The following is a 1,107,658-nucleotide window of genomic DNA, read 5'->3' on the forward strand; positions in this document are numbered from 1 at the left end:
GAATATAGTCTTTACCTATTTCTGCAAAACAGGCAAATGTCGAAATACCAAAAAAAGACCCAAATATTGCACTATTTTTGAAAATAGGCTGAATAAAATGTTATAGGTCTATACGATTTGCTACATGCAGTGGTCATAGAGGCGGTCCTTTGCTCGAGACCTCCCTATTAGTCATGGCAGAGGGTGGTCCCTTTTTGTGTTGTACTTGACATGACCAGGTATTACATGATCACACATTCACTTGAATAGGATTTTGAACCACAGGATTTCCTCATCCTCTGGAGTTTCAGGTTCAGGACAAGTTTCCCATAAATCAGCTGATCCTCAATGCTTGTAGATGTAAAATAGAGGGTCTGAGTCTACTATTTTCACTGGAAAAAAGGAAGCATTGTTCATTCTTACATTATGTCAGAAAAGTCTTGTGTGTATTATTGATATTGCGTTCAGGGCCGGTGCAAGGATTTTTGCCGCCCTAGGCAAGATAAAAATTGATGCCCTCCCCCCCTTTATCACATGATCTGCCCATATCATGTCATCACATATGTTCCACCCCTTTCTCAGCATTCAAATTAAAAGAACTGCTATGTTTCCCTTAGGGTTAATCAAGCTTCTTGTAGCTGTCTCCCTGACAGCCGCTAGAGGTGCTTCCGCGATTCTCACTGTGAAGATTACAGTGGGAAGACGCGGAACATAGTTTTGAATGCCTGTGCATTTGCAGCTGAGAGGAGGATCGGGGAGAAGAGTTCCCAGTGCCGGCGCTGGAGAAAGGTAAGTGGCTGAAGGGGTTTTAACCCCTTCAGCCCAGTGGGAGGGGGACACGAGGGTGCCCCACTCCTAACAACTATATAGTGCCAGGAAAATGAGTTTGTTTTCCTGGCACTATAGTGCTCCTTTACCACCAGTACTGCACAGTGTCTGTTCCCTGTAGGAACAGGCTATAGACACCAGTACCACTACATTAAACTGTAGTGGTTCTGGGACTATAGTGTCCTTTTAGGCTCCATTTACACATCCGCAATTCCATTCCGCATTTTGCAGAACGGAATTACAGACCCATCCATTTCTATGGGGCCGCACGATGTGCGGCCCCGATCCGGAATTGCGGACCCACGCATCCGGGTCCGCAATTCCGATCCTGAAAAAAATAGAACATGTCCTATTCTTGTCCGCAATAGCGGACAAGAATAGGCATATTTTCCTAGTGCCGGCAATGTGCGGTCCGCAAAATGCGAAACGCACATTGCCGCTGTCTGTTTTTTGCGGATCCGCGGATCCGTGGATCCGCAAAACACACACTGAGGTGTGAATGGACCCTTAATGTGAGGTAAATTAGTTTCCAATGTAGTATTAATAACTAAACAATTAAATAATAAACATATTGCATTGTCTAATTACCACCAGGACAATAAGATGATCTGGTCTCTGGCTGCAGTCTGGCTCTTGGTCTGGCTCTGGGGACTCCCTTTCATTCTCTTCTCCCCCCTCCTCCCTTGTCACTCTCTCCCCCCCTCCCTTGTCGCTCTCTTCCCCCCCTCCCTTGTCGCTCTCTTCCCCCCCTCCCTTGTCGCTCTCTTCTCCCCCTCCCTCCCATGTCGCTCTCTTCTCCCCCTCCCTCCCTTGTCACTCTCTTCTCCCCCTTGTCACTCTCTTCTCCCTCCTCCCTCCCTTGTCACTCTCTTCTCCCCCCTCCCTCCCTCCCTTGTCACTCTCTTCTCCCCCCTCCCTTGTCACTCTCTTCTCCCCCCTCCCTTGTCACTCTCTTCTCCCTCCCTCCCTTGTCACTCTCTCCCTCTCCCTTGTCACTCTCTTCTCCCCCCTCCCTTGTCACTCTCTTCTCCCCCTCCCTTGTCACTCTCTTCTCCCCCCTCCCTTGTCACTCTTTTCTCCCCCCTCCCTTGTCACTCTCTCCCCCCTCCCTTGTCACTCTCTTCTCCCCCCTCCCTTGTCACTCTCTTCTCCCCCCTCCCTTGTTACTCTCTTCTCCCCCCCTCCCTTGTCACTCTCTTCTCCCCCCTCCCTTGTCACTCTCTTCTCCCCCCTCCCTTGTCACTCTCTTCTCCCCCCCTCCCTTGTCACTCTCTTCTCCCCCCTCCCTCCCTTGTCACTCTCTTCTCCCCCCTCCCTTGTCACTCTCTTCTCCCCCTCCCTTGTCACTCTCTTCTCCCCCCTCCCTTGTCACTCTCTCCCCCCTCCCTTGTCACTCTCTTCTCCCCCCTCCCTTGTCACTCTCTTCTCCCCCCTCCCTTGTCACTCTCTTCTCCCCCCTCCCTTGTCACTCTCTTCTCCCCCCTCCCTTGTCACTCTCTTCTCCCCCCTCCCTTGTCACTCTCTTCTTCCCCCTCTCCCTCGTCACTCTAATTACCCCCCTCCCTTGTCACTCTCATTCCCCCCTTTGTCACTCTCCCTCCCTTGTCACTCTCTTCTCCCCCCTCCCTTGTCACTCTCTTCTTCCCCCCCTCCCTCGTCACTCTCATTCCCCCCTCCCTTGTCACTCTCATTCCCCCCTCGCTTGTCACTCTCATTCCCCCCTCCCTTGTCACTCTCATTCCCCCCTCCCTTGTCACCCTCATTTCCCCCCTCCCTTGTCACTCTCACCCCCCCTTGTCACTCTCTTCTCCCCCCTCCCTTGTCACTCTCTTCTCCCCCCTCCCTCCCTTGTCACTCTCTTCTCCCCCCTCCCTTGTCACTCTCATTTCCCCCCTCCCTTGTGACTCTCATTCCCCCCCTCCCTTGTCACTCTCATTCCCCCCCTCCCTTGTCACTCTCATTCCCCCCCTCCCTTGTCACTCTCATTCCCCCCCCCTTGTCACTCTCATTCCCCCCTCCCTTGTCACTCTTATTTCCTCCCCCTCCCTTGTCACTCTCATTCTTCCCCCCACTCCCTTGTCACTCTCATCGTTCCCCCCCCACTCCCTTGTCACTCATCATCATCCCCCCCCACCTCTAATGTAGCGTGGCCGAGCTCTGTTCGGTCTGTGGTACAGGATCACTTGTTTCCTGTACCCGGCCGGACTGAAAGGAAGTGCACACTAAGTGAGCACTTCCTGTCAGTCCGGCCGGCTACAGGAAACAAAAGCTCCTGTACCGCGAACCGAGCTCGGCCATGCTACATTAGAGGTGCTTCCCTCCTGTCAGTCCCTCTCTTCAGGCTGCGCCCGGGCGGGCAGTGCGGCAGCCGCCCAGTGCGGGGGAAGGGCCCGGCCGCCCTTTAACCAACGCTTTTTTTTTAAACCGAATGGGGCCGGCGCCCCCTGCTAAATTGCGCCCTAGGCGGCTGCCTAGGTCGCCTTACAGGTGGCGCCGGCCCTGATTGCGTTGTGCATACAGTACATTGGCTGATTGTTGGTCCCATCACTGCATGGGTTGCAAAACGTAGTGTGGTCTTGCATTTTACCAAACCAACACATGGGGGCACTAAAGGCACATTAGCAGTGGAGAAAAATCCAATGGAGAAAAATACAGGCTTAAAAGATCTCTGAGCCAAAGGAAGATGATAGCAGCGAAGGTTTACATTCAGTGCAGATGGAGGTTATTTAAACAATTGCGCAGGGCATATGACATGTAGCATTGTTGCTGTAAATGGCGGTGTCCTTAGTCACTAGGAATGTGCCTTCATTTTTTTTGTATTCATCTTACCATAAAGCCTTAGAATATGCTTCAACAATTTATCTTGTGTGTCATGTACTTCAGCATTTGACATTTAAGACTCTGTTCACATCTGCGTTGGAGGATCCATTGCAGATTCAGTCGAAGACATAAGTAAACGGGGTCCGTTGAGTGCCACAGGTGTTTGTCATGCAATGGATCCGGCACAATGTTGTGGCTTCTGCTTTAAATGTAGGTAACAACCTATAACACTATGCATACCCAGATCACCAAAGAAAAAGCGACCATATGGAATATATACTTTATTAGAACAACACAATAAAACACATATTATGGAGTCTTACATCATTGGATGGAGTAAAACAGGTATAAAAGAGGGACACAGGGGGGAGGGGACCAATAAATGTGAATACATGTAGGGGAAGCGGCAAATGTAATTAAATAAATAAATACACAAGTGTGAACGCTACCCCAAGTTAGTAACAGAAAATGTAGGAAATAGATACCACACACAGGCAAAGAGCCTAGTAAAGTACATAGCAATAGTGCCTCAGGTAGACCAGGAACCACATATAGTATCTCATTCAATTGTAAACAAACGTATTAACGGTCACATCACCCATCCAGTGTCCCTCACTTACCCTACCCGTTTCGCCGAATGGCTTCGTCAGGGGAAGTGCTTCCCCTGATGAAGCCATTTGGCGAAACGCGTAGGTTAAATGAGGGACACTGGATGGGTGATGTAGTCACATTGTTGTGACTACTGTGCATGCGTTAATGAGTCCTCTCCATTATGATAGAACAGCACAGCAGTCCTGTGTATTTCACTGCAGCTTTGAACACTGACAGTGGGGGAATGGGGGGGCAGTAGGAAAAAAAAAATGTGATCTGGACTCCTTATCAGCAGTACTACGCATGTATTACCGTAGATATAAGTCCAAAATCGGGGTGACATTCCCTTTAAGTTATGCTCTATCCGCTGGACAGATTGCTGGGAGTCTGACCACTGGAGCCCCCGATGGAGTGGCAGACTGAGCATGCACCCTGACACTTCATTCATTCTCCACTGAATGGCCAAGTACAGTGCTTGACTATTTCCAGTAGTTCCATGGAGAATGAATAGAGTGGCAGGGCACATGCTAGACCGGCTTCTCAATCGCGCGGGAATAAGGCATCCCGATTTTTGGGATTGGTGGGGAGCCCAGTGGTTGGACACTCAGTGAACAGTTAAGGCCCTTTACACTTCTTAATTGAGCAGACGATTGTCTGGAAGGAAGCCTTTCTTCCTGACAATCGCCTGTTCGTCAGTGAAGGAGACTTTCATACTTATAGGCACTCTACATACCGCCAAATATTGTGACTTTTTTAAAGGTATACTTACCCTATAAAATCTGAGGCGCAGAGAGGTACAGTGTGGATCATCCATATAATTCCACGGGTTCGTATTATAGATCCGTGTGCATGAGGCTAATCTCTTACCGATCCTCCAGATATCGCCAGTAGAAGGGTTAGTGTGGAAGATGAAATTGGGAACAAGTGCATCATCTTCTGCCAAATAATAGGGCTGTTTATCGCCAGCTTAATGCTAAACATGCAAATGAACAGTAAATGTACTATCTTGTATTATCCTTTGCAGCTATGTGTAATTACTGATTTCAGATGAGGGTGTCTCACTGATGGCAATCTGTTCGGTAAAAGATTGCCAATTTACATTTCTCCAGGCATCTCAGTTTCTGCTTCTAACCTTACACAAGGCATTTCTCAGTCAAAACAGGGGTCATTGTAAAAGGGATGCTGCCGTCAAAATGCTTAGCACATATTACCACCCTACACATGTATGTATTTATTTGTATTTTTTTACAAAATCAAATGGATGGTTTTCTGGATATCAATTTTTTGAAGCATTCTACTTCATGTGCCAGTTCTTTAACTTCCTCCTTTTGATTGGACGTTTAGTGCAGCAAACAGTCTCACTTGACTTTCTCAGTCCGACCATTCACTCTGACCAGAGAGGGAAGGAGGATAAGATACTCAATTATAGCCTCACCCATTACACTGATAAGTGCAGTGCTCCTCTGTGGACATCTTTATCTAGGTTTATAAAGAGAACAAGAGCTATTGTTATCCCAATTTTACTAATCTACTATTATACTAACAGGTAACATCTTGCAGTAAACTGAAAATGAGTTCCCTATCTATATAGGAATTTTATCTCTGTGCTACAGAAGGATAACATTTTGCATTTAAGTTTCAATAGTATAGTACTGCTAAAATAAAAATAGACCAAAAAAAATAAAAAATCAGTTCTATGAATATAGTGTAAAGAAATACCCCGTTCTGACAGAAGTGCCCCATTAACCTACCGTTATGGAACTGTTTTACAAAATATTAAACTATGTGCAGAATGTTAATTTATGCAAAGCATAAGTCGTAAGTCTATATTAACCCTATGTATAGGAAGAAATATCTTCCCCAGAGCCAAGCGGAATGCATATTACATGGGAGAAAAGAAATTCAACCTCTAACATGGACTTGATTTAATATTCATTGAAATCATTTATAAAGTCTTCTTAAGCATAAAGTGTAAAATTGGGCAGATGAAGGATGTATGTGATGAAGGCAGATTTCCTGCTGTCATGCTTGTTACAAGTTACCGCCGTTCAGTCCCTTCCTTCGTCGAGACAACAGGGCTGTTTTATCTTTGACACAGTAGGCCTTCAAGAATTCATTTGTTTCAATTACTCTTGCTTAACAAGCTAATATGTGCAGAGGTACATAGAGATAAATTAGTGGTGTCAATGGCTGCATCACTTACTGAAGCGATATGGAGGAATGCTTAACATCTAATATATGAATACGTTCCTGTGGAATTAGTCCTGTCAGCATACCGCAACCCCATGTTTTATGTATGGCGCACATAGCATGCAAATGAGTTCAGTATTTAATTACCAAGCTTTACAGGTTGTCACCTGCCTTCAGCAGTAAACGGAAGGTGTGTCTCAGACCTTTCCTTCAAGTGAGGTGGGAAGTTGATGAGATTGACATACTTAGATTCGGATCATATATTAAAGTTGCATGAGCGGCATTCTTCATTGTGTTCTCCGTGCCTTCTGCCTTTATGTTCTGTGCATGCGGCTCCTTGGGGATCAATGATTCCTACTTTCCATCAATTATCGCTCCGTGTTTCCCATTAAAATGCAGCAGATCATCACAGAGCCCAAACTATTCCTCTAGATGTACGAACCTAGTTAAACGAGCCAAGGGACCTCCAAATAGCCTCATCATTAAATGTGAAAACTGCTGTTGTTTACTCACACTAAATGTGTTCCTCTCTTATTTGTTACAAATGTATCACTTGAGGATTATGTGCAAGTGAACTTCACTCAAATTGTATTTGCTACCTTTTTATATGGCTAGATAGGCTTCTATGAGGAATTCTATAGGCTGTTTATTGGGTCAGAAATCAGAATATGACTGTATTAGGGCTCGTTCACATCTGAGTTGGAGACTCTATTTGGGACCTCTGTCTCAGATTCCACCAAAAACAGCACAGAGGAAAGTCCTGCTCGCAGTACCTTTTTATTTCTGAAAAGCAGTGTCCAGTAAGGAAATCGAATGGACCCCATTAGACTCAGTGGGATATTTTTGACTCTGTTCGGGTCAGTAATGTGCCAAATCCAGCTCTTCCATTCCATTCATGTTCTTCTCCAATAACGGAGCAGAACAATAGAAAAATAGCACATTGTTTTTTTTCCCCCCAATGACATTTTCCAAAGCTCTAGATGTTCCTAGATGTTGAATTTTTAAAGGGGCTATCCAAGACTGAACAAACCATGGTCCCCCCCCCCCCTACAATGCCTGGACCAACGATACTTGGTCCCTGATGCCGATTTCCTTCCAGACCCCACCGTGACTGTCTTTTTGCACGGAGGGGAGATGCAAAGACGACTGTGGAGCGATCCGGAAGGAAACCGGCATCGGGGACCCCAGGTAAGTATGCTCAGGAAGGGGGATGTTCAGTCTTGGACAACCCCTTTACGGACACTTTCAAACCATAGACAATAAAGGGAATGTGTCACCGAATTTTTTTTTTTACTAGTTAAAAACAGTTAGTGACACATCCATTTTTTCTCATCTCTTTTTATTTTCTAATTGTAGATTTTTTTGTTCTATTTCCTGAACATGATTATTGGGACTGCCACCTTGCCTGAGCTGTTGTTAGCAGCATTTACAAGTATGCTTTAGAGCTGCCATCATGGTCCATAGACTCAATGGACTGGAGCTGACGCATTGTCTCCCTTGTCAGGAGGGAGTGGATAAGCTGTGATATCACCTATTATGAATGGTGCATCCAGTGTTTATCTATCTATCTATCTATCTATCTATCTATCTATCTACCGTATCTATCTATCTATCTATGATATCTGTCATTGTAATCCTGCTTATGATAAGCAGATAACTGGAATAGCACCTATTATTAAAAGAGTTGTGCAAGTTTGGGGTTGTAAAACCCCCTCTCTTGGCCAGACCCATGACCTGTGATGGGACTTACCTGCTTTCCGATGCTGGCTCCCTGCCCGTTTTCTTCCAGGCCTGGATTGCTCCACTGTGCTCCTTCGTTTTAAACATCCAGTCACTGCCGCGGACAGTGATTAGATACAGCCATGTCAAATCCTCTAGACTTGCACAACCCCTTTAAGCTTAGTAGCCAGTGCGAAAAGTTCTCAGTTTTAAGTTGCCTTTTTTCAGTATAGATAGTGATGTGGAAAATTAAATATAACATCACCAAAATTATGTTTAACATAAAAACTTGATTTAAAAAAATAGGTAATTTCTTGATGCACATTCCCTTTAAAGGGAGTTTGTCACCACATCTGTTCTTTTCAAACAGTTCCCCATGCATTGTAATTCCCATACTCCCAATCCAAACCTACTAGTATGTGTTTTTCTGGATGTGTAAAATACCTACCTATAACTGTTTAAGACGTTCAGCGGTGGGGATAGGCTGCCTTTAATTTTATCACAAACACGGCAAGTGCGCAGTTCATTTAAGAGACATTTGAATTGCAGGAAAATAATCATTTTGATTTTGTTTTCTTAGACTGAAAAAGCCTCAACTGCCCTGGGAAACTCAGAACTCATTATCATTACTTCAATCAATAAATCATAAATTACTTCTGACTACAACAAGTATTACACACAACTTCCTGTTAATAAAAAGAAAACACCCCTTATCTGTATTGTGCTATAAAGCCGCAGGCACCGGGCTGCAGTAAGAATTAGTTCTTCTATTGCCGGTGAGATTGGGAGACTCTGATAAATGTTATATTTCTGAAAAAGTCTAATAAACTAGATTAATTGAAACCTGAAAACTTCCCACATTATTAAAATGAGTAAGGGAACAAAGAAACAATGTGCTGAATGCTGATATAGTTCTGCAGACGCCATCCGCATTGTGTACAGTGCCTCAACTTTCTCTGTTCGACCTGCCAGTCTTTTCACAGAATTGCTATTTACTGTTGCACTGGTCGGGACAGTAAATGATATACTACATTTTGTGGGAGATTTCAAGTTTTGATAGGGTAAATGGCGCCTGAAGGGTTCTCTAATAGTGAGGTTTATAATATTGCCCTAAATATGCCCAGATTTTTTAATATTGCATATAGTTTAGTCAGCACTACTCTCGGCTGTGCCTGTTTCCGCCTCTTCCCTCCTAAGTGCAGTCCTAGTTTATGGAGCATGTGTTATATTTTGTGAAATAGTTCAAACTCTTCTATTGTGTTTATATTACTAGGCCTGCAGCCTATCAGAGGAATGGGTAAGGGAAAAACCTCTCCCCTGCCCCACTGCAGCATCCATCTGTATCGCTGTCCTGAGGACGGCGATACAGATGAAATATAGAGATGAACGCTTCCACAATGGAAGCGCTCATCTCTCCCTGCCCTGCCACGGAACCTCTCACGGGCCCCCCTGCCGCACTGGGCCCCTGTGCAGCCGAACCGGCTGCACAGGCGGTATGTCCGCCCCTAAATGGAATGGTTTAGATCAAAGCATATTCATATGTTAGAATGGCACAAAGTCCAGACCTAAATCTCATTGAGAATCTGTAGCAAGACTTGAAAATTGCTGTTCCATTTTGCAAAGAAGAATGGGCAAATATTTCAGCCTCTAGATGTGCAAAGCTGGTAGAGATATACCCAAAAGACTTGCAGCTGTAATTACAGAGAAAGGTAGTCCTACAAAGTATTGTCTCATGAGGGCTGAATACAAATGCATGCCACAATTTCCAGAATTTTATTAGAATTTTTGAAAACCATGTATCATTTTCTTTTCACTTCACACATACTTGCTACTTTGTTTTGGTCTATCAAATCCCAATGAAATGCATTTAACTTTGTGGGTGTAATGTGAAGAAATGTGGAAAAGTGAACACTATTTCAAGGCACTGCAGTAGACTTTCTGTCTTGTAAGTTCATTAAAGGGATTGTCCTGTTTAGAAGACCAGTTTTCATATTTTCCACTAAGAAATTCTGAGTTGATGGAGGGGATCTTCTGTTCAGGATCCTTACCTCTTGGCCAGAGTGGTTATAAAGAGCCTCTCTTGCTCTGGAGGACCTGGACTGTCCTGATTTGAATGGGCACAGTGTAATGCTTATTTTGCCTGTGGTGCTTCAGGGAAATTAAACACTTGTTGCTGCCAAGTTCTTCTTTAGATTACAGATGACAGCTGGTGTCCCTAAAGGAAGACACTTTATGATGATCTTATTTTCATAGTACATCATAGACAGGGATTCTGCTTGGGAGTGGAGAGTTGCTAACAAGCAGGGCAGGGGTCCGCAACTTCCAGACCTCTAGCTGTTGTGACACTACGATCCAGGCATCTTCCATTCATTTTTACAATAGTTCCAAAAAACTGCTGAGTAAGCGTGTGTCGTACGAGGTGTAGTTTCATGACAGGTGGAGTGGAGTAGCGGATCTTAGTCTAAGGACTAAAGCTGTCCATATATTATATGTAACACTTTCCTGGCCAGTTGTTTTCTGAGCAAAAACAGCTGTTTGCCGGAGGTCTCTGGAACAACCCACTTTATGTCAACTAGTGGTCTACCTTGAGAATAGATGGTGCTGTATACAAAAGGTGATATCTAGCTGAATACTGTTGTCTACCCAGGATTATTTCCTGTCCCTCTATATAATTTTCACATAGATGATTGAGCCAATATGATTGATGGTAATACTAAATCTATTGTATTACTCCTCAGCGAATGTGTTGGGAGTGGTTGATAAGTAGTGAAAAAATTCTCCTTAGGCTAGTTTCACACTAGTGCTTTGAGATCCAGCAGTCTGTTCCAGCAGGGAAGAGCCTGCCAGATCTCTCTGCATTCCGGCATTGCCAGAAGTTACCGCATCGCCGTCCGGCCCCATTCACTATGGGTGAAGCGATTTTCGTCCAGTTGATTCTCAGCATGTATTCCAGGTTGCGGCCAGATCTCCTCTGATCCCCATTATAGCGAAAGATGCCTGACGGGAGTCAGGTAGCGTCCGGCAGTGCCTGATCCAGATATCTCTGGCAGACTGCTCCCTGCTGGAACAGCCTGCCGGAGATGGTAAATGCAAATGTGAAACGGGTGTAACTGCACTCTATTAGGGATTCTTTATTATATAGGTATCAGAAATATTTCCCTTCAAAGCAGGAGTCATCTGATCAGAACTTGCTTGCCTATAAGGGCATTTCATATCCCATGCGTTTGTAAGAGGGATGACTTGAATAACCTCATACCTTCAGATAATGGACTGCTACATATCCGTTTTACAGAGTGGCACTTATATTGGAGTTACAATGAACTGGCTAGGTCCAGGCTAGTGCTGACTAGGGGCAGGGTGTAGTAGTGACAATACGCTGTGCTATCACATTGACAGGAGGGGCAGGGGAGAACCCATAAAAAAAAGAGTTTGTGCACCATTAGTGGAAAGTGTTGGTGTTATGTGGGAGGTGGTGTGCTAAAGGTCTGAGTGTAAGATATACTGGTACATAGTCAGCTGGAGACTGGCAGTGACCAAAAGAGACAAAAAACAGTGTACAGTGCGAAGGATAGAGATCGGCCATCAGATGGAAGTGAGTCTTTAAGAGGGGCGCAGTATGGCTCTATTGCCAAACAAGACCTGAAGTGATGTGGCTTGGTGTTGCAGTCCTGCTTAGAGTGGGCAGTAGGAGAGGTGGCAAAGTGAGAACCTTAGGTAGGGACTTGGTGTGAAAGGGTGAAGAAGACCTGCTATGTGGTTTGATGAACGCCACTAAGTTGAACGGTGAAATTTTGCCATTCTGTATGTCCTGAAACTGGCAGGTTTATTGTACTCATACAGTACTGTTACCAGTATGCTTTGCTTGACATACAGTACAGACCAAAAGTTTGGACACACCTTCTCATTCAAAGAGTTTTCTTTATTTTCATGACTATGAAGGCATCAAAACTATGAATTAACACATGTGGAATTAAATACATAACAAACAAGTGTGAAACAACTGAAAATATGTCATATTCTAGGTTCTTCAAAGTAGCCACCTTTTAATTTGATTACTGCTTTGCACACTCTTGGCATTCTCTTGATGAGCTTCAAGAGGTAGTCCCCTAAAATGGTCTTCCAACAGTCTTGAAGGAGTTCCCAGAGATGCTTAGCACTTGTTGGCCCTTTTGCCTTCACTCTGCGGTCCAGCTCACCCCAAACCATCTCGATTGGGTTCAGGTCCGGTGACTGTGGAGGGCAGGTCATCTGGCGCAGCACCCCATCACTCTCCTTCATGGTCAAATAGCCCTTACTTTCAAAGTTTTCCCAATTTTTCGGCTGACTGACTGACCTTCATTTCTTAAAGTAATGATGGCCACTCGTTTTTCTTTACTTAGCTGCTTTTTTCTTGCCATAATACAAATTCTAACAGTCTATTCAGTAGGACTATCAGCTGTGTATCCACCTGACTTCTCCTCATTGCCACTGATGGTCCCAACGACATTTATAAGGCAAGAAATCACACTTATTAAACCTGACAGGGCATACCTGTGAAGTGAAAACCATTTCAGGGGACTACCTCTTGAAGCTCATCAAGAGAATGCCAAGAGTGTGCAAAGCAGTAATCAAAGCAACAGGTGGCTACTAGAATATGACATATTTTCAGTTGTTTCACACTTGTTTGTTATGTATATAATGCCACATGTGTTAATTCATAGTTTTGATGCCTTCAGTGTGAATCTACAATTTTCATAGTCATGAAAATAAAGAAAACTCTTTGAATGAGAAGGTGTGTCCAAACTTTTGGTCTGTACTGTATGTAATTCCAACTGTGTTTAGTAAAGTTCGACTGATTAATTTTATTTGGTCTGTAAGCTTCTTCTTGCTTAAAGGGGACCCTCACAAGAGAAGATATTCCTTGCATTACATGTTTGCAATGCAGGCGACATCAGCAGGATGCAGGGTGTTTCTTTCATAATGTATTGTGCATCAGCAACCCATGTATGAAGTGGATAGAGAGAATGCAGGCTTCTGTAACAGCTGTCTATATTCTGGTGATATACAGTCCTCCTACAGGTTATTGTCATATTGATTTTCCATGAAAAAGGAGCAATTCTGATTTCTATGGGTTTGCTATTTAAGTGATTTCCTAAACTTTAAAGTTTCTACAAAGTTGCAGCTCCATTTCAGTACCCTGCTCCTGTACTTTATGCAGCTGTTAGGCAGTTTTAGGCTTATTTACAAGGGAATAACACAGCATATTGCAATAGTATAAAGAGTTGTTATATGCCTGTGTTCTGGTTACTGTTGTCTCCAGCAGGCTGGTGTTAGGACCCAGAACAGAGCTAGTAATGTGAGGTTATAAATAGTGTTGTGGAATAGGACAAAGTTTGAGGAGTGAACATGACATCACTAAGGGCTTCTCCCCACCCTGGATTTGGTGGGATGGAGGTGAATACACATTGTCAGGGTCTGGACTCACATTCCTTAGTGGTGACAGGATGAAGAGTACATGTTCTGAGTGTTAAGGGCTGAGTTCTTCTGTATTTACCTGCAATCACTCATGTTGGGATATCTCTGCCCATCAGAGAAGTGAGAAGTGGAGGCTTTTATCGCAGCAAAGTGAGAAATGTACCAGCCTGAGGTCCCTGCATCTCCTAGGGGTCAATGACTCCTTAGTGTAATCACTTTCTGACCAAGGCTAGACCACAGAGCAACTTCACATCTGAGGATATTAGTTCTGAAGACCTGACACCTTAGTTGTCTCAAGGACCCAGTCATGGGGAGCTCGCTGCATTTCTTCTCTTGGATTGCTTTTCTGGTGTTGAGACCATATGGAAATCAGGTAAATATCTGGATCTACAAGCAGGTGTACTGTGACTTGTAGTTCTGTCACAGATGAAGGACTCTGGCAGAATACCTCTAAGCAGTTTGGGACAACTACTTCTCTTATGTTATACTTTTGTCTATACTCTTCTTTCCTTTACTTCTCTGTAAGTTCCAGAAGACAGCTCACACATTAATTTCATCTGTGCCTTATTTTCTTTGAAAATATTTGTCAGACAGTCGCTCAAAATTTTAAAAGGAAGTAAGGAATTTTAATATTTTCTGACTAATCGAGACAAGTGAAGCTTGTACTAAAAGCTCTCTCTATTATGTTGTAGGTGTGCATCAATTTTTTTGTTCTGTGCAAAAAGCAGACAATGGTCATACATATGGACCAATAAAATGGTTATAGTGACTATTTCAAGCGCCATTATTGTTTTGTACATACTAGGAGCTCATATACCTGGCAGGGAGCATGCACCATGGTGCGGAACAGGATTTGCTGTGTTGAAGCTTGTTACCATTTCTAATGATTTTGTGAGAAAAACCTGTGTTTGCCTCCGTATAAAATGGCATACGGAGATACTGCAAATGGCCATAGCACTTTATGGGCACCGTATTATATAAAATGTGCATGAAGCCTAAGGGTGTAATCACTTTCTAATCTTGAAAAACAAGAATTTGTCTCAGTTGTACACTGAATTCCTAAAAATGGCTCAATATTGGAAGTATATGTTGCTCCAGAGACTTCTTATGACAGCTTTCGTAGATTTTGCCAGTTTTCCTCCATACATAGTATTGCGGTTTCTGAGCATATTGCAGTCTGTACAAGTCGAATGTGTAAGGGCTCCTTCATATTTGCTCATGAAAATATGGACCTGCAATATGGACTGGATTTTTTGTCCCATTTTTTTATTCCATATTGTATCTGTTTTTCTTCAGTATTCTGATGTATGTTTTCTATTTTTCATCTATAGTTCATCTGTTTTTTTTTTTTTTAAAAAGGTTAACAATTTTTTTTTCCTGTTTTTGGAATGTTGCTGAAATATGGTTATAAAAAAATTAGGACAAATACACCCATGTGAACTATGCAAATAGGGAATATGTAGGTTTAAATTTAGCCTATTAACTTCTATAGGATAAAAACAGTGCCAATACAAATCTTTTGAAACATTCTGTATATTGAAAGATGCATAAAAAGTGAAAATGTGAATAAAACTATTTACAAGAAACTTGTCACCATGAAATACAGCTTAATCTGTTGGCAGCATGTGATAGAGCAGGAAAAGACAAGCAGATTGATATATAGTTTTGTCGGAAAAGTTCAGTAAAACTTTTATTTTATACATTTAAGACTCTGCTTAAATGAGTTCAGTTGTACACGGGTACACAACTATCTATGTATACACAATTACACAATAGATGCTATCAATCACTGATAACACCTTCCCCTGTGCACAGATATCAATGACTGATGGCTATCTATGTATGTACACTTACACAGAGAATGCTATCAATCACTGATAACACCTCCTCCGTGTAGAGCTATCAGTGACTGACAGCTATCTATGTATACACACTTACACAGAGAATGCTATCAATCACTGATAACACCTTCCCCTGTGTACAGATATCAATGACTGATGGCTATCTATGTATACACACATACACAGAGAATGCTATCAATCACTGATAACACCTCCCCCGTGTACATATACAGTCAGGTCCATAAATATTGGGACATCGACACAATTCTAACATTTTTGGCTCTATACACCACCACAATGGATTTGAAATGAAACGTACAAGATGTGCTTTAACTGCAGACTGCCAGCTTTAATTTGAGGGTATTTACATCCAAATCAGGTGAACGGTGTAGGAATTGCAACAGTTTGCATATGTGCCTCCCACTTGTTAAGGAACCAAAAGTAATGGGACAGAATAATAATCATAAATCAAACTTTCACTTTTTAATACTTGGTTGCAAATCCTTTGCAGTCAATTACAGCGTGAAGTCTGGAACGCATAGACCTCACCAGACGCTGGGTTTCATCCCTGGTGATGCTCTGCCAGGCCTCTACTACAACTGTCTTCAGTTCCTGCTTGTTCTTGGGGCATTTTCCCTTCAGTTTTGTCTTTGGCAAGTAAAATGCATGCTCAATCGGATTCAGGTCAGGTGATTGACTTGGCCATTGCATACCATTCCACTTCTTTCCCTTAAAAAACTCTTTGGTTGCTTTTGCAGTATGCTTTGGGCCATTGTCCATCTGCACTGTGAAGCGCCGTCCAATGAGTTCTGAAGCATTTGGCTGAAAATGAGCAGATAATATTGCCCGAAACACTTCAGAATTCATCCGGCTGCTTTTGTCAGCAGTCACATCATCAATAAATACAAGAGAACCAGTTCCATTGGCAGCCATACATGCCCACACCATGACACTACCACCACCATGCTTCACTGATGAGGTGGTATGCTTAGGATCATGAGCAGTTCCTGTCCTTCTTCATATTCTTCTCTTCCCATCACTGGTACAAGTTGATCTTGGTCTCATCTATCCATAGGATGTTGTTCCAGAACTGTGAAGGCTTTTTTAGATGTCGTTTGGAAAACTGTAATCTGGCCTTCCTGTTTTTGAGGCTCACCAATGGTTTACATCTTGTGGTGAACCCTCTGTATTCACTCTGGTGAAGTCTTCTCTTGATTGTTGACTTTGACACACATACACCTACCTCCTGGAGAGTGTTCTTGATCTGGCCAACTGTTGTGAAGGGTTTTCTTCACCAGGGAAAGAATTCTTCGGTCATCCACCACAGTTGTTTTCCGTGGTCTTCCGGGTCTTTTGGTGTTGCTGAGCTCACCTGTGCGTTCTTTCTTTTTAAGAATGTTCCAAACTGTTGTTTTGGCCACACCTAATGTTTTTGCTATCTCTCTGATGGGTTTGTTTTGTTTTTTCAGCCTAATGATGGCTTGCTTCACTGATAGTGACAGCTCTTTGGATCTCATCTTGAGAGTTGACAGCAACAGATTTTAAATGCAAATAGCACACTTGAAATGAACTCTGGACCTTTTATCTGCTCATTGTAATTGGGATAATGAGGGAATAACACAGACTTGGCCATGGAACAGCTGAGAAGCCAATTGTCCCATTACTTTTGGTCCCTTAACAAGTGGGAGGCACATATGCAAACTGTTGTAATTCCTACACCGTTCACCTGATTTGGATGTAAATACCCTCAAATTAAAGCTGACAGTCTGCAGTTAAAGCACATCTTGTTTGTTTCATTTCAAATTCATTGTGGGGGTGTATAGAGCCAAAAATGTTAGAATTGTGTCGATGTCCCAATATTTATGGACCTGACTGTATCAGTGACTGACTGCTATCTATGTATACACAGTTACACAGAGAATGCTATCAATCACTCATAATAGCTGAATGGGCCATCTTGAGCGCAGAAAAAGCAGAGATATAAATGCATAAATTACACTTCATACTGAATCTTTTGCTCACAAAATGATACATCAATCTGCTCAGCTTCTCCTGCTCTAAACCACGCTGCCTGCTTTACATTGCATTTTGTGATGACAGGTCCCCTTTAAATGCGCACTATTTTTTGTCAATGAAGAATACAGAATTTATAGGGATCTGTGATATGGAAGTGTGAATGACCCCTACCTCTCAGTATTGCAGTTAGTACACAGGGTGCATGTAATGCTAATGTCACCACTTCAAACATGCCTTCATGACAATTTGCTTAACCAATATACCTTGGTACATGAGCTTTTATACTGGTCAGAAACAAAAATCTACAAGTAAATGGCATGTCAGACAAGTACTGTATAATTCCCACTTCATCACAGGACGGTTCAGCATTAGCTTCTAGTCTCTCCTAACTGGGACATTACTGTACCTCTAGCAGGGCAGAAGTCATGTCTGCCTGCAATATGTTGCATCCATTCTCATTGTCAACTGGCCAGCACCAGGGTGAAAGCCGCAGTATATTTGTCTTTTTAAGATCAATGCTTTCCTTAGCTAAGTGATCTGGTGAGAAGATCAGCAATGCAAACATAAAGCCCAAACAACATATTAAGCATTAACTATTTTAATGGGCCATAATTAGTTGTGTGTTAATTGTCAGATGGTAACTCAATGCAGGCAAGGTCATTTACTGTACATCCTACTGCGCATCACGGCTGGGCTAACCCTTTCAATGCCAACAAGACAACGTTAAGCTCTCTTCACGCTGGAAATTTCAAATATTCCTTTTTTTGACTCGTGCGCTTTATCAGTTTAATTCTTACAGAAATGAATATATATGTATAATGGTAAAAGTTATTCGATATTAAGTAGTTAGCCTATACCAGCCTATATCAGTTATAAACCTGTAGTCACAGGACAAGAACATTAATTTTTGGTTCATTTTAACAGCCTTCAGCTGAGATCTTGGGGACTGTAGCCGACTCTATGAACTAACTATGTAGATGGCCACGTCCGTGTGTCAGCTGTATGGAGATACAGTAGATATATTCTCCTTGACAAGGAGTTGACACCTGCATTCTGTGGATAGTTTTGGTGCCCATGGAAGGCCAAAGCCACAGTTGATGAAGAGAAGTACCACGTCACTCTTTATGCTTAAAAGGTTAGCTTTATTCGTGTATATATTCACATTTATTTAATCAGGTCCAGATCAATTAATTATTTATAATGCTAATGCTCATATATCACAGAACGTTTCGGTCAATCTCTGACCTTCTTCAGTTTATTAGAGAAGGAGCATGGACATATGTGCGTCTGGACCATACTTTGAAGCATAAAGAGTGCTGTGGTACTTCTCTTCACACCTTTATCATACTATCACAATCTCAGGGACAGAATGTTAAATATTTCTGGTGTTAGCCACTTCCTAGTCCTAGCTCAGCATGCAGGAAATGGCCAGAGAAGCCTGCTCAGCCAATCATGGTACTGCGGCCAGTGATTGGCTGAGCTGGTATCTCCTGCCGTTTCTTGTGAGTCAAGTTAGGACCAGGAAGTGGAGACCGGCATGGATGTGGTGAACGTCTGAACCGCAATGGGGGATCTATAAGAAAACCCATTCTGTCCCATATATATGAAGATTTAAATCTTTAAGGTTATGTATAAACTATATAAAAATGGAACTAAAGGCATTTCTGTAAAGACTGTGAGCTAATGTATGGGCTGTGTGCACACGGTTTTGCAGTATACATCTGTACCAGGACTCCTCACAATTATATGCACTTTATAATGCTGGTGTCTTTTTAGGTGGCAGAGGGGTCTTTGGGCCCTTTCAGACCCCAGGCCTAGGTGCAACTGCTACCACCACAGTCCCTAGAGCTACATTCCCTTGTACGAGATTGTATTCTTGAGACTGTAGTCTTTTTGCTGCTTTAGGCCTTATGCACACGAACGTTGTTTGTTTCCGAGTCCGTTCTTTTGGCGGATAGGATGCGGACCAATTCAGTATGCCCGTTCCGTATCCCCACAAAAAAAAATAGAACATGTCCTATTCTTGTCTGTTTTCGGCATTGTTACAATGGATCCGCCAAAAAAAAAAACGGATGGCATATGGATGTCATCCGTTTTTTTTTTTGCGGATCTGAAATTTGCGGACTGCAAAACACATACGGTCGTGTGCATGTAGCCTTATCCTGCAGTTAATTGTATTTTATGAAATCTCATTCTCATAGTGGTGCTGAAAACTGTATGGTTTTCAGTGTGTGCTGCTGTATTTTTTTTATTTACTCATGTCCTATTGTTCACTATTCGGTGGTGTCTTTGATGCGGTTTTCGCCACTTGCCACTACATGTGGAATCAGGGTATGGTTTTCTATAGATGCATTTCTAAGAAAAGCAGTCCTAGAACCATGTCATATGTGGATGTAGAATGCTTCCTATCCTGACATACCTTTAATGAATCACCGATAAATATAAAGCCCTGAATTAAATGTCCACTCAGTCATCTCTTAGTGGTATCAGACAACCCATATAGTCAGTCTTTCATCTCTCTAAGGGGTTGTAATCCAACTTACTTATTAGGCTGCTGAATGGCATCCTCTGCTTCATGTCACTGAATAACTGGGCAGGTCTCCTGATCAGGACTCCCAGAAAGTATAATAGTATTTATGTACTGACAGAGTAACGGAGTGTTGTTAGTTACTAAGAACATCTGACTGATCTTTTTATAGGCTTGCAGGAAATCTCTACAAATGAGGAGTTACAGTTTAAAGAGGACCTGTCATCAACTTTACGCTGCTGTCGCTGAGAGTAGCATAAAGTAGCGGCAGGCAGGCTAGAAATATGGAAATCGCCTTTTTAAATTTAACCCATTGACTTCAATGGGCTAAAAACAATGAATATAGATCTCTTGGAAGATGCTGTACATTGAAAAAAATGAATGCACATATAAAGCAGAAACGGGAATAAGACCATTTAAATGTATTAGCATTACATCTTTTCAATGAAAAATTTAATTAAAGGTGTTTTCCAGGACTTCTGCCTAGTTCGTCACTATATGATCTGAGGAGGTCAGATCCCGACACCCTGATGATCAGCTGTTTGAAGAGGCTCCGGCGCAGTGTGCTCTTCCTAGGCCAATGTCATCACATTTATCGGTCACATGGTCTATATGCATCTCAGTTCCATGCCCATTGTGCTATCAGAGCCTGGGCCCACCGGAGGATCTTCTGGTACTTTTGTGGACCAGCCCAACCCTGATACAGTGTACAGTGCTGTGCTTGGTTAGCTGTGAGGAGGCCACAGTTCTTCCTGGACCAGCATGATCTCTTCAACAGCTGATCGGTGAAGGTTCAGAGAGTTGGACCTCCATTGATCTGATAATAATGACCTATCCTGAGGATAGGTCTTTAATATTGTACTCCCAGAAAAACCCTTTAATATGGATCTGTAATACAGAAATTGAATTAGCCCTTAGAGGAAGCCTGTCATCAATTGCATGCAGCCATCACTGAGGGCAGTGTAAAATAGTGACATATCTGCTAATTTCAAAGGTCTGTCATTCATGAACTAATAGTAATTGGTTGATGAGAACTTGCTATATAATCATCACAGCCGATACGCAGTGTAGAGTCACGGTCTGTCTAAGAAGAGTCATGGTTATTAAAGGGAACCTATCATAAACTTTATGCTGCCCATACTAATGGCAGAATAATGTAGAGACAGGTGAGTTGATTTCAGCGGTTACTAGCAGAAGGACCCGGCTTCGCACGGGTATATTTCATCTATTTAATTTAATGTTTCTGTGTGTCGTTAAAAGATATCAAAAGTATCCCCCATAACAGTGACCTCTACAGCACCCGCCCCTATAACAGTGAACTCCACAGTTCCCCACCCCTTAACACTGACCCCCCCCACAGTGCCCCGCCACTTTAAAATGGGACCTCCACAGCAGCCCATCCCCTTAACTTTGACCTTCACAGCAGCCTGCCCCTTTAACAGAGTTTCACAGCACCCTACTCCCTTGACAGTGACCGCCACAGCAGTTTCCCCTTTAATAGGGGCCTCTGCCCCCTTAGCAGTGACCTCCATAGTGTCTGCCCCTTTAACAGTGACCTCTACAGTGCCTGCCCCTTTAACAGTAACCTCCACAGTGTCCGCCTCTTTAACAGTGACCTTCACAGAGCCCACCCCTTTAACAGTGACCTGCCCAGTGCCCTCCTCTTTAACAGTGACCTCCACAGTGCCCTCCTCTTTAACAGTGACCTCCACAGTGCCCCCCCCCCTTAACAGTGGCCTCCACAGCACCCGACCCTTTAACAGTGACCTCTACACAGTGTCTGCCTCTTTAACAGTGACCTGCACAGTGCTCGCCCATTTAATGTTAGGGCTACACGACGACATGTGTTGCGTGACATTTGTCTCAACAATTTCTATAATGATAGGCTATGGTGTCGCACTGCGACATGCTGCGACTGCGACAAGATGGATACATGTAGAAGCGTAGTTGTGCCGTATGTGTCTTGCGACTTATTGTCATCCTGTAGCCTTAGCCTAAAGCTGACCTACAGCAGTGAAGAGAAATGGCTGGGTTGTTATGGAAACCTGGAGTAAAACTGTGTGTATAGCAGTTGGGATTTGAAGAGAAAGACTTGCAGGCTTGTATTGGCTAATGCAGGTCATATTTTGGGAATATCTCAGGAACGGTACGTCCTAGAGAGCTGAGACCTGGTCTAAAACCTTCCTGGAATCATGATGTACCAGTGTGCCAAATTTGGTGAAGATCAGTCCAGTCGTTTAGTCATTCATAAAGAACAGACAGACAGACGTCCAGACAGAAACTCATTTTTATATATATAAGAGAAAAGTAAGTGGTTGCCGAGAACCAACATCACAATCATTCCTGGAAAAGAGTCAGGGCCACCTGAGAAGACTCATGGTTATTCATGAATTCCTGCTCTCCCTGCCCACCCGCTGATGACTGACAGTCTTCTTCATAGTTGTCTCCCTTTCTCTCTAGGAGAGAACTGCCAATTATCTACAGCACCCGCCCCTATAACAGTGAACTCCACAGTTCCCCACCCCTTAACACTGACCCCCCCCACAGTGCCCCGCCACTTTAAAATGGGACCTCCACAGCAGCCCATCCCCTTAACTTTGACCTTCACAGCAGCCTGCCCCTTTAACAGAGTTTCACAGCACCCTACTCCCTTGACAGTGACCGCCACAGCAGTTTCCCCTTTAATAGGGGCCTCTGCCCCCTTAGCAGTGACCTCCATAGTGTCTGCCCCTTTAACAGTGACCTCTACAGTGCCTGCCCCTTTAACAGTAACCTCCACAGTGTCCGCCTCTTTAACAGTGACCTCCACAGAGCCCACCCCTTTAACAGTGACCTGCCCAGTGCCCTCCTCTTTAACAGTGACCTCCACAGTGCCCTCCTCTTTAACAGTGACCTCCACAGTGCCCCCCCCCTTAACAGTGGCCTCCACAGCACCCGACCCTTTAACAGTGACCTCTACACAGTGTCTGCCTCTTTAACAGTGACCTGCACAGTGCTCGCTCATTTAATGTTAGGGCTACACGACGACATGTGTTGCGTGACATTTGTCTCAACAATTTCTATAATGATAGGCTATGGTGTCGCACTGCGACATGCTGCGACTGCGACAAGATGGATACATGTAGAAGCGTAGTTGTGCCGTATGTGTCTTGCGACTTATTGTCATCCTGTAGCCTTAGCCTAAAGCTGACCTACAGCAGTGAAGAGAAATGGCTGGGTTGTTATGGAAACCTGGAGTAAAACTGTGTGTATAGCAGTTGGGATTTGAAGAGAAAGACTTGCAGGCTTGTATTGGCTAATGCAGGTCATATTTTGGGAATATCTCAGGAACGGTACGTCCTAGAGAGCTGAGACCTGGTCTAAAACCTTCCTGGAATCATGATGTACCAGTGTGCCAAATTTGGTGAAGATCAGTCCAGTCGTTTAGTCATTCATAAAGAACAGACAGACAGACGTCCAGACAGAAACTCATTTTTATATATATAAGAGAAAAGTAAGTGGTTGCCGAGAACCAACATCACAATCATTCCTGGAAAAGAGTCAGGGCCACCTGAGAAGACTCATGGTTATTCATGAATTCCTGCTCTCCCTGCCCACCCGCTGATGACTGACAGTCTTCTTCATAGTTGTCTCCCTTTCTCTCTAGGAGAGAACTGCCAATTATCTACAGCACCCGCCCCTATAACAGTGAACTCCACAGTTCCCCACCCCTTAACACTGACCCCCCCCACAGTGCCCCGCCACTTTAAAATGGGACCTCCACAGCAGCCCATCCCCTTAACTTTGACCTTCACAGCAGCCTGCCCCTTTAACAGAGTTTCACAGCACCCTACTCCCTTGACAGTGACCGCCACAGCAGTTTCCCCTTTAATAGGGGCCTCTGCCCCCTTAGCAGTGACCTCCATAGTGTCTGCCCCTTTAACAGTGACCTCTACAGTGCCTGCCCCTTTAACAGTAACCTCCACAGTGTCCGCCTCTTTAACAGTGACCTCCACAGAGCCCACCCCTTTAACAGTGACCTGCCCAGTGCCCTCCTCTTTAACAGTGACCTCCACAGTGCCCTCCTCTTTAACAGTGACCTCCACAGTGCCCCCCCCCTTAACAGTGGCCTCCACAGCACCCGACCCTTTAACAGTGACCTCTACACAGTGTCTGCCTCTTTAACAGTGACCTGCACAGTGCTCGCCCATTTAATGTTAGGGCTACACGACGACATGTGTTGCGTGACATTTGTCTCAACAATTTCTATAATGATAGGCTATGGTGTCGCACTGCGACATGCTGCGACTGCGACAAGATGGATACATGTAGAAGCGTAGTTGTGCCGTATGTGTCTTGCGACTTATTGTCATCCTGTAGCCTTAGCCTAAAGCTGACCTACAGCAGTGAAGAGAAATGGCTGGGTTGTTATGGAAACCTGGAGTAAAACTGTGTGTATAGCAGTTGGGATTTGAAGAGAAAGACTTGCAGGCTTGTATTGGCTAATGCAGGTCATATTTTGGGAATATCTCAGGAACGGTACGTCCTAGAGAGCTGAGACCTGGTCTAAAACCTTCCTGGAATCATGATGTACCAGTGTGCCAAATTTGGTGAAGATCAGTCCAGTCGTTTAGTCATTCATAAAGAACAGACAGACAGACGTCCAGACAGAAACTCATTTTTATATATATAAGAGAAAAGTAAGTGGTTGCCGAGAACCAACATCACAATCATTCCTGGAAAAGAGTCAGGGCCACCTGAGAAGACTCATGGTTATTCATGAATTCCTGCTCTCCCTGCCCACCCGCTGATGACTGACAGTCTTCTTCATAGTTGTCTCCCTTTCTCTCTAGGAGAGAACTGCCAATTATCAGCAGATGGGTGCGGAGATCAGGAGATTATGAATAAACATGACTCTTCTCAGGTAGATTTGACTCTTTTCATGGCATGTGCTGCAATGATTATGATGTTGGTTCTCGGTAACCACTTACTTTTAACTCATGAGTGACACATCGCTGAAATCAGCATTTCTGTCACTAATTTATGCTGCCCTCAGTGAGGTCAGCATAAAGTTGATGACAGGTTCCCTTTAAAGAGGTTCTCCAGGAATTACTTTGCAATAAATATATTCCCAAATATCTTTCATTATGATCCTGAATACAGGTGAATCTCTGTGGGAATGGAGATAATGAGGAGACATGAGAGGAGGGTGGGGATGTGGCTAATGAGCCAGCAGCACTTGTATGCAGTCTCTATTACCAGGATTACACAGTTGGTAATTTAATGATTGCAAGTTATAGTTACCTAGGGTGACTTAAAAAAAGTAAAAAATAAAAAAGTTTTTTTAAAATATAAAAACATAAAATAAAAGTTCAAATCATTCCCCTTTCCCCAAAATAAAAATAAACAATAAAAAAAGCCACATTATAGGTATCCCTGTATATGTCAATTCTGGTAGTATTAAAATAAAACAGGATTTATCCCATACAGAAAAAATATTTATTGTCACCACCTCCCACAAAAAATGTAATAAATTATTATCAATAAGTCACACACACTTCAAAATGGTATCACTGAAAACTAAAAACGAGTTCCTATATAGCTCCATATACATAATTACAAAATAATTATAGGGGTCAGAATATGGCGATGAAAATAAAAAATAATTTTTTTTTAAGGTTGATATTTTTTTTCAGCATTAAAATGCAAACAAAAACTATAAGTGTAGTATCATTGTAATCGTACTTTCCTGGAGAATGACGATAACAGGTCAATTTTACTGTATAGGGAATTCCATTAAAAAAAAAAGCCATAAAACTGTGGCAGAATTGCATTTTTTTTTCCAATTCCACCCCATTTGGAATTTATTTCCAGCTGCCCACTACATCATATGCAGTATTAAATAGTGCCAATAAAACGTACCATTGCAAAAAACAAGCCATGTGAACTGAAAAATAAAAAGTTATGGCTCTGGGAAGTTGGTTAATGAAAGGGTTAAAAATGCGCATTCTATATTTCCATAGATCACGTGGGCATACATGTTCTGTTTTTTTTTACATTTATATTTCAGCAACATTACAAAAACAGCAAAAAAAATTAATGGGTACTGTAATTCTTTAACAAAAAATAGAGAAGGAATATTTGAGAAAAACTTACAGCAAAAATAAAGTCAACAATAATGAATACAATACAGAACCTAAATGGTAGAAATTCTAAAAAGCGGAGCTTTTTATTTTCATACATAGATGTGGATAAAACCCTAAGGCCTCTTGCACACGACTGTGTGTCCCCCGTGGCCGTATTGCAGCTGTGTGCATTCCGCATCACGGATGTGGACCCATTCACTTGAATGGGTCCACAAATCTGGAGATCCGGTGCGGAACGGAACCACAGAACGAAAGCACTACAGAGTGCTTTCGTGGGGTTCCGTTCCGTGCTTTCGTTCCGTAAAAAGATAAAACTGGTCCTATCTTTTTGCAGAACGGATGGATCGTGGACCCCATTCAAGTGATTTGCGGTTCGTAGAACGGCCACGTGGGACACACGTTCGTGTGAAAGAGGCTTAAGGCTATATGCACACGAACGTTGTTTGTTTCCGTGTCTGTTCCGTTTTTTTTGCGGATAGGATGCGGACCCATTCATTTCATTGCTGTCCGCATCAGTATGTCCGTTCCGTTGCCCCGCCAAAAAAATTGTGCATTTCCTATTCTAGTTTGCGGACAAGGATAGGCATTATTACAATGTATCCGCAAAAAAAAAGGATGCCATACGGAAGGCCATACTTTTTTTTGTGAATCCGCAATTTGCAGACCGCAAAACACATACGATCGTGTGCATGTAGCCTAAGGCCTCATGCACATGACCGTTCTGTTTTTTGCGGTCTGCAAACCGCGGATCCGCAAAAAATGGATGCCGCCCGTGTTCCTTCCGCAATTTGCAGAACGGAACGGGCGGCCCATTGTAGAAATGCCTATTCTTGTCCGCAAAACAGACCAGAATAGGACCTGTTATATTTTTTTTTTGCAGGGCTACGGAACGGAGCAACGGATGCGAACAGCACATGGAGTGCTGTCCGCATCTTTTGCGGCCCCATTGAAGTGAATGGGTCCGCATTCGAGCCGCAAAAACTACGGCTCGGATGCGGACCAAAATAACGGTCGTGTGCATGAGCCCTAACACTGAGGTTCTCAGACCAAAGGCCCTATTTCACCAGAAGATAATCATGAAGATCATCGCTAACAAATGTTCATATGAATGCTCGTTAGCGTGGATCTGGCAGTGTAATACTGAACGAACAAACGCTTAAAAAATACTAATTTGGCAAATCATGATCTAGTATGAGGACAAGTAATGGCATTAGCGATTGCTCGTTCCCATACTGAGGAGGAGATCGCTGCACATAATAGCAGCGGTCTCCTCCACTAGCGATCTTCAGATGTAATATAACCGCAAGCTGTGTTTACCTTTAAACTGACACTTGGATTAACTAGTAAATTAGAAATGTAAATGTCTCTGAGCTATGCCTGCTTGGAGTTAAAGGATTTATCCATACGCTTGGTAATAGAGTTGTAATAAAGCCATCCACTTATTAGAAAATACTAATGCACTAATCACCCAGGCATGTTGATACATAAGGGGGTGCATTTATAATCTGTCATTTTGGAGTCATGTTTACATTAGCAAATATAGTGCAAATTTTATCATACATGTGTAATATTCTACAAAAAAAAGATAGATTGATGTACACATTTTTGTCACTTGGAAAGCCTTACCTGATCTTCCAGAATGGTCTTAGGAAAAACTCTCCATGATCTGTCCCTTTGCAAACGTGGAGTTTACTGGAGCCGTTTAGGGCTACATGTTGCTCTATTTGTGAAGTGACTTCTTGTCGCAGAACTGTTGTGGGACAATTTTTATAATGATAGTCAATGCTGTGACTGTGACACAACAGTCGCAAAAAATCCATCCAAGTGTCAAAAACTGTTCTCTTAAAGGGCTATTCCCATCTGAAACAATGGAGGTGTATTGCTAGGATATGCCCCCATTGTCTGATAGGTGATCCCACCTCTGAAAATGAAGCGGGCAAAGTGGTAGCTGGCAGTGCCGGGTCTGGCCACCACCAAGCATTCCTATTGGCCCACCAAAAATAGCGACGTGCTCAGCTGTTTTCGACATCCCATAGAAATGAATGGGAGCGCACCGTGCTTGCGTGACCACCGCTTCCATTCACTTCTATGGGGCCGACGTAAATAGCCGAGCCAGCACTCGGCTATTTTCGGCCGCCCCATAGAAATAAATGGAGGGCAGTCGCGCATGTGCGGTGAACCCTCCTTCACTTTGCCAGCTGCATTTACCAGATATGCCCCCATTGTCTGATAGGTGTGGGTCCCACCCTTGGGACCCGCACCTATCATTCAATGGGGTCATATCTTAGCGATATGCCCCCATTGTCTGAGATGGGAAAACCTCTTTTAAGGTACTTTTTAAATTTCCCAGGCAATTATTGGGATCAAACTGAACATTCCCAATAATTGTCTGATCGTGAACGTTGGTGATAGTAGCATTTACATGCATCAGTCATCCCCTCTGTATGCAATCACTCATCCTCATACAGATTCATTGTTTGCCACTCCATACATCTCCATCCATATCAGTTATCAATCTTTAAAATTGCAGGTCTTGTTCTTGTCTTGATTTTGATCTTTACATGAACCGTGGTCACACAGGCACTAGTTTTCTCTAATAGCATGTCTCATGTCCTTTTTTGAATGCTGTATTTAGAGTTTCTTTGGTGCCACCAGCCTCAAGACAGTTTTCTCAGTATAGTGCACACCACTTGCAATAGTTTTCATGTGCCTTAGGCCTCATGCGGACAAGAATAGGACATGTTATATTTTTTTAGCTGGGCCACGTGCAGCCAGCCAGAACCGCAGGGGCAACACGTGGGCCGATGAGGGGCCAAATAATAACACAGTTCATTGGTTTACTCACGGTTAGCAGAAAGCCTCCCTGGGCCGGCAGCACAGTGTTGAGGAAGACAGCATCAAATCCTCCGGGGCACACTCTGTGGTAGGGAAGCACCAGCCTAGATGGAGGTTGAGGTGCCCTTGATTGCAGTGGTGTTTAGGGTGCTTGTGGCGGCTGGATCCCTTGGTGGTATTTGTCGTGACGCCAGTACCGTTAATGGTGGTACAACCAGTTGTAGTAGTATTAAAGAATGAAGTGGACAGTGGTAGGATACAACTCACAACTTTTACTGAGGTTGGTTCCAATTGCGGCATATACATCCGGACAGAATACAGTCTTTTGCAATTTAGAGGAATTCTGTTGATCCACTGTTCATAGGTTTGGCTGGGTTTAACTTAGCTTGAAGGTCCTTTTTAAACCAGTAGAATTTGGTGAGGTTGCCTGTAATACTTATTTGGTATGCTCAGTCCTATTTTTTCTGTATCTTCCAAGCCCTTAAACAGGTAGCTAATCTGTAGTCTTCAATATATGTTGAGGCTGCCTGTAGCTAGATTGTCCTCCACCATGTGCAAAGGTGCCCAATAAGCCTTAAAGGGGTTATCCCACTTCGCCTTTTCATACTTACCTGCTGCCACCGCGCCGTTCACTTCCTGGATTCTGGCTGGGGGCGGGCTTCATCTTGATTGAAGTCTTCTCCTGGCCGGGCCGCGCGCTGGACTGAAAGCGCACGCTGCCGCGCATGCGCCATGTGACTTATTTCTGGCCAGTATGGTACAGAGCCGGCGTGCGCGTTCGCAGCTCTGTACTATTCTGGCCGGGAAGAAGTCACAGTCGCGCATGCGCGGCAGCGTGCGCGTTCAGGACAGCGAGCAGCCCAGCCGGGAGAAAAGAAGGAGTCTTCTGAGCAAGCGCGACCATCGGGATTCTGGAGAAGAGCGGTGGCCGTAACCAGGGGAGACCGAGTCACAACAATAAGGTAAGTGGGGATGAATTTTCTCCTAAACGGTGGGAATTTGTTAATCAAGTATATTTACAAAAATGATCACTGTCAAATCATTAACTGATTTAACAGTGATCATTATGATGGGATAACCCCTTTAAGTAGTGGCTGTTATCACCGATGTCTCTCTTTAGCTTGGTCTTCTTCCAGGGACAAAAACACTATCCTCTGGTTGTAGGATGTAGGAACTAAGAGGATCACAGAAGGAAAACGCTCTCCTGCGCCTCATACCTTGGCTCTACCTCATATCTGCATCTGACTTCACCCACTAATCTGTGGTGTGTAGCCTCAGCTTAACAACTGGCTCTGCTCCTCTCATCTCTCCTAATCTCCTAATCTATAATCTTTATCTACACTCCCTAGGCCTGACCTAAGTATTTATATAACCTAAGTACTATCCCCATCTAGTGGTGAGATGTATAAATTACACCAGACCAGCCTATGAACAGGGATACAACAGGTGTTGTAATACAAAATGAGAAGAATAGGACCTGTTATATTTTTTTCTTGCAGGGCTACGGAACGGAGCAACGGATGAGGACAGCACACGAGTGCTGTCCGCATCTTTTGCGGCCCCATTGAAGTGAATGGGTCCGCATCCGAGCCGCCAAAACTGCGGCTCGGATGCGGACCAAAACAACGGCCGTGTGCATGAGGCCTTAAGTTATTTTAAGTTATTAATTCATGGATTATTAATTTATAAGGTCTAATGGGCATTTCTGTAATTGTATATATATATATATATATATATATATATATATACAGTATATATATATATATATATATATATATATATATATATACAATTTTGTTAAACATTTTCTGCAGTGTATACTACTTGTTCATCTTTTTATACAGTATAGCATGATGAATAAAGCCCAGCTCCTGGTCAACCCTTAAGATGATATCCAGTCTGAAGTCCAGAATTAATGTTATTCCTTTTCAGTCGTTCATTACAAATGCTATACCTACAGGTGTTGAGGAAGGTCTCTACATTTTTTGTGTTCATTGAACTTTTCAGTCTTTGAAAACCCATTTCCTTCAAACACTTCCCATAGAAATATTCCAGCTGTACAATGCAGTGATTAATTGCACAGAAAGGAGCCAGAGGAAGCTTAAGAAGTGGCTATTGAGCTTTGATATATCACAGTTTCCCTAGAAATTCCTGTTAATATTAACAGAATATTCTCACCAAACGAGTGCTGCAAATCTGTGCATGCCAATCTGCCTATGTGACTGTAGCTATGTGCTGTATATTACAGTGGTTTTAACATATTTGCTTCTAAAGAATAGAGAAATATAGAGGTAGTGGATAAAGGCTTTGTCATTTTCTTTTATTTTGCACCCAATTGGTAGAAGCATTGCTGGGAAAGGATCCATAGAACTATCAATAAACTGTTAAGGGACCCTCTGCTCTTCATATATTTACTTTAATAATGATGTCTTTTCTATTACAGGCTCATGGGAATTACACACGGCCACAGGTTCATCCAGGTAAGCACTATTCTTTTTCTGTTATCACAACTCAAGAAGTGAAGAGTTGGAATTCAAGGTTTATGTGATTAAGCCTAAAGGAGCTCACACATATTGTCCACCAAACAGCAGGACCAGCCTGGGGGAAGAATTAGGCTAGTTGCACATTAGCGCTGGCAATCCGGCACGCTGTTCTCTTTGTGCAGCAGTTTTCTTACGGATGACTGTTGGCATATTTGCTCGGGTGCAGTCGTATCTCGACTGGTCCCCATTAGAGTGATTAGTGCTGGATGGAGCCCTACAAACCTCTGTCAATGCCGTAGTGCTGGAACAGCCTGCCGGATCGCCGGCGCTAGTGTGCCACTAGTCTTAGATTTTAGAATTTTAACACCTGATCCTTTTTTTCCTCATGAGATAAGCTACCATCAGATATGTCTGGCAGTGGCTTTCTTCTCTCTCTGCATTGAAAACACATACATGCTTGGCCAAGTAGATCTGACCACGTATGTGTAATAGGAGAGTCAGAAGAGATAGCTGTCTATCAAACAAGCCTTTGGCCAACAGATATTGAAGATATATGGACACCGTTGTATTCCTATCTAAATGGATTTTGTAGATAGAAGTAGAAAGCGAATGGTAATAAATAAAAATAATCAGTTCTCCAATCCTCTGCTGATCCAGTGCAGAAGCTCCGGTGTTCCCCACAGTTCATGTTTGCAAGCAGCTGGCATGTGACTGCTGCAGCCAATCAGTGGCCTCAGCAATCATATGCTGTAGTACAGCATGTTTCTGCTGAGACCAGTGATTGGATTGTTCATTATGATTGGCCATGAGTGTGTACATGAACAAGCTCATCCAAAAATGTGGCACATGGTCTTTTCAAAAACACTTTATTGTCCTTTCTAATCCCAGGAACAAGTTATTGATGAAGAAAGTAAAACAACTAACCCAGAAGGTGCCACCAGGAATGTGTTTTATGTCCTAATGGCACCTGTTAATTGGCTAAAACAGTTGTAATTTCCCTTTACTACAAACTATAATCTGTTGTTTCTAGCCACCTTGTCCTAGTGCTTATGCAATAGTAGATCTTAAAAAAGAGTTAATTTAGACATTTTAAGCTTATGCTGAATCCTCAACAGTAGAGTTATCTGCAACTATAACATTTTGTCCTGGACGGTATTGCACGTGTAGTGGGCCATAAAATACTGTATGTGCTGATTCCTTCTCTGATGCATGCAAGATTAACTTCTGGTTCCAGACCATACAGAGTCTGTGAACTTGAAAATGTGCTAAATGTGTCACATTTAACTGAAAAGAGAAAAGTGATTAGCAAATTGACTCACTGTCCCTCAAAGTCAAAAACACATTACACTGAATATTGTTTGTTGTCAGTATGAACCTCTCTACTCTATCCCTTCCTCAATAAACCCTAAGGTCCCCAACTTTAAAGGGTTTTTCTAGGAGTACAATATTGATGACCTATCCTAAGGGTAGGCCATCAATATTAGATTGGTGGGGGTCCAACTCTTGGCACCCCTGTTGATCAGCTGCTTTAAGAGGCCACAGCGCTCACTGGAGCTCCTCACAGCATACCAAGCATAGTGCCATACATACTGAAGATAGGTCATCAATACTGTACTTTCAGAAAACCCCTTTAAGTCCCAAAATTATTGTGGTAGATGCCACACTTTAGTAAACATTTCCAAACCTAAACTGGTGCTCACCTACATCCACCTTCTGGCCTTGCATTAGGCCAAGTGCACCTTCCTGCCAAGACTGTCCCCCTCCCGGTCTCCTTTAGACCATAGCCAACTTTCTCAAACTAAAGCGGTCAGACAGTGTGTAAATTCTGCTTCTCTTTCAGACACTGGCTAAGTTCTGGCGGATTATTTCCACACATCCTATTTTCCCACCCCTAAATAACACTTATTTGTGAGACATTGAACTAGCACCATCTTTTCTAACAGACTATTGACCATGAATGCCCCCTACAATTCAGTGCTAGATTTCGTTATCAGAGTTCTGTTAATCATAGATATGAAATTGTCGGGAAGTCTTTAAGGGATTTCTCTGGTCTGGATAGGTCATCAATATCAGATCGGCGGGGCCCGATACCCGCCACCCCGCCAGTCAGCTGTATGAAGGGAAGGTGCGTGCAGTAAGCATGTGCAGTCTCCTGTCTCTCTTCCTGCTTACTGCTATTATGTCTATGGTGAGCAAGAAGAGAGAGCGGAGATGGCATGTGCACACTGTGAGCGCCGTCTCCTCATACAGCTGATCGACAGGGGTGTCGGGTGTCAGACCCCCACCGATCTGATATTGATGATCTATCCCGATGATAGGTCATAAATATTAAAAGCCCGGAAACCCCTTTAAAATCCTATAGAGTATATTGGATGATGTGCTCTGGTTTATGTTCTGGGTGTGTTATGTCTAGTTTGGTGTTCCATGTCTGGTCTGTTTGGTGTTTGTAGTCCGGCATGGTTGCTAGACATTTCCTGTGTCTGTGCCTTCGGTGAGAGGTTTCCTGGGTTCCCGGGGGGGCAGGAGCAGCTCTGCCTGGTGTCGCCATGCATCCTGTCCACATAGGGGTCCAGGGGTAGTTATTGGTGTTGGTGTTCCACCCTGTTGCTGTGGAAGGTAAGTGCTTGTTGTTCCGGTGTGTTGTTGTATCACTGGGTTCTTACCTGCCGATCCAGTTGCTGTTCACTGTCTTCCCTTATCTTTGCTGCTAGGCCTGTGGAGACTCCTGTTCATCCGTGTTGTGGAGGAAGAGGTCGTCTCTAATTCCTGGGATCATCAGGGGGACTCAGGGTCCGAGGTTCCTGTGTATGAGCCCTCCTACTATCTGGGTCCACTCATATGGTTAGGAGTTAGGCCTCTTTCACACGGGCGTTGCTGGTGCATTGTAGGAAAAAGATGCAGGTGCGTTGCGGGAAAATGCGTGACTTTTTACGCGCAAGTGCAAAGCATTTTAATGAGAAAAATCATCATGTTTGGTACCCAGACCTGAACCCGGACTTCTTCACAGAAGTTCGGGTTTGGGATCGGTGTTGTGTAGATTTTTATTATTTTCCCTTATAACATGGTTATAAGGGAAAATAATAGCATTCTTAATACAGAATGCTAAGTAAATTAGAGATGGAGGGATTAAAAAAAAATAATATTAAAATTATACTCACCTCATCCACTTGTTCGCGCAGCCCGGCATGTCTTCTTTCTTCTTCTTTGAGGACCTGGGAGGAAAAAGACCTTTGGTGACGTCACTTCGCTCATCACATGGTCCATCGGGTCCCATCCCGATCGTCACCTAGCAACCATGTGTGAAAATTGCACCGCATCCACACTTGCTTGCAGATGCTTGCGATTTTCACCCAGCCCCATTCACTTCTATGGGGCCTGTGTTGCGTAAAAAACGCATAATATAGAGGATGCTGCGATTTTCACGCAACGCATCACCGCTCATCTGCACAGCCCCATTGAAATTAATGGGTCCGGATTCAGTGCGGGTACAATGCGTTCACCTCGCGCATTGCACCTGCGAGGAAAACACGCCCGTGTAAAGGAGGCCTTAGGCTGGGTTCACACTTGAGCGTTTTACAGCGCGTTCAAACGCGCTGTAAAACGCTCAACACATGAAAACCAATGCTTCCCTATGGCCCTGGTTCTCACTTGAGCGTTTTACAGCGCGTTTGAACGCGCTGAAAAACGCCCTACGCTCAAACAAGTTCTTGAGCTTCTTTGGGGCGTTTTGACGCGCGTTTGTGGCCATAGGACACTGCAGTCAATCACACAAACGCGCGTCAAACGCGCGTTTACTATTGCAAAAAACGCGCGACAAAAATGCGCGTTAAACGCGCATATAAAATACGCTCAGGTCTGAACCCAGCCTCAGGGCTAGGATCAGGGTTGCAATAGGAGGTGTCCTGCTCCCTTATCCCAGTATCAAGGCATAGTTTCAACTCACGCTTCCCATCGGTGTTCCCCCACACCGCACCGTTACAGTAGGTTGCTAGGAAACAGCTTCCTGAAAACTCTCAAAAAAGTAGAAGTAAAATCAATATATATATATATATATATATGTATATTTTTTATAAACTTATGTAAAAATCCAGCAGTATTTTAATGTTATCATAAAGCACAGTTCATGCCTTGTGAGGGGAAGTTATTAACATCTGTGCCTGTTTACTGCCAGTAAATGTTAAAGCAAGAGATATTATATAATACAGTACGGATCCTGCTGCTCTTATAGTGGATGTTATCTAAGGTATCAAATAAGACGTCTGAGATGAGAAATTGCTAAGGAAATAAGAAAAGAATCAGGTTATTCTTGTCTATTGCCAAAATGCTACTTCAGCTGTGCGCGGGGTTGTTGTTATGGCCTGCCGTACGTACGTCAAGGACAAGTACAGTCACAATTACTGAAGAAAGCCATTTCCTTTTTTAAGACAAAATAATACAGTTTTATGTGGCCATTATGTCACGTCTCTAATGGTAAATATAAAAGCCTCTACTTCCAGTGCATCCTTTTAGGATTCTGGCTGTGCAATCCGCTATCACTTATTATAAGATCTGGCATCTGTAAAGGGCCCACTGAGAATCCTGAAACAAGTTATATCCGTCGTACAGGTCTATACAGCAAGTTTTTTAACCTGTTTATTTTGTTTTATGTAGGAAATCTGGACTACACGGAAGTCATCTTTTATGCAAACTTACAATAACTGTCCTGTCACGAGAAAGTGAGGTTTAAAATTAGGATACTTATAAGATGCCTATGAAGGGTTAACCTAGCATCCCTTGTATGCCCATCAAGTCAGTTCTGGGGTACCATTCATTCACTTCATAGTCCTAAAAACTGATGAACGGAGACTGCTGACTGACACGATTCTCTTTTTGACACATTGCTTGTAGCTCTTAAAGGGGTTGTCCAATCTCACGTTTCTACAGCGAGATGGGACACATCTCCAGTGGCTGGGCCTAAGGAAACTGCCTATTGTTGAGTGCAAAATCACTGAAGCCCGCGCACCCCGTCAAGGTCTCTCAATGTGGCACAGGACCTAACGCTAACCTACCTATCCCGTATGGGTAGTTACTGATAGGAGCATAAGGTCCGACACACAGCCAGCAGCTCCCAGTTACCTCCAGCGTGAAACCACACATACAATGGGAGGAGGCTGCGAGTCCCACCTATGACTGGCTCATGTGATGCAGGCTGCCCAGGTGCACCTAAATATTACCCATAGATCAAAATCAAGGCATATTCAAACCTGAGGTTGCCCCACCTCTAGGCATACATATACATACAAAATCACAGAATTCTGTGATTTTGCTAGTGTTGAGTAGACTTCAATCCGGGAAAATTCGATTCACAACCAAGCCGTTTTTCCTCGTCCTTCGTGGTAGTGAATCGATTTTCCGTGAATCGGGGTAAAAAATTTTAAAAATCATATTCACCTCCTCCATTTGATCGCAAAGAGCCGGCCGCCACCATCTTGATTGAAGATCTCGCACAAAATGTTGTGCGCGGTGATGCATGATATCACCATGTCATCATAGGCAGCGTGAGATTTCACGCTAGATCTTCAATCAAGATGTCAGCGTCTGGCTCTTTGCAATCAAACGGAGGATGTAAGTATGATTTTAAAAAAAAATTTACACTGTATTATTACTGTCAGATGCCGCGATCAGCTATGAACGTGGCATCTGAGGGGTACAATGACTGGGGGAGGCACAATGTGCTTTGTGACGAAGTAGTCTATCACAAGCCAAATATTTTTCTAAAATTCGGCAAAGCAGCTGAATTGAATTTTATCTCTAGAACTCCACTGTCCCCATAGCTTCCATTGTGAATGCAAGTAGGGATGAGCAAATCGACTTCGGATGAAACATAAAACTTGGGACCGAACCCGAGTTTGGGAAATGTTTTTTTACAGTACAAATTAATTTATGAAGTTATTACCCGAAGTCTTGTGAGACTTTATGAAGCATTACATTGGCTCATTGGAGCCAATACATTCTAATACTGTATAGTATTGGAATGAGGTTTTATGCGAATCGACTTCGGATATTTCATCCGAAGTCGATTGGCTCATCCCTAAATGGGAGCTACGCAAGCTAGGATTGTTCTGTAACTCCAAAGACATACTGATAGGGAACTTAGATTGTGAGCCCCATTGGGGACAGATGGATGCTAATGTCTGCAAAGGGCTGCGAAATATAGTAGCGCTATATAAGTGCATAAAATAAATACATAAATAACTTGGGAGTTACGGAAGCCGAGTAGCTTGTCCTGTTGTGCTGTTTACATAACTCCCATTCACTGATATGGGAGTTACGGAAACAGCAGAGTGCTGGCCCGCTTGCGCAGTTTCCTTAGTCATTGCTTAGTCCCATTTAGCTGTAGAAATGAAGAACTGTGGGGAAAGAGAACATATCCCGCTAGCAAATGCTATATTTTAACGCTAATGTGAAAATATCCTTGCTTACTTTTCAATAGTCCATTGTAGATACGCCTGTTCATTTATGTTGTTTGCATTTCATATTTAATATGTATTCATGTGAACAGCGCTCCGTTCACTAGCGCTTACAAATACATTTTTATTATAATATTTTTACAAAAATATATTCATGGGATTGATACCCCCTACTCAAATAATTCACAGTAATGGTAGCTTTTATTATTTTCTCTGAAAAAAACAAACCAAAAAAAACATTTTATCTAAATAATTGTAACAAAACAGAACAGACAGCCGTCCAAATGTGCCATTTTCAGTCCCCGCATTTATTTTATTATGAATGATTTGGTGTGCTGAGTGAAAGAGACTATATCCCCAGAAAAAGACTGCATTTAATTACAGGCCTGCTATGCAGAGCTTGCTGTGTTTTATTCATGGCAGCGGTAACATGAAACCTTATGATTAAATGAAATATGATTTCCTCAGAGAAGTGTATCAGCACATTTACAGCAGCTGCTTCTAATGTTAGTAACAAAAAAAATTACTTTTCTCAGGGTGTTTCAGGACAAAATTAGAGAAAACTGGTTCGAGAGAATTGCACTGTGCGTGTCCTAAGGCTGGGTGCACACTATTGGAGACAATGGATCCAAATAGATTGGACAACTTAGGTACAAAAAATGCCGGAGCCGTAAAACCAAACCATTTTTATTTTTTATTTATAACGCCTCAAGCACACTGCTATATTGGAGTTACATAGGTTTTTACCCCCTTTGCTACGGTGGAATACATTTTCTCCATGTACATACAGCAATATTCAAAGTGCTTGTAGGTCCATGATAATGATCCATAGGTACTAGATTTGCCTGTCACACTCGTGTGGGAGGAAAACACCACACCGAGCATAGAAGGGAAAGGGGATACCGGAATAAGGCCTGGAAACTAGGGAAGGAAGATGGACACCTCCTAGAGAAAACTCTAACGCCAGTCCTGAAAGACTACCAGTATAAACAGTCCCCAAAGGTAGGCAAGTTCATACACCGGATACCTAGAATCCTATCTCACCCTATAGGACCCTGGAACTAATGTCAGGACTGAGTCTACCTGTTCCTCCAAAGGGAAGGACGAACAGGAGTCTCCCTCAGGCCTAATGACAAACAACAGAGAAAGGCAACACACTCATATGTATATAAACAAAATAGAAAAGGGAACGGAAACACTTATCTTCAATGAAGCTTTGGTAGCACCAGGAACTCTGCCGAGAACCAAAGACAAGCTAACCACAAGTCCAACAGAAGCTATAAACCGCATAGCATAGTGGGAGCACAACAATAAATAGAGAAGGCTAAAGGGTAACTGTCATATTTTTATTTATTTGCTAGTTTATTAGAGCTAGGCATGTACACCTGAGTTAGTCTGTCAATGATTGTGAAAATATCTGTAATTACCTTATAATAACAGCTTCCATTAATGTCCTCTGTCCCTTTCCACTGCTCCCTTAAAAGACTGTTGCTAGGGCTTGTCTGTCTTCCTTTTAGTATAAACAGAAGACAGAGGGGCGGTCCTCCACACTGCATGGCTGCATTAGGCTTCAGAGTGAGGAGGCGTGTCTCTCAGTAATCCAATCTGATTGGCTGGCATGGAGCTGCTGGCTACATGGGAAGAGAGGGAAAGCAGTTTTGGCCTCAGAGAACTGGCAGAGGAGCCATCTTGAGAAGGTCCTCATATTGTAAATGTTTAAACAGCCATAACTAAGGGAAAACTCAAGGAAAACAATGGTATGTGAAGAAACTAAAGATTGCTTTATACATAATGCTGCAGCAGCAGCAGTAGTAACATATGCTAAAATAGATTTTTTGATGAAAACATGACATTTATCCTTCTTTAAATGACCACAATAGCCACACCTGGGGAAAGAAGGTGTGGCAAGCACCAGAAAAAACACAGATGTCATTTGATCCAAAAGGAAAACATGTCAGATCAAACCACGTGTTGCCAGTCTCACAAATCTCCTGCCACCTGTCACGGGAACGTCCATATGTCTCGTAACGTCCGTGACATTGCCATAGTTCAGGATCAGTGCACAACAGTGCAAAATGCATGAACCTATGGAAAGCTGTTTCAATTTTTAACTGTGAAAAATGTGTATAACCCCATTAAAGGTATTAATGTGCACATATGCAACTAAAATGGAAAAATCGCTGTAGACTACAGCAACATATAGAAAACAGCTCTATGTGTTATTTAGGTAACCCAACAAATTAAAAGTTGCAAAAAATTAAAAAAAATGTATGGTTACTGAAGATAAAAGCACTCGGGTTGTTAGGAGGTTAAATTTGTTGGCTTGGAATTTACATTTATGTCTTTGTAGCTGGCAATCAGAATTTAACATGCATTAGCAATACAGTATGTTATTGAGGGTAATGCCATACCCCATGGGTTGTTATAGCAGGACACATATTTAGCATGAAAAGCACATTGCTCAACATTTTCCATCTTTTACAAAGAGCTACTGTGTGATGATTTTATCTTATCATAGCACATAGATCAATTTCCATTTGTGACCTGGTTACAGATGAAACTTCACGTATACAAATAATACATGTGTGATGTCATAATGAGTGACTGACCTGCTCTTAACCACCGGGAGCACAGTCTCATTAATAGTTACTTGCTGACTGGATCTATACTGCCATTAATGGGGTGGCACATTTTTCCGAACTATATTGCACACAGATAGTATACACATAGTATTGTCATTGTAAAAGGATAGTTAAAGTGATGCTATTATCAAAAAGAAAATCACATATTAACAGCTTATATGTAAAGATGTATTCTATGGAATTTCTTTATTTATATATTTGTTTGCATTTTTATATTTATTTATTATTTATTTATTTTTACAAAAAACGGGTGGATGTTTATGGATATTTGAAGTCATGCCATGTATTCTACTTCCTGTTCTAGCTCTTTAACTTCCTCTTTTGTGTGGACTTTTAGTGCAGCAAACAGTCTCACTTGACTTTCTCAGTCCGACCATTCACTGTGACCAGAGAGGGAAGGAGGATAAGATACTCAATTATAGCCTCACCCATTACACTGATTAGTGCAGTGCTCCTCTGTGGACATCTTTATCTAGGCCTATCAAGAGAACAATAGAGCTCTCATACTGTTAGCCCAATTATCCTAATCTACTATTACACTAATAGATAACATCTTTCCCTCACAGCAGCAGTAAACTGACAATGAGTTAACTATCTATATAGGAGTTTTATCTGTGCTGTCTACTACAGAAGGATACTATTTTGCATTTAGACTATATTGATGTTACCCATTTGCATCCCTCAGTGTACCATAGTACATACTACACAGTACGCTTCAATGAATGTTTATAAATTGGTGATTAATGAGATTAATCCTTTTAGCACTATAGCGCTGTGGCCTCGACCATGTCCCTTTATTTGCACGCACAGTGCACTTGCAGTGGCATCTGCTGATATGACTCTATGTGATACTTTTTCTTAAAGTGATCCATCTGGTGACAGGTTCCCTTTAAAGGGGTTATCCCATGATTAATGTAAAAAATGATAATCCTATATCATATTGTACATGGCAGTCTATTTGTAACAAAGCAATCAGCCTTGTACCTCACATGGATCCAGCGATCTTCCTATTCACAGCTCCAATTGCTTTGTTAGATTTATTTCAGGCTTACAGGTCAGGGGACATGTCCTTTCTGCTGTCACATTTAATTTTCAATGGTATACTACTGCCAAAATAAAAAACGACCAAATATGTAATTAAAAAATACCCCTTTCTGAAGTAAGTGTCCCTTTAACTCATTCAAGTTACAGCAGATGAAACATGTGCAAGGTAGCACGATAATGTGCATAATGCTGTCACAATCAGAATGCCCACAGTGATGTCACATCATGCTGATAATTCACCCAGTGATGTCACAGCACAAAGTGAGAAACATAAAAGATTGACTGCAGAACCAGACCACACGGTCCATCTATCCGTGTATTATTTCCTTTTTATTTGTATCTTGGGATAAAGATATATGTCTATCCCAGGCAGGTTTAAAGGGGTTGTCCATGTTCAGAGTTGAACCCGGACATATCCCCATTTTCACCCAAGCAGCCCCCCTGACTTGAGCATAGGAGCAGTTCATGCTCCGATGCTCTCCTTTGCCCTGCGCTAAATCGCGCAGGGCAAAGGCTTTTTCAGGAGATCTGGTGATGTACCGGGCTCTCCATAGGGCTGTCAGGTGGAGGCTTCCATCCAGCAGTGAGCCTGTTGACGTCACCGGCACTGATGGGCGGGCTTTAGCGCTGCCCTAGCCTGTAAAACGGCAGTGTGTTATTGTAAATAAAAGAGCCCTTGCCCTGCGCGACAGGGAACATTTTTGTAATATACTTTATTTAGGGAAAATGTTTATTTTTAGTAGAAAACTGGGGCTGAAATGTCCCTTAGCAGCACTCTTTCAAATGAGCGTTTCTAAGGGTCATCCGTCTTCTATAGGCATAGGAGAGACTGGCTGTGCGGGAGCTTCTGTCCTTATGTGTTAACATTAAATTTACCTTACCCCTTTTTATTAAATATCATGCACGTGTACACTATCTGTAAGCTCACTGACCAGCGTGGCCAGAGCTGCTTCCCCCCTGCCCTCCGGGCTGACTAATGAAGCAGCCGCCGGGAGCGATGCCTGTGAGTGGTAAGCATACAGGGAGGCAGGGGGAAGCTGCTATACAGTATATAAAGATAGTTATGTACCTATATACTGTATAGTAGCTTCCCCCTGCCTCCCTGTACTGCCTGTAGTAAGCGCTTACCACTCACAGGCATCGCTCCCGGCGGCTGCTTCATTAATCAGCCCGGAGTGCAGAGGGGAAGCAGCTCTGGCCACGCAGAGGGGAAGTTCATATTTTATAAAAAGAGGGGAATGTAAATATACTTTATAAACACACAAGGCTGTGAGGGAGCAGGGCAGGCAGAGGCCCGCAGGCTCCCACACAGCCCATCACTCCTATTCTGATAGAAGACAAATTTGTCTTAGCAAAGCTCATTTGAAAGAGCTCTGCTAGGAGACACTTCAGCCCCAGTTTTCTACCACAAATAAATGTTTTCCCTAAATAAAATATATAAAAAAAATGCTCCCTGTTACTGTCCCTACACATTAGCAAAAAAATAAATAAAAAATGAAACAGCAGTTACACTTTAAAAGGGGGTATACATACAATATAAAACAAAAGAAGCACAAAAACAGGTAACATAAGATGGAGCTGGTAAAGAGGGGTGAGGATACTGCCTTCCAGGGCTTATAAACTACAGGAAACAATTTTTTTTAAATGAAAATAAGAAAATTGAATAATTCAGCACAAAAATAATACATGTATCAGGAATTCCTAACCAGAGATAAAAGCAAGGGCATGAATGGCACTGCAAAAGCCACATAAGCACATGCTGAGTGCCCTGGAACACAGATTATATTAAATAGGAGTAATTGTTATAACAGCCACAACATACAATCCACCACTTCCCGCATGTCTACACATCCATGAAAGTAATACATCCAACAGTTAAATAAATACAGAATACAGTGGGCAAAGCAAGACTAGAGATGGCCTTGCGGTTCGCCCGGTGGTCGTTTTGCAGCGAACTTTGCTTGTTCGCGATTCACCCAACATGTGAAGATATGGCGATGTGCGCGCACGCCATATTCTTTTGCATTATGCCGAACTTTGACACATCCATCAGGTGGGACAGGACAGCCAATTGAGACGTTTCAGCACATGGACACACCCCCAACCCTATAACAAAATCTGATCTGGCAGCCATTTTACATTATGTGTTTTGCCAGTGTAGGGAGAGATTGCACTTTGGAGCAGGGACAGGCTGTTAGGAACTTAGGGACACCAAACACTAGCTAATAGGCCACAAAAGTCCTTTTAAGGACTGGTAACATTGTGCTATCGATAGGTGTGATACGCAGAAGGGTGTGATATACTTATAATATACTTTCTAACATAGACAGTATATTATAGTGCATTTGTATACTTCCAGAAAATACTGATTGAGGCCTGCCATATATCAGCTTCCACAAAATAGCGATTGAGGTTTTCCATATACCTGCCTCCACAAAATTACTGCTTGAGGGTGATATACCAGCTTCAACTGATTGAGGCCTGCCATATATCAGCTTCCATAAAATAATGATAGAGGTTTTTCATATACCTGCGTCCACAAAATTACTTCTTGAGGGTGATATACCAGCTTCAACTAACAACTGATTGAGGCCTGCCATATATCAGCTTCCACAAAATAGTGATAAAGGTTTTCCATATACCTGCGTCCACAAAATTACTGCTTGAGGGTGATATACCAGCTTCAACTAACAACTGATTGAGGCCTGCCATATATCAGCTTCCACAAAATAGTGATAGAGGTTTTCCATATACCTGCATCCACAAAATTACTGCTTGAGGGTGATATACCAACTTCAACTAACAACTGATTGAGGCCTGCCATATATCAGCTTCCACAAAATAGTGATAGAGGTTTTCCATATACTTGCGTCCACAAAATTACTGCTTGAGGGTGATATACCAGCTTCAACTAACAACTGATTGAGGCCTGCCATATATCAGCTTCCACAAAATAATGATAGAGGTTTTCCATATACCTGCCTCCACAAAATTACTGCTTAAGAGTGATATACCAGCCTCAACTAACAACTGATTGAGGCCTGCCATATATCAGCTTCCACAAAATAGTGATAGAGGTTTTCCATATACCTGCATCCACAAAATTACTGCTTGAGGGTGATATACCAGCATTAACTAACAACTGATTGAGGCCTGCCATATCATCTTCCACAAATACTGCTCTTCTCTAGGGACTTTGGCACAGGGTCATTTTGAAAATGACAGGCAGAGGAAGAGTCAGGCCATTCCGCAGGGGTGTTAGGGGTCAGGCAGGTGCACCAGGCCGGAGCCTAAGTGGGAAGTTGGAGAAGGTGCGTGCAATTATGTCAAAGGATGCACCAGAGTTGGTTGAGTGGCTCACCCTTCTCATCCTTTGTATCTGCACCCTACTCACTCTCTGCTGTGTGCACCTCCAAAGACACCACCACCACCACCACATCCCCTCCACTAGAGTCAGAGGAATTATTTTCCCATCCATTCCCAGACCTTACCGATGCGCAGCCATTCTTGGAATCGGATGAGGAAGAAGAGGTAGCAACGACTGCCACCCAGCGGCCTGATGACAGTACCCAGATCAGCTTAAGGAGGGTGGTCCCCGCTGTTGCTGCCTACACCGAGATCTCTAATGTCAGTGGTGATGACATGTCGATGGACGTCACGTAAGTGCCCACAACAGAGGAAGAGGAAGGGAGTTCAGAGGGAGAGATGGAGCAGCAGATAGGAAGGAGAAGAAGCAGGCAGAACTCGCAGTGCACAGGAGGCAAAAAGCAGACTGCAAATGTATCTGGAGCGAGCCATCCACCATGCACGGTCACATCTTGTGCTCCTAGGACGCCGGCACATGGCTCCGTAGTGTGGGCTTTTTTTAACGTGTCATCTGCTGACAATAGTGTTGCCATCTGCAGCCTGTGCTGTCAATGAATAAGTCGCTGTAAGCCCAACAGTCACCTAGGGACTACCGCCTTAAAAAGGCACCTGGCCTCCCATCACCGAGCCCAGTAAGAGCAACGCCGTCAGAACCCGCAAAGCCACACTCCCGTCACTCCACGTCCTGTATCTTCTCCTCTCTCCTCCCATTTGTCCTCCACTCTACCCTCCACCGTGTCGTCGTCGCGTTCATCTGGCAAAAGAAGAAAGTTTGTGGCCATTGGCACACCGCAATGGAAGGTCCCCGGAAGGAAATATTTCTCCCAGAAGGCATCCCTGAACTATATGGCCACGTTCAGTGGCAAGTTAATATATCTCTGGCACACAGCGTCGGTGCCAAGATACATCTGACCACAGACACGTGGTCTAGCAAACACGGGCAGGGAAGGTACATAACTTTTTTACTGCCCACTGGGTGAACCTTCTGACGGCCATCAAGCATGTAACCAGTGGCACTCGTGTGGATTTGGTGTTACCGCCACAGATTGCATGCAGGCCTGCCTCTTCTTCTCCTCCTCCTACTCCATCCTCCGTCTTCTCCTCTGCTGACTACTCCTTTTCCACTGCTACCGCCTCTTCCGCTGCACCCCCCAAGCTCCCCAGAACCTATTCGACGTGCCAGGTGAGACGTTGCCATGCTGTGATGCGGCTGTTGTGTCTGGTAGCCAAGAGCCACACCGGTCCTGCACTGCTTTCAGCTCTGTGGTCACAGGCCGATCAGTGGCTAACCCCGCTCAATTTGACAGTTGGTAAAGTGGTGTGCGACAACGGTGCCAATCTGATGAGCGCGCTGAAACAGGGCAAAATGACACACGTGCCATGCATGGCACACGTCCTGAACTTAGTCGTGCAGAGGATGATGGTGGCTGGGGAGAGGAGGAGGAGCAAGAAGAGCAGTCTTTAAACTTTTCGGGGATCCCTGGTGTTGTCTGTGGCTGGGGGGAGGAGACCGAGCATGACATTCTCCTAGGCGATGAGCAGGAGCCAGGGTGCTCCACGGCTTCCAATTTAGTGCAAATGGGGGCTTTCATGCTCCAGTGTTTGAAGAGGGACCCCCATATAAAAAGCATAAAGGTCAAGGACCTGTACTAGGTGGCAACGTACTTAGACCCCCGGTACAAACACAAAATGGCGGACATGTTACCAGCATCACAGAGGGCTGTCAGAATTCAGCATTTCCAGGCTTTGCTGTGAGATATGCTGCATTCTGCTGTTGTGGGCACTGGCAGAGGAATTTCCACCCACAGCGAAACATGTGCGGGTACCAATCCTACTGCGCCTGCAAAAAGAGGGCGGTTTGAACATGTGTTGGTCACTTCGGATATGAGATCATTCTTGCAGCCAACCCATCGACAGCCGTCCTCCGGATCCAGCCTCAGGGAACACCTAGACCGACAGGTGTCCGACTACATCGGGTTAACGGCCGACACTCTGAGAAGCGAGGAACCCCTGGACTACTGGGTGTGCAGGCTTGACCTGTGGCCAGAGCTGGCACAATTTGCCATGGAACTGTTGACTTGACCCTCGTCGAGTTTCTTGTCCGAAAGGACGTTAGCAGAGCAGTGGGGATCGTGACCGATAACCGCACTCGCTTAGCTCACGGCAGTGTGGATCTCCTCACATTTTTTAAAATTAAGTCAACACCTGTGATGACCACGTGTAATTGAATTTCATCATGCCAGACCACACATATCCGCCACCACCCAGAACAAAGAATGGTCCTTGCCTTATGTATATACAGCGGCATAAAAGGCCTTTTATGTCAGGTAAATGCCTAATTTTGGGGCCTGTACTGGCCAACAGTTACATATTTATCCTGTGAGCGCCTAATGTACCTCCAGCCACAGAATACAAAGTTCTTTGCTGTCAGGTGAATGTCTATTGCTTAATTTTTGGGGCCTGTACTGGCCGTCAGTTACATATTTATTCTGTGACCGCCTAATGTACCTCCAGCCACAGAATCCAAAGTTCTTTGCTATCAGGTGAATGCCTATTGGCTAATTTTTGGGGCCTGTACTGGCCGGCAGTTACATATTTATCCTGTGACCACCTAATGAACCTCCAGCCACAGAATCCAAAGTTCTTTGCTATCAGGTGAATGCCTATTGCCTAATTTTTGGGGCCTGTACTGGCCGACAGTTACATTTTTTATCTCTAGCCACATAATCACACGCCTGTCTCACTCCTCTGCCTTTCTTTATGGTGGCGTATGAACAGCATTCACCATAAGGAACTATTAATGTCACAGGGTCATGTGACTGTGCCTCTGTACTGTGCCCCCCACCCCGAACTGTGCCCCTCACCCCCTACTGTGCCCCCTTATAACTTGCATTGTGCCCTCTTACCACACCCTGTGCAGTGCCCCTAGTCATTCCCTGTACTGTCCTCTTATACCCTTTTATCCGGTCACGGTATGGCGGTGTTATCCTGTCACTGTGCAGAGGTGTTATCCGGTCAATGTATGGCGGTGGTAATCAATAACTGGATGGCCATAACTGTATCCCTTTCCCTGCCTACGCCATCCTTTTTTTTACCTGGCATGAGCGGGAAAAATATGCAGATTGCTGTGCTAAGGACCTTTGCGCCACAATCTGTGTCAGAAATACGCCTAACATAGACGTATTTCTATATAATAAATTATCACCTAATTGTATTATTATTCGGGGTAGGGCTAATTTCTTTATATTATATAGATTCTAGTGTATTTTACTGTGCCCTGTATTTCCCAGTAGAAAATGATCCTTGGGAAACACAGTCCTCATCCCTGACTACCAGGACAAGGTAGCGCTCTGTCAGTACATGGCGGCCTCCCCTCTCCGCCACGCTGCTCCGCTGTGTACTGGTGCTTATTCTGACACTAGGGCTGGGTGCACATCCTATTTTTGCCATCCATTTAATGCATACCAAAAATGTATGCGTTAACAGATGCCTCAGACAGATGCCGTACAGTGGCATCCGTTCACCATACAGTTCCATGGTTTTATGCTAACGTATGCATTTTTTTTATGGACTCTGGATGATACAAAAACGTGGAGTGCTGCACATTTGTGTACATCAAACTGATAGGAAATAAAATTTCTCTAGGCTCCAGCAGGGCACATTTTTGAGAGTTTCCTTTAAGACGCATAAAAATGGCCCCTGATTAAAATACATATTTTTTGTGGGAATTTTTGCCAATGATCCCTCTCTGGTATATCACTGTCCATGTGGTGGGACTATTTGTGTACTTCTAGTAAGTGCTTGCTGGCTGCAAATATGACCTGAAGGTTTTTCAGGTTCGCCTGCCATTAAACTGAATGGGGCCCGCCGCGAATGCGCGGTTCATGAACATTTGATCGTGAACGCGCATTTGCGTTTGCGAATCGACCCGGCCGATGTTCGTCCATCACTACGCAAGACACAATCAGTAATAAATACCTCCCGGAGAAATAATCTTATAGGAGTTCTTCCCCCCTTTCTCTATCTTTGATGCAATTATTATTATAGGTTTTGGCACGTATTGTGTTGATTAGATTGATGATTGATGACTACTGGAGATAAAAAAATGTAGATGTGAATGACACTTTTAAAATGCGCAAGATTTATCACAGTGGCTGATGCTGGATATTAAATCTGGTACAGTATCTGGTCTAACTTTAAGCTTCCAATTTGTTGGCTTAGTGTACACAATAAATTAGCCATTTTTTGGCATAATGATGCATTTTAGACACATCACTTTTCTGCAAATTCACACCTCCACCCCCTACTTTCCAGATGAGATGTAAAAAGTGTGTAATAAATGGTGCAAGGCATGTATGCCAGTTTTTTTTTTTAGAAAATTGTGCCAGAATTCTGGCACATTTTTAAGAGTAAATGTGCCCCATTATATCCTCTGGGGCCGACCTTTGTGTATATATTTCTCCCCTTGTTTCTCAGCTGTGTTGTCCTTTAAATGTTGATTGTATGAACCAGAGTCCTTTTCTTTTAACAATCCCCTACTTCCTTCTTCATGTATTCTTCGATCTATACAACTTTTTTTATTGCACCAATAAACTTGCCATAAAATATAGCAATGTTGTAAATCTTGATTAGAAATCTCCTACTGTTGGATGTTCGGCATTTGTCCCCTACTTTTTGCTAACCTCCAAAATGCACAATAGCAAGATGTAAAGGACAAATGGTCTGACTGCAGAAGGTTACGTTTTTTAGGACAGAAAAGCTATACATTTTTGCACAAGCCCTGATTTGCACAAAGTTAGTAACAAAGTTATTGCCCATTAACCTGCCTACAGTATATCACATCTGTAAAAACCTTGCAGTATTGGACGGGGCCTATGTGACCGCACAGATTTAAGATTACTTAGGTGCAAGTTGCACCTGAAATCAATGTCAGCCCCTAGCTGGCATAGATTTAAGATTCTGGTGCATGGACTTGTCGAGGTGTGCCGAAATTATTAAGAGGGATGCGTCTCTTTATATAATTGGTGTATCTCACACCAAAAGATACCGGTAAGTTTCCCCCATGGTGTATAACAGCATTAACATTTTTGTATGTTTTTGTGTGATATATACAGTATATATATTTGCCATTTGTTCTTAATGAGTTATTTTAGAAAAAAATGGTTGCCATACTATACAAACTCCTTTATGTCAGCTGAACACTTATTTAAATTGTCCATAAATTGTAAAGACATTACACCATGCATAGTTTATACCTTTATTTCTATGAGATGGCTGCAGAGCCTTGTAATTACTAAGAGACCTAGACTGATGGACAATACTGATGGGAATATTTTGAACTTTAAAGAGGACCTGTCACCACTCCTGACATGCCTGTTTTAATAGCTGTACGCATTCTCCATGTAATAACAATCCTGGAACATCTAGTCTTATGTCTGTATGTTGTGCCATTCCTTTATTATTTCTTCTATAAGTTATGAATGAATTACTAGCAGTCTGCAATAAGGGTAGTGAGGGGAGGTAACCAGTTGGGGGGGGGGGGGGGTGTCCCTGCACAGTCACACTCTATCCAATCAGTGCTGCCATGGTCAGACTGTGCAGGTACACACCTCCAACTGGTTATCACCCCTCTGTACCCTTATTGAAGACTGCTACAATTCATTCATAACTTCTAGTTGGAATAATAAAGGAATGGCAAAACATAAAGCCATATGAATAGATGCTCCAGAATTGTTATTACATGGTGAAAGCATGCAGCTATTAAAACAGGCACATCAGGAGTGGTGACAGGTCCTCTTTAAAACAATAAGGACTGGACATATCATCTGTAATATCCCCCCCTTTTTCCATATCTGTTTTACCTCATTTTATCTCACTCAATAGTAATGACATATGTTTCCATGTCTTTAGTGCATAAACTTTAACTTCAACATTAAATTTAATTTGCCAGTTTTTAAGTCCAGCCTTCCAATTTATTCAAATCCCTTTGCAATATAATATAATCCTCTATTGAGTCAATTACAGACAGTTTCATATCATCTGAAAATATGAAAATATGGAAATTTAACAGACAGCTTAATGACATTCCACTGATTCCTTTTCTTGAAGGGAACATTCATTCTTGAATTTAATTTCACAATATTCGAGTCTGCATAAAAAGTTGAGTTTTATATAGTTTAATTGGTTGTATATACGGTAGTTTTCTTCACTTTTCTTGTATGGCCTGTTTACTTTACATAGCACATATGTAAGAATTTTGCTGGCCACCTGCGATCAGGGAGCAATGTTTTGTGGGACTCAGACAATAAAAACAAAAGTCTTCTGTGGAGATAAAATATTGGCAAATATTTACTAATGTGAGTGCACCTAGATGTTGTCGGTAGTTGTGCCAACATTTGGCACGGTTTGGTGAATTCCATCACAGTCTGGTGCATCTAGTTTTTGAAAAATCTAATTCTCTTAGCTCACCAATGTTTAACAGGAAAGGGGGATGGCCTGAGATGCAACATTTTGCACCAAAATTGTGCCACATGTTTTACAGTCCTTATCCCTCTAAGCCAACATGACAAAACTATACGTCATGAACTGGCATGTGCTCAGTCTCCATAATGTACAATTACATCATGGGGAACGTATGGGCAGAGTGGGAATTCAGCATTGACTGACAGCCGGGCTCCCTGCCGTAATGGCTGACATTAAAGGGGTTGTGCCAAGTTTTCAATTTTTCCCCTATCCACATAATAGGAGATAACTAAGTGATTGGTTGAGGTCTGACTGCTGGGACCCAAATATATCCCAATAATGGGGGTCCCATTGCCTGTACTGATGGAGCAGTGAGTACCCATAATTGTTACTCATGGTGAATAACAGCTCAGAAAATAACAGCAGAGTATCTCCCCTTAAAATAAATAGTAAATTCTATATAGTCCCAAAGTTGTACTGTTGAAAACAAGCCCAAATACATCTACATTTAAGGAAAACTAAAAGTAATGGCTTTTGGAATGCAGTAACATAAAAAATAAAAATACATTTTTTTTTGTTTGCAAATAGTAGTAGCACATAAAAACCTAAAAATATTTGGTATTGCCATCATTGTACCAAACCATAGAATAAAACTAAGTAATTAGTGATCAGTGATGGCCAGTTCGCAGTGTTCGCCGAAGAACACATGCGATCTGCCATCTTTATTCCTAAGTCTGGCGATGCAGAGGTAAGTCCTTAGGTAAGGACTTACCTCTGCATCGCCGGACTTGGGAATAAAGATGGCAGATCGCATGTGTTCGTCGGCGAACACTGCGAACTGGCCATCACTGTTAGTGATGCCACACAATGAACATCGTAAATTTAAAATCCTAAAACTATGGAACTTCAATACGTCTTTTTACGGCAGTCTCTAAGGGCCTTAGGCCGAGCTGCTGCCTTTTTATGGAGGCCCAGTTTAAGTGCTGCATCGGTCTGCCATGCAGTGGAAATCAGGGGCTTAGCCCTCTCATCAGAGATGCACTCCTGATCTAATGGCCGGATATGCAGTCGTGCTGATCTGGGCCGTTTAACCCCTAACATGCCTCGAGCAATAGGCATGTAAGTGGTTAAAGGGGGAGAAAACTCCCTCTTTCTCCCATGAGCACCCTACGAATGATATTGAGGGTTGCTGATAATGTGCATACATGCAGGTCAGGGGCTAGTGATGGCCCCAGGCCTGCCTCTGCCCAACAGGCCACAAAAAAGTTAGAAAAATGTATTAAAAAATCCAAGTAAAAAAAACTGCTTTCATACTGTATCACTGATACTCGCCTGTAAAACCTCCCAGTACAGCGCTATACACCGCCCATTTGTGCCAGTAACATCACTGGGCTCTCTGCTAGGCGGAAATCTCTGCTTAGCATATTGATGAAATGTCCAGTACGTCACCGGCTCACAACAAACATACCTTGCCGTGTGCAAAGCAGTGCAAGGCAAGGGGAGCATTGGAGCAAGTAAATGCTCTGATGCTTCACTCGTATATGGTAAAGTAGTAATGGGGAGCTTATATGTAAGTTAAGCCCTGAACCTGGGCAACCCCTTTAATAAAAGTCAATCAATGAGTTATATCTATAGCAAAATTTTGCATTTAAAAAATACAACTTGTCCAACAAAAAACAAGCCTTTATAAAACTACATTGAGAGTATAATAAAAAAAGCCGTGACATCAAAACTGAAATGTTCTAGTATATCATAAAAACTATACATAATTAGACCCATAGAATAAAAGTTTAACATATTAAAGAAGCACTCCCACAAAAATATTTATTCTCTGACCTATTAGAAAGGTAAATTATGTAAACTGCATTAGAGCTAATCTTCTTACCAGTGACTGTATTTGTGAGTTATAACCTCCCTTCTGATTCTCAGCTGTGTCATGTGACCAGCACTCTGATCTCCAACTGACACAGGACAGGAAGTCAGTTACTTCTCTATTCATTCCTATGAGACTGACTCACATAAGATGTCAGAGTGATGGTCACATGACAGAGTGCTTCTTTAATTATACTGCACAGTAAATAGTGATGGAAACACAAAATCAGTGGTGAAAATTCTGTTTTTATTTCCATTCATTCCAATATGTGGATACCAGCCGTGGGTATGCTCCATTGTCAAAATGCCTATTCTTGTCTGCAAAATGGACAATGATCTATAATTTACAGCACAGCTGCTCAGATGCGGCCAGCACACGAATGAAATGAACGGATCATCGTGCAATCCACAATAAAATGTGGATCGGGTGCGGACCAAAAATACGGTCATGTGAACGAGGCCTTAACGGGTTAATTCCCACAGTACACTTGGGTGTATGCCATTTGAACCTGGGGAATTGTCTTCACTTATTTTTGTACTGAGAAGTTGGCATTTGACATTCTTACTAACACAACAATAGGTTAACTTCTCCCCCTCTCGGCCATTCCACCTAGATGATTTCTGAAAGGGCCAAATAGTTTCAATTTTATTTCTTTTTTGAATTTATTTGCTTTAATAAACTTGGATTATATTTACTTTCTTTCATAATAAATCGTTCTATAGTTTTGTGGCAGTACATTTGCATTCCCTTGGTGGAATAAGATTTATCTTTCAACATTATTTCCAGAAATAAAATCAAAACAAAGCTAAAGACGTTCTGGTAACCCTAGAATGTCTTTCTCCATGAGACATGCATTCTCTTTGGAAATAGTTGAGCATTGGGAGCTCCAAATAGGATTAAGGTACTTTCACACTAGCGTTATTCTTTTCCGGCCTAGAGGCTCAATACCGGAAAAGAACTGATCAGTTATACCCCAATGCATTTTGAATGGAGAGCAATCCGTTCAGGATGCATCAGGATGTCTTCAGTTCAGTCTTTTTGTCTTTTCAAGACGGAGATAATATACTGCGGTTTTATCTCCGTCCAAAATTCCGGAACACTTGCCATTTTTTGCCATTGAAATGCATTAATGCCGGATCCAGCATTGCGGTCTGCGCATGCTCAGACCGCAAAGAATTTGAAAATAAAATAAATGCCGGATCCGTTTTTCCAGATGACACAGGATCTGGCATTTCAATGCATTTGTCATACGGATCAGGATCCTGATCCGTCTGACAAATGGCATCAGTTTTCATACGTTTTTACGGATCCAGCAGGCAGTTCCGGCGACGGAACTGCCTGCCGGAATCCTCTGCCGCAAGTGTGAAAGTACCCTTAAGTGACCATATGTTGTGGCTTAGTATAAAAAGTGAGTTTGAGGGCCTTTTGTCAACCTGTACATAGACCTGTCAATTTTAATTGACATCCTCAGTGTATCCTTCATACAGTCAAATAGGTTATTTGTCGTTAGCTGTTAGTAGTTGGCTATATATTTAATCTTAAAGGTAATCTGTCAGCAGTTCTGACCATGCTAAATTGTTGACAGCACTAGATAGGGGCTGAGGAAAGCAGGGCAAACACACCTTTTGTGGAGTCTTTCTCATCAGGAGTAGTGAGAATATGAACTTTAATTTTTCCTGATTCTGCTCCTGTAAGTGCTCTGGGGGTGGAGCTTCACTGTGACTACCCTCCCCTTTCTACACTCAGCTGCTTCTCAACATCTTACCCCTGCTTAAAGTGACTGTTGTAGCATTCAACCAGACCACTAGAGCAGAGGGGAGAGACTATAAAACAGCACAATAAAGAGAGCAGTTCGCAGTGAAGCCCCACCTACAGTACACTAAAGGCTATGTACACCTTTTTTATGATTGCATTTTACTAATTTTGAGCTAAAAATCATTTCTTCAATTGATCTTAAAAATATTAAGTTCTTCTGTCACAAAGGGTCAACTGTTTTTATAGCTGTATGTATTGTACGTGAGATGGGGAAACAGCACTTCTTGTCTGAACACTGTATAGATTAAATTGAAGGAGTTGTCCGGGTTCAGACATACCTCAATTTTCACCCCGGCAGCCCCCCTCACTTGAGCATCGGAGCAGTTCATGCTAAGGGCTCTTTCACACTTGCGTTCTTGTCTTCCGGCATAGAGTTCCGTCGTCGGGGCTCTATGCCGGAAGAATCCTGATCAGGATTATCCTAATGCATTCTGAATGGAGAGAAATCCGTTCAGGATGCATCAGGATGTCTTCAGTTCCGGAACGGAACGTTTTTTGGCCGGAGAAAATACCGCAGCATGCTGCGCTTTTTGCTCCGGCCAAAAATCCGGAACACTTGCCGCAAGGCCGGATCCGGAATTAATGCCCATTGAAAGGCATTGATCCGGATCCGGCCTTAAGCTAAACGTCGTTTCGGCGCATTGCTGGAGCCGACATTTAGCTTTTTCTGAATGGTTACCATGGCTGCCGGGACGCTAAAGTCCTGGCAGCCATGGTAAAGTGTAGTGGGGAGTGGGGGAGCAGTATACTTACCGTCCATGCGGCTCCCCGGGCGCTCCAGAGTGACGTCAGGGCGCCCCACACGCATGGATCATGTGATCGCATTGGACACGTCATCCATGCGCATGGGGCGCTCTGATGTCATTCTGGAGCGCCCCGGGAGCCGCACGGACTGTAAGTATACCGCTCCCCCACTCCCCGCTCCTACTATGGCAACCAGGACTTTAATAGCGTCCTGGGTGCCATAGTAACACTGAACGCATTTGGAAGACGGTTCCGTCTTCAAATGCTTTCAGTACACTTGCGTTTTTCCGGATCCGGAGTGTAATTCCGGCAAGTGGAGTACACGCCGGATCCGGACAACGCAAGTGTGAAAGAGGCCTAAATCGTGCAGGGCAAAGGCATTTTTTGGAGATCCGGTGACGTACCGGGGCTCTCCACGGGGCTGCCAGGAAGCCCGGTAATGTCACCGGCACTGATGGGCGGGATTCAGCGCTGCCCTAGCCAGTAAAACGGCTAGGGCAGCACTAAAGCCCGCCCATCAGAGCCGGTGACGTCACCGAACACACTGCTGGGCAAAAGTTTCCACTCGACAGTGTGTTATGATAAACAAAATAGCCCATGCCCTGTACGATTTAGCACAGGGGAAGAGAGCGCATCGGGGCATGAGATGCTCCAATGCTAGCCTCAGGGGTGCTGCCTGGGTGAAAATAAGGGTATGTCCGGGTTCAGAGCTGAACCCCTTTAAATGATCTGGACTAACATTCTGCTGTTTGGCCACAAGATGCCGCTGTTTCCTAAACACAGCTACAGACTGCATATATTTCCATATTCATGAGAGGTGGGGTTACACAGAGCCTGGAGAGGAAGAGAAAGGGAGCAGCCATCTTAGAGGGAGCTAAGACTGAGGAACTCTGTCAACAGAGGATCCGAAGGCATCCAGGTGTGAGAGCATCCCTCAGTGACCAGAGCGGCAGCTAAGTGAAGCTGAGCATATCCAAGACCCTGATCCTGTCCAGAGGAACGAGGATTGCTTTCAGGAATGCTGATAAGAGCCGAGGAGCAAAGCTACATACACTGCAGGACCGCATGCTTGTTGGAGAAACTTTTGCTCAGTTCAGAGTCACCAGCGGATGCAGAGCTGACCCTGGTCGGTAAGATCATGCACGCAACTCATTACAGTGTTGGCGCCTAGAGACTGAGACCAGGCCTGTAGTTAGATAGGGTCTCTGTTTGTGTCAGGCAGTGCAGTATCTAGGTAAAATTTCTCTCAGGGCGAGTGTCAAAAAAACTCCCCCCCCTCAAAACTGCTCGATTAAATAAGTGTCTCCCCATTGTAAAAAATGTGTAACCACATTGCACGGACGGTCACAGTGACGCACCCAGTGACCCACTGTCCCACAGACTCAGTCTCCATTCACACGTCCGCAAAATGGGTCCGCATCCATTCCGCAATTTTGCGGAACGGGTGCGGACTCATTCATTCTCTATGGGGACGGAATGGATTCAGACAGCACACAGTGTGCTGTCCGCATTTGCGGTGCGCGGCCCCAATCTTTGGGTCCGCAGCTCCGCAAAAAGATAAAGCATGTCCTATTCTTGTCCGCAGCTTGCGGACAAGAATAGGCATTTCAATGGGGGTGCCGGGCTGGTGTGTTGCGGACCCGCAATTTGCAGGTCCGCAACACACCACGGACGTGTGAATGCAGCCTAAGGCTCTCACTCACAGCAGGCTTCTTTCTCAGCACTGCTCCGGGCGGGCGGTAACAGGCAGGCAGTGCGGGCGGTAACAGGCAGGCAGTGCGGGCGGGGGTGCTCACCTCACTCACTGTACGTCACGCGGCGCGTGACGTACAGTGAGTGAGCGCCGCCACCCGCAGAGCCTGCCTGTGGGGGGACATTATTTTTAATAAGGATCACTTTGGACATTATTTAGAATGGAGGCTGCTGTGGGTGTCATTATAACTGTATAATGTCTGATAGGCCTAGTGCTGAGTTATATTACCCTGCCCTGTATAATAATGTACCCTGATACCCCTTAGTTATATTACCCCAGCGGGGTAATATAATTAAGGGGTATCAGGGATGGGTACATTATTATACAGGGCAGGGTAATATAACTCAGCACTAGGCCTATCAGACATTATACAGTTATAATGACACCCACAGCAGCCTCCATTCTAAATAATGTCTATAGTGATCCTTATTAAACTTAATGTCCCCCACAGTGACAGTGGCCCCCATTTTCATGTCTCCCACAGTGGCCCCCGCCCCCATTGTAATTAATGCCCCCACCCCCCACCCCCACAGACCATCCACAGTGTCCCCATTGTAAAAAAATTGCCAGGCTCGCCTCACATCAGCACTGCTCAGGGGCTCAGGGCGGGCGGTAACAGGCAGGCAGTGCGGCGCTCACTCACTCACTGTACGTCACGCGCCTGCGGGAGGGAGCCAGGGCGCACGGCACGACAGTAATAACAGGCAGAGAAACGACAAGAGGGCACCCCCCTAGAAACGGCCCTGGTGTCAGGCCACAAGTGTTGCTGGCTGTTCATTGCAAGGAAGGACTCCATAACTTAAAGTGACATTTCACATTGGAGAGCTGATAAACTTCCCACAAACTCAAGCCAGGCTAAAGTTTTGCTCAGAATGAATACTCAGTCATGTGCTACAAGACCAGTTATGGGAGGGGGAATACTGTAGAGCACTGTAAGATTGTAAGCTGTTGTGCTGCACCGCAGGCTAGCCCGCACCACGCACCACGCACCCATAAGTTATTCTTGTTTTTTACGGTAATAACATGTTAGGCGTGGCAGTTTAGTCATGCCCGCCAGTAGGTAAAATACCACGCTTTCCTCCTGCATCCATCGGAGGGCGGCGCGCTGTGCAGCAAAAGGGTCTCAGCCTTCGGGCTAGGTGAATGTAAATCTATTGGAGGTTTCCAGCATTTGTGGTTGTGTTCATTACCACGTTTAAGTAAAATTCCGTTTTGGCAAAAGCTGGTGGTGGAGTTGTTTTCCTCGTTCATGACTTCGCTGTATCCTGGGGAGCCCATCCCAGTACACGGCTTACAGCTGTGTGAATCCTACTTTCACTTTGTGCCAGTGATCTAATAAACCTTATCTCTACATTACTAAAAGGTCATAAACAATTATTTAAGCCACAACAGTAAGATTATAATTGAGCTATAATGAGTGTTTAGGAGGTCAGAGATCAAAGCTACGGAGCTGTCAGCTGAGCTGCCTGACTAAACAGAGTGAAAACTCAAAACCTACTATTAGAGAATCTCAAGTCTGTACAGAGAAAGGGACTCAAAATGTTTTGTATAGACCAATTGAAAAAATGATTTTAACTCAAATTCAGTACATTGCAATGATAATAAAAAAACTGAGCCCAAAGATGTACATAGCCTTTAACGCCTATTACTATTACGGCGCTGGCCGGGTCTTTAATGATGGCGCCCACTCCTGAGCACTGCGGGCGCCATAGCCACGGGTTGTTGCCTGCTTCTTATAGCAAATGTAACGTCCCGGAGTATGTTACTAAACTCTTTCTCCCTGCTACAACATGTTAGGTGTATGTATATTGTCATCTGGTGTAATCTAACATTGCATTCTTAGTTATATGTATTTTCTAAGCCTGTTTTATATATTATGCTGTAATTTCCAGCAGTATGTAGCAGGATCTTTGGTATATCTGGACTGGAATAGTTCATTCCAGTCTAGCTCCCCCCTCTTTGAGCAGAAGTGGGCTGGCCCATGTCCTGTCTCATGGGGAGGAAGGAAAGTTCTAGTTAGTGTACCAGCCACCCCGGCTAGGGGAAGGCTGTGTTGGTAGGAGCTCCCAGTTACAGGGATCCCAACCCTGGAGACAGCCTCGGCTGAGGCCAAAGATCTCCATTCCCAGACTGAGCCATCAGCCTCAGTGCTGGTAGAAAACAAGCAGCACCTCCAGAACTACAGATCTGCATTCCCTGCGAGCAGAACTGTGAGTAACTTAACCAGAGACCAGGAGAAGCCAAATTCCTCCTCAGCTAGTCAGGCTCATATCAAGCAGAAGACAGACAGAGCAGAAGATAGATACCTGCCAGATTCTCCAGGGATATGATAAGAAGCAGAAGAGATATTGATTGCTGCCACATATTGCCAATACCTGCTGGGACCCAAGGTTAATGCTGTATCTTGTATGGATTAAAGCTGCCATTCAGTAAAGACAAGTTGAACTTAATTACAAGACTGGATCTTATTCCTTATTACCAAAGTTCCTTAATTACTCCTACTAGTAACACTCATTTTATTGCAAGTGAGCCAGGATCCAGGAGTCCAGCCGTACCCAGGTAGGAGACACCGCTGACAATACATAGAGACATTATCCCCACTCTGGCATTCCTCAACTGGTACGTGAGTTATAACATCTTAAAGGGCCCTGCAACAGTACCCTGCGCAAACTGCAATTGGCATCACGAACAAACCATAGACTTTTATACACATATCCTGACCCACTGCATAATTGGCCACCGTACCACGGTCCTGCTCATTGTACAAACACCTGTGGCTCATGTCAGCAACTGGCAGTAATGCCAATCGTGGACATTTAACCCCTCAGATGCCGTGGTCAATCCTGACCACGGCATCTGAGCGCGCTGAAAACCGAAAGCAAGCACTTCTGGTGGTGCTCCGGCTCCCCCGTTTGGCGATTGGAGGAGCCGGAGCTTGTGTGCAGCAGCCCCTGTCTTTGTGAATGACAAGAGTCTGCTGCATAATATTTCCTATGGAACCCTTGCCTGGTATAGGGCTCCATAGGAAACAAGCAATTTTCTCATAGACTCCAATGCTAGTGCATTAGAGTCTATAAGAATAGCAATCTAATAATTGCATGTTATAGTTCCCTATGGGAACTATATAAAAGTGTAAAAGAAAAAGTTTTAAAAAATTAAAAAATTAAAAAAACATAAAAATTCTAATCACCCCCCTTTTCCCAAAATAAAAATAAAAGAACTCAATTTTTAAAAAAAAATACACATCATGGGTGTTGCCGATAGTATAAAAATATATTCACTTTAATGGGTCCGCGATCTGGCCGTTTCACAAATAGATTGGACATGTTCCTAGAGAGTTCCGTTCTGTGCTTCCGTTCCACACCATTCCGCATCTCCGGATTTGAGGACCAATTGAAGTAAATGGGTCTGCATCCGTGATGCGGAATGCCCACGGAATAGCCCCCGTGTATTGGGGATCCGCAAATGCGGTCCGCAATATGGCCACGGAGCGCACACGTTCGTGTGAAAGAGGCCTTAAAAGGGTTGTGCAGCGTCAATATCAGATCAGCAGAGGTTTGACTCCTGACATCCCTGCAGATCAGCTTTATTGACAAGGCCGTTTTGCTCCTACAAGCGTCTTCTTAAATTATTACTTGCATCCCATCTAGATTGTAGCAGCAGGACAGTGTAATTACAGCTGTCAGAGTCAGACCTCCACCAATATGGTATTGATGAACTATCTTGAGGATATGTCATCAATATCATGGCACTGCACAACCCCTTTAAAGAGCAGAACCTAGCAGAATAAAAGTTTATATTCTCACTACTCATAATGATAAAAGCTCCACAATGATAAATGACTAAAGCTTTCTCCAGACCCTGCCTAGCGCTGTCAGCAGTTTAACATGCTCAAAACTGCTCACAGATTCCTTTTACAGAGGACTTGTCACACTCCTGATATGTCTGTTTTAGTAAATGTTTGCAGCATCTTTTCTTAAACAACTGTGCTGTGCCATTTCTCTGCCATTATTCCTGGAAATATATGACTATTATCTGGGTGCTGCCATTCATCTTATCCAAGGGCCATGTCCCTACACAGTATGTTACTTTCAGCACTGATTGGACATTCCATTTGGGGGTGTGACCCTACACAGTCTGACATTGTCCAATCAGTGCTGAAAGTGCCATACTCTGTAGAGTCACACCCCTTTAAAAAGGGGAATGGTAATACCCAGTAGTCAGTTTGTTCAAACATTTCCAGGAATAACAGAAAAGCACTGGGTTATAAGGACTGTTTGCTCATGAAAAATACAAGAATTTACTAAAATAGACATCAACAGAGAGTTGGCAGGTCTCATTTAAGTTTGTTTGGCTAGACTGAAATGACCTATGCAATGAGAGCTTTTAGGGTATGCTTCTCAAACTTAGTTTGCAAATAAATTCATAAAAATAAATCACTGTTTCTTCAAGAACACTTCCATTAAAATGGTTTAATCTGTGTTTTATTGGAATTCTCATATACCGAGTACTGCATTAGTCTGGAGCCAGTGGCGTAGCGTGGGTTGCCAGCACCCGGGGTAAGCCAAGTATTGCACCCCCCCCCCAACCTGTGGCCACGCCCTTTTTTTTTTACAGATAATGTAGTAGATATCACCTGCAGTCCTATGTAACACCACAGATAACACGGTGATAACTCTCTGTGTACAGATAATGTAGTAGATCGGTGTGAGCCCCCAGAATTCAGAACACGCACATTGTGACCTGAAGTCTTGGGCCAGGCTGTGACAGTGTGGGCCAAATTCTATATCCACCCTCCCATCACTACAGAACATACAGGGTAATACAGCGCCCAATAGCTCTTACATCCAGTGATGTCTCCTTTGATGTTAGATGTTCTCTTTTCTCATCTTTTCCTTTCAGACCAGACCACCATTTTTCAGCCATTTCTCGTCTCTGCAGTTTGACAAAAATCATCCTAGCATCCCCAATACTCTGCCTGCCGTGCTCCCCAATATTATACTGCAGAAAACAGATAAACCCCCTGATAATAGAAGTACCATGCAGATAGTGCCCTTTAATATAATTATTGGCACACAGTGCCCTAAAATAACTGCGCCCAGCAAATAGTGCCCCTGATACTAAGTGTTAACATAACGTCCCCCAAAAATAATTGTTGCAAGCTGATACTGTGCCAAGGTGCCCCACAGTAATAGTGCTCCCAAAAGTCCCACCAATAGGAATAATTCCCTTCTAGAGCACACATGGTAGTAATAGTGCTCCTACAGTGCCCCCGACATGTCCCATCTGTGCCCCAAAAGTAATAATGCTCCCATAGTGCCCATACTAGTAATCATGTTCCCCCTCGACCCCCAGTAGTAATAAAGCCCACCATAATGCCCCCAGTAGTAATAATTATCCTTATAATGTACACAAAATACTCCCTTTTAATGCCCCCCAGTTGAGCTAATGTCCCTATAGTGCCCCCATAATGTGCCAGTATAAAATACCCCCATAGTTCTCCTCCCCCTTCCTCCTAGTGCCCCCCATAATGTACCAGTATAAAATGCCCCATATATAGTGCCCAAGTAGATGCCCTCAGTTTCCTGCATAATTTGCAAGTATAAAATACCCCTTCTTAGTGCCCCCGTAGATGACCCCATAGTACTCCTCTCTCCCCTTCCCCATAGTACCCAACATAATATGCCCCTATATAGAGCCCCCCATATAAAATACTCCTTATTTGTGGCCTCAGTAGATGCCCACAAAATTGTGCCAGTAAGAAGTGCCCCCATAGTGCCACCCAATAATGTGCCAGTAAAAAGTGCCCCCAATAATGTTCCAGTAAAAAGTGCCCCGATAGATGCCCCCACAGTGCCCCCCAATAATGTGCCAGTAAGATAAGCGCCCCTAGATGCCCCCTAATCATGTGTAAGTGAGAAGTGCCTAACATAGATGGCCCCCCAATCATGTGCCAGTAACAAATGCCCCCCATAGATGGTCCCCAAATCATGTGCCAGTAACCAGTATTGTACTATATACAAAAATAAACACTTATACTTAACTCCATGGCAGCAATGCGATGCAGGCCTCTTCCGGCCTGTGTTCCGTGCTGTACAGCTCAGGCTGCACGATGACATCATTGCGCCGCCTTCACCGGCCTCTGATAGGCTGCAGGCACTAGGCCTGCAGCCTATCAGAGGAACGGGGAAGGGAGACGCCTCTCCCTCCCCTGCCCCACAGCACATCCATCTGTATGGCCGTCCTGAGGATGGTGATACAGATGACTATGGGGGATGAGCGCTTCCACAATGGAAGCGCTCATCTCCCTGTGACCTGTCGCCACCACCCACTTGTGAGCAGGGCGCGCCGCCTGGGGCGATTGCCTCACTTTGCCTAATTGGCGGTGCAGCCCTACTGGCGCCCCCTAAAATTTTGCGCCTGGGGAAACGGCCGCCCCGGCCCTCCCAACGCTTAGCCACTGTCTGGAGCTACACATAGAGGGAGATTTATTATATTTCGTCACAACTTTTTGTAGCATAAAAAGTAACAAAAAATGCTTTTGTGACTTTTCAAACACCACTTGCGAAATTTTTTGTCACAAGTGATATTTCTGCATCGCTCGCAACACTTTCTAAAAAGGGGGCATAGAAAAGACGGGGAGAGGGTGCTGCCAGTGGGCCTAACACATTTATCTTTACTTGCACCTGTTTCAGGTGCAAATGAAAAAAGAAGTCTAAGGCAGCCGCCGTAGATTTCATTCTAGTGCTAGGCGATGTGCCTATTATATAGTCTGCCCTTCATCATAAGGGCTCATGCACATGTGCAAACAGCGGGTTCATAATATAAAGTCCGCTTGTGCACCGCATCACGGATGCGGACCCATTCACTTGAATTGGTCCGCAATCCGGAAGGTGCAGTGTGGAACGGAAGCACGGAACCCCATGGAACCACTACGGAATGGGGTTTCTCTCCGTGCCTGTTGTATTTTTTTGCGGTGCGGATGGATCACAGACCTATTCAAGCTGAATGGGTCTGCATCCGTTTGCAGAAACCGCATGGATGTTGCCCGTGCATTGGGGACTGCAAACTGCAGCCTTCAATGCAAAGAAACTGCCGGCATTGGAGCATTATGGGAGTTGTAGTTTTCCAACAGCTGGAGAGCCATGGGTTGGTAAACATAGGTATACAGTATTGTAAGAAGCACTGTAGTTAAATAAAACGTGTACTGTGATTGGCTGCTGTGTGCTAAAATTAAAACTGTGCTGTGATTGGTGGCTATGGGCAACAGTTTGTCTTTTAGCCCAAGCATGCAGGGGAGATGAGAGGCAGAGTGAGAAGTAGTGCCTCATCAGTTACAGTAGTGTAACAAACAGGTTGTCTTTTGGACAGCACATACAGGGAGACTACCGCTCTGTCAATTATTTTCTGACAACAAAGAGAGAGGCAGATTGATAAACGCTGTAGTAAAATGAAAGCTGCGCTTTGATTGGTTGCTATGGGCAAAAATGAAAACTGTGCTGTGATTTGTTGCTGTTGCTGTCAACAAACAGTTTGTCTTTTAGACAGCACATGCAGGGAGATGAGAGACAGACTGAACATGTATGTGTATTTAATGGGTGGAGAGGAGAACATCACTGCCAGAGACTTCTGGTGGCATCTTATCTACTGGGAGAGATTATTTTTAAAACTGTGGATGTTTTCTTTACCCTTTAACAACAATGAGTATTTTTAGGTAAGAAATACCATTAGAAAATATTTATATAGATAAATGTACAACTGGGCAGTGCTGGGTATAAATGCTAATGAATAAAAATGCACAACTATAAATCAATCTGCTCAGCTACCTCTGCTCTGTAACACGTTGTCCACAGATAGGATTGCATGCTAAACATGACAGGTTCTCTATAAGAGAATGTATCCACAGAACACAACCTATTGTTTACATCAAGTTTTCATGTTAAACATTTTTTTAAGGAATTTTTGGTGGTTATTTTTAATGTCTCTTGTCACTATATATATATATAAAAAAAAATCTAAAACCTTGCAGTTTTTTTACTGTCCACTAATCCTAATAGGCAGCACTTCTTGGTCTATACAGATCACTTTGCTGCAGTTATCTGCTTATCATTACAGGCAGGATTAGAATTACACAGGATTCACCATTTACAGCAGCTGATTGTCAAAGCTGGTCTACTCCCCCCTGACCTCTGCACAGGTCACAGAGAACGTTTAAAAACTCTCCCATTGAAGTCAATGAGGACCCCTCCTATCTATTGTCTATGGCCCATGGTGGCTGCTGTAAAGCATATTTCTAAATGCTATTAAGAACATCTCAGACAGTATAGTTGCCATCAGAATGATGTTTACGAAACAGAATAAAAAAATCTATAATCAGAAAAAAAAAAGCAGATTAGAATTTGTGTCAGTATCTGGTTTTAACTGGCAGAAAAAATAGAGGTGACACATTCCCTATAAATATTAGTAGTCTGCTAGCCTTTTGGGGATGATTACTGTGTCAGAACCTGGGACAACTAGAGTATCCGACTCTAAGGCCTCTTTCAGACGGGCGTTGCGGGAAAATGTGCGGGTGCGTTGAGGGAACACGCGCGATTTTTCAGCGCGAGTGCAAAACATTGTAATGCGTTTTGCACTCGCGTGAGAAAAATCGTGCATGTTTGGTACCCAAACCCGAACTTCTTCACAGAAGTTCGGGCTTGTTCCCGCAACGCACCCACCATGTTATAAGGGAAAATAATAATGATCGGGTCTCCAACCCGATCGTCTCCTAGCAACCGTGCGTGAAAATCGCACCGCATCTGCACTTGCTTGCGGATGCTTGCGATTTTCACGCAACCCCATTCACTTCTATGGGGCCTGCGTTGCGTGAAAAATGCAGAATATAGAGCATTCTGCAATTTTCACGCAACGCACAAGTCATGCGTGAAAATCACCGCTCATGTGCACAGCCCCATAGAAATGAATGGGTCGGTATTCAGTGCGGGTGCAATGCGTTCAACTCACGCATCGCATCCGCGCGGAATACTCACCCGTGTGAAAGGAGCAAGTTTTCGGCACGGGAGCAATGCGTGACGTGAACGCATAGCACCCGCACTGTTCTATATTCTGCATTTTTCACGCAGCCCTGGACCCACGGAAGTGAATGGGTCTTCAGTGAAAAACGTATTGCATCCGCAAGCAGGTGCGGATGCAATGTGTTTTTCACTGATGGTTGCTAAGAGATGTTTGTAAACCTTTCGTTTATTATCAAAACGCATTGCACGCGTGCGGAAAGAACTGAACAACTGAAGGCAATCGCAGACAAAATTGACTGAACTTGCTTGCAAAATGGTGCGAGTTTCACTGAACGCTCCCTGAACGCATCCAGACCTAATCCATATCGTTCGTGTGAAAGAGGCTTAAATGGATTGTAAGACAAAAATACAGGATAGAAGACTCATAGGGGGCATTTATCAATTGTGATGTTTTTTCTTTTAAGGCCCCTTTCACACCAGTGAGTTTTCCGCACAGTTGCAATGCGTGACGTGAACGCATAGCACCCGCAATGAATCCTGAACTATTCATTTCAATGTGTCTGTGTACATGAGCGTTTTTAATTACGCATCAGTTCTGCGTTGCGTGAAAAACGCAGCATGTTCTATATTCTGCGTTTTTCACGCAACGCTGTCCTCATAAAAGTGAATGGGGCTGTGTGAAAATCGCATTGCATATGCAGGCAAGTGCGGATGCAATGCGTTTTTCACTGATGGTTGCTAAGAGATGTTGTTTGTAAACCCTCAGTTTTTTATCACGTGCATGAAAAACGTATCAAAACGCATTGCACCCGCACGGAAAAAACTGAACAACTGAACGCAATCGCAGACAAAACTGACTGAACTTGCTTGCAAAATGGTGCGAGTTTCACTGAATGCACCCTGAACGCATCCGGAACCAGACTGTCACGCTCGTGTGAAAGAGGCCTAAGTCCGCCTTTGGTTTCTAGTAGTGTTGGTCGAGCACTAGAACACCTCGGGATGCTCGGGTGCTCTACAGAGCACCCGAGTATAATAGAAGTCAATGGGAGAACCAAAGCATTAAACCAGGCACCCCCTGCTCTGAAGAGGGGAGGGTGTCTGGTTCACAGGAAAAGGTCCGAAATTTATGGAAACACCACTGAAATGGTTCGGAAACAGCATGGGGAGGATGTCTGGATGCATCTTGGACTTCCAGGTCGCTGCTGGGAACGATGTTTGTCCGAGTAGTACGCCACTTTTACAGACTGACAATAATACGCACAAAACCGAAGGAAAAAAAAACGATTTTAGAGGAAAAATTGTTAGGAAACATTCTTTCCTGTATATTTACTTGTATATAAAGTGCAAGTGCTGCCAAAAATTACAATGAAGAGGCACTCCGATACAACCTGTATATCACATAAAGGAGGGCCTCATTCACATTGTGGTACAATTGTTCAGGTAGTGGGACTCCGACACTCATAAAGCCTATGCACTAAGTCAGTGGTGGGCAACCTTTTTTTTCAACTGAGCCAAATCTCGCCAAAGCCACGATTGAAATTTATTTTGAGAGCCACATTTTTAAAACCGAAAATACATAGGATGGTACACTGTTTTTAGTTTCAATAAGTTTTTATTGAGAATATTGTGCATGCAAGTATCCACATAGGTCGGGTACTGTGGGACTCTTTGCACCGGCCCTGTCACGTGGACGTGACCAGAGCCTGTGCAAGGATTTTTTGGCAACACAAGCGAAGCTACATCTCGGTGACCCCCCCCCTCCCCCCGCCCGCAGCTCACCTGGTCCTGGTTCTGTCTGCAGCAGCTGGCTTCTCCTCTGTGTGGTCCTGATATCTTCGCTCTGCTTCAATCTGGTTTGAGGACTGTACTTTTCGCCCTATAAGATGCACATAGGTTTTAGAGGAGTATAATAAGAAACAATATTTTCCATTATACCTCAGGTCAGACCCCCAATGTTAATCATACCTCAGATCAGCCCCCCATATCAGCCGTCAGCACCCCATCCATCATGCCCATGTCAGCCGTCAGCCCCCATCCATCATGCCCCCATGTCAGCCGTCATGCCCCTATGTCAGCCGTCAGCCCCCCATGTCAGCACCCCATCCATCATGCCCATGTCAGCCGTCAGCACCCCATCCATCATGCCCATGTCAGCCGTCAGCACCCCATCCATCATGCCCCCATGTCAGCCGTCATGCCCCCATGTCAGCACCCCATCCATCATGCCCATGTCAGCCGTCAGCACCCCATCCATCATGCCCATGTCAGCCGTCAGCACCCCATCCATCATGCCCATGTCAGCCGTCAGCATCCCATCATGCCCATGTCAGCCCCCATCCATCATTACCCCCCATGTCAGCCATCAGCCCCCCATGTCAGCCATCATGCCCCCCATGTCAGCCGTCAGCACCCCATCCATCATGCCCATGTCAGCTGTCAGCCCCCATCCATCATGCCCCCCATGTCAGCCGTCATGCCCCTATGTCAGCCGTCAGCACCCCATGTCAGCCGTCAGCCCCCCATGTTAGCACTCCATCCATCATGTCCATGTCAGCCGTCAGCCCCCATCCATCATGCCCCCCATGTCAGCCGTCATGCCCCTATGTCAGCCGTCAGCACCCCATGTCAGCCGTCAGCCATCAGCCCCTGATGTCAGCACTCCATCCATCATGTCCATGTCAGCCATCAGCCCCCATCCATCATGCCCCCCATGTCAGCCATCATGACCTTATGTCAGCCGTCAGCCCCCCATGTCAGCACCCCATCCATCATGCCCATGTCAGCCGTCAGCACCCCATCTATCATGCCCATGTCAGCCATCAGCACCCCATCATGCCCATGTCAGCCCCCATCCATCATTACCCCCCATGTCAGCCATCATGCCCCCCATGACAGCCGTCAGCCCCCATCCATTATGCTCCTTAATGGGGGACAATGTTGGAGTCTGCACCATCGGGGGGGTGACATGATGAGGGACAATGTTGGAGTCGGTACCTGATATATCACTGGGGTCTGGCTGGAGTGGGGTCGGTCTGGTCCTGGCTCCAATCTCAGCTGGCTCTGCCTTAAGGTCTTCTCCAGAGTCCAGACTAGAGTCCAGCAGGGTCGGCAAAGTTCCAACAAGTCGTGCCTCAGTGTTACTCTGTGACTGTGTTCTTCTGCTGCCAGCCTGGAGGGGCAGCTTTTACAGGCCATAGCAGACAGAGCAGCTCCGCCTGAGCGCCGCACGGCACACATGTAGGCAGGACAGCCGCAGGCTGCCGCCCCCGAGAGGAGGGAGGGGAGCGGGCGCCCGGCACACAGAACAGTGCTCCAGATCGGCGTAGGGTTGTTTTGAAACCAAAATTTTGATTCGCTTTCGTCACCATAAAAAAGTATTGTGATACTCAATACCATGCCAAAAAAAAAAAAAACACCAAAAAAAGCTGCGTGCATTTCACATTTTATGAAACATTCGGCCCATAATAGAACAGTCCTATGCTATTTTTTGGGGTGACAAGGTGACTAAAAAGGCTATGTAATATGTTTATTTATTTATTGTTTATATATTTTATATGTAAAATTGGGAAAGGGGGGGATTTAAACGTAATATTTTAAAGTACTTTCACATTAGCGTTTTTCATTTCCGGCACTGAGTTCCGTCACAGGGGCTCTATACCGGAAAATAACTGATCAGTTTTATCCCCATGCATTCTGAATGGAGAGTAATCCGTTCAGGATGCATCAGGATGTCTTCAGTTCAGTCATTTTGACTGATCAGGCAAAAGATAAAACCGTAGCATGCTACGGTTTTATCTCCGGCGAAAAAAAATGAAGATTTGCCTGAATGCCGGATCCGGCATTTTTCCCCATAGGAATGTATTAGTGCCGGATCCGGCATTCAAAATACTGGAATGCACCCGCACTAAATCCGGACCCATTCACTTCTATGGGGCTGTGCACATGAGCGGTGATTTTCACACATCACTTGTGCGTTGCGTGAAAATCGCAGCATGCTCTGTTGTGCGTTTTTCGCGCAACGCAGGCCCCATAGAAGTTAATGGGGCTGTGTGAAAATCGCAAGCAAGTGCGATTTTCACGCATGGTTCCTAGGATGAAAGTCTATTCACTGTATTATTTTCCCTTATAACATGGTTATAAGGGAAAATAATAGCATTCTGAATACAGAATGCATAGTAGAAGGTCAATATAATAAACATTGGTGGCGCAGTGCGCCCCCCCATCACCCCAATATAATAAACATTGGTGGCGCAGTGCGCCCCCCCTCAATATAATAAACATTGGTGGCGCAGTGCGCCCCCCCTCAATATAATAAACATTGGTGGCGCAGTGCGCCCCCCTCAATATAATAAACATTGGTGGCGCAGTGCGCCCCCCCTCAATATAATAAACATTGGTGGCGCAGTGCGCCCCCTACTCAGTATAATAAACATTGGTGGCGCAGTGGGCAGTGCCAATGAGGGTTAAAAAAATAAAATAAAATTAACTCACCTCCTCCAATTGATCGTCTCCTGTAATTACTTCTTTCTAGTTTCTTCAGGACGCAGGACCTGTGGTGACATCACTGAGCTCATCACATGATCCATCACCATGGTAATGGGCCATGTGATGAGCTCAGTGACGTCACCACAGGTCCTGAAGAAACTAGAAAGAAGTAAGAACAGGAGACCGGCAGCTACCTGATCAACTGGAGGAGGTGAGTTAATTTTCTTTTATTATTTTTAACCCTCATTGGCACTTCCCACTGTGCCACCAACGTTTATTATACTGGGGGGGGGGGGGGGGGGCGCACTGTGCCACCAACGTTTATCATACTGGGGGGGGGGGCGCACTGTGCCACCAACGTTTATTATACTGGGGGGGGGGGGCGCACTGTGCCACCAACGTTTATTATACTGGGGGGGGGCGCACTGTGCCACCAACGTTTATTATACTGGGGGGGGGGGCGCACTGTGCCACCAACGTTTATCATACTGGGGGGGGGCGCACTGTGCCACCAACGTTTATTATACTGGGGGGGGGGGCGCACTGTGCCACCAACGTTTATTATACGGGGGGGGGCGCACTGTGCCACCAACATTTATTATACTGGGGGGGGGGGGCACTGTGCCACCAACGTTTCTTATACAAATACAGGAGGCGGGTGCCGGAATCAAATAGCCGGCACCCGACCTCTGTGACAGGGAGCTGCGATCAGCGGCAGTTAACCCCTCAGTTACCGCACCTGAAGGGTTAACTCAACTGCCGCTGATCGCAGCTCCCTGTCACAGAGGTCGGGTGCCGGCTATTTGATTCCGGCACCCGCCTCCTGTATTTGTATTTCAGGTCAGTTTTCTTCATTGGTGGCGCAGTGGCCACAGCCCCTCCCCTCCTCCTCCTGTCTCTTCTTATTGGCAGCGGCGGGGGCAGCAGCAGCACAGGGGGGAGGGAGAGACTCCTCCTGCGCTGCTGAGAACGATCATCTCCTGTGCCCGCCGCTGTATTGAGCAGAGCTGCGGCGGCGGGTCCAGTCGCAAATGGCATCTGGAGCCCTGCAGAAGAGCCGCATTAAAGTGTGTAAAGAGCCGCATGTGGCTCGCGAGCCGCGGCTTGCCGACCACTGCACTAAGTGAAAGGGCTGCCAAAAACTACAAGGAGCCGACACTACAATATACCCTTTATTACACATAAAGGAGGGCATCCTACATACCCTTGAAAAATTATGATTGATGGCCTGCTGGTGACCCTCAAAAACTATTGGAGCAAGGGCCTGCTGATCTGACCATCTAAAACATTAGGGGCGAGGGCCTGCTGCTGATGTGACCATCTAAAAAATTAGGGGTGAGGGTCTGCTGCTGAGCTGACCCTCAAAAACATTAGGGGCGAGTGCCTGCTGCTGATCTGACCTTCTAAAACATTAGGGGCGAGGGCCTGCTGCTGAGCTGACCCTCTAAAACATTAGGGGCGAGTGCCTGCTGCTGATCTGACCATCTAAAACATTAGGGGCGAGAGCCTGCTGGTGACCCTCAAAAACATTATGGGCGAGGGCCTGCTGGTGACCCTCAAAAACTTATGGGCGAGGGCCTGCTGGTGACTCTCTAAAACATTATGGGAAGGGCCTGCTGGTGACCCTTAAAAACATTATGGCCGAGGGCCTGCTGCTGAGCTGACCCTCTAAAACATTAGGAGCGAGGGAAGCCTAATAAGCATGTTGATATGATGGAGGAGGAGGAGGACGAGAAAAAGGGAAATTGAACCATATACCCTTTTTAGTGATGGAAGGGGTGCATGGGAATAAAGTGTATTCAATACACCATAAAAGCCACATTTAGGGAGCATTTATGTTCAGCTGCTTTCCTCTGGTGGAGTAGAGAAGTCAGGGGCAATCCAGGCCTTGCTCATTTTTATAAGAGTCAACTTGTCAGCATTTTCAGTTGACAGGCGGATGCGCTTATCAGTTATTATGCCCCCGGCAGCACTAAATACCCGCTCTGACAAAACGCTGGCGGAGGGGCAGGCCAGCACCTCCAAGGCGTAGAGCGCCAGTTCGTGCCACGTGTCCAGCTTGGACACCCAATAGTTGTAAGGCACAGAGGGATCACTGAGGATGCTGACACGTCTGCTACGTACTCCTTCACCATCTTCCAAAATTTTTCCCTCCTTGTGACACTAGGCCGCGCATCAAGTTGAGGGTGTTGGCGGGGTGTCATAAAACTGTCCCAGGCCTTGGAGAGTGTTGCCCTGCCTCTGTTGGAACTGCTGTGTGTTCCCCTCCTCGATTGGCCAAGGAACTACATACTCTGCAACCAGCGTTGTCAGCTGGAAATTTTTGGAGCAATTTTTCCACAAGGACCTTTTGGTATTGCACCATTTTGCTCGTCCTCTCCACCACAGGAATGAGAGTTGAGAAGTTCTCTTTGTAGCGGCGGCCGAGAAGGGTGAACAACCAGTAATCGGTGTTGGCCAAAATGCGTACAATGCGAGGGTCACGGGAAAGGCAGCCTAACATAAAGTCAGCCATGTGTGCCAGAGTCCCAACAGACAAGACTTCGCTGTCCTCATCAGGAGGATGACTCTCAATCTCCTCATCTTCTTCCTACTCTTTGGCCCATCCACGCTGAACAGATGGCATAAACCTGCTATGGGTACTACCCTCTGTAGCGGAGGCAACCGACTCCTCCTCCTCCAATTCGGGCTGATAAGACGAACTGAGGGTGGTCTGGCTATTACCCTGTGTACTGTCTTCCTCCATTTCCACCTCTTCCACATGCAAAGCTTCCGTCTTAATTGTGAGCAGCGAGTGTAGACACAGAAGTGGGATGATTACATTGATAATAGCGGTATGGCCGCTCATCATCTGTGTCGATTCCTCAAAGTTGTGTAAAACCTCACAAAGGTCAGACATCAATGCCCACTCATCGCTTGTGAAGAGCGGAAGTTTACTGGAAAGGCCCACATCGCACAACAGTCGGTGAGCTAGCAATTGCAAGCGCTGCTGCAGCGTTGCCAGACCGGCGGAAGCTGTCGATGACTTGTGGAAATGGGCACACACGCAGCGCACCTTCACCAGTAGCTCAGGAAAATTGGGGTAGGTTTTGAGAAAACGCTGAACCACTAGGCTGAACACGTGGGCTAGGCATGGTATGTGTGTGAGCTTGCCGAGCTCCAAAGCCGCCACCAAGTCACGGCCATGCCTGGTTCTAGGTTGAGTGGCGAGAGCCACAGCTCAGTCTGGTCCCTTATTCTTATGTCACTGTCACCAACAGCTAGTAAAAAATTACGCTGAATTAATGTCACTCATATTTAGGATGCGCAAACGTTATGCAGGAGATGTAGCGCTGGTAATGTCGCTGTCACCAGCGGCCAAACAATTGCGCTGAATTTCACAGATATTTAGGCTGCGCAAACGTAAAATAAAAGATGTAGCAGAGGTTGTGTCACTATAAGGCCTCATGCACACAACCGTTGTTGTGTTCACTTCAATGGGGCCGCAAAAGATGCGGACAGCACTCCGTGTGCTGTCCGCATCTGTTGCTCCGTTCCGTGGCCCTGCAAAAAAAAAAATAGCATGTCCTATTCTTGTCCGTTTTGCGGACAAGAATAGTCATTTCTACAATGGGCCCGTTCCGTAAATTGTGGAAGGCACATGGGCGGCTTGCGTTTTTTGCGGATCCGCGGTTTGCGGACCGCAAAAAACTGAATGGTCGCGTGCATGAGGCCTTAGAAGCGGCACTAACAATTGCACGCAATTTAGCGCATGTTGCGCTAATAATATATATTGCAGCCATATTTAACTATAGTCATTAAAAGGACTTTTGGGTCTCTAACAAGTTTTTTCACTAAAATATTACTATCTCACTCCCTACACTATCTGTCCCCTCTTCAGCACAGCTCTCCCTGACTAAGACTGAGCCGAACACGTGTCATCGGGTGCTATATAGCACCCGATGACGCGTTCCAGACAGCCAATCACTGTAATGCCAGTACGGCATTACAAGAAAATTTTGACTAAAACCTTCAGGATCACAGGTGCATATCCATGAAGCAAACATAATTACAAAAAACAAAATGGCTGCACACCATTATATATACAAACAATAGAGCTAAGAAATGGGGGTCATTCTAGAAAAAAGTGGTACAATACCGACTATAAATGAGTATATATGAATAATGGAAGCTCTTAGCGCACATACGTGTCGGGCCCATCTACCAGGCGTCAAGGTGGCTTCCGCAGATGGGTCCCTATCACTAAAGAAACTGCCTCACTTTGGACTTACTTAAGCCTACAATATTCAGGGCAGTGTAGGAACCAGCTACAAACATATTCTGCTCAGAAGTCCCAGGTAGATGGGCGTGGCCAGTCTAAAAGGGGTGCCACCCCCAACATGTTGCAAGAAAATTTAGACTAAAACCTTCAGGATCACAGGTGCATATCCATGAAGCAAGCATAATTGCAAAAAACAAAATGGCTGTACACCGTTATATATACAAACAATAGAGCTAAGAAATGGGGGTCATTCTAGATAAAAGTGGTACAATACCGACTATAAATGAGTATACATGAATAATGGAAGCTCTTAGCGCACATACGTGTTGGGCCCATCTACCAGGCGTCAAGGTGGCTTTAGACTGGACACGCCCATCTACCTGGGACTTCTGAGCAGAATATGTTTGTAGCTGGTTCCTACACTGCCCTGAATATTGTAGGCTTAAGTAAGTCCAAAGTGAGGCAGTTTCTTTAGTGATAGGGACCCATCTGCGGAAGCCACCTTTACGCCTGGTAGATGTCCCGACACGTATGTGCGCTAAGAGCTTCCATTATTCATGTATACTCATTTATAGTGGGTATTGTACCACTTTTATCTAGAATGACCCCCATTTCTTAGCTCTATTGTTTGTATATATAATGGTGTGCAGCCATTTAGTTTTTTGTAGTACGGCATTACAGTGAGTGGCAGGACCTCCGTGCACGTTTATTGGCTGCGTAGCGGGCAACAAACATGTGGGGAGGAGACTCGAGCATTGCGCTGAGCATCGCAAAGCTCGAATAAAATTAGTGTTCATCAGAGCATGCTCACCCAACACTGGTTTCTAGTTCTGTGCCAAATTTCTGAGATGGCGCACAGGTTTTATAATTTCGGCACACGTGTGATGTGGTTTTGTTCTTTTAAGTGATTGTACTCCAGGGGGTTACCTGCTGTACTTTTCGACTGGCTACAACATTTTGTGCGACTTTTACCATATCATAAATGCAACTTACGGCCCCATTCCCGCGTCCGCAGTTCGGAATTGCAGACTTATTCATTTCTATGGGGCTGCACGATGTGCTGCCCAGATATGGAATTGCGGATCCGCACTTCCGGGTCTGCAATTCCGTTCCCGAAAAAAATAGAACATGTCCTATTCTTTCCTGCAATTGTGGACAAGATTAGGCATTTTCTATTATAGTGCCGGCGATGTGCGGTCCGCAAAATGCGGAACGCACATTGCCGATGTCCGTGTTTTGCGGATCCGCGGTTTCGTGGATCCACAAAACACTTACGGACGTGTGAATGGACCCTAAAAGTGATCTATTTTCCAAAAGAGAACAACTTTTCACTCCACCTCTGAAAGTGGCATGGGAAGCCAAAAATTGCAAAATTTTACACAATTTGTCGCGTGTGCCAAAACATGCGACAATGTCATAATACAAAATGAAAGGAGTAACAGCCTTCATAAATGTCCTCGGTGTATTCAAAACATTAATTTGCTTTGCATTATCGTTTTTAATGGCTTTTTTCCTCCACAATGTTATAAAAGGTAGTAATTGTAATGTACAGTCGTGGCCAAAAGTTTTGAGAATGACAAAAATATTGGAAATTGGAAAAGTTGCTGCTTAAGTTTTTATAATAGCAATTTGCATATACTCCAGAATGTTATGAAGAGTGATCAGATGAATTGCATAGTCCTTCTTTGCCATGAAAATTAACTTAATCCCCAAAAAAACTTTCCACTGCATTTCATTGCTGTCATTAAAGGACCTGCTGAGATCATTTCAGTAATCGTCTTGCTAACTCAGGTGAGAATGTTGACGAGCACAAGGCTGGAGATCATTATGTCAGGCTGATTGGGTTAAAATGGCAGACTTGACATGTTAAAAGGAGGGTGATGCTTGAAATCATTGTTCTTCCATTGTTAACCATGGTGACCTGCAAAGAAACGCGTGCAGCCATCATTGCGTTGCATAAAAATGGCTTCACAGGCAAGGATATTTTGGCTACTAAGATTGCACCTCAATCAACAATTTATAGGATCATCAAGAACTTCAAGGAAAGAGGTTAAATTCTTGTTAAGAAGGCTTCAGGGCGTCCAAGAAAGTCCAGCAAGTGCCAGGATCGTCTCCTAAAGAGGATTCAGCTGCGGGATCGGAGTGCCACCAGTGCAGAGCTTGCTCAGGAATGGCAGCAGGCAGGTGTGAGCGCATCTGCACGCACAGTGAGGCGAAGACTTTTGGAAGATGGCCTGGTGTCAAGAAGGCCAGCAAAGAAGCCACTTCTCTCCAAAAAAAACATCAGGGACAGATTGATCTTCTGCAGAAAGTATGGTGAATGGACTGCTGAGGACTGGGGCAAAGTCATATTCTCCGATGAAGCCTCTTTCCGATTGTTTGGGGCATCTGGAAAAAGGCTTGTCCGGAGAAGAAAAGGTGAGCGCTATCATCAGTCCTGTGTCATGCCAACAGTAAAGCATCCTGAGACCATTCATGTGTGGTGTTGCTTCTCATCCAAGGGAGTGGGCTCACTCACAATTTTGCACCAAAAGGATATGCCACTGACTATACTAGCTGGTCATACAAGCAGATATTAAAAGCTGAGACTTTCGCCAATATATTCCTGTCAGGAAAATATTGGAGCCCATCATGCACCACGTCACGGTCACTCAGCATGGCACGGGGTCCTACCACTACGCTAACTGTGGTGTGAACATGGTCTGAAGGTAATGTAATCCAGCTCACAGCCCAGCTTACACACAACCGCCTAGCAGGACAGCCAGTGCAATGTGAACAAAGCAAGACTGTAAGCCACACCCATATCAGACCAGGTGATGGAGGATTCCAGGTGCAAGGGAATGTTCAATTGCCAGATGAAGGCACATTCAATACATATAAAACAAAATCACTGTAGAATTGCAGTGGCCAATATGGGGGAACTGCTCAAACCCCAAACACTGTAGCGTGTTTCTCATTGGGCGAGCAGTCCCACCGCATGTGAACCACAGAAATATCGTGGCAGATATGGGGGAGCTGCTCAAACCCCAAACACTGTAGCGTGTTTCTCATTGGGCGAGCAGTCCCACCGCATGTGAACCACAGAAATATCGTGGCAGATATGGGGGAGCTGCTCAAACCCCAAACACTGTAGCGTGTTTCTCATTGGGGGAGCAGTCCCACCGCATGTGGACCGCAGCAAACGACCATCCCGAGCAAGCCAGCGCGGTCCACATGCACCACAAAAGCATCCTACATAAGCCAGAGCATTGTGCGGATGAAAATACAATTATATAAATCACTGATGGGCTCCGATATTTTCCTGACAGGAATATATTGGCGAAAGTCTCAGCTTTTAATATCTGCTTGTATGACCAGCTAGTATAGTCAGTGGCATATCCTTTTGGTGCATTTTTCTCAGTGATTTATATAATTGTATTTTCATCCGCACAATGCTCTGGCTTGTGTAGGATGCTTTTGTGGTGCATGTGGACCGCGCTGGCGTCCTCCTTTGTATGCATTAATTGCTCGGGATGGTCGTTTGCTGCAGTCCACATGCGGTGGGACTGCTCCCCCAATGAGAAACACGCTACAGTGTTTGGGGTTTGAGCATCTCCCCCATATCTGCCACAATATTTCTGTGGTTCACATGCGGTGGGACTGCTCGCCCAATGAGAAACACGCTACAGTGTTTGGGGTTTGAGCAGTTCCCCCATATTGGCCACTGCAATTCTACAGTGATTTTGTTTCACTCACAATTTTGCCCAAAAACACAGCCATGAATAAAGAATGGTATCAAAACACCCTCCAACAGCAACTTCTTCCAACAATCCAACAACAGTTTGGTGAAGAACAATGCATTTTCCAGCACGATGGAGCACCGTGCCATAAGGCAAAAGTGATAACTAAGTGGCTCGGGGACCAAAACGTTGACATTTTGGGTCCATGGCCTGGAAACTCCCCAGATCTTAATCCCATTGAGAACTTGTGGTCAATCCTCAAGAGGCAGGTGGACAAGCAAGAACCCACTAATTCTGACAAACTCCAAGAAGTGATTATGAAAGAATGGGTTGCTATCAGTCAGGAATTGGCCCAGAAGTTGATTGAGAGCATGCCCAGTCGAATTGCAGAGGTCCTGAAAAAGAAGGGCCAACACTGCAAATACTGACTCTGCATAAATGTCATGTAATTGTCGATAACAGCCTTTGAAACGTATGAAGTGCGTGTAATTATATTTCACTACATCACAGAAACAACTGAAACAAAGATCTAAAAGCAGTTTAGCAGCAAACTTTGTGAAAACTAATATTTGTGTCATTCTCAAAACTTTTGGCCACGACTGTACAGTAATTAGCTAGACAGATTTATTTTACTGTATATTCAGGTTTGTTTTGTGTGTCATATTTAATGGCAAGTATGTATTTACATTCCACAACAGAACCACAATGGACTCCTTCAGACCCATTTATAAGGCACTGTTTGGATCTGCTGTACAACTGAACCAGCACAGTTATGTGGCTAGAAGCCATGGCATACATGACCAGAGGTTGACTCAAAGGGGAAAATTTTAAGTCAGTTTTGCGTTGGAGTACTTTATGCCACATTTATCAAATGTCTAACGTTACTTGATAAATTTGTCTTATCCTTAAACCTAACACTTTTGTCTAGAGATGCTACTTCATTTTTCCTACTCTTACTGTATAGAGATTGTGACTTTTTTGCGACTTTTTAAAATAAAGTCTCAATGATAAATCTGGAGTGAAACTCATGAACATAGCTAACCACACCCACTTTTCCATCCACATTACAAAACTAGAGTGAGTGGTGTAAAATGCAAAAAGTTGCAAAAATTGTGCGCGAGTGTAAAAAATCGTGAAAGCCCTATTTTTTTTACACTAGAATTCTGGAGTGAACGTATGATTAATCAGGGCCAAAATATTTTTGTCTTTATATTCATTTTAACTGCACGAGACCATTTATATGATTCACTTTACTGTTAAAATTTGCTTAAAAGCAGCACATCATTATTTCACACATTTTTAAAATGTAGCTTTCTGCAAGATGAGACTAGAATCAGAAGTTACAGTCAAATTGTCATAGAAAAGTGAAAGTTTCACACTTTGTCATTGCAGTAATGCGATTCTCTCCAGTTCCCAGGTACAATGTCAATCACATGATAATATATTGTAGGAAGGCGCAAGGGTCCGTCATTGATGGAAGGTATGTGTCACCAAGGTTCCTGGCCTCGGTGAGATAAGAACCGGTAATTTTGTGTGTCAGTGGCAGCTAGTGCTCGCTGACACTGTTTTACTTAGTGTGGCTGTGAAGCCAATCCGGGCCGGTTCCTATTGGGAGCAGCCAAAGAGCAGGGTGGGTGGCTGCTCCCCACGTCCAGACCAGGATTTGGGCTGGGGTTTAAAAACCCAGCCAGCAGCTCAGCTGGTGTGGAATGTTTCCTCCATCTGACAGTGGATCTCGGTCAGGCTCTGTTTTGGGACCTAAACATTTGGTACTGTGCTGGAGTGACACTGCTGGGAATCAGGCGCCCTAAAGCCTGCTGTGGACAAATCAGCCTGCCAGGTGACATCTTTGTTCTGTGGACTTTGTGCGGTGTGAATTAACACCAGGACTCTGCAAAGCGTTTGTGTTACTTTTTTCCTTTAGTGTGAATAAACACTGAACTTTTTGCTTTACTACCGTGTTCTTGCCTCTGTACTGCGACCGCTTACCCTGCCTACCAGAGCAAATCCCTACAATATGTACATTGAATAGATTGTTTTCAAAAGTATTCTATTATAATTTAGAAAATTATTGTGTGCCACTCATATGGAGTCACAGTGAAGAGCATATGTAAGTCCTAGTCCTAAATTCCTGAAAATGTTTTATGTGGTTGGTACTCTACCCTGAGCTAGTCATTACATATAAAACAGAAGAGACAATGGCATCAAAATTAAAGGGACACCTCTATAAGAAAGGGTTCGTTTTTAAACTTAACATTCATACAAAACATTTATTTTTTCCCGAATGTGTGGCTGTTTTTGATTTCAACAGTACTATGCTATTGAAAATACAAAATAAGAGATAAAACTCCTGGTATAGGTAGCCCATTGTCAGTTTCTGCTGCTGTGAGGTGAAGATGGTATCTGTTAATATAATAATAGATTAGAAGAATTGGAATAACAGTATGACATCTCTGTTGTTCTATTGATAGACCTAGATAAAGATGTCCACAGAGGAGCACTGCTCTTACTAGTGTAATGTGTGGTGCTCTAATTGAGTCATTTTTCCTCTTCCCTCTCTGATCGCAGTGAATGGTCTGACTGAGGCCTCTTTCACACGACTGTATAGCTTTTTCAGTGTTTTGCAGTCCATTTTTCACGGATCCATTATTCAGTTTTTTATTTCCGTTGTGTTTCCGTTACTGTTCTGTTTTCCCGTACGGCGCATACAGTATACAGTAATTTCATAGAAAAAACTTGGGCTGGGCATAACATTTTCAATAGATGGTTCAGCAAAAACGGAACGGATACGGAAGACATATGGATGCATTTCCGTATGTGTTCCATTTTTTTTGCGGACCCTTTGACTTGAATGGAGCCACGGAACATGATTTGCGGGCAATAATAGGACATGTTCTATCTTTCAACAGAACGGAAATACGGAAATGGAATGCATATGGAGTACATTCAGTTTTTTTTTTTGCGGAACCATTGGAATGAATGGTTCCGTATACGGACCATATATGGAACGCAAAAAACGGCCCGTAAACGAATAAAAAAAAAAACGGTCGTGTGAAAGAGGTCTAAGAAAGTGAAGCAAAGCTGTTTGTTGTGCTGAAAGACCAAACAAAGGGAAAAGTTAAGAGCCAGAACTGGAAGTAGAATACATTGAGTGACTTCAAAACATTATATCCAGAAAACTATCCACATGGTGATGATAAATATTTGATGGTAGTGTCCTTTTAAATCAAACAGGATAAAGGTCATCTAAAGGAAAGTAATTACAAATATGAGAGAGTTCCTAAGAGGCACGAGTACTACTATATCTCATCATGTAATAAAAATTGAAGGAAAATTAAAGTGTAAATGTCATATTTGTTTCTATTTGCTAGTTCATTAGAGCTAGGCATGTACACCTGAGTTAGTCTGTCAATGCCAAAAGATAACAGCTTTTATGAATGTCCCCTGTCCCTTTCCACTGGTCCCTTAAAAGACCCTTGATAGGGTTTGTCTGTCTTCCTTTTAGTGTAAACAGAAGAGTGAGTTGTCTTCCACACTGCATGCCTGTCTGTAGATAGTATCAGGCTTCAGAGTGGGGAGGCGTGTCTCTCAGTAATCCAATCTGATTGGCTGGCAGGAAGCTGCTGGCTAAGGGTCTATTCAGGCATATTGCGGACCGCAAAACACTGATGCCGCACATCGCCGGTACTTAATAGAGGATTCCTTAATGGGACATGCTCTATTTTTTTGCAGAGCTGCGAACTGGAAGTTCAGGGCCGCAGACTGGAAATACAGATGCGGACAGCACACTGTATGCTGTCCGCATCTTTTCAGGCCCCATTGAAAATGAATGGGTCCGCATCGGTTCCGCATAATTGCAGAACGGATCCAGACCCATTCTATGGATGCCTGAATGGACCCTAAGGCAAGTGTGTATGGGAAGTGAGGGAAGGCAGTTTTGGCCTCAAAGAACTGGAAGAGGAGCCATTTTGAGAAGATCCTTTAGATTGTAGGATTCAAAACAGCCGTAACTAAGGGGAAAACTCAAGCAAAACAGTGGTAAGTGAAGAAACTAAAGATTGCTTTATGCATAATGCTGCAGCAGCAGGTAACATATGCTAAAATAGATTTCTTGATGAAAATATGACAGTTACACTCAGTGCTTTAAGTGGGCCAAAAGAGGTGCCGGTACTCTATTAGGCGCCGGTGCTCCCCCCCCCTGCACATCAGACCCCCCCATCACACACATATATATTAGTTCCTCTATGTACCAGTACAGTACCCCCCCCACCACCACCACCACACATTCGTTCCTCTCTGTACCAGTACCCCCCTGCACATCAGACCCCCCCCCCACTCATCACACACACACACATTAATTCCTCTCTGTACTGGTACATAGAGGAACTAATATATATGTGTGTGATGGGGGGTCTGATGTGCAGAGGGGTACTGGTACAGAGAGGCACTAATGTGTGGTGGTGGTGGGGGGGGGGGTACTGGTAAAGAGAGGAACTAATGTGTGTGATGAGGGGGGGGGTCTGATGTGCAGGGGGGTACTGGTACAGAGAGGAACGAATGTGCGGTGGTGGGGGGGGGGGTCCTGGTACATAGAGGAACTAATATATATGTGTGTGATGGGGGGGTCTGATGTGCAGGGGCCCCCTACACATCAGACCCACCCATCAGACACATATATATTAGTTCCTCTATGTACCAGTACCCCCCCCCCCCCCACCACCGCACATTCGTTCCTCTCTGTACCAGTACCCCCCTGCACATCAGACCCCCCCCCCCCCCTCATCACACACATTAATTCCTCTCTGTACCAGTACCCCCCTGCCAGGGGGGGGGGGGTACTGGTACAGAGAGGAACTAATGTGTGTGGGGGGAGGGGGGGTGCCTGTCACTCACCAGTACTCTTCAGAAGTTGGATTCCAAAGCAAAGTCGATGTTCTTTGCTGCACCGTCCGACTCCTGACTCCAAGGAGGACCAGTCACTGGTCGCCGCACTGATCGCTCCTCAGTCACAGGCGCGCGGGAAGGAGTTGACGTCACCTAACGTGAGGTCAACTCCCTGCCTGCGCCAGCCTGAGCCGTACTCTGCAACGACCCGCCCCCCTCCACTAGCTGCCCAGCCAACGACATTAGGGAGGAGATACTGCCAGCTCTCCGCTGCGCTCCGGTACCGGAAACCCACGTACTGGGCGCACGGAGAGGTGCTGGTACTCTCCAGGGCAATTTTTGGAAGTGGCGGTACTGAGTACCGCCGCGTTCCGGCCCACTTCAAGCACTGGTTACACTTAAAAAAAACTGGAATTGCTTTGAATGTACTCTACATACTGAAAGAGATGCCACAGTGGACAAATTAAGGCAGATGAAACAAAGAATCAGGGAAAGAGCGCCTGAAGGAATGGATAGAAATCTGCTACAGGGAAGACATCAATAACCAGGACATTTTAAGATAACAGCTACAACAAAGTATCATGTAGTATAAACAGTAATGTGTATGGTCACCAGGGGTGTAACTAGTAATAGCTGGGCCCCATAGTCAATTTATGGATGGCCTCCTCCACCAGCAACTTCCCCGCAACCCCGTCTCCCACAACTAGTAAAGACTGCCCACGCTCACCATACTATCCCTCACGCACTCAGTAGTTATGCCCACTTAGTGCCCCTACACAGTAGAATGCCTCCTTAGTGCCCCCACACTACACTTATGCCAGTTTAGTGCTCCATTCACAGTAGTTATGCAAGTCACTTATCCTGCTGTTAATTGGTACCATAATCTGTACATTTGATATCTTGTACTGTATATGGCAAACTATTATATGGCGTGATATATAAGTATGCCACACAATCGGAGAGGTGTTCTCTGTTGAACTTTTAATATGAATACAGATATAAAAATCTTATCGGGGAACCAGGAGGCTCCCATACTCAACATTGGTGAGGATCCCAGTTCTGTATATTGTTTAAGGTGGAAATTTTCTCCATTCTCCAAGGGAATTTTGGTTTATTACCATGGTTAAGCAAGTCCTTTGTATTATATATCTACGCTGTATGTGTATTTGAAATTAGGGGAACTGTAAGGCCTCTTTCACACGGGCGTTGCGGGAAAAGGTGCGGGTGCGTTGCGGGAACATGTGCGATTTTTCCGCGTGAGTGCAAAACATTGTAATGCGTTTTGCACTCGCGTGAGAAAAATCGTGCATGTTTGGTACCCAAACCCGAACTTCTTCACAGAAGTTCGGGCTTGGGATCGGTGTTCTATAGATTGTATTATTTTCCGTTATAACATGGTTATAAGGGAAAATAATAGCATTCTTAATACAGAATGCATAGTACAATAGCGCTGGAGGGGTTAAAAATAAATAAATAATTAAACTCACCTTAATCCACTTGCTCGCGCAGCCCGGCATCTCTTCTGTCTTCTTTTTTGCTGTGTGCAGGAAAAGGACCTGTGGTGACATCACTCCGGTCATCACATGATCCATCACATGATCCATCACCATGGTAAAAGATCATGTGACGGACCATGTGATGACTGGAGTGACGTCACCACAGGTCCTTTTCCTGCACACAGCAAAAAAGAAGACAGAAGAGAAGCTGGGCTGTGCGAGCAAGTGGATTAAGGTGAGTTTAATTATTCTTTTTTTTTTTAACCCCTCCAGCCCTATTTTACTATGCATTCTGTATTAAGAATGCTATTATTTTCCCTTATAACCATGTTATAAGGGAAAATAATAATGATCGGGTCCCCATCCTGATCGTCACCTAGCAACCGTGCGTGAAAATCGCACCACATCCGCACTTGCTTGCGATTTTCACGCAACCCCATTAATTTCTATGGGGCCTGCATTAGTTGAAAAACACACAAAGAGGAGCATGCTGCGATTTTCACGCAACGCACAAGTGATGCATGAAAATCACTGTTCGTGTGCACAGCCCCATAGAAATGAATGGGTCAGGATTCAGTGCGGGTGCAATGCGTTCAACTCACGCATCGCATCCGCGCGGAATACTCGCCCATGTGAAAGGGGCCTTAGTGGAATGCCGTCTAAACGTGGTCTATTAAACATATCTGAATGGCTTGAAAGTCATAGAAAGCACTATAGTTGTATCAATATGTCAGGTCCCAGATTTCTATTTCACTTTCTTTTTTCTTTTTAGGCTTTCAGGTCTTGAAATCAGCATCACACTATTGGCCCTTAGAAGTGGTAAATGGAATCCGCGAGTTACCTAGGGTGGACGACATCAGGAGCGGTTCTGGTAATGAAAGCAATAGAAGTACGTGTAGTCACTGAGCAGCAATTTTCCTCTTTTGTGTTGTAGATGTCATATCACATGAAGGAAGATGCAGCATTCTATTTTTTGTGGATTAAGTTATTGGCATTTATATTGCAAAGTACAATAATGATGCTTTTCAATCTCACCATCTTGCAAGGCAGGATTTAGTGACAGAACCAGGTCATGAAAGTCACACTGCAATTGATGCCATTTTTATATTGATTTACAACTCATAAAGCATCTCGACAAATGTAGATTGATTTTATTTTTACAGACGGTCGAATCAAATGCATGTGTTCAGCTAGCCTGGAGATAAAGCTCTAGTAAGACCTTCTTTTCCTGCTACCCATGTGGCAGAAATTTTTATAAATGGAATTGTGGACCAACTGTTTCTTTATGAAAACTATTCTATACCCAGGCTTTCAGAACACCTATATGTGGGATTCATGGTGGCCAAGAATAGTTTTATGTTCTAGGATGTTCAGTCAGTAGCATGAAGAAAAGCGGCTTTCCTGGAAGATAGTTAGACAAATCCTTTTGAAGGAAGCTGGCTTTTCTAACCCTCTGCTATCAGCTGTTATTTGGGGAACCTATATCTGGCAAATAGCATTACAGTGTTCCCTCAACATACAATACTAATTGTTTTTTTTGGGGCAAACACTGTTGAAAACATTGTAACTTGAGACCATAATTCTATGGAAAACTAGTAATTAGTTCCTATGACCCCTAAATGTCATCCTAAAATGAAACATCATCATTGTCTGAGACATTGCATGTTGAGTCTGGTTTCAAGTTATGATGGTCCAGCGAAGACCACTGTATGTTGATAATATTGTATCCTGAGGCCATTGTAGCTTGAGGGACCACTGTACATTTCCTTCAGTGAGGTCACTGTCGAGAAGATGAAAGGCTGTCTAGAGCTGTCTTGATTGATGGGGGTTAGAAAACCTAGAACCCTGATGATCAGCTGAAAAGTGACTGAATTCTTAGTTGGCCTTGCCCCAAAAGGACGACATCTTTAACATAACATTGCTCTGAATTTAACTTTTATGTAAAAAAAAGGGAATAGATTAAACTATTGAAGATGGGTTAAAACTCAGAGCCTGTAGAATATGTAGTTGTATCATTACTTGTTACAATTTACATTTTATGGACCGATATCAGCACTAAGATATTGCACGATTCATTTGGTCCTGTCTCTTATAGTATATATACTTTCTGTAGAATGCAGTGACCTCATAACTTTTTTTTACTGCCTCCTAAACATCTCCTTAACTTGTATAGTTTATAAAGATGAAGATGTTCTTCTGAGATTGCAAGTCTTTTTCCTTCCTTTTATCTCTGAGCCCTGGGGTCATGCATCTCAATAAACCTTTGATCTTGTTTGTTTTTTTGGCTCCTATGGAACCACAAATTTATTCCAACAAAGATATTAGAGGAACTTATTCTAAAGAGCGTTGCCAGTAAAACATGGGATTTAGCACACTTTTTATGAGAGATCCTTGCATAACGAACATTACTTGGGTCATTATAGTGCTGGTGTTTGATTTAACACTGCACAGATGCCCTGACAATATCATGAGAAGAAGAGATCACAGCTGATCTCAAGATGCTCTTCTTATTAGTCAAGCTGTTTTCTCTGTTCTCAGTACAGAATGTCTCTGCTTGACATTTCTTCTAAATTGTTACATAAACGAACACTATTAGCTCAGCTGTTCTTGATAGATATAGAAGGCGTAGATATATAAGGGGAGATTTATCAAACCTTGAGCAAAGGAAAACTGGCTTAGTTGCCCATAACAACCAATCAGATCCCACCTTTGATTTTTCAGAGCTCCTTGGGAAAATGAAATGTGGAATCTGATTGGTTGCTACGGGCAACTAAGCCAGTTTTCCTTTACTCCAGTTTTGATAAATCTCCCTTTAAAGGGAACCTGTCATGTGGATATTTGATTATAATCTAACTAATTATATACAATCATTAACTACTAAAAAGTACCTTAGATGTATTCACTTACTGGTGTGACAGATGGTTACCTCATAATATGCACACAAAGATGCCACATGCTAATGAGCTGATTTGAGTCCAGTGTGATGTCAGTGAGTCCAGCGTTTTTTAATTCAGAGCTATAGCCACTCCCCTGCCCACCTGCTGCTGATTCCTATGGAAACAAACTGTCACTCAGCAGCAGGTGGGCGGGCCCAGCATTTTGCTAAGAGAATCAGTCACTTATTTATGTTGCCCTTAGTTAGGACACCATAAAACTGGTGACAGGTTCCCTTTAATGTCTAGGGAAATGATTTAACATCCAACCCTCTATACAATACAGTAATATAGCACTAGGAGGTGTGTGTGTAAAGGACACCCACAAACATAATTATCAGCCCCTGAGTCGACAAGGCCATGCCTGGCATTGCAGCTCAGTTCTATTCATTTGAAGGTGGCTGAATTGCAATATTCCAATGGATATAACTGAAGCTGAAAAAACCCAAAAGAAATCTTTCTTTCTAATCTCTGACAAGCCTTTTCTAAGGTACAATAAAGAGAAATAAATAAGTCTCCTGGTCCAGTCATCGGTCCAGTCCCCATTTTGCAGATGATGAATGGGGTTGTTTCACTTCAGCAAATGACATGTATCATGCAGACAAAGTTAATACAAGACACCCACTAATGTGTTGTGATTGTCCATATTGCTTTCTGTGCTGACGTGATTCATTTTCAATCACATTATACATTGCTCGTATCCATGGTTACGACCACCCTGCAATCCAGCAACGGTGGCCGTGCTTGTAATTCCTGGACACTAGCAGCGTATAATGTGATGGAAAGATGAATGAGTAATTAGTAAGTGCCTTGTATTCACTTTCTGTACATGATGAATGCCATTTGCTCAAGTGAGACAACACTTTAAAGAATATTTTCCCTAAAAGAAGAAATCCATAAGAACCACCCACAGGGTGCCTTCACATGTAGCAGATTTTATTGCGGACATTTTCTGCATTTATCTAAATCGTGTTGTTTTGGCAGGAAGCACGCGGATTTCCGCAAGCCAAATGATTTTCAGTCGCAGAAAATGTTTGCAACAAAATCTGCCAGGTATGAGGGCACCCATAGTCATGTTGTCTAAAACATCACTGACATTTCCAAGGCTCCTGAATCCCTTAAAGGGAACCTGTCACCGGGATTTTGGGTATAGCGCTGAGGACATGGGCTGCTAGATCGCCGCTAGCACATCCGCAATACCCAGTCCCCATAGCTCTGTGTGCTTTTATTGTGTAAAAAAAACGATTTGATACATATGCAAATTAACCTGAGATGAGTCCTGTATGTGAGATGAGTCAGGGACAGGACTCATCTCAGGTTAATTTACATATGTATCAAATCGTTTTTTTTACACAATAAAAGCACACAGAGCTATGGGGACTGGGTATTGCGGATGTGCTAGCGGCCATTAGCAACCCATGTCCTCAACTCTATACACAAAATCCCGGTGACAGGTTCCCTTTAAGGCAAATTTAAATTGATATGCTGTGATACATTTTGAACAGCCTGACAGATAATGTCAAATCATTGATTTATACAGTGTATACTGGGGATTTCTCAATTTTAGGGGGAAATTTTTATCTACGAACCTTAATTATGTTGCAGTTAAAGAAATGAAGACTTCAGTAAAAACTTGCATAACCTGTGCCTTGACATAACTGATCTAGAAATAAATGACTTATTGGTAATTCATACTGTATTATTACATTCTGTGCTGTTTTCTGCTCATTTCATCTATCATTTTTCTTCATGACATCAGCTTCTGTAAGTCTTCCATTATTATATGTGATCATGTTGCAGTACATGTGTTATCATTGTTATGTTATGTACAACCATTATTCAGCTTTATATCTCTCAACAGATTTTTCCATGTAGGAGGTAAATGCAAGAAAAGTGAATTGGCACACAAGCAGAAATAGTATTCTTACTGAACATAGCCTATAAGCAGTAACACTGTGTGCCCAGTGATATGGGTCAATGTTTTACCCAACAGATAGTTGAGTAGAACAGGCCAAACTCAATTTACTTGAAGAGGTTGTCCTGGATTTCACCACTGATGGCCTTTCTTCAGGATAATCCATAAATATCGAATGCCCGACACCCTGCCAATCATCTGTTTTGGGGTAGCTCTAGCAGTGGTACTCCATACACTCTGTAATGGACTTAGCTGGTTACTGCAGCAATACTCCTTTTCAATAGGAGCAGTACTGCAGTACCCAGCTCCATCCACTACACAGTGGATGGAGCTGTGTAGTTTAAGCGCTGACTTCTGGCACGGGAGCCACCCCAAAACAGCTTGGCGGGGTGCAACCCCCAACCCACCAGGTATTGTATGGAACAGGATATCATGAACACTGAAACTACAATAGCTGCAAAACAATTGACCTTGAATTGCTGTGATAATACTCTACAGAGCCACATTGAGGGCAAGGTGACTATTGTCCAGGAGCCTCCGCCTCCCAACAGCAAAATTTAGGAGTTTAAAAAGATTTACCAACCATTTAAAGTTTTACTGTTTGACACAAATGTGATCATGCAGATTTTACTAATATTAATTCAGTTCAGTTCTCTGTTCAAATAATTGGAAGAAATCCAGCGGTCAAGCAGGTCCCAGATAACTCCACCTCTGCTTAAGGTGCCCTTACAAGTTGGATGAATGTTGGCCAAGCCACAGTTTTTAGTGGGACTGGCTGACCATCTAATGAGAAGGGAGTTGGTGGTGGGCTTTAGGACCTTACATTGTGAATATTGGATCGTTGTCAGATCCTGTTGACATCAGTAGGACCTGCCAGTATTGATCTAGAAAAAATAGGCCACTCACTAGTTAGATATTGCAGTAACAGAAGGAGAGCACAAGTAATAATCTTTACCCAAAGGAAAAGGACAAGAGCACAAAATCAGAAAGCTTTACTCGCTCATTAGACGTATGGGTATATATTAAGGCAACCAAATGTTGTTTGTCCTATAGACATACCCTTAGTAAATTAAAACATTTAATATTGTATAAACGTTGTACAAATCAATCTACTCCAGGAGGTCCTCATGGAGGTAGACAGTATATCTAATTAGAGCGAGCCACTGTGCCTTATCAATATAACAGTACTATCTGGTTCAAGGGAGTCTGTCGCCAGGAACTTCACCATTTAACTAGGCACAATGACTTGTAGGGCTAGCTCAGATGTAGTCATACCTTTCACTTAGAATGTGTTCACATCATGTTTCTGTCCCATGCTTTACATATATATTGTGAAAGGATGCAAAAGTGTGGTGCCCTAAGCTCTTCTATTCTGCCCACCAAAAAAGTTATACATTAAACAAATACGTTATTTTACAATGAAACCCTATGGTGATGGATGCCACTTAGTGAACTGTTTAACGTATACATCATTTTTATACATTAAACTTGGGACAAAAACCTGATGTCCACCTATCCTTAGAGATCTATTGCTTTATTCTGGAGAAAAAATACTTTTAATCCATATACAAATGAGCAGTTAAGTGCCCTGAGGCCGGGTTCACTCAGTGCACCCTTGCTCCTCCTGCTTCCTCTGCCAGCTGTCTCCTTCATGATTGAAAGGATGATGTTCCTGCATAGTCATCCCGCCTGGCCCTGTCAGTAAAGAAGGAGTGGGAGTGGCTGGCAGAAGAAGTTTGAGGAACAAGGGTGCACAGAAGGGCTTAGGCCCATCCTTGGTGCACTTAACTGGTCATTTGCATATGAATAAATAGTACTTTTGTGAAAAGTATCAATACATTCAGCTGGGCTAGACCTACAGTCAGGGTGCCTGATGTATCTGAGAATTTCATGGTGACAGTTTCCCTTTCAGCTTCGCTTGATACAATGTTCCAATTACTAACTGTGTCCAGAAGGATGTTATGCTATAGCAGACCATGTCTGTAGATGCTCTTTGTCTTGTATGGGACAAACAGCAGTAAATCAGGTTAGGGAACAATGCACCTCTCACTACTCTGCAATGTCCTTGCAGTAGACTTAGAATGGTGGTCTGTTGGAGGCTGTTTATGAGGTCTCTCTGTTTGTAGTGTGCTACAACATTGGCTTCTTCTGTTTGTCACTGCTGAATACCATTATAGAAAGCTATCAGAACTGGAAGCTCCTAAGGATAGGTCATCTATAGGTAAATCCTGGCAAAACCCCTTAAGAAATGAAACCATTGACCAGTGTGGTATTTACACATCTCCTTTAGTAACACTTGGGTGTTCAGAAACCTTTAAACATTTCACTATAGACTTGTGGGCACATTGGGATCTCCTGGTTTATTTTTCTGTAGGGAGAACTCCAGTGTGAAACAATAGCTAGAATAAGCATGGGATAAAAATGATAATGATGGCATTTATATAGGTGATATGGCTGGAAACCACCGCAGTAAAATGGGAGCGTGGACCTACACGGGGATCTTTTTCATACTTGTGATGTGTACTATTAGGAAATTCCTTGTATAGAGCCAGATAGAGTTAGTTTCAGTTCAACTAAAAATCTTCCAAGTTTCTCTCTAAATATAGTTTCCCTCTGTAAATATTTCTTCACTTTTTTTTGTGATTTCATTTATTTTTATAGTTCAAACCCCTCCAAACCTTTTAATAAAGCGGGCGATGATAAAGCCGGCAGGCTTGTTGAGAGATACAAAGTGTTTGTCATGTTTATCATGTGTCATTTTGCTTGTGTTTTATCCATTCCAGCAGTCATCATCCACAGCTACATTGTGCTTCCTTACCATAACACCTCCTTAGTCAGTAGCAATGACTCTGCCTACTCTAACCTGTCTGCAACTGTAGGTGAGAATCATATATGTATATATGCTGCATGTGTATCAATGTGTGTGTATATACCTATACTTATATAGATATACTGTATATGTTAATGTGATATTGAAATGTAACCGTTGGTTGTAAATGAGATACATCTCTGCATAGTGTGAATTACAGCATTCTCATCTCTAGTATTTCATCCAGCCAATGTGTTTCACACCAGATCTGAATTTATTACTAAGCTCATGCTTTATTTTCCTTTTAGCAGTTTTAATTGCATAAACTATGTCTGAAATACAAGTTGTTTAATATGACTTAATATAAACAACATCAAAAAATATTTAGAGAAGTTTGTAAAAATAAACCAAAGTTAGCACATGGTGTCTTCACAAAGTAAAGGGGTTGTCTGGTTCAGAAAACAAATGCCCTGCTAAAAGAAATTCAAATGTTTTGGACCATAATATATTACCCAGAATAGAGAATTGCTGCAAAGACAGCATCTTACAGTTTCTCTCTCTGCATCCTAGCACAGTGTTTAACATGTATAGTAATGTGCATGTCCATCTACTGAGGTGGTCGCACATGCTCAGTTCCATCCTGCTACTGCCACCTGCCATATCTACAATTAGAAGCTGTTCTATCAATCATAGCATAACCCTTTAACAGGCGAATGTTCGGTATTCTCAGTGGTATTGTTAATGAGGGAAGGCATTCACTCAGAGGAGTAACAGTGTGAGGTAATTGAGTTAATATTTTCCAATTAGTAGACCAAACTAGTGATATGAAGATGCCACACTTATTTTATTGTAAAAGAGATTGCAAGGCGCTACCATGATTGAACTGTAACCTATTAGTGCCATCCATTATATGTGTATGAGGGATTTGCACGGTGACAATATGGCACAGGCTCAGAAGCTGAGCCCGCTTCATAAGCAACAGATGCCACCTGTGTTATGAGAACTTGTTCTAATCCTCTGTTGAGACCAAAAAAATAAGCAAATATTTTTGCAAAAATTTTCCATTTTTGCAAAGAATTTTCATGGCATTTTCCATTTTTATTTTTACAATAAAAAAAAGCAACCAGATGTCATGTGTTGGGCAATGGTGAAATATAAAAATAGCATTTCTATGTAATGTTTTATCATAATTTCCTAATTTTTTTTTGTCCCTTGTTTTTTTCAAAACATGCTCTGCTGTGTTTTTTTCCAGGTGGTTTCCTATTAAAAAAAAAACACATGAAATTCATGTGAAGCATAAAAAACAAAGTACAAAACACTCCCCTTTCCCATTTAACATTGGACATCAACAGAGAGATGAATCTGGTGAATATCAAACTTTTTGAAGGGAACAAAATATTGTTCCCCTAAACATTCTCCTTCAACCAGACGCTAAGCAGTTGTTTATATAAAGCATTTAGTACCAGTCATTAAAGAGTCAAATTTCTTTATCAGATCCCTGTATAACCTTACATAGTCAGAAAACTGCATTTATGGAGCATCTAATAATTTCAGGACACTGACTGAACAGTTCACCAGCACAGATTCTCCTGATCAAAGGTGATGAAACCCAGGCTGTCATTTCTAAGCCAAAGTGTCATGGAGATAAATAATCTAATGGGTTCATCTCTGTTAGTCTTATCAGCCCTAATATCTATAATATCACTACTGCCAAATGCTGAAAATACATGAGGAAGTTTGCTATGAAGTCGAGTTCTGCAGTGTTTCTAGTTGATAAGTTTACAATGGAACATCAGGGAGCAATCACTAAACATTAGAAAGCGCGATTGCTTCTACATTTTTTGGATTACTGCTCGCATGAATTCTCTGTTAATTTACGTGAGTAAAGGGATTGCCCAAGATAATTAAAAATATCAGACAAGCCCCCCTACTAGCCTAAATGTAAAAAATCATCTTATACATACCTCTCTCTCCAGCACCATTCTCTGCTTCACTGGTTCAGTCCTCCTACTGCTGTTTGCTTACCGGCCGGCCTGTGGTAAGTCACTGCTGCAGCCAAATGCTGTCTTCAGTGGTAGACCGCTGAGGACAGTGATTGGCTAGTGGTCATGTGCTGTATACCGGCATGTCACTGTTGCAGTTTGGAAAGAAGCAGCAATCAGACCGATACCGCAAAGAATGGTGCTGGAAAAAGGGTTAAGTATAAGAAGACATTTTTATTGTAGGCGATTGGTGGGCTTGGCAAAGATTTTTAATTACAGTGAATATAAAAAGTCTACACACCCCTGTTAAAATGTCAGGTTTCTGTGATGTAAAAAAATGAGACAAAGATAAAACATTCCAGAACTTTTTCCACCTTTAATGTGACCTATAAACTGTACAACTCAATTGAAAAACAAACTGAAATCTTTTAGGTAGAGGGAAGAAAAAATATAAAAATAAAATAATATGGTTGCATAAGTGTGCACACCCTTAAACTAATACTTTGCTGAAGAGCACCTTTTGATTTTATTACAGCACTCAGTCTTTTTGGGTATGAGTCTATCAGCATGGCACATTTTGACTTGGCAGCCCTCTTCAGATCAACCCACAGATTTTCAATCGGATTCAGGTCTGGGCTCTGGCTGGGCCATTCCAAAACTTTAATCTTCTTCTGGTGAAGCCATTCCTTTGTTGATTTGGATGTATGCTTTGGGTCGTTGTCATGCTGAAAGATGAAGTTCTTCTTCAGGTTCAGCTTTCTAGCAGAAGCCTGAAGGTTTTGTGCCAATATTGACTGGTATTTGTAACTGTTCATAATTCCCTCTAGCTTAACTAAGGCCCCAGTTCCAGCTGAAGAAAAACCGGTCCAAAGCATGATGCTGCCACCACCATGCTTCACTGTGGGTATGGTGTTCTTTTGGTGATGTGCAGTGTTGTTTTTGCGCCAAACATATCTTTTGGAATTCTGGCCAAAAAGTTCAACCGTGGTTTCATCAGACCATAACTCCTTTTCCCACATGCTTTTGGCAGACTTCAGATGTGTTTTAGCAAAATGTAGCCTGGCTTGGATGTTTTTCTTCGTAAGAAAAGGCTTTCGTCTTGCCACTCTACTCCATAGCCCAGACATATGAAGAATACGGGAGATTGTTGTCACTTGTACCACACAGCCAGTACTTGCCAGATATTCCTACAGCTCCTTTAATGTTGCTGTAGGCCTCTTGGTAGCCTCCCAGACCAGTTTTCTTCTCGTCTTTTCATCAATTTTGGAGGGACGTCCAGTTCTTGGTAATGTCACTGTTGTGCCATATTTTCTCCACTTTAAGATGACTGTCTTCACTGTGTTCCATGGTATATCTAATGCCTTAAAAATTATTTTGTACCCTTCTCCTGACTGATACCTTTTAACAATGAGATCCCTCTGATGCTTTGGAAGCTCTCTGTGGACCATGGCTTTTCCTTCTTCCTCCAGTCAGCCACTCTTAGATGAGCATCAGAGCTTTTTCATTAGACTCAGTGATGTACCGGGTCTATGTTAGGCGGAGGCTGCCGCCTAGCAGGGTTCCTGGTGACGTCACCGGCACTAATGGGCGGGCTTTAGCGCTGCCCTAGATTGAAAATAATCTAGGGCAGTGCTAAATCCCGTCCATTAATGTCGGTCACGTCACTGGGAACACTGCTAGGTGGAAGCTTTCGCCTAGCAATGAAGTTTGTAAACAAAAAAGCCTTTGCCCTGCACAATACAGCGCAGGATAAGGGAGAGCATCGGAGCATGAAATGCTTCCATGCTCATCTCAGAGTGCCTGCCTGGGTGAAGAAGGGGATATGTCTGCTCTGAACCCAGACAAACCCTTTAACACTTTGTAGATTACTGTCCTTTGTAGATGACATCACACACCGTTCATTACATCCTTTGCAGGATATAAGTGAGCTTGATCATTTTTTAAAGATTAACGGGCCCCCCAAAAAATGGATTGCTTACAATTTAATGTCTGTTTAGTTGCTGAACTAGGTGTGGGCATGTAACAAAGCAGATCCAGTGGGCACAGACAGCAGAGCTGAATTTGAAACATGGTGCTGTTTCAGCAGCAACAGACTTAGTGGATGAAGAGCATTACAGTCACCAGCATCCGGATTCCACTTCGCCTGTGGTGCACTTGTCCTAGTTGTTCCACCTTGGTGCCTCATCTGATGTTCAAAGGGGTTGTCCAGGATTTTACTATTGATGGACTATCTCCAAACCCCTGCTGTTCTGCGGTATTCTGAGCATATAATAAGCATATAAATAACAAATATAATCAATGTAGCAAACATTAAACATAGGAAAAATCTAAAAACACAATCCTAGGAATTCCAGAAAATAGGAAGGTGGGAGGGGTACTACCTAAACTTGTTTGATGGAGGAGGTGGTCAAGGAGGAAGTGTGTTTTCCTGAACTTTTTGAATATTATATAATAAAATTGTTTAGTAATGTATACCCTAGGTACCTTTTTTGAGGTTTGAAACTTTGAAGTATTGTCCCACCTGGCAACCCCTTTCCATATGCTGTATTAGGGTGTCGTAAAGAGAGGTTCCCCCCTTGCAACCCTGATATTTGTCTGACATAAGGCAGCCCCTTTAAAATACATCAACATGGGATGTAATTTGTGACAGAAACATTTCTGTCTGAATTTTGCCGTGGATCTGTGCCAAAATCCAGACAACAGATCTTCTGCGAAATCTACATGATTTGCATGCAGATTTGTCACAGATTTTGCTGTGGCTCTTCCTTTGATTTCACCATATGCATTGGCAAAGGTTCAAATCCATGGTGGAAATCAGCAGGATGACTTGACATGCTGTGGATTTAAAATCCCCTCACAAATTGTTTTCTCAGTGTGAGGATGAGATTTCTTGAACTAGGAAATCAAAGAGCGGCGGCGAGGACTGGAGCTCATTGCTGGCAGAGCAGGGATTAAAAGAGGTAAGTATTGTTTCTTTTAATGTTTTCACTAATTTACGGGGCATCTAAATTTTAATTGAACTAAAACAACCCATTTACTAATAGACTTCAGAGTAACATAACCAATCATAAAGTTGTATAACATTTAATTATAAAATTATCAGGGTTTATTTGTGTAAGGCCTCATGCACACGACCGTTGTGTGCACCCGTGGACGTTGTTCCGTTTTCCGTGATTTTCTGGGGACCCATTGATTTTCAATGGGTCCGTTGAAAACTCAGAAAATGCACCGTTTGTCATCCGCCTCCGTGATCCGTGTATCCTGTCCATCAAAAAAATATGACCTGTCCTATTTTTTTGACGGACAACGGTTCACGGACCCATTCAAGTCAATGGGTCCGTGAAAAAACACGGATGCACACAAGATTGGCACCCGTGTCCGTGATCTGTGTCCGTAGGCTACTTTCATACAGACGGATCCGAAGATCCGTCTGCATAAAAGCTTTTTCAGAGCTGAGTTTTCACTTAGTGATGGGGACGCTTCTAGTTAGAATATACTACGAACTGTGTATATGACTGCCCCCTGCTGCCTGGCAGCACCCGATCTCTTAAAGGGGGCTGTGATCAGCACAATTAACCCCTCAGGTGCCGGGGTTAATTGTGAGTATCATAGCCCCCTGTAAGAGATCAGGTGCTGCCAGGCAGAAGGGGGCAGACCCCCTCCCTCCCCAGTTTTAATTTCATTGGTGGCCAGTGCGCCCCCCCCCCCGGCACCCCCTCCCTCTATTGTATTAATATCATTGGTGGCCAGTGCGGCCCCCCCCGGCCCCCCCTCCCTTTATTGTATTATCATTGGTGGCACAGTGTGCGGCCCCCGGCCCCCCTCCCTCTATTGTATTATCATTGGTGGCCAGTGTGCGCCCCCCGGCCCCCCCTCCCTCCCTCTATTGTATTATCATTGGTGGCCAGTGTGCGCCCCCCCTGGCCCCCCCTCTATTGTATTAATATCATTGGTGGCCAGTGTGCGGCCTCCCGTCTCCCCCCCCCGATCATTGGTGGCAGCGGAGAGTTCCAATCGGAGTCCCAGTTTAATCGCTGGGGCTCTGATCGTTAACCATGGCAACCAGGGCACTGGTTACTTTGCAATATTAGAAGCATCATACTTACCTGCTGCGCTGTCTGTGACCGGCCTGGAGCTCCTCCTACTGGTAAGTGACAGATCATTAAGCAATGCGCCGAACAGACCTGTCACTTACCAGTAAGAGGAGCTCCCGGCCGGTCACAGACAGCGCAGCAGGTAAGTATGATGCTTCTAATATTGCTAAGTAACCATGGCAACCATGACTGCAGCAGTGTCCTGGTTGCCATGGTTACCGATCGGAGCCCCAGCGTTTAAACTGGGACTCCGATCGGAACTCTCCGCTGCCACCAATGATCGGGGGGGGGGGGAGAGGGGGGGCCGCACACTGGCCACCAATGATATTAATACAATAGAGGGGGGGCCGGGGGGGCGCACACTGACCACCAATGATAATACAATAGAGGGAGGGAGGGGGGGACGCACACTGGCCACCAATGATAATACAATAGAGGGAGGGAGGGGCGGCCGGGGGGGGGGGGGCCGCACACTGGCCACCAATGATATTCAAACTGGGGAGGGAGGGGGGTCTGCCCCCTGATGCCTGGCAGCCCCTGATCTCTTACAGGGGGCTATGATACGCACAATTAACCCCTTCAGGTGCGGCACCTGAGGGGTTAATTGTGCTGATCACAGCCCCCTGTAAGAGATCGGGTGCTGCCAGGCAGCAGGGGGCAGTCATGTACACAGTTCATAGTATATTCTAACTTGAAGCGTCCCCGTCACCATGGGAACGCCTCTGTGTTAGAATATACTGTCGGATATGAGTTTTCACGATGTAACTCAAATCCGATGGTATATTCTAACATAGAGGCGTTCCCATGGTGATGGGGACGCTTCAAGTTAAAATATACCATCGGATTGGAGAAAACTCAGATCCGATGGTATATTGACTCCTGACTTTACATTTAAAGTCAATGGGGGACGGATCCGTTTGAAATTGCACCATATTGTGTCAACGTCAAACGGATCCGTCCACATTGAATTGCATTGTAAGTCAGGACGGATCCGTTTGGCTCCGTGGATCCTCCAAAAATCAAGGAAGACCCACGGACGAAAAAACGGTCACGGATCATGGACCAACGGAACCCCGTTTTGCGGACCTTGAAAAATATTGTTGTGTGCATGAGGCCTAAGACTGTGAAAAAAGCTTTGAAGAGGTATTCCCATCGGGCACATTGATGGGATATCACTAGAATATGTCATCCATGTGAGATAGGTGCAGGCTTTACCTCTGGGACCCACTCCTATCTCTAGAACAAGGCCCCAAAAATGAAGGGAGGACATGTATGCACAGCCACCACCATGGGAGTTCTGAAAATACAGGAGCGCCGGTTTAGTTTTTTTCCTGGCAGTTTCAAAGCTGTAAATGGAGAGGTGGCCACACTATTAACCGCTTTGGGACTTCTGAAGATACTCAAACCAGATGCGAATACCCCTTTAAAACATTATGGGATCCATTTGTAACCCTGGCGTAGAATGTTGAAAGCAACCACTTTTAGAATTTGTTAAAAACAGAGAAATAGGAAGTGCACAGTGTACTGCTTTGGGGCGTCATTATTTAGACTTTACAAGTTGCACAGTAATTTGCACAATAGTTACATATCAATATTCGTTCAAAAGTGGTAACATGGTAACAAGACAAGCAGAATAGAAACACTGTATAGAAAAACAGGGTCAATCCTGCAAGTAATACAGTGGATATAAAAAGTCTACACACCCCTGTTAAAATGTCAGGTTTCTATGATGTAAAAAAATTAAACAAGATAAATCATGCTTAACCCCAAATAAAGTTCAGCTGCTCTAGTTGGTCTTTCCTGAAATTTTCTTAGCCGCATCCAACAGCAAAAGCCATGGTCCACAGAGAGCTTCCAAAGCATCAGAGGGATCTCATTGTTAAAAGGTATCAGTCAGGAGAAGGGCACAAAAGAATTTCCAAGGCATTAGATATACCATGGAACACAGTGAAGACAGTCATCAAGAGGAGAAAATATGGCACAACAGTGACATTACCAAGAACTGGACGTCCCTCCAAAATTGATGAAAAGACGAGAAGAAAACTGGTCTGGGAGGCTACCAAGAGGCCTACAGCAACATTAACAGAGCTGCAGGAATATCTGGCAAGTACTGGCTGTGTGGTACATGTGACAACGATCTCCTGTATTCTTCATATGTCTGGGCTATGGGGTAGAGTGGCAAGATGAAAGCCTTTTCTTACGAAGAAAAACATCCAAGCCAGGCTACATTTTGCAAAAACACATCTGAAGTCTCCCAAAAGCATGTGGGAAAAGGTGTTATGGTCTGATGAAACCAAGGTTGAACTTTTTGGCCATAATTCAAAAAGATATGTTTGGCCCAAAAACAACACTGCACATCACCAAAAAAACACCATACCCACAGTGAAGCATGGTGGTGGCAGCATCATGCTTTGGGGCTGTTTTTCTTCAGCTGGAACTGGGGCCTTAGTTAAGCTAGAGGGAATTATGAACAGTTCCAAATACCAGTCAATATTGGCACAAAACCTTCAGGCTTCTGCTAGAAAGCTGAACATGAAGAGGAACTTCATCTTTCAGCATGACAACGACCCAAAGCATACATACAAATCAACAAAGGAACGGCTTCACCAGAAGAAGATTAAAGTTTTGGAATGGCCCAGCCAGAGCCCAGACCTGAATCCAATTCAAAATCTGTGGGGTGATCTGAAGAGGGCTGATCACAGGAGATGCCCTCGCAATCTGACAGATTTGGAGTGTTTTTGCAAAGAAGAGTGGGCAAATCTTGCCAAGTCAAAATGTGCCATGCTGATAGACTCACACCCAAAAAGTTGTGAGAGTGCTGTAATAAAATCAAAAGGTGCTTCAACAAAGTATAAGTTTAAGGGTGTGCACACTTATGCAACCATATTATTTTATTTTTATATTTTTTCTTCCCTCTACCTAAAATATTTCAGTTTTTTTTTATTGAGTTGTACAGTTTATAGGTCACATTAAAGGTGGAAAAAGATCTGAAATTATTTATCTTTGTCTCATTTTTTTTACATCACAGAAACCTGACATGTTAACAGGGGTGTGTAGACTTTTTATATCCACTGTATATCCATGACAAGTACTCCTTGTAAACTCACTGTGCTTTAATTGTATAACCTGTAGATACACTGCGTGCAGAATTATTAGGCAAATGAGTATTTTGACCACATCATCCTCTTTATGCATGTTGTCTTACTCCAACCTGTATAGGCTCGAAAGCCTACTACCAATTAAGCATATTAGGTGATGTGCACCTCTGTAATGAGAAGGGGTGTGGTCTAATGACATCAACACCCTATATTAGGTGTGCATAATTATTAGGCAACTTCCTTTCCTTTGGCAAAATGGGTCAAAAGAAGGACTTGACAGGCTCAGAAAAGTCAAAAATAGTGAGATATCTTGCAGAGGGATGCAGCACTCTTAAAATTGCAAAGCTTCTGAAGCGTGATCATCGAACAATCAAGCGTTTCATTCAAAATAGTCAACAGGGTCGCAAGAAGCGTGTGGAAAAACCAAGGCGCAAAATAACTGCCCATGAACTGAGAAAAGTCAAGCGTGCAGCTGCCAAGATGCCACTTGCCACCAGTTTGGCCATATTTCAGAGCTGCAACATCACTGGAGTGCCCAAAAGCACAAGGTGTGCAATACTCAGAGACATGGCCAAGGTAAGAAAGGCTGAAAGACGACCACCACTGAACAAGACACACAAGCTGAAAACGTCAAGACTGGGCCAAGAAATATCTCAAGACTGATTTTTCTAAGGTTTTATGGACTGATGAAATGAGAGTGAGTCTTGATGGGCCAGATGGATGGGCCCGTGGCTGGATTGGTAAAGGGTAGAGAGCTCCAGTCCGACTCAGATGCCAGCAAGGTGGAGGTGGAGTACTGGTTTGGGCTGGTATCATCAAAGATGAGCTTGTGGGGCCTTTTCGGGTTTAGGATGGAGTCAAGCTCAACTCCCAGTCCTACTGCCAGTTTCTGGAAGACACCTTCTTCAAGCAGTGGTACAGGAAGAAGTCTGCATCCTTCAAGAAAAACATGATTTTCATGCAGGACAATGCTCCATCACACGCGTCCAAGTACTCCACAGCGTGGCTGGCAAGAAAGGGTATAAAAGAAGAAAATCTAATGACATGGCCTCCTTGTTCACCTGATCTGAACCCCATTGAGAACCTGTGGTCCATCATCAAATGTGAGATTTACAAGGATGGAAAACAGTACACCTCTCTGAACAGTGTCTGGGAGGCTGTGGTTGCTGCTGCACGCAATGTTGATGGTGAACAGATCAAAACACTGACAGAATCCATGGATGGCAGGCTTTTGAGTGTCCTTGCAAAGAAAGGTGGCTATATTGGTCACTGATTTGTTTTTGTTTTGTTTTTGAATGTCAGAAATGTATATTTGTGAATGTTGAGATGTTATATTGGTTTCACTGGTAAAAATAAATAATTGAAATGGGTATATATTTGTTTTTTGTTAAGTTGCCTAATAATTATGCACAGTAATAGTCACCTGCACACACAGATATCCCCCTAAAATAGCTAAAACTAAAAACAAACTAAAAACTACTTCCAAAAATATTCAGCTTTGATATTAATGAGTTTTTTGGGTTCATTGAGAACATGGTTGTTGTTCAATAATAAAATTAATCCTCAAAAATACAACTTGCCTAATAATTCTGCACTCCCTGTATAGTGCAATCAATCAATTAAATTTCCATTCTCCTGGACGTTCATCAAATAAACTGTAGCTCAGTAAGAGGAAACAGTTGCCAAATTAACCATGATTTGAATCACTGAGGGAACTAGTGAAATAGAACAAATGGAAAGATTAAAATATTGACGCAAAGGACAGCTTACATGTATTCTTTATGGAACTATCAAAACGAAAAACGATGACATTTTTATGGGTTACATGCGCATTCGTAAATAAAACTTCTGCTTGTATTTGACAAAAGGCACAGACATGACTGCCAGACAATTAAAGAGCCAAATACAAATTATTAAATTAAGTCATTCCAAACCATTTTATGTACGCTATAACACAGCGTCTCATTTAAACATGATTGGAAGATGCAAGTCTTAATGTTCAAGAAATTATTTAAATTTCACTGTGGTTTACAATATTTTAATTGTCATTTCAACAAACTTTGCATAAAGGAATAATACAAGGAAAGATTTAAAAAAACAATTTGCAGCATATCTTATTACAGAAAATGCCTCTTTCTCTACTTAGTAGCCACTTCCCCTCTTGCCTCCTGCACCCTGCCACGATTATTCACACTCAATTCACTGGCAAAATCTGTCTTGATAGAGGCAGAGAGGAGACTGATATTTTTTAGCTTCACTGAGAGATCAGGTTATGGCCTACGAAGGGAGAGAGCAGATACATACATACAGACTGCTGATGGCTTTAGTGTTTTAGGCCTCTTTCACACCGCTGTAGTGCTCCCGTGCCGTATTGTGGGCAGCATACGGTGGTTCCGCAATGAACGGGCACCGGCCGTGTGCATTCCGCATCACGGATGCGGACCCATTCACTTGAATGGGTTCGCAAATCCAGAGATGCAGTGTGGAACGGAAGCACGGTTTGGAATCACACGGAAGCACTACGGAGTGCTTCAGTGGGGTTCCGATCCGTGCTTCCGTTCAGCAAAAAAATAGAACTTATTCTATCTTTTTGCGGAACGGATGGATCACGGACCCATTCAAGTTGAATGGGTCTGGATCCGTCCCGGCCGCTGAACGGACGTTGCCCGTGCATTGGGGACCACAAATTGCAGACCCCATTGAACGGAATCAATACGTTCGTGTGAAAGAGGCCTTACCATTTTACCGCAGTGCTGGATTCTCAGCAACACAGATGTTTGCTGCTGTATAATATCCTCCATGCTACTGCTGCTTCATAGGGTGTGCTGCAGAGAGACAGGAGAACAGGAAGCTAGTCTAAACCCGCTAGCTCAGTAAAATTCTCAATTAGGGCTCGAACGTGTGCAACCCATGCCGTTCTGCGGACCGCAAATAGTGGTCTGGCTTCCACCTTAAAAACTGCATCAAAAAATCTAAACGTGACAACCCATCCTTAATTTCATTCAATTTCTTCATTCTACACCGTAGTTTCCTCAGTCATAGAAATGTCTGATGCCGACACTTATTAGAAAAGATTTATAGTTTTGCTCAGAGGGTAGACCAATGTCTTTTGGTTGATAGTATCGAGGGGGTCATGTACTAACGGAAATTCGCCTATTTTTGGCGTATTTGTGGCGCAGATTGCGGCGCAAATCTGCAACTTTTCCCTGCTCACGCTAGGTCTAAAAAAAGGTCAGACCCGTCTCATTTATCATTTTCTATGCCTAAATGGTCTAAATGTAAGCCAGCAAGGAAGCTGACGTAGATTTAGACAGGCGGTAGATGTGCCGAAGGTATGTAGAGGCCGCATGGGGTTATTAAGACCGGCATCTAAAACGCCGGTCTTAATAAATGACCCCCCTAGTGTTTTCAGAGTCTATCTTCCAAATTATATATGAAAGAAAGAAGGAAGAAATATAGTGTATTTGAAATTGTGTAATTTATTGAAAATCTACAGAAGCAGGTTAAGAAATTATTGTAATCAATAATTGAATTGAAAAATGTCAGGAGCGATAAGGTTCAGGGGGAATATCCCTTTCATATGGTGCAACTTATATTCAAATCACCATATTTCATAAGACTGAAAGGATGTTCGGTCTGATTCCACTAATTGATTACACAGATAATTAGCATGAGATTAAGGTTTCCCTTCTAAGCATTTACAGCTACAAACAGCATAATGGGAAACAGATATTATACATGCCAAAGGTGCAGTATTTGCATTTGCACATCCTGAAGGGTGAACAGATGGATTTATTGGCAAACAGATAAAAAAGTTAATAAATATGGATGAATATTAATGCATTGCACATGTGAAGAGCAGCAGATCTTGTTGCTTCCTAGGTCTGCAGCCCTGTATTGTGGCGTAATTTATGTAAAGTGGTAAAACACATCGTTTATTGGTTCATCAAGTGAGAAAAATCTTTAGTATTTTATGTGTTTAAGCCTACATGCACACAAACGTATTTTGTTTCCACTTCCGTTCTTTTTTTTTTTTGCCGATAGGATGTGGACCCATTTGCTATCCGCGTCCGTATGTCCGTTCTGTAGCCCCGCAAAAAAATTTGAGCAAGTCCTATTCTTGTCTGTTTTGCTGACAAGGATAGGCATTATTACAATGGATCCGCAAAAAAAACGGATGACATACGGACGCCATCATTTTTTTTTTTTGCTGATCCGCAATTTGCGGACCGCAAAACACATACGGTCGTGTGCATGTAGCCTAAGAGTGTTTGTGTTGTGTTACTGCACCTGCAGAGCACATTACCGCATGGCACGTTAGCTGACTTTACTGTGTGTTGGGAGGCAGGTTGGCTAAATGTGTCTGCTTTCTCCTCAGATATTGTAGAAGGGACGGTGAATCATGGCATTGTACTTAATGATCAGAAGGGAGTGACCCTGCTATACTTTGGAAGTTCTAAAAACTCTTGTATCAGTGATCCAAGTATATGTGGGCCAGAAGGTTAGTACTTGGGCATTTTTTAACATTTTATTACTGACCATTTAACATCAAGACTAGTGTTGAGCAAACTTGTGTTTTCAAGTTCGGCATCCAAAGTTCGGGTTGGGGTTATCTAAGAATTTCGTTATGGATTCCACTACTTATGGTCCGTGGTAGCGGAATCCATAACGGGATTCTTAGATAACCCGAACCTTGTACGCATTACTACTCAGCGCTATTGAAGTGAATGCAAACAACCTGTGGACAGGTGTGGTACTGTTTTTGGAAAAAAAGCAGCCATATTTTTCTAATACTCGACTAGCCCTTTAACTAGATCTTCTAATGCAAGCTGCACACATTACATTCCTATCTTAAATGAATTGTCCAATCTTATGCAAATAAGTTTCAGTCATTATAACTAGTAATGAGCGAATCGAAGTCCACGATAACTTTGATTTGTCGCAAATCCGAATTTCCTCCTGCTTAAACTGAAATACAGGGTGGGCCATTTATATGGATACACCTTAATAAAATGGGAATGGTTGGTGATATTAACTTCCTGTTTGTGGCACATTAGTATATGTGAGGGGGGAAACTTTTCAAGATGGGTGGTGACCATGGCGGCCATTTTGAAGTCGGCCATTTTAAATCCAACTTTTGTTTTTTCAATAGGAAGAGGGTCATATGACACATCAAACTTATTGGGAATTTCACAAGAAAAACAATGGTCTGCTTGTTTTTAACATAACTTTATTCTTTCATGAGTTATTTACAAGTTTCTGACCACTTATAAAATGTGTTCAATGTGCTGCCCATTGTGTTGGATTGTCAATGCAACCCTCTTCTCCCACTCTTCACACACTGATAGCAACACCGCAGGAGAAATGCTAGCACAGGCTTCCAGTATCCGTAGTTTCAGGTGCTGCACATCTCGTATCTTCACAGCATAGACAATTGCCTTCAGATGACCCCAAAGATAAAAGTCTAAGGGGGTCACTGGATATGCGAAATTGCTACATGATGATGTGTTTCTCTCTTTATGCACTGAAGCTGGCACGTTCCCTGAGTTTTTCCAGCAAGATGGTGCACCACCACATTATGGGTGTCAGGTCCAAGCATTCCTAGATGAACAGTTTCCTGGAAAGTGGATTAGTCTTTGTGGGCCAGTTGAATGTCCCCCAAGGTCTCCCGATCTGACCCCCTTAGACTTTTATCTTTGTGGTCATCTGAAGGCAGCTGAATCCAATTTTTAAATGTCTTGTTCATCACTAATTATAACAAGAAACATTTTAGAACCTTCTTTTTTGTTTTTAAAGAGCATCTGTCACCATGGTCAACCCTCTTAAAGAAAATCTGTCATCAGGAAAGGACCTTGGGGGTCATTTATGAACGCAGATATGTCAGTTTTGTGGTGTAAAAAAGTCGCAAGTCATGGCAACTGTGACATTTGCGTCTTTGATCCGCTCCACTTTTCACAGTGGTCTATGTTTAAGTTAAAAGTGAGAATTGACCTGGACTATGGCTCATTTACTATGTAAAATCGATGAAATGGTGTGCAACTTTTGCAAAAGTCGCAAAAAAGTCATGCCAGGCAACCCTCTGGTGTACCTGTAAGTGAAAGCCACATTGCACTCACTCCAAATACTGTATATTATTGCTGTGTGCCATTTCATAAATTTGGTGCAACCGAATAATGTAAAACCAGACTTAAGAGTGACATGAAAACAATCTTAAGTGATAATTGACCCCCCACTACTGTATACATTTAAATTCCTGCTCATTCTGGGCTTTGAAGTCAAGGAGATGGTCCTATCAGTGACAGCCTTCCCTCTATGACTGTACACACAGAGATAGCTGTCAATCACTAACAGGACCACGTACTTGACTTCAAAGCCTGGAATAAGCTGGAACCTAAATGAATGAAATGCAAATTATACTACAAATATACAACATACAAATAATCGATAAAATCTTGCCCCACGAAACAATATATCAATCTGCTCAGCTCCTCCTTCTCTATTACATGCTGCCTTCAGCTCAGACATCATGTTCAATGTGATAGGTTCCCTTTAATAGTACAGCAGTAGTGCCCCTTATTATTAATAATACTATCCAGAGTTACCACCCCCCCATATATGGTTCTTGACCATAGGTTTGTAAATGGTTTCAAGAATCCAAAACTTTATTGTAGCCCCTTGACCTAGCACAATCTAAAAATGCGGCCCTCAGAACAAAAAAAAAAAAAAAAGTCATGGACCCCTTTGTTAGGTTCTAGCGAATGTGGCACCTGTTTTGGTAGGCCACAGCGGCTCACTCAAATCCAAGTGAACAGGACTGAGCTGAAATATGAGGCACCATAAGTACCCAAAGAGCAGAGCTGTGCCAAATAATAGAGGGAACACTGTCCTTGCTGGAGCATCATAAATCCTTCAATTTGTTTATTGTCAGGGGTGCCAGGTTTCGGAGCGCCACCAATCTGATATTGATTTGTTATCCTAAGACTAGTCCATCAATTTTACAGTTCTCGAAACCCCCTTTAAGTGGTGATCACATACTTTGATACTTTTTTGAGTAGTATAAATTGTGCAACAAACTGATTTTCAACATAAAAATGAACTTGCACCATCGGTCAAATATTTTCTAATATGACTGATCTTTAATAGTTCATTTCTGCTACATCATTTATATGTATGTGTTGTAAACATGCTACCTTTTCTTTCAAAACTAGGTGTCTCGTTTTCATTTTTTTGGAAAATCCAGGACCAACAACCAAAGAAACAGCAGGATACCTATACCCACAATTACCAGCAAATTTCTTCTCCAAATGGGGGCAATAAGGCTCATCAAGCCTTTGGGAAAAAAGTAACTTCTCATGGTTTTGAAATCTATTCAGATGAACATGATGGTTTTGTGGAGGTTTACACTCGTGGTAACTCAAAGGTGTGGAAGGCACGCATTAAAGCCCCAGGTACTAATAACCCTCAGTCTTATACCAGATTATATAATGGTAGCCTGTTAACCAATGACTAAACCTATTTTGCCAATATGAATTTAAATGATCCAGTGATCCTGGCTGAAAAAGTTTGCCCTATTGTTCAATTAACAATAATTAGCATTTTGCTAACCTTATATTTAAACAACAAGCTGTCCCTGGTCAAAATGACCCATATAAATCCAGAAAGCAAATTTCACTATTGTTTCAGCCCAATTTGGAAAGAAATTCTTCCTTAGTCCAAATGAAGGTATTGACCTATTTGTGTTTATGATAAGTATGCAGGCAATGTAATACAAGGTTTATGGGTTATTACCCAGTGCAATATCCAGTTTGTGCAAGGACACACATACCTAAGAAGCAAAGCATATGTCTGCCATGGGACTCCCTGGAGATAGTATGGCCAGTCCTGGTAGGTAGGTTGGTTTGGTTGGTCAGTAGTGAGCAATGTTACATAGATCCCCTGTACAAGTCTGAGGAATAAACCCTAGAATTGTGTAAAGAAGATTGAGGGAAAAAACAAGCACAAACACCTGTCCATGGTGGTTAGGTGTGTGGTGGTGTAGGTTCTGTGGTGGGTCAGTTCTAGAAGCGGAAGCCTTTCCAAACTTTGCTATGGGTCCTTCTCTTCTTTACATATGTCCCAATATATGAGCGCTACGACCATTATGCAATGGGTGATATGCCTTTTTCACATACTATTCAGTCTATTAGACAAACAAGCCTTTGAGCACAGTTTTTCCTTCCAGAATGTGAACCTTATAGTCAGAAAAATACATTATCTTATGAATTGTGAATAGTCATGAATCAGAACAGTTTGCAAGTCTGGAAACAGTACTATATTTTCTATTTTATTTCGCCAAAAGTTTTGACATAAAAAAAAAAAAAAGTAAAAAAGTCAATCCTGAAGTAAAGCTGAAGGACTAATATCGGGCATTGTATATGAGCATTAAATGGGCAAGTTAATGAAATCTACTCTCTGTTTTAATAAAAGGAGATTTGTGTGTAATGAACCAGTATGGGATGCGCAATGCATTTTTATGTGAACCACATTCTGTATGTAGTAATACAGCTGATTTCTATAGTAGTTTCTCCCTAGTTCTGCTCATTTACAGTCAAGGTGAAGTATGCAGTGCTGATGATGGGAAGTTTAAGTTTGGTTTTAGAATATTAATCCATGGACGGTGTGAATAGGGTTGGAATTATACTATATAGCAAAAAGAAGTTGGGCCTTTCACCATCATATCTATATGAGCTTTGTGGCTATCTCCTTCTAAAGCCATGAGTTGTATTTAGAGTTGCCCCCTTTTGCAGCTATAACAGCCTCCACACTTCTAGGAAGGCTTTTCACAAGATTTTGGAGTGTGTCTTTGGGAATGTATGCCCATTAAGTTTTTGTGAGGTCAGGCACTGATGTTGGATGAGAAGATCTGTCTTGCAATCTGTGTTCCAGTTCATCTCTAAGGTGTTAGATTAGATTGAAGTCAGGACACTGGGAAAACCACTTAAGTCCCTTCACACCAAACTTGTCTTTATTTGTGAACCGGGAGACAATCATCCTCAACAGGAGAGAGCCTTCCCAAAACTGCTGCCACAAAGATGGAGGCATACAATTGTATGAAATGTATTTGTATTCTGTAACATTACCCTTTATTGGAAATAAGGGCCCAAGCCCAAATCCTGGAAAACAGTCTCATACTATTATGCTTCCTCCAACAAATTTTAGAGCAGACTGCATTCTTAGCCTAGTCTTCCCTGCTGGATCCCATTATAGTCAATGGGATCTGGCGGTACACAACAGTATCTGGCTAGATTAGATACAGTGAACTCTGGCAGGCTGTTCCTCTACCGGAAAAGCCAGCTGGATAGGTTTACTGGAGGTGTGAAACTAGCCAGATGAAGGTATGTGGCAAACCCAGATTTGCCCCTCAAATCGCCCCAAAGCTCAATGGTGGTGTGGTTACACCACTTCAGATGATAATTGGGATTGGGCCTGGTGATCTTAGGCTTGTGTGCAGCTGATCGACCATGAAATCCCATTTTATAAACCTCCTGATGCACAGTTCTTGTGTTGATCACTTCTAGAGGATCTTTTTTATCTGTCTAATGAGTGATGCAACAAATGATAGTCCTGTTATTGTGTGCCACATCTTTCAGCTCTTGGTGGATACACTCTGTAAAGGTCCCTTTACATGGGGTGATACAGCAGCAGATTGTCAGGAAGGAAGCGTTCCTTCCTGCCAATCTGCTGCTTGTTGGTGGAGGAGATCGCTACCTGTAAATGTAGCGAACTCCTCCACGGTACTGACTAGTTGTTTGCCATCAGCAGATGCTGTTTACACAGCACAAGTTTTATGACTTTTTCTTAATTATGATTTTGTTTTTATTAAAGATTTTGTCTACTTGGTAAAAAAAAACATAAATTCGTCAGAAATCTAGGGAGTCATGTTTTGCGTTCATTGTTGCCTGGGTGTGTTTGACACATCCATACTGGGAAACTGGGTTGGGTCGACGGGGTCCATACTAAGTTTTATTATTGGATCCTATGAGATCTGTGTTCACCCCTGAAGACACCTACTGTATCTTCGGTTTGGCTTATATGAGGTAATTTGCATACGTTACCCATGGAGCCTTGCCTGAAAAATAATTCTCTATACACTGCTGCATCTATGTAATGAGATCTCCCGTTCCCCAATATGGTGACATACAGAAGTTTTTCTGTCAAATCTCTATGGGGTAGTAAAGAAAAAAAAATTGTGGTATGCTCAGTCAGACCTGATATTATGTAGGTATTCTCCTCCGTAGTATGCTGTCACACAGAGACACCATGCAGCAACACGCAGTGGGTATTGCTCTGTAGTGTGGTGAAGTTAATAGTCTGTGCATGAAGCCTTATAAATAAATTATGCAATAGTATTAATTGCAGTCCCATGCAAAACTACAATAACACATTATCATATCTGGTATTGTGGCAGTTGACCTCAGCTCTACTACATTTAATAAACTCTAGCTTATCAGTCTTTCCAATATTTTATGTCTGCCTTGTACCATATGTTCAAATACGTAGTTGTGTGTGTGTGGTGTTGCTATTTAGTTCTCTACCTTACTAAGGTACTTTCCCTTTTTTTCATTTATCCACATAGGCCCTTACTGGACACACGTCCTGTTTACCTGGACTTCCACTGCAGGTCTGAAGGTTTATGTTAATGGCACGTTCAATGCAAGTGATTCCACAGGTCAGGTTTCCCAGAGTTATGGGGATAGTAACGACAGCCTGGTTGTTGGAACCAACAGTGATCTTAACAAACATTATGTGAATGGAGCTTTCGATGAGTTCATCATATGGGAGAGAGCGCTCAATCCACATGAGATCCACCACTATTTTACAGCTGCCACTGGTATGTTATTTTGGTAAGCAACATCAGTGTATGTCGCTTCTTGATTACATGTATATAATACATACATAATATTATTTACGTTAACATAGACCGCAGTTCTGATGGAGCTTATGAGAAATATCGCGGCTACATATAGACTGAAGATTGTTTGTGTGACATTATCTATAATTAATCTGATTGGTATAATATCTTAATTTACAATGTCTGATTACCAGAGACAAAAATTATCTCATTTAGAACAATAAGCAAAATGTATATTAAAGGATTAGTCTTAATGAAAGGATGTTATGGCATAACACTTGGATATGCCATAGCCTTCTGATTGGTGGGGGTCAGACCTCTGAGACCCTGCTGATCCAGAAAACAAAGGTCCCTTTGGTTTTCCTGTGCAGGAAATTGCAACAAAGCCCTATTCATGTAAATGGGTCTGTTGTATTTCCTTGCCCATTGGTTGGCAGGGAGCATCACCGTGAAGAGAAATACTGTGATGAAGCCCCAACTTTCTGGGGGTCCTGGACTAATAGTAATCAATACGTAATGGCTTATTTTAGCAATATGCCATTGCTTAGAAAAGTGAGAAAACCTCTTTAAGGCTACCTGCACATGGGTGTGAGTTTCAAAAAATAAAATCTGCACGATTTTCGTTTCTGCTCTAAATCAGGACCAAAAAACGTATGTGTTACTTGTGGATTTTTGGTGCAGATTTGATGTAGATTTTCCGCAGCTATCACCCTAGTATCGAAAAGGGCCAAATCAACAAATAAAATTACACAGGGCCAGAAACACTGCAGCAGGGTGTTTCTCCTAGCAACCAGGAGAATGGCCGCTGCAGGAAGGATGGGAAAAGGAGTGCAGAAAAGGTTAGACAGATGCTGGTGGTAGGGGACTCTATTATTAGGAGGACAGACAGGGTCATCTGTTGCCGAGATTGTGAATGCCGAACAGTGTGTTGTCTGCCGGGTGCTCCGGTTCGGCAGATTGCGGATCAGATCGACAGATTGCTGGGTGGGGCTGGGGAAGACCTGGCGGTCATGGTACACATTGGTACCAATGACATAGTCAGGGGGAGATGGAAGGTCCTTAAAAATGATTTTGGGGAACTAGGAGAGAAGCTCAAGCCCAGAACCTCCAAGGTAGTGTTTTCAGAAATACTACCAGTCCCACGAGCGTCACCAGAGAGACAACAGGAGCTTAGGGAGTTAAATAAGTGGCTCAGAAGCTGGTGCAGGAAGGAAGGGTTTGGGTTCATGGAGAACTGGGCCGACTTCTCTGTTGGTTACAGGCTCTACAGTAGGGACGGGCTGCACCTTTATGGGGAGGGTGCAACTGCCCTGGGGGAAAAATGGTTAGATGGCTGGAGGAGCTTTTAAACTAGGATCTGGGGGAGGGTGGGGGGGTCATACTAATAAGGGAGTAGATAGTGTAGATAGAAAGTGGGATATAGAAGGGGACAGTGGGGATTTAGAGGGGGCTGGGGTTAGCGAGGAAAGTAGAGAGAAGACTGGGCATAACAATACACTTATGAAAAATAGAATTGCTGGTAACAAGAACCTGTTACATACAAACAACAACTAAGGTAACCCAAAAATCCTGGATATTCACTTTACAGGTAATAGTAATTTAAAATGTATTTTCACAAATGTCAGAAGTCTAGCTAGCAAAATGGGGGAGCTGGAGGCTATGGTACTAGAAGAACACAAAGATATAGTTTGTGTGGCTGAGACATGGTTGGATTCTTCGCATGACTGGGCTGTAAATATTTAGGGTTTTACACAATTTAGAAAAGGCAGGGTCAATAGAAAAGGCGGTGGCGTGTGCCTGTGAGGAGTGATCTGAAGACAAGTGTGAATGAGGCAATTGTGGGTGAGGATGGTGAGGATGTGGAAACCTTATGGGTGGAAGTTCAAAAGGATAAAAACACTGAAAAAAGAATACTTGGTGTAATCTATAGACCCCCTAACATCACAGAAGAGATAGAAACGCAACTGTATAACCAAATAGAGCGGGCTGCACAGGCTGGTACAGTGGTCATAATGGGAGATTTTAACTTCCCAGATTTTGACTGGGGTCATGATTCTGCCTCAACCACAAAGGGGAGAAAATTCCTCAACTTTCTGCAGGACCACTTTATGGGCCAGTTTGTAGAAGCGCCCACTAGAGGCAATGCTCTGTTGGATCTGGTAATTTCTAATGATGCAGAGCTTGTTGGAATTGTTACTGTTTGAGAAACACTAGGTAATAGTGACTACAATATAATTATATTCCCCCTAAACTATATGAAGCAAACTCTGTCAGGCAGAGCAAAGACACTGAATTTCAAAAAGGCAAATTTCCCTGGGTTGAGGGAAGCATTTTAGGGCATAGACTGGGAGCAGCTACTGTCACATAATAATACTGAGGATAAATGGGAGAGCTTCAAATCCACAATGAGTAATTGCACTAAAAAATGTATTCCTTTAGGTAACCAGTATAAACGGTGCAATAGAAATATTTGTAATAGAAATCCGCTCGCATCAGACTGTAAGGAAAAGTAAATCTCTTCACCACTCAGACAAAGGTGTTATCATCCTGAGTTCTGCTAAGCAACTCCCCCTCCTGCCCAGTCTGCTCACCTTTTATTTCTCACTCACAAAAGGTGTAACAATAGAAAAGGGGCCGGCCCGTCACCCGACCACTTACTTCATGTAACAAGGATGCAGGAAGTGATGACATACAAGAAATGATGACATAGGAAGATAAGAAACCACCATCATTTAAAATAACATAGCCAGCTAACAAACACATGTATACAATAAACTCCCATTACCACTGGAGTTAACTTTATCCAGCCTTGATCAATGCTAAATAAAGTTACTATGATCCTCATGCATATTTATTTACAGGACAACGTCATTATTTCCAGCGGCTGATCAGGCGCACTAGAGACAACAAACGCACGTTCCTTTGATATTGTTCTCCTAACAAATGCATCCACGCCAAGCATATAAATCCACGTCTTGCGCGGGGGCCCTAGCTGGCATCCATACATTCGCCAAGAAAACACTGCTCTGCTGAACACATCAGTCTCCCTCGGCCCACAGCCCAGTGCACAGCACATGGACCATTCGCCGACGGAGACCTCTGCGCCTGGCAGCTGTGTCTCCACATACACAGGAAGATATCCACTCCAATGGTTTACCCTGACACTGAGAGACATGATGACAATACACAATATATTAGAAACACATCTTAATAAAATTTCCACAACAACGGCTAAAATTAAACCCCCATGGATTACAGCTACTGTAAAAAGGGCAATAAAAGAAAAAAAAAGGGCATTCAAAAAATACAAAGCTGAGGAGTCAGCTGTAACGTTTGAAGATTACAAAGGGCTTAATACAATCTGTAAAAAGGAGATAAAATTAGCAAAAATACCAAACAAACAGCAGGTAGCAAAAGAGAGCAAAACAAATCCCCAAAAATTCTTTAATTATATAAATGCTAAAAAACCTAGGTCTGAGCAGGTAGGTCCACTAAATAATGGCAAAAGGGGCTTAGTCACTGAAGATAAGGAAAAGGCTGAGTTACTAAATGTTTTTTTTTTAGCTCTGTATATAGAAAAGAAGAGAAAGGAACTGATATCTCTGATGCTTGGGCTGTTAGTACATCCAGTAATATACTCAATTGGCTAACTGTAGATATGGTCCAAGAGAAGTTAAATAGGGTAATGTGAACAAGGCTCCGGGTCCAGATGGATTACACCCAAGAGTGCTTAAAGAGCTCAGTTCAGTCATTGCTGTGCCCCTGTTTATAGTTTTTAAAGATTTAAAGGTACTGGTACAGTGCCAAGTGATTGGCGCAAGGCCAACGTGGTGTGCATATTAAAAAAAGGATCAAGGTCCTTTACAGGTAATTATAGACCAGTTAGTTTAACTTCTGTTGTGGAAAACATATTTGAAGGACTCTTAAGGGACTATATACAGGAGTATGTAACTGTAAATAATATTATAAGTGATAACCAACATGGGTTTACCAAGGACAGAAGTTGTCAGACAAACCTGATTTGTTTTTATGAGGAGGTGAGTAGTAGCCTGGACAGAGGGGCGGCTGTGGATGTAGTGTTTCTCGATTTTGCAAAGGCTTTTGATACTGTCCATCATAGACGTTTAATAGGTAAAGTAAGGTCTATAGGCTTGGAAAGTATAGTTTGTAATTGGATTGAAAACTGGCTGAAGGACCGTGTCCAGAGAGTTGTGGTCAATCATTCCTATTCTGAATGGTCCAGGGTTATAAGTGGTGTACCCGAAGGTTCAGTGCTGGGTCCTTTATTATTTAATTTATTTATTAACCCCTTCAGGACCCTGGGATTTTCTTTTTTTGTGTTTTTGTTTTTCACTCCCCGCCTTCCCATACTCATAACTTTTTTATTTTTCCATTCACATAGCTTTATGAGGGCTTATTTTTTGCGGGACAAGTTGTAATTTCTAATGGCACTATTTACAGTTGCATACCATCTAGTAGGAAGCGGAAAAAAATTTAAAACCTTTGAGGAAAACAAACACCTGATCACTACAATGTATAGGTGCTCTGGTTCTGGACTGATTCACCCAATCAGGAAAGCGGTTTATAGCAATAAAGGTATATAGTGGAAAACCGGCACTCTACATCTATCAATAATACTAAGGAAGCAATATACACAGGTGATAGTAAAAAATATATATTTTGTCATATCCCCACCTTGCACATTTTCTCACTGTGCACCTCCACTGCCGCATATTGCAAATCATCATTTTTATTCTCGAGAACCCCATTTTTCAGAACTTCTACATCTTTAGAACTTCTACCCCTTACTCTCCATTCTTAAACCTATCCTCATAAAAATATATATATATATTTTACTATCACCTGTGTATATTGCTTCCTTAGTATTATTGATAGATGTAGAGTGCCGGTTTTCCACTATATACCTTTATTTTTTTTATATAACCATATTCTGACCCCTATAACTTTTTTGTAGTAGGCTGCGTGAGGGCTCATTTTTTTGCGGGACAATCTGTTATTTTCAGAGATACCAAGTGTGTGATACTTTTTGATCACTTTTTATTAATAAATTATTGGGTAGTTGAAATGACAAAAAATTGCAAATTGGCTGTTTATATACTTTTCCCATTATGCCATTTGCTGTATGACATTAATATTGTTATTTTTTAATTGTATGGGCATTTTCGCACGCGGTGATGCCCATGATGTTTATTTTTTTTATTGGTTAAGTATTTTTATTTTAAGGAAATGGGGGTGATTTGAACTTTTAGTTTTTTTATATTTGTAAAAACTTTTTTAAAACTTTTTTTAAGTCACCTTGGGTGACAAGAACTGGCAATCATTCGATTTCCCATAGTGTTCATTGATAAATAGCCATCATTGAACACTTCATTTGCACTATACCAATACAAGGCTGCCACCTAGTGGCCTGTATTGGTATATTCATCTAATTGACTCTGAAGCCTGCTTGAGGCTTCGGTCAATTAGCGCAATGTAACAGGTTCCCCGATCTCAGTCGGGGAATGCTGTTACTGGATCAAAAGCGCACGACTCCCGGTTCCAGGCTGATCAGATGCCGTGGTCACATTTGATCACTGCATCTGAAGGGTAAGATGTATGTGATCAGCCTTATGGCTGATTACATGCATGTGCCGTGGGTCTCTGCTATTTAAGATGTTTGTGGAGGTCCTTAAGGGGTTAATGATATTGAGGATGAGATTAATAGCACCATTTCTATTTTTGCAGATGACACCAAGCTATGTAGTACTGTACAGTCTATGGAAGATGTCCATATACTACAAGCTGACTTGAACACTCTGAATAATTGGGCATCAACTTGGCAAATTAGGTTCAATGTGGATAAATGTAAAGTTATGCATCTCTGTGCTTCATATGTCCTAGGTGATGTAACACTGTCACTTATAGAGAAAGATTTGGGTGTCCTTGTGGATGGTAGATTAAATTACAGCATACAATGTCAATCAGCTGCTTCTAAGGCCACCAGGATATTGTCATGCATTAAAAGAGGCATGGACTCGCGGGGCAGGGATGTGATATTACCACTTTACAAAGCGTTGGTGCGGCCTCATCTGGAATATGCAGTTCAGTTATGGGCACCAGTCCATGGAAAGGATGCACTGCAGCTGGAAAAAGTACAGAGGAGAGCGACTAAAATGATAAGGGGCATGGATGGTCTTAGTTATGAAGAAAGATTAAAATAATTGAATTTATTTAGTCTTGAGAAGAGACGTCTAAGAGGGGACATGATTAACCTATACAAATATATAAATGGGCCATGCAAAAAATATGGTGAAAAACTGTTCCATGTAAAATGCTCTCAAAAGACAAGGGGGAACTGCCTCCGATTGGAGAGGAAAAAGTTCAGTCTCCGGAAGCGTCAAAGCTTGTTTACTGTAAGAACTGTGAATCTGTGGAATAGACTTCCTCAGGACATGGTCACAGCAGGAACAGTGGACAGTTTTAAAAAGGTTTTAGATGAATTCTTAAAAGTAAACAACATTAATGTTTATGAAAACGTGTAGAAATCGGAGTCTCAATTCCTTCTGGGATTCATGTCCCCACCTATCCCTTGGTTGAACTTGATAAACGTATGTCTTTTTTCAACCGTATTAACTATGCAACTATGTAACCATGAAGCACGAAGAAATTCGGCTTCATGACGAACCAAATTTTTTCTGAAATTCTGATCAAAGTCAATTCTTTGGCTTCGATTCACTCAACACTACTCCTAACAGTGCAGATGGCAGGTGCAGTGTATGTGAATGGAGGAGGATGAGTGATTTTCAGCCGATCCTGAGGGTAGGTCGTCAATATGGGGAAAGCGAAAAACCCCTTTAAAGGGCAGCTTTCTGGAAGATTTCTTACCCTTTCTGTTGATTGCCCATGGGGTGGGTGCTTCCACTCACTGATTACACTCACACATACTATAAACCCCAGTAATAAGTGAATAAATATGTCCAGCAGTGTAGAATAATGGATTCTTTATTATGTTACATTTTGTGTGGATGTGTTTATTGCTGCTGTTTGCTCTACTATACTTTGCGTCTATTTTTGCATAGTTTTTTTTATTTCTGCATATTTTCGGGGGCTCTCTCTGTACACCTGCTTACCTTAGACTCTGTGATTGTCACATTTCTTTGATTATTGCTTACACTTAAGTAACACGTGTACGACGCACACATATTATAATTCTGTGGGTAGACCATGTTTAACTTTGAAAATGTTAGTATGAAAATCAGGGAAAAAACACATTTTACAGTGAAGGTTTTTGATAGGAAACCCATATGATAGTAATAAATTTCCCTTTAAATGGAGCATGGAAGTAGTATGTACACTGCTGCAGATCTGCAGATGTCTCTGTGCAGCTGGATAACTGTTCAGCCAGCGCAGGATTCAGGAATTTCCGCACTGCTCTCCTGTTGGCACTTATTAAACATGCATGAGGACGATTGTTCTTTCTTCTAATATTAACCTATGAAGCACCAGCACAGAACAGCATGGAATATTACACTGCATGGTTATTTTGTTCGTTGTAGAATAGCCTAGTGTAAGCCTGCTTTTCTCTAACTTCATACATGGTCAAGGATGAAAAAGTTTTAAAGTAATAAAGGGTTTGTCCACTTGGTAAGTTCCTTTCTTTTTTTTTTTTTTAAATAGATTAATTCAAAGGTCAGCACTAATCTGTAGGGGGGGATCCAAGTGTTCAGATCAACCACAAGCAAACGGAGCGTAACGTGGTTCTCCTTGATATTGGCTGACCATGTAAAGCTGCTTGGTAATCAGTCAAATTATTAGGAGGAAGCATACATAGGAACTCTTGTTCCAGATATTTCTCTCTTATAATCGAGCAGTCAATCAGCTGATGAACGAGCAAACAAGCTTATTCTGTTGCATATATAAATCATTAAAATACTGTAGCGTCACTAAAATCAAACTGGCATTTTGAGGGGTAAAGTCCTGAGGCCCTTTATTGCTCAGTATTTTGCATCACAGTTTGTAAACCAAACCAGAAGTGGGTCCTAAATGCAGAAATGGCACAAATCTTTTCATTATACTTTCTCTGTAGGATCCACTCCTGGTTTTGGGTGACAAATACTGATGCAAACTGCTGACCAAAGTACTGCTGCGTTAAAGTGGCCTGAAGGAAATTTTAAAGCAACAAATATAATTGAAAGTATCACCATGTGGTAACACATTAAAATGTATAGAAGTGCATGTGAGCAAATCCTGAAAATACATAAAAATTGTATGTGTTTAATTTCCTGTGTTAATGCCTGCCATTGAATGATGCTCATGCATCTGAGCCCTAAAGTGCTAAACCCTTTAACACCTGTTTTTTTCTACTACTTCCCTGAATATGCCTATATTAATTGTTCATTTCTTGCCAGGGGATGAAACCTTTCCTACTGCAACAGTATCTAGTCCTCCAGGCACATCACATCCGACGGTAAGAGCAGTGCATATGTGTAGTAGGCCTCATGCACACAACTGTGTACTTTTTGTAGCCCGCAACTGCGTATCTGCAAAATATGTATGTGGTCTGTGTGCCATCCCCGTTTTTTGGGTGGACCCGCTGAACTCAATGAGTCCATGGTCTACACTGAGAAGACATATACTACCTTTTTTCAGAATAGACATATGGATGAGGAAAGCGCACAGTTGATCCCTGTGCTGTCTGCATCCATATTTCTGTTCCACAAAAAGATAGAACACGTCCTATACTTGGCAGCAAAATATGGACTATGGAACCACTGAATTCAATGGTTCCGCAAAAAATGTGGATGCAACACAGACCAGAAAATGCATATGGCCATGTGCACAAGGCCGTATTCTGTTGGCATGGTTTGGGGATTTCTCATTGTGTTATATACTTGATTGACATCCCTTGCAGGCTCTGTAGTAATCCAACTTGCTTTATACGATTGTCACTAATTGTTTGTGAATTATTTCTGTTGATTATCATTCACACATTGTAATATGCATTTCAAATATTTTTATACATAGTCTTATATTTAATATTACTAGGTGTCCACAAATGCCTACAATCTAATTTTAACAAATCTGACCCAAGACAGAGGGAGATCTTCCCACTCACTGCCTGTGTTAGGCTACTTGGAAGTTGTCTCACAGACCCTGCCCAATAAATCCTTGACCAAGGATACCGCAGGCAACTTGACTCAGGTAACCCACTCTAATCTATAGTGCAGAATACATTCCCCTTTACAGTACCAATTTCCTCAGGACTGTCTGAAGTCTCAGGTAAGCAAGTGACAAGGCATATTACAGTAGGAACTTTTTTTCAGAATAACAGTTTTAAAGGCATTGCCCAGTTACTTAAAATTGATGGCCGATCCTTAGTTTGGGTCATTACTATTAGATCGATGCTGGTCCAACCCTCAGCACCTCTGGTGATATGCTCTATGAAGATTTTTAGTGCGCCTCCGCTTCATTTTTTTCAAGGCACAGCTCTGTACTTTTAGTAGTGTTTGTGCCTGTTGTTACAGCTCAGTTCCATTCATTTAAATAAACCATACAATGTACAGGAATGTAATATATATAGAGAATGGGAAGGGATTTTTAGTCAGAGAAAATAATTCCATTGACTCTAAAAAAAAGCCTTTGAGTTAGGCCTCTTTCACATGGGCGTGTGCGCCCCGTTGCCGTATTGCGGACCGCATTTTCTGATCCGCAATACACGGGTGCCGTTCTGTGGGCATTCCGAATCACGGATGCGGACCCATTCATGTCAATGGGTCCGCAAATCCGGAGATGCGGAATGGTGCGGAACGGAAGCACGGAACGGAACCCTATGGAAGCACTACGGAGTGCTTCCATGGGGTTTCGTCCCGTACTTCCGTTCTGCAAAAAGATAGAACATGTGCTATCTTTTTGCGATCCGCTGCGGCTGCCCCACGGACTGTGCTCGTACACGAACATGGGGCACACACGCCCGTGTGAAAGAGGCCTAAACTGGTAAGAATTCTGCTTGCCATAAAGCATGTCTTGGGTTCAAGACCCAGCAGCGACAATCAGATTTAAAACATTAATACCAGTTAAATATACAGGAGTATCCTCAGGCACCATCAGGATGCTGACTGCCCACCCCCCTTTATGTCAGGCTCTGGGACTCCGTAGAAAAGACCATGGACTCCTTAGAGCACAGCTGATAGCAACCTTGGAAGAGAAGGAATATCTTACAATGTTGGCCCTCAAACCCAGCAGGCCTTATAACAACCATGTGATCTGCGTCAGGTAGATTTCAGGTTGTGCCTGGTATACAATCAGCAAAAAGCAGCACTCGCTGGAGCACCATCACCCCTTCAAACTGCCTGAGTTCCAATAATATGACTAATCCTGATTAGGATAGGGCATTAAATTTAAAGAACTTCCTAGGCCAGTGACTAGAGATGAGCGAATTTCTCAAAAATGTCATTAGGTCGGTTTGCCGAAATTTCCAAAAACATTTGAATTTATTTGTGGCGAATAGCATTAAAAAAACAGCTATTTCCTGGCTGCAGAAAGCCTGTAGAAGCCTGTGGTGTAGAACACTGTGCCTCGCAGAAACAAGCATAGGGAGTCTGCTGTGGTGGTGAAACAATACTGTAAGTCAGTATGACACGCAGATGACAGGCAACTCTCTTAGAATCATTGCACACTTCACTTATTTGAGCAGTTATTGGGCCAAATCTGACCAAATAACTCAAGTGTGAACTCAGCCTTACAGGTCAATGTTAGCACCAGGTATAAAGAACCGAGCAGAGGCCCAAGATCCTACTATAGCGTGAAAGAGTGCACTCCTTTTACACCGTCATCAGCTGATTCCAAATAGATGTCTACAGAATCTGTTCTATTAAACGCTTATACAAGTAGAGCCCCCCTGACAAAGTGGAGAGGGTGTCAGCAGTAAGTTTGTGTAGACGTCTCTGATTATTTTGCCCTTCCTCTGACCTGTCACAACAATAACCCCTAAAAAGCAGATCCTGTCTGTTGAGCATCCGCCTTCACTTGGTCAGCATTTGGTCAATAATCCATCAGTATTGCTAAAGCCAAAAAAAAGAGTGGATCCGAAACAGAGATGACAATTGAATGGAATATTTGCATGTCTTCTGTGTTTTGTACCCACTCCTGCTTTTGGCTACCAAATATATAAGCCAATTCTGATGCAAATTAGGGTCAATGTCATACATGCCTTACAGCTGCTACATAGACAGGATCCGTTATGGGTCTCATTTTTCTTCCTTCTGACAGATCAGAAGAAGGGTCAAACAAATGATGTCGACCAGGCCAAAAAGGCAAAATAGTAGCCCAGTCATGGAGTGTGGAAGTGGCAACAGCATGAGGAGATCACAGAGGTGTGAGATGACAGCAGTATGAGGAGACCACAGAGTGGCCCAGTGACATAATGGTAAAGTGGCAGCGTAAGGAGAACACAGAGTAGTGAGGTGACAGCAGAATGATGAGACCACAGAGTGGTCCAGTGACATAGTGGTGAGGTGGCAGCAGCATAAGGAAACCATAGAGTGGCGCAGTGACTTAGTGGTGAGCTGGAAGCAGCATGAAAAGACCACAGAGTGGTGATGTGGCAGCAGCATAAGCAGACCACAGAGTGGTGATGTGGCAGCAGCATGACAAGACCACAGAGTGGCCCAGTGACAAAGTGGTGAGGTGGCAGCAGCATAAGAAGACCAGAGAGTGGCCCAGTGACATAGTGTTGAGGTGGCAGCAGCATGATGAGACCACAGAGTGGCCCAGTGACAAAGCAGTGAGGTGTCAGCAGCATGAGGAGACCACAGAGTGGTGAGGTGTCAGCAGCATGAGAAGATTACAGAGTGGCCCAGTGACATAGTGGTGAGGAGGCAGAGGCATGATGAGACCACAGAGTGACCCAGTGACACAGTAGTGAGGTGGCAACAGCATGATGAGACCACAGAGTGGTGAGGTGGCAGCAGCATGAGGAGACCACAGAATGGCCCAGTGACAGAGTAGTAAGGTGGTAGCAGCATGAGGAGACCATAGAGTGGGCCAATGGCATAGTAGTGAGGTGGTAGCAGCATGTTGAGACCACAGAGTGGCTCATTGACATAGTGGTGAGGTGGCAGCAGCATAAGGAGACCACAGAGTGGCCCAGTGACATACTAGTGAGGTGGAAACAGCATGATGAGACCACAGAGTGACCCAGTGACATAGTGGCGAGGTGGCAGCAGCATAAGAAGACCACAGAGTGGCCCAGTGACAGAGTGGTGAGGTGGCAGCAGCATGAAGAGACCACAGAGTGGTGAGGTGGCAGCAGCATGAGAAGACCACAGAGTGGCCCAATGACATAGTGGTTAGGTTAAAGCAGCATGAGGAGACCACAGTGACATAGTGAGGTGGCAGCAGCATGAGGAGACCATAGAGTGACATAGTGGTGTGGTGGCAGCAGCATGAGGAGAACAGAGTGGCCCAGTGACATACTAGTGAGGTGGCAACAGCATGATGAGACCACAGAGTGACCCAGTAACATAGTGACGAGGTGGCAGCAGCATAAGAAGACCACAGAGTGGCCCAGTGACAGAGTGGTGAGGTGGCAGCAGCATGAGGAGACCACAGAGTGGTGAGGTGGCAGCAGCATGAGGAGACCACAGAGTGGCCCAATGACATAGTGGTTAGGTTAAAGCAGCATGAGGAGACCACAGAGTGGCCCAGTGACATAGTGAGGTGGCAGCAGCATGAGGAGACCATAGAGTGACATAGTGGTGTGGTGGCAGCAGCATGAGGAGAACAGAGTGGCCCAGTGACATAGTGGTAAGGTGGCAGCAACATGATGAGACCACAGAGTGGCATAGTGACATAATGGTGTGGTTGCAGCAGCATGACGAGACCACAGAGTGGCCCAGAGATATAGTGGTGAGGTGGCAGCACCATGAGGAGACCACAGAATGGCCCAGTGATATACAGATGTAGCAGGCTTAACACACAAACTCTTAACTCAAATTTCTTATCTCATCGCATTATCTTGAAACAAAAGCCATTGAAAAGCAATTGAAGGTGTTTGCTTAACGCATTTAGTTTAGATAACACATCTCATAAAGCATGTGTGTTAACCCTACTACATCTGTAGTGGTGATGTGGCAGCAGCATGAGGAGAGCACAGAGTGGTGAGGTGGAAGCAGCATGAGGATACCACAGAGTGTCCCAGTGACATAGTGGTGAGGTTGCAGCAGCATGAGGAAATCACAGAGTGGTGAGGTGACAACAGCATGAGGAGACCACAGAGTGGCCCAGTGACATAGTGGTGAGGTGTCAGCAGCATGATGAGACCACAGAGTGGTGAGGTGGCAGCAGCATGAGGAGACCACAGAGTGGCCCAGTGACAGAGTGGGGAGGTGGGGGGCAATACCAATACCAGCTGAAGAGGGTGGGTGGCAGAAGGAGCACCTGGCAGCTGGTGTAGCATCAGGTGGGTGGCCGCTTCAGAATAGTAGCTGAAGCAGGTAGCCAGAAGAAACAGGTCTCTTTTGACAAAGTTTAGGTGTGGCACCATGGTTGATCTAGTCGGATGCATCAGGCACTGGTGTTTGAAAATCCTGGCTGATCCATGCCTGATTCATCTTTACAAAGGTCAGTTTATCCATATTTTGGGTGGACAGGCGAGTTCTCCTCGGGGTACCTGTAACTATGGCCCCTGCCGCACTAAACGCTCGCTCTGATGACACACTGCTAGCCTGGCAGGAAAGCTTGTCCTGGGCAAACTCGGCCAGTTACGGCTAGAGATGAGCGAATTTCTCAAAAATTCAATTCGGCCGGTTCACCGAATTTTCAGAAAAGATTTGATTTGATTCGATCCGAATTTATTCACGGCGAATCGCGTTAAAAAACTTCTATTTCCTGGCTGCAGAGAGCCTATATAGTGGTGTAGAACACTGTGCCTTGCAGTAACATACATAGGGAGTCTGCTGTGGTAGTTAAACAATACTGTGAGTCAGTATGACATGCAGATGACAGGCGTCGCTCTTAGAATCACTGCACACTTCACTTATTTACGCAGTTTCGAGGCCAAAACTGACCAAGTAACTCAAGCGTGAACTCAGCCTTACAGGTTGATGTTAGCGCCGGGTATAAAGAACCGTGCAGAGGCCCAAGATCTTACTGTAGCGTGAAAGAGCGCACTCTTTTTACACCGTTGTCAGCTGATTCCACATAGATGTCTACAGAACCTGTTCTATTAAATGCTTATACAAGTAGAGCCCCCCTGACAGAGTGGAGAAGGTGTCAGCAGTAAGTTTGTGTTGACGTCACTGATTATTTTGCCTTTCCTCTAAGCCATCAGAACAATGACCCCGCAAACGGATCCTGTCTATTGAGCATCCACCTTCACTCGGTCAGCATTTGGTCAGTGATCCATCAGTATTGCTGAAGCCAAAAAAAAAAACAGGAGTGGATCCAAAACAGAAATGACACATGAATGGAATATTTGCATGTCTTCTGTGTTTTGGCTACTAAATCATAAGCCAATTCTGATGCGACCATACAGGCCTTACAGCTGCTACACAGACAGGATCCGTTGTGCGTCTCATTTTTCCTTCCTTCTGACAGATAAGAAGAAGGGAATAGTGGCCCATTTTTGGAGTGGGGAGGATGGGAGAAAAGCTTGTGAAGTCCACAGAGTGGCCCAATTACATAGTGGGGAGGTGGCAGCATCAGCAGCATGAGGAGACCACAGAGTGGTCCATTTACATAGTGTTGATTAAGCAGCAGCATAAGGAGGCCACAGACTGGCAAAGTGACATAGTGTGGAGGTGGCAGCAGCACTAGGAGACCCCAGAGTGGCACAGTGACAGAGTGTGGAGGTGGCAACAGCAGCATTTGGAGGCCACAGACTGGCAAGGTGACATAGTGTGGAGGTGGCCGCAGCAGCAGTATGAGGAGGCGACAGAGTGGCCCAGAGACAGAGTTGTGAGTTTGCAGCAGCATGAGGAGAGCACAGAGTGGCAATGTGACATAGTGTCGAGGTGGCAGCAGCATGAGGAGGCCACAGAGTGGCACAATGACAGAGTGTGGAGGTGGCAGCAGCAGCATGAGGAGACCACAGAGGGAACAATGACATAATGTGGAGGTGGCAACAGCAGCATGAAGAAACCAGAGTGGGGAGGTAGGTGGCAAAAACAGTACCCGCTGGCCATGGTGGGTGTAAGAAGGAGCATTTGGCATCAGATGTGTGGCATCAGGCTGATGGCAGCATCAGAATAGTAGCTGAGGGAGGCAGTCTCTTTTGACAAGGTTTGGGAGAGGCAGCATGGATGATCTAATCTGATGCATCAGGCATTGGTGGTTGGAAATCCTGGCTGATCCTCACCTGATTCATCTTGACAAAGGTCAGTCTCTCCACATTTTGGGTGGACAGACGAGTTCTCCTTGGGGTAACTATTGCCCCCGCCGCACTAAACACCCGCTCTGATGACTCACTACTGGCCTGGCAGGAAAGATTTTCCAGGGTAAACTTGGCTAGTCCAGTTTGCCCAGTAGTCCAGCGGATCTTCAATGTGGGGAGCAGGGTGCTATTCCAGTATGCCACCACCTGCTGATTCAGGTTCTGCTCCATATCTAGCTGCTGCTGGTGAGTAGTTTAGTTTATTCACTAGGCGGGTGAAGAAAGCTGCCCATCAGCAACTCAAGTTGCTGCTGATGGAGCTGGTACTGCTCCTACCCCCCCACCCCACCACAGCAGCCATGGCAGTGGAACGCGAGTGCAGAGGGCCCCCCTGGTCCGACCAGAGGATGGATGATGGCGCAGATAGGCAGCGGCCAACTGACTACATAGGATGTCTCTATAGTAGTTCAGTTTGTACTCCCTCTCAGCGGGTGTAAAAAAGGCCCCCATTTTGGACTGGTAGCGAGGATATAATATGGTGGAGAGCCAGTAGTCATTCTTCTGCTAAATGGTAACAACGCAAGAAACTGAACATGCATCAGGCCATTTGCACAAGTGACTCGGAGGAACTCCCTGCCTCCATCTCCACTGCATACTGCCACAGAGTGTCTGGGTCCTCTGCCTCGTCTTCCTCATCGCCCTGTAGCTCCTCTGGCTGCTCCTGCTCCACCACTCCTGTCACCTGTGTAGAAAAACCACCCATTTCGCTACACATTGCTTGTGCTCCAATGTCCTCCTCCTCCTTCAGTTCAGCCCCCACAGGTCTCATGTGCCCGTGAGATCTAGGCGCCAGTCCCCTGACCAGCCAGATTTATCAGCATCTGTTCCAGGACATGAAGCAGTGGAATGACGTTGTTCATCCCGTAGACCTGGCGACTACCAAATAAAGTGGCCTCCTCAAAGGGCATGAGTAAACGGCAGGTGTCATGCATGAGCTGCCACTGGCTGACATCGAAGTTACACAGGGTGGAGGGTGGAAATCCAACGGGTGGAAACGTCATATATCGGCCGCTGCAGCTCAAGGAAGGTGTGCTTCGTGGTGTACGAGTGGCTGAAGTGCATGCAAAGTATCCTGGCCATTTTTAGGATGTCTTGCAGATGGGTGGAAGACTTCAGGAACTGCTTGACAACCAGATTGAACACGGCTGCCATGCAGGGTGCATGGCTCAGCCCTCCTTGACGCAGCACCGACATCATGTTCTTTCTATTGTTGGTCACCATGGTTCGGATTTTGAGTTGTCACATTGAAAGCCAGGATTTCATTTCTTGCTGAAGGACACGGAACAGTTCCTCCCCTGTGTGACTCCGTTTGCCCAGGCAAACGAGGTGCAGAACAGCGTGACACCGCCGTGCCCTCCACATGTGGTATGCAGGAGGGGGACTGTGAATTGTCCCTGCAGTGGAGGCTGAGGACACGGTGGAGGATGAGGAGGCAGAGGCGGACATTGTCGAAGGACCAATGGCGTGAGAACGTGGAGGCGGAAGCGGCGTCACCTAGCCTAGTTGCTGGTGGTGCTGTGCAGGAACCACATTCACCCAGTGGGACATGTTTTGTCCCTGACCGTAGTCACAGCTCCACACGTCGGCGCTGCTGTAGACTTTGGCAGACACCGACAGGCTCAAGGATTGGCCCACCTTCTGTTCTACATACGTGTGCAGGGCTGGAACTGCCTCCTTGGCAAAGAAATGATAGCTTGGGACTCTCCATCTCGGCTTGGCACAAGCTATCAGTTCTCTGAAAGGTGCAGAGTCCACAACTTGGAAAGGGAGGGACTGTAGCATCAGCAACTTGGCCAGGAGCACATTCCGCTTCTGCGCCGTTGGATGATTGCATGTATACTGTTGTCTCTTGGCAATGGCTTCTGTGATCGATTGCTGATGGAATGACTGATGAGGAGTAGGAGGAGCAGGAGCATCAGGACCAGAAGATGATGGGAAGAACAGACAGCTACCTTCAGCTGAGTTGGTGGAGCCTTGACTGCAAGAAATTGGGTGCCTGCAGAGGTTGCTGCGGCAGGCTGGGCCACCACATCGGAGCCTTGGTTTTCCCAGGCCACTTTATAGTGACATAGTGACGCTGCATGTGTTGAGGCAGGGCGGTGGTGCCAACATTGGCACCCTGGCCACGCTTCACTTGCTGGCCATAAATTTGGCCTAATAAAATATTGCCACACCACCAAGTATGGCATTTTTCCCCCATCACTCCACGCTGACTGCCTGCTACCGCTGCCTCGGAGAACCTCTGCACCCTTACTTTCCGGACCGGTAGGCTCCAGCAAAGCGGGTGGGCTACTGCGGGCACGTTTGGCTCCCGACCTCTTACTGCTGCCACCTTGACTCACGGCCACGCTACCACCCTGCTGGCTCAGCCGCTGCCTCACACACAAGCTGCTACCCTCTTCTCCTGATGATGATGATGATGAAGCCTCTTATTCACCCAGCTCCCAAGTGCGATCGGCTACATCATCATCCGCTACTTCGAAGACCAAGTCAACCATTCAAGCACCGCTGAGTTGCTGGTCAAGACACGACCACTAGATGACACAGGGAGCTCAGACCTCTCGCTGCGACTCCTGCTGCAACCCCCCTTCTTCTGCTGCTACTTCTGCCTGTTCCAAAAACATTTTGGCCACTGTCCGTTCCCTTTGAAGGACCTGTCACCTGTCTGTCTTACATACGTATAATAAAAGAATTAAATTAATATAATACCCCCCAAAAAAGGCTGTCGTACAATGTAACTTCACTGCAGAATGGCAATTGAGACGTATTCTTTTTCCTATTAATACACCCCAAAAAAAGAAATATAACAATAACAATTCACCGCAGAATGGCTAATAGGATGTACGTATATTTCCTTTTAATGCACCATGTAAATGGCTGTAGTACAAAGTAACTTCACTGCAGAACAGCAATTAAGAAATATATATTTTCCAATTAATAAACACCCCCACAAAAAAAAACCACATATAACAATCACAATTTAGGGCAGAACGGCTAATATATAGGACGTATGTTTATTTCCTTTCAATACACCCCGTAAATGCCTGTAGTACAATGTTACTTTACTGCCGAATAGAGATGAGCGAATCGAGGTTGACGAAGTGGAATTCGATCAGAATTTCAGGAAAAATTCGATTCACACCGAATCCGACTTTCCTCAAGTTTCGTGGTAACAAATCACATTTTTTCCTAAAATAGCTGCTGCACGTGTTACGACATGGAGCAAGGAACTCTGGGAACGAGGGAACACCCACAATGCCATGCATGCAGCCAATCAGCAGCCAGCCAGCCATGTGAAGTCACAGCCCTATAAATAGCCTCAGACATCTTGGATTCAGCCATTTTCCAGTGTATTTAGTGCAGGGTGAGACGTCAGCAGGCGCTAGGGACACTGGTAGAAAAGACTTATAAACTTTTATTTTGCTGTATAGAAGTTCAGGGAAAGGATAGGGAGAAATCATTCCACGGTATTGAAGCAGAACAGGGTTCAGTAGGGTAGTTTACATCCTGGATAATAGGAACAATCCTATTACACCTTGCTACACTGACTGGGGATCCAAATTGCCATTATGCAGCTCTGTAATTCCAGCAAACCGTTCTTGTTATTGGGGTACAAGTGCTGTTTGTTACAGCCATTTACAGGGTTTATTACAAAGAAATATTAGCCGTTGTGTGGTGAAGTGAGAAAATTACAGCCCTTTTTGGCGTGTATTAGTGGCAAAAAAATATATATTATTTGCCGTTCAGTGGTGCACTTATATGTTCTAAAGCCTTTTGTGGCGTGTATAAATGGAAAACAATAAGGGCCAATTTGCCGTTCAGCGGTGCAGTTATATGTTCAAAAGCCCTTTTTGGCATGTATTAGTGGCAAAAAAATATATATTATTTGACGTTCAGCAATGCAGTTATATGTTCTAAAGCCTTCTTTGGCGTTTATTAGTGGGAAAAAAAGGGCTTATTAGCCGTTGTGTGGTGAAGTGAGAAAATTACTGACTTTTTTTATTTTTTTTTATTTCCTTTTTATTTATTCATTTGATCTAACAGTATGTTAGACAGAGAAGTGTAAGGCCCTGCACAGGTGAGTGGCAGAGGCCTAAATGTTTCTGGCACAGGCACAGGTCTCAGCAGAGTAAGGGGGCGTGGCAGCAAGAGTCACAGCGAGAGGCCTGAACTTCCAGTGTCATCTAGCGGTCGTGTCTTGACCAGCAACCCAGGGGTTCTTGAATGGTTAACTCGGTCATCCACTTCATCCCAAGTGACATCAGACATCCCCAGCTAAGAGTCGGTGTGTTTCTCAGACACAACCCTTAGTTGGCATGGCCCGGGAGCAGACCCTGTGCCCTCACCTATCTTCAACCTGCCTCTGTCCTTTTCTCTTCCCTCATCCAGACAAGTATTATATGCTCAGCTCAACTATACAGCGAGGACGAGCTAATAGAGGGCAGTCAGCAGCTACTGGCCAGCCAAGATGTCTTATTTGCCCTTGTGTGGTGCAGTTATATGTACTAAAGCATTTTTTTGGCTTGTATTAGTGGGGAAAAAAGGACTGATTAGCCATTGTGTGGTGAAGTGAGAAAATTACAGCCCTTTTTGCGTGTATTAGTGGCAAAAAAATATGTATTTGCCGTTCATTGGTGCAGTTTTGTGTTCTAAACCCTTTTTTGCGTGTATTAGTGGCAAAAAAAAAAAATTTTTTGCAGTTCAGCGGTGTAGTTATATGTTCTAAAGCCTTTTGTGGCGTGTATAAGTGGAAAAAATAAGGACCTATTTGCCGTTCAGCAGTGCAGTTATATGTTTTAAAGCCCTTATTTTGCGTGTATTAGTGGCAAAAAAAAATATATTATTTGCAGTTCAGCTGTGCAGTTATATGTTCTAAAGCCTTTTTTAGCGTGTATTAGTAGCAAAAAAAAAAAAATATTATTTGCCGTCAGCAGTGCAGTTATATGTTCTAAAGCCTTTTATGAAGTGTATAAGTGGAAAAAAGTAAGGCCCTATTTGTCGTTCAGCGGTGCAGTTATATGTCCTAATGCCCTTTATAACAAAAATCCAGAATCAGACAGCTCACGACCTCAGTATCGATGTCCGCACGGGAAAGGAGCAAATGTGAAAACCGAATTAAAAACACATGACCTCATAATGCCTATTCAGCCCTTTTGGATATTTCAATTGTGCGATAGAATGATTATGGTTGTGAAAATGAGAAGGAATGGGGAACAGCAAATTTTGTTTCCGTATTGTGGATTTATGTTTAGATATGCGATCTTTCACCATTTGAATTGTCTCTCCCACACGGGCATTTAATAAGATAAATGACATTTTTTGTGTCACAAGTGTAGTAGCCTCTAATCTTATAGGCCTTCCCAGTGCGTGGATGACCAATTGGCGACCAATTCTACCTGAAGCAATGCGGGACAGCGATCGGCGCGAAATTGGCCCTGCCCTATGCAAATATATATATGTCATCATTCGAAAAGCACCATGTTTATACACACGAATATTTCAAGAGTTTTGTCATGGTATGGAAAAGATACATTGACAACCTTTTTTGCGTGTGGGTGGGGCCACTCGAGCCCCTCCTCGTTCTGCTGGAACATCTAAATAATGTCTGGGAAGAATTAAAATTTACTATGACGTATGATTGCCATACCGTTAGCTTTTTGGATGTACAAATATCCAAACAGGCGGATGGGTGTTTGGCCACAGATTTGTTTAGTAAAGAAACAGATAGAAATAGCGTACTGCATTACCAAAGTGCACATCCTCTTCCCCTGAAAAAGGCTATCCCAAGTCCCAATTTTTAAGGGTTAAAAGGATAGTGTCAACTCCTGAAACACAAACCTTGAGAATGGAAGAGATGTCTTCCAGGTTCCGGGACAGAGGCTACCCAGAGGGGGTACTCAGGGAAGCTAGGAGTGCTAGCGAAGGTATAATTATGGCAAGGGATAGGAATGCAGGTGCACGCATACCATTTGTTCATAAATATCATCCATGCAACCATCTTTTTGATAATATTGTGCGCAAACACTGGCACATCCTGGGTAAATCTTATCCCATGGTAGAGGAGTTTAAAAATCCACCTCTCATATGCAATAAACGTAGTCCCAACCTGAGGGATCATCTAGTTCACTCAGATATAGGAACCAGTACGAAAACACAGATTCAGAGAACTTTGGCCAGCCAAAAGGGAGGTACATTTCCTTGTCTCCATTGGCATTCAATGCAGTAATGTACAAAAAGGACAATATTTTTATCATCCATGCACTGGGAAGGCCTATAAGATTAGAGGCTACTACACTTGTGACACAAAAAATGTCATTTATATTATTAAATGCCTGTGTGGGTTGTTGTATGTGGAAGAAACAATTCAAATGGTGAAAGATCGCATATCTAAACATAAATCCACAATACGGAAACAAAATTTGCGGTAACCCATTCCTTCTCATTTTCACAACCATAATCATTCTATCGCACAATTGAAATATCAAGTCATAGAGCAGGTACATCAACCAAGGAGGGGAGGGGAGGTGATTTGAAGAGACTGCTGTTACGCAGGGAGGCCTTTTGGATTCATACGTTGGATACGTTATATCCAAAAGGGCTGAATAGGGATTATGAGGTCATGTGTTTTTAATTCGGTTTTCACATTTGTTATTTTTTCGCAGACTGCAATGCCACGAAGTTAGCTTGGAAGGACACGAATCAGGACGTCAGGTGTTTGTACCATTAGTTAGTGATGTCAGTTCCTGTGTTACTAATTGATTGATGATGTCATGATCATGTGACTACGATCCATGTCTATAAAATGTGAGATAGTGTCAGTTTGCACTGTGCAGTTGAGGAAGGCTGACATGCCGAAACGCGTTCTGTGAACCGTTTAATAAAGCATATCTTGAAGAGCAAGTACGTCTGCTGGGATCATTTCTAATGCCCTTTATGGCATGTATTAGTGGCAAAAAATATATATTATTTGCCGTTCAGCGGTGCAGTTATCTGTTCTAAAGCCTTTTGTGAAGTGTATAAGTGGAAAAAACTAAGGGCCTATTTGCTGTTCAGCAGTGCAATTAAATGTTGTAAAGTCCTTTTTGGCGTGTATAAGTGGAAAAAAATAAGGGCCTATTTGTAGTTCAGCGGTGCAGTTATATGTACTGAAGCCCTTTTTGGAGTGTATAAATGGAAAAAATAAGGGCCTATTTGTCGTTCAGCGGTGCATTTATATGTTCTAAAGCCGTTTTTGGCGTGCATTAGTGGCACACAAAGTATTTGCCGTTGTGTGGTGAATTGAGAAAATTACAGCCCTTTTTGGTGTGTATTAGTGGCAAAAATATATATATTTGCCGTTCAGCATTGCAGTTATTTGTTCTAAAGCACTTTTTTGCGTGTAATAGTGGCAAAAAAAAGGGTTTATTAGCCGTTGTATGGTGAAGTGAGAAAATTACAGACAGAGAAGTGCAAGGTCCTGCACAGGTGAGTGGCAGAGGTCAAAATGTTTCTGGTGCAGGCACAGGTCGCAGCAGAGTAAGGGGGCGTGGCAGCAGGAGTCACAGCAAGAGGCCTTATGTCCCGGTGTCATCCAGCGGTCGTGCCTTGACCAGCAACCCAGCGGTTCTTGAATGGTTGACTTGGTCATCCACTTCATCCCAAGTGACATCAGACACCCCCAGCCAAGGGTCGGTGGGTTCGTCAGACACAACCCTTAGTTGGCATGGCCCGGGAGCAGGCCCTGTGCCCTCACCTGTCCTCAACCTGCCTCTGTCCTTTTCTGCTTTTCTGTTCCCTCAGCCAGACAAGTATTATACTGTATGCTCAGCTCCACTATACAGCGAAGGCAAGCTACTAGAGGACTGTCAGCAGCTAATGGCCAGCCTAATGTGGAGGAGACATCTGCCGCTTCCTCCAGCAGGCGGGCAAGAAATTATGAGGAGAGTGGCGTGGGAGCTGGTGTTGCGAGCGGTCAGGCTCCTGACCCAGAGACCGTTGAGGAGGACATAAGTGACGTGCAGACAGTACTCGATGATGATGATGTAGCTGATCACACTTGGGAGCGGGGTGAATTAGGAGCTTCATCATCATCGGGAGAATAGAGTGGCAGCTTGCTTGTGAAGCAACGGCGGAGCCAGCAAGTCCCTAGTATGGCCAGGAGTCAGCAGGGTGGCAGCAGTGGGAGGTCGGGAGCCAAACATGCCCGGGGTAGACCACCCGCTTCGCAGGAGCCTACCTGCCCGGAAAGTAGTGGTGCAGGGGTTCACGGAAGAAGCAGCAGTAGCAGTCAGTCAGTGCGGAGTGTTAAAGGTAAAATCACCTACTCGACGGTGGGGCAGTTTTTTGCTAAGCCTCCCGGAGGAGGAGGTGAGCATGGCCATGTGTAGAATCTGTGATGTGGGCCATGCCATGGGCAGAAGGTTAGGCGTGGCCAGGGTGCCAATGTTGGCACCACGGCCCTGCGTCAACATACAGTTGCAAGAAAAAGTATGTCAACCCTTTGGAATGATATGGATTTCTGCACAAATTGGTGATAAAATGTGATCTTATCTTCATCTAAGCACAACAATAGACAATCCCAGTCTGCTTAAACTAATAACACACAAAGAATTAAATGTTACCATGTTTTTATTGAACACACCATGTAAACATTCACAGTGCAGGTGGAAAAAATATGTGAACCCTTGGATTTAATAACTGGTTGGACCTCCTTTGGCAGCAATAACTTCAACCAAACGTTTCCTGTAGTTGCAGATCAGACGTGCACAACAGAGTAATTCTTGACCATTCCTCTTTACACAACGGTTTCAGATCAGCAATATTCTTGGGATGTCTGGTGTGAATCGCTTTCTTGAGGTCATGCCACAGCATCTCAATCGGGTTGAGGTCAAGACTCTGACTGACTGTGCCACTCCAGAAGGCGTATTTTCTCCTGTTTAAGCCATTCTGTTGTTGATTTACTTCTATTCTTTAGGTCGTTGTCCAGTTGCAACATCCATCTTCTGTTGAGCTTCAGCTGGTGGACAGATGGCCTTAAGTAAGTTCTCATGCAAAATGTCTTGATAAACTTGGGAATTCATTTTTCCTTTGATGATCGCAATCCGTCCAGGCCCTGACACAGCAAAGCAACCCCAAACCATGATGCCCCCACCACCATACTTCACAGTTGGGATGAGGTTTTAATGTTGGTGTGCTGTGCCTCTTTTTCTCCACACATAGTATTGTGTGTTTCTTCCAAACAATTCCACTTTGGTTTCATCTGTCCACAGAATATTTTGCCAGTACTGCTGTGGAACATCCAGGTGCTCTTGTGCAAACTGTAAACATGCAGCAATGGTTTTTTTTGGACAACAGTGGCTTCCTCTGTGGTATCCTCCCATGAAATCCACTCTTGCTTAGTGTTTTACGTATCGTAGATTCGCTAACAGGGATGTTAGCATATGTCAGAGACTTTTGTAAGTCTTTAGCTGACACTCTAGAATTCTTCTTCACCTCATTGAGCAGTCTGTGCTGTGCTCTTGCAGTCATCTTTACAGGACGGCCAATCCTAGGGAGAGTAGCAGCAGTGCTGAACTTTCTCCATTTATAGACAATTTGTCTTACCGTTTACTGATGAACAGCAAGGATTTTGGAGATACTTTTATAACTCTTTCCAGCTTTATGCAAGTCAACAATTCTTAATCGTAGGTCTTCTGAGAGCTCTTTTGTGCGAGGCATCATTCAAATCAGGCAATGCTTCTTGTGAAAAGCAAACCCAGAACTGGTGTGTGTTTTTTTATAGAGCAGGGCAGCTGTAACCAACACCTCCAATCTCATCTCATTGATTGGACTCCATTTGGCTGACACCTCACTCCAATTAGCTCTTGGAGATGTCATTAGTTTAGGGGTTCACATACTTTTTCCACCTGCACTGTAAATGTTTACATGGTGTGTTCAATAAAAACATGGTAACATTTAATTCTTTGTGTGTTATTAGTTTAAGCAGACTGTGATTGTCTATTGTTGCGACTTAGATGAAGATCAGATCACATTTTATGACCAATAAAATAATTGTGCAGAAATCCATATCATTCCAAAGGGTTCACATACTTTTTCTTGCAACTGTATGCAGCTTTACCATAAAGTGGCCTGGGAGAACCGTGTCTCCAATGTGGTGGTCCAGCATGCCGCAGCAACCGCTGCATCACCCAGTGGCACGCACCCAATTTCAGACAGTCAAGGCTCCACCACCTCAGCCGAAGGGAGCTGTCTGTCCTTCTTATTATCTGCTGGTGCAAATGCTCATGCTCCTTCTCCTCCTACTCCTCATCAGCCATTCCGTCAGCAATCGATCACCGAAGCGATTGCCAAGAGACAACAGTATGCGTGCACTCATCCAACGGCGCAGAAGCCGACTGTGCTACTGGCCAAGTTGCTGGTGATGCAGCCCTCCCTTTCCAAGTGGTGAACTCTGCACCTTTCATAGAACTGATAGCTTGTGCTGAGCCGAGGTGGAGAATCCAAAGCTGTCATTTCTTTGCCAATAATGTATGTAGAACAGAAGGTGGGCCAGTCCTTGAGCCTGTCGGGTCTGCCAAAGTGCACGGCAGCACCGACGTGTGGAGCTGTGACTATGGTCAGGGACAAAACATGTCCTTTACGGCCCACTGGGTGAATGTGGTCCCTGCACAGCCACACCAGCAACTTGGCCAGGTGACGACCCTTCCACCTCCACCTTCTCATGCTGTTGGTCGTGCAACAATGTCCGCCTCTGCCTCCGCATCCTCCACCGTGTCCTCAGCCTCCACTGCAGGGACAATTCACAGTGCCCCTCCAGCATGCCGCATGTGGAGGGCATGGCGGCGTCAAGCTGTTCTGCACCTCGTTTGCCTGGGTGAACGGAGTCACACAGGGGAGGAACTGCTCCGTGTCCTTTAGCAAGAAATCAAATCCTGGCTTTCTCCGCGACAACTCAATATCGGAACCATGGTGACCGATTACGGGAAGAACATGGTGCAGGCGCTGCGTCAAGGAGGGCTGAGCCATGTGCCCTGCATGGCACCCATGTTCAATCTGGTTGTCCAACAGTTCCTGAAGTCTTCCACCCATCTGCAAGACATCCTAAAAATGGCCAGGAAACTTTGCATGCACTTAAGCCACTCATACACCGCAAAGCACACCCTACTTGAGCTGCAGTGGTAGAATGGTATCCCCCAACATAGGCTGATATGTGATGTTTCCACCCATTGGAATTCCACCCTCCATATGTTGGACTGATTATACCAACAGAGAAAGGCCATAAACTATTTCTTGATGATCCAAGCAGACAGGAGTACTCCCCTGTGTAACTTCGATGTCAGCCAGTGGCAGCTCATGCGTGACACCTGCCGTTTGCTCGTGCACTTTAAGGAGGCCACGTTATTTGGTAGTCGCCAGGTCTACGGGATGAACAACGTCATTCCACTGCTTCATGTCCTGGAACAGATGCTGATAAATTTGGCTGGTCAGGGGACTGGTGCCTAGATCTCACGGGCACATGAGACCTGTGGGGGCTGAACTGGAGGAAGAGGGGAAAGAGGACATTGGAGCAAAAGCAATGTGTAGCGAAATGGGTGGTTTTTCTACACAGGTGACAGAAGAGGTGGAGCAGGAGCAGCCAGAGGAGCTGTTGGGTAGTGAAGGACGAACATCGGCCGGGACGGTTCGTGAACGCGATCAAATGTTCGCGAACCACAAGTTCGCGACGGGCCCCATTTACTTTAAAGGCAGGCGAACCTGGAATAACTTTAGGTCATATTTTCAGCCACCAAATACTTACTAGAAGTGCACAAATAGTCCCACAACATTGACAGTGACATACCAGATGTATTATTCGAATTTGCAATCTCCATTCATTATTTTTTTCAATGCTAAAAATCGGCAATGCAATTTTCTCCTATGCGCATGCGCAAAATATGCGCGGCCTACTACAGCAACTGGGTTTCCACCAGACCGAAGTTGGATGCGATCAGAAAAGATGGTTGGCAACAATTTTGCCGACGTTGAGGAAGAATTTCTGATCACTGTAAGTAATTTGACATTAAAGCAGAGTATTTGATTAGAGTTGAGCGAACACCTGGATGTTCGGGTTCGAGAAGTTCGGCCGAACTTCCCGGAAATGTTCGGGTTCGGGATCCGAACCCGACCCGAACTTCGTCCCGAACCCGAACCCCATTGAAGTCAATGGGGACCCGAACTTTTCGGCACTAAAAAGGCTGTAAAACAGCCCAGGAAAGAGCTAGAGGGCTGCAAAAGGCAGCAACATGTAGGTAAATCCCCTGCAAACAAATGTGGATAGGGAAATGAATTAAAATAAAAATAAAAAAAATAAAAATTAACCAATATCAATTGGACAGAGGTCCCATAGCAGAGAATCTGGCTTCACGTCAGCAGAGAATCAGTCTCTTCATGCCATAGCAGAGAATCTGGCTTCATGTCAGCAGAGAATCAGTCTTCATGTCATAGCAGAGAATCAGGCTTCACGTCACCCACCACTGGAACAGGCCACTGTCACACATTTAGGCCCTGGCACCCAGACAGAGGGGAGAGGTCCCGTAACAGAGAATCTGGCTTCATGTCAGCACAGAATCAGTCTTCATCTCATAGCAGAGAATCAGGCTTCACGTCACCCACCACTGGAACAGGCCACTGTCACATATTTAAGCCCCGGCACCCAGACAGAGGAGAGAGGTCCCGTAACAGAGAATCTGGCTTCATGTCAGCACAGAATCAGTCTTCATGTCATAGCAGAGAATCAGGCTTCACGTCACCCACCACTGGAACAGGCCACTGTCACATATTTAGGCCCCGGCACCCAGACAGAGGAGAGAGGTCCCGTAACAGAGAATCTGGCTTCATGTCAGCACAGAATCAGTCTTCATGTCATAGCAGAGAATCAGGCTTCATGTCACCCACCACTGGAACAGGCCACTGTCACATATTTAGGCCCAGGCACCCAGGCAGAGGAGAGAGGTCCCGTAACAGAGAATCTGGCTTCATGTCAGCACAGAATCAGTCTTCATGTCATAGCAGAGAATCAGGCTTCACGTCACCCACCACTGGAACAGGCCACTGTCACACATTTAGGCCCTGGCACCCAGACAGAGGAGAGAGGTCCCATAACAGAGAATTTGGCTTCATGTCAGCACAGAATCAGTCTTCATGTCATAGCAGAGAATCAGGCTTCACGTCACCCACCACTGGAACAGGCCACTGTCACATATTTAGGCCCCGGCACCCAGACAGAGGAGAGAGGTCCCGTAACAGAGAATCAGGCTTCACGTCACCCACCACTGGAACAGGCCACTGTCACATATTTAGGCCCAGGCACCCAGGCAGAGGAGAGAGGTCGCGTAACAGAGAATCTGGCTTCATGTCAGCAGAGAATCAGTCTTCATGTCATAGCATAGAATCACGCTTCACGTCACCCACCACTGGAACAGGCCACTGTCACATATTTAGGCCCCGGCACCCAGACAGAGGATAGAGGTCCCGTAACAGAGAATCTGGCTTCATGTCAGCAGAGAATCAGTCTTCATGTCATAGCAGAGAATCAGGCTTCACGTCACCCACCACTGGAACAGGCCACTGTCACATATTTAGGCCCAGGCACCCAGGCAGAGGAGAGAGGTCCCGTAACAGAGAATCTGGCTTCATGTCAGCACAGAATCAGTCTTCATGTCATAGCAGACAATCAGGCTTCATGTCACCCACCACTGGAACAGGCCACTGTGACATATTTAGGCCCAGGCACCCAGGCAGAGGAGAGAGGTCCCGTAACAGAGAATCTGGCTTCATGTCAGCACAGAATCAGTCTTCATGTCATAGCAGAGAATCAGGCTTCCCGTCACCCACCACTGGAACAGGCCACTGTCACATATTTAGGCCCCGGCACCCAGACAGAGGAGAGAGGTCCCGTAACAGAGAATCAGGCTTCACGTCACCCACCACTGGAACAGGCCACTGTCACATATTTAGGCCCCGGCACCCAGACAGAGGAGAGAGGTCCCGTAACAGAGAATCAGGCTTCACGTCACCCACCACTGGAACAGGCCACTGTCACATATTTAGGCCCAGGCACCCAGGCAGAGGAGAGAGGTCGCGTAACAGAGAATCTGGCTTCATGTCAGCAGAGAATCAGTCTTCATGTCATAGCAGAGAATCACGCTTCACGTCACCCACCACTGGAACAGGCCACTGTCACATATTTAGGCCCCGGCACCCAGACAGAGGATAGAGGTCCCGTAACAGAGAATCTGGCTTCATGTCAGCAGAGAATCAGTCTTCATGTCATAGCAGAGAATCAGGCTTCACGTCACCCACCACTGGAACAGGCCACTGTCACATATTTAGGCCCAGGCACCCAGGCAGAGGAGAGAGGTCCCGTAACAGAGAATCTGGCTTCATGTCAGCACAGAATCAGTCTTCATGTCATAGCAGACAATCAGGCTTCATGTCACCCACCACTGGAACAGGCCACTGTGACATATTTAGGCCCAGGCACCCAGGCAGAGGAGAGAGGTCCCGTAACAGAGAATCTGGCTTCATGTCAGCACAGAATCAGTCTTCATGTCATAGCAGAGAATCAGGCTTCCCGTCACCCACCACTGGAACAGGCCACTGTCACATATTTAGGCCCCGGCACCCAGACAGAGGAGAGAGGTCCCGTAACAGAGAATCTGGCTTCATGTCAGCACAGAATCAGTCTTCATGTCATAGCAGACAATCAGGCTTCATGTCACCCACCACTGGAACAGGCCACTGTCACATATTTAGGCCCAGGCAGAGGAGAGAGGTCGCGTAACAGAGAATCTGGCGTCATGTCAGCACAGAATCAGTCTTCATGTCATAGCAGAGAATCAGGCTTCACGTCACCCACCACTGGAACAGGCCACTGTCACACATTTAGGCCCTGGCACCCAGACAGAGGAGAGAGGTCCCATAACAGAGAATCTGGCTTCATGTCAGCACAGAATCAGTCTTCATGTCATAGCAGAGAATCAGGCTTCACGTCACCCACCACTGGAACAGGCCACTGTCACATATTTAGGCCCAGGCACCCAGGCTGAGGAGAGAGGTCCCGTAACAGAGAATCTGGCTTCATGTCAGCACAGAATCAGCCTTCATGTCATAGCAGAGAATCAGGCTTCACGTCACCCACCACTGGAACAGGCCACTGTCACATATTTAGGCCCCGGCACCCAGACAGAGGAGAGAGGTCCCGTAACAGAGAATCTGGCTTCATGTCAGCACATAATCAGTCTTCATGTCATAGCAGAGAATCAGGCTTCACGTCAACCACCAATGGAACAGGCCACTGTCACATATTTAGGCCCCGGCACCCAGACAGAGGAGAGAGGTCCCGTAACAGAGAATCTGGCTTCATGTCAGCACAGAATCAGTCTTCATGTCATAGCAGAGAATCAGGCTTCACGTCACCCACCACTGGAACAGGCCACTGTCACATATTTAGGCCCAGGCACCCAGACAGAGGAGAGAGGTCCCGTAACAGAGAATCTGGCTTCATGTCAGCACAGAATCAGTCTTTATGTCATAGCAGAGAATCGGGCTTCACGTCACCCACCACTGGAACAGGCCACTGTCACATATTTAGGCCCAGGCACCCAGGCAGAGGAGAGAGGTCGCGTAACAGAGAATCTGGCTTCATGTCAGCACAGAATCAGTCTTCATGTCATAGCAGAGAATCAGGCTTCACGTCACCCACCACTGGAACAGGCCACTGTCACATATTTAGGCCCAGGCACCCAGGCTGAGGAGAGAGGTCCCGTAACAGAGAATCTGGCTTCATGTCAGCACAGAATCAGTCTTCATGTCATAGCAGAGAATCAGGCTTCACGTCACCCACCACTGGAACAGGCCACTGTCACATATTTAGGCCCCGGCACCCAGACAGAGGAGAGAGGTCCCGTAACAGAGAATCTGGCTTCATGTCAGCACAGAATCAGTCTTCATGTCATAGCAGAGAATCAGGCTTCACGTCAACCACCAATGGAACAGGCCACTGTCACATATTTAGGCCCCGGCACCCAGACAGAGGAGAGAGGTCCCGTAACAGAGAATCTGGCTTCATGTCAGCACAGAATCAGTCTTCATGTCATAGCAGAGAATCAGGCTTCACGTCACCCACCACTGGAACAGGCCACTGTCACATATTTAGGCCCTGGCACCCAGACAGAGGAGAGAGGTCCCGTAACAGAGAATCTGGCTTCATGTCAGCACAGAATCAGTCTTTATGTCATAGCAGAGAATCAGGCTTCACGTCACCCACCACTGGAACAGGCCACTGTCGCATATTTAGGCCCAGGCACCCAGGCAGAGGAGAGAGGTCCCGTAACAGAGAATCTAGCTTCATGTCAGCACAGAATCAGTCTTCATGTTATAGCAGAGAATCAGGCTTCACGTCACCCACCACTGGAACAGGCCACTGTCACATATTTAGGCCCCGGCACCCAGACAGAGGAGAGGTTCATTCAACTTTGGGTTGCCCCTCAATATAATGGTAAAATGAAAATAAAAATAGGATTGAATGAGGAAGTGCCCTGGAGTACAATAATATATTGTTAAGGGGAGGTAGTTAATATCTAATCTGCACAAGGGATGGACAGGTCCTGTGGGATCCATGCCTGGTTCATTTTTATGAACGTCAGCTTGTCCACATTGGCTGTAGACAGGCGGCTGCGTTTGTCTGTAATGACGCCCCCTGCCGTGCTGAATACACGTTCAGACAAAACGCTGGCCGCCGGGCAGGCCAGCACCTCCAAGGCATAAAAGGCTAGCTCTGGCCACGTGGACAATTTGGAGACCCAGAAGTTGAATGGGGCCGAACCATCAGTCAGTACGTGGAGGGGTGTGCACAGGTACTGTTCCACCATGTTATTGAAATGTTGCCTCCTGCTAACACGTTCTGTATCAGGTGGCGGTGCTGTTAGCTGTGGCGTGGTGACAAAACTTTTCCACATCTCTGCCATGCTAACCCTGCCCTCAGAGGAGCTGGCCGTGACACAGCTGCGTTGGCGACCTCTTGCTCCTCCTCTGCCTTCGCCTTGGGCTTCCACTGGTTCCCCTGTGACATTTGGGAATGCTCTCAGTAGCGCGTCTACCAACGTGTGCTTGTACTCGCGCATCTTCCTATCACGCTCCAGTGTAGGAAGTAAGGTGGGCACATTGTCTTTGTACCGGGGATCCAGCAGGGTGGCAACCCAGTAGTCCACACACGTTAAAATGTGGGCAACTCTGCTGTCGTTGCGCAGGCACTGCAGCATGTAGTCGCTCATATGTGCCAGGCTGCCCAGAGGTAAGGACAAGCTGTCCTCTGTGGGAGGCGTATCGTCATCGTCCTGTGTTTCCCCCCAGCCACGCACCAGTGATGGGCCCGAGCTGCGTTGGGTGCCAGCCCGCTGTGAACCTGCTTCATCCTCATCCTCCTCCACCTCCACCTCTTCCTCATCCTCGTCCTCCAGTAGTGGGCCCTGTCTGGCCACATTTGTACCTGGCCTCTGCTGTTGCAAAAAACCTCCCTCTGAGTCACTTCGAAGAGACTGGCCTGAAAGTGCTAAAAATGACCCCTCTTCCTCCTCTTCCTCCTGGGCCACCTCCTCTTCCATCATCGCCCTAAGTGTTTTCTCAAGTAGACATAGAAGTGATATTGTAACGCTGATAACGGCGTCATCGCCACTGGCCATGTTGGTGGAGTACTCGAAACAGCGCAACAGGGCACACAGGTCTCGCATGGAGGCCCAGTCATTGGTGGTGAAGTGGTGCTGTTCCGCAGTGCGACTGACCCGTGCGTGCTGCAGCTGAAACTCCACTATGGCCTGCTGCTGCTCGCACAGTCTGTCCAGCATGTGCAAGGTGGAGTTCCACCTGGTGGGCACGTCGCATATGAGGCGGTGAGCGGGAAGGCCGAAGTTACGCTGTAGCGCAGACAGGCGAGCAGCGGCAGGGTGTGAACGCCGGAAGCGCGAACAGACGGCCCGCACTTTATGCAGCAGCTCTGACATGTCGGGGTAGTTGTGAATGAACTTCTGCACCACCAAATTCAGCACATGCGCCAGGCAAGGGATGTGCGTCAAACCGGCTAGTCCCAGAGCTGCAACGAGATTTCGCCCATTATCGCACACCACCAGGCCAGGCTTGAGGCTCACCGGCAGCAACCACTCGTCGGTCTGTTGTTCTATACCCCGCCACAACTCCTGTGCGGTGTGGGGCCTGTCCCCCAAACATATGAGTTTCAGAACGGCCTGCTGACGTTTACCCCGGGCTGTGCTGAAGTTGGTGGTGAAGGTGTGTGGCTGACTGGATGAGCAGGTGGAAGAAGAGGAGGAGGAAGCTGAGTAGGAGGAGGAGGAGACAGGAGGCAAAGAATGTTGCCCTGCGATCCTTGGCGGCGGAAGGACGTGCGCCAAACAGCTCTCCGCCTGGGGCCCAGCCGCCACTAGGGAGATATAGCGTCCCTGGCCGTGCTTACTGGTCCACGTATCTGTGGTTAGGTGGACCTTGCCACAGATGGCGTTGCACAGTGCACACTTGATTTTATCGGATACTTGGTTGTGCATGGAAGGCACGGCTCTCTTGGAGAAGTAGTGCCGGCTGGGAACAACATACTGTGGGACAGCAAGCGACATGAGCTGTTTGGAGCTGTCTGTCTCCACCAGCCTAAATGACAGCATTTCATAGGCCAGTAGTTTAGAAATGCTGGCATTGAGGGCCAGGGATCGAGGGTGGCTAGGTGGGAATTTACGCTTTCTCTCAAATGTTTGTGAGATGGAGAGCTGAACGCTGCCGTGTGACATGGTTGAGATGCTTGGTGACGCAGGTGGTGGTGTTGGTGGTACATCCCATGTTTGCTGGGCTCCAAGTGCCAACGTCCCGCCAGAGGCGGAGGAAGAGGCCGAGGCGGCGGCAGCAGCAGAAGAGGACGAGGCGGCAGCAGCAGAAGAGGTAGCAGGGGGAGCCTGAGTGACTTCCTTGTTTTTAAGGTGTTTACTCCACTGCAGTTCATGCTTTGCATGCAGGTGCCTGGTCATGCAGGTTGTGCTAAGGTTCAGAACGTTAATGCCTCGCTTCAGGCTCTGATGGCACAGCGTGCAAACCACTCGGATCTTGTCGTCAGCACATTGTTTGAAGAAGTGCCATGCCAGGGAACTCCTTGAAGCTGCCTTTGGGGTGCTCGGTCCCAGATATCGGCGGTCAGTAGCAAGCGGAGTCTCTTGGCGGCGGGTGTTCTGATTTTGCCCACTGCTCCCTCTTTGTCTTTTGCTAAGCTGTTGGCTCTGTCTCACCACTGCCTCTTCCTCCGAACTGTGAAAGTCAGTGGCATGACCTTCATTCCATGTGGGGTCTAGGACCTCATCGTCCCCTGCATCGTCTTCCACCCAGTCTTGATCCCTGACCTCCTGTTCAGTCTGCACACTGCAGAAAGACGCAGCAGTTGGCACCTGTGTTTCGTCATCATCAGAGACGTGCTGAGGTGGTATTCCCATGTCCTCATCATCAGGAAACATAAGTGGTTGTGCGTTAGTGCATTCTATCTCTTCCACCCCTGGGGAAGGGCTAGGTGGATGCCCTTGGGAAACCCTGGCAGCAGAGTCTTCAAACAGCATAAGAGACTGCTGCATAACTTGATGCTCAGACAGTTTCCCTGATATGCATGGGGGTGATGTAACAGACTGATGTGCTTGGTTTTCATGCGCCATCTGTGCACTTTCTGCAGAAGACTGGGTGGGAGATAATGTGAACGTGCTGGATGCACTGTCGGCCACCCAATTGACTAATGCCTGTACCTGCTCAGGCCTTACCATCCTTAGAACGGCATTGGGCCCCACCAAATATCCCTGTAAATTCTGGCGGCTACTGGGACCTGAGGTAGTTGGTACACTAGTACGTGTGGCTGTGGCAGAACGGCCACGTCTTCTCCCAGCACCAGAGGGTCCACTAACACCACCACGACCATGTCCACGTCCGCGTCCCTTAGTAGATGTTTTCCTCATTGTTCCCTTTCACCACAATAAGAAAAATATTATTCGGGCCAATGTATTGAATTTAAAATTCAGGCCTTTTTTTACAGACACCTAACACTGTCTGGCTATCTATTTAGGTACCGTATTACACTAATACAAGCACACCAGTAATGACAGATTTAGCTGAATATAAATGTGAGGCCTATTTTTTTAGGCGCTGTGTGACAGGTATACGTTTAATCACAGAATTAGACTTGTATCTGCACTGTAGCGTGTGTGTTAAGTTTTTCAGAATGACCCTATCAGCACCTTGAATCTAATATACCCTTTTAGGGATAGATTTAAAGTAGGCCTGATATGGCAGAAACTACTAATTTTGAGAATGGCAAATTTGGGAATTGTTTTTCAACCCAGAACAAAAACTGTGCTTTTACGGTCACTAAAAATAACTTGACCAGCTAAAACAGTACTGATTTGGAGGAATATAAATGTCAGGCCTATTTTTTAGGCGCTGTGTGACAGGTATACGTTTAATCACAGAATTAGACTTGTATCTGCACTGTAGCGTGTGTGTTAAGTTTTTCAGAATGACCCTATCAGCACCTTGAATCTAATATACCCTTTTAGGGATAGATTTAAAGTAGGCCTGATATAGCAGAAACTACTAATTTTGAGAATGGCAAATTTGGGAATTGTTTTTCAACCCAGAACAAAAACTGTGCTTTTACGGTCACTAAAAATAACTTGACCAGCTAAAACAGTACTGATTTGGAGGAATATAAATGTCAGGCCTATTTTTTAGGCGCTGGGTGACAGGCTCAACTTGCCCCTGATGTAGTATATGGCCAAAAATAACCACACTATTGATGGTTAAATGCAATTGGGTGACACAGGCTCAGCCTGCACCTGATGTAGTATATGGCCAAAAAATAACCACACTATTGATGGTTAAATGCACTTGATGAAAGCTTGACCCTGATGTAGGATATAGCAAAAAATAACCACACTATTGATGGTTAAATGCACTTGGGTGACACAGGCTCAGCCTGCACCTGATGTAGTATATGGCCAAAAAATAACCACACTATTGATGGTTAAATGCACTTGATGAAAGCTTGACCCTGATGTAGGATATAGCAAAAAATAACCACACTATTGATGGTTAAATGCACTTGGTGGTATCTTGTGCTGGCGCACCACAAGCCACAAAATGGCCGCCGATCACCCCAGAAAAAAGTGATATAAAAACGCTCTGGGCAGCCTAAAAAAAGTGAGCAATTGAATATCAGCACTTCAATGATCCACAGCTGGAGATCGATCACTGAATGAAGTCTTTTGGAGGAGTTAATCACTGCCTAATCTCGCCCTAACGTCGCAGCTGCAACCTCTCCCTACGCTTGTATCAGCAGAGTGACGTGCAGCGCTACGTGACCCAAGCTTATATAGAGGCTGGGTCACATGCTGCACTGGCCAATCACAGCCATGCCAATAGTAGGCAAGGCTGTGATGGCCTCTTGGGGCAAGTAGTATGACGCTTGTTGATTGGCTGCTTTGCAGCCTTTCAAAAAGCGTCAAGAAAGCGTCGAACACCGAACCCGAACCCGGACTTTTACGAAAATGTTCGGGTTCGGGTCCGTGTCACGGACACCCCAAAATTCGGTACGAACCCGAACTATACAGTTCGGGTTCGCTCATCCCTATATTTGATTACATTTCACATGCATGTTATAACAATCGCTGTATATGCAGATCGAGTGTTTACAAATAGCGCCATTGCGAAAATCCCTAATGATGCAATTGATTTTTTCGCAGTACACACAACTTCACATTTTGACCATATTTTCACAACTTTGAAGAATTCTGGGGCTGGAGGGACATTAGGCGGTCACAGGATAAAAATGTAACTGTCAGCCAGTACAGGCCCCAAAAATTAGGCATTCAACGGACATAAAAGGCCTTTTATGCCGCTGTATTTACCTAAGACAGGGACCATAATTTGTTCTGGCTGGTGGTGGATATTTGTGGGTTGTCATGAGGAATTTAAATCAAACATGGTCGACTCGTCGCATGTTTTAAATTCCTCCGAGATCCATGCCTCATTCATTTTTAGAAATGTGAGGTAGTCCACACTGTCGTGAGCTAGGCGAGTGTGCTTAACGGATCCCCCCTGCTGCGCTGAACGTCCTTTCGGACAGAACACTGGATGAGGGGCAAGCCAACAGTTCCATGGCAAATTGGGCTAGCTCTGGCCACAGGTCAAGCCTGCACACCCAGTAGTCCAGGGGTTCATTGCTTCTCAGAGCGTCCACATCGGCCGTTAACCCGATGTAGTCGGACACCTGTCGGTCTAGGCGTTCCCTGAGGCTGGATCCGGAGGACGGCTGTTGATGGGTTGGCTGCAAGAATGATCTCATATTCGAAGTGACCAACACATCTTCAAACCGCCCTCTTCTTCCATGCGCTGTTGGATTGGTATCCACAACTGTTTCTCTGTGAGTGGAAATTCCTCTGCCAGCGCCTGCAAAAGCAGAATGCAGCATTTCTCAAAGCAAGGCCTGGAAGTGCTGCATTCTGACAGCCTTCTGTGATGGTGGTAACATTTCCGCCATTTTGTGTTTGTATTGGGGGTCTAAGTACGTTGCCACCCAGTACTAGTCCTTGCGCTTTATGCTTTTTATACGGGGGTCCCTCTTCAAACACTGGAGCATGAAGGCCCCCCATTTGCACTAAACTGGAAGCGGTGGAGTGGCCTGGCTCCTGCTCATCATCCAGGATAATGTCGTCCTCGTTCTCCTCCCCCCATCCACGGACAACACCAGGGATCCCAGAAACGTTAAAAGCATGCTCTTCTTGCTCCTCCTCCGCCCTGACACCATCCTCCTCTGACTCCTCTTCAGACTCCTGTTGTTGACTTGTCTCAGATGGAGTAGCCCCCCCTGGGAATTCATCCAGCATTGCGACTTCCTCATCTTCCTGCTCCTGCTCCTCGACGGCTTGATCAATGACACGACGCAATGCACGCTCTAGAAAGAAGGCGTAAGGTGCAATGTCACTGATGGCGCACTGGCTGCGACTGGCCAGTTTGGTGATCTCATCAAATGGCCACAGAAGTCTGCATGCATTGCGCATTAGCAGCCATTGGTGCGGTGAAAAAAAATTAAGCTCCCAGAGCCTGTCCTGCCGCAGAGTTCGTACAGGTAGTCATTAACTGCACGTTTCTGCTTGAGCAGCCTATCAAGCATATACAAGGTGGAGTTCCATCGCGTCGGGCAGTCAAAAATCAGACGTCTGATGGACAGGTGGTGTCGCCGCTGAATGTCAGCAAGGCGAGCCATGGAGGTTTAAGATCTTCTAAAATGGGCAGAGATTTTCCTGGCCTGCCGCAAGACGTCCTGGACCACTGGGTATTTGGCAACAAATCGCTACACGACTAAGTTCAGGACATGTGCCATGCATGGCACGTGTGTCATTTTGCGCTGTTTCAGCGCGCTCAGCAGATTGACACCGTTGTCGCACACCACTTTACCAACTGTCAAATTGAGCGGGGTTAGCCACTGATCTGCCTGTGACCGCAAAGCTGAAAGGAGTGCAGGACCGGTGTGGCTCTTGGCTTCCAGGCACAACAGACGCAGCACAGCATGGCGAAGTCTCATTTGGCACGTCGAATAGGTTCTGGGGATCTTGGGGGGCGCAGCGGTAGAGACGGTAGCAGCGGAAAACGAGGAGTCAGCCGAGGAGGAGAGGGAGGATGGAGTAGGAGGAGGAGAAGAAGAGGCAGGTCTGCATGCAATCCGTGGCGGTAACACCAAATCTACACGGGTGCCATGGGTTGCATGCTTGACGGCCGTCAGAAGGTTCACCCAGTGGGTAGTAAAAGTTATGTACCTTTTGGCTTCCCAATGTCAGCATTTTAAGGGATGGATTGACCTAATGTTGTTCACTGAATCCGCATTGTGGATAATGTAAAGAAAGAAAAAGTCAACGTATTGTATTATGTTATAATATGTATTTATTGTTTAATAAAAACGATTTGATTAAAAAAAAAAAGTTATGTACCTTCCCTGCCCGTGTTTGCTAGACCACGTGTCTGTGGTCAGATGTATCTTGGCACCGACGCTGTGTGCCAGAGATACATTTACTTGCCGCTGAACGTGGCCATATACAGTCAGGTCCATAAATATTGGGACATCAACACAATTCTAACATTTTTGGCTCTATACACCACCACAATGGATTTGAAATGAAACGAACAAGATGTGCTTTAACTGCAGACTGTCAGCTTTAATTTGAGGGCATTTACATTCAAATCAGGTGAACGGTGCAGGAATAGAACTTGTTAAGGGACCAAAAGTAATGGGACAATTGGCTTCTCAGCTGTTCCATGGCCAGGTGTGTGTTATTCCCTCATTATCCCAATTACAATGAGCAGATAAAAGGTCCAGAGTTCATTTCAAGTGTGCTATTTGCATTTGGAATCTGTTGCTGTCAACTCTTAAGATGAGATCCAAAGAGCTGTCACTATTAGTGAAGCAAGCCATCATTAGGCTGATAAAACAAAACAAAACAAACCCATAATAGAGATAGCAAAAACATTAGGCGTGGCCAATACAACTGTTTGGAACATTCTTAAAAAGAAAGAACACATCGGTGAGCTCAGCAACACCAAAAGACCCGGAAGACCACGGAAAACAACTGTGGTGGATGACAGAAGAATTCTTTCCCTGGTGAAGGAAACACCCTTCACAACAGTTGGCCAGATCAAGAACACTCTCCAGGAGGTAGGTGTATGTGTGTCAAAGTTAACAATCAAGAGAAGACTTCACCAGAGTGAATACAGAGGGTTCAGCACAAGATGTAAACCATTGGTGAGTCTCAAAAACAGGAGGCCAGATTAGATTTGCCAAACGACATCTAAAAAAGCCTTCACAGTTTTGGAACAACATCCTATGGACAGATGAGACCAAGATCAACTTGTACCAGAGTAATGGAAAGAGAAGAGTATGGAGAAAGAAAGGAACTGTTCATGATCCTAAGCATACCACCTCATCAGTGAAGCATGGTGGTGGTAGTGTCATGGCATGAGCATGTATGGCTGCCAATGGAACTGGTTCTCTTGTATTTATTGATGATGTGACTGCTGACAAAAGCAGCAGGATGAATTCTGAAGTGTTTCGGGCAATGTTATCTGCTCATATTCAGCCAAATGCTTCAGAACTCATTGGACAGCGCTTCACAGTGCAGATGGACAATGACCCAAAGCATACTGCAAAAGCAACCAAAGAGTTTTTTAACCACTTAAGGACCACAGGTTTATACCCCCCTAAAGACCAGGCCCTTTTTTACAAATCGGCACTACACTACTTTCACCGTTTATTGCTCGGTCATGCAACTTACCACCCAAATGAATTTTACCTCCTTTTCTTCTCACTAATAGAGCTTTCATTTGGTGGTATTTCATTGCTGCTGACATTTTTACTTTTTTTGTTATTAATCGAAATTTAACGATTTTTTTGCAAAAAAATGACATTTTTCACTTTCAGTTGTAAAATTTTGCAAAAAAAACGAGATCCATATAGAAATTTTGCTCTAAATTTATAGTTCTACATGTCTTTGATAAAAAAAAAATGTTTGGGTAAAAAAAAAATGGTTTGGGTAAAAGTTATAGCGTTTACAAACTATGGTACAAAAATGTGAATTTCCGCTTTTTGAAGCAGCTCTGACTTTCTGAGCACCTGTCATGTTTCCTGAGGTTCTACAATGCCCAGACAGTACAAACACCCCACAAATGACCCCATTTCGGAAAGTACACACCCTAAGGTATTCGCTGATGGGCATAGTGAGTTCATAGAACTTTTTATTTTTTGTCACAAGTTAGCGGAAAATGATGATTTTTTTTTATTTTATTTTGTTTCCTACAAAGTCTCATATTCCACTAACTTGTGACAAAAAATAAAAACTTCTATGAACTCACTATGCCCATCACGAAATACCTTGGGGTCTCTTCTTTCCAAAATGAGGTCACTTGTGGGGTAGTTATACTGCCCTGGCATTCTAGGGGCCCAAATGTGTGGTAAGGAGTTTGAAATCAAATTCTGTAAAAAATGACCAGTGAAATCCGAAAGGTGCTCTTTGGAATGTGGGCCCCTTTGCCCACCTAGGCTGCAAAAAAGTGTCACACATCTGGTATCTACGTACTCAGGAGAAGTTGAGGAATGTGTTTTGGGGTGTCATTTTACATATACCCATGCTGGGTGAGATAAATATCTTGGTCAAATGCCAACTTTGTATAAAAAAATGGGAAAAGTTGTCTTTTGCCAAGATATTTCTCTCACCCAGCATGGGTATATGTAAAATGACACCCCAAAACACATTCCCCACCTTCTCCTGAGTACGGCAATACCAGATGTGTGACACTTTTTTGCAGCCTAGGTGGGCAAAGGGGCCCATATTCCAAAGAGCACCTTTCGGATTTCACAGGTCATTTTTTACAGAATTTGATTTCAAACTCCTTACCACACATTCGGGCCCCTAGAATGCCAGGGCAGTATAACTACCCCACAAGTGACCCCATTTTGGAAAGAAGACACCCCAAGGTATTCCGTGAGGGGCATGGCAAGTTCCTAGAATTTTTTATTTTTTGTCACAAGTTAGTGGAAAATGATGATTTTTTTTTTTTTTTTTTCATACAAAGTCTCATATTCCACTAACTTGTGACAAAAAATAAAAACTTCCATGAACTCACTATGCCCATCAGCGAATACCTTGGGGTCTCTTCTTTCCAAAATGGGGTCACTTGTGGGGTAGTTATACTGCCCTGGCATTCTAGGGGCCCGAATGTGTGGTAAGGAGTTTGAAATCAAATTCTGTAAAAAATGACCTGTGAAATCCGAAAGGTGCTCTTTGGAATATGGGCCCCTTTGCCCACCTAGGCTGCAAAAAAGTGTCACACATCTGGTATCTCTGTATTCAGGAGAAGTTGAGGAATGTGTTTTGGGGTGTCTTTTTACTTATACCCATGCTGGGTGAGATAAATATCTTGGTCAAATGCCAACTTTGTATAAAAAAATGGGAAAAGTTGTCTTTTGCCAAGATATTTCTCTCACCCAGCATGGGTATATGTAAAATGACACCCCAAAACACATTCCCCACCTTCTCCTGAGTACGGGGATACCAGATGTGTGACACTTTTTTGCAGCCTAGGTGGGCAAAGGGGCCCATATTCCAAAGAGCACCTTTCGGATTTCACTGGTCATTTTTTACAGAATTTGATTTCAAACTCCTTACCACACATTTGGGCCCCTAGAATGCCAGGGCAGTATAACTACCCCACAAGTGACCCCATTTTGGAAAGAAGAGACCCCAAGGTATTCGCTGATGGGCATAGTGAGTTCATGGAAGTTTTTATATTTTTGTCACAAGTTAGTGGAATATGAGACTTTGTATGAAAAAAAAAAAAAAAAAAATATGCATTTTCCACTAACTTGTGACAAAAAATAAAAGATTCTAGGAACTTGCCATGCCCCTCACGGAATACCTTGGGGTGTCTTCTTTCCAAAATGGGGTCACTTGTGGGGTAGTTATACTGCCCTGGCATTTTCCAGGGGCCCTAATGTGTGGTAAGTAGGTAAATGACCTGTGAAATCCTAAAGGTGCTCTTTGGAATATGGGCCCCTTTGCCCACCTAGGCTGCAAAAAAGTGTCACACATGTGGTATCGCCGTATTCAGGAGAAGTTGGGGAATGTGTTTTGGGGTGTCATTTTACATATACCCTTGCTGGGTGAGAGAAATATCTTGGCAAAAGACAACTTTTCCCATTTTTTTATACAAAGTTGGCATTTGACCAAGATATTTCTCTCACCCAGCATGGGTATATGTAAAATGACACCCCAAAACACATTCCCCAACTTCTCCTGAGTACGGCGATACCAGATGTGTGACACTTTATTGCAGCCTAGATGCGCAAAGGTGCCCAAATTCCTTTTAGGAGGGCATTTTTAGACATTTGGATACCAGACTTCTTCTCACGCTTTGGGGCCCCTAGAATGCCAGGGCAGTATAAATACCCCACATGTGACCCCATTTTGGAAAGAAGACACCCCAAGGTATTCAATGAGGGGCATGGCGAGTTCATAGAAAATTTTTTTTTTTGGCACAAGTTAGCGGAAATTGATATTTTTAATTTTTTTCTCACAAAGTCTCCCGTTCCGCTAACTTGGGACAAAAATTTCAATCTTTCATGGACTCAATATGCCCCTCACGGAATACCTGGGGGTGTCTTCTTTCCGAAATGGGGTCACATGTGGGGTATTTATACTGCCCTGGCATTCTAGGGGCCCTAAAGCGTGAGAAGAAGTCTGGAATATAAATGTCTAAAAATTTTTACGCATTTGGTTTCCGTGAGGGGTATGGTGAGTTCATGTGAGATTTTATTTTTTGACACAAGTTAGTGGAATATGAGACTTTGTAAGAAAAAAAAATAATAATTCCGCTAACTTGGGCCAAAAAAATGTCTGAATGGAGCCTTACAGGGGGGTGATCAATGACAGGGGGGGTGATCAATGACAGGGGGGGTGATCAATGACAGGGGGGTGATCAGGGAGTCTATATGGGGTGATAACCACAGTCATTGATCACGCCCGTGTAAGGCTTCATTCAGACGTCCGTATGCGTTTTGCGGATCCGATCCATCTATCAGTGCATCCGTAAAAATCATGCGGACATCTGAATGGAGCTTTACAGGGGGGTAATCAATGACAGGGGGGTGATCAGGGAGTCTATATGGGGTGATCACCACAGTCATTGATCATGCCCCTGTAAGGCTTCATTCAGACGTCCGGATGCGTTTTGCGGATCCGATCCATCTATCAGTGGATCCGTAAAAATCAAGCGGACGTCTGAATGGAGCTTTACAGGGGGGTAATCAATGACAGGAGGGTAATCAATGACAGGGGGGTGATCAGGGAGTCTATATGGGGTGATCACCACAGTCATTGATCACGCCCCTGTAAGGCTTCATTCAGACGTCCGGATGCGTTTTGCGGATCCGATCCATCTATCAGTGCATCGGTAAAAATCATGCGGAAATCTGAATGGAGCTTTACAGGGGGGTAATCAATGACAGGGGGGTGATCACCACAGTCATTGATCATGCCCCTGTAAGGCTTCATTCAGACGTCCGTATGCGTTTTGCGGATCCGATCCATCTATCAGTGCATCCGTAAAAATCATGCGGACATCTGAATGGAGCTTTACAGGGGGGTGATCAATGACAGGGGGGTGATCAGGGAGTCTATATGGGGTGATCACCACAGTCATTGATCACGCCCCTGTAAGGCTTCATTCAGACGTCCGGATGCGTTTTGCGGATCCGATCCATCTATCAGTGCATCCGTAAAAATCATGCGGACATCTGAATGGAGCTTTACAGGGGGGTGATCAGGGAGTCTATATGGGGTGATCACCACAGTCATTGATCATGCCCCTGTAAGGCTTCATTCAGACGTCCGGATGCGTTTTGCGGATCCGATCCATCTATCAGTGGATCCGTAAAAATCATGCGGACGTCTGAATGGAGCTTTACAGGGGGGTAATCAATGACAGGGGGGTAATCAATGACAGGGGGGTGATCAGGGAGTCTATATGGGGTGATCACCACAGTCATTGATCACGCCCCTGTAAGGCTTCATTCAGACGTCCGGATGCGTTTTGCGGATCCGATCCATCTATCAGTGGATCCGTAAAAATCATGCGGACGTCTGAATGGAGCTTTACAGGGGGGTGATCAATGACAGGGGGGTGATCAATGACAGGGGGGTGATCAGGGAGTCTATATGGGGTGATCAGGGATGATCAGGGGCTAATAAGGGGTTAATAAGTGACTGGGGGGGGGTGTAGTGTAGTGTAGTGGTGCTTGGTGCTACTTTACTGAGCTACCTGTGTCCTCTGGTGGTCGATCCAAACAAAGGGGACCACCAGAGTACCAGGTAGCAGGTATATTAGACGCTGTTATCAAAACAGCGTCTAATATACCTGTTAGGGGTTAAAAAAAACACATCTCCAGCCTGCCAGCGAACGATCGCCGCTGGCAGGCTGGAGATCAACTCTCTTACCTTCCGTTCCTGTGAGCGCGCGCGCCTGTGTGCGCGCGTTCACAGGAAATCTCGGCTCACGCGAGATGACGCCTATTGGCGTTAGCGTAGCCTGGGGGAGCCGCCGCAATGACGCCTTTCGGCGTTACAGTTGCGGGAAGTGGTTAAGGGAAAGAAGTGGAATGTTATGCAATGGCCAAGTCAATCACCTGACCTGAATCCGATTGAGCATGCATTTCACTTGCTGAAGACAAAACTGAAGGGAAAATGCCCCAAGAACAAGCAGGAACTGAAGACAGTTGCAGTAGAGGCCTGGCAGAGCATCACCAGGGATGAAACCCAGCGTCTGGTGATGTCTAAGCGTTCCAGACTTTAGGCTGTAATTGACTGCAAAGGATTTGCAACCAAGTATTAAAAAGTGAAAGTTTGATTTAGGATTATTATTCTGTCCCATTACTTTTGGTCCCTTAACAGGTGGGAGGCACATATGCAAACTGTTGTAATTCCTACACCGTTCACCTGATTTGGATGTAAATACCTTCAAAATAAAGCTGACAGTCTGCAGGTAAAGCACACCTTCTTTGTTTCATTTCAAATCCATTGTGGTGGTGTATAGAGCCAAACATTTTAGAATTGTGTCGATGTCCCAATATTTATGGACCTGACTGTAGCTCTGGAATGCCCTTCTGGGAGAAATATTTCCTTCCGGGGACCTTCCATTGTGGTGTTCCAATGGCCGCAAATTTTCTAAAGGCCTCCGAGTCCACCAGTTTATATGGCAGTAGTTGGCGGGCTAGTAGTTCTGACAAGCCAGCGGTCAGCTGTTGGGCAAGAGGGTTATCCGGCATCATCATCTTTTTTCGCTCAAACATTTGGGGCAAGGAAGCCTGCCTTTTGCCAGATGAACGCAATGACGGCACGGTGGAAGGTGGAGTGGAGGATAACTGGGAGGAGAGAGGAGATGAAGAAGAGACAGGACGGTGAGCACCGGGAGTGTGGCTTTGTGTGTTCTGATGGTGTTGCTCCCACTGGGCTCGGTGATGGGAGGCCAGGTGCCTTCTTAAGGCGGTCGTCCCTAGGTGAGTGTTGGGCTTACTGCGACTTATGTGTTGACAGCACAGGCTGCAGATGGCAACACTATTGTCAGCAGCGGACACATAAAAAAAAGCCCACACTGGGAGCGCCAGATGTGACCGTGCATGGTGGATGTTTCGTTCCAGATACATTAGCAGTCTGCTTTTTGCCTCCTGTGCACTGTAAGATCTTCCTGCTTCTCCTCCCTATCTGCTGCTCCGTCTCTCCCTCTGAACTCCCCTCTTCTTCCTCTCTTGTGGGCACCCACGTGACGTCCATTGACACGTCATCATCGGATTCGTCACCTTCACCACCACTGACATTAGAGATCTCGGCGTAGACAGCAACAGAGGGGACCACCCTCCTTGGGCTGATCTGGGTACTGTCGTCAGACTGCTGGGTGGTGAGCGTTGATACCTTCTCTTCCTGATCCGATGCCAAGAATGGCTGCGCATCGGTAAGGTCTTGGAATGTATGGGAAAATAATTCCTTTGACTTGAGCGGAGAGGATATGGTGGTGGTGGTGGTGTCTTTGGGGGTGGACACAACAGAGAGTGAAAAGGGTGCAGATAGAGATGATGAGGAGGGTGCAGAAGCGGAAAGCTGAGTGAGCCACTCAACCAAGTCTGGTGTGTCATTTGACGTAATCGCACGCACCTTCTGCAACTTCCCACTTAGGTTCCGGCCTGGTGCACCTGCCCGACCCCTACCACCCCTGCGGAATGGCCTGCCTCTTCCTCTGCCTGTCATTTTCAAAATGACCCTGTGACAAAAGTCCCTATAGAAGAGCAGTATTTGTGGAAGAAGGTATATCACACCCCTGCCTCAATCAGTTTTTTGGGGGGTAAGTGGTATATCACACCAGTAGAAATTATTTCTTTAAATAGTGTTTTTCACTCTGTGTAGATGCGGTGACGCAGAAAAACCGCAGACAATTGCTGCACTACCTAAATGCACTATATAGAACGTATATTATTGATATATAAAATCCCTGCTTCAATCAGTTTTTTTGGGGGCCAACTGGTAAATCACACCAGTAGAAATTATTTCTTCAAATAGTGTTTTTCACTCTGTGTAGATGCAGTAACGCAGCAAAACCGCAGACAAATGCTGCACTACCTAAATGCACTATATAGAACGTATATTATTGGTATACAACACCCCTGCTTCAATCAGTTTTTTTGGGGGGGGCAACTGGTAAATCACACCAGTAGAAATTATTTGTTCCAATAGCATTTGGCACTCTGTGTGGCTGCAGTATCACAGCAGAACCGCACACAACTGCTGCACAATACAATTGCACTATAATATACTTTCTATGTTAGAAAGTATATTATAAGTATATTACACCCCTCAGTATGTCACACCTATCGATAGCACACCTATACCAGTCCTTAAAAGGACTTTTGTGGCCCTATTAGCTAGCAATTTGTGTCCCTAACAGTCTGTCCCTGCTCCACACAGCAACCTCTCCCTATACTGTACCACCTGATGGATGTGTCATGGATCAAAGTTCTTCACAATGTGGCGGGCGCGAATATCGCCATATGTTCGCATGTTCGTCGAATCGGGAACAGTAGAGTTGCCCCGAACAGACCGCGATGAGAAAGACGAGGCAGAGGACCCAGACACACTGTGGCAGTATGCAGTGGAGATGGAGGCAGGGAGTTCCTCCAAATCACTTGCACAAATGGCCCTATGAATGCTCACTTGCTTGCGTAGTGACAGCCGAATTGTCACCATTCAGCAGAGGGATGACTTATGGCTCTCCACCTTGTTAGACCCTCGCTACCGGTCTAAAATGGGGGCCTTTTTTACACCCGCTGAGAGGGAGGACAAACTGAACTACTATAGAGACATCCTATGTAGTCAGTTGGCCGCTACCTATCTGCGCCATTGTCCATCCTCTCGCAGGTGTGACATGGAGGCCCTCTGCACTCACGTTCCTCTGCAATGGCTACTTTGGTAGGGTGGGGGGGTAGGAGCAGTATTAGCTTCATCAGCAGAAACTTGAGTCTAGAATCGCTGATGAGCAGCTTTCTTCACCCGCCTAGTGAAGAAACTACTCACCAGCAGCAGCAGCTAGATATGCAGCAGATCCTGAATCAACAGGTGGTGGCATACTTGGATAGCACCCTGCAACCCCACATTGAAGATCCGCTGGACTACTGGGCAGCCAAAAAGCTTTCCTGCCAGGCCAGTAGTGAGTCATCAGAGCGGGTGCTTAGTGCGGCGGGGGCAATAGTTACCCCAAGGAGAACTTGTCTGTCCACCCAAAATGTGGAGAGACTGACCTTTGTCAAGATGAATCAGGTGTGGATCGGCCAGGATTTCCACCCACCAATGCCTGATGCATCAGACTAGATCATCCATGGTGCCACACCAACACTTTGACAAAAGAGACCGATTTCTTCTGGCTACCTGCCTAAGCTACTATTCTGATGATGCCACCCGCCTGATGCCACACATCTGATGCCATGTGCTCCTTTTTTCACCCACCATCTTCAGTTGGTACTGGTATTGCCACCCACCTCCCCACTCTGTCACTGGGTTACTCTGTGGTCTCCTGATGCTGCTGCCACCTCCACACTATGTCACCTTGCCACTCTGTGGTCTCCTGATGCTGCTGCCACCTCCACACTATGTCACTGTCATGGATGAGATTTGCAGATAGCTGGAACTTATAAATAAACGAGCGACTGGCTTGATCCCAAACTATAGGTGAGCCCTAGAAAACCCTAAGAGCTCTCCCTGACTGCTATGCACATACAAGGGTCTCGATGGTAGACGATTGCATACCCACGTACCTAAGCCTGTGTGACACCTGAAAACCCTATAATAGTGAGGGGACATGACCACCGGCTCCCTTCACTTAATACGGAGGGAGTCAGGGTCACCTAGAATCAAGCCAGCAAGCAAACACAATAAAGTAAAGGACTTATCTGAGCAAACAGCAGACGCAGCCTCCAGCAGTGAACACTTCATCCAGGAAGTAGTATAAACTGCAAAGTGAGGCAGTATGGGAGGGAATATAAAGGAAGACGATTATGTCTAAATAAGTGACAAGGAGATGAGAAAGTGAAACCAAAACAAAGAACATCATACAAGAGGTAGAGAAGAACGTCTGCCAGACCTTCTCACAGAAGTGGCGGTGACAGTCACCTTGCCACTCTGTGGTCTCCTGATGCTGCTGTCACCTCCACACTATGTCACCTTGCCACTCTGTGGCCTCCTCCTGATGCTGCTGCCACCACCTCCACACTCTGTCATTGTGCCACTCTGTTGCCTCCTGATGCTGCTGCCACCTCCACACTATGTCACCTTGCCACTCTGTGGCCTCTTCCTGCCACTGCTGCCGCCACATCCACACTCTGTCATTGATTTACCCTGTGGCCTCCTCCTGATGCTGCTGCTGCCGCAACCTCCACACTCTGCTATTTTGCCACTCTGTGGCCTCCTCCTAATGCTGCTGCCACCTCCTAATTCTGTCATTGGGCCACTCTGTGGTATCCTCACTCTTGCTCCACCTACCCACTATGTCCTAGGGCCACTCTGTGGACTTCTCATGCTGCTGCTGCCACCACCTCCACATTCTGTCATTGTGCCACTCTATGGCCTCCTGATTCTGCTGCCACCTCCACACTATGTCACCTTGCCACTCTGTGGCCTCCTTCTAATGCTGATGATGTGGCTCTACTTGTATAAGCGTTTAATAGAACAGGTTCTGTAGACATCTATATGGATTCAGCTGCCAACGGAGTAAAAGGAGTGCGATTCTTCTTGACGCTAACATTGACCTGTAAGGCTAAGTTTACACTTGAGTTATTTGGTCAGTTTTGGCCTCATAACTGCCCAAATAAGTGAAGTGTGCAGTGATTCTAAGAGCGACGCCTGTCATCTGCGTGTCATACTGACTCACAGTATTGTTTCACTACCACAGCAGACTCTACCACTATAAAGGCTCTCTGCAGACAGGAAATAGACCTAATAGAGTTTTTGAGAAATTCGCTCATCTCTGTCGCTGAATGGCAATTATGACATTTTTTTTTCTTTTTTTCCCTATTAATACACCCCCCAACAAAAAGTAAAACAATGTAAAATAAACGCACGTCTAATAGGATGTATGTATATTTCCTACTAATACACCCCGTAAATGGCTGTATCACAGAACTTGCACCCCAATCACAAGCAAGGTTTGCTAGAATTAATGATGTATCATATAGTGCAAACAACCTAAAAGCAGCAGTAACTGCAATTTGGATCCCCAATTAGTGCAGCATGGTGTAATAGAATCGCTCCTATTACCCAGGCTGTACACTCTCCTATTGCACCCTGTTCTCCTTTTATAGTGTAGATGATGCCTCCCTATCCTTTTCCTACACCTTGACTAATCTTTCCCTTAACTTGTAAATTATTTTTTCCGCACAAAGAAGTCTTTCCTAGCGCCTGCTAACGTCTCTCCTTGCACTAAGCACACTGGAAAATGGCAGAATCCAAAATGGCTGAGGCTATTTATAGGGCTGTGACATCACAGTGGCTGGCTGATTGGCTGCATGCATGGCATTGTGGGTGATCCCTCGTTCCCAGAGTTCTTTGCTCCATGTCCTTATACCGCAGCAGCCATTTTAGGAAAAAATGTGATTTGTTACCACGAAGTATGAGGAAATTCGGCTTCGGTGCGAATCAAATTTTTCCTGAAATTCGGATCAAATTCCACTTCTTCAACTTTGATTCGCTCATCTCTACCAGTGACATCAGTTTTATAAGGAACAACATCACTTTTATTAGGTGTTTTCCCACAGATATATATATATTCTGAAAAAATAATAAAACATTAGCGCGAATTTACTAATCCTATGGATGGTGTAAGCTTAGATAGGCTAGACCTGCACCAGATTCATGACAGGGGCTCAGGCTAGATGATAAATGTAGTGCAGAGATAGACACTTTTCTTTGACTTTATACTAACTATAGATTGGCTTACTTTCAGACAATTTTTCACTCCAGAATTGTGGCATAATTTTGGTGCAAAATGGTGCATCTCTTAGTCTCCGTCCCCATTCACATGAATCTCCTCTCTTTCCGCTAAGCTACGTCCCCTTGATGAGCATGTCGGAAAATACTGTACAAACCATAGATGCACTTTTTAGACAGATTTTTGGAGGAGACACATTAGTAAATCTGGGCCATTGTGTGACTTAAAAACAGCAACCCAATAATCGGACATTTATAAAAAACACATGGGTTACATAGCATTTTTACAAGCCAAATAAAAACCTAACAAGCACCATGAAGCAGAATGTCTTGCAGTTTTTTTTTTAAATTTCCACTATCTATTCTTCCTTGTAAGAAGATGTCCAGTCTAAAATACATCACTTTTGCAAAATTTACTGAGGAATGGTCAGTGTTTGATTTTATTCTGAGGTTTATGTGGTTAAATTTTAGCACTATTTATGAATAGGTAAATCTCAAAAAATTAGAATATCGTGCAAAGTTAATTTATTTCAGTAATGCAACTTAAAAGGTTAAACTAATATATGAGAGACTCATTACATGCAAAGCGAGATATTGCAAGCCTTTATTTGTTAGAATTTGGATGATTATGACTTATAGCTTATGAAACCCCAAAGTCACAATTTTGAGGTCCCCTTTGCTCAGGGGGTATGGATTAATTAGCTGACTAGAGTGTGACACTTTGAGCCTAGAATATTGAACCTTTTCACAAAATTCTAATTTTAAGCTGCATTAATGCAATTCCTTTTAATTAGCATTACTGAAATAAATGGACTTTTGCACGATATTCAAATTTTTGGAGTTTCACCTGTAAGCACTATGTGAAGTCAGTTATTTCAGAGATATTTTAAAGGGTTGTCCAGGAATTAAATATTGATTACTTCTCCTCAGGATAGGTCATCAATATCAAATCGGTAGGGTTCCGAGTACTGGAACTGCCACTGACCAGCTACAGTATTAGAAAGGGCTGCAGCGCTCACTCCTCACAGCTTACCAAGCAGAGTGTTATATGACCAATGACCATGTTGTCACTGGCCTAGGAAGAGGCCACATCACTAGCTGAAACTTTGCAGTCTCTTCAAATAGCTGGTCTGCGTGGGAGCTGGGATTTCAAACCTGCACCTATCTGATATTGATGACCTATCCTGAGGATAGGTCTTCAATATTTTACTCCAGGAAAACCGCTTTAAGCTACACTAATCATCTTCTTGCAAGCAAACAGGTATGTCATTAGTTTAATTTGACTCAAATGCTTAGGCCAAACTTATCTTACCATGAAGACAATCCCTGGGGCTGTCTGCCTTGAAATTGTTTTACATTTCATCGAGTTTTTTCTCCATTCCAGTCCTCTACTGCCCTGCCTCTTTGAATTGTATACTTTTACCTGTGGCTATAGGCTATATATGCATTATATATATTAATGTTAAAGATTTTTGAATATTAAGTACTCATGATGACATGTAATAAATATAATTAACAATCTAATGTGCTGATCCATTGTGGTCCACTACGTAGAAGAAACTACACCCTCAAAAAAGGAGGATCTGAAGTTGATGTCGACAAACTCAGGCTCCCAGTCACCATTTCTTCAACTTTACTTTCTTCAATTTACAATATGGAATAATTCTTCTTTCCATTTCCAATTTCCAGTCAAGAGAATGCAAATTCCTAAGACACTTTGCTTGGTATTAAATAGCTACAGACGCTTTAATGCTACATAAAAATATGAGTTGTACATTTTGCCGTGTTGTGCATTTGCTATTGTACATGATTTATCTATGAGCACAGACGTTTCTGCAGAACTGCACTAAAATGCCACTACCTCTAACGCTGGATTCATTGGCCTATGTTATAGCCTAATTGAAGCACTGTATCATCCCCATGTATATTTCCATTATAATTAATCGGTTAAGTAATATACCTATAAACTAAGCAGGCATAAAACAAGAACTTTAATGCTGAGGATGCATGTATTTCCTGCAAGGCATATGATTTGCTTGAGAATGAGTTTGCTGGGAAGCATTTGTCTTAAATATGAATTGGCTTAAAATCTAAATAATTTCATTGCATCTTGTAGGCCTTCCTCAAAACTGTGGAAGAAGTTCTTTCTTTCCCTACCTGGAGTGATACACCAACAGTAAGTATAACAGTGTTGTATCATTTAGCGCTATAGGTAAGTCACTATGATCACGCCAGCCCACTGCATTCCATTTATCATCCACCATCTGCCAGAAAACTGGTTTAAAAAATATATTTTATGAGCATGTGGCATTTTTCTGCCATTTTAACCATTTGCATAAAAGTGTGGAGGTAGCCATTTATTATTATATAATCATTTATTCCAGTTTTCTGCCATAAATGTTGACTGAAATCTACACCAGCTACAAGTTGGTGAAGGTGCCATTCTAGGTTTTGGGGACTACAATATCCCCTTATGGAGAGTGTCTTTAGGTGCATAGACTGCAGAGAATGGGTGTGCTCAAAGGGGTTGGCCACCTTCTGGTTACTGGTGATCAATGTATTTTATATATTTCATAAGGTATGCCTCTTGTTTGCCCAATTCATTTCTACTTAGAAGGTGCATGGAACAGTATAAATGGACTATGATAAATGCTGCCTTCATGTATTTTAATTTTTTTTTTACTTTTGTAGTTTTAGTGGTGTTATTTGTAAATGTATTTCTAGTGCATTTGTAACAGTAAAAACTCCAGATGCTAGCCAAAGGTCTATGGGAAATATGAAATGCAGGTTGTTTTTTTGTCTTTTCTGTATGCTGTCGCTCTGGAGCTTTTTTCAGATGTTCCCTATAGGGAATAAAACACCGGTAAAAATGTAGTTCATATACAGGGAATACAATGTGAGAAGAAATGTCACAAAAACTGCAATTAGAAACTCAGGAGCCCTAAAAAAAAATACTTTTTTTTCTGCTGGTAAATAAGCACAAGACAAAATTTATGGCTGGTGTTTTTTTCTGGTGTTTTCAGTTTTTTGGTGGTTGGCTTTTTTGCAACTTTTTTTTAGGTTTTTTCTTTTTTTTTTTTTTACTTTAGCTCCATATATTACGGTATGTTGAAATTCTGGAACATATAATAAAACCAGGAATAACAGTTTTTTTTTGTTTTGTAGTGGCATTTCTTTTCTCATTGTGGTGCGATTTTTTTGGGGGAGTTAATTGCAATTCTTTGAATTCACAGCATAATCTGGGGGTGATGCAAAAAAATAAAAAGTTGTGTGACTTAAAAACAACGCCCCTAAAAATGTTTGTAAAAAATGGCAGAATTCTTGGTGTTCTTTTACAAGTTCAAAAAGGCTATGAAAAGACGGTGTGGCAGAGATAAGATGTTTTTTTTTTTTTTACAGTTATATATGAAACATAGAAACATGATGTATTGTTGCTTCTATATTTCAGTAAAGACCATATTTTATTCATAAGAGCAGCTTAACAGGTCTTTTCATCTACTTCAGATTTGCTCTCCCACTCTGTTGAGCCCACCCATAAATATCCTTTGGTAGTGTTATTACAGATGGGTTACCACAGATGGGTTTAACATCTCCTTCTTTAATATTTTGGGTGGGATAGTTAGGTCCAAAGCAACAATGAATCCATTTGTATCTAACAACATTTTAACACTCAATGATCTTGGCAAAAGTCCAGGCCTTAAGATTGTGAGTACAAAAGACTGCAATAGGTTTTTCTTGGCAAGATGTAACAGATTGCAGTAGAAGTTGTAACAGATACGTTCAGAAACATGGTTAATTTCACCTTCACCTATCAGCCAAATACATATGAAAAATATAATATATCCCATATTCATAGTTACGTAAAATAACATAACATCATGCAATTGTATGGCCTGTCTCATTAAAAGCATCGCTGACGGTAATGATAGCATAGGTCAAAGGTCCGAATCTATCAAGATATATGAAACCTGCCTCAGAGCTTCTATCCTATAATAAGAAAACCTAAGGCCCAGGTCACATTTACCCAGAACGGATGATGATAAAATATGCAGTAATGTGGAGTTATGATGTGCTAAAATTGCTGCCAGCTTTGAACTGTCTGAAACATTTAAGGAATTTTGCAGGGGTGTCAGTTTAGGGTTGAATCACCATAGATCTTTCATAATGTTATCAGGCTGGCCGGTGTAGAAATAGTAAGATCTTATTACTGTTTGATTGACATATTCTCCCCTCGAATCTCTGACATTCGGCTTTCACTTTTCCAGAATGGCTTACTTAAACTGAAATTCTGCTTAAAACTAGCATGTAAATGGATTTACGTCTTTAGGAACCAGACCTCTTTGAAAAGGAGGAAAACGAAAGTGTCTGACAATAAAACAATGCAAGAAAACACATACTTAAATGGAATTTTACTGTGTTTTTGCAGGTTTATCCTGCTGTTGGAGGACTCATTGATACCGTTGATAAAGTCATGGGGCATATGGCAATAAACCTCCTGGAAAACCCATCTATGATTGTTACGCTGGAAGGCAGATCTTCCGTAGCAGGTAAATGTCAGTTTCTATGTTACTTGTAGGGCTTATGCAGGTGTTTAAAATCGATTGCCTATCCTTGGGCCAGGCCATAAATATTAGATTGGTGGGGCCAGACTCTTAGAAACCACTCCGTCAGCTGGTTGAAGGGGCTGCTTCATTGCTTAAATTGCTGTGTAGTGCATACCACCATGCTTTTAGCAGCGGCTGTGCTTGGTATTGTAGCATTGGTTGGAGCAAAGTTACAACACCAAGCCCAGCTGCTACTAAAAGCATGGTGGTATGTACTACAGAGCAACGTGAAGAGTGAAGAGGCCACCACACCACAGAATTGGACCACCAACTAGCTAGTGTTGAACGCCTTAACAAAGAATAGACCATCGATATTAAACTCCTAGATAGCCCTTTTAATAATAGTAAAATATTAGTCCCTTAGGATTTACAGTGTACTTTAGGCATATACACCTGGAAATGCTCCCGACATATACACTAAAGTATTCGTAGCCTACAACAGACCAGATGTACTGTACTGTGTTCCGCAATGCCCAAATACTTTCTATTACATATTTTGTCCTCTAGAGCTGCATTCACTATTTTGCAGGCTTCAGAGCTGAAAATTCCCAGCATTTTAATGTGTAGAGTCCATCAATGTGTATGTTCAAAAGCTACTTAAAGTGGCGTATTTCTTAATAGGGTACATTTGCGTGCAACATATTTGTCGCAGAAAGATCTGCACTTGAAGAATCCATGTAAATCTATAGTATTTTTATGGAGTGAGAAGAACTGTATAGTTGCAAAAATATCTGCAGCAAATCTGCCATGTGTGAATGTGCCCTGAAGCTTCGCCACTGCAAAAATATTTGCTTTATAAACAAGACTCGGAGAAGGCTGCTGTGTACACTTGTTTGATCCTGTTTTACCACAAGATTTTCCGTTATGCTCCTTTCACTATAATAAATGTTTCATGTAAGGTTATATATGGAAATATTCCAGTACATGGATATAAACATTTCCTTTGAAGTGTAATATATATCCAAAGTGATGTTTGACGTACAGACAACAGGCATGGATGTCCGTGTCATTTACTGTTCTGCCGATGTGTGGGAAAATACAGAAGCTGGGAGATAAAATGGCTTATGGATAGAAGAATGGATGGAAAGCCGTCTAGGTGCTATTATGGGCTGTCTGAAAGTTACAGTAGTAGCAGAACTATTTGTACTTTCATATACACCAATGGCGAAACATTATTAGCTGTAACTGAACTGCCATCTTAGCGAATAATTAGTGGTATAAGCCGGTGGATCTCTTCATGCACCAGGCACAGGCAAGGAAAATTGCCCAAAAGTAAGAAGAACATTTTCTACCAATGTATTCTGCCTGCAGGACCAGAATGTCTTTGTATGAATGTGCATCACATAAAATGAAGTGAAGTAAGCTTTGTTGGAGGTTCTGCTGTTTCTTGGTTCTAGGTACACGTGTGTGTGATGCGGACAACATTAATTCTTTTATTCTTTCCTGATAGGAACATGCTTTGTAGGTCAGAACACTGCTGTACAATAGAGTTCTTATAAAAGTTTCTTATGCCAGGTTAGAGAGGTGCAATTGTTCTAAATAATAAGGTTAATAGTGTAATGTCAAAAAGTAATCGGAGACATTTTCTCCACATTAAATCATTTTTCCACTTATTAGAGCAGTTTAGATGTGATTGATGGTCAGTGTTTTTTTTTTAATCCTTTTTAGATTATGCCATGGTGAAGGTGCCACAGACGTTAAGCCTATCCCACTACCGCTTTCCATCTGCAGGACAGTCATACATCTCTGTTCCGGGAGAAGCATTTATGAGCAAATGTAAGTTCAGCTTTCCCTGTTAATGTCTGTACTAGTTATAGTAAAGAAAAAGATTGCTAAATAATAAATGGGAATCCGTTTTTCAGGAACTGTGATCTGCTGGTAAGTGGAGCCTTTATGAGTGATTTACTCATCATATTTAGGTTCTATTCCAGTGAACAACTTGATAAGTTTGTGTTACGGTACCTCTTCAATGACAAGCAAACTGTGGAGCCTATATTCGTATCCCATGGGCAGTACCAGGGGCCTTAATTGTAGACATCAATGGATGTTTAAGGAGAATTTCTCATGAATGTATTCAGTGTGGGAAATACTCCCACCTCCCACAGGTGGGGCGACCCGCAACCAGACGGTTGCCATTTAACATGAGCGTATTTAGTGCGGGAAATACGCTCTGTGCGTCAGCAGTATTTTCCAGACTGAGCACTGGTTCTGTGACAAGAACTCACAACATCATCATGGTTTATAATGCTTTTTGTTTGGCATTACTGAATTGTACTCCGTACAGCTGAGGTAGCCCACAGCATTAAAAATTTATTATGACCTTGTGTAACAGGAGCAGTGTTCAGTCTCGGAAACACTGCTGTCACATAGAGCGCATTTCCCGCTCTGAATATGCTCATGGGGTACGGACAAACAGTCTGGTTGCAGGCTGCCCCCACTTGTGGGAGTTGGTGGGCGCATGTGTCGTGTGTGGCCGATGGCACTGTGACCAGACCATTTCTCCATACTCAAAAGCCTGTGTCCATACTAAAGGTATACTATAAATCATCTTAAAGAGAACCTGCCACCACAAAATACAATGCAATCTGCAGGCAGCATGTTTTAGAACAGGACGAGCTGAGCAGAGTGATGTTGTGGGAAAAGATTTAGTAAAACTTCTAATTTATACATTTATGTCTCCGTTTTTTCTGAACTAAGACGGCCCCTGTATACAGCTATCAGTGACTGACAGCTATCTCTGTATGCAATTCCTAAGAAACCCACACCACAAAGGGGTGAGCCTCCATCCTACATATTTCCTACATGTAAAATATAGTAGTTGAATAAAGCACAGTCCTTCCCATTCACTTTTCTGTCGTTTTCTATATAAAACCCTTCAACTACATCCAAAGCTAAATTGAAGATCAAGTAGGGGCTTTGAATAAATCTTTTATATAGTGCTGAGAAATGTAAAGTAGTCTATATGCAGCGGGCACAGCTGAAAGATGAACTTTTAAAACAATCTTTTTCAAGTGTTATAAATGGCTCCTTTTTATACCTTCCATTACTTCTTTAAGTGTGGACTTCATTTTATTGGAAATGAGAACGGAATAGTTCTCTTAGTATATATTCTTTTCATTTTATTTTATTTTTGGTATTCTGTACATTTTCAGTAAAACACAAATTGTCAGTCTAGTAGCTTAAAAAATGGTCCTACTTCATGTTACCATACATAATGTGATGATGTGTTACTTCCCAGCAGTGAAAAGGCAATTTCAATAATTTATATCTTCTTGAGCCTTAGAACTTGATATATCTTTTGCGAGCCTAACCTTTTCTTCATCAGAAGGGCGATGAATTTGTTGAGGGAAAAGTTGACTCTTTTTCCACTTTCCTTTTAAATCACCGTGCCTTGTAGGGCACAGTAGCAGTGATGTATTTTAAATAGGGTGCCATTATGTTTGCATTTTGTGCTATCTGTCCCTGATTTATGATAGTTCTCTCACACTTAATGTGAACCTAAAGCCTGCCATCCCAAAATCACGACAGCTTCTGTGTAGAAGTCAATGAATAGATTAGTTAGTGGTGCAAGGGGACTCATGATGCATGGCTCCTATTCAGTTGTGCTATTAATTTATAGGGATGCATGTGTAGATTTCAATAACAGCATGTTTTGCTAATCAGAAACTTGCACTATACTTTAGCAATCAGTATAATAATATGTGAACCCCCATGACGATAAAACCAGGGGCTGGGTAAAGAACTGCACACAGAGGTGAAACTTGAATCTACAGGGCCCTAATCTATACCATCTATACCAGGGTCCCTATCTATCATGTGCTCTTTATAATACTAGGGTTCACTGAGCCCCCTATGTCATCAGGACACAGGTGCAACTGCCACCTCTGTATCCTACAGCTACGTCACATGGGTTTACAGTATAAAAAGATTAGAAAACACAAAATAATGTATAGGGTTAAAGATGGGTGGCTGGTCTGGCTGACAAATAATAACTTTAACATTTTTTATGTCTATATACACATGGTACAGTTGATATTATTAAGCCAATGCAGTCATGAAACATAGGCGTCAGGAACTTGAGACCTATGGTAGTAAGGTAAATATTATTGGCTGGGTTGAGTACAGAAACACTATTGAGTACAGCATTAGGCATTGAGAATAAGTGTATATTAATTTCCAGATTGATAAGCAATTGGGAAATAAGCCAAAGAATTGATTATAAACGTATCTATATAGCTGCCCACAATTTGCAGAATCTTGTACAAGATTCTTACACAATCAGCCTTGTCAAAATCCTACAGTCCACATAGGGGTTAATCTGCTGCTGATCTGCTATATCATCTGCTGTGAGGTTGTGGGGCTTAGCGAAGAGAATTGTGTTTAATAATCTTTTTGTCCTACTGCAAACCAGACAGAAAGGGGATGGGGGCTGCTGCTCCAGCCAGTTGTCCTGTGGCCAGACACAAAAGGCTGAGGAGTAGAGGGGTGTTAAGAGACGTGGGTGAGCAGCTAAAGGCTCTTTCTAGGGTCTCGAATTCCCCCCCCCCTTCCCCCAAACACCCACACACCAAAGACAAATATTTTCCTTGCTGGGTGGATGTTTCCTCTAATTGTGAACATTCTTTTTCATCAACTTCTCTGTTCGGCTCAGACCAGCATGATGACTTTTATTAGAAATAATAGAGCTAAAACAGATAATGCCCCCCTTTTAATAATAATTATTGCAACCTAGTACACTCAAAAATAATTGTGCCCAGCAAATAGTAGCATCCCCTCAAAATAATTCTTCCAAGCTGACAGTGTCCCTACCAATAATAATGCTCATTAAGTGCCCTTAAAAGTCAATGTCCCCAAAAGTATTAGTGCCCAAGATGTGCTTCCAAAACTTATTATGCAAAGCAGAGTGCCCCCAATGGTAATAATGCCCACCCAGTAAACCAAGCAGAGTGCCCTCAGCAGTTATAGTGCTCCTTTATAGTACCTTCAAAAGTTACTGTGCCAGGGTACCCTCATAGTAATAGTGCTCCCAAAAGTCCCACCAATAGTAAGTAATAGTACAGTAATATATAAAGTAGTACTTCTGCTGAGCCCAGTTTACTAACTGTATATCTGTATACTCAACCCCATTCCCCGCTATGTGCACACGGACTGGCGTTGGAATGCATTGAGAGTAGTCCTGACTGCACACATCATGGATAGGATTCCAGGAGGACTTCTGTCTATGCATTCCATGGCTGGCTACTGGGGCACAGCTGGGAATGGGGAAGAGTATCGGCCAATAATTTACTGATCTGGAATTATTGACAATAGTACTATTCATTTATTACTGTACTTAAAAGCTACCGTTTCCGGAGGTGACAGATTACCTTTAAGGTGCTGTTAATTTTTGGGGAGAGGAGCCTCGAAGATAAATCCTGGGATTGCGTGTTCCAATAGGTAGATAAATTACATCTGCTGGGAAATAGATCATGGCCCATATTTACTGACTTACATCATTTTGCCAGTTGAAATAGTTGGAGTGAGGTGTTAGAATTATTAAAAGACGCATAAGGCATGACCCCTGATAAGTTTGTCACATTTGACCTCTACTTCTAGTCGTACAGCTAAAATCATTCTTGTTGGATACCATGTCCACTTTTCTTCTCACTTTCTACACTGAGACTTTAAAAAAGTTGAATTTTATTGCCACATTGCTGAAAATGGTCCAATGTCTACTGAGAGCTTCTGTTTTGAAAAGCGACCACTCTCAAGCAGTTCTGTACTCTTTGCAGCGATGTGAGCTTGCAGCTATAGTTTGGTGCTTTTCCTTCAGTCAATATCTGAGAATCACTTATCGCTACCCCATGCTGTTCATAAATAATTTCTCATTTTGTGCCTCTACTATAGAGTTCATTCAAAATATCACATTCTTTCAGAAGAAATAATCATCTGTCCCCATTGCCTTTCTGTCTCTGTGGAAAGCAATTTTTCTCATTTTATGAATCCTTCCCATTTGTTGCCCTCTTTTAGATGTAAAGAGAGTGCCTCTTGTCCTGATGTATTTTATTCTTGTGACGCTTGTAACATCCTTCAGTCTGACCGGGCAGTTCTCAATGAGGAATGCTGGTGGAGAAGCTACAGGAGAAAAGCATTACTAAAATGCTAGCATTGCAGGGAGCCTAAATTTCACAATGCAGTGGCATCAATTATGACGAGGATGTGATGTGTTGACAAGAGAATGTTTTTAAATGAGTAGAATATTTCTTTGTTAGGTGAGACTTGTGTGTAATGTGTCTTCTTTTTACCTCTAGGTGAGACTTGTGTGTAATGTGTCTTCTTTTTACCTCTGTTTATTTAAGCTCGAACGACCATTGTTGGATTGCTGTACCACACTATGCATCGCCACTACAGGCAGATTAAACCGAGTGACACCAGGTATGTGTACAATCCTTTATGAGAATGTGGGGAAATCCTACTACAGGTCTTTTTTTTTTATCATATTGCCTCCTATATGTCTTCCACTGAAATAGAAGAAACCAACAGAACACAGAAAAATTGTACCAGTGGCTTCAATTGCAATCCAGTCATCAATCCAATTTCTTTTTGTTTCTTGCCAACAACTTGTAAATGAGGATTAGGTAGTAGATTGCATTAGATGACATCCAGTGTGATCGGTTGATTAAAAAATATAATAAAATGAAAGCAAAAACTTTCACAGCTACATACAAATATAAAGGAGAGTACCTCCTTATTTTTTTAGTATGAGACAACTGGAATTTCTGGAAGAAATTTTGAAAACTTGGATTTACCTAGATGGAAACAGGAGAATTACAGGTTCTTCTCTCCTTCTCCCTTAGGCTACTTTCATACTAGCGTTTTTGCTAGATCCGGCAGGGTTCAGCAGAAATGCTTCAGTTACTGATAATACAACCATCTGCATCCGTAATGAACTGATCCGGTTGAATTATCTTTAACATACCCAAGACGGATTCGTCATGAACTCCATTGTCTTGCTCAGCATCCCAGCATGCTGCGGTTTGCTCTCCGGTATTAGAACGGAAAGGAATGCATTTTGGAGCATTCTGTTCTGTTCAGTTACATTTTGTCCCCATTGACAATGAATGGGAACAAAACGGAAGCGTTTTTTTCCGGTATTGAGACCCTATGACGGATCTCAATACTGGAAAATATTAACCCTAGTGTGAAAGTTGCCTTAAGCAGCTAATTGGTGGGGGGTGCTGGGAGCCCCGCTGATCTGATATTCATAATCTACCCTTGGCATACTTAGGCTAATATATGACCTAATAAATTCCACAACATTGTCATTAAATTAGCTTTCTTTATTTCCTGGGAGAGGGAACAAGAACTCACCTTCTCCATTTTAGAATGGTGCAAGGTATCCACTTTCATAGTATAACCATTTAAAGGGTATCCTATGATTAATGTAAAAAATGAAAATCAGAGATCATCAGGACATTTTCTTTCTAACAAAGCTAGAACCAGCCATGTACATCAGTGTATCCACAGATCTCCCCATTCATTGCTCCAATTGCTCTACTAGATTTATATCAAGCTGGCAGCTCAAGGGGAGTGTCCTTTCTGTTGAATTTCTGGGGCCGTAAGCATGCTCTCCCTATCACAGCTCAGGAGGCAGTTGAAGGATAAAAAACGGAGCATTATGTTATGTGGATTACAGTACTTAATGTGATGAGTATTTCCTCTACAAAGACAAAGTTATATGCTTTAGTACAATCTTACTACACAATGTAAAAGTGGAATGTAAGGACACTCAAGGTACACACACAAGCCATGTGGAAATTACAGCATTTGGTTACACCTATGGAGCTGTACATGCCTACGAAGCTTCACTTTAATGAATGGGGCTGTTTTGGAGATCCATATCTTTCCTATCCCAGAACATGACTGAAATGTGCTGTCCTGAGCTGTCTAGGAGTTCCCCATTGATATCTATCGATTAATTTGCTTATGTACTGAACAAGGCTTACCTCTTTTCAATATTTCTGTATTATACTTCCTCATACTTCAGTGGCTGTTTTGGCTGTGCTGATACAATAATAACTTCCATGTTCTTATTTCAAAATTCCTAATGAATTTTCCAGCTTCTTTAGACTCAAGTACGTCAGAGAGCGGCAGGGGTGGTACTTGTTCCCACTGAATAGATCCAGTGGCATATAGAGTCTTACTTCAGGCAATGCTGTCACATTGAGGAGTGGGGGAAAACTTGTGGGGCAGGCCGACAAGCAACTAGGCCAGAGGCTGGGATAAGGGAAAAGGTAACCTCCTATTGCTTCCCCAAACCTTGCCCTAACTCCTACCCATATGAGCAGACCTGGATGGTAGGATGGCTCATACCCAGGAACCTAGAACCCTGAGTCGCCCTGATAATCCCTCAAAAATAGGGAAAGGGCTAAGACGACCTGTTCTTCCATTACACAAAACACCTACCCATACAAACAACACCACACATAAAGAAGGGTAGAGAAGGGAAGGAGACACATTGCTGAGACCTTGATGTTCCACAAGGTGGCCCTCAAGCACTGGGTAGATGGAATAAACATAGAAACATAGAATGTGTCGGCAGATAAGAACCATTTGGCCCATCTAGTTTGCCCAATATACTGAGTACTATGGATAGCCCCTGGCCCTATCTTATATGAAGGATGGCCTTATGCCTATCCCATGCATGCTTAAACTCCTTCACTGTATTTGCAGCTACCACGTCTGCAGGAAGGCTATTCCATGCATCCACTACTCTCTCAGTAAACTAATACTTCCTGATATTACTTTTAAACCTTTGCCCCTCTAATTTAAAACTATGTCCTCTTGTAGCAGTTTTTCTTCTTTTAAATATTCTCTCCTCTTTTACCTTGTTGATTCCCTTTATGTTTTCTATTGCCTGATCTGAAAGATGACTACAGTATCTAGAACTATATCCCAGAAAGGTAAACATTCCTCACGGGTGGATAGGAGGAATTAGAAATGAATGACTTTCTTAAAATTTGCTCTTGGTGTTTCTGTTCTGTCTAAAGAATCCAAATTTTTGGGAAAATTGTACTTAAAAGGTGTAAATTTGTATAGAGGTAGAACCAATAAGAGACTATTGGTTACTATGCAGGTTTTGAGTGAAAAAAATGAGAATATACATTTTCATTTTTTAACAAGACGTCCATTTTTAAGCTTTTCTTTCTATCCATAATCCTGCATGACAAATGCATTTAAACTGTCATATTTATTTTTGGAACTTTTTTTACTGGCATTTAAAGCTCAAATTATATGCCATTTTATATGATTCCTAGTTTCATGTTCCCAATAAATGCAGAGAAGCTAAACACATTTAAATCCTGTTCTATCGTCTAAAATTATAGTACTGTTGCCTGTATCTGCTTGTCTAAAATATAGCGGGTATCTAATAAAATACTAATGTACGGTAGAAAAACTGATTATTTTTTATGCCTAGAAACTGGTTTATGTTTTAGCACAAAAAGTATCAGTGAGAATACAGCCGATACACAATCCAAAATTATTGGTTATAAAAACAACCACATTAAAAAATTCTAGGACCAAAGTCATATACATAACAACCTGTTAAGAACAAATGAAACAACAAAGTCAAGAACATAAAAATCCAAATTACAGTGAATTGTACAATGTTTAGTTGACAATCCTGCCCATACTCCCCATTATATGGCCTCTTTTGTCAGTAGCAATATGGTTGTTTTCATTAATAACAAATCCATAAGGATCAGGCACTTTGTCAAACTTTTTGTGGAACCTACTGTACAGATTTGATCTGAGCTATCGCCTCATGTCAACTGACAGTCACATATTCCTTCTAACCCTGGTTCCAGTTTTTTTTTAGTAATGCTACTGTTTGACATTCTTGGTGTCAGGAATGCAACTGCCAACTGGTGAGGAAGCACTTGCAGGTGGCTTAAAAGATTTTGTGTACAGTTTTGTCACATTTTGGAGCTAAATGTCCCATGTCAATATTTTAACCTTTTTATCAACGTGTCCATTAAGGGGGAATGGAAATGTGGCCTAAATGGGGACTTTTGAGCCAATATGCAACAAATTTCTGGTGTAAAAATCTGAAAGAAAGTAAAACAACTAAACATTGTCTTAAAGGGGTTGTCTCATCATGAAAAATGGGGGCAGATCGCTAGGATATGCCCCCATTGTCTTATAGGTGTGCGTCCCACCGCTGGGACACGCACCTATATCGAGAACGGAGCCCTGCAAGGAGGTGGCTGGAGGACTCCGGTCCGGCCACCAGCAAGCCGTCTCCCCATAGAAGCGAATAGGAGCGTACCGCGCATGCGTAGCCCCCACTCCCATTCATTTCTATGGGTCCCACGGAAATAGCTGAGCCAGCGCTCGGCTATTTTCGCCAGCCCCATAGAAAATGAATGGAGAGTGGCTGTGCCCATCACTTGCGGTGCTCCGTTCTCGATATAGGTGCGGATCCCAGTGGTGGTACTGGTGCACCTAAATTTAGGAGCATGCACCCTCAACACTGGGGAGTGGTAGAGACTTAGGGGGTTATTTACTAAACTGAAATATACCTAAATTAGGCGTATCTCAGATGCAGATGGTGGCACAATGGTTAGTTGCGCCACTATCTGCAATTTCTCCCCGCTCACGCCAATTCTAAAATTGTGGGCGTGGCGTGGACGGGGGACGGGCTGGCAGGACCGTGTTATTTATCATTTTCTAAGCCTGTATTAGGTGTAGAAAATGATCTAAATGTAAGACAGCTCGGAAGCTGTCTTACATTTAGAACTGGCTATGGATGTGCCGAAGTTATGGAGAGGCAAATTCACTAGCATTTACGCCAGTTTCCTGATGTAAATGACAATCGAAATCTAGGGGCAAGGACTGTGCCAGGTGAAGGTCTTGTCATAATTTGAGTGATCCTCCAGCAGCACAGTGGATATCCAAGACCAGCGTAAATCACTTGTCTTTAATGACCCCCTCTCTGTCTAGATGTCTACCCTGCCAAACTCACATCAAATCCCGGCTTCTGACATTAAATTTAAAAAACGAAATCTGAGATTAAAAAATGGTTTAAAGGCATGGGAAGGTATTAAAATGATATACTTCAAACCCGCTCATCTCCAACGCTGCTCCAATTCTCCCTGCCGCTGCAGCCATAACATCAGATTCTTGGCTGCAACATTGGCGTCCCGCTATGTTTTTCGAATATTACATTTTAAAAAATATAGGCTGAGTTATAAAAATGCAAAGCAGACTGTAGTGTAATTGCACATAATACATGGAATTTTCACCACTTGGCAGGTTAGCAAAATGGAATAGCTAACCACTGTGGATGTGGGCAAACCAGGACTATCTTTTAGTGGGAAAATGTGGCTCGGTAATGTCTTGCACGGATTCCTTTGATTATTTTGCATGTTTGGTTATTTTCATGTATTTTTTCAAATTATTTTTTGCCAGATGATTATTTAATTCCAGATTTATATTCAGCATATAATAACCAGCGGGTTATGTAAAACGTGTCACGACTTTCTCCTTCACTATCTACCACTTCAAATACAAATCCTGGATTTTCTGCTGTGAAAAGAATGTGTGCGGCAGTTTTACTAAGCTCAGTGTGTGTTACCTATGCTGTTACCTCTATGCTGGAAATGTTTTAAGATGGATGTGTTGTTTGGATTTTCTGGAACTTGTGCAAAAGCTTTAATTGGTCCAAATAAAATGTGTCACTACACTGTAAATCTTTAGTGCCATAACAAGTATCACACACTGACATAAGGAAAGTTGTCAATCATTCTCTGTATAGGTGGGGTAGTCGGATCCCTCACTGTCCTCCCCGGAGTCCTGCCAGGATTTACTTTACTTTTTAGAAAACTCTGAAATCCTGTTCCAAATCATATAGTGTATTACAGATCTCAGCTTGTCTTCCTCTATCATATCTTGTCCTATGGCAGCAGAATATCATGAAAAGTGACCATATTTTTGAAGAATTAGAAATTCTGTATTTAGATCTTATTTTCCTGCATATTTGCCACAAATTTGACCCTAAGCATATCAAAGAGTGAAATCCACAGAGGAAATTCTCAGCATAAATTGAAATTCTTTGGATTTAAAGGGCATCTGCCATCACTTACCAATATGTGAAAGAGTTGGCCAGTATTAGAGATGAGCGAATTTCCGGTTATGAAATTTGTTTGTGATTCGTTTACTGAAAAAAGATGAATTGCGTTATGGATTCCGTTACCACGGACCATAACGCAATTTTATGACGAAATGCATAACAGAATACCTTTAGAGGCATTCCGTTATTCATTCGGTCATAATAGAAGTCTATGGGCTGCATAACGGATCCGTCCCGTTTCCTTTATGCAGGAGAGGACTCCCCTGCATAACGGAAATGGGACTGATCCGTTTTGCAGCCTATAGACTTCTATTATGACCGAATGAATAACGGAATGCCTTTAAAGGCATTTTATTATGCTTTTCATCATAGAATTGCGTTATTGTCCGTGGTAATGGAATCCATAACGCAATTCATCTTTTGACAGTAAACGAAGCATGAACGAATTTCCAAAAAAATTAAATTCGCTCATCTCTAGCCAGAATAGATCGGTGCTTGTCTGACAATATCTCTGGTATTTCCATATGTGCCATAAATCTGTAGGAAAATGGCTTTTTATAATATACTAGCAGAAGGACCCATAGGGGACCGTCCCCTTATCTGTGACCTCCACAGTTCCCCGCTTCCCTTAACAGTGACCTCACAGTACCCTGCCCCTTAACAGTGACCTCTGCAGTGCCTGCCCCTTAATAGTGGCCCCTGGCCCCTTAACAGTGACCTCCACAGTGCCCACCCCTTTAGCAGTAACCTCCACAGCGGCCTGCCCCCTTAACAGTAACATCCACAGTGAACGCACCTTTAACAGTAACCTCCACAGTGCCCACCCCTTTAACAGTGACCTCCACAGCAGCTGCCCCTTTTATTGTTGCCCCTGCCCCCTTAACAGTGACCTCCACAGCAGCTTCCCCTTTAATAGTGGCCCCTGCCTCCTTAACAGTGACCAACACAGCGCCCTGCCCCTTTAAGGCTAGGGCTACATGACGACATGTGTCGCGTGACATTTTGTCTTACTGTTTTGTCATGCAACAATTTTTAGAATGATAGGCTATGGTGTCGCACTGCGACATGCGACATGGTGCGACTGCGACACGACATGTAGCAGTGTAGTTGTGCCCTATGACAGACAGACAGAAACAAATTTTTATATATATAAGATAAATGAGTTTCTCTCTGTCTGAACATCTGTCTGTCTGTCTCTTCTTTATGCGAGACCAAATGACTGGACCGATCTTCACCAAATTTGGCACACAGGTACATCAGGTGTCCGGGAAGGTTTTAGACCGGGTCTCAGCATCTAGGATGTACCGTTCCTGAGATATTCCCAAAAAATGACCTGCATTAGCCAATAGAAGCCTGCAAGACTTTCTCTTCATATCCCAACTGCCATACACATGGTCACATGTCCCTTATCATCCAATAGAATCTCTCAGACCCTTAGTCACATACACACAGTTTGACTCCAGGTTTCCATAACAACCCAGCCATTTTTCTTCACTGCTGTAGGTCAGCTTTAGGCTAGGGCTACACGACAACATGTGTCGCGCGACAATAAGTCTCACGACACATAGGGCACAACTACACTGCGACATTGATGTCGCACATCAATTTTTATAATGATAGTCTATGGTGTTGCACTGTGCCAGTCACAGAAAAATCCATCTTGGATGGATTTTTTGCGACTGTCGTGTCGCAGTCGCAGCATGTCGCATGTCGCAATGCGACACTATAGCCTATCATTATAAAAATTGCTGCGAGACATTGGTGCGACAAAATGTCGTCATGTAGTCCTAGCCTTAAAGGGGCAGGGCGCTGCGGAGGTCACTGTTAAGGGAACGGGGTACTGTGACAGTCACTGTTAAAGGGACAGGCGCTGTGTAGATCTCTGTTAAGGGGTCAGGGAACAGTGGAGGTCACAGATAAGGGGATGGTCCCCTATGGAAGTCAGTGTTAAGGGGCAGGGTGCTGTATAGGTCACTGTCAAGGGAGTGGGGTGCTGTGAAACTCACTGTTAAAGGGGCATGCTGCTGTGAAGGTCAAAGATAAGGGGATGACCTGCTGTGGAGATCCCATTTTAAGGAGGCGGGGCACTGTGGGAGGGCAGTATTAATGGGTGGGGGGCTGTGGAGTTAACTGTTAAGGGGGCAGAGTGCTGTAGAGGTCACTGTTATGGGGGATACTGTTGATATCTTTTAACAACACACAGAAACATGAAGTGAAATAGATGAAATATACCTGTGCGAAGCCGGGTCCTTCTGCTAGTTTTTATATATATGTATAAGAGACAAATTATCCCTAGGTGCGACAAGGGCAGAGCTGTTACACTTTTTCTCACCCACAGGCTCCACTTCCTGTCTGCTATGCCATGCTCTCACCACTGTGACAGATAGGCCAGGCAGTGAAAACATACTCACCCCTGGCCCAGAAGTCTTGCAGGAGCGTGTTTAGCACATAGTAAAGGCATGGAGATTGCCCATCTGCCTGGCAGTCTGTATCCCTTTACTGCGCATGTGCCAAACGCACATCTGCTGAAAGACTTCAGGGCCAGGCATGAATGTTTTTTCACTGCCTGGTCTGTCTATCATAGTGGAGCTTGGCAAAGCAGACAAAGTGCAATAGAATACTACTCCTTTACCCAAGTAGAATACTATTGCAGTCTATGGTATTATGACACTCTATCTGAGAAGCTGTGCCTTCTGCATGGCTTTTCAGGCAGTTAGCCATCACAGGTCTGGGACCTTTCCCAAGATCCCAGGCTCCTATGGCAACTGATCTGAATCAAGCAATTTTGACATAGGAGCTCCTAATGGAAGGCAAAGGTAGCTCCCTACTGATTTGCTACTGATCACAGCATTTGAGGGGTTAAAAGACTGGGTCAATCCATATTACAGAGCTGGCATCCACTAGTGATGAGCGGGATATGACATATTCAATGACTAATATTTGTATTTTACGAATATTCGCTATATTGCTACATATTGTTTTAGAATTTGATGAATATTCAAAAAAACTAATTTATAGCAATATAGCAAATATTTGTAAAATACACAGACTGTCATTTAGCTAATATAGTGCTATAATATTTTTTTATAGTCTCATTTTTTTGGTCTCTTCTGAACTTCAGATTTGGAAAAAATTTACACTATAAAAAAAAAAATACTATAGCACTATATTAGCTAAATTGCAGTCTATATGTGTATTTTACGAATATTCGCTATATTGCTATATATTCTTGTCTTAGAATATGATGAATATTCTAAAAATGAAGTTATAGCAATATAGCGAATATAACGAATATTCTAAAAAACAAAGTTATAGCAATATATAGCGAATACATTCGTTATTTAGAATATTCGTCTTTTCTTTTTTTTCAATGTGTACTGTTATTCCACTTTGGCATACTCCTCCCCGACAAGCATCCCCGTCACCATGGGAACGGCTGTGGGTTAGAATATACCATCGGATCTGAGTTTTCACGATCTCAGGGAAAACTCAGATCGGATGGTATTTTCTAGCCCACAGGCGTTCCCATGGTGACGGGGACGCTTGTCGGGGAGGAGTATGTGAACAGCTGTACAGATTGGGAAAAAAAATGTGAATATTCTAAATAACTAATATATTCACTTTATTGCTATATATACTTTTTTTGAATATTCGTCATTTTTTTTCCATATGAAAACATGATTCCTTCCTGCTTAAGTTGCTTGTGGGCCAATGACTCATTGACCCACAAGAAATAAGCAGGGAGGAATCATGTTTTCAGATGTTAGAAAATGACTAATATTCGATATAGTGAATATATAGCACTATATTCGAAATATTCGCGAATTAGCGAAGTTGCGATATTCGCGATTAATATTCGCTATTCGAATATTCGCACTCATCACTAGCATCCACAACTTATGAATGAAAAAATGTACCCCATACTGTGACCCTGAATAAAACTATTCGCTTTCTCTGTGTCCCCTGAATAAAAATATGGCCTATGCTGTGCTAACTGAATTGAAAAAAGGTTTCACGCTGTGTCCCTTGATTTAAAAATGCTCCACACTGTGCCCCTTAAAAATGTGCCCCGTGCTATGTCCCTGATTACAAATATGCCCCACTGAGCTCCTGAATAAAATTATACTTCATGCTGTGCCTCCCTAAATAAAAATGCTCCACACTGTGATCTGTAAAAATATGCCTCACACTGTGTCCCCTAAATAAAATGACACATGCGGTCTCCCCTGAATGTGTCCCCTGAATAAAAAAAATCTCTACACTGTGCCCCAATTATAATATGGCCACACTTTATGCTCCCTGAAGAAACAGTGCCCCATGCTGTGTCCACTGTATAAAAAATGCGCCATGCAGTATCTCCAGAATAAAAAATGCCCCACACTGTGTCCCCCAAAAAGTGCATCATGTGTCCCCCAAAAAGAAGCATGCCTCGTGCTGTGTCCATTTGAATTAAAATGTCCCACAAACAGGCCCTTGCAAGATACCGCTCACGCCGTTTCCAGACGCTTCCTGACACAGGAGACATAGCCTCACTTAGATGGCACCATACAATGGTGCAAGGACTTTCATGCACCCTGTAGTGCCATTCCAACGTATCTTCAATTGTATCCATGTCTTAAGGACATGGATGCAATTGAATCTAGTTGAATGCATAGTCTGCCCAAGATAAGGGGACCCCAATTGGGTCCCAATTGCACCAGTGATAAGGAGGCCCTTAACATAACCAAGAGCTAATCATTCGAACTCCTTTTGCATCAGTAAGATCAGATTTGCCATTACAGTGGATTATGTGTACATACGTCCTAGCTGCACGGTGCATCGACAGTTAGGACCTAAATGTACAGATGGTAGATGAAAAGAGGTTAATAGTGTCTTGCCATATTATTGTTTCACAGTATATTTGCAACATGTTTCTTGAACCATTTGATCCCATTAGCAAAAAGACAGAAAAATCTATTTCTGTGATTTAGATTACTAAGAGTTTAAAGTACAGAAAGCATTACAGCATAGAGCAGAAGAGCCGTAGTAAGAGAACTCATGCATCTCTTTAGCTGTCCCCCACCTGCAGTGTTAAGAGCAATGGTCTCAGCCTGTGCATTTCTTTTTAGTCATGTGTATTATATTTATAGTGTACTACACTTGACATAACCTTATTATTTTCGACCCTGTCATCATTTGTCGGGGGAACTTTTGAACCAGTTGAGGTATTAGACAAATAACTTTGATTTCCTAAGGGTACAGCCACATGGTCAGATTTCCTGATGTAGTTTTGAAGTCAAAACCAGTAGTGAAATAAAATAGGACAAAAGTTGTATCTGTTCTTTATACTTTCTCTCCTTTTGTGATCCACTCTTAAATTTGGCTTCCAATACTACATCAGGAGACACAAAAATATACACTAAAAGAGAACATGGATATGTAAGTTTGCGTATCCTTACAAGAACGTTAATGCTCCACTTGCTGATTTGTAGAAATGATCGACCCCTGAATGCCTCTTGCTAATCACTGGGGATTTTAATTGTGTAATGAATCCAGAAGTGATAGAATATATATGAGGGGAGATATTCCCACTCCAGCCCATGGTTCCCTTTAGGCAAATTTTTGCTGGGAATTAGGATATGTAGATATATGAGGACGGGTTGGAAAGGGAAAAAAGTTTTCTCCTGTATAAGTAAAGCTGGAAACTCAATGTCTAGGATAGACCTGGCCCTGATAAATTTAAATTATGTGAGATATATAAAATGAAGTATGAGACCAGATCGATATCAGATCATGTATCCCTTGTTATTGAACTAACCATGGAAGGTAATAAATACAAAATCAGACCGCCATTCATATTGAATCTCCATTGGATTTCTATAATGGAGAATCATGAATCGCTGAAACAGGAGATGGTATGTTTCTGGGACAATAATTATAACACAGCGAGAGTTCAATTGGTGTGGGATACATTTAAGGCCTTTATAAGAGGAATTTTTGTTAGCAACATTTCAAATTTAAAAAAGACCTATGGTAAGAAGGAAAGGGGACTAAGAGAAGCAGCATCAGTAGCCATGGAAGAGTTTATTGGGAATAAATCAGTAGGGAATAGGGAAAATATGCAAAATTCTAGTAAGGCTTATGCTGACTTCCTTGTGGAAAAGGCTCAACAGAGACTTTTTTTTTAAGTAACAAAAATATTTTTTAGAAGGGGTAGACCAGGGAAACTTTTATCGAGAGTGATTTCTAATCAAGAGAGAAAAAAAAGAGATAGCTAAAAATCCAATCTTCAGAGGGTATTATTATGGAAGAGCTAGACGAAATAAAGGAGACCCTTCTGAAACTGTTTTTGGAATTATATAACTCAAATAAGGATATATTAGATAACGAGATGGATTCATATTTGGACTCTATTTGTCCCCCAGGGCTTACCGCTACTCAGAAGGAGTTTCTTGAATTAGATCTCTCTCTAGAGGAATTAGAGTCTGCATTGAAGTCCTGTGTGGGAAATTTCTCCCCTAGCTTCCATATGAATTCTATCGCAAATACGGGGAGGTTATTCCCCCCCCCCCCGCCTCTTCAGGGTGTTTACAAGATCAATTGAGCAGGGTATACTTCCAGAATCAATGACAGATGCTGTAATAACACTAATACTGAAAAAGGGGAAAGACCCATTAGATATGGGGTCATACAGGCCTATCTCTTTATTAAATACAGATACAGTTGCAAGAAAAAGTATGTGAATCCTTTGGAATTATATGGATTTCTGCACAAATTGGTCATAAAATGTGATCTGATCTTCATCTAAGTCACAACAATAAACAATCACAGTCTGCTTAAAACTAATAACACACAAAGAATTAAATGTTACCATGTTTTTATTGAACACACCATGTAAACATTTACAGTGCAGGTGGAAAAAGTATGTGAACCCATTGACTAATTACATCTCCAAGAGCTAATTGGAGTGAGGTGTCAGCCAACTGGAGTCCAATCAATGAAATGAGATTGGAGGTGTTGGTTACAGCTGCCCTGCCCTATAAAAAACACAAACCAGTTCTGGGTTTGCTTTTCACAAGAAGCATTGCCTGATGTGAATGATGCCTCGCACAAAAGAGCTCTCAGAAGAACTACTATTAAGAATTGTTGACTTGCATAAAGCTGGAAAGGGTTATAAAAGTATCTCAAAAAGCCTTGCTGTTCATCAGTCCATGGTAAGACAAATTGTCTATAAATGGAGAAAGTTCATCACTGCTGCTACTCTCCCTAGGAGTGGCCGTCCTGTAAAGATGACTGCAAGAGCACAGGTCAGACTGCTCAATAAGAAGATTCCTAGAGTGTCAGCTAAAGACTTACAAAAGTCTCTGGCATATGCTAACATCCCTGTTAGCGAATCTACGATACGTAAAACACTAAACAAGAATGGATTTCATGGAAGGATACCACAGAGGAAGCCACTGCTGTCCAAAAAAAAACATTGCTGCACGTTTACAGTTTGCACAAGAGCACCTGGATGTTCCACAGCAGTACTGGCAAAATATTCTGTGGACAGATGAAACCAAAGTTGAGTTGTTTGGAAGAAACACACAACACTATGTGTGGAGAAAAAGAGGCACAGCACACCAACATCAAAACCTCATCCCAACTGTGACGTATGGTGGTGGGGGCATCATGGTTTGGGGCTGCTTTTCTGCATCAGGGCCTGGAAGGATTGCCATCATCGAAGGAAAAATGAATTCCCAAGTTTATCAAGACATTTTGCAGGAGAACTTAAGGCCATCTGTCCACCAGCTGAAGCTCAACATAAGATGGGTGTTGCAACAGGACAACGACCCAAAGCATAGGAGTAAATCAACAACAGAATGACTTAAACAGAAGAAAATACGCCTTCTGGAGTGGCCCAGTCAGAGTCCTGACCTCAACCCGATTGAGATGCTGTGGCATGACCTCAAGAAAGCGATTCACACCAGACATCCCAAGAATATTGCTGAACTGAAACAGTTCTGTAAAGAGGAATAGTCAAGAATTACTCCTGACCGTTGTGTGCATCTGATCTGCAACTACAGGAAACGTTTGGTTGAAGTTCTTGCTGCCAAAGGAGGTTCAACCAGTTATTAAATCCAAGGGTTCACATACTTTTTCCACCTGCACTGTGAATGTTTACATGGTGTGTTCAATAAAAACATGGTAACATTTAATTCTTTGTGTGTTATTAGTTTAAGCAGACTGTGATTGTCTATTGTTGTGACTTAGATGAAGATCAGATCACATTTTATGACCAATTTGTGCAGAAATCCATATAATTCCAAAGGATTCACATACTTTTTCTTGCAACTGTATGAAGCTATTCTCAAAAATCCTGGCTATAAGGTTATGCAAGGTCATTACATCAGTCATACATCCCGATCAAAATGGGTTTATTCTGAATAAGGGCACGCATTACAATTTGTGCTGTCTCTTCTCTAATTCACAGTCCTCCGGGGGAGTCTCACAATACATCCTGTCGCTAGACGCATCTAAAGCGTTCGACAGGGTGGAGTGGGGATTTCTATGGAAAGTTCTGGGAAACATGGGATTTGGCTCTAAATTCATGGATATGATTAGGATCTTCTGTAGATCCCCTACGGCAAGACTGAATATAAATGGGAGTTTGACTGCCCTCTCTCTCCATTATTATTTGATATCTATATCGAGCCCCTTGCCGCAAAAGTTAGGCAGGACCCTAGGATTAAAGGGTTTGGTACATTGGGTGCAGACAATCGTATTTCTCTATAGGCTGATGATGTGTTTTTTTTATTGATCATACTAGTACTGTACTCCCTGAACTTATCCAGATAGTTAATACTTTTGAGTCAGTTTCGGGTTTCGATATTAATTGGTCCAAAACAATGGATATGCCTGTTGACAGACCTGAATATCCTATTCAATGGTCCTTGAGTATGTTGAGGGTCATTGACTAATTTGAATATTTGGGCTTGATGATATCTCCTAAAGTGGAAGAATTTGTACAACTAAATCTGATCCTGCAGATTAATAAATTGAGGTCAAAAGTGACAGTATGGCTTTGACTTCCTTTAGCCAGAGCTGAAATAATATCCCCGGTAAAAATGGTGCTACTACCCCAACTCCTCTATATCCTTAGAAATTCCCCGGTGTGGATTGAGGATACATTTTTGAAGTTAGATGAGAGAGTTATCAATGATCTACTCTGGGGAAGAAAGCAGGTAAGGCTTAAAATGAAATATCTCGGGGCGTGGCCGTGAAGCCGAGGAGTATGGCCGCTTGAATTCAGAGTTCCTGCTCCAGCAAAGCGTTCCTGTCTAGCAGAACCCTATATTCGCTCTCTAACTTTACCTCTCGGTGCCAACTGGTACCGGAACCATCCCTGATGATGACTAGAGGAAAACAAAGCATTAAGAAGCAGGGGAAGCTGGAATTTTTCTTTGGCCATAATCGGGACAAAGATGGCGCCGGCATACGAAACCTGCATGCAGAGTCCTCCTCCAGCCCGACATCTTCAGCAAGTGTCTGCTCTCCTCGAGCCTCAGAAGATGGAAGCTCGCAACAACAGAGCCCTCGAGGTTCCCCGTGACATACCCAGACGGGTGAGAGCATGACTAACACTAAAGGAGACAAGACGGGGCACAATAGTGCATCCCCGGGCAACCCTGCGGCGCTGTGGTCCCCTACTACAAGTCTGGCGAAGCAGAGACCTAGGTTACAAGATCCCGCGGCAGCAGAACATGAAGCCGGTGGAAGCCAAGGCCTAAAAGACACAGACACCTTGATAGAGGTGCTTCACAATTTCCAAACGGACGACAAACCTGTGTCCAGCACTCTACTAAAGGAAATGTTTTTGGCCTTTAATCATTCGGTCACTACTCATATGTCACAGCTAATCGTGCCCATCCAAACATCTGTCACTGACTTGGGAAATAGAGTTCAGTATGTCGAGCAAAAGATGGGTGAATTCGCTGAGTCACATAACAGCCTAATAGACTCACACGATGTCCAATTGGAGGAAATCTCTTACCTCCGAGCAAAAGTGGCAGATATGGAAGACCAATCCCGCAGAAACCATCTGAAACTGCGTGGAGTGCCGGAGACTGTCCAAGCTACGGATCTCCAGATCTACATTAAACGGCTGATCAAACTTCTTCTGCCTAACTGCACTGAGCAGGATCTCATTATAGATCGGGCTCACAGAATCGCTAAACCAAAGCATTTACCTGATGACATACCATGGGATGTTTTAGCCCGTTTGCATTTCTTCCATGCCAAAGAAGAAACCCTGGCGGCGGCAAGGAAAATGGATGCCTTACCGGATCCTTATCAGCAAGTGAAGCTTTTTGCGGACCTATCCATAGCTACCTTACAACTTCGTTGTACGCTAGCTCCTATTACCCTAGCATTGAGGTCACACTCCATCCCATACCGTTGGGGGTACCCTGTAAAATTGCTAGTCCAAAAAAATGGAGCTGTACTGGTTATACACTCGGTAGAAGAGGGTAAAGCTGTACTAGCCACCTGGAATATCACAGCGGCTGAAGTCCCTTCTGCAAAACCACACCAACATCTACCAGAAGATGGAGAGTGTCATCGAGTAGAAAGTCACCGTCAGAAGAAATACCGCTGAGGGGTTCTTTTACATATCCTGCATCCAGCAGGAGCTGGGATTTGTTCTACCTTCTTGGATTCTCCTTGTGGTAGGCATGACTGTTTCCCCCCCCACATAGATCGCAAGGGGTTTTGAGTTTTAACCCTTGTGCTATTTCATTACTGCCCCAATACCTGGGCAGCCAGTTCTGGTTCATAATGTAAATGTTCATATTTATTTATCTGTATTTTTTCTTTAAGTCGTGTCCCTATTTCACCATACGTTCGATTGAACTGCAATGTGTTGATGTGCGGTTCCCTCTACATCATCGGAGCGAGGTCTCATTGGCAACTATACATCCACCAAGATGGTTTTAAAAGTAGGATCCTTAAATGTCAGGGGCTTAAACAGTCCATTCAAGAGACGGATGATGTGGAGGGAAGCTCTTTCGATCAAATGTGATGTTTTTTGTGCACAAGAGACACACATAGTGGAGGCAGACGTAGGGAGGTTAAAACACCCAGCTTTCCCGACCTTGATTCATTCCCACGGTTTAGGCAAAAAGAGGGGAGTGCTTTTAGCGATTCGAAATTCAGTGACACATGCAGAGAAGACTACAGTTGTAGATACAGGGGTATGTTATATTATACACGTATGCTCTATAAATAATGTCATTTACACACTAGTGGGAGTATATGCCCCGAATATCCGGCCTATGCGATTTCTAAACAAGCTCTTTAAAAGAGTACAGTCCCTGAAGGAAGGCAGAGTTATCATCTGTGGGGATTTTAATCTGGTTCCTGACCCATATCAAGACATATCCTCTGTCGCGAGAACTTGTTCTACTTCTCTTGCTCCGTCATTATTAGCTAACCCCCTGTTTGATGTCTGGCGCATTCACCATGCATCCGAAAGGGATTTTTCATACTACTCACCTGCACATAAATCCTACTCCCGCATTGATTTGATCCTTGTAGATAGGATTTCCCTGGCTGCATCTGTACGTTCCTCTATTGGGACAATTATCCCTGATCTACAGGAGATTATCGGAATGGTAGATACAACAAAATCATACGAATACATGATGGCCCATCAAACTTTCCAAGTAAGCCATCATATTTTGTTATGGGGGTTATGGGGAGGTCTGTGTCCAGCGGTTCCGGAGAGGATAGGGGGTGCGGTGAATAACTGCTCAGGGGAAGGGGAAGGGGGGGGGGTGGGGTTAGTTTGGATTATACACGCATAACCTCGATTGTCTCTGTTGACTATATGTATCTTAATGATGAGTAGAAGACACGACCCAGATTTTGGTTTTGTTTTGCTTTGTTTTGCTTTGTTTGTACATTATGATTTTAGTACGATAATTTGTACGGAAATTATGCTTTATTTGTTTAAGCACTTAAAAAAAAAAAAAAAAGAGTTTCATGCTCAACATTATACCTTACTGCCTATAAAATTTATTTTTATGACATGAGCATTTACTCTGTTTACTCTGATAATAAAAATCTATTGAAACTAAACTAAAATGAAATATCTCTATAAGCAGATCAATTAGGGAGGACTAAATCTTCCATTTTTTAAGGGATATTTTATCGCCTCACTGTTCTAGCTTTATAAACATTGTAAAGATAGCCCGCTTTGTAGGAATCTATTGAGTAGATCCACATATTGTAATATGCTTGCATTATTAGATTCGGGGTCATTAGCCAGAACCCAACAGGAATATAGGGAATCTAGGAAGTTATTTAAGAAATCATGGGCCACTATTAGAGCGTGGTTTGGAATAAGGGGATCTCTTCATCTGACACCCCTTTGGCATAATCACTATTTACAGGAGTTAGACGATTTAGCAGAAGAGAATTACTGGCAAAAAAACAATATTCTGTATGTTGCACAAGTGGTGAATAATGGAGATATACTTTCATATTTGGAGTTGACACAAAGAGAACACATAATCAATTTATCATGGTTTAGATATTTATAATTACGTTCAGCACTTACTAGTGTAAAAGGGAAATCACTATTACAGATAGACACCGGTAAACCTTTGAATGATTTGAAGGGAAATATGGGACAGAAGCCCAAAATTTCTCATATTTCTAAATTGGTTTTGGATGCACTATTTAAGGGACTATCCTCCCCGGACAAAAGGTTTGGGAATCTAACTTAATGGCTCAATCACTAGATTGGGGGAACATAATGGCTAACTTAAGGTTAGTGTCACACTTTAATCATGTGGTGGTGCAGTTTAATATTATACAGTACATAGGTGATATGTTACACCAATATGGGTTAATAAATGTGGGTTGAGAAATATGTCTAATTGTCCACGGTGTAATTCACTTAGGGCTGATCTTTTACACATGTTTTGGTTTTGTATGCAACTAACAGAATATTGGGAGAAAAAAGCTGAACTTCTCAAAAACTAAAAATAGGGATCCCACATAAGGTAGAATATTGGATTCTGGGTGACTTTTCTCAGGTTAACTGTCATAAATATAAAAAACATTTTACTGATCAAAATAGCTTTTTTGGCGAGACTTCTAATTACGGTATATGAGTTTGGTTCTCACAAAATACCCCAACTGTTTAGTCAATAAACTTAGTAGATATGAAAACATTCTATACAAACAAAGGAATATGGAGGAGAAATGGAGGAATGTATGGGGACTGTGGAAGTCTTAGGTTTCCCAGCCTCACCCCATCAGTAATCTCACTTTGGTCCTTTAGACCAAGTGGGATAGGAGACGTATCGCAAGGAGAGGGTGGGCAGGGGGGGAAGTATTGGGGGGGTTTGAAGTGGGAAAAATAAGAAAATATATATAATGTATTTGTATGGAAAACAAACTGTGAATTTTTTGTCGATAAAGTATAAAAAATAAACAAATAAAAGAAATGATCGACCCATCCTTCTCTCTTTATCTAGTTAAATGCCAATTGCGTTACAGCCCCTGTTTTGGGAGCTATGAAATTTACTATACAGTATATTGGATAAAACAAAGGCATCTAGTAACAGAAGCATAACTTGACTCATCAGTGCAAAATATAGAACAGGGCCCGAATCCGGAGCCACTCTTAAAACTGGTGTCCTGTTAGATGGCAGAAGGGCCCCCCAGGTGCATATGTTACTTCCTTTAGCTACCTACCTGCATATAAGTGGTGCACTGGAGCTTTAGTATGTTAGAGATGTACATATTTGTGCTTTGTTTGGCTTTTTGTGTGTGATATAATTTACGAAATATGTAGGCGAACAGGCTTTCTTGACATTACAATGGTTCCTCAAATTACAATATTTATTAGTCTGGTCATTGCAAGTTGAAACCATTGTAACTAGAGTCCATAAATCTATGGAAAACAAGTAATTGGCTCCATAGCCCTAAATGTAATCCTAAACAGTTAAGAAAAATATGCAGTTAACTAAAAGAGATAAAGCAAGTACATATTACAAGAATAGATGCTGGAAACTGTAAATCACTTTCTGTGATGAGGACAGGCTTCTTCAGGGTCTTCAGCAGTAAACAGTATACCAGAAAAGTAAAATGGTGCCTTACCTGGTGTCTAAAGGAGCAGCTTATCCTGGCACAGACAAAGGGCAGTACAGGACTTGTAGTACCGCACAAGTAGAGGAACAAGTAGACAACCAATATAGCAACATTGATCGGTTGGATCTGAGTCTGAGACATTGTATGTTGAGTCTAGTTTCAACATATGATGGTCCAAAATATCGTATACTGAGGCCACTGTACTTGAAAAGAAATTTAGGTTTCAGTTATAAATTCAATTTAAAGCTAAGGTAAAAGTTGAATTAAAAGCTCTATACATACTATAGAGAGAGCCATGCAGCTTTTAAGGGACACAGAAGAGGTTTTTCCCATCCTCAAGTGAGTAGAAGAAACTTGCACAGGGTTCTCATTCTATACAGGCTGGGAGAAGCTAGCAAACAAGTAGGGAGGGAACCAGACTATGCACTATGAAGATTGTGAAGGAGATTTTTGGGCACGAGTAATCACTGCGCCATTCTGATCCTGGTTTGTTGTTATGAGCCAGGATGATTAATGGGCCCCATTGTAATTGTTTTGCTCTGCTATATTTCCCCTCATCTATGAAAGCCTGATTTAAAGGGAAGATTTTGGATTGAGTACTCTATTCTTTCACTTAGCCACCCATGTCACTTTCTGTGGGAACACCGTAAAATCCCACCTTCAAACTTTGACCACTGTGTCCATGACATACTCTCAGTATTCTTCCAATATTAGTGACTCTAACCACAAAACAACAAAGTGTAACATGAAAATACATTCTATCAGCAGTTGGAAACGGAACTGCTGTCAATCCCCGGTCTCTACTTCTCTCAGGAATACTGGAATGCATGGCCAGCAATCTTTTTTCTGCATTCTCCAACGTTCTGGATTTCTTCAGATTGTAGTTTCTTGACAGACTCCTATTCATGGGACATGGTTATTGTCCAGGTTATAGTTGTATATGTGTTCCTCTACTGTGACAATGAAGTGGTTAAGCATTTTCTCCTTGTAGATCGCCACACTATACTGTTTTATTAGGTGACGTTTTCCTCTGGATTTCACAAGCACAGCCTTCTGAGAAGTCTCTTGTTAATATAAAATCTAGCTTTCTGCACCGTGTAAAAAAGATCTAATCCATTCATATCATTCTTCAAGGCAAGAACACTAACTTTACAGCATGGGGAATCCATCATCTCTTTTTTAGACACTTCAATTACTTGCTTATCATTATTTCATTTTCTGGGGCCTGTTCAACATTCTTGTTTCCTAGTGGACGTGTGTTTATATGCATGCCTAGTGACAACTATGTACTGTGTATATATATATATATATATATATATATATATACACAGAGCAGTGGCTCTGCTTGCTTGCATTTGGTTCCCTGCTGCTGGTGATATTGCAGATCTGAGAGATCGTGCTCCACTGCCTTTCGTGGGCATATGACAGATCCAGAGACCAAAAATGGAATCATTGTATGATCCGGCTTTGAGCTACGAGAAGCAATTCATCATCCATCTTATCAAAGGAAATGCAGAAATATTCCTTTCCCTGCCATCGAGAATCTATTAGCAACGGCACAACACTGGTTTTAAACGATTATATTTATACTCTGTTACAAGATGGACACTGCTAATATTTCAGAATGGAGGCACCTGCTCCCAGGCAGCTTTCAGAGGCTGGGTTCACATAGGGGCAAGTGTGGAGTGAATCATAAAAACTGAAAAAAGCAGCCAAACTAAATCCATGCATTGATTTATTCTGCAATTGAAATGTTGAGGCTAAACTACATAAATTCTTATATTCTATGGTCAGACTTTTCATCCAGTTACCTACTTTGCCCTGGGCTATTTATTTACCTTGCAAAAATCACTGCAAAAAATGCACCAAAATGATACGCAACTGACAATACTAGCTAATTCCTCAGGCCGATGTTAAAAGCTGAGAACTTTGCCAATATCTTCCAGTCAGGAACATATCGGAGCCCCTCATGCACCACGTCACGGTGTCTCAGCACGCATGGGGTCCTACCACTCAACTGCCCGTGGTGTGTGAACAGGGTCTGAATCAGTGCTAGAAACCAACTCACAGCCAGACTCTCACATGCCTCCATAGTGGTATCCCCAATGCACTGTGAGGTAGGATAAAGCTGTGAGCCGCACCCACAACAGACCATGTGACACAGAAGCCGCACCCACAACAGACCATGTGACACAGAAGCTACCAGGTGCAAAAGAATGTCACCAACAATATAAAGTGGAACATTCCATACACATAAAGACAAAAACTCACTGAAAAATGTGGCCTAAACGGGTGAAAATGCTCCAAACCCAGACACTGTAGCGTGTCTCTAACCGGGGGAGCAATTCCTCCGCATGCGGTCCGCAGACAACGGCAATCCCCAGCAAAAAATACGTACAATGGAGGATGCCGGGGCGGACCGCATGCACCACAAGAACATCTTACACAAAATGATACATTGTGTAGATGAAAAAATATACATACAAAATTCACTGCAAAAAATGCACCAAAATGATACGCAACTAACAATACTAGCTAATTCCCCAGGCCGATATTTATTTACCTTGGTCACTGGATTTAGACTAAATTCACTCCAGGTTTGAGAAATACTGACAGATATCTCTTGATGTGTATACCGAGATGGGCAAAGACATAAGCGGGCAATTGTAAGCCAAAAAAGTGTTCTTTTGGCGTATGTTTGGTGATATATGTTGGGAGCCCACAGTCCTAATTGTATTAAAAACAAGGTTAACTATACTTTTCAGTTAGGCTGTATAAATAAATTGAATATTTTTTTTTGGGCATTTATCTGTCCACACATTGCACAACATGACACTGAACATGGTAAGATGTGAGCTGTATAATGATTCAGTTATGACACACACGTCACTTCTTGTCATGATTACCAGATTTCACTAGGGAGTTTTTACAAGTTTGCAGATATGCTTGATTTTATGGAGTTAAAAAATGATTGCTGTTTGCCTACTCCAAAGCCAGGAGCATAAATGAGATGTTTGGACCACTTCTGTACAACCTGATAGTGTTGCAATGAAAGGGTTTGTCTGGGTTCTAGATATCGATGGAGTCAGACACCCTGCACCCCCTGATCTCAGCAGCTGAAATAACATAGAGGATGGCCCCAGAAGCAGAAAGCTCCATTTAGGCTCTGTTCACTCCATCATAGCTTCAGTGTATAATGTAGTCATGACAGCTACCATATGCTAGATGCGTTTTCAAATGAATATGGAAAAACCTCCTTGGCTTTAATGGTGTTGTGGTATTTTTATGACAAAACTAGCGCCGTATACTGTGCTATTCTTAACATCAAACATACTTGAAACCCTGATGGATAGCCTAAAATGCTAATCCACTACTATCACCCCATGAATGCCCTATAAATAATGCATTGGAGGTCACATCAAAAATATGTATAAATGTATTAAAATGTCCATTTTTGACACCAGATAAATGGAAATTATTTATTACTATATCAGTAACACATAAGCATCAGAGTGTGCATCCCTTGTACATGCAGATATGTTCGGTAGTTTGTGTATGACTCGATTAAGACCCCATGCACATGGCTGTTTCCTGCAGAACTGTAATAGGTCTTCCACAGAAGTCCATGCGTCCATATATTTTCTTAGTGAGGTATTTTGGTCACATTTACATCATGCTTTATTGGACTCCATATGTATTGGGCATTAGTCAGATACATTGCTTCTAGGGGAGAGTGTCACCATACATACAGACACCAATAAATCCAGTAAGGCAGTGCATAAAGGTTGTATGGCTCTATCAACTGATAAGGCTCCACTCAGAAGACTCTCAATGTGCATATTCAGAGACCTTAAATGACAGCTTTTTTTTTTTTCCCCTTTAAGAATCTCAGAAGCAAATCGGTTCAAGGATCATATGATCTCAGCGGCCAGTTACCTCATCTCTTTGAAGGTTGAGCCACCTCCATATCTGTGTCCAAACCTATCTGGGTCACCTCTTATTACAATACAGCTGACACACATCCTGGTAAGTAACGAATCAAACCTTGGGTTAAAATAATGAAAATAGGATGGCTCATATTTGATCAGTATTCATTGCCAGGCTGGGAGTTGTGGCTTCAGGACAGTTGAGGAGGCACACGTTGACAATCGCCGTTGTAACATATAGTATATTATCTTGTATGTATGCAGGGGTTAATCTGCTGGAATGTGTCATTAAGAATTTAATTAGACCTTGGGACTGGCTGTGAAACAACATTTTGTTAATGTTGGGAGAGGTTCAAGCTTGAGATTTCAGTTTCGTACATATCCACTTCTACCCTGGTTATAGAAATTCCAGATTTCTTTGCTGAGGAACTGTTTATGATTTATGATCATTCTCCGCGTAATCCCCGAGCTCTAGAGGAAGCTAGTAATCTCTTCATTCACTCTTCAACAACTAAATTTAGAACTCATTACAAAGAGGAAAAACAGATAAACATGAATATATTTTCCAAATGAAGAGTACTTATCCTTTAAGGTGCTCAAGATGTAAGTCAAGCAGCAAAAGCCGTATTAAGAAGGTGGTAATTGTACGATTGTATTGAACATACATTATTTAGACCAAATAATTTCTTAATTGTTGAAGCGTTTTGAGTTTAGCTCTGACCTAGCCTTGTTAGAGCTGTACATTCTATAAATGCAATGTAGGGTATGGCATGTGATATCATATGACATAGAAGACAGGTAACACCCATTTGCAACTTGAAGAAATACTGTATGGTCTTCAGCACCAGAGTCCGCCTGTACACCATAAGTCTTCCAACAAGATCCAGTACACTGCCAAAGCACCGGACTACATTGTACCTCTGATTTCAGATCTTTATTTCCTTATTTTTGCTACAAAAATTTGTACCAACCAAACTAAAGACACCCATCTGCAGACTGCTGGTTCGAGGTTCTTGACTGTCATTGGTACAAAGCAGGATGCCGCTTAACTGGAGATGTCCTAGTCACAGCTCTGGGGTTTACTGTTGTGCGGGGACTTATTTTCAGGCATATTCCATAGAAAAAAGTATGAAAATTAACTCCTGCTAGCCGAACTTGAGACACCCCTGTGTAGACAGTACAGTTTTGGCGAATGGTGCCAAAATATGTTACAGAAAAAGAAAGGGATTGCATCATTGCTATCTCAAAAAGAGTGTAAGCAATGCAAAAAAAAAAAAAACATCAAAAATGCATAATAACAACTTCATATTGGATGTAATATCTGGAACTATGTACACAATTCATACAGATAACACACTGACAGCCAGTAAGAGCATTCCTCTAATCCAATCAAGATTAATTATCCCATATTTGGAGGCATTTTGTTTTGCCCAATCACACTTGGAAGCCATATGAATATGTCCACAAGCCAGACTGTGCCACTAAAGCTACGGACAGAGTGTTTTATGCACTATATTTGCTAAAGTATATTGTGCATCAATGTTTCCTTAAACCCCACTTCACCTGATGGAGCCCTCAAGAGGGTCATTTAGGCCTCTATATGACCGGTATACATCAACAGAATTTTTTTAACTGTATAGGAAAGTGCACTTTCCTATGCAGAGGTCCACTGCAGCAAAATTGGCTTTCATTATATACCTCCAACGGAATCCAGAAACACGGTGTATACAGATCCTAACTAAGGATGTAGGATGCACCAGATATACTTCTAACTAGAACTAGGTACTCTAAATTCTTAACAACTGCCTTCACCAGGGGGTGGAGTAGGTATTTCATTGCTATGTATATATAAATGTAAGACAGGACTTGTATGGCCGGAATATTGCCTGTTGAATGGTTTTTATACAGTTGAGAAGGACATAAACATTAGAAGCTGCAACTACAAGTAGAGTCCGGGTCTTTGAATTTTGGCTGGACTGGATCCAACTGAAAACTGTACATATACATGGCTGTTCTAAACCATTCTATACAAGTTTTGACTTTATTTTTGTTCAAGGAAATTTACGTGTGTGTGTATAACAAACAATATAGTTCCTCCCCAATAATATTTTCTTAAAGAAGAAGTGGCGATGCGGTCTCATGATACAAATGATACAAGTCACACAATACGTTCTACTCTCTTAGCTACTATTTAGCCCTGCTACACAATGCTGCGTAGTCTTCTGTCCACTCCCGGCCTTGTTTCTATCTCTTCCCGTTTTCTCCATAGGTTGGAAGCCCTTGTGCACTGGGTTCTCTGTTTTTACATGCCAGCCTTCTTCTTTCATAAGCTCATGTTGTCTATTGTAGTTGCTTGTTTCTACTGTGTGTTCTTATGTTATACATTTAAACCCCTCTGTATAACTTATGTACAGAGCCCTGGAAGTTTGTGGAGAAGATTTATCAAGACTGGTCTTTCCTATGCTAGTCTTGATCTTTTGTGCACATATATGCCTAATTTATTAAGAGGCAGATGCTTCTTAGTAAATTAGATGCCTCTCTGGTCCTCCGTACCCCATAGGAGTGGCATGGACTGTAGGTATAACTTAAACCAGGTTCTGGTGTAAGTTATACTGGAGGCTCTGCACCCTCCCACGAAGTCACGTCAGTTTTCTTGTCACCTTAGAAAAGTGTCAGGAAGCAAAAAAAAAAAGTCACAAATTATGGAGGCAAAATTGACTTTTTTGTGTCACAAAAGTACTATTAAAACATTGATATATCTCACCCATGGCTTTATAAAGTAAATCAAAATAATAAGAATTATAACCCTAGACTGCTACTTCTTTCTTGCCTCTGCCCCCTAAACGTTTGTTGCAGTGCCACCCAACACCAAGCAGTAAGCCATTGTACTGGATTCCATTACAGCATGAATATATTTTTTGGTATAATTATTAACACATAACAAGAACTGTAACTAATGAAAAAGGAAGACACACGCAAATACTCGTAGGATAATAAGCCTGGAGATCCACTGTAAGCTTCTGGTTCTAGCACGGGGCTACCCATTTTGATGGCACCCTATTAGGTAAACTAAAAAAATAGTCATTTGAAAGTCATTAAAGGGTGTATTTTTTCTATGGATCTTACTCTTTTCTATGTACACTATTGGGTGCCATGTTGTGTAAAGCTGCCCAGTTACATGAGCTGCTGATTGTTATTGCTGGGTTTCAGTTCTGTGTTGTGTTGGTTAGACAAGACATGAGAGTGCTATATTCATATTTTAAGGTATACTATACTGAAGCTGGCGTATTGTTGTCCATGAAGATGAAATTAGTCCTGTGTTGTTCATGCAGAGGCGCAATAACTGGATTAATGATGCTATACAAGTAGTATAGGCTTGTACCATCACTGTACCATTCACAAAGTGTAGGGCAGTTCTGTATTGCCTAGACACACCTGCCCACACTGTAACACCACCACCACCAAAGGCTGATGCATAGCGCTTTCCTTGATGTCTCCAACATCGTTGGCGGCCATCATTTCTGCTAAGTGTGAATCGACTTTTATCAGTGAACAGCACTGAGGCCCACTGGTTCCTCGTCCCATGCAAGACGAAGACGCCTGTGGTTAGGTACCCTTGCAGGCTTTTTAGTACGCAGACCACACTTATGTAAAGGTTCTGAATGTTCTGACGTGACACTTGGGTGCCTCTCACCTCCCTTAAATGTGTCTGGAGTAGTGTGGTATTCATCATCCAGTTCTGCAGGGCATTGTTCACAATGAAGCGGTAGTCAGTGTGGGCTTTGGCCAAAGAACGTCCACTTCTATTCCTTTCTGTGACTCTTCCAGTCTCTCTGTATGTCTGTTGCAACCTGCTGATGACACTCTGTGACACTCTAAGCTCAGTGGCCACTTGCATCTGAGAACATCCTGCTTGAAGCCTCGCAATGGCGAGGTACTGTTGATCAACTGTTAGGTGTCGTCTTGGTCTCATGATGAGGAGGACTGTTTAAATACCAATTCTAATTAAACCTAGAAATGTATTGGGTGATTCATGGATGAAACACCTGTTGGGAATTTTGCCATTAAGCTCCTTGTTAGAAAACAGCAAGTTGAGAAAAAAGTACTGAAACACTGAACAGGTGGACCCGTGCATTCAAAAGTTTAGAGAAGGTCACATTAAGTTCACCTGTAATGGTTATACTGCCTTTTAGGTTCACCCTGACATTCCACCCACAAGCCAAATATCCCAAACTTTTTGTGAGTAGTTGAATATACAGATTATATTACCTATGTAATAGGTGAGATAAGCTAGTTTGCTACACTGGGCAAAAACCATGGCAAACCTCATGATAAAAATATTGCTCTAAAATGTTTTAGTGTCATAAAGCCAGAACCTAGGTGCTCAACTCTCTCTGCAACTCACCCTCTCCACTTTTATTGACAGGGCCAGGCAGTGAAAACATCATCACACCTTGTCCTGTCAATCAAAGTGCAGAGGGTGAGTTGCAGAGAAAGCTGAACCTCTGGGTGTAACAGCAAAGCCCCCATTGCACCTAGAGGATCATTTGCATGTATTAACATTTTTCTCAGCAATGTAGTCACATATGAACATGGAACCAACACAAATGCCTTCAGCTGCCAAGCACACATACAGCAGGTCATGCAGTTTCATAGGTACAAATCTGTAGATAGATGCCCTTTAAGTAAAGTAAACCTGCCTCTGGGAAAGACAAAATGAATAATATCATTAATGGAGTCTTTATGAAGTCTTTTGAAGGTATTTATGTTAGTTATGGGCTTAGAGAGACATCTAATAAACAAGTCTCAGCAGTGATTTATCACTCTAATTATAATAAGATATACTGTTATTACAATGTTCATTATATGACGGCTCCGTTACCAGCACTGTGATCTGTAAGCAGCACCGCTGTGACACTGTACTAATTTTATGATAGATTTTCTCAGCTTAAAGTAAATGTATGACCTATACTTTTTTTTTTACCAATTAAACCTGGGTAGTGGAACATATATTATTTTCTGATTGTAGATTTAGTTAATTCCATTTTTGGAACAGGATTATGGGGGCAGCCATTTCTCCTGAGCTGCTGTTGACAGCATTTAGAGAAGATTGATAAGATAAGCTGTAAATCCAATGCTATCTATACAGAGGAGTTAGGGTACTTTCACAGTAGCGTTAAAGTTTTACGGTATTGAGTTCCGTCCTAGGGGCTCAATACCGAAAAAAAAAAAAGCTTCAGTTTTGTCCTAGTGCATTCTAAATGCCAAAATTCCGGAACACTTGTCGGAATTGCCGGATCTGGCATTAATTTCCATTGAAATGTATTAATGCCGCATCTGGTACCAAGTGTTCACGAAATTGCTGCATTGACAAATCCGGTTTTCCGGTCTGCGCATGCGCAGACCTTTACATATGTGGAAAAAATAAATACCGGATCCGTTTTTCTGGATGACACCGGAGAGACGGATCCGTATTTCAATGCATTTGTCAGACAGATCGGCATACGGATCCAGAAACAAATGATCTCCATTTGCACATGGATTTCCGGATCTGGCAGGCAGTTCCGGCAACGGAACTGCCTGCCGGAATCCAACAACGCTAGTGTGAAAGTAGCCTTGGCTGTCATTGTAGTTCTGCCTGTGATGATAATGAGATGACTGCTGTTAAAGTGATCTGTAGACAAAAAGACGTGTCAGCCTATCACAAGGCTAAAAACTGGAGGATTGTAGGATTTTATTTTAAACATAGGTAGAAAATTTTAAAGGACATCACCAAAATTAACAAATATGTCTAGCATAAAAAGTTCTATTTCTAGAATGTTATACCATCATAATTTTAGGAAAAGCATAATCGTTCAGATTTACTTATACTGTCTAAGGTTTAGACAGTGCAAACTTAAATGAGACAGTCTAAAAATGTGCCAAATTTATCAAAATGGCTAATGCTCAATGATAAATCTGGCGCATCTTTAGGCTATTAGCTTACTTTATGGCAGTATTTTGACACACATTGTTGCATCTTAAGCTATACCCTTCCCTGCTAAGCCACACCCAATTTTCAGAAATCCAAGCCCCCTTAACAAGAGCAGCCAAAAAAAATAGCTGAAAGCCTGGGTAAGGCTACATGCACGCGAACGTGGTTTGGTTCCGCATCCAAGCCGCATTCACTTCAATGGGGCCGCAAAAGATGCAGACAGCACTATGTGTGCTGTCCACATCCGTTGCTCCATTCCGTAGCCCCGCAAACAAAATAGAACATGTCCTATTCTTGTCCGTTTTGCGTACAAGGATAGGCATTGTTACAATGGATCTGCAAAAAAAACGGATGCCATACGGACGTCATCCATTTTCGCATGAGACTTCAGTGAATTAATTCAGCAATTACTTTGGCTATACAGAGACAGCATTAAAACCGAAGTGTTTGACCGTATCCCTAATCTGAAGCTCAATTCACTCAACACTACCTGTCACCAAAAGAAAATACCATGTAAGCTACAGGGAACATGTTATAGAGCAGGAAAGCTGAGCAGTAAAAATATAGTTTTATGGGAAAAGATTCATTATCACTTGTAATTTATTTATTTAAAGAGGACCTTTCATGGGTCCAAACATTATAAACTATGGGAATCTAACTGCACTTATTTTTTTTTCTGGGTGCCGCTCCGTTCGCCCGCTGTGGCCCCTGTTGTATTCTCCCGCCTGGTATGCTAATTAATAGCATCGGAGCAATGAGGAGGAGACTGAGTCTTTCTCAGTGGGCTTCTCCTTCTCCTTGGCTGTTACGCTCTCCGCTGCGATTGGACAGCGCTACAGCCAGGGAGAAGGAGACGCCCACAGAGAAAGACTCAGTCTCCTCCTCATTGCTCCTATGCTAAAATTAGCATACCAGGCGGGAGAATACAACGGGGGCCACAGCGAGCGAACGGAGCGGCGCCCAGAAAAAATAGTAAGTGCAGTTAGATCCCTGCACTATGCCGCACATATCCTGATGCTTAGTTTATAATGTCTGGATCCATGAAAGGTCCTCTTTAAATCCCTGCTCATTCTGGGCTTTGAAGTCAATGAGGTGGTCCTTTTAGTGATTGACAGCCTTCCCTCTATTACTACGCATAGTGATAGCTGTCAATCACTGATAGGACCGCCTCCTTGACTTCAAAGCCCAGAATGAGCAGGAATTTAAATGTATAAAAAACAAGTTATATTAAATCTTTTCTAAAAAAATATACATCAATCTGCTCAGCTCCTCCTGCTCTATAACATGCTGCCTGCAGCTAAAATACCATATTCAAAATGACAGGTTCCCTTTAAATCTTCAGCAAATCCACAGTAAAATCTGTGACAGATCTCGATGTAGATTCCACTGCATAGCATCAGCAAAATCCACCCTTTGTGGCCATACTCAGGCTCAGTCACACTTCTATACTAAAGAACTGTATTTTTCTATTTCATGTTATATTTCATCAGTTTTATGAAGTGAAAAATTTTGGCAATACATTTAAATGGTTTTATTCACATAAATTTTTTTATACATGCCGGTTTATGTTTAAGAAGATTTATTTTTCAATGCACTGCATGTTCCAGTTTCCATTATTAGCCCTTAGAAATCAATAAGTAGAATAAAAAAATGCATATTTTGTATTTGCATATGTAGATCATATATGCATATATTTTTTTAAGCTTTTTATTTCTGTATTTCAGCAATATTACAAAACAAGCAAAATGCATACTTACCAACATTTGAGTTGCTAAAATCGGGGCATAAAAGCCCTGCCCCGGAAACGCCCAAACCTACCCAGAACGCCCACTTGTGGGTGGGATTTGAGTTAGCTCCGTTAATTTTTGACTCGGAACAGCGTGAATTTGCTGGGAATGTCTCTAAAAATATGATACAATCTTGTCAAATTTGGGACAGTTGGCAGCTATGCAAAATGGTTAATCCTTTAACAAAAGGGAACAGATGAAAGAAAAAAAACATGGTGTAATAACCTTGTCTGTCTTGGCTCCTGCAGTGCGATCCTCAGCCTCGCGTTGCTGAGCTACACCCCCCTGGTGACGTAACCGCTTCCTCAGTACAGAATGCAATGCTGTGTTGCTCCCCTCAGCGGGCGTCACTGGGGAGATTGATAGCTCAGCTGCTCTATGGCTTGCACTTGTGTTGTTGACTAATGGAGCGCAGAGTCAGTAGATCTATCAGATTCTGATCCAAGGACTCGGCACTCTATTTAAATCCCTTAACTGGATGTTACCATTGCAAGTGATAGTCTTTGGCTCACTAGCTAGGTTCCTTTTAACCTGTTCCTGCATTGCTGATTGATTCCTCTTCGTCTTTGGCCCTGGCTTGTCTTCTGACCACTCTCAGCCTCGCGTTTTGGTACTGCATAGCCCATCTGGGTCTGACCCATTTCTAACGACTCTGGTATTGTGTTTATCTGTCTGTGTGCGTTTGTCCGTCTCTGCACTTTAGTAGTGTAGGGACCGTTGACAAGTTACTTCCTAGCCATTTATGGCTTGTACTAGGTAGGGACGTGTAGGTAGGGACAATGGGTGGTTGCAGTTCAGGGCCTCACTATCCTTGCCCGTATCTATAATACTGACGTTACACATAGCAAAACACAGAAAAAAAAATTGATGCAATACAGAATCACTGAACAAATAGTTAAAAAAAATGAGCCTTATTGGAAATCTGTCTTTTATCTGTATTTTTATCCTCAAGCGTGGAGGACCCTGAGATGAGTGTTTCAGCATTACTTCTTCTCAGCTACCATCAGATTTCATTTAATAGAGTAAGAAACACCTTTGAAAGTAGAAATGTTAAGGAATGCACAGATAAATAAAAATCACGTTCCTGCGATTCGGTTATTAAAATGGAATTGGCTCATAAACTTTACTATGCAACAATTTCATGGATGTGTAATAGAGACAGATGCTTTATAAACCGAGGAATTAATGGCATAGAATGGAGTTATAATAAAGTATAGGACAGGAATAACACATACTTGTGACTGGCTGTCAGACATATTTCTAAACCTTGTTGATGTTTCCTAGGATTGGGAACTATATAAATGTTGCCATTTCGAAATGCCAGATGCACAGCGATCCAAATGGAAATGCCAACGTGTGGCCTGAATATAATAATATGATTACAAGCTGGTAAAACAAGACATTAGTCAGTCAAATCATAAGATGCATGCAAAAATGATGTCGGTGTATTAAAGGTGCAGAACTGTTTGCAGCTTAATTTAAAGGGGTTGGCTCGCGGGTGGACTGGCCATAGACCCTACAGGGAAATTTCCCATTGGTTCGATGTCCCCCAGGGCCACCAGAGCCCTCCACACTGCTGCTGGCTAGGTACATAATGATCTGATGCTCTCAGTGTTAATTAACACTGGGATCATCGGGTACCTGGATGTTGGGCCGGGATGAAGCATTTCAGGGCCCTAAGCAGAGCAGGCAAATTCCGCCATCCCGAATCAATTTAAAGTGACATTAGTTTCTAATAAAGAGATTAAAACACATTTTAAAAGGACAAGGGCAAATGCAATGATTTACAGGTGACTTCTCCACAGATTTGAGTTGTTCATTTTCTTTTTCTCCTCCATTTGGTCTAGACCATCATGAGCAAACGTCTTGCAGCCCCTCTGCCACAAAACACCAGTATTACTATATGGCACATGGTAGATGTGGGACTGTTACAGATTTTACAGACCCCAGATCAGCTCCCAAATTTATACAGGCCACTGTCATTCGGCTGGTATCCCAATAATGTGCCGGCTATGCTCACCCATTCCCACAACCATTCCCACTCCAACACTATACTGTCAGAAATAACAGTGCCATACAGTAGCAATGCCCAATAATAATAATAATAATGTCCCTACTGTACCCCCAGTAGTAATATTATAACCATAGTGACTCTAGTATTTATAAAGCCTCTCCTGCAGTGCCTCCTGTAGCTCTAATGCCCCCCTCCATTTATAACTTCCCTGTAGTGCCCTCTGTATTACAATGACCCCTGTAGTGCCAATATATAATGCTCCCCCCCAAAGTTCCAGTATATATACTCTCCCTGTAATGCCAGTATATACAGTTGCAAGAAAAAGTATGTGAATCCTTTGGAATTATATGGATTTCTGCACAAATTGGTCATAAAATGTGATCTGATCTTCATCTAAGTCACAACAATAGACAATCACAGTCTGCTTAAACTAATAACACACAAAGAATTAAATGTTACCATGTTTTATTGAACACACCATGTAAACATTCACAGTGCAGGTGGAAAAAGTATGTGAACCCTTGGATTTAATAACTGGTTGAACCTCTTTTGGCAGCAAGAACTTCAACCAAACGTTTCCTGTAGTTGCAGATCAGACGCGCACAACGGTCAGGAGTAATTCTTGACAGGGGCGTAGCTAAAAGCTCATGGGCCCTGGTGCAAGAGTTCAGCTTGGGCCCCCGTCCCTCAGTGCTTGTTGGCAAGGGGCAGGGGAGCACATATCCTTCCTGCTGCCTGAGGCAAACATTGAAAGGGCACCCCCTCATGCCAAATTCTAAACCGAACCCCTTCCCTCCAGCCAGAGGTGTAAGTTGACCAGTATGCACTTTCTATAATGCCAGTATCTTATGAGGCACAAGGGTCTTTGGGCCCCCTCAGGCTCCTGGGCCCGGTAGCGACTGCTACCTCTGCACCCCCTATAGCTACGCCCCTGATTCTTGACTATTCCTCTTTACAGAACTGTTTCAGTTCAGTTCAGCAATATTCTTGGGATGTCTGGTGTGAATCGCTTTCTTGAGGTCATGCCACAGCATCTCAATCGGGTTGAGGTCAGGACTCAGACTGGGCCACTCCAGAAGGCGTATTTTCTTCTGTTTAAGTCATTCTGTTGTTGATTTACTCCTATGCTTTGGATCGTTGTCCTGTTGCAACACCCATCTTCTGTTGGGCTTCAGCTGGTGGACAGATGGCCTTAAGTTCTCCTGCAAAATGTCTTGATAAACTTGGGAATTCATTTTTCCTTCGATGATGGCAATCCTTCCAGGCCCTGACGCAGAAAAGAAGCCCCAAACCATGATGCCCCCACCACCATACTTCACAGTTGGGATGAGGTATTGATGTTGGTGTGCTGTGCCTCTTCTTCTCCACACATAGTGTTGTGTGTTTCTTCCAAACAACTCAACTTTGGTTTCATCTGTCCACAGAATATTTTGCCAGTACTGCTGTGGAACATCCAGGTGCTCTTGTGCAAACTCTAAACGTGCAGCAATGTTTTTTTTGGACAGCAGTGCCTTCCTCTGTGGTATCCTCCCATGAAATCCATTCTTGTTTAGTGTTTTACGTATCATAGATTCGCTAACAGGGATGTTAGCATATGCCAGAGACTTTTGTAAGTCTTTAGCTGACACTCTAGGAATCTTCTTCACCTTATTGAGCAGTCTGCGCTGTGCTCCTAGGGAGAGTAGCAGCAGTGCTGAACTTTCTCCATTTATAGACAATTTGTCTTACTGTGGACTGATGAACAGCAAGGCTTTTGGAGATACTTTTATAACCCTTTCCAGCTTTATGCAAGTCAACAATTCTTAATCGTAGGTCTTCTGAGAGCTCTTTTGTGCGAGGCATCATTCACATCAGGCAATGCTTCTTGTGATAAGCAAACCCAGAACTGGTTTGTGTTTTTTTTATAGGGCAGGGCAGCTGTAACCAACACCTCCAATCTCATCTCATTGATTGGACTCCAGTTGGCTGACACCTCACTCCAATTAGCTCTTGGAGATGTCATTAGTCAATGGGTTCACATACTTTTTCCACCTGCACTGTGAATGTTTACATGGTGTGTTCAATAAAAACATGGTAACATTTAATTCTTTGTGTGTTATTAGTTTTAAGCAGACTGTGATTGTCTATTGTTGCGACTTAGATGAAGATCAGATCACATTTTATGACCAATTTGTGCAGAAATCCATATAATTCCAAAGGATTCACATACTTTTTCTTGCAACTGTATATAATGCTCCTCCATGCCCCCTGTAGTGCCAGTGTGTATATATATATATATATATATATATATATATATATATTTATATATATAATTCTTTCCCTGAAGTGCCAGTGTATATATATAATGCCCCCTGTAGTGCCAGTGTGTATATATATATATATATAATGCTCGCCCATGCCCCCTGTAGTGCCAGTGTATATATATATATATATATATATATATATAATTCTTTCCCTGTAGTGCCAGTATATATATAATGCCCCCTGTAGTGCCAGTATATAATGCTCCTCCATGCCATCCTGTAGTACAAGTATATAATGCCCCCACTCTAGTGCCAGCAGTTCCCCACATTCACTTGAATGGGGCTGAGCTGCTCCTAGGCCATGGGATTGATGAACGTGTAGCCACTGCCCTAGGAAAAGCAGAGAGAAGGCCGCTGCGCTCACAGGAACCTGCCTTCTCAAACAGCTGATCAACAGGTGTAGGACCTCCACTGATCAGATACTGATGACCTATCCAGAGGATAGATCACCAGTATAAATATCTCTGAAAACCCCTTTAACCTTGTTTTCCGCATAGCTCACAGACTGTAGTACCAGGTCTGTCTCTCTATTTAAACAGTCGGTGGTACAGACAGAGATGCATTAACTATTCCATGCAGGATGTCCAAATAACAGAAGTTGTAAATGTCCTTCTGACGTTTCACCTCTTCATTGTGCCCAATAACCAACTTCTCTGAAAGGCATCAGTGGATTTTATTTTAAACCTTTCCTGGGAGTGATTAGAAAACAGTAAGCGAAATGACTGACAGTGGATTTGTACAGCAAGAGCTATGAAGCGAGGACGGTAATTTCCTCATGGCAGGAATTGTAAATGTTGGCAGGTTATTTAAGAATCTCAGAGTTGACCATTACTTCTGTAAGATGCAGTGGACTGACCGATATAACCTTCAAAGGAAAAATAGATATTTGTAATGATGAATATTTCTCGATATTTACAGAGATATGAATAAAAGCAAGAGGTCTACACAGCTATGGTCCAGCAGGATTGCATGTCTGTATGTGCTGGTGCTTTATATAGAATAAAAATAAAAACATGGCTAATGTCGGAGTAACTCATTGTATCCTGTATATAGCCTGATGCCAAAATGAGCGTTCCTTGCCTGATTCAAATCCATTAAGGCTAGGGCATGAAATTCACAATGTCACAACGGTACATCACACCTAATGATCAATTTGGTGGAGCTGTGACACACGACATAATGCAACTGCTACATGACTGTTAACACAAATCTAAACCTACTGTTCTTTTGATTATTAATGAGTTAAAGGGGTTATCCAATACCTATAATGCCCCCCAAAATGCCCAGGCACCTCATACAGGTTATACTTACCCTGCTCCCTACTATGGCCACTGCTGCATCTCTATGAGCCTCCTTAGAGAGGCTCGTTCCCATCGTGGCCTGCTATTGGCTAACTTCCCCCCTTCCCCTTTGCCAGATGTTTTGATCTGCGCCACAAAGAGATGGAGAGCGCAGGATAGGCGAGGGTGACAGGGAGCGGGGTAAGTATAACCTGCATTAACGTGCCTGCACCAAAAATCTGCATAAAAATTGCACAATTTGGCACATATAGGGTTTCTAGACTTTTCTCCGACATGCATGACAAGGAGGTCGGGTTTCTGCATAGGAAAGGAGCAAGGCCAAACTTCTGGCATAAAAATCTGTTTTAAGGTAAGCCAACCAATAATTGGTATAAAGTCAGAGAAAAGCGTCTGTCCCTGCACCAGATTATCATCCAGACTGAGCCCCGATGATAAATATGGTGCAGGCCTAGACAGTCATTCTAGCTTATACCACCGTTAGGATTAATAAATCTGGGCTAATTTCTGCTTAAAGGTGGGTTCACATCAAAATTTTCCCATCCGTTTAATTTATCAAAAAAACATAAATGTTATACGGATGCCTCAGACTTATTCCATACAGTGGCATCGGTTCACCATAGAGTTCCATTTAAAAAAAAAAAAAAACATTCATTTAAGGGGCATCTGTCAGCAGATTTGTACCTATGAAACTGGCTGACCTGTTACATGTGCCCTTGGCAGCTGAAGACATCTGTGTTGGCCCCATGTTCATAGGTGCCACATTGCTGAGGGAAAAAAAAGTTTTAATATATGCAAATGAGCCTTTAGGAGCAATGGGGGCGTTTCTCTTACTCCTAGAGGCTCTGCTCTTTCTTCAACTGCGGCACCCTCCGCTCTTTGATCGACAGGGCCAGGCAGTGAAAACATCACCACTCCTGTCTGGCCTTGTCAATGAAAGTGGAGAGGACGTGGCAATTACAGAGAGAGCAGAGCCTCTAGATGTAACAGCAATGCCCCCGTTGCTCCTAGAGGCTCATTTGTATACCGTATATTAAAACGTAATTTTTCTCAGTATTATAGACACATATGATCATAGGACCAACACAGATGCCTTCAGCTGAAAAGGGCACATGCAGCAGGTCAGCCAGTTTCATAGGTACAAATCTGCTGACAGATCCCCTTTAAATAACTAGGAGATATGGAAAAATCTCAGTGTGTGGAGAACCTCTTTAACTTTTATATTATTCTTCAGATTTAAAAAATACAGAAATGTAGACAAAAAGGATAATCCCAGAGAATACTTTGCTCCGTCCAGCTGCTGGCTATGTGCAACTGGCTTATTCCTGATCAGAATCATATTTTCCAGATATCATAATATTCTGCTATTTTAAAGGGAACCTGTCACCTCAAAATCGCATATAAAACCACCAGCATTACCTTATAGTAGCCCCCAGTCTGTTATTAATGATGTGTTTGATCCGGTAGTCTGATGCTCCATACATGACAAAAAGATGTTTTAGTAGCCATCAGCGCTATCTCGCCGGTCAGTCTGAAGTCAAGGGGGCAGCGGCCTCCTTGCTTCAAGGCAAGATAAGCACGCCCCCTAACCGTCCCCTCTTCTGTGTGATTGACATCCTGCAGTGCGGACTGGGATCGCGTTAGTCTCGCGCATGCGCGGTGTGCTGATGAAACCCAGCTAACTGCGGGACTAACGCGATCCCAGGCCGCACTGCAGGATGTCAATCACACAGAAGAAGGGGCGGTTAGGGGGTGTGCTTATCTTGCCTTGAAGCAAGGAGGCCGCTGCCCCCTTGACTTCAGAATGACCGGCGAGATAGCGTTGATGGCAATTAAAACATTGTTTTTGCTATGCATGGAGCATCAAATTACCGGATCAAACACATCATTAATAACAGACTGGGGGCTACTATAAGGTAATGCTGGCGGTTTTATATGCGATTTTGAGGTGACAGGTTCCCTTTAACAGATGCAAAGGCAGGGGCACATCAACTACATCAAAACTATGATATTATACATGATTATGAGGGGAAATATTATACCAATGAACATTGTTCAGGTCTCAAAGAAAGGCTGAAGCTGTGTCCTTACTTCCTTTGGCTGATGCTGTGACGGGTAGCCTACTGTATGTACAGCTGTCATTATTGACTAAGGCTTAGAGGGATCAATACAATAATAAGGACACTGCCATCTCCATATGCCTTGTAATCTTACCTAAATTGAGACCTTGTGTTTATTCCTCTACCTGTTTACATAAATGTCTGAGTTAATTTGTGTCTAGTGGCTGTACTGACGGTCGCTGTCTACCTCAGTGGATCTAGATATCAGTTTATAGTCACTAATAGGGAAATGCCCGTACTATAATTAACAATTCAGCTCAGAGCCTTTGATGATTGGCACTAAAGTTTAGGATATTTTAGAAAAGTTATGTGATATAGCTAATACTTAGAGATGAGCGAATTTCTCAAAAATTCGATTCGGGCAGTTCGCCGAATTTTCCGAAAGAATTTGGTTCGATAGGAATTTATTTGTAGCGTATCTATTTCCTGGGTGCAGAGAGCCTATATAGTGGTGTAGAACACTGTGCCTTGTAGTAACATACATAGGGAGTCCGCTGTGGTAGTGAAACAATACTGTGAGTCAGTATAACATGTAGCTGACAGGTGTCTTAGAATCACTGAACACTTCACTTATTTGGGCAGTTACAGGGTAAAAGCTGACCTAATAACTCAAGTGTGAATTAAGCCTTACAGGTTAATGTTAGCGCCAAGAAGCGCACTCCCGTCAGCAGCTGATTCCACATAGATGTCTACTGAACCTGGTCTATTAAACGCTTATACAAGTAGAGCCCCCCTGACAGAGTGGAGAGGGTGTCAGCAGTAAGTTTGTGTTGATGTCACTAATTATTTTGCCCTTCCTCTGATCCGTCAGAACAATAACCCACAAAAAACGGATCCTGTCTGTGGAGCATCCGCCTTCACTCGGTCAGCATTTGGTCAGTAATCCATCAATATTGCTAAAGCCCAAAAAAACAGGAGTGGATCCAAAACAGAGATGACACGTGAATGGAATATTTGCATGTCTTCTGTGTTTTGTACCCACTCTTGCTTTTGGCTACCAAATCATAAGCAAATTTTGATGCAAAATAGGGACCATGTCATTCAGCTGTTACATAGACAGGATCCGTTGTTCGTCTCATTTTTCCTTGACTTGAAGCAAGGTCAAATAAATGTCAATGTCAGCCAGGCCGAAAGGCAAAATAGTGGCCCAGTAATGAAGTGGGGAGGGTGGGAACAGCATGAGAAGTCCACAGAGTGGCCCTATGACATAGTGGTGAGGTGAAAGCAGCATGAGAAGACCACAGAGGGGCCCAATGACAGACTCTGGAGGTGGCAGCAGCATAAGGAGGAGGCCACAGGATGGCACAATGACAGTGAGGAGATGGCAGCAGCATTAGGAGGCCACAGAGTGGCACAAAGACAGTGTGGAGGTGGCAGCAGCATCAGGAGGAGGCCACAGGGTGGCACAATAATAGTGTGGAGGTGGCAGCAGAATCAGGAGACCACAGAGTGGCACAATTACAGAATGTGGAGGTGGAAGCAGCATCATCATCCTTTACACAACGCCGACAGCATGTTCTTCCCGTTGTCAGTCACCATGGTTCTGATTTTGAGTTGTCGCAGAGAAAGCCAGGATTCGATTTCTTGATGAAGGACACGGAGAAGTTCCTCCCCTGTGTGACTCCTTTCGCCCAGGCAAATGAGGTGCAGAACATCGTTACACCGCCATGCCCTGCACATGTGGTATACTGGAGGGGCACTGTGAATTGTCCCTGCAGTGGAGGCTGAGGAGGCAGAGGCAGACATTGTTGCAGGACCAACGGCATGAGAACGTGGAGGCAGAAACGGCGTCACCTGGACAAGTTGCTGGTGTGGCTGTGCAGGAACCACATTCACCCAGTGGGCTGTGAAGGTTATGTATTGTCCCTGACCGTAGTTATAGCGCCACACATTGGTCCTGCCGTGCACTTTGGCAGAACTGGCCCACCCTCTGTTCTACATATGTTTGCAGGGCTGGCAAATAAATGATGGCTTGGGACTCTCCACTTCGGCTCGGCACAAGCCATCAGTTCTCTGAAAGGTGCAGAGTCCACCACTTGGAGGGACTGTATCACCAGCAACTTGGCCAGGAGCACATTCAGCTTCTACGCCCTTGGATGAGTGCACGATTGCTGACGGAATGACTGACGAGGAGTAAGAGGAGGAGCAGAAGCATCAGGACCAGCAGATGATGGGAAGGACAGACAGCTCCCTTCGGCTGAGGTGGTGGAGCTTTGACTTCCTAAAATCGGGTGCGTGCCACTGGGTGATGCAGCGATTGTTGCGGCAGGCTGGACCACAACATCAGAGCCACGGTTCTCCCAGGCACTTTATGGTGACGCTGCATATGTTGACGCAGGGCCGTGGTGCCAACATTGGAACCCTGGCCACGCTTCACCTTCTGCCCACAGATTCTACAAATGCCCATGTTCATCTCCTCCGGCGGCTTAACAAAAAAATGCCACACCGGCAAGTAGGTGATTTTACCCCAACACTCTGCACTGACTGACTGCTACCCCTGCTGCTTCAGTGAACCCCTGCACCACTACTTCCCGGGCAGGTAGGCTGCTGTGAAGCAGGTGGTCTACCCCGGGCACGTTTGGCTCCCGACCTCCCACTGCTGCAACCCTGCTGACTCCTGGCCACGCTGGTGACTTGCTGGCTCCACCGCTGCCTCACGGGCAAGCTGCCACCCTCTTCTCCCGATGATGATGAAGCCCCTATTTCACCCGGCTGCGATCAGCTACATCATCATCATTGAGTACTGTCTGCACATCACTAATGGTCCTCCTCAATAGTCTCTGGGTCAGGAGCCTGACCGCTCGCAACACTAGCTCCAACGTCACTCTCCTCATCACTACTTGCCCGCCTACAGGAGGAACCGGCGGAGGTCCTTCACATCTTGGCTGGCCAGTAGCTGCTGACTGTCCTCTAGTAGCTCGTCCTCTCTGTATAGTGGAGCTGAGCCCACAGCATATAATACTTGTCTGGCTGAGGGAAGAGAAAAGGACACAGGCAGGTTAAGGACAAGTGAGGGTACAGGGCCTGCTCCCGGGCCATGCCAATTAATGGTTGTGTCTGATGATTCCGCCGATGTCTGATGTCACTTGGGAAGAAGTGGATGACCGAGTCAACCATCCAAGAACTGCTGGGTTGCTGGTCAAGACACAACCACTAGATGACTGTCATGCCCCACTCTGACGATGTGCGGAGGTCGGCCAGGATTGCAGCACGAGTTTAGTGTTTGTTTTGGAGTCGTGCTGGATCCGCCCCTCATCAGGTGCACTGGGTGGAGTCATTAGTTTAAATAGCTCCTCTGCCCAGTGCCCTGAGCGGATTATATTCATTATTGTGATCTTGGAAGCTAGGAAGGAAGGTTGGCTGACTGCTCCAGCTCAGGAAGATAAGTGTTGTTTCTAGTTGGTTGTTTTGTGTCATCTTTCCCATCCAGGTTCTGTGCGGGCAGGCTGCTCCTATTTCCCACTTCACCATCTCAGGGAATTCAGGGTTTTGTCAGCCCAGGCACGGGGACATCTCAGATCTACCTTCAAGATCTGTAGATGGGCTGAGCAGTGCAGAGAAAGAGGTCAGGGATTAGCTAGGAGGTGGCCCTTCCCTGTCTCTCGCCCAGAGCCTGGTTGGTTCGTTATCTGTCATACTGAGTGCACGACGACCGCTAGATGACACTGGAAGCTCAGGCCTCTCGCTGCGACTCTTGCTGCCACGCCCCCTTACTCTGCTGCGACCTGTGCCTGTGCCAGAAACATTTAGGCCTCTGCCACTCACCTGTGCAGGGCCTGGCACTTCTCTGTCTGGCATACTGTTAGATCAAATGAATAAATAAAAAGGAAATTAAAACACCCCAAAAAAGTCTGTAATTTTCTCACTTCACCACACAATGGCTACTAAGCCATTTTGTTTTCCACTAATAAATGCCAAAGAAGGCTTTAGAACATATAACTGCACTGCTGAACGTCAAATAATATATATTTTTTCCCCACTAATACATGCCAAAAAGGCTTTAGAACATATAACTGCACCGCTGAATGGCAAATAGGCCCTTATTGTTTTCCATTTATACACGCCACAAAAGGGTTTAGTACATATAACTGCACCACTGAACGGCAAATAATATATATTTTGTTGCCACTAATACACGCCAAAAAGGGCTCTAATTTTCTCACTTCACTACACAACGGCTAATATTTCCTTGTAATAAACCCTGTTAATGGCTGTAACAAACAGCACTTGTACCCCAATAACAAGAACGGTTTGCTGGAATTACAGAGCTGCATAATGGCAATTTGGATCCCCAGTCAGTGTAGCAAGGTGTAATAGGATTGTTCCTATTATCCAGGCTGCAAACTCTCCTACTGAACCCTGTTCTGCTTTAATACTGTTGATTGATTCCTCCCTATCCTTTCCCCAGTGCTTTAAGTGGGCCAAAAGAGGTGCCGGTACTCTATTAGGCGCCGGTGCTCCCCCCCCTGCACATCAGACCCCCCATCACACACATATATATTAGTTCCTCTATGTACCAGTACAGTACCCCCCCCACCACCGCACATTCGTTCCTCTCTGTACCAGTACCCCCCTGCACATCAGACCCCCCCCCCCACTCATCACACACACACACATTAATTCCTCTCTGTACCAGTACCCCCCTGCCAGGGGGGTACTGGTACAGAGAGGAATTAATGTGTGTGTGTGTGTGATGAGGGGGGGGTCTGATGTGCAGGGGGGTACTGGTACAGAGAGGCACTAATGTGTGGTGGTGGTGGTGGGGGGGGGGGGGGTACTGGTAAAGAGAGGAACTAATGTGTGTGATGAGGGGGGGGGGGGGTCTGATGTGCAGGGGGGTACTGGTACAGAGAGGAACGAATGTGCGGTGGTGGGGGGGGGGGTCCTGGTACATAGAGGAACTAATATATATGTGTGTGATGGGGGGGTCTGATGTGCAGGGGCCCCCTACACATCAGACCCACCCATCAGACACATATATATTAGTTCCTCTATGTACCAGTACCCCCCCCCCCCCCCACCGCACATTCGTTCCTCTCTGTACCAGTACCCCCCTGCACATCAGACCCCCCCCCCCCCCTCATCACACACATTAATTCCTCTCTGTACCAGTACCCCCCTGCCAGGGGGGGGGGGGGTACTGGTACAGAGAGGAACTAATGTGTGTGGGGGGAGGGGGGGTGCCTGTCACTCACCAGTACTCTTCAGAAGTTGGATTCCAAAGCAAAGTCGATGTTCTTTGCTGCACCGTCCGACTCCTGACTCCAAGGAGGACCAGTCACTGGTCGCCGCACTGATTGCTCCTCAGTCACAGGCGCGCGGGAAGGAGTTGACGTCACCTAACGTGAGGTCAACTCCCTGCCTGCGCCAGCCTGAGCCGTACTCTGCAACGACCCGCCCCCCTCCACTAGCTGCCCAGCCAACGACATTAGGGAGGAGATACTGCCAGCTCTCCGCTGCGCTCCGGCAGGGCCGGCCTTAGGTGTCCAGGCGCCCTGTGCGAGCTAACCTTGTGGCGCCCCCCCCCCCCCCCAAAAAAAAACAAAAAAACACTGCTTGTTGCTGGCATCATGGCATAGGCTGGCTGACTATCCAACCAAGTAGTTACCAGCCCGCACACCCCAAAGGCCGGTGTAATGTTATACTTCCCTACTTCGTGAGATTTCCCTACCTTCGTCACTTCCGGTCGCACCGGACATGACGTGAGGAGGTGTGCAGCGCCGCGCAGGCGCACAATGACAGGTTAGGAAAGTTTCACAGCAGAGTGCGCATGCGCCAGGAGTCTCGCCGGCGGTTAGGGTAGGGAAAAACTATGGGCCAGTGCGCAGGCGCAGTGATCGGATGGATGTTCTCAGCTGGACACCGGCCGACACTGCGCATGCACCGGGAGCCTCACCAGCGGTTAGGGAAGGGAAAAATTATGTACGGGTCAGTGCTTTTTCCCTACCCTAACCGCTGGTGAGGCTCCCAGCGCATGCGCAGTGTCGGCCGGTGTCCTGCTGAGAACATCCATCCGATCACCGCACCTGTGCACTGGCCCATAATTTTTCCCTACCCTAACCGCCGGCGAGGCTCCCAGCACATGCGCACTCTGCTGTGAAATTTCCCTAACCCGTCATTGTGCGCAGTGCGCCCCCCCAATATAATAAACATTGGTGGCGCAGTGCGCCCCTCCCAACACTCCAGTATAATAAACATTGGTGGCGCAGTGCGCCCCCCCAACACCCCAGTATAATAAACATTGGTGGCGCAGTGCGCCCCCCCAACACCCCAGTATAATAAACATTGGTGGCGCAGTGCGCCCCCCCAACACTCCAGTATAATAAACATTGGTGGCGCAGTGCGCCCCTCCCAACACTCCAGTATAATAAACATTGGTGGCGCAGTGCGCCCCCCCAACACCCCAGTATAATAAACATTGGTGGCGCAGTGCGCCCCCCCCAATATAATAAACATTGGCGCAGTGCGCCCCCCCAATATAATAAACATTGGTGGCGCAGTGCGCCCCCCGAACACCCCAGTATAATAAACATTGGTGGCGCAGTGCGCCCCCCCAACACCCCAGTATAATAAACATTGGTGGCGCAGTGCGCCCCCCCATCACCCCAGTATAATAAACATTGGTGGCGCAGTGCGCCCCCCCCAATATAATAAACATTGGCGCAGTGCGCCCCCCCCAATATAATAAACATTGGTGGCGCAGTGCGCCCCCCGAACACCCCAGTATAATAAACATTGGTGGCGCAGTGCGCCCCCCCATCACCCCAGTATAATAAACATTGGTGGCGCAGTGCGCCCCCCCAACACCCCAGTATAATAAACATTGGTGGCGCAGTGCGCCCCCCCATCACCCCAGTATAATAAACATTGGTGGCGCAGTGCGCCCCCCCTCAATATAATAAACATTGGTGGCGCAGTGGGCCCCCCCTCAATATAATAAACATTGGTGGCGCAGTGCGCCCCCCCTCAATATAATAATCATTGGTGGCGCAGTGGGCCCCCCCTCAATATAATAATCATTGGTGGCGCAGTGGGCAGTGCCAATGAGGGTTAAAAAATAAAAATAATAATTAACTCACCTCCTCCAATTGATCGTCTTCTGTTCTTTCTTCATGACCTGTCAAAGGACCTGTGGTGACATCACTGTTAGCATCACATGATCCATCACCATGGTAATGGGTCATGTGATGAGCTCAGTGACGTCACCACAGGTCTTGAAGAAAACAGGAGAACGGCAGCTACGCGATCATCTGGAGGAGGTGAGTTAAAAAAATTTTATTATTTTTTAACCCTCACTGGCACTTCCCACTGAGCCACCAATGTTTCTTATACTGGGGTGTTTGGGGGGGAAAGCGCACTGCCTACCAACGTTTCTTATACTGGGGTGTTGGGGGGGGGGGGGGGGCGCACTGTGCCACAAACGTTTCTTATACTGAGGGGGGGGTGGGGGCGCACTGCCTACCAACGTTTCTTATACTGGGGTGTTGGGGGGGGGGGGGGGGCGCACTGTGCCACAAACGTTTCTTATACAAAAACAGGAGGCGGGTGCTGGAATCAAATAGCCGGCACCCGACCTCTGTGACAGGGAGCTGCGATCAGCTACAATTAACCCCTCCAGTACCGCACCTGAAGGGTTAACTCAACTGCAGCTGATCGCAGCTCCCTGTCACAGAGGTTGGCTGTCGGCTATTTGATTCCAGCACCCGCCTCCTGTTTTTGTATTCAGGTCAGTTATCTTCATTGGTGGCGCAGTGGCCACAGCCCCTCCCCTCCTCCTCCCGTCTCTCTTCTTATTGGCAGCGGCGGGGGCAGCAGGCAGGTCAGACAGGGGAGGAGGAACGAATCAGGTCAGACAGGGGAGGGCTAGATGGAGGGGGCGCCCCGAGGGAGAACACAAGTTCAGCCTCGCCTGCCGCATATTACATTGCGAGCTGTCGGCCGCCCAGCGCCCCTGTTACTATGGCGCCCTGTGCGGCCGCACAGCCCGCACACCCCAAAGGCCGGCCCTGCGCTCCGGTACCGGAAACCCACGTACTGGGCGCACGGAGAGGTGCTGGTACTCTCCAGGGCAATTTTTGGAAGTGGCGGTACTGAGTACCGCCGCGTTCCGGCCCACTTCAAGCACTGTTCCCTGAACTTCTATACAGCAAAATAAAAGTTTTAAAGTCTTTTCTACCAGTGTCCCTAGCGCCTGCTGACGTCTCACCCTGCACTAAATACACTGGAAAATGGCTGATTCCAAGATGGCTGAGGCTATTTATAGGGCTGTGACATCACATGGCTGGCTGCTGATTGGCTGCAGCAGCTATTTTAGGAAAAAATGCGATTCGTTACTACGAAGCATGAGGAAATTCGGATTTGGTGTATATCGAATTTTTCCTGAAATTCGGATCGAATTCCACTTCGTCAGCTTCGATTCGCTCATCTCTACTAATAGTCTTTCTTTAGTTGGTGGTATGTTCTACCACCTTTTTAAATGGTTGGGGGTCTGACACCTGACACCCCTCTTATCATCTGTTGGCTGCAGCAGCACTGGAAATATTTGGTCAACATATGTGAGCCAAAACCAGGAGTGGATCCAAAACATATAGGAGGTACATCTGCTGCCCAGAAACAATGATTTTGGTATCCACATCAACAATGCTTCCACCTGATGAGTGAGCTCGTTCATCAGGTGGTTGGCAGCACCCTCTCACAGAGCATTTATTGGGAATGAGTGTCTTACTGCTTATCAATAAAGGGACCTTTAGGCCCCTTGCAGATGAGCATGAGCGGATTAGGTCTGGATGCGTTGCGGATGTGTTCAGTGAAAAATGCGCGATTTCGCAAGCAAGTTCATTCAGTTTAGCCCTCTTGCACACAAATGTTTGTTATTTCTGTTTCCGTTCCATTTTTGTGGATACCGTTTGCGGTCCGTATGCGGAACCATTCAATTCAATGGGTCTGCAAAAACAACGGAAGGTACTACGTGTGCATTCCGTTTCCGTATTTCCGTTCAACAATAGAACATGTCCTATTATTGCCTGCAAATCACGTTCCGTGGCTCCATTCAAGTCAATGGTTCCGCAAAATACGTAATGCATCCGTATGTCTTCCGTATCCGTTCCGTTTTTGTGGAACCAGCTATTGAAAATTTTATGCCCAGCCCAATTTTTTATGTACTTACTGTTTAAACATTATTGTATGGTTCTGTTTCAGTTTGCGATCCCCAAAAAACGGATCACAAACGGAAACCAAATGGAAAAACAATACTGAAACAAAAAACAGATCTGTTAAAAACGGACCGCAAAATACTGAAAAAGCCATATGGTCGTGTGCAGAAGGCCTTAGTATGTGATCGCGTTTAGTTGTTTAGTTTTTATCGCGCGGGTGCAATGTGATTTAATGCGTTTTACAAGTGCGTGATAAAAAACTGAAGGTATACAAACAACATCTCTTAGCGACCATCCATGAAAAACGCATCACATCCACACTTGCTTGCGGATACGATTTTTACGCTGCCCCATTCACTTCTATGGGGCTAGCGTTGCGTGAAAATTGCAGAATATAGAACATGCTGCGAAATATAGATCATAGAACAAGTGATGTGTGAAATCCAACGCTCATGTACACAGACCCATTGAAATGAATGGGTCAGGATTCAGTGCGGGTGATATGCGTTCACGTCACGCATTGCACCAGCGTGGAAAACTCGCTCGTGTGAAAGGGGTCTTAGGCAAATTTACTGCAAAGATTTGAGAAGAATCAAACGTGAAGCGACTAGGAACCCATTATACCCCAATGCTGTCATATTCCAGATATGCAACCCCCCTAGAGTTCCAAGAAGTACAAGGTTTTCAGTGCTCAGAGACATGGCCAAGGTAAGGAAGCCTGAAACCACCACTGAAGAAGACAAAAATGTAAACGTCAAGACGGCCAAGAAGGTAGATTTTTCAAAGGTTTTTTGGACTGATGACATGAGAGTGACTCTCGATGGAACAGATGGATGGGTCCCTGGCTGGATCAGTAATGGGCACAGAGCTCCACTTCGACTTACATGCCAGCAGGGTGGAGGTGGGGTACTGCTATGGGCTGGTATTATTAAAGATGACCTTTTTGTTTGAAGATGGACTCAAAATCAACTCCCAAACCTACTGACAGTTTTTAGAAGACACTTTCGTTAAGCAGTGGTACAGGATAAAGTCTGCATCTTTCGTAAAAACCATGATTTTTATGCAGGGCAATGCTTCTCACATGCATCAAAATACTCCACTGCATGGCTAGCCAGTAAAGATGAAAGAATAATGACATGGCTGCTTCCTCACCTGACCTAAACCCTATTGAGAACTTGTGGGCCCTTCTTAAATGGGAGATTTACAGTGAAGGAAGACAGTCCACCTCTCTGAACAGTGTCTGGGAGGCTGTGGTTGCTGGTGCACAAAAAGGTGATCACCAATAGATTAGGAAACTGGCAGACTCCATGGATGGAAGGCCCTCTGACTGTTATTGAAAAGAAGGGCGGCTATATTGGTCCATTTTTTCTTTTGGAAATGTCAGAAATGTTTATTTGCAAATTTTAAGTTGTTTGTTTCTTATTCTCTCTTTAACCCCTTAGTGACCAGCCTGTTTTGGACCTTACTGACCGAGCAATTGTTTCTAAGAGCTATAACTTTTTTTATTTTTCCGTCTATATAGCTGTACTAGCTGAAGGACTCGGCTTCGCTCGGGTACATTTAATCTATTTCATTTAATGTTTGTGTGTGTCGTTAAAAGATATCAACACTATCCACTATAACAGTGACAGCTACAGCACCCCACCCCCAAAACAGAGACCTCCACAGCCCCCACCCCTTAACACTGACCCCCCCACAGTGCCCCATCCCTTAAAATTGGACCTCCATAGCAGCCCACCCCCTTAACTTTGACCTTTACAGCAGCCTTCCCCTTTAACAGTGAGTTTCACAGCACACCACCCCTTGACAGTGACCTCCAGAGGGGTCTACCCCCTTAACAGTGGCCTTTACAGCAATCTGCCCCTTAACACTGACCTCCATAGCGGACCATCCCCTTAACTGAACTCCACAGCAGTCTGCCCATAGGGTGGTCAGAGGTACAGTTTTAGGCTGGACAGTCCGGCTTTCAGACTCCCTGTCCTCCATCTGGCACAGGGCCTGGACGGACACAAGGATGTCCTTTTAAACAGCTCACTCTCAGACAGCAGCGCAGTGCTCTCTGAGTGTGAGCTGCAGAAAGAAAGTCACTGTCCCTCCCACCCCTGCAGCTGACAGAAGTAAATTCTTAACCTCATTTTTGTAATCCCTTTTTAAGCTGAGGAGTCGGAGGGGCGTGGCCTAACCAGATCGTTGCACGGCTTAGCGGGACCTAGAAGTTGATTTTTAACTTCATTTTTTAATCCCTGTCAGCTGAGGAGTGGGAGGGGGCGTGGCCTAACTGGATTGGACAGCTCAGCCTAAGACAGCAGCACTGTGCTGTCTGAATGTGAGCTGCAGGGAGAAAGTCACCCTCCCTCCCACCCCTGCAGCTGACAGAAGATGATTTTTAACTAAGGCTATATGGGAGGGGGCGTGGCCTAACTGAATCGGGGGCGTGGCCTAGTGGGACCTAGAAATTGATTTTTAACTTAAGTTTTTCAATCCCTGTCAGCTAAGGAGTGGGAGGGGGCGTAACCTAGACTGATCAGGGGCGTGCCTTAGCGGGACTTGGGGGGGTTTTAAGTCCATCTTTTGAGGGTGGACACATTGTGGCAGGGGGCGTGTCTGGGCTCCTTCCTGCAAGAGTGACGCCCCTCTGGGCACCTTACTGGCTCATTTGTATATCAAATAAACTGGATTTTTAGAGGATAAAAACATATATTGCTGGAACAAAAGCACATCTTGAAATAAGGTACTAAGTGCTATTAGGCCATGACTTTCTTTCAATAGCGATTATCCTGGTGACAGATTTCCTTTAAAGTTCTCCTACAGCAGTGAATATAAATGGCTGGGTTGTTATGGTAACCTGGAGTAAAACTGTATGTGGAGGCTGGAGGACCTGTGAGCTTCTGTTGGCTGATAAGGGTCATGTGACCAAGCTTCTATTGGCTAATGTATTTTTTGGGAATATCTCAGGAACGGTACATCCCAGAGAGCTGAGACCTGTTCTAAAACCTTCCCGGACACCTGATGTACCTGTGTGCCAAATTTCATGATTGTAAATGCGACAGTGCAGATTCCTTTAGTGGACATACATACATATACACACATACACTCAGCTTTATATATTAGATGGGCCTTGTTCTTTGAGAGATAATTTTTAGTTTTTAATGGTGCTGTTTTGGAGTACACATAACTTACTAATTAACTTTTATTAACCCTTTCTGGGAGAGGGATAGGAAAAAACGTCATTACTGCCACTGAGTTTTTACATTATAATTTTTGTGTCGTTCATTTTCATAAAAAATAACTTGATAACTTTATTCTCTGGGTCAGTACGATTACAGCGATACCAAATGCATATAGTCTTTTTTAATGTTTTAAATGTTTTTTATTTCTACTGAGCTGTGTGAGGGTTTGATTTTTGTAGAATGCCTTGTAGTTTAATTTGGTATCATTTTGGGGTACATAAATTTTGATGGCTTCTTACGTTGTTTTGGTGGCGAATAAACCAAAAGCAAGCAATTTTGGATTTTTTTTACGTTGTTTACCGTACGGAACAATTTACATGATAAAAGTGTAGTGCGGGTCATCACGGTCGTGGTGATACAAAAAATGTGGAGAATTTATTTTTGCAATTTTTTTCCATTGAAAAGAGTTTTTTCAATGGAAAAAAGCATATTTCTTATTGGAATTATTTAATACAATTTTTTTTTTTTACTTTTTTAAAAACCATTTGCTAGTCCCACAATCTATAATAGGCGATTTCTATAGTGCAATGCATTTTAATGTCAGTGTTATACTGACATTGACAAGCAGGCTGTGCCAGAGAGACAGAACATTTAGGAAATGGCGGAGGCAGGTCCGAGGCCTACACTAGGACCTGGCATACCTGCACAGGCATTGGCACCCCACAATCTCATTTGCGGGTTGCTGATGGGATACAGAGAGTCCGCTCCCTCTGTAACCGCTTACATGCAGTGGGCGCCACTATCTGCAGCATGTAAGGGGTTAAACAACCCGGGTAAGCATTCTTGCCGGTCTGGGCTGTTAGAGCAGGAGCTCAGCTCTCATATGAGAGCTAAGCTCCCGTTCTCCACTGAACAGGAGACCCGTACAGCGCTTAGACTGGGCCACTGTTAAATATGGTGGTCCAGCTTAAGGCCCCTTAGTCACTGCTGTAAAAAGGCACATGGGTGGTCACTAAGGGCTTAGCAGATGAAAATAAACAAGTGAGATGGGAAAATGTTCCTTTTTCATTTAGTTTCGTAATAATTCCGCACATTAATAGCTGCCCAATAATTATGCACACATAGATATTCTCCTACAAAAGCCAAAACCTCACCTTTATTTTCTTAAATATTCAGGTTTGAGGCTTATTAACTTTTTGGATTAACCAACAGCACTTTACTTATATTTATACATATATACAGTATATATATATATATATATATATATATATATATATATATATATTCAGTGGATAAAAAAAATCTACACATCCCTGTTAAAGGTTTCTGTGATGTAAAAAAATGAAACAAAGATAAATCATTTTAGAACTTTTTCCACCTTTAATGTGACCTATAAACTGTACCACTCAATTGAAAAACAAACTGAAATCTTTTAGGTGGAGGGAAGAAAAAATATAAAAAATAAAATAATATGGTTGCATAAGTGTGCACACCCTTAGACTAATACTTTGTTAAAGCACCTTTTGATTTTATTACAGCACTCAGCATTTGCCCACTCTTCTTTACAAAAACACTCCAAATCTGTCAGATCTCCTGTGCACAGCCCTCTTTAGATCACCCCAAAGAATTTTCGGATTAAGGTCTGGGCTCTGGCTGGGCCATTTCAAAACTTTAATCTTCTTCTGGTGAAGCCATTCCTTTGTTGATTTGGATATATGCTTTGGGTCGTTGTCATGCTGAAAGATGAAGTTCCTCTTCATGTTCAGCTTTCTAGCAGAAGCCTGAAGGTTTTGTGCCAATATTGACTGGTATTTGGAGCTGTTCATAATTCTCTGTAGCTTAACTAAGGCCCCAGTTCCAGCTGAAGAAAAACAGCCCCAAAGCATGATGCTGCCACCACCATGCTTCACTGTGGGTATGGTGTTCTTTTGGTGATGTGCAGTGTTCTTTTTGGCGCCAAACATATCTTTTGGAATTATGGCCAAAAAGTTCAACCTTGGTTTCATCAGACCATAACACCTTTCCCACATGCTTTTGAGAGACTTCAGATGTGTTTTTGCAAAATGTAGCCTGGCTTGGATGTTTTTCTTTGTAAGAAAAGGCTTTCGTCTTGCCACTCTACCCCATAGCCCAGACATATGAAGAATACGGGAGATTGTTGTCACTTGTACCACACAGCCAGTACTTGCCAGATATTCCTGCAGCACCTTTAATGTTGCTGTAGGCCTCTTGGTAGCCTCCCAGACCAGTTTTCTTATCGTCTTTTCATCAATTTTGGAGGGACGTCCAGTTCTTGGTAATGTCACTGTTCTGCCATAATTTCTTCTCTTGATGACTGTCTTCACTGTGTCCCATGGTATATCTAATGCCTTGCAAATTCTTTTGTACCCTTCTACTGACTGATACCTTTTAACAATGAGATCCCTCTGATGTTTTGGAAACTCTCTGTAGACCATGGCTTTTGCTGTGGGATGCGACTAAGAAAATTTCAGGAAAAAACAACTAGAGCAGTTGAACTTTATTTGGGGTTAATCAGAGGCACTGTAAATGATGGCAGGTGTATGCTGACTCCTATTTAACATGATTTTGAATGTGATTGCTTATTTCTGAACATGGCTGAACATGCACACTTATGCAACCACATTATTTATTTATTTTTTTGTTTTCTTCCCTCCACCTGAAAGATTTCAGTTTGTTTTTCAATTGAGTGGTACAATTTATAGGTCACGTTATAGGTGGAAAAAGTTCTGAAATTACTTATCTTTGTCTCTTTTTTTTTACATCACAGAAACCTGAAATTTTAACAGGGGTGTGTAGACTTTTTATATCCATTGGATGTTTCTTAAATTAAACACAATGTTCTCTTGTAATCATCGGGGAAAGATCGTTTTAGCACATCATCAGCAAATGGTGAGACTGACATAATTTCTGCATGGAATTAGATTAAGGTACAGCAATTCCATCATAAAGGACCTTTTCTCTTTTAGCTGTAACCAAGCGTGAAAATTGCTTATATTCTATGTGCATAAAATACTCCAAATCATTTTATTTTATAAGTAATCATAGGGCTCTCAGACAGTACACGTGTCATGCTGTACTTCTGCCAGGCTGTAAGCTTGAGGGACTCAGGCTTGTAGCTGAAAATGATCTTGAACCTTGCTGGGTTCATGTACCTGACTTCCTATGGCTAGTTGCACATACTAGTCATTGTTTTCCTAGACATGTACTTTGCCACTGACATCCTCACATAGAGGTTGTTGCCAGGGACACAAGGAACTCAAGGATTCATTGTGCATGCAATTACATTTAATTTCTAATCTGAAACCTCAACTGTAGAGGTTATTTTATTCTAAATTCTCAACTTGGAGCTATTTATGTGACACTGACTGGACCTGAAGTAATAGAGAGGATGACAATTGTGCATAGCTTCAGCAGCTAATTACCCATGCCTGTTTTTAGTTAGTAAAATTGAATTCTAATTGACAGGATTAATGATATTACTTACTTTTGTACATGGACACCCATTTTTAATTGTATCCATTTTCATTAGCATTAATGTTATTTAGTTCTAAGAAATCATCTAAGCCTTTCTTAAAATTGTCCACTGTTCGTGCTGTGACCATATCCTGTAGTAGACTATTCCACAGATTTAGGGTGCATTCAGACGACCGCTCCGTGTTTTGAGGTCTGCAAATTGCGCATCTGCAAAACACTGATGCTGCCCGTGTGCGTTCTGAAATTTGTGGAACGGAACGGACAGCCCATTATAGAAATGACTATTCTTGTTCACGATTGTGGAAATAAATAGGACATGATCTATATTTTTGGAGGGGCCGCAGAACGGAACAATGCAATGAATGGGTTAGCACCCATTACGCAAAATTGGAGAACGGATGCAGACCCATTCATACGGTTGTTTGAATTCACCCTTATGGTTGATGCCTCCGCAGAGTGAACTTTTTCTTCTCCAGTCGGAGGCAGTGCCTCCTTGTCATTTGAGGGGATTTCACATAGAACAGCTGTTCACCATATTTTTTGTATGGCCCATTTATAGGTTAATCCTGTCCCCCCCCCTTAGACATCTCTTCTCAAGGCTAAATACATTTACCATATTTTTCGCCCTATAAGACGCACCAGCCTATAAGACGCACCTAGGTTTATGAAGCGGAAGATAAGAAAAAAAATTTTTTTAACCAAAAGGTGTGCTTTTGTTGGGTTTTGAACTAATGGTGGTCTGTGCATGTCACTATTATGGGGGATCTGTGGATGACGCACTGTCATGTTGGGGATCTGTGGATGGCACTGTTATGGGGGATCTGTGGATGGCACTGTTTATAGGGGATCTGTGGATGGCACTGTTATGGGAGGGGCATCTGTGGATGGCATTGTTGTGGGGTGGGGGACCTGTGGATGGCACTGTTATGGGGGGGATCTGTAGATGACACTGCTATATATGTGTTATCTACAGATCCCCCTCATAACAGTGTCCCCCAATACACCGGCCCTCCACTCACCGCAGTATTTCTAGACATTAATCCTTAACCTGTTAATAAGTTTAACTAAAGCTGCGCTCTCCCCTTTTCCCCTGTATCAGTACAGCACTTACTAACAAGCTTCTATAGCAGGCAGAGCGGACGGCAGCAGTAACGTCACTCACTGATGTCGCGCTCCTGCTCCGCCTGCTTCATTCATAAATTGGGAGGAGCAGGCACGCAACGCCAGTGAGTGACGTTACTGCTGCCGTCCGCTCTGCCTGCTATAGAAGCTTGTTAGTAAGTGCTGTACTGATACAGGGGAACAGGGGAGAGCGCAGCTTTAGTTCAACTTATTAACAGGTTAAGGATTAATGTCTAGAAATAATGCGGTGAGCGGCGGGGCCCGGTGTAAGAGTACAGTGACTGCACCAGGCCCCGCCCCTAGTTCCGGACTACAGCCCCTCCTCTCTCCCCGCTCATACATCGCAGGCTGCGATGCTGCAGCATCGCAGACTGCGATGTAAAATGGAAGCATTCGCCCCATAAGACGCAGGGGCATTTCCCCCCCACACACTTTTGGGGGGGGGGAAGTGCGTCTTATGGGGTGAAAAATACGGTAGTTCTTTTAATCATAATTAAGGCCCTCCATGCCCCTTATCAGTTTAGTCGCTCATCTTTGGATTTCTTCCAGCTCTAGGACATCCTTTCTATGGACTGGTGACCACAGCTGGACTGTATATTTCAGATGAGGCCGCGCCAAAGCTTTGTAAAGAATCCATACCTCCTTTAAGAGAAGACAGTATTCTGCTGGCCTTAGAAGCAGCTGATTGACATTGTATGCAGTTGTTTAGTCTACAGAGCAAGTTAAAAGTCTCAGGACATCCTTTTCAGAAACAAAAGGGAAAATTTAATATCTGAATACCTCAGCAGGTAATGCTTGAGGGGTCCTATCTTTTAGGCTACGTCAGAACATGGCAGCCATCTTGAAAGCCACCATATCGGATCAAGTGAAAATTTTTCAAATAGGAAGGGGGTCGTGTAGCATATAAAAGACACAGAAATTGATTGCCGCATTCAGATTTGCAATATCTCTTGTGGTGCAAAAATGATCAACACAGAAACTTGCAACAACAACCAGGAACATCCCTTGTGATGCACAGTTATTTGACGTGTTCAATGTGTTGTCCCTGTTGATGAGAACTTTGAAGTAATGAACTTTATATGTTGACAACTTTTGAACTACAATAGAAATTGCAAATTGACTTCTGAGAAAATTATGGTCCTCTTTGATATGTTACATGACCCCCTTAAATTTTGGAAATTTTTTCCCTTGATCCAATATGATGGATTTCAAGATGGCAGCCATGTTCCGGACATAGCCTAAAAGATAGGCCCCTTCACCCAGTACATGCTGTACATGAGTATTCATATATTTTAATTTCCCTTTCGTTTCTGAAATAAAAGGGTGTCCTTTTGACTTACCCTGCATGATCTATAAGCACACCCAAATCCTTCTCTGAAAAAGACTTTCCCAGTCTTTCCCCCCCTTGGTGTCGCCTGCAAAAATGGAAACAGTGCTAATTATTAAATCCTCTATATCATTAATGAATAAGTTAAATAATAGTGGACCTTGGGATATATCACTTAAAACCAGGAACCATTCAGAATAGGAAATATGGACCACAGCTCTCTGGACATGATCCTTGGACAAATTATGAATCCAATCACAAATTATACTTTCTATGGCTATAGACCTTATTTTATTCAAAAAAAGGAGTTGGCCATCTTTCTTTCTTTCGGCAAACCCCCGCCATCCTGGTCAGATCTGCAAAGGCAAGCATACTTACCTGCTTCCTGCGGCTGAGTCCTGGCTTCTTCGCTCCCTGGCTTTGGCTGCCTTGCTTGGGTCCCCCACTGTCAACTTCCACTTTAACGCTGCAGCAGCCAATAACTGGTGTTAGTTGGCCATGTTAGTTGGCCATTGGTTAAGGCTCTATTCATCTGTGACTTGGCATTGGACCTGAGATTTCTTGTTTATAGCTGATGGTATCACTGTATAACAAAGTCTTCTGCACTTTTAATGTCATTTTATTTTTGTCATCTATGCAAGGAGGAATAGCACCCCATAAATCTGGAATATTCCCACATGCAATAATGTATTGCTACATCAATATGAGTTTAAGCAAGGTTTAAACTGCACCTGTCATCAGACATGAGTGCTATTACTCTACGGATGATGGTGGCTGTGCGCTTTGCACTATCCCTTTTTATTAAATAGTATCCCTGAAAATAAACTTAGTGCAAGTAATCTTGGCACTGGCATCTCTGCAAGGAATAACAGCCCCCCTGCATAAATCTAGAATATTCCTAAATGCAGTAATATATTGTAACATCAATACACATTTAAAGGGGTTCTCCTACAATGTGAGCAGGACTGGTTACCTCCCCTTGCAGAGTTGCCTGGGCGGGGTGAGGGGGGCATAGCCTTACTATACACTATGCTCTGGCGCTTGCATATACTACATATTGGTGAGTTTTCCTGTTAGGCTGCTCAGCCATAATGGCATATCATAGGCAGGATCGCAACATCCATTGTAGACCAGTTTAGTATGTAGTGAGGCCCTGCCCCCTCGCTTCCACAGGGATCTCTGAAAGTGGGGGCAACCAGTCTAGCTCACATTCTAGGATACCTTGCTGGCAGCCATTTTAACTCATTCCCAAAGAACCCCTTTAAATATGTATTGTGCACCATCATCTCCTACTTTGACTACTTTGCAGAAATGGTTTTGTATAGAACTCCAGAAATTGGCAACAAATGAATTAGGAACAGAGAAAGGGAATACAAAAAAATCCTATGACTGCCTGTAAAACTGTACGACAGGGATTAAAAGGGAAGCCTTTCTGAGCAGGACACGTAATAAGTTAAAGCTTTTAAGTGATTTAACACTAATAGCAGCTCTGCAAATGCCAATATTAGCATAAAATTGACTCATTCCTGTTTGAATAGATGAGAATACCAGAGACCTCTAATTTAAATATGTAGTTTAGTTGTTCCACTTTTCTTATTGTGAGTTATTTTTGTGGTTGTATCTAATTATTTTGCCATTGATGAAATCAACAAGAAATCTAATATTGTGCTTGGAAAATAGACCCAAACAGCATTTCAATGTTTTTTGTTTGAGTCTTAAATTGTATTAATTTAATCTTTTGTGCTCCTTTTATTTCATTTAGTATATAAAACATTTCCACTTTCAGATTTTGTGAGGCTGTTTGACTAAATATTTATTGCACTGAGCAAAGGTTTGCCTCGGCTAATTTTTACAGGAGAAAATACTGACTTTTGTATCACCCCACAAGTATTTTTCTCAGATGTTCGTGAAGAAAACAGAATATTTGCACCATTTAACACCAGCTGAAAAGAGCTGGCATGATCTAGCCGATGGAGCGGATTTCCAATAATATTTGTAGCACAGACACTGACTATATTGTTAAAACCAACTGTACTTTCTATGTGGACCTATATTATGTCTCCAGGGTTACAGACTACAAACTCTGTGTACGCTGATCCTGCAGTTGAACTTACTTTCATCTGTCTTCTACTTTTTGCTAACCTACATTATCACCAATGATAATGGAAAATCTTCTTTGTATAGTATACAACTGTTTTTATTGTGTTCTTATGTACCTTCTGCCTTCAACATGAGAATTTTGAAATATCACATCATTTACAGTTTCAACAGGTCATAAACTCCACCCCATTCCAATTTTAAGGTGTAAATTGTTTTAAAGAACGTCTTTCATTTGTTTTCAGATGTTTTCCTGTCAGTTTTGAAATTCAGGTGCTCCATATTCTGGTACATGGAGTTTCTTAAATAAAAGAGACTGATTTAAAATACTTTGGAGGTTTAATTACGCATACTCAACATGGTTTTAGTTCTTTAACAAAGCAATTAGCAAACTCAAGACTTTGATGGTTATGATGAATATCTAGAAGTCACTATAGCTACATATTGCCGCTGCAGACAAAAATAGGGCATACCACCAATATAATTTTCTACTGGCAGCAAAGATTTACTATACATGTACTAGACATTAGGCCCGTTACAATAAAGGGCGCTAGAACAGTAGTGCATAAACATTAGTAGGAACAGTCTATATTAAATGGCAAGGGAACTTGACCACATTGCATGGCTGAGACTGCTGACACTGTGACTGGTGGCTGTGGCTGGTGGCACTGACTGATAGCTGAGACGACTGGCACTGACTGGTGGCTGAGACTGTTGGCAGTGTGACTGGAGGCTGTGGCTGGTGGCACTGACTGATGGCATAGACGGCTGGCACTGACTGCTGGCACTGACTGCTGGCTGAGACTGCTGGCTGTGGCTGAGACTGATGGCACTGACTGGTGGCTGTGGCTCGTGGCCAAGACTGTTGGCTGTGGCTGAGACTGCTGGAACTGACTACTGGCTGTGGCTGAGAGTGTTGCCTGCGGCTGGTGGCTGAGACTGCTGGCACTGAGTGCTGGCTGTGGCTGAGACTGCTGACTGGTGGCTGAGACTGCTGGCACTGACTGGTGGCTGAGACTGCTGGCACTGTGACTAGTGGCTGTGGCTGGTGGCACTGAGTGATGGCTGAGATGGCTGGCACTGACTGCTGGCACTGTGACTGGTGGCTGGGACTGCTGGCCCTGATGGGACTGCTGGCCCTGACTGGTGGCTGAGACTGGTGGCCGAGACTGGTGGCTTGTGGCTGAGACTGCTGGCACTGAGTGCTGGCTCTGGGTGAGACTGCTGAATGTGGCTAGTGGCTGAGACTGCTGACACTGACTGGTGGCTGAGACTGCAGACACTGACTAGTGGCTGAGACTGCTGGCACTGACTGGTGGCTGAGACTGCGGCCACTCTGACTGGTGGCTGTGGCTGGTGGCACTGACTGATGGCTGAGATAGCTGGAACTGACTGCTGGCTGAGACGGCTGGCACTGACTGGTGGTGCTGAGACTGCTGGCAGAGGCTGCTGTCTGTAACTGAGAGTGCTGGGACTGTGTGGCTGTGTGATGCAGGGACAGTAATGGTGGCGGTCCAAAGTGTAGAGCACACCATAACCTGCGAGCGACAGTTGTGGGTGATGCGGGTAGCGTGTGGAGTGCCATGTGATCATTGGTCGGCGCACAGTGTGCACTGGTGTGGGCGGTGCGATTGTGTGTGGGGCGGCAGTGAGTGGGCGTGTTGATTGGTCGGCACGCCGCACATGCCCAGTTCAATTATCAGCACACATGCATGGCCACGCAGCCCTGAGCATGCACACAGGGATTTTATTATTATGGATATATAATTTCCAACAGGTAGATGAAAGAAAACTTACTGTCTTTACAGCTTTGGGATAGGGAGTCATTATTTTTGAGATTGTATTTCAAAATTTTGACTTTTGACACCAAGCAAGATTTAAACGGCAACTGTCATCATGCATGAGTGCTTTGCACTATCCCTTTTTATTAAACTTATTTCAAGTTATCTTGCTTCTGGCTTCTCTACAAGGAGGAACAACCCTCCCCCAAAGGGACAATGGGGGTCATTTACTATACTGAAATACGCCTAAATTACGAGTATTAAACACAGATGGCGTAACGGTTAGTTGTGCCGATATCAGCGACTTCTCCCCACTCACACCAGGTCTAAAATTGTGGGCGTGGCATGGGCGGGGAAGGGGGTGGGCCGGCAGGCCCATCTCATTCATCATTTTCTATGCCTGTTTTAGGAGTAGAAAATTGTCTAAATGTAAGACAGCTCGGAAGCTGTCTTACATGTAGAACTGGATGGCCAAAGTTATGGAGAGGCTGGTCTTAATAAACATGCCCCAATGTCTATTGATGCCTTTTGGGTGTCAGAGTAATACATGGAGGTACCAGATCTCTGCTCTCTGCTACAGCTATGAAGCTCCAGAATGAGGAACGGTCCTCTATTAACTCATAATGCCATAATTATGTATTTTAAAATGCATTATCTAAAACAGGAAGCCTGACAATCATCTTTGTAGACTACAAATCCGGGAGCTGATGTCCGGTCTGACTTGCAGTATGTACTAGTACTAGTGTATGGGAGCAGTTCTGCAGTAAACGGGCACAGCCACTACACAGTGTATGGAGCTGTGCTGTTCCTGGTTCTGTTGCACAACAGCTCTTGCAAACAACTGATCAACGGGGGTGGCTGTGGTGGAGCCCCTGCTGATCCATTATTCAGGACCTATCCTAAGGATAGATCTTCAATAATAATGTCCTGGAAAACCCCTTTAAATGGTCACCAACTTTTCACACAACTGGTTTTAGACAAAATGTGGCCCTGGGAAAAATCTAAAGTGGGGCCCCTAATCTTGTAATAATGTACTAACAACACAGTTACATTCTGTTGATTCTGGTGCTCCCTCACAGATTTACCCCCAATAAAGCTCCTGACACAGTTCTTCAACCTTATGGCCCCAGAATATGCCACATGCCCCCTCCCCTCACAGTAATGAGTTCCCCTCACTGATGGCATCTGAGAGTGTTAAAAACCGGAAGCGTGGGATTGCTCTTCATGCGCGCTTTCCCCAGCGGAGATCTGTATAAATAAGCCACAGCCTGTACTACGCTTCCAGGCTCATTGTTAGTATTTCTCAGTTTAGGCCACTAGATGGCAGCACTGAACTGTGATATAGTGATTTCTATACAGACTAATGGAGCATCAGATGATTGTAAGTTGTGGTCCACTTGGGGGCCTTAACAAAAAGTTAAAAAAAAGTAAAAAAAAAAAAAAGTTTTGAAAATATAAAAAAAAATAATAATAATTTAAATCACCCCCATTCTCCAAAATAAAAAGAAACAAAAGAAATAGCATTATTGTCATCGCCGCATGTGAAAACGCCCATACTAATATCATTTTAATAGTTAGCCCATATGGTGAATGGCGTAACAGAAAAAAAAAAAAAAAGCAGATTCACGTTTTTTTTAATTACTTTATCTCCCAAGAAAATTGAATAAAAAGTGATCAAGTCTTACACACCCCAAAATAGTATTGTCAAAAACGACAAATCGTCCCTCAAAAAATGAGTCCCCATATATCTCCGTAGACATAACTATAAAAAGGTTATGAGGGTCAGAATATTGCGATTAAAAGAAAAAAAAAATTAGGAAGTGAGTCCTATGCATTTAAGTTTTATTTAGACTCTATTTTTAAAATATTTCTGTGGGGATTCGAACTCACAACCATCTACATTAAAGCCACTGGGCTATAGAGCTCAACCACTAACCACTGGGCTATAGAGCTCAATGCCCCTGAAGGAATCCATTTACACATGTGCATATGTCTATAGAGGGGGGTAGAAGTCTGCAGGAGCAGAGTGAGACAGGACTCCAGGAGAGACAACCAAGAGACTGCAACAGTTAAATAGAAAGTTTATATCTTAGCACAAGTGCTTTATTCACAGCCATACAGGTCACTACTTCTCTGTAATGTCCTCCATGATCCCAGAGTTGCTTTTGAGTAAGAGAAGGTTAGGAAGCAGATTATCTTCCACTTTTTATGTGCAGTAGATGGGAGCTAGTCTCTACCCATCAGATCTACGGAAACTGAAAACTAGAGATATAGTATACATAGTATATAGTAAACTGCTAAATATGCTAAATACAAGTCATATAATTACCAAAAATAGTGTTATTCCTCATGCACACACACTGTACTATTCATTAATGCAACATTTGTTGAAAGATTAGATATGCTTTAGGTATTTGGTATTAACAATATGTTGCAAACTCCTATCTCCCTCTTAGTCATGACTGCAAAACTTTACTTTAATTTAGCTGTCTATGTTGGGAACTTGAATCTCTGGATCAAAAAATGTCTACGTTAATCAGCACAGAAAACAAAATAATGTACAAGGGTTGGCATTCAAGGTAACAATGTAAATGAGCTTTCACTGGTTTCTAACTCAGAATGGGAAATCAGATTTCATTATTGTTTTAAGGAATTAAATACTGTAAGTTACAGACATTAGTAGCTCTATCCACATCTGCCACAACAATGACGGCCAAGAGAGACCATTCTTTACGGAATAGGAAGGTGTGTTTTTAGAGCCGTGCTATGAGTCACAGCCGCATGGTCACAACACAGACTTTCTGCACTTCATTAATGACAAACATATGTTTCTGCAGTGTACGGAGGTGCTATAATTTAGATGATATTGGCTGGACCAACTAGCACTTTTCAAATTAACCCCTAGACGACCAGTGCCATACGTTGCTGCGGGAATTGAATTGCCACTAGTGTTGATCGAGCACCCAAGTATAATGGAAGTCAATGGGAGAACCCGAGCATTAAACCAGGCACCGCCTGCTCTGAAGAGGAGAGGATGCCTGGTTCATAGGAAAAGATCATAAATTGATGGATACACCACCAAAATGGTTCGGGAACAGCATGGGAAGGCATCTTGGACTCCCAGGTCGATGCTGGGAACGTTGTTGTCCGAGTAGTACGCCACTTTTACAGACTGACAATAATATGCACCAAACTGAAGATAAAATCAAATGTAGAGGAAAAAATTTTAGGAAACATTCTTTCCTATATATTTACTTGCATATAGAGTGCAAGTGCTTCCAAAAATTACAAGGAAGAGGCACTCCGATACAATCTGTATATCACATAAAGGAGGGCCTCATTCACATTGTGGTACAATTGTTCATGTAGTGGGACTCCAACACTCATAAAGCCTATGCACTAAGTAAAAGGGCTGCCAAAAATTACAAGGAACCGCCACTCCAATGCACCCTTTGTTACACATAAAGGAGGGCATCATACACAACCTTGAAAAATTATGACTGATGGCCTGCTGGTGACCCTCAAAAACATTTGGAGCAAGGGCCTGCTGATCTGACCATCTAAAACATTATGTGCGAGGGCCTGCGGCCGCTTTGGTGACTCTAGATAACCTGGTGCTGATCGCACGTCCCCGTGATGGTGATGATCCATTCGGATGTATGCCCTATCAATTTTTTATGTTATTTTCAGCGCAAACCATGGTGACCATGGGTATTGGTAAATCAGTGTTCGATTCCGGAGAGGGAGCCTGAGAAACGGCTACGTCTACCACATCCAAGCAAGGCAGCATGCGTGCAAATTACCTATTAGGTATAATTAGGTGAGGGCCTGCAGGTGAGCTGACCCTGTAAAAGATTTTAGGTGCGGGCCTGCCGGTGAGCTGACCCTGTAAAAGATTTTAGGTGCGGGCCTGCAGGTGAGCTGACCCTGTAAAATATTTTAGGTGCAGGCCTGCAGGTGAGCTGACCCTGTAAAAGATTTTAGGTACGGGCCTGCAGGTGAGCTGACCCTGTAAAAGATTGTAGGTGAGGGCCTGCTGATGAGCTGACCCTCTAAAAAGGTTGTAGGTTAGAGACTGCATGTAAGCTGACCCTCTAAAACATTATATGCGAGGGCCTACAGATGAGCTGACCCTGTAAAAAATTATATGCGAGGGCCTGCTGGTGAGCTGACCCTGTAAAATATTATATGCGAGGGCCTGCTTGTGAGCTGACCTTGTAAAAGGTTTGAGGTGCGGGCCTGCTGGGGAGCTGACCCTGTAAACTGTCCCAGGCTTTGGAGAGTGTTGCCCTGCCTCTGTTGGAATCGCTGTGTGTTCCCTTTGTCTCCCCTCCTCTGTTGGCCAAGGAACTACGGACTTTGCCGCCAGCCTTGTCAGATGGAAATTTTTGGAGCAATTTTTCAAAAAGGATCTTCTGGTATTGCATAGTTTTGCTCGTCCTCTCCACCAGAGGAATGAGAGAAGAGAAGTTCTCTTTGTAGCGGGGGTCGAGAAGGGTGAACAACCATTAATCCGTGTTGTCTAAAATGTGTATAACGCGAGGGTAGCGAGAAAGGCAGCCTAACATGAAGTCAGCCATGTGTGCCAGAGTACGAGCAGGCAAGACTTCGCTGTCGTCATCAGGATGATCACTCTCAATCTCCTCATCCTCTTCCTACTTTTATGCCCACCCACGCAGAACAGGTGGAACTAAACTTCCATGGGTACTACCCTCTGTAGCGGGGGCAACCGTCTCCTGCTCCTCCTCCTCTTCATCGTCCAATTCAGGCTGAGAAGACGAACTAAGGGTGGTCTGGCTATGACCCTGTTTAATGTCTTCCCCCATTTCCACCTCTTCCACATGCAAAGCGCTGTCCTTAATTGTGAGCAGCAAGCTTTTGAGTAGACACAGAAGTGGGATGGTTACGCTGATAATAGTGTTATCGCCGCTCACCATCTGTGTTGATTCCTTAAAGTTTCTTAAAACCTCACAGAGGTCAGACATCCATGCCCACTCCTCGCTTGTGAATAGCGGAAGCTGACTGGAAAGGTGACGACCAGGTTGCAGGTGGTATTCCACTACTGCCCTCTGCTGCTCACAAAGCCTGGCCAACATGTGGAACGTAGAGTTCCAGCACGTGCTCACTTCACATAACAGCCAGTGAGCTGGCAATTTCAAGTGCTGCTGCAGCGTTGACAGACCGGCTGAAGCTGTCGATGACTTTTGGAAATGTGCATACACGCAGCGCACCTTCACCAGTAGCTCAGGCAAATTGGGGTAGGTTTTGAGAAACTGCTGAACCACTAAGTTTAGGACGTGGGCTAGGTATGGGATGTGTGTGAGCTTGCCGATCTCCAAAGTCGCCACCAAGTTACGGCCATTATCAGACACAACCATGTCTGGTTCTAGGTTGAGTGGCGAGAGCCGCAGCTCAGTCTGGTCTCTTATCCCCTGCCAAATCTCTGGGGGGGGGGGGTGCTGTTTGTCCCCTAAGCATATCAGCTTCAGCGTGGCCTGATGCTGCTTCACCACTGCAGTGCTACACTGCTTCCAGCTACCGACTGATGACTGACTGGTGCTGCACGCGGATAATTCGGAGGTGGAAGTTGAGGAGGAGGCGGAGAAGGAGAAGTTGGGGGGGTGGAGCCACTAACATAGGTGGTGGCGGAAAGCCTGATGGAATTAGCGGGCCGCAATCCTTGGCTTCAGTAGCACCTGTGCCATCCCCGGGTACGACTCGCTCGTACCCGAATGCACTTGTCCATGTGTCCATGGTTAAGTGGACCTTCCCAGTAACTGCGTTGGTCAGGGCACGTGTGATGTTACGGGACACATGTTGGTGTAAGGTGGGCACGGCACACCTTCAAAAATAGTGGCGGCTGGGGACTGCGTAACACGGGACGGCCGCCGACATCAGTCTGCAGAAGGCCTCAGTGTCCACAAGCCTAAATGGCAACATTTCCAGGGCCAGTAATTTGGAAAGCTGTGCATTTAGTGCTATAGCCTGTGGGTGGGTGGCTGGGTATTTGCGCTTGCGTTCAAATGCCTGGGGTAAGGACATTTGGATACTGCGCTGGGACACGGAAGTGGATGTGGTTGCTGATGGTGATTGTGAAGGTCCAGGTGCAGGGCACCCGATTACGCGTTCTAGCCAATCACTGTAATGCCAGCAGCCAACAGGACTACGGCATAACACTGAGGGCAGCACTTACCTGCACAGTTATTGGCTGCGTGCATTATCACTACACGCCAACCATGTCTAATCGCACAGTGACTGGGCTAAGATGGTTCCTCTGCCCGACAGGTAACCATGGTAGTTAAGGGCACAGGGAGGTTGTACATCACCCCTGCAGCCCCTATTGCTGTGATTGCCAATCAATGCAGATCGGCCCATTGCAGCTCCCTCACTCTAAAAACCAATAAAGGGGCCTCCGAGGGGAGTGATTGGTGCTGAAATAGGCAGCACCAATCACCCTCAAGATTGGACAGAGACACCAGTGTTTGGAAAACAAAGATGCCTTCCTAGATCTCTGATTGGGCAACCTCTCAGAAAGGGTGACAGCAGGGCTTTCCTAAATGAGGACATGCTGGTGATTTTGAAGTTTCAGAACAAGAGGGATGTTATTGTACTTACCACCATTAATTTGAATAAAGCCTGTCCTGCCCCTGTACAAGGTACCACTACAACTACCCTAAACTAGACTGAATTCTAGACTACAATAGGCACATGAGAGGGGTTAAACTTTCAGATCAAGTTCTGAAGCCATACAGTGCCATGTGAAGGTTTAGTACAAAAAGCTTGCCATGCTGATGGCACTGTATAAAGCTTACGTGTTAGTTAAATCTGCAGGCCAGGCAGGAAAATCCCTTCAGTTGTAAGAGGTGGTGATAAAACCCTAATTTTTCAGATACCGGAAGGAGAGGACCCTAGTACTTCTGCAAGTTATGGTGCTCAACACATTTTCCTGGTGAAGTCCCCTAAACAGCAAGGAATGAAAGGACCCAAAAAAGATATGTGTGTTCCAAAAAGGGAGTACGAAAGGACACCATATATCACTGTGAAACGTGCCCTGAAAAACCTTGCCTGTGCATGAAGGATTGCTTCAAAGTGTACCACTCATCCATGGATTTCTAATATTATCCTTTATGTACCCTGATAATTTACCACATTATTACACTCAGATAAACTCTGCACAGCTTATATATTCAATTTTCACTGTTCACTACACATTCATTTCTAGAAACACCTGTGGAGTCTGAATGTTCACTACATTCTTTGAAAAATTTATTGAAGGGTGTAGTTTCCAATGTGAAAAATTAGCAGCTAAAGCAGCATTTTATTGTAAAATATGTAATTTTTCATTTTCACAGCCATGTGTTCTAAATTCTATAAAACACCATTTTTTTTTTTGCTAACCACACACCTTGAAAAACTCATTGAGGACTGTGGTTTTCAAAATGATAACCCTTGTGAAAATGAGCATTTTATTTAAAAAAAAAAAAAAATTTCATTTTCAGAGCCAAGTGTTTCTAAATTCTATGAAACACCTAATGGGTCACCATTAAAAAAATTCCTAGAAGGGTGTAGTTTACAAAATGGGTCACTTCTTGAGGGTTTAGACTGTTGGGCCAGGTACCTCATGCAACATATGGCGCCCCTTCCCTTCTGAGTCCTGTGGTGTGCCCACACAGCAGTTTACAATGACATATGGGGTATTTCTGGAAAATGCTAAATAAGGGTAATACATATTGAGGTTTTTTTTGGTCTTAAGTATTTCTGTTTTACAAAATTTAATCTAAAATAAGGTCATTAAATTCTATTATGTAAGCCCCTCAAAGTCCCAAGTTCATAACTGAATTTGGTCCTTAAAAAAGTCAGAACAAATTACTAACCGCAGTCTGCGGTGGTAACCAAAAAGGTACAAAAAGTTGTTCTATATAAACATCAAGTACCAGAGTACCAACAACTAAAAGAACAACTATAAAACTTAGATTTTAATAGATAAATCATTAAAATCTATCTGGACTGCCAGTAAATTAAATCATTGAGGAAATTAATGAAACGCCAAAACATACAAAAATGTGAGATAAAATACCAGTGCATGTAAAAAAAAAAAAGACTGCCGTACCACACTTTGAGATGAAGACTGTAGATAAATACTGTTCATATGTTAAGATAGAAAGGGACTGGTATGCTGTCCCTTGTAATTTCTAATCAAGAGTCCTTAACCTAATCAACTGGTTAGTGAAACCCTGTCCTGACAAGAGCAACCCCAACGGTCATCCCTACAAGACAACTAAAGTCACCGTGGATTCAAACCTATGCAGGTGGTGCCTATCCCACTCGTGTAGTGATCTAGATGACCCTGTGGCTAAATATAAACTCTGCATCCGAACACATTTTGAAAGGACTTTGGCATCCAATCTCATCAGGGGACCAACAAAGAATGCAGTTGCGCTTTGCCGTCTTGACTATCACCAGGCTAAACAATAATGGTGACAGTGGTCAAGCCAACTAGGATAACGTGCATTCCTGATTGTGAGAACCCCTTCCCCGGGCACATGGTTCATACGTAGTTATGAGAGGGAAAAAACTGAACATGCATGTGGCAAGTGGGAAACTCATCACTCCATGTGTCATTTAAATAACAGGATGTCACTGTCAAACTTAAACTCCACCCACCTACGCATATCAGTACACAAGCGTTGACACCTATGTGTCATGAGTGACATATGTTAATTGGGGAAAGCCCACCTACCCCTAGTGCATCAAAGATTTAGAGACACTGTTGGTGGATGGGTGGGGGTAGCCACCCCATACCTGGTGTGTTATGACAGGGGTTAATGTCTGGTGGTGTGAATGGAATGACTCACACCTCCTGAGTCATATATAAGGTTGGTCCATAATAAGGACAGATGTGTTAACCATATATATATATATATATATATATATATATATATAGAAAGAAAAATGGCGGCACTGGCTCCAGAGGGAAATGGCGGGTGCACGTCCCAAAGGGAATGGACTGGTTTCCCTGATGGATAAATTCAGAAAAATGAGCGGCACTCCAAAGGATAAAAGCAGTGAACCCTTTATTCACACCGGTGGTGCAACGTTTCGGCTCTAGTCACGAGCCGAAACGGAAGGCTCGTGACTAGAGCCGAAACGTTGCACCACCGGTATGAATAAAGGGTTCACTGCTTTTATCCTTTGGAGTGCCGCTCATTTTTCTGAATATATATGTATATATATATATATATAGAGAGAGAGAGAGACTCTCTTTGCCACAACATCAGTGTAGTGTATTAAATTTAAAAGGGGATGTTACAGAAGGGCCACAGTTTCTATGGAATAAGGCTGAAATTAATTTTGGGAAAAATGTGTAAGGGGCAACTGTACATACACGTTCACAAAGGATGCCAGTGATCCCTATTGTGACACAGTGAGAGGTTTTGTCTGGGAAAACAGTTTTTTTCCTCCCAGCATGTGCTTCTGGGCTGATTTTACAGCCAGGTATGGTCAAATACCCGAATGGATTTTAAGTGCCGGTCCGGGTTTTGGCAGCACCTGGCTGTCCTTAAATAGGCAGCTGGGCTCAGAAGCCGTGTCTCTGTGTTGGGATCTGGGAGCCTTGAGTCTGGATGAAGGCTTGCTACCTGTTTGGCGTGAAAACAGGTTGGTGCTGCTATGATCAGAATTGCCGCATGGTGTGAATTACCACCAACACCACAAGGTGACTTTTTGTTTGATTATGATTGCTTGTTTTGTCACTTGCCTAAAGTGTGAATAAAACACTAACTGTTTGATACAAAGAACTTGTTGTTGTCTCTATAGTGCGTCTGCTAATCCTGTCTACCAGAGCGAAACCCCACACTATATAAAACAATACAGAGCGGCAATTTGACATTAAAACACATACCTAAAGCATACCAAAGAGAAAGCACATGATGAGGGTTACAGTAAGCAAAGTTGCCGGATATAATTCATCATAAGATCCCTTACATGAAGCATCCAAATTGAAGCTATTCATTTAGGCCTAGTGTGTGGGATGTCTTATGGTGGAAGACCCATCACATCTCCCTTTGCAGTATCTTCTTTGCAAATTCCCCCCACCTGATGGAGGGGAAAAGATGTTCAATTACCATGAATGTAAGGGAGTGAGGATCCCTGTTGTATTGTATATTCACATGTCTGGCCAACGGTGTATCCTTTATTGTTGCGTATATTATTAATGTTCTCACCCACTCCCCTGCAGAACTTACAGGGTCTTTCCTACGTATTCTAGTCCGCAGTGACAGGTGATTCCATAATGGAACTCCTAAATTCAGGTCCCTGCTGTACAAATTCACAGATGACACAGCCACTGCAGCAAAAGCATCCAATCATCTGTCGCTGCAGCCATTGGGTCCACTGGAAGCTGCGTGTAAGTGACCGTGGACCAGCCAGTCCTTCAAACTTTCACCCCTTGGTGGCAATGAGTTTCCAGTAAATTCCGATCTCAATTACTTCTCCCACTCCCCTCCTTACATACACATCTAAGAAAGGTCATGTATTCTTATGTATTTCACATGTGAATCGTGGTGAAGGTTGTTTTCATTCAGGAGGGCCACAAAGTTCTTAAGCAGTTCTTAGGTTCTTAAGCAGTTCTTACAGCAGTCACTGTCCCAAATAATAAAGAAGTCATCCATGTAGGGTGCCAACAGTGTGATGTTATCTGTGCCCTCCAAAAGGAGTTTCTCCAAAAACCACTGATTCCCACCTCCCACCGAATTTCCAAGTCGGTTTCGGAAATTTTCTTGAAAATTTGAAAAATTGCTTAAAAAATTCTAAGCTTCAACGTAAAAAAATAAAATGACATTTAGAAAATGATAAGGTATAATGTATTATGTCTTAAAAACAGAGAAATTTAAAATTTTAACTTTTCATTTTTAATTTTCCAATTTTCCGTAAATTTAGATTGTTTTAATAAACAAATATAAAACATGTCGCCCAAATTTCCAATAGCACAAAGTGCCATATTTAATGGAGAAAACCGTTTCAGAATTGGTTGAATAAGTAAAAGTGTCCCAACGTTGTTAGCACATAAAGTGACACATCAGATTTGCAGAATTTACCATGGTCCAAGGTGAAAACTGCCTGTGTCCTGGAGCAGTTAAAGCTTCTTTTCTGGTTAGCACAGTCTAGACATTCTTTGGATGTGAGTTGTTTCCATCCTTACACCACTAAAGCAAAGAGACATGTCAAATCCATATGAGTGAGAAAGCACACAAGCTGCCTTTATCAATCATCGGAGTCAGGTACCAGGTCTTCACATTGTGCACTGACAACAGAGGCTGGAATCATTCAGGGACAATTCAAACATAGCTGTTTACAGAAGAAGGCGCTTGTAAAAGTCATCAGAGTGTTCTAATGATAAATCATTGTGGGGTCGTCTTAGGATCAGGCTTGTTAAGTACAAAACAAAACTATTGTTTAATTCAGTAAAACCACTGGAAGATTTAACAGTAATAAACTTTATCAGGTGTGTGCAAATGAGGCATTTCGAGCAACTTTAACCCTTTTAAGACCCTGGCATTTTCAGTTTTTGCATTCTCATTCTTACTCCCTGCTGTCCAAGAGTCATATTCATAACCTTATTATTTTGCTGTTCACAAGGGGTGGAATTGGAAAAAAAATTATATTCAGCCATGGTTTTATGGCTTTACTTTTATGCCATTTCCTATGAGGAAAAGCTGACCTGTTCACTGCAGGTCACTACGATAACAGCAATACCAAATTTTTATAGTTTTTTTTTTTTGTTTTGCATAACTATGTTCTGACTCCCACAACTTTTTTGTATGTAGGTCTATGGAGCTGTGCAGAGGCAAATTTTTTTTTTCTGTAGGATGATCTGTAGTGTTCAGTGATATCATTTTGGAGTGTGTATGTCTTTTTGATCACTTTTTATTCAGTTTCAGAGGTGAAAAGATTAAAAAATTGTTAATCGATCATTTATTTTACAATATTCACTGTACAGGATAAATATATTTATATTTTAATAGTTTGGGCATTTTGGGATGCAGCAGTGCATATTATCTTCATTTTTTTTACTATTGTTTATATGTATTATGGGGAAAAGGAAAGATTTGAACTTCACAGTATTACTGAATTGTGCTAGCATGTATAGCAAATGACCTCTGAGGCCACTGATTGCCTACAATGCTAACATTGACATCATTGGAATCACTGCAGGACAAGCAAACAGAGGCATCGGACCAATGGAGCTGAAGCTGCAGGGGATTGAACAGTTGAGAATTGTCTTTTTGTCAACTTTTTTCCATTTTGACATTTTTTAAGGGATCTTCACATGATTAGTGTAAACAATTGAAAATCAGACTTCCTATAGTACATGTAAATCTCTTTCTAACAAAGCTAGATCCAGCCCTGTACCTCACACAGATTTGAGTCGCAACCCTTCCTCTGTTGATTGCTCCCATTGCTCTGTTAGATTTTCTACAGACCTGAAGGTCAGTTCTCTTTTTGCTGCAGCTCTCACTGTTTAACTGTACAGCTCAAGGGGCGTGTCCTATTTGCTGTTGCTCTCTCCCTGTAACTGTCAGCTTAGGGACGTGTCCCGTGCACAGCTCTCTCTGTAACTGTTACAGTAGATCTGGCTATTGACAGGTGAAAGATGGAACTAAGCATGTGTGTCTACTTTTTATTAGGCCTTACTTTGTTTTGCAGCAGACATGATGAGAATGAAATGATAAAAAATATATACGAGTACATGTGTATGTGTATAGAACAGCTCCTTTCAGCCTGTGGATGTGAGTGATGGTTTCACTATGTGAACAGTGCCTTTTACTACTTTCTGCAACCACTTTTTTTTATTCATCTTGTGTAAATATTGTAACCTAACAGGACAATAATTTCTGATGTTGGTCATTTATTTATTGCGATTTATGAAAGCTTTGGTTTTGCTAGATTATCCTATAAAAGTCTGGGGAAAATGTATTTACTTTGTTAGAAAGCAGAAATTTTACCAAAGTTATCTGACACTACTCCAAAGGATAGCATGATCTATAAAGCGATGTAACGTTTACTGCATGGTGCAACAGTTTTACCCAAACATCATGAGAAGCCAGGAAAACTAATTATGCATTACTGAAAAGAGTCAATTACATTGTAACTTGACTGAGGAATTTAGGATGGATAAATAAACTGATTACAGTTTTTAAAGATTTGGGGGGGTACTATCTCTCCTTGGAGAGAGTGCATTAATCGGCGAGAGGAGGCTTATAGGCCATATGAGCTCTTAACAAGCTCTCCTTCTAATGCCACCAGATGTAAGGCAGCTATCCTATAAGTGTGACCCTTTAACTAAGCCTTGAAACATTACTTGGATAATAAATAAGCCAGCAACTCATCTGCAGACAGCTGTTTCAGGGTGATTGCCCCTCATCAGTGCAGAGCAGAGAGTACTGGCTTAACTGGTTGAGAGGCCAAGTCACGATTTGAGGGGTACTATCTCTACTTGGGGAGAGCACCTTGATCGGTGAGAGGAGGCTTATAGGCCTTACATGCTCCCTCCAAATACTGACAGTACAGATTTGACTTGAGGCTACCCTTAGGGGCATTGTCCTGGCAGCCCCTGGTTTTCACCCTTTAACCCTTGTAGGGGGGTCTTGACTTTGCTGCAGTAGAACCACCAGGTCTCTACCTTCTGAAGTAGTTTCTGTTTGGTTGACTGCTCACTCACGTGAATCAAGAGAAATTGGTGCAAAGCACCAAGGAATTAGGCAAAGCTGAAATCAGAGATAGGCCGAGGTCAGGGCAGGCAGAGTAAGTGCAATCTGATAAACAGTCCAAAGTCATGGTGAGCAGCAAAAAGTCAATAAAGAGTTCAGGTAGAGGTTAGATTAGGCAGTAAAGGGTCACATCCAGAAAATAGGCAGAGCTGGTACACAGATAAACAAACAAAATTGAAGCACCTATGCAGGGAACTAGCAAACTGGACAGCCTGTTGCTTAGGCACCCTCCCACAGGGGAAGGTGCCTGAAGAACCTCAAATTTGCCAGCCATTGGCTGATGACAAATAGGGTGTGCATGCTGGACCTTTAGGTGCTGTAGGGAGTTTACACACACACCCTAGAGGCAGAGAAAAAAAGGCCTTGTTGGCAAGCAGACTGCAGTCTATGTGGAAGGACAGAGTAGGCCCAGCAGCCAGACCCACCAGAAAGAAAAGAACAGCAGAAAGCAGGTATGCATTGATGGGTCTCAGGGGACCAGGGAAGGTGAGCAGAGCAGCAGTGGCTGTGGGCTGCTGCTGCATAACTTGTAACTGTTAAGGAACAGTTTTCATTTATATTTTCCTATTCAAGGACACATTCAACCATACTGATGAGCATCTTGTTCTTTTACTTTTGATTTTTTTTCACTTATTGGTATAGTGCCAAGTGATTGGCGCAAGGCAAATGTGGTGCCCATATTTTAAAAAGGATCTAGGTCCTTTACAGGTAATTATAGACCAGTTAGTTTAACTTCTGTTGTGGGAAAAATGTTTGAAGGACTCTTAAAGGGAACCTGTCACCTCAATAACGCATATAAAACCGCCATTACCTTATAGTAGCCACCAGTCTGTTCATAATCATATGTTTGATCCGGTAGTCTGATGCTCATTTGCTTAAAAAAATGATATTTTAAGCGCCATCAACACTATCTTGCCGGTCAGCTTCAAGTCAAGGGGGCAGCGGCTTCCTTGCTTCAAGTCAAGGTAAGCACGCCACCTAACCATCCCCTCTCTTGTTTTATTGACAGCCTGAAGTGCGGCCTGGATCGCAGAAGTCTCACGCATGCTCAGTGTGCCGCTGAAAGCCGGCTAACAGCTGCAGCTGGAGACGGGATTGCGCCTTACCAAGGAGCGCACCGCGCATGCGCGAGACTTCTGGCTGTCAATCAAACAAGAGAGGGGACAGTTAGGGGGCGTTCTTACCTTGACTTGAAGCAAGCAAGAAGCTGCCCCCTTGACTTGAAGCTGCACGGCAAGATAGCACTGATGGCGCTTAAAATATAGATTTTTTAACTATTGAGCATAGGACTACCGGATCAAACATATGATTATGAACAGACTGGGGGCTACTATAAGGTAATGCTGTTGGTTCTATATGCATTTTTGAGGTGACAGGTTCCCTTTAAGGGACTATATACAGGAGTATGTGACTGTAAATAATATCATAAGTGATAACCAGCATGGGTTTACCAAGGACAGAAGTTGTCAGACTAACGTTATGTATGTATATAGCAGAATTGTATGTGTGTAGCAGAGCTTTATGCGTGTATAGTAGAATGTGTGTGTAGCAAAGATGTGTGTGTGTGTAGCAGGGCTGTATGTATATAGCTGAGCTGTATCTGTCTGTAGCAGAGTACCTGTGTATAGCAGTGCTGTGTGTATAGCAGAGCTGCGTGTGTACTAGAACTGTGTGCGCCTATGTGTCGCAGACAAATACTTAAAACTAATGTAGCAGAACAAAAAGTATGGCAGGATGCAACAGAGCAATGACAGGAGACACATTTATCTGGATAGATAGATTTAATGAGGTGACCACATGCACCATTTCAGGTTGTTACAATGGTCAGCAGATGACACACTAAGGGTAACAGGAGCTGACCAAAACTATCCCCTACCACACGTGCTAGCAGGATATTGTTATGTATGGACCCGAGGGGCAGGGATGTGATATTACCACTTTACAAAGCGTTGGTGCAACATTATCAGGAAAATGCATTCAGTTCTGGGCACCAGTCCATAGAAAGGACGCACTGCAGCTGGAAAAAGTACAGAGGAGAGCGACTAAACTGATAAGGGGCATGGAGGGCCTTAGTTATGAGAAAAGATTTAAAGAATGACATTTATTTAATCTTGAGAAGAGACGTGGGAGGGGGCATGGTTAACCTATTCAAATATATATGAATGGGCTATACAAAAAATACAGTGAAAAACTTTTCCATGTCAAATGCCCTCAAAAGACAAGGAGGCACTGCCTCCGACTTGAGAAGAAAAAGTTCAGTCTCTGGAGGAGACAAGGCTTCTTTACTGTAATAAATGTAAATCTGTGGAATAGTCTACCTCAAGACGTGGTCACAGCAGGAACAGTGGACAGTTTTAAAAAGGGTTTAGATGAATTTTTAAAAATAAATGATATTAATGCTTATGAAAATGCGTAAAAGTCTGGGTCTCACTTCCTTTTTCTAAAATTCACATCCTCACCCATCCCTTGGTTGAACTTGATGGACTTATATCTTTTTCCAACTGTATCAACAATGTAACTATGTAAGGAACATGTTTACAGGGAGAATGGCTGTAATGGTGCCCATCATTCGTTTATATTTGAGGCCAACTACTATCCTCTGTGAGCAGCTGGCGTGCTACCGTAGCTTAAAGGGGCTGGTGTTTACATGACCTATTTGCTGTTCTTTTCTGTGGTAGAAAAGCGCCATCTTATAGCTGGGCTGTGTCTATGCCTCAGAGCAAAAATGACCATCTTAGAAAATTCCACCATAAAACCCATAGATGAGTCACCCCCTTGCTTATGATTTGTCTAGTCATTTTTTGTAGAATATTCCTATATATTGCCATCTTAGTAAGTAGAAATTAAAAGATAAGAGCTAAAAACGCTGTACTTTCAAAACTCATGATCACAATGTAGTTTGTTCGTTGCTTGTCTTCTGCTCCTAAAAGTTTTGCACAGAATTAGGCTGTTCCTCCTGACTTTCCAAGTTCTGGCTTTAGCAGTGTAAAGTAGATAATAAAAAAGTCCCTTTGCCTTAACCAAGATTTAGTAGTGTGCATACCCGTGGGTAATGAAATTCAGGTATCTGTGTTGAATGAAATTCTTGGGCAATTAATCTTGTTAATTATGGAGATAAGGATGACAGACTGATTGTATTATGAGTGGTAGATGGCATTTTGTGGTTATTACTACTTGAAAGTTTATGTGTGGGGTCAATATAAAACTAGTGTTTATTAGCCATGATGTGACGGACATTTTCCATGGTATATATGATGTGACCATGATGGAATTGCTCAATAAATCAAAACATTTTATGAGCTTGTGTGAACTAGCATTGCTTTTCTATTGGAAAATGTTTTACAAAGAAGTATATGTATTCTAGTTGGGATTGAAAAAATAAGCGCTGGTGAACAACAGAGCTATGTATAAAAGGAGAACATTTTTCTGAAGCCCATTTTAAAGGATTAGAACATTAGGTTTTTCAAGGTGAAAAAAAGCCATTTACTGAGCCGTTGTTAGTATGCTAATATCCCATATAGAATACTCAGTGTATTAGAACATGTGGGAAATATATTATCCATTTAGATTCCAGCTTAGAGACTGTTTGACTGTTTGAAAAAGAAGTCACCTCATTTGTAGCCATGGACAAACTCCTCCAGCCCTTACTAATGGCTTTATGTGTAAAGATCCTTAAAGACACCCCAATGTGACTGCCGATCAACATTAAACCAAGTTGATTGGAGCTCATTCAGGAAGCCTTTACAGAGGCTGATTAAAACTGTATGCGGGAAGAATGATCGTAACTATGATAGTTTTTCCCCCATACCTTTTTATTATGTTAGCAGCACATCTCCAGTTGACAAGGGAGATGTGCTGGTGACCAGTGAGCATTTCTATGCTATAATAAGATCTGATCAACCGACAAATGAGCATTTGCTTGCTTGTGATTATTTGGACAGTTGATGATCAGCAGAACGAATGCTGATTCTGGATCATCGACCTGTGTGAAATGCAGTAGTTTAAAAAAGGCCTTGTAACTTATTGATCTTTCTTTTAGACACTGGAAAAATGAAACATGAATTCTAATTATTTGCTATGAAGAATAAAACCACTTTGTCTGGCACAGTTATGATTCACTAGACCCCCAACTTAGAATCTCACACTTCAAGGGGGAACAAAATAATGAACAGATGAGTCACACTATTCACTGTGCCATGCCTACCCATGTATCCTCTATGCATCATAAACACTATGTTATATGTCTCTCTGTGGCTGCATAGTTCCTGGACTGTTGGAACGGATAAATAAAAATACAAGTTTTGGACACTTTAAGTGAAAAATGATAATTTTCTAAGAAGTTCTGGCTTGAGAATTGCCCAATGCTTAGCTGTTTTTGTCTGTTGAATGTATTTTAATGACTAAAAGCTGGATGCTGGTGTCAAGATGATAGAAGAAAAGTAATCATATAAAAGACATTGGTTGAATTATATAAGGTTGCTTTTGAAAAATATTACTATGTGGCCATGTAATAAAGTTACTTGCCTTAAAACATTGCTGAAACTTACAAGCATGAAGGTTCTCTTTACACGTTCATCTCTTCCTTGGTGCCTCCTTGTAGTTTTTCATTGTTTTTCTCTACTGAGTGCATATCTTGCAGAGGAAATCTATGGCGTACTATACACGTCAACTTAGCCTTTGCCTCAAGGACAACTTATATATTTTTTCATTACACCTACTATGCCAGTTCAATTTTTGTAGTATTATTATGGATTTCAAGATTTTGAAACCCAAGATGAAGACAGACACTTTTGTCAGGTGTATCGTAGTTCTTTTCCCAGTCACGTGTTAATTTATCATCTTGTAATTGTAATGGTAAATGGTCTCCCTAATGTTAAAAGTTTTAATTCAAAAGAAATGGAAAAAAAACGAATGGATCCGTTTGGCATTTTATTAAACTTATAATTAGCAAACAGTTTTTTGTTAACTTCATGGTTAAAGAGGAGATCCAGTTAATACGGCATGTGACAGAGGTCACCACTCCTCCTGCTGCTCCTTGTTCCACACCACTCACGACCTTCACCACCTCATTCCTCCTGCTGTGGCTGGTGCACACTCCCATTGAGCAAGCATGTTTGAATTTCCTGGCTATTAAAGGAAGTGCATGAGCTAATCTGTCCCCAACCTATAACAATGTTCCCTGGAGTATATATGTTACCTTCCCCTATGGGAAGGTGCCTGAGCAAAAGGTTCCTAGCATATTTAGTTCCTGCAGAGCTCCCATGCCTGACCTCGGTCTGATAATGGTATTGACCCTGTGCCGCATGCCCTGACCTATTGCCTGTTATGCAAGCGGGTGTGGACCCACTGTGCCACTGACTGGCTATACCCTGGAGAGGCGTGACTAAGTAACTATCTGGTCTTTACTAGAGCCTCTGATGGCGAGGATAGGCTTAGGCCATTAGGGTAGTCATCAGGTACCACTCTAGAGCAGTCCCCAGGTCAATGGCAGCTAACCTGGGGGTCAAAGATACCGGTGAAAAGCACAGAGGGGAATTACGTAATCAATAAGTCCAGAGTCAGGGCAGGCAGCGATCAAGCAAAGTCCGTAATCGAAGTCCAAGGTCAGAGGCAGGCGGCAATCAAGCAAACAAACAAATAAACAGTACAGGACTCAACCGGGAAGTAAGCTCTGGCAGATACAACAGTTTTGTCAGCATGGTGCATGGCAGCAGGAGGGAAAGAGGGAGCCTGGCGCCGGTGCCTACGAGTAGCAGCAGCATAGGCATGAACCACTGGACTAACACCTGTTTTACCATATTACATGAACTATACCAGTTCTGACTTTGACCATGCTTCTGCCAGTCCTCTTGGTGCCATGCACTGGTGTCGTGCACTGGTGTCTCTTGATCTGTCTCTTGATCTGGTGTTTGGTGGATCTCCTGCTCCCCGTCCGTCTTAAGCTAAGTCCTACTCCTTCCCTTTTGTTGTGTGTTCTGTCTAAGCCTCAGGAAGACTCTGGTTCCTGCACCTTGCTCTAGGAACCGGTTGTCTTATCTCCAGCTCCCTAGCTGAGGGTTTGTTTCAGTTTCAGCTAGGCTTAGGTTCCAGCGCATGAGGACTTCAACCCTAAGAATATGCTCATGTTGTCAGCAGTCAGGGAAAGGCTCAGGGATTGTCAGGTGGTGACCTTTCCCTGTTCCCTAGCTTTGGGGCCTAGCCTGGTGTTTTGTTGCTTTTGTTGTTTGTTTGTTTGGTTTGCTTCCCTTCCCTCACCTACCGTGACAGTATGGGGTTGGAAGTATGTATAGGTAATAAATGATCGTAGTAATGATCGTTTAATAGAATATCAATTGACTGCAATGTATTCTCTTTAAACAAGCGCTGATCTACTTGTTATATCGTCAATTTGCGCTTGTTATAACCTGGCATCGGGCCGTCTAATGTTACTGTGGTCACTGCCTTTTAAATGATGTTAAAATGTGCAAATTCTTTTGTGTGTAACTTCCTTAGACGGAATTCAGCATAATACACTATCACTTTAAAGGGAAAAACTGTGTTTGCTTTGTAGATTAACTTGAATACATTAGTCCATAATGTATGGGTGCATAACGTGTTATATCATTTCACTTGTGCTTTATATGTACTGCAGAGCAAAACTATCCTTGCTCTTTAATGTAGCCTATAGTTTAGAAATATAGGTAATAATTTGAAGTGGATTCAAAATGACATGCTGCACTGCCAACATCTTATTTCATCTCCCTTAGTGCTAGAACGTCTTGAAGGAATGCATTTTTCTCAGTGTGGGCAAAGAAATTATAACTTTGAAATGTCAATCTTGTTCAGTTCTGAGAGTCTAAGCAAAGACAGCAGAAATAAATAGAGAAGACCTCTACCTAAATTTAGGATTGTGTAAAAATACTTAAAAGGTCTTTGGTTTTGCCAGCTCCTCTGACTTTATGTGCTGAGTTGGCATATTTTATACGTGTAAAATCATGACCTTATCACAATTTAGGATGCAAACTCAATGAGTCACTAAAATAATTGTGTTTAACCCTTAGGCCTCCTGCACACGACCGTATGGCTTTTTCAGTGTTTTGCGGTCCGTTTTTCTCGAATCCGTTGTTCCGTTTTTTGTTTCCGTTGTGTTTCCGTTTCTGTTCCGTTTTTTCGTTCCATTTTTCCGTATGGCATATACAGTATACAGTAATTACATAGATAAAATTGGGCTGGGCATAACATTTTCAATAGATGGTTCCGCAAAAAACGGAACGGAAACGGAAGACATACGGATGCGTTTCCGTATGTGTTCTGGTTTTTTTGCGGATCCATTGACTTGAATGGAGCCACGGAACGTGATTTGCGGGCAATAATAGGACATGTTCTATCTTTAAACGGAACGGAAAAACAGAAATACGGAAATGGAATGCATACGGAGTACATTCAGTTTTTTTTGCGGAACCATTGAAATGAATGGTTCCGTATACAGACCGTATAGACCGTTAGACTTAGATGTAAATGGCAGTTTATTAAGAGGTTGTCCAACTTCATATATGGAGTCATTTATTAAGACCGGCATTTTTAAACCGCTGGTCTTAATACCCCTGCACTGACACTTGATATGCCTAAGTTATGTAGCGGCGCCAGCCTCTACATAACTTAGGTGCATCCACTGCTGGCGCCTAACATCCCTAAATCGACGCCAGCAAACTTGCTCGCATAGATTTATATCATTTTCTATGCCAAAAACTGGTATAGAAAATGATAAATGAGACGGGAGTGCAGGCTCGCCCTCTTCCCCTCTCATGCCAAGTTCCCCTTTTTAGAACTGGCGTACGTGGTGTGGAAGGGGAAGAAGAATCGACTGCAAAATCCCCTTTGCGACCCAATCTGCCACAGATATATACCCATATCACGGTCGGCGTGGCTATCACATACGTGACACAGAGGGAGGGAACGAGGAAGGCCCTGCCCAAGTGAGAGGGAAGATGGTGACCCCTGACTCACCTGGCGGCTGGCACCTGGCTGCCCTGACGTCCCTAGACGGGTTCCTCACCCGTACGCCGATCACGTGCCTAAAGCCCTGGCTTTCCCTGAGCTGAGCCCTAGGTAGTTAACAGGGCGATGGGAACACTAGTCCGCACCACTAACTCTAAGGGAAAACACCAAGGGGAGGACAGACAACACAGACTCAACATATATTCCCAGGTGGGCGACAACAGGAGACAACAATAAGCCAAACAGGGATCCGGAGGGTAGCACACAGGAACAACAACCAGGATTAACCACTCCAGTGGGTCAGTATAGATGTCCAGGCAGGAAGCTCTATAACTGGCAACTAGAGAAGTGTGAGGGGAGAATATAAGGAGGTAGGGAGTGGCAGACAAGAAACAGCTGAGGAGGAGAAGCTACGGATCCCTGAGAGAGACAAAAAGGATAGCAAGGCAAACACAGAAAACAATAACTAAGAAACACCGTGATCTTTAGATATAGAGCGCGCAGCCACCCGCTGCGACTTCCTGACCCCGGGTATAACGGAGTCAGACGTGGCTCTTGATACCCTCGTGACAGTACCCCCCCTTTCACGAGGGGCCTCCGGACACTCAGGACCAGGTCTCTCCGGATGAGAGGCATGGAAAGTCTGAATTAACCTGTTGGCGTTTACCTCTGACGCTGGAACCCACATTCTTTCCTTGGGACCGTAACCCCTCCAATGCACCAGATACTGAAGAGAGCGGCGGACCCGACGAGAATCAACAATTCTGGCTATTTGAAACTCCAGATTACCATCCACAATAACAGGAGGAGGTGGCAGCGGCGATGGTTCTAGAGGTGGAACATACTTCTTGAGTAACGATTTATGGAAGACGTTATGGATCTTAAAAGTCTGAGGTAGCTCCAGGCGAAAAGCCACAGGGTTAATGACGGCTACTATTTTATAGGGACCAATGAACCTAGGACCCAGTTTCCAAGAAGGAACCTTCAACTTAATATTCCTAGTAGACAACCACACATAGTCATTCACTCCTAGGTCCGGACCTGGCGACCGTTTCTTATCGGCTATGCATTTATATTTACCACTCATCTTTTTCAAGTTAACTTGCACCTTCTGCCATACCGATGAAAGAGATGAAGAAAACCTTTCCTCTTCGGGAACCCCAGAAGACCCCCCCTCTTTGAAAGTACAAAATTGGAGATGAAAACCGTATGCACCAAGGAATGGTGACTTGCCAGTGGACTCCTGATAATGATTATTTATGGCAAACTCAGCTAACGGTAAATATGATGACCACAACTCTTGGTTTTGAGACACAAAACACCTTAAATATGTTTTTAGGTTTTGGTTGGTACGCTCAGTCTGTCCATTCGACTGAGGATGGAAAGCTGAGGAAAAGGACAAGTGAACCCCCAAACGGGAACAAAAAGCTTTCCAAAACTTAGAAATAAACTGGGTTCCCCGATCCGAAACCACATCGGAAGGGACCCCGTGAAGCTTCACGATTTCACTGATAAACACCTGAGCGAGAGTTTTAGCATTAGGAAGTGCGGGTAGCGCAATAAAGTGTACCATTTTGCTAAACCTGTCTACTACTACCAAGATAACTGTTTTACCCGCCGACAACGGTAAGTCAGTGATGAAATCTATTGACAGATGTGTCCATGGCCTATTGGGGATGAAAAGTGGCAATAAAGACCCTGCTGGACGTGTATGAGAGACTTTCGCGCGTGCACAAGTAGAACAAGTAGACACAAAATCCATTACATCCTGACGCAACCTTGGCCACCAAAAACGACGAGATAAAAGCTCCAAGGTTGCTTTACTACCCGGGTGTCCAGCAAGTGCCGAATTATGATGTTCTTTTAATAATTCAAGACGCAGGTTTAACGGTACAAACAATTTCTCTGAGGGGCAAGAGGCCGGGGCGTCCCCCTGAGCCTCTAACACCTTTCCCTCTAGAACAGAGTGTACAGCAGAGACAACCACTCCTCTTTGTAAAATAGGTACCGGATCACAAACATTACCCCCTCCAGGGAAACTACGAGATAATGCGTCTGCCTTGGTATTTTTTGCCCCAGGACGATAGGTGATTACAAAGTTAAATCTGGTAAAGAATAGCGACCACCTAGCTTGTCTAGGGGTGAGACGTTTAGCCGATTCTAGGTACAGAAGGTTCTTGTGATCCGTAATCACCGTGACGGGGTGGATTGCTCCCTCTAAGAAGTGACGCCACTCTTCAAGCGCCAGTTTATTCGCCAACAGTTCCCTATTTCCAATATCATAATTCTTCTCCGCAGAAGATAATTTTTTGGAAAAGAAAGCGCAAGGACGCCATTTGCCAGGAGACGGACCCTGAGACAATACAGCTCCCACTCCCACCTCTGACGCATCTACCTCGACAATAAAAGGCTGGGAGACATCAGGTTGAATTAGAACAGGTGCCGAGGTAAACCTCTCCTTTAGAGAGGAAAATGCATCTTTAGCGGCGTCAGACCATTTGGAAAAATCCGTCCCCTTCCTAGTCATGTCGGTAAGGGGTTTAACGATCACTGAATAATTTTTAATGAACTTTCTATAGAAATTAGCGAAACCCAAAAACCGTTGTAGGGCTTTAAGGTTCTCAGGAAGATCCCAATCTAAAATTGCCTGGACCTTCCCAGGATCCATGCGGAAACCTGAAGCAGATAATAGATATCCCAGGAACTGTAATTCCTGAACAGCGAAGACACATTTTTCAATTTTCGCATATAATTTATTCGTCCGTAGGACCTGCAGTACTTGCCTGACATGCACCTCATGTGTTTTCAGATCAGCCGAATAAATTAAGATATCATCTAGGTATATGACTACAAACCTGCCGATGAGATGACTAAAAATATCATTAACGAAATGTTGGAAGACAGCAGGGGCATTGGTCAGACCGAAAGTCATAACTAGATTTTCATAATGCCCCTCAGGGGTGTTAAAAGCTGTCTTCCACTCATCCCCTTCCCTGATACGAATCAGATTGTAGGCCCCCCTAAGATCAAGTTTGGAGAACCACTTAGCACCCGCAATCTGATTAAAAAGGTCAGGAATGAGAGGAAGAGGGTATGGGTCACGGATGGTTATCTGGTTTAACTCACGGAAATCTAAGCAAGGACGCAGGCCCCCATCTTTCTTTTTAACAAAGAAAAACCCTGCAGCCACGGGTGAAGAAGAGGGTCTGATGTGTCCCTTAGCCAGACTCTCGGAGATATAATCTTTCATGGCTTGTCTCTCGGGACCCGAAAGATTATACAACCTGGACTTGGGTAATTTTGCCCCGGGAATCAGGTTAACCGGGCAATCATAAGGACGATGAGGTGGTAGTTTCTGACAACCCTTTTCAGAAAAAACGTCCTCAAAGTCCAAAATAAATGTAGGTAGGGAAGCTATGGAGGCGATTAAGCAATTGTTATTTAAGCAATTCTCTCTGCAATGCTCACTCCACTCCAATATCTCCCTGGCCTGCCAATCCACCACTGGATTGTGCGCTACCAACCAGGGAAGACCCAATACCACCGGAGAGGGAAGGCCCTCCAGAACGTAACATGAAAGACACTCATTATGGTGGTCCCCTACCCGAAGGTGTAAATTACGAACAATGTGGGTGAGGTTTCTCTGAGACAGAGGAGCAGAATCTATAGCGAATACGGGAATAGGTCTCTGCAGCGTACAGAGAGACAAACCCATAGTGCGGGCAAAATGGGCATCAATCAAGTTTACCCCTGCTCCACTGTCTAGAAAAACAGAAATAGACTCCGTCTTAACACCAAAAACAATGACCGCTGGTAACACAAATTGAGATGTTCGTATGGAGGAAACGTATACCCCCCGGCTGACATCCTCCGCACAGCCCGGGGTTAGTAGTTTTCCGACGGTCTTTTGTTTTTGAGAAAGGAGGGACAGACATTAATGAAATGACCCCTCCCCCCACAGAAAAAACAAGCCCCCCCCCTATGGCGAACCTCGGGAGGACGGACCTGACGAGAAGTTCCGCCTAGCTGCATAGGCTCATCTAAGTCAGTACAGGCTGACTGTTGCTTGGGAGAGGTAACCAATTTCCCTGGAATTTTCGATCTCTCCCTAAGACGTCTATCTATTCTGATAGAGAGGGACATAACAGCATCAAGGGAAAGGGGGGTCTCATACAGCGCCAGTGCATCCTTAACCCTTTCAGATAACCCAGAGCAGAACTGACTCCTGAGAGCCGGGTCGTTCCACTGAGTATCCGTAGCCCACCTACGGAACTCTGAGCAATATTCTTCTGCTGACCGATCTCCCTGTAGGAGTCTCCGTAACTTCGACTCAGCCAGGGCGACTCGGTCAGGGTCATCATATATGAGACCCAAAGCCCCAAAAAATCCCTCCACTGACCGAAGAGCCTGAGAACCAGGGGGTAACGAGAACGCCCAGGATTGCGGATCCCCCTGAAGCAGGGAAATGACAATCCCTACCCGCTGTTCTTCATGACCTGAGGAGTAAGGGCGCAACTTAAAATATAATTTGCAGGCCTCACGGAACGTCGCAAATTTGTCCCTTCCCCCAGAAAATCTGTCGGGAAGAGCAACCTTGGGTTCAGTGACAACCTGGTTACCCATAGCAACCGCTGGGGGTGCGGTCTGCTGCATTTGCTGCTGTTGTTGGAGAACAGACGCCTTCAATCCTGCCACCTCCAAAGACAGGCTTTGAAGCTGTTCTGCCAAGGCATCAATAGGATCCATATTGGATTCTAAGAAGAGAAAGAAAAAAAAAACAACAAACAAAAAATTTAAAAATTTTTTTTTTTTTTTTTTTTTTTTTTTTCTCAAAAAGTAAGGGCCAGTTATAATATCACGGTCGGCGTGGCTATCACATACGTGACACAGAGGGAGGGAACGAGGAAGGCCCTGCCCAAGTGAGAGGGAAGATGGTGACCCCTGACTCACCTGGCGGCTGGCACCTGGCTGCCCTGACGTCCCTAGACGGGTTCCTCACCCGTACGCCGATCACGTGCCTAAAGCCCTGGCTTTCCCTGAGCTGAGCCCTAGGTAGTGAACAGGGCGATGGGAACACTAGTCCGCACCACTAACTCTAAGGGAAAACACCAAGGGGAGGACAGACAACACAGACTCAACATATATTCCCAGGTGGGCGACAACAGGAGACAACAATAAGCCAAACAGGGATCCGGAGGGTAGCACACAGGAACAACAACCAGGATTAACCACTCCAGTGGGTCAGTATAGATGTCCAGGCAGGAAGCTCTATAACTGGCAACTAGAGAAGTGTGAGGGGAGAATATAAGGAGGTAGGGAGTGGCAGACAAGAAACAGCTGAGGAGGAGAAGCTACGGATCCCTGAGAGAGACAAAAAGGATAGCAAGGCAAACACAGAAAACAATAACTAAGAAACACCGTGATCTTTAGATATAGAGCGCGCAGCCACCCGCTGCGACTTCCTGACCCCGGGTATAACGGAGTCAGACGTGGCTCTTGATACCCTCGTGAGAACCCAAAAGCGGTGTATATCCAATCATAAATGACCTCCATTGTTCTTTTTTTTTTAAATACCCCACCTCCAGCAGGACCAGTCGAGGTAAATATACTGATCGCTCACTAAGTTCAAGCTCCCTTACGCCTTGTTCTGACTTCCTGGTGACTCCAAGCTGCACGTGACCCAGCAGTGCTGTCCACATGGGGACACGGCAAGGCTGCGGTCAGTCATTGGCTGCAGTGGTAAATGTGACCCGGGCTGGCAGGGGGCAGCACTATGCAGGAAAGATTAGTGAAGGGGTCTTGATACTTAGATAGCACTTCATTCTGGGTTTAGTTGGCCTATCTTAACAATATGCTATCACTTTCTTTAGTGGGAAAGCCCTTTAACCCTTTAATGGATGGTGATGTACATATATGTAGACGTGAACATGTCCTGACATCCTCACAACGTTGTACACCTTTATATTTTAAGAATAAGAATATATAGACATTGCAAGCCAGACACTCCTGAAGACAAGTATTTGCCAAATAATCTCCATTCAAATGCCCTGAAATTAAAGGGGTTTTGTGGGATTTTGATACTGATGACTTATCCTCAGGATAGATCATCAGTATCTGATCAGTGGGGGTCTGACACCCGGGACCCCCGCCGATCAGCTGTTTGGGAAGGCATCAGCGCTCCTGTGAGTGCCGTGGCCTTCTCCATGCTTACCAAGCGCAGCTCCGTACATTGTATAGCCGCTGTACTTGGTATCACACTTCACTCCACAGCCGCTATACTATGTACGGTGCTATGCTTGGTGAGCACGGAGAAGGCCATGGAGCTCACAGGAGTGCCTTCTCAAACAGCTGTTCAGCGGGGGTCCCAGGGGTCAGACCCCACAGATTAGATACTGATGACCTATTCTGAGGATACCTCATTAATTCTGAGATACCTCTTTAATATTACCTCTTTTTTTCTGTGCAGAGATTAAAGTACTAATCAACATTGCTGTAAATGACTAATTACTGTGCAGTTCTGATACCACACATTGATGGATCTCTAATGGCTTTTTACAGCTTTGGAAATTAGGTTATTGCCTTTTAAAAAGCACATGGGATATTAAAATCATCTTTGTAAATGGAGGTGTTATCTAGTTCATCGTCATAAATATATTGCCGGTACTATTTTATGACCTATATGGTTTGCATAAAGAAAGAACAGCTGGGTATGAAGGGCTGCTAAGATCATCTGATCAACTCAAAGAACTCTGCAGGAAGTTGTATTAATAATAATAATCATAATAACCCTGCTTATGGAACTTGCCAGCAACACGTGAGAGGAGAACAGGATCAGTCATACAAACAGACTATATCAAATATAGCAATTAGTTATCAAAAAGTTGTGTGCTAGTTGCGTGGCTGACTGTGGACTCAAAGATGGAGAAGCAAGGGAGAGCTTTTAACGCACATGTACTCTGCGGTTCTCTTAAAGGGGAACCCCTTTTCATATGTGCAGACAAGGGTTAAAAAAAGAATAACCTGGCACTCCGATTCCAGCTCTGAGCTCTCTTGTCCTGTGCTTCTGGTCCCCTCTGGAGTGGAAGTATGACATGCTGTCCACATGCACATCATCGCTGTTGGCCAGTCAATGGCCTCAACAGTGACGTGAGCAGGCATGGCACATCATCCCTGCCACAACTGAAGCCATTGATTAGCTGTCAGTAGTGATGCGCATGTAGATGGCCATCAAAAATCGAGTCCAATGGGGACTGGAAGCAGAGGAGAAGGGAGCTCGGCGCTATAACCACTGATAGGTGAGGTTTTTTTTTTAATACACACCCTGTCTGCAAATATGAAAAAGGGTTCCAGGTCTCGGAAAACCCTATAATTCCCATTGACTGCAATGAAGAAAGCTCTTCTCGTCTGCCATCTGATATCTGCTGCCAAATGGTTCTGCCAACAAATGTGCCTTCGAGAGAGACTATGTTAAAGGGTTGTTTCTTGTACCCTAACTATGAAATAACCAGAAATAGAAGTTAACTTTGAGTTTCTTTGAATTTCGATAAACCACCTCAAGATTCTAGCAGTGAAAGAAATTTTCATTAAAGTTTGACCTATGTCGGAGATATTGGAGAAATCATATCAGTGTAAAATATCTCACCAAAGCTGTAAAGTAAATAATAGAATGTCATAATCGAAATGATATAGATATTGTACGTCATGAATCTAATCCAAACATTCTGTCTATGAAGGGTTAAAAGGGCATCTCAATATCTAGTGCATTTTTTTATAATAGTTTTTTTTCAATTATAACTTTTGACTGACTTATGAATTCAATGGCAGAGCTAAAAAAAAAAAAGCGAAGACTATGAATAATAATTGCTGAAATGATTTTTGGTGCTACTAAACAATATAGAACTATCATGAGAGCGGCTGATTCAGTGCTTGGTAGGCGTTGGAGGCATTGTAATACCAAACTCACGACTGAATGTGCCAAGAAAGCAGCAGGCTATAGCTGAGAAAGTGCAGGGAACCACAACTACATGCTGAAAGCAAGGAAAATGTGAAACTAAATGTCAAATCATTATGTCGATGAAATACTTTGCAGTTGGTCATTCTAGCAATAGATGTCAGGATTGGAACAACTTAAAAAAAATTGTAAGCTTGATTTCAAGGGAGTCTGTCTTCAGATTCACGCTGTGTGAAATACAGGTGACATGAAGCGGTGGCAGACTCGCTCAGTACGAAGAAACGCTGCGCTCTTTGAGAGCATGCATGGTTTTCGAAGAGCCAGGCATGGGGAGAAGCACCCACTGGGTGGCATCCAGCTTCCTCCCACACAGCTCTGCTTGATTGACAGCTCTCTCCCTATAACATTCAGTTTTTATTTCTGGATTACAAATGACCCCTTCCCTGTCTACAAGTATCAGTACTGACAGAGTGACACGCTAAGGCGAGCAGTAGGGCCATCTACAACTCCACACCGCACAGTTTGGTGCAGTTTTCTTTAGCCAATACAAAGAATAGATACAAAAAGAGAGGTGGAAGTGGCCTTTTAATATTAAAATATTGTAATATTCTTAGCTCTGGAAGTACTGGTAAGATAGCATCAATGTTTGCCTTCTGGGCTTCTGCCTGACCAAGAGTGTAGTCGTTCACTGACTGCAAAGTGTGTTGCTAGGAAACAGCCGGAACAGAAAGGGGATCTGTCAGCCAATTTCACAAAATAAACTGAATACATTACTAAAAAGATCTCGTAGACCTCGCAAACTTACTGGCATACCTACATTCAAAAGTAGAGGCGAACTCATATAATGTTCATTATACGGGCACTCTAAAATGAAGTTTCATAACAAGCACTCCTGCCTCATCAGGTCTAAGATCTATTTAATAGTGTATGCCATTTGTATTGTGAAATCTGGGGACAGGTTCTCTTTAGTCTACTTTCACACTGGCGTTTTGGTCTCCGTTTGTGAGATCCGTTCAGGGCTCTCACAAGCGGTCCAAAACGGATCAGTTTTGCCCTAATGCATTCTGAATGGAAAAGGATCTGCTCAGAATGCATCAGTTTGCCTCCGGTCCGTCTCCATTCCACTTTGGAGGCGGAAACCAAAACGCTGCCTGCATCGTTTTGCTGTCCGCTTGACGAAACTGAGCCAAACGGATCCGTCCTGGCACACAATGTAAGTCAATGGGGACGGATCCGTTTTCTCTGACACAATCTGGCACATTAGAAAACGGATCCGTCCCCCATTGACTTTCAATAGAGCTCATGATGGATCCATCTTGGCTATGTTACAGATAATACAAATGGATCCGTACATGACGGATGCATGCGGTTGTATTATTGTAACGGATCTGTTTTTGCAGATGCATGACGGATCCGCCCAAAACGCGAGAGTGAAAGTAGCCTTAGATACAATTTCTGCTACATAGAAAAGACAATGGCCCAGATTTACTAATTTTAGGCTACTTTCACATCCGGTATTGAAATCCGGCAGAGGATCTCAAAACCGGTGGAAAACGCTTCAGATTTGTCCCCATTCATTGTCAACGGGGACAAAACTGACCTGAATGGAACGGAGTACACTAAAATGCATTCCGTTCCATTTCGTTGCGTTCCCATGACTCACACGAGCAGCGTTTTTGAGTGCGTCATGGGATACTGATCAAGACGGATTCATGAAACACAGTTTAAGTCAATGGTGCCGGATCCATTTGGACATGAAATAAAACAATACTGCTCCCAATGAATTTTATTTTATTTTATTATATTTTTCCAAACATTTACAATTTTCCAATAAATAACATTTTTACATCCATATCTAATTATTCATATTCAGTTTTACATATTTATATACAGTACAAACCAAAAGTTTGGACACACCTTCTCATTCAAAGAGTTTTCTTTATTTTCATGACTATGAAAATTGGAGATTCACACTGAAGGCATCAAAACTATGAATTAACACATGTGGAATTATATACATAACAAACAAGTGTGAAACAACTGAAAATGTCATATTCTAGGTTCTTCAAAGTAGCCACCTTTTGCTTTGATTACTGCTTTGCACACTCTTGGCGTTCTCTTGATGAGCTTCAAGAGGTAGTCCCCTGAAATGGTTTTCACTTCACAGGTGTGCCCTGTCAGGTTTAATAAGTGGGATTTCTTGCCTTATAAATGGGGTTGGGACCATCAGTTGCGTTGAGGAGAAGTCAAGTGGATACACAGCTGATAGTCCTACTGAATAGACTGTTAGAATTTGTATTATGGCAAGAAAAAAGCAGCTAAGTAAAGAAAAACGAGTGGCCATCATTGGGAAAACTTTGAAAGTAAGGGCTATTTGACCATGAAGGAGAGTGATGGGGTGCTGCGCCAGATGACCTGCCCTCCACAGTCACTGGACCTGAACCCAATCGAGATGGTTTGGGGTGAGCTGGACCGCAGAGTGAAGGCAAAAGGGCCAACAAGTGCTAAGCATCTCTGGGAACTACTTCAAGACTGTTGGAAGACCATTTCAGGGGACTACCTCTTGAAGCTCATCAAGAGAATGCCAAGAGTGTGCAAAGCAGTAATCAAAGCAAAAGTTGGCTACTTTGAAGAACCTAGAATATGAAATTTTCAGTTGTTTCACACTTGTTTGTTAAGTATATAATTCCACATGTGTTAATTCATAGTTTTGATGCCTTCATAGTCATGAAAATAAAGAAAACTCTTTGAATGAGAAGGTGTGTCCAAACTTTTGGTCTGTACTGTATATATTGCCCCTCCCCCTCCACCTCCACCCCCTCAATCCCCCTACCGCCTCCCCATCCTCCCGATTCCCCCGTACCCACTGCTCGCATTGACTTTAAATGGGTTTAGTGCCGTATCCGTCTTGTTCATTTGGGATATAACACAACCGGATCTGTTCTAAAGGAATGCAGACAGTCATATTATATACCCGATGCCTTTTTGCTGATCCCTTGACGGATCCAGCAAAGAGGCAGATGTGAAAGTAGCTTTATAGATGTAGTAAATTTAGACAGGCTGTCTAGGCCTGCACCATATTTATCACAGTGACCCAGGCTGGCTTTTAACTCTGGTGCAGGCTTGCCCACTTTTGTCTACCCACCTATATACCAACTTTTGGTTGACCTGCTTTGAGATAAAATTTTATTCCACAATTGTAGCACAATTTCCGTGCAAAATGGCACATCTCAGGCCATGCTTCTTTCTCTTAAAGTGTTGCCACCTCCTCATAAGCCCCCTTTCACGCAAGTCAGGAAAAAAAAGTGTAGAAACCCTAACAAATTGTGCAATAATTGCACCAATTTGCACCATTTTTTAGACAGACTCTGGGTGCAGACACATTAGTAAATCTGGGCCAATACTTAAAAAAAATGGAGCATGAATGCTGTCTGTATATTCACTCTCATATGGGGCTGTCCAGTAGACTTTGAATTAAGCATCAATGTGCCAAGTTCAACCAATGCTCCATTCAAATGGGGACATTGGAGCCCTGTTCTTATGAACGGTGGGTGTCGCTGCAGTCAGACCACTAGATCCTTATTGCCTATTCCGTGGTTAGGTAATATGGTTCTGGGACAACTATCTTAAAGGGGTTATCCCATGACTAATGTAAAATATGAAAATCAGACATCATATACCGTAGTACATGACAATCTTATTCTAACAAAGCTGGATCCAGCCCTGTACTTCACATGGATCCAGAGATCTCCCCATTCATTGCTCTGATAGATTTATATGAAGCTGATGGCTCAAGGGGAGTGTCTTTTCTGCTGCAGCTAAGGGGGCGTGTCTTAGCTCTCCCTATCACAGCTCAGAAGGCATTTGAAGGATGAGTAGGCCATGTCAGTGAGTAGGTCAAAAAATAAGAAAAAAACAAACAGCAGGTGGTGCTATACAGATACATTGTATTGAATAACTCTGTGGCTATGCTAAATTTTTAATTACATGCAATTACAAAAGTGTTCAGACCCAGGTGCTGGTTTGAAAACTGTAGAATATGGGACAACTTCTTTAAAGAGCATTTTCTATAATACAGGGTGGCCCATGAAAAAGTAGCCCGCCTCCAGTGATAGCATGGTAAGATGCAGAAAGCTGTCCCTGTCACAGCACGGTTCACTGTGTTGCTTTCCGTGTAGGATGGCTGCATGCACCCTTGCGTACTGGCTGCAGGCTGAATTCCTGTGCAGGCTGGTTGCGAGGTCAGTGAACTCGCCTGTGGATGTTGCTATCCCGTGTCAGTCGGTCTGCGATTTCACGGGTTGGTTGTGCTCTGGCGTACTGTCTGCGGGTGTCTCCATGTATGCTGGTTGCCAAGGGCAATGGCCTGTGCTGCCGTCTGTCTGTTATGGTCGTTTCTGGACTCTGGTTCTGTTGGGGTTAACTCCCCTGTTCTGTGGCTGGGTGGGGCTTCTCAGGTGCCTCATTATGCAGCTTTAAGTTCCTGGGAGCTGTGGGGCTTGGGATCAGTCTGTCCTGTTCCGTTCTAGGTGTAGCTCCTTGCTGCTGACCCAAGTGGTCGTACCATCTGCCCATTTGTATGGTTTTGCCTAGGTTTACATTGTTGCATTCTGCATCTTGTATCTTGTTTATGCCATGTCCTATTCTGTCTGTACCTGCCCTGTATTCTGTTATGTTATGTTCCTGGTCTGTTCTCTGAGCACCTAGCAGTGCGTAACTGCGTCTGAGAGCCTGGCAGTGCTTAACTGCTTCCGATGTATCCTGTCCCATGTCTGTCCTGTAGTGCCTCAGGCTTCTGTCCCTGTTCTGTTCATGTCAGTTTCTGTCCATGTCTGTATCTGCTTGTTTTATGTCCGCCTTCGGAGGAGGGTCCCTGTGTGCAGCTCTGCCTGGGGCAGCTTAGCTTCTATCGCTTGCGGCGCAGGTAACTGCTTCTGCCTTTGCTATGCCTTGCCTGTCTGTGGATCTGTATCTGATTCTGTATCTGTATTGGTATCTCTGTCTGACTCTGCTGGTAACATTGTTGGTACCTTCTGGTCTTCTGGACCAGCTGCCACTGACTCAGTTTAGGCTCTGGAATTGCCCCTGACAACTACCGTCGCTCAAGTCTATCCTCACGACCAGAGGCGCTAGTGAAGACCTGGTGTTGCTTAATTACGCTCCTCCAGAGTATTGCCAGTCAGTGGCACAGTGGGTACACACCCACTGATTTGGTACAGTCCCCTTTCACGTCTTTGCATCTTTGGGCACGTCAGATTATGTTGATACTGCTTGTGATGCTGCAGATAGTGTTTGTGATGTTTTGCTTGAGTTCATCCAGGGGATGTGGATTGCTAGAGGACACTTTCTGTTTTAAATTTCCCCACAGATAATAATTGCATGTGGACAAGTCTGGGGAATGTGGTGGCCATAACCTCTTGCTCATAGTTGGCTCCTCTGTTAACAGTTCATGAACCCGCAGTTGTCGCATATTGCCCCATCTTGTTGGAACAAGCAGGACATTTTTTCTTCTGCAGCATCTCCGATGAAGAGCTGCGAGCAGTATCAGCCAACATAATCCGACATGCTCAGGGGTGCATAGACGTGAGCGGGGACCACTTTCGGCCTCTTTTGTGACTTGTGGGCAATTAAAAAAAAAAATATCCACTTGCTCGTTCATCATGTCATACTATCAATGGAGGCGGGCTACTTTTTCATGGCCCACCCTGTAGAATGTTTTTGAATGAACCTCCTTTAGTAGGTAGAGTGAACTGTTGATAAAAATGCAGATCAAAACTTGTATTATCAGGAACAAATCAAGTAATTCTGATAGTACCGTAGAAAGGACTTGCTATGTAACTAATTCCCTAACTAACTAACTAACATACTAATAGGATCACCAAAGAACCTAGACTTCACTAGTTTATTGAGAACCTGAAGGGCTAAGCAGTATAATAATAGTTCAGTTTTACCACTGAGAAACATGTATGTCCTCTGCCTCCTCCACACAGGAAATGTTTTTTTACAACTAAATTATTAATCAAGAGCTGAAATGAGTCCCTCAACTCAGACCCATCTGTACCAGAACTGTGTCTGTCACTGGGAAGTTCTCTTAAGAGAAGAGCAGGGACAGATTGGTACTGAAGAAAAGCTGCAGTTTCTCCAGCTTATGGCCGAGCAATGTGCAATCTGTTTAGTACATTAAGGCAACTGTTCCCAGGGCACCCTATTCATTTGTTTGTAATAAAGAACACATCTGTAGCATTATACTGGCCTCTGGACAGCATTACTTCATCGGGACTCGAGTGGATGGAAGCCAAATGGGCGCTCTTGTTCTGTGGGATGCTCTGGTCTGAAAGCTGCCCATTCAGAAGAGTGACGACGAGTACTGATCCAAAATTACACTGAGCAGACACAAAGTAGCTGAGGGCAGACCAAAGCACCGGGGTAATATATCAAACCACATTCCTGTAAAAGTTCCTATTAGACTAATACTGAGCGGTAATGCTTATTAGTCATCACCCATATATCTGTGCAGTAACAGAACACCTATTACAATATCAATAAGATAAAAACATGCAAAAGACGTTTTACATTATTATCACAATATGGGTATAATCTATAGAATCTGCATTGCATACAATCCGCTACACCCATAAACATGTTATACCTTATGCTTCTATCAGCCTTGGGTGGACACATTGGGCAGTGGACACTCTTTTGTCAGTGTATTCATACTAGAAGGAATAACAGAATTCAGATTTCCTAGAAAATCGGATAGTTTGATGAGAAATATTGACAAACAGGGAATTTCAAAGTTTTTCTTAAAATAAAATGATTGCAAAATATTGTGAAAACTTCAGTCATTTCATAGGGACTTTTAGTTCTTCAAAACTGATGGTAGATCAGTTGGGGTCAATCTCTGGACACCTTTACTAAATATCTGTTCAAAGATCCTCCAGCACCCTGGAGAACACCGTGTCCCTTTATTTTTTAGAAGGCACTGCTCTGTATTTTTAGTAGCAGCTACGCCTGGTATTACACCTTCATGACATTCACAGCTGCACGACCACTACAAAAAATACGGAGCTCCGCTGTATGGAGCAGTGTGCAAAATGAAGGGGACCTGGTGCTCCAAGGAAAGCCGTGGCCCTTCAAACAGCTGATCAGCGAGGATTGCCAGATATTGGATCCACAGCAATCAATCAATGTTGGCTTATCCTAAGGATAGACCATCAATTTTAAACAACAAGAAAGCTTATGTTTTGGGGCTCATACATTTTTTAATGAATTAAAATCAAGCAAGTTATCGGGTGACCAGAATCGGAAGTTACGGTGTTCTTCCTCTAGAAACATATTATGCTGCATTACAAGTTTCAGTGATAATAAGCAAGAGGCGATTTATAAAAATGCTGATATGATGTTTTCTCACTTGCTTAATTATTCTCCAGAAACTGACCTCTTGGGTTCTCAAAATACAGGTCTCACTTTAAGCTAAACAAATCCCTAAAGGGCTAGTCTGGAGCAAGATGATGCCTTTAATCATAAGAAATAACCAATGGGGTAATAAAACAGCAGATTTCGCATATATAACAAAGGGGCATTTGCCCTAGGATTTCTTTTATTTTGGGATCGCCATCTAAAGCCAACATCTTGGCTGTAGTATTGTTTGAGCCCTACTGTGGGGCACTTTGTTTATGGCATGGCATTATTATGTAGGCCTTCTGTTTGCAGTACTATTATTTGGCACTGAATTGTGGTGTTATTTAGGCAATTATTTGCGAAATATTATGGTGCTTCTATTTTTGTCCATCTAAAATGGAGGTCCCATTGCATATCCTGTACAGGAGCCTCTTTTGACATTGATCTGGCCCCAATCTAAGTACAGCCTTAAAGGGGTTATCCCATGACTTATGTAAAAAATGAAAATCAGACATAGACAGATTGCCATAGTACATGGCAATCTCTTTTTAACAAAGCTAGAACCAGTTCTGTGCCTGACATGGATCCAGATATATCCCCATTCATTGCTAAGCTGGATTTATATCAAGCTGGCAGCTCAAGGGGAGTGTCTTTTCTGCGGCAGCTCAGGGGGCGTGTCCATTCTGCTGCAGCTCTCTCCCTATCACAGCTCAGGAGGATGAAACTGAGCATGTGCGGCCTTCTCAGTGAGCAGGACAAAGAAACAAGAAAAAAAAACAGCAGGTGGCGCTATACGATACATTTTATTGAATAACTCACTGGCTATGATACATTTTTAATGACACGCAATTACAAAAGTATTCAGATCCAGGTGCTGGTTTAAAAACTGTAGAATATTTTTCATGGGACAACCCTTTTAATGTATCTGCGACATGATTATTACAGGGAATATGTCAGTGCTTTAATGATGAGTCGTCTTCCATGGCAGCATTCCTTTACCGATATGTAATTTTACTATGCTGCTTTTGAGCTGAGACCTACCCAGTTAAGAAATGTATTCATTATAGAATTGGTGGGGTCTGACATCTTCCACCACCACCTTTCAGTTGATTGCAGCTGTGCTTCTGGTTCTGTTCTCTGGTTCCGGTGCCAGTGGGTGCTGCCAGTGGGTGCTTCCGGTGCTGATTGTGGGGGCTGCCAGGTGACACCACAGATCTGATACTGACAACCTATCCTAGCCCCTTCAAGAACATTTTTCCTCCTTATGTTCCGAAAGCCATAACTTTTTTATTTTTCCGTTTACATAGCTATATGAGGCCTTATTTTTTATGCGGTACAAGATGCATTTTTTAATGCCACCATTAAATTTACCATGTCTTGTATTAGAACAAAGGAAAAAAAGTATTTGTGTGGCAAAATTGAAAAAACTAAAACATAATTCCACCAAGGTTTTTGGAGTTTTGACATCACAGAGTTCACTATGCACTAAAAATAACCTGATATTCTTATTCTGCATCTGAATACGAATGCGGCGATACCAAACTTGAACTTTTGTTTTGTTTTACTACTTAACAAAAAATTATAACCTTTAGAAAAATATATTCTGACAGCCAGAACTTTTTTATATTGCGGTCTACAGAGCTTTATAAGGGCTTGTTTTTTGCGTAACGAACTGTAGTTTTCATTTATGCCATTTCTGTAGTATATACAACGTTTGGATCACCGTTATTCATGTAAATCGCGTGTTTTTCATTTTTTTTCTTTTACTGTGTTAACCGCACAAGAATTTTTTTAAAATATTTTCATAGTTCAGACATTTTCGGACACGGCGATACCAAATATGTTTATTTTTTTATTGTTTATGTATTTTTTATATGTAAAATTGGGAAACGGGGTGATTCAAACTTTTAATACAGTATATTGGTGTTTTTTTACTTTTTTTTTTTACTTTATTATATATATATTTTTTTTTACAACAATTAGCCCCTATAGGGGCCTTGTACATGGGATCTTTTGATCCCCTCTCCTATTCACCATAATAGAGATCTATAACGGTGAATAGGTTTTTTACACACTCCATTCAGCGCTATGCCTCGTGCATAGCTCAGTATAGAGAAAGCCATGGCAGGCCTGGATCGCTTCAGCAGCTATCTGTCACGGATGGTGTACAGGAAACAAGACAATACCATATAAACAATGTCTCTCTGGATCCACAACTAAGGAACCAAGGGAGACCCCTGCAATAGACCTGCCGCTCTCCCTCACTGCTCAGCCTATGCGAACACCCCAAAGGTGGATGGCCGCATATCCACGTTCCTCGACTATCTATTACCTGAAGACCCTACAATAGTGAAGGGACACAACCACCGGCTCCCTACACAGACACGGAGGGAGTCAGGGTCACCTGGATCCAGAAAAGACAAAATCATAAATACATAAACAGCACTTATCTTGCAGACAACTGACGACTGAGGACTGGGAACTGGGAACTGGGAACAGCATGCACACACACTCCAGGAAGTTGTATCAGCCGCACACTACTGCATTATGGGGAGGAACTTAAAGGGTAGCAATTAGTCCAACTGCATGACAGCTGAGATAGACTAACGAGATGAGAAACTAAACCAAAACAAAGAAATTCAAGGAGGAGGATCTGAGAAGCTCCTGTGAGCGCTTCTCAGCTGTCTGGCTGTGACAGTACCCCTCCCTCTAGGAGTGGACTCCGGACACTCAGAGCCCACCTTCTCAGGATGGGACCTATGGAAAGCCCTGATGAGACGAGAGGCCTTAATGTCCGTCACTGGGACCCACATCCTCTCCTCAGGACCATAACCCTCCCAATGAACGAGGTACTGGAGGGAACCGCGGACAAGACGAGAATCCACAATCCTAGAGACCTGAAATTCAAGATTTCCATCAACCATAATCGGAGCAGGAGACAAAGGCGAGGGTACAATAGGTTGAACATAAGGTTTCAATAAGGACTTATAAAAAACATTATGGATCTTCCAAGTCTGAGGAAGATCAAGACGGTAGGCGACAGGATTGATGACAGACAGGATCTTGTAAGGCCCAATAAACCTAGGACCCAACTTCCAGGAGGGAACCTTCAATTTGATATTCTTGGTAGACAACCACACCAGATCACCAACATTCAGGTCCGGACCAGGCACACGTCTCTTATCCGCCACACGCTTATATCTCTCACTCATAATCTTTAGATTATCCTGAATCTTTTGCCAAATAGATGACAAAGACGAGGAGAATCTGTCCTCATCAGGCAAACCAGAAGAGCCCTCTCCCGAGAAAGTCCCAAACTGCGGATGAAACCCATATGCACCAAAAAATGGTGACTTATCAGAGGACTCCTGACGACGGTTATTTAAAGCAAACTCAGCAAGGGACAAAAAAGAACACCAATCCTCCTGATTCTCCGCCACAAAACAGCGCAGATATGTCTCCAGTTTCTGATTGACGCGCTCTGTCTGGCCATTCGACTGCGGATGGAAAGCAGAAGAGAATGACAACCGAACCCCCAAGCGAGAACAGAAAGCCTTCCAGAATCTGGAAACAAACTGCGTGCCCCTATCAGAGACTATGTCTGAAGGAATCCCATGCAATTTGACAATGTGGTCAATAAATGCCTGCGCCAGCGTCTTAGCATTGGGCAAACCAGGAAAAGGGATAAAATGCACCATTTTGCTAAAACGGTCCACCACCACCAGAATCACAGACTTCCCCGAGGAACGAGGCAAGTCCGTTATGAAGTCCATGGACAGATGTGTCCAAGGACGGGAAGGAATGGGCAAAGGAAGGAGAGGACCTGATGGCCGTGAATGAGGGACCTTGGCACGAGCGCAAGTCTCGCAAGCTGCCACAAAACCCTCAAACGACTTACGAAGCGCAGGCCACCAGAATCTCCGAGCGATGAGATCCAGTGTGGCTCTTGCCCCCGGGTGCCCAGCAAGGACCGTGTCGTGGTGTTCTTTAAAAATCTTGTGTCTCAAAGCGAGAGGCACAAACAACCTCCCAGGAGGACAAAGATCAGGAGCTTCTGACTGGGCTGCCTGCACCTCTGCCTCCAATTCAGGAAAAAGAGCAGAGACCACCACACCTTCAGCCAAAATGGGACCCGGGTCTTCAAAATTCCCACCTCCCGGAAAACAACGTAACAGGGCATCTGCCTTCACATTCTTAACCCCAGGGCGGAACGTGACAACAAAATTAAACCTTGAAAAGAACAAAGACCATCTGGCCTGTCTCGGGTTCAGACGCTTGGCTGACTCCAAGTAGGCCAGATTTTTATGGTCAGTAAACACGGTAATAGGGTGTCTGGCTCCCTTTAACCAATGGCGCCATTCCTCAAAAGCCAACTTGATGGCCAACAATTCCCTATCTCCCACATCATAATTTCTCTCTGCGGAGGAGAGTTTCTTTGAGAAAAAGGCACACGGTTGCCATTTGGCAGGAGAGGAACCCTGAGACAAGACCGCACCCACCCCTACCTCAGAAGCATCAACCTCAAATATGAAGGGTAACGAAATATCAGGTTGTACTAGGATGGGAGCGGAAGCAAAACTCTCCTTGATATTAGAAAAGGCCTTACGTGCCTCTACCGACCAGGAAGAAAAATCTACCCCCTTTCTGGTCATATCAGTGAGTGGTTTAACAACAGAGGAATAATTCAAAATAAATTTCCTGTAATAATTGGCAAAGCCCAAAAAACGCATCAGCGCCTTCTGATTCTCAGGAAGCCCCCACTCAAGCACAGCGCGGACCTTCTCGGGGTCCATGCGAAAACCAGAAGCGGAGACAAGAAACCCCAGAAATTGGATTTCTGGAACCGCAAACACACATTTTTCCAGTTTCGCGTATAATTTATTCTCCCGCAGGATGAGCAAGACCTGACGTAAGTGTTCCTTAGTCTTGAAATCAGGAGAAAAAAATCAAAATATCATCCAAATACACTAATACAAATTTTCCCATTAAATGATAAAAAATGCTGTTGACGAAATGCTGAAAAACGGCTGGGGCATTCATCAAACCAAAAGGCATAACCAAATTCTCAAAATGGCCCTCAGGGGTATTGAAAGCCGTCTTCCATTCGTCTCCTTCTCTGACCCTAACCAGGTTGTATGCCCCTCTTAGGTCTAATTTGGAAAAGACTTTAGCCCCAACAACCTGGTTAAACAGGTCCGGGATCAGAGGAAGCGGATAAGGATCACGAATAGTGATACTGTTCAGCTCCCTGAAATCCAGACAAGGTCTTAAAGAACCATCTTTTTTCTTAACAAAGAAAAAACCAGCGGCAACAGGTGACTTCGAGGGTCGTATGTGTCCTTTTCTCAGACTCTCAGAGATATAAGCCCGCATAGCGACCCTCTCAGGTTGGGAGAGATTGTATAAACGAGATTTAGGCAGCTTGGCGCCTGGGATGAGATTAATAGGGCAATCATACTCCCTGTGCGGAGGTAAACCCTGAACTCCACTCTCAGAGAAGACATCCAAAAATTCAGAGAGGAAAGGTGGTACAGTCTTAGAAACCTCAGAAACAGATGTTATGAGGCAATTCTCTCTGCAAAAGTTACTCCAACCATTTATTTGCCTCGCTTGCCAATCAATGGTGGGGTTATGTTTAGTTAGCCAGGGTAGCCCCAACACTAGAGGAGTAGGCAAACCGCTAAGGACGAAACATGACACATCCTCAACATGAGCATCACTCACAATTAAACGGATATTGTGAACTATGCCCTTTAATGATTTCTGAGAAAGTGGAGCTGAATCAATAGCAAAAACAGGAATATCCTTTCCCAAAGTGCATACCTGGAAACCATGAGTTATTGCAAATTGATTATCAATGAGGTTGACAGCTGCTCCACTATCCACAAAAATCTCACAAAAAATGCTCTTGCTCTCTAGCGCCACCCTAGCAGGCAGGACAAAACGGGAACTACAAGCAAACGGAAAACCTTCAATTTCCGCCTCAACCCTGCCAATAGTAACAGACGGAACATTTTTAAAAGATTTTTTCCTTTTTGTCTCTTTATTACTCCCAGAAAACTGCCTGAATCTCCTAGAGGGACAAACATTTGCCAGATGATTTATACCTCCACAACAAAAACAAACCCTCCCCTGCGGGCTGAATCTTCTATTGTCAGAAACAATCAACCCCAGCTGCATGGACTCCTGCTCAGAAGGGGCTGACAGCGACTGAGACCCCTGTGCACAGAATGAGACCGCTGCACTGTCCCGGGACTGAGTATGACAGGAAGGAGAGATCTCTCCTCTCTCTCTAAGACGCCTGTCAATACGAACAGCCTGAGACATAGCAGAATCCAAGGAGGTAGGTCTTTCATGAAAGGCAAATGCATCTTTCAATCCCTCTGAAAGACCATAGCAAAATTGACTTCGGAGTGCAGCATCATTCCAACCCGTATCTGCTGCCCATCTCCGAAATTCTGAACAGTATATCTCTGCGGATTGTTTACCCTGGCATAACAGACATAGACTAGACTCAGCCAGAGCAATACGATCCGGATCATCATATATCTGACCCAGGGCTAAAAAGAATTCATCCACTGAACGAAGGGGCCGTGCCCCCTCCGGCAGCGAAAAGGCCCAGGACTGAGCGTTACCCCTGAGCAGCGATATAATGATCCCCACCCTCCGTTCTTCATCACCAGAAGAATGGGGAAGAAGGCGAAAATGGAGTTTGCAAGCCTCTCTAAAACGCACAAAATTCTCACTACCCCCGGAGAACGTATCCGGGAGCGAGATCTTAGGCTCAACACAAACTCCATGAACGCAAGCTGAACCGGTCACTTGAAACTGAGAAAAAGTCTTACGGAGATCAGCTACCTCCAAAGAAAGACCCTGAAAGCGTTCAGCCAAAAGTGAAACCGGATCCATGCTTGAGACGGTTTTGGCGGCTGATAATGTCACGGATGGTGTACAGGAAACAAGACAATACCATATAAACAATGTCTCTCTGGATCCACAACTAAGGAACCAAGGGAGACCCCTGCAATAGACCTGCCGCTCTCCCTCACTGCTCAGCCTATGCGAACACCCCAAAGGTGGATGGCCGCATATCCACGTTCCTCGGCTATCTATTACCTGAAGACCCTACAATAGTGAAGGGACACGACCACCGGCTCCCTACACAGACACGGAGGGAGTCAGGGTCACCTGGATCCAGAAAAGACAAAATCATAAATACATAAACAGCACTTATCTTGCAGACAACTGACGACTGAGGACTGGGAACTGGGAACTGGGAACAGCATGCACACACACTCCAGGAAGTTGTATCAGCCGCACACTACTGCATTATGGGGAGGAACTTAAAGGGTAGCAATTAGTCCAACTGCATGACAGCTGAGATAGACTAACAAGATGAGAAACTAAACCAAAACAAAGAAATTCAAGGAGGAGGATCTGAGAAGCTCCTGTGAGCGCTTCTCAGCTGTCTGGCTGTGACACCAGGGGTCGGGTCGAGGGGGAACGCGTGGGAACGGCGTTCCTGCACTTTTTTCATGGCAGGAACGCCGTTCCCTTTCAGGGCAAAAGGACCAGGAGGGGAAGCGGTGAAATCAGATTCACAGGTGGCGGAGCGGAGGCGAGGCCCTGCGTGACTCGCACTGTGCAGGGCAGGCTAAGTGAGGAGGGAAGGGGAGCGGCTTCAGTTGAGGACGGAAGACTCACTGACTGACTCCCCCCCCCCTCCTGGCTGAGAGCTCCCCTCCTCCTATCCTGAGCCTGCGACTGCCTGACTCAGTGGCGTACCTACCATATAGGCAGACCACGCAGCTGCTATGGGGCCCGTGAGGAAGGGGGGGCCCTGCAGTGGAGGAGAGTTCCCGCCCCTGTCTATCTTCCTAACTGTCTCCCGTCTGCTAGCCCCGCCTCCTAGCTCCGCCTCCTGCCTGTTAGCTCCGCCCCCGCCTGATTCCTCTGGATTGCCACAACCAGTAATGAAGTAAGTGACGACTTGTAGGTGAGGACAGTGCAGAGGTGTATGTGTGTGGAGGGGGGCAAGGTCACTCAGCTTTCCCAGGCTATTCCTCTGCACATATGCCATTCAGAACAGGAGGGAAGCTGGGTGTCACTACATTATGTAATGTGACTCAGCTTTCCTGATGTCCTGCATGGCACAAGTGCAGAGGCATGAGAAGATATGAGGGTTGTGTTACTCAGCTTTCTCATGTCTCTTCACATGTGCCATGCAGGAGAGCAGAAAAGGTGGGTGCTATTACATCATGTAATGTCACTCAGATTTCCTGCTATCCTGCAAGGCATAAAAGCTATGGGGCCCAATGATTTCTGTGTACGCCCCTGCCTGACTGTCTGCTGAGGTGAGCGTGGCTGGACCATCCGACCGGACCGGGGTCCTGGTGGTCCGGTCCAGACCAGTCTAAGTGTCTGTGACTGTCCCTGAGTGAGTCCGGGGGCCCTAACCCGCCTGGTGGGAGCGCCGGTGGCCAGCAGCCCCAGACCAGACCAGTCAATACCCCCTCTTTTATCTCAGTCAGTACTCTCATCAGATGTGACTGCAGGCAGCACAGCAGCAGGCCAGAAGAGATCGATCAGCCAGGATTAATGTGCACAGCCTGGGTGGGAGGCCCCCCTTACCCTGGCCTTAGGCAAGTGACAAACTGCCCCCCCCTCCTCAATCTTAGGCAAGTGACAAACTCAGCTCTGCTACATCTACAATGAGCAACTACTGTACAACAAATGTAATGCCAAACTGCAGTTCCTCTATGCGATTGTGATGCCTCAGATAGCTTCCACTGGACCCACAGCCTGTGGGTCCAGTGGAAGCTATCCAAGGCATCACATAGAGGAACTGCAGTTTGGCATTACATTTGTTGTAGTTGCTCATTGTAGATGTAGCAGAGCTGAGTTTGTCACTTGCCTAAGAATGAGGGGGGCAGTTTGTCACTTGCCTAAGCAAGGCCTCCCACTGTGCACATTAATCCTGGCTGATCGATCGCTGCTGCTTTCACATCTGATGAGAGATTTCCTAAGGGGGTATTGACTGGCATTAGGGACGGGCTGGTGGATGAGGGCAACCACCCGGTCCTGCCTATGGATCACCCAGCTATGCCCAGGCCCCATGCCAGGGGGTCCCTGATGTATTAACTGACCAATAACATGGAGATCCCAGTGCCAGCTGCCTTGCTGGTGGACGATTGGCATATACTTATGCTGTGGGCCACAGCAGAAGTATATGCCAATCGTCCACCAGCAAGGCAGCTGGCACTGGGATCTCCATGTTTATTTCATGTTAATTTTGCAGTTGTTGGTGTAAACTGGCACTTTACAATAAATTTTGCACTGAATTTTCAGCGAAATATATATTTTTTTTTTGGGGGGGGGGGGTTGCAGTGGATCTTGGGTAAGTTCCCACACTTTTTTCCCCAGGACTTGACCCCTGTGTGACACTATCATGGCAACCGATCGGAGCCCCGCGATTTCACTGCGGGGACTTCGATCGGAAGGAAGTTAAATGGCAGATTGCCATTTAACTTCCTGAGGGGTTAAATGGCAGATTGCGCGTATGGAGCGGGCTCACTCCAGAGGCCCGCTCCATACATCCCCTGTCACGCAATGACGTACCTGTACGTCATAATGCGTGAAGGGGTTAGATACTGTACAGTCGTGGCCAAAAGTATTGAGAATGACACAAATATTAGTTTTCACAAAGTTTGCTGCTAAACTGCTTTTAGATCTTTGTTTCAGTTGTTTCTGTGATGTAGTGAAATATAATTACACGCACTTCATACGTTTCAAAGGCTTTTATCGACAATTACATGACATTTATTCAAAGAGTCAGTATTTGCAGTGTTGGCCCTTCTTTTTCAGGACCTCTGCAATTCGACTGGGCATGCTCTCAATCAACTTCTGGGCCAATTCCTGACTGATAGCAACCCATTCTTTCATAATCACTTCTTGGAGTTTGTCAGAATTAGTGGGTTTTTGTTTGTCCACCCGCCTCTTGAGGATTGACCACAAGTTCTCAATGGGATTAAGATCTGGGGAGTTTCCAGGCCATGGACCCAAAATGTCAACGTTTTGGTCCCCGAGCCACTTAGTTATCACTTTTGCCTTATGACACGGTGCTCCATCGTGCTGGAAAATGCATTGTTCTTCACCAAACCGTTGTTGGAATTTTGGAAGAAGTTGCTGTTGGAGGGTGTTTTGGTACCATTCTTTATTCATGGCTGTGTTTTTGGGCAAAATTGTGAGTGAGCCCACTCCCTTGGATGAGAAGCAACCCCACACATGAATGGTCTCAGGATGCTTTACTGTTGGCATGACACAGAACTGATGGTAGCGCTCACCTTTTCTTCTCCGGACAAGCCTTTTTCCAGATGCCCCAAACAATCGGAAAGAGGCTTCATTGGAGAATATGACTTTGCCCCAGTCCTCAGCAGTCCATTCACCATACTTTCTGCAGAAGATCAATCTGTCCCTGATGTTTTTTTTGGAGAGAAGTGGCTTCCACCAGGCCATCTTCCAAAAGTCTTCTCACTGTGCGTGCAGATGCGCTCACACCTGCCTGCTGCCATTCCTGAGCAAGCTCTGCACTGGTGGCACTCCGATCCCGCAGCTAAATCCTCTTTAGGAGACGATCCTGGCGCTTGCTGGACTTTCTTGGACGCCCTGAAGCCTTCTTAACAAGAATTGAACCTTTTTCCTTGAAGTTCTTGATGATCCTATAAATTGTTGATTGAGGTGCAATCTTAGTAGCCACAATATCCTTGCCTGTGAAGCCATTTTTATGCAACGCAATGATGGCTGCACGCGTTTCTTTGCAGGTCACCATGGTTAACAATGGAAGAACAATGATTTCAAGCATCACCCTCCTTTTAACATGTCAAGTCTGCCATTTTAACCCAATCAGCCTGACATAATGATCTCCAGCCTTGTGCTCGTCAACATTCTCACCTGAGTTAACAAGACGATTACTGAAATGATCTCAGCAGGTCCTTTAATGACAGCAATGAAATGCAGTGGAAAGTTTTTTTTGGGATTAAGTTAATTTTCATGGCAAAGAAGGACTATGCAATTCATCTGATCACTCTTCATAACATTCTGGAGCATATGCAAATTGCTATTATAAAAACTTAAGCAGCATCTTTTCCAATTTCCAATATTTATGTAATTCTCAAAACTTTTGGCCACGACTGTAGGTCATCTGTAACCTGGAAAACCCCTTTAAGGTTGCTTTTTGGTTCTATCTATCTATCTATCTATCTATCTATCTATCTATCCAATAAGCGTCATCTCTTGAGACAATTGCACTGTAGTAGATATGGTCATCTTGCACCCTCCCTTTTTACGTCATATCTGTTAATAGAAGTGAATGGTTTGTTTGTTTGCTTTTTAGAAGCAGATGCTCACTTTTCACTAGTCAGTTTGCCTTTTTTAAGCACATGAAGGTAACAGCTGCGTCCATGACACTGCCCAGCTTAGCTTTTTTGATTCCCAGTAGGTCTGGGAAAATACATTTGTAATCTTGCCATTTATGAAAAAGCACATCTTACCCCTAGGAAATAATTATTTATAAAATCTTAAGCTTTTAAGATTTGTTATTTTATTTGTAGTGCAGCACACAGCCTGTTCCAACAGCGATCACATATACAGCTCCCCCCCTTTATATGTATAGGGCCGCCTGTACAGTAATATTTAAAGTGCATTGACTACATAAGAATGACCTTGTAAACTGCATTTCATGGATGGTCAAGGCTCCATTTGAGGTGTAATCCTGGCAGTTTCCTTAGTTTAATATCACCCAGTATAATGCAGCGGGAGTACACAATATTAGGCTCATTCAGACGGCCGTATGTTATTTGCGGTCCACAGACATCTGGATCGGTTGTTCAAGTCTTCCGAATGTCCGCAAAAAATCTGAAGTGTATGTTTCTGTACGTCTTCCTTATTTTGCGGATATGCAAAAAAAAACTACAAAAAGAAACGGAATGCATAATTTTAATAAAGATTCAAAGGTGACATAACAAGGTAGTAAAGTTTGCGGACACGGATCTGCATTTTTGCGGAACCATAGACTTGAACAGGGCCACGGATCGCATTTTGCGGACAAGTATAGGTTCTATCTTTTATGCGGACATACAGAATGGACATACGGAAGCGGATAGCACGCGGTGTGCTATCCGTGGATTTTGCGGTCCCATAGAAATAAATGTGTCTGCATATTATCCACAAAAATGCAGAACGGATGTGGAAAGAAAAAATACAGTCCTGTGAATGGGCCCTTATGCCGCATGACCCTTTCATGTACTTTCGTTACAAAAACATTTGAGTCAGTATAACTAAAAAGTCGCTTCTAAAGTTTCATTGTGACCTAACAAACTTATAGAATGGAAATCTAAGATGACAGGATCCTTTCCTGGGGTAGATACAGCGTGTGAATTTCTTGGTTCCAGAAATGCTGTGTTAATACTCTGTAGTATTCCCTTTTCATCTCTGTCCCTGTATGTGATATGTATGGCAGTGATGTGAGTAGATTTAGAATGAAAGATAGAACTAGATTTATCAAAAGTGGAGCTAAGGACTTAGGGGGTAATTTCTTAAGCCCAGCATTTTAGACACCGGTCTCAATAAGGCCCGGCGCTGGTAGTGGATCCACCGAAGTTCCGAAGAGGTGCCGGCCTCGACATAACTTCGGGGGATCCACTGCTGCTTCTAAATCTACATCAGCTTCCTTGCTGGCTTAAATTTAGACCATCTTCCACTAGGGGTGCACCGAAATGAAAATTCTGGTCCGAAACCGAAACCGAAAATTCAGGATGCCCTTGACCGAAAACCGAAACCGAAACCGAAACTGCCTTTTTGCCCAAATACTTTTAAAATACTTTTTTTTTAATGATTTTATTAATAATTCTTTTTCATGAATGAAATTCATCTGTGGGTGGCGCTGTTATGGAGAGGGGGATCTGTGGGTGGCGCTGTTATGGAGAGGGGGATCTGTGGGTGGCGCTGTTATGGAGAGGGGGATCTGTGGGTGGCGCTGTTATGGAGAGGGGGATCTGTGGGTGGCGCTGTTATGGAGAGGGGGATCTGTGGGTGGCGCTGTTATGGAGAGGGGGATCTGTGGGTGGCGCTGTTATGGAGAGGGGGATCTGTGGGTGGCGCTGTTATGGAGAGGGGGATCTGTGGGTGGCGCTGTTATGGAGAGGGGGATCTGTGGGTGGCGCTGTTATGGAGAGGGGGATCTGTGGGTGGAGCTGTTATGGAGAGGGGGATTTGTGGGTGGCGCTGTTATGGAGAGGGGGATCTGTGCACTGTTATGGAAAGGGGATATGTGCACTGTTATGGGCATAACAGTGCACAGATCCCTTTCCCCATAACAGTGCACAGATCCCTTTCCCCATAACAGTGCACAGATCCCCCCTCCCCATAGCAGTGCCATAGACCGATCCCCCTACCCATAACAGCCCCGGCCCTGCTGCTCACAGCATCACTCACTGCATCTTTATTTTACCTTACAATCGTGACGCTCCAGTAACAACTCTGTAGGCAGAGCGGAGGGCGGCGTAACGTCACTTACTCACGTGACGCACCTGCTCCGCCCACTTTATGAATGAAGGAGGCGGAGCAGGCGCGTCACGTGAGTAAGTGACGTTACGCCGGCCTCCGCTCTGCCTGCAGAGTTGTTAGTTACTGGAGCCTCACGATTGTAAGGTAAAATAAAGATGCAGTGACAAAGTAAACCGCCCGCCCGCCCGGCGCCCGCAGATGGTGGGTGACAAATCCCACACCCCATATTTTCGGCCGATATGTAACAATATCGGCCGAAGTGGATTAGGTGCATTTTCGGCCGATATTTTCGGCTGCCGGAATTTCGGTGCACCCCTATCTTCCACGCCTAAAACAGCCATAGAAAATGATGAATGAGACAGGCCTGTCCACTTTTTTAACCCTGAAATGAGTGGGAAAAAATCATAAAGCAATCTGCACCAGAAGTACGTCTGATATAGACATATTTCTGTTAGTATATGACCCCTTAGTTCCTTTGGAAAAAAAAATGGTCAATCTGATTGGTTGCTATGTCCAACTTTTCATAACCCCTACTCTCCCCTACGTACATGTGACATGTCTATGATGTAGTGTAAGGACACCTCTAGGCCAGGTCTCCTGTCCAGTAGACGGACTGTATTTTCATTTGGTCTTTTGTGAAATACTATGTTTACACAAGAAGTTATCTTAATGCAGGACTAATGGCAGCCGTACGCTTGAGTTAACTGAAGAGAACCAGTGTTTGGAGAACAGACGTCTTTCCGAATACCCCCGTACTTTTGTGTGCTCAGCTTAGCTGATCATGGATGTTTTTGTAAATGCAGAAAGACTCTGATCACATCATGTTTGAGCTTCCCATTGGAGAGATATGTCGGGAGGACTTCCTGATTTGTACTTTTGACAGAAGATTGATGTATGAAGCTAAATAGACATACAGCGCCCTACTGTACATTGCTCAGAGTCTCCAAATGATCCCACATACGTAAAAAAAAAAAATTGTGGGATACCTCTGCATAAGATAATGCAGTCTACTATACTATTGTAAATTTCTTAAGATTCGTTCCATGTCCGATTTGCCAAATTTTGTGTGGCAGTTTTATTGATGCTAGTATGGCCTTAACATGGCCACCGGAACTGAGCCCTTATAAAGAGAAAAGTCCCGTCTAAGGCCGGACCAGAACCAAGCAACTATCAATCAACTGTGGAAGGACGAAGGCATCTACCACATCAGAGGTAAGTAGGGGACCAAAAGGCAGTAAGGAACATTTCAGCTATAAATGCTGACAGCTAAAGGACAGAGAGGGAGAGAAGTATATAGGAATTGTGAGAACAAGAGAAGCCATATACTATGACAGAGCTAACAGGATCGATCCAATAGAAATGCATCGCCAAAGATAATGATCATTTCCAGTACGTCAATGTGGATCGAGATACATAATTGGGCTAAATGAGTACTCAGTGCTCCAGGAATGAAAAAAGTCTGTACAATCCATACCTGTACAGCCAGAAATATAAGATTAACTGCCAATATTAATAAATATGAGAAACACAGACTGCATAGAGGGGAAAAACAAGCACAATTGTTGTAAAAGCGCAGTCAAAAGGACAATGTTAGTTTACTTTCACACTGGCGTTTTGGCTTTCCATTTGTGAGATCCGTTCAGGGCTCTCACAAGTGGTCCAAAATGGATCAGTTTTGCCCTAATGCATTCTGAGTGGAAAAGGATCCGCTCAGAATGCATCAGTTTGCATCAGTTCAGTCTCCATTCCGCTTTAGAGACGGACACCAAAACGCTGCCTGCAGCGTTTTGGTGTCCGCCTGATGAAACTGAGCCAAACGGGTCCTGACACACAATGTAAGTCAATGGGGACGGATCCATTTTCACTGACACAAACTGTCACAATAGAAAACGGATACGTCCTCCATTGACTTTCAGTGGTGTTCAAGACGGATCCGTCCTGGCTATGTTAAAGATAATACAAACGGATCCGTTCTGAACGGATGCAGACGTCTGTAATATCTGAACGGATGCGTCCATGACGGATCAGCACAAAACGCGAGTGTGAAAGTAGCCTAACACCGATGCTGCCAGGAGGGGGCAAAAGATTTTTGAAGAAAGTCCAAAGAGGGAGATGACCCTCACAGTTGTACATAGATCTAATATATTAACCTGGCCATTAGAAGCGAACCACAAATCAAGTGCAGCCCCAAGGCCATTAAGGGCATAGATGATCATATCAAAAAGTGTAACCCATTTCGTTATTCAAACTCCCAGGTCTCAAAGCATGTAAGCAAAATATTCATTGCACTTCTTTCTGGAGCATTTTCTTTGCAAATAATTTTTTCCATTTCACTTTCCGTGTGAATAAATTCAGGTCTTAAATCGATGTGTGGGAACAAAAGACAGGCCTTTTCTCAGCATATTCATATCAACGATAAGTTAATGATTTGAAGATCATCAGAGTGTGGTTCCCAAAAAATGGCTCTCCTACCAACCCCTCTGCCGGTCCATGACCCATATGCTGTTGTATACAGAACAAAACTGCATACCAATTTGTACCAGCCCATTGGATACCCAAAAGGACAACTTTTGGCATTTGTTTATTGCCACGTATGTGACAGTAATATAGCTCTGATGTGATGGAAGAATGTAGATGTAAATCCCAAAGAATTAAAGGGCAGCTTGATAACTGGTAAGAGTCGTTTTACTGGCTCCTTTATATAACCTTGTATTCAATTTTTGTAAATACTGTGCTATGTGAAGAACTAAATGGCAGATTCTAGGGGTACATAGTTTTGTGGAGTCTCAAAGTAATATATTCACTGCCTGAAAGGATACTGAAAAGAAAATAATAAATACTTTATTCATAATATGTCTAAAATCCTCAATAGGGCCGAGTGCCCAAGGTATCACAGGCAGGTGCCTCAATGTACTATATACAGCACTATGTACTCAAAAAAGGAGGCAAGATGGTGGTATCTTGGGTGTCCACCTCCCAAAATAAATGAGCTCAGTGAGTGCCAACTCGTCAGTGGTGTGGGGTTGTCTGCATATATCACCCCTTTAATTATCACCACTGGCGGCTGGGAGGCAAGAAAAAATGTCTAAGATGGGGATATCTCTAGAGTCACCAAGCTAAAGTAGCCTCACTTCCCCAAAAAATATAGGTTCATACAGAGGTCAGAAATGTGCTCTAATGATGTCCTGCTTTGTAGCTTGATTGTGCTCTACGCATTTCCCCAGAATGTATCAGGAGCAAGCAGCATAGAGCACCAGAATGTTCAAGATAACAAAAGAGACGTGCACAAAACACCACAACTGATGGTGTGTGGTCATAAAGTAGCCAAGGATAATTTTACCCAATGATACAATGTAACGTGGCCCACTCTGATAATGTGAGGCTACGCGTCTGGCTCTGGTATGGCCGTAACGCACGGACATCCATGTGCTGTTTAAATTAAGGGCACTACGCACCCAGTTTCGGGAAAACCCTATGCACAAGGCACAACACTGGTTGGGGGCAGGGCATAGAATGAAAACCCGTCCCTGCAGCGATCGCGGTGTATGTTAACTGAGCCCCGACTTGGTAAATCATATAGGAGGGAGATGCGCCAGATAATAGGAATTTCATAGGCAAGTATTAGTATGAAAAAGGGCATGGCATAAACATATAGGGTATATTTGGAGCAGGTATGTGTTACCATACATATATGATCATTGATCAGTGGTGTCTAATTGTGAATTACGATAACTGGGGCATATGGGACCATGTGCAGTTAATCAAGGAGGGCCCTAAGACTTATAATCTGTGACCCACACAGAGATGGTTTAGTCCAATGCCCCAGATATTTGACTTGTTGCCATCTCTGGTTATAATGCACCCATGTCTATTGACATGGGTGACAAAACCTTGTTCTTGTTCTTGAAGTGGCTCGATCAACATCTGAATGTTTATTTATGGTGAGGTCGATGACCATTATTAAATCCAGTTCACCATATTTACTGTACAGGGAATTACTACAGAAAATTACTGTAGATGCACGCTAATCAATAAAACAAGCAAATGAGATTTGGTCATTCAGGCCCATTGGATTAACAGTGCGAAGCCTGAATATCCATTCTGCCTCTTTTTTCATAACCAATTTATTGGAGACCATCTGACTTCTTCCACTCCCTGAAATTTCAAAACAGTAGGATTGGCCCTGTAAGCCAACCTAACATGTTTCACAATAGGGATGTCATTATAGTTTCGAATGTCACCCAAATGTTCACCAATCCGCCTTCTAAACTCACAAATAGTTTTCCCCACGTACTGGATGCCACACTCGCACGTGATGAGATACACTATTCCAGATGTTTTGCAATTTATGAATGAACGAATGGTGAAAACCTTCCCCGTCTGGGAACAGGTAAAATGTTTGCCTTGCAGAATGAAATTGAAGGCCATACAATCACCACACCTGTAGGTACCTGTAGCCAGGTTGCCGTAGCAGTGGTTTAAAAAAACGGTGAACTAGACGGTCTTTTAACCCCTTAAGGACACATGACGTACCGGTACGGCATGTTTCCCGAGTCCTTAAGGACACATGACGTACCGGTACGTCATGGCTTTAAATAGCGATGCCGGCGCCGCGGGGGTTAATCGGAACGGGATGCCGGCTGAAATCATTCAGCCGGCATCCTGTAACAATGCAGGGGGGGGTCATTTGACCCCCCCGCATCGACGATCGCAGAAAACCGCAGGTCAATTCAGACCTGCGGTTTTCTGCGTTTCCGGTCCATTCGGGTGTCCTGTGACCCGATGAACCGGAAAAAGACTGCGATCGGTGGCGTAATTATACACCACCTATCGCAGTCCGAGGATTTGGAGAGGCGGTGCTGGCCCTGGTGCTGAACGCCGCTGTCCAGGGTGCTGATTGGTGCAGGGGAGAGAGGCGCGAGATTCAAACTTCCTGCGCTCCTCTCTCCCCTCCTCTTCCTGTCCAGCACCCTGACCGTGCAGCATCGTCCAGCACCAGCTCCTGTGTCCCCCTAATCGCCATCCATCACCCTCCTGCACCCATCGCCACCCAGGTAGGTTAGGGTCAGTGAGGGAGAGGCACCGTTAGGCAGGGAAAGAAGGGAAAAGTTAGAAAAAAAAAAGCACATTTATTCAAAACTTTTTTGTTTCAGCTTTCAGACCCCAGACCCCCCCTGCCACTTGCCCCCCCGCATCCCCCCCACCACCAGCCCCCCCCCCACCACCCGCCCCCCCAACCCCCCCCCCACCACCACTTTTTTTTTTTCTGCGTGCGCTGACTGTCCGGCACTCTTAGCGTCCGGCCACTGTTAGCGCATCGCCCGCCCCACCACCCCACCGACCGCTGATCAGCGTTGAACCGCTGATCAGCAAGTTTGAACTTTTTTTTTTTTTTTTTCCTAACACTTGCCCATTTTTTTTGCCTGGACTTTTTAGTACGTGAACACTCGTGCCCCCCCACACACGCACATAGAATAAAGGTTTACACGCACGCACATACACACGCACACACACACACCCATGGCCCGCCGGATGTTCTCGGTGGAGGAGGCATACGCCCAGATTGCCTCCGACTCCGAGAGCCCCAGTGAGGATGAGGATGACCCCACGTTCCTTTTGTCATCCGCATCCTCCTCATCATCATCGGATGACGATGAGCCACCAAGGCAGCGGAGACGCCGCCAGGCGGAGCCAGGGGCCCCACATGCTAGGGATCCTGTGGCCCACCCTAGTACGAGCCGCCCTGGGGTTCGTACTGGTTTCCCGGCCCACCAAATAAGCCCACCGGAGCCCCCTGCCGATGAACTTAGCTGGTGTCCCCCAGTGGACTTTGAGCCCGAGATTCCGGATTTTGCTGGCAATCCAGGAATCCAGATTCCCACAGTGGGGTTTACTGAAATGGACTTTTTTAGTTTTTTTTTCAGTAACCCACTGGTGAATCTGATGGTGGAGCAGACGAATCTGTACGCCCAACAGTTCGTCGCTCAAAACCCGGGCTCATTTTTGGCTAGACCCGGTGGCTGGACGCCGGTCAGTGCAGCCGAAATGAGGACATTTTGGGGCCTCGTGCTGCATATGGGTCTAGTGCAAAAACCCAGTGTCAGGCAATACTGGAGTGGGGACATACTCTACCAGACCCCACTGTACAGTACGGCCATGACACGCTCCCGGTTTGAGGCCATCCGGAAATGTCTGCATTATTCCGATAATGCAGCATGTCCCCCCCGAAGTGATCCTGCCTATGACCGGCTGTACAAGATACGGCCGGTCATCAATCACTTTGGGGCCAAATTCATGGAGGCCTACGTACCTGGAAGGGAGGTCGCGGTTGATGAGTCTCTCGTTGCGTTCAAGGGGAGACTCAGTTTCCGCCAATACATTCCCACAAAGCGGGCGAGGTATGGCGTGAAGCTATACAAAATTTGTGAGAGTACCTCAGGGTACACTTACAAATTTCGTGTGTACGAGGGGCGAGATTCCCGGATTCAACCACCAGAATGTCCCCCCACTCTGGGTGTTACCGGGAAACTCGTGTGGGACCTTATGTACCCACTGCTGGATAAGGGTTACCACTTGTACGTGGACAACTTTTATACCAGCATTCCCTTGTTCAGGTCCCTTGCCGCCAGATCCACGTTCGCTTGTGGGACCGTGCGGAAAAATCAACGCGGCCTCCCTGCCCACCCCCTCCAGGTACCCATCCCCAGGGGTGAGACTCGTGCCCTTACCAGTGGAAGCCTGTTGCTGGTCAGGTATAAGGACAAGAGGGATGTCCTTATGCTGTCCACAATCCACGGTAACAGCACCACCCCCGTCTCTGTGCGAGGTACCGCGGCAACGGTCCTCAAGCCCGATTGTATCGTCGCCTACAATCGGTATATGGGAGGAGTTGATCTCTCTGATCAAGTCCTCAAGCCATATAATGCCATGCGCAAAACCCGGGCATGGTACAAAAAAGTTGCGGTCTACATGGTACAGGTTGCCATGTACAACTCTTTTGTACTATCCCGAAGCGCTGGCAGCACAGGGACATTCCTCCAGTTCTATGAGGCAGTCCTCAAAGACCTGATCTTTTCGGACCGGGAAAGAGCAGGCCGGAGTACCTCGGGAACTGGAGGCGCCCGGATCGTCCCTGGCCAACACTTTCCAGGTGTGGTCCCCCATACTGGAAAGAAGGGACGAACCCAAAAAAGATGCAGAGTGTGTCACAAGAGGGGGATACGGAAGGACACCACCACTCAGTGTGACACGTGCCCCGATCATCCGGGCCTCTGCATTATCGATTGCTTCAGGGAGTATCACACTTCCATGGAGTACTAAATTTTTACAATCCCCAACAGTCCACTAGAGAACATAAAAAACTATGTCTCTCAGACTTTGGAGACACAGAAACAGTTTTTCTTTCCCCAAAAAATATTAGTTTTAGTGCAGGCATCCTCAAACTGCGGCCCTCCAGATGTTGTAAAACTATAACTCCCAGCATGCCCAGACAACCTACAGCCATCAGCAGGGCATGGTGGGAATTGTAGTTTTACAACATCTGGAGGGCCGCAGTTTTAGGATGCCTGCTTAGTGTCTCCAAAGTCTGAGAGCCATACATATTGGGCATCGTCGCGTGCGTAAAAGTCGTCGCTATAAAAATTACTTTTGACCAAACGCCTCGGATGAACGGTGTTAAAAATATAAAATAAAAACGGTGCCAAAACACCTATTTTTGGGCAAAATTTCAATTTGAATCCATTTTGCCGGTAATAAAGCAAGGGTTAACAGCCAAACAAAACTAAATATTTATTGCCCCGATTCTGTAGTTTGCAGAAACACCCCATATGTGGTCGTAAATGGCTATATAGCCGCACGGCAGGGCATAGAACGAAGGGAACTCCATATGGTTTCTGGAAGGCAGATTTTGATGGACAGTTTTTTTTTTGACACCATGTCCCATTAGAAGCCCCCCCTGATGTAGCCTAGACTAGAAACTCCAAAAAAGTGACCCCATCTAAGAAACTACACCCCTCAAGGTATTCAAAAGTTACTTTACAAACTATGTTAACCCTTTAGGTGTTCCACAAAACTAAATAGCGAATGTAGAAACAATTTTAGAATTTAATTTTTTTGTTACATTGCCTCAAAAAGAGTAATATAGAGCAACCAAAAATCAAATTTACCCCTAAAATAGTCCCAAAACAACAACCACCTTATCCCGTAGTTTCCTAGATGGGGTCACTTTTATGGAGTTTCTACTCTAGGGGTGCATCAGGGGGCTTGAAAGGGTACATGGTGTAAATAAACCAGTCCAGCAAAATCTGCCTTCCAAAAACCATATGGCGTTCCCCTTCTTCTATGTCCTGCCGTTTAGCCAAATAGTAGTTTACGACCACATATGGGGTGTTTCTGCAAACTACAGAATCAGGGCAACCCATTTTGAGTGTTGTTTGGCAGTTAACCCTTGTTTTACTCCTGGAAAAAATTGATTATATTGGAAAATTTTCCAAAAAATAGAAATTTCAAAATTGTTTCTCCATCTGCCATTAACTCTTGTGGAACACCTAAAGGGTTAACAAAGTTTGTAAACCCAGTTTTGAATACCTTGAGGGGTGTACTTTCTTAGATGGAGTCACTTTTTTGAAATTTCTATTCTAGGGGTGCAACAGGGGGCTTCAAATGGGACATGGTATAAACAAAACCAGTCCTGCCAAATCTGCCTTCCAAAACCCATATGGTGTTCCCCTCCTTCTATGTGCTACCGTTCGGCCAAACAGTAGTTTACGACCACATATGGGGTGTTTTTGCAAACTACAGAATCAGGGCAACCCATTTTGAGTGTTGTTTGGCAGTTAACCCTTGTTTTACTCCTGGAAAAAATTGATTATATTGGAAAATTTTCCAAAAAATAGAAATTTCAAAATTGTTTCTCCATCTGCCATTAACTCTTGTGGAACACCTAAAGGGTTAACAAAGTTTGTAAACCCAGTTTTGAATACCTTGAGGGGTGTACTTTCTTAGATGGAGTCACTTTTTTGAAATTTCTATTCTAGGGGTGCAACAGGGGGCTTCAAATGGGACATGGTATAAACAAAACCAGTCCTGCCAAATCTGCCTTCCAAAACCCATATGGTGTTCCCCTCCTTCTATGTGCTACCGTTCGGCCAAACAGTAATTTACGACCACATATGGGGTGTTTTTGCAAACTACAGAATCAGGGCAACCCATTTTGAGTGTTGTTTGGCAGTTAACCCTTGTTTTACTCCTGGAAAAAATTGATTATATTGGAAAATTTTCCAAAAAATAGAAATTTCAAAATTGTTTCTCCATCTGCCATTAACTCTTGTGGAACACCTAAAGGGTTAACAAAGTTTGTAAACCCAGTTTTGAATACCTTGAGGGGTGTACTTTCTTAGATGGAGTCACTTTTTTGAAATTTCTATTCTAGGGGTGCAACAGGGGGCTTCAAATGGGACATGGTATAAACAAAACCAGTCCTGCCAAATCTGCCTTCCAAAACCCATATGGTGTTCCCCTCCTTCTATGTGCTACCGTTCGGCCAAACAGTAGTTTACGACCACATATGGGGTGTTTTTGCAAACTACAGAATCAGGGCAACCCATTTTGAGTGTTGTTTGGCAGTTAACCCTTGTTTTACTCCTAGAAAAAATTGATTATATTGGAAAATTTTCCAAAAAATAGAAATTTCAAAATTGTTTCTCCATCTGCCATTAACTCTTGTGGAACACCTAAAGGGTTAACAAAGTTTGTAAACCCAGTTTTGAATACCTTGAGGGGTGTACTTTCTTAGATGGAGTCACTTTTTTGAAATTTCTATTCTAGGGGTGCAACAGGGGGCTTCAAATGGGACATGGTATAAACAAAACCAGTCCTGCCAAATCTGCCTTCCAAAACCCATATGGTGTTCCCCTCCTTCTATGTGCTACCGTTCGGCCAAACAGTAGTTTACGACCACATATGGGGTGTTTTTGCAAACTACAGAATCAGGGCAACCCATTTTGAGTGTTGTTTGGCAGTTAACCCTTGTTTTACTCCTAGAAAAAATTGATTATATTGGAAAATTTTCCAAAAAAAAGAAATTTCAAAATTGTTTCTCCATCTGCCATTAACTCTTGTGGAAGACCTAAAGGGTTAATAAAGTTTGAAAAAACAGTTTTGAATACCTTGAGGGGTGTAGTTTCTAGAATGGGGTCATTTTTGGGAGGTTTCTATTATCTAAGCCTCACAAAGTGACTTCAAACCTGAACTGGTCCATATAAAGTGGGATTTTGAAGATTTCTGAAAATTTCAAAATTTGCTTCTAAACTTCTAAGCCTTGTAACATCCCCAAAAAATAAAATATCATTCCCAAAATGCTACAAACATGAAGTAGACATATGGGGAATGTAAAGTCATCACAATTTTTGGGGGTATTACTATGTATTACAGAAGTAGAGAAACTGAAAGTTTGAAATTTGCTAATTTTTCAAAATTTTTGGTAAAAATTTTATTTTTTTATGCAAAAAAATTAACTTTTTTGACCCAATTTTAGCAGTGACATGAAGTACAATATGTGACGAAAAAACAATCTCAGAACGGCCTGGGTAAGTCAAAGCGTTTAAAAGTTATGAGCACTTAAAGTGACACTGGTCAGATTTGCAAAAAATGGCCTGGTCCTTAAGGTGAAATAGGGCTGTGTCCTTAAGGGGTTAAAGTAATGGATGGAGTATCTCCAATCACATGTCCGATGTCTGAATCTGCTTTCAGAATACCCCAATATGTTTTCAAAATATCCCGTACTTGTTCATGTGCGCAATCGTATGTTGTACAATGCGTGGAATATTATCAACAGCAGTCCTGCTTTTTGGATTTAAAAAGTTATCTGTATTGCTGCTAATTGACTGTTGATGTGCAGTGTGAAGAATCTTAGACGGGTATCCACTTTTTTTGAATCTTCATTCGAGATCTTTGGCGGCTATGTGGTATCGACCAAGGGTGCTACAATTCCGTCGTAACCTGGGGTATTGGCCCTTTGGTATACCTTTCCATAAGGGATACGGATGCCAACTTTCCCAATGTAATAGTGTGTTTGTCGCCGTGGGTTTTCTAAATATGTTGGTGGTGATATTGCCATTCTGTTCCTTATATATTGTGAGATCAAGAAATGTAATCTGATGTCTCTGGATCTCTGCAGTAAAAAACAATCCAAGTTCATTGATGTTGAGGGCTCGTACAAAGGCATGGAATTGCTGCTCGTCCCCTCTCCAGAGAATAGGATACATACTAACTATTATCTTCCTTCGGTGGCTTTTTAGTCTCAAGGTAAGCAGTGGTGCCGGATGCAAGGAGGCAGTAGATGGAGAGTGTGAAGTATGCTACCGATGGGTGTATTTCATGGTTCTCTTCTATTTGTTTTAGCTCTTAGCAACCATGCTAAGAAGGGCAGCATTTTAAGATTTTTGTGTATGTTCCAGTGCACCCTTGGCACTGAATAAATAATGGTTTCTATTCAATGGCATCTACAAATACAAAAAATCACATCCCTAATTAAAGGGCAATCAGAGACGACATTTTCTCCGACACTGGAATAAATCAGTGACTCCTCATAAAACCTTAGCACACTGGAACGTGGTATTTGAGTGGCACATGCTTCAGATTTGAGCTATATGCTCATTTCAAGTTAAGGCGCTACTTTTGTTTCCTAGGATCTTTGACTTTATGGGAAGCTTGTGAAAATATAAGTATTGGATATAGACTGAACAAACCGCACATGATATTTTATCTACCCACCAGCAGCTCAGATTGTGAAAATGATTCCTTTTCACCTGTTTTATAGTTGCTCATTTCTTTTTAGACTTCAGATGAATGGCTGGAAGAAATACTTATTTATACAGGTCTATTCTACTTTTGCCTTTTTGTTTCTTTGCTTTTAGAGCCATGTAATAAATTTGAATCTTTGACTTGTACAAGTGTAGCAAATGTTGGGAGGCGGTTGACACTTTGACCTTTCAGACAATTCTAATGACTATTCATTTGAAAGACCAAATGTTAGAATAAGGTCAGAAAACATAAAATCAGCATGGTAACTAGCAATGTTAATTGAAAAAATCTCATCTTTCCTAATAACTTATACTTTATAAGCTTTTTAGTGCACTCTCCTGAAACACTACTTTACAACTTTGGAAAAAAAGCTGAATGAATAATGTTTGGCCACTCTCATGATGTCACGTGGTCAGAGCTTATGGAATACTTCTTTATTTTACTTTATATAACAGTTTAGAAAAAGCAAATAAAAGGGAAAATTATATAAAAATATTATTATATAAGGTCCCGCCAAACAATATAACACAAAAATCTAGGGATCAGACAATACCCAGAATTAATGAACATTAAAAAACAAATTCGACCATGGGTGTCCCTGCCAGGACAATAACCAATAACGTATTGCGGCTGAATATGGGGACTACCCAATATACATGTGACTTGGAAGAGCTCACCAAATAAGAAACAAAAAAAATACCCAATTATGAAGAAATACTTTATTGTTACATAATAAATAATTTATATAATACCATTAAAAAGGAGGATAGGGAACAGGAAAGAACACCATCACCATTTGCTTTCTACCTCATGTCATTTACGTATGTGGGCTCACTTTGGAAATCCATTATTATGTAATGTAATTGATGAATTCTCTGACTCTATGCACTTTATTTGGATTTAGTGATTTGCAATGTGCCGGGATGGTGTTCTTTCCTGTTCCCTATCCTCCTTTTAATGGTATTATATTCATTATTTATTATGTAACAATAAAGTATTTCTTCATAATTGGGTATTTATGAGCTTCAGTTTTTTTGTTTTTTTTGTTTTTTTTGTTCCAGAATTAATGAATCAAGAAAGGTGACTTACAATGTGAGAAATTCCCTAGGAATTTATGTGATGAGTTTATGGGGACATTCCTTGTGAATTGCTGGACAGCTTATAAAGGAGTCTGTAATTGTGTCTAGCATACATTTACACCTTTGGAGGTCACAGCAGTAATACTACACCCAAAGCTTCCCAGCATAATTAGTCTTTCCGCTCCAGTACCAGTACACTGGACCTGGTTAGAGAACTCTTAATTTTGTGGACAGGTCCCTCTAGAGGTGGCTGTAGGTAGCCAGCATGTTATGTTTGAAATTTTTGTATATGCAGGGGATATGGATCTGTCTATCAGAAAAATGCAGCTCCAAACACTGTAAAGATATATTAAAGGGGTTGTCTTACTTGCAAGTGGAATTTATCATGTAGAGAAAGTTGATACAAGCCATTTACTAATGTATTGTTGTTATCCATATTGCTTCCTTTACTGACTGGATTCATTTTTCTATCACATTATACACTGATCGTTTCCATAGTTACGACCACCCTGCACTCCAGCATTGTGGTCCTGCTTGCAGACTATAGGAAAAAGCACTGGCCTTTCTGGTGGCCGGGAACGTGGGAGTGCACATAGGCTAGTGCTCTTTCCTACAGTGTGCAAGCACCGTAACCATGGAAACAAGCAGTGTTATAATGTGATGGAAAAATGAATCCAGCCAGCAAAGGAGGCAATATGGACAATCACAATACATTAGTAGTGCCTTGTATAAACTTTCTCTACATGATACAGTAAATGCTACTTGCTGAGGTGAGACAAACTCTTTACGATATTAACCCTTTAAAGCGGCACTGTACTTCTCTACCTTCGTTCTAGAGATGGGTGGGGGTCTCAGTGCTTAGACCCTGACCAATCTAAATTTTCCCTGTCCCTGTGGTATATAAAAAGTTTATATGGTTTTTACTTCCTGCCTTCCCAGGGCCGTAACTTATTTTTCATTTTGCCGTTCACATAGCAGTACGAGGCTGTTTTTGTGGGACAAGTTGTACTTTTTAATGGCACCATGTTATATTGCATAAGATGTAGTGGGAAGCTGTAAAAAATCCAAATGGGGTGGAATTGGAGGAAAATGCAGTTCTGCCACAGTTTTATCCAATCCCCAGTCAAAGACATTTCCTTCAGGGTGTCTGATGTGTAAAACAACAGACACCTGTAACACCCCAGAGTTGTGTTACTACACGCCTCTACCCTGCTACTATCTGTTAAGAGCCTTTACATTTGTCATCTGATATGATTTTGCTCATGTCTTCACAACTGTGCATTTAAAACTTTGTTAAATGTAAATTTCCTTGTAATTTTCCATGTTCACCAGCAGGTGGCAGCAATGGATTGGTAAGGAATTAGTTTCAGTTTAGTATATCTAGGCTGTAATGGATCATTCCAGCTTAGCTCCCCCCTGTGGAGGTGTGGACTATTCCCACATCCTTCAGCATGGGAGGAGAAGGAAGTTAAGTCAGTGTGCCAGCCACTCCTGTTGGGGAAGGCTGTGAGATAGCTTTCAGGAGTCCCCCGGTATAGGGAAGAAAGCCAGGATCTTGTCTCGGCTGATACATTGATCAAATTCCCAGACTGAGCCCTGCAGCCTCAGCTGGATGAAAAGAAAGCAATCTCCAGAGTTCCAGGACGAAAGCATTCCCTGAGAGCCTATCTGAGAGTCAAGTTCAGAGACCTAGGAGAAGCCATATTCCTCCTCAGCTAGTCAGTGCCCACCAAACAGAAGATAAAGAGAAGCGCAGAAGATAAATTCCTGCCACATTTTCAGAGCTACTAAGCAGACGTCTTATCCTGCAAGCTCCAGAATTATAGTGCAGAAGATTTATTCCTGCCAACCATTGCCAAAACCTGCTGGGACCAAGGACCAAAGCTGTATTCTGTTTGGATTCAAGTTACCTTCAGTAAGGAAAAGTTTGAACTTCATCTAAAGGTTTGGTTATAATTTCTGCTGCAAATTCACTCTATTACTCCTACTATTACTACACAAAATTTATTGCAAATGAGCCAGGAGTCCAGCCATACCCAAGTAGGAGACTCCGTTGACACCATTATCACCACCATACAGAGACATTATAGGCCACTACACCACTCTGGCATTCCTAACCTGGGACGTGCGTTATAACACCTTGGGAGGGCCCTGTGATAGTACCCTGCGCACGCTGCAATTGGCGTCACGAACAAACTACAGATTATTAACCACCCATATCCTGACCCACTGCATAAGTGGTGTCAGCGTACCCGTTCCTGGTCACTGCACACCCAGCAGCTACAGAGGCCACTCAGAATCTGAGCAGGTGCCATCTTTAAACCGGGGAGTTATACATGTACAGCAGAGGTCCTTAAAGGTTTAATCAGTGCAAAAATGAACCTAAAAATGACATGATGATAAAAGGTGGAATTTTCAATTAAAATTTGGAAAAAAGGGTCTTTTTTTTCTTTTTACTAAATAACAGCAGCATTTTGGTCTTAAGGAAACAAAATGTTAATGTCAATCATTTAAATGAATGTCTGTCTGTCTAGGACATGTATTGACCCAGATGTTTAGAGCAGTTCCCTGATATAGCTATTGGGGAAATGGGAGAAATTAGGGACCAATCTGTATGACATTGACATGCCAAGGGATGATTTTGTGAGACATGGCACATGCTTCCCTTCATACAGCTGATCAGCAGGGTTGCGGGGTGTGGGACCCCCGCTGATCTGATATTGATGACATACTGAGGATAGGTCATCAATATTAAAAGCCCGGAGAACTCCTTTAATCCTTTTATTTCTTCTAAATAGTGTATATAAGATACCTATAAGGTACGACAGCTACAAAAGGAAGACAGACACCTGAGGGGCACTTAAACCCCCTCTTAGTCTACATGCACACGAACATGGTTTGGTTCCGCATCCGCAAAGAATGCGGGTCAGGTGCGGACCCATTCACTCCGTGTGCTATCCGTATCGGTTGCTCCGTTCCGTGGCCCCACAAAAAAATAGAACATGTCCTATTCTTGTCCATTTTGCGGACAAGGATAGGCATTGTTACAATGGATCCGCAAAAAAAAAGGATGCTATACGGATCTCATCCTTTTTTTTGCGGATCCGCAATTTGTGGACCGCAAAACACAAACGTTTGTGTCGATGTAGGCTTAGTCAATCCTTCATGACCCACTTATTCCTTTTCTCTTGGATTTGTTAGATAGAGCTCGCTATGTGCAGAACAAGAAGGCCTCTGTGACGGCTACGGCTTTCTGTTTCTCCTAAATGTACTGTTATATGAAATGAAATCTTAATGTATAGTAACAGGTGCACTTTATTAGTGGTTAGTGACGGAATCATGCTAGCGGTTTTATGACTGTCGCTATGGATCATATATATTTAATAAGGCAAAAAGCACATTAAATATGGAATGTTATCTACACCCTGATGTTTATCTGGAGAATTCTTCTGCTGTTATGGACATTCTAGTCACTAGAAATTAATTTATTTACTGTACAGCACTTCATACCAGAGATATCAGAAACAACTGCAGTAACATTTCTGCTGGGTGTTGCTAGAGATTTGAGCCTGCAGGCAATTCATGTGAGTTATGACATCATTTATGGTTCATACATATAATATTATATAGTTCTGTGACGTAAAAAATTAGGCAAATGTTCTGAACTGAAAATATAGTGACTTTTGTAAAACAAAAGTCGTAATTCTTGAAAAATTCTACCTTTCACGCATTGTATGTTACCCAATCTATTATCATAAAGATACATTCTATATCGATGTTGTGGAAGGGCCTGAAACAAGCAGTTTATGGGAGGAAAGTCGCCAACATAACAGAGCTAAAGCTGTTTTGTAAAGGGGAAGGGGTTACAATTCCTCCACGCCGATGTGCAGGACTAATGAAAAATTACTGGAAATATTTAGATGCAGATTTTGCTGCACAAGGAGGTCACACCAAATACTGAAAGCAAAGGTTCACATACTTGTGCCACTCATAGACATTTGGTATTGGATTATTTTTCTCAATAAATAAATTACCAAGTCTAACATGTCTGACTCATTTCTTTGATATGGTTATCTTCATCTACTTTGTGAAAATCTGATGTAGTTTTAGGTCAAATTTATGAAGAAATATCTAAAATTTTGAAGGGTTCACAAACTTGAGACTATTTTCTGCATTATGGGACTGCAGGTAAATCTAATAGAATTGGGGAGATTTTTTCAGTTTTATGGTATAAAAGAAGTTGCAAACCCCAGGTTTGTGACTTTTTAAACAGCAGTGTGATTACGTTTAGTTAAAACGGACCTTTTTACACTGCCCTTTCCACTTTATAAAAGTGGGCATAGGGACGGCAGGGTATGAGAGGGGCATTCGGCCCCTGCACATTTATCATCATTTAGGACAGTTTCCTGACGTAACTGATAACTGAAATCTGCATCAGCTATGAGCCTCCCAGACTGCTGGAGGATGCACTTAATTTATGGCGAGACATGCGCCTTGTCATAAATCAAGTGAATCCTTGGTGGTGTAGGAGATATCAAGACCAGCGTAGACAAGACTGTTGTCTTTAACCCTTAGAGGACTGGGCGGTTTTCCATTTTTGTGTTTTTTACTCCTGGCCTTCCTGGAGCCAAAACAATCCCATGGATTGCAAGATGAAAAACAACATGGGTTTACTTCAGGGAGATCATGTCAAACAAATCTTTTAGATTTTTTTGACTGGGTGACTAAAATAATAGACGGTGGAGGTGCAGTAGACATCGCATATCTAGATTTTAGTAAGGCTTTTGACACTGTCCCACATAGAAGACTTATCAATAAACTGCAGTCATTGAGCATGGACTCCCATATTGTTGAGTGGATTAGGCAGTGGCTGAGTGACAGACAACAGAGGGTTGTAGTCAATGGAGAACATTCAAAACAAGGTCATGTTACCAGTGGGGTTCCACAGGGATCTGTACTGGGACCGATTTTGTTTAATATCTTCATAAGTGATATTGCAAAAGGCCTCGATGGTAAGGTTTGTCTTTTTGCTGATGACACAAAGATATGTAACAGGGTTGATGTTCCTGGAGGGAAACGCCAAATGGAAAAGGATTTAGGAAAACTAGAAGAATGGTCAGAACTCTGGCAACTGAAATTTAATGTGGATAAGTGCAAGATAATGCACCTGGGGCGTAAAAACCCAAGGGCAGAATATAGAATATTTGACACAGTCCTGACCTCAGTATCTGAGGAAAGGGATTTAGGAGTAATTATTTCAGAAGACTTAAAGGTGGGAAGACAATGTAATAGAGCAGCACGAAATGCCAGCAGAATGCTTGGATGTATAGGGAGAGGTATAAGCAGTAGAAAGAGTGAAGTGCTTATGCCGCTGTACAGAACACTGGTGAGACCTCACTTGGAGTATTGTGCGCAGTACTGGAGGCCATATCTCCAGAAGGATATAGATACTCTAGAGAGAGTTCAGAGAAGAGCTACTAAACTAGTACATGGATTGCAGGATAAAACTTACCAGGAAAGGTTAAAGGACCTTAATATGTATAGCTTGGAAGAAAGAAGAGACAGAGGGGATATGATAGAAACTTTTAAATACATAAAGGGAATCAACTCGGTAAAGGAGGAGAGCATATTTAAAAGAAGAAAAACTACCACAAGAGGACACAGTTTTAAATTAGAGGGGCAAAGGTTTAAAAGTAATATAAGGAAGTATTACTTTACTGAGAGAGTAGTGGATGCATGGAATAGCCTTCCTGCAGAAGTGGTAGCTGCAAATACAGTGAAGGGGTTTAAGCATGCATGGGATAGGCATAAGGCTATCCTTCATATAAGATAGGGCCAGGGACTATTCATAGGATTCAGATATATTGGGCAGACTAGATGGGCCAAATGGTTCTTATCTGCCGACACATTCTATGTTTCTATGTTTCCCACCCACAAGTGCATATTGCACTTTCAATATTGCATACGATGTAGTGGGAAGATGTAAAAAAAATTCCAAATGGGGTGAAATTGGAAAAATTTGGTAAATTCCAATGTGGTAAAACAGATCTGTTCCCTTCATTCAGTCAGTATGATTACAGTGATACCACATGTATTTGTAGTTTTTCTTGTATTTTAATACTGAAAAAAAAAATTCTATATTTTGATCTCCATACAGTTGTGCTCATAATTTTACATACCGTTGCAGAATTTATGATTTCTTAACCATTGCTCAGAGTATATGAATGATAACACGAAAAAGTTCCTTTCACTCATGGTTTATGGTCGGCTGAAGCCATTTATTGTCAAACAACTGTGTGCAATATTTTTAAATCATAATCACAACACAAACTACCCAAATGACCCTGATCAAAAGTTTACATACCCCAGTTCTTAATACCGTGTATTGCCCCCTTTAACATCAATGACAGCTTGAAGTCTTTTGTGGTAGTTGTGGAGGAGGTTTTTTATCTTCTCACATGGTAAATCTGCCCATTCTTCCTGGCAAAAGGCCTCCAGTTCCCCCAAATTATTGGGCTGTGTTGCATGAACTGCACGTTTGAGGTCTCCCCAGAGTGGCTCAATGATATTGAGGTCTGGAGGCTGAGATGGCCACTCCAGAACCTTCAATTTATTTTGCTGTAGCCAATGACAGGTCGACTTGGCCTTGTGTTTTGGATCATTGTCATATTGGAATGTCCAAGTACGTCCCATGCGCAGCTTCCAGGATGATGAGTGCAAATTTTCCTCCAGTATTTGTTGATAAATTACTGCATTCATATTGCCATCAATTCTGACCAAATTTCCTGTGCCGTTGTAGCTCACACATCCCCAAAACATCAGTGACCCACCACCATGTTTCACAGTAGGAAGGGTGTACCTTTCATCATAGGCCTTGTTGACTCCTCTCCAAATGTAGTGTTTATGGTTGTGTCCAAACAGTTAAATTTTAGACTCATCACTCCAAATGACTTTGTGCCAGAAGGTTTGAGGCTTGTCTCTGTGCAGTTTGGCATATTGTAAGCGGGATACTTTGGCTTTCTTCTGGCAACTCGACCATGCAGCCCATCTTTCTTCAAGTGCCTCCTTATTGTCCATCTTGAAACAGCCACACTACATTCTTTCAGAGACTTCTATATTTCACATGAAGTTATTTGTGGGTTTTTCCTTGCATCCTGAACAATTTTTCTGGCCGTTGTGGCTGAAAGTTTAGTTGGTCTACCTGACCGTGGTTTGGTTTCAACAGAACCCCTACTTTTCCACTTCTTAATTTGAGTTTGAACACTGCTGATTGGCATTCTCAAGTCCTTGGATTTTTTTTATATCCCCTTCCTGTTTTATAGAGTTCAACCACCTTTTCCCGCAGATCCTTTGACAATTCTTTTGCTTTCCCATGACTTAGAATCCTAACAAAATCAGTGCAGCACTGAGTGAAAGATGCAAGGGTCTGTCAGGAGTCAAGAAAGTCATTGACCTTTTATACACACCCACTAATTACAATCAAACAGATCACAGGTGAAGATGGCTACCTTTAATAGCCATTGTAACCCTTTTGTGTCAAGTTGTGTGCATGTTATCAGGCCAAATCACCAGGGTATGTAAACTTTTGATCAGGGTCATTTGGGTAGTTTGTGTTGTGATTATGATTTAAAAAGAGTAAACACAGTAGTTTGACAATAAATGGCTTTAGCCAACCACTAACCATGAGTGAAAAGAAGTGTTGTGTTATCATTTATATTCTCTGAACAATGGTTAAGAAATCATAAATTCTGCAGGGGTATGTAAACTTATGAGCACAACTGTATATTATATTATAATTATATTTTTATCTATGGAGCTATGTGAGGGTTAATTTTTGTGGGTTGATCTGTAATTTTTATTGAGGCCATTTTGAAGTGTGTTTGATATTTTAATCACTTTTTATTTAATTTTCTCGGTGGTGAAGCGATGAAACGATGAAAAAACCCAGCAAATTCGTCCTTTTGATTTTTTACACCATACATGATAAATGCGTTTTTATATTTTAAGCGTTCAGGAGTTTTAGGATGTAGTGATGCCTCTGATTTTTATTTTTATAGTTTATTTTGTTATGGGGAGAGGAGGGTGATTTGAATATATAAAAAAAAAATATTCTATTTAAAAAAACTTTTAAAAATTTTATTACTTTTTAAAGGGGGTTTAAATATCTGATGTTAAGATTGCTTCTGCCCTATATCGGAATGAATTATCATTGCAATGAATCGAGCCCTGTCACCAGCAGGCCTCCATAAGCAGTACAGCTGTAGTAGCATGGGTTAACGTTAATCGCAGACATTTAACCCCATCAGATGCTGTGGTCGAATGTAACCATGGCATCTGGGAAAAAAAAAAAAAAAACTTGCAAGGTGCCTGCAATGGCTTCCCCTACTGGAGATCGGGGGAGCTGGATACTGTGTGCAGCATCTCTGGTCCTCTTGAGTGATCCGAAGCTGCTGCAAATAGGTTCCTATGGAGACACTGCCTGTGGCAAAGCTCCATAGGAACATAGTAAAATTCTTATAGACTCCAATGCTAATCCATTGGAGTCAGTGTAAGAAGCTATCTAATTGTTGCATGTTCAAGTTCCCTATGAAAACTTTTGTAAAAAAAAAAAGGGTTTAAAAATATAAAAAAATATTAAAATATAAAAATTCAAATTACTTCCCCTTCTCCAAAATAAAATAATATAAACAATAAAAAATAAACATCATGGGCATCACTGCGTGCAAAAATATTCATCCTATATGGCAAATTGCAAAATGGGAAAAAGGTCAAAATGGCTAATTTGGCTTTTTTTGGTGCCTTCACCTCCCAAAAAAGTATAAAGTATAAAAAAGTTATACACACCCCAAAATGGTATCAATAAAAAGTACATATTGCCCCACAAAAAAATGATCCATCACAACTCTGTAGACAAAACCACAAAAAAAGTTATAGCAATCAAACTATGCCAATGAAAGGAAAATGTTTTTTCTACGTTTTTTCAGCATTAAACACAAAACACTATACAAATGTGGTATCGCCATAATCGTGCTGACCCAGAGAATGAAGTTAGCAGGTCAGTTTTACTGCATAAGAAACACTGTAAAAACATTCAACCTCATTTGGAATTTTTTATCTAGCTTCCCACAAAATCATATGCAATATTAAATGGTGCCAATAAAAAGTACAACTTGTCCCACAAAAAACAAGCCATAACATGTTCTACGTGACAGAGAAAAATAAAAAAAGTTACGGCTCCGGAAAAGCAGGGAATGAAAAACGAAAAGGCAAAAATGAAAAAATACTCCGGGGGGTGAAAGGGTTAGTGATCATCAAGACTATTATCTTTACAGAGAGTGAGGGCGACTGCGCTGCAATACCAGACACAACCCATAGACAAGAATGGCGCTGTTTCTGGAAAGAAATCTGACTTTATTCTGTTCTCTGTCTCTTTAAGATCATGAATTATATGCACGGTGTACAGTACTTACTACAATTCAGAGAGAAATAAGCAGATTAGTCTAAATCAAAGTAAAATGCTCGAGTCAGTTAAATGTTAATGAGCCTATGCTGTATTTATAGAGCACTGCAAACGTGTCCACGGCAAAGTAGGAGAAAACTGCACTTATCATTATCCGCGGTAAGACATTTAATAAGCAATGTTGCTATAAACATGAACTCCTGACTGCCAGTATATGACGTGACTCATGGGGGATATTAATGAGAATGTGGAACTTTTAGCTGCTCTATATTTAGCAGGGATGTAAAACGTCGTGCAGATATAGAGATTCCTAGCAGCACGATGCATTTATTCATTAATGAAACCTCTCTAAGGTGATAGTGGCTATAGTTTGTTTCTGAAAAGCAGCCTTATATCTCTGAAAATAGACCAGAAAATGTTCAGGGACTGGTATTTTGAGAGCAGTTGAATACTGTAACAATTTCTTTTTAAATATAGATATGCAGATTGAGCAGAGCTGATGTCAGAGGTAGCAGCACTAACTGTGACCAAGGGTGGCCTGGCCATAGACTCTACAGGGGCTTTTCCTGTGGGCCAAAGCCCATAGGGCCATCTGAGCCCTCACCACTACCACTGGCTAGGTAAATACTACGGGGGAAAATATAGAGGGCATTATTAGAGGAAGTCCAGGCAGCCTGCTGAAGGTAGGGCTGGCTTGGTGCCATGGCCCACATCTCACCTTCTAAGCCACATATCCATATTAGAGACAATTGGAAGAGGAGGGCAGAACGTGACCACTATTGATGGCCACCACAGAGGGACACTTTCTGGGAAGGTATTTTGTGCTGCATTGTGGTTTTTTGGTTCTGTTGGATGGTATTCTGTGCTGAACTGTGGTATTGCTGCCCCTGCCAACTTGTATTGGGCCCCATATACTTGTCTTGCCCCACCTTCTGTCAATTTGGAACCACCTACAACATCAGAACCACTTTAAGGTTTTTTCCAGCACCACTTTAAGTTCCCAGTCTGCCTCTGATTGTGATATTGTGATGCATCATTTTTTAGCATTTTTCTCCACAGATATTTCAGTAAAAATGTTGACCCCTGTGATAGTAGATCTATATCGATAACATGCTTCAGTGCTATCCCCTCTTGGCTACCTGCACATGGTGCAGAATATACATGGTTTTTCCATGCAGATTTTCATGTAGAAAATCCTCATCTTAATACAGTACCAGCAAAATGAAAGGTCCTGTGCCAGGTTTTCAAGTTATCCTGACTGACTGATCACGGGGGGTCTGACCGCTGGGACCCCCATGATAACGAGAACAGGCATCACATTCCCCAGATCTGATGGAGTGGCACATCAAGCATATGCCTTGTTGTATAATTAATTTCACTGCCATTTTTTGGATCAGTGGCGGTCCCAGAGGTCGGACCCCCAGCAATCAGTTATTTATCCTCTGTCCTGTGGATAGGGAATAACTTGCAATGTTGGCAAAATCGCTTTATTGAGATCTTACAAATTTCATGTACACCGCATGGAAATTGACCTGTGGTGCTTTTAGAATCCACAGCACGTCTGTTGTTTGTGCAGATCCACGGCTGATGTGTTGTGGTTTTCCCATAGACTTTGACAGGGTTGTTGAAAGACCCAGAAAATCTGCACCAAAAACCGTGATAAATCATTTGGATTTATGACGGGTTTTTAAAGTGGTTTTCATGCTGTTTTAATGTGGATTTTCCATATCGAAATACCATGTGTAGGTATCCACTAAAACAGGCATGCTCAACCTGCGGCCCTCCAGCTGTTGCAAAACTACAACTCCCAGCATGCCCGAACAGCCTACGGCTATCAGCCTACAGCAGGGCATTTTGGGAGCTGTAGTTTTACAACAGCTGGAGGGCCGCAGGTTAAGCATGCCTGCCCTAAAAGATCCACTTCATTTCTGCAGGACAAGGCCATCGCTAATGGATAGACTTAGAGGTAGCAGTGAGTTCAAAGAGCCTAAATAAAGCTGTGTACAGACTGTGCTGTTCTAACACATCGGTGGTCCCAGTGCAAAGGTTCATTGGTGGGCCCCCTCATAAACCATAACGTATCTACACGTAAACATCATCAGGGCATATGCAGATGTAGCGGTCATGGAGCAGTTTATTGTCGTGCTCTCTTTTGCCAAACTGTGGCAGACTGAATACCTCTACTAAATTTAAATGTAATTGAAAATAAATGTTAAAAAAACTATACTCACAGGTCTTAACCAGTAGGCATTTACGGAGTATCCCACATATGCGGTGGTGGTGGGCGGTGTAATGCTGTGATGTTATAGCACCACCTACATTAGGACTCTGATGTCTTGTCCTCTCAGATGGAACAAGCTGTACCATAGGTTTTAACCGTATCTGAATCCTGAGGACACAAAGTCCACAGTGGTCCCACTGCCGTGGCCAGAGGTCCTGTCTGTCTGTTGACTGTTTCCAGTTGCAACCAGTACCATTGTGAAGGAAGCTCTGGAATATAATACAAGCTGTAGTACAGGATCAGTAATGTAGTGTATTTTCAAAGTAACCCAACGTTTATGTAGATTATTAGAATTGAGCTCATGTGTGAACGTGCCCTTTAACGTTGCATTACTTTGCCGTTCTGCTCTCTTAGATTGCCATTCCTGTACTTCAAGACTTCATTGGAACCAGATAAGTGTTTATTTGTCTGTGGAGCTGAATGGCAGTAGAGGCGCATTGCTTCTCTATCAAAGTGACAAATGATGCCTAGCGAAGCATGAGGTACTGGAGTTCATCCAAGAATTCTGCTGGGCTAGTTTCTGACTTTTTTATGATTGTTCATGGAATTTGTGGATTCGCTAAACTTAAGAAGTCATTTCCTTCCAATTGTGATTTGGAGCCGACACTATAAGTGAAACTTTACAGGCCCCCAGTGGTATCACTGCTACACCAGGCGCGTTCAGATTTAATTATTTTCTTTCCAAATGGTGTTTTATTTTAAACGCTTCCTGAAAAAGATTAAACTCTAAAGCAATCTCATTGATTGTCCGTGGAGAAAATAACACTTGGTGTAAAAGTTCTTTTAATGATTCTGTGGTTGAGTTAGAATAGCAATGAGATGACAAGTTGCATTATCCCCCGCATGTAAAGGACTTCAATAGATGTAATCACCTAACCCTATGTAGGGTGTGAGCATTATATGTCCTGCCTCAATGACATATAAAACATGATGATGGAGTATGTAACGTATGACAGTGATTTTCCACTTGCCAGTTTGAAGTTTCTCCTTTTTTTGCCACTACCAAAACTCTGTGTGATAATTGGGTAAGGCAGTAATGCTTTGAAATGAAGCTCGATGCAAATCGTCATTAGTATAATGAGTCTTCTAGGAATTATGATAAATCTCTTTTTTAGTTGCTCTCTCCTGCATTTGGCCCAGAAAGCAGGGAGGTACTGAAATGGAGCAGAGGGTTATCAGTATTACCAGTATTATATGCAGAGCTCCATGAGGAGAATTAGGCATCTCTGGTGCCTCAAGCAAATCTGGGAACTCCTCCTCATCGTACCACTAAGCGCCTCCTCATCGTACCACTAAGCTCCTCCTCATTGTACCACTAAGCTCCTCCTCATCGTACCACTAAGCTCCTCCTCATCGTACCACTAAGCTCCTCCTCATCGCACCACTAAGCTCCTCCTCATCGCACCACTAAGCTCCTCCTCATCGTACCACTAAGCTCCTCCTCATCATACCACTAAGCTCCTCCTCATCGTACCACTAAGCTCCTCCTCATCGTACCACTAAGCTCCTCCTCATCGTACCACTAAGCTCCTCCTCATTACACTGCTAAGGACCATCCCATCTCACCCACAGCTTAGCAGTGCAGCCTGGGTACTACTGCTTCTGCTCTACAGCTAGAAATGGCACTTCTCAAACCTGGGACTCAACGCAGCTGAACCAGCTGCATGGGCAAGCGCTTGTGGTTTGCAGGTAGCTCCCTAATCTATGGTGGCCCCACACATCTGCTTGCTTTGTGTGAAGGTAAGGTCTGGCACTGCAGAGAACACTCAGGAAGTCTGTGAGGTAAAGCTTCAGTTATAGCCGCGGAGCAGGAAAGAATATCTATCTATCTATCTATCTATCTATCTATCTATCTATCATCTATTATAGTATCTATTATCTATCTGTCCATTTATCTATCATCTATTGTCTAATATATCTATCATCCATATCTATCTATCTACGGTATCTATCTAATTAATGTATCTATCTAACAATTATCTATTTTTCATCTATTATCTAATTTATCTATCATCCGTCATATCTATCTATTTATCTATTATAGTATCTATTATCTATCTGTTCATTTATCTATCATCTATTGTCTAATCTATCTATCATCCATATATGTCTGTCTATCTATCTATCTATCTATCTATCTATCTATCTATCTAATATATCTATCTAACAATTATCTATCTTTCATCTATTATCTAATGTATCTATCATCCATCCATCATATCTATCTATCTATCATCTATCTATCTATCTATCTATCTATCTATCTATCTTTCATCCATCCATCCAGACATCCATTATCTCTATAAAAAGAACAGCTGTGAAGCACAATGTAAAGTACCTGCAAAGAATTAGGTTGCTGAAACTTTCTAGAAGACAGATGCAACTCCCAGGAATTGTTTGATGGAAGTTATTCTCCATTGATTTTATGACCATCAAGGTCTCGTTAACAGCATTGTAAATTAGCCAAGGGTAAATGAGATCAGATTAAATCAGGAGGCAACGGGGCCAATTCTATGCTCCCTTAATATCTTCATATTTCATCTGCTACAGGCTATAAATTTTCTGTAGATGATGCTGCAGCGTAGAACGCAATATTTTGGTCTGGTGGTGGAAAAAATAAACCAGGAATAGTAAATTTTGGAGGACATGCAGGGGTATCATAATTCCATAGTCTATAAAGGGAGGGTTATGAAATATGCTTGTATTCTAGGCATATGGCAGCAGAGATAAGACATTCTGTATCTACATACAGTAGGTCATTATGGCAACATGGAAACTCGGTGATAACACTGAAAAAGTGGATGCTAACAAACAAAATGAGAAATGTGAAAGCAGTTGATACAAAATGAAGAAGAGAGATGATATCATGTAATACAGCAATGGAAATAGACAAATTATATCTGAGGACGATAAGCAGCAAGTTACAACTTATTAGAAAACCCATTTTATTTTGATAACTGGTTTACAGATCTTAGAGTGATTGTTTGGTCAGATGATGTGCCACCCACAGTCACCTGCGATTTCACAGAATAACGTCGATTATATGTACTGACAAAAGTACTGCTACCCATTTATATGGAAATTAAGGCATTCTCTACAGTGTTAGAACAGGCTAATCAGAGGCAAGGTTGTACATACAATGGAGGCAGACAATGTTTCTATGGGGCCCTTGGAGCGAGACTGCCCAGACACAGTTTCTTCTGGATGTGGAGAGCAGGGCTCTTCTCAGAGGAACATCATTGTTGGCAAACAAGGGGGTGAGTAATTGGCCCAAGTAACATGGAGATGGTCTAGGACTGGAAATATACACTAGGCCTTCCGGCCTGTCCCCTTCCCCGAACACTTTTTTAGACCTGGCTTGAGCTGGGGAAAAGTTGCAGATTGCAGAGATATCCTCAGGATAGGTCATCAATATAAGATCAGCGGGGTGCCAGGATCAGCTGTATGAAGGGAAGATGTGCGCAGTGTGCAGGTGCCGCCTCCCTTCTCTCTTCCTGCAGCGAGCAGAAAGACAGAAAGGAGACGGCACATGCACACTAATGGATTTTGTATTTTTATTAGACTTTTTCCTACCTAAAGTGCACCGTTCGCTGTGCGTTTATAACTGACATTTCTGTACACTGCTGACTGCTCAGTGGTGTACGAACTATAGACTGTGAAGCTTATGGATGGGGCTGCAGCAGCAGTGAGTACGGGCAGGAGCGCATATTGCTGCTCGTGCCCATGCCCCCCGGAGGTTTACTAACTCCTGGCATAGCACATGGGTACCCTATACCCATGTGCTATGCCAGGATTAGCTGAGTGGAGCTGCACCTGCTTCCGCCTGCTCCGGTAAGCTAAGAGTCCTACATGTTTTCCCTTAGCTGAGTGAAGCAGGCACAGGCAGGAGTCCGCTCCTCTAAACCTGGCATAGCACATTGTTACAGAGTACCCATGTGCTATGCCAGGAGTTAGTAAACCTCCGGGGGACACAGACATGAGCAGCAATATGCGCTCCTGCCCGTACTCACTGCTGCTGCAGCCCCATCCATAAACTTCACAGTCTGTAGTTCGTACACCACTGAGCAGTCAGCAGTGTAAAGAAATGTCAGTTATAAACGCACAGCGAACGGTGCACTTTAGGTAGGAAAAAGTCTAATAAAAATACAAAATCCATTAATAAAGTATGGAGGTGGAATGGATATTCAGAATGAAGACATTACAACCCTATGGTTTAAATATTGATTTTGATTTGAAGCCCTGCCTGGTGGAATAGTGTGGGATCTCTGCTTAGTAGGTGTGAATTGGGTGTAGTCGTTAGTGGTTAGCTATTGGGGGAATGACATCATGTGATTAGGGAAAGAGTCATGAATGAAGTTAAGCAATATAGGAGGGATATTGGATATGACCTGTTCTATGTATGTTTTATGATTATTTTTGGTCCTAAGGAAGAATATGTAACATGTGCTATGATATACAGTACAGACCAAAAGTTTGGACACACCTTCTCATTCAAAGAGTTTTCTTTATTTTCATGACTATGAAAATTGTAGATTCACACTGAAGGCATCAAAACTATGAATTAACACATGTGGAATTATATACATAACAAACAAGTGTGAAACAACTGAAAATATGTCATATTCTAGGTTCTTCAAAGTAGCCACCTTTTGCTTTGATTACTGCTTTGCACACTCTTGGCATTCTCTTGATGAGCTTCAAGAGGTAGTCCCCTGAAATGGTTTTCACTTCACAGGTGTGCCCTGTCAGGTTTAATAAGTGGGATTTCTTTCCTTATAAATGGGGTTGGGACCATCAGTGGCGTTAAGGAGAAGTCAGGTGGATACACAGCTGATAGTCCTACTGAATAGACTGTTAGAATTTGTATTATGGCAAGAAAAAAGCAGCTAAGTAAAGAAAAACGAGTGGCCATCATTACTTTAAGAAATGAAGGTCAGTCAGTCAGCCGAAAAATTGGGAAAACCTTGAAATTAAGAGCTATTTGACCATGAAGGAGAGTGATGGGGTGCTGCGCCAGATGACCTGGCCTCCACAGTCACCGGACCTGAACCCAATCGAGATGGTTTGGGGTGAGCTGGACCGCAGAGTGAAGGCAAAAGGGCCAAGTGCTAAGCATCTCTGGGAACTCCTTCAAGACTGTTGGAAGACCATTTCAGGGGACTACCTCTTGAAGCTCATCAAGAGAATGCCAAGAGTGTGCAAAGCAGTAATCAAAGCAAAAGGTGGTTACTTTGAAGAACCTAGAATATGACATATTTTCAGTTGTTTCACACTTGTTTGTTATGTATATAATTCCATATGTGTTAATTCATAGTTTTGATGCCTTCATAGTCATCAAAATAAAGAAAACTCTTTGAATGAGAAGGTGTGTCCAAACTTTTGGTCTGTACTGTATGTACCAAATGTTTTAAAGAATATAATTTATAGGGTGGGTGTTGCCTGCAAAGGAAGGGGAGGGGATGAAGATTAACCCTATATAATGCAGTGTGCAGAGAAGGGTGGTATGATCGCCCCTGAGGAAGCCTTATCGGCGAAACTTAGGTCGGGCATTGTATTAGATGGACCTGATGGACCTGATTTTATGATTTTATAAGGCGTGTTATTCACAATTTTATTGTGACTATAATAAAAGAGTTCCATTTACTCAACTTTTCGGCCCTTCACTATGTACCCGAAACTTTGATTCCGTAGGAAGGTTGCTCTGAGAAAAGGCTACTATCCGGCAGGACTCGGGTGTGCTGGTTGTGTCAAAGAAGATTGCCGCTTCTCTAGAGCTTGTGAACTGGGACATATACCTGGCAGCGCGACCACCTTTTGTATTAAACTTTTTTTAGGGCATTAGGGACATGTTATTAAAAATTTACTCAAAATGTTTAGTTACTCTTTAATGGTTAGAGAGGTGTTCATGAATTTCTGTGCCCTTTTTTCTCCAAATATACCTTTACTCCTTGTAGCCAAAGAGTTCTGTTTTAACCTCATCAGTCCACAGGACTTGTTTCCAAAATGCACCAGGCTTGTTTAGATGTTTCTTTGCAAACTTCTGATGCTGAATTTTGTGATGAGGATCCAGGAGTCTAGGTATTTATAAAGTTTTGACATTTTCATCACCTGGCCTTTCCTAACAGTGATTGTGAACAAGCCGTAACCCTAACTGGCTATATAAGGTCTTCGTCACAGTTATCTGGGCACTCAAATCTCCTCTCCTTTTTGTCACTCTAAGGCTACATTCACATGACCGTATGTGTTTTGCGGGGCTACGGAACAGACATACGGATGGTTCTGCATCCTATCCGCAAAAAAAGCAACGGACACAGAAACAAAATACTTTCATGTAAATGTAGCTTAAAATTGTACAAAACCAAAATAATACGCTGATATTGCTGACATGTTAAAGTGTGTTTCTTTAACTTTATGCCTTTTGGAGATCCTTTCTTCTTCAACTTGCTGAACTGTTCACAGTAACAGTAATTTGAACCCCAGAAGTCATTGGCCTCTGCTGATTGTCATTTGTTCTGCTTGGATACCAACTATCTTGTGCATTAGTCCAATATTCTGTATATTTTAGAGAAACACAGAAAAATGAGAAATAGCAAATAAAGTCTGCTGTGATAAACCAGGCAGTGAAAGGATTGCGTCTAATCCCCACAGCGTTGTCTGCCTGTTTCAGCTCATGTGCTGGGAAACGTTTGGCTCCTAATCTCCACAGATTGTGTTCTGTACATATGCCAGCGATGAGTTGGCAGGCATGCACTTTGTGTTTGTTCTAATTACGATTGCCATTAATAATAATTCGTTGATCGGATGAGAAGCTATGCAATTAACACTTGGTAAATATATCTGCATAGAAAATGGAATATTACTCATGGTGGGTGTATCTTGTAGTGGGTGCTACAAAATAGTGGGGAGCCCGCTAATTTCTATTTGACATTTTATCATATGTGGATACATTGTCACAGTGTGTAATTATGTCTTTAGTTATTCTTAATTAGTTTTACTAGCATTCTTATTGCCGTCATTAGTTGCGTCAGCTCCAGTAACATGGTTCAATTTGTCACGAGGTTATGGAGTTGTGTAGGTTGTATCTGAGAACTGTTGGAAGTGACTTGCTCAGATCCTTGCCGTGCCACAATGCAATTACAATGCAGTCAATGATGAAGGAAACAATAAATCCAATACAATCCAATATCTATAAATCTGAAGAGATCTAAAAACCATAAAAGCTGGTTTCGGGAACCTTTTAAAAAAAAATTCAGTTTTTTCAGACAGCCCCTTTAAAGTAATAAATTAGAAAGAGGCAAATTATTTAACGTCCATATGGCGTCCTTATTATGTTAGCTGAATCTGTCTTCTCAGGGGCGTAGCTATAGGGAAAGCAGGGGAAGCGGCTGCTTTGGGGCCCTGACCCAGAAGGGGACCATCCAGGAGGAGGAGAACTACAAGGTTTTGTCAGGGCCTCCTCAACAGTATTACACAATGAAATGATATACAGTGACAGTATAGACGGATAACGGATGTAAAAGCTACCGGACCTGGTCTGAGAGGGCGATCTTTACTAGCCACAGGAATGGGGGCGGCATGAAAGGAAGGGGTTGCGAAAAAATTACTGGGGGAAGAAGGCTCCATTCAAAAATTTGCTGTGGGGCCCAGGCATTTCTAGCTACGCCACTGTGTCTTCTTATATATATTATTAAAATCAATGTGTATCCTCTCTAGGCATCCAAACGCCTGAACCGTTGGACCCCAAATTTGGCTCATAGGTGCATCAAGTGTCTGGAAAAGCTTTTATAAAGTCTCAGCTCTCTAGGATGTACTAATCTTGAGATATTCCCCAAAAATGCAAATATGGCATCATCACATTACCTGCATTAGCCAACAGAAGCTTGTAGTTCCTTCACTGGCATTCTGAAATACATACAGTCACATACAATTCGCAAGTCCATCAGTCTTCACTTCACTGACATACACACAGTTTTATACCAGGTTTCCATAACAACAAAGCCATTTTTCTTCACTATTAAGGGGGTGGGGTGCTGTGGAAGTCACAGTAAAGGAGATGAGACGCTGTAAAGGTCACAGTTAAGTGGGTGGCATGCTGTGGAGGTCACTGTTAAGGGGGCAGGGCGCGGTGGAGGTCACTGTTAAGGGGGCAGGGAGCTGTGGAGGTCACTGTTAAGGAGGCAGGGCGCTGTGGAGGTCACTGTTAAGGAGGCAGGGCGCTGTGGAGGTCACTGTTAAGGGGGCAGGGAGCTGTGGAGGTCACTGTTAAGGGGGCGAGTTGCTGTGGAAGTCAAAGTTAAGGAGATGAGACGCTGTAAAGGTCACAGTTAAGTGGGTGGCATGCTGTGGAGGTCACTGTTAAGGGGACAGGGAGCTGTGGAGGTCACTGTTAAGGAGGCAGGGCGCTGTGGAGGTCACTGTTAAGGAGGCAGGGCGCTGTGGAGGTCACTTTTAAGGGGGCAGGGTGCTGTGGAGGTCACTGTTAAGGAGGCAGGGCGCTGTGGAGGTCACTGTTAAGGAGGCAGGGAGCTGTGGAGGTCACTGTTAAGGAGGCAGGGCGCTGTGGAGGTCACTGTTAAGGGGGCAGGGAGCTGTGGAGGTCACTGTTAAGGAGGCAGGGCGCTGTGGAGGTCACTGTTAAGGGGTTCGGTGCAGTGGAAGTCACAGTTAAGGAGATGGGATGCTGTGGAGGTCACTGTTAAGGGGGTGGGGTGCAGTGGTGGTCACTATTATGGGGGACAATTAAAAATAAAATAATAGCAATGCTGCTAGCAATTTCCCCTTAAAAAACAGGGAATGGATTATTCTCCTGGGCACCCTTGGAACAAATCCAATAAACACACAAACAGAACAAAACTTTATACTCGGGCAGCGTCGGGTAATTCTTCTAGTAATGGATATAATTGCAGTAATAGAATTTGTTAATTTGTCTGTATCTATCTATCTATCTATCTATCTATCTATCTACCTACCTATCTATCTACCTACCTACCTATCTATCTATCTATCTATCTATCTATCTATCTATCTATCTATTTCACTATCTATCCAGGGACATAGCTAACGGCTCATGGGCCCTGGTCAAAGAGTTCAGCTTCTGCCCCCCTTTCCTCAGTGCTTTGTGGCAATGGGCAGCACTGAACTGCCTCTCCTGTCTCCCTAACATAGAGTCATTGCATTTTCCATCAGACACCACTAGAAGGAGCTCAGTGCAAAGAGATTATTTACCATTTCCATTACAATTATTGTTAACTGTATAAATTCTCATACACTGAGCTCGCCCTAGTGGTGACTGCAGGCAGCCAGGTTTATAACATACTATGTGAAGGGAATCAGGAAATTTATCAATGTATTTATGCCACTATCTGGTTTAAATACTTTAAGAAATATGGCGTACCCATTATGAAGCACCCATTCCACTTTTTGTGACATAGAAGTTGGCTAAAGTGGGTGAGGTGGAAGGAGACTTTTTATTTTAACTACAATTTTTTCTTGAAAACTTACATTCATCATTGCATTATTGTATTATAAATGTAATCTTAAGGCCTCATGCAAACGTATTTTGTTTCCGTGTCCGTTCCATTTTTTTTGCGGATAGGATGCGGACCCATTCATTTCAATGGGTCCTCAAAAAATGCGGACAGCACACTGTGTGCTATTCGCATCCGTATGTCCGTTCCTTAGACCCGCAAAAAAAATAGAACATGTCCTATTCTTGTCTGTTTTAGGCATTGTTACAATGGATCTGCAAAAAAAATGGATGGCATACAGATGTAATCCACTTTTGTTTTGCGGATCCGCAATTTGAGGACCGCAGAACACATACGGTCGTGTGCACGTAGCCTAACCCAGACATTTAAAAAAGATATTAAATAGATTTAGTTTTGTTAGAATGAAAACACAATGCAGATTTTAGGACCCATTCATGGTTCACATGACATATGAATTCTGGGTTTTCAATTGAAAATTGTGGAAACCATAGAATCAGCCACAAAACTTCTGCCTTCTGAGTGTGTAGGCGATTAATGTTCTATAAATGACTCCACTGTGGTTTTTAAATGTTTGGAAGCTTATTGTTTTCCCTTATGTTTGGTATACTAGAAGCTAAAGTCTTATAAATGATACTGTAGGTCACTGTTGCTGGTACTTATGGCAAATTAAAAATGGAAATAACAGGAGGTTAACACAAGCTCTGCAAGTTACACAGTTACATATGGCATATTTCTGAAAATGTTAATATACTGTTTATTTACTCTACTTTTCAATCCTAAAATATAGAATGTGCCTATTGCTGACTATACTACTGGTAAATACTAAAATACTCTTTGGCCTTCTTACACTTAGTCTTTTAAAAACCACACCTGAAAAGACCTTTCTGACCAGACACTTTTTCATGATTTAGTGCACGTGGTGGTTTAACAGTCCTAACATTTTTATTTGTTGGATTGTCAGATTTTGGCTGGGGTGGGTGTTTTTTTCAATTATTTTTATTTGTATATTTTTTGTAACTTATCTTTTAAATATATTTTGGCATATAATATGTCCCACAGCTGCCTTTATTTAATAATAAGACTGCACTGTGTCATTGTACCATGTTCATTGTTAATGGCTGCCCAACACCTTTAAACAGGGACTGTTGCTGGTGTGGGGTCTGTCTGGTTAGGTGGGGGGACAATATGCATATTATTGCTGTTGTTGCCCGCAATCTCCTGCAGGTTATTTGACAGTAAACACAGAATATTAATCAGCTCTGGCATACCCACTTCTCCAACCCCAGCGCTTTCCTGCCCTAGAGGTGGGAGCCCTTCTTCTGCCATCTGCTTTTTCTCCTTTTCCACATCATCTAATATCGATGAGAATATGTCATCAGGAACATCTGCAACTTATCGAGTCCCAGGTTTATAGGAATGCCAAATGGTGTGGCCTATATGTGTCATGGTGCTTCTACAAGGATGCAGCGGGACCCCAGGTTTAGGCTCTGAAGCAAATAAAGGGGAGATTGTTGAGTTATGGGATAAAGAATAACTTGAGTCTAGACCTTAGTAAACTTTAACAGCAGCTTTACTTGGTTAAACTTGATTCCAGACAATATACAGGCTTTTCTTACATTTCGGCTTTCTCTTGGTTCCAGCAGGCTTTGGCATAAACTGGCAGGCAAACTTGGTAACTGTGCTTTCTCTCTTTCTATGATGGGTTGACAGGCTTGCTTAATAACTCTGCTTTCTTTCTCTGTGCTAAACTCTGCTTGGGTCTGGTTACTGGACCTTTGGTCGGTTCCACTATCCTTGGATTGGGTTGCCTTGGGCTGTTTTGTCCCCCTCCTGACACTCAGTAAAGTAAATTAGCATGGAGTCCAGGTGCTCTACAAACTACTTCCCTTTTGTGGCTCCTGCTCCAGCCAAAAGAACAATTTCCTCTGGCTGCTACTTCTTTCAGGTCTTCTCCAGCTCCAATGTACAGTCTAAATTGGCCTAATCTAGAACTGCCACCCCTCACTTCTGGTCGGAAGCAGGACTGGCCTACTTCTTCCCAAAGGGGGAAGAATGGGATGGTGAGTTCCATTCTAAGTATAGCTCTGCAATATACGCTGCCACCTGCTGGTGAACCAGGCATATTACATACAATAACAGTTACCTAGAAAAATGATGAATGCACAATGTAGGACCTGGAAATAAATACAAATATAATTATATTTATATTAATATAATTATATTAATACATTTCTGTTAACCATTAGAGACAGTAGCAGGGTGAAGAAATGGTAATACCACTCCGGGGTATTACATATCCATATCCTCCTCTCTGCATCTTGATGACTTTTCTAGGAGAATGAGATTTTGAAGGATAATTTGGAAGAAGTAAATCCAGCAAAAGATGAGGATGGTCATCACTAAGACCTGCCCCCCCCAAGAGGTGTAGACTGGATAGTATTTCTTTGCCCGCTGGCAGAGGAATAGTAAAGGCTTCCATCTTACTGGTATTGAATTACGTTTAGGGCTGATGTAGGAATAAATAAATAAAACTGACGCAGAATGTCTCCCTGCAGTCTCCCTGCACTCTCCCTCTCCAATGTTCTTATGTTAATCATTTTCAGCAACACTGTCCCTAGCCCATGAGCGCTTGCCATGCGGACTAGCTGGCTAAATGGCATTATGGGTGATCTCGCATTCCCGGGCTTCTTGCTTTCACTTTGTAACAGGTGCAGCTACCATTTTAGAAAAACAGATTCTTTACCATGAAGCGCGAAGAAATTAAAATTATTTGCAAATTGACGTTTTCCTAAACTTCGTATCAAATTCCTCTTCGAATGCTTTGCTTCACTCAACACTATTTAAAGACCTCTGGGGGACATTAACACTTTTTGTTTGCACTTTTCTACTGTAACTGGGACATACAAAGGAGCCCTGGTTGCATGTGATACCCTGTGGGGGCTTTGTGCAAGACAGAGCTGTTTGGCATTTATTGAGTGCTATGCACTGAGCACAGGAGAAGGCAGAAGTGGTAATGAACTGTGTCTGTCTTCTCAGGGTCCACGGCTGTCACTGACAGCTGGAGACCAGACCTACTGTTGCTAGATTGCAGGAGCAGGAGCTTTAATCTGGCTCTGGATTAAAGCCCAGCACCAAACTCCATACATGTACGGTGCTTGATTGTTAAGGAGCTAATGTAGTAAACTAATTTTTTAAAGAAATTTCTTCTAATTTATCCTTAGTTTTCTAGTCTAGGGTTTGTGAAGGTACACAATGATGGCTAGACGTCTATATCTTGGACACACTGATCTCACATCCGGCATATACCTATATTTGTGGGACAAAAATCATGAATCTAGGAACAGATTGTAAAATGTGGAGTGAAGATTAGTGATTGAAACCTAATGCAACTTTTTCTAAACTCACATTAACCACTAACATGAAAAAAACAAAACTTTTTTTCTAGTTAAAGGTATCTCACCTCTGAGACCCACACCTATCTCTTCAATGGCCAAAAGGGACGGAAAGCACGCTGTCCATGCATAGCATGCTTTCTATTCACTTCTATGGAAGTTATGAAAATAGCCAAGTGAGCACACTCAGCTATTTTCGGGAGTCCCATAGAAATGAATGTGCCACCTCCGCTTCAATTACTTCTATGGGACTGACTGATATAGCTAAGCCAGAGATATTTTTGGCAGGCCTATAGAAATGAATGGGCAGCTGCTCTCCTCTCACTTCATGAGTCCCATTCTGGAGATAGGTGCTGGAACCTATCTGGCATTAATGGTATATCCTAGCTATCTATAGCTATGCAGTGAATCTGGAGCTGTGTATTAGAGGAATTAAAATCCAGCTTCATTAAAGAAATTAATCAGCATATAATTTTGGACCTATCTAGGTTGGGAAAACATGGAAATTATGTCTGAAGGGTGGAAATATACTTTCATCTCTCCTCTCTTGAAGTTGTTTTGCAGACTGTAGATTGTGGATCATCATTTTGTTGTAACATCCAACCTTATTTCAGCTTCAATTTCTTCACTCACTGTGGGATGTTGGCTTTAAGAGTGTGTTGATATTCAGAAGAATCCATTCCTCCCTCTATTTGGACACTATTTCAGATCCACTGGTTGCCACAAAACCGTCAAGGAATTAAATAACTGCTCCGTGCTGGATAGTTGTCGAGATGTTCATATGTTTAAATATCTCACCTTTTTCCTCCAAACTTATTGTAATTGAAGCTAACGAGCTCAATCTTTGCTTCATCAGACCATAACATGTCTGCTTCTAAAATAAATTATTTAATCAATTCATTTTTTTTATTCCAAATGCTTCAGATTACTTATTTTACATAAATGGAATCTCAAATGTTCAAGGGTCAAAAAGTTCTGATTTGAATTTTCCAAAATTAATTTTGGTTCCAATTCAGTCAAGTGGGCCATCAGATTTGATTCAGTATGAATAAATTTGACAGTTAAGTGCCCTTATTGCCCTGTAAAGTCATGTATGACACTCTGGGGTCTCCTAGGACTGTATCCAACCCTTTTCTAACAATTTAACTCCAAGACATTAGTGATGTCAAAGTGACCGTGACATATATGACTATGGGTGAATGAATGGCAGCCAGAGGTAACAAACAGCCTGTATAATAACACATAATAATTTTAAACAAAAAGTCCAAAAAGTATCCCTTTTTTGTGGCAGATGCCTTCTTTTGTGTTTACTGATCTGTGAAATGGTAGCTAACATTTTGAACAATTTTTGTGGGACGAATCACAAAGGTTTCAGCTTTACTGAAATTAGAATCTTTTGGGAAATTAATAATGAATTTAATTAGTATGGAATCAATTTGCTGATCTCTAGTTTCAATATTTCTGTTTACTTAACTTAGGATCAAGGAAGTATTTCCACTGACAGATCTCCATTGGAAGAAATAGAACAAAATTTTGAATAGACAAATGTACCCTATTACTCACCCACTGCAGTTATACTACATACAGTGCTCTGATTTGTTTCCTTATAATATTTTCTCTTGCTCTCCAAACCTTGCGTATGATGTTCTCCATCAATTTTTGTCGTTCCTATCTTCCGTTTCCCTCTATCTTCCATTATGCTTCCTTTCTATTGCATTGTGCCAAGTGTTTAATCTCATGTGATGATAAATAGTTAATAGCAGAAGATTTGCACTTATTACGACTGACATTCTGCTGGGAGGAAAAGCCTTGGAAGCATTCCAGTCATAATGGCAAAAATATGTACGATTCACAAACAACCACAAGCTATTCATGTAGCATGCTCATTGCTTTGATCGATTCTTATATTCAACAGAAGGCATTCAGAGTTCCTGATTCACTCTTAGGAACAATAGTCAAATGACAAGAAAATGTTTTGTGTTAAACTGTGATGAAGAAAATGACACAATATATCTCAATATGAATTGATCACTGAAATGTACTTGGTTTATTCTGCAGTGAGTGATTATCATGCACTTTTTATAAGGTAATTTAGCTACAAAATGCAAACATTTGCTGGGTAGTTAAAGTACAGTATGTCCCATCTGTGAGTAATCCCTATGTTGATGTATTAACTGTGACACGTTAGCACTTTGTTTTGAATTTCTCCCATTTCTTGCATTTCTCTGTATAACATTGTTAAAACAATTTGGAGCCTAAGACTCAATTTTATATTTTCATCTCATTTGTAGCCAATTGAGATGATGTCCTTGGCTCTTCACCGTACCAACAATATCCACAGGGCAAACGTCTTTGTCCTTCTGTGTTTTCCTGTGGTCATCATCATAATTTAAGATTACGGCTTATGTTGCGCCTCACTTGCCCTCAGTAAGTGTGACCTACTGTAACCTTAAAGAGATATTCTATGATTGATTTAAAATAAATGAAAATCGGACATCATACAGTATGTATAGTACATGACAATACTTTTCTAACAAACCTAGAACCAGTCCCGTACCTCAAATGGGGCCTTGTCATAAATTAGGAGTAGCCTAAAGCAGAGCATGGGGATATCATAGATGACGTAAAACATTGGCCTATGATAAATTTCTGCCTATGGGTGTTTAGGCATCCACTTGGGAAATGAGATTCAGTGTGGATGAATGTAAATTCCCAAAAAGGTCACGTAGCCCGTAAATTTATACCAAATTTTTACTTAAAAAAATCACATAAAATCGCAAACAGTTTAAAACCACACAGACAAATAAAAAATACAGAAGGGACGCTTGATGAACAACCTATACAAAGGCACCCCCCATCATAGGTGATCAGTGCACATAAAATAGCACTACTGCATCTCAACCCCTAACAACAATAATGCAGATATCCTAAGTAGAACAGTACTGCTGACAAAGTCATAAAGCCTGAAAAGTAATGAAAGTATCCTGAGCAGAATGATGCAAAAAGTTATATGACCAAGAGTGAAATGATATGAATAAGAAATGGGGTATAAAAGAGCGGTTATCCAAAAGGAGGATGCCAGCCACCAGTGATGTCCCATCTGGGTAGTAATAATCTACAAGAATTATATGTCCTGGGGGGTTACCACTGGGAGAGTCACTTGTAGAGAAGGATTTGGGTGTCCTTGTTGGTAGATTAAATAACAACATTCAATGTTAATCAGCTGCTTCTAAGGCCACCAGGATATTGTCATGCATTAAACCAGGCATGGACTCGCCGGGCAGGGATGTAATACTACCACTTTACAAAGCGTTGGTGCGGCCTCATCTGGAATATGCAGTTCAGTTCTGGTCACTGGTTTACAGAAAAGATGCCCGAGAGCTGGAAAAAGTACAAAGGAGAGTGACTAAACTGATAAGGGGCATGGAGGGTCTAAGTTAAAATTAAAATAATTAAATTTAATCTTGAGAAGAGGCATCTAAGGGGGGGCAGGATTTACCTATACAAATATATATATATATATATATATATATATATATATATATATATGCCGTACATAAAATGATATAAAAATGATAAAATTTGGTGAAAATCTGTTTAATGTAAAATCCACTCAAAATGCAAGAAGGCACTGCCTCCATCTGGAGAAGAAAAAGTTCAGTCTCTGGAGTCGACAAGGCTGCTTTAACATAAGAACTGTAAATCTGTGGAATAGTCTACCTCAGGACGTGGTCACAGCAGAAACAGTGGACTTTTAAAGAAGGCTTATGTGTAGAAGTCTGGTTCTCCCCTTTCCTTAATTCATATCTCCACCAGTCCGTTGGTTAAGTTTAACAGACTGTAGGACGCTGCTAACTATCTTATTTGTGGCATTACATATATGCCCCTTTACTTCAATTGAACTGAGCTGCAATAACAGACACAACCTGTGAACAGGGGTGGTGCTGTTTGTTGAATAAAGTAGCCACGTTTTCTAATTCTGGACAACCCCTTTAAGGTGACATGGGGTCCTCTTAGCTGCTGGGTGTCTGTGCAGCTGCTAAGGTCGTACATATGACATGTGTGTCCCTGACATTCAGTTCCAGCTCATATATATGAATTGAGAAACACAGTGCAGAGTTGCTTGCCGGTACAGTATATTTAGTTGTGCGCTAGAGTAGTTTCCAAAGTCACACCTATAATAAAAATGTTGAACATAGTGGTACAAGCATTTAGGGGGAAATTCATCATTCCCTCTACGTGTCTGACTTTAAAAAGTTGCAAAAACAAGGATTATAAAAGAAGGCGTGGCGAGGGAAGGATGTGGGAGGGGCCATTGTCCCCGGCTCATTCATCAGAATTTACACCGGAAACTGACATAAATAATGACTCGGAGCATGGACTGCAGAAGGAGGCCTGCACCTCGTCACATATTACATATTACATGTCTCCTCCGGCAGTGCCGGAAGACCGATGTGGCAGATACCGGTATTGGTGAATCAGGGGCTCTGTTTTTATTTAGCCTTAGTTTAGTTTTATATCTCAGTATATATAAAATATGTTCTTACCTGGCATGAATAATAGAGCAGATGAAAATGACTGTCTCCATATCAACAGCCTTTATTAGGATGAAAGAATAGATAAACCCGCATTGTGCCAGGCACATTAATAAGGCACAGTGTTGCTGTTGATGAATGGCAGCATTTATCTAAAGTGGGTGTTATAACATAAAATAATAATCTTTCTTGTAATTTGATTCTTTCGCATTAAAATGGCATATTTATCTTCAATTGAGGCTGCTGAAGCCTTGCTAACCTGTAATAAGCGTAAAAAGGACCTGTCACTTCTCCTGATATGTTTTTTTTTTAGCAAGTACTTGTACCACCCTCATAATAACAATTCTGGAGCATCTATTCCTATGACTGTATGATGTGCAATCCCTTTATTATTCCTGCCAGAAGTTATGAATGTGGTATTAGCAGTTTGAGGGTCAGACGGGTGTTGCCTGGGTGTCCCTGTACAGTTTGACATTGTCTAATCATTGCTGCCATTGTCAGACTGTGCAGGGACATCCCCCCAACTGCAGTGGTGTAACTAGTGAACGGGCCCCCTTCACCCCCAGCAACTTCTTCGCTACCCTAACTCCTGTTGCAAGTCAGACAAGGACCAGCAGCCACTCCATCGGTTTCCTACAGTGTCACTGTACATATCATTGTTAAGGCCTCATGCACACGGCTGTGCCCGAATTGTGGTCCGCAAACAGCAATACACGGGCAATGGTTGTTTGCACACCGTATCATGGATGTGGACCCATTTAATTTAATGGGTCCGCAATTTGGAAGAAGCAGTGCAGAGTGGAGGCAAGGAACCCCATGGAAGCACTCACACGGAAGCACTAAGAAGTGCTTCCATGGGGTTTCTCGCCGTGTCTCCCCACCGCAAAAAAAAATAGAACATGTTCTATTTTTTTCGTTGCGGATGGATCACGGACCCATTCAAGTTGAAGGGTTTGGATCCGTCTGCGGCTACCGCACGGATGTTGCCTGTGCATTGGGGACCGCGAATTGGAGTCCCCAATGCACGGAGCAGCCGGCACACATTCATATGCATGAGGCCTAAAACTGTTTAAGGGTCTCTCACAATAAGATCTTTTAGTCTTCCTCAGGGGTGGACTAGGAAGTTAAAGTGGCCCTGAAAAAATGGCTATAAGAAGCCCCGTTTTGTAGTGGTCTCCAAATTGATGGAAGGCAGGGCCAGCAATACTACATTGTGGCAAATGATACCACCCCAACAGAGCCAAATACCACAGTCCATCACAAAATACATCCCCAAAAACTTCCACTGCCGGTCATGAGGAGGGCTAAGGCAGCCCCGTGGGCATCGGCCCACTGGGAAATTTCCCTGTAAGGTCTATGGCCAATCCTTCCTCCTGGGTGGGCTCCTTCTGATTCGGGCCTCAAAGCAGTCACTTCCCATGCTTCCCCCTAAAGCTACGCCCCTGCACAACTGTTAACACCCATCTGGACCTTCATTGCTAATGTCTAGTAATTCATTCATAACCTATAGCTAAAGGAATGGCACAACATAGAGTTATAGGAACAGATGCTCCAGAATTATTACACGGGTGAGGCAAGTAGTTACTAAAACAAGAGAGGAGACAGGTTCTCCTAAGGGTCCATTCACACGTCCGCAAAATGGGTCCGCATCCATTCCGCAATTTTGCGAAACAGGTGCGGATCTATTCATTTTCAATGAGGCCGGTTCCGCACTTCCGTTCCGCAAAAACATAGAACATGTCCTATTCTTGTCCGCAATTGCGGACAAGAAAAGGAATTTTCTATGAGAGTGCCAGCGATGTGCGGTCTGCAAAATGCGGAACGCACATTGCCAGTGTCCATGTTTTGCGGATCTGCAATTTGCGGATCCGCAAAACACATACGGATGTGTGAATGGACCCTTAAAGTGAGCCTCCAGCTAGGGGCTTAAAATTATATGTAAATCAGTGCCTACTAGGGATGTGCTGGTCTCCAGGCTCCATATGTGTAGAACGATTCTTCTGTAGATGTGGAGGATGCCATTAAAGTTTTTATTATATTTTGTAACTGATGTAGAGTGTTAATTGATACCAAAGCAGCTGAAAGAAAGATGTATCCAAAGTAATTAAGTAGACACTCTTTAGACCTTCATAATGATAAAAGAATGATATTACTTTTCATCCCATGATATCAGAGGTTACACACTTTTTCAGTTATGAGGGAGCAGAACGCTATTCAGGCTTTGACTATTAAATAGCTGTTTCTGGTCTGGAAAATCTGAAGGGATATAGCCAAGTCTTAATTGGCATGGCAACAGGTATACATTTCTCAGAGTGTTAGCTCAGAGTCCTCAGGGAGCACAGATCGCCAGGAAGGCTACAGCCAGCATTAGAGCTAGTGGGATGAATGGAAGAGGTTTCTCGTCATTGTGTTTGACAGATCTAGCTGTATACCTAAAGATCTCTGTGTGAGGCAGTTTAATCAGTGTTCACTTATTCTGAGAAGTTCTTTACTCACTTGATACATTTTGATTATGACTACAGATAAGTACAAAGTCAAATATGAAAAATGGTAATGCTATACTTGCTGGAGGACTGATCGTTATGTGTGGTTTGTGTAATGTAATGAAATATTGCCCATTCCATGTGGATCTGTCTCAGAGAATGTTTCATACTGGGAAATTCCTCCAGCCAAAGTTAAAGGGGTTATCCCATGACTAATGTAAAAAAATGAAATTCAGACATTATATAGTACATGACAATCTCTTTCTAACAAAGCTAGAACCAGCCCTGTACCTCACATGGATCCAGAGATATCTCCATTCATTGCTCTGCTAGATTTATATCAAGCTGGTAGGTTAGGGGGAGTGTCTTTTCTGCTGCAGCTCAGGAGGCGTGTCTCAGCTCTCCCTATCACAGCTCAGAATGCAGTTGAAGGATGAAACTGAGCATGTGCGGCCTTCTCAGTAGGTAGGACAAAGAAATTATAAATAAAAAAAACAGCAGGTGGCGCTATACAGATCCAGATCCAGGGTGCTGGTTTGAAAACAGTAGAATATTTTTCGTGGGACAACCCCTTTAAATTGTGTTTTTACGAATTGCTTATTGATGACCTATTCTTAGGATAGGTTATTAATATCACATCGGCCCAGTCCAATTCCCTGCACCCCTGGCGTTCATCTTTGTTTACTAGCTTTGGCACCAGACACCAGAACACACAGCTCCATAAACTATGTAGTGGCCCTGCCTGGCCAAGTGGATGAGAGCAGCTCTGCAATAACCAGGCCCGGCCTCTACACAGTCTATAGTTCCTGTGCCGGATTCTGCCACTGCAACTATTAAACACAGCTGACCGGTGGTTCCAAGCAGTGTCGGACTGGGAAGCTTAGGGCCCACCAGTAAAATTCATTCTGGGGGCCTGTTGTAACGCTACATGCAAATATTATCTGCTTGCACATGATTGATTATTGAGGTCCTGCAGTGGCTTTGAGAAGGCAGATCCATGAAAGAGGATACCGGCTGGCCTGTTTATGGACCTACAAGTCATCTCAGCCACCTTATACATCTATAATAATACACTTGATAGTTTGCTACATAATGCACCCATTTTTTATATGGATGGCTAGGCTGGTTCAGATGCTGTACATTACCTATCTATATGTAGTGTAGTCTTCTTATGTGCCACTTGTGCAGAGAGTGGGGGGGGACTAGGGCTTACCTAGCTCAGGGGCCCATAAGGGGATTCACAGGTCCCCCTGTGGGCAAGTCTGAGCCTGATTCCAAGGGTAGGCGATCAATGAGTAATTCCTAAACGTGCCTAAAACGGGCCAAAAAAAAAACTGCAGAAATGTCCACCCTGGATATATGCCGCAAATCTGTGCCAAACCTGAAACAACAATGAATAAAAAAAAATTATGTATTACATATGTTTTTTGCCATGGAAAAGGATTTCACCCCCTCCTACGTGGTCTGATCCTCTGCATAAATTGGCATTCCACAGATTTTGAACCTGCACAGCATGTCAATCTACGCTGCAGATTTCTTTGTCTATCGTTTGGATGAGATTTTTTTTAAATGTCATCCATATTGCTGCTATTGTACAATGCTACGGATTGAACACAGAAAAATCTGTAACAGTGAATCAGCAGCATTTTAGTCACATAACTAAAAACTTTCATTTATTAACCGAAACAAAGTAATAGCTAGCATGTAAACACTTATAGTTTCAGACCATGATCCTTGCTGATAAAGTTTTCTCTTTCTCTTTATAATGCTTGATTCCTAAAACTGTAATATATTTAATAGATGTCTAGAATGGTATTTCTGGTGATAAGTACTAGGTTGGTAGGACTCCAACTGTTGAGATCCCTAATGATCGATAAAAAAGACTCTTTGCCTTTCTGCCTCAGTTCTTGGATGAGAAACAGCAGCCTCCAAGTTCCAGGATTCTTATTAAGCCACAACAGGTATACAGTTACAAGCAATGTTTTAACCCATAGTTACAGTTGGGTCTTTGTCAAGCTTAAAAGTGAGTTAGATCCAATGTATATTTAAAGGATATGTACACCTTCGGTGGCAATTTTTTTAAATGATTGCCTGCTACTAATTTTTGGCAAATTTTTTTTTTCAATTGGCCTTTATTAAAAATATTGAGCTGTTCTGTCACAAAGGGTTAACTGTTTTTCTAGCTGTGTGACTGGTACTTTCACTTTCACTTTGTGCCGGTCATCTAATAAACCTTATTTCTAAACTATTGAGAGGTCATAAACACTTACAGTCATGTGAAAAAATTAGGACACCCTTTGAAAGCATGTGGTTTTTTGTAACATTTTTAATAAATGGTTATTTCATCTCCGTTTCAACAATACAGAGAGATTAAAGTAATCCAACTAAACAAAGAAAACTGAAGAAAAGTCTTTTCAAGATCTTCTGTAAATGTCATTCTACAAAAATGCCTATTCTAACTGAGGAAAAAGATAGGACACCCTCACATGTATTCCCTCTTAAATTGGCTCAGATCTCACACAGGTATATCACACCAGGTGCACATAATTAGTAGATCGTTACTCTGCATGTTGAATGAGGCTTGCCCTATTTAAACCTCAGACATTTAGTTTGGTGTGCTCCTGACTGTTGAAGTGAGAGTGAGCACCATGGTGAGAGCAAAAGAGCTGTCAGAGGACTTCAGAAAAAAGATTGTAGCAGCCTATGAGTCTGGGAAGGGATTTAAAAAGATCTCAAAAGATTTTGAAATCAGCCATTCCACTGTCCGGAAGATAGTCTACAAGTGGAGGGCTTTCAAAACAACTGCCAACATGCCCAGGACTGGTCGCCCCAGCAAGTTCACCCCAAGAGCAGACCGCAAGATGCTAAAAGAGGTATCCAAAAACCCTAAAGTGTCATCTCGAGAACTACAGCAGGCTCTGGCTACTGTTGATGTAGAAGTACATGCCTCTACAATCAGAAAGAGACTGTACAAGTTTAACTTGCATGGGAGGTGTGCAAGGAGGAAACCTTTGCTTTCCAAGAGAAACATCGAGGCCAGACTGACATTTGCCAGCGATAAAGTTGACAAAGACCAGGACTTCTGGAATAATGTTCTTTGGACAGATGAGTCCAAAATTGAATTATTTGGACACAACAGCAGAGGACATGTTTGGCGTAAACCAAACACAGCATTCCAAGAAAAGAACCTCATACCAACTGTGAAGCATGGAGGTGGAAGTGTCATGGTTTGGGGCTGCTTTGCTGCAGCAGGACCTGGTCAGCTCACCATCATAGAATCCACGATGAATTCTACTGTGTATCAGAAGGTGCTTGAAGAACATGTGAGACCATCAGTTAGAAAATTAAAGCTGAAGCGGAACTGGACCATGCAACATGACAATGACCCAAAACATACTAGTAAATCAACCAAAGATTGGCTGAAAAAGAAGAAATGGAGAGTCCTGGAATGGCCAAGTCAAAGTCCAGATTTGAATCCCATTGAGATGCTGTGGGGTGACTTGAAAAGGGCTGTACGTGCAAGAAACCCCTCAAACATCTCACAGCTGAAAAAGTTCTGCATTGAGGAGTGGGGTAAAATTTCCTCAGACCGATGTCGAAGACTGGTAGATGGCTACAAGAACCGTCTCACTGCAGTTATTTCAGCCAAAGGAGGTAACACTCGCTATTAGGGGCAAGGGTGTCCTATCTTTTTCCTCAGTTAGAATAGGCATTTTTGTAGAATGACATTTACAGAAGATCTTGAAAAGACTTTTCTTCAGTTTTCTTTGTTTAGTCGGATTACTTTAATCTCTCTGTATTGTTGAAACGGAGATGAAATAACCATTTATTAAAAATGTTACAAAAAACCACATGCTTTCAAAGGGTGTCCTAATTTTTTCACATGACTGTATATAAGCCACATTCTTATCAGTAAGACAAAATGAGCTATAATGAGTGTTTAGGAGGTCAGAGAGCAGAGATAAGGAGCCTGTCAGCTCCTGGTTTGATGGAAAAGACAATAAATTCTATCGTTGCTACTAGAGCATATCAGCTCTGTATAGAAAAACGGATGGCATTTTTTTTTTAATAAAGACCAATTTAAAAAATATTTTTTGCTCAAAATGAGCACAATGTAATAATAATGCTCTCTCCCAAAGGTGTACATAGCTTTTAAAGGGGTTGTCCAGGTTCAGAGCTGAACCCGGACATACCCTTATTTTCACTCAGGCAGCCCCCCTGAGGCTAGAATCAGAGCATCTCATGCTCCGATGTGCTCCCTTGTCCTGCGCTAAATCGCATGGGGTCTTTTGTTTATCATAACACACTTCCGGCAGTGTGTTTGGTGACGTCACTGGCTCTGATGGGCGGGCTTTAGCGCTGCCCTAGCCATTTTACTGGCTAGTGCAGTGCTAAATCCAGCTTCATGGAAGCCCCATGGAGAGCCCGGTACGTCACCAGATCTCCAAAAAATGCATAAACTGCTCTGATGCTCAAGTTAGGGGGGCTGCCTGGGTGAAAATGGATGTATGTTTATGAAACTGGACAACCCCTTTAAGTACACCTTGAAAATTTACTTGACAAAAGCCCAAAAAGTGAATGCCCAGCCATATGTAGAACTCAATAAGGACAATTGCACATGAGCATGTTCAGACAAGGAAACATGATCCATGTGAGAGCAGCATTTCCCAGGCTGAACACTGCTCATGTGACACAAACTCATGGCATTATAATGGTTTATAATGCTGTGACTTCTAGTCTGACTGTGGCGGCACTGAACTGTACTGACAGACAGAAACCTACAGCACTATAAATCATTATAATACTATGAGTTTGTGTCTCAGGAGCAATGTTCAGCTTGGATACAATACATTGAATACACTTGTGTGGCACTGCCCTAATAAACATCTATGTGGTAAGCTCATCGGCTCCCTCTAGTGGCAGTCACAGCCTGTTCTTTCTTAAAATCATTTCTATGCAAACGATTTGGAGCTTTCTATCTGAGCGCTAAATATAATCCGAAAAACATGAGCATAAGAAGTAGAGATTCACTTTATGCTAAAGGCCTGCTTAATTTGTGACAGTTTGGCTGTTTGAAATGGGCTCTCTGCCAACCTCAACGAAAAGACTGTAGCTTTTAGGCAGCTTGTCCCTGGTAACCAGACTGTCAGATGTGACAGTTCAAAGCTATAATATTCCTGTGTGGACTGTAGAGTAAGAGAAACGCAACATGACAACATTCAAGACTTCCATTCCCCTCAGGCTCAGAATGAATCAAATTCAAGAAAAACTGAATTTACTGTTCTTGAGAAGATACAGCCTGAGGCATGACTACAAGTGACCTTATCATGGGCCATCTTAGAATCTTCAGAGGAGATACTAAATCTTCAGGATGGCACAAGGGATTGTTAATCATGCAAGATGGATTCTCTGCAAATAACTCCATACTCTCGTAGCTCATAAATAATGGCATGGCACAGCCATAAGGTGATGAGATAATTGGCAATGGGCTACTTTATATCAGGATAAATTAAAAGCAATACATATCAAGTACTACAATCAGCATCATAGCTGGGACCATACAGCTGGACAGTCCACTGACCGAGCAAATCAAAGTCAACACTTTTCTTCTCCGGGGCAAATATTCAGTTTGTTACCCCCGCCATGTATTTATATATCTTGGCCATATACGGTACACCATGGGCTTTCCCGTTGCATATGGTAGCCGCACAGCGCCAATGTCGTGTGACTGCACAGTCCGTACAGAACATTGTCTGTTTTTGAAACTAAATATGCCTCGTTTTTTTTTCTTCTTGTATTTGTGCAGATTTATTTTCCGAGGGATTTGTGGTGTTGTGTAAACTGTCACAGATGCCATCTGGTTTATTCACTTTCCGATGCCAATCTACTCGTTAATAGAATGGCACACGAACAAGACACTTCCAGGGGTTACTGTGAATGATTATTTGTAACAGACAATCAATATTTGTGGGGACATATGTATATTTTTTGGTCTGAAAGATAATGGGGAGATTTATCATTTTTGGTGCAATTAGTATCAGAACTTACTTTAAGAGCTGGAGGTGAAAGTGGTGAAAGTTGAGACCAAACGGATCTTACATATATTTCTATTGTACAGAGCATAATAAATGAGACGCAGTGCAGATTTGCTACATTTTATGGAAATGGAAACATTTTCCAACAATTTTGACATTTTTGCGCCGGTTTGTTGGAGAATAACAAGAATTACTGAATACGGCCAGCTCTGCATGAGCTTTAGATTTTTTAACAAAAAGTCACAATTTTACTTTTCATGAGTTTATACTTGCTTGGATATGCTTACAACATCAACTATATTTGCGTCTGTTCTCTGATAACACATTGATAAATGTGATGGTCCTAACGTCGCTTTATTAACCGCACCCACTTTTCTCTGCTGATTCCTATAATGGAATTCCATAACGCCAATGCGAACCCACCCTAATTAATATCTCAAACCTGTTTGTTTACGTTGTAGGACCTGTGAAGAGGGAATCCTTGTCCAGGTTCCTACTATCCAGTAATGCAATTGTTTACCCTTGGGGGCCTTTTGGGCAGGTCACCAGGGTGACTGCGCCTGCAGAGTGAATCATACTTACCGGATCCCTGCAGCTGGGTTCCAGCTCCTTTGCTCCTCCACCACCGTTGCAGATCTCAGGTCTCCTAGCATCAACATGCAGTTTGACGCAGGTCACATGACTACTGCTGTTAGTGACTGGCTGTGACTTGTCCCTCCATGTCTCATGTGACCCAATGACATGACCCACAAACCAGATGTTGATGTGGGGTGGCCGAAGATCTACGTGAAAGGCCCCCAGGGGTGAACATCCTCTTTAAGGGATTCAGCCAACCTTAGCTGGGCCCCCTTTCTCCAAGGGCACCATTGAAGTTGCATGGTCTATTTCTATAGTACTTAATGGCAGTCTTTTGGAGTAATGTACCGGCATAGGCAATAAAGTTGAACAAACTGTTCATAATAATTGCTTGAGTAGAGATGATAGCTGCATTCACAGGCAGCAATCTCCTGCTCTTTGTGGGAATGAGTGATCACTACTGTGATCATTCTTCCCAATACTCGCTAATTTTTAGCAACAAGGATGTTTTTATGTGTTGCATAAGATATGTTATCAGTGGAAGTTAGTCTTTTGCTCGTTTGTCAGATGTTCAGTGGAATATTTAGACTAGGCAATTATGTTTGTTTGTATGGATGCTCATCTCTGAAAATTGGGCTTATCTGGGGGCGGTCCGCTCCGGGTGCTGGCTCTCAGGGGGGTGCCAGAAGCAATGAGCTCTTCCATCAATACAGATTGAAGCGCTCATTGCTGGAGCACATGGAGCTGGGTCCTGTCATTCACTGCTCAGCTCCCTACGCTCCTCCCCTCCTTTAGGCCCACGGCGCTCTGAATGGTGAAGCAGGAAGACTTCTTCCTGCTCCACCATACAGCCTGCAGGCACAGATCGCACTGCTGGCCTGTGTAGGCGGAGCCTACAGCCCGGAAATCTGCATAAGCTCCACCCACACAGTGCTGCTTAAAAACAGAAGGGGCACAATGGGCATTTCTGCTCTGGAGGGGGCACAATGGGCATTGCAAATGTGAATGGGGCGCAATGGACTTTTCTACTCTAGGGATGGCACAATGGGCATTTCTACTCTGGAGGGGGCACAATGGGCATTGCTAATGTGAAGGGGTCACAATGGGCATTTTGACTCTGGAGGGGGCACAATGGGCATTTCTACTATAGAGGGGGCACAAAATGTGCATTTCTACTCTGGAGTGGGCACAGAAGGCATTTTTAATATGAAGGGGGCACAATGGGCATTTCTACTATGGAGGGGGAACCGTGCACAGAGGGCATTACTACTATGAAGGGGGCACAGAGGGGATTTCTACTATGGAGGGGGAACATAGTAGTACTATTTCTACTATGGAGGGGGAACAGAGGGCATTATTACTGTGAAGGGGGCACAATGGGCATTACTACTATTAAGAGGGGACAATGGGCATTATTACTGTTAAGGGGGCACAATGGGCATTATTACTATTAACTAGGTACAATGGGGATTACTACTATTAAGGGGGCATTATTGCTGTGAAGGAGGCACAATGGGGATTATTACTATGAAGGGGGCACAATGGGGATTATTACATGGAAGAGGGCATTACAACTCTGAAGGGGCACAGATAGGGCATTACTACTGTGAGGGGGGTACAATGAGGACATAACTACAGTGAAGGGGGAACAATGAAAGGATAAGTACTTTAAGGGGGCACAAGGTGGGCATAACCACTGTTAGGGGGCACATATCTGTACAAAACTACTGTGAAGGTTGTGCAATGAGGACAATGCTACTGTGAGGCGGTACGGTTTTTAAAGTATTGGGGGGGGGGGGGGTGCCAGAGAAAGGACCCGTTCCGGATGCCAACCTGGGCATGCCACTGGGCTTATCCTAGGCCTTTAGAGAAGGAGCCCATACTTGTATATCCACAATACATTAAACAACATTGGAGAAGGCAGAGCCCCTGTGTAATTTATGTGTTTTGTAATTTTAACAAATTCTCATCATTTACTGTGAAATATATTCTATGAAAGTGTTTCATTTATTATGCAGAGAAAGTTTCCATGGTAACGACCACCCTGCAGTCCAGCAGCATGGCTGTGCTTGTACACTATAGAAAAAAGCACCAGCCTACGTGAGCTCCCGGCCACCAGAGAGGCTGGCATTCTTTCTTATAGTGTGCAAGCACGACCACCACTGATGGATTACAGGATGGTTGTAACTATGGATATGAGCAGTGTTTAATGTGATAGAAAAATGAAGCCAAGCCAGCAAAGGAGACAATATGGGCAATCACAATGCATTAGTAAGTGGCTTGTAGTAATTTTCTCTACATGATAAATGACACTTGCTGAAATGAGACAGCCCTTTAAGACAGCCCCCGGTCAACTATCAGTGACTGAGCGCTATGTACATATGTATACACACTTAGGCCTCATGCACATGAACGTATTTTCGGTTTGCATTTTTTACGGATCAAATGCGGACATGTTCATTTCTATGGGGCCGCAAAAAAATGTGGACAGCACACTTATGTTATACAGTATGCGTGGTGTCTGCATCTATTTATCATGTAGAGAAAGTTAATACAAGCCACTAACTAATGTATTGTTATTATCCATATTGCTTCCTCTGCTGGCTGGATTAATTTTTCCATACCATTATACCCTGCTCGTTTCCATAGTTACAACCACCCTGCAATCCATGTAAGAAAAAATGCCAGCCTCTCTGGTGGCCGGGACCGTGGGAGCTCACGTAGGCTGGTGCTTTTTTCTATAATGTACCAGCACGGCCATGCTGCTGGACTGCAGGGTGGTCGTTACCATGGAAACTTTCTCTTCATAATAAATGCTATTTGCTGAAGTGGCAAAACCCCTTTAAGTTGCAAGTCTCTGGAACACTTAAGTCTTATTGGCTAATTTTGACATCATTCGTATGGGAAGAACTGGCCAGTCTTTGGGTACATTCTATTCTTGCTTATCTGGTACACATCAGTGCAGCATGTGGGTTTGCCTGGCATATGGTAAGCTCACTACTTTATTAGAACATGCTGGCGGCTGCCAAAAAAACTAACTCTATTGCCAGCATTTAATTGTATCATCATTTTTTGCTTAAGATATTTCTGATACAAAAATGAAACTGTATCGCAATAATTAAGTATGCCCAGTCACTGATCTGTAGACAATTACCTACTGAATTGAATTACGTGATGTGGAACAGACCATGTACAGATGTAGGAGTAGTAAGGTAATCTTTATGATTCTTATTGCATATATCACATCACAGCAATTTACAGAGATTGCCTACATTCATATCAGTGTCTGTAAAAAAAAAAAAAAGACTATTTCACAGAAAGCCAATTAACCTATCAGTATACCTGCTTCCATGTAACGGGGATCAGGAGAACCTGGAAGGATTCCAAGCTTATATGGGAAGAACAGACAAACTTTACAGTATGTACAGGTTGCTCATTAGAGTTGAGCGAACCCGAACTGTAAAGTTCGGGTTCGTACCGAACTTTAGGTTTTTCGGCACCCGAACCCGAACATTTACGTAAAATTTCGGGTTCGGTGTTCGGCGATTTTTATGGCGCTTTTTGAAAGGCTGCAAAGCAGCCAATCAACAAGCATCATACTACTTGCCCCAAAAGGCCATCACAGCCATGCCTACTATTGGCATGGCTGTGATTGGCCAACTGCAGCATGTGACCCAGCCTCTATTTAAGCTGGAGTCACGTAGTGCTGCCCGTCACTCTGCTCAGATTAGTGTAAGGATAGGATGCAGCTGCTGTGAGGGAGAGATCAGGGAGCGATCTTATGAAGAACTGCTTCTTTACTCAGCGATCTACAGCAAATGTGTTTTGTGGGTGCAGTGCACAATTGTTTTTAGCCTGCCCTGAGCCAACTACTACTGAAAACGAACTTTTTTTCCTTCTGTTAGTCAATATCCATACATAATCGGCAGCCATTTTATGCAACGATAGTGCACCAGCACAGGATATCTGCATGTCTGCAAGTCACTGGGGTTGAGACACTGGGGTTAAAAAAACCATTTGTTTCATATACTGCACATCTAGGATTATCGCTGCATAAGTGGCTGTTCAATTTAGGCCAGAAATACGGCTTTCTCATACTGGGGCATACTGGGGTGAAAAAAAAAACATCTGTTTCATATAGTGCACATCTAGGATTATAGGTGCATAAGGGACTGTTCATTTTAGGCCAGAAATACGGCTTTTGCTTGCTGGGGTTAAAAAACCCTCTGATATACTGCACATCTGGGGTTAGAGGTGCATAAATTACTGTGAAATTTAGGCCATAAATACGGCTTTCTCATACTGGGGCGAAAAAACCCCCCATCTGTTTCATATAGTGCACATCTAGGATTATAGGTGCATAATTGAGTGTCACATTTAGGCCATAAATACGGCTTTGGCATACTGGGGCATACTGGGTGAAACAAACCCCTCTGTTTCATATAGTGCACATCTAGGATTATAGGTGCATAAGGGACTGTTCATTTTAGGCCAGAAATATGGCTTTTGCTTACTGGGGTTAACAAAAAACCTCTAACATACTGCACATCTGGGATTAGAGGTGCATAAATTACTGTGAAATTTAGGCCACAAATACGGCTTTTGGTTACTGGGGTTAAAAAAAAAACTCTGATATACTGCACATCTGTGATTATAGGTGCATAAGTTACTGTGAAATCTAGGCCACAAATACTGCTTTTTCATACTGGGGTGAAAAATAAACATCTGTTTCGTATAGTGCACATCTAGGATTATAGGTGCATAAGGGACTGTTCATTGTAGGCCAGAAATACGGCTTTCGCATACCGGGGTGGAAAAAACACTGTGTTTTATATACTGCACATCTGTGATTATAGGTGCATAAGTTACTGTGAAATTTTGGCCACAAATACGGCTTTTGCTTACTGGGGTTAAAAAACCCTCTGATATACTGCACATCTGGGATTAGAGGTGCATAAATTACTGTGAAATTTAGGCCACAAATACGGCTCTTGCTTACTGGGGTTAAAAAAAAACTCTGATATACTGCACATCTGGGATTAGACGTGCATAAGTTACTGTGAAATTTAGGCCACAAATACCGCTGTCATAGAGTTTAAAAAAAAATAAAAATTGTGCAATACCCTACATCAGGGTTTTTATTGGCGGTTAATTATTTTTTACAGACTTAACCACTTTCTACTTTGCTTGGTGAACACTAACTATGAGGCAAACATCTAATAAGGGACGCGGTCAAGGTCGTGGTGGTGGTGTTGGTGGAGCCTCTGGTGCAGGGAGAGGACGTGGCCATTCTGCCACAGCTACACGTCCTACTGAACCTACTAACTCAGGTCCCAGTAGCCGCCAGAATCTACAGTGATATTTGGTCAGGCCTAATGCCGTTCTAAGGATGGTAAGGCCTGAGCAAGTACAGGTGCTAGTCGATTGGGTGGCTGACAGTGGATCCAGCAGGTTCACATTATCTCCCACCCAGTCTTCTGCAGAAAGCGCACAGGTAGCGCCTGAAACCCATGCCGATCAGTCTGTCACATCACCCCCGTGCATATCGGGGAACCTGTCTGAGCCTCAAGTCATGCAGCAGTCTCTTATGCTGTTTGAAGACACTGCTGGCAGGGTTTCCCAATGGCATCCACCTAGCCCTTCCCCAGGGGTGGAAGACATAGAATGCACTGACGCACAACCACTTATGTTTCCTGATGAGGACATGGGAATACCACCTCAGCACGTCTCTGATGATGACGAAACACAGGTGCCAACTGCTGCGTCTTTCTGCAGTGTGCAGACCGAAAAGGAGGTCAGGGAGGAAGACTGGGTGGAAGACGATGCAGGGGACGATGAGGTCCTAGACCCCACATGGAATGAAGGTCGTGCCACTGACTTTCAGAGTTCGGAGGAAGAAGCAGTGGTGAGACCGAGCCAACAGCGTAGCAAAAGAGGGTGCAGGGTGCAAAAGCAGAGCAGCCGTCGCCAAAACAGTTCGCCTGCTACTGGCCACCGTCACCAGGGACCGAGCACACCAAAGGCAGCTTCAAGGAGTTCCCTGGCATGGCACTTCTTCACACAATGTGCTGACGACAAGACCCGAGTGGTTTGCACGCTGTGCCATCAGAGCCTGAAGCGAGGCATTAACATTCTGAACCTTAGCACAACGTGCATGACCAGGCATCTACATGCGAGACACGGGCTGCAGTGGAGTAAGCACCTTCAAAACCAAGAAAGGGCTCAGGCCCTTCCTGCTCCCTCTTCTGCTGCTGCCTCGGCCTCTTCCTCGGCCTCTGGAGGAACGTTGGCACCTGCCGCCCAGCAAACAGAGGATGTGCCACCAACACCACCACCTCCGTCACCAAGCATCTCCACCATGTCACACGGAAGCGTTCAGCTCTCCATCTCACAAACCTTGGAGAGAAAGCGTAAATTCCCACCTAGCCACCCTCGATCCCTGGCCCTGAATGCCAGCATTTCTAAACTACTGGCCTTTGAAATGCTGTTATTCAGGCTGGTGGAGACGGACAGCTTCAAACAGCTCATGTCGCTTGCTGTCCCACAGTACGTCGTTCCCAGCCACCACTACTTCTCCAGGAGAGCCGTGGTCTCCCTGCACAACCAAGTATCGGATAAAATCAAGTGTGCACTGCGCAACGCCATCTGTGGCAAGGTCCACCTAACCACAGATACGTGGACCAGTAAGCACGGCCAGGGACGCTATATCTCCCTAACTGCACACTGGGTAAATGTAATGGCGGCTGGGCCCCAGGCGGAGAGCTGTTTGGCGCACGTCCCTCCGCCAGCAAGGATCGCAGGGCATCATTCTTTGCCTCCTGTTGCCTCCTCTTCCTACTCGGCTTCCTCCTTCTCTTCTACCACCTCCTCATCCGGTCAGCGACAGACCTTCACCACCAACTTCAGCACAGCCAGTAAACGTCAGCAGGCCGTTCTCAAACGAATGTGTTTGGGGGACAGGCCCCACACCGCACAGGAGTTGTTGCGGGGTATAGAACAACAGACCAATGAGTGGTTGCTGCCAGTGAGCCTCAAGCCCGGCCTGGTGGTGTGCGATAATGGACGAAATCTCATTGCAGCTCTGGGACTAGCAGAGTTTGACGCACATCCCTTGCCTGGCGCATGTACTGAATTTGGTGGTGCAGAAATTAATTCACCACTACCCCGACATGTCAGAGCTGCTGTATAAAGTGCGGGCCGTCTGTGCACGCTCCCGGCATTCTCATCCTGCCGTTGCGCGACTGTCTGCTCTACAGCGTAACTTCGGCCTTCCCGCTCACCGCCTCATATGCGACGTGCCCACCAGGTGGAACTCCACCTTGCACATGCTGGAGAGACTGTGCGAGCAGCAGCAGGCCATAGTGGAGTTTCAGCTGCAGCACGCACGGGTGAGTCGCACTGCGGAACAGCACCACTTCACCACCAATGACTGGGCCTCCATGCGAGACCTGTGTGCCCTGTTGTGCTGTTTCAAGTACTCCACCAACATGGCCAGTGGCGATGACGCTGTTATCAGCGTTACAATACCACTTCTATGTCTCCTTGAGAAAACACTTAGGGCGATGATGGAAGAGGATGTGGCCCAGGACGAGGAGGAGGAGGAAGAGGGGTCATCTCTAACACCTCAGGCCAGTCTTTTAGAAGTGGCTCAGAGGGAGGTTTTTTGCAACAGCAGAGGCCAGGTACAGATTTGGCCAGCCAGGGCCCACTACTGGAGGACGAGGTGGATGGGGATGAGGAGGAGGAGGATGAGGATGAAGCATGTTCACAGCGGGGTGGCACCCAACGCAGCTTGGGCCCATCACTGGTGCGTGGCTGGGGGGATATGGAGGACGCAGACGATACGCCTCCCACAGAGGACAGCTTGTCCTTACCTCTGGGCAGCCTGGCACACATGAGCGACTACATGCTGCAGTGCCTGCGCAATGGCAGCAGAGTTGCCCACATTTTAACGTGTGCTGTCTACTGGGTGGCCACCCTGCTGGATCCCTATTACAAAGACAATGTGCCGTCCTTAATTCCCTCACTGGAGCATGATCGGAAGATGCGCGACTACAGGCGCACGCTGGTAGACGCGCTCCTGAGAGCATTCCCGACTGACGCCGGGGGACAAGTGGAAGCACAAGGCGAAGGCAGGGGAGGAGGAAGAGGTCGCCAACGCAGCTGTGTCAGCGCTGGCACCTCAGAAGGCAGGGTTAGCATGGCCGACATGTGGAAAAGCTTTGTCACCTCGCCGCAACAACCGGCCCCAACTGCTAATATGTAGCGTGTTAGCAGGAGGCAGCATTTGAACAACATGGTGGAACAGTTCCTGTGCACATGCCTACACGTACTGACTGATGGTTCTGCCCCATTCAACTTCTGGGTCTCCAAATTGTTCACATGGCCAGAGCTTGGCCAGAGCTTGCCCTGTATGCCTTGGAGGTGCTGGCCTGCCCTGCAGCCAGTGTACTCTCTTAACGTGTATTTAGCACTGCAGGAGGCATCATTACAGACAGACGCAGCCGCCTGTCCACAGCCAACGTGGACAAGCTCACGTTCATTAAAATGAACCAGGCCTGGATCCCACAAAATTTTTCTGTACCTTGTGCAGAATAGACAGTTCTAACAACCTCAACCATCCATCCTTGTACTCAAGTGCACTTATTCCTTTTTTTTTTTTATATGTCCCAATATTTTGGGGGTTATACTAGAATCTATTCCCCAGTTAAAAATGGCCACGGCTTTTGTAGCTGACTCTTTGGCGGAATCAGTCAGGTTTTCTGCCAAGAATGGGGCTATTTCAAACACGGCAAGCAGTGCCTTGTGGCTAAAAAATTGGTCGGGCGACCTGGCTTTCAAAAATAAATTATGTGCCATTCCTTTCTTGGGGCCTACATCTTTGGTCCAGTGCTGGACAATATCCTCGAAAAAGCCTCAGACAAAAAGAAAGGATTTCCAGAAGAAAAAGCTAGAAAGCAGCAGTTTTTTCGTAAAAGATTTCTACAAAAAAAAAACAACGGTTAAGGACAAAGGAAAATTTGGGAGATAGTCCTATCTAAAAGGGGGGAAAGGAAGTTTTTTTTTACTTAACCCCAACTCCCAAAATAAACAATAACGCCAGACCTGTGGGGTGAAGATTATAATTCTTTCTTCCAGCGTGGCGTCAGATAACTCAGAACCCGTGGGTGCTACAGATAATCCAGGAATGCTATAAAATAGAATTTTTGGAAATTCCCCAACAAAAATATCTGATAACTTTGTATGGACACAATGCAGTACAGCAAAACCTTGTAAGGGATATTTCAAAAGTAATACAACTAGGAGCAGTAGTTCAGGTCCCAGAACATCAGGAAGGCGAGGGGTTTTATTCGGACGGTTCATTCAGGACCATAATAAACTTCTCCTGAATAAATCAATAAAACACCAACGCTTCAAGATGGAATCGATCAGATCTACTATACCCCTAATTCCTCCAGGAGCGGTAATGTGCACCCTGGACCTGAAGGATACATATTATCATGTGCCTATCCACCTAGACTACCAAAAATATTTAAGATTTGCAATAAGAGAGAATGGGGGAGTAAGTCATTATCCATTCCAATGCTTTCCGTTTCCCTCCTACAGAGTTTAGGTTGCATCCTGAACCTAGAAAAATCTGACCTAGCTCCAGACACCAGGAAGATCTGTTTAGGAACCGTACTAGATTCCAGGATGCAGAAATCCTTCCTTCCAGAAAACAGACGGATAATCCTATTAGAAAAAGTCGCGGCCTTTCTAAATAAATCTGTATGTACAATAAGGGAAGCGATGAGCATCCTGGGTTTGATGACAGCCTGTATCACGACGGTCCCGTGGAGTCAGTTCCACTCGAGAACGTTACAAAAGATGATTCTCTCGGTCTGGGATAGAAACCAACAATCATTAAATCAAAAAATTCACATAAAAGACAAAGCTTGAGAATCTCTGAAATGGTGGAAAAATATGGAGAATCTCTCAAGAGGGACTCCCTGGAAGCTAAGTCCCTATATCGTGGTAACGACAGATGTCTGTCAGCAGGGATGGGGAGCCAAAATAGGACAACATTACTTCCAAGGGGTTTGGAATAAAGAAACTAAAGAAAAATCCTCGAACTTTCGAGAGCTTCAAGCTGTTTGGGAAACGCTGAGGCAGAGCCAGGATCTTTTATGTGGTCACCACATAACAATTTTATCCGACAACATGACAACGGTCGCTTTCCTCAGGCATTAAGGGGGAATGAGATTCCCTCTTCTCCACACTCTTTCCCACCAGATCTTTTCAATGGGTGGAAAATAGTGTCTTATTAATCTCGGCAGTCCATCTCAAGGGGTCACAAAATCAGTCGGCAGATTTTCTAAACAGACACTACCTGGACCCGAGTGAATGGTCTCTGAACAAATAAGTGTTCAACGAGTTAACAAAGGTATGGGAATATCCCAAAATAGACCTTTTCACTACAAAAGGGAATGCACAGGTAGATTCCTTCTTCTCCCTAAATCCGAGAGATCATCCAGATGGGGTAGATGCCTTATCTCAAAAATGGGATATGAATCTGGCATACGCGTTCCCTCTGTTTCCCCTAATACCGGCAGTCCTCAGGAAAATCAGGACAGAGTCAACAAAAGTAATTTTAGTCGCCCCATTCTGGCCAAAACAATCATGGTTTCCAGTCCTAATCTTCATGGCTACAGAACATCCAATAACTCTCCCTCTAAGACCAGACTTTCTTTCTCAAGGCCCGATCTGGAATCTGGAAATAAACAGACTAATTGACAGCATGGATCCTGAAAAGGACTTGTTAAGATTACAGGGATTATCAGAGAGGATTATATCAACTCTTCAAAAGAGTCATAAACAGGTAACGTCAGCTATCTACAACAAGATATGGAAGAAATTTTACTCCTGGGTGGTATAAAAAAATGGAAATACACTGCTGCCGAAGTTGGCGGAAATATTGGATTTTTTACAGGAAGAGTTTAATAAGGGTCTTAAACCCAGCACCCTGAAGGTCCAGATAGCAGCCTTAAACTGTTTCCTAGATTATTCCATGGCAGAAAATAGATGGGTAAGCAGATTTATAAAAGCAACAACAAGAATTAGACCAACTCTGAAATCAACTGTTTCTCCTTGGGATTTATCGACCGTTCTCAATGGCTTAATTAGAGAACCCTTTGAACCAATACAGAATTGCTCTTTAAAACATATCTCTTTGAAGACTGGTTTTCTAGTGGCAATCATATTGGCCCGGAGGATAGGTGAGATACAAGCCTTAACCACCAGGGAATCTTACCTGCAGATTCTAGATGACAGGGTTATTCTAAAGTTGGATCCTACCTTTATACTGAAAGTTGTCTCTACATTTCATCTAAATGAGGAAATAGTATTACCTTCCTTCTGTGCAGATCCGAAAAATAACATGGAAAAGAGCTTCCACATGCTACATGTCAGGTGGACTCTTCGGGAATATTTGGAGGTTGCTAGGAGATTTAGGAAGTATACAAATCTGTTCATTCAGTTTGCTGGCCGAAATAAAGGCAGGAAAGCTTCAAAAACAACATTGGCCAAATGGGTAAAAAGGGCAATTATAGAATCCTACGATTTGCAGGGACTGGCTTGTCCACAAAATATTAGAGCCCATTCTACTAGAGCGGTGGCGGCATCTTGGGCAGAACATGCGGAAGCTTCAATCGATCAAATTTGCAAAGCAGCATGGTCGAGTTTGCATATATTTTGTAAACACTATAGATTAGACATTGCAGGAAACCATGACCAGAGGTTTAGACGTAAGGAACTCCAGGCCGTGGACCCTCCTTAATGAGTGTACTAATCTGGTATTTCTCCATGTGGTGCTGTCATGGAGGATGTCCTGGAAAATAGGAATTAGATCTACCAGTAATTGTATTTCCAGGAGGCCGACATGACAATTATGCCCCTGTTCATCATTTGTGTGATAATTTAAAAAAAACACTGGTGGATGTGTGTGTGAAGGGGGAGATTTTAATCTCCCTTTGTTTCTGTCCCAATAGTGGGCGGGGAGAGAACCTCCATGTGGTGCTGTCATGTCGGACTCCTGGAAATACAATTACCGGTAGGTCTAATTCCTACTTTTATACATAAATCTCTATGTAAGTGTGTACACAGAGATCACTATCAATCACTAATAATACCTCCCCTGTGAATAACAAAATCAGAAACAGCAGAGATATAAATATATAAATTACAAGTTTTACTGAATCTTTTCCCACAAAACTACAGTATATATGAATCTGCTCAGCTGCTCTATAACATGCTGCCTACAGTTTGCATTGCATTCTGTGGTGACAGGTCCTCTTTAAAACCAGATAGTGATTAGTGTTGATCCAGCACCAAAGTGCTTGGGTGTTCGGGTGCTCAGGTCGAACAACTCGAAATGCACAATGGAAGTCAATGGGAGAACCTGAGCATTAAACCAGGAACCCCCTACTCTGAATAGGGGAGGGTTTCTGGTTCAGAAGAAAAGGTCAGAAATTGATGGAAGCACCACCGAAATGGTTCGGGAACAGCAGGGGGAGAATGTATGGATGCATCTTGGACTCCCAGGTCGCTGCTGGGAACGATGTTGTCCGAGTAGTACACCACTTTTACAGACTGACAATAATACGCACCAAACCGAAGATAAAATCGATTTTAGAAGAAAAATTGTTAGGAAGCATTCTTTCCTGTATATTTACTTGTATATAAAGTGCACGTGCTGCCAAAAATTGTATATCACATAATGGAGGGCCTCATTCACATTGTGGCACAATTGTTCAGGTAGTGGGACTTCTACACTCATAAAGCCTATGCACTAAATGAAAAAGCTTCCAAAAATTACAAGGAATCGTCACTCCAATACACCCTTTATTACACATAAAGGATGGCATCATACACCATTGAAAAATTATGATTGATGGCCTGCTGGTGACCCTCAAAAACTTTAGGAGCAAGGGTCTGCTGGTGACCCTCTAAAACATTACAGGCAAGGGCCTGCTGCTGAGCTGACCATCTAAAACATTAGAGGTGAGAGTCTGCTGCAGAGCTGACTCTCTAAAACATTAGGGGCGAGTGCCTGCTGCTGATTTGAGCATCAAAAAAATTATGGGCGAGGGCCTGCTGCTGAGCTGACCATTAAATAAAATTATGGGCGAGGGCCTTCTGGTGATCTGACCCTGTAAAACATTATGGATGAGGGCCTGCTGGTGAGCTGACCCTCAAAAACATTATATGTGAGGGCCTGAAGGTGAGTTGACCCTCTAAAAGATTGTAGATGAGGGCCTGCTGGTGAGCTGACTCTCTAAAACACGGGTGTCAAACACAAGGCCCGCGGGCCGAATCCGGCCCACCAGACCCCGTCATGTCGCCCGCGCAGCGAGCGAGCTGGCGGCGGCTGGGCACAGGGAGATGAGCGCTTCCATTGTGGAAGCGCTCATCTCCAGTCATCTGTATCGCCGTCCTCAGGACAGCGATACAGATGCCTGCCTGTGCTGCGGTAGGGGAGGGAGAGGCGTGTCCCTTTCCCTTCCTTTGATAGGCTGCCGGCCTAGTGCCTGCAGCCTATCAGAGGCCGGCGCAGGTGGCGCGATGACGTCATCGCGCTGCCTGAGTCATACAGCGTGGGACACAGGCCAGAAGAGGCCTGCATCGCATCACTGACATGGAGGTAAGTATGTGTTTTTTTTTAATTTTTTTATTATGTACAATACTTTTACTGGCGGGGGCTGTTATTACTGGCAAAGGGGGGGCTGTTTGTTATTACTGGCAAAGGGGGGGCTGTTATTACTGGCTGGGGCTGTTATTACTGGCGGGGGCTGTTATTACTGGCAAAGGGGGGGCTGTTATTACTGGCAAAGGGGGGGCTGTTATTACTGGCGGGGGCTGTTATTACTGGCACAGAGGGGCTGTTATTACTGACACAGAGGGGCTCTTATTACTGGGGGCTGTTATTACTGACACAGAGGGGCTCTTATTACTGGGGGCTGTTATTACTGGCACAGAGGGGCTCTTATTACTGGGGGCTGTTATTACTGGCACAGAGGGGCTCTTATTACTGGGGCTGTTATTACTGGCACAGAGGGGCTGTTATTACTGGGGGCTGTTATTACTGACACAGAGGGGCTGTTATTACTGGGGGCTGTTATTACTGGCACAGAGGGGCTCTTATTACTGGGGGCTGTTATTACTGGGGGCTGCTATTACTGGCACAGGGGGGGGGGCTGTTAATACTGGCACATGATTGGGGGCACTATAGGGGCATCTACTGAGGCCACAAAGAAGGGGTATTTTATATGGGCTCTCTGTACAGTACAATTTTATACTGGGACACATGGTGGGTACTATGGGGAAGGGGGGAGAGGAGTACTATGGGGTCATCTACGGTGGACACTAAGAAGGGGTATTTTATACTTGCAAATTATGGGGGACACTGAGGGCATCTACTGGAGCATTTTATACTGGTACATTATGGGGGGCACTAGGAGGAAGGATGGTGTGGAGCACTATGGGGTCATTTACTAGGGGCACTATATAGGGGTATTTTATACTGGCACATTATGGGGGCACTATGAGGACATTAGCTCAAATGGGGGCATTACAAGGGGGTATTTTTTGCACTGTCACATTATAAGGAGAATTATTACTACTGGGGGGGGGGCATTATGGTGGGCTTTATTACTCCCCCATGGTATGACCCCCTAGTAGCAGCACCAGCCTCTCCCTGCTCTGCTATCCCTCTGGACCTTCTCCAAATACTTATTATTAAATCTTTCTCATTAGGATAAAACACCTCATCAGCTCCACCGAGCCCCCGGCCAAAGTGTGGAAGTGGCGTCCGAGATCCCCAAGGGCCAAGCCAAGTAACTGTACGTTTTCCGGCCCTTTGAGGGTGACCAAACTGCTGATGCGGCCCCCGATGAATTTGAGTTTGACACCCCTGCTCTAAAACGTTACATGCGAGGGCCTGCAGGTGAGCTGACCCTCTAAAACATTATATACGAGGGTCTGCAGGTGACCTGACCTTCTAAAAGATTGTAGATGAGGGCCTGCTGGTGAGCTGACCCTCTAAAACATTACAAGCGAGGGCATGCAGGTGAGCTGACCCTCTAAAAGATTGTAAATGAGGGCCTGCTGGTGAGATGGCCCTCTAAAAGATTGTAGGTGAAGGCCTGCTGGTGAGTCTACCCTCTAAGACATTATATGCGAGGGCCTGCAGGTGATCTGACCCACTAGAAGATTGTAGGTGAGGGCCTGCTGGTGAGGTGACCCTCTAAAACATTATATGTGAGGGCCTGCTGGTGAGCTGACCCTCTAAAACATTACATGTGAGGGCTTGCAGGTGAGCTGGCCCTCTAAAAGATTGTAGGTGAGGGCCTGCTGGTAAAATGACCCTCTAAAACATTACATGCGAGGGCCTGCAGGTAAGCTGGCCCTCTAAAAGATTGTAGGTGAGGGCCTGCTGGTGAGCTGACCCTCTAAAACATTATAAGCGAGGGCCTGCAGGTGAGCTGACCCTATACAACATTAAGAGCGAGGGCAGACTAATAAACATGTTGATATGATGGAAGAGTAGGAGGACGAGAAAAGGAAGATTGAACCATATACCCTTTTTTGTGGTGGAAGGGGTGCATGGGAATACAGTGCATTCAGTACATTATAAAAAACACATTTAAAGTGCCTTTATGTTCAGCCGCTTTCCTCTGGTGTGGTAGAGAAGTCAGGGACAATCCAGGCCTTGTTCATTTTTATAGTAAACCTGTCAGCATTTTCCATTGACAGTTATTATGCCCCCAACAGCACTAAATACCCACTTTGACAAAACACTGGTGGCAGGCCAAGCCAGCACCTCCAAGGCGTAGAGCGCCAATTCGTGCCACGTGTCCAGCTTGGACACCCAGTGGTTATAAGGCACAGAGGGATCATTGAGGACGCTGACACGGTCTGCTACATACTCCTTCACCATCTTCCAAAATGTTTCCCTCCTTGTGACACTAGGCCACGCATCAGGGTGAGGGTGCCGGCGGGGTGTCATTAAACTGTCCCAGGCTTTAGAGAGTGTTGCCCTGCCTCTGGTGGAACTGCTGTGTGTTTCCCTCGTCTCCCCTTCTTGGTTGCCCAAGGAACTACGTACTCTACAGCCACCAGCGTTGTCAGCTGGAAATTTTGGGAGCAATTTTTCCACAAGGACCTTCTTGTATTGCACCATTTTGCTCGTCCTCTCCACCACAGGAAAGAGAGATGAGAAGTTCTCTTTGTAGCGGGGGTCGAGAAGGGTGAACAACCAGTAATCGGTGTTGTCCAAAATGCGTAAAAAGCGCGGGTCACGGGAAAGGCAGCCTAACATAAAGTCAATCATGTGTGCCAGAATTCCAACAGTCAAGACTTCGCTGTCGTCATCAGGAGGATGACTCTCAATCTCCTCATCCTCTTCCTCCCCTTCTGCTCATCTACGCTGAACAGATGGAATTAAACTTCCATGGGTACTACCCTCTGTAGCGGAGGCAACCGTCTCCTGCTTCTCCTCCTCCTTATCCTCATCATCATCATTAAATTTGCGAACTGAGGGTGGTCTGGCTATCACCCTGTGTAATGTCTTCCCCCATTTCCACCTCTTCCACATGCAAATCATTGGTCTTAATTGTGAGCAGCAAACGTTTGAGTAGACACAGAAGTGGGATGGTGACGCTGATAATAGCGTTATCGCCGCTCACCATCTGTGTTGATTCTTCAAAGTTTCTTAAAACCTCACAGAGGTCAGACACCCATGCCTACTACTCGCTTGTGAAGAGCAGAAGTTGACTGGAAAGGCGATGACCATGTTGCAACTGGTATTCCACTACTGCCCTCTGCTGCTCACAAAGCCTGGTCAACATGTGGAACGTCGAGTTTCAGCGTGTGCTCACGTCGCACAACAGTCGGTGAGCTGGCAATTGTAAGCTCTACTGCAGCGTCGACAGACCAGCGGAAGCTGTTGATGACTTGCGGAAATGGGCACACATGCGGCTTACCTTTACCAGTAGCTCAGGCAAATTGGGGTAGGTTTTGAGAAACCGCTGAACTACTAAGTTAGGCATGGGATGTGTGTGAGCATGCCGAGCTCCAAGGCCACCACCAAGTTACGGCTATTATCAGACACAACAATGACTGGTTCTAGGTTGAATGGCGAGAGCCACAGCTCAGTCTGGTCACTTATCCCTTGCCACAGCTCTGCGGCGGTGTGCTGTTTGTCACCTAAGCAGATTAGTTTAAGCACGGCCTGTTGCTGCTTCCCCACTGCAGTGCTACACTGCTTCCAGCTACCGACTGATGTCTGACTGGTGCTGCAAGATGATAATTCAGAGGTGGAAGTGGAGGAGGAGGCGGAGGAGGAGAAGGAGTGGTTGCAGCCACTAATGTAGGTGGTGGCGGAAAACCCTGATGGAAGTAGGGCCCGCAATCCTTGGCGTCGGTAGCACCTGTGCTATCCGAGGGTACGACTCGCTCCCGGCCTCCACAATGTTCATCCAGTGTGCTATCAGGGAAATGTTGCATCCCTGGCCAAAAGCACTTGTCCATGTGTCAGTCATTAAGTGGACCTTCCCAATAACTGCGTAGGTCAGGGCAATGGTGATGTTATGGGACACATGCTGGTGCAAGGTTGGGACTGCACACCGTGAAAAATATTGGCAGCTGGGGATAGAGTAATGCGGGATGGCCACCGCCATCAGGCTGCGGAGAGCCTCAGTGTCCACAAGCCTAAATTGCAAAATTTCCAGGGCCAGCAATTTGAAAAGTTGCGCATTTAGTGCTATAACCTGTGGGTGGGTGGCTGGTTATTTGTGCTTGCATTCAATTGACTGGGGTAAGGACATTTGTACACTGCGCTGGGACATGGAAGTGGATGTGGTCGCTGGTGGTGCTTGCGAAGGTCCAGGTGCAGGGCAGGAGGCATCCGGGCCTGCACCTTCAAAAGGGGATTGGCCAGCACATAACACAGGGGCAGAGGAGGCAGTAGTGTGACCCGCAGGCACAGATTGTGGACCCAGGAGTTCGGCCCACCTATTACAGTGCTTTGATGCCATGTGGCGGATCATGCTGGTGGTGGTCAGGTTGCTAGTGTTCACCTCCCTGCTCATTTTTGTATGGCACAGGTTCCAAATTACAATTCTTTTGTCGTCCGCACTTTCCTCAAAAAAGTGCCAGACTGCAGAACACCTACCTCTTGGCAAGGGAGATTTCTGCAAGGGTGTGCTTCGGGGAACAGTTGTGGGCTTGCCTTCTCCCTTTTGCCCCCCCCACTGCCTCTTTCAGCCTGTTGCGGTGCTGCGGATCTCTCCCCCTCTGTACTGCTGTCCTCGCTCGGCTTGCCACCTTCCCTGATTGGGTCAGTGACTTAATCGGCCACCACCTCCTCTTCCACTTCCTCACTCTGCTTATCCTCCTGACTTGTTGACCTAACAACAACCTTAGTTATTGACAACTGTGTCTCATCCTCATCATCAACCTCTTGAGACACTAATTGCCGTTGACTTATTGGCAACTGTGTCTCATCATCATCGTCCACCTCGTGAAACACTAATTGCCGTTTCCCACTGTCATCTTCTTGTGACTGTGGATGCTCAAGAGTTTGGGAATCAGGGCACAAGATCTCATGTCCCTCTTCAAGCGGGCTTGTCAAGAGGCCCAAATGAAGGAATGGCGATGAAAATAGCTCCTTCAAAATATTTTGTGGAAACAGGTATATCAAACCGCTTAATCAGTATTTTGTGGAAGCAGGTAAAGCGCAGCCCTCAATCAGTATTTTGTGGAAGCAGGTATATCAAACCCCTTAATCAGTATTAGTGATGAGCGGCAGGGATCATATTCGAATTTGAGATATTTTGCGAATAATCTGTAGAATATTCATCATATATTCGCGAATTTGTGTATTCATTATATTCTACGTTATTTCTTTTTTACGTGAAAATCGGCAAGGTAAGGATAGCGTAATATTCGCATATTACGTGGGTCAAAAACAAATATGTAGCACTATAAGCAGTACTTTACAGCAGATACGTCAAAGTGAAGTTGAATCAATACCCTAGATTGTCTACAGTCAATGTATGAATATCACATGCATTAGGAGTTCAGTAAACAAAATAGATCAATACCTCAAGGGTATAAGCCATTCCTTAAAGGGGTTGGCCACTTTCTGGTTACTGTTGACCAATGTGTTTGTGAGATGATTATACAGTATTGCACTTACTAATGTATCCTTTGTTGAAATTCTTCAACATTTTATATATTTTATTAGATATGCCTCCTTGTTTACAAAGTCTTTTGTGCTGTCCACAGGGAGGTCCTGTCCATAAGATGGCTGTTGATGGAGGGTCATGTGACCAGGCAAATCACCTCCATATGACACCTCCTTCATTCAGATACACTGCCCCTGCCTTCTTTTCCTATTTCTGTTGGATGTTTAGAGCAGGTGCAGTGTGTCTAAATGGAGGAGGCGTCATATGGCGGTGATTTGCCTGGTCACATTATCCTCCTTCAGCGGCCATTTTATGGACAGGACTTCATGTGGACAGCACAAAAGACATCGTAAAAAAAGGAGGCATATCTTATAAAATATAGGACATGGTGCAGAATTCCAACAAAGGGCATATTAGTAAGTGCCAAATAATCATCTTACAAACACGTTGGGCAACAGTAACCAGTGGCCAACCCCTTTAAACATACCAGAATCTGTTATATATAACAATCTCTTTTTTTTTTGCCTTTGTTATAAAAAACTGAGTTTAGAAACATTTCTCTAACAGGCAATTTAATCTAAACTGGGAAGGGGAAGGAAAGTACCACTACTGTCAGAGTAAAACCAGTACAATCAGGTCTGAGCTTCAAAAACCATAATCCAAGAGCCAAATCAGGCTCAGGAGTCTGGTGTTTCAGAACTGGTGACTAGACTGTTGAACCAGGGTCTCCTTACTTGTCCACGCAACCAAAAGACTTCTGAATGGTTCAAATGTCCATCCACAGGTGTCAGAGTACCCAGGGTGTACCAAGAAAACATTCCCCACACCATTACTCCACCTGCACCTGCGTGAACTGTTCACACCCATCAGGAATGGCTCATTGATTCATGCGGTGCTATATTCTGACCCTGCCATCAGCATAGGATTCTTCTGACCAAGTGATGTTTTTCCGCTGCTCAGTGAATCAATTTTTGTGCTTTTTTGTTCACTGACGTCATGCCTTCCTGTATTCCTTCAACAGCAATGGCACTTGAACTGGTCTGGTCATTGCATCTGAAGAATGCTATTACATCAACAAATCAATTTGTACAAATCAATTCACTCATCCCATTCCCTAGTCTATAATAAAGTGGACATTTAGGGGGTCATTTACTAAATGATATACACCAGTTTTCTGGGGTATATCTGTCACAGATTGTGGCGCAAAAGTTATTTGCACTGTAATATGCACCTTACGCCAAGTCTAAAAAATGGTGTGTGGCATGGGCGGGGAAGAGGACGGGCTGGCAGGCTCATCTCATTTATAATTTTCTACACCTAGTTTAGACTCTGGTCTCCTAGGGGAGATAGCTGAGGGCTTCAGCCGCTCCTCTCTAATGACCGAGCTTAGGAAGGGGCCGCTCTTCCGGTGCTGGGAGGAGACAGAAGGTAGGACCTCACCTAGTTTAGGCGTAGAAAATGGTCAAAATTTAAGCCATCAAGGAAGCAGGCTGACATTTAGACCAGCGGTGGAGGCTCCGAAGTTATGTAGAGGCCAGCGCCTCTGCATAAATTTGGCAGGTCCACTACCAGTGTAGGGGTTATTATGACAGGCATCTAAAATGCTGGTCTTAATAAATGACCCCCTTAATGCATGTGCTAGGTTGTATAATGTGAGCACCAGAATTCTGGAGTGCAGGGCTTGCCAGATTGCCCCCTCCACCTTTTGTGTTTCAGTTTCTCACCATTTTGAAGATATCAGTTGGAAAACTGTGCACAGCTAGTCCTGATCTTAGCTAGAAAATGGATATAATTGAATATAGCCTAGGCAATGATCTGTAAGCTAGTCAACCAGGACTACAGACTGATACACTGTAGCAACATACCAGAGACGTGTGCAGCTGCTGATGTATTTAGATCACAGAGCATTGTCTACACTGGATACAATTGTAATCACTACTCAGCTAAGATCTGGATTAGGTATGTAAGGGCCTGTTCACGCACCATTTTTTGTGGACAGAATTTTGGTGCAGACAATTCATCCCCACGGGAGGCAGTGCTGAAGATTGCGCCTTAAAGCCTCCCATTGAAATAAATGGGAGCACATGGCCACTGGTGAAATTTGGACAGCAAAGTAATATCTTGAAAATGGCGAGGAGCTGAAGCATAAAGTATATTAGAAAGGTGTAAATTGTTTTATTTACATAATGATTAAGCGTTACTAATGTAAATCCAGAACACCGCTTTAAAATATTGCCGTCTACAATCCTATGTGACTGCACATTAGATAAAACATCAGATTATGAGCCGTCAGAGGACACAGGGTGGTTTTACATGGGTCAGCCCTAAATGAGTTCCGACTGACGTTATCCCAAGTCGATTGGTATTTGTATACCAGCTGGTGCAAACTAAACGGGGGACGAGTTCTAGTCAATACAATTGTTCGTCTCCGTTTAGTTTGCATATTGTCGATGGCGCATCCTCTGTTTACATGGGGCGATTCTGAGGTGTTTCTGACCAGTAAGCATTTTCATACCCACATACAAAGTGTGATCCATCCACACATGATCATTCGTTCATATATCAGCTGATCGCTGAGATGTTTAGAGGGTCCGAGAAATGGTGGAACAAATATTCCTACAAATGTTCGTTCCCAACATTCTCTAAATTCAACTCGGCTACATCTGTTTTTAGGTAGGTTTTCAATACTAATATAATACCATTTAGCCCTAAACTCCTTGTTTGCCTGACCTCAGCTTTCTGATAGAGTACATTTGCATGCCGATAATTACTTCACACCAAACTATAATTTCATTGCTGACCTGATTGATACTGTTTAGAGAATGACTCCCTTGAAGCGGCATAGCCCATTAAAGGCATTAATCAAATGATTAACATTTTGTCATCCTGTCATCCATGAAATATTGACCAGATCTGTTTTTGTCTTACGTGTACTTCTCCTCATTTTCTGCTTCTCCTTTGTTATCGCTGCAGAAATGGTAAAAGTTTACGATATAATTCCGCTAGATGGAAATCATTGCTCTATACCATTTGTGCTTGTCTGTGTAATGGTAACCTCCAAAATACGGCTTGACTTGAAAGCTTTCAATCTCCCGTTTATGGAAGGCTTAATGAAATTATACAATAGTAGGAGCGCTGTTTACGAATGCTTATATACGAACATTTAATAAAAGCAATGGCAAAATGCTCCACTTTGGGGTAAAGGGTTTACTTCAGTACTGTACCACAAATAACACAACAAACTTTTATTATGCTAGGTTTTCAGCCTCCAAGGACTAATGTACCATTCGTGCCATTGTTTTCATCGCTAGTGCGAAAAACGTTTAGTGCGTCGCTCCTTGTTTCCCTCTAATAGGTTAAGCCATAACACATAGTAGGAAGCATTTATAAAAGGTCTTACATTAAAGTAGAAATACATAAAAGTGAACAAAAAATAGTTTGTACTCAATTTGTAAAAGCTTAACTGACTTTTTATTATTAAAAGGGGCTCTCTAAAGAAATGTAGAAATGTGGATCCAATAGCACTGTACTTGACATGCCTACACTTTTTATAAAGACTATATTGAAATGTATTCCATAAGATATTACCTTTAGCGTCTGCACTTTAATGTGTTAGGGGAAGGGAGGGGGTGTTAATTCTCATCTCGCTCCAATGGGGATGATCTACAGTACATCAGGGATGGCCAACGTGAGGCTCTCCAGCTGTTACAAAACTACAACTCCCATCATGCCCGGACAGTCTATAGCTATCAGCCTACAGCAGGGCATGGTGGGAGTTGTAGTTTTACAACAGCTGGAGACCCGCAGGTTGGCCATGCCTGATCTACATTAACAGACACAACCATGGTCAAGGGTGAAGCTGCTATAATATTAAGCGGTACCTTTTATATGGCATTCATCTATGGAGAGCATTGTGCACATCTCATCCATAGAATAGTGTTGTAGAGACAACATACTGTATACTACTATTAGAATTGCTTTCATGTTGAGCATGAGCATTACAAATTTGGAATTTACAGTACCGAAGCTGACTTCGGATTGCTGTTTTAAATGGTTTTCAAGTTGCACAAACGAAGTCCGAAGTTCTTCTCGCGAGACTTCGGGCTTAACGAATTTCACCTCCGCGCAGCCCATGCATTTGAATGCCATACGGAGACTCATTACAGAATTTAAACGAAGTTTTGAACCAAGTGACTTCAGATCTATGATCCAAAGCGCACTTTGCTCAGCGCTTATTACAATAATGACCCTGGACAGTGTCTGGTTCTCCTATTTTACTGTCAGAGACCACCAAACAGGTTTGACCATTAAGCCCTTTTTTGGCTGGTGTTTTTCTATCAGTCAAGGAACGTGATGCTTAATTCATATTTTCCATGCCAGAAACAGTTAATCATTGCAAGGAGGGCCATTCAATTTAACAGGCTGTCCATAGATGAACCGGTCTTGATCAGGTAACTTTATAGGACATTTTGTCACATGTACATTTTCTTAACGCATGATGGGGGTTGTGACTGCAAGGGTTTAATCTATATCCACTAATTCAATCTCACACTTAGGCTACATGCTCACGACCATGCTGTTTTTTGCGTTCCGCAAACCGCGGATCCACAAAAAACAGAAGCCACCCATGTGCGTTCCGCAATTTGTGGAACGGAACGGGCGGCCCATTGTAGACATGCCTATTCTTGTCCGCAAAACGGACAAGAATAGGACATCCTATATTTATTTTGCGGGGCCACGGAACAGTGCAACGGATGCGGACAGCACACGGAGTGCTGTCTGCATCTTTTGCGGCCCCATTGGAGTGAATGGGTCCGCATCCGAGCCGCAAAAACGGTGGCTCGGATGCGGACCAAATGAACGGTCGTGTGCATGAGGCTTTACTATCCGATCGGGTACTGTAACAAATTGAGCTTAAGTCACATCCCAACAGAGTCCATACACCCAGGAGCACCAGTGCCACCAACAACTTTTCAGAAGTGGTGTGTCACTTCTTTGTAGTTTATTTTGGATACATTTCATATGGAAGTCAATGGGAAAGAGGTAAAATACACTGAGTAGGAGATGTATTTGTTGTGTATTTGGCGGCTTTTACATCACCACACACAGACAAGCTTTTCTCCAAGGCCAATTTCCATTTTGATCTGCTTCCGATTAATTGTCCATGTGAACATAGCCTCATGTAACAGATTTTTCATGTGAATAAATTTGACTTGGATTTGCAAGAGAATTTACATGAACAGATTTGCAGTTTCATATGCCACGGATTTTACGTGTGCATGGAAATTATAGGCACCATTTGAACAGTGTCGTGGATTTCTCATGGCAGCATATAACAGGGCTGTATTTAGAGTTCATGCTGCCCTAGACACTTCTCTACAGAGAAAAATGCAGTCGCAGTGCCACAAGACGCTATGGCAAATGCTAACCCATTGCTGTTTAATGGCCACAGATTTTTTTCTCAAAACGGATTTAAAGGGGTTGTCCTTAGGATTGGTCATCAATATCAGATTATCAGGGGTCTCACTGCAGGCACCTCTGCCAATCAGTTCACCAAGCACAGCTCTGTCCTTTGGATAGTGGCTATGCTTGGTATTGAAGCTCAGCTTCAGCCACATTCACTTGAATTTGTCTGAGTTGTGCCTATGCCATGTGACCGATGAACATGATGTCATAGGCCTAGGAAGAGGATGTGGCACTCGCAAGAGTCTCTTCAAACATCTGTTTGGCTGGGAATAGGTTATCAATATCAAAACCTGATGAGCTGTATGAGATTACTTTTGTGTGGGATGAGCTACTTTATCATTGGTACTATTTTTGGGAACATACAACTTTATGATCCTCTTTGTTCTGTTTTTTTCTAGCAGATGCGATAAACAGCAAACAATAATTATGGTACTGTGACCTTTTTATGGCATTCACTTCCTGTTTTATAAAATGGCTAATTAATGTTGCGGCGATACCTACCAGCATTTACATCACAGGGCACAGATAGGTAAAGGAGAGAGACGCCTCCTTCTGTCTAAACGTTTAAATGCCATGGTGACTATACATCATGGCACACCTAATGAGTTTAACAGCTGGGATCCATATAGCGCCAAGGCTGTAGATATATGGCAGAAGGTGCTGAGGGGTTACAATTCATCCCATGCCTGAATAGGTGTCCTGTTCGACAGTCATTTGGGTTCTTGGTGGGGTGATGGGATGTTTAATCTGGAGTCTTTCTGGTAGATCTTTATTTGGAGTATGCCTGTAGATAAAAGGGGCCACAATCTTGGGAGGGATGGGGTGGTGTGGCACAAGCAGGGTCATTCACTCCAGGCCCACTCCATTATATATTAGCGTGGTCTTGGAATTATTTAGGACCACAAAACAGCTTTACATTATTGTATGTATTTATTAAACCTAATACAAATGTAATGTAAATCATTTTTGGGGTTCCAGATAATTCTAAGATTAATCTATTGTGGAGGGTGCTTGGAGTGAATGACATTTACCTGTGGGGATGCCTCTCTTTACCTATCCAGGAAAGTAAAGTCACTATAGCCAACATCGTGTTCATAACCCTCCACCTTCGTCTGGAATGTGCCTTACCTAAGTCCTGATGATGTGTTGGCGATGACACCCCCCCACCCCTCCTCCAGCAAGTCACCGCCATAAGCACCTGCTGTCCAATGACTAGTGGCAAATATGGGCCTGGCATATAGTAAAGTTTCTTGTATTACAAATTTTACTTTTTCATCAAAGTTTTAAAAGATCCGTCTACTTACAGCTGAAGAGATATGACCTAGAAAAAGGTGTGAAGTGTAGCTTCGCATGTCATTGGTTTTTCTCTCTATTACACTCAGTAGATTTAATCTCAATGCTTTTATTAAGAAGAATGCCAGATTCTGCCGGCTTGAGAAGTGTCATTTTTTTTTTAACTAAACCTATTAGAGCGAGCAATGCCCATTGCCCAGGAAGCCTCTCCATTTTCAGCCATCATCTCTAGAAGTCAGAGTCAGTCACTATTGTCCCAGAGAACACCTCATAGCTTGCTTTTCCATTAAGAAACACTAGTGTAACTGTACTTTTAAAAAACTTTTTCCATGTCATACTGAACAACATATCAAAGGGTTTGATCAGTTGTGGTCCGACTGCTGAGACTCCCCCTCGCTAAAACGAGGAGATAGAAGCACTCACACAGACCACTCCTCACTACTGACGATGGACTCAACAGAAAGTCTATGAGCCCTTCTGAAGTCCAACTCTAGCAGTGAGGACAGACGCCTCTGTATGAATGCTTCTATCTTCTCATTTTAGCTATCAGCAGGGGTCTCAGCACTCTAATCCCCACCCATCAAAACTTTTGATGTCACTACAACAAATGAAAAGTTTTTTTTTTTTAAAGTACAGTTACAATTTATGAAACATAATCTCAAGTACGCTTAATTTATATAGTAGAAGATTAATTCATAGATCTCAGAAATGAGTGTAGCTTCTTTTTAGGAGTAAAACTGGCCAAATCTCTCAATTCTGTCTTAAAGGTATATCCACATGGGACCTCTGTGGATTTGCCATTTTGGATTTGTGTTCATTAGGTGAGGGGAATCTACACAACCATATGATTAATAATTATCTGTAACTGCTATTACAATACATATGGCTTATACAGTGGGTATTACGTTCAATGTATAAAAATATAGGTGGCTGCATACAGCCAAATATTATTAAAAGGGTTTTCAAAGATCTTTTTACTGATGACCTATCCTGTTGGGCCCCCTACAAATCAGCTGTTTAAGAAGGCACTGGAGATCACATTTGATAGTGGCTTTGCTTGCTATCGCAGCTCAGCCCCATTGAAGTGAATTCACTTCATTGGGGCCGAGCTGTGCCTAGGCTATGTGACCAATGAAGGTGATGTAACTGGCCTAGGGAAAACTGCGAGAAGGCTGCGGCACTACTGCAAGCTCCAGTGCCTTCTCAAATAACTGATCTGTAGGGATCCCGGGTGTTGGACTCGCACTGATCAGATACTGATGACCTATCCAGAGGATAGGTATTTGGTAAAAAGTTATTGGAAAAACCCTTTAACTATAGGTAAGCAGAAGAACAGAGCAATACAATATAGCAATATATTATAACTTTAATCAGCAAATCATTTAGGAGATATTTAGATTAAAGGGGTTGTCCCATGAAAAATATTCTACAGTTTTCAAACCAGACCTGGATCTAAATTCTTTTGTACTTGCATGTAATAAAAATTTAACATAGCCACTGAGTTACTTAATAAAATGTATCTGTATAGCTTCATTTACTGTTTGTTTCTTATGTCTTTGTCCTGCTCACTGAGATGGCCGCACATGCTCAGTGTCATCCTTCATCTGCATTCTGAGCTGTGATAGGGAGAGCTAAGACACGCCCCCTTAGCTGCAGCAGAAAAGACACTTCCCTTGAGCTGCCAGCTTTGTATAAATCTAGCAGAGCAATGAATGGGGAGATCTCTGGGACCATCTGAGGTACAGGGCTGGTTCTTGTTTTGTTAGAAAAAGATTGTCATGCATATGATCTCTATGTTCTAAATAGGGTTGAGCAAACCTGAACTGTAAAGTTCGGGTTCGTACCGAACTTTAGGATTTTTGGAACCCCGGACCCGAACATTTCAATAAAAGTTTGGGTTCGGGTTCTGTGTTCGGCTATTTTATGGCGCTTTTTGAAAGGCTGCAGAGCAGCCAATCATCAAGCGTTTAACTCTGTGCCCTTAGAAGCCATCACAGCCATTACTACTAATGGCATGGCTGTGATTGGCCAGTGCAGCATGTGACCCAGCTTCTATATAAGCTGGAGTCACGTAGCGCTGCACGTCATTCTGCTCTGATTAGTGTAGGGATAGGATGCTGCTGCTGTGAGGGAGAGAATAGGACAGAATCTTTAATCTGAAGTGCTTGTTAACTCAGCGATCTACCTAGATTTTGTTTTGTGGGTGCAGTGCACAATCTTTTTTACCCTGCCCTGAGCCCAGTGACCCAGTGACCCAGAAAAATAACTTTTGTCCGTCTGTTAGGTGGACGGCGGCCATTTTATGCAAGCTTAGTGCACCAGCACAGTATATGTGCATTTGTGAAGTCAGATAGAAGCTTGAACTACTGCAATTAAATTCTGGGTTTTAAAAAATCACCCATTTTTGGCAATACCCTCCATCTGTGGCCTTTGCAGCATTAGTCAGTGTGCAATTTAATCTAGAAATACAGCAATAATTTTCTGGGTTTTAAAAAACACCCTTTTTGGGCAAAATACTCAATTTTACAGCCCTCGCTGCATCTGTTAGTGTGAAATTCAAGCGTTATATACTGCTGTCTTATTCTGTTAGTAAAAAAACACCCATTTTGGGCAAAGTACTTAATATTGCAGCCTTTGCTGCATCTTTGATTGTTAAAAACAAGCTTGAAATACTTCAATAATTTTCTGGGTTTTAAAAACACCCCTTTTTGGCAATACCCTTCACCTGGGGCCTCTGCCGCATTAGTCAGTGTGCAATTTAAGCTAGAAATACAGCTATAATTTCCTGGGTTTTAAAAAACACCCTTTTTGGTGAAAATACTAAATTTTACAGCCCTTGCTGCATCTGTACGTGTGAAATTCAAGCGTTATATACTGCTGTCATATTCTGTTATTAAAAAAACACTCTTTTTGGGCAAAATACTTAATTTACGGCCTTGCCTGCATTTGTCAGTGTGAAATTCAAGCGTTATATACTGCTGTCATATTCTGTTATTAAAAAAAACACCCTTTTTGGGCAAAGTACTTAATATTGCAGCCTTTGCTGCATCTGTGATTGTTAAAAACAAGCTTGAAATACTTCAATAATTTTCTGGGTTTTAAAAAAACACCCATTTTTGGCAATACCCTCCATCTGGGGCCTCTGCCGCATTAGTCAGTGTGCAATTTAAGCTAGAAATACAGCTATAATTTTCTGTTTTAAAAAAAAAAACAACTAAATTTTACAGCCCTTGGTGCATCTGTACATGTGAAATTGAAGCATTTATATACTGCTGTCATATTCTGTTATAAAAAAACACCCTTTTTGGGCAAAAAACTAAAGTTGCGGCATTGTCTGCATCTGTCAGTGTGAGAGACAATCTTGAAATAAAGAAATAATATTCTGGGTTTAAAAAAACACTCATTTTGGGCAAAGTACTTAATATTGCAGCCCTTGCTACATTTGTCATTGTGAGATACACGCGTTAGATACTGGTGTTCTATTCTGTTATTAAAAAAAATAATATTTTGGGCCAAAATCTTAATTTGCAGCCTTTGCTGCATCTGTCAGTGTGAGATACATGCGTTAGATACTGCTGTTCTATTCTGTTATTAAAAAAAAACACCCATTTTGGGCCTAAAACTAAATTTGCGGCCTTGTCTGCATCTGTCAGTGTGAGAAACACCCTTTAGATACTGTTGTTCTATTCTGCTATTAAAAAAACACCTATTTTGGGCACAAATCTTAATTTTGCATCTTTTGCTGCATCTGTCATTGTGAGATACATCCTTTAGATACTGCTGTTCTATTCTGCTATTAAAAAAACACCTATTTAGGGCAAACATCTTAATTTTGCAGCCTTTGCTGCATCTGTCATTGTGAGATACACCCTTCAAATACTGTTGTTCTATTCTGCTATTAAAAAAACACCTATTTAGGCAAAGATCTTAATTTTGCAGCCTTTGCTGAATCTGTCACTGTGAGATACACCCTTTAGATACTGTTGTTCTATTCTGCTATAAAAAAACCCCCACCTATTTAGGGCAAACATCCTAATTTTGCAGCCTTTGCTGCATCTGTCATTGTGAGATACACCCTTTAAATACTGTTGTTTTATTCTGTTATCAAAAAAACACCCATTTTGGACAAGATCCTAAATTTGAGAAATATGAGGAGAGCGTCAAATAAGGGACATGGCCTCGGTCGTGGTGCTGCTGGTGGAGCTCCTGTTGCAGGGAGAGGACGTGGTTGATCTGTGCCAGCTACATGCACAAGTGAAACACCTTCCTCAGGTGTGAGTAGGCGAAAGAACCTGCAGCGGTATTTGGTTGTACAGGCAATAGTAGATTGGGTTGCTGACAGTGCCTCCAGTTCCTTTACATTGTCTCCTACCCGGTCTCCTGCTGAAAGATCAGAGTTGGCACCTGCAGACGATGTCCATCAGTCTTTTACCTCACCCCCTTGCAAATCAGCCAAGCAGTCTGAGCCCCAAGTCATGCAGCAGTCTCTTCTTTTTGATAACTCTGTTAGCAGGGTTTCCCAGGGCTATCCACCTAGCCCTGCCCCAGAAGTGGAAGAGATTGAGTGCACCGATGCCCAACCACTTATGTTTCAAGATGAGTACATGGGAGCACCACCACAGCACGTCTCGGATGATGACGAAACACAGGTGCCAACTGCTGTGGCTTTCGAAAGTGTGCAGACCGACAAGGAGGGCAGGGGTGAAGACTGGGTGGAAGATGATGTGAAGGACGATGAGGTCCTCGACCCCACATGGAATCAAGGTCATATGAGTGACCTGTGTAGTTCGGATAAAGAGGCGGTGGTCACACAGAGCCACCAGCACAGCAGAAGAGGGAGCAGGGTGCAAAAGCGGAGAGGCCATTCCTGGCCCTGAATGCCAGCATTTCAAAATGACTGTCCTTTGAAATGCAGTCATTCCGTCTGCTGGAGACGGAGAGTTATAAAAGCCTTATGGCTGTGGCTGTCCCACAGTACGTCGTGCCCAGCCGCCACTACTTTTCCAGGCGTGCCATCCCTTCCCTGCGCAACCAAGTAGGGGACAAAATCAGGTGTGCACTGCGCAACGCCATCTGTGGCAAGGTCCACCTAACTACGGATACGTGGAATCAGTAAGCACGGTCAGGGATGTTATATCTCCATAACAGCACACTGGGTAAATGCAGTGGTGGCTGGGCCTGAGGCGGATAGCAGTTTGGCGCATGTCCTTTCACCACCGAGGATTGCAGGGCGCTTTAGTTTGCCTCCTGTTGCTTACTCCTCTTACTCCGCTTCCTCATCCTCTACTGACTCCTCATCCAGTCAGCGTAACACCTTCGCAACCAACTTCTGCACAGTAAGGGGTAAACGACAGCAGGCAGTTTTAAAACTTATCTGTTTGGGGGACAAACCCCACACTGCCCAGGAGCTGTGAACGGGCCTTGAACAACAGACCAATGAGTGGTTGGTGCCAGTGAGCCTCAAGCCCGGCCTGGTGCTGTGCGATAATGGGCGAAATCTCGTAGCAGCTCTGGGACTAGCCGGTTTGACGCACAACCCTTGCCTGGCGCATGTGCGTAATTTGGTGGTGCAGAGGTTCCTTAAAAATTACCCCGATATGTCAGAGCTGCTGCAGAAAGTGCGGGCCGTCTGTGCGCGCTTTCGGCGTTCTCACCCTGCTGATCGCCTGTCAGCGCTGCAGCGTAACTTCGGCCTTCCCTCTCACCGCCTCATATGCGACGTGCCCACAAGGTGGAACTCCACCTTGCACATGCTGGCCAGACTGTGCGAGCAGCAGCAGGCAATAGTGGAGTTTCAGCTGCAGCACGCAAGGGTGAGTTGCTCTGCGAAACAGCACCACTTCACCACCAATGACTGGGCCTCCATGCGAGACCTGTGTTCCTTGTTGCGTTGTTTCAAGCACTCCACCAACTTGGCCAGTGCCGATTTTGGGTGTGATATACCCCGGCTGTACCTAGTAGACAGGTAAAAAAAAAACATTAATTTGTCTGTTACATATTCGGGTGAAATTCACCAATTTCTGGGTGTGATATACCCCGGCTGTACCTAGTAGACAGGTAAACAAATTTCATTAATTTGTCTGTTACATTCTCGGGTGAAATTCACCAATATTTGGCTGTGATATACCCCTGCTATACCTAGTAGACAGGTAAAAACATTTACTAATTTGTCTGTTACATTCTTGGGTGACATTTGACCATTTTTGCCGTGATTAAACCCCTGCTCTGCATAGGTGATCACGGGGACGTGCGACATGGTGGGGCAGTATGTGTGCACACGCCTACACGAACTGACTGATGGGTCTGCCCCCTGCAACTTCTGGGTCTCCAAATTGGGCACATGGCCTGAGCTTGCCCTTTACGCCTTGGAGGTGCTGGCCTGCCCTGCAGCCAGTGTATTGACTGAACGTGTGTTTAGCACGACTGCAGGGGGTTATCACAGGTTATATTTCCCAATGTTTTGGGGTGTACCCTAATTTAAAGGGCTTCTGTCACCCCACCAAAGTCATTATTTTTTTTTTGGATAGTTACATTCCTTATAGCGCGATATAGGAGAATATAATCTTATCACTTACTTTCATGCGGCCGTTTCTTTAGAAAATGAAGTTTTATAATATGTAAATCCGGTCTCTACCAGCAAGTAGGGCGTCTACTTGCTGGTAGCCGCAGCAGAAAACCGCCCCCTCGCCGTGTTGATTGACAGGGCCAGCCGTGATCTCCTCCTCCGGCCGGCCCTGTCAGTATTTCAAAAATCGCGCGCCTCTGTTCATTCGGCGCAGGCGCTCTGAGATGAGGAGGCTCGTCTCCTCAGAACTCCCTCAGTGCGCCTGTGCCGATGACGTCTTCTCTTTTGGTGATGTCATCGGCGCAGGCGCACTGAGGGAGTTCTGAGGAGACGAGCCTCCTCATCTCAGAGCGCCTGTGCCGAATGAACAGAGGCGCACGATTTTTTAAATACTGACAGGGCCGGCCGGAGGAGGAGATCACGGCTGGCCCTGTCAATCAACACGGCGAGGGGGCGGTTTTCTGCTGCGGCTACCAGCAAGTAGACGCCCTACTTGCTGGTAGAGACTGGATTTACATATTATAAAACTTCGTTTTCTAAAGAAACGGCCGCATGAAAGTAAGAGATAAGATTATATTCTCCTATATCGCGCTATAAGGAATGTAACTATCCAAAAAAAAAAAAATGACTTTGGTGGGGTGACAGAAGCCCTTTAAAACAATAAAAATTAATTTAAAACCAAAAAGCACTGTAGGCTACCTCCTCCTCCTCCACTGCCGCTTCCACCTACACCGCCACATCCACTGCTTCCTCAACCTCCTACTCCATATGGACCTCGTCCTACTAGATCAAGATTATTATTTTTTATTTTTACGTATTTTTTTATTTAAAGTAATTTCCCTATCCACATTTGTTTGCAGAGCACTTGCCATGCTCTTAACCACATTTTGATGCCATTTGCAGCCCTCTAGCCCTTTCCATTACATTTTTACTGACTTCAATGGGGTTCGGGTTCGGTGTCAAGTTCAGGTCCCGAACTTAAACTTTTTTGTGAAGTTCGGCCGAACCCGTCGAACTCGAACATCCAGGTGTCCGCTCAACTCTAGTTTTAAAGCATTTTTTGGCTTGTATTAATGGGAAAAAAGGGCTTATTAGCCATTGTGTGGTGAAATTACAGCCCTTTTTTGTCGTGTATTAGTGGCAAAAGAAAAAATCTGTTTGCCACTCAGCGGTGCAGCTACAGTATCTGTTGTAAAGCCTTTTGTGGGTCGTATTAGTGGAAAAAGAAAAAATACATTTACGCTCAGCGGTGCAGTTATCTGTTGTAAATAGTGATGGACGAACATCGGCCGGGACGTTTGCGAGTTTGCGATCAAATGTTCGCGAACCCCATTCACTTTAATGGCAGGTGAACCTGAAAAACCTTCAGGCCATATTTGCAGCCATCAAATTGCAGCCACCACTTACTAGAAATGCACAAATAGTCCCACAATATGTACATACCAGAGGGGGATCAATGGCAAAAATTCACACAAAAAATATGTATTTTAATCAAAGGCCATTTTTATGCGTCTTAAAGGGAAACTCTCAAAAATGTGCCCTTCTGGAGCCTAGAAATTTTTTATTTTAGGCCACGGGAGTACAGGCCCCAAAAATTAGGCATTTGTCACAGTCGTTACCTTTGGCTGTGACCTTCCGTCCGTGCTCGTTTGGTGCTCCTCGCTGAAGTTTCGTTCCTGTGTGCTAATTTGTGGTTCTTTATGGGTTAACTCCCCTGTGTGCCTATTAGGAGTTAATCCTCTGTCTGCTCCATGGGTGTGGTCTCTCTGCTGCACCCATGGAACCTGTATATAAGGCTGAGGTTTCCTCAGTTCTGTGTCAGCTCTCCTGGTGTGTGTTGTCTTGTCCTGCTCCTGGTTTGTACTCTCTCTCCCATGCTGCTGACCCATGGGATCTGTGTCTGTCTGCCTGTGCTCTGTGGGTCTCCCTACTTGTTCATTTACGTCCTTTCCCGTCCTCTTTCCTGTCTTTCTGTTATCTGTTCTGCCAGTTATGTTTTAGTTACTTTGTGTGTATTCATATGTCTGTGTTCAGCAAGCCTTTGCAGCAGAGTGGCATGACAAGGCCATGCAGTTTACTACTGGTGGAGCAAGTCCTTCTCTGCTCATTGCCACTCCTGCTCCCTTGCATGAACTCCTGCTTGTGTTATTATTTGCCCTGTTTTGTATTTACCTGTCTGTTATGTTTGCCTATGTGCCGTCGGTACCTTCTGGTACCTGTTGTCCATTCGTCCCTGCTGTCACTGTCTAGTTCACGCTCCAGAGTGGACCCTGGCAACTTCCTGCGGCTAAGTCTAACCCTACCATCTAGGGCTCTAGTGAACACCAGGAGTTGCTTAGTCACGCCCCTCTGGAGTATTACTAGGCAGTGGCGCAGTGGGGTTTTTCTCCCACTGTGCTGACGGTACATAGAGCTAATTTTTTCTCTGTGCTGCCTTTCATGTTTTTGTTTGTGCAATAAACTCTTATGTGTCTGTACCTGATTTCCGTTTATTGCTTGACGACGCGGTGGTCTCTCCTGGGACCTCCAACTCGTGACAGAATTCACCTGACAGAAAAGAACTAGTGATTATGTGTCTGGAGGTACATTAGGCGGTCACCTGATAAAAATGTTATTGTCGGCCACTGGAGTAGAGGCCCCAAAAATTAGGCATTCACCTGACAGAAAAGGCCTTTTATGCCACTGTATATACATAAGAAAGAGACCATTCTTTGTTGTGGGTGGTGGCGGATATGTGTGGGCTGGTGTGAGGAAATTCAATTACACGTGGTCGTCACAGGTGTTTAATTCCTCGGCGATCCATGCCTCATTAATTTAGAAATGTTAGGTACCGTAGTCCAAACTGTTGTGAGCTAGGCGAGTGCGCTAATCGGTCACGATCCCCCCTGCTGCGCTGAACGTCCTTTCGGACAGGACACTCGATGAGGGGCAAGCCAAGAGTTCCATGGCAAATCAATATTTGGTGGAAGCAGGTATGTCACACCCCTCAATCAGTATTTTGTGGCAGCAGGTCTTTCAGAACCCTTGATCAGTATTTTGTGGAAGCAGGTATATCGCACCCCTCAATCTGTATTTTGTGGAAGCCAGTGTATCGTAGGCCTCAATCAATATTTGGTGGAAGTAGGTATATCGCACCCCTCAATCAATATTTTGTGGAAGCAGGTGTATCGCAGGCCTCAATCAATATTTGGTGGAAGCAGGTATATCGCACCCCTCAATCAGTATTTTGTGGCAGCAGGTATTTTAAACCCCATAATCAGTATTTTGTAGAAGCAGGCATATCGCACCCCTCAATCAGTAGTTCGTGGAAACAGGTATATAGAACCCCTCAATCAGTATTTTGTGGAAGTAGGTATATCAAACCCCTTAATAAGTACTTTGTGGAAGCAGGTATATTGCACCCCTCAATCAGTTTTTTGTGGAAGCTGGTGTATCGCAGGCCTCAATCAAAATTTGGTGGAAGCAGGTATATCGCACCACTCAATCAGTATTTTGTGGAAGCAGGTATATTTAACCCCTTAATCAGTATATTGTAGAAGCTGGTATATTGCACCCCTCAATCTGTATTTTGTGAAAGCAGGTATATTTAACCCCTTAATCAGTATATTGTAGAAGCTGGTATATTGCACCCCTCAATCTGTATTTTGTGGAAACAGGTATATATAAGACCTAAATCAATATTTGGTGGAAGCAGGTATATCGCACCCCTCAATCAGTATTTTGTAGAAGCAGGTATATCGCACCCCTCAATCAGTATTTTTTGGAAACAGGTATATAGAACACCTGAATCAATATTTGGTGGAAGCAGGTATATCACACCCCTGAATCAGTATTTTGTGGAAGCAGGTTTATCAAACCCCTTAATCAGTATTTTGTGGAAGCAGGTATATCGCACCCCTCAATCTGTATTTTGTGGAAGCAGGTATATAGAACCCCTTAATCAGTATTTTGTAGAAGCAGGCATATCACACCCCTCAATCAGTATTTTGTGGAAACAGGTATATAGAACCCCTGAATCAATATTTGGTGGAAGCAAGTATATCGCACCACTCAATCAGTATTTTGTGGAAACAGGTATATCGCACCCCTCAATCAGTTTTTTTGGGGGGCAACAGGTATATCACACCCGTTGCAAATAGTTGTTCCAAGAACGCTTGTCCCTCTATATACCTGCGGTATCGCAGCAGAACTGCACACAACTACTGCACAATACAAATGCAGTATAATATACTTTCTATGTTAGAAAGTATATTATAGGTATATCACACCCCTCAATCAGTTTTTTTGGGGGGCAACAGGTATATCTCACCAGTTGCAATTAGTTAGTTATTCCAATAGTGTTTGTCCCTCTATATACAGTCATGGCCTTAAATGCTGGCACCCCTGAAAATTTTCAAGAAAATTAAGTATTTCATGTAAGCAGATAAAAAGGAGAGAAGTTCACTTAGTCTTTGCATTGTGTGTCTGTGTGCACCACACTAAACATGGACAACAGAAAGAGGAGAAGAGAACTGTCTGAGGACTTGAGAACCAAAATTGTGGAAAAATATCAACAATCTCAAGGTTACAAGTCCATCTCCAGAGATCTAGATTTGCCTTTGTCCACAGTGCGCAACATTATCAAGAAGTTTGCAACCCATGGCACTGTAGCTAATCTCCTTGGGCGTGGACAGAAGAGAAAAATTTATGAAAGGTCTCAACGCAGGATAGTCTGGATGGTGAATAAGCAGCCCCAAACAAGTTCCAAAGATATTAAAGCTGTCCTGCAGGCTCAGGGAGTATCAGTGTCAGCGCGAACTATCCGTCGACATTTAAATGAAATGAAACGCTTTGGCAGGAGACCCTGCTGACACAGAGACATAAAAAAGCAAGACTACATTTAGCAAAAATGAACTTGAGTAATCCAAAATCCTTCTGGGAAAATGTCTTGTGGACAGATGAGACCAAGATAGAGTTTTTTGGTAAATCACATCATTCTACTGTTTACTGAAAACGGAATGAGGCCTACAAAGAAAAGAACACAGTACCTTTAGTAAAATACGGTGGAGGTTCATTGATGTTTTGGGGTTGTTTTGCTTCCTCTAGCACTGGGTGCCTTGAATGTGTGCAAGGCATCATGAAATCTGAGGATTACCAATGGATTTTGGATCGCACTGTAGAGCCCAGTGTCAGAAAGCTGGGTTTGCGTCCGAGATCTTGGGTCTTCCAGCAGGACAATGACCCCAAACATACGTCAAAAACACCCAGAAATGGATGGCAACAAAGCGCTGGAGAGTTCTGAAGTGGCCAGCAATGAGTCCAGATCTAAATCCCATTGAACACCTGTGGAGAGATCTTAAAATTGCTGTTGATAAAAGGCGCCCTTTCAATAACAGAGACCTGGAGCAGTTTGCTAAGGAAGAGTGGTCCAAAATTCCGGGTGAGAGTGTCAGAAGCTTATTGATGGTTATAAGAAGTGATTGATTTCAGTTATTTTTTCCAAAGGGTGTGCAACCAAATATTAAGTTAAGGGTGCCAATAATTTTGTCCAGCCCATTTTTGGAGTTTGGTGTGACATTAAGTCCAATTTGTTTTTTTTCCCTCCCTTTTTTGGTTTTGTTCCAATACACACAAAGGGAATTAACATGTGTTACTGCAATACTTTTCTGTGAGAAATACTTCATTTCCTTTAAAAATTTCAGGGGTGCCAACATTTATGGCCATGACTGTAGCTGCGTTTTCGCAGCAGAACCGCACACAACTGCTGCACAATACAAATGCACTATAATATAATTTCTATGTTGGAAAGTATATTATAAGTATATCACACCCCTCAGTATATCACACCTATCAAAAGCACACCTTACCAATCCTTAAAAGGACTTTTGTGGCCCTATTAGCTAGCGTACGGTGTCCCTAACAGTCTGTCCCTGCTCCACAAAGCAACCTCTCCCTACACTGGCAAAACACAGAATGTAAAAAGGCTGCCAGATCGGGTTCTGTTATAAAGTGGGGGTGTCCATGTGCTGAAACGTCTCAATTGGCTGTCCTGTCCTACCTGATGGATGTGTCATGGGTCAAAGTTCGGTGCAATGCAAAAGAATATGGCGCATGCGAACATCTCCATATGTTCGCATGTTCGGTGAATCACGAACGAGCAAAGTTTGCAGTGAAATGACTGCCGGGAGAACTGCAAAGCCATCTCTAGTTGTAAAGCCTTTTGTGGCGTGAATTAGTGGAAAAAGAAAAAATATATTTGTCGCTCAGCGGTGCAGTGATCTCTTGTAAAGCATTTTGTGGCGTGTATTAATGGAAAAAGAAAAAATATATTTGCCGTTCAGCGGTGCAGTTATATGTTGTAAAGCCTTTTGTGGCGTGTATTAGTGGAAAAACAAAAAAATTATTTGCCGCTCAGTGGTGCAGTTATCTGTTGTAAAGCCTTTTGTGGCTTAAATTAGTGGAAAAATTAAAAAATATATTTGCCGCTCAGCAGTGCATTTATCTGTTGCAAAGCCTTTTGTGGCGTGTATAAGTGGAAAAAAATAAGGGCCTATTTGCCGTTCAGCGGTGCAGTTATATATTCTAAAGCCCTTTTGGCATGTATTAGCAGCACAAAAAAGTATTTGCGTTGTGTGGTGAAGTGGGAAAATTACAGCCCTTTTTGGCGTGTATTAGTGGTAAAAAAAAAAAAAGGGCTTATTAGACGTTTATTTATTTATTTGTCTAACAGTATGTCAGACAGAGAAGTGCCAGGCCCTGCACAGGGGAGTGGCAGAGGCCTAAATGTTTCTGGTGCAGGCAGAGGTCACAGCAGAGTAAGGGGGCGTGGCAGTAGGGGTTGCAGCAAGAGACCTGAGCTCCCGTTGTCATCTAGTGGTCGTGTCCTGACCAGCAACCCAGCAGTTATTAAATGGTTGACTCGGTCAAGAGACAACAGTATGTGTGCAATCATCCAACGGCGTAGAAGCTGAACGTGCTCCTGTCCAAGTTGTTGGTGCTGCAGTCCCTCCCTTTCCAAGTGGTGGACTCTACACCTTTCAGATAACTGATGGCTTGAGCCGAGGTGGAGAGACCAAAGCCGTCATTTATTTGCCAAAAAGGCAGTACCAGCCCTGCATACATGTATGTAGAACAGAAAGTAGGCAAGTCCATTGAGCCTGTCGGTGTCTGCGAAAGTGCACGGCAGCACCAACGTGTGGAGCTGTAACTACGGTCAGGGACAATACATGTCCTTTACGGACCACCAGGTTAATGTGGTTCCTGCACAGCCACACAAGAAACTTTGCCAGGTGACGCAGCTTCCGCCTCCATGTTGCCACGTCGTTGGTCCTGTGATAAGGTCCGCCTCTCCCTCCTCATCCTCCACCATGTCCTCAGCTTCCACTGCAGGGACAATTCACAGTGCCCCTCCAGCATACCACATGTGCAGGGCACGGTGGTGTCACACTGTCCTGCACCTCGTTTGCCTGGGCGAACAGAATCACTGCTTCGTATCTTTCAACAAGAAATTGAATCCTGGCTTTCTCTGCGACAAATTAGTATAGGAACCATAGTGATCGACAACAGTAAGAACATGATGTTGGTGCTGCGTCAAGGAGGGCTGAGCCATGCGCCCTGCATGGCAAACGTGTTCAATCTGGTTGTCAAGTGGTTCCTGAAGTCTTCCATCCATCTGCAAGACATCCTAAAAATGGCCAGGAAACATTGCATGCACTTCAGCAACTCGTACACCGTAAAGCATACCCTCCTTGAGCTGCAGCGGCAAAACAAAATCCCCCAACATAGGCTGATATGTGACGTTTCCACCCGTTGGAATTCCACATTCCTTATGTTGGACCAACTATACGAACAGAGAAAGGCCATCACGATTTCTTGATGATCCAAGCGGACAGGAGTACTCCCCTGTGTAACTTCGATGTAGGTCAGTGGCAGCTCATGCGTGACACCTGCCATTTGCTTAGGCCCTTTGAGGAGGCCACGTTATATTTCAGTCACCAGGACTATGGGATGAACAATGTCATTTCACTGCTTCATGTCCTGGAACATATGCTGGTAAATCTGGCTGGTCAGGGGACTGGAGACGTGGCGCCTAGATCTCATGGCCACATGAGCCCTGTGGGGGCTGAACTGGAGGAGGAGGAGTAGGACATTGGAGCACAAGCAATGTGTAGTGAAATTGGTGGTTTTTCTACACAGGTGACAGGAGAGGAGGAGCAGGAGAAGCAGGACCAGCCAGACGACCTACAGGGCAATATGTAGTCAGTTGGCCGCTGCCTATCTGCGCCATCGTCCATCTTCTTGCAGGTCTGACCAGGGGGGCCCTCTGTGCTCACTTTCCACTGCCATGATTGCTGAGGAGGGGTGGGGTGGCAGGAGCAGTACCAGCTTTATCAGCAGCAGCCTGAGTCTAGAGTTGCTGATGAGCAGCTTTTTTCACTAGCCTGCAGCAGCATCTAGACCTGGAGCAGAACCTGAACCAGCAGGTAGTGACATACATGGAGTGCACCCTGCCAACCATCAATGAAGATCTGCTGGACAACTGGGCAGCCTAACTGGATTTGTAACGGCAACTGGCAGAATTTGCTCTGGAAAAGCTGCCCTGCTCAGCCATTAGTGTGGCATCAGAGCGGGGGGTTTAGTGCGGCGGGGGCCATAGTTACCCCACGAAGAACTCTCCTGTCCACCGAAAATGTGGAAAGACTGACCTTTGTCAAGATGAATCAGGAGTGGATCAGCCAGGATTTCCACCCACCAGTGCCTGATGCATCAGACTAGATCATCCATGGTGCCACACCAACACTTTGAGAAAAGAGACCGGTTTCTTCTGGCTACCTGCCTCAGCTACTATTCTGATGATGCCACCCCCCTGATGCCACACATTTGGTGCCAAGTGCTACTTCTTTCACCCATCATCTTTAGCTGGTACTGGTATTGCTGCCCACCTCTACACTATGTCACCTTGTCACTCTGTGGCCTCCTCATGCTGCTGCCACCTCCACACGATGTCACCTTGCCACTCTGTGGACTCCTGATCCTGCTGTCACCACCACACTATGTCACCTTGCCTCTCTGTGGCCTCCTGATGCTGCTGCCACCTCCACACTATGTCACCTTGCCACTCTGTGGCCTCCTGATGCTGCTGTCACCTCCACACTCTGTCACCGGGTCACTCTGTGGTCTGCTCAAGCTGCTGCCACCCCCACACTTTGCCACCTTTCCACTCTTTGGCCACCTGATGCTGCTGCCACCTCCACACTTTGCCACCTTGCCACTCTGTGGCCACCTGCTACTGCCACCTCCAGACTATGTCACCTTGCCACTCTGTGGCCTACTGATGCTGCTGCCACCTCCACATGAAGTAATCTTGCCACTCTGTGGCCTCCTGATGCTGCTGCCACCTCCATACTGTCATTGTGCCACTCTGTGGCCTCCCCCTGATGCTGCCACCTCCACACTGTCATTGGGCCACTCTGTGGTCTCCTCATGCTTCTTCCACCTCACCACTATGTCATAAGGCCACTCCGTGGACTTCTCATTCTGTTCCCACCCTCCCCACTTCATGACTGGGTCACTATTTTGCCTTTTGGCCTGTCTGACATCATCATTTATTTGACCCTTCTTCTGATCTGTCAGAAGGAAGGAAAAATCAGACGCACAACGGATCCTGTCTGTGTAGCAGCTGTGAGGCCTGTTTGGTCCCATCAGAATTGGCTTGTGATTTAGTAGCCAAAAGGAGGAGTGGGTACAAAACACAGAAGACATGCAAATATTCCATACAAGTGTCATCTCTGTTTTATATCCACTTCAGTTTTTTTTTGGCATTAGCAATACTGAAGGATTACTGACCAAATGCTGACCGAGTGAGGGCAGATGCTCAACAGACAGGATCTGTTTTTTGTGGGTTATTGTTCTGACGGATCACAGGAAGGGCAAAATAATTAGTGACGTCGACACAAACTTACTGCTGACACCCTCTCCACTCTGTCGGGGGGCTCTACTTGTGTTTAATAGAACAGGTTCTGTAGGCATCTATGTGGAATCAGCTGACGACGGTGAAAAAGGAGTGCTCTTCGTCTAGGCACTAACATCGACCTTTAAGGCTGAGTTCATACTTGAGTTATTTGGTCAGTTTTAGCCCCGTGACTGCCCAAATAAATGAAGTGTGCAGTGATTCTAAGAGCGACGCCTGTCATCTGCATGTCATGCTGATTCACAGTATAATTTCCCTACCAAAGCAGACTCCCTATGCGTGTTACTGCAAGGCACAGTGTTCTACACCACTATAAAGGCTCTCTGCAGTCAGGAAATAGCAGTTTTTTACCGAAATTTGCCAGGAATAAATTCAGATCAAACTAAATTTTTCCCCAAAAATTTGGCGATCCAGCAAATCAAATTTTAGAAAAATGTGCTCATCTCTACTCTTAACTATACTAGACCTTTAAGGATATTAGATATTAATCCATAACCACCTCTAAAGGACCATGGTAATTAACCCCTTTACCACCCTACACAGCCTATGATAAAGGCATTAAATGTGCAATGTGGTACAAGTAGTAAGTGAATTGGGGATACAGTATACCATCTCTGAAATTCAACATACCCAACTTTTTTGCCCCATACAAATTGAGTGATGTTTTAAATCTATGAATGCACATAAGTGTGCACTGAAAGCTAATAAAAGTATGACAGCACAACATTTCACATGCAAACAATAGAACTGAGAAATGGAGATCATCCTAAATTAAAGTGGTATTATACCTACTATAAATGAAAAAATAGAAGCTCTTTGGGCACATTTTTGATCAAACGTGTGAGAGGCAGTTCTGTTAGTGTTAGGTACCCATCTACTGAAGCCACCTTGATGCCTGGTGGATGGGTCCCACACACGTTTGACACGCGCTAAGAGCTTCTATTTTTTTTTTTTTCATTTATAGTAGGTATATTACCACTTTAATTTAGAATGATCCCCATTTCTCAGTTCTATTGTCTGTATGTGAAATGTTGTGCTGTCATACTTTTATTAGCTTTCTGTATGCTCGCTTTATGGATATGCACCTGTTGACCATGAATGTGCTAGTCTAAATTTTCTTGTTGCATAAATGTGCTCTGACATTTATTATAATGTGTGTGACCAGCTAAATGTCCACCTTTTAACACCATGTTGCCTACAATTCTGTGATGATTTTAATACATCTTTAATACATCTTGAACAACAGAGCTGCATTAACCATCACTCTCCACTATATAGTCTAGTTCTTTGCGCTAGAACTTCTGTACAATTGATAGGCAAGGGGGCTGGGATCCAGACCCCGACTGATATGATTTTGACAACTTCTCCTAAGGATAGACCATCAAGATGAAAATCCCAGAAAACCCCTTTAAATTCAGTATAACAATATGCTGTTAGTCTGTGAGTGGTCTAGTCTAGTGGTGGCTGCAGACAACCAATATGTTATGCCTTACATCTTTGTCTATGCAGGGGATTTTGGAACTCTTTGTTGGAAAAAACAAAGGTCTAACCACTATCAAGATCTAATATGATATTGAAAATCACAATTTCATACCTATTAAGCTTAGTATTTGCAAATTTGAACCTATTCGGAATTATCATTTGTTTTAAAGTAAAGAACAAAAATTAAGACGTGTGTTTGGTGACTCTAAAAGTTCTAGGCCTTTTTGTTTCATTCATTCGTGCTTAAATTTGTCTAGGACTTCAGCATAAGATGTTGTTTAAGCTTGTGTTACTTATATTGTGGCATTACAGAGTTAGTATAATTTATGAAAATAATGTTCATTGTTCTGAAATATTTTCTTACCCTTGGCTTGTTTGGATGACGTACGCAATCCCAAAAGACATTAAAACTTACAGCATGGTAAAATGACAATGGAGTTGTCATAAGATATGTAGTTACAAATGCTGGCAGCTACTTGGAATGTGTCATTTCTCCCTGGGTGGTTTCTGGTCACTTGGAGAGGTTTAAAATCTAATGTAGCAGTATTATTATTAATAAATAATACATAAAAATTACTTATGAAACCTCAGTGGTGAGAACTTTGAACAATCTTAAAGGAAACCTGTTATATTGGAAATACAGTGCAATCTGTAGGCAGTATGTTATAGATAAGGAGATGCTGCGCAGCTTGATATATAATTTTGCGGGAAAATATTTTGTATAACTTGCATTTTATTTATTTAAATCCCTACTCTTTCTATGCTTACAAGTCATAGGAGTCTTAGGAGTCAGCAACTAGATTAATGCCATTGTAACAGAGGTGGCAGGAGGTTGGTGATTCAGTGAGTTAGAGGTTGTCGGGGTGTGGACAAAGGCCGCCCGTTTATACATGTGGGTGGCAGCTGTCTGCTCGCCAAAACTAGGGCAAGCTATGTACAGAGCACATCCTTGTAGTACAACAATTTTGTCTTCTTTTCAGCATCATTATTGGCATGATCAGTATCATCCTTCTACACCAACTTCTCCTCCAGTGGTAGCTCCTCATCCTCTTCCACTTTAATAGGAGAAAAAGCACTCCAAATTTTGTTACATAATTTTTCCCGAGTACGACAGTGTGACGAATACCGTACCTCGACTGACATCGGACGTCAACTACGTAGAGCCAGCGAGATACCGTATGGTCACGGGTTACAAAGGTGTGACGTTACACCCTCCTTGAGGAGCGGGTAAGGTCAGTCTTTGTACAGTTTTTACAGACTCCTCCTGTCCACATGGGCACAGAGAGGCAACAAGCTGAGAGAGCCTTTTCATTGCCCCTGTGAAACAGCGCGTTCTCAGCCTGGGAAGACTGCCACCAGTTTCTTGTTTGATATAAGCCCGGTCCGCTAACAGGATTATATAGGGTAAGAAACCAACCCGCGGTAGCGTATTACTAGGCCAAAACACGGACGTGGGAATTCGTGATCGAAATACAAGACAGCACAAGATTAAATTATATATTTAATCGCCTTAAGGGTTCACTAGAAATAACGCTATACACACAAACAAAATATACAGTGGTCTGAGGTTACAAATACAGGTAGTATGGTACACACAGGATTAAACAAAGAAAAAATTCAGTTTACCAGGTATAGGAGTCCTTTGGGTTGTGATGAGTTCTTAGCTGTGGTCACATGGGAAGCAATGATGTCAGCTGGTTGCAGGTCCCTGTAAACACATGGCACGATGTGACTGACCTCCCTTCAGAGAAAGACACGCCCGCTTGCTGGCACAAGCCTTTTAACCTGTAGCCGACCCCTCCCCTCTTGGCCTCTTGGAGGGGTCCACCCCCTCTCTGCTGGGCTGGCAGCGCATGAGCCACAAAACCGATTAAGGCTCATGGCTCCAGACCAGAATGTTGCAGGGAGGTGGTTCTGGGACCAATGGATCTGCCTGGGTTCCCGGCTACCAGTTGAGTCCAAGCATGGTACCGTTATTTGGTTTCTGTGGGGAGATATGTATATCTCCCTTCCCTGGCATCTCACCACCAAGCTATGACCATGGGCCTGTTCATCGTGGCCACCGGGACACAAATATGCATCTGGTTTATGTCTGTGATGGACGGGCAATTCATAATTCCTTATAAATCGCCGGTTCTGTGATGTCTGATAATGTGCATTGAACTGGAGAATGGCCTAGACCCCCTGCAGGAAAGTTTTTCCTGTTCCATTTGAGGGTTCCTGGCTGGCTGAATGGAGGTGAGAAATGTAAACAAAGGTGGACTGCTATATGCTCTCTGCCATCTGGCTGGCTTTGAAGCAGGGCCCCCCCTGTGGAGCTCACTACCTCTGCTACCTTTCAGCAGATGGTTGGTGTGGGAGCATGGCTGACAGTAAATATTAATCCATATTCCTCACAGACAGTACCTGCTATGTGGTCATAAACTGTTTGGGCACAATGCAGGGGTCAGAACAGAAAGAGCAACATGTGCATTTGAGGCCTAGTTTACTGATTTATACAGCACTGGCCAACAACAGCAGAAGTTCTCAGAGGTTAAATCAAAAAATAAATAAAGTCTGAAGACAGGGATCAGCAATCTCCGGCACTCCAGCTGTTCTGAAACTTCAACTCCCAGTATCAGGGGCATAGCTAGAAGTGACAGGGCCCCACACCACACTTTTTGACTCGATAGTCAGGTTTTAGTGGGTATAGAAATGCATAAAATTTGAATGTAAGCTGCTGTATAAGCCCACAGCAGGGCTCAGAAGAGAAAGGGCGCCATTTGATTTTGTTGCATGGATTTTCCTGGAATTGTTTTTGGGTGCTACATCATATCTGTAGAGCCCTACCCATACAATGGAAACCCCAAATAAATGCCACTAATTGGAAACTACACCACAGGTGTTTTTCAGAAATCAATGAGCAGAGGATGGTGTAAAATTACAATTGCAAATGTTCCACAGTTATGGCATTTCAGTGGCCAGTTTATGCTATTTGAGACACATCATGCCCTTAAAATTGTTATGCCGGTTCTACTTGATACAGAAATGCCCTAAAAGATTTTGGATTTGTTTACAGGTGCCATGTTGCTTTTAAACAGCCTCTAGGGTACCAGTATGGCTTTCTGAGAACCATATGTTTTTTATATTTTTCTCTCAATGGAGCTGTGTAAGAGCTTATTTTTTTGTGTGATGAGTTGCCATTATCATTGTTTCTATTTTGGGGTATATGCGACTTTTTGACTACTTTTTTTAGCATTTTTGGTTTTGTTGTAACAGCATATACAGCGTGGGAAATATGACATGTTAGCCTTATTCTGTGAGTCAGCACGATTATAGAAATACCAATTTTATATGAAAAAATATAAAATTATATATATATAATATTTTAACGTTTTGTTACTTTGATACAAAGCATTTTTTTTAAAATACACATGTATTTGTGTCTCCATTTCCTGAGAGCCATATTTATTTTTATTTTTCTGGTGATGGTTTTGTGTGAGGCCTTGTTTTTTGTGGGATGAGATTTTGGGGTACATAAAGTGTTTTGATCGCTTTATAAGTTTTTCAGTAGGCAGTGCAGCAAAAGATTTATGTTATGGCATAGTTTTTATTATAATTTTTTTTACAGCATTCACCTGATGGGGTAGCTTATGTGACATTATGGATGTGGCAATACCAAATATACCTATTTAAAAAATAAATAAATCTGTTTTGCACAGTAAATACAGTACATTTGTGGGGAAAAAAAATTGCGTCATCATTTTCTGAGAGCCATATTTTTTTATATTTGTCCGGCAATAGTCTTATATGCTTCCTTTTTGCGGGATGAAGTAATATTTTCATTGGGACCATTTTGGGAAACATACGACTTCTTAATTTCATGGTATTATGATTTTTGGGTGACGAGGTGACAGAAAAATGTCTGTTCAGGCATAATTTTTCTTTATATTTTTTTATGGTGTTCACCTGATGGGGTAGATTATGTGATATTTTTATAGAGCAGGTCTTTTCATTTTTTATATCTTTTTCTTTTTTCTGTGTGTGTTTTTTTATAATAGTAAAAGGCTGGACAAGGGAAAAGATTTTTTTTATATCTTACTTTTAATTATTTTCCACTAGGAGACTTCAACTTTTGAGGGTCTGATGACTTGTACAGTTCATTACAATATATGCTGTATTGTAATGTATTGTAACTGTCAGTTTTACACTGACAGTTCACTTATGAAATCCTTTTTGGGGCTAGGCCTCATAGGCTTCTGTAGCTGGCCATAGCAACTACCGGTACCCCGTGATCGCATTGCAGAAGCAGATGCAAGAGGGAGCCTCCCTCTTTAAACTGCTTAGGTGTGGCAGTCAGCATTGACTGCAGTAACCAAGGCATTTTCACCAATGCCTGCAGTTACAGCAGGGGCATAGCTATCAGTAAAAGCCAAGCCCTGATCGAGCAAGCACAGCTCTTGTGTACCACATATACGGCACAGGCAGTTTTGAAGCTAAAAGCTCATGTCTCTTGTCTTGTGTAGTGCATACATGAACAGCTCCAGCTGTCCTGACTGTAAGACACACAGTACACTGACTGCTCCTATGCTGTCCCTGATGATAAAACTTGACTTTCTACTTAGTAGTTCAATCTACCTAACTAAATATATCATCTTAAAGGGGTATTCTCAACACGCTATTTCATACTTACCTGCTCCCGGCGCGCTGTCCACTTCCTGGTTTCGGCACTCGGCAGAGGGCGGGCTCCATCTTGATTGAAGTCTTCTCCCGGTCGGGCCGCACGCTGGACTGAACGCGCACGCCGAGGCCGCACATGCGCCCTGGTGACTTCTTCCTGGCAAGTATACTATACTGGCCAGGAAGAAATCACCATAGCACATGCGCGGCCTCGGCATGCGCTTTCGGGACTGCGCGCGGCCGGCCGGGAGAAGAGAAGAAGTCGCCTGCGCAAGCGCGGCCACCGCGATTCCTGAGAAGAGCGGTGGCCGTAACCTGGGGAGACAGAAGACAACAGTCAGGTAAGTATATGTTTATTTTCTTCTAAGGGGTGGGAATTAGTTAATTAAATATATTTAGAAAAATGATCACTGTTAAATCATTAACAGATTTAACAATGATCATTAAGATGGGAATACCCCTTTAACAATCCATGCACTTTTACTGCTATCTTTACTGCTACTTTAAATGGCTATCTTCTTGTGTGTCCATTGTAGATAGGACAGACACATCATATCATATCAGTGGCTGAGCTCACAATAGTGTCTGCTCTTCAAAGATAGCATAGAGCCAGAGAGATCTGCCAATATCCCCCTTTCCGATTAAGGCCTCCTGCACACGAACGTTGCCGTATTGCGGACCCCATTTGCAGAACCGCAATACACGGGGGCGCCGTTCCCTGGGCATTCCACATCATGGATGCGGACCCATTCACTTTAATGGGTCCGCAAATTCTGAGATGCGGAACGGAAGCACGTAACGGAAACCCACGGAAGCACTATGGAGTGCTTCAGTGGGGTTTCGTCCCGTATGTCCTATCTTTTTGCGGAACGGGCGGATCGCGAACCCATTAAAGTGAATGGGCTCCCGATCCGCTGCGGCTGCCCCATGGTGGATATTCGTGCATTGCAACCCGCAATTTGCGGGCCGCAGCACGGCCACGAGGCGCACACGTTCGCATGCAGGAGGCCTAACTGTCAGGCTGACTGAAAAGCATTGTGGACCAGCTGGGGCCCCACCCCATCTTTATGCTGTCAGCCCTGTTTCCCTAAGTAGTGTACTGAATTTAAAAGTAAAATAGCAGGCACCGTTTTGCACGATAAATCCGAAGCAAATCACCAAAACTATGGATTTGTTTGGAAGAATTTTTGTGAAATTTGTGATGAATCTAGTTGTTTTAGAATTGATTTGCTCATCTCTACTACTGATGTACACAATGCTGTAGTTAATTAGTGTATTCTGACTATTAACAGTGTCCTCTGTAGTCAGGCTCTGTCAGGAGAAGCAATCCTGAGTTCTCCCAGAATGGAGTCTGTTCTCTTTAGTGAATGATCCTGCAGTTCTCCTTCATCCCCTCTCTGATGTTACACAGCATTCAGCAGTAACTGAGAAGAGCCATTTCAGTAGCCGCAAGAAAAAAAGTTGGATGAAGAGATACTATAGCTGAACTATCTTCAGAAGTCCCGTACAGTTTGAATAGAGTGGTAGCGCACTTGCTTGCATGCCGGTCCATTCACACAGGGGACATAGGACTACTTCTTATGATCATTGGGGGTCCCAGATGTCTTAATATCACTGATCACACATGATCATCATTTATCCTTTGGATTGGTAATAAATTGTCGTCCTGGGGCAGGGACAAGGAAGCTGGTCAGAGTTGATTGGAAGATGGCTGGACCTAAATACAGGGTAATCCGGGAGAAAAACCTGGTAGAGGCTGCAAAAGACTTGAGACCTTCCAGGACCGTAGGACAACAACCCTAAACATACAGTCAGCGCTACAATGGAATGGTTTAGATCAAAGCATATTCATGCGTTAGAATGGCCAAGTCAAAGTCCAGACCTTTTTTGAGAATCTGTGACAAGACTTGAAAATTGCTGTTCTCAGATGCTCTCCATCCTGTCTGACTGAGCTTGAACTATTTTGCAAAAATGAATGGACAAACATTTCAGCCTCTAGTTGTGCAATGCTGGAAGAGACGTACTTCAAAAGATTGCAGCTGTAATTGCAGCGAAAGGTGGTCCCACAAAGTATTGACTCAGGTTGGCTGAATACACATGCACTTCAAACTTTCCAGACTTTTATTTATCAAAATTTTTAAAACCTGTATGATTTCCTTTTCACTTAACACATACTTGCTACTTTGTTTTGGTCTATCATATAAAATCCCAATAAAATACATTTAAGTTTGTGGGTGTAACATGAAAAAATTTGGAAAAGTTCAAGGGCTATGAATACTTTTTCAAGGTACTGTACAATTAGAACTGTGCACTATGTTAATGGCAGTACACACACTGTAGGTGGTAATAATAACTGACATTTGATAAATACTTTTTAAATAGTGATAAGGGTTTGAAAGAATTGTGCATATTTGTTTTACAATACCGATATAATAAAATAAAAATCATTTTATGAAAATAAATGATTTTAACTTAAAGGGTTTGACTTTACAATAAAGTGTAGTGATTAAAATGCATTAGTTACAAGAAGAGCAGTGAACCTTTAGCACACATTTGAAAGCTATAGCCATGTCTCAAGATAAAGGCAATAACCCTTTGGTATTGTATTGTTTGGTATTTTCCTAAAATTATACCTCATGGCAGACAGTTAATTTATCCCACAAACACAGCCTAGTGTGACCCCGTGTGAAGTAATGTTCCTCATACTTTTATCAGCTCTTCACATCTTGTCTTAATACAGCAGCTGCCCAAAGCAAAGGACTAAGAGGAAAGGATGCTTGTCTAATATTTTATGAGAGCTTTTTCTGTTTCTTTGTAATTTGTTGACTTTTCACTATCCCTAGGCAAGGGATTTTAGGAAATCAACCTTATCTCAAATTTTGTTACAAGATGTTCTTATATTGCCTCTCTTTTTCCAATGTATTTGTGCTTGACGTTTGTCACATTCCCACATGGCAAAATCTTATTGGGCAATATTTTCTGTTAACTGTTAACATTTATATAACTTTTGCCTGTATCTCTGTAACGGTCACGTCCACACACACACAGGGGGAAGGGTAGTGACCACTGCGCTCCACCCTCACCCCTGGCCCTGCCTACTTGCCTCACGAGTCCTGATGACAGGGGACAACTGGACGGCAGTCCCTAACTTAGGATATGTGCAGGGAAGACAGACAAGACAAAATACGGAACATGAACGGACCGGGTCAGAACCAAGAGAGCTACGCAGTACAACGGATAAAGCAAAGAATAGTCAGGAGAAGCCGGGGTCAAATACCAGGAGAGTAGCGAAGTACAAGAGGAGTCCTAAGAGAGTAGTCAGGTGGGAGCCGAGGTCACAATACCAGGATGTATGCGCAGTACAGGAGGAGCAGGCAGAGGATCGTCAGGAAACAGGATCAGGTAAATATTCAGTAGTCCAACAAATAGCCAGGAACCTAGAAATTAACAGGCAACCTGTAGCCAGCAGGCTGCCTGTATTTATAGTGGGGAGTGAGGGTCATGTGACGTGGCCAGCGTCAAATGACCGACAGACCAACCAGTCGAGCACCGAGTGATCAGCTCGGCGCTCAAGGCAGACTAGGAGCAGGGAGCCACCCAGCTAGTAAAGCCGCCCTGGGAATGAGGTCAAACACAGAACCTCATTCCAAAAGCTAAGCAACAGTTCTGCGGGCAATGGGGGACCGAGTGCACCTTCGGAACCCCGTGACAGTACCCCCCCTTTTACGAGGGGCCACCGGACCCAAGACTTCAGGCGATGGCTTTTCAGGGTGTTCTAAATGAAATTTACGAACCAGTCTAGGAGCATGAACCTCCCTGGCAGGTACCCAAGATCTCTCTTCAGGTCCATACCCCTTCCAGTGAATCAGATACTGCAAGGAGTTACGCACCTTCCTGACATCCACTATTTTAGACACGACATACTCGACAGCATCATTAACAAGAACCGGCGGAGGCGAGGCTTTCGATGGTACTACCGGTTCAAAATATTTTTTAAGTAGAGATTTATGGAACACATTATGAATGTGGAATGACTCGGGCAGCTCCAACCTAAATGATACCGGGTTAATCACCTCTGTGATCTTATATGGTCCAATAAAATGAGGAGCAAATTTTCTAGAAGCTACCTTGAGAGATAGATTCTTGGAGGACAACCATACTTTATCCCCAACCTGAAAGTTCACCCCCCTTGAACGTCTCCTATCGGCCTTGAGTTTTTGAGAACTTTGAGCCTTTTCTAGGTTCGATTGAACCCGGGCCCAAACTGTGCACAGTTCGGAGGAGAGTTTATCAGCTTCAGGGTTAGAGGAGGAGACGGACGACCCAGAATGAAAACGGGGATGAAAACCATGGTTACAAAAGAAAGGGGAGACCCCAGCAGAAGAATTGACACGGTTATTCAGAGCAAATTCAGCCAACGGAAGGAATTTGACCCATAATTGCTGGTCATCAGCAACATACAACCTCAGGAATTGTTCCACAGACTGATTAAGGCGTTCAGTCTGCCCATTACTCTCAGGATGGTAGGCCGAAGAAAAAGACAACAAAATTTTACATCTTTGACAGAAGGCCCTCCGAAACAATATTTTCCGGGATGCCATGTAAACGAACAATCTCTCTCACAAAAATAGACGCCAGGGTTTTAGCATTCGCAAGTTTAGACAGGGGAATGAAATGAACCATCTTGCTAAACCTATCGACCACTACCCAAACCACAGTCTTACCCTCCGCCAGCGGTAGGTCAGTTATAAAGTCCATCGAGATATGGGACCAGGGTCTACTGGGAATGGGTAGGGGTCGTAGGTTACCAGCAGGGCGAGTCCTAGGTGTCTTAGACCTGGCACAAACCTCACAGGCTGACACGTAGGACTTGACATCCCTGGTCAGAGTGGGCCACCAATAAGATCTAAAAACCAGATCCTTAGTGCCCTCAATACCCGGATGTCCACAAAAGGCAGAATCGTGACACTCAGCCAACAGCTGGAGACGAAATTGTACGGGAACAAACAACTTATCTGTTGGGGTGGATGCCAGTGCCAGATGTTGTTCAGCCTTAATGCGAGCCGAGATCTCCTGGGTTAGAGCCGCTAAGAAGATGTTTGCTGGTAGGATGGATTCAGGCGGCGTCTCAGTGGGTTGAAAAGCATGGAAGCTCCGAGATAATGCTTCTGCCTTCACATTTTTACTTCCCGGCCTGAACGTAATGGAAAAATCAAAACGGGTAAAAAACAGAGCCCATCGGGCTTGTCGGGGATTCAACCTCTTAGCGGACTCGAGAAACATTAGGTTTTTATGGTCAGTGACAACAGTTACTCGATGCCTTGCCCCCTCCAAAAAATGTCTCCACTCCTCAAATGCCCATTTAATGGCCAACAGCTCCCTATTCCCTATGTCGTAGTTTCTCTCCGTGGGAGAGAATTTCCTAGAGAAGAAGGCACACGGTCTCAGGTTAGTGAGGCTAGCAGGACCTTGTGAAAGGACTGCTCCTGCGCCGTCCTCGGACGCCTCCACCTCCACAATAAAGGGTCTCTCCTGATCAGGCTGGATCAGAATGGGAGCGCTACTAAATGCCTTTTTTAATGTTTCAAATGAAGAAATGGCCTTGGTAGACCAATTCTCCAAATCCGCCCCTTTCTTAGTAAGGTCGGTCAATGGCTTAGCAATTACAGAAAAATTCATGATAAATTTACGGTAGTAATTTGCGAAACCCAAAAACCGTTGTAAAGCCTTTAAGGATGAAGGCCTTACCCATTCCTTAATTGCTAAAACCTTACCAGGATCCATCTTAAAGGCGTGAGGAGTCAAAACATGCCCTAGAAACAGTATCTCCTGTACACCAAAGACACATTTCTCTTGCTTAGCGGATAGCTGGTTCTCCCTCAACACCTCTAATACTTGTTTGACATGGGACACATGAGATTCGAAATCAGGAGAGAATATCAAAATGTCGTCAAGATAGACAATAATAAATTTACCTAAGAACTCCCTAAGAATATCGTTCATTAAGTTTTGGAACACAGCTGGGGCATTGCTGAGTCCAAAAGGCATCACCTGATATTCAAAGTGTCCTATCGGAGTATTGAACGCTGTCTTTCATTCGTCTCCCTCCTTGATTCGGATTAGATTGTATGCCCCTTTCAGGTCAATCTTGAAAAACCAGGTTGCCCTCAAAACCTGGTTAAATAAATCCGGAATCAATGGGAGAGAGTATCTATTTTGGACAGTGATTTTATTTAATCTCCGGTCATCAATACAAGGCCTAAGACCACCATCCTTTTTTTTAACAAAGAAAAACCCTGCTCCCATAGGAGAGACTGAAGGTCTAATATGCCCTTTAGCAAGGCTCTCCTTAATATAATCTTCCATAGCCTTGCGTTCGGGCCCTGAAAGATTATAAATTCGACCTTTAGGAAATTCGGCACCCTCAATTAGCTCTATGGCGCAATCATAAGGTCTATGGGGGGGTAGAACCTCTGGAGTAAGGGACGAGAACACATCAGAATATTCCTTAATAACAGAGGGTAATGTATTAGACCTTACTGAAACCCCAGCCTGGACCACGGACAAGCATGAGTCACACTTAGGTCCCCATTTCACCAACTCTCCTTTGGACCAATCAATGGTGGGGTTATGTAAACGGAGCCAAGGCAACCCTAGTACCACCTCAACCGGTAGGTTCTCCAGGACTAGAAGAGAACATCTCTCAGAGTGGCACACACCCACGGACAGAGAAATTTCAGAGGTACATGACCTCACCGTACCACCAATCAGGGGAGTAGCATCAATAGCCATGACATGGATAGGTGTAGGTAAAGCAAACATTGGAATACCCAATTTACAAGCAAACTCAAAGTCAATAAAGCTGGCCGCTGAACCGGAGTCAATAAAGGCCTTACCCGGCCACTTATTAACCCCCAGAGAAATTGTTATGGGTACCAAAAGCTTACCTTTAGAAAAATCAGGGTGTACCTGGTCTTTAGGTTGTCTTGCCTTAGAAGACTTGTCAGAGAGGTCCCTCTTAGGACACTTGTTGATCCAATGGCCAGGATCTCCACAGTAGAAGCACTCTCCACGTCTGCGACGAAGATTACCCCGGGTCATGCCAACCTGCATGGGTTCCTCGGTGGAGACCTCAGTGTTGTCCCTGGAAAAGGTCTCTGGATGGACCACCATCTGACAACAGAACTGTCGTTCTTGTCGTCTCTCTCTAACTCGTCTGTCAAGTCGTACAACTAGGGTCATCATCTCGTCTAAGGTCTCAGGAATTTGGTAATTGACCAATAGATCTTTTAAATTATCAGATAGACCAGACCTAAACTGACTCTTCAGGGCTGGTTCATTCCATCCTGAGGGGACACACCACCATCTGAATTGGGTGCAATACTCCTCCGCAGGGAGATGGCCCTGAACCAGTGCCCTAAGAGCTGTCTCGGCTACCAGGGCCCTGTCTGGTTCGTCATAGAGGGTACCCAGGGCCTGAAAAAACCCCTCCACAGAAGTTAGACAACTGGCCCCAGGAGGTAACGAAAATGCCCAGTCCTGGGGATCACCCTGTAGTAGAGAAATGATAATCCCCATGCGTTGGCTCTCGGGACCGGAGGACACGGGGCGTAAAAGGAAGTAGAGTTTGCAATTCTCCTTAAAGGAGAGAAACCTCTTCCGGTCTCCAGAAAAGGGTTCTGGGAGCTTGATCTGGGGTTCAAAATATGGACTGGAGGACAGAGGAGTGGAAGAACCTTGCCCTAATTCACAAGAACAGAGTTTCTCTCCTAGCTCCTGCACCCTCTGTGTCAAGTTAGAGACATGGTCAGTCAGGGTAGTAAGAGGATTCATGATACAGTGGTTATTGGGCCTGCTAATCTGTAACGGTCACGTCCACACACACACAGGGGGAAGGGTAGTGACCACTGCGCTCCACCCTCACCCCTGGCCCTGCCTACTTGCCTCACGAGTCCTGATGACAGGGGACAACTGGACGGCAGTCCCTAACTTAGTATATGTGCAGGGAAGACAGACAAGACAAAATACGGAACATGAACGGACCGGGTCAGAACCAAGAGAGCTACGCAGTACAACGGATAAAGCAAAGAATGGTCAGGAGAAGCCGGGGTCAAATACCAGGAGAGTAGCGAAGTACAAGAGGAGTCCTAAGAGAGTAGTCAGGTGGGAGCCGAGGTCACAATACCAGGATGTATGCGCAGTACAGGAGGAGCAGGCAGAGGATCGTCAGGGAACAGGATCAGGTAAATATTCAGTAGTCCAACAAATAGCCAGGAACCTAGAAATTAACAGGCAACCTGTAGCCAGCAGGCTGCCTGTATTTATAGTGGGGAGTGAGGGTCATGTGACGTGGCCAGCGTCACATGACCGACAGACCAACCAGTCGAGCACCGAGTGATCAGCTCGGCGCTCAAGGCAGACTAGGAGCAGGGAGCCACCCAGCTAGTAAAGCCGCCCTGGGAATGAGGTCAAACACAGAACCTCATTCCAAAAGCTAAGCAACAGTTCTGCGGGCAATGGGGGACCGAGTGCACCTTCGGAACCCCGTGACAATCTCCTGGTAGTGGGGATTGAGGAGGTGGCATATTTAGGCTCAATTATTTTTTTAAATCACATATTTCTATGTATCACTGTTTTGTAGTACGTTAATAATTTGGCATTTTTATAACATTAATTAAAGGTCTTTTCCAGGACTTAGATATTGATGATCTATTCTCAAGATAGGTAATCAGTATCAGATATGATACACCCAGCACCCCCACTAATCAGCTGTTTTGGACAGTTGCTTATTCCAGAAACAAAAGCAGAAGGCTCTGTCCACTGTGTAGTGGCGGTGCTGGAGCAAATTGAGCTGCAGCTCCCCAGTAATTACATAGTGGACAGAGTCTTCTGTTGACTGTATAGTTCCCAATGCTAGTAGCTGCCCAAAACAGATTGATGGGATTGTCAGGTACAGGTCCTTCTTTGATCTGATTCTGAAGACCTATCCTGTGTATAGGTCATCTGTAACTAAGTTATGTAAAAGCTCTTTAACCCCTTAAGGACTCGGCCCTATTTCACCTTAAGGACCAGGCCATTTTTTACAAATCTGACCAGTGTCACTTTAAGTGCTGATAACTTTAAAACGCTTTGACTTATCCAGGCCATTCTGAGATAGTTTTCCGTCACATATTGTACTTTATGACACTGGTAAAATGAAGTAAAAAAAAATGCATTTTTATTTATAAAAAAAATACCAAATTTGGCAATTTTTAAAAAAAAATTGAAAGTTTCCAAGTTTCAATTTCTCTACTTCTATAATACATAGTAATACCTGCAAAAATAGTTATTACTTTACATTCCCCATATGTCTAATTCATGTTTGGATCATTTTGGGAATTATATTTTATTTTTTGGGGATGTTACAAGGCTTAGAAGTTTAGAAGCAAATCTTGAAATTTTTCTAAAATTTTCAAAAACCCAATTTTTAGGGACCAGTTCAGGTCTGAAGTCACTTTGCGAGGCTTACATAATAGAAACCACCCAAAAATGACCCCATTCTATAAACTACACCCCTCAAGATTTTCAAAACTGATTTTACAAACTTTGTTAACCCTTTAGGTGTTCCACAAGAATTAATGGAAAATAGAGATACAATTTAAAAATTTCACTTTTTTGGCCGATTTTCCATTTTAATAATTTTTTTCCAGTTACAAAGCAAGGGTTAACAGCCAAACCAAACTCAATATTTATGGCCCTGATTCTGTAGTTTACAGAAACACCCCATATGTGGTCGTAAACTACTGTACAGGCACACGGCAGGGCGCAGAAGGAAAGGAATGCCATACGGTATTTGGAAGGCAGATTTTGCTGGACTGTTTTTTTTGACACCATGTCCCATTTGAAGCCTCCCTGATGCACCCCTAGAGTAGAAACTCCATAAAAGTGACCCCATCTAAGAAACTACACCCCTCAAGGTATTCAAAACTGATTTTACAAACGTCGTTAACCCTTTAGGTGTTCCACAAGAATTAATGGAATATAGAGATACAATTTCAAAATTTCACTTTTTTGGCAGATTTCCCATTTTAATAATTTTTTTCCAGTTACAAAGCAAGGGTTAACAGCCAAACCAAGCTCAATATTTATGGCTTTGATTCTGTAGTTTACAGAAACACCCCGTATGTGGTCGTAAACCACTGTACGGGCACACGGCAGGGCGCAGAAGGAAAGGAATGCCATACGGTTTTTGGAAGGCAGATTTTGCTGGACTGTTTTTTTTGACACCATGTCCCATTTGAAGCCCCCTGGCGCACCCCTAGAGTAGAAACTCCAAAAAAAGGCCCCATTTTAGAAACTACAAGATAGCGTGGTAGTATTGTTGGTACTAGTTTAGGGTACATATGATTTTTGGTTGCTCTATATTACACTTTTTGTGAGGCAAGATAACAAGAAATAGCTGTTTTGGCACCGTTTTTGGGCGATTACCTTGGGTAGGGTATTATTTTTGCGGGATGAGATGATGGTTTTATTGGCACTATTTTGGTGTGCGTGTGACTTTTTGATCGCTTGCTATTACACTTTTTGTGATGTAAGGTGACAAAAAATGGTTTAGGCTACTTTCACACTAGCGTTCGGGTGTCCGCTTGTGAGCTCCGTTTGAAGGGGATCACAAGCGGCCCCGAACGCATCCGTATTGCCCTAATGCATTCTGAGTGGACGCGGATCCGCTCAGAATGCATCAGTCTGGCAGCGTTCAGCCTCCGCTCCGCTCAGCAAGCGGACACCTGAACGCTGCTTGCAGCGTTCGGGTGTCCGCCTGGCCGTGCGGAGGCAAGCGGATCTGTCCAGACTTACAATGTAAGTCAATGGGGACGGATCCGTTTGAAGATGACACAATATGGCTCAATCTTCAAACGGATCCGTCCCCCATTGACTTTCAATGTAAAGTCTGGACGGATCCGTTCAGGCTACTTTCACACTTAGATTTTTTTTTAAACTATAATGCAGACGGATCCGTTCTGAACGGATCCAAACGTCTGCATTATAGGAGCGGATCCGTCTGTGCAAACATCAGACAGACCCGCTCTGAACGGTAGTGTGAAAGTAGCCTTATTTAGCACAGTTTTTATTTTACATTTTACGGTGTTCATCTGAGGGGTTGGGTCATGTGATATTTTAATAGAGCCGGTCGATACGAACGCGTCTATACCAAATATGTATACTTTTGTTTTATTTATGCAAGTTTTACACAATAACAGCTTTTTTAAAACAAAAAAAATGATGTTTTAGTGTCTCCATATTCTGAGCCATATTTTTTTTAATTTTTTGGGCGATTGTCTCAGGTAGGGGCTCATTTTTTGCAGGATGAGGTGACGGTTAGATTGGTACTATTTTGGTGGGCAAACGCCTTTTTGATCGCTTGCTGTTGTACTTTTTGTGATGTAAGATGGTTTATTTAGCACAGTTTTTATTTTTTATTTTTTACGGTATTCATCTGAGGGGTTAGGTCATGTGATCTGTTTATAGAGCCGGTCGATACGGACGCGGCATTACCTAATATGTATACTTTTTTTTTCCCCCCTATTTTTTAACAATTTATTTTAACTTTATTTTCGGAAAATGAAGTTTTTGTTTATTTTTACTTGAAACTTTTAATTTTTTGGGGGGAAAACTTAATTTTTTAAACTTTTTTTTTCACTTTATTTTTTGTCCCACTTTGGGACTTGAACTTTTGGGGGTCTAATCCTTTACAATGCATTCCAATACTTCTGTATTGGAATGCATTAACTGTATGAGTAATACTGTGTGTATTACTCATACAGCTTCCGGGGCCTGTGAGATCCAGGGGGCTGGATCTCACAGGCTCTTCACCGGAAGGCAGCGCAGATGCCTCAGGAAGGCATCGCGCTGCCTTCCATGCCATCGGGTCCCCCCCCACAGCCCCATGGGGACCCGATGGCACGCCGCCCGCACAATAAAAAGCCGCAAACCGCAGGTCTGAATTAACCTACGGTTTGCGGCGATCGCCGACACGGGGGGGGGGGGAGGGGTCACGCGCTTTTAGCCGTGGTGCCTGCTCAATGATTTGAGCAGGCACCGAGTTCCGATCACCGGGCGGCGGTGATCGGAACTATAGATGACGTACCGGTACGTCATGGGCAGTGGCGTACCTCTAATATAGGCAGACCACGCAGCTGCTACGGGGCCCGTGGGAGGAGGGGGCCCGGAGCAGATGTAAAGCCCCGCCCCCTGATTATACTACAATAACAATAGTAACTGCTTGAGTCCCTATCTGGGGCTCTGGTGGGCCCTGCTCCCCCTGATCCCAGGGCCCCTACCCCCTTACAAACTTTGTGTATGTTTCTGTGGCTGCCGTAGTTACAGACTGTCCCCGCTGTAAACTGAGCTCTCTCTCTTCTGTCAGCTGAGCGCTGAACTGGCCAATCAGCGCAGCCGACAGATACAGAAACCAGAGAGAGTGAGGACTGCTGCTCCCATGTGAGACACCACGCTGGCCCTGCCTGTCTCAGTGAAGGCTGACTGCCGGACAGGACCCGTCCCGCACAGCCAGAGACTGAGTGAGTGACAAGAAGTTCATGACCTGGTTGTTGGAGGGGGGCAGTGATTCTGCCTTCCTAAGCAGCAGAGACCAGAGTTGCTTGTTTTTTTGGGAGGGAAACACTTCTCTATATAAGCATCAGCAGCAGAGTTCATGGCAGGGGTCAACCCGTTGGAACTCTGCTTGCTGCTGTTTATATACAGGACATTGTGCCCTAGACAGAACCCCCCCCCCCCCCCTCCCCATGTACTCTGCCTGGTGCACACTAAGCATCACAAGCAAGCAGAGTTAATGGCAGGGAGGAAGGTCTGCTTGGGTAAAAAAAATAATTGAATAAAAAAAAATGTTCAAGGCATTTCTATACTACCGGTACTTCATTCCTTAAAATATAAGGATTTGTGTGTTGTTTTTAAATATTTATAATTTAAGAATAGGGATGACCGAACTTCTGTTTTCAAGTTTGGTGTACAAGGTTCGGGTTATCTAAGAATTCTGTTATGGATTCCGCTAACACAGACCATTAATTATGGTAGCGGAATCCATGACGGAATTCTTAGATAACCCGAACCTTGTACACCAATCTTGAAGACACAAGTAGTTCACTCATCCCTATTTAGGAATTAATTGTAACCAGTTGGGAATAAAAAAAGAATATGCATATATACACATATACAGTTGCAAGAAAAAGTATGTGAACCCTTTGGAATGATATGGATTTCTGCACAAATTGGTCATAAAATGTGATCTGATCTTCATCTAAGTCAAAAAAATAGACAATCACAGTCTGCTTAAACTAATAACACACAAAGAATTAAATGTTACCATGTTTTTATTGAACGCACCATGTAAACATTCACAGTGCAGGTGGAAAAAGTATGTGAACCCCTAGACTAATGACATCTCCAAGAGCTAATTGGAGTGAGGTGTCAGCCAAATGGAGTCCAATCAATGAGATGAGATTGGAAGTGTTGGTTACAGCTGCCCTGCCCTCAAAAAACACACACCAGTTCTGGGTTTGCTTTTCACAAGAAGCATTGCCTGATGTGAATGATGCCTCGCACAAAAGAGCTCTCAGAAGACCTACGATTAAGAATTGTTGACTTGCATAAAGCTGGAAAGGGTTATAAAAGTATCTCCAAAAGCCTTGCTGTTCATCAGTCCACGGTAAGACAAATTGTCTATAAATGGAGAAAGTTCAGCACTGCTGCTACTCTCCCTAGGAGTGGCCGTCCTGTAAAGATGACTGCAAGAGCACAGCGCAGACTGCTCAATGAGGTGAAGAAGAATCCTAGAGTGTCAGCTAAAGACTTACAAAAGTCTCTGGCATATGCTAACATCCCTGTTAGCGAATCTACGATACGTAAAACACTAAACAAGAATGGATTTCATGGGAGGATACCACAGAGGAAGCCACTGTTGTCCAAAAAAAACATTGCTGCACGTTTACAGTTTGCACAAGAGCACCTGGATGTACTGGCAAAATATTCTGTGGACAGATGAAACCAAAGTTGAGTTGTTTGGAAGAAACACACAACACTATGTGTGGAGAAAAAGAGGTACAGCACACCAACATCAAAACCTCATCCCAACTGTGAAGTATGGTGGTGGGGGCATCATGGTTTGGGGCTGCTTTGCTGCGTCAGGGCCTGGACGGATTGCTATCATCGAAGGAAAAATTAATTCCCAAGTTTATCAAGACATTTTGCAGGAGAACTTAAGGCTATCTGTCCACCAGCTGAAGCTCAACAGAAGATGGGTGTTGCAACAGGACAACGACCCAAAGCATAGAAGTAAATCAACAACAGAATGGCTTAAACAGAAGAAAATACGCCTTCTGGAGTGGCCCAGTCAGAGTCCTGACCTCAACCCGATTGAGATGCTGTGGCATGACCTCAAGAAAGAGATTCACACCAGACATCCCAAGAATATTGCTGAACTGAAACAGTTCTGTAAAGAGGAATGGTCAAGAATTACTCCTGACCGTTGTGCACGTCTGATCTGCAACTACAGGAAACGTTTGGTTGAAGTTATTGCTGAGAAGACAGGTTGGCATCAGCAGGAGCTGCTCAAACCCACATGCAGTTGTGCATATATATAGGGGAGCAAATCCTGCACTTGTGGCCCGTTGCTAATGGCAATCCCCAGCAAAATGCATACAATGGAGGATGCCCGCGGCGAACCACAAGTACCACAATAGACATCCTACACAAGGTAACAAGTGCGGATGTGATAATTAATATAACAATATAACAAAACAATAACAAACATAGGTGCACTCTGCAGTCTCACTAATTCTCAAACTGATTTTAAAATTGAGAGATTAGTCAACATGTCCTACGGTGTAGAACATGTCTTAAGCCCGGACACCACGACAAGGTTTCTCAAGTAGCCCGGGACCCTACACTCTCCTACCTGAGCCATATGGGCAATACCAGGAGCCAGTGGGCAAATTACAGGAGCATAGGGCCGACTCGCAAACAACTCACCAGTTACCTCCAGCATGTGGCCATGCTTGCAATGGGAGGAGGGAGGAGTCTGTGAGTCCCACTCAAGACTTGCTGATATAGCCCAGGCTTCACAGGTGCACCTAAATGTGACCTGTAGATGGAAAACAGGCACATTTAAATAGGAGTTTATACACCTCCAGGAATCTATATATACAAACTAAGAAGACAGGTTGGCATCAGCAGGAGCTGCTCAAACCCACATGCAGTTGTGCATATATATAGGGGAGCAAATCCTGCACTTGTGGCCCGTTGCTAATGGCAATCCCCAGCAAAATGCATACAATGGAGGATGCCCGCGGCGAACCACAAGTACCACAATAGACATCCTACACAAGGTAACAAGTGCGGATGTGATAATTAATATAACAATATAACAAAACAATAACAAACATAGGTGCACTCTGCAGTCTCACTAATTCTCAAACTGATTTTAAAATTGAGAGATTAGTCAACATGTCCTACGGTGTAGAACATGTCTTAAGCCCGGACACCACGACAAGGTTTCTCAAGTAGCGGGCATCCTCCATTGTATGCATTTTGCTGGGGATTGCCATTAGCAACGGGCCACAAGTGCAGGATTTGCTCCCCTATATATATGCACAACTGCATGTGGGTTTGAGCAGCTCCTGCTGATGCCAACCTGTCTTCTTAGTTTGTATATATAGATTCCTGGAGGTGTATAAACTCCTATTTAAATGTGCCTGTTTTCCATCTACAGGTCACATTTAGGTGCACCTGTGAAGCCTGGGCCATATCAGCCAGTCTTGAGTGGGACTCACAGACTCCTCCCTCCTCCCATTGCAAGCATGGCCACATGCTGGAGGTAACTGGTGAGTTGTTTGCGAGTCGGCCCTATGCTCCTGTAATTTGCCCACTGGCTCCTGGTATTGCCCATATGGCTCAGGTAGGAGAGTGTAGGGTCCCGGGCTACTTGAGAAACCTTGTCGTGGTGTCCGGGCTTAAGACATGTTCTACACCGTAGGACATGTTGACTAATCTCTCAATTTTAAAATCAGTTTGAGAATTAGTGAGACTGCAGAGTGCACCTATGTTTGTTATTGTTTTGAAGTTATTGCTGCCAAAGGAGGTTTAACCAGTTATTAAATCCAAGGGTTCACATACTTTTTCCACCTGCACTGTGAATGTTTACATGGTGTGTTCAATAAAAACATGGTAACATTTAATTATTTGTGTGTTATTAGTTTAAGCAGACAGTGATTGTCTATTGTTGTGACTTAGATGAAGATCAGATCACATTTTATGACCAATTTGTGCAGAAATCCATATCATTCCAAAGGGTTCACATACTTTTTCTTGCAACTGTATACACACACACTAGTTGAACCTGAACAATATACACGCACACACTGTCCTCAATATACAGTAATTAAAATATATATATGTATAGCGCCAATACAGAGAGGGGCATTATATGTACTGCACTGGGGGCCATTGTATATATATATATATATATATATATATATATCCTTTAGGGGGCATTATATATATGATACAAGGGGCACTGCAACGGGGTTTTATAAAATACTGGGGCCACTATAACTTATTACCACTAGGGGCTTTAAAGGGGAGCCTTCTTACTGCTGGGGGCACTATAGGGGGGTATTATTATTAAGTACAATTAGAGATGAGTGAATTTCCGCTTATGAAATTCGTTCACACTTTGTTTTGTGGTGAAAGGTGAATTGCATTATGGATTCCATTACCACGGACCATAACACAATTCTATGACGGAATGCATAACGGAATGCCTTTAGAGGTATTCCATTATTCATTCCATCATAATAGAAGTCTATGGGCTGCAAAACGGATCCGTCCCGATTCCGTTATGCAGGAGAGGACTCTACCTCCACACTCTGTCATTGTGCCGCTCTGTGGCCTCCTGATGCTGCTGCCACTTCCACTCATAATGGAAACGGAACGGATCCATTTTGCAGCCCATAGACTTCTATTATGATGGAATGAATAACGGAATGCCTCTAAAGGCATTCTGTTATGCATTCCGTTATGCATTCCATCATAGAATTGTGTTATGGTCCGTGATAACGGAATCCATGACGCAATTCACCTTTCACCACAAAACAACGTGTGAACGAATTTCATAAGCGGAAATTCGCTCATATCTAAGCACAATATAGAGGACATTACAAATAAAGTGGTTGTTTTGTGGGGTACTGTCAGGGCCACTATTAATATTCAGGGCAATCTAAGAGCACTATTATTATGGGGGGGACTATCTTTATGGCAGTGTAATTTGTATAGTATTTGGGGGCACTGGGGAGCACATAGTCCACAATATTGGGGATGGCAGCAGGATGACAATGTTCGGGCACAAGAAGGGGAAGGATGATAAGAAAAGTGAGGAACCTAAGATGTCTGTGTGCTGAACTCTGCAGAGACAGCAAGAACCATTATATATATATTTTACATAAATTGTACTTTATATTTGTGGAGGGAGGGAGGGGCCCAATGCCAAGTTTTGCTATGGGGCCCCATGATTTCAATGTACGCCTCTGGTCATGGGTCCTTAAGGACTCGGGATCCATGCTGTACCGATACGTCATAGGTCCCTATGGGGTTAAATAATAAAGCTAGGTGTCAGTGTGGTTCACTATGACACAGTTTGCCGTGTTGCACACATTAGTGCTCTGGCAAACTGGCTACGGTGGATTTGGTGTAGGCTGGTTACCAGGGCGATGTGTAGTAACTGCAGCCTGTGTGTGTACTGTTCTCTGTTGATGCATGCTCCCCTCCTCTGTTTGGTCCTAATGGGGTTAATGTTCTCTCTGGGTGTGTCTGCTAGGTGGTCAGATGACATTGTTACCCTGCTATAATATCTTGTGAGCTGTGGGTTTGGGGGTCAGTCTGTCTCCAGCTTTTCTGAGTACAGGAGCTATGCACCTGACCTGGGGATATTTCATCTACCCTGTCTGAGTGGTCACCTAGTGAGACATCAAGGTCACTTTGTCTGGTTCTGTGTCTTGTGGAGCAGCTGTCTGTTCGCCCATGAACTAACTACACATGGGGAACAGGCATCTTCTAGTCCGAGTCTACGCCTTCACTGAGAGGGTCCCTGGTTTTCCGGAGGTAGAACATCTAGTCTATGTATGCAGCTCTGCCTGTGATCGCCTTGCATCCGTTCCGCATGGGGTCCAGCCACCTGCTTGTCTGCCTGTGTGGACAGCTCTACCTGTAACCACCATGCATCTGTTTCACATGGGGTCCAGGCATCTGCTTGTCTGGGCAGCTCTGCCTGTGACTGCCATGCATCCATTCTGCATAGGGTCCAGGCATCTGCTTGTGTTCTGATTCCCGTTTGTCTTGTCTAAACAGAGTCCTGAGTTTGGGTTCCTTTTTGTTTGCCTGGGTACCAGTCTGTCCTGTGTATGTCTGGACAACTGGTGCTTGCACCAACGTCTGTCTCTGTAGGTAAGTGGACAAGTGCACAGGGACCATCCTGGAGGTGCGATCTGAGAGCCCTCGGCTAAGTTCATACCCATCATCAGGGCCTCTGTGAAGAATGGGGCTCGCTGAATCTCCGCTCTCTGGGTTTGGCCCCCAAGTCAAACCGGTGCACTTGGTCCAGTGGTATTACCTGCCACTGCTCCCTTACCTGATTTGATCCTTGCCTTGTCTTTTTGCTTGCCCTGTGTTGTTTGAGATATGTTCTGGGGGTTGGTAGAACCCTCGCCAGAACATGTCACTAGGATAATATTTTAAGCAGTCTGATAAGTCTTGTTTTAATAGAAACTATATTATAAAGTAGAAAAGGAAAATTAGATTAATCAGTCATTAACCAATGTAAAACCTAACACAATATATTCATTATGTAATGTGATATATTTAGCAAATATATTTTGATCAAAATCATTTGTGACCATTCACCATTACATGTTGGGTTTTACTTTGTATTTTCAGCCATGGTGATGCATACCTAAGCATTTATTGATTATACAGGATGTGCTGATTAAGGCCTCATGCAGACGAACGTATTTTGTTTCCGTGTCCGTTCCGTTTTTTTTTGCGGATAGGATGCGGACCCATTCATTTCAATAGGTCCGCAAAAAATGCGGACAACACACCGTGTGCTATCTGCATCCGTATGTCCGTTCCGTAGCCCTGCCAAAAAAATAGAACAATGTCCTATTCTTGTCCGTTTACATTGTTACAATGGATCTGCAAAAAAAAAGGATGGCATACGGATGTCATCCTTTTTTTTTTTTTTTTTGTGGATCTGTAATTTGCGGACCGCAAAACACGTACGGTCGTGTGCATGTAGCCTAACTCTGTGTTTTGGTTTTGCAATTAGTTAACCACTGCTTGAATGAAACAGTACCATCATAGCAGTGACAGCCACAGAGCCTGCATAACAGTGACAGCCACATTGATTATATAACAGTGCCTTCATAACAGTAAAAGCCACAATGCCAACGTAACAACAACAATTAGAGTTCCAAAAGTAGTCACAATCTTTGCGCTCCCATTGACAGCTACAATGCTCCCTTAGCAGTGAAAGCCACAGTGCCCTTATTAACAGTAACATTCACAGTGCTTCCGATAATGCTGGGTACAGTGCCCCCAAAGCCAAAGTACTCCCAATAATTGCCAGTGACCATATTTCTAGCCACTCATGTTTCAGGGAAGAAAAAACAGAGCTGCTAAGAGATGGCAGTCCTCACTGCATCAAAAGGAGATGGCTGTTTTCTAATACATCACTCTGTTCCATTAGGTAACATCAAGCATATTTTCCAATGGTTGTAGACTACACAGAATGACCTAAGATGCCTCATGCTCCTAAATGCTCTTCGCTTCTTACTTATACCTTCAAATAGTTACAGAACAAGGTTTATTTTTTTCCCCAGAAAATACCTACCATTTATATAATATCATATGTTTACCATGCTGTATCTGCATATAACCCTATATGATAAATTAGCTACAATATTTTCAGAAAAATTCACACAGTATCGCCATGTGGCTCTTGATAGTGACCCATACTACGGATTACGGTGTTTGATATTTTGTTGAGCCTCATGGTGCTATTCTAGCAACTCTAGAACAGCCATTTTTATGCCCATTATGTATCAGAGGTTAGAAGATCAGAGAGACTGACTGCACGTGAGGTTAACTGACAGTCTCTTAATTCTCAGTGTTGTGGTTTGGTAATGACAACACCCCTTGACAGGTGCAGCCTGTGATCATTACTGCATTCCCTACTTAGTTTGGTCTCACACTTCATACCATGCGGTTGATATTCTCTGCTTGGATTAGGAAGAGTTGGTGTGTGGACCTTACCTGTGTTCCTGCTCATCCATTTTCTATAAGATAAGTTGTACTGATCTTTGTATTTGGTTGTTTCCCTGTGCTTGTTGTTACTAGGCCTCAGGGAGATGCTGCTTCATTCACCTGGGAAGGAACCAGTAGTCTCATTCCCTGCCACTACCTAGGGCATTTCATGGTTTCCTTAGGGTCTAGCTTCCGGCGTATGTATTTTCCCACCTTAACATACTGATAGGAGTCAGGGGCAGGTTTAGGAGCTTTCTAGGAGGTGACATTTTCCCTCTCCCAAGCCTTGACGTCTAGTTCTGTGTCCCTCCCCTCCCCTGTAATTGTGACATTATCAACTGCCATAAACCGCCATTTTGTTCGGATCAGTGCAGCTACGGATCCTATGTCTGCACTTGTCGGACAGCTGCATGGTCTGTCTTTGGAGGTAGCTGACCTCTGCACGACAATCTTGCAGATCCAGAGATCACAGGCGGCTGGTTCCGGTGGTGGGTACCAGGACTGCCCTGAACCTAAGGTTGCCCTCACAGACAGATTTTCCGGGGGTAGCAACAATTTCATTCGGTTCAGGGAGTCATGTAAATTGTACTTTGAGCTGCGTCCGTACTCTTCTGGGGATTAGAGTCAACGTGTGGGTATGATCACATTTCATTGCTTAAAGGTGACGCCCAGTCCTGGGCTTTTTCTCTGCCGACCGGATCACAGTCCCTCCAGTCGGTAGATTAATTTTTTAGATCCTTGGGTCTTATTTATGATGACCCGGATCGGATCTCTCTGGTCGAGACCAAGTTACTTGGTTTACGGCAGGGAGACAGAGACCTATTTCTCTGAATTTAGGAGATGGTCCACGGATACGGAGTGGAATGATCCTGCTTCCGTAGCCAATTCTGACAGAGGCTATCTGAGAGGCTGAAGGACGCGTTGGCCTTTCATGAAAATCCTGAGTCATTGGAAGCAGCTATGTCCCTTGCTGTACTTCTTGATAAATGCCTGAGAGAGAGAGATCTAGGGTTCCTCGCTCTGAGGACGTACTGTCAAATAATGTGGTGGCTTCCTTTGACACTTATGGTGGAGAGACACGTGTGGTTATGCCTTGTGACGAGCCTATGCAGTAAGGAGGAGCTACTCCTAGAACTGCTGGCAAGAGCTTTGGTCATATGAAGGGAGTCTGTTTTTGTTGTAGAAGGAAGGGACATTTTGTGAATATATGTCCGTACGTTCAGTGTCAAGGTGAAAACAAAAAGAAAACTTTAATCCCCAACTTACTATTGGTGGTGTGGGTGGGGAGCCATAAAACGTACTTTTTTCATTTACTGGCAGTACCCCATTTCTCCTGTCGGCCGAGGTGGCGCTAGACTCAAAAACTGTGTGAATTGAGGTATTTATTGACAGTGGGGCAGGGGTTAACCTAGTTGATGGTCAGTTTGCTTGTATGCATGGTTTGACAAAAAATGCATTAGACAAAAATATTTAGTTGTTTGCAATTGATTCCGCTCCACTCTGGGACAGATGTAAGGTAAACTGACTAATATCAGACTACACAGGGTTGTTTGCAGTCTGTAACCATGGAGTCTTGTATAGCAGTTGTGAACACAAAACTGAAGGATAGTTACAAAATTATTTCCAAAGTTGCTTCTTTTTTTTAACTATAAAACACAATGCAACAATAAAAAATTTGCAAAGCAAATACTTGTATTACCTACAGTAAAGCAGGGACACTCTGCAGGTAGCACCTTGCAGTAATAAAAGAGACTAGAAAAGCTACAATTTCTGGGGAAATTGTGTGAACTGTTCTTGCCTCCACCAGTAGTCTACAACTGGAGAGGGCGGAGTAACAGGGTTGAGTAGCTTGAGTAACTGTTTTGTGGTTGGAGTTGCTGGAATAACTGTGGAAAGGTTGGACTGGGCAGAGTAACTTTATGGAGTGTGCAGAGTAACTGTGTGGAGTGTTTGGAGTGAGAAAAGATAGTAAACATTACACTAACCAATTGATTGATCAAATTTAAAAAGTGCACATGGCAAGCTTGATAGAGTGAGAAATTTAGAAATTTATATAGCACATTTAATTGCAATGTTGTTGCCCAAAGTGCTTCACAGTTACATTAAAACATATAATTATAAAAACATTAGCAGCCGATTTGTGTAGGTGGGTTTGAAAATGATGGAGTGGTGGCAATTTAGAAATCATGTCCTGATTTTTCAGCTCCGACTCTAGCTTTTGTCAACTCCCACTCTAGTTTTGATCATTCCGCCATTCATTCCTATGGGACCAATTTCGCCACAAAAACGCCGATATTTTGTGAACCATTCTGCGAAAACGTTCCACAAAGTAATAGCACACCAATAGGGAACAATCCGCACGTTTCGGTATATTACTGTCTATGTAGTGTAAAAACTGTGGGAGGAGTTAGGGTGGTAAATTTGGCTAGAATAATAAGAATATATATGTGAGATAACAGTAAGTGGTCTTCTTGCCATGCAAGAACACTTAATTATTTCTAGGGTTTCTGTCACCAGAAATACCTAAATTAAACTGTCTGACATTAGCAATGTGCTAATGACAGCTGAACCTAACTAGCCTATTCTTAGTTTTCTCCATGCCCCCGTTACTCCGTAAATGTAACTTTTATAATATGCAGATTAGCCTCTAGGAGAAAAGGGGGGGGGGGGGGGGGTTGCTCCTGCTCCTAGAGGCTCCGTTCTCTCACCTCTGTCACCTGCCTCCAAATCTTGATTGACAGGGCCAGGCAGCGTTTGCACCCTACTGTTGGCCCCGAGTGCATGATAAATCTCGCGCCTGCGCTGTGCCGTTCAGTATTCGGTGCAGACACAGACAAGGAAGGACGCTCGCTGGCTTCCGACTTCCTTACTGCGCCTGCGCCGAATACTAAGCGGGGGCATGGATAGAACTAGGAATAGGCTAGTTAGGTTCAGCTGACATTAGCACATCGCTAATGTCAGCCAGTTTAATTTAGGTATTTCTGGTGACAGAAATCCTTTCAGATAAAGAAAATCTTATTACAGCATTCTGTAGCCATATGTCTATATATGAAAAAGCTTGAGGGTTTTCTCAACCTGCTGATCCATAAAACTTTCCTAAAATCCTGTATGTGCAAGCCAATTATGAATGAAGCGTGTTGGATATTTATTTCACATGATAACCATGACCAGTGTATGAGCCCTGAAGTTGTATTCCTTCCTATACACCCAAATAGATTTAATAGACTGAAACCACATTTCTCTACATATGACAGCAAGTGGGGGGTATTATATAAAGTGTGCTGGTGTTGTCATAAAATCAATGACAGGAACATAATCAGAAGTAACTCACAGATGAACTTTCATGCTCAGTTAAACCAGAGAAACATGTTATTTTAAACAAAAGCCAATTTACTCTCCACGGAGAGTCCGCTCGTGGATTCTTTTAATAGAAAACGATTGCAGATCAATGTTTTTAAATGAAAAAGCTCTCCTTTGCTTTATCCATCTGTAGCTTTGACATATTTACCACTGCTACGTTTCCTACAATTCCTCTTTGTATAATGCTGGCAGATTTGTTTGTGGAATAATAAGTGTCTTTTTTATTGTGTTTTAGCAGTCGACCCAGTTGACACTGCAGTGACATCGCAGGCAAACCTTCGTAATTCTACTCTTGCTCCCTTATTTAGTCTAATCATCTCTCTTGGTCATATTCATTATCATTAGACACTACCTACAGCCTTATTTCCATGAACAGGCAATATTTCCATGAACAGGCATTTACCAATAATTTTAATTTTATTATTATTATAATATTTTTTTTACTGCAGACCAATATATTCAGGTATATATAAAAACTAGTGTTAAATTACTTATTGATGGAATTGCATTACATACAGACATAAAACAACATTAACAGGGTTGTCCAGAATTTTAAGAACATGGCTGCTTTATTCCAATGCTTGTGTTTGGTACAACAGCTCAGTTCCATTGTAGTGAATGCGGATGAGCTATACTACCGGAGATATGTACGTAAAGTGGGCACCATCTTGAATAATAAATCAGTGCCAGCCTAGATGCTAAGGGCTCATGCACACCAATGTATTTTCTTTCCGTGTCCCTTCCGTTTTGTTTGCAGACCGTATGCAGAGCCATTCACTTCAATGGGTCTGCAAAAAAAAAGCGGAAGTTATTTTGTGTGCATTCCGTTTCCGTATGTCAGTATTTCCGTTCACAAGAAAATAGAACATGTCCTATTATTGTCCGTATTACGGACAAGGATAGGACTGTTTTATTAAGAGATCATGCACACAAACTTATTTTCTCTCCGCTTCCGTCCCTTTTTTTGGAGGACCGTATGCAGAACCATTCCGTTTCCATATTTCCATTGCGCAAAAAAGTAGTGCATGTCCTATTATTGTCCGCAAATCACGGTCCAAGGCCACATTCAAGTCAATGGGCCCACAAAAAATACGGAACGCACACGGAACACATCCATATGTCATCTGTATTTCATCCGTATTTTGCGGATCTATACTGTAGAAATGCTATGCCAAGCCCATATTGCTCATGTGTTTGGTGATTAATAAGTTACTGTTTCCGTTTCCGATCCGCAAAAAACGGATCTCATACGGAAACCATACGGATTTGTTTTGTGGAATAACAGAACGGAAGAGGACTTAAATCAGAGAAAAAAAAACTCAGATACGGAACAATGGATCCGTGAAAAATGGACCACCTGTTCTGCAAAATACGGAATGCACACGGACGTCATCCGTATTTTTTGTGGATCCGTTTTTTGCGGACCGCAAAATACATACGGTCGTGTGCATGAGCCCTAATGCTGAGTTCACACCAGTTATTTGATTAGTTATGTTGATCAGTTATTTTGAGCCAAAACCAGGTGTGGGTCAAAAACACAGACTATGTACATTATACTTCATTTATGATTAGGCTTCATTACTGGTTTTGGCTCACAATAACTGATGGAAATAACTGACCAAATAACTGGAGTATGAACTTGGCCTAGGACCAATAGTTATGTGCTAAACATATCTTTTTATTAAATCATAATAAAATAGACTTGTTAAAACCACTTAAAAACACACTCATTATCCCAAAAGCCACAGACTGCTATACCCCACATGAATAAAAAAATATGTGCAAGCACCACGAAAAGCCAGTACAATCCCAGAAAATGTGTAACAAATAATAACAAATATTAGACATTGCAAACCTAAAGTTTTATGTGGAGAAAAAAAAGTATACTTATCGCTGCAACACTGGCTTCCTGAGGCTTCAGTGAGCTCTTCAGAAGCAGCCATTCTTTTGCACATGTTTGTAAACGCAGACTGCAGGGCTAGGGGCTGGATTTTATACACCTGTGGCAATGGGACTGAATGAAACACGTGAATTCAATGATTAAAGGGATTCTGATTTGTGACGATATTGATGACCTATACTCAGCTCCCCTACCTATCAGTTGTTTGAAGGAGTCATGCAGGTAAACTGAACAAGTAGTTGTAATTACTGTGTACTGCACCGCTGCTATAAGGCAGATGGTGTGCAACTGATCTCATCGCGCGCACAAGTGCTGCAACCCTGTCAAACTGCTGATCGGTGGAGGTACCAGGAGTCGGATGGATCCCCACCAATCTGATATTCGTCACTAGTGTTAAGTATTCAAACGAAGTTTTGACCGAAGCTACTTTAGATCTATGACCCGAAGATCGGTTCTCTTCTCTTCATCACTAGAGATGACCTTGCGGTTCGCCCGGTGGTCGTTTCACGGCAAACATTGCACGTTCGCAATTCGCCAAACATGCGAACACATGGAGATGTCCTCCAGCGCCATATTCTTTTGCATTGTGCCGAACTTTGACCTCTGACACACACATCAGGTGGGACAGGACAGCCAACTGAGATGTTTCAGCACATGGACACCCCCCCACCCTATAACAGAACCCGATCTGGCAGCCAGTGTATGGAGAGGTTGCTTTGTGGAGCAGGGACAGACTGTTAGGAACACCAAACTCTAGCTAATAGGGCCACAAAAGTCCTTTTAAGGACCGGTATAGTTGTGCTATCAATAGGTGTGATATACTGAGGGGTGTGATATACTTATAATATACTTTCTAACAAGAAAAAATATTATAGTGCATTTGTATTGTGCAGCAGTTGTGTGCGGTTCTGCTGCGATACCGCAGCTATATAGCAGGACAAACGCTATTGGAACAACTATTTGCAATGAGTGTGATAAACTTGTTGCCCCCAAAAAAACTGATTGAGGGGTACAATATACCTGCTTCCACCAAATATTGATTAAGGGGTTCTATATACCTACTTCCACAAAATACTGATTAAGGGGATTAATATACCTGCTTCCACCAAATACTGATTGAGGCCTGCGAGATACTGTATTTTTCGCCCCATAAGATGCACTTTTTTCCCCCCAAAGTGGGGGAAGAAATGCCCCTGCATCTTATGGGGCGAATACTAATGAAGCGCTACCATTATGGAATCGCTTCATTAGTACCGGAGGACCGGGAAGCGGTGAAGGCTCTGTACTCACCGCTTCCTGGTTCTCGCCCCGGCTATCGGCTGTGCAGGGCTGCGCACAGCGTGAGGGCGCTGTGTGACTTCACACTGTGCGCCGCGATACAGAGCCGACAGCAGGATGAAGAGGATCACGATGGTGAGGAGCGGTGGCGTCCAGGAGCAGGAGAGGTAAGTGAGGTTTTTTTTTATTTTATTTGCACTGGGGGATGATGGCTGACATATAGGGGTTGATATATGGGGCTGATGGCTGACATATAGGGGCTGATGGCTGACATATAGGCGCTGATATATGGGGCTGATGGCTGAATATATGGGGCTGATGGCTGAGATATAGGGGCTAAAGGCTGACATATGGGGATGATGGCTGACATATGGGGGCTGCTGGCTGACATATAGGGGCTGCTGGCTGACATATAGGGGCTGCTGGCTGACATATGGGGGCTTTTGGCTGACATATGGGGGCTGATAGCTGACATATGGGGGCAGATAAATAGCTGACATATGGGGGCTGATAGATGGCTAAAAGTTGGGAGGTTGATCTGAGGCATTGGGGGTATGATCTGAGGTCTGATTGACATTGGGGGTCTGATCTGAGGTCTGATTGACATTGGGGGTCTGATTTGGGCTGTAAGCTGACGTCTGATTAACTTTGGGGGTCTGATTGCTGGTCTGACCTGAGGTGTAATGGAAAATATTTTTTTCTTATTGTTCTCCTCTAAAAGCTAGGTGCATCTTCTGGGCCGGTGCATCTTATAGGGCGAAAAATACGTTACCTGCTTCCACCAAATATTGATTAAGGGGTTCTATATACCTGCTTCGACAAAATACTGATTAAGGGGTGCAATATACCTGATTCCACAAAATACTGATTAAGGGGATTGATATACCTGTTTACACCAAATACTGACTGAGGCCTGCGATATACCTGCTTCCACAAATACTGCTCTTCTCTAGGGACTTTGGCACTGGGTCATTTTAAAAACGACAGGCAGAGGAAGAGGCAGGCCATTCCGCAGAGGTGGTAGGGGTCGGGCAGGTGCACCGGGCCAGAGCCTAAGTGGGAAGTTGGAGAAGGTGCATGCGATTACGTCAAAGGACGCATAAGAGTTGGTTGAGTGGCTCACTCAGCCTTCAGCTTCTGCACCCCCCTCATCCTCTGTATCTGCACCCTACTCACTCTCTGCTGTGTGCACCCCCAAAGACACCACCACCACCATTGCCCCTCCACTCGAGTCAAAGAAATTATTTTCCCATCCATTCCCAGACCTTACCAATGCGCAGCAATTTTTGCCATCGGATGAGGAAGAGGAGGTAGCAACGGCCGCCACCCAGCGGTCTGACGACAGTACTCAGATCAGCCCAAGGAGGGTAGTCCCCGCTGTTGCTGCCTACTCCGAGATCTGTACTGTCAGTGGTGGTGAAGGTGACAATGATGACATGTCGATGGACGTCACGTGGGTGCCCACAAGAGAGGAAGAGGAGGGGAGTTCAGAGGGAGAGACAGAGCAGCAGAGAGGGAGGAGAAGGAAGAGGAGCAGGCAGAACTCGCAGTGCACAAGAGGCAAAAACTGGATTGCAAATGTATCTGGAGTAAGCCATCCACCATGCACGGTCACATTTTGCGCTCCCAGGATGCCGGCACATGGCTCCACAGTGTGGGCTTTTTTTAACGTGTCAGCTGCTGACAATAGTGTTGCCATCTGCAGCCTCTGCTGTCGCGGTAATCCCAACACTCACCTAGGGACGACCGCCTTAAAAAGGCACCTGGCCTCCCATCACCGAGCCCAGTGGGAGAAATGCCGTCAGAACCCACAAAGCCACACTCCCGGTGCTCCATGTCCTTCCTCTTCTCCTTCTCCTCTCTTCTCCTAGTTGTCCTCCATTCCACTTTCCACCATGCCGTCATCGCGTTCATCTGGCAGAAGGCAGGCTTCCGTGGCCCAAATGTTCAAGCGTAAAAAGTTGAGGATGCCGGATAACCCTTTTGCACAACGTCTGACTGCTGGCTTGTCGGAACTGCTAGCCCGCCAACTACTGCCATATAAACTGGTAAACTCAGAGGCCTTTAGAAAATTTGTGGCCATTGGCACACCGCAATGGAAGGTCCCCGGAAAGAAATATTTCTCCCAGAAGGGCATCCCAGAGCTATATGGCCACGTTCAGCGGCAGTTGAATATATCTCTGGCACACAGTGTCGGTGCCAAGATACATATGACCACAGACACGTGGTCTAGCAAACACAGGCAGGGAAGGTACATAACTTTTACTGCCCACTGGGTGAACCTTCTGACGGCCATCAAGCATGTAACCCGTGGCACCCGTGTGGATTTGGTGTTACCGCCACGGATTGCATGCAGGCCTGCCTCTTCTTCTCCTCCTCCTCAACTGACTTTTTCACTGCTACCGCCTCTTTCGCTGCTGTCACATCTGTGACAGGTCTCAGAAGGTCTGAAAGATTATCTACGCATTAGTGATCTGACAGCCTCTTTCGGTTTCACTTTGTCTATGTGTTGCTGGTATGTCCACACCTCCTGTTCAGGTGTGGATCATGTGACCTTTACCTCGCCCTTTTTAGTCTGACTTTTCCCATCACTCCTTGCTTGGGATAGCTTCATTTGGTCTTGGAAGAGCTGGAGTGTGGTTCGTGTTGAAGTCCTGTTCATCCATCATCCTCTGAAGTTAAGTGTTCTGCTTGTTGTGTTTTGTATTCCCCCCGCCTGGTTGTTTACTAGGCCTCAGTGAGATGCTAGTTCCTTCACCAGGGAAGGAACGGCTGGTCTCTGCCCTGTCATTATCTTTAGGGCATCTGAGGTTCACCAGGGTTTTCTAGGTTCCTGTGTATGGGTATCTCTACCATCGAGAGGTGCCCATACGGATAGGAGTTTGGGCCAGGAGCAGGGTTTTATAGGTGGTGACCCTTTTCCTTCCCTAGCAGTGAGGCCTAGTGTCTGTCCCCTTCCTTATTGTTGTCTTTTGGTGTTCTCCCCTACTACATCCGTGACAGCTGCACCCCCCAAACTCCCCAGAACCTATTCGATGTGCCAGGTGAGACCTTACCATGCTGTGCTGCGGCTGTTATGCCTGGAAGCCAAGAGCCACACCAGTCCTGCACGGCTTTCAGCTCTATGGTCACAAGCTGGTCAGTGGCTAACCCCGCTCAATTTGACAGTTTGGTAAAGTGGTGTGCGACAATGGTGCCAATCTGCTGAGTGTGATGAAACAGGGCAAAATGACACATGTGCCGTGATGGCACACGTCCTGAACTTAGTTATGCAACGATTCGTTGCCAAATACCCCGGGGTCCAGGACATCTTGCGGCAAGCCAGAAAAATCTCTGGCCATTCTAGAAGACCTTACACGGCCATGGCTCACCTTGCTGACGTTCAGCAGCGACACCACCTGCCCGTCAGACGTCTGATTTGTGACAGCCCGACGTGCTGGAACTCCACCTTGTATATGCTTGATAGGCTGCTCCAGTAGCAATGTGCCGTTCACAACTTCCTGTGCGAACTCTGCAGCAGGATAGGTTCTGAGGAGCTTGGTTTCTTTACACTGTGCCAGTGGCTGCTCATGCGCGACGCATGCAGACTTCTGCGGCCATTTAATGAGATCACCAAACTGGTCAGTCGCAGCCGGAGCACCATCAGTGAAATCGTACCTTACGCCTTCTTTCTGGAGTGTGCATTGCGTCGTGTCATTGATCAAGCCGTCGAGGAGCAGGAGCTGGAAGATGAGGAAGTCGCAATGCTAAATGAATTCCCAGGGGGGCTACTCCATCTGAGACAAGTCAGCAGAAGACTGAAGAAGAGTCAGAGAAGGATGGTGGCTGGGGAGGAGGAGGAGAAGGAGGAGCAAGAAGAGCAGGCTTTGAGGGGGACTTTAAACTTTTCGGTGATCCCTGGTGTTGTCCGTGGCTGGGGGGAGGAGACCGAGGACGACATTCTCCTGGGCAATGAGCAGGAGCCATGGCGCTCCACTGCTTCCAATTTAGTGAAAATTTGGGCCTTCATGCTCCAAGGTTTGAAGAGGGATCCCCGTATAAAAAGCATAAAGGGCAAGGACCAGGACTGTGTGGCAACGTACTTAGACCCCCGGTACAAACACAAAATGGAAAACATGTTACCAGCATCACAGAGGGCTGTCAGAATGCAGCATTTCCAGGCCTTGCTGCGAGAGATGCTGTTGCGGGCTCTGGAGGAGGAATTTCCACCCACAGCGAAAAAGGTGCGGGTACCAATCCTACCGCGTCTGCAAGAAGAGGACGGTTTGAAGATTTGTTAGTCACTTCGGATATGAGATCATTCTTGCAGCCAACTCATCGAGAACCGCCCTCTGCATCCAGCCTCAGGGAACACATAGACTGACGGGTGTCAGACTACATCTGGTTAATGGCTATGTGGACGAGAAGCGAGGAACCCCTGGACTACTGGGTGTGCAGGCTCGACCTGTGGCAAGAGCTGGCACAATTTGCCATGGAACTCTTGGCTTTCCCCTCCTCGAGTGTCCTGTCCGAAAGGACATGAGCGCAGCAGGGGGGATTGTGACCGATAAGCGCACTCGCCTAGCTCACGACAGTGTGGACTACCTCACATTTCTAAAAATGAATGAGGCATGGATCTTGGAGGAATTCAACACCTGTGATGACCACGTGTAATTGAATTTCCTCATGCCAGCCCACACATATCCGCCACCACCCACAACAAAGAATGGTCACTTTCTTATGTATATACAGAGGCATAAAAGGCCTTTTCTGTCAGGTGAATACCTAATTTTTGGGGCCTCTACTCCAGTGGCCTACAATAAATTTTTTATCAGGTGACCGCCTAATGTACCTCCAGACACATAATCACTAGTTCTTTTCTGTCAAGTGAATGCCTAATATTTGGGGCCTGTACTGGCCTACAGTAAAATTTTTAGCCAGTGACCGCCTATTGTACCTCGAGCCACATCATCACAAGTTCTTTAATGTCAGGTGAATGCATAATATTTGTGGCCTCTACTCCAGTGGCCTACAGTAAAATTTTTATCCAGTGACCGCCTAATGTACCGCGAGCCACATAATCACAAGTTCTTTTCTGTCAGATGAATGCCTAATTTTTGGGGCCCGTACTCCCGTGGCCTAAAATAAAAATTTTCTAGGCTCCAGCAGGGCATATTTTTGAGTTTCACTTTAGGACGCATAAAAATGGACCCTGATTAAAATACACATTTTTGGTGGGAATTTTTGCCAATGATCCACTGATAGCCGGACCCCTGCTGTATGCGCCGGCATCGGTGAAAAAACCGATGCTGGCGCATTAACCCTCGCACTGCCGCGGTCAGCGCTGACCGCGGCACGTGCGGATTCCTGCCGGGTCCAGAGTGGCCATCGGGTCCCCGTTCTGCTGTGATGGGGACCCGATGGCAGGGAAGGCTGTCTTCCGTGACAACCTGTGAGATCTAGCCCCCTGGATCTCACAGGCAGGAAGCTGTAAGTGTATTACACTGTGTAATACACTTACAGCCAATGCATTACAATACTTCTGTGGGTATCTGAGTGGGGCAAAAATAAAGTGAAAAAAGGAAAAAAGAAGGTAAAAAAATTAAGTTTTACAATAAAAAAAATTAAGTTTCAAGTAAAAAAAAAAGCATCCTTTTCCAATTATAAAGTAAATATATATATTTTTTAAATAAGGGGGAAAAAAAGTAGACAAATTAAGTATCGCTGCGTCCGTATCGACCCCCTCTATAAAAATGTCATATGACCTAACCCTTCAGGTGAACGCCGTCAAAAAAATAAAAATAAAAACTGTGCTAAAAAACTTTTGTCACCAACACCAAGCAATCAAAAAGGCGTATGCCCCCCAAAATACAGTAGTTCCAATCTAACCATCCCCTCATCCCACCAAAAATGAGCCCCTACAATTACCCAAAAAATAAAAAAAACTATGGCTCTCAGACTAAATTCTTTTATTGTGCTAAATGTAAAAGTTTTAAAAAAGTAGACATATTAGGTATCGCCGCGTCCGTAACAAACTGCTCTAAAAAAAAACCACATGACTTAATTCCTAAGGTGAACACCGTAAAAAAAAAACTGTGTAAAAAAAAAACTTTTTTTTGTCACCTTACATCACAAAAAGTGTAATAGCAAGCGATCAAAAAGGCATATGCACCCCAAAATAGTGCCAATCAAACCATCATTTCATCATGCAAAATAATACCCTGCCTAAGACAATCGCCCAAAAAATAAAAAAACTATTGCTCTCAGATTATTGAGACACTAAAACATGATTTCTTTTTGTTTCAAAAGTGATTATATTGTGTAAAACTTGAATAAATGAAAAAAGTATGCATATTAGGTATTGCCACCTCTGTAACGACTTGCTCTATAAAAATATCACATGGTCTAACCCCTCAGGTGAACACCGTAAAAAAAAGGTGTAAAAAAAATGCAATTTTTTTGTCACCTTACATCACGAAAAGTGTAATACCAAGCGATCAAAAAGTCATATGTACCCTAAAATAGTACTAACAAAGCTGCAACCTTATCCCGTAGTTTCTAAAATGAGGTCATTTTTCATGGAGTTTCTACTCTAGGGGCGCATGAGGGGGTCTTCAAATGTGACATGGCAACTTAAAATTATCTCAGTGAAATCTGCTCTCCAAAAACCATATGACGTTCCTTTCCTTCTGCGCCCTGCCGTGTGCCCGTACAGCAGTTTACGACCACATATGGGTTGTCTCTTTAAACTACAGAATCAGGGTAATAAATATTGAGTTTTGTTTGGCTGTTAACCCTTGCTTTGTTACTGGAAAAAATGGATTAAAATGGAAAATCTGCCAAAAATATGAAATTCTGAAATTTCATCTACATTTTCCTTTAATTCTTGTGGAACACCTAAAGGGTTAACAAAGTTTATAAAATCAGTTTTGAATTCCTTGAGGAGTTTAGTTTCTAAAATGGCGTAATTTTTGGGTACTTTCTATTATGTAAGCCTCACAAAGTGACTTCAGACCTGAACTGGTCCTTAAAAAGTGGGTTTTGGAAATTTTCTGAAACATTTCAAGATTTGCTTCTAAACTTTTAAGCTTTCTTACGTACCCAAAAAATAAAATGGCATTCACAAAATTATCCAAACATAAAGTCAACATATGGGAAATGTAGAATAATAACTATTATATGAGATATCACAATCTTTTTTAAAAGCAGAGAAATTTAAATTTGGAAAGTTGCAAATTTTATTTTTTTTTGGTAAATTTGCTATTTTTTTTTTTTTATAAAAATGAAAAATATTGACTGAAATTTACCACTATCATGAAGTACAATGTGTAACGAGAAAACAATCTCGGAATGGCTTGGATAAGTAAAAGCGTTCCAAGGTTATTACCACATAAAATGACTAATTTCAGATTTGCAAAAATCGACCTGGGATTTAAGGTGAAAAGTGGCCCGGTACTGAAGGGGTTAATCCATTGGGCTGCTGTTTTTAGTGAATGATCTAAAATGTCTATTCTGTCTTTTTTTTTTTTTTTGTTATGTCTGTTTCTGGAAGAACAGTGAACAGAGATCTTTCTGGAAAAGCTGAAGGGCTATCTATAACTTGTTCCCACAAGTGAAATTGGGTAGTTTCTTAAAGGCTTAAAAAAGCATTATAAATTGTACAAAACTTTCCTGTGTGACCCTGGCCTTACAATAGCTCCCATCCAGCATTTCCATACTTCTGAATGGCAATTTCTGTCTAGTTACATGCTCATACATTCCAAGCTCTTGATATCACGATCGTAGGCAGATAAATGCACTTACACGGTGAGCCTTAAGTTGCACCAAACCCTCTGTCCCTGCCTACTTGCAGAGCAAGCCCTAAAAGGCGAAACTTGAATTTCTGATTAAATAAGGGCATTTGCCATTCAGGAAAGGTGAACATCAACCACTGTAGGATCTTTAATTGTGGTAATATTGCTTAGAATCCAGATCCTCCATCCCCCCCCTCCAAAAAATTTTTTAAATTCCTATGAAACAACAGAATAAAATGATTGAGAGAAGTTAACAGAAAAGATCTAGATCAATTTTATGGAACAAGATCTACTAGTCAAATGAACTTTAAAGACCTGTATTCAAAGCAGCTGCTTTTCTATGTGAAATAGTGCATGATGGAAAAAATATATTAAAAAAAATAAAAAATTATTTATATATAATAATAATATCCCTGCTTTTCTAAATGTCTGTTTCCTAAATTTGCTGCTCTTAATTTTGCAGACTCATCGACTCTACATAGAAGCCGCCAACAATAGTAATCTTGTACACTTGTATTGTGCCTTTCTGGACTTCAGGTTAGTGATTATTCAATTATCCTTTACTTGATTTCGGTATTGCTTTTTAAAGGCTATATGCACCTTTGGGAGATTTTGTTGTGCTCATTTTGAGCTAAAAATAATTTTTTCAATTGGTCTTTATAAAAAAAATGTGTACCACTAGTTTTATGCAGCCTTGAGTTTCTCTACCAGCAGAATCTGAAATTTCACAATCTCAGTTCTTATCTTACTGATAAGAATGTGGCTTAAATAAATGTTTATGACCTCTTGGTAATTTAGAGATAAGGGCTATTAGATGACAGCACAAAGTGAAAGTCAAAGTACCAGTCACACAGAAAAACTGGTAACCCTTTATGACAGAATGGCTCAATATTTTCAATAAAGACAAATACAAAAAAAGATTTTTAGTCTAAAATAAATGAAATGCAATCATAAAAATTTGCCCATGAACGTGTACATAGCCTTTAACTTAAAGGCTACTTGTCACACCTCAATAGGACCAGAGCTGCAGTAATCAACTTCATTCACTACAATAAGAAAAGGGGACCAGTGCATAGCAAGAAGAGGTGACGCTTTGCGCGGCCTGCTGGATTTACTATAACTTACTTCAGGAACTGGAGTCAGAATTAGCTGAAGTCTATTCCAGTCCCTAGCTGGCATAGACTTGAGTTTCTGGCTCATGGTCTGCCAGGGATGCAACTAATTTATAAGGAGGCACTCCGGCTCACAGGGAATGCCAGTCTTGATAAATATCCTTCACTGTGTTTGTTACATGGCAAAAATACAATATTAAATTCTAAAGAGGTGAAACTAATCAAAAAATCACATAAAAATGAATCTACATAGGCATATTATAAGGCATTATTCTGTGGAAAATGACTTCATCTCTGCAGGATATCACTTTACTGAGCAGATCACACCTATAAAAACCTTTTTAGATGAAGATGAGAGTTTTCCTTGTCAATATTATCTCTCTAATTGGCCTTAAGCACCAAAAATTAATTGGATGAAACATAATTATATAAAAGAAGCACAAACACATCTAACAACGTGATGCCCTGCTCAATCTTGCTTATTTAGCTTCACTGTGAGAAGCCATTAACAAAGTGCTACCCAAGGTGGTCCATCCCCAGTCAGGCACATAACTATGATGATAAGTTTACAGATAATGAGGAGCATTTTTAAAGGCTATGAACACCTTTGGGGCTATTTTTTATAATTGTATTTTACTCAATTGGTGCTAAACATTTCCTCTACAGCTTTCACCTTCATTGCTTTTTTGCTTAATACTGAATCCGTCAGGGCATAGCTGTGACAGCTCGATGTATAGCCCTTATTGCTGAACTCCTGACAGCTCATAAACACTCATTATAGCCAAATTCTTATCGGTTTGATAGGAATTTAGCTTTTATTTGTGTTTATAACCTGTTAGAAGTTCAGAGATAAGAGCTACAGATCAAGGAAACAGAGGAGCTCTGTGACAGATTCAGTGTAAAGCAGAAAGCAATCGTCTGCAGATGCAATGAAAGTGAAAGCTGTAGAGGAAAAACTGTTGAAATTTCTTTTAATAAAGACCAATTTGAATCAAAAATATTTTTTTTTATCCCTGAATGAGTAAAATACGATTATAAAAATTTCCCCAAAAGGTTTCCAAAGCCTTTAAGAGATTTTGCCAGTGATGACACATGGCCTAGGTGCAGCTCAGCCAGATAGAACTGAATGGGGCTGAGCGAGATGCCAAGCACAACTGCTATTCAATATATATGGTTCTGTGCTTGGTGAGCTGCTAAAGGCAGCGGTGTTCACAGGAGTGCAGATGCCTTCTCAAAACAGCTGATTAGCGGGGGTCCCAGGTTTTGGACCCCCACAAATCAAATTTCGATCAAATACTGATGACCTATCCGTAGGATAGGTCATCAGTAAAAAAAATCTTGGAAAACCCTATTAAGGCCTCATTTTATTTTTGTGTGCATCCATTCCCCTATTTTTGTGGATCGCACGCAGACCCATTAAATTCTATGGGGCTGCAAAAAACACCAACAGCACATGGATGTCATCCATGTGTGGTCCGCATCCATGCAGCCATGACGCATGACAAGAATAGACATTTGGAAATGGGGCCCGCAGAAAGTGCAGGATGCACACTGTCAATATTCGCATTTTGAGGATCGATGGTTTGGAGACCACAAAACAGATACGGAAGTGTGCATGAGGCCTTAAAGGGCTTCTGTCAGCAGAAATAACAGTATTAACCTGCCTGACATTAGTGCTAATGCCAGCTGAACCTAACTAGCCTGGTCTAGTTTTAATACATGCCCCCATTACTGCAGAAAAATAACTATTATTATTTGCTAATTAACCTCTAGGAGCGGTGGGATGGGGGGGGGGCATTGCTCCTGCTCCTAGAGGCTCCTTTCTGCCACCTCTATCCATGCATTCCTAAACTTGATTGACAGGGCCAGGTAACGTTCATGTCCTCCTGCCTGGCCTTGAGTATGGGTGAAATCCCAAGCCTGCGCAGAAGACATTCTCTGCAGCGCGATGCCAGCTGGTGTCTTCTTCTGGGTGTACTGTGACGTATTTGGAAGTCGGCAGCCAGTGAGCAGCCTTCCTTCACTATGCCAGCGATGAATACTAAACAGCACAGCGCAGGCGTGAGATTTCACCCGCACTCAGGGCCAGCCAGGAGGATGTAAACACTGTCTACTCCAGTTTAAGTCTAGGAGGGCATGGAAAGAGGTGGGAGAAGGTATCCTCTAGGAGCAATGCCCCCACCTGCTCCTAGAGACTAATTTGCATATAAAAAGAAGTATAAATTCTGCAGTAACGGGGGCATGTATTAAAACTGGACTAGGCTAGTTAGGTTCAGCTGCTTCTCAGTTTGTTTGCCCATGTACTGTACTTCTGTCTGACTCTGATTCCCCGCTACCCTTCCTGACTTTAACATGTTATCTATACCGAGCCACTGTCGCCTTCCCAGACCTCAGACCTGTTGCACATATACACACAAACTCCTCCAGCCCTGACTTCTCCTGTGCCCTAACTACGAGTACTGCTTAATCCTATGGGTCAGCTGCCAACTACACAGAGACTACTCCAGGAGGTAGTGGCACTGACCTGGTTGTTTTTCCTGCAACAATGTCCAGATCCTTGCATAAAGGGTTAAAGTGCGAATACCGGAGGACAGCCAGGACACTGTCTGTAACAGTAATAGATGGTGTTAAGCTACAATGGCCATGTTTCAAAGTTTCAATAATACTATAATATACTCAGTACCACTAAGGTTCAATAATCACAAGCCATTGGTTGGAAATCACAGGTGTAATGCATTGCCGGGCTGAGAGGTAGTAGTCATTGCTGTGGCTCTCTTTTCCAGCTTTTCGGTGGAGGTCCCAAGGATGAGGGACCCTTCTCTTATTAGCTATTTAAATATAGGTTATATTACCAGAAAATTACAAAATGGTTTATCACACATTTCTAATAATATATGAACTACGGAGGCTGTTGCAGACATTAAAAACCTATGATTTAGTCCTTGCCTAGCTCAGTTTTTTTTATTCTAAAAGAATTGTATTGATTTAGTGTTTTTCATTTGTGTTGACTATTTCTATCCAGACTGCAGAAATGAGTAACGATCCATAATTCTGAGGTCACAAATGTGAAACTTTTATCCCTTGTCTTCAGGTTCATTTTTGAAGACATATATGTAGTAGACTACAGTAAACAATTGTTTATGCTTTTTCTTTGCAGCTCTGGTTTAGGTATCTGGTCCAGTGAAGGATGCATTCGTGTAGAAGGAAACTTAAATTACAGTGTTTGTCGCTGCAATCATCTTACTAACTTTGCCATTCTAATGCAGGTTGTTCCAGTCACGGTAAGAACATGTTTAAGATTATTTCAAAATTGTATACTATTTCTCACAAAAAACCCAATGCATTGTATGCATTGTATGTTAACCATCTCCCGCATATGGACGTAGCAGCCTCAAGTTACCCTCCTTTGAGCGGAGGTAATAGTAGGAAAAGTAATACCATCAAGATAGACATCCATCATTTCATCCGTAATCCTACAATCGGCTCTATAAAGTTCTGAGAAGTAGTCTAAGAAAACTTTCTCTATAGAGTTTTGTCCAGCAACTATCCTCCCATTAGCCTGTCGGATATTGTCTATATTTTTCTTGGGTTCCTGACTCGAGATCACTCTAGATAGAAGTTTCCCCGGTCGCCCCGATTCAGTAAAGTATTTTTGACCCTTAAAGAATAAGATCTGTTGGGCCTTCTCCAGCAAAAAGTTGGAGTATGCTTGTGTGGTCTTCCCTGTTTTCCTCTTTCCTATTTATATAAAAGGATTGTGTAGCTGAGGAAGCTTGTTCTTTTAAGTTTTCCTCCTTTTCCCCGTACTCCTTTCTCAGGTTGGCAATATTACTAACCATTATTCCCCTTATATAGGCCTTGAAAGTGTTCCATACTACTTGGGTTTTTGCTGAAGTATAATTAGCCTCCCAGAATTGGTTAATTTCCTTTTGTATTATTTCATGATTCTTTATTACTGATAACCAATAGGGGTTAAGTCTAAATGGAGACCTCGCTATTTGTTTATCATGGGTCAGGCAGAGTTCGAGGAGTAGAGGCAGATGGTCCGAGAGTGACCTAGTCTCATACTTCATTCGTTTTACATATCGCACATATTTTTTATTAATCAGAGCGTGGTCTATTCTGGACATAGATCTACCTAATTTACTAATGCATGAGAAAACCCTTCTCCCCTGTCCCAGACTTCCCCAAACATCCTTGAACCCGGCCTCCAAGCAAAAGCGTGCCAAGGGGGACCCCTGAACAGAGGCATCTCCCTTGACACCCATAGAGACCCTGTCGACTGCGGGATTGATAACGCAGTTAAAGTCTCCCATAATCAATGTAGGACATTCTGGCCATTTATCCATACATTTTAGCAGAGAATTAAGTACTGAAAAAGAAAATGGAGGTGGAATATAAACAAAGGCCAGAATACACATCTTCCCCGCCAGCTTACAATATAGGAAGACAAATCTCCCCTGGTGGTCAACAGAGGCTGCCCCGCACATAAAATCAATCGCTCTATGAATAAAAACAGTCACTCCCCTAGAATAACTAGAGAAGGTAGAGTGGTACGTGTGCGCAGCCCATCCCCTGGTGACCACCCTGGAGGTCTCCCCAGTAAGATGTGTTTCTATCAAACATACAATAGCTGGGAGGTGTAAACGCATCAGGTCAAAAACCGCTTGTCTCTTTCTTCTATCCCCCAGGCCCCTGACATTCCAGGTAAGAATTCTGAAAAAGGGAAACAAACATCTCTTCCCCACACTAGACACATCACAGCCCTCAACTAACCCCCCAATCCAATTAATCCACCGCATAAAGCAGCAGATCTCTCGCCTATGACCCCCCCCTCCCCCACCCCTCCACTCGACACCTCCCCGCTAATTAAACAGAGAAAGGGAAAAGTATAAAACATCATCTGCCAACTATTATTCCCAACAAAACCTTAAGCAGTTAGATCACATATCATTTCGTTCAAGCCACTCCGCGGATTTATCCGGCGTATCAAAAAATAAAGTTGTATCGTTGAAGATAATCCGGAGTTTGGCTGGGAAGACAAGTGAGTACTTAATATCCCTTTCTCTTAATCTCTTTTTAACAGTAATAAACAAGCGTCTCTTTTTTTGGACATCTTTTGAAAAATCTGGGAAAAAGGCCAGTCTATTTCCATCGTATAAAACAGAGGTACATTCCCTTGCCCGTCTTAGTACTATATTTCTGTCTCTTGAAACCAGCATTTTAGCGAGGAGTGTCCGTGGTTGTCTCCCAGGAATTAATTTACCACCTGGGACCCGATGGGCTCTTTCTACTAGAAACGAGGGCGAGAAATATTCCCTCCCAAAATTTTCAAGAATCATCGTCTGTATGAATTGAGTAGGGTTCTTATCTTCCGCGCCCTCTGGGATCCCCAGGATTCTTACATTGTACCTTCGTGATCTGTCTTCCAGATCCACCACCTTTTTTTAAGGAGCTTAAAATCTGTCTTCAACGTGGACATCTCAGTGTTTATTTCTTTGTATTCATTCTGTATAATAGCCATAGAGCTCTCCACCTTATTAACTCTGTCTCGGATTTTAGACAGATCATCCTTAATCAATCCCACATCGACTTGAATTGCACCAAGCTGAGTTGTAATAGCCTGTATTAGGTCCCCATTCTGTTTTACTGCCAGTAGAATTTCTTTTAATGGCGAGGAGTTGGGGTTGGTCGCATCTTCTCCATCTATTCCCTCCTCCCCTTGGGGATACCCAGGAGCTTTTTGTAATTCAAGTTCCATCACTTCAGAGTTATCATTCTTTTTAGAGCTAATATCCTTTTGCCCAACTCTGGTATTAACCCTTGGGGACCTCAAAAATTGGTCTATTTTTCCTCCTTCAGAGGATTTAATGGCCGGTTTCTGACCTGAAAGGTCCACAGAGCGCCTACTAGCCTTGAGTGCCATTCCATTTTTTTTTCCACTTTATCTTTTCTTTTTTTGGGTATCTTTCCCCTTTCTTTCTCCTTTTTTTTCCCCCCTCCTTCAATCCTTTTTTTTTTTTTCTCTCCCTTCTCTCCTCTATAATATTTTCCTCACCAGCCGCCTCCCTCTCTCTCTCTCTCTCTCTCTCTCCCCACAAGCAGTTCTTTCGCAGGGTATCAATTCCTATGGATACAATATCCCATATATAGTATAGGTTGTAACTGCATAAATGTCCTTTAGTTAGCTGGTTGAAGGGTTAGCTGGTTAGAGGATTAGTTGGTTACTCAGTTAGTTAATGTTAGTGGGAGGAGTAATAAAGGAACAATCTCACTAGTCTTCACTTCACTGTAATGAAGCCCGGCTGGAGAAAACGAGGGGGCACACTCAGGAGTATCGCAAGCTGCTGGAGAGCCGAAGGATCGGACAGAAGACTGGAGAGGAGCAGCCACCCAGGCTCCGATGTCACCATGAAGCACACAGAACGCAGCAACAGGAACCGTCCAGAGGAACCGGAACACCACCCCAAAACACCAGCAAACACCGGCAATCACGCAGGGACTGGCTCAGGAGACGCCGAGCAGCAGGAGACAGAAGGAGGGGGCAGGAGCACCAGCACCTCACGTCCGGGTCCATGGCCCACGGTCCAGGCGAAGAGGCAGAAGCCAGGGGAAGGGACGAGAGACGCCACAATCAGCGGTCAGTGAGGTAGCCGAGCAGGGGGGAGGAGAGGCGAGCGCGACGTCCTTACATCATCACGTCATCCCCGGAACCTTACTTTTATAGAATTTCTACTTTAGGGGTGCATCAGGGGGGCTTCAAATGGGACATGGTGTCAAAAAAACCGTTTTAAAGTTATCAGCACTTAAAGCACTAAGTCCTTAAGGTAAAATAGGGCTGAGTCCTTAAGGGGTTAAAGGGGTTGTGTTACTTCAGCAAGTGGCATTTATCATGTAGAGAAAGTTAATACAATGCACTTACTAATGTATTGTGATTGTCCTCATTGTTTCCTTTGCTGGCTGGATTCATTTTTCCATCACATTATACACTGCTCGTTCCCATGGTTACGACCACTAGTGTTGAGCACGAGTATTCGAAAAGCAAATTTTTATCTCGAATATCGCCACTTCGAGAATTTGCAAATATTTAGAATATAGTGCTGTATATTCGTTATATCAAGTATTCGTAATTTTTTCCATCTGAACACATGATTCCTCCCTGCTTCTTGCTTATAGGCCAATGAGTCATTGGCCCACAAGCAACTTAAGCAGGGAGGAATCATGACTTCAGATGGAAAAAAATGACGAATATTCTAAAAAACTAATATTTAGCACTATATTCTATAGTGCTATATATTTGTTTTTGACCCACGCCTGTATTGATCGCATAATATTCGCATATTACGTAATCATTACCTTGCCGATTTTCGAGTAAAAAAAAAAGAATATAGAATATATAACGAATATTCGAATTCGCAAATATTCGATGAATATTGTACAATATATTTGCGAAATATCACAAATTCGAATATGACCCCTGCCGCTCATCATTTACGACCACCCTGCAATACATCAGCAGTGCCTGATCTTGCACATTATAGGAAAAAGCACCAGCCTACAGGTGAAACTCAAAAAATTAGAATATCGTGCAAAAGTTCATTTATTTCAGTAATGCAAATTAAAAGGAATTGCATTAATGCAGCTTAAAATTAGAATTTTGTGAAAAGGTTCAATATTCTAGGCTCAAAGTGTCACACTCTAGTCAGCTAATTAATCCATACCCCCTGAGCAAAGGGGACCTCAAAATTGTGACTTTGGGGTTTCATAAGCTATAAGCCATAATCATCCAAATGATAACAAATAAAGGCTTGAAATATCTCGCTTTGCATGTAATGAGTCTATCTCATATGTTAGTTTCACCTTTTAGGTTGCATTACTGAAATAAATGAACTTTGCACAATATTCAAATTTTTCAAGTTACACCTGTGTGTGCTCCCACAGTCCTGGCCACCAGAGAGGTTGGCACGTTTCCTATAGTGTGTAAGCACGGCCACTGCTGATGGATTGCAGGGTGGTTGTAACTATGGAAATGAGCAGTGTGTAATCTGATGGGAAAATGAATCCAGCCAGCAAAGGAGGCAATATTGACAATCACAATACATTAGTATTAACTTTCTCTACATGGAAAAATGCCACTTGCTGAAGTCAGACAACCCCTTTAGGGTACTTTCACACTAGCGTTTTTCTTTTCCGGCGCTGAGTTCCGACTTAGGGGCTCAAATCCGGAAAAGAACTGATGAGTTTTATCCTAATGCATTCTGAATGGAGAGTAATCAGAAAACCGTAGCATGCTGTATTTTTACCTCCGGCCAAATATCCTAAACACTTTGACTGAACGCCGGATCCGGCCTTTTTCCCATTGACTTGCATTAACGCCGGATCCGGCTCCGTGTGTTCCGTCAAACCGGGTCCGGCTTTTGCATGTTAAACCCGAAAAATGTGAAAAAAAAGTTAAAGTCCATAAATGGCGGATCCGTTTTTTCCAAAGCATTTTTTCATTGTGATCAAAATCCTGATCAGGATTCAAATGTAATCCGTTTTCACACGTTTTTCCGGATCCGGCGGGCAGTTCCGGTGTCGGAATTCAATGCCGGATTCAAACCGCTATTGTGAAAGTAGCCTTAAGTGTATTATGTGAGTGTTCCAAGGTCAGCATCAATCAGCATTTTATTTAGTTTCATAAATTAAAAAGGGAAATCCCAAGAAATAACTATTAAATGGCAAATGAATTAAAAAAATATTAATAGTGTGGCTTCCTGAAGTTCTTCCTCTTTATCCTGGTAAGTGCACACAACCGTATGTGTTTTGCAGTCCGCAATAGGCGGATCCACAAAAAAAATAAATAAATAATGACATCCGTATGCCATCAGTTTTTTTTTTTGCGGATCCACTGTCACAATGCCTTAGGCCTCCTGCTGCCCGTTGCCGTATTGCGGACCACATTTGCGGTTACGCAATACACGAGCGCCATTCCGTGGGCATTCCGCATCACGGATGCGGACCCATTCACTTGAATCTGTCCGCAAATCCGGAGATGCGGAATGGTGCGGAACAGAAGCAAGGATCGGAACCCTACGGAAGCACTACGGAGTGCTTCCGTGTAGTTTCGTCCTGTACTTCTACGGAATGGATATACTGATGTGGACCCATTGAAATGAATGGGTCCGCATCCTATCTGCAAAAAAAAAACGGAACGGACACGGAAACAAACAACGTTTGTATGCATGTAGCTATAGCCATACAATAAATACTGAGGTTCTCCACTGTCCACTTCCACTAGGTGCATTAATTGCAATCAAACATGTATTGGATGACAAAGACTATTTGTAAATTAAAGGGATAGTCCCTTCTTGGTATTTCATGGCCCAGGGGTGGACATACTGTAGCAGTAAATGAGAGCTACGCAAACAACGTATCACAGTAAGCTATGATGTTTCTGTAACTCCTAAATTATGGATACAGTGTAGCTTGCTGTGCAACTCCGTTTGCATAGCTCCCATTCACTGTTACAAAAACAGTGGAGCACTAATGCTCGCCCATTTCAGTAATAGAGATGTCCCGAACTATTCCAAACTATTCGCCAGCGAATAGTTCCTGGCGAACATCGCTTGTTCGTGTTCGCCGCGGCGGGCGAACATATGCGATGTTCGGTCCGCCCCCTATTCGTCATCATTGTGTAAACTTTGACCCTGTACCTCACAGTCAGCAGACACATTCCAGCCAATCAGCATCATACCCTCCCTCCCAGACCCTCCCACCTCCTGGACAGCATCCATTTTAGATTCATTCGGAAGCTGCAGTGTCACAAATTTGACTAAGTTGTAATCGCAATGCGATTAATACAGGTTATATTAATCGCATCGCGAATTCAACTTAGAGCTGGGTTCCTAATGGTTACAGTGGCGTTGCTATGGCTGGTGTCACCCGATGCGGTAGAAAATGGTGTCACCCCTGCCCCCCCCCCCCCGAAGCCATAATAAAGAGATAAAAAGAGAAAAAAAGAAGTCACTAAGTCAGCTCCAATCAGATATCTGCATAGACCCAGAGTCTTGGTCTATGTGCAGATATCTGATTGGAGCTGACTTCTTATTTTCTCTTTTGCACATAAACGTTTAAACTATATTCCTTAGTAAAAATGACCAGTCCACACCATGTGGGTCTATATTTATGAGGGCCCCCCTGAGCAAAGATTAGTAAATGTGGCCGGGTGGCCCCAGCCCACAGTTCAACCCAACCCCTTATGTCTCCTGGCCTGGGGCCGTCTCTATAATAATCCACAGTAATTTATGAATGGGGTTAGGTTATTAACTTATTATTATTGGGGTATTATTAAAATAATTTGGTCTATAAAGTCAGAGCCGCTCTACCTACCTCCTCCTCCCGGCACCAGAGACTCCTGCAGGGCAGCTGCTGCGGCGCCCCACCACTCACCAGGCTGCAGTGAGTCACACCCCCGTCCCCCTTTACCACGTGACGGCGCGACGTGCTTGCTTGCTTGCGAAGTTTAGAAGTTGAACTTGTGAGTGAGAACTCCTGCGCTGGCGGGCCGCGGGTGACACCCCATCAGACTGGTGTCACCTGCTGCGGCCCGTACCCACCGCACCCCCCTCGCAACGCCACTGGATCTAAGTTGTAATCGCAATGCGATTAATACAGGTTATATTAATCGCATTGCGATTACAACTTAGATCTGAGTTCCTAATGGTTGTATTGCTAGAATTGACAAATATAGCACTATATTCTCAATCTTCGTTATATCCTAGCAATACAACCATTAGGAACTCAGATCTAAGTTGTAATCGCAATGCGATTAATACAGGTTATATTAATCGCATTGCGAATTTAACTTACCACACTCTGTGTCAACTACGTAATTTTCCATGGGAGTTTTGCCATGGATCCCCCTCCGGCATGCCACAGTCCAGGTGTTAGTCCCCTTGAAATAACTTTTCCATCACTATTGTGGCCAGAAAGAGTCCCTGTGGGTTTTAAAATTCGCCTGTCTATTTAAGTCTATGGCGGTTCGCCCGGTTCTCCCGTTCGCAAACACTTGCGGAAATCTGCGTTCGCCAACGGAAAATTTTATGTTCGCGACATCTCTATTCAGTAACTCTGTATCCTCTGGCTGAAATTACTGCATTCATTCCAATTGGGTTAAAGTGGGGTTAAAGAGAATTTGATATTGATAGCCAATTCTCAGGAGAGCTCATCAATATCAGTTCATTAGTGGTCCGACTCTTAGCACCCACATTGATCAGCTATTTCCCTAGGCCAGTGATGTCACCGTACATTAGTCACGTGGCCTAAGCACAGCTCAGTCCCGTTCAAGTGAATGGGGCTGAGCTGCAATACCAAACACAGCTGCTGCCATATGTACGGCTGTGCATGGTATGCTATTAGGAGGACACGGCACTCACCGGCGCTGCAGTGAGCGCAGAGGCCTCTTCAAACAGGTGATCGGTAGGAATGCCAGGAGTCTGACCCCCACTGGTCTGATATTGATGACCTATCCCAAACGTAAAAATTATGAAATCTTTCAAAGTGCTAAGAAAATAACTAGCGCAAGAAAAAGCAAAAATGACACCAGTGCATTTAACAGCCACACTCTATATTGCAGATGTAGCAATCTTTAACTTGACATTTATAAATATAAAATAAATAATAAATAGTGTATTAGCAGTACTTTAACAATCCACACTTATGGGGGCTGTTCCGTCCTACTGTATGTTAAAACTTCGTAGCCGTCCGGGAAGCGTATTATCAATTTGCTCTGGAAGGACCTGTGAGTAGTGATGGACGAACATCGGCTGGGACATTTCACGAACACACGTTCGCGATCAAATGTTCACGAACCGCGTGTTTGCGGCGTGCCCCATTCACTTTAATGGCGGGCGAACCTGAAAAACCTTCAGGTCATATTTGCATCCAACAAATATTTATTAGTAGTGCACAAATTGTCCCACAACATGGACAGTGACATACCAAAGGGGGATCAATGGCAAAAATTCCCACAAAAAATATGTATTTTAATCAGGGTCGATTTTTATGCGTCTTAAAGGGAAATTCTCAAAAATGTGCCCTGCTGGAGCCTAGAAATTTTTTATTTTAGGCCACGGGAGTACGGGCCCCAAAAATTAGGCATTCAACGGACAGAAAAGAACAAGTGATTATGTTACAACTGTAGGTACATTAGACGGTCAGTGCATAATAATTTTACTGCAGGCCAGTGGAGTACGGGCCCTAAAAATTATGCATTCACCTGACAGAAAAGAACAAATGATTATGTGGCTGGAGGTATATTAGGCGGTCAGTGGATAACAATTTTACTGCAGGCCAGTGGAGTAAAGGCCCCAAACATTAGGCATTCACCGATGGAAAAGAACAAGTGATTATGTGGCTGGAGGTATATTAGGCAGTCAGTGGATAACAAATTTACTTTAGGTCAGTGGAGTACAGGCCCCAAAAATGATGCATTCCCCTGACAGAAAAGAACAAGTGATTATGTGGCTGGAGATATATTAGGTGGTCAGTGGATAACAATTTTACTGTTGGCCAGTGGAGTACAGGCCCCAAAAATTATGCATTCACTGGACAGAAAACGAACAAGTGATTATGTGGTTGGAGGTATATTAGGCGGTCAGTGGATAACAATTTTACTGCGGGCCAGTGGAGTACAGGCGCCAAAAATTATGCATTCACCGGATAGAAAAGAACAAGTGATTACGTGGCTGGAGGTATATTAGGCAGTCAGTGGATAACAATTTTACTGTAGGCCAGTGGAGTAGAGGCCCCAAAAATTAGGCATTCGCCTGACAGAAAAGGCCTTTTATGCAGCTGTATATACATAAGCCAAGGACCATTCTTTGTTCTGGGTGGTGGCAGATATGTGTGTGCTGGCATGAGGAAATTAAATTACACATGGTCATCACAGGTGTTATATTCCTCCGAGATCCATGCCTCATTCATTTTTAGAAATGTGAGGTAGTCCACACAGGCTAGGCGAGAGCGCTTATCGGTCACGATCCCCCCTGCTGCGCTGAACATCCTTTCGTACAGGACACTCGACGAGAGGCAAGCCAAGAGTTCCATGGCAAATTGTGCCAGCTCTGGCCAGAAGGTCAAGCCTGCACACCCAGTAGTCCAGGGGTTCTTTCCTTCTCAGAGCGTCCACATCAGCCATTAACCGACTTAGTCAGACACCTGTTGGTCTAGGCGTTCCCTGAGGCTGGATCTGGAGGGCAGCTCTCGATGGGTTGGCTGCAAGAATGTTCTCATATCCGAAGTGACCAACACATCTTCAAACCGACCTCTTCTTGCAGGACCGGTAGGATTGGTACCTGCACCTGTTTCGCTGTGGGTTGAAATTCCTCTGCCAGTACTCGCAACAGAAGAATGCAGCATCTCTCGCAGCAAGGCCTGGAAATGCTGCATTCTGACAGCCCTCTGTAATGCTGGTAACATGTCTGCCATTTTGTGTTTGTACTGGGGGTCTAAGTACGTTGCCACCCAGTACTGGTCCTTGCCCTTTATGCTTTTTATATTGGGGTTCCACTTCAAACACTGGAGCATGAAGGCCCCCATTTGCACTAAATTGGAAGCGATGGAGCGCCGAGGCTCCTGCTCATTGCCCAGAAGAATGCCGTCCTTGGTCTCCTCCCCCTAGCCAAGGACAACACCAGGGATTCCCGAAAAGGAGGAGACAGAGGATGGAGTAGGAGGAGGAGAAGAAGAGGCAGGCCTGCATGCAATTCGTGGCGGTAACACCAAATCCACACGGGTGCCACGGGTTATATGCTTGATGGCCGTCAGAAGGTTCACCCAGTGGGCAGTAAAAGTTATGTACCTTCCCTGCCCGTGTTTGCTAGACCACGTGTCTGTGGTCAGATGCATCTTAGTACCGACACTGTGTGCCAAAGATATATTCAATTGCCGCTGAACGTGGCCATATAGCTCTGGGATGCCCTTCTGAGAGAAATATTTCCATCCGGGAACCTTCCATCGCGGTGTGCCAATGACCACAAATCTTCTATAGGCCTCCGAATCCACCAGTTTATATGGCAGTAGTTGGCGGGCTAGCAGTTCCGACAAGCCAGCGGTCAGCCATTGGGCAAGAGGTTTATCCGGCGTCATCAACTTTTTACACTTGAACATTTGGGCCACGGAAGCCTGCCTTCTGCCAGATGAACGATGTTACGGTTGAAGGTGGAGTGGAGGACAAATGGGAGGAGAGAGGAGAAGGAGAAGAGGCAGGACGCGGAGCACCGGGAGTGTGGCTTTGTGGGTTCTGACGGCGTTGCTCCCACTGGGCTCGGTGATGAAAGGCCAGATGCCTTCTTAAGGCAGTCGTCCCTAGGTGAGTGTTGGGCATACCACGACTTATGCGTTGACGGCACAGGCTGCAGATTGCAACACTATTTTCAGCAGCGGACACGTTAAAAAAAGCGCACACTGCGGAGCCATGTGTCGGCGTCCGGGGAGCACAAGATGTGACAGTGCATAGTGGATGGCTCGCTCCAGTTACATTTGCAGTCTGCTTTTTGCCTCCTGTGCACTGCAAGTTCTGCCTGCTTCTCCTCCTTCTCTTACCTATCTGCTACTCCGTCTCTCCCTCAGAACTCCCCTCCTTTTCCTCTCTTTTGGGCACCCACGTGACATCCATCGACACGTCATCATCGTCACATTCACCGCCTCTGACAGTACAGATCTCGGAGTAGGCAGCAACAGCGAGGACCACCCTCCTTGGGCTGATCGGAGTACTGTCGTCAGACCGCTGGGTGGCAGCCGTTGCTACCTCCTCTTCCTCATCCGATGCCAAGAATGGCTGCACATCGGTAAGGTCTGGGAATGGATGGGAAAATAATTCCACTGACTTGAGTGGAGGGGCTATGGTGGTGGTGTCTTTGGGGGTGCACACAGCAGAGAGTGAGGAGGGTGCAGATACAGAGGATGAGGAGGGTGCAGAAGCGGAAGGCTGAGTGAGCCACTTAACCAACTCTGGTGTGTCCTTGGACGTAATCGCATGCACCTTCTCCAACTTCCCACTTAGGCTCCGGCCTGGTGCACCGGCCCGACCCCTACCATCCCTGCGGAAGTACCTGCCTCTTCCTCTGCCTGTCATTTTAAAAATGACCCTGTGCCAAAGTCCCTAGAGAAGAGCAGTATTTTTTGAAGCAGGTATATGCAAGCCTCAATCAGTATTTGATGGAAGCTAGTATATCGCACCCCTCAATCATAGAACACCTGAATCAATATATGGTGTAAGCAGGTATATCGCACCCCTCAATCAATATTTTGTGGAAGTAGAGATATTAAACCCCTTAATCAGCATTTTGTTGAAACAGTTATATCGCATCCCTCAATCAGTATTTTGTGGAAGCAGGTATATAGAACCCCTTACTCAGTATTTTGTAGAAGCAGGTATATCGCACACCTCAATCAGTATTTTGTGGAAGCCGATGTATCGCAGGCCTCAATCAATATTTGGTGGAAGCAGGTATATTGCACCCCTCAATCAGTATTTTGTGAAAACAGGTATATAGAACACCTGAATCAATATATGGTGGAAGCAGGTATATTGCACCCCTGAATCAGTATTTTGTGGAAGCAGGTATATCGCACCCCTCAATCTGTATATTGTGGAAGTAGGTTTATCAAACCCCTTAATCAGTATTTTGTGGAAGCAGGTATATCGCACCCCTCAATCAGTATTTTGTGGAAACAGGTATATGGAACACCTGAATCCATATATGGTGGAAGCAGGTATATTGCACCTCTGAATCAGTATTTTGTGGAAACCGGTATATAGAACACCTTAATCAGTATTTTGTAGAAGCAGGTATATCGCACCACTCAATCAGTATTTTATGGAAGCCAGTGTATCGCAGGCCTCAATCAATATTTGGTGGAAGCAGGGATATAGAACCCCTAAATCAGTATTTTGTAGAAGCTGGTATATGGCACCCCTCAATCAGTATTTTGTGGAAGCAGGTATATCAAACTCCTTAATCAGTATTTTGTGGAGGCTGGTATATATTTCACCCCTCATCAGTTTTTTGTGGGGCAACAGCTATATCACTCCCATTGCAAATAGTTTTTCCAATAACACTTGTCCCTCTATATACCTGCGGTATCGCAGCAGAACCACACACAACTGCTGCACAATGCAAATGCACAATAATATACTTTCTATGTTAGAAAGTATATTACATTATATCACACCCCTGAATAATTTTTTTGGGGGGAGCAACTGGTATATCACATGCCTCTTTTAATGTACTGTTTGTACTATTGTTGTAGTGAGTTATTTGTAAAGGGCTTCCAGACCTAGTGAGTGATCAATTATTGTGTAGAGCGAGTTTATGTCTAGAGTACCACTCTTCTCTGCAATTTAGTTGTTCCAATGTTATGACTATATCAGTGGTATCCTTGATGTATGACGGTGTGATCCTAACTACAGGTTGCAGTAGTTTGTTGATATATTGAGACAAATTCAAGGAAATGGAATCTATGCCTGATACTATAGGTCTTCCCGGTGGCATATTGAGATCCTTATGTATTTTGGGAATACAGTGAAATACCGGTACTCTTTTTTGCGTATCGGTAAGGTATCTAGCTTCTTGTTCTAAAAGAAAACCAGTATCGGTTCCCTTTTTACAATATTCAACTAGCTTCTTGTAGTATTCCTCAGTCGGAGCCTGTCTAAGTTTCCTATATGTAGTTTCATCATTGAGTTGTCTCCTACACTCCTGTATATAATCTTCTGTATAAGGGATCACTACAGCCGCTCCTTTATCCGCAGGGTGAATTGTAATCTCATTGGTTGATTGTAATGGTTGTATGGCTTCTATCTCTATCTTAGTAAGGTTGTTTTTTGTCCTATGACTCTTTTTCTCCTTAGATCATTTTCTACATTTATTTTGAATGTTGCTATTTCATAACTTATATCCTGCTTTGGATATTTCGTAGATCTCCCGATCACTGAAAGCAACCACCTAAAACGTAACTTTTATTCAAGATTCTTTAACACCAAAACAAGTCCCAAAAGGACTAATATATACGAAATGCAGCTACAGAAGGAGCTATGATAACCTGGACAGTCAGCCAGTGAATAGGGATTTACAATGGGACGACACGTCTATATACCTAATGTCTGTCCCTGTTTAACCATACAGAGATTTACTCAGCCCAGAGATACACCTGGATGGTAGGGGTACTCTGTCCGTGTACCTTGGCTAGCCTGTCCTTACAAGGCCCTAACTTAAATCTAATACACGATACATGATTGAAAATCCCATTAATTTGATACACAATACTTGGTTCACAGTCCCAACGCGTTTCCCCTTATGATGATTAAGGTTCGTCAGGGGACAATTGGTATCAAACACTGATAGTTAAATATCAAATCAAGTATATCAAAATACACAAAGGGAAAAAGGAAAAGAAGAAAAAAGAGAAAATCTGGAGCACCCCAAAACGGCACTGGTCTGTGAGAGAGTATGATAAACTACCGTATTTTCCGGCGTATAAGACGACTTTCTAACACTAGAAATTATTTTCAAAAGTCGGGGGTCGTCCTATAGGCCGGGTATACTCAGATCCGATGGTATATTTTAACCCCCAGGCGTTCCCATGGTGACAGGGACGCTTGCCTGGGGGTTAGAATATACAGGGACCCGCGGCTCAGAGGAGTATACATTTATTAACTGTAATCCGTAACTTTAACTTTAAATCAGCTCTCATCTCTTTACTAGGGTACCTTACTCTCAGCTCCGGTAACAAGCAGTGCGGGCGGCGCTCACTCACTAGGCGGCGCAGGCGTGTGACGTCAGTGAGTGAGCGCCGCCCGCACTGCCTGTTATCGGAGCTGAGAGTAAGGTACCCTAGTAAAGAGATGAGCGCTGATTTAAAGTTAAAGTTACGGATTACAGTTAATAAATGTATACTCCTCTGAGCGGCGGATCTGTGGATGGCACATGGGGAGTGGGAACTGTGGATGGCACATGGGGAGGGGGATCTGTGGATGGCACATGGGGAGGGGGATCTGTGGATGACACATGGGGAGGGGGATCTGTGGATGGCACTGTTATGGGGAGGGGGATCTGTGGATGGCACTGTTATGGGGAGGGGGATCTGTGGATGGCACTGTTAAGGGGGGATCTGTGGATGGCACTGTTATTGGGAGGGGGATCTGTGGATGGCACTGTTATGGGGAGGGGATCTGTGGATGGCACTGTTTAGGGGGGATCTGTGGATGACACTCTCATGGGGTGGATCTGTGAATGACACATTTAGCATAAGATGCTATATAGTGTCATCCACTGATCTCCCTCCCCATAACAGTGCCATCCACAGATCCCCCTCCCCATAACAATGCCATCTACAGATCCCCCTCCTCATAACAGTGCCATCCACAGATCCCTCTCCTCATAACAGTGCCATCCACAGATCCCCCTCCTCATAACAGTGTCATCCACAGATCCCCCTCATAACAGTGCCATCCACAGATCCCAGTCAGTTCCCTGGACTGGAGAAGATCGTCTTGAGGACAGGGAGGGCTGGGCATTCAGGGGTAGTCTTATACGGCGAGTATAGCCTAAACCCTATATTTTTAATGGAAAAGTTGGGGGTCGTCTTATACGCCGAAATATACGGTATGCGATATCTGTCAAAGATACAGATATAAACCATATGCAGGGCTGACCTCTATAGTTAATTCAATAACAGCCACTAGTATAGTACTTATCTGATGAATCCAGTCGACATTGCTCACACACAGACCAATGGTGCACAGTTGGAGGGGCTCCAGGGGGCAAATAGATACAGCTCCAGTTAGTCCATGTAACACACTCACTTTTTTAAATGCCTGTATAGGGGCGGATACAGCATCCATTGGCCAATCCTGATCCGCCCATATTTATCATGTGATTATAAATATGACCTGCTATTGGCTAAATACTACTCCCCATGCCAACATGCCAACAAATAGTATTTGACCTAATGGTGCTTATAATGATAATAAGCTGAAAGTGAATCCACCATACAATCACCCATCATGGAGTCACGTCAGCATGACTCTGTGCTACTGTGTTATTCTTGCAATGGCGGCCTCCTCGATATTGCGATCACATGACTTGTTTACGTGATCCTTAACAAAATGGCCGTGCGTCTCACCGCGGAAGCTAGTAGAACGCACATTCGATGTCCGGGTCACGTGACTAACCCACGTGATGCGCTTCACCGATACGCACAGTGGAATGCAGTGTGTGGTGGCCTTGCTCTTAATCGGTATGTGTAGCCAAACAGATCGTAAGGGAGTACACCCCTCCATTGCTAACATCCCATATTCGTCCCACACTCCCACTCCAGACCCACACAGAGAGGAGGGAGAAGGGGGCGTATAGTGGTGCTTCTGTGTGACCACACATTAAGAGGGCAGCATGGGGGTGTCTTCGAGTAATAAAATTAGTGAGTGTGCCATAAACCAACACCTGTTCTTGCCAATAAAAAGATACATTAGATATATAGATAGACGCTCAGATATAGAGCTGTCTCTTAATGACATGACACTTCTTGTGTCGATAACATTTTCTATCAATTAGAGGAGGTGAAGTGTACTGAGTACAGCAAGGGGCTGACCATATTTAAAGGAGGTGAAACTATAATAGTCACAAATTCAGGGTTAAATAAAACATGAGAACGTAAGTTTCTCATTAATCCCCCTTTGGTGACTGATAAATATGGGCGGATCAGGATTGGCCAATGGAGGCTGTATCTGGCCTAATCCAGGCATTTAAAAAGTAAGTGTGTTACATGGACTAACTGGAGCTGTATCTATTTCCCCCCTGGAGCCCCTCTAACTGTGCACCATCGGTCTGTGTGTGAGCAATGTTAACTGGATTCATCAGATAAGTACTATACTAGTGGCTGTTATTGAATTAACTATAGAGGTCGGCACTGCATATGATTTATATCTGTATCTTTGACAGATATCGCATAGTTTATCATACTCTCTCACAGACCAGTGCCGTTTTGGGGTGCTCCAGTTTTTCTCTTTTTCCTTCTTTTCCTTTTTCCCTTTGTGTATTTTGATATACTTGATTTGATATTTAACTATCAGTGTTTGATACCAATTTTCCCCTGACGAACCTTAATCATCATAAGGGGAAACGCGTTGGGACTGTGAACCAAGTATTGTGTATCAAATTAATGGGATTTTCAATCATGTATCGTGTATTAGATTTAAGTTAGGGCCTTGTAAGGACAGGCTAGCCAAGGTACACGGACAGAGTACCCCTACCATCCAGGTGTATCTCTGGGCTGAGTAAATCTCTGTATGATTAAACAGGGACAGACATTAGGTATATAGACGTGTCGTCCCATTGTAAATCCCTATTCACTGGCTGACTGTCCAGGTTATCATAGCTCCTTCTGTAGCTGCATTTCGTATATATTAGTCCTTTTGGGACTTGTTTTGGTGTTAAAGAATCTTGAATAAAAGTTACGTTTTAGGTGGTTGCTTTCAGTGATAGTTATTTGTTATAGCAACTATTCTTGAGGTATATATTTTTCAGTGAATTTATTTCTTAGATCTCGCCCTTATCCGTATTTTGGTAACTATCAGGATTGGAAAAGGTATTACCTTCCTTAGTCACTGGATTTTTAATATAATATTTTTTTAGGCATATTTTCCTGATAAACTTTGTAAGTGGAACATTTATCTAAGGTAGTAATGGGGGCATACTTAAGGCTTTCTGAATATCCGTGAGTTGTACTTTACTTAAATTAACTATGTTTGACGTGGATTGTGCTGGTGGCTAATATTAAAACAGGTTATGAACTACATTCCCTCTCTAAACATTTTAAGGATTATCATGATTTTGATCCCTCCACTCTTAGACACACGGCTCTTTAGAAAGTTAAGAGACCTTGGAGGGGAGGGAATCACATCTCACATATGTCTAGACTGGAGTCCAAAAGAATATTTCATTTCTAGGGTGGTGGTCTATCTGGGGCGGGACATCGGAGTCAGGCTGTATATCAGCACTCCAATCGCCTCTCCCCGGTAGGTCACCACCCTTATTCACCTGTAAATACCTGTAAACATCTTCTGATACCGTACTTCAGCAACATTTCCAGTCTATGCATCTTACCCTAGGTCATGTTAAACAATATAACATATGACACACCTATATTCATGGGAAAATCATCCATTTGATCTTTTAGGATTGAAAAAGACAGGAGAAACATTGGTATTGGCTCGGCAGTCTATTAAGAGCATATCTATACTTTGGGTTATGTTTTTATCAAAGGATGCATTAAAAACGCACAGAAACCGCATGTGCGGTTTTTATATAATGATGCGCATTATGAGTTCTTTGTGAAACTAGTGCACCTTCTCCAATTACATATATATTTTATATAAAATATTTTATATAATAAAGTATGGGGTCTTTTAAAAATTTCCAGTGGTCATTATGTACTTATTGGGTGTATTTACCTTCATTTATGGACGCTATGTAGCTGCCAGCTTTGGGTCTTTACTACAAGCAAAGTAATTTCCTATTGTATACCAGCCGTTTTGATATAATTGGATCCTTAGCAACATTTATAGTTGTCCTGGAATCCAGTTCCAGGTAGGATTCAAGGTCCACATATTGAATATCTCTCATACGCCCTATAAAAGGAAGCCCTATGGCACTCACTGTTCAATCACTGAGGAAGGGGCAGTTTCAGCCCCGAAACGTGTCTAGTATTGAAAAGTGAGAGATATAATTAAGCCGACGTGGCTCCAACATAAATATACTCTGGGGAAACTCTTGTCATTACCGGCTAACACCAGTGGACATAACCGCTCAATCTTATCGTCCGGATTCTAGGACCCAGACAACTTTTTCCTCCTTTGTCACGTGGGATGCCACGAGGAGGCTTACGGACAACATAGGACGCCTCGTAGGTAGAGATGGCCTTGTGGTTCGCCCGGCAGTCGTTTCACGGGAAACTTTGCTAGTTCGTGATCCGCTGAACATGTGAACATATGGCGATGTTCGCATGTGCCATATTCTTTTACATTGCGCTGAACTTTGACCCATGACACATCCATCAAGTGGGACAGGACAGCCAATTGAGACATTTCAGCACATGGACACACCCGTATTAAAAGGACATATTAAAAACGCATGTAAACCGCACATGCGGTTTTTATATTATGATGCGTTTTTTGTGCCATTATGTTTTTTTTGTGGAACTAGTGCACCTTCTCCAATTACATATATATTTTATATAATACATTTTATATAATAAAGTATGGGGTCTTTTAAAAATTTCTAGTGGTTATTATGTACTTATTGGGTGTAGTTACCTTCATTTATGGACGCTATGTAGCTGCCAGTTTGAGGTCTTTACTAGTGATGATCGACCACCATAGTGCTCGGGGGCTCGGGCTGAACACATCGGTATGCTCGGTATAAAGGAAGTCAATGGGAGAACCCGAGCATTAAACCAGGCACCCCTTGCTCTGAAGAAGAGAGGGTGCTTGGTTCATAGGAAAAGGTCAGAAATTGATGGAAACACCACCGAAATGGTTCGGGAACAGCATGGGGAGGATGTCTGGATACATCTTGGACTCCCAGGTCGCTGCTGGGAACGATGTTGTCCGAGTAATATGCCACTTTTACAGACTGACACTAATACGCACAAAACCAAAGATGAAAGATTTTAGAGGAAAAATTTTTAGGAAACATTCTTTCGTGTATATTTACTTGTATATAAAGTTTTCAAGGAAGAGGCACTCCGATACAACCTGCATATCACATAAAGGAGGGCCTCATTCACATTGTGGAACAATTGTTCATGTAGTGGGACTCACTCATAAAGCCTATGCCCTAAGTGAAAGGGCTGCCAAAAATTACAAGGAACCGGCTCTACAATACACCCTTTGTTACACATAAAGGAAGGCATCATACACAGCCTTGAAAAATTATGATTGATTGCCTACTGGTGACCCTCAAAAACATTTGGAGCAAGGGCCTGCTGATCTGACCATCTAAAACATTATGGGCGAGGGCCTGCTGCCACTTTGGTGACTCTAGATAATCTGGGCCCGATCGCTCATCCCTGTGATGGCGACGATCCATTCGGATGTCCGCCCTATCAACTTTCGATGTTATTTTCAGTGCCAACCATGGTGACCATGGGTAATGGGGAATCAGGGTTTGATTCCGGAGAGGGAGACTGAGAAACAGCTACGGCTACCACTTACAAGCAAGGCAGCATGCGCGCAAATTAAATATTAGGTATATTTAGGTGAGGGCCTGCAGGTGAGCTGACCCACTAAAAGATTGTAGGTGAGGGCCTGCTGGTGAACTGACCCTGTAAAAGATTTTAGGCGAGGGCCTGCTGGTGAGCTGATCCTGTAAAAGATTTTAGGTGCGGGTCTGCTGGTGAGCTGACCCTCTAAAAGATTGTAGGTGATGGCCTGCAGATGAGCTTACCCTCTAAAACATTATATGCAAGGCCCTACAAGTGAGCTGACCCTGTAAAAGATTGTAGGTGAGGGCCTGCAGGTGAGCTGACCCTGTAAAACATTGTAGGTGAAGGCCTGCTGGTGAGCTGACCCTGTAAAACATTATATGCGAGGGCCTGCAGGTGAGCTGACCCTGTAAAACGTTGTAGGTGAAGGCCTGCTGGTGAGCTGACCCTGTAAAACATTATATGCGAGTGCCTGATGGTGAGCTGACCCTGTAAAACATTATATGCGAGGACCTGCTGGTGAGCTGACCCTGTAAAAGATTTTAGGTGGGGGCCTGCTGGTGAGCTGACCCTGTAAAGCATTATATGCGAGGGCCTGCTGGTGAGCTGACCCTGTAATAGATTTTAGGTGCGGGCCTGCTGGTGAGCTGACCCTGTAAAATATTATATGCGAGGGCCTGCTGGTGAGCTGACCCTGTAAAACATTGTAGGTGAGCTGACCCTGTAAAACATTATATGCGAGTGCCTGATGGTGAGCTGACCCTGTAAAACATTATATGCGAGGACCTGCTGGTGAGCTGACCCTGTAAAAGATTTTAGGTGGGGGCCTGCTGGTGAGCTGACCCTGTAAAGCATTATATGCGAGGGCCTGCTGGTGAGCTGACCCTGTAATAGATTTTAGGTGCGGGCCTGCTGGTGAGCTGACCCTGTAAAATATTATATGCGAGGGCCTGCTGGTGAGCTGACCCTGTAAAACATTGTAGTTGAGGGCCTGCAGCTGAGCTGACCCTGTAAAAAATTATATGTGAGGGCCTGCAGGTGAGCTGACCCTGTAAAACATTATATGCGAAGGGCACATATGCAAGGGCATTATATGCGACGAATAAGAATGTTGATATGATGGAAGAGGAGGAGGAGAAAAGGAAGATTCAACCATATACCCTTGTTTGTGGTGAAAGGGGTGCATGGGAATACAGTGTATTTAGTACATTATAAACAACACATTTAAAGTGCCTTTATGTTCATCAGCTTTCCTCTGGTGGAGCTGAGAAGTCATGGTCAATCCAAGCTTTGTTCATTTTTATAAGAGTCAACCTGTCAGCATTTTCAGTTACGCATATCTGTTAAAATGCCACCAGCATCACTAAATACCCGCTCAGACAAAACGCTGGCAGCATGGCAGGCCAGCACCTTCAAGGCGTAGAGCACCAGTACGTGCCACGTGTCCAGCTTGGACACCTAGTAGTTGTAAGTCACTGAGGGATCATTGAGGACGCTGACACGGTCTGCTATGTACTCCTTCACCATCTTGCAACTTTTTGGGATGCGCACACTTTACACTGGAGATGTGGCGCAGCTAATGTCACTGTCAGAAGCAGACACCGTCTATTGAAAAAGTAAACTGGATATCACAGATATTTTTTGTATGCGCACACTTTACACTGGAGATGTAGCGCAGCTAATTTCACTGTCCGCAGCAGACACCGTCTACGGAAAAAGTACACTGGATGTCAGATATTTTTTGGATATGCACACTTTACACTGGAGATGTGGCGCGGATAATTTAACTGTCTGCAGCGGACACCGTCTATGGAAAAAGTACACTGGATGTCAGATATTTTTTGGATATGCACACTTTACACAGGAGATGTGGTACGGATAATTTAACTGTCTGCAGCGGACACCATTTACGGAAAAAGTACACTGGATGTCACTGATATTTTAGGGATGCGCACACTTTACACAGTAGATGTGGCACAGATAATTTAACTGTCCGCAGCGGCCTATTAGACGCTATTTAGCGCAGGATGCGCTAAAAATATATATTGCTGCTGTCACACACAATAGTCCTTAAAAGGACTTTGGGTCTCTGAAATTTTTTTCTAATAAACATCTTTCAATAACACTCCCTACACTGTCTGTCCCTTCCTATGCACAGCTCTCCCTAAGACTGAGCAATTTAGCGCAGATTGCGCTACAAACATATATTGCTGCTGTCACACACAAAAGTCCTTACAAGGACTTTTGGGTCACTGGAAAGTTTTTCAAATAAACATCTTCCAATAACACTCCCTACACTGTCTGTCCCTTTCTATGCTCAGCTCTCCCTGACTAAGACTGAGCTTAACACGCGTCATCTGGTGCTATATAGCACCTGATGATGTGTTCCAGCCAGCCAATCACTGTAATACCAGTAACCAACATGGCTACGGAATTACAGTGAGGGCAGTTCTTACCTGCACGTTTATTGGCTGCGTAGCAGGCAAGAAATATGCGGGGAGGAGACTCGAGCATTGCGCTTGAGCACATGTGGTACTCGACCGAGTGCCGCCATGTGCCGAGCATCGAGATGCTCAAGCCGAAATGGTGTTCAGCCAAGCATGCTCGATCAACACTAGTTTTTACTACAAGCAATGCGATTTCCAATGGTATACCAGCCTTTTTTATATAATTTGATCCTTAGCAACATCTATAGTTGTCCTGGAATCCAGTTCCAGGTAGAATTCAAGGTCTACATATTGAATATTGCTCACTGTTCCAGCAAGCATTTTATCATCTCTTATATGCCCAATAAAAGGAAGCCCTTTGGCACTCACTGTTCAACTACTGAGGAAGGGGTAGTTTCAGTCCCGAAACGGGTCTGGTATTGAACAGTGAGAGATATAATTGAGCCGACATAAATATACTCTGGGGACACTTGCCATTACTGGCTAACACCAGTGGACATAAGCGCTTAATCTTATTGTCCGGATTCTAGAACCCAGACAACTTCTACCTCCTTTGTCACGTGGGACGCCACGAGGAGGCTTGCGGACCACGACGTGGGACGCCTCATAGGTCCTTGCAGTGCAAAGAGATAACACACTTCCCGGACGGCTCCGGTTACAAAGTTTTAACATAGGACGGAACAGGCCCCATAAGTGTGGATTGGTAAAGTACTGCATATAGAGTTACACCTCTTTTCAATATGTATGCATGCCACAAATTGGCCGTACATTTTGGTATTTTTACGGAATAGAGACTGGTACAATTGAGCACTGCCCCTTTGACGGATGAGGTCCGTACATCAGGCACCCATACACCAGAATATCCACTTGATATATCATTGCAACAAGTGACGTTTTTCCTGCTACTTACAGGTGGACATATTTTCTTGAGAACAATACCTCAACAATAGGGTTTCATTTGTTCAATTGGGACAGCGCAGGCCAGTAGTCCCAATATATATTTCGGCACAGAGGCACATTTGGCAGAGATTGTGCTTGCTATCGTCTTTTAATTTTATAATTTTTTTATTTATCTTTTTTATTTTTTTGTGGGTGACGCTAGGATAGTTCGTTCCCATTGCAGCCTGCTATTGGCTGCTCCCCCTGTTGCCGGATGTTTTGATCTGAGCAACGGGGTGATGAAACGGTGGCCGTGCAGGGATCCAGAGCAACACTTGTGCGGTAGAACAGGTAAGTATAACGTATAGGAGGGGCCTGGGCATTGGGGGGTCATTTTAGGGGTTGGATAACCCTTTTAACTTTCAATGACTTTTGTTAAGTGTCAATTTAAAGTTTGCTGTAGCTGTTTATTTAATCATTTAAATGTCTAGTTAAAGATTGCTACATCTGTATCTGTCTGCATAGACAGACATAAAAGACAAAAACTTCCCTTTCATAGAGGAGTTTACGGCTGGTGTACAGTTGTTGGAGACATAACTTATCAGGCTGCCTTTGTACATAATGATTTCCAAGTTGTTCACAGAGCAGAAGTTGTAGTTAAAGGCAATGAAATATAGAGGTCACCCAAGAAGTTGAAAAATGAACATGACTATGTGCTTCACTCTGTTCCAAACAAGAAAGCTTCCCTTCTATCTGTAAAGTTCTCATTAAACATCCCTCTCTGATCCCTTACTTATTGTTAAAAGGGGGTTTCCGGGGATAATACCTATTTCCTATTGTGCTATCATCCCCTAGTCTGCATTGCCTATTGACAGATTCATATTTACTTGATCCCTGCTTCTCTAGTCCTGCATGTTCCTCCATCTTCTGGTCCCTAACTTGTTTTCTTCTGACTGGGGCATGGACATGGTTGCCTGTGTCGCAGCAGCCAATAACTGGCTTCAGCAGTGATGTGTCGCTTGGAGTCTATGATGTAAGTGATACAGGCTAGAGGATGATAGTTAACTATTTCCAGAAAACCCCTTTATGTTTTTTTTTTACCTACACTGTATAGCGGGAACATGGCTAGATCGCCCTTATTAGGATTTATCTAACTCCTTAGCAGGAGCCTTTTCAGTGTAAAAATAAAACAGAAAAGAACAAATTCAAGGTTCATTTAAGTTTCCTTTCCACAATTTGTTTCCCTTTTCTTCTTCTTGTGTTGACATATGATCTTTTGTAAAGTTTTTCTTCCTTTCATTTTCAAGATTTTTCTCATGTACTCTAATGAGAGGTGAGCTTTTCTTTCTGTTTGGGTAAAATTTCAAGTGTCTGGGCCATCACATCCGCCTACTGTCAGTTTTTGGAGGAAGGTCATTGTCTTAAATATATTTTCCTGACCCTACACAAAAAGATTGACAAGTTTTCATGGTGATGCCAGACCCGTTCCTTGGCATTCCTCCAGTATTCCAAAGGTGTGCAGCTGAGATATGTTAAAGGTATAATGTCAGAACGTTCTCTGTGAAATACGGATGTCTTGTCAATGTCATGAAAGAGAAATCCCCCATCATTCAATACTTTCAGGGTTGTTCGGGTCTACAGAACAGCAGGATGTGGCTCAGGTCTTTTGATCATCTTGTATAATGTATGTTGTGCAACCATGATTAGTGTTTTTTTGATAGGCAAGATCTTTTTCCCAGAAAGGTCACAATAATTGGTTCAATAGTCATATGCTGCTGGAGGTCTCATTTGTGTCACCATTCAGCTTCAGGGCATAGGGTTGAACAACAAGAGTAAAAATAGATATTTTAAAATATCACCACACTGTGGGAACTGGCATATAATCATTACATTCTCATAAGCCGACTTCCAATCTAAATATAAGGTAGCTATAAAGACAGATCCTGATGGAAAAAATAAGCTGATGGTAGAGTTTTAAAAACAATAGGGAGCTGGAAAATGTAATTTTCAAGTTGCATGTTTTAGGCTTTCACATTTGCGAAGGCTCTTGATTTATTGGCTAATATCTAGCATCACCGATCTGATGTTATTTGTACAGTATAAGCGCTAAGTGCTCTTATAAAACTCAAAACAATTAAATTGACAAATTCCCCCATATAAACCCAAAACACAGTGCACCATTCCGAGAATCCATTAGTAAAGCTTTCTAATTAGCATTACGAGCTATGATAACTAGTATATTTAATAATCAGAGGGACTCGTGCTATGTGAAGCACAAAACAAATGACACAAATAAAGGTTTAAAATTATCTCCAAATATCCAGACCCAAAATAGCCTTTGTTCCAAAATGATTGGATTCTTTTTATTATCACTCAGCTGTGAATTCCCTGATTTATTTCCTTTCATTAAGCATGTCCCATGCATGTCAAATCATTTGTAGCGCTATGTAACTGGGAACAATAATGTTGTGATGACGTCACTGAGAAATATTTTTGGATGAGACATTTTTGGCTTTTTTTCCCTTTTGATAAGTAAAAAGTTTGAAAAAACAAATGACACACTACTAAAATAATATAAAACGATCTCTTCTGTGGCTTTTCTTTTATTGATGAGATGATGTAGTAGCATTGCTAATTCAAACCAGTCCTTCGTCCATGGCAGATTGTGTAGCGTTGGGAATACAATTCGAGAGACTCTGGCTGCCCTTCCCACGGTTGGCAGACTTTAATCACGGGGATTATGAAGTTATTAGCCTTTGTATTTACCTGCATGGTTAATCATGAGTTATTTGGGGAAGTTTGTTGAGGGCTGTCTACTTTCAGATCTCCATAAAATTCTCATACTCCTGCCAAAGTCAACAGCATTGTCTTGGGTATGAACGGACGGCTCTGCATTGCTAAAAGCAGAAGTCTCCGATTAGTTGATTTGCATTTTCATTAATATGAATAGGATTTGTAACATGCCATGTTTTATAGATATGTATGCAGCTATTCGAGTAAAAAACAGCTACACAAAAAAATGCATTAACTATTTTGTGACCACAGGGTTCAATGCTTAAATGTCCATAGGAGAATCTCATCTTTTCAAATGATATCTTCTATTGGTTGATATTTGTCCTAATTTTATAGTTTCACCAAAATGAATTTTCTCCAAATTGATGGGGCTTTCATACTCTATGGTAGCAAAACAGATCATTATCTTTAACACTGTGTTAAAGGGATAGTCCAGGCATACTCTCCTGCCTGATCTGACATCAGAGACATAACTATACACTGGTTGGGACAGTTAACGAGGCAACAGTCTGATGATTACAGAATATCATGCATGGGTCCTATTCAAATTAATGGGACTTGTCCAATATACTTACCAAGCATCAAATAGTTGCCATGGCAACTGTTACGACCAAACTGCAGTTGCGTGCAGCCTCTATGCCCCTTGTCACATTTTATAGAAGAGAATGTATCTGGAAAACCCTTTTACCCCTTAATGACCTCCAATATGCCTTTTTACGGTGGTCCCTCTGGGGCCTTTTTTTGGCGGCCCAGTGTAAGTGCTGCACGGCTCTCCCATGCAGCAAGAGTGGAGAGTGGGGGCTCAGCTCTCACATGACAGCTTTCAATGGAAAGAATTGCAAAAATAAAATCTCCTCACTGATACCCACTGAAGAAGGAGCGTGTGTTGCTCCAAAACGCGTTTGGGACTTGAACAGCGATTTCCCAAATCAATATCTAAAGAAAAATGGATCACGATCCAGCAGACTAATTATTGATGCCTTAAATGGATATATATTAGCTGTAACACTTTGATTGACACTCTCCATCCAATTTATCCTCAATACTCACTGTCGGATCTCGATATACCATCACTATTTCTATCAACTAATTTGCATCCAAAATGTTGGGTATTGAGCTATAGAATCATCCCTTCCTATATGATTATTTTCATATTTTTAAATATTTATATTTTTATACTTTTTTCTTAATAAATATATTTAAATCTTTTGTCAACACAGTCCAGATACAGTGTGTGCCATCCATATATATTTACATTCTACTGTTTTTCGCACCTGGCAAGGGGTACGCCTAGGATAGAGCACTACAATCCAGAGGGTCTGAACAAGAGAGCCACTAAATATAAATTTTAAAAAAAAGTGTTTTTATTGTGCAAAAGTAGTAATGTAAAAAAAATAATAATACAGTATATGTATTTGGTATTGCCGTAATCAAACTGACCCAGAGAATAGAGTTATTGTGTTTTTTATGCTGAAAAAAGAACGCCACTAAATTTATAATGCAAAAACTCTGTGGCAGTATATCTGTTTTTTTTCCATTATTAATTCTGTAAAAGTTATGTGTGCCCTAAAATGGTGCAATTAAAAACTAAATATTGTCCCACAAAAAGCAAGTTGTCATGCCCTGCTCAGGTTATGTGCGGAGGTCTGCCAGGTTAGCAGCACGTGTGTAGTTTTTTGTTTGTTTTCGGTTTGGAGTTGAGCTGTATCCGCCTCCCTTCAGGTGCACTGGGTGGGGTCGTTTGTATGAGTTTAAATTACGCCCCTTCCCAGTGTCCTGTGCGGGTTATAGCTTCTATCTTGCTCAGTGGAAGGGAGAAAGGAAGGAAAGAAGGATTTGCTGTATCTGCTCTGTGACAAGATAAGTTGGTTTTGTTTTCTTGTGTGTGTTCTGTCTAGGCTGTTAGAGAGACGCCTATCTCCTCCAGGTCTGAGGAAGCAAGCTGTCTCTTTCCCCCTGTCACCATCTTAGGGATTTTAGGGAATCTTCAGCCTTAGGCACGGGGGCACGTTTATTCCCACCTCTAGGGTCTGAACGTGGGTACAGAAGTCTAGGGAGAGCTGGTAGGGATTTGTAAGGAGGTGACCTTTATCCCCAGCTTCTGGCCTAGACACTTGTTTGTGGATTTCTGTTGTATCTTGTATCCTGTCCAGCGTGACACAAGCCCTCATACAGCTACATGAACACAAAAATAAAGAAGTTATAGCTCTTGGAAGGAGATGAAATAATGAAAAAATTGCTTAGTGATTAAGGCACAAAATAGGCTGGTCACTAAGGGGTTTAGGAAAAATCTTCTGAAATAGGAAAAAAGCTGATTTGCAATTCAATGGAATAAGTTGAAAAAATATTTATCTATAAAAAAAATCCCCTTGTATAATGAGACCTAATATGTATAATTTGCTTAACCTATATCGCAGATGCAATAACTATGAACAAAGGACCTTATTTTTATTTTCTGTGCAGATATAGGAGCTGGTTTTGAGTAATGTTTTAAGCACTTTGTGTGAATTAAGCAGATCATTTCCGCACTTCAGTAGGACAGGACTGACACAGTATCAGCCCAATAATTTTTTCACATCAGAACATAATACAAAGAGATCTGCCAGTAAAGTGGTAAAACTTTAGTTAAGCCCTGCCTGGATCGAATCAGTCAACCGATTCTGCCAAATCGAATCCCATTCGAATTTTGAGTGATTTGCTCATCTCTTGTTTTAGTATTAGTGATAGCGTTAAGAGAACCATAAATACGTGTCTTGGCCATGACCCAGACATTCACATAATCTGCTATGTACACGTAGGGATTCTTCTATTTTGGACCTGATATGCCAAGTGGGATATTTGCAGTGCAATGGACATTACAGATGTGCAAATATTTCCCTAGTGAACATCCCAGATCTTCCACTTTGAACAGAATATATATATTTAGAAATCTGAGATATTGCAGAGGTATCAAGGAGACTTCCATTAACTAATTATGTCATCACCCATGAGATTCCCCTTCTGAACAAGAATTTACTTTTCTCCTTCTAAGACATTTGTCTTGTTTGATTGCCTTCTCCCACGTGGCAGTGCACTTGTTGACCAGCAGCTTATTTGGAAGTACATTTCTCAGACATTATCATTTTTAAATGTGCCCTGGATGCAGAGTACAGAAAAACTTGTAAGTATGAGAGAAAATTGGAAAATCATAACACCTCTGATTTTAACTATGGTATAATAGATGGCCTCTCATGCTTTTATGGTTCTTCAGTCATGTTTTATTACAGATTAATAGCTATCCCTGATGATTCCCACTTAGTCATCAGAAATGTCACCTTAAAGTGACACTGATCAGTGTCATACATAGAGAAGTACGGGCCCCATAGCAAGGATCAAACCAGGCCCCCAGTGTCATACATAGAGAAGTACAGGCCCCATAGCAAGGATCAAACCAGGCCCCCCACATGGGACAGAAGTGTTTCTGCCTAAACCCTTTTCAATGATCATTGGCCCGTTTTTTTCCACTGCTTCATTTGCTGAAAGTTGTTCCTTTAGAGGGTAGAGCCCTGACCAAGTTTTCACCTCCAGTAGAAGAGGAGATAATCCCAACTAAGACTGGGACCCCTCTTGTCCTGGGCCCCATAGCAGTTTCATGGTATGCCGCTATGGTAGTTACACCCCTGACACTGACTTTGTTGTTGTACCGAAGTGCTTTGCTGTCTCATTTCAGGTTATAAAGGGACAATCACTTGTCTAATTTTACTTATTTTTGTGAATGTCAACTACCATTCATTTCTGAAAATGTGAAATGTAAATTATGTACTGTAGGTCAGTCCATTCTTTATTTTAGCTTTCTTCTATATCTGTGAAAAACTTGCAATTTGACAATTTACTGTTTACTTGGTCAGATATGAGCCTAGGACCTTAGTGCTGCAAGGCACCAGTGTAACCACTGAGTCGACTAAGCAGAATATTTCTGTGATATGCTGTCTGAAGGAGCAAATCGTGATGTCTTTCTTTCTATTACATGTGAATGAAATTGGAGGCACACAGAGTTATAGACCGACTTTATAGATTTCTATGACTAACATTTTCCATCTCCATACAACTCAAAGATTGTATCACACCTTAAAGGGGTTTTCTGGGATTACTATGGTTTTTAACAGATATGGTCATGTAGTGGCTTACCTCATGTACATCTGCACCATACTTTTTATCTTTCAATTTGAACTCTTCTGACCAGTTTCATCCTATATGTAGCTCTTCCTCTTGCTATATCCAACCAGCTATACAGCAATATTTATTTGCACTGTTTTGGATTGCTTAAGTTAGACTATAACCAGATCCCTAATTTCTCCATTTACTAGGTACAAAAGTTTAATGGGGATTGTCCAGGTTTGGGGTACTTTCATCCTGACCACCCACTGTCTTGCCAGGCCTGTGGAGGAAAACATTCTTATCTGACCAGCTGCAGTGGTGACATGTCCTCAATGCAGCACGTGACCCAGTGGCATGGTGCATAGGAGACACGTCACTGCTACGATCAGTCATAGGCTGCAGTGGCACACGTGAACCCAGGGCTGGTGCAAGGATTTTTGCCACCCTAGGCAAAAGCTAATTTTTCCGCCCCCTTGATTCCGCCCATTGACCACGCCCTTTGATCTGCCCCTTTTTCATGGGGCAGGAATGTGCACCCTCCCCCAGTGTACAGAGACTGAGCTGGCAGTGTAATCCTGGTGAAGCCAGGGAACCCCCTGGTGTACAGTACTTCTACACCTAAAGGTGTAAACCACATTGCATTCACACTAAATATATTACTAAGGTTCACCAGTTCATAGGTTTGGTGCAGGCACACAAAGCAAAGCCAGACTTAAAACTAACACAAAAATGCCCTCAAATGATAAATTACCCCCTTAGCGCTTAGAATTGGCTTATTCAGTCGTAATAGTATATAGCTTACAAATTATAAGTTGAGCTTATGTAGAAAGATTATCTATGGAGTCTAATAAAGTTTTTGTTTTTTTGCCCTTTTACGACAAGTGTTTGAAGTAAGTCATGTGGAGTGCTTATAGAGGAATAGTGCCACCACAGTCAATGATCTGGAATTAAAAATGTCCATGCACAGGCATCTGAGGCAGGGCAATAGAAGTCTTCCTTTTATATATCAGTCCATTAGCATTCTCTGGCTGTAAGGATGAGATATATTTAGAGATTGTATCGTCACATCAGCATTACCTCATCTATTATATAACAATAACCTATGAAAATTATTCTAATTCTAATTTATGGTTGGATACAACCACAGCAATGGGATAGAAATGGCCGTTTTACATCTATTGCTACATCATTGTACGCATTTTAAAAATGGGAGCAGTGGGTGATGTTTGTCCACAAAATAATAAGAATATTGAGATAATAACCATCAGAAAGGTAAACCTTTCGAACAAAGGAAATTCATGGTGGAAAAGCTATTCAGACAGTCTTCATTGCTTTGGAGGGAGTATAATGGAAAGAGCAATTGTCTTTAATCGTCTCTGTTCTAAAAATGTACTGCACTTTCAAAATGGTTCTGCTACATGTGTATTCATTGTTAAATATGTGTTATTAATATGCTAAAAGAAAACTCCAGTCATGCCATAATGTTATATTGATGACTACTCTGCAGGACACCGGCAATGATCGGTCTTGACAATAGTAAAATAGAAATATACAGAAAACTCATTGTTTGTTGGAGTTGGGTCCCTTGATGCGTCATTGCCAGCTGATAGTTTATCGTCTTCCCAACTAGGAGTTGCTTATAATTCTAGCTATATATGAGACGGTCGTACTGCAAATGTTATAAAAAGCGAAATCACCCTTCAAAGGGAATGTGTCATCAAAAACGATCTATTGTTTTCATGTTAAAAATACTTTTAAAGAATTTTTGGTGAGTTTATTTTATTTTCCATATTAGTATCCTTATTAAATTTGCATATAATGCTTCAATTTTCACATTGGCCACTAGGTCTAATAATAAGTGATAATTTCCTCTTCTGTATTGGTAACTTTTTAGTAGTCATTATCATTATCACTACAGTCATAATTACAATGACAAGTAACACCTTTATATAGATATAAAGTGACACCGCGCTTGCCCCAACCTTTCTCAGGACACTCCTACACAGTAGGGGTGTCATGGACTTGTTTGCTAAAACGAAACTACCGCTGTTTACTGCACGAAACTGCCGTTACCTGTCTCCTAGCGCTTGTTCGGTGACTTTCTCTCCTTTGAGGTGTAGTTTCAGGTGGCACTGGATACTTAGTTGGGGTTATTACTAGATGGTCCACGACCCGGCCGGTGGCGTGGTTTCATCTGTATAGATTGTACTTGACGCTCCCAGTGAGCAGATAGTGATGTCACTATACCAGCTACGGATCGTAGCTAGTGCCAAAATTCCTAACAACGCGTTTCGGACAGAGCGCTGTCCTTCATCAGGTAAAGAGGAATATGGTAATGCTCCCAAGCGTTCAGGATTTATACCCTCTAGCAGTCCCACCTTAACTCCTTCTCTCCTGTCTTGGATTCTGGTTTATCTGTAGTGAGTCCTCCTATGTTTCAGTGTAATCATCTCCCGCTGCATTCCTCACTCATTCAAATGCAAACAGTTCTATCTCTGAATTTAACCCTCTAGGTACCAGGGTGTGCGTGTTGAAGATCCATTTGCTTTCCACTCGGGACATACTTTTTATCAAATCTCCCCCTCTTTTTGGTAGTCTTACTACTTCTATTCCGCAGAACGTGTGGCCAGTTTTCTTTCAAATACATCAAAAGAATGGCTAGACTTCATATTTACAAAGCCCTAAATCGAATGGCTTTATAGTTAAATACATGAAACTTATTTACAAGAAAATACTGTTGCCTTTACACTCATAAAAATGGAAGTGATCTATACTGCCAGACTTAAATTCAAGACATGTAAACTCCAACACTAGGAACATCCCAAACCCAATCGGGAACATCTTGCACTAGCTGTATCCCTTTCTGCTCGGGACAGCCTGAATTTGCTGGGAATGTTTCTGAAAATTAGAGACAGTCCTTGCAAATTCAGGACAGTTGGCAACTATGTGGTGCAGGGTGCACTTTCTTGATGAACATGGCACATGCTGCACCATTATTTAGTAAATATGAATGACTTTTTAAAGTGTATGTAACCTTTTAACAAACATATGAGGAATAACTTGTATCTGGAGTTTTTTTTTTTTTACAGTCTTCCTCATGCATGCTGAATGTCTAGTTTGCAGTTCTCCAGATCTGATCGGTGAAGACTAGCTCCCACTTCTATTAGAATATAAATGTATTTATCCTGTACGGTGCATGCCATAATGAGAAAAAAAAAAAAAAATGGCCAATTTACCTATTTTTTATTTTTATTGCCTCATTTCCCAAAAAATTGGAAACAAAAGTTAGATACACTCCAAAATAGTATCAATAAAAACTATAGACAACCCAGCAAAAAATGAGCCTTGCTCCACAGATGTAAATATAAAAATGTTATATGGGTCAGAGTATGGTGATGCAAATAAAACATTAGTTTTTTTAAAGTTATTATATTTTTTAGGTATTAAAATTTAAGACACAAAACAACTGCACAAATGTGGCATCACTGTAATTGTACTGGCCCGGAGAATGATGGTAACTGGTACGTTTTACCACATAGGGAACATCGTAAAAACAAAACCCATAAAGCTATGGCAGAATTGTGTTTTTTTTTCGAATTCTACCCATTTGGAATTTTTGTTTGCCACTACACTGTATGCAATAAAAAGTGCAACTTGTCTTACAAAAAAACAAGCCCTCTTATAGGTATAACAATGGAAAAATAAAAATGTTATAGCTCCGTGAACCTATAAATGGAAAATCTGTGGGTTTTGAAGGGGTTAAAGAAACATTTAACCTACGGTCCATAACCTACAAGCCCACACTGTGTACATGCCTGTATGGTAATTTCTCAGGAGTATATCTGGACTGGAGCTGGAGATGTTGGATGATTATGGGCAGGCCCTACCATTTATTGCCCCACTTATGGTTTATACAATAAATTAGGGAAGCAGTCCACAGCAGGTGGATGGCGACAATGACACAGGCGGTTGATGCGGTTGATTCTTTACTGAATAACAACATACAACTAACAACAAATAATGGGACAGGTGCAACCCCTTCTACACCTGGCGATTTTCTAGGTTTACAGTTTCGTTTTTCATTCCCTTACTTCCCAGAGCCATAACTTTTTTTTTTCCATTCACATAGACGATTGGGGCTTGCTTTTTTCAGGACAAGTTGTACTCTCTGGTGTCACCATCTATTACTTCATACAACATAGTGGGAATCTGGACAAAAAATTCCAAATGGGATGAATTTGGGGAAAAAAACACAATTCCACCACATGTTCCCATCTGTGGAGTTAGGCAGTGGGATGCAGCTCCCTCTTTTGATCGGAGCCCACCACAGTGCAATTGTGGTGGGCTCCAATCGGTTACCATGACAGCCTGGGGAATGCTGAAGGTTCCCAGGCCTGCTATAGTAATCTGCCTGTAAATCGCTCATATAGCTCTGTAGATGGAAATATAAAAAAGTTATGGCTGTCAGAAAATGGCGATGCAAAGAAAAATGTCGATTTTTTCAAAAAAGTAATAAAGCAAAATAAAAACTATGCAAATTTGGTATCACTGTAATCATATTGACCCACAGAATAAGGATATCATGTCATTTTTTTAGCACACTGAACGTCGTAATATGAAAACCCCAAAAACTTTACCACACCAAATTTTTTTTCTCCCATTTTCCAATACAAAAAGGTAAATTAAATGGTATTAAAAAATGCATCTTGTTACGCAAAAACGAAGTGCTCATATAGCTATGTGAAAGGAAAATTTATAAAGTTATTACTATTGGAATGTGGGGAGGAAATGGAAAAACAGAAATAGGCCCAGTACTTCATGTGGTTTTCTCTCAGCTTTACATTGATTCACCATCCTCTACATAGGTCTTCAGTATCTGATGGGTGGGGGTCTGACACCCGTGACCCCCAGCAATCAACTATTTGAGAAGGCAATGGCGCTGGTGACTTCTTTCTTTCCCTAGGCCAACGACATCACGTTCGTTGATCTCATGGCCTAGGTGCATCTCAGCCATGTGACCGAGCTGCAATCCCAAGCACAGCCACTATACAATGGATGGTGCTGTGCTTGGTTTGCTGAAATAAATCCTACTGCGATCTTTGGTGCCTTCTCAAACAACTGATCCGTGGAGTCTAGGGTGTCAGACCCCCTGAGGATAGGTCATCAGTGTAAGATGACAAGAAAATCCCTTTAAGTAGGTAAAGGTTCCTGTTGGCAATAATCACTTAGAAGGATCCATTTTATTCGTTACTGTTTGAATGCATGTGCATAACCTGTGGTGACGATGGTAACATAAGGTTCATTGATGCAGATGAAACTGTGAAATGTCTAAAATGATTAACATATCCTCACTTAGGTAAAATATCCTATAATAAACAATAAATAAAAATGACATGTCTGCGAATTCTTTATCATGAACATCCTTCTAGAGAAGCTCCACAGACTCTTCCAATAAAAGTAATATATACGTCCAGGATCAGCCATGAGCTCACTCCCCAGACAGTGAGAAAAATGTCAGTTTGGTATCTTTTTTCAACCAGCTGTTGATGTATTGTCTAAGCCATGTTCTTTTTGCACAGAAAATGTAGCCAGGGCCATCAAATCTGAGTAAATCTGCATTTGCAGAGCATGTATTGAGAGATGAAGGCAGAAATGCATCTATAAAAATGAAAGATGTTCTTCAGGCTCCAGATATTAAGGACCTATCCTCCAGATCAGTGAGGGATCGACACCCAGCACTCCTACCAATCAGCTGTTTCTGGTTGGCGCAGTGTCAAACACTATACTATGTACAGTCGTGGCCAAAAGTTTTGAGAATTACATAAATATTGGAAATTGGAAAAGTTGCTGCTGAAGTTTTTATAATAGCAATTTGCATATACTCCAGAATGTTATGAAAAGTGATCAGATGAATTGCATAGTCCTTCTTTGCCATGAAAATTAACTTAATCCCAAAAAAACATTTTCACTGCATTTCATTGCTGTCATTAAAGGACCTGCTGAGATCATTTCAGTAATCGTCTTGTTAACTCAGGTGAGAATGTTGACGAGCACATTGACGATCATTATGTCAGGCTGATTGGGTTAAAATGGCAGACTTGACATGTTAAAAAGAGGGTGATGCTTGAAATCATTGTTCTTCCATTGTTAACCATGGTGACCTGCAAAGAAACGCGTGCAGCCATCATTGCGTTGCATAAAAATGGCAAGGATATTGTGGCTACTAAGATTGCACCTCAATCAACAATTTATTGGATCATTAAGAACTTCAAGGTAAGAGGTTCAATTCTTGTTAAGAAGGCTTCAGGGCATCCAAGAAAGTCCAGCAAGCCCCAGGATCGTCTCCTAAAGAGGATTCAGCTGCGGGATCGGAGTGCCACCAGTGCAGAGCTTGCTCAGGAATGGCAGCAGGCAGGTGTGAGCGCATCTGCACGCACAGTGAGGCGAAGACTTTTGGAAGATGGCCGGGTGTCAAGAAGAGCAGCAAAGAAGCCACTTCTCTCCAAAAAAAACATCAGGGACAGATTGATCTTCTGCAGAAAGTATGGTGAATGGACTGCTGAGGACTGGGGCAAAGTCATATTCTCCGATGAAGCCTCTTTCCGATTGTTTGGGGCATCTGGAAAAAGGCTTGTCCGGAGAAGAAAAGGTGAGCGCTACCATCAGTCCTGTGTCATGCCAACAGTAAAGCATCCTGAGACCATTCATGTGTGGGGTTGCTTCTCATCCAAGGGAGTGGGCTCACTCACAATTTTGCCCAAAAACACAGCCATGAATAAAGAATGGTACCAAAACACCCTCCAACAGCAACTTCTTCCAACAATCCAACAACAGTTTGGTGAAGAACAATGCATTTTCCAGCACGATGGAGCACCGTGCCATAAGGCAAAAGTGATAACTAAGTGGCTCGGGGATCAAAGCATTGACATTTTGGGTCCATGGCCTGGAAACTCCCCAGATCTTAATCCCATTGAGAACTTGTGGTCAATCCTCAAGAGGCAGGTGGACAAACAAAAACCCACTAGTTCTGACAAACTCCAAGAAGTGAATATGAGAGAATGGGTTGCTATCAGTCAGGAATTGGCCCAGAAGTTGATTGAGAGCATGCCCAGTCGAATTGCAGAGGTCCTGAAAAAGAAGGGCCAACACTGCAAATACTGACTCTTTGCATAAATGTCATGTAATTGTCGATAAAAGCCTTTGAAACGTATGAAGTGCGTGTAATTATATTTCACTACTTCACAGAAACAACTGAAACAAAGATCTAAAAGCAGTTTAGCAGCAAACTTTGTGAAAACTAATATTTGTGTCATTCTCAAAACTTTTGGCCACGACGGTACAAAGGGAGATGCAAACAGCTCCATATACAGTACTGTGTATTGCTCATGCCCGGGTATTCAAGCTCAGCTCCCATTCCACTGAATAGGAAGTTGGCACCAGAAACTACACAGTGTGTGGATCCTTCTGGTTCCACTCCATACATTGACAGTTTCTGGAGTTTTAGCAGCCTGAAACAGCTAATCGGTGGGGGTCCCAGGTGTCAGACCCCCAATGATCTGATACTGATGACCTATCCTGAGGATAGGTCTTCAATATCTGTAGCCCATAAAACCCATTATTGATTAAATCTCACCACAACAATGACGTGCACAACTACCTCATGTGACCGCTGAGGCCAGGGATTGTCTGCAGTGATCACATGGAGTAGTCAGTGATGGTATTCCTGCAAGGGGACTGAGCAGGTGAGTAAGTTTTTTTTTTATTCCATAAGGCCTCATGCACACGACCGCAAATCGCGGATCCGAAAAACACGGATGGCGTCCGTGCGCATTCTGCAATTTGCGGAACGGCGCGGACAGCCTTCAATATAAATGCCTATTCTTATCCGCAAAGCGCGGACAAGAATAAGACATGTTATATCTTTTTAGCGGGGCCACGGAACAGAGCAACGAGGTGCTGTCCGCATCTTTTGCGGCCCCATTGAAGTGAATGGTCCGCATCCGAGCCACCAAAACGGCGGCTCGGGTGCGGACCAAAACAAAGGCGGTGTGCATGAGGCCTAAAGGTGATCGCGCTGCCAGGTACAAGTGGAGGCTTCTAGGTTAGGTCAGATTATATCAGACTCATCTTATACAACCGAACATCCGAGTTCCAACAGGGATAGTACCACTTGGAACCGAATCCGAGTTCGGGAAATGGTTTGTTACAGTAAAAATTTATTTAGAAAGTTATTACATGAAGTCTCGTGAGACTTCGCAAAGTAATAGCTTCGGCACATCAGAGCCAATACATTCTAATACTGTACAGATCTCCTGCTCCGTACAGTATTGGAACAAAGTTTTATGCGAATGGACTTCGGATGTTTCATCCGAAGTCGATTCGCTCATCCCTACTCCATATTTCCTGAGACTTTGATTTCAACCTTGTGCATGCGGCCTCTACTCATATAACAGTACACACTCTTCTCTGTGCCCGCATCAATACTTTCTACTAAACTATTCAAATATCACTAGTCCACTAGGTTATTGGTTGTTTTTTGTTCTTTTACAATCTTTGGTCTTTGAAGTTCACAGTTCAGAGGATCCTGTTATGTATAATCAATGTTAATTTGTATTCATACAGTGCTAATTTACTGAACTAATAAACCTGTCTTAAATCGGGAGGCAGATGTTAGAAAACAACAAACACTATGTAGAATACATTTATTGCATTTCCAATATTCTTTGCCGAGAAGAGTATCAATTTCATTCATGAAGTGGTCTGTGGAGCATTGTAAACCAATTATAAGCTGTAAATTAAATTGTGAATTGTAAAACTAATGTGCTGTGCAGATCTCACCTGTCCTTTCATGCTCTGGATCATCTCACAAATGAAATCTACATCTACGTTCAATTCGCATAATGTTTTACTGGCCTTCCTTGCCGACTGAATAGGATCTACTGCTTTCATGAACCTAAGCAAATTGAAAAAAAAAAGTTGCTGCTGATAAAAATGTAATGTAGTGTAACAGGCAGGCCAAATAATGAGCAAGGGTCTTAGGCTACGTCTACACGATGACATTTGTCGCGCGACATTTTGTTGCACTAATGTCGCGCGACAATTTTTATAATGGCACTCTAGGGTGTCGCACTGCAACATGCAACATGCTGCAACTGCGAGGCAACAGTCGCAGAAAATTCATTCAAGATCAATTTTTCTGCGATTGTTGCGTCGCAGTCGCAGCATGTTGCATGTTGCAGCGCGACACCATAGACTGCCATTATAAAAATTGTCGTGCGACATTGGTGCAACAAAATGTTGCGCTACAAATGTTGCAGTGTAGTTGTTCCCTATCTGTCGCGCGACTTATTGTCGTCCTGTAGACCTAGCCTTATAGGAAAATCAAAATCCCCCTCCTTAACTGGCCACATCCCCAACCTTCCCTTTTCTACTCAAGATCTCCAGCTCTTAGAATCATCTATACCACCTCGAGATAACATCCCTGCCCTTTCAAAGCATGAAATTCACACTCACACCACTAGTAAATGTGGCACAAACTCATCCAATAAAAAGGTTTTTAATTTTTTTATTTTTATGTATCTGTTCATACTGTCAATTCTAAAATTATACAGAATCTATCTATCTACCTACCTACCTATTATCTATCTATCTATCTATCTATCTATCTATCTATCTACCTACCTACCTATTATCTATCTATCTATCTATCTATCTATCTATCTATCTATCTATCTATCTATCTGTGTTTGTGGCAGATATGCCACTTCATCCATCACACAACTATGAAGCTTATAATTGTATTTTTAATATTTTAATTGTTCCATACCGTAACTAAACTAGCAGAAATTGAAAAAAGAACTCCTAGGAAACGTAATATGATTGTGTGATCACTGAACAAGCACCGCTAACAGTTTATACTGTCAGTCTTAGCTCAATCAAGGCGATGCACCCTTTAGACCCCTTTCACACGAGCGAGTATTCCGCGCGGGTGCATTGCGTGATGCGAACGCATTGCGCCCACACGGAATCCGGACCCATTTATTTCAACATGTGCGTTGGTTTTCACGCATCACTTGTGCGTTGTGTGAAAATCGCAGCATGCTCTATATTCTGCTATTTTCACACAACGCTGGCCCCATAGAAGTAAATGGAGCTGCGTGAAAATCGCATCCACAAGCAAGTGCGGATGTGATGCGTTTTTCACCAATGGTTGCTAAGAGATGTTTGTATACCTTCAGTTTTTATCACGCGCGTGCAAAACGCATTAAATCGCATTGCACCTGCGCAATAAAAACTGAACAACTGAATGCGATCGCAGACAAAGGCCTCATGCACACAACTGTTTTTCGGGTCCGAATCCGTGCTGCAGTTTTTGCTGCTGACCTATTCACTTCAATGGGGCCGCAAAAGATGCGGACAACACTCCGTGTCCTGTCCGCATCCTTTGCTCTGTTCCATGGCCCCGCAAAAAAAATACAGCATGTCCTATTCTTGTCCGTTTTGCGGACAAGAATATGCATTTCTACAATGGGCCGCTCCTTCCGTTCCGCAAATTGCGGAAGGCACATGGGCGGCTTCCGTTTTTTGTGGACTGCAAAAAACGGAACAGCCGTGTGCATGTAGCCAAAACTGAATGACTATGTTTGCGAAATCGCGCATTTTTCTCGTCTCCAAGGGGCCCTATTGTGGGTTTTGCAGCAGGGTATATGAAGCAGGATCAAATTAACATTTGGTGGCATCTTCCCTTGCCATTATTTCTGGTAGGATAACAGTAGTACAGATGCTGGACATGGTCCTGTGGGATGTCATTTCAAACTTTCAACTTAGACTCACAGTTCAGTTAAAGTGGTTGTTGACTATTAGACATAAGAGATTCGTTATCTCATCCAGTCCCAGACATTCTCGATGAGTACGAGATCTGGTAATTGAGCTGGCCTGGGGAGTGGATTGATACCCTCAAGAGCATTTTGTGTAGTGCAGGTAGTATATGGGCAGTCGTTATCTTGTTGGAATACCACGTCTCCTAACTGAATCAAAAAAGGCAGTAGTGCTGGTTCCATGATGTTATTGATCTACCAATGGGTTGTCAATGTTCCCTCCATGAATACCAGAAATGAATGGTCATGGTAGTCAATGGCACCCTACATCATTATACCTGGTGTTGGTTCTGTGTGTCTCCACACTATGAATGATGGCTGTAGGCCATCAATAGCATTAAGGCAGAACCTGTTTTCACCAGTGAACACTATTTTTTGTCATTAATAGCCGCATTAGAGTTCACAGGAAGCATGGAGAGTGCCTACTACCATCATGCATAGTCAATGACTGATTATAATAGGGGCGTTTGGGTCGGCAGCCCTGGGCCCGGCATCGCTGGGGGGCCCAACACCGACCCAAACGCCCACATACTATGGCGGGGCACGGGAACGCATAGTTCCCTGCCCCTCCTCTCACTGCTATAAGCTTCAGGTCTAGTAGGCCTGGTAGGCCTGAAGCCTATGCGGTAGTAAAGTCCCAGCGCTACCATCTATGAGCGAGTGCCAGGATTCTGGGACACAGGTAAGTATTAGCTTTTATTTTATTTTTTTGTGTGCCAACTTTGTGGGACATTACTGGGGGGCACAGGAGGATATTACTGAAGGGACAATGGGGGGCAAATTACTACATGGGGAGCAAACTACTACTGTGAGGGCAGTGTGGGCGAAAATTACTACTGTGGGGGCAGTGTGGGCGAAAATTACTACTGTGGGGGCAGTGTGGGGAAAATTACTACGGTGGGGGCAGTGTGGGGAAATTACCACTGTAGGGGCAGTGTGGGGAAAATTACTACTGTAGGGCAGTGTGGGAGAAAATTACTGCTGTGGGGGCAGTGTGGGGAAAATTACTGTGTGGGGGAAAACTACTATATTGGGGTAATGTGGGGGACGTTGTTATTGAGGAGGAACTATAGGGGCATTTCTATTACATGGACATATTAGGGGACATTATTTTTCAGGGACACTATACAGAAGCACAATATAGGATATTATTATTACTGGGGGTACTGTAGTGGACATTATAATTGCTGTAGACACCATAGGGACATAGCAACTAATCAGATTCCACCTCTCATTTTCCAAGGATCTGTCAAAAATTAAAGGTGGAATCTGATTGGTTGCTATGGGCAACTAAGCCAGTTCTATTTTACACCAGTTTGATAAATGATAGATGCGGAGGAAAGAATTAGTCATGGCGGTCTGGGTCAAATGGAGGAGAAGAGGAAGGAGAAGGTTTACATGACAGGAGATACCACTGGATGTAAGAGGTATGTGGTGCTGTATTCTCCTATATGTTGTGCTGGCTCACTACTGTGAGCTGCGTCTCATCTTCTTCTTTTATTTATAATAATTTTTGTATTTTAAATTTGGCAACTAAAAATTCAGTTCGGCTTCTACATTGTTCAGTTTAGGAGCCAATGGCTCCTGGGTATTTTTGCAGTCCTATGTAACACTACAGATAACATAAGGTAAAAGTGTTCTGTGGGATTTATATTTTGATAGCCTATCCTCAGGATAGGTCATCAATATGAGATTGGTGGGTGTCCGACTCCTGGCACTCCAGCCAATCAGCTGTTTGAGTAGACCGTGATGTTCCAGTGAACGCCGCAGCCTCTTTGCTCCTTACCAAGCACAGCTCTGTCCATTTGATAGCACTGTGCTTGGTATTGCAGCTCAGACCCAATAACTCAGATGGAACTAAGCTGCACCTAGGCCACCTGAACGATGAATGTGATGTCATATGGTCTAGGAAGAGACTGTTGCACTCACGAAGCACTACAGCCTCTTTATATAAAAAAAATTAAATAAAATTGAGGGAGGGGCCCGAGTCGGATAGACAGCCCCAGGCCTATCATGCACTTAATCCGCCCTTGTGCATAGTGCAGAGACACAAAGGACCAACACCTTTCTCATCTGGCATTCCTGGAGGAAACATTGACTAGCCTAGGGCATTGACCAGCCTAGGACATTCTGGAACCAGTTCTACTGCATTTTCTAGCTCAGGTGTTCCAACGAGATAAAGCCCATCCACATGCTCTTCAGGGATCCAGAAGATTCCCAGGCCCGCTCGATCACCAGATCTCTCCCCCACTGGGAATGTTTGGGACTATATGGGGCAATAGATCTCCCGTGCCCAACAACCACTTTGTCCAAACTATGGGTCCAAGTGGGAAGAACTTGAAATGACAAACCACAGGAGGATATCCAGCATCTGTATGACCATTACCGTGCCAGCATGACAGCAGGGGAGATCCCACCAAGTATTAATGCGACTTTGCCTCAAAATATAACCTGCTGCAGAACCCAAAATAATAGGTGCCCCCCTTGGTTGTGTGATCATTGACCAAGCAAGCACCACTAGCAGTTTATACTTTGTCAGTCTCATTTCAATCGCATATTTTTAAGGTGGTCTATTTTCATTTTCCAGTAGTGTATTACATTAGCAGCAGCAATACTTAGAATTGAAACGAATGGGAGCAGCACTGCAGTGACCAGCTTCAGTCACTACACAGCGGAGAGAGCTTTCTAGTTCCAGGACCTGTTTCTAGCACCAAAGCTGCTACAAAACAAATGACATACATATATATATATATATATATATATATATATATATATATATATATATTAAAGCCCGTCTTGCATATTATTTAATAATTTGATGAAATTTGGATTTTAGAAATTTTTATATTCAGATAATTGTTGCGCTATTGTGTAAAAGAAAAACTATCGACATACAGTATATAAATATGCAGGAAAATTGGATCTTTCACGCAATAAACCGTGTCCCTTATGGGAGGTATGCCATTGCACCCACTACAGCTGTTCCTCTGCTTTGTACCCAATCCATCTGTGAGCTAAACATATCAGAAGCGCAAGTCTTAGGCTAGTTTCACACTAGCGGCAAGGAACTCCGGCAGGCTGTTCCGGCGGGTCAATGGGGCCGGAGCGGTAGTCCGGGGGCACGCGTGCACTAGCGGCAGCACGGATCCGACAGGCTGTTTACTCGCCAGAACAGCCTGCCGGAGATCCTTGCCGCTAGTGTGAAAGTAGCCTTACTCTCTGGTCCTGACTGTTTGAAACAATATTTCAGAGTAGATATTATGTATCACCCTGGAGTAGCTCACCATGACTGGATACTATTGTAGCAAACTTTCATCCTTGAGATGTAATTGAATTACTTCTGCATTTGATAATACACTCTTGTGTTAATATCTTGAATATGTTTTGTCAGTTGTTTGTCACAGGCATGCTGGAAATTTGCATTTTATCAATTATAATAAAGCAACAGAGATTGAACAAGCATTAATTTTGCTCAAGATTAGTATCCTGCTTTGAATTAGAAAAAAAGCAAAACAAAATTCCAGTTCTAGCTCGTAGGCAAAAACATAATGAGAAGATAAAATGAAAATGTGTGATAAAAAACAGAACAAAGGCAAAACATGACCTGAGAATGAATACATTGTATTAATTAAACCAATGTTCATACACTGAGGCCATTTTGTAAGTTAATGTTATATTTACAGTTTTAAAGTGAATTTACCAACAGTTTTGACCATGCTAAGCACAAGGTAGGGGCTGGGGAGAGCATTACAAACATACCTTTTGTGAAGCTTTTATTATCAGAAGTAGAGTGAATATAAACTTTTATTCTGCCACATTATATTCCTGCAATTGCCCAAGAGCTATTGTTTCACTGTGAAGCAGAGTTGTTACTAGGATCTCAATAGATCTAGAACCCAAGCCCCAATACATATGTGCCATATTCTTGTAATATCTACCCTGCCCCCCACCCCTCCCCACCCACACTCCCTAGCGCTAAAAACATATTTTACTTGCAGGATGGACTTTACACTCAGTGCTATCATATATACAAGACTATACAACACAACCTACCTGGTACATCCGGTGCCTTAAAGGCGTCGTCTTCTTTGATGATTTCTTTCCTTATCTTCTCCATTCGGCCCATGACAACCTCTGTCAGCCACATCTTGTATCTGCAGAGTTTACCAAACAGACATCTCAGGTTCCCCACTTTTCTATTATCTCCATCCTTCCCTCCCAGCTGCCCCAACAATATTGTCCTGCTGCTACCCCCAATACTGTGCCCGCTGTGCTACACGATGCCCCCAAATACTATACTGCTGAAATTATACTGCCGTACAGATTAGTCCACCTATAGTAATATAAAAGTCCTACCAATAGCAATAATTCTCTCTGAGTGTCCTTGTACCCAATAATAATGGCAATCATAGTGCACCCAGCAGTAATAAGGCTCCCCTTTAGTGCCTCCAGTAGTATTAAGGCACCTTTATAGTGTCCCTGGTAGTTAATAGTTATAGTGTTCCCTATAGGATCCCCAGTAGTTACTGTTTAATTCCCCCCTGTCTAATTCCAGCTGTTGTAAAACTACAATTCCCACCATGCCCTGCTGTAGGCTGATAGCTAGAGATGAGTGAATCGAAGTTGACAAAGTGGAATTTGATCCGAATTTCAGGAAAAATTTGATTTGCACCAAATGAGAATTTTCTCACGCTTTGTGAAATGGCTGCTGCACATGGAGCAAGGAACTCTGGGAACAAGGGATCACCCACAATGCCCTGCATGCAGCCAATCAGCAGCCAGCCAGCCCTGTGATGTCACAGACCTATAAATAGCCTCAGCCATCTTGGATTAAGCCATTTCCAGTGTACTTAGTGCAGGGAGAGACGTCAGCAGGCACTAGGGATAGTGGTAGGAAAGACTTTCAAAATTTTATTTTGCTGTATAGAAGTTCAGGGAAAGGATAGGGAGGGTTCATTCCACAGTATTGAAGCAGTACAGGGTTCAGTAGGGGAGTTTACAGCCTGGGTGATAGGAACAATCCTATTAGGGCTCTTTCACACGAGCGGATGCCGTGCAGGTAATCCGCTGCATGAAAGACAGCCAAGCCCCGCTCCGGACAGCAGAGACACGGAGCATTAACATGACTTGATAATGCTCTGTGCCTCTCTGTGATCTTTTTACTGCAAAATCACAGTGACAACTTTCTCACTGTGATTTTATAGTAAAAAGGTCGCAGAGAGGCACGGAGCATTATCAAGTCATGTTAATGCTCCTTGTCTCTGCTGTCCAGAGTGGGTCTTAGCACTCTTTCACGCAGTGGATTGCCTGCATGGTATCCGCTCGTGTGAAAGAGCCCTTACACCTTGCTGCACTGATTGCGGATCCAAATTGCCATTATACAGCTCTGTAATTCCAGCAAACCGTTCTTGTTATTGGGGTGCAAGTGCTGTTTAATACAACCATTAACAGGGTTTATTGCAAGAAAATATTTCAGTTTTATTTGCCCTTTTGCGGGGTGCAGTTATATGTTCTAAAGCATTTTTTGGCTTGTATTAGTGGGGAAAAAAGGGCTTATTAGCCATTGTGTGGTGAAGTGAAAAAATTACAGCCCTTTTTGGCATGTATTAGTGGCAAAAACAAATATATTTGCCGTTCAGCGGTGCAGTTATATGTTCTAAAGCCTTTTTTGGCGTGTATTAGTGGAAAAAATATATATATTATTTGCCGTTCAGCGATGCAGTTATATGTTCTAAAGCCCTTTTTGCAGTGTATTAGTGGCAAAAATATATATATTATTTGCCGTTCAGCGGTTCAGCTATATGTTCTAAAGCCTTTTGTGGCGTGTATTAGTGGCAAAATGTTTTATATTATTTGCCGTTCAGCGGTGCAGTTATATGTTCTAAAGCCTTTTGTGGAGTGTACAAGTGGAAAAAAGTAAGGGCCTATTTGCCATTCAGTGGTGTAGTTATATGTTCTAAAGCCCTTTTTGGCGTGTATTAGTGGCAAAAAAATATATATTACTTGCCGTTTTGTGGTGCAGTTATATGCTCTAAAGCCTTTTGTGGCTTGTATAAGTGGAAAAAAGTAAGGGCCTATTTGCCGTTTAGCAGTGCAGTTATATGTACTAAAGCCTTTTCTGGCTTGTATAAGTGGAAAAAAGTAAGGGCCTATTTGGTGTTCATCGGTGTAGTTATATGTTCTAAAATCTTATTTGGCTTGTTGTTCTGTGGTGAAGTGAGAAATTTACTGACTTTTTTGGGGTGTTTTAATTTCCTATTTATTTGATATAACAGTATGTCAGACAGAGAAGTGCCAGGCCCTGCACAGGGGACTGGCAGAGGCCTGAATGTTTCTGGTGTTTGGGAGCGTGGCAGCAGTATTCGCAGCGAGAGGCCTGAGCTCCCGTTGTCATCTAGAGGTCGTGTATTGAAGAGCAACCCAGCTGTCCTTTTCTGTTCCTTCAGGCAGACAAATATTATATGCTGTGGGCTCAGCTCCACTATGCAGCGAGGACGAGCTACTAGAGAACAGTCAGCAGCCACTGCCCAGCCAAGATGTGGAGGAGACATCTGCCGCTTTTTCCGGTAGGCAGGCAAGTAGTGATGGGGAGAGAGGCATGGGAGCTGGTGTTGCGAGCGGTCAGGCTCCTGACCCAGAGAGCATTGAGGAGGACATCAGTGACGTGCAGACAGTACTCGATGATAATGATGTAGCTGATCGCACTTGGGAGCCAGGTGAATTAGGGGCTTCATCATAATCGGCAGAAGACGGTGGCAGCTTGCCTGTGAGGCTGAGGCAGAGCCAGCAAGTCTCTAGCGTGGCCAGGAGTCAGCAGAGTGGCTGCAGTGGGAGGTCGGGAGCCAAACATGTCTGAGGTAGACTACCCGCTTCGCAGGGGCCTACCTACCCAGAAAGTAGTGGTGCGCGGGTTCACGGAAGCAGCGGCAGTAGCAGTCAGTCAGTGCGGAGTGTTGGGGGTAACATCACCTACTTGGCAGTGTGGCAGTTTTTTGTTAAGGAGGTGAACATGGCCTTTTTTTGGAATCTGTGGGTAGAAGGTGAAGCGTGGCCAGGGTGCCAATGTTGGCACCACGGCCCTGTGTCAACATATGCAGTGTCATCATAAAGTGGCCTGGGAGAACCGTGGCTGTGATGGTGGTGGTCCAGCCTGCCGCAGCAGCCTCTGCATCACCCAGTGGCACGCACCCGATTTCAGGCAGTCAAGGCTCCACCACCTCAGGCGAAGGGAGCTATCTGTCCTTCCCATCATCTGCTGGTCCTGATGCTACTGTTTCTCTTCCTACTCCTCGTCAGTCATTCCGTCAGCAATAGATCACCAATGCGATGACCAAGAGACAACAATATGCGTGCACTCATCCAACAGCACAGAAGCTACATGTGCTCCTGGGTAGTTTGCTGGTGCTGCAGTCCCTCCCTTTCCAAGTGGTGGACTCTGCACCTTTCAGATAACTGATGGCTTGTGCCGAGCCGAGGTGGAGAGTCCCAAGCCATCATTTCTTTGCCAAAAAGGCAGTACCAGCCCTGCACACGCATGTAGAACAGAAGGTGGGCCAGTCCTTGAGCCTGTTGGTGCCTGCTAAAGTGCACAGCAGCGCCGACGCGTGGAGCTGTAACTACGGTCAGGGACAATACATGTACTTTACGGCCCACTGGTAAAATGTGGTTCCTGCACAGCCACACCAGCAACTTGGCCAGGTCATCCTGCTTCAGCCTCAATGTTCTCACGCCGTTTGTCTAACGAAAATGTCCGCCTCTGCCTTCTCATCCTCCACCGTGTCCTCAGCCTCCACTGCAGTTACAATTCACAGTGCCCGTCCAGCATACCACATGTGCATTGCACGGCGGCATCACGCTGTTATGCACCTCGTTTGCCTGGACGAACGGAGTCACACAGGGGAGGAACTGCTCTGTGTCCTTCATCAAGAAAAATCGAATCGTGGCTTTCTCCGCGACAACTCAAAATCGGAACCATGGTGACCAACAACGGGAAGAACTTGGTGTCGGGGCTGCATCAAGGAGGGCTGAGCCATACGCTTTTAATGTCACATGTGTTCAATCTGGTTGTCAAGAGGTTCCTTGACTGTTCCACCCATCTGCAAGACATCCTAAAAATGGCCAGGAAACTTTGCATGCACTTCAGCCACTCGTACACTGCAAAGCACAACCTTCTTGAGCTGCAGTGGCAGAACAGCACCCCCCAACATAGGCTGATATGCAACGTTTCCACCTGTTGGAATTCCACCCTCCATATGTTGGACCGACTATACGAACAGAAAAAGGCCATAAACAATTTCTTGATGATTCAATCTGACAGGAGTAGTCCCTTGTGTAACTTCGATGTCAGCCAGTGGCAGCTCATGCGTGACACCTGCCGTTTGCTCAGGCCCTTTGAGGAGGCCAAGTTACTTGTCAGTCGCCAGGACTATGGGATGAACAACGTCATTCCACTGCTTCATGTCCTGAAACAGACGCTGGTAAATCTGTCTGGTCAGGGAACTGGAGACGTGACGCCTAGATCTCACAGCCACATGAGCCCTGTGGGGGCTGCACTAGAGGAGGAGGAGGACATTGGAGCACAAGCAATGTGTAGTGAAATGGGTGGTTTATCTACACAGGTGACAGGACAGGAGGAGCAGGAGCAGCCGGAGGAGCTACAGGGCGATGAGGAAGACGAGACAGAGGACTCAGACACACCGTGGCAATATGCAGTGGAGATGGAGGTAGGGAGTCCCTCCGAGTCACTTGCACAAATGGCCTGATGCATACTCACTTGAGTAGTGACAGCCGAATTGTCACCATTCAACAGAGGGATGACTTCTGGCTCTCCACCTTGCTGGATTCTTGCTACCAGTCCAAAATGGTGGCCATTTTACACCCGCTGAGAGGGAGGACAAACTGAACTACTATAGAGACCTAGGCAACGGCCAACTGACTACATATCTCTGCATAGTCCATCCTCTCGCAGGTCTGACCGGGGGGCCCTCTGTGCTCACGTTCCTCTGCCATGGCTGCTGTGGCAGGAAGGGGGGGGGGGTTGAAGCAGTTCCATCTCCATCAGCAGCAACTTGAGTCTAGAGTCGCTGATGAGCAGCTTTCTTCACCTGCCTAGTTAATAAACTACTCTCCAGCAGCAGCAGCAGCTAGACCTGGAGAAGGAACTGAACCAGCAGGCGGTGGCATACTTGGATAGCACCCTACTACCTCACATTGAAGATCTGCTGGACTACTGGGCAGCCAAACTGGATTTGTGGCCGCAACTGGCAGAGTTTGCACTGGAAAATCTGTGCTGCCTGGCCAGTAGTGTGGCATCAGAGCGTGTGTTTAGTGCGGCAGGTGCCATAGTTACTCCAAGAAGAACTCGTCTGTCCACCCAAAATGTGGAGAGACTAGCCTTTATTAAGATGAATCAGGCATGGATCAGCCAAGATTTCCACCCACCAATGCCTGATGCATCAGTCTAGATCATCCATGCTGCCACACCAACACTTTGACAAAAGAGACCGGTTTCCTTTGGCTACCTGCCTCAGCTACTATTCTGATTCTGCCACCCACCTGATGCCACACATCTGATGCCAAGTGCTCTCTCTTTAACCCACCATCTTGAGCTGTCACCAGGTCACTCTGTGGTCTCCTGATGCTGCTGCCACCTCCACACTATGTCACCTTGCCACTCTGTGGCATCCTCCTGATGCTGCTGCCACCACCTCCACACTCTGTCATTGTGCCACTCTGTGTTCTCCTGATACCGCTGCTGCCACCTCCACTCTGTCACCGGGTCACTCTGTGGTCTCCTGATGCTGCTGCCACCTCCACACTATGTTACCTTGCCACTCTGTGGTCTCCTGATGCTGCTGCCACCTCCACATTATGTCACATTGCCACTCTGTGGTATCCACTTGATGCTGCTGCCACCTCCACACTGTCATTGTGCCACCCTGTGGCCTCCTCCTGATGCTACTGCTGCCGCCACCTCCACACTCTGTCATTGTGATACTCTATGGCCTCCTGATGCTGCTTCTGATACCTACACACTGTCATTGTGTCAATCTGTGGCCTCCAACTGATGCTGCTGCTACGGCTACCTCCACACTCTGTCATTGTGCCACTCTGTGGCCTCCTGATGCTGCTGCTGCCACCTCCACACTGTCATTGTGCCACTCTGTGGCCTCCTGATGCTGCTGCCACGTTCACACTGTCATTGGGCCACTCTGTGTCTCCTCATGCTGCTTCCACCTCACCACTATGTCATAGGGCCACTCTGTGGACTTCTCATGCTGTTCCCACCCTCCCCACTTTATGACTGGGCCATTACTTTCCCTTTCGGCCTGGCTGACATTATCATTTATTTGACCCTTCTTCTGATCTGTCAGAAGGAAGGAAAAATGAGACGCACAACGGATCCTATTTATGTAACAGCTGTAATGCCTGCATGACATGGTCCCTATGCATCAGAATTGGCTTATGATTTGGTAGCCAAAAGCAGGAGTGGGTACAAAACACAGAAGACATGGAAATATTCAATTCACGTGTCATCTCTGTTTTGGGTCCACTACAGTTTTTTTTGGCTTTAGCAATACTAACTGACCAAATGCTTACTGAGTGTAGGCGGATGCTCCACAGACAGGATCCGTTTTTGGGGGGTTTTTGTTCCGAAGGATCAGAAGAAGGGCAAAATAATCAGTGACTTCAACACAAACTTACTGCTGACACCCTCTCCACTCTGTCTGGGGGGCTCTACTTGTATAAGCGTTTAATAGAACAGGTTCAGTAGACATCTATGTGGAATCAGCTGCCGACGGTGTAAAAGGAGTGCGCTCTTCTTGATGCTAACATTGACCTGTAAGGCTGAGTTTACACTTGAGTTATTTAGTCAGTTTTGGCCCCGCAACTGCCCAAATAAGTGAAGTGTGCAGTGAATCTAAGGCCCCTTTCACACGAGCGAGTTTTCCACACGGGGGGAATGCGTGACATGAACGCATAGCACCGGCACTGAATCCTGACCCTTTCATTTCAATGGGTCTGTGTACATGAGTGTTGTTTTTCACGCATCACTTCTGCGTTGCGTGAAAATCGCAGCATGTTATATATTCAGCATTTTTCACACAGCCCTGGCCCCATAGAAGTGAATGGGGCTGCGTGAAAAACGCATTGCATCCGCAAGCAAGTGTGGGTGCGATGCGTTTTTCACTGATGGTTGCTAAGAGATGTTGTTTGTAAGGCCTCATGCACACGACCGTTGTTGTGTTCCGTTCTGCAAAATGGGGTTCCGTTGTTCCGTGATCCGTTTCCGTTTTTGTTTCCGTGTGTCTTACTTTATTTTTGGAGGACCACCAAACATAAAGGAAAGTAAAAAAAAAATCTAAGTCAAGTTTGCCGAAACGGACGCGGATGACAATCTTGTGTGCCTCCGCGTTTTTTCACGGTCCCATTGACTTGAATGGGTCCGTGAACCGTTTTCCATGAAGAAAATAGGACAGGTTATATTTTTTTGATGGACTGGAACCACGGATCACGGACGCGGATGACAAATGGTGCATTAGCCGAGTTTTCAACTGACATATTGAAAGTCAATGGGTCCGCAGAAAATCACGAAAAACGGAACAACGGACACGGAATAAAACAACGGTCGTGTGCATGAGGCCTAAGCCTTCAGTTTTTTATCACGCTCGTGAAAAACGCATCAAAACGAAAAAACTGAACAACTGAACGCAATTGCAGACAAAACTGAATGAACTTGCTTGCAAAATAGTGCGAGTTTCCCTGAACGCACCCTGAACGCATCCGGACCTAATCCGTATCGCTCGTGTGATAAGGCGAGAATTCTGTGTGGGTGCAATGTGTGAGGTGAATGTATTGCACCCACACTGAATCCGGACCCATTCACTCCAATGGGGCTGTGCACATGAGCAGTGATTTTCAAGTATCACTTGCGTGAAAATCGCAGCAAGCTTTATATTGTGCGTTTTTCACGCAAATCAGGCCCCATAAAAGTGAAAGGGGCTGCGTCAAAATCACAAGCATCCGCAAGCAAGTGCGGATGCGGTGCGATTTTCACGCATGGTTGCTAGGAGACGATCGGGATGGGGACCCAATCATTATTATTTTCCCTTATAACATGGTTATAAGGGAAAATAATAGCATTCTTAATACAGAATGCTTAGTAAAATGTCCATTGAGGGGTTAAAAATAATAAACTAATTTAACTCACCCCATCCACTTGGTTCTACTTTCTTCAGGACCTGGCTAAAGAACCTTGATGACATTTCCGTTTGTCCGTATTTCCATTCAGCAAACAAAATAGAACATATCCTATTATTATCCGCATTACGGACAAGGATAGTACTGTTCTATTAGGGGCCATCTGTTCCGTTCTGCAAAATATGGAATGCACATGGGCGTCATCCAAATTTTTTGTGGATTCGTTTTTTGCGGACCGCAAAATACATACGGTCGTGTTCATGAGGCTTAAGGCTGGGTTAACACTTCAGTTAGGGTGCATTCACATCATCGTTTAGCTTTCCGTTCTTCTGTTCCGTCAGAAGAACAGAGAGAGAAAAATAGGATCCTGTAAAAAAACTGATCCTGCTGCATCAGTTATTCATCCGTTTGAGCTAATTCCATCTGAGATCCGTTTTTTTAGACGGGGGAAAAACTCCTGCATACATTACTTTTGTTTCCATAAAAAAAAAAAGATCTCTGATGGAAATGGCTCAAACGTATGACAACTGATGCAGCAGGATCCGTTTTTTTATGTTTTTTTTCTTCTCTCTCTTCTTCTGACTGATCAGAAGAACGGAAAGCTAAACGGTGATGTGAATGCACCCTATTATTTCCATCAGTTATCGTAAGTCAAAATTAGAAGTAAAGCCTACTCAAAGATAAGGTATAATGCAAAGATCTGCACCTGTTCTTTGTTTTTGACCGGCACCTGGTTTTGGCTCACAATAATTGATGGAAATCAGTCATCAAATATCCGAAGTGTGAACTGGGCCTAAGTTGAAATCAGTTCAGAAGACCTGAACTTTTGCCCTAGAGCCCATGGAGTCTTTAGCTATGCCTCTGAGCTTTTAATTTTAGTGTGCCTATCCCAACCACAAATATGACCATAAATGCCTTGTATTTTGATTACTTACCTCTAATTGCCTATATCAGTGTATGCTCTTATAGATATACATGCTTGGTAATGAAAATTTAAAGGTTCCTTCCTGATCTTCTAAAATGCCACCTGAGGCAGGTTTTAGTTCTTATGGGAGCACAACACTTAGGCCTAGTTCACACGATCGTTTTTTTTTGCGAGTTTAAGAGACCTTTTTTTGTGTTCCGTATACGGTCCGTATACGGAACCATTCATTTCAATGGTTCCGCATTAAAAACGGAATGTACTCCGTATGCATTCCGTTTCCGTATTTCCGTTTTTCCGTTCCTTTAAAAGATAGAACATGTCCTATTATTGCCTGCAAATCACGTTCCGTGGCTCCATTCAAGTCAATGGGTCCGCAAAAAAAACGGAACACATACGGAAATGCATCCGTATGTCTTCCGTATCCGTTCCGTTTTTGCTGAACCATCTATTGAAAATGTTATGCCCAGCCCAATTTTTTCTATGTAATTACTGTATACTGTACATGGCATACGAAAAAACGGAACGGAAAAAGCGGAAAGGAAACGGAAGTACAACGGAGCTCAAAAATGGAACAACGGATCCATGAAAAACGGACTGCAAAAAACTCTAAAAGCCATACGTTCGTGTGAACTAGGCCTTAGGATAAAAGTCATTTTCTGATATAAATATATGTATTTCTTCTTGTCGGTCGAAAAATGAAATAGGTTTACGACTGATATGACAGGAAACAAAAAAAATCTTATTAGCAGATAATGTATTAAATGATTGAGTGCTTTAATTGCATCGTATAAGTGAGTGACTATATCCAGACACCACTGGGACATTCTGATAAGTTGTAACATAAAACATCTGTGGATGGTGTCCTCCTTATCCACTGCTTCAGAAAATTCAAATTACTTTGATAAGAAAAAAAGTCCTGGAAAAAGTATTTCCAATTACAAAACTGTTGTGCGGTACATGATAAGACTGAAGTTTCCCATCTGGGTTTTCGTACTTACTGTTATTACTTTTGAAATGGCTGTTTTTTTATGTAATATACTTATTGTTTGATATACAACTTCACGGGAAGAAATTCTGCAGAAAAGAATAATAGAAATGTAATAATATTTCAAAAACATTATGGTATATCTAAACATATCCAAAACTATTTATGGAGCTGTTCCACCAAATTCCAGGCAGATGGTTACTATAAGCTTTGGAGTCCTGAGGTTCCAGATTGCATGGAAGTCGGTTACAGATTAAGGCCTCATGCACACGACCGTTGTTGTGTTCCGTGTCCGTTGTTCCGTTTTCCATGATTTTCTGTGGACTTTCAATGGGTCCGTTGAAAACTCGGATAATGCACCGTTTGTCATCCGCGTCCGTGATCCGTGTTTCAGTCCGTCCAAAAAATATGACCTGTCCTATTTTTTTCACGGACAACAGTTCGCGGACCCATTCAAGTCAATGGGTCCGTGAAAAAACACGGAGGCACACAAGTTTGTCATCCGCGTCCGTGCGTCCGCGTCCGTTTTTTTCCTATCATTTGCAAGGCAAACTTGACTTCAGGAATCAAGGAAGACACACGGAAACAAAAACGGATCACGGAACAACGGAACAGCTTTTTGCGGACCGCAAAAAAATACTGTCGTGTGCATGAGGCCTAAGGCCTCTTTCACACTACAGGTTTTTTTTCTGTTTTACGGGCCGTTTTTTGCGTTTCGTATACGGTCCGTATACGGAACCATTCATTTCAATGGTTCAGCAAAAAAAACTGAATGTACTCCGTATGCATTCCGTTTCCGTATTTCCGTTTTTCCGTTCCGTTGAAAGATAGAACATGTCCTATAATTGCCCGCAAATCACGTTCCGTGGCTCCATTCAAGTCAATGCGTCCGCAAAAAAAACGGAATACATACGGAAATGCATCTGCATGTCTTCCGTATCCGTTCCGTTTTTGTAGAACCATCTATTGAAAATGTTATGCCCAGCCCAATATTTTCTATGTAATTACTGTATACTGTATATGGCATACGGAAAAACGGAATGGAAAAACGGAACGGAAACAAAAAAAATTGAACAACGGATCCGTGAAAAACGGACCGCAAAACACTGAAATAGCCATACGGTAGTGTGAAAGAGGACTAACAACTATTCCTAGAAGTGCTATTAACAGGTGCTGCTTGACACAGGGATTCAAATCCGTGGCCCTGTTTTTGATAAATTAATTTTTCATTTCATATACTAATGAGATCTTCATTGCACTGATTAGTGAGCCTAAGGCCTTATGCACACGAACGTATTTTCTTTCCATATCTGTTCCGTTTTTTTTGCGGACCATATACGGAACCATTAAGGGTGAGTTCACACTAGCGTTAGGGATTCCGTTATGGCTTTCGATTATAACATGGCTATAACAGAAAATAACGGAATCCATAAGACGGAAGGACGGATCTGTTCTTCTACCCATAGACTTGTATTATGATAAAATGCGAAAACGGAAGCCTTTAAAAGCTTTCCTTCCTAATAGAAGTCTATGGGAATCAGAACGGATCCGTCTGGGTCCCGTTATGCAAGACAGAAAGCAAAGTCCTGTCGACACATTACTTTGTTTTCCGTCTTGCATAATGGGACCCAGCTTTCCCATAGACTTGTATTAGGACAGAAAGCAAACGGAATGCCTTTTAAAGCTTCTGTTTTGCATTCTGTCTGGGCATTCCGTTATTTTCCGTTATAACCATGTTATAATGGTAAACCATAACGGAATCCCCACCCTAATTTCAATTGGTCCGCCAAAAAAACGGAAGTTTCTCCATGTGCATTCCGTTTCCGTATGTCCGTATTTTCGTTCTGCAAAAAAATAGAACACGTCCTATTATTGTAAGCATTACGGACAAGGATAGTACTGTTCTATTAGGGGCCAGCTGTTCATTTCCGCCAAATACGGAATGCACACGTACGTCATCCGTATTTTTTGCGGATCCATTTTTTGTGGACCGCAAAATACATACGGTCGTGTGCATGAGGCCTAACAGAGATATCACATTCATAGGATCCCTTTTTTTACAGGATCTTTTAAAAAAAAAATTCTGTTCTTCTGATGGATCTGAAGAACAGGAAAATGAAACAGAGATGTGAACTAGGGATGAGCGAACCCGAACTGTATAGTTCGGGTTCGTACCGAATTTTGGGGTGTCCGTGACACGGACCCGAACCCGAACATTTTCGTAAAAGTCCGGGTTCGAGTTCGGTGTTCGGCGCATTCTTGGCGCTTTTTGAAAGGCTGCAAAGCAGCCAATCAACAAGCATCATACTACTTGGCCCAAGAGGCCATCACAGCCATGCCTACTATTGGCATGGCTGTGATTGGCCAGTGCACCATGTGACCCAGCCTCTATTTAAGCTGGAGTCACGTAGCGCCGCACGTCACTCTGCTATGATCAGTATAGGGAGAGGTTGCAGCTGTGATGTTAGGGCGAGATTAGGCAGATTAACTCCTCCAAAAGACTTCATTCTGTGATCGATCTGCAGCTGTGGATCATTGAAGTGCTATTATTGACTTGCTCACTTTTTTGAGGCTGCCCAGAGCGTTTTTAGATCACTTTTTTTCTGGGGTGATCGGCGGCCATTTTGTGACTTGTGGTGCGCCAGCACGAGCTATCACCAAGTGTATTTAACCATCGATAGTGTGGTTATTTTGTGCTATATCCTACATCAGCTGCAGGCTGAGCCTGTGTCACCGAAGTGCATTTAACCATCAACAGTCTGGTTATTTTTTGGCCATATACTACATCAGCTGCAGGCTGAGCCTGTTTCACCCAAGTGCATTTAACCATCAACAGTCTGATTATTTTTTGGCCATATACTACATCAGCTGCAGGCTGAGCCTGTGTCACCGAAGTGCATTTAACCATCAACAGTCTGGTTATTTTTTGGCCATATATTACATCAGGGGCAAGTTGAGCCTGTCACCCAGCGCCTAAAAAATAGACCTGACATTTCTATTCAACCAAATCTGCACAGTTTTAGCTAGTCAAGTTATTTGTAGTGACCGTCAAAGCAGACTTTTTGTTCTGGGTTGAAAAAGCATTCCCAAATTTGCCATTCTGAAAATAACTAGTTTGTGGTATTTCAGGCCTACTTGAAATCTATCCCAAAAAGAAAATCTTACATTGAAGTTATTGATAGTATCATTCAGAAAAACCTAAGACACACGCTAGCGTGCTGATAGAAGTGTCATTCTGTGATTAAACCTATAACTGTCACACAGCGCAAAAAAAAACAGGTCTCACATCTCTATTCAACCAAATCTGCACAGTTTTAGCTGGTCAAGTTATTTGTAGTGACCGTCAAAGCAGACTTTTTGTTCTGGGTTGAAAAAGCATTCCCAAATTTGCCATTCTGAAAATAACTAGTTTGTGGTATTTCAGGCCTACTTGAAATCTATCCCAAAAAGAAAATCTTACATTGAAGTTATTGATAGTATCATTCAGAAAAACCTAAGACACACGCTAGCGTGCTGATAGAAGTGTCATTCTGTGATTAAACCTATAACTGTCACACAGCGCAAAAAAAAACAGGTCTCACATCTCTATATAACCAAATCTGCACAGTTTTAGCTGGTCAAGTTATTTGTAGTGACCGTCAAAGCAGACTTTTTGTTCTGGGTTGAAAAAGCATTCCCAAATTTGCCATTCTGAAAATAACTAGTTTGTGGTATTTCAGGCCTACTTGAAATCTATCCCAAAAAGAAAATCTTACATTGAAGTTATTGATAGTATCATTCAGAAAAACCTAAGACACACGCTAGCGTGCTGATAGAAGTGTCATTCTGTGATTAAACCTATAACTGTCACACAGCGCAAAAAAAAACAGGTCTCACATCTCTATTCAACCAAATCTGCACAGTTTTAGCTGGTCAAGTTATTTGTAGTGACCGTCAAAGCAGACTTTTTGTTCTGGGTTGAAAAAGCATTCCCAAATTTGCCATTCTGAAAATAACTAGTTTGTGGTATTTCAGGCCTACTTGAAATCTATCCCAAAAAGAAAATCTTACATTGAAGTTATTGATAGTATCATTCAGAAAAACCTAAGACACACGCTAGCGTGCTGATAGAAGTGTCATTCTGTGATTAAACCTATAACTGTCACACAGCGCAAAAAAAAACAGGTCTCACATCTCTATATAACCAAATCTGCACAGTTTTAGCTGGTCAAGTTATTTGTAGTGACCGTCAAAGCAGACTTTTTGTTCTGGGTTGAAAAAGCATTCCCAAATTTGCCATTCTGAAAATAACTAGTTTGTGGTATTTCAGGCCTACTTGAAATCTATCCCAAAAAGAAAATCTTACATTGAAGTTATTGATAGTATCATTCAGAAAAACCTAAGACACACGCTAGCGTGCTGATAGAAGTGTCATTCTGTGATTAAACCTATAACTGTCACACAGCGCAAAAAAAAACAGGTCTCACGTCTCTATTCAACCAAATCTGCACAGTTTTAGCTGGTCAAGTTATTTGTAGTGACCGTCAAAGCAGACTTTTTGTTCTGGGTTGAAAAAGCATTCCCAAATTTGCCATTCTGAAAATAACTAGCTTGTGGTATTTCAGGCCTACTTGAAATCTATCCCAAAAAGAAAATCTTACATTGAAGTTATTGATAGTATCATTCAGAAAAACCTAAGACACACGCTAGCGTGCTGATAGAAGTGTCATTCTGTGATTAAACCTATAACTGTCACACAGCGCAAAAAAAAAACAGGTCTCACAGGTCTCACATCTCTATTCAACCAAATCTGCACAGTTTTAGCTGGTCAAGTTATTTGTAGTGACCGTCAAAGCAGACTTTTTGTTCTGGGTTGAAAAAGCATTCCCAAATTTGCCATTCTGAAAATAACTAGTTTGTGGTATTTCAGGCCTACTTGAAATCTATCCCAAAAAGAAAATCTTACATTGAAGTTATTGATAGTATCATTCAGAAAAACCTAAGACACACGCTAGCGTGCTGATAGAAGTGTCATTCTGTGATTAAACCTATAACTGTCACACAGCGCAAAAAAAAACAGGTCTCACGTCTCTATTCAACCAAATCTGCACAGTTTTAGCTGGTCAAGTTATTTGTAGTGACCGTCAAAGCAGACTTTTTGTTCTGGGTTGAAAAAGCATTCCCAAATTTGCCATTCTGAAAATAACTAGTTTGTGGTATTTCAGGCCTACTTGAAATCTATCCCAAAAAGAAAATCTTACATTGAAGTTATTGATAGTATCATTCAGAAAAACCTAAGACACACGCTAGCGTGCTGATAGAAGTGTCATTCTGTGATTAAACCTATAACTGTCACACAGCGCAAAAAAAAAAACAGGTCTCACATCTCTATTCAACCAAATCTGCACAGTTTTAGCTGGTCAAGTTATTTGTAGTGACCGTAAAAGCAGACTTTTTGTTCTGGGTTGAAAAAGCATTCCCAAATTTGCCATTCTCAAAATTGTGGTGAACGGGAACAATGAGGAAAACATCTAATAAGGGACGCGGACGCGGACGTGGACATGGTCGTGGTGGTGTTAGTGGACCCTCTGGTGCTGGGAGAGGACGTGGCCGTTCTGCCACAGCCACACGTCCTAGTGAACCAACTACCTCAGGTCCCAGTAGCCAGCAGAATTTACAGCGATATTTGGTGGGGCCCAATGCCGTTCTAAGGATGGTAAGGCCTGAGCAAGTACAGGCATTAGTCAATTGGGTGGCCGACAGTGGATCCAGCACGTTCACATTATCTCCCACCCAGTCTTCTGCAGAAAGCGCACAGATGGCGCATGAAAACCAAGCCCATCGGTCTGTCACATCACCCCCATGCATATCAGGGAAACTGTCTGAGCCTCAAGTTATGCAGCAGTCTCTTATGCTGTTTAAAGACTCTGCTGCCAGGGTTTCCCAAGGGCATCCACCTAGCCCTTCCCCAGGGGTGGAAGAGATAGAATGCACTAACGCACAACCATTTATTTTTCCTGATGATGAGGACATGGGAATACCACCTCAGCACGTCTCTGATGATGACGAAACACAGGTGCCAACTGCTGCGTCTTTCTGCAGTGTGCAGACTGAACAGGAGGTCAGGGATCAAGACTGGGTGGAAGACGATGCAGGGGACGATGAGGTCCTAGACCCCAATGAAGGTCGTGCCACTGACTTTCACAGTTCGGAGGAAGAGGCAGTGGTGAGACCGAGCCAACAGCGTAGCAAAAGAGGGAGCAGTGGGAAAAATCAGAACACCCGCCGCCAAGAGACTCCGCCTGCTACTGACCGCCGCCATCTGGGACCGAGCACCCCAAAGGCAGCTTCAAGGAGTTCCCTGGCATGGCACTTCTTCAAACAATGTGCTGACGACAAGACCCGAGTGGTTTGCACGCTGTGCCATCAGAGCCTGAAGCGAGGCATTAACGTTCTGAACCTTAGCACAACCTGCATGACCAGGCACCTGCATGCAAAGCATGAACTGCAGTGGAGTAAACACCTTAAAAACAAGGAAGTCACTCAGGCTCCCCCTGCTACATCTTCTGCTGCTGCCGCCTCGGCCTCTTCTGCTGCTGCTGCCACCGCCTCGGCCTCTTCCTCCGCCTCTGGAGGAACGTTGGCACCTGCCGCCCAGCAAACATGGGATGTACCACCAACACCACCACCTGCGTCACCAAGCATCTCAACCATGTCACACGGCAGCGTTCAGCTCTCCATCTCACAAACATTTGAGAGAAAGCGTAAATTCTCACCTAGCCACCCTCGATCCCTGGCCCTGAATGCCAGCATTTCTAAACTACTGGCCTATGAAATGCTGTCATTTAGGCTGGTGGACACACACAGCTTCAAACAGCTCATGTCGCTTGCTGTCCCACAGTATGTTGTTCCCAGCCGCCACTACTTCTCTAAGAGAGCCGTGCCTTCCCTACACAAACAAGTGTCCGATAAAATCAAGTGTGCACTGCGCAACGCCATCTGTGGCAAGGTCCACCTAACCACAGATACGTGGACCAGTAAGCACGGCCAGGGACGCTATATCTCCCTAACTGCACACTGGGTAAATGTAGTGGCGGCTGGGCCCCAGGCGGAGAGCTATTTGGCGCACGTCCTTCCGCCGCCAAGGATCGCAGGGCAACATTCTTTGCCTCCTGTCTCCTTCTCCTCCTACTCAGCTTCCTCCTCCTCTTCTTCCACCTGCTCATCCAGTCAGCCACACACCTTCACCACCAACTTCAGCACAGCACGGGGTAAACGTCAGCAGGCCATTCTGAAACTCATATGTTTGGGGGACAGGCCCCACACCGCACAGGAGTTGTGGCGGGGTATAGAACAACAGACCGACGAGTGGTTGCTGCCGGTGAGCCTCAAGCCCGGCCTGGTGGTGTGCGATAATGGGCGAAATCTCGTTGCAGCTCTGGGACTAGCCGGTTTGACGCACATCCCTTGCCTGGCGCATGTGCTGAATTTGGTGGTGCAGAAGTTCATTCGCAACTACCCCGACATGTCAGAGCTGCTGCATAAAGTGCGGGCCGTCTGTTCGCGCTTTCGGCGTTCACACCCTGCCGCTGCTCGCCTGTCTGCGCTACAGCGTAACTTCGGCCTTCCCGCTCACCGCCTCATATGCGACGTGCCCACCAGGTGGAACTCCACCTTGCATATGCTGGACAGACTGTGCGAGCAGCAGCAGGCCATAGTGGAGTTTCAGCTGCAGCACGCACGGGTCAGTCGCACTGCGGATCAGACCCACTTCACCACCAATGACTGGGCCTCCATGCGAGACCTGTGTGCCCTGTTGCGCTGTTTCGAGTACTCCACCAACATGGCCAGTGGCGATGACGCCGTTATCAGCGTTACAATACCACTTCTATGTCTCCTTGAGAAAACACTTAGGGCGATGATGGAAGAGGAGGTGGCCCAGGAGGAAGAGGAGGAAGAGGGGTCATTTTTAGCACTTTCAGGCCAGTCTCTTCAAAGTGACTCAGAGGGAGGTTTTTTGCAACACCAGAGGCCAGGTACAAATGTGGCCAGACAGGGCCCACTACTGGAGGACGAGGAGGACGAGGATGAGGAGGAGGTGGAGGAGGATGAGGATGAAGCATGTTCACAGCGGGGTGGCACCCAAAGCAGCTCGGGCCCATCACTGGTGCGTGGCTGGGGGGAAACACAGGACGATGACGATACGCCTCCCACAGAGGACAGCTTGTCCTTACCTCTGGGCAGCCTGGCACACATGAGCGACTACATGCTGCAGTGCCTGCGCAACGACAGCAGAGTTGCCCACATTTTAACGTGTGCAGACTACTGGGTTGCCACCCTGCTGGATCCCCAGTACAAAGACAATGTGCCCACCTTACTTCCTACACTGGAGCGTGATAGGAAGATGCGCGAGTACAAGCGCACGTTGGTAGACGCGCTACTGAGAGCATTCCCAAATGTCACAGGGGAACCAGTGGAAGCCCAAGGCGAAGGCAGAGGAGGAGCAAGAGGTCGCCAACGCAGCTGTGTCACGGCCAGCTCCTCTGAGGGCAGGGTTAGCATGGCAGAGATGTGGAAAAGTTTTGTCACCACGCCACAGCTAACTGCACCACCTCCTGATACGGAACGTGTTAGCAGGAGGCAACATTTCATTAACATGGTGGAACAGTACCTGTGCACACCCCTCCACGTACTGACTGATGGTTCGGCCCCATTCAACTTCTGGGTCTCCAAATTGTGCACGTGGCCAGAGCTAGCCTTTTATGCCTTGGAGGTGCTGGCCTGCCCGGCGGCCAGCGTTTTGTCTGAACGTGTATTCAGCACGGCAGGGGGCGTCATTACAGACAAACGCAGCCGCCTGTCTACAGCCAATGTGGACAAGCTGACGTTCATAAAAATGAACCAGGCATGGATCCCACAGGACCTGTCCATCCCTTGTGCAGATTAGATATTAACTACCTCCCCTTAACAATATATTATTCTACTCCAGGGCACTTCCTCATTCAATACTATTTTTAATTTCATTTTACCATTATATTGTGGGGCAACCCAAAGTTGAATGAACCTCTCCTCTGTCTGGGTGCCGGGGCCTAAATGTGTGACAGTGGCCTGTTCCAGTGGTGGGTGACGTGAAGCCTGATTCTCTGCTATGACATTAAGACAGATTCTGTGCTGACATAAGGCCAGATTCTCTGTTACGGGACCTCTCTCCTCTGCCTGGGTGCCTGGGCCTAAATGTGTGACAGTGGCCTGTTCCAGTGGTGGGTGACGTGATGCCTGATTCTCTGCTATGACATGAAGACAGATTCTGTGCTGACATAAGGCCAGATTCTCTGTTACAGGACCTCTCTCCTCTGTCTTGGTGCCGGGGCCTAAATGTGTGACAGTGGCCTGTTCCAGTGGTGGGTGACGTGAAGCTTGATTCTCTGCTATGACATGAAGACAGATTCTGCGCTGACATAAGGCCAGATTCTCTGTTACGGGACCTCTCTCCTCTGTCTGGGTGCCGGGGCCTAAATGTGTGACAGTGGCCTGTTCCAGTGGTGGGTGACGTGAAGCCTGATTCTCTGCTATGACATGAATACAGATTCTGCGCTGACATAAGGCCAGATTCTCTGTTACGGGACCTCTCTCCTCTGCCTGGGTGCCTGGGCCTAAATGTGTGACAGTGGCCTGTTCCAGTTTTGGGTGACGTGAAGCCTGATTCTCTGCTATGACATTAAGACAGATTCTGTGCTGACATAAGGCCAGATTCTCTGTTACGGGACCTCTCTCCTCTGCCTGGGTGCCTGGGCCTAAATGTGTGACAGTGGCCTGTTCCAGTGGTGGGTGACGTGATGCCTGATTCTCTGCTATGACATGAAGACAGATTCTGTGCTGACATAAGGCCAGATTCTCTGTTACAGGACCTCTCTCCTCTGTCTGGGTGCCGGGGCCTAAATGTGTGACAGTGGCCTGTTCCAGTGGTGGGTGACGTGAAGCTTGATTCTCTGCTATGACATGAAGACTGATTCTGCGCTGACATAAGGCCAGATTCTCTGTTACGGGACCTCTCTCCTCTGCCTGGGTGCCTGGGCCTAAATGTGTGACAGTGGCCTGTTCCAGTGGTGGGTGACGTGATGCCTGATTCTCTGCTATGACATGAAGACAGATTCTGCGCTGACATAAGGCCAGATTCTCTGTTACGGGACCTCTCTCCTCTGCCTGGGTGCCTGGGCCTAAATGTGTGACAGTGGCCTGTTCCAGTGGTGGGTGACGTGAAGCCTGATTCTCTGCTATGACATTAAGACAGATTCTGTGCTGACATAAGGCCAGATTCTCTGTTACGGGACCTCTCTCCTCTGCCTGGGTGCCTGGGCCTAAATGTGTGACAGTGGCCTGTTCCAGTGGTGGGTGACGTGATGCCTGATTCTCTGCTATGACATGAAGACAGATTCTGTGCTGACATAAGGCCAGATTCTCTGTTACAGGACCTCTCTCCTCTGTCTGGGTGCCGGGGCCTAAATGTGTGACAGTGGCCTGTTCCAGTGGTGGGTGACGTAAAGCTTGATTCTCTGCTATGACATGAAGACAGATTCTGCGCTGACATAAGGCCAGATTCTCTGTTACGGGACCGCTCTCCTCTGTCTGGGTGCCGGGGCCTAAATGTGTGACAGTGGCCTGTTCCAGTGGTGGGTGACGTGAAGCCTGATTCTCTGCTATGACATGAAGACTGATTCTGCGCTGACATGAAGCCAGATTCTCTGCTATGGCATGAAGAGACTGTTTCTCTGCTGACATGAAGCCAGATTCTTTGCTATGGCATGAAGAGACTGATTCTTTGCTGACGTGAAGCCAGATTCTCTGCTATGGGACCTCTGTCCAATTGATATTGGTTCATTTTTATTTTTTTCATTTTAATTTTAATTCATTTCCCTATCCACATTTGTTTGCAGGGGATTTCCCTACATCTTGCTGCCTTTTGCAGCCCTCTAGCTCTTTCCTGGGCTGTTTTACAGCCTTTTTAGTGCCCAAATGTTCGGGTCCCCATTGACTTCAATGGGGTTCGGGTTCGGGACGGTTCGGATCCCGAACCCGAACATTTCCGGGAAGTTCGGCCGAACTTCTCGAACCCGAACATCCAGGTGTTCGCTCAACTCTAATGTGAACCAGTCAGAACACCTCAGCTCTCTCCCCTTAGCCACTTCCCCCTCTCCTTCAGTGACAGGACCAGACATCCGCACCATCTTCCTGCCTGGCCCTGTAATCCCAGGCATGCTCTGATGATTGACAGCATCTCAACCTGTATAGTAATCATTTCCAAATATAGCTACATTATGCCAAGTATAGAACTAATATATCAACTATAATCCAGACCTGACCCACAGCAGCAGTTACCCTTCCTACAAAGCCACCCCTAGACCCCACACATATGGGAAGAAAGCAAATACACAGATTTAAAGGTCCTGATCTGTATAATATTACATGCTGTGGAACAAACATCACTTATAGGACCTTTAAGCTGGGTTCACACGGGCGTTGCGGGTGCGTTGTGGTAAAACATGGTTATAAGGAAAATAATAGCATTCTTCATACAGAATGCTTAGCAAAATAGTGATGGAGGGGTTAAATTTTACTCACCTTAATCCACTTGTTCGCGCAGCCCGGCTTCTCTTCTTTCTTATTCTTTGAGGAAAAGGACCTGTGGTGACGTCATTGCGCTTATCACATGGTCCATCACATGATCCATCACCATGGTGATGGATCATGTGACGGACCATGCGATGAGAGCAGTGACGGCACCACAGGTCCTTTTACTCCTGGACAGCAAAAAAGAAGACAGAAGAGTAGTCGGGCTGCACGAACAAGTGGATGAGTCGAGTTAAAAAATTTTTTTTTGAACCTCTCCAGCCCTATTTTAGTAAGCATTCTGTAATAAGAATGCTATTATTTTCCCTTATAGCCATGTTATAAGGGAAAATAATAATGATCGGGTCCCCATCCCGATCATCTACTAGCAACCATGCGTGAAAATCGCACCGCATCCACACTTGCTTGCGGATGCTTGCGATTTTCACACAGCCCCATTCACTTTTATGGGGCCTGCGTTGCGTCAAAAACGCACAATAAAGAGCATGCTGCTATTCTCACGCAACACACAAGTGATGCGTGAAAATCACCGCTCATGTGCACAGCCCCATAGAAATGAATGGGTCCGGATTCAGTGCGGGTGCAAAGTGTTCACCTCACGCATTGCATCCGCGCGGAATTCTCGCCCGGATATTGTGCTTCACACCACCACGGATATTGTATGATGTTGTGCGGGCTTCTCAGCTTTCAATAGTCTTATTAAGGACAAATGAAAAATCGCCTAGAGACAATGATAATATTGTAGTTTTATACATTTAGGGGGTCATTTATTATCAGATATACCCGTATATCTGTCGCAGATTTACGTTGCAGTCTGTGACTTTTCCCCGCTCACACCTGGTCTAAAAAAGGGGGCCCGCCATGCCCGTTTCATTTCCCATTTTCTATGCCTGTTTTAGGCATAGAAAATGGTCTAAATTTGAGCCAGCTAGGAAGCTAGTGTAGATTTAGACCAGTGGTGGATACATCAAAGTTAAGCCTCATGCACACGTCCGTGGAACACGGACGTGTGATACCGGCCTGGACTTCTTCTGAGTGCAGGAGCGCACGCTGTCATTGGTTGCTATGACGCCGTGCGCTTCCTGCTGCCGCCGCAGTACAGTAGTACACTGGTATGATCTATACCAGTGTATTGCCGTACTGCGGCGGCAGCAGGAAGCGCACGGCGTCATAGCAACCAATGACGGCGTGCGCTCCTGCACTCAGAAGAAATCCAGGCCGGTATCACACGTCCGTGTTCCACGGACGTGTGCATGAGGCTTTATGTAGAGGCCAGCACCTCTACATAACTTCGACGGAACCACCGCCACCACAAGGGTTATTAAGACCAGCGTCTGAAACCCAGGTCTTAATAAATGACCCCCTTAGATTTTAAAGCAATGCAAACAATCTTGTCCTCTTAGATAATATGCATTGAGTACATGAATGACAGCACATCTCTGGCACTGAAGCCAAGCTTACAGAGAACCTAGAACTAGCTGCTTACATGCTGACCTGTCCTCACCTTCTTTTAGACCCATATCATATATTAGACTTTTCCGCACAGTTTAACAGAGCAGGAAGGTTAGAGACCTGGTACAATGCTTAGTGTTCATTCATTTGCTATGTCAAACGGTGTGGAGGGGGAAGTGACTGTTCCCACAAGTAATGTAATGTATGCCACGGTCCTCTCGGTTGACTCTGACATCTAACTGCATTGCTATGTGAGCTTTTATAGTGATGGGGATAGTAAGTCACTGGATTTTCCTATACATGTCACCCCAGGCAGATTGATGTTTCTGGCAGTATGTTGTATCAACCTTTGTACCACTGTATTTAGGAGAAAAATCTATTCTGTGAAGGAACTTTTAATGAGCATTCCTACTGGTTGGTGGCATCTGACAGAGGCTGTCTGAGAGCTGAAAGCCCTTTTAAATTCTAATAATGTGTGCAAAATCCTTTCAGACTGTGCTATATTCAGGTTTAATGTGTTTTCAGAAATATCATTGTGATCTAGAAGGAGAGAATTGATTGTGTTTGTGTGTGGTCTGCTTGTTAAATACACGTTTATTAACTTCTTTAGAGTTTTGGAGGCAGAAAAAGAAACTTTTCTGTGTGTTGGCATGGACCATAAAATTCCTTTAACCTGGCATCAGTTGGACTCAACAGGTCTGGATGGATCTGGATCAAAAGAATATTTTGACTAGGTTCATCCTTTTATATAAATATAAAAATAAATATAAAGTGTAACTCATAGATTAATGAATGAAGGATATTATTACACTTGGGGTTAAGAGGGTATTACATTTTCAGTCATTTATCAAATATCTATAGGTTATGCCATGAACGTTTGATAGGTGTGGCTGTGTAGAATGATGGCTGTGATTTTTTGAAGCCCTTTTCATTAAAGCCGTTTTCAAAGTTTATATATATATATATATATATATATATATATATATGGTATCTAAACAATAAAATTAATTATATTCACCTGTTCAAGTCCCCTTTGCTCCAGCACTGCTGCTCCAAGACATCCAACTCTCCTCTGCAGCCGTGATGTCTTATTCCTGGCTGAGCAATGATGTCCTGCAAACCACACATGAACCTCTGCATCCAATCACTGGCCTTGGGGATATATGGGCACGTCACCACCGCAGTCATGTAAACAAAGCCAGGTGGGGATGATGGCAGTGATAGCTTCTGCAACAGGCCCAGAAAGGGAGAGGAGTGGAGGACAGGAGTGGTAATAGTATAGATGTTCAATAGATGGTTTACACAGGCATTGATCAGATGTCACGAATAATGGGGAGAGGAGGGACACCAGAAAGACAACAGAAGGGAGAGGACAAAGAACTAGGCCTCAAAGCTAGGGAGAAGGGAAAGGTCACCTCCTAGGAAACCCCTAGATCTGGCCCTGACACCTGTCAGTATGCATAGACCCTGAATGTGGGAAGATACATATGCCGGAACCTAAACCCTAGGAGCCCTGAGATGCCCTAGAGGTAGTGAAAGGGAATGAGACTACTGGTTCCTTCCCAGGTAAACGAACCAGCGTCTCCCTGAGGCATAGTAACAATAAGCACAAGGGAACAACCAAAAGCAAGAGCAGTACAACTTATCTTATAGAAAATGGATGAGCAGGAACACAAGTAAGGTCCACACCCAACTCTTCCAAATCCAAGCAGAGAATATCAACCACATGGTATGAAATGTGAAACCAAACTAAATAGGGAAGCAATAATGACCGCCAGCTGCACCTGACAAGAGGTGTGGTTATTACCAAATAACACTGAGAATCGAGAGACTGTCAGTTAACCTCATGTGCAGTCAGTCTCTCTGATTTTCTAACCTCTGTCACAGAAGGTACCGTGACATCAGATTAAGTGCAGTCTTTACTGTTGGCAGTTTCCCTGTGCGGGAGGCAGTGTGCCCAGTGAGTGTTCCCTCTAATGCTCTTTCTTATACTTTGTGCAATCTTCCCAAATCAACTAAGGTGTGTAACTTGTCTCACAGTACGTTATGTAGGATCCAGTGACCAGTTCCCCCAGTGGTTGGCACATATGCTGTCACTTTGCTGCCTTTAACCCTCAGAACTCAAGTGTTCACTGATTATCTGCAAATGAGTCTCTAGGAGCCATGGGGTTGTTGCCATTACTCCTAGAGGCTCAGCTCTGTCTGTAACTGCTGCAATCCCTGCACTTTGATTGCCAGGGGCAGGCAGGGTAAATAGAATCACATCTGGCCCTGACTTCTCTTAAAGTCATTCAAAGTGGTTGCAGAGAAAGCAGAACCACTAGGTGTAACAGCAAAACCTCCATTGCTCCTAAAGTCTAATGTGAATATATTAAAATGTCATTTTTCTCAGCAATGCAGGCACATATGGCCATGGGACCAACACAGATGCCTTCACCTGCCAAGTTCACATGCAGCAGGTCAGCCGGTTTCATAGGTACGAATCTGCTGACAGATACACTTTAACTACATAACTTTCTAAGGTGTTTACACCTGAAAACATCATTGAGGGCAATAAACATATCCTGATAAATAAGTTATCTTGTACACTACATTACCACCACCCTGGACAACCACAGAGTTGTATAGTATGTACTATACTAATGTGTCCATAGACTTCTGTGGGGTTTTATTGTACTTCCATATACTTCTAGGTTCAAGCAGTCTGACATCTCACCACTGACATCTCATTATATCATGCGTCAAGACAGACCATCAGAATACCTGCCTAGGCAACCAACACAGCACAAGTTTTGAAACTTACTCTGAAGCAGGAGCAAAGATATAGGAGGTGCAGAGGTAGCAGTCACTACGAGGCCAAGGAGTATGATGGGCCCCAAAGACTCTTGCGCCACCTAAGAAGACATCGGTATTATAGAAAGTGCATGCTAGAGGGGCTCTGTTATAGATTTTTCATTGTGGCCCAGAATGTTCAAGTTAGTCCTCTGGCTGGAGGGAAGGGGTTAGGTCAAGAATTTGGCATGGGGGGGGGGGGGGGGGGTGATGCTATTTCAATTTTTGTCTCTAGCAGCAGGAAGCTCTTAGCTAGTACATGCTAATATACCTGGGTCGTATCTATATACTACACCCTCACTATTTTGTGACAGGAGTTCACTAAATATGTCTTGGTCAGGCTGATTGTATCCTAATTACATTTTCTGAATATCCACTGCACCGTGATTTGCTCGTTTACTTAGGAGCAAACATGCAGCCAATATGATATTCAGATGCTGGTAACCATGAATTATTCAGCGCTTTCTACAAGTCTTATGATACAAAGCTTAGCATGTGGGTCCTTCAGCCACAGAAGAACACAAGCAAAGAAAAGATGTAAAGAAATGTAAAACATGCCGAAGACAGATATTTGCATTTAGGAATATATGCATTCTATTTACATGGGCAAATAGGAATTTTCATGAAGGCTTTCTTTTAAAGTTGAAAACTAAATTACTTTTCAGTGTGTCTACTGGAGACCAAATAGCATTTTCTTATTGTTGCCGATGTGAGTTACATTCAAATTAGCTATTCTATTATTGTTCAAGTGATCTTTCCTTTAGAATAGGTGCAATGCTCTGCAGCAGTGATTACCTGTTAAACTTTGTATAGCTGAATCTTATGGTATTCAGGTTTGATGTGACAATTGAAGTATGAAGGAAATCTGCAAGTGAAGTTAGGCAGAAAGCAACCTGAATGTTTTCAGAGTAAAAAAAAAACTTTTAGTTTCTTATAAAAAACAACAACCAAGGAACAGTATAAAGAAATAACTGACACCTCTTCTGTAGCCACCCTTTGTTTGGCTTAAAAAAAAAAAGTCCAAAAACTGCATTTGAGCTATTTTAGGATAGCCTTCCTTTTTCTAACAGAATACCAAAACCTAGAGTTCCATCAAGGAGCAGAGTGGAGCTAGGCACCGAGCATAACTTTGATCAATATTAAAATCAGCTATGTATATTATATTATAGGTGCCGGACACGTTCAGTGCCTGCACAGATACAGAAGATTCTACTGTACGCATCTCCACGTACGCCAACTGTTTAGCACCCATAGAGAAGAGAACGCAGTCAGGAACTGATGAGAAACAGGTCATATGAATAAATAATGTAACCGCCCTGCCGCCTACCTCGCCTCCCCCGCCAACATGCATCCTATGCACACAGAGACCGTGGCTCCTCAGGGTTTTAACAGACCATATGTGGATGCTCTGGGGGTCTTTTATTAAGCTACTAGTGTTAAGTATGATGACATACAGATTTATGTGTCACATAATACAATTTAGAGCATTTTAGGAGATATTGGGGATGATTTATCAAACTGGTGTAAAGTAGAACTGGCTTAGTTGCTCATAGCAACCAATCAGATGCCACCTTTATTTTTCCAAAGGAGCTGTCAAAAATGAAAGGTTGAATCTGATTGGTTGCTATGGGCTCCTTTACACTGGTTTGATAAAGGACCCCCATTATTTATAATATGACCAACTCTTTTAAATAAAGTAAATTCAATAAATAGAATAAAAAAACAATAAAAGTAAAACTAAATTTCTCAACACTTTTATTTAAACATGATATGTAACTTTGTCACGGATCGGCTTTACATCTTTTCCTCTACATAAACTATTTCAAAGCTAGCTTTAGTAATAAGCGCAACTTGAAGCCGTCTGTATGCGGTAAGATGCACTGCGTGATTTCCTACATTACACAAGCATCAAACATTACAAACACAAGGCCTTATCTTGTCCTTGTATCATTTCACTCTTGCATTACAAGACAATTCAGTCCCAGCATTGCTCCCTTAGGAGGCTCATTGTTCAATAACACTGACTGCAGTTCACATCACATTTACATGAATTCACAGCGCAAAGTTTTATGTCATTGCATCGGTATGTTGGCCTGCCAGTCTACAAATTGCTAATGGACAATTGTTTTCTATTAGTAGCATAGTCAATATTGCCTCTTTTCTACTTTGTCATAATGAAAGACAAAATTAATTTTCTCCCTTTTATGTTGATGATTAGCTTAGTCTTGGCTGTTACATTGGAACATAATAGCCTGGCATTGTGTATAACACAGCAATAATTCACACTCTAACCAATAAATAAAAAGAAGGAGTAACTGGATGCATTTAAACTTGTAACCTTCTTTGTGGTGTCGGAGAAAAACACTTTGCTGTAGCCCAAGGTTGAATATCCATTTAATGGGGTGTAGACAAGGTTCTGATCTGCAGCATTTTAACATAATTGGCTTATTTTACTAATGTTTTACTCCATACATAAATCTAGACTCATATCTGTTTCTGAAGAGAAAGTTTAAGCCAGGGTTAGCCAACCTGCGGCTCTCCAGCTGTTGTAAAACTACAATTCCCACCATGCGCTGCTGTAGGCTGATAGCGAGAGATGAGCGAATCGAAGTTGACGATATAGAATTCGATCTGAATTTCAGGAAAAATTCGATTTGCACCGAATCTGAATTTCCTTACGCTTCGTGCTAACGAATCACATTTTTTCCTAAAATGGTTGCTGCACTTGTTAGGACATGGAGAAAGGAACTCTGGCAACGAGGGATCACCCACAATGTCATGCATGCAGCCAATCAGCAGTCAGCCAGCCCCTGTGATGTCACAGCCCTATAAATAGCCTCAGCCATCTTGGATTCAGCCATTTTCCAGTGTATTTAGAGACGTCATTTCTTTGCCAAAAAGGCAGTACCACCCCTGCACACGTATGTAGAACAGAAGGTGGGCCAGTCCTTAAGCCTGTCGATGTCTGCCAAAGTGCACGGCAGCTACGACATGTGGAGCTAATACTACGGTCAGGTACAATAAATGTCCTTTACGGCCCACTGGGTGAATGTGGTTCCTGCACAGCCGCACCAGCAACTTGGCCAGGTCACACCGCTTCTGCCTCCACGTTCTCAATTCGTTGGTCCTGCGACAATGTCCGCCTCTGCCTCCTCATCCTTGAGCGTGTCCTCAGCCACCACTGCAGGGACAATTCACAGTGCCCATCCAGCATACAACATGTGCAGGGCACTGCAGCGTCATGCTGTTCTGCACCTCGTTTGCCTGGGCGAACGGAGTCACACAGAGTAGGAACTGTTCCATATGATTCATCAAGAAATCGAATCCTGGCTTTCTCCGCGACAACACAAAATTGGAAACATGGTGACTGACAACGGGAAGAACATGGTGACCGACAACGGGAAGAACATGGTGTTGGTGCTGCATCAAGAAGGGCTGAGCCATGCGCCCTGCATAGAACACGTGTTCAATCTGGTTGTCAAGCAGTTCCTGCAATACATTCTAAAAATGGCCAGGAAACTTTGCATGCACTTCAGCCACTCGTACACTGCAAAGCACACCCTCCTTGAGCTGCAGCAGCAGAACGGCATTCCCCAACATAGGCTGATATGCGACGTTTCCACCCTCTATATGTTGGACCAACTATATAAACAGAGAAAGGCCATAAACAATTTCTAGATGATCCAAGAGGACAGGAGTACTCCCCTGTGTAACTTCAATGTCAGCCAGTGGCAGCTCATGAGTGATACCTGACGTTTTTTGTCAGTCGCCAGGACTATGGGATGAACAACGTCATTACTAGTGTTGGGCGATGCATTTTTTTTAAGTAAATGGCCATGTAGCTCTATAGTGTGGTGGTTAACATTCTGGGCTGTAATGTAGAAGGTTGTGAGTTCAAATCCCGTCATAGAAACATAGAAACATAGAATGTGTCGGCAGATAAGAACCATTTGGCCCATCTAGTCTGCCCAATATACTGAATACTATGGATAGCCCCCGGCCCTATCTTATATGAAGGATGGCCTTATGCCTATCCCATGCATGCTTAAACCCCTTCACTGTATTTGCAGCTACCACTTCTGCAGGAAGGCTATTCCATGCATCCACTACTCTCTCAGTAAAGTAATACTTCCTTATATTACTTTTAAACCTTTGCCCCTCTAATTTAAAACTGTGTCCTCTTGTGGTAGTTTTTCTTCTTTTAAATATGCTCTCTTCCTTTACCGAGTTGATTCCCTTTATGTATTTAAAAGTTTCTATCATATCCCCTCTGTCTCTTCTTTCTTCCAAGCTATACATATTAAGGTCCTTTAACCTTTCCTGGTAAGTTTTATCCTGCAATTCATGTACTAGTTTAGTAGCTCTTCTCTGAACTCTCTCTAGATTATCTATATCCTTCTGGAGATATGGCCTCCAGTACTGCGCACGATACTCCAAGTGAGGTCTCACCAGTGTTCTGTACAGCGGCATAAGCACTTCACTCTTTCTACTGCTTATACCTCTCCCTATACATCCAAGCATTCTGCTGGCATTTCGTGCGGCTCTATTACATTGTCTTCCCACCTTTAAGTCTTCTGAAATAATTACTCCTAAATCCCTTTCCTCAGATACTGAGGTCAGGACTGTGTCAAATATTCTATATTCTGCCCTTGGGTTTTTACGCCCCAGGTGCATTATCTTGCACTTATCCACATTAAATTTCAGTTGCCAGAGTTCTGACCATTCTTCTAGTTTTCCTAAATCCTTTTCCATTTGGCGTTTCTCTCCAGGAACATCAACCCTGTTACATATCTTTGTGTCATCAGCAAAAAGACAAACCTTACCAGCGAGGCCTTTTGCAATATCACTTATGAAGATATTAAACAAAATCGGTCCCAGTACAGATCCCTGTGGAACCCCACTGGTAACATTACCTTGTTTTGAATGTTCTCCATTGACTACAACCCTCTGTTGTCTGTCACTCAGCCACTGCCTAATCCACTCAACAATATGGGAGTCCATGCTCAATGACTGCAGTTTATTGATAAGTCTTCTATGTGGGACAGTGTCAAAAGCCTTACTAAAATCTAGATATGCGATGTCTACTGCACCTCCACCGTCTATTATTTTATTCACCCAGTCAAAAAAATCTATAAGATTTGTTTGACATGATCTCCCTGAAGTAAACCCATGTTGTTTTTCATCTTGCAATCCATGGGATTTTAGATGTTCCACAATCCTATCCTTTAATAGGGTTTCCATTAATTTGCCTACTATTGATGTCAGACTCACTGGTCTATAGTTGCTCGATTCCTCCCTACTACCTTTCTTGTGAATGGGCACGACATTTGCCAATTTCCAATCTTCCGGGAAGACTCCTGTTACTAATGATTGGTTAAATAAATCTGTTAACGGTTTTGCCAGCCTACCACTAAGCTCTTTTAATAATTTTGGGTGTATCTCATCAGGCCCCTGTGACTTATCTGTCTTCACCTTAGACAGCAAACTTAGAACATCTTCCTCTGTAAAGATACATGCATCAAACGATTTAATAGTCATTCTTTCTAGTGGAGGTCCTTCTCCTTTTTCTTTTGTAAAAACTGAACAGAAGTATTCATTAAGGCAGTCGGCTAGCCCTTTATTCTCTTCTACATACCTTCCGTCCTTTGTTTTTAATTTAGTTATTCCTTGTTTTAATTTCCTTTTTTCATTTATATATCTGAAGAATGTCTTATCCCCTTTTTTCATAGACTGAGCTAGTTTTTCTTCAGAAACCTTTCAGAAATAGAGGCTAAATAAAATTTATATATTTTAGAATTTTTTTAGTAATTGTAAAAAATGTGTAATTACTAATATATATATACAGGGAGTGCAGAATTATTAGGCAAGTTGTATTTTTGAGGATTCATTTTATTATTGAACAACAACCATGTTCTCAATGAACCCAAAAAACTCATTAATATCAAAGCTGAATATTTTTGGAAGTAGTTTTTAGTTTGTTTTTAGTTTTAGCTATTTTAAGGGGATATCTGTGTGTGCAGGTGACTATTACTGTGCATAATTAGTAGGCAACTTAACAAAAAACAAATATATACCCATTTCAATTATTTATTTTTACCAGTGAAACCAATATAACATCTCAACATTCACAAATATACATTTCTGACATTCAAAAACAAAACAAAAACAAATCAGTGACCAATATAGCCACCTTTCTTTGCAAGGACACTCAAAAGCCTGCCATCCATGGATTCTGTCAGTGTTTTGATCTGTTCACCATCAACATTGCGTGCAGCAGCAACCACAGCCTCCCAGACACTGTTCAGAGAGGTGTACTGTTTTCCCTCCTTGTAAATCTCACATTTGATGATGGACCACAGGTTCTCAATGGGGTTCAGATCAGGTGAACAAGGAGGCCATGTCATTAGATTTTCTTCTTTTATACCCATTCTTACCAGCCACGCTGTGGAGTACTTGGACGCGTGTGATGGAGCATTGTCCTGCATGAAAATCATGTTTTTCTTGAAGGATGCAGACTTCTTCCTGTACCACTGCTTGAAGAAGGTGTCTTCCAGAAACTGGCAGTAGGACTGGGAGTTGAGCTTGACTCCCTCCTCAACCCGAAAAGGCCCCACAAGCTCATCTTTGATGATACCAGCCCAAACCAGTACTCCACCTCCACCTTGCTGGCGTCTGAGTCGGACTGGAGCTCTCTGCCCTTTACCAATCCAGCCACGGGCCCATCCATCTGGCCCATCAAGACTCACTCTCATTTCATCAGTCCATAAAACCTTAGAAAAATCAGTCTTGAGATATTTCTTGGCCCAGTCTTGACGTTTCAGCTTGTGTGTCTTGTTCAGTGGTGGTCGTCTTTCAGCCTTTCTTACCTTGGCCATGTCTCTGAGTATTGCACACCTTGTGCTTTTGGGCACTCCAGTGATGTTGCAGCTCTGAAATATGGCCAAACTGGTGGCAAGTGGCATCTTGGCAGCTGAACGCTTGACTTTTCTCAGTTCATGGGCAGTTATTTTGCGCCTTGGTTTTTCCACACGCTTCTTGCGACCCTGTTGACTATTTTGAATGAAACGCTTGATTGTTCGATGATCACGCTTCAGAAGCTTTGCAATTTTAAGAGTGCTGCATCCCTCTGCAAGATATCTCACTATTTTTGACTTTTCTGAGCCTGTCAAGTCCTTCTTTTGACCCATTTTGCCAAAGGAAAGGAAGTTGCCTAATAATTATGCACACCTAATATAGGGTGTTGATGTCATTAGACCACACCCTTTCTCATTACAGAGATGCACATCACCTAATATGCTTAATTGGTAGTAGGCTTTCGAGCCTATACAGCTTGGAGTAAGACAACATGTACATATATACACAGTATATATATAAAATCATACTTCTGATATATATGAATGCATAATATGTTGGAAACTACTACTGATGTTTTAGCCATAATATATTTACATATATTATAATATATTATATATTCTAAATATATAATAATATATGTATATATATTATGGCTAAAAACATTTATATGTTTACATTAAATTTAGCCTCTATTTCTGACTGGATTCAAACTCACAACCTTTTACATTACAGCATAGAATGTTGACCACTACACAATAGAGCTGCATGGCCAGTTACAAAAAAAAATTAAGAAGTAAGAATTCCTATACAGCAGAAGTCTCATATTTTTAATTTTTAATTTAATTTTTTTTTTTTAAATAACTGGCCTTGCTGTTCTATAGTGTAGTGGTTAAGATTCTTGGCTGTAATGTAGAAGGTTGTGAGTTCGAATCTCACCAGAAACTTTTCAAAAATAGAGTTTAAAATAGATTTAAATACACTGCGTGTCCCCAAGCACTGACTACATATATGGACATAGCCATATATGGAGTCAGAGCAGGGACTCCTAAGCCAAACTAGAGTCCCGACACCCTCCCCTCTTCAGAGCACAGGGTTCCTGGTTTAATGCTCGGGTTCTCCCGTTGATTTTCATTGTGCTTGGGTTCTCTGTAGAGCACCCGAGCATCGGGAAGTGTTCTACTTGAGCACAAGAGCACTTTGGTGCTCGATCAACACTAGTCATTAGTGATGAACGAACATCGGCCGGGACGGTGCGCGAACGCGATCAAATGTTTGCAAACCGCAAGTTCGCGGCGGGCCCAATTCACTTTAATGGCAGGCGAACCTGAAAAACCTTCAGCTTATATTTGCAGCCACCAAATACTTACAAGAAGTGCACAAATCGTCCCACAACATGGACATTGACATACCAGAGGGGGATCAATGGCAAACAGTCCCACAAAAAATATGTATTTTAATCAGGGACTATTTTTATGCGTCTTAAATTGAAACTCTCAAAAATGGGCCCTGCTGGAGCCTAGAAATTTTTTATTTTAGGCCACGGGAGTACAGGCACCAAACATTAGGCATTCACCGGACAGAAAACATCAAGTGATTATGTGGCTGGAGGTATATTAGACGGTCATTAGATATCAATTTTACTGCTCCAAAAATTATTCATTCAATGTACAGAAAAGAACAAGCTTTGTCTTCTTCTCATTGTCTGTCGCTAGTAGAAGCCTAAGCATGGCAGGCAGGTTCCTCCAGAAGTATCTTGCTGGATGAGCAACCAATACCGCACTTGCATCAATCTTGACAGGATTCAGCTCCAGGTGTAGAGGAATTGTTTTTTTGGAATGCTTTCTCCATCGCAACACCCTCCATGTCGTTGAATAAACTGAAGACTGCCCGATTCTCTCCTAAGAATTTTTTTTTATGTTATTAATAAATTTATTAAACATTTTAATATGAAATTTATTCCATACATATTATAAAATTCGGTGTCTCCATGATCAATCTTTAGCGTGGGGGTCCCACACAGGTTCTACACACTTCCAAAATAAAGTGCAGCGATTAGATGACGGATGATCGGGACGCTCCATGATCTTCCCAGAAGCCACTTTTGGGAGCCGCGGTTCATTTCTGAGACATCTGTGTGGGAATCCGAAGACCATCTCCATCTCCGTGCACCACAGGATGTCTTCCTTCTCCTGTGTTAGGAAAAATGTAATTTTTATTATAAAATTTATTAAACATTATATTATAAAATGTATTAAATATAATGGATGCCCTCCTTTCCATTCCATGATGACTGGGAACCCCTGACGAAGAGACTGGGCCCTGGTTGGTTTTAATCGTGATTAAATTCGCAACTCTTCCGGGCTCAAAGCAATCTTGAAGCTTTGTCTTCTTCTCATTGTCTGTCGCTAGTAGAGGCCTAAGCATGCCAGGCAGGTTGCCCCAGAAGTATCTTTCTGGATGAGCAGCCAATTCCGTACTTGCATCAATCTTGACAGGATTCAGCTCCAGGTGGAGAGTAATTCTTTTTTTTGAATGCTTTCTCCATCACAACACCACGTTGTTGAATAAACAGAAGGCTGGCCGATTCTCTCCTGTCTTACGCAACATAAAATTTTTATTATTAAATATTTTAACATTGATTTTATTAAACCAAAACTTGATTAAAATTATAAGAAAGTATACTTAAGTTTGCCAAAACTGGCCTAATAACTCAAGTATGAACTCTGCCTTATAGGTCGATGTTAGTGTCAAGAAGAAGCGCACTCCAGCTAAATCCACATTAGATGTATACAGAACCTGTTCTATTACACGCTTATACAAGTAGAGCCCCCGTGACAGAGTGGAGAGGATGTAAGCAGTAAGTTTGTGTTGACGTCACTGATTTATTTGCCCTTCCTCTGATCCATCAGAAGAATAACACACAAAAAACGGATTCTGTCTTTGGAGCATCCGCCTTCACTCGGTCAGCATTTGCTCAGTATTGTTAATGCCAATAAAAACAGGAGTGGATCTAAAACAAAGATGACATGTGAATGGAATATTTGCATGTCCTTTGTGTTTTGTACTCCACTCCTTCTTTTGTCTACCAAATCATAAGCCAGTTCTGATGGGACCATACAGGCCTTACAGCTGCTACACAGACATGATCTGTTGTGCGTCTCATTTTTCCTTCCTTCTGACAGATCAGAAGAAAGGTCAAATAAAGCCAGACCGAAAGCCAAGATAGTGGCCCAGTCATGAAGTGGGGAGGGTGTGAACAGCATGAGAAGTCCACAAAGTGTCCCTATGACAGAGTGGTGAGGTGAAAGCAGCATGAGGAGACCACAGAGTGGCCCAATGACAAAGTCTGGAGGTAGCAGCATCATCAGGAGGCCACAGAGTGGCACAATGACAGTGTGGAGGTGGCAGCAGTATGAGGAGGCTACCTAGTGGCACAATCACAGAGTATGTAGTTGGCAGCAGTATGTGGAGGCCAGCGAGTTGCCAGGTTACATAGTGTGGAAATTCATCTTATAGCAGTGTCCCCTTATGTGCTATATGTGGGCACTTTAAACTCTTGCTAATAATGCGATTCGTTACCACAAAGTGTGAGGAAATTCGCATTAGTTCAGAATCAAATTTTTCCTGAAATTCGGAACGAATTCGACTTCGTCAGCTTCGATTCGCTCATCTCTAATCAATACAGTTGCAATTAGTTGTTCCAATAGCGTTTGTCCCTCTGTAAAGCTCTGGTATCTCACCAGAACCGCACACAAATGCTGCACAATACAAATACACTATATATAAATTATATTATAGGTATATGTAGTAATAGGAAAATGAGCGAGCACTCATACACTTGGCAACCAAATTGACATGTACAGAAAGTATTCATTAAATCCCCATAAAATACATGTAATGGTAGAAAATTCAATGTTGAAATATTCAATAGAATATTCGATACCACTCAATAGTGTCGATAAATTCAAAAATATATTTCACACCAAAAAATTGACCACTGAGGAAGGGAGAGTAAATCTACCCGTAACGCGTATAGTGAAACAAGTGATGTACCTGCATTGAAAAGCCTCCGATAATACTGTATGGCCATACAGAAGAAAATTTCTACAGTAAAGGATTAACTATTCTTATCGTCGAAAGCTGCACCAAAGGAAATTGCGGAACAGAGTGGCAACTCCGCGATCTTTGGAACTCCTGCGAAATTTAAACCAGCTTGCTGTATGGAGCGACTGAATAAACCGGCAAATATTTAAAGCTCCATTGAAGCAATAGGGAGACAACAGACGCTAGACGGTAAGCCAAATATCGATTTAACATTTTCTTCGATTCAAAGCTCATATCGACCTTAAAAGGATATGCTATAAGAGACTTTTCACATTATCAGGATTCCTGTGGACACTTTATGAACATATTGCGCTCCCAGTGAATACACCTACAACATTTTCAGTGACATTCAGTTTCCCAAATTGGGATAGAGCGCTAGAAGATAATACCCCCTCTTTCCCAAATAACAGCATATACTTGAAGTTTTTTGGTGTGATATATATTATTGAATTTATCGACACTATTGAGTGGTATCGAATATTCTATCGAATATTTCAACATTGAATTTTCTACCATTCAATTTATCGAATATTTCTATCGAATATATTTTTATCGAATATAGTATCGATCATATCTACCACAATATATGTGACTGCAATGTTGTATATTATTGCTACATTGTTCTTATACATTTTATTACTTGTATTTTATGGGGATTTAATAAATACTTTCTGCACATGTCAATTTGGTTGCCAAGTGTATGAGTGCTCGCTCATTTTCCTATTACTACATTTGCCTTTTAAGAGAGGGTGGGGTGATTCCTTCTATATGAGCTTGCAGCACCATACTTTAACTACTTGCTAATGAGCCACCACAACCTACCACTATATTATAGGTATATCACACCCCTGCCTCAATTTGTTTTTTTTGGGGGCAACTGGTATATCACACCAGTAGAAATTATTGGTTCCAATAGCGTTTGTCACTCTGTGTGGATGCGGTAACGCAGCAAAACCGCAAACAAATGCTGCACTACCTAAATGCACTATATATAAAGTATATTATCGGTATATAACACCCCTGCTTCAATCAGTTTTTTTGGGGGGGCAACTGGTAAATCACACCAGTACAAATTATTTGTTCCAATAGCGTTTGGCACTCTGTGTAGCTGCAGTATTGCAGCAGAACTGCACACAACTACTGCACAATACAATTGCACTATATTATACTTTCTATGTTAGAAAGTATATTATAAGTATATTACACCCCTCAGTATGTCACACCTATCGATAGCACACCTATACCAGTCCTTTAAAGGACTTTTGCGGCCCTATTAGCTAGCGATTCGTGTCCCTAACAGTCTGTCCCTGCTCCACACAGCAACCTCTCACTACACTGGCAAAAGACTGAATGTAAAATGGCGGCCAGATCAGGTTAATTTAGAAGGTAGGGGGTATGTCCATGTGCTGAAATGTCTCAATTGGCTGTCCTGTACCACCTGATGTCATGGGTCAAAGTTCTTTACAATGTAAAAGAATATGGCGGGCGCAAATATCGCCAAATGTTTGCCCGTTCGGCGAACAGCAAACTAGCAAAGTTCGCCGCGAAACGTCCGCCGGGCGAACAGCAAGGCCATCTCTACTAGTCATTACATTGAATAATGTCCTGGAACAGATGCTGGTGAATATGGCTAGTCAGGGGACTGGAGACGTGGTGCCTAGACCTCACGGCCACATGAGCCCTGCGGGGGCTGAACTGGAGGAGGAAGAGGAGGACATTGGAGCACATGCAATGTGTAGTGAAATGGGTAGTTTTACTACACAGGGAACAGGAGAGGAGGAGCAGGAACAGCCAGAGGAGCTACAGGGCGATGAGAAAGACAAGGCAGAGGACCCAGACACACAGTGGCAGTATGCAGTGGAGATGGAGGCAGGGAGTCCCTCCGAGTCACTTACACAAATGGCCCGATGCATGCTCACTTGCTTGCATAGTGATAGCCGAATTGTCACCATTCGGCAGAGGGATTACTTCTGGCTCTCCACCTTGTTGGACCCTCGCTACCAGTCCAAAATGGGGGCCTTTTTTACACCCGCTGAGAGGGAGGACAAACTGAACTACTATAGAGACATCCTATGTAGTCAGTTGGCCGCTGCCTATCTACGCCATCATCCATCCTCTTGCAGGTCTGATCAGGGGGGGTCCTCTGTGCTCATATTCCTCTGCCATGGCGCTATGGCAGGATAGGGGGTTAGGAGCAGTTCCAGCTCCATCAGCAGCAACTTGAATCTGGAGCCGCTGATGAGCAGCTTTCTTCACCCGCCTAGTGAAAAAACTACTCACCAGCAGCAGCAACTAGACCTGGAGCAGGACCTAAACCAGCAGGTGGTGGCATACTTGGACAGCACCTTGCCACCTCATATTGAAGATCTGCTGGACTGCTGGGCAGCCAAACTGGATTTGTGGCAGCAACTGGCAGAGTTTGCCTGAAAAAGCTGTCCTGCCTGGCCAGTAGTGTGGCATCAGAGCGGGTGTTTAGCTCGGCGGGGGCCATAGTTACCCCAAGAAGAACTCGCCTGTCCACCCAAAATGTGGAGAGACTGACCTTTGTCAAGATAAACCAGGCGTGGATCAGCCAGGATTTCCACCCACAAAGGCCTGATGCATCAGACTAGATCATCCATGGTGCCACACCAACACTTTGACAAAAGAGACCGGATTCTTCTGGCTACCTGCCTCAGCTACTATTCTGATGCTGCCACATGCCTGATGCCACACATCTGATGCCAAGTGCTCCTTCTTTCACCCACCATCTTATGCTGGTACTGGTATTGCCACCTACCTTTGCACTCTGTCAACGGGTCACTCTGTGGTCTCCTGATGCTGCTGCCACCTCACCAATCAGGTCTCCTGATGCTGCTGCGGCAACCTCAACACTGTCATTGTGCCACCCTGTGGCTTTCTCCTGATGCTGCTGCTGCTGCCACCTCCACACTCTGTCATTGTGCTACTCTGTGGCCTCCTGATGCTGCTTCCACCTCCAGCCTCTGTCATTGGGCCACTCTGTGGTCTCCTCATGCTGCTTCCACCTCACCACTATGTCATAGGGCCACTCTGTGGACTCCTCAGGTTGTTCCCACCCTTCCCAATTCATGACTGGGCCGCTATTTTGCCTTTCGGTCTGGCTGACATCATCATTTTTTTCACCCTTCTTTTGATCTCTAAGAAGGAAGGAAAAATGAGACACACAACGGATGCTGTCTGTGTAGCAGCTGAAGGCCTGTATGGTCCCGCCAGAATTGGCTTGTGATTTGGTATCCAAAAGCAGGAGTGGGTACAAAACATAGAAGACATGCAAATATTCCATTCAAGCGCCATCTCTGTTTTGGATCCACTCCTGTTTTTTGGGCATTAGCAATACTGAAGGATTACTGACCAAATGCTGACCGAGTGAAGGCGGATGCTCCACAGACAGGATCTGTTTTTTGTGGGTTATTGTTCTGACGGATCAGAGGAAAGGCAAAATAATCAGTGATGTCAACACAAACTTAGGGCTGACACCCTCTCCAATTTGTGTGGGGGGGCTCTACTTGTATAAGTGTTTAATAGAACAGGTTCTTTAGAAATGTATGTGGAATCAGTGAATTTATGTAAAAGGAGTGTGCTCTTTCACGCTATATTAGGATCTTGGGCCTCTGCACGGTTCTTTATACCGGGCAATAACATTGACCTGTAAGGCTGAGTTCACACTTGAGTTATTTGGTTAGGTTTGGCCCCGTAACTGCACAAATAAGTGAAGTGTGTAGTGATTCTAAGAGCGATACCTGTCATCTACATGTCATACTGACTCACAGTATTGTTTCACTACCACAGCAGACTCCCTATTGTGTTACTGCAAGGCACAGTGTTCTACACCATTATAAAGGCTGTATGCAGCCAGGAAATAGCAGTTTTTAATGCAATTCGCCACAAATAAATTCGGATCGAACTAAAAATTTTGGGAAAATTCGGTGAACTGGCCGAATCGAATTTTTGCGAAATTTTCTCAACTGTAGCTATAATGATATATAGCTACAGATAAAGAAATAGCTAGACAAAAGATACAATGGAAATAGCTAGAATCTGAAAACATCAGTCTTTTATTTCTTTACTTTCAGTACTAAAGGCTTGGCGTGAAGTATTATTTTACAACCGGTAAAGAAAAAGTTAATTCGTCTACTGAATATTTAATAGTGCACTTGAGTAAACTGTTTGTTGGCAATTACTATCTTAGCCAAGTGAAGACTCATTATCTTACATCACCCCGGGGCAATGCAGATTCCAATCTCACTACTTACATCGCCTCTGGTTACAAAAAATGCTGTCCAGGCTGAGATAAGTGGTTTTATATGTGCAAGCGATTTCACCAAAAGCATAACTGCATTGTTATAATTTGTCCTATATATACTGCTATGCAAGGTAAGAAAAACTTTGCGGCTGTGACTCAAATGATGAACTCAATTATAAATTTTCACAGGGTAATAAGAATAGCAGCTGATATAGGACCCCATCGCAAAAGGGGCCCATTTTCCCAGTGCTGAGGTACAGTTAAAGTAGTCACTTAAAGACATTTTCTAACATCAGCAAATGGCATTTATCATGTATTTTTTATGTGTTGTGATTGTCCATATTGCCTCCTTTTCTGGCTTCCTTCATTATTCTATCATGTTATACACTGCTGATATCCAGGGGGTTACAACCACCGCTATAGAGCAGATAGGAGGTGGCCAGGATGGGAGATGCTGCACATGTGTGCCTGTGTGCACTTGTTCTAGTTCCAGTCACCAGAAAGGCCAGCACTTTTTCCTATAGTGTACAAGCACGCCCACTGCTGAAAGGGGTTCATAATTCCTGGAAAAGGCCAGTGTTTAATGCAACTGAAAAATGAATCAAGCCAGCAAAGGAGATAATATGGATAATCACAATACATTAGTTAAGGGCTCTTTACACAGGCCGAGAATCACACAGATTATCTCTAATGAGCATTAATCATAACGCTTGTTAGTAGAAATTAGCTAATTTCGAAAAAATTTGATTCGGCCGGTTCGCTGAATTTTTCGAAGAAAATTTGGGTCAATACGAATTTATTCACTGCGAATCGGGTTAAAAAACTGCTATTTCCTGGCTGCAGAGAGCCTTTATAGTGGTGTAGAACACTGTGCCTTGCAGTAACACGCATAGGGAGTCTGCTATGGTAGTGAAACAATACTGAGAGTCAGTATGACATGCAGATGACAGGCGTCGCTCTTAGAATCGCTGCAAACTTCACTTATTTGGACAGTTAGGCCCCTTTCACACGGTGGAACGCATTGCACCCGCACTGAATCCGGACCCATTCATTTCTATGGGGCTGTGCACATGAGCGGTGATTTTCACGCATCACTTGTGCGTTGCGTGAAAATCGCAGCATGCTCTATTTTGTGTGTTTTTCACGCAACGCAGGCCCCATAGAAGTGAATGGGACTGCGTGAAAATCGCAAGCATCCGCAAGCAAGTGCGGATGCGGTGCGATTTTCACGCACGGTTGCTAGGAGAGGATCGGGATGGAGACCCGATCAATATTATTTTCCCTTATAACATGCTTATAAGGGAAAATAATAGCATTCTTAATACAGAATGCATAGTACAATAGGGCTGGAGGGGTTAAAAAAATGTATAAAAATTTAACTCACCTTAATCCACTTGATCGCGCAGCCCGACTTCTCTTTTGTCTTCTTTCTTCAGGACCTGGGTAAAGGACCTGTGATGACGTCACTGCACTCATCACATGGTCCGTCACATGATCTATCACAATGGTAAAAGATCATGTGATGGACCATGTGATGAACGCAGTGATGTCACCACAGGTCTTTTACCCAGATCCTGAAGAAAGAAGACAGAAGAGAAGCCGGGCTGCACGATCAAGTGGATTAAGGTGAGTTAAATTTTTTTATTTTTTTGTACTATGCATTCTGTATTAAGAATGCTATTATTTTCCCTTATAGCCATGTTATAAGGGAAAATAATACAATCTACCCAGCACCTAACCCAAACCCGAACTTCTGTGAAGAAGTTCGGGTTTGGGGACCAAACATGCCGATTTTTCTCACGCGCGTGCAAAACGCATTACAATGTTTTGCACTCGCGCTGAAAAATCACGCATTTTCTCGCAACGCACCCGCATCTTATCTGGGCAAAAAACATGACGCCCGTGTGAAAGAGGCCTTACAGCGCCAAAACTGACCTAATAACTCAAGTGTGAACTCAGCCTTACAGGTCAATGTTAGCGTCAAGATGAAGCGCACTTCTTTTACACCGTCGGCAGCTGATTCCACGTAGATGTCTACAGAACCTGTACTATTAAACTCTTATACAAGTAGAGCCCCCCAACAGAGTAAAGAGGGTCTCAGCAGTAAGTTTGTGTTGACGTCACAGATTTTTTTGCCCTTCCTCTGATCCGTCAAAACAATAACACCCAAAAAACGGATCCTGTCTGTGGAGCATCTGCCTTCACTCGGTCAGCACTTGGTCAGTAATCCATCAGTATTGGTAAAGCAAAAAAAAAAAACAGGAGTGAATCCAAAACAGAGATGACATTTAAATGAAATATTTGCATGTCTTCTGTGTTTTGTACCCACTCCTGATTTTGGCTATCAAATCATAAGCCAATTCTGATGCAAAATTTGGACCATGACATGAGAAGTCCACAGAGTGGCCCTATGACATAGTGGTGAGGTGGAAACAGCATGAGGAGACCACAGAGTGGCCCAATGACAGAGTCTGGAGGTGGCAGCAGCATCAGGATGACACAGAGTAGCACAATGAGAGAGTGTGGAGGTGGCAGCAGCAGCATCAAGAGAAGGCCACAGGGTGGCACAATGACAGTGTGGAGGTGGCAGCAGAAGCTTGAAGAGACCACAGAGTGGCACAGTGACAGAGTTTGGAGGTGGCAGCAGCAGCATCATCAGGAAGAGGCCACAGGGTTGCACAATGACAGAGTGTGGAGGTGGCAGCAGCATCATCAGGAGGCCACAGAGTGGCACAACGACAGTGTGGAGGTGGCGGCAGAAGCATCAGGAGGAGGCCACAGAGTGGCAGAATAACAGTGTGGAGGTGGCATCAGCAGTATCAGGAGGCCACAGAGTGCGGAGGTGGCAGCAGCAGCATCAGGAGAACAGGGTGGCACAATAACAGTGTGGAGGGGGTGGAAACAGCATCAAGAGGAGGCCACAGGGTGGCACAATGACAGTGTGAAGGTGGCAGAGCAGCATCAGGATGCCATAGAGTGGCAAGGTGACATAGTATTGAGGTATCAGCAGCATCAGGAGACCACAGAGTGGCAAGGTGACATAGTGTGGAGGTGGAAGCAGCATCAGGAGACCACAGAGTGGCAAGGTGACATAGTGTGGAGGTGGCAGCAGCATCAGGAGACAACAGAATGACCCATTGACAGAGTGGGGAGGTGGGTGGCAATACTTGTACCAGCTGAAGATGATGGGTGAAAGAAGGAGCACTTGGCATCAGAAGTGTGGCATCATGCAGGTGGCAGCATCAGAATAGTAGCTGAGGCAGTTAGCCAGAAGAAACCGGTCTCTTTTGTCAGTGTTGGTGTGGCACCATGGATGATCTAGTCTAATGCATCAGGCATTGATGGGTGGAAATCCTGGCTGATCCACATCTGTTTAATCTTCTTCTTGGGGTAACTAGGGCCCCCGCCACACTAAACACCCGCTCTGATGCTACACTACTGGCCGTGCAGGACAGCTTTTCCAGGGCAAACTCTGACAGTTGCAGCCACTAATCCAGTTTGGCTGCCCAGCAGATCTTCAATGTGTGGTGGCAGGGTGCTGTTCAAGTATGCCACCACCTGCTGGTTCAGGTCCTGCTCCAGATCTGGCTGCTGCTGCTGGTGAGTAGTTTCTGCACTAGGCGCGTGAAGAAAGCTGCTCATAAGCGACTCTAGACTCAAGTTGCTGCTGATGTAGCTGGAACTGCTCGTACCCTTTCCCCCTGCCACAGCACCCATGACAGAGGAACGTGAGCGCAGAGGACCTCCCCGGTCAGACCTGCGGGAGGATGGATGATGGCGTAGATACTCAGCGGCCAACTGACTACATAGGATGTCTCTATAGTAGTTCAGTTTGTCCTCCCTCTCAGCGGGTGTAAAAAAGGCCCCCATTTTGGACTGGTAGCAAGGGTCCAACAAGGTGGAAAGCCAGAAGTAATCCCTCTGCTGAATAGTGACAATTCGACTGTCACTACCCAAGCAAGTGAGCATGCATCGGGCCATTTGTGCAAGTGACTCGGAGGGACTTCCTGCCTCCATCTCCACTGCATACTGCCGCGGTGTGCCGGGTCCTCTGCCTCATCTTCTTTATCGCTCTGTAGCTCCTCTGGCTTCTCCTGCTCCTCCTCTCCTGTGTAGGAAAACCACCCATTTCACTACACATTGCTTGTCCTCCTCTTCCTCCTCCTCCTTCTCCAGTTCAGCCCCCCCAGGGCTCATGTGCCTGTGAGATCTAGGCACCATGTCTCCAGTACCCTGACCAGCCAGATTTTACCAGCATCTGTTTCAGGCAGTGGCGTCGCCAGGGGGGGGCCAGAGGGGGCCACGGCCCCCCCTACATCATGCTGTGCCCCCCCATGTGCCCCCCCAACTAAAATGACCCCCCCCCCCCCCAAGTGAGCAGCCGCCGCCGGGCACAGGGAGATGAGCGCTTCCATTGCGCTCATCTCCATTGTAAACTGTCTGTGCCAGCGGAGGTGCAGGGGAGGGAGAGGCGTGTCCCTTCCCTTTCCTCTGATAGGCTGCAGGCAGGCACCGAAGTGGAGGAGAGGCCCCGCCCCCTAATTACTCCTGTTTACCTTTCTAAAGCTAAAGGACCTTTGATGATGTCATCACAGGTCCTGTAAGGGAACTGCACAGTGTAAAGTGTAGTTCCCAGGTTAGAACAGTGCATCTGCCAGGACCTGTGATGACATCATCTTCAACATCACAGGTCCTGCAGAATTTAGCAAAGGAACTGCACCAAAAATGGTGTAGTTCCTAGGTTTGAAAGGTACATCTGCCAGGACCTGTGATGACATCATCACAGGTCCTTCAACCCCTAACAGCAAGTATTAAAAGTTCACAAGCAGCTCTGCATTGATCCATACAGACTGGAATGGAGAGGTAAGAGGAGGTCCTCCACTTTTCATCATTTACCCCCCCTCCATGCCCTGTTTTTACTCATTGCTCACTCATGTATAATACTTCAGACAGTTACCACTACCTCATGTACCTCACAGTGACTATAATGCATAACTGACCACATATTTCTATAAACACTGCATCTACAGTATTATACCTTCTATGTGTCACATCAATACACTGCTCTGTATATATATATATATATATATATATATATATATATACACACACACATACATGCACACACACTGCATAAATTACACAGTATTATACATGCAATATGTACAGATATATAGTATATACCGCAGTGCACTGATATGTGAGGTACAAGGTATAATAGATGCAATGTGTACAGATATCAGTACACTTCTGTATATACTATATATGTGAGGTACGAGGTATAATACATGCAGAGTGTACAGATATATAGTATATACAGCAGTGTACTGATATGTGAGGTATGAGGTATAATAGATGTAGTGTGTACAGATATATAGTATATACAGCAGTGTACTGATATGTGAGGTACGAGGTATAATAGATGCAGTGTGTACTGGTATATAGTATATACAGCAGTGTACTGATATGTGAGGTACGAGGTATAATAGATGCAGTGTGTACAGATATATAGTATATACAGCAGTGTACTGATATATGAGGTATAATAGATGAGGTGTACAGATATATAGTATATGCAGCAGTGTACTGATATGTGAGGTATGAGGTATAATAGATGTAGTGTGTACAGATATATAGTATATACAGCAGTGTACTGATATGTGAGGTACGAGGTATAATAGATGCAGTGTGTACAGATATATAGTATATACAGCAGTGTACTGATATCTGAGGTACGAGGTGTCAATACACTGCTGTATTTACTATATATCTGTACACACTGCATCTATTATACCTCGTACCTCACATATTACACTACTGTATATACTGTATACACTGCATATGTTATACCTCGTACCTCATATATCAGTACACTGCTGTATATACTATATATCTGTACACACTGCATCTATTATACCTCGTACCTCACATATCAGTACACTGCTGTATATACTATATATCTGTACACACTGTATCTATTATACCTCGTACCTCACATATCAGTACACTGCTGTATATACTATATACCTGTACACACTGCATCTATTATACCCTGTACCTCACATATCAGAACACTAGGGAATATACTATATACCTGTACACACTGCATATATTATACCGCGTACCTCACATAACTGTACACTGCTGTATATAATATACATCTGCATCTATTATACCTCGTACCTCACATATTACACTACTGTATATACTGTATACACTGCATATATTATACCCCGTACCTCACATATCAGTACACTGCTGTATATACTATATACCTGTACACACTGCATCTATTATACCTCGTACCTCACATATTACACTACTGTATATACTGTATACACTGCATATATTATACCCCGTACCTCACATATCAGTACACTGCTGTATATACTATATATCTGTATTATATAGTACATAGTGCATCTATTATACCTCATACCTCACATATCAGAACACTAGGGAATATACTATATACCTGTACACACTGCATATATTATACCGCGTACCTCACATAACTGTACACTGCTGTATATAATATACATCTGCATCTATTATACCTCTTTTGTGTGCCAGGGCTGTTTTGTAATCCCAATCCGGCCCTGATGACATAAATTATAAAACGCAGCAGCAAGAATAGTTCATGGAACAAAGGGAGGGGCTATAAAAGGGGAATGGGGGCCCAATTTAGATTCCTGCTATGGGGCCCAGTGATTTTTATGTACGCCCCTGGCTGCTGGCACTAGGCCGGCAGCCTATCAGTGGCCGGCGCAATGACGTCATCGTGCCGCCTGAGCCTTACATTACAGCGTGGGACACAGGAAGAGGCTGCATCGCATCGCTGACACTTAGGTAAGTATAAGTGTTTTTTTTTGTTTTTTTTTTTACAATAGTGTTACTGGCACATTGTGGGGGGGACTTTATACTGGCACATGATGATGGGGGGACTTAATACTGGCACATGATGATGGGGGGGACTTAATACTGGCACATGATGATGGGGGGGGACTTAATACTGGCACATGATGATGGGGGACTAAATACTGGCACATGATGATGGGGGGGACTTAATACTGGCACATGATGATGGGGGGACTTAATACTGGCACATGATGATGGGAGGGACTTAATACTGGCACATGATGATGGGGGGACTTAATACTGGCACATGATGATGGGGGGACTTAATACTGGCACATGATGATGGGGGGGACTTAATACTGGCACATGATGGGGGGACTTAATACTGGCACATGATGGGGGGGACTTAATACTGGCACATGATGGGGGGACTTAATACTGGCACATGATAGGGGACTTAATACTGGCACATGATGATGGGGGGAGACTTAATACTGGCACATGATTATGGAGGACTTAATACTGGCACATGATTATGGGGGGACTTAATACTGGCACATGATGATGGGGGACTTAATACTCGCACATGATGATGGAGGGACTTAATACTGGAACATGGGGGGGCTTAATACTGGCACGTGATGGGGGGCTTATTACTGGCACGTGATGGGGGGCTTATTACTGGCACGTGATGGGGGGCTTATTACTGGCACGTGATGGGGGGCTCATTACTGGCACGTGATGGGGGCTTATTACTGGCACGTGATGGGGGGCTTATTACTGGCACGTGATGGGGGCTCTTGTTACTGGCACGTGATGGGGGCTTATTACTGGCACATTGGGGGGCTCTTGTTACTGGCACGTTATTGAGGGCACTTATTACTGGCACATTATTGGTGGGCACTATAGGGGCATCTACTGAGGCCACAAAGAAGGGGTGTTTTATATGGGGGGCTCTGTACAGTAGCATTTTATACTGGGACACATTATGGTGGGTACTATGGAGAAGGGGAGAGAGGAGTACTATGGAGTCATCTACGGGGGGCACTAAGAAGGGGTATTTTATACTTGCAAATTATGGGGGACACTGAGGGCATCTACTGGGGCACGATATATGGGACATTTTATACTGGTACATTATGGGGGGCACTAGCAGGAAGGGGGGAGAGGAGCACTATGGAGGCATTTACTGGTGCACTATATAGGGGTATTTTATACTGGCACATTATGGCGGAAATTAGCTCAACTGGGGGCATAAGGGGGTATGTTTTGCACATTATAAGGAGAATTATTTCTACTGGGAGGCATTATGGTGGGTTTTATTACTCCCCCATGGTATGACCCCCTAGTATCAGCACCAGCCTCTCCCTGCTCTGCTATCCCTCTGCCCCTTCTCCAAATCCTTATTATGAAATCTTTCTCATTAGGATAAAACACAACATCAGCTCCGCCGAGCCCCCGGCCAAGTGTTGAAGTGGCGTCCGAGATCCCCAAGGGCCGAGCCAAGTAACTGTAAGTGTTCATGTGAAATATGTTTATTTTATATATGTACACTCCTGTGAGAGGCGGGGAGGGGGATCTGTGGATGACACTGTTATAGGGAGGGAGATCTGTGGATGACACTGTTATAGGGAGGGAGATCTGTGGATGACACTGTTATAGGGAGGGGGATCTGTGGATGACACTGTTATGGAGGGGGAAATGGGGATGACACTGTCATGGGGTGGATCTGTGGATGACACATATAGCATAAGATGCTATATACGGTATGTGGCATCCACAGATCCCCCCCATAGCAGTGTCATCCACAGATCCCCCTCTCTATAAAAGTGTCATCCACAGACAGCTGGACTTTTCTTCCCTGTTGCGGTTTTAGGTATTGGGTAAAGTATTGCAGCATTTCTAAGCGTACTTGTGTAAATGTATCGTTGTTATAGCTGCCCCCCCTACTTTTGTCTTGGCCCCCAGTGTGCCCCCCCAAAATTTGAAAGCTAGAGACGCCACTGGTTTCAGGACATGAAGCAATGTAATGATGTTGTTTATCCCATAGTCCTGGTGAGTGACAAATAACATAGCCTCCTCAAAGGGCCTGAGCAAACGTTAGGTGTCACGCAGGAGCTATCACTGGATGACATCAAAGTTACACAGGGGAGTGCTCCTGTCCTCTTGGATCATAAAGAAATCGTTTATGGCCTTTCTCTGTTCATATAGTTGATCCAACATATGGAGGGTGGAATTCCAATGGGTGGAAACGTTGCATGTCAGCCTATGTTGGGGGATGCCGATTTGCTGCTGCAGCTCAAGGAGTGTGTGCTTTGCAATGTATAAGTGGCTGAAGCGCATGCAAAGTTTCCTGGCCATTTTTAGGATGTCTTGCAGATGGATGGAAGACTTCAGGAACTGCTTGACAACCAGATTGAACACATGCACCATGCAGGGCGCATGGCTCAGCCCTCCTTGATGCAGCACCGACACCATGTTATTCCCGTTGTCGATCACCATGTTTCTGATTTTGAGTTGTCGTGGAGAAAGCCAGGATTTGATCTCTTGACATGGAGCAGTTTCTTCCCTGTGTGATTCCGTTCGCCCAGGCAAACGAGGTGCAGAACAGCATGTCTCCGCCGTGTCCTGCACATGTGGTATGCTGGAGGGGCACTGTGAATTGTCCCTGCAGTGGAGGCTGAGGACACGGTGGAGGATGAGGAAGCAGAGGCGGACATTGTCGCAGGACCAACGGCGTGAAAACGTGGAGGCGGAAGAGGCGTGATCTGGCTAAGTTGCTGGTGTGGCTGTGCAGGAACCACATTCACCCAGTGGGCCGTAAAGAACGTGTATTGTCCCTGACTGTACTTACAGTTCCACATGATGTCGCTGCCGTGCACTTTAGCAGACACTGATAGGCTCAAGGACTGGCACACCTTCCGTTTTATATACGTGTGCAGGGCTGGCACTGCCTTTTTGGCAAAGAAATGACGGCTCGGCACAAGCCATCAGTTATCTGAAAGGTGCAGAGTCCACCACTTGGAAAGGGAGGGACTGCAGCACCAGCAACTTACCCAGGAACACATTCAGCTTATGCGCCGTTGGATGAGTGCACGCATACTGTTGTCTCTTGGTAATCGCTTCGGTGATCGATTGCTGACAAAATGACTGATGAGGAGTAGGAGGAGGAGCAGGAGCATCAGGACCAGCAATTAATGGGAAGGACAGACAGCTCCCTTCGGCTGTGGTAGTGGAGCCTTGACTGCCTGAAATCGGGTGCGTGCCACTGGGTGATGCAGCGGATGCTGCGGCAGGCTGGACCACCACCATCGCAGCCACAGTTTCTTCCAGGCCACTTTATGGTGATGCTGCATATGTCGACGCAGCGCCGTGGTGCTAACATTGGCATCGTGGCCAGTCTTCACCTTCTGCCCACAGACTCTACAAATGGCCATGTTTACCTCCTCCGGCGGCTTAACAATAAAACTGTCACACCACCGAGTAGGTGATTTTACACCCCAACACTCTGCACTGACTGACTGCTACCACCGCTGCTTCCATTAACCCCTACACCACTAATTTATGGGCAGGTAGGCTCCTGAAAAGTGGGTGGTCTACCGCGGGCACGTTTTGGTTCCCGTCCTCCTACTGCTGCCACCCTGCTGACTACCAGCCACGTTAGTGACTTACTGGCTCCACCGCTGACTCACGGCAAGTTGCCACACTCTTCTCCCGATGATGATGAAGCCCCTATTTCACCCAGCTCCCAAGTTCTATCAGCTACATCATCATAAACGAGTACTGACTGCACGTCACTGATGTCCTCCTTAGCACCACAGAATGGTAAAAAGGGGGTTAGTCAGCACATCCCAATGTGCAAGTGCGCACTGCCATGGCTAGAAACACAAAGAAACTACTATATTGTGGCAGGGTTATTATGAACCTGTTGGTTGATATTAAGACATGATAACATTCTGTTACAAATAGAGATGAGCGAATCGAATCTGATGAAGTGGAATTAGTTTAGAATGCAAATTTCCTCGCTCTTCGTGGTAACGAATCACATTTTTCCTAAAATAGTGTTGATCACGAATATTCTAATTGCAAATTTTTATCGCGAATATCGTCACTTCGAGAATTCGCAAATATTTAGAATATAGTGATATATATTCGTAATTTTGAATATTCAAGATTTTTTTTAAATCAGTACACATGATCCCTCCCTGCTTCTAGCTTGTGGGCCAATGAGAAGGCTGCAATATCTTTGACTTTAGGAGTAGTGTTGATTGCGAATTTTCGTAATGCAAATTTTTATCGTGAATCTTTCAATTGCCGATTTCCGCAATCAAGAAAAAAATTACTGGAGATAATGAATTCTCGAATTCGCGAATATATGGCGAATATTCGCCTAAATATTCACGAAATATCACAAATTCGAATATTGCTCCTGCCGCTCATCACTAATCAATACTACAAGAAAAATATATACTCATTTCACTTTTGCAGTTAATTATGGTGAAAGCGTATAGGGGCGTATTTCAGTACTACAAGAAAAATATATTCTTAGTGCATTTCTGCAGTTAATTCTGGTGAAAGCGTATAGTGGCCTATTTCAGTCCAACAAGAAAAATATATTCTCAGTTCTCTTTTGCAGTTATTTCTATTCAAAGTTTATAGGGGCGTATAACAGTGAAAAAAGAAAAATATATACACACTGCACTGAAGAAAAAGGTGCAAGATATAACATATAACAAGTAGTCCTTTATTTAGTCCTTTATTTCATGTGGCATAAAAATCCAAACAAATGCAAGGTAAACAGTCTACGCGTTTCGGACCACGTTATGCTGGTCCTTACTTAACCACCTCCGGACCGCCTAACGCAGGATCGCGTTCCGGAGGCGGCAGCCCTGCGTAGAGTCACGCATATACGCGTCATCTCGAGAGACGCGAGATTTCCTGTGAACGCGTGCACACAGGCGCGCACGTTCACAGGATCGGAAGGTAAGCGAGTGGATCTCCAGCCTGCCAGCGGCGATCGTTCGCTGGCAGGCTGGAGATGCGATTTTTTTAACCCCTAACAGGTATATTAGACGCTGTTTTGATAACAGCGTCTAATATACCTGCTACCTGGTCCTCTGGTTGTCCCTTTTGTTTGGATCGACCACCAGAGGACACAGGTAGCTCAGCAATATGTAGCACCAAACACCACTACACTACACCCCCCCTGTCACTTATTAACACCTTATTAACCCCTGATCACCCCTGATCACCCCATATAGACTCCCTGATCACCCCCCTGTCATTGATCACCCCCCTGTCATTGATCACTCCCCTGTAAGGCTCCATTCAGATGTCCGTATGTTTTTTACGGATCCACGGATACATGGATCGGATCCGCAAAACACATACAGACGTCTGAATGGAGCCTTACAGGGGGGTGATCACCCCATATAGACTCCCTGATCACCGCCCTGTCATTGATCACCCCCCTGTCATTGATCACCCCCCTGTAAGGCTCCATTCAGATGTCCGTATGTTTTTTACCGATCCACGGATACATGGAACGGATCCGCAAAACACATACGGACATCTGAATGGAGCCTTATAGGGGGGTGATCAATGACAGGGGGGTGATCACCCCATATAGACTCCCTGATCACCGCCCTGTCATTGATCACCCCCCTGTCATTGATCACCCCCCTGTAAGGCTGCATTCAGATGTCCGTATGTTTTTTACGGATCCACGGATACATGGATCGGATCCGCAAAACACATACAGATGTCTGAATGGAGCCTTACAGGGGGGTGATCACCCCATATAGACTCCCTGATCACCGCCCAGTCATTGATCACCCCCCTGTCATTGATCACCCCCCTGTAAGGCTCCATTCAGATGTCCGTATGTTTTTTACGGATCCACGGATACATGGATCGGATCCGCAAAACACATACGGACATCTGAATGTAGCCTTATAGGGGGGTGATCAATGACAGGGGGGTAATCACCCCATATAGACTCCCTGATCACCCCCCTGTCATTGATCACCCCCCTGTCATTGATCACCCCCCTGTCATTGATCACCCCCTGTAAGGCTGCATTCAGATGTCCGTATGTTTTTTACGGATCCACGGATACATGGATCGGATCCGCAAAACACATACGGACATCTGAATGGAGCCTTATAGGAAGGTGATCAATGACAGGGGGGTGATCACCCCATATAGACTCCCTGATCAACCCCCTGTCATTGATCACCCCCCTGTCATTGATCACCCCCCTGTAAGGCTCCATTCAGACATTTTTTTGGCCCAAGTTAGCGGAAATTTTTTTTTTTTTCTTACAAAGTCTCATATTCCACTAACTTGTGTCAAAAAATAAAATCTCACATGAACTCACCATACCCCTCACGGAATCCAAATGCGTAAAATTTTTTAGACATTTATATTCCAGACTTCTTCTCACGCTTTAGGGCCCCTAGAATGCCAGGGCAGTATAAATACCCCACATGTGACCCCATTTCGGAAAGAAGACACCCCAAGGTATTCCGTGAGGGGCATATTGAGTCCATGAAAGATTGAAATTTTTGTCCCAAGTTAGCGGAAGGGAGACTTTGTGAGAAAAAAAAATAAAAAATCCATTTCCGCTAACTTGTGCCAAAAAAAAAAAAAATTCTATGAACTCGCCATGTCCCTCATTGAATACCTTGGGGTGTCTTCTTTCCAAAATGGGGTCACATGTGGGGTATTTATACTGCCCTGGCATTTTAGGGGCCCGAAAGCGTGAGAAGAAGTCTGGGATCCAAATGTCTAAAAATGCCCTCATAAAAGGAATGTGGGCCCCTTTGCGCATCTAGGCTGCAAAAAATTGTCACACATCTGGTATCGCCGTACTCAGGAGAAGTTGGGCAATGTGTTTTGGGGTGTCATTTTACATATACCCATGCTGGGTGAGATAAATATCTTGGTCAAATGCCAACTTTGTATAAAAAATGGGAAAAGTTGTTGTGCCGAGATATTTCTCTCACCCAGCATGAGTATATGTAAAAAGACACCCCAAAACACATTGCCCAACTTCTCCTGAATACGGCGATACCACATGTGTGACACTTTTTTGCAGCCTAGGTGGGCAAAGGGGCCCACATTCCAAAGAGCACCTTTAGGATTTCACAGGTCATTTACCTACTTACAACACATTAGGGCCCCTAGAATGCCAGGGCAGTATAACTACCCCACAAGTGACCCCATTTTGGAAAGAAGACACCCCAAGGTATTCCGTGAGGGGCATGGCGAGTTCCTAGAATTTTTTATTTTTTGTCACAAGTTAGCGGAAAATGATGATTTATTTATTTATTTTTTCTTACAAAGTCTCATATTCCACTAACTTGTGACAAAAAATAAAAACTTCCATGAACTCACTATGCCCATCACGAAATACCTTGGGGTGTCTTCTTTCCAAAATGGGGTCACTTGTGGGGTAGTTATACTGCCCTGGCATTTTAAGGGCCCGAATGCGTGAGAAGTTGTTTGAAATCAAAATCTGTAAAAAATGGCCGGTGAAATCCGAAAGGTGCTCTTTGGAATGTAGGCCCCTTTGCCCACCTAGGCTGCAAAAAAGTGTCACACATCTGGTATCACCGTACTCAGGAGAAGTTGGGCAATGTGTTTTGGGGTGTCTTTTTACATATACCCATGCTGGGTGAGAGAAATATCTTGGCAAAAGACAACTATTCCCATTTTTTTATACAAAGTTGGCATTTGACCGAGATATTTATCTCACCCAGCATGGGTATATGTAAAATGACACCCCAAAACACATTGCCCAACTTCTCCTGAGTACAGCAATACCAGATGTGTGACACTTTTTTGCAGCCTAGGTGGGCAAAGGGGCCCACATTCCAAAGAGTACCTTTCGGATTTCACCGGCCATTTTTTACAGATTTTGATTTCAAACTACTTCTCACGCATTCGGGCCCCTAAAATGGCAGGGCAGTATAAATACCCCACAAGTGACCCTATTTTAGAAAGAAGACACCCCCCAGGTATTTCGTGATGGGCATAGTGAGTTCATGGAAGTTTTTATTTTTTGTCACAAGTTAGTGGAATATGAGACTTTGTAAGAAAAAATAAAAATAAAAATAAATCATTTTCCGCTAACTTGTGACAAAAAATAAAAAATTCTAGGAACTCGCCATGCCCTCACGGAATACCTTGGGGTGTCTTCTTTCCAAAATGGGGTCACTTGTGGGGTAGTTATACTGCCCTGGCATTCTAGGGGCCCTAATGTGTGGTAAGTAGTTTGAAATCAGAATCTGTAAAAAATGGCCGGTGAAATCCTAAAAGTGCTCTTTGGAATGTGGGCCCCTTTGCCCACCTAGGCTGCAAAAAAGTGTCACACATGTGGTATCGCCGTACTCAGGAGAAGTTGGGAAATGTGTTTTGGGGTGTCATTTTACATATACCCATGCTGGGTGAAATAAATATCTTGGTCAAATGCCAACTTTGCATAAAAAAATGGGAAAAGTTGTCTATTGCCAAGATATTTCTCTCACCCAGCATGGGTATATGTAAAATGACACCCCAAAACACATTGCCCAACTTCTCCTGAGTACAGCAATACCAGATGTGTGACACTTTTTTGCAGCCTAGGTGGGCAAAGGGGCCCACATTCCAAAGAGCACCTTTCGGATTTCACCGGCCATTTTTTACAGATTTTGATTTCAAACTACTTTGCACGCATTTGGGCCCCTAAAATGCCAGGGCAGTATAACTACCCCACAAGTGACCCCATTTTGGAAAGAAGACACCCCAAGGTATTTCGTGATGGGCATAGTGAGTTCATGGAAGTTTTTATTTTTTGTCACAAGTTAGTGGAATATGAGACTTTGTAAGAAAAAAAAAAAAATCATCATTTTCCGCTAACTTGTGACAAAAATAAAAAGTTCTATGAACTCACTATGCCCATCAGCGAATACTTTAGGGTGTCTACTTTCCGAAATGGGGTCATTTGTTGGTTTTTTCTACTGTCTGGCCATTGTAGAACCTCATGAAACATGACAGGTGCTCAGAAAGTCAGAGCTGCTTCAAAATGCGGAAATTCACATTTTTGTACCATAGTTTGTAAACGCTATAACTTTTACCCAAACCATTTTTTTTTACCCAAACATTTTTTTTATCAAGGACATGTAGAACAATAAATTTAGAGAAAAATTTAGATATGGATGTCGTTTTTTTTTGCAAAATTTTACAACTGAAAGTGAAAAATGTCATTTTTTTGCAAAATAAATCGTTAAATTTCGATTAATAACAAAAAAAGTAAAAATGTCAGCAGCAATGAAATACCACCAAATGAAAGCTCTATTAGTGAGAAGAAAAGGAGGTAAAATTCATTTGGGTGGTAAGTTGCATGACCGAGCAATAAACGGTGAAAGTAGTGTAGGTCAGAAGTGTAAAAAGTGGCCTGGTCATTAAGGGTGTTTAAGCTAGGGGGGCTGAAGTGGTTAATGAGTAAGGACCGGCATAACGTGGTCCGAAACGCCTAGACCGTTTACCTTGCATCTGTTTGGATTTTTATACTGCATGAAATAAAGGACTACTTGTTATATGGAGCTGGATCTTCCTGTGTCCAGGCTATACACGTGCTCCTAACAAGTGAAGCAAGTGAGAGCTGCCTTTTTTCTAAGCTTTTGAATACGCACTGCACTGTTGCAGTTATTTCTGGTGAAAGAGTATAGGGGCGTATTTCAGTACCATAACAAAAATATATATGCACTTCACTTCTGCAGTTAATTGTGGTGAAAGCGTTTAGTGGCCTATTTCAGTACAAAAAGAAAAATATATTCATCTCTTTTAGGGGGGTTTTAATTTCCGTTTAATTTGTTTAGTTCAGCTACAAGTATGTCAGGCATAGAAGTGCCAGGCCATATACAGAGGAGTGGCAGAGGCCTAAATGTTTCTGGCGCAGGAACATGTCACAGCAGAGTGAGGGGGCATTGCAGCAGGAGTCACAGCGAGAGGCCTGAACTCCCGGTGTCATCTAGCGGTCATGTCTTGACCAGCAACCCAGCGGTTCTTTATTGGTTAACTCGGTCATCCACGTCATCCCAAGTGACATCAGACACCCCCAGCCAAGAGTCGGTGGGTTTGTCAGACACAACCCTTAGTTGGTAAGGCCCGGGAGCAGGCCCTGTGCCCTCACCTGTCCTTAACCTGCCTTTTCTGTTCCCTCACTGTGACAAGTACTACAGTGCCTTGCAAAAGTATTCACCCCCCTTGACTTTTTCCGTATTTTGGTGCCTCACAACTTGGAATTAACATGGATTGTTTGAGGATTTGCATCATTTAATTTACAGAACATGCTTACAACTTTGAAGATGTTTTTTTTTTTTATTGTGAAGCAAAAAACAAATAGGACGAAATAACAGAAAAGTCAATGTGCATAACTATTCACCCCCCCTAAAGTCAATACTTTGTAGAGCCAACTTTTGCGGCAATCTTAGCTCCAATTCGCTTTGGATAAGTCTCTTTGAGCTTGCCACATCTTACCACTGGGATTTTAGCCCATTCCTCCTTATAAAACTGCTTCAGCTCCTTCAAGTTGGATGGTTTGCGCTTGTGAACAGCAATCTTTAAGTCTGACCACAGATTTTCTATTGGATTGAGATCTGGGCATTGACTAGGCCATTCCAACACATTTACATGTCTCCCCTTAAACCAGTGTGTGTTGCTTTAGCAGTGTGATTGGGGTCATTGTACTGCTGGAAGGTGAACCTCCATCCTAGCCTCAAATCACGCACAGAGTGGTACAGGTTTTCCTCAAGAATATCACTGTATTTAGCACCATCCATCTTTCCCTCAACTCTGACCAGTTACCCAGTCCCAGCTGCTGAAAAAGCATGATGCTGCCACCACCATGTTTCACTGTGGGGATGGTGTTCTTTGGGTGATGTGATGTGTTGGGTTTGCGCCAGACATAGCGTTTTCTTTGATGGCCGAAAAATTCAATTTTAGTCTCATCAGACCAGAGCATTTTCCTTCATACATTTTGGGAGTCTCCCACATGTCTTTTCGCAAACTCACAACGTGCCGTTTTGTTTTTTGCTGAAAGTAATGGCTTTCTTCTGTCCACTCTGCCATAAAGCCCAACTCTATGGAGCATACGGCTTATTGTCGTCCTATGTACAGATACTCCAGTCTCTGCTGTGGAACTCTGCAGCTCCTCCAGGGTTACCTTAGGTCTCTGTGCTGCCTCTCAGATTAATGCCCTCCTTGCCCGATCCGTGAGTTTTGGTGGGCGGCCGTCTCTTGGCAGGTTTGCTGTTGTGCCATGTTCTTTCCATTTGTTTATGATACATTTGATGGTGCTCCTGGGGATCATCAAAGATTCGGATATTTTTTATAGTCTAACCCTGACTTGTATCTTTCAACAACATTGTCCCTTACTTGGAGAGTTCCTTGGTCTTCATGGCAATGTTTGGTTAGTGATTAGGGTTGAGCGAACCCGAACTGTAAAGTTCGGGTTTGTACCGAACTTTAGGATTTTTGGACCCCAGACCCGTACCCGAACATTTCAGCAAAAGTTTGGGTTCGGTGTTCGGCGATTTCTTGGCGCTTTTTGAAAGGCTGTAGAGCAGCTGATCATCAAGCGTTTAACTCTTTGCCCTTAGAAGCCATCACAGCCATGCCTACTAATGGCATGGCTGTGATTGGCCAGTGCAGCATGTGACCCAGCCTCTAAATAAGCTGGAGTCACGTAGCGCTGCACGTCACTCTGCTGTTACTAGTGTAGGGAGAGGATGCAGCTGTGAGGGAGAGAATAGAAAAGAAACTTTAATCAGAACTGCAATTGAACTCAGCGATCTACATAGATTTAGTTATGTGGGTGCAGTGCACAATCTTTTTACCCTGCCCTGAGCCCAGTGACAGAGAAAAATAACTTTTATCCGTCTGTTGGAGGCGGCAATTTTATGCAAGCTCAGTGCACCAGCGCTGCATATGTGCTTTTGTGACATTGAAATCCAAGCTTGAAATACTGCAATAATAATCTGGGTTTAAAAAAACACCAATTTTTGGCAATATCCTACATCTGGTGCCTTTGCAGCATTAGTCAGTGTGCAATTTAAGCTAGAAATACAGCTATAATTTTCTGGGTTTTAACCTGTTACGAACACAAGGCGTACAGGTACGCCCTGATGTCCTGGTACTTAAGGACACAGGGCGTACCTGTGCGCCCTGTGTATTTCCGATTACCACCGCGCGGCAGGCGGTGATCAGAACCCGGTGCCTGCTCAAATCATTGAGCAGGCACCTTGGCTAAATGCGAGCGGGTCTCCTGTGACCCCCCCGTGTCGGCGATCGCCGCAAACCGCAGGTCAATTCAGACCTGCGGTTTGCGGCTTTTCAATGGTGCGGCGGCGTCGGGCGCATGTACCATCGAGTCCCCATGCGGCTGTAGGGAGGACCCGATGGCATGGAAGGCAGCGCGATGCCTTCCTTAGGCATCGCCGCTGCCTTCCTGTGACGTGCCTGTGAGATCCAGCCCCCTGGATCTCACAGGCCGGAAGCTGTATGAGTAATACACACTGTATTACTCATACAGCAATGCATTCCAATACAGAAGTATTGGAATGCATTGTAAAAGGGATTAGACCCCCAAAAGTTGAAGTCCCTAAGTGGGACAAAAAATAAAGTAAAACAAAAAGGGGAAAAAATAAAGTTTTCCCACTAAAAAATTAAGTTTCAAGTAAAAATAAACAAAAATGTCATTTTCCCCAAATAAACTTTAAAAAAATTTGGGAAAAATTTGGAAAAAGAAAAGTAGACATAATAGGTATATCCGCGTCCGTATCGACCGGCTCTATAAACATATCACATAACGTAACCCCTCAGATGAACACCGTAAAAAAAGAAAAAATTAACTGTGCTAAATAAACCATTTTTTTGTCACCTTACATGACAAAAAGTACAACAGTAAGCGATCAAAAAGGCATATGCCCACCAAAATAGTACAAATCTAACCATCACCTCATCCCGCAAAAAATGAGCCCCTACCTAAGACAATCGCCCAAAAAATTAATAGAGACACTAAAACATCATTAAAAAAAAAAAAAAAAAGCTGTTATTGTGTAAAACTTAAGTAAATAAAAAAAAAGTATACATATTAGGTATCTCTGCATCCGTATCGACCGGATCTATTAAAATATAATATGACCTAACCCCTCATGTGAACATGGTAAAAAAATAAAAATAAAAACGGTGTAGAAAAAGCAATTTTTTGTCATCTTACATCACAAAAAGTGTAATAGCAAGCGATCAGAAAGTCATATGCACCCCAAAATAGCGGCAATCAAACCATCATCTCATCCCGCAAAAAACGAGACCCTACCTAAGATAATCTCCCAAAAACTGAAAAAACTATGGCTCTCAGACTATGGAGACACTAAAACATGATTTTTTTGTTTCAAAAATGAAATCATTGTGTAAAACTTACATAAATAAATAAAAAGTATACATATTAGGTATTGCCGCATCTGTATCGACCGGCTCTATAAAAATATTACATGACCTAACCTCTCAGGTGAACACTGTAAAAAAATAAAAATGGTGTAAAAAAAAAGCCATTTTTTGTCACCTTACATCACAAAAAGTGTAATAGCAAGCGATCAAAAAGTCATATGCACCCCAAAATAGTGCCAATCAAACCGTCATCTCATCCCGCCAAAAATTAGACCCTACCTAAGATAATCGCCCTAACACTGAAATAACTATGTCTCTCAGACTATGGTGACACTAAAACATGATTTTTTTTTGTTTCAAAAATGAAATCATTGTGTAAAACTTACATAACTAAAAAAATTGTATACATATCAGGTATCGCCACGTCCGTGACAACCTGCTCTATAAAAATACCACATGATCTAACCTGTCAGATGAATGTTGTAAATAACATAACTTTTATGTAGTTTTCTACTCTAGGGGTGCATCAGGGAGGCTTCAAATGTGACATGGTGTCAAAAAACCAGTCCAGCAAAATCTGCCTTCCAAAAACCGTATGGCATACCTTTCCTTATGCGTCCTGCCGTGTGCCCGTACAGCAGTTTACGACCACATATGGGGTGTTTCTGTAAAATACAGAATCAGGGCCATAAATATTGAGTTTTGTTTGGCTGTTAACCCTTGCTTTGTAACTGGAAAAAAAAATTAAAATAGAAAATCTACCAAAAAAGTGAAATTTTGAAATTGTATCTTTATTTTCCATTAATTCTTGTGGAAGACCTAAAGGGGTTAACGACATTTGTAAAATCTATTTTAAATACTTTGAGGGGTATATTTTCTAGAATGGGGTAATTTTTAGGTGGTTTCTATTATGTAAGCCTCACAAAGTTACTTTAGACCTGAACTGGTCCTTAAAAAGTTGGTTTTTGAAGATTTCTGAGAAATTTCAAGATTTGCTTCTAAACTTCTAAGCCTTGTAACGTCCCCCAAAAATAAAATGTCATTCCCAAAATAATCCTAACATGAAGTAGACATATGGTAAATGTAAAGTAATAACTATTTTTGTAGATATTAATATGTATTATAGAAGTAGGGAAATTGAAACTTGGAAATTTGCAAATTTTTAATTTTTTGGGCAAATTTGGTATTTTTTTATAAATAAAAATGTTTTTTTTTTTACTCAATTTTACCAGTCTCATGAAGTACAATATGTCATGAGAAAACAATCTCAGAATGGCCTGGATAAGTCAAAGCGTTTTAAAGTTATCACCACTTAAAGTGACACTGGTCATATTTGCAAAAAATGGCCTGGTCCTTAAGGTGAAAGAAGGCTGTGTCCTTAAGGAGTTAAAAAACATCCTTTTTGGGATGTTATTGTTAAAACAAGCTTGAAATACTTCAATAATTTTCTGGCTTTGAAAAAACACCCATTTTTGGCCTCTGCCGCATTAGTCAGGGCGCAATTTAAGCTAGAAATACAGCTATAATTTTCTGGGTTTTAAAAAACACTTTTTGGGCAAAATACTCAATTTTACAGCCCTTGTTGCATCTGTCAGTGTGAAATTCAAGCGTTATATACTGCTGTCATATTCTGTTACTCAAAAACACCCATTTTGGGCAAAATACTTAATATTGCAGCCTTTGCTGCATCTGTGATTGCTGCTACTGCTGCTGCCGTATCCACATGATGTCACCTTGCCACTCTGTGGTCTGATGCTGCTGCTGCCATATCCACATTATGTCACCTTGCCACTCTGTGGTATCCTCTGTGGTATCCTCCTGCTGCTAATGCTGCTGCCATCTCCACATTATGTCACCTTGCCACTCTGTGGTCTGATGATGCTGCTGCTGCTCCCATCTCCACACTATGTCACCTCACCCTCTGTGGTATCCTCCTCCTGCTGCTGCCATATCCACATTATGTCAGCTTGCCACTCTGTGGTATCCTCCTGCTGCTACTGCTGCTGCCATCTCCACATTATGTCACCTTGCCACTCTGTGGTCTGATGATGCTGCTGCTGCTCCCATCTCCACACTATGTAACCTTGCCCTCTGTGGTATCCTCCTCCTGCTGCTGCCATATCCACATTATGTCACCTTGCCACTCTGTGGTAGCCTTCTGCTGCTACTGCTGCTGCCATATCCTCATTATGTCACCTTGTCACTCTGTGGTCTGATGATGCTGCCGCTGCCATCTCCACACTATGTCACCTTGCCACTGTGTGGTCTCTTGATGCTCATGCTGCTGCTGCCGTCTCCACACTATGCCACCTTGCCACTCTGTGGTATCCTGCTGCTGCCATCTCCACACTTTGTCATTGGGCCACTTTGTGGTCTCCTCATGAATATGTCATAGGTCCACTTTTTGGACTTCTCATGCTGTTCCCACCCTCCCCTCTTTATGACTGGGCCACTATTTTGCCTTGCAGCCTGGCTGACATCATTTATTAGACCTTTCTTCTGATCTGTCAGAAGGAAGGAAAAATGAGACGCACAACAGATCCTGTCTGTGCAACAGCTATAAGGCCTGTATGGTCACATCAGAATTGGCTCATGATTTGGTAGCCAAAAGTGGGTACAAAACACAGAAGACAGGCAAATATTCCATTCACGTGTCATCTCTGTTTTAGATCCACTCCTGTTTTTTTTGGCATTAGCAACACTGATGGATTATTGAGCAAATGCTGACCAAGTGAAGGCGGATGCTCCACAGACAGGATCTGTTTTTTGTGGGTTATTGTTCTGAAGGATCAAAGGAAAGGCAAATTAATCAGTGACGTCAAAACAAACTTACTGCTGACACCATCTCCACTCTGTCAGGTGGGCTCTACTTGTATAAGTGTTTAATAGAACAGGTTCTGTAGACATCTATGTGGAATCAGCTGATGAGGGTGTAAAAAGAGTGTGCTACTTCTTTACACTAACATCGACCTGCAAGGGTGAGTTGATACTTCAGTTATTTGGTCAGTTTTGGCCCGTGACTGCCCAAATTAGTGAAGTGTGCAGTAATTCTAAGTGCGACGCCTGTCATCTGCCTGTCATATGGACTCACAGTATTATTTCACTACCACAGCAGACTCCCTATGCGTGTTACTGCAAGGCACAGTGTTCTACTCCACTATATAGGCTCTCTGCAGCCAGGAAATAGCAGGTTTTTTTTAACATAATTTGCCGCAATTTTATTCGGATCGAAGTGAATTTTTCCCAAAAAATTAGGCGAACCGGCGAATCCAATTTTTTTTAAATTCGCTCCTCTCTAGTTACAAACTGAGAACTTTAAAATTTCGATTTTTGCAGCACCTACTACATTACTTATGTAAGTGAATACAGGATAGACAGTAAAGACAGGAAGCACAGGCTGCCATCTGACAATTGCTTTCCTCTAATCACGATATCATAATGCACATGCCATGGCAGGAAAATACGTTAAATAAAATCATATGTTGAAAAACGACAGTGTTTTCTTTTATGAGTGCAATGATGCCGGTTGTCTAAAAGACTGCAGAACTGGATGGCACCTTTAGGGCCATTTGATGCGGAGTTCCGCAGTTCTCACCCTTACATTAAAATGGTTGAAATCTGGACAACAAGTCTCACAAACAATTGACATGCTACAGATTACAAAATCCATATGGCAGGTCAATCTCCACATGGACAAAAAAGTAAAGTGTACATAATATTTTTCTAATCTCATACATTTTGCTGGTACTGTATTACACTGTGTTTATTTTGCACGTAATACACAGCGTGCGCAGGTACCCTTTTTCCAGGTACTAATTGTGTCTCCCGATACTAAGAGACTCCCAGGGCTTACAAAACCAAACTATGTAATAACTGGACAGTTGCAAGAGTAAAATTATAGAGCAAGAATCATCACTGGTGGGTAACACAAATGCAAGATAATAGGAATTCACCATAAGGCTACATGCACATGACCGTATGTGATTTGCGGTCCGCAAAAAAGAAAACATCCATATGCCATCCGTTTTTTTTTGGTGGATCCATTGTAACAATGCCTAAAATGGACAAGAATAGGACATGGTTAATTTTTTTTGCTGGCTATGGAATGGACATACTGATGCGGACAGGACACGGTGTGCTGTCCGCATTTTTTGCGGACCAATTCAAATGAATGGGTCTGCATCCTATCCGTGAAAAAAAAACATAACGGACACGGAAACAAACAACGTTTGTGTGCTTGTAGCCTAAATGTCAGGAACCATATGATGATGGTCAAAACAGATGATGATAATGGTCAGATAAAGTAGCATGAACATGAAATGAACATTCAACAACTCACCCTAACTACAGTAACTTTCCCTGAATCTTTCCCTAGACTTATCACTGAACATTTGCCTTAGGCTACATGCACACAACCGTATGTGTTTTACGGTCCACAAATTGCAGATCTGCAAAAAAAAAGGATGACATTCGTATGCCATTCTTTTTTTTTTTTTGTGGATCCATTGTAACAATGCCTAAAACGGAAAAGAATAGGACGTTATATTTTTTTGCGGGGCTACGGAACGGGGCTACGGAACGGACATACGGATGCGGATAGCACACTGTGTGCTGTCCACATTTTTTGCGGACCCATTGAAACGAATGGGTCTGCATCCTATCTTCAAAAAAAAAAAACGGAACGGACACGGAAACAAACAACGTTCGTGTGCATGTAGCCTTAATACCAACACCCTCAATATCTCTACATATCTCCCTTTTGAGACAGCGGCCATTGTTGCCATGTAGCCCTAGCCTATGGCCTAATCCTAGATGGGATATTCTAGTTGTTTTGGATGGAAAATTAGATTGCATGCCTCACTTTCAAGTGAATATTGGGTGGGGTGGGTCACTCCTGTTTATTTGGTGAGGCGGTCAGTATCTTTGCATATTTGTAAGCCAAAACCATGAATGGGTCCAAAATACAGAAAAGGCAAAAATATTTTTTATTTTACCTTTTCTCTGTAGGTTCCAAATACTGACTGTGGGAAACAGGCCTTAGGGTATGTTAATCCACCTACAACATTCAACGCAGCAATGGGTGTTCAATACAAAATTGCATTCGCAGTTAGTGGTTTTTGGTGCACCAAAAAACATGTGCACGGTGCACAAAAAATGCATGGACTTACACGGAACAGTTTCTTTTTTGCTTACCATTAATTTCAATTGGAGATTCAGTGCAAATTCCAACCCAAGATAAGGCATGCTGTTGCTTTTTCCCATGTTTCTTTTTTCCACTTTGAAAAAAGATGTAAGTGCTGCTTCCCATTGAAATTAATTGGAGGCTGTTTTGAGGCACTTTTTTGGAGCTGATTTTGAGGCGGAAATGCTCTAAAATAAGCACCAAAAACTCTGTGTCAACTAGCCATAACGTGCATTCACATCACTGCTTAGCTTTCCATTCTTCTGATCTGTCAGAAGAACAGAAAAAAATTAAAGCGGATCAATGCATCAATTATGACCAGTTTAGGGCAGGTTTTTCACCAATGCTAGGAATTCCGTTATAGTGTTTCGGTATAACGCAATATGACGGAAATTTTAGGACGGAATGCAAAGTGGGACCCTTTTAGGCTACTTTCACACTAGAGTTTTTGCTGGATCCGTCATGGATCAGCAAAATGCTTCCATCACGATAATACAACCGCCTGCATCTGTTATGAACGGATCTGGTTGTATTTTCTTTAAAATAGCCAAGAGTGATCCATCATGAACATCACTGAAAGTCAATGGGGGACGGATCCATTTTCTATTGTGTAAGAAAAACGTATCCGTTGCCATTGACTTACATTGTGAGTCATGACGGATCCGTCTTGCTCCTTCCCCCGCTATTGTGATGGATCTCAATAGCGGAAAGGGAAAGCGCAGATGTGAAAGTAGCCTAAGAGGCATTCCTTCTTGCCTCATCCTTATACATGTCTATCGTTACAATTAACAGTTCAGTTTTGTTCCATTATACATGACAGGAAAAAAAGTAATGTCAATGTTTTTGAAACTGCCGGACTTAAGTACAGTTGTGGCCAAAAGTTTTGAGAATTACATAAATATTGGAAATTGGAAAAGTTGCTGCTTAAGTTTTTATAATAGCAATTTGCATATACTCCAGAATGTTATGAAGAGTGATCAGATGAATTGCATAGTCCTTCTTTGCATGAAAATTAACTTAATCCCCAAAAAACCTTTCCACTGCATTTCATTGCTGTCATTAAAGGACCTGCTGAGATCATTTCAGTAATCGTCTTGTTAACTCAGGTGAGAATGTTGACGAGCACAAGGCTGGAGATCATTATGTCAGGCTGATTGGGTTAAAATGGCAGACTTGACATGTTAAAAGGAGGGTGATGCTTGAAATCGTTGTTCTTCCAATGGTTAACCATGGTGACCTGCAAAGAAACACGTGCAGCCATCATTACGTTGCATAAAAATGGCTTCACAGGCAAGGATATTGTGGCTACTAAGATTGCACCTCAATCAACAATTTATAGGATCATCAAGAACTTCAAGGAAAGAGGTTCAATTCTTGTTAAGAAGGCTTCAGGGCGTCCAAGAAAGTCCAGCAAGCGCCAGAATCGTCTCCTAAAGAGGATTCAGCTGCGGGATCGGAGTGCCACCAGTGCAGAGCTTGCTCAGGAATGGCAGGAGGCAGGTGTGAGCGCATCTGCACGCACAGTGAGGCGAAGACTTTTGGAAGATGGCCTGGTGTCAAGAAGGGCAGCAAAGAAGCCACTTCTCTAAAAAAAAACATCAGGGACAGATTGATCTTCTGCAGAAAGTATGGTAAATGGACTGCTGAGGACATATTCTCGAAGAAAAGGTGAGCGCTACCATCAGTCCTGTGTCATGCCAACAGTAAAGCATCCTGAGACCATTCATGTGTGGGGTTGCTTCTCATCCAAGGGAGTGGGCTCACTCACAATTTTGCCCAAAAACACAGCCATGAATAAAGAATGGTACCAAAACACCCTCCAACAGCAACTTCTTCCAACAATCCAACAATAGTTTGGTGAAGAACAATGCATTTTCCAGCACGATGGAGCACCGTGCCATAAGGCAAAAGTGATAACTAAGTGGCTCGGGGACCAAAACATTGACATTTTGGGTCCATGGCCTGAAACCCCAGATCTTAATCCCATTGAGAACTTGTGGTCAATCCTCAAGAGTCGGGTGGACAAACAAAAACCCACTAATTCTGACAAACTCCAAGAAGTGATTATGAAAGAATGGGTTGCTATCAGTCAGGAATTGGCCCAGAAGTTGATTGAGAGCATGCCCAGTCGAATTGCAGAGGTCCTGAAAAAGAAGGGCCAACACTGCAAATACTGACTCTTTGCATAAATGTCATGTAATTGTCGATAAAAGCCTTTGAAACGTATGAAGTGCGTGTAATTATATTTCACTACATCACAGAAACAGCTGAAACAAAGATCTAAAAGCAGTTTAGCAGCAAACTTTGTGAAAACTAATATTTGTGTCATTCTCAAAACTTTTGGCCACGACTGTAGATTATTTTGGTGGTAATTATCATAATTTTACAGCTCACAGTACATGCTAGTAATGAGGTCATCGGTATATTGAGATATAGACATGTTTCACTTAGAATCTTTATCATTCATTATGTTTTTCTAATTTGTTCTTAAAAAATGTTGGCCGCTCATGATTTTGGTATAAGTTGTCCAGAAAAAAGAAAAAGATCTGGTTGGCAACCCTGTTTATGGAGCGGCTGCAGACCCATCCATGTGGCTGCACCACAAAAGCTAGGTCATGTCCTATACTTTTCCTCAACAGGCGGACCAAGGACCCATTGAAGTTAACAGGTCTGCAATGTCATGCGTTGTGTACACAAACAGTATCCATGTTTTGTGAATCCGCAGTTTGTGGACCGCAAAACACTTATAGTCTTGTGAATGCACCCTTAGGCCTCATGCACACGACCGTTGTGTGCATCGTGTCCGTTCCGCTCATTTTTCACAGTTCAGTTTTAGCGGAGGTCCCATTTATTTTCTATGGAGCTGTTAAAAAAAACTGATAGTCCTCCGTTTTTTCTCCACGTCCGTTGATTCCAGTCCGTCAAAAAATATAACCTGTCCTATTCTTGCTCAGTGAAAATGAGAGACGAACCCATTGAAGTCAATGGGTCCGTAAAAAAAAACGGATGCACAACTGGTACTGTCATCCGTGTCTGCGTCCGTGTCCGTTTTTTTCTACAAGACCTTGGTGCAATAACATTACACTTTTCATTAACCTTCCTTTTTTCCCCCTGTCAGACAAAAAAAAGGAAGACACAAGGAAACACAACTGAACGCAAATTTGGACACGGACCACCTGAAGCCAAATCACTGCACAGTGAAAAAACACTGTCGTGTGCTTGAGGCCTTAGTATGTGCTTTTCATTTACAGTGGTGTTTCATCCTTATGAAAATAGAACAAGGTTTTCATAACACTTGCAATAAGTACTTCAGTTGGATTTTGCATGGGAAAACACTATGGGGATCAAAAAAATAGATTTCCTCTTTATTTCTCTTCCCCTTGAAGGTGACCATGTTGATTACATTTGCATAACTGCTGCATAAAACAGCATATTTATGCAAATGCCTTTACTCTACAGAGATCCCTCTTATTGATGCACAAACTGACAGTTAGAATTGGCTCTGGTCTGTACTGCATGGTGTGAACACAGCTCCTTAATCATGCAACACAAGACAAATTGGCACCAAATACATTCGCTGTACCCGTGTGAGCATGCCAAAGCTTAAGAGAACCGGTCATGATGTTAATGAAACAAGACATAGAAACTCAGTGTTTCAGAATAAAGCAAATAACACCAGGCAGGTTTTAGGAATCCTTTTAGAGCAATGGCATACAGGTACAGAGAATGTCACCACGTACAACATTGGATGAGTAGAAAACATAACAATGTGTTTCATAAATCTCATGATAACATATAAAAATATGTTATAAAATTTCACACTGTGCTGTCCGCATCCTATGTCCGTTCCACTGCACCCGCAAAAAAAAAAATAACATGTCCTATACTTGTTCATTGTATGGAAAAGGATAGGACTGTTCTATTGATGCCAGGGACTTTCCCATTCTGCAAAATTCATAATGCACGGTGCCGGTATCCGTGGTTTGTGGATCCGCAATTTGCGGACAGCAAAAATGGCTGCGGCCGTGTACACGAGCCATTATTCTACAGAACATATGATTTATTATGGGCGATCAGAGTTGTATTATTTATCTTTTATCTACCTGCATTCTGACTATTTAAAGAAGGTCCGTGTCCGGACCGAAACATCACAATTTCTGTGGGACTGCCCTTTGTCAGGGGTTCACTCAGCCAAGTCACTGTGCACGGCTTTTCTGGAAAAGTTTATACAAAAAGAGAAAAAAGGTGTAATCAGTGCAGCGAGCTCCAGTGGGAGCTGTTGTAGAGGATGGGAGTGGTAGTGGCACTGATGTAGTGTTGCAGTGTCACAGTGTCATGCCTCAGGATGTCATTCCATGGGGTCCGTTGCAATAAAAGTTATAAAACTGTAGAAAGAGCCCAGAGTTAAAAATGTAGCAAGGTTTTTATTAAGTACAATGTAGAACTTGAACTACATACAGCAGCAGGTTTTAGTGCAATTCTTCTCTGGCACCAGCTAAGGATATGGAGGCAGGCTGGGTGGCTGCAATTATGCACTTACAGCATACTGGCTTAGTGGTTGTCTGGTAGGTGATGGTGTCTGAGCTGTTTTCCCTCAAGTTGCTGCAGAATCTGTAAATGTATGTTTTAAAAATGTTTTAACATGGATTTGATGATTTGATAATAAATCGGCTTAGCAGGCTTAGTGATACAAATATTTACTTTATTTATTTTTATTATTATTTTATTATTTATTTATTTTAAGTGCGAAGGTAAAACAGACAACTCACATACAGAATAAATAATAAGCAATCATATGGCCTGCCCAATACAATATGGGGGGAACTCCAGTCGCATGTCGTAGCACATGGCCGAAATCCTATGGTGATAAACGAGATAGGGATAATGTTTTAATCACATCCTACTTGGATGATTTTGCTCAATGGAGTGGCAATTAATGTCTCTGTGTGCCAGGTTTATAACTTTCAGTCCCTCAACCACTCAGGAATTTTGCTTTCTCAGCACAATGGGGGTTGGGGGGTTTGTGTATGTTATTTATTCCTAACTAACTACATTACAAGGAATATCATTACACAGAATATAGAGCATAATATAAAAGGAACAGAATTAAAGGGGACAGAACCAATCTGTCACGATCCCTCCAGTGACAGAGGTTAGAAGATCTAAGAGACTGGCTGCACATTAGGTTATCTGATAGCCTATCTGTTTTCACTTGTTGCAGTGTTGTTGTTAGTAATAACCATACCTCTTCTCTCAGGTGTAGCTTCTGGTCATTACTGCTCCTCTATTTAATCTGGACTCACACTTCATACCATGCAGTTGATATTCTCTGCCTGGAGTTGGAATAGCTGGTGTGTGGTGTTCATCTGAGTTCCTGCTCATCCATTTTCTATTGAAGATAAGTGTACTTCTCTTGGTATTTTGTTGCTCCCATTTGCTCATTGTTTACTAGGCCTCAGGGAGACGTGGTTCATTCATCTGGGAAGGAGGCAGTAGTCTCAGACCCTGTCACTAATCCTAGGGATTTTCAGGTTTACTAGGGCCTAGGTTTATGGTGTATGAATATTCCCACCTTCAGAGTCTATTCATACTGACAGGAGTCAGGGCTAGGTTTAGGGTTTCCTTAGGTGGTCACCATTTCCCTTTCCCTAGCCTTGAGGCCTAGTTCCTGGTCATTTTCCTTCTGTTGTCATTCTGGTGTTCCTCCCCTCCTCCTACACTGTGACACAATCAGTACTTAAAAATACCCTAAACACAATGCACATCTCGCTGGTCACTCTGCAGTCTAGAATCTCAAGGCTTTAGTTGAGGATGTAGTCAGCTCTCATTCTAGGAGAGGGATAATATGGATCATTGCCTTTGATACGGTGCATGGGACCTCCCATGTCCCCTCTATTCTTAGTACTCCTCTGGACTGAAAAACTACTCTAGACTTCCCCCTCTTGGCAGGAAGTCAGACCAGTCCACTCTACCAGGAGGGATGGACTAGGGTGCTTAACCTTGTTACAGCCAACCATTGTCAACTAGTACCTCCTCTGCTGGATAAAATGCCATGGTACATGTGAAACCTATAACATTACATAGCATTGCATATAAAACTATTAAAATGCATCAATTAAGGATATCATAGTAGTACCCCGAGGTCTAGGGTATTAGTTCACCACTCCAGGAAATATAACACACGAGACATGCATGCAGGGAAGGAAAATCCTGGGTTAGAAAAGGTTTCAATGTAAACTCCAAAATAAATTCTTCCAGCTTTAGACAAAATGTCCAAACTATTTTTACATCATTAAAAAACATGAGTCCGGTCAAAAGAAGCTGACATGTTTCAAACAGGAAAATATATGTTCTTAGTCGTTTTAAGGTCCACCTTACAAGCTCAAAATATAAGGGCACAACCACACGGCAAGGTCGTGAATCATTTGGGACGCAGCCAGATGTGGTCAAGAACCGGTGCGCTACCTTTTATTTTTATGAAGATCCCATGCGTTCATTAAAAACTCTTTATGAACGTTATATTGACAACATGCTCTTCTTTGGGAGGACACAGTGTCCTCCATATATTAACTTATTGCTTATAAGATCAACAATTCCCAAGTCTATAGTAATAATAATCTTCATTTATATAGCACAAACATTTTCACAAGTGTGTTACAATCTAATTTTTACCTCTGACCTTTCCAGTACAGCAGTACATTTTTGGGATTCGTGCCTTGGGGGAAATATATGTGCAGGGAAAGTCTTTAATTTGCGTCTCATTTTTTACCCCTTAATAAATCAGGTTTTTCTTGTAAGACATATTCTAAGACATATACCGTACTATTCTTTTTCAGTTTGCGCATGAAAAAATTGTGCAAGTGATCAGAAAAAGTTGCATCTCTATCTCTTTCAATGTAATAAAATTGTGCAAGTTCCCCCTCAAAACAGATGGTAAAAATAAGCTTTGTCAGGAGTGGAGTAATAATAAGACTGTTTATGCGATTAATTCAGACGCCAAAAAAATGCACCTACATAAATACGTCGGAAAAAAAGTTGCAAAAGTTTGAAAACTTCTGAATTAGTTATAACACTTTAAAATAGGCACAACATGTGCAAATCCCTCCAAAACAAGCGAAAAATCGGTTGGTAAATAAGACAAAAAAATAAGACAGTCAGAAACAGGCTTTTAATTCATAAAAAAAACAGACAGACACTTTAGTAAATGTGCCCCACTGTTTCTCTATTGAGAAAGCCTGTGGTGGATAATTCCATATTGCATGCACTAGCCCTAGAAGGGGCAGTGATTTGGAATACACCTTAGAGGAGCGTTTTGGATCCTTACTTTACCAGGTTCCCTCTGGGTTTGAACAAAAGATCAGACCTATTATATTTTTAACAGGTTGCTGACCTAGGACGAGAATGCTCATCCTAACTGGCCGGCACTTAACACCTTAGGACGAGCATTCTCATCCTAGGGTTAACCGGCTGCCCCACACGCGCTGCTGCTATCAGCAGCAGGGGCCCGGCTGATACTGACAGCTGGGCCCCTGCTTTATCTGCCAGCATCAGTGAAAACACCAATGCCGGCTTATTAACCCCTGTATGCCGCAGTCACGCTGACCGTGGCATACAGGTGGTTTGCGGCAGCTTGTACATCCCCATCGGGTCCCCATGCTGCGGTGACGGGGACCTGATGGTTGCTATGGCAGCCCTGATGCCTTGCACAGGCATCGGGACTGCCAGCTACGGAAGCCCAAGAGATCTAGCCCAAGGGGCTGTGTCTCCTAGGCAACTGTCATCGTCTTACAGTGTAAGGGACTGACAGTTCAATACAGCACAGATGTATTGTGCTGTATTGAAACAGGAATAAGACCCTGAAATGTTGAAGTTTCATAGTGAAATAAAACTGTTTTTAACAAAAAAACTTTTTGAAAAAAAAGCCCTTTCCCGATAAAAAGAGACATATCAAATTGTAAAAAAAAAAAATACAAATAAAAAACACACATATTAGGTATAGCTGCGTCCGTAACAAGCTGCTCTATAAAAATATCCCATGATCCACCCCGTCCGATCAACACTGTAAAAATACGTGTAAACTGTCCCTTTTTTTTTTTCACTAGTATTGGCTGTTAGGTTTTAGAGATAGTTTTAGGCCCCTTGGTTAGGTAGTTTAGCGTGAGTCTAGCGCCCAGCCACCGCACCGCAGTCACTTATTCGCTGTTTAGCGTATCGCTAATCAGCATTTGTACTTTTATAGTATCTGTAAGTGATCAAAACTGATCACGGTCAGATCTATAATAGTATTAGTGTCACCTTAGCTCGCCCTCCACCCAAAACGCAGTGTTTGCCCGATCAGGCCTGATCGGTCGCCCACACGTGCGTTCACCCACGCCCGCCCCACCGCAGTGACAAAAAATATATATTTTTTTGATCACTGCACATTCATTTTACACGCTCTGCGGCGATAAAAAAAATCAGTTTTGATATTTTTTATCAACCGCAGCGGCCTCCGGTACTTCGCTAGCCTCCCCTTTGTAAGACAGGTTTGCTTTTTTTCTTGGGTAGTCTCAGGGAATACCCCTAAATTTAGTAGTCCAAAATGTCAAACAGGGGGTATTCTTCTGAAGAGGCCTACAGGATTCTGACCCAGTCGGATGAGGAGTGGGAACCCTCATCTGACGAATCTAGCGGGTCAGAATATGAACCTGTAGAAAGCAGTGGCTCTCTGACCCAAAGTTCGGACGAGGAGGTGGAGGTCCCTGGCAGCACCAGGCGTACCCGGCCCCGTGTCGCTAGACCACAGGTTATGCAGGATCCGCTTCAAGAGCAGCAGAGTGGGGCTGTCGCTGCCGGATCACGTGGTGAGGCATACACCAGCAGCGCAGCCCTCCCTGGACCTAGTTCCAGCACTGCCGTACAACATGGTGAAGTAGGGCGAGCACCAGAAGGGCAGTTGAAGCTGATACGGTGGCACGTGCAGCTAGTTACCCCGTCAGCAGCCACTCGCACAGACAGGCCCGTAGAGCCCCTAGAATCCCTGAGGTGCCATGGCAAACCCTGATTGGCAGTCACCAACTTCAGCCGCACCAGTAGTTCCCCCTTTCACCGCCCAGTCTGGAGTTCGGGTTAAGACGGCTCAAATCGGTTCGGCCCTGGGATTTTTTGAGCTGTTCTTGACTGCGAGCTCTTGGACTTAGTCGTGGCAGAGACAAACCGGTATGCCACACAATTTATATCCGCCAACCCGGGAAGCTTTTATGCCCAGCCTTTCCGGTGGAAACCAGTCCAAGTTTCCGAACTTAAAATTTTTTTGGGCCTTCTCCTCAACATGGGCTGACAAAAAAAGCATGAATTGCGTCATATTGGTCCACGAACCGATTCATCACATGCCCATGTTCTCTGCTGCTATGTCCAGGCACGATTTGAGGCCATCCTCCGTTTCCTGCATTTTAGCGACAAACACCACCTCCCGTCCAGAGGCCCACCAGCTTTTGACCGGCTCCACAAAATTCGGCCCCTCATTGACCATTTCAACCAGAAATTTGCAGATTTGTATAACCCCCGATCAAAAACATCTGCGTAGACGAGTCCCTAATACATTTTACGGGCGCCCTTGGCTTCAAACAATACATCCCAAGCAAGCGTGCCCGGTATGGGGTCAAATTGTATAAGCTCTGTGAAAGAGGCCACAGGCTATACCCACAAATTTCGGATCTATGAGGGAAAAGATCAGACCCTGGAGCAGGTCGGTTGCCCTGACGTACCTGGGGAGCAGTGGGGAAGACAGTCTGGGACTTGGTGTCACCTTATTCGGCAAGGGGTACCATCTTTATGTGGACAATTTTTACAAAGTGTGGCCCTCTTTAGGCATTTGTTTCTAGAACGGATTTCGCTGTGGCACCGCGCGAACTAGTCGCGTGGGCTTCCCCAACGGCTTGTAACCACCGTCTTGCAAGGGGGGAGAGGGCTGCCTTGTGTAACGAAGAACTGCTCGTGGTGAATGGAGAGACAAGCGTGACGTTTACATGCTCTCTCTATTCACGCAGACACGACAATCCAAATTGAGCGAGCAACCCGTGTCATTGAAAAGCCCCCTCTCAGTCCACGACTATAATTTGCTCATGGGAGGGGTGGACTTCAATGACCAGATGTTGTCTCCGTATTTAGTTTCCGCAGAACCGACGCTGGTATAAGAAGGTGTCTGTATATTTAATTCAATTGGCGCTGTATAATAGTTTTGTTCTCTACAGTAAGGTGGGAGAACAGGATCCTTCCTCAAATTCCAGGAAGAGATCATCGAGAACCTCCTTATCCAGGAGGTTCCGTGGCCCCATCCACCAGTGTAGTTTAGCCGTCTACACGAGCGACATTTCCCCAGTGTAGTTCCTGGTACCTAACCCAACCGTCACCCCAAAAAGATGTCGTGTCTGTAGCAGGAGTGGAATAAGGCGTGACACCCGCTATTTCTGTCCTGACTGTCCTGACACCCTGCCCTATGCTTTGGTGAGTGTTTCCGGAAGTACCACACACAGGTACACCTAGCATAGGATTGCATCTCACAGGACAGGCACACAGGGCTATTAGGGCCCTTTTACTCACAGCTGCTGCAAACCTCTCCTTTCACCTGGGAATAAAGTGCATAACGTACTTTGCCACATCTTTGGGCGATTTGCGCTTTGCACATTGTCCATGGGGAAGGAGAGGTTTGTTCTATAAAGGTAAAAAAAAACTAAACAAAAAAAAATTACCGGTAAGTAAAAAAGTTAAAAAAAGTTAATATGTTCTGTTCTAAAGTTATAAAGTTATTGCGTTGCGGCCTGGTTTTTCTTTTTGTTTTGTTTTTTTTACCTTCCAGGTGGACCAACCGATCGACTAGCTGCAGCACTGATGTGCATTCGGACAGAAGCATTGCGCTGCTGTCAGTTACACGCAAGTCGGTGTATGCGGCGCTGCAAGACGAGATTTCTCCTCCTGCAGAAAAGATACGTTTGCGAGGCATATGAGCCTGAGGAGGTGGCGGTGTTAATATACTTTGCAAACAATTTGTATAAATAAAAAAAAAAAATCCGGCAATGATTTATTCATCCACATCGATTGATGTGAATGGAGAAATCTGGTTTGCCAGGGCATACGAGCTAAGTGGGTATGGATGTTGGCGGGAGCTCCTATGTCTGGCAGACGCCTTTCCCTCCTTTTTCTTTTTTTGGCAGAGATTTTTTCATCACATTGATCGATGCGAATGAAGAAATCTGTGCCGTTCATTTTTTTCTTTCAGCCAGAGGCTGAACGGAAAAAAAAAATCTCATTACTGTATGCTTAATATAAGGAAGAATAGCCAGAAACTCCTAATGCTGGGCATACATGTAATGATTGCGGAGACCCTCAAATGCCAGGGCAGTACAAACACCCCACAAATAACACCATTTTGGAAAGAAAGACACCCCAGGTATTCGCTGAGGGGCATATTGAGTCCATGAAAGATTGAAATTTTTGTCCCAAGTTTGCGGAAAGGGAGACTTTGTGAGAACAAAATAAAAAAATATCAATTTCCGCTAACTTGTGGCAAAAAATTTTTTTTTTCTATGAACTCGCCATGCCCCTCATTGAATAACTTGGGGTGTCTTTCTTTCCAAAATGGGTCACATGTGGGGTATTTATACTGCCCTGCATTTAGGGGCCCCAAAGCGTGGAGAAGAAGTCTGGTATCCAAATGTCTAACAATGCCCTCCTAAAAGGAATTTGGGCACCTTGCCCACCTAGGCTGCAAAAAAGTGTCACACATGTGGTATCTCCGTATTCAGGAGAAGTTGGGGATATGTTTTGGGTGTCATTTTACATATACCCATGCTGGGTGAGATAAATATCTTGGTCAAATGCCAACTTTGTATAAAAAATGGGAAAAGTTGTCTTTTGCAAGATATTTCTCTCACCCAGCATGGGTATATGTAAAATGACACACAAAACACATTCCCCAACTTCTCCTTGAATACGGCGATACCACATGTGTGACACTTTTTTGCAGCCTAGGTGGGCAAAGGGGGTCACATTCCAAAGAGCACCTTTCGGATTTCACAGGTCATTTACCTACTTACCACACATTAGGGCCCCTGGAAAATGCCAGGGCAGTATAACTACCCCACAAGTGACCCATTTTGGAAAGAAGACAGCCCAAGGTAATTCCGTGAGGGGCATGGCGAGTTCCTAGAATTTTTTATTTTTTGTCACAAGTTAGTGGAAAATGATGATTTTTTTTTTTTTTTTTTTTCATACAAAGTCTCATATTCCACTAACTTGTGACAAAAATAAAAACTACCATGAACTCACTATGCCCATCAGCGATACCTTGGGGTCTCTTCTTTCCAAAATGGGGTCACTTGTGGGGTAGTTATACTGCACCTGGCATTCTAGGGGCCCAAATGTGTGGTATGGAGTTGAAATCAATTCTGTAAAAAACTGACCAGTGAAATCGAAAGGTGCTCTTTGGAATATGGGCCCTTTGCCCACCTAGGCAGCCAAAAAAGAGTCACAATCTGGTATCTCCGTAATCAGGAGAAGTTGGGGAATGTGTTTTGGGTGTCATTTACATATACCCATGCTGGGTGAGAGTAATATCTTGGCAAAAGACAACTTTGTCCATTTTTTTTACAAAGTTGGCATTTGCCAAGATAATTATCTCACCCAGCATGGGTATATGTAAAAAGACACCCCAAAACACATTCCCTCAACTTCTCCTGTATTACAGATGATACCAGATGTGTGACACTTTTTTGCAGCCTAGGTGGGCAAAGGGGCCCATATTCCAAAGAGCACCTTTCGGATTTCACTGGTCATTTTTTACAGAATTTGATTTCAAACTCCTTACCACACATTTGGGCCCCTAGAATGCCAGGGCAGTATAACTACCCCACAAGTGACCCCATTTTGGAAAGAAGACACCCCAAGGTATTCCGTGAGGGGCATGGCGAGTTCTAGAATTTTTTATTCTTTTGTCACAAGTTAGTGGAAAATGATGTTTTTTTTTTTTTTTTTTTCATACAAAGTCTCATATTCCACTAACTTGTGACAAAAATAAAACTTCCTTGAACTCACCATGCCCATCAGCGATACCTTGGGGTCTCTTCTTTCCAAAATGGGGTCACTTGGGGGTAGTTATACTGCCCTGGCATTCTAGGGGCCCAAATGTGTGGTAAGGAGTTTGAAATCAAATTCTGTAAAAACTGACCAGTGAAATCCCAAAGTGCTCTTTGGAATATGGGCCCCTTTGCCCACCTTGGCTGCAAAAAAGTGTCACACATCTGGTATCTCTGTATTCAGGAGAAGTTGAGGAATGTGTTTTGGGGTGTCTTTTTACATATACCCATGCTGGGTGAGATAAATATCTTGGCCAAATGCCAACTTTGTTATAAAAAATGGGAAAAGTTGTCTTTTGCCAAGATATTTATCTCACCCAGCATGGGTATATGTAAAATGACACCCCAAACACATTCCCCAACTTCTCCTGAGTACGGAGATACCAGATGTGTGACACTTTTTTGCAGCCTAGGTGGGCAAAGGGGCCCATATTACAAAGAGCACCTTTCGGATTTCACTGGTCAGTTTTACAGAATTTGATTTCAAACTCCTTACCACACATTTTGGGCCCCTAGAATGCCAGGGCAGTATAACTACCCCACAAGTGACCCCATTTTGGAAAGAAGAGACCCAAGGTATTTCGTGATGGGAATAGTGAGTTCATAGAACTTTTTATTTTTGTCACAAGTTAGTGGAATATGAGACTTTGTAGAAAAAAAAATCCAAAAAAAAAATCTTCATTTTCCGCTAACTGTGACAAAAATAAAAAGTTCTATGAACTCACTATGCCCATCAGCGAATGCCTTAGGGTGTGTACTTTCCGAAATGGGGTCATTTGTGGGTGTTTGTACTGTCTGGGCATTGTAGAACCTCAGGAAACATGACAGGTGCTCAGAAAGTCAGAGCTGCTTCAAAAAGCGAAATTCACATTTTGTACCATAGTTTGTAAACGCTATAACTTTTACCCAAACCATTTTTTTTTTACCCAAACATTTTTTTTTATCAAAGACATGTAGAACAATAAATTTAGAGCAAAATTTATATATGGATCTCGTTTTTTTTTTTGCAAAATTTTACAACTGAAATAAAAAAATTTATTTTTATTTTTGCGAAAAAAATCGTTAAATTTCGATTTAATAACAAAATAGTAAAAATGTCAGCAGCAATGAAATACCACCAAATGAAGATCTATTAGTTGAGAAGAAAAGGAGGTAAAAATAATTTGGGTGGTAAGTTGCATGACCGAGCAATAAACGGTGAAAGTAGTGTAGGTCAGAAGTGTAAAAAGTGGCCTGGTCTTTCAGGGTGTTTAAGCACTGGGGGCTGAGGTGGTTAAAACCAAAATATATTAAAAAAAACAAACATATTAGGTTTCACTGCATCCGTAACAACCTGCTCTAAAAAATAACACTTGAGCTAACCCGTCTGGTGAACACCGTAAAAAAAAAAAAAAAGTGCAAAAAAAATTATTATTTTGTCACCATACATCAGAAAAAGGGTAATACCAAACGATCTAAAAGTAATATGTACCCCAAAATAGTGCCAATCAAACAGTCATCTCATCCCACAAAAAATGAGACCCTGACTAAGACAATTGCCCAAACAATAAAAAAAAAGATTTGGTTTTCTGAAAATGGAGACATAAAAACAGGATTGTTCTTCTTTCAAAAATTGTGCTCTCTGCGTGTTCCCGTACAGCAGTTTACGACCACAAATGGGGTGTTTCTGTAAACTGCAGAATCAGGATAATAAATATTGAGTTTTATTTGGCTGGTAACCCTTGATGTGTTACAGAAAAAGATGAATTAAAATGAAGAATCTGCCAAAAAAGTGAAATTTTAAAATGTCATCTCCTTTTCCTTTAATTCTTGTGGAACACCTAAAGGGTTAAAAAGTTTGAAAATCTGTGGCCTGGTCTTTCAGGGTGTTTAAGCACTGGGGGCTGAGGTGGTTAAAACCAAAATATATTAAAAAAAACAAACATATTAGGTTTCACTGCATCCGTAACAACCTGCTCTAAAAAATAACACTTGAGCTAACCCGTCTGGTGAACACCGTAAAAAAAAAAAAAAAGTGCAAAAAAAATTATTATTTTGTCACCATACATCAGAAAAAGGGTAATACCAAACGATCTAAAAGTAATATGTACCCCAAAATAGTGCCAATCAAACAGTCATCTCATCCCGCAAAAAATGAGACCCTGACTAAGACAATTGCCCAAACAATAAAAAAAAAGATTTGGTTTTCTGAAAATGGAGACATAAAAACAGGATTGTTCTTCTTTCAAAAATTGTGCTCTCTGCGTGTTCCCGTACAGCAGTTTACGACCACAAATGGGGTGTTTCTGTAAACTGCAGAATCAGGATAATAAATATTGAGTTTTATTTGGCTGGTAACCCTTGATGTGTTACAGAAAAAGATGAATTAAAATGAAGAATCTGCCAAAAAAGTGAAATTTTAAAATGTCATCTCCTTTTCCTTTAATTCTTGTGGAACACCTAAAGGGTTAAAAAGTTTGAAAATCTGTTTTGAATAACTTGAGGGTGTAGTTTCTACAATGGGGTCATTTATGGATGTTTTACACTATGTAAGCCCCAAAAAGTGACTTTAGAATTGAATTGGTCCTTAAAAAAGTGTGTTTTGAAAATTTTATTAATTTTTTTATCATTTGCTTGAAAAATTCTAAGCCTTATAAGATTCTAAAAAATAAAATTTCATTTACAAAATGATGTAAACATGAAAGTGGACATATGGGGAATGTAAGGTAATAACTCTCTTATGATGTATCACTATCTGCCTTAAAAGCAGAGAAATTCAAATTTAGAAAATTGCTAATTTTTCAAAATTTTCTATAAATTTTGGATTTTATAATCAAGAAAGGTGAATTATATTGACAAAAAAATTTCACTATCATGAAGTACAATGTGTCGCGAGAAAACAATCTCAGAATGGCTTGAATAAGTAAAAGCATTCCGAAGTTATCACCACATAAAGTGATACAGTTGCAAGAAAAAGTATGTGAACCCTTTGGAATTATATGGATTTCTGCACAAATTGGTCATAAAATGTGATCTGATCTTCATCTAAGTCACAACAATCGACAATCACAGTCTGCTTAAACTAATAACACACAAAAAATTAAATGTTACTATGTTTTTATTGAACACACCATGTAAACATTCACAGTGCAAGTGGAAAAAGTATGGGAACCCTTGGATTTAATAACTGGTTGAACCTCCTTTGGCAGCAATAACTTCAACCAAACGTTTCCTGTAGTTGCAGATCAGACGTGCACAATGGTCAGGAGTAATTCTTGACCATTCCTCTTTGCAGAACTGTTTCAGTTCAGCAATATTCTTGGGATGTCTGGTGTGAATCGCTTTCTTGAGGTCATGCCACAGCATCTCAATCGGGTTGAGTCTGACTGGGCCACTCCAGAAGGTGTATTTTCTTCTGTTTAAGCCATTCTGTTGTTGATTTACTTCTATGCTTTGGGTCGTTGTCCTGTTGCAACACCCATCTTCTGTTGAGCTTCAGCTGGTGCACAGATGGCCTTAAGTTCTCCTGCAAAATGTCTTGATAAACTTGGGAATTCATTTTTCCTTCAATGATAGCAATCCATTCAGCAGCAAAGCAGCAAAGCAGCCCCAAACCATGATGCCCCCACCACCATACATCACAGTTGGGATGAGGTTTTGATGTTGGTGTGCTGTGCCTCTTTTTCTCCACACATAGTGTTGTGTGTTTCTTTCAAACAACTCAACTTTGGTTTCATCTCTCCACAGAATATTTTGCTAGTACTGCTGTGGAACATCCAGGTGCTCTTGTGCAAACTGTAAACGTGCAGCAATGTTTTTTTTGGACAGCAGTGGCTTCCTCTGTGGTATCCTCCCATGAAATCCATTCTTGTTTAGTGTTTTACGTATCGTAGGTTCGCTAACAGGGATTTTAGCATATGCCAGAGACTTTTGTAAGTCTTTAGCTGACACTCTAGGATTCTTTTTCACCTCATTGAGCAGTCCGCCCTGTGCTCTTGCAGTCATCTTTACAGGATAGCCACTCCTAGGGAGAATAGCAGCAGTGCTGAACTTTCTCCATTTATAGACAATTTGTCTTACCGTGGACTGATGAACAGCAAGGCTTTTGGAGATACTTTTATAACCCTTTCCAGCTTTATGCAAGTCAACAATTCTTATTCGTAGGTCTTCTGAGAGCTCTTTTGTGCGAGGCATCATTCACATCGGCAATGCTTTGCTTGAGAAAAGCAAACCCAGAAACAGTGTGTGTTTTTTATAGGGCCAGGGCAGCTGTAAACCAACACCTCCAATCTCATCTCATTTATTGGACTCCCAGTTGGCTGACACCTCACTTCAATTAGCTCTTGTAGATGTCATTAGTCTAGGGGTTCACATACTTTTTCACCTGCACTGTCAATGTTTACATGGTGTGTTCAATTGAAACATGGTAACATTTAATTCTTTTGTGTGTTATTATTTTAAGCAGATTGTGATTGTCTATTGTTGTGACTTAGATGAAGATCAGATTACATTTTATGACCAATTTGTGCAGAAATCCTTATCATTCCAAAGGGTTCACATACTTTTTTCTTGCAACTGTACATGTCAAGTTTCCAAAAATGGCCTGGTCCTTAAGGTAAAAAATGTCAAGGTCCTTAAGGTGTTAATATTTTGTGGTTGTTTTTCTGTCATATTTATAGTGTCTAATGTGAATTCCTCCCTAGATGGGGTTGATCTCCTATGGCCCTGTTAGGGTTCACTGCTTTGATTGCATGCCTGCACTTAGAAGTGATGTGTTGTGGGGGTTTTATATTATGAGCTTGTATGCCATGGATTTTGCTATGACTAAGATCATATATTTACCTGATTGAAACATACCAGCTTCTTCTGGCAGGGGTCTGATGTTTTTAATGATGTGACAATAAAATCTGGACGTTTTATCTTACGCTGGAAGAATTCATTTTGGAGTTTGTGCTGGAAGAGTTGCTATGCCAAGCAGCCAAGCCAATATTCTAACCCCCAGGAATTCCCATGGTGACGGGGACTCTTGTCGGGGAGGAGTATGTGTCACGGCGGGGAGTGGGGGAAACCCCCCACCGTGCGGCGTCAAGGGGTAAAGGGGATCAGCCAGGCCAAAAAGGAGTAATAAGGGAGCAGGTCACCTCCTACAACATCCCTAATCTTCTCCCTGACTCCTCACCAAATGAGCGGACCCCGATGGTAGGACGACTCATACTCAGGATACCTAATATCCTGAGTCGCACTGGAAATCCCTCACTTAGGAGCAGGGAAGAGACGACCTGTTCATCCCAGTCATGGAGGAACAGGAGTCTCTATCTGAGGCCAGACTGCAAGGAGAGGGGAACACATACCAGGGCAACTTAGGGTTTCTAGGAATCCTGAGTATGAGCCGTCCCACCATCGGGGTCCGCTCATACAGCAAGGAGTCAGGGAGAGTATTAGGGACGCGGTAGGAGGTGACCTGCTCCCTTATTACCCCTTTTGGCCAGGCTGATCCCCTTTACCCTTTGACACCGCACGTTGGGGGGTTTCCCCCACTCCCCGTCGTGACAGTATGACCACAAAGGCTCCTTGCTTGGTGCCTTCAGAAGAGGGCCCAGCATGTGTCGCCTGCCATTTTCTGGCGCACATGCTTATCCTCTGGAGGGAGGGTGAAAGGCGAGACGCTGTTAACAGTGCTGTTCCCTGTGACAGTTGGTCGCAGTTGGTGTGAACCGTCACTGGTGTTTGAGTCCCTCCTCGTCCATTCCTCAGTGGTTCAGGTGCGTGTGTTGTGTGCTGGATGCATCCTTGGTGTACTGGCTGTGTGCTGGTTGGGGATGCATGCCTGGCAGCGACCTGCTGTGAACCGTGTCTGAGGTGGACGTATCGTTCAGTGCGGTTTTTCTGGGCTGTTTGGTGGCTGGTTCCCTGGTTCCTGTTTGTTGTTCCAGGGGCTGGCGGCAGTCTTGGAGAGACATCCCTGCTCTGACGCTGATCCTTTTACTTTCCCCTACACACCCTGTCCTGTTGTTTTTTGGGTGTTCTGTTTAGTTTCCCTTTTTTTTTGGTGGGGGGGCTTTGAGGGGTGGGAGTGTCACGTCCTATGGTGTGCGCTGTGGCACTGTTGCTACACTTGCAGTTGCCCGCGTCAACGTGTTGCTGTGTGTGCATGCGATGGCAGTGTCTCGGCCTTCTGGGTGATTGCTGTGACATGGTTGCCACGCATGTTGTTGCCTGCGGCAACGTGTAGCTTTCCATGCTTGTGTGTGCACTTCCCCTTTAAGTGGCTTCCTCCCCTTGTCTGATGTTGGAAGGGTTAACTCCCTTCCTAGTGTTTTAACACTGGGTTTTTGTGTGTGTGGGGGTGGCTGCTTGGGCTATTTAGCCTCTGCTGGATGCCTGAAGCTGAGGGGTACTCCAGCCATGGTGTATGCTGGAGTTATCCTCCTGGTCTTCATATGCCATCTGTCCAGTGAGGGCCACCCTTGTGGTCATAGAAGATAGTAGATGTTTTTATGGTGTCTCACATTTTTTGCAGCTATGGGTGTCCAGGGTTCCTGTGTGGTTGTGGTGTGTGCTGTGTCCTTTTAATTTTGGTGGGGACACCAGCACTTGTGCACGGGTTCCAGTCAGTGTGTCTGTGGCAGGTAAGTGTGTTACTAGTCTAGCTTACCTGCCATCTCTATAGCTGTATGTGTTACCCTCTCCTTGCAGCCTGGCCTCAGATAGAGACTCCTGTTCCCCCATGACTGGGATGAACAGGTTGTCTCTCCCCTGCTCCTATGTGAGGGATTACCAGGGAGACTTAGGGTTTCTAGGAATCCTGAGTATGAATCGTCCTACCATCGGGGTCCGCTCATACAGTGAGGAGTCAGGGAGAGGTTTAGGGACACGGTAGGAGGTGACCTGCTCCCTTATTACTCCTTTTAGCCAGGCTGATCCCCCTTTACCCTTTGATACCGCACAGTGGGGGATTTCCCCCACTCCCTGACAATAGCCCAAGCAGCCACACCCACAAACACACAAACCCAGTGTTCACTAAACACTAGGAAGGGAGTTAACCTTTCCAACAACAGAAGCCACTTAAAGGGGAAAGAAGCCACTTAAAGGGGAAGTGCACACACAAGCATGCCAAACTACACGTTACCACTGGCAACAGCATGCGTGGCAACCATGTCACGGCAATCACCCAGAAGGCCAAGACACTGCCAACGCATGCTCTCACAGCAGCACGTTGCCGCGGGCAACCGCAAGTGTGGCAACAGTGTCACAGCATACACCATAGGCCGTGACAGTATGCCAAAGTGGAACAACTGTACAGATTTTTTTAAAAAGACGAATATTCTGAAAAACTAATATATTTGTTTTTTAGAATATTCGTAATATTAAAAAACAAGAATATATAGCAATTTAGCGAATATTAAAAAAAAATGAATGTAGAACAATTTAGCTAATATAGTGCTATAATCTTTTCTTATAGTTGTAATTTTTTTCCAATCTGAACTTCAGATGAGAAAAAAATTACAACTATTAGACAAAGAAGATTATAGCACTATATTAGCTAAATTGCTCCATATTTATTTTTTTGGGAATATTCGCTATATTGCTATATATTTGTTTTTTAGAATATTCGGAATATTCTAAAGCAAGAATATATAGCAATATAGCAAATTATAATATTACGAAAATTCTCATTATGAAAATTCACATTACGAAAATTTGCAATCAACACTACTCCTAAAGTCAAAGATATTGCAGCCTTCTCATTGGCCCACAAGCTAGATGCAGGGAGGGATCATGTGTACTGATTAAAAAAAAAATCTCGAATATTCGCTATATTGCTATATATTCTTGTTTTAGAATATTACGAATATTCTAAAAAAACTAATATATAGCACTATATCGAATATATTAGTTTTTTAGAATATTCCTCTTTTTTTCCATCTGAAGCGAATATTCGAAAGAAAAACGAATGTAGAATAATTTAGCTAATATAGTGCTATAATCTTCTTTGTCTAATAGTTGTAATCTTTTTCTCATCTGAAGTTCAGATTGGAAAAAAATTACAACTATTAAAAAAAAAGATTATAGCACTATATTAGCTAAATTGTTCTACATTCGTTTTTCTTTCGAATATTCGCTATATTGCTATATATTCTTGTTTTAGAATATTACGAATATTTAAAAAAACGAATATATTTGTTTTTTAGAATATTCGTCTTTTTTTTTAAAATCTGTACAGTTGTTCCACTTTGGCATACTCCTCCCCGACAAGCGTCGCTGTCACCATGGGAACGCCTGGGGGTTAGAATATATCATCGGATCTGAGTTTTCATAATCTCATTAATTCGCATTATGAAAATTCGCATTACGAAAATCCTCATTACAAAAATTCGCATTACGAAAATTCGCAATCAACACTACTCCTAACGAATATTCGAATTTGTGAATATTTGATGAATATTGTACGAAATACTTCTGAAATATCTCAAATTCTAATATGACCCCTGCGACTCATCACTAGATAGGATAACCTCTGTCTTGGGCAACCGAAGATCTATTGATGGAAGATAGAATCCATCAATTCACCATGAAGAACCACTGACAGATCTATATGGCAATCAGAGAATTTCCGAGAACTGCGTGGTGTTATCAGAATACCCCCTGTGAATAAATGAAGTCATATTCATTAGTAATTATAATAGTATTAGATTGGTTGAGCATCACTTTAAAATCCAATCCACTTACCAGATAATTCCTGCGCTCTGCTAGCTTTTCCCACTGTTTACATTTTATTGCTTCTAAAGTAACGATTCCCGTGTTAGTATCTTCTATACGACTTTATTAGATCCGCTGGTATTTTGCAATGGAATTTTGTGACTCTGCCATCTTGTTATGCACCTTGGCATTAAATTGCAGTGCCACTATTATTGTTATATTCAGCTCAACACATCACTTTTAACTCCCCGGTGTAAGAGCTAATTGTGCCTGCGGTTTTTCTGTATTCCATTGAAACATTGCACCTGTTTATTCTCTTTCTGTTATTTAGTAGAGCAGTATTTCATGTACTGTAGTGAATTGCCAGTGTTCTCTGTAAGCCAACTTATTAATGGTAATATCAGCAATAGAATTTTATGTTGTAACTCTAGGCCTGCAGAGGGGAGCCTCTCATTAGGTTAATCATTTAATTGTTCTCCAGTTAGGCAACTATTAAAGAAAGAAATCAATAAAATAATAACAATGCCAAACCTGGAACTGTTATCAGGACAAATGATGGCAGGTAAAATGCACTTAAACGCAATTAAAGGGAACATGTCACCATGAAAATGCAGTGTAATCTGCAGGTGGCATTTTATGGAGCAGGGGGAGCTGAGCAGATTGATATATAGTTTGATGGGAATTATTTGGGATTCTGTATAACTTGCATTCATTTAAATTCCTGCTCATTCTGAACTTTGAAGTCAAGGAGACAGTCCTATTAGGCCTGTTTCAGACAAGCGTGTCCTGTGCGAAAATCATGTTCCATGTCCGCAATCCGGAGCTGCGATGCGGAACGGAGGCACGGAACACCACGGAAGCATAGAGTGCTTCCGTAGTGTTTCTGTCCATGCCTCCGCACTGCAGGAAAAAAAAATTGTTTTTTTTTTCTTGGATTTTAAACTCGTGATTAAGATCTCAATTTATTTTGTTTAAATTGTTATTCTGTGTCATAACTCAGCCCCTACATCAGGGCTTCTGTTCCTGGTGTCCTGCTTTGGCCTCTGGCCATAGGACCACCATGCTCTGCTCTTCCCTGTGTCCCTTGCCTCTTTCACCCCAGCTTAGGTGCTTCTGGTACAACTGCTGCCCATGTATGTACACTGATATCTCCTTCTTAAAGAACCAGCATGTGCCCTCTCTAGCCAATACCCAGTAATCATAGTACCTTTCCTCCATCCTTCTCTGGCTTAGTGATAAGGTCATTTTGGTGACAGTAGGTGCTTAGGTATCTTTCTGACCTGATTGCCCGTGTTTGACCTGAACTAATTCCTAAGCCCATCTGTAGTATGTCCTGATCTACTGCTTATGTACTGATTTCCAGAACTCTGCATGCCGTAGCACCAGCTTGTTTTTCATTTTTAGTCTACTTTGCCTGCCCTAACCTCTGCTTACCTGACTATGATTACTGCCTTCTGTCATGGTACAATGTCCTGGTATCTTCTGTTAAGTAACAAATCGGACCCAAGCGATATGAGGATTCCCTGGAGAATACCATGGAATACCTTAGATTCCCTTTCCAAGTTTAGACCTATAACAAATTAGCTGCAACCCAGCAGATCAACATCTTCTTGGTAAACTTTTCCACACTCTGTAAAGTCTGATTTTGTTGTTATATGTCCTCCAAATTATAAAAAGCTCCAGAAAATGTTGAGGCTCTGAATATAGATTATTATTCTAACCCTGTATAACCCTGCCTCTCACATCTCTGCTCAGTTACAAACACTATTACATTGTTACCTGCAACTGACAAGAGAAACGATTACATGATTTTTCAGTTAGTAGACCAGTCTATACTAGTTCATATGAAATGTAACAGGAAAAATAGTTGAAGTGGCACTACACACTGATTTCCTCTATAGTACTGCCATGTGGGTGTACAGGTGGTCTCTATACTAGTTCATACTTAATATGGCGTAGCCATTAGTACATGGTAATGTTATATTTAGAGGCCATTCTGGGTACAGGAGATAACATGTTTAACAATTTTCAAAACAATTGCTTCTCAGCCTAACTTATAAACATGTAGACGAGACACTTAGTATACGTTTTGATCAAAATGTGCAGGCCCATTCATCACATCAAGGTAGCTTCTATTTAGTGGGTCCCGAATCTAATTTGGCACAGCTCCAGATAGCGACCACCATTGCCGTAACAACATATGCAGCCAGCGAGACTCAGCAGCCCAACAACACCCCAGCTGTCTGGCTTAGCACCGTTTGGCACTGTCCTCCACGAACCCACAGGTACTGCACCATGGCAACAACTCCACCATGCAGCACTGCCGCATGTACACAGGTCTCAAGAGCACACCTTGCCATGTGGTCTCAGAATCCAGACTGAGACCAAGTGGACATTAAGCCTTACATAGTCTCCTGCTAATCATCCCTACTGTAGTTTGACCCAGTACCATATGAAGAACACCACCACCACAATGACAACAGCCCCCATGATGCACTGCCTCATGTGAACAGACCTGAAAACTTACCTTTCAATGTGGTCTCAAAAACCAGACTGAGACCAATTAGGCATTAACCCTTATGCAGTCTCCTGCTAATTTAAAACACCCACGAGTAGGTCACATGCGAAGACTAATGATATCTTAAAAAATAGGAGATAGACTACAATAAAATGCCAGACTATAGAGTAAAAACGACATGGCTCAACACATGCCATGCTTTGGTCTGTTGCTTCTCAGCATAATTTATAAAACATGTACATGAGAAAAGTATAATTATATCGTGGCTCACCCTTATCTGTTAGCGTGGTTAAGGTGCTCTGTTTTTTGGATGTCTCACCCGTTCATCCAATGTAACAAATGTACTTCAAATGCAAAAATAAAAATAAAAATAAAAACAGGCACTCACCAGCTGGTATGTCTATAAGTAGAATGTTTATATAAAATATCACATAAAATATCACATAAAATATAAAATACAAAATAAAATGCAATGTATCATAATATGCACTGGGGTTGGCACATATGCGTTTTTTTGTTTTTTTGATACGATTGGAGGAACCCTATATATGGGAACATTATACAATATGAATATGAAATTTTAAATAACAGGAAGATTTTAAAACAATAAGAAAACATATAAAAATATATATATACATATATATAAAAATAAAGGTTGTCTGAAAATAAGGAATACTGACTTTTTGTGCCTTAAATTAAATATTTTAATGCATTATTTTAACTTTATTAAGAATATAAGTTGTAATAAAAGTAAAACTGTCTATAGAGATATATATGTAACACTATGCACTGAGGATAAGGCAAATTGCCCAATTAGAGGATAATTCATTCATGCTGGGTGTAGGGTGGGGTTTGTGAACACTGGAGCATATAAAGAAGAGGGTAGTAGCACTTGCAATATAGCCACTGAGGAAGAGGGAGACCCCTCGAAACGCATCTGGCTGGTCCTGCAAGCTACAAATTACCCACCCTAACCCGAGGAGAAAGACCTATACATCGTTGGTCAATACAAGCACATTGTTGGTGATCTGGATACCAGTGAAAGCGAAACTGGTTAGACTTATCGCGAGACTACGCGATCCCTGCACATTACTTCCTGGAAGGCGACACGCAAAGACATCACGTGGAACGCTGAGACCGGAGGGCAGTAAGCAGTGAATTTAAAGTACCGGATCCCACATCGTGACATAAAGGATCCAGCGACCATTGGCAGCATAAATCACACAGGCATTCTAAAAGGGCAAGGTAAGAGGGTTCACGGATAGGGGGACGCCCCATTCATAAAACCCGTCTACTTCAATATATACTGAACCCTGAGTGCGGACTTTGTATGCTGGTGAAACCGGATGGTTCACATCTCTATATTAGCGCTACATTAGTTGCTAAATCAATCTACATGGACACAATTATCACCTAAGAAGACACATGCAAGTTCTTTACAGCTGCTCATTCAGCAGTTTTTTTCACTTTTGAATAACCCTTCATTCACAGGTATTAATCCTTATACGGGACATTTCTGTCACAGATTTTTGATCTTATTTATCATACATAGTATCACTTTTTTTCTTTTTCTTTTTCCATCATATTGAAGCAACTCTTCTGAAATATATCGCTATAATATTTGTATTTTGCGCAACAGAGCGGATGTGATATAATATATGTGCCAACCCCAGTGCATATTATGATACATTGCATTTTATTTTGTATTTTATATTTTATGTGATATTTTATGTGATATTTTATATAAACATTCTACTATAGACATACCAGCTGGTGAGTGCCTGTTTTTATTTTTATTTTTATGTACATGAGACACTTAGTATACCAACCTAATACACCCACTCACTACATCAAGGTGACCTTGTTTGAGTGGGTCCCTACTCCAAGAGGCTCCTGCATTGTTGTTTCATAGAGATTTGAGTACAGTAGTTTGTAAAATAGAAAGGTCAGGAGAGCTAACAAATATGCATCAGCCTTATTTCCTTTGATGTAATTTGTTTTATTTTGTGACCTCTTGGCGTTTATGGTGTTATGCATCTTATGGTATGTAAATAAGCACTCTAAAGGCGCATGTACACTGTTCCTGCTCATAAGTGGAGATGAAGCACTGTATTTACATGCTGTGATCATCTCCACAGTATGAAAATGAGGGATGGCTACTGCTATTGTTTGTCCTGCATTGTTTCTGGTAGGGTTGTCATGATACCAACATTTTGATTAGATTTCGATACTATAAAAAAGTATTGAGATACTCAATACCACACGAAAAAAATAAAACACCAAAAAAGCTGCGTGCATTCCGCATTTTATGGAAAGTCCGGCCCATAATAGAACAGTCCGATCCTATTTTTCGGGGGGACAAGGTGACAAAAAAATGGCGAACTGCACAGTTTTTTTTCTGTTACAGCGTTCACCTCATAAGAGTTTTTTTAAAATATTTTAATAGTTTGGACGTTTTGGATGTGGCGATATGTAATATGTTTATTTATTGTTTATATATTTTATATGTAAAATTGAGAAACTTAATATTTCAGTGTTTTTTTTACTTTTTATTTAATTATTGGCCCCCTTGGGAGCTAGAACCTGGGATCTTTAAATCCTGTGTCCTATTCACCCTGATAGAGCTCTATCAGGGTGAATAGGACTTTACACTGTCCCTGCTGCCCTGTTCTTTGTGCACACAGCAGCAGGGAGCTTATCAGGGCAGCCAGGCTTCAGAAGCATCCTGGCTGCCATGGTAACCGATCGGAGCACCCAAAATTACACTGCTGGGGCTCCGATCGGAACTGCCACCGCACCACCAATGAAGAGGGCAGAGGGGACCCTGTGGCCACTGCCACCAATAACTTTAATACTGAAGGGGTTGGGGGGGGCGCACTGCGCCACCAATGACTTTAATACTGGGGGGGTTGGGGGTAGGGATCGACCGATATTGATTTTTTTAGGGCCAATACCGATAATTTGTGAACTTTCAGGCCGATAGCCAATAATTTATACCGATATTCTATGAAATTTCATTTAAAAAAAATAATAATTCCTACACAAATCTGCTGAAAATGAATATTTTTATTGTTAATGTGTATTTTTAGCTAACTTTTAGCCCCCTTGTCCTATTCACCCTGATAGATCTCTATCAGGGTGAATAGGATTTCACACTGTCCCTGCTGCTCTGTGCTTTGTGCACACAGCAGCATGGAGCTTACCATGGCAGCCAGGGCTTCAATAGCGTTCTGGCTGCCATGGTAACTGATCGGAGCCCCAGGCTTACACTGCTGGGGCTCCAATCGGAGGAGGAGGGGAGAGGGGACCCTGTGGCCACTGCCACCAATGATTAAAACTGGGGGGGCTTGGGTGGGGGGGCGCACTGCGCCACCAATGTTTTTAATACTGGGGTGGGGGTGGGGGGCGCACTGCGCCACCAATGGTTTTAATACGGGGGTGGGGGGCGCACTCTGCCACCAATGATTAATACTGGGGGGCTTGTGGGGGGCACACTGCGCCACCAATGAACATAAATCTCTCATTTATTCATATACAGGAGGCGGGAGCTGGCTGCAGAATCACATAGCCGGCTCCCGACCTGTATGAGCGGTAGCTGCGATCCGCGGCACCTTAGGGGTTAACTACAGCGGATCGCAGCTACCGCTCATAGAGGTGGGGAGCCGGCTATGTGATTCTTTTTTTAAATCAAGTCGTTTTTATTGAATCAATAAATACATAGTGTTACAAAAATCAATACGTTATTTTCTTGCTTTATCCACCATGTGGAATCAGAGTACAACCGTAACCGTACAAATATTAACACACAGATTTATCCAGTATCAGTACAAAACATGTATACATGTTAAAACAAATAGTTGAAACAAAGAATTATATATATCTCTAAATCCCCCCAAATCCCTTCCCCCCCACCACCTAGCCCTAATGCCCCCCCCCTGATAACTAGTCTTGATCTTGACGAGCCTATATAACCACGTGAGTATGAGATAACCAATCACTCCACAATTTATCGAACTTTTGCGGACACCCTCTCTTCACATACACCCCTTTTTCAAGTATCATCATGTCATGCACCTTCCGTTCAAACTCACCCAGTGTAGGCGGACTTCCCTGGATCCACCTCATAGCAATCAGTTTCCTGGCCACATATAGCAACCTCCCCACAGCTACCTTGACCGATTCAGTCCCTCCAATCTCAGACACATATCCCAGTACACACACCTTTGGGTCTTTTTGGATTCTCAATGTCATTCTGCTATTAATCATATTTCTTACCTCCTCCCAATAATTACCAATTACTGGGCAAGACCACAGCATATGTAACAAATCTGCACCCTCTTCCATACACTTTGGACACCTGTCATCAATTCTTACTCCAACCTTTTTTAGAAACACCGGTGTTTTGTACACTCTATGTATAATAAATAGCTGGGATAGTTTGCCCTGTTCGCTCAAGGACACTTTGGGGACCCCTTCCAATATATCTTCCCAATTATCTTTAGACATAACCCCAACGTCAGCCTCCCATTTTTTCATTCTTGAGAGCGGGAACCCCTCCAGGAATTTTCCCAATAAAAGAGCATACAGCTGTGATATCAGCCCTCCCCCCCCCCCCCCCCCCAGTTGGGAGAACAAGCTTATGAACCACCTCCATTTGAGCTATCACACATCCTTTCCGAAGTGTGACCCCAAGGGCATGCCTCATTTGGAGATATTTATAGAACCATCCCCTAGGAATATTAAATTCCTGCTGCAGGTTTTGAAATGACTTACATATCTTGTCCTCAATTAATTGGCCAATTCTCGTCACTCCATAAGTTTCCCAGTTCCTAAGTCCTGGTATGGCAAAAAATTCGGGCAACAGATGATTCTTTCCAATAGGGGAAAGCTCACTAATTCCACCCACATCTCTTAGCTGCTTCACCCTTGCCCAAACTTTTTTCATAAGTTCAATAAGAGGGAGTTTTTCTCTCCCAGCATGCATTCCTGAGCCTTCCAGAATGCCCATAAGGTCCCGACTGCCCAACCAATGTTGCAATATCTGCCCTGTCATATCTGGAGCTTGTAAATCAATCCATCCCTTGAAATGCTGACATTGGGAAGCCAGAAAATAAATCCATGCATTAGGGACAGCCAGGCCCCCTTCCGACTTAGGATATTGCAATGTCTCCAGTTTAATCCTAGCCTGCCCATATTTCCAAGTAAGATCCCTAAATATAGAATGAATTTTCTTGAATCTATCCTGGGGGATCCATACGGGAGCATTATTCAGTACATAAAGCAACTGGGGCATCATAACCATTTTTAAAAGGTTAACTCTACCTACCACCGAAAGAAAGAGTCTACACCATGACCTCACTTTAAGCCTGAAAGTAGCCAGCAATGGGGACAGATTAAGGTCTTCAAAATCCGATATTCTCGGTGTTATATATAGTCCCAGATATTTAAATTTATGCACCCAAGGCACCAGGCTATCTACTTGTCTGCCTGACAAGGCCTGCCCATCTATTGGCATCAAAGAGGATTTTTGCCAATTTATCTGAAGTCCAGAGAAGCCACCGAATCTGTCAATCAATGCCATGGCCGCATCCAGGGACGCACCAGTATCGCCCATAAAAAGCAGAGTATCATCAGCGTACATAGCCACTTTATTGTGCAGCCCACCGTATCTAAACCCCACTATATTTGTTGATAAGCGAATATGAGCCACGAGCGGCTCTATTGCGAGAGCAAACAATAAGGGCGACAATGGGCATCCCTGTCTGGTGCCCCTGGCAAGAGCAAAACAATCTGACAACCCTCCATTAGCTCTAATTCTCGCTTTAGGACTAGAGTATAGGACCTTTACCCACTGAATGAACCGTGCTCCAAAACCCATATTTTTCAAGACCCCCCACAAGTAACTCCACTCCACACTATCGAACGCCTTGGCGGCGTCAAGAGCAAGCAAGGCCCTGTCTCCACAATTATCCGCCGGAATATTTAAGCTAGCATACAGCCTACGGAGATTAATAGCCGTCGATTTCCCAGGCATAAAACCCGTCTGGTCCGGGTGAACTATAGTCAGAATTACTTTGGACAGCCTGTTCGCCAACACCTTCGCCAGGAGCTTAACATCAGCTGTGAGAAGCGAAATTGGTCTGTAGGAATCCGGTATTTTAGGATCCTTCCCAGGTTTAGGTATAACCACAATTATAGCTTCCTGCATCGAATGTGGCAACGAACCTGCCTCCAATGAGTGCTCAAGCACCTTAAGTAGTTCAGGAAGTAATATCCCTTGCAGCTTTTTATACACCTCCACTGGGAGGCCATCAGCTCCAGGCGCCTTACCATTCGCCATACCCCCAAGCGCAGCCTCCAGTTCTTCCAGTGAAATCGGCTCTTCTAGCCTCGGCTATGTGATTCTGCAGCCAGCTCCCGCCTCCTGTTCAATTTTAATGAATGAGTAAGTTAACATCATTGGTGGTGCAGTGGCCAAAGCCCCTCCCCTCCTCTTCCCATCTGTCTCTTCATTGGCGGCAGCGGCAGCAGCATCACAGGGGGAGGGAGACACTGCTTCCTTCTCCCCTGTGCTGCTGAGGGAACACGGAGAGCGATGAGAGCAGAGAGATCTGTGTTCCCCATACGCTATCGGAATATCGGCAAAATAGATGCCGATACCGATAGCGGTCAAAATCCTGAATATTGGCCGATAATATCGGTCGATCCCTAGTTGGGGGGCGCACTTCGCCACCAATATTTTTCATACTGGGGCTGGGGGAGTGCACTGCGCCACCAATGTTTTTAATACTGGGGTTGGGGGGGAGGGCACACTGCGCCACCAATAAAGATAATAAATGTTTAATTCAAATACAGGAGGCGGGTGCCGGCGGCAGAATCACATAGCCGGCACCCAACCTCTATGACAGGGAGCTGCAATCAGCGGCAGTTAACCACTCAGATACTCAGTAGCACAGCCTAGTATCGGTAAAAGGCAAATCCCGGTATTGAATCGATCCGGGTACAAAAGTATCGATTAGGTATCGATAATTCGATACCCGATGCAACCCTATTTTCTGGGCAACAGATCACTGTTTAGACAGGACGATCTGCTGCCCAGAAATGATAATTTAGGTGTCTGCATAAATGACTGTTTCACCCAATGATCTCCGTCACTTTTAAATGGGCACATTATTGGGAACGAGTGTTCATAGGAACGTTTATTCCCGATAATCGTCCCAGCTATGGTTGTGTAAATCCAGCATTAGAATAAACATGAAAACAGACAATGTGCGCCATCATAATCTTTATTCAAAACACAGACAGATCCTTTAAAACACATAAAAAGCATTAGGTGCTACTAATTGTCCCATGGGGACTTGCATCATAATACATGCTGTCATTTCCCTTCCATCTCTCCAAAACAATATACAGTATAATCTGTGAATTGATACATACATGACAAGGAGAGAAAATAAAAAGTCACACCCTGTAAATGAAACGAGAAATCCCTCTTACCACAAGTATATCACTGCATAGTACATGCCTGTGTTTATTCTGTATGATATTTACATACTGTATGTGGAATTTCTTGCGCTGGGTATGTAGCACATTTTTCATACTATAATATCAGCAGCGCACACTGTAATAAGTATTCAGGTCACTGTTTACTATTTCAGATGTTGTATACAATGTAATGGATTGCTAGCTAATGTTCTGCTATAAGACCTTATTACACTTTGTCTGTGTCCCTTGTGGTTTTCCCATATCATGGTGATTACCTTGACTGTATTTTACAGTGTATTTCAATGTCTTAGCTGAAACTCTTTGACTGTAGACAAAGACTACAATTTAGTCTACAACAATAGGGCTAATCTGCGGAATTCTGTCAGTTGTGATGACATTGATGTTCTTCTGGAGAACATGCATTTTAAAGGACACCTGTGAAACCCTTCAGTGCAGAAATAAGCCTGGAGTTTTTATAATACTAATATACTAATTGTAACGGCATACAAGGAAATGCTCCAAACTCCCGAACGGAACCTCACGAATAGCTGCTAGCAGACGAATAGGAAACGCACCCAAGCGGCTTACACTCCTAGCAATCAGTCTCTAACAGCATATAGTGAATCCCCCCAAGAACGAGACAAGGCTCCGTGTTGAGGGTAAAGCAGTGGACCGCCAGAGCTGTGTGTTTATTGTTCTTATATAACATTGTTACACACTAGTACCACCCACAGGGTTTTGTAAAAACAACCAATAAACACATACAATACAGTAAAACACTCCCACACAAAATCCTCCCCTCTGCCTGTGATACAATTACCTTACACAATGGGTTGATGTAATTATCACAGGCAGGAGAATACACAATGTCTTCTGTCCTGGAGACAACCGAAGAGTAATTCAATTATCTCTCAGGACAAAAGGAAATCGCCAATACAAACGTGGAGACAATAGGACAGACATCACTACTCAAATATACAATGTCCCGACCATTACAGTAAACACAGACATTTAACATATCCCCAGATGGCTTGGATCTGAGCGCTCAATATATCCAAACAGCGCTCAGATGCCACAAACACAGTCAAATTGCCATGGGGTTTAAGTTTAGCATGGGCTGATGAGAGGGCCCATAATCCTGGGGCAAGAGGCTGGCAACCAGGCTTCTCCACCACCCAGTGGTGAGGTTGGTTTCGCCACACTAATACACTACTAATGCTATGTGTGTGGTGGAGATCAAACTGGTGGTAATCTGGTGTGACAGCGGCTGTCCCTCATGGCCACTGAATTAAGGACATCATATAGAGCCATCACTGATTTTCTGAGAAAAACCTCAAATGTGCCATCTTGAAGTAATAAGGCTAGCATATAGCCAGTCTCAATATCCTTTACATTTTTCATAGCAGCAGATTTGCTTTGACCGAAAGGGTAATTTGCATTACAGAAAATGATGTGATATCCTGAGACTATAGGAGCTGCACCACTTGTTTAGTGCTGTGTCCTTGCACAGCAGGCCTCCTGAACATAGTCTGTTGCCCCTATTAGAAAATTATGGCAGATACTTCTGATACTACATGTGATGGAAGGGCTGGCAAAGGATTAGAAAAACATGGCTGCTTTTTTCCAGATCAGCTCACAAGCTGTGGGAAGTGTTAAGGCTCAGCCAGAATCATGTCAATTAAACTGTGCTGCAGTTGCAGATCCAACCCTTGGACAGGTGTGGCACTGTGACCGAAAATAAGCTGCCATGTTTTTCTAATCCCCCACAACCTCTTTCACCTTCGAGTTCAGGTGTGAGTGCATTTAACGCTAGCTGCTTTTTTTTCCTGAGCCTGCTTACAACATAGAGAAAAGACTCTGTCAATGGTGTTTGGTGTGTGGTTTTCATGACAAATAGTTCTGATGGGCCAATTGATTCTTTGTGGTAATTAAGTATTACAAAGAATTCTGGCACACATGTCTAACACCACATTTTTTAACATTTTAGACACTTTTTGTTGCATCAGACAATGGATGTGGCAAGTGGAAAGGAGTGTGGTTTACCGGCAGCAATGCGGTTGTAGCAAAGAAAGAGTGGCACTGCACTTGATCGAAGTGAATCCCTTGTATTAACACGATCATCACCGGGGTACTTAGCGGGAGTATACATGCGACATCACTGCTGCTGGTGGTGCTCTGTCCAACATGTAACCAGGCAGTTACTGCTTCAATAATCTTGCACATACAAAAGACAACGGATGGCACTCACCAATGCTTGCAGAAAAGTTTCCTTTATTCCTGATAGAGAGCGGACAACATACACACGTGCACCAGCTGAGTTAGGCGACGGCCGTTTTGCACCTCAGTGCTTCGTCTGGCCCATCCGGCCAGACGAAGCACTGAGGTGTGAAACGGCCGTCGCCAAACTCAGCTGGTGTACGTGTGTATGTTGTCCGCTCTCTACCAGGAATAAAGGAAACTTTTCTGCAAGCATTGGTGAGTGCCGTCCGTTGTCTTTTGTGTTTGCCTGCAGCAATGTTCACCAACATTGCAATAGAATTTTGGTGTAAATTTCTGGTTCAAATTAAGCCAACTTGTAGACTATATAAACCATGGTGGTAAATCTGATGCAATTTCAGACTGTCTAGTTTAAGTGTCCAAAGATCAAACCCCACTAATAAATCTGCCCCATTGTGCAAACATCCACATTACAGTAAGAAAAAGTAAGTGACAAATATGTTAGTGACTTCTCCAAGGAAATAAGATTGGGCATCACCAGTACTTTGTCCATTAAAAAAGGTACACAAAGCCTGGTTACTGACAAATCTGTTCTTCTGAAGAAAAATTGGTTAGTGTGAACCATGGCTAAAAAATAAATTGGGAAGATCTCAAAATACAAGTTATAGAGAGATTTTTTGCTGGAAAAGGCTACCAAAGCATTGCTAAAGACCTGGGTGTGCATCATTTCACGATTAGACAAATCATCTACAAATGTTGATAATTCAGGACTGTTGCTTTTCCCTAAGACTGGGTATTCTGTTGATGTCACTTTGATAGCACAAGGGGCAATCCTGAATGAGTTTAGGAGAAAGCCTATGTGAACAGAAGACACTGCTAACTGCAAAAAAATAAAAATAAACTCTGTTCTGTGCTTTCCAACACTGCCTGGATGTTCAAAATATTTCTTAGTTTTAGTGCAAATGCAATACACTATAGGGGAGCAACACCCACTTTTCAAAAATGAGTGAGCCGTGTACATATGTATATAGTCGCAAAATCAATATTTTGAATTTTTTTTAACACCAGTACATCATCCCAAATGTGAAGTTGGAGAGAGTGTTCTGCTTTGGGAATGCTTTGCTTCCTCCATGCCTAGAAGCCTTGTGATCATTGAGGGAGCAATTAATTCTATGGTGAATGAAACCATTTTATAGGAGAATATAAGGATAGCAGTCAATGGCCCTAAGCTAAAGAGATGTTGGATGATGCAACAAGACAATGCCCTAAAGTGCACAAATAAAATAAAGAATTGTTATAAAAGAAGATTTATGTTCTCGCCTTAACCCTATCAATATTCTATGCACCCAAGGCATACCATATATATTGATTAACTGAAGCATGTCTGCAGGGAGGAATGGTCCAGAATCCCTCCTCAACATTGTGCAATTCTCATCTGCAGCTACAGGAAATTGTGGAAGTAGTGGGAGTGATTGTTGTTAAGGGGAGAACCTACAGGATACTAAATTCAAGAGTTTAAATATTCATTGTACTCAATAAAAGACATGAATGTTTGTCTACAGTTGCAACTTAGACAACAGCAATATTATATTTTATGAGTAATCAGTGCAGAAATCCAGGTACTGCCAAATAATATACTTACTTTTTATGGCAACTGTACATACAATTAGCTCAATACAACAAAATTACAAAGAAAGAATAAATGCACAACGTGATCCCACAGTTAGAATGTAAGCATGAAAGCATAAAATAAAATATTCATATTTCATATATATGTCAGTGGCAGGAGAAACAGACAGGGTGCATACATGATAAATCAGTGTATCTTTGCATTGCTCTTCTTTGTCCTAAAATGGTTTTAATTAGTTTGATTCTTAAGTGAAAGATCAATTTATCCTTCATCATAATGCCAAAGTGCGATCAGTACTTTCTGAAATGAGTCAAATGGGTAAAAAAATATGGGAATTAACACTAAATATTAAAAAGATATCATAAATGAGTTGATGACAACTGTTAAAATTCCCCAAGAGGAAGAGGACTTGGGAAATTAGCTGCTGCAGAATGTAATGAGTGTTCTGCACAGAGCAGTAGGCTGGTGATGCAAGCTACTATGATCAGTTCACATGTTATCACAGTATTTTCTTTGCTACTGGGATCTCAGAAGATGCAATATGGCTAATCGAGAACCACAAAGTAACAGGCCAGTATAACCATAATATGGTGTGCAAATTAAAAAAAGGTTTTATTTTATTGCATTGAATAGTATTAATGTCAAAATAGAAAATAGGTAGGAGTGATGAGACAAGGGTGTGTTATTATTTTCAAGAATTTAGCCTCTAAACAAAAGTGAATTAAAAAAAAAAATTCAGTTAAAGGGAATCTGTCTGTTAAAACAATACCCTTCTTTTGTAAAACCATTATACACTCTGCAGAAAATGTTTATTCCAATATGCAAATTAGCTCTTAATAGCACCGATAGCAGACCCTATCACCTTTTTCTCGTGTAAAGAACATGTTACAGATTTTTGTGCAAAAAAATTATGACTTTTTAAGATTCTCTTCCACTTACTTTTAAAAAAGTGGTTGGAGATTATCGGAAGGGGCAGAGCCCCCTCAGCCAGCAAAATTTTGCATGCAACTAGCATGAATAATTATAATTGTTAATAGCTGGCGTAGACTTAAGTTTGTGGCACACAGACAGAACAAGATGCAACAAATGTATTAAAAGGCCTTCAGCTCTTCATAAATTCACCTCATCTTAGTTTACTTCAATGGACCTCTTTTTAAGAATGGCAAATGAAACGCCAAAGCTTAGTATATATTCCCCATAGTCTTGGGGGGTATAACTTTTGTAACACTTGTAACTGTTTTGGTTTGCAATCCTACTTATTCTGGCTTTGAGTCCAGTAGGCGGCCTTGATAAATAATCAAAAGCCTTCCTTGTATTACCCTGCATGCAGGATAGGCTGTAAATGACTGAATTAGGGAGAGTTCACATCTCCATTTCATTTTCAATTCTTCTGAACCATCAGAAGAACAGAATAAAAACAGGATACTGTAAAAAAAAAAAAAAAAAAAGTACCCTGTTGCACATTTGGTATCCATTTGAGCTATTTCCATCTGAGATTAGTTTTTTTAAAAAGGAAAAAAAAGTATTGCATGCATTTTCCGTCTAAAAAAAGATCTCAGACGGAAATGGCTCAAACGGATGCCAAAAATGCAACAGGATCTTTTTTTTTTTTCTATTCTTCTGACAGATCAGAAGAACTGAAAATGAAACGAAGATGTGAACTCTCCCTTAGGGCTCATGCACACAAAGGTATTTTTATTCCTTGTCTGTTCCATTTTTTTTGCGGACCGTATGCGAAACCATTGAATTCAATGGGTCCGCAAAAAAAACGGGAGGTACTGCGTGTGCATTCCGTATGTCCGTATTTCCGTTCTGCAAAAAAAAAAATAACATGTCCTATTATTGTCCGCATTACGGACAAGTATAGGACTGTTCAATTAGGGGTCAGCTATTCCGTTCCGCAAAATACAGAATGCACAGGGATGTCATCCGTGTTTTTTGAGGATCCATTTTTTGATGACCGCAAAATACATATGGTCATGTGCATGAGCCCATAGACTGCCCTGTGGACTCATAAGTATTTCAGTATGCTTACTTATATCCTCATGCTTTATATCATGCTACCTTGACATAGGGCAGAATGTTCAACATCCTGTTTAAATAATTAGATTTAAATACTGTGATTGCATCTCCCAGATTTCTAAAGGGGAGCATACAACAAATTCCATTCATTTCATAACCCATCAACCAGTCTCTGGTGACTCACTGGGTAAGGTCTCATGCACACGACTGTAAGCATTTTGCAGTCCGCAAACTATGGAAGCAACAGGAGTGCCATCTGCATTTTTTTGCAGACGCATTGACTTCAATGGGTCCGTGGTCTAAATTTTGCAAAAAAGAATAGGACATTTTCTATCTCTTGTGGAACAGACATACGGATGTGGAAAGGACTTGGATGACTTCCATATACTTTCTGCATCTATATGTCTGTTCTGCAGAAGATGTTCTATACTTGTCTGCAAAATGTGGATCTGCGGTTTGTAATATATGTTTGGTATCAGACTGTACTGAGGAAATCCTGTTACACTATGTGCAAGAAGTATTAGTATTTATGAAGACCTCAAAACTTAAGACCGTCCTGGCCAATAATGGATTCAATGTGACAGCAGCCTGATGAATGTTTAGCCTTTAATATTTGCTCTGGACAACAAGAGGAGACTTGATAAATATGGCCCAATGGAAGATGGTAGTAGCTTGCTATTGCGATATTGGCTGGTTACATAGTTACATAGTTAATACAGTTGAAAAAAGACATAAGTCCATCAAGTTCAACCAATGGATAGGTGGGACATGAATCCCGGAAGAAATTGAGACTCTGATTTTTACATGTTTTCATAAGCTTTAATGTTGTTTACTTTTAAAAATTCATCTAAACCCTTTTTAAAACTGTCCACTGTTCCTGCTGTGACCATGTCCTGAGGAAGTCTATTCCACAGCTTCACAGTTCTTACAGTAAAGAAACTTTGACGCTTCCGGAGACTGAACTTTTTCCTCTCCAATCGGAGGCAGTGCCCCCTTGTCTTTTGAGCGCATTTTACATGGAATATTTTTTCACCGTATTTTTTGTATGGCCCATTTATATATTTGTATAGGTTAATCATATCCCCCCTTAGATGCAGTGGCGTAGGGATCGCCATAGCAACCATAGCAGTGGCTATGGGGCCCTACGCCACTGGGGGCCCGTCCGGGACGCCTTCTGTTGATTTTTTATAAATTTTTTTAAATTTACACACACCACACACAGGCAGCCAGGCCCGAGCCGTGGACCGCCCACCCACTACACTAGACTAGTGTAGTGGGCGGGGCGTGGGCGGTCCACGGCTCGGGCCTGGCTGGGGAGGAGTCAGGACTGGAGCAGGGCGCACGCAGGGCCGGGCCGACACAGAGGCTGAGGAGGGTCCAGCCAGGCCACTGAGTAACTCAGAAGATCCGATGGTATATTCTAACCCCCAGGCGTTCCCATGGTGACGGGGACGCTTGCCTGGGGGTTAGAATATACCATCGGATCTGAGTTTTCACAAGCTCAGTGAGATCGTAAAAACTCAAATCCGATGGTATATTCTAACCCCCAGGCATTCCCATGGTGATAGGGACGCTTGCCTGGGGGTTAGAATATACAAGGGCCACGCCGCTCACAGGAGTATATTTATAAACTAATCAGTAACTAACTACTTTAACTTTAATCATTGACATTGCTGATCTCTTTACTGGGATATCTTACTCTGTCTTAGCTCCGGTAACAGCAGGCAGTGCGAGAGGGCGGCGCTCACTCACTGACATCACGCGCCTGCGCCACCTAGTGGGAGGAGCAGGCACGTGACGTCAGTGAGTGAGCGCCGCCCTCCCGCACTGCCTGCTGTTACCGGAGCTAAGACAGAGTAAGATATCCCAGTAAAGAGATCAGCAATGTCAATGATTAAAGTTAAAGTTACTGATTAGTTTATAAATGTACTCCATGAGCGTCGGGGAGGGGGATCTGTGGATGTTTCTGTTTAGGGGAGGGGGATCTGTGGATGGCACTATTTAGGGGAGGGGGATCTGTGGATGGCACTGTTTAGGGGAGGGGGGATCTGTGGATGGCACTATTTAGGGGAGGGGGATCTGTGGATGGCACTATTTAGGGGAGGGGGATCTGTGGATTGCACTATTTAGGGGAGGGGGATCTGTGGATGGCACTGTTTAGGGGAGGGGGGATCTGTGGATGGCACTATTTAGGGGAGAGGGATCTGTGGATGGCACTATTTAGGGAAGGGGGATCTGTGGATGGCACTGTTTAGGGGAGGGGGATCTGTGGATGGCACTGTTTAGGGGAGAGGGATCTGTGGATGGCACTGTTTAGGGGAGGGGGGTCTGTGGATGGCACTGTTTAGGGGAGAGGGATCTGTGGATGGCACTGTTTAGGGGAGAGGGATCTGTGGATGGCACTATTTAGGGGAGGGGGATCTGTGGATGGCACTGTTTAGGGGAGGGGGATCTGTGGATGGCACTATTTAGGGGAGGGGGATCTGTGGATGGCACTGTTTAGGGGAGGGGGATCTGTGGATGGCACTGTTTAGGGGAGAGGGATCTGTGGATGGCACTGTTTAGGGGAGGGGGGTCTGTGGATGGCACTGTTTAGGGGAGAGGGATCTGTGGATGGCACTGTTTAGGGGAGAGGGATCTGTGGATGGCACTATTTAGGGGAGGGGGATCTGTGGATGGCACTGTTTAGGGGAGGGGGATCTGTGGATGGCACTATTTAGGGGAGGGGGATCTGTGGATGGCACTGTTTAGGGGAGAGGGATCTGTGGATGGCACTATTTAGGGGAGGGGGATCTGTGGATGGCACTATTTAGGGGAGGGGGATCTGTGGATGGCACTATTTAGGGGAGGGGGATCTGTGGATGGCACTATTTACGGGAGGGGGATCTGTGGATGGCACTATTTACGGGAGGGGGATCTGTGGATGGCACTGTTTAGGGGAGAGGGATCTGTGGATGGCACTATTTAGGGGAGGGGGATCTGTGGATGGCACTGTTTAGGGGAGGGGGATCTGTGGATGGCACTGTTTAGGGGAGAGGGATCTGTGGATGGCACTATTTAGGGGAGGGGGATCTGTGGATGGCACTATTTACGGGAGGGGGATCTGTGGATGGCACTATTTACGGGAGGGGGATCTGTGGATGGCACTATTTAGGGGAGGGGGATCTGTGGATGGCACTGTTTAGGGGAGAGGGATCTGTGGATGGCACTGTTTAGGGGAGGGGGATCTGTGGATGGCACTATTTAGGGGAGGGGAATCTGTGGATGGCACTATTTAGGGGAGGGGGATCTGTGGATGGCTATGGAGCCCATGCATTTCTAGCTACGCCTCTGCTTAGATGTCTCTTCTCAAGACTAAATCAATTCAATTATTTTAATCTTTCTTCATAACTAAGACCCTCCATGCCCCTTATCAGTTTAGTCGCTCTCCTCTGTACTTTTTCCAGCTGCAGTGCATCCTTTCTATGGACTGGTGCCCAGAACTGAACTGCATATTCCAGATGAGGCCGCACCAACGCTTTGTAAAGCGGTAATATCACATCCCTGCCCCGCAAGTCCATGCCTCGTTTAATGCATGACAGTATCCTGGTGGCCTTGGAAGCAGCTGAGAGACATTGTATGTGGTAATTTAATCTACCATCCACAAGGACACTCAAATCTTTCTCTATAAGTGACTCTACCAGTGTTACATCACTTAGGACATATGAAGCACAGAGATTATTACTACCAAGATGCATAACTTTACATTTGTCCACATTGAACCTCATTTGCCAAGTTGATGTCAAGTCAGCTTGTAGTATATGGACATCTTCCATAGACTGTACAGTACTACATAGCTTGGTGTCATCTGCAAAAATAGAAATGGTGCTATTAATCTCGTCCTTAATATCATTAGCAAATAAATTAAATAAAGGACCCAACACTGAACCTTGGGATAAGCCACTTATAACCCGGGACCATTCTGAATAGGATTCATTAACCACAACTCTCTGGGCACGGTCCTTCAGCCAGTTTTCAATCCAATTACAAACTATACTTTCCAAGCCTAGAGACCTTACTTTACCTATTAAACGTCTATGAGAGACAGTATCAAAAGCCTTTGCAAAATCCAGAAACACAACATCCACAGCCGCCCCTCTGTCCAGGCTACTACTCACCTCCTCATAAAAACAAATCAGGTTAGTCTGACAACTTCTGTCCTTGGTAAACCCATGTTGGTTATCACTTATAATGTTATTTACAGTCACATACTCCTGTATATAGTACCTTAAGAGTCCTTTAAACATTTTTCAAACAACAGAAGTTAAACTAACTGATCTATAATTACCTGTGAAGGACCTTGATCCTTTTTTGAATATGGGCACCACATTTGCCTTGCGCCAATCACTTGCCACTGTACCAGTACCGAGAGAATCTTTAAAAATTATAAACAGGGGCAGGACAATGACTGAACTGAGCTCTTTGAGCACTCTTGGGTGTAATACACCTGTACCCGGAGCCTTGTTCACATTTACCCTATTTAACTTGTCTTGGACTATATCTACAGTTAGCCAATTGAGTATATTACTGGATGTACTAACAGCCCCTGCACCACAGATATCAGCTCCTTTCTCTTCTTTTGTATATACAGAGCTAAAAAAAACATTTAGTAACTCTGCCTTTTCCTTATCTTCAGTGACTGCCCCCCTTCACCGATATTTAGTGGACCTACCTGCTCAGACCTAGGTTTTTTAGCATTTATATATTTAAAACATTTTTGGGGATTTGTTTTGCTCTCTTTTGCTACCTGCTGTTCGTTTTGTATTTTTGCTAATTTTATCTCCTTTTTAAAGATTTTATTAAGGCCTTTGTAATCTTCAAATGCTACAGCTGACCCCTCAGATTTGTATTTTTTAAATGCCTTTTTTGTCTTTTATTGCTCTTTTTACAGTAGCTGTAAGCCATGGGGGGGGTTTAATTTTAGCCGTTTATACTTGTTACCTAAAGGAATAAAAAATTTTAGGCAATCACTCAATGTGGATTTAAAGCTCTCCCATTTATCCTAAGTATTATTATATTATATATATATTTTTTGTGTAAATCAAAATATTTAAACAGAAAATTTTTTAATTTGCAATTAGCGGTCCTTTTAAAGTATGTTACATTCTACCCTAACAGAGAAGCCTTTGGAAATGGAAGGGTTATTTCCTTTACATTTGGGATGCTGATCAGGATGACATATGAGTTGCAATAACCAAGCAATCTGCCTTTTTCTTTCTTTATTTCCCTTGAGCCATAGTCAGAACAGCTTGATTTGGCTGAACAAGCAGACTCTGTGTTGCTGCCAGAAACATCCCCGTACTCCGGCTCCACCATCAACCAGCAAATGTGTTTAGGAACCCATAAATAGCTGCAATTTACAACCTACATTGTACGGGATCCCTCAGCCAGTGTGTAGTCTCCTAACCTTAGAGGGAGGGAACATAAAGTCTGTGTCATCTCTAAAAGCATAAAATGCATTTGTTTTTAAAAATCCTGCTGTTTTATCTGATGGCGCTACTTTTTATGACCATATAAAATGTTTACGTGGTGTATGGACTCTTTACTACTCCGTCAATTACTGTAACTGTTTATATACGGAAACATGCAAAGAACATTGGTACAGTATGTATCTGTTTCATTCTACAGTATACAGTCATGGTTGCAAGTGTTGTTACAAGCATGTGATGCACGTTCAAACTCACCTGTGGCAAGTAACAGGTGTGGGCAATATAAAAATCACACCTGAAACCAGATAAAAAGGGGAGAAGGTGATTCAGTCTTTGCATTGTGTGTCTGTGTGTGCCACACTAAGTAAGTGAGGACTTGTGAGGACTTGAGAACCAAAACTGTGGAAAAATTTCAACAATCACTAGGTTACAAGTCCATCTTCAGAGATCTCAATGTTCCTTTGTCCACGGTGTGCAACATAAAGAAGAAATTTTCAACCCTTGGTCCTGTAGCTAATCTCCCTGGACATGGATGGTAGGGGAAATTAATGAAATGTTGCAGTATAGTCCGGATGGTGGATAATCAGCTTCAATCAAGTTTCAAAGAAATTCAAGCTGTCCTGCAGGCTCAGGGTGCATCAGTGTCAGCGCAAACTATTTACCCTACTGCTGACGCAGAGACATAAAATAGCTAAACTGCAGTTTGCCAAAATGTATTTGAGTAAACCAAAATCCTTTTGGGAAAACATCTTGTGGACAGATGAGACCAAGAGCTTTTTGGTAAAGCACATTATTCTACTGTTTACCAAAAATGGAATGAGGCCTACAAAAAAAAAAAAAAAAGACAGTACTTACGGTCAAATATGGTTGAGGTTCAAAGATGTTTTGGGGTTGTTTTGCTGCCTCTGGCACTGGGTGCATTGACTGTGTGCAAGCCAGCATGAAATCTGAAGATTACCAAAGGATTTTGGGTCATAATGTAGGGCTCAGTGTCAGAAAGCTGGGTTTGCGTCCTAGGTCATGGGTCTTTCAGCAGGACAATGACCCCACACACATACTTCAAGAAGCACCAAGAAATAGATAGGAACAAAGTGCTGCAGAGTTCTGAAGTTGCAAGCAATGAGTCTGGATCTAAATGGCATTGAACACCTGTGGAGAGATATTAAACTTGCTGTTGGGGGAAGGCACCCTTCAAGTATGAGAGACCTGGAGCAGTTTGCAAAAGAAGAGTGGTCCAAATTTTCAGTTCAGAGGTGAAACAAGCTTGTTGATGGTTATAAGAAGTGATTGATTTCAGTTATTTCTTCCAAAGGGTATACAACCAAATATTAAGTTGAAGGTTCTAGTAAATTTGTCTGGCCCATTTTTGGAGTTTTGCATGAAATTAGGTCATTTTTTCTGTGTTGTTCTAATACACACTAAGGAAATAAACATGTGTATAAAAAAACATGTGTAATTGCAATCAGTTTCTGGGAGAAATACAGGGGTGCCAACACCTGTGGCCATGACCATATATCAATTTACAGAATTATGTGATGATTTTTTTTAAACAACGTGTGATTTCAGTTTACACGTATTCCTCAATTCTGTAGAAAGCAATATTAATTATGTTTTCATAACTTTATAAATCCTATGTAAACCATAAAAGAGCTATGACCTTCCACTATACAGTTTGCACTCCAATCTGCCAGGCTGCACCCTTATATTCCACATACCTCTTTAAAAATCATTTTAAGATCTCCAAATCAATAAGAGTCCTCAGCCCCTTACTACTCATGATATAGGTTTCTTACTTCTTAAAAATGTTTAGCTTTGGAAAAAAAAAATATTCTCTCAATACATAGAAAATGAAAAATGTAGCAAGACGATCATTGTAAAGGTCACTGGTGTGAGAAAATAAAACTTTTAAAGCGGTTGTCTGATTTTCTCACATTGATGACCTGCTCAGTTTCGCTCACTTGAATGGGACGGAGCCTCTATAATTACACTGCTGACCGCTGCAATGTCAATTGTAAGCAGGTGAAGCGGTGAAGAGAAGGGAGCGATCACTCGAGTCTCGTTCTCTTCAAACAGCTGATTGGAGTTGGTCCCCACCGATTTTGATATTGATTACATACCCTGAGGATAGGTTATCAATATGAGAAAACCTGACAGCCCCTTAAGAAGTTAAAGAATACAAACTAAAAAACCTGACAGCCCCCATAAGCATTAAAGAATACAAACTAAAAGTTGCTTCATTTTTTCATTTTGGATGGAATGGAACAATACAAAAATTGTTTGCAAAGGTGTACATAGCTTTTTTTTTCTCATGTGTGTAAAAAAGCAGGGGATTTGGAGTTCTGTATAACAAAAGAAGGGCTATGATCCCTCACAAAAATATGTGGTGTTCTGAACCTTTAAATAGTGTTAAATAGTGAAGCCAGCCCCTGGGTCTGTGACACATTTGAATTACATTTTTTTGTAATATTGCTCTAGTACCGTGCACATTTCTTTGTAACCTAAAGGGGTTTTCAAAAAATATTAACTATTCAACTTAGAGACATGTCACTGCTGAAACCAGTCAGCAACACATGGGGCTATGCCCATGCCCTAGCCAGTAGGGACCAGAAGATGGGGGAATAAGAGTCATAGTGCAGGACCAGAGCAGAGGGGAGCAGGTACATATTTAAGGAGGAGATGCAGGCTAGAGGTCTTACCTTAAATTGTAAGTGGTTCTCCGAGAATTAAGAAAATGAAAGTACTTAAATATTACTTTATTATCAATCTATTCCCAAATACCTTTCATTAGTTATAGTATAATGGCTCGTTTTGTCAGTAGAGTAATCATTAGGAGAAATGAAATGACCGCCTTCCTATTAATACACACAAAACCTGTCCTAATCACACAGGAGGACAAGTTACTTCAGAACACTGAGGTAAAGAGTTGACTCATCTTCCTCTCCTACTTGTCAGGGATTATGATCCTGGATACAGCTGATAAGAATGTTAGCTAAATCTCTGTGGTAATGGAGTTCATGAAGAGACATGAAGTACAGAGAGGATAGACAGGACAGACTGTGGTAATGTGGGGTTGTGGTAATGGAGACTGTAAACAAGTGTTGCTCATTTGCCACACCCCCACCTCCTCTCTGTACTTCATGCATCCTCATGAACTCCATTCCTACAGAGATTCAGCTGATGACCATATTAAACTGTATTCAGGATCATAATCTTTGACAATTAGAGCAAAGAGGAAGATGAGGCAGATCTTTAGCTTGGTGTTGTGAAGTAACTTGTCCTGCTGTGTGATTAAGACAGGTTTTCTGTGTACTAATAGGATGGTGGCCATTTTATTTCTACTAATGATTGCTCCCTAGACAAAGCGAGTCAATATAACTAATGAAAGTTATTTAGGAATATATTTTCTTAATTTTCTCAGAAAAACCCTTTAATAAATGAGAATCTCCAGTTCCTTAATAATTTAACCAGATAAGTTACATGTTCAAATAGAAACTACTAATCTTAGTTATAGTAAAGAAAAATTCACATTGAATTTAGGTTTCTGGGCCCAGAAGCAAATTCGTTTTTCACACCGTTTTCTGTATCATCATATTCTTGCCCTCATGGTTTACAGGTGTATCAGTAAATGTGAGAGGCTTTAGGATAGATGCAGGAGAGGCAGAAATATCTGTACGAATATCATTTTATAGGCAATAAGATGGACTGCTCCCCACTAGCAGAGTGACCACCAAATTACACTGCAGCCAGGTACAGATTACGTGTGGTCATTTTGCTAATGGCCTTAAGTGCGTATTCTGAGTGCAATTTTCAGGTAAGAGGGGAATTATTAAGACAGCAAAAACTAAATACGCCATTTAGAATGGCATACTGTTAGGATACCCTCTAATCCTGAGACCTGAGGGGGTGCAATGCTAGTTTTGCACTGCGTCCACTTCCAAGTTTTTCATGCACAGAGACATTGGGGGCCACTGCTATTTTTCAGGATCAGTGGGGGTTCCACAGGTTGGTCCCCCACCAATCATAAAGTGGTATAACCTACCCGATTAAATCTAGCATTAATCCATTTTGTATTAATGAGCAGGCATGGGATTCAGCCAGTTTCCTCAGGTTCTCGAGATCCAGTTGTTAAAACTACAGCGGCAGCTGGAGATGAGTACATCCATTCCATAGTCTAGCTCTTAGGCTTTTTAAAAGTTGGGTGGTATGTGTGTAGTGTATATATGGTGCATTTATGTATGTGTACTATGTATATGGTGAATTTATGTGTGTTGCATATATATGGTGTATGTATATTTAAACATGTGTCATGACGCCACGTGTCCTCCATTGAGTAGGGAACCTGTTGTTAAAAATTTGAATCCCACCTCTGTTAATGAGAATAAATAATGATGGGTTTGGCTATACAGCTCTAGCATGTGATGGCAGGCTGCCAGTATTTGAAGGGTATTGCAGCTTGCCACACAAAAAAAAGCTCAGGTTTTGAGAGCTGGGCATTTGTTACTACTACCCCCATCTTCTAGAGCAGGGTTCAGCAACCTCCGGCACTCCAGCTGTTGTGAAACTACAACTCCCAGTATGCTCTATACTCTTCTATGGAAGTTCTGAGAACAGAATAACAAGTGTGCATGCTGAGAGTTGTAGTTTTACAACAGCTGGAGTGCTGGAGATTGCTAAACCCTGTTCTAAAGCATGTCGGCACCAATTACTGCAGCTCACATGGAACATTATGAGCTCTGGCGCAAAGAGTAGAGGTGGAATGAAGGGCAGATGCAAAACATTTACTGGTAAATTTTATGTAGATGTCAAGACCCATACAATCTGGTTGCAAGAAATTATTTCCTTTTACTTTTATATGAATTTGTGCAAAATTATGGATTATTTTCTTGTCTGGGAGAAAAAGAGAGAAATGAGAGACAAAAGATTTTGTCACCCTCTCTGAAATAGTTAAATCTGTCATTACAATCTGAAAATAAAATCATATTTGTTATCAGGTTGCTATGGCAATGCCTATGTGTAAATCATTGCAGAATGCAGATAGACCACCAACGTCCAGACATCAAAGAAGCAAGGAAACGCGAACCCTATTTGTGTCCTACCATAACCTCTTTTACAATGAAGTCGCCAGTTTTTCGGCAGGCAAAGCAAATGATACTTGGCTTTTTAAACGGTTCATATATAAGTACTGTCATTGTCACGGTCTCCCGAGTGACAGGGGTCAGGAGATCTAAGAGACTGGCTGCACGTGATGTTATCTGACAGTCCCTTTGGTTTCACTTTGTTTAATGTTGTTGCTGTTCATGACCACACCTCTTGTCTCAGGTGTAGATTAAATGGTCATTCCAACTCCTATTTAGTCTGACCTCACCCATCATGCTATACGGTTGATAGCTCCTTTTGGATGTTGGAAGTGCTGGTGTTGATTCTCCTCTGAGCTCCTGCTGATCCGCATACTTTGCAGTTATACTTTATTTGTTGTTCGTTGTATTTCCCCTACCTTTTTGGTACTAGGCCTGAGGGGGTCTCCTGTTCCTTCAGCTGGGAAGGAACAGGCCATTCGTTGTCCTGACATTATCTCCAAGGCCCTGCTAGGGTGAGATAGTGCTTAGGTTCCTGTGTATAAACATTCCTACCATCAAGGTCTGTTCATACTGTCAGTAGTCAGGGCTCGTATTAGGGACTCACTAGGTGTGACCATCCCCCTATTCCTAGTTTCCAGGCTTAATACTTTTCCCCTCCCTCTCTGTGTTCGGTGTGGAGTTAGTTCCCATACCACGCCGTAACAGTTATGCATAGACAGGGGTTGTCTCCATGAGATAATCTCTTTAGTGGTCTATACACAAATGAACTTTGGAGACATTTTTATTTTTTTGCAAAAAGTGTCTTTGCCCACCGGTGTTTTGTTTATGATGTGCTTCCCCTAAAATGCAAGAGCTATAGAATGCTGCATTTTTGTAAAGTAACCAGAAAGACAAAAAGGCCACCTTATAAAAAAAAAACACCAGGAGAGAAAAAAACAAAAAAAGCTTGTGTCCTGCATTTCCCATGTCCTATAGACATTCAGTTAACATATGGAGCTGGCGTTTTTTTTTTAAACAAAAACCACTGGTACAGTAAAACACTACTAAAAACGCAAAAGTGCAAAAAAACACCAGCAAAAACCTATGTGTGAAAGCACCCTAAGAGTGTACAGTCGTGGCCAAAAGTTTTGAGAATGACAAAAATATTAGTTTTCACAAAGTTTGCTGCTAAACTGCTTTTAGATCTTTGTTTCAGTTGTTTCTGTGATGTAGTGAAATATAATTACACGCACTTCATACGTTTCAAAGGCTTTTATCGACAATTACATGACATTTATGCAAAGAGTCAGTATTTGCAGTGTTGGCCCTTCTTTTTCAGGACCTCTGCAATTCGACTGGGCATGCTCTCAATCAACTTCTGGGCCAATTCCTGACTGATAGCAACCCATTCTTTCATAATCACTACTTGGAATTTGTCAGAATTAGTGGGTTTTTGTTTGTCCACCCACCTCTTGAGGATTGACCACAAGTTCTCAATGGGATTAAGATCTGGGGAGTTTCCAGGCCATGGACCCAAAATGTCAACGTTTTGGTCCCCGAGCCACTTAGTTATCACTTTTGCCTTATGGCACGGTGCTCCATCGTGCTGGAAAATGCATTGTTCTTCACCAAACTGTTGTTGGATTGTTGGAAGAAGTTGCTGTTGGAGGGTGTTTTGGTACCATTCTTTATTCATGGCTGTGTTTTTGGGCAAAATTGTTAGTGAGCCCACTCCCTTGGATGAGAAGCAACCCCACACATGAATGGTCTCAGGATGATTTACTGTTGGCATAACACAGGACTGATGGTAGCGCTCACCTTTTCTTCTCCGGACAAGCCTTTTTCCAGATGCTCCGAACAATCGGAAAGTGGCTTCATCGGAGAATATGACTTTGCCCCAGTCCTCAGCAGTCCATTCACCATACTTTATGCAGAAGATCAATCTGTCCCTGATGTTTTTTTTGGAGAGAAGTGGCTTCTTTGCTGCTCTTCTTGACACCAGGCCATCTTCCAAAAGTCTTCGCCTCACTGTGCATGCAGATGCGCTCACACCTGCTGCCATTCCTGAGCAAGCTCTGCACTTGTGGCACTCCGATCCCGCAGCTGAATCCTCTTTAGGAGACGATCCTGGCGCCTGCTAGACTTTCTTGGACGCCCTGAAGCCTTCTTAACAAGAATTGAACCTCTTTCCTTGAAGTTCTTGATGATCCTATAAATTGTTGATTGAGGTGCAATCTTAGTAGTCACAATATCCTTGCCTGTGAAGCCATTTTTATGCAACGCAATGATGGCTGCACACGTTTCTTTTCAGGTCTCAGGCTTCTGTCACCCCCAAAACCCTTTTTTTTTTGAGCTTGTTAAAATCCTTTTATAACGACTATTCCCTACATAGGGCTCTTACCTTTGGCTGTGGCTTCTTTTCCTTAAAAAACGATCTTTTAAAATATGCAAATCACTTCACTACCAGCAAGTAGGGCGTCTATTTGCTGGTAGCCGCCGCAAAAAACCGCCCCCTCGTCCTGTTGATTGACAGAGCCAGCGAGCGCTCTCCTCCTCCGGCTGGCCCTGTCATCATTTCAAATCCCGCGCCTGTCTTCATTCGGCGCAGGCTCTCTGGGAGAAAGAGGCTCGTCTCCTCATCACTCTCTCAGTGCGCCTGCGCCGATGATGTCTTCTCTTTCGGTGACGTCATCGGTGCAGGCGCACTGAGGGAGTGCTGAGGAGGCGAGCCTCCTTCTCTCAGAGCGCCTGCGCCGAATGAAGACAGACGCGGGATTTGAAATGATGACAGGGCCAGCCGGAGGAGGAGAGCGCTCGCTGGCCCTGTCAATCAACAGGACGAGGGGGCTGTTTTTTGCGGCGGCTACCAGCAAGTAGACGCCCTACTTGCTGGTAGTGAAGTGATTTGCATATTTTAAAAGATCGTTTTTTTAAGGAAAAGAAGCCACAGCCAAAGGTAAGAGCCCTATGTAGGGAATAGTCATTATAAAAGGATTTTAACAATTCCCCCCCCCCCCCCCCCCCCAAAAGGGTTTTGGGGGTGACAGAAGCCCTTTAATGACAGCAATGAAATACAGTGGAAAGTTTTTTTTGGGATTAAGTTAATTTTCATGGCAAAGAAGGACTATGCAATTCATCTGATCACTCTTCATAACATTCTGGAGTTTATGCAAATTGCTATTATAAAAACTTAAGCAGCAACTTTTCCAATTTCCAATATTTATGTAATTCTCAAAACTTTTGGCCACGACTGTACACATGGTTTTTATTTGCAGTTAAATAATATATGAATAATAAATGCACACTCCATGTTATAGGATATGGGACTCCATAATTATGAGGTGTAACAAAGCACATATAATCAAATAATAACAGCACAAAACATATTCAGATCCAACATATTTTTAATTCTAAGGCTTATTGACAAAGAAACCACCAGGAGAAAGTTTCAGAGGAATGTAACAGAATGAGCATACTGTAATATGCACTTTATTATGCAAACCTTTTCAGCCACAACAATGCCCATGGTCTGCTATGGACACTTGCTGTCTTTTATTTCATCAGTCATATGAACTCAACGCTTACATCTGGAGATTGAAAATGGTTTGGAAAGCCTATAATTATTTTGTATGCACTGTGTTGCAGTCCGCTGGCATGGATACTAGCAGTATAAATTGCTAATAATAAGAAAATACCTTGCTCTTATTGCCGTATGTGCCAGTCATTGATTATGAGAAACATTAAAATGGCATTGTAACATTCACACAATGGTCCTTTTCACGTTGTGTCATTTAATCAGGAGAGGTAGAGAAATAACTGGAAAAATGAATAAAAAGCACAGTAAGAGTTTTTAATGGGCAAAATCTAAAGTGCTGCCTTGAGAAATCACGCACACATTGTGGTCATAGTTGCAGACTCCAAGGTCTGGACATGAAAATTTGAAATAAAGATTTAATAAGTTATAATTAAAGGGAATCTGTCTGCTACAAAAGACCCCCAAACTAGAGCAAGTGGTGTATAGTGTAAGTGGTGCTGAGTGGTTATGTAATTTTTATCTCACTTGCATTTCAACACTGTACTCCCTCAAACCAGCTGTAAAAGGCATTCGGAGGACTGCTTTTTGAGTCCTCTCAATTATGTGCATGAGCTCAGGAGTCCTCTCAATGCATGTTACTGCTGGTTTATGGTATTACAGTGTCAGAATGCAAGTGAGTATAAAGATAAAAATTACATAACCAGACTCGGCACCATTTACACCATACACTGCTTACTGTAATTTGGCAGTGGGGAAAGGGGGTTCAAAGCTGACAGATCCCCTTTAATAAGATTTAAGTACTTATTCCAGTTTATGTTTGAGAAGGTAAAGCATATTCACTCTTAAAAAAAGGAAAAATGCACAAGTTCTTTAAATTCCACAATGAATTCTATAACAGCACAGCTCCGACAAAGATTGAATTTAAAAGCCTATAAACCATCTGGCTCCCTTCATAGCAATTCTGAACCCTCAACAAGACTCTACTAGACCTGTGAAGATGCCCTGTGGTATCTGGTGACATGGCACTAACATATTCTTTAACCCCTTATTGACCAGGCTCATTTTCACCTTAAGGGCCAGGCCATTTTTTGCAAATCTGACCAGTGTCACTTTATGTGTGAATAATTAAAAACGCTTTTACTTATCCAGGCCATTCTGAGATTGTTTTTTCGTCACATATTGTACTTCATAACACTTTACAAAAAATTTGGGAAAATTAGCAAATTTCCAAGTTTCAATTTCTCTACTTCTATAATACATAGTAATACCTCCAAAAATAATTATTACTTTACATTCCCCATATGTCTACTTCATGTTTGGATCATTTTTGGAATTATATTTTATTTTTTGGGGATGTTACAAGGCTTAGAAGTTTGGAAGCAAATCTTGAAATTTTTCAGAAATTTTAAAAAACCCACTTTTTAAGGACCAGTTCAGGTCTGAAGTCACTTTGTGAGGCTTACATAATATAAACCACTCAAAAATACCCCATTCTAGAAACTACGCCCCTCAAGGTATTCAAAACAGATTTTACAAACGTCGTTAACCCTTAGGTGGTCCACAAGAGTTAATGGAAAATGGAGATAAAATTTCCGAATTTAGATTTTTTGGGCAAATTTTTCGTTTGAATCCATTTTTTCCAGTAACAAAGCAAGGGTTAACACCCAAACAAAACTCAATATTTATTGCCCTGATTCTGTAGTTTACAGAAACACCCCATATGTGGTCGTAAACTACTGTACGGGCACACGGCAGGGCGTAGAGGGAAAGGAGCGCCGTGTGGTTTTTGGAAGGCAGATTTTGCTGGACTGGTTTATTTATACCATGTCCCATTTGAAGCCCCCCTGATGCACCCCTAAAGTAGAAACTCCATAAAAGTGACCCCATTTTGGAAACTACGCGATAAGGTGGCAGTTTTGTTGGGACTATTTTTAGGGTACATATGATTTTTGGTTGCTCTATAATACATTTTTGTAAGGCAAGGTTACCAAAAATATAAATTTTGAAATTTCATCTCCATTTGCCATAAACTGTTGAACACCTAAAGGGTTAATAAAGTTTGTAAAATCAGTTTTGAATACCTTGAGGGGTGTAGTTTCTTAGATGTGGTCACTTTTATGGAGTTTCTACTCTAGGGGTGCATCAGGGGGGCTTCAAATGGGACATGGTATAAATAAACCAATCCAGCAAAATCTGCCTTCCAAAAACCACACAGCGCTCCTTTCCCTCTACGCCCTACCATGTGCCCGTACAGTAGTTTATGACCACATATGTGGTGTTTCTAAAAACTACAGAATCAGGGCAATAAATATTGAGTTTTGTTTGGCTGTTAACCCTTGCTTTGTTACTGGAAAAAATAGATTAAAATGGAAAATTTGCCCAAAAATAGCTGTATTGGCACCGTTTTTTTTCTTATTTTTTTTACCGTGTTCATCTGACGGGTTACGTCATGGGGTTTTCTTATAGAGCAGATTCTTACGGAGGCGGGGATACCTAATATGGCTACCTTTTTCAAATTTATTTAATTGTTACACTATATTATCCTTTTTTTAAAACAAAAAAACATTTTAGTATCTCCATAGTCTAAGAGTATTTTTTTTTTTTTAGCCGATTGTCTTAGGTAGGGGCTAAATGGAATTAAAATTGGGGAAGGGGATTAAAAATTTAGTACTCCATAGAAGTGTGGTACTCCCTGAAGCAACCGTCAATGCAGAGGCCCGGATGATCGGGGCACGTGTCACACTGAGTGGTGGTGTCCTTCCATATCCCCCTCCTGTTACACACTCTGCACTTTTTTTGGGACCGTCCTTCTTTCCAGTATGGGGGACCACACCTGGAAAGTGTTGGCCAGGGACGATCCGGGTGCCTCCAGTTCCCGAGGTACTCCGGCCTGCTCTTTCCCGGTCAGAAAAGATCAGGTCCTTGAGGACTGCCTCATAGAACTGGAGGAATTTACCTGTGTTGCCAGCGCTCTAGGACAGCACAAAAGAGTTGTACAAGGCAACCTGTACCAAGTAGACCATAACTTTTTTGTACCATGCCCGGGTTTTGCGCATGGCGTTATATGGCTTAAGGACTTGATCAGAGAGATCAACTCCTCCCATATACCGATTGTAGTCGACGATACAATTGGGCTTGAGGACCGTTGCCGCTGGTACCTTGCACAGGGACAGGGGTGATGCCGTTACCGTGAATTGTGGACAGTACAAGGACATCCCTCATGTCCTTATATCTGACCAGCATCAGGTTTCCACTGGTAAGGGCACAGGTCTCACCCCTGGGGATAGGTACCTGGAGAGGGTAGGTAGGGAGGCCGAGTTGATTTTTCCGCCCAGTCCCACAAGCGGAAGTGGATCTGGGACTGGAACAAGGGGATACTAGTATAAAAGTTATCCACGTACAGGTGGTAACCCTTATCTAGCAGTGGGTGCATAAGGTCCCACACATGTTTCCCGCTAACACCCAGATTGGGGGGACATTCCGGGGGTTCAATATGGGAATCTCGCCCCTCGTACACACGATACTTGTAAGTGCACCCTGAGGTATTCTCACAAAGTTTGTACTGCTTCACGCCATACCTCGCCCGCTGAGAGGGAACATACTGGCGGAAAATGAGTCTCCCCTTGAAAGCAATGAGAGTTTCATCAACCGCGACCTCCCTTCCAGGTACATAGGCCTCCAAAAATTTGGCCCCAAAGTGATCGATGACCGGCCTGATTTTGTACAGGCGGTCATAGGCAGAATCACCTCGGGGGGACATGCTGCATTATCTGCATAATGCAGGCATTTCCGAATGGCCTCAAACCGGGTATGTGTCATGGCCGTACTGTAAAGTGGGGTCTGGTAGAGGATGTCCCCACTCCAGTACTGCCTGTCACTGGTTTTTTTGACTAGGCCCATGTGCAGCACGAGGCCCCAAAAAGTCCTCATCTCGGCTGCACTGACCGGAGTACAGCCACCGGCCCTAGCCAAAAAGGAGCCCAGGTGTTGAGCAATGAACTGTTGGGCGTACAAGTTTGTTTGCTCCACCATCAGATTCACAAAGTGGTCAAAAAAAGACTAAAATAGTCATATTCAGTGAAGCCCACTGTGGGGGCTCAGGTGGACTTATCTGGTGGGCTGTAAAACTAGTACGAGCCCCAGAGCTGCTCGTACTAATGTGGGCCACAGGGTCCCTGGCATGGCGGTCCCCTTGCTCCGCCTGGCGGCATCTCTGCCGCCTTGGGGTCTCATTATCATTGCTAGATGATGAGGAGGACGCGAATGACAAGAGGAAAGTGGTGTCATCCTCGTCCTCACTGGGTCTCTCGGAGTCAGAGGCAAGCTGGGCGTATACCTCCTCGGCCGAGAACATCCGGCGGGCCATAGGGGAGTGTGTGCGTGCGTGGAAAGCTTTATTCAGTGTGCATGTGTGTGGGGGACGGGTGTTCGCGCACTTTGCCCTACACCTAACAGAAAAATTTAAATAATAAAAACTAGCCCCAAAAAGTGTAAAAAAAAAAGATTCAAATGCGCTGATCAGCTGTACAAAGCTGATCAGCGGTGGGGTGGGCGATGCGCTAACAGTGGCCGGACGCTAAGAGTACCGGCCACAGTCAGTGCATGCAAAAAGAAAAAAAACACTTGCACCCCAAACAAATTGTGTGCGGGGGTGGGGGCAAGCTGCAGCACCACTGGGGGGATCTAGGGTCACACAGCTGAGTGCTGTGGACCCCAGACAACCGATCCAGGTGCTAAACCACAATAAAAAAAAACTTCCCTCACTATCCCTGCCTAATCTACCTCTCCCTCACTGTCCCTAATATGCTGTTTTGTGCCTGATGGCTCCGGAAATCAAATCTGACGCTCCGCCCGCCCACCTGCCCAACCAGCCAATCAGAAGCAATCCTGAGAGGTGGCATGACCGCGCCACCTCTCAGGATCTAAGGACGGTAATTGGTGGTGTATTATCACACCACAGATACCCAAATAAGCTGGAAACGCAGCAAACCGCAGGTCTGAATTGACCTGCGGTTTGCTGTGATCGCCGACACGGGGGGTCACAGGATCCCCCTGGGCATTGTACCAAGGTGCCTGCTGAATGATTTGAGCAGGCACCTTGTTCCGATCACCTTAAGTATCAGGACATCAGGGCGTACCTGTACGCCCTGTGTTCTTAAGAGGTTAAAGGGGTTGTGCAGTGTTAAGATATGGTAGACCTATCCTCAGGATACATTATCAATATCAGATCAGTGGGGATCTGACTCTGAGCATCCCTGCCGATCAGCTATTTAAAATGTTAGTTGCGCTCGTGAGAGTGCTGCTTTCTCTTCAAAATGACCTGCCCGTCGTCTCCTTTGTAGAGGCTGCGGAGTGTAATTATAACTGCTCTGTCCATTCAATGACACTGTAAAGAACACGATGCACAAGTCATTTTGAAGAGGAAGCAGCGTTGGCATGAGTTGGAGCTAGTTTTGGGTGGAGTCAGAGTCACCATCAGAGTCTGCCTATTCTCACTCATCCTTCCTTGGTCCACTTTTGGTAGGTTCTAACCTCTGCACACTGGGAAATCCCCACCAGACTCACTATTTTGTATTTACTCTGGGCCAGTTGTCTAGCCATCACAATCTGGCCATTGTAGAAGTTGCTCAGATTCTTATAAAAGTGTTATTCACTTCACCTGTCAGTGGTTTTAAAGGGGTTTTACGGGTTGTAGATATTCCTCAGGATAGGGAATCAATATCGGGTCGGTGGGAGCCCGACACCTGGCACCCCCACCAAGATGCTGTTCTCAGCAGCGACTTTCACCAGAAAAAAGACTTTTGATGGAGATGGAAGTAGATGGCTATGTCTACTGTGTAGTGGCTGTGCCAGCATACTGCAGCTCAGTGTTCTTTCACTTGAATAAATGCCAATCCCATTGTCCTTAAGTGACAGTCTCACTGCCCCCGCAAGTACCAGGATGTTAACTTGCTTCTTCTGCATTCCCTGCTGGTTAGATTAAAAGCACCTGAGCATAGATATGCCAACATCTATAGCTCAGACAGCTTCAGACATTCGCACACCAGGCATCACTTCCGAACTCTTGCTTGATATACAACTTCTGATGTTTGGCTTTTCTTCACTTCAGCTTTATCTAGGATACTAGTCCTGCAGGCAGCGGTTCTTTCGCATATGCAACCATGCGGACAATTCTATGGACAGGACACAACATACATCATTGTTTTTCCCTGAAGCAGAACCTGCAAAGTATAAAGTCAATTATAAATTGTGCTACTATTTTTTACACAGGAAAACCACTATTTTTTCAAGAGTTATAAGAATCAAATGATTGCATTGTACTATGCGAGTGTAATCACAGATGACCATCCTTTAAAACTTAGCCTTTATTAATATTTAAAATAAAAAAGCACATAAGATACCTCTAATAGACCAATAAACACAAAAAAAAGAAACAAAAGAAAATTACTCTTGTAAAAGAAACAATCCTCACAATGATAACCATAGAGCCATAGGACGCCATCCCTGTCCAAACACACGACAGGAGCGGCCCTGCAGTCAGAATCCAGCTAGGCTAACTGCCCCCTCACTGCATTCTACGTACATAGGTGTCTGTATTAGATGGCCTCGTTTTTTTGCATGGCAATACCTGATATACCTTGGCACTACACCGTCTGCAGACACGCAAGTAGCAGCTATATCACTAAACAGGAGGGGTCTCTTGTCTGTTCTGCTGACCTGCTGATTTATGCTATTCGCTGCCTCCATCTAGCCAGGCTGCTTAGCTCCTCTCTGAACCCTACACAGGTGTATTTACCATATGATGCTGTCCTTGTGTGGCAACATCCGACCTATTCTGATACTACTCTGACACACAAGTAACAATTATTTGATTAAACAGAAGGGGTCTTGCATATGTTCGGTTGACTGACAGTCTGTTTTTTCAACTCCACGGTTAATGTGTTAATTTACACTGATTGGTATTAGTCTCTACATGAACTATACCTCTATAATCTTTTTTGGTGTCCCCTGATGAGCCCTTCAAGTGTTTGGGTGAAACGTGTTGGAACAGGGACGTGTGTATCCCACACTTCCCACGACATCACCACGAAATAACTGTGGTATTTTTCAAAGCTATCTTGTGACTCATCCCTTGCTGATGGGAGTTGATATGCACTTATTTGTGCTCAACATTAGTTTGCTCTACACTCCCTGATCAGGGCCATCCCAGGGCGTTCAGGAGGTTCCTGATATAGGATCGCCCCTATCGGGGCGGCCATTCCGTTCTAGGCAGGGCAAAACGTAGATAGGGTCATCTCTAGGGACAATCCCCCAAGTGTCGTTCATCATACGAATCCCTGTCATTTTTCGCCCACCATTGTGAGGGTTGTCTCTTTCGCAAGATTAATTTTCTTTTGTTTCTTTTTTTGTGTTTATTGGTCTATTAGGGGTATCTTATGTGCTTTTTTATTTTAAATATTAATAAAGGCTAAGTTTTAATGGATGGTCATCTGTGATTACACTTAACCTCATTAGACCATCATGAATTATATTACCCTCTGACGGGTTACTCTCTGTACTGTGAGTTATTGTATTATGCGAGACACAAAATCAAAAGTTTTTTTATACACATGTAGAGATCCTCATCATGACTCTTCATGCATCAAATAAACAATAGCAAGAAAATGTTAATTGACTTCTTCAATTGCTTTCACTAGTTTTTGTGCCATGATACCAGGGTGAGACGTGATTTCACATTCAGATTTAGAACTGCTGCATCCATATAAGTGGCCTTGCAGTTGTTTCACGGCATTAACCTTAGCTGCAGTTAATCCGTGTTTGACACTTCTTGGTGTAGGGTTAACAGTTCATATATTTCTTATAGAAAAGCACCACCTGTCAGTCAAAGCTCTTTTAGACAAAAGTGCATGTAGAATTTGCATGTGGACTCTGAACTTAGGGATTTCAATTCTCCTCATTGTTTCATTGTGAAAGATGTACCTGTGGCAGGTGCCCTGTCAAACTTTCCTCTGGTGTCTCTCTACGTGTGCTGTGCCATTTCTCATGCAAATAAGAACAATGCTTACAAAGCCCTTTGAAAGAATTTACATGAATAATAAAATAGCTCGAAGAGATCCGCTGCTCAGTGGAATAAGTTACCAACCTTGGAAAGAAGCACATTTGTCTGCGAGACCAGGATGAGAAGTAAATAGCTTGTTTAGTCTTATTGTTAAGCATTGCATTTATAATACTGTATAGAATAAGATGATCTTTAAGAAGCAGTTCCAAAAATATATTGGAGGCACCAATAATTTATTTTACTCACTTTTATAGCGCTGACATATTCTGAAGCGCTTTACAGACATTATAATCACTTGCAGTCCCCAGTGGAGCTCACAATCTAAATTTCCTATCAGTACTATGTCTTTGGAATTTGGGAGGAAACCCATGCAAATGCAGCGAGAATATACCTACTCCATTCAGATGTTGTCCTTGGTCAGATTCGACCCTAGAACCCCATCACTGCAGTAACCACTACCATCCACTATGGAGTGGCACCAACATCCAGCACCGGAGCTACTCTGAAACAGATGATCAGTGGGGCTGAGGGTTGTTGGACCTCCACCAATCAGATATTTGAAGTCAAAATTGAAGTCCTGTAATACACCATCAAAGAGGTATTTCAGTTAAATGAACCCCCCCAAAAAAAAAAAAAAATAATAATAATAATAATAATACTAGCATTCAACCTTACTACATTATATAAGTGCAAATGTCACAAATCCAAGCCTGCTTTAAGCTCTGCTGGAAAAAAACTGCACTAACACAAAGCATCATTGCTGACATCACGTCTACAGGGTAGGTTCCAGGAGAATCAGCAGAACACCACCATCAGAGGCAAGGTCACTGATAATGTGTCTACAGGTCAGAACTTTAAAAGCCTTGCCACATCTCTGATGTAGACGTGATGACAGGAACCCAACACAGTGTAAAATGTCATGTGACTGCGAGATATAGACTGGGAAATTGAAACCTGTAGAACTCATAAAGGAAACGGGTTCTTGGCAATAACCAAAGACAAATACCTTTCCCAACTGGTTTATTACCCAGCTAGAGGGAAGGATATACTGGACTTAGTATTAACTAATAAACCTGACAGAACAACAGATGTGCAGATTGGGGGACACCTGGGAAATAGTGACCATAAAAAAAATAACCTTCCAATTGTCATTCAAAAGAGTGTTTCTTCAGGGAAGAACAAAAATACCAAACTTAAAAAAAGAGAGAGTCCATTGGCCTAACTAACTGGGACAAAGTCCTCAAAAATAAAACAACAAAATGGGATATCTTTAAAAACATCCTAAACTCTAATTGTGAGAGGGACATACCTTATGGGAATAAAAGGATAAGGAACAAGAAAAAAACTATGTGGATAACTAGACATGTAAAGAAAGCAATACATGAAAAAACATATAAGGAAAAAATAGCATATGTAAAAGACAAATAAAAGCAGCCAAACTAGAGACAGAGAGATTCATTGCCAAAGAGTAAAACTAACCCTAAAATGGTCTAAAATTATATAAATGGTAAAAAGTATAAATCTGAAGGTGTCGGCCCTTTATAGAGTGATGGGGGTGAATGGGGAGTTGCAGACAGTGATAAAGAGAAAGCAAAGCTATTAAATATTTTTTCTCCACTGTATTCATGAGGAAAATAAACTGTCAGATGAAATGCAGAGTGTAAAAGTAAACTCCCCATTAAAAGTGCCCTGTCTGACCCAGGAAGAAGTACTGCAGTGTCTTAAAAAGGTTAAAATAGACAATCGCTGGGACCAGATGGCATACACCCCCATATCCTAAGAGAATTTAGTAATGTCATAGCCAGACCCTTATTTCTGATATTTAAGGACATGTTATTGACAGGGAGTGTTCCACAGGATTGGCACTTAGCAATTATGGGGCTAATATTCAAAAAGGGTCCAAAAATAGAGCCTGGGAACTTCAAGAGGGATCAGTCATGTCAAACTAATTTAATCATTTTCTATGATGAGGTAAGTTCTAAACTTGGCCCTGGCAAATCAATGGATGTTTTATAGCTTTACTTCTCCAAAGCATTTGATACTCTGCCACATAAAAGGTTAGAACACCATATAAAATGAGAATACTGGGAGAAAATGTATGCATGTGAGTAAGTGGCTCAGTGATAGAAAACAGAGGGTGGTTATTAATGGTACACACTCAGATTGGGTCACTGTCACTAGTGGGGTACCTCAGGGGGCAGTATTGGGCCCTATTCTCTTCAATATATTAATTAATGATCTTGTAGAAGGCTTGCATAGTAAACTGTGTAAAGTAATTAACATGGAAGAGGACAGTATACGGCTGCAGATGGATCTGGATAGATTGGAGGCTTGGACAGAGAAGTGGCAGATGATGTTTAACACTGACAAATGTAAGGTTATGCACATGGGAAGGAATAATGCAAGTCACCAGTACATACTAAATGGTAATACACTGGGTAACACTGACATGGAAAAGGACCTAGGAATTTTAGTGAACAGCAAACTAAGCTGTAGAAACCAGTGTCAGGCAGCTGCTGCCAAGGCCAATAAGATAATGGGTTGCATCAAAAGGGGCATAGATGCCCGTGATGAGAACATAGTCCTGCCACTTTACAAATCACTAGTCAAACCACACATGGAGTACTGTGTACAGTTCTGGGCTCCTGTGAACAAGGCAGACATAGCAATGCTGGAGAGGGTTCAGAGAAGGGCAACTAAAGTAATAACTGGCATGGGGGGGACTACAGTACTCTGAAAGATTATCAAAATTAGGGTTATTCACTTTAGAAAAGAGATGACTGAGGGGAGATCTAAAAACTATGGATAAATATATCAGGGGTCAGTACAGAGATCTCTCCCATCATCTATTTATCCCCAGGACTGTGACGAGGGGACATCCTCTGCATCTGGAGGAAAGAAGGTTTGTACACAAACATAGAGGAGGATTCTTTACTGTAAGAGCAGTGAGACTATGGAACTCTCTGCCTGAGGAGGTGGTGATGGCAAATTCACTAAAAGGGTTCAAGAGGGGCCTGGATGTATTTCTGGAGTGTAATAATATTACTATAGTTACTAGAGATAGGTTGTTGATCCAGGGAGTTATTCTGATTGCCTGATTGGAGTCGGGAAGGAATTTTTCCCCCCTAACGTGAGGAAAATTGACTTAAACCTCACAGGGTGTTTTTTGCCTTCTTCTAGATCAACTTGCAGGATAACAGGCTGAACTGGATGGACATACAGTATGTCTTTTTTCAGCCATATAAAATATGTTACAATAAAAATGGGGCATTACAGATAAACAACCTCTATTAGTACAAGATAATGTTCTGTTTCCTGTCAGTTGATGCCAAAAATTGCAAAAATCGTAACCCCTTTAAGAGTTTTCTTTCTGCTGTAAGCTAACATTTTACAAAAGACTTCACCTTTCCATAGACTCAATTAGGGCATACTAAGCTACTACAGGAGGCATAAAATCGGCGAACTGCCTTGGAGCCAGAGGCATCTATTCAACAATTTCGGTGGATGCACTCTTCAGGTGATCGCCAGAGAAAGCAGATTCCCCACTTTTATCAGGGGATGGTTCATAAAAATTGCCGCCTGATATGTAATTTATTCAGAGGGTTCTAGGGATGCAGCTATAATTTACACCACCGGAACAGACTCGAGCTAAATGTGGGTTTTCATTCTATTGAACAGGCTATAACAGCTTGCAAGAAATCTTTTTGATGATACCATTGAATCTCACTGGCCAATTCTTTGACTTTAAGTACTCTAGCTTCCTCCCAAACGCCAATAACATACTGATAGGTTAATATGTTTCCTATGAAATAACTCTTGTATATGTGTATGCTGGACCCAGGGAAATTCACCTGACAGCCCCGCCTAGTATAGCGGTATGTGAGTGTACAGTACACTGCTGTTGAATATATGGGTGTTATAAATTATGGAGAAAAATAATAAATGTTTCTGGCCATTAGAGGGACTCAATGTTGTCTTATACATGTATTGACTGTGCTGACTGTGCAAACAAAGATGCAGAATTAAAGAGTTATATATCCATAACATACATTGGTGGCATATCGCTATAATCAGGAACCCGCTCCTATCTCCACAATGGACCTCTGAAAGGGAAGCACTCCATTCAGTTTTATGGGAGTTCTGAAAATAGCCAAGCGAGCACACTTGGCTATTTTTGAAAGTCCTATAGAAGTGAATAGAGAGCGCACTGCGCATGCACAGCCACCTCTCCATTCACCTCTATGGGACCGCCATAAATATCCAAGCTGGAGCTCAGCTATTTGGGGAATTGCCATAGAGGTCAATAGAAGAAGGCAACACTTGTGCAGTGTGCTCTCCTTCACACCTGGAGACAGGAGTGGTTTCCAGAGATGGGACCAATACTTATCTGACATGTCTTAGATGGGAATACCCCTTTTGTGTAAAAGCTTCTACAGCAGGTGTCAACAAACGTTGGCACTCCAGCTGTTGTGTAACTACAACTCCCAGCATAAACACTTGCTTGGCTGTTTTTAGAACTCCCATAGAATTGAATAGATTATGATGGGCATTATAGTTTCACAACAGCTGGAGCACCAGAGGTTGTCAACCTCTCTTCTACAGTAAGTATCTCTTATTACAATTCATAGAGTAAAGGAACTGTCAAATAGTAAAACTCACTTACTGAGATACAGTGGAGTTCCCTATTGAAATTAGATGTTAAACTGCCTATATGAAGGCCCCTCTCTGCAATGTACAAGCATTCGTACTTTCACCAGTTCGATATGGCTTACTGTATAGCTGTAAGTACTATATTGATTAATACATATATTGTTAAATAATTCTAAATTGTTGCCTCCACAAGATTTGTGAAGGTTGCCAGTCTGCTGTTTTATTGCTGTGTGTTCTCAAAGGCAATATTTATCTTGAATATGAAGAATCTGGATATTTATTGGTCTCCTGTTGCTTATCTGTAGAAGGGAATAAATGTAGCCTGGGGCTCGCTTTCCAAATTTTTTTTGCACGTTGCGCCCTGTCTAATGATTTTGGTTTTACAAAGTTATAAGGGATTCTAGAATCAATTCAACATGTTAAAACTTTACAGCAAATAATAGCAATTCACATTTATAGACTCAGTGGAGATAAATAATTTTAAAAAATCTATTAATCTACTGATCATAGTTAATGACTGCTCCTAATTCCAGATGAACATCTAGTGATAACTGTAACTCCAGTTTTTTTTGGTATAAATGCAGGTTTTCTCATTCCATAGGGCTCATGCAACCCATTACAACTGTATACATGGTGTAACACAGATACCCTACAGGTACTTTAGGCACTCTGTGTGCACCATATCATGAAGATCTTCTTCTCTATAAGATATGCTTCTAGGGAAGAACACTGTCTAAGCTGTAGGTATGCATTTTTAAATAGAAATAAACAACTGTACTGAGACGGCCCAAACCCACTCATGAATGACCACTTATATGGGAAGGGTTTACCTAATCCTCAACTTGCCATTCTGTACAATCCCAGCAAATTTGGCACTGTAGGCAACTATGTGTATAATCCAAATGAAATAAGAATATAGAGGTACTGTAAGGTGGGGCGTTTGTGCAGAGCTGTAAAATGAGCATATTCAAGAATACTTAGGCCAGTTTTACACAAGTATGGCAGATCTGTGTGCCTGTACTATGGCCAGAATCCCTACCTGACCAAGGTATAATGACCTGAACTGGCAACATTATATGCATCCATGAGTCATCAAAATGTCTGGCCAGGACGTACCGCTGTAATACAGGTGCACATTAGTGTTGATCACAAATATTCTAATCGCGAATTTTTATTGCGAATATCGGCACTTCGAGAATTTGCAAAGATCTAGAATATAGTGCTATATCTTCATAATCGCGAATATTCTAGATTTTTTTTCATCAGTACCCTCACTGCTTCTTGCTTGTTGGCCAATGAGAAGGCTGCAATATCTTTGACTTAGCTTAGCAACATCCCTAGCTGCCAATAGGAAAGTTGCCTACCCCTTTACTATATAAGAAACTCCCCAGCAGCCATTTTCTGCTGTTTTTTTGCAGTTCTGAGAGAGAGAGAGAGAGAGAGAGAGAGCAGTGACATTGCTGTGCTCTGCGCTTTGCTGAGTCCTCTGTATCCTTATTCAATTACATTAGATCATTAGCTCATACTGTATATATAATACATAGTGGGAGATAGTCAGTGTAGGTTACATAGTGATATAGTGTAGCTGATAGGTTCCAGTGCAGGGTGTAAGGTAGTGTGATTGGAATTACTGAGCTGTGATAAGGATTAGAGTCTTTGTCTTTCGTCTTTGAAAAAAAAAGTAATTTGCTGTCTGTTTTTCTGTGATATGATAGGGATTACTGTGCTGTGATAGGGATTAGTGTCTTTTTTTTTCCAAGACAAAAGACAAAGTATTGCACACGCAATACGCGCATATTACATTGGCGATTTTCGCAATCAAGAAAATAATGACCGGAGATCACAAATTCTAGAATTTGCAAATTTATGGCGAATATTAGGCCAAAAATTATTGAAATAGGGCGAAAATGAATATTGCCTATGCTGCTCATCACTGGTGCACAAATGTGCCCATATTACCTTCTTCAAGTACAAAAATACACTTCACCTCTGGACTTTTTGGGTGTACTGTTCAAAATGATGTTGGCAACCAAACAGATACAAGACATTGAATGATCTAATATCAATTCAAGCCAATCAGTTTGGAAAATGTTGGACTTCCAGTTGTGACGTTTGAAACCAATCTGAGACATATTTGCAGACAGTACATATTGCAGATTTTAGGATGGTTTTGTCAGCTTTTTTGGGGAGCCAAAAATTCTAAAACAAGATATTACATGTTTGCAAATAGAAAATTATAAACTGCCCTAAATACACCACCAGGGAGATTTATAATGAGTTAAATTGTAAAAGACCGTTTTGGTTTAATTTTAAGTTTAACATTTCTTCTGTCTTGAGATGTTACTCTGCTTTCTATTCCACCCTTTACTGGAGTGATTTTGAGAATAATTTTCACAACCTTTTAAAAAGTTGCAGTTAATAAATAATTGGGAGCGAAACTCATTAAAGAAGTTGTCTGACTTTAGCAAATGGCATTTATCATGTAGAGAAAGTTAATACAAGGCACTTACTAATGTATTGTGATTGTCCATATTGTCTCCTTTACTGGCTGGATTCATTTTTCCATCACATTATACACTGCTTATTTCCATGGTAACGACTAGGGATGAGCGAATCGACTTCGAATGAAACATCTGAAGTTGATTCGCCTAAAACTTTTGTTCCAATACTGTACGGAGCAGGAGCTCCATACAGTATTAGAATTAGAGATGAGCGAATTTCTCAAAAGTTCGATTTGGCTGATTCACCGAATTTCACATGAAAAATTCGCTTTGTGACTACTTTGTCACGAAGCACATTTTTTTTGTAAGTAGCGGTTGCAATGACAGGGAGCTGCCATAGCGCCGCCCCGATCATTGTACCCCTCAGATGCTGCGTTCATACATGATCGCGGCATCTGAGTGTAAAATTAACAATAATTTTTTTTTAATCAAACTTAACTCCTCCATTTGCTCATGACGGGCCGGCCGCCGCCATCTTGCTTGAAGATCTCGGGCGAAATCCTGTGCTGCGCGAGATATGTCATCATGCCGGCTGGTGTGGTGACGTATGACGTCATCACGCCGGCCAGCGTGATGATGTAATCTCGCGCCGCACAGGATTTCGGACGAGATCTTCAAGCAAGATGGAGGCTGGTGGCCCGTTGCAATCAAATGGAGGAGGTAAGTAAAATTTTTTTTTTAATACTATTTCATGTTAAATCGATTCGCTGACACAAAGCACGAGGAAATTTTATCCTGAAATTCGGATCGAATTAGACTTCATGGGATTCGATTCGCTCATCTCTAATTAGAATGTATCGGCTCTGATGAGCCAAAGTTAATGCTTCATGATATTAGTACTGTGAAAAAACATTTCCCGAACTCTGGTTCGGTTCCAAGGTACCACTTGTCCCATTTATTTCTATTGGATTACCGCTACACTGCAATGCCCCTGCGATCCTGATCATGACAGCTGTTAAATGAGTAGTGTCACCCTTTAGCTGTACCCTTGAAGCCCAAGTGTGTATGTGCATGTTCTGTGTGTGTCTGTTTTCAGACATTTTCCCATGTACTTTATGGTGAAAAAAGTTAAACTTGTGACTAAAAAACACCACCAAAAATCACAGAAAATGTAATCCTGCACAATGTAATAAATGAATATGCGATTGTGCATGGATACATTTATAGAAGAAAAATCACTAACACAGAAAATAATGCACTAACACAATAGATACAAACATTATACATGAACTAATCCCTCACTCTGATATGATAAAATCTGAGACTCTCAGCCAATATATTTTGATCAAAACACATCTGTGCCCGCCTACCTTCTCCAAAGTGGTCTCAGGTCAGGCGGGTCCTACGCTAAACCTACCTATGCCATATGGGCACCTTTATTCAGGAGAGCAGACCCTGCACATATAGGGGTATACTTATCAAAACTGGTGTAAAAGAAAAGTGGCTTAGTTGCCCATAGCAACCAATCAGATTTCACCGTTAATTTTCCAATGGAGCTCTGAAAATGAAAGGTGTAATCTGATTGGTTGCTATGGGCAACCAAGCTAGTTTTCCTTTGTACCAGTTTTGATAAATCTTACCCATAGTGTGCTGCTTCTAGTTACCTGTGCATCAAGCAACTAACGAGAGGAGGAGCACGCACGGCTATATCTACCATCTAATCATGGTCACCTGTGGGACAGGTGGGGCAAAAGTGCAGAAGAATGCTACTCCCAGGATAAAATAGAAGCACATTCACATGCATACTAAAAACTTATCAAAAATCACAGAGAAAAGATAAAAACATCCTGCACAATGTAATAAATGAATATGCAGATATTCATGGCTATATCTATAAAAGAAAAATCACAGAAAATAATGCACTAACACAATAGATGCAAACATTATATATGGACTAAGCCCTCATTCTGATATGATAAAAAACACCACCCCTAAAAAAAAATTGTATAAAATACATTTAACCCATGACATTATTTTGCAAGCCAAAAACCGCCTAAAAACGTGTGGCTGCACCCTGTAGGGTAGGTTCACACACAGTTATTTTCTGTGCTGGAAAAAGGGCAATGCAGAATTTGCTTCAGGATTCCTCATGTTTTTTTAGGATGCAGTTTTTATTCTAATATGGTTTTACACTCATTTTTTGATGCAGTTTTCACATGGTTTGCCCATTTCAAAGGGAACTCCATGCAAAATCCATGTCAAGAATGGACGTCTTTTATCCACGGTTTTCAAAACCATGAGCAAAAAAAAACAACAAAAAAACCTGCACCATGTGAATTAACAAGTGGTTTCCCTATTTAATTCAATGGAGATGAATTTCAAGAATTTCATTGTCGAATCCGGGCAAAAATTCACATCGAAAAACTGTGTAAACATACCCTTAGGTTATCTGCAAACACTGTCGATTTCTATGCAGAAAATCCCCATGAAAACTGCAGAAAATCTGCACTATTTTAGGGCAGTTTTTGTGCTTTTTCAGTGTTATTTTTCTGTGTATTTTAACAAATTCTATTGAAGTCTATGATGAAAACCACTATACATAACACAATTGACATGCTGCTGATTTTAAAAGCTGCCCCTCAGGTCAATTTCTGTGCATACAAAATACCCACTGAGAAAGATTTATCAAAATTGGTGTAAAAGAAAACTCTTAGTTGTCCATAGCAACCCATCAGATTTCACCTTTAATTTTTCCGAGCTTCTTTTAAAAATGAAAGGTGGAATCTGATTGGTTGCTATGGACAACTAAGACCGTTTTCCTTTATGCCATGAGATTTGGCAAATCGCATTCACTTTGCTGGTACTGTATTATGCTACAGATTCTCTTTGCAAAAATCTACATGGAAAAACTGCATGTAAGGCTACATTCACACGACCGTTGTTTTGGTCCGCACCCGAGCCGCATTTTTTTCAGTGCGAATGCGGACCCATTCACTTCAATGGGGCCGCAAAAGATGCGGACAGCACTCCGTGTGCTGTCCGCATCCGTTGCTCTGTTCCGTGGTCCGCAAAAAAAACTATTTTGGACCGCAAAACACACAACGGTCGTGTGCATGTAGCCTAATTCACATTCTGTGCAGTTTTGGCTGCTTTAAACAATGTTCAATGTTGTATCTAAAAATGCCTAGAAGCCTTGTACATAAAAAGATTTTGTTTGATGGCATATCCGTAATAATGTATGCATAGAAAGACAATTAGTGCTGATTGGAGTGTTAAGGTTAAATTGATAAACTTGTCAGAATTCCAAATTAAACTAAAATTAATGAGTATTCTCTTCTCTTTCTATTGCACAGCTTTCTGAATCCCACAAGGTGGCGCTGTCCTCCATCAGTTATGTTGGTTGCTCTCTGTCTATTTTCTGCCTGGCAATTACTCTGGTCACATTTGCTATACTTTCGTGAGTAATTTTTCACATTTTATCATTTATTCTTTTCCCCCCTGTCCCCTGCTGGGCAAATATTACTGTGAAAAGACTATCTGAGATTTGTGTGTGTTCACATATCAGGCAAGCAGCGCACAGCAACATTTGGATTCTCTCAATCATAAATGTCATTAATTCTTACCAACCCTTTAATTGGATTCTGCCTATATATATTTTAACAGCTGGGTGATTTTGCTCAAATTACTTTAATTTCGTGATCAGAGGAGTTTTCCATTTGCCTTCATCGCATGTTCTAGAGCTGCCGTTTATTATCTCTGCTCAGCTGCTTTAGAGAGAACAGTAACTATTCTGGTGGCTGAAAGGCCTTCAAATCACTGTAGGTCGGGAAAAAAAAGGCAAAATCGACTAATTTAATGTATTTGACAAATACAAAAAGATATATTCCAGAAACGGTATGAATGATTGTTATCTGGCAAGGATAAATGAAATGATAGTGACACTCCAGCCTTTGCCTGGAATGCAGACCCCCACCCCAACTCCAAAGTGTCATCTGCCCAGACCCAGTTGAGGGAACATTGGATATCTTCTAGCAGACTGCTGCTGCAACCTGCCTATGCCTACCGGGTCAGAACGGTTTTGGAAACCCTTCTGGAAATAGAATGAATCCCTACCCATGTGCTGAGTACTTCCTCATAATCCCGGGTGGATTATGGGTGGAAATCTTGAGGGACACCTCCACTTCAAACCAAAACTGGTTTTAGCTTTTGCCTGGAGCAAGTGCACCTGGGTCCGATTTTACACTGCAAACCTGCTTGCAGATTTCAGAATTTATAACGTGCAGATTTCGCTGTGGATCTCATTCCTCTACATTGAGCAATAAAATCCACAGTAAAGATCCAAAGCAGAAATGAATATGCCAATTATTTAAAAATCCATAACTCAGGTCAAATTCCATGTGGAAAATCTCTGCAGTGTATAGATGAGATCTGTTGAAACGACATCTCCCTGTAGTACTGTATTACGAGATGCAGATCCACAGCATTCATTCTATGTGTGCATTTAGCTCCAGGCTTACATTCTGCATGTGAGCTGCTGGGAAATTGCAGTTGCAATGCTTATTTCTGATTAAAGCCACCATGTGATTAGAAAACAAATTGGTTTGAAATGCCCAATGGTTGTTTGCTTTGCTTTATTAGCCTTGGCTTATATGTATGAACTGAATTCTATTGGAAAAACATGGAGTTCAGTATTCATTCGTTTTATCTACCTGAGACTTATTGCATATTTTATTTTATACGAAATAGTGTCTGTGATTATAGGTTAAAGATGTACATCAAAAAAGTATTGGGAGATCCCATTCTAATTCCATAAACATTAATATGGAGTTGGTTCTGCTTCGCAGCTAAAACAGCTTTCACTTTTCTGGAAAATCTTCTCTTAGGCTGGGTTAGCACTTGAGCGTATTTGATATGCGCTTTTAACGCGCGTTTTTGTGTGCGTTTTTGTCCATAGTCAACGCGCATATTATGCCCGTTTGTGTGATTGACAGCAGTGTCCTATGGCCGCAAACGCGTGACAAAATGCCCCAAAGAAGCTCAAGAACTTTTTTGAGCGTAGGGCGTTTTTCAGAGCGTTCAAACGCGCTGTAAAACGCTCAAGTGAGAACCAGGGCCATAGGGAAGCATTGGTTTTCATGTGTTGAGCGTTTTACAGCGCGTTTGAACGCGCTGTAAAACGCTCAAGTGTGAACCCAGCCTAAGATTTTGCAATGTGTCTGTGGGAATTTGTGCCCGTTCATCCAGAAGAGCATTTGTGAGGTTACAACTAATGTTGTTCGATAAGGTATGCCTCACAATCTCCTTTTTAATTCATCCCAACAGCGTTCGATGGAGTTGAGGGCTTTGTGTGGCCAGTCAAGTTCTTCTACACTAAACTCACCCAACCTTGTATTTATGGGCCTTCTTAGTGCACTGGGGCACAGTCATGCAGGAACAGAACAAGGCCTTCCTCGAACTTTTTCATAAAAATAGAAGTATGCAATTGTCCATAATCTCTTGGTATGCTGAGGCATTAAGATTTCACTTCACTGGAACTAAGGGTCATAGGACAACCCCTGAAAAACACCTCCACCAAACTTTACAGTTGACACTATACAGTCAGGCAGATAATTTCCGTCCAGCAGACTGCCACATACAGAAGTGTGATTCATCCATACATTACGACTGCTTCAGAGTCCAGTGGTAGCTTTTATACCACTACATCTGATGCTTGGCATTGTGCTTGGTGATGTAAGGCTTGCCTGCAGCTAATTGGCCAAGGAAACCCATGCCATGAAGCTCCCGGCTCACAGTTCTTGCATTGACGTTAATGCCAGAGATGCAGTTATTAAAAAGGTTATCCCATGATTAATGTAAAAAATTACATCATATAGTACATGACAATCTCTTTCTAACAAAGCTAGAACCAGTCCTGTACCTCACATGGATCCAGGGGTATCCCAATTCATTGCTCTGCTAGATTTATATCAGCTGAAGGGGGAGTTTTTTCTGTGGCAGCTCAGGGGGTGTGTCTTTTATGCTGCAGCTCTCTTCCTATCACAGCTCAGAAGGCAGTTGAAGGATGACACTGAGCACGTGCAGCCTTCTCAGTAAGAAGGACAAAGAAATAAGAAAAAACTAACAGCAGGTGGTGCTATACAGATACATTTTATTAAATCACTCACATTAATTACATGCAATTACAAAAGTGTTCAGATCCAGGTGCTGGTTCGAAAACTATAGAATATTTTTCATGGGACACCCCCTATAAGTCAGCAGAGCACTGGCAAATTTTATGCATAATTGTGTCTCAGCACCTTGTGGTCTGTAACTTGACGTGGTCTACCATTTCATGACTGAGTGGCTGTGGTTCCAATACACTTCTACTTTATAATATTACCACTTACAGTTGATCGTGGAATATTTAGCAATGAAGAAATTTTAAGAAACTGACTTGTTGCAGCAGTATCATCCTATAACAGTATCACTCTGAAATTCATTGAGCTCTTTAGAATGATCCAGGAATGTTTGTAAAGGCAGACTGCATGATAGTATAGGCCAGGCATCCTCAAACTGCGGCCCTCCAGCTGTTGTAAAACTACAACTCCCACAATGCCCTGCTGTAGGCTGATACCTGTAGGCTGTTCGGGCATGCTGGGAGTTGTAGTTTTGCAACAGCTGGAGGGCCGCAGTTTGAGGATGCCTGGTATAGGCAATGGGACTGAATTAAAAACCTGAATTGAATGATTAACCTCTTCAGGACATAGGGCGTACAGGTACGCCCTTATGACCTGGTACTTAAGGACACAGGGCGTACATGTACGCCCAGTGTATTTCTTATCACCGCCGCGCAGCGGGCTGTGATCGGAAGTCGTTGCCTGCTCAAATCATTGAGCAGGCACCTCGGCTAAATGCGCGGGGGGGGTCTCGTGACCCCCCCATGTCGGCGATCGCAACAAACCGCAGGTCAATTCAGACCTGCGGTTTGCTGCGCTTTCTGCAGTTTCTGATCTCCGCGGTGATCAGAAACTTTATTATTCCTAAAATATATATGTTTCACCCCCCCTGCACCCCTGAATGATATTATGGTGGCGGGTGGTGCAGGGAGGGTGTTGCGGGCGGTGCGGGAGGCGGGCGGTGCGGCAGGCGGTATCGCGATCCCCCACCCGCCTCCTCTTGAATAATCATTGGTGGCCAGTGGGTATACCAGGGTGTCAGCACATTGCTGACACCCTGGTATAAACGGCTGACATCTGTAATGCGATGTCAGCCGTTTAACCCTTTCCATACCGCGGTCCGTACGGACCGCTGTATGGAAAAGGTTAACAGCTCAGGGAGCTCCCTCCCTCCTCCATTGGGGGGCTGCTGTGCCTTTGGAGCCCCCTGATGGAGAGGGAGAGAGCCCCCAGACAGCCCCCCTCCTTACCCTTCCCCATCTGCGCAGTTCTGGCCACTATTGAGCAGACGGGGAAGGTTCCCATGGCAACAGGATGCATTCTCAGGCATCCTGCTGTCCATGGTGCTGAACAGATCTGTGCTAAATGCATAGATCTGTTCAGACAAAGTGTAAATAAAATACAGTACAAAACATTATATAGTGTACTGTACTGTATTATACAGACATCAGACCCACTGGATCTTCAATAACTAAGTGGGTCTGGGACAAAAAAAAAGTGAAAAAAAGTAAAAATCAAAAAACACATTTATCACTGATTAAAAATGAAAAAAATAAAATTCCCTACACATGTTTGGTATCGCCGCGTCCGTAACGACTTGATCTATAAAACGGTCATGTTACTTTACCCGAACGGTGAACGCCATAAAAATAAAAAATAAAAACCTATGATGAAATTGAAATTTTGCCCACCTTACTTCCCAAAAAAGGTAATAAAAGTGATAAAAAAAGTTGCATGTACGCCAAAATTGTAACAGTCAAACCGTCATCTCATCCCGCAAAAATCATACCCTACCCAAGATAATCGCCCAAAAACTGAAAAAACTATGGCTCTTAGACTATGGAAACACTAAAACATGATTTTTTTTGTTTCAAAAATGAAATCATTGTGTAAAACTTACATAAATAAAAAAAAAGTATACATATTAGGTATCGCCGCATCCGTATCGACCGGCTCTATAAAAATATCACATGACCTAACCACTCAGATGACCACTGTAAAAAAATAAAAATAAAAACGGTGTAAAAAAAGCCATTTTTTGTCATCTTATATCACAAAAAGTGTAATAGCAAGCAATCAAAAAGTCATATGCACCCCAAAATAGTGCCAATCAATCCGTCATCTCATCCCGCAAAAAATGAGACCCTACTTAAGATAATCGCCCAAAAACTGAAAAAACTATGGCTCTTAGACTATGGAGACACTAAAACTTTTTTTTGTTTTAAAAATGAAATCATTGTGTAAAACTTACATAAATAAAAAAAATTGTATACATATTAGGTATCGCCGCGTCCATGAAAACCTGCTCTATAAAATTACCACATGATCTAACCTGTCAGATGAATGTTGTAAATAACAAAAAAAAAAAACTGTGCCAAAAAAGCTATTTCTTGTTACCTTGCCGCACAAAAAGTATAATATAGAGCAACCAAAAATCATATGTACTCTAAACTAGTACCAACAAAACTGCCACCCTATCCCGTAGTTTCTAAAATGGGGTCACTTTTTTGGAGTTTCTACTCTAGGGGTGCATCAGGGGGGCTTCAAACGGGACTTGGTGTAAATAAACCAGTCCAGCAAAATCTGCCTTCCAAAAACCGTATGGCATTCCTTTCCTTCTGCGCCCTGCCGTGTGTCCGTACAGCAGTTTACGACCACATATGGGGTGTTTCTGTAAACTACAGAATCAGGGCCATAAATAATGAGTTTTGTTTGGCTGTTAACCCTTGCTTTGTAACTGAAAAATAAATATTAAAATGGAAAATCTGCCAAAAAAGTGAAATTTTGAAATTGAATCTCTATTTTCCATTAAATATTGTGCAACACCTAAAGGGTTAACAAAGTTTGTAAAATCAGTTTTGAATACCTTGAGGGGTGTAGTTTATTAGATGGGGTCACTTTTATGGAGTTTCTACTCTAGGGGTGCATCAGGGGGGCTTCAAATGGGACATGGTGTCAACAAAACCTGCCTTCCAAAAACCAAACGGCGCACCTTTCACTCTAGGCCCGGCTGTGTGGCCGTACAGCAGTTTACGGCCACATATGGGGTGTTTCTGTAAACGGCAGAGTCAGGGCAATAAAGATACAGTCTTGTTTGGCTGTTAACCCTTGCTTTGTTAGTGGAAAAAATGGGTTAAAATGGAAAATTAGGCAAAAAAATGAAATTCTCAGATTTCATCCACATTTGCCAATAACTCTTGCGCAACACCTAAAGGGTTAACGAAGTTTGTAAAATCAGTTTTGAATAACTTGAGGGGTGTAGTTTATAGAATGGGGTCATTTTTGGGTGGTTTCTATTATGTAAGCCTCGCAAAGTGACTTCAGAGCTGTAGTGGTCCCTAAAAATTGGGTTTTTGTAAATTTCTGAAAAATTTCAAGATTTGCTTCTAAACTTCTAAGCCTTGTAACATCCCCAAAAAATAAAATATTATTCCCAAAATAATTCAAACATGAAGTAGACATATGGCGAATGTAAAGTCATCACAATTTTTAGGGGTATTATTATGTATTACAGAAGTAGAGAAACTGAAACTTTGGTAAATTTGGTATTTTTTAATGAAAAAAAATAAAAAAAAATTTACTTCATTTTACCAGTGTCATGAAGTACAATATGTGACAAAAAAACAATCTCAGAATGGCCTGGATAAGTCAAAGGGTTTTAAAGTTATCAGCACTTAAAGTGACACTGGTCAGATTGGCAAAAAATGGCCTGGTCCTTAAGGTGAAATAAGGCTGTGTCCCTAAGGGGTTAAGAGCTATGTTACAGTACTTTTGTCCATATAGTTTATTTGTGCATCCCTTACTGGTAGAAATGCTGTAATTACTGTTTATGTCATTTTAGTGCTCACACAACCTACTGTAGAGCACTGTAGTTGTCATATTTCATATTATCGAAACCACTAATGGCCAGAAGTGAGGAGAAAATCCTGATGTTCTTTAAAAATTATTTTACAACTTAGATCATTAGGCACTAGAGTTGAGCGAACACCTGGATGTTCGGGTTCGAGAAGTTTAGCCGAACTTCCCGGAAATGTTCGGGATCCGAACCCGACCCGAACTTCGTCCCGATCCCCATTGAAGTCAATGGGGACCCGAACTTTTTGGCACTAAAAAGGCTGTAAAACAGCCCAGGAAAGGGCTAGAGGGCTGCAAAAGGCAGCAAAATGTAGTTAAATCCCTGCAAACAAATGTGGATAGGGAAATGAATTAAAATAAAAATAAAATAAATAAAAATTAACCAATATCAATTAAAGAGAGGTCCCATAACAGAGAATCTGGCTTCATGTCAGCAGAGAATCAGTCTTCATGTCATAGCAGAGAATCAGGCTTCACGACAGCCAAAACTAGAACAGTCCATTGTGAGATATTTAGGCCCCGGCACCCAGAAAGAGGAGAGAGGTCCCATAGCAGAGAATCAGGCTTCATGTCATAGCAGAGAATCATGCTTCACGTCACCCAAAACTGGAACAGTCCATTGTCAGATATTTAGGCCCCGGCACCCAGAAAGAGGAGAGAGGTCCCATAGCAGAGATTCAGGCTTCATGTCATAGCAGAGAATCATTCTTCACGTCACCCAACACTGGAACAGGCCACTGTCAGATATTTTTAGGCCCCGGCACCCAGACAGAGGAGAGGTTCATTCAACTTTGGGTTGCCCCGCAATATAATGGTAAAATGAAAATAAAAATAGGATTGAATGAGGAAGTGCCCTGGTGTACAATAATACAGGGAGTGCAGAATTATTAGGCAAGTTGTATTTTTGAGGATTAATTTTATTATTTAACAACAACCATTTTCTCAATGAACCCAAAAAACTCATTAATATCAAAGCTGAATATTTTTGGAAGTAGTTTTTAGTTTGTTTTTAGTTTTAGCTATTTTAGGGGGATATCTGTGTGTGCAGGTGACTATTACTGTGCATAATTATTAGGCAACTTAACAAAAAACAAACATATACCCATTTCAATTATTGATTTTTACCAGTGAAACCAATATAACATCTTAACATTCACAAATATACATTTCTGACATTCAAAAACAAAACAAAAACAAATCAGTGACCAATATAGCCACCTTTCTTTGCAAGGACACTCAAAAGCCTGCCATCCATGGATTCTGTCAGTGTTTTGATCTGTTCACCATCAACATTGCGTGCAGCAGCAACCACAGCCTCCCAGACACTGTTCAGAGAGGTGTACTGTTTTCCCTCCTTGTAAATCTCACATTTGATGATGGACCACAGGTTCTCAATGTGTTTCAGATCAGGTGAACAAGGAGGCCATGTCATTAGATTTTCTTCTTTTATACCCTTTCTTGCCAGCCACGCTGTGGAGTACTTGGACGCGTGTGATGGAGCATTGTCCTGCATGAAAATCATGTTTTTCTTGAAGGATGCAGACTTCTTCCTGTACCACTGCTTGAAGAAGGTGTCTTCCAGAAACTGGCAGTAGGACTGGGAGTTGAGCTTGACTTCATCCTCAACCCGAAAAGGCCCCACAAGCTCATCTTTGATGATACCAGCCCAAACCAGTACTCCACCTCCACCTTGCTGGCGTCTGAGTCGGACTGGAGCTCTCTGCCCTTTACCAATCCAGCCACAGGCCCATCCATCTGGCCCATCAAGACTCACTCTCATTTCATCAGTCCATAAAACCTTAGAAAAATCAGTCTTGAGATATTTGTTGGCCCAGTCTTGACGTTTCAGCTTGTGTGTCTTGTTCAGTGATGGTCGTCTTTCAGCCTTTCTTACCTTGGCCATTAGAGATGGCCCGAACTATCCGACGGCGAACAGTTCCCGGCGAACATAGCTTGTTCGCGTTCGCCTCTGCCGGGCGAACACATGCGATGTTCGGTCCGCCCCCTATACATCATCATTGAGCAAACTTTGACCCTGTACCTCACAGTCAGCAGACACATTCCAGCCAATCAGCAGCATACCCTCCCTCCCAGACCCTCCCACCTCCTGCACAGCATCCATTTTAGATTCATTCTGAAGCTGCAGTCTTAGTGAGAGGAGGGAGACTGTAACTGCTGCTGATTTAATTGGGAAATCGATAGCTAGGCTAGTGAATTCAGTGTCCACTCCAGTCCTGAAAGACTCATCTGATCTCTGCTGTAAGGACAGCGTCCTGACAGCACCCCAAAAAGCCCTTTTTAGGGCTGCAACATTAGTCTGCTTTTTTTTTTTCCTTTATATACATATTGCAGTTGCCTGGCCTGCCTGTGTGTGAGGAGCTGCAGGCCCACAGACTGTAGTGTGCCCACTGCCAGTGCTCACCCCTGTCATTCCGTGTGGCACAGGACTTTGCTTAAAAAATAGGCACTTAATTTTTACACTTTAATCTAAGGTTAGTTGCCTGCCAGTGTGTGTCAGGCTGACTTCCACTGACTGTAGTGTGCCCACTGCCAGTGCCCACCACTCATACCGGCTGGCACAGGACTTTGCTTAAAAAAAAGGCACTTCATTTTTACACTTTAATCTAAGGTTAGTTGCCTGCCAGTGTGTGTCAGGCCGACTTCAACTGACTGTAGTGTGCCCACTGCCAGTGCCCACCCCTGTCATCCCGAGTGGCACAGGACTTTGCTTAAAAAATAGGCACTTCATTTTTACACTTTAATCTAAGGTTAGTTGCCTGCCAGTGTGTGTCAGGCTGACTTCCACTGACTGTAGTGTGCCCACTGCCAGTGCCCACCACTCATACCGGCTGGCACAGGACTTTGCTTAAAAAGAAGGCACTTCATTTTTACACTTTAATCTAAGGTTAGTTGCCTGCCAGTGTGTGTCAGGCCGACTTCAACTGACTGTAGTGTGCCCACTGCCAGTGCCCACCCCTGTCATCCCGAGTGGCACAGGACTTTGCTTAAAAAATAGGCACTTAATTTTTACACTTTAATCTAAGGTTAGTTGCCTGCCAGTGTGTGTCAGGCTGACTTCCACTGACTGTAGTGTGCCCACTGCCAGTGCCCACCACTCATACCGGCTGGCACAGGACTTTGCTTAAAAAAAAGGCACTTCATTTTTACACTTTAATCTAAGGTTAGTTGCCTGCCAGTGTGTGTCAGGCCGACTTCAACTGACTGTAGTGTGCCCACTGCCAGTGCCCACCCCTGTCATCCCGAGTGGCACAGGACTTTGCTTAAAAAATAGGCACTTAATTTTTACACTTTAATCTAAGGTTAGTTGCCTGCCAGTGTGTGTCAGGCTGACTTCCACTGACTGTAGTGTGCCCACTGCCAGTGCCCACCACTCATACCGGCTGGCACAGGACTTTGCATAAAAAAGGCATTTAATTTTTACACTTTAGTGTAATTTCAGCTGCTTGCCTGCTGCTAGTGTGTGTCAGGCCGACTTCAACTGACTGTAGTGTGCCCACTGCCAGTGCCCACCCCTGTCATCCCGTGTGGCACAGGACTTTGCTTAAAAAAAAGGCACTTCATTTTTACACTTTAATCTAAGGTTAGTTGCCTGCCAGTGTGTGTCAGGCCGACTTCAACTGACTGTAGTGTGCCCACTGCCAGTGCCCACCCCTGTCATCCCGAGTGGCACAGGACTTTGCTTAAAAAATAGGCACTTAATTTTTACACTTTAATCTAAGGTTAGTTGCCTGCCAGTGTGTGTCAGGCTGACTTCCACTGACTGTAGTGTGCCCACTGCCAGTGCCCACCACTCATACCGGCTGGCACAGGACTTTGCTTAAAAAAGGCATTTAATTTTTACACTTTAATGTAATTTCAGCTGCTTGCCTGCTGCTAGTGTGTGTCAGGCCGACTTCAACTGACTGTAGTGTGCCCACTGCCAGTGCCCACCCCTGTCATACCGAGTGGCACAGGACTTTGCTTAAAAAATAGGCACTTAATTTTTACACTTTAATCTAAGGTTAGTTGCCTGCCAGTGTGTGTCAGGCTGACTTCCACTGACTGTAGTGTGCCCACTGCCAGTGCCCACCACTCATACCGGCTGGCACAGGACTTTGCTTAAAAAAGGCATTTAATTTTTACACTTTAATGTAATTTCAGCTGCTTGCCTGCTGCTAGTGTGTGTCAGGCCGACTTCAACTGACTGTAGTGTGCCCACTGCCAGTGCCCACCCCTGTCATACCGAGTGGCACAGGACTTTGCTTAAAAAATAGGCACTTAATTTTTACACTTTAATCTAAGGTTAGTTGCCTGCCAGTGTGTGTCAGGCTGACTTCCACTGACTGTAGTGTGCCCACTGCCAGTGCCCACCACTCATACCGGCTGGCACAGGACTTTGCATAAAAAAGGCATTTAATTTTTACACTTTAGTGTAATTTCAGCTGCTTGCCTGCTGCCAGTGTGTGTCAGGCCCGCTTCCACTGACTGTAGTGTGCCCACTGCCAGTGCCAACCACTGATACCGGGTGGCACAGTAGCTTGCCGATAAATAAGGCATTTAATTTTTAGACAGTAGTCTAAATTCAGTTGCTTGCCTGCTGCCAGTGTGTGTCAGGCCCTCTTCCACTGACTGTAGTGTGCCCACTGCCAGTGCCAACCACTCATACCGGGTGGCACAGTAGCTTGCCGATAAATAAGGCATTTAATTTTTACACTTTAGTGTAATTTCAGTTGCTTGCCTGCTGCCAGTGTGTGTCAGGCCCGCTTCTACTGACTGTAGTGTGCCCACTGCCAGTGCCAACCACTGATACCATCTCCCCGTTCGAAAAATCTATTCAATAAATGGCACCCAGATTGGGGACGTTAGAGGGATTAAACTGATGAGAATAGTACTACAGAAAATACCACTCATATCGGGTGTGACAGTAAATTGCACGGCGCAGACGCAGTCACCGTGGATAAAAACAAAGGGGAGGGAGCCAGCGTTTTTTTAACCATCTCCCCGTTCGAAAAATCAATTCAATTGACCTTTCGGGGACCCTTGGTGTTGTACGTGGCTGGGTGGAGGAAGAAACCTTCAATGACATCACCGGGACGTGGCTAGCTTGGTATCCAACCTTGTGCAAATGGGGAGTTTGCGGTTGTGCAAATGAACTGTTTGCGGTGCATTAAAAGGGGAGTTTGGTCTGTCAATGTCTGTGATGCGGGCGTAACCCTTACACTACCTGATCGATACAACATCATACCTGATCGTATACACACACTGGATGTTTTAAAGCACGTTATTCCAAACAATTTAGGAATGTTAGTTGATTTATGCCCTTTATGGATTAAAACCCGACTCTGCGTCCACTACGTAATTTTCCATGGGAGTTTTGCCATAGATCCCCCTCCGGCATGCCACAGTCCAGGTGTTAGACCCCTTGAAACAACTTTCTCATCACTATTGTGGCCAGAAAGAGTCCCTGTGGGTTTTAAAATTCGCCTGTCTATTGAAGTCTATGGCGGTTCGCCCGGTTCGCCAGTTCGCGAACATTTGCGGAAGTTCTCGTTCGCTGTTCGCGAACTGAAAATTTTATGTTCGCGACATCACTATTGGCCATGTCTCTGAGTATTGCACACCTTGTGCTTTTGGGCACTCCAGTGATGTTGCAGCTCTGAAATATGGCCAAACTGGTGGAAAGTGGCATCTTGGCAGCTGCACGCTTGACTTTTCTCAGTTCATGGGCAGTTATTTTGCACCTTGGTTTTTCCACACACTTCTTGCGACCCTGTTGACTATTTTGAATGAAACGCTTGATTGTTCGATGGTCACACTTCAGAAGCTTTGCAATTTTAAGAGTGCTGCATCCCTCTGCAAGATATCTCACTATTTTTGACTTTTCTGAGCCTGTCAAGTCCTTCTTTTGACCCATTTTGCCAAAGGAAAGGAAGTTGCCTAATAATTATGCACACCTAATATAGGGTGTTGATGTCATTAGACCACACCCCTTCTCATTACAGAGATGCACATCACCTAATATGCTTAATTAGTAGTAGGTTTTCGAGCCTATACAGCTTGGAGTAAGACAACATGCATAAAGAGGATGATGTGGTCAAAATACTCATTTGCCTAATAATTCTGCACGCAGTGTATATGGTTAAGGGGAGGTAGTTAAGGTCTAATCTACACAATGGATGGACAGGTCCTGTGGGATCCATGCCTGGTTCATTTTTATGAACGTCAGCTTGTCCACATTGGCTGTAGACAGGCGGCTGCGTTTGTCTGTAATGACGCCCCCTGCCGTGCTGAATACACGTTCAGACAAAACGCTGGCCGCCGGGCAGGCCAGCACCTCCAAGGCATAAAAGGCTAGCTCTGGCCACGTGGACAATTTGGGGACCCAGAAGTTGAATGGGGCCGAACCATCAGTCAGTACGTGGAGGGGTGTGCACACGTACTGTTCCACCATGTTAGTGAAATGTTGCCTCCTGCTAACACGTTCCGTATCAGGTGGTGGTGCAGTTAGCTGTGGCGTGTTGACAAAACTTTTCCACATCTCTGCCATGCTAACCCTGCCCTCAGAGGAGCTGGCCGTGACACAGCTGCGTTGGCGACCTCTTGCTCCTCCTCTGCCTTCGCCTTGGGCTTCCACTTGTTCCCCTGTGACATTTGGGAATGCTCTCAGTAGCGCGTCTACCAATGTGCGCTTGTACTCGCGCATCTTACTATCACGCTCCAGTGCAGGAAGTAAAGTGGGCACATTGTTTTTGTATCGGGGATCCAGCAGGGTGGCAACCCAGTAGTCCGAACACGTTAAAATGTGGGCAACTCTGCTGTCGTTGCGCAGGCATTGCAGCATGTAGTCGCTCATGTGTGCCAGGCTGCCCAGAGGTAAGGACAAGCTGTCCTCTGTGGGAGGCGTATCGTCATCGTCCTGCGTTTCCCCCCAGCCACGCACCAGTGATGGGCCCGAGCTGCGTTGGGTGCCACCCCGCTGTGAACATGCTTCATCCTCATCCTCCTCCACCTCCTCCTCATCCTCGTCCTCCTCGTCCTCCAGTAGTGGGCCCTGGCTGGCCACATTTGTACCTGGCCTCTGCTGTTGCAAAAAACCTCCCTCTGAGTCACTTCGAAGAGACTGGCCTGAAAGTGCTAAAAATGACCCCTCTTCCTCCTCCTCCTCCTGGGCCACCTCCTCTTCCATCATCGCCCTAAGTGTTTTCTCAAGGAGACATAGAAGTGGTATTGTAACGCTGATAACAGCGTCATCGCCACTGGCCATGTTGGTGGAGTACTCGAAACAGCGCAACAGGGCACACAGGTCTCGCATGGAGGCCCAGTCATTGGTGGTGAAGTGGTGCTGTTCCGCAGTGCGACTGACCCATGCGTGCTGCAGCTGAAACTCCACTATGGCCTGCTGCTGCTCGCACAGTCTGTCCAGCATGTGCAAGGTGGAGTTCCACCTGGTGGGCACGTCGCATGTGAGGCGGTGAGCGGAAAGGCCGAAGTTACGCTGTAGCGCAGACAGGCGAGCAGCGGCAGGATGTGAATGCCGGAAGCGCGCACAGACGGCCCGCACTTTATGCAGCAGCTCTGACATGTCGGGGTAGTTGTGAATGAACTTCTGCACCACCAAATTCAGCACATGCGCCAGGCAAGGGATGTGCGTCAAACCAGCTAGTCCCAGAGCTGCAACGAGATTTCGCCCATTATCGCACACCACCAGGCCGGGCTTGAGGCTCACCGGCAGCAACCACTCGTCGGTCTGTTGTTCTATACCCCGCCACAACTCCTGTGCGGTGTGGGGCCTGTCCCCCAAACATATGAGTTTCAGAATGGCCTGCTGACGTTTACCCCGGGCTGTGCTGAAGTTGGTGGTGAAGGTGTGTCGCTGACTGGATGAGCAGGTGGAAGAAGAGGAGGAGGAAGCAGAGTAGGAGGAGGAGGCAACAGGAGGCAAAAATGTTGCCCTGCGATCCTTGGCAGCGGAAGGACGTGCGCCAAACAGCTCTTCGCCTGGGGCCCAGCCGCCACTACATTTACCCAGTGTGCAGTTAGGGAGATATAGCGTCCCTGGCCGTGCTTACTGGTCCACATATCTGTGGTTAGGTGGACCTTGCCACAGATGGCGTTGCACAGTGCACACATGATTTTATCGGATATTTGGTTGTGCAGGGAAGGCACGGCTCTCTTGGAGAAGTAGTGGCGGCTGGGAACAACATACTGTGGGACAGCAAGCGACATGAGCTGTTTGAAGCTGTCTGTGTCCACCAGCTTGAATGACAGCATTTCATAGGCCAGTAGTTTATAAATGCTGGCATTCAGGGCCAGGGATCGAGGGTGGCTAGGTGGGAATTTACGCTTTCTCTCAAATGTTTGTGAGATGGAGAGCTGAACGCTGCCGTGTGACATGGTTGAGATGCTTGGTGACGGAGGTGGTGGTGGTGTTGGTGGTACATCCTCTGTTTGCTGGGCGGCAGGTGCCAACGTTCCTCCAGAGGCGGAGGAAGAGGCCTAGGCGGCAGCAGCAGAAGAGGTAGCAGGGGGAGCCTGAGTGAGTTCCTTGTTTTTAAGGTGTTTACTCCACTGCAGTTCATGCTTTGGCCTGGTCATGCAGGTTGTGCTAAGGTTCAGAACGTTAATGCCTCGCTTCAGGCTCTGATGGCACAGCGTGCAAACCACTCGGGTCTTGTCGTCAGCACATTGTTTGAAGAACTGCCACGCCAGGGAACTCCTTGAAGCTGCCTTTGGGGTGCTGGGTCCCAGATGGCGGTGGCCAATAGCAGGCGGACTCTCTTGGCGGCGGGTGTTCTGCTTTTGCCCACTGCTCCCTCTTTTGCTACGCTGTTGGCTCGGTCTCACCACTGCCTCTTCCTCCGAATTCTGAAAGTCAGTGGCACGACCTTCATTCCATGTGGGGTCTAGGACCTCATCATCCCCTGCATCGTCTTCCACCCAGTCTTCCTCCCTGACCTCCTGTTCAGTCTGCACACTGCAGAAAGACGCAGCAGTTGGCACCTGTGTTTCGTCATCATCAGAGACGTGCTGAGGTGGTATTCCCATGTCCTCATCATTAGGAAACATAATGGTTGTGCGTTAGTGCATTCTATCTCTTCCACCCCTGGGGAAGGGCTAGGTGGATGCCCTTGGGAAACCCTGCCAGCAGAGTCTTCAAACAGCATAAGAGACTGCTGCATAACTTGAGGCTCAGACAGTTTCCCTGATATGCATGGGGGTGATGTGACAGACTGATGGGCTTGGTTTTCATGCGCCATCTGTGCGCTTTCTGCAGAAGACTGGGTGGGAGATAATGTGAACGTGCTGGATCCACTGTCGGCCACCCAATTGACTAATGCCTGTACCTGCTCAGGCCTTACCATCCTTAGAACGGCATTGGGCCCCACCAAATATCGCTGTAAATTCTGCTGGCTACTGGGACCTGAGGCAGTTGGTTCACTAGGACGTGTGGCTGTGGCAGAACGGCCACGTCCTCTCCCAGCACCAGAGGGTCCACTAACACCACCACAACCATGTCCGCGTCCGCATCCCTTACTAGATGTTTTCCTCATTGTTACCGTTCACCACAATAAGAAAAAAATTATTTGGCCCAATGTATTGAATTCAAATTCAGGCCTTTTTTTACAGGCACCTAACACTATCTGGCTATCTATTTAGGTACCGTATTACACTAATACAGGCACAACAGTAACGACAGATTTAGCTGAATATAAATTGTAGGCCTATTATTTAGGTGCTGGGTGACAGGTATACGTTTACGGACAGAATTAAACTTGGAAATGCACGGTAGCGTGTGAAGTTATTGAGGATGACACTATCCGCACCTTCAATCTAATATACCCTTTTATGGATAGATTTAACCTTGGCCTGATAGAAATTCCCTAAATTTGTGGTTTCTGCTCTAAGTTGGGAATTGTATTTCAACCCAGAACAAAAACTGTGCTTTGGCAGACACTAAATAGATTGACCAGCCACAGCAGTATCAACAGATTTAGCTGAATATAAATTGTAGGCCTATTATTTAGGCGCTTGGTGACAGGTATACGTTTACGGACAGAATTAGACTTGGAAATGCACGGTAGCGTGTGAAGTTATTGAGAATGACCCTATCCGCACCTTCAATCTAATATACCCTTTTATGGATAGATTTAAAGTAGGCCTGATAGAGCAGAAACCACTGATTTAGAGAATTGCTAAGTTTGGAATTGTATTTCAACCCAGAAGAAAAACTGTGCTTTGGCGGACACTAAATGAATTGACCATTCTCAGCAATAAACACAGATTTAGCTGAATATAAATTTTAGGCCTATTATTTAGGCGCTGGGTGACAGGTATACGTTTACGGACAGAATTAAACTTGGAAATGCACGGTAGCGTGTGAAGTTATTGAGGATGACACTATCCGCACCTTAAATCTAATATACCCTTTTATGGATCGATTTAAACTTGGCCTGATACAGCAGAAAAAAATTATTTAGGGAATTGCTAAGTTGGGAATTGTATTCAACCCAGAACAAAAACTGTGCTTTGGCAGACACTAAATCAATTGACCAGCCTCAGAAATAAACACAGATTTAGCTGAATATAAATTTTAGGCCTATTATTTAGGCGCTGGGTGACAGGTATACATTTACGGACAGAATTAAACTTGGAAATGCACGCTAGCATGTGAAGTTATTGAGGATGACACTATCCGCACCTTAAATCTAATATACCCTTTTATGGATCGATTTAAACTTGGCCTGATACAGCAGAAAAAAATTATTTAGGGTATTGCTAAGTTGGGAATTGTATTCAACCCAGAACAAAAACTGTGCTTCGGCAGACAGCAGACAGTATTACAATTGGCTAGCCACAACTGAAACACCAGATTTAGGGTACTGCTATTTTGGCAATTGTATTTTACCCCTCAATAAAATAGCAAGCACAACCAAGCCCCTGAAGTAGGATATAGCAAAAAAATAACCACACTATTGATGGTTAAATGGACTTGGTGGCAGCTTGCGCTGGCGCACCACAAGACACAAAATGGCCGCCGATCACCCAAGAAAAAAGTGACATAAAAAAACTCTGGGCAGCCTAAAAACAGTGAGCAATTAAATAGCAGCAGTTCAATGATCCACAGCTGTAGATCGATCACTGAAGAGTGTTTTTGCAGACTTAATCACTGTCTAATCTGGCCCTAACAGCAGCTGCAACCTCTCCCTACACTGATCATAGCAGAGTGACGTGCGGCGCTACGTGACTCCAGCTTAAATAGAGGCTGGGTCACATGCTGCACTGGCCAATCACAGCCATGCCAATAGTAGGCATGGCTGTGATGGCCTCTTGGGGCAAGTAGTATGACGCTTGTTGATTGGCTGCTTTGCAGCCTTTCAAAAAGCGCCAAGAAAGCGACGAACACCGAACCCGAACCCGGACTTTTACGAAAATGTATACAGTTCGAAATCTATACAGTTCGGGTTCGCTCATCCCTATTAGGCACAACATAAAACATGCATCACTTGGTTTTGTTTCTCTAAACATGAAATTGTATTTTATTAACATTTTTGGGGTAAAATATATCCATATGGAATTATATATCTGCTAACAGTATCGGATTCACACTAAATCTAGATTTCTTTACAGTCTAGCTCATTAATCTTTTTATTTGTTGTCTTTAGTTGCATTTTTAGACCGTTTGGAAGGGCAAACTCTGTTGCTGACAGGGGAAAATAGAGTCACAGACTTCAGTGTCCAGCATGGGGATGCTGCTGAGCTATCAACCTGGAATCTGATTTATAAAATGGGACAGGTCTTTTCCCAAAACTCTTGGCTGATGTAACATGATAGTGAGACCAATGGTGAAGCGTTCGTTCCTGTATAGCCAGAGTCCTTGAGGACCTACAAGTAATTGAAGCCGAGCCTAGGGAGAAAGGGGAGAAGCCCATGAGGAGAGAGAAAGTGTGGAGGATATCCGTTAGTCCCAAACTAGACATTTAGATGGGAGGCAAGTATCAGTAGAAGACTCAGGTAGCCCGCCAAAATGTGTGGCCTTCCATGTTGAAATGTGTAGAATTTGTGGCCTCTTATCCTGGCTGAGAAGTGTTAAAGATCATTGTGCAGTTGAGTATCAAAAGGACACATTTCCTGCATTTGAATAAAGTTAGTTTACAACAAATTTCCATGTGTTATTTGTCATTGTGGTGGTTCACCTCCCGATGTGCATGAGAGCAGAGCCTGGGGCTTTTCACTGGGTGCCCAGGCCGCAGTCAGACTAGTGTTAGGCCATATTCACAGGAAACCTAAAAACCATGAAATTAATGGAGCTATTCACATGGTCGATTATTTAATGACCAGTGAATAGCCGTCAAAAAAATAGTAGATGTCCTATTATTTTCATGGCAAGACGTTTGCCATTGAAATCAATAGGACAGTTTTTAATAGCTGTTTAAACAGGAGTGCACCCTTTGTTAAAAATGGGTATACTAGTGAAAAATTGCCTTTTATGGTTTAAAATAAAATTAAAAAAATTACTAATCTCATCTACTTGGAAATGCAGAGACAGTCACTCCTCACTTCATGCAGAAGGACCTGCTCTCTCTGAAAGATAACATGACAATGCACTCCCAATGTGAGTAAACCATGCTGGGAGTGCACGATGACGTCATCACGCTGGGAGCGAAGGACCTTCTGCATGAAGTGAGGAGCGACTGTCCTTGCACTTGAAAGTCGATTGGTGAGGTTTTTTTTTTTTTTTACACAAGCAAAACTGAGGGCACTAATGTGGGCCATGTGATGTCCAGGGGGCATTCATGGGGGAATTCCTTGCACTGATGTGGCACTAATGGGGCATTATTCATACTGGGGGACACTATGAGGGACCTTATTCATACTGGGGGAAACTATGAGGGCTATGTGATGTCCAGGGGCCACTATGGGGTGACATTATGAATGCAAAATGGAAAAAACTGATGCAAAATGGCAGAAAATGGATGCACATATGGATGCAAAATGGCCATGACAGTGCATCTATTCTTAGTGGCCTTTTGTCACTGTTGTGTGAATGCAGTCTTTTGTGGAGAGTCCTAGACTGTACAGTCAGACCACTGTTATTTTGGGTCTCAACCACATAGGCATATTGCTGTTATAGCACGTGGTCCAGACTATTAACGCCAACTGCTGACATCGAGGGGTTCAGACAAAACAGACAGTTTTTTTATGTCATCTCTGACCAGGAGTACACTCCATTTATGAAGCTCATAATAATATTCATTTTTATGACAAATGTATTTTCTTTTAGGTTTACCAGCTCATTTTTGCTCGGCTTGCTTTCTATAGGTAGTGGTAACAATATTAAAGCAATCATCTCCCTAAGTGGCCATTAAGCCCTCGTGATATTTTGGATACCAGTGAAGAAAGTAGACAATGCATTAAAAAAGTTTACGACCAGACACCTATCACCATTAAACCTAAAATTTATATACAGTGATTTGAACTCGCTAGAACAAGACAGAAGGAGAATTGTCCTTCGGAGACAGCTGAAGGAAGATCTTCGATTTAATATTCCCCATGCAGACAGACTTCAGTGAATCGGTACATTGTGCAAAGTGAAAAAATGGAAACCATTGAGGCAAGAATAACAGCGTTTCAGACTAATCCATGAACATTTAATACATTTAGCAGAAGGTTTTGACCCACCGGACTTTTGGAAACGTAGATGAATTGTTTATGAATACCATCTGCACAATAGCGATGCATTGCCAGGGTGGGATCGTTTCATTAGATTGTCACTAGAGGCTGCAGAAATTTTAACTCATCAAGGGAAGACAGTTTTCTCGAATTTAAAAGCTTGCTGATCTACATTGATGTTAAACAAAACCTCACCATAAATGACATTGAAGCCTTTTGTATTGAGGCTTGTCACTATTGGCAGGAGAACATGATATTTGTTGCCTGGTGGACAAGGGACAGACTGTTTCTGTGGATGGGTAATAGCCCTGGCAGCATGGTGATGCGGAGTCTACTTAATACTGAAAATTTTAAGTGGTTCCATATGGATGGTGATAAATTTTTGGGCTAGGCTCTGTATTATTGGTACTCCCATGGAACATAAATTTGTATAAGTTTCACTTTGGCATTGTGATAAATAAGTGGCGTGTGAATTGATTACTGCTCATAAACCATCTGTTCTTACAATGTATATTTGACAGTTTGTGGTCCGATTACAGTCATCATGCATTTTAGCTTTTCTTTTTCAAAGCTAAATTTCCAATGCTTCTCTAAGGGCTCATATTCACATCAATTTATTCAAAGCTTCTATTGATTTTTTCAATAGATAACACGCTGACCTATTCATGCCTATGGGGTAGATCCATTGTTTTAAAGGCTCGGTGTATGGGCTGAGCAGGTCATATTGCTTTCCATACTTGGTCATTTGGGTCTATTAAATTATACTACTAGGGATATTTGGCTTGTGGGTAAAATTTCAAGATGAACCAAAAATTCACTCTAACCTTTATAGGTGAACTTAATGTGACTTTCTCTAAATATTTGAATGCACATGTCCAGCTGTTCAATGTTTCAGTACTTTTTGCACAACTTGCTGTTCTCTAACCATAAGCTTAACGGCAAAATTCACAACAGATGTTTGATCCATGAATCGTCCAATAAATTTCCTGGTTCAATTAAAATTGGTATTTAAACAGTCCTCATGCTGTTCACATTTTGACATCATGAGACCAAGATTACACCAAGATGACACCTATTCTGGTGTCCATTCTGTTCTGGGTCACAGATATGGGAGTGGTGGAACATCTTACATTTAGGCCCAAGACAGGTGGGCCATGATCGACCCGCATGCCCTGGACTACCTACACAAAACATATCCGCACACATCCTCATGAATCACATGGCGTATGTGGAGCAGGGCTATATTTTGGTGCCACAGTAGCTCCAATGCATGCACATTGAAGATACTGTCAGATAGTAAACTACAGTTAAAGGGGTTTTGCCACTTCAGCAAATAGCATTTATTATGCAGAGAAAGTTTCCATGGTAACGACCACCCTGCAGTCCAGCAGCATGGCCGTGCTTGTACACTATAGAAAAAAGTGGATAATAAAATTATGGATTATAACAGTACATTAGTAAGTGACATTTGTATTAACTTTCACTACATAATAAATGACACTTGCTGAAGTGAGACAGCCCTTTAAGACAGCCCCCGGTCATGTGCATATGTATACACACTTAGGCCTCGAACGTATGTTCGGTTTGCATTTTTTACGGATCAAATGCGGACCCATTCATTTCTATGGGGCTGCAAAAAATGTGGACAGCACACTAATGTTACATGTGTGGTGTCTGCATCCATTTATCATGTAAAGAAAGTTAATACAAGCCACTTACTAATGTACTGATATTATCCATATTGTCTCCTTTGCTGGCTTGGTTCATTTTTACATCACATTATACACTGCTCGTTTCCATGGTTACAACCACCCTGTAATTTATCAGCGGTGGTCGTGATTGCACACTATAAGAAAAAATGCCAGCCTCTCTGGTGGCCGGGACCGTGGGAGCTCACGTAGGCTGGTGCTTTTTTCTATAATGTACCAGCATGGCCATGCTGCTGGACCGCAGGGGGGTCGTAACCATGGAAACTTTCTCTGCATAATAAATGCTATTTGCTGAAGTGGAAAAACCCCTTTAAGCCTTCCTAAAAGAAGTTAAAGGGAACCTGTCACTGGGATTTTGTGTATAGAGCTGAGGACATGGGTTGCTAGATGGCCGCTAGCACATCCGCAATATCCAGTCCCCATAGCTCTGTGTGCTTCTATTGTGTAAAAAAAACGATTTTATACATATGCAAATTAACCTGAGATGAGTCCTGTATGTGAGATGAGTCAGGGACAGGACTCATCTCAGGTTAATTTGCATATGTATAAAATCGTTTTTTTTTACACAATAGAAGCACACAGAGTTATGGGGACTGGATATTGTGGATGTGCTAACGACCATCTAGCAACCCATGTCCTCAGCTCTATACACAAAATCCCGGTGACAGGTTCCCTTTAAGGAGAATAACACAGTTATGTGCACCGACCCGGTGATACCGGTAAAAAAGTATACATATATTCCCTTAAAGGGAGCCCCATCTTCACCCCTCCGGCCCCCCTGATATGAACATCAGAGCATTTCATGCTCCAATGCTCTCCCTTGCCCTGAGCTGTATCGTGCAGTGCATAATAATATACACTGCTCAAAAAAATAAAGGGAACACTTAAACAACACAATGTAACTCCAAGTCAATCACACTTCTGTGAAATCAAACTGTCCACTTAGGAAGCAACACTGAGTGACAATCAATTTCACATGCTGTTGTGCAAATGGGATAGACAACAGGTGGAAATTATAGGCAATTAGCAAGACACCCCCAATAAAGGAGTGGTTCTGCAGGTGGTGACCTGACCACTTCTCAGTTCCTATGCTTCCTGGCTGATGTTTTGGTCACTTTTGAATGCTGCCAGTGCTTTCACTCTAGTGGTAGCATGAGACGGAGTCTACAACCCACACAAGTGGCTGAGGTAGTGCAGCTTATCCAGGATGGCACATCAATGCGAGCTGTGGCAAGAAGGTTTGCTGTGTCTGTCAGCGTAGTGTCCAGAGCATGGAGGCGCTACCAGGAGACAGGCCAGTACATCAGGAGACGTGGAGGAGGCCATAGGAGGGCAACAACCCAGCAGCAGGACCGCTACCTCCGCCTTTGTGCAAGGAGGAACAGGAGGAGCACTGCCAGAGCCCTGCAAAATGACCTCCAGCAGGCCACAAATGTGCATGTGTCTGCTCAAACGGTCAGAAACAGACTCCATGAGGGTGATATGAGGGCCCGATGTCCACAGGTGGGGGTTGTGCTTACAGCCCAACACCGTGCAGAATGTTTGGCATTTGCCAGAAAACACCAAGATTGGCAAATTTGCCACTGGCGCCCTGTGCTCTTCACAGATGAAAGCAGGTTCACACTGAGCACATGTGACAGACGTGACAGAGTCTGGAGACGCCATAGAGAACGTTCTGCTGCCTGCAACATCCTCCAGCATGACCGGTTTGGCATTGGGTCAGTAATGGTGTGGGGTGGCAATTTTTTGGAGGGCCGCACAGCCCTCCATGTGCTCGCCAGAGGTAGCCTGACTGCCATTAGGTACCGAGATGAGATCCTCAGACCCCTTGTGAGACCATATGCTGGTGCGGTTGGCCCTGGGTTCCTCCTAATGCAAGACAATGCTAGACCTCATGTGGCTGGAGTGTGTCAGCAGTTTTTGCAAGACGAAGGCATTGATGCTATGGACTGGCCAGCCCGTTCCCCAGACCTGAATCCAATTGAGCACATCTGGGACATCACGTCTCGCTCTATCTACCAACGTCACGTTGCACCACAGACTGTCCAGGAGTTGGCAGATGCTTTAGTCCAGGTCTGGGAGGAGATCCCTCAGGAGACCGTCTGCCACCTCATCAGGAGCATGCACAGGCGTTGTAGGGAGGTCATACAGGCACGTGGAGGCCACACACACTACTGAGCCTCATTTTGACTTGTTTTAAGGACATTACATCAAAGTTGGATCAGCCTGTAGTGTGTTTTTCCACTTTAATTTTGAGGGTGACTCCAAATCCAGACCTCCATGGGTTAAAAAAATTTGATTTCCATTTTTTTTTTTGTGTGATTTTGTTGTCAGCACATTCAACTATGTAAAGAACTAAGTATTTCAGAAGAATATGTAATTAATTCAGATCTAGGATGTGTTATTTGTGTGTTCCCTTTATTTTTTTGAGCAGTGTATAATGCATATATAATATATAATATACAGTGCATAATAATATATAATACCACTAATAGGCAGAGATTTCCGCCTAGCAGTGTTCCCGGCTCTGATGGACGGGCTTTAGCGCTGCCCTAGCCATTTAACAGGCTAGGGCAGCTCTTAAGCCCATCCATTAGTGCCGGTGACGTCACTGGGCTCACTGCTCTTTCTAGCAGTCCATATGGAAAGTCCGTTATGTCACCGAATCTCTGAAAAAACACGCAGGGCAAAGGAGAGCATCGGAGCATGAAATGCTCTGATGCTCATATCAGGGGAGCCGGAGGGGTGAAGATGGGGATATGTCCGGGTTTAAAAGAGGTCTTGTAACCTCGCTTGTTTTAGCAAATACTTGCATTCTACTCATAATAAGAATTCTGGAGCATCTCTTGTATAAGGTGCCATTCCTTTATTATTCATGCTAGACATTCTAAATGAATTACTAGCAATTTGCAATGAAGGTTCAGCTAGGTGTCCCTGCAAAGTCTGGCAGCACTGATTGGATAGTGACAGACTGTGCAAGGACCCATAACACCCCGCTGGACCTTTATTGAAAACTGCACAACATAGAGTCATAATAATAGCTGCTTCCAACTTAGGCCTCCTGCACACGAACGTATTTTTTTGCGGTCCGCAAAAACGGGTCCCGTTTTTCCATGATCCGTGACCGTTTTTTCGTCCGTGGGTCTTCCTTGATTTTTGGAGGATCCACGGACATGAAAAAAAAGTCGTTTTGGTGTCCGCCTGGCCGTGCGGAGCCAAATGGATCCGTCCTGAATTACAATGCAAGTCAATGGGGACGGATCCGTTTGACGTTGACACAATATGGTGCAATTTCAAACGGATCCGTCCCCATTGACTTTCAATGTAAAGTCTGGAGTCCCTTTTATACCATCGGATCGGAGTTTTCTCCAATCCGATGGTATATTTTAACTTGAAGCGTCCCCATCACCATGGGAACGCCTCTATGTTAGAATATACTGTCGGATATGAGTTAGATCGTGAAACCTCATTTCCGACAGTATATTCTAACACAGAGGCGTTCCCATGGTGATGGGGACGCTTCTAGTTAGAATATACTACAAACTGTGTACATGACTGCCCCCTGCTGCCTAGCAGCATCCGATCTCTTACAGGGGGCTGTGATCAGCACAATTAACCCTTCAGGTGCCGCACCTGAAGGGGTTAATTGTGCTATCATATCCCCCTGTAAGAGATCAGGGCTGCCAGGCAGCATGGGGCAGACCCCCCCCACCTCCCCCCTCCCCAGTTTGAATATCATTGGTGGCCAGTGCGCCCCCCCCCCTTCCTCCCTCTATTGTAATAAATCGTTGGTGGCACAGTGTGCGCCCCCCCCTTTCTCCCTCTATTGTAATCGTTGGTGGCACAGTGTGCGCCCCCCATTGGCCCCCCTCCCTCTATAGCATTAACAACATTGGTGGCCAGTGTGCGGCCTCCCATCTACCCCCCCCCCCCCCCGATCATTGGTGGCAGCGGGTTACTAGCAACAGTACAATAGTAAAAGATTCATACTTACCTGGGAGCTGCGATGTCTGCTTCCGGCCGGGAGCTCCTTCTACTGGTAAGTGACAGTTCATTTAGCAATGACACTTACCAGTAGGTGGAGCTCCCGGCCGGACACGAACATCGCAGCAGCCGGTAAGTATGAATCTTCTACTATTGTACTATTGCTAAGTAACCATGGCAACCAGCGTCCTGGTTGCCATGGTTACCGATCGGAGCCCCAGCGATTAAACTGGGACTCCGATCGGAACTCCGCTGCCACCAATGATGGGGGGGGGGGGGGAGATGGGAGGCTGCACACTGGCCACCAATGTTGTTAATGCTATAGAGCAGGGGTGGGCAATTATTTTTTCGATGGGGCCACATGAGAAACTGAAAATATTTTGGAGGGCCGGGCCAAAAGGCTAAACTCAATACTGCATAAAATCAATTGTATTTCTTTATAAAAAGCAGTAAATATCATTGTTGGACAACTGGTACGAGTACTTGTTATAGTTAAACAATGAAAAAGTGAGGTTGCCTTACAAGAAAAAAATTTAAATTTATTAAACAAAATTTCCCAAAACAATGAACATTTTTCACTATTTGTGACTCATATTAGTGAAAGCCATTGTCCCCCTGTGAATCCAGCCATTGTCCCCTGTGAATCCAGCCATTGTCCCCTGTGAATCCAGCCATTGTCCCCTGTGAATCCAGCCATTGTCCCCTGTGAATCCAGCCATTGTCCCCTGTGAATCCAGCCATTGTCCAATGTGAATCCAGCCATTGTCCCCTGTGAATCCAGCCATTGTCCCCTGTGAATCCAGCCATTATCCCCTGTGAATCCAGCCATTATCCCCTGTGAATCCAGCCATTGTCCCCTGTGAATCCAGCCATTGTCCCCTGTGAATCCAGCCATTGTCCCCCTGTGAATCCAGCCATTGTCCCCCTGTGAATCCAGCCATTGTCCCCTGTGAATCCAGCCATTGTCCCCTGTGAATCCAGCCATTGTCCCCTGTGAATCCAGCCATTGTCCCCTGTGAATCCAGCCATTGTCCCCTGTGAATCCAGCCATTGTCCCCTGTGAATCCAGCCATTGTCCCCTGTGAATCCAGCCATTGTCCCCTGTGAATCCAGCCATTGTCCCCCTGTGAATCCAGCCATTGTCCCCCTGTGAATCCAGCCATTGTCCCCCTGTGAATCCAGCCATTGTCCCCTGTGAATCCAGCCATTGTCCCCTGTGAATCCAGCCATTGTCCCCTGTGAATCCAGCCATTGTCCCCCTGTGAATCCAGCCATTGTCCCCCTGTGAATCCAGCCATTGTCCCCCTGTGAATCCAGCCATTGTCCCCTGTGAATCCAGCCATTGTCCCCTGTGAATCCAGCCATTGTCCCCTGTGAATCCAGCCATTGTCCCCCTGTGAATCCAGCCATTGTCCCCCTGTGAATCCAGCAATTGTCCCACTGTGAATCCAGCCATTGTCCCCATGTGAATCCAGCCATTGTCCCCTGTGAATCCAGCCATTGTCCCCCTGTGAATCCAGCAATTGTCCCACTGTGAATCCAGCCATTGTCCCCATGTGAATCCAGCCATTGTCCCCTGTGAATCCAGCCATTGTCCCCCTGTGAATCCAGCCATTGTCCCCTGTGAATCCAGCCATTGTCCCCTGTGAATCCAGCCATTGTCCCCTGTGAATCCAGCCATTGTCCCCTTGTGTACAGAACACCCCCCCGGCCCCCCCATCATATACAGAACACCCCCCCCCCTTACAATAGTACACACCCCTCCCCCCCCCCTTGCCTTTAGAAACGTAATGCTCAGAGATGATCAGCCATGTGTTAGTCACACTGACTACACACAGCACAGGGGGAGGCGGCCGCAGCTTCATGCTTGTCGGCTCTGTGACTGTCAGTGTCAGACAGTCACAGCCGATACTATGAGAGCCGCGGGCGCTGCGCTGTTACAGAGAAGGGAATAATTGCGGCCGGCCGGGTCCCGGGTACGGCTCGCACGAGGCACCCCCCCCCCTGCTGTGTCTTACCTAGACAGTACTGCCGCTGACGCTGCCTCCCTGCCACCGCGCCATGCCACACGCAGCACGCCGAGTCGGAAGTCCTCTTCATTCGCGGAGGAGGGGTATCGTTGCTTGGCACGCCTCTGGCTCCGCCCGGGGGCCGGATTAAAAGGTCCGCCGGGCCGTATACGGCCCGCGGGCCGTAGTTTGCCCAGGTCTGCTATAGAGGGAGGGGGGGGCCGATGGGGGGCGCACACTGTGCCACCAACGAATTATTACAATAGAGGGAGGGAGGGGGGGGCGCACACTGTGCCACCAACGAATAATTACAATAGAGGGAGGGGGGGGGCCGCACTGGCCACCAATGATATTCAAACTGGGGAGGGGGGGGGGTCTGCCCCCTGCTGCCTGGCAGCCCTGATCTCTTACAGGGGGATATGATAGTACAATTAACCCTTTCAGGTGCCGCACCTGAAGGGGTTAATTGTGCTGATCACGGCCCCCTGTAAGAGATCGGGTGCTGCCAGGCAGCAGGGGGCAGTCTTGTACACAGTTTGTAGTGTATTCTAACTAGAAGCGTCCCCATCACCATGGGAACGCTTCTGTGTTAGAATATACTGTCGGTTCTGAGTTTTCACGAAGTGAAAACTCAGCTTTGAAAAAGCTTTATGCAGACGGATCTTCGCAGTAAGTATGACCCCCAAGCATTTATTCTTTTAGTGTTTGCTTATATCTTTGCGCAATTGACTAGCAGAGTGCTGTTACCTGTAGTTCTACGTATCCAAGTGTGTTTTAGCCAAGGTAGCGTGCACCTGCGTTCTTATATTCACTTATTGTGGAGGTGCTGGTTCGTTTATTTTTTCCCCATTGTCACTGCCACTAGGGGAGTGGCTCCCCCTGGTGGTGAGATTGAACCGTGCACCACCAGCCCATTTACCATGTGCTTTTAATTAGATAGCTTGTACAGCTGTATTCTACCCAGCCCATACTGCAGGCTCACAACCTGGGAGAGGCATGTGTAGGATGCAGCTTGGTACTACTTTGCCCAGATTGTAGGCTGTAAGCCCAGGAGAGGCATGTCAGAGTAGGACCCATCTGATTAGAAGCGACCTTGACGACCGGTAGATGGGCCCGAAATATTTTTGATCAATTATATTCGCAAAAAGCTTCTAGCTGCATTTGCAGTAAGTATGACCCCCAAGCATTTATTCTTTTAGTGTTTGCTTATATCTTTGCGCAATTGACTAGCAGAGTGCTGTTACCTGTAGTTCTACGTATCCAAGTGTGTTTTAGCCAAGGTAGCGTGCACCTGCGTTCTTATATTCACTTATTGTGGAGGTGCTGGTTCGTTTATTTTTTCCCCATTGTCACTGCCACTAGGGGAGTGGCTCCCCCTGGTGGTGAGATTGAACCGTGCACCACCAGCCCATTTACCATGTGCTTTTAATTAGATAGCTTGTACAGCTGTATTCTACCCAGCCCATACTGCAGGCTCACAACCTGGGAGAGGCATGTGTAGGATGCAGCTTGGTACTACTTTGCCCAGATTGTAGGCTGTAAGCCCAGGAGAGGCATGTCAGAGTAGGACCCATCTGATTAGAAGCGACCTTGACGACCGGTAGATGGGCCCGAAATATTTTTGATCAATTATATTCGCAAAAAGCTTCTAGCTGCATTTGCAGTAAGTATGACCCCCAAGCATTTATTCTTTTAGTGTTTGCTTATATCTTTGCGCAATTGACTAGCAGAGTGCTGTTACCTGTAGTTCTACGTATCCAAGGATCTTCGGATCCGTCTGTATAAAAACTAACCTACGGCCACGGATCACGGACACGGATGCCAATCTTGTGTGCATCCGTGTTCTTTCACGGACCCATTGACTTGAATGGGTCCGTGAACCGTTGGCCGTGAAAAAAATAGGACAGGTCATATTTTTTTCACGGCCATGAAACACGGATCACGGATGCGGCTGCAAAACGGTGCATTTTCCGTTTTTTCCACGGACCCATTGAAAGTCAATGGGTCCGCAAAAAAAAACGGAAAACGGCACAACGGCCACGGGTGCACACAACGTTCGTGTGCAGGAGGCCTTAGTATTACATGTGGAATGCAAGTAGTTACTAAAACTGACATGTCAGGAGAGGTGACAGGTAATCTGTAAGTTTTTATGTGGAACACATTTTCTACATGCTAACTTGGTAAACCAATGTATATTTAAAGAGGTTGCCCACGAAAAATATTCTACAGCTTTCAAACCAGCACCTGGATCCAAATACTTTTGTAATTGTATGCAATTAAACATTTTGTATAGCCACTGTTATTAAATAAAATGTATCTGTATAGCACCGCCTGCTGTTTGTTCTTTTCCTTATGTCTTTGTCCTGCTCACTGAGAAGGCCGCACATGCTCAGTGTCATCCTCCTGAGCTGTAACAGGGAGAGAGCTGCAGCAGAATGGACACTCCTCCTGTCAGCTTCATATAAATCTATCAGAGCAATGAATTGGGAGATCTCTGGATCCGTGTGAGGTACAGGGCTGGTTCTCACTTTGTTAGAAAGAGATTGTCATGTACTATATAATGTCTGATTTTAATTTTTTACATTAGTCATGGGATAACTTCTTTAAATACTAAAATATCAACAGGGTTGCACTGTTAGCACCGAATGGACAGTATCGGACTGTGTAGGGTCATGCCCCATTTTAACACCCTGTTGTCAAGTTATTCTGTACAATTCCAGAAGGAATAACAAAGGAATGATTCAATTCATAAATTCAGAACTGCTATTTTATGGGTATTACAAGTAGAAATAGTCTAAAACAGGCATATGAGGGGAGCTTAATGATATCTCGCTTTGAGATGATCAAAGCTTTGAACCAGCACATATCGTGGGTAGTTCATATATATTATGTACTTAAGTTTGCATTTCGTCAATGGCAAGATGAAGGCTGTCCATAAATCTGTCCCCTCCTTACAATTCTGACCCATACATCCCCACATGTAATCTGTGATCCTCACAGGATCTCCTTCTTTGTTCTCCTCTTGTCTGTTCCTGCCACAAGTGTCTACAAGATTTCTCACATGCATCTCCCAAATAGTGATGAACGGCAGGGGTTATATTCGAATTTGCGATATTTCGCAAATATTTGGTAGAATATTCGTCATATATTCGCGAATTCAAGATTATTTTCTTGATCCCGAAAAAATCGGCATTGTAATATTTGCGTTATGCGCACAAAATACAGGCGTGAGTCACTTTAGCTACATTTTTCAAGCTGCTAGAAGTTTCCTGAGACTGGAGAAAATGGTTGGCACGGCAGAACATTACAATAGCTTTATATCCAAATAGAGGGCTCCAATATATTTGCGATTGCGCAAATTGGCACTAATGATGCAAATATTTTGGTGCAATACGTGCAACTTCACATTTTAGCAGGTCTACATATTTCTGATTGGTACACTAAGTATTGTTGTGAACTTGTGACATCACAGCACTATGTCTGTATGTATGGACAGCAGAACTCGGCTACACTATCACTATCTAACCTACACTGACTATCTCCCACTAACTATCTGTATTATATATATATATAAGCTAACTAACCATCTAATGTAATGACACAGGAAAGCAGAGAGCACAGCAATAACACTGCTATCTCTCTCAGATCTGCAAAATACTGCATACAAGGGCTGCTTATATAGTAAGGGGTAGGCAACTTTCCTATTGGTTGCTAGGGATGTTGTTAAGCTCATACAAAGACATTGCAGCCTTCTCATTGGCCAACAAGCAAGAAGGGAGGTTACTGATGAAAAAAAAATCTAGAATATTCAAAATTACAAATATATAGTAATATTCGCTATTCAAATATTCGCGCCCAACACTAATCCCAAACTCTGGAACTCACTACCCAAGCACAATGGACTGTTCTGCTATATCCAAATCTGAAAACCCACCTTGCCAGCAAAGCTTACAGTCTACAAAAACCCTGCTGCCACTACACTACTATATGAGTGACTTCAACACTCATCTACTGTCACCTCCCCCCTTTCCTTGTAGATTGTAAGCCTTTGCGGGCAGAGTCCTCTCTACCTGTCTGTTAAAAGGTTCATGTTCATTGTACTTGCTTTGCTTCATATTGTATGTATGTATACCCCTTTTTAGATCTTCAGAACCCTGGAATTAATGTCACATTGAAATAAATAATAATGTAAAATAGCTCTTCTACAGAAGAAAAGTCTCTCTACTGCCTTTGTCTATGAAGGTGGCTAATCCTAATTTGGTTTTTCATTTTTAAGTATGGAGCAACTCTCATTCATCACATAAGAGCTGTTTTTACATATGATGAATGAGTGAAACGGCTGTTCTTTGGGTAATTGAATTGTTTGTGTAGACACTAGGGATGAGAGAATTTCATATTTTGAAGTTCGTGTGCGGGTTCGTGTTGTGGTATTTACTGAATTGCGTTATGGATTCCGTTACCATGGACCATAACGCAATTCTATGATGGAATGCATAACGCAATGCCTTTAGAGGCATTACGTTAATCATTTTGTCATAATAGAAGTCTATGGCCTGCATAACAGATCCGTCCGGTTTACGTTATGCAGAAAAGGACACCAGCATAACGTAAATCGGACGGATCCGTTATGGAGGCCATAGACCTTTATTATGATGGAATAAATAATGGAATGCCTCTAAAGGCCCATGGTAACAGGATCCATAATGCAATTCAGTAAATACCACAACTTAAACCCGCACACGAACTTCAAAATATGAAATTCGCTCATCGCTAGTAGACACGCTCTACTTCTGGCAAACAAGTCTTTATGGGGGATGAGCGATGGCATTAGTGATCATTCCTCCACGTACTGTGGAGAAAATCGCTGCATGGAAATGTATCCATCTCCTTCAGGGACCTTTAGCTGGGTGAGATACCTACTACAAATGTACAATATTCCAGTTCTCTGTTTTATCTCTTCATTTTCACTAAACAAGTCCTTTAACCATTTTCAGAAGACCGTACAGAGCTGTCAATCAAGGCAGATAGATAAAGACTAAACAATGAAGCACAATTAAGATAATAGATAAAGATATGACCTTAAAGCCCTTTCCATCTTGATACTGAATGTTTCTCTTGCTTGTATAGTCATTTCTGATTGGCTGTCTCCAAGGAGTCAGGAAGAAGAGTAAAGTTTAATCACTACATTGTCTCTATCCATTTCACAGTTCATTTTTTATTTATTTTTTGTTAAATATTTATTTTTATTTTAGAAATTTCACAGCAATATAAATAAGCAGTGCAGTCATAGTGTATAAAACAATCCAAACAGGATAGCCACCTGTCAACAACAGTCAGCTACCCTGTAAAAAAGAACGGATGATCCCTACGTAAACTACAAACAACACTATAAATTCGCAGCTTGTAAACAAAGTAGGATTATACTATCCCCAGCCCACCCCCACCCCCATTTGGCTGTCGTCACAGCTGCTCAATCTTATATATCCATATTAACAATATTAGTTATATCTAACCAGTCATGCGTGCCGCTCTCCGTCTCCTTTCAATATCCTCAAACATTCGAATTTGTTGAAGGTACAGAGTCCACTCATTTGTCGAGGGCGGGGAGGCAGAGCCCCAGTGTTTGACTAGAATAACTTTTGCCACCATGAGGCCCCTCATCCAGATCTGTCGGACCCGGGGCGGGATTTCCATTTCTGGAGCATAGTGTCCCAATATGACTGTCAACAACCCCAGGTTGAATGTCATAGAGGACTCCTTTTGTAAGGCTACAAAAACCTGTTCCCAATAATTTTGTAATTTACTACAGCTCCAGAGTAGATGAACAAAATCCACGGTCACATATCCACATTTAGGACAACAGCAGTCCCGGCCCTTATTTTGGAGGAATTTCGCCTGCATTTTTGGCGTGTAATACAGTCGATGAAGGATCTTAAATTGGACCAGTCTATGAGCATTGAAAACTGTAGCCCTTCTCACATTCCTATAGATACTGGTCCACTGTAGTGGAGAGCAGTTCAGCTCTTGCTCCCACTTACTGGGGCTTTTAAAAGGTGTCACAGTTGCCAATGCCATTCGGAGTTTACCATATATTCTAGATATCTTAACCTTCACTTCCTTCTGGGCATAACAATAATCAAAAAAGAAATTTTCCCGTGGAAAAATATAGCCTTTATTCCTAGAGGCCTCAAATGTGTGTTTTAAACGTGCATACATAAACAAATCTAATGGTGAACTATCGGTCAATCTAAACTCTCTAAAGGATTTAAAATGTCCCGTAGAAAAAAGGTGAGACACATTCATGACACCCTTACGTGACCAGTAAACAAAATCTGTGGTTTTGAAGAATTCCACCAGGCCCCCATTCTCCCACAGAGGGGTGAAAGCAAAAGGACAAGAAACTTTAAAGGGTTTCTATCACTTCGTATGACATAATTAGCTGTCAGACACTAGCGATCTGCTAGTGTCTGCTCTGGCCAACCATCCTACTATAATCACTTGTGGGGCAGCGGTTTTGCTAAAAAACTAACTTTTATAAATATGCTAATGAGCCTCTAGGTGCTATGTGGGCGTCATTAGCACCTAGAGGCTCCGTCTACCTTCATACACAGCCACCGCCCAGCGCGTCCCTCCAGCCCGCCCATGTCCTCCTCCGTGTGACGCAGCGGACGAGTTCTCGCGCATGCGCCGTGCGCGGCTGTATTCGGCGCATTTGAGATCTCAGCTCGGAGCGGTCAGACATTTAATGCGCATGCGCGGCTGTATTCGGCGCATGCGCATTGAATGTCTGACCGCTCCGAGCTGAGATCTCAAATGCGCCGAATACAGCCGCGCACGGCGCATGCGCGAGAACTCGTCCGCTGCGTCACACGGAGGAGGACATGGGCGGGCTGGAGGGACACGCTGGGCGGTGGCTGTGTATGAAGGTAGACGGAGCCTCTAGGTGCTAATGACGCCCACATAGCACCTAGAGGCTCATTAGCATATTTATAAAAGTTAGTTTTTTAGCAAAACCGCTGCCCCACAAGTGATTATAGTAGGATAGTTGGCCAGAGCAGACACTAGCAGATCGCTAGAGTCTGAGAGCTAATTATGTCATACCAAGTGATAGAAACCCTTTAAGAATCTCCTTAAGCTTATTCCAAGCACTCTGTAGGGAGCAAGGGATCGGCAGAGACCTCCTCAATCCCATATACCCTGATTCCAAAAATGTGAAAATATTGTCTATTGGTTTATCCATGACCTTTATCAAGTATCGTACAAGTAAACTCTCTTTAGCGTTACAACAACGCTGAATCTGTGCACATAAATAATATCCTTGAAAGAAAGGGAATGATAAGCCACCATCTAACTCCGACATTTTATTTTATTTTTAAACACCTCAGAAACTTTTAGCTCATCTTAATATTTAGAATGTTCTGCAATTAGTACTGACTCTTAATTTCCTTTATTTATGTTTTATTTCATAGCTCAGTGAGCACAATCAGAAATCAACGATATCATATCCACGCCAACCTCTCATTCGCAATATTGGTTGCACAGATCCTGCTCCTTATCAGCTTTCGCTTTGTTCCTGGAACGGTGAGTAAATAATTAGAACAATATTATCTAAAGATCTGATACAATTATTGCTTTTAGTGTAAATATCAGTTGAAAAAACCTTTGACCTGTCACAAAGCTTTAATTGGTGGGGGTCTGGGTGCCTACACCCTCACTGATTGTTAAATGAGGAGGCAGAAGTCAGGCTCATAGACTTTCTACGGAGCCTGTCTTCAGTTCGCAAAATGAAACTCAACTGAGTGATTCTGCCTTCTTCATTCTAGTAATCAATGGAATCTCAGCACTCAGACCTCTGCTTTTTTATTCAACCTAAGTCAGACATACAGTACCTCTTGGATAAAATATGAAGGAAGAGGAATCAGGAGAAAGATTAGTGTGGCAATTGCATTTTTAAGTTTGTAGGAAGTTTTTTTTTAAAGAGTCTGAGTTCTTCAACATGCTTGATACTGTGCTATGCCATTGAACACAGGCATTTACAGTGTCTTTGGTTGGGATAATTAGGTTTTACTAATGTTAGATCATATTCTCCAAATTCCTCTGTTGCCCTTCTTCCACCTGCAAATGCACCATATTGTTGCCTGAAAACCTTATACAAGGAACTTGGTGGTCTACTAATGGGTTCGAAGTAGAATTGTTCCCTAGTTAAAATTGCACAAAAATAACCTCAATTGTAATTGTAAATTCATGCAGTATAAACATCGAATCACAGTGAGCATGAATAAAACATAACTTTTATTATTCAATATATTAAATAATCCACCCACTTTGCACACACAATAAAAAAGATATAGACAAACAGATATGTCAGACAATATCTGAGAGGAGGGGCTAGATGAAATTAGAGAGGATACGCGAGGGAACCACTCTATCCCTACGGGGACCCTCTCTAAAGCCTTAACCCACAGGAACACCCTGATGGTGGGTGGCCTGTGGTCCCGTGCCTGCCCTAACGCCCTCAAAAATCACTAAAACCTTCCAACGCGTTTCCCCTAATAAAGGTTCATCAGGGGAGAGATAATGGGTATACAATACATCACAACATAAAATAACATATAAGTCTTAGATCAGAATCTGATACATCAACCCACAAATGGGTATAGCCAATTAGAAAAATACTAAAATTCAAGCAGCCAGTCCAATACTGATAATGCAATAATACCATCAGTTTATTAAATTGTGACTCTCTGGATTAAATATCGATATTATGGTATATCCAGCGGTCACATCCATCTGAGAAGATACTTCATGATCACCATTATACAATCCTGTTTGTTGCATAGGTAAAGTGGAGATACTCCGCTAATCATTACCCCCTCAGAGTCGTGTATATGAAATTGTCGATGTCACATACCGCGAATCTCACTAATTCCAACTCACATAATATACAATGAGTGAATGTCATTATCCTTCATACGCTATAGAATAGATACCAGTCTCCAAATATAGCTTCACATAGAAAAATAAATAAACAGGATTGCGGTCAATAGACCGCTCATGTGTCTTCTGATAAAGAGAACTGCATGGCTGTACCAGCGGTGGGGTAGCTAGAATGAAGGTGAGCGTCCAGAGAGCGGCATCATTGTGTTATACTGTTGAGGGGGCTCTGACCAAATCCTTTAATTCTCCTCCTCCTGGATGGGCCCCTTCTGGGTCAGGTCCCCAAATCTGCAGCTTCCCCTGCTTCCCCTATAGCTACTGCAATGGCGCAAATCCACTGGTGGAAACGGACATGAAACTTCGATCTGGATATTCCATTTTTTATTTAAAGAATGTGCATAGCCATGTAAACAACGCGTTTCGGGGACCCTGATGAAGGGGAACTATTAGTCCCCGAAACACGTTGTTTACATGGCTATGCACTCTCTTTAAATAGAAAAAGGAATATCCAGATCAAAGTTTCATGTCCGTTCCCACCAGTGGATTTGCGCCATTGCAGCATCTTTTCTTCTCGACAAGCACTCTCTGGAGGATTGGACCCCCTTTCCAGGAGAGATATTACCTGCGGCGGCAGCCCTGTGGAATTGGATTTTACTCCATTCCTATCTACAATAGAGTTGTGCCTATCTGTAGCACAACTCAATAAGGTGAGCCTTGCTCTTTCTTTTCAATAATTTAATTTATTTGAACGTACTATCCTATTGTGCACCCCTTTCACTCTCTCTCCCACCACCCCACTTGTGGTTCGAGTGGAGGTTAGAGACGTCCCCTTCTACAACTCCCCTATAGCTACGGCCCTGGTCTGCATTAATCTGCAGATGACCGTAATACAGCTCCACAGATTGTTTCCATCTGCATGTTTCTAAACAATCTGTGGCCTCAGTCTTTTATCCAGACTCAGTCATTGTGACACTATGTGGCCTCCTCGTGCTGCTATCTCCACACCATGTCACCTTGCCACTCATTTTTATCACCATGCTGCTGCAGCTTAAAAGGCCTTAAACTGTTCTCCAGGCCCTCAATATAATTAAGGTTTTACGCACAAAACCAAAGTAAAAAATCGAAAGGAAGAGCCACTCCGATACAACCTGTATATCACATAAAGGAGGGCCTCATTCACATTGAGTTGAGGGCCTGCAGGTGAGCTGACCCTGAAAAAGATTTTAGGTTTGGGCCTGCAGGTGAGCTGACACTGTAAAAGATTTGAGTTGCGGGCCTGCAGGTGAGCGGACCCAGTAAAAAATTTGATGTGAGGGCCTGCTGGTGAGCGGACCTTGTGAAAAATTTGATGTGAGGGCCTGCTGGTGAGTGGACCCTCTAAAAAATTAGATGTGAGGGCCTGCTGGTGAGTGGACCCTCTAAAAAATTGGATGTGAGGGCCTGCTTGTGAGCAGACCCTCTAAAAAATTTGATGTGAGGGCCTGCTTGTGAGTGGACCCTTTAAAAAATTAGATCTGAGGGCCTGCTGGTGAGCGGACCCTATAAAAAAATATATTCAAAGGCCATATATGCAAGGGCATTATATGTGACGAATAAGCAATACATGTTAATATGATGGAAGAGGAGGAGGAAGATGAGAAAAGGATTCAGCCATATACCCTTGTTTGTGGTGGAAGGGTGCATGGGAATAAAGTCTATTAACTACATTAAAAACAACACATGTAAAGTGCCCTTATGTTCATCAGTATTCCTCTGGTGGAGTCGAGAAGTCATGGTCAATCCAGGCCTTGTTCATTTTTATAAGAGTCAACCTGTCAGCATTTTCAGTTGACAGGAGAATCCACTTATCTGTTATAATGCCACTAGCAGCACTAAATACACGCTCAGACAAAACGCTGGCGGCAGGGCAGGCCAGCACCTCCAAGACGTAGAGCGCCAGTTTGTGCCACGTGTCCAGCTTGGACACCCTGTAGTTGTAAGGCACTGAGGGATCATTGAGGATGCTGACACGGTCTACTATGTACTCCTTCACCATCTTCCAAAATTTTTCTCTCTTTGTGGAAGTAGGCCGCACATCAGGGTAAGGGGGCTTACGGGGTGTCATGAAACTGTCCCAGGCTTTAGAGAGTGTTGCCCTGCCTCTGTTGGGACTGCTGTGTGTTCCCCTTGTCTTTCCTCCTCAGTTGGCCAAGGAAGTACGGACTCTGCCGCCGGCGTTGTCAGATGGAAAATGTTGAAGCAAATTTCCAAAAAGGATCTCCTGGTATTGTACCATTTTGCTCGTCCTCTCCACCAGAGGAATAAGAGATGATAAGTTCTCTTTGTAGCGGGGGTCGAGAAGGGTGAACACCCAGTAATCCGTGTTATCTAAAATGTGTATAATGCGAGGGTCACTGGAATGGCAGCCTAACATGAAGTCAGCCATGTGTGCAAGAGTACCAAAAGGTAAGACGTCTATGTCGACATCAAGATGACTCTCCATCTCCTCATCCTCCTCTTCTGCCCATCCACACTGAAAAGATGGAATTAAAGTTCCATAGGTACTACCCTCTGTAGCAGTACTAGTCCTCTTTATGGTCCAATTCGTGCTGAGAAGATGAACTGTGGGTGGTCGGGCTATTACCCTGTGTAATGTCCTCCCCCATTTCCTCGTCTGCCACATTCAAAGCGTCATCCTTAATTGTGAGCAGCGACACAGCAGTGGGATGGTTACGCTGATAACAGTGTTATCGCCACTAACCATCTGTGTGGATTCATCAAAGTTTTTTAAAACCTCACAGAGGTCTGACTTTAATGCCCACTCCTCGCTTGTGAATAGTGGCAGGCGAAGACCATGTTGCAGCTGGTATTCCACAACTGCCCTCTGCTGCTCACAAAGCCTGGCCAACATGTGGAACGTAGAGTTCCAGTGCAGGCTCGAGTCGCACAGCAGTCGGTGAGCTGGAAGCCGCAAGTGCTGCTGCAGCATTGACAGACCGGCTGAAGCTGTGGACGACTTGTGGAAATGGGCACACACGCGATGCACCTTCACTAGAGGCTCTGGTAGATTGGGGTAGGTTTTGATAAACTGCTGAACCACTAAGTTTAAGACGTGGGCTAGACATGGGATGTGTGTCAGGTTGCCAAGCTCCAAAGCCGCCACCAAGTTACGGCCATTGTCCGACACAACCATGCCTGGTTGTAGGTTGAGTGGCGAGATACACAGCTCGGTCTGGTCCCTTATACCCTGCCATAGCTCTGTGGCGGTGTGCTGTTTGTCCCCTAAACAGATCAACTTCAGCACGGCCTGTTGATGCTTACCCAAAGCAGTGCTACACTGCTTCCAGCTACCAACTGATGGCTGACTGCTGCTGGCGGTGAAAGTGGAGGAGGAGGCAGCAGAGGAGGAGAAGTGGGGGTTGGAGCCAGTAACATAGCTGCTGGCGGAGACCCTGATGGATGTAGGACACGCAATCCTGGGCCATCCCAGGGTACGACTCACTCCCAGCCTACACAACATTCACCCAGTGTACGGTCAGGGAAATGTAGCATCCCTGGCCACCAGCACTTGTCCATGTGTCGATGGTTAAGTGGATCTTCCCAGTAACTGCGTTGGTCAGGGCACGGGTGATGTTCTGCGACACATGCTGGTGTAAGTCGGGCATGGCACACCTTGAAAAATAGTGGCCTGGGGACAGCATACCGAGGGATGGCCGCCGACATCAGGCTGCGGAAGACCTCAGTGTCCACAAGCCTAAATGGCAACATTTCAAGGGCCAGTAATTTCGAAAGTTGTGCATTTAGTGCTATGGCCTGTGGGTGGGTATTTGCACTTGCGTTCAAATTACTGTGTTATGGACATTTGGACGCTGTGCTGGGACAGGGAAGTGGATGTTATTGCTGATGGTTCATGCGAAGGTCCAGATGCAGGGCGAGGGGCACCCCTTCGACAGGGGATTGGACAGTAGGGCGTAACACAGGGGAAGAGGAGGCAGTGGTGTGACCCGCAGACCTAGATTGTGGACCCAGGCATTCGGCCCACTTGTAAGGGTGCTTGGATTCCATGTGGCGGATCATGCTGGTGGTGGTGAGGTTGCTAGTGTTCACGCCACAGCTCATTTTGGTACAGCACAGGTTGCAAATTACCACTCTTTTGTTGTCTGCCCTTTTCTCAAAAAAGCGCCATACTGTGGAACACCTACCCCTTGGCAAAGTAGATTTATGCATGGGGGTGCTCGGTGTAACGGTTACAGGCCTGTTTGGTGTGGGCCGACTTCTCCCTTTTGCAACCCTATTGCCTCTTCCAGCCTGTTGCTGTGCTGCGGATCCCTCCCCCTCTGTACTGCTGTCCTCGCTCGGCTTTTCACCTTACCATGTTGGGTCAGTGACCTCATCGCCAACCACCTCCTCTTCCACTTCCTCACTCTGCTCATCCTCCTGACTTGACCTAACCACAACCTCAGTGATTGACAACTGTGTCTCATCATCATCCATGTCGTGAACGAATGATTGCCGTTCACCACTGTCATTTTCGTGATATTGTGAAGGCTCAAGAGGTTGGGAATCGGGGCACAATATCTCAGGTCCCTCTTCAAGCTTGCTGGGCCAAATGTAATAGTGGTACATGTGGTACTCGGCCGAGTGCCGCCATGTGTCGAGCATAGCGATGCTCGAGCCGAACAGGTATTTGGCCGAGCATGCTCACTCATCACTAATGATATACTTAACAATCTGCATAGGTGGAATATGTCTCATTGTAGTATTGCTAAAATTAAGAATCTCTGATATACAGTGTGTTATATCAAGGTTATTCGGATCCCAAATTACCATATATGCTTGAATGGCAAAGGAATATTGAGAAAGAACTCACACAAAAGGAATGAGATGCGGAGAATGTCTGGATTTGTAAAAACACTATTTGCATCTACCACATTGCTATAGTAAAAAAATAAATCATATGTTGGCATATCATACCCATATATGAATGGTGAGGATTAATCCACAAGCCTTAGAACTTTTCTGGAGGGAATGTGGGGAATTGGGTGATCTGCTCCACATGCTTCGGAAGCTTCTGGAAGGGGGTATATAAGTTGATCTCACGTGAGAAATACTGAATATCGCAATGGAGCAAATTCTAAGGGAGAGATGTTGGGTTGTGGCATGCATTCCGGACACTGCGCTTTGTTCAGTTACTGCGAATGGAAGTCACATAAACCCCCAGATATTGTAGAAGTTCCTATTAGGGGAAATGAGTACTTTCAATTTGAAAGATATATACGTAGGCTTACAGCTTGGAGCAAAAGATATCTCCCAAAGAAGATGGGAAAGGTGACTGAATGACACATCTGAATAGGATGTTGGTATTAATAATATTTTATTTGATGATAAGTGACAACGCATTTTGGGGTACTTCTGACCCCTTTGTCAAGTCAGAGGTTTTTGTGATCGTTAATAAACCATAGGTTTTTGTGGTCGTTAAAGCACCTGGTGTCAACGATGCGAGCGGCGCTGCTGGTGCCTCAGCACACGAGGAGAACGCTGACTTGTTGACAAGTCGGCGTTCTCCTCGTGTGCTGAGACACCATCCACGCCGCTCGCATCGTTGACACCAGGTGCTTTAATGATCACAAAAACCTATGGTTTATTAACGATCACAAAAACCTCTGACTTGACATCATCAAATAAAATATTATTAATACCAACATCCAGTGAAGTCGTGATTTGCGCTAAGAAGGTACCGCATCTGTACTTACCTAGTATATATCCCCCCACTGAATACTACATCACTCCTCTGGAGATCAGGCGACTCCACTTACGAGGATTGAAAGGTACCGGCAGCACCGACCTACCACCAGCACGAATAGTGTGCCCTTTGATGCAACACATAAAAAGGTGAGCACCAAAAATTGACAACCTGCCATCTTTTTGTTTTAAATTACCCTTTTAAACTCTCAATACCCTATGAGCGCCTCTCCCTCTCTCGCCACACGTACTATACCTGAATAGGAAGGAAAGGAAAGGCACTAATATTTTTATGTCAAAATCTAAAGTTTCCTAAAACATACCTGTCTTTTCAGACAACTTTTCAGAATAAACTGTAATATGTGTAGTGACATCACTATATCTGATGAGTATTATGACTTTTTTTTAGCAGTTTCCCTCTCTGCTTCCTACACCTCCTCATGCTCAGTTGTTTCTGCTAATGGGTAGAGACAAGCTATAATGATGTCTGTCTATAGACAACATATGGAAACAGAGGATTCTGCACCTAACGCTCTTTCACTTACTCAGAATCTCAATATACAGTAGGAAAATATAGTATACAATAAAGCACTTGGGTGGCATACACTCACCTAAAGAATTATTAGGAACACCATACTAATACGGTGTTGGACCCCCTTTTGCCTTCAGAACTGCCTTAATTCTACGTGGCATTGATTCAACAAGGTGCTAATAGCATTCTTTAGAAATGTTGGCCCATATTGATAGGATAGCATCTTGCAGTTGATGGAGATTTGAGGGATGTACATCCAGGGCACGAAGCTCCCGTTTCACCACATCCCAAAGATGCTCTATTGGGTTGAGATCTGGTGACTGTGGGGGCCATTTTAGTACAGTGAACTCATTGTCATGTTCAAGAAACCAATTTGAAATGATTCGAGCTTTGTGACATGGTGCATTATCCTGCTGGAAGTAGCCATCAGAGGATGGCTACATGTTCTCATTCTGTTTACGCCAAATTCGGACTCATTTGAATGTCTCAACAAAAATCGAGACTCATCAGACCAGGCAACATTTTTCCAGTCTTCAACACTCCAATTTTGGTGAGCTCGTGCAAATTGTAGCCTCTTTTTCCTATTTGTAGTGGAGATGAGTGGTACCCGGTAGGGTCTTCTGCTGTTGTAGCCCATCCGCCTCAAGGTTGTGCGTGTTGTGGCTTCACAAATGCTTTGCTGCATACCTCGGTTGTAACGAGTGGTTATTTCAGTCAACGTTGCTCTTCTATCAGCTTGAATCAGTCGGCCCATTCTCCTCTGACCACTAGCATCCACAAGGCATTTTTGCCCACAGGACTGCCGCATACTGGATGTTTTTCCCTTTTCACACCATTCTTTGTAAACCCTAGAAATGGTTGTGCGTGAAAATCCCAGTAACTGAGCAGATTGTGAAATACTCAGACCGGCCCGTCTGGCACCAACAACCATGCCACGCTCAAAATTTCTTAAATCACCTTTCTTTCCCATTCTGACATTCAGTTTGGAGTTCAGGAGATTGTCTTGACCAGGACCACCCCCCTAAATGTATTGAAGCAACTGCCATGGTGGTTGACTAGATAATTGCATTAATGAGAAATAGAACAGGTATTCCTAATAATTCTTTAGGTGAGTGTATAACACTTACAATTAGCTGCTGATGCATGGCTGTCTCTCTGTCTTATTCTGCTGTTCACTGCTCATTTCCCCTCTCATCTCTATAGATTTCTATGGGATGATGTAACCTGCTCGTTCAGTGAGCAGGCAGCCTGTCTTCATTTTATGAAAGAGTTCAGAGAAAATGTTCAGTTCAGTAAAGAGTGAAAAGAAAGCAGCTGATTACTGGAGAACAAGTCACTTCTCTCTGATAAGACATATTATAAATGTACTAGTCTTTTATGTAAAGTTGCTTGAAACAGTAATGTAGCATGGGACGGGGCACAGGGGCAGTTGACCTGGGTGCCAAAATTCCAGGACGCACTCAGCAGCCTGACATGACTTTACCTGCACTGATGTTGCGAACCCTGCATCATTACTACAGTTCGGAGCCTTAGAAACCTAAATGATCTGTGATGACATCTTCACAGGTCTATGTAAGAGTAAAGGAACTGAACTGACAATTGTGTAACCTTAACCCTAACCCTAACTACAGCCCCTAATACCTCATGCACCTTACATTGTGACCACAATTAATAACTGTCCACATATATCTGTAAACATTGCTGCTATTATACGTCATACCTGACATATAGCATATACAGCAATATACTGTTATGTGAGGTTTTTTTTTGGGCAAAATCTGCATCTTTTTGCTGCCTGGGCCACTTTTCCCGAGTGCCAAGAAGAAGGGGGCATGTTGTTGGCTGGGAAGAGAGCAGGCCGGTAGGCCTATCTCATTTATCATTTTGCACACCCATTTTTTGCATGGAAAATTGCTTAAAGGGGTTATCCCATGTCTAATGTGAAAAATGAAAATCAGACATCATATAGTACACGACAAAGCTAGAAAAAGCCCTGTACCTCACATGGATCCAGAGATCTCCCCATTCATTGCTCTGCTAGATTGATATCAAGCTGCCAGCTCAAGGGGAGTGTCTTTTCTGCTGCAGCTAAGGGGGCGGATCTCTACCTATCACAGCTCAGGAGGCAGTTAAAAGATGAAACTGAGCATGTGCAGCCATCTCAGTGAGCAGGTCAAAGAAATAAGTAAGAAACTAACTGTAGGTGGCGCCATACAGATACATTTTATTGAATAACTCAGTGGCTATGCTACATTTTTAATTAAATGCAATTATAAAAGTGTTCAGATCCAGGTGCTGGTTTGCAAACTGTAGAATATTTTTCAGGGGACAAACCCTTTAAATCTAGGCCAAGGGAGCTGGCATAGATTTTAGTATTCACGCGGTTTGCTGGAGAAAGCGCCAAAGTTAAATAGAGGCCTGCGCCTCCACATAACTTTAGTGAATCCATCGGCAGCACAGATGGACTAAGACCGGTGATTTTGATGTCCCCCTATATCTGTACCTACATCATCTATTATACGAAATAATTCAGGCAGTGTGTAAAGATATATAGTATATACAGCAGTGTACTGATATCTGTACACTGCATCTTTTATACGTCGTACTTCAAATATCATTTCATGGCTGTATGTACTAATTATCAGTAGACATTGCATGTATTATATGGTATAATAGATGCAGTGGGTACAGATATATAGTATATACAGTAGTGTACTGATATGTGAGGTACAAGATATAATACACGTAGATGCAGTGTGTACAGATAAATCAGTGCATACTATATATCTGTATCCACTGCATCTATTATACATGTAGTATAATACAAGAACCAGAAGTGTGATTGGCTCCTTTACGCTATATATGTGTACTGTGTCTTGTACAGCATTATTTTATGAGTAACGGTTTGTATGCAATGACCCAAAATGCGTAGATAGAGTTATCTCTGCGTATGGCTTTTTATCTTTTTGCATAAATAATAACTAAGTATTTTTGATGGAAGCTGGATTTCTCCATATATTTGTGTCAAGATTAGTACATCTGATCCAGGTGTTATCTGTGTATCCAGAAATTACCGACAGGGGAGTTGGACTTTTGCTTTATATTTGTGCTAAGGTGTCATTTATACATTGTAATCTTGGCTGAACCTTAACCCAGTAACCCTAATCCAACTAACTGTACACACTGACCACTAATCCCTAACAACAAACCCTAACCCACATAGCTGCACTCAAGCTAAAGAAAGTGCTTAGAAATTCTAAATTTTTATATAGCGCTTTTTACATTTTTATATAGCCTACAGCCACATGACCATTGGCGACATGTAAACAGTGAGATCACACCTTCTTTTACCCACTCCATTGTACCTTCTGCCAGACCTGCAGAAGAAGCTCTTTCCCTTATCCTCACTGCTCCTGTCCTGCTAGTCCCCTAGAGAGATGAGACATATGGGGGCTTAGGGGACAATACTGCTGCCAGGAAGATATAGCAGAGTGGGTCTTCCTCTGTCAGGACCCCAAGGAGAAGACAGAAATGGTTTATTGCCACTTTGCTTGGTGCATAGTAGACTTTAAACTTAATTTAGGGTTTTTCAGTTCATCTACTCTGTTTGACAGATTTTAGATCAAATCTCAAATTGTCTTGAAGGTTGTAATTAAAGTTTCTATAATCCTACCCATAATGTCAAAGTATCACGGAGCTGAAGACTTGACATTTAAAACAACAGAACTAGAAAGCTGAATAATTCTACAAAAATGTAATTTTTGTTTGTACAACTTGAAGTTTTTTTTCCTTCTCTTTAATGCATGGTCTGGCAAATAAGTGAAGACCAGAAAAACTTGTGAGATATGTCTGGCTAAACAAGCCAAAATAAATGTTTGTTGCACAAACCAATTGTATTTGTCATCAGCTGGCCAAATGTAGCATAACTAAGTATCAAAAATCCGAGGAGATTTAATAAACGCTTCGGAGAGCTGTGGCCAACGTTTTGTATGTCGTAATGTTCATTATCTGCCAAACCTAGGAGGCAATAAGCTTCATTTACCAAGTAGATTATTTAGCTGTCCCTTAAGCCTTACTCCCACACTGCTTTATTTGTTGTTACTGGTGAGTGTTACTGTGTGTAAAAGATATGTGAAGCAGTCTGGTCCAAAAATAAGATATTTTCAGAATCATTTATATAAGTTATGACAGCCTAGTCAGTCACACAAGGACATCAAACATTTCAGCAATTATACATGACTTTATTTAAGATAATATTACATTACTAATACACATGATCTATTCAACTATATGGAAATTTTAAAGGTGAAAGCACAGTGGGTAGTGTTGGTCGAGCACCAAAGTGCTCGTGTGCTCTGGTGCTCGAGTAGAACACTTCCTGATACTTGTGTGCTCTACAGAGCACCCGAGCATGATTTAAGTCAATGGGAGAACCCGAGCATTAAACCAGGCACCCCCTGCTCTGAAAAGGGGAGGGTGTCGGGACTCTAGTTCGGCTTAGGAGTCCCTGCTCTGACTCAATATATAGCTATGTCTTTATATGGAATCAGTGCTTGGGGACAGCCAGTGTATTTAAATCAATTTAGCCTCTATTTCTGAAAAGTTTCTGGTGGGATTCGAACTTACAACCTTCTACATTACAGCCAAGAATCTTAACCAGTACACCATGGAGCTGCATGTCCAGTTACTTAAAAAAAAAAAAAGAGACTTCTTCTATACAGGAATAATTGCTGTATAATTATTGCTATACAGCAGAAGTCATATATATATATATATATATATATATATATATATATATATATATTTATTTATTTTTTATTTTTTGTAACTGGCCATGCAGCTATTTAGTGTAGTGGTTAACATTCTGGGCTGTAATGTAGAAGGTTGTGAGTTCGAATCCTGCCAGAAATTTTTCAGAAATAGAGGCTTAAATTAGATTTAAAGGATAACTGTCGTATATATATTTTTTTGGGAGTATTGGATTGTGGTGATTAATATCACCTTGGTGGCCCTATTTCAACTTTTCACTGTGTATTCAATTACCCCTTAATTCCACATTTCTGTTCCCTGTACTGCCTATTTTTACCTGTGCTTAAAATAGGGTTGCTAGGCATGGTCCGTCTATCTGTTGATAGACGGAGCACGCAGAAGCAGGCTGCGTGCAAGGTCAGATTACTGACAGCCAGGGACTGTAAGTAAATGATTAAAGCCAGGTCCTCACCAGCAGCTGATAACAGTACCTGGGCTGTGTGCACTTCTCCCTGTCCCTGTGCTTGGGAGACGCTCCCTCACTCAGCAGAGCTGGAGAATGCAGAGTTGTAGCAGCGCACAACAGGGAAGGGAGATCTGCCGTCTGCTCAGTGTATAAATGAAAGCAACATGTGGTAAGAGAACCCTTTGTGCTGCAGGAGATTAACCCTTTAGGGGGGAGTGCTCTGGTTACTGACACTTTTGGGGGGCTATTGTTACATGCTAGTGCATGTGAGGAGCTCAATGCATTGTGGGTAGTGAGGGCAGGCGGGATTAGCCTCAGGGTGAGGGCAGTGGCGGCCATCTTAACTGAATAGTGAAATTGCAGTTTTATGCAGACTGGTTGCTAAGGGCTGAATCTTATTAAATATGGGGTAAGTCAGTCTAATAGTAACTGATTCTGGAATATCATGTTATTAGTAACTACATATATGAAAATTTTAATTAGGGTCTAAATGTGACAGTTATCCTTTAAATACACTGACTCGAGCATCGCACTCGAGCACACAGGATATTCGGCCAAACACCGCAATGCTCGCCGAACACTAACAGTGGGAAAATGCTTAAATACAATTCCAAAAGAAACATTGATTGTCAGCTCACCTCAGGCTGTTTACCCTTAGACAATCTTGGACCAAAAAAATACATCCAGCACTTCAATAAAACATCTTCCTTTTTTAGTTACGGTTAAAAACATCTTGTACAATATCAAACAATAGCCAATACGTTTAGGACTCAGAACGTCCAGTCCTTGGTCATGGCGCCACGGAGCCTTGAAGGTGTCCATAGCTTTTACGTAATCTTGTTTTCTACAGTTTAACAAGACTGTTTTCATCCTGCAGTCACTGAGAATACCTGAAAGGCTGGGAGATTCTGTGGTATAGGATATAAGTATATTCAATAAGAGTGTTATGGAAGCATTTAGAAAGTAATCAAAGAAAATACACTGTTACATCGTAAGGACCGTAAGTAAAGTACTTGACAAAGTGCTTTATGTATTCTATTATCTGTTTGGACACAGTGTCAAATCAAAGGCTCTTCAAGCCATTTACAAGGACACTGGAGCAGAGTGGGTTAAGCTGCCTCGAAAAAACTAATTATGTAAATCATGGAAAGGTTACTCTTTATTAAATATATTATTATATCATCTGCATTTCATTACTATTGTATATGATTTATTATTTTCAAGTTCACCAGGCAAAGGATTAGAATACAATGGAGCAATCAGAACACGCCGCATGAACATGTATCATATGTTCACAATAAGGGTTTAGTCTCCAGTCGTAAAATAACCTCCTGTCCATGTAAGTCATACAAACTGCCTGTTCCATTGCATTGATAATATCAATGTGTTAATGTGTGGAAAAAAAGCTGCTTTGTATTGATAGCAGAAGGAGATTTATATCATGATCAGTGGAATTTTTCCAAATTTTGCGTTAAGTAGATGGAGGAAATTGCTGTTTCAAGGCAAAATTTATGTACTGTAGAGAAAAAATCCATGTCTGAGTCATCTCTGTGCTGCCAAATCTTTTAGACTAAATGCTACTTTGTACTTTCTAAATAAAAATAGGACACTAAATGCAATTAAATACTTGCGATGAGTAATAAAGGCTATGAAGGGTCTAAGAAAAGACAAGGGCAATGTAACACGTAGTGGCTATCACCAAGCAATTTAGCTTGAATTGTTGATACCAGTGGGTGTTACAGTAGGTGAATCAGTCTGGTCCAAAAATTAAATATTTTCAGAGTCATTTATATAACTTATGACGGCTTACTCAGCCACTCAGGGATATCAAACATCACTGTTAGTTTAAAAATACAATAGATGAATTGATGGGAACGTAGAAGGTAATAAAATAACAGATCAAACGAAATCTTTAAAGAAAACACCTCTAAATATCCATGAGATTTTCTGTCACAATACAAAAAATCTGTTCAGTTGTTTTGTAGATGTATTTGTTTGTGGGCTGAGTGACTACCAATATGGCGGCTAATACAGTGCCTACATGGGTAACCCAGTGACTCCTGGATATCTTCCAAATAATGTGCTTATAGACATTTTACATCTTATTATGGGATCTGTATATTCTGTGCCAAAAATGGGATCAGATCCTGTCCTATGAGATCAGAAAAGTGTTGCACTGGAAAATGGTTGGTTGATGTCAACGGACATGATTCAATCCCATTCTCATTCACTAAATTATAATAGGTTTATGTGCATGAGCCCTTAGGCAATGATATAATAATGGGGAATTTAGCCAGCCAATGGGAGCTGTAATATTGAGATGATCAGAAGATAATGGTTCTGATGATGTTATAGATTTAGGACTTCCCTTTAACAATTTTAAGAAAAAAACTAAATATTTCTGAACATATATCCCAACATATATGTCCATATCAAATATACAGAGCATGTTATAAGAACGGCCAGTAGAGGATGGAAAACTAATCTTAAAGATGTGACCAACTGTAGAAACAAGTTACCCCTTGCAATACATTTCTATTTATTGCCCGCCTTGTAGAAAATAGGATAATTATCATCATCCAGTCTTTCCATATTGTCACTCCTATGCTGTCATTTTTTCCTAGTATAATAGAGGTGTACATTAAATATTTTATTTTTATATTTTTATATTTTATCAATTTTTTGTATACAACTTCAAAACATATAATATGCATATTATAAAAAATAAACAAAAAATATTTTATAGAAAGCCCTAATACTGGACTGACAGTTCATGCTAATAAAGGGCTGCTACTTTTCACTATTAGTGTTTTACTAATTCACTACATTCCCCAATTCTTCATTATAACCGTATTACTATGATTCACTCTCTGAAGCGATTAAAGAGAAACTTTGCTTCCAATGTTTTCCACTAGATTTATTAGAACATCTTTTAAACAACATAGAATAATTTTTTTTCCAAGCCTTTTGAAAAGCATTGGCCCAAATGTGTTTTATCTGTTGTATGAAAGCATATGGCCAATTTATGGGTCATCAAAGGAGTCAGTTGAAATTACTCGTTGTGGCTTCACGCAACAGGAATGCATTCTAGCTACATGAACCAATTGTTTGACAAATAATATACTGTATCTGCCTTTAAGAAAACCTTGTTTTCCAGCAACATGCAACTACTTAGGGTCAAGTAGAACTGCAATAGGCACTTGACTTTCCCTACATCAACAGGATAGGACTTGGTCTTGAGCCCCATCTCATTTCTCTTGTCTAGCAAGTGTAAAGGAGTCTCTGACATATGAATATTGTCCATACACTTGTGAATGTCCCTTTTCAATATCAATCATAAAATTTCACTAGAGCAGCACCATGTGCTCCAGAGTTGCTCTTCCTACTGTAACGGGGAACAAGAAACTTGCTAGAAATAACTGGCAACTCTCTGAAGCGATTAAAGAGAAACTCTGCTTCCAACATTTTCCACTCTATTTATTAGAAAATCTTTTAAACACCACAAAATACCTTTTCTCCAAGCCTTTTGCAAAACATTGACCTAAATATGTTTGATGTGTTGTTTAACAACATAGGATATGGTGCATGATTGATAACAGCAGCTCCTTAAATGTCAGATTAAAAAATGTAAACCGATTGTATGAAAGTATATGACCAATTTATGGGTCATTAAAGGAGTCAGTTGAAATAACTCATTGTGGCTTAATGCAATAACTCAGCCACAACAACAACAAAATTGCAGCAACAGGAATGTAGTTTAGCTTCATGAACCAATTGTTTGATTGACAAATAATATACTGTACCTGCCTTTAAGAAAACCTGTCATCAAACCTTGTTCTCCAGCAACATGCAACTACTTAGGGTCAAGTACAACAGCAATATGCACTTGCCCTACACCACCTCTTACTTGCTAATTTCTCTTGTCTAGCAAGTGTAAAGGAATCTCTGACATCTGAACATGGTACATACACTTATGAATGTCCCTTTTCAATATCTTAAAATTACACACAATAATACCTCTATGCACTAGGTGTGTATGTGCAGAGATATAGGTCACACCTCAAATTAACTTAATTCCACTTGTGGACTAGGCATAATAAAATATAACTTTTACTAATTTATCTTCTAAAAGCATAGGTGGTTGCAGTCGTCCCACTGCAACCACCTACCATTTTCAATATCATCACTAAATTTCACTAGAGCAGCAGTATGTGCTCCAGAGATGCTCTTCCTACTGTAACTGGGAGAAGGAAATAAATAAATGGTAACACTGTGACAATAGTGGACCATACATGTATGACTCTGAGATTTAAATCTGTGCCATTATAAATGTACAGCACAGGTTTAATGTTCCCGCAACCTTGGACTCCCCCCCCCCCGAGTACAAAAAAAAAACTACCAAAAACGAACAGGTTTACTGGCTGAAGGGATTTCTATTGGCCAAGGTAATAATCTTGAGACAATGGGTGAAAGATAGACCGCCAACAATAAATGAATGGCAAAGCTTAATGGCAAGAGTAACAGACTTTGAGTGTATGAAACGGCGCGGGATGAGCTATACTACAGAAATAGGTTCATAGACAGGGGAGGTGGCGAGAGGAAATATCCGGACTGGAACTGATGACCCCCCATTCTCTGTCGCTAAGCCCTAACATAAATAAATTTTCAATCACCTCTAAACAACAAATAATGATTACAACTAGTCCACATTAAATAAGATCTGCCCCTATGAAGGTTCGAGAAATACCCTAGAGAGGGGCATGAGCATCCTACCGCCCCTCGTGGCGGCCGTACCAGGCCAGGTATGTTGGGTGGGGGGAGTGGGGGGGGTTCTGGTGTTTGGGGGGGGGGGGTGGCTTTGTTTTGATATGTGTGACAGAGAATTGACAATTATCTAGGGTATCTTTTGATTTAGATGCCTTTATATGTATGTACATTGCCTAGCACCAAAGTAACACATTGTTTAAATGTACCTGTCATACGTGCTCATTCTCTGTGACCAGATGTCTTTTTTACATCTGCTCCGCCAGTTACTAATGGCACTACTAGAGAATATTTTCACTTATAACTGAGGCTCCTATGGTTGCCCCATTACAGTAGACTACTTCAAAATAAAATTGTCAAATGTGAATGTTTCCTAGAGGCCTTTTTTACTTCATGGGTAACATATTAGAAAAAATTTACTAATACTGTCTAAAATTAACACAGTGTCAATTTAGATAATCTTAAACTGTGGGAGATTTATAATAGTGGCTGATGATGGATGATAAATCTGTCACATCTTTAGAGAGTCAGTTTACACCACCTATAAGATGGCTTAATTTTACTCCAAAAATGCTCCACAGAGGCATATTTCAGCAACAGCCCCTTTCCTCTCATGAAATCACAACCCCTTTCCACCAAGTCATGTCCCCTTGTTGAAATAGGTGTAAAAAGGGTAGAAAGGTATTTAAAGCACTTGATAAATGCAGTGCAAAGCATGTTCCACCTTTTTTTAATAGAAAAATCTGTTCTATTGTGTTATAAAAATATACATAAGCACAAGAGAAGTACAAAAAAATATACAAATAATGAAAAAAGAAACCAGCATTGCCCATGCCAACATAAACTTCTGATTTAGCTGCCCAATAATTATTTTCTAAAAATGACAGAAATAGGCGATCCATATTAGTACTTTATTTTAATGCAGAAAAATGTGTAAAAATGTACATTTTATACACATTGGCCCTAATAAAAAAAAAAATGTAAACACTTCAATACAAAAATTCTCTAGTTTAGCAGCATAAGTGCTCTTTTGTCTACATTGCCTATATTTTGCAGTGACCGACGAGCAAAAGGGTAACAATGTTTTGAACTTTTGACTTCCAGGGTCCATATCTCACCATCCACTACAGCTTCAAACATGAGACTACCATCATTTTATAGACAATCATCTTGGCTATCTCATACATAAATTGGTCTTCAAACTACTTAGATTATAATTAGTTATGCTAACTATTGTCATGTAACTGCATTGTTACTGTTTTGCTCCTAAAATTCTAAATTCAAATTTTTATTATTCTGTCAGTATTTTGTAAATCCACCTTTGGATTTCAACACTGCCTGAATCCTTCTGGGCATGCTCTCGATCAGATTCAACATGTCTCGACTGAAATCTGTTCCCAGGTCTCTTCTACACGTTCCCAATGTGCATACTGGTAGATTCGGGTACGAATACAGTTTTTTCTTCAACTCTACCCACAAGTGTTTGATTGAGTTGAGGTCTGGGGACTGTGGGGAGCAATCCAGCACCTCTACTTCATTATCATTGAACCATTTCTTCGCCATTCTCAACGTATGCTTTAGGTTATTGTCCTCCTGGAACACAATGGCATCCTTTTCATATCCATAGTACTCGGGTGTACGAAGTTGCTCATCTTGTAGGATACTCACATATAGCTCAGCATTTAGACCACCATCGATCCTGGTCAAGTATCCAATGCCTTTGGCTGTGAAACAACCCCATATTATCAGGCTTTTTCCACCTAACTTGACAGTTCCTTCAATTTCTCGATCCATTAGCCCCCTTTTTCCTTATTTCTTCCAGACCCATTTTCCCCCTATCAGAACCCAGTCTATTGACTTTCATGTCATCTCTCCAAATCACCCATTTCCAATCTTCTGCTATCCACTGTTCGTACTTTTTTTTAATATAAACTCAAGCTGACGCTTTTTATGATTATACTGAAGTGAAGGCTTTTCACCTTTTTCTGGCCACCATTCCAGACTTGTGTAATGCATGTCGCATGGTACTTGCATGGATGCCTGTGATCTCACTATTATGAAGTATACGAGCCGCCTCCACTGCCGTATTTGTCATGCCGGAACTGATAGACCTTGTGATTAGCGGACTTGTTGATTCGGATATTTTGCCTGGACGTCCACCTCTTGGCTTTGGAATCGATGGATGGACTTCACTTTGTAATCTTCCAACTGTCATGACACTCATATGATGCAGTTTGGCAATTTTCTTGGCTGAGATACTGCTATTGAGTATTGATAAGCTGGATGATGCAGTTTCTCTTTTTTAGGGAAATCTTCTTCATGGCTTCTCCTCGATTCAAACCAGTGACCTTTCACTTGGGAATCAACCTAATAACACACTGAGCTATTTGTAATTTGTAGTATACAAGAAGAAAAAGATTGTTCCACCATCAGAAGCAAAACAGTAACAATGCAGTTACATGACAAAAATCTGCATAACTAATCATATGCAAAATAGTTGCAAGTCCAAATTATGTATGACATAGCCAAGATGATTGTCTATAAAATGATGGTAGTCTCACGTTCCAAGCTGTAGTGGACGGAGAGATATGGAGCCTGAAAGTCAAAAGTTCGAAAGATTGTTACCCTTTTACCAGTGTATCCTGGTCTTGTTTGAAAACTGACAAATAAGACTTAGTGCTAGGGGAGATACCTGGAGAGATACAGCCTTTAGAAATCTGGGTCTTGAGTAAAAGATTCAGGTATATGCAGCTCTCATTAGGACCCATTTCTAAGGGCTGTAACTAGCAATGTATCATGGCTAGCACCATTTTAGTTTCAGGTGCTTACATTAGCTGCTTTAAAACAAGTCCAAATTTCTGGCTGCAACATAATTACAGCTTAAGAAATAAACCTCAGAAGTGCCCCCCCCCCCCCCCCCCCTTTGCATCCACACAGGTCTTTGCATCCACACAGATCAAAACAGTATTGTCCGTACCTGGCTAAACTAACACCATTCGGGAAGATTATTTGGTGGGTTAAGGCCCTACCTCTCCTCCGATCCTATGAAGAAGGGTATAGGACATTAACTTAAGAATCAGAAAAATGACATCAGTATCAACTCCTTCTATACAGGTGATTTGCAGTCTGGTAGTGTTTATAGGCAGAAGAGGGAGGTCTAATTTTTATTTTTGCAATCAGGTACCATAATTTCCCTGTACTTCCTGGTTTAAGACCTGGTTTGTAACGCCCTGTTGTTTAAGATTGGATTCACTACTTCATGAGTAGTGAAGATTCTGTTACTTTATGTCCGGTGTACAAAACATAGCATGTGGCTTCACATAGAAGACAACTTAACTATATTAGCTATATGGAAAACTCAATTTGGTAAAATATAAAAAATAAAATAAAATTATGCAAATATTTTTTTCAAATATGAAACATTTACAACCAAGAAAAATTATTATTGGAAAGTCTACATCACTTTCCTGGGAGCTTATGGGATTCATGCAAATATATTCTCTGTTAAACCATTATTTCAAACCCATTTCTGCAGCTTCTTCAATGTAAAGCCCAATCAAAGAAAAACAGGCTTAATAATCATACCCTAAGCTCCAGTCATATTATGTTGACAATAGAGATGAGCGAATTTTTAAAAAATTTGATTCGCCGGTTCGCTGAATTCTTTGGGAAAAATTTGGTTTGATCCGAATGTATTCGCGGCGAATTACGTAAAAAAATTGCTATTTCCTGGCTGCTAAGAGCCTTTATAGTGGTGTACAGGGTGGGCCATTTATATGGATACACCTTAATAAAATGGGAATGGTTGGTGATATTAACTTCCTGTTTGTGGCACATTAGTATATGTGAGGGGGGAAACTTTTCAAGATGGGTGGTGACCATGGCGGCTGTAACGGATCTCCTAGCACCCCGACCGGGTACCTCCGTTGATAGATGCTCCTAGCGCTTCCCGAGGACTCCAAGCACTCCACTTGACACCGTAAGCACTGCAGACCCCACGAACCGCCGAAGCTTGGTTGAGGTCTCGCCGTCTCCTACACACCCTGGACCTACGACAAGGCTCCAGGCTCCAGTGGGTGAACTTCTCCTACATCCAGAGAGCAGGAATAGCTCTTACAAGAGCTAGTAGTTATGCCAGGGGAGTATAGCAAGTCTTCAGCATATAGCAATCCCCAAGTGTCGATCAGTTACCCAAACACCAGCCTCAACATGATAAAGGGTAAAACAGGAACTCTTTATTTTAACACACAAGCATTGTTTTATACACATTTTCCAACAAGGTTACCACCCACAGGGTTTTGTAAAAACAGCCAATAACCACGTACAATACACTCAGACACTCCCACACAAAATCCTCCCCTCTGTCTGTGACACAATTACCTCTCTCTGGGTTGATGCAATCATCACAGGCAGGAGAATACACAATATCCTCTGTCCTGGAGACAACCGAGACATAAAGGACATCGCCAATACACACAGAGAGACAATGGAACAGACCTCACTACTCAAAGTATACAATGTCCCACCCTTTTCAATACACATAGTCATTTAACATCCCAAAATGGCACGAATTAGACCAGGGGTTCAAGTTAGTACAAGTCCTTTGTGAACAAAGGAAGCCTGGCTGATGAGAGGGCCCATAATCCCAGGGCAAGAGGATGGTAGCCAGGCCCCTCCAAAACCCAGTGGCGAGGTTGGTTTCGCCACAGCGGCCATTTTGAAGTCGGCCATTTTGAATCCAACTTTGTCAATCCAACCCTCTTCCCTCACTCTTCACACACTGATAGCAACACCACAGGAGAAATGCTAGCACAGGCTTCCAGTATCCGTAGTTTCAGGTGCTGCATATCTTGTATCTTCACAGCATAGACAATTGCCTTCAGATGACCCCAAAGATAAAAGTCTAAGGGGGTCAGATCGGGAGATCTTGGGGGCCATTCAACTGGCCCACGACGACCAATCCACTTTCCAGGAAACTGTTCATCTAGGAATGCTCGGACCTGACACCCTTATTGTGGTGGTGCACCATCTTGCAAGAAAAACTCAGGGAACGTGACAGCTTCAGTGCATAAAGAGGGAAACACATCATCATGTAGCATATCCAGTGGCCTTGAGGTTTCCATTGATGAAGAATGGCCCCACTATCTTTGTACCCCATATATCACACCATACCATCAATTTTTTTGTTCCAACAGTCTTGGAGGGATCTATCCAATGTGGGTTAGTGTCAGACCAATAGTGGTGGTTTTGTTTGTTAACTTCACCATTAACATAAAAGTTTGCCTCATCACTGAACAAAATATTCTGCGTAAACTGAGGGTCCTGTTCCAATTTTTGCTTTGCCCATTCTGCAAATTCAGTGCACCGATCTGGGTTATCCTCGTTGAGATGCTGCAGTAGCTGGAGTTTGTAAGGGTGCCATTTGTGAGTAGCTAATATCCGCCGAAGGGATGTTCGACTAATGCCACTCTCCAGTGACATGCGGCGAGTGCTACGCTGTGGGCTCTTGCTGAATGAAGCTAGGACAGCCACTGATGTTTCTTCATTAGAGACAGAATTCATGCATCCACATTTTGGCAAATCTAACACTGAACTAGTTTCACGAAACTTAGCAAGCAGTTTGCTAACTGTAGCATGGGAGATGGGTGGTCTCGTAGGGTGTCTTGCATTGAAATCTGCTGCAATGACCCGGTTACTGCGTTCACAGACATCAACACAATTTCTATCTGCTCCTCACGTGTTAACCTCGGTGACATGTCAATGGCTGTAAACAAAGAGAAACTTGGAAATATCTCATGAAAGAATAAAGTTAAGTTAAAACCAAGCACACCATTGTTTTTTGTGTGAAATTCCCAATAAGTTTGATGTGTCACATGACCCTCTTCCTATTGAAAAAACAAAAGTTGGATTCAAAATGGCCGACTTCAAAATGGCCGCCATGGTCACCACCCATCTTGAAAAGTTTCCCCCTCACATATACTAATGTGCCACAAACAGGAAGTTAATATCACCAACCATTCCCATTTTATTAAGGTGTATCCATATAAATGGCCCACCCTGTAGAACACTGTTCCTTGTAGTAACACGAATAGGGAGTCTGCTTTGGTAGTGAAATAATACTATGACTCTGTATGACATGCAGATGACAGGCGTCGCTCTTAGAATAACTGCACGCTTCACTTATTTTGTCAGTCACGGGGGCCAAAACTGACCAGATAACTCATGTATGAACTCAGCCTTACAGGTCAATGTTAGCACCAAGAAGAAGCGGACTCCTTTTACACCGTCGTCAGCTGATTCCACATAGATGTCGACAGACCCTATTCCATTAAAGGGATATTCCCATCTCAGACAATGGGGGCATATTGTTATATTGTCTGATAGGGATCTGTCTATAGCGAGAATGGAGCGGGGAGAGCTGTGGCTGGAGGACCCCAGATTTCCCGGGGTCCGTCCACCACCAAGCGCTGCTCCCATAGAAGTGAATAGGAGCGTACTGCGCATGTGCGGCCCAGGCTTCCATTCATTTCTATGGGGCCAATGGAAATAGCTGAGCCAGCGCTAGGCCATTTTCGGCGGTCCCATAGAAATGAATGGAGGGTGGCTGCACATGCGCCCTCCTTTACTTGTGGGGCCCCATTCTCGATATAGGTGCGGGTCTCAGCGGTGGCACCTGCACCTATCAGACAATGGGGGCATATCCTAGCGATATGCCCCCATTGTCTGAGATGGGACAACCCCTTTAAACGCTTATACAAGTAGAGCCTGCCGATAGAGTGGAGAAAGTGTCAGCAGTAAGTTTGTGTCGACGTCACTGATTATTTTGCCCTTCCTCTGATCCATCAGAACAATAAACCACAAAAAACGGATCCTGTCTGTGGAGCATCCGCCTTCACTCGATCAGCATTTAGTCAGTAATCCATCAGTATTGCTAATGCCAAAAAAGCATCCAAAAAAGAGATGACACGTGAACAGAATATTTGCATATCTTCTGTGTTTTGTACCCACTCCTGCTTTTGGCTATTAAATCATAAGCTAATTCTGATAAGGCCATACAGGCCTTACAGCTGCTACACAGACAGGATCCGTTGTGCATCTGATTTTTCCTTCCTTCGGACAGATCAGAAGAAGGGTCAAAAAAATGATAGTGTCAGCCAGGCCGAAAGGCAAAATAGTGGCCCAGTCATGAAGTGTGGATGGTGGGAACAGCATGAGGAGAACACAGACCCAGGCCCAATGAAAGGGTCTGGAGTTTGCAGCAGTATGAGGAGGTCACCGAGTGGCACAATGACCGGATGTGGAGGTGGCTGCAGTATGAGGAGGCCACCAAGTGGCACAATGACCGGGTGTGGAGGGGGCAGCAGTATAAGGAAGCCATCAAGTGGCACAATGACAGAGTCTGGAGGTGGCAGCAGTATAAGGAAGCCACCGAGTGGCACAATGACAGAGTCTGGAGGTGGGGGCAGCAGCAGTAGCAGAATCAGGAGAAGGCCACAGAGTGGCACAATGACAGAGTCTGGAGTTTGCAGCAGTTTAAAGAGGCCACTGAATGGCACAATGACAGAGTCTGGAGTTGGCAGCAGTATGAGGAGGCCACCGAGTGGCACAATGACAGAGTCTGGAGGTGGCGGCAGCAGCAGTATATGTAGGAGGCCACCAAGTGGCACAATGACATAGTGTGGAGGTGGCGTTGGCAGTCGCATCAGGAGGAGGCCACAGGGTGGCACGACGACGAGAGATTGCGGTGGTGGCATCAGCATGAGGAGGCCACAGAGTGGCCGCGTCATCTATTTATTTATAGGGAATATGGAACAGAACAGAAGGTTTAAATTTCTCAACTTTATAAAGTGTTGCTTAAAACATTATTTAATAATGCATGTTCTCCGGCACAAAAGGCTTGGCAAATTGATTGTCCATGAATTTCCCTTGACGATCGGGATAATATATTGGCAAATTTAAGTTTACTTTCTTATAATTTTAATCACGTTTCGGTTCAATTTAATATTCAATATTTAATAAATTTTAAGGGAACCTGTCAGCGGCAAAACCCATCCCAAACCGCCAGCTGTACCTTCAAGTAGCCGGCAGTGAGTTTCAAATGATGATTTTCTTACTGCATTCTGATGATGCAGAAGTATGAAAAACTATTTTTTATCCTTTGTCCACGCTAATTTCCAGTCAGGCTTGAAGTCAAGGGGGCAGCGGCCTCTTTGCTTCAAGTCAAGGTAACTGCGCCCCCTTCCCTGTCCCTTCTTCTGTGACTGGAGTCGGCTGTTCGGCAAAGCCAGCCAGCTGTCGGGCATAAGCGCTGTCAGTCACAGCAAAGGGGCAGGAAAGATGGGGGTTACCTTGACTTGAGCAAAGAGGCCGCTGCCCCCTTGACTTCAAGCCTGACTGGAAAATACACCTAATACCGAAAATGAACTGAGATTAAAAGGGTATATCATCAAAAAATAACTCCTTTATTAAATATAAGTTACATATACAAAAGGAGAACCTGATACAACAGATAAAAAATGACTACACCTGAGGAGGTATATCAGCACTTGTACATCAAAGAGAAGAAGGGGGAAGAGAGATGGAGACAAAAAGTAAATCAGCTGGCTTGATGCTGTGTATAAATCCGTGACCCCAATTTATATGTATGTATAGAGACATATAACACCCAAAGGGTATAAAGTGCAAGTGCATATAAAGAATACAATGAAAATAAATCTCCACATCAATAAACAGTCACAGACAACACAGCAAAGTGCAAGTGCATAATAACGGCTAAATCTCCATGTCTATAATTATATGGCCGTGGCACAGTAACAACATCCTTTAAAAATGGCCTAAGTAAATATAATCAAAGGCCAGGGCCTATAGCCACATCTGTAAAAACTCACAAAGACTCACAAAGACATGATATAAATGCATACCCATTGTGTTGGGGATATCCACCTCAGGTGTAGTCATTTTTTATCTGTTGTATCATGTTCTCATTTTATATATGTAACTTGTATTTAATAAAAGATTTATTTTTTGATTATATACCCATTTAATCTCAGTTCATTTTCGGTATTAGGTGTATTTATGTACACTGAGTGGGATTATACTTACTTTTCAGGGTCTTTTCACATAGTACATTAATAGATTATTTGTATGTCTATGTTTTTGTAACCTATATGCAACAATTATTCTGACTGGAAAATAGTGTGGACAGAGGATAAAAGATCGTTTTTCATACTTCTGCCTCATCAGAATGCAGTAAGAAAATCATCATTCGAAACTCACTGCCGGCTACTTGAAGGTACTGCTGGCGGTTTGGGGTGGGTTTTGTTGCTGACAGGTTCCTTATAATAATAAAAATTAAGGGTTGCCTAAGACAGGAAAGAATCTGCCAGTCTTCAATGATGTGGTTACGATGGAGAAAGCATTCCAAAAAACAAATTCTCTCCACCTGGAGACGAATCCTGTCAAGATTGATGCAAGTGCTGTATCGGCTGCTCATCGACCCAGATACTTCTGGGGGAACCTGCCTGGCATGAACAGGCCTCTAGTAGCTACAGACAATGAGAAGACAAAGCAGCAAGATAGCGTTGAGCCCGGAAGAGTTGCGAAGTTCATCAAGATACGTCACTAAAGATTTTACCGCTTATATCCGCAGCGCTGACCGCTGAATACATTTTGTTTTTCGACTGAAATACTTCAATAAAGATTTTACTGCATATAACCGCAGCGCTGAACGTTGAATAAAATTTGTTTTTCAACTGAAATACGTCAATAAAGATTTTACCGCATATAACAGCAGTGCTGACCGCTGAATAAATTTAGTTTTTTGACCGAAATACATCAATAAAGATTTTACTGCATATATCTGCAGCGCTGAACGCTGAATAAAATTAGTTTTTGGGCCGAAATACGTCAATAAAGATTACCGCATGTAACTGCTGCTCTGAACGCTGAATAAAATTTGTTTTTCTACGGAAATACGTCAATAAAGATTTTACTTCATATAACTGCTATGCTGAACACTGAATAAATTTAGTTTTTCGACTGAAATACGTTAATAAAGATTTTACCGCATAAAACCGCCACGCTGACCGCTGAATAAATTTTGTTTTCCCACCGAAATACTTGAATAAAGATTTTAACACAGATAACTGCAGCGCTGAACGCTGAATAAAATGGGAAGGTCATGGAGCGTCCCGTTCATCCGGCATCTATTCACCCTGCTGAAGGATTATTTTGAAAGTGTGTAGAAGCCACATGGGGCCCCCACGCTGCAGATTTATCATGGAGACATCATGGAAATGTTACCGCATATAACAGCAGCGCTGACCGCTGAATAAATGTAGTATTTTGACCGAAATACTTCAATAAAGATTTTACCACATATAACCGCCGCCGACGTGAACTGAGAATGTATTTGTCTTTTTGTACTGAAATAGGTCACTAAGCGCTTTCAAGACATATAACCGTTGCCGACGTGAACTGAGAATGTATTTTTCTTTTTGTACTGAAATAGGCCACTAAACGCTTTTGCCACAAATAAGTGCACCAGTGAAGTGTGAATATTTTTTTCTTTCTGTACGCTTTCAACACATACTGTATAAATGGAGATATGAGCTGTGTATATATTTTTCTTGTTTGAAAAGATATAAGCCACTAAAGGCTTTTGAACATAGCACTTGCACCCCAGGAACAAATTGCTGAAATGACAGAGCTGTGTAATGGCTATTTGGATCCCCAAATAATCTTTCCCTGCACTTGTAAATCGTTTTTGTGGCACTGTTCCTAGCGCTTTCTGACGTCTCTCCCTGCACTAAGATGCTGTGAAATGATTGCTCACTATCCTTTTCCTGCACTTATAAATAATTTTTTCATTTTTTTTTCACAATCAGGTTTTTCCAATTGCTGTTCCTAGCACCTTCTCACGTCTGTCCCTGCACTCAGTACACTTGGAAATGTCTGACTCTAAGATGGCCGCCGTATTTATAGGGCTGTGACATCACAGGGCTGGCGGGCTGTGACATCACAGGGCTGGCTGGCTGCTGATTGGCTGCATGCATGGAATTATGAGTCAGCCCGCCTTCCCAGAGTTCCTTGTCCCATGTCCTCACATGTGTAGCCGCCATTTTAGGAAAAATTGCGATTTGTTACCACGAAGCGCCAGGAAATTTGCATTCGTTGCGAATCAAATTTTTCCTTAAATTTGGATGAATTCCACTTCGTCAGCTTTGATTCGCTCATCTCTAGTTGACACTTTCAAATGCCTTTATCTTGTTCAAAAGTAAAAACAGCACAAATGAGCAGGATACATTAAGATGTGCTACAAAATATAAATCATGTACTATATGCATGACACTCTACAGAAAGATTATCTCATAAACCAAAGCTGCAAAACCATCAAAGTGAGGAAAACATTTGTAGTAAGTGAACCCCAAACAAGAGTAAACAGTAATGTAATCCTGAAGCTGGCTTACATAAATGAGTTTTCTTTGTTACTACTGATGTATAAAAACCTTTCCAGCACCAATTTCTTACTTTCCACACCCCAGCAATTTGCTTCTGAAGATATCAGGACTGCCTTTAATCTGGAAAAACTAAATAAATATGAAGCATGTAATATGGAAAAAATTGCACAGAGATAAAAGTGAATTTGTCTTGGGGTTTGTACATTTATCAAGATAAATAAATGTTAAGAAACACCATCCTCTGTAATAGAAAACATCTCTGATAGCTACAAGGGGATTTCTGGTTTGTATCAACATCCTTTAAAATAAGCATTTATGAAGGTAGCTATAATTTTGTAACATATGTCTTATTTTTATTGCTCCCATCTTTCATGCTGGGCTATGGTCACATGACCATGTCCATGCATCTCTTATTTCCTTTGATGTTATGTCCATGGGCGTGTCAAAGGAGCAACAAAGGCAGTGATAGGGGAGTGTCTAAGTAATTGGGTGGGAGGAGCTATAAACATGGCAGAAAACAGGAAATGCTACTTACAAGATGGAACCAAACCAGAGTGATTTGTTTACATGGTGAAAATGGGTCAGAAGAGTCCAAACTTAAAAAATAAAATGCGGGGAAGATGTTAAAAGCCATAGTAATCACAGAAAAGCCCTTTAACTTACACTTTGAGCCTAACCTCAAAAACTGGAAATAAAAAAATTGATGCATTCACTCCTCTTCCTTGGTAAAAAAAAAAAAAAAAAATGGGACAATTTATGATTTGTATTTTCAATTTTCTTGCAAAGCGTGTCATGCAAATCATTTGATTTGACAAATTGTTATCAGATCCCAAATCTGTTAAAGTATGTAACAGACGCTCCAATAGCACTATGTGCCTGCCAGGTCCTCACGCAATCTTGTGCTATCAGTATTTCAGCAATATATGTATCTCTTCTGCCATAAGTGCCTTCATTAGTGTTTGCCACATGTGCATTCTTTGGGGCATTCCAAATCTAATGTGCCACTAGAACCCTCTAGTTACTGCCACTGGTTGTGTCTTTAGTGCCTGCCACAGGTTCCCTCTTTAGTGCCTCCCACAGTTTTCCTCTTTAGTGCCTGCCATAGGTTCCCTCTTTAGTGCCTGCCAGAGGAACCATCTTTAGAGCCTGCAACAGGTTACCTCTTTTGTACCTGCCACATGATCCCTCTTTAGTGTCTGCCATACATTCCCTCTTTAGTGCCTGCCACAAGTTCTTTCTTTAGTGCCTACAACAGATGTCCTCTTTAGTACCTGCCACAGGTTTCCTCTGTAGTGGCTGCCACAGGTTCCCTCTTTAGTGTCTGCCACAGGAGCCCTCTTTAGTGCCTGCCATAGGTTTCCTCTTTACTGCCTGCCACAGGGTAACTCTTTACTGCCTGCCACAGGTTATTTCTTTAGTGCCTGCCACAGGTTCCCTCTTTAGTCACGACTACTTAATAAAGAAGATTCGTGCAACAGGCACCAACTATGTACATTGTGTTTGAGATAGCCCAGCTCCAGGGGGGCATTCAATCTTCCCCTAGGGTTCAGGTATTGAAATGTTACGAACTGGATTCAGCATGGGATACAGGATACAGTCTTATTATCACAGTCACTTGCTTGTGGCAGACCCCACACAGGTAACACTGACAGTCACAAATGCTTTCATGGGGCTGGTTCCCTCAGATACCAGAGATACCTAGAGGCCTTCCTTGAGATGCCACAGGCTGTCTTGATCCACTGGGGCTGGATCCATGATGACTTGCGCTGCTGGTGCTGGACCGTATCCTGTTCATGATGCCAAATTGCAGTGGCCAGGTTTGGCGTGGATCCAAAGCTACACTGGGTTCCCCATACACCGTTGAGGTGTCACCACGTGTTGCTGCTCTCCAGAAGGGATGATAAAGCGTGGTGCACCCCAATGGGAAATAAGTCCAGAGAGTCAGGGTCTGCAGTAAACCAGGGTGCTTCTTTATTGGAGGAATTCAGGTACAAAACAATACAGACCCATGGTCTGTGGCTTAGCGTCCCTATCTCAGAGTCTTCTTCTGGTTACTCATGCAGGCTGGCATGAGTCTCCCTTCCAAGAACTGGTCCCTAACTGCAGCACACAAGGGGCTGTGACTGCTCTCCTTATACATAGTTTTTGCTAGACTAGAACCTTCTAGTGGGAGGGGTGGAGTGGAGAAACTCAGCACAAACAGATACATTGTTTCAGCTCCCATCTGTTATCTGTTTGGTATAGACTTACATTTGAGCTTCAATGATACTCAATGGTAATGACACAGCAGGTTTTCCAGACAAAAACAAGTTTCCAGACATAACAACAGAGCTAAAACCAGACATTTAAAAGGTCAGGCTGTCTTCTTTCAGGTGGTAAACAAGCCTGGGTATTTTCCTCCAAAACATGGTGGTAAACAAGTCTTAGTTTTTCCCTCCAAACCATTGCTTTTTTAAATCCTATGGCAGCTGTGGAAAATTACCAGCTTTTCAATAAAAGCCCTAACAGTCTCTCAGTATTCATTAACCCTTTCCACAGAGCCATCTAAATACAGTGATAAAAAACAGGATCTATATCGCAACATATAAATAAAATGCAGTTAAACAGTATTAAACAGTGCAAGTTAACCCTTTTAGGTGAAATAAAGTAAGAAGTTTTAACTTTGTATAGGGGAAATAGGCAAGTGTCCACAAATGTCAAAGTACTCCCTGCTCCAGGGCACTACACCTGCCACAGGTTCCCTTTTTAGTGCCTGCTATAGGAGCCCTCTAAAGTGTGTTCCATAAGAGCACTCTAAGTGTGCCACATATGTCATTTTTTGTGCTTGCCAAGTAGCTCAGTGTGTGTGATATGGACTTTTGGTGTAGGTGTGATTGTTACTTCAAAACTATACACCCTATTGTACCTTAGTCTGTCCTTATGGAAAATGGCAGCTAAACAAACTGAAAACATCTGGGCTATGGTCCCCTTCAATATTTCCTTCTGGAAGAATAAAGCAGGAGCACTGTACATGTACAATTTGCATTTACAGACCTTGAGGAAATCATTGCATCTAAAATACTGTAAGAAGCTGCCCTGCTCCCGGTCCATGGAATTTTTGCCAAAACTCTGGTCTGGAAGACCATGTGTTATGCAGTATAGACAAGCAGCATTGATGCAGTCGGCCAAAGAACAGAAGCTTGTGATGTTGAAGATCTGGTGGTGTAGTAGAAATGATGATCCATATGTAGCAGAGACAATAATGTAATGGGACTGGAGAAGTAGGGGAGCTGGTGGTATACCTGAACTGTAGATGTAGATGTATCAGAGATGGTGATATTACAGGTTAGCAAAGCTTAAGATGATTCAGGGTTGGTGCTGTGGCAGAGCTGACAGTAATGAGCTCAGCAACAGTATGGCAGCAAAAAAAAACTGGCAGCGTGCATGCCATACACTGCATAAATAATCAGACAGCATCCCATTGCCTGAGCTGGGTTCAACTAACACGGTGGGACGAATTTTTCACTCTGCACAAGGTATGACTGTAATAAACAGGTGAGATTACCACTATATTGGTCTGCTATTCATCAAGAAATGATTGGTTTATATCTCATACATACCTGTATATCAGCTAATCTCACTCTTCGTGCATGTAGCTTTGAATTTTGTTGTCTTTGGTAGATATTGGGAAATTAAATAGTTAATATAATAATAGTTAATAATATCTGGACTAATGTTTGGTTTTCTCTCTTTGTTACTTCTTTGCAGTTACCCTGCAAAATCGTAGCGATCCTGCTGCATTTCTTCTTCCTAAGTGCCTTTGCCTGGATGCTCGTGGAAGGTCTGCACCTCTACAGTATGGTTATCAAAGTCTTTGGGTCGGAAGAGAGCAAGCACTTCTACTACTATGGAATTGGATGGGGTATGTGTATGCTTATGGCAAGCAGCTGCAAATGATGTGATTTGTTTCTTCTATATGTCTGTTTTCATGTGAAATATGATTTCTTTATGTTCCTTATTTAGTAAGGGAAAAGGGATGAGGGACAGATAAATGCATCATCAATGAATATAAAACATGTTAACATATGCCTAAATCAAGGGTAAGATTACTGAACAAGAATATATTTTTTTATTTTTTATCACAATGACATCCATGACTGATGTTATCAAAGTCACCAAAACAATAACTTTCTTTCCATTGCAAGTAATTAAAATGAAATAAAGCAAAACTAATGTTTAATCAAATACCCCTATTTCTACCTCCTCCATTCTCACTCAGCTTTGAGTCAGCTACAGTCAAGCAAGTGGAGTACATTCTTCACAGGAGGATCTTGGGATCTGTAGTAATCAACAACAAAATGGCGGTCACAGTGGAGATTGAGCTGGACCATCCACTTTCCCTTTTGAAGGATAAGAAGTTAATGGAGAAACTGGAGGTCACTGGAAAAGTAAAGAAAAAAAAGAAGGGAGATACATATAGGGGAACATATATAAGAACCATAGGCCAGAGGTGTACAAGTCATCACAAACATGGTGCTTTTTTTCATTTTTTTCACTTGAAAAAGTGAGAGGGATTTACCAGGAGAGGTAAATCTACTATAACGTGAATGGAGTAAATTATAGCTGAAATTTAGTCCATCTCATGGCAGCTGTAGCTTTATTCAAAACTTTGATAAAAATGTTCTGCTTTAGTGTTAACTGCTGAGGTGTTGAATGTATTTCCATGTTCTAGTAGTGTTTTTTGCACAATAATATCTGCAGCTACCAACAACCGGGGAGTCAGTTGTATACTTTCTGAGCCACTGCTTTTAGAACCCTGTAGTTAGTGTTGAGCGAATCGAAGCCAAATGAATTGAGTTCTGAATTTCATGAAACATTTGATTTGTCATGAAGCCAGACTACCTGGAGCTTCATGGTAACGAATCAATTTAAAGGGGTTGCCCCACGAAAAATATTCTACAGTTTTCAAACCAGAACCTGGATTTGAACCTGGATTTGAATACTTTTATAATTGCATGTAATTGAAAAATTTTAGCAAAAAATTTTTTGCATAGCCGCTGAGTTATTCAATAAAATTTTTCTGTATAGCACCACCTGCTGTTTGTTTTTTTCCTATTGCTTTGACCTGTTCACTGAGAAGGCTGCACATGCTCAGTTTCATCCTTCAACAGCCTCCTGTGCTGTTATAGGGAGAGCATGGACACCCCCCCTAAAAAAAACTTTGTTCATATACTGGTCATTTTTGATTAAACGTGCATTGATTACAGTCACATTTAGGCCACAAATACGGCCATTTGGTTACTGCGGTTTAAAAAAAACGTTTGTTCATATACTGGTCATCTTTGATTACACGTGCATAGACGACAGCCACCTTTAGGTCACAAATACGGCCATTAGGTTACTGCGGTTAAAAAAAAAAACGTTTGTTCATATACTGGTCATCTTTGATTAAACGTACATTGATTACAGTCACATTTAGGCCACAAATACGGCCATTTGATTACTGTGGTTTAAAAAAAACCATTGTTCATATACTGATCATCTTTTATTACACGTGCATAGGTGACAGTCACATTTAGGCCACAAATACGGCTATTTGGTTACTGCGGTTTAAAAAAACAATTTGTTCATATACTGGTCATCTTTGATTAAACGTGCATTGATTACAGTCACATTTAGGCCACAAATACGGCCATTAGGTTACTGCGGTTTAAAAAAAAGTCTGTTAATATACTGGTCATTTTTGATTAAACGTGCACTGATTACAGTCACATTTAGGCCACAAATACGGCCATTATGTTACTGCGGTTAAAAAAAAAACGTTTGTTCATATACTGGTCATCTTTGATTAGACGTACATTGATTACAGTCACATTTAGGCCACAAATACGGCCATTTGGTTACTGCGGCTTAAAAAAAAGTCGGTTAATATACTGGTCATTTTTGATTAAACGTGCATTGATTACAGTCACATTTAGGCCACAAATACGGCCATTAGGTTACTGCGGTTTAAAAAAAAGTCTGTTAATATACTGGTCATTTTTGATTAAACCTGCACTGATTACAGTCACATTTAGGCCACAAATACGGCCATTAGGTTACTGCGGTTAAAAAAAAAACGTTTGTTCATATACTGGTCATCTTTGATTAGACGTACATTGATTACAGTCACATTTAGGCCACAAATACGGCCATTTGGTTACTGCGGTTTAAAAAAAAAACATTTGTTCATATACTGGTCATCTTTGATTAAACGTGCATTGATTACAGTCACATTTAGGCCACAAATACGGCCATTAGGTTACTGCGGTTTAAAAAAAAGTCTGTTAATATACTGGTCATTTTTGATTAAACGTGCATTGATTACAGTCACATTTAGGCCACAAATACGGCCATTTGGTTACTGCGGTTTAAAAAAAAACATTTGTTCATATACTGGTCATCTTTGATTAAACGTGCATTGATTACAGTCACATTTAGGCCACAAATACGCCCATTTGGTTACTGCGGTTTGCAAAAAAACTTTGTTCATATACTGGTCATCTTTGATTACACGTGCATAGATGACAGTCACATTTAGGCCACAAATACGGCCATTAGGTTACTGTGGTTAAAAAAAATACGTTTGTTCATATACTGGTCATCTTTGATTAAACGTACATTGATTACAGTCACATTTAGGCCACAAATACGGCCATAAGGTTACTGCGGTTTAAAAAAAAGTTTGTTCATATACTGGTCATTTTTGATTAAACGTACATTGATTACAGTTTTATTTAGGCAGCAAATGCGGCTATTTGGTTTCTGCGGTTTAAAAAAAAACGTTTCTTTTGATTAAACGTGCATTGATTACAGTCACATTTAGGCCAGAAATACTGCCATTTGGTTACTGCGGTTTAAAAAAAACGTTGGTTCATATACTGGTCATCTTTGATTAAACGTACATTGATTACAGTTTTATTTAGGCAGCGAATGCGGCCATTTGGTTTCTGCGGTTGAAAAAAAAACGTTTCTTTTGATTAAACGTGCATTGATTACAGTCACATTTAGGCCAGAAATACGGCCATTTGGTTACTGCGGTTTAAAAAAAACATTTGTTCATATACTGGTCATCTTTGATTACACGTGCATCGGTGACTGTCACATTTAGGCCACAAATATCGCTCTCATATAGAGTTAAAAAAATAAAAATTTAGTGCAATACCCTACATCAGGGTTTATATTGGCGGTTAATTATTTTAACAGACTTAACCACTTTTTACTTTGCTTTGTAAATGCTAACTATGAGGCAAACATCTAATAAGGGACGCGGTCATGGTCGTGGTGTTGGTGGAGCCTCTGGTGCAGGGAGAGGACGTGGCCGTTCTGCCACAGCTACACGTCCTACTAAACCTACTACCTCAGGTCCCAGTAGCCGCCAGAATCTACAGCAATATTTGGTCAGGCCTAATGTCGTTCTAAGGATGGTAAGGCCTGAGCAAGTACAGGCGCTAGTCAATTGGGTGGCCGACAGTGGATCCAGCACGTTCACATTATCTCTCACCCAGTCTTCTGCAGAAAGCGCATGGGTGGCGCCTGAAACCCATGCCCATCAGTCTGTCACAACACCCCTGTGCATATCGGGGAACCTGTCTGAGCCTCAAGTCATACAGCAGTCTCTTGTGCTGTTTGAAGACTCTGCTGGCACGGTTTCCCAAGGGCATCCACCTAGACCTTCCCCAGGGGTGGAAGACATAGAATGCACTGACGCACAACCACTTATGTTTCCTGATGAGGACATGGGAATACCACCTCAGCACGTCTCTGATGATGAAGAAACACAGGTGCCAACTGCTGTGTCTTTCTGCAGTGTGCAGACCGAAAAGGAGGTCAGGGAGGAAGACTGGGTGGAAGACGATGCAGGGGACGATGAGGTCCTAGACCCCACATGGAATGAAGGTCGTGCCACAGATTTTCAGAGTTCGGAGGAAGAGGCAGTGGTGAGACCGATTTAACAGCGTAGCAAAAGCAGGAGCAGGGTGCAAAAGCAGAGCAGCCGTCGCCAAAACAGTTCGCCTGCTACTGGCCACTGTCCCCAGGGACCGAGCATACCAAAGGAAGCTTCAAGGAGTTCCCTGGCATGGCACTTCTTCACACAATGTGCTGACGACAAGACCCGAGTGGTTTGCACGCTGTGCCATCAGAGCCTGAAGCGAGGCATTAACGTTCTGAACCTTAGCACAACTTGCATGACCAGGCATCAACATGCGAAACACGGGCTGCAGTGGATTAAGCACCTTCAAAACCAAGAAAGGGCTCAGGCCCCTCCTGCTCCCTCTTCTGCTGCTGCCTCGGCCTCTTCCTCCAGCCTCTGGAGGAACATTGTCACCTGCCGCCCAGCAAACAGAGTATGTGCCACCAACAACACCACCTCCATCACCAAGCATCTCCACCATGTCACACGGAAGCGTTCAGCTCTCCATCTCACAAACTTTTTTTTTTTATTTATATTTTTATTGTAAATTTCAATGTATAACAGAGGGTAACAGAGGGTAACAGGTTACCAAGGTATAGGCTTGCAGGCCATGTCAAATAAGATATGATACAGAGATTGTACACTTTCATTGTAAAAATTACAACATGCATGAGTTAGCTCACAGTACAGTCATCTGCAATTTGAAAAGGATTTATTATGAATATTGTGTTTGCCAAACTGAGATCTAAGAAGAGGACGACATGACCTGGCACAAAGGGTCTTAGATCTTCCATGTGGAATATAAGAGTCTCCTGAACAAGACGCTAATTGCATTGGGAGAGTGTGGTATGTATGTCTTAAACCATTTAGACAACTGTGGGATATGCTAAGTTGTTAGGGATCTGTGTTGAGACCACAGGGACCATCTCTTTAGGAACATCAGGTGTGTACGGGATTCCCATGACGATAGTTCCTCAAACCTATAGATCTGATCTATTTTTTGGGTCCATTGTTCTTGGGAAGGGACTTCAGATTGCAGCCAAAATTTAGGGAGTAGGAGACGAGCCGCCAGTAGCATCTGTGAGAATACCAAGGGTGGCTTAGCTTTCTCCTTTTCTTGTGAGAGGGACAGTAGAGCTAGCTGGGGGGAAGCATCTCACAAACTTTTGAGAGAAAGTGTAAATTCCCACCTAGCCACGATCGATCCCTGGCCCTGAATGCCAGCATTTCTAAACTACTGGCTTTTGAAATGCTGTCATTCAGGCTGGTGGAGACGGACAGCTTCAAACAGCTCATGTCACTTGCTGTCCCACAGTACGTCGTTCCCAGCCGACACTACTTCCAGGAGAGCCGTGCCTTCCCTGCACAACCAAGTATCGGATAAAATCAAGTGTGCACTGCGCAACGCCATCTGTGGCAAGGTCCACCTAACCACAGATTCGTGGACCAGTAAGCACGGCCAGGGATGCTATATCTCCCTAACTGCACACTGGGTAAATGTAGTGGCGGCTGGGCCCCAGGCGGAGAGCTGTTTGGCGCACGTCCTTCCGCCGCCAAGGATCGCAGGGCATCATTCTTTGCCTCCTCTTCCTACTCGGCTTTCTCCTCCTCTTCTACCACCTCCTCATCCGGTCAGCGACAGACCTTCAGCACAGCCAGGGGTAAACGTCAGCAGGCCATTCTGAAACTGATGTGTTTGGCGGACAGGCCCCACACGCGCAGGTGTTGTGGCGGGGTATAGAACAACAGACCGACGAGTGGTTGCTGCCAGTGAGCCTCAAGCCTGGCCTGGTGGTGTGCGATAATGGGCAAAATCTCGTTGCAGCTCTGGGACTAGCCGGTTTGACGCACATCCCTTGCCTGGCGCATGTGCTGAATTTGGTGGTGCAGAAATTCATTCACAACAACCCCGACATGTCAGAGCTGCTGCATAAAGTGCGGGCCGTCTGTTCGCGCTTCCGGCGTTCACACCCTGCTGCAGCTCGGCTGTCTGCTCTACAGCGTAACTTCGGCCTTCCCGCTCACCACCTCATATGCGACGTGCCCACCAGGTGGAACTCCACCTTGCACATGGTGGAGAGACTGTGCGAGCAGCAGCAGGCCATAGTGGAGTTTCAGCTGCAGCACGCACGGGTGAGTCGCACTGCGGAACAGCACCACTTCACCACCAATGACTGGGCCTCCATGCGAGACCTGTGTGCCCTGTTGCGCTGTTTCGAGTACTCCACCAACATGGCCAGTGGCAGGGGCGTAGCTATAGGGGGTGCAGAGGTAGCAGTCGCTACCGGGCCCAGGATCCTGAGGAGGCCCAAAGACCCTTGTGGTGCATAAGAAGACACCAGTATTATAGAAAATCTATGCTGGTCAAGTTACACCTCTGGCTCAAGGGAAGGGGGTTAAATTAAGAATTTGGCATGGGGCAGGGGTGCCGTTTCAATTTTAGCCTCGGGCAGCATGACTGCTATGCGCTTCCTGCCCTTGGCCACAAAGCACTGAGGGAAGGGGGCCCCAAGCTGAACTCTTGCACAAGGGCCCATGAGCCATTAATTACGCCCCTTGCCAGTGGCGATGACGCCATTATCAGCGTTACAATACCACTTCTATGTCTCCTTGAGAAAACACTTAGGGCGATGATGGAAGAGGATGTGGCCCAGGACGAGGAGGGGGAAGAGGGGTCATCTCTAACACTTTCAGGCCAATCTTTTAGAAGTGGCTCAGAAAGAGGATTTTTGCAACAGCAGAGGCCAGGTACAAATTTGGCCAGCCAGGGCCCACTACTGGAGGACGAGGAGGAGGAGGATGAGGAGGAGGATGGGCATAAAGCATGTTCACAGCGGGGAGGCATCCAACGCAGCTCGGGCCCATCACTGGTGCGTGGCTGGGGGGATACGGAGGATGCAGATGATACGCTTCCCACAGAGGACAGCTTGTCCTTACCTCTGGGCAGCCTGGCACACATGAGCGACTACATGCTGCAGTGCCTGCGCAACGACTGCAGAGTTGCACACATTTTAACGTGTGCTGACTACTGGGTGGCCACCCTGCTGGTTCCCCGTTACAAAGACAATGTGCTGTCCTTAATTCCCTCACTGGAGCGTGATCGGAAGATGCGCGACTACAGGCGCACGCTGGTAGACGCGATCCTGAGAGCATTCCCGACTGACGCCGGGGAACAAGTGGAAGCACAAGGCGAAGGCAGGGGAGGAGGAAGAGGTCGCCAATGCAGCTGTGTCAGCGCCAGCACCTCAGAAGGCAGGGTTAGCATGACCGACATGTGGAAAAGCTTTGTCACCTCGCCGCAACAACTTGCCCCAACATATGGAGCGTATTTGCAGGAGGCAGCATTTGAACAACATGGTGGAACAGTACCTGTGCACACGCCTACACGTACTGACTGATGGTTCTGCCCCATTCAACTTCTGGGTCTCCAAATTGTCCACATGGCCAGAGCTTGCCCTGTATGCCTTGGAGGTGCTGGCCTGCCCTGCAGCCAGTGTACTCTCTGAATGTGTATTTAGCACGGCAGGAGGCGTCATTACAGACAGACTCAGCCGCCTGTCCACAGCCAACTGAGACAAGCTCACATTCATTAAAATGAACCAGGCTTGGATCCCACAAGACTTGTCTGTACCTTGTGCAGAATAGACATTTATACCACCATCAAACATACATTCTTTTACTCAAGTCAAGTGCAATGATTCTTTGTTTTCTTTTTTTTTATTTGTCCCAATATTTGGGGACTACCTACCCTAATAAAAAATTTGAAAAAAACATTGTTGGCTACCTCCTCCTCCTCCATTGCTGCCTCCACTTACAACACCACATTCACCGCCTCCTCAACCTTCGACTCCATATCCACCTCCTTCTCTGAGTTGCAGGTTAATAATTTGTAATTTTTAGTTATTTTATTTTATTTTAAGTTATTTCCCTATCCACATTTGTTTGCAGAGCACATTTTACTGCCTTTTACATCCCCCTAGCCTTTTCAAGGACTATTTTAGAGCCATTTTAATGCACAAAAGTGGCAATTTTAGTGCCCTAAATTGAAAAAAAAATCTTATTTTCAATTGTCAGGTGACATTTTACAATTTTTGGCGTATACAAACCCGCTGCTGGGCCTGGGTGACAGGGGCCTAAATCTCTCAAAATCGTCTATTCTATTGCTGGGTGACATGAACCCCTTTTTGCCGTGAATGAACCCCTGCTGTGACTGGTTGACAGGGGCCTAAATCTATCAAAATCGTCTGTTCTATTGCTGGGTGACATGAACCCCCTTTTGCCATGAATGAACCCCTGCTGTGCCTGGGTGACAGGGGCCTAAATCTATCAAAATCATCTGTTCTATTGCTGGGTGACATGAACCCCCTTTTGCCGTGAATGAACCCCTGCTGTGCCTGGGTGACAGGGGCCTAAATCTCTCAAAATTGTCTGTTCTATTGCTGGGTGACATGAACCCCCTTTAGCTGTGAATGAACCCCTGCTGTGCCTGGGTGACAGGGGCCTAAATCTATCCAAATCGTCTGTTCTATTGCTGGGTGACATGAACCCCCTTTTGCCGTGAATGAACCCCTGATGTGCCTGGGTGACAGGGGCCTAAATCTATCAAAATTGTCTGTTCTATTGCTGGGTGACATGAACCCCCTTTTGCCGTGAATGAACCCCTGCTGTGCCTGGTTGACATGGGCCTAAATCTATCAAAATAGTCTGTTCTATTGCTGGGTGACATGAACCCCCTTTTGCCGTGAATGAACCCCTGCTGTGCCTGGGTGACAGGGGCCTAAATCTATCAAAATCCTCTGTTCTATTGCTGGGTGACATGAACCCCCTTTTGCCGTGAATGAACCCCTGCTGTGCCTGGGTGACAGGGGCCTAAATCTATCAAAATCGTCTGTTCTATTGCTGGGTGACATGAACCCCCTTTTGCCGTGAATGAACCCCTGCTGTGCCTGGTTGACATGGGCCTAAATCTCTCAAAATCGTCTGTTCTATTGCTGGGTGACATGAACCCCCTTTTGCCATGAATGAACCCCTGCTGTGCCTGGGTGACAGGGGCCTAAATCTCTCAAAATTGTCTCTGTTCTATTGCTGGGTGACATGAACTCCCTTTTGCCGTGAATGAACCCCTCCTGTGCCTGGGTGACAAGGGCCTAAATCTATCAAAATCGTCTGTTCTATTGCTGGGTGACATGAACCCCCTTTTGCCGTGAATGAACCCCTGCTGTGTCTGGTTGACATGGGCCTAAATCTATCAAAATAGTCTGTTCTATTGCTGGGTGACATGAACCCCCTTTTGCCGTGAATGAACCCCTGCTGTGCCTGGGTGACAGGGGCCTAAATCTATCAAAATCCTCTGTTCTATTGCTGGGTGACATGAACCCCCTTTTGCCGTGAATGAACCCCTGCTGTGCCTGGGTGACAGGGGCCTAAATCTATCAAAATCGTCTGTTCTATTGCTGGGTGACATGAACCCCCTTTTGCCGTGAATGAACCCCTGCTGTGCCTGGTTGACATGGGCCTAAATCTCTCAAAATCCTCTGTTCTATTGCTGGGTGACATGAACTCCCTTTTGCCGTGAATGAACCCCTCCTGTGCCTGGGTGACAGGGGCCTAAATCTCTCAAAATCCTCTGTTCTATTGCTGGGTGACAAGAACCCACTTTTGCTGTGAATGAACTCCTGCTGTGCCTGGGTGACAGGGGCCTAAATCTCTCAAAATCGTCTGTTCTATTGCTGGGTGACATGAACCCCCTTTTTCCGTGAATGAAGCCCTGCTCTGCATTGCTGACAGGGAACTAAATTTAGTGAAAACATCTGTTACTGATCAGAAGATGCGTGACTACAAGCGCACGCTGCTGATGGCATTCCCACGTGACAGCGGGGGCACAGTGGAAGCAGACAATGGGCCCCTACACAGGGAAGCGGAGGGAGTATACTTATTTAAAATATAACTTTTTTTTTTTTTAAGTTATATTTTAAATAAGTATACTCCCTCCCCTTCCCTGTGTAGGGGCCCATTGTCTGCTTGTCACTTGGGAGTGTCTGCACAAGGCGAAGGCAGAGGAGGAGGAAGAGGTCGCCAACGCAGCAGGGGCACCGCCAGCACCTGAGAAGGCAGGGTTAGCATGGCCCAAATGTGGAAAAGCTTTGTCAGCCTTGGAGGTGCTGACCTGCCCTGCAGCCAGTGTATAGTGTGAACGTGTGTTTGGCACGGCAGAGAGCATTATCACAGGCCGCAGCCAATGTGAACAAGCTTACGTTTATTAAAATGAACCAGGCATGGATCCCACAGGACTTGTCCGTACCTTGTGGAGAATAGACATTTATACCAGCCTCAACCATCCATTCTTGTACTCAAGTGCACTTATTCTTTGTTTTATTTAGTTATATGTCCCAATATTTTGGGGGATACCCCAATTTAAAAATAAAAAATAACACAAATCAGTGTTGGCTACCTTTTCCTCCTTCACCGCCGCTTCCACCTACACCGCCACGTCAACCTACACCGCCACATCCACCCATCCACTGCCTCCTCAACCTCCTACTCCTAGATCCAAATTTTTATTTTAAAATTTTCTGTATTTTATGTTATTTTAAGTAATTTCCCTATCCACATTTGTTTGCAGAACAATTGCCATGCTCTAAAGCACATTTTGATGCCTTTTGCAGCCCTCTAACCCTTTCCAGGACTATTTTAAAGCCATTTTAGTGCCCAAAAGTTCAGGTCCCCATTGACTTCACTGGGGTTCGGGGTCAAATTCGGTTCCTGAACCCGAACTTTTTTCTCAAGTTCGGCCGAGCCTGCCGAACCTGAACATCCAGGTGTCCGCTCAACTCTACTGAGCAGCCAAATCTAATTTTTAATAACTTGCTAATCTCTACCTATAGTGTATTGAGAATCACTTTGCACTTCACCTTTAAGAATAAACTAGAAAAGAAGTCAGGTTTATTGCTAGAAGACTGGGAAGGCAAGGGGTCATTGGTAGAGACTACTGCTGGAAAGAATGAAGATTGCATTAGAAACGAAATCCAGGCAACAATAGCAGCTAACTTGACCAAGCTCACCTACCTATCCTTCCTATCATTAACCTTTTCATCCAAGTCTCCAGCCTCATGTATTCCTTAATTATTTATAATAATAATGTGCCTACACTACTTGCAGATCTGTATCTCTTCATCAGTGCCTGCCGTGCCAGGATGTGACACCAATTTAAAATCTGACCGTGCACTACTCTTTTTCTGTAAGAATAAGTTTTAAAGTATTTTCTGAACTTTCAAAAAGTGGAATAGTGAATGAATAAAATGAGCATGTCTGTAATTGTGACAAATTTTACAAATGGCTTACAATAAGCATTGTACTTTAGCTGACCCATTTCTGAAAGCTATATCAAACCTAATTATAAAAATAACACAGACTCTGTGCAATCATAATTGGAATACTTTAAAGTCACTATTATACTGCGAGTCGTTTTGGTAATTTCCATGCATTTCTACTGCTATCCAATTTAGATATTCCTGGCTGACCTTTTATTTCCTTATCCACAGCGTGCTTTAATCTCAGCTGTAACCTTTCCTTCAGTATATCACTAAGACAGTGTTATTCGCGAGGTGGCCAACCTCATGAGGCAGCTGATATTTTCAGCTGCTGTGTGCATACAGGAAATGAAAATTACACAATTCACACTTTTGCAATGGGAGCTCTTTGGGGGACATTGTTTATTTCGGCTTTCATGTACTGAAGGAGTCTGGCAAACCATTAAATGACATAAACTGTACAACCTGATAGAAGGCTCTACAAAGTTCTCGAAATTCAGAATTAAGCAATGAAGGTTTATATTAGAGGCTGCAAACAGTATTAAAGGCAAATACCTATTTATTTTATAACATCAGTTCCCTTCATTCATTTCCCAACCTTGATGATGTTGTTCCTGCTGCCTCTCTTCGTGTCCTCTTACATCTTGACATCAAGTCAAAAAGATTGATAGTTTTCCTCTGATCTGCATAAATCCTCAACTTCACAGTCATGGTAGATATCATTCCATTTTCTCTGTGCTTTTGCAGTTTAGCTGTTTGATTTGACTCTTGGCTACCTTATACCTTGTAATCTAGTGCCATAAGCCATACACCCAGCATGCCTACCCAGAAGTCAAATAAAATCAGCCAGAGGTAAATCTCAGCCAGCCCTTCAAAGGGTGATTTTCGAGCAGCTAGTTGAAGTAAAAATGGGAGCGGCTCTTTAAACGTGGCGTAGTTCATGATTCATAGCTCTGCTCCAAAATTTGGGGTGAGGACAATCATAAGCATCTATAAATGGTACCAGTGACCAACCAGCTGACTAATATCGGAATACTGATATGTGACTGGCACTTTTGTAAATGTTCAGTGACCATGCTGGATGACCACTGCGTTTTGGTAAACCTATTGTTTGGGGAGTGCTTTATAATATATTGTAATATATTGGAGCTTCCTGTGGCTGGCAATATATGTTATAGGAGCACTAATGGGCGCTAATCATTTGGGCACTAACGTCAGTGATGTTCTTACATACAGCTATGTGGTTTATGCCGTTGTGTGGGCACTGCTGTGGTTTTCAGTGTTGTATAAATTCTTATATCATGTTGATACTGTTGCATGGTCACTACTGTGGCTGAACCTGCGGTACGGGCACTGCTGTAGGTCCTTATATAGGTAATACTGTTATATGAACACTGTTATATGGCTGGTAGTATTGCATATACCCTGATACACTGCTGTCACTAGTGGATGGGAAGAAATGTGCCAGATGCTATTGTTCAGGTACTGATGTGGCTTTATGAATTAAAAGCAGGCCTTTAGGGACATTTGGAAGATTCCTCATCTGCTTGCCAATTGAGTGCAATCATCTGTCCTGTGGCACATAATAAAATGAGTGCCCAAGATATCTTATACCCAGGACTAAACAATATGCCTCCTTGTGTAATGTTTTAAGAAATTGGAGTAGGTCTTAACCTGTTCCAGACCTCCTTACTTATATATATGTTGGCGTTCGGGACTTTCACTATGGGGCCTGCTTGCATGTGCAATGGGTGCCATAGCCACCAGGTGCCTGCTGTTTTAAACAGAAGGCACCTGGGACTAATGTCTGCAACCGGTAGTAATCTCAGACTTTTAACCCTTCAGATGCCGTAGTAAAATGTGACCAAGGCATCTGGAGGCATAAAAACCAGGAAGCGCACGCTTCTGGTTGTGTTCCGGCTCTCTCAGCGGAGATCGGGGGAGCAGGAGTGTGTGTGTGGCAGCCCCTGTCCTAGTGAATGGAAGGGCTCCATAGGAACTTAGTGTAATTCTAATAGAGGAATTGTAAAAAATAAAATAAAAATAAAAAGTTTTTAAAAAAGTGTTTAAAGAAAAGTAAAAAAATAAAAAATAATTTAAATCACCCCCTTTTCCCAGAAATTAAAAGTACATAAACATTAAAAAAGCATCATGTGTATTGTCACGTACAAAAGCACCTGTAGTATTAAATCTAAAAATATTTATCCCACATGGCAAACGGCGAAACAGAAAATTTGGAATTTTTTGGTTGCTTCAGCTCTCTCAAAAAAATGAATAAAATGTGGTCACAAAGTCATACACACCCGCTTGTCACTACAAGCCTCGGTAGTATAGTTTATAGAATGGATGGCTGGGGTGTCATAGTTAGAGATGGCCTTGCGGTTCGCCCGGCGGTTGTTTTGCGGCAAACTTTGCTCGTTCGCGGTTCGCCAAACGGGCGAACATATGGCGATGTCCACCGGTGTCATATTCTTTCACATTGTAAAAAACTTAGACCCATGACACATCCATCAGGTGGTACAGGACAGACAATTGAGACGTTCCAACACATGAACACACCCCCTACCTTATAAATAAACCCGATCTGGTCGCCATTTTACACTCAGTCTTTTGCCAGTGTATGCAGAGGTTGCTGTGTGGAGCAGGGATACTCTGAGAGACACCAGTAATCCAAATCAACAGCTCACGTTCCTGTCTTGGCTGCACGGGAAAGGGGAGGAAACCCGACCATTTTCAAAAAATAGTCCTCAAATGGGACGCATTTCAGCACATATAGATTTCCTCAAATGGTTGAGGAAGGCTATATGTGCCGAAACGTGTCCCATTTGAGGACAATTTTTTGAAAATAAAGATTCAAGATTAAAGCAAACAAGGCAGCTGGGAACTATTGATTTGGATTTTTAGTTAGAGACACCAAACGTTAGCTAATAGGGCCACAAAAATACTTTTAAGGACTGGTATAGGTGTACTTATGATAGTTGTGACTTACTGAGAAGTGTGATATGTTTATAATATACATTCTAACATAGAAAGTATATCATAGTGCATTTCTATTATATAGTGCATTTGGGTACTGCTGCATTTGTGTGCATTTCTGCTGCGTTACTGCAGCTACACAGAGTGACAAACGCAATTGGAACAAATAATTTCAACTGGTGTGATATACCAGTTGCCCCCCAAAAAAAATTAATGAGGCAGGGGTGTGATATACCAATAATATACTTTCTATATAGTGCATTTGGGTACTGCTGCATTTGTTTGCGGTTCTGCTGCGTTACCGCAGCTAGACAGAGTGGCAAACGATATTGCAACAAATAATTTCAACTAGTGTGATATACCAGTTTCCCCCCCAAAAAAACTTATTGAGGCAGGGGTGTAATATAAATATAATATACTTTCTATATAGTGCATTTGGGTAGTGCAGCATTTGTTTGCGGTTCTGCTGCTTTACTGCAGCTACACAGAGTGACAAACGCTATTGGAACAAATAATTTCAACTGGTGTGATATACCAGTTGCCCCCCAAAAAGACTAATTGAGGCAGGGGTGTGATATACCTATAATATACTTTCTATATAGTGCATTTGGGTAGTGCAGCATTTGTTTGCGGTTCTGTTGCATTACCACAGCTACACAGAGTGACAAACGCTATTGGAACAAATAAATTCAACTTATGTGATATATCAGTCCCCCCCCAAAAAAAAAATGATTGAGGCAGGGGTGTGATATACCTATAATATACTTTCTATATAGTGCATTTGGGTAGTGCAGCATTTATGTGCAGTTCTGTAGCATTACCGCAGCTAGACAAAGTGACAAACGCTATAGGAACAAATAATTTTAACTGGTGTGATATACCAGTTGCCCCCCAAAAAAAGTGATTGAGGCAAGGGTGTGATATACCATTAATATACTTTCTATACAGTGCATTTGGGTAATGCTGCATTTGTTTGCGGTTTTGTTGCGTTACCGCAGCTACACAGATTGACAAACGCTATTGGAACAAATAATTTCAACTGGTGTGATATACCAGTTGCCCCCCAAAAAACTGAATGAGGCAGGGGTGTGATATACCAATAATATCCTTTTTATATATTGCATTTGGATAGTGCTGCATTTGTTTGCGGTTCTGTTGCTTTTTCCCAGCTACACAGAGTGACAAACGCTATTGGAACAAATAAATTCAACTTATGTGATATATCAGTCCCCCCCCCAAAAAAAACTGATTGAAGCAGGGGTGTGATATACCAATAATATACTTTCTATATAGTGCATTTGGGTACTGCTGCATTTGTTTGCGGTTCTGTTGCGTTACCGCATCTACACAGAGTGGCAAACGATATTGCAACAAATAATTTCAACTAGTGTGATATACCAGTTTCCCCCCCAAAAAAACTTATTGAGGCAGGGGTGTAATATAAATATAATATACTTTCTATATAGTGCATTTGGGTAGTGCAGCATTTGTTTGCGGTTCTGCTGCTTTACTGCAGCTACACAGAGTGACAAACGCTATTGGAACAAATAATTTCAACTGGTGTGATATACCAGTTGCCCCCCAAAAAGACTAATTGAGGCAGGGGTGTGATATACCTATAATATACTTTCTATATAGTGCATTTGGGTAGTGCAGCATTTGTTTGCGGTTCTGTTGCATTACCACAGCTACACAGAGTGACAAACGCTATTGGAACAAATAAATTCAACTTATGTGATATATCAGTCCCCCCCCCCAAAAAAAATGATTGAGGCAGGGGTGTGATATACCTATAATATACTTTCTATATAGTGCATTTGGGTAGTGCAGCATTTATGTGCAGTTCTGTAGCATTACCGCAGCTAGACAAAGTGACAAACGCTATAGGAACAAATAATTTTAACTGGTGTGATATACCAGTTGCCCCCCAAAAAAAGTGATTGAGGCAAGGGTGTGATATACCATTAATATACTTTCTATACAGTGCATTTGGGTAATGCTGCATTTGTTTGCGGTTTTGTTGCGTTACCGCAGCTACACAGATTGACAAACGCTATTGGAACAAATAATTTCAACTGGTGTGATATACCAGTTGCCCCCCAAAAAACTGAATGAGGCAGGGGTGTGATATACCAATAATATCCTTTTTATATATTGCATTTGGATAGTGCTGCATTTGTTTGCGGTTCTGTTGCTTTTTCCCAGCTACACAGAGTGACAAATGCTATTGGAACAAATAATTTCAACTGGTGTGATATACCAGTTGCCCCCAAAAAAAACTGATTGAGGCAGGGGTGTGTTATACCAATAATATACTTTCTTTATAGTGCATTTGGGTAGTGCAGCATTTGTTTGCGGTTCTGTTGCATTACCGTAGCTACACAGAGTGATAAGCGATATTGGAACAAATCATTTCAACTTGTGTGATATACGAGTTGCCCCCTCAAAAAAACGGATTGAATCAGGGGTGTGATATACCTATAATATACTTTCTATATAGTGCATTTGGGTAGTGCAGCATTTGTGTGCAGTTCTGTTGCGTTACCGCAGCTAAACAGAGTGACAAACGCTATTGTTACAAAAAAATTTCAACTGGTGTGATATACCAGTTGCCCCCCCAAAAAAGTGATTGAGGCAGGGGTGTGATATACCTATAAAATACTTTCTATATAGTGCATTAGGGTAGTGCAGCATTTGTTTGCGGTTCTGCTGCGGTACCGCAGCTAGACAGAGTGACAAACGCTATTGGAACAAATATTTTCAACTGGTGTGATATACCAATTTCCCCCCTAAAAAATCTGATTGAGGCAGGGGTGCGATATTCCAATAATAGTGGGACTTTGCTATGCTGTGCTGGGGCTGTTGTGCCTGGAATCCAAGAGCCACACTGGTAATGCACTCCTTTCAGCTCTGTGGTCACAGGCCAATCTTTGACTAACCCTGCTCAATTTGACAGTTGGTAAAGTGGTGTGCGGCAACGGTGCCAATCTGCTGAGCACGCTGAAACAGGGCAAAATGACAGACGGCATGGCACACGTTCTGAACTTAGTTGTGCAGCAATTTGTTGCCAAATACCCCGGGGTCCAGGTCGTCTTGCGGCAGGCCAGGAAAATCTTTGGCCATTTTAGAAGATCTTACGTGGCCATGGCTCGCCTTGCTGACGTTCAGCAACGACACCACCTACCTGTCAGATGTCTGATTTGTGACTGCCCGACACGCTTGAACTCCACCTTCTATATGCCTGATAGGCTGCTTCAGTAGAAATGTGCAGTTAACGACTACCTGTACGAACTCTGCGGTAGGACAGGTTCTGGGAGCTTGTTTTTTTTTCACCGCGCCAGTGGCTGCTCATGCGTAATGCCTGCAGACTTCTGCGGCCATTTGATGAGATCCCCCAACTGGTCAGTCGCAGCCAGGGCGCCATCAGTGACATTGTACCTTATGGCTTCTTTCTGGAGTGTGCATTGCGTCATGTCATTGATCAAGCCGTCGAGAAGCAGGAAAATGAGGAAGTTGCAATGCTGGATGAATTCCCAGGGGGGTTACTCCATCTGAGACAAGTCAACAACAGGAGTCTGAAGAGGAGTCAGAGGAGGATGGTGCCAGGGCGGAGGAGGAGGAGGAGCAAGAAGAGCATGCTTTAAACTTTTCTGGGATCCCTGCTGTTGTCCGTGGCTGGTGGGAGTAGACTGAGGACGACATTATACTGGACAGTGAGCAGGAGCCACGCCACTCCACTGCTTCCAGTTTAGAGCAAATGGGGGCCTTCATGCTCCAGTGTTTGAAGAGGGACCCCCGTATAAAAAGCATAAAGGGCAAGGATCAGTACTGGATGGTAATGTACTTAGACCCCCTGTACAAACACAGAATGGCCGACATGTTACCAGCATCCAAGAGGGCTGTCAGAATGCAGCACTTCTAGGCCTTGCTTCGAGAAATGCTGCATTCTTACTGATGAAAAAAAAATTGAATTGGATTAGAATATTTGCGATCAACACTATTGGTGTGATATGCAGTGCCACCTGGTGAAGGTTAACCACATAAGACTGATGATCATGTGCAGAAATTCACCAGCATATTAATTAGAGCTCATGCACACGAACGTGTGCCTGCCCATGCTGTGGAATGCAAATTGCACTTGAATTGGGTTCGCAATCTGCATCCGATAGTCTGCACAGCAAAAAAGTAGTGCATGCATACTAGAAAACCCACGGAAGCACTCCGTAGGCTTCCGATCCATGCCTCCATTATGCGCTGCACCATATCATCGGGATTGCCGACACGCATGGTCCGTGATACGTTGCGCGAACGGCCGGTGCCCTTATATTGCGTACCCGCTGTTTGCAAACCGCAATACAGACATGGCCATGTGTATGAGCCCTTAGATGTAACACTTGAATGAACTGGCCAGTTCTTTAGTCATTGCAAGTACAAAACTTTATTTCCTGCCTAAAATGTTGGCATTTAGACCTTGCAGTACGCTAAATGCCGCATTACATTTTATAACGGAGCAAATATCATTAATGCATTCTAGTGATCAGAGAATGGAGGCAAAAACAGACAACCTTTTCGCAGGCAATGGGAAGGGTTACTGTGCAGGGTCCAACTCCCACTTCCATTGTAGACAATGCAATTTTAATGAAGTGTGCAGCGATATCTTAGAGCATAGTTTTTATGGGACGAATATTAAAATTTCATGTTTTTTATTGGAGCCTCAATTTGTTTAGCGATAAATAGCCTTGCATTTTATGTTTCATAGAGGTCCTGTGGCCAGTTATGAGTCCCATAAATCACGTTGGCACTGATTTATTGGTAAAGCCATGAAACATCATATTTTGTTTAGGAGTAAGATATTAACCCCTTACTCTCAGAGTCAAAATACAGGAACATATCCCACATAATAAGGAAGGCAATCAATAGAACGAGCTGTGTAGTATACAGAAGTTGTGCACTGCTGAAAATAATTTATAAATTGCATCTAGTTTTTGGCATCAGTTATGTCCCCATTGTCACCTGTCTGCTCATAAAGTTTATGAGTATTATCTAATGCCTTCCTTGGATTGACTTGTTAGATTATAACGCTCAGTCTGTTGTTTACTTTTCTCTAATACGATTATTAGTTTTTAATGAAAAAAAAATCATAACCCAATCGTTCCCATACCAGAGATATTAACTTGTCTATTCAGTCTCGCTGACTTCTGAGTAAGGGTTCATTCACACATCCGTATGTGTTTTGCGGATTCACAAAACACGGACAACGGCACTGTGCATTCCGCATTTTGCGGACCGCACATCGCCGGCACTCTCATAAAAAAATGCCTTTTCTTGTCCGCAATTTTGGACAAGAATAGGACATGTTCAATTTTTTGGCGGAACGGAAGTGCGGACCCACAAATGTGGATACGGACAGCACATTCCGGCCCCATTGAAAATGAATGGGTCCGCACCTGTTCCGCAAAATTGCGGAACGGATGCATACCCATTTTGCGGACGTGTGAATGGACCCTTATCCAGCTTCATCTTTTGAGATATTTCCTTTACTTGTACGGTATATTTAACATGTTCATTGCGCCATAATTCTTCTAGCTTTATAACTGTTATCTGGCCCTTGGATCCCTAAAGATGGTGATGAATACTTCAGCAGCATAGTGTATGATTTCAGCTTTATGGAACATATGTATCTGCCAAGAGTGACATTCGAGCAAACTATGAAAAAATACACCAGGATGAATCAGGGCATTGCATCAACAGAAAATAAAAAGACGCATACGGTATACAGTTTATATTAAATAAATAAAAAATCTGCATCATTGCTCCTTTGAAGTGTTTCCCTGGCAACGCTTCTTATTAAACAGCTCATATCACGCTTCTGTTCAAAATGCATCATATTTCTTCTAGTGCCGTGCTTCACATTGATCAGCATGCATTACTGGTTGATAAGATGGTAAGAAAATATTTAGCCAGCTCGGATCAAGATAGGCCACACTTGCGATTTACAGAGGGTTAAGCTGGTGTCACTGGTTTTCTAAATCTGCTCTTATGTGTATGATGTTAATCCTAGAAAGGTTAAGAGAAGTTATATCTCGCCTGCTCGCTAATCGCGGCAGGCAAATGAGGTTTTAAATGTATGACTTTTACACTTGTGTTATAAATATATCTAAAGGAAAGTGGGTCATAACAGATGGCTTTTCATGTGAAACCCAACTAAATCCAAAATATTGTACTGATTAATTTCATACATAGCTTTATAAGTGTCAGAGCTTTGTTTTTCAGATACAGAACGCTAAATCCGCAAAAAAACGGATAGCATTCTGTATTTTTGCGGACAGCATACGGCCGTCTGAATGAGCCCTTAGTGGAAGGGTGTGAACAAAACAGATAATTCCTGATCTCTCTAAAAATTTCACAGGGAGTTGTGTAGATTCTTCTTCCATAAGCTCCTAAGGGGCAGTTGCAGATAGATTAACCCCTTAAGGACTTAGGACGTACCGGTACGGCATGGTTCCCGAGTCCTTAAGGACCCATGACGTACCGGTACGTCATGTGTTGTTCCGATCACCGCCGCCCAGCGGGCGGTGATCGGAACCCGGTGCCTGCTCAAATCATTGAGCAGGCACCTTGGTTAAATGCGCGGGAGGGTCCTGTGACCCCCCCCCGTGTCGGCGATCGCCGCAAACCGCAGGTCAATTCAGGCCTGCTGTTTGCGGCTTTACCTGCGCTTTGCGGCGGAGTGTGGCGGTGCCATCGGGTCCCCATGAGGCTGTAGGGGAGACCCGATGGCATGGAAGGCAGCGCGATGCCTAAGGAAGGCATCGCGCTGCCTTCTGGTGATGAGCCTGTGAGATCCAGCCCCCTGGATCTCACAGGCAGGAAGCTGTATGAGTAATACACACAGTATTACTCATACAGCCAATGCATTCCAATACAGAAGTGGTCAAAAAGGTGTTTGCACACCAAAATAGTACCAATCTAACCGTCACCTCATCCCGCAAAAAATGAGCCCCTACCTGAGACAATCGCCCAAAAAAGAAAAAAAACTATGGCTCAGAATATGGAGACACTAAAACATCATATTTTTGGTTTTATAAAAGCTGTTATTGTGTAAAACATAAATAAAAAAATGTATACATATTTTGTATCGCCGTGTTCGTATCGACCGGTTCTAGAAAAATATCACATGACCTAACCCCTCAGATGAACACCGTAAAAAATAAAAAATAAAAACTGTGCTAAATAAACCATTTTTTGTCACCTTACATCACAAAAAGTGTAATATCAAGCGATCAAAAAGTCATATCCACCAATAAAACCGTCATCTCATTCCGCAAAAATCATACCCTACCCAAGGTAATCGCCCAAAAACTGAAAAAATTATGGCTCTCAGACTATGGAAACACTAAAATATGATTTTTTTTTTGCTTCATAAAAGAAATCATTGTGTAAAACTTACATAAATAAAAAAAATATACACATATTAGGTATCGTCGCATCCGTGACAACCTGCTCTATAAAAATATCGCATGATCTAACCTGTCAGATAAATGTTGTAAATAACAAAAAATAAAAACGGTGCCAAAACAGCTATTTCTTGTTATCTTGCCTCACAAAATGTGTAATATAGAGCAACCAAAAATCATATGTACCCTAAACTAGTACCAACAATACTGCCACCTTATCCCGTTGTTTCTAAAATGGGGCCACTTTTATGGAGTTTCTACTCTAGGGGTGCATCAGGGGGGCTTCAAATGGGACATGGTGTCAAAAAAACCAGTCCAGCAAAATCTGCCTTCCAAAAACTGAATGGCATTCCTTTCCTTCTGCGCCCTGCCGTGTGCCCGTACAGTAGTTTACGGCCACATAGGGGGTGTTTCTGTAAACTACAGAATCAGGGCCATAAATATTGAGTTTGGTTTGGCTGTTAACCCTTGCTTTGTAAAAGTAAAAGAAATATTAAAATGGAAATCCTGCCAAAAAAGTGAAATTTTGAAATTGTATCTCTATTTTCCATTAATTCTTGTGGAACACCTAAAGGGTTAACGACGTTTGTAAAATCAGTTTTGAATACCTTGAGGGGTGTAGTTTCTTAGATGGGGTGACTTTTATGGAGTTTCTACTCTAGCGGTGCATCAGGGGGGCTTCAAATGGGACATGGTGTCAAAAAAACCAGTCCAGCAAAACCTGCCTTCCTAAAACCGTATGGCATTCCTTTCCTTCTGCGCCCTGCCGTGTGCCTGTACAGCGGTTTACGACCACATATGGGGTGTTTCTATAAACTACAGAATCTGGGCCATAAATATTGAGTTTGGTTTGGCTGTTAACCCTTGCTTTGTAACTGGAAAAAAATTATTAAAATGGAAAATCTGCCAAAAAAGTGAAATTTTGAAATTGTATCTCTATTTTCCATTAATTCTTGTGGAACACCTAAAGGGTTAACAAAATTTGGAAAGTCAGTTTTGAATACCTTGAGGGGTGTAGTTTCTATAATGGGGTCATTTTTGGGTGGTTTCTATTATGTAAGCCTCACAAAGTGACTTCAGACCTGAACTGGTCCCTAAAAATTGGGTTTTTGAAAATGTAAGAAAAATTTCAGGATTTGCTTCTAAACTTCTAAGCCTTGTAACATCCCCAAAAAATAAAATATCATTCCCAAAATGATCAAAACATGAAGTAGACATATGGGGAATGTAAAGTAATGTAAAGTAATAACTATTTTTGTAGGTATTACTATGTATTATAGAAGTAGAGAAATTAAAACTTGGAAATTTGCAATTTTTTACTTCATTTTTGGTAAATTTGGTATTTTTTTTATAAATTATTATTTTTTTTTTTACTTCATTTTACCAGTGTCATGAAGTACAATATGTGACGAAAAAACAATCTCAGAATGGCCTGGATAAGTCAAAGCGTTTTAAAGTTATCACCACTTAAAGTGACACTGGTCAGATTTGCAAAAAATGGCCTGGTCCTTAAGGTGAAATAAGGCTGTGTCCTGAAGGGGTTAATGGATGTGTAGGGAGACAGAAGGATTCTGGATGCAGGATGCTATTCACTGCAAGGAAAAACATTTCCTATTTGCAGTTTTCTTCATTATTGTTTCTGTGTAGAATGTGCATTGCCTACTGCTTCACACCAGCTGCTCCAAGTATAAGCTCCTTGCAGATACTGCTAATTGACTCATTCTGTATCACAAGTCTGCTTTCCTGGTTCAAAATAGGTGTAATAATTTTGTGTCATGAAATTTTAGTATAGTATTGGTACAGCTTCCAAAGGAGCAGATAGAAATAGAAAATGACCCATAACGTTACATAATTTTTTTTCTACAGAGATATCTGAGAACTAGATTTTTGTGTCAGCTTGTCTTTTCATTGTTATCATTTTCAGGTACATAATACTTTTTTGATTACTTTTTATTCCTTTTTTGGGGGGGAGGGGAGGATACACTAACAGGAATACTGTAAAAAAAAAATTTTACAGCGTTTATCGTGCAGGATAAGTTATATTATCATTGTATTGTTCAGGTTATTACAAATGCCTCAATATTTTTTCTTTTTTTTCAGGATTTTTATTTCATGGAACTAGACATGTGATCCTCTGACACTTTACTACTTATGTAGTACAGTGTATTATGCTGTCAGTAAGCAGTCTATTAGGCTGTGATGTTGGGCTATTACAGCAGGAGCCCACAACAGGACACAGTTTTAAATTAGAGGGGCAAAGGTTTAAAAGTAATATAAGGAAGTATTACTTTACTGAGAGAGTAGTGGATGCATGGAATAGCCTTCCTGCAGAAGTGGTAGCTGCAAATACAGTGAAGGGGTTTAAGCATGCATGGGATAGGCATATGGCTATCCTTCTTATAAGATAGGGCCAGGGGCTATCCATAGTATTCAGATATATTGGGCAGACTAGATGGGCCAAATGGTTCTTATCTGCCGACACATTCTATGTTTCTATGTTTCTATTGCTCTTCTCTGCATGGGAGACCCATGCAGCACTTAGGCTGGGTTCACACAGGCATTGCGGGAAAATGTGCGGGTGCGTTGCGGGAACACCCGCGATTTTTCAGCGCGAGTGCAAAACATTGTAATGCGTTTTGCACTCGCATGAGAAAAATCACGCATGTTTGGTACCCAAACGCAAACTTCTTCACAGAAGTTCGGGCTTGGGATCAGTGTTCTGTAGATTGTATTTTTTTCCCTTATAACATGGTTATAAGGGAAAATAATAGCACTCTGAATACAGAATGCTTAGTAAAACAGCTCAACTTAGTCCACTTGATCGCGATGCCCGGCATCTCCTTCTGTCTCCTTTGTTGAATAGGACTTGTGGTGAGCATTAATTACAGGAACAGGACCTTTGATGACGTCACTCCGGTCATCACATGATCCATCACCATGGTAAAAGATCATGTGACGTACCATGTGATGACCGAAGTGACGTCATCAAAGGTCCTGTTCCTGTAATTAATGCTCACCACAGGTCCTATTCAACAAAGGAGACAGAAGGAGATGCCGGGCTACGCGTTCAAGTGGACTAAGGTGAGTTAATTAATTTTTTTAATTTTTTAACCCCTCCAGCGCTGTTTTACTATGCATTCTGTATTCAGAATGCTATTATTTTCCCTTATAACCATGTTATAAGGGAAAATAATAATGATGGGGTCTCCATCCCGATCGTCTCCTAGCAACCGTGCGTGAAAATCGCACCGCATCCGCACTTGCTTGCGGATGCATGCGATTTTCACGCAACCCCATTCACTTCTATGGGGCCTGCGTTGCGTGAAAAACGCAGAATATAGAGCATGCTGCGATTTTCACGCAACGTATAAGTGATGCGTGAAAATCACCGCTCATGTGAACAGCCCCATAGAAATGAATGGGTCAGTATTCAATGCGGGTGCAATGCGTTCACCTCACGCATCGCATCCGCGCGGAATACTTGCCCGTGTGAAAGGGGCCTTAGTCTAGACTATTAAAAAAAAAAAAATCTAAGCTAACGCCCCTTAACGACATTGTGAAAAGGTGTATCAGCTGTCATTGAGTGGTTAAACGGGTTTTCCAAGATTTTTTTTTACTGATGACCTATCCTTTGGACAGGCCATCAGTATCTGATCGGTGGGGTCCGACACACGGGACACTCACCAATCAGCTGTTTGAGAAGACACCAGTGCTTCTGTGAGCCATACATTGTATAGCAGCTGTGCTTAGTATCTCGCTCAGCCCCATTTACTTCTATGGGGCTGAGCTGCTACTAGGCCACGTGATCGATGATTGTGTTGTCACTGGCCTAGGACAAGCAGAGGGAAGGCTGCGGTGCTCACAGGAACCTGCCTTCTCAAACAGCTGATCAACAGGTGTCCTAGGTGTTGCATCTCCACCGATCAAATACTGATGACCTATCCAGAAAATAGGTCATCAGTAAAAAATAAATCTTGGAAGGCCCCTTTAGTCTGAATTTTCTTGTTTGTTGATGTAGCCATAGGAGGGATTGTTTTATGTGAGAAATTTTTTTTCTTTAGTGAGACCCTTTTTGGGGTGCATTTACTGTAGCTGATTAATTTTACTTTTATTATAGGGGTTGTGCCAAGTTTGCAAGTTATCCCCTATCCACTGGAAGGTAGATATAGAAGTACAGGGCCGGTGCAAGGATTTTTGCCAACACAAGCGAAGCTACATTTTGGCGCCCCCCCCCTCGCAGCTTACCTGGCCCTTGTCCCGTCTGCAGCAGCTGGCTCCTCCTCTGTGTGGTCCTGGTATCTTCTCTCTGCTTCAGACAATCACTGGTTTGAGGACCGTATTTTTCGCCCTCTAAAACACATCGGCCCATAAGATGCACCCAGGATTTAGAGAAGGATAATAAGAAAATAATATTTTCCATTGCACCTCAGGTCAGACCAGCAATCAGACCCCCAATGTAAATCAGACCTCATCTCACAGCCCCAATCAGACCCCCAATGTTAATCAGACCTCAGACCAGACCCCCAATGCCTTAGATCAGCCCCCCATGTCAGCTATCACCCCCCATGTTAACCATCATGCCCCCATGTCAGTCATCAGCCCCCCATGTCAGTCATAAGCCCCCCATGTCAGCCATCAGCCCCCCATGTCAGCCATAAGCCCCCCATGTCAGCCATAAGCCCCCATGTCAGCCATCTGCCCCTCATGTCAGCCATCTGCCCCCCATGTCAGCCATCAGCCCCCCATGTCAGCCATCATGCTCCCATGTCAGCCATCATGCCCCCATGTCAGACATCATGCCCACCCATGTCAGCCATCAGCTCAAATCAAATAAAATAACTTACCTCTCCTGCTCCTGTACGCCACAACTCCTCACCACCAGCGCTCTCTCTCTCTTCTTCCTGGTTCTCGGCTGTCAGCTGTGAAGGTCACATGGTGCGCAGCCCTGCACAGCAGACAGCCGAGCGGAGGACAAGGAAGCAGTGAGTACAGATCCTTTACCGCTTCCCTGTCCTCCGGTACTAATTAAGCACTTCCAAAATGGAAGCGCTTTATTAGTATTCGCCCCATAAGACCCAGGGGTAAAAAATATAGGGTATTTAAAAATTGAGAAAAAAAGTTTCATTTTTCCACCCCCCTGTCTCTGCGCCCTAAGGCAGCCGCTTGGTCTGCCTTATTATAGCACCGGCCCTGTAGAAGTAACTGATCACTGGGGGGGTCATATCCTAAGAAAGGAGGTGTTTTTCCCTCAATTTAATGGAGCAGCAGTTCGGGCATTCGCTTTGCTGCTCCATCCATTCTCTATAGGACTGATAAAGAAAGCAGAGTACAGTGCTCTGATATTTCTGGCTGCCGCATAGAATGAATGTAGCAGCAGCATAGGGGATAACTTGAATGACCGAACAGTAGATAGGGGATGACTTGCAAACTTGGCACAACCCCTTTACCTTCTTTTTTGGGTGGTAATTAAAGATGAGCGAATCGAAGTTGACAAAGTGGAATTCGATCTGAATTTCAGGAAAAATTTGATTCCCCCCAAAGCCGAATTTCCTTGCGCTTTGTGGTAACAAAATGCATTTTTCCCTAAAATGGCTGCTGCACATGTTAGGACATGGAGCAAAGAACTGGGAACGAGGGATCACCCATAATGCCGTATATGCAGCCAATCAGGAGCCTGCCAGCCCCTGTGATGTCACAGCCCTATAAATAGCCTCAGCCATCTTGGATTCTGCCATTTTCCAGTGTGCTTAGTGCAGGGAGAGACGTCTGCAGGTGCTAGGGACAGTGCTAGGAAAGACGTAATGGTTCTGAAAAAATGATTTACAAGTTCAGGGAAAGATTAGTCAAGGTGTAGGGAAAGGATAGGGAGGCATCATCTACACTATAAAAGGAGAACAGGGTGCAATAGGAGAGTGTGTAGCTTGGGTAATAGGAGTGATTCTACTACACATTGCTGCCCTAATGGGGATCCAAATTGCTATAATACTGCTGCTTTTAGGTTATTTGCACTATATGATACATCAGTAATTCCAGCAAACCTTGATTGTGATTAGGGTGCAAGTTCTGTGTGATACAACCATTTACAGGGTGTATTAATACGAAAGATATGTACATCCTATTAGACGTTCTGTGTTGATTTTACATTGTTTTACTTTTTTTTGGGGGGGGGGGGGGTGAATTAATAGGAAAGAAAAAGGAAAAAATATATGTCATAATTGCCGTTCAGCGGTGAAGTTACATTGTACTACAGCCATTTACGTGGTGTATTAAAAGGAAATATACATACATCCCATTAGCCGTTCTGTGGAGAATTGTGATTTTTATATTTCTTTTTTTGGGGTGTAGTAATACGAAAAAGAATATGTCTTAATTGCTGTTCTGCTGTGAATTGTTACTTATTATTTTTTTTTTGTCTTTATTATGATTTTATTTATTATGTCTTAATTGCAGTTCAGAAGTTAAGTTACATTGTACTACAGCCTTTGTTTTGGGGTATTATTTAAATTTAATTTAAATTCTTTTATTATACAGTATGTCAGACAAACAGGTGACAGGCCCTTCAAAGTAAACAGGCAGTGGCCAAAACGAGAGGCCTAATATCCCGGTGTCATCTAGTGTTCCCTCAGCACAAAAAGTAATATATGCCGTAGGCTCGGCTCCACTTTTCAGCGAGGACAAGCTACTAGAGGACAGTCAGCAGCTACTTTTCAGCCAAGATCTGGAGAAGACATCTGCTGCTTCCTTCAGTAGGCGGGCAAGTAGTGATGAAGAGAGTTGCGTGGGAGCAGGTGTTGCGAGCGGTCAGGCTCCTGGCCCTGAGATCATTAAGGGGGACATTAGTGATGTGCACAAAGTAGCGGATGATGATTATGTAGCCAATCGCACTTGTGAGCCGAGTGAAGGAGCTTTATCATCATCATCATCAGGAGAAGAGGGTGGCAGCTTGCGTGTGAGGCAGCGACTGAGCCAGCAGGGTGGTAGCGTGGCTATGAGTCAACAGAGTAGCAGCAGTGGGAGGTCAGGAGCCAAACGTGCCTGGGGTAGACAACCGACTTCGCAGGAGCCTACTGACCCGGAAAGTAGTTGTGCAGGGGTTCATGGAGGCAGCGGTAGCAGGCAGTCAGCGTTGAGATTTTGGGGAAAATACCATACTCCGCGGTGTGGAAATTTATTGTTAGGCCACCGGAGAAGGTAAACATGGCCACTTTCGGAATTTGTGGGCAGAAGGTGAATCATGGCCAGGGTGCCAATGTTGGCACCACAGCCTTGTGTCAACACCCTTTCCAAGTGGAGGACTCTGCACCTTTCAGAGAAATGCTGGCTTGTACTGAGCCGAGGTGGAGAGTCCTAAGCAGCAGTGGCGTGCCCAGGAAGGGGGGGCGGGGGGGGCGGTGCACCCCGGGTGCCGCCTCTGACGGGGGTGCCAGCAGGCCCAGAGGCAATGAGCGCTTACATCAATACAGATGGAAGCACTCATTGCTGAAGCGCTGACACCCCTGACCCAGTCCCACATACTGCGGCAGGGCAGGGGGTGGAGCGCATAGTTCCCTGCCCCGCCGCCGATCACCGCAATAGGCTTCAGGCCTAGTAGGCCTGAAGCCTATGCGGTAGTGAAATCCGGGTGCAGGCGCGTGTGATGATGTCATCGCGCGCCCCTGTGCCGGGACTCAGCAGCACAGTGCCGGGACTCTGCAAGCAAGTGCGGGTAAGTATTTAGCTTTTAGGGTTTCTTTCTTTCTTTTTTCTTTTATGCGGCAACTTTGGGGGACATGAGGGGGCTGGGGTTGACAGAGGACATGTGGGGGCACACTTTTATTTTATTGTGCGAAACCAACGGTCCGTTACATTTATTTTATTTTATATTATAATTTGGAAACTTTGGGGGACATGAGGGGGCCGGGGTGCACATAGGACAGAGGACGTGTGGGGGCAAACTTTTATTTTATAATGTGGCAACTTTGGGTGACATGAGGGGGGTGAACACAGGAGGACGTAGGGGAATATGGTGGGATACTGTGTGACACAGTGGGGGGGCAATTTATTATGGGAGGGATGGCAATGTGGGGGACACTGCAGTGTGGGGGACACTACTGTGTGGGGGGCAGTGTGGGGGACACTACTGTGTGGGGGGCAGCGTGGGGGACACTACTGTGTGGGGGTCAGCGTGTGTTTTAAATCCACTCCTGTTTTTTTTTGGGCATTAGCAATACTTATGAATTTCTGACCAAATGCTGACCGAGTGAAGGCGGATGCTTAACAGACAGGAACTGTTTTTTTGGGGTTATTGTTCTGACGGATCAGAGGAAGGGCAAAATAATCAGTGACGTCAACACAAACTTACTGCTGACACCCTCTCCACTCTGTCGGGGGCTCTACTTGTATAAGTGTTTAATAGAACAGGTTATGTAGACATCTATGTGGAATCAGCTGACGACAGTGTAAAAGGAGTGCGCTCTTTCACGTTATAGTAGGATCTTGGGCATCTGCATGGTTCTTTATACCTGGCGCTAACATCGACCTGTAAGGCTGAGTTCACACTGAGTTATTTGGTCAGTTTTGGCCCCGTAATTGACCAAATTAGTTAAGTGTGAAGTGATTCTAAAAGAGACACCTGTCATCTGCGTGTCATACTGACTCACAATATTGTTTCACTACCACAGCAGACTCCCTATGCGTGTTACTGCAAGACACAGTGTTCTACACCACTTTACAGGCTCTCTGCAGCCAGTAAATAGCTGTGTTTTAACGCAATTCGCCACAAATAAATTCGGATCGAATCCTTTTGGAAAATTCGGCGAACCGACCAAATCAAATTTTTTTAAAATTTGCTCATCTCTAGTTGCAATACAAAAAATAGAAATTCCGCAATTGTTTTGGCACTTTAAATTTACAACATGCACTCTGCAGCATAACTATTAGATTAGTTTTATTCTATGGGTCAGTACGATTACAGCAATTCTAAATACTTATAGTTTTATCTGTTCTTTATTACTTTTCCACTGCATTTCAAGAGCCATGCCTTTTTCAATTTTCTGTCAGTATAATTATATTTTGGCTTATTTTTTGCAAGATCAGATATAGTTTTCACTTATACCATTGTGGGGTGCATGGGAATTATTGTAACATTTTAAATAATTTTTCAAAGAGGGATAGGAAAAAACACCTTTTTGTACTTTTCATGTTGTTTGGGGTGCAGTTTAAATAACATCATCTTTATTAAATGGGTTGTGACGAACATGGCAGTTGGGATTTAAAGAAAAAGACTTGCCGGCTTGTATTGGCTAATGTGGGTTATTTTTTGGGAATATCTCAGGAACGGTATGTCCTAGAGAGCTGAGACCCGGTCTAAAACCTTCCCGGACACCTGATGTACCTGTGTGCCAAATTTGGTAAAGATCGGTCCAGTCATTTGGTCGTGCATAAAGAACGTCCAGACAGACAGAAATTCATTTTTATATATATATATACACTGCGTGCAGAATTATTAGGCAAATGAGTATTTTGACCACATCATCCTCTTTATGCATGTTGTCTTACTCCAAGCTGTATAGGCTCGAAAGCCTACTACCAATTAAGCATATTAGGTGATGTGCATCTCTGTAATGAGAAGGGGTGTGGTCTAATGACATCAACACCCTATATTAGGTGTGCATAATTATTAGGCAACTTCCTTTCCTTTGGCAAAATGGGTCAAAAGAAGGACTTGACAGGCTCAGAAAAGTCAAAAATAGTGAGATATCTTGCAGAGGGATGCAGCACTCTTAAAATTGCAAAGCTTCTTAAGCGTGATCATCAAACAATCAAGCATTTCATTCAAAATAGTCAACAGGGTCGCAAGAAGCGTGTGGAAAAACCAAGGCGCAAAATAACTGCCCATGAACTGAGAAAAGTCAAACGTGCAGCTGCCAAGATGCCACTTGCCACCAGTTTGGCCATATTTCAGAGCTGCAACATCACTGGAGTGCCCAAAAGCACAAGGTGTGCAATACTCAGAGACATGGCCAAGGTAAGAAAGGCTGAAAGACGACCACCACTGAACAAGACACACAAGCTGAAACGTCAAGACTGGGCCAAGAAATATCTCAAGACTGATTTTTCTAAGGTTTTATGGACTGATGAAATGAGAGTGAGTCTTGATGGGCTAGATGGATGGGCCCGTGGCTGGATTGGTAAAGGGCAGAGAGCTCCAGTCCGACTCAGACGCCAGCAAGGTGGAGGTGGAGTACTGGTTTGGGCTGGTATCATCAAAGATGAGCTTGTGGGGCCTTTTTGGGTTGAGGATGGAGTCTCAACTCCCAGTCCTACTGCCAGTTTCTGGAAGACACCTTCTTCAAGCAGTGGTACAGGAAGAAGTCTGCATCCTTCAAGAAAAACATGATTTTCATGCAGGACAATGCTCCATCACACGCGTCCAAGTACTCCACAGCGTGGCTGGCAAGAAAGGGTATAAAAGAAGAAAATCTAATGACATGGCCTCCTTGTTCACCTGATCTGAACCCCATTGAGAACCTGTGGTCCATCATCAAATGTGAGATTTACAAGGAGGGAAGACAGTACACCTCTCTGAACAGTGTCTGGGAGGCTGTGGTTGCTGCTGCACGCAATGTTGATGGTGAATAGATCAAAACACTGACAGAATCCATGGATGGCAGGCTTTTGAGTGTCCTTGCAAAGAAAGGTGGCTATATTGGTCACTGATTTGTTTTTGTTTTGTTTTTGAATGTCAGAAATGTATATTTGTGAATGTTGAGATGTTATATTGGTTTCACTGGTAAAAATAAATAATTGAAATGGGTATATATTTGTTTTTTGTTAAGTTGCCTAATAATTATCCACAGTAATAGTCACCTGCACACACAGATATCCCCCTAAAATAGCTAAAACTAAAAACAAACTAAAAACTACTTCCAAAAATATTCAGCTTTGATATTAATGAGTTTTTTGGGTTCATTGAGAACATGGTTGTTGTTCAATAATAAAATTAATCCTCAAAAATACAACTTGCCTAATAATTCTGCACTCCCTGTATATATATATATACACTCACCTAAAGAATTATTAGGAACACCTGTTCTATTTCTCATTAATGCAATTATCTAGTCAACCAATCACATGGCAGTTCCTTCAATGCATTTAGGGGTGTGGTCCTGGTCAAGACAATCTCCTGAACTCCAAACTGAATGTCAGAATGGGAAAGAAAGGTGATTTAAGCAATTTTGAGCGTGGCATGGTTGTTGGTGCCAGACGGGCCGGTCTGAGTATTTCACAATCTGCTCATTTACTGGGATTTTCACGCACAACCATTTCTAGGGTTTACAAAGAATGGTGTGAAAAGGGAAAAACATCCAGTATGCGGCAGTCCTGTGGGCAAAAATGCCTTGTGGATGCTAGAGGTCAGAGGAGAATGGGCCGACTGATTCAAGCTGATAGAAGAGCAACGTTGACTGAAATAACCACTCGTTACAACCGAGGTATGCAGCAAAGCATTTGTGAAGCCACAACACGCACAACCTTGAGGCGGATGGGCTACAACAGCAAAAGACGCCACCGGGTACCACTCATCTCCACTACAAATAGGAAAAAGAGGCTACTATTTGCACAAGCTCACCAAAATTGGACTGTTGAAGACTGGAAAAATGTTGCCTGGTCTGATGAGTCTCGATTTCTGTTGAGACATTCAAATGGTAGAGTCCGAATTTGGCGTAAACAGAATGAGAACATGTATCCATCCTCTGATGGCTACTTTCAGCAGGATAATGCACCATGTCACAAAGCTCGAATAATTTCAAATTGGTTTCTTGAACATGACAATGAGTTCACTGTACTAAAATGGCCCCCACAGTCACCAGATCTCAACCCAATAGAGCATCTTTGGGATGTGGTGGAACGGGAGCTTCGTGCCCTGGATGTGCATCCCTCAAATCTCCATCAACTGCAAGATGCTATCCTATCAATATGGGCCAACATTTCTAAAGAATGCTATCAGCACCTTGTGGAATCAATGCCATGTAGAATTAAGGCAGTTCTGAAGGCAAAAGGGGGTCCAACACCGTATTAGTATGGTGTTCCTAATAATTCTTTAGGTGAGTGTATATATATATATACTAGCAGAAGGACCCTGCTTCGTACGGGACATATTTCATCTATTTCATTTTGTTTCCGTGTGTCGTAAAAAAATATCAAGTTTCCCCCATAACAGTGACCTCTACAGTGCCCGCCCCTTTAACTGTGACTTTCACAGTGGCCGCCCCTTTAGCAGTGAATTTCACAGAGACTGCCCCTTTAACAGTGACCGCCCTTTAACAGTGACTTTCACAGTGACCGCACCCTTAACAGTGACTTTCACAGTGGCCGCCCCTTTAACTGTGACTTTTACAGTGACCGCCCCTTTAACTGTGACTTTCACTGTGACCGCCACTTTCACTGTGACCGCCCCTTTCACTGTGACCGCCCCTTTAACTGTCACTTTTACTTTCACCGCCCCTTTAACTTTGACTTTCACTGTGACCGCCCCTTTAACTGTGACTTTCACTGTGACCGCCCCTTTAACTGGGACCGCCCTTTAACTGTCACCGCCCAGTTTAACTGTGACTTTCACAGTGACCGCCCCTTTAACGGTGACTTTCACTGTGACCGCCCCTTTAACTGTGATTTTCACTGGGACTGCCCCTTTAACTGTGACTGCCCCTTTAACTGTGACCGCCCCTTTAACTGTGACTTTCATTGTGACCGCCCCTTTAACTGTGACTTTCACTGTGACCGCCCCTTTAACTGTGACTTTCACTGTGACCTGCTCCTTTAACTGTGACTTTCACTGTGACCGCCCCTTTAACTGTGACTTTCACTGTGACCGCCCTTTTTACTGTGACTTTTACTGTGACCGCCCCTTTAACTGTGACTTTCACTGTGACCGCCCCTTTAACTGTGACTTTCACTGTGACCGCCCCTTTAACTGTGACTTTCACGGTGACCGCTACTTTAACTGTGACTTTCACTGTGACTGCCCCTTTAACTGTAACTTTCACAGTGAACACCCCTTTAACTGTGACTTTCACAGTGACCACCCTTTTAACTGTGACTTTCACAGTGACCGCCCCTTTAACTGTGACTTTCACAGTCACCGCCCCTTTAACAGTGACTTTTACACTGACCGCCCCTCTAACCACCTCAGCCCCCATAGCTTAAACACCCTGAAAGACCAGGCCACTTTTTACACTTCTGACCTACCCTACTTTCACCGTTTATTGCTCGGTCATGCAACTTACCACCCAAATGAATTTTACCTCCTTTTCTTCTCACTAATAGAGCTTTCATTTGGTGGTATTTCATTGCTGCTGACATTTTTACTTTTTTTGTTATTAATCGAAATTTAACGATTGTTTCGCAAAAAAATGACATTTTTCACTTTCAGTTGTAAAATTTAGCAAAAAAAACGACATCCATATATTATTTTGCTCTAAATTTATTGTTCTACATGTCTTTGATAAAAAAAAAATGTTTGGGTAAAAAAAAAAAATGGTTTGGGTAAAAGTTATAGCGTTTACAAACTATGGTACAAAAATGTGAATTTCCGCTTTTTGAAGCAGCTCTGACTTTCTGAGCACCTGTCATGTTTCCTGAGGTTCTACAACGGCCAGACAGTACAAACACCCCACAAATGACCCCATTTCGGAAAGTAGACACCCTAAGGTATTCGCTGATGGGCATAGTGAGTTCATAGAACTTTTTATTTTTTGTCACAAGTTAGCGGAAAATGATGATTTTTTTTTTTTCTTACAAAGTCTCATATTCCACTAACTTGTGACAAAAAATAAAAACTTCCATGAACTCACTATGACCATCAGCGAATACCTTGGGATGTCTTCTTTCCAAAATGGGGTCACTTGTGGGGTAGTTATACTGCCCTGGCATTCTAGGGGCCCAAATGTGTGGTAAGGAGTTTGAAATCAAATTCTGTAAAAAATGGCTGGTGAAATCCGAAAGGTGCTCTTTGGAATGTGGGCCCCTTTGCCCACCTAGGCTGCAAAAAAGTGTCACACATGTGGTATCTCCGTATTCAGGAGAAGTTGGGGAATGTGTTTTGGGGTGTCATTTTACATATACCCATGCTGGGTGAGAGAAATATCTTGGCAAAAGACAACTTTGTATAAAAAAATGGTAAAAGTTGTCTTTTGCCAAGATATTTCTCTCACCCAGGATGGGTATATGTAAAATGACACCCTAAAACACATTCCCCAACTTCTCCTAAATACGGAGATATCAGATGTGTGACACTTTTTTGCAGCCTAGGTGGGCAAAGGGGCCCACATTCCAAAGAGCACCTTTCAGATTTCACAGGTCATTTTTTACAGAATTTGATTTCAAACTCCTTACCACACATTTGGGCCCCTAGAATGCCAGGGCAGTATAACTACCCCACAAGTGACCCCATTTTGGAAAGAAGACACCCCAAGGTATTCGCTGATGGGCATAGTGAGTTCATAGAAGTTTTTATTTTTTGTCACAAGTTAGTGGAATATGAGACTTTGTAAGAAAAAAAAAATAAAAATCATCATTTTCCACTAACTTGTGACAAAAAATAAAAAATTCTAGGAACTCGCCATTCCCCTCACGGAATACCTTGGGGTGTCTTCTTTCCAAAATGGGGTCACTTGTGGGGTAGTTATACTGCCCTGGCATTTTCCAGGGGCCCTAATGTGTGGTAAGTAGGTAAATGACCTGTGAAATCCTAAAGGTGCTCTTTGGAATGTGGGCCCCTTTGCCCACCTAGGCTGCAAAAAAGTGTCACACATGTGGTATCTCTGTATTCAGGAGAAGTTGGGGAATGTGTTTTGGGGTGTCATTTTACATATACCCATGCTGGGTGAGAGAAATATCTTGGCAAAAGACAACTTTGTATAAAAAAATGGTAAAAGTTGTCTTTTGCCAAGATATTTCTCTCACCCAGGATGGGTATATGTAAAATGACACCCTAAAACACATTCCCCAACTTCTCCTAAATATGGAGATATCAGATGTGTGACACTTTTTTGCAGCCTAGGTGGGCAAAGGGGCCCACATTCCAAAGAGCACCTTTTAGATTTCACAGGTCATTTTTTACAGAATTTGATTTCAAACTCCTTACCACACATTTGGGCCCCTAGAATGCCAGGGCAGTATAACTACCCCACAAGTGACCCCATTTTGGAAAGAAGACACCCCAAGGTATTCGCTGATGGGCATAGTGAGTTCATGGAAGTTTTTATTTTTTGTCACAAGTTAGTGGAATATGAGACTTTGTAAGAAAAAAAAAAAAAAATCATCATTTTCCACTAACTTGTGACAAAAAATAAAAAATTCTAGGAACTCGCCATTCCCCTCACGGAATACCTTGGGGTGTCTTCTTTCCAAAATGGGGTCACTTGTGGGGTAGTTATACTGCCCTGGCATTTTCCAGGGGCCCTAATGTGTGGTAAGTAGGTAAATGACCTGTGAAATCCTAAAGGTGCTCTTTGGAATGTGGGCCCCTTTGCCCACCTAGGCTGCAAAAAAGTGTCACACATGTGGTATCTCCGTATTCAGGAGAAGTTGGGGAATGTGTTTTGGGGTGTCTTTTTACATATACCTATGCTGGGTGAGAGAAATATCTTGGCAAAAGACAACTTTTCCCATTTTTTTTATACAAAGTTGGCATTTGCCAAGATATTTCTCTCACCCAGCATGGGTATATGTAAAATGACACCCCAAAACACATTCCCCAACTTCTCCTGAATAAGGAGATACCAGATGTGTGACACTTTTTTGCAGCCTAGATGCGCAAAGGTGCCCAAATTCCTTTTAGGAGGGCATTTTAAGACATTTGGATACCAGACTTCTTCTCTTGCTTTGGGGCCCCTAAAATTCCAGGGCAGTATAAATACCCCACATGTGACCCCATTTTGGAAAGAAGACACCCCAAGGTATTCAATGAGGGGCATGGCGAGTTCATAGAATTTTTTTTTTTTCTGGCACAAGTTAGCGGAAATTGATATTTTTTATTTTTTTCTCACAAAGTCTCCCTTTCCGCTAACTTGGGACAAAAATTTCAATCTTTCATGGACTCAATATGCCCCTCACGGAATACCTTGGGGTGTCTTCTTTCCGAAATGGGGTCACATGTGGGGTATTTATACTGCCCTGGCATTCTAGGGGCCCTGAAGCTTGAGAAGAAGTCTGGAATATAAATGTCTAAAAAATTTTACGCATTTGGATTCCGTGAGGGGTATGGTGAGTTCATGTGAGATTTTATTTTTTGACACAAGTTAGTGGAATATGAGACTTTGTAAGAAAAAAATAATAATTTCCGCTAACTTGGGCCAAAAAAATGTCTGAATGGAGCCTTACAGGGGGTGATCAATGACAGGGGGGTGATCAATGACAGGGGGGTGATCAATGACAGGGGGGCGATCAGGGAGTCTATATGGGGTGATCACCCCCTGTCATTGATCACCCCCCTGTCATTGATCACCCCCCTATAAGGCTCCATTCGGATGTCCGTATGTGTTTTGCGGATCCGATCCATGTATCAGTGGATCCGTAAAAATCATACGGACATCTGAATGCAGCCTGACAGGGGGGTGATCAATGACAGGGGGGTGATCAGGGAGTCTATATGGGGTGATCACCCCCCTGTCATTGATCACCCCCCTATAAGGCTCTATTCAGATGTCCGTGTTTTGCGGATCCGATCCATGTATCAGTGGATCCGTAAAAATCATACGGACATCTGAATGCAGCCTGACAGGGGGGTGATCAATGACAGGGGGGTGATCAATGACAGGGGGGTGATAAGGGAGTCTATATAGGGTGATCACCCCCCTGTTATTGATCACCCCCCTATAAGGCTCCATTCAGATGTCCGTATGTGTTTTGCGGATCCGATCCATGTATCAGTGGATCCGTAAAAATCATACGGACATCTGAATGCAGCCTGACAGGGGGGTGATCAATGACAGGGGGGTGATCAATGACAGGGGGGTGATCAGGGAGTCTATATGGGGTGATTACCCCCCTGTAAGGCTCCATTCAGATGTCCGTATGTGTTTTGCGGATCCGATCCATGTATCAGTGGATCCGTAAAAATCATACGGACATCTGAATGCAGCCTTACAGGGGGGTGATCAATGACAGGGGGGTGATCAGGGAGTCTATATGGGGTGATCACCTCCGTCATTGATCACTCCTCTGTAAGGCTCCATTCAGACGTCCGTATGTGTTTTGCGGATCCGATCCATCTATCAGTGGATCCGTAAAATTCATACGGACGTCTGAATGCAGCCTTACAGGGGGGTGATCAATGACAGGGGGGTGATCAGGGAGTCTATATGGGGTGATCACCCCAGTCATTGATCACTCCCCTGTAAGGCTCCATTCAGATGTCCGTATGTGTTTTGCGGATCCAATCCATCTATCAGTGGATCCGTAAAATTCATACGGACCTCTGAATGGAGCCTTACAGGGGGTTATCAATGACAGGGGGGTGATCAATGACAGGGGGGTGATCAGGGAGTCTATATGGGGTGATCACCTCCGTCATTGATCACTCCCCTGTAAGGCTCCATTCAGACGTCCGTATGTGTTTTGCGGATCCGATCCATCTATCAGTGGATCCGTAAAATTCATACGGACCTCTGAATGGAGCCTTACAGGGGGTTATCAATGACAGGGGGGTGATCAATGACAGGGGGGTGATCAGGGAGTCTATATGGGGTGATCTGGGGTGATCTGGGGTGATCAGAGGTGAATAAGGGGTTAATAAGTGACGGGGGGGTGTAGTGTAGTGTAGTGGTGGTTGGTGCTACTTTACTGAGCTACCTGTGTCCTCTGGTGGTTGATCCAAACAAAGGGGACCACCAGAGGACAAGGTAGCAGGTATATTAGACGCTGTTATCATAACAGCGTCTAATATACCTGTTAGGGGTTAAAAAAAACACATCTCCAGCCTGCCAGCGAACGATCGCCGCTGGCAGGCTGGAGATCCACTCTCTTACCTTCCAATCCTGTGAACGCGCGCGCCTGTGTGCGTGCGTTCACAGGAAATCTCGCGTCTCGCGAGATGACGCACGGATGCGTCCAGGAGGAATGAATCAACCACCTTCCGGACGCATCCGTGCGTTAGGCGGTCGGGAGGTGGTTAAGCAGTAAAGAAATATGGCTGGGTTGTTATGGAAACCTGGAGTAAAACTGTGTTTATGGCAGTTGGGCTTTGAAGAGAAAGAATTGCAGGCTTGTATTTGGGGGGGGGGGGGTATTTTTTATTTTTTTGGGAATATCTCAGTAACGGTACGTCCTAGAGAGCTGAGACCCGGTCTAAAACCTTCCCGGACACCTGATGTACCTGTGTGCCAAATTTGGTGAAGATTGGTCCAGTCGTTTGGTCGCGCATAAAGAACGTCTAGACAGACAGACAGATAGACAGACAGGCAGACAGACAGACAGAAACTCATTTTTATATACACTCACCTAAAGAATTATTAGGAACACCTGTTCTATTTCTCATTAATGCAATTATCTAGTCAACCAATCACATGGCAGTTGCTTCAATGCATTTAGGGGTGTGGTCCTGGTCAAGACAATCTCCTGAACTCCAAACTGAATGTCAGAATGGGAAAGAAAGGTGATTTAAGCAATTTTGAGCGTGGCATGGTTGTTGGTGCCAGACGGGCCGGTCTGAGTATTTCACAATCTGCTCAGTTACTGGGATTTTCAAACACAACCATTTCTAGGGTTTACAAAGAATGGTGTGAAAAGGGAAAGACATCCAGTATGCGGCAGTCCTGTGGGCAAAAATGCCTTGTGGATGCTAGTGGTCAGAGGAGAATGGGCCGACTGATTCAAGCTGATAGAAGAGCAACGTTGACTGAAATAACCACTCGTTACAACCGAGGTATGCAGCAAAGCATTTGTGAAGCCACAACACGCACAACCTTGAGGCGGATGGGCTACAACAGCAGAAGACGCCACCGGGTACCACTCATCTCCACTACAAATAGGAAAAAGAGGCTACTATTTGCACAAGCTCACCAAAATTGGACTGTTGAAGACTGGAAAAATGTTGCCTGGTCTGATGAGTCTCGATTTCTGTTGAGACATTCAAATGGTAGAGTCCGAATTTGGCGTAAACAGAATGAGAACATGTATCCATCCTCTGATGGCTACTTCCAGCAGGATAATGCACCATGTCACAAAGCTCGAATCATTTCAAATTGGTTTCTTGAACATGACAATGAGTTCACTGTACTAAATGGCCCCCACAGTCACCAGATCTCAACCCAATAGAGCATCTTTGGGATGTGGTGGAACGGGAGCTTTGTGCCCTGGATGTGCATCCCTCAAATCTCCATCAACTGCAAGATGCTATCCTATCAATATGGGCCAACATTTCTAAAGAATGCTAACAGCACCTTGTTGAATCAATGCCACGTAGAATTAAGGCAGTTCTGAAGGCAAAAGGGGGTCCAACACCGTATTAGTATGGTGTTCCTAATAATTCTTTAGGTGAGTGTATATATATAAAAAAGAGATTGGTATACCTTGTTCCATATACCAATGCATTATAGTCATTGTAACAGAGAAAGATTATTAGGCCATGTCTAATAGTAATGAAGTCATTTTAAAACTTGGGGCCTTTCTTAGGATATCGACTGTATTTAAATAAAATTTATTTTATTATTGAGCATTTTACTAAAATTCCAATTATTTTATTTTATTATTGAGCATTTTACAAAACAAAAATCCACACTGGACAAATCCTTTAACTTATGCAATGCAACAGCAGGTTGTATGGTTCTCGTGCTTACAGAGACACTGAAATAAAAAGCTAGCAAGTGAGATATAGTACAATTTCCTACTGTGCAGTCATACCACATCAGGACATAGCTGCTGATTACTGTGAAGCAGGTGGAATAGAGGGCATCATACACTGCACAAGTCCTTATTTTGTTGAGTGATTTAGGTGAAGTGTCTATGAAGTGTTGATAAACCTCTTATACCAGAAGTCTATAACAATTTTTAGCTAAGGAGTTGTATTCAAAATAGTATGATGTTGATCCACACTGGATAAAAGAAAAACCTGCATCTAATATATGTACATTTTATATGTATTGCATTTTTACAATTAATTACTAACAGAATATTATACGGTAATAATTAGCAGATATTATAACTAGAGATGAGTGAAGTTTTAAAAAATTTGATTTGGCCAATTTGCCGAACTTCAACAAGAAATTCAATTCATTATGAATTAATTTGTCATGAAACTGGATAAATCAGTTATACCGAGGCACCTCTGCCTAATCATATTCCTCCCACTTGGTGTTCCAATCTCATTGTGAAGGCTTGGAAGTTAAACTGCAGGGAGAGTGCAGGGAGAGTGTATCGCCGTGTGCATTATGTTCTAGTGCACCCAGAGGTTGCCTGAGGCGGCTCCAGGTTGGGGAAAATGGGGGGCAGCAGAAGGGCCATGAGCGCCTCCATTGTGGAAACACTCATCTCTGCATATTCAACTGCATCGCTGTTCTCAGATTCTTTACTGTGTGTATCTGTTGTCACTTGAGATGATGTTGAGGAGCAAGTCAACCATTTCAGTACAGCTGGATTGTTGGTCAAAACACTATCATGGGATAACAGTGGCAGCTCTGGCCTGTTGCTGCGGCTACCACCACTCCTTCTTCTGCTGCCACTTGTTCCGGCTACAGCAACACTATTTCCACTGACCATTCCTTTGGAGGGCCCAGGCAACTGTCTGTTGATGAATGATGAAGCAGTTGAACAAGATAAACTCTGCAATAGATTAGACCATATCTTTAGTCATGGTTGCATTCCCAGTGACTGCAGTAGTTGCTCCCCTACTCTCAAGTCACTGCCATGGCAAAGGTGTCTTACAAATACTTTGCAGAGATCTTGTAAATGAGAGTGACATAAAATAAAGGAATACGTTGAAAAGTTAGAGGACTTTTAACACCCAACTTTAACCATCAGTTTAACTGTCCTTTAAACTATCCTCCTTGCTGCAGTTACAACTATTTTAAATGTATGTGATAATTTGTTCTCCTTATTACATTACACAGTGCCATTTCTCATTCTCACCTCTATTTTTCCTTGTGCTATAGCAACTAGTACTCCATCACAACTGAACACAGTGAGCACTGAATGTATCCAAAGCATAAATTTGGCAGCCTCCATTCCTCCCTGGTTTCAGTAGTTATATATAACACCCCGTGTGTCTCTCTAGTGCAACTCTACATCACTAACACATCACTAACATGACATCACTAACATGCTCCCCATGCCTCCTCTTCCTCATACAGACTGCCCCCAATCACCTTCTTTCTCTCACTGACTGCTCCCCCATTACCACATGTTTCCCATACATACTGCTCTCCATGCCATCTTCCGCTCACAAAGACCCCTTCTTTCACATAGACCGTTCCCTGTTCCTTTTCCTCACAGATTGCACCTCATACCCCGGTCATAGACTGCTCCCTATGACCCCCCCTTTTCACATGGCTTCATTCCTAACAAAGAATGCCTCTTCTTCTTCTTCTAATGACTTCCTCCAGCCTCTTCAGTTTTTTGTCTTACTCTTCTATGGTCTTCTGCCAGTCTGTGTCCTCCCTCTGCAGTAACCCAGAGCTGGGTACTTTAAAATTGATTTGTTCTTTAATGTTTGTCATGTTATTTAATACCATTTATTGGTATGTTAAGGCCATGTACCATACTCAATATGGTTCTCGCATGAGTCTTACAAGGTTTACCAACCCTGATACAGCCCCTAGAGAAAACTGAGGTCTGGACTGTTTAGCTCCACCACTAGTTTAGTCTTGAGTTTGCAGAGGAAATGAGAGGTTGTCCACATGACACAAGGCCTCAAGTTGCAGAGACTAACCATCTCTGGATGATCTACTAAGAGAGAACCATCTATAAATTGCAGCACTCCAGGAAAATAGATAAAGGGAAGTTGTTCCAGGATCTGTAGCAGATGAGCAAATGGAGTCAAACATTGCTGCCTAAAGGCTGAAAGACTTTACTGCTGTGAGTGGAATGCTGCTAAGACACCATCCACAGTTACAGACATTCCCCAAAGCATTACTGCCAGCCTCAGATTCTGCAGAGAAAAATATTAGGAGATTTGCACTGTATATTGTTGTAACTGTGTTCTGAAACTGTTTAACCCTTATTGTACACTTCAGTAAAGAGAGAAGTTTATTCTGCTACATCTGGTCTGTTTACTAACTCGAACACCATTCGCTGACCACAGCACCCACATCTTCTGCCTTGAACCTACACCAAAAACTACACCACCATGGGCACCCAGCTACAATCAGACAGGAGCTCCATCATCAGGGTGTGCCCTGCGCTCTCCTTTACCTGATCTGGTCCTAGGGAGAAATGGTGTAAGGAATGCTACTGGGATAGACTTTTTCATCCAGAGCCACTACCACGCCTATCCTCCACCCTGGCTCCTCAGGGGATTGCAGCACTTCTTTTCGATACTGGTAAAGGACTTTTGCTATGTCACTATGATGTAAGCTAAGGTCCTGCAACTATTTTAGTCACATTTTTGCCATGATTTGTGCAAAATCACAACAGAGCTCCATGCTTTTTCTGCAAATACCATAAACTTTTGTATGAAATAACATAGTTCTGTGCAAATTGTTGCAAATTTGATGTGCTTTTGCCACAATTTGCGCAATCATGGCAAGGTGGCCCTGAATTTACAATGATTCAAAAGTTGTAAAAAAAAGTTGTAACCTACACCAGACAACCCCATGGTGTACAGTACTTCTACACCTAAAGGTGTAAACCACATTTGACTCACTCCTGTCTTTGCAGGCACACATAGCAAAGACAGATTGAAAACTGACATGAAAACAACCGCAAATGATAAATGTCCCCTATTACTTCTAATAGGCTTCTATGCAAATTTGAGCTAAATCATGGTTTGCCATGATTTTGTTTAAAATGCTTTTATAACAGAGGCATGACAGGTGACCAAAGGCGTTATGTCTTAATGGAAAATAGTATGGCTTAATGGGAAAGGGTGAGAGGCCATGAGTCTTATAAAATTTCATCACAAACTAAGCCAACCAATAGTTGGTATAAAGTCAGAGAAAAGTGTCTATGCCTGCACCAATTTTATTATACAGCCTGAGCCACAGTGATCAGTTTAGTGCATCTTTAGGCTGCTGTATGCTGTCCACATTTTAGAGAGGATTAGTAGATCTGCCCTAGAGTATCTGGTCCGGCATGATGAAGAATCTTGCATGAAAAAACGTACTGGCCTAGATTTACTAATGATTCTACACCAAGAATCTTTCGCAAATTTGAGGAATTTGGAACAACTAGAATTTCATATATTAATAAAACTGACTATCATGATATATACCAACGGGAGATTTATCAAACCTGGTGTATAGGTTACCCCTTTCATTTTTCAGAGCTTATTTGTAAAATGAAAGGTGGGATCTGATTGGTTGCCAGTTTTTCTTTACACCAGTTTTGATAAATTTCACCCATGTGTTTCAGAACATGCATGTTCCCAAAGTTCCCTCAATCCCTGAAAAACATTCAATATTCTGAATTTAAAAGAAACCACAACAACCACAACTACAACAGTAGCATAACATAGAGCAGAAGTAGCAGTATTTTAATCTATAAACTGGATAACAGGCAGCATGACATGAAAACAATTCATACATAGACACAGTTCCAGAGCGTGCAAAATCTAAGTTTTGGGCATTTCACACCCTTTGTCCAGCACCTCATCCCTTGAACAGCTTAAATAGCGAATGTCATGTGATTCAGAAATCTATGGTATACCCCATACCTAAACACATTATATAATATCCAAGGACATAAATAATATTTAGAATAAATACTAGACGTACAGATACCCCAAATCCCTACTGAAACTCTCTACTCCTAAAAAAAATCCTAAATGTAGACATTTAGTAATTATAAAAAAAAATTATAAAAAAACCCAGAGCAATGAAGATAAGGAAATCTACAAGATTAGGCAGAAAGAGGCCAAGCAAGTTATAAGAACTTCTAAAGCGCAGGCAGAAGAAAAACTAGCTCAGTCTATGAAAAAAGGGGATAAGACATTCTTCAGATATATAAATGAAAAAAGGAAATTAAAACAAGGAATAACTCAATTAAAAACAAAGGATGGAAGGTATGTAGAAGAGAATAAAGGGCTAGCCGACTGCCTTAATGAATACTTCTGTTCAGTTTTTACAAAAGAAAAAGGAGAAGGACCTCCACTAGAAAGGATGACTAATAAATCGTTTGATGCATGTGTCTTTACAGAGGAAGATGTTCTAAGTTTGCTGTCTAAAGTGAAGACAAATAAGTCACAGGGGCCTGATGAGATACACCCAAAATTATTAAAAGAGCTTAGTGGTGAGCTGGCAAAACCGTTAACAGATTTATTTAACCAATCATTAGTAACAGGAGTCGTCCCGGAAGATTGGAAATTGGCAAATGTCGTGCCCATTCACAAGAAAGGTAGTAGGGTGGAATCGAGCAACTATAGACCAGTGAGTCTGACATCAATAGCAGGCAAATTAATGGAAACCCTATTAAAGGATAGGATTGTGGAACATCTAAAATCCCATGGATTGCAAGATGAAAAACAACATGGGTTTACTTCAGGGAGATCATGTCAAACAAATCTTATAGATTTTTTTGACTGGGTGACTAAAACAATAGACGGTGGAGGTGCAGTAGACATCGCATATCTAGATTTTAGTAAGGCTTTTGACACTGTCCCACATAGAAGACTTATCAATAAACTGCAGTCATTGAGCATGGACTCCCATATTGTTGAGTGGATTAGGCAGTGGCTGAGTGACAGACAGCAGAGGGTTGTAGTCAATGGAGAACATTCAAAACAAGGTCATGTTACCAGTGGGGTTCCACAGGGATCTGTACTGGGACCAATTTTGTTTAATATCTTCATAAGTGATATTGCAAAAGGCCTCGATGGTAAGGTTTGTCTTTTTGCTGATGACACAAAGATATGTAACAGGGTTGATGTTCCTGGAGGGAAACGCCAAATGGAAAAGGATTTAGGAAAACTAGAAGAATGGTCAGAACTCTGGCAACTGAAATTTAATGTGGGTAAGTGCAAGATAATGCACCTGGGGCGTAAAAACCCAAGGGCAGAATGTAGAATATTTGACACAGTCCTGACCTCAGTATCTGAGGAAAGGGATTTAGGAGTAATTATTTCAGAAGACTTAAAGGTGGGAAGACAATGTAATAGAGCAGCACGAAATGCCAGCAGAATGCTTGGATGTATAGGGAGAGGTATAAACAGTAGAAAGAGTGAAGTGCTTATGCCGCTGTACAGAACACTGGTGAGACCTCACTTGGAGTATTGTGCGCAGTACTGGAGGCCATATCTCCAGAAGGATATAGATACTCTAGAGAGAGTTCAGAGAAGAGCTACTAAACTAGTACATGAATTGCAGGATAAAACTTACCAGGAAAGGTTAAAGGACCTTAATATGTATAGCTTGGAAGAAAGAAGAGACAGAGGGGATATGATAGAAACTTTTAAATACATAAAGGGAATCAACTCGGTAAAGGAGGAGAGCATATTTGAAATGAAGGAAAACTACCACAAGAGGACACAGTTTTAAATTAGAAGGGCATAGGTTTAAAAGTAATATAAGGAAGTATTACTTTACTGAGAGAGTAGTGGATGCATGGAATAGCCTTCCTGCAGAAGCGGTAGCTGCAAATACAGTGAAGGAGTTTAAGCATGCATGGGATAGGCATAAGGCTATCCTTCATATAAGATAGGGCCAGGGACTATTAATAGGATTCAGATATATTGGGCAGACTAGATGGGCCAAATGGTTCTTATCTGCCGACACATTCTATGTTTCTATGTTTCTATGTTTCTATTTGACAGGTGTACATTGTGAAGAAAAACACCACCTGCAAATATATTAATAAAACTTTGTGGCACTCTGCCGTCTGCTTGCTGCTGGATGTCGGGTTCCCACCCGGTCTTAAAGTAACGATAAATACTCCAGCGTTTATTATGCAAAAGAATAGGTATTTATTGGATAGTGCGGCTGTATAATACATGTGATGTTTCGGCCACACTCACACCTTCATCAAACTGCCGCCTTTTCCCTCAGTGCTGTTGCACTCTTTCTTGCACGCCTATTTCCCAGGACATCCATCTACCAAGCGGCACCAGTTTGATGAAGGCCAGAGTGTGTCCGAAACGTCACATGTATTATACAGCCGCACTATCCAATAAATACCTATTCTTTTGCATCATAAACGCGGAGTATTCATCGTTACTTACCACCTGCAAATAGACATTAAAAGCACAATTTTTACTGAGCCTTTTAGAGAATATATCCCAAAAACTTCACAGTGAAGCAGCCAAATCTCAACCTGCATGTTATCCATCTCACATACCTCCTCAAGAACCATCCATCGATGTAAACTGGAGCAATATCACATTTGCATGATTTTATTGAAATCACAGTAAAAGCGCTGTATACCATAGGTAGGATGGGTGGCATGGCTTAATAGGAAAGTGGAAGAGGCCACAACTCTGGTGTAAAACTCTGTCGCAAACTAAGCCAACCAATAGTTGGTATAAAGTTAGAGAAAATTGTCTAACTATGCACCAAATGTATTATAATTTTTCCAGATGCCCCAAGCAGTCTGAAGGACTTTTCCCCAGTCCTCTGCAGTCCAATCTCTGTACTTCCTGCAGAATGTCAGTCAGTCCTTGACGTTTTTCTTGGAGAGAAGTGAGTGCTTTGCTGCCCATTTTGACACCAGACCATCCTCCAAAAGACTTTGCTTCATTGTGCATGCCAACATTAAAGCTTCCTGAGACCATTCATGTGTGCTGGATTTTCTCTCATCCAAGTGAGTAGGCTCACTCACAATTTTGCCTAAGAACACTGCCCTGAATAAAGAATGGTATCAAAACATTCTTCAATAGTAACTTCTCCCAGTGATCCAGAAGCTGTTTGGTGATGAACTATGCCTCTTCCAGTATGATGGAGCACCATGTCACAAGGCAAAAATGATAACTAAGTGGTTTGGTGAAAAAAACATTCAAGCATTAGGTATCCACACAACCAAAATAACCTGAACAACACATTTAAAATGTTATTCAGTGAGCAATCTGTACAGTATAAGCAATAAAACAATGTAAAAAAATCTATTTTTCTATATTAGCGATGCAAATTTTTTTATAAATTACAAAGTAATTTATATGTACCCTCACAAAGTACCAAAAGAAGCACTCTGCTGTTTCCCGGCCAGGAGGTGGTTGGGACTATGTCTCATCTCGCCTTAGTAACGGTGAGATGAGACAATTCCTTTAAGATAACTTCTTGAGTGAAAACTATGGTAAAACTAAATTATTTATCTCTCAAATTCAGATAACTTGATTCCTCCTTTTGTTTCAGGTTCTTCCTTGGTTATCTGCATTGTGTCTGCAACATCTGCGCTGGACAGCTATGGAGTTGGGGAAAAGTAAGTGTATAGTACAGATTATAATTTCATATTTAGTCCAGTGTAGGGATTAGCGAATTGATTCAAAATTAATCAGCTTCATTTGAGTTTCCCCACAAAATTCTACTTGCAAACAAAGTAATCTTTGTCGTTTTGTTTTGGAAGATTTACACAAAACTGTGCCTCCTATTTTATATTCCAAATTAAGTACACTAGGGAGTAGTGTTGATCACACAAGTAATCTTTGGCGTTTTGTTTTGGAAGATTTACACAAAACTGTGCCTCCTATTTTATATTCAAAATTAAGTACACTAGGGAGTAGTGTTGATCGTGAATATTCTAATCGCAAATTTTTATAATGAATATTGGCACTTTGAGAATTCGCGAATATCTAGAATATAGTGCTATATCTTCGTAATCACGAATATTCTCTATTTTTTTTTTCATCAGTACCCATTATCCCTCACTGCTTCTTGCTTGTGGGCCAATAAGAAGGCTGCAATATCTTTGACTTTAGGAGTAGTGTTGATCGTTAATTTTCGTATCGCAAATTTTTATCGTGAATTTTTCGATTCCTGATTTTCACAATCAAGAAAATAATGACTGGAGATCACGAATTCTCGAATTCATGAATATATGATGAATATTCACCCAAATATTTGTGAAATATCGCAAATTAGAATATTGCCCCTGCTGCTCATCACTGCTAGTGAGGGAACCAGGGCAGGGAAAATGAATATACGATCACATGACCCTGGGTGGGACCCTGACCAACAGGCTTTCCCATGATGCTTTGCAATCAGCTTGATGGCCAATCAGGAAGAAGGATATTGGCTGGTCAGAAGGAAAAATGAATGAAGCCAGCAAAGGAGGCAATATGGACAATCATAATACCTTAGTAGGTGGCTTGGCTTTCTCTACATGATAAATGCCACTTGCTGAAGTGACACAACCCCTTTAAGTCAAAATAGCCACAAATAACATTAGCCACCACAGCGAAAGCTGCAGGAAAATACACTGTCCAACACCCCAACCAGCATTTCACACAAGCCAATCAATGGTTGCTGGGTCAGTGTTGGCAGAAGTCCTAAATGGAAAGTTTCCAGTCGCAATCAACTACATCATTAATATTTGTTGTGTATCTTAACAGGTATATGTGTACGGTGGAGGAGCCTGAGTATGTTGTGGTACTAGCCTGTGTGTTTTCTTCTTATTTGCTTACTTATTGCACATTCAGGGGAGTTGTAGATTTTATAATATTGTGACATTATCATATCAGAGTTTAGCACACATTTTCATACAAATAGCAAACAAAATATGGCAGCACACTCATAAATGCAAACATAGAACTAGGAATTAGAGATTATTTGGGATTACGTGTACATTGGTACTATGCCTACTATATATGAAAAATGGAAGCTCTTCGCACACATTTCTGATCAAATGTTTGTCAGACCCATCACGGTGGCTTCTGCAGATGAGTACCTAACACTAACAGAACTGCCTCTCCTGGGCCTCACTTAAGCCTACAAACAATGTTTAGGATGGTGTAGGCACCAGCTATATTTAAACCCTGCTTAGAAGCCCTGGGCAGATGGGCGGGCAGTGATTCATCTAAAAGGAGGTAGCTACTCTCTGTTAGTGGCTTCTGCAGAAGCCACCCTGACGTTAGTAGATGGGCTCGACACATATTTGATAAAAAATTCTGCAAAGAGCTTCCATTTTCCATGTATAGTAGGTACAGTACCAATGTACACGTAGTCCAGAATAATCTCTAATTCATAGTTCTATTGTTTGCATGTATAACAGTGTGCTGCCATATTTTGTTTGCAGCGTGTATGTTAGCTTTATGGATGTGCATTTTCTATACAGGCAGACTATTGTGAAATTATCACAAAGAAGCAGGACCTATCAATAGAACTCGTACATACTATTTTAGGTTGCAGGCTGTAATTATACAAAAAGCATCACAGCAGTACATTGCCTGTAAATATTGCTCTCTCTTCATCAATACAAGATGCAATTAGTGTTGATCGAGCACCATAGTGCTCGGGGGCTCCGGCCGAACACATCGGAATGTTCGGGTGTTCGACCAAGTAACCGAGTATAATGGAAGTTAATGGGAGAACCCGAGCATTTAACCAGGTACCCACTGCTCTGAAGAGAGGAAGGTGCCTGGTTCATAGGAAAATGTCAGAAATTAAGGGAAACACCACCAAAACGGTTCTGGAACAGCATGGGGAGGATGTCTGGATGCATCTTGTACTCGCAGGTCGCTGCTGGGAACGATGTTGTCTGAATAGTGCGCCACTTTTACAGACTGACAATAATACGCACAAAACCGAAGAAAAAAAATATTTTAGAGGAAAAATTTATAGGAAACATTCTTTCCTGTATATTTACTTGTATATAAAGTGCAAGTGCTGCCACAAATTACAAGGAAGAGGCACTCCGATACAACCTGTATATATCAAATAAAGGAGGGCCTCACTCACATTGTGGTACAATTGTTCATGTAGTGGGACTCCTACACTCATAAAGCCTATGCACTAAGTGAAAGGGCTGCCAAAAATTACAAGGAACTTGCACTCCAATACACCCTTTGTTACACATAAAGGAGGGCATCATACACACCCTTGAAAAATTATGATTGATGGCCTGCTGGTGACCCTCAAAAACATTTGGAGCAAGGGCCTGCTGATCTGACCATCTAAAACATTATGGGCGAGGGCCTGCTACCTCTTTGGTGACTCTAAATAACCTGGGGACAATCGCACGTCCCCGTGACGGCGACGATCCATTCGGATGTCTGCCCTATCAACTTTCGATGTTATTTTCAGCCCAAACCATGTAGACCATGGGTAACGGGGGAATCATGGTTCGATTCCAGAGAGGGAGCCTGAGAAACAGCTTCGGCTACCACATCAAAGCAAGGCAGCATGCACACAAATTACCTATTAGGTATAATTAAGTGAGGGCCTGCAGGTGAGCTGACCCTGTAAAAGATTTTTGGTGCAGGCCTGCTGATGAGCTGACCCAGTAAAAGATTGTAGGTGAAGGCCTGCTGGTGAGCTGACCCTCTAAAACATTGTAGGTAAGGGCCTGCAGGTGAGATGACCCTGTAAAACCTTATATGCGAGGGCATGCAGGTGAGCTGACCCTGTAAAAAATTATATGTGAGGGCCTGCTGGTTAGCTGACCCAGTAAAAGATTGTAGGTGAAGGCCTGCTGGTGAGCTGACTCTCTAAAAAATTATATGTGAGGGCCTGCATGTGAGCTGACCCTGTAAAACATATGCGAAGGACATACTGTATATGCGAGGGCATTATATGTGACAAATAAACATGTTGATATGATGGATGAGGAGGAGAAGGAGGAGAAAAGGAAGATTCAACCATATACCCTTGTTTGTGGTGGAAGGGGTGCATGGGAATACAGTGTATTTAGTACATTATAAACAACACATTTAAAGTGCCTTTATATTCAGCCGCTTTTCTCTGGTGGAGTCGAGAAGTCATGGTCAATCCAGGTCTTGTTCATTTTTATAAGAGTCAACCTGTCAGCATTTTCAGTTGACAGGCGGATACGCTTATCTTTTATAATGCCACCAGCAGCACTAAATACCTGCTCAGACAAAATGCTGGCGGCAGGGCAGGCCAGCACCTCCAAGGCGTAGAGCGCCAGTTGTAAGTAGTGTTGATGACGAATATTCGAATTGCGAATTTTTATCGCGAATATAGGTACTTCAAAAATTCGCGAATATTTAGAATACAGGGAGTGCAGAATTATTAGGCAAGTTGTATTTTTGAGGATTAATTTTATTATTGAACAACAACCATGTTCTCAATGAACCCAAAAAACTCATTAATATCAAAGCTGAATATTTTTGGAAGTAGTTTTTAGTTTGTTTTTAGTTTTAGCTATTTTAGGGGGATATCTGTGTGTGCAGGTGACTATTACTGTGCATAATTATTAGGCAACTTAACAAAAAACAAATATACACTGCGTGCAGAATTATTAGGCAAATGAGTATTTTGACCACATCATCCTCTTTCTGCATGTTGTCTTACTCCAAGCTGTATAGGCTCGAAAGCCTACTACCAATTAAGCATATTAGGTGATGTGCATCTCTGTAATGAGAAGGGGTGTGGTCTAATGACATCAACACCCTATATTAGGTGTGCATAATTATTAGGCAACTTCCTTTCTTTTGGCAAAATGGGTCAAAAGAAGGACTTGACAGGCTCAGAAAAGTCAAAAATAGTGAGATATCTTGCAGAGGGATGCAGCACTCTTAAAATTACAAAGCTTCTGAAGCGTGATCATCGAACAATCAAGCGTTTCATTCAAAATAGTCAACAGGGTCGCAAGAAGCGTGTGGAAAAACCAAGGCGCAAAATAACTGCCCATGAACTGAGAAAAGTCAAGCGTGCAGCTGCCAAGATGCCACTTGCCACCAGTTTGGCCATATTTCAGAGCTGCAACATCACTGGAGTGCCCAAAAGCACAAGGTGTGCAATACTCAGAGACATGGCCAAGGTAAGAAAGGCTGAAAGACGACCACCACTGAACAAGACACACAAGCTGAAACGTCAAGACTGGGCCAAGAAATATCTCAAGACTGATTTTTCTAAGGTTTTATGGACTGATGAAATGAGAGTGAGTCTTGATGGGCCAGATGGATGGGCCCGTGGCTGGATTGGTAAAGGGCAGAGAGCTCCAGTCCGACTCAGACGCCAGCAAGGTGGAGGTGGAGTACTGGTTTGGGCTGGTATCATCAAAGATGAGCTTGTGGGACCTTTTCGGGTTGAGGATGGAGTCAAGCTCAACTCCCAGTCCTACTGCCAGTTTCTGGAAGACACCTTCTTCAAGCAGTGGTACAGGAAGAAGTCTGCATCCTTCAAGAAAAACATGATTTTCATGCAGGACAATGCTCCATCACACGGGTCCAAGTACTCCACAGTGTGGCTGGCAAGAAAGGGTATAAAAGAAGAAAATCTAATGACATGGCCTCCTTGTTCACCTGATCTGAACCCCATTGAGAACCTGTGGTCCATCATCAAATGTGAGATTTGCAAGGAGGGAAAACAGTACACCTCTCTGAACAGTGTCTGGGAGGCTGTGGTTGCTGCTGCACACAATGTTGATGGTGAACAGATCAAAACACTGACAGAATCCATGGATGGCAGGCTTTTGAGTGTCCTTGCAAAGAAAGGTGGCTATATTGGTCACTGATTTGTTTTTGTTTTGTTTTTGAATGTCAGAAATGTATATTTGTGAATGTTGAGATGTTATATTGGTTTCACTGGTAAAAATAAATAATTGAAATGGGTATATATTTGTTTTTGTTAAGTTGCCTAATAATTATGCACAGTAATAGTCACCTTCACACACAGATATCCCCCTAAAATAGCTAAAACTAAAAACAAACTAAAAACTACTTCCAAAAATATTCAGCTTTGATATTAATGAGTTTTTTGGGTTCATTGAGAACATGGTTGTTGTTCAATAATAAAATTAATCCTCAAAAATACAACTTGCCTAATAATTCTGCACTCCCTGTATACCCATTTCAATTATTTATTTTTACCAGTGAAACCAATATAACATCTCAACATTCACAAATATACATTTCTGACATTCAAAAACAAAACAAAAACAAATCAGTGACCAATATAGCCACCTTTCTTTGCAAGGACACTCAAAAACCTGCCATCCATGGATTCTGTCAGTGTTTTGATCTGTTCACCATCAACATTGCGTGCAGCAGCAACCACAGCCTCCCAGACACTGTTCAGAGAGGTGTACTGTTTTCCCTCCTTGTAAATCTCACATTTGATGATGGACCACAGGTTCTCAATGGGGTTCAGATCAGGTGAACAAGGAGGCCATGTCATTAGATTTTCTTCTTTTATACCCTTTCTTGCCAGCCACGCTGTGGAGTACTTGGACGCGTGTGATGGAGCATTGTCCTGCATGAAAATCATGTTTTTCTTGAAGGATGCAGACTTCTTCCTGTACCACTGCTTGAAGAAGGTGTCTTCCAGAAACTGGCAGTAGGACTGGGAGTTGAGCTTGACTCCATCCTCAACCCGAAAAGGCCCCACAAGCTCATCTTTGATGATACCAGCCCAAACCAGTACTCCACCTCCACCTTGCTGGCGTCTGAGTCGGACTGGAGCTCTCTGCCCTTTACCAATCCAGCCACGCGCCCATCCATCTGGCCCATCAAGACTCACTCTCATTTTATCAGTCCATAAAACCTTAGAAAAATCAGTCTTGAGATATTTCTTGGCCCAGTCTTGACGTTTCAGCTTGTGTGTCTTGTTCAGTGGTGGTCGTCTTTCAGCCTTTCTTACCTTGGCCATGTCTCTGAGTATTGCACACCTTGTGCTTTTGGGCACTCCAGTGATGTTGCAGCTCTGAAATATGGCCAAACTGGTGGCAAGTGGCATCTTGGCAGCTGCACCCTTGACTTTTCTCAGTTCATGGGCAGTTATTTTGCGCCTTGGTTTTTCCACACGCTTCTTGCGACCCTGTTGACTATTTTGAATGAAACGCTTGATTGTTCGATGATCACGCTTCAGAAGCTTTGCAATTTTAAGAGTGCTGCATCCCTCTGCAAGATATTTCACTATTTTTGACTTTTCTGAGCCTGTCAAGTCCTTCTTTTGACCCATTTTGCCAAAGGAAAGGAAGTTGCCTAATAATTATGCACACCTAATATAGAGTGTTGATGTCATTAGACCACACCCCTTCTCATTACAGAGATGCACATCACCTAATATGCTTAATTGGTAGTAGGCTTTTGAGCCTATACAGCTTGGAGTAAGACAACATGCATAAAGAGGATGATGTGGTCAAAATACTCATTTGCCTAATAATTCTGCACGCAGTGTATAGTGATATTCGAGATGTTTTTTATTGCGAATTTTCGTAATGCTAATTTTTATCGCAAATTTTTCAATTGCCGAGTAAAAACATGATTCCTCCCTGCTTCTTACTTGTGGGCCAATGATTCATTAGCCCACAAGCAAGAAGCAGGGAGGAATCATAACTTTAAATGGGAAAAATGACGAATATTCTAAAAAACGAATATATAGCACTTTATCGAATATATTCATTTTTTTTGAATATTCGTAATATTCTAAAACAAGAATATATAGCAATATAGCGAATATTCGAAAAAAAATAATATAGAGCAATTTAGCTAATATAGTGCTATAATCTTCTTTTGTCTAATAGTTGTAATTTTTTTCTCATCTGAAGTTCAGATATTGAAAAACTATTGAAAAAAAAGATTATAGCACTATATTAGCTAAATTGCTCTATATTAGTTTTTTTTCGAATATTCGCTATATTGCTATATATTCTTGTTTTAGAATATTACGAATATTTGAAAAAATGAATATATTCAATATAGTACTATGACTCATTGGCCCATAAGCAAATAGCAGGGAGGAATCATGTTTTTACTCGTCAAATGAAAAATTTGCTATAAAAATTAGCATTACGAAAATTCGCATATTACGCGATCATTACCTTGTTGATTTTTCGAATAAAAAAATCTTAGAATATAACGAATATTCGAATTTGCGAATATTAGACAAATTTTCTACAAAATATTCGCAAAATATTGCGAATTCGAATATGACCCCTGCCGCTCATCACTAGTTGTAAGGCACTGAGGGATCATTGAGGACGCTGACACGGTCTGCTATGTACTCCTTCACCATCTTCCAAAATATTTCCCTCCTTGTGACTCTAGGCCGCGCATCAGGGTGAGGGTGCTGGCGGGGTGTCATGAAACTGTCCGAGGCTTTGGAGAGTGTTGCCCTGCCTCTCTTGGAACTGCTATGTGTTCCGCTTGTCTCCCCTCCTGGGTTGGCCAAGGAACTACGGACTCTGCCGCCAGCGTTGTCAGATGGATATTTTTGGAGCAATTTTTCAACAAGGATCTTCTGGTATTGCTCGCGTATAACTCGCGGGTCATGGAAAGGTCAGCCTAACATAAAGTCAGCAATGTGTGCCAGAGTACCAACAGGGAAGACTTCGCTGTCGACATCAGGAGGATCACTCTCAATCTCCTCATCCTCTTCATCCTCTTCTGCCCACCCACGCTGAACAGATGGAATTAAACTTCCATGGGTACTTGTCACACCGGTGACAGGTTTTAGAAGGTCTGAAAGATTATCTGCACATTATTGATCTGACAGCCTCTTTTGGTTTTGGTTTCACTTTGTCTGTGTGTTGCTTGTATGTCCACACCTCCTGTTCAGGTGTGGATCATTTGACCTTTACCTCCCCCTATTTAGTCTGACTTTACCCATCACTCCTTGCTCTGGATAGCTTCATTTGGTTTTTGGAAGAGCTGGAGTGTGGTTCTAGTTGAAGTCATGTTCATCCATCATCCATAAGCCTCAGAAGTTAAGTGTTTGTTGTATTTTGTATTCCCCCCACCTTTGTTGTTTACTAGGCCTCAGCGAGACACTGGTTCCTTCACCAGGGAAGGAGAGGGTAGTCTCTGCCCTGTCATTACTATTAGGGCATCCGAGGGCCACCAGGGTTTTCTAGGTTCCTGTGTATGGGCATCTCTACTATCGAGAGGTGCCCATACGGATATGAGTTAGGGCCAGGAGCAGGGTTTTATAGGTGGTGACCCTTTTCCTTCCCTAGCGGTGAGGCCTAGTGTCTTTTACCTTCCTCCTTGTTGTCTTTTGGTGTTCTCCCATACTACATCCGTGACAGTACTACTCTGTGTAGTAACCCTCTCCTGCTCCTCCTCCTCTCCATCGTCCAATTCACACTGAGAAGACGAACTGAGGGTGGTTTGGCTATCACCCTGTGTAATGTCTTCCACCATTTCCACCTCTTTCACATGCAAAGCGTCTTCCTTAATTTTGAGCAGCGAGCGTTTCAGTAGACACAGAAGTGGGATGGTTACACTGTCAATAGCGTTATCGCCGCTCACCATCTTTTTTGATTCCTCAAAGTTTCTTAAAACCTCATAGAGGTCAGACATCCATGCCCACTCCTCGCTTGTGATTAGCGGAAGCTGACTGGAGAGGCGACGGCCATGTTGCAGCTGGTATTCCACTACTGCCCTCTGGTGCTCACAAAGCCTGGCCAACATGTGCAATGTTGAGTTCCAGCGCGTGCTCACGTTACACAACAGCCGGTGAGGTGGCAATTTAAAGCACTGCTGCAGCGTTGACAGACTGGCTGAAGCCGTTGATGACTCGCGTAAATGTGCACACACACGGCGAACCTTCGCCAGTAACTCAGGCAAATTGAGGTAGGTTTTGAACCACAAGGTTGAACACGTGGGCTAGGCATGGGATGTGTCTGAGCTTGAAGAACTCCAAAGCCGCCACCAAGTTACGGCCATTATCAGACACAACCATGCCTGTTTCTAGGTTGAGTGTCGAGAGCCACAGCTCAGTCTGGTCTCTTATCCCCTGCCACAGCTCTGCAGCGGTGTGTTGTTTGTCCCCTAAGCAAAACAGCTTCAGCAAGGCCTGTTGCCGCTTCCCCACTGCAGTGCTACACTGCTTCCAGCTACCAACTGATGACTAACTAGTGTAGTGCTGCACGCGGATAATTCGGAGGTGGAAGTGAAGGAGGAGGCGGAGGAGGAGAAGTGGGGGTTGGAGCCACTAACGTAGTTGCTGACGGAAACCCTGATCGATGCAATCCTTGACGTCGGTAGCACCTGTGCCATCCCAGGGTACGACTCTCTCAGGGAAATGTAGCATCCCAGGCCCTTTGCACTTGTCCATGTGTCCATGGTTAAGTGGACCTTCCCAGTAACTGCGTTGATTAGAGCACGTGTGATGTTACCGGACACATGTTGGTGTAAGGCAGGCACAGCACACAGTGAAAAATAGTGGCGGCTGGGGACTGCGTAACGAGGGACGGCGACCGACATCAGGCTGTGGAAGGCCTTAGTGTCCACAAGCCCAAATGACAACATTTACAAGGCCAGTAATTTGGAAAGTTGCACATTTAGTGCTGTGGGTGGGTGGCTGGGTATTTGCTCTTGCGTTTAAATGCCTGGGGTAAGGAAATTTGTATGCTGCGCTGGGAAACGGAAGTGGATGTGGTCACTGATGGTGCTTGCAAAGGTTCAGGTGCAGGGCGGGATGCATCTGGGCCTGCACCTTCAACAGGGGATTGGCCAGCATGTAACACAGGGGAAGAGGAAGCAGTGGCATGACCCGCAGACACAAATTTGTGGACCCAGGCATTTGTCCCACTGTTTACGGTGCTTGGATGCCATGTGGCGGATCATGCTGGTGGTGGTGAGGTTGCTAGTGTTCACGCCCTGGCTCATTTTCGTATGGCATAGTTTGGAAACGACTATTCTTCTGCACTTTCCTCAAAAAAGCGCCATACTGCGGAACATCTACCCCTTGGCAAGGGAGATTTCCACAAGGGGTGGAACAGTTGCGGGCCTGTGCCTCTTCCAGCCTGTTGCGGTGTTGCAGATTTCTCCCCCTCTGTACTGCTGTCCTCGCTCGGCTTTCCACCTTCCCAGGTTGGATCAGTGACCTCATCATCCACCACCTCCTCTTCCACTTTCTCACTCTGATCATCCTCCTGATTTTTTGAGCTAACCACAACCTCAGTGATTGACAACTGTGTCACATCCTCTTCATCAACCTCTTGAGACAGTAATTGCGGTTGACTCATTGGCAACTGTGTCTCATCATCATCCACCTCATTAAACACTTGTTCTTGTGACTTTGGATGCTCAAGAGGTTGGGAATCGTGGCACAAGATCTCAATTCCCTCTTTAAGCGTGCTTGGCGAGAGGGCCAAATCAGGTAATGGCGATTAAAAGAGGTCCTCGGAATATCCAATTGTGGGACCACTTGTTTGGCTAGACTATAAATGGTGGGAGGAAGGAGAATCAGGGTGAGGATTGTGTTGACCAGACTCCTGGCTATTGAGACTGGACTTGCTGGAAGACAGGGTGGTGCTTAACTGACTGGAAGCATTATCTGCTGCAATCCAACTGACCACCTAGTCGCACTGGTCTGACTTCAAGAGTGGTGTCCTGCGCCGCCCTGCAAACTGGGACATGAAGCTAGGTATCTTGGAAGATTGTTTTTCTTGCGCTTTGGCAGCAGGCACTGTTTCTCCATGCCCAGGGCCACGGCCTCTGCGTACACCATCAGGATCACGGCCACTTCTCTGTCTCTTACTGCTCGCCTTCTTCATTTTAAATGTGATATATGCTTGAAAGTATATCACACGTACAGTAGCGTAGGAGTTGGAAAGTGTATGTGCAAAAAAATTTACAAAGGTATTTGTGATGAAGAAACGTTATACAGGACAGGTACCACAGGTAATGTCACAGTTCGCAGTGTACTGGATGTCACTGATATTTTAGGGATGCGCACACTTTAAACTGGAGATGTGGCGCGGATAATTTTACTGTCCGCAGGGGACACCATCTACGGAAAAAGTGTACTGGATGTCACTGATATTTTAGTGATGTGCACACTTTAAACAGGACATGTGGCGCTGATAATTTAACTGTCCACAGCGAACACCGTCTACGAAAAAAGTGTATTTGATGTCACTGATATTTTAGGGATGCGCACACTTTAAACAGGACACGTGGCGCTGATAATTTAACTGTCCGCAGTTGACACCGTTTATGGAAAAAGTGCACTGGATGTCAATGATATTTTAGGGATGCGCACACTTTAAACAGGAGATGTGGCGCAGATAATTTAACTGTCCGCAGGGGACACTGTCTACGGAAAAAGTGCACTGGATGTCACTGATATTTTAGGGGTGCGCACAATTTACACAGAAGATGTGGCACGAATAATTTAACTGTCCGCAGCATCACTGCGCCCATCACATGGTCCATCACCATGGTGATGGACCATGTGATGAGTGCAGTGACGTCACCAAAGGTCCTTTACCTCCCAGGTCCTCAAAGAGGAAGAAAGAAGACGAGTTGAGTTTAATAATTATTTTTTTTTAACCCCTCCATCCCTAATTTACTTAGCATTCTGTATTAAGAATGCTATTATTTTCCCTTATAACCATGTTAAAAGGGAAAGAATAAAGATTGGGTCCCATCCCGATCGTCACCTAGCAACCATGCGTGAAAATCGCACTGCATCTTCACTTGCTTGCGGATGCTTGCGATTTTCACGCAGCCCCATTTACTTCTATAGAGTACAATATAGAGCATGCTGCGATTTTCAGGCAACGCACAAGTGATGCGTGAAAATCGCCGCTCATCTGCACAGCCCCATTGAAGTGAATGGGTCCGGATTCATTGCAGGTTCAATGCGTTCACCTCACGCATTGAACTCGCACGGAATTCTCGCCTGTGTGAAAGGGGCCTAAAGGTTTATTGTTTAAGACCTTTTATCACCACAATTTTGGGAGATCAATGATCACCTCCTGACATGTCTGTTTCAGTAAAGAAAATAAAAATTAGCATTCTTCAAAATATGCCAATTCTGGAGCATGTTTTCTTAGAACTCTGCTTTTTGTGGTTTCTATGTTATTCCTACTAGATTGATTAAATTGACAACTAGATGTTACTAGCTTAGGAGTTGTTCAATCACTGTGCACAATATCAGACTATGTAGAAAACCATTTGAGAAGGAGAATGTTAACAGTTGGCAATTATGCATTCATTTTCAGGTTGAATAACAGAGGATTGTACAGTTATAAGAAGATTTGCTCCGAAAGTGTTATTTCATGGGGAATACAAGTATTTATTAAAATGTATGGATGACAGATAAGGATGAGTGAATTGATTTGTCATAAATTTTCCAAAAGATTTGGAATTACCAAATCTGAATCTTTTGAGATTTGGGCTGCTCAAATCTCTCAATATGGCGGCCCCCATTTTTCAGTTCAGAAGACAGATAAGGCATCTGCCACCAAAAAGAGATTTTTTTGACTCATTTAAAAATAAAATCTGACAGTGGAGTGTGTTATTAACCCTTTCAGGACCCTGCCATATTTCACCTTAAGGACCAGGCGTGTTTTTTGGGAAATTTGACATGTGTCACTTTATGTGGTAATATCTTTGGAATGCTTTTACTTATTTAAACCATTCTGAGATTGTTTTCTCGTGACACATTGTACTTCATAAAAGTGATAAATTTGAGTCAATATATTTCATTTTTATTTATAAAAAAATCCCAAATTTACCCAAAATTTAGAAAAATTTGCAACTTTCCAAATTTCAATCTCTATGCTTTTAAAACAGATAGTGATACCATATAAAAGTTATTACTTTACATTTCACATATGTCTGCCTTATAATTGGACCATTTTGTAAATGTAATTACATTTTTTTTGGTAAGTTAGAAGGCTTAGAATTTTATAAGCAAATCTTAAATTTTAAAAGAAAATTTCTAAAACCCACTTTTTAAGGACCATTTCAGTTATGAAATCACTGTTCGGGTTACATAATAAAAACCACCCATAAATGGCCCCCTTTTAGAAACTACACTCCTCAAGGTATTCAAAACTAATTTTACAAACTTTGGTAACCCGTTAGGTGTTCCACAAGAATTAAAGGAAAATGTAGATGAAATTTCAGAATTTCACTTCACTGGCAGATTTTTTCATTTTAATCCATTTTCTCCTGTAACATAGCAAGGGTAAAAAAAAAAAACTGATTCTGTAGTTTACAGAAACACCCCACATATGATCGTAAACTGATGTAAGGGCACACAGCAGGGCGCAGAAAAGAAGGAGTGATATATGGTTTTTGGAGGGCAGACTTCACTAGGATAATTTTAAGTTGTCATGTCACATTTGAAGCCCCCCTGATGAACCCCTATGCTACAAACTTAAATTTTTATTTTCTTACAATGTTTACCTAACAGGTTAGAACATGTACTATTTTTATAGAGCAGATTGATACGGACACAAAAATACCAAATATGACTACTTTGTTTCTTTTTTTTGTTTTGTATTTCTGTTCTACATAAAGCATTTTTGAGAAAAAAATAATGTTTTTGTGTCTCCATTTTCTAAAAGCCATATTTTTTTTATTTCGCTGTCGAACGTCTTCTGTAGGGGCTCATTTTTTGCAGTAAGAGTTGACATTTTTATTTGTACCATTTTTATGTACATATGAATTTTTGATCATTCATTATTACACTTTTTGTGTTAAGGTGACAAAAAAATGTTTGTTTTGGCACAGCTTTTAATATTTTTATTTTTTATACCATTCACCTCATGTGGTATTTTTATAGATTAGGTCTAGAGATGAGCGAAGTTTTCAAAAATTAGATTCGGCCGGTTTTGTTTTGTTTGGTTTGGTTTGATCCGAATTTATTTGCAGTGAATTGCGTTAAAAAACAGCTATTTCCTGGCTTCAGAGAGCATTTATAGTGGTGTAGAACACTGTGCCTTGCAGTAACACGCACAGGGAGTCTGCTCTGGTAGTGAAATAATACTGTGAGTCAGTATGACACTTCTCTTATTTGGGCAGTCACGGGGCCAAAACTGACCAAATAACTCAAGTGTGAACTCAGCCTTACAGGTCGATATTAGCTCCAGGTATAGAGAACCGTGAAGAGGCTCTACTGTAGAGTGAAAAAGCGCACTGCTTTTACACCGTTGTCAGCTGATTCCACATAGATGTCTACAGAACCTGTTCTATTAAACGCTTATACAAGAAGAGCCCCCCGACAGAGTGGAGAGGGTGTCAGCAGTAAGTTTGTGGTGATGTCACTGATTATTTTGCCCTTCCTCTGATCTGTCAGAACAATAACCCCCAAAAAACGAATCCTGTCTGTTGAGCATCCGCCTTCACTAGGTCAGCATTTGGTCAGTAATCCATCAGTATTTCTAATGCTAAAAAAATCAGGAGTGGATCTAAAAAAGATATGACCGAGTCAACCATTCAAGAACCGCTTGGTTGCTGGTCAAGACACGACCGCTAGCTGACACTGGGAGCTCAGGCCCACTGCTGCCATGACCCCTTACTATGCTGCGACCTCTGCCTGTGCCAGAAACTTTTAGGCCTCTGCCACTTCCCTGTGCAGGGCCTGGCGCTTCTCTGTCTGACATACTGTTAGATCAATTAAATAAATAAAAAGGAAATTAAAACACCCCAAAAAGTCTGTAATTTTCTCACTTCACTACACAACGGCTAATAAGCTCATTTTTTTCCTCACAAATACACACAAAATAGGGCTTTAGAACATATAACTGCACTGCTGAACGGCAAATAGGCCCTTATTTTTTTCCACTTATACATGCCACAGATGGCTTTAGAACATATAACTGCACCGCTAAACCGCAAATATATTTTACTTTTGCCACTATTACATGGCAAAAAGGTCTTTAGAACATATAACTGCCCCACTGAATGGCAAATATATTTTTATTTTGCCACTTATACACGCCAAAGAAGGCATTAGAACATATAACTGCACCGCTGAATGGCAAATATATTTTTCTTTTGCCACTAATACATGACAAAAAGGGCTTTAGAACATATAACTGCACTGCTGAATGGCAAATAGGCCCTTATTTTTTTCCACTTATACATGCCACAGAGAGCTTTAGAACTTATAACTAGTAACATAGTAACATAGTACATAAGGCCGAAAAAAGACATTTGTCCATCCAGTTCGGCCTGTCATCCTGCAAGTTGATCCAGAGGAAGGCAAAAAATATATAATTTTCCCCACTTTAGGGGAATAAAAAATTCCTTCCTGACTCCAATCAGGCAATCAGAATAACTCCCTGGATCAACGACCCCTCTCTAGTAGCTTTAGCCTGTAATATTATTACACTCCATAAATACATCCAGGCCCTTCTTGAATTCCTATTTTGTACTCACCATCACCACCTCCTCAGGCAGAGAGTTCCATAGTCTCACTGCTCTTACCATAAATAATCCTCTTCTATGTTTGTGTACAAACCTTCTTTCCTCCAGATGCAGAGGATGTCCCCTCGTCACAGTCCTGTGGATAAATTGATGATGGGATAAATCTCTGCACTGACCCCTGATATATTTATACATAGTAATTAGATCTCCCCTCAGTTGACTTTTTTCTAAAGTGAATAGCTCTAATTTTGATAATCTTTCAGGGTACTGTAGTTGCCTCATTCCAGTTATTACTTTAGTTGCCCTCCTCTGGACCCTCTCCAGCTCTGATATGTCTGCATTGTTCACAGGAGCCCAGAACTGTACAGAGTACTCCATGTGTGGTCTGACTAGCGGTTTGTAAAGTGGTAGGACTATGTTCTTATCACGAGCATCTATGCCCCTTTTGATGCAATCTATTATCTTATTGGCATTGGCCGGGGTCCGGAGTTGGCAAACCTCAACGTCTCCAGAGATAATTTTGGTACAGCACAGCGCAAGGACCCGACTCTATCCTGAGCCTGGGAAAATGTGGTAGTAGTTGAGGGTGAGCCGCAACAACCGGGGGCCGAGTCTATGTTCCCCCGTTTTGTGGTTCAACAGGAGATGCTGTACCGAGTAAATGAACTACGGTCTTGAGCATATTGAATTGCTGGTGGTGCCCAAGGTGTATCGCAAGCTCATGTTGAAGTTAGCCCACCAACATGTTCTTGGGGCACACCTGGGCCAACAGAAAATGTAGGGCCGGATTCTACAGCAGTTCTACTGGCCAAGTGTGTTCAGAAAGGTGGAAGAGTATTGCAAGTCTTGCCCAACCTGCAAGATAACCAGCCCCCAGCCACTCTGTACTGACCCCTGATATATTTATACATAGTAATTAGATCTCCCCTCAGTTGTCTTTTTTTCTAAAGTGAATAACCCTAATTTTGATAATCTTTCAGGGTACTGTAGTTACCCCATTCCAGTTATTACTTTAGTTGCCCTCCTCTGGACCCTCTCCAGCTCTACTATGTCTGCCTTGTTCACAGGAGCCCAGAATTGTACACAGTACTCCATGTGTGGTCTGACTAGCGGTTTGTAAAGTGGTAGGACTTTGTTCACTATCACGAGCATCTATGCCCCTTTTGATGCAACCTATTATCTTATTGGCCTTGGCAGCAGCTGCCTGACACTGTTTTTTTGCAGCTTAATTTGCACGGCTAAACGGCAAGTAGGCCCTTCATTTTTTCCACTTATATACGCCACAGAAGACTTTAGAACTCATAACTGCACCGCTGAACGGCAAATATATTTTACTTTTGCCACTAATACACGGCAAAAAGGACTTTAGAACATATAACTGCAACGCTGAACGGAAATATATTTTACTTTTGCCACAAATACACGCCACAAAAGGCTTTAGAACATATAAATGCACCGCTGAAAGGCAAATAGGCCCTTATTTTTTTTTTACTTATACACGCCACAGAAGGCTTTTGAACATATAACTGCACCACTGAATGGCAAATATATTTTTATTTTGCCACTAATACACACCACAAAAGGCTTTGGAACAAATAACTGCACCGCTGAACGGCAAACATATTTTTCTTTTGCCGCTAATACACACCACAAAAGGCTTTAGAACATATATAATTCCAGCAAGATCAATAGACATTGATGTAATGGGGGTAGGTATATAGCAGAATATCCAGCGTTGAAACAAAAACCCCTTAAAAATACAAATACTTTATTGGTATGCGTTAAAAGGATCCCATGGGGGTCCACTAGATAATTACTAGTAGGTGTACACACAAAAAATTGACCAATAGCCACATCCAGAAATAAATATACCTGGGGTATGGGAAATTATATCCCTAAATCTACCCCTATCCTATAAACCTCAGCCCAGGGAGGGCTCCTGATGGTGGAGGCCCCCTGTCCGCGTACCTATACTGCTACCCCTAACTGTACCCTAAAGGGGTGTCGCAGAGATGGCAGACAGTTAAAACCAGGCATGAGATACGGATATTGAAATACCAACTATAAAGGTAGACTGGATGGGAAAAGAAACAAAAAAGAGACACAGAACATAGTACAGACAGACACAAAAATACACTTAGTCAGGGATGATGATATAGTCATACACCTCTGTCACCTCGACGCGTTTCACCCACGTAGATACTGTGGGATCATCAGGAGGTGTAATTATATAGTTAGTCTATACGATATTTAGTAAGTGACTCAATAGATACCGGTACAAAACTGGGTCACAAGTGCTCCAAGATATATGCCGGCTGAAATATCAGTTCGCAAGCATGCACACTTGAAATGAACGCTCTACACAAAGATAAATAAATCAATAATGGGGATATATGAAGATACTTATGCCTGATTCAGACTCCATCCAGTACAGGCAATATCATCCACGTCCTATATCAGGCAGAAGACAATCAAAGACCGCGATCAGTGTCGATATCCAGACATCTAGATGTATATACAATTACTAGTGATTGCAAACTTACGGTTCAGTGGATGAGGTGGACCCAGTTAGTCAATTCTCTGTCAGTCCCCTGTCTTGATTACTCGACAGAACCCATACTGTGAATAAGATATATCATCAGCTATAGGCAATGATACAGCCTCTGATCAGAGAGGAAGGATGCCATACTCACATGTTGGAGTCTCCCCCTATGTTCAATATCCCCCTGGTAGGCGATTCACATATAAGTGTGCAAACTGTGTTTAAAAAGGCCGCCGCAATCTGCTGCTGATGGAATGAATGCGTTCCACCTTGATCCAATATCCTGCCGTTGGAACGCGTCCCGCCTCCCTAAAGCAGAGCTAAGCGCTGAGAACGGGCGCCGCCCCTACAGACGCTGGAACGCAAATGCGTTCCAGGAAGCGACTTCCCGGGGGCAGAGCTGCATGGTTAAGGTTAGTACCGCCCCTTCCAGGTGCTGGAACGCAAATGCGTTCCAAGGGGCGACCTCCTAGGGGCAGGGCCATATGAGGTGAGCCAGAGCCGCCCTTCCCGATACTGGAACGCAAATGTGCTCCAAAGAGCGACTTCCGGCCTCCCTCAGATCAATTAAGGTGCGGTACGCTCCATATAATGTTCTCCTCCCCTACAGCCATATCAATTCCAGGTTGGCCCCAGGCCCAATCCAGACATTGGTCTTTGATTTAGCCAAAGTGAATGGTGGACCTGGGATCCCCTGGGATGTTTTAATGTGTATAGTTATATATTACCCACATTATTACTGCCATATAGAGGAGGGCAGAGTGGAGCAATTGCTATGCATAAGATTTATACAGTGCCTTACAGTAACCGCAGCAGAATGCATATAAATACGATGTTCTCATAATGCGGGGGTTATCAAAATATACACGCCGGCATATTTCACAAGTAGTTTTGATATATACATCCTAGAAGAGAGTAGCCAAGATACATGGTTACCTCAGGACAGTGATCAGATGATCAATCACTAAAGTCCAATTTGATAAAACATTATATTCCATGCTTTACGCATGTGGTCTAATCTTCAGTACATTTCTAAAATCACTGCAGGCTGGGCTTATAGAGACGGAATAGGGATATCACGGACAAAGTAGCATTTCATAAAAATCTCATAAAAAGCAACTAAATGTCAGCCTTTCATTGATGCCAATGGGTGCCTGGGATCGAAATCGGTGTATCCACACGCATTCCTTCTGCAGGATTTTATTGTCCCAGTTCCCACCTCTGGGTGACGGTGGTACGAGCTCCAAGATGGAGAATTTTAAACAAAGAGGGTCCCCCCCATGCACATCATTTATGTGAGAGGCTACTGGAGTGACTTTTTTATTGATGACATCATTGGCATGCTCACAAATTCTTCTGCGTAGCTCCCTTATCGTCTTCCCTATATAGTCTTTAGGGCAAGGACATTGGCAGATGTATATAGCCCCTTTACTGCGGCAGCTGCAGAAGTCCCTGATATCAAAAACCTGGCCGGTGGCTGTGCATGTTATAGTTTTAGCCGTAGAGACATATTTGCATGCTTTACAGGATCCGCATTTAAACATGCCTCGGGGTTTGCGGTCCAACCAAGTGCCCTCCCTAATGGGGGAAGTGTGATGGCTATGGACCAAACGGTCTTTGAGACTTTTGCCCCGTCTGTAACAGACACTTGGTTTTTCCGTTAGAATACCCGATAGGTCCTGGTCCATCCGCAAAATGGGCCAGTACCTATTCAGTATCCTCATCACCTCTCGATTGGCCGAATCATACGTAGAGACAATACGAGGTGATTGCACTATGTCCGTGTCTCTCGGTTTCGGGACCAGTAATGTAGTGCGATCCTGTGCCACTGCATGCTTAAAGGCCAGGTTAAGGGATGTCTGCGGATAGCCTCTCTCTTTGAACCTTGATTGTAATTTCCTAGCTTCGTCAAAAAATGCATGGTTATCTGAGCAATTCCTCCGTGCACGGAGATATTGCCCCCTTGGTATCCCTCGTTTGAGGGGAGCCGGGTGGTGGCTATCCCAGTGTAGGAGAGAGGTGGTGGCAGTCGTCTTCCTGAACATGTTAGCAGTGAGCCTGTCACCCTCAATCGTGACACGCACATCCAAAAAGGCAATTGTTTTTGGATCAATCTCAGATGTAAACCGCAGGCCCACATTATTTAGATTGATCTCAGTGATGAACCTGCCGAACTCATCCGACCCACCTCTCCAGACCAGAAACACGTCGTCGATGTACCGTGTCCAGACAACGATTTTGTCTGTCCACCACGTGTTCTGGTCTGGAAAGATATGGGTGTCCTCCCACCAGCCCAGGAAGAGGTTGGCATAAGAGGGGGCACAGGGGCTCCCCATTGCCGTCCCCCTGAGCTGGTGGAAGAACCGCCCATTAAATAAAAAATAATTATGGGTCAAGACGAATTTTAGAAGCCTGAGTACGAATGCACTGTGTTCCCTACAGAATGTCCCCCTGGTTGCCAAAAAATATTCAACAGCATGGAGCCCTTTATCATGTGGTATGGAACTGTAAAGGGACTCCACGTCAATGCTCGCAAGGAGACATCCCGGGTCCAGATTGATGGAGTCAATTTTATTGAGAAAGTCCATCGTGTCCCTAGTATACGCAGGTAGGGACACGACGAACTGACTCAGGACACGGTCGATATAAATGCCACTATTTTGACTGAGTGAGTCGACCCCTGAAATAATTGGTCTACCCTTTAGTGGTTTAGTGCCCTTGTGGACCTTGGGAAGCCCATAGAATGTGGCAGTGCATGGAAACGACGGGAGGAGGAAGTCATATTCCGCAGGTGATATAACTTTTTTGCAGATACCTTCATCCAATATACTTTTAAGATCAGCCTTAAAATAGATGGTAGGGTTGGATGCTAATGTGCCATATCCCCCCCTGTCTTTGAGCAGATCCATGCACATCTGTACATACATGGATTGGTCCAGGATCACCAGGTTTCCCCCTTTATCGGAGGGCTTTATAATTATAGACTTGTCACGTTCCAACGACTGGAGTGCAGACATCTCCACCCTTGATAGATTATATTTTGTGGGCCGTACGTTCTCAAGTCTTTCTAGATCCGATATTACCATCTGCAAGAAAATCTCTATGCATTCATAGTTATGTGGGGGCGGCATCCTTTTGCTTTTTGGTTTGACGGCAATGGGGAGCCCCTGTGCCCCCTCTTATGCCAACCTCTTCCTGGGCTGGTGGGAGGACACCCATATCTTTCCAGACCAGAACACGTGGTGGACAGACAAAATCGTTGTCTGGACACGGTACATCGACGACGTGTATCTGGTCTGGAGAGGTAAGTCGGATGAGTTCGGCAGGTTCATCACTGAGATCAATGTAAATAATGTGGGCCTGCGGTTTACATCTGAGATTGATCCAAAAACAATTGCCTTTTTGGATGTGCGTGTCACGATTGAGGGTGACAGGCTCACTGCTAACATGTTCAGGAAGACGACTGCCACCAATTCTCTCCTACACTGGGATAGCCACCACCCGGCTCCCCTCAAACGAGGGATACCAAGGGGGCAATATCTCCGTGCACGGAGGAATTGCTCAGATAACCATGCATTTTTTGACGAAGCTAGGAAATTACAATCAAGGTTCAAAGAGAGAGGCTATCCGCAGACATCCCTTAACCTGGCCTTTAAGCATGCAGTGGCACAGGATCGCACTACATTACTGGTCCCGAAACCGAGAGACACGGACATAGTGCAATCACCTCGTATTGTCTCTACGTATGATTCGGCCAATCGAGAGGTGATGAGGATACTGAATAGGTACTGGCCCATTTTGCGGATGGACCAGGACCTATCAGGTATTCTAACGGAAAAACCAAGTGTCTGTTACAGACAGGGCAAAAGTCTCAAAGACCGTTTGGTCCATAGCCATCACACTTCCCCCATTAGGGAGGGCACTTGGTTGGACCGCAAACCCCGAGGCATGTTTAAATGCGGATCCTGTAAAGCATGCAAATATGTCACTACGGCTAAAACTATAACATGCACAGCCACCGGCCAGGTTTTTGATATCAGGGACTTCTGCAGCTGCCGCAGTAAAGGGGCTATATACATCTGCCAATGTCCTTGCCCTAAAGACTATATAGGGAAGACGATAAGGGAGCTACGCAGAAGAATTTGTGAGCATGCCAATGATGTCATCAATAAAAAAGTCACTCCAGTAGCCTCTCACATAAATGATGTGCATGGGGGGGACCCTCTTTGTTTAAAATTCTCCATCTTGGAGCTCGTACCACCGTCACCCAGAGGTGGGAACTGGGACAATAAAATCCTGCAGAAGGAATGCGTGTGGATACATCGATTTCGATCCCAGGCACCCATTGGCATCAATGAAAGGCTGACATTTAGTTGTTTTTTATGAAATTTTTATGAAATGCTACTTCGTCCGTGATATCCCTATTCCGTCTCTATAAGCCCAGCCTGCAGTGATTTTAGAAATGTACTGAAGATTAGACCACATGCGTAAAGCATGGAATATAATGTTTTATCAAATTGGACTTTAGTGATTGATCATCTGATCACTGTCCTGAGGTAACCATGTATCTTGGCTACTCTCTTTTAGGATGTATATATCAAAACTACTTGTGAAATATGCCGGCGTGTATATTTTGATAACCCCCGCATTATGAGAACATCGTATTTATATGCATTCTGCTGCGGTTACTGTAAGGCACTGTATAAATCTTATGCATAGCAATTGCTCCACTCTGCCCTCCTATATATGGCAGTAATAATGTGGGTAATATATAACTATACACATTAAAACATCCCAGGGGATCCCAGGTCCACCATTCACTTTGGCTAAATCAAAGACCAATGTCTGGATTGGGCCTGGGGCCAACCTGGAATTGATATGGCTGTAGGGGAGGAGAACATTATATGGAGCGTACCGCACCTTAATTGATCTGAGGGAGGCCGGAAGTCGCTCTTTGGAGCACATTTGCGTTCCAGTATCGGGAAGGGCGGCTCTGGCTCACCTCATATGGCCCTGCCCCTAGGAGGTCGCCCCTTGGAACGCATTTGCGTTCCAGCACCTGGAAGGGGCGGTACTAACCTTAACCATGCAGCTCTGCCCCCGGGAAGTCGCTTCCTGGAACGCAAATGCGTTCCAGCGTCTGTAGGGGCGGCGCCCGTTCTCAGCGCTTAGCTCTGCTTTAGGGAGGCGGGACGCGTTCCAACGGCAGGATATTGGATCAAGGTGGAACGCATTCATTCCATCAGCAGCAGATTGCGGCGGCCTTTTTAAACACAGTTTGCACACTTATATGTGAATCGCCTACCAGGGGGATATTGAACATAGGGGGAGACTCCAACATGTGAGTATGGCATCCTTCCTCTCTGATCAGAGGCTGTATCATTGCCTATAGCTGATGATATATCTTATTCACAGTATGGGTTCTGTCGAGTAATCATGACAGGGGACTGACAGAGAATTGACTAACTGGGTCCACCTCATCCACTGAACCGTAAGTTTGCAATCACTAGTAATTGTATATACATCTAGATGTCTGGATATCGACACTGATCGCGGTCTTTGATTGTCTTCTGCCTGATATAGGACGTGGATGATATTGCCTGTACTGGATGGAGTCTGAATCAGGCATAAGTATCTTCATATATCCCCATTATTGATTTATTTATCTTTGTGTAGAGCGTTCATTTCAAGTGTGCGTGCTTGCGAACTGATATTTCAGCCGGCATATATCTTGGAGCACTTTTCCTGTGTGACCCGGTTTTGTACCGGTATCTATTGAGTCACTTACTAAATATCGTATAGACTAACTATATAATTACACCTCCTGATGATCCCACAGTATCTACGTGGGTGAAACGCGTCGAGGTGACAGAGGTGTATGACTATATCGTCATCCCTGACTAAGTGTATTTTTGTGTCTGTCTGTACTATGTTCTGTGTCTCTTTTTTGTTTCTTTTCCCATCCAGTCTACCTTTATAGTTGGTATTTCAATATCCGTATCTCATACCTGGTTTTAACTGTCTGCCATCTCTGCGACACCCCTTTAGGGTACAGTTAGGGGTAGCAGTATAGGTACGCGGACAGGGGGCCTCCACCATCAGGAGCCCTCCCTGGGCTGAGGTTTATAGGATAGGGGTAGATTTAGGGATATAATTTCCCATACCCCAGGTATATTTATTTCTGGATGTGGCTATTGGTCAATTTTTTGTGTGTACACCTACTAGTAATTATCTAGTGGACCCCCATGGGATCCTTTTAACGCATACCAATAAAGTATTTGCTTTAGAACATATAAATGCACCGCTGAACGGCAAATATATTTTTATTTTGCCACTAATACACACCACAAAAGGTTTTAGAACAAATAACTGTACCCACCGCTGAACGGCAAATATATATTTATTTTGCCACTAATACACACCACGAAAGGCTTTGGAACATATAACTGCACCGCTGAACGGCAAATATATTTTTCTTTTGCCGCTAATACACGCCACAAAAGGCTTTAGAGCATATAAATGCACCGCTGAACGGCAACTATATTTTTCTTTTGCACTAATACACACCACAAAAGGTTTTAGAACAAATAACTGCACCGCTGAGCGGCAAATATATTTTTCTTTTGCCACTATTAGACGACAAAAAGGGCTTAAGAACATATAACTGCACCACTGAATGGCAAATTTATTTTTCTTTTGCCACTAATACATGGCACAAAAGGCTTAAGAACATAAAACTGCACAGCTGAACGGCAAATATATATATTTTTTGCCACTAATACACAACAAAAAGTGCTGTAATTTAGCACTTCACCACACTGGCTAATAAGCTCTTTTTTTCCACTAATACAAGCCAAAAAATGCTTTAGAACATATAACTGCACCGCAAAAGGGCAAATAAGACATAGAAATATTTTCTTGTAATAAACCCTGTTAATAGCTGTAACACCCCAATAACAAGTTTGCTAGAATTACAAAGCTGTATAATGGCAATTCGGGTGCCCAGTCAGTGCAGCAAGGTGTAATAAGAATGTTCCTATTACCCAGGCTGTAACCTCCCCTACTGAACCCTATTCAATATAAATGCCATGGAATGATTCCTCCCTATCCTTTCTCTACACCTTGAATAATCCTTCTATGCACTTGTATGTAAATAATTTTTTTAGCACAATGAAGTCTTTTCTAGCACTGTACGTAGCGCCTGCTGATGTCTCTCCCTGCACTAAGTACACTGGAAAATGGCAGAATCCAAGATGGCTGTGGCTATTTATAGGGCTGTGACATCACAGAGCTGGCTGGCTGCTGATTGGCTGCATGCATGGCATTATGAGTGATCCCGCCTTCCCAGAGTTCCTTGCTCCATGTCCTCACACATGCAGTAGCCATTTTAGGAAAAAATGCAATTCGTTACCACGAAGCATGGGGAAATTCAGATTCAGTGCGAATTGAATTTTTCTTCAAAGCTTCTATTCGCTTATCTCTAAGTAGGTCATTACGCATGCAGCAATACCTAATATGTCAATTTTACTACTTTATTTTAGTTTTACACAACAAAGGCATTTTTGAAAAAAGATGTTTTGGTGTCTCCATATTCGGAAAGCCAAATTTTTTTTAGATTTTTCGGGAGACTCCGTTTTTGCAGGATGAGGTGACCGTTTGATTGGTACTATTTCCTGGTACATATGACTAGTGAATCACTTGATATTATACTTTTTGTGGTGTAAGGTGACAAAAAATGGATGCTTTAGCACAGTTTTTATTTATTTATTTTTACAGCGTTCAGGTGAGGCGGTGTATAATGTGCTATTTTTATAGAACTGGTCGTTATGGACTCAATTTGTCAGTTTTTTTTTTGTTTGTTTTTTAAACATTTCCCCCACTCTGGGTCTTTTACTTCTGGGGGTCTGATCCCCTCTGTAATGCATTACAATACATCTGTATTGTAATACATTGCCTGTCAGCCTTTACGATGACAGCCTGCTTGTGAGACCCAGCCTAAGGGGTTGGATCTCACAGGCTCTCATAGAAGGCAAGCCCCGATGCCTATGGAAGGCATCGGTCTGCCTTCTCAGCCATCGGGTCCCTGTCACTGTAGCACGAGGACCAAATGGGGACAGGAAGGAACCCATACCCTTTGCAAACCCCTGTATGCTGCGGGCAGGTTTTACAGCAGCATACAAGGGGTTAATACGCCGACATCTATGTTTTTATTGATGCCGCCGTATGCAGAAGAGGCCCGGCTGTCAGTGACTGCACCCGCCCCATACATTGCTGGTCCTTAAAGGGAACCTGTCACCAGTTTTATGGTGTCTTAACTAAGGGCAACATAAATAAGTGACTGATTCTCTTAGCAAAATGCTGGGTCACTTTCTTTAATTGACCCAGTCAATCTGCCAACATCTTGTATTGAAAAGCTCCAGCTCATAATGATGAGTCCTGAATATTCATGAGCTCCTGACTCTCCCCGCCCACCTGCTGCTGATTGACAGTTATTTTCCATATAAATCAGCAGCAGGTGGGCAGGGGAGTGGCTATAGCTCTGAATTAAATATACGCTGGACTCAATGACATCACGCCGGACTCCAATCAGCTCATTAGCATGCGGCATCTTTGTGTGTATATTATGAGGTAACCATCTGTCACACCAGTAAGTGAATACATCTAAAGTACTTTTTAGTAGTTAATGATTATATATAATTAGTTAGATTATAATCAAATATCCACATGACAGGTTTCCTTTAAGTCATGGCTCCCAGTGCTGTATATGTACGGCAGGGGTCCTCTACGGGTTAAACAGGATGTTTGTTACCACCGGCTGCCATCCATTTTACCCATAGTCATATGTCATTGTCACTCTGACATTACTTATGCTGTGTTGGCGATAAAGAGCTTGAAAGGGGGTGGATACAGTCCTAGGAGACCTCAGAATGTTATACGCAATTTTTCAGGGCAATTGGGACACTTTCTGTTACGACCAAATCGAATCTGATAGAACCTGTCTGAACTGGACCCGAACTGAATTTTGGGATATTCACTTATCTCTAGTGACAAGTCCTCTTTATTTTGCTATATCTTCATAATATCTATTATTGCCTATTGGTAATATCATGTAATAAATCACAACTTAAGTGTGAAGATTTTCAGAATAAATGACAATAAATGTCGGCACTACAGTAAAATAGTATAAATGATGATTGTTCCCCAGTTTTCCCAGAAATTGATATACTGTAACTGTAAGACATTACAGATTCGTCAAACTCAAGGATAAACAAGGTGACTGATGATTAAATGGGCTTTCCATTGGAGCTCTTATTTCTATATCTATATTATATCTTAAATGGGCAAGATGAGAGATGAGGGCATTTTTCTAGAACTGTCTCTATTAACCATGGTGGAGAAGCACTGTATGGAGCAACTCCTGCTTTATTGGTATCAATAATGCAGCAGAAACTCACACATGTGCCTGCAGCGATAACAGCTTCAAAAGAAAGACTGACGAAGCAGCGACCAACGAAGAACCTGCTTCAGGAAATGAATGCTGAGCAAAATCCATTATCAGAATAACTTCAGTAGAGAGTTACGTGCTGCAACAATACTGTGTTCTCACTAAATTTTACCTTAAACCCCTGAGACGCCAACATTTTACATGGATATCTGTAAAATATATCAGGTCATGTATGCAATAGAGAGATGGTGGTGTGGCACCGAGCACTCATCTTTCATGCCAGAGTATTACGTTCCCATATCTTCAGAACATGTACCCAGGGAACATAAAATTAGACCACTCCATCACTGCAGAAAGAATAAACCTCTTGCAAGTTATTGTATTCAAGTTAAAATGACGAGAATTAATGTGGCCATTTATCAAATAGCCACAAGAGGCGCTTTCCCTAAAAATGGTACAAATTTATGCTTGTACTGGAAATTATTTTAACATCAGCAATAAACAGACATCAATCATTCTGCATATGTATTATGTTTAGCTTTCAGTGCTGTTTTCTCACTGTTCTAAATCATTTCCCTCTTTGTTGAAAAAGGATTGTGCCCTGTTGGCTCCATAGAGAACTGCAAACTGAGAACTTTGTAAAGGAAAAGACTGTGTTTTACAGTATATATATGTGTGTGTGTGTATATATATATATATATATATATATATATATATTGTAGGAAGGTAGAAGGTATGTGTCACCGAGATTCCTGGCCTCGGTGAGGTAAGAGCCGGTAATTTCATGTGTCAGCGGCAGCTAGTGCTGGCTGACATGGTTTTGCTATTTAGTATGGCTGTAAAGCCGATCTGGGCCGGCTCTTACTGGGAGAAGCCAATGTGCAGGGTGGGTGGCTTCTCCCCACGTTCCAGGTAGGGTCTTGGTTTGGGTTATAAAACACAGGCAGCACTGTTAGGTGGTAGGAATTTACTCCTTTCTGTGTTCGGACCTGGGAGTTTGGGCTTGGGTAAAGGCCTGCTTCCTTGTTGGCGTGAGAGCAGGTGGTTTATGCTATGTCCAAGGACTTCTGCATTGCTGCATGGTGTGAACAAACACCAGACTCAAGGTGACTGTTTTCCTTGAAACTGACTTTTTGTTTTGCTTACCCTTATGTGTGAATAAACACCGAACTGTTTAAGTTAAAGACGTTGTCGTTGCCTCTATACTGCGTCCGCAAGCCTGTCTACCAGAACAAATCCCCACAATTGGTGTCGGATGCGGGCAAACACAGTGAGGCAGGCCTGAAGGCCGAAAAGTTTTTGTTTTCCCGGTCACAAGTGCATGTCCTACATTAATCCAGCAAGGTTACGGCCTGTGTCCCCTGACAAAATTGAGGCGGTCGTAAAGGCCCTCGTGGAGGCTAACTTGCAGCAGCGGGAGGCTAACAAGCAGCAGCAGGAAACTAACCAGCTGCTATTGCAACATGTGATGGCATTGCAAGTCGCAGGAGAATCCCTGAACATCCACGATGCCCAGAAATCTGTCCGTGCGGTAATCCCTAAGATGACCCCCTCGGATGACGTTGAGACCTATCTGGCAGTGTTCGAAAAGGTGGCCGTGAGGGAAAAGTTACCCCGAGACCAGTGGGCTGAGGTCGTCGCTCCATTACTGGTGTCTGGACACCAGCAAGTTTTTTTCGATCTCCCGGATGATAAAGCGGCCAACTACCTGACCGTAAAAGGTGAGATCCTGGCGAGACTGGGGGTGCATCAGCGGGATTTTTTTTATTTTTATAATTCTCTTTTTATTATGTTATCAACAAGATAAATCAGATAATTACAAATACTTTAGTACTTTTGAAAAAAGGTCATACCAGTACAACTGGTCAATAAAGCATTGCATCGCAAGTCACAAATATAACCTATATCATATTGAAGCACATGGTCTTCCAACCTAACTTATCATGCATTGTGAGATATACGATTTACATACATTTGTTAATTTAAAAGTTGTGCATTTAAAATCACTTCTCGAATAAGGAAACATAGAACACTGAGTCATAGAACAAAAAACAAAAACTCGAGTAAGTTCACTCCAATTGCAGCTACTACTTGTAGCTTGAGACCAGAAAAACTGCATTTTATTTAGCTTAGTCTCCCATTCCTTCCACTCGGACTAATGCCTATAGGAATATGTGATATGGCCCATCAACTAATTCCTCCCATATTAACTTCCTAGGAGATCTCACAACTCACCTACCCCATCCTCCCCCCAGAAGGGGGAGGGGAAGAGGTGCAGGGGAAGAAGGAGAACCCCAGCACATTCATCTAGATTGTACTAATCTTTCATTGTTGAGCTTCAATATGTGACAACCATGGTCTCCAAGTATTTAGAAAACCTTGCCTATTATGATTCCCCCAACTCGACAATTCCTCCATTCTCCTATTTTGATTTCAGACCTGAGTCCCAAACTGGGTTAGTCTCCATCACCTTGTCAGAGAGAGCATAAGGTAATACATCAAGAGGCGTAACAGGAGACAAACCACCTCTACTAAGATTTAGTGCAGGTGACTTCTGGCACTCCTTAATAGTGCCCTTGGTAATGACACTTATGAGTCCCAGTGGACCTGATGAAGGGGGTTTGTGCCATAGCAAATGAGCACCTTGTTTCCCTAATATTTCTCTTTCCATACGCACATGCAGGGGAGACTCTTTTGGTCTAGCTAAAGCTAACCATCTCTCTAAATGAATAGCCTGTACATATGCATACATGTCAGGTAATGAGATCCCTCCATGCTTCTTTTTTCTGGTGAGCAGGGAATAGGGTAGCCTAGCTTTCTTATTAGCCCATAAAAATTTACCCATAATTGACCTTACTTTATCTAGAAAGGCTCTAGGTATCGCTATTGGAAGGGAGCGTAACAGATATAGCAGTTGGGGCAAAATATATGTGGTTATAACATTTTTCCTACCTATCCAGAAAATCCTGGGTGTCAAGGATTTATTTAGAAACACTTGGATTTTTGCTATTAGTGGTGAGTAGTTTAGGTGAAACAGATGGGCAGGATTGGCTGGTATCATCACTCCTAAATATTTTATCGCTTTGGGCGGCCACTTAAAGGGGGACATATTCTTCATCTTTCTCAGTTGTGTGGGGGTCAGAGAAACTCCGATGGCCTCAGATTTCTCTAGATTGATTCTAAAATTGGAGATTTCCCCAAAGACATGGAAGGTATCTAGTATATGTTTCATTGCTTCATTAGAATTGGTGACCATTAGCAGTAAGTCGTCAGCAAATGCTGCCATCTTATGTGAATCACCTTTCAACTGAATTCCTCTGATATCAGGGTTTTGCCTGAATTTCAGTAGTAATGTTTCCATCACTAATATGAACAAAGATGGAGAAAGGGGACATCCCTGCCTAGTACCATTCCTGATAGTAAAGGGATCTGACATGGAGCCATTTACTAAAATACGGGCTGTGGGAGCTGAATACAAGGAGAAAATAGCATTGACAAATACCTCCGGGAAACCAAATGCTAATAATGTACTGCGCATGTAGGGCCAGCCTACTCTATCGAATGCCTTTTCTGCATCTGTCCCCAGTAAGACCAGAGGTATATTTTTCTTTCTGGCATAACAGACCGCATTCACCACTCGGCTACCTTCTCTGCCATGTACAAATCCCACCTGCTCCTCCCCCACAAGCCCAGGCAGCAAACCAGCCATTCGATGACTCAATAATTTAGCCCACCATTTTAAATCTGTGTTAAGTAGCGAAATTGGACGATAGCTACCACATGCTTCAGGATCTTTCCTGCGGCGGAAGGGCTTAGCCGCGGAGGAGAGAGTTGCATAGTTTAGTGAAATATGGTATTAGTATATCCTCAAATTTATAATATACGATGGGAAGGCCATCTGGTCCTGGGCTTTTCCCAGTAGGAATGCTTTGAAGAACTTTAGCAACCTCCTCCTCATTGACCGACAAGGTAGGCACATTAATGGATTCCAAAAAGTCATTGATACTGTTCTACAGAGATATATTATTACTAGTGTCAGTCCCCCCTTCGCTCCTAATATTATATAGAGAAGTATAAAACCTGCAAAATTCTCTTGCTATTGCTGGAGTAGCAGTTAATCTATGCCCTTCTTTGGACTTAACTACTTGAATAAAGGACTTATTCCTCTGGGACTTTAACAAGTTCGTCATTAATTTGGAACCTTTGTCACTGTGCGAGTAGTATTTGAAACGCAAGGCCTGAAGTATTTTAGCAGATTTTATATTCAATTTATCTTTAAGTTGTGACCTTAAGGATTTCAGTTGATTCAATACCTCATCTGTCTGATCTGTTTTATGAAGCCTTTCCAGTGTGGAAATTTGCAAGAGCAGGGAATTTACTATCTGTGCCCTCTGTCTTTTAACTTTAGAGCCTAAGCTAATAAATTCCCCCCTTACTACCGCCTTATGGGCTTCCCACAAGATCGGGCTTGTTATCTGAGGGGTCTCATTTAGACTAAAGTAATCTATGAGTATTTTATTAACCTTTTCCTTGTGCTCTTTTTCCTCTAACAAGGTTGAGTTGAGCCTCCATGTCCAAGACTTCCCTGGCATGTCTTTAATTTGCAACTTCAAACTCACAGGGGCATGATCCGAAATCGTGATAGATCCTATGGAAGTCCCTTTAATCGCAGGTATAGCAGTGTTGGATAGAAATATATAGTCTAGACGCTGGTAAGAGCCATGAACCTTAGAGAAAAAGGTAAAGTCCTTGACTTCTGGATGAAATAATCTCCATACATCGGATAAATTCACCTCCGCCAAAGCAATCTGAAATCTACGTTTTTGTTTTTCTGATATTTGAGGTATGGCAGATGTGGAATCCATCCCATGATCTAGTGTGAGATTAAAATCCCCCCTAATATCAGGATCCCCTCTGTGAACGTTTTCAAGGAGTCTAACATCTGAGTAAGCCATTTAATTTGTCCCTTATTAGGGGCATATATAGCGGCTAGAGTGATTATTGAGTTTAGGACTTTCCCTTTAATAAACAGGAATCTTCCATTAGGATCTATCAACTTCGCTGTCATCTGAAATGGGAGGTTTTTATTGAAACCAATAGAGATACCTCTTGATGCCGAGGAGTGGGTGGCATGATGCCAATCTGGAAAGTGTTTACTAGTCATATTGGGGACATGGTCATGTCGGTAATGCGTTTCTTGTAAAAGCACAATATCAGGATTTTCTTTCGTAAGGGGGTGATAAACCTGACTACGTTTCTGTGGAATGTTCAGTCCATTCACATTAAGTGAGTAAATTGTGATGTGTGCCATATCAATGAGACTTAAGGTCTGTACTACTTTTAAATCCGATGGTCGTGAACCATATAGCTCGACTCAGGAAAACTAAACCAAAAGACAGTAAAACAAATATAAACAGATTGAAAGGGCTTAACAGCCCCATAGGCGCTACAAGGTGCAATAGAGCAATGACATGTTTAGGATTAGAGATTGGGGGAGGGGACATAGGTAGAGACTACTAGAAAAATCTAGATGTACTACTCACTCACCTCTTAAATATTAGCAATTAAACTGACCGATAACTTAAAACCTGCTAATCTTTGTATCCGACAGGCGGCCCATAGAGACAGGGATAATGCTATTACACCATCTCCTCAAGACCTTTGGTGAGGCTCAAACAGCAATAAACCGCACTCTCGGCTCCAAAGTATTATCATATTAAACATATGAGCATTATGCTAGGAATGGCTGGCATAAAACACTATTAAACAATAGAAACTTCAAGTTTCAAGCACTATAGTGCATACTTATAAAATAGAGAGAAATAATGGCGCTCACTGAACCATAAACAACAGTGAGAGAGACTGAACCTGGGCACTCTAACATCAATAAGAAGCAAATCAGTCCCCTGTCAGCGGCTTCTTCTTCGTGTGCTTGTGCTTAGACATTGGGTAACTTCTCCATGTTGGCAGATGGGAGCCAGGACAGAATGTCCAGAGGGGATATCTCCAGAGCTTCCCACATCTTGGAAAGATCATCAGGATGGCGTATAATTATCTGTCGGCCATTGATTGTGGTGCTAAGTCCAAAGGGGAAAAGCCACCTCATAGGTAGCCTCCTCTCCCTCAATGCAGCTGTAAGGGGTTTCAACGCCTTGCGTTTTGCCAGGGTGCTAGCCGCCAAGTCCTGAAACAACAGGATTTTGCTCCCCTCATAGATGACTTCTTCTCTCTCCCTTGCTGCTTTGAGAACCGCAGCTATATCAAGATAATTCAAGAGGGCACAAACGGTATCTCTGGGCTTAGGCCTAAGCGCTCTGTGCGCCCTTTCGATGGTGATAGTATCAGCCCGCTCTGCTCCCACAAGTATGGCAAATATCTGTCTGACACTGTCCAATAGTGCTTCCGTCGCCACAGATTCGGGGATGCCCCTTAATCTCACGTTCTTCCTTCTCCCCATGTTCTCTTGGTCTTCTAGGTGGAGGTAAACACTATCCACCTGGGAACTAAGAGACCTCATTTGGCTTTGGAGGCCCTTGCTGTGTTGTATCACAGTTATCTGAAAATCCTCCAGCGCCTCCACTCTTTGCCCCACGTGTGTTACCTCTGTTCTAATGGCCGCCAGTTCCGTCAGCACTGGGGATAACGCTTGAGCCAGAGATTGCTGTAGGGAGTGTTGCAAGAAGGCTCTGGTAATCGGAGCAGGGTCCGAATCATCCGGCAGGTCCGATGGGGCGCAAGAGCTGGCATCATCCGACTCGATGTCCAGAGCCGCGGCAGTTTCTTCAGCCGCCACCATCTTTCCCCTCACTGCTGGTGACGCCGTCTTCTTATATATGTATTTGTTCAAGTCCCCATGAGTCTTTTTCACTTTGGTCGTCTGGACGACCTCTCCACCTCTCTCTTTGTTGAGTTTGCCCATGTTTAATTCAGTCAGGGCTGTAAAAAAGGCTGTTGATCGGGTGCTATGGTGAGGAGCTCAGCGCTCACACGTCTTCCACCATGCTCAGTTGGCTCCGCCCCCATCAGCAGGAATTTAACCCAGTTGAACCCGCCAGACTGCAGAATTATGACCTGTTACACCGTTTGAAAAAATGGCTGCAGCCTGATGTACTGACCCCCACTGCTATGCTGGACCATCTCATAGTGGATGTGTTCTGGAGGGCTTTGCCGTACCCCCTCCAGCACTGAATCAGCCAGGTGTCTCTGAGTAATGCCTTGGAGATGGCCGACCTGGTGGAGCGCTACGAGGCCATCAGAAATCTACAGGGGGGTTCTTTTGGGAGGGGGCCAGTCAAACCCTGGAAATCTCCACTCCAGACCCAGCAGCCTGTGCCAGCCGGTCCTGCCTGGGATGTACCCCCTGTAGACCCAGCCCCGGTGGTCTACTGGCGATGTCAGGAGCCTGGACACATAAAGGCCGACTGTCCCCATCGGGGTGAACCCATGGACACCAACTATGGCTACCGCCACTCATTATATGCCAGGAAGTTGTGTGCCACAGGAACCTCCGAGACTATAGACAATAGCCACCTGTGCCAGGTGGAAGTGGGGAACAATCTGGCGGTGGCTCTGCTCGATTCAGGGAGCCTGGTGTCTCTGGTAAGAGCTGCCCTGGTACGGCCCGCTTGAGTATACTGGCCGAAAGGTCGGCGTAGTGTGTATTCATGGAGACTTAAAGTACTATCCCACCGCCCTGGTCTCTCTATCAACGGTGGCTGGCAGATGGACTGATGAGGTGTCTGTCGCCACAAAATTACAGTATGAGAGACTTCCCCGATTTCCCGGCACTATGACCGAATACAAAAGTTACCGATACACGGGAGACAAACGTAACCGTAGCAGAGTGGCCTGGCTCAGGGGGGAGACTAGAACCCTGAGAACCTGAGTCTGAAGGGCCAGCGGTAGGGGTGACTGCCACTTCGGTGGAAGAGGGAGAGACAACCCCGCTAAGTGTGATGGTGGGAGACGTGGAGGACTTGCCTCCGGGTCCGGAGTTGGCAGACCTCAACATCACCAGAGATAATTTTGGTACAGCACAGTGCAAGGACCCGACTCTATCCTGAGCCTGGGAAAATGTGGTAGTAGTTGAGGGTGAGCCGCAACAACCGGGGGCCAAGTCTATGTTCCCCCGTTTTGTGGTTCAACAGGAGATGCTGTACTGAGTAAATGAACTATGGTCTTGAGCATATTGAACAGCTGGTGGTGCCCAAGGCGTATTGCAAGCTCGTGTTGGAGTTAGCCCACCAACATGTTCTTGGGGGACACCTGGGCCAACAGAAAATGTAGGGCCGGATTCTACAGCAGTTCTACTGGCCGAGTGTGTTCAGAGAGGTGGAAGAGTATTGCAAGTCTTGCCCAACCTGCAAGATAACCAGCCCCCAGCCACATTTCTGTTGTCCTCTGGTCCCTCTCCCGATTATTAGGGTTCCATTCGAGCGGATCGCTATGGATCTCATAGGCCCAGTACCGAAGTCCGCTAGATGGCACCAACGCATCGTGGTCATCCTTGACTATGCCACTCGGTACCCGAAGGCGGTGCCACTGCGTCATACATCAGCCAAACTCATAGCTAAGGAGTTAATGGGGATGTTTTCTTGAGTGTGTCTGCCTAAGAAGGTTCTGACTGACCAATGGACCCCGTCTATGTCCAAAGTCATGATGGAACTCTGTAAATTGCTCCACATAAAACAGCTACGGACGTCCGTGTATCATCCGCAAATGGATGGCCCGGGAGAGAGGTTTAATCAAACATTAAAAAATATGCTAAAAAAAGAGTGGTCTCTAAGGATGGGAGGGACTGGGATCTTCTTCTGCCCTATCTCATGTTCGCAGTGTGAGAGGTGCCCCAGGTGCCTCTACTGGGTTCTCGCCCTTCGAACTGCTAAACGGCAGACACCCTCACGGTTAAAGAGGCATGGGAGAAACAACCCACACCGTGCAAAAGTGTGGTTGAGTATGTCACCCAGATGCAAGGATGGATAGAAACTGTTTTACCTCTGGTTATGGAGCATATGGAGGCAGCGCAACAAGCCCAGAGTAGGTTATATAATCGACAGGCGCGGGTCCGGAACTTTAACCCGGGTGATCAGATTCGGGTATTGGTTCTGGTACTAACCGTAGACAGTAAGTTCCTAGCTAGGTGGCAGGGGCCCTACGAGGTACTTGAAAAAGGTAGAGGTAGATTACAAGGTACACCAGCCAGGGAGGCGAAAGCCAGAGCAGGTGTACCATGTGAATCTGCTCAAACCATCGAGAGATAGGGAAACCTGTACGGAAGACAGCCCATGACCAGGGTTCTTAGGGGATGTGGTTTCGGCCCATCTGTCTGTAGCAAGGGAAACGGCTGCCACAGTGAAAATTGCTGACAGCCTCTCCTAAACAGGCTCAGGAAGCCAGGGAGTTCATTAGTCGGAACACGGATGTATTCTCGGACCTCCCTGGACGCACGTCCATAATCCGGCATGACATTATCACTGAGCCTCAGGCAAAAGTCCGGTTAAAACCGTACCGGGTACCCGAGGCTTGGTGACAAGCCATTGCGGAGGAAGTGAAGCTAATGCTCCAGCTAGGTGTCATCGAGAATTAAAAAAGTGAATGGGCCAGTCCGATAGTCTTAATACCCAAGCCAGATGGGACATTGCGGTTCTGTAACGACTTCCGCAAAGTGAATGAGGTGTTCAAGTTTGACGCATATCCCATGCCCCGAGTAGATGAGATTATTGAGAAGTTAGGCCAAGCTCGGTATTTTACTGTGTTGGACCTCACCAAAGGCTACTGGCAGGTACCCTTAAAGGAGGCTGCCAAGGAAAAAATGGCTTTCATCACACAAGAGGGGCTGTATCAGTACAAAGTATTACCCTTTGGTAAGTTTCTCATCGAGGATATCACCATCTTACCTGCTGGGAGAATCTAGGTGTCCGGATAGTGTACAACTGAGTGGTAGGACTAATGTTTGTTACTCTAAGTGCCGCCGTGCACTACTATTCCTACTACTCCTAAAGCTTGCTCCGATTTATTTAGTGACAGAGGCTGTTTGTGTTTGTTTTTGTGCCTTTATTACATATACCCCATAGGACGCACTTTTCCCCCCAAAAAAATGGGGGAAAAATGCCCCTGCGTCTTATGGGGTGAATGCTGACATTTTTACAGGCAGCTTAACTCCCTGATGTCACGTGCCTGCGCCGCCTACTTTATGAATGAAGCAGGCGGTGCAGGCACGTGACGTCAGTGAGTGACGCGCCGGCCGCCTGGACTGCCTGCCTACGTTGTACAGAAGCTGTTAGGGTATACGGTAATATTAGGAGTGAGGGGGCATGTTTAATCACTTTTAATTGAATGAGACATTTTATATTTGTATACTGCAGCACTGGAGCGGTGTGGGGGGGGGAATCTGTGGATGACAGTTTTATGGGGGACATCTGTGGATGGCACTGTTAAGGGGTGGGGGATCTGTGGATGGCACTGTTATGGGGGATCTGTGGATGGCACTGTTATGGGGATCTGTGGATGGCACTGTTATGGGGGATCTGTGGATGGCACTGTTATGGGGGATCTGTGGATGGCACTGTTATGGGGGATATGTGGATGGCACTGTTATATATGTGCCATCCACACACCCCCCACCCCATAACAGTGCCATCCTCAGACCCCCCAGTCTATAACAGTGCCATCCACAGATCCCCCATAACAGTGCCATCCACAGATCCCTCATAACAGTGCCATTCACAGATCCCGCATAACAGTGTCATCCACAGATCCCCCTGTAACAGTATCCTTCCCAGATCCCTCCCCATAACAGTGTCCGTCACAGATCGCCCATAACAGTGCGTCATCGACAGATCCCCCCATAACAGTGCGTCATCCACAGATCCCCCCATAACAGTGCGTCATCCACAGATCCCCTATAACAGTGCATTCCCCAGATCCCCCCATAACAGTGTCCTTCACAGATCGTCCCATAAGTGTCCTTCACAGATCCCCCATAATAGTGCCATCCACAGATCCCCAGTAATAGTGCCATCCACAGACCACCATTAATTCCAAACCCACCAAAGGCACACCTTTTGGTTAAAAATATTTTTTTTCTTATTTTCCTCCCCAAAAACCTAGGTGCGTCTTATGGGCTGGTGCGTCTTATAGGGTGAAAAATTACATTGTGTATTACGAGGGCTATCTATTTTATTATCTATGATTGTTTTATTTACACTCAGTGAACTCCCGATCACTATTGGACTTCTCCAGTTGTAGTAAAAAAAAAAAAAAAGTAAAACATATGTTTTACCACTAATCTAGCATAGCACATAGAATACTAGTGTGAACTCCGTGTCAGGACATCACACATATTTAATTTAATTTTTTTTTGTTTAAGTTTGAAAAGCTATATAAGTCAGTGATTGATAATCTAATATTATGTCTAAATCTGTCTTTCTGCACAAAGTTCCCAAAATGTATTTATTTATTTTATTTTGGGGGTTATTGAAGTTTATTAATTAGCATATAGGTAATCAGTACAGCAAAACACTCAAATTTCCTGTGAGTGATAACGTAATATTAAGAGTCAGGCCTGGCCCTTTATCATCTGTTAACAAAATACGTATGGCAGCACACTGTTATACATACACCGCTTAATCCATGACGTTCCAACTTTCTGAAATTCAACATTGCACATGCTCAAGTGTCTGTATGAGCAGTGGAAAGCAGTGAATGATTTGTTCATGCACCAGACTGCCTCAGCAGTAGTTTTGAGCACGAATATTCGTATAGCGAATTTTTATCGCGAATATTTAAAATACATAGTGCTATATATTCGTTATATAGAATATTTGTCATTTTTTCCCATCTGAACACATGATTCCTCTCTGCTTCTTGCTTGTGGGCCAATGAGAAGGAAGCAATGTCAAGTTCACAACAATACTTAGTGCACCAATCAGTAATCTGTAGTCAGACCTGCTAAAATGTGAAATTGCACGTAGTGTAAAAAAATATTCTAATCACTGCCGATTAGCGCAATCGCAAATATATTGGAGCACTTGACTCTATCTGCATATAAAGCTATTCTAATGATCTGCCATGCCATCCATTTTCTCCAGTTTCAGGAAACTTATACAAGCTTGAAAAACGTAGCCAAAGTGACCCATGCCTGTATTTCGCGTTACAAATTTGCATTACGCAATTGTTACATTGACGATTTTTTGCATTCAATAAAATAATCTCAAATTCGCAAAATTCGCAAATATATGACAAATATTCTACAAAATATTCAATAAATATTGCGAATTCGAATATAGCCCCTGCCTCTCATCACTACTCAGCAGGGAGCATATGTTGTTTGCAGGTCGGGCAGTCGCAGCTCATGCCGTTCATGCTGCAGTTGTCCTTATCCCCTCATATGATTTTTTTTATTTTAAGGGCTGACGCTCATGAAATAGGTGGCGACGAAGGAGGAGAAAGAACATCTAGTGCATCTTGCTGTTCGCTATGTAGCTGTTGGGGACCCACACTGAGAAACTCTCATGGGGGAGGAAAAAGAGGTGATGCTACTAGAGGAAGAGCAGTCAGAGTTGGAGCATCAAGAGGATGATGATGACGGTGACACCTGCCACAACAATCATCTCAGTTGGGGGTGGAAAAAACTGGCTCCTCGGGCTTGCGGGCCAGAATGGTGACCTGTATGCTTGCTTGCTTGCTTACACAGTCTCAGGTGGAACGGTGACATTAAGCAGTCTGAGGATTACTGGATAGCCATGCTTTTAGATCCTTGCTATCAAAGCAAAATGGGGAATGTTCTCTTCCAGCGAAATGGGAGGCCACATTACGCTATTACCAGGATAAAACTGTACGCAGCTTGCTGCAGCTTACAGTATACCCTGACCTCATGGATTCATGGGCAGGCAAACTGGAACAGAGGAACCAAACTGACATAGCACCCTCTCTGTCTTCTTTCTTGCCCATCCTCCAGTCTCATCTCAGATAGAGTTTTCAGTTTCACGGGGGGAGCATAGCGACACCCAAACGGACCAAGTTGTCCTCCGTCAATGTCCAAAACATCACTTTTGTCAAAATGAACCAAGCCAGGTTTCTGGAGGATTTTCAAACTCCTCTGGCTGAGGCTGATGAATTGATCTGTTTTTGCTGATAGTGCCCCATCTTTCCACTGTTGCTATCTGCCTGCCTGCCAACAATCATTTTCTGTATGGTTGCTGCCTTCTTCATGCCACCCCCACCATCATGCCACTGCTGTGACCACCATCATCATGCCACTTCTGTGGCCTGCCGACCATCAGTAAGGCGGCTGCTGCCTCCATCATGCTGCTGTCCATGGACCATATGGCTATTGATGTAGCTGCTACTGCCTAAGCTGCTGCTGTTTCTATATATCTGTGTAGTATGGATTCAAAATAGCTTTTTATGGGGCCATACTGTAACTTTTATTTTATGTTGTATGTTGCCATACTAAAATTACTTGAAATACTTTGCTTATCTACATATTACTGTCTGATTTCTAAAACCAGTTGGTTGCTCTATTAATGAATTAGGTATGTCATAGTAAGCAAGCTCATAGCCTATAATAGACCCAATGAATGTCGAAAGAGTTTATTTTACATCAGCATAGCATTTTACATTGTAGTAAAATGCTTAGTTGAATACAGGAGAGTGATTGGAGTCAATGGTGACTCAAGCAACTGTGTGGCATACATTTTAGTTTTGGCATATAGGTAGAGAGCATTTTTATCATGTATGCATGGAGTGAGACAGAGAGAATGAGTATCTGGACTAAATATATGCATTGTCTGGGGAGTACTCCTTCTCCTTACAATAATCCACATATTCCCTCCTCTATGCTCTCAATAAGGAGAAATAATACGCCAGTCAAGGCCTTTTAAACAGCCAAGCAATTTTTCTTTGCTAAGCTCTGTTAAAGGATACTTACCCAGAAAGAGCTTGGTTCCTGCTATAAAGCACTCAGTGTCTCTTTCTTTTTAGCTAGCATGTCTCTTTTCCAGAAAAGCATTATGTGGGGACAAAAACACAGCAATAAAAAAATGTTATTATGATAAGGCACTGACTGAATATTTTAAGGATACCCCCAGGGGAAAATCTTATTATGAAAAAAGCAGTGATTGAACAATTTGAAACTACTGCTACCAGGGGAAAATTTCATTATGTAAAAGCACTGACCAAACAGTTTAAGGCTACCAAAAGAAAATTTGTAGATAAAAAAAAAAGAGGAAAATTGGAAGTTCTCTTGAATCTTTCGCTTTATGTTTGTTTTGGGTGAATGTCATGTGAGAAACATAAAAAAGCTGAGTTTGTAACATACAGATTCAGAATAGCAATTGCTCCGCATTTAAACAGGCTTCCTAGCATAACTAGAAGCGTAGCTAAGACAGCATATAACCTACTTTTTCAGAACGAAATCCCTTTATTAAGGAAAAGCAGAAATAATTGGCTTTTCTAGCTTAGAGGCCTTGGGAGGACCTTAGGGTTGGTACTATATAATGCAGACCGGTTAGTATGCGTGATGACTATAGTAGGCTAGGCAATGCTCCTCCTGGTTTCTGGGAAAAAAACATTTTGTAATTTAGTATGTATAACATCAGCAGGCATCAGATAGAATTACCTTTCTTATCTTTTTTGTCAGGTAGGCTAATTTGCAAGTTATCTTTAGGTTTTGGGAAAATATATACAATTAGCTTTCCTGACAATAAAAAAACTTTAATTCTTTTTTATGTTAATTGATTTTAGAAATACTCATTTGCATATATGTTTCCTAGAAACCAAGAGAAGTGTTTTCTAGTCTACAATAGCCATCACATATATGGTCTCCATAATATAAAAAGTAGGTACCCAAAGCCCCGCCAATGACTCTCTGTGAGAAAAGCCAATTCTGTCTATTTTTCTGTGGTAAAGGGTTTTTGTCCTGGAAGGGCTATTTTCCTAGTTACTCAAGAAAGCCTGATCGAAAGGCTGAGCAATGATTGGATGGCTATGCTATAGATGGGAAACACTTAACTTTTTTGTTGTTGTTGAAATTTTAGATACATTCCAAATCTATTTGCTATGTATATTTATACATAGCTTCTAAGTAAAATTTTCCCCAATTTTTTTTTATCTACTAAGTTTTTGGTAGTAGCCTCAAACTGTTCAATTACTGCTTTTTCATAACAACATTTTTAATCTATTGCTGTGCTTGTGTTCCCTCTTTCTCTCTCCCTCTTAGCTTTTTAAAAAGAATCATAGGAGTCCTAGGAGACCAGAGGGTGTTATGTACCAAATTGCAGGGCAATTGAAGCATATTTGATTTGGGTCCCAATTGAATTTTTTTTTTAAATTTGACAAATCGGACCTGGAACAAAAAAAAATAAAAATGTGTCCATCTGTAATATGTAAATGAGAACTATTTAATGCATTAAAGCTATAAAACCTCTACACGATAATGCTGCCACATCCACAGTCTTTATGCTTTATAATTAATAACTGAAATGAATGTTAGTCACTTTGCAGAAATTTGTTCATATTTTGAAGCAGTAGCTTCTGTTCATCAATGTCAAGGAACCTAATGAAATTCACTGTGATTCAGTGTAGTAACCCAACAAAACATATATTATGTAAATAACCACCCTGCACTTTCTAATTATTTTTTCCTGCTAAGATAATAACACAATACAGACACTTTGGATAGATTTGATAGAGTGCTATTAGAGTTACTCCAGCCATTGTCTTCTTTTCCTACAGATCAATAGTAAGAGCAGTTGTGCAATGCTGATGAATCTTCTCATTATTCTTGTTTGGATTTAAATGACAACCTTTGGATAGCAGTGGGGAAAATGTTAAATTAACAGAAATAGCGTGGTGTTTAACAGGCAGGAAATGCTCAAACCCATATGCAGTTATGCACATATATACAGGGGAGCAAATCCTGCACTTGTGGCCCGTTGCTAATGGCGATCCCCAGCAAAAATGCATACAGTGGAGGATGCCTGCAGCGGACTACAAGTACCACAAGAGACATCCTACACAAGATTGTTATTAGATATAAAAATGTTAAATTACCAAGTAATAATGTTTGAAATAATGAACGAGGCTGTTTTACTTGTCAACACTGTCACCATGGAAAGCAATGAAATCTGTAGGCCTCATGTCATAGAGCAGAAGTAGCCGAGCAAATTTATATATAGCTTTGTCGAGAGAACTCAGTTAAAGATGGTCCATTTGGCTATTATCAGTGATTAACCCATAGGTGACCCTCTCCGTACATGTACAGCGTTACCAGCAGTGACTTAATGACCAGCGCCTGATTGGGTGGGTGCAGGAGCTGTGCCCACTCAATCAGTGCCAGATGCTTGGCTATTACTGACAGCCAAGTAGCTGCTGTATCCACCAGCATCAGTGAAAACACAGATGGCAAAATATTAACCCCTTATATGCCATGGTTAACGCTGACCAGGGAGGGAGCAGACTCCCTCTCTCACCCCATTGGTTCCCTGCGCTGCAGTGACAGGAAGCCAATGGCTGCTAAGGCAGGCTGATGCCCTAGACAGACATTGGAGCCTGCCATCTACATAAGCCCAGGGGCTGGGTCTCATAGGCACTCTGTCAATGTAATACTGACATTCAATGCATTACAATACATACACAATGTATCGTAATGCATTGTAGAGGGGGTCAGACCCTGAATTTTTTTTTTGGGAAAAAAGGGTTTAAAAAAAATAAAAAATAAAAATAAAAGTTCAAGTAAAAAAAACTAATAAATGTGCCTTTCCCATAATCAAGGCACTTAAAATCGTAAAAATAGTAAATAAACGTAGACAAATTAGGTATCGACACGTCCCTAATAACTGGCTTTATAAAAATATCACATAATCATCCCTGTCAGATGAATGCTGTAAAAAAATAAGAACTGTGCCAAAACAAACATTTTCTGGTCACCTTGGCTCCCAAAAGTGATAAAAAAGTCACATGTACCCCAAAATGGTACCAATGAAAACGTCACCTCTTCCTGCAAAGAATGAACCCCCCACAAGATCATAACCAGAAAAAAATAATAAAGAAAGAAAATGGCCTGTCTCTGTACAAGACCAGAGATTAAAGTGTATAAATTACACGTTTTCCTGAATCTTTCTTCAGAAAGATATTTATCAATCTTGTTATATAAAATACAATACAATACTTTATCAAGAACGGTGCGATACAATTTACCATCAAAATCTTGATTCAGCCTGATCCAAACACGCTTGTTCAGTAGTGACGGACGAACATCGGCCGGGATGGGACGGCCGCGCGTTCGTGGCGGGCCCCATTGACTTTAATGGCAGGCGAACCTGAAAAACCTTCAGGTCATATTTGCAGCTACTAAATACTTACTAGAAGTGCACAAATAGTCCCACAACATGGACAGTGCCATACCAGAGGGGGATCATTGGCAAAAATTCCCACAAAAAAATATGTATTTTAATCAGGGGCCATTTTTATGTGTCTTAAAGGGAAACTCTCAAAAATGTGCCCTGCTGGAGCCTAGAAAATTTTTATTTTAGGCAATGGGAGTACTGGCCCCAAAAATTAGGCATTCTCCTGACAGTAAAGAACTTGTGATGATGTGGCTGGAAGTACAATAGGCGGTCACTGGATAAAATTTTTACTGTAGGCCAGTACAGGCCCCAAAAATTAGGCATTCACCTAACAGAAAAGAACTTGTGATTATTTGGCTGGAGGCACATTAGGCGGTCACCGGATAAAAAATTTACTGTAGGCCAGTACAGGCCCCAAAAATTAGGCATTCACCTGACAGAAAAGAACTTGTTATTATGTGGCTGGAGGTACATTAGGCAGTCACCGGATAAAAATGTTACTGTAGGCCACTGGAGTAGGCATTCACCTGACAGAAAAGGCCTTTTATGTTCAGTGTGGTGGCGGATATGTGTGGGCTGGCATGAGGAAATTCAATTACACATGGTCGTCACAGGTGTTGATTTCCTCCAAAATCCATGCTTCATTAATTTTTGGGAATGTGAAGTAGTCCACACTGTAATAAGTTAGGCGAGTGGGCTTATTGGTCACGACCCCCTCTGCTGCACGGAACGTCCTTTCGGACAGGAGACTTGACGAGGGGCAAGCCAAGAGTTCCATGGCAGCTCTGGCCACAGGTCAAGCGTGCACACACAGTAGTCCAGGGGTTCCTCGCTTCTCAGAGCATCCACATCGGCTGATAACCTTTTTATATGGGGTCCCACTTCAAACACTGTAACATGAAGGCCCCCATTTGCACTAAATTGGAATTAGTGGAGTGCCCTGGCTCCTGCTCATCGCCCAGGAAAATGTTGTCCTCGATCTCCTCCCCCTGGCCACGGACAACACCAGGGATCCCCGAAAAGTTTAAAGTGCCCCCTAAAGCCTGCTCTTCTTGCTCCTACTCCTCCTCCCCCCAGCCACCATCCTCCTCTGACTCCTCTTCAGACTCCTGCTGAATTTTCTCAGATGGAGTAGCCCCCCCGGGAGTTCATTCAGCATTGCGACTTCCTCAATAACACAACGTACTGCACTCTCCAGAAATAAGGTATAAGGTACGATGTCACTGATGGCGCCCTGGCTGCAACTGACCAGTTTGGTGATCTCATCAAATGGCCACAGAAGTCTGCATGCATCGAGCATTTGCAGCCACTGGCGTGGTGAAAAGAAACCAAGCTTCCCAGAACCTGTCCTGCTGCAGAGTTCGTACAGGTAGTCGTTAATGGCACATTACTGCTGGAGCATTCTATCAAGCATATACAAGGTGGAGTTCCAGCCTGTCAGGCTGTCACAAATCAGATGTTTGACGGGCAGGTGGTGTCGCCGCCGAACATCAGCAAGGCGAGCCATCGCCGTGTAAGATCTTCTAAAATAGCCAAAGATTTTCATGGCCTGCCGCAAGACATCCTGGCCACGGGGTATTTGGCAACGAATCGCTGCACGACTAAGTTCAGGATGTGTGCCATGCATGGCACGTGTGTCATTTGTAATGTTTTAGCGCGCTCAGCAGATTGTCGCACACCACTTTACCAACTGTCAAATTGAGCTGGGTTAGCCACTGATCGGCCTGTGACCACAGAGCTGAAAGCAGTGCAGGCTTATAGGCAAGCAGCACAGCATGGCTACGTCTCACCTGGCACATCAAATAGGTTCTGGGGAGCTTGGGGGCGCAGGGGAAGAGGCGGTAGCAGTGGGAAATAAGGAGTCAGCCACGGAGGAGAGGAAGGATGGAGTAGGAGGAGGAGAAGAAGAGGCAGGCCTGCATATAATCCATGACACCAAATCCACATGGGAGCCACAGGTTACATGCTTGATGGCCATCAATAGGTTCATCTAGTGGGCAGTAGAAGTTATGTACCTTCCCTGCCCATGTTTGCTAGACCACGTGTCTGTGGTCAGATGTATCATGGCACCGACACTGTGTGCCAAATATATATTCACTCGCCACTGAACGTGGCCATATAGCTCTAGGATGCCTTTCTGGGAGAAATATTTCCTTCCCGGGGACCTTCTATTGCAGTGTGCCAATGGCCACAAATTTTCTGAAGGCCTCCGAGTCCACCAGTTTATATGGCAGTAGTTGGCGGGCTAGCAGTTCCGACAAGCCAGCGGTCAGCCCTTGGGCAACAGGGTTATCCGGCGTCATCAACTTTTTACGCTCGAACATTTGTGCCATGGAAGCCTGCTTTGTTGCAGATGAACGTGATGACGGCATGGTGGAAGGTGGAGTGGAGGACAAATGGGAGGAGAGAGGAGAAGGAGAAGAGTCAGGACGTGAAGCGTGGCTTTGTGGGCTCTGACGGCATTGCTCCCACTGGGCTCGGTGATTGGAGGCCAGGTGCCTTCTTAAGGCGGTCATTCCTAGGTGAGTGTTGGGCTTACCGCGACTTATGCATTTACAGCACAGGCTGCAGATGGCAATACTATTGTCAGCAGCTGAAACGTTAAAAAAAGCCCACACTGCGGAGCCATGTGCCGGCGTCCTGGTAGCGCCAGATGTAACCGTGCATGGTGGATGGCTCGTTCCAGATACATTAGCAGTCTGCTTTTTGCCTCCTGTGCACTGTAAGTTCTTCCTCCATCTCCTCCCTATCTTCTGCTCTGTCTCTCCCTCTGAACTCACCTCCTCTTCCTCTCTTGTGGGCACCCACGTGACTTCCATCGACATGTCATCATCGTCATCTTCACCACCAATGACATTTCAGATCTCGGAGTAGGCAGCAACAGCTGGGACCTCCCTTCTTGGGCTAATCTGGGTACTGTCGTCAGACCGCTGGGTGGCAGCTATTGCTACCTCCTCTTTTTCAGCCGATGTCAAGAATGGCTGCTCATCGGTAAGGTCAGGGAATGGATGGGAAAATAATTCCTCTGACTCGAGTGGAGTTGCTATGGTGGTGTCTTTGGGGGTGAACACAGCAGAGAGTGAGGAGGGTGTAGATAGACAGGATGAGGAGGGTGCAGAAGCGGAAGGCTGATTGAGCCACTCAACCAACTCTAGTGTGTCCTTTGAAGTAATCGCACATGCCTTCTCCAACTTCCCACTTAGGCTCCAACCCGGTGCATCTGTCCGATACCTACCACCCCTGCGTAACAGCCTGCCTCTTCCTCTGCCTGTCATTTTGAAAATGACCCTGTGGCAAAGTCCCTAGAGAAGAGCAGAATGTGTGTAAGCAGGTATATCGCAGGCCTCAATCAGTATTTGGTGGAATCAGGTATATGTCACGCCCATGTTTATGGTCGTGACTCCTGGATCCGCATGCAGTTGCCTGCGGTTTGGTTTTATTGTCAACCACATGGTGAGGGCTGCTTTGGGTTGCCTCACGTGTGGTTGCCGCTGGCAACATGACTGTATTTGACAGTATAGCAGCCTGAGCTGTATGTGTGCACTTTCCCGGTCTGTTGTACACGAGGTTGTGTATGTGTGCATTGTGACACATTTCGTCACTTGCGGTTGTCCGTGGCAACGTGTGTTATTGTGTACATGTCGTGGCAGTGTCTCGGCCTGCTGGCTGTTTCCCAGGACATGGTTGCCACGCATGTAGTTGCCGGCGGTAACAGCTGCAGTTTGTTAGTTGTTGGTACACTTCCCCTTTAAGTGGCTTTCTTCCCTTGCCTGCTGTAGGAAGGGTTAACTCCCTTCTTTGTGTGTGAACACTGGGTGTGTCTGTGTGGGTGTGGCTACTTGGGGTTATTTAGCTCCTGCTGGATGCCTGTATCTGAGGGGTACTTCAGCCATGGTTAGCTGGAGTCATCCTCCTGGTTATTTACCATCTGCCAGTGAGGGCCACCCTTGTGGTCATAAGTTATGTTAGACATTATTGTTCTTGTATTGTTATATGTCTAGTGTGATGTGTGGTGTGGGCTGTGTCCGTTTATGTTCTTGTGGACAGCAGCACTCGTGCATGGGTTCCAGGCTGTGTGTCTGTGGCAGGTACGTGTAATACTTATTTACTTACCTGCCATTGCCATATGCTGTACATGTTCCCCATTCCTTGCAGCTTGGCCTTTGAGACTCCTGTTCATCCGTATCTAGGAGGAACAGGTCGTCTTACTCTGCTCCTAGTCCAGGGCCACCCTGAGGGCTAGTAGGGATCTTAGGTTCCTGAGTATGAGCCCTCCTACCATCAGGGTCGGCTCATACGGCTAGAAGACAGGGTCATATTTAGGGATGTGATAGGAGGTGACCTGCTCCCTGATTTCTGTCCTGGCCTAGCAGCTATCTTTCATATTGACATCCCACGGATTAGAGTTACCCCCACTCTGATCCGTGACAGTATATCATACCCCCTTATCTGCATTTTGTGGAATCAGGTATATCGCAGCCCTCAATCAGTATTTTGTGAAAGTAGGTATATAAAACCCCATAATCAGTATTTTTTTTTAAGTAAGTCTCAATCAATATTTGGTGGAAGAAGGTATATCAAACCCCTTAATCAGTATTTTGTCGAAGCAGGTACAGTGGGGGAAATAATTATTTGACCCCTCACTGATTTTGTAAGTTTGTCCAATGACAAAGAAATGAAAAGTCTCAGAACAGTATCATTTCAATGGTAGGTTTATTGTAACAGTGGCAGATAGCACATCAAAAGGAAAATCGAAAAAATAACTTTAAATAAAAGATAGCAACTGATTTGCATTTCATTGAGTGAAATAAGTATTTGAACCCTCTAACAAAAAAAGACTTAATACTTGGTGGAAAAACCCTTGTTTGCAAGCACAGAGGTCAAACGTTTCTTGTAATTGATGACCAAGTTTGCGCACATTTTAGGAGGAATGTTGGTCCACTCCTCTTTGCAGATCATCTCTAAATCCCTAAGGTTTCGAGGCTGTCTCTGTGCAACTCTGTATGTTTTGGGTCATTGTCGTGCTGGAACACCCATCCACGACCCATTTTCAGTTTCCTGGCAGAGGGAAGGAGGTTGTCGCTCAGGATTTCACGATACATGGCTCCGTCCATTTTCCCGTTTATGCGAATAAGTTGTCCTGTGCCCTTAGCAGAAAAACACCCCCAAAGCAAAATGTTTCCACCCCCATGCTTGACGGTGGGGACGGTGTTTTGGGGGTCATAGGCAGCATTTTTCTTCCTCCAAACACAGCGAGTTGAGTTAATGCCAAAGAGCTCTATTTTGGTCTCATCAGACCACAGCACCTTCTCCCAGTCACTCTCTGAATCATTCAGGTGTTCATTGGCAAACTTCAGACGGGCCTGCACATGTGCCTTCCTGAGCAGGGGGACCTTGCGAGCCCTGCAGGATTTTAATCCATTGCGGTGTAATGTGTTTCCAATGGTTTTCTTGGTGACTGTGGTCCCTGCTAATTTGAGGTCATTAACTAACTCCTCCCGTGTAGTTCTAGGATGCTTTTTCACCTTTCTCAGAACCATTGACACCCCACGAGGTGAGATCTTGCGTGGAGCCCCAGAGCGAGGTCGATTGATGGTCATTTTGTGCTCCTTCCATTTTCGAACAATCGCACCAACAGTTGTCACCTTCTCTCCCAGCTTCTTGCTAATGGTTTTGTAGCCCATTCCAGCCTTGTGCAGGTCTACAATTTTGTCTCTGACATCCTTGGACAGCTCTTTGGTCTTTCCCATGTTGGAGAGTTTGGAGTCTGCTTGATTGATTGATTCTGTGGACAGGTGTCTTTTATACAGGTGACTAGTTAAGACAGGTGTCCTTAATGAGGGTGACTAATTGAGTAGAAGTGTCTAACCACTCTGTGGGAGCCAGAACTCTTAATGGTTGGTAGGGGTTCAAATACTTATTTCACTCAATGAAATGCAAATCAGTTGCTATCTTTTATTTAAAGTTATTTTTTCGATTTTCCTTTTGATGTGCTATCTGCCACTGTTACAATAAACCTACCATTGAAATGATACTGTTCTGAGACTTTTCATTTCTTTGTCATTGGACAAACTTACAAAATCAGTGAGGGGTCAAATAATTATTTCCCCCACTGTATATTGCAACCCTCAATCAGTATTTTTTGGAAGCAGGTATATCAAACGCCTTAATCAGTATTTTGTGGAAGCAGGTATCTCGCAGGCCTCAATAAATATTTTGTGGAAGCAGGTATATCAATCTTCTTAATCAGTATTTTGTGGAAGCAGGTATATCGCAGGCATCAATTAATATTTGGTGGAAACAGGTGTATCAAACCCCTTAATCAGTATTCTGTGAAGGCAGGTATCTCGCAGGCCTCAATCAATATTTTCTAGAAGCAGGTATATCAAACCCCTGAATCAGTATTTTGTGGAAATAGGTATATAAAACCCCATAATCAGTATTATGTGGCAGCAGGTATATTGCAGGCCTCAATATATATTTGGTGGAAGAAGGTATATCGAACCCCTTAATCAGTATTTTGTGGAAGCAGGTATATCAAACCCCTCAATTAGTGTTTTGTGGAAGCAGGTATATTGCAGACCTCAATCTATATTTGGTGGAAACCGGTATTTCAAATCCCTTAATAATTATTTTGTGGAAGCAGGTATATCAAAGCCCTCAATCAATATTTTGTGTAAGCAGGTATATCAAACCCCATAATCAGTATTGTGTGGAAGCAGGTATATTGTAGGCCTCAATCAATATTTGGTGGAAGCAGGTATATCAATCCTCTTAATCAGTATTTTGTGGAAGTAGGTATATCGCAGCCCTCAATCATTATTTTGTGGAAGCAGGTATATCAAATCCCTTAATCAGTATTTTGTGGAAACAGTTATATCGCAGCCCTCAATTAATATTTGGTGGAAACAGGTATATCGAACCCTTTAATCAGTATTTTGTGGAAGCAGGTATATCATAGCCCTCAATCAATATTTGGAGGAATCAGGTATATCGAACCCCTTAATCAATATATTGTGGAAGCAGGTATATTGCAGCCCTCAATAATAAAAAATGTGGAAACAGGTATATCAAACCCCTTAATCAGTGTTTTGTGGAAGCAGGTATATCGCAGCCCTCAATCAATATTTGGTGGAATCAGGTATATCGAACCACTTAATCAGTATTTTGTGAAAGTAGGTATATCACTGCCCTCAATCAAAAATTGGAAGCAGTTATATCGTAGCCCTCAATCAATATTTTGTGGAAGCAGGTAGTATATCAAACCTTTTTAATAAGTATTTTGTGGAAGCAGGTATATCGCAGGCCTCAGTGAATATTTGGTGGAAGCAGGTATATCAATCCCCTTAATCAGAATTTTGTGGAAGCAAGTATATCGCAAACTTTAATTAATATTTTGTGGAAGCAGTTATATCAATCCCCTTAATCAGTATTTTCTGAAAGCAGGTATATCGTAGGCCTCAAACAATATTTGGTGAAAACAGGTATATCGAACCCCTTAATCAGTATTTTGTGGAAGCAGGTATATCGTAGTTCTCAATCAGTATTTTGAGGAAGCAGGTATCTCACAGGCCTCAATCAATATTTGGTGGAAGCAGGTATATCAATCCCCCTAATCAGCATTTTGTGGAAGCAGGTGTATCACAGACCTTAGTCAATATTTGGTGGAAACCGGTATATAAAACACCTTAATCATTATTTTGTCTAAGCAGGTATATCGCAGGCCTCAGTCAATATTTTGTGGAAGCAGGTATATTAAACCCCTTAATCAGTATTTTGTGGAAGCAGGTATATCGCAGGCCTTAGTCAATATTTGGCTGAAACAGGTATATCGAATCCATTGATCAGTATTTTGTGGAAGCAGGCTTATCAATTCTGAATCAATATTTTATGGAAGCAGGTATATCACAGGCCTCAATCAATATTTGGTAAAAACAGGTATATCAAACGCCTTAATCAATATAAAACCCCATTATCACTATTTTTTAGAAGCAGGTATCTCGTAGATCTTAATCGGTATTTTGTGGAAGCAGGTACATCAATCCCCTTAATCAGTATTTTGTGAAAGCAGTTATATCGCAGCCCTCAATCAATATTTGGTGGAAAGAGGTATATCAAACCTCTTATTCATTATATTGTGGAAAAAGGTATATCGCAGACCTCAATCAATATTTGGTGGAAACAGGTATATCGAACCCCTTAATCAGTATTTAGTGGAAGCAGGTATATCGCAGCCCTCAATCAGTATTTTGTGGAAGCAGGTATATCGCAGGCTTCAGTCAATATTTGGTGGAAGTATGTATATCAATCCCCTTAATCAGTATTTTGTGCAAGCAGTTATATCGCAGCCCTCAATCAATATTTGGTGGAAACAGGTATATCAAACCCCTTATTAAGTATTTTGTGATAACAGGTAGGGTTGAGCGAACCCGAACTGTAAAGTTTGGGTTCGTACCGAACTTTAGGATTTTTGTACCCCGGATCCGATTCTAAACATTTCAGTTAAAGTTCGGGTTCAGTGTTCAGCGCTTTCTTGGCGCTTTTTGAAAGGCTGCAGAGCAGCCAATCAACAAGTGGTTAACTGTCTGACCTTAGAAGCTATCACAGCCATGCCTACTAATGTCATGGCTGTGATTGGCCAGAGCAGTATGTGACCCAGCCTCTATATAAGCTGGAGTCACGTAGCGCTGCACATCACTCTGCTGTTACAAGTGTAGGGAGAGGATGCTGCTGGATTTGTGATTTCAGGGAGAAAATAGGAGAGAATCTAACTCAGCGATCTACCTAGAAATAGTTGTGTGATTGCAGGGCACAATCGTTTTACCCTGCCCTAAGCCATTTTATGCAAGCTCAGTGCACCAGCACTGCATCTGAGCTTTTGGGACATTGCAAATCACCATTTTTTTGGGCAATCTACAACATCTGGATTAGTCAGTGTGCAATTTAAGCTAGAAATACACCTATCATTTTCTGGGGTTTGAAAAACACACTTTTTTGTCAAAAAACCGTATTTTCCTGATCTGCAAGTGTTAAATTCAAGTTTAATATATATACATCTTTCATATTCTGTTACCCCAAAAACTTTTTTTTTGCAATCTACAACATCTGGATTAGTCAGTGTGCAATTTAAGCTAGAAATACACCCATCATTTTCTGGGGTTTGAAAAACACACTTTTTTGACAAAAAACACTATTTCAAGGCCTTGCAGCATCAGCACATGTAAAATTACAGGCTTATATAATTTTTAAACAAACACTCATTTGGGCACAAAAAATTTAGTTAGCAGCCTTTGATGCAGATGTCATTGTGAGATACACCCTTAATACATTTGGATTAGATTCAGAGATTTTAAATACCGCCATTTGGTGCACCAATATTGAATTCAGGCCTACACTGGTTCAGGCCGTGTGAGATACCACCTCTACATACAGGGGGTTGATTCAGGCATTTGAAATACAGCCATTTTGTGCAAAGAAATCTTTAATTCAAGCCTACACTGGTTCAGGCCCTGTGAGATACACCCTCTACATACAAGGGTTTGATTCAGGCATTTGAAATACAGCCATTTTGTGCAGAGAAATCTTTAATTCAGGCCTACACTGATTCAGGCCGTGTGAGATACATCCTCTACATACAGGGGTTTGAATCAGGCATTTCAAATACAGCCATTTTGTGCATAGAAATCTTTAATTCAGGCCTACACTGGTTCAGGCCCTGTGAGATACACCCTCTACATACAGGGGTTTGATTCAGGCATTTGAAATACAGCCATTTTGTGCAAAGAAATCTTTAATTCAGGCCTACACTGGTTCAGGCCGTGTGAGATACACCCTCTACATACAGGGGTTTGATTCAGGCATTTGAAATACAGCCATTTTGTGCAAATAAATATTTAATTCAGGTCTACACTGGTTCAGGACGTGTGAGATACACCCTCTACATACAGGGGTTTGATATAGGCATTTGAAATACAGACATTTGAAATACAACCATTTTGTGCAAAGAAATCTTTCATTCAGGCCTACACTGGTTCAGGCCGTGTAAGATACACCCTCTACATACAGGGGTTTGATTCAGGCATTTGAAATACAGCCATTTTGTGCAAATAAATATTTTTTTCAGGCCTACACTGGTTCAGGCCCTGTGAGATACACCCTCTACATACAGGGGTTTGATTCAGGCATTTGAAATACAGCCTTTTGAAATACAGCCATTTTGTGCAAAGAAATCTTTAATTCAGGCCTACACTGGTTCAGGCCATGTGAGATACACCCTCTACATACAGGGGTCTGATTCAGGCATTTGAAATACAGCCATTTGAAATACAGCCATTTTGTGCAAAGAAATCTTTAATTCAGACCTACACTGGTACAGGCCCTGTGAGATACACTCTCGACATACAGGGGTTTGAATCAGGCATTTGAAATACAGCCATTTTGTGCAAAGAAATCTTTAATTCAGGCCTACACTGGTTCAGGCCATGTGAGATACACCCTCTACATACAGGGGTTTGATATAGGCATTTGAAATACAGACATTTGAAATATAGACATTTTGTGCAAAGAAATCTTTAATTCAGGCCTACACTGGTTCAGGCCCTGTGAGATATACCCTCTACATACAGGGGTTTGACTCAGGCATTTGAAATACAGCCATTTGAAATAGAGCCATTTTGTGCAAAGAAATCTTTAATTCAGGCCTACATTGATTCAGACCGTGTGAGATACACCCTCTACATACAGGGGTTTGATTCAGGCATTTGAAATACCGGCATTTGGTGCACCAATATTGAATTCAGGCCTACACTGGTTCAGGCCGTGTGAGATACACCCTCTACATACAGGGGTCTGATTCAGGTATTTGAAATACAGCCATTTTGTGCAAAGAAATCTTTAATTCAGGCCTACACTGGTTCAGGCCATGTGAGATACACCCTCTACATACACGGGTTTGATTAAGGCATTTGAAATACAGCCATTTGAAATACAGCCATTTTGTGCAAAGAAATCTTTAATTCAGGCCTACACTGGTTCAGGCCCTGTGAGATACACCCTCTACATACAGGGGTTTGATTCAGGCATTTAAAATACCGCCATTTTGTGCACCAATATTGAATTCAGGCCTACACTGGTTCAGGCCGTGTGAGATACACCCTGTACATACAGGGGTTTGATTCAGGCATTTGAAATACAGCCATTTGAAATACAGCCATTTTATGCAAAGAAATCTTTAATTCAGGCCTACACTGGTTCAGGCCGTGTGAGATACACCCTTTACATACTGTCGTTCTATTCTACTATTAATTAAACACCCATTTAGGGCAAGATCCTAAATTCGAAAAATATGAGGAGAGCGTCAAATAAGGGACGTGCCCCAGGTCGTGGTGCTGCTGGTGAAGCTCCTGTTGCAGGGAGAGGACGTGTTTGTTCAGTTCCAGCTACACGCACAAGTGAAACCCCTTCCTCAGGTGCGAGTAGGCGACAAAACCTGCAGCGGTTTTTGGTCGGGCCTAATGCTGCTCTACGAATGGTGAGGCCTGAACAAGTACAGGCGATAGTAGATTGTGTTGCTGACAGTGGATCCAGTTCCTTCACATTGTCTCCCACCCAGTCTCCTGCTTTAAGACCACAGTTGGCACCTGAAGCCGATGTCCTTTAGTCTTTCACCTCACCCCCTTGCAAATAAGCCAAGCAGTCTGAGCCCCAAGTCATGCAGCAGTCTCTTCTGAGTCTTTTGATGACTCTGTTAACAGGGTTTCCCAAGGCCATCCACCTAACCCTGCCGCAGAAGTGGAAGAGATTGAGTGCACTGATGCCCAACCACTTATCTTTCAAGATGAGTACATGGGAGGACCATCGCAGCACATCTCGGATGATGACGAAACACAGGTGCCAACTGCTTTCACACTTTCGAAAGTGTGCAGACCGACAAGCAAGGCAGGGGTGAAGACTGGGTGGAAGATGATGTGGAGGACAATGAGGTCCTCGACCCCACATGGAATCAAGGTAATGCGAGTGACCTATGTAGTTCGGAGGAAGAGGTGGTGGTCGCACAGAGCCACCAGCACAGCAGAAGAGGGAGCAGGGTGCAAAAGCGGATAGGCCGTCCTCTAGACAGTACGCCTGCTACTGCCCACCGCAGCAAGGAACCGAGCACACCAAAGCCAGCTCCAAGGAGTTCCCTGGCGGGGTAGTTCTTCAGACAATGTGCTGACGACATGACACGAGTGGTTTGGACGCTGTGAAATCAGAGCCTGAAGCGAGGCATAAATGTTCTCAACCTGAGCACAACCTGCATGACCAAGCATTGAAGTGCAAAGCACGAGCTGCAGTGGAGTAGACACCTCAAAAACCAAGAAAGGTCTCTGGCTCCTCCTGCTTCCTCTTCTGCTGCAGTCGCGGCCTCTTCCTCCACCTCTGGAGGGACAGTGCCACCTGCCACCCCACAAACAGAGGATCTGCCAGCAACACCAACACCTGGGTCACCAAGCATCTCCACAATGTCCCACAGAAGCGTTCAGCTCTCCATCTCCCAAACGCTGGAGAGGAAGAGGAAGTACCCCCCTACCGACCCGCGATCCCTAGCCCTGAATGCCAGCATTTCTAAATTACTGGCCTTTGAAATACTGTCATTCCGTCTGGTGGAGATCGATAGTTTTAAAAACCTTATGGCGGTGGCTGTCCCACAGTACGTCATGCCCAGCCACTACTACTTTTCAAGCGAGCCATCCCTTCCCTGCACAACCAAGTAGGGGACAAAATCAGGTGTGCACTGCACAACGCCATCTGTGGCAAGGTGCACCTGACTATGGATACGTGGACCAGTAAGCACGGTCAGGGACGTTTTATCTCCATAACAGCACACTGGGTAAATGCAGTGGCGGCTGGGCCTGAGGCGGATAGCAGTTTGGTGCATGTTCTTCGACCACCGAGAATTGCAGGGCGCTTCAGTTTGCCTCCTGTTGCTTCCTCCTCCTACTCTGCTTCCTCATCCTCTACCAGCTCCTCATCCGGTCAGCGTAACACCTTCACCACCAACTTCAGCACAGCCAGGGGTAAATGACAGCAGGCAGTTTTAAATTGTATCTGTTTGGGGGACAAATCCCCACACCGCGCAGGAGCTGTGGACGGGCCTTGAACAACAGACCGATGAGTGGTTTGTGCCAGTCAGCCTCAAGCCCGGCCTGGTGGTGTGCGATAATGGGAGAAATCTCGTAGCAGCTCTGGGACTAGCCGGTTTGATGCACATCCCTTGCCTGACGCATGTGCTGAATTTGGTGGTGCAGAGATTCCTTAAAACTTACCCCGATATGTCAGAGCTGATGCATAAAGTGTCTGCCGTCTGTGCGCGCTTTCGGCGTTCTCACCCTGCTGCTGCTTGCCTGTCAGCGCTGCAGCATAACTTCGCCCTTCCCACTCACCGCCTCATATGCGACGTGCCCACAAGGTGGAATTCCACTTTGCACATGCTGGCCAGACTGTGCGAGCAGCGCGCACGGTTGAGTCGCTCGGCGGAACAGCACCAGTTTACCACCAATGACTGGGCCTCCATGCGAGACCTGTGTTCCTTGTTGCGCTGTTTCGAATACTCCCCCAACATGGCCAGTGCCAATAACGCCGTTCTCAGCCGTACTATCCCACTTCTATGTCTCCTTGAAAAAACACTCCTGGCGATGATGGAAGAGGATGTGGCACAGGAGGAGGAGGAAGAGGGATCATTTCGTACGGTTTCTGGCCAGTCATTCCCAAGTGGCTCCAAGGGTGGGTTCCTGCACCCACAAACCCAAGGTACACAATTGTCCAGCCAGGGCTCAGTTCTGGAGGATGAGGAGGAGGAGGAGATGGAGGAGGAGGAACCATGTTCACAGCAGGGTGGCACCAAGACCAGCTCATGGCCATCACTGGTGCGTGGCTGGGGGGATACAGAGGACACAGACGATACACCTCCCACAGAGGACAGCATTTCGTTGCCTCTGGGCAGCCTGGCACACATGAGCGATTACATTCTGCAGTGTCTTCGCAACGACCGCCGATTTGCCCACATTCTAACTTGTGCTGATTACTGGGTGGCCACGCTGCTGGATCCCCGTTACAAGGACAACGTACCGTTCTTAATTCCCTCACTGGAGCGTGATCGTAAGATGCGTGAATACAAGCGCACACTGGTAGACGCGCTGCTGGTGGCATTCCCACCTGACAGCGGGGGCACAGTGGAAGCACAAGGCGAAGGCAGAGGACGAGGAAGAGGTCGCCAACGCAGCTGGGGCACCGCCAGCACCTCAGAAGGCAGGGTTAGCATGGCCGACATGTGGAAAAGCTTTGTCAGCACGCCACAACAACCAGCACCACCAGCTGATATGGATCGTCTTAGCAGGAGGCAGCATTTCACCAACATGGTGGAGCAGTATGTGTGCACACACCTACACGTACTAAATGACGGGTCTGCCCCCTTCAACTTCAGGGTCTCCAAATTGGGCACATGGCCTGAGCTTGCCCTTTACGCCTTGGAGGTGCTGTCCTGCCCTGCAGCCAGTGTATTATCTGAACGTGTGTTTGGCACGGCAGGGGGGCTTCATCACAGACAAGTGCAGCCGCCTGTCCACAGAGTTCACGTTCATTAAAATGAACCAGGCATGGATCCCTCAGGACTTGTCCGTACCTTGTCCAGAATAGACATGTATACCGGCACTAACCAGCCATTGTTATACTGCAGCGCAATTGCTCATGTTTGTATTTTGGATATTTCACACTCTTTTGGAGTGTACCCTAATTTAAAAAAATAAAATTAAAACCAAAAAACTGTGTTGGCTACCTCCTCCTCCTCCACCGCCGTGTCCACCTACACCGCTACGTCCACCGCCTTCTCAAACTCCTACTCCATATGGAACTCCACCTCATAAATCAAATTTTTATTTTTAATTTGTACGTGTTATATTTTATATCATTTCACTACTTTGTCATTAACATTTTCGGGTGAAATCAAACCCCATAATCAGTAAATTGTGGAAGCAGGTATATTGTAGGCCTCAATCAATATTTGGTGGAAGCAGGCATATTAATTCTCAATCAATATTTTATGGAAGCAGGTATATCACAGGCCTCAATCAATATTTGGTGAAAACAGGTATATTAAACCCCTTAATCAATATTTTGTAGAATCGGTATTTAGTGGAAGAAAGTATCTCGCAGGTTTCAATCAATATTTGGTGGAAGCAGGTATATCAATCCCCTAATCAGTATTTTGTGAGAGCAGTTAAATCGCAGGCCTCAATAAAAACTTGGTGGAAACAGGTATATTGAACCCCTTAACCACTTCAGCCCCCAGTGCTTAAACACCCTGAAAGACCAGGCCACTTTTTACACTTCTGACCTACACTACTTTCACCGTTTATTGCTCGGTCATGCAACTTACCACCCAAATGAATTTTACCTCCTTTTCTTCTCACTAATAGAGCTTTCATTTGGTGGTATTTCATTGCTGCTGACATTTTTACTTTTTTTGTTATTAATCGAAATTTAACGATTTTTTTGCAAAAAAATGACATTTTTCACTTTCAGTTGTAAAATTTTGCAAAAAAAACGACATCCATATAGAAATTTTGCTCTAAATTTATAGTTCTACATGTTTTTGATAAAAAAAAAATGTTTGGGTAAAAAAAAAATGGTTTGGGTAAAAGTTATAGCGTTTACAAACTATGGTACAAAAATGTGAATTTCCGCTTTTTGAAGCAGCTCTGACTTTCTGAGCACCTGTCATGTTTCCTGAGGTTCTACAATGCCCAGACAGTACAAACACCCCACAAATGACCCCATTTCTGAAAGTACACACCCTAAGGTATTCGCTGATGGGCATAGTGAGTTCATAGAACTTTTTATTTTTTGTCACAAGTTAGCGGAAAATTATGATTTTTTTTTTTTTTCTTACAAAGTCTCATATTCCACTAACTTGTGACAAAAAATAAAAAGTTCTATGAACTCACTATGCCCATCAGCGAATACCTTGGGGTCTCTTCTTTCCAAAATGGGGTCACTTGTGGGGTAGTTATACTGCCCTGGCATTCTAGGGGCCCAAATGTGTGGTAAGGAGTTTGAAATCAAATTCTGTAAAAAATGACCTGTGAAATCCGAAAGGTGCTCTTTGGAATATGGGCCCCTTTGCCCACCTAGGCTGCAAAAAAGTGTCACACATCTGGTATCTCCGTACTCAGGAGAAGGTGGGGAATGTGTTTTGGGGTGTCATTTTATATATACCCATGCTGGGTGAGAGAAATATCTTGGCAAAAGACAACTTTTCCCATTTTTTTATACAAAGTTGTCATTTGACCAAGATATTTATCTCACACAGCATGGGTATATGTAAAAAGACACCCCAAAACACATTCCTCAACTTCTCCTGAGTACGGGGATACCAGATGTGTGACACTTTTTTGCAGCCTAGGTGGGCAAAGGGGCCCATATTCCAAAGAGCACCTTTCGGATTTCACTCCTCATTTTTTCCTGAATTTGATTTCAAACTCCTTACCACACATTTGGGCCCCTAGAATACCAGGGCAGTATAACTACCCCACAAGTGACCCCATCTTGGAAAGAAGACACCCCAAGGTATTCGGTGAGGGGCATGGCGAGTTCCTAGAATTTTTTATTTTTTGTCACAAGTTAGTGGAACATGATGATTTTTATTTTTTATTTTTTTTCATACAAAGTCTCATATTCCACAAACTTGTGACAAAAAATAAAAACTTCCATGAACTCACTATGCCCATCAGCGAATACCTTGGGGTCTCTTCTTTCCAAAATGGGGTCACTTGTGGGGTAGTTATACTGCCCTGGCATTCTAGGGGCCCAAATGTGTGGTAAGTAGGTAAATGACCTGTGAAATCCGAAAGGTGCTCTTTGGAATGTGGGCCCCTTTGCCCACCTAGGCTGCAAAAAAGTGTCACACATCTGGTATCTCTGTATTCAGGAGAAGTTGAGGAATGTGTTTTGGGGTGTCTTTTTACATATACCCATGCTGGGTGAGATAAATATCTTGGTCAAATGCCAACTTTGTATAAAAAAATGGGAAAAGTTGTCTTTTGCCAAGATATTTCTCTCACCCAGCATGGGTATATGTAAAATGACACCCCAAAACACATTCCCCAACTTCTCCCGATTACGGAGATACCAGATGTGTGACACTTTTTTGCAGCCTAGGTGGGCAAAGGGGCCCATATTCAAAAGAGCACCTTTCGGATTTCACAGGTCATTTTTTACAGAATTTGATTTCAAACTCCTTACCACACATTTGGGCCCCTAGAATGCCAGGGCAGTATAACTACCCCACAAGTGACCCCATTTTGGAAAGAAGAGACCCCAAGGTATTCGCTGATGGGCATAGTGAGTTCATGGAACTTTTTATTTTTTGTCACAAGTTAGTGGAATATGAGACTTTGTATGAAAAAAATAAATAAAAAAAAAATAAGCATTTTCCACTAACTTGTGACAAAAAATAAAAAATTCTAGGAACTTGCCATGCCCCTCACGGAATACCTTGGGGTGTCTTCTTTCCAAAATGGGGTCACTTGTGGGGTAGTTATACTGCCCTGGCATTTTCCAGGGGCCCTAATGTGTGGTAAGTAGGTAAATGACCTGTGAAATCCTAAAGGTGCTCTTTGGAATATGGGCCCCTTTGCCCACCTAGGCTGCAAAAAAGTGTCACACATGTGGTATCGCCGTATTCAGGAGAAGTTGGGGAATGTGTTTTGGGGTGTCATTTTACATATAACCATGCTGGGTGAGAGAAATATCTTGGCAAAAGACAACTTTTCCCATTTTTTTATACAAAGTTGGCATTTGACCAAGATATTTCTCTCACCCAGCATGGGTATATGTAAAATGACACCCCAAAACACATTCCCCAACTTCTCCTGAGTACGGCGAAACCAGATGTGTGACACTTTTTTGCAGCCTAGATGCGCAAAGGTGCCCAAATTCCTTTTAGGAGGGCATTTTTAGACATTTGGATACCAGACTTCTTCTCACGCTTTGGGGCCCCTAGAATGCCAGGGCAGTATAAATACCCCACATGTGACCCCATTTTGGAAAGAAGACACCCCAAGGTATTCAATGAGGGGCATGGCGAGTTCATAGAAATTTTTTTTTTTTGGCACAAGTTAGCGGAAATTGATATTTTTTATTTTTTTCTCACAAAGTCTCCCGTTCCGCTAACTTGGGACAAAAATTTCAATCTTTCATGGACTCAATATGCCCCTCACGGAATACCTGGGGGTGTCTTCTTTCCGAAATGGGGTCACATGTGGGGTATTTATACTGCCCTGGCATTCTAGGGGCCCTAAAGCGTGAGAAGAAGTCTGGAATATAAATGTCTAAAAAATTTTACGCATTTGGATTCCGTGAGGGGTATGGTGAGTTCATGTGAGATTTTATTTTTTGACACAAGTTAGTGGAATATGAGACTTTGTAAGAAAAAAAAAATAAATTCCGCTAACTTGGGCCAAAAAAATATCTGAATGGAGCCTTACAGAGGGGTGATCAATGACAGGGGGGTGATCAATGACAGGGGGGTGATCAATGACAGGGGGGTTGATCAATGACAGGGGGGTTGATCAATGACAGGGGGGTGATCAGGGAGTCTATATGGGGTGATCACCACAGTCATTAATCACGCCCCTGTAAGGCTTCATTCAGACGTCCGGATGCGTTTTGCGGATCCGATCCATCTATCAGTGCATCCGTAAAAATCATGCGGACATCTGAATGGAGCTTTACAGGGGGGTAATCAATGACAGGGGGGTGATCAGGGAGTCTATATGGGGTGATCACCACAGTCATTGATCATGCCCCTGTAAGGCTTCATTCAGACGTCCGGATGCGTTTTGCGGATCGGATCCATCTATCAGTGCATCCGTAAAAATCATGCGGACATCTGAATGGAGCTTTACAGGGGGGTGATCAGGGAGTCTATATGGGGTGATCACCACAGTCATTGATCATGCCCCTGTAAGGCTTCATTCAGACGTCCGGATGCGTTTTGCGGATCGGATCCATCTATCAGTGCATCCGTAAAAATCATGCGGACATCTGAATGGAGCTTTACAGGGGGGTGATCAGGGAGTCTATATGGGGTGATCACCACAGTCATTGATCATGCCCCTGTAAGGCTTCATTCAGACGTCCGGATGCGTTTTGCGGATCGGATCCATCTATCAGTGCATCCGTAAAAATCATGCGGACATCTGAATGGAGCTTTACAGGGGGGTGATCAGGGAGTCTATATGGGGTGATCACCACAGTCATTGATCACGCCCCTGTAAGGCTTCATTCAGACGTCCGGATGCGTTTTGCGGATCCGATCCATCTATCAGTGGATCCGTAAAAATCATGCGGACGTCTGAATGGAGCTTTACAGGGGGTTGATCAATGACAGGGGTGTAATCAATGACAGGGGGGTGATCAGGGAGTCTATATGGGGTGATAACCACAGTCATTGATCACGCCCCTGTAAGGCTTCATTCAGACGTCCGGATGCGTTTTGCGGATCCGATCCATCTATCAGTGGATCCGTAAAAATCATGCGGACATCTGAATGGAGCTTTACAGGGGGGTAATCAATGACAGGGGGGTGATCAATGACAGGGGGGTGATCAGGGAGTCTATATGGGGTGATCAGGGGTGATCAGGGGCTAATAAGGGGTTAATAAGTGACGGGGGGGGGGGTGTAGTGTAGTGTAGTGGTGCTTGGTGGGACTTTACTGAGCTACCTGTGTCCTCTGGTGGTCGATCCAAACAAAGGGGACCACCAGAGGACCAGGTAGCAGGTATATTAGACGCTGTTATCAAAACAGCGTCTAATATACCTGTTAGGGGTTAAAAAAAACACATCTCCAGCCTGCCAGCGAACGATCGCCGCTGGCAGGCTGGAGATCAACTCTCTTACCTTCCGTTCCTGTGAGCGCGCGCGCCTGTGTGCGCGCGTTCACAGGAAATCTCGGCCATCGCGAGATGACGCATATATGCATGACTCTGCGCAGGGCTGCCACCTCCGGAACGCGATCCTGCGTTAGGCGGTCCGGAGGTGGTTAATAAGTATTTTGTGTAAGCCGGTATATCGCAGACCTCAATAAGTATTTTAAGGAAGCAGGTATATCAAACCTTTTAATCAGTGTTTTGTGGAAGCAGCTGTATCACAGACCTTATTCAATATTTGGTGGAAACAGGTATATCGAATCCATTGATCAGTATTTTGTGGAAGCAGGTATATAGCAGCCCTTAAACAGTATTTTGTGGAACAGGTAAATCAAAACCCTTAATCAGTGTTTTGTGGAAGCAGGTGTATTACAGACCTCAGTCAATATTTTTTGGAAGCAGGGTATATCAATCCCCTTAATAAGTATTTTGTGGAAGCAGGTATATCATAGGCCTCAATTAATATTTGGTGGAAACAGGTATATAAAACCCCATTATCACTATTTTGTGGAAGCAGGTATATCGTAGGCCTCAATCAATATTTGGTGGAAACAGGTGAATCGAGCCCCTTAATCAGTATTTTTTGGAAGCAGGTATATCGCAGCCCTCAATCTGTATTTTGAGGTAGCAGGTATATCAAACCTTTTAATCAGTGTTTTGTGGAAGCAGGTGTATCACAGACCTTATTCAATATTTGGTGGAAACAGGTATATTGAACCCATTGATCAGTATTTTGTGGAAGCAGGTATATCGTAGCCCTCAATCAGTATTTTGAAAAAGCCGGTTTCTCACAGGCCTCAATCAATATTTGGTGAAATCAGGTATATCGAATCTCTTAATCAGTATTTTGTGGAATCAGGTCTCAATCAATATTTGGTGGAAGCAGGTATATCAATACCCTTAATCAGTATTTTGTGGAAGCAGGTATATCGCAGGCCTTAATCAATATTTCGTAGAAACAGGTCTATCAAACCCCATAATCAGTATTTTGTGGAAACAGGTATATAAAACCCCATTATCACTATTTTGTGGAAGCAGGTATATCGTAGGCCTCAATCAATATTTGGTGGAAACAGGTGAATCGAACCCCTTAATCAGTATTTTTTGGAAGCAGGTATATCGCAGCCCTCAATCAGTATTTTGAGGTAGCAGGTATATCAAACCTTTTAATCAGTGTTTAGTGGAAGCAGGTGTATCACAGACCTTATTCAATATTTGGTGGAAACAGGTATATCGAATCCATTGATCAGTATTTTGTGGAAGCAGGTATATCGTAGCCCTCAATCAGTATTTTGAAAAAGCCGGTTTCTCACAGGCCTCAATCAATATTTGGTGAAATCAGGTATATCGAATCTCTTAATCAGTATTTTGTGGAATCAGGTCTCAATCAATATTTGGTGGAAGCAGGTATATCAATACCCTTAATCAGTATTTTTTGGAAGCAGGTATATCGCAGGCCTTAATCAATATTTCGTAGAAACAGGTAAATCAAACCCCATAATCAGTATTTTGTGGAAGCAGGTATATCGTAGGCCTCAATCAATATTTGGTGGAAACAGGTGAATCGAACCCCTTAATCAGTATTTTGCGGAAGCAGGTATATCGCAGCCCTCAATCAGTATTTTGAGGAATCAGGTACAGTATATCAAACCTTTTAATCAGTGTTTTGTGGATGCAGGTGTATCACAGACCTTATTCAATATTTGGTGGAAACAGGTATATCGAACCCATTGATCAGTATTTTGTGGAAGCAGGTATATCGTAGCCCTCAATCAGTATTTTAAGAAAGCAGGTATCTCTCAGGCCTCAATCAATATATGGTGAAATCAGGTATATCGAATCTCTTAACCTTTCAGGACACAGGGCGTACCGTTACGCCCTGATGTATTGGTAATTAAGGACACAGGGCGTACGGGTACGTCCTGTGTATTTCCGATCACCCCACCTTGGATAAATTGGCGGGGGGGGGGGGTGACCCCCCTGTTTCAGTCCTGCGGTTTGCGGCTTTTCCTGCGGTTTTCGGCTGCTGACGGCGGTACCATGGGGTCCCCATGCGGCTGTAGGGGGGACCCGATGGCATGGAAGGCAACGCAATGCCTAAGGAAGGCATCGCGCTGCCTTCCGGTGACGAGCCTGTGAGATCCAGCCCACTAGATCTCACAGGCCGGAAGCTGTATGAGTAATACACACAGTATTACTCATACAACCAATGCATTCCAATACAGAAGTATTGGAATGCATTGTAAAGGATTAGACCCCCAAAAGTTCAAGTCCCAAAGTGGGACAAAAAAAAAAGTAAAAAAAAAAAGTAAAAAAAAAAAAGTTTTCCCCCACAAAAATTAAAAGTTTCAAGTAAAAATAACCAAAAATGTAATTTTCCCCAAATAAAGTTAAAAAAATTGGTAAAAAATAGGGGGGGGGAGTATACATATTAGGTATCGCCGCGTCCGTATCGACCGGCTCTATAAAAATATCACATGACCTAACCCCTCAGATAAACACCGTAAAAAAAATCTAAAATAAAAACTGTGCTAAATAAATGATTTTTTGTCACCTTACATCACAAAATGTGTAATAGCAAGCAATCAAAAAGTCACACGCACCCCAAACATAGTGCCAATAAAACCGTCATTTCATCCCGCAAAAATCATACCATACCCAAGGTAATTGCCGAAAAACTGAAAAAATTATGGCTCTCAGACTATGAAAACACTAAAACATGATTTTTTTTGCTTCAAAAATGAAATCATTGTGTAAAACTTACATAAATTTTAAAAAAGTATACATATTAGGTATCGCCGCATCCGTGATAACCTGGTCTATAAAAATATCACATGATCTAACCTGTCAGATGAATGTTTTAAATAACAAAAAATATCTGTGCAAAAACAGCTATTTCTTGCCTCACAAAAAGTGTAATATAGCCAACCAAAAATCATATGTACCCTAAACTAGTACCAACAATACTGCCACCCTATCCCGTAGTTTCTAAAATGGGGTCACTTTTTTGGAGTTTCTACTCTAGGGGTGCATCAGGGGGGCTTCAAATGGGACATGGTGTAAAAAAAAACAGTCAAGGAAAATCTGCTTTCCAAAAACCGTATGGCATTCCTTCCCTTCTGCGCCCTGCCGTGTGCCCGTACAGCAGTTTACGACCACATATGGGGTGTTACTGTAAACTACAGAATCAGGGCCATAAATATTGAGTTTTGTTTGGCTGTTAACCCTTGCTTTGTTACTGGGAAAAATGGATTAAAATGGAAAATTTGCCTAAAAATAGAAATTCTGAAATTTCCTCTCCATTTGCCAATAACTCTTGTGGAACACCTAAAGGGTTAACGACGTTTGTAAAATCTGTTTTGAATACCTTGAGGGGTGTAGTGTCTTAGATGGGGTCACTTTTGTTGAGTTTCTACTCTAGGGGTGCATCAGGGGGGCTTTAAATGGGACATGGTGTAAAAAAAAACAGTCTAGCAAAATCTGCCTTCCAAAAACTGTATGGCATTCCTTTCCTTCTGTGCCCTGCCGTGTGCCCGTACAGCGGTTTACGACCACATATGGGGTGTTTCTGTAAACTACAAAATCTGGGCCATAAATATTGAGTTTGGTTTGGCTGTTAACCCTTGCTTTGTAACTGGAAAAAAAATATTAAAATGGAAAATCTGCCAAAAAAGTGAAATTTTGAAATTATTTCTCTATTTTCCATTAATTCTTGTGGAACACCTAAAGGGTTAACAAAGTTTGTAAAATCAGTTTTGAATACTTTGAGGGGTGTAGTTTATAGAATGGGGTCATTTTTGGGTGGTTTCTATTATGTAAGCCTCGCAAAGTGACTTCAAACCTGAACTGGTCACTAAAAATTGTGTTTTTGAAAATTTTTGAAAAATTTCAAGATTTGCTTCTAAACTTCTAAGCCTTTTAACATCCCCAAAAAATAAAATATCATTCCCAAAATGATCCAAACATGAAGTAGACATATGGGGTATGTAAATTAATAACTATTTTTGGAGTTATTACTATGTATTGTAGAAGTAGAGAAATTGAAAGTTAGAAATTTGCACATTTTTCCCAAATTTTGGTAAATTTGGTATTTTTTTTATAAATAAAAATGATTTTTTTTTACTCAATTTTACCAGTGTCATGAAGTACAATATGTGACGAAAAAACTATCTCAGAATGGCCTGGCTAAGCGTTTTAAAGTTATCACCACATAAAGTGACACTGGTCAGATTTGCAAAAAATGGCCTGGTCCTTAAGTAGAAATAAGGCTGTGTCCTGAAGGGGTTAATCAGTGTTTTATGGAAGCAGGTATATCGCAGCCCTCAATCAATATTTGGTGGAAGCAGGTATATCAATACCCTTAATTAGTATTTTTTGGAAGCAGGTATATCGCAGGGCTTAATCAAAATTTCATAGAAACAGGTATATCAAACCCCTTAATCAGAATTTTGTGGAAGCATGTATATAGCAGCTCTCAATCAGTATTTTGTGGAACAGGTATATTGAACCTCTTAATCAGTGGTTTATGGAAGCAGGTGTATTATAGACCTCAGTCATAATTTGGTAGAAACAGGTATATCGAACCCCTTAATCAATATTTTGCGGAAGCAGGTATATCGTAGCCCTCAATGAGTATTTTGAGGAAGCAGGTATCTCACAGGCCTCAATCAATATTTGTTGAAAGCAGGTATATCAATCCCCTTAATCAGTATTTTGTGGAAGCAGGTATATCGCAGCCTTCAATCAGTATTTTGTGGAAGAAGTTATATCGCAGGCCTCAATCAAAATTTGGTGGAAGCAGGTATATCAATTCCCTTAATCAGTATTTTGTGGAAGCAGGTGAATCGCAACACTCAATCAGTATCTTAAGGAAGCAGGTATCGCAAAGGCCTCCATCAATATTTGGTAAAAGCAGGTATATCAATCCCCTTAATCAGTATTTTGTGGAAGCAGGTATATCGAAGCCCTCAATCAGTATTTTGTGGAAGCGGGTATATCAAACCCCTTAATCAGTATTTTGTGGAAGCAGTTATATCGCAGGCCTCAATCAATATTTGGTGGAAACAGGTATATAAAACCCCTTATTCAGTATTTTATGGAAATAGGTATATCGTAGACCTCAATCAATATTTGGTGGAAACAGGTATATCGAACCCCTTAATCAGTATTTTGTGGAAGCAGGTATATCGCAGCCCTCAATCAATATTTAGTAGAAGCAGGTATATCGAACCCCTTAATCAGTATTTTGTGGAAACAGGTATATCAAACCCCTTAATCAGTATTTTGTAGAAGCAGGCATATCGCGGGCCTCAATCAATATTTGGTGGAAACAGTTATATAAAACCCCATAATCAGTATTTTGTGGAAGCAGGTATATCATAGGCCTCAATAAATATTTGGTGGAAACAGGTGAATCGAACCCTTAATCAGTATTTTGTGGAAGCAGGAATATCGCAGTCCTCAATCAGTATTTTGAGGAAGTAGGTATATCAAACCTTTTAATCTGTGTTTTGTGGAAGCAGGTATATCGCAGGCCTTAATTAATATTTGGTGGAAGCATGTATATCAATCCCCTTAATCAGTATTTTGTGGAAGCAGGTATATAGCAGCCCTTAATCAGTATTTTGTGGAACATGTATATCAAACCCCTTAATCAGTGTTTTGTGGAAGCAGGTGTATTACAGACCTCAGTCAATTTTTGAAGGAAAGAGATATATCATAGAAACATAGAATATGTCGACAGATAAGAACCATTTGGCCCATCTAGTGTTCCCAATATACTGAGTACTATGGATAGCCTCTGGCCCTATCTTATATGAAGGATGGCCTTATGCCTATCCCTTGCATGCTTAAACTCCTTCACTGTATTTGCAGCTACCACTTCTGCAGGTAGCCTATTCCATGCATCCACTACTCTCTCAGTAAAGTAATATTTCCTGATATTACTTTTAAACCTTTGCCCCTCTAATTTAAAACTATGTCCTCTTGTAGCAGTTTTTCTTCTTTTAAATATTCTCTCCTCTTTTACCTTCTTAAATCCCTTTATGTATTTATCCCCTCTGTCTCGTCATTCTTCCAAGCTATACATGTTAAGGTCCTTTAATCTTTCCTGGTAAGTTTTATCCTGCAGTCCATGTACCAGTTTAGTAGTTCTTCTCTGAACTCTCTCCAAAGTATCAATATCCTTCTGGAGATATGGTCTCCAGTACTGCGCACAATACTCCAAATTAGGTCTCACTAGTGCTCTGTAGAGCGGCATGAGCACCTCCCTCTTTCTACTGGTAATTCCTCTCCCTATATCGAACCCCTTAATCAGTATTTTGTGGAAGCAGGTATATCGTAGCCCTCAATCAGTATTTTGAGGAAGCAGTATCTCACAGGCCTCAATCAATATTTGTTGGAAGCAGGGTATATCAATTCCCTTAATCAGTATTTTGTGGAAGCAGGTATATCGCAGGCCTCAATGAATATTTAGTGGAAGCAGGTATATCAAACCCTTTAATCAGTATTTTGTGGAAGCAGGTATATAGCAGCCCTCAATCAGTAATTTGTGGAACAGGTATATCAAACCCCTTAATCAGTGTTTTGTGGAAGCAGGTATATTGCAGCCCTTAATCAATATTTGGTGGAAGCAGGTATAACGAACCCCTTAATCAGTATTTTGAGGAAGCAGGTATATCAAACCTTTAAATCAGTGTTTTGTGGAAGCAGGTGCATCACAGACCTTAGTCAATATTTGGTGAAAACAGGTATATCGAACCCCTTGATCAGTATTTTGTAGAAGCAGGTATATCGTAGCCCTTAATCAGTATTTTGTGGAAGCAGATATATTGCAACCCTCAATCAATATTTGGTCGAATCAGGTATTTTGAACCTCTTAATCAGTATTTTGTTGAAGCAGGTGCATCGCAGCCCTCAATCAATTTTTTTGTGGAAACCGGTATATCAATCCTTTTAATCAGTATTTTGTGGAAGCAGGTATATCGCAGGCCTCAATTAATATTTGGTGGAAGCAGGTATATCAATCCCCTTAATCAGTATTTTGTGGAAGCAGGTATATCGCAGGCCTTAATTTAAATTTGGTGGAAACAGGTATATCTAACCCCTTAATCTGTATTTTTTTGAAGCAGGTATATCGCAGGCCTCAATCAATATTTGGTGGAAGCATGTATATAAATTCCCTTAAACAATATTTTGTGGAAGCAGGAATATAGCAGCCCTTAATCAATATTTTGTGGAAACAGGTATATCAAACCCCTTATTCAGTATTTTGTGAAAGCAGGTATATCGTAGGCCTCAATGAATATTTGGTATATCAGGTATATCAAACCCTTTAATCAGTATTTTGTGGAAGCAGGTATATAGTGGCCCTCAATCAGTAATTTGTGGAACAGGTATATCAAACCCCTTATTCAGTATTTTGTGGAAGCACGTATATCGTAGCCCTCAATAAGTATTTTGTAGAAGCAGGTATATCGCACCCCTTAATCTGTATTTTGAGGAAGCAGGTATATCAAATTCCTTAATCAGTATTTTGTGGAAGCAGTTATATCGCAGCCTTCAATCAATATTTTGTGGAAACATGTTTATCAAACCCCTTATTCAGTTTTTTGTGGAAACAGGTATATCGTAGACCTCAATTAATATTTGGTGGAAACAGGTATATCAAACCCCTTAATCAGTATTTTGTTGAAGCAGGTGAATCGCAACACTCAATCAGTATTTTGAGGAAGCAGGTATCTCACAGGCCTCCATCAATATTTGTTAAAAGCAGGTATATCAATCACCTTAATCAGTATTTTGTGGAAGCAGGTATATCGCAGCCGTCAATCAGTATTTTGTGGAAGCAGGTATATCAAATCCCTTAATCAGTATTTTGTGGAACCTGGTATATTGCAGGACTCAGTCAAAATTTTTGGAAGCAGATATATCAATCACCTTAATCTGCATTTTGTGGAAGTAGTTATATTGCAGCCCTCAATCAATATTTGGTGGAAACGGGTATATCAAACCCCTTAATCAGTATTTTATGGAAACATGAATATCGTAGACTCCAATCAATATTTGGTGGAAATAGGTATATCAAACCCCTTAATCAGTATTTTGTGGAAGCAGGTATATCGCAGCCCTCAATCAATATTTGGTTGAAGAAGGTATATCGAACCCCTTAATCAGTATTTTATGGAAGCAGGTATATCGCAGTCCTCATTCAATTTTTGTGTGGAAACAGGTATATCAAACCGCTCAATCAGTATTTTGTGGAAGCTGGTATATCGCAGGCCTCAATCAATATTTGGTGGAAACAGGTATAGAAATCCCATAATCAGTATTTTGTGGAAGCAGGTATATCGCAGCCCTTAATCAATATTTGGTGGAAACAGGTATATAAAACCCCTTAATCAGTATTTTGTGGAAGCAGGTATATTGCATCCCTCAATCACTATTTTGATGAAGCAGGTATATCAAACCTTTTAATCAGTGTTTTGTGGAAGCAGGTGTTTCACAGACCTTAGTCAATATTTGGTAAAAACAGGTATATCGAACCCCTTGATCAGTATTTTGTGGAAGCAGGTATATCGCAGCCCTTAATCTGTATTTTGAGGAAGCAGGTATATCAAACCTGTAACGGACCGTTTCAGCAGACAAGGGGTTAAAAACCGTTTAGGCGATAAGCCCCTTTCTGAGAGACAGGCACAGCTACTGCAGGATACACCAAACTCCCGAACTGGATACAAAATAGCACTCCAAACTGGAACCTCACGAATAGCTGCTAGCAGACGAACAGGGATCAGCTTACACTTCTGGCAATCGGTCTTCTAACAGCATACAGTGAATCCCCCCAATAACGAGACAAGGCTCCGTGTTGAGGGTCAAGCAGTGGTCTGAGGTGCTGGCACACCCAGCCTGGTTTTTATTACAGTTGTTGCAAATACACGTCCGCCCACAGGGGTTTGAAATACAGCCAATCAATATGTTACAACATATACAATGTACAGTGGGGGAAATAATTATTTGACCCCTCACTGATTTTGTAAGTTTGTCCAATGACAAAGAAATGAAAAGTCTCAGAACAGTATCATTTCAATGGTAGGTTTATTGTAACAGTGGCAGATAGCACATCAAAAGGAAAATCGAAAAAAAAACTTTAAATAAAAGATAGCAACTGATTTGCATTTCATTGAGTGAAATAAGTATTTCAACCCCTACCAACCATTAAGAGTTCTGGCTCCCACAGAGTGGTTAGACACTTCTACTCAATTAGTCACCCTCATTAAGGACACCTGTCTTAACTAGTCACCTGTATAAAAGACACCTGTCCACAGAATCAATCAATCAAGCAGACTCCAAACTCTCCAACATGGGAAAGACCAAAGAGCTGTCCAAGGATGTCAGAGACAAAATTGTAGACCTGCACAAGGCTGGAATGGGCTACAAAACCATTAGCAAGAAGCTGGGAGAGAAGGTGACAACTGTTGGTGCGATTGTTCGAAAATGGAAGGAGCACAAAATGACCATCAATCGACCTCGCTCTGGGACTCCACGCAAGATCTCACCTCGTGGGGTGTCAATGGTTCTGAGAAAGGTGAAAAAGCATCCTAGAACTACACGGGAGGAGTTAGTTAATGACCTCAAATTAGCAGGGACCACAGTCACCAAGAAAACCATTGGAAACACATTACACCGCAATGGATTAAAATCCTGCAGGGCTCGCAAGGTCCCCCTGCTCAGGAAGGCACATGTGCAGGCCCGTCTGAAGTTTGCCAATGAACACCTGAATGATTCAGAGAGTGACTGGGAGAAGGTGCTGTGGTCTGATGAGACCAAAATAGAGCTCTTTGGCATTAACTCAACTCGCTGTGTTTGGAGGAAGAAAAATGCTGCCTATGACCCCCAAAACACCGTCCCCACCGTCAAGCATGGGGGTGGAAACATTTTGCTTTGGGGGTGTTTTTCTGCTAAGGGCACAGGACAACTTATTCGCATAAACGGGAAAATGGACGGAGCCATGTATCGTGAAATCCTGAGCGACAACCTCCTTCCCTCTGCCAGGAAACTGAAAATGGGTCGTGGATGGGTGTTCCAGCACGACAATGACCCAAAACATACAGCAAAGGCAACAAAGGAGTGGCTCAAGAAGAAGCACATTAAGGTCATGGAGTGGCCTAGTCAGTCTCCGGACCTTAATCCAATCGAAAACCTATGGAGGGAGCTCAAGCTCAGAGTTGCACAGAGACAGCCTCGAAACCTTAGGGATTTAGAGATGATCTGCAAAGAGGAGTGGACCAACATTCCTCCTAAAATGTGCGCAAACTTGGTCATCAATTACAAGAAACGTTTGACCTCTGTGCTTGCAAACAAGGGTTTTTCCACCAAGTATTAAGTCTTTTTTTGTTAGAGGGTTCAAATACTTATTTCACTCAATGAAATGCAAATCAGTTGCTATCTTTTATTTAAAGTTATTTTTTCGATTTTCCTTTTGATGTGCTATCTGCCACTGTTACAATAAACCTACCATTGAAATGATACTGTTCTGAGACTTTTCATTTCTTTGTCATTGGACAAACTTACAAAATCAGTGAGGGGTCAAATAATTATTTCCCCCACTGTAAGTACACGCCCCTAGGGGACCAGAAGGAAGACTTGTGACATAGGACCGATACAACATATCCCCCCAATGCATCATGGTCTCCTCCTCTCTGTCCCGGAGACAACCTGAGGAGCAATCCAATTATCTCTGAGGACAAAGGGAGATCGCCAATACACATGTAAGGACAACAGAACAGACATCACCATTTAAACACACAATGGGACAATGGCACAATAGAAACACACCCAGCATTTCCTCCCAAGCTGACAAGTTACACTTATTATAAATTGTTACAACTTTGTGAGTTTACATTGGCCATACATATATCTAACATCAATTTAAACAGTATAACTTTGGGACAAACCTATCCAAAATTCACTTGAATAGGTTCAGGGGTTTAAAAGTTAGTATATGGCCCATAATCCAGGGGCAAGAGGCCAGCAGCCAATCCTCTCCAAAACCCAGTGGCGAGGTTGGTTTTGCCACAAAACCTTTTAATCAGTATTTTGTAGAAGCAGGTGTATCACAGAACTTAGTCAATATTTGGTGGAAACAGGTATATCGAACCCCTTGATCAGTATTTTATAGAAGCAGGTATATCATAGCCCTCAATCAGTATTTTGAGGAAGTAATGCAAAAGAATTTGACGTCGGCGGAAATCGCCATATTTTTGCATGTTCGGCGAATCGCGAACGCGCAAATTTTGCCTCAAAACGACCGCCGGGCGAACCGCAAGTCCACCTCTATTGTTCAGCCTATATTCAGCATATATAAGAACGCTACAGAACTTTTCCAACATTTCTTACAGTGCGAGAGCGCCACACTGCGACTATATGCCAATTGTTAACAGTGATTAGAATCTAGGCAATACTGTTGTATATAAAATATTAGCCAGATTTACAATTTGTTTGTTCTTATTAAAGTATTGTATTGTATTTTATATAACAAGCTGGCCCTTTATAATATATTTGCATTTAATAGCTAGTGGTGTTGCAGGCCAAGCTATACTCCTATAGAGCGCTCTAATATTTTGTATATTTGAGTATATTTATCAATCTGCTTAGCTCTTTCTAAATCTAAATTGACATCAATAAAAAAAAATGCAAAATGGTAACAGGTATAGACAGAGCAGAGACAGAGGACAAACAGTGTGAATTTAATTTAAACATTTCTTATTTTTTAGTTGCTGGTTGTCTCTGCAGAAAGGAGCAATATGGGCATTTGTGGCTCCTGCATTGTTCGTTATCGTGGTATGTATTATATATTTATGTTGCTAAAATATACTGGATTACCTGATTTTTATTCTATGTCACAATTAGAGATAAGCAAAAATTCGATTTGGTTGCTTCGCCGAATTTCACAAAAAAATTAGATTTGTTACAAATTACTTCATCATGAATCACATTCCATTGTATGTAGCGGGCACAAAGATGGGAAACGGAGATCGTGCATCCCTGTCATTGAACCCCTCAGATGCTGTGTTTAACGCTGTTTGCTACATCTGTCAGTAAATATTGACACCTTTCAGGGGTTAATCAGGGGTAAAAAAAATAAAAAGATACAGATGTAACCAGCACCAAAATCAGCATGATAGCGCACAATCTGAACAGTGTAACTCAACACCACCTTAAGCTTTAGAAGCTTTGCATATAATTAAACTAAGTTAGTGAGATCAGCTAGTGGGATAACACATCAGATTTGTCTTTAATGCTGGCTACATCTGTACATACTCACCTCATCCTTTTGCTCGTGGAGAGGCCGCCGCGGCCATCTTGATTGAAGAAACCGGGCAAACCTCGTGCACAGTGATGTGATGACATCATCACGCTGGCCGCACATAGTGACGTCACCTCACTGATTCGCCAAATTTACCGAAAAGATTTTATTTGATCCGAGATTATTAGTGGCAAATCAAGTTAAAAAACTGCTATTTTCTGGCTGCGGAGAGCTTGTATAGTGGTGTAGAACACAGTGCCTTTTAGTAACACAGTTCAGAAGAAGGGTCAAAGAAATGATGATGTCAGCCAGGCCGAAAGCCAAGATAGTGGACCAGTCATGGAGTAGGAAGGGTGGGAACAGCATGAGAAGTCCACAGAGTGGAGCTATAAAATAGTGGTGAGGTGGAAGCAGCATGAGGAGACCACAGAGTGGCCCAATGACAGAGTCTGGAGGTGGCGGCAGCATCAGGAGGCCACAGAGTGGCACGACAACGAGAGATTGTGGAGGTGGCAACCAGGCCAAAAAGGTAAAATAGTGGCCCAGTCATGAAGTGGGGAAGGTGGGAATAGCATGAGAAGTCTACAGAATGGCCAAGTGACATAGTGGTGAGGTGGCAGTAGCATGAGGAGACCACAGAGTAGTAATGTTGCAGCAGAAGCAGGAGACCACAGAGTGCTAATGCGGCAGTAGCATGAGCAGACCACAGAGTGGTGAAGTGGCAACAGCATGAGACCACAGAGTGCAGTTCCTAATGTGGAGGAAGGGCTTCCTTTTTGTGCAATTAATGTGAATGGAAACCCCACAACGGGACTTCTGGACTTGGGGAGCCTGGTTACGCTCGTAACGGCCCGTATTCCTCATAAGTTGGTTCCTGGGAAGACCTTGGGAGTCACCTGCATTCATGATGATACCAAGGTCTACCCAATAGCCCAGGTCACCTAAAAACAGAAGAGGGTACGGTGAACCACCAGGTAGGGGTCGTGCAGGGGTTGATGCACGAGATGATTATTGCTCGATACTGTCCTGTGTTCTGGGACCTATGGGCCAAGGCAGTACCGCAACAATGCCCTGGGGCCGCAGACAGCCCGGTGCTCCTTCACCCTGAGATGGTCCCTGACTTTCCGTTCTTGGCCATGGTAGGCGAGAATGAGGAGGAGTCTGCCCTTGAGGAGACAGTCCCTGACTTAGAGGTGTCTCGTGGAAACTTTGGGACTGCTCAGTTCCTAGATGAGACTCTAAAAGGGGTCTTAAACAATGTGGGGGTAGTCAATGGGGCACCTCAAGAGGCAGGGGCAGACGAAAGGTACCCTTAATTTCAATGAATAAAAACTTGTTGTATCGGGTGACTAAAATCCAGGAAGAATTAGTGGAACAGCTCATGGTTTCTAAACCATACCGACGCATGGTAATGGACCTGGCACATAGCCATGTATTAGGGGGACACTTAGGGGCTGATAAAACCCTTGAAAGGGTTTTGCAGAGGTCTTATTGGCCAAGGTGTTACAGAGAAATTAAGGATTACTGCCAATCCTGCCCTACATGCCAAGTAACCTCTCCAGTCGCAAACTTCCACAGCCCTCTAATACCATTACCAATTATCGAGATACCATTTGAGAGAATTGCGATAGATTTAGTAGGGCCTTTGGTAAAATCAGCGAGGGGGCACCAATATATATTAGTGGTAATGGATTATGCTACCCGATACCCTTAGGCGGTGCCCTTGAGGAAAGCTACCTCTAAAGTTATAGCCAGAGAACTGTTCCAAATTTTTTCCAGAACAGGGCTGCCCAAGGAGATCCTGACTGACCAGGGGACCCCGTTCATGTCCAGGGTCATGCAGGATCTCTGTAAGGTATTAAAAATTACCCAGTTGCATACCTCAGTGTACCACCCACAGACAGATGGCCTGGTGGAACGCTTCAATAAAACTTTGAAGGCCATGTTGAAAAAAGTGGTGAGAAAGATGGCCGAGATTGGGATTACCTGTTGCCTTATCTACTGTTCTCAATCCGAGAGGTACCCCAAGTGTCAACAGCTTTCTTGCCTTTTGAATTGTTGTATGGAAGGCATCCATGAGGCCTGTTAGATATCGCTAAGGAGACCTGGGAGAGTGAGGTCACGCCTTACAAAAGTGTCATTGAACATGTTACTACATTGCAGGAGCGAATAGCTCGAATAACACCTATTGTGAAAGAGCATATGCTCCAAGCACAGGAGGCGCAAGTGAACATATACAACAGGATGGCCCGTCTTAGACAGTTCAGTCCAGGGGACCGGGTTCTAGTCTTAGTTCCCACAGTGGAGAGAAAGTTTTTGGCCAAGTGACAAGGGCACTATGAGATAACTGAGAGGGTGGGCGAAGTTAACTACTGGGTACATCAGCCAGGTAGGAGAAAGCCCTATCAAATCTACCACATCAACTTGCTAAAACCATGGAAGGATAGGGACCCTCCTGAGAGCCCATGTCTGTTGACCCAACCAGACGCCACCATCGACAATGTAAAAATTGCCGAAACCCTGTCCCCTTCCCAAAAATATCAATGCCAGCTCCTGTTACAGCAGAATAGGGACTTGTTTACAGAAACCCCTGGCATAGACAAGGTCGTGGAACATAAGATTCTAAACAAGGTGTCCAAAGTAGATGCTTATCCCATGCCCCGGGTGGATGAGCTCATTCAGAGACTAGGGCCAGCTCGATACATAACGACCCTGGATCTTACAAAGGGATACTGGCAAATTCCGTTGTCGAGAGAAGCTAGGGAAAAAAATGCAGTTTTTACACCGGAAGGGTCCTTCCACTACGTTAGGATGCCGTTTGGGTTGCAAGGGGCCCCCGCCACCTTCGAGAGAGCTATGGACCAAATCTTACGCCCACACCGGGAATATACGGCCGCTTACTTGGATAATATAGTGATCTTCAGTCAAGATTGGGAGAGTCACCCCAGTAAAGTTCAAAGCATCCTAGATGCGCTACGAAAGGCCGGATTCACTATAAATCCAAGTAAGTGTGCCATGGGGTTGGAAGAGGCTCGATACTTGGGATATAGTGTAGGAAGAGGAATAATAAAATCCCAAGTAACTAAAGTGGAATCTATCCAAAAATGGCCCGGTCCACTTACCAAGAAACAGGTCAAAGCCTTTCTCGGTATTGTGGGATACTGCAGGAGATTTGTTCCTAGGTTTGCATAAATAGCAGTACCCCTGACTGACCTTACAAAAGGGGGAAAGTCTGCTGTGATCAAGTGGTCCCCGGGGGCTGAAGAGGCCTTGGAAAAACTTAAGTCCGCCCTCTGTAGACAGCCCATCTTGGTAGCCCCTGACTTCTCCCAGGAATTTATTGTTCAGACAGATGCATCAGAAGTAGGTCTAGGGACAGTAATATCTCAAGTCATAAATGAGGAGGAAGATCCCATGTGTGGCTAGTAGACCTGTGGTGGGCTTCAGACGAAGCAGAACCATAGGGAGTATGATCACACAGAGCCAGTTTAAAGGTAATGTGAACAAAAATTGGCTTGAACGCTGTCCCTGAGGGCAATTTCAGGTGTGGATACTGCTCCATGTGTGAACAGATGCGGAGAGGTGCACATTTAAAAATCGGAGCCATAAAACACAGAGTGAGGGACTTTATTAATTGTAGGTCCACCTTTGTAGTTTATGCTCTTTTCTGCCCCTGCGGCCAATTTTATATTGAAAAAACTTTCAGACCCCTTTTCGTTCGTTTCAGAGAGCACAAGTATAGCCTTAAAACAGAAATTGGAGCCACTAGATTAATCCAACATATGAAAGAATCGCACCAAAACCACGAGGACCTTCTACAGATTGCAGGTCTAGAAATAGTGAAATTACCGCCTCGCGGCGGAGACAGAAAAAAGCTTCTCCTAAAGAGAGAAGCATTATGGATCATCAAGACAGAAGCGATGGGACCATCAGGTTTTAATGATAGGAATGATTTATTTGTTTTTGTTTGACACACTGTGATTTTTTGGTACAATAGAGTATTGAATGAGTTAACACTGTGTTCCTCTATGTGATGCGGTGGGGGGAGTGGCCTGACCTGACCTTTACAGGTCAGTCACTCACCTCCACAGCATGAAAGGCATGATGAAGCGCTCTTAGCGTGAAACAGCTGTAGTCGTACCTCTATTTGACCTATGTGCACAGACCTGCCTGTACCCTATTTTATAGAAGCATAATAAACTGGACGTTTTATCTTGGAATTGGTGAGTGCCGCTGTCTCCTTCTCATCTCTCTCCTGAATACACCATTGTGTCTATCTCAGCAGAGCACCACCGTATCCATTTGCTGAATCGCATTACCTGTGTCTCCCTTGCAATCCTGCATACTGGTCAGGTGTAGCAGTGCCGGCAGCGCTTTCTCCTCTTTATTATTTTGGAAGATCCCATGTGTTACCTAAGTAGAAAACTGTCCCCGGCAGGGCGGATTTACTTTATGATTGAAAGGGAATGCTTGGCCATTAAGTGGGCCCTTGATTATCTCCGATACTAATTCCTGGGATGGATATTTACACTGGTCTCGGATCATGCCCCTCTGCAATGGTTAAGAGAGAAAAAGGGTATTTCTAGCCCTAGAGGTTTTTGGTAGAGCATAGGCCGGGCAGGCTACGAGGAAATGCGGATGCCCTGTCCAGAGTACACTGCATCTTTGCTGAAGTTGCCCAGACCCCCGGCTTTGGGCAGAGGGGGGGGGGGGGGGTATGTAGAAAGGCACAAGGGACCATCATAGATGGAAGATATGTGTCACCGAGGTTCCTGGCCTCGGTGAAGTGGGAGCCAGTAGTGCATATGTCCGCAGCAGTTGCTGATGAACAATTTGGTAGTTAGCATAGCTGTGAAAAGCTAATCCAGGACGACTCTTACTGGGAGTAGAAGGGAGAAAAGACAAAAAACACAGCGCCTCATGTGTGGTACCGCCTTATAGGAAATATACAATTATGGTGCGTATTTCGCTTACCGGATTCTGTTGTGAACAGTCACAACAGCTAGATGTGCCTTAGCTGGTATATTTCCCCACCAGCATTCGGGGATGCCGTGCTGCTGCCTGGGTCTTTTCCTGTCCAGATGGTTCCAGGGAAATAGATATGCAGAAATTCTTAAAAATGTCAGACCACTATCCGGCGCTGCAGGCATAGAAATCAGTCCTTGAGATGAATAAGATTCTTTTTATTATAGTCAACGCGTTTCAAGGGCAAAGGGCCCCCTTCGTCAGGACAATATACAGAATGAAGATACACTTGTGATCGGGATATTTAAAATGCTGTTTTGGCGGGTTAAAAAGGGGGAGGTTCAGGGGGTGGGGTGGGCGTGCTTGGTATAATGAGCCTGATTGCCAGTATCTTCTAGTGATCTGTGGCAATTAATGTTAAGTGTCTGACACTTACTGTGGTATACAGACTGGGTGGCGCAGGGTCAAGCGCTTCATAGTCTGATTACATGCATTGTTACAACCGTAGGTTTCATAGTACACATAGTGATACATTTAATGATACATTGTATGGCAGCATGTGATGATACTTATAGTGGTGCGTTCAGAGTTACAGCGGCGCTGCTGACCCCGCACTGGGTCAGCACCGCAGTGAACATTATTCTTTCACATAGAGCTGAGGGCATATCTTGCTCCCCGCTTTTACTATGTAGCGGTTCGCCTGTCAGTTATTCATGCAGGATCTCCTGGCTCCTCCTGCAGGCTGTGACACTCAGCGCTGCCTGATCTCTCAGACCCGGATCCTCACGGTCCACAGATCGGTATGGTGTAGCGCTGGTGTTTATATTAGTTTAGTTCTCCATGTTAATTAGTGCGGTCGCTTCTGAGGAGTTCTAAATCCTTATTCCCAAGGGTTGGCATGAATTAAATATATGTGGCAGATGGGGTATTTTAAAAAACGCCAGGCTATGAGGTGCAATTATCATCATATGCCAGCCACTTATATGGGGTGCAAGGGTATGAATGATACTGTTTAAAACCCTTTATGACCAGCTATGGTCTTTTTAGGGAAGTAGGTAAAATCTATTTAAAAGAGTAAAAGAACTCTTATACAATACAAGATCTGTTATAAGTTATAAAATATGTATAAAACAAAATAAGAAGCATCTGTTGGTATTACACTCATGACTATCACTGTAGTCTCAAAGCTATCATTATGTACCTGTAGTTATAATGAGATGGATCACTAGATCTCTAACTGATCCCTTATTTGTGGACATGATGGATGTACTCCAATAAGGCAGGGTTGTATGGCGTACTTTCTGGTACGCATATATTAGGATACGTTCAAATGGAGCTGACATATATCTATATATATATATTATAGTCCAATATATGAGTCAATAGGATAATAACTGGTAGGGGAAGATTAATAATGATGATAATAATAAGAATAAATAATAAATAATAATAAATACATATGAATGGTGCATACATGACTAAGTCTGTATATAGGTATTGTATAGGTGTTGTGGTGTATATTAACAATACTTCAATTGCTATACTATTGGCCCTAGTTCTCTGAGATGTTAAACAGATATATATCTCTCTATATACACGTGTGTATAAATACACACACGCACACAGTCATATATCGGTGTCTGTCCGGGAGCCTAGGTCGAATTGATGTGTGTTGGCTAGCCCTTGACCTATATATGTATGTTGTTTATCATAAGATGGTCTCATTGATTTCGTTCAGGCCTCGTGGGCTCAGTGTGTCTAATTGGTACATCCAATACCCTTCCCTTTTTTGTAGTCTTTCAAAGCGGTTAAAGGGATTCTCCGGTATGAAATCAATTGGGGTAATTTTAACCTCATGTTTTTCTTTTTCCGGTGTGGATGCACAATGTCTGGACACCCCATGTTTCAAATACTGTTTGCGGATATTGTACCTGTGTTGGTTCACCCGGCAGTGGAGGGCTTGGGTAGTGCGGCCTACATATTGCAGGCCGCATCCGCATTCAATGAGGTAAATGACGTAGGTGGAATGGCAAGTGAGGTGATGTTTTATGGGAAATGATGTGCCATTGCAGTTGGAGGTAAAGGAAGTTTGTTTGTGTGTGATAATTTTACAGCACAGACAATTCTTAGCTCCGCACCTATAGCTCCCTTTTTCTTTATCCTTCCCTTTTCCCCGACTCGGTTCGCCTACCTCTATTGTTTGGGTATGTTATTTGGGTTTGCTTGGGGCTAATATATTTTTTATGGTTGGTGCTCGTCTGTAAGTCATTTTCGGTATGATAGGTAGGTATTTTGCTATATACGGATCTTTGAGAAGGATATGCCAGTGATTTTTCAAGATTTTTTGTATCTGTCTATTGGATGTATTGTATTGTGTGATGAACCTGACTATTTCTATAGGGTCCTGTTGTTTGGTGGTGATTGATAGGCATTCCTCTTGTGACTGTAGGCTGCTCTTTTTTATGTCGTCTTTAGCTAGTTTTTTGGGGTAGCCCTTATCACGGAACCTATTTTCAAGAATTTGGGTCTGGGTTTTGAAATCCTAATTTTTTGTACAGTTGCGTTTAATCCTTTTGCATTGACTGTAAGGTATATTCTGAAGCCACTTTTTGTGATGGAAACTGGAATAGTGGATATAGCTATTGGTGTCCACTGTTTTGAAGTATGTTTTCGTGCTCAGATGGTTGTTGTGGCATTAGATGATGATGTCCAAAAATTCTATCTCTACTTCATTGTAATTTGGAGTGAAGGAGATTCCCCAGTCTGTGTTATTGAGGGAGCTGCAGAAAATTTTCGCCGTATCTTCATTTCCATCCCAGATAATGAACAAGTCATCGATATATCTTTTGTAATACACGATCTGTTTGTGACACTCTGGGTGGTTGGTGATGAATTTTTCTTCAAATTCACCCATAAATAGGTTTGCGAACGCCGGCGCTACTCGCGTCCCCATAGCGGTTCCTTTGCGCTGGTGGTAGATCGTATTGTGGTATATGAAATAGTTATTCTGGAGAATAAAGCGTAAGCTCTCCAGAAGAAATTCTATTTGGGGCGATGTTAGCGTGTCATCTTTTTGTAGTGTTGTTTTTACACATTCTATTCCTATGTCGTGTTCGATATTGGAATAGAGGGCTGTCACATCCATAGTAAGCAGGCCATATGTATCTTTCCACTCTATTTGTTTTAGTTCTCGGATAAGTTGGCTCGAATCGTGTAGGTAGCTTGGTAATTTCTTTACGTATGGTTGTAAATATATATATCCATAAACTGTGATAGATTACTGGTGGCGCATTTTGTATTGGATACGATGGGTCTGCCGGGTGGATTTTGTATATTTTTGTGTATTTTGGGTAAATCGTAAAAATACGGGGTGCATGGTGTTTTGGGAAACAGAAAATTACGTTCTTTTTTATTTATGTACCCTTTCTCGTATGCATTTTTAACAAGGGAATTTAGTTTCTTTGTAATTTCAGGAAATGGATCATATGGAATTGGTTCATAATAAATGGTATCACTAAGAATATTTTGTGCCTCTTTTTCATAGTCATCATAATTCTGTATGACCAGTCCCCCTCCCTTATCCGCAGGTCGAATGATCAATTCTTCATTCTTTTTTAGTGCATCCAATGCTCTGCGTTCATGGTGTGTTAAATTTCCCTTGGGTGTATAGGTTTTGTCAGTTTTTGTTCCATTGGCCAGTTTTTTTAGGTCTGTAGATACAAGATCAAAAAAGGTCGGGATACAGTGTCCCTGACTATACAGTGGGAAGAAATTGGATTTGGGTCGGACCTCTATATGTTTATAGTTGTCTGTTTCCATTTGTTGGATTTCTCCATTGTCTCCTATGGTCTCCTTGTCCTTGTCGCTAACAGGTTTCTCTCTTATTTTTTGGGGTGGTGGTTTATTCTCTTCTATATCAAAATGTCTCTTTATCGTTAGATTGCGCCTGAATTTCTGGATGTCTATGAATAGGCCTAGAGAGTCGACCCGATTTTGGGGGCAAAAAGACAATTCTTTTTGTAAAAGGTTATTTTCATGTGCTGTAAGCATATGTGTGGATAGATTAAATATTTTCACCGTAGGTGTGTCTCTGGCGGGGATGGGGGGCTCAAGTTTCTTTATACAACTCTTCCTTTTTTGGTGTTGTCCTCCTCTCTTTCCTCGTGTTCTAATTTTCTTTTTATCTTTGGGAAATACTGGGTGATCTGTATGTTTGGTTTTACAGGGGGGTGGGGGGGATATGTCTTTGCCCCTAAAAAAGAGACACTTGGTGTGTTGGACTGTCTGGCGTTGTTTAGAAAGGGTACAAATGCATTGGAACCTGGTGCTGTATTATCTATGACAGAAATATGTTCCTCAATTTCAATCAATGGGTAATTGTGAGAACTGGGAGTGGGGGAGAGGTGTACAGTATAGTCCAGAAGATTACGTGTGTCGCATGGGTCCTGTGGGGGGGACCCTGTGTGGGATGTGTTATTGAGATCTAAAAGGGTTCCAAGGAGGGGGGATCCTATAATGGTGTTTGTGGGTATGGATGTGGGTGGGGTATAGTGGGTACTGTGTGGTGTCTCATGGTGGGATAAGTTCTGTTTGGATTTGTATTCGAAGTACTTAGATTTTAGGGCTCTAAATCTTTCTAGGAATTCATCTGTCGCCACAGTTTTAGTGTTTGGTATCATGCTAGAGGTAGCGGTTTGAGTGTGGGTGGGATCCTTGATTTTGTTACCATTCTCCTGGCACGGTCTGGAGGTGTTTGTGGGTTCGTCCGTCTTTGTATTATTGATATGGGTGTTCTTATTGGACTGTGGATCGGACTCTGCCATCCTATGGTGTGTGTAGCTTCTATGTGTCATGTCCATGTTCGTTTTCCTCGTATATGTCTGGTTGGTAAAGGATCTAGTTTTTGGGTTCCCTTCATATCTTCTGGTTTTATTGGTCTGCTCCCTTATTTTTCCTGGGTTTTTATAGGGATCCCCAGGTACTGATTCCTGTATCTGGATATTGGATTTATTCCTATTACTATTACTGGGAGTAGCCATAGTGCTGGGCGGGTGGCTACTCCCCACGGTCCAGGCTGGGTTTTGACGGGCTGACAAAAAGTCAGCCAGTAGGGTCAGGGGTGTGTGTGTAATTACCTGGCTGATGGTGGAGCTCTGTGTAGCTGTGTGTTTTTGGAGCCGAGTGAAAACTGGCCGAGAGACAAAGGACAAAGCAATGTCCCCATCCACTCCGTGGGGAGTACTGTACTGTGCCCTAATCCTTCTTATGTAATTTGTTCAGATTTGGGACTGATTTGTTTTTTCTTTAAGTGTTGGCTGAAGTAAGCTGATCACTGCCGCCTGTTAAATTGTGGTGTGCCAACAATAAAAGACATTCATTACTTTGATTTCCATCACTAAAAGGCTACTGTGTATTTATGTATCCGAAGGCTACCATTTGGGAAATTTCTACAATGCATATATTAGACAAATAGTGGATGTAAAAAGTCTACACACTCCTGTTCAAATGTCAGGTTTGTGTGATGTAAAAAAATTAGACAAAGATAAATAATTTCAGAACTTTTTCCACCTTTAATGTGACCTATAAACTGTATCACTCAATTGAAAAACAAACTGAAATATTTTAGGTGGCGGGAAGAATAAAAATAAAAATAAAATACAGTCCTGATCAAAAGTTTAAGACCACTTGAAAAATGGCAAAAAAATCATATTTTACATTGTTGGATCTTAACAAGGTTCCAAGTAGAGCTTCAACATGCAACAAGAAGAAATGAGAGTGAGACAAAACATTTTTTAAACATTCAATTAATTGAAAATAACGATTAAACTGAAACAGGCAGTTTTTCAGCTGTTCAAAATTTTATGACCATATGCCATTAAAAGGCCAAATCTGTGCAAATATGTGGATTCATTGTTATTTTCTGTCAGGTAGTCACACGTTGTGATGGCAAAGGCAAAAAAACTCTCCCTTTTTGAACGCGGTCGGGTTGTTGAACTGCATAAGCAGGGTCTCTCACAGCGCGCCATCGCTGCTGAGGTGGGACGCAGTAAGACAGTCATTTGGAATTTCTTAAATGATCCTGAGGGTTATGGAACAAAAAAGTCAAGTGTAAGACCCAAAAAAAATTCATCAGCACTGAGCCGGAGGATCCAATTGGCTGTCCGCCAAGACACTGGACGATCCTCGACCCAAATTAAGGCCTTTACTGGTGCTGACTGCAGCCCCATAACCATCAGACGGCATCTGAGACTGAAGGGCTTCAAAAACAAAAAACGTCTTCAAAGATCTTGTCTCCTTGAACGCCACAGAACTGCTTGTTTGGACTTTGCAAGAGAGCACCAAACATGTGACATTCAAAGGTTGAAGAAAGTTTTATTCTCTGATGAGAACATTTTTTAATCTTGATGGTTCTGATGGTTTCCAACGTTACTGGCATGAAAAGCAGATCCCACCTGAGATGTTTTATACACGCCACAGTGGAGGGGGTGCCATAATGGTCTGGGGTGCTTTTTCCTTCAGTGGAACAATGGAGTTTCAGGAAGTGCAGGGGCGTCAAACGGCCGCTGGCTATGTCCAGATGTTGCAGAGAGCATTCCTCATGACTGAGGGCCCTCGTCTGTGTGGTAACGACTGGGTTTTTCAACACTACAACGCTACAGTACACAATGCCCGCAGGACAAGGGACTACTTCCAGGAGAATAAAATCACTCTTTTGGCCCATCCTGCGTGTTCCTCTGATCTAAATCCAATTGAGAACCTTTGGGGATGGATGGCACGGGAAGTTTACAAAAATGGACAACAGTTCCAGACAGTAGATGGCCTTTGTGCGGCCGACTTCACCACTTTGAGAAATGTTCCCACTCACCTCATGGAAACGCTTGCATCAAGCATGCCGAAACGAATTTTTGAAGTGATAAACAATAACGGCGGAGCTACTCATTACTGAGTTCATGTTTGGAAGTTGGATTTCTGTTTTGAGGGGGGTTTAGTTTTTTTTTGGGAGGTGTGGCCCTAAACTTTTGATCAGCTGAAAAATAGCCTGCTTCAGTTTATTCGTTGTTTTCATTAAATTGAATGCTCAAAAAATGTTTTGTCTCACTCCCATTTCTTCTTGTTGCATGTTGAAGCTCTACTTGGAACCTTGTTAAGATCCTGCCATGCTAAATATGATTTTTGGCCATTTTTCAAATGGTCTTAAACTTTTGATCAGGACTGTAATATGGTGGCATAAGTGTGCACACCCTTAAACTAATACTTTGTTGAAGCACCATTTGATTTTATTACAGCACATACTTTTTGGGTATGAGTCTATCAGCATGGCACATTTTGACTTGGCAAGATTTGCCCACTCTTCTTTGCAAAAACACTCCAAATCTGTCAGATTGCGACAGCATCTCCTGTGCATAGCCCTTTTTCAGATCACCCCAAAGATTTTCAATCGGATTCAGGTCTGGGCCCTGGCTGGGCCATTCCAAAACTTTAATCTTCTCCTCTTCATGTTCAGCTTTCTAGCAGAAGCCTGAAGGTTTTGTGCCAATATTGACTGGTATTTGGAACTGTTCATAATTCCCTGCAGCTTAACTAAGGCCCCAGTTCCAGCTGAAGAGAAACAGCCCCAAAGCATGATGCTGCCACCACCATGCTTCACTGTGGGTATGGTGTTCTTTTGGTGATGTGCAGTGTTGTTTTTGTGCCAAACATATCTTTTGGAATTATGGCCAAAAAGTTCAACCTTGGTTTCATCAGACCATAACACCTTTTCTCACATGCTTTTGGGAGACTTCAGATGTGTTTTTGCAAAATGTAGCCTGGCTTGGATATTTTTCTTTGTAAGAAAAGGCTTTCGTCTTGCCACTCTACCCCATAGCCCAGACATATGAAGAATACAGGAGATTGTTGTCACATGTACCACACAGCCAGAACTTGCCAGATATTCCTGCAGCTCCTTTAATGTTGCTGTAGGCCTCTTGGTAGCCTCCCAGACCAGAATGGTAAAGCAGCAAAAGAGGAGCCAAATTCATGTTAATGACCAGGTTTGGGGGTTAGTTATTAAATGAGCATATAAAGATGTGATCTACAGTACAAATGTGCCTGTGAAGCTCATGGCACAGACTGTAAATACTTTTATCAAATTGTTTGCTGGCTTATTTATATTTACGGGTTCTTATTAATTTTATTTATTTATTTAGCTCACTTATATAGCGCTGACATATTCCACTGCACTTTACAGACATTAGCATCAAGCTGTCCCCAATGGGCCTCACAATCTAAGGTCCCTATTAGTATGTCTTTGGAGTGTGGTAGGAAACCAGAATACCGGGGGGAAACGCAGGCAAACACGGGGAAAACATACAACCTCCTTGCAGATGTTTTCCTTTGTCGGATTTGAACCTAGGACTCTGGCGCTGCAAGGCACCAGTGCTAGCCACTGAGCCACAGTGCTGCCCATTTTTTTAAATTTTTTGCATTCTTTGTATTTGTCGTTTCTGTTGAGTTGGTGATGATATGTCATTATTTCATTTTTTTGCAAGAATTGTAAAAATCATTTGGTACATATGTTTTAAAACAGTAATATTGGCTTCGTAGTTCATAAAATAGTCATTTTGCTATGCTTCTTGCTAATTGAAATAGCTGTGCACAGATTACCATGGAAACACTCGTTGGATGGTCTCCAGTGACAAGTAATTTGATAATCCATGGTAACGCATGGATACCCAGATATTACTCTCCTACCACCCTGGTTTCTATTATCTGTGAGTTATGATACACTTGTCCTTTACTTTGGTATTAAATGTAATATGACTTACTCTACCCATAGGTTTCAGCCTGCTCCCTATGCTGATATAATCAGCCCCGACAGGAAGCAGTGACAATGTGGAAATTAAATGCATGATTCATACTTTAACAATTTAAGGTTTAATTTAAGGAGCTGAAAAGTGGAAGTATATTTCTTCTATATTTCTTAATGCAACACATTAGTAAGCTGAATAACAAGAAAAAACATGGAGCAAAATACATTTTCTCAGGCAGATGTTTTGTGTTCGTACGAAAAACATGGTTGCAGCTCTTGAAAGAAATATTGCCAGATCACAGCACCCTGAAGAAGAGATTTAAGTGTTCTCGGAGTACGCCATCAAAGTAGATTCAGTTTACGAGATACTTATGAAAGTATATTCCTGGTGAAAAACACAGCAGTTAAATAGAAAGAAAGGCTGGTGTCTGCTGCCATTCCAAACCAGAAGAATGTTTATAGTGACATAAATATGCAACTGAGAGTGGGATCAATATGCCAGTGGTAGCAACTGAAAAGACATCCGAACACATTTTACATAAACCACTAAGGTTACACTATAACACATTCCTTGCATTTTTTTATTATTGCATTTTACTCAATTTGGGCTAAAAATAATGTTTTCGATTTTATAACAGCTTTTCCTGTACAGTTTTCAATTTTCGCTGTATTTTCAGATTGGGTGAGGGTGTGAATTTTAGGAAAGCGGAGTAAGACCCATAATTCACACATTTTCACAAGCATTGTTGTTGTTTTTTATTTTCTTAACCACTTCCCATCTGGGCCCTTTGCCCCCTTCCTGACCAGGCCAAATTTTGCAAAACGGACATATCTCACTTTATGTGGTAATAACTTTGGAACGCCTTTATTTATCCAAGTCATTCAGAGATTGTTTTCTCGTGACACATTGTACTTCATGATAGTCATAAATTTGAGTCAAAATATTTCACCTTTATTTATGAAAAAATCCCAAATTTACCCAAAAATGTAAAAAAATCGCAATTTTCTAAATTTCAATTTCTCTGCTTTTAAAACAGAAAGTGATACCTCATAAAATATTTATTATTTAACATTCCCCATATGTCTACTTTATGTTGGCATCATTTTGGAAATGTCATTTTATTTTTTTAGGACGTTAGAAGGCTTAGAAGTTTAGAAGCAATTCTTCAAATTTTTAAGAAAATTGCCAAAACCCACTTTATAAGGACCAGTTCAGGTCTGAAGTCACTTTGTGGGGCCTACATAGTGGATACCCCCATAAATGACCCCATTGTAGAAACTACACCCCTCAAGGTATTCAAAACCGATTTTACAAACTTTGTTAACCCTTTAGGCGTTCCACAAGAATTAAAGGAAAATGGAGATCAAATTTTTAAATTTCACTTTTTTGGCAGATTTTCGATTTTAATCAATTTTTTTCTCTAACACATCGATGGTTAACAGCCAAACAAAACTCAATATTTATTACCCAGATTCTGCGGTTTACAGAAACACCCCACATGTGGTCGTAAACTGCTGTATGGGCACACGGCAGGGCGCAGAAGGAAAGGAACTCCACATGGTTTTTAGATGCCATGTCCCATTTGAAGCCCCCTGATGCACCCTTACAGTAGAAACTCCCAAGAAGTGACCCCATTTTGGAAACTAGGGGATAAGGTGCCAGTTTTATTAGTACTATTTTTGGGTACATATGATTTTTTGATCATTCAATATAACACTTTATGGGGCAAGGTGACCAAAAAATTGGTTGTTTTAGCACAGTTTCTATTTATTTATTTTTACAGCGTTCACCTTAGGGGTTCAGTCAAGTGACATTTTTATAGAGCAGATTGTTACGGACGTGGCGATACCTAATATGTATACTTTTTCTCATTTATTAAAGTTTTACACAATAATAGCATTTTTGAAACCAAAAAATTATGTTTTAATGTGTCCATGTTCTGAGAGCTATAGTTTTTTTATTTTTTGAGAGATTTTCTTATGTAGGGGCTCATTTTTTGCGGGATGAGGTGACGGTTTTATTGGTACCATTTTGTGGGACATACGCGTTTTTGATCACTTGGTGTTGCACCTTTTGTGATGCAAGGTGACAAAAATTGCTTGTTTTGACACAGTTTTTTTTTTTTTTTTTTTACGGTGTTCACCCGAGGGGTTAGGTCATGTGATATTTTTATAGAGCTGGTTTTTACGGACGCGGAAATACCTAATATGTATACTTTTTTTTATTTGTTTCACTTTAACACAATAATAGCATTTTTGAAACCAAAAAAATTATGTTTTAGTGTCTCCATGTTCTAAGAGCTATAGTTTTTTTATTTTTTGAGAGATTTTCTTATGTAGGGGCTCATTTTTTGCGGGATGAGGTGACGGTTTTATTGGTACCATTTTGTGGGACATACGCGTTTTTGATCACTTGGTGTTGCACCTTTTGTGATGCAAGGTGACAAAAATTGCTTGTTTTGACACAGTTTTTTTAATTTATTTTTTACGGTGTTCATCCGAGGGGTTAGGTCATGTGATATTTTTATAGAGCTGGTTTTTACGGACGCGGCAATACTAAATATGTCTATTTTACTTTATTTTTTCTATTTTAATTTATTTTTTTTTATTCCTAACTTGGGAACTTTTTTTTTTTTTACATGTGAAACTTTATTTTATTTTATTTTTTCAACCCTTTATTTTTTTTATTTTTTTTTACACTTTTCGTCCCCCATAAGGTCATACAAGACCTCTGGGGGACATTTACTTCACTTTTTCTTTTTTTTTTCACAGTTGATTTCTCCTGTAACTGGGGCTGACATAGTAGCCCCAGTTACAGGACAAATGCACCCCTAGAGAGGCTGTACAGCAGCAATCCAGCGCTGTACAGCCTCACAGCAGGGCTGATCGAGGTCTCTGAGAGACCTCACACAGCTCCTGCACACTCCGGTCACGGCGGTCACATGACCGCCGGGCCGGAACAGGAAGCGCACAGCGCTTCCTGCTCTGCAGACACAGCGCTCGGTGAGCGCTGTGTCTGCAGCGATCGTGAAGGCAGGGACACCTGGGCACTGTCCCTGCCTTGTCTTAGGGTTGCCCTGCTGTCACTGACAGCGGGCAACCCGATCAGCAGCTGCACGATTAGCGTGCAGCTGCTATTTCTGACAGGACGTTTTAAAACGTGCTGTCAGAAATAGACGTCCACCCATAGGACGTTTATATCCTATGGGCGGACGTGAGGCGGTTAATAAATCATCTAAGCCTTTTTTTTTTCAAACTCTTCTTGCTGTGACCACATCCTGAGGTAGACTATTCCACAAATTTACAGTTCTTACGGTAAAGAAGCCTTGAAGCCTCTGGCGACCGATCTTTTTCTGCTGCAGATGGAGGCAGTGCACGCTTGTCTTCTGAGGGCATTTTACATGGAACAGCTTTTCACCATATTTTTTGTACAGATCATTTATATATTTCTGAAAGTAATTCATGCCCCCCTCCCTTACACGCCTCTTCTCAAGACTAAATACATTTAATTATCTTAATCTTTCTTCATAACTAAGACCCTCTCCTTTGTACTTTTTACAGCTCCAGAGCATCCTTTATAGGAGCTGATGCCCAGAACTGAACTGTATATTCCAGATTAGGTTGTACGAACGCTTTGTAAAGTGGTAATATTGCATCCTTTCCCCGTGAGTCCATGCCTCGTTTAATGCATGACAGTATCCTGGTGGCCTTAGAAGCAGCTGATTGACATTGTATGCTGTAATTAAGTCTATGATCTACAAGGACAACCAAATCCTTCTCTACAAGTGACTCTCCCAGTGTTATGTCCCCTAGGACATATAATACACATCGATTATTACTACCTAGATGCATAACTTTACATTTATCCACATTGAACCTTATTTGCCAAGTGGATGACCAAACACTCAGTTTCCACATCAACTTTTTGTTTATGGACATCTTCCATAGACTGTACAGTACTACATAGCTAGGTGTCATCTTCAAAAATAGAAACAGTGCTATTAATCCCATCCTCTTTATTATTTAAGGGGTTGTCTCCTTTTTTTATATTGATCAGCTATCCTCAGGATAGGTGATCAATATCAGATCAGCGGGGGCCAACTAAGTTGTATCTCAATAAATTAGAAAATAATCATCTTTATTTATATAGCACCAACATATTTCACTGCGCTTTACAATCAGGCCCTTTACAATCAGAGTATCATTGAAAAATTAAGTTATTTCAGTAATTAAATTCAGTCGACAGGACTTTTTTTCCATCCTGCAAAATGGAATCCAGACGGATCCGTTATGCTTGCCCATAGACCTCTATTATGACTGATCAAAACGGAATGCCTCTAAAGGTTTATGTTTTGAATTCGTTCTTATAATTCAATTATTTTCTGTTATAACCATGTTATAATGGAGAGCAATAACCGAATTGGTAACGCTGATGAGAACCCACCCTTACAGCTAATGAAAACCCAAAAGTTGGTATCTCAGAATATTAGAATATTCTATAAGACCAATTAAAAAAGTGTTCAGTACAGAAATATTGGCCTACTGAAAACTATGTAGAGTATATGCACACAATACTTGGCCGGGGCTCCTTTGGCATGAATTACTGCATCAATACCGCGTGGCATGGAGGCTATCAGCCTGTGGCACTAATGAGGTGTTATGGAATCTCAAGTTTTGATTGCGGCCTTCAGCTCATCTGCATTGTTGGGTCTGGCGTCGCTCATCTTCCTCTTGACAATACCTCATTCTCTATGGGGTTTACAGTTGGTCAGGCCAGATTGCTGGCCAATCAAGCACAGTGATAACGTGGTTATTAAACCAGGCATTGGTACTTTTGGCAGTGAGAAGGTGCCAAGTCCTGCTGGAAAATGAAATCAGCATTTCCAATAAAGCTTGTCAACAGAAGGAAGCATGAAGTGCTTTAACATTTCCTAATAGTAGCGATGTGCTAATGTCAGCAGTACATAACAGTATGTTTATAACTCCCTGCCTGCCGCTGTTCTCTTAAAATAAAGACTTTTAAAATATGCTAATGAGCCTCTAGGTGCTATTAGAGCGTTGCTTCGGCACCTAGAGTCTCGGTCTACGCACCCTTTGGCACGCCCAGGTCCAGTTGATTGACTTTCGAGTTCTCCTCAGTGTCCTGTAAATCCAGCGCATGCGCCGTCCCGTTTAGTATTCGGCGCAGGCTCAGTGAGTTAAGGACGAGCTCCTGCTGCCGGCTTTCTTCCTTCGGCGCAGGCGCAGTGAGAAAGCCGGCAGCAGAATCGCGTCCTCCACTCACTGCGAACATGGGGTCTCATTAGCTTTAAGACACAGTCATCAACATTAAAAGAAACAAATGATTGAAATAGATAACTCTGTGATTAATGAATCTATATAATATGAGTTAACTTTTTGAATTGAATTACTGAAATAAATACATTTTTAAGATATTCCAATTTATTGAGATTGACCTGTCCTTCCAAAATATATCTAAAACTTTCTCTGCCATTATACATCAGAAATGCAGACGATTCTAGCCAATTTTTTTGCCACATTCTAGGCACCATCCTTACTAAATGAGGACCACTGTCCTAAATAAGAATTAGGAACTATAAAATATATAAAAAAAGGTTACCTGTAAATGGAGCACACCTGAGATAAGCAATGTAAATGAATATCACTTTACCACACAAAGCGTGACCAAAAACTGACAATATAAAAACAATTACATTGCGCAAAAACTATGAAAAATGCCTCACAATATTATATACTGTAGGCACGTGTTTCTCCACTTCCACAGTAGAGGACCCCTGATAAGGCCATGCAAACTCACCTACCCATATATTTGTTGTAATACTAATACAATCATATTCTTTTAAATTGCTTATCTCAGGCGTAACCCATTTGCATTTTGTCTTTCTTCTTTTTTCGCTACATTTTAAGCTTGTTCACATATGGAGGGCACCCTTATTGTTGTATCCATGTGTTCACAATTTCTCTTTAGGAACTATGATATTTTTTTTTAATTTTCAATGAATCAAAATAATATAAATTGGTAGTATACATACTAGAGATGAATGCATTTCTTGAAATTCATTTCGGATCAAATTCTAACAAATTAATTCTATCCAAAACAAAAAGTTCCAATTGATCTGAATAAGGCTACTTTCACACTAGCGTTTTAGTTATCCGGTATTAAGATCCGGGACTCAATATCGGAAAAAAAAACGCTTCAATTTTGTCCCCATTCATTGTCAATAGGGAAAAAACTGAACAGAACGGAATCCTCAAATGCATTCCGTTCCGTTTAGTTGCAATCCCATACCGGAGAGCTAATGATGCGGTTTTCGGATCGGGCATGAACCCCAATGCAAGTCAATGGGGACGGCTTCGTTTTCTCTGCCACAATAGAAATCGGATCCGTCCTCCATTGACTTTCAGTGTTAAAGATAATACAACCGGATCCGTTCATAACGGTTGCAGATGGTTGTATTATCAGTAGAGATTAGTGAATCGAAGGTGACAAAATGGAATTTGATCCGAATTTCAGGAAAAATTTGATTTGCAACGAATGCGAATTTCCTCGCGCTTCGTGGTAATGAATTGCATTTTTCCTAAAATGGCTGCTGCACGTGTGAGGACATGGAGAAAGGAAGTCTGGGAAGGCGGAATCACCCAGAATGACATGCATGCAGCCAATCAGCAGCTAGCCAGCCCTGTGATGTCACAGCCCTATAAACACGATGGCCATCTTAGAGTTAGACATTTTCCAGCATTCTGAGTGCAGGAACAGACGTGAGAAGGCGCTAGGGACAGCAATTAGAAAAACTTCATTGTGAAAAAAATATGAAAAAACAATTTACACTGCGTGCAGAATTATTAGGCAAATGAGTATTTTGACCACATCATCCTCTTTATGCATGTTGTCTTACTCCAAGCTGTATAGGCTCGAAAGCCTACTACCAATTAAGCATATTAGGTGATGTGCATCTCTGTAATGAGAAGGGGTGTGGTCTAATGACATCAACACCCTATATTAGGTGTGCATAATTATTAGGCAACTTCCTTTCCTTTGGCAAAATGGGTCAAAAGAAGGACTTGACAGGCTCAGAAAAGTCAAAAATAGTGAGATATCTTGCAGAGGGATGCAGCACTCTTAAAATTGCAAAGCTTCTGAAGCGTGATCATCGAACAATCAAGCGTTTCTTTCAAAATAGTCAACAGGGTCGCAAGAAGCGTGTGGAAAAACCAAGGCGCAAAATAACTGCCCATGAACTGAGAAAAGTCAAGCGTGCAGCTGCCAAGATGCCATTTGCCACCAGTTTGGCCATATTTCAGAGCTGCAACATCACTGGAGTGCCCAAAAGCACAAGGTGTGCAATACTCAGAGACATGGCCAAGGTAAGAAAGGCTGAAAGACGACCACCACTGAACAAGACACACAAGCTGAAACGTCAAGACTGGGCCAAGAAATATCTCAAGACTGATTTTTCTAAGGTTTTATGGACTGATGAAATGAGAGTGAGTCTTGATGGGCCAGATGGATGGGCCCGTGGCTGGATTGGTAAAGGGCAGAGAGCTCCAGTCCGACTCAGACGCCAGCAAGGTGGAGGTGGAGTACTGGTTTGGGCTGGTATCATCAAAGATGAGCTTGTGGGGCCTTTTCGGGTTGAGGATGGAGTCAAGCTCAACTCCCAGTCCTACTGCCAGTTTCTGGAAGACACCTTCTTCAAGCAGTGGTACAGGAAGAAGTCTGCATCCTTCAAGAAAAACATGATTTTCATGCAGGACAATGCTCCATCACACGCGTCCAAGTACTCCACAGCGTGGCTGGCAAGAAAGGGTATAAAAGAAGAAAATCTAATGACATGGCCTCCTTGTTCACCTGATCTGAACCCCATTGAGAACCTGTGGTCCATCATCAAATGTGAGATTTACAAGGAGGGAAAACAGTACACCTCTCTGAACAGTGTCTGGGAGGCTGTGGTTGCTGCTGCACGCAATGTTGATGGTGAACAGATCAAAACACTGACAGAATCCATGGATGGCAGGCTTTTGAGTGTCCTTGCAAAGAAAGGTGGCTATATTGGTCACTGATTTGTTTTGTTTTGTTTTTGAATGTCAGAAATGTATATTTGTGAATGTTGAGATGTTATATTGGTTTCACTGGTAAAAATAAATAATTGAAATGGGTATATATTAGTTTTTTGTTAAGTTGCCTAATAATTATGCACAGTAATAGTCACCTGCACACACAGATATCCCCCTAAAATAGCTAAAACTAAAAACAAACTAAAAACTACTTCCAAAAATATTCAGCTTTGATATTAATGAGTTTTTTGGGTTCATTGAGAACATGGTTGTTGATCAATAATAAAATTAATCCTCAAAAATACAACTTGCCTAATAATTCTGCACTCCCTGTATAAGTGCAGGGAAAGGATAGGGAGGAATCATTTCACAGCATCTTAGTGCAGGGAGAGATGTCAGAAGGCGCTAGGGACAGTGCTAGAAAAGAGATTTACAAGTGCAGGGAAAGATTATTTGGGGATCCAAATAGCCATTATACAGCTCTGTCATTCCAGAGCTGTTGTCATTTGTGGCGAAAGCGTTTAGTGGCCTATTTCAGTACAGAAAGAAAAATATATTCTCAGTTCACTTCTGCAGTTATCTGTGTTGAAAGCGTTTAGTGGCCTATTTCAGTACAAAAAGAAAAATATATACATACTTCACTGTTGCAGTTATTTGTGGCAAAAGCGTTTAATGGCCTATTTCAGTACAAAAAGAAAAATTTCTTCTCAGTTCACTTCTGCAGTTATATGTGTTGAAAGTATTTAGTGGCCTATTTCAGTACAAAATGAAAAATATATTCTCAGTTCACCTCTGCAGTTATATCTGGTAAAAGCGTTTAGTGACGTATTTCAGTACTAAAAGAAACATATATACGCACTTAACTGTTGCAGTTATTTGTGGTGAAATCGTTTAGTCGCCTATTTCAGTATAAAAATAAAAATATATACACACTTCACTTCTGCAGTTATTTGTGGCGAAAGCGTTAAGTGGCCTATATCAGTACCAAAAAAAAAAAATTCTTCTCAGTTCACTTCTGCAGTTATATGTGTTGAAAGCTCTAATATGGGGGAAGATCGCTCCAATAAACCAGGTGCATGAGCCAGCCCAGGGTTAAAGAAAACAGATGTTTATTTTCCAAAATTAAAATAGGTACATCTTCCAGCAGCCAAAGGAAAAGCAAACCAAAGTTAAAGTCTGCTTAGTTCAGCATAGCATAATCAGTAGAACAGTCCATTAAAAAATAATGGTATTTTTACCCTAGGTTCTTTTTAGTCCGTGGTAGATATCAGTCGGCTTTCCTGCCAAACTTTCCACATGTCCTCAGTTTCCAGCTCTGTTCACAGCCAGCCACAGCAGTGTGTCCACCACACCACACACTCCACACCACCCTCTCACTCACTTCCTTTTCCTCTTATCAGGAGAGTGAGTTAACTCTGTGGGTACCGGATCCCAGGTAGTGCTTTCTTAAAGGCACCAAAACCCAAATAACGGTGATACATATCTGTCACTAAGGACCCAACCTTGGCGTCCTCTACATATTCCCCCCCTCTGCCCAGGTGGGGGGGCGGCCGAGGCACTTGTGGATAACATGCAATGCACCCGGCAGAGAGCATCAGCATTCTGATGTTGACTCCCTGACCTATGTTCGACCACAAAGTTGAAATCCGGGAGAGAGAGGAACCATCTCGTGACCCTGGCATTGGTCTGTTTGTGCTGTCTCATCCAGGTCTATGGGGCATGGTCGGACACCAGGCGGAATTTCCTACCCAGCAGGAAATATCGCAGAGAGTCCAGAGCCCACTTGATGGCCAGACACTCTACCACAGTGTAGTTCCTCTTTGCCGCTGTCAGCTTCCTGCTGAGAAAGACCACGGAGTGTTACTCCCCATTGACCACCTGAGACAGGATGGCACCTAGACCTGCACTTGAAGCATCCATCTGGACCACAAATTCTTTCGAGAAGTCCGGTGCGACAAGTACCAGAGACTCACATAAGGCCCTTTTAAGTTTCTGAAAAGCCTCCTCATCCTCCCGTCTCTATTTGACCATGGCGGATTTCTTTCCTTTTGTTAAGTCCGTCAAATGGCCGGAATAGTGGCAAAGTTGGGGACAAATCTCCTGTAGTAGTCCACTATCCCCAAGAACGCCCGAACCTGCATCTTGGTAAGAGGGCGAGGCCAGTTCTGTATGGCTTCTACCTTGCTCATCTGCTGCTTTACTAGCCCTCTGCTACGGTGTATCACAGGTACTTTGCTTCCTCCATCCCAATGGCGGACTTTTCCGGGTTCACTGTAAACCCTGCCCCTTTCAAAGAGTCTACGACTGCCTGGACCCAAGGGAGATGGGATTCCTAATCGGTACTGAAAATCACAATGTCAACCAGGTATACTGATGCATACCGTCCATGGGGCCGCAATCTCTTGTCCATAGCTCTTTGAAACATGGCAGGGGCAGAGTGTAAGCCGAAGGGCATCCTTTTGTATTGCCAGTGGCCCTCCGGAGTGGAGAATGCTGTCTGTTCTCTGGCTTCCCGGGTGAGAGGGATTTGCCAGTACCCTTTCGTGAGATCCAGTGTAGTGATATATCGGGCAGGCCCTAATATCTTGATTAATTTGTCTACCCGGGGCATCGGGTAGGCATCAAACTTTGAAACCTCATTTAGTTTTCTGAAGTCATTGCAAAATCGCAGTGTGCCGTTGGGATCGGAACCAACACAATCGGACTTGACCATTTACTCTGCGATTCTTCAATAACATCCAGCTCGAGCATTCTTTTTACTTCTTCAGATACCGCTTTCCTCTGGGCCTCTGGAACTTGGTATGGCTTCAGCCGGATTATCACATTGGGCTCTGTGACAATGTCATGTTTAACGACATTAGTGAGCCCTGGCAAACCTGAAAATGTATCTCTGTTTCTCTGAAGAATCTCCATTGTTTGTTGCCTTTGGGACTTGGACAGCGTGTCAGCCACAAATACCTGGCTGGCTCCTACAGGGTCCGCTACCATGACCCTTTCCATAGCGGTCACTTTCTCCCGATCTTTCCAGGATTTCAACAGGTTTTACGTGGTAGACCTGGTAGGGTTTCCTCTTCCCAGGCTGGTGTACCTTATAATTCACCTCACCTACCCTTTCTACCACCTCAAATGGACCCTGCCACCTGGCGAAGAACTTGCTTTCCACAGTGAGAATCAGAACCACTACTCGGTCTCCTATTGAAAACTGCCTTAATTTAGTCGACTGGTTATATACCCGCCTCTGGGCATCCTGGGCCTTCTGGAGATGTTCCTTAACCAGCAGCATCACTTTAGCCTCTCTCTCATTTGGGAGGTGTGTTCTACCAGGGTCTGGTGCGGTGAGGACTCACCTTCCCAGATTTCCTTCACCAAATCCAGAAGTCCACGGGGTCTCCGCTCGTATAGGAGTTCAAATGGTAAGAATCCCGTGGAGGCCTGTGGGACCTCCCGTATAGCGAACAACAAGGCTGGTAGCAACATGTCGCAAACTTTTCCGTCCTTCTGGACTACTCTTTTTAACATGAGCTTTAATGTTTTGTTGAACCGCTCTACGAGGCCATCCGTCTGTGGGTGATAGACGGACGTCCGCAGCTGTCAGATCTGAAACAGCTTGCAGAGGTCCGCCATGACCTTCGACATAAACGGGGTGCCCTGGTCCATCAAGATCTCCTTGGGCAGCCCCGTGTGGGAGAACATCTGAAAAAATTCCCTATAGCCTTAGAGGAAATGTTTCTTAATGGGACCACCTCTGGGTACCTGGTTGCGTAATCTACCACAACTAGTATGTGCTGATGTCCCCCTGCTGATTTTACCAATGGCCCCAAGGATACAAGATACAATAGAAACACAGAAAACCATGAAACAAGTGTCTAGGCCAGAAGCTGGCTGTGGATAAAGGTCACCTCCTACAAATCCCTACCAACTCTCCCTGGACTTCTGTGCCCACGTTCAAACCCTGAAGCTGGGAATAAACGTGCCCCCGTGCCTAAGACTGAAGAAACCCTAAGATCCCTAAGATAGTGGAAAAGGGGAAAAGAGACAGCCTGCTTCCTCAAGGTGTCTCCCTAACAGCTTAGACAGAACACAAGAGAGAAACAAAACCAACTTATCTGTAGCTGAGCAGAAACCGCAATTCCTTCCTTCCTTCCTTCCTTCCTCAGAGCAAGATAGAAGCTATAACCCGCACAGGACACTGGGAAAGGGAGTCATTTAAACTCATTCAAACGACCCCACCCAGTGCACCTGGAAGGAGGCGGATACAGCTCAAATCCAAAACCAAAACAAAACAAACTACACATGTGCTGCTAGCCTGGCAGACCTCCGCACATAACCTGAGCAGGGCATGACAGCACTGTTGTAGGGACATCTGGTCCAGAATCCGGGATGGCTCCCCTCCTTGGTGAAGTAACTGGAAGTACTGCTCTCGACGTGGGTTCCCGGTGCTTTGCGGGTCCGAGCAAGTCCTCCACTACGGTGTACCGCTCTACTAGTTCCACCAACTGATTAGCCGTCACAGGGTCCCCATGGCTTACCCAGCTCTGCATGTCATGCAGCAGCGATCTTAGGTACAGGTCCATGGCCACCCGTTCCACAATTTGTGGGCCTGTCAATTCCTCAGGCTGCAGCCACTTTTTTACTAGTTGCACCAGGTCATGCATTTGGGCTCTGGGTGGACGGCCAGCCTGGTAACCCCAGCAGTGCACTCTTTGGCCCCGAACAGCCGTAGTTACCCCCAGTCGAACCAGGATCTCCGCCTTTAGCTGCTCATAGTTTTTAATGAGTTCAACTGGCAGGTCGAAATAGGCCTGTTGAGGGTAAACCGTAAGAAAGGGCGCGATGATGCTGGCCCATTGGTCCTGAGACCACCCTTCTCTCTCTGCTACTCTCTCGAAAGTCAACAGGAAAGCCTCAACGTCATCACCGAATGTCAGTTTTTGTAATAGGTGGCTGGCTCTTACAGCAACTTGGGCCCAGGGGCATTGTTTGCTTGCACTTGTCCTTGAGCAAGTGTTGTACAGCCTCCTTTAACACAGCTACCTGAGCTTGTGTAGCTTCCTGATGTGCCGTAAGCTGAGCAATCAGCACACGGTTTGTCTCTTGCTGCGCCTCCATTGCTTCCTCATGGCGGCGGGTTGCCTCTACTGTGGTCTGCTGCTGTGCCACCGAAGCTTTCTGCTGAGTTGCAGTGGCTTGCAGCAGAGCTTTCATAACCTCTTCCATGTCTTTTCCTGCAACTTGCAGAGATTTCACCTAACACATGCAAAACAGAATACTGTCTCTTTAAATGTCACTTTTTATGATTTAAACGACATCCGACACCAATTCTAATATGGGGGAAGATCGCTCCAATAAACCAGATGCATGAGCCAGCCCAGAGTTAAAGAAAACAGATGTTTATTTTCCAAAATGAAAATAGGTACAGATTCCAGCAGCCAAGGGAAAAACAAACTAAACTTAAAGTCTGCTTAGTTTAGCATAACATAATCAGTAGAACAGTCCACACCACACAGTTCACACCACCCCCTCACTCACTTCCTTTTCCTCTTATCAGGAGAGTGGGTACCGGATCTAGTGCAAGTGCTTTCTTAAAGGCACCACAACCCAAATAATGGTGATACATATCTGTCAATGAGGACCCAACCTTGGCGTCCTCTACATAGTGTTTAGTGACCTATTTCAGTACAAAAAGAAAAATATATCCGCACTTCACTGTTGCAGTTATTTGTGGCGAAAGCGTTTAGTGGCATATTTCAGTACAGAAAGAAAAATATATATGCACTTCACTGTTGCAGTTATTTGTGGCAAAAGCGTTTAGTGGCCTATTTCAGTACAGAAAGAAAAATAAATACGCATTTCACTGTTGCAGTTATTTGTGGTGAAAGCGTTTAGTGGCCTATTTCAGTACAGAAAGAAAAATTTATATGCACTTCACTGTTGCAGTTATTTGTGGTGAAAGCGTTTAGTGGCCTATTTCAGTACAGAAAGAAAAATATATATGCACTTCACTGTCGCAGTTGTATGTGTTGAAAGCATTTAGTGGCCTATTTCAGTAGAAAAAGAAAAATATATACAGTACAGACCAAAAGTTTGGACACACCTTCTCATTCAAAGAGTTTTCTTTATTTTCATGACTATGAAAATTGTAGATTCACACTGGAGGCATTAAAACTATGAATTAACACATGTGGAATTATATACATAACAAACAAGTGTGAAACAACTGAAAATATGTCATATTCTAGGTACTTCAAAGTAGCCACCTTTTGCTTTGATTACTGTTTTGCACACTCTTGGCATTCTCTTGATGAGCTTCAAGAGGTAGTCCCCTGAAATAGTTTTCACTTCACAGGTGTGCCCTGTCAGGTTTAATAAGCGGGATTTCTTGCCTTATAAATGGGGTTGGGACCATCAGTTGCGTTGAGGAGAAGTCAGGTGGATACACAGCTGATAGTCCTACTGAATAGACTGTTAGAATTTGTATTATGGCAAGAAAAAAGCAGCTAAGTAAAGAAAAACGAGTGGCCATCATTACTTTAAGAAATGAAGGTCAGTCAGTCAGCCGAAAAATTGGGAAAACTTTGAAAGTAAGGGCTATTTGACCATGAAGGAAAGTGATGGGGTGCTGCGCCAGATGACCTGGCCTCCACAGTCACCGGACCTGAACCCAATCTAGATGGTTTGGGTTGAGTTGGATCGCACAGTGAAGGCAAAAGGGCCAACAAGTGCTAAGCATCTCTGGGAACTCCTTCAAGACTGTTGGAAGACCATTTCAGGGGACTACCTCTTGAAGCTCATCAAGAGAATGCCAAGAGTGTGCAAAGCAGTAATCAAAGCAAAAGGTGGCTACTTTGAAGAACCTAGAATATGACATATTTTCAGTTGTTTCACACTTGTTTGTTATGTATATAATTCCACATGTGTTAATTCATAGTTTTGATGCCTTCATAGTCATGAAAATAAAGAAAACTCTTTGAATGAGAAGGTATGTCCAAACTTTTGGTCTGTACTGTACATACTTCACTGTTGCAGTCATTTGTGGCAAAAGCGTTTAGTGACCTATTTCAGTACAAAAAGCAAAACTTCTTCTCAGTTCACTTCTGCCGAGAAGAAAGATAGAGAAGTGACAGGCCATGCACAGAGGAGTGGCATAGGCCTAAATGTTTCTGGCGCAGGCAGAGGTCGCAGTAGAGTAAGGGAACGTGACAGCAGGAGTCGCAGCAAGAGGCCTGAGCTCCCGGTGTCATCTAGCGGTCGTGTTTTCACCAGCAACCCAGCAGTTCTTGATTGGTTAACTCGGTCATCCACTTCATCCCAAGTGACAACAGACACCCCCAGCCAACAGTCGGTTCGTCAGACACAACCCTTAGTTGGCATGATCACGGAGCAGGCCCTTTTCCCTCACCTGTCCTCTACCTGCCTCTGTCCTTTCCTCCACTAGGCGGTCAAGTAGTGATGAGAAGAGTGGCATTGGAGCTGGTGTTGCGAGCGGCCAGGCAGACAGTTGAGGAGGACATCAGTGACGTGCAGACAGTACTCGATGATGATGATGATGTAGCTGATCGCCCCTGGGAGCCTGGTGACGAAGGGGCTTAATTATTTTTTTATTTATATAATAATGTCATTTTATAAAATCTGGTGTCTCCATGATGAATCTGCAGCGTGGGGGCCCGTGTGGCTTCTACACACTTTTAAAATAACCCTTCAGCTGGGCGAATAGATGCCAGATGACCGGAACACTCCATGACCTTCCTAGGAGCTTCTGTCGTGAGAAGCGGTTCATCTCTGAGAGGGGGAAACCCTCTCCATCTCCGTGAACCACAGTAAGTCCTCCTTACCATCCATGATGACTGGGAACTCGTGATGTTTTCTCTGACAAAGAGACCAGGGGCTAGTAGTTATGGTTTGAATCTTGATGAACTTCGCGACTTTTCCGGGCTCCAAGCAATCTTGAAGCTTTGTCTTGTCATTGTCTGTGGCTACTAGAGGCCTGTTCATGTCAGGCAGGTTCCCCCAGAAGTATCTGGCTCGATGAACAGCCGATACCGCACTTGCATCAATCTTGACAGGATTCGTCTCCAGGTAGAGAGATATTGTTTTTTGGAATGCCTTCTCCATCGCAACCACGTCTTCGAATAACCAGAAGACTGGCCTATTCTCTCCTTTCTTAGGCAACACTTAATTTTTTATATTTAATATTAAATGGAATCAAAACTTGATTCAAATTATAAGAAACTAAATTTAAATTTGCCAATATATTATTCCAATCATTTTGCCAAGCCTTTTGTGCCGGAGAACATGTATTATTAAATCGTGCAGAGCCGAAGTGGACTCCCCATGCTGCTGCCACCTCCACAATCTCTCGTCATCGTGCTACTCTGTGGCCTCCTCATGCTGCTGAAACCTCCACAATCTCTCATCATTGTGCCACTCGGTGGCATCCTCAGGCTGTTGCAACCTCCACAATCTCTCGTCGTCGCGTCACTCTGTGGCCTCCTGATGCTGCCGCAACCTCCAGACTTTGTCTTTGGGCCACTCTGTGGTTTCCTCACGCTGCTTCCACCTCACCACTATGTCAATGATCCACTCTGTGGACTTTTCATGCTGTTCCCACCCTCCCCACTTCATGACTGGTCCACTATCTTGGCTTTCAGCCTGGCTGACATAATCATTTATTTGACCTTTCTTCTGATCTGTCAGAAGGAAGGAAAAATGAGACGCACAACGGATCCTGTCTGTGTAGCAGCTGTTAGGCCTGTATGGTCCCATCAGAATTGGCTTATGATTTGGTAGCCAAAAGTGGGTACAAAACACAGAAGAAAGGCAAATATTCCATTCACGTGTCATCTCAGTGTTTTTTGGCATTAGCAATACTGATGGATTATTGAGCAAATGCTGACCGAGTGAAGACGTCTGCTCCACAGACAGGATCTGTTTTTTGTGGGTTATTGTTCTGACCGATCAGAGGAAGGGCAAATTAATCAGCGACGTCAACACAAATTTACTGCTGACACCCTCTTCACTCTGTCAGGGGGGCTCTTCTTGTATAAGTGTTTAATAGAACAGGTTCTGTAGACATCTATGTGGAATCAGCTGACAACGGTGTAAAAGAAGTGCACTTCTTCTTGGTGCTAACATCGACCTGTAAGGCTGAGTTCATAATTGAGTTATTTGTTCAGTTTTGGCCCGTGACTGCCCAAATAAGTAAAGTGTGCGACGCCTGGCATCTGCATGTCGTACGGAGTATTATTTCACTACCAAAGCAGACTCCCTATGCGTGTTACTGCAAGGCACAGTGTTCTACACCACTATAAAGGCTCTCTGCAGCCAGGAAATAGACGTTTTTTAACGTAATTTGCCGCAAATAAATTCGTATCAAACCAAATGTTTCCAAAAGAATTCAGCGAACCGGCGAATAAAATTTTTACAAAATTCGCTCATCTCTAATTATCAGTAACTGAAGCATTTTTGCTGAACCCTGCCGGATCCAGTAAAAACGCTAGTGTGAAAGTAGCCTTAGTGCATGACACTATGAGGTTTCCTAGGACTCTTTTTTTCTCTAGTCTCTCTCTTTATTTTTTATTTTTTTTTCTGTTTCTCTCTCCCTCCATTTTAAGATATTTAAATCAAATAAAGCAAAAAAGGAGTAATTTTGCTGTGAAATATATACTGCTGACAGTGCTGGGCAATATGCCTATGGCACACATATGAATTGTATAGTCTTTCCAACAGGTTATTCGACAGAAAAGTCTTTCTTCTGCACATAATATATAGCGTTCTGTGCAGCAGTGCAGTACCCCGTATACATATGATTTGTGAACAGCTCTAGTTGCACAGATTTTAAGACACAGTAAACTAACTGCCCCTATCCTGTCCCTTGCGATAAAACCTGACTTTCTACCTAGCAATTCAATCTACTTAACTTCTTTACAATCCCTAGACTATCCATGCAATACCCTAAAGTGGCTGTATTCTTGTGTGTCTATGGCAGATAGGAAAGACATTTCCTATCACATCAGTGGCTGAGCATGTGAGGGGGTCACTGTCTGGGGCCTCCAAGATGAGACATATGATACTCCAATTGAATACATCTGTGACAACATTGAATAAGCTATGAGTGATATAACATGCAGTTTGTGCGACTGGCCACTAGAGGCCCTTAGTCGGGCAGTCCCCTTAGAACTAATGAGATGTTGACAATTAATATAAAAAGAAAAGTAATCTTATAGCTGCACAGGATTTGCTTTCTTATTGAAATGGACTGTAAAAAGTAGCTTCTTATTTATTTTGTGTATTTTGTTATTTTGTTGCCATTTCCTAACTTTCTGGGAAAAGCTAGAGGGGCTGGAGAAAGGAAGTGTCAGGAGGACAGAAAGTCAGCAGTTAGAAAGCCACGGATTCAGACATGTCTGCTAAATTGTTTACCTGAGGTGTCCTGGGATCATCCAGAGATTGAAGGCTTTATCCACAGCAAGCAAGGGATGATTGTTGAATATCTGCTGCCTGCTAAAGATCTGTAGTCTTCGTTTATAATCAGGAGCTGAGGAGACCAGAGGCCTGGCTGCCCTGAGGCCAGCGTTGGATCATCCATCAAGAAAACCAAGCTACCATTTAGGCCTGCACTGGATATCTCAGCCTGAAGCATTTTCCACTCGGTTAGTGCGCACTTTGAATGGGACTTAAATCCTGAGCTCAGGTTCCTCCCTGCAATCAGGGTGAGGAGAAGTTTTGACACCGTTGCAGCAGTTAAAGCTTTACTGCGACAGCACGCGGATCCACATCCCGGCTCTGGAGTTACAAATAGCCACGTGAGAGTTCAAGGGAGTCTAGCTGAGGTGGAGTGGTTGGCATTACCGACATCCGGGAGGTATAGTGTTGGATTTCTTCTGTATTTGGCCTCTGTGAGCCACAGTGCCCCTCAGCCGAGATCCCAGGTACACAGACCCCAAATTTGGTGTTGATTCCTAGTGGCTTCGGTTCTCTGTGTTTGGTTAAGAGATCCTGCCGTATTTAGCGGCATTTAGGCAAAATATAAATCCATAAATGTACAGTAACTAAATTAGGGATCCCACTGTGGACAATCTTGGGTTGCTAGAAACCCAGAGAGATTGTACCACCACTTCAGTACATCGGAGCACACCTCACTCCGTGTGTTCCCGCTGGATCACGGTGTATATTATATCGTATATCGTTTTCTCTTCTAGAGTCAGTAAAGTTCTTTTGGTTCACACAGCTCACTGTCCGTGCATTCATTCTTGTGTGGTTCACTGTATCCCAAAGGACTCCCTCGGGTCCACCTCTTACAAGCACACAATGGCGTCTGTCCTATAGACCTAGCATAGAGCCTTATAGACCAGCCAATACCCCTCCTGATTGCCTGTCAGGATGATTGCAAACCATTGTGGGGCAGCGTGTTTCTCTCGCTAGTGTACTGAATTTTTAAACTAACATGGCGGACACTGTTTTTCACGATTCACCTGAATTGAATCACCAAAACATTGGAAGAAGGATTTTTATGCAATTCAAAACAAATTGAATTAGTTTAGAATTTATTCACTCATCTTTAGTACATACTCTTTAATGTAAATATAATTTACAAGTATATCAATAGATTTTATTTTTCAAACGTAGTTATTATTCATATTCTTTCCTTGTGCTGTTCACATTCACATTCCTTTTCTTGTGCAGGTTTTTCATGCACGCTTGTAGATATCGGTGGAGAAATCCACAGGATTAAAGCTTAGTTACTGATACATGAATGCATTACAGCAATTTAATTATGCCAGCACCTTAAATTAAATAGAAATGTGCTAAATCACTTTCATGGGCAAAGGAATCAGTGTGTTCCTTTACTTGGAAGGGAGGGGAGACAAAGTAATTGGGTAGAGCAGCGGTGTCTTTGTAGCATAATGTCCCTAGACTAATTGAAGTTCATTTGCTGTTCATCGTCAGGGGAAAAAGTTATTTCAGCATATCCAGTTCATTAAGTCCTGTGTTCAATAACTGATTGATATGACTATGTTTTTGTTTGTTGCTCAGGTATTTTTCACATCATGATTCTGGATTAAATTCTTTTTATTTTCAATTATCATAATATGTTTGCATGGTAGCGCTGAGCTCTGGTGGACATGCCAGTCATCTATAATATTCATAAAATAAATGAACGTCACAGCGTAAACAATGGATTTTAGAATAACACATGCTGTACAGTATCTATTTCAGTAAAGCACAACATACTTCTGATGTCCCCGGGGACATTGCTTTTGATACTCGGCCCAGTACAGCACTGGCATGTTTATTAGTGCTGTAACCTCATTAATTAGCTTCATTTTATCTAGCTCAGTATCCATCCAATTAATATTATTTACCAGTGTATTTTCTATCTCTGTCACTGGCTTGCTTCTCAGTCTTCGTGTTGAGTTTGCCCTTGTGAATCTATCAGTCAATGATATACCCTGTAGCTAGAACACAGCACTGTCAAAGCTCATCTGCGGGAGGAAGCTAATGAAAAGTGTTTAGGAAGAGACATGTTAAAGATACTAGTGATGTTAGCTTTATGTGCTACAGCCTTATTATACATACTTTCTTATTTTATTTTAATGGGGATGAAGAAAGGTTGTTTTATATCTGCATCCCTCTAGAAGATCTCTCTCTATGGAGATTCTTGGTAATTTTAATTGACTATCCAGCTTAAAATAGAAGTTGACATATAAAAAGCTACAGTAGCAAAATATTTTCACATTTACATGTAAAGTTTTATGGATATTTAATATAATGTTGCATTTCCTTTGGAAGCATTTCTTAGAAAGGGCACTTTAGACCGTATCTTTTTGTATGACTGTATGAAACATATGGCACACACGCTGCAAACCAATAAAGTTCTGCGTGATAGCACATCTTGGTATGTTTCTATGTTCCATATGCGTGGCCTATGTAAACAGAGAAAAGCTATTTTTGTCAAGCAGTTTTTCCCATTAACTCCTTTGTTGTTCAGGGACAATATATACACAGGTCTGATTTATAATTCGTCATGACTCCATTGAGAAAAAATTGCCATCCATAAGGCTTCTTATGGAGCATGCTAAAAAAGTTTCATACAGCAGTCTACAGGCTGCATATAAAAAAGAAACATTGTGGCATCACATGAAATATGAAAAACAATATGATATGCCTATGCTGAAAAACTCACACGTAGAGTAGCTGGTTAAAGGTGTTTTCCCATATCAGTAGGGGTACAACATCTGGCACCACCACCGATTTGTTGTATGAAGAGGCACATAATGGAATATCAAGCATAGTGCTGTACATTGAATAGTGGCTGCACTTGGTACTACAGCACAGGCCAATTCACTTAAATGAGCCTGACCTGTACACAGGTCGTGTCACCAAGTAATGTGACATCACTTGCCTAGGAAAAGGCTGCAGTGCTCATCAAAACACTGCTACCCATTCAAACAGGTGATTGGTGGGGCTGCAAGGAGTGGGGCCCTTCACTGATCAGATATTTATGTCCAAGGTGTGACTTCCTTGTGCAGCAATAACTGCAAATAAACATTTCCAGTAATTGTAGCAGTAATTAGCTTGGAAGAATTTTAGCCCATTCTCTGTACAAAACAGCTTAATCTCTATTATGTTAGTGGGTTACCTCCCATGAACTGCTCACTTCAGGTCCTTCCACAACATTTCTATTGGATTAAGGTCTTAAGGTCACGACTTTGACTTGGCCATTTCAAAACTTAAACTATTTTTCTTCAGCCATTCTTTGATAGAACCACTTATATTCTTAGGTTCGATGTCTTGCTGCAAGACCCACGTTCTCATGAAATTCCCCTTGCCGACAGACATTCTGACAATTTCCTTTAGAATTACCTAGTATAATTCTGAAATTATTATTCCATCAATGAAGGCAGGCCATCCTAACCTGGATCCAGCAAAATAGGCCTAAACCATAATAACTGCCACCACTGTGTTATAATGATGGGATGAGGTTTTTATGCTGGAATACGAAATATAACACTTCACATTTATACCAAAAAGTCCAAATTTGGTATCATGCATTCACAAAACATTGTTTCATTAGTCAAGGTGATCTTTAGCAAAATGCAGATGGGCAGCATTGTTTTGTTTGGAGAGCATCAGCTTTCTCCTTGCTATCCTGCCATTTACACTATTGTTGTTCAGTGTCCTCCTAATAGGAGGACCATAAACATTAAGGCTAGTTTCACATCTGCAGCATGAATTCAGGCAGGCTGTTCAGATATGAACAGGATGCCCATCGGACCCCATTACACTTAAGATCCGGACACATTCCAGCAAAACGACATAGAATCGGCTGGACGCAAACCGTTGCACGCTGCAGTTTGTGTCCAGCTGATTCACGGTATTGTCTGCTGGATCAGGGGGCCATATCTACATATTGGTATGATCTTTGTTGGTTGACCACTCTTGGGGAGGGTAATAATGGTCTTGAATGTCCTCCATTTTACCCTGTGTACCTGAGGATTGGAAGGGTCCAAATTCTGTAGTATCACAGCAGCATTTTAAACTCACCTGGAGGTTCAGACCCAACTCCTGCTCCCATCCTCCAGGCAGGCCCAGTCGCCAAGCCCAGTCTTTAACTCCCCCAACAATGAGGCTTGTTTGCCGGCAAAACCTTTCCACTACTGCCTGTAGAGTAGTGGCCATGCTCTCTCCGGCTCTTAAAGGGAAAGTACGTGCAACCTAATCTTCACCTGCCAATGGCTCACAGTCAGGTATATAGGGCCCCTTCTATCCTGGATAGGTGACTGAGTGATAAGGTTCCTTAGTGTGCTAAGCCCTCTGTAAATGTGTTTTGATCTGCTGTCGTATTGACCCTTTGCTACCTTACCTGAGCTTGTTTACCCTATTGATCCTATGCTGCCTGCCCTGACCTCTGACCTATTTCTATATATTATGCATACTCTGCCAACCTCGACCTCAGCCTGTTCCTGACTAGGATTTTGCCTGAATTATCTGTGCACTACACCAGTGTCTCTGACCCCACCCTGGGTCAGCTGTTAACCACACAAAGACTGTTCCAGAAAGTAGAGCCATGGTGGCTCCCCTGCAGCAAAGTCCAGATCCCTGTATAGGGTTTAATCCATCAAATGTATGTTTATATACACAAGATGATATCAGCAGAAGCTTTGACGTCTTAACAAGCATTCCAAAACATATCCCTTTTAAGGGAGAAGGGTGGAGATGTGTGGCTATGTAGGGGGTTGTAGTTGATGGTAGTAGAAGTAGTATATGGTCAAAAATGGGTCAATTGGTCAATTGGCCAAGGTCAATTGGACAGAGTTCACTATAATATACTATAATCTATCTCTCGTTGAAGTAATTATAAATCTAACTACTGCAGCTATGGTCTTCTCCTGTCTGTGAAAGAACTCCTTTGACCCTACATAAGCTGTGATCAGTGTTTTAAGGTCTCTTTCCTCTATCTACTAGATATCCTGTCCCTCCAAGGTACGTATAAGCTCACAAACGGTCATGTGAACCTTCTTCATTTTCTTATCTTTCCTGAATTCTGATATGTAAAATATCAGAGAGCATTTTGAGCAATTCATGCAGGACAAATCTCCGAAACTTCAGATTCCCTAGAAACCAACTTTTTCTAAAAGACATTTAACAAACTTGATTTGTGTAGAATCAATGAATTCATCTGTACCCTCTATTTTAGCATTCAGAATTAAAAATGGGAAAAGGCAATTCGGGCAGAACAGATTATAGATAAAGTACACTGCATCTTGCTATGCCAGAAATCTAGGACTGTCTCACTGAATTAGGGCATATTCACATGACTGTATGAATGGGTCCGCATCTGTTACGCAATTTTGTGGAACGGGTGCAGACCCATTCATTTCAATAGGGCCACAAAAGATGCGGACAGCACACCGTGTGTTGTCTGCATCCATTGCTCCATTTCGTGGCCCTGCAAAAAAGGTAGAACATGTCCTATTCTTGTCTGTTTTGTGGACAACAATAGGCATTTCTATAATGGGAGCCCATTCCGTTCTGCAAATTTGGAACGCACACCGGCATCTGTATTTTGTGGATCCGCAACTTGTGGACTGCAAAATACGGCGTGGTCGTATAAATGTGGCCTTATAGTCACATTTTTAGCATGTAGTTGAGAAGTTTGGACTGAGTTACAGTACATAAAAGAGGCTTTTTGAATGTATAAAACTTGCCACGCTGGATATACCAGAAAATGTATGTTTAACTATTTAGGGTCCTGTCTATATTTATACAGAACAGTGTCCCGTATCATCTATGAGTTTCCTCAAGTCGCCTTATTCCATTAAAGCTGCAACTCTTCTATATGTATTTACATGAAAAATGGCAGTTTAGGCTACTTTCACACTTGCGGCAGAGTGATCCGGCAAAACGTATGCCAACTGATGGTATTTGTAAGATTGATCAGGATCCTGATCAGTCTTAAAAATGCCTTATCAGTCAGAAAAATGCATTGAAATGCCGGATCCGTCTTTCCAGTGTCATCCGGAAAAACGGATCTGGTATTTATTTTTTTCACCGTTTTTCGGTCTGTGCATGCACAGACCGGAAGGACGGATCCGGCATTCTGGTATTTTGAATGCTCGATCCGGCACTAATACATTCCTATGGAAAAAAATGCCGGATCCGGCATTCAAGCAAATATTCAGTTTTTTGGGCCGGAGACTTTCACACTAGCGTTTTTCTTTTCCGGCACTGAGTTTCGTCAAAAGGGCTCAATGCTGGAAAAGAACTGATCAGTTATATCCCCATGCATTCTGAATGGAGAGTAATCCGTTCAGGATGCATCAGGATGTCTTCAGTTCAGTCTTTCAGGAAAAAGATAAAACCGCAGCAGTTAAGAGTATTTGTTAATATTTTAGACTTGATAGTCATGCTTGTCAGTGATGAGACTTTACAGGCACAATGTGACCCACACAAAGTGTGCTTTCTAATGTTTCTCCTCCAGATTTGAAGGGCTTCATTGTGTGGAGATAAAAATCACATAAGTATATTTTCTGCTAGAAAGAGAAAAGGGATTATACTTTTGTACTTGTTTTCTTTATATTTCTGGCAGCCTTACTTCTTGGTATTCATTGAAATCTAACATACTTCTATTTCACCTCTGATTCAAAGCTAGTAAAGACAGTGAAAGCTGCTTTGTATCTCAGAGATAGAGATGTTTTGAAGATATCTCTGGCTCTGATGGGAGTTCCTTTTCAAGGTTATCCTGGCTGGAACTGACATCAAATAACAAAATGTAGACACTTTTCTTTACCCAATTCTGTAATTAATTATTTTAACTTATTTAGTATTTTGGAGAATCTATTTAGTCAAAATGATTCTGAATGTATGCAATGATCATCCTCAAATTTCACATACATTTGTATTTAATTTTATTTTATAGAAGATGTACAGAATGTACCCATAAATGACATACAAGTGTTTATAGTGACTTCTAGTATTGAAAAATTAAATTCACCGCATATCCGAATTTCCTTGTGCTTCTTAGTAATGAATATTTTTTTTCCCTAAAATGGCGGCTACACATGTTACAAATTAAGAAGCCAGGTAACGCAATAGGACCCATAATGCTATGCATCCATCCAATAAGCAGGTAGCCATCTCCTGTGATGTCACATCCCTATAAAAGTCTTATCTAGCGTGGTTGCTGCCATTTCACTGTGAACTGAACATAGGGAGAAACGTGGCAAAAGCTAGGGACAGTGTTTTAACAAGTTTATAAATGTAGAATATTGGATAGGGACAGTGTAGGGAGATTGTAGGGAGAGTTTTTTGACATTGTACGGAGATCATAGGGAGACTGCAGGGACAGTGAAGGTTGAGTGTAATCATCCTGTGCATCTTGTTCACCTGCTGCGCCATTCATACTTCGTCTTTTCTGTTATACATAGACTTACTGTGTGTCAGACTCATTGTCTTCAGCCGGTATAATATATAGTAGGCGCGTTTATCTAGTACAACTGCTTCGCCATTCATACTTAATCTGTTTTGTTATACATAGACTTACTGTCCATCAAACTTATTGTCAACAGGTGATCTATTAGGCACATTTATATAGTTAACTTGCTGCACCATTAATACTTAATCTGTTCTGTTATAGATAGACACATTGATTAATAGATAAGCAATTCTTTTAGGCCCTGATTCACAAAGTGGGGTGATGCCCCTATCTCATTCTACTGTTTGTGGTGTGTCCACATTGATTAATAGATAAGCAATTCTATTAGGCCCTGATTCACAAAGTGGGGTGCTACACCTGTCTCATTCTACTGCTTGCGGCATGTTCACATTGATATTTTACCGCAGTTACTATGATTTAGTGTTACAGAGTCTTATTTAACACCCTGTTGGCAGTGCAAATGCATTGATTCTTCACACAGCAGAATGTCCAAGAGTTGATCATCGTTGTCTTTTACCAAATAAATTAGTCTGCACCAGTATTCCCAATCCTCAATCCCTATGACGAACGATGCTAAGTGCTGAGGGTAGACACACGGCAATCCCTTCAGTGTAACAGGCGTGCAGCCCCGGACATGTAAGGACATCACAGAACAGTTAGTGCTGAATGCCACTTTGCCCTCCAGGAAGTTGGATGCTGAACACCTAGGGTCAAATAACACCTTGCATTTGGGTTAAAAACAGATGGGTCGAACTTGCTGAATGGATCAAATATGGCAGCTGGATTATTGTTATACACGACAATAAATTAAACCTGATGCTTTTATTGACCTGTAATACTGACGCACAGTAATTCCACAGCTAACAGAAGGGATTAGCATCTTGGTGTTCTGCACAGTGATGTAGACGGTGCTAAATCACAACTGCCTGTAATGCTGATGGCACAGTACCTACAGAAGTTTTAACATATTTTTTAAGTATGTAACATACAACCTATACATGTGTGGTATAGTTTTAATCGTATTGACCCAGAGAATGAAGGGCAATGAACAGTTGCCAAAAAGAGAACGCAATTTTTTTTCCAGTACCACCCCATTTGGAATTTTTTTTTCCAGCTTCTCACTACATTGTATGCCATTATAAATTATGCCATTAAAAAGTAAAACTTGGCCCGCAAAAAACAAGCCCTCATATGGATATATAAACGGGAAAATAAAAATAGTTATGGCTCCAGGAAGACAAGGAACAATAAATGAAATGCAAAAAAGAAAAAAAAAACTCTGGGATCCTAAAGGTTAATCAAATGAACCACAGCTGTGTCTATGCAAACAGTTAGATAGGAGGGGATCACTGTTAACAGATTCCCTGTAAACTCTCATTTCTGAACCTATTGTTCTTCCCAGACTCATACTAATCTTTGCTTTCTAGCCATCATCTGTGTCCAAAATGAGTTTGTGTTCATACATTTTTTAACCTAATTATAGTTATATTAAAGGGATTGTCAAACTTCAGCAAATGTCATTTATCATGTAATACAAGGCACTTACTAATGTATTGTTATTGTCCATATTGCCTCCTTTGCTGGCTTGATTAATTCTTCCCATCGCATTATTCACTGCTCATTTCCAGAGGTTACGACCATCCTGCAATCCAGCAACAGTGGTCATGCTTGCACACTATTGGAAAAAGCATTGGCTTCCCTGCTGGATGGGACTGTGAGGGTGCACATAGGCACACATGCGTAGCAGCTTCCATTTCAGCCAACTTGTTTCTGCTCTGTAGCGATGGCCATGAACCGTGGAAACGAGCAGTGTATAATGCGATGGAAAATTAAATCAAGCCAGCAAAGGAGGCAATATGGATAATCACAATACATTAGTAAGTGCCTTGTATTACCAATTGCTGAAGTGAGACAACCCCTTTAATACTTATATAAGAGAAAACACATCCCAGCTCTATAGTAAGGCTAAACAGTTATTGCACTAGTCACCTTTGACAATGGCATACTCCCCACTTAAGTTCTTAGACATATGATGCATGCTTATTATTACCTCTTTGTCTCCTTTAAAAAATATATATATTACATACAGTGGATAGTGGTTCTCCCGTTTTCTGTATCATTGGGGAATCATGTCGGGGGAAAAAGAATGTAAAGCCTATGCTGCATTATTATTTAAAGAACATAGAACGTCTATCATCCTCTTTGTTCTAAATATAAAGTTTGGATCAAATATGGTTATAATAACTTAAAATCAATGGCAAAATATTCTTTCTAAATGGGCTTGAAACTTTGCCAGCTTCCATTTTCATTTTTCAATGGGATAAATATAGCAATGCGTTTATTATTTTCTAGCATAAGCACATTGAAAAATATAGTGTTTATACAGTGATTACATATAGTATTTTTTCACAAATCCAAATGTGTTGGGAAATTTGGATGAAGCATCAATATTTATAAATATTTCTTAATGTTTATCAATATTTTTACGGTTTTTGTGCATTAGAAAAGTGCAGAAACCAGCAACAGACTTTGAACTTATCATTAGTGCATGCTCTGTTGATGAATATAGTGCACACTGCATGGGGAGGAATACTGGCACACGGTGTGATATCAATAAATTCTCCTTATTGTTTCTATTCTAGTTTTCATTTAACTTGTGGCTGTTCATTTTCCTGCTTTACCTGTGTACCGCAACACAACTGCTTAAGAACACATGGAGAAATAAGAGTATAAAAAGATTTTAGTGTTATTTTATAGCAATCAATCTAATGTAAGACTGCAAATGAAAATGATTGTTGTAGCCAGAACTTACAAAAATAAATCTTATGAGTTACTTAAAAGGGTTGCCCCACAAACGAAACTATTCACAGGAAAATTTATAAAGGTATGATCACTGGGAATCCACACAGATTACAAAAATGTGATTCTCTGATTCCAGTACGTTTTCTGTATCTGTTTCTTTAGTATTCTAAATACATGTAAGTCCAGGATTCTGTTTTGTTTAAATTTTTTAGTATATCATAATGATTGGCATTACTTTTTCCTGAGGGAGAGCTCCCACTCCCTTCTTTTCTCAATATCATATTGTAAAAGATAACATTCTAGCTGTCTGTCTTTATCAATAGAGGGAGCATAGGGTGCAATTTGCGGTCCCTATGTGCACCATAGATATTGTGTAAGCAAAATCCATGTCATGTCCATGATTATGATAACCATTGCAAATTCAGACAGAATAGTGGTGGCACTACAAATCCCAGAATTCCTGGATCTGGATCTGGATCTGAGACACAAATGTATTCGGGTGATCACTGAGAAGCAGCAACAAGTGGTGCTCAGCCATGTATTACATGGAGTCCAGGAGAAATGGGACTACTTAAAAGGTGCATTATTGAAGGCAACAGAAAATTGCATTAGACTTGTCAGTAAAAGCAAAAAAAGGAAGAGACCACTGTGGTACTCAGCAGAAGTGGCCCAAATCATTAAAAATAAAAAGCTAGCATTTTGTAATTATAAAAAATCCCAGAGCAATGAAGATAAGGAAATCTACAAGATTAGGCAGAGAGAGGCCAAGCAAGTTATAAGAACTTCTAAAGCGCAGGCAGAAGAAAAACTAGCTCAGTCTATGAAAAAAGGGGATAAGACATTCTTCAGATATATAAATGAAAAAAGGAAATTAAAACAAGGAATAACTAAATTAAAAACAAAGGACGGAAGGTATGTAGAAGAGAATAAAGGGCTAGCCGACTGCCTTAATGAATACTTCTGTTCAGTTTTTACAAAAGAAAAAGGAGAAGGACCTCCACTAGAAAGGATGACTAATAAATCATTTGATGCATGTATCTTTACAGAGGAAGATGTTCTAAGTTTGCTGTCTAAGGTGAAGACAAATAAGTCACAGGGGCCTGATGAGATACACCCAAAATTATTAAAAGAGCTTAGTGGTGAGCTGGCAAAACCGCTAACAGATTTATTTAACCAATCATTAGTAACAGGAGTCGTCCCGGAAGATTGGAAATTGGCAAATGTCGTGCCCATTCACAAGAAAGGTAGTAGGGAGGAATCGAGCAACTATAGACCAGTGAGTCTGACATCAATAGTAGGCAAATTAATGGAAACCCTATTAAAGGATAGGATTGTGGAACATCTAAAATCCCATGGATTGCAAGATGAAAAACAACATGGGTTTACTTCAGGGAGATCATGTCAAACAAATCTTATAGATTTTTTGGACTGTGTGACTAAAATAATAGACGGTGGAGGTGCAGTAGACATCGCATATCTAGATTTTAGTAAGGCTTTTGACACTGTCCCACATAGAAGACTTATCAATAAACTGCAGTCATTGAGCATGGACTCCCATATTGTTGAGTGGATTAGGCAGTGGCTGAGTGACAGACAGCAGAGGGTTGTAGTCAATGGAGAACATTCAAAACAAGGTCATGTTACCAGTGGGGTTCCACAGGGATCTGTACTGGGACCAATTTTGTTTAATATCTTCATAAGTGATATTGCAAAAGGCCTCGATGGTAAGGTTTGTCTTTTTGCTGATGACACAAAGATATGTAACAGGGTTGATGTTCCTGGAGGGAAACGCCAAATGGAAAAGGATTCAGGAAAACTAGAAGAATGGTCAGAACTCTGGCAACTGAAATTTAATGTGGATAAGTGCAAGATAATGCACCTGGGGCGTAAAAAGCCAAGGGCAGAATATAGAATATTTGACACAGTCCTGACCTCAGTATCTGAGGAAAGGGATTTAGGAGTAATTATTTCAGAAGACTTAAAGGTGGGAAGACAATGTAATAGAGCAGCACGAAATGCCAGCAGAATGCTTGGATGTATAGGGAGAGGTATAAGCAGTAGAAAGAGTGAAGTGCTTATGCCGCTGTACAGAACACTGGTGAGACCTCACTTGGAGTATTGTGCGCAGTACTGGAGGCCATATCTCCAGAAGGATATAGATACTCTAGAGAGAGTTCAGAGAAGAGCTACTAAACTAGTACATGGATTGCAGGATAAAACTTACCAGGAAAGGTTAAAGGACCTTAACATGTATAGCTTGGAAGAAAGACGAGACAGAGGGGATATGATAGAAACTTTTAAATACATAAAGGGAATCAACTCGGTAAAGGAGGAGAGCATATTTAAAAGAAGAAAAACTACCACAAGAGGACACAGTTTTAAATTAGAGGGGCAAAGGTTTAAAAGTAATATAAGGAAGTATTACTTTACTGAGAGAGTAGTGGATGCATGGAATAGCCTTCCTGCAGAAGTGGTAGCTGCAAATACAGTGAAGGGGTTTAAGCATGCATGGGATAGGCATAAGGCTATCCTTCATATAAGATAGGACCAGGGGCTATCCATAGTATTCAGATATATTGGGCAGACTAGATGGGCCAAATGGTTCTTATCTGCCGACACATTCTATGTTTCTATGTTTCTATGTAGGTAAAGATGCAAATATCCAGTGAATAAAGATGAATGGCGGCACTCACCTTACGTTGCAAAATGTCCTTTTTATTTCAGCAGAGGGGAGGGATACAAAACATGATACAATCGCAGGTTACATGGCTGATGTAACCTGCAATTGTATCATGTTTTGTATCACTCCCCTCTGCTGAAATAAAAAGGACATTTTGCAACGTAAGGTGAGTGCCGCCATTCATCTTTATTCACTGGATCCATGATTATGATACTTGCCACTTCTAACAATGGTGTTATAATTTTAATGCAGTCATCATTGGTTTTGTTGGTACTATAGATGAACGAATCAGTTTGTAACGAACTAGGTTTGTTACAAATTTCCCACAAATTTGGTCAAATCCAGTAAAACTGCATGTATCGCCATTTTCTTTTTTCTTTTCATTAGAAATTCTTTTTATTGGTTTTCAAACAAGAAAGACAAAATAATAAACATTGTCAAATAATTTAAGTGCATAAATCAGTACGCAGTACTGTCTCCTTCAAAAAAGCCATAAAAATTTGAAGTAAGAAAAGGAGAAGGCCAGTTGAAATGATTAAAGAGAGAAGACAGGTAAACATCCTTTTGTACGCATATATATATGGCACCTTAAAACAATTATGAACTATTTAAGTCGGGGGGGGGGGGAGGGGGGGTAGATGCGGAAAGAGGGTCTTGATGACAGGATGTGGGACGTGTCATTAAGTATATCCGGAATATATATAGCCAGAAAGTGATGATCAGTATAGGGAGAGGTTGCAGCTGCGACGTTAGGGCGAGATTAGGCAGATTAACTACTCCAAAAGACTTCATTCTGTGATCGATCTGCAGCTGTGGATCATTGAAGTGCTATTATTGACTTGCTTACTTTTTTGAGGCTGCCCAGAGCGTTTTTAGATCACTTTTTTTCTGGGGTGATCGGCGGCCATTTTGTGACTTGTGGTGCGCCAGCACAAGCTATCACCAAGTGTATTTAACCATCGATAGTGTGGTTATTTTGTGCTATATCCTACATCAGCTGCAGGCTGAGCCTGTGTCACCGAAGTGCATTTAACCATCAACAGTCTGGTTATTTTTTGGGCATATACTACATCAGCTGCAGGCTGAGCCTGTGTCACCGAAGTGCATTTAACCATCGACAGTCTGATTATTTTTTGGCCATATACTACATCTGGTGCAGGCTGAGCCTGTGTCACCCAAGTGCATTTAACCATCAACAGTGTGGTTATTTTTTGGCCATATATTACATCAGGGGCAAGTTGAGCCTGTCACCCAGCACCTAAAAAATAGACCTGACATTTCTATTCAACCAAATCTGTACTGTTTTAGTTGGTCAAGTTATTTGTAGTGACCGTAAAAGCACACTTTTTTTTCTGGGTTGAAAAACCATTCCCAAATTTGCCATTCTCAAAATAACTAGTTTCTGGTATTTGAGGCCTACTTGAAATCTATCCCAAAAAGAATATCTTACATTGAAGGTACTGATAGTGTCATTCAGAAAAACCTAAGACACACGCTAGCGTGCTGATAGAAATCTGATTCTGTGATTAAACCTATACCTGTCACACAGCGCAAAAAAAACAGGCCTCACATCTCTATTTAACCAAATCTGTACTGTTTTAGCTGGTCAAGTTATTTGTAGTGACCGTAAAAGCACACTTTTTTTTTCTGGGTTGAAAAACCATTCCCAAATTTGCCATTCTCAAAATAACTAGTTTCTGGTATTTGAGGCCTACTTGAAATCTATCCCAAAAAGAATATCTTACATTGAAGGTACTGATAGTGTCATTCAGAAAAACCTAAGACACACGCTAGCGTGCTGATAAAAATCTGATTCTGTGATTAAACCTATACCTGTCACACAGCGCAAAAAAAAACAGGCCTCACATCTCTATTTAACCAAATCTGTACTGTTTTAGCTGGTCAAGTTATTTGTAGTGACCGTAAAAGCACACTTTTTTTTCTGGGTTGAAAAGCCATTCCCAAATTTGCCATTCTCAAAATAACTAGTTTCTGGTATTTGAGGCCTACTTGAAATCTATCCCAAAAAGAATATCTTACATTGAAGCTAGTGATAGTGTCATTCAGAAAAACCTAAGACACACGCTAGCGTGCTGATAGAAGTCTGATTCTGTGATTAAACCTATACCTGTCACACAGCGCAAAAAAAAACAGGCCTCACATCTCTATTTAACCAAATCTGTACTGTTTTAGCTGGTCAAGTTATTTGTAGTGACCGTAAAAGCACACTTTTTTTTCTGGGTTGAAAAACCATTCCCAAATTTGCCATTCTCAAAATAACTAGTTTCTGGTATTTGAGGCCTACTTGAAATCTATCCCAAAAAGAATATCTTACATTGAAGCTAGTGATAGTGTCATTCAGAAAAACCTAAGACACACGCTAGCGTGCAGATAGAAGTCTGATTCTGTGATTAAACCTATACCTGTCACACAGCGCAAAAAAAAACAGGCCTCACATCTCTATTTAACCAAATCTGTACTGTTTTAGCTGGTCAAGTTATTTGTAGTGACCGTAAAAGCACACTTTTTTTTCTGGGTTGAAAAACCATTCCCAAATTTGCCATTCTCAAAATAACTAGTTTCTGGTATTTGAGGCCTACTTGAAATCTATCCCAAAAAGAATATCTTACATTGAAGGTACTGATAGTGTCATTCAGAAAAACCTAAGACACACGCTAGTGTGCTGATAGAAATCTGATTCTGTGATTAAACCTATACCTGTCACACAGCGCAAAAAAAAACAGGCCTCACATCTCTATTTAACCAAATCTGTACTGTTTTAGCTGGTCAAGTTATTTGTAGTGACCGTAAAAGCACACTTTTTTTTCTGGGTTGAAAAACCATTCCCAAATTTGCCATTCTCAAAATAACTAGTTTCTGGTATTTGAGGCCTACTTGAAATCTATCCCAAAAAGAATATCTTACATTGAAGGTACTAATAGTGTCATTCAGAAAAACCTAAGACACACGCTAGTGTGCTGATAGAAATCTGATTCTGTGATTAAACCTATACCTGTCACACAGCGCAAAAAAAAAACAGGCCTCACATCTCTATTTAACCAAATCTGTACTGTTTTAGCTGGTCAAGTTATTTGTAGTGACCGTAAAAGCACACTTTTTTTTCTGGGTTGAAAAACCATTCCCAAATTTGCCATTCTCAAAATAACTAGTTTCTGGTATTTGAGGCCTACTTGAAATCTATCCCAAAAAGAATATCTTACATTGAAGCTAGTGATAGTGTCATTCAGAAAAACCTAAGACACACGCTAGCGTGCTGATAGAGGTCTGATTCTGTGATTAAACCTATACCTGTCACACAGCGCAAAAAAAAACAGGCCTCACATCTCTATTTAACCAAATCTGTACTGTTTTAGCTGGTCAAGTTATTTGTAGTGACCGTAAAAGCACACTTTTTTTTCTGGGTTGAAAAACCATTCCCAAATTTGCCATTCTCAAAATAACTAGTTTCTGGTATTTGAGGCCTACTTGAAATCTATCCCAAAAAGAATATCTTACATTGAAGGTACTGATAGTGTCATTCAGAAAAACCTAAGACACACGCTAGTGTGCTGATAGAAATCTGATTCTGTGATTAAACCTATACCTGTCACACAGCGCAAAAAAAAACAGGCCTCACATCTCTATTTAACCAAATCTGTACTGTTTTAGCTGGTCAAGTTATTTGTAGTGACCGTAAAAGCACACTTTTTTTTCTGGGTTGAAAAACCATTCCCAAATTTGCCATTCTCAAAATAACTAGTTTCTGGTATTTGAGGCCTACTTGAAATCTATCCCAAAAAGAATATCTTACATTGAAGCTAGTGATAGTGTCATTCAGAAAAACCTAAGACACACGCTAGCGTGCTGATAGAGGTCTGATTCTGTGATTAAACCTATACCTGTCACACAGCGCAAAAAAAAAACAGGCCTCACATCTCTATTTAACCAAATCTGTACTGTTTTAGCTGGTCAAGTTATTTGTAGTGACCGTAAAAGCACACTTTTTTTTCTGGGTTGAAAAACCATTCCCAAATTTGACATTCTCAAAATAACTAGTTTCTGGTATTTGAGGCCTACTTGAAATCTATCCCAAAAAGAATATCTTACATTGAAGCTAGTGATAGTGTCATTCAGAAAAACCTAAGACACACGCTAGCGTGCAGATAGAAATCTTATTCTGTGATTAAACCTATACCTGTCACACAGCGCAAAAAAAAACAGGCCTCACATCTCTATTTAACCAAATCTGTACTGTTTTAGCTGGTCAAGTTATTTGTAGTGACCGTAAAAGCACACTTTTTTTTCTGGGTTGAAAAACCATTCCCAAATTTGCCATTCTCAAAATAACTAGTTTCTGGTATTTGAGGCCTACTTGAAATCTATCCCAAAAAGAATATCTTACATTGAAGCTAGTGATAGTGTCATTCAGAAAAACCTAAGACACACGCTAGCGTGCAGATAGAAGTCTGATTCTGTGATTAAACCTATACCTGTCACACAGCGCAAAAAAAAACAGGCCTCACATCTCTATTTAACCAAATCTGTACTGTTTTAGCTGGTCAAGTTATTTGTAGTGACCGTAAAAGCACACTTTTTTTTCTGGGTTGAAAAACCATTCCCAAATTTGCCATTCTCAAAATAACTAGTTTCTGGTATTTGAGGCCTACTTGAAATCTATCCCAAAAAGAATATCTTACATTGAAGGTACTGATAGTGTCATTCAGAAAAACCTAAGACACACGCTAGCGTGCTGATAGAAATCTGATTCTGTGATTAAACCTATACCTGTCACACAGCGCAAAAAAAAACAGGCCTCACATCTCTATTTAACCAAATTTGTACTGTTTTAGCTGGTCAAGTTATTTGTAGTGACCGTAAAAGCACACTTTTTTTTCTGGGTTGAAAAACCATTCCCAAATTTGCCATTCTCAAAATAACTAGTTTCTGGTATTTGAGGCCTACTTGAAATCTATCCCAAAAAGAATATCTTACATTGAAGCTAGTGATAGTGTCATTCAGAAAAACCTAAGACACACGCTAGCGTGCTGATAGAAGTCTGATTCTGTGATTAAACCTATACCTGTCACACAGCGCAAAAAAAACCAGGCCTCACATCTCTATTTAACCAAATCTGTACTGTTTTAGCTGGTCAAGTTATTTGTAGTGACCGTAAAAGCATACTTTTTTTTCAGGGTTGAAAAACAATTCCCAAATTTGCCATTCTCAAAATAACTAGTTTCTGGTATTTGAGGCCTACTTGAAATCTATCCTAAAAAGAATATCTTACATTGAAGCTAGTGATAGTGTCATTCAGAAAAACCTAAGACACACGCTAGCGTGCAGATAGAAGTCTGATTCTGTGATTAAATCTATACCTGTCACACAGCGCAAAAAAAAACAGGCCTCACATCTCTATTTAACCAAATCTGTACTGTTTTAGCTGGTCAAGTTATTTGTAGTGACCGTAAAAGCACACTTTTTTTTCTGGGTTGAAAAACCATTCCCAAATTTGCCATTCTCAAAATAACTAGTTTCTGGTATTTGAGGCCTACTTGAAATCTATCCCAAAAAGAATATCTTACATTGAAGGTACTGATAGTGTCATTCAGAAAAACCTAAGACACACGCTAGCGTGCTGATAGAAATCTGATTCTGTGATTAAACCTATACCTGTCACACAGCGCAAAAAAAACCAGGCCTCACATCTCTATTTAACCAAATCTGTACTGTTTTAGCTGGTCAAGTTATTTGTAGTGACCGTAAAAGCACACTTTTTTTCTGGGTTGAAAAACCATTCCCAAATTTGCCATTCTCAAAATAACTAGTTTCTGGTATTTGAGGCCTACTTGAAATCTATCCCAAAAAGAATATCTTACATTGAAGGTACTGATAGTGTCATTCAGAAAAACCTAAGACACACGCTAGTGTGCTGATAGAAATCTGATTCTGTGATTAAACCTATACCTGTCACACAGCGCAAAAAAAAACAGGCCTCACATCTCTATTTAACCAAATCTGTACTGTTTTAGCTGGTCAAGTTATTTGTAGTGACCGTAAAAGCACACTTTTTTTCTGGGTTGAAAAACCATTCCCAAATTTGCCATTCTCAAAATAACTAGTTTCTGGTATTTGAGGCCTACTTGAAATCTATCCCAAAAAGAATATCTTACATTGAAGGTACTGATAGTGTCATTCAGAAAAACCTAAGACACACGCTAGCGTGCTGATAGAAATCTGATTCTGTGATTAAACCTATACCTGTCACACAGCGCAAAAAAAAAACAGGCCTCACATCTCTATTTAACCAAATTTGTACTGTTTTAGCTGGTCAAGTTATTTGTAGTGACCGTAAAAGCACACTTTTTTTTCTGGGTTGAAAAACCATTCCCAAATTTGCCATTCTCAAAATAACTAGTTTCTGGTATTTGAGGCCTACTTGAAATCTATCCCAAAAAGAATATCTTACATTGAAGCTAGTGATAGTGTCATTCAGAAAAACCTAAGACACACGCTAGCGTGCTGATAGAAGTCTGATTCTGTGATTAAACCTATACCTGTCACACAGCGCAAAAAAAAACAGGCCTCACATCTCTATTTAACCAAATCTGTACTGTTTTAGCTGGTCAAGTTATTTGTAGTGACCGTAAAAGCATACTTTTTTTTCAGGGTTGAAAAACAATTCCCAAATTTGCCATTCTCAAAATAACTAGTTTCTGGTATTTGAGGCCCACTTGAAATCTATCCTAAAAAGAATATCTTACATTGAAGCTAGTGATAGTGTCATTCAGAAAAACCTAAGACACACGCTAGCGTGCAGATAGAAGTCTGATTCTGTGATTAAATCTATACCTGTCACACAGCGCAAAAAAAAACAGGCCTCACATCTCTATTTAACCAAATCTGTACTGTTTTAGCTGGTCAAGTTATTTGTAGTGACCGTAAAAGCACACTTTTTTTTCTGGGTTGAAAAACCATTCCCAAATTTGCCATTCTCAAAATAACTAGTTTCTGGTATTTGAGGCCTACTTGAAATCTATCCCAAAAAGAATCTTACATTGAAGGTACTGATAGTGTCATTCAGAAAAACCTAAGACACACGCTAGTGTGCTGATAGAAATCTGATTCTGTGATTAAACCTATACCTGTCACACAGCGCAAAAAAAAACAGGCCTCACATCTCTATTTAACCAAATCTGTACTGTTTTAGCTGGTCAAGTTATTTGTAGTGACCGTAAAAGCACACTTTTTTTTCTGGGTTGAAAAACCATTCCCAAATTTGCCATTCTCAAAATAACTAGTTTCTGGTATTTGAGGCCTACTTGAAATCTATCCCAAAAAGAATCTTACATTGAAGGTACTGATAGTGTCATTCAGAAAAACCTAAGACACACGCTAGTGTGCTGATAGAAATCTGATTCTGTGATTAAACCTATACCTGTCACACAGCGCAAAAAGAAAATAGGCCTCACATCTCTATTTAACCAAATCTGTACTGTTTTAGCTGGTCAAGTTATTTGTAGTGACCGTAAAAGCACACTTTTTTTTCTGGGTTGAAAAACCATTCCCAAATTTGCCATTCTCAAAATAACTAGTTTCTGGTATTTGAGGCCTACTTGAAATCTATCCCAAAAAGAATATCTTACATTGAAGCTAGTGATAGTGTCATTCAGAAAAACCTAAGACACACGCTAGCGTGCTGATAGAGGTCTGATTCTGTGATTAAACCTATACCTGTCACACAGCGCAAAAAAAAACAGGCCTCACATCTCTATTTAACCAAATCTGTACTGTTTTAGCTGGTCAAGTTATTTGTAGTGACCGTAAAAGCACACTTTTTTTTCTGGGTTGAAAAACCATTCCCAAATTTGCCATTCTCAAAATAACTAGTTTCTGGTATTTGAGGCCTACTTGAAATCTATCCCAAAAAGAATATCTTACATTGAAGGTACTGATAGTGTCATTCAGAAAAACCTAAGACACACGCTAGTGTGCTGATAGAAATCTGATTCTGTGATTAAACCTATACCTGTCACACAGCGCAAAAAAAAACAGGCCTCACATCTCTATTTAACCAAATCTGTACTGTTTTAGCTGGTCAAGTTATTTGTAGTGACCGTAAAAGCACACTTTTTTTTCTGGGTTGAAAAACCATTCCCAAATTTGCCATTCTCAAAATAACTAGTTTCTGGTATTTGAGGCCTACTTGAAATCTATCCCAAAAAGAATATCTTACATTGAAGGTACTAATAGTGTCATTCAGAAAAACCTAAGACACACGCTAGTGTGCTGATAGAAATCTGATTCTGTGATTAAACCTATACCTGTCACACAGCGCAAAAAAAAAACAGGCCTCACATCTCTATTTAACCAAATCTGTACTGTTTTAGCTGGTCAAGTTATTTGTAGTGACCGTAAAAGCACACTTTTTTTTCTGGGTTGAAAAACCATTCCCAAATTTGCCATTCTCAAAATAACTAGTTTCTGGTATTTGAGGCCTACTTGAAATCTATCCCAAAAAGAATATCTTACATTGAAGCTAGTGATAGTGTCATTCAGAAAAACCTAAGACACACGCTAGCGTGCTGATAGAGGTCTGATTCTGTGATTAAACCTATACCTGTCACACAGCGCAAAAAAAAACAGGCCTCACATCTCTATTTAACCAAATCTGTACTGTTTTAGCTGGTCAAGTTATTTGTAGTGACCGTAAAAGCACACTTTTTTTTCTGGGTTGAAAAACCATTCCCAAATTTGCCATTCTCAAAATAACTAGTTTCTGGTATTTGAGGCCTACTTGAAATCTATCCCAAAAAGAATATCTTACATTGAAGCTAGTGATAGTGTCATTCAGAAAAACCTAAGACACACGCTAGCGTGCAGATAGAAATCTTATTCTGTGATTAAACCTATACCTGTCACACAGCGCAAAAAAAAACAGGCCTCACATCTCTATTTAACCAAATCTGTACTGTTTTAGCTGGTCAAGTTATTTGTAGTGACCGTAAAAGCACACTTTTTTTTCTGGGTTGAAAAACCATTCCCAAATTTGCCATTCTCAAAATAACTAGTTTCTGGTATTTGAGGCCTACTTGAAATCTATCCCAAAAAGAATATCTTACATTGAAGCTAGTGATAGTGTCATTCAGAAAAACCTAAGACACACGCTAGCGTGCAGATAGAAGTCTGATTCTGTGATTAAACCTATACCTGTCACACAGCGCAAAAAAAAACAGGCCTCACATCTCTATTTAACCAAATCTGTACTGTTTTAGCTGGTCAAGTTATTTGTAGTGACCGTAAAAGCACACTTTTTTTTCTGGGTTGAAAAACCATTCCCAAATTTGCCATTCTCAAAATAACTAGTTTCTGGTATTTGAGGCCTACTTGAAATCTATCCCAAAAAGAATATCTTACATTGAAGGTACTGATAGTGTCATTCAGAAAAACCTAAGACACACGCTAGCGTGCTGATAGAAATCTGATTCTGTGATTAAACCTATACCTGTCACACAGCGCAAAAAAAAACAGGCCTCACATCTCTATTTAACCAAATTTGTACTGTTTTAGCTGGTCAAGTTATTTGTAGTGACCGTAAAAGCACACTTTTTTTTCTGGGTTGAAAAACCATTCCCAAATTTGCCATTCTCAAAATAACTAGTTTCTGGTATTTGAGGCCTACTTGAAATCTATCCCAAAAAGAATATCTTACATTGAAGCTAGTGATAGTGTCATTCAGAAAAACCTAAGACACACGCTAGCGTGCTGATAGAAGTCTGATTCTGTGATTAAACCTATACCTGTCACACAGCGCAAAAAAAAACAGGCCTCACATCTCTATTTAACCAAATCTGTACTGTTTTAGCTGGTCAAGTTATTTGTAGTGACCGTAAAAGCATACTTTTTTTTCAGGGTTGAAAAACAATTCCCAAATTTGCCATTCTCAAAATAACTAGTTTCTGGTATTTGAGGCCTACTTGAAATCTATCCTAAAAAGAATATCTTACATTGAAGCTAGTGATAGTGTCATTCAGAAAAACCTAAGACACACGCTAGCGTGCAGATAGAAGTCTGATTCTGTGATTAAACCTATACCTGTCACACAGCGCAAAAAAAAACAGGCCTCACATCTCTATTTAACCAAATCTGTACTGTTTTAGCTGGTCAAGTTATTTGTAGTGACCGTAAAAGCATACTTTTTTTTCTGGGTTGAAAAACCATTCCCAAATTTGCCATTCTCAAAATAACTAGTTTCTGGTATTTGAGGCCTACTTGAAATCTATCCCAAAAAGAATATCTTACATTGAAGGTACTGATAGTGTCATTCAGAAAAACCTAAGACACACGCTAGCGTGCTGATAGAAATCTGATTCTGTGATTAAACCTATACCTGTCACACAGCGCAAAAAAAACCAGGCCCTTACATCTTTATTTAACCAAATCTGTACTGTTTTAGCTGGTCAAGTTATTTGTAGTGACCGTAAAAGCACACTTTTTTTCTGGGTTGAAAAACCATTCCCAAATTTGCCATTCTCAAAATAACTAGTTTCTGGTATTTGAGGCCTACTTGAAATCTATCCCAAAAAGAATATCTTACATTGAAGGTACTGATAGTGTCATTCAGAAAAACCTAAGACACACGCTAGTGTGCTGATAGAAATCTGATTCTGTGATTAAACCTATACCTGTCACACAGCGCAAAAAAAAACAGGCCTCACATCTCTATTTAACCAAATCTGTACTGTTTTAGCTGGTCAAGTTATTTGTAGTGACCGTAAAAGCACACTTTTTTTCTGGGTTGAAAAACCATTCCCAAATTTGCCATTCTCAAAATAACTAGTTTCTGGTATTTGAGGCCTACTTGAAATCTATCCCAAAAAGAATATCTTACATTGAAGGTACTGATAGTGTCATTCAGAAAAACCTAAGACACACGCTAGCGTGCTGATAGAAATCTGATTCTGTGATTAAACCTATACCTGTCACACAGCGCAAAAAAAAACAGGCCTCACATCTCTATTTAACCAAATTTGTACTGTTTTAGCTGGTCAAGTTATTTGTAGTGACCGTAAAAGCACACTTTTTTTTCTGGGTTGAAAAACCATTCCCAAATTTGCCATTCTCAAAATAACTAGTTTCTGGTATTTGAGGCCTACTTGAAATCTATCCCAAAAAGAATATCTTACATTGAAGCTAGTGATAGTGTCATTCAGAAAAACCTAAGACACACGCTAGCGTGCTGATAGAAGTCTGATTCTGTGATTAAACCTATACCTGTCACACAGCGCAAAAAAAAACAGGCCTCACATCTCTATTTAACCAAATCTGTACTGTTTTAGCTGGTCAAGTTATTTGTAGTGACCGTAAAAGCATACTTTTTTTTCAGGGTTGAAAAACAATTCCCAAATTTGCCATTCTCAAAATAACTAGTTTCTGGTATTTGAGGCCCACTTGAAATCTATCCTAAAAAGAATATCTTACATTGAAGCTAGTGATAGTGTCATTCAGAAAAACCTAAGACACACGCTAGCGTGCAGATAGAAGTCTGATTCTGTGATTAAATCTATACCTGTCACACAGCGCAAAAAAAAACAGGCCTCACATCTCTATTTAACCAAATCTGTACTGTTTTAGCTGGTCAAGTTATTTGTAGTGACCGTAAAAGCACACTTTTTTTTCTGGGTTGAAAAACCATTCCCAAATTTGCCATTCTCAAAATAACTAGTTTCTGGTATTTGAGGCCTACTTGAAATCTATCCCAAAAAGAATATCTTACATTGAAGGTACTGATAGTGTCATTCAGAAAAACCTAAGACACACGCTAGTGTGCTGATAGAAATCTGATTCTGTGATTAAACCTATACCTGTCACACAGCGCAAAAAAAAACAGGCCTCACATCTCTATTTAACCAAATCTGTACTGTTTTAGCTGGTCAAGTTATTTGTAGTGACCGTAAAAGCACACTTTTTTTTCTGGGTTGAAAAACCATTCCCAAATTTGCCATTCTCAAAATAACTAGTTTCTGGTATTTGAGGCCTACTTGAAATCTATCCCAAAAAGAATATCTTACATTGAAGGTACTAATAGTGTCATTCAGAAAAACCTAAGACACACGCTAGTGTGCTGATAGAAATCTGATTCTGTGATTAAACCTATACCTGTCACACAGCGCAAAAAAAAAAACAGGCCTCACATCTCTATTTAACCAAATCTGTACTGTTTTAGCTGGTCAAGTTATTTGTAGTGACCGTAAAAGCACACTTTTTTTTCTGGGTTGAAAAACCATTCCCAAATTTGCCATTCTCAAAATAACTAGTTTCTGGTATTTGAGGCCTACTTGAAATCTATCCCAAAAAGAATATCTTACATTGAAGCTAGTGATAGTGTCATTCAGAAAAACCTAAGACACACGCTAGCGTGCTGATAGAGGTCTGATTCTGTGATTAAATCTATACCTGTCACACAGCGCAAAAAAAAACAGGCCTCACATCTCTATTTAACCAAATCTGTACTGTTTTAGCTGGTCAAGTTATTTGTAGTGACCGTAAAAGCACACTTTTTTTTCTGGGTTGAAAAACCATTCCCAAATTTGCCATTCTCAAAATAACTAGTTTCTGGTATTTGAGGCCTACTTGAAATCTATCCCAAAAAGAATATCTTACATTGAAGGTACTGATAGTGTCATTCAGAAAAACCTAAGACACACGCTAGTGTGCTGATAGAAATCTGATTCTGTGATTAAACCTATACCTGTCACACAGCGCAAAAAAAAACAGGCCTCACATCTCTATTTAACCAAATCTGTACTGTTTTAGCTGGTCAAGTTATTTGTAGTGACCGTAAAAGCACACTTTTTTTTCTGGGTTGAAAAACCATTCCCAAATTTGCCATTCTCAAAATAACTAGTTTCTGGTATTTGAGGCCTACTTGAAATCTATCCCAAAAAGAATATCTTACATTGAAGGTACTAATAGTGTCATTCAGAAAAACCTAAGACACACGCTAGTGTGCTGATAGAAATCTGATTCTGTGATTAAACCTATACCTGTCACACAGCGCAAAAAAAAAACAGGCCTCACATCTCTATTTAACCAAATCTGTACTGTTTTAGCTGGTCAAGTTATTTGTAGTGACCGTAAAAGCACACTTTTTTTTCTGGGTTGAAAAACCATTCCCAAATTTGCCATTCTCAAAATAACTAGTTTCTGGTATTTGAGGCCTACTTGAAATCTATCCCAAAAAGAATATCTTACATTGAAGCTAGTGATAGTGTCATTCAGAAAAACCTAAGACACACGCTAGCGTGCTGATAGAGGTCTGATTCTGTGATTAAACCTATACCTGTCACACAGCGCAAAAAAAAACAGGCCTCACATCTCTATTTAACCAAATCTGTACTGTTTTAGCTGGTCAAGTTATTTGTAGTGACCGTAAAAGCACACTTTTTTTTCTGGGTTGAAAAACCATTCCCAAATTTGCCATTCTCAAAATAACTAGTTTCTGGTATTTGAGGCCTACTTGAAATCTATCCCAAAAAGAATATCTTACATTGAAGCTAGTGATAGTGTCATTCAGAAAAACCTAAGACACACGCTAGCGTGCAGATAGAAATCTTATTCTGTGATTAAACCTATACCTGTCACACAGCGCAAAAAAAAACAGGCCTCACATCTCTATTTAACCAAATCTGTACTGTTTTAGCTGGTCAAGTTATTTGTAGTGACCGTAAAAGCACACTTTTTTTTCTGGGTTGAAAAACCATTCCCAAATTTGCCATTCTCAAAATAACTAGTTTCTGGTATTTGAGGCCTACTTGAAATCTATCCCAAAAAGAATATCTTACATTGAAGCTAGTGATAGTGTCATTCAGAAAAACCTAAGACACACGCTAGCGTGCAGATAGAAGTCTGATTCTGTGATTAAACCTATACCTGTCACACAGCGCAAAAAAAAACAGGCCTCACATCTCTATTTAACCAAATCTGTACTGTTTTAGCTGGTCAAGTTATTTGTAGTGACCGTAAAAGCACACTTTTTTTTCTGGGTTGAAAAACCATTCCCAAATTTGCCATTCTCAAAATAACTAGTTTCTGGTATTTGAGGCCTACTTGAAATCTATCCCAAAAAGAATATCTTACATTGAAGGTACTGATAGTGTCATTCAGAAAAACCTAAGACACACGCTAGCGTGCTGATAGAAATCTGATTCTGTGATTAAACCTATACCTGTCACACAGCGCAAAAAAAAACAGGCCTCACATCTCTATTTAACCAAATTTGTACTGTTTTAGCTGGTCAAGTTATTTGTAGTGACCGTAAAAGCACACTTTTTTTTCTGGGTTGAAAAACCATTCCCAAATTTGCCATTCTCAAAATAACTAGTTTCTGGTATTTGAGGCCTACTTGAAATCTATCCCAAAAAGAATATCTTACATTGAAGCTAGTGATAGTGTCATTCAGAAAAACCTAAGACACACGCTAGCGTGCTGATAGAAGTCTGATTCTGTGATTAAACCTATACCTGTCACACAGCGCAAAAAAAAACAGGCCTCACATCTCTATTTAACCAAATCTGTACTGTTTTAGCTGGTCAAGTTATTTGTAGTGACCGTAAAAGCATACTTTTTTTTCAGGGTTGAAAAACAATTCCCAAATTTGCCATTCTCAAAATAACTAGTTTCTGGTATTTGAGGCCTACTTGAAATCTATCCTAAAAAGAATATCTTACATTGAAGCTAGTGATAGTGTCATTCAGAAAAACCTAAGACACACGCTAGCGTGCAGATAGAAGTCTGATTCTGTGATTAAACCTATACCTGTCACACAGCGCAAAAAAAAACAGGCCTCACATCTCTATTTAACCAAATCTGTACTGTTTTAGCTGGTCAAGTTATTTGTAGTGACCGTAAAAGCACACTTTTTTTTCTGGGTTGAAAAACCATTCCCAAATTTGCCATTCTCAAAATAACTAGTTTCTGGTATTTGAGGCCTACTTGAAATCTATCCCAAAAAGAATATCTTACATTGAAGGTACTGATAGTGTCATTCAGAAAAACCTAAGACACACGCTAGCGTGCTGATAGAAATCTGATTCTGTGATTAAACCTATACCTGTCACACAGCGCAAAAAAAACCAGGCCCTTACATCTTTATTTAACCAAATCTGTACTGTTTTAGCTGGTCAAGTTATTTGTAGTGACCGTAAAAGCACACTTTTTTTCTGGGTTGAAAAACCATTCCCAAATTTGCCATTCTCAAAATAACTAGTTTCTGGTATTTGAGGCCTACTTGAAATCTATCCCAAAAAGAATATCTTACATTGAAGGTACTGATAGTGTCATTCAGAAAAACCTAAGACACACGCTAGTGTGCTGATAGAAATCTGATTCTGTGATTAAACCTATACCTGTCACACAGCGCAAAAAAAAAACAGGCCTCACATCTCTATTTAACCAAATCTGTACTGTTTTAGCTGGTCAAGTTATTTGTAGTGACCGTAAAAGCACACTTTTTTTTCTGGGTTGAAAAACCATTCCCAAATTTGCCATTCTCAAAATAACTAGTTTCTGGTATTTGAGGCCTACTTGAAATCTATCCCAAAAAGAATATCTTACATTGAAGGTACTGATAGTGTCATTCAGAAAAACCTAAGACACACGCTAGCGTGCTGATAGAAATCTGATTCTGTGATTAAATCTATACCTGTCACACAGCGCAAAAAAAAACAGGCCTCACATCTCTATTTAACCAAATCTGTACTGTTTTAGCTGGTCAAGTTATTTGTAGTGACCGTAAAAGCACACTTTTTTTTCTGGGTTGAAAAACCATTCCCAAATTTGCCATTCTCAAAATAACTAGCTTCTGGTATTTGAGGCCTACTTGAAATCTATCCCAAAAAGAATATCTTACATTGAAGGTACTGATAGTGTCATTCAGAAAAACCTAAGACACACGCTAGCGTGCTGATAGAAATCTGATTCTGTGATTAAACCTATACCTGTCACACAGCGCAAAAAAAACCAGGCCTCACATCTCTATTTAACCAAATCTGTACTGTTTTAGCTGGTCAAGTTATTTGTAGTGACCGTAAAAGCACACTTTTTTTTCTGGGTTGAAAAACCATTCCCAAATTTGCCATTCTCAAAATTGTGGTAAACGGGAACAATGAGGAAAACATCTAATAAGGGACGCGGACGTGGACATGGTCGTGGTGGTGTTAGTGGACCCTCTGGTGCTGGGAGAGGACGTGGCCGTTCTGCCACAGCCACACGTCCTAGTGAACCAACTACCTCAGGTCCCAGTAGCCAGCAGAATTTACAGCGATATTTGGTGGGGCCCAATGCCGTTCTAAGGATGGTAAGGCCTGAGCAGGTGCAGGCATTAGTCAATTGGGTGGCCGACAGTGGATCCAGCACGTTCACATTATCTCCCACCCAGTCTTCTGCAGAAAGCGCACAGATGGCGCATGAAAACCAAGCCCATCGGTCTGTCACATCACCACCATGCATATCAGGGAAACTGTCTGAGCCTCATGTTATGCAGCAGTCTCTTATGCTGTTTGAAGACTCTGCTGCCAGGGTTTCCCAAGGGCATCCACCTAGCCCTTCCCCAGGGGTGGAAGAGATAGAATGCACTAACGCACAACCACTTATTTTTCCTGATGATGAGGACATGGGAATACCACCTCAGCACGTCTCTGATGATGACGAAACACAGGTGCCAACTGCTGCGTCTTTCTGCAGTGTGCAGACTGAACAGGAGGTCAGGGATCAAGACTGGGTGGAAGACGATGCAGGGGACGATGAGGTCCTAGATAGAGTTGAGCGAACACCTGGATGTTCGGGTTCGACGAGTTCGGCCGAACTTTCGAAAAATGTTCGGGTTCGGGATCCGAACTCGACCCGAACTTCATCCCGAACCCGAACCCCATAGAAGTCAATGGGGACCCGAACTTTTGGGCACTAAAAAGGCTGTAAAACACACCCGGAAAGGGCTAGAGGGCTGCAAAAGGCAGCAAAATGTAGTTAAATCCCCTGCAAACAAATGTAGATAGGGAAATGATGAGTTAACATAAAATAAATAAAAATTAAACAATATTAATTGGAGTGAGGTCCCATAGCATAGAATCAGGCTTCAAGTCACCCACCAATGGAGAAGGTCACTTACTATTATTTTGACCACAGCACCCAGACAAAGGAGAGAGGTCCCACAGCAGAGAACCAGGCATCATATCACCCACCACAGGAGTAGGCCACCATTTAGTTACTTTGACCCCTACACCCAGACGGAGGAGAGAGGTTACACAGCAGAGAATCAGGCATTTAGATCACCCACCACAGGAGTAGGCCACCATTGAATCAGACCCCGGCAACCATGTCAGATGGCACAAGCATAAGCTTCATATCAATCAGCACAGGAGAAGGCGACTTTGAAAGACTTTGACCCCTACACCCAGACGGAGGAGAGAGGTTTCACAGCAGAGAATCAGGCATTTAGATCACCCACCACAGGAGTAGGCCCCCATTGAATCAGACCCTGGCAACCATGTCAGATGGCACAACCATCAGCTTTATATCAATCAGCACAGGAGAAGCCACCATTGAGTTACTTTGACCCCTGCACCCAGGAAGAGGAGAGAGGCCCCACAGCACATATTCTGGCATCATATCAGCCACCACAGGAGAAGCCACCATTTAGTTACTTTGACCCCTTCACCCAAACAGAGGAGAGAGGTTCCACATCAGAGAATCAGGCATCATATCAACCACCACAGGAGTAGGCCACAATTTAATGGGACCCCTGCACCCAGGAAGAGGAGAGAGGCCCCACAGCACATATTCTGGCATCATATCAGCCACCACAGGAGAAGCCACCATTTAGTTACTTTGACCCCTGCACCCAGGAAGAGGAGAGAGGCACCACAGCACATATTCTGGCATCATATCAGCCACCACAGGAGAAGCCACCATTTAGTTACTTTGACCCCTTCACCCAAACAGAGGAGAGAGGTTCCACATCAGAGAATCAGGCATCATATCAACCACCACAGGAGTAGGCCACAATTTAGTTTATTTGACCCCTGCACCCAGGAAGAGGAGAGAGGCCCCACAGCACATATTCTGGCATCATATCACACACCACAGGAGAAGGCCTCTTTCAGTGATTTAGGCCTTTGGACCCAGACAGAGGAGAGAGGTCAGAGATTAGCTTCATATCCCCCAGCACAGCAGAAGACCGCTTTATTTGACTTAGGCCTCAGCACCCAGACAGAAGACAGAGGTAGCATGGCAGAGGTTATGGCTTCATGTCACCCGTTAGTTTAACCGGCCACTTTCATCTGGTTAGGCCCCGGCGCCCAGACAGAGAAGAGTTTCATTCAACTGTGGGTTTCATAAAATTTGTATCAAATAAAGAAGTGGCCCGTAGCACAACAAGACATGTTTTAGGCAGTTAATAAGGACTACTCTGCACAAGGGAGGGACAGGTCCTGTGGGATCCATGCCTGGTTCATCTTTATGAAGGTCAGCTTGTCCACGTTGGCTGTGGACAGGCGGCTGCGCTTGTCAGTAATGATGCCCCCTGCCGTGCTGAATACGCGTTCAGATAAAACGCTGGCCGCCGGGCAGGAAAGCACCTCCAAGGCATAACATGCTAACTCTGGCCACGTGGACAATTTCGAAACCCAGTAGTTGAATGGGGCCGAACCATCCGTCAGGATGTGGAGGGGTGTGCAGACATACTGTTCAACCATGTTAGTGAAATGCTGCCTCCTGCTAACACGTTCCGTATCAGGTGTCGGTGCAGATAGCTGTGGCGTGGAGACAAAACTTTTCCACATTTCTGCCATGCTAACCCTGCCCTCAGATGAGCTGGCCGTGACACAGCTGCGTTGGCGACCTCTTGCCACTCCTCTGCCTTCACCTTCCACCTGTTCCCCTGTGACATGTGGGAATGCTCTCAAGAGCGCCTCTATCAGCGTGCGCTTGTACTCGCGCATCTTACGGTCGCGCTCCAGTTCAGGAATTAAAGTGGGCACATTGTCTTTATACCGGGGATCCAGCAGGGTGGCCACCCAGTAGTCTGCACACGTTAAAACGTGGGCAACTCTGCTGTCGTTGCGCAGGCATTGGAGCATATATTCGCTCATGTGGGCCAGGCTACCCATGGGTAAGGACAAGCTGTCCTCTGTGCGAGGCGTATCGTCATCGTCCACCGTATCCCCCCAGCCACGCACCAGTGATGGGCCTGGGCTGCCACCCCGCTGTGAACTTGCGTCATCCTCGTCCCCCTCCACCTCCTCCTCCTCATCCTCCTCGTCCTCCAGTACAGTGCCTTGGCTGGCGACTTGTGAACCTGTCCTCTGCTGCTTAAACAAACCTCCCTCTGAGCCACTTCGAACAGACTGGCCCGAAAGTGTTAGAAACGAGCCCTCATCCTCCTCCTCCTCCTCCACCTGGGCCACCTCCTCTAACATCATTGCCCTAAGTGTTTTCTCAAGGAGACATAGAAGTGGTATTGTAACGCTGATAACAGTGTCATCGCCACTGGCCATGTTGGTGGAGTACTCGAAACAGCGCAGCAGGGCACACAGGTCTCGCATGGAGGCCCAATCATTGGTGGTGAAGTGGTGCTGTTCGGCAGTACGACTGACGCGAGCGTGCTGCAGCTGAAACTCCACTATGGCCTGCTGCTGCTCGCACAGTCTCTCCAGCATGTGCAAGGTGGAGTTCCACCGGGTGGGCACGTCGCATATGAGGCGGTGAGCGGGAAGGCCGAAGTTCCGCTGTAGCGCAGACAGGCGAGCAGCGGCAGGATGTGAACGGCGGAAGCGCGCACAGACGGCCCGCACTTTATGCAGCAGCTCTGACATGTTGGGGTAGTGGTGAATGAACCTCTGCACCACCAAGTTCAGCACATGCGCCAGGCAAGGGATGTGCGTCAAACCGGCTAGTCCCAGAGCTGCCACGAGATTTCGCCCATTATCGCATACCACCAGGCCTGGCTTGAGGCCCACCGGCAGAAACCACTCGTCGGTCTGTTGTTCAATACCCCGCCACAACTCCTTTGCGCTGTGGGGCCTGTCCCCCAAACATATGAGTTTCAGAATGGCCTGCTGACGTTTACCCCGGGCTGTGCTGAAGTTGGTGGTGAAGGTGTGTGGCTGACCGGATGAGCTGGTGGAAGCAGTGGAGGAGGAAGCCGAGTAGGAGGAGGAGGCTACAGGAGGCAGAGAATGATGCCCTGCGATCCTAGGGGGCGGAAGGACGTGCGCCAAGAAACTGTCCGCCGGGGGCCCAGCCGCCACTACATTTATCCAGTGTGCAGTTAGTGAGATATAGCGTCCCTGGCCGTGCTTACTGGTCCACGTATCTGTGGTTAGGTGGACCTTGCCACAAATGGCGTTGCGCAGTGCACACTTGATTTTATCGGACACTTGCATGTGCAGGGAAGGCACGGCTGTCTTGGAGAAGTAGTGGCGGCTGGGAACCACATACTGCGGGACAGCCATGGCCATCAGCTGTTTGAAGCTGTCTGTGTCCACCAGCCGGAATGACAGCATTTGAAAGGCCAGCAGTTTAGAAATGCTGGCGTTCAGGCCAAGGGCTCGAGGGTGACTCGGGGGGAATTTGCGCTTCCTCTCTAAGGTTTGAGATATTGAGAGCTGAACGCTGCTCTGTGATATAGTGGAGACGCTAGTTGACGGTGGCGGTGGTGGTGGTGTCGGTGGCACATCCTCTGTTTGCTGCTCGGCAGGTGGCAACATTCCTCTCGAGGCGGAAGCCGAGGCAGCAGCGGTAGAGGGAGCAGGGGGAGCCTCAGCGAGTGCCTGGTTTTTAAGGTGTGTACCCCACTGCAGTTCATGCTTTGCATGTAGATGCCTGGTCATGCAGGTTGTGCTGAGGTTCAGAACGTTAATGCCTCGCCTCAGGCTCTGATGGCAGAGCGTGCAAGTCACTCGGGTCTTGTCGGTAGGACATTGTTTAAAGAAGTGCCATGCCAGGGAACTCTTTGAAGCTGCCTTTGTGGGGCTGGGTCCCTGTTGGCGATGTCCAGTAGCAGGCGAACTCTGGGGGCGGCGGCTCGTCTGCTTTGGCCCCCTGCTCCCTCTTTGGCTTCGCTGTTGTCTCGGTCTCACCACTACCTCTTCCTCTGAACTGTGAAAGTCATCGCCACGACCTTCAGTCCATGTCGGTGACTCTGCTGTGGTGGTATTCCCATGTCCTCTTCATCAGGAGACATAAGTGGTTGTGCGTCAGTGCATGGTATGTCTTCCTCCACTGGGGAAGGGCTAGGTGGACGCCCCTGGGAAACCCTGGAAGCAGAGTCTTCAAACAGAAGAAGAGACTGCTGCATAACTTGTGGCTCAGACCGTTACCCTGATATGCTTGGGGGTGATGTGACAGACTGATGGGCTTGGTTTTCAGGTGCCACCTGTGCGCTTTCCGCAGAAGACTGGGTGGAAGACCATGTGGTGAACGTGCTGGAAGCACTGTCGGCCACCCAATCGATTAATGCCTGTACCTGCTCAGGCCTTGCCATCCTAAGAGCGGCATTGGGCCCCACGAGATATTGCGGTACATTCTGCCGGCTAGTTGAGGGAGTTCGTTCCCTACTGTGTGCGCCTGGGGCCGAACGGCCACGTCCTCTACCAGCAACAGAGGCTCCACGGACACCACCACGACCGCGTCCTCGTCCCTTAATAGTATTTTTCTTCATTGTTGCGATTCAACTCGCACCACAATGAAATATATTATTTTTTATAAGCAAAATCCCCTCACTGGAATACTTTCAGTCTTTTGACTGTATGGATTACAGATGGAATGACTGTTATATGTGAGTACCGCTTTCTTTGACAGATTCTAGTATGGGTACATATATGTTTTCCCAACCCCAGCACATTAGTTTGCTAATTCCAGATGTATGAAACGCAGGCCTAACTGTATCTAGTATATTGAACGCCAGATAAATTAACTTGGCCTTTTTTAAATAAAAAAAAAATTCCCTCACTGGAATACTTTCAGTCTTTTGACTGTATGGATTACAGATGGAATGACTGTTATATGTGAGTACCGCTTTCTTTGACAGATTCTAGTATGGGTACATATATGTTTTCCCAACCCCAGCACATTAGTTTGCTAATTCCAGATGTATGAAACGCAGGCCTAACTGTATCTAGTATATTGAACGCCAGATAAACTAACTTGGCCTTTTTTAAATAAAAAAAATTCCCTCACTGGAATACTTTCAGTCTTTTGACTGTATGGATTACAGATGGAATGACTGTTATATGTGAGTACCGCTTTCTTTGACAGATTCTAGTATGGGTACATATATGTTTTCCCAACCCCAGCACATTAGTTTGCTAATTCCAGATGTATGAAACGCAGGCCTAACTGTATCTAGTATATTGAACGCCAGATAAACTAACTTGGCCTTTTTTAAATAAAAAAAATTCCCTCACTGGAATACTTTCAGTCTTTTGACTGTATGGATTACAGATGGAATGACTGTTATATGTGAGTACCGCTTTCTTTGACAGATTCTAGTATGGGTACATATATGTTTTCCCAACCCCAGCACATTAGTTTGCTAATTCCAGATGTATGAAACGCAGGCCTAACTGTATCTAGTATATTGAACGCCAGATAAACTAACTTGGCCTTTTTTAAATAAAAAAAAAATTCCTTCACTGGAATACTTTATGGCTTTTCACTGTATGGATTACAGGTGGACTGGTATTAGTAGGGGTGACACAAGCACACCCAAGTCCCTGATGTAGGATTTCTATGGCACAGACCACTATTACAAGTGATTAATGGACGTTGGGAGAGATTGTGCTGCAGCACTAGTCCCAAGATGGCCGCCGCCTATCAGCCCAGTAACATGTGCCACAAAATGGTCTGCACAACCTTTAAAAAAAATAGCCTTGGACTGTGCTGCTAAATCGCTATTGGTCTGAATCCCAGGTGTAGATGTCTGACTTGTTTGGAGCTTTGGAATGCACACTGTGGCAGCTTCTGCTGCAGCACTACAAGTCGCAAAATGGCGGCCGGCGGTCAGCCCAGGTACATGTGGATGGAAAAATCACTCTGGCCACTCTAAAAATAGCCAATCCCTATCAAAAAAGCAGCTCAGCTGCAGTTGTTCAGATGAATCACAGGTGGAGGAGAGAAATTTGCTTCCAGTTATTCAATTATCCCTGCCTATTCTCGCCCTAGCATCAGCTGCGTCTATCCCTGTTCTATTCACATCGGGAGTGAGCACGTCCCGACGTGCGCACAAGCTTATAAGAGGCTGAGTCACATGCTGCACTTGGCCAATCACAGCCTTGCCAATAGTAGGCATGGCTGCGATGGCATCTTAGGGCAAGTAGTATGATGCATGTTGATTGGCTGCTTTGCAGCCTTTCAAAATGCGCCAAACTACATGCCGAACGACGAACCCGAACCCGAACTTTTACGAAAAAGTTCGGGTTCGGGTCCGTGTCACGAACACCCCAAAATTCGGTACGGACCCGAACTATGCTCGAACTGTTCGCTCAACACTAGTCCTAGACCCCACTTGGAATGAAGGTCGTGCCACTGACTTTCACAAGTTCAGAGGAAGAGGCAGTGGTGAGACCGAGCCAACAGCGTAGCAAAAGAGGGAGCAGTGGGCAAAATCAGAACACCCGCCGCCAAGAGACTCCGCCTGCTACTGACCGCCGCCATCTGGGACCGAGCACCCCAAAGGCAGCTTCAAGGAGTTCCCTGGCATGGCACTTCTTCAAACAATGTGCTGACGACAAGACCCGAGTGGTTTGCACGCTGTGCCATCAGAGCCTGGAGCGAGGCATTAACGTTCTGAACCTTAGCACAACCTGCATGACCAGGCACCTGCATGCAAAGCATGAACTGCAGTGGAGTAAACACCTTAAAAACAAGGAAGTCACTCAGGCTCCCCCTGCTGCCTCTTCTGCTGCTGCCGCCTCGGCCTCTTCTGCTGCTGCCTCGGCTTCTTCTGCTGCTGCTGCCGCCGCCTCGGCCTCTTCCTCTGCCTCTGGAGGAACGTTGGCACCTGCCGCCCAGCAAACATGGGATGTACCACCAACACCACCACCTGCGTCACCAGGCATCTCAACCATGTCACACGGCAGCGTTCAGCTCTCCATCTCACAAACATTTGAGAGAAAGCGTAAATTCCCACCTAGCCACCCTCGATCCCTGGACCTGAATGCCAGCATTTCTAAACTACTGGCCTATGAAATGCTGTCATTTAGGCTGGTGGTCACACACAGCTTCAAACAGCTCATGTCACTTGCTGTCCCACAGTATGTTGTTCCCAGCCGCCACTACTTCTCCAAGAGAGCCGTGCCTTCCCTGCACAACCAAGTGTCCGATAAAATCAAGTGTGCACTGCGCAACGCCATCTGTGGCAAGGTCCACCTAACCACAGATACGTGGACCAGTAAGCACGGCCAGGGACGCTATATCTCCCTAACTGCACACTGGGTAAATGTAGTGGCGGCTGGGCCCCAGGCGGAGAGCTGTTTGGTGCACGTCCTTCCGCCGCCAAGGATCGCAGGGCAACATTCTTTGCCTCCTGTCTCCTCCTCCTCCTACTCAGCTTCCTCCTCCTCTTCTTCCACCTGCTCACCCAGTCAGCCACACACCTTCACCACCAACTTCAGCACAGCCCGGGGTAAACGTCAGCAGGCCATTCTGAAACTCATATGTTTGGGGGACAAGCCCCACACCGCACAGGAGTTGTGGCGGGGTATAGAACAACAGACCGATGAGTGGTTGCTGCCGGTGAGCCTCAAGCCCGGCCTGGTGGTGTGCGATAATTAGTGTTGAGCGCGAATATTCGAATTGCGAATTTTTTTCTCGAATATCGCAATTTCGAGATTTCGCGAATATTTAGAATATCGTTCTATATATTCGCGAAATAGAATATTCGTTTTTTTTCTTTTTTTTTTTTATTATATTTTTTTCTTTCCCACTTCCCTAAAGTTGTTCTTACCTGTCCTTTGGATTCCTGGCTTCCTGGCTGCTCCAGTCAGTGGCGCTTTCAACTTACTGCTATATTCCATATTAGCTAAATTACAATCTAATCTATATGTGTATTTTACGAAATTTCGCAATAGTCGCAATTGCGATGCGAGTAATATAACACGAAATATTCGCATGAAGATTTCAACTTAGCACTGCTATACTCCATATTCTAGCCTAATATGGAATATAGCTGTGCTAAGTTAGCACTGCTATATTCCATATTAGGCTAGAATATGGAGTATAGCTGTGCTAAGTTGAAATCTTCATGCGAATATTTCGTGTTATATTAGTCGCATCGCAATTTAATATAACGCATCGAGTAATATAACACGAAATATTCGCATGAAGATTTCAACTTAGCACTGCTATACTCCATATTCTAGCCTAATATGGAATATAGCTGTGCTAAGTTAGCACTGCTATATTCCATATTAGGCTAGAATATGGAGTATAGCTGTGCTAAGTTGAAATCTTCATGCGAATATTTCGTGTTATATTAGTCGCATCGCAATTTAATATAACGCATCGAGTAATATAACACGAAATATTCGCATGAAGATTTCAACTTAGCACTGCTATACTCCATATTCTAGCCTAATATGGAATATAGCTGTGCTAAGTTAGCACTGCTATATTCCATATTAGGCTAGAATATGGAGTGTAGCTGTGCTAAGTTGAAATCTTCATGCGAATATTTCGTGTTATATTAGTCGCATCGCAATTTCGACTTTTTCAAATGTTCTTAATATTGCTCTAACTTCGTCTTTTAGAAATTTCGTAATATTGCTCTAACTTCGTCTCTTAGAATATTACGAATATTCTAAAAGACGAAGTTAGAGCAATATTACGAAATTTCGTAAAATACACATATAGATTGTAATTTAGCTAATATAGTGCTATAATCCCTTTTTTTTCCTGTAATTTTTTTTGCCTCTTCTGAACTTAAGTTTTGTAAAATATGTACACTATTAAAAATTATTACTATAGCAGTATATTAGCTTAAATACAATCTATGTGTATTTTACGAAATTTCGTAATATTGCTCTAACTTCATCTTTTAGAATATTACGAATATTCTAAAAGACGAAGTTAGAGCAATATTAAGAACATTTGCAAAAGTCGAAATTGCGATGCGAGTAATATAACACAAAATAGTCGCATGAAGATTTCAATTTAGCACAGCTATATTCCATATTCTAGCCTAATATGGAATATAGCAGTGCTAACTTAACACAGCTATATTCCATATTAGGCTAGAATATGGAATATAGCAGTGCTAAGTTTAAATCTTCATGCGACTATTTCGTGTTATATTACTCGCATCGCAATTTCGACTTTTGCAAATGTTCTTAATATTGCTCTAACTTCGTCTTTTAGAATATTCGTAATATTCTAAGAGACGAAGTTAGAGCAATATTACGAAATTTCGTAATATACACATATTAGCTTAGCCATAATCATTAGCATAGGAACGTTGCCTTATACTATCAAGATAAATATTCGCAATATGCGAAAAATAATTTCGCGATAATTGGAATAATTGCGAATATTCGATTTCGACGAATATAACACGAATATTCATGCGAATATTCGCGAAATATCGCGAAACCGAATATGGCACCTCCCGCTCATCACTAGCGATAATGGGCGAAATCTCGTTGCAGCTCTGGGACTAGCCGGTTTGACGCACATCCCTTGCCTGGCGCATGTGCTGAATTTGGTGGTGCAGAAGTTCATTCGCAACTACCCCGACATGTCAGAGCTGCTGCATAAAGTGCGGGCCGTCTGTTCGCGCTTCCGGCGTTCACACCCTGCCGCTGCTCGTCTGTCTGCGCTACAGTGTAACTTCGGCCTTCCTGCTCACCGCCTCATATGCGACGTACCCACCAGATGGAACTCCACCTTGCATATGCTGGACAGACTGTGCGAGCAGCAGCAGGCCATAGTGGAGTTTTAGCTGCAGCACGCACGGGTCAGTCACACTGCGGATCAGACACACTTCACCACCAATGACTGGGCCTCCATGCGAGACCTGTGTGCCCTGTTGCGCTGTTTCGAGTACTCCACCAACATGGCCAGTGGCGATGACGCCGTTATCAGCGTTACAATACCACTTCTATGTCTCCTTGAGAAAACACTTAGGGCAATGATGGAAGAGGAGGTGGCCCAGGAGGAAGAGGAGGAAGAGGGGTCATTTTTAGCACTTTCAGGCCAGTCTCTTCAAAGTGACTCAGAGGGAGGTTTTTTGCAACACCAGAGGCCAGGTACAAATGTGGCCAGACAGGGCCCACTACTGGAGGACGAGGAGGACGAGGATGAGGAGGAGGTGGAGGAGGATGAGGATGAAGCATGTTCACAGCGGGGTGGCACCCAAAGCAGCTCGGGCCCATCACTGGTGCGTGGCTGGGGGGAAACACAGGACGATGGGCAGCCTGGCACACATGAGCGACTACATGCTGCAGTGCCTGCGCAACGACAGCAGAGTTGCCCATATTTTAACGTGTGCGGAATACTGGGTTGCCACCCTGCTGGATCCCCGGTACAAAGACAATGTGCCCACCTTACTTCCTACACTGGAGCGTGATAGGAAGATGCGCGAGTACAAGCGCACGTTGGTAGACGCGCTACTGAGAGCATTCCCAAATGTCACAGGGGAAACAGTGGAAGCCCAAGGCGAAGGCAGAGGAGGAGCAAGAGGTCGCCATCGCAGCTGTGTCACGGCCAGCTCCTCTGAGGGCAGGGTTAGCATGGCAGAGATGTGGAAAAGTTTTGTCACCACGCCACAGCTAACTGCACCACCAACTGATACGGAACGTGTTAGCAGGAGGCAACATTTCACTAACATGGTGGAACAGTACCTGTGCACACCCCTCCACGTACTGACTGATGGTTTGGCCCCATTCAACTTCTGGGTCTCCAAATTGTCCACGTGGCCAGAGCTAGCCTTTTATGCCTTGGAGGTGCTGGCCTGCCCGGCGGCCAGCGTTTTGTCTGAACGTGTATTCAGCACGGCAGGGGGCGTCATTACAGACAAGCGCAGCCGCCTGTCTACAGCCAATGTGGACAAGCTGACGTTCATAAAAATGAACCAGGCATGGATCCCACAGGACCTGTCCATCCCTTGTGCAGATTAGATATTAACTACCTCCCCTTAACAATATATTATTCGACTCCAGGGCACTTCCTCATTCAATCCTATTTTTATTTTCATTTTACCATTATATTGCGGGGCAACCCAAAGTTGAATGAACCTCTTCTCTGTCTGGGTGCCGGGGCCTAAATGTGTGACAGTGGCCTGTTCCAGTGGTGGGTGACGTGAAGCCTGATTCTCTGCTATGACATGAAGACTGATTCTGCGCTGACATGAAGCCAGATTCTCTGCTATGGCATGAAGAGACTGATTCTCTGCTGACATGAAGCCAGATTCTTTGCTATGGCATGAAGAGACTGATTCTCTGCTGACATGAAGCCAGATTCTTTGCTATGGCATGAAGAGACTGATTCTCTGCTGACGTGAAGCCAGATTCTCTGCTATGGGACCTCTGTCCAATTGATATTGGTTCATTTTTATTTTTTAAATTTTTATTTTAATTCATTTCCCTATCCACATTTGTTTGCAGGGGATTTACCTACATGTTGCTGCCTTTTGCAGCCCTCTAGCTCTTTCCTGGGCTGTTTTACAGCCTTTTTAGTTCGGGTCCCCATTGACTTCAATGGGGTTCTGGTTCGGGACGAAGTTCGGATCGGGTTCGGATCCCGAACCCGAACATTTCCGGGAAGTTCGGCCGAACTTCTCGAACCCGAACATCCAGGTGTTCGCTCAACTCTATTTTTGAGTCCTTCATCACATGACTGGGTATGTTAATCCCTATCACTTGTGATTTTGATGGGTTTATTTTGTAATTTGATATATAACCAAAGGCTTCAAATAACTGTTAGTTTAGGAAAGGCTTGTTTGGGGTTAGAGACTAAGAAAGACAGATCATCAGCATACGCTGCTTGCTTAATTTCTAGATCTTTGCAAATCAGGCCTCTTATTTATGGAGATTGTCTAATCTGTTGAAGCAGGGGTTCAATAGTTAATATGAACAGTATAGGTGAAGGGGGCATCCCTGTCTAGTCCTAATATTAATGTTGACTGCAGATGATATTATATAATTTATTTTTATATAAGCTCTGGGATATGCATACATAGAGAAGATTGGAGAGAATCCAAATCTTGATAGGACCAATCGTACAGTCCTGATCAAAAGTTTAAAACCACTTGAAAAATGGCAAAAAATCTTATTTTACATTGTTAGATCTTAACAAGGTTCCAAGTAGAGCTTCAACATGCAACAAAAATAAATTAGAGTGAGACAAAACATTTTTTGAGCATTCAATTAATTGAAAATAACAATTAAACTGAAACAGGCTGTTTTTGAGCTGATCTAAATTTTAGGACCACATGCCTTTAAAAGGCCAAATCTGTGCAAAGATGTGGATTCATTGTCATTTTCTGTCAGGTAGTCAGACGTTGTGATGGCAAAAGCAAAAAAACGCTCCTTTTTTTAACGTGGTCGGGTTGTTGAACTGCATAATCAGGGTCTCTCACAGCGCGCCATCGCTGCTGAGGTGGGACGCAGTAAGACAGTCATTTGGAATTTCTTAAATGATCCTAAGGGGTTATGTAACAAAAAAGTCAAGTGGAAGACCCCAAAAAATTTCATCAGCACTGAGCCGGAGGATCCAATTGGCTGTCCGTCAAGACACTGGACGATCCTCGACCCAAATTAAGGCCCTTACTGGTGCTGACTCCAGCCCCAAAACCATCAGACGGTATCTGAGACTGAAGGGCTTCAAAAACAAAAAACGTCTTGAACGCCAAAGAACTGCTCGTTTGGACTTTGCAAGAGAGCACCAAACATGTGACATTCAAAGGTGGAAGAAAGTTTTATTCTCTGATAAGAAAAAAATGTAACCTTGATGTTCCTGATGGTTTCCAACGTTACTGGCATGACAAACAGATCCCACCTGAGATGTTTTCTATGCGCCACAAGGGAGGGGGCGCCATAATGGTCTGGGGTGCTTTTTCCTTTAGTGGAACAATGGAGCTTCAGGAAGTGCAGGGGCGTCAAACGGCCACTGGCTATGTCCAGATGTTGCAGAGAGCATTCCTCATGACTGAGGGCCCTCGTCTGTGTGGTAACGACTGGGTTTTTCAACAGGACAATGCTACAGTACACAATGCCCGCAGTACAAGAGACTTCTTCCAGGAGAATAACATCACTCTTTTGGCCCATCCTGCGTGTTCCCCTGATCTAAATCCAATTGAGAACCTTTGGGGATGGATGGCAAGGCAAGTTTACAAAAATGGACAACAGTTCCAGACAGTAGATGGCCTTTGTGCGGCCGTCTTCACCACTTCGAGAAATGTTGCCACTCACCTCATGGAAACGCTTGCATCAAGCATGCCGAAACGATTTTTGAAGTGATAAACAATAACGGCGGAGCTACTCATTACTGAGTTCATGCTTGGAAGTTGGATTTCTGTTTTGGGGGGGTTTAGTTTTTTTTGGAGGTGTGGTCCTAAACTTTTGATCAGCTGAAAAACAGCCTGTTTCAGTTTATTCGTTGTTTTCATTAAATTGAATGCTCAAAAAATGTTTTGTCTCACTCCCATTTCTTCTTGTTGCATGTTGAAGCTCTACTTGGAACCTTGTTAAGATCCAGCCATGCTTAATATGATTTTTTTGCCATTTTTCAAGTGGTCTTAAACTTTTGATCAGGACTGTATGAAGGGCCAGGCTACTCGGTCGAAGGCCTTTTCGGTGTCTGTATTCAACAGGGCCAATGGTCTATTATTTTGTTTTGTGAGGGTAATTGCATTTATTATTTTATAAGTGTTGTCTTTACCTTCTCGACCTGGGATAAATCCACACTGGTCTGAGTGTACAATGTCTTGAAGGAGTGGTTTAATTTTAGAGACTAGAAATTTTGCGAAGATCTTGATGTCTAAGTTTAGCAGGGAGATGTGGCGATAATTAGAGCATAACGTGGGGTCTTTTTGTGGTTAATGTATCAGCATTATATGCACACTTAAGGTCTGGGGAAGGAAAAGGAGCTCCATTTAGTGAGGAGCTGTATGCTTTAAGTATGTATGGGGATAATGTTTCAATAAAAGTTTTATAGTAAAATAATGGAAGGCCGTCCGGACCTGGAGCTTTTCTTTTGGCCATGGATTTTATTGCTAATGACAATTCCTGTTGAGATATTGGTTCACATAAAAGAGAAGCTTGTTCCGGTGTGATGGTGGGAAGGTTTAATTTTTCTAAAAAGGAAGTGGATAGTTTTTCTTTTCTTGCTTTAATTGTTTCTGAGTCTGATTCGTTTATATTATAAAGGGCTGAATAGTAGGAGTGAAAGGCCTTAGCTATGCTGACATCATCTGTTGATATTTTATCTCCATTCTTAATAGCGGATATCCTTGATTTCCGTCTCCGCTGTTTTAGCATAGTGATCATGAATTTAGTGGGTTTGTTTCCATGAGAATTTCTGCCTCATGGAGAGTTAGAACTTTGCAGATTGGGCGTTCAGGATATTCCGCAACTCTTCTCTCGATCACGTCAGTTCTGCCAAAAGCTCCTTTGTTTGCGTGTGGTTACGGGCTGTTTCTAGACTGCTGATTGTTTTACAGAGAGTATTTATCTTTTCTTTTGTACTCTTGTTTATGTGGGCAGCTAAGGATATGAGTTCTCCTCTTGCAGCGGCTTTATGTGTCTCCCACAACAGGTGCGGTGTAATGTCTTCCGAGTCGTTTAAAATGAATAATTCTTTTAAGCTGCTATTAATTATATTTTTGGTATCCAAGCTATCTAGTGTTTCAATTAATCTCCATAAAACACTTTTGGATTAGAGTTTGGAATCTTGAAGGAGATGTAGACTGGAAAATGGTCCAATTGGACCCAATTGACACCTCTGTACATAAATGTATATTTGTTGCAGGGAAGAACACATAGTCTAATCTATGATATGAGTTATGAGGGGCAGAATAATGAGTGTAGTCCTTTGTGGTCGGGTGGAAGGATTGCCACACATCTACTAATCTGCTTTTTTGGAATAATTTCTTTATAATCTTTAGAGTGCCTAGGGGGATTGCAGATTTGCCCGTGGAGGAATCTAGTATAGGGTTAAGAGATATATTTAAGTCACCCGCTACTATGGTAATGCCTTCTCTGAATGCCTCCAATAATGGCATTACTTTAGCAAACCATAACATATGGGCTGAATTAGGGGCATAAAAATTACCAAATGTGTAAATCTGAGCATCATTAATTAATAGGTATCTGCCCTCTTTGTCTTTTTTAATCTCTTTTAGTGAAAAGGAGGTATGCTTGTGCACCCCTATTCTAACTCCTAGTCTATTAGAAAAGGCTGATGTACTATGGCATCATAAATTATAGGTAGAGCGCAATAGGTCGGGGACTTTGTCATGTTTAAAATGTGTTTCCTGAATAAACACTATTTGTGCTTTTTATTTGTTAAAGTGTCTTAAAACCTGGTTTCTTTTAGCTGGGGATTTTAGAACTCTAACGTTATAAGTTACTAGTCTCAGATCTGCCATATTATGGGTGTGAGTGTGTTTGTATTGTAATGTTGTTGTAAATACAGGTTTACATGCAGTGCTTCTATTGAAAGGAGTGGTGTTGACCGCAACATTCCGGCGAGTATTGGTGGGAAAGAGGGTTAGGAAAACTGTAGAGTACAAGAAGAACAGGTCAATTAACGAGAAAACATAATTCCTCCAGTTGGGTGAATCCAAATAGAGATTTACAATCCCTAGGGAGAACCATTGATGGTTCAGACACCTCCACTGTGTTGCGGGGTATAAGGGGAGGAGTGATCTGTGAGTGGTTTAAGGATACGTCTCTTGTTTAAAGTTGCTGGCGCCAGGTCTTGGAGTATCAGAATTTTTGATCCTTCGTACTCAATGTTTGTGCTTTCTCTAGCTTTCTTCATTATTAACTCCTTTTTAAGTGTAATAATAGCATAATAAAAAAGCACTGCGGCACTCACCACTGGTCACAAAGTTGCTGTTTGCAGTTTATTTCTTAGAACATATTATCAGTGGACGCGGACGAAACACAGGTGGAAAGATAGGCTACAGCTGTTTCGCGCTATGTTGCACTTTGTCAAGCCTCCTGTGACGTAGAGGAGGAGGGGGTTATAAATACCCCCATCTCACATACGTCACTGGTTACATTTAAAGTGATATATAAAACACATGTGTTAAAACCAATCAAATGAAAACAGCTAAATCATTTTTGACCGCACAGACACATCCATTTTAAGTGTATTTAAGGAACTTACATATAGTGTCTCATGGTGGTTCTGTTGGCTTCGGCTTACGGCGTAGAGCTCTATTTGCCCGTTTAATTATTATAGGTTCTGTATTATCTTTACCTAGTAATAATTCACAAATTTCTATTACTGCTTTATGGATTGCATCTGGGGCTACTGATTCCGGTATCCCTCTGAAGCGTATGTTGTTTCTTCTTCCCCTGTTGTCTTGATCTTCAAGATGTTCGTACAGGTAATTGCGGTGTTGTTGGTAGGTTGAGAGAGTGTCTGTATTCTTTTTAGTGTAATCTACAATAACTGAATGGGTTGCTTTCAGAATATCCACTCTTTGACCTACAGTATTTGCCTTACTTCTTTTTTGATATCGGCAAGCTCGTCCAATACTGGATTTAATGCCTTTGATGAGTGAGATATGAAAGATCTTGATATGGGAAGGTCATTAGAAATGTCCATAGCCTCATCAATGTCACTTTCTCTGTCTGATTGATTTGACATGGAGCAATTGGATGTTGCTTTAGCAGACGGTGCTGGTGCATTGGCTGCAGCTTGTGGTTTTTTCATTATGTATTTGTCTACGTCCGTTTGACATAGAAGAGGAGTGATGCTGTTTGAGGGAATCAGGCTCTGATCCTTGGTATTTGCCGATCTTCACCATAGGCGCTTGACCTTGAACCCTATTAAGCTGAAAAGCTCTCTTTCACATACTCTTAACTCATAGGTGAGGTTGTGATGACATTTCTGTGTTATGGTCTTGAAGACCTTTAAATTCAAGCTGTGTTAATCGTATATATGGTCTTGTCTATTGATCTGGCTCCTTATTTTGCTATAGCCTTGCGCTGCTACCTTCTGAAATGTATTTTTTCCCTTTCCAGCAGGCTTCTCTAGTCTTTAGCTGATTTTCTGTGTCACTCGCTTTCCCTTGTGCTTTAATCAACTTAGAAGGGGTCGGCTATAATACGGCTATGCCCCAGGCTTCTATTTGGTGCTGAAAAGGGTTTAAAGAAGCCTTCTAGTGGAGTAGGGATTTGGGGCCCTTTCTGCCAATTTGGCTTTATGTAGTAATATAAGTTACTTTATAAGTAGAGGTATGATGGTGTTGTACCCCTACCTGTTCTGGTATCAGAGTCTGTTATTCTGGTTGCGCCTCAGTACTCCTGTGCCTTCCTCCCTCTGAGCTTGGCGCTTAAGATGGCGCTTCTCTCCTGTGCTGGGGGTGGGAGTCCAGGGTGGTGGTAAGTCTGGTTAATCCTCTTGGCTTGTCTCTTGTCTCCCTCAGGTCCCCTGGCAGCTTCTGGAGCTTCTAAATGTCAGGCCGATATCCAGTGTGAGGGTGGAGGGCCTCCATTGATAGTAAAAGACCCGCTCCTATGCGAGCGCTGCGTCCCAGCCGCAGATCACTCTTGGGCCTCCGGCCGTCCAGGAACTCCGGAGTGGGGTCTTTGTGATGCTGGCAGGGTGTAGAGCCCAAATTTCAAGTGCAGAGAGTTAGTGTCACGATGGGGAGTGGGGGAAACCCCCCACCGCATAATGGGAACTGATACTAGGCCGTAAACAGGGATAGGGAGCAGGTCACCTCCTACAGCTGCCCTAATCCTATCCCTGACCTCCTGACTGTATAAGCCGCCCTCGATGGTAGGGGGGCTCATACTCTCATACTCTCGAACCTGGGCCCTACTGACCCTATCGGTCCCTGCAATATGGAAGTCAGGAATAAGAGACGGCCGATTCATCCACGACACGGATAAATTGGAGTCTCCCACAGGCCTAGTAACAGAAGGGAAAAGACCATATGCAGCAACTGGACGGCAGGTAAGTACACAGTGCAACAACAGAACACTAGCAACCACCAACACTTACCTGCCACAGCAGAGATGGAAATACGGTGCCAAACATCTACCCGGAACTCCGTGTGCACACCAGATGCATGGAAGCTCCAGGCAGCGCTCTATACAGGTTTATGGTTCAACAACAGACTGGGGAAAATATAAAACATCCATGCAGATCCCAACACCAAACAGACCTGACATGGAACACCAGACATGGCATAAACAACTAAACCCCAACATGAACCACACCAATCAACATAACAGGTTAGGAAGGGAAAGGAGACAAGGGAGACAAACGATGTCCAACTAGGATGCCCTCACACAGGTAAGATTAGACATCAAGAGAGGAGCAGAGCTCCTACACATATGCAGGCAAACAACAAACTGACCTTCAGTCTCACAACACAGTATAAGAAAAGCCAGAGGCCACACCCAGCACCACCAAGCACACATCTTAACTCCGAACACACCAGGATGGGAAGGGACACACAACTTAAAGGGGAAGTGTCAAAACATGCAAAACAACATGTTGCCACAAGCAACAAGCATGCACGGCAAAAGTGTCATGGTCCACTAAACCAGACCATGACACAGCCGTGACAGTTAGGCTGGGATCATAACGGGCCGGATGGGCTTGGATTCACTTCGCTGGATGGAGCTGTGGTAAAAGACGTCCTCCCTGATCCGTGGCCGGCCACGCCCCTCATGTATTTCCATTTTACTGCACCTGTCAGCGAGTAAAACCATGAGGGTGGAAGAAGAAGGATGCTCACAAGATCCTGAGAGGAGTGAGAAGAGAGGAACTAAAGCTGGGAATGCAGGGAACAGGAACTGCCTTCTACCGGCAGTTACTGCCTTATAATACAGATGCAGCTACTTGCTGTCATATCTGTCCATGCTAAATGTGTTGCATTGTAGCAGAACAATTTTAAAGCAATAACGCCATATGCTGCTGCGGAGCAATTGTTTTTTTTTCACAGCATCATATCTATATTATTTTTAACCCCTTCCCGACACATTGCATACTATTACATCATGGAAGCCACTGCGTTCCTTCAATTTGACGTAATAGTACATGTGGTGCATGCCTGAACACTGAAGGGTCCGGCAGTCCCAGGTAGGTTTTAATTTGCTGTACTCCTCTGTTAATAGACTGAAATCGGTGTGCTTGATGCAATAACATTGAGTGTGAGCAGGCTTGTTCCACAATTTACACCCCATTTGTGGGGGAAATTAGATATCAAGCACAGTTTTATACCCTAGCGAATGCAGCAGGTTTGTGTTGAAAGACAGTGTGGCCAGTGCACCCCCGCCTGCATATAAACATTTCATATCAGTCATTAATAGCATCTTTAGATGGGGTATAGCTAGTTTTAATATCTCAGCTAGCTCACTTGTTATATTCTTTCACTTGTTTTAATAAAGAAGTAAAAGTTAAGTTTTAGTGTCAGGGACAAGAGTGGTTAGTAGCCAGTTAGGCATCCGTGTTGTTACAAATCTGTTAGTGGCACCAATACTGCATTATTCCCAAAGCAAATTTTCATTAGCAGTGTCTTCAATGTCTTTGTGGAAAGGGAAAGACATATTATTGCGCCTCTTTGTCTTTGAAATCAAGAAAACCGACTTTCAAACAAAACACCCAGGGCAAGTGCTTGTCCTCCCACAGCCAGAATGTGGGTAGTAGTAGCAGCACCAGCTATCCAGCCAGAAGTGGAAGAATTAGTAGTGGTAGTAGTAGTAGGCCACAGTTTACACAACCATGCCCTATGGCAGATAGCCAAGAGAGTCTAACTGTTGATGACTTGTGTGAGAGTAGTCAGTGTTAGGACTCCCCTGAGGAGGAGGTTTAGGGGAAGGTGGAGGACCCCTTGCATAGCTGTGTTGGTAGTATTAATAGTGGCACCCATAGTCACAGTATTAGAGTTGGGGGCAGTGACTGTGGCAGTAGGGGTAAATCCAAAGTATGGAATCGGGAGGGAGGCCAAGGAGCCCACCATAACATATCACAGTCTGATGAAAGCGGCAGGGAAGGTGAGGACTCCAATTATGATTGTGTGGGGGACAGGACCTGGGAACCAGATTGGGGTGCTGAAGAGGAAGTAACATCAGAGGTGAAGGGTGGTGGTGGCAGTGGAAGCAATAAAGAGCAGAGGTGACGTTCGTACACCCATAACCTCTCAAAGAACTGCCAGGGCCAGATCTGCTTCAGAAGAGGTGATGCTTCTGTCATTGTGGGTGCATTAGGCCCCAAACATGCCAAGTCAAGCTTGGCTGCCTCTCACTTTGCGTGAATATCTCCCATCTGACAGTTTTTCTCCACTATGCTGGAAGACAGCAGCATTGCCCTGTGCAAGCTCCTTAAGAGTAAAATAAGCCATGGGCAGTGAAACACAAACATAGGCACCACAGCTCTATTGAAGTGCATGAAGCGGCATCACCCCATCCCGTGGGCAAACAGAGATGGTAGCAAGCTACTGCCACAAGAGTTTCCTTCTTCTACCGATCTCCCTTTCAGCAGCCAGGCCGCATCCACTCCTTCTCTGCTATGTTGCCAGCAATGTTGAGCGAATAGAAGTGTCCGATTGGACCCTTCTGTCTCCATTAGCAGCAGGGCACGGCGTCATTCGAACTCCCCCTTCTTCCAACTACATATGTCAAGTTAAGTGTTGTCATGCTGTTTTGGAGCCGATTGGCCTGGGATCTGGCCTTGTTGCTGGGATGCTGCCTTGCAGTGACCGCAAAAAACATTAACCCTGTGGACATTTTTGGCTTTTAGGGAAAAATAATGACAGCTAAGTTTCTTCCAGCTAGGCTGAGCGCACATCATCTGCTCCCTAAAGGCAACAGACTCTACTAAGTGAAATGGCAGTGACTGCACCTCAAGAAACTTGGCCAGGTAGTAGTTAATACTTTACACCATCGGATTGCTCGGCTTTTAAAGTTTTTCCTGGCCACGCATTCCATTATCGATGTCTGATGACGTGCATTCTGCCCCAGTTAAGGCATTGTTTTTGGATGCCTGGTTCCAACAAGCCACACTTTCTTCTGACAAATAGCACTTGGACAAGTCATATGGGCAGGCATTTTGACTCCATCAAGGCATAGTTTTTGAATGCTTGGTCCCGCAACACTTTTCTTTCCCATAACACCTTGTGTGTTTAAACACCATCTGCCCCAATTAGGGACAATTTTTGGAAGCTTTGGAATATGAAAAAGCAGAGCACATGCAACAACACATAAACATCAAACATGCGTTTACCCATAGCTATGTATGTCAGTGTTACTCTGGCATGATTTACTATTGTTGTCATCGTGTTCAAGATCTTAGGGTAGGGGAAGAAAATACAAAAATTCTTAAAAAAATAATGAAAATAGATAGCATCTTTTCCTAAATATTATGAGTCCTATGAGACTACAGGATGGTATATACCAATTTCCAGGGCAATTGGAGCCACCTCGGTTTGGGTAGAAACATTTCAGATCCAAACTGAACTTTTTCAAAAAAATTGGCAAACCGGAACCGAACCAAATCTTAAAAAGTTTGCTCATCTCTAGTTGATACCTATAAGACATGCTGAGAAGGTAACTTCATGAAGTGATGAAATCTGCAACAAAAGGTGAAGCAGAAAAGGGGAATCCTGGGGACCAGGCATATTACGTTTTTTTTAAGTCTGACAGTAAGCACAACTTGATTGTGTGTATGAGTCTCATTATTCATTTCATAGTTTTTAATTCAACCTTTGTTAATGTAGTCTAAGGTCTGTTTCACTGGCATTTGACATCAAGAATATGTATTATAAGCATACTGTATGCTGAGGCTGGCTACTTGTTATTCTGGCAGCAGCATTCTGCAATGATGTGATAAAGATTCAGTCACTAATATGAAAAAACGTGTATTGCTAATGCTTGGTTGAACAAGTGTATTTTGAGCATACTTTTATATGTTGTTCCTCGGGAGAGTGGATCTCAATGAGTTATAATTGGTTTCTACAAACTTAGATGAAGCTGTCACTAAATATGTCTGTGGAGACTTCTCCACTGCACCATTTCTTCAAATATAGCTAGATTATACATTCATTGGGGAATCGTGTATGGGAAAAAAGAATGTAAAGCATATGCTTCTTCAGGATTTAAAGAACATAGAATGTCTATCATCCTCTTTATCCTAAACATAAAGTTTTGGATCAAATAAGGTTATAATACTTTTCTTCATGGATATTCATACTTCAAATCAGCAGCAAAATAATTATTCTAAATGGGTTTAAAGCTTTGCCAATTTCCAAATTAATTTCCAATCGGATAAATATAACAATATGTTAACTGTTTTCTGACATAAACACATTAAAATATTGTTATTTTTCAGTGATTATATATAGTGATTTTTTGACAAATCCAAATGTGTTGAAAAAATTGCTTAATTAAGGCATTGATATTTATAAATATTTCTTAGTGTTTATAAATACTTTTCCCACTTTGCGCAATAGAAAAGTGGCAGAAAACAGATTTTTAGCCTATCTTTAGTTCATGTCCTGTTAATGGGAGGAATACTGGGGCACGGTGCGCTATCAATAAATTCCCCTTATTGTTTTTAATATAGTTTTCATTTAACCTGTGGCGATTCATTTTCCTTCTTTACCAGTGTAAGCAACACAACTGTTTAAGAACACATGAAGAAATTAGAGTATAAGCAGATTTGTGTTATATTATTGCAATCATTCTAATGTAAGTGTCACGAGGGTGTCAAGAACCACGCCTGACTCCGTTATACCCGGGGTCAGGAAGTCGCAGCGGTTGGCTGCGCGCTCTATGTAAGATAGGGCTGTTTCCTTATGGTAGCTTTCTGGGTTTGCTTTGCAACCCTTTTGGCTCACTCAGGGATCCGTAGCTCTTTCTCCTCAGCTGTTCCTTGTCCAGCACTCCCAACCTCCTTATATTCCCCTCTCACACTTCTCTGGTTGCCAGATATAGAGCTTCCTGCCTGGACATCTATTCTGACCCTCTGGAGCTGTGTTGCTGCGTTCTCTGGTTGTTGGTCCAGAACGCTACCCTCCGGATCCCTGTTGGACCTTTGTGGACTGCTGTGGTCGCCCACCTGGGTGTATGTGTTTGTCTGTATTGTCTGTCCTCTCCCTGGTGTTTCCCTCTTAGTGTCAGTGGTGCGGACTAGCGATCCCACCGGCCCGTTCACTATCTAGGGCTCATTGTAGGGAAAGCCAGGGTTTAGGCACGTGATCGCCGCACGGGTGAGGAACCCGTCTAGGGACGTCAGGGCAGTCAGGTGCCAGCCGCAAGGTGAGTCAGGGGTCACCACCTTTCCCTCTCCCTTGGGCAGGGCTTTCCCTTTTCCCTCCCTGTGCGTGACGCCGGTCATTACAGTAAGACTTAAATGAAAATGATTGCTGTAGCCAAAAATTTCAAAAATAAAACTTGAGTTACATAAAGTGGTTGGCCCACAAACGAATATATTCACAGGCAAGATGATCACTGGGAATTAGACTGCTGAGTCCCCACTGATCATGAAAATGGGAGACTCTAATTTCCTTCTGTTAATAGATAGTGATGAGCTGCAGGGGTCATATTCGAAATTCGCAATATTTCGCAAATATTTTATAGAATATTCGTCGAATATTCGCAAATTCGAATATTCATTATATTCTAAAAAAGAAATATATTCAATATATTGCTATATATTCGTTTTTTAGAATATTCGTCAAGCAACTTAAGCAGGGAGGAATCATGACTTCAGATGGAAAAAAAATGACGAATATTCGAAAAAACGAATATATAGCACTATATCGAGATCATGAAAACTCAGATCCGACGGTATATTCTAACCCCCAGGCATTCCCATGGTGACAGGGACGCTTGTCGGGGAGGAGTATGCCAAAGTGGAACAACTGTACAGATTGAAAAAAAAAAAGACTAATATTCTAAAAAACAAATATATTCGATATAGTGATATATATTTGTTTTTTTAGAATATTCAACATTTTTTCCATCTGAAGTCATGATTTCTCCCTGCTTAAGTTGCTTGTAGGCCAATGACTCATTGGCCCACAAGCAAGAAGCAGGAAGGAATCATGTGTTCAGATGGGAAAAAATGACGAATATTCGCTATAATGAATATATAGCACTATATTCAAAGTATTCGCGAATTCTCGAAGTTGCGATATTCGAGAACAAGTTCGCTATTCGAATATTTGTGCTCAACGCTATTAATGGAGTGGTGCACATAGAGCTACCTTTCAATTCACTTCTGTAGAGCCAACTGAGAAAGCCAAGCACTGTACTTCACAGTCCCAAAGATGTGAATGGAGTGATGGTTACGCATGATCACTGGGGGTCCCAGCGGTCAGACCCTAAAAATCATACATTTATCACCTATCTTGTGTATAGGTGAAAAATGTTGTTTGTGGGTTGGCCCCTTTAAGCTAAATGGTCAGCGATCTGTGTATTATGTCTTTCCTTGTTATTTGAATTAATATTTTGTAATTTTAAATCATTGTTTATTTAGCAATTTTTTTTTTTTTTACTTTACAATTAGGTCAATATTGGTATCCTCATTGCAGTAACCAGGATCATCTCCAGGATTAGTGCTGATAACTACAAAGTCCACAGAGATGCCAACGCTTTCAAGTAAGTTTTTGATAATAATGATCACAAACGGACGGTCATGTTCTGGGATATGTAAAATACGACACATATCCTAAGGTTTTCATCATGGAGTGAACATTTAACTGTTGTTCCATGATCAAATTTGCATGGGAATCAGGGTGCTAATTATGTGAAATGCACCACTGTGTGGAAGAGAGAAGGAAAGAGGCCACACCAAAGTACACCAAAAATATCTAAAATATAAAACATTTAATAAAGTTTGATACATATTTTTGATATTTTAGATGCGCTTGTTGTACATGTGGCCTTTTTTACATCCACTTCCACAGAAAGCAAACACAACTTTGCAGGACAATCGTAAATTTAAGGCCCTATTCACACAATCGTATTTTTGGTCCGCATCCAATCCGCATTTTTTTTGGATTGGATGCAGACCCATTCATTTCAATAGGGCCACAAAAAATGTCGACAGCACACTATGTACTCTATGCATTCATATTGCATGTCCATTCTGCAGTCCCGCAAAAAAATACACAACATGTCCTATTCTTGTCCATTTTGCGGCATTGTTACAATGTGTCCACACAAAAAATGGATGAAACACGGAGGTTACACAGCCATCATCCATTTTTTTTGCGGATCCATGTTTTGCATACCGCAAAATACATACGGTCGTGTGAATGCACCCTAAAAGTGTAGGAGAACATCTACATTGCCTCCGACACAAAGATCGATCTTAAAAGTATACAATGTAATTTTTGCTGGAAAATATACAACCTCATCTGAATCTTATCAGTATATTTTAAATGGTTAGAATCGATTTGCTCATTTCTAGTTCAAATAGCAGAAAAATTAAATCGTAAAGGTATGAAAGAAATACTTTTTTTTTAGCCTTTGTCTTTCTGAGAGTAGTGATGAATAAATGAGCTATTTTCAATCCTGGCTGAGCTAATGGACATTGTTGCTGCCCTTGTGAGTCTACTATGAAGTACATGTACATGGGGGGGGGGGGGGGACTTTAAGGATAAAAAAAAAAATCAATAATCATTCAACATAAAATTATAAAACATACTGTAGATTACCATGCCCTCTCTCTACAGAGTTTTGGGTTGCATTTCATGATGTATGAATTACATAAAGTCAATATTCTGTTCATATTTGCATTCGCTTTAGAAAATTAGAATCCCCTTCTGCTTATATTTCAAAAAATTTAAAATACTCTAAATAAAATAGTTTCACAATGTCTTTTATGGCTGTATCTTTGAACTGGAATATATTTGTAAAGGGATGCTGATATAATTGAATCCTTTGTAGGTAGCCTCTGAAGGCTATCCCTTGACCTTTACCTTCTAGCTTCCTTTAAGAAATGTCTTATTTAGTGTCAGCTCTATTTGGTTTCTTGATGAAAAGCAGAATCTGTCGAATAAAAGCGAGTAACTGCCGTGACAATCACAGCACACAATAAAAAACTGAAGATGCGGGGAGGATACATTGCCTTATACAGAACAAATATGCCTTCTATTATCCGCTTTTAATAATTGTTTCCTTTCTAAATAGATGCTATTATTGTCAATCACAAGAGTGGCAGTGTATATACTGTAGCTTTGTCTGCATGGAATTCAGTATGAGAAAGTGGATGTGCCGAAGATCATATAGAACTTTCTCAGTCACTCTGCTATATTGTTAAACGTAACCCTCTGTGCATATTTAAGTGGATGCAGTCACATTTTATAAAATTTTTTTGTAATATGTATGGAGGTCTCCTGGCTCTACCCTGATGGCAGAAGTTGGAGTAGATAAGAACCGGACTGATGGATATCAACAAGACAAAACCTTTTCTTCTCAGACATATAAGCTGCCATCACCACAGGAGTCTGGCATCAGCTTTACTCCCTTTTCACCATTCAGTACACATTCATACTTGGCCAAGCCAAGAGTACATGTGTGTGAGGAGGAAAGTTAGGTGAGAAAGTTGTCACGTGCCCTGATATTGTATATCAAAAAGATTATTTTAAAAAAATTGCATAAATACATTAAAAACATTCCCAAAATATAGCGTCAGATAATAATCGCAGATTGTCCTTAACTGAGATGGTTCAGTCTCTGAAATCCAAACAAATAGAAAATAGGACAGCACAAAAGTGGAGCTGCCCCGTCCTTTTTTCTGTTAATTGCATCAAAGAGGCATAGATGATGTGATGAGAACATAGTCCTGCCACTTTACAAATTGCTAGTCAGACCACACATGGAGTACTGTGTACAGTTCTGGGCTCCTGTGAACAAGGCAGACATAGCAGAGCTGGAGAGGGTTTAGAGAAGGGCAACTAAAGTAATAACTGGAATGGGGCAACTACAGTACCCTGAAAGATTATCAAAATTAGGGTTATTCACTTTAGAAAAAAGACGACTGAGGGGAGATCTAATTATGTATAAATATATCGGGATCAGTACAGAGATCTCTCCCATCATCTATGTGACTGTGACGAGGGGACTGTGACTGTGATGAGGGGACATCCTCTGCGTTTAGAGGAAAGAAGGTTTGTACACAAACATAGAAGAGGATTATTTACTGTGAGAGCAGTGAGACTATGGAACTCTCTGCCTGAGGAGGTGGTGATGGTGAGTTCACTAAAAGAGTTCAAGAGGGGCCTGGATGTATTTATGGAGTGTAAAAGTATTACAGGTTATAATTATAAAATTTTTTAAAAAGGGTTGTTGATTCAGGGAGCTATTTTGATTGTCTAATTAGTCAAGAAGGATTTTTTCCCCCCCTAAAATTAGGAAAATTAGCTGCAAAGGAGAGGCACTCTTGGGGGTGCAGAGAGGCTGAGAGTGACTGTGGTGGCAATGAATTAGTTATTAGTGGCTGATCTCACTCCGGCTCTCCCCTAGGCTGTGGCTGCAGTGGATGGAGGGGCACACCCTTTCTTCCCCTGGGGTCACACTCTGGGCTTGGGGCTCTTGTCTAATGGTCGGTCGGGTGTCCTTGTTGGTGAATGGTTGGCAGGATGCAAGGCAGGAGGGCAGGTGCAGGGCCCAGCAGATGACGGAGGTAATACCAGGCCAGCTTGATAATGATAAATAACAGCCTCTTTACTGAGAAAGATAGGAGGTATGGTACAAATATCAGCAGAAGGTACAGTTCTGTGGTAAATCATAAGGCAATCTTTTTCCCAAAGGCTGTGTATAGGGACAGGCAGTTTGACAGTTCCCTCTAATTCTCTCTCTAAATACACAAGTCAATCTTCCTAATTGACCACAGACTTGCAAGAAATTTTCTCATATATCTGCAATGCCCAAACTGCAGGATGCAGTACTAGATCAGTTGTCCAGTCGGTCTCAGAAGTTTGGCAGTGCATTACCTTTACTGACTCAGTCCAAGCACAGCCTTGTGTCTTCAACCATCTGCAAAATTCAATGCTTCTTTCCCTCAGAGGTAAATACTTATCAAAGTTAATTTTCTGACAACTTTCACTCACAGGAATAATGTTTTCCTGGAGCAAGATCTATCTTGGCCTACTTGGCAGAAGCACAAACCAAACAGGAGTTCACTCTAGCTTGACCTGTTAGAAACTCCCTACTACTCTACAAGGAAAAATGGGACCAACCCACTACCCAGCAACCATTACCAAGGCAGCCAGCCAATTAACTTGGTATTAACCCTTTAGGAGTGAATTGTTGGGTCACTACATCAACTCTGTATTCAGTAAACTTCCCTAGTACTGACTATATACAGACATTTTTCACTTATGCATCACATCATGGTGGCCACTATGGTTCCATTTTACACACTATATTGAAGTCACATATTTCCATGTGAAGAATCACATTTTAGACTAAGATTTCCCATAGAAGGACTACTATCAGTGCTTCTAAGAGAAACCCAGTCTGATATATGGAATCCAATGCTATGTTTTTTTGTTCTTCTACAGAATCTGCCTTTTAAAAATTGTTATACACCACCATATTTTAATACAGGGTATTTTCATTATATTCAAAATCCATGTTTACGAGGCTTTACTCCATGGTTTTCTGAAAGGAAGAAAGAAATTTGGAGTTCAGTATAATAAAAACTGAGCTCTGACCCTTGTAAAGATATACAGTTTGTTGGAATGAATCAGCACAAAATGTTGACCTTAAAAACAAAACTATTTGCCCTAAATCATACTTAGGCTACTTTCCCACTCGCTGTGGTGCGGATCCGTCTTGTATCTGCACAGACGGATCCGCACAGATAATGCAAACGCTTGTATCAGTTCATAACGCATCCGTTTGCATTATTCATTAAAAAAAAAGTCTAAGTCAAAACTGATCCATCTTGACTTACATTGAAGGTCAATGGGGGACGCATCTGTTTTCAATTGTACCATATGGTGTCAGTGAAAAACGGATCCGTCCCCATCGACTTACATTGTAAGTCAGGACGGATCCATTTGGCTCTGCATCGTCAGGCGGACACCAAAACGCTGCAAGTTGCGTTTTAGTGTCCGCCTCAAAAGCGGAATGGAGACCAAACGCAGCCAAATTGATGCATTCTTTTCTTTTCTGAACGGATCCTTATCCATTCAGAATGCATTGGGGCTGAACTGATCCGTTTTGGGCCGCTTGTGAGAGCCCTGAAACGGATCTCACAAGCGGACCCAGAAACTCCAGTGTGAAAGTAGCACTTTGTAATGCTTCTACCATCCCACAAAAAAATAAATAAAGCCTTATTAGACCCAGTAGTGTGAGCTCAATGCCTTGTGGTGGTAAGAGCTTCTATTATCACTCTCTGGTATAATTATACCATTCTGCAGCTTGGGTCCCTGACCAGCACCACTGGAACGATCGCCGCGATGAACAAGTGGAGAGAAAACAGACAGGAGAACCACTCTTTGGGCGCTGTTGTCAACAGACTTGAGGTCAGGTAAGTATAATAGACCATAGTCTATTAACAAAGAGATATCCTATTATACTTACCTAGCCTCAAGTCCGTTGATGACAGTGCCCAAAGAGTGGTTCTCCTGCCTGTTTCCTCTCTGCAAGTACATTACATTGATATATCCATTCTTCTCACAGTTTCTGAGCAGAAATCACAATTAGTGACCACAATTGGAATAGCCACAAAAATATGTGAACATGCCCCAAGTCTCAGTTCTATAAAGCACTAGAGTGAACTGAGCCTGTGTGATTGGAAGATGGAATTATGAGTCAGTGATGCTACAAGAATTATAGATTGGATATCAGATTTTTTTTTATTTATTAATGGGTCACATGGTGTATACTACCTAGACATATATCACATTGTATGTGCATATATAAAAATGTAATTAAAAAACTATCAGCTCAGAAATGAACCAGATTAAATAATTACAGTTCATATATACCCCAAATCCCTTACATCAATGGGACTCAGACAAGCAGTAAATTGAGCTGAAAATGCAAACATTGTGTAGTAATTAATGAGCATTATGGTCATTAATTCTATTAAATTGCAATACTGCAATATTCTATTAAATTGTGTGTACAATCCCATAAGACATGTGGGTGTGCTTGCCCTCCTTTTTTATGTTCAGATTACCATAATTACTGTGCATACAGCAATGATCAGCAAAGAAAATCTTCTTGGGCATAATTGAAGTGTTAAACTGTAGATTTTTATTAAAAACGCAAAAGTATTTTGTAGTAGACTATCAATATCTAGGGTCATGCTGAAGAGTTTTTCCAGTATGAATAATAGTATGTAAAAAGTGCTGGAGTTACTACCAGTAGACTGCATCACATAAACTCACTTTTGAAAGGAATGGAAGTTCTGGAAGTAATTTTGTGGAATCAAGTGAACATTATGTCCCCTTGTTATTTTATTTCCCTAAATTGCTTAATTTAAAATATTAACCATATCCATAGCAATCATTAATTACTTGTTGTTGCTAAAAATATTGACAAGTGTTATGAAATTTAGTAAAATAAATCCAAATAAATAATCCAGGGGGACATGATCTTCACTTGAGCCATTGTGGCCATGACCCTTTAAAGAGCATGTCACTGTCACCATGATAAACCCTATTAAACTAGACATACTGCCTTGTGGGGTTGATCATGGTGATCTCAATGTTATCTCACTTTCTGTAATCGAATGTTGCGTTGCAGAGAAATCCTAACTTTTAGTAATATGCTAATGAGGTGCTCCGAAGAGCAGACCTACCCCATCAGAGCATTACTTCACCTCCTCCACTTCCCCTTCCACACTGATTGACAGGGTCAGACATCCTTAGGCATACGGATTGTGACAGGATCTATTCAGGAAAAAACTGATGGTTTTGGATGTAGGTTCAATAAGTTTTGTCTGTGATTGCGTTCAGTGTTTGTGCTTTTTCTGTATGGTGATTTTTCCTGACTGCATCGAAAACTATGCTCATGTATACAGACCTATTGAAATGAACAGGCCATGATTCAGTCTGGATGCTGTGTTTTCACTACACACACCACATCTGGATGGAAAATTCGCTCATGTGAAAGAGCCATTACTTTTCTGTTGCCTGGTCAAGAAATCTTGCACATGTGCTGGCATCACAACCTGTAGTAAACTTGCCAGCAGAGCAAAGTTGGAATGCTGGAAAAGCTGGTTGTGGGAAATATCTATTAATTATCGTGTAGAAACAAATACACAAAGAACAAGTCTAATGTTTATGTCCATATTTTATAAAAAAAACAGTTTATGCAATAAGTGGGATTCTAAGTGGTCCATATTCTCTTTCAAGTTAAAAAAATGTAAATACTGTGGTTTGTAGGAAATTCTATAGATTAGTGATGAGTAGTGTTGAGTGAGCATGCTCGGCCGAGTACCGCATGTGCTCGAGTGCCATGCTCGAGTCTCCTCCCCGCATGTTTCACGGCTGCTATGCACCCGATGACGCATGTTCGGCTCATTTGTAGTCAGGGAGAGCTGCTCTTCGGAAGGGACAGAGAGAGTAGGGAGTCTGATCGCAATCAATTCAGTAGAAAAACACTGTACAATTTAGTTTTTCATCATTTTCAATACTTTTTATATAGAGGGTGTCTGCAGTGACTAGAGACATCTGTCTAATACCTTCTGTGTGTCAGGGCAAAAAAATTCGAAAAATTTAGCTGAAAATTAATATATTTTCCCCATAATTTTCAATAATTTTTATATAGAGGGTGTCTGCAGTGACTAGAGACATCTGTCCAATACCTTCCGTGTGTCAGGGCCAGATATTGGAGAAATATAACTGAAAATTTATATATTTTTTTCCATTATTTTCAATACTTTTTCTATAGAGGGTGTCTGCAGTGACTAGTGAGTAGTGATATCTGCATTATACCTTTTGTGTGTCAGGGCCAGATTGGAGAAATATAACTGAAAATTAATATATTTTTTCCTTCATTTTCAATAAAAGAAATTTATAGAGAAATATAACTGAAAATTTATATATTTTTTCCATTATTTTCAATACTTTTTCTTAAGAGGGTGTCTGCAGTGACTAGTGAGTAGTGATATCTGCATTATACCTTTTGTGTGTCAGGGTCAGATTGGAGAAATATAACTGAAAATTAATATATATTTTCCTTCATTTTCAATAAAAGAAATTTATAGAGGGCGTCTGCAGTGACTAGTGACATCAGTATTATACCTTCTGTGTGTCAGGGCCAGAGATTTGAGAAATATTACTGAAAGTTAATATATTTTTTCCATTATTTTCAATAAATTTTCTATAGAGGGTGTCTGCAGTGACTACTGACATCTGTCCAATACCTTCTGTGTGTCAGGGCCAGAGATTGGAGAAATATAACTGAAATCTATTTTCCTTTTTCCATACTTTTCCATATATTGTGTTTGCTGTGAACTGTGACATCTGTGCCACATCTTGTGTGTCAAGCGGGCATATAACATTTAATATGCGCAAGACGAGCAGTAAAGGACTGGGAAGTGGCCGTGATGCTGATGGTGCACGCAGAGACCGTGGCCCTGAGCGTGTTGAAACAGAGCACAAGAAAAACAATCATCCACGATACCTAGCTTCATGTCCTAGTTTGCAGGGCGTCGCAGGACAAAACTCTTGAAGTCAAACCAGTGCGACCAGGTGGTCGGTTAGATTGCAGCAGATCCTGTAATGCTTCCAATCGGTTAGGCACCACCCTGTCTTCCACCAAGTCCAGACTAAGTAGGCAAGAGTCTGGTCAACAGCATCCTCTCCCTGATCGTCCTTCATCCCACCATGGAGAGTCTGGCCAAACAAGTGATCCCACATCAGAAATTCTGAGGAGCTCTTTTCATCTCCATTACTTGATTTGGGACTCTCGCCAAGCACGCTGGAAGGACATGAGATCTTGTGCCCTGATTCTCAACCTCAAAGTAACAAGAACATGATGGTGGGGAATGGCAATTAGTGTTTAATGAGGTGGATAATGATGAGACACAGTTGCCAATGAGTCAACTGCAATTACTGTCTCAAGAGGTTGATGAAGAGGATGAGACACAGTTGTCAATCACTGAGGTTGTGGTTAGGTCAACAAATCAAGAGGATGATCAGTGAAAGAGGAGGTGGTGGACGATGAGGTCACTGACCCAACCTGGGAAGGTGGAAAGCCGAGCAAGGACAGCAGTACAGAGTGGGAAGGATCTGCAGCTGCCCAATCGCCTGTCGAAGGCGCAGGCAAGGATGCCTACTGCCCTGCACCTGGCCCTTCGCAAGCACTATCAGAGACCACATATACTTCCGTTTCCCAGCGCAGCATTCAAATGTCATTACGCCAGGCATTTGAATGCAAGCGCAAATACCTAGCCACCCACCCACAGGTCATAGCACTAAATGCGCACCTTTCAAAATTACTGGCCCTGGAAATGTTGCCATTTATGCTTGTGGACACTGAGGGCTACCGCAGCCTGATGTCGGCGGCTGTCCAGCTGTACTCTGACCCAGCCACCACTAGAGGTGTGCCGTGCCCAACATGTGTCCCGAAACGTCACACGTGCCCTGACCAACACAGTTACTGGGAAGGTCCACTTAACCACGGATACATGGACAAGTGCATTTGGCTAGGGATGCTACATTTCCCTGACGGCACACTGGGTAAACATTGTGGAGGCCGGGAGTGAATCCTACTATGGGATGGCACAGGTGCTACTGACGCCAAGGATTGCGGGCCCTAATTCCATCAGGGTTTCCGCCAGCACCTACGTTAGTGGCTCCAACCCCTACTTCTCCTCCTCCGCCTCCACTTCCACCAGTCAGCCATCAGCCAGTAGAAGGAAGCAGTGTAGCACTGCAGTGGGGAAGCGTCAACAGGCCGTGCTGATATGCTTAGGGGACAAACAGCACACTGCCGCAGAGCTGTTGCAGGTGATAAGAGACCACACTGAGCTGTGGCTCTCGCCACTCAACCTACAACCAGGCATGGTTGTGTGTGATAATGGCCGTAACTTGGTGGCGGCTTTGGAGCTCGGCAAGCTCACACACATTCCATGCCTAGCCCATGTCTTCAACTTAGTGGTTCAGCGGTTTCTCAAAACCTACCCCAATTTGCCTGGGCTACTGGTGAAGGTGTGCCGCGTATGTGCACATTTCCGCAAGTCATCGACAGCCAGTCTGTCAACGATGCAGCAGTGCTTGCATTTGCCAGCTTACCGGCTGTTGTGTGACGTGAGCATGCACTGGAACTCCACTTTCTACATGTTGGCCAGGCTTTGTGAGCAGCAGAGGGCAGTAGTGGAATACCAGCTGCAACATGGTCGTCGCCTTTCCAGTCAGCTTCCGCTAATCAGAAGCGAGGAGTGGGCATGGATGTCTGACCTCTGTGAGGTTGATTTCCATCTGTTTAGCGTGGCTGGGCAGAAGAGGAGGAAGAGGATGAGGAGATTGAGAGTGATCCTCCTGATGACGACACCGAAGTCTTGCCTGTTGGTACTCTGGCACACATGGCTGACTTCATGTTAAGCTGCCTTTCCCGCGACCCGAGCGTTATATGCATGTTAGACAACACGGATTACTGTTTGCTCACCCTTCTCGACCCCCGCTACAAAGAGAACCTCTCATCTCTCATTCCTCAGGTAGAGAGGACAAGCAAAACGGTGCAATACCAGAAGGTCCTTGTTGAAAAATTGCCCCAAAAATTTCCATCTGACAACGCTGGCGGCAGAGTCTCTACTTCCTTGGGCAACCGAGGAGGGGAGACAAGGGGAACACACAGCAGTTCCAACAGAGGCAGGACAACACTCTCCAAGGCCTGGAACAGTTTCATGACACCCCGCCAGCATCCTCACCCTGATGTGCGGCCTAGTGTCACTAGAAGGGAAAAGTTTTGGAAGATGGTGAAGGAGTACGTAGCAGACCATGTCAGCGTCCTCAGTGATCCTTCAGTGCCTTACAACTACTGGGTGTCCAAGCTGGACACGTGGCACGAACTGGTGCTCTACACCTTGGAGGTGCTGGCCTGCCCTGCAGCCAGCGTTTTGTCTGAGCAGGTATTTAGTGTTGCTGGTGGCATTATAACAGATAATCGTCCTTGTTGAAAAATTGCTTCAAAGTTGATAGGCCAGACATCCAAATGGATCGTCCCCGTCACGGGGACATGCAATCGTCTAGAAGTTATCTAGAGTCAACAAAGCGGCAGCAGGCCCTCACCTACAAGTCCAGTCTCAGTAGCCAAGAGTCTGGTCGACACAATCCTCATCATAATGGCACACTGGGTGAACGTTGTGGAGGCCGGGAGCAAGTTGGCTGCTGGCACCAGACTTTCCCTCCAATAGATCCTCGTTAATGGTAAGTGTACTCATTCCAATAACAGGGCCGCTTAGGAGTGCTGTATTGTTATTTATCGTCACTACGTCCCTGAGTCGGGAGTGGGTAATTGCAGCGCGCCTGCTGCTTTCCTTGGATGCTTGTGCTTTAATAACTGGACCTACCCTCTCTGGGTGGTTCACAATTAGAAAAAAAAAAGGTGCAAGAGCCCTTGCTCAGGCTCCCTGTCCGGCATTGAACCCTGATTGCCCGTTACCTGTGATCACCATGTTAGGCGCAGAAAAGAACATCGAAAGTTGATAGGGCAGACATCCGAATGGATCGTCGCCGTCACGGGGACGCGCAATCGCCCAGAAGTTATCTAGAGTCACCAATGCGGCAGCAGGCCCTCGCCCCTAATGTTTTAGATGGTCAGACTAGCAGGCCCTTGCTCCAAATGTTTTTGAGGGCCACCAGCAGGCCATCAATCATAGTTTTTCAAGGGTGTGTATGATGCCCTCCTTTATGTGTAACAAAGGGTGTATTGGAGTGCCGAATTCTTGTAATTTTTGCCAGCCCTTTCACTTAGTGTATAGGCTTTATGAGTGTAGGAGTCCCACTACCTGAACTATTGTACGACAATGTGAATGAGGCCCTCAATTATGTGATATACAGGTTGTATCGGAGTACCTCTTTTTTGCAGCACTTGCACTTTACATACAAGTAAATATACAGGAAAGAATGTTTCTTAACAATTTTTCCTCTAAAATTAATGTCAGTCTGTAAAAATGGCGTACTACTCGGACAACATGGTTGCCAGCAGCAACCTGGGAGTCCAAGTTGCATCGAGACATCCTCCCCATGCTGTTCCCGAACCATTTCAGTGGTGTTCCCATACATTTCTGCCCTTTTCCTATGAACCAGTCACCCTCCCCTCTTCAGAGCAGGGGGTGACTGGTTTAATGCTCGGGTTCTCCCATTGACTTTCCTTATACTCTACCGAGCACCCAAGCATCCCGATGTGTTCAGCCAGAACACCCGAGCACCCGACCACTTTAGTGCTCGATCATCACTAGTGATGAGTGAAGTTTTCAAAAATTATTTGTTATGATCTATTTTGTAACGAATCGCATTCTATTGTATGGAACGGGCACATGATGGGGAATGGCGATCATGCCACCCCCCCGTCATTTAAGCCCTCAGATGCTGCGTTTAATGCTGATCACGGCATCACCTCATCCATTTGATTGCAAAGAGGCCATCACGGCCATCTTGATTGAAGAAAAGGTGCCATTTCTTGCATCACCACGTCATCAAGTTGGGTGGGCGCGGTGACATAATCACCGATGACATCACTGCGTCCGGCCAGCATGATGACGTAGTGATGTCACATGTCAACGCACAAGCGATTTGGCACATTTTCTTCAATCAAGATGGTCGCGACGGCACCTCCACAGCATATGGATAAGCTGAGTGGGTTTTTTTGCCACCGTTTCAGGAAAAATTTATCTGCTACCAAGAAGTGCCAAGACATTCGGATTCGTGGCAAATCAAATTTCTCCTGAAATTCGGATCAAGTTCAATTTCTTTAACTTCAATTAGCTCAACACTACTATAGATATGTGTTATTTCTTTGTCTGGATGTTTAATTTGAAGAATTTATCAGATTATCATATAAGGCTACTTTCACAGTCACGTTTTGTGCGGATCCGTCATGGACGGATCCGTTCAAATAATACATCCGATAATGCATCCATTCTGAACGGATACGTTTGTATTACCTTTAACATAGCCAAGACGGATTCGTCTTGAACACCATTGAAAGTCAATGGAGGACAGATCCGTTTTCTATTGTGCCAGATTGTGTAAGTGAAAACGGATCCGTCCTCATTGACTTACATTGTGTGACAGGACAGATCTGTTTGGCTTAGTTTCATCAGACGGACACCAAAACGCTGCAAGCAGCTTTTTGGTGTCCGTCTCCAAAGCGTAATAGAGACTGAACTGATGCAAACTGATGCAAACTGATGCATTCTGAGCGGATACTTTTCCATTCAGAATGCATTAGAATGCAAACTGATCCGTTTTGGACCACTTGTGAGAGCCCTGAACGGATCTCACAAACGGAAAGCCAAAACGCAAGTGTGAAAGTTGACTAATATGTCAATGTTTCTCTTACTCCGAGTGTGAATCAGTAACTAAACAGTTGTTTGCTAGCCACTGGATCAAGAGAGTAAGTACTGTATATGCAGTGTGTGGAATACATTACTGTACATGACTTGCTGGCACTTCAACTAACATAACCTAGTATCCAAGGATATTTCATACGTACATTTGGACACGTTATATAACCATGTGCAAATTTAGTGCCTGGTATGTATGTGCAGTAGGCGATCATTAAGTTCTGACTTAGAGAAAAATGCTGAGAGAGGACTCCCCTGCATAACGGAAACGTTAATAGACTTCTATTATGACGGAATGAATAACGCATTCTGTCGTAGAATTGTGTTATGGTCCGTGGTAACGTAATCCATAACGCAATTCACCTTTTACCACCAATCGATGTGTGAACGAATTTCAAAACATGAAATTCGCTCATCTCTAATTGTGATTATCGATTTATTTATGCTGCTAAGACCATTGAGAAAGATGGACACAATTACTTTTTTCCTACTTCTCTTGATAATACAGACAGGATCTTATATGAGAAAATAACACAAACAATCCATGGATTATGGATTTACTGTACAATTGACTGTGCATGGTACTGGATGGGATGATAACTTCTGTACATCTCAACATGCTTCCTGAAAGGGTATTGTATCATAAGAAAATGAGGTCAAAACATACCCCATATTATTTACGTATGTTATTTTGCATGAATATCTAAATTACCCTTGACCTCAGGTTATTAGTCTGCAAGCAATTTTTTTGTACACTCTCAATATGGTATACTGTAGTACACCGAACAAGTTGTATTACATTCGTGCAGTGACGTATGACGTCATCAAGGCTGTGTGAGATTTCACGCTAGATCTTCAATCAAGGTGGCATTTATATGTATTTTTTATTTTACACTATGTTATTACTGTCAGATGCTGCTATCAGCTATGAACCCGGCATCTGAGGGGTACAATGACGAGGAGCGGCACAATCACCGGTCCCTGTCATTGCACCCACTACTTACAAAGAAATGGGCTTTGTGATTAAGTAATTCCTCACAAAGCGAATTCTTTGGTAAAATTCGTCGAAGCAGCCAAATCAAATTTTTGAATACTTTGCTCATCACATATGCCGCCTATTAGTGTAAACTGGATACTGCTTTGGTTTAGTTCTTTAATTCACTTTAGCCATGTAGATGTTGGTATTGTAATGCAATCACCTTGTTTCTTTGGGGTAAAATTATCCCTTAATGTGTTCGTTGTAATGAATATAAATGATGGATAAAAACAGAATCGGAAATGTAATTTGGTAATTTACGTTGTAATTCATGCTTCACTGAAGTATGTGAGTTAAGATGCTCTGAATATTACAAATAGCTACCTGTCAAGTATAACTTTATTTCACTAACTTGTCTCATTTTTCGTAACCTGTTCTTTCACTTCTGTGCTGTCCCCAAGGGCTGCAGACTTGCTGATGAAACACCTTTATTTAACAAACCATTTACTGTGGAAACAGCTGGGAGACACAGCCAGCCTTCACTGGCATTAAAAGTTCACATAATAGCTTCAATGTCTCCCTCCTGTCTTATACTCGTTGAGTAGATAGTGCCGGTGTTCTTGGCTAATCGAGTATAGAGATCAAAGGGAAGGTGAATATTACCTGAGGCTGGCTCCGAGAATGACAGACTAATGTCAGTGTCATCACTGTTATAGAAAATAGCAAAGTCAAAGATAAAACCTAGGATTCTGCTTTATTTTTGCAGGATTTATTTTATAACCATCTTTTGTTCTGTCTTATAAATTCTGAACTATTGATGTCCAGTGTGTTTTTTTATTCTACAGTCAATTACATGCGCTCTAGTTTTTAAGCAGGCTCCATATAAAGGAAGTATATGATGTAAACAGATTCTATTATTTGGTCCGTTAGCTTCTGTTTGTGACAAGTTCTGTTTGGATAACATCATTAAGCATTGTAGATAAACAGTTCTGATAATGGCAGTTCAATAAAAGCCACAGGAGACAACCACTACAGTATCTACAGCCTAAAGTTCAATTCTAGGCTGGCCAATAAATACTGAATTTAGAGATGAGCGAAGTTTAGAAAAACTGTATTCGGCCAATTTGCCAAACTTCGACAAGAAATGTGATTTTTTTAAATGAATTAATTGGTCATGAATCACTATAAATCAGGTATACCCAAATGTAACGGTGGCTGAGGGCATGTATCGAGCGGCCTGCTACTGTGAGCCTGCTCCATAGGAGACGGGTGCCAGCTGTATCATACTGCAGACACCCGGCTGCAATGATGGGGAATGGCAATGCCGCCAAACCCCATCAATTAAACCCTCAGATGCCGCGATCATCATTGATCACGGCATCTGTGAGGTAAGGCAGAGGGATGTGGCTCCCTCTATCTTCCGATCGGAGCCCCTGTAGTGAAATTGCGGGGCTCTGATCGGTTACCATCGGTTACCTCCGTGCTAGTGATGGACGAACATCGGCCAGGACGGTTCATGAACGCACGTTCGCGATCAAATGTTCACAAACCGCAAGTTCGCGGCGGGACACATTGACTTTAATGGCAGGCGAACATGAAAAACCTTCAGGTCATATTTGCAGCCACCAAATACTTACTAGAAGTGCACAAATAGTCCCACAACATGGAAAGTGACATACCAGAGAGGAATCATTGACAAAAATTCCCACAAAAAATACAAACCGGATTCCAAAAAAGTTGGGACACTATACAAATCATGAATAAAAACTGAATGCAATGATGTGGAGGTGCCAACTTCTAATATTTTATTCAGAATAGAACATAAATCACGGAACAAAAGTTTAAACTGAGAAAATGTACCATTTTAAGGGAAAAATATGTTGAATCAGAATTTCATGGTGTCAACAAATCCCTAAAAGTTGGGACAAGGCCATTTTCACCACTGTGTGGCATCTCCCCTTCTTCTTACAACACTCAACAGACGTCTGGGGACCGAGGAGACCAGTTTCTCAAGTTTAGAAATAGGAATGCTCTCCCATTCTTGTCTAATACAGGCCTCTAACTGTTCAATCGTCTTGGGCCTTCTTTATTGCACCTTCCTCTTTATGATGCGCCAAATGTTCTCTATAGGTGAAAGATCTGGACTGCAGACTGGCCATTTCAGTACCCGGATCCTTCTCCTACGCAGCCATGATGTTGTGATTGATGCAGAATGTGGTCTGGCATTATCTTGTTGAAAAATGCAGGGTCTTCCCTGAAAGAGATGACGTCTGGATGGGAGCATATGTTGTTCTAGAACCTGAATATATTTTTCTGCATTGATGGTGCCTTTCCAGACATGCAAGCTGCCCATGCCACACGCACTCATGCAACCCCATACCATCAGAGATGCAGGCTTCTGAACTGAGCGTTGATAACAACTTGGGTTGTCCTTGTCCTCTTTGGTCCGGATGACATGGCGTCCCAGATTTCCAAAAATAACTTTGAATCGTGACTCGTCTGACCACAGAACAGTCTTCCATTTTGCCACACTCCATTTTAAATGATCCCTGTCCCAGTGAAAACGCCTGAGCTTGTGGATCTTGCTTAGAAATGGCTTCTTCTTTGCACTGTAGAGTTTCAGCTGGCAACGGCGGATGGCACGGTGGATTGTGTTCACTGACAATGGTTTCTGGAAGTATTCCTGAGCCCATTCTGTGATTTCCTTTACAGTAGCATTCCTGTTTGTGGTGCAGTGTCGTTTAAGGGCCCGGAGATCACGGGCATCCAGTATGGTTTTACGGCCTTGACCCTTACGCACACAGATTGTTCCAGATTCTCAGAATCTTCGGATGATGTTATGCACAGTTGATGATGATAGATGCAAAGTCTTTGCAATTTTTCGCTGGGTTACACCTTTCTGATATTGCTCCACTATCTTTCTGCGCAATTGTGGGAATTGGTGATCCTCTACCCATCTTGGCTTCTGAGAGACACTGCCACTCTGAGAAGCTCTTTTTATACCCAATCATGTTGCCAATTGACCTAATTAGTGTTAATTGGTCTTCCAGCTCTTCGTTATGCTCAAATTTACTTTTTACAGCCTCTTATTGCTACTTGTCCCAACTTTTTTGGGATTTGTTGACACCGTGAAAATTGGAATCAACGTAATTTTCCTTTAAAATTATACATTTACTCGGAATAAATGTTTGATCTGTCATCTATGTTCTATTACAAATAAAATATTGACATTTGCCATCTCCACATCATTGCATTCAGTTTTTATTCACAATTTGTTTAGTGTCCCAACTTTTTTGGACTCCGGTTTGTATCTATTTTGATCAGGGGCCATTTTTATGCGTCTTAAAAGGAAACTCTCAAACATGTGCCCTGCTAGAGCCTAGAAGCATTTTATTTTAGGCCACTGGAGTACAGGCCCCAAAAATTTGGCATTCACCTGACAGAAAAGAACTTGTGATGATGTGACTGGAGATACATTAGGCGGTCACTGGATAAAAATCTTACTGTAGGCCACTGCAGTAGAGGCCCCACAAATTAGGCATTCACCTGACAGTATATGCATAAGACAAGGACCATTCTTTGTTCTGGGTGGTGGCAGATATGTGTGTGCTGGCATGAGGAAATTCAATTACACGTGGTCGTCACAGGTGTTGAATTCCTCCGAGATCCATGCCTCATTCATTTTTAGAAATGTGAGGTAGTCCACACTGTCTTGAGCTAGGCGAGTTCGTTTATCGGTCATGATACCCCCTGCTGCGCTGAACGTCCTTTCGGACAGGACACTCAACGAGGGGCAAGCCAAGACAGGACACTCAACGAGGGGCAAGCCAAGAGTTCCATGGATAATTGTGCCAGCTCTGGCCACAGGTCAAGCCTGCACACTCAGTAGTCCAGGGGTTTCTCGCTTCTCAGAGCATACACATTGGCCGTTAACCCAATGTAGTCGGACACCTGTCAGTCTAGGCGTTCCCTGAGGCTGGATCCGGAGGATGGCTGTCGATAGGTTAGCTGCAAAAATGATCTCATATCCGAAGTGACCAATACATCTTCAAACCGCCCTCTTCTTGCAGGCGCGGTAGGATTGCTACCCGCAGCTGTTTCGCTATGGGTGTAAATTCCTCTGCCAGCGCCCGCAACAGGAGAATGCAGCATCTCTCGCAGCAAGGCTTGAAAATGCTGCATTCGGACAGCCCTCTGGGATCCTGGTAACATGTCCATCATTTTGTGTTTGTACTAGGGGTCTAAGTACGTTGCCACCCAGTACTGGTCCTTGCTCTTTATACTTTTTATACAGGGGTCCCTCTTCAAACACTGGAGCATGAAGGCCTCCATTTTCACTAAATTGGAAGTGGTGGAGCGCCCTTGCTCCTGCTCATCGCCCAGGAGAGTGTCGTACTTGGTCTCCTCCCCCCAGCCACGGACAACACAAGGCATCCCCGAAAAGCTAAAAGTCCCCCTCAAAGCCTACTCTTCTTGCTCCTCCTCCTCCCCCCAGCAGCCTTCCTCCTCTGACTCCTCTTCACACTCCACTTAACTTGTCTCAGATGGAGGAGGCCCCCCGAGAATTCATTCAGCATTGCAACTTCCTCATCTTTCCGCTACTGCTCCTCGATGGCTTGATCAATGACACGATACAATGCACGCTCCAGAAAGAAGGCGTAAGGTACGATGTCACTGATGGTGAAATGGCCGCAGAAGTCTGCATACGTCGCGCATGAGCAGCCAATGGCGCGGTGAAGAGAAACCAAGCTCCCCAGAACCTGTCCTGCTGAAGAGTTAGTACAGGTAGTCTCGATAATGGCACATTGCTGTTGGAACAGCCTATCAAGCATATACAAGGTAGAGTTCCAACGTGTCGGGCTGTCACAAATCAAATGTTTGACAGGCAGGTGGTGTCGCTGCTGAACATCAGCAAGGCAAGACATGGCCATGTAAGATCTTCAAAAATAGGCAGAGATTTCCTGGCCTTCTGCAGGACGTCCTGGACCCCGGGGTATTTGGCAACGAATCGCTGCACGACTAAGTTCAGGACATGTGCCATGCATGGCACGCGTGTCATTTTGCCCTGTTTCAGCACGCTCAGCAGATTGGCACCGTTGTCGCACACCACTTTATCAACTGTCAAATTGAGCGGGGTTAGCCACTGAATGGCCTGTGACCACAGAGCTGAGAGGAGTGCAGGATCGGTGTGGCTCTTGGCTTCCAGGCACAACAGCCGCAGCACAGCATGGCAATGTCTCACCTGGGAAGTCAAATCGGTTCTGGGGAGCTTGGGGGGCGCAGCGGAAGAGTAAGTAGCAGTGTAAAAGGAGGAGTCAGCCGAGGAGGAGACGGAGGATGGAGTAGGAGGAGAAGAAGAAGAGGCAGGCCTTTATGCAATCCTTGGCGGTTACATCAAATTCACACGGGTGCCACAGGTTACATGCTTGACGGCCATCAAAAGGTTCACCCAGTGGGCAGTAAAAGTTATGTACCTTCCCTGCCCGTGTTTTCTAGACCACGTGTCTGTGGTCAGATGTATCTTGGCACCGACACTGTGTGCCAGAGATATAATCACTGGCAGGTGAACGTGGCCATATAGCTCTGGGATGCCCTTCTGGGAGAAATATTTCCTTTCGGGGACCTTCCATTGCAGTGTGCCAATGGCCACAAATTTTCTAAAGGAGTCAGAGTCCACCAGTTTATATGGCGGTAGTTGGCGGGCTAGCAGTTCCGACAAGCCTGTGGTCAGCCGCTGTGCGAGAAGGTTATCCGGTGTCATCAACTTTTTACGCTCAAAAATTGGGCCACTGAAGCATGCCTTCTGCCAGATGAACGCGACGACAGCACGGTGGAAGGTGGAGTGGAGGACAAATGGGAGGAGAGAGGAGAAGGAGAAGAGGCAGGACGTGGAGCACAGGGAAGGTGGCTTTGTGGGGTCTGACGGCATTGCTCCCACTAGGCTCGGTGATGGGAGGCCAGGTGCCTTCTTAAGGTGGTCGTCCGTAGGTGAGTGTTGTGCTTACCGCGACTTATGCGTTGACAGCACAGGCTGCAGATGGCAACACTATTGTCAGCAGCTGACAGGTTAAAAAAAGCCCACACTGCAGAGCCATGTGCCGGCATCCTGGGAGCGCCAGAAGTGACCGTGCATAATGGATGGCTCGCTCCAGATACATTTGCAGTTTGCTATTTGCCTCCTCTGCCCTGCGAGCTCTGCCTGCTTCTCCTCCCCCTCTGCTGGTCTGTCTCTCCCTCTGAACTCCCCTTCTCTTTCTTTCTTCAATTCCACCCCACACACTATCTATACATTACACTCACTTACACAAGTATATTTCAGACCAACCTATCAGGGGTAATCAAGGCAGGGTACTGGGGTCCAGGGAATCTGCAGGACAGGATTCTGCTGGGCAGGATGAGTCCAGCAAGGGGTTAACAGGGTAACTGAGGCAGCTAGGGGTAACTGCAAGGCAAGGGTTAACCCAAGGTTGGTAATGCAGCAGCATGGGTTAAGACTAGGTCTGCAGGGGTACAGGGGACTGTGGGCTGGGGCAGCAGGGAGGGGAGCAAGGTAAGGAGGAAGGGGTATAAGGGGTGGCTATTGGTGGTTCAGGGGTTAACACAGCCACCAATGCTCTTGTTTGCGGTTTTGTTGCGTTACCTCAGCTACACAGAGTGACAAACGCTATTGGAACAAATAATTTCTACTGGTGTGATATACCAGTTGCCCCCCAAAAAAACTGATTGAAGCAGGGGTGTCATATACCAATAATATACTTTCTATATAGTGCATTTAGGTAGTCCAGCATTTATTTGCGGTTTGGCTGCGTTACCACAGCTACAGATAGTGACAAACGCCATTGGAACAAATAATTTCTACTTGTGTGATTTACCAGTTGCCCCCCCAAAAAAAACTGATTGAAGCAGAGGTGTGATATACCAATTATATACTTTCTATATAGTGCATTTGGGTAGTGCAGCATTTGGTTGCGGTTTAGCTGCGTTACCTCAGCTACAAAGAGTGACAAACGCTATTGGAACAAATCTGTTTTACTGGTGTGATATACCAGTTGCCCCCCCAAAAAAAATGATTGAAGCAGGGGTGTCATATACCAATAATATACTTTCTATATAGTGCATTTAGGTAGTCCAGCATTTATTTGCGGTTTGGCTGCGTTACCACAGCTACAGATAGTGACAAACGCCATTGGAACAAATAATTTCTACTTGTGTGATTTACCAGTTGCCCCCCCAAAAAAAACAGATTGAAGCAGGGGTGTGATATACCAATAATATACTTTCTATATAGTGCATTTGGGTAGTGCAGCATTTGGTTGCGGTTTTGCTTCATTACCGCTGCTACACAGAGTGACAAACGCTATTGGAACAAATCATTTGAACTAGTTTGATATTCCAGTTGCCCCCCAAAAAAACTGATTGAAGCAGGGGTGTTATATACCAATAATATACTTTGTATATAGTGCATTTAGGTAGTGTAGCATTTGTTTGTGGTTTTGCTGCGTTACCGCAGCTACACAGAGTGACAAACGCCATTGGAACAAATAATTTCAACTGGTTTGATATTCCAGTTGCCCCCCAAAAAAACTGATTGAATCAGGGGTGTTATATACCAATAATATACTTTCTATATAGTGCATAAGTGCAGCATTTCTTTGCGGTTTTGCTGCATTACAGCAGCTACAGATAGTGACAAACGCTATTGGAACAAATAATTTCTACTGGTGTGATATTCCAGTTGCCCCCCAAAATAAATTGATTGAAACAGGGGTGGTATATACCAATAATATACTTTCTATATAGTGTATTTGGGTAGTGCAGCATTTGTTTGCGGTTTTGCTGCGTTACCGCAGCTACACAGAGTGACAAACGCTATTGGAACAAATAATTTCTACTGGTGCCATATACCAGTTGCCCCCCAAAAAAAATGATTGAAGCAGGGGTGTGATATACCTTCTTCCACAAATACTGCTCTTCTATAGGGACTTTTGTCACATGGTCATTTTGAAAAGGACAGGCAGAGGAAGAGGCAGGCCATTCCGCAGGGGTGGTAGGGGTAAGGCAGGTGCACCAGGCCAGAGCCTAAGTGGGAAGTTGCAGAAGGTGCGTGCGATTACTCAGCCTTCCGCTTCTGCACCCTCCTCATCCTCTCTATCTGCACCATCTTCACTCTCTGCTGTGTGCACCCCCAAAGACACCATCAATGCCACCACCACCACTATCTCCCCTCCGCTCAATTCAGAGGAATTATTTTCCATCTATTACAAGACCTTACCGATGCGCAGCCATTCTTGGCATCGGATCAGGAAGAGGAGGTATCAACGGTCACCACCCAGCAGTCTGACGACAGTACCCAGATCAGCCCAAGGAGGGTGGTCCCCCTCTGTTGCTGCCTACTCCGAGATCTCTAATGTCAGTGGTGGTGAAGGGGCCGATGATGACTAGTGATGAGCGGCAGGGACAATATTCGAATTCGCAATATTTAGCGAATATGTGGTAGAATATTCGTCATATATTCGCTAATATTCGTATTCGAGATTAAATCTGCAATGTAAAAATCCCGTAAGATTATGATTGTTATTGCGAAAAATCTGCAATGTAAAAATCGCGTATTGCGAAGTGGGTAAAAAACGAATATATAGCACTATAGAATATAGTGCTATATATTTGTTTTTTAGAATATTTGTCATTTTTTTCCATCTGAAGTGAACAGTCATTGGGCAACAAGCAACTTAAGCAGGTAGGAATCATGACTTCAGATGGCAAAAAATTACGAATATTCTAAAAAACAAATACCGTATTTTTCGCCCTATAAAACGCACCGGCCCATAAGACGCACCTAGGTTTTTGGGGAGGAAAATAAGAAAAAAAAGTTTTTTAACCAAAAGGTGTGCTTTTGGTGGGTTTGGAACTAATGGTGGTCTGTGGATGACGGACACTGTTATGGGGGGGATCTGTGGATGACGGACACTGTTATGGGGGGATCTGTGGATGACGGACACTGTTATGGGAGGATCTGTGGATACCAGACACTGTTATGGGAGGATCTGTGGATGACGGACACTGTTATGGGAGGATCTGTGGATGACGGACACTGTTATGGGAGGATCTGTGGATGACGGACACTGTTATGGGAGGATCTGTGGATGACGGACACTGTTATGGGGGGATCTGTGGATGACGGACACTGTTATGGGGGGGATCTGTGGATGACGGACACTTATGGGGTGATCTGTGGATGACGGACACTGTTATGGGAGGATCTGTGGATGACGGACACTGTTATGGGGGGATCTGTGGATGACGGACACTTATGGGGGGATCTGTGGATGACGGACACTTATGGGGGGATCTGTGGATGACGGACACTTATGGGGGGATCTGTGGATGACGGACACTTATGGGGGGATCTGTGGATGACGGACACTTATGGGGGGATCTGTGGATGACGGACACTTATGGGGGGATCTGTGGATGACGGACACTTATGGGGGGATCTGTTGATGACGGACACTTATGGGGGGATCTGTGGATGGCTGGCACTGTTACAGGGGGGATCTGTGGCTGGCACTGTTACAGGGGGAGATCTGTGGATGGCACTGTTACAGGGGGGGAATCTGTGGATGGCACTGTTACAGGGGGGGATCTGTGGATGGCACTGTTATATATGTGCCATCCACAGACCCCCCCACCCCATAACAGTGCCATCCACAGACCCCCCCAGCCCATAACAAAGCCATCCACAGACCCCCACTCCTTAACTGTGCCATCCATAGATTCCGTGCCCCCCCCCCGCCGCCGCCGCCCCCCCAGTATACAAATATAAAATGTATTATTGAATTAAAAGTTATTAAACATGCCCCCCTCACTCCTAATAGTACCGTATATCCTAATTGCTTCTGTATAATGCCGGCAGGCGGGCCGGGCGGCCGGCGCATCACTCACTGACGTCACTTGCCTGCGCCGCCTGCTTCATTCATAAAGGAGGCGGCGCAGGCACTTGACATCAGTGAGTTACGCTGCCGCCCGCCCGGCCTGCCTGCCAGCATTATACAGAAGCAATTAGGATATACGGTACTATTAGGAGTGAGGGGGGGCATGTTTAATAACTTTTAATTCAATAATACATTTTATATTAGAATACCGGAGCGGCGGGGCGGGGCTATAGTACAGTGACCGCACCACCCCGCTGCTATTGCCGGCCCCCAGCTCCTCCTCCCAGTCCCTCCCCCGGCCCCCGCTCTGTACATCTCATCCAGCGATGTTAAAACTGTCAGCATTCGCCCCATAAGACGCAGGGGCATTTTCCTCCCATTTTTGGGGAGAAAAAAGTGCGTCTTATTGGGGCGAAAAATACGGTATATAGCACTATATTGAATTTAGTGCTATATATTCATTTTTTAGAATACTCGTCAATGACTAATATTCTAAAAAACTAATATATAGCACTATTGAATATAGTGCTATATATTCGTTTTTTTACTAATTCTTCTAAAAACCAAATATATAGCACTATTGAATAGTGCTCCTCCTTCTTCTCCTCCTCCTACTCCATCCTCCGTCTCCTCCACGGCTCACTCCTCCTTTTCCACTGCTACCTACTCTTCCGCTGCGCCCCCCAAGCTCCCCAGAACCTATTTGACGTCCCAAGTGAGACATTGCCCTGCTGTGCTGCGGCTGTTGTGCCTGGAAGCCAAGAGCCACACCGATCCTGCACTCCTTTCCGCTTTGCAGTCACAGGCCAATCAGTGGCTAACCCCGCTCAGTTTGACAGTTGGTAAAGTGGTGTTATATGTTGAGCACGCTGAAACAGGGCAAAATGACACACATGCCATGCATGTCATACGTCCCGAACTTAGTCATGCAGCGCTTCGTTGCCAAATACCCCGGGGTCCAGGATGTCTTGCAATAGTCCAGGAAAATCTCTGGCCATTTTAGAAGATCTTACACGGCCATGGCTTGCCTTGCTGACGTTCAGTGGTGACACCACCTGCCCGTCAAACGTCTGATTTGTGACTGCCTGACGCGCTGGAACTCCACCTTGTATATGCTTGATAGGCTACTCCAGCAGCAATGTGCCATTAACGACTACCTGTACTAACTCTGCGACAGGACAGGTTCTGGGGAGCTTGTTTTTTTTCACTGCGCCAGTGGCTGCTCATGCGCGACACACGCAGAGTCCTGCGGCCGTTTGATGAGATCACCAAACTGGTCAGTCGCAGCCAGGGCACATCAGTGACATCGTAACTTGCGCCTTCTTTCTGCAGTGTACATTGCGTTGTGTCATTGATCAAGCCATCGAGGAGCAGGAGCAGGAAGATGAGGAAGTCACAATGCTGGATGAATTCCCGGGGGGGCTACTCTATCTGAGACAAGTCAACAGGAGTCTGAAAAGGAGTCAGAGGAGGATGGTGTCGGGGCTGAGGAGGAGCAAGAAAAGCATGCTTTAAACTTTTCTGGGATCCCTGGTGTTGTCCGTGGCTGGGGGGAGGAGACCAACATTATCCTGGACGATGAGCAGGAGCCAGGCCACTCCTCCGCTTCCAGTTTGGTGTAAATGGGGGCCTTCATGCTCCAGTATTTGAAGAGGACCCCCGTATAAAAAGCAAAAAGGGCAAGGACCATTAATGGGTGGCAACGTACTTAGACCCCGGTACAAACACAAAATGGCGGACATGTTAACAGCATCACAGAGGGCTGTCATAATGCAGCACTGCCAGGCCTTGCTTCGAGAAATGCTGCATTCTGCTTTTGCGGGCGCTGGCAGAGGAATTTCCACTCACAGGGAAACAGTTGCGGCTACCAATCCAACAACGCATGCAAGAAGAGGGCGGTTTGAAGATGTGTTGGTCACTTCGGATATGAGATCATTCTTGCAGCCAACCCATCCACAGCCACCCTCCGGATCCAGCCTCAGGGAACACCTAGACCGACAGGTGTCCGACAACATCGGTTTAACGGCCGATGTGGACTCTATGAGAAGCGAGGAACCCCTGGACTACTGGGTGTGCAGGCTTGACCTGTGGCAAGAGCTGGCACAATTTGCCATGGAACTCTTGGCTTGCCCCTCATCGAGTGTCCTGTCCGAATGGACGTTCAGCGCAGCAGGGGGGATCATGACCGATAAGCGCTACCACCCAGAACAAATAATAGTCCCTGTCTTAGGTTAATACAGCAGCATAAAAGGCCTTTTCTGTCCGTTGAATGCCTAATGTTTTGGGCCTCGGAGGAATTTAACACCTGTGACGACCATGTGTCATCATTAGGTTTTTTTTCAAGAGGGGGTATTTCGTTAGTCATGTTTTTAATCCAATTTTATATTTTACATTTTTGTTAACATATATATTTGACTTGTATTTGTACTGTCTGTAACGGTCACATCCACACACACAGGGGGAAGGATAGTGACCACTGCGCTCCACCCTCACCCCTGGCCCTGCATACTTGACTCACGAGTCCTGATGACAGGGGACAACTGGATGACAGTCCCTTACTTAGGATATGTGCAGGGAAGACAGACAAGACAAAATACGGAACGTGAACGGACCGGGTCGGAACCAAGAGAGCTACGCAGTACAAAGGGTTAAGCAAAGAATGGTCAGGAGAAGCCGGGGTCAAATACCAGGAGAGTAGAGAAGTACCAGAGGAGTCCGCAAAGAGTAGTCAGGTGGGAGCCGAGGTCACAATACCAGGAGGGATGTGCAGCACAGGAGGAGCAGGCAAAGGATCGTCAGGGAACAGGATCAGGTGAGTATTCAGTAGTCCAAAAAATAGCCAGAAACCTAGAATTAACAGGCAACCTGTGGCCAGCAGGCTGCCTGTATTTATAGTGGGGTCTGAGGGTCATGTGACGTGGCCAGCATCACATGACCGACAGACAGACAAGTCGAGCACCGAGTGATCAGCTCGGCACTCAAGGCAGACCTAGGAGCAGGGAGCCTCCCAGCTAGCAAAGCCGCCCTGGGAACGAGGCCAAACACAGATCCTCGCTCCCGAAGCTAAGCAGCAGGTCTGCGGCTGATGGGAGACCGAGTGCGCCTTTGGCGCCCCGTGACAGTACTACTACTTTTACGAGGGGCCATCGGACCGAAGACTTCAGGCGATGGCCTTTCAGGGTGTTCTAAATGAAATTTTCGAACAAGTCTAGGAGCATGAACCTCCCTGGCGGGTACCCAAGATCTCTCTTCGGGTCCATGCCCCTTCCAGTGAATCAGGTACTGTAAGGAATTACGCACTCTCCTGACATCCACTATCTTAGACACCACATACTCGACAGCATCACTAACAAGAACCGGCGGAGGCGAGGCTTTCAACGGTACAACAGGTTCAAAATACTTTTTAAGTAGAGATTTATGAAATACATTATGAATGTGGATCCAACTTAAACGATACCGGATTAATCACTTCCGTGATCTTATACAGTCCAATAAAATGAGGAGCAAATTTTCTAGAAGCTACCTTGAGAGATAGATTCTTGGAGGACAACCATACTTTATCCCCAACCTGAAAGTTCACCCCCTTGGAACGTCTCCTATCGGCCTTGAGTTTTTGAGAACTTTGAGCCTTTTCTAGGTTCGATTGAACCCGGGCCCAAACTGTGCACAGTTCGGAGGAGAGTTTATCCGCTTTAGTGTTAGAAGAGGAGACGGACGACCCAGAATGAAAACCATGGTTACAAAAGAAAGGGGAGACCCCAGCAGAAGAATTGACACGGTTATTCAAAGCAAATTCAGCCAACGGAAGGAATTTGACCCATAATTGCTGGTAATCAGCAACATACAACCTCAAGAATTGTTCCACAGACTGATTAAGGCGTTCAGTCTGCCTATTACTCTCAGGATGGTAGGCGGAAGAAAAAGACAATGAAATTTTACATCTTTGACAGAAGGCCCTCCAGAATTTGGACACAAACTGCACATCCCTGTCAGAAACAATATTTTCCGGGATGCCATGTAAACGAACAATCTCTCTCACAAAAATAGACGCCAGGGTTTTTGCATTCTGAAGTTTAGACAGGATAATGAAATGAACCATCTTGCTAAACCTATCGACCACTACCCAAACCACAGTCTTACCCTCCCCCAGCAGTAGGTCAGTTATAAAGTCCATCGAGATATGGGACCAGGGTCTACTGGGAATGGGTAGGGGTCATAGGTTACCAGCAGGGCGAGTCCTAGGTGTCTTAGACCTGGCACAAACCTCACAGGCTGACACGTAGGACTTGACATCCCTGGTCAGAGTGGGCCATTAATAAGATCTAGAAACCAGATCCTTAGTGCCCTCAAAACCCAGATGTCCACAAAAAGCAGAATCGTGACACTCAACTTATCTGTTGGGGTGGATGCCGGTACCAGATGTTGTTCAGCCTTAATGCGAGCTGAGATATCCTGGGTTAGAGCTGCTAAGAAGATGGTTGCTGGTAGGATGGATTCAGGCGGTGCCTCAGTGGGTTGAAAAGCATGGAAGCTCTAAGATAATGCATCTGCCTTCACATTTTTACTTCCCGGCCTCAACGTAATGGAGAAATCAAAACAGGTAAAACACAGAGCCCATCGGGCTTGCCGGGGATTCAACCTCTTAGCATACTCGAGAAACATTAGGTTTTTATGGTCAGTGACAACAGTTACCCGATGCCTTGCCCCCTCCAAAAAATGCCTCCACTCCTCAAATGCCCATTTAATAGCCAGTAGCTCCCTATTCCCTATGTCGTAGTTTCTCTCCGTGGGAGAGAATTTCCTGGAGAAAAAGGCACACGTTCTCAGGTTAGTGAGGCTAGCAGGACCTTGCGAAAGGACTGCTCCTGCGCCGTCTTCGGACGCATCCACCTCCACAATAAAGGGTCTCTCCTGATCATGCTGGATCAGAATGGGAGCGCTACTAAATGCCTTTTTTAATGTTTCAAATGAAGAAATGGCCTTGGTAGACCAATTCTCTAAATCCGCCCCTTTCTTAGTAAGGTCGGTCAATGGTTTAGCAATTACAGAAAAATTCATGATAAATTTACGATAGTAATTAGCGAAACCCAAAAACCGTTGTAAGGCCTTTAAGGATGAAGGCCTTTCCCATTCCTTAATTTCCAAAACCTTACCAGGATCCATCTTAAAGGCGTGAGGAGTCAGAACATGCCCTAGAAACAGTATCTCCTGTACACCAAAGACACATTTCTCTTGCTTAGCGGATAGCTGATTCTCCCTCAGCACCTCTAATACTTGTTTGACATGAGACACATGAGATTCGAAATCAGGAGAGAATATAAAAATGTCGTCAAGATAGACAATAATAAATTTACCTAAGAACTCCCTAAGAATATTGTTCATTAAGTTTTGGAACACAGCTGGGTCATTGCTGAGTCCAAAAGGCATCACCTGATATTCAAAGTTGCCTATCGGAGTATTGAACGCTGTCTTCCATTCGTCTCCCTCCTTGATTCGGATTAGATTGTATGCCCGTTTCAGGTCAATCTTGGAAAACCAGGTTGCCCCCAGAACCTGGTTAAATAAATCCGGAATCAATGGGAGAGAGTATCTATTTTGGACAGTGATTTTATTTAATCTCCGGTAATCAATACAAGGCCTAAGACCACCATCCTTCTTCTTAACAAAGAAAAACCCTGCTCCCATAGGAGAGACTGAAGGTCTAATATTCCCTTTAGCAAGGCTCTCCTTAATATAATCTTCCATAGCGTTGCGTTCGAGCTTAGAAAGATTATAAATTCGCCCTTTAGGAAATTTGGCACCCTCTATTAGCTCTATGGCGCAATCATAAGGTCTATGGGGGGGTAGAACCTCTGGAGTAGGGGATGAGAATACATCAGAATATTCCTTAATAAATGAGGGTAATATATTAGACCTTACTGAAACCCCAGCCTGGACCACGGATAAGCATGAGTCACACTTAGGTCCCCATTTCACCAACTCTCCTTTGGACCAATCTATTGTGGGGTTATGTAAACGGAGCCAAGGCAACCCTAGTACCACCTCAACCGGTAGGTTTTCCAGGACTAATAGAGAACATCTCTCAGAGTGGCACACACCCACGGTTAGAGAAATTTCAGAGGTACATGACCTCACCGTACCACCAATCAGGGAAGTAGCATCAATAGCCATGACATGGATAGGTGTAGGTAAAGCAAACATTGGAATACCCAATTTACTAGCATATTCAAAGTCAATAATGCTGGCCGCTGAACCGGAATCAATAAAGGCCTTACCCGGCCACTTATTAACTCCTAGAGAAATTGTTATGGGTACCAAAAGCTTACATTTAGAAAAATCAGGGTGTACCTGGTCTTTAGGTTGTCTTGCCTTAGGAGACTTGTCAGAGAGGACCCTCTTAGGACACTTGTTGATCCAATGGTGAGGATCTCCACAGTAGAAGCACTCTCCGCGTCTGCGACGAAGATTCCCCCGGGTCATGCCAACCTGCATGGGTTCCTCGGTGGAGATCTCAGTGTTGTCCCTGGAAAAGGCCTCTGGCTGTACCACCATCTGAGAACAGAACTGTTGTTCTTGTCGTCTCTCTCTAACTCGTCAGTCAAGTCGGACAACTAGGGTCATCATCTCCTCTAAGGTCTCTGGAATTAGATAACTGACTAATAGATCTTTTAAATTATTAGACAGACCGGACCTAAACTGACTATTCAGGTCTGGTTCATCCCATCCTGAGGGGACACACCACCGTCTGAATTGGGTGTAATACTCCTCCGCAGGGAGATGGCCTTGAACCAGTGCCCTAAGAGCCGTCTCGGCTACCAGGGCCCTGTCTGGTTCGTCATAGAGGGTACCCAGGGCCTGAAAAAACCCCTCCACGGAAGTTAGACAACTGGCCCCAGGAGGTAACGAGAATTCCCAGTCCTGGGGATCACCCTGTAGTAGAGAAATGATAATACCCACACGTTGACTCTCGGGACCAGAGGACACGGGGCACAAACGGAAGTAGAGTTTGCAACTCTCCTTAAAGGAGAGAAACTTCTTCCAGTCTCCAGAAAAGGGTTCTGGGAACTAGATCTGGGGCTCAAAATGTGGACTGGAGGGCTGAGGAATGGAAGAACCTTGCCCTAACTCAAAAGAACAGAGTTTCTCTCCTAGCTCCTTCACAATCTATGTCAGGTTAGAGACAAGGTCAGTCAGGGTCACAAGAGGATTCATGATACAGTGGTTATTGGGCCTGTTAATCTGTAACGGTCACGTCCACACACACACACAGGGGGAAGGATAGTGACCACCCTGACCCCTGGCCCTCCCTACTTGCCTCACGAGTCCTGATGACAGGGGACAACTGGACGACAGTCCCTTACTTAGGATATGTGCAGGGAAGACAGACAAGACAAAATACGAAACGTGAACGGACCGGGTCGGAACCAAGAGAGCTACGCAGTACAAAGGGTTAAGCAAAGAATGGTCATGAGAAGCCGGGGTCAAATACCAGGAGAGTAGAGAAGTACCAGAGGAGTCCGCAAAGAGTAGTCAGGTGGGAGCCGAGGTCACAATACCAGGAGGGATCCGCAGTACAGGAGGAGCAGGCAAAGGATCGTCAGGGAACAGGATCAGGTGAGTATTCAGTAGTCCAAAAAATAGCCAGGAACCTAGAATTAACAGGCAACCTGTGGCCAGCAGGCTGCCTGTATTTATAGTGGGGTGTGAGGGTCATGTGACGTGGCCAGCATCACATGACCGACAGACAGACAAGTCGAGCACCGAGTGATCAGCTCGGCGCTCAAGGCAGACCTAGGAGCAGGGAGCCTCCCAGCTAGCAAAGCCTCCCTGAGAACGAGGCCAAACACAAATCCTCGCTCCCGAAGCTAAGCAGCAGGTCTGCGGCTGATGGGAGACCGAGTGCGCCTTTGGTGCCCCGTGACACTGTCCTTTAGTAAAATTGATATCCATTGACCGTCTAATAGACCTGCAGCCACATACTTACTTGTTCTTTTATGTACGCTGAATGTATCATGTTTGGGGCCTGTAGTCCACTGGCCTGCTGTAAAATTGATATCTAATGACCATGTAATCTACCTCTAGCCACATACTTACTTGTTCTTTTATGTACGCTGAATGCATAATTGTTGCAGCCTCGGAGGGATTCAACACCAGTGTCGACCACGTGTTATCGAATTTCATTTATTATCTTTAGTTTTTTTTTCCAGAGGGGGGATTTCGTTAGCCACGTTTTTAATCCAATTTTATATTTTTAGTTCTTTTAAACATATGTATTTGACCTGAATTTGTACTGGCCTGCAGTAAAATTGATATCCATTGACGTGTGATCTACCTCCAGCCACATACTTACTTGATCTTTTATGTCTGGTGAATGCCTAATGTTTGGGGCCTGTAGTCCAGCGGCCTACAGTTAAATTTGTATCCATTGACCGCATAATGTACCTCCAGCCACATAATACCTTGATGTTTTGTGTCCGGTGAATGCCTAATGTTTGGGGCCTGTAGTCCCGTTGCCTAAAATAAAAATTTTCTAAGCTCCAGCGGGCCACATTTTGACAGTTTCCCTTTAAGATGCATAAAAATCGCCCCTGATTAAAATACATATTTTTTGTGTGAATTTTTGCCATTGATCCCCCTCTGGTATGTAACTGTCCATGTTGTGGGACGATTTGTGCACTTCTTGTAAGTATTTGGTTTCTGCAATAATGACCTGAAGGTTTTTTAGGTTCTCCTATGATTAAAGTGAATGGGGCACGCAGCGAACTTGCGTAAACATTTGATCGCGTCCGTGAACCGTCCCGACCGATGTTCGTCCATCACTACCCCTTAATCAATATTTTGTGGAAGCAGGTACAGTACAGACCAAAAGTTTGGACACACCTTCTCATTCAAAGAGTTTTCTTTATTTTCATGACTATGAAAATTGTAGATTCACACTGAAGGCATCAAAACTATTAATAAACACATGTGGAATTATATACATAACAAACAAGTGTGAAACAACTGAAAATATGTTATATTCTAGGTTCTTCAAAGTAGCCACATTTTGCTTTGATTACTGCTTTGCACACTCTTGGCATTCTCTTGATGAGCTTCAAGAGGTAGTCCCCTGAAATGGTTTTCACTTCACAGGTGTGCCCTGTCAGGTTTAATAAGTGGGATTTCTTGCCTTATAAATGGGGTTGGGACCATCAGTTGCATTGAAGAGAAGTCAGATGGATACACAGCTGATAGTCCTACTGAATAGACTGTTAGAATTTGTATTATGGCAAGAAAATAGCAGCTAAGTAAAGAAAAACGAGTGGCCATCATTACTTTAAGAAATTAAGATCAATCAGTCAGCCGAAAAATTGGGAAAACTTTGAAAGTAAGGGCTATTTGACCATGAAGGAGAGTGATGGGGTGCTGCGCCAGATGACCTGGCCTCCACAGTCACCGGACCTGAACCCAATCGAGATGGTTTGGGGTGAGCTGGACCGCAGAGTGAAGGCAAAAGGGCCAACAAGTGCTAAGCATCTCTGGGAACTCCTTCAAGACTGTTGGAAGACCATTTCAGGGGACTACTTCTTGAAGCTCATCAAGAGAATGCCAAGAGTGTGCAAAGCAGTAATCAAAGCAAAAGGTGGCTACTTTGAAAAACCTAGAATATGACATATTTTCAGTTGTTTCACACTTGTTTGTTATGTATATAATTCCACATGTGTTAATTCATAGTTTTGATGCCTTCATAGTCATGAAAATAAAGAAAACTCTTTGAATGAGAAGGTGTGTCCAAACTTTTGGTCTGTACTGTATATCACAGCCTTCAATCAGTATTTTGTGGAAGCAGGTATATCACAGCCCTCAATCAGTTTTTTGTGGAAGCAGGTATATCAAATCCCTTAATCAGTATTTTGTGGAGGCAGGTATATCGCAGGCTACAATCAATATTTGGTAGAAGCAGATATATCGAACACTTTAATCAGTATTGAACCCCTTAGGCCTCTTTCACACGGGCGTCATGTTTTTTGCCCGGATAAGATGCGGGTGCGTTGCGGTAAAATGCGCTATTTTTCCGCGTGAGTACAAAGCGTTTTAATGCGTTTCGCACCCGCGTGAGAAAAATCTGCATGTTTGGTACCCAGACCCAAACCCGGACTTCATCACTGAAGTTCAGGTTTGGGTTAGGTGTTGTGTAGATTTTATTATTTTCCCTTATAACATGGTTATAAGTAAATTAGGGATGGAGGGGTTAAAAAAAAAAAAAAAGGTAACTTACCTGCTCCATAGCTGCCGGTCTCTGTTCTATCTTCAGGACCTGGCAAAAGACCTGTGGTGAGGTCACTGTGCTAATCACATGGTCCAATCACATGGTTCATCAACATGGTTCGTCACCACAGGTCCTTAGCCGGCAGCTCAACATTACAGAAGAAGACAGAGATCCGCAACTACACGATCAAGTGGACTCGGTGAGTTAATATATATATTTTTTTAACCCCTCCATCACTATTTTACTATGCATTCTGTATTAAGAATGCTATTATTTTCTGTTATAACCATGTTATAAGGGAAAATAATACAGATTGGGTCCCCAGCCCGATCGTCACCTAGCAACCATGCGTTAAAATCGCACCGCATCTGCACTTGCTTGCGGATGCTTGCGATTTTCACGCAGCCCCATTCACTTCTATGGGGCCTGCGTTGCGTGAAAAACGCAGAATATAGAGCATGCTGCGATTTTCACGCAACGCACAAGTGATGCGTGAAAATCACAGCTCATGTGCACAGCCCCATAGAAATGAATGGGTCTGGATTTAGTGCGGGTGCAATGCGTTCACATCACGCATTGCACCCGCGCGGAATACTCGCCCGTGTGAAAGGGGCCTTAATCTGTATTTTGTGGAAGCAGGTATATCGCAGGTCTCAATCAATATTTGATGGAAACAGGTATATCAAACCCCTTAATCAGTATTTTGTGGAAGCAGGTATAACACACCCCTCAATCAATATGTGGTGGAAGCAGATATATCGAACACTTTAATCAGTATTTTGTGGAAGCAGGTATATCACACCCCTCAATAATTTTTTTGCCACAACTGTTATTTCACACCACCCTGTTTATTTGGGGCAACAGGTATATCGCAGCCCTCAATCAGTATTTAGTAGAAGAAGGTATATCACACCCCTCAATCCGTTTTTTTTGGGGCAACAGGTATATCACACCCATTGTAAATAGTTGTTCCAATAGCGCTTGTCCCTCTATATAGCTGTGGTATCGCAGCAGAACCGCACACAACTGCTGCACAATACAAATGCACTATATACTTTCTATGTTAGAAAGTATATTATAGGCATATCACACCCCTCAATACGTTTTTTTGGAGGCAACAGGTATATCACACCCGTTGCAATCAGTTGTTCCAATAGCGTTTGTCCTGCTATATAGCTGCGGTATCTCAGCAGAACCGCACACAACTTCTGCACATCATAAATGCACCATAATATACTTTCTATGTTAGAAAGCATATTTTAAGTATATCACACTCCTCAGTATATCACACCTATCGATAGCACACCTATACCAGTCCTTAAAAGGACTTTTGTGGCCCTAGTAGCTAGCGTTTGGTGTTCCTTACAGCCTGTCCCTGCTCCACAAAGCAACCTCTCCCTACACTGGCAAAACACAGAATGGAAAATGGCTGTCAGATCGGGTTCTTTGATAAATGAATGAATGAATGAGTAACTTATATAGCGCAACAATTGTGAACTAAATCGCCTCAAGGCGCTTTTGCAGCCCTTGACCGCCTGTGCCTTCAGAAGAAGTGGGTCTTGAGCTTCCTCCTGAAGGCCAGATGGTTTTCTTCTGAGTGGATCTCCGCAGGTAGAGTGTTCCATAGCCGGGGTCCTTGGACTGCGAACCTTCGTTCGCCTTTTGATTTGTAGCGGGTCTTGTGGATATGGAGGAGGTTCTGGTTAGCTGACCGGAGAGGGCGACCTGGGGTGTAGTGCTTTATTTTGTCACAGAGGTATTGGGGTGCTTTCCCTTGTGTACATTTGTGGGTGAGGCAGAGGGTCTTGAATAAAATCCGATCCTTCATGGGTAGCCAATGGAGGGTCTTCAGGGACGAAGTGATAGATTCCCAGTTTTTTTTTCCAGTTATCAGTCTGGCGGCTGTGTTCTGGACAACTTGTAAACGTGAAATTTGGTATTTGGGAAGTCCTAGATAGAGGGAGTTTGCGTAGTCAAGTCGGGAATTGATGGTTGTTCCAACTACTGCTGCTGCGTCTCCTTCAGGGATGAAGGGAATGAGTCTGTGCAGCAGGCGAAGAAGATGGTGGGATCCGCTGACTACTGATCCTATGATTTTGAGGAGTGGTCGGAGGTAGATGTTGAAGAGCACGGGTGACAGGGGTGATCCTTGAGGGACTCTGCATGTGATTTTACGTGCTTCTGAGGTGAAGGCTCCTAGTTTCACTTTCTGGGATCGATTCTCCAAGAAGGATACGAACCAGGGTAGATCCGAGTCTGCGACTCCGGCTACTTCTGTGAGACGAGTGAGCAGGGTTTAATGATTTACTGTATCGAAAGCTGCGCTGAGGTCCAGCAGCACCAGGAGGCATGATTCTCCTTTATCTGCTGCTTCGAGGGCATCATCCCAGATTTTGAGCAGCGCCGTTTCTGTCCCGTGGCCAGGGCGAAATCCAGATTGGAGTGGGTCCAAGAGTTTGTGGGTGTCCAGATGGGGTTGTAGCTGTTGTACTACTGCTTTCTCGATAATCTTGGAGATAGTGTTGAGGCTTGTAACCGGTCTGCGGTAATTTGGGTCTTTGGGGTCGTGATTGGGTTTCTTTAGGAGGGGTTTGATTATGCCTTGATTGAGGGCGATCGGGACTATTCCTTCTTTGAATGACTGGTTTATGAGGTGTGTTATGGTGGGTGCCAGAATGTCGGTGCATTCTTTCAGAAGTTTTGTGGGAATAATGTCATTTGGGGATGTGCTGTCTCAGAGGCTTCTGATGATGGTTTTAGTGTTGTCAATGGTAATTGGGACCAGAGTGAATCTCGGTGTTTGTAAAGTATTTGTGTGGCTTTTATCTTCTTGCCTTGGCCGAATGGGGTTGCTCGCTATGTTCTATTGGATTATTTCTCGAATGTTTGTGATTTTCTCAATAAAAAAGTCAGATAGCTGATTGCAGAATTCTTCTGTTTCGTGTGCTGGAGGTTCTAGCCAGTTAGGGTTCATAGTCTGAGCGACTAGTTTGAAGAGTTCGCGGGGGCGGTTTATGGCTTTTGAAATGGTGTTGGAAAAATATTCTTTTTTTGCTGTGAAGATGGCTTTGTGGTATTTTTTGGTAAGTGATTTGTAGTTTGTGTGGTATTCCATTGTTGGGTTCCTTCTCCAGGCTCCTTCAGCTCTTCTGCGTTCTTGTTTCAGTGAAGTAAGGTAGTCGTTGAACCAACCTGAATTATTTTTGCGGGTGGGTGCTCTACGTATTGGTGCGACTGTGTCTGCTGTCTGTAATAGTGCTGTGTTGAGTGTGTCTTCAGTTGTGCAATTTTGTGTTAGCGCAGCTATATTGTTAGATAGTGTGGTTTTGAAAAGTTGTGAATGTAATTTCTTCTGTGATCTTGTCCAGTGTGTAGTTTTTAAGTGTGTTGGTTTTTGACAAATGGTGTCCGTGGTTATTTTGAATTTGATGGCGTGGTGGTCCATCCATGGCAGTGGCATGTTGTCCAGTGTGTTGATATCGATGTTTTGTTTGAAGATGAGGTCGAGGGTGTGGCCCGAAACATGTGTGGGAGCCCTTATCAGTTGTTGCAGACCTAGTGTTTCCAGTTGGCTGATGCAGACAGTGGCGATGGGGTCTTGGGAGGAGTTGGCCCAGAGGTTGAAGTCCCTAAGTAGCAGGAGGTTTTTAGTTTTCAAAGTGAGTGAAGAGATGAATTCCGTGAGGGGTGTGAGGAGGTGTGTCTTTGGTCCCGATGGTCTGTAGCATAGTAATATGTGGATGGTGTCCTGGGGTGTTGTTTGGAGTTGAAGTGTGAGTGTTTCCATAATGTGGCAATGTGCTCTGTAGAGTTGGTGAGGATAAGATGGGATTTGTAAATCACCGCTAGGCCGTCTCCTCTTTGACCGACTCTGTGCTCAGTTAGGATGGAGTAGTTCTTCGGCACTAGTTCTTCTAAGATGGTGTTGCAGTCCAGCGTTAGCCAGCTTTCTGTGATAAAGAGACAGTCTGTGATGTGTTGAGTGATGAAGACGTGGATTTCGTGTTTGTGCTTCACTGCTGATCTGGTGTTGTGCTGGACGTGGTGTGGTCCTGTTTTGGGTCGGTAGTTGCAGGTTAGTTCTTAGAAGTTGTTCTTTCCGTAGTATTGTTTGGGAAGTGGTTGGAAGTGGTGTGGTGGTATTCCTTAGACTGAGGAGGGTGCTAGTTGAGTATTTGATGGTGTACATGATGGGTGAGCGCTCTGGAGCGCGTGGTACCAGCCGGAGAACACCCGCGGGGCCGCCGCCGCACACACCGCACACCAACAGGTGCCCCCCCGCAGACCACCACAGGCACCCAGCAAGAAGCGCACAGTGCCACAAAGAAAACCCTCCACCCACCACAAACGTATAGCAATATATGAGCAGTACGGTTATAAAGCCAATTAATAATTATAAAATCAAACAGTGTGGCTATAGTAGTCACGGTCCTTCCTTAAAATAAAATTTAAAATTAAGCTGCGGAGCTCTCGCAGCTTACGATGTGATATTATAAAAAAAACTGCTCCGTAAATACTCAATAAAAATGTTCTAAAAAGTGAGGTTGATATACTTGATCAATGAAATGCTGTTCAAATGTCAGGTCAGCTGATATACTGTAGAAAACCTGTGATGAGATTAGTCCAAATATTGTATAACACCTGTAGTGTTGTATTGGAAGATCCGCGCAGCAGATTGCTGTAGAATTACAACGAGCTTTCCTGGCGACACTAGTGAGTGAACTGGATGATACACAAGTCGGGTGTGTATTCTTAAAAAGTGGTAGATGGAATTGGTATATTCCAAAACGAGTGAAAAAAATGAAAATCGTGGAAAAAAAAAGAAAAAAAGGGGGGAAATAGGATAAGGTGGGGGTGTGTCCATGTGCTGAAACATCTCAATTGGCTGTCCTGTCCCACCTGATGGATGTGTCATGGGTCACAGTTGGGCACAATGCAAAAGAATATGGCGCATGTGGACATCGCCATATGTTCGCAAGTTCGACGAATCGAGAATGAGCAAAGTTCGCCGCAAAACGACCGCCGGGCGAACAGCAAGGCCATCTCTACTCCCTGATACGCTTTTATAAGGCACAGCTCAGCAAGGAGCACTGCAAAATACTATTCACCCTAATAGATCTCTATTAAATTGAATAGGACAAGGTATCAAAAGATCTCAGGTTCTAGCTCACTAAGAGAGTTAAAAGTTGTCACTGTAAAAGTAATAAAAAAATACAAGTTTGACTCTCTCCCTTTCACAATTTTATATATTAATAAAAATTTCCTGTGCACTGTTTGCCGTAGTGGAAAGAAAATTAAAAACACACAATTCACAATTTTTTTTTATCTCATCGCCCTCCCCCCAAGAAATTTTAATAACAGTAATCAAAAAGTCTAACGTATCACAAAAATAGTACAAATAGTACAAATAAAATCTAAATATTGCCCTGCTCCACAAAGCAACCTCTCCCTACACTGGCAAAACACAGAATGGAAAATGGCTGCCAGATCGGGTTCTTTGATAAGGTGGGGGTGTGTCCATGTGCTGAAAAATCTCAATTGGCCGTCCTGTCCCACCTGATGGATGTGTCATGGGTCAAAGTTTGGCGCAATGCAAAAGAATATGGCGCATGTGGACATCGCCATATGTTCGCTTGTTCGACGAATCGCGAATGAGCAAAGTTCGCCGCGAAACGACCGACGGGCGAATGGCAAGGCCATCTCTACTCCCTGATACGCTTTTATAAGGCACAGCTCAGCAAGGAGCACTGCAAAATGCTATTCACCCTAATAGATCTATATTAGATTGAATAGGACAAGGTATCAAAAGATCCCAGGTTCTAGCTCACTAAGGGAGTTAAAAGTTGTCACTGTAAAAGTAATGAAAAAATACAACTTTGACTCTCTCCCTTTCACAATTTTATATATTAATAAAAAATTTCTGTGCACTGTTTGCCGTAGTGGAAAGAAAATGAAAAACACACAATTCACCTTTTTTTTGTACCTTATCCCCCTCCCCCCCAAAAAAAATTGAATAACAGTAATTAAAAAGTCAAACGTATCACAAAAATAGTACAAATAAAATCTAAATCTTGCCCTGCAAAAAAACAAGCCATTATCTTACTCAGTTATGGCTGTTAGGCTCCATTCACACATCCGCAATTCCGTTCCACATTTTGCGTAACGGAATTGCGGACCCATTCATTTCGGACCCGATCGGGAAATGCGGACCCGAATGCGGACAAGAATTGGCATATTCTATTAGTGCCAGCAATGTGCGGTCCGCAAAATGCGGAACACACATTGCCGGTGTCCGTGTTTTGCGGATCCGCAGATCTGTGGATCCGCAAAACACACACGGATGTGTGAATGGACCCCTATGGTGATGCAAAGAAAAATTTGATTTTTTTTCCAAAGGTTTTTATACAAGTTTGGGCTCACTGTATTCGTATTGACCCACACAATAAAGATGATATGTCATTTTTAGCACACAGTGAACGCCGTAATGTAAAAAACCTTGGCAGAATTTTTTTTTTTTCAATTTAACCCAATAAATATTTTATTTTCCCCATTTTCCAATAGCAGACATAGTAAATTGAATGGTGCCCTTAAATAGTGCAACTTATCCCCCAAAAATAAGCCCTCATATTGCTATATGAATGGAAAATTTAAAAAGTTATGGTTATTAGAACGTTGAGAGGAAAAAATGAAAATTCAAAAACAAAAATGGGCCCCGTTCTGTATGCTGTGAAAACAATACAAACAATGAAGAACTTTCAAAAACAGACTGAGAATAAATATAAAAATGTACACATTAAAATTGTAAATGGCTCTGTTCTGTTAAATGGAAAACTACTGAAAGAACAGAAATTATTTAACACTATAGACATGAATCTAATGAAATTATGAAATCTCTTTAAAAAAGAATGATTTTCATATTCCAGCTGTAAAATAAAAAAGATACAAATTTGTACTATGAACCGGATGGTATTTTGCTTTAAAAATTTATAAAATGTATAAAACTAGTAGCTGCCATATAATACAGGGAGTGCAGAATTATTAGGCAAGTTGTATTTTTGAGGATTAATTTTATTATTGAACAACAACCATGTTCTCAATGAACCCAAAAAACTCATTAATATCAAAGCTGAATATTTTTGGAAGTAGTTTTTAGTTTGTTTTTAGTTTTAGCTATTTTAGGGGGATATCTGTGTGTGCAGGTGACTATTACTGTGCATAATTATTAGGCAACTTAACAAAAAACAAATATATACCCATTTCAATTATTTATTTTTACCAGTGAAACCAATATAACATCTCAACATTCACAAATATACATTTCTGACATTCAAAAACAAAACAAAAACAAATCAGTGACCAATATAGCCACCTTTCTTTGCAAGGACACTCAAAAGCCTGCCATCCATGGATTCTGTCAGTGTTTTGATCTGTTCACCATCAACATTGCGTGCAGCAGCAACCACAGCCTCCCAGACACTGTTCAGAGAGGTGTACTGTTTTCCCTCCTTGTAAATCTCACATTTGATGATGGACCACAGGTTCTCAATGGGGTTCAGATCAGGTGAACAAGGAGGCCATGTCATTAGATTTTCTTCTTTTATACCCTTTCTTGCCAGCCACGCTGTGGAGTACTTGGACGCGTGTGATGGAGCATTGTCCTGCATGAAAATCATGTTTTTCTTGAAGGATGCAGACTTCTTCCTGTACCACTGCTTGAAGAAGGTGTCTTCCAGAAACTGGCAGTAGGACTGGGAGTTGAGCTTGACTCCATCCTCAACCCGAAAAGGCCCCACAAGCTCATCTTTGATGATACCAGCCCAAACCAGTACTCTACCTCCACCTTCCTGGCGTCTGAGTCGGACTGGAGCTCTCTGCCCTTTACCAATCCAGCCACGGGCCCATCCATCTGGCCCATCAAAAACTCACTCTCATTTCATCAGTCCATAAAACCTTAGAAAAATCAGTCTTGACGTTTCAGCTTGTGTGTCTTGTTCAGTGGTGGTCGTCTTTCAGCCTTTCTTACCTTGGCCATGTCTCTGAGTATTGCACACCTTGTGCTTTTGGGCACTCCAGTGATGTTGTAGCTCTGAAATATGGCCAAACTGGTGGCAAGTGGCATCTTGGCAGCTGCACGCTTGACTTTTCTCAGTTCATGGGCAGTTATTTTGCGCCTTGGTTTTTCCACACGCTTCTTGCGACCCTGTTGACTATTTTGAATGAAACGCTTGATTGTTCGATGATCACGCTTCAGAAGCTTTGCAATTTTAAGAGTGCTGCATCCCTCTGCAAGATATCTCACTATTTTTGACTTTTCTGAGCCTGTCAAGTCCTTCTTTTGACCCATTTTGCCAAAGGAAAGGAAGTTGCCTAATAATTATGCACACCTAATATAGGGTGTTGATGTCATTAGACCACACCCCTTCTCATTACAGAGATGCACATCACCTAATATGCTTAATTGGTAGTAGGCTTTCGAGCCTATACAGCTTGGAGTAAGACAACATGCATAAAGAGGATGATGTGGTCAAAATACTCATTTGCCTAATAATTCTGCACGCAGTGTATGTTGACCAAACAGGGGTTGTTGCTGGTAGGTGGTTTTGCTGGTTAGGTGCGTAGCACAATATACAAATTATTACTGTTGTGGCCTGCAATGCCCTGAAATTGCCCTTTTTGTATGAGAATTATATAAAGGGGCCAATAGTTAGCCACTATATACATTTTACCTAACAATTAAGGTTATACTTACCTTTAACCCTTGCATCCTGAAAATTGGGCATTCCCAGAGTGACAGAAGAAGAAAGCCCCACAGTTTTGAACCCACTTCTCCATCCCCAACCACTTTCCTGCCTTATAAGTAAAAGACCCTTCTTCTGCCATCTGCTTTTCCTCCTTTTCCACATAATCTAATACTGAAGGTATGTCATCAGGAATATCCAACTCCTCCTCTCTCTCTGCATCTTGCTGACTTTTATCAGACATGGAGACTGAAAAGATAATTTGGAAGAGGTAAGCCAACAAAAGATGAGGATGGTCATCATTTTGACCTGGCTTCCCTAAGGGGTGCATAAAAAAGAATGATTTTCATATTCTACTATATACTACTTCCATAGTCAACTACAGGAAAAGGTAGAGACTGTAGTGCCAACAACTTGGCCAGGTGCATGTTCAGCTTCTACGCCATTGGATGAGCGCACGCATACTGTTGTCTTTTCACCTCTGTGATTGATTGCTGTTGAAACAAGTGACTAGGAGGAGGAGGACCAATAGACGAATAGATGACATTGAAGTCAATGAAAAAGAACAACAGCTTCTTTCTGCTAATGTTAACGAGCCCTTACTGGTAGAGAAGGGGTGCAGGCAGGTTGCTGCATCAGACTGTAAGAATAAACGAGTGGCATGGTTTTCCCATGCCACTTTATGGTGACGCTCCAAGTGTTGACACAGGGTCATCATGCCAACATTAGTGCCCTGGCTGCGCGTCTGACCACAAATCATTACAAGTAACCGGCATTCCAATACACCCTTTATTACACTTAAAAGAAGGGCATCATACACAGCCTTGAAAAATTATGATGATCTGAAGTTCATAAGAGAAAAAAAATTACGACAATGAAAAAAGTTTATAGCACTATATTACCTAAATTGCAGTCTATATGTGTATTTTACGAATATTCGCTATATTGCTATACAGTGGGATGCGAAAGTTTGGGCAACCTTGTTAATCGTCATGATTTTCCTGTATAAATCGTTGGTTGTTACGATAAAAAATGTCAGTTAAATATATCATATAGGAGACACACACAGTGATATTTGAGACGTGAAATGAAGTTTATTGAATTTATAGAAAGTGTATTATAATTGTTTAAACAAAATTAGGCAGGTGCATAAATTTGGGCACTGTTGTCATTTTATTGATTCCAAAACCTTTAGAACTAATTATTGGAACTCAAATTGGCTTGGTAAGCTCAGTGACCCCTGACCTACATACACAGGTGAATCCAATTATGAGAAAGAGTATTTAAGGGGGTCAATTGTAAGTTTCCCTCCTCTTTTAATTTTCTCTGAAGAGTAGCAACATGGGGGTCTCAAAACAACTCTCAAATGACCTGAAGACAAAGATTGTTCACCATCATGGTTTAGGGGAAGGATACAGAAAGCTGTCTCAGAGATTTCAGCTGTCTGTTTCCACAGTTAGGAACATATTGAGGAAATGGAAGACCACAGGCTAAGTTCAAGTTAAGGCTCGAAGTGGCAGACCAAGAAAAATCTCGAAAAGACAGAAGCGACGAATGGTGAGAACAGTCAGAGTCAACCCACAGACTAGCACCAAAGACCTACAACATCATCTTGCTGCAGATGGAGTCACTGTGCATCGTTCAACCATTCGGCACACTTTACACAAGGAGATGCTGTATGCGAGAGTGATGCAGAGGAAGCCTTTTCTCCGCCCACAGCACAAAAAGTGCAGCTTGAGGTGGGCTAAAGCACATTTGGACAAGCCAGCTTAATTTTGGAATAAGCTGCTGTGGACTGATGAAACTAAAATTAAGTTATTTGGCTATAACAAGTGGCGTTATGCATGGAGGAAAAAGAACACAGCATTCCAAGAAAAACACCTGCTACCTACAGTAAACTATGGTGGTGGTTCCATCATGCTGTGGGGCTATGTGGCCAGTGCAGGGACTGGGAATCTTGTCAAAGTTGAGGGACGCATGGATTCCACTCAGTATCAGCAGATTCTGGAGACCAATGTCTAGGAATCAGTGACAAAGCTGAAGCTGCGCCTGGGCTGGATCGTTCAACAAGACAACGACCCTAAACACTGCTCAAAATCCACTAAGGTATTTATGCAGAGGAACAAGTACAATGTTCTGGAATGGCCATCTCAGTCCCCAGACCTGAATATAATTGAAAATCTGTGCTGTGACTTAAAGAGAGCTGTCCATGCTCGGAAGCCATCAAACCTGAATGAACTAAAGATGTTTTGTAAAGAGGAATGGTCCAAAATACCTTCAACCAGAATCCAGACTCTCATTGGAACCTACAGGAAGCGTTTAGAGCCTGTAATTTCTGCAAAAGGAGGATCTACTAAATATTGATTTAATTTCTTTTTTGTGGTGCCCAAATTTATGCACCTGCCTAATTTTGTTTAAACAATTATAGCACACTTTCTGTAAATCCAATAAACTTCATTTCACTTCTCAAATATCACTGTGTGTGTCTCCTATATGATATATTTAACTGACATTTTTTATCGTAACAACCAACGATTTATACAGGAAAATCATGACGATTAACAAGGTTGCCCAAACTTTCGCATCCCACTGTATATTCTTGTTTTAGAATATGACGAAAATTCTAAAAAACTAAGTTATAGCAATATAGCGAATATATTCGTTATTTAGAATATTCGTCTTTTTTTTTTTTTCAATGTGTACTGTTATTCCACTTTGGCATAGTCCTCCCCGACAAGCGTCCCCGTCACCATGGGAACGCCTGTGGGTTAGAATATACCATCGGATCTGAGTTTTCACAATCGCAGAGGGAAACTCAGATCCGATAGTATATTCTAATCCACAGGCGTTCCCATGGTGACGGGGACGCTTGTCGGGGAGGAGTATGCGAACAACTGTACAGATTGGGGGGGAAAGGTGAATATTCAAAATAACGAATATATTTGCTATATTGCTATATATTATTTAAAAAAAATTCCATATGAAACCATCTTTCCTTCCTGCTTAAGTTGCTTGTGGGCCAATGACTCATTGGCCCACAAGCTAGAAGAAGTGAGGAATCATGTTTTCAGATGTTAAAAAATGACGAATATTCGATGTAGCGAATATATAGCACTATACTTAAAATATTAGCGAATTCTCAAAGTTGCGATATTCGCGAAAAAAAATTGTTATTCAAATATTCGCGCTCAACACTAGTGACAATGGGTAACGGGGAATCAGGGTTCGATTCTGGAGAGAGAGCATGAGAAACAGCTACGGCTACCACATCCAAGCAAGGCAGCATGCGCGCAAATTACATATTAGGTATAATTAGGTGAGGCCCTGCAGGTGAGTTGACCCTGTAAAAGATTTTAGGTGCGGGCCTGCAGGTGAACTGACCTTGTAAAAGATTTTAGGTGCGGGCCTGCAGGTGAGCTGACCCTGTAAAAGATTTTAGGTGCGGGCCTGCAGGTGAGTTGACCCTGTAAAAGATTTTAGGTGCGGGCCTGCAGGTGAGTTGACCCTATAAAAGATTGTAGGTGAGGGCCTGCTGGTGAGCTGACCCTCTAAAAGGTTGTAGGTGTGGGCCTGCAGGTGAGTTGACCCTCTAAAACATTATATGTGAGGTCCTGCAGATGAGCTGACCCTGTAAAAGATTGTAGGTGAAGGCCTGCTGGTGAGCTGACCCTGTAAAAGATTTGAGGTGCGGGCCTGCTGGTGAGCTGACCCTGTAAAAGATTATAGGTGAGGACCTGCAGGTGAGTTGACCATGTAAAAGATTTTAGGTGCGGGCCTTCAGGTGAGCTGACCCTGTAAAAGATTGTAGGTGAAGGCCTGCTGGTGAGCTGACCCTGTAAAAAATTATATGTGAGGGCCTGCTGGTGAGCTGACCCTGTAAAACACTGTAGGTAAGGGGCCTTCTGTTGAGATGACCCTGTAAAACATTTTATGTGAGGGCCTGCTGGTGAGCTAACCCTCAAAAAAATTATATGTGAGGGCCTGCTGGTGAGCTGACCCTGTAAAACACTGTAGGTAAGTGGCCTTCTGTTGAGATGACCCTGTAAAACATTTTATGTGAGGGCCTGCTGGTGAGCTAACCCTCAAAAAAATTATATGTGAGGGCCTGCTGGTGAGTTGGCCCTGTTAAAGATTGTAGGTGAGGGCCTGCTGGTGAGCTGACCCTCTAAAAAATTATATACGAGGGCCTGCAGCTGAGCTGACCCTGTAAAACATTATATGCAAAGGGAATATATGCGAGGGCATTATATGCGACGAATAAGCATGTTAATATGATGGAAGAGGAGAAGTAGGATGAGAAAAGTAAGATTCAACCATATACCCTTGTTTGAGTTGGAAGGGGTGCATGGGAATACAGTGTATTCAGTACATTATAAACAACACATTTAAAGTTCCTTTATGTTCATCAGCTTTCCTCTGGTGGAGTCGAGAAGTCATGGTCAATCCAGGCCTTGTTCATTTTTATAAGAGTCAACCTGTCAGCATTTTCAGTTGACAGGCAGATACGCTTATCTGTTATAATGCCACCACCAGACAAAACGCTGGAGGCACAGCAGGCCAGCACCTCCAAGGTGCCAGTTCGTGCCAAGTGTCCAGCTTGGACACCCAGTAGTTGTAAGGCACTGAGGGATGATTGAGGATGCTGACACGGTCTGCTATGTACTCCTTCTTCCAAAAATGTTACCTCTTTGTGACACTAGGCCGCCCATCAGGGTGAGAGTGCTGGTGGAGTGTCATAAATGTAAGCCATTTTCTACTCCAAAAACTGGCAAAGAAAGTGATGAATGAGACAGGCCTGTTGGCCCACCTTCTTCCCCACCCATGCCACACCCCGTTTTCCCAGATTTTGAAAATGACATGTGACAATATTTTGAAAATGACATGTGACAATATTTGCAACTGAGATACGCATATATATGTTAAGAAATGAGTGCGTATGTGCATTACTTCTTTCCTGTTGGAATAAGCTATGGTATTTGGATAAGTTGCAGTGAGATCACTATCTTTGAAGGAAGCTTAATGCAGTTAATAGCAACTAAAGATCTCAATTGACTTCTTTTTTTCTTGTGGAAATTCTTAGGGCTAAAGATGCTAAGCCCAAAGATGCATAAATATGCATCAAACCTAAAATGAACTGGAAGTGGACGATAAAGACTAGCGATTGTATGTGTATTACAATGTTACTGCTGCGTTATCACCTTGTTTTGCTTTTATTCCATTCAGTTTCTTCATTACATCTCGCCACTGATACCTAATTGAATCGATTCTGCTTCAACTACATTATCTTCACTCCTGAATGTAATGAGAGTGTGAATAACTCCGGCCATAATGTGATCAAATGGAGCAAAATCAATAGATTCTATTAGCCTCTGAAGCATCTACATCTACAGTGCATCATATATTATTGTGCAATCTTTAACCCTTTCCTGACACCAGAAAATTGTAATTCTCAGACCAATCCACAGCTTTCCTTTACACTTGTTATGTTCACAGCAATATGCATTGCAATATGAAGAACATACAGTTCTATATATGGGTAATGCCTGTCTAATAAAAAAGCAATTCCACCTGCAAATAGAATGGAAATCACACCACCGAATCATCTTCACCGCAACTTGCTGAACCTTGAGCAGTGGGAAAGTTTCTTGAACTGGAATTATGTTCTGACCACTGTTTTATGGTACTGAGTAATGGGCATCCCTTTAATATGGGCTACCAGGCAGCACTGCAGGAACACAAATAACATAATGTATATTTGTCAGCAACATAGTATAGTAGCCAGAGTTGCTCGGACTCTTACATTTGCCTGTTTTCCCAGGCTTTTTTTTTTTTTGTCTTTAGGTGTATGCAGCACCTTAGGCTAATGCATGCAATCATAAATCCTCATACTGTCTAGTGCTGTATTTGGATCTGTGCTTGACGCCATTTTGTAAAATGTATGCTGTTTCAGCCAATATTTGTTCTAAAGAGAGCCATGGCTATATCACTGAGTATGCTTATATTCATTTTTCTTCTTTAGGGTATGGCCACACGGAGCAGTCTTGATCCGGTCGTGTTGCGGCCGTGCTGCAGTCAAGAACCGCACAGCCAATTTGCCGCAGCTGCCTTTATTTTAACTAATAAAGACCGCACTGTATAGGCAGTCTTAATTTTTAATGGCCGCACAGCACCTACAATACCGCTGTAGGAAGGCGCAAGGGACCGTCGTTGACGGAAGATATGTGTCACCGAGGTTCCTGGCCTCAGTGAAATAAGAGCCAGTTTTCAGCAGTTGCTGTTAGACACCTTGCTATTCAGTATAGCTGTAATAGCTGATCCAGGACGGCTCTTACTGGGACTAGTCAAAGTGCTGGGTCGGTGACTACTCCCCGCGTTCCAGGCCGGGTTTTGACTTGCCTATATAAAAAACCCAGCCAGCAGTGTCAGCTGGTGGTAATTACCTCTCTGACAGAGGAGCTCTGGCAATCGCTGGACTGGGATCTGAGCCGTGTACTAGGCTGGAGGCCTGAGTTTGGGAGGTCTGCTCTGTCCTGAGCAATGCCGATCGGGTGTGAACTAACACCTAGGATAAAAGGTGACTCTTTTTCTGTAGAAACTGACTAGGTGTGAACGATTACAAAAACTGCAAATGGACTGTCACACTGTTTTATTGCCATAAGTGTGAATAAAACGCAGACAATAAAAAGGAAGACCAACTATACAGTGCTGTCTTCATTTGTTAAATGAGACAGCTGCAGCTAAGCACGGCCGCTCCCTGACCAGATCACAGCTGCTCCCTGTGGCCATACCCTTATACAAAAGAATAGTTGTGATGTAAATCAAAGAAAGCATGATATTGTCCTATGATGTTCTATGATGATGTGATGATGTGATACGATGTGATACGAAATATAATCATCCAATAGTTTTGGGAGTAAGTCTGTAGTTTCCACACCGACATTAGCATAACAAATGTACATGTTACATAACAGGTAACAAAATTACTGTGGACTAAACCCTAAGGGCGTCATTCCAGTGCTCCCCTGGTACAGGAATCTGGCCATTACTCCAGAGAAGCAACCAGACTTCTACCTCCTGGGAAAAATACGGTGTAGTTGGCATATGACCTAGGGGACAAGGGACTCTGGTGCAAGCACTAGAAGCTCAGGATGCAGAAAATGCTGAAAAAAATGCAGGAAACCCACAAGTATAGTCTGAATGGTCAGTAAGTTTTTGAGATCCAGACAGCACACTAGAAACACAGAGAGTGGGAGACACAGGATAAACAGGCAGGCAAGGTGATAGTGAAGATATAAGGCAGGTAGACAGTGACTGGATATTTGGATAAACACAGACGAGGCAGATGGACAGGGTTAAATTAAAGACAGACAGTACTGAAACTGGAAGAGCTGGAACACACAGGCAGGGCAGGCACAAGCTGGAGCACAGGCAGGAAGAAATGCAGGATAAATAGCAATAGCACTAGAGCAAAACATCATTGCTGGTCATCAGAGACCCTAAAATTCAGACACCCTCCTGATGGAGAGAGGGCCTTAACTACCCAGGGATCCCTAGCCATTGGCTAGGGAAGGATTTGGAAACGGTTGCAGCGGCCCTTTAAGATGCTGTAGATGAGTGTGTGCCAGCCCTAAGGACACAGAGGCTGGAGAACAAGACAGAAGCAAGGAGGTTGAAGCATGGTGAGTAGCGTGGGTATCATGCCTGCAGAGGAGAGCAGGGTGGTGGAGGACATAGACAGCCGATCAATTACTCAGATATCCTCTTGGATTTTCTCTGCTCTGTCATCTAAACTTGAAAAGCCTGTTCTTTATGTGGTAATTCAAAATGTAACTCCCACCATGGAGCACGAGAGAAGCAGTTACCAATGAGCCCTGCCAGACAGCAATGAGACTGCTTGAATGTGCAATGGCAATAAGGTGAAAACATTTCACCTTGTAATGTTTCCTGCATCAGTGGGTATCTGTGTTACCAGAGTCACAGATTGCAAAAAGTGATCTAATTCTGTTAGCATGAATCCATCTTATTCTCAGCCTACCGATTGAGGTCACGCAGGACCAGAGCACAGTATGTGTTATACAAGGTGCCATCTATCCTGACTCTGTTTCTTGCTGTTAGAAATTATTTTATAGCTCCAAGTAATGGAGTGGTTGTTGATTACAGCAGCCGGAGCTCATGCTCATGAATACTGTCTCCGGAGAAATATGTATTTTTTTTATCAACTTTAAAAACTGCAATTAAATATCTCTTCTTTGCACATGACCAAATCTGAATCGAATTGGCTGCAAAATAATAAACTCAAACTCCACCACTATTTTGTTGTAGGGCTTCATTGATTATTTACTTTTCAATAAGCAATTTTGTCTTCCTGTGCAAAACTATAACAGCCAAGGCTCTGGGCGTATCATGAAAAGGGTATTGATACAAAAATAAGAGAACAGAAAATAAGTGAATCAGTATCTTTCATATACTCCTGTACATGTGTACTTTGATAATCCTGAGTGCAACTAACATGACCAAATAGTAGAACTTTCCTTTCCTTTTGGTTCCTCGCATCATAATTACAGATGAGCGAATCGAAGTTGATGAAGTAGATTTCGATCCGAATTTAAGGAAACACTCGATTCGCATCGAATACGAATTTCCTCACACTTTCTGGTAACAATTTGCACTTTTTCCTAAAATGGCTGCTGCACATATTTGCACATGGAGCAAGGAACTCTGGGTACAAGAGATCACCCACAATGCCATGCATGCAGCCAATCAGCAGCCAGCCAGCCCTGTAATGTCACAGCCCTATAAATAGCCTCAGCCATCTTGGATTAAGCCATTTTCCAGTGTACTTAGTGCAAGGAGAGACGTCAGCAGGCACTAGGGACAGTGCTAGGAAAGACTTTGAAACTTTTATTTTGCTGTGTAGAAGTTCAGGGAAAGGATAGGAAGGAATCATTCCACAGTATTGAAGCAGTACAGGGTTCAGTAGGGGAGTTTACAGCCTGGGTAATAAGAACAATCCTATTACACCTTGCTGCACTGACTGCGGATCCAAATTGCCATTATGCAGCTCTGTAATTCCAGCAAACCGTTCTTGTTATTGGGGTGCAAGTGCTGTCTGATACAGCCTTTAACAGGGTTTATTACAAGGAAATATTTCTACATCTTATTTGCCCTTGAGGCACCCAAAGTGAACAGAGATCAGTCATGAATAGCAGAGAGCTGGCTTGGCTATTTCCAAATTCCCATACTAGTGATTGGAACAAGGTCCGCACTTTGAGGGTCCTGTTCTGGAGATAGCAGTGGGTCCCAGTTGTGAACTGCCATAGTGATGAACTTATAGCACTCTGCGCGTGCACAGTGTGCTTCCTTCAAGGTCCCAATTCTGGAGATAGAAGCGGGTTTCAGGCATAGGGTTTGCGCCTATCTGACATAGAATATCCTAGTGGTAAGCCATCAATGTCTGAGATGGGCCAACTCTTTGAACCAAATTCAAGCTACGGCAAGAGTGGGTCCATCAGCAGTGGAATTGTATGCACTGTAATTTTCGTGAGCCTGGTTGGCTTTTGACATGTCATGAATCGGTGAGGTATTTCTACACTATATTAATCATAGTTCCTTTCACAAGGCAGCATCTTAAGATACAGACCTCTTGAATTTATGGATAATCTTAGGCAGAATTCAGAGCACTGTAAGTGTTATAATCACCGGAAAGGAACCCTTTTGGAGCTGTAACTGTATACAGCTCCACTGGGTTACGAGACATGGCATAATGTCTTGATTTTTCATGTTCGTTTAATTCCTGTTCATGAAATGTCAGTAATAATCCCAAATAATCAGACCGTGCTGGCAGGTTGTGTGGGGGAGGATTGAAGGTTGCTTTGTGAGCCAGCTAGATTTATAGACTCTGTACAGTTACACAGTGACATTTGGAAAGGAATGGAAAGTCAGACTTATTTGTGTCCTGGCAGAGGCTGACTAAGCCATCTTTCTATCTGTCCATTAACGGTGTAGAGCCAAGAATGAAACAAGTCAGGATGCTGCAGAAAGACAAGTCATTATATTTGGCCACAGGACAAAAGTGTAATCTCGGGACACTTACCAGCCTTCCAAGTGACTTTAAGTTCCTGGCGAAAAAGTGCTGTGATAGCTTTGAAAAATGTATTGGAATAGGTTTCAATTATTTAATCTCCCATTTATGTCTCAGTATCGAGGAAAGGGTCTTTTCTACAAGGTTGTGATTTTATTGTACACTGAAGTTTTTGGTGCCTGTTTAAATGTATAAGATCAGACAATGAAAACCTAGTTAAACTCCTATTACAGCTAGGAATTGTGATTTATGGTTGTTTTCAAACACACCCTGGTGAAGAATATGTGATTCTCCCTTACATTTAAAAGGATTTGCCCACAAAAGACATTAGATCATTACAACAGGGGTCCAATGCCCCAAATCTACCCCACAGTGAAGAGGAGCTTGAAGGGAGCAATGGTGTCACATGCACCATACTGCGCCATTCAATGTCCAGGAGGCTCATGGAAACAACTGTTTGTACCTAACGGTTTCCATCACCACCATAGACAATGAGTAGAACAGCAAGATAGACTAATCTTATATATGGCACCATCAATAGAGACAGGCTGTCTAGACCTGAACCAGATTTATCACAGTGGCTCAGGCTGCATGATAACTATGGTGCGCCAATAGACACTTTTGTCTAATTCTATACAAACTATTACTTGACTTAGTCTCAGTAGAATTTTGCACCAAAATTCTGGTACATTTTTTAGCAAAAGATGTAGAGGTCATGAGCATTCCTTACCAAGCTACAACCTTTCTCCTTTAAGCCACATCCCAGTGGTGAGCTTAGTGCAGAGCATTTCTCTAAACTACCGTAGAGGTGCCAATTTGTGCCAAGGTTTTGGGCAGTTTCATGACAACATCTAGGTGCACTCACCTTTGTAAATATCTCCTTTGTGTACATACATCTAACTTACTCCTACCATCACCAAATCTCCACTGTGACTAGTATTGTTTCAAGAAGTTCTACAATTTGTTCTCTGGCAGTATTGGTTAGCTCAGGCTAATTTCCTCGTGGACGATCAATCTTTCTCTGCTTCATAGGACTGACAGATTGTCTGCACAGAGACTGGGAAAATAGAAATAACAGGACGTATTGACTTAGTGGGCTGTTTACTTTATGGCATTATAAACTTTCTCCTTTAGTAATACAGTGATGTTTCTTTTCTTGTTTTATTTACTTTCCCTTCACTTTGATCATAGAGTGAATAATGGAAGCCGATGCAAGAAAAGAATGAATGTCTTAATAAATAGCTCAGGTCATTTTTCTCCTGTGCTAATATGCTACCTCTGTCTGAGAGAAATATAGCAACAGGCATGGGGATGCTGGATGATTCCGTTGCAATTGGTTGCTTTTTTAAAGCCCTAAAGGGAGATAAGCATATCACAAGAACCTCTTTTTTATGTTTTTCTATGCCTGTCAATAGAATTGTGTTTATTTCCCCCCGTAGCATGAAGCCGCGCTTTCTACAGTAAGATCAGGACACACAGAGTTAATTTCAGCATTTTAATGAAACTAATGTCCTCTAGGAAAAATATTGCGGGAAATGTGTGCATTTTCTAGTGTTCTGGAGAATACAATGGACTTGATATTATAAGGAAAATATGGGATTCTTCAGTTCTTTGCCTTTGTCAGCGCAGAAGGGATATATGTTCTCTCAGTGACTTTTGGCATGCCGCACAGTAGAGCAGTGTAGAGGGAGCTGGCCTGGAAACAAACTTTATAGTCTGGAACATGACTTGCCTTTCATTGAAATTTTCAGATTGTACAAGGCTTATTCGTAAGTCTGTTGCATGCAGCAAAGTCAGTCTGGATTGAGGACGTCATTAATTTACTGTTTTCTTCCATGAATTTTGGGCTGAGCAAAATAATATTGTAAGACTTGTTGACAGCATTACTTTCACCTTTGTTGTAACCTCCTGAAGAATGGCAAGATACCAGTCTGCATGTAAATAAGAAATGTCAGCATTGAGTAGGTGCCACTCTTGTTAATGATCTCCAATAGTCATTGTCTGTACTGTAGGTTTTCAGATAACGGTACCTAGACTAAAGCACCATTTAATATTCCATACAATGTAGAGAGAAGTTGGAAAAAATTCTGAATGGGGTGGAATTGAAAAAAAAAGTTTAGAATTTTCTTTTTACTGCGTTCACTGTGCACTTTATTGTTTGGGTCAGTACAATTACAGTAACCATAACATTATACACTTTTTGTTATATTTCAAAATTTGAAAATTGTGTTTTTCTTTGCATCATCATAATTTGACACCCAACTTTTTATATTTCCAACTATGGAGCTGTGTAAGGTCTAATTTTTTTGCAGGGTGATCTGTAGTTTTTATTGAAGCCATCTTGGGGTATGTATAACTTTGATAACTTTTAATTACATTTTTTGAGTGACCAAAGTGACTAAAAAACAGCAATTTAAAAGAGGTTTTCTCTGTGTTTAATATTGATGAACTATACTCAAAATAGGTCATCAATATCAGATTGGCGGTGGTCCAACACCTGGAACCCCCACTAATCAACCGTTTGAGCAGACTGCAGCGCTTCTGTGAGCTCTGCCCAAGACTAAGAGGCTCCCCTCTACCGTTTGATTGACAGGGCCTGACATCTCGCTTGGCCATGACAATATCACTCCTGCTCTGCTGCTGCTACTAGAGCTGCAAATGTGCATGCACAGCTACACTTCCGGGTATCCAAGGCAGTCCCTCGCTGCTCAAGAACTCTGCTTGATGATCAAATCAATCAATTCGTCCATCTCTATTGAGAATTCCCTTCAGTTTGGGCAGGATCTGCTCAGAGTGTATGGGTATTAGGGTCTATATACTGACCTCTAGAAGCAGATATCCAAAGAAGATTGTACATCTTGTCTCCATCTCCCCATTAAAATAAACACATATTGGGGCACACTCTTATTCATAGAATTCATTTATTCTCATTGCAATAGGTGTATAAAAACAAGCATCTTGCCATGCAGTCTGCCTCTACAAACATTGGTGAAAGTATGGGTCAGTCTAAAGAGCTTGCTGCAGTTGATTGTGGTATTAGTATGGGATGCCACTATTGCAACAAGACAGTTCCTAAAATTTCTTCCTACCTACAGTAGATATTCCACAATCAACTGTGAGTGGCACTGTTGAAAAGTGGAAGCATTTAGGAACCACAGCAACTCAGCCACGGAGTGACAGACCACGGAAAGTTACAGAGCAGGGTTTCCAAGTGCCAAGTCACCAATGCTCTGCTGACTCAAAAACTGCAGAGTATCAAACCAACTCTGATTTTAACATTGGCACAAAAACTGAAATGGGAGCTTTATGGCCGAGCAGCTGCATGCAAGCCTTACATCAACAAGCACAATGCTAAGCATCAGATGAATTGGTGTAAAGCCCCCTACCACTTGACTCTGGAGCAGTGGAAATGTGTTTTGTGGACTGACAAATCAAATGTATCTGTCTGGCATTTTGATGGACGAGTCAACATATGGCGACTGTCAGAAGAACATTATCTGCCTGACTAAATTGTGCCAACCGTACATTTTGGTGGAATAAGAATTACAATATGTGGTTGTTTTTCAGGGCTTATATGCTTCCAACTTTGTGGAAAAAGTCCATACAGCCATGGTTGGATTAGTTTGGTGTGGAAGAACTTGACTGGCCAAACAGAGCCCTGACCTCAACCCCACTAAACACAATTGAGATGAACTAGAACATAGATTGCAAGCCAGGCCCTCTCGTCCAATATCAGTGTATGATCTCATAAATGCTCCTCTGATGAATGGGCAAAAATTCACAAACAGTAGGTATACTCCGAAAGTCTTCCCAGAAGAGTGAAGCTGTTTTACCTTTAAAAGGGAGACCAACTCATCTTTATGTCTATGGATGTAGAATGGGGTCTCAAAAAAGTCCTTGTAAGTGTAATGCTATATGTACAGTAGGTCCAAGTACATTTGTCCAAAGCCAAACCAGCCGGGTTCTGCAGAACTTGGCTGATCATCTAATGTTTATGAGGGCTTCCCAACTCTCCAAAATGTCAGAGCAGAGAATGATCAGGCTGTTGGATGTCACATGCCAGATCCATTAACTCATTTATTTTTGGGATGATAGACGGCCACCAGAGATGTCTAGAAGCAGCTGACTCTCCTCTGCCTATTCAAAACACATGCATACTTGGCCATGCAGAGTGTACATGTATATCGGGATTGGGAGAGATAGCTGTCAGATGATGGCTATCTAAAATATCTTGGCAACTTAAATGGAATACAGTTTACAGTTAGTGTTAGTTAGTTTTTTTACTTTTCCCAATGGGAATAATATTTTCTATAATGTATCAGTTTATTTCATTATCAGCTCACTATTATGGCACCCTGAAGTGGAAAAATTAGAATTCCTGTTAATGATGATATTTCATATCATACAAAACTGCTATATACAGTACCTGCAGTGGAAATAAAGTTTAAGACAAATGATATTAAAACCTACTGAATCCTATCAAAAGACGTCTCAGAGGTGATGTACTATTGGTCCCACATTGGGGGTGCTTTTTGGCTATAAATGTCAGAAGTGAATGAACACAGTCATTCAGGAAGACACAGCCAGTGGCATGTTTTAAACTGCACAACAGTTTTGATTTGATGCCACTGTCATCGCCTTAGTAATGTCTCGATGTGTTTTACTGTTTTATTTTCCCCCGGTCTCATTTGATATGGCTCTTTAGACTGTGTCTGGTGTTTGACATAATAAATAATGGGGACAAACACTCTTGTGAGTTCCATAAAATTATGTTCAATATCATCATGGGATCCTTTCTTTAAAAAAAATATAATAATAAGTAAACACACATAAACTGAATTAATACTTAACCCAATTTTTACATTTGTGTCAGAAATAACATTAGAAGAATCAAATCAGTATTATATACGACGTATATTGATTTGTGACTTCTTCTTTTTTTCAGATTAACAGCTAAAGCTGTTGCAGTGCTCCTGCCGATCCTGGGAAGCTCCTGGATCTTTGGAGTCCTTGCTGTCAATGAACAGTCCATAGTGTTTCAATATATGTTTGCCATCTTCAACTCTTTGCAGGTAAGGTTTGTAGATATGCTATCATACTAAAGTATGGTCTGTTTAAACTATGCATGTAACAAGATAACCTTATTATATAGATGTGTACTATAGTTGCAAGATAAAATAAGTGAACCCTTTTGCATCACCTGGATTTCTGCATTGATTTACTAAAATGTGCTCTAAATATCATCTAAGTCACAATCTAATTAAACTAATAACACACAAGTTGTATCATTCATGTCTATTGAATATACTGAGTAAACATTCACAGTGCAAGGGAAAAAAGTAAGTGAACTTTTGAATTGGTTAATCAGAAGATGCCCCTTTAGCAGCAGTCATCTCCAGCATACATTTCCTATAGATACAAATAAGATGTCCATATTGTTGAGGAAACAGTTTGGAACATCCCTGCATGTGTGTTTCAGTTCATCAGTATTTCTGGGATGCCATGCATGCACAGCTCTCTTCAGGTCATGCCACTGAATCTCAATAGGGTTAAGGGCTCTGACTTGGTCATTCCAAAACTTTAACTTTTTTCTTATTTAAAAGTATTATCCAGTAAAATACATATTTATGACTTATCATCAGTATAGGCCATCAGTATCAGATCTGTGGGGATGCGACACCCGGGACCCTGTCCGATCAGCTGTTAGAAGTGGCTTCGAGTGCCGCAGCCTAGTCCTAGACCAGTGACATCACTATTGGTCACATGGCCTAGTTGCAGCTCAGCCCCATTCATGTTAATGAGGCTGAACTGCAATGCCAAGCACTGACACTATACCATGTACAGAGCAGCGGCTCCCTGAACCAGCTGATCAGCAGGGATGTTGGGGCTAGGACCCCCACTGATGTGATAATGGTCACCTATCCTGAGAATAAGTCATCATTATCTTTTCCAGGATAAGCCTTTTAACCATTCACCAAAACACAAATCTTTTTTGGTTTTTATCTATTCTTTCTCTTGTGGCATCACCCAACATTTCTTCAGCTAGAAGTCATGGACTACTACCCTTACTTTCTCATGTTAAGTGTTTTGATATACCTTAGAAGTGCATTGTTCCCTCAATTATTGCAAGATGTCTAGGCCCTGAGGAAGCAAAATAGCCCCAGAGCATGGTATTTCCTTCATGATGCTTAACAGTTGGGAGGGGCTTTTGGTGTTGGTATGCAGCCTTCTTTTTCCTCCAAACATAGTATTGTGCCTTTGTGTTAAAGGGGTTGTCTGGGTTCAGAGCTGAACCCGGACAGACCTCCATTTTCACCCAGGCAGCCCCCCTGACTTGAGCATCGGAGCAGTTCATGCTCCGATGCTCTCCTTTGCCCTGCACTAAACTGCCAGGGCAAAGGCATTTATTGGAGATCCGGTGATGTACCAGTACAACGGCTAGGGCAGCGCTAAAGCACGCCCATCAGAGCTGGTGACGTCACCGGGCTTCCTGGCAGCCCCATGGAGAGCCCGGTAAGTCACCGGATCTCCAAAAAATGCCTTTGCCCTGAGCGATTTAGTGCAGGGCAAAGGAGAGCATCGGAGCATGAACTGCTCCGATGCTCAAGTCAGGGGGGCTCCCGGGGAGAAATTATGGGTATGTCCGGGTTCAGCTCTGAATCCAGACAACCCCTTTAAATACTTAGATAATTTGTATACCTTAGATTGATGTACATACAGGTGTTTAACCTTCCGGATCTCCACCGTACATGTACGGCGGAAATATGGTCTTTAAAGATGGTGCCCGCTCACGAGCTTAGCAAGCATCATAAGCGCTGGGTTTCTGCTGTTTTACATAGCAGAGGCCCAGAGGTAATGTCTGAGATCGGAGGTAATAGCGATTGTGGACATCTGGCATCTGGAAGCGCTAAAACCAGGAGCCATGTGCTTCCCGGCCTGGGCCTGTACTAGTTATAGTCCCAAGCCTGTACAAGGCTTACAGGATGATTACTAGTATAGTCCAAAGCAGGCCTGTAGGTAGCAGCACTGCATTGGAATATACTGAATTCAGTATTCTATAATGCACAGATATGCATTTGAGAATACAAGATGCAATCTAATGATTGTATAGTCACCTAGGGGGACTTGAAAAAAAGTAAAAAATTCAAATCATAACCCACCTTTCCCTAGAATAAAAAAATACATACAGTTGAAACAAGAAGTTTACATGTACTATATCAAAAAACACATACCGTATGCATGTTTTTCTCAATATCTGACATGAAATCTGAATAAACCTTTCCTGTTTTTGGTCAATTAGGATTACCATAATTATTATTATTTGCCAAATGCCAGAATAATGAGAGAGAGAGAATGTTTTAAGGCATTTTTAATACTTTCTGCAAAGTCAAAAGTTTACATACATTTCATTAATATTTGGTACTATTGCCCTTAAACTGTATAACTTGGGTCAAACGTTTTGGATATCTTTCCACAAGCTTCTCACAATAGTTGGTCAGAATTTGGGCCCATTCCCCCTGACAAAACTGGTGTAACTGAGCCATGTTTGTTGGTCGCCTAGCTCGCACCTGCCTTTTCAGCTTTGCCCATAAATTTTTAATAGTGAGAGCGGCAGGGGTCATATTCGTATTTGCTATATTTCGCAAATATTTAGTAGACTATTCATTGAATATTTGCGAATTCGAATATTCGTTATATTCTACATTTTTTTACTTGAAAAATCGGCAAGGTAATAATCGCGTAATATGCAAACATTGCGCTATCAATACAGGCGAGGGTCGAAAACGAATATATAGCACTATATTAAATACACTGCTCAAAAAAATAAAGGGAACACTTAAACAACACAATGTAACTCCAAGTCAATCACACTTCTGTGAAATCAAACTGTCCACTTAGGAAGCAACACTGAGTGACAATCAATTTCACATGCTGTTGTGCAAATGGGATAGACAACAGGTGGAAATTATAGGCAATTAGCAAGACACCCCCAATAAAGGAGTGGTTCTGCAGGTGGTGATCACAGACCACTTCTCAGTTCCTATGCTTCCTGGCTGATGTTTTGGTCACTTTTGAATGCTGGCGGTGCTTTCACTCTAGTGGTAGCATGAGACGGAGTCTACAACCCACACAAGTGGCTCAGGTAGTGCAGCTTATCCAGGATGGCACATCAATGCGAGCTGTGGCAAGAAGGTTTGCTGTGTCTGTCAGCGTAGTGTCCAGAGCATGGAGGCGCTACCAGGAGACAGGCCAGTACATCAGGAGATGTGGAGGAGGCCGTAGGAGGGCAACAACCCAGCAGCAGGACCGCTACCTCCGCCTTTGTGCAAGGAGGAACAGGAGGAGCACTGCCAGAGCCCTGCAAAATGACCTCCAGCAGGCCACAAATGTGCATGTGTCTGCTCAAACGGTCAGAAACAGACTTCATGAGGGTGATATGAGGGCCCGACGTGCACAGGTGGAGGTTGTGCTTACAGCCCAACACTGTGCAGGACGCTTGGCCTTTGCCAGAGAACACCAAGATTGGCAGATTCGCCCCTGGCGCACTGTGCTCTTCACAGATGAAAGCAGGTTCACACTGAGCACATGTGACAGACGTGACAGAGTCTGGAGACGCTGTGGAGAACTTTCTGCTGCCTGCAACATCCTCCAGCATGACCGGTTTGGCATTGGGTCAGTAATGGTGTGGGGTGGCATTTCTTTGGAGGGCCGCACCGCCCTCCATGTGCTCACCAGAGGTAGCCTGACTGCCATTAGGTACCGAGATGAGATCCTCAGACCCCTTGTGAGACCATATGCTTGTGCGGTTGGCCCTGGGTTCCTCCTAATGCAAGACAATGCTAGACCTCATGTGGCTGGAGTGTGTCAGCAGTTCCTGCAAGACGAAGGCATTGATGCTATGGACTGGCCCGCCCGTTCCCCAGACCTGAATCCAATTGAGCACATCTGGGACATCATGTCTCGCTCTATCCACCAACGTCACGTTGCACCACAGACTGTCCAGGAGTTGGCAGATGCTTTAGTCCAGGTCTGGGAGGAGATCCCTCAGGAGACCGTCCGCCACCTCATCAGGAGCATGCACAGGCGTTGTAGGAAGGTCATACAGGCACGTGGAGGCCACACACACTACTGAGCCTCATTTTGACTTGTTTTAAGGACATTACATCAAAGTTGGATCAGCCTGTAGTGTGTTTTTCCACTTTAATTTTGAGTGTGACTCCAAATCCAGACCTCCATGGGTTGAAAAATTTGATTTCCATTTATTAATTTTTGTGTGATTTTGTTGTCAGCACATTCAACTATGTAAAGAACAAAGTATTTCAGAAGAATATTTAATTAACTCAGATCTAGGATGTGTTATTTTTGTGTTCCCTTTATTTTTTTGAGCAGTGTATATAGTGCTATATATAAATTTTTTTGAAATATTCGGAATTTTTTTCCATCTGAAGTTATGGTTCCTCCCTGCTTAAGTTGTTTGTCAAGCAACTTAAGCAGGGAGGAATAATGACTTCAGATGGAAAAAAATTATGAATATTCTAAAAAACAAATATATAGCACTATATTCAATATAGTGCTATATATTCCTTTTTGACCCACGCCTGTATTGATCGCGTAATATTCGCATATTACACGATCATTACCTTGACGAATATTCGAAAAACAAATATATAGCACTATATTCTAAATATTCGCGAATTCTCAAAGTTGCGATATTCGTGATAAATATTCGAATATTCGCGCTAAACATAAATTTTTAATAGGATTAATATCAGGGCATTGAGATGCACACTCCAAAACATTGACTTTGTTATCCTTAAGCCACTTTGTAACCAGTTTGTCAGTATGCTTCGGGTCATTGTCCATTTGGAAGACCCATTTCCGCCCAAGCTTTAAATTCCTGGCTGATGTCTTGAGATGTTGCTTCAGTATTTCCACATAATCTTTTTTCATCATGATGCCATCTATTTTGTGAAGTGCACCAGTCCCTCCTGCAGCAAAAAAAAAAAAAACACAACATGATGCTGCCACCCCCGTGTTTCACAGTTGGGATGGTGTTCTTAGGCTTTTCCTCCAAACGTAACGATGGTCATTATGGCCAAAAGGTTCAATTTTAGTTTCGTCAGACACAGAACATGTCTCCAAATGTAGGTATTTGTTCCTGTGTGCATTTGCAAACATTAATCTGGCTTTTTTATGTTTCTTTTGGAGTAACGGCTTCTTCCTGGCAGAGTGGCCTTTCAGCCCATGTTGATACAGTACTCATTTCACTGTGGATATTGACACAATCTTACCAGCTTCTGCCATCATCTTTACAAGGTCTTTTGCTTTTGTTCTTGGGTTGATATGCATATGTTGGACCAAAGCACGTTCATCTCTGGGACACAGAACCCATCTCCTTTCTGAGCGGTATGATGCCTGGACATTCCCATCTTGTTTGTTCTTTCGTATAATTGTTTGTACAGATGAACGAGGCACCTTCAGGTATCTTGAAACTGCATCCAAGGTTGAGCCAGACTTGTGCAAGTCCACAATTCTCTTCCTGGTATCTTGGCTGATTTCTTTAGACTTCCCCATGATGCTACACAAAAAAAAAGCTGTGTGTTTCAGGTGTGCATTTAAATACATCCACAGGTAATTAACTCAGATGTTGCCAACTAACCCAACAGAAGGCTCCAAACACATGACATCATCATATGGGTAGTCCAGAGTTGTTTAACAGCATAGTTATAGTTACATAGTTAATATGGTTGAAAAAAGACATAAGTCCATCAAGTTCAATCAAGAGATAGGTGGGGATGCGAATCCCAGAAGGAATTGAGACTCAGATTTCTACACGTTTTCATAAGCATTAATGTTGTTCACTTTTAAGAATTCATCTATAACCTTTTTGAAACTGTCCACTGTTCCTGCTGTGACCACGTCCTGAGGAAATCTATTCCACAGCTTTACAGTTCTTAGGCTACTTTCACACTAGCGTTTGGTGCGGATCCATCATGGATCTGCACAAACACTTCCGTTCAGATAATATAATCGCATGCATCCGTTCAGAAAGGAACCGTTTGTATTATCTTTAACATAGCCAAAATGGATCCGTCTTGAACACCATTGAAATTAAATGGGGTACGGATCCATATTCTATTGTGCCATATTGTGTCAGTGAAAACGGATCCATCTCCATTGACTTACATTGTGTGTCAGGACGAATCCGTTTGCCTCCGCATTGTCAGGCGGACACCAAAACGTTGCAAGCGGAATGGAGGCAAACTGATACATTCTGAGCGGATCCTTATCCATTCAGAATGCATTAGGGCAAAACTGATCCGTTTTGGACCGCTTGTGAGAGCCCTGAAATGGATCTCACAAACGGAAACCAAAACTCCAGTGTGAAAGTAGCCTTACAGTAAAGAAGCTTTGATACTTCCGGAGACTGAACTTTTTCCTCTCCAATCGGAGGCAGTGCCCCCTTGTCTTTTGAGCGCATTTTACATGGAACAGTTTTTCACCATATTTTTTGTACGGCCCATTTATATACACTGCTCAAAAAAATAACGGGAACACTTAAACAACACAATGTAACTCCAAGTCAATCACACTTCTGTGAAATCAAACTGTCCACTTAGGAAGCAACACTGAGTGACAATCAATTTCACATGCTGTTGTGCAAATGGGATAGACAACAGGTGGAAATTATAGGCAATTAGCAAGACACCCCCAATAAAGGAGTGGTTCTGCAGGTGGTAACCACAGACCACTTCTCAGTTCCTATGCTTCCTGGCTGATGTTTTGGTCACTTTTGAATGCTGGCGGTGCTTTCACTCTAGTGGTAGCATGAGACGGAGTCTACAACCCACACAAGTGGCTCAGGTAGTGCAGCTTATCCAGGATGGCACATCAATGCGAGCTGTGGCAAGAAGGTTTGCTGTGTCTGTCAGCGTAGTGTACAGAGCATGGAGGCGCTACCAGGAGACAGGCCAGTACATCAGGAGACGTGGAGGAGGCCGTAGGAGGGCAACAACCCAGCAGCAGGACCGCTACCACCGCCTTTGTGCAAGGAGGAACAGGAGGAGCACTGACAGAGCCCTGCAAAATGACCTCCAGCAGGCCACAAATGTGCATGTGTCTGCTCAAACAGTCAGAAACAGACTCCATGAGGGTGATATGAGGGCCCGACGTCCACAGGTGGGGGTTGTGCTTACAGCCCAACACCGTGCAGGACGTTTGGCATTTTCCAGAGAAAACCAATATTGGCAAATTCGCCACTGGCGCCCTGTGCTCTTCACAGATGAAAGCAGGTTCACACTGAGCACATGTGACAGATGTGACAGAGTCTTGAGACGCCGTGGAGAACGTTCTGCTGCCTGCAACATCCTCCAGCATGACCGGTTTGGCATTGGGTCAGTAATGGTGTGGGGTGGCATTTCTTTGGAGAGCCGCACAGCCCTCCATGTGCTCGCCAGAGGTAGCCTGACTGCCATTAGGTACAGAGATGAGATCCTCAGACCCCTTGTGAGACCATATGCTGGTGCGGTTGGCCCTGGGTTCCTCCTAATGCAAGACAATGCTAGACCTCATGTGGCTGGAGTGTGTCAGCAGCTCCTGCAAGACAAAGGCATTGATGCTATGGACTGACCCGCCCGTTCCACAGACCTGAATCCAATTGAGCACATCTGGGATATCATGTCTCGCTCTATCCACCAACGTCACGTTGCACCACAGACTGTTCAGGAGTTGGCAGATGCTTTAGTCCAGGTCTGGGAGGAGATCCCTCAGGAGACCGTCCGCCACCTCATCAGGAGCATGCACAGGCGTTGTAGGGAGGTCATACAGGCACGTGGAGGCCACCCACACTACTGAGCCTCATTTTGACTTGTTTTAAGGACATTACATCAAAGTTGGATCAGCCTGTAGTGTGTTTTTCCACTTTAATTTTGAGGGTGACTCCAAATCCAGACCTCCATGGGTTGAAAAATTTGATTTCCATTTTTTTATTTTTGTGTGATTTTGTTGTCAGCACATTCAACTACGTAAAGAACAAAGTATTTCAGAAGAATATTTAATTAATTCAGATCTAGGATGTGTTATTTTTGTGTTCCCTTTATTTTTTTGAGCAGTGTATTTGTATAGGTTAATCATGTCCCCCTCTTAGACGTCCCTTCTCAAGACTAAATAAATAAAATTATTTTAATCTTTCTTTATAACGACTCCATGCCCCTTATCATTTTAGTCGCTCTCCTCTGTACTTTTTCTGTACTGTAGTGCATCCTTTCTATGGACTGGTGCCCAGAACTGAACTGCATATTCCAGATGAGGCCGCACCAACGCTTTGTACAGTGGTAGTATTACATCCCTGCCCTGCGAGTCCATTCTTCATTTAATGCATGACAATATCCTGGTGGCCTTAGAAGCAGCTGATTGACATTGTATGCTGTAATTTAATCTACCATCCACAAGGACACCCAAATTTTTCTCTAAGTGACTCTACCAGTGTTACATTACCTAGGACATATGAAGCACAGAGCTTAATAATACCAAGATGCATAACTTTACATTTGTCCACATTGAACCTCATTTGCCAAGTTGATGCCCAATCACTTAGAGTGTTCAAGTCAGCTTATAGTATATGGACATCTTCCATAGACTGTACAGTTCTACATAGCTTAGTATCATCTGCAAAAATAGATATGTGCTATTAATCCTGTCCTCGATATAAATAATAAACAAATTAAATAATAAAGGGCCCAGCACTGAACCTTGGGGTACACCATTTATAACCCGGGATCATTCTGAATAGGAATCATTGACCACAACTCTCTGGACACCGTCCTTCAGCCAGTTTTCAATCCAATTACAAACTATACTTTCCAAGCCTATAGGTCTATAATTACCTGTGAAGGACCTTGATTGTTTTTTAAATATGGGCACCACGTTTGCCTTGTGCCAATCACTTGGCACTGTACCAGTACCTAGAGAACCTGTAAAAATTATAAACATGGGCACACCAATGACTGAACTGAGCTCTTTAATCACTCTTGGATGTAATCCATCTGGACCCAGAGCCTTGTTCACATTACCCTATTTAACTTATCTTGGACCATATCTACACTTTGAGTATATTACAGGATGTACTAACAGCCCCAGAACCGCAGATATCAGCTTCTTTCTCTTCTTTTGTATATACAGAGCTAAAAAAAAACATTTAGTAACTCTGTCTTTTCCTTATTTTGCTCTCTTTTGCTACCTGCTGTTCGTTTTGTATTTTTGCTAATTTTATCTCCTTAGTGTATGTAAACTTTTGACATTGCAGAAAGTAATAAAAATGCCTTAAAACATTATCTCTTTCATTATTCTGGCATTTGGCAATTATGTTAATCCTAATTGACCAAAAACAGGAAAGGTTTATTCTGATTTCATGTCAGATATTGAGAAAGACATGCATATGTGTCTTTTTATATAGTGTATGTAAACTTCTGGTTTCAACTGTACATGAAAAAACAAAACATCATTGGCATTACTGCATCCAAAAACGCCTGTACTATTAAAATCAAAATATATTTATCCCATATTTGCCTTTTTTTTTTATTTTTATAAAAAGTGATTAAAAAGTCATACACTCTCCAAAATGGCATCAATAAAAACTACAGATCATCTGACAAAAAATGACAGCTCCGTAAACATAATTATGAAAAAGTGGGTCAGAATATGACGATAGTATAAAAACGCAAGAAAAACTTTATAAATGTGGTATCGCTGTAATCAAACTGACTTAGAGAATGAAGGCAACAGGTCATTTTTACTAAATAGGGAACACCATAAAAACAAAACCCATAAAACTTTGTTAGAATTGCATTTATTTTCCAATTCCATCACATTTTTCCAACTTCCCACTGCATTGTATGCAATAGTAAATGGTGTCATTAAAAAGTAAGACTTGTCCTGCAAATAACAATCCCTTATAACTTCTAATGGCTATGTAAATGGCAAAAATAAAAAAGTTATGGCTTCTGGAAGGCAGGGAGTGAAAATATAAAAATGCAAAAATGGAAAATTGTCCTGGGCTAAAGGGGTTAATAATGCTATTGTTGCATTTTCCACTGTCATGTGTTTCTTTGAAGCCTTCTGACTGGCATGGTTCACACTCACTAATCTTTCTTGAGGATAAATGATTTGTTGGTAACTAGTGATGGACGAACATCAGCTGGGACGCTTCTCGAACGCGCATTTGCGGCGGGCCCCATTCACTTTAATAGCAGGCAAACCTGAAAAACCTTCAGGTCATATTTGCAGCTTCCAACTACTTACTAGAGGCGCACAAATAGTCCCACAACATGGACAGTGACATACCAGAGGGGGAACAATGGTAAAAATTCACACAAAAAAATATGTATTTTATTCAGGGGCCATTTTTATGCGTCTTAAAGAGAAACTCTCAAAAATGTGCCCTGCTGGAGCCTAGATAAATTTTATTTTAGGCCACGGGAGTACGGGCCCCAAACATGAGGCATTTACCGGACAGAAAAGAACAAGTGATTATGTGGCTGGAGCTATATTAGACGGTCAGTGGATAACAATTTTACTGTAAGCCAGTGGATTACAAGCCCCAAAAATTATGCATTCACCTGACAGAAAAGATCAAGTGATTATGTGGCTGGAGGTATATTAGGCGGTCAGTGGATAACAATTTTACTGCAGGCCAGTGGAGTACGGGCCCCAAACATAAGGCATTCACCGGACAGAAAAGAACAAGTGATTATGTGGCTGGAGGGACCGATGGAGTAGAGTAGAGCTGGAGTGCTAACCCGGCTACATTGGTATACTAGGCGGTCAGGGGATAACAATTTTACTGCGGGCCAGTGGAGTACAGGCCCCAAACATTAGGCATTCACCGGACAGAAAAGAACAAGTGATTATGTTGCTGGAGGTATATTAGGCGGTCAGAGGATAACAATTTTACTGCAGGCCAGTGGAGTACAGGCCCCAAAAATTTGGCATTCACCTGACAGAAAAGGCCTTTTATGCTGCTGTATATACATAAGACAAGGACCATTCTTTGTTCTGGGTAGTGGCCGATATGTGTGGGCTGGCATGAGGAAATTCAATTACACAAGGTCGTCACATGTGTTGAATTCCTCCGAGATCCATACCTCATTCATTTTTAGAAATGTGAGGTAGTCCACACTGTCGTGAGCTAAGCGAGTGCGCTTATCGGTCACAATCCCCCCTTGCTGCGCTGAACGTCCTTTTGGACAGGACACTCGGGGCAAGCCAAGAATTCCATGGCAAATTGTGCCAGCTCTGGCGCAGGTCAAACCTGCACACTCAGTAGTCCAGGAGTTCCTTACTTCTTAGAGCGTTCACATTGGCCGTTAATCCGATGTAGTCGGACACCTGTCGGTCTAGGCGTTCCCTGAGGCTGGATCAGGAGGGCGGCTCTTGATGGGTTGTCTCCAAGAATGATCTCATGTCCGAAGTGACCAACACATCTTCAAACTGCCCTCTTCTTGCAGGCTCAGTAGGATTGGTACCCGCACTTGTTTAGCTGTGGGTGAAATTTCCTCTGCCAGTGCCTGCAACAGCTGAATGCAGCATCTCCCGCAGCAAGGCCTGGAAATGCTGTATTCTGAAAGACCTCTGTGATGCTGGTAACATGTCCGCCATTTTGTGTTTGTACTGGGGGTCTAAGTACGTTGCCACCCAGTACTGGTCCTTGCTTTTTATATGGGGGTCCCTCTTCAAACACTGGAGCATGAAGACCCCATTTGCACAAAATTGGAAGCGGTGGAGCTCCCTAGCTCCTGCTTATCGCCCAGGAGAATGTCGTCCTCGGTCTCCTCCCCCCAGCCACGGACAACACCAGGGATCCCAGAAAAGTTTAAAGTCCCCCTTAAAGACTGCTCTTCTTGCTCCTCATCCTCCTCCCCCCATCCACCATCCTCCTCTTCACACTCGTGCTGACTTATCTCAGATGGAGTAGCTCCCCCTGGGAATTCATTCAGCATTGCGACTTCCTCATCTTCCAGCTCCTGCGCCTCGACGGCTTGTTTAATGACCGATGCAATGCACGCTCCAGAAAGATGGTGTAAGGTACGATGTCACTGATGGTGCCTTGGCTGTGACTGACCAGTTCAGTGATCTCATCAAATGGGCGCAGAAGTCTTCATGCGTCGCGCATGAGCAGCCACTGGCGCCGTGAAAAGAAACCAAGCTCCCCAGAACTTGTCCTGCTGCAGAGTTCGCACAGGTAGTCATTAATGGCACATTGCTGCTAGAGCAGCCTATCAAGCATATACAAGGTGTCGTTTCAGCGCGTCGGGCTGTCGAAAATCAGACGTCTGACGGGCAGGTGGTCACCGCTGAACGTCAGCAAGGCAAGCCATGGCCGTGTAAAATCTTCTAAAATGGCCAGAGATTTTCCTGGCCTGCCGCAAGACGTCCTGGACCCTGGGGTATTTGGCAATGAATCACTGCATGACTAAGTTCAGGACATGTGCCATGTAATTTTGCCCTGTTTCAGCGCCCTCAGCAGCTTGGCACCATTGTCGCACACCACTTTACCAACCGTCAAATTGACCAGGGTTAGCCACTGATCGGCTTTTGACCGCAGAGCTGAAATCAGTGCAGGACCAGTGTGGCTCTTGTCTTCTGGACACAACAGACGCAGCACAGCATGGCAACGTCTCACCTGGTCGAATAGGTTCTGGGGAGCTTGAGGGGTGCAGCAGAAGAGGCGGTAGCAGTGGAAAATGAGGAGACAGGCGAGGAGGAGACGGAGGATGGAGTAGGATGAGGAGAAGAAGAAGCAGGCCTGCATGCAATCTGTGGCGGTAAAACCAAATCCACATGGGTGCCACGGGTTACATGCTCGACGGCCGTCAGAAGGTTCACCCAATGGGCAGTAAACGTTATGTACCTTCCCTGCCCGTGTTTGCTAGACCATGTGACTGTGGTCAGATGTATCGTGGCACCGACACTGTGTGCTAGAGACATATTCACTTGCTGCTGAACGTGGCCATATAGCTCTGGAATGCCCTTCTGGGAGAAATATTTCCTTCCAGGGACCTTCTATTGCTCCCACTGGGCTGGGTGATGGGAGGCCAGGTGCCTTCATAAGGCGGTTGTCCCTAGGTCAGTGTTGGGCTTACCGCGACTTATGCGTTGACAGCACAGGCTGCAGATGACAACAATAATGTCAGCAGCTGACACGTTAAAAAAGCTAACACTGCAGAGCCATGTTCTGGCGTCCTGGGAGCGCAAGATGTGACCGTGCATGGTGGATGGCTTGCTCCAGATACATTTGCAGTCTGCTTTTATGCCTCCTGTGCACTGCGAGTTCTGCCTGCTTCTCCTCCTCCTCCTCCCTATCTGCTGCTCTGTATCGCTCTGTGAACTCCCTCCTCTTCCTCTCTTGTGGGCACCAATGTGACATCCATCGACACGTCATCATCGTCACCTTCACCACCACTGACATTAGAGATCTCGGATTAGGAGGCAACAGCGAGGACCACCCTCCTTGGGCTGATCTGGGTACTCTCATTAGACCGCTGTGTGGCAGCTGTTGCTACCTCCTCTTCCTCATCCGATGCCAAGAATGGCTGCACATCAATAAGTTCTGGGAATGGATGGGAAAATAATTCCTCTGGCTCGAGTGGAGGTGCTATGGTGGTGGTGGTGTCTTTGGCGGTGCACACAGCAGAGCGTGAGTAGGGTGCAGATACAGAGGATGAGGAGGGTCCAGAAGCAGAAGGCTAAGTGAGCCACTCAACCAACTCTGGTGCGTCCTTTGACATAATCACACACACCTTCTCCAACTTCCCACTTAAGCTCCTGCCTGGTGCACCTGCCTGACACATACCACATCTGCGGAACGGCCTGCCTCTTCCGCTGCCTGTCATATTCATAATGACCCTGTGCCAAATTTCCTAGAGAAGAGCAGTATTTGTGGAAGCAGGTATATCGCAGGCCTCAATCAATATTTGCTGAAAGCCGGTATATCGCACCCCTGATTCTGTATTTTGTGGAAACAGGTATATAGAACACCTGAATCAATATTTGGTGGAAGCAGGTATATAACACCCCTCAATCAGCATTTTGTGGAAACAGGTATATCTCACCCCTCAATCATGGAAGCAGGTATATAGACCCCTTAATCAGTATTTTGTAGAAGCAGGTATATCGCACCCCTCAGTCAGTATTTTGTGGAAGCCGGTGTATGGCAGGCCTCAATCAATATTTGGTGCAAGTAGGTATATCACACCCATTAATCAGCATTTTGTGGAAGCAGGTATATCACACCCCTCAATCATTATTTTGTGGAAACAGGTATATAGAACCCCTTAATCAGTATTTTTTAGAAGCAGGTATATCGCACCCCTCAATCAGTATTTTGTGGAAACAGATATATAGAACCTCTGAATCAATACTTGGTGGAAGCAGGTATATCACACCTCTCAATCAGTATTTTGTGGAAACTGGTGTATCGCATTTGTTGGAAGCAGGTATTTTGCACCCCTCAATCAGTATTTTGTGGAAGTCGGTGTATCGCAGGCCTAAATCAATATTTGGCGGAATCAGGTATATCGCACTCCTCAATCAGTATTTTGTGGAAGTGGGTATATCGTAGGCCTCAATCAATAATTGGTAGAAGCAGGTATATCGCACCCCACAATCAGTATTTTGTGGAAGCAGTTATATAGAACCCCTTAATCAGTATTTTGTGGAAGCAGGTATATCGCACCCCTCAATCAGATTTTTTTGGGGCAACAGGTATATCACACCCATTGCAAATAGTTGTTCCAATAATGCTTGTCCCTCTATATAACTGCGGTATCGCAGCAGAACCGCACACAACTGCTGCACAATACAAATGCACTATAATATACTTTCTATGTTGGAAAGTATATTATAAGTATATCACACCCCTCAATCAGTTTTTTTTGGGGCAACAGTTGTATCACACCATTTGCAATTAGTTATTCCAATAGCGTTTGTCCCTCTATATAGCTGCGTTATCGCAGCAGAACCGCACACAACTGCTGCACAATACAAATGCACTATAATATACTTTCTATGTTAGAAAGTATATTATAAGTATATCACACCCCTCAGTATATCACTCCTATCAATAGCACACCCATACCAGTCCTTAAAAGGACTTTTGTGCATTATTAGCTAGCGTTTGGTGTCCCTAACAGTCTGTCCCTGCTCCACAAAGCAACCTCTCCCTACACTGGCCAAACAAAGAATGTAAATTGGCTGCCAGATCGGGTTCTGCTATAGGGTGGGGGTGTGTCCATGTGCTGAAATGTCTCAATTGGCTGTCCTATCCCACCTGACGGATGTGTCATGGGTCAGAGTTAGGCGCAATGCAAAAGAATATGGCGCATGTGAACATATCCATATGTTTGCATGTTCGGCGAATCGCTTACGAGCAAAGTCTGCCACAAAACGACCGCTGGGCGAACCGCAAGGCCATCTCTATTGGTAACCATCCTTTATTTAATGGAGAAAGCATATTTGAAATGCACACTTCCAATCTTCATCTCTTTTTGCATTTTAACTCTTGAAGAAGTTATTAACACCAAGGTTGACTTATTTTTTGTGAGCTTTGGATGTTTAATATGCTCAGTAAAAGACATGAACAGTACAACTGTTGTGTTATTAATTTCATTAGACTGTGTTTGTCTGTAATTGAGACTTACTGTAACTAACAGTTTAACAATAATCAATGCAGAAATCTAGGTGATTCCAAAGGGTTTACTTACATTGTAAAAAAAACAAAAACATAAAACTGTCTGAATTTCATTCTTTTTCCAATTCCACACTGTTTGGATTTTTTTCCAGCTTTCCACTGCATTGTATGTAATGGTAAATGTTGCTATTAAAAAGTACAACTTGTCCCGCAAAACAAAAGCTCTCATGCGGCAATGTTAAATGAAAAATAAAAAAGTCATGGCTTTGGGAAGGCAGAGAGTACAAAACAAAACTGTAAAAACAGAAAATCACAATGTACTGAAAGGGTTAAACACCATTTACCCTGATATGGAACAGTTTTTGGAAGCTTCCTAATATGAAAAAGCATAACACATGTGACGGCACATCGAGGGACATTTATCAAGACTCCTGTCCCCATAAGCCAATCATGATCCCTGTGCACTGGAGTGAGATGCACCTAATATATTAAGAGACAGATGCCTCTCATTAAATAAGGTACATCTCTGGCCGTCCATCCACCAGAAGTATATAGTTCAGGTATGACGTATGCCAGTTTCTAGTGTATATTATAGTAAATCCAGTAGGCTGTGCTCTCCTGCTAAGCACCACCCTTTTCTCACCACTTTAGAAAACACCTGCCTGAAACTTTTGAGCAATACTTTACTTTTTTCAATACGATACAGTGCAACATTGCCTATTGCAATCAGCTAGAGTCCAGTTCTTATTTGTATTGTGCAGTTTGACAGACTAAAGTAAATGATTGCCAAGTTGCTAAGGGCAAAACATGATTTCTTCATTATTAAGAACTCTTACTGTTACACACAGTTTGAACATGAGGTCTGTATTGGCAAAAGCTTTCAGCTAGTGCAACCATTGTAATTTTTCTTGTTGTTTTAGGGATTTTTCATCTTCTTATTCCATTGCCTTCTCAATTCAGAGGTAAGTTTAATACCTTTAATATTTTTTTTATTGTCACATTAACTTATAAAATCCTCTTACTGTTAGAACATCAATGGTCATAAAAAGTAGTGAGATGTATATCTTAATATCATGACTTTTCACACCCAAGTCATTTTTCTGAGACTGGACTAGTAGGTACAAACACTAGAAACCTTGCTTCCTTAAAATTGCATATCATTAACAGCAGCTGAAAATGAAAACTATTATTTCTTTTACATATAGTTCTCTAAAGCGATTCTGATCCTACTTTCCTTTCTTTGCAGAAAATTTATAGCACTTACATAAATATTCAATTTGTTATAATGGCAAGATAATGGGTCACAAGAGATCTCTAGGGACATGATAAGAGTTTAGCCTAGATTAATTCAGATGTCACATTTTTTGGTTAACTGTTCTAAGCACAGTACTATCCAAGCTGTTTTTGTCAAATGAATTGGATAGGATTAAATAATATTCTTCTTTCAGTTTTTTGTCATTGTAACTATTTCATATGTTTGATGGGCTTGTTTTGTACACAATACTTAATCATTTTGGGTGCCTATGGAAGGTAATTTACTTGCTTTGCTAAAAAGTCTGTAGGACTTGAGATACCTTTATTGTGGCAATACTCTTCAGAGAGAAGTTTCTTGATTATGAAATTTAAAAAAATTTAAAATTCATCTATTTTTTAATCTGATACATGTTAAAATCCAAGCTGGCACATGGTTAAGGCTACTTTCACACTGCCGTTTCTGGGTCCGCCTGTGAGATCCGTTTCAGGGCTCTCACAAGTGGCCCAAAACGGATCAGTTCAGCCCCAATGCATTCTGAATGGATAAGGATCCGTTCAGAATGCATCAGTTTGGCTTCGTTCAGCCTCCATTCCGCTCTGGAGGCCGACACCAAAACACTGCTTGCAGCGTTTTGATGTCCATCTGACGAAACTGAGCCAAACTGGATCCGTCCTTACTTGCAATGTAAGTTAATGGGGACGGATCCATTTTTACTGACACAATATGGTGCAATTGAAAACGGATCCGCCTCCCATTGATTTTCAATGTAAGTCAAAACGTTTGCATTATCATGAACAAAAAAAGGCTGCTGTTCATGGTAATGCAAACGGATCCGTTCTGAATGGATACAAGCGTTTGCATTATAGGTGCAGATCCGTCTGTGCAGATACCAGACGAATCCGCACCTAAACGCAGGTGTGAAAGTTGCCTAACCAAGTAAAAATGTTCAATATTGTTGGTTTAGTTAAGCATAAGTTGCACTTACAGCTGTGCTGGGCTATGTACATTTGATGGTATCAAAATATAAAAGATACTGTATGTACAATTTTGTGAATATTCCCAGTTTTTATGTTAATAATTATTATAATTTAGTGCAACTTTTTTTGATCGGTGCCATAATTACCACAACATAGTCTATCCTCATTTGTCAAAGGAAGATGTGCTGTATGCAACTGGATTGTAAGTAGTGTTGATCGCGAATATTCTAATCACAAATTTTTATTGCGAATATTGGCACTTCGAGCATTTGCGAATATCTAGAATATAGTGCTGTATCTTTGTAATCGCAATTTTTTTTTATCAGTACCCATGATCCCTCACTGCTTCTTGCTTGTGGGCCAATGAGAAGGCTGCAATATCTTTGACTTTAGGAGTAGTGTTGATCACAAATTTTCGTATCGCAAATTTTTATTGTGAATTTTCTATTTGCTGATTTTCACAATCAAGAAAATAATGACTGGAGATCATGAATCCTCGAATTTGCGAATATATGACAAATATTCGCCCAAATATTTGTGAAATATCGCAAATTCGAATATTGCCCCTGCCACTCATCACTGATTGTAAGTTCTTGCAGACAGGGTCCTCTTTCACTCTGTATAGACAGTCACTCTGATAGTACTTGTTTGTTGTACTTATTTTTAGAATGTATTGTTTGTAAACTCTTTACCTATGTACAGACCACTGAATTTATGTTTTTTTTAGATAAATAATAAAATAATACAATTTTGCTTATACGCTGAGCGGATTATTTCAAATGGTCCCATTAAATGTACACCAGAGACATAAACCTAGCATGTGATATTCTAAGAGGAAAGAAATCATTACATAGAAATCAATTAAAGTGTGCCGGCCTTTCAACAAACTTTGCATTAATCAATAGTACAGTTTGTGTACATGAGGATCTCCTCATACCTCACCAACAGAACCTTCAGCGTTTCCCATTCATACACTACCTCCTCATCACGCCCCCTCTCTGTTGGTGTCCCTTAAGGCACTTTCCTGGGTCCCCTACTTTTCTCCATTTATACATTTGGCCGGGGAGAGTTCATAGAGTCCCATAGGTTCCAATACCACCTCTATGCTAATGACACTCAAATCTATCTTTTCGGCTCAGATGTTGCTTCTCTCCTATCCAGAATCCCAGCTGGTCTGTTGGCAATATCTTCATTTTTCTCCTGCAGATTCCTAAAACTCAACATGGAGAAAACTGAATACATTATCTTTCCCCATGTCACTCAGCCCTCCAGTCTTGCAGGCCTGCTGCCTGGGGGTTAGATTGGATCCTGCCCTGACCTTTAAGCCAAACATCCAAACCCTCACCTCCACCTGCTGTTTTCAACTTAAGAAAATCTCTCGTATTTGTGCCTTCCTCATCCCTGAGTCAACTAAGATACTAGTGCATGCTCTCGTCATCTCTTGCCTGGACTACAACAACATCCTCCTTTGTGGCCTCCCATACAGCATTCTCGCTCTCCTCCAATCTATTCTCAACTTCGCTGCCCAGTTAATCCACCTCTCCCCTCATTTCTCCTCTGCCTTCCCCCTCTGCCAATCCCTTCCCTGCTGCCCAGCAATTTCAGTTTAAAATACTTACAACTACATATAAGGCCATCCCCAACCTGACTTCTCCTTATATCTCTGACCTGCTTTCTCGATACATCCCCACACGTAATCTCAGATCCTCACAGGACCTTCTCCTCATCTTTTCTTTACACAATTGACTAAAAGATTTCTCACGTGCCTCTCCCCTACTCTGGAACGAACTACCCAATGCATCAGATTGTCCCCCAACATCCAAACCTTCAAGAGTAACCTGAACACCCACCTTTTCAGGAAAGCCTACCACTTGCAATAGCATGCTGCCACTACGCAGCCACATGAGCAGCCTATAACCTCACCTACTGTGTTCTCCCCTCTCATTGTAGAGTGTAAGCTCTTGCGGGCAGGGTCCTCTACCACTCTGTACCAGTCTGCTAATAGTTTCTTGTTTATTGTATTTTTATATATGTACAGCTCCATGGAATTAATGGTGCTGTAAAATAAATAATAATAATAACAATAACACAATTTCTGGCTATTATATCAATTGTATTTGGCTTTTTTTAGAGGTTTTCCTCTGTGCATGCTGTGCATTTAGTTTGCAGTTCCCCTATATATAGTGGGTGGAGACTAGCTGCCATCCACTGCACACAGAAAATAGAGGAAAATCTGCTTTGTAATCTTACTCACTCAGAGACAAGCTCAGAATCGTGGAGGACATTACAGAGAGGTACTGACCTATGAGGTTGTAAATAAAGTACTTGGGCTGAGATATAACCTTCCTGTTTAGCATTTTAGTCTCTTTGTGTGCGTCATTAAACTCATGCTCACTCCTCCCCCTCCCCTCTCCATAGACTTGTTTTGACATGTGTAATATGATACTTCAGCAGATCTTCTCCCATACTAGCCAGGTTTTAGAACTTTTTCCAAAGTGAAAAGCAATTAGTAAGTGTGTGTGTGTGTAGGGGAGAAAACTAGACATTTCTAACTGATAAGACATATTACAAAATTTCTTGTGGTCACTTATACTATGGATTGATGCAAAGTTGTGTCAATAGCTAACATTTAACCTAGTACTGTACCAGTGTCATTAAATTATAAATTATATATGTTTTTTTTTAAGGTGAGAGCAGCTTTTAAGCACAAAACAAAGGTGTGGTCCCTGACAAGTAGTTCTATTCGCAACATCAATGTAAAGCCTTTCAACTCTGATGTAGTAAGTACAAATATTTAAACTCATTAGATTCACTGATAGAATTGATATAGTTTTTTTTTTTTTTGGAAGCTTCCAAATATACACAAACATATAATGTAAACTAAATGAAAACATAATAGAAAAGAGGATATAATACATTTGGACATTTCTATCAGTGTCATAGCAACGAGAAGAGAATGTACTATACATATCAGTAATTGTTCTAATCACAGTGAAGTAGGTTTTCAAGGATTGAAGATCTGTAATATTTGGCATGCAGGCTTAGAGCAGAAATGACTTAAAAAAATATGTGAATAAAGAGAAATCTTCTGTGAGTACTGGAAAAGCAAGCAAATACCATATAATAATATCTGAACAAAAGCAAAATGTGGAGTGGCATTATGATGTTCACCATGTTACTGAGCCCAACATTTTTAAAACATTTTATGATATATAGACAAAATAGATTAGTACAATGTTAGCCAGAAAAATGTATGTGATGTTAAATACCTTAGTCTTTTTTTAACACAAAAGTATTGTAGCACTGCTACAATACCGGTACTTTTGTCTTTCTTTTTAACACAAAAGTATTTAACATCACATAAAACACTCTATGACATGAATGTGATATGTACTGGGAAAGCTCAATGCCGAATCTACAGTAGTCATAAGCCCTCATTAAGCCAACAGAGGCCAGAAGAATGCCCTTTTTGTCCTCTGTCAGGCTGCTATATGACATAATACCCTTCTTTACTGTACAGAAAAACATACTTGACTACTCTTTTAGGCATCCAGTAAAAAGATGTGTACCCTTTTTTCCCCCATGGACATTTGTGGTCAATGTATGCCACTTTACCTATACAGTGGCATTTGTTGAAGATTTCCATTTAGAGGCATACGCTGGGAAATGCTCCAGAGTTGTATATTTCTGACAGAAAGCTTGAATGCAGTCTGAATAGAGCCTTACATAAACCATACTTTAATGTTGAGTATATAATTTTGAACTGTAAACTACTGTTAAAAACAGCACAATTTCTTTTTTTATCATCAATAGTGAATCATATATTGTTCATTTATAATTAACATTTATCGCAGAATGTGAACTTTAGAAAGTAATAATTGGCATCCTATGGACTTTTGTTTATGCCTTCCAGATGAATGGGAATCGAGCCAATACGTCTCCAACCAAGATGAATACGTGGGACAAAAGCAGCAATTCAGCCAACAGAATTGACTTGTCTGCTGTCTGATTATGAGAGGGTTTTACAACCAATAAAAAAAAAATCACTGGAGGCCTTTTTGTACATAAGTTTGTCTTTCCCTAATTCAACGGAAGGTGCCTTATCTTTATTAATACTCGGATATTTCCACCATGTTTACTACAGGGAAGGTTTTGCTTTTTCAGCCTGAAGAAACCAATTTGTCTTCAAGCACACGACTACAAAGAAACAACTCCAAATAAAGTGTTGCAAGTGCCAAGATGCCTTAGAGACCATCTTCTGCTAAGTACCTAGAAAGCATCAAGGAAAAAAGTAATGTTATACCGTGCAATAGCCTGCATTACTAAACTGATCACTGCAGGATTATTGTGTGACAGTGGAAGACAGTTCTGGGCCTTTCCTGAAAAAATCCATCACACAAAACAGTTTTTAGAGACTACAATGAAAGCATTTTATCTGCACACTGCAGACCTTCTTCTTGTCCAGCCTTATTTATGAAACACATATTGGTGGACAGGTAACACAATAAGCTAAATTGTAACGTGAATAGATATATTAATTGGTTACTTAATTGCTGTGAATAGGATGGCACCTTGACCTTGGTAGTCAACATTAACACCTCTGCTGAAGTTGTCTTACCGAAATAGAAGACCTCTTACTTGCTGTTCTCTGATATGTCCTCTCCATATAATTATAGGTCTGGTAAAGGATGTGTGATAGTACTGCTGGTTCGCTTTGTATTGGAGGAAAATTCTATAATGAATAGCCCCCAAACCAACCAAACATTTTATGCACATTGTTAAACTTTTGTCATAGTTTCTTGTATTGTATGTTTGAAGAGAAGATTTCAAGAAAAAAACATTATGGACATCAGTTTTTACAGTAAGGTCTGATTCATATGCAACGCCTACCCAGACCAACCCAATAGCCCCCATAAATGATACCAAAATATTCACATGTAATATGTAGTAAATCTTTATTAATGCAAAAATTAATAGACAAGGTGAAAACAAAAGAAAAGGAGGAGGAGATACCTAGATCGCCTCACTCCTGATACACCTGATAGAGGAAATCGCACAGGTACTTAGCTAAATGTGATAATGATGTAAATATCCCTGGGTAAAACATGTGTAAATAGCCCCCACAATGCACAGTGTGGATAAAGTAAACTAACACTGTGCAAAAAGGATGAAAGTTGATCCGGAGCCGTGTCCAGTCAAAGATGACACAGGGTAGGTCAATGAGTCCGCATATCAGAGTGTGTATATAAGGGCTACAAGTGACCACAGCTGCTAGCTGCAATAGACACTGATACAGTATACATCAAAAAAGTGCCCACAGTGGATATATCAATGAACATACAGTAAAGATAGAACTGCATGCAGGTGGTTTGGGGGAACCAGTGGCCTGTCAGAAAAGTATCCAGTCATCAGATGATATGTCATGGCCCAATGGTGGACCCACAAACCACACAACCATTGCATGTAAATAATACAATATAACTGTGAGGAACATTGTCAATTACCCATGATGAGTGAAGTATCCGAGGCAAAAGGGATGCCTATGCCCCAATGCGCGCTTCCCCACCCTATTGGCTTCGTCAGGAGGCTGATGTGAGTGAATTAAGTGCGGGTATTTATGCTACATACGCACCTGAAAAAGATCTGTAACGCATGTCCAGCAAAGTCAATGCACCTGAGGTCGATGTATGACGCATATCCAGCATGTTGAATGGGGATCGCTTCATCATAGCGTGCCACCCCTTCCACCGCGGTCGACGCGTGTGGGTGACGCGGGATGTAAGACACCGCCCACCTCGGCCTCTGGAGAAGGAGAGCCAAACGGAGCACCATGACAACGTGCCCGCATCAGCGCATGCCTGGAATGCGTACACCCCAGATGCTGCAAGACAAGTAGCGGTGCTGGGGAAAAACATCATATAACAGGTGAACCTGACCTAATATACTGGTGAACAATTCATAATCATACAAAGCAGTCAAATATAAGTGCTAAACCCTAAATACAGAACCTAAAAAAAGTGACAAGTGCCAAAATCAATATACATATGTGCACATCTCATGAGAGTATTACTATATGGGTAGCAAATTAAGACATGATTATAAAGTGCAGTGCAACAAAGGAACATTAAAATGGAGGAGTTGAACAAGTCGCAACCCATTGTTCTGCACTTCAAAGAAAAACATAATTGTGACCCTAGTGTTCTGCGAGCAAGGGGTATTGACAAGGTATCCCTGGGCTGCCTAGGTGGTGACTATAAAAAGGCTCTATTGCAGAGGGAAACCAAGTGGATAGTTCTGCTTAAAACTGAGATCCCCTTGAGATTGAATGAAACAGTCAGTTTCAGGCCCTTTCTTTGAATTGTGCTTTTTTATTTTCGGCCTCTTCGGAGATCGTATGTGGGCATTGACTTTGCTGGACATGCATTACTGATTTTTTTCAGGTGCGTATGTAGCATAAATACCCGCTCTTAATTCACTCACATCAGCCTCCTGATGAAGCCAGTAGGGTGGTGAAACGCGCGTTGGGGCATCACTTTTGCCTCGAGTACTTCGCTCATCATGGGTAATTGACAATGTTCCTCACAGTTATATTGTATTATTTACATGCAATGGTTGTGTGGTTTGTGGGTCCACCATTGGGCCATGACATATAATCTGATGACTGGATACTTTTCTGACAGGCCACTGGTTCCCCCAAGCCACCTGCATGCAGTTCTATCTTTACTGTATGTTCATTGATATATCCACTGTGGGCACTTTGTTGATGTATACTGTATCAGTGTCTATTGCAGCTAGCAGCTGTGGTCACTTGTAGCCCTTATATACACACTCTGATATGCGGACTCATTGACCTACCCTGTGTCATCTTTGACTGGACACGGCTCCGGCCTGATATTGGTCCCCATTCATCGTGTGTATATTTTAGTTGCACTATCAACTTTCATCCTTTTTGCACAGTGTTAGTTTACTTTATCCACACTGTGCATTGTGGGGGCTATTTACACATGTGGGATATTTACATCATTATCACATTTAGCTAAGTACCTGTGCGATTTCCTCTATTAGGGGTATCAGGAGTGAGGCGATCTAGGTATCTCCTCCTCCTTTTCTTTTGTTTTCATCTTGTCTATTAATTTTTGCATTAATAAAGATTTACTACATATTACATGTGAATATTTTGGTATCATTTATGGGGGCTATTGGGTTGGTCTGGGTAGGCGTTGCATATTGTAGGTCTAGGCCCCTTTGCTATCTTATACTGTTTATATCTGAGGTATATGTTGGTTCTAAGGTCTGATTCACATGACAGTAATTTCCATTCATGAGCTGTCTTGACTGCTTCTGAGACTCATTGATTTAAATGAATGGTGGTCCAGAAAAAAAGAGATAGACCTAGACCTTATACGGACATCTATATAAATCCATTCTTTGTGGGTGGAAATCATTATAGTTGCCTGAATCAGACCTAAATCCAAAGGAATGTCAAATAATCTATTAGGGAATTCTGAATTAATCAAGGTGTGGGGGCTACAAGGATAATGTCTCTCTGTCTAAAATACCTGGTATGTTTTTACATCGTCAATTGATTTTGATGGGTGTCATCATAGCATGTAATGTTCATGTTCTTGTGATGTGCTACAGAGAAACTAGATGATTGCTTCTGGGATCCCACAAATTACCACTGATCACCTTTCTAGCAAAATGAGATTGTCCAAAGCAGACAAACCCTTTAACGTGCATTTAGTTTTAAACACCTGGCCCTCAAGAAAACATCTATATTTGGCACATCTTACCATATGTGGTGTAATCATGGATTTATGAATCATGGGACACTACATTTACATTAAATAATATAGCAACATCTCAAATTCTTTGTGTCATTTTATGTTTCCACACTCACATTGCCCTTGTACCAGGAATGAATAAAGAAAAAGAGTAGAATCTGTCTTACACTGCACCCCTGATTTTGGCTTCTAACTCTGCATAGAGAAACCTGACCGTGTGGACATACTCTTGGCTCGGTGGGCCCCTGTATTATCTGAAGCTGCTGTTCTGCTTCCTATTTTCGGGCAATAATGTAGATCAAAGGCAAATCAGTGATCCTTTCTAAGGCTATGTTCGGGTGCCTCTGATGGGTGGCATCGGTCACCCATAGGTTTTAACCATAACAAATTATGTGTTTCAAACATAAGTTTTTTCCTGGGTGCCATTACCACAGTCATGTTACATTTATGCTGTCCTATGCCATGCTGTACAGTTTTTATGCAGTATACTGGCATTTACGACCAGACAGAGGCTAAAAAGGCACTCTTTTGGCTCACATCTAGCTAAATTAACCCTATAGACACATTTAGCGTGTTCCTCACGAGCTTTCCCAGGGTACGCACTAAATAGGCATCATGAACGTGAGATGAACACACTCTAGTCTGAGTTACATTTTGTTTTGTAAGATAGATATTCATTAGAGCTAGGTGACTAATACTGAAAATAACATTTCTTATTGACAGAGTCTCAGTTATGACCAGCATTTCCTAGTAAAATATTTCCATCCTAAGTTTTAACTATCTCATTAAAAACAATTTTCTCTCTGTGGGACTAATAGAGCAGTTTTATAGTAACGTAATGCTATCCAATTCTAGATCACAAATGATTTGTCACGTTATAAAAGCTAGTCGTAAATTCTGGCAGTGGGATCAATTAAATTCTAAGCCGGTTATATTATTTGAAAAACTTTTAGAGTATGGAGTTGTAGTTTGGGTGTTTTTACTTTTTGCTTAAAAACTGGAAAATATCCTGTAATGGCCTGATAAACATTGCTGTAGTTGCAATCATCCATTCCTATTCAAGCAGACATCCATGTACTGATGCTTCTATCATTCCATTAGTCCTAAGTAACAAAAAAAGAGCTCTTTTAGTATGACTGTATCGTAATTTATGGTGAAACCAAGGTACATTAGCATTTTGGACTGAAGATCCATTTATAATAATTTAAGGCAAGCAATTTTCTGACAGCCATACTGCTGATCCAAGACCTTGAATATTTGTATGACAAATGACATCAAAATTCAGGATTTCTTGTAGTGGAACCAAATATATTGTACCTTCCATTTCCGTGATTTATCATTGATATCACCAGCTATTTTTATAATGTCTTTGAATCATGAGCTAAGAAGGGTGATGAAAGCTTGTAGAGCATACATGTATCTGAAAATGTACATTTATACATCATGATGGATCATATTTTACTGCCATGTTACATTTACAGTACTTATAGGGGAAATCAAACTAATTAAAGCAAGCGTTCATCATTTGTAAACTTTTACTTGTATATTAGGCAACCTACATTTGCCATTATAAGTGGAAGCAACATAATGGGGTTGTCTCACCTCAGCAAATGGAATTTATCATGTAGACAAAATTAATACAAGGCACTTACTAATGTATTTTGATTGTCCATATTGCTTCCTTTGCTGGCTGGATTAATTTTTCCATCACATTATACACGGTTTGTATGCCTGGGTTATGACCACTCTGCAATTCAGCAGAGATGGTTGTGTTTGCACTAGCCTATGTGCACTCTCACGGTCTCGGCCATCAGAGAGGATGGAGCTTTTTCCTTTAGTGTGCAAGCACGACCACCACTGCTGGACTGCATGATGGTAGTAACCCCTGGATAGGAGCAGTGTATAATGCTATGGAAAAATAGATTAAGCTAGCAAAGGCGGTAATATGGACAATTACAATACTGTACATTAGTAACTGCCTTGTATTAATGTTGTCTACATGATGACTGGAATTTGCTGAAGTGAGTCAACCCCTTTAAAGGGTTGTCCATGTCTTTCAAATAGAGTTGTGAATAGTATTGCAACTCAGCTTTATTCAATTCAATGGAGCTGAGCTGCAAAAGCAGACCCAACCCATGAACAGGTGTGGTGCTGTTTCTAAAAGAATACAGCCATTTATGAACAGGGCAACCCTTTATACTGGTTTTCTGTGAATTAAATATTGATGAACTATGCTCAATATCAGATTGGTGGAGCTCCAACTCCTGTCACCCCTGCTGACCAGCTGTTTGAAGAGACTACAGCACTTGAACAAGTTCCACAGTATGACGATGATGTATAGTTTTGTGTACACGCAGTCTTACCCTTCGGGCCTCGATGCGCTGTAAGTATGTCTTTGGAGTGTGGGAGGAAACCAGAGAACCCAGAGGAAACCCACGCAAACACGGGGAGAACATACAAACTCCATGCAGATGTTGCCCCTGGTCGGATTCGAACCTAGGACCCCAGCGCTGCAAGGCAACAGTGCTAACCACTGAGCCACCGTGCTGCCGTGTCATCATAGTATACTAAGCACAGTGTGGTACGTAGCCACTGTGCTTGGAATTGCGGCTCCGTTTCATTCCCTTGAATGGAACTGAGCTGCTTAAAGGCTTTGTGACTAATGGACATGATGTCACAGGCTGAGGAAGAGGGTACAGTGCTCACCTAAGTGTCGCAGCCAGTTTAACAGGTGCTGGGAGTCAGACACCCACCATTCTGGTGCTGATGGCCTAACCTGAGAATAGGTCATCTGTTTGTGCATCCCAGAAACCCCTTCAAGTAACGAGGAAGGCCAGACTTTAGAAAACGGAATTCTCAGAGTTTGCATTTCTAGGGTACCAGAGGAATAGAATCGCTGTTTATAGCTCCTGCATGTCATCATTGGAGAGTACAGAAGACAACCGTAACAGTTCCCTTGATGTCTGTATTGAAAGAATATATTCTGTATTATGTTAAAGGATCTAGAGGAGGGAATTGGATTTTCTTTCATATGATCTTCCCTATTATCCAAGTGCCTCACTTTCGTAAAGGATGTGATTCAAGCAGGTAAAAGGATGTTAAAAGGGTTGTCTAAGATTAGAAAAAGGGGTCTATAATATATTCTTACGGAAACAGTGCCACTCAGCCCTATTCTAGTGAATCATGCAGAGTTGCTAATCTCATGTAACCTCTTTAACTCTTTTACTGCCAGGGCATTTTTTACATTATGGACTAATCGAAATAAAAGTGAAAGTTTAGACACCCATGTGCCAAGTCCATTGTCTAATAAAAACAGGAATGTCAGTACTGTCTGGAAATTTTATTCAGCACAACCAAGCCAAGAAAACATTTGACATTGAATATAGGTGTGTGTTTTATAGAGCCTGGCATTAGATCAGTATATAATATCATATAATTCATAGCAAGGCCTTCTAAAATATGAATGATGTAATTTACTTGATGCCATATTCAAATGAATATTAAATTATTGATGCACTAAGTGACATTTAAGTGACCTGCTGCCTTGTATTTACTTTGACCTGTACAATTTTGTATGCAATATATTCTTCATGTAACATTAAGAAAGCGTTAAAGTGTATGTCATTATTTATTGATAATCATATAACATAATCGGTTGAAATGATGTTTGACAGAACACAAACAAAATCTACCATAAAAATAGAAGTAGATCCAGGTTACTGCTTTGAACAAGCAAACTACCATGCTTTTAGGTGTCCTTATCCACCCAACTCTAGTCTACTTGTCTTTTTTTTCACCTGTTTACCATTTCTATTTCACTACTGGATTGTAGCCTCACTGGCTTGCCTATTACAAGGATAAACTCAACAAGCCTGTGTGTTTCAATGGAGGGGGTAGACTAATGGCTGAACAAATGAATCTTAAAGTCCAACATATCTGATACCAATTTCCCCTTAAATCTGCCATCAGGAGACACTCTTGCATCCTCAATGTACATGAAATAATCAGTCATTGTTCATCTAATATGTACATGCAGCATAAAGAGAAGCTGTCAGCAATCCTGACAGGTCTGTTTCAGTAAACACAGAGATGTCCTTTCTTACTTTTCCTCTTAGCTGGATATGTCCTGATATGTGTGCGTCATGACATAACCAGCTTTTCAAAACAATGTGATTTCATGATATTGTGTCACAAGATGTCCATCCTTTAGAATTCTATGTACAGCCACACTAAAATGCAGCTTGTCAAGGAATTTGATAACATGTGGAAATACTGCATTGAATTGGTTTCATCTGAAATTGGAGTACTTAACCAAATCAGAACTGAGGTAAGGATGTACATATCTGCACTTGTATACTTCATCAACTAATTTCTTGTAATTCTGTGCTAAGGATGAGCGAACCAGTGTAGACCGGACTTGATTCAATCCAAACTTTGCTATTTTCAGGTTCATTTCGGATGAATGCACTACAATGGCTCGTAGCGCCATTGGAAATCCTTTAATTTTTTTTGTGGAATAAGGGAAAACTGTGCAACACGTGTTCTACCATCAATCTAGCATAGCATATAGAATACTAGCGAGATCTATGTCAGGTCATCTCACATATTAAATTTTTATTTTATGTTTTTGTTTTAGTTTGAAAAACCATATACATCAGTGATTGAGAACCAAATGTTAGGGCGATTTAGCCCATTTCTAATCTTCACACACAGTTCCAATTTTTTTAATTTTTTGGGGCAGGTTAATGAATTTATTTAAACCAGCATATAGGTGTTGATCAGTAGTACACCAATCCACAGGGTTGGGCAACAATATACCTGTGAGTGATCGCGTGGAATTGAGCATCAGGCCGGGCCCATAATCATCCATTTTAATTTATTTTTTATTCACACTATTGGAATTTTCTTTTTCTGGGGGTTGTTCAATTAAATTAAACCATCTTATAGATGATCAGTACAATAAACCAGCATATATGTGATTACAACACCAACACAGAGTTTCGGTCAAAATTATCTGTGAGTGATAAAGAATTTAGGCCTTTAGGTTTACGTTACTTTGGGTGGGGAGAGGTTGTTGATTATATTCAAACGAGCATATTAGGTGATTACTACACCAATACACAGGGTATGGCACAAAATTATCTGAGGCCTAAAAATGTCAGGGTTATGGAAGTGTTCTAAACGAAAGACCCAGAGCCAGAATGTGGTTAGTTGCAGCATTAAACTATGTGGCCACAAGTAGTAGTAGTAGTAGTAGTAGTAGTAGTAGCAGTAGGCCACAGTTGTCCCTGCTGGCTTCGGAAAGGCGCAACACTATAGTGGAGGGGAAAGAGGATGAGATTGTGGATTGGATGGCTCACTTCTCCTTTCAGTTGCAGCAGGATGACGTGGAGGTGACTTTGGAGTGTGACACCGTTCCATGGAGCCAGGGATCACATCATTACTACTGTTCCTCCTCCTTGCAGCCCCCAAAAAGGCTTTCAGTGGAACCCACTCAGTCTTCACTGCCCCTTCCTAGTGGGGCACCTTCCTTTTTCCATGGAAGTGGCAAACAAATAAAAACAAACATCACACCCTATGGCAGATAGTCAAGAGAGGCTCCCTGTGACAACTCATGTGAGCGATTACTGTTTGGGCAGCAGAGGTTGTGGAGGAGGCTGGGGACCCCATGCATAGCTGTGTTGATGGTGGTGGTAATAATTAGTGTTAATCAATTTGAAGAATCTGAAGTGGACTTCGAACCGAATTTCATTTGCTGCAAAGCTGAATTTCCTTGCACTTCATGGTAACAAATTGATTTTCGATGAAATAGCGGTAAAAAAAAATAAACAAGATACTCATCTGATCTATTTGTGCCGGAATAGCATCTGGATTGAAGATACCGCGTGAAAACTTATTCGCAGTGACGAGATTTTGCGCTGTGTCTTCAATCAAGATGGCCGCGGCGGGCTCTTCGCGATCAAATGGATAAGGTGAGTATTTTTTATTTTTTTAACTGACTAACCCCTGAAACCCCACATTTTTAATCTCAGATATCATGATCAGTGATGAACACAGCATCTGAGGGGTGCAATGACAGGGGACAGCGCAATCGCCATTCCCCCATCATTGCACTTGCTACAAACAAAGAAATGCTCTACATGATGAAGTAATTCGTCACAAAGCAAATTTCTTTGTGAAATTCGTCGAAGCAGCCGAATCTAATTTTCTATAACTTCACTCATCTCTAGTAATAATGGCATCTGTATCCATGGCATTGATGGTGGGGGCAGCAACAGTGGTGGTCAAGGAAAATACAAAGCAGGGGAGGGGGGCCCGGAGCCCACCATGTTCTCTGACAGTCTGATAAAGGCAGCAGAGAGGGTGAGGACTCCGATGATGATTGTGTGCTGCATAGGACCTGGGAGCCAGATCGGGGTGCTGAGGAGGAGGCAATATCAGTGAAGGGCGATGGCGGCAGCTGCAGCAATAAAGAGCAAAGGTGACCTCCCAAAGAACAGCCAGCGCCAAGTCTGCTTTGGGATCTGGTGATGCTACTGACATTGTGTATAGATTAGGCCCGCAGTGTGCCAGAGCTAAACTGGGCTTGGCTTCCTGTAGCTCTGTGCGAGAAACTCTTGTATGGCATTTTTTCTCCGCAAGAAGGGCATACAAAACCGCACTGGTGTGCAAGATCTGCAGCATTAAAGAAGCTGTGGCTGTTCAAAAACACTCATAGAGGTCTATTGCACCAGATGAGGTAGCATCAGCTAATCAGGGAAAATACAACTGGCCAGAATTCCCAGTCAGAATAAGTCTGTCCTCCTTCTCCTGGTCCTCTTTGTGGCAGCCAACCCACATCCCCTAGCACTACGGAATCTTTGTCATCTTCATCATCATCACCTTCTTCTTCTCCTGCTAAGACTCTTCCTTCTCCTTGGCTCCATCATGAGATATCTATAACGAAATGTTTGGCCATGAAAATACTTTTCTCCACCAGCAATTAGCTTGTCAACAAGCTGAGTCTTTACCTGGCCAAATTGCTGGTGGTGCACTTATGTATTGTAAAAGTGCCTTGTACTCTCATGTGGCGGAGAATGCGGGCCACTGCTTGCGATTCTCGCTGTGAGGCAAGCTGCACTTCACCGTGGACACCTGGAGCAGTTATCACAGACAGGGTCAGTATATGTATTTCACTGCCCACTGGGTCCATGTTTTTTGTGGCAGTGGAGAGGCAGCATGTCAGCAACATGGCAAGGTCCCTTTGACCCCCCTTCCTTCAAGATTTCATCGGCCTGGCTACCACAGCAAGCACTTCTGCTTCCATGGGCATGGTCCCGTCCCAACAGCAGTAGGGCACAGTGTCACTCACACTACCCCTCTTTCCTATCACATGTTGCAGGTAAGGCGTTGCCACGCTGTGCTGGAGCGGATTGGCCTGGGCGACAGTAGCCACACCGACGAGCAGTTGCAACTAAAGTACATGAAGCATCCAAAATCCCTATGACTGTCACCCAGTGGACTCCAACTGCGCAAGGTGGTCAGCGACAATGGACACACATCCTGGCCACCCTGAACCTGGGGGAAATAACACATGCTCCCTGCATGGCCTCTTTAAAAAATGCACCGGTTTGAGAAAAGTGCTGGCACTGTGCAGGAGACTATCCCTCTTTTCAGTTATTCTCATGTGTTGAGGAATGCTCTTGTAGACTTGCAGCGTCTGAATGGTCTGCAGCTACACCACTTAATCTGCGAAGTTCCAACTTTCTGGAATTCAACATTACACATGTTCGAGCATCTGTAAGAACAGTGAAAAGCCATAAACAATTTTTTTATGCACCAGAACGCCTCAGCAGGGAGCATGTGTTCAGGCCAGGTAGTGGCAGCTCTTGCTGTTCATGCTGCATACTGTTGGAGGACCAAAAGGATCATGATGATGATGATAATGATGATGATGACACCGGCCACGACACCCAATCGTCTCAGTAAGGGGCAGAGGTGGAAAGAACTGGCTCCTCCGGCATGCTGGCCAGAATGGCAACCTGTATGCTCACTTGCTTACTGATTGACAGGCAGATCGTTGACATCAAGCAGTCTGATTATGACTGGTTAGCCATGCTTTTAGACCCTCACCATCAAGGCTAAATAAGTTTACAGCGATGCCACCAGCATGTCTAAAAGGGAGGCCCCTATCTGCACAGTCACTTCCCTCCCTCCACCACCAGCAGCAGAAGCAGCAATAGCCATTTCAGTCTCCTCTACATGATGGAGCTGTTTTTCCACGGGCCCCGCCAGGCTGAGACTAGTAATCAAGCCGACATTCTGGCCTTAATGCCCAGGTTCAGGCCTATCTACACACTGTCCAGTGTCTGGTGCATACTATGTTCCCTGACCCCATGGATTTCTGAGCAGGCAGATTGCAACAGTGGCCCGGACTGGCACAGCATGCTCTCTTTCCTATTTCTTGCCCAGCCTCCAGTGTCATCTCGGAGAGGGTTTTCAGCGCTACAGGGGGGCCTGGTGACACCCAAATGGACCGTTGTCCCCCGCCGGTGTTCAAAACATGAGTTTGTTCAAAATGAACCAAACCTGGATTCAGGAGGATTTTCACACTTTCCTCGCTTAGGCCAATGAGTAGATCTGGCCTTGCTGGTGGTGTCCCATCTTGCCACTGTTGCTGCCTGCATCCGTCATGCCACTGCTGCAACCTGCCAACCAACATGTTCTGTACGGCTGCTGCTGCCTCCATCATGCCACCAACACCATTATACCACTACTGTGGCCTGCTAACCATCATGTTCTGTACGGCTGCTTCTGATGCTGCCTCCATTATGCTGCTTCTGTCATCATGCTATGGCTGTGGACTACCAACCATCATGTTCCGTATAGCTGCTGCTGCTGCCACCTCCGTCATGCTGCTGCCACAATAATGCCACTGCTGCGACCTGCCAATCATCATGTTCTGTATGGCTGCTGCTGCCTCCGTCATACCACTGCCACCATCATGCCACTGCTGCGACCTTCCAACCGTCATGTTCTATATGGCTGCTGCCTCCATCATGCCACCCCCACCATCATGCCACTGCTGCAACCTGCCAATCATCATAGTCTGCATAGCTGCTGCTGCCTCCATCATGCCACCACCATCATGCCACTGCAAGCTCTCTGTTCACCTCTAGGGGAGTTCTAGAAGTAGCTGAGCTGACACTACAGTGCTTTAAATTATACTTTACATGTCTGGAACAATGGCATATCACTCAATTTGGATGTAACTCTTAAGCAGTTTAATGTATTTACTGTGCAGCCTCTACACAGCTATTAAATATGAAATCGATGAGTCGAATAAATAATTATGTAAAAATAATAGCAAACCTTGGGAATTTTCCTGCAATAAGTAAAAGATACAAAAAGATTTATTCTACTAGTCCTGTTATTATATGAACTACATATAAATATTCTGTGTAAGTTCTATTTAGGCTAGTTTCACACTAGCAGCAGGGGAGCCGGCAGGCTGTTCCGGCGGGTCAACAGCCTGTCGGATACGTCCTGACGCTAGTAAACGTGTGCCCCCAGACTGCCGCTCTGTCTGCATTGACTATAATGGGGGCGGGGCGGAGTTCCCGTGGCAGCACGGCAGCGCACGGTGAGAGGCAGCCGGACTAAAAGTACTGCATGCAGTACTTTTAGTCCGGCTGCCTCTCGCCTTGGGCTGCCATGCTGCTGCCGGAACTCCGCCCCCGCCCCCATTATAGTCAATGTAGATGGAGGGGCACACATGAACTAGTGGCAGGACAGATCCGACAGGGTGTGAAAGTACCCTTACTAGTGTTGGTCGCGAATATTCTAATCGCAAGTTTTTATTCCGAATATCGGCACTTTGAGAATTCGCAAAGATGTAGAATATAGTGCTATATATTCGTAATTGTGAATATTCTAGATTGCCCTCACTGCTTCTTGCTTGTGGGCCAATGAGAAGGCTGCAATATCTTTGTATGAGCTCAGCAACATCCCTAGCAACCAATAGGAAATTTGCCTACCCTTTTACTATATAAGAAACTCCCCAGCAGCCATTTTCTGCTGTTTTTTTGTAGTTCTGAGAGAGCAGTGCCATTGCTGTGCTCTGTGCTTTCATGTGGATCCTATTCATTATCCAATTACATTAGATAATTAGTTAGCTCATATATACAGTATCTCAAAAAAGTGAGTACAGCCCTCACAGTTTTATAAATATTTTATTATATCTTTTCATGGGACAACACTGAAGATCTGACACTTTGATACAATATAAAGTAGTCAGTGTACAGCTTGTATAACAGTGTAAATTTGTTGTGCCCTAGAATTAACTCAACACACAGAATTTAATGTCTAAACCGTTGGCAACAAAAGTGAGTACACCCCTAAGTAAAAATGGCCAAATTGTGCCCAAAGTGTCAATATTTTGTGTGGCCACCATTATTTTCCAGCACTGCCTTAATTCTCTTAGGCATGGAGTTCACTAGAGCTTCAGAAGTTGCCAAAGGAATCCTCTTCCACTCCTCAATAACGACATCACAGAGCTGGTGCTCCTCAACCTTCTGTTTGAGGATGCCCCACAGATGCTCATTAGGGTGTAGGTCTGGAGACATGCTTGGCCAGTCCAGCACCTTCACCCTCAGTTTCTTTAGCATGGCAACGGTCATTTTGGAGGTGTGTTTGGGGTTGTTATCATGTTGGAATACCCTACGGCCCAGTTTCTGAAAGGAGGGGATCATGCTCTGCTTTAGTATGGCACAAGACATGCTGGCATTCATGGTTCCCTCATGGTTCCCTCAATGAGCTGTAGCTCCCCACAGCCGGCAGCACTCATACAGACCCAAACCATGACACTCCCACTACCATGGTTGATTGTAGGCAAGACACACTTGTCTTTGTGCTCCTCACCTGATTGCCATGACAAACACTTGACAACATCTGACCCAAATAAGTTTATCTTGGTCTTATCAAACCACAGCACATGGTTCCCGTAATCCATGTCCTTAGTCTGCTTGTCTTCAGCAAACTTTTTGCGGGCTCTCTTGTGCATCATCTTTAAAGGAGGCTTCCTTCTGGAACGACAGCCATGCAGACCAATTTGATGCAGTGTGCGGCATATGGTCTGAGCACTGACAGGCTGATCCCCCCACCTCATTAACCTCTGCAGCATGCATACATTTTTTTTTTTAAATACAACCTTTGGATATGATGCTGAGCTTGTGTGCTCAGCTTCTTTGCTAGACCATGGCGAGGCCTGTTCTGATGGAACCTGTCTTGTTAAACTGCTGTATGGTCTTGGCCACTGTGCTGCTCAGCTCAGTTTCAGGGTGTTGGCAATCTTCTTATAGCTGAGGCCATCTTTATATAGAGTAACAATTCTTTCCTTCAGATCCTCAGAGAGTTCTTTGCCATGAGGAGCCATGTTGAACTACAAACAAATGGTATGATGTCGCTGATGGTGCCTTCGGTGCGACTGACTAGGTTTGTCACCTCCTCAAAAGGACGCATGAGCCTACAGGCATTGTGCATGAGCGTCCAGTAACGTGGATATCTGAAAAGTGCGCCATGGCCGTGTAGGAACGCCTGAAATGGCCACACACCTTCCTGGCCTGCTTCAGGACATCCTGTAAGCCTGGGTACTTATGCACAAAGCGTTGTACGATCAGATTACACACATGTGCCATGCACGGCACATGTGTCAACTTGCCCAAATTCAATGCCGCCAACAAATTGCTTCCGTTGTCATACACCACTTTGCCGATCTCCAGTTGGTGCGGAGTCAGCCACTGATCCACCTGTGCGTTCAGGGCGGACAGGAGTGCTGGTCCGGTGTGACTCTCTGCTTTCAGGCAAGTCAACCCCAAGACGGTGTGACACTGCCGTATCCGGGATGTGGAATAGGCCCTGGGGAGCTGGGGGGTGCTGTTGATGTGGAGGAAGACGCAGCAGCAGAAGAGGACTCAGCCGAGGAGGTTATGGAAGAGGATGGAGTAGAAGGAGTAGAGGAGGTGGCAGCAGGCCTGCCTGCAAGTCGTGGCGGTGTCACCAACTCCTCTGCAGAGCCACGCATTCCATGCTTGGCAGCCGTCAGCAGGTTTACCCAATGCGCAATGTAGGTGATATACCTGCCCTGACCGTGCTTTGCAGACCAGGTATCAGTGGTCAGATGGATCCTTGCCCCAACACTGTGTGCCAGACATGCCATTACTTCCTTTTGCACAATCGAGTACAGGTTGGGGATTGCCTTTTGTGCAAAGAAATTTTGGCCGGGTTCCTTCCACTGCGGTGTCCCAATAGCTACAAATTTTTTGAACGCCTCAGACTCCACCAGCTTGTATGGTAAAAGCTGGCGGGCTAAGAGTTCAGACAAACCAGCTGTCAGACGCCGGGCCAGGGGGTGACTCTGTGACATTGGCGTTCTGTCTGGCTGACCCCGGGTGCCGATGCATGCTGTCTGACTGTGCCACTAGCTCCTTGCGACGACCTCCCCCTGCTTTCAACTCGTCTCCTCCTCCTCTCTGTCTCCCCATCTGAACTTTCCCCCTGTTCTTCTTCTCTTCCAGTGGGCACCCACGTGACATCCACGGACACATCATCATCATCAACCGCTTCACTTGTATCTGACAACTCAGCAAAGGAAGCAGCAGCGGGTACAACATCATCATCATCACACCGTACGTTCATGTGTGTAATGCTGCCTGACTGAGACATATCCCTGTTATCTACAGCCTCTGGCATTAATGGTTGCGCATCACTCATTTCTTCCAACTGATGTGTAAATAACTCCTCTGACAGATCAAGTGAAGAAGCTGTGGTGCTAGTGTTGGTGGTGGCGGCAGGCGGGCGAGTGGTAACTTGAGAGGTGCCCGAAGCTGAGCTGGAGGAGGATGGTGCGTCAAGGTTCTGAGCAGAAGCTGTAGAAGATTGGGTGTCCTGTGTTACCCAGTCAACTATGTCCTCAGAACTTTTCGAGTTCAGGGTACGTGGCCTCTGAACACTGGGCATTATTCTAGGGCCAAAGGGAATCACAGCACCACGACCACGACGGCCCCTGCGGGGTGGCCTGCCTCTGCCTGTCATTTTTTTTAGATTAGTTAAGTTGTACTATGTGTGCAAGCTACTGTGACGCCAGAAATGAGTTGCGCTGAAGTGACACTATGGACTTGCAGCTGGGCCTTAAACACACAAACACGTGTGTGCAACTGACTGCTATTTATTCACAGTCAAAATTGTTGTTTTTCTTTAAATGTAATCGAATGTGACACCAGATATGAGTCTCGCTGGTGACACTATGCACTTGTAGGGCATGAAACACACGCGCGTGCCATCAACTGACTGCTATTATATTACAGTCAAAAAAGTTTTAGTTTTTTTTAAATGCAAGCTACTGTGACACCAGATATGAGTGGTGGCACTGGGCAAGTGGGCACAGTATACGCTGTGAGCCTAACACATTCCCTATTAAATCAGCAGCAGCTACACTGTCCCTCCTCTCACTAAGAATGCAGCTTCCAAATGAATCTAAAAAGGATGCTGTCCAGGAGGTGGGAGGGTCTGGGAGGGAGGGTCTGCTGCTGATTGGCTGGAATGTGTCTGCTGACTGTGAGGTACAGGGTCATTAGGAACCCAGCTCTAAGTTGAATTCGCAATGCGATTAATATAACCTGTATTAATCGCATTGCGAATTCAACTTAGAGCTAAGTTCCTAATGGTTGTATTGCTAGAATTGACGAATATAACGAATATAGCACCATATTCTCAATCTTCGTTATATTCTAGCAATACAACAACCATTAGGAAACCAACTCTAAGTTTAATTCACAATGTGATTAATATAACCTGTATTAATCGCATTGCGATTACAACTTAGTCAAATTTGTGACACTGCAGCTTCCGAATGAATCTAAAATGGATGGTGGGAGGGTCTGGGAGGTGGAAGGGTCTGGGAGGGAGGGTATGATGCTGATTGGCTGGAATGTGTCTGCTGACTGTGAGGTACAGGGTCAAAGTTTACACAATGATGACAAATAGGGGTCGGACCGAACATCGCATATGCTCGCCCGCAGCGGCGAACACGAACAAGCTATGTTCACCGGGAACTATTCGCCGGCGAATATTTCGGGACATCTCTAATCACCTGTGATGCTAGGGAGGTAGGGAGGCTCGTCCCCGTTGCAGCCTTCTATTGACAACCCCCTTTCCCCAATAGCCGGATGTATTCATCCGCGCGATGGGGGGATGCAGCGGCAGCCGTGCGGGCATCAGGAGATATGCGGGTGCTAGGGAGCAAGGTAAGTACAATGTGTGTGAGGTGCCCGGGCTTTTGTGGGGGCATTATAGGGATTAGATAACCCCTTTAAAGCAGACATCCTTTTCTAAGGATATTTGTCATAGAGTGCAGGCATTTTCCATAACGATTTTGCAAACGTGGCTTCCACTGTCTTATAAAATATACAGAGAAAAATCTCGGGTTATATCTCTTACTATAAACGCTACTAGTACTTCGTGAAGCGGGCTCTACTAACATGAGTCGATTAAAACAAGGCATATCAAATATAAAATTCCAGTTTCCCAGAGTCTGCCCGACCTAGGTTTCATCCCTATTTCTTCAGGTAGATACTGTAAGCCCTTGATTCCTGATATTAAAGGTTGATAGGATGTGAAAAACTGTGGAGTTGCACCACACTAGGAATAGCAGTGTTTGGCGACATAAGGAAGGAGAATTGGAGGAAGGATCTGGCATCTGACTTAACTTTTGTTTGTGGATTCCAGGAGAATAGTGCAGTCCCTCAAATCAGGCTTCCACTGTAGATATTGCCTTGAGTTTTAATCAATACACTCCATATTTTTGCTAATACTGCACATGAGGTTACGGGGTAATGAGGGTACATATAGGTATAATGCACACATGATACACAACACAGGAATAATGCAAAAGGTGCAGTCATATAGAAGAGATGATACACATAAGTGGGGTAACTATATCCCTATTCACACCAGAGCCCTAGTACTAAATAATTTTTTTTGTCCAAGTGAACTCATGTGTGAAAACAGCAGTAAATGTTCCACAAGATCACAGTGGGCCATGTCTAAAGTTTCCACCTCTTGCATAGGCACCTGGAACATTTCATCTGTAGTGAGAAAGCAGCTGACATGGAACATCTCTGGGGTGGAGCTATATTTGTGAAAGGCCAACTAAATCTCCGAACCTGACAATTCAGAAATATTTTGGAATTTTGGTGTGAAATCTGCTCATTTGTCTATTTTTCATGCCTCCTTACATACTATATCTTTTAGTGGATATGGGCCCCTTTAGTTGTTGGGCCCATAGCAGCTGCTATGCCTGCTACCTTGGTAGTTATGTCCATGACTTGGGGGCAACAAGAGCAACGGCACCAAAGGCCTACTTTGCATGTTAAGAAAAAAGTGTCATAACTTGGGAATGGAACCTCAGATCAACAAAAGAAAACAGATTCTTAATGAAGAGAACCTCAGCTATGTATATGTGCACATTGTTTGATAGGGATGTGTCTGGTGACAGATTCCCTTTAAAGAGTATGGTTACTTAACTAAATTGTATACCTTTAAATATATTTAAATATGTATATATATATATATATATATATATATATATATATATATATATATATTTATCTATCTATCTATCATCCATTCTAGTGTGTGTACCATGACCTGTGTGTGCCTCTCAATTATTCAATTTCATTACTAGGGAGTAATACATTCAAATGACAATCATAAAAGTTAGGTTGTTATGGCTTTCCATTCAGGAGTGGAATTTCATGTGCAGTATGTTAAAAATAATGCAATAATAAAATATGCATGCTTTAACAACAGTTTGTTGTGTGGAATATCATAAATTGTTGTTAGAAAAACAATCATAATTTTTCTGAAGATATTTAAAGGGGTTTTAGTATTTATTTTCCAAGTACTGCTGCCAGTTTGTTTTAGTAATTTGCTACAGGCACAAAAATCTGATCTGTATTAGATATAACTAAACACTTATTTGTGCAGAATGCCGCAGCAAGTCTCCTAACGGGTGTTGCCCGCCGAGAGCATATCACTCCCTCTCTTAATGCCTTGCACTGGCTCCCCGTTCAACAACGGGTGATGTTCAAGATTGGATGCTTCATGCATAGGGTATTCCATGGTGTGGGGCCCTTGTACCTGCAACGTAAATTCACCAGGTAAGCCCCGTTGAGGACATTGAGGTCTAGTAACTTTATGAATTTTAACATCACGCAAGTTAACAAGATCAGACGTGGAGGTAGATCCTTTTCTGCTCAAGGGGCCAGATTTTGGAACCACCTACCTCTGGCCCTGAAAATTATTCCCAGTCTTCTCTCATTCAGACGTGCACTGAAAATCTTACTTTTCAAACAGGCGTTTGATCTTCCTATATAACACTTATTTGGTTTATATCATTTTGGGGGTTTTCTTAAATCTTAGTCTATAAATTCACGGTTGGTAATGTTCTTTTATTTTAAAGATACTTTTTCCCCACGATTATTAAATAGTTTTCTTCACATTCTCTATATCTCGTCCGAACCCTTTGAACCTTGAGATCCCCCTACCTTTCTCCCCTTTTTCTTGACTCTCCATTTGATAAGTGCTAGGAAATTGGTCTCTGGAATAGGTGCCTTATTCTCTAGGCCTTTGTGGCCCATGGCAAAGTGTCATGCTTTCTTTTTTCCTCCCTGTTGAATTAGTCAGCTAAGCGCATCGAGGCCCGATGGGTAAGACTGCGTGTACACAAGACTATACATAATCATCATCATCACAAGAAAGACACTGGAAGGGGAGGTAACTAGAGATGAGCGAATTTCTCAAAAATTCTATTTCCAAATTCATTCGCAGCAAATTGTGTTAAAAAAAACTGCTATTTCCTGGCTGCAGAGAGATTTTATAGTGGTGTAGAACACTGTGCCTTGCAGTAACACGCATAGGGAGTCCGCTGTAATAGATTATTTTGCCCTTCCTCTGATCCATCAGAATAATAACCCTCAAAAAATGGATCCTGTCTGTGGAGCATCTGCTTTAACTCGGTCAGGATTTGGTCAGTAATCCATCAGTATTGCTAAAGCCAAAAAAACAGAAGTGGATCCAAAACAGAGATGACACGTGAATAGAAAATTTGCATGTCTTCTGTGTTTTGTACCCACTCCTGCTTTTGGCTACCAAATCATAAACCAATTCTGATGCAACATAGGGACCATGTCATGCAGGCCTTACAGCTGTTACCTAAACAGGATCCGTTGTGTGTCTCATTTTTCCTTCCTTCTGACAGATCAGAAGAAGGGTCAAATAAATAATGATGTCAGTCAGGCCGAAAGGCAAAACAGTAGCCCAGTCATGAAGTGGGGAGGGTGGGAACACCATGAGAAGTCCACAGAGTGGCCCAATAAAATAGTGGTGAGGTGTAAGCAGCATGAGGAGACCACAGAGTGGCAAGATGACATAGTGTGGAGATGGCAGCAGCATCAAGAGACCTTAGAGTGGCAAGGTGACATACAGTAGTGTGGAGGTGGCTGCAGCATCAGCATCAGGAGGAGGCCACAGGGTGGCACAATGACAGTGTGGAGGTGGAAGCAGCATCAGGAGGCCACAGAGTGGCACAATGACAGAGTGTGGAGATGGCAGTAGCAGCATCAGTTGGAGGCCAAAGGGTGGCAAAATTACTGTGTGGAGGTAGCAGCAGCATCAGGATGCCACAGAGTGGCAAGGTGACATAGTGTTGAGGTGGCAGCAGCATCAGGAGACTACAGAGTGGCAAGGTGACAGTGTGGAGGTGGCAGCAGCATCAGGAGACCATAGAGTGGCAAGGTGATATAGTGTGGAGGTCGCAGCAGCAGAATCAGGAGACCACAGAGTGGCAAGGTGACATAGTGTGGAGGTGGCAGCAGCATCAGGAGACCACAGAGTGGCAAGGTGACAGTGTGGAGGTGGCCGCAGCATCAGGAGACCACAAAGTAGCAAGGTGACATAGTGTGGAGGTGGCAGCAGCATCAGGAAACCAAAAAGTGAACCAAAGACAGAGTGGGGAGGTGGGTAGCAATACCAGCTGAAGATTATGGGTGAAAGAAGGAGAACTTGGCATTAGAGATGTCGCAAAAAAAATTTTTTCCGTTCGCGAGCGGCGAACGCAAATTTCCGCAAATGTTCGCGAACCGGGCGAACTCCCATAATCTTCAATAGGCAGGCGAATTTTAAAACCCACAGGGACTCTTTCTGGCCACAATAGTGATGGAAAAGTTGTTTCAAGGGGACTAACACCTGGACTGTGGAATGCCGGAGGGGGATCCATGGCAAAACTTCCATGGAAAATTATGTAGTTGACGCAGATTCGGGTTTTAATCTATAAAGGGCATAAATCACCTAACATTCCTAAATTGATTGGAATAACATGATTTAAAACATCAGGTATGATGTTGTATCGATCAGGTAGTGTAAGGGTTACGCCCGCTTCACAGTGACAGACCAAACTATGACAGACCAAACTCCCCATTTAACGCACCGCAAACAACCGCAAACAGTCCATTTGCACAACCGCAAACTCCCCATTTGCACAAGGTTGGATACCAAGCTAGCCATGTCCCGTTCCTTGTCCTCACTGACGTCATTGAAGGTCTCTTCCTCCACCCAGCCACGTACAACACCAAGGGTCCCCGAAAGGTGACAACAAGCCCCCCGGAACGCCTGCTCTGGTTGGTCTTCCACCTCCTCAAAGCCACCTTCCTCCTCTGACTCCTCTTCTTCAGACTCCTCTCTCTGCGTTGCCGCAGGTCCAGCAATCGACGACGACAAGGCTGCTTCTGGTGGTGATGGTGACCACAACTCTTCCTATTCATGCTCATCTACGGCCTGATCCAGCACTCTTCGCAGGGTACGCTCCAAATAAAACGCCTATGGGATGAGGTCGATGATGTTGCCTTGGGTTTGACTGACCAGGTTTGTCACCTCCGCAAAAGGACGCATGAGCCTACAGCCATTGTGCATGAGCGTTCAGTAACGCGGCCAAAAAAATACCCAGCTCTGCAGAGGCTGTCCTCTTTTTTTTTTATAAAAAAAATCTGTTCTTACCAGTTTAATCTCTGTTTTGTCCCCTATCAGGGGCCGGTGTGGTGTATGGAATAGATTTTAGGAAGCGGGAGATGGAAAAAGATGCTTGGTCGGTCCTCTTACTTCCAATTTGGGGCACTGCGCGTGCGCCGTGCAATGTACTGTGCTACCCGATATGAGTGGTATGTTAAGTAGTAGTACTATTCCTATCAGTTTAATCCCTGTTACGTCCCCTATCAGGGGCCAGTGTATGGAATAGATTTTAGGAACCGGGAAATGGAAAAAGATGCTTGGTCGGTCCTCTTACTTCCAATTTGGGGCAATGCGCGTGCGCCGTGCAATTGACTGTGCTACCAGATATGAGTGGTATGTTAAGTAGTACTATTCCTATCAGTTTAATCCCTGTTACGTCCCCTATCAGGGGACGTGTATGGAATAGACTTTAGGAACCGGGAGATGGAAAAAGATGCTTGGTTGGTCCTCTTACTTCCAATTTGGGGCACCGTGCAATCCCAATATGAGTGGTATGTTAAGTAGTACTATTCCTATCAGTTTAATCCCTGTTACGTTCCCTATCAGGGGACGTGTATGAAATAGAGTTTAGACAACCGCAAAGAGTTGTCAATAGTTGACACACTCATGACATAAATTTTATTCCTCTATGCGTCAATCTTGGTGTAGTGATGACTGTGCTCGTGCGCACATTTGGGAGATTGCAGTCGATGGCGGTTTTTCAAAGCCTATGGTTGTGCTGAGCTAGTTCAGTGACAGTTAAGTGACCCACTTAAACAATGATTCTGCAGTGTGGGCCCATTGTTGGCCTAGTAGGCTTTAATGATCACCTTAGATGATCACAAAGAAAATTAATGTTTTTTCTATGCAAAATTATCCAGCCGATCGCTTTTGGTATGTTCACAATGAAACAATGACCTTATCTCATCTGGGGTGTGCCAACATTGCCATTGCCAACACACTCATAGAGGTGATCGCTTCATTGTGGTACGCAAGCCCCTTCACCACAACAAGGTAATGATCACGAAGGGGAATTGACACATGTATGTGCCTTTTTTTTTTTGTTTTGTTTTTGCAGCCACAGTGCAGCACCAGAGGCCAGAAAAATTAGGCATGTACACATGCCTGAAAAATTAGGTATTGTTGCAGCCGCTGCTGTAGCAGCGGGCGGAAAAATTGATGTTTTCAAGGCAGAAAGTGCCCTAAAACATTGCGGCTTGAACCCTAGTTGGTGGCGGAGAAGTCACGCATGTCATCCGGCATGCAGAGATTAAATACAGCAGCATGTGGACCATTTTATAGCCCAAGGCATCTCATCAGGCCTTTTTTAGTCAAATGCATCCCCCACTGTCAGTCCCTTCGGGATCCATGCCTCATTCATCTTAATAAAGGTGAAGTAATCTAGACTTTTTTGACCTAGGCGACGTCTCTTCTCAGTGACAATACCTCCTGCTGTGCTGAAGGTCCTTTCTGACAGGAAACTGGAAGCGGGGCAGGCCAGACGTTCTATCGCAAATTGGGATAGCTCAGGCCACAGGTCAAGCCTGCACACCCAGTAGTCAAGGGGTTCATCGCTCCTCAGAGGGTCGATATCTGCAGTTAAGGCGAGGTAGTCTGCTACCTGTCGGTCGAGTCGTTCTCTGAGGGTGGACCCCGAAGGGCTGTGGCGATGCGTAGGACTTAAAAATCTATGCATGTCCTCCATCAACAACATGTCTGTAAAGCATCCTGTCCTTGCCAGCGTGGTCGTGGTAGGAGGAGGATTACTTTCACCTGTTCCCCTGTTAGATTCCCGTTGTGCTGTGACATCACCCTTATACGCTGTGTAAAGCATACTTTTCAACTTGTTTTGGAACTGCTGCATCCTTTCCGACTTCCGGTAATTCGGTAACATTTCAGGCACTTTCTGCTTATACCGGGGGTCTAGTAGCGTGGCCACCCAGTACAGGTCGTTCTTCTTCAGCCTTTTTATACGAGGGACTCTCAACAGGCATGACAGCATGAAAGACCCCATTTGCACAAGGTTGGATGCCGAGTTTCTCATGTCCCGTTCCTTGTCCTCACTGATCTCATTGAAGGTCTGTTCTTCCCCCCAGCCACGTACAACACCATGGGTACCAGATAGGTGACAACGAGCACCCTGGGATGCCTGCTGTGGTTGGTCTTCCTCCTCCTCAAAGTCACATTCCTCCTCTGACTCCTCTTCCTCAGACTCCTCTTCCAGCGTTGCCGCAGGTCCAGCAAGCGATGCTGATAAGGCTGTTTCTGGTGGTGATGGTGACCACAACTCTTCCTCTTCGCGTTCATCTACGGCCTGATCCAGCACTCTTCGCAGGGCACGCTCCAAGAAGAAAACAAATGGGATGATGTCGCTGATGGTGCCTTCGGTGCGACTGACTAAGTTTGTCACCTCCTCAAAAGGACGCATGAGCCTACAGGCATTGCACATGAGCGTCCAGTAACGTGGCAAAAAAATACCCAGCTCTGCAGAGGCTTTCCTAGCACCCCGGTCATACAAATACTCGTTGATGGCTTTTTCTTGTGGGAGCAGGCGGTCGAACATTAGGAGTGTTGAATTCCAACGTGTCGGGCTGTCGCAAATCAAGCGCCTCACTGGCATGTTGTTTCGCCGCTGAATATCTGAAAAGTGCACCATGGCCGTGTACGAACGCCTGAAATGGCCACACACCTTCCTGTCCTGCTTGACAACGTCCTGTAAGCCTGGGTACTTATGCACAAAGTGTTGTACGATCAGATTCAACACATGTGCCATGCACGGCACATGTGTCAACTTGCCCAAATTCAATGCCGCCAACAAATTGCTTCCATTGTCACACACCACTTTGCCGATCTCCAGTTGGTGCAGAGTCAGCCACTGTTCCACCTGTGCGTTCAGGGCGGACAGGAGTGCTGGTCCGGTGTGACTCTCTGCTTTCAGGCAAGTCAACCCCAAGACGGCGTGACACTGTCATATCCGGGATGTGGAATAGCCCCTGAGGGGGTGCAGTTGATGTGGAGCAAGACGCAGCAGCAGAAGAGGACTCAGCCGAGGAGGTTAGCGAAGAGGATGGAGTAGGAGGAGTAGAGGAGGTGGCAGCAGGCCTGCCTGCAAGTCGTGGCGGTGTCACCAACTCCTCTGCAGAGCCACGCATTCCATGCTTGGCAGCCGTCAGCAGGTTTACCCAATGCGCAGTGTACGTGATATACCTGCCCTGACCGTGCTTTGCAGACCAGGTATCAGTGGTCAGATGGACCCTTGCCCCAACACTGTGTGCCAGACATGCCAAGACTTCCTCTTCCACAATAGAGTACAGGTTGGGGATTGCCTTTTGTGAAAATAAATTTTGGCCGGGTACCTTCCACTGCGGTGTCCCAATAGCTAAATTTTTTTTGAAGGCCTCAGACTCCACCAGCTTGCATGGTAAAAGGTGGCAGGCTAAGAGTTCCGACAAGCCAGCTGTCAGACGTCGGGCAAGGGGGTGACTCTGTGACATTGGCTTCTTACGCTCAAACATTTCCTTGACAGACACCTGACTGTGGGCAGATGAGCAGGAACTGCTGAAGGCGAGAGACGGAGTGGCGGATGGTTGAGAGGGCGCAAGGAGGACAGCAGTGGTTGACGTGGCTGAAGATGCTGGACCAGGAGGAGGATGGTGGCTTTGAGTTTGTGTGCTGCTTGTAGTCATCATGTGTTGATCCCATAGGCGTTTGTGATTTGAGATCATGTGCCTTTGCAAAGCAGTTGTACCTAGGTGGGTGTTGGACTTCCCACGACTCAGTTTCTTTTGGCACAGGTTACAAATGGCATCGCTGTTATAAAAGGCAGACACACAAAAAAAATGCCACACTGCTGAGCTTTGCAATGACGGCATTCTGGTGGTGGCAACAGCATGCGTTGATTGGCGTGCTTTCTGGCTGACCCCGGGTGCCGATACATGCTGTCTGACTGTGCCACTAGCTCCTTGTGACAACCTCCCCCTGCTTCCAACTCGTCTCCTCCTCCTCTCTGTCTCCCCATCTGAAATTTCCCCCTGTTCTTCTTCTCTTCCAGTGGGCACCCACGTGAAATCCACGGACACATCGTCATCATCAACCGCTTCACTTGTATCTGACAACTCAGAAAAGGAAGCAGCAGCGGGTACAACATCATCATCATCATCATCACACCGTACGTCCATGTGTGTAATGCTGCCTGACTGACACATATCCCTGTTATCTACATCCTCTGGCAATAATGGTTGCGCATCACTAATTTCTTCCAACTGATGTGTAAATAACTCCTCTGACAGATCAAGTGAAGAAGCTGTGGTGCTAGTGTTGGTGGTGGCGGCAGGCGGGCGAGTGGTAACTTGAGACGGGGTTACAAGCAAAGTGTACTTGGCTTGCATGCTGACCTGCATTCCCTGGATTTTATGTGGATTTTATGTGGCTGTCATGGCCCATGAACAGGTAGGAACAAGAGTTAGGGACCACTCATGAGACAGCCTTGACGCGGTGAGTGGCTTACTATGCTTTGGCCAAAATATAAACCAATGTCTCATCCAGCATGGAGGGCAGAGTGCTGGATGTAGTGTGCGATCACATTTGCATTTTCCGTTCGTAACTTGAGAGGTGCCCGAAGCTGAGCTGGAGGAGGATGGTGCGTCAAAGTTCCGAGCAGAATCTGTAGAATATTGGGTGTCCTGTGTAAGCCAGTCAACTATGTCCTCAGAACTTTTCGAGTTCAGGGTACGTGGCCTCTGAACACTGGGCATTATTTTAGGGCAAAAGGAAATCACAGCACCACGACGGCCCCTGCGGGGTGGCCTGCCTCTGCCTGTCATTTTTTTTCGATTAGTTATACTATGCGTGCAAGCTACTGTGACACCAGATATAAGTGGTGGCACTGGGCACTGGCAGTAGTGGGCACAGTACACGCTGTAGGCCTGAAACACACGCTTGCAGGCAACTGCAATTATATTACAGTGAAAAAATTGTTTTTTATTTTTATATGCAAGCTACTGTGACACCAGATATGAGTGGTGCAACTGGGCACTGGCAGTAGTGGGCACAGTACACGCTGTAGGCCTGACACACACGCTTGCAGGCAACTGCAATTTTATTACAGTGAAAAAATTGTTTTGTTTTTTTAATTGTTTGTGCAGTAGTGGGCACAGTACATGCTGTAGGCCTGACACACATGCTTGCAGGCAACTGCGATTAGATTACAGTGAAAAAATTGTTGTTGTTTTTTAAATGCAAGCTACTGTGACACCAGATATGAGTTGTGGCACTGGGTACTGGCAGTAGTGGGCACAGTACACGCTGTAGGCCTGACACACACGCTTGTAGGCAACTGCAATTATATTACAGTGAAAAAATTGTTTTTTTTTTTAAATGCAAGCTACTGTGACACCAGATATGAGTGGTGGCACTGGGCACTGGCAGTAGTGGGCACAGTACACGCTGTAGGCCTGACACACACGCTTGCAGGCAACTGCAATTATATTACAGTGAAAAATTATTATATTTTCTTTTAAATGCAAGCTACTGTGACACCAGATATTAGTGGGGACACTGGGCACTGGCAGTAGTGGGCACAGTACACGCTGTATGCCTGACACACACGCTTGCAGGCTACTGCAATTATATTACAGTAAAAAAAAATATATATATTTTTAATGCAAGCTACTGTGACACCAGATATGAGTGGTGGCACTGGGCACTGGCAGTATTGGGCACAGTACACGCTGTAGGCCTGACACACACGCTTGTAGGCAACTGCAATTATATTACAGTGAAAAAATAGATTTTTTTTTAAATGCAAGCTACTGTGACACCAGATATGAGTGGTGGCACTGGGCACTGGCAGTAGTGGGCACAGTACACGCTGTAGGCCTGACACACACGCTTGCAGGCAACTGCAATTATATTACAGTGAAAAATGATTATATTTTCTTTTAAATGCAAGCTACTGTGACACCAGATATTAGTGGTGACACTGGGCACTGGCAGTAGTAGCACAGTACACGCTGTATGCCTGACACACATGCTTGCAGGCTACTGCAATTATATTACAGTAAAAAAAAAATAATAATTTTTAATGCAAGCTACTGTGACACCAGATATGAGTGGTGGCACTGGGCACTGGCAGTAGTGGGCACAGTACACGCTGTAGGCCTGACACACACGCTTGCAGGCAACTGCAATTATATTACAGTGAAAAAATTGTTTTTTTTTTAAATGCAAGCTTCTGTGACACCAGATATGAGTAGTGGCACTGGGCACTGGCAGTAGTGGGCACAGTACACGCTGTAGGCCTGACACACACGCTTGTAGGCAACTGCAATTATATTACAGTGAAAAAATAGATTTTTTTTAAAATGCAAGCTACTGTGACACCAGATATGAGTGGTGGCACTGGGCACTGGCAGTAGTGGGCACAGTACACGCTGTAGGCCTGACACACACGCTTGCAGGCAACTGCAATTATATTACAGTGAAAAAATTGTTTTGTTTTTTTAAATGCAAGCTACTGTGACACCAGATATGAGTGGTGGCACTGGGTACTGGCAGTAGTGGGCACAGTACACGCTGTAGGCCTGACACACACGCTTGTAGGCAACTGCAATTATATTACAGTGAAATTTTTTTTTTTTTTTTTAAATGCAAGCTACTGTGACACCAGATATGAGTGGTGGCACTGGGCACTGGCAGTAGTGGGCAAAGTACACGCTGTAGGCCTGACACACACGCTTGCAGGCAACTGCGATTAGATTACAGTGAAAATATTGTTGTTGTTTTTTAAATGCAAGCTACTGTGACACCAGATATGAGTGGTGGCACTGGGTACTGGCAGTAGTGGGCACAGTACACGCTGTAGGCCTGACACACACGCTTGTAGGCAACTGCAATTATATTACAGTGAAAAAATAGATTTTTTTTTAAATGCAAGCTACTGTGACACCAGATATGAGTGGTGGCACTGGGCACTGGCAGTAGTGGGCACAGTACACGCTGTAGGCCTGACACACACGCTTGCAGGCAACTGCAATTATATTACAGTGAAAAAATTGTTTTGTTTTTTTAAATGCAAGCTACTGTGACACCAGATATGAGTGGTGGCACTGGGTACTGGCAGTAGTGGGCACAGTACACGCTGTAGGCCTGACACACACGCTTGTAGGCAACTGCAATTATATTACAGTGAAATTTTTTTATTTTTTTTTTAAATGCAAGCTACTGTGACACCAGATATGAGTGGTGGCACTGGGCACTGGCAGTAGTGGGCACAGTACACGCTGTAGGCCTGACACACACGCTTGCAGGCAACTGCGATTAGATTACAGTGAAAATATTGTTGTTGTTTTTTAAATGCAAGCTACTGTGACACCAGATATGAGTGGTGGCACTGGGTACTGGCAGTAGTGTGCACAGTACACGCTGTAGGCCTGACACACACGCTTGTAGGCAACTGCAATTATATTACAGTGAAATATTTTTTTTTTTTTTTTAAATGCAAGCTACTGTGACACCAGATATGAGTGGTGGCACTGGGCACTGGCAGTAGTGGGCACAGTACACGCTGTAGGCCTGACACACACGCTTGCAGGCAACTGCAATTATATTACAGTGAAAAAATTGTTTTGTTTTTTTAAATGCAAGCTACTGTGACACCAGATATGAGTGGTGGCACTGGGCACTGGCAGTAGTGGGCACAGTACATGCTGTAGGCCTGACACACACGCTTGCAGGCAACTGCGATTAGATTACAGTGAAAATATTGTTGTTGTTTTTTAAATGCAAGCTACTGTGACACCAGATATGAGTGGTGGCACTGGGTACTGGCAGTAGTGGGCACAGTACACGCTGTAGGCCTGACACACACGCTTGTAGGCAACTGCAATTATATTACAGTGAAAATTATATTTTTTTTTTAAATGCAAGCTACTGTGACACCAGATATGAGTGGTGGCACTGGGCACTGGCAGTAGTGGGCACAGTACACGCTGTAGGCCTGACACACACGCTTGCAGGCAACTGCAATTATATTACAGTGAAAAAATTGTTTTTTTTTTTTAAATGCAAGCTTCTGTGACACCAGATATGAGTAGTGGCACTGGGCACTGGCAGTAGTGGGCACAGTACATGCTGTAGGCCTGACACACACGCTTGCAGGCAACTGCGATTAGATTACAGTGAAAATATTGTTGTTGTTTTTTAAAGGCAAGCTACTGTGACACCAGATATGAGTGGTGGCACTGGGTACTGGCAGTAGTGGGCACAGTACACGCTGTAGGCCTGACACACACGCTTGTAGGCAACTGCAATTATATTACAGTGAAATTTTTTTTTTTTTTTTTAAATGCAAGCTACTGTGACACCAGATATTAGTGGTGGTACTGGGCACTGGCAGAAGTGGGCACAGTACACGCTGTAGGCCTGACACACACGCTTGCAGGCAACTGCAATTATATTACAGTGAAAAAATAGTTTTTTTTTTAAATGCAAGCTTCTGTGACACCAGATATGAGTAGTGGCACTGGACACTGGCAGTAGTGGGCACAGTACACGCTATAGGCCTGACACACACGCTTGCAGGCAACTGCAATTATATTACAGTGAAAAATGATTATATTTTCTTTTAAATGCAAGCTACTGTGACACCAGATATTAGTGGTGACACTGGGCACTGGCAGTAGTGGGCACAGTACACGCTGTATGCCTGACACACATGCTTGCAGGCTACTGCAATTATATTACAGTAAAAAAAATATATATATTTTTTAATGCAAGCTACTGTGACACCAGATATGAGTGGTGGCACTGGGCACTGGCAGTAGTGGGCACAGTACACGCTGTAGGCCTGACACACACGCTTGCAGGCAACTGCAATTATATTACAGTGAAAAAATTGTTTTTTTTTTAACTGCAAGCTTCTGTGACACCAGATATGAGTAGTGGCACTGGACACTGGCAGTAGTGGGCACAGTACACGCTGTAGGCCTGACACACACGCTTGCAAGCAACTGCGATTAGATTACAGTGAAAAAATTGTTGTTATTTTTAAAATGCAAGCTACTGTGACACCAGATATGAGTGGTGGCACTGGGCACTGGCAGTAGTGGGCACAGTACACGCTGTAGGCCTGACACACACGCATGCAGGCAACTGCAATTATATTACAGTGAAAAAATTGGGTTTTTTTTTAAATGCAAGCTTCTGTGACACCAGATATGAGTAGTGGCACTGGGCACTGGCAGTAGTGGGCACAGTACATGCTGTAGGCCTGACACACACGCTTGCAGGCAACTGCGATTAGATTACAGTGAAAATATTGTTGTTGTTTTTTAAATGCAAGCTACTGTGACACCAGATATGAGTGGTGGCACTGGGTACTGGCAGTAGTGGGCACAGTACACGCTGTAGGCCTGACACACACGCTTGTAGGCAACTGCAATTATATTACAGTGAAAATTTTTTATTTATTTTTAAATGCAAGCTACTGTGACACCAGATATTAGTGGTGGTACTGGGCACTGGCAGTAGTGGGCACAGTACACGCTGTAGGCCTGACACACACGCTTGCAGGCAACTGCAATTATATTACAGTGAAAAAATTGTTTTTTTTTTAACTGCAAGCTTCTGTGACACCAGATATGAGTAGTGGCACTGGACACTGGCAGTAGTGGGCACAGTACACGCTGTAGGCCTGACACACACGCTTGCAAGCAACTGCGATTAGATTACAGTGAAAAAATTGTTGTTATTTTTAAAATGCAAGCTACTGTGACACCAGATATGAGTGGTGGCACTGGGCACTGGCAGTAGTGGGCACAGTACACGCTGTAGGCCTGACACACACGCTTGCAGGCAACTGCAATTATATTACAGTGAAAAATGATTATATTTTCTTTTAAATGCAAGCTACTGTGACACCAGATATTAGTGGTGACACTGGGCACTGGCAGTAGTGGGCACAGTACACGCTGTAGGCCTGACACACACGCTTGTAGGCAACTGCAATTATATTACAGTGAAAAAATAGATTTTTTTTAAAATGCAAGCTACTGTGACACCAGATATGAGTGGTGGCACTGGGCACTGGCAGTAGTGGGCACAGTACACGCTGTAGGCCTGACACACACGCTTGCAGGCAACTGCAATTATATTACAGTGAAAAAATTGTTTTGTTTTTTTAAATGCAAGCTACTGTGACACCAGATATGAGTGGTGGCACTGGGTACTGGCAGTAGTGGGCACAGTACACGCTGTAGGCCTGACACACACGCTTGTAGGCAACTGCAATTATATTACAGTGAAAAATTTTTTTTTTTTTTTAAATGCAAGCTACTGTGACACCAGATATGAGTGGTGGCACTGGGCACTGGCAGTAGTGGGCACAGTACACGCTGTAGGCCTGACACACACGCTTGCAGGCAACTGCGATTAGATTACAGTGAAAATATTGTTGTTGTTTTTTAAATGCAAGCTACTGTGACACCAGATATGAGTGGTGGCACTGGGTACTGGCAGTAGTGGGCACAGTACACGCTGTAGGCCTGACACACACGCTTGTAGGCAACTGCAATTATATTACAGTGAAAAAATAGATTTTTTTTAAAATGCAAGCTACTGTGACACCAGATATGAGTGGTGGCACTGGGCACTGGCAGTAGTGGGCACAGTACACGCTGTAGGCCTGACACACACGCTTGCAGGCAACTGCAATTATATTACAGTGAAAAAATTGTTTTGTTTTTTTAAATGCAAGCTACTGTGACACCAGATATGAGTGGTGGCACTGGGTACTGGCAGTAGTGGGCACAGTACACGCTGTAGGCCTGACACACACGCTTGTAGGCAACTGCAATTATATTACAGTGAAAATATTGTTGTTGTTTTTTAAATGCAAGCTACTGTGACACCAGATATGAGTGGTGGCACTGGGTACTGGCAGTAGTGGGCACAGTACACGCTGTAGGCCTGACACACACGCTTGTAGGCAACTGCAATTATATTACAGTGAAAAAATAGATTTTTTTAAAAATGCAAGCTACTGTGACACCAGATATGAGTGGTGGCACTGGGCACTGGCAGTAGTGGGCACAGTACACGCTGTAGGCCTGACACACACGCTTGCAGGCAACTGCAATTATATTACAGTGAAAAAATTGTTTTGTTTTTTTAAATGCAAGCTACTGTGACACCAGATATGAGTGGTGGCACTGGGCACTGGCAGTAGTGGGCACAGTACATGCTGTAGGCCTGACACACACGCTTGCAGGCAACTGCGATTAGATTACAGTGAAAATATTGTTGTTGTTTTTTAAATGCAAGCTACTGTGACACCAGATATGAGTGGTGGCACTGGGTACTGGCAGTAGTGGGCACAGTACACGCTGTAGGCCTGACACACACGCTTGTAGGCAACTGCAATTATATTACAGTGAAATTTATTTTTATTTTTTAAATGCAAGCTACTGTGACACCAGATATGAGTGGTGGCACTGGGCACTGGCAGTAGTGGGCACAGTACACGCTGTAGGCCTGACACACACGCTTGCAGGCAACTGCAATTATATTACAGTGAAAAAATTGTTTTTTTTTTTAAATGCAAGCTTCTGTGACACCAGATATGAGTAGTGGCACTGGGCACTGGCAGTAGTGGGCACAGTACATGCTGTAGGCCTGACACACACGCTTGCAGGCAACTGCGATTAGATTACAGTAAAAATATTGTTGTTGTTTTTTAAATGCAAGCTACTGTGACACCAGATATGAGTGGTGGCACTGGGTACTGGCAGTAGTGGGCACAGTACACGCTGTAGGCCTGACACACACGCTTGTAGGCAACTGCAATTATATTACAGTGAAAATTTTTAATTTTTTTTTAAATGCAAGCTACTGTGACACCAGATATTAGTGGTGGTACTGGGCACTGGCAGAAGTGGGCACAGTACACGCTGTAGGCCTGACACACACGCTTGCAGGCAACTGCAATTATATTACAGTGAAAAAATTGTTTTTTTTTTAAATGCAAGCTTCTGTGACACCAGATATAAGTAGTGGCACTGGACACTGGCAGTAGTGGGCACAGTACACGCTGTAGGCCTGACACACACGCTTGTAGGCAACTGCAATTATATTACAGTGAAAAAATAGATTTTTTTTTAAATGCAAGCTACTGTGACACCAGATATGAGTGGTGGCACTGGGCACTGGCAGTAGTGGGCACAGTACACGCTGTAGGCCTGACACACACGCTTGCAGGCAACTGCAATTATATTACAGTGAAAAATGATTATATTTTCTTTTAAATGCAAGCTACTGTGACACCAGATATTAGTGGTGACACTGGGCACTGGCAGTAGTGGGCACAGTACACGCTGTATGCCTGACACACATGCTTGCAGGCTACTGCAATTATATTACAGTAAAAAAAATATATATATTTTTTAATGCAAGCTACTGTGACACCAGATATGAGTGGTGGCACTGGGCACTGGCAGTAGTGGGCACAGTACACGCTGTAGGCCTGACACACACGCTTGCAGGCAACTGCAATTATATTACAGTGAAAAAATTGTTTTTTTTTTAACTGCAAGCTTCTGTGACACCAGATATGAATAGTGGCACTGGACACTGGCAGTAGTGGGCACAGTACACGCTGTAGGCCTGACACACACGCTTGCAAGCAACTGCGATTAGATTACAGTGAAAAAATTGTTGTTATTTTTAAAATGCAAGCTACTGTGACACCAGATATGAGTGGTGGCACTGGGCACTGGCAGTAGTGGGCACAGTACACGCTGTAGGCCTGACACACACGCTTGCAGGCAACTGCAATTATATTACAGTGAAAAAATTGTTTTGTTTTTTTAAATGCAAGCTTCTGTGACACCAGATATGAGTGGTGGCACTGGGCACTGGCAGTAGTGGGCACAGTACATGCTGTAGGCCTGACACACACGCTTGCAGGCAACTGCGATTAGATTACAGTGAAAATATTGTTGTTGTTTTTTAAATGCAAGCTACTGTGACACCAGATATGAGTGGTGGCACTGGGTACTGGCAGTAGTGGGCACAGTACACGCTGTAGGCCTGACACACACGCTTGTAGGCAACTGCAATTATATTACAGTGAAAAATATATATATTTTTTTAAATGCAAGCTACTGTGACACCAGATATGAGTGGTGGCACTGGGCACTGGCAGAAGTGGGCACAGTACACGCTGTAGGCCTGACACACACGCTTGCAGGCAACTGCAATTATATTACAGTGAAAAATTATTATATTTATTTTTAAATGCAAGCTTCTGTGACACCAGATATGAGTGGTGGCACTGGGTACTGGCAGTAGTGGGCACAGTACACGCTGTAGGCCTGACACACACGCTTGCAGGCAACTGCAATTATATTACATTAAAAAAATTGTTTTTTTTTTAACTGCAAGCTTCTGTGACACCAGATATGAGTAGTGGCACTGGACACTGGCAGTAGTGGGCACAGTACACGCTTTAGGCCTGACACACACGCTTGCAAGCAACTGCGATTAGATTACAGTGAAAAAATTGTTGTTATTTTTAAAATGCAAGCTACTGTGACACCAGATATGAGTGGTGGCACTGGGCACTGGCAGTAGTGGGCACAGTACATGCTGTAGGCCTGACACACACGCTTGCAGGCAACTGCGATTAGATTACAGTGAAAATATTGTTGTTGTTTTTTAAATGCAAGCTACTGTGACACCAGATATGAGTGGTGGCACTGGGCACTGGCAGTAGTGGGCACAGTACACGCTGTAGGCCTGACACACACGCTTGCAGACAACTGCAATTATATTACAGTGAAAAAATTGTTTTTTTTTTAAAATGCAAGCTTCTGTGACACCAGATATGAGTAGTGGCACTGGGCACTGGCAGTAGTGGGCACAGTACATGCTGTAGGCCTGACACACACGCTTGCAGGCAACTGCGATTAGATTACAGTGAAAATATTGTTGTTGTTTTTTAAATGCAAGCTACTGTGACACCAGATATGAGTGGTGGCACTGGGTACTGGCAGTAGTGGGCACAGTACACGCTGTAGGCCTGACACACACGCTTGTAGGCAACTGCAATTATATTACAGTGAAAATTTTATTTATTTTTTTTAAATGCAAGCTACTGTGACACCAGATATTAGTGGTGGTACTGGGCACTGGCAGAAGTGGGCACAGTACACGCTGTAGGCTTGACACACACGCTTGCAGGCAACTGCAATTATATTACAGTGAAAAAATTGTTTTTTTTTTAAATGCAAGCTTCTGTGACACCAGATATGAGTAGTGGCACTGGACACTGGCAGTAGTGGGCACAGTACACGCTGTAGGCCTGACACACACGCTTGTAGGCAACTGCAATTATATTACAGTGAAAAAATAGATTTTTTTTTTAAATGCAAGCTACTGTGACACCAGATATGAGTGGTGGCACTGGGCACTGGCAGTAGTGGGCACAGTACACGCTGTAGGCCTGACACACACGCTTGCAGGCAACTGCAATTATATTACAGTGAAAAATGATTATATTTTCTTTTAAATGCAAGCTACTGTGACACCAGATATTAGTGGTGACACTGGGCACTGGCAGTAGTGGGCACAGTACACGCTGTATGCCTGACACACATGCTTGCAGGCTACTGCAATTATATTACAGTAAAAAAAATATATATATTTTTTAATGCAAGCTACTGTGACACCAGATATGAGTGGTGGCACTGGGCACTGGCAGTAGTGGGCACAGTACACGCTGTAGGCCTGACACACACGCTTGCAGGCAACTGCAATTATATTACAGTGAAAAAATTGTTTTTTTTTTAACTGCAAGCTTCTGTGACACCAGATATGAGTAGTGGCACTGGACACTGGCAGTAGTGGGCACAGTACACGCTGTAGGCCTGACACACACGCTTGCAAGCAACTGCGATTAGATTACAGTGAAAAAATTGTTGTTATTTTTAAAATGCAAGCTACTGTGACACCAGATATGAGTGGTGGCACTGGTCACTGGCAGTAGTGGGCACAGTACACGCTGTAGGCCTGACACACACGCTTGCAGGCAACTGCAATTATATTACAGTGAAAAAATTGTTTTGTTTTTTTAAATGCAAGCTTCTGTGACACCAGATATGAGTGGTGGCACTGGGCACTGGCAGTAGTGGGCACAGTACATGCTGTAGGCCTGACACACACGCTTGCAGGCAACTGCGATTAGATTACAGTGAAAATATTGTTGTTGTTTTTTAAATGCAAGCTACTGTGACACCAGATATGAGTGGTGGCACTGGGTACTGGCAGTAGTGGGCACAGTACACGCTGTAGGCCTGACACACACGCTTGTAGGCAACTGCAATTATATTACAGTGAAAAATATATATTTTTTTTTAAATGCAAGCTACTGTGACACCAGATATGAGTGGTGGCACTGGGCACTGGCAGAAGTGGGCACAGTACACGCTGTAGGCCTGACACACACGCTTGCAGGCAACTGCAATTATATTACAGTGAAAAATTATTATATTTATTTTTAAATGCAAGCTACTGTGACACCAGATATTAGTGGTGACACTGGGCACTGGCAGTAGTGGGCACAGTACATGCTGTATGCCTGACACACACACTTGCAGGCTACTGCAATTATATTACAGTAAAAAAAAAAAATATTAAATGCAAGCTACTGTGACACCAGATATGAGTGGTGGCACTGGACACTGGCAGTAGTGGGCACAGTACACGCTGTAGGCCTGACACACACGCTTGCAAGCAACTGCGATTAGATTACAGTGAAAAAATTGTTGTTATTTTTAAAATGCAAGCTACTGTGACACCAGATATGAGTGGTGGCACTGGGCACTGGCAGTAGTGGGCACAGTACACCTTGTAGGCCTGACACACACGCTTGCAGGCAACTGCAATTATAGTACAGTGAATTATTTTTTTTTTTTTTTAAATGCAAACTTCTGTGACACCAGATATGAGTGGTGGCACTGGGCACTGGCAGTAGTGGGCACAGTACATGCTGTAGGCCTGACACACACGCTTGCAGGCAACTGCGATTAGATTACAGTGAAAAAATTGTTGTTGTTTTTTAAATGCAAGCTGCTGTGACACCAGATATGAGTGGTGGCACTGGGCACTGGCAGTAGTGGGCACAGTACACGCTGTAGGCCTGACACACACGCTTGCAGGCAACTGCAATTATATTACATTAAAAAAATTGTTTTTTTTTTAACTGCAAGCTTCTGTGACACCAGATATGAGTAGTGGCACTGGACACTGGCAGTAGTGGGCACAGTACACGCTGTAGGCCTGACACACACGCTTGCAAGCAACTTTGATTAGATTACAGTGAAAAAATTGTTGTTATTTTTAAAATGCAAGCTACTGTGACACCAGATATGAGTGGTGGCACTGGGCACTGGCAGTAGTGGGCACAGTACACGCTGTAGGCCTGACACACACGCTTGCAGGCAACTGCAATTATATTACAGTGAAAAAATTGTTTTGTTTTTTTAAATGCAAGCTTCTGTGACACCAGATATGAGTGGTGGCACTGGGCACTGGCAGTAGTGGGCACAGTACATGCTGTAGGCCTGACACACACGCTTGCAGGCAACTGCGATTAGATTACAGTGAAAATATTGTTGTTGTTTTTCAAATGCAAGCTACTGTGACACCAGATATGAGTGGTGGCACTGGGTACTGGCAGTAGTGGGCACAGTACACGCTGTAGGCCTGACACACATGCTTGTAGGCAACTGCAATTATATTACAGTGAAAAAATTGATTTTTTTTTTAAATGCAAGCTACTGTGACACCAGATATGAGTGGTGGCACTGGGCACTGGCAGAAGTGGGCACAGTACACGCTGTAGGCCTGACACACACGCTTGCAGGCAACTGCAATTATATTACAGTGAAAAATTATTATATTTATTTTTAAATGCAAGCTACTGTGACACCAGATATTAGTGGTGGCACTGGGCACTGGCAGTAGTGGGCACAGTACACGCTGTAGGCCTGACACACACGCTTGCAGGCAACTGCAATTATATTACAGTGAAAAATTATTATATATTTTTTTAAATGCAAGCTACTGTGACACCAGATATTAGTGGTGACACTGGGCACTGGCAGTAGTGGGCACAGTACATGCTGTATGCCTGACACACACGCTTGCAGGCTACTGCAATTATATTACAGTAAAAAAAAATATATATATTTTTAAATGCAAGCTACTGTGACACCAGATATGAGTGGTGGCACTGGACACTGGCAGTAGTGGGCACAGTACACGCTGTAGGCCTGACACACACGCTTGCAAGCAACTGCGATTAGATTACAGTGAAAAAATTGTTGCTATTTTTAAAATGCAAGCTACTGTGACACCAGATATGAGTGGTGGCACTGGGCACTGGCAGTAGTGGGCACAGTACACCTTGTAGGCCTGACACACACGCTTGCAGGCAACTGCAATAATATTACAGTGAAATTTTTTTTTGTTTTTTTAAATGCAAGCTTCTGTGACACCAGATATGAGTGGTGGCACTGGGCACTGGCAGTAGTGGGCACAGTACATGCTGTAGGCCTGACACACATGCTTGCAGGCAACTGCGATTAGATTACAGTGAAAAAATTGTTGTTGTTTTTTAAATGCAAGCTACTGTGACACCAGATATGAGTGGTGGCACTGGGCACTGGCAGTAGTGGGCACAGTACACGCTGTAGGCCTGACACACATGCATGCAGGCAACTGCAATTATATTACAGTGAAATTTTTTTTTTTTTTTTTTAAATGCAAGCTACTGTGACACCAGATATGAGTGGTGGCACTGGGCACTGGCAGTAGTGGGCACAGTACACGCTGTAGGCCTGACACACACGCTTGCAGGCAACTGCAATTTTATTACAGTGAAAAATTATTATATATTTTTTTAAATGCAAGCTACTGTGACACCAGATATTAGTGGTGACACTGGGCACTGGCAGTAGTGGGCACAGTACACGCTGTATGCCTGACACACACGCTTGCAGGCTACTGCAATTATATTACAGTAAAAAAAATATATATATTTTTTAAATGCAAGCTACTGTGACACCAGATATGTGTGGTGGCACTGGGCACTGGCAGTAGTGGGCACAGTACATGCTGTAGGACTGACACACACGCTTGCCGGCAACTTCGATTAGATTACAGTGGAAAAATTGTTGTTGTTTTTTTAATGCAAGCTTCTGTGACACCAGATATGAGTGGTGGCACTGGACACTGGCAGTAGTGCGCACAGTACACGCTGTAGGCCTGACACACACGCTTGCAAGCAACTGCGATGAGATTACAGTGAAAAAATTGTTGTTATTTTTAAAATGCAAGCTACTGTGACACCAGATATGAGTGGTGGCACTGGGCACTGGCAGTAGTGGGCACAGTACACGCTGTAGGCCTGACACACACGCTTGCAGGCAACTGCGATTAGATTACAGTGAAAAAATTGTTGTTTTTTAAATGCAAGCTACTGTGACACCAGATATGAGTGGTGGCACTGGGCACTGGCAGTATTGGGCACAGTACACGCTGTAGGCCTGACACACACGCTTGTAGGCAACTGCAATTATATTACAGTGAAAAATTATTATTATTTTTTTAATTGCAAGCTACTGTGACACCAGATATGAGTGGTGGCACTGGGCACTGGCAGTAGTGGGCACAGTACACGCTGTAGGCCTGACACACATGCTTGCAGGCAACTGCAATTATATTACAGTGAAAACATAATTTTTTTTTTAAATGCAAGCTACTGTGACACCAGATATGAGTGGTGGCACTGGGCACTGGCAGTAGTGGGCACAGTACACGCTGTAGGCCTGACACACACACTTCCAGTCAACTGCGATTAGATTACAGTGGAATTTTTTTTTTTTTTTTTTGCAAGCTAATGTGACACCAGATATGAGTGGTGGCACTGGGCACTGGCAGTAGTGGCACAGTACACGGCCTGACACACACGCTGGCAGGCAGGCAGACTGATGTACTAGCCCTAAAAAGGCTAGTCTTTGAGGACTGGAGTGGACACTGAATACAGTGGCCTAGCTATCGATTTCCCTATTAAATGAGCAGCAGCTGCACTGTCCCTCCTCTCACTAACACTGCAGCTTCCGAATGAATCTAAGATGGATGCTGTCCTTGCTTTAGATAGGAGGTGGGAGGGTCTGGGAGGGAGGGTATGCTGCTGATTGGCTGGAATGTGTCTGCTGACTGTGAGGTACAGGGTCAAAGTTTGCTCAATGATGATGTATAGGGGGCGGACCGAACATAGCATATGTTCGCCCACCGCGGTGAATGCGAACAAGCGATTTTCGCCAGGAACTGTTCGCCGGCGAATAATTCGGGATATCTCTACATTTAGGCCAGAAATACGGCTTTGGCATACTGGGCCATACTGGGTGGAAAAAAACCCTCTGTTTTATATAGTGCACATCTGTGATTATAGGTGCATAAGTGAGTGTTACATTTAGGCCAGAAATACGGCTTTGGCATACTGGGTAAAAAAAACAACTCTGTTTCATATAGTGCACATCTAGGATTATCACTGCATAAGTGACTGTTCAATTTAGGCCAGAAATGCTGCATTCTCATACTGGGGCATACTGGAGTAAAAAAAAAAAAACTCTGTTTCATATAGTGCACATCTGGAATTATCGCTGCATAATTGACTTCAATTTAGGCCAGAAATACGGCATTCTCATACTTCACATACATATCCACATTTGTTTGCAGAGCATTTGCCATGCTCTTATGCACATTTTGCTGCCTTTTGCAGCACGTTAGCTCTTTTCAGGACTATTTTAGAGCCATTTTGACTTCAATGGTGTTCAAGTTCGGGTTCAAGTTCGGGTCAAGTTCGGGTCCCGAACCCGAACTTTTTTTTCAAGTTCGGCCGAACCTGCCAAACCCGAACATCCAGGTGTCCGCTCAACTATTCTTTTTTTCAGATCCTCAGAGAGCTCTTTGCCATAAGATTCCATTTTGAACTTCCAGTGACCAGTATGAGAGAGTGTGAGAGCGATAAAACCATATTTAACACACCTGCTCCCCCCATTCACATCTGAGACATTGTAACACTAAAGAGTCACATGACAATGGGGAGTGAAAATGGCTATTTGGGCACAATTTGTCCATTTTCACTTAGGGGTGAACTCACATATGTTGCCAGAGGTTTGGACATTAATGGCTGTGTGTTGAGTTATTTTGGGGGCACACCAATTCACATTTCTACAAACTGTACACTGGCAACTTTACATTGTATAAAAGTGTTATATCTTCAGTGTTGTCCCATGAAAAGATATAATAAAATATTTATAAAAATGTGAGGGGTGTTCAATATATAGGGCGGTGGCAGTCCTCCTGTTATTACAGATATATACCTCATCCGAACGTTGAGATGTATCTTGCCTTTCAGAACTTGGTGTTGTAAGTGCGAATTGTAATACGTTTTTCTGGTTATATGTTGTCTCTTTTGGCCTCCTTCAGTCATCCCAACAATGTTGCGGTTACGGCACAAATCAAACCGCTTATTCAGGTAATTACTTAGTTAGGATTCCTGTTCTAATTGTAGCTCCGACCACAAGTAATAAGGCCGATTTATTGGCCTGTATTTGTGGGACGGGCTCTGCCCACTATTTTATGGTCACTCTCCCCCCTCCACTTTGTACGTCTGTTTCAGCACACCCACCCTTCCCACCCTCTATTCCATTGTCACACCAGGGAAAGGCCTCCTTTAGTCATCCCTACAACATTGCGGTTACGGCACAAATCAAACCGCTTATTCAGGTAATTACTTAGTTAGGATTCCTGTTCTAGTTGTAGCCCCGACCACAAATATATATTGTAAGAAGGAACAAGGGGCCATCATTGACGGAAGATACGTGTCACCGAGGTTCCTGGCCTCGGTGAGGTAAGAACCAGATTTTTCCCTAAAGTGTCAGTTTTAAGTTTCAGTCTGACACTTCAGCTGTTAGTATGGCTGTAAAGCCGATCCGGGCCGGTTCTTATTGGGAGCAGCCAAAGAGCAGGGTGGGTGGCTGTTCCCCACGGTTCCAGGCCGGGTTTTGGGCTGGGATATAAAAACCTAGCCAGCACGTTCAGCTGGTGTGGATTATCCTCCATGACAGAGAAGCTGAGGAGTCTGTGGTTTGAGACACTGAGGCCATCTATTTGTGAGAGCTGGGGAAACAGGCCTCTAAAGCCTGCTGCGGACTGCGGGTGAAAATCATCTGCTGACCAGGTGAAGTCTTTTTGCACTGTGGACTTTTTGTGGTGTGAACAGGCACCAAAATTGAACACTTACTTTTGGCTTGTTTTTGTTTGCTATGTGTAAATAAACACTGAACTTTGATTTAAAACCTTGTATTTGCCTCTGTACTGCGTCCGCTTACCCTGCCTACCAGAGCGAATCCCAACATTTGGTGGAAGATGCGGGCAAACGCAGTGAGGCAGGCCTGAAGGCCGAAAAGTTTTTGTTTTCCCTGGCAATAGTGCATGTCTTATATCAAGCCGGCCAGGTTGCGACTCGGGTCCCCTGACAAAAAGGAGGCGGTCGTGAAAGCCCTCTTGCAGCAGCGGGAGGCTAACAAGCAGCAGCAGGAAACTAACCAGCTACTATTGCAACATGTGATGGCATTGCAAGCTGCAGGAGCGTCCCACAACATCCACTATGCCCGTAAAGCTGTCTGTGCGGCGATCCCTAAGATGACCCCCTCAGTTGACGTCGAGACCTATCTGGCGGTGTTTGAAAAGGAAAAATTACCCCAGGACCAGTGGGCTGAGGTCGTCGCTCCGTTCCTGGCGTCTGGACCCCAGCAAGTTTTTGTTGATCTCCCCGATGATCAAGCGGCTGACTACCTGACCGTAAAAGGTGAGATCCTGGCGAGACTGGGGGTGAATGTGTTGGTCCGGGCCCAGTGGGTGCATCAGTGGGAATTTAACCCGGCTTAACCTGCCAGGCCACAGTACTATGAACTATTACACCGGTTACAAAAACGGCTGCAGTCTGACATTTGGACTCCCACTGCTATGCTGGACCGTCTGCTGGCAGATGTGTTCTGGAGGGCTTTGCTGTACCCTCTCCAGCACTGGATCGGCCAGGTGTCTCCGGGTAATGCCTTGGAGATGTTAGACCTGGTCGAGCACTACGAGGCCCCCAGAAATCTACAGGGGGGTTCTTTTGGGAGGGGGCCAGTCAAACCCCGGAAATCTCCACCCCAGACCCGGCGGCCGGTGCCAGCCAGGCCCGCCCGGGACGTACCCCCTGCAGATCCAACCCCGGTGGTCTGCTGGCGTTGTCAGGAGCCTGGACACATCCACATTGGGGGGAACCCCTTCACACCAACTATGGCTACCGCCACTGATTATATGCCAGAAAGTTTTGTGCCACAGGAACCTCAGAGACTATGGACAATAGCCACCTGTGCCAGGTGGAAGTGGGGGACACTCTGGCGGTGGCACTGCTGGATTCAGGGAGCCTGGTATCCCTGGTAAGAGCTGTCCTGGTGCAGCCTGCCGAGTATACTGGCCGAAAGGTCGGCGTAGTCTGTATCCATGGGGATTTGAAGGACTATCCCACCGCATTGGTCTGTCTATCAACGGTGGCCGGCAGGTAGACTCATGAGGTGGCAATCGCCACAGGGCTACATTATGAATTTATAATTGGGAGAGACTTCCCCGGTTTCCCGTCACTATGGTCTGAGGCGAGAGTCACCAATACACATGAGACAGATGTAACCCTAGCAGAGTGGCCCGGCTCAGGGGGGAGACCAGAATCCTGGGAACCTGAGTCCGAAGGGCTAGCAGTAGGGGTGACCGCCACTTCGGTGGTGGAGGGGGAGACAACCCCGCTAAGTGTGATGGTAGGAGACATGGAGGACTTGCCGCCGGGTCCGGAGTTGGCAGACCTCAACGTCTCCGGAGATAATTTTGGTACAGCACAGCGCAAGGACCCGACTCTATATCGAGCCTGGGAAAATGTAGTAGTGGTTGAAGTTGAGCCGCAACAACCGGGGGCCGAGTCTATGTTTCCCCGTTTTGTGGTTCAACAGGAGATGTAGTACAATGTAAATCAACTACGGGGTGAGCATATTGAACAGCTGGTGGTGTCCAAGGTGTATCGCAAGCTCGTGTTGGATTTAGCCCACCAACATGTTCTTGGGGGACACCTGGGCCAGCAGAAAATGCAGGACTGGATTCTACAGCGGTTCTACTGGCCCAGTGTGTTCAGAGAGGTAGAAGAGTATTGCAAGTCTTGCCCAACCTGCCAGATAACCAGCCCCTAGCCACATTTCCGTAGTTCTCTGGTCCCTCTCCCAATTATTGAGGTTCCATTCGAGCGGATCGCTATGGATCTCATAGGCCCAGTACCGAAGTCAGCTAGAGGGCACCAGCACATCCTGTTCGTCCTCGACTATGCCACGCGGTACCCAGAGGCGGTGCCACTGCGTCATACGTCATCCAGACTCATAGTTAAGGAGTTAATGGACATGTTTTCTCGAGTGAGTCTGCCTAAGGAGATTCTAACTGACCAAGGGGCCCCGTTTATATCCAAGGTCATGAAGTAACTCTGTAAGTTGCTCCACATAAAACAGTTACGGACATCCATGTATCATTCGCAAAAGGATGGCCTGGTAGAGAGGTTTAACCAGACGTTAAAAAAAATGTTGAAAAGAGTGTCTAAGGATGGGAGGGACTGGGACCTTCTTCTGCCCTATCTCATGTTCGCAGTGCGAGAAGTGCCCAAGGCCTCTACCAGGTTCTCGCCCTTCGAACTGCTATACGGCAGGTACCCTCGCGGTTTGTTGGACGTCGCCAAAGAGGCGTGGGAACAACAAACCACACCGCACAAAAGTGTTATTGAGTATGTCACCCAGATGCAGGGATGGATGGAAACAGTGTTACCCCTGGTTAGGGAGCATATGGAGGCAGCGCAGCGAGCCCAGAGTAGGGTCTATAATCGGCAGGCTCGGGTCCGAAACTTTAACCCGGGTGTTGGTTCTGGTACCGACTGCAGACAGTAAGTTCCTAGCTAGGTGGCAGGGGCCCTACAAGGTACTTGAAAAAATTGGAGAGGTAGATTACAAAGTACACCAGCCAGGGAGGCGAAAGCCGGAGCAGGTGTACCATGTGAATCTGCTCAAGCCATGAAAGGAAAGGGAAACCTGTACAGAAGACAGCCCATGACCAGGGTTCCTAGGGGAAGCTGTTTCGGCCCCTCGGCCTGAATCAGGGGAAGTGGCTGCCATAGTGAAAATTACTGACAGCCTCTCCTCTAAACAGGCTCAGGAAGCCAGGAAGTTCATTAGTCGGAACACGGATGTGTTCTCAGACTTCCCTGGACACACGTCCATAATCCGGCATGATATTATCACTGAGCCTCAGGCGAAAGTCCGGTTAAAACCGTACCGGGTACCCGAGACTCGGCGACAAGCCATCACGGAGGAAGTGCAGCTAATGCTCCAGCTGGGTGTCATTGAGGAGTCAAAAAGTGAGTGGGCCAGTCCGATAGTATTAATACCCAAGCCAGACGGGACATTGCGGTTCTGTAATGACTTCCGCAAACTTAATGAGGTGTCCAAGTTTGACGCGTATCCCATGCCCCGAGTGGATGAGCTTATTGAAAAGTTGGGCCAAGCCTGGTATTTTTCTGTGTTGGACCTCACCAAAGGGTACTGGCAGGTACCCTTGACGGAGGCTGCCAAATTAAAAACGGCTTCCGTCACGCCAGAGGGGCTGTATCAGTACAAGGTATTTTTCTTTGGTCTACATGGCGTTTCAAAGGCTAATGGATATTGTACTCCGTCTACATCGTCGATACACTTCGGCGTACCTGGACGATATCGTTATCCATAGCACCGACCGGGAAAGTCACCTACCTAAAGTACAGGCTGTAGTGGACTCCCTTAGGACGGCTGGCTTAACCGCTAACCCAAAAAAGTGCACAATAGGGTTGGAAGAGACCAAGTACCTGGGGTATGTAATTGGGCGTGGAATGATCAAACCTCAGGTGAAAAAAATTTAGGCAATTAGGAATTGGCCCCGACCTGTCACTACTCGGCAAGTAAAGTCATTCCTTGGTATGGTGGGATACTATATGAGGTTTGTCCCCAATTTTTCTACAGTTGCCGCACCATTGACAGGCCTTTTGAAGGGAAGCAAGTCAGTGACGGTCCACTGGAATGAGCAGGTGGAAAAGGCTTTCTCTGCTTTGAAGTCGGCCCTGTGTGGGTCCCTGGTTTTGGTGATGCCTGACTTCAAAAGGGAGTTTATAGTGCAGACCGATGCCTCTGAGTTAGGTCTCGGTGCTGTACTGTCTCAAGATGTTGACGGGGAGGAGCATGCCTTGACTAGGATATTGCAGAGTGGGAGAATCTATCTAACTGTAAAATAACCAGTCTTGACACCGTGTGACAATGGAAAAGGATGGCCACAGCAGCCTCTTTATTAACGAACATGTTATAAACATTATAAACATCATGAAACATATTAAAACCCAAACAGGTTGTCAGGAGAGGAGGTCATGGTTGCCCTGACATCCACAGTCATAACACACCGACTCGGGGATGATAACTTCCGGTATCCGGAAACCAATCTCTTATACCACTCGTTGTTGGGGGGCGCCATCTCGCCAATGGTTCCCCAACTACCACCTCAATCCATTCAATGCATGTCATCCTTCTCGCCAAGAAGAGCAGACATGACCCCTTGTGCCTGCGAATCCCGCCACACCCTGACAGCTGTTTCAATCCCTTCCTGTAAACCGAGATTCCAAATGTCCATGCCCACCTCATTCAAATGTACACCATTGGATCTCATCATAGCTCGATCAGGCACTTCGAGGTCTCTGTGGCGCACCACCATCCCTCCGTTATGGGAAACAAAACGGGACATCTCCCTATTAATCCTACCCCTCGCTCTATTCAGTTTCTCCACTGAACGAGCACACCTCCACCGCAAACTGGCTACCATTTCCGAACCATACCAACAAAATACCAGGAAACAAGGATAACAATCTCAGGATATCAAACTTGATATCCCGATCAGCTGCCTAGAAGACCGAACGCTAAGGTCAGGCGCCCTGTCTAAACAGGAGTAAAAATGAAACTCTGGAAGCACTCCACCCTATAACAAGCCTCAAACGCCAATCCACCACAGCCTCACCTCACTCCTCGGGAAACCGAGGTGCCTGCCATCTGGGCGTACATCGGCACGCAGGGCCCCCCAATAGACATAGGAGTGGCCTACGATCCAAACTAGGCAAATTCAAGAGGGTAAAAGAAGAAAATAAAAAAGTTCAATCCAGGAACAGAATATAAGGAAATCTACAAACTAGACAGAAGCACATAGGACCGGAATCTCCCAGACTCCCACCTACCAATCTTGTGAACAAGCCCGTCGGACAAACCCCATCTAGCCACTTCCATGGCAGCACCAATCCTGAATGAATGCGAAGCATACTCCCTAACATTCAGGCCTCGCTTGGTAATACCTTTTTTAAAGACCGTCGTCATGCAATAACAAGGAACCCCCTGAAGGTCAGACCGGACCGACAAAAACTCCCGGACACATTGCACCGGACAGATTGCCGAACCCTTAATAGCAAACAGCTCAATCATACGCCTCCTTCCCTGCTGATCGGACTTAGATTTCCTCAACCAGCACAACACCCGATCCGCGTGACAAGAAACATCGGTCCGTTGTAAGCCATCATGAGACACACAGGTGCAACTAATGAGCTAGCTGATGTGAAAAGCTCCAAAAAATGCAAGGACATATGCCGCCGAAAACAATAGACATTCCTAAACAGACACGCAAACATACTGTAAATCCGCAACTAGGGCCATTAACAAATCAAAAGAAACCAGACGACAACCATCCATAGAAGCGACCAACTTGCAGTAGCCCTTTAACGCTTGAATTACCACAAATTTCTTTGTGATATCAGGAATATTCAAAAGTTTAAACCAGTAAGCTAAACCCGCTACCCGTTTCAATATACTGGAACCCGATAAACCCGTTTCGTAGGCAGAACCAATGAAAAACAGAAACAACGGGATTAAATCCCCACTATCCCCATCATGACCTAACCGACCACAGAAAAGCAACCATTCTCTCCAAACCATCTGATAAGAGCGCCTCGTCGAATCACTCAGTGCACGACCAATCAAGGCAAAGGCGACTCGAATGCCAGACTCCATAGATGTTCCGGGCAAGGAATCCCATGCTGCGCCACCTCTGTTGCCAGCATACGAAAACGATTCCACTGTGATCGAGACAAGGAGTCAGCAATAGAGTTAGAAATTCCAGGAACATGACGAGCACACATCCATGTATTAAGTTCTAACCCGCGCAAAACCAGGTGGCGTAAAAAATTTACTATTGGGAGCGAAGATGCGGAGATACTGTTAATGGCCTGTACCACCGTCAGATTATCACAGCAAAAACGAACAGATCTGTTCTAAAACTGAGATCCCCAAACCTCTATTATGAGTAAGCCCCGCAGCGTACCATTGAGAAGGCCAAACACCTGCCAACCACTGACCCTTCCAGTAAGCACCAAATCCAAAAGCCCCCAAGGCATCCGTGAATAATTCTAAGTCAACGCTGTCCGCCCAATCTGCCCACCATAGTGACCTACCGTTAAAGGAATCTAAAAACTTTGCCCAAACCCTAAGATCTGCCTTATGATCAACATTTAAACTGATGAAATGTAAGGGGCTTAGGATCCCTGACGTGGCCCGCGCTAACCATCGACAAAAAACCCGCCCCATCGGTATAATGCGACATGCAAAGTTCAACTTGCCCAACAACGATTGAAGTTGTTGCAAGCGAACTTTCCGCATCCCCAAAAAGGTTGTGAACTAGGTTACGCAACTCCGTTAACTTGTTTAGAGGTAACCGGCATTCCATAGCAACGGAATCCAACTCAATACCCAAAAAGGAAAGCACTGTCACCGTCCCAACGGTTTTATCGGGGGCCAGAGGAACCCCGAAACGGTGCGCCACCTGTTCGACAGTATGAAGCAATAGAGGACATTGCTGAGAAGCAGCCGGGCCTATACAAAGGAAATCATCCAAGTAATGCAGCACTGACTGAAAACCTGACTCTCTTCGCACTACCCATTCCAGAAAAGTGATAAATGCCTCAAACTACGAACAGGAAATAGAGCAACCCATGGGCAGACATCGATCGACATAAAAACGGTTATCCCACATGCAACCCAAAAGGTGAAAGCTCTCCAAATGCACTGGTAACAAACGAAAAGCTGCTTCAATATCCGTCTTGGCCATGAGGGCTCCCGCCCCGCACTGACGTACCCAATCCACTGCCCTGTCAAAAGAGATGTATACTACTGAACTCAACTCTTTTCCAATACCGTCATTGATGGAGAACCCCGCCGGATAGGACAAATGATGGATCAGTCGGTATTTATTGGGTTCCTTTTTGGGCACCACTCCTAAAGGAGAGATCCGCAAGTGGGACCACGTCGGGTCAAAAAATGGACCCGCTATTCGTCCCAAGGTTACCTCCTTGGCTAACTTATCCACCACCATGTAAGGGTGCTGTCGGGCTGACTTCAGGTTCTCAGGACGAAAAACCGGTGCGTCGGGCACAAAAGGGATTTTAAAACCAAAACGAAAACCTTCCTCCAAAAACTGGGCTGCATCCCTGTCTGGATAATCACTTAGAAACTGGAACATCGCTTGGAGTCTCACCGGCGTCGTCCCTTTCTCCCGCAGAATTGCTGTGACGAGACCTTCTCGCTGCGCCTAAAACACTTTGCTTGAGCGTGCAATCCTTCACAGGACGCACACTCGTGCTTGAAACGACACGAGGCCCCGACGCGGCAAGGTCCCTCATTGAACTGCCAGAAACAACCGGGTCGCTGGCTAGCCGAGGACAAGCCCCTGAGGGTGAACCTCCGTCCCCAGAACTAAAAGGCTGTGCAGGAGCCCGAACAGCCACCATCAAATGCATCCACAAGGAGATATCCTTGTGGTCCCACCGCAAAGAGGGATGAACTGCCTTGCGCTGCCGGAATTGCTCATCGTACCGGAGCCAGGCCATCCCACCATAAACCCGATAAGCTTTGCCTATCGAGTCCATGTAACAAATAAGGGCTGAGCAATTCTGTGGAGCACGTTCACCAATAACACTGGCCAGTATGGCGAATGCCTGAAGCCAATTGGAAAAAGTGTGCGGTATTAAACGATACCGACGCCGTTCCTCCTCCTCATTTTTTCTCTCGTCCGGTTTTCCTATGTCCAAATTACATTTTTCAAGGGGGAGCAGGGTAAATATCTCGATATCTCGACATACTCATCTTTCCATATCTTCTCCCGCACTTCCTGCTTTAAATGGGCCCTGAGCGGACCGTCAAAACAAACAAACTTCACCATGGGCCACGTTAGCCATACGCAACAAAGGGTTACCCGCTCCCTTTGAGGCTCCTACCGATTCAAAATTAGGCTGAACCTCCTTACCGACACCCGCCTTAACTGCCGTAACATTAGCGATCGCGGACGCCCCCGTTCTAATAGGTTCCGATAGCACCTCACCTGGTGCAGTACCCACCCACGCCGACACCGGCAAAATCTGAGGCTGGGGAACAGGGGTCCTAAAGTTTGAAATTCCAGGAAAAACCTCCCCAGTCTCACGCCAACTCCCCGTTAAGTGCAGCGCCAGCAATGACCCTAACACATTCAGCAAATGCACAATAGAAGAGGATAGGGAAAGGGGAAGAGACACCGCAGTGGACTCACCAGGCTGACTCGGGACAGGATCCGGAACAGCCGTCAGACCGGACTGTGGACGTGAAGGTCGCAGCTCTCCATCTTCCAGACTGGCGTCATCGTTGTCAGGCGACGTTGTCTCCACAGCAACCATGCGGCGCTCTGCAAGGCAGTCTCCCACAGACCCCCTGCGCTACATGTTGCATAGGAGAGGCAGATTCAGGGATGCTGGCAGCAAGTTGTGGTGCCCTCTAGTGGTCTGTGCTGGTATTGCCACCTCCCTTGCAGAGGAAACTGAAGAAGGAGGAGCTATCACTCCCTGTGCTGTGCCTCCTTGATCTTCTGCCCTCCGACTTGCTCTGGAGTAGAGGAATTGCAAGCTGCCCCCCTGAACAAGTAGAGGAGGGGGCACAGCTGACACTGGTCCAGATAGGGATGCGGCTGAAGGGGGGGTGTTGGCAATGCAAAGGCATGGGGATCAGAGGACACAGCAGAGCCTTGGGCACCACGTGGAGTTGGCCCCCGCCGTGTATGATAAATCCTCCCGGTCCTGGCTCTTGTGGAAGCTCTCTGCGCACCTTCAGAGTGGACCAAAGGATGCAAACTGAGGCTTCTGACGCGGTGGGACCAACGTGGGCTGAGGTGCTCTGGTGGTCGGCGGCGGCGGCGGGAAGGGGGCGCACGAGTTGGAGCCTGCTGAATAACCTCTTCCTCACCTATTGCCAGGCGAATCTGCTCCTGTAGCCAGGCCACCCCATGCTGAGCCGCTGCTTCCCGCAGAGAAGAGAGGAGATCCCTGGACGCCATCACTGCAGGTAAACAGGTACGTCTGTTCCCAGGTCCTGATCCAGACGACTAACTGCCCTTTGGCCGGATATCACGTACCCCTCTCCTACTAACTCCTCCCTGGCCCATATTACCCTGCTTGACCCAATCCCTACCACCCACGGCCCTAGCATTACTTCTGTCAAACTATTAACCCCTTCCGCTCCTGGTCTCCCCTGCAAACCCTGTCATGTCGGGCCTGCAGTAGCTTTGCCCTTTTTGGCCCTCCCTTTTTAGTAGGAGCAGGTTGGGTTTCCTTCTGCACCATAGCATCTAGTTGAAAAGATGTGTCATGTATCATCACTGCAAAATATTACACAAGCTTCAGCGAATGCATATTCACTAATACAATTTTACCACATTACATATCCATAACGCAAATTACAACTGTGCTAGGGAAGACATACTCACAGCACCTAGTTGAATAGAGCTTTATCGTCACTTCCCAAAAATTACATCGTCACAACTGAATGTTAGTGAAGGGCCAGTATTACTGCATCAAAGTATGTAGTTCAAACACTTTACACTGCAAAAATTATATTTACCATTTGTACAGTGTTTGTGGAAGGGACATTTAGTTGCACCTCTGTCTTTAAATTTCGGACGAAAACACTTGCAATTTTGCCAGTACCGTTTAATAATCTGAAACCTGTGAGTTTTCATAGGCCTCATAATAAAATGTCTGGAAAACATGCCTCGTCTTCTTTGGAGTAGTGGGAGCCACAGTGACACGGGCTAAATAGAGCACAAGGAATCTGGAGGGGGCCAAGTAGCTCACAATGACATACGTTATCACAGTCTGATAGAAGTGGTAGAGGGGTGAGGACATTTTATGATGATTGCGTGTTAGACATGAGTCAGATCGGGGTGCTGAAGAGGAGGTAACATCAGAGGAGAAAGGTGGTGGCAGTGTCTGCAATAAAGATCGGAGACAACTTATAGCCAGAACCTCCTAAAAACTGCCAGGGCCCTATTTGCTTCTATTTTGGTCAGCTTGGGAACTGATGATGCCGCTGATACTGTGGGCACAAGCTCAAAATCTGCCAGCCCTAATCTAAGCTCGACTGCTGCTAATTCTGTGAGTATCTCCCATCTGGCAGTTTTTTTCCACACTTGTGTAATACTCCAGACTTGCTGGTACTACAGTTTCATTGTATACTTCTGCCCGTTGTTACCAGTAAGTATGTGAATGTCAAATGTTGCCAATGAACAGGTGGAGGTCCTTAAGAGGGGCCTGTCTTTTGTGCCCACCACCAATTTTAGTCTATTCTCTTGGACTAGGGACCTCCACCTCTTCTGCAGGAGACTCAAGTGGCATAAGTTCTTTCGAACCTCTAACAGGGACACTTGTATTAGGATGGGCTTAGATGAGGATGATTTTGACGATCTTCAAACCCTCGTCAGTCTTAATAGAGATCATACTCGTACTGGTGGATCCGGCCCATTTACAACATTAAAACTAAAAAGTAAAAAAATGCAGCCCCCAGCTAATTACGAGCATGTGGATATATTTCTACAGATGGTCACAAATGACCTCGAACATTTGTCTCATCAGGGCCAAAGATCCTTCAATCTTTCCCGCATAGAGATGCAGGCATTACAGTCCCTCGAAAAAGACCACAGCATTGTAATAAAGCCTTCTGATAAAGGCGGTAACTTGGTTATCCTCGAGATTAATGCTTATATTCAGATGTGCCTGGACCTCCTTAAAGATAGAGATGGTTACGGTATTCTACCTTCCAACCCCACTCAGAAATTCCTGGCTGATCTTAAACAGATTTTGCTGGCCGGCCTAGAAATGAAGGTGATAGGGACATCTGAATTTGAGTTCATGCTTCCTACCAAACCTCTAATAGCGACATTCTATGCGCTGCCGAAGATTCACAAGGGGGTTACCCCTTTAAAAGGTCGCCCTATAGTTTCTGGTGTCAACTCTCTTACCCAGAATTGTGGGGTGTACCTCGATAAGGTGTTGAGGGAATTCGTTGTGTCCCTCCCCGCATATACGAGGGACACAATGGACTTCCTCAACAAAATCGATTCCCTTGTCCTTGACCCAGACTGTATTCTATGTAGTATCGATGTTGAGGCTTTGTATAGCTCTATCCCACATCTATTTGCCCTTAAAGCCATTGAATATTTTTTATGCGTGAGAGGTATTCAATATAATTCACACAACAGTTTTATCATCAGACTCCTTGAGTATACCCTAACGCATAATTTCTTCTTATTCAATTCTAAATTCTACCACCAGCTCAGGGGGACGGCGATGGGGAGCCCCTGTGCCCCCACTTACGCCAATCTCTTCCTGGGCTGGTGGGAAGATACACACGTCTTCCCAGACCATGATCATGGTCTGGTGGTCCGGAAATATCCAATTCCGGACCCGGTATATCGACGACGTGTTTGTTGTCTGGAAGGGAGATTCGATGGAATTAAAACACTTCGTCTCCGACTTGAATACCAATGAAATTGGACTCCGCTTCACCTACGAACATGATCCATCCAGTATTACATTTCTGGATGTTAAGGTGACAAGAATAGGGGATCATCTGTCCACCAATCTATTCAGGAAAGCAACAGCCACCAACTCCCTCCTTCATTGGAGTAGCCATCACCCCACCTCTCTGAAACAGGGTATTCCACGGGGACAGTACCTCCGGGCCCGAAGGAACTGTTCCAGTGATGAAGCCTTTTATAGTGAGGCGAGGGCACTCCAGGCCAGATTTGTTGCTAGAGGCTACCCTCAAGCGGTTCTTAATGATGCGTTTAAACACGCACGGTCCAAGGAACGCAGTGCTCTACTTACTCCAAAAACACGAGTAGACAGCCCCCAACCGTTGAGAATTATTTCTAATTTTGACGCTGCCAATCAGGAAGTGAGGAAAATTCTCAATAAATACTGGGCCATCTTAAAGATGGACCCTGATCTCTCTGAAGTGGTATCTGATCGTCCGTCTGTCTCGTTTAGACGAGGAAAAAGTCTCAAGGACCGGCTGGTGGCTAGTCACTTTACAGTACCAACTAAAGCAGGTACATGGCTGGACCGACGGCCGGTAGGAGTCTTTAGGTGTGGCGGATGTAAAGCCTGTGAATTTTTAAATACATCCAAATCTATCACTGGATCAATAACGGGACAGACCTTCCGGATACGCGAGTTTATTAACTGTAGATCAAAGGGCTTAGTATACTTGTGTCAGTGCAGGTGTCCTCTTGACTATGTCGGCAAGACAGTCAGAGAATTCAGAAGGCGAATTCTCGAACATGTGAATGACGTGAAGAACAAAGAGGTACCCCGATTGCGACTCATGTTAATGAGGTCCATGATGGAGATCCAAGGTCCCTCCGGTTTACAGTCCTTGATGTGATTCATCCGTCTCCCCGTGGGGGGGACTGGGACAGGAGAATTCTACAAAAAGAAAGTGAATGGATTCATCGACTCCGGTCCCAGTCCCCCCTAGGGCTAAATGAAAGACTCACATTCTCGTGTTTCTTGTGACGCGTTCTGTTCGTTTGGCCCCTCGGCTTATCCCTGCTACATCCCCTTCTTCCCTACCCCTTCCCCCTCCCTCCCTCCTATCCCCTGCGACCCATGGGCTCGGTTGATCGTTCTGTCCTCAAAGACTTTGCCGGGTGCGTGAAGCACCTACATGTCATTATCATGAACAGTGAATCACTATATGTTTCACTGATTTAGCTATCTTTATATATCTATTTTTTGTATCTATAATTATGAACTTACATTTGTCCTATGACTTATCTTCTGTTTAGCCACTCCCCTTTAGGTATCGCTTATACCTCCCAGTCTCCTAGGTTTAATATTGTTAAAATCACTACTGGTCTTGGGATGTTGTATTCCCTTTCCACCATGAGGGGCGGTCTCTATGCCATATCTACAGTAATACGGCCTCTTTTTATGTATTACATCCTATAGGCATCGCCCTCATCGGTTTGGCCTGACATGCGCTCCACTGTGCAACGCAGGTCCATCGTTGATGACGTCCTAAACCGACGCCTCACGCAGGTCCCAGCATCTCAACACTTCGCTGCGCCACAGCTCACAGCGATAATTCCTGACGTCACTTCCGGGGTTCCGAAACCGGAAGTTACTCGTGCGGCATGCGTTCCACAGTGGAGCGCACATGTTCCTCATGAATTTAGCGTGGCCGCTACTTGCGGGATTTTACTAATTAATATCATTGATTGGGAGGAGACTCACTATAAGAGGGGGTGGCCCTCAGAGGCTTATTGTTGGACCCTGGGAGAGGTCACCATATCCAGTATGGGAGGATAAGCGCCCTGTCAGCACCCACAGTGAGTACCCTTAGTCTTCATATGATTCTCTGTGTAGATGGCCATTATGTCTCTAGGGGATCAAACATCTGATAACTCGCTTTTGGTACATAGGGCACGCAGGATTTATGGCCTCTGTATCTACAGGGATGGTGTTATTTGATTCAGCACGTCCTTTAAGGTATGCACACTTGTTCAATTTAGGCTACTCTTTATAAGTGAATGAACATATCCTTCGTCTCACTGGCCATTTTTACTTGTTTCAGTTTATCATCTTTATAAACATATTGGAGAAAGTGTCAGAAAGCGTGGCTTTATCTACAGAGCATTTTTTCTGGATACAGTGAGTGACCCTCTTGATTGAGGCCCCTCGTTGTGGTGATGGTCCCTCACTATTTTTTATTTTGGTGTTTGGCTATAGGCATCTGTATGTATATATATATACATCTGCATTTTCTTTCTTTTGCCTACAGGTTCCATTAGACGGTTGCTGTTCATCTTTGCCTCCCTTTGCTTCTCCCAGTAAGGTCATCTGGTCCAATCTTTTAATTATTGACCGTCATTTGACATCTCCATTTGACCGTCAGTTGACACCTTTTGAGTCCCACGGATGCATTGTGGTTGTCCTAGCGTGGGCTTCCTTCCGTTGGACATGTCTTACAACTACCATCTATTATAACTCATTTACCCCCTGATGATCCCACACCGTGGGGAAAACGCGTTGGGGTTTAGCACAGATACGTCTGTGTCATTTTTTTCAGGTGTCGTCAGTGTTATGTAGTCTCTTGCACCGTGTACCTTTGGGTATTTTTACCAATAGGGTTGTATACATTGTGCATATTTTTGTATCCTCTTGTGTCCATACCTGACCTGTCCACCAATTATATTTATTATCTGCCCTTCCACTTTAGGGATAACTAGGAGTTGCCAGTGAGGTTAGAGGACGGGGGGTCTCCACCTTCAGGAGTCGCCCCTGGGCACAGGGCCTAGGTTTAGTATCATTACTAGGGTCATCCATCCCCCACTATACTGTATTGGTGGACACGCTTATGTTTGGACATTATAGAACTAATGTTTGTTTTGTTAATATTATTAAAGATTATCTACAATTTAGGGTTATACCTTAGCTGGACTTTCTATTTCTATATTTAACCCAAGATATTTGATATATCCTATTTATGCTGGATTTTGAGTTTCTAATCACTCTGTTCCTCTCATCTTGGTAGAAGTGGGGTGATTGGTCCTGCCTCCTGCCTGGAGGGAGAAATCCTGTCGAGAGACAGAGAGGAGAGGAAGCACCTTCTGCTCCAGTTACAGATTATCCAGAGTGATCACTTATTCTTTTGCCTCTTGTCAAGTCTTAAGAAGTTCAACAACAGAATGAACTGCTATAACCAGCATGTCCAAAGACTGCTACAAGTTGGGGGAAAATGGAAATGCGTCTTAAAAAGGGAATACGAGTGAACACTTTCATTATGAAATAATGATACCAGTCTGCTGGAGGTGCAGGGAGTAGAGTCTGCAACGGTGTCTGTACTCTCGACTCCCTGCCCTTCCTCAGAGTGTCACACTGCACGTGTCCTGACCGTGTACAGTTTCAGGACATGGAGTCAGGATGCTTTACACAATCAGGTCACAGTTCAATGCTGTCCGGAGAAGACTAGGAAGTGGGTACTGCAGGAGAGACCACCACACCTGCAGAGTGGTGATGGAGCAGGAGAGGTAAGTAAATTATTTTATTTAATCTCTGATAGGGATCTTATCTGAGCTGTGATGAGGTCTGATCTTGGCTCTGAGGGGCCATTTCTAGAGCCAAGCAAGGGGCGGTCACATCACTCCAGCAAGTAGAATGAGTGCCCGTCGGCAGGATGATGTTACTGAGAACATAGTATCCACTCCCGCCCTGCTTAAGAGTCTCCTGCCTGAAGGGCTGGGGTGAGGAGTAGGCGAGGGGGCGCTATTATGGCAACATCTGCGGCGGTTCAGTCTTATAGGCTTCAGGCCTATGAGGCAGTAGAGTGTCACCGTGACCTCCTACACCGGGTTTCGCATGATCATGTCATTGTGTGACATCCTTCACAGGAGCAGTGATGTCATATGGATTGTCTGCACTGAGGTGTGTCAACACATCCATCTCAGATGGCGGCGGGGGAACGGTATTGAGGTAAATGTTTTGTTTTTTTCCCCGTAAGCAAGACAGTACTGGGAGCATAGAGAAATGGGGTGGAAGACCATCATGTATACTTAGCACTACAGGGGGGATGCATTATATACTGGCACTACATGGGGGAGTGGATGCATTATATACTGGCACTACAGGGGGGTGCATTATATACTGGCACTACATGGAGGAGGGGAGTGCCTTATATACTGGCACTACAGGGTGAGGGAGGGCATTATATACTGGCACTAGTGTGGGGGGAGCATTATGTACTGGGACTAGGATGGGGGGAGCATTATATACTGGAACTAGGATGGGAGGGCATTATATACTGGCACTAGGGTCGAGGGGGATTAATGTACTGCCACTAGGGTGCAGGAGCATTATATACTTGCACTGGAGTGGGGGAGAGTATTATATACTGGTACTATGGTGGGAGGAGAGCATTACATGCTGTCACTAGGGTAGGGGAAGCATAATATACTGGCACTAGGGTGGGATGAAGAGTATTTTATACTGCACTAGGGTGGGGGGAGCATTATATACTGTCACTAGGGCAGGGGGAGAATTATATACTGGCACTAGGGTGGGGAGGAGCATTTAATACTGGCACTAGGGTGGGGAAGAACATTATATACTGGCAGTAGGGTGGAGGGAACATTATATACTGGCACTAGGGTAGGGGGAGAGCATTATATACTGGCACTAGGGTGGGGGGCATTATATACAGGCACTAATGTGGGGGGAGAATTATATACTGACACAAGGGTGGGGGGAGAAATTTATACTGCCACTTGAAAAATCTATAACAGTCCCCCATCTGCCATGTGTCATATAGTAATACTGGTGTCTTATATAGCAGAAGGAGCTGCACACCTTTGACCAAATAATCTGCCCATGATATTCTGGAACAAATGTAGAAAAAAAAAGAAAGTGAACAACTAAATTCCGTGGAGACGTCACCGTATCTGCTTTTTACTGCTTCTTTTAAATGTGTTTTATTCTTTTTATTAGTAGTAATGTCGCTCTTAATATATATATATATATATATATATATATATATATATATATATATAGATATACACTCACCTAAAGAATTATTAGGAACACCATACTAATACGGTGTTGGACCCCCTTTTGCCTTCAGAACTGCCTTAATTCTACGTGGCATTGATTCAACAAGGTGCTGATAGCATTCTTTAGAAATGTTGGCCCATATTGATAGGATAGCATCTTGAAGTTTATGGAGATTTGAGGGATGCACATCCAGGGCACGAAGCTCCCGTTCCACCACATCCCAAAGATGCTCTATTGGGTTGAGATCTGGTTACTGTGGGGGCCATTTTAGTACAGTGAACTCACTGTCATGTTCAAGAAACCAATTTGAAATGATTCGAGCTTTGTGACATGGTGCATTATCCTGCTGGAAGTAGCCATCAGAGGATGGATACATGTTCTCATTCTGTTTACGCCAAATTCGGACTCTACCATTTGAATGTCTCAACAGAAATCGAGACTCATCAGACCAGGCAACATTTTTCCAGTCTTCAACAGTCCAATTTTGGTGAGCTCGTGCAAATTGTAGCCTCCTTTTCCTATTTGTAGTGGAGATGAGTGGTACCCGGTGGGGTCTTCTGCTGTTGTAGCCCATCCGCCTCAAGGTTGTGCATGTTGTGGCTTCACAAATGCTTTGCTGCATACCTCGGTTGTAACGAGTGGTTATTTCAGTCAACGTTGCTCTTCTATCAGCTTGAATCAGTCGGCCCATTCTCCTTTGACCTCTAGCATCCACAAGGCATTTTTGTCCACAGGACTGCCGCATGCTGGATGTTTTTCCCTTTTCACACCATTCTTTGTAAACCCTAGAAATGGTTGTGCGTGAAAATCCCAGTAACTGAGCAGATTGTGAAATACTCAGACCGGCCCGTCTGGCACCAACAACAATGCCACGCTCAAAGGTGATTTAAGCAATTTTGAGCGTGGCATTGTTGTCTTGACCAGGACCACCCCCCTAAATACATTGAAACAACTGCCATGTGATTGGTTGACTAGATAATTGCATTAATGAGAAATAGAACAGGTGTTCCTAATAATTCTTTAGGTGAGTGTATATATATTTGTACTCGGATCGACTATCAGAACAACCGTGACCTAAGCATAGCAGTAGAGTAGTGGCGGAACTGCTGTAAAGGGTAGCCTAAAGGGGGCCACCCCATAGGGAAGGATAATAAAAGGGGTTGGGTGGGAGGGGCACACGCTGCAGGGCCAGGAATCGTGACGATAGCTGCCAGGGGGGAGGGCACGGAGGTGCCTTAAGTAGTAAGTGCAGGAGCCTCCCCTCCCACAAATACGGCTACTACGTTGCCTACACTTGTACTAGGATCGACTATCAGAACAACCGTGACCTAAGCATAGCAGTAGAGTAGTGGCGGAACTGCTGTAAAGGGTAGCCTAAAGGGGCCAAAAATACACGACACAGTAATGTGAACAAAGTACTGTATTAACACACATTACAGTAACAAATTCCGGAAAGCTAAAGACATCTCACGATTAGGGTTGGGGATGTAGCGAGTGTAGCATAATGATTTCCAACGCCCTAATCTCTTTATAATGTGACCCGGTACATTGTTTTTAGAGGCAGCTGATGCTGCGCCTATCCTGAATGAATGGCCGGTGATTCTCAAAGGATCCACCCCCAGTCCCGGCAACAATGCGCGGATGAACCTAAGGAAAGTCTGGATAGTGAGTGGGCCAGAATCGTAAGCCAACAAAGGGGAGTGAGGTGCGTCGTGTTTGATCAGCACCGACCATTCGTTAAATACTGCTACTGGGCACCATGCATTGACTGTGGGAAAATACTTAACCTTGGTGGTCTCGCCAGGCCTGGTCGTTTTGGTATGATTAAGTGTGAGCACATAGTGGGAGCCTAAGTGTTGTAAATGTTGTTTCTGAATGAAAGTATTGCGGGAAATAGGGCACGTGAATTCCCCGGGTCGTAGGAAGCCGTAGAAGCATAGATACAGGGCGGTTTTAACTAAGGCGCTAGTCCTTAATCCGAAGGGGTTGGTATCTAGGATGGCTGCTAAGAACTTAAACATGTCCCCGGAGAAGGGTCTCCTGGAAATTGTGCTGACGGCTGCTGAATTCTGGATCCCCTTGAGGATCGTTTTAATAGGGTGAGCGGAGAATAGCGAGGGTCTATCTGGGTAGGAGATGTGCCAGCAATGTTGTATACCGGCTAAGTATGACTTGATTGTGTCGTGTGGTAGTTTGCGGTTTGAGTGGCAAAAAGCTATGAATGCGAGTAAATATATAATATTGTCCATGCCCAGTTGTGGACACTTTAGCTGCAACCTAGAAAAATGGGACCACGCCGTCTTGTACATCCTGGCCGTGTTCTCGGACAATGACCTCTGCATGAGGAGCCTGGCTGTCACCAGGTGCGTGTTCAAGGCATGACTAACAGGTTGTGCGATGGTGTAGGAGTTGGTACGGGGTCCGCCTCTGGTGAAATCTGAAAGAAAAATTGCCATTTACATCTAGATAGAGCATCTGCTGCCACGTTTACCTTGCCGGGAATATGTGCACATTCGAAATAAAATTGGTGCTGTAAAGCCAACCAGATGAACCGTCTCATGAAGGCCATGATCTCACTGGAGTCTGACCTACCCTTATTGATCAGTGCTGCCAGACCTTCGTTATCGGTCAGAATCAACACTGTGTTCTTGCGCCAGTAAGCTCCCCACGCCTGTGCTGCAACGACAATGGGGTAGATCTCGAACAACGAGGATGACTGGGAAAACCCAGGTATGGTAGTAACCTCAGGTGGCCAAGCGCTGGCCATCTAGTGGTTGCCGTAAATGGCGGCGAAGCCCCGAGCTGATGAAGCATCGGCGTGGAGGACGGGGGAGTGGCTGGACACTGAGGGAGTAAACAATGAAATACCATTCCAGTTGGAAAGGAACTGGTCCCACATGACTAGATCGGCCAGAGCTTGTTGATCTAGCCTCACCTGGCTATCTTGGTCAGTGGTTGATGGAAGAATGCTAAGGAGTCTGGAGATGAAAGTCCTGCCTTGCGGGATGATCCTCATGGCATAATTGAGCATGCCAAGCAGACTTTGGAGCTCCACTCTGGAACAAATGCCTGTACAAGCTAACTTGTGGATATTATCTCTGATTCTACGTAGCTTGTCCAAAGGCAAACTAGCTTGCAACGTGACGGTGTCTAGTTGGATACCTAAAAAGGTCAAACTGGTGTGTGGGCCCTCGAGCTTATGATCCGCTACTGGAACACCGAGTTTGCTGAACACTTCGGTCAAGACTCCTAGATCCCCTGGAGGCCGTGACGGAGGTTCGATCAGCAGAAAGTCGTCTAGATAGTGGATGACGTGATGGGCACTGAAGGTGTGCTCAAGGATCCAGTGTAGACTGCTGGCAAACTGATCGAATAACCAAGGGCTTGATTTTGAGCCAAAAGTGAGACAGTTAGCGAAATAATACAGCCCGTCCCACCTAACGCCATGCCACTGCCATAGTTGGGGGTGAATGGGCAGCAGTTTAAAGGCGTCGGTGATATCTGCCTTTGACAGCCACGTGTGCTGCCCCAAAGACAGTATGACCTAAATTGCCTTGTCTATGGACGCATATTTCATGCCGAATTCCTCGGAGGGAATGAGAGCATTGAGGCTAGGCACGTCAGAAGAATGTGGAGCTGACAGGTCATAAATCAGGCGTTTTTTATTGGAGAACTTGCCAACAACCATGCCTATCGGACTAACTCTCCAGCAATCGAAAGGGGGCTGACGCAGAGGACCTATCAGGTAGCCCTTTGCCAACTCTGCTTGAATGAGGCCACTGACTGCCTCAGGGTTCCTGACAGCAGACAGCAAATTCCTGCATTCGTACGTGGTCTGTGGTAGGGATATCTGGCCTGTGTGGAAACCTACGGTGAAACCGTTTAGGAGGAACCTCACCCACTGTTGGTCTGGATGATCAGCCAGGAATGTGGCTAGCGTGTCTACATGCACCCTGCCTAGTCATGCCGGGTGAAGGCCTTTCTGGGGGCACGCTGTCTTGGGGTGGGCCCTGAAGCAGTTGGTGCATAAATGCGGCAACCGGCATTGGCTGTAGAAGCACCCTGTGTAATTGAAGTTATTGCAAATTTGCGATTTGCCTAAGTACTTGATGGGTCTGCCTAATTTATCAAACCCTGTGGCGGATTTGGGCATGCCGCTATCGGGTGCATGCCTAGTCTGGGAGCTGCCTGACGGAGGATTGCTGGAGGAGCACCACTCTGCGGTGTGGGAGTGTGAATTGCAAGTGGAACAAGCGGGGGCCTTCAAGCCTGCAAAATGGCGGCAAAAAAGCTCGGCGTCCGTCACTGCCCAATCGACGGTGTGCTGGAACTGTGTGAGCAAGGCTGCTGCCCTCGCGGAAAAAGACCTGTGATACTCATAGAAGGCCGTGCCACCGTATTTGTGGCCTAGATCTACCACTTTGTAGAGGTACAGGTCTAATTATTCGCGGTGACTGGGCGACACGGAACAGATGACGTCCCGGTATAGGCTAAACGCCAGCACAAACTCAGTAATGCTGAGTTTGCGGTTTAGCCTGACGTCCCGTGACTTGAGGATGACAGACACCTCCCCGCAGGCGATGGTCTTATTATCAGGTACCTCGTGTGTAGCGATGAACAGACAGGCTAAATTGACGTCCTTACCGTCTAGAATGTCCTGCCTAACGTTGGCCGGTAGGAAATGTGATGGTGCGACATTGGGGAAGTTGGGGGGGGGTCGCCGCAGACTTTGAGGGAACTGACAGAGACATGAGTGTTTGGGGGTGCCAGCGCTGGATGTGGATGCCCTGTTCTGAATTGCCTCTAGACTGGTTTGGAAGCAAGACATGGAGGACGCCATGTTGTTAATTGCCGCGTGTACCTGGGTAATGGAAGTCTGTATGGTATTGGACGTAAACATCTCTTGACTCGAGCCTGGTTCGGACTGTAGCAAGCGAAAAAGTTCAGCCTTCCTGGCAGATGCAGGGAAAGGAATCCCTCTGCGTAACAGTTCCGTGGTAATTCTGGATATGGTCCATGACCTAAGGGAAGGGGTAATGCCTCTTTCTGACTGTACTTCCCCGCTGGCTTGGGATGACGCAGATCCAGTCGGAACCTGGTTGTGTGGCAGCTCCATCTAGAATATATGAAATGCATGACACTATGGCTGGCTGACCGTGACGACTGCCCGTAACCATGCACCCTGGTGAACTACTTAGGAAAGAAAGAGTGATCATGCAAGTTGTGCCTGTGATAATGACATGCAACTAGCCAGGCAACTCCAGTGTACCCTGACACCCGCCTGCCACATTGTGTACCACGAGACGGGGCATGTACAGCCATGACTGCTGATAGCCGTGGGGGCCCACGTCTACATGTGAATGGGCTATTCCGGTGGATGCGTGCGAGACTGGAGGCATGTATGCGCAAGCTGTAGGCCGTATCGAGCTGGGACTGTACTGGCGCCTGTAAACGTGACAGGACTTGCGTCATCTCTGAAGACGTGACAGAGTTGCATATGCCTGAAGTCGTGTCAGGACTTAGACTGAGTCTGAGGACGTGACAGACTTGACGTGTGTGCCTGAAGACGTGACAGGGCTTGAAGCGAGTCTGAAAACGTGACAGACTTGACGAGTTTGCCTGAGGACGTGACAGGTTTTACGTTGAGTCTGAAGACGTGACAGAACTGACGATGCCGAAATGTGACGGAATTGGCGTATGAGTCTGAGGACGTGTCAGAAGTGACGAAGCTGAACGTGGCAGGACTGCATGTGAGTTCTGAGGACGTGACAGAACTGACGAGGCTGAACGTGGCAGGACTGCGTGTGAGTTCTGAGGACGTGACAGAACTGATGAGGCTGAACGTGCCAGGACCGCGTGTGAGCCTGAGGATGTGGGGGGAACTCCCCCCCCCCCTTCCTTTTTTTTTTGTAATTATGGCTGTACATGAAACCCCTGGTGAGGAGTGGAGCCCCTGGTGAATAGAGAGAGAGAGAGAGGGGGAGAGAGAGAGGAGGAGAGGAGAGAAGAGAAGAGAAGAGAAGGGAGAAAGGAAACAAAAAAAATAATAATTCCTCTTTACCGGATCCTGACGGATGAAGTACGTGACTACTAGACTGTGAAGCGAAACAGAGCACCAGGTCAGCTTTGAAAAAGCTAAGCCTGACCTAACCATGTTACTGAAATATACCTGCACCAGGATATGTAGGAGTTAGATATTATGACCGTTCGAGCCCCTGGAGCCTGGGAAGACACCTATTATGGGATAAAATACAGCAATGACATAGACAGTACCAACTACCGACTGGCAATAGTGAACAACCTGTGGAACATAAAACACCAGACGTCTATACAGTATGTGCCACCCGTATGCTGCGTGGGTATGCCTTGAATTGCGTACTGGCTGGTGCGGTATCGAGACCGTGGACGACACTGTAGCCACGGTATGACAAGACACATGGGATACGGAATGTGGCGATGCAATTCCCTATGCACCCTGCGTGGATGCTGTCACGCTGGGTATATGAACCCCGCAGCACACCGGAAGCAAGCACGGAGGATAAACGTTTGGGGCCGCAGCCGGGAAAACGTGACTAGTGACCGAGTGATAGTGGTGACAGTGGTGCCGACAGCACTCTCCGCGGACCGGGACGTGCATGGAGGTAGGCAGTAGCGCCGCTAGGAGGATGCTGACGGTTAAATGTGCCGTGTGCGCCCGGCTTACGTGGCTGCCCAGCGGTGGAGGGAAGTGGCGCGCGGCTGCCGAACCCTCCGCCGCCTGGACGTGGGACACGAGACCGTTACCTGGTCGGGATACCTGCTGGACGGGAGCGGGAGGCGGAGGTGAAGCGCTGTGGGACGGCGGCCGACGGACGCTGATGCACCATGTGACCCGGAAGTGACGCGGCACACGCTGCTGCGCCGGGAATCGTGAAGGTGGCTGCCGCGAAGTGGCGTGCGGCTGCCAAACCCTCCGCCGCCTGGACGTGGGGCATGAAGCCAGGGGGCACCCAACCGTTACCTGTGCCGGGATACCTGCAGGACGGGAGCGGGAGTCGGATGTGGAGGTGAAGCGCTGTGGAACGCAGGACGGCGGCCGTCGGACGCTGATGCACCACGTGACCCGGAAGTGACGCGGCACACGCTGCAGTGTTGGGAATCGTGACGATAGCTGCCAGGGGGAGGGCACGGAGGTGCCTTAACCTCCTCCGGACCGCCTAACGCAGGATCGCGTTCCGGAGGCGGCAGCTCCAGGCAGAGTCACGCATATCCGCGTCATCTCGCGAGACGTGAGATTTCCTGTGAATGCGCGCACACCGGCGCGTGCGTCCACAGGATCGGAAGGTAAGCAAGTGGATCTCCAGCCTGCCAGCGGCGATCATTCGCTGGCAGGCTGGAGATGCAATTTTTTTTAACCCCTAACAGGTATATTAGACGCTGTTTTGATAACAGCGTCTAATATACCTGCTACCTGGTCCTCTGGTGGTCCCCTTTGCTTGGATCGACCACCAGAGGACACAGGCAGCTCAGTAATAAGTAGCACCAAACACCACTACACTACACCCCCCCTGTCACTTATTAACCCCTTATTAACCCCTGATCAACCCATATAGACTACCTGATCACCCCCCTGTCATTGATCACCCCCTGTAAGGCTCCATTCAGACGTCCGTATGTTTTTTACGGATCCACAAATACATGGATCGGATCCGCAAAACACATACAGACGTCTGAATGGAGCCTTACAGGGGGGTGATGACCCCATATAGACTCCCTGATCACCCCCCTGTCATTTATCACCCCCCTGTCATTGATCACCCCCCTGTAAGGCTCCATTCAGACGTCCGTATGTTTTTTACAGATCCACGGATACATGGATCGGATCCGCAAAACACATACGGACATCTGAATGGAGCCTTACAGGGGGGTGATCAATGACAGGGGGGTGATCACCCCATATAGACTCCCTGACCACCCCCCTGTCATTGATCACCCCCTGTAAGGCTCCATTCAGACGTCCGTATGTTTTTTACGGATCCACGGATCGGATACGCAAAACACATACGGACGTCTGAATGGAGCCTTACAGGGGGGTGATCACCCCATATAGACTCCCTGATCACCCCCCTGTCATTGATCATTCCCCTGTAAGGCTCCATTCAGACGTCCGTATGTGTTTTGCGGATCCGTGGATCCGCAAATCACGGACACCGCGGATCCGCAAAACACATACGGACATCTGAATGGAGCCTTACAGGGGGGTGATCAATGACAGGGGGGTGATAACCCCATATACACTCCCTGATCACCCCCTGTCATTGATCACCCCCCTGTAAGGCTCCATTCAGACATTTTTTTGGCCTAAGTTAGCGGAAATTTTTTTATTTTTTATTTTTTCTTACAAAGTCTCATATTCCACTAACTTGTGTCAAAAAATAAAATCTCACATGAACTCGCCATACCCCTCACGGAGTCAAAATGCGTAAAATTTTTTAGACATTTATATTCCAGACTTCTTCTCACGCTTTAGGGCCCCTAAAATGCCAGGGCAGTATAAATACCCCACATGTGACCCCATTTCGGAAAGAAGACACCCTAAGGTATTCCATGAGGGGCATATTGAGTCCATGAAAGATTGAAATTTTTGTCCCAAGTTAGCGGAAAGGGAGACTTTGTGAGAAAAAAACAAAAATAAAATCAATTTCCGCTAACTTGTGCCAAAAAAATAAAATTTCTATGAACTCGCCATGCCCCTCATTGAATACCTTGGGGTGTCTTCTTTCCAAAATGGGGTCACATGTGGGGTATTTATACTGCCCTGGCATTTTAGGGGCCCTAAAGCGTGAGAAGAAGTCTGGGATCCAAATGTCTAAAAATGCCCTCATAAAAGGAATTTGGGCCCCTTTGCGCAACTAGGCTGCAAAAAAGTGTCCCACATGTGGTATCTCCGTACTCAGGAGAAGTTGAAAAATGTGTTTTGGGGTGTAATTTTACATATACCCATGCTGGGTGAGATAAATATCTTGGTCAAATGCCAACTTTGTATAAAAAAATGGGAAAAGTTGTCTTTTGCCGAGATATTTCTCTCACCCAGCATGGGTATATGTAAAAAGACACCCCAAAACACATTGCCCTACTTCTCCTGAGTACGGCTACACCACATGTATGACACTTTTTTGCAGCCTAGGTGGGCAAAGGGGCCCACATTCCAAAGAGCACCTTTCGGATTTCACAGGGCATTTTTTACAGATTTTGATTTCAAACTACTTCTCACGCATTAGGGTCCCTAAAATGCCAGGGCAGTATAACTACCCCACAAGTGACCCCATTTTGGAAAGAAGACACCCCAAGGTATTCCCTGAGGGGAATGGCGAGTTCATAGAATTTTTTATTTTTTGTCACAAGTTAGTGGAACATTATGATTTTTTTTTATTTTTTTTTTTCTTACAAAGTCTCATATTCCACTAATTTGTGACAAAAAATAAAAACTTCCATGAACTCACTATGCCCATCACGAAATACCTTGGGGTGTCTTCTTTCCAAAATGGGGTCACTTGTGGGGTAGTTATACTGCCCTGGCATTCTAGGGGCCCTAATGTGTGGTAAGTATTTTGAAATCAAAATTAAAAAATGACCTGTGAAATCCTAAAGGTGCTCTTTGAAATGTGGGCCCCTTTGCCCACCTAGGCTGCAAAAAAGTGTCACACATCTGGTATCGCCGTACTCAGGAGAAGTTGGGCAATGTGTTTTGGGGTGTCATTTTACATATACCCATGCTGGGTGAGATAAATATCTTGGTCAAATGCCAACTTTGTATAAAAAAATGGGAAAAGTTGTCTTTTGCCGAGATATTTATCTCACCCAGCATGGGTATATGTAAAATGACAACACAAAACACATTGCCCAACTTCTCCTGAGTACGGCGATACCAGATGTGTGACACTTTTTTGCAGCCTAGGTGGGCAAAGGGGCCCACATTCCAAAGAGCACCTTTAGGATTTCACAGGTCATTTTTTACACATTTTGATTTCAAACTACTTACCACACATTAGGGCCCCTAGTATGCCAGGGCAGTAAAATTACCCCACATGTGACCCCATTTTGGAAAGAAGACACCCCAAGGTATTTCGTGATTGGCATAGTGAGTTCATGGAATTTTTTATTTTTTGTCACAAGTTAGTGGAATATGAGACTTTGTAAGGAAATTTTTTTTTAATAAAAATCATCATTTTCCGCTAACTTGTTACAAAAAATAAAAAGTTCTATGAACTCACTATGCCCATCAGCGAATACCTTAGGGTGTCTACTTTCCGAAATGGGGTCATTTGTGGGGTGTTTGTACTGTCTGGCCATTGTAGAACCTCAGGAAACATGACAGGTGCTCAGAAACCATTTTTTTTTTTACCCAAACATTTATTTTTTTATCAAAGACATGTAGAACAATAAATTTAGAGAAAAATTTGCATATGGATGTCGTTTTTTTTGAAAAAATTTACAACTGAAAGTGAAAATGTCATTTTTTTGCAAAAATTTCGTTAAATTTCGATTAATAACAAAAAAAGTAAAAATGTCAGCAGCAATGAGATATCACCAAATGAAAGCTCTATTAGTGAGAAGAAAAGAAGGTAAAATTAATTTGGGTGGTAAGTTGCATGACCGAGCAATAAACGGTGAAAGTAGAGTAGTGCAGAAGTGTAAAAAGTGGCCTGGTCATTAAGGGTGTTTAAGCTAGGGGGGCTGAGGTGGTTAAGTAGTAAGTGCAGGAGCCTCCCCTCCCACAAATACGGCAACTACGTTGCCTACATATATATATTATTATTATTTATTTATTTATTTATTTTTTTTTTTTTTTTGGGGGGGGGGGGGATTGTTTTGCCTGCTCTGTTTAGGGTGCCAGAAGCAAAGTGTACATGGATAATATTTATCTAATCTCATACACACTGCTTGTACTGTAGTAAACTGCAGATTTTCCAGACAAGAATCCATGTAGAAAAACCAGATGCTACCCACATTGTATGCAGGTAGCTTAATGCAAGCCAGGGGTTGCAGTCTAAGGCTGGGTTCACATCGACATTGTCAACTCTGGCAGTCTGTTCTAGGTTCTAAACAGACTGCTGGAGTTTACCAGATCCAGCATTGCCGGTTACAACCATTCACAGCTGGACCCATAGACTATCATAGGGTCCGGTGGTGATGCGTCACTTTCTGGCATAAATGCCTGCGTTCAGCAAAGTCTCATATTCCACTAACTTGTGTCAAAAAATAAAATCTCACATGAACTCACCATACACCTCACGGAATCAAAATGCGTAAAAAATGACCTGTGAAATCCTAAAGGTGCTCTTTGGAATGTGGGCCCCTTTGCCCACCTAGGCTGCAAAAAAGTGTCACACATCTGGTATCTCCGTACTCAAGAGAAGTTGGGCAATGTGTTTTGGGGTGTCATTTTACATATACCCATGCTGGGTGAGATAAATATCTTGGTCAAATGCCAACTTTGTATAAAAAAATGGGAAAAGTTGTCTTTTGCCGAGATATTTATCTCACCCAGCATGGGTATATGTAAAATGACACCCCAAAACACATTGCCCAACTTCTTCTGAGTACGGCGATACCAGATGTGTGACACTTTTTGCAGCCTAGGTGGGCAAAGGGGCCCACATTCCAAAGAGCACCTTTAGGATTTCACAGGTCATTTTTTACACATTTTGATTTCAAACTACTTACCACACATTAGGGCCCCTAGAATGCCAGGGCAGTATAACTACCCCACATGTGACCCCATTTTGGAAAGAAGACACCCAAAGGTATTTCGTGATGGGCATAGTGAGTTCATGGAATTTTTTATTTTTTGTCACAAGTTAGTGGAATATGAGACTTTAAGGAAAAAAATAATAATTATAAAAATCATCATTTTCCGCTAACTTGTTACAAAAAATAAAAAGTTCTATGAACTCACTATGCCCATCAGCGAATATCTTAGAGTGTCTACTTTCCGAAATGGGGTCATTTGTGGGGTGTTTGTACTGTCTGGCCATTGTAGAACCTCAGGAAACATGACAGGTGCTCAGAAACCATTTTTTTTTTTACCCAAACATTTTTTTTTTTATCAAAGACATGTAGAACAATAAATTTAGAGAAAAATTTGTATATGGATGTCGTTTTTTAAAAAAAAATTTTCAACTGAAAGTGAAAATGTCATTTTTTTGCAAAAATTTCGTTAAATTTCGATTAATAACAAAAAAAGTAAAAATGTCAGCAGCAATGAGATATCACCAAATGAAAGCTCTATTAGTGAGAAGAAAAGAAGGTAAAATTAATTTGGGTGGTAAGTTGCATGACCGAGCAATAAACGGTGAAAGTAGAGTAGTGCAGAAGTGTAAAAAGTGGCCTGGTCATTAAGGGTGTTTAAGCTAGGGGGGCTGAGGTGGTTAAGTAGTAAGTGCAGGAGCCTCCCCTCCCTCAAATACGGCAACTACGTTGCCTACACATATATATATTATTATTATTTTTATTTATTTTTTATTTTTTTTGGGGGGGGGGGATTGTTTTGCCTGCTCTGTTTAGGGTGCCAGAAGCAAAGTGTACATGGATAAGATTTATCTAATCTCATACACACTGCTTGTACTGTAGTAAACTGCAGATTTTCCAGACAAGAATCCATGTAGAAAAACCAGATGCTACCCACATTGTATGCAGGTAGCTTAATGCAAGCCAGGGGTTGCAGTCTAAGGCTGGGTTCACATCGACATTGTCAACTCTGGCAGTCTGTTCCAGGTTCTAAACAGACTGCTGGAGTTTACCAGATCCAGCATTGCCGGTTACAACCATTCACAGCTGGACCCATAGACTATCATAGGGTCCGGTGGTGATGCGTCACTTTCTGGCATAAATGCCTGCCTTCAGCAAAGTCTCATATTCCACTAACTTGTGTCAAAAAATAAAATCTTACATGAACTCACCATACACCTCACGGAATCAAAATGCGTAAAAAATGACCTGTGAAATCCTAAAGGTGCTCTTTGGAATGTGGGCCCCTTTGCCCACCTAGGCTGCAAAAAAGTGTCACACATCTGGTATCTCCGTACTCAGGAGAAGTTGGGCAATGTGTTTTGGGGTGTCATTTTACATATACCCATGCTGGGTGAGATAAATATCTTGGTCAAATGCCAACTTTGTATAAAAAAATGGGAAAAGTTGTCTTTTGTCAAGATATTTATCTCACCCAGCATGGGTATATGTAAAATGACACCCCAAAACACATTGCCCAACTTCTTCTGAGTACGGCGATACCAGATGTGTGACACTTTTTGCAGCCTAGGTGGGCAAAGGGGCCCACATTCCAAAGAGCACCTTTAGGATTTCACAGGTCATTTTTTACACATTTTGATTTCAAACTACTTACCACACATTAGGGCCCCTAGAATGCCAGGGCAGTATAACTACCCCACATGTGACTCCATTTTGGAAAGAAGACACCCAAAGGTATTTCGTGATGGGCATAGTGAGTTCATGGAATTTTTTATTTTTTGTCACAAGTTAGTGGAATATGAGACTTTGTAAGGAAAAAAAAATAAATTATAAAAATCATCATTTTCCGCTAACTTGTTACAAAAAATAAAAAGTTCTATGAACTCACTATGCCCATCAGCGAATATCTTAGAGTGTCTACTTTCCGAAATGGGGTCATTTGTGGGGTGTTTTTGTACTGTCTGGCCATTGTAGAACCTCAGGAAACATGACAGGTGCTCAGAAAGTCAAAGCTGCTTCAAAAAACGGAAATTCACATTTTTGTACCATAGTTTGTAAACGCTATAACTTTTTCCCAAACCATTTTTTTTTTTTACCCAAACATTTTTTTTTTATCAAAGACATGTAGAACAATAAATTTAGAGAAAAATTTATATATGGATGTCGTTTTTTTTGAAAAAAATTACAACTGAAAGTGAAAAATTTCATTTTTTTGCAAAAATTTAGTTAAATTTCGATTAATAACAAAAAAAGTAAAAATGTCAGCAGCAATGAGATATCACCAAATGAAAGATCTATTAGTGAGAAGAAAAGGAGGTAAAATTTATTTGGGTGGTAAGTTGCATGACCGAGCAATAAACGGTGAAAGTAGAGTAGTGCAGAAGTGTAAAAAGTGGCCTGGTCATTAAGGGTGTTTAAGCTAGGGGGCCTGAGGTGGTTAAGTAGTAAGTGCAGGAGCCTCCCCTCCCTCAAATACGGCAACTACGTTGCCTACACATATATATATTATTATTATTTTTATTTATTTTTTATTTTTTTGGGGGGGGGGATTGTTTTGCCTGCTCTGTTTAGGGTGCCAGAAGCAAAGTGTACATGGATAAGATTTATCTAATCTCATACACACTGCTTGTACTGTAGTAAACTGCAGATTTTCCAGACAAGAATCCATGTAGAAAAACCAGATGCTACCCACATTGTATGCAGGTAGCTTAATGCAAGCCAGGGGTTGCAGTCTAAGGCTGGGTTCACATCGACATTGTCAACTCTGGCAGTCTGTTCCAGGTTCTAAACAGACTGCTGGAGTTTACCAGATCCAGCATTGCCGGTTACAACCATTCACAGCTGTACCCATAGACTATCATAGGGTCCGGTGGTGATGCGTCACTTTCTGGCATAAATGCCTGCCTTCAGCAAAGTCTCATATTCCACTAACTTGTGTCAAAAAATAAAATCTCACATGAACTCACCATACACCTCACGGAATCAAAATGCGTAAAAAATGACCTGTGAAATCCTAAAGGTGCTCTTTGGAATGTGGGCCCCTTTGCCCACCTAGGCTGCAAAAAAGTGTCACACATCTGGTATCTCCGTACTCAGGAGAAGTTGGGCAATGTGTTTTGGGGTGTCATTTAACATATACCCATGCTGGGTGAGATAAATATCTTGGTCAAATGCCAACTTTGTATAAAAAAATGGGAAAAGTTGTCTTTTGTCAAGATATTTATCTCACCCAGCATGGGTATATGTAAAATGACACCCCAAAACACATTGCCCAACTTCTTCTGAGTACGGCGATACCAGATGTGTGACACTTTTTGCAGCCTAGGTGGGCAAAGGGGCCCACATTCCAAAGAGCACCTTTAGGATTTCACAGGTCATTTTTTACACATTTTGATTTCAAACTACTTACCACACATTAGGGCCCCTAGAATGCCAGGGCAGTATAACTACCCCACATGTGACTCCATTTTGGAAAGAAGACACCCAAAGGTATTTCGTGATGGGCATAGTGAGTTCATGGAATTTTTTATTTTTTGTCACAAGTTAGTGGAATATGAGACTTTGTAAGGAAAAAAAAATAAATTATAAAAATCATCATTTTCCGCTAACTTGTTACAAAAAATAAAAAGTTCTATGAACTCACTATGCCCATCAGCGAATATCTTAGAGTGTCTACTTTCCGAAATGGGGTCATTTGTGGGGTGTTTGTACTGTCTGGCCATTGTAGAACCTCAGGAAACATGACAGGTGCTCAGAAAGTCAGAGCTGCTTCAAAAAACGGAAATTCACATTTTTGTACCATAGTTTGTAAACGCTATAACTTTTACCCAAACCATTTTTTTTTTTACCCAAACATTTTTTTTTTTATCAAAGACATGTAGAACAATAAATTTAGAGAAAAATTTATATATGGATGTCGTTTTTTTGGAAAAAAAATTACAACTGAAAGTGAAAAATTTCATTTTTTTGCAAAAATTTAGTTAAATTTCGATTAATAACAAAAAAAGTAAAAATGTCAGCAGCAATGAGATATCACCAAATGAAAGATCTATTAGTGAGAAGAAAAGGAGGTAAAATTTATTTGGGTGGTAAGTTGCATGACCGAGCAATAAACGGTGAAAGTAGAGTAGTGCAGAAGTGTAAAAAGTGGCCTGGTCATTAAGGGTGTTTAAGCTAGGGGAGCTGAGGTGGTTAAGTAGTAAGTGCAGGAGCCTCCCCTCCCACAAATACGGCAACTACGTTGCCTACATATATATATTATTATTATTTTTATAATTTTTTAATTATTTTTTTTTTTTGGGGGGGGCATGATTTGCCTGCTCTGTTTAGGGTGCCAGAAGCAAAGTGTACATGGATAAGATTTATCTAATCTCATACACACTTCTTGTACTGTAGTAAACTGCAGATTTTCCAGACAAGAATCCGTGTAGAAAAACCAGATGCTACCCACATTGTATGCAGGTAGCTTAATGCAAGCCAGGGGTTGCAGTCTAAGGCTGGGTTCACATCGACATTGTCAACTCTGGCAGTCTGTTCCAGGTTCTAAACAGACTGCTGGAGTTTACCAGATCCAGCATTGCCGGTTACAACCATTCACAGCTGGACCCATAGACTATCATAGGGTCCGGTGGTGATGCGTCACTTTCTGGCATAAATGCCTGCGTTCAGCAAGTGTAGGGGTTGTGCTGGATTATTGCAGCTTATCTTCCATTGAAATGAAAGGGAGGTGAGCTACAGCAACCTAGCATGAGCACTACATTTTAAACAGGTGAAGGTGTGGGGTGTTGAGAATTAATGACCTAGCTTGAGGTTAGGTTTTGAATATCAGGAGCCTGGAAAACCCCTTTAAATCAAATGTCAACTTCAGCTTTGTAAATCCAACTCTAAGTAGTCATTTAAATGTCATACATTTATAGGTAGAGCTTCAAGGTGCTTAGTCAACAGGATAAAAACCAAGATGAATTAAAAGCATTTGACTGAATTAAAAGCATTTGCTGAGCAAAATGATAGTCATTTACTTAGACCCTTATGTGTTTTTATTTGTAGATTTCCATTATTCCTTACTTACGTACATTCTCTCTCTATGACTTATTTGTCATTATCATTTAAAGTTTTAAAGAAGCAAAAAAAAGCGAACTAAGAGATCAGAATTATCATTCATTCGTATTATCTGATAAAATTACAGTTTTAGTTATGTATACCTATATGTTATCTTAGCAAAGTCAGACAATAGATAAGGTTGCTAAAAAGATGTTCCTTGTCTAAATAAAACATCTATAATCTAGCAAAATTTAGTGAATCAGTTAGAAAATGTATAAAACTAGATTTGTTTTTTTATAGATTATTGTAAATTAATTTCATATATTAATATTAACCAGCACACATTGCCAGGATGTACATGTATCTATATAAATATTTTCTAATGATTTTTCTTCCCTAGAAACACTCATTATTGTCTTAGACCCAGTTTGGGGGAGTTCACATCACCATTATTTTTCCATTCTTCTGATCGTAAAAAAAAACAGATCATGTTAAAAAACAGATAAGTTATCCACATTTAGCATCCGTTTAAGCCATTTCCATCAGAGAGCTGTTATTTCTGATAGAAAAAAAGGTCCTGCATGGACTGGTACCAATAAAAACTACAATTCGTCCCTCAAAAAACAAGCCCTCATACAGCTCTGGAGACTGAAATCTAAAAAGTTATGGCTGTCAGAAAACGGCAATGCAAAGAATACTTAGATTTTTTTCAAAGGTTTTTATTCTTTTAAAAGCTAAAAAACAAAACAAAAACTATACAAATTTGGTAACGTCGTAATCATACTGAGCCACAGAATTGGGACGTCATGTCATTTTTAATGCACGGTGAATGTCTTAATGTTAAAAATCAAAAAACCTTGACGGAATTGATTTTTTTTTTTCAATTTTACCCCACAAATAATTTTTTTCACGTTTACCAATACATGGTGAATTAAAAAGACATGGTAAATTATATGGTCCCATTAAAAATACATCCTGTTCCGCAAAAAATAATCCCTTATATGGCTTATATGTGAACAGAAAAATAAAAATAAAGTTATGGTTATTGGAATGTGGGCAGGAAAAATAAAAAAGTGCAAAAGCAGGCTCCACTACCTGCCATCTATTCACCCCTAGCCATATATCACTCTCACTTTGACATTACTAATGCTGTCTAGGTGTTAAAGTGCTTGAAAGTGGTTGAATACAGTCCTAGGACACCTCAGCATGCCATACATGGGAGAGTTTTCCAATAGTATATATCCTTATACACATATAACACATCCTTATATGCTTGGTAAAACTCTCATTTCAAAATCACTGGCATTAATATAGAGTTGATCCTCTTTACATAGCTGCTAAAACTTCCACGGAAACTCACAATGTACAGCACATGTAACGCAAAGTAGTTTCACTACGAATTCATAATATCGATGGTGGTGGTAGCTCATGGGTCATATGTCTGATGGTGGTTTGGAGATGAATAATACATATCTTTGGTGTCCATTACTCACCTTTATTCGCTCAGAGAAATGTCTTCAGCCTGTACATTGAACATTATCAGTCATAGAACTGTACCTCATTCTTCTTCCTATTCATAATAAAGGCAAGAGGAAAGGGGTGCTTGAGATCTAACAACCACACAGTATTTTCTTATAAATGATCTGTGCTCTGTCAGGTTCAACAACATGTGGTAGGCAGCTACACCCTATGCAGATACCTTTCTCCTGATTTGGTGCACGAAACCCGAGATAGAACACACAAATAACATCCACATATTAGATGTTCTAAAAAGAAACTAAATGTAGACTATGGTCTGATTTTCTGGTGGAATTATACTAGCCGCTTGTACTGATACCATCATGCAGTCTCCCAAGTTAAACACATTTTTATAAGAACCCACTCTGAAACCATAGATATTAGGTTAATATCAGTTGATTTGCCAATTTCTGTTGACTGGTCAACCATATCATTTTTATGGTGCTGTGACTGTTTCAACTTTCTGAAATGGCAGATAATGGGTAAAGATATATTGGGCTGGGGCAGAGCCTGACTGATCAGCAAGAAGGCCGCCTGAGTTCTAGCTCCCGTCACACAAGCTGGCATACAGCCTAATCCTGCAGCCTAATGAGCCCCACCATAGTCAAAATTGGCAGGGACCAGAACACGGACCACCTAGAACCCGGCAGGTATAAGACGAACCAATCTGAAATAGAACAGTACCTGAAAAAGAAGCCCACGGCCTCCCCAGCGCACAAGTCCAAGATGGCGCCGGGCCCTAACCAGACGCATATGCAGACTCTGAGGCGGAGAGCTCCGTGGCCCTTGTAGACGAGGTAAACTCACCTGGAATTTTATCCTTCTCTAAGAAATACTTCAAAAGGGCTTTGGCTGTGGCCCTGTTGCCTGTCATGAGAAAATTAGCAGTTATCAAGACCGATGTGCAGCAAATAGGCCACAGGGTAGACATATTAGAGACAAATCAGTCCATGCAAGTGGCGCACAGTGAGGCCATAGCGGGTAACATCACTAAACAGAATGCGCCAATCTCCACTGCATTTATGCTGATAAAGAATCAAGAGAATAGGAGCCACCGTAAGAACGTTCGAGTTAAAGGCCTACCAGAAATTATGACCGATGAGGCACTGAAGGAGGTCATGACACAGTTTGTAGAGATTATGGGCGTGGACAGGGCAAGATTTATTGTCATAGAATGTATACACAAGTCCCTGAGACCCTCACCGAAAGAAGGAGAGCCGCCGAGATATTTTATCTGTGGACTCCTCAGCTATGTAGATACAGCAGCAATTTTAAAATAAGCTAGAGAGCACGGAGATTTGCATCACGATGGTCACCCTATAATGCTATATCAAGATATCGCCCCTACCACGCTGGCGTGGATTATAGCTTTCCATAGAGGGAAAGGGGTGCTCCTTTAAAATACCAGAGGACTTACCTTCTATTTGGCCACTGCTTCACATAGACCTATGGACATTCCACCATGGCTGCCGCAGGCCCTGCAACTCCCACAGCTTCCTCCACTGCCGAAGACAGCTCCATGGTCAGTAGTCCACAGAGCCAAGTCTCCGAGTTCCAGGACAGCTGCAGAATGAGCTGCCTTTCACGGATGCTGTGGATGTCCCTCATCTTTGATTTGACCTCAGGGCTTTCTTTTTTCTCTTTCCTTTTACTTTTTTTTTTCTTTAGGTTATTTGTCCGCTTTTCTTCCTATTCTGTGGCCCAGGTAAACATGACCATATCTCAAGTTGCAGATCCATGGGGTACCCTCCCGTGACAAATGTCACTTCAATGTCAATGCTATGGTTCTTATATAGGTTATGTCAGATATATTTTAGTATGTTTGAGGCTACTGTTTCGCTCACATTAATGCAATACTTATTTGTACTGGATGCCGGCTTGTGGAGTCCGTTCAGGAATGACCATTACTAGTCCGAGGGGGTTTCTGAATAATCATACTTAGGTACTGTACAATTGCTATAGCCCAGTTTTTTGTTGTTCCTATGGTTATTGAGCTGTTATTATGTTTCTTTACACACGCTCTCCTCTATCAGCTATATTATGTCAGGCGTGTTCAGACAGCAGGTCTAATGTCCACAATGTTATTTGATTATGGTAGCTGATATTATGCTATCTTCCTTTAATGGAAAGGATCACAGATCCTCACCTTACTTAGGAAACCGAGAGCAGACATATGCTTTCTCCAAGAGATGCACCTGCGGTGTGGACATAACCCCAAATTCCTTCAACACCATTATAATAAATGGTTCCATAGCACCTTTACTTCAGCTTCTAGACGCACCAGCGTAAGGATAGCCAAACACACCCCCTTTGCTCCAATAACTGTCCTCCAAGATGCAGATGGGAGGTTCCTGTTTGTAAAGGGCAAATTGGGTAACGTGACACTTACCCTTGCTTGCCTTTATGCCCCGAACAGAGGCCAGTCTAGGTGGATTAAATCCACTTCGGGCAGACTCAAGCTCTTTGCAGTGGAAGTGATTCTTATAGAGGGGACTTCAATATTGCCCTCAATCCTTTGTTTGACTCATCTAATGGCACCTCAGTTCACTCACTAAAATTCCTTAGTTCTGTCCACAAACGCTTGCGAGGTTGCAAATGGTAGACTCTTGAAGACTACACAACCCATCCTCCAGAGACTACTCCTTTCAGTCTACAGCACACTCTTCATACCAGAGACTAGATTATGTCCTTGTCCCAGATAGCTTTATTCATTTGGTAAAAAGGGTCGCTATTGGAGCTATAACAGTTTCTGAGCATGCACCTGTATCCGCCACTCTTTCCATTATGGGTTTACCAGAGAGGGAATTGGTGTGGAGACTGAACAAGATGCTACTTAGATAAGGAGGTCCATGGAAAAGCCATCTCTGAGAAGTTACTAAACTATTTTACTGAAAAACCCTCGGAAGATACGTCTATTCCAATAACGTGGGAGGCCCACAAAGCCTTTATAAGGGGTGAGTTTATAGCATTGGGCACAAGGCTTAAAAAAGAGCACCAGAAACTGCTCAATTCCTTACTGGCTCAAATATCAACCTGACGCTGCTAAAAGGGAGCCAGACTACACAATGTCCAGACAGATTTGACGTCTTTACGCCAACAGCTGAAAGACCACTTGAATGTCCAATATATCAAACATTATCAGTATGCCAAATTTAAGTTTTATGCCCATGGAGAAGAGGGCAATAAGCTCATGTCACACCTTATTAAGAATTGCAAGGACTCGTTATACATTCACACCATTCGGACAGGGCCTGGCATTAAAGTTACTGAAACAAAAGATATAGCTCATGCCTTTGTATCTTTCTATCAACAACTTTACCATCTTTGCCAGCTGCTGAGATAGACAAATTTTTGTCTAATCTTCATCTACCTTGCCTTTCAGAAGAAGAGAGTCTCCAACTAGTTCAGCCCATTTCAGCTGATGAGATCACTGCGACATTGACATCTATGCCACTGGGACCGGATGGGCTTCCAGTCGGGTACTATAAATCCTTCTCCTCTATCTTGGTTCCTAGACATGTTTCTTGGTGCAGCCCGCTCATGTCTGGAGATCCGATTCCGAAACAAGCTCTCAACGCCACAATTTCCATCTTGCTGAAAGAAGGGAAGGATCCTGAATTATGTAATTCATACTATCCTATATTACTTATCAATGTAGATGTTAAGATCTGGGCGAAGATCTTGGCTCTCCGCCTTGGAAAGCTTGTCCCGGGTCTTGTTCACCCGGAACAGATTGGCTTTGTTAAAGGAAGAGAGGGAAACCACAACTCAGTGAGGCTTATACACGTTATAAGATATGCTTCCACCAGGCATATTCTGCTAGTGCTATTTAGCACAGACGTGGAAAAAGCCTTAGACATGGTTGTCTGGGAATTTTTGCAAAAGGTGCTATTGTGATTTGGTGCCCCAGTCTCCTATGTTCAAGCAGTTATGTCACTCTACAACCATCTGAGTGCAAGGAGACTCTGTCTGCTCCTTTTGAAATTTATAATGGTACCAGACAAGGCTGCCCACTTTCCCCCACACTATTCATATTGGTTATGGAGACACTACTCCAAGCTATTAGAGAACACAAACAGATTCAGGGTCTGAAGGTGGGAGATGTAATACACCAGAATGCAGCTTTTCCAGATGACCTCCTAATACTGGTCACTAACCCAGACATAGCTTTTTCACACATTATTGACTTTATTTCAAGAGTACAGGAAACTCTCCAATTTTTAAGTCAACTACACTAAATCGGAAGCCCTCAATATCTCTGCATTAGAGTTGAGCGGTCACCTGGATGTTCGGGTTCGCCGGGTTTGGCCGAACTTTGCAAAAAGTTTGAGTTCGTGACCCGAACTTGACCCCGAACCCAAACCCCATTAAAGTCAATAGGGACCCAAACTTTTGGGCACTAAAATGTCTCTAAAAATGTTATGGAAAAGGCTACAGGGCTGCAAAAGGAAGCAACAAGGGGGTAAGAGTAGCACAAGTGCCCTGCAAACAAAAGTGGATAGGGAAACAACTTAAAATAACATAAAATACATAAAAAATGTAAATAGTAATCTTGAACTAGGAGGAAGAGGTGGATGTGGAGTAGGGGGTTGAGGAGGCGGTGACCGTGGCGTGGTGTAGGTGGAAGCGGCAGTGGAGGAGGAGGAAGTAGCCAACACAGTTTTTTTTTTTTTTTTTTTTTATTGGGGTAGCCCCCAAAATATTGGGACATATAAAAAAAGAAAGCAAAGAATAAGTGCATTTGAGTATAACAATGGCTGGGTGAGGCCGGTATAAATGTCTATTCTGCACAAGGTACAGGCAAGTCTTGTGGGATCCATGTCTGGTTCATTTTAATAAACGTGAGCTTGTCCGCGTTTGCTGTTGACAGGCGGCTGCGCTTGTCTGTGATAACATCCCCTGCCATGCTAAATACACGTTCAGACAACACACTGGCTGCAGGGCAGGCCAGCACCTCCAATGCATAAAGGGCAAGCTCAGGCCATGTGCCCAATTTGGAGACCCAGATGTTGAATGGGGCAAACCCATCAGTTAGTACATGTAGGCATGTGCACACATACTGTTCCACCATGTTGCTGAAATTCTGCCTCCTGCTAAGACGTTCCATATCATCTGGTGGTGCTGGTTGTTGTGGCATGGCGACAAAGCTTTTCCACATTTCGGCCATGCTAACCCTGCCTTCTGAGGTGCTGGCGGTGCCCCATCTGCGTTGTCGACCTCCTCTGCCTTTGCCTTGTGCTTCCACTGAGCCCCCGGTGTCAGTTGGGAATGCCCTCAGCAGCGCGTCTACCAGAATGTGCTTGTAGTCGCACATCTTCCGATCACGCTCCAGTGAGGGAATTAAGGACGGCACGTTGTCCTTGTAACAGGGATCCAGCAGGGTGGCCACCCAGTAATCAGCACAAGTTAGAATGTGGGCAACTCAGCAGTTATTGCGCAGGCACTGCAGCATGTAGTCACTCATGTGTGCCAGGCTGCCCAGAGGCAAGGACAAGCTGTCCTCTGTGGGAGGTGTATCGCCTGTGTCCTCTGCATCCCCCCAGCCATGCTCCAGTGATACCCACGAGCTGCATTGGGTGCCACCCTGCTGTGAACACGGTTCCTCCTCCTACTCCTCCTCATCCTCCTCCTCCTCATCCTCCAGGACTGTGCCCTGGCTGGACAATTGTGTAACTGGCCTATGCTGGTTCAGGAACCCACCCTCCGAGCCACTTGTGAATGACTGGCCTGATAACCGTGGAAATGACCCCTCTTCCTACTCCTCTTCCTCCTCCTCTTCCTCCTGTGCCTCATCCTCTTCCATCATCGCCCAAAGCGTTTTTTCAAGGAGACATAGAAGTGGGATAGTAATGCTGAGAATGGAGTCATCGGCACTGGCCATGTTGGTGGAGTACTCGAAACAGCACAACATGGCACACAGGTCTCGCATGGAGGCCTACTCATTGGTGGTGAAGTGGTGCTGTTCCGCAGAGCAACTGACCCGTGCGTGCTGCAGCTGAAACTCCACTATCGCCTGCTGCTGCTCGCACAGTCTCTCCAGCATGTGCAAGGTGGAGTTCCACCTTGTGGGCACGTCGGAAGGTCGAAGTTACACTGCAGCGCAGACAGGCAAGCAGCAGGGTGAGAACGCCGAAAGCGCGCACAGAGGGCTCGCACTTTCTGCAGCACCTCTGACATATCTGGGTAGTTTTTCAGGAATTTCTGCACCACCAAATTCAGCACATGCACCAGGCAAGGTATGTGCGTCAAATCAGCTAGGCCCAGAGCTGCTCTGAGATTTCTTGAGGCTCAGTGGCACCAACCACTCATCGGTCTGTTGTTCCATGCCCGTCCACAGCTCCTGCGCGGTGTGGGGTTTTTCCCCCAAACACATGAGTTTCAAAACAGCCTGCTGTCGTTTACCCCTGGCTGTGCTGAAGTTGGTGATGTAGGTGTTAAGCTGACCGGATGAGGAGGTGGTAGAGGAGGAGGAAGCGGAGGAGGAGGCAACAGGAGGCAAAGAGAAATACCCTGCAATCCTCGGTGGCGGAAGGAAATGCGCCAAACTGCTATCTGCCTCAGGCCCAGCCGCCACTATATTTGCCCATCATGCAGTTAGGGAGATATAGCGTCCCTGCTCATGCTTACTGGTCCACGTATCAGTGGTTATGTGGACTTTGTCACAGATGGCGTTGCGCAGTGCACACCTGATTTTGTCTGCCACTTGGTTGTGCAGGGAAGGGATGGCTCACCTGGAAAAGTAGTGGCGGCTGGGAACCACGTACTGTGGGACAGCCACCACCATCAGGTTTTTAAAACTGTCCGTCTCCACCAGATGGAATGACAGCATTTCAAAGGCCAGTAATTTAGAAATGCTGGCATTCAGGGCAAGGGATCATGGCTGGGTAGGGGGGGCACTTCCTCTTTCTCTCCAGTGTTTGGTAGATGGACAGCTGAATGCTTCCATGGGACACTGTGGAAATGGATGCTTAGGGAGAGTGACGGACGTGGTGGCGTTGCTGCCACATCCTCTGTTTTCGGGGTGGCAGGTGCCACTGTCACTCCAGAGGTGTAGTAAGAGGCCGAGACAGCAGTAGAAGAGGAAGCAGGAGGAGCCTGAGACCTTTCTTGGTTTTTGAGGTGCTTACTCCACTGCAGCTTGTGCTTTGCATGTAGATGCCTGGTCATGCAGGTTAAGCTTAGGTTTAGAACGTTTATGCCTCGCTTCAGGCTCTGATTGCACAGCGTGCAAACCACTCGTGTCTTGTCGTCAGCACATTGTCTGAAGAACTGCCACGCCAGGGAACTCCTTGGAGCTGGCTTTGGTGTGCTCGGTCCCTGGGTGTGTTGGGCAGTAGCAGGCGTACTTTCTAGGGGACGGCCGCTCCGCTTTTGCACCCTGCTCCCTTTTTTGCTGTGCTGGTGCCTCTATGCGACCATCACCTCCGAACTGCACACGTTACTCGCAAGACCTTAATTCCATGTGGGGTCTAGGACCTCATCATCCTCCACATCATCTTCCACCCACTCTTCACCCCTGCCCTCCTTGTTGGTCTGCACACTGCAGAAAGCCGCAGCAGTTGGCACCTGTGTTTCGTCATCATCAGAGATGTGCTACGGTGATCTTTCCATGTCCTCATCCTGAAACATAAGTGGTTGGGCATCGGTGCACTCAATCTCTTTCACTTCTGGGGCAGGGCTATGTGGATGGCCCATGGAAAAACTGCCAGCAGAGTCATCAAAAAGAATAAAAGACTGCTGCATGACTTGGGGCTCATTCTGCTTGGCTGGTTTGCAAGGGGTGAGGTGAAAGACAGATGGCCATGGGCTGCAGGTGCCAACTCTGAGCTTTCAGCAGGGGAACGGGTGGGCAACAATGTGAAGGAACTGGAGGCACTGTCAGCAACCCAATTTACTATCAACTGTACTTGTTCTGGCCTCACCATTCGTAGTCGCCTACTTGCACCTAAAGAAAGGTGTTTCACTTGTGCGTGTAGTTGGCACAGATCGACCACGTCCTCTCCCTGCAACAGGAGCTCCACCAACACCAGCAGCACCACCACCAGGGCCACGTCCCTTATTTGATGCTCTCCTTATTCTATGCCTTCACCCACCAAACTAACAGACAGCTTTTTTTCTTAGGCGACAATGTAACTGCCAATAGTCAACAATTAAGTTCACTGACAGTAAGGCTGTGCCGGTGTCATTAAGAGAAAGCATTTCTTGAGGTCCCACAACAGTGTGACAGGCGATTTTAATACAATTACTTCAATATAAAAAAATATGTGAATTTGTCAACCAACAATGTAACAGCAGAATTGACTGGTTTTATTGGACTGTCAGAAATGCAGTGCAGGCCGCAAATGTACTACCTAGCACAAAAAGTGTGCTTTTTATAAACAACAATGTAACAGCAGTATTTAATGGTTTTAGTGGACTGTCAGAAATGCAGTGCAGGCTGCAAATGTACTATCTAGCACAAAATGTGTGCTTTTTCAACCAACAATGTAACAGCAGTATTTAACGGTTTTATTGGAATGCAAGAAATGCAGCGCAGGCTGCAAATTTACTATCTAGCACAAAAATGGGAATTTGTCAACCAACAATGTAACAGCAGTATTTACTGGTTTCATTGGACTGCAAGAAATGCAGCACAGGCTGAAAATGTACTATCTAGCACAAAAAGTGTGCTTTTTATAAACAACAATGTAACAGCAGTATCTAACGGTTTTATTGGACTGTCAGAAATTCAGCGAAGGCCGCAAATGTACTATCTAGCACAAAAAGGGTGTTTTTTTCAAACAACAATATAACAGCAGTATCTAACGGTTTTAGTGGACTGTCAGAAATGCAGCGCAGGCCGTAAATGTACTATCTAGCACAAAATGTGTGCTTTTTCAAACAACAATGTATTATCTACTGGTTTTATTGGACTGTCAGAAATGCAGCGCTGGCTGCCAATGCACTATCTAGCACAAAAAGTGTGATTTTTTTTTCAACCAACAATGTAACATCACTATTAAATAGTTTTATTGGACTGCAAGAAATGCAGCGCAGGCTGCAAATGTACTATCTAGCACAAAAATGGGAATTTGTCAAACAAAGTAACAACAGTATTTACTGGTTTTATTGGACTGCCAGAAATGCACCACAGGCTGCAATTGTACTATTTAGCACAAAAAGTGTTATTTTTTTTCAACCAACAATGTAACATTAGTATTTACTTGTTTTATTGGACTGCCAGAAATGATACGCAGGCCGCAAATGTATTATTTAGCAGAAAAAAAAATTAATTTGTCAAACAGCAATGTAACAGCAGTATTTACTGGTTTTATTGGACTGCCAGAAATGCACTGCATGCCGCAAATGTACTATCTAGCAGAAAAAATGGGAATTTGTCAACCAACAATGTAACAGCAGTATTTACTGGTTTCATTGGACTGCAAGAAATGCAGCACAGGCTGCAAATGTACTATTTAGCACAAAAATGGGAATTTATCAACCAACAATATAACATTAGTATTTACTGGTTTTATTGGACTTCCAGAAATGCACCGCAGGCTGCAAATGTACTATTTAGCAGAAAACATTTAATTTGTCAAACAGCAATGTAACAGCAGCATTTAATGGTTTTAATGGACTGCCAGAAATGATGCGCAGGCCGCAAATGTACTATTTAGCACCAAAAAATTTGAATTTGTCAACCAACAATGTAACAGCAGAATTGAATTGTTTTAATGGACTGCCAGAAATTATGCGCAGGCCGCAAATGTACTATTTAGCACAAAAAAATGTGAATTTGTCAACCAACAATGTAACAGCAGTATTTACTGGTTTTATTGGACTGTCAGAAATGCAGCGTAGGCCGCAAATGCACTATCTAGCGCAAAAAGTGTGATTTTTTTTTCAACCAACAATGTAACAGCAGTATTTACTGGTTTTATAGGACTGAAAGAAATGCATTGCAGGCTGCAAATTTACTATCTAGCACAAAAATGGAAATTTATCAACCAACAATGTAACCGCAGTATTTACTGGTTTTATTGGACTGCCAGAAATGATGCGCAGGACGCAAATGTACTATTTAGCAGAAAAAAATTGAATTTGTCAACCAACAATGTAACAGCAGTATTTACTGGTTTTATAGGACTGCAAGAAATGCATCGCAGGCTGCAAATGTACTATCTAGCAGAAAACATGTGAATTTGTCAACTAACAATGTAACAGCAGTATTTACTGGTTTTATTGGACTGCAAGAAATGCAGCGCAGGCTGCAAATGTACTATCCAGCACACAAGCTGTGATTTTTTTCAACCAACAATGTAACAGCAGTATTTACTGGTTTTATTTTACTGGCAGAAATGATGCGCAGGCCGCAAATGTGTACTATCTAGCACAAAAAATGTGAATTTGTCAGCCAACAATGTAACAGCAGTATTTAGGTTTTATTGGACTGCAAGAAATGCAGCGCAGGCTGCAAATGTACTATCTAGCACAAAAAGTGTGCGTTTTTTAACAAACAATGTAACATCATTATTTAACGGTTTTAGTGGACTGTCAGAAATGCAGCGCTGGCCGCAAATATACTATCTAGCACAAAAAGTGTGATTTTTTTTCAACCAACAATGTAACAGCACTATTAAATTGTTTTATTGGACTGCTAGAAATGCAGTGCAGGCTGCAAATGTACTATCTAGCACAAAAATGGGAATTTGTCAAACAACAATGTAACAACAGTATTTACTGGTTTTATTGGACTGCCAGAAATGCACCACAGGCTGCAATTGTACTATTTAGCACAAAAAGTATGATTTTTTTTCAACCAACAATGTAACATTGGTATTTACTTGTTTTATTGGACTGCCAGAAATGATACGCAATGGAAGAACAATGATTTCAAGAATCACCCTCCTTTTAACATGTCAAGTCTGCCATTTTAACCCAATCAGCCTGACATAATAATCTCCAGCCTTGTGCTCGTCAACATTCTCACCTGAGTTAACAAGACGATTACAGAAATGATCTCAGCAGGTCCTTTAATGACAGCAATGAAATGCATTGGAAAGGTTTTTTTGTGATTAAGTTAATTTTCATGGCAAAGAAGGACTATGCAATTCATCTGATCACTCTTCATAACATTCTGGAGTATATGCAAATTGCTATTATAAAAACTTAAGCAGCAACTTTTCCAATTTCCAATATTTATGTAATTCTCAAAACTTTTGGACACGACTGTACTATCTAGCAATAGCAATAAAAAATGTGAATTTGTCAACCAACAATTTAACAGCAGTATTTACTTGTTTTATTGGACTGCAAGAAATGCAGCACAGGCTGCAAATGTACTAACTAGCACAAAAAGTGTGATCTTTTCAACTAACAATGTAACAGCAGTATTTACTGGTTTTAGTGGACAGCTAGGAATGATGTGAAGGCTGCAAATGTACTATTTAGCAGAAAAAATATTAATTTGTCAACCAACAATGTAACAGCAGTATTTAATGGTTTTATTGGACTGCCAGAAATACACCGCAACATTTCGCCTTAGGTCCCATGGTTTTTCTAGATGCGTTTGTATACATGAACAGTACACTCCTTCAAGGTTCTGACTAGATGGCACAATTTTCCAAAAAAACAATTCCAACAGTGCCTCTCTCCTGACCTGTGCTGGAGGTGCCACCAAGACTCTGGTTCCATCCTTCATATATTTTGGACTTGTCCAACTATCCACACATTTTAGCAACAGATTGAATACAGGATGAATGCGATATGTGGCACTCAGATCCGATTGTCCTCAGAATTGGTTTTACTATGGCTACTAAATGATTTGTGGTCTCCATCAGCACATAACCTACCAACTCTACTAGTACAGGTCACACACCTCTTGATTCCCTTGAAATGGCTCAGCAAAGATCCACCAACAATTGACCAATGGTTTAGCAAACTTGACCAACTATATAGAATGGAAGAATTTGCCAGTTGGGCCTCCAGACAACACGGCAGATTTCTAAAACTATGGTATGCGTGGAAGCATTATAGAGCAGCCCAAGGGACCTAAGGCTTCAGTAACGGTCCAAGTGCTTTTGTATTAAAGGTATACCTCCACTATACCATTTACTGTATAATTTTTTATTATGTTGGTTTTATCATTTTATTTCAATATACTATTTGATATATTTGACGCTACCCTTACTATGGCCAAAGTAAGATGTCACTCCATTGATGTCCTCCTTCTTATGGGAGGGATCATTCCAAATCCTCCAATCTTCTGCTACACCAAAGCATCCGTTTTGGATAACACAGATATTATTCTTAATTTCATTAGCAATTTTAGATCTGTATTACTGTCTGACATGATTTTTCCTTTTGTCTCGCGCTTTGTTTCTTTATGGTTTGTTATAATAACCCTTGATTTTACGGTGATTACTGTATTTGTATCTATGGTGATTGATTATATACTAATAAAAAGATTTATTTAAAAAAAAAGAAAGATTGGTCTGTTGGACATCAACATGACTGATCCTCATGTGTTCTCTTTGGAGATGAGCTACCTCCACAAAAGTCTGGAAGCAGCTTTCTCTCCTCTCTATAGTTATAACTAGAGTTGAGCGAACACCTGGATGTTCGGGTTCGAGAAGTTCGGCCGAACTTCCCGGAAATGTTCGGGTTCGGGATCCGAACCGAACTTCGTCCCGAACCCGAACCCCATTAAAGTCAATGGGGACCCGAACTTTTGGGCACTAAAAAGGCTGTAAAACAGCCCAGGAAAGAGCTAGAGGGCTGCAAAAGGCAGCAACATGTAGGTAAATCCCCTGCAAACAAATGTGGATAGGGAAATTAATTAAAAAAAAAAAAAAAAATGACCCAATATCAATTGGACAGAGGTCCCATAGCAGAGAATGTGGCTTCACGTCAGCAGAGAATCAGTCTCTTCATGCCATAGCAAAGAATCTGGCTTCATGTCAGCAGAGAATCAGTCTTCATGCCATAGCAGAGAATCTGGCTTCATGTCACCCACCACTGGAACAGGCCACTGTCACACATTTAGGCCCAGGCACCCAGGCAGAGGAGAGAGGTCCCGTAACAGAGAATCTGGCCTTATGTCAGCGCAGAATCTGTCTTCATGTCATAGCAGAGAATCAGGCTTAACGTCACCCACCACTGGAACAGGCCACTGTCACACATTTAGGCCCAGGCACCCAGGCAGAGGAGAGAGGTCCCGTAACAGAGAATCTGGCCTTATGTCAGCGCAGAATCTGTCTTCATGTCATAGCAGAGAATCAGGCTTCACGTCACCCACCACTGGAACAGGCCACTGTCACACATTTAGGCCCAGGCACCCAGGCAGAGGAGAGAGGTCCCGTAACAGAGAATCTGGCCTTATGTCAGCGCAGAATCTGTCTTCATGTCATAGCAGAGAATCAGGCTTCACGTCAACCACCACTGGAACAGGCCACTGTCACACATTTAGGCCCAGGCGCCCAGGCACCCAGGCAGAGGAGAGAGGTCCCGTAACAGAGAATCTGGCCTTATGTCAGCACAGAATCTGTCTTCATGTCATAGCAGAGAATCAGGCTTCACGTCACCCACCACTGGAACAGGCCACTGTCACACATTTAGGCCCAGGCACCCAGGCAGAGGAGAGAGGTCCCGTAACAGAGAATCTGGCCTTATGTCAGCGCAGAATCTGTCTTCATGTCATAGCAGAGAATCAGGCTTCACGTCACCCACCACTGGAACAGGCCACTGTCACACATTTAGGCCCAGGCACCCAGGCAGAGGAGAGAGGTCCCGTAACAGAGAATCTGGCCTTATGTCAGCACAGAATCTGTCTTCATGTCATAGCAGAGAATCAGGCTTCACGTCACCCACCACTGGAACAGGCCACTGTCACACATTTAGGCCCAGGCACCCAGGCAGAGGAGAGAGGTCCCGTAACAGAGAATCTGGCCTTATGTCAGCACAGAATCTGTCTTCATGTCATAGCAGAGAATCAGGCTTCACGTCACCCACCACTGGAACAGGCCACTGTCACACATTTAGGCCCAGGCACCCAGGCAGAGGAGAGAGGTCCCGTAACAGAGAATCTGGCCTTATGTCAGCGCAGAATCTGTCTTCATGTCATAGCAGAGAATCAGGCTTCACGTCACCCACCACTGGAACAGGCCGCTGTCACACATTTAGGCCCAGGCACCCAGGCAGAGGAGAGAGGTCCCGTAACAGAGAATCTGGCCTTATGTCAGCACAGAATCTGTCTTCATGTCATAGCAGAGAATCAGGGTTCACGTCACCCACCACTGGAACAGGCCACTGTCACATATTTAGGCCCAGGCACCCAGGCAGAGGAGAGAGGTCGGGTAACAGAGAATCTGGCTTCATGTCAGCACAGAATAAGTCTTCATGTCATAGCAGAGAATCAGGCTTCACGTCACCCACCACTGGAACAGGCCACTGTCACACATTTAGGCCCCGGCACCCAGACAGAGGAGAGGTTCATTCAACTTTGGGTTGCCCCGCAATATAATGGTAAAATGAAATTAAAAATAGTATTGAATGAGGAAGTGCCCTGGAGTAGAATAATATATTGTTAAGGGGAGGTAGTTAATATCTAATCTGCACAAGGGATGGACAGGTCCTGTGAGATCCATGCCTGGTTCATTTTTATGAACGTCAGCTTGTCCACATTGGCTGTAGACAGGCGGCTGCGTTTGTCTGTAATGACGCCCCCTGCCGTGCTGAATACACGTTCAGACAAAATGCTGGCCCCCGGGCAGGCCAGCACCTCCAAGGCATAAAAGGCTAGCTCTGGCCACGTGGACAATTTGGAGACCCAGAAGTTGAATGGGGCCGAACCATCAGTCAGTACGTGGAGGGGTGTGCACACGTACTGTTCCACCATGTTAGTGAAATGTTGCCTCCTGCTAACACGTTCCGTATCAGGTGGTGGTGCAGTTAGCTGTGGCGTGTTGACAAAACTTTTCCACATCTCTGCCATGCTAACCCTGCCCTCAGAGGAGCTAGGCGTGACACAGCTGCGTTGGCAACCTCTTGCTCCTCCTCTGCCTTCGCCTTGGGCTTCCACTGGTTCCCCTGTGACATTTGGGATGCTCTCAGTAGCGCGTCTACCAACGTGCGCTTGTACTCGCGCATCTTCCTATCACGCTCCAGTGTGAGAAGTAAGGTGGGCACATTGTCTTTGTACCGGGGATCCAGCAGGGTGGCAACCCAGTAGTCCGCACACGTTAAAATGTGGGCAACTCTGCTGTCGTTGCGCAGGCACTGCAGCATGTAGTCGCTCATGTGTGCCAGGCTGCCCAGAGGTAAGGACAAGCTGTCCTCTGTGGGAGGCGTATCGTCATCGTCCTGTGTTTCCCCCCAGCCACGCACCAGTGATGGGCCCGAGCTGCTTTGGGTGCCACCCCGCTGTGAACATGCTTCATCCTCATCCACCTCCTCCTCATCCTCGTCCTCCTCGTCCTCCAGTAGTGGGCCCTGTCTGGCCACATTTGTACCTGTCCTCTGGTGTTGCAAAAAACCTCCCTCTGAGTCACTTCGAAGAGACTGGCCTGAAAGTGCTAAAAATGACCCCTCTTCCTCCTCTTCCTCCTCCTGGGCCACCTCCTCTTCCATCATCGCCCTAAGTGTTTTCTCAAGGAGACATAGAAGTGGTATTGTAACGCTGATAATGGCGTCATTGCCACTGGCCATGTTGGTGGAGTACTCGAAACAACGCAACAGGGTACACAGGTCTCGCATGGAGGCCCAGTCATTGGTGGTGAAGTGTGTCTGATCCGCAGTGCGACTTACCCGTACGTGCTGCAGCTGAAACTCCACTATGGCCTGCTGCTGCTCACACAGTCTGTCCAGCATGTGCAAGGTGGAGTTCCACCTGGTGGGTACGTCGCATATGAGGCGGTGAGCGGGAAGGCCGAAGTTACGCTGTAGCGCAGACAGGTGAGCAGCGGCAGGGTGTGAACGCCGGAAGCGTGAACAGACGGCCCGCACTTTATGCAGCAGCTCTGACATGTCGGGGTAGTTGCGAATGAACTTCTGCACCACCAAATTTAGCACATGCGCCAGGCAAGGGATGTGCGTCAATCCGGCTAGTCCCAGAGCTGCAACGAGATTTCACCCATTATCGCACACCACCAAGCCGGGCTTGAGGCTCACCGGCAGCAACCACTCGTCGGTCTGTTGTTCTATACTCCTGTGCGGTGTGGGGCCTGTCCCCCAAACATATGAGTTTCAGAATGGCCTGCTGATGTTTACCCCGGGCTGTGCTGAAGTTGGTGGTGAAGGTGTGTGGCTGACTAGATGAGCAGGTGGAAGAAGAGGAGGAGGAAGCTTAGTAGGAGGAGGAGGAGACAGGAGGCAAAGAATGTTGCCCTGCGATCCTTGGCGGCGGAAGGACGTGCGCCAAACAGCTCTCCGCCTGGGGCCCAGCCGCCACTACATTTACCCAGTGTGCAGTTAGGGAGATATAGCGTCCCTGGCCGTGCTTACTGGTCCACGTATCTGTGGTTAGGTGGACCTTGCCACAGATGGCGTTGCGCAGTGCACACTTGATTTTATCGGACACTTGTTTGTGCAGGGAAGGCACGGCTCTCTTGGAGAAGTAGTGGCGGCTGGGAACAACATACTGTGGGACAGCAAGTGACATGAGCTGTTTGAAGCTGTGTGTGTCCACCAGCCTAAATGACAGCATTTCATAGGCCAGTAGTTTAGAAATGCTGGCATTCAGGGCCAGGGATCGAGGGTGGCTAGGTGGGAATTTACGCTTTCTCTCAAATATTTGTGAGATGGAGAGAAGAACGCTGCCGTGTGACATGGTTGAGATGCTTGGTGACGCAGGTGGTGGTGTTGGTGGTACATCCCATGTTTGCTGGGCGGCAGGTGCCAACGTTCCTCCAGAGGCAGAGGAAGAGGCCGAGGCGGCGGCGGCAGCAGCAGCAGCAGAAGAGACAGAGGTGGCGGCAGCAGCAGAAGAGGCCGAGGCGGCAGCAGCAGAAGAGGTAGCAGGGGGAGCCTGAGTGACTTCCTTGTTTTTAAGGTGTTTACTCCACTGCAGTTCATGCTTTGCATGCAGGTGCCTGGTCATGCAGGTTGTGCTTAGGTTCAGAACGTTAATGCCTCGCTTCAGCCTCTGATGGCACAGCGTGCAAACCACTCGGGTCTTGTCGTCAGCACATTGTTTGAAGAAGTGCCATGCCAGGGAACTCCTTGAAGCTGCCTTTGGGGTGCTCGGTCCCAGATGGCGGCAGTCAGTAGCAGTCGGAGTCTCTTGGCGGAGGGTGTTCTGATTTTGCCCACTGCTCCCTCTTTGACTTTTGCTACGCTGTTGGCTCGGTCTCACCACTGCCTCTTCCTCCGAACTGTGAAAGTCAGTGGCACGACCTTCATTCCATGTGGGGTCTAGGACCTCATCGTCCCCTGCATCGTCTTCCACCCAGTCTTGATCCCTGACCTCCTGTTCAGTCTGCACACTGCAGAAAGACGCAGCAGTTGGCACCTGTGTTTCGTCATCATCAGAGACGTGCTGAGGTGGTATTCCCATGTCCTCATCATCAGGAAACATAAGTGGTTGTGCGTTAGTGCATTCTATCTCTTCCACCCCTGGGGAAGGGCTAGGTGGATGCCCTTGGGAAACCCTGGCAGCAGAGTCTTCAAACAGCATAAGAGACTGCTGCATAACTTGAGGCTCAGACAGTTTCCCTGATATGCATGGGGGTGATGTGACAGACCGATGGGCTTGGTTTTCATGCGCCATCTGTGCGCTTTCTGCAGAAGACTGGGTGGGAGATAATGTAAACGTGCTGGATCCACTGTCGGCCACCCAATTGACTAATGCCTGTACCTGCTCAGGCCTTACCATCCTTAGAACGGCATTGGGCCCCACCAAATATCGCTGTAAATTCTGCTGGCTACTGGGACCTGAGGTAGTTGGTTCCCTAGGACGTGTGGCTGTGGCAGAACGGCCACGTCCTCTTCCAGCACCAGAGGGTCCACTAACACCACCACGACCATGTCCACGTCCGCGTCCCTTATTAGATGTTTTCCTCATTGTTCCCGTTCACCACAATTTTGAGAATGGCAAATTTGGGAATAGTTTTTCAACCCAGAACAAAAAGTGTGCTTTTACGGTGACTACAAATAACTTGACCAGCTAAAACAGTACAGATTTGGTTGAATAGAAATGTCAGGCCTGTTTTTTTTTTGCACTATGTGACAGGTATAGGTTTACTCACAGAATTAGACTTCTATCTGCACGGTAGCGTGTGTCTTAGGTTTTTCTGAATGACACTATCAGCACCTTCAATGTAAGATATCCTTTTTGGGATAGATTTCAAGTAGGCCTCATATACCAGAAACTAGTTATTTTGAGAATGGCAAATTTGGGAATATTTATTCAACCCAGAACAAAAAGTCTGCTTTTACGGTGACTACAAATAACTTGACCAGCTAAAACAGTACAGATTTTGTTGTAGGCCTCATATACCAGAAACTAGTTATTTTGAGAATGGCAAATTTGGGAATAGTTTTTCAACCCAGAACAAAAAGTGTGCTTTTACGGTGACTACAAATAACTTGACCAGCTAAAACAGTACAGATTTGGTTGAATAGAAATGTCAGGCCTGTTTTTTTTTTGCACTATGTGACAGGTATAGGTTTACTCACAGAATTAGACTTCTATCTGCACGGTAGCGTGTGTCTTAGGTTTTTCTGAATGACACTATCAGCACCTTCAATGTAAGATATCCTTTTTGGGATAGATTTCAAGTAGGCCTCATATACCAGAAACTAGTTATTTTGAGAATGGCAAATTTGGGAATATTTTTTCAACCCAGAACAAAAAGTCTGCTTTTACGGTGACTACAAATAACTTGACCAGCTAAAACAGTACAGATTTTGTTGAATAGAAATGTCAGGCCTGGTTTTTTTTTTCCGCTGTGTGACAGGTATAGGTTTAATCACAGAATCAGACTTCTATCTGCACGGTAGCGTGTGTCTTAGGTTTTTCTGAATGACACTATCAGCACCTTCAATGTAAGATATCCTTTTTGGGATAGATTTCAAGTAGGCCTCATATACCAGAAACTAGTTATTTTGAGAATGGCAAATTTGGGAATAGTTTTTCAACCCAGAACAAAAAGTGTGCTTTTACGGTGACTACAAATAACTTGACCAGCTAAAACAGTACAGATTTGGTTGAATAGAAATGTCAGGCCTGTTTTTTATTTGCACTATGTGACAGGTATAGGTTTACTCACAGAATTAGACTTCTATCTGCACGGTAGCGTGTGTCTTAGGTTTTTCTGAATGACACTATCAGCACCTTCAATGTAAGATATCCTTTTTGGGATAGATTTCAAGTAGGCCTCATATACCAGAAACTAGTTATTTTGAGAATGGCAAATTTGGGAATATTTTTTCAACCCAGAACAAAAAGTGTGCTTTTATGGTGACTACAAATAACTTGACCAGCTAAAACAGTACAGATTTGGTTGAATAGAAATGTCAGGCCTGTTTTTTTTTTGCGCTGTGTGACAGGTATAGGTTTAATCACAGAATCAGACTTCTATCTGCACGGTAGCGTGTGTTTTAGGTTTTTCTGAATGACACTATCAGCACCTTCAATGTAAGATATCCTTTTTGGGATAGATTTCAAGTAGGCCTCATATACCAGAAACTAGTTATTTTGAGAATGGCAAATTTGGGAATAGTTTTTCAACCCAGAACAAAAAGTCTGCTTTTACGGTGACTACAAATAACTTGACCAGCTAAAACAGTACAGATTTGGTTGAATAGAAATGTCAGGCCTGTTTTTTTTTTGCGCTGTGTGACAGGTATAGGTTTAATCACAGAATCAGACTTCTATCTGCACGGTAGCGTGTGTCTTAGGTTTTTCTGAATGACACTATCAGCACCTTCAATGTAAGATATCCTTTTTGGGATAGATTTCAAGTAGGCCTCATATACCAGAAACTAGTTATTTTGAGAATGGCAAATTTAGGAATAGAATTTCAACCCAGAACAAAAAGTGTGCTTTTACGGTCACTAAAAATAACTTGACCAGCTAAAACAGTACAGATTTGGTTGAATAGAAATGTCAGGCCTGTTTTTTTTTTGCGCTATGTGACAGGTATAGGTTTAATCACAGAATTAGACTTCTATCTGCACGGTAGCGTGTGTCTTAGGTTTTTCTGAATGACACTATCAGCACCTTCAATGTAAGATATCCTTTTTGGGATAGATTTCAAGTAGGCCTCATATACCAGAAACTAGTTATTTTGAGAATGGCAAATTTGGGAATATTTTTTCAACCCAGAACAAAAAGTCTGCTTTTACGGTGACTACAAATAACTTGACCAGCTAAAACAGTACAGATTTGGTTGAATAGAAATGTCAGGCCTGTTTTTTTTTTTCCGCTGTGTGACAGGTATAGGTTTAATCACAGAATCAGACTTCTATCTGCACGGTAGCGTGTGTCTTAGGTTTTTCTGAATGACACTATCAGCACCTTCAATGTAAGATATCCTTTTTGGGATAGATTTCAAGTAGGCCTCATATACCAGAAACTAGTTATTTTGAGAATGGCAAATTTGGGAATAGTTTTTCAACCCAGAACAAAAAGTCTGCTTTTACGGTGACTACAAATAACTTGACCAGCTAAAACAGTACAGATTTGGTTGAATAGAAATGTCAGGCCTGTTTTTTTTTTTTGCGCTGTGTGACAGGTATAGGTTTAATCACAGAATCAGACTTCTATCTGCATGGTAGCGTGTGTCTTAGGTTTTTCTGAATGACACTATCAGCACCTTCAATGTAAGATATCTTTTTTGGGATAGATTTCAAGTAGGCCTCATATACCAGAAACTAGTTATTTTGAGAATGGCAAATTTAGGAATAGTTTTTCAACCCAGAACAAAAAGTGTGCTTTTACGGTCACTACAAATAACTTGACCAGCTAAAACAGTACAGATTTGGTTGAATAGAAATGTCAGGCCTGTTTTTTTTTTTGCGCTGTGTGACAGGTATAGGTTTAATCACAGAATCAGACTTCTATCTGCACGGTAGCGTGTGTCTTAGGTTTTTCTGAATGACACTATCAGCACCTTCAATGTAAGATATCCTTTTTGGGATAGATTTCAAGTAGGCCTCATATACCAGAAACTAGTTATTTTGAGAATGGCAAATTTGGGAATAGTTTTTCAACCCAGAACAAAAAGTGTGCTTTTACGGTCACTACAAATAACTTGACCAGCTAAAACAGTACAGATTTGGTTGAATAGAAATGTCAGGCCTGTTTTTTTTTTTGCGCTGTGTGACAGGTATAGGTTTAATCACAGAATCAGACTTCTATCTGCACGGTAGCGTGTGTCTTAGGTTTTTCTGAATGACACTATCAGCACCTTCAATGTAAGATATCTTTTTTGGGATAGATTTCAAGTAGGCCTCATATACCAGAAACTAGTTATTTTGAAAATGGCAAATTTGGGAATAGTTTTTCAACCCAGAACAAAAAGTCTGCTTTTACGGTGACTACAAATAACTTGACCAGCTAAAACAGTACAGATTTGGTTGAATAGAAATGTCAGGCCTGTTTTTTATTTTGCGCTGTGTGACAGGTATAGGTTTAATCACAGAATCAGACTTCTATCTGCACGGTAGCGTGTGTCTTAGGTTTTTCTGAATGACACTATCAGCACCTTCAATGTAAGATATCCTTTTTGGGATAGATTTCAAGTAGGCCTCATATACCAGAAACTAGTTATTTTGAGAATGGCAAATTTGGGAATAGTTTTTCAACCCAGAACAAAAAGTGTGCTTTTACGGTCACTACAAATAACTTGACCAGCTAAAACAGTACAGATTTGGTTGAATAGAAATGTCAGGCCTGTTTTTTTTTTTGCACTATGTGACAGGTATAGGTTTAATCACAGAATCAGACTTCTATCTGCACGGTAGCGTGTGTTTTAGGTTTTTCTGAATGACACTATCAGCACCTTCAATGTAAGATATCCTTTTTGGGATAGATTTCAAGTAGGCCTCATATACCAGAAACTAGTTATTTTGAGAATGGCAAATTTGGGAATAGTTTTTCAACCCAGAACAAAAAGTCTGCTTTTACGGTCACTACAAATAACTTGACCAGCTAAAACAGTACAGATTTGGTTGAATAGAAATGTCAGGCCTGTTTTTTTTTTTGCACTGTGTGACAGGTATAGGTTTAATCACAGAATCAGACTTCTATCTGCACGGTAGCGTGTGTTTTAGGTTTTTCTGAATGACACTATCAGCACCTTCAATGTAAGATATCCTTTTTGGGATAGATTTCAAGTAGGCCTCATATACCAGAAACTAGTTATTTTGAGAATGGCAAATTTGGGAATAGTTTTTCAACCCAGAACAAAAAGTCTGCTTTTACGGTGACTACAAATAACTTGACCAGCTAAAACAGTACAGATTTGGTTGAATAGAAATGTCAGGCCTAGTTTTTTTTTGCGCTGTGTGACAGGTATAGGTTTAATCACAGAATCAGACTTCTATGTGCACGGTAGCGTGTGTCTTAGGTTTTTCTGAATGACACTATCAGCACCTTCAATGTAAGATATCCTTTTTGGGATAGATTTCAAGTAGGCCTCATATACCAGAAACTAGTTATTTTAAGAATGGCAAATTTGGGAATAGTTTTTCAACCCAGAACAAAAAGTCTGCTTTTACGGTGACTACAAATAACTTGACCAGCTAAAACAGTACAGATTTGGTTGAATAGAAATGTCAGGCCTGTTTTTTTTTTTTGCGCTGTGTGACAGGTATAGGTTTAATCACAGAATCAGACTTCTATCTGCCCGGTAGCGTGTGTCTTAGGTTTTTCTGAATGACACTATCAGCACCTTCAATGTAAGATATCCTTTTTGGGATAGATTTCAAGTAGGCCTCATATACCAGAAACTAGTTATTTTGAGAATGGCAAATTTGGGAATAGTTTTTCAACCCAGAACAAAAAGTCTGTTTTTACGGTCACTACAAATAACTTGACCAGCTAAAACAGTACAGATTTGGTTGAATAGAAATGTCAGGCCTGTTTTTTTTTGCGCTGTGTGACAGGTATAGGTTTAATCACAGAATCAGACTTCTATCTGCACGGTAGCGTGTGTCTTAGGTTTTTCTGAATGACACTATCAGCACCTTCAATGTAAGATATCTTTTTTGGGATAGATTTCAAGTAGGCCTCATATACCAGAAACTAGTTATTTTGAGAATGGCAAATTTAGGAATAGTTTTTCAACCCAGAACAAAAAGTGTGCTTTTACGGTCACTACAAATAACTTGATCAGCTAAAACAGTACAGATTTGGTTGAATAGAAATGTCAGGCCTGTTTTTTATTTTGCGCTGTGTGACAGGTATAGGTTTAATCACAGAATCAGACTTCTATCTGCACGGTAGCGTGTGTCTTAGGTTTTTCTGAATGACACTATCAGGACCTTCAATGTAAGATATCCTTTTTGGGATAGATTTCAAGTAGGCCTCATATACCAGAAACTAGTTATTTTGAGAATGGCAAATTTGGGAATAGTTTTTCAACCCAGAACAAAAAGTGTGCTTTTACGGTCACTACAAATAACTTGACCAGCTAAAACAGTACAGATTTGGTTGAATAGAAATGTCAGGCCTGTTTTTTTTTTTGCGCTGTGTGACAGGTATAGGTTTAATCACAGAATCAGACTTCTATCTGCACGGTAGCGTGTGTCTTAGGTTTTTCTGAATGACACTATCAGCACCTTCAATGTAAGATATCTTTTTTGGGATAGATTTCAAGTAGGCCTCATATACCAGAAACTAGTTATTTTGAAAATGGCAAATTTAGGAATAGTTTTTCAACCCAGAACAAAAAGTGTGCTTTTACGGTCACTACAAATAACTTGACCAGCTAAAACAGTACAGATTTGGTTGAATAGAAATGTCAGGCCTGTTTTTTTTTTTGCGCTGTGTGACAGGTATAGGTTTAATCACAGAATCAGACTTCTATCTGCACGGTAGCGTGTGTTTTAGGTTTTTCTGAATGACACTATCAGCACCTTCAATGTAAGATATCCTTTTTGGGATAGATTTCAAGTAGGCCTCATATACCAGAAACTAGTTATTTTGAGAATGGCAAATTTGGGAATAGTTTTTCAACCCAGAACAAAAAGTGTGCTTTTACGGTCACTACAAATAACTTGACCAGCTAAAACAGTACAGATTTGGTTGAATAGAAATGTCAGGCCTGTTTTTTTTTTTTGCGCTGTGTGACAGGTATCGGTTTAATCACAGAATTAGACTTCTATCTGCACGGTAGCGTGTGTTTTAGGTTTTTCTGAATGACACTATCAGCACCTTCAATGTAAGATATCCTTTTTGGGATAGATTTCAAGTAGGCCTCATATACCAGAAACTAGTTATTTTGAGAATGGCAAATTTGGGAATAGTTTTTCAACCCAGAACAAAAAGTCTGCTTTTACGGTCACTACAAATAACTTGACCAGCTAAAACAGTACAGATTTGGTTGAATAGAAATGTCAGGCCTGTTTTTTTTTTGCGCTGTGTGACAGGTATAGGTTTAATCACAGAATCAGACTTCTATCTGCACGGTAGCGTGTGTCTTAGGTTTTTCTGAATGACACTATCAGCACCTTCAATGTAAGATATCCTTTTTGGGATAGATTTCAAGTAGGCCTCATATACCAGAAACTAGTTATTTTGAGAATGGCAAATTTGGGAATAGTTTTTCAACCCAGAACAAAAAGTCTGCTTTTACGGTGACTACAAATAACTTGACCAGCTAAAACAGTACAGATTTGGTTGAATAGAAATGTCAGGCCTGTTTTTTTTTTTTGCGCTGTGTGACAGGTATAGGTTTAATCACAGAATCAGACTTCTATCTGCCCGGTAGCGTGTGTCTTAGGTTTTTCTGAATGACACTATCAGCACCTTTAATGTAAGATATCCTTTTTGGGATAGATTTCAAGTAGGCCTCATATACCAGAAACTAGTTATTTTGAGAATGGCAAATTTGGGAATAGTTTTTCAACCCAGAACAAAAAGTCTGTTTTTACGGTCACTACAAATAACTTGACCAGCTAAAACAGTACAGATTTGGTTGAATAGAAATGTCAGGCCTGTTTTTTTTTTGCGCTGTGTGACAGGTATAGGTTTAATCACAGAATCAGACTTCTATCTGCACGGTAGCGTGTGTCTTAGGTTTTTCTGAATGACACTATCAGCACCTTCAATGTAAGATATCTTTTTTGGGATAGATTTCAAGTAGGCCTCATATACCAGAAACTAGTTATTTTGAGAATGGCAAATTTAGGAATAGTTTTTCAACCCAGAACAAAAAGTGTGCTTTTACGGTCACTACAAATAACTTGATCAGCTAAAACAGTACAGATTTGGTTGAATAGAAATGTCAGGCCTGTTTTTTATTTTGCGCTGTGTGACAGGTATAGGTTTAATCACAGAATCAGACTTCTATCTGCACGGTAGCGTGTGTCTTAGGTTTTTCTGAATGACACTATCAGCACCTTCAATGTAGGATATCCTTTTTGGGATAGATTTCAAGTAGGCCTCATATACCAGAAACTATTTATTTTGAGAATGGCAAATTTGGGAATAGTTTTTCAACCCAGAACAAAAAGTGTCTTTTACGGTCACTACAAATAACTTGACCAGCTAAAACAGTACAGATTTGGTTGAATAGAAATGTCAGGCCTGTTTTTTTTTTTTGCACTGTGTGACAGGTATAGGTTTAATCACAGAATCAGACTTCTATCTGCACGGTAGCGTGTGTTTTAGGTTTTTCTGAATGACACTATCAGCACCTTCAATGTAAGATATCCTTTTTGGGATAGATTTCAAGTAGGCCTCATATACCAGAAACTAGTTATTTTGAGAATGGCAAATTTGGGAATAGTTTTTCAACCCAGAACAAAAAGTCTGCTTTTACGGTGACTACAAATAACTTGACCAGCTAAAACAGTACAGATTTGGTTGAATAGAAATGTCAGGCCTGTTTTTTTTTTTGCACTGTGTGACAGGTATAGGTTTAATCACAGAATCAGACTTCTATCTGCACGGTAGCGTGTGTTTTAGGTTTTTCTGAATGACACTATCAGCACCTTCAATGTAAGATATCCTTTTTGGGATAGATTTCAAGTAGGCCTCATATACCAGAAACTAGTTATTTTGAGAATGGCAAATTTGGGAATAGTTTTTCAACCCAGAACAAAAAGTCTGCTTTTACGGTGACTACAAATAACTTGACCAGCTAAAACAGTACAGATTTGGTTGAATAGAAATGTCAGGCCTGTTTTTTTTTTGCGCTGTGTGACAGGTATAGGTTTAATCACAGAATCAGACTTCTATCTGCACGGTAGCGTGTGTCTTAGGTTTTTCTGAATGACACTATCAGCACCTTCAATGTAAGATATCCTTTTTGGGATAGATTTCAAGTAGGCCTCATATAACAGAAACTAGTTATTTTGAGAATGGCAAATTTGGGAATAGTTTTTCAACCCAGAACAAAAAGTCTGCTTTTACGGTGACTACAAATAACTTGACCAGCTAAAACAGTACAGATTTGGTTGAATAGAAATGTCAGGCCTGTTTTTTTTTTTTGCGCTGTGTGACAGGTATAGGTTTAATCACAGAATCAGACTTCTATCTGCCCGGTAGCGTGTGTCTTAGGTTTTTCTGAATGACACTATCAGCACCTTCAATGTAAGATATCCTTTTTGGGATAGATTTCAAGTAGGCCTCATATACCAGAAACTAGTTATTTTGAGAATGGCAAATTTGGGAATAGTTTTTCAACCCAGAACAAAAAGTCTGTTTTTACGGTCACTACAAATAACTTGACCAGCTAAAACAGTACAGATTTGGTTGAATAGAAATGTCAGGCCTGTTTTTTTTTTGCGCTGTGTGACAGGTATAGGTTTAATCACAGAATAAGACTTCTATCTGCACGGTAGCGTGTGTCTTAGGTTTTTCTGAATGACACTATCAGCACCTTCAATGTAAGATATCTTTTTTGGGATAGATTTCAAGTAGGCCTCATATACCAGAAACTAGTTATTTTGAGAATGGCAAATTTAGGAATAGTTTTTCAACCCAGAACAAAAAGTGTGCTTTTACGGTCACTACAAATAACTTGATCAGCTAAAACAGTACAGATTTGGTTGAATAGAAATGTCAGGCCTGTTTTTTATTTTGCGCTGTGTGACAGGTATAGGTTTAATCACAGAATCAGACTTCTATCTGCACGGTAGCGTGTGTCTTAGGTTTTTCTGAATGACACTATCAGCACCTTCAATGTAAGATATCCTTTTTGGGATAGATTTCAAGTAGGCCTTATATACCAGAAACTAGTTATTTTGAGAATGGCAAATTTGGGAATAGTTTTTCAACCCAGAACAAAAAGTGTGCTTTTACGGTCACTACAAATAACTTGACCAGCTAAAACAGTACAGATTTGGTTGAATAGAAATGTCAGGCCTGTTTTTTTTTTTGCACTGTGTGACAGGTATAGGTTTAATCACAGAATCAGACTTCTATCTGCACGGTAGCGTGTGTTTTAGGTTTTTCTGAATGACACTATCAGCACCTTCAATGTAAGATATCCTTTTTGGGATAGATTTCAAGTAGGCCTCATATACCAGAAACTAGTTATTTTGAGAATGGCAAATTTGGGAATAGTTTTTCAACCCAGAACAAAAAGTCTGCTTTTACGGTGACTACAAATAACTTGACCAGCTAAAACAGTACAGATTTGGTTGAATAGAAATGTCAGGCCTGTTTTTTTTTTTGCACTGTGTGACAGGTATAGGTTTAATCACAGAATCAGACTTCTATCTGCACGGTAGCGTGTGTCTTAGGTTTTTCTGAATGACACTATCAGCACCTTCAATGTAAGATATCCTTTTTGGGATAGATTTCAAGTAGGCCTCATATACCAGAAACTAGTTATTTTGAGAATGGCAAATTTGGGAATAGTTTTTCAACCCAGAACAAAAAGTCTGCTTTTACGGTGACTACAAATAACTTGACCAGCTAAAACAGTACAGATTTGGTTGAATAGAAATGTCAGGCCTGGTTTTTTTTTGCGCTGTGTGACAGGTATAGGTTTAATCACAGAATCAGACTTCTATCTGCACGGTAGCGTGTGTCTTAGGTTTTTCTGAATGACACTATCAGCACCTTCAATGTAAGATATCCTTTTTGGGATAGATTTCAAGTAGGCCTCATATACCAGAAACTAGTTATTTTGAGAATGGCAAATTTGGGAATAGTTTTTCAACCCAGAACAAAAAGTCTGCTTTTACGGTGACTACAAATAACTTGACCAGCTAAAACAGTACAGATTTGGTTGAATAGAAATGTCAGGCCTGTTTTTTTTTTTTGCGCTGTGTGACAGGTATAGGTTTAATCACAGAATCAGACTTCTATCTGCCCGGTAGCGTGTGTCTTAGGTTTTTCTGAATGACACTATCAGCACCTTCAATGTAAGATATCCTTTTTGGGATAGATTTCAAGTAGGCCTCATATACCAGAAACTAGTTATTTTGAGAATGGCAAATTTGGGAATAGTTTTTCAACCCAGAACAAAAAGTGTGCTTTTACGGTCACTACAAATAACTTGACCAGCTAAAACAGTACAGATTTGGTTGAATAGAAATGTCAGGTCTATTTTTTAGGCGCTTGGTGACAGGCTCAGCCTGCAGCTGATGTAGTATATGGCCAAAAAATAACCAGACTGTTGATGGTTAAATGCACTTCGGTGACACAGGCTCAGCCTGCAGCTGATGTAGGATATAGCAAAAAATAACCACACTATTGATGGTTAAATGCACTTGGGTGACACAGGCTCAGCCTGCAGCTGATGTAGGATATAGCACAAAATAACCACACTATTTATGGTTAAATACACTTGGTGATAGCTTGTGCTGGCGCACCACAAGCCACAAAATGGCCGCCGATCACCCCAGAAAAAAGTGATCTAAAAACGCTCTGGGCAGCCTCAAAAAAGTGAGCAAGTCGATATTAGCACTTCAATGATCCACAGCTGCAGATCGATCACAGAATAAAGTCTTTTGGAGGAGTTAATCTGCCTAATCTCGCCCTAACGTCGCAGCTGCAACCTCTCCCTATGCTTGAATCAGCAGAGTGACGTGCAGCGCTACGTGACCCAAGCTTATATAGAGGCTGGGTCACATGCTGCACTGGCCAATCACAGCCATGCCAATAAAGCGCCGAACACCGAACCCGAACCCGGACTTTTACGAAAATGTTCGGGTTCGGGTCCGTGTCACGGACACCCCAAAATTCGGTACCAACCCGAACTATACAGTTCGGGTTCGCTCATCCCTAGTTATAACCCAACCAAGTCAAGTGTGCATGTGTATGTGAGGGGCAAGATAAAGAGCTGTCAACCAAATGAGCATTTGGGTCACAGCCATCTGAAGTGCATGGCCAGTATAAGACTAGATTCCCACACAGCAATTTTTGCAATATGATGCAGTATTTTTCAGTCAATAAGAGAATATATAAAAGTATTAGTAGTGTAGTATAAAGCTATTTACAGTCATGTGAAAAAATTAGGACACCCTTTGAAAGCATGTGGTTTTTTGTAACATTTTTAATAAATGGTTATTTCATTTCCGTTTCAACAATACAGAGAGATTAAAGTAATCCAACTAAACAAAGAAAACTGAAGAAAAGTCTTTTCAAGATCTTCTGTAAATGTCATTCTACAAAAATGCCTATTCTAACTGAGGAAAAAGATAGGACACCCTCACATGTATTCCCTCTTAAATTGGCTCAGATCTCACACAGGTATATCACACCAGTTGCACATAATTAGTAGATCGCTACTCTGCATGTTGAATGAGGCTTGCCCTATTTAAACCTCAGACATTTAGTTTGGTGTGCTCCTGACTGTTGAAGTGAGAGTGAGCACCATGGTGAGAGCAAAAGAGCTGTCAGAGGACTTCAGAAAAAAGATTGTAGCAGCTTATGAGTCTGGGAAGGGATTTAAAAAGATCTCAAAAGATTTTGAAATCAGCCATTCCACTGTCCGGAAGATAGTCTACAAGTGGAGGGCTTTCAAAACAACTGCCAACATGCCCAGGACTGGTCGCCCCAGCAAGTTCACCCCAAGAGCAGACCGCAAGATGCTAAAAGAGGTATCCAAAAACCCTAAAGTGTCATCTCGAGAACTACAGCAGGCTCTGGCTACTGTTGATGTAGAAGTACATGCCTCTACAATCAGAAAGAGACTGTACAAGTTTAACTTGCATGGGAGGTGTGCAAGGAGGAAACCTTTGCTTTCCAAGAGAAACATCGAGGCCAGACTGACATTTGCCAGCGATAAAGTTGACAAAGACCAGGACTTCTGGAATAATGTTCTTTGGACAGATGAGTCCAAAATTGAATTATTTGGACACAACAGCAGAGGACATGTTTGGCGTAAACCAAACACAGCATTCCAAGAAAAGAACCTCATACCAACTGTGAAGCATGGAGGTGGAAGTGTCATGGTTTGGGGCTGCTTTGCTGCAGCAGGACCTGGTCAGCTCACCATCATAGAATCCACGATGAATTCTACTGTGTATCAGAAGGTGCTTGAAGAACATGTGAGACCATCAGTTAGAAAATTAAAGCTGAAGCGGAACTGGACCATGCAACATGACAATGACCCAAAACATACTAGTAAATCAACCAAAGATTGGCTGAAAAAGAAGAAATGGAGAGTCCTGGAATGGCCAAGTCAAAGTCCAGATTTGAATCCCATTGAGATGCTGTGGGGTGACTTGAAAAGGGCTGTACGTGCAAGAAACCCCTCAAACATCTCACAGCTGAAAAAGTTCTGCATTGAGGAGTGGGGTAAAATTTCCTCAGACCGATGTCGAAGACTGGTAGATGGCTACAAGAACCGTCTCACTGCAGTTATTTCAGCCAAAGGAGGTAACACTCGCTATTAGGGGCAAGGGTGTCCTATCTTTTTCCTCAGTTAGAATAGGCATTTTTGTAGAATGACATTTACAGAAGATCTTGAAAAGACTTTTCTTCAGTTTTCTTTGTTTAGTCGGATTACTTTAATCTCTCTGTATTGTTGAAACGGAGATGAAATAACCATTTATTAAAAATGTTACAAAAAACCACATGCTTTCAAAGGGTGTCCTAATTTTTTCACAAGACTGTATATATACATGGTAATTTTTTTCTGCAATGCTATATCGGTTACATATATCTAAATTAAATTAAGTTGAACTGATGGCAAGAGCTTATATTTCTGCAAGCCCCCATAAATGCCTGCAACAAATCTTCCATGTGTAAATATACTTTTTCCTATATGGTTCATGGTCTTCTCCTGGGTTTGACTACTAACAAAAACCACATTAGCAAATGCACAAAACTGCCAATGGAGCATCACAACCCCTTTACTGCAATACTGACACACATCCATGATCATGATACTGCAATTGAACCCCATTTACTTGACAGACACAGCTGCAAGGACATGGATGTCACAAGTTAGGTATTGCCTGTGTGGACCACTGCCAATCTCACATGGACAGGTTTTGGAAAAGTTCTGAATTATTTTCTGTTCAAAACAACTTAGCGCTATCAACCATGAGTACCAAACAATGTGAACAAATCTAACTAATCCAAAAGTAAATGACATTAAATTGTCTGTGAGTCCAAACATGGCAAAAATTGTGTAAACATATATAGTCCCATTCATCAAAAGCCACCCAGCCCACTACATTCTGCATGCACCAGGGCTCTTCCTATAATGAACAATATTATTTGGTTTCTGATTTACAATATCTTTGGCTTTGAAATGTTTTCATTAGTTTGCAGGCTCTGCTTGGGTGAGTCGCTTGCTGTTTACTTCATGGATACTTATTACTATAATTGCCCTTGCTCTTGGAATTTTCCTTCTCAGTAATCCCTTCTGCTCCTTGCAGAGAGAATCCATCGTTCATCTTGTCAAAAACAGTTAACAGAGTATGGGACCCATTTATCAAAATCCTCACAAATTAGTGACTGTTAATTTATGGTAATTAGGACGCGCAGTTAATAACACACATGTTGATGCCATCATGGAATTAGCCCATGATAACATCTTGTCACTCTGTCTTGAAATTTCATTAAGTATTGTGCATGACTGTAAGCTAATTGTATTTAAATCAGTACTAGTTTTGTCACTCTGTAACACCCCAGAGTGGTGTAACCACTTCTGCACCTTGCTACTGTTCTTAATGGTCTAACAAAATGTCATCTTGTGTATTTATTCCAGGTCCTCCACACTGTGCATTTCTAATGTTATGTAACTGTTCATGTAATGTGCCTGGTTCATCAGCACGTGGCAGCAAATATGGCTGTACTTGCCATTCTATTCTAACCCCCCTCTGTGGAGAAGTGAGCTAGTCCAATTTCCTGCAGGAAGGGTGGGGACCAGTTAGAACTAGTTTAGCTTACCCCCAGACAGGGGGAAAGTGTGTAGGGGCATGTCTCTGCTGGACATGCCCACGCCATCCAGAGCACCTTAAGCTCTGCTGGCCATGGAGGCCAAAGCTTGAAGCCTCAGGATCCAGGAGGAAAGTTCCCTGGCATAACCTAAAGTCAGACTACAAAGTGAAGTGCAGCATACAGAAGAAGCTGAGTTATACAGCCAGCCTGTCAGTACAGCAGAGTCAGAGAGAAACAGATATAGCAGAGTGGAGTTTGCCTGTTAGTTTCATGCTAAAGCCTGCTGGAACCAAGACAAAGCCTGTACACTGTTTCGGAGAACGTTTATTCAAAGTAAAGCTGCCATTGAATTTCATCTCAAGGTCTGGACTAGAGTTAGGCTACTTTCACACCTGCGTTAGGTCGGATCCGTCTGTTATCTGCACAGACGGATCCGCACCTATAATGCAAACGATTGTACCCGTTCAGAACGGATCAGTTTGCATTGTTCATGATAATGCAAATGGATCCGTTTTGACTTACACTGAAAGTCAATGGGAGGCGGATCCGTTTTCAATTGCACCATATTGTGTCAGCGAAAACGGATCCGTCCCCATTGACTTACATTGTAAGTCAGGACGGATCCGTTTGGCTATGCATCGTCAGGCGGACATCAAAACGCTGCAAGCAGCGTTTTGGTGTCCGCCTCCAGAGCGGAATGGATGCTGAACGGAGGCAAACTGATGCATTCTGAATGGATCATTATCCATTTAGAATGCATTGGGGCTGAACTGATCCTTTTTGGGCCGCTTGTGAGAGCCCTGAAACGGATCTCATAAGCGGATCCAGAAACGCAAGTGTGAAAGTAGCCTTATTCTTTTATTCCTCAGTTATTCCCCCTATTTGTTGCTTTGGAGCCGAAGCCTGGGTTACAGCGGTATCCATGTAGGAGCACAGTGACACACATAAAGAAACAGATAGGCCACACAATACCACTCGGCATTTCCTACACCTGGGACGCATTATATAGAGCACCCTGGGGTGCGGCCTCCCATTGCAACTCTTCAGGGTTAATGATTCTTAAAAATATGTGCAAAGCATAAATTTATCTTGAGATGTCCCAACTTTAGCTGGACTACAAAAATCATTTATTTTAGAGAAGATGTATTCTGAGGCAGTAAATTCCTCTAATCCAAGCTTTCAATATAAATGGTAACCTTTGACTAGGTTTCACTCCTCTAAACTGCACAAACAATGCTGTAATGAATGTAAACACCTTTCTAAGTTAATTGTCCCCAGTAGCCCTGCATACTTTATAAAATGAAGTTATAAAATATCCTGTGCTGTTTGCTAATGAACCCCAAAGTATAGAATTTGCTGGATTTATCCAGATCTCCAATTTGTTCGGCTGAATTGGCACTAATCCAGGTCAGCCTTACCTTACTGACGTTCATGATGTCTCCTACCTTAGCCACAGACTTCTCCAAATCTAGTAAGATGGGAAGCATGCACAAAATGAAAATGAACCCTCAGCCCACAGCAGGCACTTCAGATACTTCAAGGCTAATTATCATAGGGTAAGTTGATAATGTATGCAGCTTCATGAGGGGAAAATAGCCATCAACTGGCCAGTGAATTATACTTAGGCAGATTTACTAATACTGTCTGAAAGTAAGATAGTCTTAAACTGTACCAGATTTATCAGTGTCTGATGCTGGATGTTAAATGTTGCATCTTTTGACTGTCTAGTATTAGGGGGGAATTTATCATGAGGGTAATACTACATTTGAAGTCAGTTTTGCTTGAGTCTGCATTGGCATACTTTGCACCAAATTTATCAAATGTTGCATGTTGTTTGTTCAGTTTGAAGCATCTTAAACCAGTTCCCGACTGCCCATTAACGGGGCTTATCTCTAATGATCTTATGGGTGCACAAAGTATATATACAGTATATATATATATATATATAGAGTGTTTTATAAAAATAATAAAAGTTTCAAGTGTAAAAAACTGTTCTTATTATCAAGCCATTTTTCAATCTAAAAAATAGAAAAAATAAACAATAGACATATTTTGTATCGCTGCGTCCATAACTCCCTATAAAAAAGATCTACAGATTCCCAATAACAGTCGGCCCATCTCATTCATCATTTTCCACGCCAGTTTATGGCGGGGAAAATGGCGTTAAACTGCACCAGCAAGAGAGCTGGTGTAGATTAAAACATGTTGTACTCCATAACTTTGGCGCATACACCGGCATTGGAGAGGGGTTAAGACCAGCTTCTAAATCACTGTTCTTAATAAATGTCCCCCGAAATTTATTTAGTCTTGAGAAGAGACATCTAAGCTGGATATGATTAACGAATACAAATATATAAGGTGAATATATGGTGAAAAGCTGTTCTATGCAAAATCCCCTCAAAGGACACGGGGGCACTGCCTCCAACTGGAAAATAAAAAGTTCAGTCTCCGGAGGAGACAAGGCTTCTTAAGGTAAATAAGAACTGTGAATCTGTGGAATAGTCTACCTCAGGACGTGGTCACAGCAAACACTGGAGAGTTTTAAAAAAGGGTTTAGATTAATTCTTAAAAATAAATATTAATGCTTATGAAAATGTGCAGAAGTCTGGGTTACTCTTTTCTAAAATTCACATCCCCGCCCATCCTTTGGTTGAACGTCATGGACTTGAAAAGTCACCCTTTTAGAAACATTTAACCTGCAATTGTGCGCTAATAGAAACCTGTTGGAAATGAGCTTTTGTTCAGCATGGTGTTCACTGTCAAAAATATCTGGAATTTGAAAAGTTGAATTAATGATGTCCCATGAGCCTGTGTTTGAAGTGTAAATTAAGGGAAATGGTTTCTTGTGAATATAAGGTTGGAACTTTGAACAGTTTCTCTCTAAGTACAATGTTATTTTATTATTCATGCCCAATGAGGTATTAATAATGTTCATTTTTAATACAGAAAAGGAAGTCATTTTTCCTTGTCTTTGTAATGCCTATGCCATTTGTAGCTAACGAGTTTCATGTCAGCATATCACAAACGCAAGAATCAAACAGAAATAATGCAGCTCCAAGTGTTGGTGCCGTGTATTGTCAATTGCACAACAGGTAGAAGTCAAGTGAGGCTCCTGGGGATTTGCGCCAATAATTGCAGAGAACACCCCACATGTATATATTGATAGTGCAGTGAATGAGTTATTTGCCTACCAGGATATTTTAAAGAGGAAGCTAATGACTTGTTGCTTTATTTGAGACTTGTTTCTGAAGCGACCAAAACTGATAAGATCTCTAGAGTGATAGGTTTTCTTTCAGATGGTTAAAAATTTTAAAGCAACTTTGTGGAACCATCCTTGAAAACTGTGGTGCTGCTACAGACCTCACCTTTCTCCTAACTTACTAATAGGAAGTTATCACTATCTGCCATGTTCAAGAAACAGTGGAACTGGAACCCAGTCAGGGCCACTCTCTCTGCAGACTTGCTAGCTCATACTACACTTATACTCAGAGAAAGACTGCTTTATTGAAACATCACCAATGAAACTGCAGTAATAACAGGACTTGTTAGCTAAAAAATTCCCTCTACATGCACAGACTAATCTCAAGTAACTTTACATCTATCTATCTACCCTTTACGGAGGAAGTAAAGAGCAGTGCGAATTCAAGTCCCAATATACCTTAGCCCATATTGATATAAATTGAGTGTGCAGTCTGCAAGTTACTGACGCGAATAAAGAGCATAAAGCATTCATTCTAGGTTAGAAACTTGAATTTAAGCACTGATAAGTTTTTAAGTGGATTACTCACAGAACACTTTAGAATTTGAAAATTACAGCAATGAGCAGCTAATTATTATACATCCACATGATATAGCAGTTATAAATCCACATTCCTAAAATTTGATTACTTTTACACCTAAAGTGGTTTTTTGGACTTCAGATATTATTTACCTATCACTTGATCTCCCATTCACTTAGATGGGCACTGAGCTGCTGTAATCAAGCATAAACTATTAATGTTCCTCTGCTTTTCTGGCAAAAGGTATGCATATTAACTTTCCTTTTAAAAGGAAAAACGTTAATTTTGAAGGAAAGCTAATTTACATATATTTTCTCCAGAAACTGACAGGAGCGCTGTCTGGCCTACAATACTCCTCACGCTTACTCCTACTAGACGCTCTCCATAAGGAGATGTAGTGCCCCTTGGATCCTATCCAAAGACCATTACCTAGCAAAGCCTTTATGTAGTGATGAGGGGCAATCACCCTAAAACAGCTATCTGCAGATGAGATGGTGGTTTAGCTGTTATTCAAGTTACACTTCAAAGCCTGAATATTGAAAGCTACCAGGGGCTTTCTACTCTTTTTCCTTCTGTAAGGAGGGAGCATAGGCCAGGCAATGCTCCTCTGGGTCTCAGAAAAAAAGCTAAAAACATTAGTTATCCCAGGTAGTAACTTGCCATTTTTTTTTGCCTGCAATAAACAATTTACTTCCTTAACTGAACCTATATGTATTAGTTTGTAAAAGTAAATAATTATGGAACTATGCTTATGGGCATAATTATGCAGGTTTTAGAATCCTTTTGTATGAAATTCATTATGCAATTCTTGTATAGAAACATCTTATTTTTTTTCTTCCATTAGAAACAAAAGGAAAATTTAACTTATTTTCTTCCATTATAAAAACACAATGAAAAACAGATCCATGTAATGGCCTAGTACAGTATGCATAACAGTGACTAGAAAGCTGTAACAAAAAGGTATATATGGTGTATTATTCATGTCAGTCACAAGACATCATGATCATCGAAACACATAGTACACATCAAATAAAGATTATATGCGGTAAATTATACAAACTATACAAAATTATTCAAACTCCAGTAAATTGCAGAAAAGTGTATAATAAAAATTCCCCTGCTGACAGAATTCAGAAAGTTAAAAAAAATAAAAATATCCTTGCTACATGACCAAATGATATACTCACATATTCACTTTTGTATATCATAGCTTGGCATATATATATATATATATATATATATATATATATATATATATATATAAAAATTCTAACAATTTAAATTTTTACTTTAATACTTTAGTGTTACTCAGTGAAGACTAACAAGATGCTATAATAAACAGACCTTTTTTGTTGGAAATTATTTTTTTTAAAGTTTTGCTTGTTTCGGTTACAACACAGTTTCATGTTCTCTTATAGATTCTCTTGTTTTGAGTACATGAGTAGGTAACCCTTTTTATTTGAAACATTTTAATAATGTATTGATGTCAACTCAGTAGAGAGGTCTAAAGGCCCGTTTTCATGACTATTTATCAGGCCAATTATTGGGAACAAGCATTCTTTTTGGGTGATTTTATTAAGGGTTTGTGAGTGAGTAGAATTGTGGACGGGCTCACTGTATATCCCATTTATCTTTATGTTTTATTGCTTGCATGCTTGTAACAGCATAGAGAAGTTGCACTATATACAGTACATTATGCATTGTTGATTCGGCTATAGATTTCTAAGGAAGATTTCATAGTACTTATCCAAGTTTTAGTGATAAGGTTTCTAGCTGCCAATAGAACATGTGAACTAACAGTCTTAACACATAATGGAATTTTTTTCGATATGTAAAAAGCATACCGAAGTTAGTTTGGATTAGGTGATAGAGACAATTTGCCAATTTAGTTAAAAATGAGAGCATAGCTATCCATAAAAGAGTGATAATTGGACAATTAGACCCTGCATGTATGTATGTATGTGCTTAGTTGGCTAAATCCTCTTCACACAAATAGTGGTCGTTCAGGGGGGGCAGTCAGAGCCTCCCTGATATACTGCTCAAATAATGCAAAAGAAAAACTAAAGGGGCAGTAGACTGGGTAAAACTTCGCTTTTATTAATTAAGGAGATAAAATAGCCCCTACTAGACTAACAACAAATAAGACGTGCCCTATAAAGGCACAACACACAGACATATATCTCACTAGGGAATTAAATCAGGTACAAAGTGGAAGGTCAGATTGGGCGACAGGGGTTGCAGTGTATATTGCCCACTGGCCCTAGTACCTCCCTACTTGTCCTGTAAACCCTATAGAGTATCCAAAGGACGGGGTCCAAAAAACCCCGCAAGGGGTGGCCCAGACAGGAACTCTGATCCTAATAAGTGACCCTAGTCAGGCCCTGGTCATTGACAAAAGGGAACAGGGTGCTACTTTGGAATACAGTGAGAATATATATGTAATGAACACAGAGAAAAAGGGGGGGGTATATCACCACCCAGACGTCCAGAAGGGGTCAGGGCGGGGGCATACTCAAGTGTCCCATTTCTCTGTGTTCATTACATATATATTCTCACTGTATTCTAAAGTAGCACCCTGTTCCCTTTTGCCAATGACCAGGGCCTGACTAGGGTCACTTATTAGGATCAGAGTTCCTGTCTGGGCCACCCCTTGCGGGGTTTTTTGGACCCCGTCCTTTGGATACTCTATAGGGTTTACAGGACAAGTAGGGAGGTACTAGGGCCAGTGGGCAATATACACCGCAACCCCTGTCGCCCAATCTGACCTTCCACTTTGTACCTGATTTAATTCCCTAGTGAGATATATGTCTGTGTGTTGTGCCTTTATAGGGCACGTCTTATTTGTTGTTAGTCTAGTAGGGGCTATTTTATCTCCTTAATTAATAAAAGCGAAGTTTTACCCAGTCTACTGCCCCTTTAGTTTTTCTAAATCCTCTTCAGCATGTGTTAGTCTAGGAGGCTTTGATTTCTGACATTGCATCTAGTATTAGATGCAATGTAAGAAAGTTTATGGCAAATTTCCTTGTGATATATGCCTTTAGAGACTTGTTTTGTTCAAGTCATAATTTTGAGCCAGACATCTATTTCATAAGTATTGCCAAAGTCAATTTCTCCTGAGAAATATGCTTCAATTTAAACATTTGAATTATGCTTGTTAAAACATCATAGTATGTTGAGATGCTGTTAAGGTTTAGTACTTTAGACAACAAAAGAAAACTATTCTTTCACTTGTACTTCAATGTCTAACCCTACACAATTTATAAAAGTCAGATTTAGGTAGGCCATGCATGAATGTAAATGTCAAAAATTTACAAAACTGTTCAGCTTCATAAGGCTTGACTATTGTTTTGATACTCTTATTTGCCACAGTTAGAAAACTGATGGACTGATGCTGTGAGCAAGGAGAGATGTGAATATGGCTGCTGCCAATACCATCTTGAACTAGGTGATGCTGCACTTCTGTGGACTTTCCCTCTGTTGGTAAGTGTCTTCAACAGTAGAAATGTAGTTGTTTTTTCTGCCTTCAGTCTCTGTAAGATATCTGATACAGAAGCTCATTCCCTGAGCATAAATAATGGTCTGCGGCCAAACTGTGTCCTCATCAAGTATGTCTTTTTGAAAAGCTGATTTCAAGATATGTTCAGCAAAGAGGAAAGTAAGGAAAGACCTACATAACTGTAGTTGAAAGTACATTTTCAGTTATAGAAGTGGAATGTTGCCTATTCTGAAGTTGAACAGATTTCCACCTAAGCTTGGGTAAACACATCTTATGTTAAATTTCAAGACAGGGTTGTTTTAGTAATTGGAACATTGTGTATTGGTATTTAACTTAATTGTTGATAGGTGTCAGCAGAGTTAGCATCTTTCTACATGTTGTAGGATTTAAGTGCGTATTCCAAGAAGCATTTTGAATGTTTTGCTTGTCAAATATACATGTGATCCACCCACACAGCTTATTTCCCCCACAGCTATAATAAAGCTGCAATGAAAAGGTTTTGTAAGAGCAAATCTATCGTTTTTCTTTCTGTAAGTCAAGAATTTTATAAATTGCCATTAAACTCTAAAAATATGATTCACATTCTGGTTTACCATATTGTGCAGATTGTAATAACTGAATAAATATCAACATTTCTTTGTGTTAGGATTTTAACTAAAAGAGTTATAAAGGTAAAGGCTCTTTCCTGAAGTGTATAGAAGATATACTGTGTTTTAAAAAACATTAATCTTCACTTATTTTAGGACTTCTTTTGAATTATCATGGTTGCACTTCTTCTGGTCTTTAGACTTAATATTTTTTTCACAAGCTGGGTACTTGCCTGGGAGACAAGACTTTGAGAAGAGAACATTAGCCTTATGTACAAAAAATGTACCACAACTCTGTTCAGGTTTTGAGTTTGTAAGGAGCTGTAATATGAAGGTTGTGATATCCTACGGAGGCTCCAATACCTCCATGTCCCACAGTACATAAATCTTTCTGTGCACATGCCACGTCTTGCTCCATGAAATGACCTTTTTTTTTTTGCGAAAGTAGTAAATGGTTACTGAAAAAGTGCACCTGCACAAAGCCATGTAAATACTTTCTTACAGGACTCATATGTAGAGATGAGAGAACCAAAATTCGCCAACTTTTAGAAAAAGTTTAGCTCGGACCCGAATCGGTTCAGGCAGAACCAACGTTGCTCCAATTTTCCCTGAAATTAGGTATATAACCCCCTCTAGACTCCTAGGACTTACAATTTTTAGGAATGCTTGTTATCTCTTCGTTTACTTTTCATTAATTTTTTTTCCCTCCAACATCCCCCCTTCCCAAACTATGAAATGCAATGACAGCTATCGTGAATGATGTCTGAGTGACACTGACATACATAGCTATGGGTAAATCCGTATTTGGCGATGTTGTCATACAGCATGTTTCAGACACAGCGCCATGATGCAGGCCCCAACATTGCCTTGACTGTGAGACCATGTCAGTATTGATGCAGTAATCACATGCATCTATGCTGCGCCTTAAAGAAATATAACCCCCCCCCCCCTATTTTTTTTTTTTTACAAGTGAGTACAAGGAAACTGACCCTCAGGCATTAGTGGTAATGCCATGATGCAAGCCTCATCATTGCCTTGCCTGTGAGAAAATGTCGAAATTGACGCAGTAATCATGTACATACACTCACCTAAATAATTATTAGGAACACCTGTTCTATTTCTCATTAATGCAATTATCTAGTCAACCAATCACATGGCAGTTGCTTCAATGCATTTAGGGGTGTGGTCCTGGTCAAGACAATCTCCTGAACTCCAAACTGAATGTCAGAATGGGAAAGAAAGGTGATTTAAGCAATTTTGAGCGTGGCATGGTTGTTGGAGCCAGACGGGCCGGTCTGAATATTTCACAATCTGCTCAGTTACTGGGATTTTCACGCACAACCATTTTTAGGGTTTACAAAGAATGGTGTGAAAAGGGAAAAACATACAGTATGCGGCAGTCCTGTGGGCAAAAATGCCTTGTGGATGCTAGAGGTCAGAGGAGAATGGGCCGACTGATTCAAGCTGATAGAAGAGCAACGTTGACTGGAATAACCACTCGTTACAACCGAGGTATGCAGCAAAGCATTTGTGAAGCCACAACACGCACAACCTTGAGGCGGATGGGCTACAACAGCAGAAGACCCCACCGGGTACCACTCATCTCCACTACAAATAGGAAAAAGAAGCTACAATTTGCACGAGCTCACCAAAATTGGACTGTTGAAGACTGGAAAAATGTTGCCTGGTCTGATGAGTCTCGATTTCTGTTGAGACATTCAAATGGTAGAGTCCGAATTTGGCGTAAACAGAATGAGAACATGTATCCATCCTCTGATGGCTACTTCCAGCAGGATAATGCACCATGTCACAAAGCTCGAATCATTTCAAATTGGTTTCTTGAACATGACAATGAGTTCACTGTACTAAAATGGCCCCCACAGTCACCAGATCTCAACCCAATAGAGCATCTTTGGGATGTGGTGGAATGGGAGCTTCATGCCCTGGATGTGCATCCCTCAAATCTCAATCAACTGCAAGATGCTATCCTATCAATATGGGCCAACATTTCTAAAGAATGCTATCAGCACCTTGTTGAATCAATGCCACATAGAATTAAGGCAGTTCTGAAGGCAAAAGGGGGTCCAACACCGTATTAGTATGGTGTTCCTAATAATTCTTTAGGTGAGTGTATATGCTGCACCTTAAAGAAATTTACCTCCTCCAATAAAAAAAAGATTATAAATTACAACCATGAGTGCACAGAAACTGACTGTCAGGCATTAGTGGCAGTAACATGATGCAGGCTCCAGCAATGCCTTGACTGTGAGAAAAAGTTGATATTGATGCAGTAATCACCTACATTTATGCTGTTCCTTAAAGAAATGTAGCCCCCCAAAAAATAATTATATATAAATTTCAACCGTGTGGAAAGTTAGTACTTGGAAACTGACCCATTAGTGTCACGATGCAGATTCCAGCATTGTCTGGACTGTGAGAAATTGTCGGTATTGATGCAGCAATCACGTACATTTATGTTGTGCCTTACAGAAATGTAACCCTCCCAAAAATATTTTAATTTTTTTTTTTTAATTGCTTAATTTCATTTTAAAGTTCTTGGGCCTTGGCTACCATTATATGGTAGTATAAAACATATACATAACATGGCAGGAGGCTAGGACATCTAGAGTAAACACCCCATTTGTCTTTGGTTGTTTGTCTTGGTCATTTCTTTGTTGCTCCTCATCATCACTATCTGCAAATCGACTTCTTTAAAATTTTACCGTTTTAACCCCCCCCCCAATAAGATACATTTTAATATTTTAACCGTGTGGAAATTGAATACAGGTAAATTGACAATTGAGAGGCATTAGTAGCATGATACAGGCTGCAGCAGTCATATGGAACGTGATAATATGCACACAGACAGCAACAGTGGCAAGATGGGGCACCACCATCAAGGTGAGGTGGGTGAGGTCTACACATCAGAATCAACCGGAGGACTGTGAGAATTATCCTGAATCAGGCTTGGTTTATTTAAACAAAATTTATGTTGTCGACACTGGCGGAGGACAACCTAATTAATTTTGGGGTCTCACCACACCCCACAAAATGCTGAAAACCCTTTTCGAGATTACACTGGAGGCATGGCAAGAAAGATGATAGAGAGTGTGCTGTGCCATTTTGGGCCTCTGTTCCAGTCTGCCTGCCCAGAAATCCTTGGGGTCCGGAAACTACAGTAGGTATGAAAAAGAGACTGGGCATAATCTACATAAGCCTGGACCTGAGCATTAAGGCAGGAGCTGTCGGCTTGCTGTCTGACATCTGCCTGGCTCGGCAAGTGGAAAAACTGCTCCATCATGTTGAGTAGACTGAAATGACTGCTGCTGCAATTGCTGCTTGTGGTGGCGGGATGGGGGTGACTCTGTGGGGGGCGGAGAGGGGAGTCCCTTTCAGACATGCTGGCGGCAGGTGTCTACTCGCTGTAATCTGCAGTAAGCTGCATACACAGTGTCTTCTGGTAGCAACGTAATCTGCCCTCCCTTTCTGCCAGAGGAAACCCCCATTTTGCTTTGGTAGCAAGGGTCTAAAAGCACGGCTATCCATTAATCATCAGACGGCTTGATGTTAAAGATACGCCTGTCGCTGCATAAGCAAGCAAGTGTACAGGTAGCCATTTTGGCCAGTGTGCCCAAGGAGTCATTTCTTAACACCTCTGTCCTCCACTGAGACAATTGGGTGTCGTGGTTCTCCCTTTCTGCCAGAGGAAGACATTTCCCCATTTTGTTTTGGTAGCGAGGGTATAAAAGCCACTGAGGTCCCACTGAGGAAGAGATCAGCTATCTCGAAACGCGTCTGGGCGGAGTACCTGTGCGTGAACTCGACTGTGATTTACACATGGCCATGTACTGAAATCTACTATGAAAGAGAGGAATTTTGCTTGACTCACGAAAACCTATAGACGGACCAAGTCCCATGAGATTTTGAGACGAGATCCTGAGAGCTGCTGCAACATTGCTGGATTGGGATGTGAATGGTGGGACGCCACCTGAAATAACTCCCACACAAAGAATCTCTCGATCAGCGCAAAAGGTTGTGAGTAACCAAAACAAATATATATATATCTATTCCTGAAAGCTGGTTGTATTGACTAATTATGCAAGACTGAAAAGGCGAAATTGTGCCCTTTACATAAGGACTGAGGATACAGCTTGATATTTTCCATTGGGACTCACCCATATATATGGGTTTCTTGTACTGGGACTTTAACTGAGATATATCCAGGTCTCCAGAAGAAATCGAGTAACAATCGATTAAGAATATTGCATTTTATTTAATTTTTATTCTATGTATTTTATTCGACTCAATTTTAATTGATCGATCTACCCAAATCGATTTTTTGTAAATCGATATTCTATCGATAAAACTGTATAAGTGATGTCAGTATTTAGACTCGATTCATTTTATTGTGTTTAAATAAACATGTTTGGTTCCACATCTCTCTTAGTGTTTTGAGTGCCGGTCCAACCTCCATTCACTATATTTTACTAAGAGCAAGGGGTGACTCTTTTTGTCCAGAGCACCAGGCGTGATTGTCCATAGTGAGCCATCTGTTCATTTTCTATAAAAGCATGGATATCCAGTAATCATCAGACTGCTTGGTGTCAATGATATACCTGTCACTGCTTAAGCAAGTGAGTCTACAGTTAGCCATTCTGGCCAGTGTACACGAGGAGCCAGTTCTTTCCACCTCTGTCCCCCCTGAGACGATTGGGTGTCGTAGCCGGTGTCATCGTCACCATCATCCTCTTTCTCCTCTAACTCCTCTTCCTCTTCTTCCTCCTCAAGTGGCAGCACTACCTCCCCCATGAGAGTTTCTCATTGTGGGTCCCCAACATCTACAAGGCCATCTGTTGCACGAGCATCAGAGTCTCTTCAAAAATACATATGAGGGAGCTGAGGGACAACTGCCGCATGAACTGCATGAGCTGCCACTGCCCAACCTGGAAACAACACATGCTCCCTGGTGAGGCAGTCTGGTGCATGACCAAATCGTTCATGGCTTTCTGCTGCTCATACCAACACTTGAGCATGTACAGTATTGAATTCCAGCGAGTTGGTGTAGCTTAAAAGAGGGACAGTGCATTTTTTTTTAAAGCATGTGTTATTTCTCCCAGCTTCAGGGTGGCCAGGATGTTGTGTCCATTGTTGCTGACAACTTTACCCAGTTGGAATTGGTGAGGTGACAGCCAGTGGGATCTTTGTTGCTTGATGTACTTTAGCTGCAACTGCTCATTGGTGTGACTTCTCTCTCCCAGGCTGATCGTCTCGAACCTGACGTGACAACACCTGACCTGAAATATGCGATAGGAAGGAGGAGTAGTGCGAGAGACACTGTGCCCTGTGGCTGCGGAAGACGGTACCATGTTCATGGAGGAGGAGGTAGACAAGGCATATAAATGCCTGCTTTTGTAGCCGGCCCCTTGATATGGTGTGTGGGAGTCAAAAGAACCTGTCCATGTTGCTAAAGTGTTGACTCTCCACAGCAGGAAAAAAAATAAACCCAGTGGGCCGTGACATGTACAGTCTCAGCCCATAATAGCTGCTCCAGGTGTCCACCGTGGAATGCAGCTTGATGCACATCGAGAATCTCAAGGAGTGGCTCGTATTCTGTGCTACGTGAAAGTACAAGGCTTTACTACAATAGTGATACAGCAATTGCACCATCAGTATCGTGGCCAAGTGGGGGTTCAGCTTGTAGACAAGCTAATTGCTGGAGAGAAAAAAATTTTCATGGCAAAAAGATTCTGTTATAGATGTCTCATGATGGAGCTGAGGAAAAGGAGGAGTCCTAGCAGGAGAAGATAAAGGTAATGATGATGATGAGGACAAAGATACTGAATTGCTTGGGGATGCCACAAACAGTACCAGGAGAAGAACAGAGTTCTGAATGGGAATGCTGGCCAGGTGTACTTTCCCAAAGGATCCAGTGATGCTGCCTCATGTGCTGCAATAGTCATCTGGTACATATAATTGTGTTTGTAATAATAAACAAAACTCCAGCGTGATTTGCAAGTAGTGTTACTTTTATTGGAATTGCGGCTTCAGCGTAACGTTTCGGCCTATTGGCCTTCTTCAGACTGCCGTAAAGTATAAGATATATTGTTACAGTATATATTACATACCATCGGGAGAACATATACATCATATTTACATGTACAGGAATATAAATATATCATAGAATTTCATCTATAAATTATACATGTGGGTCAAAAGTTCATCTCAATAATCAAGGGGGAATCTCAAATCCAAGAGACCCCATATCATGTATCACCATGGTTACCATGATGAGGGTTAGTCGATCAATATCACAGATCAGTCCTTGCAGAATGGATAAAGTGGACCTGGTAACGCAATATATGAAGCCTGTTATCAGCATATCATAACCATCACCTTAGCTAAAACATATCACTTAAGGAAAATAACATGGACATCGCATAATTGGTATAGTCAAACTATCACTATCACTGTCACTGCAAACAAGGTATCATGGATAAAGAATAACTCTCTGGTACAGATAGCATATAGCTATGGTATGTAGTCCTGGGGTCTGTATGACCTACCGGCGTCCGGAACACACTTACCTAATGCCGCTGGTGATGGTGAGAAGAAATTGGCGCTCTGTGGCAGTGTAATGCGGAAGTACCGCTGGTGAGAGTGGCGCTAGTACAAGAAGGAGTCAAGTGATATTTAAAGGCAGCCCGCGTCTCTGCCTCATGGACCTCACTTCCGGTATCGGCCGTGAAACCGGAAGTGAGGTAATGGTGGAACGCATGTGGAACGCAAGGAACTTCCGGTTTCGGAAGTTCCTTGCGTTCCACATGCGTTCCACCATTACCTCACTTCCGGTTTCACGGCCGATACCGGAAGTGAGGTCCATGAGGCAGAGACGCGGGCTGCCTTTAAATATCACTTGACTCCTTCTTGTACTAGCGCCACTCTCACCAGCGGTACTTCCGCATTACACTGCCACAGAGCGCCAATTTCTTCTCACCATCACCAGCGGCATTAGGTAAGTGTGTTCCGGACGCCGGTAGGTCATACAGACCCCAGGACTACATACCATAGCTATATGCTATCTGTACCAGAGAGTTATTCTTTATCCATGATACCTTGTTTGCAGTGACAGTGATAGTGATAGTTTGACTATACCAATTATGCGATGTCCATGTTATTTTCCTTAAGTGATATGTTTTAGCTAAGGTGATGGTTATGATATGCTGATAACAGGCTTCATATATTGCGTTACCAGGTCCACTTTATCCATTCTGCAAGGACTGATCTGTGATATTGATCGACTAACCCTCATCATGGTAACCATGGTGATACATGATATGGGGTCTCTTGGATTTGAGATTCCCCCTTGATTATTGAGATGAACTTTTGACCCACATGTATAATTTATAGATGAAATTCTATGATATATTTATATTCCTGTACATGTAAATATGATGTATATGTTCTCCCGATGGTATGTAATATATACTGTAACAATATATCTTATACTTTACGGCAGTCTGAAGAAGGCCAATAGGCCGAAACGTTACGCTGAAGCCGCAATTCCAATAAAAGTAACACTACTTGCAAATCACGCTGGAGTTTTGTTTATTAATGCTTAATTGGGGCGGGAACCCTACTCCAAGCCACAACAGAGTGCGACAAGGTTACAACCAAGATTGATCTTCTATAATTGTGTTTGAACATCCACTCTGGCACCATTTGGGCCTAACCTACCCACAGAATCAGCAGCAGCGACTCTCTTTACTATCTGCTGTAGGGCATGTTGCCACTTCTTAGGAAAAAGGAAGGCAACTCTCTAAGAAGGGGCAGCGAAGACTGGGATAACTCCACTGAAATCCTTTGTTGGGGCTGCAAGGAGGAGGAGCAAGAGGAAAGCTGTGACCCTGGTCCACGACACGGTGTCAGACTCTGACATTACCTCCACATCATCCTGCTACAAATAAGAGGATTGAGCCATCCAATCCACAATCTTATCCTCTTTCTCCTCAACTATTATGTTGCACCTTTCTGAATCCAGCAGGGACATTTGTGACCTACTACTAATTGTGGCCAAATAGTTGGTGATGCTACTAGCCACATTCTGGCTCTGGATCTGTCGTTTGGAAACCTTCTGTAGCTTGGACATTTTTGGGCGTCTTAGATAATGTTGTACACTACCCTGTGTATTAGTGTAGTAATCATATCTATACGCTGCTAGTTTGAATATAAAAAACAATACCCCCCAAAAAAACAAAAAAAAATTGATTAAAACATGTAAATATGGGGAAACTGAAGGCCTAAATTCGTTATCCGTCAGATACTTTTGTGTGCTGCCCTGTGAATTGGTGTTGATCACCTGTGCGCTGGTTTAAATAAACTGAACAAGTTCCCCAAATTTTTTTATATTTATTGAAACCGAGTGGAAACTGAATATACATAAATGGACGATTGAGGCTTGATGCTCAATTTCAAATGAACGTACACAGGTAGATTGCTGCCACTCAATGGGTATTGCTTCAGTAATCTCGTATATATTCTGCTTAATTAAACTGAAGGACTCCCCACCAAAAAAAAAATTATAAAATAAATTGGAACTGTGTGAAAACTGAAAATACATAAACAGACAACTGAGGCTTGAGGCTCAGTTTCAGCTTAACACACAGAGGAATATTACTGCCATACTGTGGGTATTGCCACAGTAATCACATATGTATGCTGCTTAATTAAATTGAAAGACCCCTCCCCCCAATTTTTTTATAGTTAGTATGTGGAAACTAAATATACATAAACGGATGACTGAGGCTTGACATTCAATTTCTCATTAACACACACAGGTAGATTGCTGCTATACCTTATGTCTTTTAATAATCACATATACATGCTGGATTAATTACAATTAACAATCTAAAAAAAAAAATATGTAATTTGCAACTGTGTTAAAACTGAAAATATGTAAACGAACATCATGCTCAATTTCAAATTAACACACACAGGTAGATTGCTGCCACACCCTGGGTATTGCTGCAGTAATGACATATATGTGCTGATTAATTAAATTTTAAGACCCACCCCAAAAAATTTATTTGTGACCGTGTGGAAACAGAATACATATGTAAATAGACAATTGAGGCTTGACGCTGAATTTCAACATAAACAAAGCAATTGCTGTTACACCATGGGTATTGCTGCAGTAATCATGTAAATATGTTGTTTAATTAAATTGAAAGACCACCCCAAGAAAAATTAAATTGCGACTGTGTGGAAATGGAATATCCATAAATAGATAATTGGGGCTTGATGCTAAATTTCAAATTAACACACATAGGTAGATTTCTGCTACATCATGGGTATTGCTGCAGTAATCATGTATATATGCTGCTTAATTAAATTGAAAGAACCTCCCAAAAATTTTTATTGTGACCGTGTGGAAACAGAATATGATGCTCAATTTCAACTTAACATGCAAAAATCGATTGCTGCTACACTATGGGTATTGCTGCAGTAATCATGTAAATATGTTGTTTAATTAAATTTAAAGACCCTACAGAAACATATAAATAAATTGCGACTGTGTGGAAACTGAAAATACATAAATGGATGATTGGAGGCTTGACGCTCAATTTCAACTTAACACACAGGTAGATTGCTGCCACACCGTGGGTATTGCTGCTGTAATCAAGAATATATGCAGCTTCATTAAATTGAAGGAACCCCCCCAAATAAAATTTTATTGCGAAAATGTGTGTGAAAATGTAATATACGAAAATGGATAATTGAGGCTTGAAACTAAATTTCTACTTAACATACACAAATCGATTGTTGCCACACCATGTGCTGTTATTTAAATAAAATGGAAAGACCCTGAAAAAAAAAAAAATATTGCGACTCTGTGGAATCTGAAAATATGTAAACGGATGATTGAGGCTTGAAGCGCAATTTCAACTAAACACACACAGGTAGATTGCTACCACACAGTGGGTATTGCTGCAGTAATTATATATAAGCGAAAATATCCACAGCAATTCATTCAGTAAAAAAGTGTAGATTTATTCACCGGTAGCAACGTTCAATATCAATCAATTACATAATAAAGTGAATAAAAAATAAATAAATACAGTGTATATCAATACAAAACATGATTGAGAGCATGTGATAATGTAGTACAAAGTATGTGCAAAAATCTAAAATTCTAAGGTATAAAAAAAAATAAAAAATACATGCTGCAGTGTTAAATTCATAATTAGTGCACAGGTGTAGCAATAAAATAATGATTGCTACAGTAATTACATATTTATGCTGTTTAATTAAATTGATAGCCCCCCCTCAAACAAAATCAAATTATGACTGAGGAAACTGAAAATACGTAAATAGACGATTGAAGCTTGGCGCTCGTTTTCAACTTAACACAGGTCGATTGCTGACACACTGTGGGTATTGCTGTAGTAATCACGTATATATTCTGCTGAATTAAATTGAAAGGACCCACCCCTTATAAAATTAAATTGCAATGATGTGGAAACAGAATGTACAGATGTAGCCAGCACCAAAATCAGTGGGATAGTGCACCATCCCAGCAATGTAACTCAACACTACCTTTAAGCTTTAGAATTTTTGCACATAATTAAACTAAGTTAGTGAGATATGGTAAGCTAGCCGGATAATGCATCAGGTTTGAATTTAATGCCAGCTACATCTTTATGTTAACGGATAACTGAGCCTGAATGCTCAATTTCTTGTTAATATACATAAGTAGAATGCTGCTATACTTTGTGTCCTGTAGTAATCACATAAATATGCTGGTTTAATTAAATTTTTTACAATCTCCCAAAAAATTATATTCCAACTGTGTGGAAATTGAAAATATGTAAACAGACTGAGGAGTGACGCTTAATTTAAAATTAAGACACATAGGTAGATTGCTGCCACACAATAAGTAATGCACCTGATGAAGCTTAGATAGATGAAACGCGTAGAGCTGAGTTCAATTACTGATGATACATTCCGAGCTGTAATATCCTGGCATCCGTTGCTTCAGATGAAGCTTAACTTAGTGCCTGATTAGTTTACTAGCTTGCGAGTCCCCCATTTTCTGGGGGGTCCTCCCTTCACCTGCATCCAATACCAGATACCAGGCAGGTGTGTAGGGATTATCCCCAGTGAGTGTCCGCATTCACAGTTCCCTATACGTACAACATAGTTGGGACATATATGTAGATTCTATTAGGGGTCTCACAATTTCACTGCTTTATTTATATCCATTTCCCTCCCATGACACAGAGAGGGACTGAAGTTGGTTGCAGTGGTACATATTTGTGCACCGCTGGTGGTATTACTTCCTGAGCTCAATGCATCACAAGTGGTGTGTTTACAATATCACACTCACCTGAGCGAGGTGGGGGCTTTTGTTCACCAGTTGGGCATATCTATATTCCCCTGTGGGCGATAGCGGGCTGTGGAGGTTTTTTTTTTGGTTCATACCCACTGTTCACTCACCCCTGCTGCTCATGACCTATATATTTCAGTCCTCTGAGTGTTCTAGTGCCGCATCGCTCCATATGGGAAATTTATTAGGTTTTCACTCCTGTTTCCCTGTTTTTAGTTTATACCAATAAAGTACAGTTTTATACACTGCACACACCTCACTTCCCCTCATTTTCCTGAATTTAGTTATATAGAGAGAGGTGGTACCTTATTACATTATAGTCTGTGAATTGTTTGAATACACCATGGGTATTGCTGCAGTAACAAATGTATATGTGCTGCTTAATTAAATTGAAAGACCCTTAACAAAAATAAAAAAATAAAAGTGTAATTGCAACCATGTGGAAATTGAAAATAAATAAATAGATGACAGGTAGATTGCTGCTACTCTGTGGGTATTGCTGCAGTAATCATGTTATTGAAAGACTTCCCCCACAAAAAAAATTATAATTTTTTTTGACTTTGCACACATAGGTAGACTGCTGCCACACATTGGATACTGCTGCAGTAATCAAATATATATATACAGTATATATATATATATATATTTGTGGTCATGGCTACGGCCAAGAGATATCCGAAGAACCCTAGGGAGAGAAACAACGGTAACAACCTAACCCAGCTAGGCGTGTCTTAGCTAACCTGACTAAATGGCTTGTTGTGTGCCCTAAGCCATGATCGTGGGTAGGCCTATAAGTGGGCAAAAACCAAGCCAAGTAGGGTAGAAAAGGAACTCGAATGGCATGTGCAAACTAATCCCCAAGCCAACTGCAAGGTGTCAGGGATCTAGAGCGAAAAATTCGGGGTCTATGAGGCAAGGCCAGAAGGAGACCTACAACCCATCTTGTGGATGACAAGGCCAGAGACATGATGCTCAATATTGCGGATACTGCCCCAAAGCGGAATGGAGGACCGGGAATACGTTGTGAAATGGATCATGAAAACCAAATGAACCTTGTAAAGTTTTGGTTCTACGGAGTACTGGCAATGCCCTAGCCTCAGGAGATGGTGGGACCGAAACCTAACTGCCTAGACTATGCAGGAATGAGGGCCAAAAAGAACTATGTAGATAGGAAGAGAATCCTTGAATAGTTCCCCAGACAACAGCTATCTGCTAGCCGTGGTCCGCGCGTTGTTCTACTGTGTGCCCCTGAGAATTGTTTTAACGTTTGAGACGAGAAGACCGACCTACTATCTGAATCTTCTACCATGAGGAAATGCTGAACTTTGTCCAAAACCCGATTCAACTTGGTTGTAGGGAGTCTGAGGTTAGTGTGGAAAGAAGCTACGAAGCCATAATATACAAGATTCTGTCTATGCCCTCCTATGAGTGAGGGAATGCAATTGCAATGAAGCTACCGGCGAAAATGAATTCCTGGTCGTGGTAAAAAGGCAAAGACTTTGCGCGGGGACCTGGTTGACAAGATATGATCGATCAGAGACTGAAATGCTAGAGGGAATTACCCTACTCGTTCCTCCTCTGGCAGGACCTGAACGAAAGCATGAACAATTAAAGCAAGACAAAATATCTGCGTAAGACTTGACAATGATGCTGTAGGGCGAACCGGACCAGTTTGCGGTCAAAACATAAAGTGAGCGATCAACATGGATTATTAGGAAATTAGGGAAGCAGGTATGTATGTGATACATACGGGCCAAATCAGCCCAGATGCACAGATGGACAACCAACCAGGCAATCCGCCCAGCAGGACTGAAAACAGTCATCGGGCCCCGAAGCCATGGGGCCAAAGCCATCATTGGCCCCCCGAAGCCATGGGGCCGAAGCCGTCATCGGGCCCCCGAAGCCATGGGGCCAAGAATTCTTTATATATTTTATAGCCGGCTTGATACTTCCTGGCCGTGTTGGAGGAGCGGGAATGGTGTACCAGGTTCCTGGCGTGAGAAAGGAGGGACTCTAATTCATCACCTGGGAATTGAAGGCTGGATCTGCTTCTGGTATCACCTGGAAAAAAATAATACCGCTCCACGTAGCCCGGTGAAGGACCGACCTGGCAGTGCCAGGAAAAAGTAAACCAGGAAGGGACAGGCATGGGTGAGACGAGTGTGAAAGAGTAGGTGGGCCTGTGCGGATCATGAGGAAGTATCGTAATGGATAGGAGGCTAAGCCTGGATGGATCCGCCGACAGCGGTAGACCCTGGAAAAAACCCGGAATAGTAGACATGCAGGGAGACCAGACCTGAACGTACCAGGTAGAGAAGGAAGAACAGGGCCTGGACGGACCCGGGGTAATGATACGTAAAAAATAAACCGAACGTAGGAAAGTGCTGGACAGTAAAGACGTGCGGATGCAGCATAAGTCATGAAATAAAAGCCGAAAGTGTAAATGCCGCTCAGGATAACAGCAGAGCATAACAGTGCGGCAGGGTTTAAGTACATGGAGCAGTGAAATACGTGAAGTCTAAAGATGGTGGTAGCGGGGAGATACACGTGGCAAGGAACAGCTACAGCAAGAGGCCTAAACAATAAACGCTGCGTCCGATCTCCAAACATGACGTCACGTGCAGCCCGGGTAACTCTTCCTTTACAGCAAACCGGCTGAAATACCTTTTCATACGAGACGAACAAAGCGAAGTAAAACTTGTAAGATTTATAGGAACTAACTCCTATTACCAACAAAGTTAAAAAGAAATAGAAGTATTTAGCCCCAACGAACAAACCTGAGGTAGCAGATTCTGAGGCGAAGCCTCCCATTTGCTAGCAAAGTCGGTTCCGACCGGCCAGGAGAGACGGCCCCGGCCCAACCTACTTACGTAGTATGGCGCGTGCATACCACGGTAGCAGAGAGCAAAATAACAAGCTCCATGCTGCAAAGAAAGAATCCTACCACCAGAGAAGCTAGTTTGCTAATGACACCTAGCGGCAGCTGTGCACCTGAGAACCCACGCCTGTGAGTGAGGCGGTGGCTCGTATATGAAGAGCCTCCGCCCCTCCCACAAATGCAGGCTGACTAATCAGCCTTACCAACATATATATATATATATATATATATATATATATATATAAGAAAAAAGGCAGCACTCCAGATTAGTGAAAAAAAGTGGATGGTTTATTCACCCATCTAGCAGCAACGTTTCAGCTCTCTCATTGGAGCCTTTGTGTAGATGAATAACATGTGCATAGTGGCATACATAAATAGTGCAAACAATTTCATAATCACAGATAAATGATTAAGTAATAAAGTGCAAGTGCATCAAGAATATAGCAATATTAAAAATACAATTCATCTACAATCATGATTATATCTCAATTAGGCTACTTTCACACTAGCGTTCGGGGCTCCGCTTGTGAGCTCCGTTTGAAGGGGCTCACAAGCGGCCCCGAACGCATCCGTACTGCCCCAATGATGCGGATCCGCTCAGAATGCTTGCAGCGTTCTGGTGTCCGCCTGGCCGTGCGGAGGCAAACGGATCCATCCAGACTTACAATGTAAGTCAATGGGGACGGATCCGTTTGAATTTGACACTATATGGCTCAATTTTCAAACGGATCCATCCCCCATTGACTTTCAATGTAAAGTCTGGACGGATCCGTCTGAAGCTACTTTCACACTTAGAATTTTTTCTACAATATAATGCAGACGGATCCATTCTGAACGGATCCCAAGTCTGCATTATATGAGCGGATCCGTCTTTGCAGACCCCAGATGGATCCGCTCTGAACGCTAGTGTGAAAGTAGCCTTAATTGTGAACATCGTCAGATAAAGTGCATAATGTGATCAGTACAGTGGAAACATCAATAAACATACATGATTACCAATCAACGTATAAAGTGTACACAGTGCATAACAATCACAAGTTGATTAAAACCTTAAAAGAACTTTGAATGAGTCCCGTTGAATCATGGAAACATAGTGGAGTCTGCTGGCGTCCGGAAGGGCGGTCTGCGCATGCGCCGCTCCATGTGCTTTCGCGAGACGCGTAGTGATATAGGAGAATATGGGAACCACAATAAAGATGGCCACTATCTATCTTTCTAGCAGGGCGCATGCTCATGCCCATACAGGCCGGCAAGTTCCCTATACAGAATTGCAAAGACACACTCAAAGTGTCCAAAGCTCCGCAGTTTTCAGCAGACAAAAGCTGATCCGCAAACGGAAGATCGGCGGGTAACCACCAGTCTCCGTAACGGAATGTCTGTGTCAGGGGGGCACCATATACCATATATATGTCAAACCATATATACCCTACTGTCCAGACCTGTCAGCATGTCCGCTCCATGTCAAAATCCCACCGCACTAGGGATGGGCATCAGGGTGTAACAGTGATGTAATCCTGATTCCCTCCCTAAGCGGGGGGGGGGGGGGGGGGGGGCATCACGGATAGACTGCATCGGAGCATTACATGATATAATATATGATATAACTAATGGACAAACAATATATATATTGCAAGGCAGTGACAGGGCTCACGGCTGCTAGGGGAGAGATATGGCAGGAGTTTCCATTTCTTCGCTGTCAATCAGCAGGTCAGAGGCCGCACCAGGTGGAACAATCAGTCTGGGATAAGAGCCCAGTCCAGACTGTTAGGAGGAAGAAGAGTCTGTGTGCAGCAGAGGCCTGGGAAGGCTCTGTACAAGTGGGCTCAGCCGAGCTGGCTGAGGGGCCACGGGGCTAGGTGTTAGCCTGAACTTTGGGGGACTCCGCGAGGTCTTGGAATCGACGGTCGCTAGGACAGAGTCAGGAGGACTTCTGGGCCACAGTCCCCCAAAAGGTACTGGACTTTGTTACAGCCTGGAAGTGCTGGATTGTTAGGCTGGGAAAAGCCGCATGTTCTTCCCGTGTGTGAACGGGGCTTTCAGTTAGGTAGGGAATCCTCATGTTTAGTTGGAGCCCAGCCGGGCATCCTGTTTTATTTGTATTGTTTGTTTGGTTTTGCTGAGGTGCCAAATAAAAGCAATGTTTGGCCCCTAACCCTGTGGTTGATGAAGATCATTGTGAGAATGACCCCCGAATAAGAGGCGATCCCTTACAATTGGTGGAGGATGCAGGCAAGTTGTCCATGAGAGAAGGGCAAGGGTTTGTTATTTTGTGTGGATGTCACACGTGATAAGTTGAAGCTGCAACTTCTTAACCTGTGCTTTGCCTAAGTGTCTGAAATAAAGCAAGAGTTTGGACATTAAAAAAAAAAAAAAGGTGGATGTGCAGTCTCCACAGGTTTCTATGATTAATAAAATGTCCCAGGTGGGGATTGACTCATGGTTGCCCCTAAAGGTCAGGGTTAATAATGACACGAGCAGTATAAGTGGTGTTTGTGCCGTGACAGTTAGCAACTCCGAGAATGAGGCTACCATGTCAAGACCCAGCAAAACTAAAGTGGTTACTAAAAAAAAAAAAAAAAAAAGGGGGTCAGTCAGCACATACCAAACCACAGTAGCACATTGCTATGGCAGGGAACAACATTAAAAGACAGAAACATGCAATGCGACAATAAACTGCAATATAGAGTACAAAATTGCATAATAATAACAAGTGCTACACTATAAGTGCGAGATACTTGGCAAATCGTTTTGTACAAAATTATTTGAGCCCGTCTGCCGAGCGTCAAGGCGATCTCTGTTAGACGGGTTCCTACGCTAAATTCTACCTGTTAGGTGCCATGACGGCTACCATACACTTCAGGGAGTGTAGGTTCCACATTCCTGCATTGAATACTACCTGTTAGGTGCCATGACGGCTACCATACACTTCAGGGAGTGCAGGTTACACAGCAGGCCCACTCCACGACACCACCGGCGCCAAACGGCTACCAAGGATTGCAGTGA

The 1,107,658-nt window shown here is 43.2% G+C and overlaps 1 protein-coding gene across 2 annotated transcripts; it reads left to right on the plus strand.

Annotated features, from left to right (window-relative positions):
• Positions 1 to 13,568: 13,568 nt before the first annotated feature.
• Positions 13,569 to 971,096, plus strand: ADGRD1 (adhesion G protein-coupled receptor D1). Of its 2 annotated transcripts, XM_040416257.1 has the most exons (26): positions 13,569 to 13,954; positions 31,369 to 31,405; positions 86,188 to 86,304; positions 93,047 to 93,142; positions 106,625 to 106,747; positions 109,455 to 109,694; positions 112,862 to 113,116; positions 121,546 to 121,604; positions 122,183 to 122,338; positions 166,797 to 166,856; positions 169,107 to 169,227; positions 170,953 to 171,060; positions 175,623 to 175,698; positions 199,399 to 199,540; positions 422,635 to 422,708; positions 426,441 to 426,564; positions 608,589 to 608,692; positions 644,088 to 644,199; positions 676,994 to 677,147; positions 726,393 to 726,459; positions 803,342 to 803,408; positions 890,866 to 890,957; positions 948,759 to 948,885; positions 965,420 to 965,461; positions 969,419 to 969,511; positions 970,645 to 971,096. In XM_040416257.1, the coding sequence occupies exons 1-26, from the start codon at positions 13,889 to 13,891 to the stop codon at positions 970,738 to 970,740; spliced, it is 2,808 nt and encodes a 935-aa protein (XP_040272191.1). In that variant the 5' UTR covers positions 13,569 to 13,888; the 3' UTR covers positions 970,741 to 971,096. The 2 variants fall into 2 exon arrangements, with proteins under 2 accessions (XP_040272191.1, XP_040272192.1); XM_040416258.1 differs by lacking the exon at positions 93,047 to 93,142.
• Positions 971,097 to 1,107,658: the final 136,562 nt, after the last annotated feature.

Source organism: Bufo bufo, chromosome 2 (assembly GCF_905171765.1).
Source record: "Bufo bufo chromosome 2, aBufBuf1.1, whole genome shotgun sequence".
Classification (NCBI taxonomy): Eukaryota; Metazoa; Chordata; class Amphibia; order Anura; family Bufonidae; genus Bufo; species Bufo bufo.

What these genes read in the sequence shown, in the direction of transcription:
- ADGRD1 (XM_040416257.1), top strand. Translation starts at nt 13,889, where the DNA reads ATGGGGAGCTCGCTGCATTTCTTCTCTTGGATTGCTTTTCTGGTGTTG. An exon ending in CAGGCACATCACATCCGACG is followed by an intron (nt 121,605 to 122,182) that starts GTAAGAGCAGTG and finishes TAATATTACTAG; the next exon opens with GTGTCCACAAATGCCTACAA. An exon ending in TGTGCCTTTCTGGACTTCAG is followed by an intron (nt 422,709 to 426,440) that starts GTTAGTGATTAT and finishes TTTTCTTTGCAG; the next exon opens with CTCTGGTTTAGGTATCTGGT.